Source organism: Zonotrichia leucophrys, chromosome 13, assembly GCF_028769735.1.
Source record: "Zonotrichia leucophrys gambelii isolate GWCS_2022_RI chromosome 13, RI_Zleu_2.0, whole genome shotgun sequence".
NCBI lineage: Eukaryota > Metazoa > Chordata > Aves > Passeriformes > Passerellidae > Zonotrichia > Zonotrichia leucophrys.
Window position 1 is genome coordinate 12840844 of NC_088183.1, and position 1120686 is coordinate 13961529.

Sequence of the window (1120686 nt, forward strand, 5' to 3'; positions counted from 1 at the left end):
CTGGTTAGGTGTTCAAACATGTAATTTCAAAATATTGTTATTTTGCCGAACTTATCAAGTGACAAATACTTGATTAGGCCTACATTTAGTGAGGCAAAGTCTCAAATCAAAAGGAAGGAAATTACCAGACCTTCTAGAGGCTTCCATCTGCTTTCACCATTGGACTGTGTGCTTTGAGGAGAAAAGCCAATCCTCAGGATCTCTTGGCACTTAAGTGGTTAAATTGTCCCTTTGGATCTCACAGAACAGTATCAGTCATCTCATGTTAAGGGGATAAAATGTCTCATCTTTGACAGAAATGAATTACCTCATATGGGACAGCTACATTTTGTCTGATGCTTGTTGTCAGCTTTCACTGGGAGATGAGTAACTAAGAAATAGATTTCATCAAGTTCTGAGATGGGAGGAAATGAAATCTTAGCAAAGAAAACAAGTTATGCCTCCAAAATGGATTGTACAAGCAAAAAAGATCTATCAGGTGAAAACTGAATGTTAAAATAATTTGCCCAAAGATGACTTATGCAGTGCTGGGGAGACAGAAAAGGGTGAAGGGCCCTAATATTCCTAGTTTATCAAAGGCCTCTTTAAGTCATCTGGGTTTGCTGCTTGTCATTTTTTGCTGTCCTTGTTCTATTGTGGTTTGGTTTTGTTTTTAATCCCCATTTGCAGATGCTACACTTTTATAAAGCTCAAGTGAGTTGCCTGCTCCCTTCTGCCATCAATCTTTGACACAAATTTAATGATTGTGCTGTAGCATATCCAGCTTTGCATGTAGCTTCCCTTCTGATGATCTCTTTTTTCAGAAGAGCATTTCCTGTGTCACTAAGAAAGGGAAACTTGGAGTGTGTCTGCTGGCAGATCAATAGATCAGGTGTACTGAGGTGTGGTCTTCTTCCACAATTCATTTTAGGCAGAGTGAAAAAACAGAAAAATGGACAGGTCTCTGCTAATTTGGCCTGATCCAAAAATGTCACTTTACAGAAACTTTATCATTACCTTCCTGCCACTGTCTTTTCTCCTAGTAATAATTTCCATTTTTTCAGCCACAAGGCCAGTCAAATGTAATTAAACAAAAAACCTGAACTGATTTATTAAGATTAAGAAATGATTATAAGTGCACGGTCTGAGTTTAGTTTTTATTTTTCTGCTTCACTTCACCACTCCTTGATAAAGTGTTTTTGGCTTTTCTGTGACCTCTGAAAATGCAGCAAAATGGAGACTGGGACTTGATTCAGAGAGCTTGGCAATACATTATCCCAGTTCAACAAATACCAAATCTGTGAATAAAATGTAACACTTCTGTGTCTGAGGCTATCTCTTCTTAAATGTGAAATACAAAAGGCAAAGGCAGAGTTTAAAAACATCAAAAGTAGTTAGTGCTTGTGCGTTTTTCAAAATGTGTCATTCTAATTCCCAGTAAATAAGCTGGGGTTTTTTGAACATTGTGGTCTCTCCCCACAAGGTGAAATAAGCTCTAAATTGAGCAGAACTGTCATTGTATGGTCGGTTTGTTTGTTTTTCTATCAGGTGTGAAGTTTGTACTTTAAATGAAAAAAGAAGCCTGGTAAGAGACATAGGTTGGGGTTATGTGGAATTGATGTGAATTAGAGTTCAGGGGTTTCTTAAGCTTTGTACATAGAGCCAAAACTATAACTAATGCTCATTTATTGTCTTGATGCTTTTAAGATTTTGTTTTGGTAAAAGTGCACTTGATATCACATTAGTTATTTTCTGCTCAAATTATATTGCACTTAGAGAAAATGCACATAGTCAGGAAGATAATTTTTCTCTCTTCTAAAGCAGGATTGGAGTCTTTGAATGACCTTGGTGTTTCCAGTCAGCTGGTCACAGAGGGATAAAAGCATGGATAACATTAGTGGTTGTCCTGTTTTACTGACTGCTCTCTTCCCTGAAGGGAACAGGTGCTTCTGGCTGAAATGTCAGAGTACAAGTGAGTGGTTAAAATTGCTTCTTTTTTGCTTTTTACTTGTAAACAATCTTCAGGATTATTGCTCATCAGGACAGAAGTAATTTTGATTTATTTATAGGCTAAGAAAAGCAAGTTAAGACTGTTTCCACCAAGTACTAAAAAAAAATACAAGTTACATCATAGTTTGCATTGCTTAAGTATAACTACCACTGCAGGAAAATTACGTTACTTAAGTTACCATGTAAAACAATTGATGCATAACTCCAGAAATGTAAATCTGAGTCAGTCATCTTGAAACCAGTGCTTGAATCCAGGGGAACTATCCTGTAAACCAGTTTTGTGTTGTATTCAGATCATGGTGTCAGATGGGTGCTTTGGCCTGTTAATATCTGGCTTGTTTTAGGAGGACTTGCAGAGTATTTGAGGTTCTTGGTCATGTCCTAAAGGGACATTATCCTTATTGCACCTGAGATCATTGATCTTCAGTAGAGGTTCTCTCTGTGCAGCCTGTGGAAGCAGCAGTTTGTCATTGTCATAGTTGGCTACTCCTGTCCATTAGAGCACAAAAAATCCTCAACTGTAAATCAAGAGATTTGGACTGTACACAGTTTGTGATTGCTGTAGTTAATGGAGATTGTTGGGATGTTCTTTGTTTTCCATCTTGCTTCCTGCTCATTTAGGGGTTGAGTGGGTTTTTTCATGATTTTTTTGTGCTGCCTATGTAGGTAGGCACGTTCACCTCCTGACACTTTGAGTGTTTCATTATTTGATGTTCACTGTCTTTTCACACTCCCAACACCTGTCAGACACACCTTGTAATAGGAAGGAACAGTGTAAAGGATATGCTTGAATCTGCACTTGGTTGGACTCCTGCTTGTGCCCTGTCATTGACAAGCAATTATACCTGTGCAGCTGCTACAATATCCCAGGGCATAAAATCTGACTGAGTTGTGCTTCTCTTTCTCTACATAAATACAATAAATATAATAAATACCAAGTATTCTTACGACAGAAATTTTTAGAGTCTGTAGAAAGGGCTAAAGAGCTCAGACTGAGGACAGTTAGCAGAGAATGTGAATGGGTGGTTCCAGTTCTGCTCTCTGAGCTCTGCATACCCCAAACAGTGAATTGCTGCTGACTGCAGAAGATGTAGAAAAAACTCCTTCAGGCAGTGTCTGGTGCTGTGAGAAATGCTGCTAAGTGATGGAGTAAATCAAAAGGATTTTATTTTTGAAACTGCTGTACAGTAGGTCCTTGATAAATTTAGCCATTAGCAGATGAGATCTGTAAAATCTGATAAGATAATAATATCTGTGCCCAGTTTGCAACTGTTTAGGAAGAGTGGGCTGAAAGCCACCAAACTGTTTGTTAGGTACCTCCAACTGCCAGGCAGCTGGGGAAAAAACCAAGGGAAAGGGATTCTGGTACTCCTCAAGTGAGAGAAATGCCAAATGAAATGGCGACAGCTGAATGAATTGCAGATTCTGAAACTAAAATGTTGAGTAGCTCAAGTATTTGAAATGAGTATAAAAACTTGGATGTTTTGATAACACTCATGGGGGAGACCCTGTAATTAATGTAGTTACTCTGAGCAGCTCTTGTAACTCAAGCTAGCACAAGGATATGATGTGGGTTTTCTGTGTTGCTCATGGAATATTTGTCCATGTTACCCATACTGCAACTCTGGATGAGAATTCCAGTGTTGCTCTGCATGGCTGTGTTACAAGACTCTCAAAGGCCCTTGTATTTAAAGGCAGAATTATTATTTTAAGCCAGTCTGGAAGATTGAAATCCATAAAAGCCATTAGACTGATTATCATCCTGTAACACTGTCAAAAATCATGTTAATTGGTGAGCACAAGCCATCCTCTAACAGCTTTTCTCTTTAATTGAATTTTTGCCAAATCGGTGTCATTGAGATTCTCTAATGGACATTTTTGCTCCTAGGGTGTTTTTCACTTAGATGTATGGAATAGGACTGTGTTTTATTGTGTTTTATTCATGTGCTTCAGAAAGACTGCAGGTTTTCAAGTGATTAGCAAGGCTGCTGGTAGCAATTGAGAAACTGATACCCAGAAATTTCTCATGAATGGTGTTATTTCTCTGATGCCAATATCTGCTAGTGTCTGGATGCTCTTTGTTGTTTCTTCACTGATGGCTTCTTCCCATTTGTTTCAGTTTTTTCTTATTATACATTTAGAGGCAGAGATGGGTGAGGAAGGTAATCAGCTGCCCAGCTGTGCCTCCACTCTCTGGATTGTAACTGAAAGAGGTGTTACTCAGGCAAATACCTCATAATCCTTAGATCAAATTTGCTGCCTCTCCAGCTGCTGTGTTTTGTTTGTTTGGTGTTCTGTGTGAGGGGTTTAGTTGGCTTTTCCTTTGTTTGATATTTTTTTATTTGTTCTTTAAGTGGGTTATCCTATCAACTGCTTTAATCTGAACCTTTTGCAAGTAGATCCCAAAGGCATAGCTTTCGAGATAGCTGGAACACATTCTGTCACAACTTCCATTATCAAATTATTTCCCCATATTTGAAGGGGTTTTGGCCATACTTTTGAGAACTGATTTACTTTGTGGGTTGTTTGTGCAATGATCTGGATGTACAGCATCTCCCTCTCTGTTGTTCATACCCTTGGTTGGAAATGCTGTTATCTAATACAAGTTTTTGCTTCTAATATGAATAAAAAAAGGAGAATCTCTCTGGAATACTTTGTATTTTCCTTCATTTCAGGCAGATTTCCCTAAAAGCCTCGGAAAATCATTACTTGAATGGATTTACTGTGTAGATCAATCCCATTGGACACAGAAAGTCTGTTTTCACTTGCCAGGTAGCTCTTGCATTTGTTTGTTTGTTGGTTCATTCATATGAATTCCAGGAGTGGGAATTGATCACCCCTTCAGGATAGATTACATATGGATGTGGAGGGACAATTAATAGTTATAGTGGTAAATGTCTGCCATTTTAATTTCAGTACTTCCAAAAACCCTCCAATATCTAGAGACGCGTGGCCTGGAGAAGAATGTGCTCTCAGAGATGTGGAAATTATTTATGTTGGTGTTTTAGTCCCTTGCTTGAAAAAGATAAAGTACATAGATTTTCAGGAAATAAAACTTGACATTTATTCTGTTTTGATTGTGCAGGATATGTAGCTACTTCATTGTTGCATTTGTGAATCAGAGTTGGATGATAATAATTTTTAAATTGTATAGTTTTCTCTTCTGGTCCATGTCAATGCCTTTAGCCTTTAGAAGTAGCATCATGTGACCCCATGTAGTAGTAAATCCTGCATATTTTTTAAAATGGGGGATAGAGTCTTTTTAAACAGGACCAGACCAATTTAACATTCATTTTAATATCTGTCAGTTTAATTATAGTGAAACACAGCTCTATGCTGTTGCAGATTGTCCCTTTTCAGAGCCTCTGTAAATTAGGTTTGGAATTTTTTTTTTATTCTTCTATTGGTTTCAATATCCCTAATTATTTTTTCCTGAGAGAAAGAGTACCCATAGGTGCTTTCCAAAAATGAAAAATAAAATAACTTTAGAAAGTTTCTGAAAAATAAACAAGTTTATTTGGTACCTGTTTAAATAAATAAATGCTGCCACATGGCTTTTATTAAAGCACTCTCTGTAGCTCTAATGCATTCATTATGCAGGTGTTGACTCTCCAAAATGCTGTTGACTTGTTCTCTTTGTTGCTTTTGTGAAGGTGATGACCTGCTAAATGCTACCAGCTTTCCTTGCTGATAACAGTGTTTTCCTGCAGAGTTCAGTGGGATGTAAATGCTGCTGTATCCACTGCTGGTACCATCTTTTTAATAACCTGGCATTTGTATGAGGGATGCCCCTTGCACAGCAAAGGAGGCCACACTTCTGAATGTGAAATAAGGTGCTTGGATTCCTGTTGTTGAATAAATGTGTGTGCTTATTGTATATGAATAACAAAGCATAAAATACCATTTTTCCTCTTACTGAGTACTTCAGGATGGAAAAATATGCATTATTTTCACTTGGGATAAAACACACAGAAAACATTTGACATAACAAGGTGTCTGTGAGACTGCCTAAAAAGGCTTTGAAATGCCTTTCTAGACCCTATGCATTTTTTTCTGTAATAGTTTTTAAGACCGAAAAGTAATTTGAACTATCAAAGCTGATGTAATGCTAACTTTTACACTCTTTTTGGTGCAAACTAGCTAATTGCTACTTTAAACCAACACCTATCTAATAATTTTAGTTCAGTCTTTAAGTGACTGAACTAAATGAATGAAATGAACCAGTTAGTGCATCATGCTACTTTCTTTAAGCACTTCCTGATTGTGATTTAATTATATAATTAAGCAATGATTTTCATTATCATGATGATAAAATATAAATATTGTAAGTTCTACTAACTTGCTCTACAAGTACAATTTTGCTGTGTGACAAGCCGGTGTTTTGTAACAAGAAAGAATTTGTGTTTATAGTAGTAAATAAGAACATTTCTGAACAGTGGGGGAGCTGTGCTGTGTTAGTGACAGTCGTGCCAGTGTCACTGAGCCCGTTCTGGAGGAACTGTGGGCAAGGCCAGGTCTCCAAGCAGCTGCACCAAACAAACTGCCCCAAGTCACTGGCCCCTGCTGCACCCTGCTCTCACTGGAACTGATGCAGTGGGTGTCAAACCGTGCTGGGTTCAACCAGTGACAGACCCAAACTGAGCATGGAAGGTGATGGAATTGTATCTTATACTGTCCATTGCTCTGTGCTGTTTCAGTTGCTGTTGTAGAGCAATGGAATATAGGTAAAGGTAGTATAGAAAGTAATCTTACTCCTAAAGAGTTGCAGCTGGGTTAATTATTAAAGATTAGGAGCAGGCCTGATGTTAACAGGCCAAGCTGTAGCCAATAAGAAGAGTGCTATAAAGGAGTGGATTGGGTGGTTGAGGGGAACTGGAGTCAGTTGGCTGCAGTGAGGACAGGGCAGAGGCAGTGCCCAGAGGAGCTGCCTACACGAAACACCAAGGAGGTACAAAACTGGCAATATAGAACCCTTGCAATGTAAGGACAATAGAACTCTTGCACTATAATGACAGCAGTTGTTACATGTGGTAAATATTCTTTTTAAGTCTTTTGTTACTCTTAAACCACTTCAGTCAAACTGCAGATCTGCTTTCCTTTCAGTGATTATTGGTGAGGTTTCTGTGGCCAGTGCTGAGTCTGTGCCCCATTTCGTGTCACTCCTGTGCCTGTGGTCCCCTGCCTCACCCAGTGTCTGCAGTGCTCGAGGCCTCAGCCTCATGTTTCTCACCTTTCTGGTTCAGCTATTGCCTTCTGAAATGGACCCACTTGGGCACCTTCTCTCCTGCAGTGTTAAGTCACTGTCCTGGCTCTCAGACCTGCTCCTGAGATGTGTTTGCTCACAGGCAGATCAGGGCTAAAGATTCCCTATCTGGGAATTCATCCTGGCAGAGGAGTTTGTCTGTGAGTTTGAGTGCAGGTTTGCATAACTTTCACTTTCCTTGAAAGGCAGGTCTGAGATGCAAATCTGTGTGAGGGAAAACCATGCAGAGTGCTCTGCAATCACAGATTTCTGGTAGAGGCAGAGAAATGAGGCGCTGTAGCCATGGTGTCACTAATCATAAAGGAGGTATATTTGCATCTGTAAAAGTTGTGTGCTTTTTCCACCAACCTATTAACAACAGCATGAATGATTTCTTTAAAGACCTCTAAGACAAATTGATTTTGCAGAACTCTCTAGCAGCTCTGAGTGTCCCTCAACTTTTATCACTACAAAAGATTTGAGAGTCTACTGGCAATTAAAATTATACAAAAAAAATTTTTTTGAATGCACCTACTATTGGCAGACTTTTGACTGTTTTGCAAGTAATGTTTTGTGAATGCCTGCATGACCCTTCTATTAAGCAGCTACCTGTGTTCAATAGCAAAAGAGATTTTGAATGTTTCACAGCAGGTGAAATGATTTAACCTGGAGCAGAGTAATTGCTTTTCTTAAAAAGGGCACACACCTTTCCTGTGGACATTTTTGCCAAATATAATTATGGCTGTTAAAATGCAAAGCAATTTTATGTTATTTTTTTTTAACAAAATTACATTTCTGAAATATTCAACTAAAAGAATGAAGTGATTCTTTTGAGTGTAATAATTCAACCCTCAGTGTGTAAATGGCATTCACACTTGAGAAAAAGGAAAATCTGAATGTGTATGGTTGTAAGTGGTTTTTCCTCTAATTACTTTCATGTAATCAAGCATCTGAAGAAGACTTAATTGTTGGAGTCCCTTTAAAAAACAATTGTTCTGCCTTGCTTGCCACTGCTGTCCTTCCATCTGCAAGAGAGCCCTGAGCAATCACTTTCATGACCTGAACATTTTCTTCTTGCACACACGGGCAAAATAAGAAGTAGCACTGAAGTCTGTTAGCATTTATGGAGCCATTTGTCACCAGAGACAACTTGGAGGGTGACATAACTTTTAAATGCAGCCTGCTGGGAAATGACACAAGCTGGGCAAACCCCAACTTGGCCAGGATTTCAGGAAAGCTCTGGAAAAACAGTGTATCTGTGCAGTGCTGGATTGTGCTGGCTTGTGACTGAGTTTAGCTAAAAGCTTTCTGTTTTGTTTTTTTTTAATTAGCTTTTCCTCAATTGAGTTTCCCTCTTAACTTTCTCTGACCACTGGTGCTGTTCTTAGTGCCTGAGCCAATACATGAGGCACTGGAGAGAACTGTAGCTTGTGATGTTTTTTCTGAAGCTGAACCATTCTAACTTTGAAACCAGCAAGTGAAAAATGAGTTAAAGATGATATGGACAGTAAAGAATTTACTATATTGGAAGATGTCATAAATTCACAGCCACCAGCTCTCCTTCTGCCAGTACATGTTGCAAGCATAGCATAACTTAGAAGAGGCAGAATCTTTTACAGAGATTGGAGATTGACGGTTTTGTATATAATTCTAAGTCTAAAAGTGTAATTAGATATATCTTAAAAGATAGTTAATTTTCAAAGACTAGTGTGTTGGGTTTTTTTAAGTACAGGGAAAGGAAAATTAATCTTGAGGGTATTTTTGTATTTTTTTTAGACTTTTCTCATAAATCCTACAGACTGCTCACCTAAATATATCTGCAGACTGGTGATTTGTAGTTATTCCAATGACAGTGCAATGTCTCATTTATCAAAATCATATGATACAGTTTACACCACTTTTCCCACCTGCATGTTTCTTGTGTTTTAGGGTTTGACATGACTGAGACTGAACAGTGTCCAGACTCTGGCACCTGCTTTTCCTGTCATGGTGCGCTCCTACTTTCAAGGTTTATGTAAAAGCCTGATGTTCGTGGTGGAATTTGTGAAATTTTAAAATTTACTGAACGCCTGGCAGCAACTTAAGCTTTAGATGTTTCTCTTAAATGTATTGGATATATATGCGATGACTTCCAAACAATCTAAATATGATAACAAGAGTCTTCAATGAAATAGTGATAATAAAGTGGGAGCAGACCATCATAAATGCATTTCAAAAAGTCTAAGGACTCTTACTATATCTAGGATAAAATAAAAGCAAGGAAAGGAAAACATTAGAAAAGGATTACTCTATTTCATGAGTTATCTCCATGAACTCAGTAGAGCTGTTGTCCTCCCAGCATCCAGAAAATCATTACTTCTGCTGTTTCTACCTTGCAATAATTAATGAGTGCAGATCTAAAAAGTGTGCTCTATTCATATTTGTGCAGATACTTCTGGGGTTTTTTTCAGAGCTACAACAAAACTAAAAATGTTAAAACTGTGAAGGGTATATTTGTTTTTGTTTATTTTTAATGAAATATGAAATTAAAGAGTGGCTTGATTTTTCTTTTTGGCTAAGAACTTTCTTTTAACCTGACTTACCTGTCAGAAAGTGACCCCCTCACTGTGAGTCGATTTGTTTGGGCAGGTTTTAAATTGTGCAGAGAGACCAATTAAGAAAGGTATTTTGGACTATGAAATGGTTATTTAATCTGAAATATGTCACAAGTATATGTCATATTGGCAATGCTGGTAGGCTGAGAATTTGTACCATCACATGTGTGAAAGGATTGTCCTTTGCTGCTCCTTAGAACAGATGAATGTCAATGTTGTTCAGTTGCTTTTTCCCAGTTCTTTGCTTTTCTTCATTAGGAGTCTTATGCTCTTCCTTGGGAACACTTTTCTTGAGCAACTAAATACTGCATTTAAAAAATAGTTTAGTAATTTATAACTAGATACTGTATTCTCAGTAGCTGCAATTTTCTGTGTGGTTTTAGTGGTCTTATCTTGCATTTCCTTGTTTGACACAATTGCTTTGCTTTCTGGACTTTATTTCATACACAATTCTAACTTTTCGAAATTCAGCATCCTCCATGCATTTGGCTACTTCAGACCTATTTTTTTACCATGGCCAGCTTTCAAAGTGACAATTTTTCTGGCCTGTACAGAGGGCAATAACAGGATGTTTTTCTAGTTGCTGTTTTAAAAGGATTTCCCATGAAATAATATTTCAAATACTTACCAAGTCTTAAATAATGAACAGAGGGTCTGGGGGTTCTTTTGTTCGTGTAGGGGATAATAAAAAAACAAGGCTCAATGGAATCTGCATGGAAGTCACACCTTTTCAGTTTGGAGAGAGAATTCTAGCTAGATTTGTCTGAGTCTCATTTAAATCTGCATGTCTTCAGCTTCATGAATGTGGGTTTTTTGATAATTGCTTTGTTAGTCCTCTGACACTGAGTGACAGTACTTTTCAGTGCTTGACAGCCAAATCCATTGGCACACGACAGTCCTCGTACACACTGAGGTGTTTTCTTTCTGCCTGGTGACAGTAAGAGCTTTCAAGTTGACAGAGGGGGGCTAAGATGTCTTCACAAGTGAGAAGAAAGCTGAGAGAGGATGAGGAGGTTCTCTGTCAAAATAAAAGCATTCATTTAGTTCATCCTTCCAGTGTAATGAAATAAAGAGAAGATCTGATAGCTGCATGTTAAAACATAATTTTATTTATGTGCTGCTTATAGAAAATTTATCACTTAACTTATTATCAGGGTCCTCATGACTAGAAAATTTTTGTGGCAACTGTAACTATTTCTTTGTCAGTGAGGTGATGGGTAGTTTGATGCATAAAGAGAATATTTACATGTAAAGAGTTTTGCAGTACCCTCTGACAACTCATCTGCTATTTATTTTTTCTCAAGAAATAATTAGTATAGAATGTGTTTATTTAGGGGGGTTTGAATGTTTTTGTTTTAAAATTTAAATCAAGAGGAGTTTGAGAGTTTTATACAGTTTACAGTAACTGAAGTAATTTACTGCTTTCATTTTAAATGCTAGAGATGCTTTCCCGCTATAAAATAATGGTTTGATTAGTCAAAGATTTCTGTAATAAATTCAAGGCATTCTTAGAAATTGAGCAGGTAAAAGGCAAAAGGATGCCTGCACTAATGCTGTCCTTGCTGGATCCATGAGGACAATAGTATTAACTGGTAATATTGACTTCTGTCTTCAGGGAAGGAGGGGGGCACAAAACAACCAAACAACAGAAACCCAAACAAAGCCCTTGCTGAGCTCAGTCAGCTGGCAATTAATTACCCATCAGGAAAAACTGCTTAATGAATGAGAAGATGAGTGGTTTATGTGATCAAAGGTAGGTAGGTTATTATGGATGGATGTTGATGATTGCTGGAGGTTTGTCTGTGCCTGGATCCTCTGCATGGGCATTGATGAGAATGTCTCCACTCTTTTGTCTTTGCAACTGCAGCAAGACTGTATTTGCATTTGTTCCTTATATTCATGGTTGTTCTCTCTTCCTGCAAAAATGCAGGGATTTAGGTGTTTGGGACGCTGCAGCTCCAGTTATTGCTGGGCTGCAGCACCCAAGAATGCTCCTCAGGTTCTGTCTGTGGTGGTTCACTCCAAGGCTGGAGTGAAGGTGGTTCTCTCCAGGCTGCCCTTGGCACTGTGCCTTTCACGGGTACCCCAGGAATGAGCCCAGCCCCAGGGCAGTGTTCCCCTCTGCCCCAGGGGTAACTGAGGCAGTGCTGCTTGCACAATTTCAGAAAAAAAACAACATACTTTAGCATGTATAATACATCAGTTTTACCATAGTCCTCTAATGTAAATAAATGCTCTTCTGAAATTAGTTTCATATTAAATCTATTCGTGTGCTTATGATAAGGGTTGATAACATTGACTTCTGAGTGCTGTTTTTCTCACAGGATGTGATCTTCAAATACTTTTGGTGTCATCAACCTTCATGGTATTTTACAACTCTGAATTTCATACTTCGTTTCTTAATACACTGGCATCAGTTGAGCAGGAAATTTTTTTTGGTGAGCAGCATAAAGTCAGGCTTTTCATTTTGTCTGTTTTAAACAACCTGTTTTGAGTTAGTTAATACCAATCTTAACTTGACTTTCAAAACCAGGTCCCTCCCAAGAAAATAATGGGTGACTTGAAAATGGAAATTTAGAATATCTAACTCTGTAAGTGCTTAGTGTTTTACTGTTTTGAAACACTTGAAAACTTTGAAGAGCACATGGGCATCAAATTAAAACTTTTATCTTTTTTATGCCACATTCCAACTTAAATACTTGTTTATCACATTTGTATCCATTTTGTTGCCTCTCAACCCGACTCCCACTTTTCCTTTTATTTCCTGTTTTATTTCAAGTTTAGTTAAGTCTCACATGTTGTCCTGTCAGTTGCAGTTATTTTCAATAGCACAGTAGTTGTTCCTGAAAGTAGTGGAAATATTGCCTGCTGAATGTTATCAGAGCATGAACTAGTATTTTAAACAAATCATGTTGAAGAGAACCTACACAAGTTTATACTGATTCAAAAGGCAGGAATAACACATTTTAGAGACTGTCACAGTAAATGTACAGCCTTTAGTAAATGTACAGCTTCAGTAAATGTACAAACTTCCTTTGCTGCTTTACAAAATATATTTTTATGCTGATAGCACACAAGTTTAAAAAAGGCCTATTTTTTTATTGCTCTGAATTATGTAATTAAACCTTCAGATGGAATAATTTTAAATGGTCTTCTTTTGCGATTTAATATTCTGTAGAGTTTCTGTGTGTTCCCAAGACGTTTTTAGTGGAAACATAACATTTCTTAAGACTGAATGAAAATCCCTTGGAATGGTGCAATCTTTTCAGGTGATGTGCTCAGGTCTTTCTGAAAACACTAAGTTGATGAGTGAGGTTTTAAAAGTGCTGTTGTGCAAGTTGATTATTCTCCATGTGCTTAGGCTTATTTGGGTTCCATTACAAGCACATGGCATTCTGTGGAAATGTGTGATTTCCTCAGTGCCACTTTAAAGAAATTGCCTCATTCTTCTCTCTTGTTTTATTAACCTCATAACACTGATATAAAGATTTTGAGCATCAATATGTCCAACACATTCTATCTTTGACAGTGTAGTTTATTTTTAATTGTATTTTAAGAAAGAAATGGCCCTAAACCATCTAGCCCTATGCATTATATCAATTATCTTGGTGGAAGAAACACATAAAATACACTTAATTATAGGTCATAACCCAGCAAATCATAAAAATCCTGTTCTGAAGTAAATTGTTGCCACTAATTAGCTTTCCTGTTTGCCAATGCTAAAATAAGTTCAGTTCATGTCTTGCTAATATTGGTTATTTCACTGAATTCAAAAGACATAAAATACTGATGTGTCCAGCCACTAAGTAGTTTGCTAATATCCAAGAATATATAAATGGAAATTAATGCTTAATAGCTTTAAATACACTATGATGAGGTTTATTGTCTTCACTGTAAATTGAATTCATGTGTAACTTCTTTTGAAATCCAGAAAGAAATGTGCTATTTTAAGTTCTGAGTTTGAGTTTGATTTTTTTGTTGGGATGGTTTGTTTTAGTTGTTTTTTTTTTCCTTTTTTTTTGTTTTCATTAAAAATATTTCCAAGATGCTTACATTCTCCTGTGTGAGTTCGAATAGTAAAACTGAGATATTTAATCAAGGAATGAACATGTTCAGAATTGGGTGTGAGACGTTTGGCATGGTAAATCACAAGGGTCCAGAGCACAAGAAATGAACAAAATTTTCACCACATCTCAGGGACGATGGTCTGGCATACAATGTGGAGAAAATCCTGACTATTCTCTGTGGAGCTTCACCAATTCAGTCTTTTTATCTGCAGACAAATTTTTGGAAGTGCTGAACTATCTTACTACCTAATTACTATCTAATTTATGTGAATTTACAAGATTATGTAGATTATTATTGTTGCTGGTTTAACTCACAACGACAACATAGCATAGAGGGATGTTGTAACATTAGTAATCATTGTATATATATTTTTTTAAATTACAAATCCACCCTCTTTTGCTTTCCCCATCCTTCATGTCAAATAGCAATCAGAGTATAGTGAGGCATAATTTTTCTTTTAGCTCCTTGGTACTGTGCTGTTAAGGTCAGAAACAAGAAAGAGGATGAGAAGTTGAATCAATTGCTACTGTAAAGTAAAATACAGCGCAATTATGCCAAAGGGAAATGATAAGATTTTAGGCTAGGCAATAGGTAACATGATCTTTATTGTTAAATACCAAAAGTATTTTAAACAGAAGAAATGGGAAGTGGGCTCTGATAGGACAAGATGGAGATGTCAGTAGAGGGAACTTTTACTGACTTAAAAGTTCTGTCACATCTGGTGTCTATCTTTCAAGCGCACTAGTGTACATCCTGTAGTGCACTCCTGATTTTTTGTTTTCCAAGGGTTGTTGAAGCTGTGAGCTCCATGAATCAGCTGGGCAACTTCTATAACACAAATGAAGCAGATCCCTAAATCACTGCATAATCAAATCAAGCCTGAAATAAACAAGGCCAGGGACTTCTCCTTTTTAATGCCTTTATTAAAAGTGATCAGCTCAGGATTGGGCAGCTCGGCAGGGCTGCAGTCCCCGTCGCGTCTCCCAGGACCACTCAGAGGAGGAGGATGTGCGCAGCTCTGTCCACCAGGGGCAGAGCCGGGGCATCCAATCCTCGTGGGAGCCTTTAGGGCGTGGTGTCCCCGTCAGATTTTATTTTCTCAGCGTTCAGTCCTGTCTGGTCCTGGCGTCGGGACGACTCTCTGCTCAGGGCAAGAGGGGCTCTGCATCTCTGCAGGCTCAGCACTTGGTTCCTCACGCCTGGACATCATTTTAGTCTCTCAACTCTTATTTGGCTCATTGTTTTTGGGGTTTTCTCGTTGCATGTTGGAGTTGAGGTCCCAAAGCCTGCTGGTCTTTGGAGTCACTTTGCATAACCCCCCCCACCCTATCAGGTGTCTTCCCTCGGGGAAGGGCCATCACCCCACCCCAGCCAGGGCTTTTACTAATACAAAAGAGGAGATAAGCTACAACGACCTGTGATTACAATAACAAAGCACGAAGAACCCTGGCAAAAACAGAGATCTGGCTGCGTCCCTGTAACTCTTTCTCACAAAAAAAAATATTAATCGAATTTTTGTTCATAACAAGCCTAGTGTAGCCCGAGGTACAATGATAATGTTACATCAGTGCAGTTCACAGAAAGGAACTACACCTGGCTTTCAGCCTACTAAAACATGAAATGCTAACTAATCCTATTCAATATCTGAGTGGCAGTAAATACTTCCTATCAGTTTCTTATTTTGCCTTTTTTTTATTTTATTGGTGTTGCTGCAGATTTGTATGGATTTATTTCAGATTTTTCTACTTTGGACTGTGTAAGTTTTGTGGACTCCATTGAATCCACTTTGTCTGTTGAAACCTCTGTGGAATTGGATGGTGACCTCAAAAGTGGCAGCAAGTCCCATCAGAATTGAGGAATGAAAGCATGAGGGGGGAAAAAAACCCCAAAACCCCACATGAAATAGTATATAATGTAGAAAGCTAATAATAGGGATGAAATTAATGTACAGGTTTACTTCTGCAGTCTGTGATTACCATCCAGATTTGCTCCTCAGCCCTATTGTGCAATTTACAAGGCCACATCTAATGATGGTTTGGAATATTTTATGGTGTTGTTTTCAAGATTACTCAAGGCAGGCCAGCTGCAGTCTTCCTGAAGTTGAAACGAGGGCTTGGGGTGTAGGCACACAGTTTGGGGTGATTGGGAGTGGGGCTGGCCCAGCCTCACCCCTAATTGTCTACAGCTGTGTGCTCAGGTGAATGATATTGGAGATAACGAGGCGTGGAGTGCCCAGGGGCACTGACCAATCACACAGAGGGCACTCAGGTGCGGGGCATCAACAGGAGGGGATAAAAGGATGGGCTGAAGAACAAGAAGGGCAGATGCTTGCAGCCTGCTGATGTGACATAATGTTACTTTGTATGGGCAGACACCTGAAGCCTTCTAATGAGGTAAGGTGTTACTCTCTGTAGGTTGGAGCCTTCTGATATTGTATTGTGGAATGCTCTGTGACTTTTGGTGTTTTTTTACTCTGCAAAGTGGCTCAGTTTGCTGGTTCTTAGTGCTTTTATAAGATGACTTGATAATGTTGAAGTCTGAAGGTAATCTTGGTTTAATTCTGAAATTTTTCTTTAGTATTTACTCTGAGGGATAGCCTTTGGTTACTACTCAGTATGCACTCAGTGTTCTGAACTGTCCTGAAAATCCACACTTGCTTTTTGTCCATGGATAAGTTATTTGAAAAAAAATGAAGTTGAATGTATTTTGTGTGTGTGGAGGTGGTTCGGTTTGGATTTTTTTTTGTGTGTGTGTGTGTTTTACCTGAGCATCTCTGATACTTCACAGTGTTTGCTTGAAGCTGAGTGATTCATTTTCTCAACTATACCTTACCTGGAGCTTACCTTGCTATGGCAGCAGGAATAGTAAAGGGAAGTTGTCCATTGCTCTATCCCCCAGACCTATCTGGAATACAAAAGGTAAAATATTCATCTGCCAGTGCTCTGAAAGGGTCGAAGAATTTGTTTTCAGAGATCCTAACTAAATGTCCTACAGAAAAGTGTTGTACAAATCTATCTTGCCTTTGAACAATTGATACTGCAGTGCCCAAATATTGCTGAACCTAGAATTTATTTCCAGTTTTATCTTGTTGTCTATCTGAAGTATATAGATGTTGCTCTATTTAAGAGGCTTTAAAAACTTGCACTGGGAATGTTGATTACAGAACAGAACCTGGAGGAGAATCTAAAGTTTTTTCTCTTTTTCCTAATGGACACAACAGATGAGTTCAGTGTCTCCTACTTCAGGAAAAAATATTGAAGATGAGAAAGTTTAGGATGAGAAATTGCAGGGAGGTGCACGTGAACCAGCCCTTACAGGATTACAGCTACCTTCTTAGGAGAGAAATCTATGTTAATCCACATAGGAAATCCAATACTGAGGCAGTGGAAGGAGCAGAGACAGGTCAGAGAGGTGTCTTTAACATGGATTAAAAACTGGAAGCGTGATTAGAACTCCCCAAGTAACTTTGGGGATTTGATGTCCAGAGAGGTACTGTCACCTTGAAGGCAGTGAGCTCATAGCTCAAAGAGTTGATCAGCATACTGAATGCAAAGTTTCTGAGATGGCCAAAATAACATCAGGGTGGTATTATATAATAATATTACATAATAATTTAATTATATTATTTATATTCCCATGAGGAAAGGGTTGGAACAAGTGAGATCATACACCACTTCATGCTGAATAAAGCACAAACAGTGCTGGGTGGGGCTGGGGCTCACCAGGGAAAACCTGCAATTGCACAGAAGTGCAGCGGAGAAAGCACAGCAACATATATATGAGTTATTTAAGATGTTAATTGCATTTTTAATAGGTAAGGGAAATGGAGTATGGTTGATGTGGAAGTTAAAGCAAGGAAGCATGGATAAGGGATCTCGTTAAGTGGGTGTATAATGGTAATGAAGGCAGGAAGGGGGTGGTCTTCTGAGAGGGAGGGCTAGATTCAAACACTTTTAAAAGTTTTAAAAGGACTTTTTAAACTTGGAATTGAATTTTTAAGTTGGATTAAAGTAGAAGAATAAAAAAATATTGCTGGTGGCCTCATTATGTAGCTGGGTTGTGATGAATTTGGCAAAGAAATCAGAGCAATGTCTGCCCTAATTTCATGAACCTGGCCAGGCACTGCCTACCTAAAATTAACTAATTCCAGCTTTCCCTTTAAAATTGGCTCAAGTTTACTATTACAGGCAATAGGTAATAATTCATGAGGTCTGAAAACTAACAAGATCTAGAAGGTTAATTTTCATACTGCATATTATACATTTGAAATTTCTCTCATATGATTTTCCTTCATGTGGCAAGGACAAACAGCCCTTTACACTGGAAGTTACATGCTGCAATAAAATCTTTTCTTGTTCCCAAATCTTTGGAGAAAAAGACCAGTCTCTTGCTGGAGTTGTTTGATGAAATATTATAAGAAAAAAAAAAACAAACTCTTGTATCAATTGTTTTACTCACAGGGAAAACAGATAAATGAAAAGTACTAAAAAAGACTGTTGCATGGTGGGTTGTTGGTTTCTTGTTTTTTGGGATTTTTTTTTCCTCCAAAATGAATGAAAACAAATTAAGGGCTAATTTAGGATAAGACTGAAATCACGTAAAATAAGAGAGGCACACAAGCCCTGAGACCTCAGTAATGCAGTCTAGGTAGAAGTCAGTCAGTTATTTGAGAAAAATGTTATTAAAAAGGAGAAAAGAGAAAAGTACAGTCTTACTCTATATGAACATTTAGTGCTGATGTTAGAATATTAGTAACAGGGGAGTGCCAGACATTTGGAAAACTCCACATCTGAGACAATATGAACACCATTTTCTTTTGCAGGTTTATGTGTTTAAAGCACCTGAGAATCTGTATTAAATTTGGAACTCTATCAGTATTTAAAGTCTGATGAGAATTGAAAATGATAAAATTTGCTAGGCATGAGGAGATAAGTTTTTTAGAATTCCTAGCTGTGAAACTAGGAATTTTCAGATCTGATGTGAGTGGCCTTCAGAGAAAGCAAATGCTAGTTTTAGACTAATAGCCAAATACAATTGAATCCAGTCAGAAAAAGCATTTGTTTTGCTGAAGTCTTCAAATGATTGCTTAATGATAATAACAGAATGAGTTTCCAGCCCATAATCCAGGTTATGCAATGTATTGAAGATTTTGAGTTCTCTAAATGCATTTGTTACTACTGTTTATCCTCAGGTTCACATCCAGTGTGGGCTGCAGCAAATCAGTCAGTTAGGAGTGGTAGGTGGGGAGATGCCTCTGGGATTAGGGCACTCAAATATCTACTTTTTAATCAGACAAATAAATAAACAAAAGCCAGTTCCCAGGATCTGTGGTTACCTAGATACTGGGCACTGTGACTCAGAAGCTTTTGATCTTGTATCACTCCATAGAAGTTTTACTTCTGAGTCTGAAAATATCTACTTTTCACTTTTAATACTTCATTGGATTTTTTTTTTGTGATAAGAATTACAGAAAATAATAACTTATAATATTTGTGTATGTATATGAACAATCTCATAATTATAAAAGCTATTTTTTTCCTTTATTATTCCCAGCTCTTCTATTATTTTCTTAACCCTGCTTGAAATGGGATTTTTGTCCAAAAAGAAGAAACTTAAGTGAAACCTCTATGTATATTTGTACTCTACCATAATGTCCATCTTTTGGTTCTTCCCATTAAAATAACACTGTAATGTATCTAGCAAGAAGTTGTGATTATTGCATATGCAGAATAAGCAGAAACATTTGAGGCACATTTGAAAGACACAGCCATGTTTTCTACTGGAAGTTTCTTCTCAGTGACTGCAAAGAACACAAGGATTAGAGCTGAAGTAACATAAGAGGCAGCAAAAGTTGCAAAAATCTGGTGGAAGACCATAAACACTGAAATGTATATGGTTTATGGACCTGGAGTCAGGTTGCCTTCTAAAAATGGCGTGTCAGTTTGCTATTAAATATTCATGTTTTAGCTCCTTGTTTCAAAATATATGATTATGTCAAGTAGATTTATTTATTTGCAAACATTAAGTAAAAAATCATGGTTATGTTGTTTCATTATCATCGTAGTTGTAGCTGATCAAGGTAGCCAAGCTGAACAAGGATTTCTTTTTCTGAGCTCCTCTGTACCTTGTTTTGGTATCAAAGTATCTACAGTTGAAACATTTAGAGCCTGTTAGTGCCCTGATTGGGGTTTTGAATGTCATCACAAAGTGCTATACAATTTCAAATCCTAATGATGCTTCTCATATTTGATAACTTGCCTCTTGTTATGATTGTTCCATTCTTCTTCTTGGCACTGCTATTTCCATATGGGAGCCCAGGATACCATGGCCAGCAATAGTTAAACCAGTGGCAACAGCAATTGTCTCCATCAATATCAAAGCTAACAGGAGTTTCTTCTTCTATTTATTGAGACATTTTGTATCAGGTTTACCTATTTCACCAGGCAAAATAAAGGGGTAGTGTGAAAAAGGAAGCAATTGTAGCATAGTTAAACTGATTTATGGACTAGGAAGAAACTGCATTTCAAATGTAAGAGCAGCTTTAAAAATAACCCAGTGAAGGTAACTCGAGTGTCTCTTGAAGTAATTGTCTCTGAAAGCTCCAGCAATTAAGTACTTCTGGATCAAAATGCTGTTTGCAAAATATTACTAAATTACCTATATGAATCAAAATGTTCCAAACTTTAATACAGTGAACTGTGTGTATATTTATTTTAGTAGACACTATCTGGTCATTCAAATTAACTAGGAGGAAAAAAGTTTTCTCTGCTTTGAGTAGATTTTCCAGTTACTACTTTTAAGATAAGTCAAGCATCCTGAAAAGGTACATTTTGTGGGGAGGTGGACAAGACAGGTTGGACTTGTCAAGCAGTTTAGTTGTGAGTCTTTTATGTAAATTCCAGAGGAGTATTTTGAAAGTTGTTGCTTTTCGATTTTAGCTAATTTCACAAAATTTCAATTTGAATACTGTGAGTGCATGATTCTTCTACTGTGGGGAAAAGTGCCGAATACTCCAGTGAACCTCCAGCTTGTATTTGTTGGTTATACGATGGTTAGTGATCTCTTCTATCAGTTTGCTGCAATGAGATCTGCAGGCTGCTTCATAAAACACTTCCCTTGCTCTCTTATTGTCAGCATTCTATAAGAAAATCTTCAAACTCTGATTCAAATGTTAGGGAAGATCCTAAATAAGGCTCAAAGAGTCTCTTAATTGTTATATATGTCAGGTAATTGTGCCTTGTAAAATTTTACCTGCATAAGTGTGCCAAATATCATTTAGCTGCTAATTGCAGAGCATTCGTGTCAAACTGTTCTTCATATTTCAACCCTTAATTTCTTTTGGCATCTGATTTGACATCTGATTTATTATCAGTTGTTCTCTGTGCTGTGTGTGTACTTTGATATGTGATGACTCTGTTAAGTCAGACCTGGTAACTTTAGCCCTAAGCACCACTTGCCTGTACTGTGTCATCTTGCAATCTTTTGCAATGTTTACTTGGAGAACAGAGTATTTACAGAAATCTATGACTAATCTTTCCAATTTCAAAAGCCCATAATCTCCAGACTAGTGCTTTCCTTCTGGGCCTGTATTTATTGCCTGGAAAGAACTGGTGTGCAGGAGGAATGGATGGGATTGGGCTTGGTTGTCTGTAATGTTCACTGGGTTATTCACTCTGCACTGATCTAAAAAGTACAGGCACTTCATATCTTCAAAATTATGAATTCTGAAAGCATCATACAGTGGTTTTACACAATAAACATCCCAGCTATGTAGCTTTTCATACAGAATTAAGATTGGGGAAAACAGTCTTGTACTTGAAGTATATTTCATAAGGAAATCATGATTTTGTATTCCCTGCTGGGAGGTACAAATTTATGCCTGAATTATGACTAGAAAAAATCTTGATCAAATAGAATACACTGGGAAATGTTTGCAGACATTAACAATATTATATTATTTAGCGTGAGCTGAGAAATACTCCACAATTACTGATAGGTGGCCTAGAATAGGCCTTGCTGAATTTTGCTATGTAATTGTAGATTGATGTATTATGTGTATCCAGTTTGATTTTAGCATCAAGTCATTACATAATTATATATAAAGATATTTTACAAGATACCTGTTATTTCTTCAGGATCCATTACAGTCCATCAGACAAAATATCAGTTCTGTTTTTAGCTATATATTATAATATAAGGATCTTTAAAATAAGGGTTGTTTACCCAGTGGACTGTGAAGATTTTTTTTGGAGTTACTTTAAATTGATGTTTTGCTCCCAGTTAGGGAATTCTGAGATAGTGTAGTGGGCGTTGTGATGAATTGTTTCAATGTAACAAAAATGTCTTTGGGGTTGGGAAGGTTCAGTCAATAGAGGATTTATCTTGATTTTTATCAATAAGTTAAAATATAGAGCTCCTGCAGCCATCTGCATGTGACAAATTTCACTAAATGTAGTGAAATGAGTCATCCTGAAAGTTGAGTGGGCCCAGTAAAGTCCAATGAAAGAAGTGAAGATCATCAGGAAGATGATCAAAATAAACACAGAGTGAAAAAGTTGTTCAAGTGTTTGCAGCAAATCTAGGAATAAGTGACAAAAGATTGGTGTCGAGGTCATAAAACATGATATTACTAGATATGGCATCCCCTTTTATATGTGGTAATTTTATTCCTTGAGTGATTTGGAAAAGACTATGTTTTAACTTTAATGAGTCGCTATGAAGTTGAAATTACTTGCCAACACATTCATGCGTTTCAGTTGTTTTTTACACTGCATTTTACATGAGGAGAAATTGCAAATAGTAAATGTCAAGGATTCACTCGGGGCATTACAATTTCAGAGGCATGAAGCTAATACATATTTGTCTCATTACTGTCACCAGATTGAAGTTAGTCCATGGATGGCAAGAGCTCATAACTCATAGGAGACATAGTTACAAATGACCTGTGGTAGGTCACAGATATCACAACTTCCTAAATTCACATTACAAACGTGTTGTTAATAAGAAATGAGGTACATGTTGTCTGTCAGCTTTGACAAAGCCTGCTTTCACTGAAAAAGAGGTGAAGGGATTTTTTTTTTACTTTCTAGTCTCAGTTGATGACATCATTGTAGATAATAATATATGAGACAAGGAAGACAGTGCTATCCTTTCAGAAATTTACTGAAGTCATCTGTGATCTTGCTGTATTAATACAATTGATACACTGTACTATATAATTGGCCTGCTGATGTTTTGCTGAAGTATCTGTATAGTGCTGAAGGGCAATAAGTATTGTATGGGGGCTTTTAAATATGATTTATATTCAGAGACATTTTATCTTCTTCCCTGGCTCCAAAAAGCAGGGTGGAGCTCACTGTAGCAATTCAGTGTGCACATCTCAACCAGAAAGTGTGCTGTTCTTCTGTTTGCTTAATCAAATTAGCGCAGAGAGAATGAAGAGCATTTTTAAGGTGCAGTTCTGTGTGTGAAATGTACTGGGTATAACTTTATCTGAGTTTGTGCAGTGTTTCACACAGTTGCTAACTGAAGCTAAATGCTTTGCTTGCTTACAAGAGTCAATAAGGTGTAGGATGGTATAACCTGGCTATATTTGCTTCACCTATCAAGACTATGTGAGTTTAGGACTTAGTTTTGATTATGTTGGAGTAATCTGTGCTCTGGATTAAACAGCCTCAAGCAGGTGGTTAAGCTGTTTATTGTGTACATCTGCACCCTGGAGCTGCTTGCCTGCCTGTCGAATGGGGAGAGCTACAGTTAATGTATTAAATCATTTGCCTGACAACTGCCGTGTCTTTCTCTGTAATTCTAGGTGCAATTTCAGGTGTCAGCTTTGATTCATAAAGCCACACATGGTTTGATTCATAAAGCCACAGAGGAGTGTCTGACAGACTGCTTCTCTTCCTATTTGTAAGAAAGGTGTGACGCTGGGTGTTGATTCATCTCTTCAGTCACTTGGTGTGCAAAGGACTGCAGGTGATAGAAGTGCCATTGTTTGGTGGGAGGGTGTCTAAGGAGCAAATACAAATAAATACTATTTACAGACAGGTATCAAACAGGTGCTTTAGCTCTTTAGTTTAAAATGTATAATTTTTCTGTTTGTCTGACTAAAGTGAATCCCAGCAGTTCAAAGAATCACAGAGGTTGCTGAATGAGGAACAGTTGAGGAATACTTTCTGCACTTTTTCAGCAAAATGTTTTTGCTGAAATAAATATACTCCAAAAGCATGTCTTCAATGTCAGGTGTTTATATAAGCAGCAACAATGATTAGAAATATTTTAGAGTGAAGTTGTGGCTCTTTTAAAACAGTTGTTTAAAACAGAACCCTGGAGAAACTTCATTGCCTACACAAAAATTTGCTCCAGACTTGGAAATTACTTGAATTGGCATTTCTGTCTGCTTACCAAGTTTTCAGTAAATGAAGAAAAAGGAGAGGAAGCATAGAAAAAAAACATCACTGACAATTGGCAAGTAGATTGAGTGAGGAAAAACTGGGAAAAATAAGGATGTATGGTTTTTGAGTCTGAGAATCCACTAACTGGATTCTGAGATTGTAGGTTGTGGAGTTATACAGATGGGTTTGTTTCCTTAAGATGGGATTTTTAGGTTGTTTTGCATACCTGATTTTCTAATTCTTGACAACAAGAAGGGTGATTGTGTGGGTTCCTAATAACTGGGAGGGGGAAAAAGAAAATGTTTCCCTTTTCAGAAGGCCAAGGAGGAGGCTCTGGGGAGGTGTTGGCTGCCTGAGCAGCCATGGATTGTCCTGGTCAGCCTGGTGGCTTCCCAAGGCTAGTTGTTCTCATGAAGTTTTCCTGCTGCACCAAGACTCCTGACAAGGTGCATCCTCACAGCCACCATGGATAGGTATGGTTTGGGTTTAGGACTGCTAGGTGTGTGGAAAACTGGCGGGACTTGTGGGTGCTGAGTTGGCAGCTGGTTGGTAGCAGCAGCCTCTTGCAGGGCTGATAAAAGTCATTATCAACAGTTTGACTGATGGGAATGGACAGGATTCTCTGCTAGGCTGAGTGAGAGTAAATCCAGGAAAATAGTTTCACTACAAAGCAATGCTGCTCCTCTTAACAAGCTGGAGACATGGTGTGAAAGGAGCCTGAAAGGAATTCGGAAACAGCCAACACATCTGGGGTGGAGTAACAGCCCGTAAGAACTGAGGCCAGCAGGATCCAAAGCAGCTTTGCAGCAAAGGACATGAGGGGTGTCCTGGAGGACAGTGAATTGAGCCAGACTGAGCAGTTTGGGGCAAAGGCCAGCTGTGTGAGCAGCAGGGCTGGGAAAGGCACCTGTGAACATGTCTGGGGTCTCCAGGTGTCCAGTTTGGGCTTCCCAGTACAGGAAAGAAATGGGTGTAGTGGTGGAAGTCTGGCAGAGAAATGAGAGCCTCTTGATTGTGGGCTGGGGCAAATGGTTATTAGGAATGGCTGTGCATCGAGTCCATTGATTTACAGAGATGTGAGGAGAGCCCTTTTGCTCAAAAACTCCAGACAACCTAGGAAAACCAAATTCAACCAAAACAGAAATGAAAACCCCACATCCAACAGCCCCACAATTAAACAAGAAAAAAAAAACCACACACAACCCCTCCAAAAGAAACCATACTTTGCACCCATCCCCAAACTTGTCTAAATCCTCAGTCTCAAGAATAAAGACTTGGAATACTTAGAGGAAAGAATGTCCATTACAAAAAGAGTAATTTGGGTCTGTCATGGTTTGACCAGGAAGAAGTGGGAATTCTGGGAAGCTGTGGTCAAACCAATGAAGGTTTTGGGTTTCATACTGACACCTGGTGTAGCCAGTGGGGTTTGGACACACCTCCGAGAATACACAGGGGTTAAAAGCAGGGCACTGCCCTGGCACTTCCTCTTTGGACCTCGTCGGGCGAGGAGTTCAGACCTCTCTCCCTCGCCCGGCCCGCTGCTGCTGGGCGGGGGAGGGGCCAGCCATGCGGTAAGGCCTGGGGCCTGGACAGAGATGGTGTTGAGGGGGCTTCGAGGATGGAAGGGTGGGGGAGCCCCAAGAGACATCGAGCCCTCGAGCAGCCAGCCCCCCCCCCCCCCCAGGAGAGCAGCCAGCGAGAAGGGGGAGGAAGACTGCCCGGCCGCAGCGGCAGCGTGTGGGCAGCATGCATGGGAGCCCGTTCCGGGACCGACAGACAGAGACTGAAAACTTTTAACCCTTTCTTGCATGATTGGGGCCTTACAAAAATGCTAATCCTCCTCGAAGCTGAATAAGAAGGGAGATGAGAGATGAGATGACTTGGCTCGGAGATTGTGGAGATGATTGGATGGGGAGAGATGATTTGGAGTGGCCTTTTGGCTGGACTTTTTCTTGTAGCCATGGACTCAGTTGTTCTGTGACACAGACTGCATTTAGGGGGAGGCAGTGCCTCAAAACCAGGAGGGTTCATTTGTGAGGACCCCCCGGCCCCAGGGGGTTGGAAAAATATGGGGGGGACAGTTGTCCCAAAAGCAGAGACTGTGCCTTTTTGGAGTGAGACAAGGCATCCTTGAAAGACCACCCTAAAAGCAGCTCTGGCCATGTCTCGGTGGTGAGAGCACTGAGCATGGAAGGAACATGTCACAAGCGGCAAATGGACTTTCCGGGCGGTGCCGAAGTGACAAGGAAGCATCCGGGATTTCAGTGTGTTTCCAGAAGCCTATGGAACAAGAAGGACTCCTTTTCCTCTTCATGAACTGCAGTTTGAGTATACTAAAGTGTCGTGCCGGGCTGGGCAGTTGGTATTTTTGAGAGAATGTATTGGATTGGGAAAGTCAGGGAGTGGGGAGGAGGAAAAGTGGTTTTGTAAGGTTTTCAATTTTTTTTTTTTTCTTTTCTTTATAGTCTCTCCCTATTTCCCTGTAGTTTAAGTAATAAAGTGGTCTTTATGTTTAAGTTAGAGCCTGTTTTGCTTATTCCTGGTCACATCTCACAGCAGACACCAGGGTGAGGCATTTTCATGGGGGGCACTGGCTCTGTGCCAGGCTCAAACCATGACAGGGTCTTTTTAAACTAGAGCACTTCTTCCCTTACAGATGGGAAAGGCGACCTTTAAACCAGGCTTTATTGCTGTGATGAAATACTGTGTCTTTTTGTGCTTGCATTGCAGTCAGGGGATTTTATAGCATATAACATTCTTTTAGTCACTTCATCACTCTGTATTAGCTAGCTTTTGAAAATAAATCTGAGTTAAACTGTTGGGTAACTCTTCCAGATTTAAGTGTCTTGATTCAGAATTTTTTTGTTTGGTGGATGATGTGGTTTTGGTCGTGGGATTTTTTTTTTTCTTTCACAAAAGGAAATAGGGATCCTTGACCGTGTCTAATGATTTAACCATTTTGTGTAAAGCAGAAGTTGACATTTATGCAAAAATATGAATGGCAAGAATGAGTTCCATGTACCTTAAAAAAACAAACAAATCTCTCCTGTAAGTTTTGTAGAGTCTCAGAGCTCACAGCGAATACAAAGATAAATGGCCTAACAACTTATAGAAAGATGACTGTCAAGAATTAAGTGAATCTCAGTGCCATTTTCTGTAATAAATTCCTACTTGTGTTGCAATGTTGCTTCCTCATGAAAGCTTGGACAGAAGATCAGTCATTCGAAGTTTTTTTCAGGGAGGTAATATAATAACTGTAGGATGATAATCTGTGAAATACTGTAGTAAATAAATGAGTTATGTGGACAGAATTAGGCTGGTGTTCTCCCTCTCCTGTTGTTTGTGTGCTGTCTGTCCCTTTTTGGAAGACAGAGTGGCCAATTTCCTAATTCAGGTGCTAAAATTAGCTTTTCATGTGCAAATTTTGGTAAGTAAAAAATAGTCTTCTTTCCAACTATCAGTTTGAATATTTTTGGGTGATATGCAAATGATGCCTGTGACATTTTGTAGGAAATTATTTTCCTACCTACCAGGCAATTCCTGTCTGACATGTAGGCAACACACACTGTACCACTTCTGCCAGTTTTGCATATAACTTGAGAAATCTGGTCTATTTTTATTGCTAAGGAAAGGCACCATTGGCCAATTCCTATTCCATTGACTCCTCTGCTACAAGAGCAGTTTCAGACTGATGAGTCACTATTCATTTTGTTTGAAGCTTTGCATGTATATATTTTTTTTACTATTTCATGTGTCAGCTAAAAATACTTCTCTTGCAGAAATGACAGAATAAATTTTAGGAAGAAATAATAAAATCTGCTGCACTGAACGTCACTTGAGGCAAAACCAGTTGCTTATGCTGGCTGGGATGTTACACTGATGTTTTTTAATAACTTCATTAGTCAATAAGATTCTGTTTAATTAAGTGACAAAAAAAGAATCTGGTACCTGCATATATCCACTGTTTACTCTTTTTAGACTATTCTTTATTTTAGAGCTGCAAGCACTTACAAAACCCCATTTGGCTGGCAAAATATCTTTTTGTTTACAAAACCCAAAGCTTTTAGCCACTGCAAGTTTTTCAATGTTCCCTGCTGGGATCCCAAGCTAACATTTTTTTGCCAGCAGGCACCACTTTCAGTTCATGGGAACCTGCTGTCACCAAAAGAGATTTTTCCTCAGGTGTCTTTCCTTTTTATTGCAGCATCTGAGGAAACTGGTCCTTAGGAGAATCTCACTTTTTTGTCTTTCTGAAAAGCAGTCTGATATTCACTGTGCACATTTTTTGCTTGAACTGGCATCTTGCAGTCATAGTAACCTGGAATTGTTTAGGTGGAAGAAAAGTTTGAGATCATTTAGCCCAGCTGCTAACTCAGCATTGCCAAGTCACCACTAGCCACATCCCCAAGTGCCACATCTGCGCATCCTTTAAACACCTTCAGGGGTGCTGACTCCACCACTTTGCTGTGCAGCCTGTTCCAATGCCTGACCAGGCTTTTAGTCAAGATTTTCCTAATATTAAACCTAAACCCCCCCCACCCAGTGCAACTGGAGGCCATTTCCTTTTGTCTTGACACTTCAAAAAAATATTGCTTTCTTTTGGATCTGGTTATACTGATCTGTCAAATATGTGATATTGCTGGCTCAGTTTTGATGCTAGAGACAGATTCTGGTCTCTTGAGACTGATCCTTTGAACAGGTTCTACTGTTCCATCTCTCTTTAGACTGGAATGCAGGAACTTGTGTAGCTGCTGATGATTTAAAATTCATTATGGCATTCATTCTCTATCACTGGGAGACAGTGCATCGTTACAATGGGGCTTTTCTCCCATACCCTGTATTGAGAAGCCTGAACCCAATCCTTGTAGCTCTATTTCTCTTTTTGCAAAGCAGTGGCAGGAGGAATTGTGATTTCATCTTCTGATTCTCAGTGGTCATCCCTATGAGATTAAAAGAGCATTGCATAATAAAGTAACAGCAATAGAGCTGTTTCTCCTTTTTTGCTTCTGCTTTGAATAGGCTGGTACTTCAAAGGATACACCATCTGCCTCATTTCAGAGATACTTGCTTCAAAGCTAGCCACATTTAACAAAAAGGCAGGTAGGGAAGACCCTCTAACACCCATTTCAGTTCTAAAAAGGGAGGAAAAAGCCCAACAACAATCTCTGGTTGAGTAGTTAGATTCTTTAATAGAAACATGAAGTGTGTGGTACAGTGATACTTTTTAATAATATATCAGAAAAGATGATATGCAGTTTCATCTTCTTGTCCAACAGATCATTTCTTTGATCAGTTCTCTAGGCAAATTCTTTGTCTAAAAACAAAACATTATCAAGGAAAAGGCTTCATCCCAGAGCCTAGGGAAGGTGTTTAACTGTGTTTAACTTCAGACTTCCCAGGCTGCGAACTGCACTTGATGGAACTCTGTGTGTTTTATGCCAAGCTCAGAAAAGTTGAGGCTCATGATTTGCCATTTTCTCACTGTGAGAAATCAGACTTGATTCTATGTGCATCACATCACAAAGTGCCCTCTTTGGCCCAGGAGGCTTGTTTTGAGTCAGGAACTGAGCTATCGATGAATTATCCACAAAGAAAATGGTGTATGAGGCCCTCCCTGTGTTTTCATGGAGGTGTCAATGCAGATGCACTGATGGACACAGCCTTAAATGTGTCTCCCCTTACTCATGACAATGAATAATCACATATTATAGTGATTGTAGTTGAAATCTAGATCATGTTCTGAACTACTGCAATGCTGATTACTACAAGTTTGTTGTTTGTTACTTTTCTTCTCCCAGCAGTTTTAGCAAATCCTATTCACCTACTGGCTCTGACAGCAAAGTTTAGTTTATTCTTGTCTAGTTTTTTTATTTGTAGTGTATTTTCAATATTTTTAAGATTTATGAAATAGAATTTCCTGCTTCCTGTATAATCTAAGTGCTGCTGTTGGGGATAAATCAGCTTATTTACAGACTTCTCATGCTGTGTAGAGTCATGTTATCAATCTGGTCCTGCTACTATCAAGTGCTAGAACCACAGTTCAAGAAAATTTGATAATTAACTGGCACTCCTAAGATGGACTTTTACTTGGGTAACAGAATTAAGAATTTTATCAATTCATGGTAAATGTTCACAACCCTTTGTCCTGTTTCCTATGATCACTGTATTTATTGGCATTTAGGATAAACTCTAGTGTTTAATTTGGAGGTTACCTTAGTTGATTAATATACCTTGCAAGTGGTAAATACACTCTTCAGTCTCATTGGGAATTGTGATTTTAGAAAATTGGTGCTTTATGTGGATTTTCATTTTATCATCAAATTTGCAATAACTTTAAAAAGGGCCTGCAATTTACAGATTTAGTTTGCATTTCACTTTATTTTTTCCAGATTTCTACCAATGTTTTCTTAATGATACTAAAAAGGCTTGAGAAGATAGTGAGGAAGTTGGACTAGGAGCAAGTAGGATTAGGAGTAAATAATCTAAATGTATCTTTTAGAAAGTGAATTCACCACTCCTTTTAATTTTGTATTTTAGAAATCGAGTCAGAAGACCTGAAAAACAAATATTCTGTCCTCTTTCATATCTGTGTTTTGTGGTGTTTTACCCTGACCTCGTTATGCAATTCAATTTTGTTTTGTTGTCTCTTGGATTTGAAACCCCCTAATAGCATTTAACTGGAATATTTTTGCTGCAACTGAAGACAGGCCATAATTACTGGGACATGCAAAATGTGCCTAATGGTTATGCAGTGGGCTTTTCACCACTCTTGCAGGTTTTTCACATAACCTGTCTGTTCAGCTGGTGCAGGACAATCTGGCTAGATATTGTTGAGAGGTTTACTGAAGTCAAGATGTGAATTTCCTGCTTTCCTTTTAGCTACCAGGTTTGTGTTGAAGGAAGTTAGGCTGAGCTGTCAAACTGACTTGCTCTCAAGAAAATTGTGTTGGTGGCTATTCATCTCATGGTTAATCTGCAAGTGCTGATAAATAGTCACTTTAATGTATTTGTTCAATCAGTTTGCCCAGGGCTGGAGCACAGCTGAGTGGTCTGTAATTGGTCTGTAATTCTGACTTGTCTGTGCTTTCCTTCACCCTAATCTCTTTAGAGACAGGAAATAAAAACCTTGTCTTACACGAAATGGTGGTTTTAGAGAAGGCCCAAAAGAACACACCAGCCATACAATTCCTGTCAGGAATGAAACTTTGAGAGAATGTTCTGTGAAAAAATGTAAATACTCCATTTCCCAGTTGCACTTGGCACTTCAGAAATGCTTGTGTATTGGCACAGAAGGTTATTTCTGAATGCATCATATAATGAAAGGTATGTTTTCCTCAAGAGGATGTTCAAGACTGTAGGATGCTGAAGAGAAGTTCTAGGTCATTGAAGAAAGTCCAACCTGCACATTTCTGCAGCCACTATGTGACTCCCCAGAATTTTCTTATTACTGGGAGTACACCCATACTGAGAAGAATTACTGTGTGCAGCTGTGATGTTCCAGGTGGGAAATTGTCTTGTCAATAAAGCACTGCAGGTTCTGACACAGCCTCAGCTCAAGTAAGCTCAGTTCCTCCTTCACTTGGTTTCACTGTAGTTACAGCAGATAAAAAGTCAATCTGCCTTAGTTATTGTGAGGCATTCATACACATTCATCTTTCAGAGGTTTCCACACCATACAGGAGTCAAAATGTAGAATCAATAACTTTTAAGAGACTTAAATACTGTATATAATATTGTTTGTAAAACATTTCTTGTGCCGCTCATGCTCAGAAATATTACCCTTTTGTGTTAGGTGGTTGTAAAAAAATACAAACCCTGTGTTATAACTAGGCAAGAATATTTCTGTCAGCAGTTTGCTGTGCCATGGGAATTAGTGCAAGGACCCGATGCAATGTCAGTCTGAAGTTACCTAATGCAGCCACAACTGACCATTGTTACTGTTGCTTGTAAAATAGTTCAGCCTGTGGAATATTTTAGGCAGTGGTTTCTCTAAATCTTGATTCTCTTCCAAATGATCATGGTAAAAGGGCTATACTGTTTTCCTGCTGTTTTATTTCCTGTGACGTACATTTATACACTGAACCTGTGAATAAGGGCCTCAAAGTGTACCTGGTTCAACTTCAACATGTTAAGATTTGTTTATCATTAGGGATACAGTTTAAGCAGGAAAAAAGCCCTGCTATTGAAAACTATTTTAGAAAAACAAATTAATGTAATTCAGTTGGTCACTTATTAGGATTGGTTGTAGTCTTTTGGAGTATTGAGCTGTTTTGCAAATTAATTGCAACATGTATGACCCATCCTGCCAGAGAAATATGAAAGAAATAGCCAAAAGATGTAAATTTCCTCTCTGGGTATCAGGTAGATTCAATGTAATGCCCTGTGAACTATTTCAGAATGCTCCCTGCAAAATCTTAGTGTGACAAGGTGTCAGTTTTGACAGATCAGTGGTGAAGATTGCACAGATTTGAATTAATAAAGGTCAGAATCGTCAACAGGAAGAGATGCCTGGTGGCATGTCAGCAAGCACTCAGACATGGCAGTGAAACTGCTGATACAGGAGAGAAAATGGAGAGTTTGGGCAAGGGCTGGGTCATCTGAAATGTTTAAATGTATTTTGCAATTTTTTAGGTCTCTCAATAATGAGTGAGTTTTAATAGTTTAGGTAAAGCAAAAGAATGGCAAGTGTTTTGACACTTGAAAAAGCTGTGTTGTTTTCTGAGTAAAATGCATTCTTCCCTCCCCCCATACCATTTGCCATGAAAAAAATGTTTATCTGCTGAGTGAATGTTAATGGAAAATGGCAATATGGAATAACAGAACTATCAGATGCAGGCCTAATTTTCTTTCTTGAGTCCCATGCTTTGTACAAATACGTGGCCATTCACCTGATTTGTTTATCTGCCTGTCTGCCCATGCTCTGGCTAATACACAACCTTTCAGTGAGGACCAAACACTGAAAACTTGGAAAAAAGGTTAGGGAAGAGGAAGGATTAATTAGATTAGTTAAATTAGACGTGGGAAGTCAGTGCACTGTCACACATTGGGAAAAGAAGAGCATTTCTCTGAACAGTTCTACTAAAACCAATCCACTTGAGTCGCAGTAAAAGCACCAGTTGCTTGGGTGAGGTGATGGGATACATCAATGGAATGTGATCAGAAAAAAAGACAAGTATTATTGTGCATAAATTTTCCTTCTTTCTGCTATAACTCCCAGATTGAGATACATCATTATTAATGGATTGTGTGGGATTTGCATGTGACAGAACTCCGTTAAACATCATGAGCAGGTGACATTTGACAGTCTAGGCCTTGACACAGTATCAGTCTTATCTGTAAAGTAGAAAAATTGCTTCAGGCCATTATCTTGCTCTTTACTGTTGAAGCCCTAAAGCAGATAGCCTTCCAGAAGTAATGGGTTAAAACATGGAATGAGAGGCATGTAAAGAAGGGCCTAGCACTAGAACACACGGAGAAAGCACAGCACTAAGAAAACAGAGCAATAAATTAGATAAAAGGTAGAGCATCATGACAGGAGAAGAGATAGGTATAGGAGAAACTAATAAGCTAAGCAAGTTTAGAGCCAGCAATGTCAAAACGACCCTAAAGGTTTTGCCAAGCCACGGGATCTAAGCCAAATACACCGGGAATTGACCAAATTAGGAAAAGAGTTCAAAAGTTTAAAGAGGAAGACTCATCGGAAAGACCCCGTCTATGGTGAAGGCAACAGGAACGACCACCTGAAAATTCCCCAAAAGAGATGTCTCCACCTACGCTCCGCCCACGCTCCGCCTACACCACGCCCCATATGAATATGCATGATTATGTATCTGATCTGATGTAATCCTATACCCAAAATTGTATATAAGGCTTGCTTTTGCTATGTGAACTCAGAAATCCATTTTGTGATTTCTCCGACGCGTCGCTAATAAAAATACCTCCTGCTTAATTGACTTAAGCTGAGTCTGATTAGGCAGTCACTCTGCCTGTTTGGGGCAAAATTTGGCATCATTTTCTGGCGAGCCAGGCAGGAGATATGGCACCAGACAGGAGATCCAAGCCTTAAGGGTCCTCTCCCGAGCCGGGTCTGGAGTCGGGGGCTTCTGGGCGCCTCTGACGGCTTTTCGTCGGGAGAAGCTCCTTCCCTGGACCGGTGCTCTCGGATGGACGCTGGCTGCATCTCCTGCTCAATTAAGAGGTATTTTAATTGCCTATTAGCTTTAAGAAGTATTTGAATTGTCTGTTAGTTTTGGGATAAAGCGCTTTGTTTGGAAAACGAGGGTCAGACGTGACCGCTCGCAGGGTAAGCCGGAGGGACGCCTCGGTAAAAATCCCTGATTTTACGGGTTAAAGTCCCGTAAATACGGTACGGGTTAAAGTCCCGTAAATACGGGTTAAAGTCCCGTAAATACGGGTTAAAGTCCCGTAAAAAGAGTACAAAAGGAAACGACTAGGTTATGGTAGAGAAGAGTTGAACTTGGTATCTTTGGTTTGTTTTGCTGTATGGGAGATTGCCTACTGTTCTTTGAGAACGGGAGAAAGATGTGTTAATTGGTGGTTTTATGTGTTTGTTTTATGTGTCCGTTGTAAAATCTTATAGGGGACGCTTTTATTACTTTCTATGTAAACAGATTGGAAATGTATGTGCATGAACTTGGGAACCCGGTATTTCACGGTCTATCGGCGACCAAGGCCATAAGGTAGGAACCTTTCACTGTACGAGTGTGTGTGGAGTAAGTGAGACGCAGCATCGCTGCGAAACGAGAGCGGAGTCCCGATCCACATTTCCTGGACGAAGCGAATGGAAATTGTGTGAATGAAGTGTTAAGGTATATTGGCATATAGTACTTGTGGAAAAGAGCACGAATACCTAAAAGTGATGAATTTGTACAAGTTGTGGGAGCAACAGGCCAACCAGAAAAAGCTTACTTTTTGAAACCCATTAAATACAAAATTGGGAAACAAATGGGAATACATCAGTTCCTGTATTTACCAAATTCGCCAAAGCCCTTATTGGGAAGAGACCTATTGGAAAACCTGGGAGCCATAATAAAGTTCAACAAGGACAAATTGGAATTTCAAGTAAACGATGAACAACTGATTACAGCCCTAAGCCTAACAATCAGTTGTGTGGAACCCAAACCTGAGAACCACAATTTCGAGCGAATCCTGAGCAAGACTTATCCATTGGTATGGGCTACGGATATACCTAGAAAATCAAAACGAGCGACACCGATTGTTGTCGAACTTAAGGTCGGGGCAAGACCGGTGGTAAGAAAACAATACCCTCTGAGGATAGAAGACAGAAAGGGAATTGAGCCCATAATCAAAAGGTTTTTAGAACTGGGGTTATTGGTAGAATGTGAATCGGATTTTAATACACCGATCTTGCCAGTAAAAGAAACCTAATGGAACGTATAGGCTCGTTCAGGATCTGAGGGCAGTAAACGAAATAACCAAGACATTACACCCGGTGGTTGCTAATCCATATACGCTTTTAACTAGGCTAAAGGATAGCCTGGCCTGGTTCACCGTATTAGATTTGAAAGACGCATTCTTCTGCCTTCCCTTAGCCCCCGAGAGTCAAAGGATTTTTGCCTTTGAGTGGGAATCAGTAGATAGGGGGAGAAAGACCCAACTTACCTGGACACGGTTGCCCCAAGGCTGGTCTAACTCGCCCACGATCTTTGGGAATCAGTTAGCCAAAGAATTAGAACAATGGGAAGGGCCGCCGGGAGATGGCGCTCCCCTGCAGTACGTAGACGACCTCCTAATAGCGACAGTGACAGAGGAAGAATGCATTGAATGGACTATTTCCTTGTTGAATTTCCTGGGTTTAAGTGGATATCGAGTCTCTCAACAGAAAGCACAACTGGTGCAAAAAGAAGTGGTGTACCTGGGATACGAAATCTCCAGAGGACAGCGATCCCTGGGAGCAGCCAGGAAAGAGGCCATCTGCCAGATGCCCAAACCAGAGACGGTGAGAGACCTGCGCGCCTTTCTGGAGATGACAGGTTGGTGTCGGCTATGGATCTACCAGTATGGGATACTCGCTAAACCATTGTATGATTTGCTAAAAGAAACCAAGAATGTCCTAGTTTGGACTCCCGAGGTGGAAGGGGCCTTTAAGAGGCTGAAGCGGGAGCTGATGAGAGCACCAGCCTTAGGTCTCCCAGATGTGTCAAAACCATTCTGGCTATTTTCCCATGAGCGGCAAGAGATGGCCCTAGGAGTACTAGCACAGCAGTTGGGACCACACAAGAGAGCTGTGGCCTACTTCTCCAAGCAGCTAGATGAAGTAAGTAAAGGATGGCCAGGCTGTCTGAGGGCAGTGGCCGCAGTGATAATTAACATAGAAGAGGCCAGGAAGTTTACGCTGGGCCAAAAGGTGACTGTGTTAGTATCCCACACTGTGTCAGCTGTGCTGGAACAGAAAGGCAACCATTGGTTGTCGCCTTCCAGATTTTTAAAGTACCAGGCCATCCTGGCTGAATCAGATGATGTAACCATTCAGGTAACTAATATTGTGAACCCAGCTTCATTCTTAGAAGGAAGAGCTCCAGCAGAACCCATCGAACATGACTGCCTAGAAACAATTGAAGCCGTCTACTCCAGTCGCCCAGATCTCAAAGAAGAGCCGTTCGAAGACGCGGACAACTAGTTTTCAGATGGCAGCAGCTTCGTGAGGCAAGGAGTAAGAATGGCTGGCTATGCAGTCACCACTACAGAGAGGGTAATTGAGTCAAACCCCCTGCCTGCAGGGACTTCATCTCAAAAAGCAGAGCTGATAGCCCTGACCCGAGCCCTGGAATTAGCAGAGAACATGCAAATTAATATATGGACAGACTCTAAATATGCCTTTTCTGTCGTACATGCTCATGGAGCCATCTGGAAAGAAAGAGGACTGTTGACTACACAAGGAAAAACAGTCAAACATGCAGAAGAAGTTCTGCGACTGCTGGAGGCGGTCCAACTCCCAAGGTGGCCATAATGCATTGCAAGGGGCACTTGAAAGGCAATACTATTCCAGAAATAGGGAACAAGAAGGCAGATACAGAAGCTAAATTGGCGGCCATAAGAAATAGGGAAGCAGAAATAGCGGCCCTAATACCAGGAGAGCTGGATATCAATATCCAGCCAGATTACCAAGAATCAGATCATAGGTAGATTCAAAGGAATAAGAGCAAAATACTAGAAAATGGTTGAGATCGATTAGAAACAGGACAGTTAGTGATACCAAGAAACGTGATGTGGCAGTTTGTGAAGGCAGAACATGAGAAGGCCCATTGGGGCCTAGATTCGCTTTACCAATATTTGCAGACCAGAATAGCAAGACCAAAATTATTTACTACTATAAAACACGTTACGTCCCAGTGTGAACGGTGTCTGAAGAACAACCCAAACACAGGAACCAAAGTACACCTAGGAGCTATAAACCGAAGTAAATTCCCAGAATCTTTTAGGAAAACCCCTACAAGAAAAGTGGGAAGGACCTTTCCAAGTGCTGCTGACTACCTTCACCGCGGTTCGGATCAAGGAACAACCTACGTGAATCCACTATTCACGAGCCAAGAGAGCTCCGGAAAACAAACAAGAAGAGATTAAACCTGCCCTAGATGTACAGACTTCTGAGTCAGCTGTCTCCGCAGGATCACGTGAGAATCCAACATAAACTAACATTGACTTTGCCAAAACCTTTATCTCTCATAGCAGAATTTAATGCCGAAGCTAGAGCTGCATTGCGTAGCACGCCAATACAGTGGACAGAGTGAGTTGAAACATACAGTCAACAAGGACCTGACCCACAGGACCCTATTCACGATCAGCCGTGTTTTGGGTGTGGGGAAAGAAATTGTGTGGGACTAATTGGATTTCTTTGTGGAGGTTGCGATAGAAAATTTTAGAACGTACAAAGTCGTTTACTGGACCTCCAATGTTATGAGTGTAGCTGCAAAGAAGCAAGAGAAAATGACGACTATTTGGCCTTAGAGAAATTCGCCAACAGACCCATTTTAGAGGCTAGAGAATTGTTTGAAGCTCCCGAACAAATTGTATTAGGGTGGTGCCATTAGAAAGTACACCGCTAGTTACAATATTGTTTGAAACTTAGTCGTTCTAAAGTTTTATCGACCCGTTGCTATTCTTCTGTCCCACGACATCCACTAACAAGTGACCAAATTAGACCCTTTAAAAAACAAAGAGATTTAGACACTGAACTAGAAAAGGCTATTTTACGAGTAGAACAAATTCACATCAAGCAACGAGAGCGCCAAAAGAAACAAAATTGACAGCCAGACATTATGACCCCGACTCCACCCCAAACCTTTACAACTCTGATCATTGGACTCTCGATAAGTATAGCTCTTCCCCAAGACTCTTCCCCAATAGACCCATGGTCTCATGCACATCAGTGTATCCACCCGGAATTAAGAATGAGCGGACCCTGTTTCGAAGTTTATGCCTTACGTAACAATCAGCCATATGCAAGTGAAGTACTATATAAGAAATGGGTGTGCTTGCATAAAGACAGCTTGTGACAACGTCACTATAGATAATTGCCTAGAAGAGACTAACAATACTAACTTTTGTGTATGCAACTTTACCAAGATCATAAGTTGTGATTTTCATTACACTGTCCCAATAACTACCCAACAGCTAATTAACGCAAATTTCAACCTATATCAAGAGATACCGAAATTACAAATAGGGATAGACGTCAAAATTCTCAAAGCAATGCTTGCACACCCTGAAGTAAAGAAATTGGTGCAAAAGGTGAATCAAACAACTAAACGAATAGTATGGCAGATAGAACACAATTCAGAAAAGATAAAGAATGTCCTGACCGAAGTAGAACAAGTAGGCCAGCATCACTAGTGGGACATCTTTACAAGATACTCCCCAACAGCTACACAAGTCTTCCATTACCTGGTGCACCCAATGCTAGTAGTAATTGTAGCTTTGTTATTACTAACTCTTACAAACATTTGTTTGTGGTAGAGATTAAGGGGCATAATGAAGAGGACCCAAATGATTTGAGCAATGGTACGAACCTATCAGCGTCCTGTAAGACCAGAACTTGACGAAAGAATTCGTAAGTTACAAGAAAAAGGGGGGAAATGAAGCCCTAAAGCAGATAGCCTTCCAGAAGTAATGGGTTAAAACATGGAATGAGAAGCATGTAAAGAAAAGCCTAGCACTAGAACACACAGAGAAAGCACAGCACTAAGAAAACAGAGCAATAAATTAGATAAAAGGTAGAGCATCATGACAGGGGAAGAGATAGGTATAAGAGAAACTAATAAGCTAAGCAAGTTTAGAGCCAGCAATGTCAAAACGACCCTAAGGGTTTTGCCAGGCCACGGGATCTAAGCCAAGTACACCGGGAATTGACCAAATTAGGAAAAGAGTTCAAAAGTTTAAAGAGGAAGACTCATCGGAAAGACCACGTCTATGATGAAGGCAACAGGAACGACCACCTAAAAATTCCCCAAAAGAGATGTCTCCACCTACGCTCCGCCCACGCTCCGCCTACACCTCGCCCCATATGAATATGCATGATTATGTATCTGATCTGATGTAATCCTATACCCAAAATTGTATATAAGGCTTGCATTTGCTATGTGAACTCAGAAATCCATTTTGTGATTTCTCCGACGCGTCGCTAATAAAAATACCTCCTGCTTAATTGACTTAAGCTGAGTCTGATTAGGCAGTCACTCTGCCTGTTTGGGGCAAAATTTGGCATCACTGTTACTCATTGCACAGAACTAATGGAGATGTAGCATTGTAGTTGGATGTTTTGCTCAAATCACAGATCTATCCAATATATCAGATATATATGTTATATATCTCTTAATTTACTTTGGTTTTTCTTCCCGTTAATCCTCAGGCTTATATTTTTAAATCCTTTTCTGGTGAATACACAGATATTGAGGTATTTAACTTAGTTCAGTAAATGTGCTACATGGTAATTTGACGAATTCTTTAGTGTCTACGTGCACATGTGTGTTGGTATTTAACTATGGGGTAATACAGTGGAAATTCAGTAATGGAAAATGGTTATGTACTTAAAGCATAGTTGCTGTTCCAAGAGAACAAGAGCTACACTAGAGATTTAGATCTATTTTAAATTTTCTCTTTAGCAAGTGCTATAATGAGTAGTGTCATCTTTCTTAAGTTATTCTTAAGGGACACTGCACCATGTAAAATCTTACTTGACTGTAGTGGAGTCCTGGACAGTTGCCAGAGTCCTCTGTGCTGTGCAGTCTGCTGGCTGAAACCAAAGAGATTCTCATTCTTAATCACCATAGGCAGTACAAATAAAGATTAGAAGCCTGAATTTTCTGCATAAAACTAATTCGTGTACATTTGGATTTTACCTCAAACATGGTTGTAAAATGCCTTCATGTCTTTTAGAAAACAAATCCTCTAAAATCAGAATTAGGATTTCTGATTTGTCCAATTTGTGTGAGAAATCTGTGTTGAAGAAGCAATTGAATTGAGGACTTTGTGGCATTTTACAGGTGTGTTAACCTGTGGATTGTCATTTTTCTCAAAGAAACAGGGTAACTGGTAGATCAATTTTGTGCCTGTGGTGGTTTATATTTGAGTTCTGTTCATTTCGATGCTGCTGGCCCATAATGCGAGTGCTTAAATTTGTAATTAGTTCCATTGATCCCTGATCTCTTGGTTGCAAACTTGTACTGCAGTGTTAGATATTCGATCACAAAAGGAATGAATGATTCATACTGTTTCATTAACTAAATCTTAGTCTAACAGTGCATAACTTGAGAGCTTTGCTTGCAAAATTTTTGTTCACAGAAGTAGATTTAAGTTTCTCACTCATGCAGTAACAAAATGAACATTGATGTCAGTGAGTTTTGTGTTATGCTGACAGGTAAAATTTGGTGCAATACCTGGTTGTGACTCTGGTAAAGAGTATTAGAAGGAAATAATAAGAAAAGATACAAGAACCTGAAAAACTCTCAGACCTTTTATGGAATTTCTGTATGTGTATTCACACAGGATACCTGGACTGAATTGGGGCAACTGAAAATGAATTTTTAAAAATTTTAAAAAGTCATAGGAAAACCAGCTCTTGTAAAACTGCATGTGAGCTGAACCAGGTGTTTTCCAGTGGAAACCTATTATTGTGGTGACCTCCAGGCAGTTGCTACACCCTTTGAACTATAAAATTTTAACCACTGAATATATAATTGATTAATTAATATCCAGCTTCTTGTAAGGAGGTTTCTTTATCCAGGGCATAAAGACATGTATGACACAGTGTCTGCTGCTGGCTGAATGTGGTTGTGCCTGGTATGAATTCTGTGCAGTTTCATCCTCTTCCCACTGTTCAGTGAAAATAAAATTGCCTTGCAGTAGCTGTAAGGAAACATGGTTTTCATGTCCAGCTGCTCTCCACTTACCAGAACTCAGGTGTGTTAAGTACTGCAAAGATGTAGTAAAGTCCTTCAGACTTTCAGAAATTAATAAGTGATGCATGCCAAAATTGTTGCTAACCTGTCAGTGCATAATAAACCACATCAGGGTTTTAAAATGTTCTCCTTCTTTATCCAGTAGGTAAAAATGTCAGATTAGGTGATTTAATTCATGCTTTTGGAATTTAGAATAAGGACATGGCAGATTTTCCCCAAGTGTTCTGCTCACATAGACACATTTCATATTGGAGGCCATGCTCTTGGAAAAATAAATAAGAATTTGTTTGGAGTGGAAGATCTCCACTTATGCATTTGACACAATATTGTTATCTACTTAAGAAGTTGAAAAGTGGGAGTGAGTATACATAGCAACTACTCTATTATGTGTTTAGAAATGTTTATGGAATCAGTTTGTCCTACTGTTTGTGTGCAAACCATGTGAGTCCTGCTGTTTTATTAATCCAGGAATATATTGCACCAGGGACAGTGATCACATGTTGCTTTTCTCTGGTTATACAGAAAAATCTTTAACTACTTAATATGACTTGCTACTGTATTCAATGTGATCGTGGGCCTCAGAGCTTCCAAATTATCTTTAAAACACAATTTAGACAGGAACCTGGGTTTGAGAGAGCCTAAATTTACTGGTTAAGCAGGGAATTGTGTGCATGTTGTTTGTTGCTCTGGGTTTGTAAATTAAACCTTAACACAGTTGTGGCTGTGTTTGTTCCCCTTGGCTATTCAAGGCTTCTGTTTGATGAGCACTTGAGCTAATGAAAAAATGTCTCCTTCAGTTGTTATTTTGTCCACCTGGACTTTCAGCAGAATAGAAAACTGGTGGAACAGTTTAATTCCAATGCAGACAAAGAGAGGAGCAGGATATTGAATGAGGGAAGAGGGGTAAGTTAAGAGGAGAGGAATGAGGGGTAATTGGAAAGGGGAATATAGATGGAAAAGCACAGGCTGACCTGCTTTTTAGGCTTTGGTGTTCTTACATGACCTGCTCATTTAATAGGAATATTTGTGTTTCTAAACCAGTGGTTTCAATGTGAGCAGTGCATTTTGTACCACCCTTATTGATTCCACCCCTATTTCACACCAAGAGGGAAGAAAGCAGATGGTTCAAATGGTTTTATTCTCAGGCTGATTTGTTCAGTCCTTGCTGATCAACTAAGTAATTATCAATGTCATTCTACAGAGAATTATGTTTGTTTGGAGACGTGCTTGTATTGAATGCTGGGGAAAGAAGGGGTATATTAAAAAAGAGAGATTTAAAGGAAAATACATATCCCTACTATTTCAGTGTCAGATGTCCTGAAGATTTTCTTACAGCTGTGCATTACAAAGCAATTGTTCAATATTTTTGTTCTTATCCTCTTTCACAGGACTAAGTGGATGTCAGACTATATCTAATTTCTTTTTCCAATATTACCAGATTAAGATTGCAGGAACACCTTTACACTCCTTTTGATGCTTGCTTTTAGTGTTTGTGTCTTTAAGGTGTCTCCTTTGCTTTCCTGGTGGGAGAGTGTCACAACCACAGAGTGCAGGTGGCAGTGCCTGAGCTGGTGGCCTTTAGAGTGTCCTTCGGGTCGTTACAAGGAGAGCTGAAGCATATTCCTTAAATGCTTCTCAGTATGGGAAAGAGATGTTCAAGGGGAAGTGGAACATGAGGCTTGCTTTCTAGAAGTTATGAGGACAAACAATGGAATTTGAGTTTTATACAAAAAGGGGGAAATTGGGTTTTTAATATGAAAATTAGGAATTTTCTGGAGGGGAAATAGAGGTTTCTGTCACTATAATCTTGCTGTGATGCATTGTCAAATGTACAGTAAATATTAAAGGCTATCTTTCAGTATCCATTCATCACTGTATATTACCAGTGACTAGTGTAGTTTATTCCTCCTTTCTGACTTTGTCTTTGCATTATAAACACAGCTTCTGTGCCAGGTGAAGTGATAGGAACCATCACTTCACAACTTCCCCTATGAAGCATCCTTTTGTTGTCGGTTGTCCCATTCTTCCTTTAAACAGAGCAAAGGACTGCTTCTGATCCAGCAGTAAAGTTGATGAATTAATTTCTCCATTGCGAACATACCGTTTAAGGTTTCATCTTGATGTTGGAATGATTCCAGTAATTTCACATTATATTTGAAAGGCATATAGTATCATTTTTCTGATTGATGATAATTGTTAGAAGTAGATGCAAACTATTCTAGGTGTTCTGTTTTATTCTTTCCCTAAGTTATCAGCAACTTGAATATAGTCTCTTTCAAGAAATAGTTATATTAAAAGTAAAAAGAAGTTTTACTTAGATTAGCTACATTTTGTCTCTTATTTAATTTGTCTTACATCTTGCAATAAATGGTAATTTTATGCTTTAATGCTTTTGAAGAATACACCAGACTACAGCTGTATCTCATCCCTCTGAAGAACTGAGAAGCAAGGCATGCTACAGGCTGGAAAAAAAGCAAAATAGTTCCCAGGGATTTCCCTTTTTATAAACACTGCTCAGTGGACAATACTCTGCAGAGACAAGTCACAAGAGAGGTATCTATTTTCCAGAATATATATTAAACCAATTCTCAAAAACAGGATTTTAAAGTATTCAAATTTACACTGCAGTTATGCTGCTAAATGAGTAATCTATCCACGTGTAAAGTTGCCGGGAAGCAAAACAGGAAAACACAATTTTCAAAAGATTTCTACTTCATAGGTCCCCATCTCTTTTTATTTTTAAGACCATTCATAGCACTGTGCAGGAATTGAAAATTGTTCCACAGTTTGTGGATGCTGTTCCATAAGCTGCTTTGTTAAAGATTACTGATGCAGTGCTGGACAGGAAAGAAAGCAGAGGATTTACGAGCAGCTGCTTTTCTACAACCGTTCAGAGCCGGAGAGAGAGAAAGGATCAAGATAGGAGAGAGCCCACAGATTTGAGAAGATAAGTGGAATCTTGGAGAGATGTTTTCAGGGAGGTGTGGAGGTCAGATGCACAGATCCAGTAGGAAGTTTAAACCCCAGAAGGGTTTATTAGGGAAGGAAGGCTCTCCGGAGAGACAGGTTCATGCAGGCTGCAGACTATGGGGGGCTTTGTCTCATCTCTGGTCTCCATCTCCTGGCTCTAATGGGGAAGGTGATGGAGTGGGCTTGAAAGAGGGAGAGCTCTGAATCTCTGGTGTTCTGTCTCAGGCTTTTAAGAGAGCAAGGTTTCATTCATCCACACCTGAGCAAGGCTTATTGATGTGTGCTGTTTGCAGTGTGCAGCTCAGAGTGGCTGAGAGAATTGCTGAACATTTTTTCCTTTTTCTTTCCTGTGTTGTGGATTCTAACACTGGCTTAAGGCAGACTGAAAATTGTGAGGGTTCTTCCTCATAATGAGAGGGACAGCAATATGGACTGTATTTTTTGATATCTGTTTAAAGAAAACATCTCCTTGCTTTTCCTAATGCTCATATAATCTAAACTACAGGATTGTATTTCTCTTTTAAAACTGAAATATTAAAAAAAACAAGACTATTACTTCCATTAGTTTCCATGTAGCATTAACAAATTCTGTTGAAGGAGCCTTTAAACCACTTGCATATATCCCTTCTTTTTTAATGAAAATACCATGTAATTGTAAGGAAATGCACTAAATGCAGCTGGGTGTTAACATAGCATGGGGTATGATTCCTGTCTTTAATTGCACCCAGATATGTAGGGCCTGTAGCTGGGACATAGAGGAATTATGCAAATATTCAGGCAAATAAAAAGAGGAAAAACTTACATTAAATAATTGTGAGTTTTGGGATTTTGGTTTTTTTCCTAAACACTGATGATGAATCTTCCAATATTTTTTCTTGGTTGTTTTAAATTAAATTTGAATTAACTTCCTGATTACTTTATCTACTACTTTCAGGGTGTTTCGGGATTTTTTGGTCCTTTTTTTTAGGTAAAGCTGTGTAAGAACAATCTCCATTTTGGAACACTTGGACAAAGAAAAGGCAAAGAGTTTGAATGCTAGGAGGTTAATGGTAGGAGTAGAGGAAACTTGAGCGAATTTCAAGTGTGTGAATGAAGTTCAAAGTTGTACAACTGGAGAAGGGACTCCTTGTCAGAGTAGGAATGAAGTGATATTTCTGTGTTATGCAGTTATGCTATTTGAAAAATAATTTTCATATTTCAGCTGTGGGATTGCGGGTCTTAAACTGTCACTCACTGCCAGTGTGTTGATCTGCTGTGTTACAGCTCTTTCAAGCTCTTGAATTCTTTCCCTTCTTTAAATGATAAAAGGACTTGTGCAATAATTGAGTTTGTGTAGAGGGAATACAAATCAAATGCATGATACCTTCCCAAAGTACAGCTACATTTTGGAGGATGGAGGAAAATTAACTTGACTATTTTAATGGTTTCAAATGTTGTCAAGGATTAATTCCCAGTCAGGCATTCTGATAGAAATAAAAGGAAGTAAAGAAAAGGAGAAAGGGAGTCAGGCAAACCCTGGGACCACACTTCTTAAATTTAAAGAGATACTGAGTTGTTAATGTTTTGTCATTTCATCAGACCTTTGAACTCCTGTGCCTGTTACGTGATTTAGCCAACTTGCACAGAAGGCCTTTGCACAAAATTTCCATGTTGAATAGGTCATCCTCGTTACTCTTGGCTGTCTGTTCTCAGTAGCTGATGCAGATATTGTGTTTTAATAAAGCAAATTAAAAAGAAAAAAAATCCTTCCATTCCATCCAAAATGGCAGTGCTATTAAAGATGTGCCATATGTCATTATTATTTTGAATCAGAAATCATATTCACTGCACAATGTTTAAACAGAAGACTGTAAAATTATCTTGCCATGTTGAGCAGGGCTGCTGGCAAGGCTCTGTGACCCATCTGGAGTGCTGCAGGCTCATGCAAGGCTGGATCCCAACGTTTCAGTGAAAAATAGGAGCTGGAGAGCTTTGGGAGCTGTGTGTGTGCAACAGTGCATCCCTGTGAGTACAGATGCAGTGTGTATAAAGTGTAATAGTAGAGATACATCAACCTAACAGGGATTCTGAGGGCAAAGGATCTGTAGGTTCAGAAACTTCTTTGAACTTTTAAAAGATTTTTATAGGTTTTTTTTCCCCTTTAGAATAGGAGCAGGATGGTCATATTTATTTACTTTTTAAAATAAATTCTCCTTTGGGGAGGATTGGTTTTATTCTTTAAATATCTGCTTTCTGCTCTTGTCTTTAGACCTGCCATGTTCAAGAGTATTGATTGATTTTTATTTTTTTTCTTAAGCAAGAACTTTGGCTCCATTTGTTAAAGTGGAACTAACTTATCTTAACACAAAATAAGTGAGAGCTTGGGGTGCTGTGTTTAGAAGTAGGTGAGCTCCTGTCTACCTGGGTTAGTTGGGTTTTTTGGTTGCTTGGTTTGTTTTTTTTTTTCCCAGCCATTTATCACCACAGTATCTTTCAGCTAGGTCTGGTTTCTCCCACAACAGTCCAGGATGCACTGGTTACACCCCACAGCTTCCTATCCTCAGACAGCTAATCCCAAAACTTCATTCATGTGAGATACAGTCCTAATTGACCATGGGAATGGGATTGTTAGGAGAACTCCCCTTCATTAACCTCAGAGAGGTTTCACTGGAAGATCAGATGTGTTGTTATCCATCCTATTGAAATGAAGAACTTATGGAAGAAGCTGGCAAGGGTTGAAACATGATCAGGTAGCTTATTTAAGAATATATTTCAGAAAGGAAAGATGTCAGACTCTGTTCTCAAACGTTGCTAGGTAAAGCCACTGGTGGGCTTTGTTCCTTTTTGTGTTGCTCTGTTTCACAAGAGGAGGAGATGGTGATCAATAGGAGGCCTGGAGCTGCTGGAGAAAAGGACCTGTGGGAAGAATTTTTCTATTGCTTTGTTTATCTGGTTTTGTTGGCATGTGTGGAGTTGGAAGCTGATGGACAGCTTTAGTCCTTGAGTGTTTTAAACTGGTTTTGCAGGAACATTCTGTATTTGAGCTAAGCCTCCTGACCCACAAGGCTCTTCCTTGCTTTTTATAGCTTTTTTACTTGACATGATAGAGATGGCAAAATCAGTACAATGGTGTTTTGTCTGCACCTCATCCCACTTCCCTTGTGTTTCATTCCTGTTAGGAAAGCTTCTCATTTAGGCTGCTTGTCACACACTTGCTGGCAATGTTTGTCTGATCTTGTACATTAATTAGTACTGGCAGGAATAAGGAGTGTACAGGAGAGGAGACATGACCCAAAAATGTGTTTAAGGCATGTTGTCTCCTGGGATGGCTGTTCTTCCAAAGTATATCTTAAAGCCATTTGAATCTAGTTCCATGGCTTATCCCCAAACTCAGTGGGCTCAAGCAAGAGGATTAATAATGATTATTACACCAGCACAATAGGAATTTCTGATTACCTAAGAGCTTTAACTTTGCTTATTAACTCCTTTAGACTTTGTATCTGTTTGGTTCGTTAGAATTCTCCCTTACAACCACGAATGCTGTAGCTATAATTTTGTCAGTGCTTTGGAAAAGCAGGTTTATTCTATCTGCTGTCAGTTGCTCTCTGCTTAAGCACTGAGTAGTTGATGGCCTGAAAATGTGAGCACCACTGATGCTGCCACTAAAAGAAACACAATTTAAAACAAACAAAAAAAGTAAGTATGGTTCTCTGTGTTTGATTGCTTCTATGCCTAGCCATGGATATAGTGGTCAAATATAGGCCAGCTAGCTTAGGTCAGTACAAATAAAAAACACAAAAAACCCTTGGAATCACAAGCCCTAGATTTTTTAACAGGTACTGTGATCCCCTCAGTTTGTTTGAATTTCTTGAATCAGAACCTGAAACACCAAAACATCAAAATAAAGGTTTAACACTAAATGGATGTTAGTTGTAGAAAGGTATCTGGGATTCCATGGAGAGATGGGTTATCATGAGGTGTTAAGAGAAAGAAAATGTAATTAAATATGATACAAACCAGCTTTTTATTAAGCTTTGACTATTACTTCTATTGTAGTGTAGCTCTTCCAGAACTACACAGAGCAATCCCAAGACTTGGAGAAGATCAATATTGTGTAAATCTATTTCTATCCTCATCAGAACAAAAATCATTTCCACAGCCTTTGCTGAATGAATATCTGAGGGATTCCATATTACAAATGACTCTGCTCATATGCTATGTTTGTAACAAAACCTCCTGCACTATTGTAAGGTCTCTTAGTCAGAGCTGGAGACTGTATGGCTTCAGCCTCGGGGGTTTGGTAATTTAAAAATCATTTGTGGCATTTCTCTTCTGAGATGAGAAGCATTTCTATATCTGTTGGTTTGACTTTCAGTCCTGTTTTCCTTTATTTTTTTTTTCTTCTAAAATCCTTTTTTTTGTCTTAGCTGTGCTACATGAAAGAATTGATGTAGGTAATAAACCTGACCTAGTTCTAGTCTTAAAAACTGCAACTGACAGTAACTTGTTAGGGAGTTTGATCTCCTGTGAACTAATCAAGGCTTAGGTGGTAGCCTCTATGGGAAGTAGGTGGTATCATAAAAATTCCTCAACAGGTGATTTTATAAATTGGAATGAAAAGTCGTAAGGAAAATGTCAGCAGAAATGCTTTCTTAGATGGCAGGGAGCTGATAGCTTTCTGACAAACACAAAGACACACTGGAAATACATCAGAGGCACAGGGATCCTTCAGTTTCTTAGCAAAAACCAGAAATAATTATCAGCTTCAAATTATCAGTGATCCAGAAGGGAATGTATAGGTGTTAGTCTGAGCAGGAGAGGAGGGAGATTTCAGCTCACACTGTACTCAATAACTACAGCTCACATCAAGAATGAAGATCATTTAATTGGCAAGTTTCAACACCTGACACATCCTTTCTAAGCCAGGAAGAGCTGCTGCAGGGAAAGCACATCTGTCATTTATAAGGAGTTCACCTGCTAACTATATTGACCAGTGAACTAAGGAGCTTGCTGTCTTTTCTGTTGAATTATGATTAAAAGTGAAACATAAAACTCCAGAGATAAAAATCATCATGTAATATTGACGCTGGAAATGCACATCAGTTACTTAGTGCTGGATAGAGCACCCATGGCAGTCAAACACTGCTTTCATACAGACTTGCATTGTTCCAAAATAGTCAGCAAAGGGCTGGGCTGTGGCAGTGCAAAGGAAGGTGTTTCTGCTTCTCTGCTTTCCTGGGCACACAGGGAGTGCAGAGGATGAATGCCAGTGCTGTGCACACCTGAGTGAATAAAGATGTGCTTCTGTGTCACCTCACACATGCTCTAACCAGTGAACATGCTAGATGTGAGCAGAGCAGTGGTTGCAGGGCTGGGGGGGGGATTTCTTCCACTACCTGAAAAACCATAATGTCATTATACCTAATCTGAAAATAAAATAAAATGCAATTACTAGTCTCTTGGGCTGGGGCTATCTATGCTTTCCTTGAACTGCTGATGTGAAAAGGACAACTCCAACTTGGCTCCCGTATCACATTTTTTTATTGTTTAGTTTGAACATCAAGTCCATGTTGTTTTGGCCAAAATTATAATGGTATGAGTACTTGAATTTTGGCGAACTTGATTAGTGAAAAACAGTACATTTAAATGTTTGCTTCCTCAGGGTTCCAAATGATGCAATAAGCATCTAAATCTCCACTACATGTGGGCCCTATCAGAAGCTCACTGTAATCTCAGTGATCCAGCAGGCCTGGTGTGATCAGTGGGTGATAGCATGGCTTCCATCAGACTGCATTTCTTGTCCTTTTTGGGGAAGGTACAGCTAATGAATCCTAAATTACTAAAACTTTGCTTTGTGTAAATTTCATAAGCCAGAAGAAAATAAAGGATAAATGAAATTTTGCAATGAAGATTACTGTGTTATTAAGACTTGTGACCTTTTTTTGCCCTGAAATATATTCCAGATAAAAAAGTTGTAGAGAGTTGTTCATTCTCTCTGTGGCATTTATTTATGCAATAATGCATACAAAGCAATCTTTAACTATCACTGTATAGGATATCAAGTTATCTTTAATTATCACTACAGAATGGTTGCAAAATCAAATACTGTTGGCAATCAACATTCATTATACAATAGCATAGATTGCATCTGTTCATATTACTAGATAAGAAAAGAAAATCAAAACAGTGTCTGATACATCCACTGAAACTGTCTGAGCAAAATATTGTATCTAACTCTCTTAATATCTCTCAATGACTTTCATCTGATTAAAGTCCAAAGATACATAACCACAGATGCAAATTTTCTAGTGCCTCAGAAATTAAACACTGTTATATTTCAACAGCCTGGATAGTTGGAAGCATACTCCAGCTGACATGATTATAGGCACAGTATAAACTTATGATAGAGGGCTGTCTAAATCTCTGAGGCCGCAGGTGCAGGATTATAGCAAAGCCCATTGAAACATACAGCTTTCTGCCTAAATGCATGAGTATGAAATTAATTAGGCAGTTGATCACATAATAAAAGTATGATGGATAATCTAATGGAAACTACCGGCTCAAAGTCAATAACAAACTTGATTCTTTTATTAGATGCAGCTGATTTTCAATTCCTCTATTTACAGGATTTTGAGCTTAATATACAACTTTTTTTTTTTTTTTTAAATGAGAACTCAGTGTATTTATCTCTGTTGGAAACTATAATGTGTAAGCAATGTAGAATTTGTAGATAGACATATCTGTAAGTAAATCTCTGAGATACTTGGCTGAAAAGCACATCAAAGTGCAGTGAAATAATGAGACAGGCTCCAGCTGTTGGATTCCAACAGCTTTTGATTTGTGCTCTAGTAGAAGCTCCAGGTTTTGATTCTGTGTTGATTATTTCCATGGTACTGGAGATGATTTGTGCATTATTTAAAAAATAGGCAGTATACAGCAAACAAGGTTGAGTTTGCAAACTGCATTTGAAAGGACATTTTCCTTCCTGATATGTTATTGCTTCCTATTCCTGTGCTCTCCATAACCAGCTGCCCTTGTTTAAAAAAGTTCTTTTAAAATACATATGTAAAAGATTTTACAAAAATAATAGGTAAGGTCATCAGAAAATGGTGTGAACAAAAACTCCAGGAATTTCAGTTTGCAGGCAGCTTTGCCACTTCCTTCTTGAGTTGAGAGGCTATTGTGGAAATTGTTTTTTCAGAACCTTTTGAGGCTTTGCACATCTTACCATGAAGCTGATCCTGTCAAGGAATTATTCCCAGCAGAAAGCAAGTGCCATTAAAAACTTTGGAGGCCTTATAGAGGCCATGGGTTTAGAGTCAAATGCACTGATCATTCTGCTGTGTGAATGTGCTGATGGCACTGTGCAGATAAAGATCTCACTCTGGAGCAAATTCAAGAACATCTGATTCTCTGAGTTAGACTCCTCATTTTTGTTTAGAATGACAGACTGAAAGTCAGAATGCTTCAGGGAAAGTGTTGATTCTCAGTTGTTTCTAGAATTAAGGTTTACATCTGTTTCTGCTATAAATTTTAGGAGTCATTCATGATTCTGGTGATGGATTACATGAAGGCTGTTGCTTGTTACTGGAATGACAAAATTCAATCAAGTATCCTGGAAAATGATTGTGATTTTTAAAGTTTTCTTTTTTTCTGGTACAGTTGGATAACTAAAAGTAGGTGGATGTTTCCCTGCAGTTTAGCCAAAGCTACTTAAAAAGGTATTAAGAAACCAATTCTTTTTTTTTAATGTAACCTGGTGTTTCTGTTGAAATGGATTTCTTATTAGAGCAGGTTTTCTCATAGGTTTTGAACTTTACTTACAAGATGATATCACAGTGGGCAAACTACAAATGCTATTTAATAGTAGCAGGTGGCTGTATTTGATGTGCCTGATTCAAGCATTCCCTTCAGAACAAGTCCATTGTAATTTCAGTTCAAACATAGAAGCAGTCCAAGGAGCAGAAGTGAAATCACACATCTCACTGAATCTTGCATTATATCTAGCAGCCTGGAAAACCTTTCTAACCAAGGACTGAAGGTGTTCATTATCATCTATTAGTTCATTCTCTGAGTGCAAGTTGACTTGTGGAATTTGATCTGGTCAGTCTAAACAAAATATTTAGTCAAAGCATCAGGGGCCCTGTGTCTGTGTGCCAGCTGCAACTAGGCTTTAATTTTGTGCATTAAAAAAATGAAGAGTTGACTGTTAAAACACTGGGCTTGTGTGGTTAAAAACCCACACTTGTGTGGGCTCTGACTGAGTCCATGTTGAAGGAAACTGTTGGATTGATATCCCAAGAGGTCTTGGATAGATTAATCCTTTTTTTCTGCTGGATTTAGACCTGTACAAGACTTGAAATTCTGAGGTCCTGCTTAAAGCTCAACAATGAGTGATGTAGATGTGTCTAAAACTTTGGGAAAGCTTGAAAATAAAGGATGGATGGGGGTGAGAGGAAGGCAGGTCTTTCTGAGACCAGTCGTTGGGAACACACATCTGTTACAGATCTCTCTGCTTCAAGATGTGTTTAAACAGTGTTCTGTAAATATATTCATAATAGTCAAGAGAAGATGAAATCCACACCTTGCAATCCTTGTATTCTTTAGTTTTCCATGTGTGGTGTTGATTTATTATTTATTTGTTTGCAAATGTCTGACTTAAATATCCTAGAAAGAAGTCTTCATTTGATACTAAGGCTTGTCTCTTTGCAGTTTTATTTATTTTTCTTTTCATCTTTGTAATATTACTCTTTCCTTCTGAAATGTAAATTATGGTAAGGCTAAGAAAGAGATGAAGTCACATCTTAAGCCATTTACTCAGTTTTAGAAAGGGATCTTCAATCTACCTGATGGATCTAGTACCAGTAAGACTCTAAAGAGTAAATGTTTATTTGTATATTTCCAAATTCATCCAGAAATTAAAGAACTTTCAGTATTTAAAAGAACATTGCTGTTGCAGTGTGTGCAACCAAGGGGACAAGAAATAGGAGGCACAGGCTAGGTTCTACAGATCTTTGGGGATGGTCTTTGACACTGCTATGTCTTGCTTGCTCTGGCTTTTTTCCTTTCTCCCATTGTGAAAACCAAGTGTTTCCTGGCTGCCACTCTCCAGTCCAGCAGCACTGTCACAAGTGCTGATTTGGGTGAGGAGCAGCCAGTAAATGCATAATTCTGTTACATCCAAGTTTGAAAACAAAAGTCCTTCAAAAGAGCAGTGCTATGAGTACAAACAGAGCCATTCAAAAGTACATCAAGCTCATCCCTGTGCCATTATTGGATCATTTGAAACCCCGAATCAAGGACACCAAAAGCCATTGATAGCATTCAAAGTTAGCACAGTCTTTGTGCCAATGAGGAGAAACTGCCAGAAGAGGTCACAAAGGTGTCTTTAAACCAGTAATACAGAAATTGAGTTTTAGGTTTAAAGTCATGGTTTTAAGGGTTAAAACTGACCATCTATGCACTTTTAATTAAGTTTTCTTAAAAGAAATGGATCAACTGTACCTCTAATTTCCACTGACAACTTGTGAAGGAAGCAGTGGTAGCCTGCACACTTGTGCTAAACCCATTTTGGCACCAAGATTTGTTGGAGTGGATTTTTAAGCAGCATCAAATTGCTCTGAATATTACAATGGAAATAATGAATATGCTATTGGGATATGCCTGCTGAATACTTTGAGTGCTACTCTGGGTATGCAGTTTTTGTTTTGTCAATTAATCTTTGGTTTGATATTTGCAGATATTGTTGCTTCCATGCACGGTGTGTAAATGTTAAAAGCAGCAAATGTGATAAGTAACTAAAACATTAAGGGATATGCCATCTTAGAATATGGTAAAGTATTGCATATTTTATATGGTAAAATATATGCAATATGAGGGAATGAATACATCAATGTAGTAATAGAATGCCATTTTCAAGACCAAAGTATTTATCAGAGAACTCAAGGCAAATGATTGGGCTAGATACATAGCAAAATAATAAACTCCTTTTTATTAAAAAGAGCTGAATTTATCAGATTTATGACTTATCTTTAATAATTGAAAGCCACAAGACCAAGGATTTGTGTTCTCAAAGTTCTAACTAGTCAGTAATATCAGCTATAATACTCTCATGTTTTAAATGACCTTTTAAAGATGCTCTATCAAATTAAAATTTAATGAGTGGTAATAAACAGTGATGTTTTCCATAGCAGGAAATGCAGCACTAGCCTGAAGCTTTTGCTGTCATCACCTCCAGTACTGTGTTATGTGCCCTCTTTCCTTGTTGCCAAGTATGGGAAGTATGATGATACCACAGCACTTGAAGGAAATGAAAATACCTTTAACAGTACACGTTGTCCAAGATGTCTTGTTGGATTAATAATGGTGTTTCTGTTGCTTTCATGATGCTTTTCCTGAGAATTCCTTCTTTTTTAGTAGTACATTATGATATTTCAAGGTTTTGACTTTTTCCTGCTCAATTCCTACATTGAGTAAGGGTTGGCTGGCAGAAGAATAATTTTGGATGAATTAAAAGTATTAAACCATAGGTGTGTACCTCTGAGAAAGAATTGTACTGGCTTTTCCAAAAACCTGAAAGCTAGTGGCCCTTCAAGGATTAATAAAAAAGCAGATAAGTTTTATGAGGGACAGGAGAGCAGAAGGGGAAGAAAAGAGAGAGGAGGAGTAAGGAGTGGCAACTTGCATCATTAAACTGGTAAATGGTACTGGAATATCAGCCTCCCTACTATCAGCAATGGCTGGAATTAATCCAGGAACTCAGAATGGATCTGTAAATGTGTCTTCAGTTGTAGCCTTTGGCACAGATTTACATTCTCTGTCCCTTGGGTACTGAATTTCATTTCCCCATTTGCTAAATGAGAACAATTTATCCTAAATCAACGATAATCAGAGTAAACACTTTTATTAATTTATTGTTTCCAGACTAGAAAAAAAACAGTAAAATGAAGCTCTCTACTTTCCCTATCCCTTTTGCCCTGAGGATCCTATTAGCAGAAAGCTGAGCAACTCTGTTTCATCAGAAATAAATTATGCCTCACTTTTTTAATGTAAGTACTGAAGGGTTGTAAAGATTAGAAATATGTTTGAACCCACTATCACTTGATGTTTTTTTCCTTGATGTTCTGAGCTTCTTTAGGGGAATGAAACAACATGTTCTTCTGAAAGCCAAGAGCAGAGCTTTTTTAAAAGAACGCCAGCACAGATTGTGGTTGATGGACAAAATCATTTTGATTCTGTACAGCAGCAATATTTAAAGTAACGTATAGGCAGTGTGAAACAGAGCTGTCATAATTCCTGGCATGTATAAGAGGGAGAATGTTTGCAGGGCAAATAGGTGGCAGAACTAGTCACCCTCATTTTTTAAATGATTAGAAAACTGTAATTCCCCAGAAACAGTAGACTAATTCTCACTTTCTTCACAAAGGAGCTAAGGATGAAAAAACACCTTTAATTAATAAACACTGCTGGCACTACTTTGGTAACAAGCTGCTGTAAATGAAACTCTTAATTGCCTCTGAACACAGTATTGTGTACAAATTCATGTTACTCTTCAAGTTCTGGTCTTTGTTATTGCTATTTTACATTTTTGTAGGGAATAAAAGTGGTTTTGTCAACTCCTTGTTATACTGAAAAAAGTTCCTGACAGCTTTCCATTTGTGGGGATCACTGAGATCACCCACAATTCACCCAAAATGTTCTCTCACAATAGCTAGAAGAGACACTCTCAGCACAGGCTGAGTCCAGGCTAGATTAAGCTCCTTATGCTGCTTCTGTTAATAAACCTAGGTTTAAATCTGCCACAAAATTTTACGATGAAGGAAAATATTTTTTAAAAATTAATGACTTACAAAATAAGTAAATAAGGCAATGTATTTATATATTTAGGATTTTGGTGCAAGCGAAGTGTTTCGGACTGTTTTACAAAGCTGTGTACATATATTTTTTTCCATTGTTGAATATAGTCTGAGTATTTTTTTTTCTTAATTTAACCTTGAAATTAACTTTTGGCACCATAGGAAAAGGCATTCAGGTCAATCCATGCTTTAGGGACTGAAAAGACAATGAAGAGGATGGCAGAAACAGATATTGTCTCCCATAGAAATGTTCAGATCTATTGCAAAGATCTTGATTTTGGGAAAACTCTTATGAAGTTGCAGAGTATTGTTCAACTTTTTTCTTTTTTACTATGTCATATTTAAATGCTTGTGGAAAATGCTGAATTTGGGATCTATCAACTTAAACCTGATAGTGGCACCTAAAATAAGCATTCCTGCTTTCTTCTTTTTAGGGTTACTGAATGAGTGAATAGTCACCAGTCTTGAAAAGAGCAGATGGAGACACTGGTAAGTAGGAGGACATTTACTTTTCAATCCAGAGTACAGAAGGAAAACATGTTTGGAATGGTTATACTTCCTTGGTTTGATGGTCTAAACAGTTCCACAAAAGTTATTTGAGCTGCTTAGCACAAAGCCTCTGGAATGCCTCGATGCCCATATAGACATGAGGATTCTTGGTGTGTTTTGTTGGGGTATTTTTTTTTTTTTTCCTCTGTGTGGAGATTGGGTTTAGATGCAAAATGGATTATGAGTTTCAGCCTTTGCAGAAGGAAGCACTTGCACTCAGGAATAACAACCTGACACATGGGTTTAGGAGGGAATCAACAAATATAAAGATGTAGCACTATTGATTTTTTCCAAACTATTGGGTGAAACCTAATTTAAAAAAATAAAAATAAAATAATGAAATTTAAGGGCACTTTCAATTTAAATTTATTGGATGAGACTATCAATGTTCCCTGGCATAAAAAGCATCCTTGCCAGCCAAGAGATCCAGTAGCTTCTTGTTTGCAAATGTCACCCATTGAGAGCATTTCCCAGTAACAGGATTGAGAGAGGACCTGCAGGCTGCCAGGCAAATCCCTGCCTCTTGCACCTCCCTTTAGGTGCTGCCTAATTGCCCTGCAGTCAGCACACAGACTGGAGGAGTGCTGCTCATTTCTGTTCCAAGTGAAGTGTTTTGGACAAAGCAGAGCAGATGCAGCCCCTCTGAATTCCCACAACAGATGGAAGAAGCAGTTCTAGTGCAGAATATTCTGGGAATGTTGAGATATGACAGATTTGGCTTGAAATCCCTACTTCAGGTGGGCAGAATAAGATTTAAAAAGTTATTCTCCAATCATCCAGAAGCAGCTTTTTGACCCTCAGTGTTACAAGGTGAGATGGGTGCACCCTAGTGTTTGATAGATTGCCATTTGTACAAAATATGTAGTATTTGCTAATAAGAAAAAAGTAAATTAATGGGACGCTTTACACTCTGATGGTTAGAACATAAACTTCTGAAATGTGAGGAAACAGATAAATAACTGTTGAGGTCAGAACATGATGACCTTTCTTTACCTTTGGAAAACAGCTTGTTTGAAACTCTAAGGTGTGTGAGACTGTTATTTCCTATGGTTATTATTCTATGCCTAACTTTTGAAGTTCATATTTTTGTTCTTTTTTCCAATTTCTTTTTCTAATGATTCTAAAATTTAATATGGTAGCGTGATAGCTCTTGAAAGCACAATCTATCATATCCAGAAATTAATTAAAAGGAAAAGCTGCACAAATGGCTATGGGAAGGAATGCATGAATATCTTATCCAAGATGGTTTAAGGTGCAGTTTCAAGGTCAGCCTGGACCATTCTGGGTCTGTGCTGCAGTCAGAGCGGCAGCTTTGATTTCCTCACCTCTGACCCCGTATTCCTCCTTCCTACTTACACTGGCAATTTCAGGGGTGCAGTAACCCAGTCAGAGGAAGAAAACAAAACTCTAAAACCCCAAATGGCTCCCCCACCTCTTCCCAAGGCAGCCCTGTCCTTTAGAAAGCATGAGAACCTTTTCCTGCAGGAGCAGGTTTGATTGTGATGCTGCTGTGCAGTTCTGCAGTCGGAATTGTTAATGCAGGGGGAGCAGCACAGGAACAGCAGCTTTAGGTACATTTTTGGGTACTTTTTTGAGCCTGCGGGGGAGCTGCTTCTGAAAATGCTGAAGGGAGCAAAATCCAGAGAACTTATCCATGACTTAGAATAAATTTCAAATTATGGTATAAATGTTAGTTCACAAGTTTCTGTGATTCAGCTTCCTGTAAGATAAAATTTTAGTTTTATCTTTAACCAGGAGTACGTATGGTTATAAATGGTGATTTCCCTTTAGTGAGTGGCACTAAGTGCTGCAGATATCATTAGGTGCAATTTCACCCAATCAGTCATTTCTTAAAGTAAGTCAGTGTCATAAAGGTGGCTTGAGGTTTCTAGGAATCCTTGCATTTACTGTTTGCTAGCAGAAATAAAAAGGTACAGTTCAGATATTTTATTAGCACTTTGAATTTTACTTGCACTTTGGACATTTGCATGCCTGATATTTATTTTTAAATACATTTGTATGTCTCATATTTATGTTTAAGTACATTTGCATGTCTGATACTTGTGTTTTAATACATAAAAGGAGATTTAGTGTTGTCTTTGTGGTGTTGTTACAAATGCTTTGTGTGAAGAAATCTATAGCAGCACAAAGCTTCAAGAAGAGTGTACCTAAAAATGCACAAGGCAATGATTACAAACTACACATTGGTGCCTAGCAGGGAAAAGTTTGTAATCCAGAAAATGTGCAGAAACATTTAAGTCATTCAAGGTCATCACAGAAAAGATAGCAAGTAAATTTCAGAGTTATCTTTAAGATTATTAGGACTGCTGGAAAATCAAGCCCTGACATTATCTATGTCAGGCATAAATAAGGTTAAATATGAGTCAAACAGGTTTGTGACAGCTCTTATTTAAAATAGTTTTTTCATTAAGTAACTCTTCTGTTGATCCATGAATCAAAGATTAACATGGGAAGAAGAAATGTATATACATGTATATTACAAAATACTTGCCATCATTTCATTTCATGAAAAGTAGAAACCTAAAAAAGAAACATTCTGGGAATTATTAGTTTCTAGCAACTACCTGCCTTAAAAGTAACTGTAGTCTAAAGGAGTAGTCAAAGACTTCACTTAAAATTAAAAGAAGAAAAAATAATACTATAACTTTTAAATATAAATCTTACTTTGTAAACAGTTCTTATTGTGTTGAAATTCTTTTTCAGTATAGGCAATGGCAAAATGAATCTATTAATAATCTACAATTTTTAAATTTTAATAATTAGTTTGCAAGATCCACCAGGCTCCTGAGGAGTTCTGTCATCAAGAATTTTTATATACAAGATCCCCAGGTGCTTACAGCTGAATTATTCACAATGTTGATCAATCAAGTTTTGATAAAATGGTGGTGATAAAACAGTATACAGAAAGCAAAGACTATTTCAGCTTAAAATATCTATTAGAGTAACCTGAACAAGGTATAAAATTAAACCTTAATTAAAATCAAACCTAAATTGAAATTAAATGTGCAACCCAGATCCCAGGTAACCCTTGTGATGGATGTGGAATGTAGAATGGTTTCATTGTGTGATGTTCTGCATTATAGTAATAACTGCATGGAAAAATCATTTCCAGTATTCAATTAATAGTCAAGCTTATAAAGCTTCAGATTTAGAGACTTTAAATGCACAGGAATGTTTGACAGTTGTAATTGAAACAACTTACTATACAGGAATTTTTTTTCCAGTAGCTGTAAACACAAAAACTGATAGAAGTTTTTCTGTGTAAAAGCCAGAGTGGGGAATGGAGGACAGAAAGGAAAATTGGCTTTAAGGAAAAAGGATGGTATCCTAGCCAACCACATCATGCATGACAAGGGCATGATAGCTCATCATGACAAGGAGCTGGAGAAAAGTGGAGTAATTTAGTGTAATCATATGTTTAGAGAAACATAATGAGTAAAGGACTAATGAATTCAGGTAACATGGGTTTGTCTCCTGTGCTTGTCAGGGTCCTGGAACTGAGTAAGTGTCATTTTGCTATGTGATAATAATACATCTTCTCCTTTATGCCTTCTGTCTTAACTATTTGAAACCACACACTCATCAGGTCAAAAGCTAATGCATATTGTGTGTGTGAACAGTAACCTATTCCAATGAGGGTATTTATCTTAGTTGCTTAAATAGCTCCAGTGCCATATCCTCCTAATCATCCCTGGTGACTTCTGGCTCTTGTAGTGTAATCACTGCATAACAACAGCCACAGAATTTGGTGTCTCTGTAACCCAACCATGTCTTCTGTACATCTGATAGCTCTGGGAGATTAATAGTGTGATTTCCTTGGAAATAGTTTGGCTGAAACTGTGCTATCATTTGGACACTATATTTGCATCTGTATTATTTTCTATAATGTAAATAACTTTTATAGGAACGGGACGTGGGGTGCTTGTTTTCAGCAACATTGAATAGCATATTGTTAAGAAATTTTCTTCCTATTCCAGCCTCTTAGTAGAAAATCACTTTTTACATTAGGTCTAACATTTAAAATGAAATATTTTCAATTTTTTTTTTTTTTTTTAATGAGGAACAAACACTGGCAAACTCAGTCTGTCAGCTAAATAAGCCTACATAGCACATTCCTTAAAAATATAAAAGTTACTATAGAGTCTGGACTTGAGATCCAGATTTTCCTGTTATGGTTTCTCTCAAAAGAATTCTTCTCTCACAAGCATTTTCAAAACAGTGCTAATGCTTTGTGTCTGGCAAGAAATGTAGTGAACAGCCAACTAAGCTGTATTTGAAATTTTCTCCTCCAAACATGAACAAAACAAAAGAAATACAGTCAAATGGAAATGAATCTTTTAAAACTTTTTTCTAGTTCTGTTAGTGCAATCTCAGAAAGTCTGAGAGAATACAAACATGTTTCATCTCCAGTTTCATTCAATCTGTTTTCACTTTTTTGACAATTCAGTATGGGTGTATTTGAGAATTTAACGTCAGTTCTTTCTTTTTTAACTCTCCCTTTCTTTCCAACTGTGCTCACTTATTTTATATATATGTCATTTCACACTAGTATTTTTCATCTACTCCACTGGAAAAAGTAAGATAGTAAGATGATGTTCACTTTCTGAAACTAGTTCTTCTTTCAGTTCCGTTTCCCTAAGGGTGCTTAAAAGAAGGGAAATGCAAAATGCTGAATTGGAAAATTTAGGATTTTTACTGCTACATAACAAAATGCTTGGAAGGAATGGGGGAAATCCAGGTTCCATTTTTCTGAAAAAAGCAAGTTGTCACCAAATCTCTATTTTGGAAAAAACAAACAATTGTTGTTCTTAGAAGAGAATGTTTAATAATACAAACTGTTTGTCTCCATGATGTCAGTGTGTAAAAAGTGGATGGACTTGTGATTCTTTTAGTGTGAAAATTCAGCTCTTAAAACTCAATTTATACATCTGCATTGAAACTATGTCCATTATGATTCTGTACTGCAACCTTTGAAGTAACATAAGCTGCAGCTCCTAGTTTATATTGAATTCATCTTCACACTGGTACTCTCATTGTTTGCTCTGAAAGTAAGGTCCAAACTAGTTCTTGGAGCTTGGTGACTGAGCAGGTGTTTCCCTGAGTTGTGTACTCAATGCTGCTGTGGAGGGTTGGCGTCAAGCAAACACCTGTACAGCAAATTTCAGCCCTTTTAGTTCATTGTTGGTGATGCACAGCAGCCACGAGTGACTCACTGAGCTGTTCCCCAGTGACAAACATTCCTCTGCAGCAGCAGCTGATCCAGTGCTTGTGCTGGCACCAGGGGCCAAGGCACAGGATGGCATTTCAGACATCCAGGGTCACAGTTTGGATCATGGGGGAACGGCAAAGCACCATGCCCTGCCTCTCTCCTTGGAAAGTTCACAATCTCCCACCTTCTATCTGATATCTCTTTAATGCCAGCATAGGATCATTTGCACGCCATTTCCCTCCCTTTTGGCTTATTCCCTCTAATCAGCTTCCTCCCCCAATACACAGAATTTCTCTGGACAATGTGGCACCTCCTTGAGGCTGCCTTACTTTGTGTGGTTGCAGTTCTCTCTCCTGCACACAGCGTGTTCCTGCTCCTCACCATCCACAGCACATTGTAACCATAGATACCCTGCACAATTCAAACAGGAGCCTGCAAGGCTCCACATTTGCTCTTGTAAATATTTTGTTGAAAAGAGTGATTATATTTCAGATCAAGGCTTCAACAAGAATATTAGTTAAAAACTTTGATTAAGAGAAGTGAAAGCATGTGCTCAGCAGTGTGGACCCACAAGAGTACAGGATGAGCTCAATCTGATATTCACAACTATTGCATGTTAGCATGAAGGGTTACAGAAGGGTACTTTATTTTCATCTTAGTGATCTCTCCAGGCTTGATCCTAAGTCACATGCGATGAAGATAAGACTTTCCATTGGTTTTAATTTACTTTGGAACAAAGATATTCTATAGTTTTAACTAATAGCTTCAAAATTGTGTATTACACACTTTCTAAAATGCTCATTATGAGTTCAAATGTAAAATATTAATATTATATTCCATTCCAGTCCTATGCAGCATCCACATCAGCTACTTTGAAGGTATTCAACTGGAGAAATACTTGAACTGGTTTTTTTGAAGGGAGGAAAGAAATCCCATACTTATTATGACAATATTTTTGATTTAATGTTACCCTTAACCTCATTAGGGAAATTTTTATAACAATTTTTTTTTTAAAAAAGCAGCAGTTCTGTCTTTGTATATGGCTATTAAAATCATTATACATTTTTAGGAGTAAATAAATTTAGGAGAACAGAAATGCATAATGCAGCACCCTTTTATCAAGGGCATGTACCACGCACCAGATGGAAAACAAACTGTGTTTACAACATTACCACTATCGCCACTGACACTACGAGATCTACAATATGTTACAGCAGCAGCTCCATTAACCTTGCTAGTTCTGTTAGAGTTGTCTGGTACTTTGCCCAATCTGTGTTTGTTGTCAGCAAATGGATCAAATTAGGAGATTTTCATTCTGTTTATTGACCTTTTTCCTCCTTTCTCAATTTAGGCCATAGTTCATTAAAAATTGTTCTACTATTGCTCTGTAAAATACTGCAAATAGATGGCTCTGGATCTGTCTGCTACTCCACATGTAAATTATACCATCCTACCTCAGAGGTGAAACTTCAGAGCAGCCATTGATAGGAAATGTGCTGTAAAAACACCAATCCTGCCTGGTGGATGGTTGGTGGTGTGGCCTTTAGGAGCAGCATTAGGACACGCTGCTGTCCTTCAGCGCAGCCTTGCCCAGGGGACCTTTCACTTTTCAAACCAGAGCAATCCTCACAGCTCCAATTTATGTTTTTAATGTAGTCATACTTACTTGTTTGATGACTTGGGAAGCGGTGGGAATGTTTTATTTTGTTCAGATGATAGTAGTGTAGTAGAGAATCACTAGTAGAGTGATTGTATTGCCCTTGCCTCGATGCCTTCTCTCAGCCCAGTGAAAGGATGCTCAGTATCCAACCTGTGCCTGTCTCAGGAGAGTACCTCCCACCATTCCATTATCTGCTCAGTTCAGCAGCCTCCACTGCAGGCCATATGTTCCCACCCTGTGTTTGTGCTACAGGAATTCACACGCAGCCACATGACAACCCAAGTCTGTGAACTGATCCAGCCCAAACAGAACTGCTTGCTGCTGCTGTGAGTTTTGGCTGGATACATTTCCTACCTCACTGTGTGGCTACAACAGCCCTTCCACCTCAAGGGAGAACAGAACCAAGTGGCTTTGTGTGAGGAGAAGAGCACAGTAACTCCCCTCCCTAATGATGCTTACCAGATTAAACTGATTGTGGACTAAGATGCTGTGTTGGCTAGAAAGTCAGAATGCCTCAGGAAGCCATTTTCAATTAGATGGTTATTTGGAATAAGGTGATGTCCTCCATACACCTACTAAGCCCTTCCTTAGCATTCTTTATTTCTTCCTTTCTTCCCTTGGCAGTTCAGTTCATTAAAACCATAAAGGAAACAAAGCTGTAGGGGTAGGAAAATTATTTCAAAGACTGAGACAGAAGTAACCTGATACTGGCTTTGTGCAACCTCCCTTCCACTTCTTCCTGTTGTGCGAGCAGTGCTGAGCAGGCAGTTGTGATTTAGATCAACCTGCCACAGCAAGCTGAATAACCTCCTGACCTTCAGTTCTATTGTGATACACAGGGTTCATTTTCTCTCAGCTGAAAGCAACTTATACTGAAGGAAAATAAGGCCTGCTTCTCAGTTTGGATGAGATTTAAGGCATTGCATCAACAGTCAGCCAGATGGAAATGGTTTTTCTACTGCATAAATGTGGCAAATTTAAAAATTGGGGGCTTTTTTTGGTACCCTTATATTGACTTAGATCTTGCATAAGAAATAAAAAAGCTTATAATATGAGAAATAATGAGGGGGGGAAAATTAAGTTTTCTGCATTCATCTTTGCTGCCATCCCCATTCTGCTTAAAGCCTGTGTCAACAAAGCATGGTCTACATATGGACAGCCAGAGTAACACTTACGATTCTGAACATTTACACCCAATTCTTTCAAATTTAAAAAATATATAAAACAGTTCTGGAATCCATCAGTCACTATAGCAATGATAGGCAGGAGTTATTTTCTCTGTCCATGAGTGCTACATTTCCATCTTAATGCAAAGCTTATCTTGCCTTGGATGTGGAGTTTTGTTGCATAGGCTGAAGCCATTTGGTGAAAGCCTTTTCAGCTTCAGACTGGTTTATGTTAGTCTGAGTGTGCCTTGGCAAAAGCAGCTTGATGTTTTCAGATAAGGGGTGATCTAATCAGTTGGGGAAAAAAACTCCATTATAATCATCCCTGTTGGTAGTAGCAGGAAGGTCATAGACGTAAATGAAAATATATTGATTTACAAACTCCTGAATTTATCATTGTAATTGCAGTTATTTAAGCTATCAGGATTGGTACTACCATGACTTGAGTCTGTGTGCTTCCCTGGTTGTAGCCAGGGAGAGCATTTGGGGTACAGCTTATTCCAGCAGGAACAGAGCCGTAGCTGATGGGCATAAATAAACTTGGTTTGAGTGATATGGTTTCTTCTGCTTTAGCCTCCTAAACAGACTTGTATGCATCCTTTGTAAAGCCTGTAGGCCACACATGGTTTCTGTACAATATCTGCCTACATAAGAAAGCAAAAGCGTCCTTTGTTTTTTAGTCAGGCTTAGCTCATAGGTATACTATTAGTAGTGTAATGTAGCTGCACCAATAAACAGATAAGAATAGCTTAGGCAAATAAAGAACAGTAATGCAATAAGAAGAGTTTATACAAATCGTCTTTGAGGTTAAACTTAGGGTCAGAAATAAATTCATTGCAGTTTTGCATTTTCCTGGCATTTGCTGGAAAGACTTCTGAAGAATGCACCATGTTGGGAGAAAACTTATCCTTCCATATCTGCACTAAATTAGTCACTAAACTCTGTATTCCTAATGAAGGAAGGTACGTACTATTCCAAGTCAAGGTGACTGCCTCACTTTGATCTGCTCTTGAGAACTAGTGAAGACAAAGGACTAAGCAGGGGTTTTATTCAGGACTGCCTTAAATACAATATTTAATAATAACATAATTGTATGCACCTTTCTTCTTCATGGCTACTATCAAAATATTTACAATAATTTATTTACTGTAACAAGTAGCATTTATTTTCATGCATTAGGCAAATTATCTTCATGTTTATTTTCAATATGAGAAGTAATATTTCTGCCTATTATTGTGCCTTCTGAATTTATTACAACTATTTTCAAAAATGTTTTTCTACCTGAAAATACTCTACATATGCACAGCATATCTGCTGCCTGAGATTTCTTTTGTCTTTACTACTGGAGTTGGCTTCTCTGTCAAAGCAGATGAAGCCAAACATTCATGGAGCAGTTTTGGAAGCCTCCATGCCATCTGTCATATTTACCTTTAACAAACTGCAGTATGAGACTGAAACATGGGGTCTCCTGTCAGAGCAGAGTAGAAATAGGGCTTTTCTGTGTGCCTGATAATGGAAGAGGTCACTTTTTAGAACACCTTACCTTACAGCAAATGGTTTAAGAGAAGCACTGGTGAGCCATCATTTATTTGAGCCTGCTATAGACAGCTCCTTGTCTGTAACAAGACAGGAGGGAAGACCAAATTGATAACTGAGTTGTACCCATATCACTTGTGCATTCATTCCTTCATGTACTTTGCCTGCAGTGTTTCTGAAAGATAAAATAGTGCTTAGGCTGATGAGAAGGAGCGGATAGGAAGAACTGTTTGGACATAATGAGAAATAAGATATCTTAAAGTAGAATCTATTTGTTTTTCTTTTTCACTAACACTCCTGACATGATATTCTTTTAGAGGCTTTGTTATGAGCATGGTTTTATCTATAATGCATGTGGGCAGATATGTAAAGGAGCAAGGGAAGGAATAAAAAAAGAGAAGGAAACTAACAGCCTCAGAGTAGATACCGAGCTTCTGTGAAAGCATCAGTCAAGATAGGAAATTATAATCTTGTGTAACAAAGAGAAAAGTCTGAACACAAATGCCCATGGACAAATAAAGAGTGACCCTGGTTGCTCCAGCACAGTTTGGTGGTTTATCTTTGTGAGGCTCGTGCTCTTTTGGTTGTTCTGTAGAGCAGTAAATTTCTGTGCAGAGTATTTGGTTTTTCTCAGATGTTACTGCAGTTGTGTTTGTGGCCACAGATCCAGAATCATGCAAAAAGGGCAGCAGTGTATGGACTTCATGGTTGTCCTCTCCTGGACTGAGTAGAAGTTGCAATATCAAATCAGCAGGGAAGTGCATTTTTCTTTACCATGCTCTGAGGCCTTGCCCTTTATACTTTTATAACACCTTCATCCCACTATTGGAATCCTCTCTTTATAGACATGCAACTTCAACCTATTCACTTCTTAGTAGCTTAAAGAGTAAGTTCAACCTCTTTTTCAGAAGATTTGTTGGCTCTCAGAGTGTTAAGAATACACTATTGCTTCACAGTTCAGGTGGTTTGGGCCTCAGGTGACACTAATTTCTGCCAGATTTGTTACAACTTCTTATTCAATATCTTAACCAATCTTCTGAGTGTTTAAATGCTAATCAAGGTTGTTGCTGGCAGGGGTGAGCAGCAACAGGGATGAATAAAGACATGGACACAAGGCTGCAGTGTGATTTAACTCATCCAAATGTACTCATTCATGTCTGTCACTAAAGTCTGTAATAATCGGAAATCTTCATAAATCAAAGATCAAATGCATTTTAAAAGGTAAATTCTGTAGGACTGTCTCATTTTTATTGAATTTTGCTGTTTTGGAGCTGAAAGTCTATATAAATTCCTGTGAGGCATTAACTGACTACAATACAGTCTCACACACATACAGAGGAACCTAACCTGTTGCCCATGTTTCTAGGCACTTTCTCAAAAGAAATAATACTAATGAGAAAAAGATAAAGATAAATATCTGTATTGCTGCTTCTGATTGTTTTGGTTTTAACAGTTCAGTCTTTAAATTTATACCCAAAAAATATTTAGTCTTACTAAAATACAGCTGGGGAGGTGCTGCAGTACTTAGAGGACCTGGCTAATGACAGCAGTGGCTTTTCATGACATCTGTTTGGTAGGCTTCAGCATGACCTTGTCAAAGTTAAAAGCTCATAACATTCATATTTTTTTATAGCATTATGATTCTGCATAACAGTGCTAAAAACAAAACCACAGTATAATTATCCTGTCAATCAAGCTGCCAGAAAAGGCATTTTCCACTAGCTTTGCACCTACTAAACTGTAAATAATTTATAGAATTAGAAGTCAAGACTAAGTGGAAGCATTTTGGGTCTAGTTAAGCACTTGTCAGAGCTCTGTGGTTTAAGTGACCCCACACACTGAGCTCTGGGTGCTTACTTCTATCCTCTGGGTGTGAAAATGGTCATTTGTCCTTGTATTGCTGTACATGCACCTAATAAAAATATCAAGCTGTTAATAGAGCTGTGAACAGGTGTACAGGGGATGTTGTAATGATGTTTTATTCATTTGAATTTCCAGCCCATTTAGTCTCATCCAATGAACAACAAAAAATATATTCTTCATTATCTCCAATTAATGTAAATGTCAAATATTTGAATATATTATCACACCGATAATTCAGTACACTGGTTGATTTGTGGAGTATTTGCATTAAAGTGACAATTAAAACAAGGGGAAAAGTAATCCAGAATGCATGTTCTTATCTCCTGTCATGTTCTTACAGAGATGTTGGACTTGCTTCTCGGAGATCTTTTGACTGTGGTAAACAAGTTGCTTAAAGCCATTGGGCTTGCCATTGTTTGTATCTGGTGGTTTAAAAATGATAATAATTGATTTGTAATTATTTCAAAACAAGGTTTGTTGGCTATTCATTGTTCTGCTCAGCCTGGATAGGGTTAACTTCCTTGCTGGTGGCTGGTGCAGTGCTCTGGGTTTCTGTGAGGATCTTTGATAACACGGGGCTGTAGGAGCTGCTGCTGGGCACCGACAGGGACTGCTCTGCTGCTCCTGCCCGGGAGCTGGGAGGGGACAGGGCTGGGACAGCTGACAGCTCACCCAGGGATGTTCCAGACATCTCCCACAGCGCCCTGCTGAGCAGTAAAACTGGGCAGAGCTGGCCAGGGGTGGTGACCCACTGATCAGGGAATGCTCAGAGGGTGCTGAGCAATCCCATTGTGCATAATTTGTTTCTATTTTCTTTATTCATCACTGGTTTCCCTTCCTCTTCTGTTCTATTAAACTATCTTTATCTTGACCCACAAGTTTTGCCTTTTTTCTGGTTCTCTCTCCCTTCTCACTGCAGGGAGGGAGTGAATGGCTCTGTGGTGCTCTGTCTGCCTGCCAGCTTAAACCACAGCACTCTTTAAAATTTAGTTGACAGATACTAATCTCTCACAACAGAGCTGTTCTGAGGGCAGAAGCCTGCTTTATGGATATATAAAACCAAATGTGTTCTGACAGGATGGAGGCAATCAAATAATTATCATGTGTTTATCTTTTGATAGCTCTCCCTCCTTTAACTTCTCTTGTGCTCATTTGTGACTTGCTCTGTGCCTGTCCCAGTGCTGCACTGGGCAGGGGAGGGGGCAGCTGGGCACCTGCATGGGTAGGGCTCTGCTGCTTTCAGGAGAACACTGCTGGAATGTTCTACAGGCACCCTGAGGGCACACCTGGGACGTTACAAACAATAAAAAAAATATTGCACTCTCGTGCTTCATTACTTAGCACCCCTAACACTTCCGTTACTTGTTTTGGCTGGTAGGTTGCTTATTGAGATTCTTACCAATGGACCTAATTTTACCAATAGACCTGTAAAAGTCTATTTACAGGTAAAAAGTGCAAAAGCAAGGTTTTATTGGGGGCTAATTTCTTTCTACTTTTTAATTTTTTTCTGTTGTATGGCTAAATTTTATATGAGCTCCATACATGCAGGTGGTAATTTCAAATAGCCCTTTCTCACATGGAGAAAAAAGGAAGCAAAAATAACCCAGGAATCCACACAAACCACAGCTCATCACGCACACTACATGGAAGGAGTCATGTGGTCATAACATATTTTCCTCCAAGGTTTGCATATGATCAAAATCTGCTCTGCTGAGAATATTGGACATGCTTAATCTATCATTACTAACGCATGTGCAAACTCCTGTGGTAAGTTTATAATTGTTGAAGAACCACAGAAACACTCAATAGCATTTCCCATCCCTCCTTCCTTCTCTCCAGTTTAAGAACTAAATATTTGTGGTGTTTCACCAAAAAAGGAGTTGGTGCCCTTTGTGCTGCTCAGTTGTGTTTTAGTAACACACTTTAGTAACAAGTGTTAAGTGCAGCATACCAAGATTGCGGCGTGCAATCCCATCCACTTCTGTTTCTTGTCTAAGAATTTAATTGTGGGAGTAGGAGACAGGTGAGTGTGGAGCAGGAGGGTGGCTGTGGAAAAGGCAAGACTTTGCTGTTTTGTAGTCTTATATTTATGCCCACACCACATGCTGAGATTCTGCACCTTTTTAGACAGGGGAGGCTGAAAGAGCTGCAGGCAGGATATGCTGCTTGTATTTTTTTTCTCTTCCAAACCAGAATTAGTTATTATTTTACAGTAAGTGGAATTCCAGGTTTTTGCCAAAAAACGTCAGCCACTTACTCTATTTTTCTCTAATGCTGGGCTGGATCCTCTGAGATTATTATTTCAGTGTTTGAGAAGCAATGAAATTTTACCTTCCCTCAGCAAAATAATTAGGGAAGATGGGAGAGTTCCAAGAGAACTGGATGTCTGGAGCACAGTGGGTGTTGCAAGAGAATTGAGACCATAGTTAGTTTAGCTTGTAATAAATGAAGTGAGATGGTATGCTATAAATTCTAGGTGTGGGATTCAGAAGATGGAAAAAGTGGCTTAGTACCACTTATTTGAAAGATAAAATAAAACTGAAATGCTCGGTACAAAGAAATAGCGATAGAAATGTAGATGAGAAAATATTTTGACTTTTCCCATACTTTTTGAATGAGTTGAGTGGTATGAGAAATAATAAAAGGTTAATGTTTCTCTTTTTCTAAAGAAACTCTTCACTGTGATTTGACTTTAAAGCTGCTTTTGTTATGCCTACAGTGGTTCAAATCCAATTCTGAATTTTTAGAGTTGCTTTGATTTCTTTCTGTTACCTTTGCAACTTCATCAACTTTCAGGGAACCAAATAATGATCCAGCAAGGTGTAAAGTAGTTGGCATTATTAATAAAACTAAAAGAGAAGGACCTGAAGGGGAACAGAGAGAGGATTCTTGGGAAGAGCATGCTTAAAGTTATTCCATTTCTGTAGCTGAGGTCACAGGGGACTGTCTTGTGTGGTAAAGCTTTCATGCTTTATGATCACACAGAAAATTTAATCCCACTCTGGTTAAAAATGCCAGCTTCATGCCACTGCAGAGGGAAACATGCAGCTTATGAATTTGCAGAGTAAATACAAGAAGAAAATATAACAAAATGTGTTCCAGGAGGCTAACTGATTTTTATTATAAGTTCATAGCAAAAATATTGATAACAGCTGAAATTTACTGTGTAAAACTATGCAAATAAAGAAATGGCTAAGAAGATCAAGTCATCTATTGTGTTGTTTATAGACCAGTTCTCATCAAATGAGCTTTATACATCCTACATAGCCTCATTATGGGTGTTTTCTGTGGAATACCATCCTCTAGGAGAATAGGAAAGGAATTTAGATGCACTAGACAAAATCAGAGGCAGCACAAACTGGAAATAATAAAGGAATCTGTACATGTGAGCAAAGCTTTCTGGGACAATGTATTTTAAGTTACAGTGAAGCTTTCTCTTACAGCTTCCTCACAATTTATATAATGGTAAATCAAAAGTGTAATGAGCGTTAGTTTTGTATCTGCAGACTATCCTGGATAACAGAGGAGGGGAGGAAGGCAGGAAAAACCCCAACACTTGAATTCTACAGGAACCTGGTAGAGGAGGTCCAGGGTGCTTTTTTAAACCTGGAAGTTCCACTAAATTGCTTTCACTTTGGTTTTGCTGAAGTTTTGGCATTTATAACTGCCCAAGTTATAACTGCTGTGTTGGGCACTGGCACTGCCTGTGCTCCTGCTCACTGCTGGGGAGGTGGGGGCACAAATCCATGTCAGCTGCTGCCCTGCTTCCCTTCCCTGTCACCATCTCTTGAGGTGCTCTATGAAATAAGAGTTATTTTATGACAGTAAAAGCAAAAATGCTTCCATTTCATGGTTGTTTTGAGTCAGTCTTTTCATGTTCAATCCCTTTTATCCACGCAGTTCTGTGTCACTGTCTTGGCAGTTGTTCGGCTCTGGGTCAGGCAAGTGTCTCAGGAGACTGCAGTTCAAGTGTGCCCAAAAAAGGAAAGAAAGTAGGTTTTTTATTATGAGTGAAAACCTTATTTTCTTTATGTTTTGCCTGACTTAATATAAACTTTGAATCCAGGACATTACATGATTCAATTTCAAATTTCAGTGGGAGGTTGGTTTTTTCCCCCCCTCAAAACAAATTAATTGACCTATCCCTAGTTGAAAGTTGTTATTCCCAAATTCTGTATTGGTTCTAATGTCCAAATTATTTTCTCAGATTTGTTGGCAGTTAGAGATATGTGTAAATAATTGGTAATAAAAGGCAAAGATTGCAGTGGGTAAAGGGAATTAAATATCTTCCCATTTCATTCAGGGAATATAATATAAAGAAGATACTTAACCAGAGTTTTTAGAGTACTCTTATATACATCCAGCAAGTTAATCTCATTTCCCTGCAGTCATTATAACAAACTGCTATCAATGAATTCACTGATTATTGACTACATCATAGCTGACAAGCCTCCCCATGCACAATAATCTAAATTTTTGAAATTCATGGCTCAGAAGTCACCTGGTGGAATTCAAATATGATGTGTGTCAAAGCTTGAACACATAGTAATTTTTTGTAATTATGGACTATCTTTTAAATTATATTTTACATCTAAAATATGAATAAGGTTGGTGATTTCTGATCATTTGTAGTGCAACAGAGAGATACAGATAAAGGGAAAGTGAAGAATGTGTTTGAAAATAATCTAAAAAAGTCAGTGTTCAAATTGTAATTTATCAATGAGTATTCAAAAAAACCTCAAACCCCGAACAAGAGTAGGAAAAAGCAAAGATGCTTTAAAAATATATTTCCCTTTGTAGTTTCCTTAGAAGAAATAGCAAGGACTGTTCAACTCCAATGTATTTTAAGTAATTGATGAAGAACAATTTTCCTGGCAATTACTTTTAATGTCTGTATCTCAGAGGATAATAATATTTGAGCCTCAGGCCGTGCAATTGTATCTTCTGCTGTCTGCATCAGAAATAATGCTTAGATTCATGTGCTTAATTCTCCAGTCCTTGCTCTCTTTGTAGCATTCTGCATCATAGCAAAAATATATTTGAATAAGTATTTTCTCTTTTTTCTGAAGTTATTTTAGAGTAACTATGCTGTAGTATGTGTAGAGAGATAAAGTAATCATAACATTGTGTGTGGTGCTAAAGGGCAACAGAAGTGTGCCTGAGTGGAGGCAGATAAGCTTGTGCAGCTTTGAGAATTTTTAAAGCCACCATGTTTTGGATTTTTTTTGAAAAATGTTAGAAAATTTTTTCTGGCTTGCCCCTGAAAATGCAGCATTAATGAGATCACATGCAGGAGGAAGCTCAGATCTGAGCTGAGAAGCAAAAAGATTGTATCATCTGCTCAAAATTCTTTTAACATCTTTTTTGTGTTAATGACTGAATGAGTTGTGAGAGAATGGAGCCTCAATGGTGAATTTCTGCAGCTCTGTGCTCAATAGCAAGGCCAACTAGGAGTCTATTCAGTGATCCTTGCAAATTAGGGCTGCTTTAGGGATGTGACGTGTCCCTGAGGGCTCCCCAGCAGATGAGAGCAGTTGGGAAGTAATAAGGCTCTGCCATTCAGGATCAGTGATTTATGACCCCAGAAATAATGCAAAGAGTGACTGAAATCAGCCTTCTACATGCCATGATAACAACACAACACAATGGAAACTTTGCTTCGTATCAGTGGGTGTGCTTCTGGTTTCTGCAACAGCTTCCAGGAGATGCAAGGCCAGGTTTGCAGATGGACAATCAGCAGCTCCTTGGGTTTTGAGGGTTTTTTCTGAAGGAGAATTTCCCTTTTCAGTGTGCACAAAAGAGGCAGCTGCAGGCACACATGGCTGTGCACACAGACATGGGTAAAATCAAGGCTGTGCGTTCTCTGCTTGTTAAAATCTTACAACCAGGGCTCTGGTTACAAAGCTGACAAAACACTGTGGGGTAAAAAGATGCACAATTTGTAACCATAGTCTGTTAGAGGAGCTTCACCTATTGCACTGTGTGCATGCTCCCATCAGAAAGAAAATCCATGTTTTAACAGAGCCTACAGCGTTCAAGTTCATCAGGGAGATTTTGTGCTTTGGGAAGACTACAAATGAAGAGTTAATTGGACAACAACAAAATAAGTATCAAGACAATCTCACAACCTATTTTTCGATAATTGTTTCTTCTCTTAAGAGAACATTACCTCTCTCACAGATGGTCAGAGTGATGCATTTGGGGAAATCAGCCAAACTTGGCTTTTTTCCTGGTTGCTCTGCTTAGTAAATGCAGCATTTAACCCCAGAAGTATTATTTAACTTTGCTCCAGATACCATTTTAATCAAAAGTACTCGACTTCACAGTTGGAAAACTCTCCTTAAGGTCTCTGAACATTTTTTTTTTTTTTTTGGTGTTTTGGACTTATGGAAACAAACTTTGCCAAAAGAAATGTTTACTTACTTTCAAATCACTTGAAAAGGGATTCTTGAAATTGACTGGTAAAGAAGTTTAATGAGTCAGGTTTATGTCATAGTAGTAGTAGTTGATTTTCCAACTGTCAAATCAGTGGTCTGGGGATAAAATATTTATTTCTACCTTATACATTGACATACATAGGAAGATAAAATAGTTGGGACACTCATGTGAAGCTGGATGGTTTGACTGTTCGGATGAGTACTTTCACTGAGACTAAAATCCAGGATTTGGCCTCTCTTTTCTCTAGTACCTTGTGCTTATAACAACATTTTCCAGTGATTTTGGTGTAAACTTGAACCTGCAGAGGGGTGAGGCAGCTTTGTGCTGGTAGGTGGGATTGGTGAGGCCAGGTGTCCCTGTGGGTGCCTGGGCTGGCAGGGGCTGTTCCCCTGATCCAGAGGTTGTTCCTGACCCAGGGCTTGTTCCCCTGACCCAGGGGCTGTTCCTGACCCAGGGCTTGTTCCCCTGACCCAGGGGTTGTTCCTCTCTGCCCTCAGGCTCTGGGATCCCTTCAGCCAGGAGGGGAGCAGAGGAGCAGGAGGCAGGCATCCATCTCCTGACATCCATCTCCTGACATCCATCTCCTGAGTCAGGCTGGAGAGAGCCCCTGGGTGTCTCACCTGTCCCTTTCCCTCTATCATTTGGGAAGGCTCAGAGTGTCCACACAAGTTATACAAACAACATTTTTAGACATTAAACTACAACTGAAAGGCTGATATTTGGCTATGACAGCTCATTCAGCTCCTGTGAGATGCATGGAAAATCATCCTGTCATTATTCCTGGGAAGAGCTCCCATGATATTTCAGATGACCTGTAGTTTTGGTTTCTTACCCCATTCCTGTTGTGTACCTTGAAGGCAGAGTTTCTTCACAGAGGACTTTGATCTTGTGCCAGTCTCTGCATTTGTGGAGATGATTCCCTTTCTCACTGCTCCTAGGTGAGCTGGGCTCCATGCTGCAGGATGCTTTGGGTTTGGCTCCATGCCCAGGATCTCAGCACATTCCTCTTAATGGACTTTTTTTTTTTTTTTTTTAATCTCTCTCTCTACTTTTCCCTTTGCTGTCTGTCTTTTAGTCCAAGTAAAATTTTATTTGTATGATAAGCATGATGGGGCCAGCCCACCACTTGCACAGCTAGAAATTTCATTTATTTCCAACTCTGCTTTGCTCCCCTCCATGGAGCTGAGATTAAGCTGGTTCCCACACTGTCACTCTGCAGCACAGGCAGGGATAGGGAGTCTAGAAAGGCAGAAAATACTTGAGCAATAATTGAGCCAGAAATTATTTTTTAAGAAATATTTAGTTCAGCTATAACTATATTTGCTTTTAAAAACAAATATATAGAAATTATTTGTTTTAAAATGCTAAAACCCAGCTGTTTAAGAAATCTCTTGCCAAGAAAAGGAATTTTAAAAGAAACGAAAACCTCACATTAACTCCTCATAGTCATCTACCAGGTGCAGTTAGGGCTGCTTGTATTAACTCTTCAAGTACCTTTGTACACATCCATCATTCTTCCAGAAAATGAAGAATTTCCTCAGAGAGCTGTGTTCCATTCTGAGCACTTCACACGGTGGACAGGTCTCCTTTACCAGGATAGGCTGAAGCAACCTTTCCCTCATGGCCCATGTTATCGCTCTCTGACAGTTGACAGCCGAGCTTTTCATGTTTGCTCTCCCTAATCTATTTGAGTACAAAGATCTGGTTTAGTGCAAGTGATCTCTTTTAAACTGCTTAAAATACCTTGTGTGCTACAGATGAAGAGGTTATGGAACACAGAGATGAGCAGCTCTCTGGCAAATGCAAAGGAGTGTTACTCTGATTTGGAGTGGCAAGGCAAGTGTCTGTCCCACTGGAAAAGCCACTTGCAGGCTGCTCATCTGTTAACACCTCTGCTGGCAATTATCCAGAACTTACTGGGGAAAGAGATTGTTTGTTTGTTTGTTTATTTAGTGTGGTGAAAAAGGATCTTATAACTGTCCAGCAGCTGAAGGAATTAAATCTATTTAGATATGCTAGAGAGGAAGTTTCTGCAGAATGCAAGTGTAAATATTGCTAAGGCATACAAAGGAATGGATGGAATAAAATAGGAAAAGGGAATAGCCTGGTTTAATGGATTAAAAAGAAATACTTCATCGTAGAGGTGTTTCTTAATGTTAAGTTGCTTGGTTTATTTCAGAGTGGCTGTAATATATTAATGAGTGATAGTTGGTGATTTGTTCATAATGAACAATTGTGTTAACTTCTAATTTTCATATCTCTAAAAAAAGAACCCAGAAACAAATCAATTCTATTAATTGCTTCTATTCAATTCCAATTATAATGATAGTGTTTAATGCCAGCTTGCTAAAGGCCAGTATGAGTTACTCATTACCTGCTTCGAGGGTTCAGCTTTCTATTTATTGTTTGATGTTAAGCACAAGTGGTGTCTGTTTGAAGAGGAAAGATTTCTTGTGTTCCTTTGCATGCTGACATCATTCCACAGTTAGCTGTGATCCCATGGAAATGTAGTCAAATGTAGTTTGGAGAGTAGTCAGTAATGTGTTGGAGAGCAACTGCTGTAAGTAGTGAAATAGTAAGGAAATGGCAGAGTGGGTACCCTGCCCTAAAGTGACAACTGTGTGTGCCTGTGGGGCTGGCCAGGGATTACAGACCCAGGAGAGAGAGTTGTGGATGGGGATGGGGAGTTTGTTCTGAGGGAATGGTTGAATTTCTGGGGAGTTCCTGCAGGAAAGGGGATCATGGAAATGCTAAATGGCAGCTGGAGGCGCCAGCAGCATTCCTAACTGTGGAACCAAGGTGTGTGTCCAAGGGGGGCTGGCATCCTGTGTCCTTTGGGGACTCTTCAGTGACTGCTGGGTGCTCTCTGCAAGGAGCAGCAGAATGCTCCAGCCTTGTTATCCAGGCATGGAAACAGAGATTGTTTCCCTGTGTTCTTGTGCATTTGTGCTGTTGGCTCTCCTTCCTCTCCCCCAGCTACAGCTCTCCCATTTTCCTCTCTGCCACTCAAACTCTTGGAGGTCCCCCCTCTGCCTTGGGCATCTTTCAGGCTCCTGCCACAAGCCACAGTTGCTTCTGCTTCCAGTGTCCACTGCTTTTAAAAGACAAGAAGAGACTTTTCTGGGGAAAGCTGGAAAAACCAGGACCTCCATAATCAGAAACAATTTTGTTTGGTTAAAGGTTTTAACAGAAAACTCAAGGAACTTAACAAATCCACAGAGAGGCAGCTCTGTAAGAATTCTTTTGTTTGTTGTGGGTTTTTTTTCTCTTAGTAAAATGGCTTAAATAGCTTCACCACATCAGATTGGCTTGTTGCTTCAAGAAACTTTTAGAAGATTTTTCATGCCCTCTGATAGCTTTATTGTGGAAAACACACTCGTGTTTTGTCAAAGGGGAAAAAACCCTAAACTAATTAAATACATATTACTTATCAATAATGTGTATTCATCTTCTTTTCAGTTAGTAATCTTCATTTTCAAACTAAGGACAGTTGAGGTCTCTTAGATCCAAGTCACCATTTTTCAAAGCAACCAAGGCAGTTCTTGTATTGTCTCAAGACTGAGCAACCTTGGAGTAGAAAAAAACTGAAATGTGAAATTCTCTTACCTTTTTTACATGTTTTTCTTTTTTACAAAAATAGCAGAAAATTCTTAAAGAAATTTAAATCTCTACAAGATGCATAGCAAAGCAATTTAGCCAGAATATAAAAACAAAAGTATGGAAAAATACCTTTTTTTCTAAACACAGATTTTAATTAGGAAGAAGGTCTGAGCCAGACTATTATTTTCAGGTCTGCACCAAACCAAGAGTTTTAATTAGTCCAGAAAGAATCAAGAACTTGACATGCTCTATCAGGATTAAAGAGGGAAGAGGGAAAGGCAGGGGGAATAGTCAGACACATAGCAGTTTTTTGTCAGCTAGGGGAATACCATTAGTCCATTTGTCAGACAATATACATATACTGCTCTCCCAGGCATTAACTAATTGTTCCTACATTAAAAATATTTTCTTGTATAAATTACTTATAAAAGAAACTTCTTTTTTTCTCCTTTGGTTGCCTTTTTAATTTTTTTGCTGTCACAGTTTATTCAGTTGTGTTTTCACATGTGTATTTAGCAGGTCACTTGGACTCCAGATGATCTTCAGAGGTCCCTTGCAACCCCAACTGTTCTGTGATCTACTTTGTCAGCTTTTTCTGCCAGATTTTGGCAGATTGCCTTCACTAATAACATTAATTTACTATGTCGTGTAACATACTTTGTTTACTATTTCATATCTTAGAAAAAAATCGTCATGCAGCTCTATTTTCTTCAGTAGCTGTCAGAAAATAGTAACTGAAATGAGTTTGTAATCAGTCCTCGTTGGGAGGCTGAGCTGAATACTGGAGTGGTCCATATGTCTTGGAGGTTTAGGTTGCAGTTTTCTTAATTAATTGCTGCTCAGCTTTTAAAGCATAGCATCTCTAATATAGAATAAAAATTACTGTAATGTGATTTTTGCACAGTACTGCTATACCTTGTGGGTTTTTTCCAGGTTTTTTAAGTCTGTTTTTAAACATGGTGGGTTGCCATTTTAAATCAGTGTGGACACTCTGTGTTTTGCTGTTGTGGTGCATGTTTAATTTAGAAAGTGGGAGTTGCCTGCTCATTCTTTAAGAAAAGAAAGGAAAGCTTTGTTTGCAAATATAACATTTTTTTTCTGGATCTGTCCAATATATTAATAATAAAAACTCCCCTATAATCCATCTGAGGGCTGCACTGATGGAGCTGCTCCCCAGCCCTTTGCAGTGCAGGGAGCCGGACTCAGCCCAGGGAGCTGGAGCAGCTTCCTCGCCATTTGAAGCTGAAATCCCTTGTTTGGCTGATGGAGAGGTGTTGCACTCCCATCTTTGGTTCTGCTGGGTAGCAGCTCTAATGATTGGCAGGAGGGAGATAGCAAGGACAATGTTTGCTGCAGCATCTTCAGCCCCTCCTGACACTGGAAATTTCATGTTTCCTTCCCGTGCTCCAGCTTAGCCCCTGGTGCTTGTGTCGAATGGATGATCTCTTTGTCCTGACACCAACAAAGAGCACAAATTATTGGAGACCAGAAATAGGCTAAATACAGTTTACAGACCCACTGCCAACTTCATCCTCTGTCACACCATTGAAAATACCCAAGTTCAAAATGTGATATTATTTTTTTCCCCAGGTAGGAAATGCCCATTTTCTATAGGATTTTAAAGTTTTATCCTATATCCTCTTACTTTAAAAGGAACAGACTTTATATAAAGTCAGAGAATTAACTAACACTATGACTCGCAGTCAGAGATCAAATAATTTCTGAGCAAATATGAGTAATATTAATTACAGAGTTCAGAGGTTCACCCAGTTTACAGTAGAATGCAGGGTGAAGTATTGAAAATTAATAAAGTTCTTTGGTTACTGAATGTGTAATGAGAAATGGTAGGAACCATCCTTATCATTTGTATATGCAGGGAATGGTGAAAAAAAAGTGGTATGGCTGTGTGTTTGCAACATGGTGGTTTAAAAATACATCCAGAAATGGCAGGTAAATATAAACATGGGCAGATTCAGGGTAAAAAGTTTTGTCTCCAGAAAAGGATGTCTTAATTTATCCCATTGTGCTTCTTGGAAGGGCCAATAATTGCATATCTGTTGTCTTACGTAGATGCATTTACATCTGGAATGCTGCAGCTTTTGAGAATAAAAATATAAAGAAGCAAACTGCACTTTTTTTCTATAAATAAGCTGAAAAGCATTTATGAAATTTTTAAATTTAAACCACCTATCTTACACTCCTTTTTCTAGCAATCTTTTATATATATTTTATGTGAGAACATTCAAGGGACAGCTCCTCAGTAAAGCCAAATCATTTTACATTTGATCCTGCAAAGTTAGTGAATTATGGCCATGAGATTTAGCATATTTTTGTCCTAGGGACTGATGCAGGGAAGATGATTTCAGCATGTCACATGAAACTAGCATTTCTCCTTAGTTCTTGCTGCTGAATGGAGTTAGAGTTGTAGGGCAGGCTGGATAATTGGTTTCCATGCCAGAAGAGGTGGGAAAGCTATCTGTGGTAACAGCAGCACTTTGACCTTCCTTCTTGCTGATCCTAACCTGTGATACCTGAGAACATAAAACTTGTCAGAGACAGCTTTGTGCCACCTCCAAGCTCAGCTGCAGAGCCACAGCACCTCGAGTGACAGTGCTGGATGTCCTGCTGTACACAGGGCAGTGTGCATGGGTGGAGCAGCAAATGTGCTCACCTTTGCATCCTGCCCCTGGTGCTACAGCCAAGCATATTCAGCAATTGCATTCTTACTGGGAGTCACTTGATAAATTGTACTGGATTGCTTGTCTTGTCTCAATTCCTTTGGCAGTATTTTCCTCTCTACACATCTATCTAGTTGTGTTTAAGAACTAGCTTCTACTTTGTCTCCATTTGGTCCAGGATGAAAAACTGTTAATTCACTGGGTAAGCTGCTATTTGGTGCAGAGAAATTGCTGCTAGCTCCTCATGCCCTCTGCACAGGATTCCTGCCCTGTGGAAGGATCAGAGTTTCCTGTGTGCAGGTACTCTGGGATTACCAACAATTTCTCCATTATGTCCAAAATTATTTAAAAAGCCCAGCTATTCTGTGTCTGAGCAGCTGATTGAGGAAGGCTGTGCTGCTGTGGGAAGGATCTGCAGCTCCCTGATGGAAGCTCTTCGTTCTCTGCTGCCTTGCCAGGGAAGTGAGCTTGGGTTTGGGCTTTTCTAACACCTCTCAGAAGTGATAGAAGCTTTTGGGATGATGATGTCTGGTGTTTTTACTGGTGGTGAACTTCAAATGTGTCTGATCCAGCCAGATTGAGGCCACTGCTGACTGAAATTTATGGAGGCAGTGGGACAGAGTCTCTGTAGGCAGATTTTAATGTTGAGATTTTGATATTAACCCATCTTGAATTAGACCTACTTGAGAGGAGCAAGGTGTGGTAAGATAGAAGAAATTCTGTCATCTTTATGTGCCATAACCAAACAAAGCACAATGCAGATGTAGGAACTGCCTGTAAATACTGCCAGATACGATTAACCTTCTTTGTAAGGAGCTAACCTAGCTGTTAGTGAGCTTGAAGAGCTCCTCAAGAAGACCCATGCAGTCTTCTGGAAGGACCAGTATTTTGAACAAAATAACAGGGGATTTAGCAGTTCCCAGTGGGAATGTTTTTCATTCTCAAGATGAAGTATCAGTTTCTTCACCTAGCCAAGTACCCCCGACTCATACCAGAGAGGCAGAGTTTGACTTGAGAGATCTCTAATTTGACGACACCCTATCCTAAAAGATTAAAACATTCTCAATTTCATGTTCTTCCCAGTTATCCTAAGAGCTTGCAAAAGTCATGCAGCATAGGCCTTGCTACTTAGAAGGAACTAAACAGTTCTGTAGGGTATTTCATAACAAAAAATCTGTTTGCCAGCTCTTGCTATGGCTGTGTTTGTATTTTCAACTTGCTTTAGTTTTTTTGGGTTTTTTTCCCACTGCTTTTTAAGTGATGTCCTTCTCTACACCTTCAGATTTAAGTCAGTAAGGTAAAGCAGACTGGAGTTTAACTGTTCCCCTGCTTACTGCGTATACTCTGTTCTGAAGGAGGAGCAGAAAAGATGATGCCAACTGTCTTGGCAGGCCTTTCCCAGCCAGGTGTGATTACAGGTGGATGTACATTTTTTGTCTGGAAGAATGTATCTGCCCAATATTAAACTGAACTTGGAGATAAATCATATGGAACATTTCAGCCACTTTTATTATGATACAATCATGTGCAAGACAAAAATGAAACACCTTTTGAAAGAAACAATAACTACACTGATTTCAAATTCAGTTGCCTTTCCAAATGTATGTAAAATAGAATATACCTATGGGAAACAAGCTGAAACTACTATGCTTGATTATTATACCACCAACACCTCCCGTGGCTTTTTATACCTGGCTCCCAAAGTGTAACATTTCGATTTTTAAAAGAGCTAAGCAGATATACATACAAGACAGGCGACTTCTCTGTAAGTGATCATATCATACAAATCCTTATCCCAGCTGATGTCCCTACAGCTGCCTTTTGATTCATGCTATTCCTGTCATGTACTCCTGGAGAACCCCCCATTCACATGGTCCTCACTCATCTGAGCATCCACTTGGAGGCTTAGAAATATTTTTGAAGGATTTGGCTTTTAAATCTTTACTGCTGTGAAGAACAGATTTGGGGGTTTACTTTTTGACTTTTTGATTGGTTTGGGGTTTTGGGGTTTTTTTTTGGCTTTTTCAAAATTTTTGTCTAATGAGCACATTATTGATAATATTAAGGGCAGCACATAAAGGGTTGCTCTGCGTAAGGCTTTTTTATTTCAAGCACGTTGTCTTTGTGGTGTCTCACATAAGTTATAAGGATTTCCTTTGCTGCTTCTCTTTATATAGCACATAGTGAGATTAAGGACTCAGTACAAATAAAGAGGTTGTGGCGTGTTTTAGAATTTACTGCATTTATTAAAGTATTCCAAACTCCAACTTTTAAATATAGTGATATCAATTTCAGATATTTAAGGGGATAAGTACCTATTGAGGATTTAGAGTAAGGTTGATTGAGGAAGTAAATCTACTTTCCAAATGTCTACAAAGAAAAATCAAACGAGAAATTCAGTATCAAAAACATCAAAGACAATAATGCAGTTTCTTTCATCTCCAGTGTGTGCTTGCACTTCAAAGAAAAGCAAAATGCTCACCCTTCCGCCAGTACCCCCGAAGGAGGATGAGCCTATAGTTGAAGATAAGTCTCCATCACTTCTTTGAGAGAACAGGGGAAATAGAAGCAAAATTTTGCACAGAAAAACAACAGCTTCATAGTACTTCTTTCACTGCAATGGTTGTATCATAAGAATTTTCTCATACTCAAGAATCCTCTTGTTTCATTAAGGTATGCAAGTAATGCTGTGTCCTTAAAGCCCTGCTCTTCAGTGAAAAACTTTATTTTCTTTACCTCTCAAAGTTGGGGATATGGTGATGTTCTCTGAGGTAATGTTCTTCATCCTAATTATCATTTCTGCAAAATGTGCTGATTGTACAAGTGAACATGTATATATGCTCATTCACATCCTCCCATACTTTTTATCTTGGAATTGATGATGCTAGATTTAATTCTGTAAAGTCACTTTGTATTAACTATTGCTTGAGGGACATGTTCAGTAATCCTGGAAATGTGAGGAGAAGAGAGAGGGGTGAATCAAACTGTATTGCCTGTCTAAACAGTTTGCTGTGAAACCAGCAAATTTTAGGGCTGGCTATGTTATAGAAAATCATGCATGTAATGATTCCCCAAATTCAGATATGTGATTCAGCACTCTTGATTGTCAGTGAAAATGTGGTCCCAAAACAATCCCCAGAAATTAAAAGGGATAAAAATCAGGACATTTTCCTTCTGTACTCACTTTGGAGGTTTTTATTTTTCAGGCAGAGGTTATTGCTAAAGATATGCAGTAAACTGAAAGCATGAAAATATCATAACTTTTATTTCTTTGAGTGAGAACAGGTTTAAAATGGTTGTTGAAATGAGACTAAATCCAGTTTTGGCTTTTTCTCCATGCTGCTTTAGCTCAGTTTCAAAGCTATCACTGATCAGGAAGCTTGACAGGCACAGTGTTTGCAAATCCTCACCAATGAGCAGTAACAAGATTTAAAAGTGAAAATTCTGAAGAGGCATTTTGCTCAGTCAGCTTTATAAATTCAGTTACTTAACCATCTGCAAGCTAGACTTATTTTATTTTTGTCTATCAGATATAAATCCTACCCAAATAGGAGTGTCAGAGCCTAGTGAATATCATCACACAAAATAATTGTCCACACATTCACAGTTGTTTCATAACATACCAATCAGCTGAAAAGGAATTCATAGCACAGTAAACAGAACAGGTTTGCTTTTAACTGAGGATCCATAAAACCAGAAAATTTGGAAGTCACTTTAATAGGGAAATGTGTCTTTGACCTTTTCTCCTTGTATTTCTGTGGCAATGCATAGAAGTTTAGTCACAAGGCACAACCATTCTCCTTGCAGAATGTTCATGGCCTGAACTGAAACCTTGTGCTCTGCTGCCAGACCACTGAGTCCAGTGAGCTACAAATAATGTGGCAATTTTCAGGACTTAATGACAGTAATAAACAGGCCTTTAAGCACAGTAGGGCTCCTGTGTAGTGTTTAAGTCACTGGTAGATTTTAGTATTTTGGCAAGGAATAACCTATTTAATGTTTTTTTTTCCCCAGAGAACATTCCTCACTTAGGGATCCAGGAAATTTTCTAACAGCTTCCAGTATCATTCCCCTAACTGTGGTGCCATTTCTGAGAAAAGGGGGAGTGGAATACAGATGAGAATTGATGCAAACTCTTATAATGGCGCTGCTGTGTTTTGTTGGGCACTCTTGCTGTTGTGTGAATGCATGGATATGTACATGTATTTAATAATAATCAGTATTTCTCACAAGATTAATCATAATGACCAACTGTCATGGTGGCATCATTTCAAGCAGCAGCTTGAAATGTTGTTTCTGTGACTGTTTGGACCTGTTCATTTTCCAAGAGAGAAGGAATGAATCTGTTGTTTTCTTTTCCACAAACTTGCTGCTTATGGGCATTTGTTCTGTGAATTTTTCTAGTCTTCACTGCACACGTGAGATGATGGAATGTCTCATTTTGAATACTATAGCTTTATAAAATTACAATTAACAATATATTCTAGTTGGGGCAATAAGGGGTTGTGCAGCACCAGTCCATATGGTAAACATGTAATTAGCTGAAGAATTACCATAAGAGTGAGGGATTTGGTAAAAGCAAAGAGGTCATCCAGAATGGCATTGAATGATGAACAGTAATAAAAATTTAATGTCACTTGTTAAACTGTTGTAACCGGTTCAAATGGGAACATTTACCAATAGATTTTTTCTGCAGCTGTGATACAGATCTGTTTTAGGTTATTTGCCTGGAATTTTCTGGTGTAGAATTATGGATTTCTGAATGTGTCAAAAGCAAGAAGGAGAATGCTATTTATGTCCTTAGACAGCGGCTTGAATTTTTTTTTTTTCACATCCTATGATCTAGTTCTTATTTATTGAATTATGTTGTTAAGAACCCTGAATTTCTGGTCTTTAAAAATGACCTTTTAAATCAAGTCTTGATCTCATTGCTATTCAGGTTTTTATACATGTGTTCATTTTTCTGTGTATGTGTGTATTTGTATGAAATATGTATATTAGATTGCATATATCCAGATATTTCATACATGTGTAATGAAATACCAGGTAGTTATATGAAGATATTTTATTTTAGAACAAGTATGCCTGTGTTGGTTACAGTTTGAGCCTGCTGTGAGGGAGGCAAAATAGATGAGTTTTTCCTTGTTTCTTCCTCTATTGCATGAATGTACTTTTTTGGATATGCTTTCAGAAACATAATGACATAGTTATGGCATTCTTCCTTCACGTCTGGAGCAAATTGATGACAGTCTGTCAAGTCTATCCTCAGCACTTTAAATTTCCAAAAACTGAAGGTTTTGGGTTTTTGGTATTTTGGGGTTTTTTTGGTTTTTTTGGTGTTTTTGTGACAGGAATACAAAATCACTCTTACCCATCAGACATGTTTTTATTTTTCAAGAGCAGTCATAATCTGCTGGTTTTCTCTTCAAAAGATGAGTAATTTTGATACTTGCAATCATGTGTGCTCAATGAATACACAAGTGTGTTTGAAAACATGTGAGCACCATGCAAAGCTCTGCTCTTTCCTAGAAAATATCAAAATTTTAACCCATGCATCCTGTGCAGAAGGAAGGAGCTGTCAGCCAGTCCTCAATAGCAAAGGAAGTTTTTGTTGGGAAGGGCAGCAGTGGGTGCAGGGTGGGTGCCCAGTGCCCTCAGAAGTGCCGGGTCCCTGTTCCAGCCCCTGGCCCTTGCAGAGTGCTGGGTGCTGCTCAGCCCTTTGGATATCTAGAAAGAGAAGAAAGCAGATAAACAAACCTCAGTGTTGAGAAACCCTGGCTTTCCTTAGAGAAGTGATGAAAGAGATGAAACACAATTCTGTTTTCTGAAAACAGAAAATGTATATCTTGGTTAATTAAAATAAAGCTGTCTCTGTACCAGCCATGAGACATTTATCTTTCCTGAATATCTGAACAAAATTTAGAAAACATGATAGTAGAGGTAATATTAAAGACATTAGATTTCCCATTTTTATTTGTTGTTAAAGTACTTTAGAGGAACATAATGTTTTGTAGCTTATCAGTGTGCATAAGAAACCACCACAGTCAAATATAAATTTATTGCTTTTCCCTGAGCAGTTTGTGCATGCAGTGAGTTAAAATAAAGTCTAGTAGATACTTCACAGAATGCACAAATCTTGCCATTGTAGTTTCAAAAGCAAATGTGAAATTTAAGTCAGTGTCACAACATCACATTATTTAAACATTTTATTTTTGTCTGTGAATATTGAGTTGCTCTGGCATTTTAGTACTGCAAAACAGATGAAACCCTTTAAGGAGTTGCTGGCTGACACAAAAGCTTTTATTGTTTAAAAAAAAAAAGAGTTAATCTCTTCAAAATGTTATTTTACTGACAAAGTTGCTCCCAATAATTAAGAAATTTAAATGAGTCACTCCCAGAGCTGTAACAATTGGGTATTACAGTTTCAAAATAAATAAGATATTAAATGTTCATATTGTGGCATGAAAAATTACTTTGAGCCTTAAGAGCAGCTTATCTTCCAGTGGAATTAGTTCAGAACAACGTGCAGTGACTCTGATGCCTGGCTCCTCTGTTATGGAGGTGGAAGTGGCTGGGGCTTTGTGCCCCGGCTGAGCCACAGCCCGTGCCAGATCCCTGACACAGTCAGGCCCTGGCTCTCATGAGGAATTCCTTTTAGCTCTGGCAAATTCAGTCTCCAGACTATTTCAGAGACATTAGAGACTTTCCTTTGAAATATTGTGCACTAAGAGCCAAGACCACGTCTAAACCAAATAAAGATAAAAATGCCTGTTGATTCCATCTATGCTGGATCATTCTGTTGCTTCCATTTTAGGGATTTTTCTGTTGCTCTCACAGAGACCAGTGCTAATCCCTTAGAAATGTTGCCCTATGATCAAGTCAAAAGGTTTAAACTATTACAACTTCATAATCTGTTTTTTACACAAATGTTTCTTATTGCTTGAAGTAGGAGGGTAAATTCAGAGTAAAACTACAGTGACTCCCCTTATTTGTTTTTCTGTTTCTTTTTTAGTAAAGTCCAGTATAATTGATTAATCTCTTTTTATCTCCTACATTTGTTGCATGTAACACCTGTGATATGAGCCATGGTGTCTGCTGCAATAAATGGGCATACAGTGCATGAGATTAAAATGAATTCTTCTTGTGACTATGATTTTTGTGAGACCAATTGCAAAGGTTGCAATATTCCTTTATCAGGGAGCCCCAGCTGAGAATATCTTAGTTCTGAGCCCTCTGAAATGCCCCATGCACATACCCTTGGTCTTTATTAATGTTGCCCCAAGCAGTGCATTGCCACACAGCAGACAGTCATGCACTGTATGGGAAAATAGCTCATCATTTGGGCAGAAAAAAATTGATTATTAGTTACAAGGAAAGTTTGAGAATGAGTTTTTAATATTGGCCTAAATTGATCAGGGGTTAAGAAAATACATTAAGGCCCGATATAAGCAGGTTCAGCATTTTATTTTTTAATTTTATGCACTTGTATCTTGAAAGAGCAAGTATTTTCTAGCTCATGTCCTATGAGCTAAGAAGGCAAACCAAAAAAATGTAAATTAAAATTAACTGTATTAGATTTTCTACAGGAGTTTTAAAGGTGCTCTGCTATAGGCAGATTAAATTTGCAATGTTAAATTGAAAATTTTTCACCTTTTGAATATACATATACTATAGTAATAAAAACCTACTATGAAAACATATTACATATGTAACCTTGATTAAGTCAGATTGTCCTCTACAGGGGCACAGCAAATATTTTATTTGTCTTTAAAACTGTATTCCTTCCTGTTTAAATAATCCCCTGTCTCTGCATGAATGCCTGCACGTTAATGCTTAAATGTGTTTAAATGTCAGTTATCTGGCATTAGAAAAAAACATCATTAATGCCAGATATTAAGCAATTATCATGGCAGGGGAACTAAGGTTTACAAACACATTTCTGCATTCATGTATGATTTACTTGTGATCTTTATTTTATGCGCATTAAAGCATGAATTAAAATAGTTGAGACATTTTCGGCATCAGTTTGTTAAAGGACAGAGAAAATAGACTTATTTTAAAATCACTTATTTGAAAAATGTATGATTGCAGTGACTTGCATGATTCTTAGGAAGGTGAGAGACTAACAGTGATTGTGCTCTAGAGCAGACCTATCGTGTGGGACCTGAGCTCTGTCTGTGCTCTGCAGCTCCCCATTGGATGTTCTGCTCTTCTCCTGTGATCCAGCAAATGGAGCTCATGGATCTGATTGTGTGACTGAGCAATAGGGGTGGGTGCCAGAGCCAAGAGCTCTGCTGCAGAGCTGGTCCTGCTGCAGCCACACACTGGGACAGGCTCACCCTGGTGCCTCTTGCCTTGAGCTGTGTGCCATTGTTGCCGCTCATGTTTCAGCCTTTTGGAGAATGAAGGCTTTGGGCACAGTTAAATAAGGCATGATGTGAATAAACGTGGGCTTAAGAGAAAGTAAAATCAATTTATGGTTTGTTTGTTTTTTTTTTTTTTTTACATTAGCCAGAATTTTTGTTTATTATTGTTCAATTTGTTGTCATATTGGAAGATGGCAAGCCAAGACTTGGATAAAAGGCAGTGCTGCTGTTAACTTCCCTTTCACTTTCAGTTACTCAGGTGGTGAAACAGCTTATATATAATATGCCCAGCAAGGTTTCTTCATTTGCTGCTGTTTTCCAGGGAGTTCAGCTCCCCCTGAAACAAATTGTTCTGGTGTCTGAGACAGAACTAAGGACTTGTGGAAATTGTACCCTGAGCTTTGTGCAGCCAGCAGCTGCACTGTGGCCATTCCTGGTGCAGGCAGAGGCAGAGCTGTGCTTTTATCCTGGAACATCCACCTGGACCCCTCCAGGTGCCTCACAGGAGGGGTCACGTCCCCATCCCGAGGGAAAGGCAGAACCTTGAGTTGTGCAGGCAGCTGAGGCAGCCTCCCAGCCCTGCTCCCAGTGCCAGGAAATTGCTCTTTTGATATTGGGGTGAAGTGAGTTGACTGGGAATAAACAGCACTGGGGGCTGAGGCAGAGAAAAACTGAACTATGAGCGCTGAGTTTAACAGCAATAAAATGTCTAGAGCTTACCTAACAATGTTAAATTGTCTAAAATATCCAGCAGCTATTTTGAGGTTAAAGACTGCACACCCATACCATAGCTAAATTTTGTAGTTATTTATTATCTGGGATTATTTTCATAAGAAATAATCTTATTTAAAAATAATGTATTTCTTTGCAGTTTGTGCTATCTTAGGAGCTAAAGGCATTGGTAATGTTTGATCATTCTTTATACAGAGGCACTAGAAACATGTCATACAAGAAAAACTGCTAAGCACAAAAGGCCTCTAATTCTGGCATTCCCAGATACTTTTAGTAAGTTTCCCTTAGCTGAGGTTTTAATTTAGCATTAACAAAGGACTTTGTGATGTTTTATATGCTGTAATCTAATATTCAACCTGGGATTTCATTGAGAACTACTATACATTTAAATCTCAGTTTGGAAAGTAGATACCGCAGGAGAATAGTCTTGGAAAAATCTAAATTATCAGTTAGGAGCTGATCTAAAACTTACAGTATTGAAACATCTTTTGAAATATGCATTAGAGAATCTTTAAAGAGATCATACAAAATTCATCAAAACCCACTTTTCAGAAGGAGCTACTTTTTCATCAGGGTTCTACATGTCACTAGTTGTAGTTCCAAATTTTTTCAGGCATTTACATATAAACAAAATTCTGTATATGCACACACACACACAGAGCTCATCTCTCACTAAGTTGTATATTGGGAAAGAGAAAGCAGCTGTGCTGCTCTTGAGGTCTGACTTGGTAACAGATCTGAACTCGTGGTGTCTGGAGCTCAGGGATTGTGCAGGAACCTCTTTCTGCAATACCTTGTCAGTGATTCAGCAGCAGATGGGGCAAATACAGCCAGGAATTTTGCTAATGGCCATCCACACTTGAGAGAGTACAAATGTACTTTTCTACCTTCCATATTTTTAATATTTTTAACTCTTTCCTTTCTGAGCCTTCTGTACAAGAACAGACTGCTCTTTAAATCAAACCCTTGAGTACGTGACAGCATCTGACCTTACTCCTGGTGTCCACAATTTTAGGGCATTTGTGCATCTATTTTGCTCATTCATACCTTTCCTGTGCTGCCTCCATGCTCCCCTGGATTTCTGCCCCACTCTCTGCCCTGCTTAGCAATTCACATCTGCTGGGAGCCTGTTACTCCTGTGCGCTGGGCCTGAGTGTGGCCCTTCAGCTGGGCCTGTGTAACAAATCCCACATCTGCTTTAAAAAGAGCAGAGAGGGAAGTATGGTACAAAAATAATTTTAAAGTCTCTCTTAAACATCACTTTGCAAATTATATGCCAGTTATGCATTTTTAGCTAACATAAAATCCAAAAGTTTAACTGCACAGAACTTGACATTTAGGCACTTGTCCAGGAGACAGAGTGCCCAGATAGATATTAACTGAAGCATCTATCAGAACTTAAACATCCTCTGCTAATTCATTATCTCAAAACAGCCTGTGCTGCAGCCACACCGAACAGATCTACCTTGCAGCATGCCTTGAAGGTAAACAGGGAAGGAAAATTATGACCAACTTCTTTTTTTCCAAATCATTAGAAAACTATTCTGACTCCACTTTTTCCTCCCTAAGTCATTTAAATAACTAGTTGGTAATTATTTGATTTCATGTAATAAGTCCCTTTCCACATGTAGATTTGTATCTCCTAGCTCAACAAATGATTTCTAGGTGAAACACATTTTGAGAGTAGTATGTCTAGCTTGGAATTAAAGGAAGAGTTTCATCTTGGGCCAGTTCTGAACAGCATCAAGCACAGACAGCGGATATTTAAAACTAACTACCAGGGAGATGCCCAAAAAATCCTGTCTTGGTTTGATAAAATCTCAGTGGATTCATTTGTGTTGGCCTTTTCCTGAGGCAATAAAGAGAGAGGGTATTTTCAGACAGAGGCTCTTATTAACACAAACATCCCCTGCATGCTGGACAGAGTTGATTGTCCCCTTCCTGACTCGCCTTAGGAAGGATAAGAGATTATTTTAGCACTAGCATCATTCTGAAGGACTGCAACATATTTTACTTTGTTAACCTTTCTTATTGCATTGGATTATTTGGTCAGAGTCAGGAGACTTGAGATGATGGTTGTTACTTCTATGATTTGCCAACCCTTCTAACTGGTGTGGTGCCAGGTTCACTCTGAGCTGTCACTGGGCAAGTGTGTTCCAGCTACATCCACCTGTTTGTGCTCTGGCTGCCAGGAGAGTGATTGCTTGTCAATTTGGCATCTTTGCCAGCACTAAGTCCTATTTTTTTTCTTGTTTTTTTCTTTCTCCTTTTTTCTTTTTTTTTTTTTTTCTTATTTTCTTGGGGGGAGGGAGGAAGATAATTCATGTTGGTAGCTTCACAATTGTGTTTTATGGATTTTTAAAAATATCAGGCCAGGCAAACTTTATACAAAGGCTTGTTGAATTATCTTTTTCTGTGTGTTTTAGTGAACACGTGGATATTTCTGGTGGTACTTTTAACTGTAAATCAGCAGATCACAGCTGAAAGCACTCTGTCTTTTGTTAACTGGCTAAAGCTGTTAAAGGTAATCAATTCCTGCCTTCAGTTTGTCCTAATCTATGCTATTGTTTAGCTCACACAATAACATTTGATCACGTGTAGAGGTGGTTGTTTTGGTTTGTTAGTGGTGATTATTGGTTTGTTTTCCCCAAACAACAGTGTTAACAGAAAAAAATAAAATCAGTAGCCGATCAAGACAAGTTTACCTGTTAACTTTGTTATTAATGAATTCATATGAAGTGAGTTTGCTTGATTGTGTGAACCTGAGACAGAATAAACTCAATGAAATAAAAAACTTCATCTAAGACATATCAGCCTCCCACTGCACCTTCTTTAGCACTGGGATTTGATGTGTGCCTTAGTACTAGTTTTGTTTGGATTTTCTGTTCTAGAAAACTTGATAGCCCTGTCTGGGTAGCTCTCAGATTGTTGTGGATTATGTCTATGCCCAGTTTCTAGGGAGTTTTGCTTGTCATAAGTACACTTAGCACTGGCAAGCAAAGGAATTGCACTTTCTGTAGCCCGTGGGTCTTGCCAATGGGTAGATTATGAATTTCCCTGGCCCAGTATTCCTCTGTGTGCTCTTTCATCACAGGGGAAGGCAGGCAGCAGACAGGGCAGGGCCCTTTTCTTCTGCCTTCATATTATTAGGGCTGGGAGAGGGAAAAAGAGATGGCACCAAAATGAGGCAATCATCTTAAAGTGAATTTTCAGTGCGTGCACGTTCTTCAAATGGACAGTTCTTTAACATACAGTTCAGTAGGTCAAAGTTACAGAAAATGGATGATTAATTTCTTGTTCTAATTACAATTCTGGAGAGATTTTCCTTTCTGCAGCCTCTCTCAAGCTTCCCACTGTAATCCCTTTCCAAGCAAGAGAGAGGGTTCAGTAAGGAGCCTTGGGACTGAGCAATGGATATGTCCCATTTTCAGGGGACTCATTTCCCCAGTGAACAGCAAAATGTGTGAGTTACTTGCCAAGCTATAAACATAAGCAAGCTTTGTAAGTTGAGACTCTTCTGATTCAAAACAATTTCTAATTCAGTCTTTAAAATGTTTTTCATGGTAACTGGTACTCTCTAGGTTTGATGCAGAGTAAGGAAGTCCAACCAATTTTAATCTTTAAATGGAACAGGCTGCACCTCTTAGCACTAGATCCTAAATCATTACCTTGCAGAAAACTTCAGGATTTTACTCTCAAATTCCCTATGAGAAAGGAGGACTTCTGGGAGTTCTAGAAGTTGTTCCTCTCGATACCTGCCATCTTTTTTAACAGTGAAAAAAGATATCATTTGCGTCCCTTCCATCCATACATTCGCTAATTCCAAGCAATCGGATCTCTTGGCCTGCCCTGGAGCTGGCTGGGTAATTTGTATAGGGCCCAAGAGAGAATTAGGGAAAGGAACTCCATGGGATGTAGAGACCCTGTGGTGTCAAACCCAGCCCTGAGGGGCTCTGTAGGACACCCAGAGGGAAATGTGTCCCTGGCACCTGAGGCCAGAAAAAGCCCAGTCATTCTCCTAAGGTGTTTGGCCTGTCTATTTTCAAGTGTAGGCAAGTATTAAATTTTCATTGCCATGATGCTGTTTTCAGCTTTCTGAGCACATCAAAAAAAGGCAGGCTGCCATTGTTCCAGGCCAGAATTGGGAGCTGGGATAGAGAAGGGAGGGCTAGGCATCTTATATCTGCTTAGAGCAATGGCATCCGCCTTATCTGGCTAAAATAAATATCATGTTCAATTTGTAATTATTACTACCAAGAATTCTAAGCAAGGGGATAAGTGCCAGGAAGAAGCAGTGCCCTGCCAATGTGACCCTAGAGCAGAAGAGGGAGGTACATGAGTACGTGCACATTTGTTCTAGAGAGACACAGAGCCCAGTGAGAGCTGGGGGGAACAGCACATGCTACAGATGTGCCCAAATGAGTATCAAGATGCATTAACTTAGTGCACTATTAATTTATTATATTTTGAAATAATAGTATAAAATAAACATAATTTCATCTTGCACATGAACTCTGAATTATGTTCTGTGGGTCATTCCAAAGGACAGAAGAGATCTTAGTCTGAACTACCACCACTAAACATCATAAATATGCCTAATGTCTGGTATAATTACCACACTGCTATTTCTGTTCTCTGCTGAAATCAGATTTGCCCTTCAGCTTTTGCACTGCCAGTTATCCAAATAAAATATGAAGTTGGATAACTTAGCAGCGGAATATTGCAAATAAAATAATAGCAAGAATCCAGTCCATGTGGGGTCAATGCATGCAGAGTGAACAGTGCAGAGTTATCTTGTAGCATAAACACTATTATACTGCTTCCTCAAATATTTGGAATTCACGATGACAACACTTGAAATCAGGAAGGTTAATGACCAAATTGATTAGCAGCAGAGAAGACATTTGCAAACAAGTCAGTTACAGACATTGCTATACAGTAAAACCTCTGAAAAACATTTTAAATCATCACAGAACTCTTTCCTGAAGAAGTGTCTTGACTGATCATAAGAGGCTCTGTCATGATTTTTCACCTTATGGAGCCTTTGGAAGTGGATCCAGATGGATGGGAATGAAAGATGTTGATTTGGTCACTATACACCTGGTATAGCAACATTTGAGCAAAAATGAAATGTGATTTTGAGTGAGCACTGGTAGTGCAATTCAAGTCAGATTTGGCGACCATCTTTGAAAGCTGAATGTCCTGCTGCTTTATTTACTTACTCTTGGACACAAAAATGTGAAGTCAAAGTCTGATCCATTAACCTCATGCAAACTACATTCTGGCAGCTATTCCTTATGAGCAGGGCATGCGAAAATAGAGACAAATTCTCAGGCTGGACTCAACAGGCCTTTGTAGATGTGAAATAAAGTAATTTTATAGAGAAATATAAACTTCCTGAGGTAAGCTTACCACTGTCTGGAGAACAGGGATCCTTATCCCTTGTTAGGGATTGTAGCATAAATATATTGCTTTTCCATCTGGATGCACTGACCTGCTGCAGTTTTTAATTTATTCCTATGTACAAAGTCTAGCAACAATTTTAAATACTACCAATGAAAGGAGGAAAAAAGAAAACTCTCCAGAGTTGTCAGCCTTTGAAACATAAAGGAATTAAATTTAAAGGAGTGCAGTCTCATTATTGCATCTAAATTTTCTAAATGCCCCTATCTATCCCTTTCTGAGCCAAGATTGTTGTGCCTAATGATAATCAGAATTTGTAGCAATATTTTCTGCTGCAGCCCTTGCATTTGCTGTGAGTTTGCTGTGTGTCTCAGGAGGTGCTGCAGTGTCAGAGCCCTGCACTCGCTGTTCTGCAGGCAGCCAGTCAGCAGTGCCAGGCTCTCACAGGTACCCCACCTGCAAACTTGTATATTTGAATTCTTCCTGTTCACTACTGACAACTTAGTTCAGATACCTTCTGTAAAACAATACCTAGAAGCTGACTGGAAACTTCAGAGGGTATTTCCAAGGCCAGTTCCCTATCTGCATATTTGTCTTTATAATTCATGGAAATAAGGCCAGAGGAGAACTGCAGCACAGCTGCATTGTGTAATGATGGAGTTTGCAGGGTACAATGCTGATGAAGTTGGAATTGGCATCTACTCTATCATGTTGGAAAACAACTGAGGGAGGATTTGCTTTTGGAGATTTCTGGTAAAGAAATTAAACTCTTTTTTGAGCTAGTATATGTTGTATCTTCTCAATTTTCTTATGTGGGATCACTGTCACAGGTCTCAAAACCTTTATGTTAATTTATCCTTAGGCATATTAAAAATGCATTCATCCACATGATTTAGTTAGTTCAAAAATAAAAGAAAAAAAAAAGTACCTCGATGGAGATATAGAGTAACATTTAAATTGATTGTAGCCTATTAAAGCTCATTGGTTCATCAAGGGTGAAAAAAGTATTAACTGAACTAGTGCTGATTTATGTTCATAAGCATGAATACAGATGAATGGAATTAGGAGCAACATGCTTTTCAAAGGATTTAAAATAATTTTCAAGTTGTGATTTCAAGCTTAAATCTACAAAAAAGTCTTTGGAGCAACAGTGATTTGGCTCATCCTACAGCAAATATTTTCTTCAAGTTTTCTTTTTTGATACCTTATCCATTTAGAGACAATGTATTGAAAATTTATTTTTAAAAGGTAATTTCTAAAATGTTCCGTAGGGAATTGTGGTTTCATATAGTTATATTTAATGCTATAAGTTAACTTCTGTGCTATATCTGGAGTTACTTTAGTGTAGTTCAGAGTGGAACCAGTTGTTAAAGGAGCCCCCATTTCACAGCCAGGTGTTGAACCTCTGCTGTGTTCTGCTCCCTCTCACTGCTCTCCTGTCTCCCTGCATCTGTGCTGAGGCAGTTCCCCAATGCTGTACCTCCTCTGCCAGCTTCTCTTTTTACTTATTGACAAATCATATATTTCCCACTTACTTTTATTTGCAGAGAACTTGGATAGAAGTTGTCTTCATCTTCATCACTGTTAGTTCAGAAGAGCAGCAGGTTCTGCCCTGACTCCTCTCACTTGTGCCGCCTTGGCCCACTCACTGCTCCACGTCCAGAAGGTGTTTAGAAGTGTAAAGCGGGTTTTTTTCAAAGGAAACAAATTATGAAAATTCTTTCTGTGGGGGCACAAAATGCATCCCAGCCCATAAAAAAATATCCAAACAATTAACTGCCCCCTCATGTACTTCTCAGATGTTTATGGCAGAGTACAAGGCTGAATGCATCACAGAATAAGACATGGGAATTACATACAGTGCTCATGCTGGAACCTCAGCTATCAGCTGCTGCAACCATTGATTGCTCCAAATGGCTTGTTAATATAGATTAAAGCCTTAGTTGTTCACAATGGTGGATATTTAAAAATCCATCATTCCAAATCACATTGATGGCTGAGGACCATTTGCCTTGCAGACCTGGGTTAAGGAGGTTAGCACTCAATTACAGCACTGGAGAAGGTGGAGTCTGGCTGGCTGTAATGGCTTTTCTCTGCTCTGTTGTAGAACAAGTCATGGCTTCCTCAAACAAAAGAATTTTCTGCTCTTCTAGATTCCATAGCTGCAACAGATATCACTTTTATTATTTATACTGTTTTACAATATGGAGACTTTTTCTCATCCTTGGTCAATCTGTTGTGCAAACACATCAGAGGATGGTAGTTTTCCTCCCCCAGAGGTTAAAGAGCCTGTTCCCATTTTCTGATTTCTTGTTCCATCCTTGTATCCTTGTGACAACTGGACAGAGTGCATTGTTTGCATTTTTACTAGAGTCAGGCTGGAGATGGGCTGGACAGCAATGAAGCTTTGCCAACTTCAGATCATTAGCATAAATTCTAGAAAATAGCTCAGTTCAAAGTCTGAGTCTGAGAAAATTGATGTGCATGAATCCAAGTACTATTTTCACACAGAAATACAAATTTTGAATATGTATGTTCAAGAGAAAGATTTTACTTATCCCAGAAATTTGGCTAAGACATTATTCCCACCAGGACATATGATCATTGAAAGAAAATGGAAAAGCATGGAAGCACCAGCTGTTTGTGAATGAATCAGATTTGGCCTGGTTAACATCTGAGATGAATCAAATATGGTTTTGTTAGGATGATAAAGGCTGATGAATTGAGGAAGGTTTAGAAACCCTCTAAGGATTTCTCTGAAGACGGTGTCTGGCCAGTAAAAGTACCTATGCTGTTAAATAAATATGGAATCATTATTGGGCTATTTACTTGTTCACCTTCAAGGTAAAGACTTCTTATCAGTGTCCTGCTGGCATCACCCTAACCAAACGAAATCCCCTGGGGCTCTCTGTTTGAGACAGGAGGTCGGCAGCCTGTGTGTGTGTGAGAGACCATGTGCAATGCCTGTGTGTAATGCAGTCTGTGTTTACCAAAGGAAATTGTCTGCTGCTTTGCTCAACTTAGTTTGCAAGAGGAATTTGAATATCTTAAGTATGTGTTACATAAACTCAAAAAACGTTTTATGTAGGAGAAGGTTGCTTGACTGACATTAGAGCCACTGTGTGAATTGTGTGCAAGTTGATTTCATTGGATTTTCAAAATAAATGTTTATTTTGTTTTAAAATGGGGGAAAAGGTCTAGTTTATAACAGCAGTGCCTCTCTAAACTGCTTGTTTTAGCACTAGATACACAGCAGTGCATGATGGCTGGTGAGAAAAATAGGTGGAATATTCTGTGTTTGTACTGTCACCTGCAGAAGGTTCAAGTGAAGAAGGAAGATCCAGTAATGTGACTTCAAGTTTACAAATAGATGAAAAAAACCCCTGTTTTGCAAACTGAAATTTTGTCAGCCATGAAATGAGTGGTTTAGGGTATACTTAGTGCAGATTTTTACTTTACATGGATGCATATTAGCACACACAGGTAAATATCTATGTGTAGATTTAGAATATCATGGGAATATGATATGTTATGTATGATGTACTTTGTAGTACCACTGACACTTGGCATTTGCTGTTTTCAGCAGAAGTATTTCTACTGTTCCAAACATTTGGAAGAATTCTGGCAGTGGAGAAATGCTGTCACTCCCAGTGATTTTCATGTCATACATTCGAAAAAGAATAACCCAGAAGCTGAAAAGTAGAAACTTACAGCTAAGAAAAATCAACCTAATATGAAACTTCTGAAAGCCTTTCTGAGGGCATCCACTCCACATTATACCTCTGCCTCAAAGTAAAATTGCACTTGGGTTGACTTTCTGCAAATCAAAGATGCCTTCTATTTAATTTCATTCAAATGTTTAGCTATGCTTCACTGTTACCACATTAGACAGCAAACACAAATCCAATAAAATGTAAACCTTGCTTTCATTAAGTTGAAAGCAACTTGCTTGTTCAAAGTCTTTAAGACTGACTCTTTTAAAAAATAGTTTATTCTCTAAGGTAAGCAACCTTGGTCAGCCTGAAGCTCTACTTAATCCCATGGGAGTGATTGATTTGTTTTTGCTTAGTCCACTGTCATGCAAATCATGAATTTAGTTGATTCTGAGTTTATTTACTTAGATAGACTAAAGACAAAAGGTTGCTGGTAGCAGTTCTCTGTTTTCAAGGAAAAAGCTCCATCACTGTAGCACCTAATATGTAAATGGTGTTTTTTCTTATGTTAATTGATGCTTTTAAATAGCAGTAATTGATAGACTGTGTTCTTCCAAGTGTGTCCTCCCTCTGAGAACTGCTGTTGTCATTTGAGATGTAAGACAGTGCAGATGATTTAGGTTACAGCATCTAACACCAGTATGTTTAGGTAAATTTAGATTATTTCAAAATATAAGAACAAGGTTGAGCATGACATTGTCTAACACAGGCCTGGAAGAGTTGCTTGATCATTACCAGAATTCTTTCCAGTGACAAAATACTGTGATTTTAATAAATGAAGGAAGCTGTTAGAAAAATGGGGCTTTGCATCTATCTGTGCTGCTCTAAGCCCTCTAGACCAGAGGCACTCTAAAGTTCTGTTGACTTTGATACAATCAAGCATCCAAGGGATGCTTCTGGACTCGGGTGGGTGTTAATGACTGAGCAGGTCTCAGACCTTACCCTTCTCTGCAGGACTGAGGGGGCCAAAGTGTGCCAGGTGTGAGTGTGGACAAGCCCAGGGTGGTGACTGCAGCCATCACCTTCCCTGTACCCTTCAATCTTATCTTGTACAGATTTGGGCAGCCAGGGATTCTGAGTGTCCTGTCTGTTGAGTCTGTGGGGCTGTGCTTAGCATTCAGCTTTATTTTGCCTTCACATGTCACAGAGTAGAGTACACTGTCCCTCCTCAATCCTATGGAATTTCCATTTAAAGTCTGGTCACAATGGTAGACTTGTTATTGTCCCACCTGGTACAGTGTGATGTACTTTAAAGTCTATTTTACTGATAACCATGAGAGTTTTGTTTCCATGTTCCTTCAAATATTTACACACTTAGCTTTCTTTATACAAAGAAAGTTCAATAGTTTTATTTGCATTTAATAGAAAAAATGAAGCAAGAACATAAAATTCTCTGCTCTGTTGGCCTGGGGGAGCCTTGTGAGCCACTAGGGAATTTACAGGAGGTGATTGAGAAAGGCAAGCTATTTACATCTCTAACCTCACTCCCTCCCTCTCTCTCTGAGCCTGTACCTGTGCTGGAAACTTTTTCTTTCCATAAAATGGAAAGATTGATTCAGCCAAGAATTGCCTATCTATTACAGGCTGCATGTGCACAAACCATACCAGAATTCATCAAGAGTAAAGTCTTGGTGCATTTCTTGTGCTTGTGTTTGGAGAGAATAAGGGAAAATTGAATATATATATTTATATATTTATATATTTATATATTTATATATTTATATATTTATATATTTATATATGTAAATTTTTTTAGTCAAGTGGGGTCTCTCTGATGTTTTTTAGAATTGCATTCTGAAGATGGCCAAACTTTGCTTTGGCCTCTTCTGAAGAAAGATGGTTTTGCCTTCAGGCTTTTCAGCTGTCCCCACCAAAAGGGCCCTTCTTCTGAGGGTCAGAAATAATAGAAAAAATTAGAAACTAAAATCTTTTACTGTCAGGTTGATAATGCCTTTTGACTGTAACACGAAAAACAAGCTTTTTGTTCTACCAGTCATTCATAATAGTCTTTTATTAGGTTTACTAGAAGAGTTCTATCATTTTTTTCTGAAAAATGGGCAGCCACTCTGACATAAATCAAAATCTTTTTGCTACTGCTTTCCAAGTGGATTATTTCAAATGCTCTGCTATAATATAAAGCATTTCAGAAAAAGTGAATCATGTTATTTACAATGATAAGCACAAGAAAACAAGAGGGTAATATCAACTGGTGTGGTTTGTATTACCAATTTTTGCATTATTAATGGAAAATAGGGTTACTGATTAATTTCATATAATAAATGCTTACTAAAGTTATTTCCATGAAAGAAGACATAGTTCTGTTATTGCTCTATGGAAAATACACATGGTAATTATTGAATTGAAAGTGGTTTTGATTTCTGTTTGGTTTTTCTAGTAAAAGCCCTGAAAGAATATAATTTTTAGGTTGTCTGAAGTGTTTTAACTGGTATGAACTGGCTTGAGCTGTCTCAAGCAATAGTAAATGACATTGCTAGAAGGCAACCATGGTAAATTGTTTGCTGCCCTGCTATGCAGGTTACTGTTCCTTTTTCTCCCCCATGATCTCAATAGTAATGACAGTAAGGGAATAAATGAAACAATTTCTCCAGAGTATGTCTAATTATGTTGGATTTTATGTCCAGGAAAATTAAGATATAATAGTACATCAGCAGAACTGAACCTGATCCCACAAAGACAGTTTTGTTAGTATTGATCTCAGACTTGTTTGCAGTGGATTGGGGTGAAGGGAGAAATTGAATGAGTAAGTCCAGATTAGCACTGCTTAGCACTTTGTATTTATTAGAGTGGTAAACCACTGGAGTTGTAATTACTGGTCTGCGTTACAAATTGCATCATTTTTACTCCTTGGGACTCGCACGTTTTAGTGAGAAGTCTGGGAAATTATTTTTTAATGTGCTTGTTAGCACAGCTGTCTGAATGCTTGGCTTGCATTAACAGTGACATCAGAGACTGCTCTTATCCTGGAGGGTTGGGCAGTGCATTTACAAGAGGTAAATTCCCTGCTCTGGGGCACTCCATATATGTCTTTGAGAACACAAATGTACTTCAATTATATCTTCCTGCATTTTGAGAAAGTTCCAAATATATTCTCACCCAGCCTTGTACTTCCAGGTAATTAGAAATCACTGGGATTCACTGTCCTTCATGCACTGATAACTTCTATTTTAAAAGCATTTATGTAAAACTGGTAGAGATACCTTTGAGAACCCAGCATCCAGCATGCTGCATCAATAAACAGGGTGATAACTGTCAGCTTCAAAAACTTTCTAAATTTAGACATCTGAAAATTGTGACATAATACTTTCTTTTCCACCTCTGACAACCCAGTATTAAAGTGCTTACACTTGCAGCCCCATCTACCAGGCAGTTCTCACCTCCAGCAGGCTTCCTGCACAGACTCTTCTAATACGCAGAGTTTTGAACAACACTGCTTTTTGTTTCTTTTTTCTTAAAACAAATTACCTATTAGTTGTTTTTAAGAGAAGCACTGCCTAGTTTCTTCATACATTTCTGTATTTTCTCATCTTCTTATTCTCAATGCTCCTGATGTAGAATAACTTTTTTTTCACCGAGAATTGGATTGTAGCAAAAAAAGAAAAATTCTTGAAACACCAATCATCTTTCTGTACATTTCACTTCAGTCTAGGACAGGGCCATATGGTTATATTCTGTGGCTCTGAAGAACAGAAGATATTCACTAAAAGAACACTCTTGTGATGAAGCAGCACAAACTGTGACTTCAGCACAACACTTAGTTGTATTTCTTTAGCTATTATTTAGAGACAAGAATAGCATAGTCGTGCCTGCAGACATGCACACCTCACCAGCAGTCATGGGTTTGATTCCTTTCATTTGAAGCTGAAACCCTGCTCTCTGTTCACCTTATAATGTAGGATGTCTGTTAGTTTCCTGCAGTGTAAGAGCAGTTGACTTCCTTGTGTTGGGCTTGTAAGATCTTTGGAACCATATTTTACAATGTGTGTAGGCATGACAATAAAGTGGGGTTTTTCTTATAAACGAACAGATCTCAAATAGGGACAGAAGGGAATAGTGTGTTTCTGTGTACTGCTCCCTTAATTAGGGCTCCAACCACAAGTGGGAGTCAGCAGAGGTCATTCCATTAGTTTTACTTTCCCAAGTTTTTGTTGTTTTTTTTTTTTTTTTCCATACAATTAGATGGGTGAAGAATTATTTCTTAAGGAAGAATGAAATCCAAGATGCTCATAACTAAGGGGTGGGTTCTGACAACAATCAGACAAGCTACTCCATCCAAATCTTGTTTTAAGCCTTGCCTCCTTCACAATTCAGGACATTTCTAAATATCTGTGGAAACTTTCAAACAGTCTGTGTCATGTCAGCTGCTTTCTGATCAGGACAAAGCGACTGCATTTTTTATAAGAAACAAACCAGAAATTCTTGATGTTGTGTTTTTCTGAGGTGTGGAGAAGTTCAGTTGTTTCCTATTATACCAGAACTCACAGAACCATGGATTCCCCCAGGCTGGAAAGTCCTCGTGGGGCCTCTACTCCCATGCTCTGCTCAAAGCAAAGTCAGAGCTGGATTCAGACCAGGTTGCTTGGGAGTCTCTCAAGCTGACACCACCTTCAGGGACAGGGATTCCACAACCTTGCATTAAACCTGCTCCAGTGCTTTTTTATGCTCACAATGAGCATTGCTGTTGTGTCCGGATGGAACCTCTCCTGGTTCATGTTCCAGCTCTGTCTCATGGTGCAGCTCTGTACAGAGCCTGACTCGGGTTCCCTTGCGACCTCCCCATGGGGCTGGCAGATGGCTCTTCAGTGCTCCCAAAGCCTTCTCTTTTCCTGGCTAAACCAGCCCTCTTCCCTCTCAGTCTAGGTCATGTATTCCTACTCTCTCAAAAAAAGTTGAAAGATTATTTTTAGTCTTATTATTATTTTAGTTTCTAAATTGCAAAAACTCCCATCAGCTCTTTTTGCCAGAAGGCTCCTAATCAGTGTAGTTCAGAAAGAAACTACACAAAATAAAGATGATCTTTTCCTTGTAAGTCACTTGAAATCTCCCAGCTGGGTCACCCTGCCAGAGTGTGATATGAGTTATTAAAATAGCAGAAGTGGAGCAGAACGCTCAGGCAGTGGCACAGCTGCCTCTCCTCTGCTCTGTGTCCCTGGAAGTGCACTGCCAACTATCCTGGCCTGATGGAGTTTTAAAAACCATTTTCCTTTTGCCATTCAGCTGAGAGAATGAAAAAAAAGGAAACAGAGTTCTGGAATGGGCGAGAGGAGAAAGGTTTGAATGAGCAGAGCCAGGTGTGTGCTCTGCTCATCGTGGGCTTGGGAGGTTTGGGTCAGGCCCTGAGCTTGGCCTCTGCTCTGCCTGCAGCTCACACTCCTGAGTGTCTGGGTCTTTCTTGCTGCAGAGAATCAAGGCTACATTTTTGTGGGATCTCAGCACCTCAGGACTGAGGTGCCGAGCCACCGAGACCACCCTTGGGGGGCTCGGGAGTCCTGGAATGTTGCCAGAAGTGTCTGGTGGCTGGACTTTGATCCTACACGGGAGACGACACCTGTATGAGGATAGGAGGATTTCACCGGGGTGAATGGTGAAGGGATTAGTTAATTAGAGGGTGAGACACAGGGTTTAGGATTTCTGTACAGGGGGGTTTAGAGAAGTAAGATGGAGGAATTGGGGCGTGTCCTGTCCTTCTTCTTCTTCTTCTCCTCCATCTTCTGTGGTGATGGTGGCACTTTGGGATTGGTCATTACTAAAAGTGCACCGGGCAATAAGAATAAATGGTATTGGGGAAAATGATAAATATTGTACATGTAACCATGAGTATAAAGATAGTGACTGTCCGGAGGCAGGACAGTGTGCTCATGGCTGACTGCTGAGCAGACCTCTGTCAGGCTGAAAGAAAATCTTTTAGATAAACAATTAATAAACATAAAAACCGAAAGAAGAACTGAAGTCTCTTCTCGTTCTTTGATACGCGGGCTGCCCCAAGGCCACTCCGGGCCTTTCCAGGCCCTTCAAACAGCCGAAAACCGGACACGTTTTCATCTATCTAAGCTAGGAAAGGGATAAGTACAGAACAGAAAAAATATTTAATATTGAATTTAAAAAAAACACACCTCTTGGGGAAAACAAGTATTTTTGAGACTTTAGGCATTAATTTCTATGAAAGAGGATTCTGTCCTCTCTAAATTTTACTTTATAACAAAATAGTTGAATAATGGTGGAATCAAAAATTGAAAATAAGAACGTTTAATATTTTTAAGGTATTAGAAAACTAGCATTTTTTCAAGCTTTTTATGATGAATTGGAATGATCTCACAATATGTCTTTATTTTGATGTAGCCAGATTTTTCAGTGAAAATTTGTTGTCGTTTTCTGACAGGCTTGATTCAGGAGAACAATTAAAATACAAGTCTATTGTTTTCATTGTATTTCACTTAGAATTTCTAATAGTTCCATAATATATTGCAAAATTATTACCATGTAATCTCTGTAGGAATCAGGCAAGCAATATTCCTCCAGGTAGAGCAGTTTATAGGCAGGTTGTCAGATGCTGAAAAATAACAAGTTGACAAGAGTTTGAAAAAGAATACCAAGCTAATGGAGCAGTGGCAAAAAACTTGAGTTGTTAAAAGCATGATATATGAGAGAAGGAAAGAATGGGCAGAACAGTGTAACATGAAAAATGAATGGGCATTTCATTATAGAAGACTTCCCTCTTGTTTTCAAACACGTTGCTGCTTGCAGAACCCGGTGTGAATACTGAAAGTGGTTTGTTGGCAGCAGCCAGCCGTGTCAGATGCTTATACCTTCTCTTAGCAACAAATTTGTATTGATGTGTCTTCTGTAAATTTTCAAATTGCAGAGCCACGGTAAATAAAATGTCATTTCCTGAATAAATTAGGATTTTTTGCTATCATCTGAATTACTAATGTCATCCTGTGTAATATAATGTGTCTGCCTCTCCTGAGGCAAGCTCTTCAATTTTGCTTACACCTGTGGTTTAATATAGGACAGAAGGTCTTCCAAAGACCAATGCTCCCCGTGGAACTCTGCTGATTTTCAAGAAAAGGCTTGAAAATTATTTTAGTGTTTCTAGGTAAACCTCCAGGACTTCTAGTTTTTAATTTGAACAGGCTTGAACACATTTTGATGTGCAGGTATCAGCTCCCAGTGGGAGCAGCTTTTGTTTTATAGCTCATACTCTTCACCTTGTAACCTCACAGAAGACAACTAAAATTGGTTTAATTTTCTTTGTTTAGCTTTTGTGACTGCTCCAGGGTTCACAAGTGGTTTGAGGTAGAGTTATCATTCCCCCTCTTGCTAGAATGAGATAAATTCCCTATCACATAGAGATCAATGGAATATAGGAACATTATAATGGATAGTCTGGTCAAATAGTTACAAGAGAGCTTTTTAAGGTTGAAGATATATTTTTCATCTTATGTATTTCATCTCACCACAGTTAGTATGTTTATATGGACCTTGTTCAGAACGATTCAGAATTTCTTCTTGAGGCCATACGGATATTTTCTTGGGAACACCATTTCTTCATCAGGGTTCCAAACTCTATTTATGCTGAAAAAGAAATGAAATGCACCAAACAATTGGTGTGCAAAACAGTTTAAGCAAATGAGCAATAATGATCCCTTATTCACTTCAACACAGTGCAGTTCTCTTTTAAGCCAGGGAAAAGCTGAACAGTGACACAGAAGCACATTGGATGTGTGCTCAGGAACTGCAGCTTTCACAGAAATATTTATCTCAGTAAGTTATCAAATACACTAAATAACAACAGAGAGCAATCATGCAGCAGATCAAAGCCTTGCTTTTCATGGAATTAATTTAAAAGTAGATTTTTTTTGAGAGAAGTAGTAAAAGTAAGATCCTGAGGAATTCTTTGTTAATCTAAAAAAAATTATTTGAAGCTGAGTTAAATCTTTCAAGGGGTGGGCTGCTTGCCCACAAGGTAAAGTTTTGAGTTTTCCATGACTATAAAAGTTAGGTTTCACACACTATACTACATTATTTTTTTTTCTGGAAATATGAAACACAAAACTCTCTGCAAAATGAAATATTTTCTACATTAGTATGTGAGATTTTAATTACTAGCCTTTTTTTTTTTTAATTTAACTAATTTAACTTTTTAAAGGAGGAAAGCTTTGACAACAAAAGCATTCTTATCTGGAATTAAAGTATCCACTTCTTACCAAGGCAAAATACTTTCATGACAATTTTGCTGAGCAGAAATGTGGGGGAAATAATTTTAGTTTTATCCATGATAAAACCCCAACCAAATAAAGAAAAAACAAAAACCACCCTACCTTTTTCAGACCCTGCAAAAGTCCTGTTTGCAGAGCTCTCAGGGTGATCAGGAGTCTCAGTGTAATGCAGTGCAGTTGGGCAGGCAATCACTCTGAGAACAGGTTGGGTTTTAAAGCTCGCAGAGTTAATGCCTACAGACCAAGGTAAATCCTGTTTATCCTCTCAGGTGACGAGGTAGATCAGACAGATTGTATACAAAGATCTTTCCTGAGTCCTGCATTTAACTGGTTGGCAAAAATTGCCTTCTTGGAAAGACTCCTGGTAATTGTGGGAGTTCTGAAACAAAGCAAAATGAAGTGATTAGAAAAACACTTCAGAATAAGATGATTATTGAAATTAAGTTCAGTCACACAAATATTCACAGTAAGATAGTTGTGTGTGTTGAATTGTTATGTAATCAAATATATTTCAATTAATGTTTTCTTTTACAGCTGACTTCTGTTGGTAGAGTTGTGTCAGTATTACTGCCTTTTTGAGTTTGTTTTTTTTTTAATGGAAATATTGACATGCCCAGGAACTCGTAAAGAAATGCTGTTGTTTTCAGTGGGTATGTAAAGGAATGAGCTTTATAAACTCCAAGAAATCCATCTACTGCTTTGAGCACATGGAGGATGGGGGTAATTTTATTTGATGGTCAGTATTGCACCCAGGATAACGATGCCATTGGGCTCCTTGCGTGTCAGCCTTTGTTGGGAATGCTCTTGAGTGAATCCTATTGCAATTCCAGGGTGTCTGTGGTTCATATCATTGGGCAAAGGGTACGTGCTGGATGAAGTACAGATTCAGATCTCTTTGATTTGGTTCCTAACTTTGTTATTTGGCCACCCTCTTCTCCTGGGTTTCCATGCCCTAAGATTCGGATGCTGTCAATGCTATCCAGGAGGAAGGTATCATTCAAAGACTGACAGACTTGATCTGTAGTTTTGGTCTTCACTGCAGAGTTGGACATGGATGGTGGCATCAGAGAAATGATGGCAAAGTAAGAACATTTGTACCAGCATTCTGCTTAGCATAAAGTTGCACTAAGGATTTTACCTGATTTCCAAATTTACCATGTGTTTATTTCTAAAAGATTTCTGAAGAAATGAGAAGTTTATTTCCTTCCATTTTTTTTTGCTCACATCTTGATCCAACTCAAGTATCAAGAAGGAGACATAAAAATATTGCATGCTGAAGCTTCCAGTCACATAATTTTTAAGATTTTAAAAAATTTACTACAAAGACCAGTTTAAATTTTAAAAATGATAGCTGAGTGAGTAAACATTTCCTCACTTTTTCTAAAGAAGGCTCTGAAAACTTAAATATGCAATTGAGTTAAGTATTTTGAGAAAATAGTAAATAGGAGAAAGGATCCCTGCTTACAGCTGTACTAAGTCACAAGGAGCTATTTTGTCCATCAAAATGTAGATTATATGTGAAAAAAAAAATATTTGCTATGCCATAGCAAAGCAGTCTGTATCATCTTTCTGAGTCTTTGCCCATTCTTTTTTCTTTTACCTGAAGCTTTTCTGTTTCTGTTGATTCTTCACATTCAGTTTTTTCAAGCATTAAAAAAAAAAAGTGAGATGTCACCACACTTTTTCATAAGAGCTGTTAAAGAGCTTTTTACAGAGTTTCATCTCTTGGAGAGTTTTGATTGAGTGCCTTTGAACCTTTAGTATTGCAAAATAGACCTTGAAATCTTGCTGGGATTTTGAGTCATTTGATGGAATTGTTCCACTGGGTTGGAAATATCACCATTGTTAGACTCTTGGTCCAAGAGAAAAAACTTTCTCATGATCATCAAAATGAAGACTTCCTTGTAAACTTCACTGAGGGAGCAGTTTCATTACATTTTTGTTGTGTGCTTTTTACAAGAACTGGACTCTATTCTGCCCTTGACTGGTCTCAGTAGCTACTGTATTAAAAAGGGCTTTCACTTAAATATTTTAAAAAACTATTCATTTCACAATTGCAGTGTAACTTATATCCATTTTTTATCCCTAAAAATTGTTAGAAGTCATCATAACACTGTCACTTTCTCAATCAGTAATGTCCAATTCCATATATTTTGTTTTCTTTCACAGTTCTTTTATTTTTAGCACCACAACCCTGAGGACTTTTGATTATAAGATCTTCTAACTACAACTTATGAGCTTAATAGCCATCATGCTATATTTATGATCCTATATCACACTTCAGGGAAAGCTTCTGTGGCTTGATTGCTGGCTTTGTTTGCAGTAGCGAAAGCCCCAGAGATGTCAGCATTTAGCTGTGCTCTGAAATTGCTGAAGTGTGTTGTTCCACCAGACTGGGTGGCCTACACAGCAACTCTAATAACAAATGGCTCTGGGTTTTTGGTGGGGAAGTAACAGCACGGGCATTGTGCTAAGGTTGCCTCCCGACTATTAGACAGCAATTTCTGAGGAAAAGAGCCTGCTGTTCTCTCCCTTCTGAAATGAAACATGAGTGTAACCTGGAATGAACCCGTGTTTTATGTTTTTATTCATTGTTTGTTGACCCTGTGGTCAACCCCCTGTCACTATGATTAATCATTCAGACTCCAGTTGTCCAAATTCAAGCCTTTTCTGCAAGAGAAAATGGGGGGATGGAAGGAAATAAAACAAAGTATTAATGAAAGAAAATGGGTTAATCTTTGACATGATAATTTATACTTGGGCTAGCAAACCAACAGGAGTGCTCTTGTATGTGAGTGATTAATGGCTGCAGTGGTTGCATGTGTGACAAGTGATTAATAAAGTTGGTGATTAAAAAAAGTGCTTCCTTTTCCTTAAGTGAGCAAATCTTGGAACTCCACTTCTGTCTGCCCAGTGGTTCAATTACAATGCAGACCTGCTTGTAATTCAGATGTCACTCTCCATTACTCATGCAAAAGTCTTCAAAATAGTTCACTTGATCTGTTAAGTACTGAAGAACTGGAAAATCGAGCATGTCCCCAAGAGACTGTCTAGTCTATGGGGAAAGAATGTTTGAGATGCAGCAGTGGCTTCATGTAACTTATCAATATGAGATTTATTATATATAAACCAGTATTCTCTTACCGCACAAACTAGTTAGATGCAAATTTAAGGTCTTGAATTGAATCTGTATTTCATAGTTAAAGCAATAACTTGCATTAATCTCAAATCTGTCCAGATACAGCTGTGGTTTTATTTTTTTTCTCTCCCAGAAGTTAGATCGTGCCATGAAGAGGTTCATAATCTGAATGGAAATAATTCACAGAGCTGTAAAACATGACAGCTTCAGCCAAGTGCTGCTTATTAAATCCATACTTTCCCTTCTCCAAAAGTTAACAGTATTAGATGAAAATTTGCAAAAAATTGTTTATAACACCCCCTGCTAAATGATGACTTTCAGAGCTCATTTGCAAATACATCACATCCCAGGCCCTAGACTGTTCAAACAGTCACAGAATAATTAAATGGGTGTGCTGAGATGTAATTATATAGGAAGGTAAGAACGGCAGCAGTGATTCAGACTAAAGGTTCAGTGTGCTCTGCAGCCACTCTCCCAGCAGTGGGTGGATGGGAGCAGATGCCTGGGGAAACAAGATTGAGGAGGAAATGATGCTTTCTATGTTATACTTCCCTGGTTTCTGGTAATCTGTGGCTTCCAGAGCTGGAATTTGAATTTACACCATCAAGTTTGATAGCTATCAATATATCATGGAGTCACATAAGCACTTTTTTAAACCCACTTTTATTTTGTCCCCCATGACATTCCCTGGCAGTTCCCTTTACAATTTCAAATATGAATTGCATGTTTTACCATTTTAAGCTTGCTGTGTGAGCATTTCTTTGCTGTTCTCCTAGTTCCTATTTCATGAGGAATGGTGAATAACCATTTTTTATGTTCTGTTTACTGTGCATGATTTTGTAGACCTGTTTCATATTTCCCTTAGGTCATCTATTTCAAGATGAAAACTTTTAGTCACTTCATCTTTTCTCCCATGAAATCTGTGGCACACATTCTAAATATCTTATTTAAGATGAGGATTGGTATCTGAGATGGATCCATCATGGATTTACGCTGCAGTGTAATGATGCTTTTAGGGTTCATTCCAAATTTGTTTCTTAATAATTCCAGACATTCTTTTTGGCTGCCTCTGAGCCCAGAACTGGCATTTTCAAAGCATTACATACAATGACTGGAAATCACTTTGTTTAGCAGTAATAGCTATTAAACAAAATTTGAGAGGATTGCCTTATTGGGTTTTTTGTTTCTTTTTAAATGGTTTATACTTTTTTGATAATTTTCAGCATTTTCATCTTCTAGTATTTTAAACACATGTCAGTAAAATGGGGGTTCATAATTTTATGCATCCCCACTTGTGGGTAGCATTCTTATTTTCCTTCTCTACAGATATATACTACTTATCAGGAAAAATAAAATTTAATCTAAGGCTCCTCACAGTGCCCCCTTTGGTCTGTGTAATCGGAAATTTAGAGCTGCAGATTTACAGGCTTTACACTTTTCTAGAAGTCTAATAAGGTCGGTCTGATGGATTGGCACAAAAGCAATAATAAAAGCCTTTTTCTGGAAATGCCACCTCAGCTTATCATAATTTGTTGCAGCAACAGGAAGTGAGATTTGTCTTTCATGCTCTTACAGGCTAAAGTGCACAGAGAAAACAACACTTGCTCTAAAGCGACAAAGCGAGTGTTGTTGAAAAATTTGTATGAAAGCTACCAAATTTTATTCCTCTATAGGCATTAATGTAATATGGGAGAAAAAAACATTGTGTCCCTGAATGATGGCTAGTTTTAACTAGTGGTGTTTGGAACAATATTTGTTTTATTGTATTACAGCTATGTTTTGGTTGCCCTGAAACATTTCTTCAAATTATTTTCGACTAGCAAAAATTACCTGTGGTAGGACAATACATTTAGGTTGACAGGAAGACACAACATTATGCTTAATTTTTTTATAATTTCAGAAGTATGAAATTATTAAATTGAGGAAGTGAGCCCTAGGAAAGGGAGGCTGGCATTGTTGTGTGTTCCCTGGCAGTTCAGGTCATTGTTTCTCTGGGGAAGTGAGTGGCAGTCACTTGGAAGCATCTATCAGAAAAAAGAGAAGGACACAGGTTTGAATCAGTATTCCAGTACGTAGCTTTTAAACTTAATATGAGCTTCAGCAGAAACATTTGAGAGAAGCACATGCTATAACATTTGACAGTAGTGTGTGCTCGCTTGATATTTCATCAATAAATTTCTAATACTTGGCTGTGGGATTTTTTTCTTCTTCAAACAAGTTTCTTTCCTAAAACATGATTCCCAAAACACAGCCTTCCGTACCTTGCAGAATGAAGTAGAAGTTTTTGATGCTTTGACCATTAAAATATTTTTTGATATTTCTTGTTCAGTGTCCTATTAAGGTTGGGAGAAAAAAGTCAGTACTCAGAGAATGCAGACTCAAGAGGGCCTTTGGCTTGTGAGTTGAAAACTCCACAAAAGTTGATACCATCACGTCTCTAGATTCAGATTTCTCTTCTGCCAGGAGCAGCCTGGCTCATTATTTTTTCAGAAAGGTATCTCCAAACAAGCTGTGAAGTGGTATTAAACCCTGGATGGGTCTGTAAGTCTGTGGGCTCTCTGAGATGTGTAACCACTGACAGTGATTGCTGGACAAACAGACAGAAGGGTCTCTTCCTTTCTCTGCAGTAGCATTTTGATTTACAACATTTCTTGAAAACAGAAAATTGCTGGGACTATTCCTTTCCTAAATAAGTAAACCTGTGTCAGTGTACTCACAGAGACCATAGTATTTACATTTAGCTGTTGATATTTTAATTAACAATTTAAGCATGTTGTTTGCCCTGCAAGTTCAGTGGGAAAAACTCTACAAATAAACAGCAGCTCCCTCTTGGACAATCACTCTGTAAATTAGCTTACTTTGTCAATAAAGCGCATGCCTATCAGCCCCTCCGTGGCAGCAGGGGGCAAGGATGTTCATTTACTTAAGCAGTAGGTTATACTATTAGTGTGTGTGATTGCTGTTAATTAGAATATGTGTAGATGTCTCAGTGCTGCACGGTTGGTAATATAAAACCTTTAAGCGTTTAGGCTATTAATGAAGTCAATAAACTGTTCTATTAGGAGACTTTTTTTGTTGTTGTTTTTATTACTTCCTCTCTGTTTTGCTGTTATTTATTATAATAATAGTATGGTAGTCAAAATATAGCTAAGGGTTTTACAGAAACAGTAAAGCAGGGTTTTTACCTTGGGGAAGGGAGTGTGTGTACCAATGTTTATCCTGTAAGTCTGAAACAGGAATGCATGGATAGTCCAGCTATGAATTCTGACAGACTTCCATCATTTCCATTTGATATTCAATTCAGTGTTAAAATATGCTTTTCATATCCCTTTGATTTGAAATAATTTAAGCCTTTGCTTACTTTTCTAAATCCACCATAAATGTTCTCACACTTCCTTGTAAACAAGGTTACATGAATATATATATATATATTTGAAAGATCAGACTGTATGAATATGCATTTATAATTTTAATTTTAAAACCAAATATCTGTATCAAATCCTGAATTAATATCTTGGCTGTGCTGTGCTATTAGCTACATATAACCTCTCTCTGACATCAGCAGCAGGGTCAACTGTAACTCTTGTCACAGTGAACAGGTCTTTCAAATGGATAATCTAAAGGCAAGTTTCTATTTACATGGAAAAGATCAGTTGATTGGAAATACTGTTCCACAAAGATAAATAATAGATTTTTATATTAAGATCCATACATTATCTGAAAGCAAAGTCATAGCATCAGACGTCTTGCATCTTAATCATGACACCAGAATGTCAGTTAGCATTTTGTCTGTCCAATGCCCACACAGGAGAGCCAGGCAGGCCATTGGTACTGGACTAGCAAAAGGGAGACCTTTTTCTAAGCTCATGGTGGTTCAGAATTTCTAAATGAGTGTGGAGGTACCTGCCCACACTCTGCCTGACTATGACCAAAGGGGCAGTGGGACATGGCCCAGCTTCCTGAGGCTGCTCTCTCTGCCCTTGCCTGTGTCATTGATGAAGACATTAAATGGCACTGGTCCCCATACAGACCCCTGAGGGTCACCACTCGTCACTGATCCCCATCTGGACACTGAGCCACTGACCAATGGCTCCAGCTGTGCCTTGGCCTTCCTCACCCCATCCCTACACCACCAAACACATCCCTCTGCTCTTTCCAGGACACCTCTTCCTGCTTCCACGGCCTGCAAATTCCCTTCTTGCCCTTTAGTTTCTTGCCCTTCTTGCACGATTTCTTGTGCTCTATGGAAAGTATCATTAAAGCTCAGTTCTGCTGCTTCTCCCTGCAGGCAGTCTCCCAAATCCTCCTCTTGACTTCATCCAAGAGCTGGAATTTTGCTTCTCTGAAATTCAGCATCCTGACTTTACTCTTATTCTGGCCTGTGTCCCTCAGGACTGCAGACTCCGGCAGTGTGGATCACTGCAGCCAGGGTGCCTGGAGTGGACTTTAATGGTCAGCTTGGCAGGGCTGGGTTAAAGGCTGGACACAATGATCTTTTCCAATCTAAATGATGCAGTGAGTCTATGAAATGTCTCCTAGAAGCTGCTTTTGCCAGAGTCCTTTTGAAATTTTCAGCCAGTGCCAGGCGCAGCAGCAGATGTGTTTGCAGAGGAAGTTCTCCAGCCACCAGCAGATTTGATGAGCTTGTACTTTGGCTGAGCTGCTGCAAAAAATGCTGGGCAGGACTTCCAAGGCATATTGTGGAATCTGCAAGAGAATCAGGACCTTGTTGAGCTCAGGAAAGACAAGTAAATTTAAGATGATGATCATTAAGGATTCCTACAGCTAGAGTTGAAAGTCCCTCCGTCAGACTTTGTTTGGAGACATGGTGACCAATGTGAGACCAAAAAAACCCCCAAAATAGATAAAATACAGTAATCCCTGGAATGACTTTTTAATTTTTTTTTTTTAAATCTGTACTCATGGCCATTTTTCATTTCAACAAAAACAAAAGAATGTTTTTCAAGACCTGTATTCTGAAACACTGTACATAGTGATAGATTCTTTTCTAGCATAAAGGTAATTTAGTTACAAACTACGCATCGAATTGAACTGAGTTGTTGGTGAGATGCAGAATGGCAAATTTAGGTAGTTTCTGAAAATACTTTTCATTATGTATATTTTCCTTGTAACTTTTCCATCAATATGATCTGAAAAGAAGTCTTTAGATTATGCTTTGTAGCTAGTCCAGCTATACCTGCACATGTCATTATGGCATTGATCATGATCTCTTAAAAAGAGATGGGTTTATACTTTCTAGGATGAGTGGAGAAATGATTTTTGCATGGATCAGTGCAGATCTCAATAACTGCCATAAGGCTTTTTCTGCTTTATGCAGCAGATGCAGGGACTGCTCTGATAAAAGAAAGAAACTGATTATTTGAAACTCTTCTAGCAAATCTTCTAAGAACAAATTTATTGTTACATTTTCTTTGTCAAAAACCTGAACACACAGGAGATGACTCAGAGACTACAGAAATTTGGCACAAGTCTGCTGTACCTATTAGAACAAGTACAGATTCCTTGATTGCAACAATAAGTGAAATACTGTTTTGTGGGCTTCAGGGTATTATTGACAGCTAAAAATCTTAGGAAAAGCAGCTTTGTGAATTTGCACAATAATTTAATTTTGCTTTAAATTTTAGAGGAGAATGACATTCTCTTTGAAAAGGAATTTTTCGTATGGTTTCTCTGTGGGCATCCGTGCTCCATGAGCAGTGGTTCCATGGAAACAGTGATGTGCATGGAGAAACCACCAAAACACAACCAAAAATATAGAGGCTGTGAAATACCCCTCCCAATACTTGTACAGCATTATTAAATGGATGAGAAATGGTCCATTGTCTACTTAATTATTTTCAATACAGCAATGTAACTCTATTAGAAATGTTTGTACTAAACACAGATTGCTTGAACTTTGACAGTGTACTAGCAGCTTATAATTTTATCTTTGAAAAACTGCCATCTGTATGCAAATATAAGGAAAATGTGGAAGCTTGCTCCTATTCAGTTTTGCAACGCAGTTCAGGCATTTTCTGAGGATGTGTGCTATACATGAGAGAGCTTTCAAGACCAAATGAGATGTAGCCAAGTTTTCACTCACTTCCTGGTAGAATAATTTAAAAAATACAGAGGACACTTGATTTTATCAATCCTGAATATGTAAGAATGTTGAAGCAAGTCCTCATGGGATGTATATATGTGTATTCTTCAGCTGAAATGCTTGGAATATGTTTTCCTAATGCAGGAAAGTATGTTTCTGACAACTGACCTCTTGCATATTTATTACATTTTCATGTGAAGCTTTTCTATGTTTCTTGTTATTTATAGTTTTCTTTTTGACTTCCCATTTTTTGAGTAATGTGCAGCACTGGTTTTGCTTCTTGCAAATCAGAGGAAATGTAGAGCTTGAACTGATATCAAAGACTGGGAGAATAAGACTGATCTGAAGGTTGTGGGAGTTGACTTAGCTGTTATAGACCAGTAGATAGATAGGGAGGTGCATGCAGTTTAATGTTCTTGCAGAACTCCAAGGCCAAAATTTTTCTTTCATTGAACACCAGAAAGTTAATTTACAGTCATGTAAAAACTGATTCAGAAAGGGCATAAGAATGTTATGAATAATAACACAGAATTATGCTGTTTCCTTATGACTGAGAAACAGGAACAGCCTCATAGGTTCCAGGAACCTGTTTTCTGTTCTGAGTTCCTAAAGGAGTCTATTCTGTGATTTCATGTCCAACAACCTGAGATACAGAAGCACACTATGCTCTCGGAAGCTGATCAAACCCACACCAACTTCACTGAAAATAACAACAGAAAAAGTTATTGTAGAGTTCTGCTGTATCATGCAGATTTTACTTTGTACCCACAAGCCTCTGTGACTCTTATCAATACTCACAATTTTATTATAACGCTTGTGGCTGCCCCACCCCTGGAAGTGCTCAAGGCCAGGCTGGATGATCAGCCTGGTCTAGTGGAAGGTGTCCCTCCCCATGGCAGAGGAATTGGTATTAGGATGATCTCTAAGGTCCCTCCCAAGCCATTCTGTGATGTTAAAATATTTCCGTTTCTTCCAAAGACATCCATGACTTTGGTTTTCAGAGTAATTTTTCCTTTATCATTGCATGCTGTCAAAGCAGAGGAAGTTAACTTTACATTATCTAAAACATATGATCTGCCAAAACAGATCAAGATATGAAACCCATTAACTTTATCTATTTCTCCTTAAATGAACCAGTGGCTGGTGATTGAGATGAATATGACCTATCTGTGATGCTTGGTTAAGCCTCAGGTCAGCAAGTTACCTTTGGTCAGCCTCTAACCTTACAAGTCTGAGAATTCTGTGCTTCATATGACCCTAGCTAGCTGTTCATTTTAATCCTCTAAGATTGAGTCATGCTTTAAAACAATTTTGATTTTCTCTTTCGTCATTTGCACCATGGTAATATTTAATCAGAAGGTTAAACAAAAAGGAATTAAAAAGGTGAAGAAATAAGTAAACTAATGCTCTGTGCAATGATAAAAATATTTTGCAGATCTGTTGTTACTGCAAAGGATTTCCGTATAGCAGCAGATGTTTGAAATCAGTCAGAACATGGAAATGCTTTACAGAAACTTCTGAAATAGGAGCAGCACCTGCTAATCTTCCAACAAAAAATCACATTTTTCATGTCTTCTCTAACATTTGTGATATGGAATTACTGACTTTACTTTCTGACCTTAAATAGGACGTCCTGACACATGGTCCACTTGTGACAGTGATTAATTAGCATTAATGTCCTTGCTTGGTGTTCTGTCAAGAACGACAGGGTATGGGCTGTTAAACTTGTGATGTCCCCACTCTCACACAGACCAGTGCTCTGAGAGCAGAGAGGAACAGAGGGAAAAGGATCTGTAGGTTTATTTTGATACACCTTAAATGAGCAGCTGGGAAAGGGGTGTCAGAATTTTTTTAGTTCTATTGGAATTTTGGGTCAGGTCTTCATAGACTATATATATATATATATATATATATATATGGTTAGTTCTGCTTTGTCAGTACAGTCACCACATTGTAGGAATTGAAAATCATTCCATAATAATCAGTAAAACTGAAATATGTTTATTTGTTGCTTTTTATATCAACTTTCTTTCAAAGTTAAGAATTCTGATTTTTCAGTCTTCTTTCTCCCTGTCTATTTTTGGGGGCCCTGGGGGTTTCATTGGTAGCAGTATTGAAGATCATCAGAGGAGCAGGGCTTGAAAGTCTATAGTTTGTTGTTTGTGTAAACCTGTTGCAAGGCTTTGCATCAAATATTTTTAACCTTTAGTAAAAAAATGCTGGTGACAAAGAGCTCACAGTCCCAGATATTATCATTTATTTTTACATTCCATTTTATCTAAATTAGTTCAGTGGGCCTGTCCATCCCATGCCTGTGCATTTCTGTATTTAAGCACTAAGTAGGTTGTTATCATCCTGAGGCACGTAAACGTGCAATATGGATTTCGTTTCAAGATAATTTGTAAACAAACGTGTACAATGTACATAAAAGTCCTTGGAATATAATGCTTCACAAAGTCAACAAAAGAGTTTATAATAGTTTTAATCAGTGTAGTGTATGGCAGTAATACAATGCAATGTTGTGTAATATTAAAGCATTCTTTTCTCTCTGTTAATTTTGTTACCAAAACCCACTTGTGATGACTATCAGCTCTCTATATGTTGATTATTGTGCAATGTTAAGTTAACTGCAGGTGGATAAAATAATTTGTGAAAAAGCCATTTTCAGATGAAGCCATTAAGTTGTGCTGATAGTGATCACTGCACTCCTCTCTAATGTAAAATGTGTCTGGTCTTGCAATGGTAAAAGCATTCTTTGCCTTAAAGGAGCTCAGTGCTGGGGAGGCAGGATGAAACCTTCTCATTGCATTCCACCATTATTTGCATCAAAAGTATAATCAAACCCCAAAGACCGTGATATTGCAGCTAGATTGTAGACTGCATAAAGTTTGTATGTGTCATAGTCAAGAGAGGCAGGAGACTTGGGGCTGGCAATTGAAACAATATGAGGAATTTTCATCAAGTGCTGAATACTTTTTCTCTGTATGCTTGCTTGAGTTAGTTCAAGATTGGCACACAAAACCTAAAACAACGTCACTGCTGAAATTTCTGTCCATAACACATGAAAATAGCAGTGCTCAGAAGGACACAACAACCTTGAGGGATAAATTCATTTGTGATTCTCACTAGTACGAAGTTTTAGTGAGTGGATTAGTCACGGATAAACTTCCACCTGTCTGTAGCCTTTAACTTTGAAGCTTACTGCTGGTTTTTTTGTGATAGCCACAGGAAAATTCTAGATCAGATATTCTTGTACCTTGTAAGCCACTGCCTTTGGGTGCAACAAGCAAAGTCATACTAATCACAATTGCTGCAGTCTAATACCAGGGCCTGTTGTTTGTTCCTAATGCACCCTGCAGACCTAAAACCCTGTATTTCAGTTCTCTTAAAAGCACTTACTTTTGGCATCACCAAATCAGAAAAGGCTTACAGTACAACATGTAATTCTTGGTTGGATTTGATAGATTTTTTTACATAGAGGAGGTAACGGATACTTCAGAATTGTCAGGCCCATCAGACTAGGGAGAAATTAATTCTGGGGAAAAGGTTTCTTAAAAGCATGAAGCAACTTATCCATGGAGATTGATTTGTAGAGCTTGCAGGCCTGCTTTACTTCAGCTCCATTGAACTATCTCCAGGTATGACATTTTACTGTTCTTGACAGAGAAATGAGGGCTGATGGGAATGTAAATATCTTGGAAGAAGTAGGAGTTGTAACAATTAGTTTGACAGAGTAGACTTGAGAGGTGGAAGTGCCTTCTGTCAGAAAACCCTACTGCAGAGGTGGAGCACCCCAGGATTGTTGTTTTCCTGGTGCCTCTCATTTTACTAAGACATATAAATGGAAATGATTAGGCAGGACTTACTGTCAGCATCTCAAATTTAGTTATGAGTAACCACCTCATAATGAAAAATGTCTATTTAGATTTCAGAACTGGTCTTTATGCTGTTTAATGTCTTTTCACACTGCATGCAATGTGTCATTCAGGTTTTTAGTGTTCTGATTTCAGCTATGTGAAAGTGCTAAAGGTAGAGACAGAGTACAGCCACAAAGATTAGGGAAATTTCCATCCCCTAGTAAGAATTATGCTTAATGTGGTCTCATTCTCACAGTCTATGTAGCCCTAAATTCTGACAGGAATAAAATTCTTAAGAGTAACTGAATTCTTCTTGTGGACTACTAATGACAAGAGAAAAAAAAATGATTTGTCATTGGAAATGTCAAGTGGAGAAACTGGGTCGTTTGTAACCAGACCCAGACTGATTTTTCAGGTGGTATAGAAGATTGTTGTGTATCAAAAGAAAAATCATGAAAAAGAGGCAGTGATGGCAGGGGTGCCTGTTACAAAAGTTATCACCTTCTGACTTAGAAGGTTGATTTTATTTTTACATTATTGGGCAGTCTTGTCTATCTGGTCTGTAACATCTGTAGAGAAGTGTGTCTCTTGTTCCTCATTGATCATCCCTGATACATGGTTGAACACCTTATTCCTGTAAATCCTTCTGAAGTGTTCCACACTGGCTTCACCCCATTGTCATAAAGCTGGCGTGGTGCCTTTGAGTTGGGATCTAAAACTTATCAAGAATGTGCTCCCCTCGGATTCTTTAATGTGCTTTGTGAGGGGCCCTTTTTATGGTATCTAATGAGCTGTCCCACAAATGTGCTGAACACTGTCATCAATCCCTTCAAGGTGCTCCTTATTCACTTTCCCTTTCCCTCTAAGAAACAGTTAAATGAGAATATTTGAGTGCAGCAAGAGAAGTGTTCGCTCTGTAAGCAGCCTTTTTCAAAGCTGTGAGGAGGATGCATGCGATTTCTCTGAGACACCACTCAGCAGATCCTGCTTATACAAAGCATAGTCTTGGTGGTCACCTTCCCCTTACTGAGGTATTGCTACCTTTGAAAATTTCAGACAGGCACTCCAGCACTGAGACAGAGAGCACAGGATTTCATTTCTTGTGTCCCCTGATGTTGTATCTATGCTATAACCTGTCACAATCATACAGGAATTGCACAGACGTCATGGTCTGTAGGAGGTTGTAGCCAAAAAAGGTTTTTATTCTTGCAGTTCTGCAAAAAACTTGACTTGTTAAATATAGCAATAAATAAAACATAAAAACTCAGAAGTGGACTGCAGCAATACTGTAATAATCCCATTTTCCTCCCAAAATTAAGGATAAGAAAGCTAATTATCTACAGTTAATGCAGAGAGAGTTAAAAGTTTCAGTCTTAACTCAGATTTTCTTGTTTGAAGTACAAGAGGTAATTTATTCAATTCTAGAATTTTTTCTTTAAAAAGAGGACAATACTTTTTCCTGTAGGGGATTAAAGGAACTTCCATAAAGTTTTAAGTTGTTGTAGCAAGAACAGTAGAGGGAATTGCAGGTACCAGCTCTGCATGTACTTTCTTCTACCTTTTGACCAGGGCAGTCAAAAAAGTGATGCTTTACCATCTGATTATGGTAAAGTTTCTAAATTCTTACAAGTCTTTGTTTAAATGAATCACTGTTTTGGAAACTGAGTACTGACCAGCCATCCAAGAATGATGCACAAAACAAAATTAACCAACAGAGAGGACTAAAATGGCAGTGTCCTTTCTGTACAGGAGCTGTTGGTTTAATTGATAATCTGAGAAATACTGAAATATCTTAGTCATTGAATGAGGCAATGTTTGTCCTGCAACAAACGCCTGGGGCTTGTAACTGACACCATTTTAAGCCTTAGCAAATAATTTCAAATATGGAGTAGAAGAACTCAGTTTTACTGTTCCTGCATTCCTCCAGCCTGCCACTACTGGTGGTCCTCCTGCAATTCTTAAATTTAACAGAGGATTTTGCAACTGCTAAATATTTATGACCATAAACTACCACATATTTTGCTACACACCCATGGATCGGTGATACTACATTTGCATTCAGGCATGTGTTAAATTTGTTAGATTTAAATTGCTGAAAGGACCACATTTCTTCTAATAGCAAAATAGATCTATGAGTATCTCCCTAATTCAGATTGCTGCAAGGCAGTTTTTGTTATTTTGCCTTAGGAGTGGTAACAGCTGAATTGAAGTCAGTGAGTTCAAATGTGAAAATACACTGTTATGAATGTAATTTCTTTCTAAGTGCTGGATACATAAATGGATTAGCTCACAAAGATGATTAAGTGTGGTTTTGGATGCCAGTCTACATATTGTGATATGCAGCTCAGTCAAAAAAAAAAAAAAAAAAAAAGAGAGAGATAAAAAAAAGAGAGGCTTTAGCCCCCTAGGCAAAGCTAATGTTGATGCTAATTAATTCAATGGACCTTGGATGAGGCCTGCTTTCCTCAGGGAGGTATTTGTCCTCATTCTTCACTCCTGGAGTTTGTATTCAAACTACTGTATCCTTCTGTCACTATGAACAAAGTTACCTTTAAAAAGTCATCTATGAATATCATCGTGGTGACTGACTTTTATCTTAACCCTGTAGGTCAACAGTATAAAAAATAGGAGCATTCAGATTCAGGTCTCTTTGACCTTTTCAGACTCCATGAATCTGCTTAATTTTTTTTTACAGTACAAAATCATTCTTCTGGAGAAGAAAAATCCCAATTATCGCAGAATAGATTTATTAATAGAATGTGTTTGTTGAAAATGGGAATATCACCCTTTAATTACCATTGTGAAGAGAAGATTATTTAACTACATTGCATTACGGGTTTTTTCCCCACAATATTGTCAACAACTTTGTTATTTGTTAACAAAATATTTCAGGGAAACTAACCTGCCAGGAGTTATTCTGGGGGATTAGTGTGTTGGTTCTGACTGCCCACACACCCCTGCAGCAGATTCTCAGCTCTGACTGTTTTTCCTGCCTTCACTGTGGCACCTGGAATTGTGCTGTAGCTCAAAGCTGTTTCCTGTTCATTTGAATTTCCATTAGATGATACAATTAGCTGGTTGGTGCACCCTTGTTAGCCAGACAGATTATTTCCATTTGGATTCAATGATTCTGCTGAAAGCTCATGAAAATGCAGATTGAGGAGCTTAGCAGCTGAAATAAATAAATGGAAGTAAAGCTGTGTAGCAGATCCACGGTGCACCTCAGACCGGCCTCGCAGCTCCTGCAGCCTCTGCTGTCCCAGGGAAGGTTCTCAGAGAGCCTCAGTCACATCTTGTCACAGGCACAGCCAGTCCTTGGGCTCTGCTCTGCTCCCTGCTCCAGTCGCACAAGCAGCCCTGCAGCACCAAAGGGAGCTCTGTGCATTGTTAGCAGTTGATTTAGTGTCTCTGAATTCTAAAGCTGCTGCACAACACTGTAATTACCTAGCCAGGTATATTTGATAGTATAATCTAATGTTTTCTTAAGGTTCTCACCAAGGATTTTGTTCTGTTAGCTAATTGACTGTGCACATTCAAACCATGATTATCACAGAAGTAGCTGGTACACATCTCCCACATTGCATTAGGTTTCAGTAAGCATGGGGGAGGCTCATTCCTTTTCTGAAAAGAGCCTCGCAATATAAATGTCTAGAACTATTCTAATAAGTAACTGTGTGTCTCCCAAGTGTGCTCATTCCTTCTGCTGTCCCTTGGTTACTCTGCAGCACATTCAACATCAAATACAGATGATTAATAAAATCACATTCACTAAGAATTAGAAGTAGGAAGCTGTGAGTAAGCAAATACTGTAGGATTTGCTTAATTCTGTTTGTTGTTCCCCAACTTCAGCATATGGGAGAAAGAGCAGAGCGGGGAATGTTGCCATACAGCACCCATTGCCCACTGTCTGCGTGCTCCTGTGGCTCTGGGTGATGGGGAGAGCCTCCAGCGAAAGCTGCTCAGCTTGTCATTGTCACCAACCATCCTCAGGGTGTCTCCTCTGGCAGGATTAACTCCTAACGTGGCTGCTCCCAGGGGAGGCAGCATTCAGCAAAGAGCAGTAACAGAGCTGAGGTGCAATGTAGGAATTTCTGATTTATTCTGTTTCTCGGCATTTTTGCATGACCTGAGGCCATTCTGGGCTGGCTCTCCGTGCCTGTGTCACAGCACAGAGATGCCAAAACTATCACAGCCTCTTCCTCTCATGGAGCCAGGGGCCATCCAGGTATAAAAGCTATTAAAAATCCCTCCGTGTGTGGATTCGTGCTCTGACTAATCCAGTCCTTTAGATTTGGTCTCTGAAGCTATTCTAGAAATTGAAACTCCAGTCATTAACACACAGTGCTGATAACACAGTGACTAAATTAATTTGTGAATTTATGTTAAGTAAACAAATAAATAGAACAGTAATCCTTACCAAAGGGAAAAAATAATAAAATCAGTCTCCCAATGTATGGGAACTCCTGGCTTATCCACTTTTCTTAATAATGTTTTTCTCAGGTGTGAAGGAGAGGATCATCCAACTGATTAGATTAATAATAAAATTCCATGATACATTAATGGAAGGAGAAGGTACATACTAGGGGCAGGCAGAGAAAAATTTCATAGAGTCATTAATACCTCCATAGATCAGTTCTGAGACAGGATGCTAAATAGTTGTTTTGTACCTAAGGATATGATCATATTTCTTTATGTACTTTAGTAAAATTCTAAATACACAATTGTAGGGGGATAGTATATAAGAAAATAAAGAGAGTGCAGAAAGTAACCTTACCCCTAAGGAGTTGCAGCTGGGCCAATTATCAAAGATGAGGAACAGGCCTGACTTTACCAGGCCACAGCTGTAAGCAATGAGCAGATGCTATAACAGAGTGGGGTGGCTGGGTGAGAGGGGAACTGGGGTCAGTGGCTGCTTTGTGAAGAAGAAAGAGGCAGTGCTCTGAGGGGATGGCCATGAGAAACACCAAGGTATGAAGCCTTTGTGATAAGGAGAAAACCGGATGGAACCCCTGCAGTAAGATGACAATACACAATTCCATGTTTGCTTTGAGCATGTATTACTGATATTGGGGCAGGGAATTTCATTGCATTAGTTTGACTGCATTGAGGAAGGCAAAGCTCCTTGGTAATGAAAGATTTTTTTTTTTCTTTCAAGCACCTTTTTCAGAACTTCCAACAAAAGCAGTATTACACTTAGACATGATTTATCCTAAAACCAAACAAAGGACCAAGAAACTTTGCACTCAATTTCTGAGACATTTTATGTGTTGAAAGAAAGAAAAAAAAGGTCTTGTAGCCATGAAATGTGACTTAAAGGGTCAGGAGTGAAGGGAGCAGCCTCTCACCTGCAGAGTTTGGGTGGATGAAGGGGAGTCATAACTGGTTCCAGGGTGTGAGGGTGGTTCTGGGTCTCACTGGCTCCCTCGGGCACACCTGAACCTCTGTGGGCCCTCACTGGTGTACCCTCCTCACACCTGCCAGTTCCAGAAAGAGAAAAGCCAAAAAGGATTTGTTTTGGTGGCTCCTTCCATCACTGCAGTTTTAACGAAGATCCTGTCACAGAGGGGAATTGCAAAGATACTTTCATTCTTATTACATATGTTTTTACTGAACGTACAAAGCTGCCAAACCAACTACTCCACTGAGCCCTGAAACTGTGTGTGAGCATGTGTGCACACAGCTTTTCCCCTTACAGATGCTGTTTCCTTATGCCAGAAAGACTGTACAGCTGCTGTGTTGTCACTTTTTTATCACTTCATTCTGTACTTTGATTGAATCTTTTTCAAGTGTCTCCTTCCTTCTAAGCACTGAGGGAAAAAGGCATTTCTAAATATATTCAGTTAAGGATTTATATTTGAATCTAATAGCTATTTATATGTATTCCCAAAAGATGCTATTGTGTGTAAGGCAAAATACCAGAAGTGATGAAGACAGGTATTGATTATCACCCCCAAAAAGGCTGGAAGGAAACAGCAGAAGCTGTCCAGCTGAAATCTTATCAGCTCCTGCAGGGCATTCTCATTTTCATCACTGCTGCTGCTCTTTCCTTCACTTTTTTCCCTTAAATTTGTGTCTTGCACAGCATAGAATAATGATGCTTGGGAATTAATCTGTGGTACATTTTGTAAGCTGTAAAAGGTAGCCCTTCCTGGTTGTGGTATAATTCTAGTCTGAAGATAGAGGTGGAACTGGAAGAGCTGGGTCTGAGGTCTTAATCAGTCTCATTTTTATTTATAATAATTGCTATGATTTTTATTATGTTATACTTGGCACAGACTCCAAGGGTTGGTAATTCCTCTTCCATGCTCATTGCCTTATCAGCTGAATGTGTTTTGATCTCTATCTTTGGGACAAAGGGATTAATTTTGTAGTGTAATTGTTTTGTTTCCCCTTCATCCTGTTAGAGCTGCTGAACATAGAAGATGTAGAACAAATCAACCAACAACAAAGGTAGATCTTAAAATTTTATAGTTGTGTAGTTAGAAAAAAATTAAATATAAGAAAAAAATTCTGGGGCTGGCTAAAAGACAGCCTTTTCACAGAAAACTGTCACAGAGTTATGGTCTGTGTGCATTGCTGTAACAAAGGTCCAAAATAGGCTGAGGCTCTTGGGGGAGCCTGGATTTCTCTTTCCCAGTCTGTTTCCTGCTCTTGCCATTTGCAGGCCATACCAACAGTCTGTGCTCCCAAAAATGCAGGTGTGCACAAACACACACACAGCTCATTCACATGCTTGGATACAGAGACCAGCACAGAGCATTCATTGCCTTTGTTGCCACCTACAGCACTTACAGGAACACGAAAAACACATCCCAGGCCTGCTCCTTGTCTCCAAACTCTATCTTGATGCACAGCCACTCTTATATGTGCAAAGCCCTCAAACCTTGGCTATAAATCCACATAGAATGCTGCCCTGATTATTGGCCTCCCTATCTCCAGCCTGGGTTGGTTTTTTCCAGTTTCTGGTTTATTCCAGCTTCCCAGCTACTGCAGCTTGATTGAACTTCTCATTTCTCATGCATCTTAAGCCTTGCACTGAACCTTAAGTCCTCACAGAATCCAAACCCAGAACCTAAGCCCTGTTTATCCTGTCTCCAGTCTCACATCTTTCCAGGACTTACCGCTGAGTGAAACCTCAAGTTTGCTTGTGAATCACACATAAGCAGGGAGCAAAGTCACACAGAAAAGAGATGGATAGAGTTTCATAAAACTTCAGTTATTAGGGACAGGGCTTTCTAGAGAACTCTACTGAGCAGCAGCTTGTTTGCTGGCCATCAGCCTTTCTTTTCCTCTTTTATTTTTATATTAACCCTCCTCTCTGCTTCTCATGCTGTTTCTCCCCACTTGATTCCTTCTCACATTCCCAAGAGCTGCTTAAAACACCCCATAATTGTACAAGGTCCCACAGCTACCCCTGCACTGAAAGCAGTCATTGCTGTGACACAGAAATTCACCCCTTCTTATGGGTTCTTCAGGACTTGGAATGGTTCCTTCAGTCTCACATCATTCAGGAACCTGAGAGTTCTATCTTTGGTATTGTCTCCACTATCTCCTCTCTGTTAGAGTTTGTGTTTCTGACTGCGATTTATTGCTTTTTCTGTCTCTTGTCCTTGCTTTTATGCTGAATAGCCTTTAACCAGATAGCCAGTCAAGCCCAATGTCTTTACTTGCCAGGTTTTCTTGTTGTTACAGGTTGCAAATTAGTACAAATTCACCTGTTCTTTAAAAGCCAAAACAAAGCCAAAGGGAAATCATAAATCTGGGTGTATGATGAGCCCTGGCCAAGATGACAGAAATGTGTATGCCTGCTTCTGATATAAGTCAGCCTTGTGTAACCATACAGACTCAGTATTAATTTCACTAGGGCACCTTATTTCACCCTTGCATGTCACTGTGAACCTGACTTGTACATCTGGTAAGGAAGGATGAAATAATGAAATGCTCAGATTTCAGACAGGTTTGTGTCTGGGCTGGACTGAGGTCAGGAGGAGCGTCAGGCAGGAGTGAGAGTTCCTGTGCACAGAGCCCAGGGCTGGAGCTGTCTGTGGGATGGAGAGCTCTCTTCCTTGGATTGTACAGCACAGAATATGGTGCTGTGAATAACCCAGTATTCAACAGTTGCTTTATATTTTCTGCAGTCCCTGTGGCTCCCTTGCCACAAGGACCAAAATGCAGGATCACAGAGTGATTAAGCTGAAGAGGAAAGGAAATGAGTTTCAATGTAAGGAGAGTGGCAGGATGGAACGAGTGGCACAAGTGGCTGAGGTGCAGTGGGAAGCTTTTCAGTTCAAGGTCATAAATATGAATCTTTCCCAAGCTGGCAGTGACCAAAAGCCCAAACTGTCTGAAAGCAGCATCACCCAGTAATGACAGAGATTGGAAGCAAGAGAATAGAAAGGCATGAAAAGCTTTTGAAAGTGCCCTTGTGGGCTAATACTGTTACACCAGTGAATAAGTCTCTTGAAGGCTGTGAGTCTGTGGCCATTTATCTGGTAGGCTTGCTATTCATCTCCTCTGAGTGTAGTGTAAATGCACTGTATTAGGGTCATGATGAGAGCAAACCTAAAACGTTTAAATATTAGAAACGGGTTAGCCAGCTATCCAGCAGGAAGGTACAGACTATTGCAAGCCAAACACAAAGAAAGCAGGGAAACAAAAGATAACATTTGGAAAGAGGTGTCTGCACCGAGACTTGTGATCTTTTGACCAAGTCTGCTAAGGAGGAGGGATTGTTCCATGCCATGTGAGACAGCTTTTCTCTTGCAAAATGAGGATAAAATATTCAGTATTCTTTTAGAAAGTCTTCTCTCTGCTTGCAAAATATTTTATGGATACAAAAAGCAAAAACGTACAGAAACAAAATCATGTCTAGATTCCTCAAAAGTTTAAAATGTTGGTAATAGGGATTTCTTTGTAGAAGTAACGAAGGATAATTTGTGCTGCTTCTATTTCTGAAGTCTGAAGAAGGAAATATGGAGAGAACAGAAAGTAGGAGAAAAAGGATTGGAATGTAAGACTCAGAGTATATTTTAGTATTGAGATAATTTTGATAATTTTATCTATCTTGTATTAATGTCTCTAAAGGAAAATGTTGAGGAACTGGCAAATCCCAGATGTTTGTTTGTAGTTCACCATTGAAACAACATCTCTCATGTCTGCCTGTGTCAAGGGTCTGAAAGCTGTGTCCAAACCCAGGCAGCAGTTTGACTTTGAGAGTTTGTTTCTTTAGCAGAAGCAGGAGAGTCAGCCTGCACCCATCTTTTGGAAGTATGAAATACATATATAAAAAAGGAGATAGGCCTCCCTGCCTGCCTTCCTGCCTTCTTGCCTTTTACCAGAAAAGGGAAAAATCTACCACATTTAATAAAAAGTAAAACCCCCTAATTCACAGCCAGTGTTGAACAGGAACATTTTTCTAATCTTGAAAAGGATGGAAGAATTTCTCAGATGTGAAGTTGTAATCATAAAGGATTGGTAAAGCTTAGCTGTAATCCAACAGTATATAGCTTGGTTAAAACCCATTTAAATAAGCAAGGTATCACTGCTGATGGGAAAAAGGATGAGAGATTCTCCTCCCAATTGTGTGTTTCAGTATCTTTCAAAAACTTCAAAACAATTTTCAGAATTTTGTTATGTGAATTCCTTGCTCTATTCCTCAGGGTACATCTTCTTTGGAGATGCACGCAACCTGTATTTGCTATTCCGTTTTCTGGACAGCAGCTTTACTGAGCTTTGAAAAGAGGATGTTAGCATTTTTTAAAGCCTTTTTTCTCCTTTTTATTATATGAATCAGTGTTCTTGAAGGAGTCAAAGTTCAATCCTCCTGCTGCATTACAATGCCTTTCAGTCTAATATTAGAGAGCGAGTCCCATTTTACTTTGTAATACGGAGCTTCACTTCGGCATTAATTTCATTCGGAAAGCAGCTGCACTTATAATAGATTCCTTTAAAGCAAAATGGAAAATATACATTTATCAAATGACTTTCTTCCAGTAATGCTGCAGCAGTCTTTATTGCATCAAAGTTGTCAGCCATCAGCCCATCTTTCTGAATAAAGATGTGCCAAATCATCGAAGCAGGCTTTATATTGAATAAGAAACACATGAATTCTGTGGTAGGAGGACAGACAGACAGATGCTGTCTCAGCCTGTACAATATGATGTATTTATTTATGTCCACATCACACAGCATTAGCAAATTTGGGGAATGTTTCCTACATGTACACAGCAAGTGACATTACATATTTAAAAATGATGCTTTTGAGATTGTTGAGCCTAAGAGACAAATAACATCTTATTACAAATGAAAGACTCTCAAAATCAGCCTTAGCAGCTTTATCCTTCTCTCCTGAGACTGTCTTTCTTTTTGTCTTCCAATGTGCTATTTATTGACTTGCATTTTCATCAGTTTCACAGTCCAGTTCCACACAGTTTTTACTGTTTGTCTCTGTAATCAAACGAACATTTAAATTGAATTTTTCTTTTGGGAAGTTTTTTGTAGGAAAATGCTAGGTCCAATTCTATTATAAATTTTTAAGTTTAATTGTAACTATTCTGTGAATCAGAATATCCATTTATAAGATAAGAATCTACTGATATTATGCAGAGACACTAGAGTTAGTCACTTGGTTCTTCTCTTTTGACATGCAATAAGGGATGCTTCAGCTTTTATCAGGGTTGGTTCTATGGTTTTAATCTAATAAGCATATTAAATATAAAGGACATGAAGTGGGTCCAAAAGAGGCCATGAAGATGCTCAGAGCCCCTCTGCCCTGGATACAGGCTGAGATTGTTCAGTTTGGAGAAGAGAAGGCTCTGGAGAGACCTCAGAGCCTCTTCCAGTGCCTAAAGGGCTCCAGGAGAGCTGGAGAGGGAATTTGTGCAAGGATGTGTAGTGACAGAAAAAGAGGGAATGGCTTTAACCTGAAACCAAGGAGGTTTATCTTAGGTATGAGGAAAAAAATCCTTCCCTGTGAGGGTGGGCACACCCTGGCACAGGGTGCCCAGAGAAGCGGTGGCTGCCCCTGGAATTGTCCAACGCCAGGCTGGTTGGTGCTTGGAGCAATCTGGGATAGTGGGAGGCAGCAGCCCCGCACATGGCAGGATGAGCTTTAAGGTCCCTTCCAATCCAGACAGTTCTAGGACTATAGGAACTTCAGGGACACATCTTCCTTCAGAAATTGTGATGTAGGATTAGGTAGTGGAGATGAAAAGAAGGGAAGATATTTTTAGTTATTCCAGATATTAAGGTTGTAAGTTTTCTAACCCTGCCTATTGCACGAAGAAAGATGAGCAGACCATTACATACTTATGGCAAAATCAATCTTGAAGTGTCAAAGTAAATTTGAAATTTGGACGGTATATCATACCCCTAGCATGATTTTTATCCCATTTACTTATAAACAACAATATCACTTCATTTTCTGACATAAAATGATCCCAGGGAAATTGCACACAATAAATAGGACCAGATTTGAAAGGGAGAGGGGAGATCTCTGCTCTTCTATGCTTTACCTTCCTGCCTTCTTGTCAACCAAGATCAAACCTGAGCTGGAAAATAATTCAAATATTGGTGAATATCTAATCCTATGATAAACTAAATGAATCAGAGTAACTACAAACCTGTTGTAACAATCTGGTTTCAAATTCCAGTGTTCTGAGTAATTCTCTTCTGTGCTCACAGTAGGTATAGATAGCTGTAGGGACAGATACCCCTAGTAAGACAGCACTAAAATCAATGGAATTACACTCCTTGGAAATCTCAACAACTCTATTGCCCTAGGTCTCTTTCATCTCTGTAGAGCTGAGAATCCTGATATCTTCAGTTTAATGTGTGCTGGCTAAGCCTTGCAGCAAAACACTCAGGATTTGCAGCAGCAATCAGGAAACCCCACAATTAGGGTAAAGCTCTATTGCCAGCTGTCTTCTAGGCTGCCACATACTACAGATGCAGCAAATGCCATACACTGGTTTTTTACTGGGTGGTGTAAATGAGCAGATAGTAAAGCAGGCCAGAATTCATTGAAGCTATGGTAATTCTCCTCCCAAACTTACACTTTCCCAAAATTTTTATGCAAAGCTTCAACTATAGCTTCTTCCTCAATGAGCTCCAAAACCTAGAAATTAAAAGGAAGAAAAAATATCTCCCACACCAAAAAAAAAACCAACCCAGGTCCTTTGGTCATAGTTGTGTGAGACTGACTGATCTAAATGATCTTACCTCCCTGGGGAAGTATCTCTTTCCTTAATTAAGAGCACAGCCACTTGGCTGATGTACTGGTGTCTAGGAATTGTCTTGGGCATGTCCATCAGCAGGCTTAGGGAGACAGTGTGTCTGTATTATTCTTTTGGGGTTTGCAAGGAGGAGCAATCACTTCTTAGATAATGCATAAAAAATCCCATGTGAATTATAAAAAATCAGATAAACAAGGATGCAATCATGACTATTATATAGAATATATAGCACATGTTCTGTATTACATATATAGAACACATGTAGATGTACATATATATATAATGCACATCTATATACATATAAAAGTATATATAATAATCTTATATCTTATATACCCTTATTAGTATATATATAATCTATAGATCTTTATATATATATATATAGAATCACAAAATATCCTGAATTGGAAGGGACCCACAAGGTGGATGTATGTATGTATGTGTGTGTATTTATATATGTGTGTGTGAAATCTTGGGCATTTGCTTTCACCATCAAACTGCTTCAAGGATTTTGCAGGTTTCAGGGAGGCAAGAGTGGTGTGTCAGTTTGTTTCACAGAGAACAGCTGTGTGGTATTGAAATGCCTCTGGTGGAGAAGGTTTCAGTCAGGTACAGCCAGGCCAAATTACCTTGGACTCAAGGAATGCAGTTCCCACTGATCTGTGTTCGTGTCATTGAAGCAGTCAAACAAAGCAGATGTATCATGTCTCTCTGCATGACATATGTAAAAACATTAGGAGATTCAGTCTGGTTGTTAGCTAGATGCTTAGAGACAGAGAAATTGAAATTAATAATCTAATTAATTTGAGAATCTTCAAAATGCAGGTGAATTAAGAGCTGATTTGCCTCGTGTGTGAAATGATGTGGATTTTTCTCTGTTAAAGCTCCCTAAGGCATGGCTATATTAACCTCTGATTTCAGATTTCTAAAAAGCACTCCATCAGCAACGATGAGAACAGCTGAAATTTATAACTCCTACTCTTGCAAACCTTGGTTAAGAAAAACCCATGATAACCTTAGACAAGGAATGAGTGATATTTGAGGTATCTTGTAGCTTTTGTCTGTTTTACCCATTTCCCCCGCCCCGCTCTCTTGCCTCACTGAGAGCCAAGCTCAGAGGGATTTCTCTTTGTGATGAAGTTCAGAGCATCACTTGGAGATCAAATCCCCACCCTTTTGGGTAGTGCAGGTGGATTCCCTTCATCCTCCATGGGCAGAAAGATTCCTTAGCCAAGTCTATCATCTTCCTAACTCCAGGCCTCACAGTGTCCCTGTGGCTGCACTCTGACAGCAAATCCATTGCAGTAATTTACCTGGGAGACAAATGCCATGACACAGCCCTTCCTCTCCTCTCTGATTTGCACAGCTTTTGTGGCTGCACACAGACATGAAGGATGAGCTGTCCCTGGGGTCGGCTTGGGACAGCTGTCCCTGCTGTCCCCTCCCAGCTCCTCCTCAGTGCTCTGTGCTGTGTCACTGCCAAAGCTGAAACCTCCCCGTGCCACCAGCGCTGTGTCACCAAGAGTTCCCAAACACAGCCCCACTCGAGCTGCCAGGACAAAAGTTAACTCCAGTCCATGATCCCTGTACTGCATTCTGTGTGAAGAGTAACTCAGATCAAAGGAATGTTTTAGCTGGGCTTTATTCTGTACCATAACTCAGACTCCTCACACTTCAGCGTTAGACCAGCTTACAAATTCCTGCTTTCTTCTGCAGTGCTGTTAGTAGAAAAGCATAATATTGCACCAAGATTTCTGGTCACAGCAGGTTTTGTGTTCTCTGGTTTAGGGAAGAACTCTGAGGCTTGTTTTACATTCCTGAGAAGTGCAAGTAACTTTTACATGAAGAAATAAAAAAAAAAGCAAATAAAGAAATGACAGAAACTTTGAATCCAGGCTTTGCAGAGCCTGTGTTTTACATAACTAATTTTTAGGTGTAATTTTTTGGTGATTCTCTGCAGGTTTTGAGCTTTGTGTGGAATTGGGGGCATATTGCTCTTAGCTGCCAGATCTGTAGGTTGCTATATGCAGCTGAATACTATTAATTGTTCTAGAATTGGACACAGCAAAATTGTGCCTATTAAGTTAGAAAATCAAAAGAAAACATCAAGTACTGACTGTGCCAGCTGATTATTGTGTTAGAAGTACAATCTACACTTATTAAGTGATTATTCCATAACATGATGATAACTGAAAGAAAATATGGGTAATTTTATTTATCTCTCTCTTGGCAAAAATTATACAAGTGCAGAGGTTGAAGATTTTGAGTCCAATTTCTAATAAGCCATAACTGCTAGTCATTGTGACATTTTTTTCCCCCACTGGGAATCATGTTATGCATGTTTCCTTTTTGGAAGAAAAAAGTAGAAGGTTACAACAACTCCTTATGATTTTCTGCTAGTTACTATGCATCTATTATGATTGTGACACTGAAGTCTATACTCTTTTTTGACATGAGAGGAAAAAATGTAAGTAAAATGTTGCTTTCATAAGTTTTAAAACCAGAATTCCCACAGCATTGCACAGTTAGGTCTTACATTAAGCATTTATGGCAGCTACAAATTCACAGCAGGGTTTTTAAGGCAGCAAAACCCAGAATGAGTCCAATTGACATTTTACAGTCAGAACAAAGGTTTGAAAATGTACAGCTTATATACAACTATTGTGCATTACATATTAGCCCTTTAAAATAGAACCAAACTCAGTATCGCCCCTTCATGCAGTTAATTATTAGTAAATTAAGTCCTTCAATCATTCTGAACAATGAAGAACATTCAATTATATAGTGCTTGCTAAATGATGGCCAAAATCTGCCTTAATTTCCACTCTGGAGTCAGCGACGTTCAGGAGGTTGTGGGCAGAGTAAGAGGGCAGAGTCTGGCCCTCTTAATAATTAATAAAGCAGAACAAAAGTGAAGAGCTCATTTGGAATGTCAGTGTGGATCTGCAAAGCTGTGTGATGCAGGAGTTGCACCTCGGGGAGCTCAGTGCAGAGCAGCCCTGTGACAGAGAGGGGAGCAAAACTCACTCCACTGCAGGGCCTTTCTTGAATAAAAATGATTTGTATGGATGTTCTGCAGTTTTGCTGTGAGCCTTGGGGAATGCCTTTGATGCACTTGATTAGGGAACAAGATCTCAACCTTGTAGACTCAGTAAGATCTTCACATGTTTAAATACAGATAATTAGTCTCAGTTCTCTCTCTTTTTTCTATTTTTTTTCCTAACTTTCATCCTCGCAGTTTTAGTTTGAGTGGGTATTCTTTTCCCTTTCTTGCCCTATTCATTGGTTATTAATGTTTGTTTAAATGCCAGCACAGTGCCCTGTTCCTAATTTATGCAATATAAATGACCATGTCTAATTTTTATTTTGGAATATAAGTTGAAGCATATTTTTAGAAGGATTTTAATGGGGAGTAGAAAATTCCTTCACATCTCTCTATGCAGTGAAGTGAAGTGCAGAGATGCCGAGCTGCCTGTTGGAGCTCCAGGCATGCTGACATGGTAACATCCTGCTGAGATTGTGGCTCAGGAGCAAGGATAAGGTGGGAAGAGCGGTGTGCTCACACATCCTGCACAAAGGAGGGGATTCTGCTGGGCTCCAGGTTTGCTGCATGCTCAGCAGGGTGAATTTGCTGTGCTCAGTTCCCAGGGATGTGCTCTGAGCGAAGTGGGGAGGAGATCAGGCAGGGCCAACAGGATGGATACTATTATTTCAAATGTCTGAACTGGTGTGATGAGCCCTGATCTTCAGGGTCTGATTATCCATCATCATGGATAATTGATCTATTGTGGACTTAGTTTAGTTTAGGCCCATTTTGGACTTATTTTTGTTTATGATTCATTGCGGTCTTAAAAGATGGCATACTCTGCTAAATTGGCATGTGAGTTTAGCTATGGAGCTGGGTAAATATGTGTGGCTGAGCCATTTTTTTCATTCTATTATCATGGATGAAAGCTTGATTTTGAGCCTTATTGAACATAGTTTTGCTCTGATTATGCAGCTCTAAAGAGGCATTGGTCCAAGGTAAATGTTGGTCAAAGTGTATTCCACCATATCTGGAAAATATTCTGGTAGTTTTCATTCTCTCTGTGTTGGCAGCATTATTATTGACTGGTTTAAATTATTTAACTAAGGATTTACCCATTTTCCATATATGTAAATAAATTTCTTTTCTCAGACAGGTGTTGCAAAGACAATTCACTTGTTTATCTCATGGACTGCAAACCTGATGTGATAGAAGCAGGATATTTTAGTCTGTTTGCTGGTTTTCAGTATGTGCCCATTTTGTGTATGGAAGGGAGAGGATCACAGGTAGGTTCAGAGGTCTGGCATGCTGCTGTTTGAGAAACTTCTCATGAAGCCATTTGAAAACGATTTTGTAGGCATTGTACACTGTGTTAATTCTATGTCAGATCATCATACAAGGAATGTAAAAGGAGTTCACTGTGTGTATTTGTCCAAATTGCTCGTGCTGCTCTAGTGTTGAGGTGCCAAATGCACAGATCAGTGTCTTACCTTTAATCACTCTACTGTGGCACAGGCTAAAAGGAAACACACCCTTCCTCCCCCCAAAAGCCAAGGAGAACTGCTGTTTGTGTTCTGCTCTGGTGCACCAGTTCAAAATGGCTTTCTGACTCACTCCACTGGTTTCTTGGAGGTGGGGATTGATCTGAGAATCTCTTGCATGAAATGTTTGAAATATTTATCTGAGGTTGAACTGTCAGGTGGTGTCCAAGTCACTCATTACTAGGCAGCAGGGGGAGGCTGTGCTGTCAGAGTTACCATTCTCATAGCACACAGCTCTGTGTGTTTATGTGCAGCGTGGTCTGTGCTTTAATGAGCCTGGCAATGGGGAGAGATCATTGCAAGGTGTTTGATTTAAACGCTGAAAATTGCAGTCTGAAGGTAGCAGTAGTAATACCCAAACAATATCTGTAATATTCAGGGTCTGTGCTTTCTTATTTCTAGATGCACAATTATTTTTATTTTTCTTATCTCTTCTTTTTCTCTTGCCTGAAGATTTTTAGTCTCTGAATATGTCAGTGAGTGGCTTGCAACCCAGAATAATTGGTACCTGGTAAATGACCTGTGTTTTGTTTCTTGCTCTGAATCCTGCCTGATCTACCTGAGCTGAGTGAAACATGCCTTCAGGGTGCTACAAAGTTTGCCATGATCAAAGATCTGAGGGCTTTTCTCATGGTGCACCCAGGCACCAATAAACACTCGTCTTACCTCCTACAAATTGTGAGTTCAGCTTTGCTGCAGATTATTAGTATGAAATAAACCATTGGGTGAAATCAGACATGTCATTTTTCCTGTTGTGTTCCTTCTCTTGTGCCAACATTATGCCATCATACAATACTACAGTGCTATGTACAGCCAGGAATGAAAGGTTTCATTACATTTTAGATTCCAGGAGCGTGACAGACATTTTTACATTATACAAACTACCTAAAATTGTAGTTCTTAAACGTTTTCATTGTCTGAAAGGCACATCTTGTAACTGTGGGATAGGAGTGTTATCTTTAGGTCAAATTACTGTGTGCTGAAGCATGACCCAATTTTCAGTTTAATGTGGATCCTATTTTTGGTTGTGCAAAAAAAAAAACATATAAGAAATACCCATTGACTGTGAGGTGCTTATTTCAGTTTTATTAAAGAGTTGCTGATTGCAAGTTATGGGATGCTGTAAAATTGAAACTGCCTTATTTAAAAGCATTCTCTCATGTGCAATGGGATAAATGTTGATTTTGTAGCTGTGTAGATATTGTGTGAGGTTATTTAGATAGTAGTTCTTCATCTGCAGATATTTTCTGTTCTTTCCCTTAGATAAAAGTCCTGACACTTTTACATTTTGACAGTTAATCTTTAATTCTTCACCATACCAATTAACTGCAAACTATTAGAGAAACAATAAGCCATGAATCATCAGCTACAAGTAGGCAGAGTTTAACAGTCAAGACATTGAACATTTCTTAATCTTAGGTACCCTCAACATCAAAGTGAATAAATCTGAGGTTAAAAAGAAAGGCTATCTGATTCCCCACTGCTTTAGGAAACAACTTATTTCTTTCTCTTTTGTTCATCTGCCAATACAACACAAAAAAAGGAAGGACCTGATTCTGTGATCCTTGATTTGTACAAGAAGCTTTTATTTCTATATCAGCCACACTAAGCAGAATACAATATTAATGGACATTATCCACAATACACAAAATTCATGAGAACAAACACCCTACTTCTGTAAACTTCAAGTTCTTTGGAGAGTCCTCTCGAAGCGGAATACTCCCTTTTCAAGGATACTATGTGAGGCAGTACAGCTATTCAATTAAGAGCCTTTGAATCCTTTAAAAGCTTGTATTCTGCCTAAGTAGGAACATATAAATATCTTCAGCTTTCACAGACTTACTCTTCTGTCAGAAGTTAAGCTGGGGCTCATGGATGCTGCTGGATCAGAGCCAGACCCTCCTGCATCTTGCAGAACAAAGTTGTGAGATCAAAAGGCTGAAGGCATGTCTGTGGTCAGAGCTGCTCAGGCACTGGGCTGCTTCATCTTAAACCTTTTGAAAATGATTGGCTAGTGCAGGGCTTCCTAAATACTGTCAGCAGCTGTAGAAGGAATAGAGAGAATAGTTGAGGTCATATTCAGAAGTAAAACAGTTGTCACCTGCTAAACACCATTGGAGGCTGGGCATTTACAGAAAGCCAGCTGCTGCGTTTGACACAGGGCAAATGCATCTGGCAGAGTTTCACTAATGGGGTGTCTGTGAGTCAGGATTTCTATACAGCCTTGCACAGCATTTCACCCTAATAGGGCTCCTGCAAGGGAGCTGAATTTCCCATCACTGGGAATGCTCTGCCTGCTTGGGACTTCCTTCAAATTCTGAGGGAAGCAGGCTCAGATTTGTATTTCTGCACCTGTTCATGAGATTGGTAACAGAGGTAGACTGGGCTATTCTGGAGAATATTATTCTGCAGAAAAATACTTTGTCACCAAAAGTGACAGTCTGAAGGAGAAAGGAGTAAATGAAAAAGACTGTCTCAAACCTAAATTTGGAAATATTCTCAATTGCTATAATATATTGTACAAATGGTTTGAAGAAGCCTCACTTCTGTCAAAATGATCCATTTTGTCGGTCTTCAAATATTTGGTGGGAGGTGTCTTAATTCAGAATAATTTCTTATTTCATAATCCATTCTTAATTTGCCTAATTGGCATATTTTACAGAAGTCTCTGCAAACACTAACAAAATATTCAGTCCAACATTAAAGCACAAGATTGAATTTAGTGGCTGGCATAGCCAACAAATATCTAGTAACATCCATCTAGATATTTCATGAACAAATGTTAAAACTTCTAATTTTATACGGTTTGTATATTTTTAGTTTGATAGTAAGAGTTTTGGACAACTGCAGTGTTACTGAACCTGAGGCCAGAGCTTGTTCCTTACCATTATCTTTCCTTTCTCTATTTTTAGCATAATTCTAGGAAATTCTGTTTCTTTGCTCAGGTATTCCAGAAAAAAAACTCACATTTAATCCAAAACCCACAGGAATCAATAAAATTCCGCTATCATTCTTTTTTTTTTTTTAATGCGGTTTTGTGCCAGTAGAATTTCCTCTATACCACCAAAGCTTCTAACTTGTTTAAACAGAAGATTTAATCAAATTCTCTCCTGTATCATTAGGAGTAATGAATAGCTAAAACTCCTACTCTGTTGGAAATGCAGAACTGTTTAATTCAAATTTCAGTATCAACAATGCTGATGTAAGGGAAAGAAGTAAAACCTGTTAAAGGGCGAGTAAACAAGTTACAAGTAAGCAACGAATGAAATTGTTAAGAATCATCACATTATATAGCTGTACAATGATAAAAGTAAATGTTGAGATACAATTTTATCTGCATTAAATTACTAATTTGCTATCACATTAGACATGAACCAGAATGAAAACATTTTCTTCTGATGAGAATGATTGCAATCAGTGCACAGGTCTGGAAGGGACCTGAAAAATTCTACTGGACCCTCCATGACCTGAGGGCAGAATGTCCAGCCTGATATTTCCTTTCTGTGAAATTTCCTCATAATTGATATGTTTTCAAGTCTATCAATTTGAAAGAACAAAGGCTTTTTTTAATCAAGAAACCTCAATGATCTATTTCTTCAACTTTCTGTGAGAATATCTGTAATCACTTCTACTTCAAAACCAGTCAGTAGATATTGGGAGGCACTTTCTGTGTATTTAAAAGCTTTGAAAGGAGTTGAAAAGAGGAGTGACAAGGTGGTGTGAAGGGTTTGAAGCAATCTGTATTTACAGGAATTCTTCCTTTGCAATGCAAATCCAGGTTGTTACTTTCATGTTTAGGGTACAGATTTTTCCCAGGCCAGTGGTTTCTACAACCAGGGATTCAAGCAGCTCAAACTGTTGTGATCTCTACTGCAACTTTTCCAGTTCATTATCCTGAGAACCTTGTCCATGCTCAAGCCCCCTCTGTTCCATGATGAGCAGTCCCACCTAGCAGGGACACAAAATACAGCAGGGCGCTATTCCTTTTCTTTTCCTGTCTGAATGGAAAATATAGGCTGTGGTTGGTATCAGGAGATAAAGGGAAAGAGGCAAGAATAAATCATAGAAAGGGGTACAGAAGTAGTCAGTGTGCCTGTCAGTGTACTTTTAAATTCTGGAAGGATAATTTCCATAAAAGTGGTGGAAAGGGAGGAGGAGTTGGAGAAATGAGTCCTTCAGGAGATTGTCTGTGCAGGGAGGGCATGCACAGACAAATGCCATTTGGAAACACATTGAGAACTGAGCTGGGAACTTCCAGCCTCAGGTAAGGGATGATACATTTTGTGTCAAAACAGCAAAAACCCTCTCCCCTTTTCCATCTCGCTTTAGAGGGACCTGCCATCTACACTATAAATGATGGTGCAAGCACTCCTTTAATGGGGATTTATGGAATAAATGGATGGGCACATAAAAGAATACTACACACTAATTTGGAGTTACCAGCAGCTTTTAAGATGTTGATTCCCTCATTTCAGTCCTTTGCCTTTTTGAGCTATGGGCTCATTCTCTGTTGAACTATGAAGCTGAACTATTTTTTAAATTTTCAAACTGATATTTTATTTATCTGTGGTCATGGTTTTGTATGGGAAAGTCATAAAACAAACTTGAGTGAAATACTTTCCCCTCCTTAAAATATATAATTATAAGAACTTTGTATTTCATTTCTCCTGGAGGTTGAATAACAATAACACTTCTCTAAAAGCATTTACATTTGAAAGAACAGTCTTGAAAGTTTGATGCTCATTTCATATACCTTTACATCTCAAAGAACACTGAATTTTAACTTAAAAGTCAATTTTAATCAGAATATCTTCGACTGTTATTGTTATTTTCCTTTTTATATATTTGAGGACAGTTATATATGTACATACAGTTCTTTTCTGCATGTATAAAACAATTGAAACCTAGATATATTCTTTGGTGGGTTTTTTGGGTTTTTTTCTAAGTTACAGTTTCATTTCTTAAACTTTTTCCCTATTTTTCAGCTCTCCACTTCCCATAACAATCTGAACAATATTTTCAAACTTTTTAAGGGGCAGAACAGTATCTATCTAGACCATTACTCTGTGGCTTGGCAGTGGGGGATTGTTTTGTTGTTTTTTTCTTTGTGGGGTTTTGTTTGTTTATGATTATTTCTTTTTGTTTGCTATTTATGAAAAAGTTTTTAAAGTTGCATGGATTTTTTGGCTACTGTTTTTTGCATGGAAAGTCCAGCACTTTATTTAGGGAAAGTAATTTCTTAACTCTTCTTGTAGTTTGGACCTTAAACTGAGACCCTTTTTGTGTGGTGAGGAACATGATCTCAACTCTCCAACTAATGCCATATTTGCACTTTTTTAAAAGTGCTTACTGCCTTGTATTGAGAAAATACTTATTTACTGAATTGTTGACTCTGGGGTATTACTTTGGTCACAGAAGAATTTCTGTTCTTCAGTTGTGGGATTCAACATCTTGTAGTTATGCACTAAGAAATTACATTTTTATAATCAAATACAATTATATTTTTCATCAACGCTGATTTTACAACTTGTAGGAATTTCTGAAGAGTGGTGTAGGTAGTTGGCCTGAGATTTAGAGCTACCCACTGCTATTCAAGGAATAAAGACAAAAAGCTTTAGCCCACATGTTTAGGAAATACATTTTTCTGGTTTAGTTAGGAGCTGATATGTAGTAATACTCCGATAGTCAAAAACAAATTATGTCCCCTTCCCTTCTCCTGGAATTACACAAAGTGAATTGGGCTTGTCACTAAAAAAACATTTACGTATTCCTACCTTTTAGATTATCAGGAAATTCTAATTATGTCATAGTAAATAGAGAAGAGTAATGCAAGAGTTTCCATATCATGGAAGCAAATAGGAAATTGGTCTCATGGGATGTTCTTCTGATCCAGTCTGACCATTCCAAGCTTTCAACACCTGAAATCCTATATGCAGGTAAAACACCAGATGTTTAATTAAAAAAAAAAAACCCAAACCAGTAAAACCCAACAAAAATAAAAACCCCTCCACAACCAAATGTAATGAACACGGTTGTGTTTTTCATGGCAGTTACTGCAGCACTGCATGATTTAGGAAGTCCTATAGAACTAGGATTTAGCAATATGGTTTGGCAAATACAGTGTAATGCCATTTAAATCTCTCCCTTGTCTCCCCAGAATCATTTTGTTATAAAGTAGCACCGTGAGTGGCATTACAAGGTAAATATCACCACATTCCATCATCAGTTCCCCAAGCCTAAGCTCCAATATATGAACAAAGCTGAAAATGGGGAACTGGTTTTCAGCTCTGTTTAAAAAGCTGTGCTGGTTTTGGCTGAGGTACTTTGTTGCCAGCTGGGGTTAAACCACAACAAAAACAAACAAAATGAACAAAAAAACCAAACAGAAAGGAATGTAAATGTGCAGTCAGAAGGGATTCTGCACTTGTCACCCTTGGAACCAGCTGACTCCCACTATGCCCAACATAAACAAATCTTTCTTGTTGCTGTCTTTCTTTAAGTCCAGTTCACTACCTTTGTTTTTCCTTCTGCCTTCTTCAGTGTTTTCTATGTTTATTTCTGTTATGCTGTTTCTAAAACAGCCCCTCAAATAGCTGAAGATGAGCAAATTGGCCTAGTTGTGAGAAAAAGTTGTTGAAAAACATGGGGGTGGAAATTTTTTCTGGTGACTTTCCCAAAAGAAATGTCATATTACTGTTCCCAGAGGGTGTCATTACATCATGGTCATGTGAATTAGCACCTACTGTTCTCAGTGGGGAATTCACATCTTCTGACTCATGTGGCTTCTTTACAAACAGGCATTGGTTGCACGGGTAACTTTTGACTATTTTGGTTATTTTTTGAGCAGTCATAATGTTTATAAATTACCTATACAGCTTCTTCAAAGTGAAGCTGAGATTGAAAAGCAGCGTATTACCCCAAACTATTGCTGTTCCCATATTGGTAAAGAAACATTTCTCAATCTTTAGAAATGCTGCTGAGTGAGAAGGGCACCCACTCTGGTGAATGCTCTTAGTATTTCCTTGCCTTTGTTGCTATCTAACATTTGAAACAGCAAAAGTAATCAGGAGGAAAAGCATGTAATTTATATATGTGCATAATTCTGGCCTTACAGAGGGGATTTAGAAATTAGCCATATTCTGGAGTATGAGAAGTCAAGGGCAAAGCCTACCCTTCAGTTTATACAGCTGCAAACTCCAAAATACATTTCAAACTGCTTTGTACTCTGCTATCAAAGCCTGAAAACACAATGAAGCACTTGAATTCTGGTCCTTGGGGAACGCTGCTCTGCACTCTGGGGTCCTGCACCACTTTGCAGTGATGTCTTTGGTGTGAAACTCTTTGCAAGCAGGGACTCGGTGTGGAGAGGAGGGAGGGACTGCAGCTGTGAACACACAGACAGGAATGCACAGGGGGGACAGACTGGCATTTCAACCCCAGGCCCTGGCTCAGACATTTGCTGGATATGGCTCTTAGCAGTGCCAAAAACTAAATAATTATTGCCAAAGCTGAATCCTACAGTCAAGAGTAGGAACTTCCATGTTCCTTTACTTGCAACACACAGTAACTGAGAATCTTGGTCCAGGTTGTCAGTAATGGAAATCAGGGTAGATCCACCAGGCTCAGCAGAGGGTTTAGATTCCCATCAGTTTATCTGTGTGTTATTGGAACTGGACATGTATTTCTAGACTTGTAGCCTTTTTGGAGCAATAGAGTTTGCAGTAGAAAAAAAGGAATCAACATATAAGTCATATTAGGTTTTAATCCTGTGCTCCTCCTTCTTTTCAGAAGTGGTTCACTCTCTCTCCTAATCACGGTGTCTTATATAGTTGCTGCTTCACAATCACACTCCAAATGCAAATCACTTCACTGGTTTCTTAGTGACAGCAAGCCCTGACAGCAGCAGGTACTTGGAATATGCCAGGAAGATTTTAACAGCTTTGAAACGGTGCAAGGGACACTGTTTTGGGAGATTACAATCAGGGCTTTCCATCAGAATGCTTTATTTCCACCACCAGCCCGTATGCAATGAGCTAATAAGTGATTACTGTCTTTGTATCTTTTTATTTGAGGACTAGGTAGAACATTTCATTCAGTGAACAATGATTGTGTCTTCTCAAGGCATATGTGGCTTATTAATATTAATGAAGTTTTCACATATTCATCTAAAAAGGACTTATATCCTACATAGTCACTATTTATCTAGGCAAATTTGGCTTCATCATTTTCTATTTACTAAAAATAATTCTTGTGCAGTTGATTTATAACATCTTCCTGGTTTGTGTTGGGAATAGTTATCATTGTCTCAGTGCCTTGAGAATGTGTTACCACCTTGTGCTCACTGAAAGGAGGGAAGCTGAATGTGAGTTCAGAAAAAGGATCTCCATTTGGCAGCTGTCCACCTGTGCATGAGAAGGGTGAAAACTTAGAGATTAACACAGAAGTTCAATAGGTTTCAATATTGTTTTCCTGTGAGTCTCATTCTGTGTTTAAAGTGTGGTGTAAAATGCCAAGTATGGATTGCAGAGGGGCTCAGAAGGGAGCAAACACTGTCCAGAGCACTTTCCACACAAGGGCTTCTGACAAACCCTTCCTTTCATTCCAGTTGAACTTCCTTTTTAATCAATTAGAAATTATATTTGTAAAGAAGAAATGAGAAAAGGAGCTCTGCCTTTACAGTACTGAAATGTGTTCACTGACATCACAATTTTTCTAAGTTCTTTTCATTAGTTCCATTAAAAAGTCATGCAGTTAAAATATTACCTTTTTGAAATGAAGATGAATATCAGCCAATTTTGAGAGATAACTGCAGTAGAAAATGAAACAGTGATAGAAATTCCTGAAATTTGGGGAGATGGCCATATCTGCTGCTCATGGCCCATGCAGTGTAAGCCATCCCTAAAGGTGAGTATATTTGTAGCAACAGTTCAATATTTGGGAATTGCAGTGAATAATTAGGTGAATCTCAGCTGCCATGCATTGTCCTGGGAAAAAAGATACATCTAATAGGTGTACGTAAAGGAAAATTAAGTTCCAGAAGGATAAAATGTTGGTTCTGTATCTTATTTTTCTAACTCTGAATTAATTTCTTCATTATTTCATGCTTCTGCTGCCAGTATATAAAAGGGATACAATATTTTGAAATTAACCTATCCTGTCTCTTGAAGTTCTGGAGTTTCTGAGAGTATAGCTCTGGGATATTCTGCTCTTTCTTAATGTATCCTTTTTAAGCAGGTGGCAAAGCTAGTGTAGTCCCTGAGCATGAGAGGCTGCAAACAGAATTTCTCTTTCAAATTTAAAAGAAGACCTCTGATCATCTGCTATTATTTTACTCTTCAAATAAACTTCTTTTATTCCTCACTTATATAATCCTTTGTTGCTCTGTGAATAGAGTCTGACAAAAACGTGCAGTCTCTTGGATGAGTTGCTTTGCCTCTGGCTTAGTCATCTTCCAAGACTACCAGGTTTCCATCTCATGGGCTAATTTATACCATTCCTGATTATCCCAACCTGAGGCCATTCTTTCAGGGACAAAGGCTTTCCCAGCAGCTCAACTAGCATAATTTAAATGCCTTCTAGCCTTTTGGAGTATTCTGCTTGTTATAGGACACTTGATTGAATTCCAGATATCTTTTTAGTCCAGCTAAACTAGTTTTAGCAGTCTTTCACACAGACATTTCTAAGTTCATACAATTTTGCCTTTTATTTAGGTAACAGTCCTTTACTGTTTTTTCTGTGAGTTTATGCCCTTCTAGTTCTGTAAACCAATGTCCCCTTGTATCAGTGTTCTTTTGGATAAACAATTCATTATGCTATATGCATAAAGACCAGAAATCAACTCTTACATGCTTCCAAATGCCCTTGATTTTCAAGTGTTCCCTGCAGTAATCTGCCATGAGAAAGTTTTCTTTTACTACAGCTTGAGAGCTGGAGACAATTCCTTTGGTCCTGATCTTTGTCCTGGGCTGTTCTTTAGGATGCTTCTATAGATTTGATTGTCTGATTCCCCATTAGGCATCCTTAAGAGCCCTTTTTGGTACTCTGAGGACCAGGCTTGGAAACCCAGAACCCGATGTGGGGCTGTGCTGGTGCTCAGTTTGTAGATCTGTACCACCTGATGTTGGGAACACCTTGTTTTGGTGTTTTGGAATCCAGCAGTTTTGGAATCACTCTTGACTTGAGGTAGCTTCAAGTTCAAAGAAAACAAGGTTCTCACAGTATCCAAAACCCCCCAGATGTTTGTGGCATATGCAAAAGTTTTTTTAAAAAAAAGTAAAATAAGCAAAGCAATGTGTCCTTTCACTTAAAACCACAATTTTCTTACCGTAATATTACACTAGAAAGTTTTCTCTGTGTTTATCCAAGGGTTTTCTTCTCACTTCTATGGCAGGGATAAAGAAAAAGACAAAAATAACTGTTCTTGTGAGTGACACCTGCCATTGTATTTCAAGCAACACGGTGAAGAGAAGTCTAACACACTTTTGGAGGAGGATATTTCCTAGTGAGATAAGGTTTCTTGTCTTTGGTGTTCATTTCACAGTTGTGAAAAGAGAACTCAGTCTCTGCTGAATCACTCCAGTAGAAAATCTCATGTTTTCCTTCAATAGTTCAAACTTGCTTGTGGATTTCTTTCTAGATTGTTCCCTGCAATCACAGACATTGTCCTTCTCATGTATTTATCCAGTTTGTACATATTGCACTGGTGTGGATTCTGATGGTTTTCTCTTGGCTAAACCTTCCTGTACTGTAACTTTCTTAAATAAATGTTAAAAGAAATGTATCAAGGATGATTTTTAATTATAAAAGTTCTTTGAAAAGAGGTTTTTTTTTTCTCACCTGTATAATTAGAAGACATTTTAAAAGAAAATTTTCCAGTCAATTAGTCCCTAGTGAAGCTCAATTTGTTTTACAAATTAACCTTTTCTTAAAATAACAGGATGATTTAATGCAAGAGTTATTCTGCTTCTTTCAGTCTGTACTAAGAGTTCTCTCTTCCATGGATGTACATCCCTCTGAAGTCAATAGGAGATACAATTTAAGTTAATAGGGTTTTGTTCCCTAAAGCTTAGCTTAAGCAACACTGGAATACTAAAGCTGTTTCTAGAACTTTGTGTTGAGCTCTGGCTCAAAAAAAAAAAAAAAAAGTGTTTAATCTTCTTGCTGAATAATGCCCATGCATATTGGTGGCTGTAACAACTTAGAGGCCACATTTCTCTGTTGAGAGGGAAGGTGTGATGTTCCTTCTGTATCCCACTGTGCTTGTGCGGTGGTATGCAGGGGGGAAAATGGGGAAGGACAGTGGTGTCCCACCTCTGCTCTGCCAAGGTGGCTGTGTGGTTCACTTCAGCTGTTTTTAATGCTGGAATACTGCTGGGAACTAAATCTGGAAGAAAATCCCGGGGAAAAACTGATTTAGCTGTATATTGTGAAAATATGGCACGTATGAAAAGATCCTGGGACTCTGACTGGTTTGCACATCTCTCCTACCCTTAGGAAAGACTGTAGCTGGACAAACACATCTTTCCTAAAGGCTTATTACTCTGTGCTATGAGCAGAGGTGATGGCTGTAGGCAACCTGAATTCAGCTGGAGTTCTGCTACCTGCAGGGGAATTCTGACTGAGCTGGATATTGAAAGCACCTCAGGAGGCTGGGCTAAGAAAGCCACTCTGTGTATTACTCCCAGGTTATTCTGAAGACAAAACCACAGCTGAGGGTTTTGCTTTAAATTATCCCTTTCTGCAGCCAGCAATAATTTTGAAGTGGCTTAGTAGAGGAACTAGCCTTTTATTCTCTTTTTTTTTTTTTTTTTTAATTTGAAAAGTTAAGCTGGGTTTAGGCATAGTTATGAGCAAGTTCTATTGAAGTGAGAAGTCTGGGGTGAGTGGGTAGTTAAGTGGACTTACATGTAGAGAGTTCTGGACAAAATCACTGATTGGAGCATTTTTTTCCCTTGATCCAGTCTCCTACTGGCATTAGCTCTTACCATGAAAGAAAGAAAATGCTGGTTAATGAGATTTTTAAGAGATGGTTAAACCTGAAATCAGCAGAAGAATTGCAAAATAAACTGATCACAATTTAAAATAGCAACCTGACGCATACAGGGATGCCTGTTGCCTTAGAGCTTACACTGCCTCTGCCCTGGGATCTCCACCATTTTCATCCCAGCTGAGATTTCCTCTGGCACATAAGCCTGATCATTTAGTGCAGTGTTCACATAAATGTGCCTGCCTGGTTTAGGATGCAGGGTTTAGAGCTCCCTGGCTTTCCCCCAGCCACGTCACACCAGTAGAAGTGCAGTGTGTGTGTGTGTGTGTGCACTGCTCTGCTCTCAGCTGTGAGCATGGGGCACACCTGGCACAGCCTGGCACCCACAGCCTGGGGGTCAGGCATGAGCATCACCCTGGGCACACCTGGGCACACCTGGCACAGGCTGGCACCCACAGCCTGGGGGTCAGGCATGAGCATCACCCTGGATCGCACCTGGCACAGGCTGGCACCCACAGCCTGGGGGTCAGACATGAACCTCACCCTAAGGAGAGATGCTGGCAGCACTTCAGGGGAGATAGGGAATAGTTGAGAGTGTGTGTGGTACATCTGTTTAATGATCTTATCTCTCCTGAGGGATCTTTTCCAATATCTTTTTAGAAGTTAGATCATTCCTACTCAAGGGAAAACATAGGAACAAATTCAGTGCATCTCTCTGTTAAGTGCCCAGACTTCCCCAGCTCTCTGTTTCTATCAGGAGCTCCAGGTCTTTCAGTGCTGTGTCCATTTGGTCTAGCAATAAGTGCACTTTCTGATTTTCTGCTCACGGCCAAATAAGCTCTTCTGTGTAAGAGCTGCAGTAAGTGGTGCTCCCTTGTTTCCACCCTTGTGGACTGAAGTGACTTCATATGCTGCATGTGGGCTGCTACAGCTGGGTCAGTGCAAGGTTAGCTATCTCTCCATGATTACCAACATTTTCAAAAAATGAATTCGCCATGGCAGTCAAAAACAAAATAGCATGCAATATTGCGATTTGTCTCACCAAAACATGCAGTTTAAATGGGCAAGAAATATGTCATTAATGAAGTATAGTTGATTTAGGTGACACTGGTAAAAATTTGAGAAAACTTTTATTATGTTCTAATTTTTCTATGTTCATTCTTCAGTGCAAGTACTATACTTGGAACTAATTTTCATTTATTACACATTTCATAATACTATTAGTCTGATTAATTAATGCATAATACATCCTGGAGACTAATTTGTTTACTCCTAGAGGGCTCATTAGGAGTTGCTATATGAATGTGAGATTAGATTTTAAAGTGAGCCACCTTCTAAAGATTGAATCATATGTCTGCTTTGCAGTAAACTGGCAAATGAAAATCTGGTAATCTATATCCCTCATTGAGATGCAGAAGAGTGTTAAAAGTTTACTGAAGCTAGACACATAGCTGGGCATTTCTCACAGCTAAAAAATACCTATTTCCTTATCACAGGTACAGCTTTACATATTTTGAATCGAAATACTGATTTATTAGGACAATTTGTCACTCCTGTGAATCTGAATGGAGTAGTGCATGCATTTTTATTTTGCATTTAAATGCACGCAGTATTCTCATAGGGCTTCAACTTTGTTATTTTACTTTTTAATGATGTTGTCTAACCAAAATGAATGGGTAACTCTGCACTGAAGTTCAGTTTCACCAAATACAGTAAAATTTGGTCCAGTTCCCTTGAGTGTTGTGAGTCAGTCTAGATTTTATTGCCCACTGCTGTATATAAATGTCATATTGTTATAAGGTTTTGCCCAAATGACTTAATAGGAACTTTCATTTTTAAATCTTTTTTTTTTTTGTCTTAGCATGAATTCTGAATGTTTTGTAATACTGGTGCAAGCAGTGTGAGGGGGCTGAGTATCATTACAGAAAGAGTCAGTGGTGGCTCCTCTGGGAGTATACATACTTATGTAATTATATATAAGTTCCATATAAATCTGTCTGGGTTTATTTATATTGTGTACATATATTCATAAAAATGCCTTATTCATTGGTACCCACCTAGTTCTGAACCAGTCATTAAAGCTGTTTTCTATTCTCTCTGTTTTCTCTTACCCTTTCAAGTAGAACAGATCAATGCTTTTCCAAAAGCTTTGTTTTAAGCTGTGTTCTCCACAGACACTTGATTTACAAATATTCTGCAGTCATTTATGGTCAAAGTTCTGAAAAAAAATCATTATGTCTTTTATTTCCAAAACTTGGATTGGAAAACTTAGCAGTCAAGATTGTGTAATGACAGCTCCTGTTAACTATGCCTTTTTATTGTGAAAAACTCCCCTTTTCACAATATTGGGAACCTCATGTTTGAGCTCTGTCTTGATTAGGAAAATGTGAATCCACAACATGAAGAGAGTGAGTTACCTGAGTTCTTCTTTCATCCCCCTGCACAAAGAGTTCAAGCTAAAATAGCAATAACCTACAAGGTCTGAGTTGTGATTTAACTCTCTTTATTCTTCTTTCAGGAAGAATATTTGCATTCCTCTTTATGCTACTGTGAAATCACAGATGGCCTTAAAGTTTTTAGGTGGTGTCCCATTCTTTCTTTTAATCTTTTTTCTTCTCCTCACAAAACCTTTCATCTCACTGAATAGAGATGATTTTCAAGTCAGTCTTTAGACTGAAATCTTAGCCCTGCTGAAGGAATTGGGAGATTTTAAAATTTATTTTGGAGTCTAGACTCTGGAGTGTTAGCCTTCTGTGGGTTATAAAATGTTCTGTGGATGATTTTGTGGATGCTTACAGAAAAATCTCTTGTTTATGGCTAATCAAGGGAGACCATTTTCTGAATCATCCCTGAAAGACCAGCACACTGGTTTGTTCTGTGCTTCAGTAGATATGATGTTTGGATTTGAAAGAACTTTACCTTGCAATGGTGCACACCTAAAACAGGACTCCACCTTTTGCTAGCTTGCTGTGTTAGTTGAATGCACTATGGAAATCCTTGGCACCAGGGCTTTGTCCTTGTACGTGAAACAAATCAGGTCATGGGGAAAAAAAAGAAGTGTGTCTTGAATTATGGAAAATGGAATTGCTCACTAATAGCTCTCAGTCTTATTGAGGTGAAGATGAAACAGAGTCTCCCATCACATAGATGATAGCATGATCCCTGTGCTCCTAAACCCCATTGTGAGGTAGATTTCCTACTCCAGCACAGGTCAAGAAACAATCAGTTCTGAATTGAGATGATCATTATAACATACATAACCTGTACATACAATCTTGTCAACACTATTTTATTTCAGTAGTTATATCTAAAGTCAATTATATGTCATTGAAAATACTTGTGTATTTTATTTAAAACCCTATTTTTAAAGTGTATTCACTATTTAAAACTCCCTGAATTACACACTATTTATAAACATATATCACTGAAAATTGGGTAGACAAAATCAATGTTTCTGGAATGTCACTGCACTCAAATTGATGGTCAGTTTAAAGGGAAAAGACTTATTGAGAACTGTCCTATGTTTATTCCTCTGAGCCTTTTGGGTCATTCCAGGGATATTCCAAGAGACACCTGCACTGGAAATTGGACTATTGTGGCAAGGAAATGTAAGGAATAAGCTGATTGCCTAATTACTTAATATAGTTCAAAATCTTCTGCTCACAAAATTCCCTTATTTCTTACCATCTGTAAACTCCAGCTTCACTGATAGGGAAATACAAAGCCACCTCCCTCTGAGGTTTGAATTTCTACTTTGCTGCTGTTGTTGTGTACGAATGATCTTGATTTATGCTGCAAATTAAGTCTGAGACCAATTCCTGCCCCTGTGATGCATTGGCAGCTGCCCAGTGAGTGCCTGGAGAGGTGCTTTGGCTCTTTGGGTGTCAGGGTAGGTGCTGTGGAGAGCAGCATTTCCTGGATGCTTCTCCTTGACAACACTGTCAGATACATTTAGAGTTAAGCCTTGATCCCTGGAATGCACAGAGTTTTGTTTTTTACTTCAGTGGGAAGAGAATGTGCCCCTGAAAGCAGTTAGTGGAGTGTCCAGGACAAGCTGATTTGTTTTGCTAACACAGTTCAGCTATGTTAGAAAACACTTTTCAAAAAGAATTAAACTTTCCTCTGCTATGGACAGGATTAATGAAACTTCCTTCAGAGCCCATCAGCACCATTCATTTACAATCAACCAGAGCCATTGCTGTCTAGTGGCAGCAGACACTGTCCTGTCCTTGTGGAAGCCAGTGGGATCTGCTGTGTCAGTGGGTAAGCAAAGCTGACAAGTTGAGATGTCCTGAGAGCTCTTTAGCAGCAGCAGGTATTTCATGTGATTCAAAACAGAGTAGGCAAAGCTTCTCTTGATGGGTTTTCAGCATCTGTCCTTATCTGTTACTCCACAGGGCTGAGTAAAGTGTTTTACCTCAGCAATACTGCTGCCTGGAAGTTCAAGTAATAAGACTCTGGGAATCTCTCTTGCATGACAGTTTTAAAGAAATTAATTCTTTATTATTAAGCACTTGTTTCCCAACTGCCTGAAACCATGTACAGGATAAGCAAAGCATCTAACTATTCTTCAGCTGTGTTGATTAAAGCTTAGATTATCTCAGCTGGTTAGAACAATTTGTTTTGCCATTGATATTCTCATGACAGAGACCAGAGCTCATGTGTAGGAAGCAACTCTAGCATGATCCAGAAGGTTTTGTGTTCAGCACTCAGTACTCTGTGCTGGACTCCCTGCAAACCATCAGGAAAGAAGGAGAATTCAGAACTTTTTATTCTATTTTACCAGTTTACAGTCTTCAAAAATACCATTGTCAGTAATTATCAATCCAGGTGTGGTTTTGGGAAGCAGATATTTGTGGGTCCCCTGAACACGTTTTGGCAAGCTGCAGGTTTTACAGAGCTGTTTCTCTCTCGTGTGGGGTGGGGCAGTCAGCGCCAGCTGGAGCAAGGAGTGCAGGCAGGGATGTTCCTGTGTGGTCCCTGAGCAAGGTGCACCACCTAGAAAATGTGCAATTTACAGCAGCCTGGGGATCTTTGACCTGCACAACTGAAGGATCCATAAGCAAGGAAGTATTCTGGGACAGAAGACATTTCTGGCAATTCCTGCCACCCATTGTATTGCACAGAGTCATATTTCTACAGATTTTGTGTTGCTTAGGTTTGCCATGGAGACACATAGTGAAAATAATAACTAATTATCTGCTTTTGTTTCACTTTTAAATTCCAATTCACATTCAAACACTGAGCACAAATTTTCCAGTTTTTCCCAACACCACAGCTAAGACAAAGGCCTGAGATATAAATAGAGGCCAGCATTGCAGGATTTTATTTCCATATTAATATTGCTGATGGAAAGTTTACCCCCCAGCTAAATCCTTAGAAGCTTGTCCACTATTATTTCCAGATCAGCACAAGCTGGGAAGTTGTATTCATCATTTGAGATGAACAGTGATTAAGTGTAATAAGGAAGAGTTTGAATAACTTTTAATGAAGCATATTTAACAAATTTGGAATTTGGTTTTGATATTATGGCAATGCATGGTATTATTATATGGTGTTGAAAAGCATCCTTCTCTTCTGGGATGAGGTTCAGAAGCATTTATGAGTGAGAAGGGAGTGTGCAGGTACAGCAGTGTCCCATGGGAGTAGTTTAAAGGCACTGGAGTTTCTGGAGTTCTAAAATATAAAAGTGACTTAGAAAACCATAGTCGCTAATCTGCCAGCAATTCCTTTATTCTAAAGATCACCTGTGCAGCTGATGAAATGTATTTCCAAAGGAATATTATTCCTTTTGTGTTTTAGATACAGGGCACACACTAAGTTGTAATGAGCGTGTTCACAGTAAACATTTAATTTAATTAAGCTTCCATAAACATAATACAGCATGAATTCAAAGATATTCAGCATTACCTCTGCTGATTTCAGACATGTTGCACCAGAAAAAGATTTGATATTTTCAATAGCAAGATAACTTGAATCACATATTCAGCATTGCTATGGAAAGAACCTGTCTGTCCTCTCCTGTGTTTTCCAAGCTATCCATTCATTTCAGCTCCTTGCTCTCTGCCTGCAAGTGTTTGTGCAGCTGTGCCATGAAAGGGATAAGGGAGTTAATCTAGATAAAAATAATCTAGTATCATCTAATTCAGAAAGCTTTCTTTTATTCTTTGTAAAGTAGCAAGACCTTAAAAAAACATTGTCAAATGCAACAATGTTCTTCTCACAAGTGTAGGCATAAATGCTCTTATAAAAAAGGCATTGGATTTTGCCTCTTTCTGCACACAAAGCAGATTCCTTGCTGTGTTCTAGGGCACTTGTATGACGTTATATTTGAAAACCTATTGTTTAAATCACATCTTGTCCTAGTTCACTTCACATCATGTTAGTTTGTCAGCAGTTGGCTTTTACTCCCACGATGGTTTCTGAACACATCCACACTACAAACTGCTCCAGGTGAGGTTTTGTGCAGCACAGGTGAGGTCCCTCCCTGCGGGGTGGCACTGCCTGTGCTGGGTGCCCAGCCAGGGGCAGGCTCTGCCTTCACAGCAGCTGGGCTCTCCTTTGCTGTGTGCCTCAAATCTGATAATCTCATGAGATTTCCTATGGAATTATTCTGGGTTTAATTCATATCATATTCTCAATTCACTCATCTGCCTTAGGGTGGTTTCACCCAGGCCAAGGCAGCGTGATCCACTCCATCCACTGTCAGAGCCACAGGGGTGAGTGTGCAGTGTTCCAAAAGGATGCTGGAAATTTGGGAGGTTTTGTCTGAGCTCCAGGGAGGTCACACACAGCAGGATGAGCCCTGATGCCCTGCAGGGGCTGCTCTCTGTGCCCTGCAGTCCCTGGGCAGTGTCACTGTGCCCTGTCCCCAGGATGGGCACTGCAGAATTCAGGCAGCACTGTTAGGAAGGATGAAAGTTTGACAAGAAAGTCTCACAAATATGTATGCTTAGCAGAAAGATTTTTAAATGTAAAGTCTGGTGAAGGAATAGAGATGGAAGCAAGTTTTGATATAGAAGAATTGCTGAGCCAGTCTGACTGGATAACAAGGAGGCAAAGGGTGTGTTGGTTGGAAGGAGTTTTTATGACTTAGAGCAAAGGATAAACCCACCCCAAACAAGATGTTTTTACCAAGAAGAAAGATAGCACAGGCAAACAAGCCTGCCAATGTTGCAAGTAGAAAAAAGGTCTCAGAATTTTCCACTGCAAGAAAAGTCATTAACAATTTCTAGCTTAAACTGTAATGTACTGACTTTTAGTGATTGGAGAACAGTAACATGAATATGGTAATTACAGTAGTTATGATAGGCTATAGATAATAGTTCAGGCATAGATTGGTGCTACTGTATTGAGATGCTCAGCAAAGAAAAGTCTATAATGCATTGTAACCAAACCCAAAGGGTCTCCAGGGCTGCCTGCAGCTGGAGCTGACAGCTGTGGGCACAGGCTCTGTCACACCCACCACCCTGGGCTGCTGGAACACCTTGGGTACAATAAACTGCATTTTGGAGAGCCCCTGGATCCCTCATTTAGGCTCTTACACAGCATCCCTGGGATGGGCACTGCACAATTCAGGCACTATCCCTGAGCTCCTGGGAGCTGGGTGGGTGTTGCAGTGCCTGCCTGCCTTCCCTCAAACTGCACAGCCTCCAACAGGTGAATTGCTATGGCAATGAAGGGAAAAAATTGTCTGATGTTATGTAAATCACTGACATGAGGAGTAACCCTGACTGACTAAAGCCACAGAAACATGGCCATTTACACCAATAAGGACAAAATCTTTTCTCTAATCTTGCAGTCTATGTACTAAATTAAGATGAACTCCAAGTGGTGTACTAATGAGAAACATGACTTACATGTTTCTTTTAAATTAAAAACAAAATAATTGGTTGGATCTGAGTTATTGCTTGATTTGCACCCTTTAATGTGCTTTATAAACTAAAACCATTTTTTAAAATATATTTAAATTTTTTTTTCACTTTCTGTACTTAATGCTTTCACCTCTCTGCCAGGCTGCCTTCTCTTTGTCATTGTGAGCATAGCACAAGGACAGCTTCAGACAAGAAATATTCCCAGCTTTAAACAAGACTCTGCTTAAAAGTCCTCTTTGGGGAAAAAACATACATAGAGCATGATCCTTCATAATCACATTAGCAAGAGACTGCAGTCACTTCTTTTCACCTTGGCAAATTAGGATTTCGTTAGCACTCTTTTAATTTCTCCAAAGCTTGTCTTAATGAATACTCCAATCTCAGTAGGAGAAAATGGTGGAAATGTTGTCAGAAGATGTTGATTACACTCAGCAGTAAGCATGCATTTGACAATAATATTTTCTTTTAACACAGGTGAAGTGTAGATGGTGAGGTAGAAGAAAAAAAAGGTAAAAAAATGCAGTTCTGTAGAGAATGATCTTTAAAGATTTGTGCACTTAAGAAATGTGAAGGTAGGCTGTAATTTTGCTTATCAACTGGGTCAATAATCCATTCATGAAATGTTTTCCAATTTCTTTTACTTTGGTGTTCATTTGGAGGGAAGATGGCAGGGAACAGAAAAAGTCACTTTTCATCACTACAGAACAGTAAAATAGTAATTTTTTCTGCCTGTTGATAGACTAACAATCCTTGAATATTCAATAAAATTTCAAAAATGGAAACATAACAGAGAATCTTCACACTTTAATTTTTCTGAAGCATATGATTTATATAAAACTGTCAAGATTTTTTTTTCATGGCAAAATACAAGGCTTGTTCTAATAAAAGAAAAAAGAAAGAAAACACATTCGCTTTAGAGAGAGCAAAACTAGGTTTGCAATTTTGCAGGAATTACACTTTTTAAAGAGAATTTCCCTCCACTTTTCCATGCTTTCTGTGTGTGCCTGTAAGGCTCCAGTAATGTATGAGAACTTTGCTAAGATTTTCAGTACTAATAATTTCATTTTCTTCATTTGCCAGACATTGAAAATCACATGCAAAACCACCTTGATGCTCCAAATGCTTATTTTTTATGTTCTTTTTTTCCTTCTCCTCCCTTGTCTCCAATATGAAAGTTTCTCAGAAAACTGCCTGTCAGTTTGCACAGCCAGATCTGGTTTCTTAAACGAAGTAAGAGGATTTATCAGCTGACAGTTTTAATTGGTGTAATTCTCCAGAGCAATAGCTTTCTTCATGTTGGTGTGGATCAAAGTTGGCAGGACTGGACCTTAACACCACAGAGATATTTTCCAGCTGCCTAAAGTGCAGTGAAAGGGGTGAAAATGGAACGTGTGCTGGACACCACCAGGCTTCTCACAGACCTGCTGTTAACCCACATAAGTGGGTTAAGTTTTTCTAATAACTTCCAGAGTCTAGGGTGATAATTTAGCAGTGATTTCCACAAAGTGCTTCTTTCCAAATCGCCAGTGTTGCTCTCTGCACTGCAGCTTGTGGAGCTAAACGGGCAGAGCATCCCATTGCTCTGTGAATACTTTGGAAATGCTGAATTTCTTTGAATACTCTGTAGAAGTGTTTGGGTATCCAGTGCTTAAGGGGTGCAGCTTACATGGCAATAGCATGTCTCATTTTCTGTTCTTTTGCTTCTACTGCTCAATCACCCTAACTAGAGCCTGAGGTAAAGTTACTATTCATGAAACTGGAAACTAAATCTTTGAGAGAGCTGCTGGCTAGGACTTGCAGGACATGCAGCTGAACTGTGTTTATTCAAAAATGGAATTTAAGAGGTCTCTCTGTCTTTATTGAGTTTGGATCTCACAAACAAACCCATCGTCCCTCTGGGGAGGCTTTGTCACAGTACACACACACCTTACACCCCCAGGTGTGTTCACAGGAGAAAGTGACACCTCAGCCACGCTGTGCTAACTTCACATCCCCTGTATTTCTTACATGCCTTTGTTACATTTCGCTTTGCCGATAAATCTCTTCTCCTTTCTCCCATTTTTTAATCCTTCAAGATTTTCTGAATCTGTATTTCAGCCAAAAAGGTTTGTTCCTTTTCCTCTGTTTGCCTCCTCCTGGGAGTGCTCAAAGCCCAGGAGCAGATTCAGTTGCAATATTGCATCTGTAGGCAGATGTGGAACGGGATCAGTGATTAATTGCTGATGGGCTAATGGCTTTGCAGTGGCTTAGCCAGCTGTGCAGCAGAGTGCCCTTTGCACAGGGATGGGAGTGCTGGACTGAGTTCCTTTACATAGCATTTGTAATTTCTTTGCTGTGTTTTAGCTATTAACATTTGGAATTAATACTAAGTTCAGGTCTGCTCATAAACATGCCCTGTAGGTGAAGAGATACAGACATTTAACTGCTATGATATTCTGGAATGAGGGCTGGGAGGAATGTTAGACTGCTAAGAGCTTGTTTGGACACTACAGCTGCTAAAAACACTTAGTTTTTCACAAAGGGAAAATAGAAATCAGAAGTGCTTTCTTTCTATGAGTGTTTCATTTGGAGCTTACCTCAGAGAAATGTGGAAAGTCAAAATAGTAGCACTGCAAAAATAAAAATTAAATTGAAATTAGATACTACGCCAGTTTTTCCAAAAGGCTTCTTTTCAAAAATCCTCCTTTTCCAGAATGGGAGCTTTGCTGAAAACCCAGACACAAGGTGAAGGACAGACTGAAGCATGCAGCCTGCTGATCCAATGCTTCAGTGAGAACAGATGGTATTCTGAAACAGTCCATTTGTGATCATTCCATAATAAAGATTAAAGTTGCATATTCCCCAGCAGAGGTGCTTTGGGCAGCCTGCCAACTCACGAGCAAGTTCTTGGCCCTCCTCTTCCAGCATTTGACTCCTTTTTGTTTTTTTCCTTTTCTCTCAATCATACAATTTTCCAATGATAAATCTTTCTATAAAAAGTCAAGGTAATGAAAAGGTTTTATATTCCCATTATTTTCTCCTTATAATAGTCTATTAAGTACAGGAGGAAATAGTTTAATTGTTGGAGCCCATAATCTCATGGTGGTGTTTTTAGTCCTACACGTGTTGGAGCTTTCTCTGTTTCCAAGGTGTGTGAGGTTGATAATTACACCCTGAATGGAGGCTATTCTCTCACTGAACCTGTCCTTGTGAGCTGAGAAGTGTGGGGGTGTTAGAACAAGGCAGCAGCTGGAACTGACATTCTAATCACAGTTGGGAGTCTGATAGAATTTTTATTTTTTTTAAGTTGGCTGCAAGATGTTATTTTACTGGTTACAGTGGAGCTATACCCTGCCAGGCTGTGGAGTAGCAAACAACCATCTGATAACCTGGGATACCAACCCTGAAAACATTTTACACTGCTCATAACTACCAAGTGTGCATCACGCTTCTTAGCTTAGTGTGGTGTGAATTTTGATGCATTTCTTGTAAAATTGATAAGTACATTTTCAGAGGTCCATTCTTTATTATTTTATTTAGACTTTGTTTATTTTGTTATTTTTCATGTTATTATGCCATGTCAGTTTTAGAACACTGTCCATATATCATCTTAGTGGTATTACATTTCAAATATGTATGTGTGCATAAAAGAAGTTTCAAAAGCAGGGCCAGACCTTTAAATGCCCATCCCAGTGTTTTGCAATGCTGGATGAACACATAGATATTCAGGCCCTGATTCACTCAGAGCTGCCTGCAAGGCGCTGAGCTCTTACTGTATTTTGATCAAAGTAGATGCTCATTAAAATTGTAACAAATGCTTTGCTTTCACCGTTTCTCTCTACTTGTTGGTCAGTTACCATTCAGATGAGGAAGCTTTCTCTGCATTCCATAGTTCCCATAACATTTTCTGGAGTTGTGCCAGTTTGCAGTCTGGGGGATGGAGAATGCTGATCACACAGCAAGGATGCAGCTGAGGTAACCAAGGATGGATGTGCCCAGCGCTGTGTGCTTCCTTCTCTCCACAAATCCTGGTTTCCTTTTGTTACATAACAAATGCAAATGCCTTCTTACTGTAACTGCCATATATTATCTCTGATGAGATCTTCTACCTTCCACTACTATTTTAGAAACCATTAGAGGAACCTTTTTAACATTTAATCCTTGGTTGCTTTGCTGTGTCACTCACAGAAATGATCCCTCTCTCTGAGCCTGGTGGCTGTGATACACCTGTAGGGAATGCAGGGCTTTTGTAAATAGCACTGAACACTTCTTTAGAACAGCATAAAACAAAATACCAAATACATTTGGAGTAATTGATCAGTAAGAAAGAGTTCTGTCTTTACTTGTCTTCATCTCTTGCAAGAGATAAAAGGAAACTTAAAAGCACTTGGATACTTCCACAGCCTCTTGAGTAGTGTAGCTTAAATGGTATTTGGTTATAGTGTATGATATTTGGTTATAGTACATGGGTGGGCAGGGCCAAATGCATTATTGTATTATGTTGTTGATGACAATTTTGTAGCTTGAATATACCATGGTATGTTCACTTAATCTCTGGGTAATCAAAAAGTAATTCCAAGTAGGCCACAGCCTTAGAAAAGCAAGTTCACTAAATAAGATTAAAAGATCTTTGAAGACTAGGCTTGGATGGAATTGTAATATTTTGTTGTGTTGAAGTAAATTCTGTTCAGTGCTAATAAGAGAGAATTGTACCCATGTTAGAAAAAATAGCATATGACAATTTATTAGGTTTCTCTCCGTATTTCTCTCAGAAAATCTCTGTCATTTTCTCACTTAGAAGAAATAAATATTACTTCACTTAAAATGTTTGAAACTGTTCACAACAGGTACCATTCTTTGTTCCTTGGTTGTCACAGTCTGGAGATCCTTCCCAGAATCATTCTAGAACTGGTTCTCAACTGATCTTAACAGGTGAAGAGTTGCAAAAGTGTCTTTTGAGACCAGGTCACATAAACTGTGCTGTTAAGCAAACTAAATTTTGATTCCTGATATCAAGATCCTTGCTGTAAGTGCAGCATCCATTACTAGTGCTCCCTTTCTTTTTTTCAAAGAACTAAGGATCTCTACTGAAGTTGCAAGAGGCCACAACATAAAAGGATTTGCTAGGTTTTTCCTAGCAATTACAATTTTCTTCTTTCACAGTGGTTCCTTGCAGACTTCTTTCCTAATAAGTTATCCATAACCCTCTGCCACATGAGCTTTGTTATGTATCCTGAAATACATCCTGATCATCAGCAGGAAAGACAACTTTAGTGTTCTGCCATATATATCCTGACATAGCTAAGTTCCTCTGGATGCCATAGAATACTCTGGTCTACAGACTTAAACATTTAAATTCTTTATGGTTATAACCCAGGAGGAACTGGGAAAGTACCTGACAGCTCTGTTGGGCTGTACTTCTGGAGCAGTTAGAAAAAGTGTCACACCAAGTTCTATAAAGTATATGAGCTGAATTAAAGAAACAGGAGGTATATTGCAAGGTGTAACTGTGTACATTCTTTTTATTGCTAGATGTGAAACTAGAATTTTTCTTTTCCAAACTTTGGCCTCTTTCTGCTTCCTTTCTGCTCTTCTTTCTTGTATTTTTAAACCACTGTTAAATTATAGAAAGGCAGCAAGTATTGTACTGCAGGAACTTTAGTGTTCTGCTAGCAGATAGCAACATTCCAACTTACTGGGTTTGGTATTCTTATTTCTCTGTCTGAAAACACTTGCTTTTGGACATAAACGTAGTCATGTTGGTATCACATAAAATTTTAAGTGTGGCAATATGGTTTGTTTAATTCCCAGAGGTGTGTGCTATGCCTAAAGCCAGCAGTGATCCAAACAACTGAAACTGGGTAGGAGCGTGCCTTTGGAAATTATGTGTAAAGATAAATAGTTTGACACCAGCTCTTTGGTGAATTTAAAATCAGTTAAAGGGCAGTAGCAGATGTCTAATAGAAGCAGGTCTGAAATGGTTTCTATCTTCTGAGGTTTTTAGTCTTGCATGTTTGATTTAGAGAGAGTGGGAGAGAGGGAGTCACTGGTGGCAGCAGCAGAGTAAACTGACTGTGCACACCATCACCTGCTGTTACTCAGGGGAAGGCGATGCTGTGACATCTTCCATGCCTCTGTTTTGAAATTCATCCAGGGTTACTTAGAGGAGAGACTACTTGAGTATCTGTATTTAAATCTGGGGAGTGGACAGTTTTCCTGTTGTGTGTGGGAGGAAAGAGAACTTCCACTGTCAGAAATAATTGTCTCATGGCCATGCAAAGCAATTACTTCTGCTCTCACATTCAGAGGAAGGCTGTAAGACCATCAGAATACACATAGTGTCAAGGCTAAGGGGCAAGAAAAGCACTGCATAAATTCTTAACTATATGTTTGTTTTATTAATTTAATCTTTTTTCCTATTTCCTTATTTAGTACTTCAGTTTTATCTCTCCTTTTTTTGGCTGATTCATAATTTATATCCTGGTTTACAACACATTTTGATTTTTTCTTGCTGTAAACCTTTCAGTTGCTGAGCAGAAGTAGATGCAAAACTGATACAAAAACCAGAAAGAGCAGCTGCTCCTCCCTGGATTTAGCAATCAGTTAGGCAAACGTTTACATAAAGAGTACCTGGATTTCTTCTGAGGTTTGGATCTCTACATAAAATCAAGACTGGAATTTCCCTGTGCCTTGAAGTAGACGCTGTTTAGCTACATTAAACAAAGTGTTTGCTGGGAACCTGGTGTGAAGCTTTCCCCTGTGTGCTTCTGTTCTTCCCAGAGCAGGGCTGTGAGGAGCCTGAAAGCAAAGGGATCTGCCAGGGAAGGGCAGACCCGAGCTGGCAGTGGGAGATGTCCTTGGGGCAGCCACTCAGAGCACTGAACAACAACTGCAGATAGAAGGGCTTTGTTGCCTTCCTGTTTTACACTGTTTGAGTGTTAGTTACTGCAAGACAAGTGCCAGTAGGGGCAAGACATTGCCCATGGCCTCTTTCTTGTGAGAGCTATTAAACAGCTTTTGAATGTGCCTGCATCATCCTTGGTTTGTTTTCCTTTACCTTGGGCTTGTTTCCTTCATCCCTGTGATTTCATGACTACTGTGAGATCACTCTGTGCAAAGACTGATTTAATGAATGGAGGGAGGTCTTCAGCTGGTGTAAATCAGCCTTTAATGTTCTGCGGGTTTGACTGATTTACATCACTTTCTGATTCAGTGTTTACCTCCAGAATAAAACTTAAAAAGCAAAGAATTTAAGTTTAACCATTTCACACAATTTACATTAAAAATATTTTGAATCAACAGTCTCCTTGGACCCTAATTTTGGGGTAAAGTTTTCAGTTACATCCAGGCCAATGACCACAGTGTTATTGATTGTTGGCTTTTCCAGACAGTTTTTAATTGACCAAGTTGCTTTTAACCAGAAGCACTTTCAAGAAGCACAGTGTTTGCTGCTTTGTGCCTTTGGCCACCGCAGCTAATTACCAAAATGTGCAATAAAAAAAAATCATTTCTGTGCTCATCATCCTTTCCTGTCTGTGATTCATTCCAGGTTGCCACAATCAAGCATTTGTAGCATCACAGTTTGTTACTGCATAAGTGGATTTGATGTCACAGAATCATTGTTTTTTTCCTGTGCCTGTAGCTGAGAAGGAACAGACTGTGATTAGGAGGGAAGTTGCTTGTGTGATGCACAGGCACACGTGAGAACTCAGAAATCAGAAGTGAATAAAGAAGAGAATAGACAAAAAGAAATAATTTTAAATAGAATTGTGCAAAGAGGCAATTTAAAGGAGATGACTGAAAAAAAATTATTCAAATGTGGTGTTATATGAAAGATAAAAGGCAATTTGTGCACCTAGGATATCTTTGTCCCAAAGAGATGAAGTAGGATTTAGAGTATTTACACCCAACTTGAATTAGTTGACAGCTTCACTACAGAATATTTTGTTGACTTATAGATATATTCAAAGAGATTGAATTTCAGAGCTGAGGAAGTGCAAACTCAAATTCAAGAGTTAACATGTAAGAAACCGAAGCACAAGACTCAAAACCACAGGGTGTTTTCAGAGGTCTCTTCCTGCTAATCCTTGTTCAGTTGCATCATAACCATTCCATTCCCAGCTGTAATGGGGCCCTTAATGCAAATATTATTTTTTCAGAATCCTATGAGAAATATATTATTCTTTTCAGTATTAGATGTCCAGATATTAACTTTGAAAATATCGGAGGATACATATGGTGATTATGATTTAATGATGGTGAGAAGCCACATATTTTGAAGGTTGAAACTTTGTTTGTTTTCATTAATGCCAGCTCTTTTTGAATATACACTAATTTTTTAGCAGCATTCCCTGCAATTTTGCCAGTATTGTGGTCAAATAACAGTGACTTTTCATTTTAGATAGTTTCTTTTTGCATTCATTATTTTACTTTTCCTTTCAAGAAAGTTGGTTTCCATGGATAACAAAAGAAAAATACCCAAGCCAAACCAGAGATGAATCATGCTAAGCCTTTTTTTTGTACAGCTTTTAGGACCATTGGTACCACTAATAAAGAACATGAGGAAGTTTTCCAGTATTTTGCACACTAGCTGGAACTTCATCAAGCTGTTTCCTTTTGATTCTACAACACTAAGGAGATATGTACTGAATTTTACAACCAGTTAATTGGGCTCATGATACCATGTTGAAGCCTTGTCAGCACTCTGAGAACCATCCCTCCAAATGGAGTTTAGGCCAGATTCCAGACCTGTTGTTCCTGTGAAGGTCATCAGATGATTTCCATGGTGCCACAGGCTGGGGCTCACCAGTAGAAAGGCTGTGGCTCAGTGGGCCCCTCTGTAGTTCATGTTCCTGCTGTGACTCCTTCATTCCTTGTTTTGATTTCCAGCCCCAGCTCCTGTGACAGGGAGGATGAGCTGGTAGTTGTTTGTTCAGGGTAACATCTGTTATGTCCAGAATTACATGGTGAAACCTCAACAAGTAAGAAATGAGAAAATCTCCACGTTCAGTTTGTGTGTACTAGTGTATTATATTATACAAAATAACAACAAAAACCCCCCCACCACCAATTAGAATGATAATTAGTTTCTCCAGCTGTGCAGGGGGATTGGGCATTTGTTAAGGCATTAGAAAGCAGAGGGACATAGACACAGTCAGTCAAAATCTGCTGTTGATCAGTGTCCCTAGGATGTGCATTTTTATTACTGGATCCAGTCCCAGAATTCTTTGGCTCTGTTTTGCACAACTTTTTTCTCTGGTCCTTGCAGCCTCAGAGCATCCCAGCTGCAGCTGGGCTGCCCTGCAGGACAGCCAGAGCACACCAGGCTGTGTGGCTGGGGCAGAGCTGCTGCAGGCACCGGGATCTGCTCTGTGCCCTCCCTCTGCCTTCAGCAGGTGCGAGGGCTGATGGAGGCACAGCCAGGCGTGGGGCCTGGCAGCTCCCTGGGGCTCTCCCAGGAGGGGCTGATTTGTACTGGGCTGTAAGGGGGGAGCCTGCAGAGGGGCAAGGGGAGGGTACAGCAGGAATTGAACAGCAACACAAACTGGTTGGAATACAAATCAGCTCCAAGTTAGACCTGGGTAGAATCTTGAAGGTGATAGAGATGAACTCTATAAAAATTCACTTTATGTTGCAGTAAGGTTCTTTGAAACTTATTGTTGTGTAGAGGATATATTGTTAACACTTCACAGTGAGAGCAAAAGCAGAAACACATAGACTTTCAAATAATTCTTCTGAGGTCAAATTAAAAGGTTTCTCAGGCTCCTCAACTAATCACACACTCATTTATTAAAAATCTACTTAAAGCATTCCATTGTTCTCTATAAATATTAATGTTTATTTTAATAAGTGCTTTACAGGTTTATTTCAATTGTATCTAAAACCCTCCAGTGGCTAGAAAACTTTGTATTCAAGTCCAGGTGTACAGGCAAATCCAGAATGTATTTCTAAGGTGTGGTAGCACACTTGTTAATGCTATTATTAATGACAGCTATTTTTGTTGTCATTTTTGATTACCACAAGAGAGCACAGAAGCTTGCATCTGGGATTCTTTGAAGCAACATTCCATTCCTTAGGGAGCCGTTATTTCTGTAAAAAACAATGAAATCAGTTAGCATAGGTAATAAAATAATTGCGCTAATTTATTTTGGCTATTAAGTCTTGAATCCCCTTAGCTAATCATCCACTTGAAGCTGTTACTCAAACTGCCCTGGTTGCTTTTGCCTTAAGGTTAGACATCCTGAATTCTTATTCACTGATAAATCTATTTTTAATGAATTCCTGCAGTACTTTTCTTCCAGTGTTAATTTGAGCATTATCAATATACTGAGGCATTGTTACCCAAAACTAGTGAAGGATATTTCCCTGTGTCCCAACAAAGAAAACAGTTATTTCTTGACTCGTTTTTACCTGTTTACAAATGTACTTGAGGCTTCCAGTTAGGAAGAGCTGGTTACTCACAGTGGTGTGACAGGACACTTTGTTCATGGGCTGTTGGGGAAACCATCTGTGAGCTGGCCCACCATCCTTCAATAGAGGGCTCATCTTCCAGTCCAGGCAGAGCCCAATTCTTGCTGTATAACCAATGTAAATTGTTCTCTTTGATCAATTTAAACTTTGTTTAATTTTGCGTGGTTGTGGTTCCCAATAAACCCTTTAAATGACCAAATCAAAGCAAAGGTCAGTTTCTGTCTTAACTCAGAAAATGTTATTAGTCATGTTTAAGAGAAAAACTCTAGGTATGTCTTTATTTTATAAGGCAAAAGTCCAGGGAATCTGTAAAAACTCTGATTCTATCTCAGCTTTACAGAATGCCTAATAATTTGGAGATATCAGGATTTGATCCTTCGGAATGTTATTGCTAAAGTACCATTGAATAAATTGACCATTTTATAAACTGACAACATTCAAACTCTGTCATCTCTAGAGAACACATAATATCTTGTGATTTAACACCCTTTCCCTTGAACTGACTCCACATTTTCTCAGCAGACACTGATTCTCTTTGGACTGGATGTTTTGTGTGACATAGATAAACAGATGTATATCTGTGAAATACTATCAACCTGTCTATGATCTAAAATCATTTGAAATCAGTCAAAACTCTTCCAAAGACCTCATGAAACATGGAGGCCGTGTCCAGCAGGAGGAATAAACATGACCAAACCCAGGAATGGGAATGGTTCCAGCAAGGTTTGACCTCATTCCTTTTCTCAAAGTCAGAGCCTTACAAGCATATGAAAAAATGAACAATTTCTATCTGTAGCAGCAATCTATATTAAAGTTGGGACTGCAGTGATAATTTTAGGTGTTTTACTGCTGTGTTTTATCAGTCAGGCCACAAAAAGCAACAGTTTCTGAAGTAGCAAATCCCCTCAAAGAACAAAGTTGAATTTTTATAAGTGGAAGAGAGATTCTAGGATTTGGGCAATCCTGAGTGTGGTTTCTCAGGTGTATGTGTTTCATGGTGATCTTAAGGTTTAGGAAAGGTGTTTGGAATGGCAATTGTTGGACTTTTGTGTTTATTTCTGTGTTTGTTTGGATTCTGCCTCATTATGTTTACTAGCAGTGGCTGTTTTCAGGCAGTTCCAATGTTTGGTACTCCTGGGAAGTGCTGGGGCAAAATTTCCTTCAAGAAGTCTCTGAATCTAAGAAACCATTGTACATTTTTAGTTAATTAAATGTAAATAAAGAAGAGGTAATATTTGTTGGAAAAATAAAAAGCTCTTCTAGTAATTAGTCTGCTTCAAAAAAGTGAAAATTTAAAGTCTAACCAGATAAACACAGGTGTGATTAAATTATAGTAATGTTAGTAACTCACTTCATTGGAATTCATGAAAGGTTAAATATATGTACAGTTATTCATTGCTTTTAAGTATAAACTAGTTACTTTAATTATTTACAAAATGCCTTCTATATTCTATTATTTGCAATTTTGTTGGATAGAAGAGTGCAGGTTTATATTTCCTCTGCAGGATCAACCCAACTGGGAAGAGAAAAGTTAATCATACATTATGGCACTGTTTTCTTAAAGTCTCTGCTGTGGAGATTATTTGGTTATTGAGCATCAAAGCTTTCACATGCATAAAGGAAAAGCTTGAAAATGAACTCAAAATATTGTATGGGGGAAATAAATAAGATTACAAAAAGGGCTTTTTTAGAGGTTGAGCTTTGTAAAGAGAGTTTCATGTTGTCAAACAGCTTGCTAATGGTTTTGGCTGCTTTTGTTCATCAGCAGATAATTCAAGGTTTTCTTTAAATCTTAGACCTTCTTTATTTTCTATTTTGACAACTGAAGGCAATAGAAAAGTAAGCAGTACAAAAATAAGAGTTTTCAGGTCAGGGAGTGTGTTCATGTGGTGGCTAATTCAGAAATATCACTGTACAAAATCTTACATTAAATAAAATTAGAACAAAAGCTCTAAGCTCACAGTCAAACAGTATAGTGCCTACAGACTTTTTCAGTCACCATGAAGCTTTTCCTCTCTTAAAATGCAGTAAAATCCATTCATTTAGAAGCATGAAAAAAAATTCTGTAAGTGATGGATTTAACACACTGGATAACCTTTTCATTAGACAATTATGTGTTTCAGTCCATGGGATATGAAGTGTATATTTTTTGTAGTATGTTTTCAGATGTCAATGACCCTATTTCATGGAATATAAGTCACACTGTGAATTTAAAGATCTGAAGAAAATCAATAGATGAGACATTGAAGACTCTTATAGCAACTGATTTTTTTTTCCATTTTTTTCCTCTCTTTTTTAATCTTCTTGCCGAAAGCTCAACCCAAACATCAAAAAATCATTGAAAGACTTGGATAATAATTACTAGAGTCTTGGATTTTACTGTAAAGAGCTTTTGTGTCCTCAAAGTATTTGAAGTCCTAATCCACTAGGTACAATACCTTTGGGTAAGACACCAGTAATGTGAGAGAGAGTTAATCCATGGAGCAATAATAAGTATTGCTCTACATCAATATTGAAAATCTTCTCTTACCTCCACAATCAATAAAATCCAAACTGTTCAGACACAATCCACATTAAACTAGTTAAGACAATTACATTTTTAATAATGTGTGTGCATTTGGTGTTGATAATAGGGGAGACATTTTCACAGCCATTCCTTTGGTCAGAGCTTTAACCAGAGCTGAGGAAATTGGGCCATCCTTTAGCATCCTTCTCCCCATCATCCCCTTACATGTGTGCCAAACTATCACCTTGTCCTGTTTCTCACCTTTCCCACAGACTTGACAGTCCAATGCTGGACACCCAAAATTTTAAGAGCCAGCCCCATTCCCAGAAGTGTGTGATTAGGCATCTAAACACACATTTCTCAGAAAAAAAAAAAGAAAAAAGAAGTCTGGATCACCATATGCACCGATTAGATGTAATCCAACAGGTTTAATCCTGAAAAAAGATGCCATTTATGAATACTTTAGTGATTGTAGGGATGCAATTTTATATTCTCTTATTAAAGCTGTTTAGGATTTGCACAGAGTCAGAGCTCTCTGGTTAATTCTCTCCAGTGCATGGATATAAACTATGAAAGTCACTTTGATAGTGGAACATGAGAGGGAGTGAAGAATACAACAAAGTGGAACAACAGCCCCAATCAAACTATCACAGATTTCAAGGACACTTACCCTGCTACTTAGTCAGAATTAATAATCATTTAACCTTTTTGAATGAACAAAACACCAGAAAAAATGGCAATTCTTAATGCAGTATAAATTTAAACAGAAAACTAAGAAAAATCAAGAGGTGTGGGTTTGCAAAGTAAATATTTATCAAATATTATTTGTTCAATTTGTTTCCAATCAAGTAGAATTGTGCAGAAAAAATTGTAAGATTTCATCTTCAGGCTATATTCAGTTTAATAATGCACATGAGGGTGATCATGCTGACAAGGCAATTAAAAAGGTAAAAAATCTGAAAAATCAACCATAGGTTTCAGACTGACTTGGCCAGCATTTTGACTCCAAAAATTTTCCTAGGCTTTTCTTCTTTTCATTTAGTTTGAAGCAACAATTCAGATTTAACTTTCAGCTTTAATGCAGTACTGATATTTGGTTTTGTTTACAAAGTGCCATCCTCCCTTCAGGTACTTTAAAGAGTCTCTTAAATGTTTTCTGAAAGGCCTTGAGAGGTGCAGGCAGGGACTGGTGCTGCCTCACAGGCCCTGCTGGGAGCTATATGGACAACATGGATTGCCATAAAGAAGTTGTTAAATACACAGAGTTTAGTGCTGTGCATTGCTCCAGCTGAGAATTTATAATGCAAAACCTCATTTTGAACACCAAGTGGGAGAACAGGATAAAAATTGCTGTAGATTTGTGACAAGAACAACGTGAAGATCAGACAGATGTGGATTACATTGAGAGAGAATCTCAAACATGGCTGTGAAATCTGTGAAATCCTGACCAAGGAAGATGAAGGAACTTCCTTAAGGTCACAGCAGGACTTGGCTCTCCCATGCTCCTTCTCTATGCTTCACCTCTCACACAACACTTCCTAAATTTTTTAGTTAGCCAAGTTACCCACTTTTTGCTTATTTAGTTGATCTAATAAAATCTGGATACTTTTCAGTATTGATTGGTGGAAGTGTGGCTTAGTGGCAGAATCATTACTTTTTTAATCTTGGAACTGCCAGCCCTTACTAATCTAAACCGAAATTCCATTTCTTTGATTAAGGCCTGCCATTACTAATTGTTTTTCAATGTTGCTTGGGTGGTTCCAGTTCAAAAAGTTTAGTTCTTTGGCAATATCCTATAGTTCTACATTCTTAGTAATTCATTAAACCTCATGTTCTGAGGCATGACCAAAGCCATGAAAGGGAAGGTGGTGGAAAATCCTGGAACAAAAGCTGGGTTTTGGAAGATAACTTCCAGAAAAATATGGCTTAATGATTTCATGTGCTGCACATGAGCTGCATCTTTATGTCCACTCATTCTTTGCATTAAACTGATGCATGTCAGGTGGCAAGCAGGGCTGAGCTTGCCTGCCAACCTCGCATCTACTCACGCAGCTCTGGAGGAAAGGTCAGATAAGGATAATGTGTCAAAAGGGTGTAATTAAGATTCAGAAAGATTAATACCTGTGGTATTTAGTGAAATTGCCTTCTAGTGGAATGCTCATCTATTACTTTGATATTTAACATTTCTGCTGTTAAAATGTTAGTGCTTGTAAAAGTACAAAATTGGCGGCAGACGTTTGGTTTATAAACTCTTTATTCCAAAAAGGAACACCACAGGAGAAGCAATCAGCTTGCTGGTTTTTTTAACCTGGAACTTTTCTGTGGAAGTCTTTCAGTATTTCCACTACAAATTTGTATTTGATGAGGTTATTTAAATTATGTCCGTCAGTTTGACAGGTGGTGCCAATTTGGGAGGGCAGAGGAGAACATAGCACTAACAGTCTCTGAGATATGTGGAATGGTCCCCAGTGAAATAAAAATGATACATCTGTAGGATGAAGAGGAATAAATGTATTTAATTCAACATTAAGAGAAAGATCTTTTTAACATGATTCAGCACATACTTAATCCATAATTGAAAGCAGATGAGCAGCCTCACTGGAGTTTGTGGTACGTGGGAGCTACAGTTCCTCCAACTATTCCAACACAAACACATAAAAGATGGCACACTTCCCAAAAAGTTCAGTTAAGGTGAGAAGAATACTGGAAACTGACAATCCAAAGGAGTTAATGCTAAAATAGTAATTAGATAGGAATTAATATAATAAAGAATAACTTTTTCTTTTCCCTATTCATTATGAACATCAAAAATAAGGGTCTTTTTTCCCTTTTTACACATTTCCTTTAAGTTATATATATGTGCAGTACGCTGCTGAAAATTTTAACAAAACAAATTGGAATGACAATGGGCACTATTTTCCTGAATTCTTGTCCATTGTTTAATCTTCATTTTCTAAAATAAATGGAAATTTTGCTTTATGGAGTAGGTCCTGCAAGACATTTACATGAATCATCCTTCTACAGATGAAGCTGATAATTAAGTGAGTCATACACAGAGAACTTCTAGATTTAGTCAGTAAAACTTCTACATGACTTTGCCACAAGTTCAGCAAGTCAAGGTTTAGAGTACTGGTAGTACTAAATAGCTGCATTTCTTGTTGTGACACAACATGTCCAGCCATTAAACTAAAAATTTCCCATTCATATAAAAATGGGATTTCAATTGCATTCAAAGCAATGGAATTCAGAACTGTCACTGACATCACCACTGGAGCAAGTAATGTAAGGATTTGCAAGGTGACAGCCCAAAATTTCTGCAGTTCTGAAAATAGCATAATTACTGTGTCATAGCCCTACTTTATGCACTTAATTGTGGGGGCATTTTATTTACAAAATTACAAATATGTTTAGTTAATGTAATGAGCAGTGTGTGTCTGTCTGTCTTGGCCTGGACCTGACTGTATTTCAGCTGAGCACAGAAGGATATTCAACTGTTTCAGGATATTTCTGATTTAAAGGAACTTTCCTTTGATATATTCCAAAGCTTTGGGAAGGTCTTTGTACTCAAAAATCATGTAGGAAAATAATTTATCTATTGGTAGAATTTTAATTCTTTTCTTATACTAGGAAGAAGTGTTCAGTCTTCTAAAACTGAAACACAATTTTAAAATTCACTTGTGATTCTGAAAGCTGGATAAAACTATGATAATTACTTCCCATAATCACATTGTAAGCCTCAACAATACATTTTGTAAGCAGCTAGAATAGATACAGGTTAGACAAGGTGATGTGGGAATTCAAAGACAGCATCTCTAGGAGTTTTTAAATTAGTGCTTTGGTTAGCTTACTGGAGGTTTCACTGTGTAAATCTGGTGGTTGAATATTATGTGATAAATTCTTTTTTTCTGATCATTGAAAACGGATGTGAAATCAGGAAGCAAAACAATTATTTTGATGTTTTGTAAGATTCTGACAAAGCTAATAACTTTGTATTCATATAAAAGACAAGGTTATTGCTCGGGCTGTTTTGAGAAAAGTATGCTGAACGCTGGCTGAAAAGATTCAGGGGCCTGAAATATGGTGATCTTTGGGGTTCCATGTTTGTTGTTTGGATTTTTTTCATATTTGAATACATAGACCTACTGACTCTACTCAAATGATTCACAGAAGAGTTTGTGGGATCAGAGCTCAAGGACTTTTCTGTTTTGTGCAATTGCTGTGGAAGTTCCATTGCAGGCTGCACTTTATTCCTCCATATCTTCAGATGGTTCTTGCTGTAACCTGCAATTCTCCTGCACATGGTGGCAATTGCAGTAACCCAGGAACTGCACTCCCCAGTGCTGCAATGTGACTGCACTCTAAAAAGTGCAATATATTTACAGTTGCCTTCAGCTGCTGCTTTCACAGAAGTCTTCCTGAAACCATGTAGACATGACTCATGAAAAGTTTCAATCACTGTTTAGCATCATTAAGTTATTTGTAACTACTAGGCACTGCTTTGTTTAAAATGCATGGAAATACATATTCATCTTTTATGCTTACTGGAAGCAAGTAACAAGAAAAGTATTAAGGACCAAGAGAAGAGAAAAAGGAAAGGGAGTAAACTGAGAAAGGGGAGAGATTAAAGTTTGTTTGGAATAAATACAGATGTGTTGGTCAGGATTCTTTCAGCTGGGTGTAATGGAGAGTTGTGACCACAGAGGCTTCAATGGAGATCGTGGCTGAGTGGGGAGAAAAAGGGGGAAAATATCAAGTGTGGAGTGGGACGGGGAATCAGCTCCAGCTGGAAGGGGCCAAGGCAATCATTAGAGCTCAAAGTAAATTTCAGCTGATGGGTGTTGAAGGTACAAGGAGGGTTAAAGGATTTGCAATTTCCTGCTGCCATTTGTATTGGTGATTTTGGAACACAGGGAACTTAAAAGGACAGGCTATAACCTGGAAGCTGTTCTGGACCCTGCATCACCCCCAGAGTGTAAAAGGCCAGACATGTCTTTTCCTTTCTGCTGCTGGCCAGCAAGGAAATGCTGGAGCTGGGCCTTTATGCTCTAGACACAGTACTCTGCTACTCTGGAACTGACAAATACATATAGTAAAGCAAATTATTAAAAACTTTCTTGAATTTTAGTTTAATTTGTCAGCATCTGATGGCAAAAGATAACTTTTCAGTGTCATAAGCAACTCATTTTTAATAATAAAGTAGACTGGACAAAATAGCTAAAACACAAAAGTTTAAAATTCACTCAGTCTCTACTCAAGCAGAATATCCATTTAATTGCCAGATATTTGCAGAACAAGGATAAATCCTGTAAGTACACCTGCTGGGATAATGGATTCTTTCACCCCTCCTTTTTATGCAGAAACAAGAAATAGAAATACTAGCCCAGGCATCTTGGCCATTTAGAATCAGAGATTCTTTACCTGCACACACCTAGCTTTTCTATGCATGCAGCAACAACTCTTTGAATTATGTGGGCACTTGCTGCTTTCTCATTACTTCTGTTATCCACTTAATTAACTAGTTGTGTCTCTTAGCTCGTTATAAACTTTTGTTTTTTTGGTTGGGGGGGGGGAACAAAGGCAATTGCATTGAAGACTTAAGAGGCAAGCAGAGGATTTTTTTGTCACTCATGAAGGCATGATTTGCCTTTGTAAACTGCAGGTATCAAAGCAGTTTTTCTATTCTGTTTGGACACACCGCGTAGTAACAGGGGGATAAGAGGCAGCTGTGCTTCAGACCACATGAGGTAATTTGCAGACACATTTTAATTGCCTTTTAGAGAGCATGAAGGAGTTCCAAATAGTCTAATGAGTTCCAGCAAACACCTGTGAAATGCTTTTAGCCCACCATGTAAAACAGAAATTAAGGAAGAAATAAAGCACAAATCTAGCATGTGTGTTCTAATGGAGGTTGGGGAGAAAAAATAGATTTTCTTAGGTATTCACCACATTCTCTAAGACAGAAATAAAGGAGACTACAAACTATTCTTTATATTCATGCCAACAAAAAGCTAAAGAGACAAATTTCAGGAAATGGCCTTTGTAGACCAGTTAATATACGGGCCTTAGGAGCAGAGGCTCGTTTGAGGTTGAATTATAAATGGTTTCAATGCATAAGTCTATTTTTAAGGATTATGTTGTAACTCAGCAAAGCAATTATGGTCTGTCTTAACTTCACTTGTAAAGGACTGTACCCACTTAAATCAGAGGTGCTCTGGAGTGCTTCTGTTCCTTTGGGGATTAAAAAGAGCAGTGGAATCTCATTGCAAAGATCCTGCAAATAACATGAATTATATTTATGCCTATGTAGTGTTCTGTATACAGATATTTTTTGTAGGAATTGTGGGTTGAAAACCTCTGGTGGTAGTGCACTTGTTTTTTGTGTTCTATATTTTAACAGTTTAATAGAAATAGTGCATGAAATCCTCAATGAAGTTGCTCCCTGAGTTGGAGCCTTGAATTATACAAGTTATTTACCCCTGTTATGCTTCAACTGTATGAAATACAACTTATCACCCATCAAGAGTTCCATGAGAATTTGAATGAATAAAGATGAGGGATTTTTCCAAGCTGATTAAAAAAAAAGTTTTAGAAATTTGAACCCTATACAGTTGTAAGCGTTATGGAAGGGAGAGATTGTGGACATTGTTGTGTGGTGGCTTGGCTTTCAAAATCTATACTGGGAGGATTTGAAGAAGAAAATTGCCTAAAATTTTTTCCTTTGCATTTAAGAAATGCCTAACAATAACTCCTTTTTGCCCCCAAGAAATCCAGCAAGTTAATGGAAATTATATAAAATGTACATTAAACATACATAGAAGAATATCAATTTGACATGAAAAAGTGAATGTTTAATATTTGGTATTTGATCATTTGAACTTGCAAGACTGATTTGTGGCATACAATAATGTTTCCTTAGGCCTCTGTGTAGATGTTGCACTTCCCAAATTATGAAAATGCTGAATGTTTGGCTTTATAGGGAAAGGAAGGAAAGTTTGCTGTTTGAATGACATGAATGAAGTGACAGTTCATCTCTAGAATTAGACATTGTGCTCTAAGGTTGCTGTATCATTACTTCCTTAGCAATGAAAAATTCCATTAAAAATAATCTCTATCACACACTTTGTCATTACTTCTTCCTCACTGGCAAGGACAAAACTCTTTAGGGCACATGAGTTGAAGAAAAAAATTTATATGTACAGTGCATGCTGTTAGCAGAGATACCAAACTGAGGGAGCAAGTGTGGGATATCCATCCCTCTCCTCTGGTTAATCCTTCAGGATTCATGCCCTCTGTTTTTCTGACGAAGTTCAGACATCAGTAGAGGTAAAATAATCCATTTTTCATTTCTACAATAGAGGCAGACTTGAGGGGAAAAAACTCCCTATCAAGTACAAAGTATACAATGCATTCAATCTGGAGTTTTTTATGGAATTGCAGAAGTTTTCTCCAAAGGGGGTGCAATAGATGGCAGTGAGGTGGTGAGAGTAGAGCCAGCCTGCTCCAGGCCCCTGGAATGGGTGACACAGGGGCTCAAAGAAGGACATTAACAATGAGCAGAAATTAAAATTAATGTTCCTGCTAAACAGCAGCAAGCTGCAGCATCAGGAGTAACCCATCATGAAATAGAAAGTGAGCCTCCACACCTCAGGTGATGATCCTTCCAATAAAACTTAGAAAAGCCTCACAAAAATATGTATTTCTAACAGAAGTAAAATGCTACATCCTCTTTTGCATATAAAAAGGTCTCTAAATTTAAGAATGAACAAGGTTTCTTATTTTTGTGGAAAGAGAACAAGATTTATATTGACCAGTGGAGATGATTAAAAGTGTAGGAGCCCTATGGTCATACAAAGGAATTGAAGAATAAGTTTTTCAATTATATTGAACTCAAGGAATTTTTAAGTTAATAAAATTCTTTTACTCAGTGTTTTATAATGAGTAACTTTTTTGTGAAATTTGGAAAGGGAACAGTTAATCTGGATAATTTATATTCTGTATTAAATATTTTTTAAATTTTTTATATATTGTGGCATGCTTGTTAATATAATTGTTTATTTAGTATTCTGTGTCCTATTTTAAATTACTTCCAAGTTATTCCTGCTCAGCATTTGAGTCCTTTGATAAAGTTGATTGCAACCTGATTTTCTATGGTGTTTGCAAAAATACTGTCAATTATTTAATCATAAAATCTGTGCTGAGCAGGAAGTCTCAAATAATAAAGTAACATGGTAATAAAGATCTGCCCAAGAACATTGCATGTTATTTAAATTGAGGTTTTGCAAGGTCTGTACTTTTAAAACAATAAACTTCACTAGAAATAATAACAGCCAGGATTAATTAACATTTTCATACTCTTTCTATCCACATCCACCTCAGTTTCATTTTCCTTTCATTTTTATCTACTTAGTGTGTTTTTTATTTCCTCTCTTTTCTTCCTTCTCTGTGCTTTTAACAGATTCTTGTGTATGAAGACTCTGTTGTCTCTGTTCTTGGTTAAAAATTCAGGAACTCTTATGAAAGATTCCTCTCTTTCACCCAAGCATTTATTTTGTTTACCCCCTCCTCCTCCTCTGGCAGGTCTGAGCATCCTTCACCACATTTCTCTGGATTTGGTAAAGCATCAGATCACACTTTGCTCCAGCCACACCTCTTTATGTCTCCAAGAATTTTCATCTTCTTGCTCTTATGTACTTTTAAAAGGGCTAAACACATTAAAGATCAGTAAAACCATTTTTCAGAATTTCATTATACAAGTACTTGAGATAAGTTTGGGAGGCTGTTAGACTCTGCTTGTTTTTATTACTTAAATAAATGTATATCTTTATTTCCTGGTATCTTTTAGAAATGAGTGTTTTATCTCATTATCATCATAAATACACTGCAGTATTACCAAGCAGCATTCAGAAACATTGCCTCCCCTTGATAATGGCATTATCACTTTTGAGGATAGCCTGAGGAGCTCCCTGCAGCTGGAATGTGCTGGAATTCTAAGGAAAGCTTTCCTTTGGTCTGTGTTTGCCAGCAAATCCTCCTTCTAGGGTGACTTTTGTATTGTTTTCTTTAAGGTGTCCATGCCCAATACTTGGAGAGTCCTAAAGAGATTTAAGGGCTTTTTAAACAAAACAGTTGATATCTCCTAGTCATGTTTGTGAATAAAAATAAGAAGTTTATTTTGAAACTTAAGCTTTCCTCTAGTTTTTCTCTGAAATTACAGTAGAAACTCTGTCAAGATTACAGTACTCTGTGCTAGAAAGGTATTCCTAATTTCAGAAAGAGGTTGTCAATGCTGCCTCTCTGGAGTTTGTGGACTGTGAAATTCAGTCAGGAAAAAACTCTAAGCTGATACAGATTTGATAGGTATTGCCCAGGCTGAAGAATTGCTGTGCTGGGATCCTGCTTCAGCAATTCTTGCTCTGGTACCAAGTAGCAGAGGTGCCTGTTCTACTGCTCAGGACTCAGGAAAGGAGAGATTATTTGGGAGGAGGGGATACTATTCTGTTAAAGGAAGAAAAAGTCATCATTCAGAAAGCCCAGTAAAACCTTAAGTAATCAAACTTAGAGAAAAGTAATCAAGGACCAAGGAAAAAATCTTTGAAATACTTCACACTTCTTTGCCAAAATTCATAGCAGCAAAGGATTTGTAGCATTTGAGTCTTACAATATTTATGCCATTGTAGGGTGTAGAAAATGAACAAATAGATGGGAAAACATAATGAAAAGTGGTAGCCTGTTTTTATTCCATGTACTAATGTACAGTTGTTAGTGATGGGTGCACAAATGCAGAGATGGAAAGAGAGGGAGGAGGTGTGAAAGGATCTAATACTGAAGGTTGATCTAAATAATACAGATTGATCTAAACCCAGCATGCTGTATATATCTGTCTTTAAACAGGATAAATATATTTGTGTGTAGCAAATAACTGCAAATAGCTGTAGCACAAACTCCAGAACTTTGTGTATCTCCAAAGAGGGTACAGGAAAAAGCATTAGAATCCAAATTATATCATTCTCCCTGAAATTTCTGATTATGGTAAACTAAGAAAATATGTTACTTTTTATGCAAATGCTTTGCTTTACCATTTGCTTCTTTATTGTGCCCTACCTGTGGAGTTGCCCCAAAAGAAATATTAATAGAGTGTAGAAGGAGGAGGAAAAGAAGGATTTGCCCTGCTTTGTCTTTGGATCTGTGGATTCCCTCTGGCTAGAATGGATTATTCTTCCCAGGGTTAAAGCCTGGCACCAAAGATGAGCCAGTGTCCATAGTAAAGACAGGGGAGCTGAGTGAATTGAGTTCAGGATGCCCAGGGTGTCAGCAGATCTGACAGTTTGGCAAAGGCTTAGAGAGGGACAAAGGCAGAAAACGAACAGGAGCCATCTGCTGCTGCTTGCCATGGATGAAACAAACTGGTGTAAGTGATAACCATCCTTGCTGGCCTTTGCCTGCTCATGCCTTGTGTCTCCCTAATTGATATTTCTATTTTTGAGTAATGAGTAAATAACATTTTTCCCTGAAGAGTTGTGTCACTGCAAACCCACCAGAGGCTCCTGGGAGGGAACCCTCACGGATGCCAAACCCTGAGTGGAAGTTGCTGTCACAGACGCTGTGGGGAGGTCCTGTGGATGCCAAACCCCAACTGAGACAGTGTCACTGACATGGCTGGAAACCAGACAGGTGTATTCCTGCCTCAGAGAGGCCTTGGATCACACAGATCTTTGCTGAGCACAGTGAAGCCAAGTGTCAGAATTACACTAAAATGGAGCCAGGGAGAGAGGGGCAGATGAGACAGAAGCTGCTGTTTACAGCCAGTCATAATTAGGAAAAGGACATAAATGTGAATTACTGTTCATCATCTTAAGGAAAGAGTTCAATCATCTGACTTTTTAAAAAGTTACATGTTTTTCTATTAAAATCTATTTCTATTATAAACATGCATATGTTTATAGCAAAAATTTAGGATGTGAACCTTCTGCCTCTACATTTTTTGTTTAAACATGCTGTCACTCAGAAGAAAGTACATATTACTAAATGCTCCTAGTGAGAGCAGAGTAAACATAGGGCAAATATTTAGAGGTGTTTCATGTCCTTATGCTTTTTACCTCTGCATGAAATGTTAAAAGTTATAGTAAATCTCTAGCACAAAGCAAGCTAAGTTTTATTTTAATCAAGGCAGAAAATTTGAGCTTTCTAAATGACAGGGATAATACTGTAAGAAGTTTGTTAAAGTAGGCTGCTGTAGTGTTTGAATTGGAGTCAGACCTCTGCTGCTGGCCTTCCACCATCAGACCTCTGGAATGTATCATTAAGAATTTATGAATAATTAAGCCAAACCAAAATATCATCTTACACTGTCCTAAATAGGAGCCTCCTTCTTGCATGGTCTTTATTTGTATAAAATTAGCTGTCCACATATAGTCCTCTACCCACCATTGATTACCTAATTACACAATCACTCCATCAGTAAATCAGCACAACATCTGTGACCCTCCATGTCACTGCAGTCCCCCTGTGATTCCCCAGGAGCTTTGCAGAGGCAGTTCTGCTGACATAATATATTCATTATCCATTAGATCTGGCACACGCTCTGCAGTGCTCAATTACAACACAATCGAGCGCGGGGCCCGGTGTCAGCCCATGTAATGACTTTCTGATTATCTGTCTTTAAATGATGAATGAAATGAAAATGTACTATTCAAACCCAATGGAAGATTGCTAAAGATGCTAAATGAAAATTTTACATAGAAGCTTTATGGAAAGAGGGATGAGGTTAAAGGGCAAGGGTTTGCCTCACATTCAAAAATGAAAGGTTGAAATCTTTTCTAAGGCACCATAAACCCATCTGGTGAAATGGTGCTGCCTTTAACGGTGTGGTCTTGTGTCCATGTATTTTCTGACCATCTCAGATGTTTTCAGTCTCACAGTAATTCGTTGGAAGGATTTAAATGTCAATGATTTTTTTTTCAATTTCATATTTCCCTTTTTTGTTGGAAAGATTTAATTGCTAGAGTTAACTCTGTGTGCAAGAAAATGTCTTCAGACTGAGGTTTATCATAATAAAGACCTGTGGAAGGAGTCACTTCTAACTTAATTTTAAATTTTATGAGTTATGGAGAAAAATGCTCTGCATTGTTGCACTGTAAAATACATTTCTATGTGGAATTCAGAATTTTATAGTTTATTCTTAAAGACAGGAGCAGCAGACTGGCCTCCATTTTATCTTCAGATAACAAGATAAATGTTCATCTTTTATGATAAACATGTGTACTGCTGTGCAGTGCTGTAAAACCTGAGACAATCAATAGTGTAGATCACTGCCAGATGTGGTTTCTTAAACAATTTCCTAAAATCCCAACTTCAAACAGCGTGTTATCTAGTCTTGAGGAGTAGGCTGTTATCTCATTTGCACCACCCATCAGTGTGGGAAATAATACTTTTACTGAGCAGTACACAGAACAAAATGAGTGGTACCTGTCCATGCCAGGGTTATCAATAGATGGGAGATTTGAAAGCAATCTGCTGTTCAAACAATAATGAAGCAGATGTTTGATGGTACAGTCATTTCTCTCTCTGTTTACATCTTCACTTATTTTTGTTATAATTGACAATCCCATGAAGGCACATGTTAGATTGTTCTTTGCCTCTTGCTTAAATTAGAGCTTCTCGTTTTACTCCCTTCAGTTGAATACTCCACATTTTTGAGTGTTGTCAAAGTTTGGTGGGAAATGTAGCTCTGTTTTTTCCACCACAGTGTGGCCAGTGGAAGGGTTAATTTTTTTGCCAGAATACCATGGAACTTGTTTAAGACTTTTCAAGTGCATCCAGATAAGTTTATTATGATATCTCCATTCTAGAAGTACTTTTAATACTAAATTATTTCACCTAACACACACTGTGGACAAATTAATTTTACTCTTTGTAAATCTTGTGTGCACATTCTGTGTATTCATTGAGACAGCAATAAATACAATTGCAATACACAAGTTTATGCTGTACAAAAGCAAAGAAAGGCAGTGGCAACCCTCTGGAATTGGTAATAATGTCCAGTTCAGTTCTAAAACTTGTGCTGTACAGCAGCTGAAATAAATTTGGGTTTAGAAATATTGTTCTGTTTGGAGAGCTTGAGAGAAAGAATCAAAGGAAATGGTGTTTAGCTCACTGGTTCTTGATGATTTTTGACAAATCTATGATTAAATTTCAGATGGAAATGAATTTGGGTTGAAAGTGGCACCACTAACTGAAAAACTACTGCACTCAGATGTGTACTTGGGGTTGAGTCAACCCATTCCAGAAGCTTTGAAAATGTTTGTAACCTGGAAGCTTCTATTCTCCCCAGGCCCCAGGGTCTCATTTTGAGTAGATGTTCAATAATAAGCTTTCTGATAAAATACAGAGAAAAATGCCAAGATGACATGAGGTAGAGAGAAGGTGTCAACAAAAAAAGAGACATCCATCCCTTACAAATACTCTGGTTTAATCTAAAGCAAGGGACAGGGTTGCTCTGGGCTGGTCTCAAGAATCCAGATGGATAATACAACCTCATGAAAGGAAATTGTGAAATCTATAAAATAGAAAAAGGAGACCTCCTGGTGAAAAAACTTTAACAAATGCATTACTATTTTTCATCCTGTTCATACTACTTTAATCATCATCATAAGATTATCCTATGCCTCTCTTATTTTAGCTTTTAAGAAACCAAGGGCTGATTTTAAGAAGCCAGTAAATTCTTTCAGTTGAATAATACTTTGTCAGATGGCAAGAGTTGTCCACATGCAAATTTTTATTTTGAATGATAAAGATGTTTCCACCCATTTATAGTACAGTCCTGTCCCCCATTAAAAAAAGAAATTAAAAAACAAAATTCTCATGATTTACTATTTTTTACTTGACTGTAAAACCCAAAAACGTTTGAAAGGCTGAAATGTCTGACAAGTAATTCTTGTTTTCTTCATTTAATTTTCTCTACTCTTTCCTCATTGGATATAATCCCCAGCAGCTCTGGAGATTTGTAGTATCAGGTAACAAAGCTGGGATAATGCAGCAGAGCACAAACCCATGGCTGTTCCTTAAAAAGAGGATAGAGATGACCTCTGGAAGAATAATGCAATTTAGTGCTGCTCCACTGGATTTACTCCTGTTTGTGCTTATTAGCGTTAGAAGGCAAAAAGCCAGACAGCAAGGAGAAAAAACGAGTGTGAGAAAAGTCAAATCAAGGTAAATGCTCAGGAAGCTTGTAGTAATTTTAAGACCTTCCTATTAGATTAGAAAATCTGCAAGTTTACAAATTAATTGGCTAAATACACCTACTAAAATAATTTTTAATTATAATTATATTGGAGGCTAATTGCAGTATCTCTTTCTTCTGTAAATCAGGTGCTGATCTTATGTAAATAACTCTAGTGAAATCTCATGAACAACATATATTTAGTATTTGTTAATATTTTAATGTTAGACAATTAGAGTACAGATCAGAATTTTGTAGTTCCTAGTAATTTTTTCCTCAGTTTTTCTTTCTTTTTTTCCACTTCTCACTGAAGCTTTTCCTCACTGGGCCAAGGGTGCCATCCCCTCTGGTTGCTGTGCCAGTGAGATGCTGGATAGAGAAATTCCATGGAGTGAGCTGAGAAAATTCCAAATACATGGGAATTTCAGTGTCAAGCCCAGGGCTATGGAGTGATGGGGAGTGAATGGAGTGCAGACTGCAGCAGGACTTTGCTGCCCTCCTGCTCCTCACACTGTAGCCACAAACGAGCTCAAGATGTCACCTTTGCTTTAAAGGAACCCTTCCAATGCTTAGATTTATCCAAACCTGGGATGCAACTCCCCCTGGGCTTGGAATTACCCCCAGTGATTTACAGCTCCTGCTGAAAGGCTCCGTTCTGTTCCCAGGCTTTGCTAGTGGCATGGCTGGATGATTTAGGATGGAGCCTATCAGAGGTTATTGTGCTGTCTGGACAAGGTGAGGAGATTTCTGCTTGTGTTCCCCACTCAACCTTGTATCTGCAGGGCATATAGACTGAGCTTTCAGGAAAGAAAGAAAAAGGAAATCCATTGTGGCAACCTGGTGGAAATGAGAGTAATCTTTCAGTGGTCACTTGTTATTTACCTCCATTTTGTTTAACCAGGCACATATAGAAATATACCATGGGTTTTTATATATACATATATTAAATATATTGACTATACATATATATATATGTGTAATCAGCTGAGGACCACCTTCTGACATCTGTGGTGCTGTGCAGACAATGAGGCTGAGAAGCATAGCCTTCAAGGGCACTCTGAAAAGCTTGAGATATCTGCTGTTCATGATATCAACTACAGCTGCTCAATGTCGGCGTCTCAAAAGAGTTTTTAGTCTCCCATGAGTAGCTGGAACATGGTGTCGGTGCATTTCAGTGGTTTTGGACATCATGTGCTAGCCCTATTATTCTGCTTGCTAGTGATCAAAAATATTTCTACAAGTAAAAACTACAACTGTAAAGTTTATCTCTGACCTTTGATAGAAAAGTGATGCGCCCATTCCTGGTCTATGTGTGTGCACATTTGAGAAACCCAGAAAAATGAGTAGGTGCTTTCCAAAGGACTTGTAAGCTTCTGCTAAAACACACACTGATAATGCTAGGGAAACAAACAGGCTTTAAATAAAAAATTGTTATGCTACTAACAGGAAATAGAGTTTCAAGTCTCTTAGTAAAAATAACTTTTCATCTCAAGCTTCTTACAGTATTATATTAAACAGTAATTTAAATACTCAAGTGGAAGGCCAATGTTTTTGCAAGCCGTGTGGGGTTTGTGTGTCTGTTCCTTGTTAATAGTTGTTCTCAGCAATCAGAACGTGTCAAAGCCAGGTTTAAAACATTGGGCAAGTGAGTCCAGCCTTTACTCTCATTTTCATATTTGATCACTGTTTCCCTGCAGATAAATAAGACAAGAAGGCCAAATAAAATTTTCTGGTTTCAGTTACGATCTTTGAAAATGATGACTTATAATGTGATAAAAACACAGAGCACAACAGGCCTCAAGAGCTTAAGAAATAAAGCTGGGTTTCTGTTTTCAAAGTAGCAGAGATTCCAGCCTCTCTCACTGGGTTGTCAGGTTTTGATTGACAATGATTTTCCTACAGTTATCCCCTGCTTCAAAATGCCATGGGAAGGATATTATGCATTCCCAACCTGTCAGCTTTGGCTGCCTTACAGAGTGTTCAATTATGCTCTAATCGAATAGCTGCCCAGTGTAGGCCACATAATGACTTCCTGATTATCTGACTTTAAATGATAAATGAAATGAATATGTAACATTCTTTTCAAACACAGGATAGTCAGTGAGCCAAATGAAAACTGATTTTGTGCCCTTTTGTTTGAAAAAAAAAAGAATTATATTTTATTGTGATTCCATTCAACAAGTTGTTCTGCTGCTTGTTTTGCCTTCATTAAGATAAACAGGGAATGAGTTTTCTAGGAAAATGCTGGTCTTTTTGTTTTCAAGCAGATGCTGAAGATGCTAAACATTGTTTAGATTGTTTTCCTTCCTCTCTTTACATTGAGTTGCTATAAAGAGCAAGGTCAGATTGATATGATCAGTTCCTATTGGGAATATTTCAATACGTGCTGGCTCTGCAACAAGTCTGCTTCAAATAATGTTGTATAGACAACATTAAGGTCTGCATAAATTATTTAGTGGCAATAGTGCTAGATGTTCTTCATTTCCAGTCTATGGTATTAGTAGTAAGCAACCAACACAGCATTTGAAATCAAATAAACCTCTGTCACCTCATTGGGGTAGCAGACATTTATTTTGCTGAAGTCAAAGCCTTGTTGGGGAGGTTCTGCAGCCTCTTTAGCCAAAGCCCATGGTGGGCAGCTTTCTGAAGCACTTCAGCTTAGTTTTAGGCATGATTGATTGTGTCAAAGTCATTTGTGAAAAGTTGCCCTGATATAAAGACTTAATATAAAGCAGCCTCTGATTTTTGAACACAGTCTGAAGCTTGGGGCTTCTATCCCACTAGGAACAGCATATGATGTAATAGATAAAAAGAATATTTGTGTGAAGTGGAGATCATTTTGAACTTTGTTAATTGAATAAAACTGGCAGCCCAGGCCCAGCTCTTCAATGAAAGATGTACTTGGACCCCATTCCGAGCAGTCCATCCCTAAGACGAATTTGCATTCTTTCTGATTTTCAGCCTAATGTGAAGATGGAACAGCCATGTAAAATTCTCCAACTTGGCTGCAGCAGAACTGTCTTTTCAGTATAATAATTTTAACATTATTGTTCTTATCAGGAAGATCATGTCTGGGAGTAGGATCTCAAGGGCCACTTAATTCTTGAAAATGCTTTAGTAATTGAAATATTTGAGAGAAACAACCCCTCTTCAGAGGGCAGCATTTTGGGAATGATCCTTTCCCTCAGAACTAATCTCTGTTGTGTATTGGGCAGATTGAGGATGGTCCAACCATGGCTGTGTGTGAGACACATTGTGGTGTGTCTCTGTGGCAGAGCAGGTGACAGAGGACGCTGCACACCCCCCTCACCTGTGCTTTCAATTTCAGGTTCCAGGTACGACCTGAGGCAAATTAATTAATTTATTTATTTATTTATAAATATATATATATATAATTATTTATATTTCCACAGTTTGCATTTCAGTAGGTGACATTCACATATTGAATTTTTTAAAATATTATAACATAGTTCTTGCACTATTGCATCTTTATGTCATGGGAGGAGCAGTGGAAGAATGTGCTCTGGGAGGGAACCATGTCCACGGTGTGAGAGCCTGCAAGAGCAGAGTGATGCAGAAGAATCTGGTCAGGCAGAGTCTGTGGATGTTGGCAATAACTTGATGAATTCAGCAGCCAGCCAATAAGAGATGATAGTCCAGCTCAGCTTAATTTGATGTAGCTAAACTGCCTTCCTGTGCTATGCAACCCTGTTAGAGTGTGCAGAGTTAATTCAGCTTTAGACTCAGTTGTATTCTTGTAATTTTTACCCAGTTACTCTGCATATTCTGTTTCTAGGGGCTGGTAATATGTTTTATCAAATATGAGAATTGAATTACCTAAAGAAAACTATTTAAGGTTTGAAAACAAAGCTTGTGGCTTAGTAGGTTGTGATTCAGGAGATCAGAACAGTTGTAATATTTTCTCCTGTGACTTGAAAGGGACTAAAGTGATTTTATATTAGGTATAAAATAGCATCTATTTTGAAATAAAATAAGCATTCCTGGATCCTGGAAATACATGGGGTTTCTAATTAAACTTCTTAGGGCTATATTGTAACACTTCTCTTAGCTACTACCTCACAGCTGGAACACACAACACAGGTGACACTGAGGGGTACCTGAGCTCTTGCACAGTTAAAGTACTTTCAGCTGTCCAAGTTCACTTGATTTTGTGCTGCTGTGCTTGTGATTCTTTAAATTAGCTACAGCTGAGCTGGCTGCAGCTAATGAATTGCTGCTGTGAGCGTTGTTATTTCTTTAGTAGATCCGAAGCACGATGGAGGATATTTCTGGGTTTTGATCAGGTAAGGTAGCATATATACATACAACAAACAAAATTTAATTAACTAAAGTGTCTCTTTATTTTCTTCTAATTTATCTTTTGTGGTCTGTCTGCACTAATTGTTATTATTCCAAACTGAGGTAATTATAGTGTGTGTCTATACTGCTGCAGTGACAATTCTTAGGTACAATGCAGGCAGACCAGGTCACTGTTCCTAACCCCTGCACTCTGCACCTCAGCATGATCAAGTATCTGAGTGTCTGCCCTGGTAATTTGGGTTTTGTTGTTGTTGTTTCTGTCCTTTTCTATACTTTTGTGTAGCTGCTGTGTTTATTTTAGCAGTGCTTGAGCTGCTTAATCAGAAGTGATGTTTGTATGTTACACTAATACAGGCACACTTTATCTAATTCTCTGTAATTCAGTAAAGAAGAAAGAAATATATGTAATTTAAAAGATATTTTAAGACCTAAATAATGTGAAATTAAGAAGAGAGAAAGTGAATTCACTTGTTTCTTAGTTCATCTCTTGTGAACAGAGCAAGAAAAACGATGAATACAATTCTGAAAATTTTGTTTTATTAAACAGATGAGGAGGCTAGGAAAACAATTAAAAGTGCTTTCATGTCTCTTTAAAAGTTGTTGTGAGAAAAATGTGCCAATATATTTTGCTATGCTTTATGAACTGTACTATTATTTCTCTTTTGCTTTCATTCCTCCCCATATAAGCCACATAGTCTCGTGCACAGGTATTGCTGGTTAATTCTTAAAGAGGCAAATCCAGCTAAATTAAACCTTTCTGTTCTGAGCTCAGGCAATAAATTATGAGTTGTTTTATAAAATGTCCAGTTTTGGAGCTAAAGTAGAAATGGAAAGAAGGATAAAAGGTGGCAGCAGAAATATCCTTAACAGTCTCTCTTCCCCAGTTCTGCAGTATGAAAATCTCAGCTAGACCAGAATGGTCTTCTTATCCTTCCTAGCTGTGTAACATTTTATTGGGCCCTAGAAAGGCTAAGTGAAAGTGAAGATCCATGCAAAAAGGTCATCATGACCAGCATGAACACAAAAACAGAAAAGTTTTTCTGAACCTGCAGTAGATTAGTGTGTGCTCTGATGGTGTTCATCAGGTAGGCAACCTGAGATAAATTTTTTATTTTTGAAGTCTGATTGCACAAAAAGTATAGTTGGTGCAGACAGAACAGAATGGAAACATCAGTAAAGGGAAAGATGACCTGTTGTTAATTCCTCAGAACAAAGGTGTGTTTCTCCTTGACTATCAACAGTGAGGGATCAGAGATGATGGTTCTTTTGAGAGGATAGTTGCCCTTTTATTGACTCTCTGAATTCAGATCAGTTAAACTAAATATCTAACTTAGAGCTGTGTCTGTGTCAGGACTCAGGAATATTGCTGGGGTAGGTGCATAGTGACTGATAGGGCTGTGTGGGCAAGTTGTGCATTTCTAATTGTATCAGGATGGTTTCCTGTCAGGTTCAATTACTCCATGGAAGATTCAGGCACCAGCAGGAGTCCTGTGAGCTCACAGCAGCATTCCTTGAGGCTCTGTACTGGCCTGCAGCAGTTTTCCCAGCAATTAGCAGTTGTTTAATTTTTCATGTTTGTTTGTTTGGGGTTTTTTTTCTTAGTATTGGTTACTCTGTAGCAACATGAAATTATTGATTGGTGTTGGTGTGGTTGGTCCACCAAGTCCTTTGCATTCAGGAGCAGATTTTGGATGCTCATTGGAAATCTTGTGTTGGTAAGCAAGACGCACAGGAGGCATTGCAGCACATGGAATGGTAAGCAGGTTTTGAAGAATTTATTCTTGTGGAAGGAAAAAAAAATACTGGGGATGTCCCTGAGTCTTGATGTATATAGCATAGAGAGGTTTGGTTGTTTTTAAAAGGAAACCCAACATGTCTTGTCTCTGGGTCAGCACCCACAGCACCTCCTCCTGTGCTCACTGCAAAGAACACCCCAGCATGGGGACATTCTGGGGTACAGAATGAGGGCAGCAGCAGCAAACAGGAAATTTCAGTGCACCAAAGTGAACTCTGGGGTATTTATTGAGGATCATGAGACTGCAGTGTGAGTTTGGAGCTGGGTAGCTGGACACAGAGCTTGGGGCAATGGGGCTGCTCTGGGGGCTGCTGCCCACCCACCACAGCAACAGCCCACCATGTGCAGCTGGCTGAGGGCTTGCTGTGCACAGGCAAGTGTCAGAATGACCTTGCACTGAGTAGTGTTTAAAATCTGCTCTTTCATGTTAAATAAATGGGGAGGGGGGAAGGATGGGTCAGATGCTGTACAATGACAATTAGGATAATGGGTAACCTGTCATGCAAATGAGTCTAAAAGGCCTTTAATCATTGGGCCCGCAGGAGAAAGGATCTGAATTTATAACTACTTGTTATAAATGCATTAGGAATAAATACTGGGAAAGGGAAAAGGACTATTTAACCTGAAGGAAAATGTGAATAAAAAACCCTGGAAGGTACCATCTGGCCATGATCAAAGTGGATCTGTCCAGCTTACCAGGCACTGAGATTTGCCTTTGAAAACTTCCATGGGGTCAGCAGAGCAGACTTATTTCAAGGCAGAGCAATGGCAGTTGGTAAAGACTGTAAGAATATGGGGTAATTGCAATAACAAAGCATTATCCAGTTACCCAGCATCTTTTCCACACTATTTCATCTTTTGCCTTATGAAAGGGTGCATCTAAGTTAAGACATTCTAGCCCTTTCCACAAAACAGAAGTGTAGCCATGAAGAATTAAATGTGGTGGGAGAGTAGTGGGTGGCATCTTTGGGAGCAGAGAGGGACTATAAATAATCATTACTTCCTTGTGAAGCTCAAAGGGCTTGAGAAACAAGAGTGAGCTGAAATATTTACTTTTTTTCCCTTCAGCCCTGTCAGTGTTGACATTTGACATAAGGTAGGGGAAGGGCTCTGAGCAAAACATAATGATTATAACCAGCAGCAAAATATATTTCATTGCACAACAATGCTGATTGTGGATTGTTTCATCGTGTGCTAATGATACCCTAACTGAGAATAAGTAGAAGAGCCACTAGACATTGTTTTTTAAAGAGGAAAGTACAGCTTAATACAGAAGTTTTGTATTTGATTATGGTAGAAATTTTATCTGAAGCCAGTGCCAGTCAGCGTTGCATTTAGTTTGCAATAAACACAGTTCTATACCTTGCTCCCTTTGCACACTGACACATCACTTATCTGTACTCCTCTGGTTGTGCTCTCTGTAGACAGCATCTGTCAGATCAAATCAAATTCTTTTTCTTTTTTCTGATGGTCATTTGAAATATGTGTATTCAAGAATACATTTTTGATCACAAAATAGTTATACTTGGAAGCAATTCATCCAGGAAGACACACGAGCTGTGGAACAGTTGCATCAGCAGCTGACGTTCTTTTAATGTGCTTCAAGTCATCCATGAAAAATGCTCTACTTAAAAATCAAAGGGAAGATATGGTTATTCTTATGTGGGATATAAAATTATCTGAATAATGTAGAGTTATTACTGAACTTTTCTAAAAAATCTGAAATTTTCAACCATGTATCCTTCTGTATCCTGTCTGACTTGCTAAGTTTGAGAGCTCTGATTGTTTCATGACAAATTTCTATTTTGATTATTGGGAATGAAAGTGCAGCTGGGCCATAGACATGGAAGATGTTTTAGGCAACCAAAAGTAAATCTTCCAAAGCTAAATTTATAATTTACCTTAAAGGCATTTTTTTCAGAGAATGAGATGTCATCTTTCAGTCCTTTATAGCATACTTACTGACAAAAAGCCAGGATATTCAAATACACAGAAAAAACCCTAAAAGTCACTGTAGTTTCTGAACTTCAAATTAGGAAGAAGGGAAGAGTTAAGTTAACAAAGCCATTTGGTGTTTGTTTTCTTAAGAAAATGGTAGCAATGTACAGGTAGATGGTACAAAGGAAGTCAGAGCTTTGTGCTGTTTGTCTGCAGATTTCAGAACAGGATAGGTGATTTAACACTGAAATATTTTCATACCTGTTCCTTCCACCCCTGCAGCCCCCACCCCCTCCCCTTTTCGGGATGTAGGTGATAAATGACAGATTCTCCCCGATGATATTCCTGTGGTACTCCAAAATAATTCTGCAGACATGCTAAAAGCTTTTAGAGACTGTAAAACTGATTATCTCTTCTGTAGCTCTTTTCATCTTCAAAGCACTTACCAACATTAACTAATTAATCCTCACAGCATCCCTCTGAATTAGATATCATTGCCATTATACAGATGGAGGAATTGAAGCAAACACTTTGTGAGAGGCTCCTGAGCTCCAAGACAGTTGGTGAGGTGGAATTAAAAGTGAGCTAAGGTGGAATTAGAATGCACAGACCTGTGTGTCCAGGTTCTCTGGCTGAACTGCCCCACCATTCTCTCTTGAGAAATGTACCTATAGGTATTGGTTATACAATTTCTGTTAATGAAACCTTGCTAGGAATGGCTTTGATGGGAAATTTATTTATAGTCAGACAGACTATTATCTTTTTTAATCCCTCTTCTGCTATGTTTTCTGACTGGTCCAAGTTTGTTGAAAGATGAATGTCTCCTGTAGGATCACTGCTGACTGCAAACTTCAAAATTAAAGAGCAAGAAACTGTGGTGTTTAGGCAGGCAGCAGAAAATGGAAAACAAGCCTCATTCCTCTAGTCTGAATTTAGTGGATTTTATTTATCAAAGTACTTTGTATCATACAGTTGAACTTAAAAACATGCACATTTACACTGCTGCTTTAATGAAATAATCTAATCATAGAAGTCTTCAGTTTTAAAGTTTCAGGTGTGGTTGAGAACTCTCCCATCTCCTTTAGGGGTGTGTTTTTAACCATCTCAGAGGCTGATGAGCGCTTGGCTGCATTTCTTTGATGTCTGTGGCAGCCCCTGCTATTCGAGGCACAGTTTGCCAGACCAGACCCTCAGGTGCAGAGCAAGCACAGGGGCTGGTGGGCAGAGGCTGGGATTGCTGGTGCCAGGCTGCCGCTCTCTCTGGGCAGCACTGCTGGGCTGCGGCTGCTCCCAGCAGGGTGAGGGGGTCCCTGTGCTCCTGTGGCATCGCACAGAGCTGCTCTGAGCAGCCCAGGGTGGGGGCTCAGGTGCTGTCAGTAAATACTGCTCAAAGTTCAGCAGACGCGCTCCTAAATTAATATTTAACCAGATTACTACATTTTGTCTGCTTCATTAATTTTTTATTAATTTATGAAAATGCTGTTGATGGAAGTAATATTGACAGGGTGTGTTTTTTGTTTTGGATGCTGGGTTTTTTTAATATCTTCTGGTAAATGGGAACTTATCCTCCTTATGAACACAAACCATCTAATAACAAGCCATATGGGGCAAATGTTCTAATAAGACAGCAATTATTAGGGCATGATGCATTAATGTTTTATGTTGTTCATAACTCAGCTTTAAGAGATTAATAATGGAGATGGGAGGGGAATGCTGTCTTAAGTGTTTATGATTATGTTAATATTAAGACAGTCTAGGAGAGGAAATTGCTTTCAGGTAGTTACTTTTATTGTTTGTGGAGAGAGTATTGTGAAGGAAATGTTCTTTCTGTCTTCTTCCAATAATTCTTAAGCAGTTCTGCTGAACTGAAGTTACAGGAGTAACTCTTCTTTACTACAAATCTATGAGAACCTCTTATAACTAAACTTTCTTAAAAAATAATTCTAAAACTGCCAGAGCTGAAACTCTTTATCCCCAAATTACTGGGGAGTAAGATTTCCAGGACTTCAGTTAAATTTTGGAAATGTCAGTTTTTCCTTCTATGTTTGAAACAAATCCTAACAGCTCAGAACCCTGTTATGATCTCACCTGTGCATTTGCATTTGGCTCATGCATTCAGATTGACAAAGCCACTCATGGATAAACAGCTGTCCTTTCAAAAGTTAGAGAAGGATGCTTGGAAAGTTTGAAGGTAGTATTTAATCCACAAGGATAGTTTGAACAAATGTAGTAAGGAGAAGGGGGGAAAAAAGAGATGAGTGAAATTTTTTAAAGCTGTTTAATTGTGTTTATAAAAAACATTCTGAATGCAGTTATTTTTTCTCAGTTTTTTTTTTTTAATCTTAAGCAATTGCTAAGTATTCTCCTTTTGTCAAAAATTCACTGAAACAAAAGTGTTTTTTGTGGGAGAAGAGAATTCTTGCTATGTATTAGAAACCAACGCACTTTAAAGTGGTGTTGTGTTATTTGTTACTGTAGGTAGAAAGAAATGTGCTATTCACACCTTTATGGAGCAATTCTGTGGCCCTCTGTCACAGAGTAAATGTAGCTGTGTGGTCTTCACTTGGCTCCGTTCTTCTGTGTTGAATTTTTGCTCTCTGCCCCTTCTCTTCAAGTCTTGCTCCTATTTTCTGATCAGAACCTGAACCCTGTAATAGCTGAGTTGAGCTCCTAAGCTGCTGAAGTGAGACAGAAGCCCCAGCACACCACAAACAATTTCACTTATGCAGGATTGTTCCTACTCCCACCATACCACAAAGGAGCTCCCTTATGCAGAATTGTTCCTACTCCCAGCACACCACGAAGTTGTTTGTGTCTCCCTGCTGCTCTGGAGTGCCTGCACGGGGCTGTGGCTGCTTCCCCCAATGTGTGAAACACACCACTGTTTATCACAGCCCAGCAGGCAGGATGCTGATCTTTTCAAACAGCACCACTGCACCCTTATCTCAATAGCACTAATATTATCCCCTGCCAGAGCAGACATGATATATTGAAGTATCTGTAACCCTTACAGGATCTCTGCATATTCCTTGAATTTAGCCTGCAGCAAGTCTGTCATCCATGGTGATCCTGATGTTGCAAGAAGCAGCTTAAAAACATCATCAGGGCATTGGTGCTGACTTAAAAGCAGCGTAGGCACTGCTGACCTGTGAATTGAGACATGTCCATTAAAACAGCCTGCCTGCTTTTCCTCCCTCCCTACTGCTTCTTTACGTGCTGGTAGTAGTCCCCTGTCCTGATTGTAACCCTCTGTCAGATAGAGGTGGAGTTCAGACAAGATAGCCAGAATCATGCTAGGTTATCTAATTTTTAAACTGTTTACAATAACTAAGAAAATATATTCCAATCCAGCAAATTCTGTTTAAGTTTGGAGGAAACTTTATTTATTTTTGCTGATGGATTAAACTTAACACCATAGTTTAGGAAAAAGGACAAGTCGAATACTGCAAACCTTTTTATGTTTTATTATCTGCAATATTTGTGTACAGCAGTGCTCAATTACACCACAACAGTGCAGAGATCCAATCTTCCCAATGTAATGACTTCCTGATGATCTGTCTTTAAATGAGAAATGAAAAGAATATGCTGCCTTTTAGCTGCATATACAGCAAAGTTTATTGTCACCCCTAATTGCTTTTTATTCCTTGGGTGGGTGGGGAGGTGTAGAAGGAGGGTTGAAACCAGACTTTTTCCTAACCAGGTCTCAGGTTATATTATTGGGATATATTTCCAGTGTTGTTCAACCTCCCTGAAATGCATCTCCCTGGAATTCAAAGGGGAAAAGTGGCCGTATGGGGTTAATCTTGGGATTTTACAAAAGAGTTTAGATCAAATCAAAACCCTCAGCTATTGGTGAGCCACAGGTTCTCCTTGATCATGTAAGTCCTTCCATCACCCACTCCAGCACGGCACTTCTGAAATGCAGAAATGTGTCACTTCTGAGATAAAGCCACTAATCCACCTCTCTCCTTGACACTTTCTCTGTTCAGTGGGCAGATTTCTTATATGGATATTTTCTGTCACTTTTGCCAGTACTGCCTCTGTGTCATAAGCTGATGGCTTTAACCAGTGATTTTCTGTTTTTCAGACTCGACGTGGAAATCCAAACACCTCTCTGTGAAGTGTTTTCAGAGTTCATCCCCTGCTGAAAGTCTCCTCAAGGTAATGCTTGTGAATGACAGCAGGCGTATTGTAAGCTAAATTCTTGAAAAATGTTTCTTGCTCATCCAAAGAGCTTGTGAATTCTATAGTCTGTGCTACTCCTCTCAGGGTCAGCATCAGTCTTGCTGCTTTAATGTCCATAATTGTCCTTGTTCTGATTATTTTGGGTTAATTTTTAATCACACTTTCACTTTCCATGCTGTTGTGCAAATTTTGCAGTTTCATATCTCTGTGCTGTCTTTTCATCTTTTGCAGTCACCTTATTTCTATATACTGCTTGATTATTTTGTAAGTTAATTTGATTATTGCCTTTAACTGCTCTTAGTTTTTGCCACATCTGCTCAAGCATTTAATCTATTTCTCTCTTTAAAAATGCATTTGGTGTTCATTGTCATGAGCTTGTGCACTTTATTTCTGAAATAGGTCTCAATCTAGTTCCAGTGTGATTTTTATAAAAACTCATTGTGTGGGTTTCAAAAGGATTTCCAGTGTAATGGTTTCTTTTGGATTCTTCAGTAGAAGGTTTATATGTTCAAATCTTTGAGGTTGTGTCTGTGTAGATGTGAATGCACCTGAAACCCACTTCTGTATGTATATATAAAATATATATTTGAATGTATACATACTTGTATATATAAACACCTGCAGTGACAACAGAGCATATAGATATGCCTATATCACTGAGTGAGGTTCTCTTTTGAGGAGAGAGGACACAGTGATGACTGTGAGGTTCCTTATAATCTATTGATCTGCTTCCTGAGCTGTGCTGATAGGTTTGTGCTCTGCAGAATGAACAATATCCATTGCATTCCAGGCTGCAGTCGTGGGATTTGAGATCCCTGCTGACACTTGCAGCACTCTGCTTGCCTTGTCCTGGGCTGCTCTTGGCAGGAAGTCCTATGATTTGGGAAAATAAAAATGTGTGATATCTTATTCCCAGTGCTTTGACTCCCTGGTGAAAATTCAAGCCTTAGGATGTACTCAGGCATCTTTTTAAGTGCTTGCATTGATTGTTGTTACTGCCTTGCTCAGGTCTGGGTGCAGCAAGGTGCTCAGTTGCTCTCCCTGCCTCACTGGTTTGCAGCCTGCTCTTGTAAGGAATGGCTGAGGAAGGATTTCTCTCTTCCTGTGGCTGCCCCAGCACTTCTTATTTACTCATTTCTCTGTGTTTAGAGGCCTGTTTTACAATATGGTTCTTCTCGCAGCAGAAAGATCTTGTCAGCAGAAGATTATTGCACGTGTAAATGAACTGGTGACATGAGGGTTGTGTCTGTCTGCAGCTTCCCTTTGCACTTGCAAGTCAGAGATGTACTGAAAGACCTATTTGTGAATTTTGAGAGTCAGCATAGCAACACTCAAAGGCGCTATTTCCATGATTTCTCTGTTTGGATAGCTAATGATCCCAGGGTTGCTCATACATGCAGGTTACACAGAACTGCCAGGTGAAAAATCTGTAGCACATACGTGGCGCAGCCAGGTGAAATGTTGCGTTAGAAGACTGAGAAATTTACACTGATTATTCTGGGAAAGTAGTAGTCAACTTAGAGAAAATTAATCCTGTTGGTGGGGGGAAGGCATGATCAACAACTTAGAGAAATATTAGAGTTACACAAATTGGCAATGGAAATTCTAATCCTTTCACTTGGCATGTTTCACCTGGTGATTGAATGTTGTCCTGCTGCCTTATCCCCAGGACTGCCAGCCTCTGGCATTTGTGATGCTAATGCACCACAACCTGTAAGCAAGTTGTTGGATCTGATCTCTCACTTTCTTACCTGAAATGTCATCAGTCTCTAAGCAGGTCTCAAATATTCAAGTGCACTTTTCAGCTAGGAACTCAGGTTTTGTGCATGTGTTAATTTTCAGCATTGATAAGAAGGGGAGAAAAACAACTTAGGAAATTGATGTTTGTATAAGAGGTCATGCCTTCAACTGTATTAATTATATTTATTCCTTCAGATCTCTAAAATGAATTGGTCAGATTGTTCAAGAGGACAAAAATTTGGAATAAAGAGTTCTACTAGTAGTTTTTTAATAACAAATGTATTAAAAGGAAGTGAATGCAATCCAGATGTGTCCCAAACAACTGGATTAGGATATACAGTAGCAATTCAGAGGGGATATTTTTATACACCGTGTATCAATGGGGTGTATTAATCCAGTTTCTCACGAGATTGTAATTACACTTCATGAAAAATTAACATAAATTTCAGCAATTCAAAACCACATTCTCTGTGGGGTTTTTGTTGAGATTCACTTCATAGGAGAGCTCACAGTTTATGCAAAATTGTTACTTCACGCTTTTCTTCTGCTTGGGAATTCTGTCTCCGTATCTTAAGTATTATTAAATGTGATGAGTTCTGTTTGGAACTGACACTTTATTTTCAATCCCAAAGCTATTTGGGTTTTTTAGGTCCACAAACAACCTTGGAGGTCATTTGAGGAAGGGATATTGAGTAGCAAGTTTCTTTTGTCTCTAAAAGTTTTCACTGCTTCTGTCTTGCTTTGCTGCCTCATATAATGCAAAAAAGAACACTTCTAAAAGTGCATATTTGTGGAACTGCTTTAGAAACTTAAAGTACATTGTTTCAGAAACTATGGTAAAATAGCAGAAAATAATTTAAATACAACTGCAAATATTGAGGTTGGTACCTAGAGGGATTATAAGCTAGGATTTTGCCAATCGTGAATAAAAACCAAAGCTCCTGTAATTGCTGGTGTCCTGTGAAAACATTGGATGAAAAGAATAAAGAATTACACAAGGAATTTGGGCTTCTCAGTGGTAATTGATATTTACTCAATAGTGGTGTTAGGACTGTTTTATTTTTGTTTTGTGGTGGACTCTAGCTTTTTGGTTTTGGGTTTTTTCAGGTCTATCAAATAGACTGTTTAATCATGACCTTCATCTAACAGTGCTTAGTGGTGTAGATTCTATGATAATGTATTTGTGGGGTTTTTTTCCTCAGAGCTCTTTTCCTGTCTGTAAGTCTTTCAAAAAATATCTTATTTCAGTTTAGTTCCTGCAAGTGTACTACCATTGTAGCACTTTCAAGAAATTTTGGCAAGAATACTTCACAGCCAGCTACAACTATTTATAAACTTGAGATTTTCTTTGATCCTAAATCAGCTTTCAATTACCATTTTAGTTATGCTGGGGAGAAAAAAAAAAAAAGAATTAATCATATCCAGGATACAGCAAACTTGGGAGGATGGAGTTATTTTAAGGCTTGTGGTACTAATTATAGCTAACTCATTACCATACATTGTTGCTGGCATTCTACAATACTTGTTTGTATAGAACTTGTCTGGCCATTTAGCATGTTCTACTGTTGGTTCTTTCTTTAGTAATATATGAATTGCTTGATTACTTGAGTTGTGCTTTTTAATAATTGCTAAGATTTGGCTATTGAATGCTGTCAGATTTTCCTTTTTGTAAATGTTAATTGGAAAGGGTAAGGCAGTAATAGTTTTGGATTTTTTTATTTAGCTGCCTGGTGTTCTTCTTGCTCACTGAGTAAACAACAAAAAATCCAACTTGATATTTTAGCTTGCCCTATTTTAACCTTTTCATCAGTTCAGGGAAATTAATTGGAATAGTTGTTCTTCTCTCCAGTACTACATCCTGTATTTTAATGCCAAATACATCCTTGTGCCAGTGTCTTTAGCAAAACAGAAAAGGGGGCTGTCCTTATTGCAGAATGTTGAGCACTGATATTGTTTTTTACCATTAAGCCAATGGGCATCTTAAAAATGTTGTTTAGGAATAGAATCTCTGTGACTCTTTTAGCAAAGCCTGCACCGATTATCACAGAAATTCTCCATTAAGAGAAAATTCATTATTCTCACATTAAAGTGAAGTCTCCAAAATGTTCACTTTTCTTCCTGTAATTTTCTTACGCAATAGTGAGGTATCTTTTTCATGTCAGCAGAATGGGAAATTTATGATCAAGGGTTGCATTCACTTAATGTTAGTCTCTGTTTTAAGTATAAAGAGAAGAGACCTGAAGTAGAATATGAAAGTCCTGTGATGGTACTGAAATCTCTCAAGGTGTTAATCAGAAAGTGCCAACAGAAATCTTGAAAGAGCAAAATGCAAATAAAGAAAATAAGGAGAGAGTAAAAGTACCAGAGGGTTGTGGGATGTTTTGTGTTGTTATTTTAAGTTCAGGGTGGATTTTGGGGAAAAGGTCTTAGAGGAACATTTGCATGATGTACAGCTACTGATCCAACATAATCATCCAACGTAGATGTATGTCTTGCATTTAGACCCAAGCTCCTGAACACACTCATTCTTCACCTGCTGATCTAGCAAATATCTGTGATAGTAAGACTGAGTGCTAGGCAAAAACATGAATAAAATGAAGGTTAGTAGCACAGCAGCTTCACAGTGAGTATTTTTGCATCCTGTGTGCATCTGTGATCATGAAGGTGCAGATGTAGAGAAGGGCGAGGGGATGTGTATTTCTAAATCCAGCCAGCAACTTCTACATGCTTACAAAGGACATGTTTTCAATAAGAAAAATCATTATATTCTTAATGTAATATTTACGTTTATATGCATTTTATTTCTTTTTTAGAAAGCTGCAAGTTTTCTCTAGCAGCATTTACATATTTGGATATAAATGCCTTAATATATAAAATACCCTGCATTTTCTACAAACTGAAGAGTAAATTCTGTTGTAATTATTTGCTCAAAAATCTTCAATGTATAGCTTGGCTGCAAGGCTGGTCATACCCACGGTTCTTTAGGGAATGTTTACATAAATAGTTTGCTTGCATATCTATTTATAAATATGATTTTTGCAAATGCTGAAATAAATATTTGTTTTCCTTCACAGTATTGCTATTTCTACTTGAATTAGTAGAAGAATAATTAATATGTAAATATCCTTCAGCTAATACAGCATAACTTTATACCTTCAAGTTTTAGTTTCAAGTGAATAACCCTCAGTCTGTACGGTTTCTTTAAATGTCTAAAAGCTATAGATTGTTGTTTTTGTATGTCACACCCTGGCCCAAAAGGAATGGAGAAGTGACTGATGCTCCCATATGCAGTTATGTTCTTGCCAGTGAAAGAAACCAATAGAAACAAGGAAATACCCCCCCGAGCTGTAGTGAAGTCTTTGTTTTTTGGGTGAGGATCCTGTGATTTATCCAAGAGATGTTGTACTGCAGCACAGTGTGGCTTTGAGAGACAGCTCATCATAATCTCTGGGGCCATGACCTGAGAGATTAAATAGAACGATGAGTTTGTATTGTCAGAGCAATTCTGTCTGGAGGACAAAACATTTTATTTAGAGGGTAGATTGATGGGATTAAAGCTTTGCATTTATTTCCTTTACACACTCAAATTTACTGTAAGTTGTTTTTTATTAAACCAGACACTGGATTGCTGAAGGAATTATTTTAGGACAGATGATTTCATTTAAATGAATATTGAAGGATTTATTAGTAAACTCAGTCCCTGCCATTCCTTTGCACAAAAGCAACTTAATCTTTTCTTATTTCATATTTATTTTAACTTGCAGACTATTTCAAAGAATTGGAGGCATGTAATTCAGTCTCTTCATTCCTTTTCAGCACTAAATAAACTTTCAATGCTGCAAGGTATTGGAATAATCAGAAATTCAAATAATTCTGAAGTCTGTTTTCTTTAAATGCTTTTAAAAAATGGCACAAATAAATAGTATATATTGTTTGTCATCCCTTTATGTAGCTACACAGCTCTGCAGAATAAACAGATGAATACACACGAAAGAACATAGTCTTTTCACAAATTTAATTCCTCACTGTAAGAAAATTACCTAAATGTTTAAATAACCACTTTACACAGAGAGCCTTTTCATTGTCTTTCCCTTTCCCTGTAGTTCTCAGCAGGTGTTTAAATGTTTTATTTTTTTCATTTCAGGCTACCCATGTAAAGGAATACCAAAAAATGTGTTAGTTTTAGATAATGCAAAATTCCCTTTGCTCAGCTTCTCAGTTCATAGTTATCTGCGTGAATTAGAAATCTATTACTGAGTGTTCATTTTTCACCCAAATCTATTCACCAAGCATCAAAACTCATCAGTGAGATGGAGTAATGCCATTTAATTAGTCTTTGATATACAGTTAAATTAGGTCTTAATAAGGGGTAGTGCATCCTAAAATCAATTATCTCGCTCCTCTTAATAAGAGCAACTAATTAGTAGGTAAATCGCCACAGTTCCCCTTTTATCCTACAGTTTTTACAATCTTGTGGAGGAGATTAGGCTGAGGAAATTACTCCCTGGTAGCTCTGAGAAATTTTAGGGCATACCTTAGAAAATGTTTTTCTAAATTAACTGCAGTACAGAAAAGAAACAAAAAAGAAATGGGAAAAAACTCAATTTAATTTCTTGATAATTTTGCCCAAATTGTTTGTGTGAGGAACAAAACAAAGAGGAACAAGGTGTAGCCCTGCCTGATACTGTTAATGTCCAGTGAGGTTCTGCCCTGGCATTTCTTTCACTGCAGTTATCAGCTACCCCAAATATCTATTTTCTTCATGGAAATTTGTCCAGCTGCAAAAAAGGGATACTTCATGGGCCTTATACAGTCTTTACAAAATATGATTTTATGTGGAGAATGGCTTTCTTTTAGGCAAAGAATCAGAATTCCAAAGCTGAAAATTATTGCTACAACATACAAATGTGGCACAATGCTCATGGAAATAGCCAAGTTTTATCCATAGGTACCAAAATTTGTATGTGTTTCAAGCAAAAAATGCTGCTTTTGAGATTCCAGGCTTTTAGATAAGACTTCCAGCTTCTTCAAATGAAAGTTTCTTCTATTTTTAAATTTCTATTCCCAGTTGCAACAACCTAACTGCTGGATAGAGAAGAGCATTTTGAGGATGCTCAGGTTTTCTCCACAAGATCCATCTGTCTCAAATTGCTGCTGGACTTAGTTACTGACTTTGACAGCCCCTAATTTCATCCAGTCATGTAGGGCAATACACAGAATATTGCTACAGATTTGTCAAATTTTGTGGTGCCTTGTTGATGTTTCACTCTCAGAACATGGTGTCATTCTCTTTCCTTGGATAATTATTTTAAATTTTTTTGTCATGGTCAAAAGTTTGAAGGGAACTCAAGGACAAGCTTGTGATTAATCAACAAATGCAGAGGCTTTTTTCATTCTTTATCTGCTGCTACTACATCCTGCATATACTAGTCCCTTCACACTAAACTTCCTTGCCAAGCATGTCAGAGAGATTTTATAGCTGTGAAAGTGTGATGTGATTGCTTCAGTTTCCCTTATGCTTATTGTTGCAGCTTTTCCAGACACTTTCTGGTGTTAGTCATTAATGACAACACAGTGCCCCCGTTCAGAGAGGGAGAGCTTGCCTTCTGTTCTTTGTTTTTCCTCCCTGCTGCATTACTCATTCTTCTTGTGGAATGAAACGTTCTGCAGGCAGCCATTCCTCCCTGAGAGACTTGGTGAGACGATGTGACACCAATTTGACACCTATTTCTGATTCAAGCTCTTAGCCCAGCAACTGAGTGCATGACCACAGCAGCACCAGAAGCTGGGAGAAGCAGCCCTGCTGTTTGATTTTGAGCTGGTCTGGGACAGGCACTGACAGTGTCTCGGGGCCTTTCTGGGTCTCTGCGACCCCATGATTGTTAAAAGTCTCTTTTCCCAGCCTGAGTGCTTGAAGAATGAGTCGGAGATCTTCAGTTCTGGGTCTCAAGGTTGTTTATTGCGTCTTATCTGTAAAATTCTTTCTCCTGCCCTGCCAAGGTCCATCCAGCAGGACAGTTCCAGGCACTCTGCCTGCCCCAGGGGCGTTGTTATGTCTTTATACTAAAAACTATGTGTACAGTATTTACCAATACCTATCACCTATGTTAGACAGTGAGCTTCTACTCTAAACCAATCTCTAAGTGCCAACATCACAGCAGAAGATGGAGGTCAAGAAAAGGAGAAAGGCTGGACACACCCTGTTCCCTCCATTTTGCCTCCTGAGCCCCCATACCAAAACCCCCAAAATCTACTTTTCCACCCTGTGATAACTTCACTAATATTCCTGTTAAACTGTTGTGGCTTGCTGATCTCCATAAAAGGTTGGTAATTTGCTCCACGGGTCATAATCAAAACCACAGGTGCTTTGGGCTCTGTGCCAGGGCTTCTGAGCCCCCTGGCTGGGGTTCTGAAGTCCAGGACAGCCAGAGGGATGTTCTGGGTTCCCACAACAGTGGTGAATATCTGACTCTCCAGCCAGTGTCATTTGCAGCAGCGGCTCTGATATTGTAGCAGTGATGTGTTTGTTGGACATTAGCTTAAGCAGCAGAGAGCACCGAACCAAAAGTGTCCAATTTCTGTCTGTGTTCCCTGGAGGTAACCCCAGAATCCAGGCACAAAATGTCCCCAAGCCCTCACAGAGTGCAGGTACCCATAGCTGTGCTCTGCACAAGTGCTAATAACCAGCACAAACTGCCTGAGCACTCACAGCAAACACCTGCAGGGAGTGGGGTGAGGGGGTCAGGACAACACTCAACAAAAATCTCCAGTTAACACTACTTTAGACTTGCTTTGGTACTTCATGTGACTTTTCAAGCCTTTTTGTCTTTTCTGACCCTCTCAGCAGTGGAGAATTTAGGATGGGGTGGAAATTGTCATAATCTACCATCCAATCTAGGTGCAATTTGCATCTGTGTTAAACCTACTTCTGCTGATGACCTCCTGTTAAGAGGACTGAAGGAAATAAAATGAATTCATAGTGTGGTTTCATGGCTGTGTTTTATGTATACATGTGGGTGTCAAGTTTCTGGATGGACACGAGTGGCAATTTTTAAGCCATTTTAAGTCATATACATTTTTGGCTTTTGTTTAATGTAAGTTTAGTGTACTTACTTTGAGTTTTGTTTAATGTAAGTTGGAATGGTGGATTAAAATCATAGAATGGCTTGGGCTGGAAAAGACCTTAAAAATTATTTAGTTCCAACCCCTCTCCCATGGGCAGGGACACCTAACTAGAAGTTAGATTAACTTGCATTTTAGTAATGGAAAACTGTGGGCATTAGGGAAAAAGCCATTAAGCTTATTCCTCACATTCTTGTTTGTATGGTGAATTTAGCATGTATGCAAATTCTCTTAAAAAAATTAGAAGTCAACATGATTCAAAATACAGCTGGAGAGCATAAAACATTTGAAATCCTTTCTTTGATATCTGCAGATAAGATGTAGCTCAAAATTGGGACTCAGAGGTCATCACCTCCCACTCCTCCTTTTCCCCAGCTGAGCATTTTCTGTGAAGGACAAGGTGGAGCCCAAAGGGGTCACTGGGGTTGAGCTGGGGTTCAGAACCAGCTGTGCCCCACACCCCTGAAGGGACTTTGTGTTACAGCATTTTCTGAATTGCAGCAATAGGTTTGCATCAAACCACTGTCACAATAAATATTAACAAGCTGTTTAAGCAGTAACAAGGTGCTTCAACAGAGTGAAAATTAATGTCAATTGCTAGGTTTTTAAAATTTATTGTGTAGCCCTGAAAAAATTATTGTACAGGTTTATGTTGTATTCCACATCTCTCTCCTTTTCCTGTTTGCAGTGGAGTTGGTTCAGATAGGACTCTTTGTTCTTGCAAAATTTTGAAGGGATGGTGGCATGCCAGTTTGAGAAAGTATCTAAGTCAGCATGTTTGCTTTGAAATGAAATTAATTTTTCCTTAATGAAGAGAATTAAAATATGTTTTTGTCCACTTTTCTACTCCCTATTTCAGTAGCAATGCATCTTTTCCCTGCCAAAGGGCATGGTGGACTCATGAAATCACCAGGCAGGACAAAATGCCATCTCACTCTCCTTTGACAGCTTTTGTTGTGTGAGCCACAGCTCAGTGAAGTGAGGTGGGCTCTCCTCCTTGATAATATTTGTAAGTCACCAAAGGGATTTTATGTAAAACTGAAAAAGTAATGGCTAAAATCAACAACCTATGTTCAGTGTCAGGAATTGTCAACAGTGCAGGTCTGTTCTGTCCCGTGTCATCTCATCTCCTCAGAGGAGCTCGGACACTTTGCTGCTGTCACATTGGCATGGTCACATCATGATTTACATCGGCAGCGTGTAAACAACAGCACTGAGAGCTGTCTGACAAGTGGCAGCTTCCCTGGTAAACAAATCAGGGATGCACTTAGAGTGATTAGCAGGGACTGCCAGTGTTTGAGATAGGGCTGGAGCCTGAAACAGTTTGCTCTAAGCAGATCTTCCTCTTTAGGATTGGTGGAAGAACGAAGAAACAAACAAAAAAAATTACCTGACTTTAGGTGTAATTCTTGTGTAGGGTTGATGTTTAATCAGTATTTTATATAAAATTATCAGTGGTGATTGACCCATTGGCATTCTGTGGATATTATTGCAAAACCTAAGACCAAGATCTTCATTGAATAAGATTAATCTGAGGCAGCCAGTTGTTCTGTTGGGTAAGTAAAGGAAAGGAAATGTCAGCCTGACAATAAACCCTTGGCTGCAGTTTCAGCTGTGGCTTGGTGCACAAGAAGGAAGGATGGGCACTCTGACATTGGGTGACAAATGTCACCCCATTGCCCATGGGTGTTTATTGTTATCCTGCCTTTGATAATTTGTGATATGGATTTTTTCATGAATTCCAACACTTAATGCTCACGTAAGTCTTGTCTGCTGTGATCTTGGGGTAACTCTTCAGAGCTTCCCCCCTGGTGTCAGAGGCCTGTTTTAAGAGGAATACTTTTAAGAGCCATACAGGTGCTTCTTTTAAGAGTAATACAGGTTCTAAAGCAAAAAGAGATTTGAATCATTAGGATGAAATCTGCCTGACATTAAGATGAAATGATCACTGTTGTTTATCATGAACTGTTCAGAATCCCACTCTTAACCTTACTATAATTCAAATTGGAATGGTATTTAAAATAACCAGACTTCTATGGCCATAGACCAATGAGTTTCCTGTCCTTTTCCATATCTGATTTGTTTAATCCTGCATGTGTGTAAAACACCACCAAAGAAGAAACACTGTGCAAGTACTTAAAAATAACTTTCTGTTGATACAAAGCACTACACAAAGAAACTGGTGACAGAAATAACCTGGATGGCTGCATCCTGGTATTTATTATTCATGAAGGGTTGTTAGTTCATCTAGAAATGTTCTTTGCTAGGTTTGCTGCTTCCCCACACATACCTGTGTGATTTGTCTTCCTATTCCATATCTTCTCCTCAGTGACAACGAGTTGTGCTGATTTGAAGGCTAAGATTGAGATCAGAACCAAGGGACATCACAGGTTGAATGTTTTTATGTATTCCTCTTTTCAGGAAGAATTTGATATGTGTTCTCCCTCTCTTCTTTGAGATAAAGCCTTCCAGCCTCTCTGGGAGTCTGGGGAAAAACAAAAATGTCAGCAGCTGTTCAACAAATTATAAATTTCACCTGAATTTAAAATTTAATTTAAAATAATCTACCCTTGACTTTTTAAATGCTAGAAAGTTTGATGTTTCCTTCTACATTAACTTGAATTTACTTTCCACATTGATAGATGGCAACAAATATTCTTTACTCTGTTGGCTGTTAATCATTTTATGTTTCATCTCTGTGCTTTGGGTAAACAGAACCACGTAAAACAGTAACTGAAGAGTAACTTTGTTATCCGGTTGCTTCCTTGCTACTGCAAGTATTTCATTCCTTGGTGCTTTTTTTTCCTATCGTTTCTCACTTTCCTATTCTTTTCTTTTTTCCCTCTTTTAATTTCCCCCTTTTACCTCTCGGTTTCACTTTATGTTTACAGCCCTCTCCTCAAAACACAGCCATCAACATGAGGCAACACCCTTCTCTATTCACTGTTCTGCCCCAAGCCCTGGGGATTTGCCCTCTCCAGAGGGAAAGCTTATTACAAGCTGAGCCAAGGGCAGCGTGTACAATCAGAGAAAATTCAAACTACTCCTCATCCCCTCTGGCTCTCACTCTGGGGAGGGTAATTTCAGCAATGCACTGCTTTACTCAGTGAAATAATAACACTTTGCCACACTGTTCAAGCTCCCTGGCATTGGGAGGAGTAGGATGGAGGATGGCACAGAGCAAAGCAAACAGAGATGGCTGTGGCAATTCTCAGGTTGTTTTTCCACTCTCAGCTGCCTTTGTGTGTGCTCTACCTGTGGCTACAGCTGTCACACAGCTGGGTAAATAGTAATTGACTCATCTTGACCCATTGTTCCATTTCAGAAACAGGTTATTTAACAAATGAATGTCAAATGCTTTTCCCTGATTTGTGGATTGCACTGCTATTGCAGGGGAAGTGTTGTGACTCCGAGGTTAGAGTTCCATAACAGAATCATTGTGAGTGTGTTACCATCCCTTATGGCCGTGATAAATCCTGGCCCAATGCTGCAGACTCACCAGGAATCTTAGATTATCAGGGTTTTTTCTTTTGGAAACAATATTAAGGATGTGTTGTACATTGAGCAGTCCCATTTCATTGCCACCAGGATGGTGAAAACACTCTGTACAATTCCAATTCTTATTTCAGCCTGAATGCTACCCGGACTGTTGTGATGCCTTTAGACTTTCATTTACACTTAGAAAGAGAAACACTTATCAGAATAAGTAATTTATTCAGCACTTTTCACTTCACATTACAGTTATATTATCTGAAGACAGAATTACATAATGCACTCTCAGATATGAATATGGATTGTTTTGCTGCACAGTGTGTGTGTGTGCTTTGCTATCAGATATGGGAAATGCAAAAACAAATGTAGAAAGGCAAATATATCAGTCATAGAGCTTTTATCTTGCTATGGAGTTCAGAAAAAAAGTAATTTTTATTATTGTAATTCATGTCCTTATTTTGATATATTCCCATTTCAGTCAGTGGAAAAATTTTGATCCAAGCACTGAATATGTGCAGTCTTCTAAATGGCATTTATTTAAAGCTGGATGCTCATCTCCTTTTGTGAACACCCCACAATATTACAAAGCTTCTGGACTGTTTCACAGGGACAAGTCTCACATCAGGAGTTATTTCCCTCCCCAGCTCGTGAGGCCGCTCCCCCAGCCAGGCTCCTGCATCACCTGGGCTCTGAGGTGTTTTGCTGCCATTGATTTTGCATTAGCTGCACCACAGTAATACTTTAAGCTTTCTAGGTTCCTGCTTTTTAATCTTTTGAGTACAGATGCAGATTACGCATCTCTCCCTTCTCTTGTGCTCACAGTCTGCTGCAGATCAGGGTTATGCACACTTCAACTAGTCCTGAGCTAAAAGCTCCTGTCACAGCAAAGAACTTTTTCACCTGCCTGTGTATACCCAAACTCAGAGAGGAAACACTTTGGTCTTCCAGCTCTGATGAATTTGAGTCATTTATTTGCTGAAGCTTTGTTTCTGTCTGTCTGTCCTGCATCGCCTGTTTCATTTTGAGGTCATTCTGGTCATCACTGTGAGTGTCTGCAGTGTGGCTCCTCTGTGTGACCAAGAGTTGTTTATTCCTGTTCCAGTAATCCTTAGGCTATCATTGTGTTTAAAGGGTTTTTTACCCAAAGGGGAATTACAGTCTCATATTATAAGGCTCATTTGGGTCCTGATCCAAGGGAAATTATTGTTCAGATGCTCTGAAGAACTGACAGATGTGACAGTATTGTTGTCCTCACTTATACAAAGTAATTTTCATATATTTGCCCCCGACCTTTGTCTTTATCATTGATGTTGGATTTATCCTTGCCAGCTGCCCTGTCTGGAGTTCTCAGCTGCCTTTAAATGTTGCTTGGCATTTTGTCCATTCCTTAACCAAGTCTGAAAGGTCAGGGACTACTAACACATTTAAGGTAATATTCTTTAATTTTTTGGTCAGAATCTTTCCTCCTTTCCTGTTTTTTAAGTACAGGATTTAGTGAGACAAACTCAGATCCTGCCTCTGCACAGATAATCCTGTGTACTCAAATAGGAGACAAATGTCTGTGAACTATAAAGAGGTATGAAATCATGATTTGAATACTATGGATTTATTTCTTTTTAGTTGTTTGAGACATAGGTGTTCACATTTCCAACTCATTCTTCACAACCATGATAACAAAACAACTTCTGTTTCTGTTGGGCAAGTTTCAGTCTTGCACAGCTGTTGTGGAGGAGGGTCTAAGAAATAAAACCTCTTGTTTTGTGAACTTGCAATACCCTCATGTGGAACATGAAACAGGTTCTGTCCTGCACTATGCTGTGGATTTTGTTTGTTTTACAAAATTAACAACATAGGCAGATTTGTGGCATGAGTAAATTTGTACATTCATTCTAAGCTTACCTCTTGTTTAGGTCAGTACTGCATGAGAGTTTCTCGATTTTTAAAAAAGTATTGTTTTTTACTCAAAAATTAAGCACAAATCTACTTTTTTATTATCTATGGGGTTTATATTCACCTCAGAAATTCAAGTATTATTATGAATGAAATGAAGAGAAATTAGATTTACTATAATATCTTGAACACAACATTATTCATAGTATTTGTGTAACATATTAATGTAAAACCTGAATATGGGAAATAATTTAGCCATATTTCTTTTGCTTATTGGTCTAGAAAGAAATCTATAATTAAGTGAGGTACTTAATTTAAATATCTCACCTTTAAAAATCAATTTAAAGTCAATTACTACTGTTTGCTGTTGGAGTAGTTTTTGATGATTGGTTGCATTTCAGCATCCTTGATAATTGTTCAAAAGAAGTCTGCCTATTTTATCTTGCTAAATTTTAGGCACAGATCTACATATGATTCTGTTTTCTCTATATTCAGGTGTGGAATAAAGCAGCAAACCACCAAAGAAAAGCTGCATTTCTCCAATAATTTTAACTGCATGGCAGGTTTCTCCCACACTTTTCCTGCAAAAATACATAGTAGTGCAAGTCTATAACTTAGAGGCATAAAATGGTCCTGTCCTATGCAAGCCTTGCAGTTTCAGATTATAGATTATCAAAGCAAGGATATGAAGGACTAAGAATCTGCAGTGTGGTCATTGCCCATAGGATGTGGGAAGATTCCCTCATTCATTAGTCAGTGCACAATTTGAGAGAAAATGGTGAATAATGTCAATTAGCAATTAAGAGATTTTAATAACAAATTAAAGATTTAGAATCTTTAGCTATCTTCATCAGATATATCAAGTTTCTTCATCAGTCTTATAAGGAAACAGATCCATGGTACTCATAATATAGGCAGTAATCATGCTGATATTTTTTTAGTATATTTTCAATGGATTAGTTTGGTTTAGGATTTTATGAGGTAGGAATATTCTAGAGTGTAAATATAAATATGGAGACAAAATTATTCTGAACAATAAGGAACAGTATCTTTCATGTCACTGTAATGAAAGCAACAATAAATTCTACTTGCCCTTCTGACTGGCTGTAATTACAGCATTGGCTGCAATTCATTTGAAGAAAATTGTTTTGGGTGTTTTACCAACATAAATTATGATAAAAATATTTATGAAACTACTTAAGCAGCTTGTCAAAAATGTGCCTCCTCTGATAAAGAGAAAAAAAATACTATTACATAGCTCACATGGTGATTTTTAGGCTCTTCCTTTTCAGCATCCCTGTTCAAGGAATTTAAAAAAAAAAGAAAAAAGTTTATTTGTTGCTTTGTTTATCTCGTTGAAAGATTATCTTAGTAAAATTTCATAACGAACACAGGAAAGTTCATTGGGGAAAATGGAAACTCATAGAGCTGAGAGGAAATGACTGTGCAGTAACAGCACTGAGAGACCTTGAGGCAAAAGTGGGAGAACAAATGAGATGTTAATCTGCACTGAGATAGCTGAGAAGTGGTCAGCGCTACCATCAGCAGCCCATATAAAATGTTCTCAGTTTGGAGCAGCGGAAAAACCCTTTCAGCATGAGCTCATGAAATAATAAACTGAAGATCCCACATTACTGATAAGTCTGATCAATTATAATCTGCTTAAAGGAAAGCACGGTAGATAAGGGAGCTGGAATCAGATTTAGAGAACAACAATGCTTGGGAAATAGCAGCTTCATTTGGCATTTTAAGGGATGTATTGTTCATCTACTCAACTAGCCAGCAATAAAACCGCAAGCTTTGTTATTACAGCATGAGGATGCTGAAGGCCACAATTTCCTAAACTTTGCAGGCAGACAGTTCCTTTGAGATGTATGAGATGAGCTGCATGGTAAATTCCATTTTCATACAGTGACCTCAGAGTGCACTTCCATGCACAGGTATCTTCACAGTTTTCCTTTGGTGTTTAGAAAGGGACTAAATATACATTTAATGCTGAATATCTGGGCAACTTATCTGGTTTTATTCAGGAGAAAATAAGTGGAAACCACAATGAAGGCAACGTTTAGATTGCACATACATATATATTTTGCATACCTACATGCAAATTAACCTAATCATGCCTACTTCATTATTGATTCCTGCATGCTATATGTATTTTGTGCCCTTGCTAGAAATCAAATTTTTCAAAGTGACAGGCAACTATATTCCCCAAAGGAATAGGCACAAATAAACTCATGAACTTGAATCCATAAAAATGAAAAAAATATTCAGAATACTCTCATCACTGAGAGTATTTTGAATCTCTTAATAAAGAATCTAAAATAAAAGGGAAGCAGGCATAGTTGTCACCCAGAAAATAAAATATTTCTATAATCTTTTATCAGCAGTCTCTTGAAGGTAACATTGATTTTTCTATGCTATTAACAAGAAGATTTAATCTCTTGGCACCGTCTCTGGTAACTTGTTGGGCATTTTATCAAGCAATAGATATAAAAGTGAATCTATTTGACTCAGTTTGTCATGTCCCACGTTTGACACACTGTTGGAGTTTCCTAGTGCTGTTTTATTAATTATGCTCATTGTAATCCAGCAGTAGCAAACAGAAAGCATGTTCACAGGGAATTCAGCTGCAGCACCATAAGCTGTTATAAAAATGAAAACAGAGTTAAGGAAACATTAAAAATGTAGCTGTCAATTCAAGTTCTGTTCATCACAGAAAAATGCAAACTAATGAAACTGAGAGAAATGATGACCTATATGAGCATATCCATTTTAAAAGCCATCCAGAAAAGCTCCCACTCAGTAATTTCAGGAGTGATTGAAAGAAGTATGTATAGTTCAGCAGAAATGAAGGTGGTGGTAGCATTGTTTGGATAATTGGTTATGTCAGATATGAGGGGACTGGATATAGAAGAGGCTGTAAGCATGAACTATACCATTGATTTTTTTTCTCAATCAATGCTCCTGAAAAGCAAAAGGAAATGAAAATCTTAAGAAAAAGAAAGTATGAAAAGCTCCATTATATTCTGTGAAAATATATTCTTGTATAAAAACTTGTCATACAAGAAGCAAAAGGGTGCAGGTTCCCTTTCTCTGTTTGCTGAAGTGATGTGCAAAGCTGTTAGATTAACCAGTGAGCAGAACAGTTTATAGGAATCATTACAGACACAGGTGTTTCTTACAAAAATACTTGTTCAAAACAAGCTTGTTTTATAAAACAGACTTGTTAGGAACAGAGGGACTGCTTGTCAGGCTTTGTCAGAAAGGACCAAGATAGCAATAATCTCTGTGTTCACATTGTTCTTACAGGAGCATGCTTTGTCTAGAGTTTGAATTTACACTTTTAAAAAATGTGAATTCCAAAAGTATGGAAGAAAAGGTGGTAGCAAACACTGGAAACCAAGATCTAAATATTATCTAATAGTTTAAAATTGTATCTTTCACACTGAAATGTGTTGAGTAGGTTGTAAAACTAACACTCCCATTCTGACCTTTCCTCTTTCACCCAGTGTTTTTCTGTCTCTGATGTGTTTCATTGCTTTTTTTTCAAAATTAATCATAGCCAAAACAAATAAGGCAGTCAATATGACAGCACTTCTCCCTCTTCTCCCTCACCCTTTCAAAAAGACAATTCTTGTTCAGGTCTTCAATCCAGTTTGGGACTTGTCCTTTTGCCCATTATGTTAAAATCTCCCTCAATAGAATGTCTCCCTGGTTTGCTTCATCTTCATTGACATCATCTGTTATGACACACCATTCTTGGCCTTGGTTTCTCTTCAGCCTCTAACAAAGGCAACAAGTAACTTGTCTGACCTGGCAATTTGTTAATATTATCTCAGTTATTCAGATCTTAAACTGTGTGATGGCAAACCCAGCCTCAATTTTATGTTGTTCATGTAATTTGCTTTTCCCTTGAACCTACCCCATGTTCCTGCATGAATTTTTTTTAGTTAGTTTATTTTGTCCTCAAGTATTGTCCATTATCTTCTCTTTTTGAACCCCCCAATGTAAAGGACCTCTTCTTCTTGAATCTTTGAACAATAGCACCCAGATTTTATGTAGACAAAGAGTTGAGTATCAATTCCAGTCTCAACAGCTCTGGTGCTTTTTTGGCAGTTTAAGATAGAAATGTGAAGAAGGACATTGTCTCCTTATAGAAAAGTTCTCTGTTCTGCACAGAAGTGTTTTGGGATAGCAAATCATGTCCTGAGCACCAGCTTTTCATATCTCATTTCTGTGCCACTGCTTTGGAATTTAACTTTTTTCAGTGTAGCCATTAAGCCTCTGGGAAAAAAGAAAAAGAGTAGAGCAACCCAAATTGATCATGTGCACATTTATCAAAATGAAATATTTAAAATTTATGCAGATCGAAATTGGATAAGTCAGTTTCAGAATTTCCAATGAATGCAAAGTAATGGCAGCAGACTGCATCTAAGTCATCCACAAAGCCTGCCTTTATCTAGCAGTTTGAGGGATTATGAAGGAAAAAATCTCAAATTCAACATCTTTTTATCCCATTCCATTGACCCAGAAATGCTCTAGTTAGCTTCACTTTGTTGTAGTTTTCAGCTGCTGTATCCATTTGGATTACTTTTTGACAGAGGTGAGGATGGGATGGGTAGGCTGAGGAAAGGTTTGAGCTCTGCCTGTTGAGGAGCCAATCTGAGTGTGGGACCAACAATTCCTTCCACGCTCCTTCCTTTGAGGGATTTTCACCCTCCCTGTCATCTTCCACACCAAGCCCAAGGGGTCTTAAACAGTATTTTAGGTAACACACCAAGCATTTAATTTTCTTTAGAAGAACCCAATTATGCTAGAAATTAATAATTAAAAATTATAAATAGAATAAAGAAGAAAACATGAATATTATATCCTACGGCGACGTTTTTCAGCATGATGTGTGGGGAATTAGGTGCAAAAATCCCATTTATGTTAATGGATCTTGCATGTCTAATTCCTCATATAGTACAGTGCAAATTTACCCCCTGGTGTCTTTGATGGTACAGAGGACCAGCACAGAGGGGGAGAAGAGTGATTTATTTGATGATCTGTCAATCATAATGGCAACCACAGAAAATTGCAAAGCTGATTTTAACCTCTCTAGAAACAGCTAGTTAGACCATATGCTTTTTTTCTCTTGCCAGATGTCATCATTCATCAATTTCTCATTAAGAAAATGGCACTCAAAAAAAAAGGGGTATAGCTTCATCTTTTTCTTAATTTTTTTTCAATGTCCAGAAAACCAAACTGTAAGACCCAGAATGAGGTAACCTGTTTCAGGAATGGAAGCACTCTATGCCCTGTATGTTTTGCAACTACAGCTCAGTTTGAAGTGCTTAAACTTTTCATGTAGTTTATTAAAAAGGTTTTACATATAAAAATATTTCCAAATTCAGACACCATTAAAAAATCTATTTATTCTGATGACCCTTAATCTTTCAGAGTAAGCTAGATATTCAGGGTATAATATGAAGTTTATTTTTTCTATCTGTGACACTGACCTGGAGGTCACAGATATCTACTTGAGCTCATTCAACACATGTGAGTAATCAGGGTCTCCTCTGCCTGCTGCTCTGTGTTTGGTATTTTAAAATGAACCAACCAATAAACAAAAAACACTGACCGGTAACAAAGATGCTAACATCAGAATAAGGCATTATTTGTTCTTATTTTCTTCAAGGCTATCAAGAGTCAGTGCACAAAGAAAGCTTTATAGCTAAGTTGTCATTTTAACTTCTACGCTGGTTAAATTTAAATATAGGTAATAGGGCTTTTCCCTTCCTCCCTCTCTCTTATTTTTATTTCTTTTTCCTCCCAAATATGTGCTTAAAGTATCTTGGAGAACCACAGGGAATCGTTCATCGTTTTCCAGATATGACATACCCTCACTTTTAAATAACACCAACATGTTTAAATGTTCAGTAGGCTGCCATTAAACAGCTGTTTTGTTATTAATATTTTATTGCCCTACGTTTTCCAAGATATTTTGACACTTGCTATTATTTCAAATGCAGCTTTTCTTGGAGTTTTTAATGGTTTGTGTATATCTCTAGACAGTTTCAAGATCTTGAAGCTGTCATAACATGTTAAGTAGGCAAATCAGCTAACACAGTAGTTTCAAGAAAGATAATTTTCTTTGCATAACTTCAATCTGCATCATTTTGCATGACTTATTAACAGGAGCTGACTCACTGACAAACAAGGCATATAGCTTATGGAATAGAGAATGGTTCAGAGTGAATGTCTTCAAAAAGCTAAGCACTGATCAAAATTGTGAATTTTCTCTTGCTGACACAGAGTTCAGAACGTGCAGAAGCTGCTTGTGGTTAAGATTTCATTGGAAAGCTTTCCATGAGTATATTCCAGTTTTGATCTATATAAAATGTTTATCTATACAACTGTCAGGTCTTTATGCATGTAGCCTCACTCAGCACTTGAAATCTAAATTTCTAAAGGCCATGTATGGGACGGTAGTTGCTTCAACGTTTTAATATTCTATTTATTTCTTCATTTAGTTTTTCTATTCCTGGAGTAAGCAGGGCAGTGCAGGTCAGAGCAATGGTGAAAATAGAGTTGTGACTCTTTCTTCTGGTCCTGTGCATGTGGTCAAAACCATCATTGTGTTGCATTGTGATTAACCTGTGCCCTTCTGCTTCACCCCATCCCAGGCTGAGAGAGGATTCCCAGCCTGTCAGAGCTCCAGGCTGAGTCTGATATGAACTGCTATCCCAAAGCAGAACACCAAACTCTGGTTGTTTAGGAGTTTGTGTTGGACAAAACATCTGTCCTAGAGGTGAAAGGATTAATGTTTTATCTACTGAAGCAAGCCTCAGTCTTACCTTTTTTTTAATAAAATGAATCACAAAGCCAGTAAAGACTGAAGAGTGTTTTCACTTCTTGTGCTTTATAGCAAAACAAAAGTTAGCAGGAACTATTGCTGTTCTTTTCTGTCTGGTTGTTTGTCAGGTGCTGTGATAGGGACTTCAGAGGAGCAACTGACTCTTCCCTCCACTCCAGCAGATGGTGGCTGTTTTGAAGCTTCATAGGAAGCTTTAGGAGCAACAATCCTAAATCTGTGTTGGAGAGTTTTCATGAAAAGCAAAGAAAAAGCTGCCTGCACCCTTTGAATGCAATTATGGAGGTAGAAGTTGATGCTAAGTATTGGTCCTTTTTCAAGTAAAAGTCTGCATTCATTTCAAAGGAAGAGAAGTAAAGTCTTGAAGATTGAATTTTTAACAAATAAAGATTTTGATATTTAAGTTTTTCTAACTGTCATTCTGCTTAGTTGAAAGGAAACAGTTCTTCCCACTAAATAAGATTTATCAGGAGGACTGAAATTTAAAAATACAAATGAATACATTTGACTTTTTAAATATTTGAAGAACTAACATGACTTACACTACCTGGGCAGGGTGTGAAGCAGAGAAGGGCACAGGTTAATCACAATGCAACACAAAGATGGTTTTGACCACATGCACAGGATCTGGCTATAATGATGACATATGACACTTTGACGAAAGAGATGTTTTCTGTTTTATGTGTTTGCATTACAAGAACACACCCAGAGCCCAGTTTGTCCCTGCTGTCTGGGGGCAGTGCACTGCCCCAGTGACACTAAAACAGCCTTTTGGATGCTGAGCAATTGAAGGGCTTTTTGTCATGAAAGTTCTGTTCCCTGGAGAGGAAAGCATCCTTCAAGCAGCACAAGAGTGCTGATGGCACTGCCCTTCTCAGTGATCCCTGAGCCAGAGGGGCCCTGGCAGCCATCAGTCACTGCAGCAGCTCTGCCTGGGCTGGGGCTCAGTCCTGCACAGCTCGGGCTCCAGCCTCCCCTGCCACCCCCTGGGTGACCCCAGGAAAGCTGAAGATGGGAAATGGGAATTGTAAAACTGGGAAAACTCTGATGTGAACACCCAGAGCCACCCCTGAGGTTCTGAGTGTCTGTAGAAGCAGCTCCGTGCAAGGTTCTGAGTGGCAGCACTGGGCTGCTCCTGTGGTGCCCCTGACCTGGGCAGTGACCACAAGCCTGGTTTGATGTATTGGCTCACTGGGGCTTTTGGTTCAGGGTGTGATGTGGTGTTGTGCTCTGTAGTGTGATTGTTATCATGCAGTTTGTCTGCCTTTAAAAAAACTGTTTGTCTTTTATTATAGTTTATATTAGAGGTGAGTAGGATGTCTATTGTTTTTTGATCCTTGAGCATTTTATTTATTAAATCATTATTAATGCAGTAGGCAAGAACAGTGAAAAGGGGAAGCAGCACAGTTTACTTAAAAATAACTTATCAGGCTCATTTAGAAACATTTACAGGGTTTTTAATAATCCACTTAATAATCCACATGGCACCTAGCATGCTGGCTCAGTGCAGTAATTGTTCAGTCTGTTAGCCTCCCTGTTCCTAAGGCATGCACCCCAACAGTGATAGTGAGGTCAGTGCTTCATTCTGGTGTTGAGAGGTGAACATCTATATTTTGATTTATTTATCTTTTTTTTTCTCATAAGTGGAGAGAAACCCCTCAAGTTTCCAACAGCTCTCAGCAAACCAGTTCGTTATGTAGCTTTCTGCCTGAATACAGAGACAGAGAAGACTCCAGTTAGTTAATTTTCTTCTCTTCTAGATGTTTATATGAATAGAAAATTCATCTGAATTTGATTTTGTGCAATTTATTAATCAGCTGCCTCATTAAAACAATTTCTGAAAACTGGGAGGGGCAAAAAACAAAAAGAGCAGCAGTGTGCTCTTTCCTTTTCCTGGAATTAGATGTGCAGAGCAGTTGAGCATCTCACAGATATATATGCAGCAGTCTATAGAACAAAGAACAGAAGGCTTTAAGTACTCCTATGTAATTTTGATGTCCTATTCATTCCACCTCCCTGCCATGCCCCACACCTAGAAATGCACAGTCCCTGCACAGAGATTAAAGCAGAATCAATACAAAGCAAACAGAATGGCCATTTTCATCTTTTATCCCAACTCTTTTCCGTTCTGCACTAATTTCAATGAATCACTTCTGAAATCACTCCTGAAATTATGTTCTTGAAAGCAAGAGAAATTTTTCCTCTCATATTATTTTCTGAAGTCCATTGTTCTGGGGAGGTGGAAGTTTCCAAGTGCTATAAAGCAAAATACCACACCACATGTTGTACATAGGTGTAGTAACCTTGAGTGATTTTTTTTAATGCATTTTAGCTAGAGATATGGGGACCTGGAGCATAAAGATTACTTGATAGTCTATCATCAGTGACTTTTGAGAAACTTTGAGCAAATATATATTTATTCTTGCTATCCATTTAGACCATTGTATGAATTATTTTTGACTAGAGATTTGGGGTTTAAAAAGTCCTTTGAGGTGAGAAATCCACATGCCAAGGGTGATGAAGCATTCTATTCTAATAAATAATGAAGACATTTTTGTGGCTTGTTTACAGAGCAGTAGATGCCCATTCACACTGGACATTTTATATGAGGGTCATGATCACCAGAAGTGTTCCAAGCACTTATGAAGTGTTTGTTAGCTGCAGTCAAGAGCAATTCATTTCCTCCTGTGACAGCAGTGGTTTAATTCCTCTAAGGAGGGGAGAGAAAAACACTGGAAATATTTACTATTTTTAATTGCCCTCTGCAGCTGAGTCACTCACAGATGGAGCAGTATAAATGTGAATTGACTGACTTAGAGCTGTGTTTTGCTACCTAGCACTGGAGGAACTGGACTGACATAAAGGCAAACCAAAATGGGAAACAACAAAGGAACCTGGAGACACAAGGGCCTGTCACTGGGCCCTTGGGACACTTTGTGGGCACATCAGCTTCAGTCATTGCTTTAGCACCCTTAGCTGCTTCAGTCTTCTCTTCGTGTGCTGGGGATCCAGCCCCTGGGGCTGAGACCTGTCCCTGGTGTTCTCTGCAGGCCAGGATTGTCACCTGCTGCTAGGATTGTCACCTGTATGCCAGGATTGTCACCTTCAGATCAGGATTGACACCTGCTGCCAGAGCCATGGCTCCCTGGTGAGCAGGGGTATATCTCAAATGTTGGCTGCAGATCCCAGCACAAACCAGCTTAGATTAAGTGATTCTTGGGGTGCCCAGGGCTAGAACAGTCCTGCTTTACTTTTTTCTACCTTTAAACTGTGTTTTCACCTTTTCTGCATAGTGACAATCTAGTGTCTGGACATGGAGAGAATCGAGGGCAGGGATATAATCAAAGCATTGCTGGGGAGAGATGCTGTGTGATGAGGAGGATGAGCTAGATCACTGTGCGTTTGTAAAAGCACAGAAGTAGCCCAAGGGAAGGGCACAGGCAGTCAGGAAGGGTGTTCTGGTGGAATCCTTGCTCAAATTGACCAAAACCTCTGTGCAATCTCATGCTCAGCATGTCAGTCCTCATATGCATCAGTCCCATTCCTTCTTGGAGACTCAAGGGTAATGCAAGGACAGAGCTGAGGTTTGCCCCTTAAGCAGCCAAATATCATTTCACACTATCCAGTGTTTAATTACCACCTGCAGATGAACATTTTCCAATAAAGAGCCCAGGAAGGAGCTGCAATCCCAGTCCTGTACACAGCGAGTGCATTGCTTAGAGAAGCAAAGCTGCTCTGGACAGAGAACATGAATCCCCTGAGAAAATGAATCTCAAGCTAAACTGTAAGCTACAAGAATAAACCAGCAAAGCTGATTTGGGTGAATGTTATAAATAAATAAATAAATCTTCATTTCTAATTTGCATGAAGGATTAACAAAAAAAAAAAAAAAAACCAAAAACAACAACAACAAAAACTTAAAAAACATGAGGCCTAGATGCAATTTTATATCTTGGGATTATAAAATAAAATACACAGTGGATATTCATCTAGAATTTTGCTTGCATAAGGTTATTCAGTGCTGTGTAATCTCTTCCAACTCACAAAATCTTAACTTTGGAAATACCATACTCACAGGGCTAAGATATGCAGGTTAGTATTCAGATCTCTTATGTATGTCCAATAATACATTTATTTGAGAGTATGGTAAAGTCCTCTTTTTTTTTTCCCTCTTTTTTTTTTTTTCACCAAAGCAAGCAAACAGACTTTGCATGGCTCTAGGGATGTGTGATACAAATGAAAGTGTAGATTTAAAAGTCCCTCCACTGCAAGAGACATACTGTTCTTTTCAAGTCTCTGTGTGGACTGATCTTTGAAGGACAATATGAAAAATTTTATTTTTTTAATGCTTTATTTTCATCCTAAATTAACTTCTTCTTCTCTAACTCCTCTTGACTATTGAATGAACCCAAGGGTAAAATGCAGATTCTGTTTTAATCTTATTTTGCATAATATATTTGCACATTGTGAGTCATGGTACCCAGAAGGAAAGAAGCAGTGTTTAATTATATAATTCTAGAATTCTTTCTCCTAACTTTAATGTTTTGATTCTATTCATTTGTAGCATTAAAAACAAAGCCATGTTTTGAGATATGTGTTGATTAATGGGCACTTTGAAGAATACTGCTGTTAAGTGTTTGTGGTCTTTCAAAAATGCTGTGCAACTTTTGTTTATTTTTGTTGCAGCCAGATAACACATTGGACAAGAGATACACGCACGTGTGTTTTAAACAAAATTGTGCCTGCATATTCATATTTGTTGTTCATGAGATCTCTGTGACAGGCAAGATTTCTTAATACAGATATCTGGTTCTTTGGAATCTTTGGTTCTTTGGATCTTTGGTTTAATCAGATTTTGAGCAAGCACAGCGAAGTTTGAAGCTGCATGAATGCTTCTCTTTGAAGCTTCCCATATTTCAGAACAGCCAGAGCTGGTTAAGTGCCTCCACAGCAAAGTTTGGCAGCACGAGGTGCAGAATGGTGCTCAGCCTCTGCTGGGCTGCGTTTGGCCTCACATGCTCCTCTTTGCAGCCTAAGGCAGAGACTGATGGGACTGATGTGATCCAGGACAGACTGCTGAGCTTGGTGGCTCTTCAGTCCAGTTAACGCTGCAGCTGAAACAGCTGACTCTGTAAAAAGGTGAGAACTTGCCCAGAATGGTCAGGGTTCTTCATGTGTGCCTGTGCCTAAGTTTAAATGTTTCTTACTAGCATTGAAACTGGAAAATCTAAATTTTGTTCTGTTTCGTGGTGCATTTGGTGAGTGTTCTCTATATTAAGGTTGCACACAGTTTTGAAGCTGAAAGTAGCTCTGAAAGACTTTGCTGAATGGAATCCTTTGTGTCTGGGGTTCTCTCACACAAGGGTGTGTGTGTATAAAATTAAAAAGAATTATTTGGCACAATATGCTGCATTTCAATTCAGCAAGGGTCTAAAGAGTTGCTGTAGTCTGATTTATTGTAGAGGCTCTGAAAAACGAGGTTTATATTGTCCTGAGCTATTTCAATGGTGTTGCTGGCATGACACTATAATCCAAAGGACAGAATATCAATCAAGCTAGGATGTACAGGAATGTAAACAAGCTTTAGAAAAAGCATCCAACAGTTTGTTAAATAGACCACAACAAAACAAGTCCATTATCATTGCAAAAATAGCTCTGAACTTAGTATGTCTAATTATCTGAATAGCTTGGAAAAAACATAATTAATCCATCAGCAGTATAGGGTATTCTAATTCTCATACTGGATGGTGAGTTTTGTGATTATGCATATTTTTGTCAATATATTGACATCTCCTAAAGATGAATAAACATTTAGATATTTTTTTTCTCCTTATGGTTTCTGGAAGAGTTTAGGAATGTAGTCCAAATCCCAAGATACCTTTTGTTTTATTAGTATCAAATATTCTTTTTATTTAATATTGAGGAAAGATTTTTAGTTTCATTAATCTGATATTGTTACCATTTTGGGAAACCACCTCAGACCTTTTTACTGCATCACCCATCATACCTTTGTGTTGGATGCTTCAAAGTAATGTATTTTATTTACATTTCAATCATGCTGAGTGAGCCCACAGATGCTCCAGTGATTTTTGCAGGGCTGCTCAGTGCACTGTTGGTTTATGTGGAGTGTGGGATGTGTTATAAGGAGTTGACTGTGCTCCTTTGCAAAATCAGGGGGATTGTGCAGGCATTGACCCTCTGGCTGGCTAACCCAGCTCTGAGGTCTCTGGGTATTGCAGGGGAGCAGGTGATGAAGCTCTTGAGTCACTGCAGCTGGGGCCAGCAGGGTCAGTGTGCAGCTCTCTCCGACAAGGTATGGTGTCTTTTCAGACAGTTTATATGATTTCCAGAAGCAGAAATTGTTCCCTGGATTTATGTATACACACCCATTAAGGCTCTTTGTAAGTGCTTTTAAATCTGGTTTGTATTCCAAGTGCTACATCTTTTCCCATTTGCTCTTTCTGTTTGCTGCCTTTTCATACAGAGAGTACTGAAATATGCTCATCTCTTAAAACACAAACAAATGTCTTTGGAGTTTGCAAATCAAATAATATTGGGGAAGAAATCAAGATTTATGTTTCTCCAAGTTACAGAAAATGTCAGTCAAGCCAATGCTGGAAAGTAGTTTTAGGTACTTTCTTCTATTTCTCTTTTATTCTACACCCTGTTCTTTGCCTCTACCGTACCTGCTATTGAATCTCAATTCTCTCATGGCACTGAATGAGCACAAGTGGAAATGTTACAGAAGTTTATGCAGATGTTGGTGTAAATATATTATCATTCACTTCACATTTGGCATTCAAGACTTCAATTTGACTTCCCACCCTGTACACTTCCATCTTCTGACACGACTGGCTCTGCTCTGTTTCCCCTGAGGTGTGCAAATTCCAGAGCCCTCGGTGCTGTGTGCTGGATAATGGAGAGACAGCTCAGCAGAGCAGCAGCTCAACAAGGCTCAGCCTCTCCAAAATCAGCCAGCCATGGAGCTGTGTGTGGTGATGACACTTCATCTCAGCCAAGTGTTTTCCTAGTGCTTTACAGCTCTCATATCAGTGGGAGCCTTATCTAATTGCTCTGCTCACAGTATCTGCATGTGGATCTGTTTCCTTCGCCCAAATACTCGCACTAATGGCCAGTCCCTCTGCTCCTCAGTGCCTGAGACAACTGCACACTTCTGCCCTTTGCTGCTTGGCTGATTTGTTTCCCTGGGAGCTCCCTGCCTCTTGTGTGTAAGAAATCTTCAAGTGACAAACCTCTGAGAGGACTCTGATTTTCTGAATTTCTTGAGGGCATTAACATTAAAGCAAGCTTTTAAAATCGTATTTATTAATTTTATTTATTTAGAAAATTATTTGCATTCATTATTTATTTATTTTAAAGGTTAGACTTTTTAAAATAAATTTTATTTATTTATTTTATTTATTTTTGCGTCAGTTCTCTCTCCTTTTCCTTTTATTTCTTTCCCTGTTTTTTCTTTTCTGTATGCCCTTTTTACTCCCCCCCCCCTTTTTTCCTGTTTTGTTTTTGATGTTCCAGAAATTATATCCTTCTCTGAATTTCTAACACATCTGCTTTTTTTGGTCATTGTCAGTGTGACAAGGGTGATCATAAAACAGAAACCTGTACTGTGAACTGAGTGGAAAACTTAAACATCTTTCTTTATAATGAAGCAAACTTTGTCTTTATTTTGATTTGCAATACTCTGTTAATAAGTGAGTTGAAGTTAGCCTGAATTTTGGAATGGAAAACCAAGTATTTCACTGAATATATTCCTGAGGGATTTGAGTCTGTTCTCCATTGATGACATTCTCAATGCATTATCTGACTTTTGTTTCAACCTGTGGGTGATGTCCTGGCCCAAAACCAATTTATTCCGGCATTTTGATTGTTGCTTTGTGAAATACATGTGTTCTGCACGTAGCCAGCTCTGCCAAGCTCCTTCCAAAATCTGTACTTCATCCTGCATGGATATCTCAATTGCAAGTAAGATCTCGCTGCATTTCCAGTTTTGGTTTCCTGTAAGCTTAAAGAATTTAGCAGGATTTTGAGTGTTTGGTTTTAGCTTTGGATTTGTCAGCTGTAAGCCACATGATGAAAGTGCATGCCATGATCATTGTTTTCATTTCTTTTCTCACATTGAGACAATGACATCCCATCTAAAAAGTGCCATAAATACAAACTGAATGTGCCAAATTTTCAATAGTGTGATGAAAAACAGGAGATTTGTATGGCAAAAATCACAGGGCTTCAGGACTACTTTAATAGCCAAGTTGTCTATTTGTTCCCATCTTAACTACAAGAGGACTTTGATTCAGCTCAGTCTGCTTGCTACAAACTTTATTTTATGTAGACCCTGTTCCATGTCTGCAGCCCTGCTATTGCCAGCCCCCTCTTGTCCAGTGCCCCCCTTCCTGATCGTGAGGCACTTTTCCCTTTTTTAGGTTATTTGTGCTTTTTTAAAAATTTAAACAGTATCTCAATAATTTCTCTTCCTTGATCAGGTGTTCACCCTTTGATTTATTTTGTGGAATTTCCTCAGTGTTCTCAGGCAGAACCTGGACAGAGTCAGCTTCAGGCCCTGTTCTCACAATCTTGAGTCCAGCTCTGGCTTTCAGAGCCTCTCACTGGAAGTTAGAACCAAAAACTGGTGTAAAACCTGCAGGTTTTACCTGCTAAAAAATCTCAACTCCTTTCCTCTGAGTGTTGCACTTTATAACCTGTGCCCACACAGGTGGCAAACCTTTTTAAAGAGGCAGATTTATTATTGAGGGAAAATATACTGATATTAAATGTGGGGATGAAAATCCACAGCACTGTGGGACTACTAGAAAATGGCAAAAAGTCTTTGGCAAACTTTAAAAAAAAAACTAATTAGCAGTGGTTAAAAGTGTATGGTTTTTTCCCAGTGATCTGAACTATGGCAGCAGTTTAAGATTGTGCAAGTGAATCTTTTAATCTAGATGGTGGATGAATGATGAAAATTTGATTTGATTTGATTACACTTTATTTAAGAGAATGAGTCACTGGTCCAACTATGAAAGCTCTTTTTTTATCTGGCAGTGTAAATTGAGAAATGTGCAGGGTAAAATGTCAGCATTTGCAGAGTCACAGAGAATGTGCAGGAAGTCTATAGGAGACTGTTCTCAGATGGTGCCTGACTCTTCATTTTCTAATCTGAGAAACTCCTTTATTGTGTGCTTGGATAGTAAGTGAACACAGATTTCAGGCAAGAATGCAGCAAACTAAGTTGTAGTTTTGCCTTTTTGAAATAGATTTGATATTAAGTTATTCCTGCCTTTTGTGTGGACGGGGTTTGGCAGATCTTCTGCATTTCAGATACTGTAAAATTTATGGAAAACAAGTATTCCAGACTTTGGAGAGGGTTTTTCTTCCCCTGAATGACAGGGAAAGGATTTCAGCTTGTAGTAAAACCAGAAAAAAATGGTGACAGGAATATTTATACTACTAGAAATTTTAAGGGAAATGTGAAATTCTGCAAGGTTTTTTAGAACATTAAGTCCTAGCAGTACATTTTTCTACAGGTAACTTGGTAAAAGTAGCAATGATACTGACTTTCCAATACATTTACCCATAGCATCCAGTATTGTTTACATTGAAATAATTTGGTAAATTGAGTCTTCATGCTATGACTGATCAAAGCAAAAATACTCAGTATAAAACTTTTGAGAAAAGGTCTGGTCCTTTAGTAGCCTAAATCTCGTTAACAATGATTTTAGAATAAAACCTTGGGACTTTATTATTTTTATTAACTTTCCACTAGAAATATTCATAATATAGCAGGTACAAGAAACAGAACTTTTTCTTGACTTTTTAAAGCAAAAAAACAACAGTGAACAAGCAATACAAAAGGGCTATTTTTACATTTCAAAAAAGGCATTAAACAATTTATTCTTAATATGCACTATGCATTTTTTCATTAATACTTCTGTTAAAGAATTTGTTTGAACACCTGCAAGCTAAAATTATGTTATTCCTGAGGATAACAATATTTTTTTTCTATTCCAGTATATGTGCAAGGTTCCAGGAAACCAGTGTTTAGATATTTCTTTTCCTGCTATCAAACAGAATTAAAACAATTAAATGTCATGGGAAAAAAATGGCCATGCTAAATGCATGCAAAGGGTGGATTGCAGATCTCTCTGCTCTGTGGGTGTCTGAAGGTACCTTGTGTCAGGACTGGAAAGGGATGCTCAGGAACAGGGTTTTCCATCTCTGGAGAGCATTGATAGCAGGGCTTTTGTCTTGTCAGTTTAAGTGAAATGTATCAGCAAACACAAAGCAAAGCAAACGGAGGCCAAGGGAGGAGAATGGAGTGAGAGAGAGGAATGTGGGTCCTTATGGGATGAGTGATCTGGGGAATGCTTCCCAAATAACCGAGTGCACGTTTGTTTTATGTAGTAACAGTTTTTTACAGTCCTCTCCCACGTTTCCTGATTAAATGTTCATGTAATGATTTGCACAAAATGAGGAGGGTTGGAATTTTCTAGCACTTGTTCTTCACAGTAGACCTTTAAGTGCAGCTGCAGTTAGAAGAAGATTGCAAATCAATATGTTATTATTCCACATATCATGTGTTCTGCTTTCTGCTGCTCTCTCCAACCATTCAAGGGCTGTACCTGTTTGGTGAGATTGTGCCTATTGTGCATTGAAACCAGCACAATGCTCGGCTCTGCACTGCACAGAGCTGCTCACAGGCACTTGTTGCTGTTCTGTTGTGCAAAGACAAATCACATGAGCATGGTGTTGTGATATTTTTTTTCACAAAAGCATATTTTGCTATTCAGTGTAGGCTTTTTATACCCAATAATTATGTGAAAAGCATTCATTTAGTGTTATCCTGATTTTCAGAGCTGCTGAACACAGTCATTTTTTCACTGAAACTGAAGGGAATGATCTGTTTTCGTTATCTTCACAAGTATGGCCAGATAGGCACAGTGGAGTGATCCTGCTGTACAAGAATGAGCTTTTTACTCAGATTTTGCTTTCTGCAGTTCATAAGTGGCTCTTGCTGGTTTTTGTCAGCTGTTCTGGAAGAAGATTTGAGCAGTGATCAGTCTCTTAATTGCATTCTACTCTAAATTATTTACATCTTGGTAGAAGAAATCTTTGCTCTCTCTAAATATTCTGCAGGACCTGGTTGAAAATCAGATACTGTCAGAGTTGTTAAAGTGTAAATACCCTCAGGTGAAAAACCATCAATTCACTCTCCACTTCATGTCCAATAACTCAGCATTTACTTAGGGGGAAAAAAAAACCAAACCAACCCAAAGGCCCTAATTAAAAAAAAAAAAAAAATTACTATTCTCCAGAAAACAAAGGAACTGTCTGCATTATCCCTAATTACATACTGTGTACTTTGAAAACCACCCAGAAAAATATCACACTAGAATTACAGAGAAACCAGTCCTCATTATCTCTCTTAGGAAATTAAAGAAATAGCCGTTTGCACAAAAATGTACAAATTTAAGGGGCATTTAAAATGGATCAAAAAGGGAGAAGCCAACCAACTTCCTGTATATTACTATATTTAGAAATTTAGGAAAATGAAAAAAAGCATTTTTTACTTTTATAAAACTGTGTTTTATTTTCAAAAGTGACTTTTATTATAAAAGATCTATGCTGTGTAAAGGATTGGTTGGTGGATTCTCAGAGTTCTTATAGATTGAAACCAGTGCACCCTGGACCCTGTAATCACTGCTGCCTCTCTGCTTTTCAAACTGGCTTGAAATGAACTGGTCTGTGCATGTTTAGAATACCCTGCTTCTGTTTCACACTCAGAGATTTGATGTTTGCCTGCTCTGGGAATATCTTTACCTGTGGGAATTAAAGAAACAAAACCCTAGGAAAGAGCCCCAAAAGACCAAAAATTTAATAATTTAAATTAAAAGGACTGTTTAATTGGGACATTTTTATTATTGATCTTTTTGGCAGCTCTTCTGTAATTGTGATGCCTAGAAATGCTTCAGACTGCTCTCCTTTTGATCAACAGATTTCCTGGGAAAACAAGAAATGCGGGTAGTTCTTCAGCAGAATTTGAAAAGCATTGTATTCCAAGGAAACAAAATTACCACACCCTTACCCCCAGATATTAGTCAGGGAAAAGTAGAACAGCCATTAAACACAGGAAAAGGGGACATAAACATTGATTTTATTCTATTACTTTATAGAAGTACTTATAGAACTTTATATGTTGTTTAAAGAAAATTTATTGATGAAAGAAGTTTGCTTCATTTTCTCTGAAGAATCAGTTTTCAAGCATTTGTGATTTTCCTCACTATGATGTAATTCTCAAAAAGGAATCATTGTAAACTCTTTTTGCTTTTAGTTTTTTACACATCAGATATGGATATGTTTGTTCAGAAATGTAGTTGCTGAATTTTGGCTCTTTATATTAAATACCATGAGGTTTTCTGATTTTCAAGCAACAACCTTATTCAAAATTTGAGCAAATACTCCTCCAGCATAATAAAGGATGTGCAAATAATGCAAGGATAATTCAATATATATTTGTCTCTGACAGCAATACTGAAGAATCTCTAGTCAGCACAGCCTCAAGTGTGTACATCTGTGATTTTTAAGTTTTCATCATTTTACTTCCAGTTTTTATCCACTTCTTTCCTCCCCCTTCTTTTCTCCACTAATAAATAAGATCATTTAGAAAAGTCACCTTTCCTGTGGGTCCCACAGGGTTATTTGGTCATAACAAGTAAGATTGTAATTTCTGTTGAGGCTTTTTAGAACTAATGAAAATTATCAACATGTCACACAGCTGCATTTCAGTTTTGTTTGTCAAAGCCCAGAACAGAATTGATTTTATAAATAGATACTAAATGTGAGCACAGAATATGCATACTGATGAGCTCATGATAAAACTTTGTTTAGAAATACTTTTACAATTTGCCCATGAAGAGGAAAAAGAATTATATGTCAAATAGAACAATATAAAGCAATTTTTTATCAAGTCATTTATGCAACTTCATATCCTTCATAATTTATCTTCCATAAGTGTTTTTTTTTTCTTTATTCTCCTTGAAGAGATAAAAGAAGGTTTCATGTGTAGTAGAAAGGAATCACATGCTTGGAAAATAGAACATCTTGTTTGACTGTGGCACAGATTCAATGTGTCTGACAGGGGTTTTTAGATAAAGTTAGTTAAAATCAAATTGATCTGGGCAATCTTTCCCTACTTAAAGTGACTGGATAATTCTACTGCTTGTAGAATAATTACATTTCTATTAAGCAACAGAGGCGGAGAAATAGGTTCTTACTAAGCCTGGTTTCCAACACATTCTTCACCAGTCTTACAGACCTGTTGATTATTCGGTATAATTTTCAGGTGTGTCTTTAGGATTATCCAAATTCATCTGCTGCAACAACCTGGAAATATTTTCTCTCCAAACTTATTCTAATAATCAGACTTGTTAAAGTTTATATTTTAACAATCAGATTGTTATTAGTGATGATTGTTGATTATTGATGATTGTTTATTATTGATATTATTGATTACTGATTGTTGTTATTGATTATTCTAATAATCAGATTGTTAAATATAACAGCTGCTTGGATCATGATACTGTGGCACTGGTTAACAAAGATGTTTATGTTGAGGAAAAAGGAGCAAATAGCAGATACAGCACTCTTTCCATCAAAGCTAAATGTGTTGTGCTGTTTTGAATGACAGAGCAGGTGTGTGCCCCCTCAGTGACATCCAGCTGCCAAGGTGTGACCTCAGTGAATCCATAAAATATGAGTTTGGGCAAACTGTGCTGGTGATGGAGCTGCAAAGTGGCCCAGTGGTGTGGCTGGGATTGGAGGTGTCACTCTCGAGAGCTCTGCACTCAGCTAATGCTGCTGGCCTGACATTAAAAAGGTTCTTGTCTAAATCACTGCCTCTAATAATCATCCTGGTTTGTGGTGTTTGGAAAATAATGTCTGTGCCACACAACAGCTGAGGATAGCTCTGAAGTAATCAACATCCCTGATGGGAAAGGAAAAAGCTGCTCAAATTCCCAGGTATTGGCCTTTTGCATTGAGCATACCCAGTGTGGCTGGTGCTGTTAAAAAGAACAACAGCCACAAAACCTGAGATATTTAAAACATTGATCAGAACTGAAATAACATTTGCAGCATGTATAAGGGAAAATAATTTTGCTGGGGGGTTTTTTGTTTTGTTTTAAAATTTAATGTGTCTTGTTTTCTCATTAGTTTTCATATTATATCAAGAACAGTCAGTGATTCATTTTCCTTTAAGTTATAGTTTGCCAGCTGCATTTCACCACCAGGTTATTTTGTCACTGCTGTGCTACATACCCTTCCTAAAGTGATTTAACTTGGTAGTAAGTACTCAAAAATAATATGCATGGCTGAAAATTTTTGATTCAGCCATTCTGCAGAAGTGAGCATCATCCTTGGCTTTGATTTTGACAGATTAATACCTCTGCCTTCACTCTCTCTAAATATAAAGTTGACAACATAGCTGATAGATTAGACTTTTTCTTAAGTCCTAAAACCTCCTTTCCAGCCATGAATTTATGTGTTGTACAAAATTAATATGTAGAACAATGGCTGTCAGAGCATGGTTCAAGACTTAGGTCCTTTTACTTTGGAGAGATTAAAATACATCTTTCATTTTTGAATGAAAGGTATTTTTAAGTGTTTATCTGCATTCTGTAATTTTTCTGTAATCTCATTCTTAGTAGTTTAGGCCTGTGAGTTAGAGTAAATAGATGTACTGATGCAAATCCATGGTTTGATTTCAAGTTGGATTGGTCCTTGTAATTCTGTGCCACAAATTTAACAGAAGGTGCCTTATACAAATTACATCTTGTTCAAAATGTAGCTGCCAGAATATTAATTTGAACAAAATATTCACAACCCACATTTTTCCCAACTTCTGGATCTTTTGCTGAATTTTCCAATCTGTTGATTCTGTGCTTCTGTGTATTTCCTGATTAACAGGCAAGTTTTTGAAAAAAAGCCATCTTAGGGATTCCTTGTGCTCCTCTGAAGCCAGGCTGATTTCTGGCTCTTTTGTCATGCTCTTTTGCATATCTGCTGCTTAGTCCAGCACATACAAATGAGTGACTGGTGTTTATTTGTGAGTTATTTCATTTTGAAACAGACTGCATCAATTCATTCTGGCTGATACATAGGCGATTTTTCTAGCCTCACTTAACTAGACCTGAGAGCCTTACTTAGATTTTCTGAGGGATTGAAGTGCTTTCAAGTGGCAGGTGATGGAAGCTGATGTGGCTTTCACACCTGAGCTGGACATGGCCCATCTGCCACATTCTCAGTGCTGCATTCTCCTGGAGAGCAGCTCTGAGTGCGGACCAGGGGCTGCATCCTGCCTCCCCCTCTGGCCAGGCTTTGGGATAAGATCCCTAACTCATGGGGGCTGTTTGAGAGTAAACTGAAAGAGAGGAGCTTAGAGCTAAAAAATGACATGTAAGCATCTGTCATAGGTGGGCAGAGGGGTATCTCTGCCTGCCATGGCAAGGGAACCTGAGATATAACAGAGCTGTCCCAGCGCTGTGAGTGGGGTGGCATCCATGGGATGGGACGGGATTGTGGCATTCACATTTTCTGAAAAATCTCTTTGTCCAGGATTTTTCTCCTGGGAAGCTGAGAAGCCTCAGAGAAAAAGGAAAACAATTCTTATCTCATTTGCTTCTCCTTTTTTTTTGCTCACATGGAATGTGTTTGGAGATTGTTTACCCGCAGGTGATTGTTTCATTGGACTCTGGTGTGAGTTGTTTTCACTCTTTGGCCAATCAGTGCCAAGCTGTGTCAGGACTCTGGAGAGAGTCAGGAGATTTCATTATTATCTTTTTAGCCTTGTGTAAGTATCCTTGCTGTATTTTTTAGTACAGTTTAGTATAGCATTCTTTAATATAATATAGTATCATAAAGTCATAAATTAGCCTTCTGAGAACATGGAGCCAGATTCATCATTCCTTCCTTCGTGGGGGCTCCCTGCAAACACAATATGGCATGGCATGGCATGGGGCCATCCTGATAAGGTGGGCTGGGGTGTGGCTCCTACCTCATGTCTGTGTCCAGCCTCTCACAAAACAGACTTCTAAACCAGTTGCAAAGTTGAAGATTACATTAAGGGATATTAATACACTGGTTTGATTGTATTTGGATTGCTTCCTAAGGAGAAAATGTTATTTATATTACAACTGTCAGAGAATGGAAGAAGAATTGCCTTAACAAACGCATTACATCCATGTGTTTATAGATCCAGACTCCCTTAGGGAATGCTGCCAAAGATGATATTCCTCACATTTGGTTTGTGTGTTGCATCTTACAGTAGAAAAATACACACTGTAAAGGCATTATTATCTTCATAAATGAGGTCTTGATTAAAAAGAAAATTTATACATGTCCTTAAATCTCACTAAGGCCAGGGGGGCACAACAATAAGCTGAAAATTAAGTATATGTTCAGAATCTTTAATAACTTGACTATATTCTATTGCTGGGCCCAGAATTTTAGGAAATGTATTTCTGAAATTATTCAGATATGGTGCAGTATATTTGTGAAATAAACATCCTTCTTCTCTCTTTATATTTTTCTTTTTTTTTCCACAAAATACTGGTTTCAAAGGTTAGATTTAACAATATAACTAAGTTTTTTACTGTGGTTCAATGGTGTCCTGGTTTTTAAAAAGAATACAAAGTAAATGTAAAGTAGTCCTGTCCTTTATCTTACTTTCAGGATAAGACATTTTCCAGTGTAATCAAGGAAAGCAAAATCGGGTGTATCCATTAGGAAAGCACTGTGTGCTTGCAGGGTTTCAGCTGCAGTACCTTAGGAGCAGGACAGGGCTCTTAGTGCTGACATGGAGTGCAGTGCCCGGGTCCTTAGGTTTAATTGTCATTTAAATTTCTGTGAAGGAAGTTTCCATAAAAGATGTGGGGGGAATGGGACTGGGTGCTAAAGTTGAAGCTTCACGTTGACAACATGAGATGTAGTCTCATCTCTTGATGCTGCTTTCTGAGGTGCTATAAAATCCAATATCCAGTTGAAGTCATTTTCCACCTAGAGGGTGGAATAGTAGATTAAGGAAATACAAACAAAGAAATCTTTTTATAACATATACTTCAGAATTATTTCTTACATGCTTGATCTTTCCATATTGTTTTAATATGATCTCTATATGCTTCAGTGAAATTCTGAAAAAATTTTGGAAGTGTGTCCTGCTTGGACACAGGGAATGGATGTACAAATATGTGCTCACAAACAGACTGACTTAATTTTTTTCACTGCTTATAGATGACATTTTATGGTATTAAGGAAATACCATTACGCCTGGATTTAGTAAATTTTGATCGAGGGAAGATGTTAGAGGTTCTTGAGGACGAGCAAGGGAGGCTGGTGCTTTCTGCAGCTCGGTGCTGATGTGTTGTTACTTCTACAGCTGAGAGTGAAGGAGCCCTTTGCTGCCTCTCATTAGGAAGTTATTATCTACAGCTGCATAAAACAGCAGCTCTAGGACTGGAGGGGCATTGTCTCCATCCATCTTGCCAAGGGCACTTTTCCTTATTTCATCAGGGGTATCACCATTAATGTCAGTACAAGTGACACAGAAATGTCTGCTGGGCCAGCAGTGCTGTAGTGCTGCAATTGAAAGGTGAATTCTCCCACAGTGCTGGGGACTTTAGGGTGGAAAGAAATGTGCTGTGAAGTCCTGCAAAGGAAAAAAAAAAAAAAAAGAGAGAGAGACTTAGGGCAACTCTAACATTTAGGACTGTAAGGTGTGGTTGTGGGCCCTAATCTGCAGGAAGAAGGCAGATGTCTTTTCTTGGTTTATGGTATGAAGTGGGTTTCAAACCACTTGGAGCTGTTAGCTGATAAATAAACAGGTTTTACCGGAATCTTTTCATGTGAATTTTTGGATTGTGTATTACAAGCAATGAAAATCTCGTAACACTGGAATGCAAAAAGCAATGTACCTTATCAGCTTTTGTGAAAAATAAACCATATTACATGTATTTACACTAATTGTATAATTAGACATTCAAATTACAGTATGTAAATACTTAGTAATCAGCTGAAATTTGCTTTGAAAAACAAGATAATTCCCTCAACACAGGCTACCTTAAAAGAATGTTAAGTTAGGAGAAACCCCACGAAAGTACAATGAGAAAATTAGCCTGCAGTAATCAAAACCTCAATAACAGGGGAGCAATGTGTAATTCCATCATTTCCTTTTGTGTGCAGCTATTTTTAATGATTTGAAGCCTAATCAGGTGATGTGCTGAGCACAGTGAAATAAATAAGAGTTCTCAAGGCTCTGTAAAGCTAAAGCCTAGCTAAGGATTTGCCTTATTCCCCTAAAAAGGGGGGAATCCCTCTTTTCCTTTGAGGAAACCTCTTGCTCTTTAGGAGATGTCTTGGAAGATTCACAGAGTGAGGAGCTGGATGTGGCAATGAGCCACACACTGAAACCACAGCCAAACACACTTTCAAAGGCAGTCCCAGGCCCGGGGAGTTTTGCTGAATTAGCAGAACACATAGCATTTGTTATGGTTACTCCTTCTCAGCCTAAAGCTGTTCTAGATACAGAGTGTAAATAGAAACTCTTCTCCCTGAGGAATGTTCCCCTTTCAGCGTTAAATAATCGAGCATCATTTTTGTAAATTGCTGGTTGTTGTTTTTGACTGACATGTTTACTCAGATAAAGTAACAGTTTTTCCTCAAAGAAATCTACTTAGTGTCTAGATGACATAAACACATTGGGGGATTTTTGTGGAGGAAAGAATTCCCAAGTGTTCTTTACAGTTCTGCCTAACTCTCTTTCAGGCTTACAGGCTTATTTAATGTTTTTCTTTCCCTACCACTGGCTCAGTTACAGTCTATGTTTTCCTGTATCTGGAAAAAAATGCATTTGGTGAGTGTAGGACTGGTGTTTGCTTAGGGAACACCTTCTTGCTGTGTAGACTGAACCTCATGAATCAATTATAGCCTGCGCTGCTGGCTGGCATGAGTGGATGTGATAAGCCACACGCTTTGTTTGACACTGATCTTTGCAACTCTAGCTTGCTTTACTTTGCTAAATGTGGCCCTTGTGGTGGTGGAATGGGAGGTGAGGTCCTGCAGCCACATGACAAAAGTCAGCATGGCTTTCATGTGAGAAAATGTTCTTCAGGGCTACTGACTCAGAAATTGATGGCTAAACCCTGTGTGCTGACACTTCTTCACTTCTGTGGTATGACAGCAAATGCAAAGAGTGAAGGGCTGAGAGAATGTGGAGATGATGACAATTTTGGGAAAGAGAGAGGGAGGCGAGAGTGTCATGAGATGTACCCCCATGCCAAGTTTTCCTAGCAGATGGAATGCTTTTAAAATTTAGCTCAGAATTACAATTAAATCTGAAGCAGCAATAAAAGAACAGTACAGCAACAGCACTAATGCTTTGCTGAAATGATGACATGGTTGTATAAGCAGTATTATTAATTTATACTCAGAAAAAAAAAAGTAACTATTGATGGTTAGAACCTTATTCTTGTTGGTCCCCAATACCTAAGTGGGGAGGTTTCCATTTTGTGACAAAACTGGAAGATCTCAGACTATTTACCAGACAGGGAACAACTGCATGGAGAGCCAGTAAATGGAGTCCTCAGCTCTGTCATCTCACTGCCTGGATCACTGAGCAGCCCTGGCAGGTGCTGCAGCCAAGTGGGGTTTGCAGCCACCCAGGGGCAGTGCCAGAGCATGGATTTCTTTCCCAAACATGAAGTGTGCTGCTGAGGACATTTAGCAGGTGTGAGAAAAGCTGCCTTGCACAGAAGTAGGATGTGAGTGGATCAGCATCATCCCCTGGCTGCAGTGGGAGCCTGGAGCAGCTGCTCAGCCCCAGCTCCAGCCCCTCTGTGAGCCTTTGTCCTGGCATCTGCATTGCAGGGTGCTGAGCACCTGATGGTAAAAGAGAACGAGATGATGAGCAGTGGCAACTTGGAAATGTTGAATCCTGGTCCTCTTGCCCAGCTCTTGCAGGCTGTGTGCTTGCAGGTTATATATTCAAAAGCCTCAGTTGGGTAAATTCACTGGTAAATTGAAGTAATCCAAGCATGGCAAGAGAACATCCTTTGTAATCCAAATGTGTGGTCAGGATAACCATAAATGTGTTTTGCACTGAATCCATAATGCAGCAGCTTAGAACACAGGCTTGCTGCAAAGGCAGACGTGGTGAGCAGGGTCTGGAGTGCAGCTGATGGACACACAGGCTCCAGCAGCCACTGACAGGATCCCTGTGCCTTTGGTTTGCACTGCAAAGTTACTTTGATTTGCTACTTGAGTGAAGACAACCTTGATGAAAACCAACAAGTGACTTCTGGAAAGACTCAGGGCAGTGCTGTGATCCCAGAATAACATGCAGAGGCTGACAAGGCTGAGTCATTCCACTTAAAAACAGTGTAGTCACTACTACTGTTTAAGACGCTAAAAAGATTTTTTTGACATTTCTCATATTTGGTTTATTATATCCATTTCTATCCATTAACTCTTAAAGAAGATACCTGACTTCATAAAACTGTGCAATAGATTCATGGTGGCATCTGTGGAGTTTTGGGCAGTTTCCCATTTTTTCTAGGCAAACAATGAATTTTCATGCTCTGAAAGAAAGAACTACAGTCAAGAATTAAAATAGCCAAACAAATCCATAAGGATTTCCAGGAAAAAACAATTGAACCCACCATGTCAAGATGGCAGAGGCTTTAAAAAAAAACTGTCCTTCATTCCAAGATGGGCAAAATTCCCAGGACGGCAGCAAGTTTCTCCAGTAACTCAGTTAAAGGCAGTTTAGATCATTTGCTCTGAGACAAAAGAGCATTTTTGAACACACCATAGTCCCAGATCCAGGTACAAACCAAAAAGAGTGTCAGCTCTAAAATCCAGTGTAATACTTCAGTGCTGTGCTTTTAGAGGGTCTCTTGCATACAGTGTTTTTGTTTTCATGCCACCAGCCATCATGTATCCAACTGCAGGCTCCTCACTTCATCACATGCAATACAACAGGAAAATAGCTCACAATTGTCAAAGGTTAATTTGGCAGTTCAGCAGCCAAAACTTGCCATAATGATCTATTTCTCTATAAAACAGGACTTTCTGAAAGTGTTCATTTTTGACCAATGCATATCATCTTATCATGTCAATGAAGATAATCATTCTGTGGAACTTTCCCTTATCTGAAGGGATATATTTGGTCAAAAAACTCTTTAAGCATTCTTATGTTAACACCCTCTATCTAAAGGGAAACTGATAGCTTAGTTTTCCTATGAGAGCTTATCATTGACCCCAACACATGGACATTTAGTAATGGGTTTCCCTTGAGCTTTACTTATTTTTAATAGAACCAGAAGCTTCAAATCACAGCAATTTGAAAAATCTGATTCTACTTCTTGTAATTTAAGGTGTCTTGTCATCTGTGTATTTGGACAAATCTGTGCATGGTTTGTGTTCAGAGCAGCTCAGTGAAAAGCAGTGTCATTAATATTTGTCCCAGCCCTGCTGCTCTGTTTCCTCTTGTTGTTCCTTGTGTGCTTTGCTGTCAGTGCTGCTGACATCCTTCTTCAGGGAGACTTGATTAACACCACTGAGTTATTGGGAAGTGCTCAATTAGCAGCGTCTCACTCCTGGTGCTGACACCTGCTAAGCCTCCCGTGGTGCTTTAAGTGCAACATTTCTGCAGGACTTCTCAGGCCACATGTCCATGAGCCAGATGAGGAGTGCAGCAAGGAACTCTGGTGTGTCTTTGGTGGGAGCTGGCCAGGACACAGTGACAGGCACGTGGAGGGGAAGCCTGAAGTGCTGTGAGCACACCAGGCACTTCAGTGGCTCAGAGACACAGTTAAATGAAAGGGAATGACTGCGAGCCAAGTGCTTTGTCCTTAGGTTTCAGTTCAGTCTTTGATATCTCCCCTTTGTCCATGATAAATGATGATATCAAAAGATTTTTTTTTTCTTTCCACTAGGTTCAAGCCCACTGTGCAAACCAGGTTATTTTACTGTGAGGTGAAATTTCAGGATTTCAATTTCATGGACACAGCTATGAAGTGCTGTCACTAAGAATTTGTGTCAGTTATTTGTACTAATTAATAATTCCTGTCTGTGTCATTGCGTGCCAGCATTTCAATGCAAAATATTGCTTCCCAATTTCCCTTTATTAACCACACCCTAAACTTCATTCTAACCAAACAAAAAGGCCAGATTACTCAGGAATGCAGACTCTGTCAAACTGTCAAGCACTTACAGGAAGAGAGCAATTAAGCAAAGCTGGAAGCAGTTCGAAGGCAGCCTCAGATTGATGAGCAAAGGAGCTTTCCCAGATCTTTGGCTGGCCATGAGATGTTAACACAGTGCAAGCATCTTCTTTATGTTTTTGAGAATAGATTTTCTTTCTGTGCTTCTTGGAGGTGTTCATCACCTGGTATCTGATCCTTCATCTCATGAGGTACCTGGTTGATACATTGTTGGTTTTTTCCCAAATTTTATATTGTAAAGTACATGTACATAGCTTGCCATACTTGGATGGGAGAAACAGAATATTTGGAATGAATTATTCACAGTTTTAGTTGTTTTCAAAGCACTGAATAAATTTTTTTTCTTTTTTTCCTGGTGCCTTAGTAACTCTTAGTACCTCAGATCTGGGAGAGCCACTCACTGCTTTTATGTGTGGGTGGCACAGTCTCCCTTCAGTAGCATTTGCTACTAGAAAGTACATGGGACTTGAAGAAAGTCACTTTTCTTGGAACTGTTAAAAGTAAAATGAATAAAATAAAGGCTTTCAAGCTTTGAAAAGCTTGTTTAACTTTTCAAAATATTAGCTTTACTTTGATTTTGGTCATTTCCAAATAGATGAGTATGAAATGTGCTGTCTGCTGACTGTTTTGTACACTGCTGCAGCGACAAATTGAGGTTGGCAGGAAGGGTTTCAGCTCAGCACCTTCCCCAGTGCCATGGTACCTCAGCACAGCTGTCCTGAGCCCCTTTTGAGCCTCCTTGGTGGCCCCAAGGCTTCCTGAGCCCATCACCCTCCTGCCCTGGGGCTCCTGGAGTGCCCTGATGGAGCCTCTGTGGGTCTGGGTGCATTGGGAGCTGAGGGAGAAGTCGAGTCAAGACCCCAGACTGAGGAAGAGCTCGCAGTGTCCATTGTCCTTCCCTGACACTTTGTAGTTCAGCCTGAAAGGACCACACCCCATCTTCTCCTTGGAGCCCCACCCCAGGGCTCTGAAGAGCAGCACAGCCTGCACCCAGCCCAGCTCTCAGAGATCACACATTTTACAGTTGTTGGGACATAAAAGTCATGTTACATCTTCTAAGTATCAGAGTATCCCACACGTTTTCTTATGGTTGGGATGAAGGGAAGGTAAGGCACAGTGGTTTACATGATGAATTACATTTGCACTTCTCTAATTAGAAAATGTGAGACTATGCATAGGAGAAAAAAAATCTTCTGAGGCTTTTAAATCAAAGGTGTGCTTTAATTTGGATTATAACTAATAACAACTAATATTTGGATTATAACTAATTTCTCTTGACTGCTTTGTACTTCATTTCCTTCTTTCTCATTCATGTTGAACTTCCCTGCTTAAAATGTTAGGATTCATTCTCTATCTGAAGTACTACATCCTCCTCCAATTATCTGTCATTTTCCAAATTAATTTTTCTTTCTTCTTTTTTCATTACAGTGCAACACTGTTACTTTGTTGACCTTATTTTTGGTTTCTCACCATCCTTTTTCCTTCACTTGCCATGTCTATGCCCAATGTTCTTTAACACACTCTCACCTTGTTTAATTGCTATCCCTTCTGAACTCCTCCAATTCTCACCTCCCTATTCTGAGTCCCATATTTCATCTGTGCCAATTTTTATTACTGCCACTTTTATCTGTGTGTCTCCTTCAAGCTTCCATCACCCTTTGTGTTAGCTCAGACCAATGTTCAGGTGGGAATGTATCTGCTCTTTCATTTTTCCTTCCTTCAGCAGCAGTGTGATTAATCCTGCTCTTTCTGATTGGTCTGTGCAGGGATGATTGAGCTGTTGCTCAGACTTTCACCGTGTTTTACCACTGGTATGAGATGGAGCTTCAAACCCTGAGAGCACCCAGCACTGCCAGGAGCATGGGGGGCAGTCGTTTACAGAGTGCCTGTGTCTCAGGCACTTCCCCAAGTTGTGAGTGCAGAAAATGCCCTGCAGGACTCACTAATGAATCAGGATACAGCAGTGCCACTGCATTACGTAATCTCGCATCCCTCGAGATGAATGAATTATGGATACAAAACCATTATCACTTCCTCTTGGCAACATTTTCACTCTCTGTCAAGCTGTTTACCTGTGACTTGTTGGCAGTGCTTTATTTCCTTCCTCCCCCAGTATATTGCAAAGCTCCTGGAAGCTTTGTATTTGTATTATTTTTTTGTAGAACTGCTTAATTATTTTCCTCTGAATTCCCTCTTCCTTTGTTATTACACCATTAACCTCTCAAAGCTTACATTTATTGCTTTATTCATTTTAATAATTTTAGTTCCATGAATGAGAAGTATCATATAATGCAAAGTGTTTTCAAAATCACTAAGAAGCAGAATTGATAATACCAAGGTTCCACTGTATTTATATTGGACTTTCTAATGTGGAAAATTCAAAAGTTTAGAGAGACCAAAAGAAAAACTGCCTTTGTCAAAAGTATGGTACCTAATTAGAAATATGAACATGTGGTCCTTTAAAATTCTGATCATGATGCTGCAAGAAAAAAGTATGAAAATGCAACTCTTCCTATTAATAAGCAAAGTAATTTTTTACATCTCCAACTAAGATTTGAGACTTTTTTATTTTAATGCAAATGTCCTCTCTTTCTGATCAAAAAGCCTATATGCCCTTCCCATGTGTGAAGTTCCTTTAATGGCATCTTTTCAAATATATCATAGTGCATATTCAGTATAATTTATAAATAATGTGGTGTGTTAGGTCAAAGCATCTTATAGCATTAAATCAAGGAATGGGGATATGCAGTCTTCCAGGCTCTGCTCCTGTAGAGGCAGGCACTGTATTAATCTCCTTTTGGTTTTCATTTTCACTCTTCCTTCTCCTTATAATCCACTTTTGCAAGTGGTAACTAAAATGAACAGAGAATATTGAAAGGAATGAGGGACTTTACAAACAAACCATGGGTCTGCATGTAGATGAAACAATGGGAAGGATTCCACTGATTGATAAATGGAATGAGATTTGTCTTTGCAAACAAACTCTAGGTCTGTTGATAAATAAAATTGGATACTGAGAGATGAAAGAAACCATTCTTATGGAAGAACCATAAATTTGATAAGAATTTGACTGATTGACACAAGAAAAAAAGGTATGGGGGGGATATACATTAGAAGGATGTCTTAGATACTGGACATTTAGGGAAGTCCGTTCCTCTCAAGTATCTCAGCCAATAGGGAAAGAGAGAGGGAAATGCAGCCAGGAAATTAGGATGAAAAGGAGGCTGTGTCCTCCAAAAATTTGAGAGACCCCAGGGAAAATGCCCCATGGCCTCTCCCTTTATTCAAATAAAGTTACAGGACTCCTCTGTCTCCTTTTTGAGCATAAACCTCTGGTGTTTGTGGATTAATTTTCCTGACAATGGCCTTTAAAAGGCCCAGTGAATTGGTTTCTATTAAATCTGCCTGTGTAGGAATGGGCCAGTGAAAATGGCTCAAAGTCAAATAAATGAGAGAGAGACAGATTAATTCATTTTTTGTCACTAGTGAGAGCAGAGTTCCAACCCCTCCAAGGAGACAAAAAAGACTTTTTGCATGTGTGTTTAGCATGTACAGGGAGGGACTTCAAGGTGTTCTGTCCCAGTTCTTGGTTCAGGGCGGGATCACAGCCCTGAGCACAGGGTCTGGGGGTTGGGAGCAGCCCAGGAACTGAACTTTGGCAGCAGCAGGGGGAGAAGTTCAAGTGCCACTGGAAGGGAACCTTAATCCCTGATTAAGGGATGTCACACTAGCAGACAAGCTGCTTCCAATCCTATGGAAATTAAGACTTCTTAATCAAGTAGAATATGACAAAATGCATTTCGTAGTTCTCTAGAAATGTTTGTAACACCTGTAGAAAGCAATAGAATAATTTTTAACTTGCAGACATGAAAGCACAAAAAAGGACAAATCTTGCATTTTTCTTATTGCAAAAAATGTGTGAGGTTTTTTATCTGCTCACTGGTTTATTGACAGCTGTAGCTGCACTTTGCTTGAGCTCAGCTAAGGAGGCTGTGCCTAGGCAAAGGACCCTGCAAAGCTCCCAGAACAGGGAACAAGAACATGATTTACTCACAAGGATCACATGGATCCATCTCTCCTTTATTCTAAATACCTCTGCTTCTCTATTGTTTTCCTCTACTTTTTGTTATGTTTTGTAAGATCCTTTGCCTGGACTCATGGAAGATTCTTTACCAAATCTTTCTGGGATAACTTTGTTCTTTTAACTAGAAATGTCACACTGGGTCAAACAAGTTCAGCAGTGACTGTGCAGGTATTTCTGCTCAGCATTTTGACTGCAGGGTTTTTTCTTTCTTTCTGTTAATTATATGTAGTGACTTATGATGGATTACATTAAAACATTTAAAATAATTGGTATGATGGGGCTGCTATTAGTCACCATTATCACCAAGAGGTGATAATTTTCTGCTTTGTCCCTTCTGTTTGGGGATAATGCAGGGTAAGTCTGGTAATGGGGAAGGAAATGCTGACTAGATTAAAGAAATGTTGGATTTGATTCATTTCTCATGTGCTGTATCTTCAGTGGCTTCACAGAAACACTCTTCATTTATATCATTGTAATGTAGGGGAAAATAATTTTCTTAAACTGTACTATTGTATGTGATTCCTCTTGTGTTTTATCAGCCTAAAATGCATATATAGTATTTTTAATATTGATCTGCATATCATTCAAATCATAATCCCATATTTAAATTAAAATATTACCTGTTATAACAGAGTGGTGGTTCATCTTTATGATATGATTTGGTCTTCATCCTTTCTGTTTCCTCTAAGACTTGATATTTTAAATATTTATATATATTTAAAATTCCTTGAGCAAAGAATTTTGTTCTCAGTATATATCAGGCATTCTAATTGATTAGAGTAGAGGTGGGGCCTTGAAAAGGTGTGGTCTAACATGCTGGAAAAGACAGAATTTAATACAAATATAGTTAAATGAAAGCAGTATTGTACTTTTCTGAAAGAATTTTTTCTCAACAGGGACAGGTTAGAAAGACAACTCCGCAATTTTCTTAAGGTTCTGAAGTTGGTGCAAAATGTAAAAATTACATTTGTGGATAAATAATTAAAATCTATTGCATAGTTTCCTTAAGAAGAAACAAAAATGTTTATAGTTGGAAGGCTGGATGTGACCTACAGCTGTGGCTGAATATGATAATATGATGCAGAGGCTTGTTAATCAGCCTCTGTTGCCTATTTCTACAGGCAACATAATTATTAAGGTGCAGTGTCCCACTGAAGAGCTGAGTACATAATGAAAAACTAGTGATTAATTCCCAAATTCTGTCTGAGACACAAATTGCAATATTGCTGTGTGTATTTTAATGTACAGATGTTCCCAAATACTTCTTGTGTTGGATGAAAAAGGTCTCCTGATCCTAAAAACACCCTAAATTTTAGCATAAACTGAAAGTGTACATTAGCCTTGACCTTAGGCTATTTATTATTTAATCACTTGCTTAAAAAAAGAGTCATATAACAGTGACTGTCACTTGCAGTGACTGGCAATTACAAAGCAAGCACCCATAGTTTGTAAAATCATAAGCAATTTATGAGAGTGACAAAAGAAGAATGCATTTGTAATTAATGCTTTTCACCACAGAGCTTTGACAGCTACAGGGGAGGAAAGGAAAGAAGCCATATTTAGGGTAGAGGTGCACAGAATCAGTGTTCTGTACTTAAGTCCTCCTAAAATGCCTTCCTTATTCTTCTCTCCACCAAAAAAAACCCTAAAAAGCATAGAAACAAAAAAACTACTGCACGACCCCACAAATAAGAAGCCCCAAGGAAATTTTTGGGGATCTTTGGAATAATAAAGCTGTAGCTGCATTAAAAGAGAGTAAAATTACAGGAGGGAGGACGGGATGTAGAGGATGAATCCGAAGGAAGAGTCAGAAAGGTAAAGGCTCTAAATGAGGTACCATTAGTAAACCATGTAAAAGGCAGGAAGGACATGCTTTTAAAATGCATAAGAGGCCAGGGAATAACCAAAGGAATTGTCAGTCCTCTGCTTAAGAGAAATGTAAGTAGAAGAAAAAAGGTATGCAGAGAGCTGAAAGGCTTAATAGCTATTTTGTGTTAGCCCTTCACTAAAATGATAGTAGTTAAAGGCTTAATGTGCTATTAGTAATAACAGAGGTGAGATGGAATCAGGAAGGAACAGGTTAAAAAGTGCCTACCAATTTAACATGGAACACATTAAAATAATCTCTGGAGAGCCAGACAAAATTCTCCCTGGAGTGAGGTAGCATCAGTATCAAAGCCACTGGCAATTTAATTAGTGGATTCATGGAGGGGAGGGAATTTCACAGGGGCTGGAAATGAATGTCATAGAAGGAAATCAGGCAGGTATGAGATCCTCATACTCAGATTTCACTTTTTCAGTTCAGATCTGTAGGCCCAAAGGAATAGTCTGTGCTCTGCAAATCCATTGTTCAGTGTGAGTATGGCCCTGCCTGAGCAGCCTGTGAGCCTGACGTGCTGTTCAGTGCCTCCTCTGGCAGTGGGCACTGCGTGGCCACCAGCCAGCCTTGGGGGCCGTGGGGACACCTTCTGCAGAGACCTGGGCTTGGGCTGCCAAATGTGACATGCTATCATTTCCTCAGTCAACCTCCCATTGGCCAGCACTATGATCTGGTTGATAATTCACATTATTTTTTCAAGTTGAGGGACTCGACAATATTGTGCTAAACACACATGAAGAGCAAGCATGAAATCACTGTGGTTGCTGTCCAATCTTTTCTTTATAATTATTTCATAAGCTGCCATCTGTAATTAAGTTTAAAATGTCAGTGGTTCCATAGCATAGTGGTGTCATTGATAATAACATGTACTCAATTATATAATCCTTTCTATTGGGAAACATGAAAAAATCATGGCTGGGAATGCATAATGTTTTTGGGTTTTTTTCAAATGAGAGCAGATAAAACAGAAATTTCAGTGGACTTCTATAACTGCATATTCTTATTGTCGTTTGCCTTCCTTTTTTTCATTTTTTGTTTGTGCAAATGGGATATTTTTGAAATTAGAATATTTCAGCATTTTCTTTGTTAAAGAGTCCTCCTTCAGATAGGTTAGGTTCCCGTTTTAGGCTGAGAAAGCAAACAGCAGCAGTGGGCAGTCATGGTTTAGCTTTCAGAATAGCACATGGGTCATTTCCTCTGGGAAAATTTGTCCAGGTAGTTCAGTCACCTGTTTACACCCTTTCCAGTTTTCATCATGTGGAGGAGGTTGTCAAAATCTGTCCTTTCTTTGGGGGCAGCTTATGCAACCAAGCACACGATTCTTCTGAACCTTTAGGCTGTCGCTGTTAAAATGTTCCATCAAAGCTGAAAACAGCCGCACATCAAGCCATGGCAGGAGCACAGCAGCAGCTCAAAAATGTTGCAGACCCTCCTCAGAATAAAAGAGCATGTTCAATAAAAGGAGAATGACGAGTTTCTTCAGGCTCTGCTCTCCCCTGGGGCCCTGTGGGAAGTCTGCCATGCAGGAGTGGTTCTCACTCTGTGGGCAAATCACCAGGTTCACCAGCCAAGCACAAGAGGAATGAAGTGCAATTTGCTTCACCCTGTTTCTGTGAAAGGTGATGTAAATAGTCCTGGGTTTATAGAATATACATAGTATGCTGAATTACCATAAATGTAATGGTATGGGTGGGTGTATATCTGTATTTGTACAGAGTAAATGACTGCAGGCCTTTATAGTTTCAGTTGGAAGAACCTGCATCACACTTCACTCTTCCCCTTCCTCCCCACACTCCAAGTTTCTGGCCAAGACTGTTTATTTCCATCTCACCCACCTTTAGAGGCCCCACATTGTCATATCCCTGAGTTGTGCTTCTGCTTGTACCTGGGAGAGTTGCTGCTCCCTGTCCAAATAACAGAGGAGGCAAAACTCTCTCTTCTAGGCTGTCTCTGGTGACTTCTCAGTCTCGTGTCCTCTTCTCAGCAATAATTTCTGAGAGCCTCTCATTCTGTCTGTGAGCCCACCTAGGATTAGGTGTTATGTTAACCCATAGTTATGTGTCTGCCAAAGCCTTTTGAATTTCTCTGTAAATGATACAACAGATCTTCACTGTACAGCAGCACCTTGGGAATGGGTGGGGTGCAGTCATGGTATGGGGGCTGTGCCATTGTCAGGCTGTTATGGACTGTCTTCAAGAAGTTGTGGTGAGTGTGGAAAGTTCTTCACTGTAGGGAAAAGCAAATGTTATACCTCATCTGGTGATAGGCAAGGAGGGTCCCCCAAGGAGAATCTGGGTGTCCTAGTGGAAAAGAAATTGACTGTAAGACAACTTAGACCTCCTTTTAAAGGCAAGATTTGTTAGATGATGTCAAGATGACCTTCTAACCTTAGCTTTTCTATGATTTTTTATTTCTGTGACTTGGGTAGGTGTAGCATTACCAGCTCTGGCCTCAATAGTTCATCCATTTTTATGTCCCTGTCCAGGAGCACTCCCAGAGCTGTGCGTGCATCATGTGGGGAGCTCACTGGATTTGTTCCTTGCTGCCAGAAGGGCTCTGGGGTCTGTGGAATGGGCACCAGGAAGCTGCCTGGGGTCTGGGTTCCTTGTATGGTTGTGCTGAAGGTGCTGAACTGTGGCATTTTCTGTCACCTGTGCCTGGAGAACCTGTGCTCCCTGCAAGGGGACCTGGAGACAGGGCAGGGTGATCACTCAGGAGCTGCTCTGGTTGGATTCATCCCTTGTTCTTGTTTGCCAACACCATAAATTGTGGCTGCAGCCATTTGGCACTTGCACTGCTCCTTCCGTGGGCACTTGTGTCTTGTCAGGAGAGTTGGATTGCAGAACACATTTGAGATCAGTCTGTTTAATGTGTGCTGATATTTCTGCCAGCACTAAGTCATTTTGGACTAATGTTACGGAATATTTGGGAGTAGTGCTCATCTTTTCTTTTGAGGAGGTAAAAGCAAGAGGGATTGTATATCTCCAATATATACGGGCATTAGATCTGTGAGTTACATGTAGTACAGATAGCAATTTCCCTGGAGACACAGTGGGTGACAGTGAGGGCAGGGTGGCCTGCAGATAAGGACTATCTGCTATCTTGGCATGAAATATTAGTAGCAAACATTCAATGTAGTTTTGGTTCTGTACTTTATTTCAAAAGCAGAATTAAATGGCTTTTGTTGCATTAAAACAAATAAGTAACCCTGCCAATGCTTACACTTTATGTAACTTTTCTAGATGGTGAACCACACCAGTGAGGACAGATCATTTTAAGAAGCTCTGTTAAAGAAAGCAGAAAAAGAAACCTTTGTAATTATAAACCCTGGTTATGTAAAGTAGTCAGATATGGGGTTTTGGCTTCGGTTGTTGTTTCTCTTTTAGAAGAGACTTGTTTAGAAGTCCAAGTGTTAAAATGGAGGATTTTCACTTAGCATTTAAAATTAAATCACCCATCTGATTCCTTGTTGTGTAGAGCTCTTCCTGCAGTGTTTAGGTTCAGCTTGTTTAGCTGTACAACAGCATTCCTGTTTGCTGCTTGGCTCTTTGAACCTCAGCGCTGCCCCTCCTCATTTTGTTATCATAAAATTCAAAACACTTGACAAGGAAAAGGACTTCACAGACTACAGCACAATCATACCTCCCCAACATCAAAGTGAGGACAGACTGTGAGATGAGCCATCTTGACCAACATGAAACAAGACTTTGACATTGTAATGCATTGACATCACTCTCGTTTAATCTTTTTTTCTCTTTTTTCTCCCTTCTTTTTCTTTCTTTCTTTTTTTTTTTTTTTTAATTTATCTAGGACAGTAAAAAGAGAATATCCTAAGGACATTTTATGACATATACAACCTGTAAGTGGCAGCGCTGTAAAAAACATCTGTATCCACAATTTTTCTTTAAAAACAGAATCAAATCTATCAAACAACATAAGGGAGTGCCTAGCTGAATCACATATAGGGCCCAATAAGCTGAAGTTTCCTTGCTGGCTACTAAAATTGATTTATTATAACAGTTTACAGCAAATAAATAGCACTGGTAACACAATGGAACATGAAAATACAGAAGCTTTATAGGGTATGTCAAATAAATTCAACTCTGGCCAAAAAATTATCTTTAATAATGACAAAAAATTATAATCCTCTTCTTTGCTATTCCAAATTCACCTTCAGCAAGCTAATGTCTTTACTACTGAAAAATATAGGTCCTTAAAGATGAGTTGGAAAAAAGTTATTAGAATCATATTATCACTATAGGACAGTGGAATTATTTAGTACCCGAGAAATACCTGTGTTTGATGTGGAGTTCATGGAAGGCAGGCATTTACACACAGGAAAACTGAGAAGTGCTTTGTGCAGTAAATGTCACAATGTCTCAGTTTCTGGAAGATGATCACAAGTTTTGTATTAGGCTGCCTGAGGACAAGATCTCTTTGTTAAATGCTAAAATATTTGACTTATTGTGCTTAAATATACGTTGTTGTGATTATTCAATAGACAAATACACAAAATTCTTTATCCTCAGTGTGACACTCACTGTCTACACATTATGTTTTAAAAGTGTCAAGAGTAAAATACTGAAAGAAAAAAAATTAAAAGCATGAAAAAGAAAACCTAAAGCATGTTGGGGTATTTTCCAATGCTATCTGCAGCACAGCATGATGTTGTGCTGTTTAGGCTGGGTAAGCAGAGCTGTGAATGAAAACGATGTAATTGCTTCTGAGGAAAAACCCCGCAATTTAAGGATTATTGTAGTTCTAGTGTTTTGACTTTTTTAACATTAAAGAAATAAGTTCAATGAACATATGTCTCACTGACATCTTTGAGCCAAATTCTGTATTTATGGACATAATGAATTTATGAAATATTGGGCAGAATATATTGATGAAAATAGTATGACCAGCATTATGATTATATGATTAATAGATGATTGTATTTTATTTCTGTAGGGTCCTCATGTGTTTTATTAAACAAGCATTTATTAATGGCTTAATTAGAAGTTTCTTTAAAATACAATACAATTTGCTGTGTATGGAATGTGAAGTCAAAACTTCACAGAAAGATATCAGCCCTTTAAATAACAATGTAAATAGCCTCCATAAGTCAGCTTGAACATAAGTCAGCACAACTCATATCAATAACTGAATTTGTTTTTTCCTTGAGTGCTTTGTCTCTGGATGCATGAGAACATCTCTAGCACTGTTGTGATAAGTAATTATCTGTTGAATCATTTAGAGCTTGTGCAGTGAAGGTGGCACAGAGTGTACACCCCTGGCAGAACTGATAGGGAATGTTGTAGGGAAGTAAGGCATTGCACAAAAGTAATGATATTTATGTGCTAGGGTTGTTTTGGTTTTTTTGTTGGTTTTTTTTTTTTTCTGCTTTTTTTATTTTATTTTATTTTATGGTAAGCAGCTGCCTTTATCTCACCATCTCATTGTCAGAACATTTATTTTGTATTATTCTGTGCTGTGACTTAGACACAATGCTGTGCATTATGACAGGATGAAAAATATACATTAAAAGAGCATGAAATTAAGATAACAAAGTGTTTGAATTGTTAGTAAATACAGAAAAGGATCTTGCACCTCCTGCTCTCTGATGTAGCCACAAGTAAGCAGGTCCTGCTGTATTTTTCAAGTGTGCTGAGGGTGTGCATGGAGAGAGGAGGGGAATGTTGATGTATAGATAAGTGGTCACTGGTTCTGCTTTAGAAAGGACTTGGAGCAAGCAAAGGAGGAAAGTATTTTCCTGCAGCAATGCAGTGAAATCTGTTGTTGCTATGGTCTCAACTGGGTGCCTGGAAGCACTGATGTACATGTGAAATGTTTTCATATCACAAACATGTTAGCAATTGACTTGATACCAAGCACAGAAAAAGAAACCCATACTGTTCATGCATATCCTTGTTTTCCTCTTTTGTGTATGCTGCTGTAAAGGGAGGGTGTTGGCAGCCAGTTTGATGTCAGGTCTGTGTGTGATTCTTTCTTTGTGCCCATCAGGGTGCCCACAGACTAAAGCCATCCAGCATGAAGAGATTCTTCACATCACAGTTGCAGAAGCAAAGTGCTTCTTGCCAAGCAAAGAAAATACCAACAAACATTACATATTCACATTTCCCTTTTGTTGTTTAATAAGGGAAAGGTGTCCTGGTGATTGCTCAGCCATCAAGCAGGAAAAATCACAACTCCTTTTCTTCTGTTTTTGCTCTTTTGTCAACACAGAGTCTCCTTCCCTCAGCCTTCTGCTGTAAACTACAGAGAGCCTATGGAGAGTCTCAATAGGAGACATAATGGGAAAACAGGAAATTGCCCAGCTCGGTTGCCAGTCACAAATGAAGGCTCTTCTCCTCTTGGCTGCATGTGGGTTCCTTTGTCAGCCAGAATTGTTTCCCTGATGTTCAGAGGCCTGTTTATATATTTGGGATGCATCTCTTTCTTCCAACACTCTGCTGTAAGATTTATTATTGAGTTGTATGAGCGCAACCTGGATGTCCCCCTTGGTCTTTTTTGTGGGGTTGTTTTGCTGTGCCAGCTCCCACCTCTGAGGTGTGGGGGTACAGGGCACTGCCCTTGGAATAACCAATTCATTGAGTGTGTGGGTCAATGAAACTCTGTGCCTAAAAGTCAGATTTGCCTATTTTTAGTGCTGTTTTTCCTCTCCTCTCTACTTATACTGTGAGTTTCTGCTCATTGAGAAAAAGAAAATTTGTCCTCCCATTTTTTTTTTATCCTTTTCAAAATGACAGAATACAGATCATGCCAAAATATTTATGGAAATTCCTCCTTCTTTAGGCTTGAAATATCTTTACTAATCTTTGGGTCTACTAACTTACTCTGTCTGCCAGCATGAATTTGGCTCAGTTCCTTATATGACACCAAACCACTACTAAACTACTGTTACTATCCTAATCTTTTTTTGTATGCCAGTAGTCATAATAAACCAGCAATAGAAATACCATCCATAGACACAAATATTAATGATTTTTTATTATGGAGAGGGGGATGTTTGTTTGGTTTTGTTGGGGTTGTTTTGTTTTTGTTGTTTGTTTGGTTTAATTTTTTTTATTTTGGGGGTTGTTTTTTGTTTATTTGTTTTTGGGGGGTGGGGTTTTTGTTTATAATAACAAAGAATGGAAATTGAAATAAATATGAAGCCTTCTCATTATTTTGGACAGTTTTGTTCTCAGCCTTTGTGTTCATCTCAGTGGTAGGTGTGCACTTTTACTGCTTAAAGAAGTGAGCTACAGCATGCTGCAAATCTATATATGTGTGTATATATAGATAGATATAGATCTAAATATATATAGATATCTTTTTTTTTCCTTCAAATACACTCCATCTTCAAAGGAGTTGTCCTTTCAGGCACTTGCTTATTTTCCAAGTATTTGGAGGTTAATTTTATCTTATAGATAAAATTATAAATGTAGAAAATCAGGCAATATTTCAGCAGTGCTGTTTATGGAGAATATCCCAGCATTTTAGCAAATATCCACTTCTATGTCTCCTTAAATGTGTAAGTTGGGCACAGCCTCCTTTGCTGGCAGACCCTTTACGTCTGAATGCTTGTCAAAATATTCTCATACTTGGACTTCTTTAGTAAATATAATATATAGTACTGTATGTAGATAAAATTAAACCTTTTTTTTCTAGCACCTATAACAGTAGTATCTAGGAAAAACATAAGAAACATGTAGATGAACTCTCAGGCATTTTTCTGAAATTGAAGTTATTTTCCCAGTAAATTCTGATAATGATTTTGTTTAGTATGTTAATTTAGAAAGTATTCATACAAAGCTTATATATATATAAATTTATATTTAGGGTACTGGGAACAATTCTTATGAAGTTCCACATTAGACTACAATGTGATTTCTGTTTTCATTATAAGATATGATTTTATATGACTGGCTGCTCTGGGAAGTTCTGGTAAGAGTTTTCTAATATATTGCTTGGCAAAATAATCATACTGTATTGAATGAATTCATACATTAGCATGACTCACATACAAGGCTGAGCAGTTGCACAGTTAAGCCAGCCACTTCCAGTAAATAGAATTCAAAATCTCATGTTTATTTTAATTTTATTTACTGTATTGCATATGCATATTTTCATGTTTTTCCAAGTAAACATTATTACTCCCCCTGCCTGCACCACTCTAATTGGAAGATAGGAGTGGCACCTTCTCAGATGGCTGAAAAACAACTTTCTCCAGTGGAGCAATATTTTCCAGAAACTACATATCTTTTAGAAAGCAGCTCCCTACATGTAAATCGGTATGGAAAGGTAATGCTGAAAAGCTGCCTGGTAGAAAACAGTTAAAGCTGTTTGACCACAAGGTCTGGTCAAAATATAATTGTTCTGTACATGTTTTTCCAATTTAAAGAAAAAATAATTAAAAATTACCTGAAAAAAAGGGAAATATTTAGAGAGAGATACAAGCACAAGATACCAACACATTTGGAGTCTTTGAAACTCTCCTGTTCTCTTTAGGAAATAATTAAAGTCTTATTGAAAGAAGTGCTTTTCATATCACTGTATGCAAAGAGGATTTTTATTTCAGATACTGGATTAAAATCTAAATGTTTTTCAGGGTACAGGGTTACACTGAATCTCTTTCAACTCTTTTCTGTATCTTAAGATTTCAGATTTAGAAAATGATTGTAGAATTTAGCTGAACATTTGGATGTTCCTCTTTCCATTGAATGGAGTCCAAAGGGTTCACAAGCATCTTCAAATATCCATTTTTTCAGCCCACTCTCCTGTTCAAGGTGGGATACTTGTCATCATCCACTTCTGCCATCTGCCCTGGGAGGTGTGGCCAGAATCTGGCAATTCCCCGGACACAGACTTGGACTGTAAAATTGTATTCTATATTACAGTTTGTAATTCTCTGGGAATACAACCATGCAGATTTATGCTCAGTGGTTTAGTTTGGATAGTTGAGGCAAAGGGCAGTAAGGAGGTGACTTCTTAGCTTCTTGGAAGCCTCTCATTTCACTCTGGTGGGATTCTTGCATGTTATTCTTCTAATGGACTGTCCCTGCTGTGCTCAATAGCAAGCTTGTTAAATAAGATTATACACAAACACAGGACAAGTGGAATTCATTCTGTAATTTTTTTAAATGATGGGTAGGGAGAATTTTTTGCTGTAGTGTGTTAGAAAAGCATTGTGGAGTTTCACACAGTTCCTAACTGATGGGGAGGTGCAAGAAAAAACTGCAGCAAGGATTTTGGGACATTCAGGGTAGGAGAGGTTTCTGGGATTAATGTGTCACTGCTGGGGATTAGAAACTTTCATTTTAGTCTCCAATCACAGCCTTGTTTTGAGTTCAGCTGAAGTTAAAGGTAATTTGGGGCAATGAGTGTCATCAAAATCTTGAGCTGTTTAAACTTGCTTCTTGTTCATTTACCTTTTGCTATAATGTAGGGGGATAGAATATAAGAAAATAAAGAGAGTGTAGAAAGTAATCTTACTCCTAAGGAGCTGCAGCTGGGCCAATTATCAAAGATCAGGAACAGGCCTGACTTTAACAGGCCACAGCTGTAAACAATGAGCAGAAAATGCTATAACAGAGTGGGGGTGGCTGGGTGAGAGGGCCACTGGAGTCAGTGGCTGCTTTGTGAAGAAGAAAGAGTCAGTGCTGTGAGGAGATGCCCATGAGAAACACCAAGCAGGTATGGAACTTTTGTGATAAGGAGACAACAGTATGGAACCCCTGCAATCAGATGACAACACTATATCTGACATCTTGTAGGATTTTTTTAAATTCATCATTGTATCTGATAATAGCATCATGTGATATTCTAGGCTGGCAGGGACCTCAGGATCAAGTCCAAACCACCTGGCTGGAGCAGGAGAACCTCTAAGGTCAGCCCTTGGTGTGGTCTTGCAAACCTCCAGGGACAGCACAGCTGTCTGTGACCCCACCAGGTTCTGCTCTCCACAGTGCCCAAGGGGAACTGAGCTCAGTCTGAACTTTGCTGAAGGTAACTTGAGTTACAGTCACCTCCAGGGTCTCAAACATTACTTAGGAAAACATTTGTATCAGGAAAAAGAAGATCCAGGTGAAAGTGACAGAGTCTGGTAAGAACAAAGCACATAACACTGAAATCAGTGTCTGTAAGGGGTCAGTTTGCAGTGTGGTTGTTTCATTGAGCTGAATTCTGCGGGAGTTCCTCAGATCACCTGGAGTTATCCTGAGCACCTCTGTAATGAGGTTTCACCCAGGTGATTAGTCCTGGAAAATCTAAAAAACAGGGACAGAAGGGAAAACACATTCTCCAAACTAACCTAGTGTGTTCCTTCATAGAAGAAACTCTGATGGGATTTCTTGGTGGGTTTTGAGTGACTGACAACTTCCAAGCCTTCTCTTATCCAAGCAGAGTTAGGAACAGCTCAGTAGTCCCTAAAGGAATTTGTCCTAAGAACTGATAACTTTTGTAAAGTATTTGGACAGTTGGGGAAAGAGGAAGAGGAACAAGAAGTCTAAGAAATGTGCAAACAAAATTTGGGTGGGTGAGAAGTGATTTTCATGCTAAATATATAAAAAATATTTAGGATATGCTTATAACCTTAAGAATTTTTTGTGTGTTATCCTATTATTTTTTTTGTGCTCACAACTGAAAATGGATGGATGAATTTCTTATAGTAGGGCCCACATCAAAGTGGACACTAGAAATAAAACTAGTTGAAGGTATCAGTCCTTAAGTCCAAGTCCCAAAATTGACTCAAGGTGATTTAAAATTCACTCAAGCTGCTGCAAACCCTTTCTGGGGGTCATCACTGCTGTAGCACCAATGCCAAGGCACTTGTCCACACTCCCCTCTCAGCAGCCAATGCTTCTGCATTTCTTTCATTTTCAGACATATTAAAAATTTATCACAAACATTTAAAGGAGAAAAATGCATTGACTTTTCTGAAAGCAATTTGTTAATTAACATCAAAGGGATGAAATTTGCCTTGCATTGCCTGGTGAGTGGCATTCTTCCATCCTCCTGGTTGCTATGGGGATGAAGGAAACTCTTGTTCCGGGTCACTCCTAAATTTGCACATGAAAGCATTAGAGATTACTGCTGTCTAATCAAGTTATATGGAAAAGTTTAAAGGGAGGTACGATGTTTTACAGCCAGCAACCTTCAACAGAATAAAACACAATAGCTGCGAAAAAGGATTATCTCCTGCTTTTAAAAATATACTAGGAAAGTTCAAAATGGTATGAAAGCTTTTTTAGCCAAACATCTTGACTTTTTTTTTTTAATGCTATTTTACAAATGAGGAATGTAGAATAACATTTCTAATAGAGAATTAGTGTATGCATTGCCCAACTCCAGGGCTGTCTTCAGCATAATGAAGGAGGGATGTGCTATGCATTCATTAAATGATTTTACTTTTGAACTTCAGATTCTTCTGTGTCAAAGTCCTTGATATTGTCACATCAGTACTGAAGTACAAAAAAATTTTACTCTGAGTATGAACTAAAATCTCAAAAGAAAAGAAGTCAGAACTGACACCAAACTTCCAAGTGGGAGCCTCAGGAGGAGCCCAAATCCTGTGCAGGGCCTTCCTGTCAGGGGTCTGTGAGCAGCACATGCAGAATTCCTCCTGAGGAAGAGAAAGGGCTCTGCAAGGCTTTAGGAGATGCCAGGTGCATTCCAGGGCAGAGAAAATGGGTTTGGGCATGAGCTTGTATTTTTATTTTCTTGTGTGAGTTAGGTTTTTTCCCCCTTTTTTTTTTTTTAGGGTTATTATTTTTTTTTATTTGTATGCCTTGTGGGTTCCAAATAACATGGCAATCATTTAAATGCTTTCTTAATGGAAAAGTCTAAATCTTTACCAGCAGTACTGTAAACAGCTCCATTACAGAACAGAACATGAAGTTACCTTAATTTTGAATATTTATGATTTAATAGTACTGCTCAGAGATCACAACTCAAGAAACATGATGAGTTCTTCAAGGTATCTTTTAAATTCAATATAAACAAGCATATAGTGTCCTTAATTATATATGAGGATACTCTTGCTATAAAATAGCATTGTTGTCATGGAAGCAATCAAGACTCAGCAACAAGGAAACTGTGTTTGATTGACCAAGGCTGATTCCAACAATACAGTGAAAAAATATCCATTTTAAAGTGACTGCTGAAGGAATGGATCTGCTTAAATGTTGGCTTAGTTTCCGGTACTAAACTGGCATTTTTCACTGGTAAACAAAAAATATGGTTTTGTGACGGTACAGACAAGTACCACAAAAATGTAGAAGGAGACTGTGCCTACCCACAGATGCTCACTAAGGAGGGCTGGGCTGCAGCAGCAGAACACTGAGTTATACATCCATGTTTGCCTGGCTGTGAGGAAGGGCCAGTTCAGAAGGATGTGTTGGTTACATACATTTAATAATCTGCATCTTTTATTGTCCCATACTGCCAGGAGATTCACATCTAAACCTCTTGATTCTCTTTCTGATATTTGCTTCTCAATTTGAGAATTTTATGTGTGATTCTTCCCCCATTACTTTCTTATGAAGCAAAAATCAGCTTATTTTCTAGATTAGTCTATCTGAGCTATTTGTCTGATCCATGACCTAGGTCCAAAAAGTATTTGAATTTAGAGAGCTCCTCTGTTCCATGTTTTATTGGCTATTTTTTAGCTGGGTTTATTTGTGGAAGGACTGTTCTTTGTATGAAAGTGGCCCTAACCACTTAGAAGCAAAGATATTCTGACATGAGTAGGCATATTTTCTGTTCTTCCTTTTAGAAGTGTTTTGTCTACACCAGGAACAAAAGTGATACAGTGATTTTAGCTGACCAATTGCACATCATGAATAATGCAGAGTGAAATGAATAACTCATCAGGAACTCTGATGCTGAGATCTGTTCTCACCCAGGGTCCACTAATTGTGATCTGATTCATATAAAGTTGTCTGCTTATAAATGTATTGTGAACAAAAAAAGGAATACAATCTCAAACACTATAGTCAATAATTTTACCATCTTCAGTGACAACTTTTCATTTAAATTCAAAATCTTGCCTTTATTCTGTGCCCTATTTTGATCTGAAATGATAGAATTAATTTTTTTCTGTATTCAGCATTTAGGAACCATCCATTTCCCAATTCAGCTGCACAGCAAATCCCACTGTTGGCTACTTTTTAAACACACAAGCAAAACTACTTCATGAAAATGCATCAGAAGGGCTGGATATTTACTGTGATTGTTCTTCCCTTTCTCTGAGCTGCTGAAGGGAGGAAAAGAGAAACATGTTATGTTCCCTTTAGCCCTTTTCACGTCCTTGAAATATACAATTCTATGTAATAAGCAATTGGTAATTCTCAGAAAAAGCTGTGGTTATGAATGATGAATAACCACTGCATCATGTTGCATTTTCATTTTTATTTTCAAATTGTGATTCTACACTCAGAACTGAGTATAGAATGGATATATTGATAATGTAATAGGAGATGAAAAGAGGGTTTGGTTTTTTTTTTTTTCTGTTTTAAATCAGTGCAAGTAAGAAAGAATGGTTACTTAAGGAATGACTTTTTTTAGGAGATGCATTGTTAAGGAATGGAAGCTGAGCAGCTTGCTAAATACCTAGAGAGCAGAAGAGATGGAAAAGTTATTGAGAAGAAAGATGGGGTTTAAAAAGCGAGGGACAGAAAGCTGACAGCTGAGGACCCAGGTTTCCCTGGGGTTTTTTCCCTGTGGGTTCTGGGATTCTCACGTGGGAGAATGAGCAGGTCCTGAATTTCCCCTCCTGTCTGGCCTCCTGTGGCTTTTCCACAGTGTTTGGATATGGGGAGGGTCTTGAGAGGTGAGGATGGTCTTTTGGGGATTGCTCACAGCAGCCAGCAGTGAGGGACTGGGCTGATGGTTCCACAGGCTGCTCAGGGATCAGTGGAATTAAGCAGGATGATCCAGAGGTCACTGGGAGTATCAGTGCTTGGTTCCCCTTGCACTGAAGTTGGGTGATCAATACATATCTCCTTTCACAGAAATTGCTTAAAACATTTTAAGCTCCTTTCATCCCTCTTTGTTCATATTCAGAGCAATTTTCACAATGGCAGAATTTCACAGAATCAGAAAAAGGAGAGAATGTGGAGATGGTGGTTTTGTGCTGAACAGCACCAGCCTCTTCTGCCCCATCTCCACAGCCCCTTGTCCAGCTGGGGCAGCTCAGAGTGCTTCACTTCACAGCAATGCTGCCCATGCCCCTCCCTGCCTGAGGAGAAAATTAACCAACAGTAGTAATGTTCAGGGACCTTGGTGACTGTGGCCAGTAAAAATGTGAGCACTTCTACTCTTATCAACATTGTTTTAGAGCTGGCACAGGTTTGCAGCTATGGGAAATTTCATTGCTCATGGGCAGGGGCTCACATCCCAAGCCTCAGGCTGCAGTGAAATATAATTAACACCCTGTGACAGTCTCAGAAGGGACTGCAAAGACCATCTGAGCTGGGGAGGCTGAAAATCCCAGTTTCTGTTGCAGCTGAGATCTTCAAGCCTGAGGAACTTTGCTGAGATCGTTGAGAAGTCAGCACTGCTCCTTTAGCTCTTCTGCTGATAGTCTGGATATGGGGAACTGGGACTGTGGAACCTCCCACTAGCCTAAAAACACCTTTTCCCTAATATTAAGTAAATTATTAGAATAATAAAAATGTGGCATGTAAGTATAAAATGCATGAGAACCTTCACAGTTAATAAAATTAGTTTTGATCCTCCTAAAAGGAAAAATAAGGCAGAAAAAAATTGAAACAGCACTGTCTTGCAGCGTGAAATCTTTCTGGCATTGGTGAAGCAGGCTGTGTTCCACCTCTCCCAGTTCTCATTGTTTTTTTCCAGATTTGTTACAGTAATATTGCTTTTTCCAGCACTATATTGTTGTGATAAATGCGTGCGTGTTTTCTTCAGCCCTGAGTTTTGGCTTCAAGGAATCGATTCACGCTGGTATTTTTCACAAATAAGCTATTATAAGAACTTCTGAGAGAGAAAATAATTTTAGCTTTCAAAATGAATTGGCTGCTGAGATCAGGAGCTGGAAATGTCAGGTGTGGCCCCTGCAGTTACCTTGGACTTTCAGGGTCATGTGCAGGCACAGAAGTCAGAATGATTTTGCCTTCCAAAGGTGCTGGAATCCCTGAGAGTTCTTAGCATTTCTGATTTATTTCAGGTAGTTATTTCAGGACTGAATCTTTAGCTTCTGAAAATATTTTATATGCTGTTTAATTGCTGCAAATAGAATATAGCTTGGCTGTTTATTTGATTTCCCTAAAAGTTGATGAATTTTGTGTGACATGCAAGCCTTTCCAAAATACTCAGAAAATGAAACATTCTCTAGTAGCTCCTTACCTTCTGAAAGGTACCTATTTGCTTGCCAAAAATCAGATAGACTGTCCAGTTTTCTAAAGGTTTAATGGAATATAATCACCAATGATTTGCTAATTTTTCTGCTAAGTGTTTGGTCATATGGCAGGCTGTGAGAATGAAATGGAAACAGAAATACAAGGGAATGCTGTGAAGTAACAACTGTTGCCACACTGTGTTACACATACATACAGCATGTGTTGAGTTTGCTGTCTCTGAATTTCCTGGCAGGTTCCATATTTCAGTTAGTTTGCTTTCCTTAGTTCATTGGTCTGAAAAAGTAGAAGTAAAACTTCCACCTTTACACAGTGGGAACAAGAATCATAAGTTGCAAATTACTGCATTAACTTTTGAGTTACTGCAAGGTATCAAATATACACACATCATTTCAGAGGCATCCCCCAGGTTTTTGTTCTCTGAACACTTCTCAACTCTTTCCAAATGAAAGTGACTTGGAAGTACACTTGTGAATAATAATATAAAATATAGTATTAAGAGCTAATCCAGTTAAATCTCCATCAGAGTCTGTAATTCTACCCATTTGTCATTCATGCAAAAGCAGATTTTTCAGGCACAGCCTTTAAAATGCCTCAGGTTCGTTTACCACTCTTCCTTAGCTTGTAGCCTCAGAATAAAGAAGGAAAAGTGCTGGTAATGTAGACAGAAATGAAATGTGTTTGTTTCTCTCAGCTTTTTTCTGTGCTGCGTGGCTCACAAACTGCTGTGTACTTGGCACTAAATCCACATGAGAAAGTAGAGTTATATTGTGAAATGGCAGCAGTTACTGCAGCATGGTTTCAGGACAAACTCACAGCTGTCAGCTCTTGGATCAGTCAAGTGTGGAGTTAGTGCAGGGAAAATGTTTAGCCTCAAGAGGGAGAAAGCCAGCTGCCATGTCCATTAGCACCCTTTGTTGACCATCCAAGAACACCAGCAGCATCCAAGGCAGCTCTGTCCCAGCTCTCTTTGCTGCAGGGAATTACTGGAAGATGCCCAGTGAGTGAGCAGAGAATGGCACGGGTGCAAATAAGGCAGAGGTGGAAATGCATTTATATTTTGAGGTATAGGTTGTTTGATTCTTTGGGCATCCTCAAGTGAGACTTAAGTTGCACCTGTCCTGTCAAAGAGAAAGGGATTGTTGAAACACAAGACAAGAACAGAGAGTCCCTTTGCCCTGCCTGGCAAATGCAGAAAGAACAGGCCCCTCAAAAGGATAATCAACAGAATGTGCTAATGTTTGAGCCAGCACTTTCAAAATCCTCAATTAATTTTGGGGCTGAGGATATTGGGTGCTCAATCTGAGCACTCCAGCTGCACTTGAATTATCTGAGAGCATAGATGCTTGGGATCTCCTAAAATGAGATCCCAGCTGTTTCTGGTTGATAAGTCTAAAATTAGTAATCACTTTTGTCAATTTTATTTTAAATTAAAAATTAAGTGCTTTCATTCATTATTTGTATTACATCATAGCACTTGGGAGCCCAGTCACAAATCAGGACACTGCATTATTCAGTACATACAGGCAAAGAACAAAAGATTGTTCATGTCCTAGAGATCTTACTCTTTAAGGGAAAAGAAGTAAAGAGTACAAGGATATATGAGACCTGATTCGTCAGGATTGTTTCAGCACAACCACAGGACTAACCAGTGGCCATCTCATCCTTTGTAACATTATGTTGTCATTGTTTTGGGGTTTTTTATGGGTCTTTTTTGTTTAAAAGGCAAAAGTTTAAGGAAATATTGAAAAGAAACAAACCTCTTTTTGATTCCATGTCAAGCTGTGCATCTCTCATCCCATGCACACATTGCTGCAGTTGGTGTGCACAGCTATCCTCATCCCTGCAATGGTTGGATGTGGCTGGTTTAATTTCAGTACCCTACCAGTCATTCTTTGGCTAAATTTTTAACAGTCTCCTGTTTTTTTCTTTTTTTTCCCCCCACAATTCTTCCTGGAACTATAATCAACAGATGAAGCATTATTTTTGTATAGATTATAGTTGTTGAGTTAAATAATAGCATAAGGCAAGACAGAGAAATTGCTGTTGATGTCCAGATAAATATCACTTAACAGCAATTCTCAGCTTTAAAAGTTAAGAGAAGTTAAGTACTGAGGAGAAAAGGGCACAGCTGTGATCAAAACTCACATATTAATGCAGTGCATTTGTATTCTGTACTAATTTCCTCTAGAGAGTGTTTGTGTGTGTGTCTGTGCATAGAGTTGTGTTTTCCTGGATTGTGTGGATGGATGAAAACAAAAAGTACAGGGAAATATCTGAGTACTTTGTTCTCCTTTTGTGTAGCATTGCTATTATTCCCCAACTAATTCTTGTTATAAAACTGAAGCTTTGTATTTCAATCTGGGAAAAAAGAAAAGGCATTGTTTAAAAAACAATGTAGAGGCAGGAATTTGAGTCATGACAGAATGCTGTAAACACAAAGAATGAAATCTTAGCAGGTTGCTGGAGTGTGGTTATGTCGAGGGTGGTGCATCCTCACTGCTCTAAGTACACACTAGATAAAGAGTATTTGTGTGCACTTATAACAAAAGGAAAAATCGTTTTGACAATGTGGACAAAGAATTTTTGAAGAGTTGTTTACTGTTTGCTGGAGTAGAGGAATAGTACAAAACCTCCTATAGTATATAAATGTGTATAGTCACCATTTCTTCATCATTTTTACTTTTTAATTAATTTCTATTAATCAGACCAAGCCAAAATTCTGAATCTGATCATCATATTTGGATGAGAGGAGGAAACAGATGTGAATTTTAGCATTCAAATATGTCCTGGCTATCTGACTGGCTCGCTGCTGGCTATTTTTTATGGTTTTAATCACTTCCTCAAGTACATGACACATTCTTGATCTGGGCCACCAACACTTTTCCATCTTGGCACAAAGCAATAAGGAATTATGTCTCTGTGTAGGTGCAGGTGCAATGCAGAATTATCCTGAGTGCTCATGGCTTTCTAATTCAAATGAGACAATCACAGAAGGTTGTAGAAATCCACTAACAGCTGAGAACACCCCTGAAATATCCAAGTAAACATCCTACAAGAAGTGTTCTCACATTGACCCTAAAGGCACTTTTATACATCTGAAAGTTTCTTGTGAAGCTCTGTTTAAAATATCATCTTTACTTCAGACTTTCTTGTCTTCTGCAGGACACTCTAGCCCTGAAAAGCTTTCTTATCCTCCTACACTCCATATTCAGCTTGCTCTTGATTACAGTTATTTCACCCCTGTAAGGATTCGACTTCCAAAAATACATATAAAAGCTTTTATTTCTGTGCTATTCAGCAGAAAATAACCACAGCATGGAGGCCACAGAAAACTGTGGATCCTGTTTCCTGCCTGCATTAAACAGTGGAGAACTAAAGCCACCAAACCATTCCCACCCACCTCTGTGTGTCTGTCCTCTGCAGACCTGAAATGGAGCTTTCTGTCTCTAATAAGTTTTTCCACTTGATTTTCAAGATCTGATCTCCATACTCCAAAACATTTTGTCTGGTTATTGAGAAAACTTCAGACTCAATGTCTTTCACAATCGTTTCCAGTGAGGGTCTTGTCCTGTCAGAAGGAAAGAAAGAAAAAGGAAAAAATGCAATTTTGGCTTTAAATCCCTGTCCCAAACAAGAGGGTATAATAATTTAGAAATCATTTTCTTCTAGATTATCAAGGCTTTACTTCCAGTTTTAGCTGGGGATCCTTCAGCCAAAGTTAAAAAACATTTTCAGGAAGAATCAGCAGTGTCTGATTTGGTCATTTCCAAGACTTCCAGAGGAGATACTAGACCTGATTGTTCTCAATTCATGAAGAAAGGAACAGAGGGGACAATACAGCAGACTGCCAAATGGTCAGGCTTATAAACTTGGATTTCTTTTATTTTTCCTTCAGGAATTAGAATTCCTAGATTATCTTTAGCTGGTTAAGCAAGAAGGGGCAATGTTTGAGAATCTCTCAGTTTAGCTGAAAGGAGACATTCAACATCCTTGTTTTCCAGAGAGTGATTGTTATTATAACTAAAACAAGTTCTATTAAAAATGTGTAAACAGGGCAGTGTATCAATAGTTAGATATGGCTTTAGTGATTTTTATTTCCCATTAGGTGATTTGAGTACACTCTAATGGAATCAGACCTAAATATTTATTTTGAAGGTGCTGTCCATATAACAAATGTGAGGAGAATAAAACTGCAGGAAGATGTTGCCATGTTCCTGCTAATTAATGGTTTTAGAAAGTAGAGACACAGTAAGTGGCTATGGAGGGAGGGGGAATTTTGGCCATTCAACCAGCCCTTACAGCAAACCTATCTCTTTTAAAATTTTTAATATATTGACATTTTGTAGCAGGAAAATCAAAGTGATATATTTCTCTATGGAGTAGAATTTTCAACCATTTCCTACTAATGGATGGATTTTTTCCTGTAGTATGGATGTTGATCATCACTGTAGCCCAGATTTGAGTACAAGCTCAATTACTGAAATTTGCATCTTAAGATCTAAAAAATTTTCTGTGGCATCATTTGATTTTTTTGTGCCTGCATAGTTTTTAAATGTTCCCACTTGGTCACCTCTGCAACATATTAAAGAACTCTCATTTTCAGAGCTGAACACCAGCTTTTCCTGGCAGTTGGTTTACTCTGCAGCCTTAGCCCAGCCCTCTCATTCTCTGGTGTGTGTGTCCCAAATTAGCACCAGAACCTCCACAGTGCAGAGGAGGGTGATGGATGAGGCTCTCTCTGGGTTCCACTTTTCTGGATGTTTTGTTCATCAGTTTGATGGAGTTAGAATGTCACAAAGGTCATGTAATCTGATTTCTGCGTCTTTGCACAGAGTAAGTCTTTACCTAATTATTCCTGTATAAGAGGAATGACTTGTTTTTATGAGATTTTGTGAATAGTATATTTTGGAATCCCATTCAGTCTGGGTTTAAAGATTTTAGGAAATGACAATGCAAAAATTCACTTGGTCATTTTTTTCCAGTGATTAATTGATGTTAATGTAACATGTCATTGGAGTAGAAAAAGAAAAAATATTCTGACATGGCTATAATAGGAAAATTCTCAGCTTTGGAAAGAAGAGATATTTCATTGTGTTTAATTTTTCCTTTTATTTATGAGTTACTGGAATTTTTTTGATAATCTAAATTGGGATTGAAATAGGTTCTAGTAATAAATTCCATTAACTATTCTGTTTACTATCTAAATAACATCAGAACAAGATTCTGTTGGTTTGTTTTGAGGGTTTTTTTTGTATATTAATTTAGGATTTGTTGGTTTTCTTTTTTTAATTTTTGTTCTCTGTAAAGGAAGTGATAGAACTAAGTGATATCCATGGAGGTTTTTTTGAGTTTTTTACAATCTTAAAACACGTCCTTCAGTAAAAGGATGCACATATAAACCAACACAAAATGTATATTTAGGAAACAGCAGTTACTGCAGAGCAGAGCCCTCTGAGATTTCAAAATCTAAGTGGGGTGTTTCAAGTAATATTAAGGTTTTGAACTAAGACTGCATAGGATGAATTCCACTGACAGAACTGTAGAACTCCAAGAGGAACTCCAGTGTACATCTAGGAGTGTTTATTAATAAGATTAAAAAAAACCAAAAAACTTTATTGTGTCATTCGCAATTCAAAGACAATCAAAAACAACCAACCCACAGTATCAGATGAGTTTATTGCCTTAAATTTTATGATGTTTTCCTTACAAACTGCTGGATTTTTTTCATTAAAGTGAAAAAACCCTCATGTATCCCCCTAATGCAAAACATGTGAGACCAAGCAACTTTGTGGATTTTCTTCATCTTCTCATATTTTAATAATTTTCTTGCTGCAGTAGAGAAGATGGTAATAGAATGGGCACAACATTCTGGGAAAAGCATCTAAAATTTCAAATGGTGGTAGGAAACCCCTGAGGAAAAACATTTCCATCACAAAGTGTTCTCTTTTCAAGGAATCTTTGATGTCTGTCATAGGACTCCACATTCCAAAATCTCCCTGCTTTGTTTCTTTTTTAAATTAATCATTTGAACATTTTGGGGGCTTCAAATGTTTACTGGTGATTATTAAGACACTGAAGTACTGCAGAAGACTCATGAGGCTGCATATTTACCCTCATAGCCTTTTTATATTTTGTTTTGACAAACCATCAATTGGAATTTTTAATTCAAACTATTCTCAAATGTTACAGCATTTTTACACAGTACATTATCAAAGTATCTAGCCCTTTGATAAGGGTAATTAAACATGCCAAGTTTGTTTCCTCAGCCCTAAGTCTGCAATTGCTTCGTCTTTCGTTCTGCTCATGGCTGAATTCAGCGCTCTGTTTATTCCCAGCAAAGCCAATGGCAGTGCTCCATCCCACTAAATGGGGGGATATTTATACCAGAATTTGTGATAAACAATTATTTTGGAATAGATAATAAAGGAAAGTGCATTAGAAAGTGCAATCACAGATAAAAAAGGTCTACATTGATTATTGATGAGAGTTGTCTGATTAGAACAAGAGTGTTGTTTGTCCTTTACTTGGGGGTGATGGAAGAAATAAAAAGAGCATCCCTATTTATCTGGAAAAAATATTTGAATAAGTTACATGAAATGATTATTTTAAAAGAAATTAAATGTAGTATAGACTTGGTGCATTTTAACCAAGTTTAAATGTGGGTTTTGTGAGATTTTACAAACTCATACTTGCCAGACAGTAAGTGGTTGTTTATGTTATGCTTGTGAGATCATTTTCCCTGTCCTTAAGCTGGCACTGAGTAAGGTGTTTTTGTTTTTTTTTTCTTTTTCTAGCCAGGGAATGGCAAGGAATTCTCTAACATTGTGTAATTGTCTTGGTTTCACAACATAATATCAGCTTTGTGCCACACACCCTGCCTGATGCTTTTTATTTTCTTTCTCTTTGGGAGTGCTGGGACTGCAGGGGCCTTGAATTTGTCATTGGAATACATCCTAACAAGGATTTCAGTTCACAGAGCAGGGTTCTTTCTCTTTGTTTTACATTTGTGTAGAAGCAAACAGATTACAAGTATTTTAATAAAAGCAGTAGTGATAGCTCAGGAATAAGGTTTAGACTTGGTGTCTGTGCCAGGGAGTACATTAGTGAAAAATAAAAGCATGTGAAATGGCATGCTACTGACATGAGCTGATTATGATAATGCCTTAGTACAAATTTTTGAAAATCAGATACCGCAAAAATATACCATTAACTTTATGTTAATAAAATATTTTGCTTGATGCCTTTTAAATTATTCATTTGAAGTAGTCTAAAAATATAAAAGAACTCTTATTATCATTCAATTTACATGATTACTTTAAGTTCACTTTTTTGGTTTAACATAAACAGAGGATAAAATTCCCATCAAGGTTTTAGATATTTAAAATGTATCATTTTTATGCAAAAATTGGAGCCTGTTAGGATTTTAAGGTTGTCATTAGTACAAATATAACTCCAATTTCTGATTTGAAACTATTTTACACATAGAAATTACTGCGTTTGCTGATTTGTCTCATTATTTCTGCTTTGATTATTCATATACTCTTTTGAAAAACACAGTTTTACAAAATAAAAGGGGAAAATCTATAAACTGACTTAATACTGCTAGGAGTCTTTTTTGTCAGTAACACAGGAATCAAGGGAGCCAGGGAAGGAGACATTTGGCTTATTGAATATGGGAGTTGGTATTTTTTAGGTAAGCTGAGCTTTCTCTGACAGTGGCATCAATCCAAGTGTGGCTGAGGCACACTAGGACTCACCAAAAATTTCTAGTAGGGCGGATTTTTTTTTTTTTTTAATAAGGAGGACCTCACCAGCCCTAGCAGGGAGGCTGAGAGACCTCTCTGCATCATCTGTGACGGCTGAAATTTGGAGAAGGTGTTACCTGACCCTCTGCTGTCTCTGACAGTGTGAGATCACAGACTCAAGCAACTTTCTGACTTTTAGGATCACTGCTGTTTCCTTAAATTGGTGACAGCTTCTAGAGGCTCACATGATTTTTTTTGTTTTCCCTTCTACTTCTATTTGACTGTGCAGTCTATTTCCTTTGGCTGTAAAGACAGTTTTAACAGCACAGACTTGTCCTCGGGCTCCTGAGTCTGGTTTGTCCATCTCCAGGAACACTCAGTCCCTTGAACACCAAGGCTCCCCCTCCACGAGGCCCTGGGGCTCAGCAAGGGGTGGGAAAAGGGCGCTGCTTGCAAAAGCCAACTCTCAGCACTCGGTTTTGTAGCCATGAAGAGAATTTTATTTGTGGCTTCCTGTGGAGAGCTGTGTGCACAGAGGATTGCAGGGCTGGGGAGATAAACCTTGGCCCTGGAGTGCGGCCACGAAATGAATGAGGCAGCTCTGCAGTCACTCACAGGGGATCCAGCCTGAAATCAACTCAGCCTGCATTGCCATCAGCCAGCATATGCAGGGGATTCTCACAGCTGCTGTGCTCAAGCCTTGTTTGTTGGAGGAGGTCACAGAAAATAGATGGTTTCATTTCTTATTTCTGAGAGTCATCTCTGCTTTCTGTGCTACAGACTTAATCCCCACCAAAGCCACTCTGGCTGAGAAACACTAGACAGTGTTATTTCCCTCTGATTAGCACTTTTTCCCAAATGGTTGTTTAATCTCCATATCTAGGTTAATTTGAAATAGCAACTGAGAACAGAGACTTCCAAGAAGGAAGGAAATATATTGTACTGCTTTGCTAAAAAATTATCTTCACAAAGTAAAAGCAGTTGGATGAGGGATTCACTGTTAAAAGACACTTTCCAGGCCTGCTTCCATTCACTAGATCAGGATTTACAGACAGAGAAAATGCAGTAATTCCTGAAGGGGGGTCCAGAAACAAGATCTTTTCTTGCTTTAAACTCAGAATTCATCTTGTGGTGCATCCAGTCAGGTCATGTCAGCCAAACAGGGACTTGGTTTAGTGATGGCCTTGGCAGTGCTGGGTTAACATTTGGACTTGGTGATCCTAAAGGTCTTTTCCATCTAAGGGGTACTATGATTATTCCCTGTTAGACCAGTTTGGATCCATCAGCAACTTTTTAAAAAAAATTGACATCAAAGGGGAAAAAACCCAAAACCTTCAGCATTTAATACCTATTTCCACATTCACTTTTCATCTTGCATTGTACAACTGTCTTAGCTGAGAGTAAAATATGCTAAATTTGGTGCTTGTATACTACATAACCTTACTAGCTGGAGAGAAAGGCTGTTATGCAACAAAGAGTGATTTTACTTTGAGCATTATCTTCTAGCTTCAGGGGTTTTTTAAAAGTTTGATTTGGTTTCTTTTTTAGCTCTTATTTTCTTTGTTACCTTATTCTCCTTTTCTTTTGGTCAGCTCTCACAAGGCTCACGCCAAGGTGTGAAATGCTCAGCATTGTTTTGCAGCAGTATTTGTCTCTCTGGGAGGAATCAGAGTTTGTTTCACTGGCAACTCTGAAATCACCTCTGGGTCTGTCATGTGGTTAAGCTGCAGATGGTTTGCATGAGTTGCTTGTTTGAACTGCATGAAATGTCCCTCTGGAGTCTGCTGTGATTCTGAGGAATATATGCACTATCAGTCACATGAAAACCAATCCATGTTTTACTTTTCTGTGACATTAATCCTCACTAGCCATAGGTTTGGCTGTACAGTTCAGCTGCTTCTTCAGGTGAGGGGAGAGGCACTGGTGGGATGCCATGGGGAGCTATAACAAACCTTTCACAGGCATCACAGCCTGTGGAAACCTCAGGAGATACCACTGCAGATAGTCAGGGATGGATGGGGAAGAAAATTCTCACAAACAAGTTGATGTCAAGTATCATATTGGAAAGGAAACTTTTTCACCCTCAATGGATTGCCAATGCAAGGAGGCTTCAAATAAACACAATAAGTTAGTTTTCTCCTTTGCAGTGGATCCTTTAGTTTTTAAAGGATGAATTCTCTTTTTCAGAGGAGTATATATAAAACAGATGCTGTGGTGGTCAGGCTGCTTTTCTTCAGCACAGTAACATTTTTATACTCAGCCATGCTTGATGTGAAAGCCACAGGCAATGCTGCAGCTTGCTGTTGATGGTTTGTCACTCACAGAGTTTCCCTGGCACAATTTATGTATATGCAAATACAACGGCTTGTCATGCCGCTAGATATTTTAAATGTCAAAAAACTCTGGTTACCCTGTACAACAGCAGAGGATTACAGCCTTGCATGGCATTGTGGCTCTGAGAGAGATTACAGAGCAGCTGAAACAATAGTCATGCTTCACTTTGAAAATACAGAATACATTGAGGAGGAGAGGGAGAATTCATAAACTGAATTTATGAATTTAGGGCTTATGAAAGGTGTTCAGTTATCATTTCAGGTGTGTCATCTCTAATTATTGTTAACCTAAGATACAGCACATTGTGATTAGAGACAGCAGGGCACTGCTTTCAAAAAGTTTGTTCATCATTTAAATGCCGAATGACGGCACTTTAAAATATTCTCATTATGTGAAACAATGACCATTTTTAAAGGTCTGGAGAGAAATTACAGAAGGGAAATCCCTTGACTGCTCAGTCCTTCTGAAAATCTCCCATTTATTCTTATCAAACTTCAAAAGTCTCAAAATACCCAGATTTGTTACTCAGATTAATTTTTTAGCTCTCTCACTGATTTTCTAATTAAATATATTCTTGCTATTTCAAAAATGCTGATTAATATTTTAGATTCCAGAGGCTGTAACTCTTACTGAATGTTGGAATCCCACTAAAATGGGATGTTTAATATGATAACATGAATAGATGGTTGGAATAGGAGGACAGAAGGCTGGGTAAATAAGGTGGTAACTGAACTACAGACATATCTGGGGTCAATTAGATTTGGAATTGTCAGTCTTAAGCTGTAGATGAGATGCAGAAGTGGTTTACTAATGATTTGGTTTCAAGAAGAATAGCTTTGGTGTGAAAATCTGAAAGCCAGCCTTGTTCCAATAACTGGCTTTCCTACCTTAAAAAAAGCTTTACTTTCATCCTGTGGCACAACACTTGAATTGCAAGACTGAGAGTTGCATTTCTCCTTATTTTCATGCAAGAACCAACCCCATGCCTCAACTGTGTGTATCACAAGGCAAACTGTGGTCAGCTGTCACACCTCTGTGATGCTCTGGTGACAGAAGGTGAAAACATGGGGTCTACAAATTACAGGATACAAACTTTGCATCTACTCTATTTCCTCTTTCTCTTCTAGGAAATTGCAAATTACAGAGAAAAGAAGAGTTTCTGCTTTTCAGAAGCTCACAGCTCACTCTGACTCTGGGAGTCTGGAACTGTTTGCCAATGGCAGCTTGGTTTTATTTGTGTGGAAATTGCACAGCTCTGACATTTGTAGTGTGATTGTTGCTCTGCTCAGGTCTTTCCCTGATATATTGATCTGTGCTTTCTTTTCTGCTAACAAGATATTCCATCCTCATTTATAAATGCTTGAAATTAGCAAAAGGCATCACCATAATATTTTGGTGTAAACCGGGGGTTTACAAATGGCTCAAAAGTCATAATGTGTGTAGGAAAAAATGTGCTCTGGCTGCCAATCCTGGCAGTGCTCATCCAAAAGGAGAAGCACCTCCCATGCAAGCCCAAAGTGTGGGCTCATGTTCTGAATTTGCTTTCCCCTCTCATTAGTAATGATAGAAAAAACATCTTTGGCAAAGAGCTGCCTTGCATAGTGCTGGAGAGGGCAGGTTTTGATGCCATCCCACACTCTCCTGGGTGTGAAATATGCTGGGAAATGATCCCACACTACCTGTGACCAGCTGGGGAGTCTCCTGTGCTGTACCAGCACCAAACCAAGCTCAGGCAGGTCTGTCCTGAGGGAGGAGCCCTGCACCTCCCTCCTCTGCACCATACGGAACTGTAGGAAAGCAGATCATGTAGGAATTAAACTAGCAGCTTATCTGTCTAAAATATATTAAGTATGATTTTTATAGCTGATAATGAATAATATTAAATATAACAGCAAATCCCAAGTCAGTTTTGAATTTATCAGGAATTGGTTGATGATATCTTGCAGAAGTTGTACAGATGCAGATCAAGATGGGTGTTTTTTCTTTTTAATTCCAGCACTCATAAAGTTTAGTGGCAACTTCTGAAAATGTTTTGGGAGCTGTAGTCCATGTCTCAATTGGTGCATGTCCATACTACCAAAAAAAGATGCATTTTTTTTTCATATTTGCCAAGAAGAGAACCATAAAAGCACTCAACAGTGAAGTGAATGATTTCCATGTTAAATCCCATACATTACCCTTCACTTCATTTGGAGGAGTGAAATTTCTCACTCATGAGAGACCAGGCTGTTGGAACTTAGAAAATCTGTGCTGATCAGGATGATAACAGACTGTGCAATACATGGAAAAATAATTTGCCAAAAGCTTCACTAGCAAAACTTTTGCTTCATTTATAAATTTCAGACCTAAAACACTACCAATGTTCTCTTAAGAGAAGAGATCCTGACTGAAATGTAATATGGATTTCTTCTAACAACATAGAGGGTTAAGACAGAAGGAGAAAAGAGAAGTTTTACAGGAACTGTTTCTTTATTAACCAAGTCCCATAGCTGGAAATGGATCAGGCATGCTGGCAGATCATCAAGTATCATACAGGAGTTTAACACGGTTTGACATTTTTCTATAGGATTCTGTTTCATAACTATTGAGAAGTAGTTGTTGATAGCTGCCATAAAGGAAGAGTCACTCCCCAAGCAGCAGAAATTAACAGCAGTATGAAGAAATATCAGAATTCATTTTGGATGTCAATAAGTAAAAATAAAAAAAAAAGAGCATGAATGTATGAATACAAACTTCTCGTTGCTCTTAAAAAAACCCACAACTTTTAGAGACACTTGGAAATGTAGAGAATAATGTGCTGTTTAGATGTAAAAAAGAAAAATATTTTAGAAAAATATTCTAAAAGTTATTTTCAACATCTTAGATTATCTCCATTTGAAAATTAGCTATCAAACATTTAGCTACCAAAAAAAAAATGGAAAATATACACCTGCTTGCTTTTCAGGTTTTTTTACCTTTCCTTTCTTCCTTTCTTAAACTGTGACTGAATTTCTCATGGTTTATTCTTCATCCACCCCCAATTTACTTCCATATATTAATTCATTTAAGGCTACTAAAATTACTGACTTGCACAATATTCAGAATTTTTAGCTGAACACAGTGAGCAAAAGTCTCTGCTTGAATATATGACTGAACATATACTGCTAAACCAGCAGCACTCAGCTGAGTGTAATAGCCAAAAAATGACTGGTGCAGTCACAGTTCATGAAGTCTTGTTCATTTGATGAGGGAACCTCCATCATGAACTTAATGCAAGAGAAATCCAGGCTGTTTAACATTACAAGTCCCTTAAATGCACTCTGAGGCAGCATCTCATTCTTTACTGTCCTACAACCTGTACCAGACAAAAATTGCTGAACTCACATGTGTTCAGTTTCTCCTTAGTATTTCCACTCAATAAATATGGATTTGGCTCATATATATACTGTTTACTATTTATGTTCTTTTTTACCTTTTTTTCAATTTGTATTTCTTAAGTGTGTTGAGGAAGAAAACTGACTTATCATGAGCAGAGTTACTTGAATTTAATTTTCTATTGTCATTCAGTTGCCTGCAAGTCCATTTGCAAGAGTAGTAGTTTAAGTGTTAACTGAATCTTTTTAACAGATGCATGTATGCTGTGTGTGTGTTGAGAACAAAATGCAAGCCTCATCCCATTTCTTGGAGAACTTGTGTAAATCTTCATCTGACTCAGATGGCCAAATTTTTCCTGTGTAAAGATTCATCAGAAACCTCATGTAATCTCTAAGTTCCTCTGTAAAAATGTCAAAATTATTTTTCCTACCAGAAAAATTGCTGATCCAAATCAGATTTTCAGATATTTATCCTTAATAAAGGGGCACTAACAAATTCATGATACTAAAATATTGTGACTTTGCAGGGCGTGATTATTTTAATGAGGAAAAGCACAAAAACCATCCCCTACCTCCATGTTCAGTTTACAGACTCTCTTTCTTTAGATGAAGTATTCTGCTCTGTTAAAAACGATAATTTTTGTAAAAAAATGTAGGAAGGAAAGAAAATGGTCAAAACCCCAGCTATTATTATATAGGTAGCTAGAGTGAGGAATGAAATTCCTACAAGTGTCCAAGTTTTTATTAAAACTGCTAATGTCTTTTCTATTTAGATGCACATAAAATAAACAGCACATCAAATTTAATACATATATATAATCGATGATCTGAGATAAACTGTAGCCTTTATTCCAAATTTGTAAGCATTATTCTCATTTATAATTGCATTCTCCATTGTGAGGCAAACACAATAGGAATTCTCATATTATTAAAAAAAAGATATAAAATCTAGAGGACAATTATTCACTGTAGTTGCCAGTAATCTTCCAGAATCTTTTTCCTTTTGTGCAGATACTCCCTTAAAAGTACATTAATAAAGAGTAAATCTAAACAAGATAAGAAGAGAAAATTAGAAGCCTTCTCAATACATTTTCTTCCCCACAGCCGGAATTACAAAATAATTTTGTTTCTTTTTTCCAGTTCTTTGCTGTTGCCCAGCCAACACCTGAGGGATCACGAACAAACCTTGGAGTAAGTAATTAAAATTCAAAGCTCCAGCATTCAGATAGTTTTTACACTTTCTTTTGCTTCCAACTAGCAAGGAATTTTCCAGACAAGCTTTTAATTAACAGGTGAGCTTAACTGATATGTGAATTTTCTTTAAATGGAAAGGATATCAGTGAGAAGTGTGGCAGGACTCTTTCATACTCACAGTTTAAGACCATTAGTTTGTTTGCACATTGATGAATGTTTTCTTTAGTGAATAAATAAAACTGAAAATACAAGTATTGGGAAGAGGTGAGGCAGAGTTAACTGGAATTATGCTGATTTTCATAGCACCCCCTCAAAGGAAACTCTACCCCAGCTCTGACAGATTAGCCTGCGGTGTGGAGCGAGAAACAAGTGATGGAAATTCAGGCACCATGAGCAATCTGTTTTGCCTAAATAAACCTTACATGATTTCCTTAGGTTTGATCTAATTTCACCTAAGTTTGCCATCTAAAATAGAGGTGACCACTGGATTTGTGTTCCAACAAGAGGAGATTCAGAGTGGTGAATCCACCTGAAAATGAGAAGAGCCACATTCTGTACATGGCCAAAAGCCTGGCTGCCATGTGCCAGGCTTTATACCTATTAGCATTTATTTCTTTGGAATTAAATGTGAGCAATGACTGCTACAACAATGTTGTAGTCAAATACATAAAATTTGGGGTTCAGACAAGAACTTCAGAACTCAGCCACACATCTAATTACCAGAACACCCTGTGTCTCTGTGCACTGACCAGCCAGGGAACACGTTGCCTGCCTTTTCTTCTAAAACAGATGGTGCTTTCAGCGTGCTGTAAGGTCACCAAATTCAAGCTGTTACAAACCAAAAACCAGCTCCAAAGTTGTGCAGCTCTCCCAGAGATGGCTTTGCCAAGCAGCCCTCTCAGCTGCAGTGTGGAGGAGCTGGTGCACTGGGCACAGTGGTGGCAGAATGTCACCGAGCGGCCGGGAGGCTGATCTAAGTCACTGCCTGGGACTGATCCAAGGATTGCAGAGCAAAGGCTTAAAGCCACCTTCAACTTCCCAGGAGTTGAATTTGGCATCGTAATTCCAGCCCAAAGAGCTGGCTCAAAGCTTTATGAAATTGTAGAATATGTGAAAGCAAGCTGTGAAGATTTAATCCAGATAATATCACAGTGGTATAACGATGGGCTGGGGTAGCAACTGGGAGATTTGGCAGGGGCTGTGTTGCAAAATGGCCAGCATTTCCTTCCTCAGGATTATGATTTCTTTGTTAAAATAAAGGATAGGTTGTTAAAACAAATATTTTCAAAGTATTTCACCGTATACTGAACAGTGAGCACTGCTGTACACTGAGAAACAAATTAATGAATCAAACATTGCAGCACTATCCACAGGGGCTCGTTTAAAAGCAAATGCATGACAGAGCTGGAAACCAGCTTAAATGCAAATGAGCGAATGTGATGAAATCTGTAATGTTTGATTCATTAATTTGTCTCTCATCGTACAGCAGTGATCATTGTTTAGCGTGTGCTACTAATGAAAGACCTTTATAGGCAAGGATTTCCAAATTTATAGATGAGCTTTAACAGAGTTCTGTCACAAAATCCTTCATGGCCATGAGATTCTTGCATCTGTACTAATTAGTTTTTTAACATAATGATTTAATATATATATTAGTTTTCTTATTATGCAGGCTAGCAGATGGAAAGAAGGAGAGCCAGCATTATCTGGTCCTCTAATTTTCAAAGGCCACCAGCAGCTAATATGTTTAAAGGAGAAAAACACTGGAAAAAATAATATCTTGGCTATGAGATGAAAAGAAAAGCCCTCCTCCCACTCTTTATAAACAATTACTTTCCAGATTTTAATCTACTGATGAAACATGACTAAATCCCCAAAAGGGGTGGAGGAGGGTGTTCGGTGTTATTGTTTCCCTTTTATAGGAGTTAAACTATGAAATATCAATCTGACAGATACAATGGTAATTTATATTTAGTCCTGCACAGCAGTGGCATCAGCCTCTGTCTGCTCCCTAACTCTCAGCCTGTAGCTGTGATTCCCTTTGCAGTTGTTCCCATGATTCTAAACTGGGAGCAGGCAGGACAGAAAAGAAATATCCAAGTAAACAGCCACTGTAAAGCATAACATGGAATTTATCAATTTAGGTTTCGATGGCAAACAAAATTCTATCTCAGCCTCAGCATTTGCAGAAATTTGTATAGATTCCTTCTTGTTTGTTTTTGCGTTTTGCTGGGATTCATCAGTGTGATGATGGCTTTGGTTAGTAGTGGCATTTTGAGAGTTGGGTGGCACTAACCTCCCAGCACACCAGGAAAAAAGAAAGAGAGAACTCTTTTGTAGCATATCAGCAGCACAGAATAAAAATCTGGCTCAGCTAAGAACCACATTTCCAAGATTCCTGCTCCAAATCCAAACAACATGCACCAGGCCAATCTGTCTATTTATTTCCATTCTGTATTTACAGTGTGGTGACATTTAGGCAAGTACAGTGCTAATTGCCTTGCAGGTACCTCTTGGTATTGACATCTGCAATTAATCACTAAGCAGGCAACTCTGGATTCAAACATTCTGATTTCGATCACGTCGCCATAGAAATGTGATATATTTACCAGCTTCTGGAGCCCTTGTTTTCTGACAGGACATTTTCTGTTCTCTTGGCTTTTTTCTGAGATTGCAAACCAAGATGTCAAATAATGTCTGCTAGAAAACAGCTAGGTCTTGGGGGCAGCTGGGGGGGTTGTAATGTCATTAGTAATGACATGTAAAGGTTTTTCTGTGAAAATGACTGTCTAAAATAATAGAAAATCTGGTTCTGCTGTAAACAGAATTTGGCTTTTACAGTTTGCTATATACTGGAGCAAAACAATACACGCTTTTTCAATTCTTACCAAAATTATTTGAAAAAGAGGATTGAAATAGGCATTTAGAAGTGTATGAATCATGACAAATATTTCCTCAGTAACAAGTTTCTGAAGCCTTCTGTCTGGAAGTCTTCTGTCTTTTCTTTTGTTGGCTGGGAAAACAGCCAACAAAAGAAAATAAATCTGCGTGCAAAGATATCAAAAAGTAAATTGCATGAAAATTTTATTTCTGTTTTCTTATAGCATTAGACTTCAATCTTTTTTTGCCTAAATCTCTTTTTCCATGTATAGGTTTTCATGGCAGTCAGTTAGTTTTTCAGCTTCTCCAGCACTATTTAAACTTCATCTCTCCACCCTATCTTACTGCAGACCAATGGCACTGTGTATTCTCTCAGGATTCAGAATTATTTTCAAATTTTTAAGAAGAAAATTATTAGCTAGTTCTCTTCTGCTAAAGCCAGCGGCAAAGATCGTCCTCATGTCAATGTTTCAGAACCAAGACACAAGAAAACTGCAGTGTATTTTGCATGAAACCATAGCTTTCCATGTTGTTTTCCTTTAATCTAGTTAAAAATTTTATTTTGTACCTGTTTTTCACCTTAGAAAACTGGAATTGCATACAATAGCTGCATCTTCTACCCTTGAACAACTATGACATGTAATTAATTACCTATTGCATGCCTCTCTTTTGAATGTATTATTTCCTAATGTCAGCAATTAGAAATACAATACCTAGTGGGCTTTCCACCCAGGGCACAGTGGTTGTGTGGCTTCTCTCTGACACATGGGTTGTGCATTCCCTGGCTGGGGCTGGGAGCAGGGTGGGAAGGGCTGAGCAGGGGAGCTGCAGGGTCCCCCAGGTGCTGCAGAGGCACAGCGAGGGATGCAAGGGTGCAGAGCAGCAAGGGAGCTGAATGGAGGCAGCCACTGCTCTGCTGCTGCAATATTTCTTGTCTGTAACCACTGAGATGGTTCCACAGCATTGGCATCAAAGGGTTAACAGGGTTATAGTTGATCTTGGTCTTAGTAGGATTTTTTTTGTCTCTCTTCTTTTGTAGTTTTTGTATTGTTCATTTCTGTCTGTTGCAGTAAAGTCTTTGAAGTCCTACCTACCGAGCGAGCAGGGCTTTTTTTCTTCAAAACAGTTTTCGCTCATTTTGAAATTCACAGCTCCATTGTGGCTCTTATGTTGATAAAGCATTTTCTCATGGTTATGTTTATTTCCATTTGTGGATCTATTGCTTCTCTCCTGCATGTTGTTCCATTTCTTAGCAGCCTCTTTTCACCATCTCTTTTAGCATGTCCAATCCTTTACATCAGTCTTTTGGAGGGTTTAATTCCTCAATTCTTCCTCTGATGGTATCAGACCTGTTTATGTTACCAGGCACAGCCAAAGAATTATAAGTTGTATGCCCTGTTCTGCTTCATGCACATGTTTATTAGGAAGCTGGGAATGTTGTGAGAAGTTGCAGTAGCCATTGCCTGATGCAGTGTGCAAAAATTACAGTGTAGTAATTCAAAAATGTGTTATCTCAAAAGAAGGTTGTTCTTAGGAACTTTTCCTTGATTCAAGCTACAGCAGGTGGTTTTAGCTAGTTAGAAAAAACTTTTTAAACTTTCTTCTCTTAGCTAATTTTAGGTATTGTAGAAGCTTTACAAATCAAAAGGTGGTATTGCTAAACAACTGAACTAAATGCTGCACATGCCACTAGAGGTTTTATTTTAGCATCATCCAAAGTGTTTCCACTGAACAACGAAACGTTGCACTTTTCTCTTTAGTGACATTTTATTTTAATGTTATGTAAAGCAGCATTCAAAAGGAACAGTGACCACTCCTAGTCCACAGTCTACATCCAAGGACATTTTTAGTTTTTCCAAGTGTTTATGAAAGAGCTTTGTAGCTTATGCGTAGGCATGAGAAAACAAACCATAGATAACAAAAGAGACTTCAAATTTAAAAAAAACCAAAAAGTTGTAATTCCTTATAAGTGTTTCCAAGGCCACCATTGTTTATGTTTAATACCTTGGAAGGTATCTGGGAGGGTTTGCAGGCTCAGGTGTGGTGGTTAGTGCAGAGTGCCCCATGGGAGCAGCCTGGCACAGGATCTCTGAGCTCAGCCATGGGTGTCCTCAGGAGCTCGGGGTCCTGGCAGGGCTGCAGCTGCCTGGTCAGCACTGCCAGGCTGCCCTGGGCCCTGGCTGGTGCCAAAGGGACTCTGTAATGCTGGTCCACACGGGCCCAAGAGCAGAGTGCTTTATTAGTTTATTTTTGACATTCTTCTTAGGCATTCTGCACTAAACAGGCCAAAGTGTATGAAGAAAGGTTGAACGGGTAGTTTTCTCAGAGTGCAAATAAAACTGGAACAATTTTTAATTTAAAAAGGGGTTTTTTTTTAATTGGACCTGACCTATGAAAGGTAATGAGCAGCATCTGAACTCCAGTGAGAAATTCTGCTGTCATGGCCACCTCTTCCCTATCCAGGAGCCATGACATAAGGAAAAAAATCTGTGCTCTGGGGGTAGTACAGCACTGGGGGAGGTTACCCAGAGAGGCTGTGGAGGGTCCATCCCTGCATTCCTTCATGATTGGAATGACCCCTGTGTTGAGCTCAGGGCTGGGACTCCCTCAGTCTCCTCCTGCCTCAGTTGTTGTCCTCTCCTGTGTTTGCAACCCCACAGAATGTCTGTGCTTCCTTTTCCAGCAGGGAATTGCTCAGAAACAGCAGCACTGCTGAACTCCCAGCCAGCATCTTCCCATGAATGAATGTCCAGGTCCCTCTGAGTGGAGATACAGGTGGTTTGGGGAATAACTGGGACAGAATGAGCTGAAAGCCCTTGTTAAAGGTCACCATGCAGGCACTTGCAGGGCTGGTGACAGCCAACAAATCTGCGGCTCCCTTTATCCATGACACACTCCCATGGGATTGCAGAGGGGCATGGGCTGGCTGGAACTGTCCCTGAGCCACGTGGCATTGTGCTGGAGACCCAAAAGGAGAGCAGCTCCTGAAGGATGATCCTGTGGCTCCTCAGCAGGCCTGATTGGTTTGGGGACAGCATCAGGCTGCCACAGGCTGACTGGCTCCTCTTCTGGGCTGGCTACTCTGTTCTGGTAACTGAGCCCACTGCGCCATCCTCAGTTCTGTGTCCTGGACTGCCTGATGCCATTAGGGGGGAAATGGATTTTTGTGTTCTTATGATACAGAGGTTATTAGATATTTTTAAATTATATTTTACATAAAGATATCTGAGAAAACATGGAAACCCCAGTACTAAAGCTCTCCTGTCTGTCAGAGAAAGCACAGGAGCCAGTTCTGGTCTCTGAACCAGTCATCTGAAAAGCCTAAACTGCATAAAAACCCCTCAAAGTGAAGTTCACTGTGCAGTACATAAAACTAGATGAGCTGTAGCACCTTATCACGGTATTCTTAGTGCTTCTAGATATTTCAGGAGAGTGCACAGGAGCTACCCTGGGACTGTTCCCAAACCCATTTTGTGCTCACAGCCAGTGTACCTGTGTTACAGTGAGTTATGTTTGGTGTGTGGTGCTTCTTAGGAGCTGGTTCCACCCTTTGTGTAAGTTATGGGTGTTATTAGCAACAGAAATTGATCCCCTGAAAGCAGCAGAACATGAATAGATCACTTCTGAAGACTCATTACCAGGATAAGCGAATGCAATGTATTATGTTTTGTAATGGATTCTCTTATTTAATTTTTAACTACCACATAGTTGATCAATCAAAAAGCACTAGCACTGTCCATTTTCCTCTTGTGTAAAATTTAATTTAATATTTGTGAAGAATTTTTAAGAAATAACATCAGGAATTGCAGTAAATGTTAAAGACATTGTAGAGAAAAACCTCAGAGACTTTCTAGTTAGTGAACTGGTCTTGAGTTTCCCCTCTTTGTGTTGTAAAACACAGGACTAAACCAATTTGGTGTTTAATCTCTAGAACAGGCTCTGAACCTCACCTGTCTGTTTTTGTGTCAGTGCTTACTTGACTATGACTACAGATGGGAAAATTGAATAGTAATAAGTCTCTTGCCTCTATTCAATATGTGATTTCTCGATGGTTTATGCTATTTCCATATATACATTTGCCCAGAACTAGTGTTTAAAATTACTTTTTACTTATCTTCGTGCCTCTAGACTTTGAAGTAATACTTCAATGGCAGCTGAACTGAGACATTTTAACAGGGTCTGAACAGACCTCTCAGTATTCTGTGCCATGCTAAAGAACTCCTTTGCTCTTGGAAGTTTTATCATGTAGGAGGTCTTTAAAGGCACAAGTTGAGGCTGAGGCAGGAATAAATCCTGGCTTGTGCTGATGATGTCATTGCAGTGGTCAATAAAATACATGGAAGCAAACTCTTCTCATGTTACTGAGATCAGCTAACCAAATCAGGATACACGAGCAATTAACTCTTTAATTAAGATGAATGGATGACATTAGCCCTCCTTAAACCCTGCTCGTCAGCATTTACAAATAGAGAAAGACTGATGTCTCCTTCCCCAGAAATCCAGCTTTTATTCTTCATTCTCTGACAGCATCTCATTCTTTCCACTTTGTAAACAAATTCACTGATGAACACTGCCAACCACAGAGATTTAAACAGCCCTGCTCAATCAGGGCTATTGCTCACAGGTGATGTATATGGATTTAATCTATTTTCTTGGCAACTTGCATTGAATCTATGTTTCTAATTAAGAAAATATAAAGGGCTTCTGATGCCCAAATATATAGGATCATATGAATTCAATGAGCATGACGTGTTAGAGGCCACATAATTAAGTACTATGAAAATTCTTGCCTTTGAAATGTGTTATTATTTCTGACAAAGGTGTATGTGTAAACTGAAGGAATAAAGTCTCAGATTTCTGTCCTTGAAAATCAGAATAATCTGTCTGGAAGGAGATAGATTACCCCTCCCTACTTTTAATGCATATATTGCAGTATGTTTTCAGAATCATTCAAATTCCCAATGATTGAAATGTTATTGCCCTTTTGTTTTCCTAAAAAATTGTAGTTTTCCCACTAATAAAGTCATTTTCTTGCTACTTTCTATTTTAATGACATATGGCGGATATATAAATTCTGGAAAGTCTTTTTTCCTGCTGCCTGTATTCAAATAGGATACCCTCACATGTGAGACTCAGATTGGAAATCAGCATAACTGTTGAAAATAGGAATTTATTAGCATTTGCACTAAAATCCTACATGGGTATAATGTTTTCAGGAACAACTTTTATCTGTAGCAATGTTACTGTTGGTAGTTTTTGTGAAGCAGAATTTTGTGAGACAATATTAGGATATTGCTTTTTAGTTCTGTAACAAGTTCTTTGTTCAGTGTCAGAAATGCAGAGCATGTATTTAAACCCAGCTTCTCTAAAAAACAGAAAGTCTGTGTGACATTTCCTCCCACAGTTGCATTGTCAACTGAGAAAAAAAACAAGTGCTTGTTTCAGGTGCAGCAGTGTGGGGTGCAGCAAAAACCAGAAACGTTCTTCTTTAAACATAGATTTTTGCATTGTTGTTGGTTTAACAACATTTAAGAATAATTTTGTTTTCAGCTTCCACATACACTTACCCACACATTAAAAATAACATACTAAAATTTATTGTAATGCATCTCTCTGTCCTGGCCTAATGGATCTTTAGCCTTCTGCTGGTGTCAGGTGCATGGAATTATTCAGATAATTTTCTGTGATGTTCTGTTAGCCACAAGCCCCATCCCGTGGGTAATTCTTATGAGATGCTTTGCCAAGAATTTTTAGGGGTTTTTCAGTTAAAAAATGTAGTTTGAGAAGGTGGAGAGAAACATATAGGAATGCAGAGGGAGGTAGAAGGGTCAAGAGTAAATTCTGATTACACAGCACGTGGCTGTACCAGGATGCAGAGAAGTTGGTGGCAGTCACTGTCTTGGTGGCTTTATAGCAGAGGTGTTGCAGAGGAACTTCCTATTCCTGGTCCAGATGCATCCAGAACTGGCCTTAACTTGGCTTAATCCAGCAAAGGAGAATGAAATTGTGCCCCAATTTAAACAGCAGAAACTGAAAGGCACAGTAGAGCAGAATATTCTTGATGCCCTTTTCTAGGTCCAAAACCAATGGAGCCCTTTACGAAATGGATTTTTGATCTCCTGACACAGCTGCCTGTAGAGGCTCTGTGGGACATGGGGGAAGGACGAGCCCGGAGGAGCAATGGTGTCATTTGCATTGTGTAAACAGAAATTCCCATCCCTTTTGGGGTTATGGTTTGCCCAGCAGTCTCCCTTGCAGTGCAACCACTAACCTGCATGGGCAAGTTCTGGCTCCAGTGTTTTTCCTGCTGTGTGGCTGCTGCCATGCAAGACTGGAACGTGGGGACACAATCCCTGCAAGCTATTTTTGTCATGCTGTCCACATGGCACAGGGCCTGGGAGGACCTGTGATATATTTATGACATTGTGCCTGCAATACCCCGAGCCTGAGGCAGTCACCAGCAGTGCTGTCTGCAGCAGGACTGTCTCATCCACCATCAAAACACCCTCACAGAGCAGCTTGTAGCTCTTCCCTGAAAATAGAAGGTGCAAAACTTCCCTGCTCAGGGATACCAACCCAGAGAAATGTGGTTGGAGTGGTGGGGGGATCAGCGGAGGAGGTGGATGCTGACAGGGAAATAGCCATCTGTGTTTCAAGCAGATTTTTTGGATTCCTGACAGAAAATGGAATAATGCAGCTATTTGAACTGCCCCATGATTGTCTTACCCACAAGTCCAGTCAAGTGAGATTTTCTTTCAAAAAGCTCCAGATGATAAAAAACCTACACGCACAGAGAGAGAATTATGAAGGGCACAAGCCCAAACGACACAGATTTTATAAGTGAACTCTCGCAGTTATTAAAATGTTTTGGCTTTGTAACAGGATACAAATCTGCAGTTTTGCCAAAACCTGGATGTGAGGCCTGTGTGGAGGTGACAGTGTCAGTGCTGGAGCAGGGGGAGCAGTTTGGCACAGGGGCTGCTGACGTGGGCAGAGCTGCCACACACGTCTGTCTGTCTGTCTGCTCTGGGGGTGTGCTGGGGACAGTCATGCACACTCCTGTGGCTCCTTTTGCTGGGCTGTTGGAATCCACACTGATGGCTTTTCTAGCAAACTTTTTTTAAGTGAGGAATGGAAACAATGTTTTATAGTATTAGTGGCTTTTCAGTGTGTTGGTATGATGACTTCTCGTCATTTTAATGCTTGTTTATCATTAGACTTTCCACTAAATTCCCATGTTTGGATTACAATTTTCATCATGTTGGGTTTAGAAGGGTCTAGAGGATTGCACTGGGATGTGAGGATGCTTTTAACCTCCAAGTCAGCCTTCTCTGGGGTTATCCCTGCAGGTCAGTGCCTGTCCAGTGCTGCTGAGTTGGCAGGTTACCCACGTGCCATGGCTGTGGTTATCTGTGGTCACTATTGGCTTTAGCACTGATAGCTCAGATTGAAATACCAGCCAGGACACCAAGCACAGGCTGGGGCAGAGCACAGGATGGTTCCCTACCAGGCAGCTCTGCTGGCACGGGCTGGAGGCTGCTGCCACCCCTGGGTGCTCCCTGCCACCTCTGGGTGCTCCACTGCTGCTGCCCACCTGCAGCACCAACATGGATTTGGGCAAAATAATTCTCTGTAGTTATGACTTTGCTGTGAATATAAGTATTGGTCACTGCTTCTAGCAATGTCCACAGCTGCAAGATGAGTTTGAAGTACTTGGCCTCCAAATCCACATGGTCACATCCCCAGAGTGATGCTCACTTCTAGAGGCCAGGCACACTTCTAGAGTGAAGTTCTAAAGGAGAATTTAGTTCTTTGCCGTCTCAATCTGAAGTCATTCTGCACCTTGAAATATTAATAGAAAAAACATTGGAAATTTCACATGGAATCCTTCTATAACAGAAAATCATTGATGACAATTAAAGATGGGCATGGGACTGTAAAAGCCTAAGCAGCTCAGAAGTAAACCTGTTCAGAAATTAATAAAACTTATGCATCAGTTTCTTAAAGATTTTTGGCAATTCTATTGCAGTTTAAGTCATGAGTTTAAATTATTGTTATATACACCTAAGCTTATATTTCCCTATAGAGATGTAGAAACAAAAATATTTTCAAATTCCTATGTTTATATATGTGGTTATAGGGGAAAAGAAACTGAACTGTTCAAATTTTGCATCTAGCTGGTTGGGAAATCAGTGCTTATGAAAAGTCAGAACTCACCACTTATATATTTGTAAAAAGGTAAAGTGGTACTGTTTAAAAATGTAAGAGCACATTAAGATGGAAGTCATAAAATAAATAAAATGTCCATAGTGGAAATGGAGAATAATCAGAAAGAAAGTTGATGATTTCATTGTACAACTGACAATTCAATGACGTTTCTGTTTTAATATTATGTGCAAGCCAAACTGCCAGGTTTTATTTATCATCTGCTATAACTCTAGCTCTGGTCCAGGGTACTGGAAAAACCTCTCTTGTAGAGTTTTACCTCTTTAACCTCAAATGAAAACTGGCATTCCATCTGGATAGTGTCCAATGTGTCACATTTTGGTAGTCATCAACCAAGCTCGCCTTATAAATCAAGAGCACTGATTAAATAATCAAGATTTTTGAAATGCCTTGAGGGAGCTGAACGTTTTTTGCATCAGTGATTAGTATTCAGTGGCAATACTGAAATCTATTTGAGCAGCAGCTATAAAACTGCATTTTGCATACTAGGCATAATCAGAGAGATTATATTCAGAAAGTGTGCTTCCCCTAAGACAGCAGAAGGTTATGACTTTTGCCACGGCTCCATTGTTAGTTTAAGTGAGCTTTGTCCTTGCTGTTGTTCAGCCCTTCATTCACCAGAATAAAATCTTTTCTGCAGCTGTGTACTGGGAAAATGAAAACTTTAGGTAATAACTTTCATAGGGCAGCTGGTTAAAGAAAAGTGTAGCCCCTGAATAGAAAGCAATTTTAATTAAAGATCTTTTTAGTTATTAAAGCTTAGTTTATATTGTGTCATTTCTTTTGTTGTTGCAAGTTAGCATTTTGTCATTTAAATCATTTCCCCAAATCACATATTACTGGCAACAAGAGGGGCTGCAGTTTACAAAAGAGACAATAGTTATTGGCTGCAGGAGAGACCGGCTAAGAAATAAGTTATTGTTCATATCAAAAAATAGAATCTAAGCGTTGCATTCAGTAATGAACTTGTAAAAAGTACAGCAATATAAATCAAAAATGCTTTCTGGAAAACCCATGCTCAAGCTGTGCAGAACTTTGCAGGTTGTGTTAGATGTTTCTGCATCTCTCTTCCTTTCTAAAGGGGGATTCTGCCCCTCTGGGACCTGAGTGAGAGAGCAAACTGCCCCAAAAGCAGCAATAACTTATGCTGAGCTGCCTGGGGGCTCAGGGCTGCTCTGCACACATGGAACCTTCCTGGGCAAAGCTGAGCATGCAGTACCTCCTTTCTGATCTTCCCAGCTCCCAGACAGACAGGTTTTAGCCAGGTCAAAGTGTCCCTTGTTACCCTTATGATGGGCTGCAGAGTCCCTTGGACAGGGCTGTATTTTCCCAGGCATGTTAGGATAGCATGCCATGGTGTTAAAAAATTATATTTAAATTATCCTTACCTCAAAAATTTAAAAAGGAAAAAAATACCCCCAAAACCTTGCAACTGTCAAATGAATGGTTATGCCTTGACGTGGAGCTTTGCCATACAAGGATCCGTAGATCTCATGTAACCTCACAGTGTGCTGTGTAATAATAATTAACACAGTCTGCATAAGTGGGCTTAATGCATGCTCATCACTGGCCTGGAGGTGATTAGAGGTGATGGTGTACAATGATTTGGAAGGGAGAATGGAATTATGATTTGGGGCTGATCTGTCTCCCTTTCTAGCCCTGCCTTTGATGGGTGCTCTGACAGCCCCGTATCAATTTGGAGCCCACTGGAAGGCAATGGTATCAGTTCCAGTGCCCATCCTGCCTACAAATCTCCAAACCTGAAAACAGGGGGGGTTTGGTGTCACTGCCTCAGTTGGCCTTAGAAACATAATTACTTTTCCTGCAGGTATTGCTTGTACCTTTAATTTATCATGACTACAAGAATACCTTCATCTGCTAAAACCAGAGCTTTCTCCCAGGACATGCAGAGCCTGAGTTCATGGTGTTTTCACTCAAGTTACTCTCACACTCCAGCTGAGGTTCTGCCATGTGCAGAAGGGGATCCAAGCCCTATTCCACAGGTAGGGAAGGGCACCAGAAATATCATGGGCTGTAGCACAGGGAATCTTTCAGCTCTCACAGCTCTGCACTGGGTCTGTGCTTTGTGTTAAAGGTTCCTGGATAAAAATGGTAGTAGTAGGTAAGGAGAGGGATGTATGTGGTGAGAGAAGTGGGATGAGCCTGGCATGGCCCCAGAGTCAGGCACATGGATGGGATTCCTGAGAGCCATCCCAGCAGGCTGGGAGCTGCCTGTGCCCAGGGCTGCCACCTCCCCTGCGAGCAGGGGCTGCCTCAGAGGGGCTGCCTTGGGCCAAAGCCACACTGAGGACAAAGTTAAACATGCTCACACCCCAACCTGGCCCAAGGATAACTTCTGCCCTCCTATCTGGTGGAATCCTCACAAACCAGGTGGAAGTGCTTCCCTGAATCCAGCCTTCAGGCATCATGGCACACGCTGCTCCAGGTGGGACACTCAAAGCATGTGAAGTATCATCAGATTCTACAATGAAAGGAAGTGCTGAAAGGTGTTGTTGGTACATTGTTTTGACAAACACATGAAAACATTGTTATAGACACACACAAGATGCAGGAAAAGCTTAGGATAAAAGTGTGGATTCTAATAACCCTCCTTTCTCCTTGTCCTGTGATAGGGGTGGTATTGCCAAATAATCTCCATTGTGGTCAAAATCATACAGTCATTAAGATGCAGTACTCAAGCAGAAGCTGATCTTATGTGAGGAAAAAAAAAAGATTAGGATCTAAATGTAGATATTGTGCAATTTAAAACACACATTGTATTTTGATAGTGCACACTCGTAGCTAATTCCACTGGCATGTAATGTGTTAGAGTATGTGGAATGTGATCTCTGCATGTTCCTATTGAATGCTTCCTCATTTCATACAGTAAATTGGAGATTACAGATATTTGACTGTCTCACAGGATTGTTTTGGAGTTTGATGAATATATGTCCTTCAAATGCTCTATTTGTTTGTTATCTGATGTTGATGCAGACTTTGCTTGTCTTACTTTTTAAGACAGGAACATTTTTACCCTCTCCATTCCACCCTGATTTAAAAAGAAATAGCATACCTTGTGAGAAGTTCAGCTACTTACTTTTTAAGTTCATTATTATTCAGTGCTGTTAACTTTCAAGCTACTGCAGTTACCAATTTGCTGTTAATCAGTACATGATCTTCTTGTGTGGCTAAATCCTCCTTGTCTTTATTTTCCTAAAATTAATACTATACAATAATTTGTCATTGACCCTTGTTTCATCCCTTTCCTTTACTTGATTTCATCCTCTTGGCATCAAGCATTATGGACCATTAGCTTTTGAGGTATTCATATTTTTTATATATATTTTTTGGGTCAAGGTTTACAGGCTTGTCATTTAACTATTCTGCAATGCCACTTTTCTACACAGTGGTTCCTTTCAGTTGCTGTTCATTCAGTAGATCTTCTCTCTCCCTTACAGGCTTGCTGCTTTGCCTGTACAACACTTTGGAAGTGTTTTTCTCTGGTTTTATGGCTGCTTGAAAAGCAGCTGCTTTTCCATGGGCTTCCAATTCAAGCCTCCTATTTCACCTGAAATATATATGTACTTATCATTGGCTTTATTTGGGTGTCTTTTATTAAAGACTTAGTGATTTTTTTGTTTGTTTTTGTTTTTTTGCTTTGCCCTAAACTGTGATATTTTCATTCTTCAGCTTTAATTGAGTTACATCTTGGCATATGTAAGAGGTAAAGTACATGGACAGAGAGGATTCTTAACAAAAGGATGGAAAGACAGTTTTGTGGTTTGGTAGAAAAATCAACTTTAGAGATTTAAGGGCTCATGTGCTGGGTACACAGTATTACTAGCTGATCTCAGGAAAATTCTCTGCTGAGGTTTGTGAATGTTTTGGTGGGAATGAGCAGGGAATACTGAGCAGAGCCCATTGATGTGGGTATTTAAATTTGTGTGCCTCTTAGCTTAAAACAGAACATTAAATTACTCTGCTGAACAATTAGGCATTTGTAAAGGAAAATAGATACTTATTAATGGGTGGTTTGCCATGTTTCATCCTCTCCACCACAGACATGCTTACTATTCTATTGTTTAACATGCAAAAGTTCTCTGCATTCATTTACTCAGTTATGCACCTGAAATCTCATTCCCTTTGTGTCTGTATGTACAAACATTTGACTCCAATTTTTCAAATGTTTTTAAGCTATAAATTCTCATAATTCAGTAGCAGTATTAGTTACTGTATTATTGTGAGTAAATGTTATCGTTGTGGTCTCTGCAGCACTGTGTCCAGTTCTGGCCTCCCCAGTAGAAAAGAGATCTGGAGGTGCTGGAGAGAGGGCAGCAAAGGGCCAGGAAGGTGCTGGAGGGGCTGAACCATCTCCGGCCTGTCCAAGGGAATGCTTGGAGGTCCCAGGAACGTGTGTGAGCTCCACAAGGGAGGCTGTGAGGAAGATGGAGCCAGGCTTCCCTCAGTGCTGCTCCAGTGGCAGGCCATGGCAATGGGCACAAAGTGCAGCACATGGGGCTCTGTGGAGGTCACTGTGAGGGTCCCTGGGCACTGCAGCAGGGTCCCTGCAGTATTGGAATATTACCAATACAGCTGGATGGGATGTGCCTCGGCTTGTCTGGCCCTTGCTGGTTGACCAAAAGGTGGCAACTGTGGTGTTTCACCTCAGAGACACCCTTGGCTGGCTGGGTGTGTGGTGTTTCACCCCACAGACACTTTTGGCTGGCTGGATGTTGCAGATGGCTGCTTGGAGACAAGTCCAGGCCTGCAGGAGCTCTGGTGGCTGCAGGATGGAGCTTTTCCCCCATAACAGGGGCTGCTTCTCAGGTTTCCTTCTGCTGGAGAAGCTTTAAGGCAATGGTGAAGGAAAGGAGTCGGTTCTGATGGAGGGTTTGGATCCAGAGCTTTATTCTGGCCCTCAGGCCTCTGAATGCAGTGCCAGCTCCAACAGAACTCCCTGAGCCCATGGTTGCTGCTCCTTTGAACCTCGGGGAGAGGGTCTGGGAAGGGGTAGGGAGCCACCAAGCAGATACAGGAGGGGAGGGACAAGGGACAAAGGACACCTGGATGGCCCAATGTCCCCTCAGGCATGGGGCATCTTTTGTATTCTGCCAATCACTCAATGCCCTTCTGGAATGCCAGGACTGACAGACACTGCTGGGAAGGGTCAGGGAGGGGAAAGGAAGGATGACTGACACACCTGGCAGGGAATTATCAGGGAGGAACCTGGGGTATCTGAGGCAAACCACGACATCACACCACAACACTGCAGGGCCTGGGGACATTCAGAAGCTTCTGGATGTGCTCCTGGGCAGCAGCTCTGAGGTGGCCTTGCTTGAGCAGGGACAAGATGATCTCCAGAGGTTCCTGCCAACCCCAGCCAGTCTCTGATTCTGTGTGGCAATGATCGATCTGACCAGACATGGGCAAATGTAGTGAGAAGAGCTGATGCCACCTTTCTGCTGACATGCATGGCTGTGTTGGGTACCTGTGACTCCCAGTAAAATATGGCCACACTGCAGCAGTTAATTTGATAAAACACCAGTGGCTAAAATAGCATTTCTAAAATGAACTTAAGAGATGTGATGCATTGTAGCTAAGAGCATGCAGAAGTCTTTCAGTGGTATCTAAAAGTTTCTTGTTACTCAAAATCCCTTTTCTCCCCTGATACCAGGGAAGCAGGGAGGCACTAAAAACAGGATTTGAAGGAGTTGAAAAGGAAAACTGCAACAATAAGTGGTCTGAGTCTTTTAAGTGTTCTATCTATTGGTAAAGAATTATCTTGTAAAGAATTATCTCGGAAACAATATATTCAGTAAATAACATAAGTAACGGAATTATACAAGGATCAAGCACTGATTCATCAAGGGTTGAAGTCCATGCCCACTGAATGCAATAGCCAGACTCTCATGGGCTTTAGATCAAACATCAAATAAAACAGTTTGATTAGTGCTGTTTGACCAGTATAACTGCAAGTCTGTGTGAACTTAGCCTTATGCTGTGTTTCCAGCATATTTCAAATGATTCTAACATAATGCTGACATGCTATAGAACTTCAGACTAATGGACTCAGTGTATGTCAGTTTTAATTAAAGAAAATTTATTTTAAACATAGGTGGATGTTTGTATCTCCCTTCCAATTCACATGATACAAATCTTTATCACCTTGCAAACTCATGTTGTCCATGCTAGCCTGACTGGGTAAGTTGTAAATGGCATGTAATGGGATGTGTATTGTCACAAATGCAGCTGCTCAGGGCAGGTACAATTCCCAGCCCTGGCAGAATGAGGAGAAAATTCTGCAGGTTGTGCCCAGACAGCAGCACTGACCACACATCTGCAGCTCACAGCTGTGGGAGGGAAAACAACCCCAACCACTGATGAAGTTTATAGAAGGATTGAAAGGACAGAAGCCTGAGCTCCCTGTGTGCTCTGGCAGCACTGAAGGAGGGGTGGAAGGTTTCTGTCTCTGAGAATTGTCCCAGCAGTGAAACCCTGCAGTGACAAACCAGGGCATTTTGTGCTTTTCTGCTCACTTAGCTGTGTTTCTCCGTGTAGAGAGGAGAGATAGCTCACCTCCCTCCCAGAACCACTGCACTCCAGCTGGCAAACACTGCCAGAGCTGAACAATCCTGACAAGTATTTATAATCAGCTATTGCAGCTGTTCCAGCTCATTCTTTGCTTTTGTAGATCAGATTTTGCATTTAGTATTTTCTTTTATGATTTCATCTGTTATAGGAGCTAGATTATTCACAGATTCACTCCAAATAGTAACAACAAATTATACTACCATTAACAGAATTGTATTGTGTTTCTACTAGTAATGAAATATTTTTCCACAATTTAGACTACATGAAGTGGAATAAACAGAAATTCTGCTATTCCTTGGTGGCCCTGCTTCTTCTCTATAGGAGGCAGTGAGTCTTTCATTTCAGCTTGCTATCCTCAAAGTTCATGCTTTTTGGAGGCAAAGCTGTGGATGACAAACTACAAAGCTGACAGGAAAACATGCAAGGTTGATATATAAAACAAGCCACACTGCTCGTGCTTTGGCTGTCATCACTGCTTTCAGGCAAATGAATAATACTGCCTCAGTCCAAGGCTCCTTAAGAGTTTCTTCAGTTTCCATGGGGGATATTACTATTCCTCCTGTCTAAATTTGGAACCTAAGAGCTCAGTTTTCTAAAACAAATTCAGAAAATAACTCTTTTTTTTCCCCCCAACCAAATTCATAGAAGAAAATAAGCTTGTATAACTTGTTCCCAAATTGAACAAAGCTAACAGAAATTGATGGTCCCTTTCATGAACTGTGAAAAATGCTGTGGATATTTCTCTGGTTTAACAACTGAGTGAAAACATTCTCTGTTCACCACTTTCTCTGCAAATTTTGCTGCAAGCACCAACAGCTTTACACCAAGAAGACCCAAAGGAATTTTCCATCAAAGCAAAACTGTGTATCACATGAGCAGGTGAAAATGTGATGGAGAAAGGTGTGATGTCTCTGTAAATTTAACCCATGCCAGCCTCCATCTAATGTGCAGTATTTTGTTTTATTTTCAAATTCCTGTGGATTTAGTAATTGAACATTATTCTTGTGGGAAAGTATTGTTTGGCATTCATGTACATAATGATATGCTAATATATCCTTAAGAAAAAATAATCAGAATTCATCTTGTCTGTTAACATGCTTCGAATTGTGCATGTAATAGAAATGGATATTTAAAACATCTTTATTTCATTATCTCATTTATTATATTGTAGGTTGGCAACTAATTAGTATAGATATTTGAAGTTATAGATCGAGGAAACTAAATTAGTGCTCTATGATATAATTAATCATGGAAAACTTTTGTTCAGCGGCTAATCTATCAGCTACTTTGCTTCTTGTTGATACTCATAACTTTGATTAAGATTTTCAGTACTTTATTTAACATCATAGCTTGTTAATATGAAATTCAGTGATTATCTACTGTCTCTGAATAACATTCCTGGAAAAACTTGCAATGAAAACCCTCCTGGTGCTAGACTTCAACAAGAAATAGCCTATAGAGAGCACCAAGGGCCACTCTGCCAGCAGTCCCTTAGCAAAGGATGCCTCAGGGTATCAGAAATGCTTTTCATTTCTGCCCTCCCCTCTGGTTATCCTCATGTGCTTTCACACGTTCCAGCCATGAGGTGTTACAGCACAGCTGAACGTGCTGGAAGAAAGCAGCAATCCAAACCAGGACCAAGATTCTTGCTTTGGAAACCAGAGGGCAGGGCTGGGGGTTTGGGAGCATCCCTGGAGTGCTCCCTGGTGCCTGGGAGAGCAGGACAGGGGCTGTGCAGGCGCTGGGTTCGATGGGGATGAGGCATTTCTTGCTTTTCTCCTGGAATTGCCACGCTGTTCCTGTCCTTTCATCTACCTACTGAGAGGCAGAAATACATGGTAAGATGTCAGAATTCAAAGTTAATTATCCCTTCATAAAGTTCAGAAGAATTGTCCTGAACTTCTCTGATAGAGTGAGTACATCAGTGGGCAAGGGAAGGGCTACAGATGATATTTATGTGGACTCCTCTAAAACCTCTGGTACACTCCTCAACTTCTTAAACAAATGCTTGCTAGTGTAACCAAAGCTACTATTTCAGAAACTTAATTACCCTGCCTATTTTCATTGCTAGTATAATTGTAAAGACTTATTAAACTGTGAAACTAAACCTTTAAGTGCCTAATCTGAACACCTTTTACTCTGTAGGATTTTATCTAGTTAAATGGTTACCACTTGCAACTTTCAACATGTGAATAAAATATCTGAGCAGTGCTTTGGAAATGACAAGTAAACAGAATGACAGGCTATTGACCGTCACTGGGAAACACTGTTTATTTCATTTACTAAATGTTAGAATATTAAAGTGAGTTGTTTTTACTGTAACATGGTGCTATTTAGAATATGCCAAAAGAAAATAACTATTTTTAAAATTTTACTTTTTGTTGGGCTAACATATTGGTAAACTTCTAGAATCCCTAGTTGTTGGTTTCACTGAGTCTTTTGTGTGAGTCTTTTGGTGCATTTTTACACAAACATAACCTATCTTCATCTGTTAACTGTGTATTTATGTTTGATAGTTACTTAAAATTCATGCCCCAATGGTCATTTATATAATTTTACTTATCCTGTCAGCCAGCTTTGACATTATCACATGACTCCAATTTATTTGCTTTGACTAATGAACAGTAAATAGGTGAAGACTAAGCAAAGCCAAAAAACCTTTTTAAGAATAACAGAATAAAAGCAGAAACTGACAGAGTAGCAATATAATATGTATAACAAACCCTTTCTCTTAACCAAAATCCCCTTTATGGAATGTTTGAAAATCTTCTGGACAGATTGCCTGCTAAAGCAATATTTCTGGCTCAAATAATGATATTAATACAATTGAACATGGATATTTGTTAAAGGAGACCGTAAGTCTTTAGAAAGTAAAACTAGTTTTCCTGACTTTATTTTAGTAAGGGGCTATCAGGCTTTCTTGTGTATATATGAGGCTTTTTTTTCCTCCCCTATATCATTATACTGGGTTTACTTATTGAAAAAAAAGTGGCAAATGGCATACAAATAACTATTGTATCCTGGTGAACAGCTTCAGGTATCTTTCAGGACTTTATTTTGAAAATTGGATAAAGAGGAAAGTCTGCGAAAACACCCAAAATATTTGTAAGAGCAGAAGGATACACAAAGTAAAAATGTAAGATTTTCCCTTCTGTATATTCAGATGGATTTTTAGTTGCATTGTTATATCAAAGATTAATATTTGATATTACGAGTTTGTATGACACAGATATCTTTAAACACCAGTTTTGTAATGTGCATATAAAATAAAATGCATGTATGTGGAACAGGAGGCTCTGAGAGGCTGCAATAGTTTAGAGTTAGGTCTCCAGGACATTTATACTGTAATTTACTCATTTTCATTTTTTCTTAATGTTGCTTGAAAGCAAAAAGCCAACTACATTGTTTTATGAAGTCCACAATAAATGTCCATTTTACAGAGTCAGAATCAGAAGTAGGTGAGCTCTGAACTCTGGTTTTACTTCATGACACTGCTTGATTTCTTTGTAAAAATTTATTTGCATGGAGATCATCAGTAAATCATCATGACTCAGCACATGAATGGACTTCTCCTTGTCAAAATTCCCAGTGCCATCAGCAGTGGCTCCTTGGAGGGAGCTGTGATGTGAATGGTAGCACACAGCACAGCGCCAGTTGGAGGTCTCTGAAAAAACCCACGGAGTTTTGATGTTACAGCTCCTGGGACTTTTCTGTTCCAGCTCTTTCTTTGCTGCAGAGAAGCTGCACTGCTAATACCAATGGTGGGAAACAGGGAACGAAAATGCACTTTATGCTTTCCCATTAGGAAATGAATATGCCTGTTCTCCTCCTTAGGCCTTGATCTCACCGTGAAATTAAAAACATGCAAGTCATAATTCTACTTAAACACATTTTTACTGACATCATTGATGGCCAAATGCTGTCAGTAATCAGGCACAGGTATCATTACTGTGTATGGGCTCACAAATAAATCAGTGGAGGTACAGGAATTACAGACTTGCAGCAGGATCACCTGCTGAGGGCCAGAGGGGATCATTACACTGTGTAACCTGACCTTCTCTCCAGCATATCTGTCATTTCATCCATTTACTCTGTTCTGAGCCCAATAACTTCTGTTTGACTAACACAGCTCTTCTCTATTTGCCTTTATATTGAGTTTCTTGGCCAAAAATCCATTACCATTTTAGTCAGGTCTGCCATCACCCGAAAGAACTTTTGAGGATTTCTTGTACTCTATTAGAAAGCTGCCATTGGGAAGGTGGGACCAAGCTCCTTTTGGAGCAGTGATTATCCTGGAGTCTACAGCAGGCCATGATCAGCAGTGTTTGTGTCAGGATTTAGGATTCTTCTGAGTGAAATATGCATCAAAATCTATTACTGCCTCCCCCAGTTTCTTATTTGCAGGTTTCTTTTAGGAAGTATTAACCATTTTTGAAGAAACTGGTCACATTAGTAAAACCCCAATGGTTCTGCAATTTTCAAAAGAAACATGAAATACTCAAAACACATTCTGTCACCATGCAGAGCCTTCCTCCCAATCTTTTTTTCTAATATTACGTAATTCATAACAACATCTGACAGGCTCCTGCTAGCTTCAGATGATTTGAGAAGGATTTTTAAACAGGAAAGGGAGATTTGGGCAGGCATAGATTTGGCTGTGTGGTTGCTGCCATCGAGGTGGACATTGCCAGCATTCTTCAGCTTCCCAGATGTATATTGGCTCATGAAATCACTCTTGTTTAAAACAGCCATCTCCTCCAGGCTGTTAGAGAATTGCATTCCCAGAATTTATTGTTTGTCTGTAGTGAACTCTTCTTTAATATGTATTTAGGAGAAATGTCTTTACATCACATATATCACATAATCTTTTTTTTTTCTTAGGGGAATTTTAGGTTAAACAAAAATATTTTTGATTATCAGTATATAAAGTTAAACTATTTCAGTAAATTTGATTCCTGTAATGCATTCCTTAAGATATTCCTTATCTTCCCCATAAAAAACCCACAAAATAATAAAGCAAAGAGCAGCTATCCCTCTTATAGATCTCCTTGTAACTGAAGAGAGGAAGCTTTTATCTTGCTGGCTGGCTTAGAGCTGCTTTTTACTCCCTGTAAAGGTAATGAAGACTCAAAAATACAGCTGGATCTTTTAAATTAGGAGTCTCACTCTCTTCCTCACAGTACAGTTTGTGTTCCTGCAGACACTTGAGCCCACTGGTGTGAGCACCTGTGGGGAGCCTGTTTGTGGATGCAGTGGCAGAACCCAGCCCCAGTTGTGTGAAATACACTGAAAGCCCAAAATTAATCCCACAAACTGGCTTTTTTTTTTTCTGAATTCTTTACACACTCACTCAAGAGTGGTACAATATTTTGAACAGCAATAAGGAAAAAAATGGCACCTTCATGCACAGACTGGGGAAGGTTTTTATCTCCACAGATGAGCATGAGAGCTTTAAGCATCTTGGAAAATTAATTGGAGGGGAGCTAACAGTTTGTGCACACTGCTCATGCCTGCCATCACTTCTGAGAAGTTGTTTTGTTATTTATTTAAAGGTGATCATGCCTTTTTGGCAAACCCACTGCTTTCAGGTGTTTTTAATACATTCAGGGCACAAAGTATGTGAAGTACAGAGATGTTTATAATGAGCAGCAAAACTCACAGGTATTTTATTAGGCTGTGTAACTATTGCCTGATGATTACTTTTAATTGGTGAAATAACTAATTGCTGGTTTATTTCTTTAATAATTTAACCTACTAACTGCATGGCTTTTCATGAAACATCCCTTTTGGATGCAACTAAAGCCTTTCTCAGTGGTTTTGTTCACAAAATTTTAAATTGATTTCTGCTATTAGTTCAGAGAATCAGAGAATTATCACATAATTAGGGTGGGAGGAGACCTTTAAAGGTCATCTAAGGCCAACCCCTGCCCTGAGCGGGGACATTTTCAACTGTAGTAGACTGTATAGGTAATATACATCTCTAGCAGTGTACTTATGAGTCTTCAGTAACATGGTGCTGGTTTTTTGCAGCTTTTTGGGTGATTTTTTAGAATGAAATAATCTTTTTCAACCAGCTCCTAAACACCAGTTCACATAGAAGCAATTGCATTATTATGATATCTGTTATATATCTTTTGTACTTATATATATATAACACTTGATAGACCTGAGAGCAGTTGTCTCCAACAATCTGAGAAACAACTAATTGATTTAGTTGTTTTTTTTAATTAAATGTATCGCTGTGAAATCAGACCTAATGAGTTACTTCTTCAAATTATTTTCCCTTCTCAGACTGTTAGAATATTTATACAGAATTCTGTATATTTTCTTGCATCTAAATGAGACCATTCTTATTCATAACCTATTTAATATGAAAACCTATCCTCTGAAATTGATTCTAATATAAAAAGGTGTACACGTGCACTGATATCCTTTCTTTGAGCAAAGCAGAAATTACCTTATTAATCACATTCAATTGTTGTGGGCCTCCACTCTGAAAGAAGTTAGCCCACATAGAAAACTGGGCTTCACAGGAATAAATGCCCCTATGGAGATTTTCCTGGCAGGGAAAAGCCACAGCTGCCACACTCCAAAAAGATTTTGGTAGACCCAAGAAGAATGGATTCGTATATAGAAAAAAAACCAAACTGACCTGAAACCTTTAAAAAGAAAACAGACCAAAAACCACACACAAAGATCAACAACAACAAAAAATCTTACTTGAAGGTATTGTTTTAGTCAAGCAAAGATTAATCTCTTTACCCAGTTAATCTGTACAAATGCAGTAGAAGTTCTATGGACAGAGACATTACAGAGTTCAGGAATTCCACCCCTAAAGCACTGGCATCTGGTTTTAGTCAAGTGTTGAATTTAATTTAAATTACTAATTTAATTTATGATTTAATTTAAATTATTTAATGAATTTATTTACTAGTCCTTTGAAAGTACCCTAGAATTTTCTTGTAGAAGTGCTCATTCTGAGGGAAGTAATGCATTAATTTGGAATCCATATGGACATTAGTCTGCTTGTATTCTCTTAGCAGAAGAGAAATATTAGAAATAGCCAAAAAACATGAGGCCATGTAATCAACTCTCCCTCTTCTTAAGAATATAATTAACAGAAAAGGACACCTGGATATTTTGTTAATATTTATTAACTCTAGCCACCCTGCAGCTCATTACTAAAGAAATGACTGAGGACAAATTTTGGGTTTAATGAATGGAAGAGGGATGCTTCAAAAAACACAAATAAATTGGCTATCCCTTTTGTATTGTGGCTTATTAAAAATAGAAACAGGTTTGCTGGTTTGTCAGTGCTCATCCCTCCTGACTGGCTCCTCCTAGCCTGGCCAAATCCAGCCCTTGGGTCAGTGATACGGATTCTTCCAAGTGAGGAGATTGCTCACTCGTGTGGAGCTGCTCTCAGCTATGCTGACCTGCTTCCAGCTTCATGTGATGTTTAAGCTGGAGACTAAAACATCTTATTGGATGGTAACACAGACAAAAATAATCATAGGAAAAATCCTATTATCAGATAAATATTTTTAGTAATGAGAGAGCAGGATGTAGTCATGCAAGATGCTTAATCTCAAGGCCAACAACTCTTCAAATCACAATGCAGTTGTAACATTTTCCATTTCCAAACAATGAGCAATCAAACATTAGCTAATTAAATGCTTTCAGTGGTGAAAGAAAATATAAAAATACATGAAATTATCAAATAAAAAAACCAAGTGACTAATTTGTCAGCCTCAGCATCACTTTACAAATAGCAGCAGCCAAGTTATCCCTACACTGCATATCAATCAATTTTACTTTTTACAGCTGATAAGATATTCTCTAATTAAATTATGTTTTAATTGCCTTTGACTTTCAGTGCAAGGAAAATGACAATATGCTTTCCATGAAAGTACTCCCTACTCATTTCTGTATGCTGTGACTGTCATTATGCAGTTAACAGTTGTTCCACAGAGGTATCAAGGCTCCACATTTCCTCCTGAAATAAATGTGATTTAGAAAGGGTTATTTTCTATATGCTAATATAATTCTTTTAATTGTTTGCAACACTGAGGTCTTCCCACTTATAGTATTGCCATTCTCAGAGTTTTTCAAGCAGCATCTCCAGAGCCATTTGATCCTGTGTGTGACTGCATTTACAATGAGAATGCCAGTCCTGGAAAACACAACCTCCTGGTTTCCACACTGAGTTCCTTACTAATTACCTTTCAAAACATTTGGTTTTTATAAGGCTACCATGAAGTGCATAGATCGAAATCATGCTGCTGCTTTATGATATGATAATTAAGTTAATTATAGCACAAAAATGTGTGTCAGTGAGAAGGTGCCAGAATTAGGGCAGGAGACCCAGCTCAGGCTCAGCACTGGGACACAGGGGATGCACTGGCAAACAGGGCAGGCCCAGGAGGTCAAGAAGAATGAGCACCCTTCTTTAAGTGTCTCTCCTGCATCTACAAAGCAAAAGGTGGGGGGAAGAAGTAGCACTGAGCACACAGGAGTGGTTTGGGTGAAGGCATTTTGGATGATTCAAACCAGACTTCATCTTAATTCAGCTGAGAAGGAAAGGAAGGTAAGCAAGCTGTAAACAAACCCTGCTGCAAGATATGAAAGCAAAACCAGAAAAACAGTAAAGAAGAGACAACTTCTTTCTCTGAGCTTTGAGATAAGCAGAAGGAAGGAAAATTTGAAGTGCAGCCCTACTGCATTTAGTTTGGTCTCTAACCCAAAAATTAATTTCTACACCACTTACAAAGAAAACATCACCTCAGGGTTGTACATGAAGGCTTTGGTCACACTGTGACACAGTTACTCAACATTTCACATTTACCTGTTGCCATATGGACCTGATAGATGCTCCTTAAATGCTTGATTTACAAATAAAGTCAGAAGTTGTATTTTCCAGCCATTCCTCCAGTGAGCAGATAATGATATAGCCAGTGCTGGGGTATTTGATGTAAGTAGTGGACATTTCAGTCACTGCATGAGTCCTTAATCTCCCTAGGATCCAGGGGAAGAAAATTATTTGATATGAGAGCGTTTGATATTACAAGTTGTATTTAACATTTCAAGGCTCATTTGAATCAGCTCAGCTCACTGAGCTGCTAAAGCATACAGGACAGCACATCCTGTCCTGAGGAGAAACCTATAGATGTGTTTAGTAGCCTAAAGGTATATTACAAAAAAATGAGTTGCTGAAGATGAGGCCCAAAATTGCATTGGTGCTGCTCATTTCAGATGTGATCTGACAGCCAGGCCTGTGCATTACAGCACAGAAGGGTGGATGGATCAGCAGCAGAAAATAGTGCTGAGGTCTCTGTGGTGCACTGGGAACTTCTCAAGACAGAAATTCTGTTATGACCCACAAATACCTGTAGAGCACAAGTTAGTGAAATTTCATATTGATGAAAAAATACTGTATCATAACACAATATCCTGAGTTCTTTTCCCATGTTTTAATGCATGAGGATGCTAGAAAACTTGAGTTTTTAGTAGTGATGTGCAGGCAGTAGGATCTGCTTCCTGTGCCTTGGCAAAGGACTAATTGTCACCGACATCTTTTATGAAGAATCCTTTCCCTAAGATTTTTATTCTTAAGAAGCTGAGAGGCCTCAAGAACAAAATGTAAACAATGGTTATCTGCTGCTGTGGAATGCAACAGGTGCATCTGTGATTGGTCTCATGTGGTTGTTTCTAATTAATGGCCAATCACAGTCAGCTGGCTTGGATTCTCTGTCCAAGCCACAAGCCTTTGTTATCATTCTTTCTTTTTCTATTCCTAGCTAGCCTTCTGATGAAATCCTTTCTTGTATTCTTTTAGTATATAATATATATAATAAAATAATAAATCAAGCCTTCTGAAACATGGAGTCAGATCCTCGTCTCTTCCCTCATCCTCGGACCCCTGTGAACACGGTCACAACTAATGGCTGCTGCAAAACACTTCCTGTAAGCATTCTGCCAGGTTCCTGCCCTCAGCCAATAAATGAATAAGGATGTTTAGTTCTACCCATGTTAACACAGTGTTTAGTAACACTGTAAAATAGAAACAATAATTTCAGGGATTATGTATTTTGTGGTACATTGAGGATGGAATATTAACTTAATATGATATTAAGTTTTATGCCATTAGAAAAGTGTATATTTGTACTTCCCAAAGAGCTTGGCTTCTGAGCACAGCACTGAGGCTTTCTGGGTGCTTTCTGCAGGTCTCTACCAAAGTGTGTGCTGATAAAGGAGGGACAGTCCTGAGGCTTCTCTTGGCTGGCCCATTCTCAGTGACCCAGGGGACAGATTTTGCCAGGGGGTCATTTCTGTTCACAGGCCCAAAGGGTTAAACTTGCAATTATTTTCTAAGAGCAGACAGCTTTGGACAAGACATTTATTTCTGCTGGTGGTGTGAAGTGATGGCAAAGAAAAGATAGAATACCATGTGCACATTTTCTTCTCATGGTGTTTCTTTGAGAGACAACATGAGTCAATGGTCTAAGAACCAAAATTTCACAAAATTCAGGGAGATAAAAAGATATTTTTACAGGAAGTCAGACTGCCTGATGTATCAGCTTGTATTTGTAGAACGAATAATTCTACACAAGAGTGTAGAAGCACAAAAGGATATGATGATACATCACCCAGTTTCTGTAGGAGTTCTGCTCTAAGTTCTGAGAAGTCAGTAAAATTTTCTGTGTTAATTCCAATCAATTGTGGGTCATGTCCTAGATTTATAATAATTACATTTAAAGTGTTGTGATTAAAAACAAGCCTTAGCTTTTATAAATGCAGTAGGAATTAACAACTCCTTACAAGATCTTTCACAAATGCAGTCAATGTGCATGGGTTTAATTTTTTTAATATGTGTTTTTTTTCTTTTTTAGGCAATAATCAGAATCCAGAGGAAAAGGTTGCAATCTACAGGAAGCTGGTAGGTCAAATTTTAAAATTATATAAATGCCAGTACAATTAGAGAGAAAAAATGTAAGCAGTAAGGTAATGAAACTTGCATTTACTGGATATTCAGAGAATATGCAAAATCATTTAAATTTACATACTGAGGGGGTGAAAATGTGGTTTAGCAGAGGCAATTAACATGAGAAAGTAAGACAGATGCTGTGCAAATAATTCATAATGAATAATTTCTTTACTCCATTATGTGTTTGCAAGTTTTCCAAACAAACTAGTTTTTCTGATGTATATGTTCAAACTGTTTGCTGAATAATATCTATGCATAATTTTTATGTAATTCATTCATAAGCAGAGCTTTTTGAATATTCAAGCTCTTTTTGAATGGATATGTAGGTTGTGCAACACATTTCTCTTTTCCAATTGGAGAAACATGACTTATAGGTTCTGCTATGAATAATCACAATATTTAACAATATTTGCTTCATTATTTTACCAAACATTCCTGCTAGTAAACTCATTTGTTAAGATAATCATGGAAAAAGAGATGCAAACAAAAGCAAATAAATTAGCCTGGCATCCTCTCTTTTCTTTCTCACTTGAGAAAAATAATTTGCACTGTCCATAATTCTGTTTGTCTTTCATTAAAATATATGGGGAAGCTGAAAATGCAAAATCACAGTCTTAAACAGACTTGGGCTTCCTATGGCTTTCCTATTCCTACAGTGGAGTCACACTCAATGCACAGTGCCAGCCCAGCCCTTTGGAGCTGGAGTTGCCTTTGGCCCCCTCCAGAGGGGCAGCCCCTGGGATGGCTGAATCTGCTTCCCTTCCATGGAATCTGTGGCCCTTCTGTGGAATCTGTGCTCCTTCCATGGAATTTGTGTCCCTTACAGGGAATGTGTCTCCCATCCATGGAATCTGTGTCCCTTCCATGGAATCTGTGTCTCTTATAGGGAATCTGCATTACTCCCGTGAAATTTGTGTCCCTTCCATGGAATCTAGGTCTCTTCCATGGAATCCCCATGTCTTCCATGGAATCCGACTCCCTTCCATGGTATCCTCCTCCCTTTCATGGAATCTTCATCCCTTCCATGGAATCCACATTCTTTCCATGGAATCCTTATCCCTTCCATGGAATCCCTATCCCTTACACGGAATCTGTGTCCTTTATAGGGAAATGTCCCCCTTATAGGGAATCTGCTTCCCTTCCATGGAATTTGTGTCTCTTATAGGGAATCTGCATTCCTCCCATGGAATCAGTGTCCCTTCCATGGAATCTAGGTCTCTTCCATGGAATCCAGCTCCCTTCCATGGAATTCTCCTCCCTTTCATGGAATCTTCATCCCTTCCATGGAATCCACATTCTTTCCATTAAATCCTTGTCGCTTCCATGGAATCCAGGTCCCTTCCATAGAATCCTCATCGCCTCCATGGAATCCTCCTCCCTTCCATGGAATCCTCTTCCCTTCCAGGCAATCCTCGTCCCTTCAGCAGCCAGCTGGGTGTTTGGAGCTCCTGCCCCACAGCACAAAGGGCAGGCTCCCGTGCAGGAGGCTAATGAAGATAAATACACTGTTTGTTGGCATGCAAGGTGATTAATTGCCAGAGGCAATCTTAATTATGCCAGGAGCAACAATCGGTGTCAGGGACAGACACCAAGTTTTGTGTGGCCCATTGTTAGACACGGGTTGGATTTTGAATTTGAATATTAATGAATTAGTATGGATTGTGTCTTCTTACAGAGCTGCCACATATCCTTCATTATATTTAGTCGTATTTATTTGGAACACTGGAAAAGGTTTTCTTAAAGTGAAGCAGGTCATCAAACCTGGGAGCCTGCAGCATTCTCAGGATAAATTGTGTATGATGAACTCAAGGATGAGTGAATTCCAGTTCCAGAATCTTACTAGCAGTGTAAAGACTGCATTTGATTTTCTATATTTCATTTTTTTGGTACAAAATTTTATACTGAATATATTATATTTCAGAGTTTCTATATCAGTTTACTATTTCAATAGTGATAATTTGGAAAAAAGTAACATTGGTATTAGTAAAATAAGTTTCAGTTTCCTCAGGAGACAGTGAAAGAATTTAAAGTTCTCTTTTTGAGGTACCTATATATCCCATTTACATGCTCTCATTGAGGATCTGACAGTCTCAGTTTACACCTTTTTTTCCTGAAATCAGAAATTATGACAGGAATAGTACAAAGGATCCCTTGCACCTTTTTAACACTAATAGGACAGAAGAATGTAGAGAACATATAAATACAGTTTCACAAATGTTGGTTCTGCAAAAGTGTATCAGTGTGAAAATGTGCTGTTTTCACATTTTACACTGAATAATGTGAGAGCACTGACACAAGTATTTTAAATAACTGAAGTATACCTACATGCCTTTGGAAGAGAATAGGAAGAATAATCTAATAACTTGCTTAGCAAGTGCTGATGCTAACCAGCATTTTCAAATTCCTTTGGAGGCAAAGAAATAATTGCTTTAATGAGCACACAAAATGAAACTGTTTGAAAATACAGAAAAATTACAGTGAAGTGACATTAAACCTAGAAGGAAATTGTGGATCCCTAAGTTGGCAGACTTTATATGGCAAACATGACATTTTAAAAAATGATATATATGTATTAAAATAAGAAAACAACAGAAAAGAAAACACACATTAAACCAATCTTGTTGAGTAAATATTCTCTTTATTCCTTGGATTACTTGCATTCTCTTCCCTTTTTCAGCGTTTTAAATTTCAACTTTATGAAACATCCAGATCTAATAAACCCTTCAATTAGGTTTTGGTTTATTCCTTCCTATTTATCTACAGTTAAAAAATCATGCTTCATTAGTGATGAAAAAATCATTTTTTTAGTGATTATTGGTATTTTTGGAACCTTAAAACACACATTGTAGATTATACATCCCTGAAAACATACTTCCTGCTCAAACTTCCCATTCTTCTATGGCTGTTTTAATTTCTTTTTGCACTGCAGGAGTTCATACTGGTAGAAGTGATAAATGGACGTGTTTCTTTGCATTATACATATTTACAGCAAGTAAACTGTGTCTACCTTATCACTTTATAAATCTATTGCCCAGTGCTGCTGTAGCCAATGCATTAAATATTGGGCTTCTCGGGGACTGCTCAGTGCAGTTTAACACAACAGATAATGAAAGGAGATCAGGCATGAAAAGTTCCTCTTTATCTTGCACCTTTCCTCACACAAAGTAGCTGATAACAGCTAAGTTCATCATCCTTCTTTCATACAGTATTCAGGAAATCAGGCACTTAAACCACGACCTTCACAGAGAGAGGACTGTGTCATCCTCTTTAGTCAGTACCAAAAAAAGGGCTCTGATCCTGAATGGAGTTGTTGGATTTTGTCAGAAGATAAATTAAGCAGCTGAATACTTTTGTGTGCTTGTATGGAAGTCCTTTTCAAGGAAATACTTTGCATTTAAAGAAAAGAGGGCATAAGAAGCCACAGAACATAAAAGTTAGCAATGAAAGATGGGGCCAAATTAAGGTTGAACAGAGCAAAAGTGAAATTAACTAACAGCTTCCTTAAAGACCCACCTCTAATATTTAATTATTTTATTAAAAATGCTGTGCAGTGCCAAAGAATTCAAGCTACCTGTTGGAAAAAAAATGTTATCCCAATTCTGAAAATTTATGTTGGTTTAATATTATCTAGTATTTTTCATTCTCTTGATAGTTCTTGTGTACTAAGAAAATGAAAAAAAATATTGTTCTATTATATTTCATAATGGGAATTGAGCCTGTGAAAGCTAAAATATTCACTGATCTGTGAAAGTATTTTTAGACAACAAATTCCACTTTCCCCACCCTCTAATTCCTCCCTCAGTCTCCAGAGTGGTTTTTTTTTTTTTAAAGGAACAAATTCTGTTGGTGAAGTTTGCATTGGCAGTTCATATAGAGGTAGATGTGTATCACTCACAAGGCAAACTGTCACAAACTGCACGTCCTGTTTATGTATTGGACACTTCTAATTTTGCCTTGGTTTTTTGTGGGTTTTGTTTGTCTTGTTTTGTTTGTTTTGTTTCTTTGTTGTTTTTGGTGGGGGTTTTTTTGGGGTCGGTTGGTTGGTTGGTTGGTTTTCTTGTTTTGCTTTTTGGTTTTGGGTTTTTTCTCATCATTGTGTCCCCAATTATTCCTTGCATTTTCACATGCACCTTCCAGTTCACAGGCTCCCTGCTGAAGCAGACTGCAAGCTTAACATTGCTTTTGAGGCTGGCTTCAAATCTTGGACTGACTGAAGTAATTTCAATCTTATGTAAAATAGCTACCTCATCCTTTACCCCTTCCTACTTGCCTTTTTTTCCTTCTCTGTATAATGTTCCAGATATTTTATTCTACCGCTTGTGACTAAACCAATCTAAGTGACCTTTCACTTAGACTAGGTACTAGAACTGTCTGTGTGTGGTGCCATTTACCCAAAATCAGCCTCATTGCATCTCGTGCAGAGTGTGTGTCTGTGGGGTACCTCATCCACACCAATACCACTTCAGGCAGAGCTGAGCTAAAACCACTCCTGACATCAGAAATAAATGTTGAATTTATCCTCAGCTCGCTTTGTCAGTGAACTCATTGTTGCCATGCAGAACAGCCCCTGACCTCCATGGTTTTTATCATAATCACCTGGTGGTATTTTCTCCTGCTCTCAAAAACCATATACAGACAAGTACATAAAGCAAATAATTTTTCTTAATGTAATGGCTACAACCTCTCAGTAATTGCAGCAGGAATACAAGTGAAGCTGTTCATCCTCTGTGGTGTCAGAGACATTAAAATGGCTGAGAGAATTAACACTGCAATTACACTCAGACAGGAGCTTGCCAAACCAAACTGAGGAATAGTTAACAACTGTATCTTCCATTAATGTTACAACAGCAATGGCAATACTCAGATTTCAGTATTTGGGAACTGGCATCTAAAAAGTCATTGGAAACCAGTATGACTCCAGTAACTGGGTGGGCCAGAAGAAGGTAAGAGACCTGGGTCCTGATTCACAGAGTAAGAATGGCCCTGATATTTATGTCTTTATTTAACAATTGTATTAGTGGTTTAGAATCATCAATAAGCATTCTTAGCACAGTAACTACTCTGGAAGCAGGGCATCCTACCAATTCTGCAACAGTGACACCTAATTTTAACACCCACAATGTGTTTTTTCCTGAGAGCTGAACAATTTAAACACAAAAATTCTCAGTCACTGGTGAATTCTCCTCTTGGCCAGCCAGATGAGCAAAGACTCATCATTTGCTTCCAGCTGGTACTAATCCACTTTGCACTTTGTTGACAGCCATAGTCTTCCAAATTCCTTTCAACTATTTGTGGTCAGCTGTAGTGAAAAAAGAGGTCAGGTGTGTCAGTTCAGAGTTTGTTGTGTACAGAACACACACCATGGCACACAGGTGGTGCTCTGGGGAGTTCTGCATCCACTAGGGATGGCTGTGCATACTGAACCTGCTCATCTGCAGACAGCAATTCCTCAAAGTACAACAGCATTCCATGCCTATAAAAGTCTTCACATTTTCTTAACTTTCCACTGAGCAGGCGGAAGGACTTTCCATCTTTTTTTTTTTCCCTCTTCTTCTTCCCAAACTGCAACTTTGTTGATGGCTTTGCATTGCTGAGAGCTGTTCAAGCACATTGCAAGTGGCTTTCTACCTGCTTGGTGCTTCCATTTGAGCCACTTCAAAGACAGGCTATCATTCTTACAATGATAAGAATAAGGCTGTCTATAAAAGGGAAGGGAAGAAAAAAAGGCTAAAGAGACTGGAAACTACCTGAAAGTACTAGTACAATTTCAACACCTTTCTTTTCTTCTTATCTGATGAATTACACACAGCTTCTGGCAATATTTAGGAGGTGACACAAACTCGCTTATTGCAATGTCAAACATACACCACACTTACTGAATTACCAAAAAAGGGAATTCCAGTGTGTTAAAATTCTGTATCATGCCACTCCTTTTCTGCTAGGTGCTCACTACATGATAAACAGCTGCTCCTCCCATACCATGGTGTGGTTACTTCTTTGGAAGAGAGAGATATTCATATGTGCATTTTTAAATTATTATTAATTTTTCCATTATTTCTTACTACGCAATTGCAGACATAGGATTAAGAATGAAAATTGGAAATTTAAATCAGGTGCACGACTGACTAATGATATTGCAGTATATATGATAAAGATAGGAAATTGTACCAATTAATTAAAATAATCCTCTTTACAACACATTAAAATATTTGAGAGGCATTGTTCAGGAAGATAAGCTCTCTCTTTATTCTGAGGAGTCCTATATTGTTACAATGGATCATTGCATTTCACAATTTCCAGCTTACAGGTTTGGAAAAAATTATGATTATCAGCTGGAGTGACCTCTTGTGTGATGCCAGCCAGTGAACTTCCCCCAGGTAACCACTCCATCAATCCTGTAACTTACATGTGAGATGCAATATAACTTCCAGAAAGATCCTATTTTGAATCTAAGCAAGACCAGAATGCACGTTCCATAGGTAAAATGCTCCTGTTACTAACAAGCTGCACTCATAAAATTTCACCTTCATTGTAAAATGTATTTATATAGCATCAGCTTCCAGAAATCCTTTTATCATGCCTGTTTTGATCAAGCTATAGCAGTGTGTGTGGTGGAGCACGTACATACTAATAGAGAAATAATGATGTATAGAGACACACTGAAAAATCAGCAGTTCCAGGTTAGAAAATTCAAACGTGTGCTTAAAAGGCAAGAGGACAGGCATCCAGCAGTTACCACCAGTAAACTGCTAATCTTTCTTGTTGCCTCCTTTCTTCTTTCCTTTCAAATCACACTGAAGGTCAATTTTTCAAAGAAGTGTGAAAAGAGAGAGCCATGGCCCTTCTGAAAGTGGACAAGATGCTCTCCTGTCAGCAGGCTGTGTAAGTGACAAGGTGATTCTGAGAGAGCCCCTGAAGGCATTGAGGACTGGAGCTGGGAACATGTGCAGGCTCCAGGCTGTGCCTTTTCAGCTCAGCCATGGAGCACTGGCTGATGCAGCAACAGCAACAGGGCAGTGACACAGCTGCAGTCTCATTCCCCAAACACCTCAATAAAAGCTGGAGAAATACACTTATATTCACTTCACATTTGCTGCCTGGAACTTGTTCTTGAAGGTAGGTGTGCACATTCTTTCCTCCAAAGAGCTAAGCAGAGCTAATGTATTTAAAGTCTGCTAAAGGAGGAGTAGCCTATGGTCACCACTTACTGACTAATCCAGTAGTTAGAGACTTGGCTAACCCAAGAAATTAGGTGTTTGGGTTATTCTCGGCAGCCTCATGCATATTCACTGCCACTCCCAGGAGAATAACCTTACCTGCAGATAAAAGGGATAGGAACAAACCTGCCTTCCATTGAAGCTGTACCACCACATCTAAAGGAATCCAAGATCAATTTAAACAGAGAACAAGAGGAAGAGGAAGCATGGTTCCCTGCCTTCTGTTAGGACACTCACTTTAGAGATAAGACACAGTTATTCTTCTAAAACTTATATTAATTGTCTCTCAGATATTCTGGATTTATATAGTTAACATTAATCCTGAATGTGGACACAGAGCCAGTATTCCCACACTGTTCTTAGTGATAGTGCCTCGACGTGTAACTCCTGGTTATTTTTGTTTTGATACTCATCCACTCCCAGCTGTCATCTTCACTAACCCAGAACAGTGGGAGCATGTACTCAGTTATTCACCAGGACAAACTAATGCTGCTTAGAGTAAACTGCCTTCCAGAAAACAATCCCCCAACCTGAAATGTCACCCGTGTTCTTTGTCACTAGATGCCTGACCTTGACTTCACCAGCTCTGTGGAACAAATGAGGCCACCTTACCAAGGCAACTGGATTGGTCTGTGCCATTAACCCATATCCATCATAATTGACCAGCAACAAGCCCTTGCTGTATGGCATTTAATAAGCCATTTGCTTGTTCTCTCTCAAATCACTGATCTGTTTAAGTAGCTTTGTAATATTCTGAATGCCACTCCAATGAGGTGATTTCCAGTATCTTTAGATTGGATGAGCTGAATGAATTCTGAATTTTGTTAATTTGCCTAATCATCATAAGCATCAAGTCAAATGTTTTATGGGCTGCTATTACAGACTTTCCATTACCTTTTTCACTGACACTTGCATCCATCATAATGTAGTTTGACAAGATTTACTTCCAAGCTCAGTGTAATTCTGTCTTTCTTTCCTGATAGGGACAACTCATTACTTAACTGCAACTGTCTTTTTAAGACTTTTCTAGCATTCATTTCTGCAATCTAGTTTATTTTCAAGCAGAAATGTTATTTCCAGTAAAATGAGTGCCACAGCATACCTGTACACAAGTTTCTCTAAAGAATCAACACATCACCACATATGCATTAAAATCTTGACCACAGCTTTAGAGACAAGGACACATCTTGAAATCTGTGAAATGCCATGGAAAGAGACAAGGTCAGGGAGAAGTTGTAGTTCTGTGCATCTTCTTCATTCCTGTGAATAGATACAGTCCTCAAGCAACAGCATTGCATGTAATTTACCAAGCTCTACCAGTATGCTCAACTCTCCCCTTTTCTCAATTAACCTTGAAAAGCTGAGAGATGCTTCCCTGCTGGTTTCTGGATTGCCCCTTAAAACTCTTGCTCTTTGTTGACAGTTACAGAACTACAGTTGCAGTTGGAAAATTAAGTCTGCTGTAGTTTCTCTCTAATCAGAAATTTACTGTGCACTTTCCCCAACTACAGTGAATCCAATGTGCTCCAGTTTGCTGCATTTCTCTACAGGGATTTTCTGTGGTATGGAATAGTCATGAAGTCGATCTGTGGCACTGTTAGCCCTGCTGCTGTGCACTGCCCATGTCATTTTCACTGCTGTTTCTGATTCCTGGCTAATTTCAGTCGTTACTTTCCTCCTGGCCTTGCCAAAAATACAAAGTTTTACAGGTTGCCATCAGTTTGTGCCTTGTACTTTGTCACTCTCTTTTTTCCTGATCTACTTTGCTTTAACACTTCTGGTTTTGGAGGTCTGACAGATGTGTAGCAAGGTGGAGGGAGAAATTAAAGGTTAAATAATACTCAATGTTTAATGATTTCAGAGAAAAGATAAGTATTCTACGCACAATTTGGAAGTAATATTGTGTAGAACACAATGATCGAGGCTAAAGCAATTCTGCTCTGCAGAAGTGACAACAGTCGTTGGAACGGCTCTAACTCGTGGCAAGAAGATGGAAGCGATTTTTGAACAATTCTTTTTTTCCCCTCTTGCCCAGATTTTGTTGTCGCCTCCGCGCGCTCCTCGGGACGCGCAGCGGCGGCCGCGGGAAGGGACCCTCCCCTCCCGAACGGCATCCTTCCTGACCCGCATCCCCTCCTGACCCGCATCCCCTCCTGACCCGCGTCCCCTCCGACACGCATCCTCTCCTGACCCTCATCCCTTCCTGACTCGCGTCCCTTCCTAACCTGCATCCCCTCCCGAGCTGCATCCTCCCCTGACCCGCACGAGCATCCCGCCGCCGGAGACCCGGGGCGTCCCCGCCTCCCGCGCCGCTGCGGCAGCGCCCGGCCGGGGCAGGGGCCCGCTGTGCGCGGGGACGGTCAAGGCACCAAGGACGCGCTGCCGGCGGCGGCTCCGCTGCTGCCGCTCCCGTCCCTGTCCCCGCTCCCGTTCCCGTCCCCGTCCCCGCGCCGCCGCCGCCGCCGCCGCGCGCGCCCGCCAGCGCGCGCCCGTGCGCCGAGCGCGTCGATTGGCTGCGGCGCGCGCGCGCTGCACCCGCGGGGAGGGCCGTGCGCGCGCCTCGGGACCGCGGCTCGTGCGCGCGCGCGCGCGCTCCCCCCTGCCCGCCCGCCCGCCCGCTCTCCCGGCGCGCGCTCCCCCCGCGGCCGCGGCTCCCGCGCTCCCCGGGGGCGGCGCGAGGCTGAGGCGCTGCCGCCGCCGCTGCTGCTGCTGCTGCCCGGAGCCGCTGCCCGGAGCCGCCGCTGCCGCTGCCTCCGCTCCGGTGTCAGCGGGGACGGGACGCGCAGCGAGAGCGCAGCGAAGGCGGGGAAGGGCAGGCGAGGAAGGGGTGTCCCCTCCTCACTGAAGGAATCCGCACCGGTGCGAAGTTATCGCCCAGAGACGGTGAGAGGCGCTCCGGCTGCTCAACCTGCTGCCGCCGCCGCCGCCGCTGCTGCTGCCGGTAAATGCTCTGCACTTCTTACTTGCCGACATGCCCGGGGCTCTCCTCCCCTGTCCGCCGCAGCGCTCGGGGCTCCGTGGCCCCGGCAGCCCCCGGTGTGATTGCGCGGTGGAGTTGCCAAGTTGGGATGTGCGTGTGTGTGTGTGTGTGTGTGCGGGTGCCGGAGCCGCGGGATTCAGCACTTGGAGAGGTCATTACTCGCATGAGTTCCAGGCAGGGAGGATTCTCCGTGCCTCCGCAATAACTGCCGCTGCTGCCCATTAATCCTCATCCTTAACCGCTGGTATTTCTCGTGTTTTCACCGTGTTTTAATGTTGTCTTTGCTTTTTTTTTAAAGCTGCTGGGGTTTAATTTGTTTATTTACTTTCTTCCCCCCCTTTTCTTCCGAGATTGTAGTACAATGTTATTATTTATTTCTTCAGTGTTTGCCAAAAGTGTGGGAAGGTATCGCTGATTCAGAAACTATTGTCCACAGTGCGTCTCGGCTGGGAACAGGCAGCAATAGGAGAAGGCAGGCATTTGTATTCCGAAAGGGAATTAAAAAAAAAAAAAAAAAAAAAAAAAAAGAAAGCTGCTTTGCATCATTGCCGCAGATTTGCGGGCAGCACAGCACGGAGGGACGGTGATATTTTGTTGTTTGCGAAGGTAATAACCAGCGAAGCGCTTTGGTGTTTCACGCGTAGCCCCGATTGAGCAGTGTGGGAATGGCTGTGGATGATAAATGCCTGGCTGTGGAGGCAGGGATTGCTGGCATGGATCGCAGCCGGCGCTCACACCATGTACCGGCGTGTGCTGACAGCGGAGCGCGTCCCTCAGACACCTGCCGTGGAGTGGCACTGGGACAGGAGGCTGCTCTGTCTCCTGCACGCACCCAGACTGAAATTTAAATAAGGTGCGAATTGAGCTCTTAACTCTCTGTCTTTGAACCAGACTCCTTTTTCAGCACTTCTTGTTAGGATTCCTGTGTAAACATCTATTTGTAGCAATTTCGGGAGATTTAATAGTACTGATGTCCTAATATGTGCTTTCATGTCTTGTTTTTTTTTACTTCATGCTTAAGTGTTCTTTCATTTTCAGAATGAAATGGCAAGTACTGTCTGTGTGTGTGTATATGTGTGTTGCATAAATATTTAAATATTTATATATAATGTTTGGCTTGTACTTGTTTAAATTTAGAGAATCTTGCATTGTGGGGAGGAAACAGGTATTATAACAGAATTAAAATGCAGGAACACAGAATTAAAGGAGACTTTGTTTGTAAGGTTTAGTTGTGTAGTTAGAAGATTATGTAAGATCAAAGACATTCAAAATGCATGTGTCCTAGAGAAGTAAAGTGCAGAAGGAGCAGCATTATAGCAATTTAAGAATATAAAGCTTTGCTGTAACAATACAGAATGCAGACTGTCAATAAGTCTGTAGCCATCCAACATCCTCACAGGGCACTTTATGAAATGCTGCTTAAAATCTGTTGTAATTAAACCACAGTCTCTGTTAAGGGCAGAGTTAATGAAAGAGCAGCATCACCTGTTAGTATGGTTACTTGAGGTAAGTGTAATAGCTTACAGTGGTTGAAGAGACTCAAAAGTTTTTCTTCAAACTTCAGAGGAATTGAGAATGATCCTTTCTGTAAGATATTTGTATTTGTCATTCAGCTGGTACAGAACCACTGTACAGAATAGCAACTGGTCTGTTCTAGGGGTAAAGTCAGTTTTTACAAGGGGATGACAACCTATGATAAGGAACATTTCTTGCTTTGTCAAGATTTAAAATATATACAAACAATGTATTTGAGCATCATTTTCCTGTGCCTTGGCAAATCAGGTTGGTGATTAATTTGGCTTGGCCCATATGCTGAGGTTCCTAGTTGCTGAGTAATAAATAAAACCTTACATTACACCCATATAGACTGTGTGGTATTCAACTGTGAGGTCTGAGCTTTAATTCATTTAAAGAGGAAAACTTTTCTAGCTGTGGTTTCTTAGTGTCCTGGCAATGCCTGAGAACTAAAAGAAGTAATTTTTAATCCAATTATTAACAGGTTTACAGCATGTTTTTTAAAGAAAAAGTTTTGGTCCAGATAATGTTTGAATTTTTATTTTGCTTTTAAAAAAACATTTTTATTACGACAGTGCTCATAGGAAACAATAACATTTTAGTCCTCTACATGCTCATTTTTAATAGGGATAATTAAAATAATGGTCTTTCTGTGTCATTAGCTTTTTAACTGCTTGTGTAGCATGGGGAGAATTAACACGTGAGCATCACTAGTAAGGTTTTCCTGTAATTAAACTGAACCGTATTTTCACTTGTAATATTTCACACTAAAAGTCAAAGCTGCAGGAAAGAATTGAGGAGGTGCTTTCTCTTGTTAGGGCACAGAGATTACCAGAGGTTATTGATTTGAGGGGGCTAATAGTTGCATTTCTTTGCCTTTTTAAAGAACAGTTTTATTTCTGATATATATGTATATGTGCATCAACTTTACAAACGTGGATGTGGTTTTGCATTTTCCTGTCAAATACTGACATTTTTGTTTCTGCAGTCAAAGTACATTTCCTGTGAACAGCTTTACTGTTAGAGTAAGTCATGTTAGCTGTATTACTGATTGTGTGCTTAAAATTATTTAGAACAACATAGGAAAGGGAAGATGTTGAGTTCAATCAAGTTCAATGTCTAGACTTTCTTGTCTGAGAGGTCAAACTAAACTGAAGGTCAAATTAGATGAAGACAAAGCTCTAGCCACTATTAGAGTACTCAAGTCAATATACCAGTGTTTGTTTTGTGTTTGTTTGCTTTTTACTGTGAATTCAATCCCTCAGTCCTTAATGTTTCTGGCAGAAGATGCACAGAGGAGCACCACTGAAGTCCATGCTTAAAGATAAGACCAAAAAATTATTGGGCTGCTCCTTTAAACAATAATATTCTTTTATATAAATGGATAGTTCTAAAAAGTTTGCCCTTCCTTGCCCTGGATCTGTAATAGAAAATACAACCTTACAATATAAATTAAATTCATTTCTGCTAAACTAATTAAGATAAGAGATGTTTTAGTCCTTACTTGCTCTTTCAGAAGGTTAATATTTAATGGAAATGGCAAGTTTTTTCCCAGGCTTTTTTTTTTTTTTTTTTTAACTGTGCTTTAGTTACAATTTCACAAGATCCTTATCGGGAAGAACAGTTTAATCTAATACTCAGTGTGCTACAACAGAAAAGAAGGGTTTGCTGATACTCAGTACAAGCAGAGCTGGTCCCCACTTTGTGACCGGAGGTGTCACATCCCAGAGCCTTCATGCCAGCCGATGGTGACTCATCTCTCTAATTTCTTCCTGCTCAAAGCAGCTCCTGCACAGAGTGCTCTCAGCGAGGTACGGAGTGACTCTGGCTGTGTCACCCTGTTCCAGCCACAGGCTGCTCCAGCTCTGCTTCCTGCCTGTGGCTGCAGCCTCGCAGAGCCCCTGCTGCTGCTGCTCTCAGAGTGTTCCTGCAGCACAGCCTCCCCTGATCCACACAGCACTGAAAGGACACTCTGGGCCATCCTCTGTTAGCTCGGTTTTGTCTCACCATCATTGCTCTGCACTGGGATCCCATAATGCTGGTGAAGTTCAAATACATTGGTTTAAATCCACCTGCCTCACTAACTCAATATAACCAGATAGACTTTTGGATAAGCAGGAAGTGTGCTAAGCTTAGATATTATCCATTTTTTATTATTTTTAAATAGGCTCTTTTTAGTTGAATTGATTGACATTCAGTGCCAAATAGTAATAAATTGTCTACTTTCATCTTTATTGCTGAGCATTAATAACCCAGTAGTCATCCAAACAGGGATGTAATTGTAAGATTTTTAGTGAGAAGCTGCACAACACTGGATTACAAACTTTTGTGTTTAGCTGAGCAGGTTGGGAATGGATACATGGTGCACACACTGCTTTACACCGGTGGCTGTATTCAGACTCATTCTGGGAAACAACTATCTTAAGTTGCCTTTTTCTTTTCCTCAGGAGCAGGTTTTACAGAGGATACATTTTTATCTGTGATGAATGGAAATAAAGTTTCACTTTGGAATAGTGGTTTGGCTTTAGGCGTTTTTTTGGTTTTGTGATAATTTTCTTTGAGTTGTTTTGGTTTTAACCATAATGCAACTCCATATGGCTAAATTAAGAACTGAGTGTCACCCTTTTTGATTTTGGATAATAGGGTCTTCATTCTTTTTTTTTCTTTTTTTTCTGAAGAGACTTCTTAGCAAAAACACAGGCAAAATAATAACTGTAACCATTCAGAACTACAAATATGTTTTAAAATAATATAAAATACATAAGTAGATGCTCTTGGAGGATTTTCTTAGTAGTTTGGGGCACCCTACCTTTACCTTTAAGGCTTTTAAGTGGTGTCAGTTCTCCAGATTTATCTGTTGTTTCTCAGCCCACACAGGCAAGGAAAACACCAGGGCTTGTTCAGAGGGGTGGTGCAAGGCTATCTCAAATCCTTAATGAGCATATCAGTGAAACCTTGAGGAGGATAGAAATAGCTTCTGGTGCAGTCTGTGTGAAGAACGTGGAGAGAAGGCCAGGCTGGACCTGTGCACTGCCAGAGGAACAGGAGCAATGGTTCCATCTCAGGTGCTGCCCAGGGGCAGCAGTGAAAGGGACAGAAACAAAACTGCTTATCCTGCCTGGTGTCAGGCACAGGGACAGCAGCCCGTGCCAGTTTTTGAACCAGACCCACAGGAGCTTTTCCCACCAGTGTGCCCAGGTACAAAAGCTGAGCCTGTCTCCAGCTGAGTGCTGCTGTGCCTCCTGGGAACTTTCAGGTGTGCTCCCTTAAATCTCAACAGGGCTCTTTCTTTTTTTTACTTATTATTGCTTTTGGGGAAAATTTTAGGGAAGTCACTTTTCCTAAGTAATTGATTTAGGAGTGTTGGTTCTGCTGTGGTTTTGAGTGGCTTTGTACAGTGTTGTCAGCTGTGTTGTAGAAATCTGTCTTGTATTAAGTTTAAGAGGTGTGGATAACTGTATGTAAGTGGAAACTATAAAAATTCTTTCATGAAGCCATTGTGTAGGAGTGCAGGGCTTAGATGTAAAACAGCAAAATACAGGAAATCCTACTAAATATAAATAATAGATTTTTCCAAAGCTTTTTCTGAGTGTAATTGCCTAGTGACTTTTCTAATCTCTCTAAAAAAAGGAGAATTAGTTATCATAATAGTGTGCTCCAATATTTGTGCCACATACTAAAGCAATGGTAAGTACCTTTGCCAACAATGACAGCAGAAAATAATAAATTAATATTTAGAAAGGCAGAATACCAGATATTGAAATATAACAATGACACTAGAAAGAAGCTTTCTGGTCTTGAAAATAAAGTTCACTTTACTTGCCAGTGTTTCAGTAAATACAGTGTTTGATTCAGATTCTGGAGGTAAAACGAGCCTACTGAAATAAAGTAAATATTAAATTCATCCTACTGTATAAAAATACATTCCCTGGGGAGAAGTGTTGTACACTTCATGCTTGCCACATTAAATGAGTTTTCTGAACCAAATAAAACAAGTGGTATGCAGTTCTGCTGTCTCTGTGCAGATACCTAATTGGCCATTACTAGAGATTTAGACATTAAAAAAAGTAAATATATATATATCCTTTTCATCCTAGTTCCTGATTACAGATGCTGTAGGGTTGGATGTGCACGTGCAGGCTCTTGGTGTGTTTGGTTTTGGGTCTGTGCTCAGGGACATCCAGAGGGTTGTGTTCCTTCAGGAGGTGGCAAGAGCATTGTCTGGAACACAGAGCTTTCTCTTATGGGATGTTTTCTAAGGTGGGCACTTCTATGTACTTTTACATGTACTTTTGACACAGAAAATATTTTCATATTGTCTATGGATTTTGGGACAGTGAGCTGTAGCTGGTTTCTGGTTTCCCATGAAAACATACAAATGTGAGCATCCACAAAAGTAAGCCTTGAGAGGGTAGGGAAATAGTTTTCTCTCCTACTTCAACATAGCTGACAGCATTAAAATCAAAAGACTCATCATTGGGTCTCATAAAAAAGAATTTTTGTCAGACCCCTTCCAATCACAGTGAAGTTTTAGGCAAATCTTATTTTATAGAAGAATATTTGAATGAGTTGAAACTTGATACATTTAACTACAGCTTTGAGTAAACACAAAAGTACCATGGAAGTGGATTAGCAATTTTAGTAATCTTGTAGCAGTTTGATTTGTTTGTGGTGTTTCTATAACGTGTTCAGTTACCTAAAACATAACCAACTTTATGTAAATATACAAGTGACACATGGGGGTCCAGCTTGCAATGAAGATACAGAAAATTCCCATAGTGAATGGCTTTGATCTGTTCCTAAATATCAGCTAAAGAACACACGAAAACACTGTTAAGGGAAACTGAATTGCTATTGAGAGAGAGGCAATACAGCAAAGGTTTTTAAAGAAAGTTTACTGTTTAAAGATGAGTGTATGCCTATAAGATGATGGAAAAAATCCTGTTAGCTGTTCTCTTCAGTTCTTAGTGTCCTTCTGGACTTGGTCTTGGATCTCTGGCTGTGGAAAATCCTTGAGAAAGAAAAGCACTGTAAAAGTATTTCTGTCAAGTCACCTGAAATAAATGCATATGCTTGGTAGTTGAGTCTTTTCAGGAAAGATTTATGGCAAGTGGACTGTCAGGTAGATTATTAATAATCTAAAAAGCAAGGATAGTAATAAAGAGTGGTGTTGTAGCCTTGGCTACAAAAGGAACTAAACCTTTTTTGTTTTAGCAGAGAAGTCAGCTTGCTTTCCTTCTCTCCCTGCATAGAGACTGACCTAAGTCTTCCCTTTCCCCATCTCTGCAGCTGCTTGTTGTGGACACAGAGCAGCCTGAGCAAAACTCTCTTAGTGCAGTGCTAAATTTGGAGGTCACAGCTTTATTAAGCAATTCTGAAGTGTGTGGTATTGCAGTGCAAATCCTAGCTGACACCCCAGACCTCAGCTGTGGAGTAAAGAATAAGCTGTGCTGCTGTCTTTTCTTTCAGCTTTTCTACCTGCTAAGGAATGCTGACTGAACCCAGAACATTGTCACCTTCTTTCCTCTCTGCAGCATACCTGAGGCTGAGGGATGACACCAGAGTGGAGCTGCACAAAACACATTTCAGAATGATGGCAGTGGCCAGGACCAGTGCTGAAGCACAATTTGCTGCAGCATTTTTCCAGGCTATCAAAGTCACAATTATTTCAGTACTCCTTATAAAGCAGGCCCTCTGGAAATATCATCATGGCACTTTGTTTCAGCATTGCAGGGCAAAGGAGAGACAGAGATCACCATGTGCATAACCAAAATGCCTTGCACAGGAACAAAGCTGAGATAGTGACTCCTCAATGGCTTGCTGTCATCACTCTCTTCCTCCTGCTCCCTTCAGATCATTCCCCAGCAAGGTGCCACCCCTTGCTTCAGCAGCCTGCCTGTAAACAGCAATCTCTCTCCCTCTGGGGCATGAAGAAGGGGAAAAGGAGAATAAAACAGGGATAAAAGTAACCTGGATAATGCCTCAGTGCCCTGGGGTGTGTGTTTGTGTCTCAGATGCCCTTGGGGCCGTGGCTCCACCAGAGCTTGGCTGCTGTGGGTGAGCCCCTGCCAACCCCTGAGCTGCCCTCAGAGCCTGCAGGGAGAGCTGCAGCTCCTCTGCCTCTGTGCCCCTTGTTGTGCTTCCAGTGAGGATTAGGAACTGATGAGCTGAGTGAGAGAGAGCTTTCCCTTGGCTTTCACAAGCAGATGTCACTGCTGGAGAGAAGTGGTGAGAGGTGAGCAAAACCTGTGGATTGCCCGTGGAGTATTTATTCTTCTATTGAAGCTCTAATTACCTTACTGCAACTCTTCTTCCATCTCTCCAGTAATCCCAGCGGCCTCTGTAAGTTCCTCTAGTTCAGCTGGCATTCTGTATCAGCAACCTCCAGGCTTAAATTGCCTTTCTTTTTTCTTTAAAGGAGGAGTAATCACTTCCCTCTGTGTTTCTTAGTCCAAAATATAAGCCCTTAATAGATTTCTCTTTTACAGAGCAGCTTATGCATTACCTCCATGCCTGTCTCTCTCCCCATAACCTTCACTGACTGTGAACATTGGAATTTATACATTATCTGTTCTGTAGATCTTGTGTTAAAAGATTAAAATTTGCAGTTGTACCCCAGTTAGCTTTAGGCTAGCTTCCAGATGACCTTTTCCCCCACAAGGATACTGGGATAGTGAGACCTGTGTCATTCTCTTTGTCTCAGCAGTCTGCTTGGGAAAATCAGAATTGAGAGTCTGTTGATTCTCCCCACGTTGATGCTCATTCCCTACTTGCCTGGTGGTTCCTTGCAAAGGAGACAGCTTTTCTCATTCCTCTGCTCTTGCAGAAGAGAACACTATGAAGTGTGGGGTTTAGATCCTTTGTAATGCTGCAGTGATTGCTGCTTTGTTCTCCCTCCATTTGCCAAAGGTTTTCCATTTAGCCCTGGGGACAAAAGAGTCTCTGGTTATTGTAAATATCCTGGCCTCTGGAATGAAGGGTTAGAAGTCTGATATTTAGTCAGACTGGGTTAGTCCTTGTCAGGAGGAAACCTGGTGGGTATTCAAAAAATATTTAAGCAGCTTTCTTGAAAACAAGTAACTCATCCCATGTATTATAGAATAGGAATGTCTTTAAATTTGCAATATAAAAATAATTTAATAAAATGACAGTTAAGCCTGAATGAGATAAATTTAACTATCAGGGTCTGATCCTGAAAATAGTCATTATTGCCCTGCTGTTGTTCAAATGAGTGTGCATGGGAAAGGATCACCTGCTTAGGGCAGCCTCTACTAGAACGCGTTTTTCCTACTGTTGTCCATTTGCAGTTTAATTTATACATTTCAAAGAAGGACACTTACAAGATGGTTAGATGCCACTTCAATTTTGCTAATGAAATGCTGTTTTGTACTTAGTAGACCATAATATTGGCACAGCAGAACCTATCATTTATAGCTAGTAGGTATTATTTTCAAACTAAGCAGCAAGAAGCATATATGTGAGCTTGAACTTGTGGTAGTTGAAGTTTATTTATGCCTTGCAGTGACTGTAGTGACTTAGGATCAAATCTTGCTTATCCATGCTACAGTTTTAGCTGGGTAGGGAGGCTCACTTCTTGTTTCTAGGTTTTTTCCTTTATAGAAAAAGAGAAACAAATGAGGCTTGGCACCACACATTGCAAAAAGAATTGCTGAGGTTAAAGAAAAAGGTGCTCAATATTTGGTTTGAGATTGCTTTCCATTTAGGCAGTGTAAGCAGAAGTGAAACCAGGGGCTCTCATGGTGGTTCAGGAGCAGCTATGTGCTACTCCATCTGGGTCTTGCCTTGTTTGCAAAAAAGGATCTTGGCAGGCATGGCAGATGGAAGCACTGTCCTGTTTCCTGGGTCCAGATAGTAAACTAGCAAAAATGTGATTTAAAAATGTCTTATTGTCTTCCTTCTTACATCACTTATCTACTCTACACTTTAGTCTGGCACAGCTGGATGTAAAGCTCCAGGATCTAAGCTCCATAACCAAAGGTTATCTGATTTAGTTCCGTCAGTTCATGAATATTTTGGACTGTAATTCCCCAAATTTATTATGAATGCACCTGTCTGTGTCAGAAGTCATGGTAACCATACTTCTGTGTATTTTAACATAATGCTTTCTGTGTCAGGTGCTTGGGTTATTTATTTTCTGTGTCAGGTGGTGGTCATTTATGCCATGACCCTAAAAGGAATCTCTTTGGTACTTTTTCTCCCTTCATCTCCCTCTTTTCCATTTCCCTACCCTGCTCCCCTCGGCCATGACATTGCTGGGGAAGATTTAACAGGAATAATTTAAAGTTTTGAGTTGACTAATTATTTTATTGACAGAAGTTGCATGTGTACTCAGTGCCATTTCTTCTGTTTGTATGAACTCTTATTTGTGTCCACTACCAGTAGATTATAGCTAAATGCTGAATGTTAGGAATTGATGTTTTTTCCCACTTTGATTACTTGCAGATCCATCGAGCTGTTTATTCATCTTCTCTAGTTAGCAATTATTTAACATCCCAGTTTGCTCACACAGTAAATCTGTAATAGCTTTTTGTATTATGGAAAACAATCCTTCCTTGGGTAAGAAAACAGTGCTTCAGGATAAGCTAATGCATTGAAAAATAAGTTTATTCTCCACTTAGAAAAGGACTGTTGCAGTCCTGCAGATAAGGGTCTGCATCTGTTGCCTCTGAACAGCAGACAGAATTCTGCTGGTCCCCTCACACACCGAGCTCACAAAATGTGCTGTCCTTCCAGCCCTGCCACAGTTAGGTGCATTTGGGAACTGGATTTCCTGCCTGAAATGTATCAGTTTTGTGAAAGATGTGTGCCTTTGGGTTTGCTAATTACACACCTTTTGCAATTGTGATTTTTTTTTTCGTTCGTTGCTAATTGCGAATGTTTCAATTAGAAAGCGTTTTGGAAGATGATAGAAATTGGATGATGTTCTAGTAGTGTAGGAGGGAAAAAATTAATCCACTTTTTAATTTCAGATAAACAGCTTTATTATAGAGGCTATCTTCTCTCTTTGTGATTAGTCTGAACATGGACAAGAGTATTTTGAAAAAATACTAAGCTGGCTGTATTATTTTGGAAGTATGTGGCAGCAGGATGGCCCATTCACTGATTGCTTTTAGCCCATTATGGAACCATATTCTTCTTTCAATTACCAAGGCTCAGGTTTGGTCAAATAATGTTTAGCCCTTCTCTGTAAAATCCTCCAAGGCTGAAATCCTTTGGTGAGCAGGGCTGGATGTGCCTCCCTGCTGGCCAGGGCTGTGCCATACAGGTGCCAGAAGCTCCTGTGCCTCCCCCAAATTCAAACTGGCTGGCAGCACTAAAATCCCAGTATCACCTTATTACCCATGTCCTTGTCATCCCTGAAGTCCTGTGTTGGCTAAAAGCTGAAATTCTGGAATACAAGAGCTGAGCTTCTTTTAACTCCTGGGAGACACCTGACAAGGAATATTTCAGTCTTCTCTGACTTAATCCATTATCCCCCTGAGTAATGGAATACAGGGGAATAATGGAATACTGTGGTTCACAGTGAAATATGGGGTCTCAATGGGAAGCATGTTTTTGGGAGAACTGAGTAAGTTAGATCTTGGAGCTGTCTGCTTTTCTTAAGTGGTTTATTTATAGCTGTCTCTGAGTCTGTTGCCTGTGAGTTATCAAAGACTTTGCAAGATTAATTTGCAGTTTCATTGCAGAGAGTAGCTTCTTTCACCATGAGACAGACTTTTTTTCCCCCCTCCTCCTTCCTGTGTCTGTGTATTGCAGTTAAGGACACTCTTATCTTCTCTTCTGAGTGTCATGACTTACAATGGCTGAGACATTATTCCTGCATGGAAACCTTAGCCAGAAAAGGAATGCTTAACCTGGCTGCTCAGTTCCCCCAGCTGCCATTTCACAGCTTTTGGGTTCTGTTCACTACAGTTTTGAGGTCCACAGGACTTCTCCTCAGACCTTCTTATCCTTCTTCTTTTCCCACTTTCTTGCAGGAATTGCAGCCCAGAAAGATAATTTGTTCTTTACCCCAGTTGGCACAGTTCAGTTCGTACCCTTTGAGCAACCCTGCTCTCTGTGGGACTTCCTTAAACCTTTCACCAAGTGAGACTGAGGTTAAAAATTAGAGAAAAGAAATAAACCCCAAACCCCAAATCCCCTTTCAAATGGTAATAGAGCACAGTGTATCTGCAGTGGCTGTGAAATCCTCACCATTACTGATATTGCAGCACAGGCTAGCCAGCCATCCATCTGGGATGATAGCATTACCATTGATACTGTCCTGCATGAAGGGGTCACGTTAGAAAACTTTGCAGTGGGGATCTCTCCCAGATGTATTTTTCTGCAATGTACCGGACTAGCACTTCATAATAGAAATAGGTAGATTTAAAGAGATGTCTACCAAAAACCCTCTAACTTTTTTCAAGGTGTGTTTCTAAAGTATTTCTCAAGTGACTGAATTGGAATTTTGAGTTAGGACAGCTGAAAACATGGATAGAGAAGGGTAAAAATCTTGTGCCTGGATATAAAAATCCTTGCAATGACAAGGTAGGATATTGTGTTGTTTCCATTAAATTGTTTTTTCCTTTTCAGGCTCCCTATCTAAGCAAGCACTTACTGTATGGAAAGAAGCTAAGATCATAAGATAACTTGTACTGAGCTGATCTGTTCATGCTGCAGCATAGCTGAAATTTTGCAGTAATAAGTATCTGTATATCCCAGACAATTCATTTAGCATCATGTACCCTAAGAACAGCATCCAAATGGCTGCTGAGACTTCACCAAGTGCCATGTAAATACAATGACACTGCCCTTATTTGGTGACAGACCTGAGGTGAGAAACAAAAGCCCAGAAAATTAGCTCATGATTTACATCATACAGGACGCTGTGAGGAGAGGATAATAGCAGCAAAGTCTTCATGGTAGTCCCTGGAACGCACATGAAATGGAGCAAGATGAAAGATTTAAGCTATAATAGCTTTGTGAGGGAATGCCCTGCCTCTCTCCTTGTTTCCCTGCATTGCATCAGTACTGATCTTTTTAAAAGTGGAAATAGGTGCCCTCTGTGACTACCACTGTATCAGTACTGCAGAACAGCTCCTTGAACTCTGAATTCCACTGAGGTATCCCCAGATGCCCTAGATAGTGCTGAGGCTTTCCCTGGAAAACAAAATAGCTCAGGAAAAATGACCGATTATCCAGGCTGCCATAACCTTCCCACATACTTTTCAAATATAAATTACAGTGGAATTAGCAAGTAAAATATTGGATACTGTCTCTTTTAATGCTGTCCTTTGAAATTAATGGTAATGATGATTCCCCAGTTTGGAGTACATGGCAGTGGCTTTCTAGTGACTAATTGCCTCAGTCAGTAATGTAATAGATTTTTGCAACATGATAATGAAGGAAATTCTAATGAAGGTCAGATAGCAAATGGCTACTGAATTGTTACTTTAAAAAACCTGTCAAAATGTGTAATAATTTCTTCAGGTTTTGTTAGGAAGGCTTTTTGACCCCTGGTGACAGACGTGTGATCATTAAAGGTATTTCAGTGATTTTGTGAGAAAACCAGCCCTATTCTGTCAGGCTCCTGAAGAAGGCAATTAATGCTGCTTAGCTTGATGCATGATGTTGAGGTCCAGCTGGATTTTCAGCCCTTTTAGGGGAGAGGCCTTTTCATGTTACCTGCTGGCTGAACAGCCATCGTGGGCAGCTCCATGGCGTTGCAAGGGGAGAGAGAGATCACTGTGGAAAAACAAATGTTTCCCTCTACATGCCTTCACTGGAGATGACTAAATCAGCCATTAATGATGCAAGAATACCTGCCTTTTAGACACTTTTGGCTTTGCCAGCTTATAGGGATTTCTGTGTGCAATACTGTGAGCTGTTCCAGCAGTGGGATTCTGCAGGGGGTCGTGGCAGTGTTGATTTGGATTAATGGATGAGGCTTTTCATGTTCAGGTAAAGGACTTTGACAAGGACATTGGAAGGAATGTGTCATGTCTTGTAAACAATCTTGGAAATGCATTTCTAAATTGTGGCTAAAATCAAATGTGTTATTGTAGAATATTTTCCCTTCATTTGCATTTGTGAATCATTCATCTGTTTATCATCAGCTGGTGGTATTTCTGTAGTAAGTGAGTTTCCATTAAAGAACTCATGATGAAGATGCCTTTTCCTGTGATTCAGTAGTTCAGAGTGAAGGTAATACTACAAAAGTATATTTCAAGTGAAGAATTGGTCAGCAATCCTACATAAAACCCTTTCTTCTCAGAATGTGTTTTGGAGCAGCACACCACCATACAGGCTGTTATTTTGTTCTCGTGCTGAGATAAATTTGTTTGGCTTTTAGAAGGATATGCATGTATGCATATGATTTCCTTCAAAAAGAGGTGGGTGTGGGAAGTTTCTGATTATCAGTTCTGTGAAGATGGAAAAGAGAGTCTCAAATTTATATTAAGAATAGGTATTGGCTATAAGATTATCATTGAATTAAATAACTCCTATCATGTCTATTGAGCTTTTTAATACTAAAATATTGTTGCCTAGTATGAGATTGGTATCTGAAAATTGGAAAGGAATACAGATATTTTCTATTTTTAAAAATACTTTAAGTCTTCATCAGATACTAAGAGACTTCTAACAGTTGATTAAAAAATAATTATTTTTTATTCAGTGTATTGGAAAAGAGGGTTATGCCTTACTTCCAGATATAAAACAAAATCACAATATAGTACAAAGTACTGTATAGTACTTGATTGTACTATATGTGCAAAATATTGTATTAAGATTTGCTTCTTTCAAATTAAAAATAAATCAGGTTAGACCTGCTGCAGAAAAAATATCTGAGTACTTCAGTATGTTTCATTTAGCAATATGTTTCATTTTGTTCTAGCAAAACTAGGCAAATGAATACATGCAATCTGCAAGTCTTAAATAATTTTACTATGTTAGAGAATTTAGAAAAAAACTCTTAAAACTTTATTAATTTAGTTGCTCATTTTCTAAAGCATTTCTCCCTTTAATTTGCTTCTCTGTTACACTTTCATAATATGCATTTTTGGGGCAAAACCCATCTGAACAGATTTCTCATACATCTTCAGCGTAGCGATTATTTCTGCACAGTGACTGTTAAATCCTTGATTATGCTGTGGGAAAAATGTAATAAAGTCACCAAGTTCCTTTTCTGAGAAGGAATAGCTGTTGTGTTCTGAATAAGTTTGCTGTGGTGCTTATGGAGCTTTCTGAGGTGAGATGTAAAGCAGGAAATTTATATATAGTTTAGCTGCTGCACTGAAGGTTACAAATTCGTTTGCTTGTTGCAGCTATGCAGAGTGACAGGAATGCAGGTTAGAGGGCACAGAGTTAATGGTCCTGCTGGCTCTGAATTGGTTATGGTCCTAATCTCTGTGATTTTTCTTGTCTGTGATGCAGAAAACTAGAGAACGTGTTTTGTCTGTTGAGCAGTTCACGCTGCTGCCTGATGACCAAGGCATGTCAAAAGCAATTGCATAACATGGTGTTGTCATCTAATATTTACCTTTTGCTGGTGCAGCGTGAGCCAGGCCTGGCTGTTGGCAGAACTGCTTGGGTCAGTTCTGGACGAGAGCAGGAGCCACTTCAGTTTAGTCCCTGTGGCCTTTGGAATGCCCTTGGTGGAAGGAATGGCTGCCATGCTGCAGCTGCCCCGTGCTGGGTGTGTGTTTGAATCACAGACTCACCAAGGTTGGAAGAGACCTCCAAGGTCATGGAGTCCAACCTTTGGCTGATCCCCACCGTGTCAACCAGACCAGAGCTCAGAGTGCCACATCTGGGTGTTCCTTGAACATCTGCAGGGATGGGGGTTCCCCCACCTCCCTGGGCAGCCCATCCCAAGGCCTGAGCACCCTTTCAGTGAAGAAATTCTTCCTGATGTCCAACCTGAACTGCCTCTGGCACAGCTTGAAGCCATTTCTGCTTCTCCTGCTGACGGTTCCCTGTCAGCATTATGAGAAGGTGCCCCCTGAGCCTCCTTTTCCTCAGGCTGAGCCCCCACAGCTCCCTCAGCTGCTCCTCATGGGTTTGATCACTAAAGCAAAAGTACTCAGTGAATGGATTGTGCTGGTTCAGAAGGGTGGGAATTCTTAGATTTGGTATTGAGGTGAGCTGTTTTCTCCTCTCACTTGAAACAGTGATGCTGTTTTATTGTTTTATTGGCATGGTACCCAGTGTGAGAGGCTAAAAGAGTGGATGGCGATTCCTAAGAAGAGAGTTTTCATTTTGTAATCTGTGACAAGCTGACAGAACATGAGAAAACATGATGGCCTTTCTCCCTCAGACATTTTTATCTGTCTGGGGGTGAATACACAGCCTGTGACAGCAGCCTGTGCAGATAAAGTACATGCGATGATTGGATACCCAGGGATATGCCTGGCCATCTCCAAATTAGATGTATAAAGTATTGTCGGTGAACTTTTTTAAACCCAAGTGTGTAGTCACAGGTCTTTCTTGCACATTTTATGAACTTTCATACTTGATCTCAATCTGCTGGCACTTTGAAATTTGTATGGAATGGTGAAGCAAGGTTTATTCCATTATTCTCACTGCCACATTCTTATTTAGTGGACTTTTCATTTGTTGTGTGTGCTTGGAAGTGGAATATTGAAGCCCAGATAGTTGCACCCTGATACCTTCCCCCAGCTAAAAATGCAGGCTCTGCCCTTAGCCATGATTTCTCTCTCACGCAGGATGTGGTAAGTGCAGCAAATGCCATGAATGAACTTAAAAATCTCATCTCAGCTGCAGCCAACTCTTTTGATAGATCTGAAGAAAATAAGGTATTCCTTTATCCTGGCCACTCGAAAGTATCATCTATATCATCTAAGATTTGCATAGTAGGCACATCATTTCAGGGGAGCTTGGTAATAAAAAGTGTGTGGTTTATCACCTTGGTTAAAGGTGATACAGTTCAGAAACAAGGAGTACAAGAAATAGGAATTCTGTGTGTGATTCAGACTGCAAGTACTATGGATTTCTTTCATTCTTTCACACTTCACAGAAAATATATTCTCAAAGAGACTGTATTTTATAATACTAAAAAAAAAAAAAAGCTGCAATAGCTATATTGGATTTTTAAGTCAGCTTTGATTCCTGCCCTGCTGAATAGAAATGAGCAGTCTGATGTGGAGTCTTCAGAATGCTTCACAAGTGACGGTCAAACACCTGGTGTTACATCCAATGTATGGCAAATAGCTCTGCCTCTGACAAGTGCTCATTATTCCACCAAAGAACTCGTTTTTGGTACGGTCTCTTATGCAGAATTGTAAAGACACATGAGAAGAAGCTTCTCTTTCCTGTTTCCTTCCCAGTATTTGAGACAGATGATGGAGAAGCTAACATTTCATGGTCTTACTGCACTTTCTGTTGCAGGAGATTTGAATGATTGCATCCCCATCTGGTCATTTGATGGGAACATTCTGAAGCTTTAACAGTCTGTTTAGATTCAATGACATTTCACAGCTTGGAGAGATCTTCCCCAGCATTACTGTGCTGTCTGATTGAGTCTGCATTTACCAGAGATTACAGTTGTGATTATATAACCAAGAGATGCAGGCAGATAGATAAAGATGAAAATCCTTTGTATTATTTGGCTTTGATTTTGTTTTGTTGTGGATTGTTTTGTTTAGCTTTTCCCTCACAGATTGGAGTTGAATGTAGAACTTGAGAGAAAGAACTAGAACATAGACTAGGGAAAGGAAGGCAGTAAATTGCTGTTGGAAACCATATAAATCAGGGGTTTTGAGAAGGCACATTGCCTTACTATCTATATATAGATATAAATACATATATATATTTGTGTATGTGCCTACACACATATGTGGAAAAGCTTACAATGCAAATGCCCTTGCTGTGATTTAAGAATATTTTTTTTCTAGAAAATGTTCTTTGTTAGCTGTTAATTTTTATCTGGCCGTTTTTTATTTGGGTGAAGATGGTAGGGTAAGTAATTGTTTTGCAGTAGAAGAATTCAAACTTCATTAGGAAAACATAAAGTTATCTTCTTTGCCATCTTATTCTTTATGGAAGCAGGATTTTATACACAGCCACATTAATTACAATTAACTATAGCATTCTAATTTGTTGACTTTATTTATTCAGAACTCTATTAGTGTTAAACAATTAATGGTAAGTTGAACTTTAAAGTGGATAAGAACGTCATTCTAAGCTGTAATAGCTTAGTGGATGAGCATATTGTCCTAAATTGGCTTAGCTGCATCGTTCAATGGTTGTTGTATACAGGCTGTGTAATTATATGATGACTGAATGCTATTAAACCTATCTCTCTCTCAGGCACACACCATGATATCACAGCAAATGCTCCCAAAATTTCCAGCTACGAAAAAATGTTGTTGTTAGCACTATCTTTAAATGTTCACTGGATTAATTCTAGATCAATTTGCAAAAATATACAGGTCAGAGGATTTCACTTATTCCCTAAATCTGGTTTTGCAGGTGTGTTTACTGTTTGGCAGCATTGTTTTCCAGTTGTGCTGAGAGAAAAATTATTTTACCATTTGCTCAATAGCTTTATTCTTTTTCTATATGCTTTCCCTTACAGAGGATTTGCATTTGTAACACGTTTTTCCATTTAACATGCTTTATATTATTGTAGGAAATGGAGAAGAAAAATCGCCAAGCTGTTTAAAAATTCAAATAAATACTTGTTTGTCCTGTGAGTTACATTTGAATTCATTTTTTTTTTCCCAAACTGCTAAGTGCAGTGAGGACACAATCCATTGATGAAGTAATCAGTTTTCTAAAATAAAAATATGCTAGCACACACAGTTTAAAATAAATGTCTGTAGGAAGGATATTTTCTCTTTGCATTTGCATTAATGTGCGTGGGAAGGATATTTTCTCCTTACTTTTGCATTACAACCAGATGCACACACACACTCAGACAGAGCTATTTATCTCTCTGTATTTATAAATATAGGCAACTCCTTTCAAGCCGTAGTAAGGCAGTGTGTGTAGTGGGAGCAGTCCAAGGCAGAAATAGTGTGACTGAAAACAGCTGTTGCATCCTGGCTCCCCCTCTTGCTCCCAGGAGAAATAAAATGTTGCTTATCTCCAGACAGTAGTTGATTATTTTCTCCTCTGCGCTGCCTGGCTGTTAGTGGGCTCATGGAGGAGCTGAGCAGAATCACAGCACCACATGCTCTGCTTAACTCCAGAGAGGGAATTGTGCCCTTTGTAGGCTCTTCTCTTCAGCAGTGGCCTACACAGGAGAGTGACTAATTCATGCTCTCTGACCTTCTGCATGTAAAACAAGCAATATTATCATCCTCATTTGCACTTCTTTATTATTTGCTCTAGTGCTGAAACCCGAGGTTCACAGATGGGTTTGAAGCGCCGCTGTCCTGGGCTCTGTGTGTGCAGGAATTGGCAGCGGCTGCCCAGGAGGATGAGGGATGATGTAAAGAGACTCCCGAGGGATCCAGGGGCTCAGGTGTGCTCCCTGCTGCCCTGCTGCATGCCCCAGTGCTGCTGTGCTTCCCTGCTGCTCCCCTGTCCCCCGGGATGCCAGCACGCCCAGGGCTCCTGCGCAGCCTCTGCTTCCCTGGCTCACTCTCTGCAATATCACATACAAGGGAGTCAGGAGCTGTCTTACCTCCTGCCTCATTTCATAGACTGCCACAGCCTTGAGAGGGGATTATTTGGTGTTTAACCTGCTATCTGCAAATCACCCTTAGCCCAGGTCAGGCAAGGGACACAATGCTGACTGAAGGCAGTCAGTGTCCAAACAAAACAACAGCAGTGTTGATACAAAGGTGTAAATGATAAGATTCTTAATTGCTTTTTAACTAAAAGATTTCAGGAAGTTCTCCCTCACCTTCCAGCTGTCATCTGACCTGTAGGTTTTCCTGGCCATCTTTCCTTTTGCATCTAGAATCTCTTATGAGAGCTGTTGCAGAGAACAACTTCTCGGTGAAACGGCATTTACTGCCTAGCCTGTTTGTCCTTGGCCTTAAAGGAGAAAGTTGTTTTCCTTCTCTCCAAAACTAGTTTATTTCTTATACCAGAAAACAGTACAGCTATTCTGTAAATTGATGGGTTTTGTCACTTTCTAGAAGCTCCCTGTCTGTTACTCATGTTGTGTTCCCTGTACTTACCTGCCTGTTGGCGACTCCTCCCTTCCCCTTTGGGTGATTCAATGTTTGTTTCCCAGCATGAACTCTGTTGTTTTTTGGGGTTTTTTTTCTGAACTTAGGATTTTTCTGTCTTCATCCTTGAAAAAGCATAGTTGATACAAATGTCAAAAGGGGGTGGGTGTAGGTGGCTCCAGGCTGAGCAGAGCACTGTGGTAATCACCATCCTGTGAACACCAGGGCTTGGAGCAATTGACCTCCATCATCCCAATTTCAGAGTACAGAAACACAGGGTTCCAGAGGCAAGGCAGAAGCACAAAACAGTAGGTCTTAATTAATTGCCATTTTAAATGACACCTTTCCAAATTTTCTTTTGACTCTGGTCCTCCCTGTTCTTTGTTGAGCAGCTCTCCAGAGCGCTCTGTCAGTGTGACTAAGGATGCTGAATGTCATCTTTATCAGATCACAAGATCACCCTTACCACGAGTGTCATTACATCCCTTTTTCAGTGCTCTATCAAGAGCATCTTCATCAGGAAACCATTTTATAGCAAGGTTTTAGTGTGTTTTTCTCTTTGTCTGTCTGTTTACAACTGGCACAACAGCTCTGCTTTTCTCTTTGGACATAAATGGCATATCCTATAAGAAGTTACTCCTGAAGCTCAAGATGGAGCTGGTTTTGCCACATCACAAGTGCTTTGTGGTCCCAAATCAGGCTGTGTTGCTCCACAGTCAGCTGGTGGGGTTTCCCTGTGGATTCAGATTTGGAGGAAAAGGCAGGCTAGATGTGGCACCATGACCCCACACTCCTTTATTGCATAAGAGGGAAAACTAAGCATGTGTGCTCGGAGGGAACAGATGTGGACAGTTAATTCTGTTGCCCTGACCAAGTGATTAAGGGAATTAAACCTGGCCCATTCCATTATGCTGAGTGTCCTTACACCCACTCCTGTTTAGAAGCAAAATGCTGCTTAAAGTGAAGAGTTATTGAAAAGCAGAGCACAAAACAAACATTATCAATCACACAAGTGACATCTAACCTCTGTGCCTAAACACATGCCTTGATGAATACAAGATTTCATTGCTGTGATCCATTGAATTAGACTTTTCAGAAAAAGAATAGAGTGAGACACCCATTTGAGTTGTGCTTTGTGATTAGACTTCATGAAAATTGCATCTATTAAAAAGGAGTAGGGGAGTAAATGCACACAAAAATTACAGTGTGTTTTCTTTTTAGTGTTAGGATATATTTTGATACTGGTTTTAAAAAGTATTGCTCTATGCTTTTCTATCAAGTTTTGTCCTAGGGTGATGGTTTAGAATTTTTAATTTAACTTTGTCTGTCATGACAAATTTAGGGAACTAGACAGCTGGGAAATTGTAAAGTTGGTTTGAGAGGGAATTGTCAAATACCTCCACTTTAGTCAATTTAGCAAACCAAATTTTACCAGCATACCATTGATTCTGCTTCCTGAAGTAAAAGCACAGTGTTTTTTTTAAATATGGCTATGTTAATAATTTGAAATTTTTCATAATTAAAGGACCATAATATTCCAGAACTGCTCTCCTGTAACATATATAAATGATTAAAGATGGGCTGCAACCCTGAACTTCAAGCTTTGACTTCAGTCTTTGGAACTCCGTATAATGTGGTGAATATAAAAGGAAGGGTTACCAGCACCTTGACTGGCTTTTCAAAACCTGAAGTATTTTTAGTCAAACCCCAAATTCTGGCAACTGTGTAAGTCATGAGATGCTCTTATTTATTAGGATAGAAAATTGACATTCTCAGCCAAAATGAGATGGAAGGCAGGAAAAGGGTGAAAGTGGGTGGCAGGTAAGATCAGCAGCAGTTCTTAATTTACCTCTTCCATCAGAAGAGAGGGTGCTGTGGTATTTCTGCCCTACCCCACCCTTGGACATACATTATGCTGGGCAGCCACCCCGGGCAGGTGGGTGATCAAGAGATGTGGTGGTTCAAGGAAATGGCCTCAAAATCTGTGAGGATGCACAACTACTGTCATGTCTTCACCCTGTCTTCAAAGCCTCCTGCCTGTAGGTGATGGCAGCAAAAGACAGATATCCTATTCTCTCTGTTCTTCACACTCCCTGCTTCTCTCAAGGAAATATTGGAGTTCAGCCCTATCACTTTCTGAAGCTGTAGCTGCAGCATAAAAAATAAATTGCAAAACCTCCCACATGTTTCTGAACAAGAGCTGTGAAACTTGTCTTTGCCAGTTGTTTCATTCTAATACTCATCAATATCCTGAGCTGAAGGAGACGTGCTGGAACTGCCCATAGACTGAGCAGAGGAATGCTGCAGCTGTTAACTCCTGAACTCTTAACTAAGTGGTGTCATTGAAGCTCTGTGGATGGAAATGTTGGTGTTTGAATTTTACAGAAGCTGATAGCTTAGACCACTGCTCACTAGGGAAGCATGTTCAAGTGTATTTTTCAAGTGTTGATACATTAGACTGCTTAATTTTATGGTCCTGTGACTGAATGTAATTAATAATTTTAAATTAATTTACAGCAACCTACTTAGCATTCTGTTTTAGTAGGAATTAATGCTAGTACCTATTTTGTTTTTCTGTGCAAAGTTACTTTACAAATACTTGTTTTTGTTGCTGCTGTTTGTAAACAAATAAAAGCCTTTTATTTAAAATGGAAAAAAAAGTTTCTGTTTTTCAAAATTGAAATGGGTCTAATGAGAGTATTTGAACAGGAACTATATTTCAGCATTAAGGAATTAAAACTAATTTTTCTTTTCCTTGCTTGTAATATTCTGCAGAGTAGTTAATGTCAGACATTTCTTTTTCAAGACATTTTGTTGGTTCTCTTTTACTATGGCAGTACCTGCAGCCTCAGTTTTTGGGCATATCTTAGACCAGTTGTTCTCATCACACCTTCTGAGCTCTTCAAGGTGCAGTGGTGTTTGTCAGTCTTTGAATCAAAGGTGTTTCTACACAAATTTTAACTTTACATATCAGGAGCAATTGTATGCTAACATAGTAGGGTTTTCACTTATTTTGGGGCTTGTTTGTTTTGATTCTGGCTATCCTTTATTTCTGCAAGCCTTGCAGCACCACATATAGACTTATATAATCATTCAGCCTGCTGAATTTAATAATGATGAATGCAAATGCAACAGGCTGTTCCTCAGTTCTTAGCTGGAGGATTTATGAGTCTGAATCAGCTCTTCTCTACTTCTTGCCAGTGCTGCTGCCATGGCTGGAACAAGCTGGAGAACCTCTGGAATTTCCTCCCCTGGGCCCCAGAGGGATGGCCCTGCCTGATGGGAGGCCTGGGTCCATACACACCGTCTGTCTGTCTGTCCTGCCATGTGTCTGAGACCCACAGGCAGGCACAGGAGTTGTGCAGGGAATTGATCAGAACAGAAAAAACATGAAGTGAGATTCAGAAGTATGACTTCTGTTTTTCTAACCTCTGAAGCAGTATGGACTTCTTTTCCTTTGTCATTGTGCAGACTTTTAGGTACTATTCTGGTTTCTGACAGCAGGATGACTCAGTAAGCCTGACAGTGGCCAAAGGGGCACATTCCTTCCAGTGTGCTTCTGTGGGACAGTGGGAGGGTTGGTGAAGCTCTGTGGAGTGATGAGTGTGGAAGGATAGAGAGCTTAGGAGGGTGCATTTATGTGTGTGTCCATGTATTTATTTCTGGTAACATGAGTTGTAATGGAAAAGGTACAATAAATTCTGGGGGTTTTGGTTTAATTACCGTGTTTTTCTAGTTTCAGGACAATTTCACTTTGAAGTGTCCAGCTGATGTTACACATGGGTGGTCTCTCCTAACTTTTAGCTGCTGTCTTTTGCCACATGAATTTTTGGTGTGTTCTATTAATCTTGCAGTCGTTGCCCTTCTGGTGGAATGCTGTTTGATTTGTATCCTGCAGGATTTTGGAAAGAATGGCAGAAGGAAAGACAAAATGCAAAGTTAGAAGAACGAGATGAAAGAAGAGTCTTGGATCAAATGCTGCAATAGCAAGCAGCATTTTCTTTTTATGTCATCCTAAGTCAAACACAAGGTAGAAATACCTGGGATACTTCTTGTCTAATAAACTAAACCATGAAACCACTGTGGATCTATTCATCTGCTGCAAAGAATCCTCTCTGCTGGTTATTGTTACTGTACTGGGGAAAGGAAGGAAAAAGAAAAGAGAAAATGCTTCATTTTTTTTTCACTGCTGTCATCACTCATCCTAATGAGGACAAAAAAGGTTACCTCTACTAGGAGCATGATGCTTTCATGTACTCTGAAACCCACCTGCTCACTTCTTAATGAGAATGTGAGGTTTGGAGATGCTGTGATCGTGTTAGGTTATTTCTGAAATACATTACACAAGAAATAACTGTCAGCTGCCTATTTGGTAACCAAGACTTTTTAAATTCAGACATCTTGTGAAATGCTCTTGAAATAAATTTTGAAATCCTTTATTCTTACTGGTTTAGACCTTGTCAAGTGTCAGGCATCAGCAGTATTTGAGTCTTGGGGATTTACAAGTTGCATTTTATGCAAACATTTTTCAGCATCTGCACATATAATATGCAGTAGATATGTAGGTATATGTAAATAAATATTCAGATCAGCATCGTGGTTTGAATTTAGAGAAGATGTGACATCTATGAGTTTACAGAGATTATTAGTAAGATGAAACAATTTTTCATAAGGTATTTTGACATATCTGACCCATAAATTTCACCTGGTGTTCTGCTTCTGAGTTTGTGTATGTACCTTGAAGTGTCATCACCATGCTGTGCTTTACAGCTGGGGTGTAAAAGGGAGTCTGAAATTATTAAGATGAGCAGGATATAGTTTTATTTTGAGACTGAAAGCTGTGGATGAATTTAGAGAGGCTTTTTTTTTTTTTCTCCTTGGAAGTTAGGGCATACTGCACACCATATTTCATACAAAACAAGACATACAGCTTGTTTTTATCTTGCACCTGTGTGTTATTCCACTTGCTGCTAAGTGTGGAAAACATAAAAAGTCTATCTGTAAACTTCAGTGGTTAAAACCGTCTCAAATCTGATAGAAACAATGTATTATAACCTCATCTGTGGTCACTGGAACCCAACAACTGTGTGAAAACTTCAGCTTTGGAGCTCTGTCAGCGACCATAAAGTTACCCAGCATTTTCAAGTCCTGACTGAACATCTTTCAGCACGGGATGTTTTGCTCCACCCTCTCCGTTTGGTTCATGTGGGCATTGCTCCTGTTAAAAGCTGCACACAGAGGAAGGAGATCTCTTCAGGCAGCTGCCAGATCCTTCCAGCCCTTCAGGGGAAAACCCAACACTTGGCTTCCTCAAGCCTTCTGCACAGAGCAAATCTGAGTTGGGACCAATTAGTATCTTTGTGTCTGTAGGTCATTTAGATTAGGCAGTTCACGGCTGCTTTTAGTGTTTATAGTTTTGTTTCATTTAATTAACCTGCTTTATAACTTGACCTTCTGACTTCCAGTGAAACACAAGGGTTTTTTTCAGCTTGCTTGATAACAGATAGATCTGGCTGTTCACACAGCACGTGGGGGTTTGTTTGTTTGCTTCTTGGTTACTTACATGGTGGATGATAAGAAATCAGCTTGCCTGGGAGGCACAGGTTTTCTGTAGCAATCAATTGCTTCCTCTAACACAACACAGTTAAACTTGATGGAAGAATTGCTTAAGTTGATTTGTGCTGAATAGCTGTCCGTTGTCAAAAATTCATTATGGTCATTGGCCTGCTAATAAAAGTAGCTCATAGAGCAAAGTAATTTTGAGTTAGAGGAGCAGATGTAGGCTCATTAGTGTCAAGGAGTTCACCATCAGGAGTTCAAGCTGAGTAATGATTAGCCAATGGAAAGTATGACTTAAAATCTTAACATTCTGTTAACCCTTGCACATACACATCTTTTAAGGGCTGGATTGACTTGCTAATTCACAATGCAGCCAGTGTGTATCAGACTGCAAGAAGTGGCAGGTGGGGTTATTGGAAGCTCAGAGACAACAATTAATGCTCAGTGTGGAGAGGGGAAAGTGGGGGCACACCATCTTGCCCCCTTTCCCCCATTTTATCAAGGATTTGGAGGGGGATTCATGCTCTTTGTCCCTTAAATTTTTTAAAGGTCCCTAAGCAGTGGCATAGGCTTCACCCTAACTGAAAGTAGGCATTGTGCATAATCTCTTCATGTGCTTTTGGATTATTTTATGTTTCATTTGAAGGAAGTAGAAGGAATTGAGGTGACATGGCAAGATTTGGCTGTTACAGCATTGTAAATCTGTCCTGGCTATGGCTGCTGGTATTTAACAGATTTTTAGGTTGATTTGAGATTCTTCACCTGATGTTTCTGGTACAGGAATTCTTCTGATGCCTCTGAGCCTTTTACCAGCTCTCCAGCATTTGGAAGAAGCACAGCCTCGAGTGCAGGGGCTCCCACCAGCTTTGCTGGGACCTTAGAATAACAGGGAAATGAATACAATACTGCCATGGCTTGCTCCAGAGGATGCTCACTTCCTCCAGTGAGTGAGTTGTGCTATTGCTCTGTTTGGGGGAAGTCCAAAGGCCGTGGCATAATTACAATAATTTTTTAGTCATAAATTGTGTTTAAACTCAGACATCAGCTTGGAATCACTGAATGAAGAAACACATGAAGATTTCTAATATTATTGCAGCATATTCCCCTAGGTCATAACAGAAAGATTAGTGTTACATAAAGATTTTCATAACAAAAATTCATATTCTGATGAAAAATAGATTGTGTTCATGACGTGAAACTACTGCAGGAGAGTCATACATATAACAATCATATGTTAGAGAAGTGTAACATTTTATCCTTCAACATATTTTTCTTCCTTCTGTGTATTTTTTGTTCACTTTCACATAAGTATTTCCTGTACCTGGTAGATAAACTGAAAAGAAATGTTTGATAGGTGTACACTGGACAGAAATGCTTCCACTTCTGAAACATCAGCATAGCTGTATCTTCTCATTGCCTTTTAACTGTGATTTAGCTGAGAGCTGAAGCACAGTCGCTTCCATTAATCAGCACTGAATCAACTCTGCAAGCTCTATACTGAGATTTAAGTGGAGAAACCTTTATTTTGAAGCTTGCCAAACTCCACCCCTGAATTTTCTTTCTCTTGTAGCAGCTGATAACATCACTTAACACCTCAGGACAATTGGAACACTATTTCTAGTGGTGATTTAAGTGATAGTGATAATCTCTCTTCCTGCTCCACTGAGTGAATGCTCTAAGCTTAGGTCTGCACATAGAAGTAAAAGGAATATTTCAAATGTATTGTTTGGAAATATGTGTCTATTGTTTAAAACTTTTCTTCCATAAGGATTTAATACAGCTTTGCTATAAATAGAAAGTTGTTTTGGGTTATCCAGGCTATAAAGACAGAGAGGGACACAGCAATGGGAGGTTTATTTGGTGCTGGTTGAAAATGGAAATTATCACAATTCCCACTATTAGAAAACTGCAAAATGGAGCTCTTATATATAGCAAAATACATTTGAAAAACAAAAACAAAACAAAACCAAAACAAAAACAAACAAAAAAACCAAAAAACCCGAAAACCAAAACAAAACCTAAAAAAAACCCCAAAAAACTAAAAAAAAACCCCAAAACCCAAAATACTCTGGACTGCATAATAGATAAATAGTCAGGATAGTTATAGATGAAATTTAGGGTCACATTTTTGAGAAAAACATTATCCTTTTGCTCAAAGATCTGATAGATAACTTTATTCCTCCCTTTCACTCAACTGTATGTCTGTGTTTATCAATATAAGTGCAAATATCTTATTTCTTAATTAAATTTTTTGCAGAAAATATGCTTTAGCCGTACTTATATTCCCATATGGTAACCTAGGCACCTTTTTGTGCTTGTTGTGCCTCTTCTGTGACAACCACCTACACTGATTTATGGTAAACAAGAACACTTACTATTAGATGATGATTTTGCAAGAAGTGTCTTTTCTTCAGTCTACTTCTACTAAATCACTGTGTTGCAACTTAATTGTGCCTTTCAAAAAGCCCATTTGTTGGCCCAGAATAAAGCTGTCATGAGCACAGACAGTGAAAAGCATATCTGAAAAAATCAGGCAGAACTTGATCTTTTCCACCTAGGCAGTGAGAGCATCACTCATCCCATTCCACTCATCTCAGCTCTAAGCATGTAACAGGATGGAAGCTCTATAGGACAAGGAGACCACAATTTTTATTTTTTCCTGTTTTGACTTTTGAGTAGGCAATGTGGAAAATGTTAAGAAAGAGAAATCATGGGTCATTGTAGAAATTCCTGTAATAGGATTTTGTGACCTGAGGAAGTATAAACCTATCAACTGCCAGGCATAACAAAAATGGGAAGATAAAATTAGCTAGTAAGACATTGCTTTATTCTCTCCTCCATTTTTAATAATTTTTCAATTGTCATCCCAGGCTCTTCTGTCTTACACATCATAAACTGTTAAATAAAATGAAGGATAGCATTAATGTACACTATTATTACAATGTGCAGTAATATTTGGCTCAATAAATGAACGGCTATCTGTTACAGTATCTGTCAAAGATAGGGACAAATGTGTTTCACCCACTGGTCTGTGTATGGTGCTCTGAAGAGAATTTCAAATATGCATGTGCCCAAATTTTTAATTCTCTATTCACATGTCTGAATTAGTAAAAGACAAAGTAGGAGTACATGAGTATTTTAAAGATATTTTTATAGAATAAGCTTTCAGCACTCAATCAGGCTAGAATTCTAGAATTCAATTTTCCAGTTTTATTAAAGCAGGGAGATCTGTGTAAATCACAGCTGGATACTCAATTTGCCCCTGAAATGCACGTGCTCTGGGCTCACCTGCTGCAGCTGCAGTGCTGGCTGGGGTGTGTGCCTTGCCTGAGCCATTTTATTTCACCCTCATCCCTGCTGTGCTCACCTCGGGGCACAAAGTCATTTTCAGGCAGGATCTTACTACAACCGTGGGTTTGTTTAGGATCATACAAAAAAAAAAAAAACTTTATTTTTTTTTCTCAGTTTCTTCCTTCTTTTAGCTGTCTTGGTAATACTTCCCTGAATAATTTTATGCTTGTCAATTGTACTGTGCTGCTCTTTCATTAACAGAGAAATGAGTATTATTCTTGTGAGAAAAAGAGCTGAAGTCTTATATGGGTCACAAATCCTGTTGCAGTTTCTGGAATTCAGACCTGCTTGTCAGATCAAAGCATTTAAATTCCACCAAGGTACTCCTCCTTAACTTTGACTTTGTTTTTGCCAAGGCTGCATATATTGCACAGTCATATGAGACTATTTGGGTATTCTCTCACTAAATATTGGCAGTGATCCATGGTAGCTGATATTTACATATTTGTATTTAAATGTTGGTGAGAATATGTCTTGCTCTGTTAACCTTTCTGCTAACTAGTGATGGGATTGTAATTTAACATTGCTTTTACATTATACCTTATTCAGCTTCTGATGTTTATTTTAAACAAATCCTTTCTTTGCTTCAGCAGCACTGCAACAGTATCTACAAAGTTATATTAAATATATATATTTGTATCTATATATATAAACTAGTTAGGTTAGTGCAGTAAGACCCATGGAAGTTAAATTTGACCTCTGAAATAGAAGGTGCCTCTAGGGCTGTTTTAAAGACACAAGTTTATTTGCACACTTCTTTCCTCCACTCAGAGCTCTTTCTGAATTAGTTTAGATAGTGCTTTCTGAGGAAAGAATGGGATTTTTAATATTATTTCTGTGGACAATAATTTTTTCATAATTAAAGGATTTCATTACTTGATTCTAAATGCCGTTTTCCCTCTTGACATTAAAAGGGATGAGTTGATCTCCAAATGAAGGAAAACTGTAATTTGAAGTTAATATTGAGTTCATTTCACATTATTATGAATTTTTACTTTTAGTGCAAAAAAACCTAAAATACTTAATTACAGCTAAAGTCAAGACTAATTTCTTCCCACATGATTCAGACACTGGTCCCACTATCCTGACCTTCATTAAGGTGTTTTTCTTAGACCTACTCATGGACAGAGCAGTGGTATCGATTCCTGGGCTCTTGCTGGATGATCAGGTAGCTGTGATTGCCAAGTTTGATTTTTAATTTATTAAAAAAAAAAAAAGTTCTTTCTTGGTTGGTCATTTTTTCAATTACAGGCAGCAACTACTGGAGAGTGTTTTTCCAAGGCTTGCATTGAGGTGATCTACAAGCATGAGATTTGGAGTAGCTCTAGCCACCACTGAGGATCTTGCCTACCTCATTTCTTCATCTCTGTGTTTCTCCAGCCCTGGAGTTTTTTCTTTATAGAACTTCCAGCTGCTGGCAGCTGAATGCCTTCACCTCTTCTACTTTTCCTCGTGTTTTACTTCTTTAGAATCCTTTGATCAAGAGAGCCCAAAGTTCAGAGTGTGCTGCAAGTTCTTTCTTTCCCCTTATGGAGGGAGCTGCCTGTCCCTTGGGGAGGAGGGTGAAACTCAGTCACATTTTGGAGACCTGCTCTAAAATGTGACTCTGATCTGTTGTCTTTTATGTATAATATAATACCCTATTTACACAAATGTTTTGAAGTTAGCTCAAATAGAAAGGTTAAAAAGTAAATAGATTATTTATGATTAATAATTCTGCCCTGTGTGTAAATAGTAGAAGAATATTGACATCTGTTAGTGAGGTAGCAAAGAAACAAATTATATAAATGAGCATAACAGGATTAATAGTGATGCTTATCTGGAAGTTGTGGTATTATGAGCAGATTGCTTTAAGAATGAAGCTTTTTTTCCTGAGGAGCTAAGATGGATAACCAGATTTCTTTGGGATTTAAATTAAGTATCTCACTATTTCTGTTAACACAGTGTGCCCAGTTCTGCCATGATAGCTCATCATACACTTCTGTGGTGCTGAATATTTTTCTCTGAGCTTCAACCTTGGAACATGGGTCATGCTGTTATAATTTTCATTATAAATGATTATGTAGAGCTGCTGATATTCACTAATGAGAAATCAAGTTCTTGAACATCCACAAAAGTAGGTTTAATTTACACGTCTTTCATATATATACCTGTCAAATTAATACCTATACATTCCTGTCAAATTATACCTATACATTAATGTGCTCATTAATGACATCAAAAAGAAATTTTATATTTGGATATTCTACATTCCTAGAGTTTTACTTTTTATTGTTGTCTGCATTAACCTTGTTAAAAGCACTGAACTTGTGCATAACAGTTCTGTCACCACACTGAAATTCTGTTACTAAGTATTTCATGTCTGTTTGCCTTAGAGAAGTTGAACTGCTACCTGTAGGTAGCTTTTGAGGCTGGATTTGCTGAGTACCTATGTCTACAGCAGTGAACCAATGCACAGCCCTCAGCTGTGTAATTTTAGAATTTGGTGTCTTAATAAGATCAAATGAGTAATTACACACAGCTCAGCCTGCTGCCTTCACTCACGTTGAGTTGCAGTCTACCCTAGGATTGATTATAGGGGAGGGAAGTGCAGTGCAGCATTAAGAGAGTTGGCATGTTTTGGGATCTTTGTTTCAAAAACCACCAGCACTGGGTAATGAAAACTTGTTTGTAACTATTAGAATCAATCAAATTAACCAAATATGGATAGCTCCATGGTATTTTTTTTTCTTTTAATACCTCATGTTTTCACATAAAGCCCTTTGTGCTGTGCTTTTGCTGAGCTGGAGGTATGTTGTAGTTCTCTGGAGAGGTGGAAAACAGCAGCTTTGGCTCTGTCCCAGGGCAGCTGGGTTTGTAGATGGGGGTTGTTATCAGGGTCACACTGTTATCAGGGTCACTGTTATCAGGGTCACTGTTATCAAGGTCACTGCCACGACCCTGTGGTCAGAGATAAAGAGCAGGGCTCAGTGGGCTGGGGTGGCTGGGTTTGTCTCCTTGTTTTCAGATGGAATGTCACCTGAGCTGTGTTGCTGGGCTTTTGGCAGGTGCACAGCCCTTTGGACAGTTGGTACCCACAGCCAGAGTGTTTGATCCACAGCTCTCTGAACATCTCCCTGCCTTCCATCAGCTCTGGACTTTAACAGAGGTTCAGGTGCTCACTTTTCTTGTGTTGTGGTTTTCTTCACCAGGATTGTTACAGCCCGGAATGAAATACACTGGCAGGAAATGTGTGAATGGCACTGAAAAGCAGTATTTGAATGTTTTTCAGCATCTGAAATCCAGAAAAATGAGGAATGTTGAGACTCTTAAAGAAATCATTGCTGAGTTACCACAGTCTCTAAAGACAACTAAGGATGTTAAAATCCTGTAGTTGCCTCTGTATAGGCAGAATAAAAAAAGTTGAGTCAGAAGCAAAAAAAAAACCTCTATTGTCTACAGTGGATTTAAAATTGAAAGGCATTTTTCTGTGTCTTAATGTCCTAAGAATTTAAAAAAAACCAAAAAAGTGTCACTAACAATGTTAATGCATCAGCACTTACACCATGAACTCATCTTGCTGTGTCTGTTTCACAGTTCTGGACAGAACTTGGTATGTTTGTGGTGAGGACATGGTTAATGTCAAGGACATGGTAACATCAGATATTCACCCCATAATTAATTCCAAGACCTTCCATGTCTGTTTCTGTAGAAAAAATCTTCTCTTCTGGAGACAGACTTGGAATAACTGCAGGTTGAAGATCCAGACATCAGTGCTGGGAAGGATGCTGTGAATCTTTCAAAAGTATCATTTACAAAGAAATAAGCAATAGGGATGTAATTCTCAGTATGTGCAGCTTTACAGGAAATGAATCATGAGCAAGCTTAATTTCAGTATTTAAAGAAGTTCAAAGGTTTGGCTGACAAAGGTGAAGGTGTAGCTGTAACAGCCCTTTTAGTAAGACAGTTCTTCGCATTGCCTGACATTGCAGTTTGAAAAATAGCACTGCCCTGTATCAGTGAAGCACAAGTTAAAAGGATTAAGAACTGGCCAACTGACAAACCTAAAAAATTAGTCATAATAATAGAGTGCAGCTCCATAGGGATCAGCACTGTGCCTGACACCATTTAACAGTTTCAGCATTGATCTGGAGGACATGGAACTGTGGTAAAATTTGAAAATGACTCAAAGATTACCAAAGCAGTAAATAATGAGGGCAGGGAGTAATACAGAATTATCTGTACTGATCCTGCCTGTATTCAGCCATAATTCTGATTCAGTCACATGCTAAGCTTTACAGCTAAGAAGAAAAGGCATTTTAAGTTACCATTCCATCCAGTGTAAAAATAAGAATAATAAAAAATGAAATAATGAGAAACTTCAGGACTCAGGAATGACAAACCAGCAGAAGTTTTATCCAATTGCAAGCAAGGGCCCAAACCATCCTTACCTGGTTAGACAGAGAAAAGGAGAGTGCTGGACTGACCTGTAAGCATTAGGATCAAGTACCAAAGGAAGGGTGTCATCCATCTCTCCGAATCTTTACATCTAGAGTAGGAGTTTTGCCATTGCTTAACATGGATTCTTGGCCTCAAAGCAGAAGTCACCAAATGCCACAGCATGTTAATGTGCAGGAGGTCAGGCTATGAACTAGAATTGCCCCTTGACCTTGAACTGCAACTGTAAAAACTGCCAAGTTGACTCACAAAATTGTTTGAGACACTTCTCCTGAGAAGCTGTTGTATCTAATGGGAAATTGTTTCTCCCTTTAATTTAAGGTTGAAGCTTTATTTTTAGCTCCACTAAAATGTGCCTTTTCCCACATACTAAATTTAGAAAAATTAAATTGTCATTTTTTCTGGCACAATAACATGCTTGTCTAAAATGCTGGGCAATTTTTTTTGTTGTTTGTTTCTCCTTTTAGCTTTGAGGCAAAATGTGTATACAAATTAAAGGCTTTCCAGAATGAGATATGGTTTTCATATATTTTTGTGACTTGTGATAAGAAGACATTTTGGCCTAAGAAGGTAACTTATTTTTGGCATAGAGAGTGAACTTCTTTCAAGACATGGAAAGTAGGAATATTTATTTCAAAATGTTTTAAGAGCAGATTTAGAGTAGAAGCCTGAACACCTGTTGTCAGGCTTATACTAATCACCTGTGAACTTTTAAGTAGGGTGACAGAGTGCTGTGTTGTGCTGCTCACGTTCTTAAGTATCTTCACAGGGACTGAAATTCTGTCGTGGCAGTACTGGAAATGTGGAGGATCTTGCCAGTCTTTTCCAACACGTTTTGTGGTGGCAGATACTCTGCACAGTCCCTGGTGTGTTGCATTCACCTTCTCTGAAAAAATCTCTTTTCCCAGGATTTTTCTCCTGGGAAGCTGAGAAGCCTCAGAGAAAAGGAAAACAATTCCTATCTCATTTGCTTCTCCTCTATTTTGCTCAGGTGGGATGTGTTTGGAGATTGTTTATCCAACAGATGATTGTTCCATTGGATTCCGCTGTGAGTTGTTTTGACTCATTGGCCAATTGGGGCCAAGCTGTGTTGAGACTCTGGAGAGAGTCACAAGTTTTCATTATTATCTTTTTAGCTTTCAGTAAGTCTCTTTTCTGTATTCTTTAGTATAGTAGAGTATAGTACTCTTTAATATAATGTAGTATCATAAACTAATAAATTAGCCTTCTGAGGACATGGAATCAGATTCATCATTACTGCCATCATCAAGACATTCCCTGCAGATACAATACTGGTGTCTCAGTATTTTATCTTTACCTTGGAATTTCTGTGCCTGAGCCCCTGCTGGGAGCCATCCCAGCAGTGGGGACAGAGCAGCATCATGGGGGGACTGACAAACCCCTGCTAGACCTGCCTGCTTCCCCTCTTCCCACAGCTGCCTTTCCCTGTTTCCCTGCTCAGGCTGCTGGGCCCTCATGCTGCTCAGAACTGGGGGGCAGTCGTGTCCCATAAATAGGAAACTGCCAGCTTCACTTGCTGAAGGTTACATTTTCTCCCATAGTCTGAGATATTTCAAGAATGATTCAGACTTGGATGTAGGTTAAGGAAATATTCTTTAGAAGTTTTGCAAGGAGTGTAAGTGCCTATGGCTTGTCTGCCTTTAAATTCCTAACACTTGTGTTACCATTCCATCCACTATAAAAAGTTTTCTATGAAGTATTATTTTTAGATATAAAGATGAACTGATCTCATCTCCGACTTGAAATTTTTTTGTAGTCATTGAATAAAGCAAAAATCAAGGCTCTTTTATTCACCTTTCTACATGTTTTGTTTTGTTGTGAGCTTTTTTGAAGTGTGGCCTGGTTTTTTTGTTTCCCAGTCCTGACAAAATTTTAATTTGCTTTTTAAGTTAAATTGCAATGTTCTTTCAAATCACCTTCCAAAAGAAGGTTTAGTTAGAAAGCTATCCAGAGAGCACCTGCATGTGGAAGGAGGGAATGGCAGGGTGGGAGAGAGGCTGTTTTTCTTGTGAGTTAATTTTAATCTTTGGTATATTTCCATTAAATGTGATGATTTGAGCTGCAATAGGAAAAAAAATGGTGTTCATGTATTGCAAGACAGCAATGAGGGTGTCCTGCTGCTGAAAACTACAGGTGGAATATTGCAAGGTCATTACCTCAATAGCCTTTAAATGAAGTGCACGGTAATAAGATGTGCTTTGTTTTCTACAGACTGCACAAAAAACCTATTGGAATCCATAGGAGTGACAGGGCAAACACATGATGAGATTAGTATTATGTTCAAAAGAACAGTAAAAAAAAATACATTCCCTCAGGAAAATTGGAGTTGCGTAGTGTGAGATTGTAATACAGCCATGAAAGAGCAGAGCCAAGTAGGAATTTTCTGCTCTCATTCAATAAGGCTCTACAGATCTTTTATCTCGATTCAGGCTCACATATGGTTATTATGCTGACTCACTTGGTAGTCCTATGATGTGAGGCCTGTTCATATGAACCCAGACTTGTAAAAACACTTGAGCTTTTCTTTAAAGAAAGGGGGAACTTGGGACAAAGAATTCGATAACAACAAAGCGCCAACGGTACAACGAAGGTGTAGAATTGGGTGGCAAAGGTCAGAAGAATGTTCTTGGTTCTCTTGTATGAATTAGGGCAAAAAGAAACAACTTGGAAATAGGACACCAGGAAATATCTCTTTGAGAAGAGGCTTTTTATGGTATTCCAGTACAGAGCATGAAGTGAATCTTGCTTGGAGTGCTTGTGTCAACCACAGCACCGTGGAGGTGCTTGGAGTGTAGTCTGAGAAATTTGTAAAATTCACACCCAAAGTAGGGTTTTGAAGTCCAAGTACACCTGAACAGCTGAAAATAAAGCGCACAGCATGAGTATGAGCAAAGAGGAAGTTCATTTCACATGTGGTGACCCCAGATGAAGAAGACAAACGAGCTCACACAGAACTGTGTGCTGCTGCAGCACATTCTCCAGCTTGCAGTTCTGGCCAGTGGATCTTGTCAAAACCCAAAACCTCATCATTTCAATGCAAGGGAAAAGGAGAATATTCAGATTTTTGGAAACTTTTTTTAAGACTATGAAAGATTCAGTCTCTATATGATTCCCTTCATAACTGAGAGATGTGTGATAAACCTTCAACCCCCTGCCACACGCATGCCCGTGCAACGCTTTGAGGTGGTATAAAATCCTTGTGCTGAACATGAGCATTTGACTATTCCACCATATCAGGGCTGGTCCAAAAATGCACAACAGTGCATTTTACCAGCCAGCACCATTCTCTGAGTTCTCGGATGTGACATCAGTGGGTTTTGCACTGAATTTCACCCATTAACCACTCTCTGTATGAGGAATGCCACTGGTTTGCTGGGATTCAGGGCATGCTTGAATGACATTAATGGCTGGAGACTTGCTGTTGGAGGGGCGGGTTTTAATGACAAGGAATAGCAAGCAAAATCAAGTAATAGTTGCAGTTATAGCAGTCATATACCATTAGATAACATGGCCAACTCCAGCCAAGCAGAAGTGATAGTATCATACAAAAATAGGACTGGAGATGACTCTAAGAGGAATTCTGGTTGGTTTCTTGCCTGAGGACAAGATACAGTCTCTTAATGGCATTGGTATCAGGTATTTGGCTAAGCCATTTTTAAAGGCCTCAAATGATGGTCAATTTATGAAACCTCTGTCCCACCTATCATTCTCTGTCATTAAAAAGTATCTCATAACCTCAACCTTTACTTTGGTTTGTGCAATTTGCATGCTGTTACTGGCTTCATGAATATGAATAAACCTTTTCCTTTTCTTCTTACTCTTGCATTATCTGCAGTTGAAAGTGTTTTATCTTATCCTATTCCCTTCTTCTACCACATCAACTCCTCTTTAAACTAAACAATCAAGATTTTTTCAGTCTGGTTTTATGTAGGTCATGTTTTGTCTGATTATCTTTGTGGCATTCTTCTGGACCTTGTCTGGCTTTCCTTGTTCTTGAAGTGCAAAGCTGCAAACTGTGCAGAACTGTGACTGAGCAGAGTTGGAAGGATTATTTCAGTCTGTTTTCTTGTTTATACAGCCCTATATAAATATAAACATAGTATATATTTAGAGAGTGAGAAACAGCATGATATTGTTGATTCATGTGCAGCTTGTGATCTGCCACAGCCAACAGCTTTTATTTTTTTTTTAACTGCAGAATTACTTGTTTCTTATCTATTTGTGTGCAGTTGAGTATTTCTGCATATAAAGGAAAAATCTTGCCCATTTTCTCACTGTTGTGAGTTCTTCTCTTCTGAAACATTTCGACCATATGTCAAGATCAGTTTTAATTTGAAACCTGTCCAGTAGCACACCACCTCCTCATCTTTATGTTGCTTCTAGATTCTCCATTTTATTCTGTATAATACTAGAATAGTTTAGTTGGAAGGTTGTTTGTGCAAGTCCTTGCTGCAGGTACTCAGTGAAGGTGTTTTTTGCATTAGATCCAGCACACATCCCCACAGATCTCAACACCATGCATTGTATTTGGTCTGTGACCCCTTGGAGTATTCTGGAAATCGCTTTCCCCCTTTTCCCTGTACTTGTCTTACTCGACTGTGCTTCACTAGCTTGGTCAGCTTGTCCCTTCTGTTGTCAGTTAGGAGGTCAAACTGTGAGATTTGCAGAGGAAAACCACTTCAGTTTCTCAGTACAGCTTTACTTCAGGGTTAAACAAAAGCTTTAGGTACTCCATGTAAGCACTGACTGGCTCCTACATGGGGAATTTTAATCTGGCTTTTCCTGGAAGCAGTACCTGGTTGTGAGCAGCATATTGTCAGGGCATGGCTTTACTATTTAGAATATAGAATAATTCCAGCTGCATCTGCTCCTAAACTGGGAGAAGTCAGCTCCCTTCAGACTGCCAGGCTTTGGTGTTGTGGGAAGAAGGGGCAATGGGAAATATGTATTATTGGTAATAGTTGTTGCTGTAAATCCCTTGTTTTGATCCAATGCCCCTCAGTTTGAGGTTGGTAGAGCTGCCTGATGAGCTGGGGCTCAGAGGGGCTGGTGCTGAGCTCTGTGGGAGCTGTGTCCAAGGCAGAGGGAGGCAGAGCTGGCATGACAGGGGCTGCAGTTGGGCAAGCCCAGCAAGGAGGGGTTCTGGAGCTGTATCCTGCAGGAATAATGATCCAATGCTGTCAGGGACTGGATGGAGAAAAGCCATGGCCACGTGTGCTCTGATGGGCTGGGTCAGGGCCTGGGTGAGCATTTGGTCCTGAGGCTGTCAGAGACTGTGGGACAGGTTCTGGTGGTGACATTTGGCTAGATAAGCAAACTCATTTAATATCAGAATTACAGATTTCCTTAACAAAGACCAAGTTACAGGTACTTAATGGATTAAAGCAATGTCTGCTGCTGTACTTTTTTTTGATACAAAATGTTCTGTGTGCTAAGCATGCAAAAGGAGCTTAATGGCAAGGTTTGACTTAAAAAACCCCAACTTTTTAATAAGGTGTGATTCATCTTTGCTATTCTCTAGTCTAATTAAAGATTAAAAATCCACCACAGAATACAAAATTGTAACATCATTCTACAGTTGCATAATTTTGTAGCACTTAAAAAGCATCGTTTCTAGTTCCTTCACTACAAGTAAAGTATCTGGATGAGCTTGAGTATCCTGTACTGCCCCACATTACAGCCTGCAGTGCTCATACTTTGCTCAGGTCACATTCCCTGATAATCCTGCTGCCCTAGTCTCAAGTGGAGGTCAAGGGGACTCGATGGAAAAGATTTGCAGTGATTTGGGAAGTTTGGGATCAGGAACAGCACAGCCCTTTGTCATGTATGCTCCTGTTTGCTCAGAAAAAATGGATGTTTTGGTTTTCTGAAAAGCTGGTATATTGCTGCTGATCTGAGGTGATAAATACTGCCTTGTTACCAGGTGATTGCACTGGGAAACAGAAGGCAGAAGTATCATATTGGAATATGAATCCCACACACTGCAACAGTATCAAGATCTTTACCAGTAATATCTGCAAAGCTCACGATTGGTGTGTTTTGGGGTGGGGGAGAAATGCTGAGGAGAGAAAAGCTGAAGTTTCCTAGGGAAATTATTTGTCTCTTTACAGCCTGTATCCTTCTCTGAAAGACTGTTCTGAGAAACTTAGCTGTGTTCTGTATGGGGTGTTCCCTTCTAGCATGGTCTTTTAAGAGATCCTTCCTTGCTAATACTAAAATTAAAAAAAAAAAAATTGCAGAGGACATCAGTCCTTGTAGATGAAAAGATTTTTTTAAATACCTGAATGGGCAAAAGAGCTGGATGATTTTTTTTTTTTAATCTGGTTACAGATAGCAGCGTTTATCATTCAGCCAACCAGAGAGCCTTTCTACAGACATCCTAACAAAAAGCCCTAATAATATTTTTAAAGCAGATTAGAAATAATCTTCCTGCATGCCCTTGCCTTGGTGACCTGCTGGTTTGGTGCTTTCTGGCTGGGCTGTGATCAGGGAGGCTGTGGTGTTTGTGAGGGTCCCCAGGATGAGGTGAGAGATAAGAATCTGACTCCATGGTCTCAGAAGGCTGATATTTTATTTTATTTTATTTTATTTTATTTTATTTTATTTTATTTTATTTTATTTTATTTTATTTTTACTATACTAAAGAAAGATACAGACAGAAGGCTTAACAAGAATGAATAATAAAAGCTTGTGACTGAGTCCTCAGAGTCCGTCACAGCTCATGGTGATTGGTCATTGTAATATATATTATAAAATAATTTGTGCTAAAGGAAATTATAAACCACAGCATTTTGTGTACTAAAGCCAGCGTTGGGCAACAAGCAGTAACAGGCTAAGTGATAAGGATGGAGATTCAAACACCAGGAGGACACTCTCTCCAGAGATGCATATTCCAAGGGGTTTTTTCCTCTGACAAGACCCCAGCAGTTATTCACCAGTTCTGAAAAACACGGTAGCAAGAAAGAAAAAACTACAATAATATGCTAAAGAAGGGCCCCTTCCAGAGCCCAAAAGACTGGGTAAAACAAACCCTTCAGAAATGACATTTGGAGACCCACAGGGACCTTGGTGTGATAGAGGCAAAATCGTGAGTATCCCTGACTCTGATTGCCTGGCTCAGAGTCGAATTGCTTGTGGCTTTTTCCAAATTTATACTTTGATTATGTAATAAATTTCTTTGGATATTAAATTGGAGTATTCATTTATAACAGTCATTAAGTAAAAACAATTCACATGAAACCAACCAAACATCCACCTGTTGGTAAACAATGTCCAGACCACATTCCAAAGCAGCCAAACACAGGAGAAGTGAATCAGGTAATGATTATTTACATTTTTCTCTGAGGCTTCTCAACTTCCCACGAGAAGAAATCCTGGTGAAGGGATTTTTCAGAAAATACCGCGGTGACAGAAAGCAGCATTTTGGAGTGTGTGAGGTGGCCCAGTGCCTTTCTGTGCCCGTGGTCACACAGAGCCAGGCGGGCAGAGCACGGAGCATCCCTCTCACTGTGACACTGCCCGACAGTGTCAGGCTCGGGGACACTGAGAGAAACACAATACTGAGCATCTCCAACCCTTCTTTTGCTTTAATTTGATCTCAGTGTCTAATTATTTAGTATGATTCCCTTGTTTACCAAGTAATTATAGCTTTAAAATCTGTTTGGGTTAGCATTTAGATTCTCTCCATCCAAGGGGATCATAATATTGATGGAATATGTATTAGCCTGTTCTTGTGAGCAAAAGTAATTAAAAATATATCTTTATTATTTCTCAGTATGATAGCAACCTATAATAAATTTTGAAACGAGCTGTTCAAACAAAATATCCAAGTAATGTGCTTCTCTTCCTTTGCATATAGAAAATGAAGTCAAACCTCTTTAGTTTTACAAGATTTTAATTAAATTAAGGGCTTCTAAAATGACATAATTTACAGAAGTGAAGCATGAGTGGTTTAGTACTGGGAAAAAAGTCTTGACACCAAAATTTAAACAGTGTAACACAAACATTAAAGTGGCCTTCAACAATGACTTGAGGATTAGAACTGTGGATATCAAGAATTAAAGGATTTTAAAGGAATAATCTTTCTGTTTTGATTATTACAAGCTAGTACTGATATATTTGACCTACAGAAAAGCTTTTCCCTTTAGCTATGTGCCATCTAATAGCTTTTATTGTTATTCTCATTATAAAGAGAATGTCTGTAAATGAGTGCTTGAATGTTTGCTATTTTTCTCATTTGGCTGTGGTATCATTGGGAGATAAATACAGAAAAGTAATTATTATTCCAACTTAATAATACAAGCTTGTTTTTAATTTATACACTTCCTAGATAGCAGTAGATGAAGATTTATATTCTAAAATTCTGATTGCTGTAAATCATCTTTTGAGGCTTCAAACATGGTACATGATACATAGACAAAGCAGAAGACACTTAATAGTGCTCTAACTCACACTGAAGGTAACTGAAGTGATAAGGTAGATTCAGAGATAATTCTTATCTTTCTAAGCTCCTACAATATGTGGAACCCTGACATTCTTAAACTGACAGTTATTGTTTTACAATATAATTTATATTAGGGTTTTTGAAGAGAAGTATTTTATTACCCCATACCTGTATATTCAGACACACAGCCATGCTGCAGGAGAAAATTCCAAATGCAAATTCTGATGATTTTTTTCTTTATAGTCTGGAAAATTCATGGGGTCAGTTTCTGGACTTTGGGACTGAATGTTGCTAATGGAAAAAAACCCTTTCACCTGAATGTCATAAGATTTAGTAAAGCAATACTTGTTTCTAGTGAAACAGCAGTTAAAAATACTCTTAACTTTTTTGTTGTTTATTTATTTCTTTCTTTTCTCCCTTGGTGGGAGGTAGCTCAGACATGGGCATTAATGGTTCTATTTACTGGTTATGCAGTACCCAGAGAGAGGAGTGCTCAGTAACTCTGCTCACTCTGTGCTTCCCCCTCGTCTGTCCTCAGTAATGATATTCAGCCTGTGGAGGGGTTGAAATATCAGCCTCATATCTGAAGACAAATTTACATTTCACTCCAAACACCTTAATTTAATGAAGGTATTATGCTGTTGGTGGGTACTTAATTATGCTAGAGGCAGAGCTGAAATTTAATACTGTTCCACATGCAGGGAAGATTTACTAGTAGCTTATTTTCAAAAGTCCTCTAAAAGACTAATGCTTATGCAGTCTACTCTTGTTTTTTAAAGCAGATTAGAATAACCCAAACTTTCATAAATAAAATTTCATTTTAATTGCTCAGTGAAGATAATGTATGTCTTCTTAGATTATGCGTTTTTGAGGAGATATCTGGATTAGCTGGCTCTGCAGCAATGATCAATGCAACATTTGCTGCCCTTAGTATCTAAACCTTGATGATTTACACCTAAACAAATATAATCATTCAGGACCAGTAATGCTGTATGTGCTCATCTTATATATAAATCAAAGTGACAATTTGAAAATTATTGCAGAGCACACCTGTTGGTTTCTCTGTAACAGTTCCTCTCCCACAGCAGAATTCTGCCTTTTTAATCTTAGTTTACCGTGTTCTTTCTAATAAGAGGACACTACTCTGAGATATTTCTGAGCTTCAGAAATCACAGCATCAGAAGTCACTGCACCTTCTTTTCTGAGGCTGTGGGGTCAAGTGTGGTGGCTGCTGGAGGGGTGTCACTGTGGTGGGACATTTCTGAGAGCCTGAGACTCCAGGAGAAGTCAAACAAGCATTTATTTATGTACAAGTACTAGGAAAGCTCTCCAATTACATGAAAACCAGTCAGTAATTAGGAAATGAGCCCAGCAGGGCTGAGCTGTGCTGGCCCAGGCTGGCTGGGAGGGTTGCTCAGTTTGGGATGCCCACTGGAGGCTCTGTCTGGGAGGGTGTGATGTGGTGTCACTGCTCCACCAGCCCCAGCTGTGCACATCAGCCCAGCTTATCTCTCTTTATGGGTCAGTCAGGCTGCTCTGGCACAGCTGCTCTGCCTGGAGCTCAGTCCCAGCCAGCTGCAGCCTGAGGGTCACAGCTCGGGGCTTTAGGGAGGTGCACGCTGGACATTGTTGATTTGTATTTCCTGTGTTTCTACCCCTACACTGAGGCAGTTTTACTTGTGTCACTGTCTGGAGATATGTCTGAGTGCAGGGCAAACAGAATGGCTTAGAATGTGCTACAATACACAGATTAAATTTACACAGGACAGTAAATGTGAAAATACAAGCTGGAATGCTGATGGGAGATGTCATAGTAGGGTTTATTGATGACAGAGACAGTGTAACTGAGAACTCAGTGAAACAAAAAATTGCTGTAATTAATATCAGCTAGTAATTTTATCTGTAATTAATATCAGCTAGTAATTTTATCTTAATTACAACCAACAATTTCTGCGCAGTGCATCAAGATACTGTACTGGGGGTTTGAGTTTTTTACTGCTGCTACTCTGTTGCCCAGGTAGTGAGATGTCTTGTTTGCCTTGCTTTGTTCAACTAAACTTGACAGAACTGTTTCTTCAGTTCAGACCTTTTCTAATGAAGCCTTTAAAACAAAAGCTGCTGCCATTTTGGGGGTACATTTTTTTATTCAAAGCTATCATCTCATTTAAACGTGTGACAGTTTCATGCCTGATAACTTTCCTAGCACTAATTCCTTTTCACTGAGAACCAAAAATGACAGTTCCTGAGTCCTAGATGTCCTGTTTCTTGTCACTGGGCAAGAGAATTAGACTGAGTGACTTCAGCTGGGGAAACAGCTGCTGTAGTTCTGAGCTCATTGCTGGCTTTTGGCTACCTCAGCTGTAAATCATTCTGTTGTTAAAAGAATCCATTTTGGAGTTTTACAAGAGAAGTCCTTACAGCAGCACCAAGTCCTAAAGCAGAGATATTTTTAAAAGGTGAGAAAAAACTTTCTAGTAATTTCAGATATGTTTCACTGTTACTGGAGCTATTTATATTTGGGGGATTTCTTGGTAGAAGGAATTTTTCAGTACAGCAGAACTTGGAGTCAGTGTTTCTGAGAGAGCTCACAGTGAGTTTGGTACAGCAAGGGAGGTGCTATTTCATTTGGGCTGCTTGCCCCTTGCTTAAAAACATGTTTACTTTCTGCCTTCAACTAGTTGGAGAAGGAAAGAAGTTTTGGAGCTGTCTGGCTGTTGCTCCAAAGCAGAAGGTGTGTGCTGTGTGTTTCAGCTGCAAGAAGCCCTGCAGCAAAGCAGGTTGGTCCCAGGAGGAGGCTGAAGTGTCATGGCTGTGCAGGGACAGCAGCTGAGGACAGGGGACAAGGGACAGTGCAGGCTGAAACTGCAGTGGAGGCTGGGTGTGCTCCACATCAGAAAGTGCAATTCCACATCCCTGTGGAATAGAAGGGACGTGACTCTGCTGTGCACAAAGAAGAAAAGGTTGCCTAATGGCATGTCGTGCGTTTAAGATTGATTTAATGCTTTTGCCATAATAACCAAAAGACTTAAGCAAACAGCTTTGATGTTTAATTCCTTCTTTGCTTTGAGACAACCGGTTGTTGTTTCTGGGCTTCCAGCACATTTTACTTTGAAACAAAAGAAATTAAAATCCTAAAGAGACTTAGTCTGGTATACTTTTCTTTTCCCATGAAGCATATCCCTTATGTAAACAGCTTAGGTGAGGAGCATATTATATTGGAGTTGGGACCTCAAAAATTACACTGGAGAAGTGGCAAGTCTCAAAAACAATACTGTGTACATGATCAGCCTCGTAAGCAGTGAGCTCAGGATTCTGGCTCTGGGTTGCTGTTAAGCATCTCTGACAAATCAGGGCTGCAGAGCCAGTCTACCACTAGTGGAGAAAAAAAGATATCAGCACGTTGAGGGAATGCTGCAGAGAGCAGGAATCTGGGGAATTTGGAAGAAAGGGAAAGGTGGTGGAATAAGCTGAAGGGGCAGAGTAGCCAGCTGCTTATTTTGGAAGCTAAGAGATGTGCCATTTGCCAACCATGAATATTATCTACAAATCTGGGGAAATATGGAAGGATTTTAACAAGTCACAAAAAGTGAGATGCAAGTGCCGAGGTAATCCCTATTTAAAACTGCATTTTGGTATATTTTTTGTAAATATTAGTATTATTGTACAGATTGCTGGAGCATGTGGCATGTTTGTTTGCTTGCCACTTGTCTAAAGCAGCATACTCTTCAAAACATTAACAGCATATTTCTCTCGAGTTTTTAACTGTCATAAAAATGTTTTTGAGCAGTTTAAAACAGGGAATAAAACAACTGCAAGATGTAATCTCTGTCCTGTTTAGAGGAAGCAGAAAGGAAAATAACTTTAGCCACATTTCCCTGCAGATGTTCCACTTGACTATTGAATTGATATGGTGCACAAGAGATGCTTATGCAAGTGATATTTGACAGTGCCACCTATTGCTGGAAAAGCAGAACTCAAATGAGTATTTTTGTTATAAGCATGCCTAAACTGAGCAGAAAAATGAATTCATCTTTTAATTATTCCAAGGTCATTTAGCCATGTAGATATAAGCTTGCCTTTGTCTTTATGTCTATGAAATGGACTGCACTTTTGAAAACTGGATTTATCATACAGTTGCATCAGATGGTGAAATAAATTTCTATTCCAGAAAACTTGCAACTATTGGCACGTGGTTGAATGCCAGTATTTTGTGTAAATCTGTATTTTGGCTAAATCTGTTAAGCCTGATTGTTCCTCCCCCTTTAATTGGTGACAGAAGATTGATCCTAAAAATCCTCAAACTGCCTTAGATTTAGCAAAAGACAGGAAGTTAGTTTTTTCCAGTGCTTGGAGTTTATGTTAATGTGAAGAGAATAAAATGTTTTTTAGTATGCTTCCAAAATTTCTATGAAAAGCAACTGGATAATGATGAAAATTCTTTGAAGACAAAGACTTAATGATCTGGATGCATCTTAATGCTTCCTATCCTTTATCAGGTCTTTCAGTTAGCAAGCATGAAAGCTGATTTCTCTACCTGCCCTTTCAAGGATGGTATTTCTTTTATTATAGAAGTCTAACTAATGCTAATGGTAGGAATAATGAAAGATTTATGGGGCCAGCCTGAGATCAATTTTAAGTTTTAATTGTGGTTTTTATTTCTGATCCTTCTTACTGCCTCAGTCTTGTTGCTCATCTCTATTAGAGGGACGCCCAACCCTAAACCTCCTCCTGATTTTTGGCTTGTAATCTTTAATGGAAAGAAAAAAAAATTCTGTGTGTTCTTTTTTTCTTGATGGATCTAAATGACAAGGTAAGAGCAGGAAAAGATGGAGCAGTAATTTGCTCTTTCTCAGGTTCAGGCAGGTGTCTCTGGGGAGTTTATTGCAGCTTTACATAACTAATATTCTTTGGCTGAAGCTGTCCTCCTTCCTCAAAGATAGACCAGGCTTCTGTTACCCCTGCTGGGCTCCTGAAGAACTGGATTTCTGCAAAGCTTAGGGGAATCAGAGGAAGCAGCTCTCGAGTATATTGGCATCTGTAGATTCAGAGAAGGTTCAGAAGGAAAAAATAAAGTGTCACCTGCCCACTTCCTGACCATAGAAAAATGGTGTGGAGAAATCTGACTTCTTCACTCTCGTTAAGTTCAGGGCTGAAATCTGATTCAGCCAAAGTGAAAATGGCTTATTTATTTGGTGGATGGATTTTTGCATGCTCTCTCTTCTCAAATCTCCTTGCTGAATCTCCCCTGCACTCTGTTCCTATACATTTAATCTACTTTATCATTGCAACTACCTGCTTTCTTGGTGTTCTTCATTTCATCTGTTTGGTCATCCTCTTGTTCATTCATCTGCTGTCTCCCACCCATATAATCAGAGCATCTGAGCCAAGCCAAGAGACCTTCTGTCACCCTGTTTTTTTGAAGATTTTCTAAGCCTTCTGATGTTCACTGTCTTGTAATGAACTTTCTCGCACACTTTATGTAAATAACTTATTGTTTTGCATTCTTTTATGGAGGAGCAGAAATTTGATGGACTGTTGATTTGTCCAGTGTCATTGGAGAGGTGGCACTGTCACCCTCCGATCCACTGTCACTTTTGGAAATCTATAAATGCTAGAGTGAGAAATTAAACTCTCTCTTTTTTGCCTTGGAGAGCTGTGTGTCCACGTTGTTTTATTTCGTGTCCTATAGCGACAACCTTCAATTCTAGCTGTGAAGTTTAAACCCCCTTTTATAACTTTCCCTTATGCAGATCATTCTGTTGAGGTAAAAAGGAGAACAGCCCTCAGTGATTAAATTCGGTGTCTCTGGAGGGGTCTGGGTGCCGAATGTGCTGAATTTTCCTGTTCCAGTCTGAGCATGGGGCCGGCAGAGGGCACTTCAGCCTGGGCACGGGAACGTGCTTAGGGATGCCTTGGGTTAAAAATGGGATTTCTTTTTTTCTTTTAAATGTTAATAGGAGCCATTTAGGCAAGGGGTGTTTCTGTCGTGATTGTCCTTTGTTGGCACTGTCCTCTACAAGCTATCCATGCCCTAACGCTCTTGTAAAGTGGAAGAATTTGGAAGCTAGAGGGGAAAAATGTTCCCCATTTAGTTTAAGGTGTGACTACTGAAAGAAATGACACCTTTGTTGTTGACCTTCTATCATCTGAAATTGAACGTAATGCTGGGTGTTAAAACCATCCTTGAAAAGCTTTTTTTCCCCAATGTAAAGCTTCTAATTTCTTTTTAGTTGTGATTTGATTTACTCTTTTAATTAAAAAGCAACTGAAATTAGAGAACACTACAACCTACTAACTGATTTTTGTGGATGATGGTGAGAGTTACTTAACAACAAATCACAATCTATTTCCCCTTCCAATCCAGTGCCGATATTGTTATCTTGTAATACAATACTAACAGATGATTATATCTGCCAATAATGCATTTAACAGGAGATGACAAATTTTATTATGATAAGAAGCACCTCGTGCTCTTTCATTTGTCCCGGTGTAAATCAGAAGTTACTGCCTTGGATTGAAAAGATTTGTTCTTGTGTAAGAGCTTACTGGTGTAAATGAGGATAGTCAAGCCTGACATGTGGTGATGTACCAAATTATATTACAGGATATTTAAATTCTGTCTCCCACTGTGAACAGCAGGATACCGTTTTTATCCTTCCTGTTGAATGCAGAATCACTTTTCCATTTATAAATCGAGCCTGAACAGAGCACTCTTGGTATTGGCTGTTCCTCTGTTACTCCACATGCAGAGTATATTGAGACACCTGTTCATCCTTGTAAGGCAAACCACAAACAAACCAAAATACTTTCCTAAAACAAATTGTTCTGTGATTAGTGGAACTAATGAAGCTTCACTGCCTGCAGGTTTCTGTCCTTTATCCCCGATCCCCTCAGCAAGCCTCCCACCAGAAGGCTTTACTAGTTTATCCTGGCTCATATTTACTGCTATCTTTCATGGGATCATATTTCATGGGATCTTCCCTTTGTCCTTTTTGCCCTGCAGTAATGCCAGTTCCTGTTTCCCTGTATCCTGTAAACCTTCCTAAGGTTCCTCCTGCCCTGTCACCATGCCTGGGGTGCTGGGTGGGAGCTGCTCAGGGAGCCTCAGATATCTCAGAGGGGAGGATAATTCAAGTCTCTTGTTTTACTACCTGACAGATTTTCCCAGCACTCAGGGCAATTTAATATCTTCAAGGTGATTGCCCTCTGTTCAGTTTCATAGAAATGGACCAGCAGATTTTAAGAGTTTTTGTTCCCTACTCCTTGTTCTGGTGATTGGTCTTTGGGAGACTAATTTTGTTTTTGTTAAATTGCTGCTCTTTTCTGTCTTTCTCTCTTATTTTGCAAATCAAGTGCAGTGGTTCCCAGTGATGTTAACTGGATAGAAGGCAAGCACAGATCAGGAAAGGAGAGTTTAGCCCCTTACTATTTTTTAAGGGCATATATGCCACTTAATATCTTGGAGCTCTTGCGCTTGAGGCCAGCATGAAATGATTGGCTTTAAGGCATACCAGAAACAAAAGTGGAAGATGAATGCTGAAAATTTCATCTGGAAAGAACTTCTGGAGTCCTGCCAGATCCTTGTACTTGCAGAACCCCCTCTGGAGTTTCAGTCTGGCTCCCTGCCCAAGCAGGGCCCACCAGAGGTTGCTCAGGACACATCCAGTTGGGTTTGGAGAAACTCCACGGATGAGACACCAGAGCCTCTCTGAGTGACCAGGCCCAGTGCTGGACAGCAGTGTTTGGGTGGTGTTTGTGCCCACTGCCCCTTGTCCTGTCTGTGAGCTCTGTGCAGGTGCACCCTCCCTGCAGGACTGTGTGATTTTGGTACATAAGGCACCATGCTGGAATTTTTATTTTTATTTTTTTTTCATATTACAAATGGTCAGCCACTCTGTTTGTAGAGTCTTGCATTTCATCTATTTTTTTGTCTTTTTTTCATCAGAAATGTTTGTTTGGATTTCTGAACATCTAGGTGCAACTCACAGTATTGTTTTCTAAACCAAGTATTTTTCAAAATATTGAACTTCATTTGAAATTCTGTACATTGAAATTTAGATACTAATTACATTTTCCAGGGGTTTATTACCTAGAAGTTGAGCTGTCCTTGTATGTATGGGCATTTAAGATTTTTCATTGTAAAGGGAAGCCATTCTTACCATTATTAGGTTAGCAAAGCCAGGAGCAATTGCTGTACTTTTAAGCTCTGCTTCATTCGGTGGCTGTGTATAGATTCACTATCTTAGCTTTTAATGCTTGAAAATCCTATCTGAGTGTATTTATGCTCACTTCAGTGCTACCCAGTAGTCAGTATTCAAATACCAATACTCTTAAGCTCGTTTAGTGCATTGAGTCTTTTCTGTTTTGAAAAAATGAAAACATGCACAGTATTTTTTTATCAATATGTGTTTAATGAAAACACCTGCAGGTTTTAAAATTGTCCTGTTTGCTCAGTGCAGAGTGATAGAGATGGCTGGGAGCAGAAGAATTACACCAAATCTCCTGGTGGATATCAAATTTTTTCTTTGTGTTACTTTCCCAAAGCCTTATTCAAAAAACAAACCAAGCAACTTACCAGCCAAAAAAACCCCGAGACAGACAAAACAACCAAACAAAAGCGTCTTGAGAAATATTTTTTAAATAAAAAAGACTTTTAGATTGCAACAGTTACTGTATAAATGTACTGAAAACAAATGTTTTGCAGACAAATAAACTACAGTCAGTAGTTGGATGCCAGCAAAGAAGGTGCATGTGGTTCTTCAGGGATTAATGAATAAATATAATTATTTCTGTAACTGAGGGACTGTTGATAAGCCATAAGCATTTCCACATGGCACATTTTATTGCTGTGCTGTATCAAGGCCCTAAGCTGAGGAGTTAACAGGTTTTGTAAGAGTTGAGGAAAATAATAAACAGAACTTACGTAGACAAAGTAAATATATCTTTAAACTACAATTTATAAAAGTATGTTAGTTTAGTCCTAGGATAAATAACCCTTATCTAAAAGACAACAGACAAAGTGCTGCTTAATTCTCTGAATATTGGGTACTGCTTACTTTGAGATCATTTTGGAAGGAATAGCCAATACGTAGACCAGATTTTTTAATCATAATTTTGAGGGGTTTTAATTTTTAATTAACAATGAAAGTTCTTGCCTTTTCTCTTGCATAGCTCAGAGGTGATAGGACTTGAAAAAAAAACTTAATACTAAAATATTTTATGATTTTAAAAAGCTTTATGTACTTATGTACATCATTCTGTAAAAGTAATTCGATAAAAAGACCCAATAAAAATAAGGAAGAATTTCTCTAAACTGCTTAATGAGGCCTAATAGAAATCTGAATTTCAGATCACATTAGGGTTGTCATATGCCCTAATTTCAGATGACAGCTCTGGCTTGCCATGCAGTTGGCCTTTTATTTTGTGTCAGGAATTAACCAACCGTGTGTTCTTACACTGTTTTATTAGAGCTACACTTAAAAGATGGGAAAACTTCATTACAGCAGTTATGTTAGAACATGAGTTACACAAGGGTGAATCAAGGCAGTTTCAGACCATATTTTGATATTTGAAATATGGATAAATATAGAGGAATGAAAAATTCCTTCTAGTTTTCCTGACTTCCTCCCCATGCAGGGGAGTGCAGAGTGCAGGTGATGCTCATTAGCAGCAATGCATCAGCACCGAGGGGCTGTGCTGCTCTCGCAGCTGCTGCTGGTAATGGGTGACTAATCCTGATGAGGCACAGAGCACATTCACAGGTGAGACAGTTCTTGATAATGTGTAGTGTTTGTGACACTTTCTAAAACAGTGTCTGAAGGAAGGGGATCTACTCAAAATCTGAAAGGGTAAAAAGTAACTGTGAACTTTGCATGGCTTTTTATTGGGGGGGGGGTTTGTTGGTATGTTTGTTTTTTTGCTTTTGTTTCCTTTTTAAATTTGCTGTTTACTGAAGGAGTTTAACATCTTGTAATGCCTCTTTTTCAGTGCTGTGGCTTGATTCTGTGTCTTTGAATCACACTATCTTATGGGCCTAAATAAATCAGGCAATACGTAGTGCTTGAAGTACTGACAATATTCTGGGGTTGGATTAACAGCTTGGGGAAAGGTGAAAATATCGCTTCTTGTCTTCATTTGCCAGTGCAGAAGGCATTATCAAAATGAGGTGTTAGTTATCAGCCAAGTCATTGTGTCTGTCTCTGTGTGGAGTTAGAGACATGCCAGGAGGGACTGGGAATACGAGATGGGCAGCCCTGGCTCGGATCGATGGCCCTAAGTGGATGCCTGGGGACAGGACAAGAGGCAGTCATAATTGAAATGCCACTTAGGCTTTCCCAGGCTTGCAGCCCTTTTGGTCTGGGGACTTTTGGAGCTGGATGTGGCCTTGGCTGCTTGGGAAGCCTCAGTGGGGCTCTGAGAGGAGCTTTCTTGCCATTGCTTAAATCCTTGTAAACTTGTGGCCTCCCCAGCACTCCCTAACAAATGTGCATTTGCTGTGTAAAGAGCTGTCTCTTTTAAGGAGGGGAGAAAAATGGAAAAAAGAAGAATTTTGAACCAGACTACTGCTAGTTCTGTTTATGTCTCCTGGTTTTTGTATGAATAGAGTCAGGAAGGTCAGATAACGTGCCTTGTGGCTTTCTCTGTGGTGTCCTTGCCTCTGATGGTGGCATGTGGTCAAAGGGAAGTAAATTCAGTGCACTGTTTGCTGTTTTCAGTGCTCTCTGGGGTGGGAGGTGCTGCCAGGGGGCAAAATCCTTCCTGAAGGCGCCCAGACAGGGCAGGGGAAGGTGGGGCTGGTGTTTTGCTGCTCCTCTTCTGATCTAATCAAAGCACACTGAGACTTGGACCATTAACATAAAGGGCTGACCCACCGTGGTGGAGTTGTGCTGCTCTGGACAGTTTGAAGAATACACTCCTGTGCAAGGCTGCATAAAGCCAGAGGCACCTTTCCCATGCCTTCAAATGGACATTTCTGCAGAAAATCAGTTTAGCTGCCCTTCATCTATAGAAAGGAATGTGTGTTTATACATAGACACAGTTATGTCTCTGAATGAGAGACTCTGCTGATGTAACTTTATTCATCCCTTTTAAAGAGACAATATACTACTCATCTCAGTAAGCCTGTAAATAATAATACTTATCCACAGTCTGTGGTTGGAATTGCAGTTACTATTGATTTTTCATAAAATACTGTTGGAATAGTTCTTAATTTAGTGGAATGTTAAGCTTTGCTTATCTCCAGCCCCAATTACACTTGTACTTCAGTGGTGTTTGGAGATGGGGCTGTGAATGGGTGCTGAGTTCCCTTTATCCCGCCTGGAGAATGGTTCCCAATGCTTGAAGCTGCCTCAGGTGCTTCCACCATGGTGTCTGGTGCAATGTAAGGAAGGGAAGAGCAGGACTTGATTTTCAGGATGTTTTGTGATTCAAGGCTGCAGATCCACCTCGGGTGGTGCTCCCAGCAGCACTAAAGGACTGATAGGTCAGCTCTTGTCCCTGCTCTGCTGTTGCTCCCTTCACTTTCTGGTAGCCCCAGTTCCTGCCGTCCTCTGGCGAGCTGTGTTTGGCCTAATGAGATCATCCCCCTTGTCTGTTCCCTCTCCTGATGTTCCCATTTTCACCCCAAGTGACTGTCTCCTGCTGTTTGGTTCTGGTTACCATGATGTTCATCTTTGCGGCTTTGCAGTAGTTCTGGAAGTTCATTATACTCTGGCACTTCCACTGTAAGTTTTATTATTTTCTGTTTTATTTTATCCTTCTTTATTGGAAACTCTCAGAGTAAAGTAAATACAGTTATATTTATTTTCACGCTTACAAGTGGAGCTCCTGATTAATTTCTTCTGTTTATTATCTACTTGGCTGTTTGTTTCTATCATTTCTTTGAATCAGTAATTGCTGAAGTTTATGCTGTGATCTGTACTCTGCTGAGACATTGATTAATGTTTTGGTTAGCTGAGCTACTTAAAAAGAAAATCTAAACCAAAACTCAGTATCAAGAGTGAGTGGCCTGGGGCCTCACTGGGTCCCAGCCATGACCAGCTGTGGTGGGCACAGCCCAGGATGTTCTGTGCTGCTCTCCTGCCCAGTGCCCTCATGCATCTCACTCAGACATCTTCCTTCCTCCTTCCAACGTTTTTGTTTTCCTCTTGAGAAATGAATGAATTCTTCATTGTTGGCCTTTTCTTTACTTTCCAAATTATTGATGGATGTTTACATGATGCTTTTCCACTCCTTTGTTTGTTAGTAAACAAGAGGTATTATTTGTAGGTGTTAAATACACATTATACCTGTTCTGGAAAAAAAAAAATTTCTTTTCAGATATATATATATATATATATTAAAATACATAGGAAAATATTTATTTTAGTCATTTCTCCTCTAGAGTTCTTTGTGCCTTTTCCTTTCAGGTTCTTCCTCTTGCAGTTTTAGGAACTCCTGATACCCTTGAACAGGATGGAGTCTGAGGTTTGTTATCCAGGGGCTGTGATCTGTCCAAAGCTCTGGTTTGTAACCACATATAAGCCATGGGTGAAGCACCCAGCAGTGGTGGTGAAGGATGCAGTTTCTCACTGAGCACAGTTTTGTTTTGTTACTGTCTGCTGTCCTGATTTATTCGTGCAATGGCTTCTTCCTACAGCTGCTGCTTGTTAAACACCAACTTTTACTGTTATTCCATCGCATTATCTTTAATTTCTGTGTGAAATCATGGTCTTCTTCATGTTTGGATGACCATGGTGCTTCCTTCAGCTTCTGCATTCTTTCCTGGTCCTAGGATGCATATTTCAGTAGACATGTCAGACTGGTGTATTTTTTGGTTTGACTGCTTTTCTTTTTATTTGGATTAAGGTTGCTGTGTCTCTGAAGATGTTACAAAGTTACTTCTGTGGTGTATTGGGGTTTTTTGTTCTGCTGTGATTCAGCTGATTTTTTTTCTCTGCCTCTTGAAAGCAATGCTATTAGATGTTTGCCATGATTTTTTTTCCTGTTGCTGTCATTCCCATTCTTCCTGACCTTATTCAGAATTTCTCTCGAAAATATAAAGTGTTGTCTTCAACTATTACTATATTCATTAGAAAAAATGATGCTGATTTTAAGGTAGACATTTAGAAATATGTCTGTTATGATGCACACTTAAGAAATTGATAGTGGCTTCCTTTTTGTAATTTAATCTTTTTTTTTGTTCTAAAGCTGTAATATATTGAAAAAACTTATGTTTACAATTTCATGGCTGTTAAAAGCTTTATTATTATTATTTTTCATTACCCAGAATTCAGTTAATTTCCATTTACTAATCTGCCACATTCTCTTATATCTTTTGCTGACTAATAGGAAGACAAAATTTTTTTTTTTCTTTCAAGTTTGGCCTACAGCTCATAAACTCAATTTCCATTATATGTATTGATGTCAAGATGAGGAAAAACATAGTTTGAAAGTTTTACTCCTATTTGTCAAGGGTGCTGTGTTATGATCAATATCACTTTAAGTAATTGGCATTTGTATTAAATGTCAACTGAATAGAAATTCTAGACATTCCCTGATTTGGTGCATTCAGAATTTTATAAATGATTAGTTTAAATAAGTTTCTGTAGGATGATAACTCTATACATGGAATATAAGGTATGCAGTGTGCATACAAAGTGAGCTGATATGAAAGTACCAGATTTGGTATTTGAATGCTGTGCACCAGTTTTTCTTCCAAGTCATCTCTCTGCAAGCTTGTCTCTGTCTTTATTGGAACACTGGCTACGTTGCAAGGCAATTATTCAAGCTGCCAAAGAAAAAGAGGGGTGTGTGGGGAGGGAGCAGTGAGAAAAGTCAAGGACTTCATAGCCAAAACACAGATGTTTCATTTGAATTTGTCCTGGCCTTTGGGTGAAGTTGCATGATGGTATCTTTTCTTCAGCACCATTGGTGCAGTGCTTTGATCAGGTGCAGTCTCAGAAGAAATCAATCTTGGGAAGCCACATGGAGTGGTGTTTGTGAGATCAGTGCTGTGGGTTTGGTTTGGGTTTTCCTCCTGCTGAAATGAAGTCCATCAGGAGGGGGGGGATACAATATAATGCACATGGTTTGTGTTCTCTTACACTCCAGCTGTGCCATCAGCTGTCAGCCCTTGATGAGGACATTGCTGTGTGTCCCCTCTGCTGCCCCGTGTGCTGGCACTGCCTCACAGGGCAGCAATGCACCAAACCAGAGTGGGGAACTGGTGCTGACTGAAGCTGTGGCAGGAGGACACAAAACAAACAGCACTGGTTTGGTGAGGTGGCCAGTCAGGCTCACAGGTTCCCATCATGGGTGCTGGCTCAGAGGAGCCAGGTGTTGCACAGCTGGGTGTAAGGAGGGAGTGAACACAAAGCTGGTGGCTGCTGCTGCTGTGTTCCTGTGGCTGCAGCCTGCGGGAGAGAGGGGAACTGACATTGCTGTGTCTCACAGCTACCTGCATGGTGACAGATTACAGATTTCTGCATTGGCATGGCCAGTAAATGTGCACTTGTCCCTTATTTACAGGTTGTGTAAAAATGCTTATCGCTCTGAGCTTACAGCTGAAGGCACCCAGACCTGTCCTGCAGCATGCAAAGTGCTGTGTAATGCCAAATGCAAGGAAAATGGGCACGTGCTGTTCACAGACACTTCTTCCATCTTCTTGTGCCAAATCTCAGCCAATTAAAGCGGGGCAGTGTCCTCTGGGGAGCGGTGAGCATGGAGGGGTTGGTGCTGAGCAGCAGCAGGGTGAGTCAGGGAGGCTGCCTGGCCTGGGGCCAGCAGTGTCAGAAAGGAGCAGGAAATTGATTTAGTGAAGCTCTGAGTACCTTGTGCTAAATGATCTATTGACTAAGAGAAAAAAAGAAATTAAAATTAAAAATACTACTAATAAAACATGGAGTATGTACCAACCAGGACAAATTGTATGTGTTATGTAAATTTTGCTGTTCCCTGGCTTTTAGATGCTTGCAGCTGTGATATTTCATTTCTATCATTACTGTGTGTGTAATCTATAACCTTCATCTAAGAAACACGACTCATTAATTAATCATTACCAAGGGCAAGACATGCAACAGCATCAAGTGTGCCAAATCCTCTCTCAAAGTTTTTAAGTGTCTGACTGCTCGTAGATAGCATCTCAGCAATCCTGGCAGATTACTCTAAAGGACCAGATCTTGCAGCACATAGTAAATTTATGGGTTTTTATATCAGTTCTTCCAGTGGCACTCCAAGTAATTTGCAACTCTGCCTTCCATTTATTTAACCCTCTCCTTACTGCTGCTGTGGCTCCTAGCACTGCTGGGATGGCTGGGATGTGGGTGACAGCAGGGACCTGAGGGTGCCATTGGTGCCGATGGGCAGCCCTGGAGTTTTCAGTGCTCATGGTGTGGATTATGGCATTATGGAAATGGGCAAACTCTGCTGCACTGTGACTTCTCTTCTGAGAAAGTGCTCTCCATTTTTATGCTGCTTATGTAGTACCTGCTAAAATTATTTTTAAAGAGTCTGGTATTATTCTGAAGTGTCTGAAAGGAGCAACTTCATTCCCTTTGGCTTTGCTGCTTTTCTTGCTTGGTTTGGCTTGTTTGTAAATATTGGTCGATGTTTACAAACACTTCTCTCCTGCTCTCTTACAGAAAGCTACTGCAAGGCAAAAAAATATTAGAACTTGTCAGACTGTATTTTTAGTCCTTCTTGGTAACAAGTACTTTATTGACAACTCTGTAATGAAACATGAAACCTGTTTTGATTTTTGTTAACTAATTTTCTACATGGATTTGTGATGGGGTTTTTTTTTTGTTTAGCTTGTTTGGGCTTTGTTTGTTTCTTTTCTAATTCTGTTACAGCTAGCAAGTTTCATCTGTCTTTGGACCTTCCACGTATAAAGAGGACAAAGGAAAAATTGAGTGCTGAAATTGTAGCTCTACTGCACTTTTTTACAGTGTCATATGCTTTTACATCTCCTGTGACTTTGAAAAGCTGTGTACTTACTTCAGCCTGATTTTAAAGTCATTTTTGCGTGATCTTGACTCTTTCTCATGCATTGTTCCATGGGAGGAGGTCACTCCAGCAGCACAGTGGCCTCACATATTATTATTTTAGCTCTCACATATTAATTATTCTTTTTCTTGGTAGCCCATCAGTGTCTGTGTCTCTGTAACCCAACACTGTTCTTATGGATCTTGCTGTTCCAAATCCAGCAGCTCCTGAAATAGTGATAAACAAGCAGGGGAAGGTACGAATGAATTAACAGTTATTAGCAAATACTGTAAATGGCACAGAATTACCAAAGCAGGAGGGAGGTATTAGAAGTCTAATTTCCACTTAAGCATAGGTTGATAGGATTGCACAAAAGAAAGTAAGCATAATAGTGAAAATAAGGAGATTATGAAAGTAAAGACTGCATCCCAAACCCTAATTAGTGAGGTTATCTGCATTTCAGCTTTCACATTTGCTCATTAGAAGCACTGGGTTGTTTTTTTTTTTCACCTTGATTCATATTCTTAGAAAATCTTATGCCAGGATTCTGGCCATAAAGATTTTACATGATACTAATGTACAATGTGTATCCAATTCTTTGTCTTATTAAAAAAAAAAATAAAATTGATGCTTTATGGAAAGCTGTTGGCCTGAAATACAATTATTCCTATTCATTTCCAGGGAGATAAACCTCAGCAGTTAAGCAGTGCTAGTACATCAGGCTTCTTTTTTAACCAAAAATAAGTACCATTAATTTAAATTCAGTGAAAGACATGGCTAAGGCAGTGTTAAATGCTCTCACTGTTAAAAGAAAGTAGCTTAAAAGTTTCATGCATAACAGTGGAAAGCATTAGCTTGTCTTTATAGGCTTTTGTACATACTTAGGATGAAACAGTTGGCTCCAATATTGATGGTTAACATGCCTGTTCCCCCCTCAGCCTGTGAGGATTTTGTGTATTTTTGAGTGGGCTGCCATCAATTATTTGAATTTCTTTGGCAGAATAACCAATCACTTCATCACCCTTATTTCCTATTGCTCAGTTTCATAATGCAAGGTGACACATATGTTTCTTTCAAAGTTATCTTACATCTGGCTTTGGCTCTGCCTGGGTCCTTTCATTGAGCAGGTGGAAATTGCTGAGGCAATGCACATATTAGGTAATAATTGTTTTTCCAAAAATACTTTTGTGGGTAATAGAAATTCTGAACAAAATGTGGGAATCAACAGGTATCAGAAGGTATTGCATACTGAGAAAGAAAATAATAAATTGACAGAGAAAGCAGCAAGTGGTCTGTGAAGTGGTGACATCTAAGGCTATTTTAAATTAAACTTTTTTGTATTAAAAATGCCCAGTGGAAAGTGTCACAATGCTAAAGTTTTGAGAAATGCTGCTTAAGTTCGTGTTTTTTTGTTCTTTTGAACTGAGTAGAGAAGATGTGGTTCTTTCTTATTTACTAGTTTGGCAGTGTAAAAATTAAATTACTAAGCAATGTCTGTGCTTGAGTGTCTGCATTTGGGACAGGGAGGAGGGAAAATAGGAGGCATATGGAAAGAGGAATCTAGAAGATTTATTTCTTACATCTGGTGTGGTTAGACTGTGATCCTTTTGGTGGTTAAAAACTGTAATAGATAAATGGCATTAAATGAAATTTAATGTTAAAGCCTTTGGTTATTGTTAGGATTTTACAGATTTTTTTTTTTTTCTGAAAGTTATTCTTATTTCTTTCTGACAGATCCAGCTTGGTTTTCACTGCCCACCACAGTAAGAATTCCCTCTCACCTGATGAGCTAAAGACACGACCCTAAGGACTGCCAGACTGAGCGCTGCCGCCTGCCTGGTCAGTGAGTACTCACAGCCTGACTTTTGTGTGCTGTTTGCTCACAGATGTGTTTGTATATTGTTGGCCAAAGTGGTTCCATCTATGCTTCAAAAGTGCCTGGGAAGATCTCTGCAGGAAAGTGGTTTTGTAGAGGAAAGCAATTTTTCTCAGCATTTTGCTTTAAAGAATCTACTTCAGTCTTTTCCAGCCCAAGTGAATTACTTCAGAAGGCCCCACTAAAAGAAATCTGCCTTTTTCCTGTCTACCTGCATGTTCATTTGGGGGCATTGCTCATCCTGAGAAATTCAGAATCAAATGAAGGTGTTAGGAATTTATTGCTCCTGGCATCAAAATATTTTTTACTTCACTGGAATGAGCTTTTTGTTCAGATTCTGAACAGAAAAAAATTATTCAGTCTGTATGACTGGCTGCATACAGTTCTATATCTGTGTATAGACAACATATGCCATGCAGAGAACAGAGAAAGAGAAGAAACCTTCCCATTATCTGTTCTTTCATGGTGTCTCTAACTGCTGGTCAGAATGCTCACAAGACACCCTGCAATTTAATTACTGTTGTACACATGCTTTGGGAATTCAGGTAATTATATAAATACCACACTTAGCCCAGTGTGTCCAGCACTGGAAAGGGGCTGTCCTGTTTAAGTGTCACTCAAGAGTAAAGGGAACATAACCTTTGGTTGATGGATTCCCATCAGGAAAAAAACAAAACCAAACCTTACTTATGTTCCAAAAAAAAAAAAAAATCTGTCCTCTCTTATGGATTTTAATTTTACTGAGAGTAATTTTCAGTGAGACACCTGAGAATTCTTACTTGAGTAATTTAATTCAGTGGCAGTATTTCATGGGACGCTCCTTCCAGATTGTGCCTTTTCTAAATCTCTCATTTGGAGTTGGTTTAATATAACATTTAAAATTGTTTCACTTGTCTTGAAAAGCATGGCAAAACAGTGAGATTTAGATATGGCAGGCACCAAGTTCCGAGGAAATTCTTTAATTCACACTGAAAAAAATCAACACGTTCTTCTGCATTGTTTGCAATGGGTCATTTGGTTGTCATTACATATTTTCTACTGGAAGGTTAATTTCTGACTCCAGGGCTGTACTTTTTCGGTTTTTAGGCCATTAAGATCCATGCTCCATACTTATAAAGTAAATTACTCCAAGGGTCTGATCTTTAAATTTTCAAAATTTATGTTGTGTAAGAAAATTAAAATGAGAAAAACGAGATACTTTAGTATAAGGAGTTCTTCATAATGAGAAAGAAAATATGGAGCGATTGTGGTGATTTTAAAATTTATTTTTAATATTTTACATGTCTAAGTTTCATGACAATTTTCTACCAGTTCTGTGTGGTTAGAAATATGAAATAGGGGATTCCTGAAATCTGTGTTGACTATTATAGATATATCTATCTGGGCTATGTGTAAGTTATTTGTATATGCTCTGTGTCTATGTTCCTGTATTTAAGGGATCTTCATAGCCCATCTTTAAGTAGATAAAGAATAGATTAACCAGTACTTCCCACAGCAAATTCCAGGAGAACAAGCATTAAGTGATAAAAGATACTGGTTCCAGAAGCTCTCACTTTTGCTCTGTATCTCAACAGCAGTTTGTCAGGGAAAGGTTGCAGAAGTAGGTCCTTGGTGAGAATTTCAAAACACCTGATAGCTCAATCTCAAAATCCCCTGCTGTAGTCTTGGTTTGTTTGTTTTTTGCTGTCTGTTTTTTAAAATAACACCAAATGATCTCCCAGGGTCAGACCGTAAGTCAGTAACAAAGCTGAACATAAAACCAAATTGATAATTCCCTGCAGTAATTGAGGTTGACAATATGCCTGCTTAAACTGTCAAAATGGTGGCTAGATCCTGTGCATTACTTATTTTCATTGCTCTGGAAAATACTGAGGCCAGGAAGGATTTTCAGGCACTGAAGAAAACTTTTCTTCTTGCTCTAATCATACGAATTTACAGGGGGAGTTTGCTTTGGGTTTGATTTGACTCGAGGCAGAGGCTCGGGGGACAAGGAGCTCAGTGCTGTGTGTGAGGAGCAGAGCTTTCCTTCCCTGAAATATTTGCTTTAGAGGATGTCCAGCAGTTCCTCCAGCTGAGAGAGGGCTCCTCACAGAGCCCCAGGACAGGGGAAGAACATGAGCACCTCCAGATCCCGTGAGCACGGTGCAGCAGCTGATTTGGGGTTTCATTCTGGGCCTTCAGGGTTCTGGGAGATGTTCTGTCTGTAGTGGGAGTGTTCCTTAGCTGCAGGTTTGGGTTGGGAATTTGCCCTGGGCTCTGTCCCAGGTGCTGGTGGCATCACTTGTTTTCAGCCTGCTGTCTGTTCTTTATTTCACTCCTAAACTTGTGTTCCTGTGCATTTCCTGGTGTGATGAGGAAGTGCTGGTTACTTCCCAGTTAATTCCCTTTTTCTATGGTTTGCCCAGCCCTTCAGCACTGCCTGTTTCTGCCTTATGTTCTTTATGCATCTGTCAAAACCTCGCTGTCAGCCCCCAAACCACTGTTGAGGCTCATTTCCCTCCACTGTGCCCTTCTCCAGCATCCTCTGTGTTCTTCAGAGGCCAAGGCCGTGACATCAATATTTCAGCATGTTTGTTAGGTTCTTTTTTTCTTTTTTTAATTTGATTTCTTTTCAACAACGGCTGCTATCATCCCATCATGGTGGATCAAAGCTTTTAGAAAGTAACTACCTTAGAGGAAAAAGTTTAACTTCTTGTACAAAACCCTTCTGGACTTATCCTCAAGGGAGGACTCAGTTTCTTAGCTTTATGCATCTTGACAAGAAATTTGTGTCTTCTGAGGGAGTTGGAAGAAAACAGCCTCTTCATCACTGCCAACTTCTGTGCTCCTCTTAGTTCCAGGTCTGGAGGATGCAAATTTTTTGGCATTTGTAGTGCTGCCACTCTGAAAAAAAAGAGCATATTCTATATGGTTTGAAAACCTTCTGCAAACTCCCATTGGTATAAATAGTCAAAACTGCTTGAGCAAATTGCTGAAGAAGCCCTTTTTTTACTGTCAGACTTGGATGCCCCTACCATGTTGGGTTTATTAGTTTGCAATGATTTTGAAAGGGAACAGAAGTTAACAAATGATGTGTTCTTAAGTATTTGTATCTTTTATTTCTTAGGCAACTCACAATCAGGGCTTGATAAGTATTAGCACTCACAAATGGAGCCACAAAACCAATGCAACCTCTGCTATTGATTTTTCTCCTGGGTAACTCTTGGCAGCAAAGGCAGGTTACCATCCTGTGTAAGCATCAAATTTACTTAGAGTAAATTACTCTGAATTATAAACTAACCAATAAATCAGCGTTGCTACAGTGTTGTCCTCCCATTCCTCACCCCATACCTGAAGTGTGTGTCCCAGATAAGAATCAATGTATCAGAAAATTGTTTTAATTTTATTTTTAATTAAATACAATAAAAATGAATGCTCTCCTGGAATTACCTGGAATAATTATGCCTGGTGAAAGAGCAGGGGCATATATGCAATTAAAATTGGTCATTGTAATGTGATAATTACAGAAGTAGAATTAAGGTGTTGCCCGTGCTTTTGTAAATTATGCCATATCACCAAGTACCATTGTTTTTACATTTTTGTCTTTGTTCTGAAGTTCAGTAAGATATTAATGGGGCTAACCAATTTTACTAGTGGTTTTAAATTAATCAGGACATATGCCCACACATTGGCCTTAGCACTGCAAGCATATTTGTTGGGAGAGGAATTTATTTGGCAGCATTCTTTAAAACCCAACATTTGATATGAAGGAGATGAAGCACTGCCATTTCTCAAGTACTGCATGAGCAGATGAGAAATTGAATATTACTTTGGATAAATTCAGGCCTCAGTCAGATGTATGGAAGATGGGAATAATTCAAGCAGAACAGGAAGCCTAGGATAATTAAAAAATAAATTACTGTATCTTAAAATATTTTAGTGGACTCTAGATATGAGTGTTCAGACTGAGAAGGATGTAGTGAGAAAAACTAACTATATGAAAATACCAAATTATCACTAAAGGTCAAGTAAGAATGTACTGGAAAAGATAACTGGATGTTTGAAGTCCTGTTGTTTGTTTTGTTTGGGGTTTTTTTTTGACTGACTACTATGTAGCATACAAAGTTGAGAGTTGATAAATAGATGCTGATAATATTTGCTATTTTATGAGAATTCTCTTTGAGTCAGGTACAAGTTTTATTAACAATAATGTGCATTCTGTGCCATGACATTGTATAATTCATGTATTCTTCCAATACCTCAGTGGGATATGAGATTTTGTGTGAAAAAGGACATTGTATAATTCATTTATTTTTCATAAACTTGAGTGGGATATGAACCTCTGTATGAAAAAGGCTCTGCGGGGGAAAAATATTTGAGTTTTGACCTTTGATTTTTCTAACTAAGGGCAAGTTTTAATATATGTCATAGTTTTGAAAAGGAAATTCATTTTTTGCCTTCTGTGGGAGTCTGGGAGTGTGGGTGAAAGGGTGGGGGAAAATGCTGTAGGTATTCAGGCAGCTTGAGGGAAATGTTAGGATAATGTTAGGATCTGAATGCTTCTTAAAGTGAGACTGAAGGGGACAGGTCTTGCCTAGAATCTCCAGAAATTGCATTCTGGGGCTATCCTTGGAGAGCCGAAAGAAAACAGTAACAACTCATGACAGATTATTCTCTATAAAATAGTCTGTGTAACCTGCTACAAGCACTGAATAGGGGTATCTAGCATGAAGGAAAATGTAAAATCCTGTCTGTGGTGCAGTAACCTGCTCTTTATTTATGGTTTTATTTCTTCCTTCCTGTATTGAAATCTCAGCACTGACAATTCTAGATTTTTGTGCAACTGATTCTGAAGTCTTCCTGGAAACTTGGTGGGGTTTCAAAAGAAGTTCTGTGTGTTTGAGAATGATGTGGCCCTTCCTGTTTGATGATGAATCCTGGGCTGAACTATTTCAGAGTGAAATAGCTTCCTAGTGAAAGATCCTATTTCCTTGAGAAAGGGAAAGGTTCTCAGTCAGCATCTGTCCTGGAAGAAACCCTCTGTCTGTAATTACTTGGTGACTGGAGTTTGAGGTGCTGTGACTGTGTGGGTGTCTGATAAATGGTTTTGGTGGAATAGAGCACACATATGAGGAATGAGTGGATAAAGCTGCATTTCAGTTCCATTCATCCCAGACCAGGCTGATGCCTTTGCCTTCATGAACGGCTTATTTTTGTGTATTTAACAAAAAAGAAAAAAAGGAAATCTTTATGAGAAGGGAATATTGGTAAATAGATGTTATCTTTCAGGTTTTTCCTTTGCTTTTTATTGCACTGTTTTTGTTTCTAGAAGTAACAGGTTCAAATAAAAAATACAGTTACAAAAGACAGTCTGATTGTGAACAGCCTGAAATTAAATCACAAGTTAACTTCTAGTGAGCAACCTGTTTCTTGGATAGGATCTTCAAAAATCAGGTGTCATAGAAAGAAAACAGAAGTAGATAAAAGCTAAACTGCCATCCCAGTGAGAATCAAGATGTTCAGTGTTCCCTGACTTTGTTGTATGGGAAGCATCACCCCATGAGTACTGAGAGCTGCATGTGCTTGGTGCTGAAGCTGGGGCACGAGTGAGGGACAGTGAGCCTGAGGAACAGCTCAGGTGTCACTCTGGAGATGGTGGTGCTGAGTGCAGGAAGGGAGAGAGGTGAGCAGGGCCGGGGTAACTCAGCTTTGCACTCCAGGGACCCTCCAAGGGTGCTAGCCTTGACTGGAGGAACGTGGCAGTGGGGCTTGGGAGAGCCCTGTGCCATTCCATGGGGTCTGTGAGCCAACATGACCTATTGGAATAAGAATCCCAATATTACCAGTTAGATTGTGCCTGGGTCAGTCTGACCCTCGCGGCTGAGCCAAAGGCGGCTTCTGTGGTGCATCACCCCAGAGACACCTTTAGCTTGCTGGTGGTTTCAGCTGGGCACTAAACAAGTCCAGGCTTGTTAGGGACTCCGTTTACCTTAGGAAGAAGCTTCAGGTGAAGGTGAAGAGAAAAAAGGAGGGATTCTGCCGGAGGGTTATATGCAGTGGTTTATTCCATGGTTACAGAGGTCTGAATCTTGGGAAGAACTCCAACAGAATTGCGAGCACATGGCTGGACTCACCTTTTAAGCTCAGGGGGTGGGGAGGCGACAGGTGAGCCACCAACCAGGTGGGGGGGGTGGGGTCTCAAGGGACACCTAGACAGGCCAATGACCCCTGGGCCTGAGGGGCATCCGTTGAATTTGACCAACCACACGACGTCTTTGCTGGAATGTTAAGCCTGATTGACAGGACTCACTCAGCATGGGGGCAAGGGGGAAGGGAGAGGCGTAGGCACACCTGGGAAGGGACCCGGGACCCGGAAGTCTAAAACAGGACATTACAACACCCTACAACAATGACCCATAACACAAACAGCTTGTGTTCTCTGCTCTTATTCTGCCTTTGAACTTGAAGCTGTGTGCAGGGAAGGTTGTGGTTTGCTAATTGTCTTCAAGCTGTTATTTACTCTCGGTGTCACTGGGCCTTCTATAAGTTTGCGTTTACATAAATGCATCTCACATTGTTGGCACCTTCACCTGAAATGGGAAAAGAGCATGGTTACTACTGTCTTACATCATCTACTACAGAAAACCAAAATGTACCTCAGGGTGAGTTTCATCAAATTAATTTAGAATTATAAAGTCAATATAACTGTATTTTTATTTGATTTTACCTTGCACCTGCCCAGTTATTTTACTGCAGATGGGTCTAACCTTCCTTTTTGAGCACGTGCAGCAGAAGCAGCTTTGCTTCATGCAGATCCTCACTGACCCAGCTTTTTATACCCCCTGGCAATCTGCTCTGTGCTTGTACAACACCAGGTTAATTACAGCCTTGTGAACAATCTGCCTACTGGTAGAGAGATTTTTTTTTTTCTTTCTTTTGCTTTACAAGACTGCATCTTCTTATTTTTTAATATTAGCTTTGTCATAACTGTCACATGGCACGTTTCACGGCCAGTTGAAGTTTCCCTCACTTTAGCAGAAATCCAGCTTATTATGCAGATACCCACTTTTGAGAATGAGCATCTGCAGCTACTCAAGACACAGAGATGCTGGTGAATGTGTCTAGGCATCTTCATTTGTTGTGCTGTGTTGTCCCTGAATAAATATGCAGAATATCTGGCAGTTGAGCAGTCACAATGCAAAAAGAGAAACACACTGGTGTTTTGTTATGTGATAGCTGGCTGTGCCACTGATTATAAAGCATGTAGCTGAACCCAAGGGGAAGAAATTTTTCTTTTTAAAAAGTATTCTAAATATTTTTCTTATCTCTTTTTTTTTTGTCGATCTCCTTAGCAACAGAAACAGATGTTTCTTTTCTCTTAGTCATTACATTCAAAGAAAGTAGCTGCTTCAAAAATAAGGAAAGCAATTTCTATGAATTGGGTAGCTATTAATTATTGCCAAGATGTTTTAGGATGATAATAAGACATGCAACAATTGGCTTTTTTCTTTAATTGAAATATAGCTATCTAGTTAACCTGTGCTGGTTAGGTGAGCTAAAATCTATCTGCTCTTATAGTGCAGTTGTGTGATAAAGACAAGAGTGAGCTTGAATATTTCTGGTTTATTGAGGAGATACATAGTATCAATGTGCACCTAATGTTTTATTAATTTATGACTTCAAAGCAAGTCAGTGAAGAGTTTGCCTTGAAGACAAAGAACTAAATATGCATGGCCTTACAAATATATATTTTTGTATGTCAATTTACGATATGAAATGGTATAATTAATTCTAGATAGGGACTTTGTTTCACAGTGATTTTTTTTTTCAAATTACTGTCTGTTTTTCTCTGGACTTTTAGTGTACAATTTTAAGCTTTTACTTGGGTTTCAAAAGGGTTTAATCTGATTTTCATCTGTATGGGCACAAGTGCCTTCTTAATTCACAAGAAACTGGCACATGTAGATGAGATTTAGAGAGAAAGGAGTTAGGACTGCAGAATCAGGATATGGACCGGTCTCTGTCAGCCGAGAGAAACAGAGTCACCTCTGAAGTATGGAGAGAAGGACTTTTGCTGCTCTCCTAGTCCCGAGTGATTGTCATTTAAGATAATTGCATGTGCATGGACCCACATTGTGCTTGAAAACCAGTGCAAAGAACAAACCTTCACTCCTGATAATGTTAAGAGGTTTAGTTCATCTCATGGAGATCTAGTAGCAGTGTTGAGGGGAAAAACCAGTTGTTCAGATGAGTGAAATTGGGAAACCTTAATCTCAACTGGGGCTAAACTGGCTGTTCTTTTTTTTAGAAGCACGTTCTCCTGCAGCATGCACATCCACAGCAGGAAAAAGAAAGCAAAGCCTTTGACATGAATTTACTTCAGAAATTTACTTCAGAAAAGAACCAGCAAAACTTAGAGAAGGAACAGGTGAAGAAGATTACTGTTGTGCCACAACCTTTAATCACAGTTGTACTCTCCCTGATGTTTTCCTTTTTCTTAGTCTCCCTCCAACCCTGAAAATAATAATTCTGACCGGGACTCCTTTAACCACATGGTGGTGGCAAAAGTGGTTTTGAAAAGCTTTACCAAAGAACCATCTGGAGCATGTGAGGGCCAGGAGCACAGAGAACTTCCTCCATGGCAGAGCTGATGGGCTGGGAGGAGCAGTGAGCAGCAAAGCCTGGCTCTAATCCTGTCACCTGGCCAGCACATCAGACACGTGGGCAGTGCCCAAATGCTGCTGCCCTCAGTTCAGGGGAGCAGGCCTTGCTGCCCCTTAGGTTCTGCTAAAGCAGGGCTGGAACCGTCTGCATTCCAGTTGTATGTGCAGAATCATCAAAAATACAAATATGAAACCATCCCCGGTTGCTCAGTAGGTGCAGAGTCTTGGTGTCTGCTGTAGGCTGGAGGTGGGCACAGCTCCTCAGGGGTGGGAGTGCTGCAGGAAGCAGGGCAGCGTGGTTTGGGCAGGGCTGGCTGTCAGGGAAGATGAGCACTGCTGTCTGTTCACCCCAGTGGAACTTCTGTGTATAGGTGAGGAGTAAAGGTGTCTTGTGGGAGGTTTCAGAAGGGAAAGCTTTCATCAGTTGTGGCCAGGGACAGGGCTCCAAAAATGGCAGAAATATTTATTGCAGGAAAGAGTGTTGGAAAAGGACAAAACCTTGTTGTGTAGGCTGGGAGGAGCCTGCAATGGGTATCTGCTTCTCTGTAGGCAGTCCTTTCCTGGTGCTGGCTGCTAAAATAAGTTAGGTGTTATTTCTACTCATTGTTGAGTTTACTCAGTTATTGTAGGTGAAACAAATGTTGGCGCTGTGAAATAAGAGAAGCTAAATGATATCTTACTGACAGGGTCACCTTCTGTAAGTGAGATTCAAACAGGTGTATAACTGTTTGGTCATGCTTTCCATGCCAGCCTTGGGTTCATGCTGGCTCTCTCCCAGCTGAATTCTTGGAATAGGTGGCCTTTTCTGGGGAGCAAATGGTGCAAATTCTGATGGTGGAAGTTCTTTGATGATAGCTGCAGATAAGCAGTGAGGCAGCCCTTTGCCACTTGAGGCAGTAATAGCCATCACTGTGGCTCTGTGCAAGACACCCTGTTCTGCAGCAGTGCCTGGAAGTTGGGGACTTCACAGTGGAAAAGGACTAAGCTGGTTTGTGATAAAAGCAGAAATTTCCCTTCCCTGGTGTCTCCTTGGCTGACCATCCAGCCATTTCAAATGTTTCCCTTGGCACCAGTTGTCTTGCTGTTTCCTGGGTTTTGGAAAATCATTGCTTACATATTGGTGGTCTTTTTGAATAAATGTGGATCATTCCTACAGGGTATTTTAGAGGAAATGGCAGATTTTGTTTTGTCCTCTCTGTTTGTTTCATATCTAAGATGTCTGTTACTGCCATAGATTTGCTTACTTGAATAAGAGAGAATTTAGAAGAAAATGACTAATTCTTTCATCATTCAAGTGGACAAAGAAAAATAACACTGGCTAAAAAGAAAGTGGTCTCAATGCCTGCACAGTTTCATGGACACAGCTCTTCAAATGCTCCCAAAGCAAATGGAGGCCTTTTTAACCTTCCTGGTAAATCGCTCCTTAAGGTAAAATAGCTGATAATGCTGCAGCTCTTTGTGATGTCTGTCCACAAGTTATTTTTAAAGATAGACTTGTCATGAAGAATACTTCTTTGATACTGAAAGAAGGAGTTCCACTCAGTTTAATGCTAATGAGAATGAGACATGTAAAATCAGTATTTTGAATTATATGTGAGAATATAGGGGTTAAATATGCCCTTTAACTGGACTGAATATTCATAATATCTGTTGAGGGGTTTTGTGCATGAGAGATTTGTGAGGGTAATTTGTTGAATCAATATTCCTGACAGGCCTGTCTTATGTGTGGTTTGTCAGGGGCTGGGAGAGGATTGTTTTGGTTAGTTTGTTTGTTCATAGTCTCATTTTAAGGAACAATCTGAATTAATTGCCTTAGGTTGGTTCTGTTGACACTGTGTGTTCTGTTTAGAGTGTGGTGACACTGTACTCCTGGAATAAAAGAAAATATATCAGAAAGAAAGCAATGAAGAATAATTGTCTTCAAATGTTTGGCATCAACCACTCCAAGACTTCATAGCTACTCTGAAGTTGAGGGTAAATTTTCAGTAAAAAGATGGCGTACATTGGAATCACAGAACCCAAAATTAGGTACTGATTTTTAATTTTTCAATTTTACTGCAGTGATTATTAATTATGGTGACAGACCCTAATCAGGCACATGTCAACACTCAAGACCATTTTTTGTTATATATTTCAGGTATACTCTTAAAAATATTACTATTTTGAATAAACTTGTAATATAAACACTTTCATACAACCTGCTGTTGTGTGGAATTCATTGTGCTCTCTAGAGAAGTGTAGAATCTGTGGAAAAATGCTTTTCATCCACCAAAGGAAATAGGAAATTTGACAACATGCATTTGTCTACAAAATGCGAAGCAATATCTGATGAAATATGCTTTGTCAATAAAATAAATTGCCAAAGAAAATGTAATCCTTCCTCAAAATGCGTTTAGCCTACACAGTGAAATAAGCCACTTCCACAAAGTGCATTTGGTTGCTTGAATTATTTTGATTTGCTGTCTATCAGAATCTGTAGATAGTGTCTTGTGTCTTTTTTTATTGTCAGACACTCCATATCTACCCTTTTTATTACATATAGGTAAAATACATTTAATTTAAAGGTAGATATTAGATAAGACAAGTATAGGTATGTACATACATGTACACATATATGTATGGAGTTGGTTATAAATTAAAAGATAACTTGGGGTCTGTTAAAAATAAATGTATTTGGCTAAACAGAAATTTATTGCTAAGCTTTTGCATCTCATGGAAACAAAAATACACAATGCTACAATTGGAAAAGACATTGCAGGTCTAACTCCTTCACCTCAAGTACAAATATTTTCCCAGTTGTGTCAGGAAGAAACATAGGTAGGAATGTGTTTATTTTTATCATATGTAACAAAGTGGAAATTACTTTAAAAATGTTATTTTATGAATTAGCAGCTCTATAAGCATGCAAAGCATGTTTATATAGAATTGGGTGAATAGGACCACTGCTATTCCCTGGACATGGTGCAGTGTTCCAGGTTCTCCTTCCTTTCTCCTTCCAACCAGGATGTTTCTGTAGGTAACTGAAATTGAATGGAGTGTGACTGCCTGAATAAATAATAATGTAATAATTGTTGAGATATTTTTACATTAATTTGGAGGGCATTATTATTCCTGTCCCTTCAGCTCCATATTTCTGTGCTAGCACAATGATAATACATTATAAAATCCACGTGAGCATGGCACAGCAGGAAGATTTGACAGAAAGCTCACTGGGCAAGCAGCAGACTGATCTATATGTGACATATAGGAGCTGCTTTTGTCTGAACAACTTAATCACTGAAATGAGAGATGAGCCCAAGTACCTGAGGATAACTTGGGTACTTGGGTAAATGTCAGGGTTGTTGCATTTTCTTCTGTTTTAGTGTAAAGCAGGATTGTTCACTCTTTCCTCGTGTGATTTAATGCAGTAAATCTTTATGGGAGCTGTCTGAAAATTATTGGCTGTTGTAGAAGAAACTACGTAATAGAGTTTTAAATTATGGGTTTGAATTATGTATCATTTAATATTTTATTACATAAATTTATATAGCACAACTAATGAAATACCAATTAAAAAAAGAAGTCATTATTTTTTAAATGTTGCTATTGAACATCAATCCATTCTTTTTGCTTCAACTTGTTAGTGCACCAGTGATTAAATTGCAATTACACTTCCCCCTAATATATTTCACATTTTAAACACCCTGAATAACATTGTTTTATATGAGTTTGAGAAACAGGGCTACTGCCAGAGATTAGGGCTGCAAAGTTGGGCTTGAGGCATTTTCAGCTTCTGTGTATGAGACAGAAAGGTTTATGAATTGGTGCTTTCTGCATCTCTTCAACCTAGATTTTGAACTTTTCCACCACGTCTGCTGACTTAGATGAAAGGCTAAGAGATCTCAGAGATAACGAATTCCCTGCAAGATGGCAGAGAATTTTAAATGGTTGTGTGATGAGGACCTCCCAGAAGAGAGAGAAGATTTCAAAATGCCTCAGCTCTAGAAAAGTGTCTATTGGTGAATGCAGCTGTGGGGGCACCAAATTCAGTCAATCAAACACAGATAAACACCTTTTCTGTCTTATCAACTGCATTTCATCACTTCCACTGCTCACAGAATTAATAGCTTTTGTTGAGAAATTAGCAATGCATGGTTTAAAATTATATATAGTGTTTGGGTTTTTTGGGGTTTTTTGTAGTTTGCACATCTTGCTTTTTACTACATTTTCTAGCAATATCTCACTTTAAATTACTATGTTGAGTCTTCATGAAAAATTAATATAAATAGTGGGGAAAATTAAGTGAAAATGTGTACGGACCTGATAAAAATTTGGTGAGGTTGTAGTGTAACTGTAGATAATTCCATATCCAGTCTCTGAGGTAGTCTCTTGCAGACTCTGCTGTATATTTGCCCTTGGATGAAGGAATAAAGTATCAAATTATTTCCCATTATATTGAAATTGATTAGAGATAAACAATATTTGAGTTTAATTAGTTTCAAGGAAGCCTAATAATTGGAAGGCAAAAATGAGTGCTATTCCAATCCCAGTGTTCTAAGTGTATAGAAAATGCTGGAATTTTCTCCAGTTTAACATTGCATTTAAGCATTCTAGTTGTCTCACAAAGAGGAAATGTGCCTGTTTATTTGGGTTTTTTCATAAGGTGGTATTACAGACAGAAAAATGGATGCACTTCAGGAATAAAATGTCCTGCATAAATTTTTAAAGTACATTTCTAAAACCCTGAAATGACAAATATTAAAGCAGCTTTATGCACACTGTGTTAGTGTTTTGTAGCAGCTGCCTAAAGTGATAGCAACCAATATTTTTAGTCTTATTTTTTCTGGTCCTATTTTATTCTCATTTTTCCTGGTCATTCTGTGTTAATGTGCTGTCCCAAGGCTTTGAGTGTCACTTGATTCCCTCTTGCAGCAGTTCCTTACACTCAGGTTCTGTTCTTTGAAGGAAATGATGATACAAACAGATGATATCTGTTGAGCACTGATAACAGCTGCATGAAGAGCAGTATTGAGAGTTGCTGGGCCTGAGCATTGCTGCTGCAGAGCACAGAAAAGCAGTGAGTGCATGGTGGTGTTTGGGCTCCTGCATGGTGTCACCTGCTCCCTTCATCCATCATCACCAGCACCAAACATCTTCCTGTCTCCTCTCACTAACAGGGGTGTAAGCTGACTCACAAATATTGGTTGCCAAGTGAACCAGGATCTTATTTGCCACTAAAAATTAGTAAATTACTGAATTTGTTTATATTACCATAAGATTAATAACATTGCTAGATGTTTAAAACTCTGCAGGTAACTTACTGAAGACCTGTCCTCAAATACATGCCTAGGATCCTGCAAGGATTTCGGCATTCACTCTGTAGTTATTTCGGTTGGGGTTTTAGTTAATTTTAATTATTCGATGTGCCAGAGTGATTTCTGTCAGTTTTAGTTTTCAGTGCAGTTTGTCTGTGCGCTGTGCCACAGCCTAAAGCTGGTAGCAGCTCTTTTGTTCTGAGCTTTTCACTGTGGTGGCTTTGCAGCTTCTTCAGCCATGGGCTGCTGGCATGGACGAGCTGCTTTTGTGGAGCAAGCTCGTGTTTCCTCCTCAGGAGTGAGCAAATTACTCCATAACATGGAAAGGGCCTTAAACTGTAGTTTTTGGTGTGCACTTGACATTTTCTTCTTTCCTTTGACTGTGATGTTTTCTGTCACAAAATTTGCCAGGGACCAGTGGTCCTTGATGTGATGAGTGCTTTGTTTTGCTCTGATTTACTCTCTGAATAGGCTCCCAGCATCCATGTGGGTACAGGAATGGTATCCCATTCAACTGGCGCAGTGATAACACACATTTTTGCAATTTCTGCCTTTCTGTTGTGTACTTGCCATGCTTCAGCTCCTGCAGGTTTGGGTTTGGGGTTTTTTTAAATGCTGGAGTGGACTTTCATGCCTCTGTTTTCAAGTGGCTGTTTTTTAATTTCCCTTCTGTGTGACTGTGGCTGTGTAGGAAGGGGGCCCAGGGAGCCAGTTCCCCATTGAATAATTCCCCTGCCTCCCCTTGCTTTCCCAACATTAATTGTTGATTTGGAAAGAGTTACCAAAACCAGGAATTACAGACATCACAATCGAGGTATTTCTATTTTCAATCTTTCTCTGCCACTCATGGTGGCTCTGGCTGCACTGGAGTAAAATTTTATGATGGTTTTCTTAATATAAACCTTACAGTGTGTGTTGGAGATGGTATGTTAGAACTAGGATTTTGAGGCAATTTGGTTTGTTTCCTTTTTTTATTGAGATCCTTCATGAAAAATGTTTGCTTAAAAGTTGAGGAAAATGTATAATATTTGTGAAAATCAAATGATTCTTGATAGCACTGGGAAGATTCATTTCTTGGGAAAGGGTAACTGCAGTCTTAATCCATAACTTAGAAAGATGAATCATTTGGAAAAGAAAGTCATAATAAACGTTCATTTAATTAGTTTTGCAGAGGAAAAAAAAACATAGTGAGAAACATTGACATTAAAAGAAGTATAATTTTAAATTAAGCTCTAAATGAGAATTGCTGTATTGATAAGTTCAACAAAAGCAAGTGTCTAAGGAGACTTCAAAAAGCAATGTGTACAATTTATCAGAGTGAAATAGCTTTGTGCAAACATGTATTTTGGCAAATTATTGAAGTGAGCATTGTGAATGCTTTTTTGAATGGAGTGATATGCAAGCCTTCATCCAGGAGTTAATATATCACCTGGAAAAAGCACCAGTTATCTCCATGCAATTTTCAACAGTATGAGCATAATTGCAGAAAGACCAAAACACAGCCTTCAAATTAAGGCAAGGAGCTTACAAGAAAAATTAAACCACCAGAATATAAATGGATTAGCAGAAGAGAAGAAGTTAAATATAAAGGAAATTATCTAACATGAAACTGCTTACTATATGAGTTTTATATTAATATGATATATTATGTACTGATTGGTATATGAACATATTTTTTTCTAAATAAATTTGATCTGAAGGAGTTTCATTGACCTTATGTACTGGGATGTTGCATCTTGTGTTCTTTTAAAGGTGAGATTGTAGAAGCAGTACGATGCAAACCTGCAGTTAAGTCCTTGAGAAAGCAATCTGTTAAAGAAAGCAAGGCTTTTATCTTTTAAATGTTTTGTTATCAAAGCATAGCCAAGAACATAAATGTATACCAATGCTTGTTGTTCTGATCCATTTCTTTTTAAAGATGTTTAGTTTGTGTAGGGAGAGTCCAAGTGATGCCATGTTCAGGTGCAACATCTCAGTTTGCATCCCTCATTCAAAAATAAATATTTCCAACTCAAAATAAAAATCCTCCACTGTGAGTAATTAAATTCATGGCCGCAAATGACAAATCCTCAACCAAACCAAGATGTTTTTTGTCTGAATTATTGCCACAGTAAAAGGAAGCAGTGAAATAACATCTGCCCTGGGTGATAGAAGGGAAGGTAGTTTGAAGTCTTGAAAGCAGCAGAGACGTGAAATAGTTATTGACGTGAATGAGTAATTGATTGATCAGGTAATAACTATCCTAATTTAAACCTGACAAGGAAATTGATAGTTGATATTGTTAAATATCCTCTAATGAGGCAGAAAGGAGATGGAAGAAAGGCAGGAGTGCTGTGAGTCTGGTGTGAGAGTGGCTTTGATAAACAAATGCAATGTGGAATGACTGGGAAACAATGGGACACCATTAAAGGTACAATTTTCGAGTCATTTTTTAGACTGTAGGCATTATGTCCAGCATATACAATGGAGGAAAATGAGGGAAATTACTGAAACTAGGAAAACATGGCATTATGCTGTATTTGCAGAGAGTCTGCATGTGCCCTACATTGTCATTACCTCCTAATTATTTTAAATGAGCTCTGTAAAAGCATTATGCCATTCCTAAACTTCTTGGTGAGTTTAAGCATCTGAATTCGGATTTTTTTTTAAATATTTGTTGTGTGTGTTTATTTGTGTGTTTTATCTCACATCAGATACATAGGATTTGCAACTAATTAATAGGTTTACCACTTTATAAATGTTAGTGTGTAATTTCCACTTCTAGGTAAGTTTGTGAAAGAGATCATAAAAACAACAATAACCCAAATTCACAGATTATTTGTTTTCCCTTAAATTATTCTTGGTGAACTGTCATAATGCCACAGGAAAGAAGGCAAAATCACTGCTTCTTGCAATTGTCTAATATATGCTTGTAATTTGGTAACCTGCTCTCCAGGGTAATTAAAGATGTAGTTTATTCCCAGAATTCTAAGGGAAAGGATCAGAAATATTTCACTGAAGGACCAGACTATGTGCATTAGCCCCTAAGTATAGGGAAATAAGTTTATGGCTTGTAATAATTGTGATAATCATTGTGCTTGGGTAACTAAGAACTCTTTATTGATCATGTTAATTATTAACAGCTATTGAGGATGCATTCTAAAAATGTTCCCAAAATTAATCTACTGTACTAAGCTTTTATTTTCTGTATTTCTTAATGAAAATAATTTATAGGAATATTAGAGTTAAAATCAAATAATTTGAATTATAAAAAAGGGAAGTACTCAGTTGCATAACTTAAAGACTAAAGAGCCTGTGCTACATCAGAATTTGTGCATAGCTAGCAAAAAGAAAAGGAGCTGTAGTCATAATTAGGATGATCTTTTATCCCATGTGGTTAGAATTTTTTTTTGACCCCAATGCAAATTCCAATTGCTTGAAACTGAAGTTTTGTGTGTTTCTAAAATTGCCAGAGCTAAACTGTGTTTTTCTAAGATAGTATTCAACATGTTATCACGCTACATTTTTTGTAACTATTGCTTTGGAAAAATGGGAATTTTGAGTGGTTTTTATAGGCTGCTCCACTGGGGTTTAATGCAATTAAGAAACATTACTGTGATACAGATCACACTCGATTATAATAGTGGCCATTATGGAGGCAGAGAATGCTAAAAATAAAGTAGTTAGGCACCAATCTTATGTTTGTAGTAGAAAGAACAAATACCATGAAAGCAGTATGTATCAACAGTATATTGAAAAATTATTTGGTAATCATGAAAATATGCTCTGATGGCAAAGTTACTCAAGATCTCTCTGTGCCACGGAACTTAATAATTTGGGCTACAAAAGTTTTAGTATTTTTGGGGAGTTTCATATAGGAATTTGTGTGGAAGAGAACTTGGGCTTTCAATTACTTCTTTAACTGAGCCCAGTGAGTGCAATTGTAGAACAAGGTATCATATGTGAACTTTAATAGAAATCCTCGTGCAAGAGACAAAGAGGATGTTCTAAAGTGAACCAACTCAAGTGAGGAGGTACGTGCTCAGATATGGACATTATTGGGAATTACATGAATGAGGAAAAAATTATGATGATATATCAGTTGCTTCCATCATCTCTTGGTCTGAAATGATTTTCTTTTATCAATGCATTTTTTCTGAGATAATGACATCTCCCGAACCAATCAGTTCCTATTGCCAGTGGCACTTAGCTCCTGTTCGCACCCAGTGGAACCATCAGATCAAGGGAATTAATCTGTGACAGGCCTGGTAAAGGACAGCAGCATTTATCATCTCTGAGCTCCCAGCAGCACTGCCAGGCTGCATCCCTGCTCAGCAAAGCCCTTCTCACCCAGTGCATCAGCAGGATGGCCCCTGCCTGCCTCTTTGTGTCCTGTTTAGCTTTTAGAGCATGTGGTAACGAGGAGTGCACAGAAGAGGCGCAGCAGAACAGGCTGGCTTGGTTTTACAGTTGGAACGTCCTGTTGGAACGTGAAATTTTAGAACTAGAGGTGAGAAAATTCAGGCTGTAAATAAAAAGACATCTTGCAAGACTGCAGGAGCAGGAGAAAAGAAAATACATAACATATACCCCAACAAACTACAAAATTTTTGGAATATGGTAAAAAACACCATGGGCAGGTTAGTTAAGGAGGCAGACTTGACATGGACTTGAAAAGACCATGATTTTTCCTACCCAGTTAGGAAAATGTAATATTTGTTCTGCTTAACCTTGTAGCTGGGGCACTTTTAAGGGCAGAGGATAAGGGATCCTTATTTAAGGATGTTTGTCCTTGGGTCTTAATGTGTGGAGCTCTTGGTCTGTGCTGTTTTCCTTGCTTCTGCCTCACTCTTCCTGTCCTCACATCTGAATTTTAGACTGACTTCCTCTACATTTGATAAAGTCCTAGACAGATAAATTCTGCCAGTCTATAGGACAGACATGCTATAACCTCAAGGGAGGGCTGCCATTATTTTCCCCAGTGGTGCAAAATGGAAAATGTATTGGCATTTCATGTACATTGTCTCTGTTTCCTCATATGGGTTTTCTCTGGGTGGATCTCACAAGGCATCCTGTCTGTGGCAGAGATTCCAGACCTGTGGCACTGCTGAGCTCATGATTAGCCAGGCACAGCCACTTCAGAACCTCCCTGAAGAATCTTGCAGACCAAGAGCAAGTCTAAGCTGTTGGAAGTGTGGGTATCAACAGGTAAAAAAAAACCAACAAACTTGAGAATTAATCACATCCTACCCATACAGTGTATATTTCTTTTAAAGGATTGTATGGTAGAAAGGCTCCCTCATCTACAGGATCCTTGGACTGAAGCCTGCTTTCCTGGATTACAAGATTTTATTTTATTTATTTATTTTTCCTCCTTTTTCTTGTTTCCCTTGTGGTTGGAGAATGTATTAAGTTTCCCTCAAAGGAAATGCCTGATTTTTCATAACTGGAAAAAAATAAAGTCTAATGTGATTGTCATTGTAGGAAGATCTGTGATTGTAAAAGTCTTAAGTACCAGTTGTCCTTAATGGGCTACTTTGCTTCTCCTAAGGATTTTCTTTAAGAAAAAAAATTAAAAAGAACAAAAAATTGCCTTCTTGAGTGTGCATAAGTGTCAAAGAAATCAAACCATACTGTAATTTGTCTCATATGGCAAAGAATTCATCTATAATATTACTAGCTTGTTAAAATTACACCTTTTGATAGAAATTTTAGTATTTGAAATGTAATGTCTGAAGATAAAAGATGTGAAAAACCAGAGATAAAGTTACGTGGTTTTGAGTTTGGTGTGGTTTGGTTTTTTTTGTCAAGCTTTTGGCTTTTTCCAGCTGGACTGGGACAGTGAGAGAGGAATGGATTTCTCCAGTGTCTGTCACGCCTGTGCTTTTTCCTTACAGATCCCTTTTAGTGTCAGTATCTTTGACTGTATGTATTTTGTAACTCAGATTCTTTGTTTCAGTCTGGTGACTAATTTAGTCCTTGTATTTCAGTGCTCCTTCCTTCCTCAGGAGCAGTTTGAGTGTCTGTGTGGCTGCTCTGTGTGTATGAGGGATGGGTGCAATCTGCACCTCATGGATTAATGCCCATCTGTGGTAATGGTGACTCAGCACTGGCATCTCTCTCCATCACTAATGATATCTCATAGGGTTGGTTTTGTAGCAATACCTATCTATATAATGATTTAATTATGTTTTTGGTCAGGGTCTGTCTGTCAAGTGATTTGCTGCTCTAATATCAATCATTTGAATATTAGTTCAGTGCCTTCTAAGTAGATAATGTCAAAGTATCAGACTTGCAATCAAGCTGAATTGAAGAAATTATCAAATTATCAAGTCGCTCTATCAAGGGGCACATGCAATTCAGTTGAAAAAAACCTCAAGTTTTATGGTATAGCCTTTAAACAATTTATGTGCTTTCTCAGATTCCTGTGTTTGTGTCTGGTTGTGGGTTTTTTTAAGAAGAATAACACCTGACATTTTTAAGCTTTTTATCAGGGCTCCTAGCAGGTTGATGATCGTGTGACTTGCCAGGGGTGTGTTTTCACCCTCAGCTGCCAATTGCACAGAGATGAGAAATAAAAGAAATGGTTCTTTAATTTGCATTTTTTCTTGCTATCATATTTCAGTGAGCCGTGAAACACTGTGGTCTTTGGTGTAGCTGTAGCCAGAATTTAATCGGGTATTCAAGAAAGAGCTTTAAACCTGGTGGAGATGCCTGGATTCTACAAAAGCCTGGAACATGGTCCTAAGTTTACGTTCTACAGGATGCTGTTCTGTTCATCAGTTAGCTGTTGTTCAGATGCTGAATAGAGTTTGATATCAAGACTGGCAGTAATTGTGGTTGTAATGAATGGATCAATGATTTTCAGTGGGCTGATGCTGTATGGGAAAATAATAATGCAAACAAATTGAGAAAAAATTCTGCCTCAGCTTCAGTAGAGGCAGTCACTGTCATAGTTAAAAGAACCAAATGCAGCTCATTTATTTTGTGAGAACTTGAGGAAGGACACTCTTGGCAAAGTGTTACCTTCCCCTGTGCTGATAATGGCCACTGAAAAACTGCATTGAGACACCAAATCTGAGTCCTTTATTGGCCAAAATACAAACAGTGCAGTAAGTTAGTGAAACCAAAATCAACTTTTTCCTTTTGTTTGTCATGTTCTTGAATCTTTATTAGATATAATTATTTCTTCAGTAGTACACATGGCTTGAATTAAGCTCCATGCCATGGTGTTGAGAAGGATTCATTTTTGTGTGGATTGTTTTGCAGTTTGGTAGTAGTTGACTCTTCATGTGCTACAACAAAATAGATAATCTTAAATGCTGTAGATTAGGCTTAAAGTTAAATATTTTAGAAGTTTGATTCATGGCATTAATACTGTCTTAATTTTTCTAAGCCTTCTTGCTGCAGCTAAGCAGGCAGAGAATGAAGGCTGTAAATATCAGTTCTGTATTCACGGCAGGATTGCTTGTTCCTTGCACAGGGTTTAAAGGAAGCTATATACATCAAATAATTTGTATGTATAAAGGCATCTCTCAACTTTTTTAAAAATTCATTTGCACTGTAAATTATATTCTGGTTCTTAGTCTGATATTTCAACCCTGTGATCAACATCTTGGGCAATGTCAGAAATCACCCAGTCCAAGCTGAACAGGAGGATGGAATTGTGCCTGAGGAAGCCTTTGCTTGTCTGCTCACCAGACACTCTGTGCTAATGGGCAGTTGCTCCTGTGATTGCTGTTTTCCCCTGTATCCAGCTCAGCATCACTTCTGGGCATGGATGCAATGGATTGTGCTCAGCCTTTTGCAGTTAGATGTTAAATGTCACCAAGCGTGGCACGTCCAAGGGGCAGTGTTCACAACCTGCTCTTGAATCCAGCCACATAATCAATCTTTACTTTATTAGTAGATACCCAAATTAATAGTAAACTGAGTTAATTGATGTATTGTCCAATACTGTTGTTTAAATACCATAATATTGACATAGTGAATAAATCTTGTGACTGTAATTGTATATTTGATTTTGCTTTGATGTGACTGGGCTCATTTGTAGAGCTGTTTCATCACACAAACAATGCATATGTTTGGACTTGTGAATGTCAGTCTTTTATATGTGTATTTTCAGACTAGGTCAGTTGGCTTTTAAGTAGTCCTTTGGCTGTCTTCTCCCAGTTAAGGAGTAATAATTTAAAGACTTTCCTGTCTCCTTGTATCTTTATGGAAATAAGATCAGAATGCATTGTTTGGAGCACCTCTGCCATTGCTGAGTTCTGTAGCATGTCCTGACACCATTGATTAATACAGAATTGACTTCTGTCTTCTTTCTGCTACTTGGTGAGTTTGAATTAGAATATGCTCACATTATCCTCATTATGGGTTTCTTATAAATGGAATTCTGCAACAGAGAAGGCACCAAGGCACCTTCCATCTGCATGGTCCGATGGAAGGAATGGTTAAATAAAGGAGAAGACATATAGGTAGCAGGCCTGAATCAGGTAGGGAGGGGCTGCTGATTTTTTTTAAGGGTCTGATCAACATGACCTGATTTTTGACCCATCTCTATTGAGGAAGTCAAACAAATCCTCATGCTGCAAGAGTTAAGAAGTAGTGACAGTGAAACTGAAAACTATCTGTAAAACTGACACTCTTGCTATGGCTAGAAACTGATTTGTGAGTTGAGAGAGCAAAATCTTCATTATTTCTGCTGCATTTTATTAACTGACCAATTCATATATCCTGCTAAACTTTAAAAACATGTTGAAACAAATGAACTCACCCAAAAAGGTTCAAGAATGAAGTAAAGACTACATGAAACAAAGTAGCTTCTCTATTTGAGCAGCATATAGAATGAATTCACCTTCATCTTCTCATCAGGTATTTGTGCCATTTACAAATGCAAAATGACAGTGGGAATTGCTTAACAAAATGGCGTGAAGTCCTGCATTTGAAATAATACAATAATTTTTTTTTTTTTTTTTCTCTTACGGAAACATTCTTGTACTTTAGAAGAACACATTAATTTCCAGTGCTGGGTGTGCATGGCTGCGGACCCCCAGGAACTCAGGAGTGCCAGATCCCTGACTGTCCTCTGAAAGCAGAACAGATATTCTGCTCTGCTCTTTTTCAGCAGTAGGCACAAAACTCAGACATTGTATCGTGGCCAGGAAAGCACAAAGTCTTCATTGGCCATATGGCCCTCTGGGGACCTGACAGTTTTCCTCTTGATCCTGTACCCTGCTCCAGTGCTTGCCAGTCCACAAATTAACCTACCTTTTCTGAAACTCTTCCAACTGCGTTTGTTCCTAGATTGGGGAAGAATTCTGATAAGGATGTGTATTTTGTGAGGCCTGCTTCCTTCCATGATTCAGAGCTCTTTGGCACTTCTTTAAAAGAAGAATCAAGTAGAAGCCCTCCGGCACATCGTGCCAAACCTTTGATGCCACTGTCTGTCACAATCCGGGAGCACACTGACATCCCTTTCAAGTGGGCCAGGAACAGAATCCCCCACCTGCTTCCTCCCGGTGCTAGTCACTCTCACATGGTGACACGCTTCTTCCCTGGCAGCAGTGGCTCCTGCTAGCATTTCAAATTTACCTGGGGCACTTGCTCTGAATGTCTCTGGTTGTTTGAACATGACTTCTGAAGCTCCTTTTACCTCGTGACTCAGGAACTGGAGAGCGTTTCTGTTATCCTGAGAGAAAGTGAGGGGTGCTTTGCCTGCTCTTTAGCTTGAGTCTGAAGTTAGTGATTGTATAGGTTCTTTTGCTGGATATTTTTATTAATGAATTTTTGTTGCATCTCTTCCAATCCTGAAGACTTTTGAGAAACTGACAGTTTGCCAGTTTGCTTACAGAACTGCTGTAATATTACTTAAAGAATTACTGTAGTATTACAGGAGTGCCACTCCTGCTGTTTCCTGTAATAGAAGAGTTTTGGAGCCTGTGACCTGCAGCCTGGGAATGGCTGGATGGCAAGAGGGGCCAAAGCCATTGGAGTTTGCTCATCATGGTGTATTGGTGGCATCCTGTAGGACTGGGGGATCTTTTGTGCCTGAGTGACTGTATTGAGGCAGAGCTCTCACTTGGGTGAAAAAATAAGTTTTTATCAAGTGAAGGTAGATTTCAAAATGGCCTGAATTACTCTGTACTTTAAAAATATATATAAAACCTCTACCAAAGCAAAAAAACGTTATTGGAAATTCAGTCTCTGAATTGCCAATCCTCCTTTATGACAGTTTGTTTCCTTGCTTTCCCTGGTGCAGTCCCTGACACCAGCTCGCCATTCTCAGCTCTGGGAGGTGCTGGTGGCCCAGCTCAGGCGCTGCCAGGTGGGTTCTGTGCCTGTGCTGGGGCAGAATGAGGGCAGCTCTTTGCTCTCTTTGCCCTGTTCCTGCCCTGCTGCCTTTCCCCATTTCCAAACCCACATGGAACATGTTTGGTATTCCTGTCCTTGGACTCTGCTGGTGCACATGGCACAGGCTGCTGTGTTTGGCAGAGCCAAACAAAAATGGACACCATTTTTAAAGCACCACTACTAGGAGCTCTCTAAAACCCTGCTCAAGCTGTTTTTGTGTTCCAAGTACATTTTCTCTCTCCACCCTTCCTTCCTTTCCTGGGTGAATCCAAGGAGAGTGAAGTTAAGGTGGTGTTGGCTGCTCGTGCTCTTGGGAAACATTCGATTTTAAAAGTGAGAATAGTTCTCTTCCCTAAACTGCCATTTGGATAGACCTACTTACCTTCACCAAGCACTTAAATGAGATATGCATTGTATTTTATTTTTTCTTAATGCAAAAAATCTCTATGGCATAATTAGAAACACAGTTGCACTTCCTGTTGAGACTTTGGAAGAAGTTGTAAGCATTGCTTACCTAATGGAAATTGGCAGCCCTTCTGTTGCTGCATTTTCAGGCTGTTTTACTTCAAGTCTAACCAAAAATAAAACTGAGGTATTTTCAGGCTGTTTTACTTGGAGTCAAACTGAAAGTAAAAGTGAGGTATTTTCCTAAAAGCATTCAAAATTTCTAATAATGAAATATGAAACTCCAGCTGAATTTCAATGGCCTCGCATTTAGATGAGTAGTGTTTTCTTTGAATGGGAGGGTTTGAGCCATTCTTTCTCATAGAAAGTTAGTTTAAAAAAAAGGAAAAAAAAGGAAAAAAAAGTTTGCTTTATAGGGTTGTGTTTCTGAAAGAAACATAGGCAAACATCTTGTATTCAAATACACTGTTTTTCCAAGGGTCATAAGTTTTCGTATTAAAAATTAATGAATCACCTTTATTTCATCATTTGCCATTGTTTTGTCTAAGGCTTTGTCATTTTATTAAAGAAATGTCTGCATGTATGTGAAGGTTTGTACACAGAGTTTGCATGTAGGTACATAATTCTGTTAGAAATTAATTCACATGCAAATGTTCAAGAGCATTTCCTTTATTCTTTCTGGAGCATTGCAATCAAACATGCTCACGTTAGTCTGCCTGTGTCATGCATTCTCTCATAACTACAAAGGTTAGATCCACTTTTTTTTTTTACTTCTTTTCTTCTTTTCCCCTAAAATGGATTTTGGGAGGGTATGAGTTTTCTTGGTAGACAAAGTGATCCCATTTGGAGTCATATCTATTTTTCTTTTTAATTTATTTATTTGCTTATATGTGTATATATATGTGTATATATGTGTGTATATATACATGTATGTGTATATATATATACACACATACATATATGTGTATATATAAATATATGTGTATATATATGGCTCCAAATTGGATATAAAGATATTTATTAATGTATCTTTATAGATAAATATATAAAAATACCATATAAGATATAATCTTCATATAAATTATATATTTATATATAGTTATATGAAGAAATAAATATATAAAACATATATAAATATAACTATATATCTATACATATAAATGTATATTCATAATATATGTAATATTAGATATTATGCTATGATTATATATGTGTATATATATGTGTCTATATATATATATATATATATATATATATATATGTATTATATTCAGTGCTGGGAAGTTCCTGTGCCTGCTGGATGCAGATTGAGATGTGTGGTAGTGTCTCTTTAAGGTTATTGGGAGGACTAAGGACGTATGGAAATGATTCACCAGGGCTGCCGTTTGTCTCCAGGTTCCTGTAACAGGGAGATGATCTCAATCTGCCTTCATGCTGTTAAAATGATTCATAAGCCTCCCAGCATTGTCAAATGATGGAGTATTATTGCACCCTCTTAAAGTTGGGCACTGAGATAATTTGGCTGATGTTGGAGAAGGAATGTACCATCACCCCTGTGGCTCAACTTTCATTGAATAAATATGGCACACTGCTGCTGCTGTTCTCCTTGTGTGTGGAAGAACAATTAACATGTCAGCAAAGAAGGATCACAGAATGCTCTGGCTCCTTCCTGGAAAAGTGCAATTCCACACTGAGCTGCATTTTTGAAGTTACTGAGCAAGATTCAAGGTTTTATCTCCAGAATATCAGAGGAAGTCAGACTTATGTTTCATATGGAAAGATGCTACTGAAGTTGGAAGAACTTTATCACTGTATTACTGTAGCACCATCATATGTCTTAACAGGACGCATTTTTATTGCTAGAGGTAAACAGGATCTGCAATATGGTTACAGCAGTGGAGTTGTAAAAAAAGGGCTTTTGTGTAGACATAGATAGCTATGATCATAACTTCTTTTCTTTTTTAGTTAAACAAAGAAAATGTACAACTGCCCACAATAACTCAGGAAGAACTCTTTGTGAGCTGAAGATTTCCCTTCTTTTTGGATGTAGGAGGGATATTATGAGATACTGAAAATTTTTTCTTGATTGGCATACTTTTGGTCTTCTGACATTTATGAACTTAACTGAAATGATGCTTTCCTTCCTTTCCTTGTTTGGTTTTTTTTTTGTTAACCCTCCTACCCTGGCTTGTTGAGGGGACCATGGTGGTATGTCCTTCAGTATAAAAATGTTGTGGTGAAACACAATTATTTCAAGTTCATAGTCTGAAATTTACATGAGAGAAGCTGTGAATGGACTCATTTCTATTTCTGTTAAAAAACTCTTGTCAATTTTGAGCAGTTATTTCTGACTGGTGAATACATTTCTAAGAGCAATGTGGAGATTTAGGTTTGGTGTAACATGAAAGCAGTAGAAAGCAACTGTTAAAATTTCTTACTCTCTGAGTGAGAATGAGCTGTGAGTGATGGATTCTTCTCAGGGTTATTTGGATTTTATTCTAAGGTAGATACAGATGGCCAGTTGTAAAATAGTAATTGCAAGTTAAGTGGTAGTGGATGAGAAGCAAGTGCAGGTTCATGTTAGTAAATGTTTTGCATAAGGCAAGTGGGTTAGCCTGGTTTTCATAAACTAAATCTATTTGCAAATAAAATGGTTGTGTAATGTATTATTTTGTAAAAAAAATTGGAAATTAAAAATCTTGGAATTTGAAAAAGGCAATAGTCTGCACAATCTGCAGCTAATAACTCTCCCACATATTGAATAGTGTGTGCAAAATGCTAGTAATGTCGTATTTAGCAGAGCAGCAGCCTTGTCAGACAGCATTTCAAGTGGAGTTTGTGGAACTGTAGCACGCTCTTATCTTTGATAACACCTCTCTGTCTTGAAGCATGCTTTCTAAGCCATCTAGTTCAAAGACAGTTCTCTTCTGAAATACATTACAGGATGTCTTTTACCTTCACTTCTACTAGTGTTTAACCCAGAGGACCCTGAGAATCATAATTTCTATAAATCAGAGCATACATTTTAACAGTAGGATGACTGCATCTATCTTAAGAAAGATTTGTTACTTCTCAAGGGTTTCCTTAGTGCAAGTGCAGCTGCAGGTTGCCCTTGTTTGGGGCTGTTTGAATCCTGCTGCTGACGCAGCTCAAGTGCTCAGTGCCATGGAGAGAGGAGAGACAGACGTGCCCTTAGTTTATATTGTGCTGTCACTGAGAAAAACAAGATAAATGTATGCCTTTGTGCTGATAAGGAAGTGTCCATAGCATGTAGTCAATCTTTTAACTTGACTGCTGTGGTGTACCCTGCTTGCTAGGTCTTACCCTTCCCTGAGTGCAGTTCTGAAATCCAATAGTTTTGCCTAAGACACATCAGGTAATTCTGAACTCCTCTGGCAATGCCATCCCTTCTGTTTTGCCAGAAATATTTCCTGTTGTACCCTGTTTCACTCTGAGGAAGAGCATGAGATTATATAATCACTCTGGATTAAAAAATGGCTCCATCTTCTTTCAGTAGCATCCCTTTCTGCATCATGTGCATGGTAAAATTTGTGTTCTGGAGCCTTCAAAATACCAAGTGCTTGGAGGTTCTTCACTTCAATCGTAGTGACCATGTACTTCTTTTTATCTGATTAGCAGTTTTTGGCTGTCCTGTCTTTCTGAATTGTAGCCTGAAAATTCCCAGCCTCAGAACTGTGCCTGAAGATGCTGTGCTTTGAAGGAGTCAAGGTTTTGCCTCTCAATTTCTAGATGAATGTAGTTTCCTAAGAGCTTCCTTTCAAGGCTCATCAGAAATTTCTGCCTCACTGGATTTTTGACTTACGTATTTCCCACCCTTGATTGCTTGGAGGGCAATTCTTGCAGCTGCTGGCACTGATTGGTTTCTAAATATAGGGAAATCTTGCTGCAGGAAATTTTGAGACTGATCTGATAAAAGAAAAGGTGAGAAACTCTGTTATCAGAAAGTGGTGGTTGAAGGTCAGTTTTATGTGGGCTTCTGTAATTTATCTAGCTGCTACAACTTGAATGAAAGATTAAATTTACCCTTTTCTGTGCAGATCTCAAGTTATCAGTCTTTGGGTGAGAAATTAGACCAGATTTGTAGAATTAGTATTTATTTTTTCACTTTTGATTAAGGTGGGCTGCTAAGTAGCATTGGAATTCCTCTGGGATGTGGCTTTTCCTTTTCCCCCATAGAACCTTGCAGGGCTGTTTGTCACCTCACACTTTCAGAGTGGACCCTGAGTCACCTGTTCTCATTGTCCACAGAACTTTAATTCTGCATTAGTCAATAATTTACATCTTTTTCCTCAGAATGCTTCCCCCCTCTGCCCATTAAAGTCACTGCCCTTGCAGCAGATGTCTGTGGGGCTCCATGGCAGAGATGTTAAATGCAGAAGCATTATTTCAATGTGATAATTTTACAAACTTTAGCGCAGGAGAAAAATCTTCTTCAGTAGCCCCAGTGGCTATGGCACCTCATGTGAAACAGTGGCTGCTTCCCCCTCTTCCAGAGGTCTTGTTTTGCAAAGGAGGCAGACATCATTTGTTGTGAAAGAATAGATCATAATTAAATTCAGATGGTTTATATATAGAAAGCCACAACAGTCAGGAGTTATTTTATCCATGTCACAGCCTGGCAGCTTGATTACAATTACTCTGCACTTAACCATGAAGCATCATCACATTATTTTTCTTCTACCATAGAAATACAAAAATAAATACACAATTATCTAAACATAGGAGGACAGAAAAATGTTCAAGAGTGAGCTTATTGCATCAGGACTAGAACCTTCTCACTCCTGGGCACAGGAACTGTGGAAGCAGCATTTTCTTCTGTTCCCTGCTCTGAGGGACACTTGGAACAGTTTACATCTGCATTTTCAAACACACAGACTTCTGAATGAGGAGCCTTGAAGCAGCTTCCTGTAGCAGATCGGTGGAATTAACCACTTCTGGGAAGCATTACATAAATATCATTTTGAGGGCTTAGCACGTAGTGCAGTCTGAATTGGTGCTCAGGACAATTGTGATGAAAGGTTGCCTTAATCAGAAAGAGATGTCCACTCTCTGGAAGAGGACTGGAAAGAGAACTAGAAGATGAGCATTATCCTAAGCAATGAGTAGCAGCTGCTGCTATAAAAGCAAAAAAACCCAGGCACAGGGCTGGGTTCGGGTTTGAATGGTCAAGCTTGAAATTTGCTATCATTTGATAAGAAATGAACTTTAAGAATTTTGATACCTGTGATCTGTTTGTTGCTATTAAGGAAGAGTAAAGCCAGGTTTTATAAAATTATTGCCATGTTTAATGAGACACTTGGAGAATTTTCAAATGTCATCCTTCACTGAATTGTTTGTTTCCTGGCTTTAAATATGATTTTCTCTTTGAAGGATATTGCAGTCTATTTCACATTGTAACTTAAATGTTAATTCTTTATTTTATAGTTTTCTTTATTGTCAGTTATATACTTTCTTTTAAAAGTATATTTCAGTCTCTAATGCAGTTTTATTTGTTGGACGGTAAGGTACATTCTGTCTTAAAAAAAAATACAATGTCCTCATAATTAAAGTAATAATACTGACTAGAGAAGCAAGATTCATGGAAATGGTGTTATGCAGGGTATTTTCTGCCTCAAACTTCTTTGTTCATTCTGTTACCTAGAGCAATAAAAGAGTTCTCACATTTGCAGGGAAAATGAAGGAAAAGGTGTGTCAATGTGTCCATAAATACACATGTGTATATCAGACTCAGATAAACTAGTGACAAACCTTGTGAATAAACTTCTAAGTAAACCCTAAAATGAAACAGTCATAAGTACTACCATTATTTCCTTTACTTTGCCTTTTATCTTCCTTTTCTCATCATATGCTAGAAATGTTTCGTATCCAATACCAGATCTTAATCATTCATTATTAGATAAAACTCTTTAATGTTCCCAGTGTTTGTCAGGGCTGCAAAAGGAAATGCAACCACCTCTGATTAGTCACAATTTTGGTCAGCTTCCCTTTCTTTAAATTTTTCCTAGAGCACCATGCAGTCCTTTCTGTGTATTTTTTCACCCCCAGAGCGCTGTTCCCTTTTTTGCTGCAAAGATCAATGCCAGAAGCCTGATGCAATCCTATTATAGCAAACCAGTATTCACACACACTGCGAGGAAACACTTTAGTAAAGAAACAGATTTAAGTTTAAAGCTTGCAAAGGATTACTACATACAGCATAGAAAAATCTTTTTTTTTTTTTTGAAAATAATTACAAGTATCACAAAATGATCCCTTTAATGTGAATTAAGCACGTCTTTGTGTCTGTAATAAGTATACATTTAATTTTGATGAGCTACTTGCAAGTGAATTTACGACTGCTAGAAATGAGGATGCTTTTTTCAGTCACTTGTGTCAATTGCAGGGTAATTGGCTGGTTCTTCAGAGGACTTGTGGGAAAAGCTTTGGAGTACTGTCAGCATTTGACTATGCTGCTTTATTTCCTTACTGTAAAGTACCCATAATTCAGCATAAGTTGCAGGCTCTAACCACAAAGATTATTTTATGCTAAAGAGCCTCTAAAAGCAAGGTCAAAATGCTGCCGTGTGGACTGGGTGGAAATTTCAGCTACAACCTGTGTAAAAGCTGGAGAAGAGAGTGAAATGAAATGCATGCTAAATAGAACCTCAGTGCATGTTGTGTGCTCATGTTGATAGAATGAATGCATTAATCAATGAGAATGCACATATGAACTAAAATGGAGCTCTATTTTTACTGGCTGTTGTGCTGTTGTGTGAAAGAGGTGGTTGATACAGCTGAGAAGGCAAAGTTGTGCATCTCATCTCTAAATCCTGATGAGCTATCAGAAATCCTGAGGTGGTCGCAGTTTGTGCACATGCAGGGCAGCAGGAGCATTTTGGGGAAAGCTGGACTCTTTTCCTGTTTTCATCTAAGCTGTTGTGTCTCCTGGAGGCAGGGGGTGTGTATGTTACAGAGCAGTAAAAGACCATAATAAAGTGTCAGCATGAATTTTTGTCCCTCCTTTTATCTGTTTAAGACAGACCATTAATGTTGTTTTAATAAAGTGTTCAGTGGTTGAATGTTCTTTTACAAATGCAAGGTGAAATATGTTGTGATACAGTGTGCTCTGGAAGAATATGAAATGGTTGGATAAACTTGGGTACTTGGAAATAATCTTTCATCCATTCTGATTTTAAGATGAATACTGTTAAATAAGGCTTTCATTAGCTGTGAGTTAATTTGGGGCAAACTACTGCACTTAATATTTAGTAGATGGAAATGAAGGTGTCTCATGCTGATTGATTTTATTTTGCTCATATATTTTGGCCATTGCTCAAGCTGTGGCATTTTTGATAGCAGCTAATTAGGTTCATTCTGGGAGGATGGACAGCCCAAGTGACTCAGCAGGGCAGAGGTAAATTACTTCCGTCCATCCTGCTAGGCTTGTTAGCAAGTCATGAATATCTTGATTATTTTCCCCTTTTATTATTTGTGATGTTTCAGTATTTTGTTCTTGTGACTCATGGGCTAAAAATTAACCTACAAGAAGATTTTAGGTATGTTGAAGGTGGTTATCTTTCTCTTTGAAATATCCCATAAACTAGCTCTGAAGGTTAGTGGAAAGGTGGGTTAGTGAGCTGCACTATGGCAGCTTTGTGCTAAAATCTCTTTGCAAAACTTTCCCATGTGAAGACCAGTGATATAATTAATTTGCCTTAGAATAAATGCTGTATTTCATAACTGATTTAAAAAATGAAATGTTAGAGAGTTGTTAACCTTGTGAGATCTTTGAGACTTAGAATCCTTTGGAACGAGGAAAAGGTGCAAAAGGCAGAGGATTTCACAGGTTGACACTATTTTGTCTATGTTAGTGATTGCAGGAACAGAACTGGTATTACTAGGAACACAGTGAAATAGATGCATCTCAGGGACAAAGTGTTTTTCTATTAAACACAACCACAGTTTACATAGACAAACTGGTCATGCAAACCAAACAGTAAAAGCCATGCTCCTCATTTCTTTCTCAGAAGAGGCGTTTATGATTTTGCCTTATATTTTTCTTTAGCATTCATCTAAGGTACTTCCAACATCTAGGACACTAATTGTTCAATAAGCAGCACCTGTTCCAAATGAATACCATTCCAAGCATATTTGCTTTTATTTACCATTTCTTCCTGGATATTGATAACTAGCTAGTCATGCTGTTTGCTAAGCAATCTCTTTGATTCTCCCATGTATTACCTAAAATATCAATTGGGTAAGAAAAGCTGCAGTGGTGCCCCAGGGGTTTGCTGAGATATCTGAGATCTCAGCCTGTTGGTGGGCCATGGTAACAGTGGCAGAGGCTTCTGACTCTGAATTTCCTGTTCACATTAATTAGGCAGAGATGTGAGGTTATCTGGAGCAAAATGAGTCAGTGCTGGTCCTCAGCACACAGCTCCCTGTGAAAAATCTCATTCAGCTGCTGGGCTCTTAGCATACCAAAGAATTTTTTCTTTTGAGTTGAAATTGTTCTGGTTTTTCAAGGATGACTCAGTAAATTTCCAAAGCAGATGTGCCTGGTGCTCACCCATACAGGCCAATCTGTAACCAGCATTTGCATAACGTCTGCACGTTCAAGGCCTGCTTGATGATCTTTTAAGATGATGAGAGGTTTTATTTTAAACTAAATATAAAGCCACTTTGAACTATGAGCATAAAATATTTAATCAAACTGAAATGTCTGGTGTGATAGATTCTGCAGGCATAAGACGCATTTGCATGGATGCTGGTTTATGTTCACAGGTGGAAATTTATTTAAACTTAATGTTGTTTGCTTGAAAAGACGACTGGGGTTTTTTTTCAGGGAAGTTTTTTTAAAAATGTAGTTTGTGACAATTTCTCTCTGTGAATATTAACTATTTCTGAATCCTGACTTAAAGCATCTTCAGTGAAAGTGCTGTTTAAACATTTCTAGCACATGGGTAGTGCTGTGGGTGCACATCTGCTTTGGACCCCCCTGGTTATATGGAACAGTTTCCTACAAGCTGCTCAACAAATGGATTTAAGGTTATTAATACTCCAGTGCTACACTTCTTGCTTACTCAGGGGTAGATTTTTTTCTTGTTTTTAAGAGGAGATTGTGAAGAGGGAAAGATGTGCAGACCAAATTGCAGTGCAAACAAAGATGTGGACAGCATAAATAACAAAAGTACAGAAATCAAAATGGCCACTCTGCTACCCAGATGTCAGTGGTGTGAAAATATTGTTGTTATTATATATGGAGCAATGTTTTCAGGAAACAATAACAGATAACTGCAATCACTGCTTTATTTTTCTTCAGTTTATTTATCTCAACTAACACTGAATGGGTTGTTATTCCCCACAATCTTCTTTGTTCTAGCAGGATTGATGAAATCTGATGAAATATTACTCAGCCCAATTTCAGTAGTCAGCTTCTGGTAATTGCTTTGGTTACTAAATACCTGACATGAACTTTTTGTTTCCCAAATGGATTAGATTATCTAAGCACTCAGTTCCCTGTGGGCATTGAATTTTTCAGCTCATTTCCATCTGGGTTTTAATGCTTTTGTAACAATGAAAAAGTTGGTTGAACTGAAAATGATTGATATGACTAAAAAGATGTCTGAACCTTGGAGGGTTTTTTAGTGTTATTTTTTAATTTTTTCCCTAACTTCTTATATGACTGTATAAGAAATGCCTTCTAGACTTAATGAAGGAAAAGTGAAGCTCTACTTCTTATCATATTAATACAGTTTGGGGTTTCCCAAGAGAGAATTTCTCATTTGTCTCAAGGTGATTTCTTGTGTTGTACTTAAGTTGTCTGAATGATAAATAGTGCCCTATGTAAGTTGCTGCTGTATATGTAACAAGGAGTAATATTGCATTTGAAAGTTTCTGATAAAGTGGAATCCAATTTTGCATGGAAAAGCTAAGATGAATTTTAACCACTGTTCACTGAAATTTCATCAGTCAATCTGGACTTATTAGGAAAGAAGAAATTATACATTTAAACCTTTAGTGATTAGGGACTGACAAGATTATCAGAATCACTTATTTTAAACAAAGGTGCAATTTATCTTATTTATCTTAATAAAAAAATCTCAATGTAAATATCTATTACATTGCATGCATGCAATGCAGATACATTTGCATGCATGCAGCCACATACCCAACAATATAGTTTTATACAAAATTCTGCATTGTTTAGCATAAGGAGATTAATTCTGAATTGCTTGCTAACTAACATTAGTATGCAATTATTTCTGTCAAAATGTTTTTAGATTTTTTTTTTATTTTAATTGATCCCACTTAAGAAGATGGTGGATGGAAATTTACTGGCTTAGCTTTACATGCAGCACAGTTCATGCTCAGAGAGACCATGACTTCCAATCCCACATGTAAAATATATGGCACACATGGTTTTGCAGTAGCTCCAAAGAAAGCTACTCTGACCTGCACTGCCTTGGATGGGCAGTTTAATAATTTGCTCATAAACTGAGAGTTTTGCATATGAGTAAATGATGAAATATTCTCTGAAGCTCTGAAGCATGCATAAGAAACATAGGGCAGGTTATAAAGGACAGAACTGTTTCATGTGTGCAATATCAAAATACCTTTCCCAGAGCTAAATCCAGGAAGAGAAGGAATCCAGTGGCTGTTTTATACAACACTTAGCCAAAGAGCTGGCATGAAAAATAACTTCAGCTTTGTTCCCCATGTTGCAATGGGGTCTGTGTCCTGAAAATGAGTAAATGTGATTCATGTGTTTAAAATACTGGCTATGAGCAGGAAAAAAATCATCTGAGCCTATTCTTTATTACCCCATGCAATAATTATATCATAATATAATACTGTAGTTGCACTTAGTTTTCCAGATTACTTCACTCACCAATTGCGCTGAGTAACTAGAATAAAAATTGTATTAGTTAGACTAAATTCTGAACATGTTGAGGGTGGAAACACCTGATAATGAAGATGTCTTAGAGGATTGTTGAGTGTCAAACAAGGTGCTTGTTTTTTTATCTTAGAGCAAGCTTTGCTTATGGCATGGCAGAGTGGTTGGCAGGAGCTCTGGTCCTTTGGGCAGAGCTGAGCCTGGGAAAGCCTTCAGTGCAATGGGGAACCATTGTGCTCTGTGCCCTGGCTGCTCCACCTGGGACTTGGAGCAGTTCCTGCTCTTCCAGCCAAGGCCTGCAGGCTGGTTCACAGGCTGCCTGTGCCAAGGGCAGGCTCCTGCAGGGCTTGGATCAGGCAGGGACAGGGATGTGCTCAGACATCTCCCATGCTCCGGAGCAGCAGCAGCCCCTCGGCCTCCCGAGCCTTTGAGGAGCTCCCCATCTGCTCTGTCTGGAGATAGCAGTGGAGCTGTTCCTTGGCCTGCACAGAGGAAGTGGTTGCAGGTGAAAATCCTGAGACCTATTGCATCCCCAGAGGCAGCTTCAAGTGTAACCTCACGGGATTTAGGTGTGGTTGCAGGCAAAGATGGAAAGGAGAAGGATGACGAGGTGCAGATTAGGGGTTTGGTGATGTGGGACAAAAAAAAAGGAGATTCAAAGAGAAAATGGCAGCTCTTGTAAGTGGTGAGAGCAGAAATACAAATTTACATGATATCTTTCCCACTAAACTGGGTAGTTTTAGGGCCTCTGGAGTTAATTGGTGTTATTTTTATGCCTCCTTTTATGTAAACTGCTTTGGCATTTGTCTGTCTCAGTCTCCAAATGAATCATTTACTTTTTCCACCTGCTGCTATCACCTGTTTAACTCTTCTGCTTCCAATTTCATGCTTACATCACTTCCACTTCTAATTCTTTATTAGCTTGCACAATTTCAGAGCAACTCAAAAGAAGTTTCTGATCTCAAACTCCAAATAGTCTGTGAGAATATAAAACATACATTATGTGTCACTTTTCAAGGACACGCTGTACAAGTGGCTTGCTGTAATCTGTTCTAGGATGCTTAAATTTTAAAAGGCACAAGATTTTGATAGCTGATTTTGTTTCTGTGTGTGACTATTTATATTTTTAGCGCATTTGATAAAGTACCATTATACAACCGACTCTTGGCTCTTGTGTAAGGCTTTGTACCAATGTTTTTAATGCTCTGCAATGTGATTATGTTGCAATCTCTAGGTGTATTAAAAGCAAATTCCCTTTCTACTGTGATAGCTAAGTCATCTCCACCTTTGTATCCTCTACCTGACAGACCCTTCATGTCTGACTCAAGTTTAAAACACTTGTCCTAATTTCTGAAACTTTTCTTTTAAACTGTATTTAAAACTTTCTGTTTTTAACATCCTCCTCTTTTCTTCTTTGCTGACTTTGTTCCAGTCTTCATCTTATGTCTGACCCACTTAAGTGCCTGTGACTTTCCCATTCTACTGCCTATAATTGAAGCTGTTTACTTTGCTTTGTGCCCAAAATACCCCTGTCTCTTCAGATCTGTTTTCAGACAGCAAGAGCCCTCTTTACTTGTAAGTCAGATTCTCCCACAGAGAACTTGTCATTGCCACAGTGGCCACACCAAAATCACCCACATGTGACTTCCAGCAGCCCAGTTTGTCCTGAAACTGAAATTCTTTTACTTTTTCTGCCTCTCTGGCACCAAAGAGATTTTTCATTTGGTGATATTCATGGTGTACTTCTTCTGCCTTTTTTTTTTTTTGATGCGTATTTGTGATGCTGTTAAAATGAAAATTGTAACCTATTGTATCTTCACTGTGTGATGAAGCAAGGGCTGTGTTCAGCAGGGTTTGGGAATTTATTTTTTTTTTGTCTTAATAAACAAACCCTGTAATTTAACAGGGTTTTTTTTTTTTAGTTTTGCTTTGTTTTATGACATTTACAGCAAGGTAGCAGCTGTAGGGCAGGAGTAGAAGGGGGATATTTACACACCTCTCCTTGCCTTGTAAGTCCATCACTGTGTTTTAGGCTCTTCTCCCAGTGGGAAAGTGTGACGTGTAAGTGCAGGCAGCAGAGTTAAGCTGCAATGTCCTGCAGAGATTCACTATCACAAAGGGTAATGCTGCTTTATCGATCCTTGCCATACCGGCTCCCACACTTGTGTTAAGCCTGTAGCAAGTGCAACCTTTACAAAACAAGATCAAGAGATATGCCTTACCATTTAAGATGAATACTGGCTTTAAAATAGGATAAAAGAACGTTTCTTAGGCATGACATATTGTTGGCATTTTAGTGTATACATGATAAAAAAATCCACAGAGCGGAAGTTTGCATTTATTGGAATAATTCTTTTTTTGAGCCCTACATCTTTGAATACAAGTGATAGGACCAACTATTTTTAACTTTGACCAGACAGCTTTCCTAGAGAATTCACATTCCTATTTCTCCTCATTCTGCAATATATTACATAGTCATAATTTTGTTACCTATACTATAGGAGTGAAAAAATACTGTCTGGAATCTAGCAAAGACTATCACACATTTTTTGCAATTATTTTTGTGCTTTTGCCGCTTCTCTGCAGTACTCAATTCCATTGCTGCAGCAGTTGCCAAAGATGTTGATAAAATTTTTCACTGGAGCTTGGTTAGGCATTAGCTCTAACTTTCAGAAGAGTGCTGGAGGGCTTTTAGTTTTGCAGTGCAGATTCTTGCTTCCAATGTTGGCCTGCACTTATAAAGAAATATATTAATGTGATAGACCTTAATTTCTATTTTGAAATTCACCTGTAAAACATTGAGTGCTGTAGATCTGCCTGTACTCTGTGTCTGACTGGACTGCATGTTGTCTTCAGGTGACTGAGGCAGAGCTGGGGGCATTAAAAGAAGGAAATGAAATAGGGAGATTGCTCTGTTCAGGTTCTATTAGTGGAATTTTGTTGTCTCCAGCCCAGCCTCAGTGCCTGTCCCTGGAACCAAAGGCCCTTTGTCCTTGAGTGCAGTGCCCAGGCTTTGCTTTGCAGACCTTTACAGCTGTGGCAGGAGCTTTTGTACAGGATGGCCTTGAGGCAGAAACACCTTCTGCTAAAAATTTTCGTCTTGAAGTTATTATGACTGACTTGAAGAGAGATGCTCTCATCCACCAAACAGCAATGTTAAAAACAGAAAAAAAAATCCTAGACAAAAACAAACCAAACACCACAATAAAACAAAATAAAGAACCCCAAAACACCCAAACAAACAAAACCCTCAACCAAAAAACCCTCACCAAACCTAGATACCAACACATCTTTATTTCTTCACTTTCCTTACTACACTTACATTGCTGCTTGTGCTCTCTAGCAAGGTGCAAACGAGTAATCTGTGACCTGTACTATAGGGAAGTTATGGACTTTGTGTATGCATGTTCTGGAAGCAGAATTACAAAGGCTGCTGGGAAATTCAAAGCTTCAAATAAAGCTCTGGTGATCTCAGTTCTGTCTCTTGTGAGTAACACTGCTTAGTCACATAGAGGATTTATCCAGATGAGGAGCTCAGCAATGAATTAGGAAGAATTTGGAGGCAAACTTCAGTCAGGAGTAAGAGCAAATACCTGTCAGGAAAGTCTATCTCACCCCCTCCTACTGCCTCAGCATGGTTCCATCTTAGAACCTTCTGCCTGAAAGCTGTTGCAATGAATGACATGAATAAATGTTGAAATTCCTCATATTCAGTTTTAACATAATGAAAATAGTGCAGTGCATGGACTGTAGTGCAATGATCCTCTGACCACACTGTCTGCACAGGTTACTATTTACCAGTGAAACAATAAAATGCAAACAGGTCATTGACTGTCACTGAAGTCAGGCTGAGAACCTCAATGTTCTTTTTGTTTCATATGATGCAGATATATTTTAGAAAAAAAATTCTAGATTAAATGAGTTGTTAAAAAATCGATTTTGAGGGCACAACCCCCAGGTAATAGTATTGGTTTCTATTATTTTGACTGTGACTAGATTAAAAAAAAATCTCTGGTATGTACATGCCACATGAATGGAATGCACAGAGCTTAGAAAATACAATGCTCTGAAGTAGCTGATAAATAAGAGCAGAATTCCCTGTTTTCTTAAATAATTTTACACAATCTGGAAGAAATTGAGAGAAACATTTAATTGTTGTAAAACTTTTGATCTTCTAATGCTAATGCCACATTAAATCAGTATTGTAGGATCTAATTATTATTATAGTATGGTTGTGTAGTATGAGAATAATAACATTAAACTATTTTATTTCTATGCTTAAGAAAAGGAAAGAGCACACCTTAATAAAGCTTTCCCTTTTGTTTATGATCCAGATTGCAGGTGTGATAAGTTCTAGCAGAATTAATTAAAGTCTGAGGATGAACTCAGACCTGGAAGGGTGGACTGGAGAGATACTGTCTTAAAATGCAACATGTAGCTGACAGATAATTTCCTTGTTAATTTAATTAGTTGGAACTTTTTAAAGGGTGGTTGATAGCAAACATCAAAACCTGCCTTCAAACAGGCAGCTGTCAAGTATGGGTACTTAGGTGAGAAATGTTCCTGAGAATGTTCTCATTTTTACCAGTGTTTATAAACCATGGTTGGCTCTTGGCTCTTTTCAGGTTTGTTTATTTTACTCTGCAATGTAATCAAGAATATTTCCAGAGATGGGGATAAGATGTTTGGATTGGTAAATTGCAACCAGGAAAGTTGTTGTTGATACTGTTCCATCAAAAAGTTATGGGCAAGCCAGTTAAAAAGACTGTGCTGGAAAAGTAAAACTAAATAAATTAAAACCTCCAGTGCTTTTCAAAGTTACTAAACTGTATTGAAACTTTGGGTAAAAACACATTATGTGGTAATTTTAACACAAACATTAAAACCAGTCATACAGTACAGCATAGTCAAAATATGGAACAGTTGCTAAAATACAGGAATTCAGGCTTTAGGGAAAAAATGTGCTGTGTTATTATGCCTGCACTTGGAAATGCACAGTAATGTGCAGCACTTTCCTGATCCCCTAGAACCTTCCACCAAGCCATTAGTTTTTCATATTGTTAGAGGAAGTCACACACGAGTAGTTTTGATAATCCATGGCTGGAAACTGTTCCCCATCTCAGTCCTTGGTGTGCTGTGTGTGCTGCAGTCACAGTTTGTGCCCCTGGGTTGCTGTGTGAAAGGCAGGAGGTGACACCAGGAATTTCATCCACCCTATTCCCAGGCACGTTGTGTCCCACCCTGTCCCCTCCCAGGTTTGAAAGGGGATGCTGCCGTGACCAATGTCACCTGTGAATGGGCAGATGCTGCTCCCAGCCCAGTTATCTGTACTTGTGACCTTTCTTGTCCTGAGAAAAAGCTTTCCAAGGGAAGAGCATGGGCTGAGATGGATAATTCCAGCAGACTGGAGACAACATGTGTCCTACAGGTTAAGGACTTGTGTAGGACAGCTGCTCCAAAGCCACTGACAGTGCTTCTGCTGTGTGTTTAATAAAGAGTACACTGCCCATGGAACTGGTTAGGGTTTGGTGCTTGATTTTTAATTAATACTCATTGCATGCAAAAGTATTAATGATATTCTAATAAATGGTGAGATGGTAATCAATGGCATACTTGTGTTTCAGGGAAGCATTCTGAATAATTATTCCATTCTGATATTCTGGTTAATTCAAGTTGGGGTTTTTCCATCTGGATTATTTGTAGGTAGCACAAGGCACATCTTTTTGAGACATTCCAGTCTGTAGTGAATATATTATGCTTTTATGTAGGAGTATAGTAGTAGTCCTTTAAATTTGGGTAAATAATATTGTAGAGTCATGATATATTGAGAGAATGCTTTGAGTTTTCTGATGTGGTGGTTTTCAGGGAGGTGCCTGTATGTGTTTGCATGTCAAGGATTGGAAACTACAGATAAAGTAAAAAAACTGATGTATGAACAGACTTAAAGCTCGCCCTGACCCTGAGTCAAATCACTTTTGAGATTTGGAGGGGGAAAAAAAAGTTCCATATTATCATTTCTGCACAGCTTTGCTATTTGCTTCCATTAGGGATTGGAAATGTGGAAATATTAGGGAGTAGTTGCTGTCAATCTGAACAAAATTGAAATCTCATTAGCCTCTCTATCAGGTGAGATCTAAAAGCAAGGTCTTGGCCACTTGTGGTCATTAAAGAACTCACTCATTGCTCACAGGGGTAAAGGTGTTAAATACAGTGTCTTGGACAAATTCCAGCTTGTGAAATTAGGTTTGGCCTGAATTCCCTTACAGTTTAGTACTTTCCTTCTTGTTCTTGACTAAAGTGTAATAATGTTTTGAATTATTAAATGGATCCTCACATGTGTCCTAAGCATGACTGCCTTTCAGTGACAGGAAAACTGTGATGGTAGTGTATGTTAGACCTTAATGGAGTAATGTAAACAAAAAAATTACAGCAGTCTTAAGTGGAAACCACAGTGTCAAAGCTTTACTATGCACTTTTTTGGGCATATATTGCCATAAATGTATATATAGAGGAATAAAAGTACCTTGATTTTAGCTCCTTTTTTCTGTAGCTGAGGTAGAAACATGTAATGAAACAGAGGTTTACAAGTGGAAGAGCAGAATCTCTGCAGTCAGAACCATGACAGTGGTGTAACTGAGACGGGTACAAGGGAAGAGCTGTCTCAAGGATTTCAAGGATTTAGAAATGTAATGTACCAAACCTGTGTGCTTGAGCATCTCCTTGTACTCCAGACATAGGCACCTGAGCAGGTTACTGCAGAGTCAGTCAGGCTGTTTGCACAAGTCTCCTGCTCTGCCATGACTGGATCATCACGTTCTTGGATTAGGTCTTTTTTTTTGGTCATTTATGGACAAACTATTGTAAATCTTCATGGAATACAAATAACCACACAGTAATATCAGACTTTTGATGCAGCATCTTTACACCAGATTTTACTTTCCTTAGTTTCAGTGTCCCTTTCAATTAGTTACATGTGATGTTTATTGTTTTTTTTTTAACTTTTACCTTTTTTTTTTCTTTCTTTAAAGTAATATCCTGTTTTTTCACACACTACCTGTTTTCTACACCCATCCACATACTTTTTAGTTCAGGCTGTTTCAGCCTTTGAATTATGCATACTCAGCTTGTCAGTCAGGGCAGCTCTTGCAACATTTCAGTAGAAATTACTTCTCTAAGTCTTTTCCTCAAAGACATATTTCTGCTACATTAGAGTCTGCTTTGAAATCCAGTGAGAATACACTATAGAACCAGAGAGCAAACACATAGATAAGTAAAAAATGATATATGAGCATCTGTTGTTAATAGTAGCCATTTTGTAATACTCCTAGGAGTCCGAACTGTTGTTCCTCACATGTTTACAAAATTTCATGCATTTCCTTCTCAGTCTTTCTAAACATACCTTATAGAGAACATACAGTTTCTTCAATATGTTATTGTTCTCCCCATCTCTTTTTAGATAATAGCTTGGTAAAGCAGGTGAAAAGTAAGCCAGTATTATTGTGAGAGCTGTAAAAATAGGGGGTGGAGTATTTTATGATTTTTTTAAGTTGATTTGAAAGTATTCAAATGTACAATTATAGTTGTTTAATTTAATGCTAAATTTAATGTTTGGAAAAGCTGGGGAGAGTGAAGTGGTTGTGGGTTTGAAGCATGGGAAGGAAAAAAGTCCATCTGTGTGTCATGACAGGTCCTGAGCTGGTTCTCCACAAAAGTGAGAAATAATTGCTGCACTTTTATTGTACAGCCACTTAGGTACTTGGCATGCATCCCAAAGAGACAGAACTAGGGATAGCAGCTGCCATCTCCCTAAATACAGCGAGCATCTCACTTTTTTGAGGGGTGACAGAAATACCTCTGAACCTCTGCCTGGTTCGAGCTCATCATGATGGGGCTCAAGGAGAATTGCATTTCCCTCTCATAGGATAAATCGGGCATTATGCCTGTATCTTGGTAGATTCAAAACTGCTTTTGTTCTAACTGGTTTTAGAAAAAATATTTTCTTAGTCATTCCCTTTCCTATTTGATAAGAAAAATAGCAAATAGAGTGTAAGATTGAGGAAGTTGTGTGATGTTTAAAGCAGCCAAAATTTGTCTTGCTCAGCTTTGTGTTCATTCACCACAGCCATGACCAACTGTGCTGGGCTTCAGTCTGTAACTCAAAAAGCTGCAAATTTACCAGAGGAGGTTTGGCTCTGTGCCTCCAGGAGCTGTTGGGCTACCACTGATCTAAATCATGGTGTCTAAGCCAGGCAGATTAAAATGCTCACATGTAATTTTTCAGGTACTCCATCAGAAACTAGAGATTTACACACACATGTCTATGGGTGTGTGTGTATATATATATATTTTAGTGATTAATTGATTGATTTTTAATAACTACCTTCTGATATATTTTTGTTTTCTGATAAATGTTTTTTCTCTGCTGCAAGAAGAAATATATCTTTTCATTTAACATTCAAAACTATATCCAGCAATTTCTTTGTTGAGCAAAACAATATTATTTATGCTGCAATCCAGCTAATCTATTAGCTCAAAGTTGAAATCATATTACCTTTCCTCACTTTCTACATTAAATTCTACTTTAGACAGATTTTCACATAGGAATGGCCAGCACCTCTAAAAGCAGGGACATAGGTTGAATGTTTAAGGTGAGATGGGTTTAAAGTGAAAATACCCTCCAATATGTTAAATATTAACTATTTTGTCACATGTAAACACATGAAGATAATAAATGGTAGTGTTACAAGGTAGAAATAATATTTCCAGTGCAAATAGATGTAAATGTATTTTATTCATTCAAATTCAATAAATTTAATGTCCAGGGTTCAGTAATTAATTTGCCACATGCTTGAGAGTACTTAATAGCCCTGCTAGCTAAATTAGGACTATTAACTGATTTAGATTTCAAGAAATAGTTAAGTGTGTACATGATGGCACCACTGGTAAAATAATTTGGCAATGAATTGTACACGTTAAAGCGTATGTTCAATACCTGACATAGGTATTGGATAACTAAACAAATTTGTGAAAATCTAGGACTAAATCATGAGGAAAAGTGAGAGCAGAGGCCAACCTTGCTGGGGATATTACTGTAGGGCCATAGCTGGCAGAAGTGGTGGGCTTGAAAGCAGAATAGAAGAGGAATTTTCTAAGGCACAGGGAAAAGTGAGTCCTGTGAAACACAACTGTGAAAGTGTTTTCCCTTTTATCCTGTTTTATCCTGGTGTGAGTGGCAAATGCGAGGGGTGGGATCTGTGTAGGAGCTTCTACTGACTCTGCTGCTCAGGCTTGGTGGTTAAAAATTTGTATTTGGCTGTATGATTGTGCAGCCTCAAATCTACTGAAATGAAATTATCTCTCAGCTCTTCTGTGCAGAAAAATTCTCCATGAGGCAGAGACCCCAAAGTTCAAGTAACTAAAGTTATCTAGAAGGTTCCTGTAGACACAAACACCCACACTCCACCCTACCCTCAATTTTCAGTGTTTGCACAGTGATTGACAAAGGTGTTACTTTATTTCACTTTTAAAAATAGTGGAAGCTGAAGAATAAAGGTTATGTCTTAGTTCTGTTGCAGCATCTGCTGACTAGGACACCTCCTTTCCATGGTTAGTCATTGAAATGCTTTGACTGATTTGGGAAATATGGCTCAAAAAATTCTGTGAAATATCTTGTCAGCATCAGAGTAGTGAGTCCCAAGTCTCTTCATTTCTTGATTGCACATATTAGACATGGGTACAGCAGGCTGACAATGATTTTACTGCAGAACTGGCAATATTGATAGGTTAATTTTAAACACTTTTTAAATCACCATTAAAAACTGGAATTCTCACTGTACTCACAATCAATGTTTTCTCAGCAAAATCTGAAAATGGAAATTACATAGGATAGAGTGGTGTTCTTGATAGCCAGCCTGTAGGAGAGTAGAGATTCGTGGTCTGTGAATGGATGGACCAAGAAGGGTTTGGACGTGGCTGAGTTGCAAAGCCCCACAGACAAAGGTGTAAAAGCCAACTGACATTAAATTTCTAGGAAATCTTAAATGCTAAGTATGCTAAGTATGACCTGTTAATATGAGGTCTTCCCAATACATATATTGTCTCTTACAAGGTTTCACAGCACAGACCTTGCTTTCACCACTGTGGCAATTCAGAAGGAAACAGAGTCAGGATCCAAAGCTCCTGAAGGTTTTGCAGGAGGTACTGGAGCATCATGATTCCCATCAGATGCAGCCTTTACCTTCTTTTCATGAGGGGTTTGGTTGCTTTGTCCTTCCTGTGTGAATTTGGGGATTTTTTTGGTGTATGGAGCTGCTGGTGCATCATTTATATGTCTATAATACCTGAGTGGTCCATGTTTTATCTTCCTTTCCTGCTAATTTCTACTGACTTACATTTAAATATTAACTAAATTTCAAGTATTTCTGGATCAAAGTTTTTGAGATATACCAGTTATTTTGTGATTAGAAAGTCAGTTTGCTGCCAGACCTGTGGGGCTTTGTGTCTTTTCATTAACATGCTTATGGAACAGAACCAAATGTGTGGGAGCTTGTAATTAGTCTTTCCACTATATGTTAAACAAGTGTTGCTGTTGCCTTTTAAGGGAGTGTAGTTTATTGCTGCCTTTGGGGCACAGGGGAAGGATGGAAGGGCACAATGGTCAGGCAAAAGCTGGTGGTCAGGTGATACCAGATATCAGGGAAAGACTTTTGGAAGACTGAGGCTGGTGAACTACTCCAAAAAGGCCTAAAATTGGCAGACACTGGAAAATGTAAGCCATGTGCTTACAATGAGGTGCATAAAACATAAAGCAATATTAGTTTGTATTGTCACTGCTCTACAAACTACTTTGTCACAGCCACCCCGAGCTCCAGGAGGAAGCCCGTGGTCCCAGCTGGCTCATTGATCATATGCCACTAGTTGGTGCAGCACACACAATTGAATTGCTTTTCCCTCAGGGAAACAGTGTCTCCAGGTGTGCTAATAATAAAATTAATAGCTTAGAGAAACTGCTTGCCACAGCAGCTGTGGCTTTACAATGAGAGGATCGATTCTGGTGTTTAACTGTCCTAATTCCACAGTGGATACCCGACTCAGCCACCGCTGAGCTACGTTCAGGCTCACAGCTAATCAATACAGCCCTGATTTAAAACAAAGAGCCAAGATTCCGGATTAGAAGTCTTTCTGAATAAAAGGATGTAGGTTAAAACTGTCAACACCCTTCAACTACTATCTTACCATAAAAGTTAGGAGTGCTTCAGCTAGTGCCTCCACTGGAAACGGATGTGATTCTACTGACTGTATCCCACTCATTTTGTGAAGCATTAGCTTGTAAATATTAGGATGTAAAATGGCACTTAAATCGTTCTGACCTGCCATTTTGTAGAGCTTCATGAATTCTGATTGTAATTGATAATATTACTTTAGTGTGAATAATGTATGTGGTCATACACCGTAGTTATTACTGTCATAGAGCGCTGCTGTCAGTAGCCACAGATTTGACTGCCAGCAATGTGTCTTGAGGGGCACAAATGCTTTTCATATTGGATTTTGAGAAGATCCTGATTGTGAGTGCTTATAAATGTCAAGGTTTAGCCTGTGCACGGAAGGAAATATGCATTTTTATAAGTTGATAGTGGAAAGTGAAAGAGCACTAAACATTATTGGACATGGGGCTGAAATTTCAGTGACAGCTTCTTAGTTGCAAGAGAAATGAGAAAGACATTGAAAATCACAGCTTGTTTGCCAAAGTTGGGTAGGGTTTGTTTGCTTGTTTTATTAAACTTGCAATTTGGGCTGATCAGAGCCTGTATTGTTCTTTGTCTTGCTTATGTCCTTAGATGACAACAGTTCCACCACAGCTACCTACCACAATTTAGCACAGCGAGGGAGGGAGCTCGGAGACATTTCTGTCAGCCATTAAACACAGCAGCTCCCTGCAGGGGAAAAGTAAATTCTCCTTCCCTCTCCCTTGGAGTCCAGTGAAAGGAATCAAAATCACCTCTCCTTATTCTGGTGGCATTCGATACCACCAGAAGAGTGTGGCTTCATTTGATTCTTGCAAATTTAGGAAATTAAAGCTAACCATAAGAAGAAGTTTGAGAGTGCTGCCCCAATCTAGTGGAGGTTTTGTAGGCAATGGGCAATTGGGGGTGGTACCAGACCTGAAAAAAAATAAAACAGTTGGGGAAGGAAGGGCTTCTAAACAAATATAAGTGTTAAAATGCTGTTCATACCCTAGCATAACAAGAGCAAAACCAAGCATCTATGCTGTGTTTCTAAGGCAGATAACTTTAGGTGGTTGCTGAGAGATATTGGGAGGAATGCTTTGTGGTTTTGATTGTTTGAATGAATAAATAAATTTGTTAGGAAAAATGTTTTTGAGTTACTTAAATACACTGCTGGACACAGGATTCCAACGGGGAAGCTCTTAAAGGTGCAAAAAGTCATTAAGCAGCAACCAAGTTTTCCCTCCATGGGGAGCATGGCCTGCTTAGGAGGGCAGGCAGGTTCAGCCAGACTGGGTGGTGTTTTTCTGAGGCAGCAACTTGAGCTGGTTGCTGAGAGATATATTGGTGTACTGTGGCATCATCTCCCCAAAGATCTCACCAGCACTCTCAGAGTTCAGCTGCTGTCCTTGGCAATAAGGAGACTTGGTGTGGGAAAGGAGACAGGGATGAGAAGACCCAATTAAAAACACATTTAAAAGGGACTTCAGCCACCTCCAGTGTACACCAGTGGGTAAAGCATTGCTGGTGTGGATGGGGAGCATCAACAGCAAGGAAGTGCTGGTGGTTTTTGCAGGCCTGAGATGTGCACAGTGCTCTTTGTCTCAGACATGGTGCTTTGTCTCGTGACTCTGGCCTCTATTTGCTTATTTTGCATTGCTTATTCTGACAGATGTGAGAGAGGTCTGCACTTATATTTCTATCAAGTGTGTTTCAGTGACTTTTCTTTATAATAAATTGCGTTAATTTTTTCAGCCTCTTAATGAATTAATCAGTGTCCAGAGATAAAATGTCTCAGGATAAATAGTTTCAAGAGGGTATCCAAGGCCACGACTCAATCACTAATTAGTTGTTTTTTCTTTTCCTCTCTCTGTCCCAGTGCCACAGACACTTTGTACACAAAGGTTGGGGGCAAGAGATAAAGATAAATGTTAACAGCAACCAACTTTTCCCTAAATAGGGAGCATGGCCTGGTTAGGAGGGTGGGCAGGCTGAGAACGAGCCTGTGTGCTGAGTTTCTGAGGCAGGAACTTTAGAAGATTTCTGGGATATATTGGTGGGAATGAAGGCAGACCCTTGTGGTTTTGATGGTTTGAATAAATGAATTTGTGAGGAGAAATGTGCTTTGAGTTCCTTGGATACGCTGCTGGACACAGGCTTCCAATGGGGAAGCTCTTAAAGGTGCAAATTGGAGTTTGGTCTGTTGCTTCAGTGCATTTGCAAGTGGTGGGACTGAGAGGCTGGGAAGCGTTAGGAGATCTGTAGGATTGTGTTCTGGAAGAAATCCAAGAAATTGGTTTCATCTGAAGAACAGAGTTCAGATGGGAGATTAAAGAAATCACGTCTTTACTACTGCATGAGGCTGTCCATCTGAACTAGAAGGCTGCATGAGGGGAGAAGCTTAGAGGTCTCACTGAGATTTTTAAGGTTTTTTTCCAGTTGGTGTCATTGCAGGTGAAGTTTTTGACTAAGCTATGGAAAATTTGGGCTACATTTCCAGTCCTTTCTTAACAGCTGCAAGCATTCAGCTCTTTATTTATAAAAAAAAATTAATTTTCAAGATATGAGTGTATGCTGCAGAGAATTTTTTTCTAAAACTGTTTGAGGTAAAGCATATTCCTCCAACATACGACTACAAGTTGCTTCTTCACTCCAAGTTATATGGATTTTTATGAAACAATAATATTATTGTTAAACCTCTTAAGCTGTTGTAAAATCTGTTAAACCTCCTAGTTGTGTGAGAGTCATTTTTGCATAAGAAAATGTGATGGTATTGTGTCAGTCACATTGCAGTAATGCCAATGCATGGTATTGGCCAAACTGGTTTTTGTTCCATTAGCAAATGCCAGTGAGTTTTTTATGGTGCTTTAAAATACATTCAGCTTTAAGAGAACTGGTTTTAAAGCTGCAGAGAAGCATCAGTAACTGAATAATAAAGAGACATAATTTAGTTTTCATTAATATTACACTTACAAGATTAAAACAATGAATTTTTATTAAATAGACTTGTATAAGAAGTCATTTTGATTAAGACACTGTCTTCATATAATGGATGTTGGTTCCATGCAGAGTAATGGATGAAAATTGCCTCTAGGAAGAAAAAAAAAAAGGAAAAAAAATGTGTAGAAAGAGTTGAAGAAAGAGTTGAAGGCAAAGGTTTTCCTCCCTGGTTTGCCAATACTGACAAACTTGATTTGTCTGCTTTTAATTTTATGGAGTTAATAGTTGGCTTAGAGTAATGAAGTATATTTAATTTTTTATAGAACATCTATAGATGTTCTGCTTTAGACCTAATTATTTTACCTATTTTTTTGAAAGTAAATTTCAGCTAACTCTAGAGTGTTTTAATGTTATGGTGTAGTCTTGAAAGCTGCTAACAGTCAGTTTAAAGCCACCAAAAATATCCTGAGGAGTTTCACTGGTACATTAGGATTGAGTGTATAAATTAGAACCAATTTGTGGATGTGTTTGCAAGTTGGTTTCAAGGAAAGTCCCACAAGCACAGCCCAGTGTAGGACACACATTTGAAACAAACCCTGTCAGAATTCCCTGGAATGCCTGTGTGGAGCTGCTGTGAGGCTGGCATGGCAGGAAGGGATGGGCTGGGTGCAGGTGAAGCTCAGGGCTGGCATGGCTATCTCCTTGATAAATTTCAAAGGTTGGCTGTGAGCAACAGAGGTGTTATACTTCTTAAATATCTTGTAAAATATTAATCTAAGCCTTGAATTGAGTTGTTAAGCTTTGTTCAAGTAATCTATCCCTCCTGTAGCATCCCAGTATAACTTCCCAAAATGGAAGGTTTTGGTTTGTGATGGCATTAAGAAGATAGTGCCAAACTCTAGGGGCATGGAATATAAGAAAATAAAGATAGTGCAGAAAGTTATCATACCCCTAAGGAGTTGCAGCTGGGCCAATTATCAAAGATCAGGAACAGGCCTGACTTTAACAGCCCACAGCTGTAAGCAATGAGACGAAGATGCTATAAAGGAGTGGGGGTGGCTGGGTGAGAGGGGAACTGGAGTCAGTGGCTGCTTTGTGAAGAAGAAAGAGTCAGTGCTGTGAGGAGATGCCCATGAGAAACACCAAGGTATGGAACTTTTGTGATAAGGAGACAACAGTATGGAACCCCTGTGATAAGATGACAACCCCAAACAAGTGCAAATCCCTGTCTTTGATTTTTTTTTTTTTGATAATTTATTTAGAAATAACCTAAGTGCCATTTTGGTTTTGAAGAACAATTGTATTGTATAAAAGTGGAGTATTTTCTTTCATTTATAGATTTGGGCTCTAGGAAGAAGGTGTTGCCAGGGATTAAGTGTAATCAAATTCCAACTCTCATATCTTAAAAAATAATTCAGCAAATGAATGAAGGACAGAAAATATTTTCAGTTATTTCTACAATATATGGCTTTGTGTTGCATTGAAAATGCCAATAAGCTGCAGTTCAAGAACAAAAGCATGGCAAAGAAATGTAAGTTCACAATAATTCAAAGGCCATGGTCTTGATTATCCTTTCAATGAATAGATGAATGACACTGAAATTTTATAAGTCTTCTGTGGATATATTTTTGTCTTACACAATGGCTGTTTATTCTCACTTGACTTCAATGAAATTATATGACAGGTAAATGTAATTGTTAGTTACAATGTGCAATACTTTTTCATCAGTGTTGTTACTTTAGTTTTCCTGTTGTTCAGACCCATCTTGCTGGAGAATATAAGGCTATAATACTTTTATAGGGCTTTTTACTATTTTGTGTCCTGCTACATTTCTCATCTCCACTGGAGAGCCAGAACTTTGAGAAGGAGGATCTTCTCAGATCTTCTCTCCATCCTTGATTTCTTTGCCAATTGTCTCACTTATTTTCTGTCACAAAAAAATGCTATTACTTGATTGCACATCAGAGTTTTTGTCCATCAAAATGAAAGGATGTGCAATCCATACTGTGCTGGAGTACTTGCAGGAGAAGCAGCACTGCCAACGTGGATGCTCAAAAGGCAGAGATGGAAACTGCTACGTGTTACTGCACCAAGTGACTTGGAGGAGTCTTTCTTAGGCACTTACAGAAAGTCTATAAAAATATTTTTTAAAAAATAGTAATATTTGTTAGATAATGTACAAAAGATGAGGTTGGCATGTAATTTCGTACATTTATTCCCTAGACTCGTGTGGAACATGAGCATCTTAGGAAGGGAAAGCAATTTATGTAGAAGCTTTAGGTCATAAATGTGAAATAAATCCTCTATCATTAATACCAGGTGATGTCAATCACTTTTCTCTTGCAAATAATCTCTATAAATAGAGCAATTACTACATAAGCAGTCAATTATAAACTCTTGCATTGTGGGAAAAAAAAATGATACATTGGTTTGTTGTCATTTCCAGAAAGGCTTTAACCTTTTAGTAAAAAATAAATAAGTGATTATAATTCAGTGGGAAGGAGCTAGAAGAGCTGTTAGAAGAAAATGGTGTTGCATAGGATCCCTTCCATAGGATTTAGGAACTCCTTTAGTGATCCTTAGCTGAGTTCTGTTTCTCGTGATTTGGATTGAGATGCTGCATTGAAATGCAGGGCCATGGGAGCCACAATTACAATTTGTGTAGTGAAGGGAAATGAGTTTTTTGAGAAAAATGTTCCCAGCTGCAGTTAAGTTCCTCAAGCCTTTGTTCAGCAGCGTGGCACAACACCTGGACTGACACAGCTCTAGAGCTGATGTGGATTGTTTGCAAACATCTTTTTGTTCCTGAGTAACTTTCCCCTCATGCCTTGGAAGAATCCAGGCAGTCACAATAGTGAGTGATGGACCACAGTTTCAGAAATCAGCACTCTTGTGTGAAAATGTTAACATGATACACCAAAATAGCACCTCCCTATTATTTAACATCTCTGTAGATTAAATTGAAGTTTTGGGTAATTAGAGTCAGGGTAAGTAGTTCTTCCTGTGTTCCAGTGACACAATTGTTTTCTTCTTGCTGTGCTATAGAATTAGGTGCAGCCAATGTGTGTTGGCATTGTGGAGAATTCTGTAGTTATGGTTGGGCACCACAGTGTCCCTGATCTGCACTAGAAATGCCCAGAATAAATGGAATATTTAAATATTAAAATGTGGAGGGATGTCTCTACTACTTGGAAAGAAGGAGCATGTGATACATATCTAGAACATCAAATTAATATCCTAGAAAGGAAGGAAAAGGTCATTTAGATACAAAAACTGGTTTTGAGGGCCCCCCCTGACATCAGATGTGATTGCAACAGACTCAAGAAGTTTTGGAAAGTTTATTAATTATAGTGAGGGAGCAGCCACATGCTCCAACTTTCATGTACCAGTCTCTGTGCTGTGATTTTGAGGCCTCCTAATCGACCATTCTGCTTTTTTATTGAGTTGAGACTCTGTAGATCTCAGCCAGTACTGTGGAATGAATACAGTAAAAGTGTGTGCATCATCAGTGAAACCTGGGCAGAGAGGTCTGATGCCTCTTCATACATAATCAGTGATTCTTGGGTCCTTAAAGGTCTGTTTCACAGTAAATGTGTTGTTCTTGTATCAGTATTACAGTAAAAGCTCTTCTGCCTCCCTGTTTGGGGGTGTCCTTAAATGTGAAAGAAACCTCACTGTGTTATGCACATACACTGTGTAATATATAAGTAGTTCTCCCTGTGGAATAACATGACTATAACTGATGTGGTTTGTTCTTATATTTATTTATTGATCTATTGAAAGTTTCCCTGCCAGCTCTGTGTCATTGGTGCCTTTGCAGGAGGCTGACTTGCCTTACCTGGAAAACTTCTGGAATTGTAGTTCAAGGGACTGTGGGAACTAACCAAGTTTTCCTTTTAGAAATAAACATTGCACAAAGTGAGACACATTCCCAAAATTCTGTCTAGGAAAATAGCTGTAGCCTTTGTTTATCTGTGGTAGCTACAAATAAATGTAACTACTCCACGGTGAACATGTAACTTGTTAAAAGCATTTGAAGGGATCAAATGATTAAAGTGAGCTCTTCAGTCAAATACATCTGGAGACTAAAACAGGCTTTGGAAGTAAACACGAGGTAATTCTGTTTCTGAGATGCAGAGAAAAGTGAGGTCAGAACCTACACAGGAGTGGGAAATTGTGCACTACCAGAGCATGGGGTGTAGTACTGCAGTCTGCCTTCTGTTTGGTGAGTGGTTCCAAATAACACTGCTGGGCTAGAACACAGCTTTATGAATAGCAAATTTAATTTTGAGACCTTTTGTGTATAAGAAATGAAGTTCTGAAGAGGTGAAAGTAAAGGGGAGAAGAGATGTGTTTGTTGCTTAAATTATTATTCAAAATGTTCGAGTTGGTTGTTTTGAAAAACGCCTGGAGTGAATGAGATGCAGAGGAGTGGTTGGTGTTTAATTACACAGGACTGCCACCTAGCATCAGCTCACAGCTCTCAGCAGCACCAGACTTGCAGCAGCATCACTCCCGGGTTTTCACTGCAATTCATTTTATCTTTCCAACCTTTATTGGAGTATAAATGTCTGTGCTAAAAAAAGACAGCTCTTACATGGTAAACCTCTGATATTAACATTAAAAGCTTTTTAATTCAGGCAAATGGAAACAGGACTAGTAAAAGCTTTTTTGTTAAATAGATATAATTTTAGTATAGCTAATGTTATGGTTTCCAAGTTTGCCTAGGTAGATGCCATGTTAATAAATGTTACTATTTCAGCAGCTCTCAAAAACCAAATTTTGCATTTAGTATTGTTACTGTTCTTTCAAATTCAAGCATAAACTGGAAAATGAAGAAATCTCTTCATGGCATTAGTGCACATACCCCAGATTTACACATTCCTAAAAGGAAGAATATCTGTGGGATCATGATAAAGAGGACCACAGTAATCAAGACACAAGTGATTGTGTACATGGCAGCAATTAGATATTTAGTGTTTGGAAATTTGTGAGATTTGTCAGGACATTTGATGCTGACAAATAGGGGAAATGCCAACTCTCAGTCATACATCCTTTTGTTCTGAGCATAGCACAGAGTGAATTAATCCTTCATATTTCTCCTAAGTGCAGTGGGGAGCCAGGACACCAATCAAAAAGCTGTTTTACCTGAATGATCTGTTAGTGCTTTGTTCTATTTTCTTACAGTTTATAGTAAGTAAAATATGAAAAAAGAATAAAGCTAAGAAATACCAAAATATTGCATTTAGATTGATGTTGTATTTAATGAATCCTTTATAGGATGTAATATCAAGTGTTAATCAATAGACATGCCAGAATAACTTCCAATACAACCTTGTAGAGTTTTTAAAATTAATTCTTATTAAAATTATTGACTTGTTGTGTCTTACTGGGGTTGCAACTGGAGCAGTTTTTCATCCTAATTAGGAGGTTAGGTTCCACTACTCAAACTGCAGATAATAGTGTAATGATTGTCATCTGGAAACATAAAAATCAATGTGAGATACTATCAAAATCTGCTGCCTGTCACAAATTATGGAAATTGCTCACGGTTTTAAAAACACTGCTAAACAGTGTTTCCTTTTATTCTTTATAACATATTCAAGCACAGCTACTCGAGAGAGTGTCTATTAACATAAAGCAAGCATCAAGTGGTGCTCAGATAGTTAGGGCCACCTCTTAATCTGTGATGTAATTTACAAATATTTTAGGAGAGATGGAATAGTCTTCCTTTTATACTATTGAAAATCAAATATCCTATTAAAAATTTTGTAGCAGAATTGTATTTCAGTTAACAGTGCTTTGTTTTCTGGTCAATTATATTTGTTGATGCAGTAAAGAAACTGGAATGTGAAGATAATGGCCACACACATGGCTGTACATTTCCCTCACTGGTAACATCAGGAGAATTGGAAAATTTTAGGTCATTCTATAGATATATATTCCATCTTTTCTTTTCCAGTCTTCACACTGCAATGTCAAGGGGCAGAAATGAGAGAAAAAGAAAAAAAGCATGTTAGTTGTCACTGAGGCTGTGCTTCAGTTAGAGGTTATTTATAGTGATTTTGTTTTTAATATTTGATGTACACAGACCTTTCCTTCTCAGTCAGGTGTAACTCTGAAAACTCCTCTGCTATAATTGCCTTTGGAGGTCCATGGGAGGTTATAAAAACAGAATACATGCTGTTTGATTAGTCCATTATAAATTACTATATATTTTCCCATTCTGTCTACAGAATATATTCTCCCTTTTTCTTATGTTAATAATGGAAAAAGCAGGGTTCTTCATTTGAATGTTAGCATATGTCATGTGTAAGGGGAAATGAGCAGAACTTTTGGGTTCAAATGGAAACTAAGCTGATGCTTTCATGCAAATATTCACCAACTTGCTGGGATGTTGGTCCTTGTCTCTTTGGAAGTAACTTAAAGCAACTAATTTCAAGTTCTGGGTCCAAATCTTATATCTTATTTTTCCTTTCTAATTAGTAATCTGTGTGCAGGTGCAATTGCTGACAACCCTTCATAAAAGTCTTTTTTAAAAGAACCTGCAGCTGTAGAGATAAAAAAGCTCAGAATCACAGGCATTGAGGGATGGGGGCACATGTGTTCAGGGACATGGAGATTTTATTATCCACCATTGCTCAGAAATTCAGAATCCACTGATTTGTAATGTGTACTCTGATGAGTTGACTGAAATTTTAAGTGGTATATTTAAATTTTAATGCAAACAAATTTTTGGCAAAACCAAGACTTTTACTGGTATGCAGCGTTGTGTTGTCACTGAAAAAGAGTTTTGAAAATCATGATCCTACCCCTGCTTGGGGCAGAAACTGGCAGAATCCCCAGCAGATGCAAATCAACATATCTCCATCAACTCAGTGGAGGTGAAGAGATTTATGGGAGCTGCAGAGATAATCCTCATTATCTTTGTGTGAAGAAGATAAAAGTGGTTCTGAAGATCTACACAGTAGATTATGACATTATTTGAAAAGTGTTTATTAACCTTGCACTGTTAAACAGAAAATAGCTTCTGGTATCTGATATAAGAGGAGATAAGATTTAAAACACTTGAGAGGGAAACAATAAACAGCCCATGGTGGGCTTTGGAGAACATGCAGTTGTGTCCACATCTGGATTCAAACCTGCAAGCTGCTGGGGTGAACTCATTGGTCAGAAACTCTTTGAGCTGCTTGGATGCTGAACCAGAATTTGTTGGAAGAAAGCCTCTTCTACAGCAGCAGTGCTATATTTCAAAATGTAAGTCTCATTAAATTCCTTCTGATATAAAACAAAGAAAATTGTGAGTACAATAATTAGAAGCATAGTAAGCAGCACAAGCTGCTTTTCTCCATTAAAGTGTCAAATTCAATCTTCAATGTGAAAACAAAGCAAAATATAATTTTAGTGAAATGTTTGAGGAATAAAAGAAGAAATATTTTTGTTTGCAGACTCCTTAGAAACAGTTAAGCATTAGCTCTGTCAAATACCAAATTATAGGTGAATTCAGTTTAAATTATGTGAACTGTACATTCTTTGAAATTTGCCTAAAAAGACTTGCTATAAAACCAAAGCTGTGAAAAAGCTCTTTTCAAACTGGGTAAAGCTCCTGAACACTTTTTGTAAGTGGCTGCACATGTTTTGAAAGGATTCTAGTAATGCCTAACACCTTCCAAAGTACCTTTCAAGCAGTGAAATTCATATTCAGCACATCTGGGTTCCTACAAGACTTGCAGTAATAATCAGATTGGTTAACTATACTTTTTTTTTAAGATTGATTTTAATGTTTTAATCGATTTGAGGCAGATAAACTCAGTTGTGTGTAAAATCTTATTTATTTGGGGACAAAAGGGAATTGAGTTTTGATAGGGAAAAAAAACCTACCTTTCAGAGAAGAAAAGTCCTTAGACTTCACTTTTTAAGGCATGTTCAGCATACTTAGAAATTCATTATTTTGGTCAGCATTGACTATGGAATTTATTTTAGTGTATTTTAGATCCAGGATTGCAGTTGCAAGTGTTGCTAAGTATTGTAGGTACAGGGATAGTGCATTACTTCTTTTTCTTTCATCAATCCATTTCTTCAATTGACTTTGCCTGGCCAGTAATGATTACTTCAAAGAGCTGCATTTAAATGCACACTGTAGAAACTCATTAATTTTCAGTAATTTTGGAAATGCACATGAGGAATAGATGAATTCTGAAAATCTGTGCTATTGTCCCACGCTGGATTCATTTATAAGGAGAATTGTTGCAAATGCACTGCACCTGGAATTTGTGAAATCAAGAGAAAAAAGGAGAACAGTTTCTAGAAGTGCAGATGGGCTTGGGGAACACTCAAAATTAGGAAATTTATGGAAGTTCAGGCACAAAAATGGGTCAAAATCAAGTAGCTGAACCCCCCAAAATGTTAATGAAGTTCTGATTACAAATAGGGAAAAAGAAAGTCCTGTAATCTTATCAGTTCACTGCTGTGAAATGTGAGCATCAAATTCCAACCTTTATTTGTTGTGGAGTTTTCAAATAAACTATTTTATTTTTTTTAAATCTCATTTTACCTGCTGCAGATTTTGTACCTAGCTGCCCATGGGATCTGTTTTGGGCACCTGACCTGGAGCAAAGCTCTGCTGCCCCAAATACTTTTCCATTGTGGTTACTTTGTGTGTTTTTACTGTGCCAGGCTCTCATGTGAATCACAGAGGTTTGGTTTAACTGTGGAGCTTGAGCACAGCATTTGTAATCTCATGTGGATGTGTTTTAGTAGACATTTTGGGAGTTTTTCATGACATGACATTTTTCCTAGTTAAATTCCTAGTGGGAATGATAAGGAAATGTGCTTTTGGTCCCTCTGATAAATGATGTTATTTAGCATAAAAAACATGTTATTATGTTAAGTGAGGATTAGCCTGGTTCTACATAGATAAGTAGACTTATCCTTAGACTTATCTAATTTCTGGAATTCTTAGGAAGTATGGACAAATCTCTCTATAGAAAGAAATAACTTCTAAAAGCATTCTGATTCTTCATTAAACAAAATCTAATTAACTGATATGTCACAATTTCATGTTGAATTACAATTTTTAAGTCGCATATATTTGAAGTCCTGATCTGACCATCTGTCTGGTGATGCACTTGCAGTGTATCAGAACTAACATTAGTGCAGTCTAAATGGAGGCATGGCACTGTGGACCAGTTTGTGTTTCCTTCTTATTACTCAAAACTCAATTTCTAAATGGGACATTTCCTAATTCTGTAGTCTTGATTATTGGAAAATATTCCAGCAGTCTCGCGTAAGTTTTTTATTCTGGCTGTAAAAAACATTTCAGATGGATAAATGACTTAAAGAAAGGCACCTGTGCAAAAAAGAGGAGAAACATTGCTTGTTCAGGCTAAAATTTCTAAGCTGCTTTCAAAATTTAAACCATGCCACCTGGAAAACTGAGTATTCCATCAAGATATTATGGAACCATATAGACTTCCCTGAATATATTTCTAGGAAATGAGATATAAATAGTTTATGTTTAAGAATCTCTCTTTTCAGTTAGAGGTTATTCCACCTCCATAAAATCAATTGCAATTGAGGTTATTATAGGTCTTTGTCTTGGGGAGTTACCCCAAGCATTGAGATCTGTGTGTTGGAGAATCTCTCCTTTGCAGATCTTCTAATATATAAATGTTACATCAATTCAAAACTGCAGAGATAATTCCAGTTTGTGAGCTATTCTTAAGAAATTGTTTTCCTTTCCTTTTAGTTTTTTTTTTTCATTTTATTATTTTTATTCAGGACTATGCTATCAGGCTACTTTAAAAATATTGAAAATTGAAGCTGAAAGTTGTCCAGAAGTTGAAAACTAAAACTAAATAATTCAAAATATATATATTACATGAACAAGGGTTCATGCAAACTGCTTTGTCTTTGACAATATTTTTATGAGAATGATAAAAGGGACTCAATGCCAAACTAAATAAATAACATGTTTATAAGAGAATACCCACTGCAGAAGTTCAAACAAAGAAATTTTTAAGTTGTGTATGTGTAACAAATCTTCACTAAAACTTACTTTTCAATGAAAACTGTGAAGCTGGACAGTCTTAAATTGCTGGAGCTTGATTTCTGTTCCCAGTAGTTAACTCTTAGTGTGCTTGCTCAGTCTGGGAATTGTCTCTTTTTTTTATCTTGCCTCTCAGGAAATGGGAATGAAACTGGACAGCTGAGTGATGGAAATGGAAATCCTTTGCTCTTATGGTAGCTGAAATAAAAAAATAATCAATCATGTATCTTGAATGCTGTTAGAATTGAAACCAGTATTAGTGGTTTAAACACAGGCTCAGTTTGGTGTTGGTTGTTTGGTTTCTAATTGAACAAATACTTGTTTTCTTTTTCTGTTTGCAATTCCAGCTGCTTCTCAAAGCACAGAACTCTTGTCTGTGGGAAGCTGTCTGGTTCAGGGAGTGCTTTTCCCTGGAGGAGCAGGAATTACTGATGGAGGGGTGCTCACTGCTGCTGCCCAATGCCCTGCACATCTTTTGTCCCACCTGTAATTCTGTGTTAGTGCAAAGAGGAACCAGCCTTGTCAAGGGCTGCTGTCCTGCAGGGAATCTCCATGGGAGGGCTGGAGGAGATGTCCCTTCAAGGGGCTTTGGCTATGCCACTGACCAAAATACACCCTGGTCACTCCTGCCCTTTTTTGGGGAGGAGACTCTTTTTGGCGAGTTTGAGGGATCATCCTGTCCCCTGCCATGGGCTGGGCTCACAGATCCATCCTTCAGGGAACTGCTTGTCACAGTCCCACCACTGCTTGTGCAGAACCAGCTTTTGAAGAACAGGTGCACATCAGTGCAATGTCATCAAGGAAGAAATTTCTCTCCTTCACCTTTTATTTTTTGTTTTAATAATTTATGAAAGTTTTCATGCAAGTTAGAATTTACTGAGGTAATTTGGGCAAATGAGTAAATTGGTAATGGTATATAGATCATTTTACTCTAGGTCTTGATATTGACCTAAAATTACAATCTGATGGCTCTTAATGTATATGAAAAGCTTTGTCAGATATCTTTTCAGATCTGTTTGCTAGTAAATTAGGTTGCAACTGTTCATAGTTTATTGATTTCAGTTCAGGATAATAAAGCATTTATAGTATTTGGTTCCAGTTTCCTTCCTGCTCTGAGAGGCACAGATACAGGAGATTCTTTTCCCCACTGCCTGTATGGGAGGATGACCTATTGCTCAAGGGAGGCTTTGAACAGCAGGGCTGCTGCACTTTGCTCTCCTCTGCCTCAGTGACTTCTGTATTAAAATAAGGGATTGCAGTGCTTGTCCTGGGGAAGAGAAGCAGCTCTTTAAAGGGTGGAGCATTATTAAAATCACTGGTGGAAGGGCAGTAGAATTTACTTAGAGCCCACTGTGTTCAGGGGACGGAGGTGCAGTTGTGACTGCTACCAGAGCAAGATGTGTGTGGGGGTGAGTTCATGAGCTTGGAAATAGACTGTGAAATTCTGGATAGCCCAGCATGGATGGGAACTCACCTGGGCCACAAAGGGGGAAGTTACAAAGGAGGTGGTTAATTAGGACACTTTATTGACTCTGCACATCCCAACAATTACCAACACTAATTCGCATAATGGATATCAGTAAAGGATTCCTTCCTTCACAGTTTCTGCTGGCCAACTGCTCTCTCTCTAGTCCCAGGCCTAGTAGCTCATGCTCTCCACACTCCTGCTGAGATTTCAATACAGCAGAAAGGAACCCATCAACCCAGCTGAGACAAAATGCCAGTTGATTTTAGCTCATATTGGCTAAAATCAGTGAGCCTTTTGAAGTCTGGCGGACAAAATTGTACAGGAAGAGACAACACCACTGACTTCTGTGGGGGTGTGGGTTCATACCTATTGTCTGTGCCCTGCTCAGCAATGGAAATAGAAATTTGTTGGTAAATTACTATAAAAATTTAAGTTTTGATTTCTAGTAAAAAAAAAATCTTTTAAAACAATCCTTAGATTTTCAGATAGAATAGTGTACCATATGCCTGTGTATCACACACAGATCTCAAGTTGGTTGTTGACCATATATCTATAGGACAGGCCCAGATGAATGCCATGCTTCCTGGGCCTCCAAACAAAAGACAAAAATCTTCAGTGAAAAGAGAGTAGTCCTTGTATTGATTTACATGACACAGGAATGTGGCTCTGCCTGGTGGAGAGGTGAGTGTTAGAGGTTATGATTCCTTCTCATGTTTGGTTTTCTTTAAATTTATGGCAGTGTCATCACAACATATGGCAGAGTTGTTTTCTTTTAGGTTTGTTTTCACATTTTTAAGGGACTGTTTCAAAGTCAACACTGTCAAATGACATGTTTGGAAATGAATGAGCTTGCAGTAGTGTCTTGGGAATTGTCATAGAGCTTGTGCTTCTTACTTTTGTTAAATTGTGCTTTTAGTTCCTGGGCATTTTCTTCACTCTAGAACTGTATTCCCTCGAAGGTCTGTGCTGGGGACCTGAAGAAGGAGCAAAACCCATTGATTTTATCCTGGTACAACACACAGTGTGGCTGTAGCAGGACCCCACTGCAGTGTCAGAATGCAGCCTCTGCCTTACTGTGCTCTTCAAGTTTGGAATTCAGCTATAGACCTTCAAGCTTAGATGATTTTTTACTTGAAAAACCCCTGGCTTTGTAAGCCTGCATGCTCAGCTTACAAAGCTTGCCTTGTGTGTTTGCTTTACAGGCTGGTTTCTAAAATAAATAGTTCTTTTGGTTCTTCCTATTTTTTGATGGTTATGGAACTTTTCCCAGATTAAGACCCTCATAGGCACACTGAGGCTGGAGAGGACCTCTGGAGCTCACCTAATCCTAGTGTCAGTGTTGAACTGAGACTGGGCTCCTAAGGGCTTTGTGTAGCTGAGTCTTGAAAAAGAGCAGAATTCCCCATCCCCTGCAGCAACCTGTCCAGTGCTTATTTGTCCCCAGAGGGATTTTTACTCACTTCATTTCTGTTCAGAACTTCCTGTGCCAGTTTGCACTGGTGGTTTCTCACTCCCCTTTGCTTGCCCCTAGTAAAGCCCCATCTCCCTTTTCTCTGTGGCCTCACAGGAACAGCAAGGCCACTGCTGGCCATTTCTGCAACTAAACAAGTCCAGTTCCTTCATCTCTCCATGGAGATCCCATGTTCCAGTCCCTTGAGACACTGGCTTCCTTCCCTGGACTTGCCTCAATTTGGGAACATCTTTCTTGTTTAGCGGGAGAACTTTGTGTGTTATGCCTTCTGTAAAGTACTGCTAAAAATAATAGTACCAAGAAACCATTTACCTTGGTAGGTAATACAGAATTGGAACAAAGAGAGCATTTTAAGGCTTGTGTTTATTTTACAATAAATTGGTTACAACCACAGAGAATTCTGGTTTCACAAAGTAAATTTTATTAAACTGCCTTATTAATTTTGTTCTTTGTGCTTAACATCTAATCCTCAGAAAAAGAACTGACTAAGCTTTTGACCTACAGTTAATTTTCTGTTTTGAGAAACAAAGCTATGAACTTGTTCAAACTCGTCCAATATCTTTGGAGTATAGGGAATTTTAAACCACTGTGAGTTTCATATACTGTGGATGGAGATCAGGATGTCTCTGTGGCTGTACAGATAAAATAAATATTTAGTTTAAATCAAGTGTCTTCATTGAAGGGGTACATTTTATTTTGCAAGAGTCAGTGATAAGACTGAATGTGGTAGGTGAAGCAGAATTTGCTTTGAATTTGCTTTAAATGCTTCTTGCCAAGTTCCCTTGGGTTTGATCTCTGTCCTTGTCACAGAGAGCTGATGCTTTTGCCTGGAAGTTCGACCATGGCAGTTGAGGAACGTTGGGATCTCTGTGCTGGATGCACAGCAATCCAGGCAGCAGATGGCAAAATTGTGGGGGCTGGCTTTAATGCAGGGAGCTTAGAGTTGTGAAGAAATTAGACATTGCAGCTTGGTTATTGTTCAATCTGTGAAAGGGCAACATAAGAAAGGACCAAATGGGTTTTGCAGAGATTCCATGCACTTTTAAGAGCATTTTTAAACTTGTTTCTCCTTTCTGAGTGATCCTGCTTGGTGAAACTCTGGCACAGATGGTGGGTTGGAGAGGGCTGTTGGCATTTCTCATGTGGCAGCTTCTCTGAGCTCTCCCCACGTGAGCTCCCCTGTTCTGGGCTGGTGCAGCCTCAGCCCTTGCTGTCCCCAGCTGCCTCCAGGCACCCCGTGTGGGGTGTGGGATGAGGGTGTCACACCGGGCTGAGGAGCCAGGATGGGCTTCTCTGTGACAGTGACTGGTGGCAGGGTGACACCAAGGAACGCCTCATCCACCAGCAATGCCAGGCTTTCCTTGGAGACACCCACAGCTAGGAGGGAGTAAGCAGGATGATGGTCCTGTGTAGGAAATCTGCAGTGTGAGAGTGAATATTAGAGTACATGTTCTGTCCTGAATGATTAGGTAGATAACAGGAGATAATGTCTGCTGAAGCATGTGGCCTTTTCTCCAGAGAGATTTTCCTCCGGAGGGACCGGGGCCTTTTTCTTCCCGATTTGAGATGGAGCAGAGGATGTAGTGATGTCTGCACAGTGACTGTACAACATTATGAGATATTTGCTGCTTATTGTGATCTTGGATTAGTTGATTTTCCAGAAGTGTTTTTCTTGACTGAGGTTATTTAAAAAATTCCATTAATCAAGATAACCCTCAGTGTTCTCTTCTGCCATGATGTTATGTGAGTAAACCCTGCACTGCAGATTTGGATGGACCAGCTTTCAGGGTGGCAAACTCTCAGTTCCATCCCTGATGACCCCTTGATGTGTGGACTCTGGAAATTCACTTCAGACATTTGAGTTACAGCTGGTCCTTTTATATAATGGTTGTGTTCATTGTATCCATCACTGCAAGGTTTAATTAATTTCTATAAAGCAATTAATTTTCTTTTATTAAAAGATGGAACAACATTTGTTAGCTGAGAATATTCCAGAGTAACTTACTTTCTTCATTATGCAAAGTTTCATTGCTGGCTGAGGCGATCTAGAATTTAAAATGTTTCAGCAAATACTTGTATGGAGGCTGTTGAGAAATAATGTCATCCATTCTGTGTGCCTTATCACGATGTTCTGTTGTTTTCCATTCCTATTTCTTTTTTCTTTTAACTTTTTCTTTGCTTACCTTGAACCTTTTAAAACAAAGAATCACTTCAGGAAGCTGTTATTTCTGATAAAATCTATGTGTTTACAAAGGTGGAGAACTCACAAGAAATAAGTACCAGTTCACACAAATAGAAATGCTCTCACTTTTTTCCTCTTTTTTCCCCCTTTTTTTTTCCCCCCTTTGGTTTTCTCTAATAGATATCAGAGCTGAGTGGACTATTCATATGTGTAATTTGGATTAATTTTTTTGAAATTCTACTAAATATTATTAGACATTTTAAGATATTGTTGCTTTTCCTTACCTTATAAGTTTATACAGCCTTAGCAGTGGTCTGTAAGGGACCACTGCAAAAATATTTTTGTAGATTGACGCTGCTAGGGAGGGAAAATGTATTAAAGGCTCCTGTTAGTAAGCAAATGAAAATTGTTAGTATCAAATTGAGGCAAGAGAGGTTCTGTGGAAGCTTTAAAGAAAGAAAGGGACTGTTTCTTAGACAGAATGAGAGAAATTTATTTAAGTGTAGACTGAAAACAGGTGGTGTTCTTGACTGAAATGATAAGTACCTAAACCCATAACTGCTTGCATGATTTCTGCATTTGATGAGTTTTAAGAATAGTCCTGTAGAGGTCTGAAAATAGCTAAGAAACTTCTTGAGCAGCACGATCATCTCGCAGTGGGATGAGATGTGCACAGGAGCTTTGCTGATCTCAGATTCTGGCAGAGTTCCCTGCACAGTGTATTCATCTGTAAACAAGGAGTGGAAGGCACATTCCTGGTGTTTCTCTCTTGGCTGATTTGTACCCAGTGGTACAGGTTTTGCTGCTGCCAGCAGGAGTGGAGCTGCCCAATGGGTGTAGAATTACAGTGTTTGAACATAAGGAAGTGAAAAATAATTAGGAAGGAACTGTCTTAAAATTCCTGGCATTGGACCTTCTTGGGTGCAAGAGAAGTATAAATCCTTTGATATTTCATTTCTCCAAATTGATGGCACAGTGATTTATTTAAAATCCAAATCCTTGAGTTTAATGTGGAAGCACAGTGGCCAGGAGCTCCCAGAGACAGCTGATGGATTAGCGTGGGTGGGAAGGAAAAGGCTTGTGGATATGGACACTATTCAAATCCATCATGGAAACTCTGGCCATAAATAAGGTTCCTGAGAAAATAAAAAAATAAAGGAGCCTGACAAGAGGACAGCACGCTGGAAAATGCTGGTGAATAATTAAATGAACTAATAACCAGGTGCTGGTGAAAAAAAAAGCAGAGAGGGGAATGGTTGGAGCACAACTTATGCTCCAACCTGCTTGATGTCTTAGCTCCTTTGCTGGTAAGGTTGAAAATCCCATTAGGTTAATTAAAGACAGCATTTTACCTAGGATTAGAATGAAATAAGTGCATCACCCGTGGACAATTAAATAAAGCAAGTTGTCTCTCCTTGTATGGGCATTTAGATCTGTCTCACTTCTATAAATGTGGATCAGTTTGATCAAGGACTTAATCAAAAATTATTTAGACAATTACTCCCTGTTTCAAAAGTATTCTCTAGTGATAGGAAACTATTATACAGAATCGTTAAAGCATGCTTAACAGCATTGTCTTAATTATACAATGATAAATTATTCTACCTTTCTTCATTAATAGCAGTTTAGCAGTAGATAATATTATTGTTTATTGTTTCTAGGCAGTGACAGAATAACAGTGTTCTGTAGGAAATTAGTTCTAGCAAATTTAGTCTTTTGAAGTGACCAGTTTGTATTTGATCTTTAAATTGTTTTTGTGAACTTGTTCAGCTATAGCAATTTTAAGTAATTATATTAATTGAGACTTTGGCTTTTTGTGTTGTTTTATAGTGGCTTGATTTTATTTATGTATTTATTTATTTATTTAAACCTGGCTGCATGGAGTGATGGAAGTATTTAGATAACAATTGTACTGAGGGCAGGAAACCAAGCCCTGGAACTTGGGGTTTCAAATGTGCACCAAACTCACTTTGCGACCTCGGGTGGGACTCTTATCTTCATGGTGCTTAACCTTTGCTGTAGAATAAGAATGATACACATTTAGCTCTCCTGGCTGTTCAAAAGTCTGATAAATATCTGTGAACAGCTGTGAGTTAGTAGTGGAAACATGTTATGCCAGGGTAAAATATTTTTTTCTTTTTCTGGAATGGGGGATAGTTCAGGCCTCGCCCAGAAAAGAAGGAAGAACACTCTCAAATAGGAAAAAGTTAAAAGTTTTGTATGGTTTTGCCTCTGTCTATCTGGGAAGAAAATATTTCAGCTCCCTTTGTATAACTAGCAATGTTCTGCTTTGTACCACTTTGAGGGATTTATAAGCCCTTCACTGAAAAATGAGCTTTTCTCACCTCTGAGTGACTGTGCCACAATCTCCTCATGGCTGCTGTAGCTTCTAGGATGGGAATCAACAGGATAGTTGATGATCAGCTACTGAATTGTGTACCATCCCAATAATATTTTAGTGTATTTCAAACAAATTTCAAGAAAAATCAACTAAATATACTCTGTGGCTATTGAGGCAGTAAATGAATATTGTTTGTGAAGTTTTCTGTTTCTCATGCTGTCAGAGAAGGAAAAGCACTTGGTTTGTGGCAGCTGAACACAAAGATTTGGGTGGTTCACTTGTGCCACGCTCTGCCTTGGGCCTGGGACACTGCAGATGCTTTGCTGATAATGAAATGTTACTGGTGTGGTTTCCAAATCCGTGGTGCTCCCCAGCTTGTGCATAAACTAGGAGCCACATGTAAGAACACTGATGACTTTGTACCTGAATTTTGTGAGAAACAACTGCTCACTTTGAAGATGTAAAAAGGTGTTTTAAACCTTAACAAAAACACAACAAAGGACTACATAAGGAAAAATTCAGTGCTGGGAACTGCCCCTCTTGGATACCACGTGGCTGGTTCATCTTCGAGATGGATGCTCAGTCTTTTATACCCCTGGGGTTGCATCAGCCAGCCCCAGCCCTTCCCAAAGTCTGTCAGGCAGCTCTTCTTTGCCATTTATCAGTGGAAACTGCTTCTTGTAACTGGACTGGAGCTCAGCTGTTGCCATGCCACACCCCCTGAGCAGCCCCAAGCTTTTCCATCCCCAGCTGCCCCATGCCAGGGACACCTGTGCAGCTTCTTTGTACCTGGGTGATGGTAACAACACCAGGGGGAAAAGGGAACTGTGGGGAGAACAGAGGACATCTAAACTACAACGACATAACTATACATCGCTAAAGCTTTCCTTAATATTCACACAATAGTTATCCCTTGATTGCAAGAGCCAATCATCTCATTATCCATCTCTAACAAGCTGTTCCAGCTGGGCTCTGAGAAAGAAACTCTCCATTTGTCCTTGGTGTGAGCTGTGGTTCTGAGGCCCCAGGGGAGAGCTGGGCTCACACCCCCTCTCCTCCCCTGCCCCATGGGAAGGGGAATCCATTCAGGGGAGAAAAAGGGTTAATCCTCAACAGCCAGTGCATGATGGGGCACTGTTTGAAAACTGTCTCTAGCTCCTGGGCTTTTCATCCTTTCTCAATGCCATGTTGTTTTCTTAATGGAATGCTATTTTCATAATAGATTGAAACAGTTCTGGGATTTATAAGACGTTCCTGGAGTACAGAAATCTCTGAAGATAGTCTAGAAATAAAAACATGTATATTTAAACATAGAAATACATATATGGGATAAATATTTGGCTCAGTGCTTGATTTTGTTGCTATGTGTACCATTTTTACTGCCATTAGCCTGAACATACTTCCTAGAGCTTTTATTTATTAAAAGGAAAAAAATAATTTTTTTTTTTCCTACAGTAAAGCAGAACACAGAATGCCTATAAGCATTGTGTGTCTTATGTTACTTAACTTGAATCATTCGTCACAACTGTTCTGACACAGCTGTTTACCATGTCATACTAAATATATCTAATTTTCAGCTTAATATAGAGTGGCTCACTAAAACAAAAATTCAGTATTTGGACAGAAAAAAAATAAGAATTAAAAAATTCAGAAGAACAATTTATCAACAAAAAATGAGGCTACACCAAACAGATTGTCCAAATATATTTTGATTTTTGCTTCAAAACCAGCATACTTGTCATCAATATTACTTCATCTAACAAAGTGCACATATTGTGGTGCACTTAGCTGTAGTATTTAGTTTAGAATTTCATTTTGTTTATTGCCTTTTTTTTTTTTTTATAGACAGAGAGAATCCAGAAGTAGAGATGTTCTTTTTCACTAATATTAAAATCAGGAATAAATACAACAGTTGAGTAACCATTTTAATTTTTTGCCTGAAAATTTGTATGGCACCACAGCTGAATTGTTGCATTTTCTCATTTCGAAAAATAGTCTTTGCATAAAATAATGAACAGCATTTGAATATCTGAATCACAAGCCTATTTCCAATTGCTGCTCCTGAAAAGGAGTCCAGCCTTTTATGGAACCTTTTTTTCAGGTTGGTACATGGTGTGCTACTTTTTTTTAAATAAAAAAAATGGGGAAAAAAGAAAAAAGGCTGTTTCCAACACTGTCTGCACTACTGTAATGTTTTGATTTAGTCGTGCCAGGTGATTTGGGGGCACAATGTAAATGTGAGGTTCTTTGTTTTCCCTGAACTTCCGAGTGATTCCTGGGCTCTGTGTGGTGTGAGTGGCAGTTCTAATGGCCCTGTACATTGTAATCATGTCAGGATCATTACAAAATGCAGCAAACAAGCCCTTACTTGAGTTAGATAAATGTATGAATCAAATTTAAATTTACAGAGAGTTTTAGCATAAGCTTCTCTAAGCCATTAAAATTCATCTTGAGCCCTCCCTCCATGCCTCCTATTGATTTGCCTGTGCTAACACAAAGAGGAGTGGTCCGTTTTTTTAAACCCCCTAAACAAAAACCTATTTTTCATTTCTCTTCTCCTCAGCTTTTTCTTCTCTTGTCCTCCCTCTTTGTTCCCCCTTGTCTCTGTTGTCCTGCAGGACGTGCAGTGTTTTAATGCCCTTGCACTGCCCACAGTTACACTCAGGCTCCCATTAGAATTGCCCAAGTCATGGGCAGGTACACAGTTGCTTTATAGGACCACAGTAAATCTTATATTGGATGAGTTGTGAGTCAGAAGTGTATTACACATGTGTAACTTGGGGCACATGGGGTCTGTGTACATCAGCAGCAAGTACAGCTGAGCTATTCATTGCTTTAGATTGGCTGCTATGGCTGGTCCAGATCAGCTGAGACTGTATTCCTGTGAAACTTGACCAGCCCTCTAGCAGGACATTATAAATAATAAATATTTTCTGAATAAACACCTTTCTCAGAAAGTTAGTCAGAGCTCCTGTGTTTCTGAAATAATTAAACCAAAACTAGATGAGAAAACATTTGAAGCCACTTGTTAGTGGTTGTACTGCTCTGTAGTGTAAGTGGGTCAGGATGAGCTGTATTAGTTAAATCCTTTGAAACAAAAGAAATTACTAAATCAGTTATGATTTAGGTCAATGACTCAAAATAAACCATTCACAGAGTGCCCTTGAGACAGACAAGTCAAAGAGTATCAGGAGTTCTGAACTCAAATTGCATTTCACCATTATTATCTAAGCAAAGCTATCACACCTTGCCTTTCCAGGAATACAGTACATAAATATTTCACTCTCTAACAGGAAAGGTGTTTAGCACTGAATTGAATCAGTATTTAATTTATTTAACATAAGAATGAAAAAAAAAAGGAAATAGCTTTTCTAGGAGTGTTTCACAACTTAATTGACTGTGTTTTAAGGCATGTATAGTGATACTGTTGTCTAAATTTTGAGAATGGTTTGAGCATGATGCTCTGGAACTGGTTTCTGCCCGGCTGCTTTAAGTTCAAATAAATCCCCAAAGCGCAGGTGAGGAGGAGAGATTTATCCCTGAGAATATTTTGTTGTGTTCAGGTAGATGTATTTACTCTCAGATGCTTGGGATTTGTCCTCAAGTAATGCAAAAAATAAGGAAAACAAAAAAATAAAACTATTCTAAAAATATGAAAATGACATTGCACTAAATTTCCAATAAAAATGTTATCATTTTATCTACAGCATTTGAAGGAGCTTTTAAAATTAGTAAAGTTCAAGAAATTTTTCATAGTCTGGTGTCATAAAATCAAGTTATTCACCAAGTTATTCTGATGTCTGATTCTTGTAACAAGGTTTTTCCTTATGAAAGATCCAAGTAAAGATCTTGGGACATTTCTACGTTTATTTTCTTGTGTTAGCCAGTTGCAGTTACTGTAGCACAGACATTGTGCCTCACATTCTGCATGTGCAGATGACTGAGGAATCTTTCTAGGCATGATCAGAAGTGGAACACTGTCTTACCATTTCCTTTTACATTTGTATTTGTCGGGGAATTGCACAAAACTCTAAAAAATAATGGTTATTGAGGGAACAATTTCAAAAACTCTTGTCTTCCTGAGATGATACTTTCATAAGCTAATGTCCTGGAAATACTCAGAAGTTTTATCTCAGTCAGACTAAATCCTTCTTTTAACTACAGTAACAAGGAATTAATTGTTGTTTCAGAAACAATAGAAATCAGGCCAGACAGCTTTAAGTTTAGCAGTCATAAAAACAAAAAGCTGTTTGTTTATCTGAGCTGACAGACAATATAGAATTCATATGGAATGACAGGCTTTTGTGCTGAATAGCATCATGAGGGCTCCCAGAGAGTAATTGGCAGGTTTTGCTCCATGCTGTAGTGTCTGTGTCTGTTTCTGTGTTTATAATTGATATATTCATATCTGGATTTGATGAGGGAGTATTAAAATGGGATCAGTTAGCCAGGCATTGTTAATATAGATGATCATATATCTCCTGAAACTTCAAGAAACTCCTTATGGCACCAGTGTTAAAATGCTTTACAGTTAACATGCTTTCCAGTTCAATCAGTATTACAGCACCAAAGAGTTGAACTAAAAAATTCAGATATGGGGGAGTCAGCTTAGCCACTCCATGTTCAGAGAGCTGAGAAACAGGAATGTAACATTTCTCTTTAATCTGAAGTTATAAAACGAACCTTAATGGTTTCAAGTGCCAAATGTCTCTGCCTTTGTTTTGGCTTTTCTGTAGGTGTTGTTTTGTGACTTTTTTTCCTCTCTGAAGTGTTAAAAATAAATGAAAAAGAAAGAAAAAAGTAAGCATGTTTACAGTTCTTATTCCTCACAGATTGCAGAATACCTGTGGGTGGTTTAAAGCAGCTGTTTCTCGTGGTTACCTAACTTCTTTAAAATACAGAAAGAAAAAAACCTTAAAAACCAAAAAACCACAACAAGGCTAAATGTCAAATCTAAATGAAGGCAAGAAACCTTTTCTCTAGGTCACCAGCTCCTCTGGCCAAGTACATTTATTCCCTCTTAGGCCCATAAGCTGTTTCAAAAAGCAATGATTTAGCCAATACTTGTGCCAGTGCTGTGACCTCCTCTCCTGCAGGTGCAAACAGTTACCACAAGGAAAGGCTTGGCTGCCTTCTGCCTGTTTTATCATCCTCTGCTGCAGTTTGTTCCCTTGGTGGCACAAGGAGTCACTGCTGAAATGCCTTGGTGGTTTAAGCAAAGCTTCTGGCCCTGGGCACGTTCTGCTGGGTGGGCTTGGCAGGGGAAACCTGGATTGAGAGGGCACAGGGACAAGGAAAAGCTAATTCACCCAAACCATCCTTCAACTCCCGAGCCATGTTTAGAAAAGCAAGATGCTTTGTTCCAATTTTTGCTTATTAGCAAATCTGAGTACTTTTTTATGTGGGAATATTTTATTTCCAGCAAAAAATATTGTCATGAGGATTTCTCAGGACTAGCACAGACCTGGGCATAGAATGCCATGAGAGAAGGACATACATACTAATACCAGCTGAAAATAATTAGTACCCTAATTACCAGTGGTAGGGTGTTTGTGCTTTTACTGTATTTCTTCCTTTCTACAGTGGCTTTCATTTTGCAGTTTTTGTATGCTAACAATGCATATATTAAAGTCTATATGCCACAGTAAGGGTGTCCTAATTAAGCACACTGTAAAAAACTCTATGGTCCATTGAACAAGAAGAGATTTAGACAGTTTTCAAGAGCTCTAAGTGCTGAGTTGGATCAATGGTCAACTTGAGGGGTGGTGAAGAAATTCATGCAGTCACGCTCTGGGGTGCACAAGAGCAGCCAAGCCCCAAAGCGTGCTCAGACACTCACAGACACACAGGAATGTCAGGGCTGGGATGGACCTCTGGAGAGACCTTGTCCGCTTTCAGAGCAGGGCCTTGGATTAATATTAACCAGGGGCCATAAAATCAGTTGCTGCTGCTTGTGAACACGTTGTTAAAGGATAATGTACAGCTCTGTAATGCATTAACACTGAATAGGAATAATCTCCTCTTTGGAACTCTCCTGAAGGCTTCAGTCTTAATTGCAAGCCTTCCTGCAGGAAGAATGGAAATAATTCAAGCTGGTTTGAGTCTACTTTTCTTCTGTTGCGTAACTGAAACAAATATTGCTCTGTCAGTTCCATGTTGTTACCAGAGTTCAATCAAAAGATGACAGTGTTATTTTATCATTGTTTTTTAAACTCTTTGATGATATGATAATTTAGATAGAATGCAATTATCTTACAGCATTTAATTTTTTGCTCCCTACCCACTCTGGTCAATTATTTCAATATGTTAGAGGATGCATGATGTGGGCCTTCCCTTTCTTCTCAGTCTATGCCACATTGTTCTTCAGGCACAAGCCAGGGAAAGAAGAATAAAACAAAACATCATGGCAGCATTACTTACTCCTTTCTCATCCTTTCACATTGCTAGGTGGCAGTGAGTGACCCCAAAGAGAAGAGTGGCTCTCCTGGCAGCGCTGCCTGGCTCCGGAGGATGGACATCAAGGACAGGAGGCACCGCTCGCTGACGCGGGGCCGCTGCGGGAAGCAGTGCCGCTACACCAGCTCCTCGCTGGACAGCGAGGACTGCAGGGTGCCCACACAGAAGTCCTACAGCTCCAGTGAGACCCTCAAGGCCTATGACCACGACAGCAGGATGCACTACGGCAACCGAGTGTCTGACCTGGTGCACAGGGAGTCGGATGAGTTCCCAAGACAAGGTACGTTTGCAGTCAGGACTGGTTCCTGTCATGGCGCTCCTCAGTGCACAGTCTGTTCCTTGTTAAAGCATCTCAGTGCTACCAGGAGTTTTATGAAAGAGCTCTAGGAGAATGGATTTTATCTTAAATTAGAAAGTTCTTCTCTGAGTTCTGCTACTTTTGAAATCCACAATTTGTAAGTGAGCAAACTGAGATTCAGTGATCAAAACATCTGATAGACGCAAATGCCATGACCCTTAACCAGAGGATGTTTTTTGCACAGATATTGGGGTTAGCCAATGTGCTAGCTTGGTATCCTGTTTGCTAGGCTAATTTTGGAAATTATAATGGCATTTTCACCTAAATGTGTCTCTCTTTAACACAGACTCTGTACTGAAAAGACAACTAAAACACTGTTATGGTAAAAGCCCATATGGCCCATATACACTCATTATTCATCAGGTGCCTTGGAATTCCTTTCCTGTTCCTGAATGCTGGGTAACTGAACTTTGGGAATGGGAGTGCTGGTTCCTCTGACTTCATTTTGTCACTGCTCACCCATATTGCTCACCCTTGACTTCATAAAAACTAAAAGGAGGAAACCCATCTAATTCCTTTTTTAATTGGCTTTAATTGAGTATTGCAGCCTACAACTAATATTTTAAATAACCTGCCCGTATGAACTTGTAAGCTAGGGAAATTAATCTCTTATTTTATAAAATGGTCCTTGCTAAGTCCAATGGATTAATGAATTAACAATGTAAATGTTTTTACTTGAAAGCCTGTGAATGTGCACTGTACATACGGAGTTTTAGTCTCATTTAGGTAGTTGTTTGTCTCAAGAACTTGCAAGTTTCTGTGCTGAAACCATTCAAACATTGCTTCATTGGAACTGTGTTTAGTCACAGTTTGCTTGCCCATATAGCCTGGCTAAATTGGCATTCAGTCAGTGATTAGATATGGCATTTGAATTAAAAGCCTTGGTTTAGTGTCAGTTGAAGAATCAGATGTGGTTCATACCAGCTAAGATACAGGAAGGCTTGATGGATAAATGCATGGGTTTTGTGCCCTAAAATGAAAGGTAAATCATCAGGTACATCATTTAAGAGTACCATAATTTAAATGCAGAAACTCTTCTGGTTTAACTCTTCTTGTTAACAGCATGGGATAGTTCTCTGCTGCACATTTCTGATGTTGTGGCTCAAGGAATAGGAAGGTACCACACTTGTTGTGGAAATTCTTCAGTGGAAGGTCATTTCTAATACCTGATATCACATCACTCATCTTGTTTCGAACATTCTGACAGCAGTCAAGGTCTGTCTTCCCCTTTCAATCAAACTATCTAATAGTTAGTGGTGATAATTAAGCCCTTGTCTAATCCCTTGTTTCTCTCACATTTGTGTGCAGACACGTGGGAGTGTTTGCATTGTGCTTGGTCTGTCAAACACCCAGTTCTGTTTTCTGGGGTAATCTCTGTTCTTGGAGGTTCTTTCTTTGCTTAGAGGTGTTTATCTAAGATAAGGCATCAAAGTGCACCTCGAACCTCTGAGCTGCTGGAGCCATTTTCACTGCAGTTTGTTCTACTTTACTGTACAGGAGTCATCTAAATATTACTTTTCCCTATCAGGATGATTGATGCTTCAGCTCAAGTGCCTCATTTTAGTTTGCAGGTCATTATTCAGCATTTCATAATGGTCTTTTTCTCTTGATTACTGATTTGACAACTGTTCATCCTCCCCCTGCTCTTAATGTGTTCTTCTCTGCCCTCTTTACAAAGGGGAATGCCAATTGTTGGTAACTGAATTGAAACACTCAGATTTTTTTTTATTATTGTTATTTTTTCCCCTACTTGTTTCTGTTGCTGTGTCTAAATAAATAGTGTTTATTTTAGAGAGCCAAAGTAATTTTTTTGTTAGATAATGAGCAGCAACTCCTTATTTTCCTGCTTTTGTTAAGTTTGGAAAGCAATTTTTTTAGAAAATAAGTCTGTGTGATGATTCTTTGTATTTGAAAGCTGGATATCTTTCTGATTGAACACTTTTACTGGCATGAAATTCGAGAAAATATGACAGATCTAGATTAAGATTTGGTAGCTGTTCTCACTTTCTATATTAACATTAGATGGATAAAAATGTGGTTCATATGTGGAAGTTCTGTTCATTACATCTTGTGCATCCAGTTTCCAGCTGCAGACATCTAGGAATTTATACATTTAAATTTATTCTAACTTTGAGTGGGTGTTATGATGGGATTAAATTCTGTGGGAAATAAACATGATTAAACCAGTCTTTAGAGATTTTTTTTGTTCTTCTATTAGAAAAAAAGCTTGAATTTTTTAAGGAATTGCAGGTATTTTCTTCAGTATTCAGTCTCTTCTATTAGAAAAGCTAAATACTTTTGACTTAGTGCAAAATATTTAGTTTGACCATGGCACTGGAACTATTCACAGCTGTGTTGATCTGCCTGTTATAAATTACTGGGTTTAGAAAATCAGTTAAGATAAAATTGCATTAATTCTGGTTTTGTTTGTCATGGTTTGTCAGCTAAATGCTAATAACTAAAACTATATTCAGGGCTCAGAAGTCTGAAACAGTTCTTGCTGGGTTGTTTTAGTATTTTCCTGAGAGGGATGAAGGTTGTTCACACTTAAAAGAAGGTTTTACCTGTTCACAGTGACTGATGGCTGCTGCTTAGAGGCCACAGCTGCTATGCAGGTGCTTGGGCTGACCAGGCTTTGTCTCACTGCTCATACTCCCAATAACACCAAGGAGATCCTTGATCATCTTGTCACCAAACCTGAGTCATCCTCAACTCTTGTGTTAAAATTAATGTATCCCTTCCAAATCCAACTGAGCTTTGGCAATTACAGTTTTAATACTTCTTCTCCAGGACCTGTGACCTTTTGAAAATGAAATGTTTTGATAGATTTGGATTAAATACATTAAATAAAATTTCTGCCTAGAGTGAGAGCACATTCATGGCTTTCCTTTGTCATGCAAGGTTTTTGGGTGGCATTCTGCAATCTGTTGATTTTCATTATATCTGTGCAGTTACGTAATCAAAGGAAATTTGGGGTAGAGGCAAGGTGGCAGATTGTTTGACATGGAATCAGGTGTAGGGTGGCTTGTGTTGGAAAAGGCCTCAAGACAGCTCCCCTCTTCTAGAACCTCCGCTTCTCCTAAAATCAGGACTTAATGTGGTTTTAATGGTGACCTGAGAGAAACAACATCCCAGTGTAAAATATATATTAGGGTCAGGCAAGGCAACTCTCTTCCATTTCTCCTCTAGAACGTGTGGACTTATTGAGAAATAACAAATTATAATTTGTGTACCTTATTTAATAAAGGAAAGATGCTGCATAACACCTCCCTCCCTTACGTTCTCCCTCCCCAAACCATGATAAGGTTTTATTAAGTGATTTAAAAGCCTGAAAGCACTTTTCATCTGTGCTTTCATCTGTATTGAAGTTGTTAATAATGGAGCAATGTAGCAGTATTACTAAACTAGCAAATAAATGAAAGTAGAAACCTTCAGAGCAGCCTTCTGTCAATATGCTTTTAAGAAAGGAAAAGGTAAGAAAGTCAAACCCAAACCTAACATTCCTCCTCTGATTTATATTCTAATATCAGTCAAGTGTCCTTTTGAGATGTAATAGCAATAGACAGGAATTAAACCAAAACTTTGTGCATATTAGAGCTGAGTCACAATAAACAGCAGAAGAAAATGTATTTAGAAGTGGATTTTCAGGGAGACATCATGGGATTGACCTTCAGTCTTTGGGGTGCTTTCTTTGAAATATGCACACATTGTTTTCTCTTGGTATTTTGGTTGCTTTTGTTGTTGCTTTGCGTTGTAATGTTTGAGGGTTTAGTTTTGTTTGTGTCTTTGTTTTCTTTTGATTTCTTTCTTTCCTTCTGAGCAGCAAGCTTTCTGGTTCACAAGTGGTAGTTTAAATCAGTTGTGATAATCTCTTCCTTTTCACTTCCCTTACGTTCCCCTTCCATCCTATTTTTTGGCATTTCACCATTTTACATTTTCATCCGTTCTCCCTTTGCTGGGTGTGCTGGGGTGCTCAGACCTGCTGGGCTGGCCCCTGGGAGTCAGAGCCTGACCTGGGCTGACAAAGGCTCATCTTCATCTCTCCTCACCTGCTGGACCAGCTCAGCAGCTCTGATGGGAACTCCAGTAATAATTAATAACACCAGTGCTGGAAAACCCAGCACTATTCTAATATTAATATGTATTTGTAGAATAAACAACAGCTAGACATAGTATGAGAATTCTCTGTACACAAAGTTTCTCTCAGGGAATAACTTTTTATTCTCAGCAGTTTCCCACAGCTGATCATTATTAAAAATCAGCATTTGTTTACAGTTTAAATTAGAGACTCAGAATGCAGGGATTTCTGATGCATATATATAAGTTTATATAGACTTATGCTCCTTTGTTCCTCTTCTTTACACTTTTATTTAGCTTTCAAAAAAGAACTTCTATTTTTGCTGTTTCTCTACTGGACACCTCATTAGTTGATGATTAAGTTAAATGAGGTTCTATTTTTTAAAACCATTTGCAAAGTTACATGCACATTGTATAAACCACATATAAAAAGAAAACTTCTAAAACGTAGATGTTATCAACGTGTAGTAAGACTGAATAATATTCACAAACTGAATAATAGAAAAGAAATATGAATAAAAGAAAAAATTAAAACCTCAAGTCTACTCTAAAATAGGTTTAGTAACCATTTTCATGCAAATATGTTGTCAGAGAAACTTCAAAATTAATGAGAAATATGATTTCTATGCTTCATAGTTTCAAATTTCTACCAAATAAAAGATCTTGTGCTTCAATGAAAGCCATATTTGTTGATCTTGTAGTTCTGGGGCCTGACTGGGTGTTGAACAAAACCTTTCCTTGGTGAATTTCTTTCCCCCTCATCCCTTTACTCTGCTATGTAATACAATTCTAAGACTTTGGATACTGAAAATAATAATTTTTGATCCTATAAACCCTGCTCCATTTCCTCATACACACGTGAGCACACACTCTTCTAAGAACTTTGTTTACACAAATCTGTGGATGCTCTGTCTCATACTAAAATCTACTCTAAAGGGAGATAAGGTACTCCATGGAGATGAAATAATAGTTTTAGTTTTTAAAAAAGAGACTTTAAAGGAAAATGATTTTTGATTCATTCTAATAATGAAAAAGGCTCACACTTAGCAAATCTTGTGAATTTGTTCCACCTTCTTGTGTCTTGTCTTCCAAAGTTCAATTGATATTTTTTAGCATCTGGTTTTCAGCAAGATGTGTTTGGAAGGGAGCTGATTACTTGTGAGTGTTCTCAAACTGATGGAGAGACTTAGATTTTTTTTCTAATACACTTATTAACATTGAAATGTCAGATTTAGAAAGCTTTTACATTCGATCTGGATTTGAATTGGGCATCTTTGTCCCTGCATCCTAGATGGGTTCCAGAAAATGAGTTTTTACATGTAGCCCTGAATTTGCTTTAGTGAATATCATTTTGTTTCTGTGAACTTGAGAACCCCTCTAAAGCTTGTTTTTGATAAAGAGCAATTAGGCCATTTTCCTTATCCTTCTCTTTTCTTATAATACAGGAAAAAAGAACTATTTAAATAAAATGGAGTGCAGCAAATATTTAACATACATCAGCATTTATTTTGGATTATACATTGATGAACTCTCCAATGCCACATGTTTTTAAGGTCTGCATCTTCAGAAAAAAAATGATTAGATATTTGTATTTTAGTGGAGTGTGTGGAAGATGGGTTAAGCACCAGAGGGTATTCACTGCTCCAATGCACGAGTCAGTTTTCAGCTCAAATGCATTGGGACCAGGTTTTAGGTGTATTTTTGTTTTCTCTCTAATTGTCTTTTCTGCCTTATTTTTTCCCCCCATGTTGTTTTGGAATGTCTTACTACTGGGGGCTAAATTCTAGACTCAGTGGACAGCTGGTTCATCCATGGTGATGATTGCTCTGTTTATATTTCCTCTGGCCTCCCTGTTTGTTCTCCTAACGCCTCCAGTGCATTATGTGATTTCTAGAAGCTTTTAAAATATTGTGGCTGGACCCAAATGCACACATTTCACTCAGTAGGAAAAACATAAGGAAAGCTTCAAACAAATAAAATACCACCCAGAGCTCATTGTCTTCCTTAGAGAACCATGGAGGTTTTGGATTTGAGTCCAAGTGCTGATGACCAAATCATTTAATGCCTATAAATCAGTCGAAAAACAAAATGATAAGGAAGTATAATTGGGTAAGCAGGGCCCAGCATTTGTTTTGTTTTGTATTATTTATCTCTGGATTCAGAGTTCCAAGTCAGAGGAACTGCAGTTTCCTTCCTTGACCTGCTTTTGGGTTGCTCATTAACTTTCATCAGATTATTTCTACATTGATCCCAGTAATCTTTCCTTGAGTTAAGCACGTTCTGAAGTTCTGGAAACATCAGTAGACCTTGAAGTAGAAGCAGATCATGAAAATCCATGATTTGCACTGATGGGCAGAGACTGTGGGAGCTCAGCCTCCATGGTAAAGCAGATGCCAGCTTCTCTCTGGGTTTTGGAAAGTGGCTTCAGTTTTAGCCATGAGGTCTGGTGATGCTCCTTTCTGTGTTATTACTTACTGTGGGAAAACCCACAGAATCCAGTGTTTTTCTGAACCGAGATTTAATTAAATTCTGCAGTTGAGTCAGTTGTGTGTTCTGTGAGCTGTCTGTCAATCTAAGCAGAGCTCTTCAAGCATCTGCCTGTGTAATGTCATCTTCTGTCAGGAATTTTGATTTGGTGGTGGTTTCTAAACCCTTTCCTATCTTTTAGTTTGTCTCCAATGGAACTGAAATATACCATGGCAATGCCCTGTATGCCCCAGTGGTGTGGATAAAGGCAGGTTGAAGAGACAGCGACTCGTATATAGGTGATTCTTTGACTATTTCACATTTGTAAATCCAACTTCAAATTAGCTTTTGCTGGTAGCAGTCAGTTCCTTTTGAGGTGCTCATCCTTTAAGGTTCCAAAATGGTTTCAGAGTCTGGATAGCTGATTAGACAAAATATCATGCAGATGTCTTTATGGATTGCCTTTTTGCCTTTCTTTTTTTTTTTTTTCCATGTGAGGGCTTAGCTGGAAGTGACTGCAGTGAGTGCAAAAGTACGTGTCTGTGAATGCAGACCATATTGGAAACAGAGATTTACTGTCCCAAAGTGTAATGCTTACTCAGCCATCTGATGAGATTTGAGCACTAAACAGTTTGAGAGGGATGCATAAAGCTGTTTTATTACAAGATGCTGTTATGAATTGTAGCAGCTTTCCTTATGCTATGCTGCTGTTGCCAAACAAGTTGCATGAATGTAAGCAGTTTTATTTGTAATTACTTGCTCACATTTCCTTAGAATAGTTGGGTTATAGGTTTCTGATTCCTGCTTCTCCACTGGTGGCCATCTCTACATCCTGTTTAATTCAGAATGAAAAGATATATTTTTAAAACTGCTTGGAGAAAAGCCTCTCTAAGGAATGCTGCTGCTAATATGGGAGGTGGAGTGAGGCTCAGATGTTTTTGTGTGTGGCAGAACCTTGTTAAAATGGATGCAGAAAGCTCGAAAAAACAGTTGGCTGTTTCTTCACAATGCAGTGAAAAGTAAAGAGATCTTATTTTAGCTGAATTTGAGCAAATCCAGAAAATGGAGGAATAAATCATTCACCTAAAGAAATGCTATGGAAAACAGAGTAGTTAAGACCTATATTTTTTTTCCTAAACTTGGGTCAAAACCTGGGTGTTACAAACTGAATTTAATACTTGAAACTGTTCTTGACAGAGCGGTGAAGGCAGTTCTGTTTTCTTGCTTATGTGTAGCAAGAATTGCTTTGGTTGATGCTGCTGGAGTCTGTTTTCCTTAAAGAGTCAAGTGTGTTCCTTATGACAGTCCCTACTTTCACAAAGTAAGACAGTTGTTTGAAGAGGATTGCAAGAGAGGAACAGTTTGGATTTCATCAATGATGAAATGTCTCTCCAGTGCGGTTTGTCCAGTGTAATTTTGAATGTTGAGTCTTGGTCTTCTGTTGATTGCCTTGCAAGATTCTTCCTCATCTTAAAAAACCAATTTGTTTGGAAGAACTTGCCAATATCTATCTGTTTTATTCCTAGCATTGCTCCTCTATCCATGTTCTGAGCTCAGGTATGCCCTGCCAATCCTGCATTGTTGGACATCTTTTAGCAACCTATCCTCACTCTCATATTCCTTCTTTCCTTATTGCTTCATTTATCCACTCCTAACTTTGGACTCTTGGTGCTTGCTGTTTGCTGTGTTTCTTCTCTTGGCATGTTTTTCCAAAGTCACCTAAACCTCACAGAAATTTTCTTTTACAAGGGGATGGCACCAAGCACTGCAGCTGAGGGGTTTTGTTTTGCAGTTCCACCAGCACTTGTAGAATATAAAAAAAATGTCTAATGCTAAGGAAATTTGAGCAGCTGGCTAACATCAGCTGTATTTTTACCAGTATTCCATGTGAAAACCACAGAATAGCCTGTGGTCAGTTTTACCTAGAAGAGAGCAAGCTGTCTCTGGAAACAAGTGGAAATTTTGAATATGAAATTGATATTCATAATCATATTTGATTATATGAAATGGTGAAGGCTCAGTTGCAGATGACTCAGTTCAGTACAACTTTGTCTTCTCAAATACATTAATCAACTCCATTTGTTTAAATACTGAAGTAAAAATTATCAGTATTTTAGGTTTTGCTACTAAGACCAGAAGCAATGTTAGATAATTAAAAAGAAAAGACCATCATGTAGAACAAATTGCATAAATGTTATTCCTTCAAGCAAATGGCTACTCTGTGGTAGCTGGTCTAGAATTGTATATTCACTTTTAAAAATTACTTCCAGTAGAGTACTGTGTTTTAAGGTTGGCAGTTTATGATGATATATTAAATATTATAAATATAATAATAATTTTTCACATTATGTAGTTAGAGTACCAAAATAACTTTTTATAGATGGCAGTCAATTTGATTTCATAGCAACATCCGATTTTCCTTTGAAGTTTTTCTATTCCTGAGATAGGCATTTGAACGATATTGAAGAAAAGCTAAAATGGTACTTAGTCTCTGTGGGGTAAGTATTACCTTTGACTAAAATGATTTACAATATGCTAAAAGTTTACTACACAAAAAGTGATAATCTGGACTTTATTCTTGTTTAAGTTATCTTTTCAAAGAGGGAAAGAGTAGCATTACTCACATAGCTTCTCTTTCTGGGGGGCTGGGGTTTAGTTTCTAGTGTTTCTGCTAAACTTGCTGGAGATATATTTTGACACTAACATTAAAGTAATTACAGCAAATGAAATTTAGTGTATGACTAGGCAACTCAGTGTGTGAGCTCCTGTTAAGTTTGTTTCTAAATTCTTACAAGAATAAAACTCGTAAGGCATTATTACCACTATGTGTTTCAAGCACTGAATTTATAAAGTAGATTGTTAATAATATGAGGAATGATATATCACAGCTGTAATGCCATGTCTTCCAAAATTAATGAATACTTACAATTTTCATAATGAAAAATTAAGGTTAAAGTGGTTTATAAGACTGCCTACAGATCCAGCAGAAGTCTAATTAGAAGAAAGAACATTAAATTTGAGGTACTTGGAAATATATATTACCTAGAGTTATATATGGACTAAAATCCTGCACTTGTATTTAGGATTGCTCAAATGTGGACAATTCTACCAGAACACAGCACAGAAAACTGAAATGTTATTTGCTCTCTGAAATCACTGTGTACACAACAGATTGTGGGTTTAGATGTCTTCAGTACTTCAGTTATGCGAGTCTCTCTTGTTGACTTAGTGCAACAATCTCTCATCCATGCTTGCCCGTTTCTTTACCATTTCTGAAGTAAAATGAACCTTTGTGCTTGTTTTTCCTATTACCAAAGCCTAATGAAGCTCTTGTTCCTGTGCTGGGGCAGTTTGGGGCAGGTGCCACCAAGCAGGCGAATGAGAGGGGCTGGTTTGACATACCCAGGTGTGATGGAATGAGGGGCTGGTTTGACATACCCAGGTGTGATGGAATGAGGGGCTGGTTTGACATACCCAGGTGTTGTGATTTGAATTTAGGGGCTGGTTTGACATACCCAGGTGTGATGGAATGAGGGGCTGGTTTGACATACCCAGGTGTGTTTGAATGAGGGGCTGGTTTGACATACCCAGGTGTGTTGGAATGAGGGGCTGGTTTGACATACCCAGGTGTGATTGAATGAGGGGCTGGTTTGACATACCCAGGTGCGATGGAATGAGGGGCTGGTTTGACATACCCAGGTGTGTTTGAAGAATCCCACTGCCCACGGCTGCTTGGTTTGGGGAGCTGCTGCCACACAGCTGGGGCTCAGCTGGATTTGTGGAATTCACCCTCAAAAAAACCTTGGGCTTCCATGGTGATGCTCAGGGCACGAGGAGCTGCTGTGCCATGTTCCACCTTGCTGTGTGGGGCAGGCTGGGAGGTGTGTGTGCTGGAAGAGGGCAAACTGCCTTCCCACAGAGAAGGAAAAAACCTTCCTGTTTGCCCAGGCAGGAGGCTGACAATGTAAAAACCACAAAAACTTGAGATGGTGTTGTGATACTGCACTTCCCTCAACTTGTTTTTGCGTTTTGTGTAATGCAGAATGACTGTAATTGAGAGTATATTTGGGATAAGCTGCCTTTGTGGTTATCAAATATGTCAGCTTTGCTTTTTTATGTTTATATGTCGGGTTTGTAACTCTTATAAGCTGTTATTGCATGACAGACTCCTCCATCTTAATTTCAGTCTCTTAAATTCATCTTCTTCCTTCATTTTTTTGACAGCATAACAATATTACACCTTGATCCCAGTGTATCTATCCCACATGGGGTTTGCTGTGTGCTTTTTTGTGGCCATCACTACACAAGCAGAACAGTCCTTGTCAACAAAATTACTTTGAAGTATTGTTTGAGAACGAATTTTTTGTTGATCTCTCTCTTTTCTCATTATGTCTACAGCTTGCAAAAGCATAATGGAATAGAATTTATCTAGTTTTTCTCCACTATCTCTTTTACTCCTGAGAATCTTAGTATTCAGTTTAAGGAAGTGTATCTCAAAAAATATTTCAGAAGTGTGGCAACTTATCCTCTTAACCATTTGATATTTATAAACCAGAAACTTTGGCATTTTAAGACTTGATGATGATGATCTGTAGAATAAGAAGGCAAAGGAAGAACTTGTAATAAATAGAATGACTTGATGGAATAAAGAAACCTGAAATTAGGAGGTTAATTTTTTACAGACGTAACATCAAGTAATCAATTATAAAAATATCTAAATGTTTTATTGTTTAATTGTACTGAATCAGTTATTGAATCTAAAGTATCCATTGCTCAGCTGTGGAATAGTGGAGAATTGGATTTGATTCAGATTCATCTTTTTCCCCTGAAATTTATGATTTTTCTTATTATATCATGGTTTTGAATTCTAACTTAATTTTAATTCAGTTTAAATGATTTTAATTACCTCGTATCATGGTTTCTTTATCCTGATTGTTTAAGCTGTAGTGGGAGCAGGTGAAGTTGATAAGATGAAGTTGATAGAGTGGTTTGGGTTGGAGGGGACATCAGAACCATCTCATTCCAAGCCCCCTGCCATGGGCAGGGACATCTTCCACCAGACCAGGTTGCTCAGACTCCCTCCAGCCTGGCCCTGGAAATGTCCATGGAACAGAACCCTCTGGGCAACCCTTCTATTCAGACCAAAGAGGGAGTGACCATTCCAGATAGTAAAGAAAATACAGTTCTTAGGTTATTTATCAGGCATGGGAAAGGCTTGTTTACTTGTGTTTGCACCAGGGGTCTGCAAACAAATAAATGGCTCAAACTGATAGAGATTTACCTTGGATCCTCCTCAGGTGATGGGAATAATGTGCTGCAAGAGAGGAGTTATGGTTGCATATCAACAAATGCTGTTACAGAAATGCACAGTAAATTCCCACAAATGATTAAATAAATTAAGCTCCTGGACACGTTTATGGTCTGTTTTCAAAACAGGAATTAAAATCCATGTCTCTGGAGGTGATATGACTACTTAGCAAGGAGGCAGACTCAAAGTTATTGGTAGTGTCAGTGAATAGCAAACATGCTTTTTTTTAAAGCAAGATGTATTGTACCTCATATGTTTACTACATTTAGTCCAGCAGTATAATTTACTTAATGCTCTTCAATATTCCTGGGGAGGAAAAAAAAAGTCATTGTTTGGCTTAAATTCATCTTGTTCCTATGTAAGAAAATGACTGAAGTAAGTACTTCATTTATTGTTTGTTCTTGTAAGAGAACCTTTTACAGAGATGTTGGCTCTCAAAGGCCTTTATAATTTCAGCTTGCAGGACGGAGGGTGAAGTTGGGCTAAATGTCTGCACAAACTTTACCTTTTTAGCCTGAAAGGTATCCTGAAATACTGAACAGTATTTTTCTGTTGTCAGCACCTCTAAGAAGAGAGTTCTGTGGTTTGGTTCTGCGCTTGATCTTTGGCAGCCACAAACCTCCCGTGAAAGAACCAAAGGAAATCTTTTAGCAGAGTGAGCAGCTAAGGATGAAGCAGACCCTGTTGCATAAGAGGGCAAACTGTGATTTCTTATCATTTAACTTCCTCCTGTTCTGCTTAAAAACATTTTCCTATGGACTATCTTCAATTTCTTATGACTCCAGGTTGTAAATTAACATATGGCATAATCTGAAATGCAGATGAGGGGAGAGAGGGCACTTGTGGAAAGTGGCTTCTTGTCTTACTGTCAAGGAGACTGTTATGCTTGGAGTTTTATATTTTTGCTGAAATCCATAGATATTTTTGGATATGCAGGTGGTAGAGTGTGTCTGTCAAATTTTCTATTTTTTTTTTACTGTCAATGAATTCTTTGCAAGAATCTTGGCAAAATATTTTGAATGCATTTGTGGGTTTTCCTTTTTATCTCTATATTCACTATTCAATTACATCATTTTTTCTGATTTTTTTTCTCTCAGTGCTCTTTTCTTAAAGACTTGTAACCTGTGCAGAATGATGCTAGTAAATAAAGACTTGTAAAATCACACCAAAAAAAAAAACTAGTGAATTTAATAGAAGTGAGAGTATCTTCCATATTGAAATAGTAAAGTAAATTTTCAGATGTGAGGATTGATGTGGAAAAGAGTTAGCAAGAAAAAAGAGATGAACAAGGCTGGTCAGGAGCAATGCTGAAAGAGGCTAAAGAACAAAAGGTGTCAGCTGTGGGCTTTAGGGTGCTAACTCTGGGCAGAAGCAGCAAGAAGAGAAAGCATTAGCAGAACTTTTGGAATGAGCTCTTATCTAAATTAATACTGAGATATATTAAAAAAAAAAGTACTGAGGTACCTGGGTTTTTCTGAGGCAGAGTGTGTGTTGCTTTATTTGATTCACTGAATAAAATTGAGCTCTTCTCAAGCTCAGAACACACCAGGCAGTGTTTGCACAGCCCTGGATGAATTTGGAATTGCGCTTGTGGTGTCATCTTTCCCCACCTAAATTTTCTTTTTTTTTCCTACAGTCTGTATTTCTCAAGTGTGTGACTGAACTCTGAGAGACTGGAGCTTGAAGTGCTGTGCTGATAGTGCCTTTTAAAATTCTTTTTCCTTCTAATAATTACCCCAAATAATTAATAGCCAGGGTATATCTGAGTTCTCAGTATAAAGCTGTCACTTTATTTTTTAGCATTTTCATTATGACATTATTCATGCTTGATTACAATGATTTTGGGTCTGTTTGGCTGCCAGTACCTTCCATGGGTTTTAATTCTCTTCTCACTTTTCAGTTCTTCTGTGTTGGGGCTGTGTTAAAGCAAATGTCATTTTCCTAATGGGAGGTGAAATTTCATGTCAGCAGGACAAGCATATGCTGAGCTTGGCTTTATTAATTCCATAAGAATGTAACATTTTATTCTTCTAGATAGTTTCACATATATATATATATATATATATATAAATACGCACACACAGTTTTATGTCTATAATTGCATTTAATATTTGTTTTATACAGACATTTTTCTTACCTTCAGAAAGCAAATGTTATTGTAGTTTCTGACAGCGAGCATTTATTTACTAAGAAAATAAATTTTACTTTCAGAGCATTTCAATTAGAAAGGAAGAAAAGCAAACTGATTATTATGAACTATAAAATTATTCAGCACTGAATACCAGTAGATAATCCAGGGCACTTTAAGATGCAATTCTTTTTTCATCTATTTAACAGGCCTCTAAATGATAATGAACTTGTCTTGATGTGCATGTTAATTTGTGGTGAAAGGTGATAAATAAGAAGTTACCCAAGATTTAAAGTCTAAGAAAAACAACTTGAAATGCCTCTACTTCATCTTTTATGTAGCTAGAAATGATATAAAATGGAAGAAGACAGAGGTGAAATGCTTAAGAATGAAAAATGTATAGATTTTAAGTAATTCATAGGTTTTTTTCCTGAAGAGAACAAAAGCTAAGATTATATATGTCATTCTGATGTACCAAATCCTATTTAAATAATTGAGATGTTTGGATTTTGTTATTTTTTTTGTCTTACTCTAACTCACATATTACGCCAGTGGGATAAATGATGTTGGTTCATTCCCATTTTACAGACAAAGTGCAGGAGAAAAAAGATTAAGTGAGTTGCTCAGGGGCATGAATAACATTGTGAGCTGAAAAAGGCAAAAAAATCTTTGCACTTAGATTAGTAATCCATTTTTATTTATATTAGCTAATATTTCCACTGTTGGTTTTTTTCCTTTCTTTCTCTTGTCTGTGTAGCATGTATTCTTAACTAATCAGAAATTATTTTGCAAACTTCTCTGATTAGTGAAACTTCAAACTATCCATCAAAAGGGAGAGTTCCACTTCAGTTAACTCCATGTGTCTTGTTTCTTCTAATTTTCTTGTGTTTCTGGAAAATGCTCATTGCTTTTATACATCACAAAAACTGTAATAATAATTTAGAAAAATAAAGATTAGAGTGCTTTATTTGTTGTTAGAAAATAGAATTTAAATATACAAAGGTGAAGTCAAAGACATGTTTTTATTGGGTTTTATTAGCATAGGAATTACTCCTGTTCAAGCAGATTTATTAATATAATTTATTTAATAAAGATGTCTGAAACTGCTGGATTGGGGAGAACAAAAGACAGTCAAAGAAATAGGAAAGGGAGGCACCCAGAGAGACAATAGTGGAGGCTCAGTGAGGGCTCTCACACCTTAGAAATGAGTTGTGAAGTAAAAGGGAGAAGGAGAGAAGAGGAAAAACGAGCTGAATTTGCACAATTTTTTAGGAGTAAGCCATCTAACTCTGACTTTAAGTGTGAATAACATCTCAGAAGTCAGTGATAACCATTTCTTTCTTTGTGAATCCAGGTTTATTATTCTCCTAGGGTGACTCCCAGAAAAATGTCAATAGGATTTGACTGAGCATGTTTGGAGACTTTGCATGTTGGCCAAACCCAGGGTTCACTAGGGAGCATCTTTTCCAGGGACAGGATTTTTTGTTGATCCTGGGAGTGTTACTCTGAACCTTGACCACAGGCTCCGTGACAGTGGCACTGTGTTCCTTGGGGTGTCCTGTGGTGCCAGGAGATCCAGTTATGAACCCTGTTCTTTTGGGAAAAGGCCGCAGGTGGAGTCAAGCCCCTGAGCAGAGCATGGATTTCCTTGTTTGCCAAGGAAAGAAAAGAGACCCTGTGCACCATGACACGGATGTGGGCCCTGCACACTGGGAAGCTCTAGCACAAGGTTTTCTGCCACTCTTGGCCTCTACCAGAGCAATTTTTGTCATAATAGTCAATGAGTTCCTTCATGGTTCAAGTGCACAAGAAAAATTGTGTTTGGAGTGTGCTGTTGTGGTCACTTGATTCTTTCTAATACTGTTACTGAGAACAACCTAAATTGCTTGTACCAGTATAATTTGCAGTCCCATGAGCAATTTTTATAGTGTGTAGCAAAAAAAGAAGTAGCAGCTAAGTCTTCTAGACAGGTTTATTCAGATTATAATATCCATCTAAGCGCTGTAAATCTTTCATTGCAATGATTAAAAAACCTGTAACAAAATTAATTTCTGGTTTCCTGAAATTCAGGGCACGTCTCTCTGTAAAAATAATCATTCCTTCTAGAAAATTATGGAGCCAACCTTGATTTAAAACAAAGTGTAAACACAGGGTTTGAGTTTGTTGTTGTCCTTTGGTCAATAATCCTTCTTTCTTCTGATCTTTAACACAGGGGTAATTTTAGGAATCTTTTCTCTGTGTGATACTTCAGTATATTCATAAAGTTTAAATATGGGCTAACTATGTATGTATGTATATATGTGTGGTGGCCAGTCTGATCGGTCTGTGGAGACGAGCTTCCTTATCCATTTCTTGAGAATGCAAGAAAATATGAGTTATCCTCAGGTAACTTTGCACCACAGGATAAAGTCTTTAGAATTCATGGAACTTTAGAAAAAAATGCATGCAAGAAGTATTTTAAAATCCAAGTAATTTGAAATGTTAATGGTCAAACAGAACTACTCCATTCATACATAGTCTGATTAATTTAAAAATATGTTTTTAAAAATTGAAACATTTTACATGGGGACAGTGCTTGTAATTATCAGTGCCAGCAAGAAAATTAAAGTATAGGTATATCTAAGTGAAGACACTGAGGAAAAAAAAAATTGTATGGGTTTAAAATACTACTTAAACTGCATGAATTCACTCTTATTCATTATTTTAGTGACCTTACTTCAGTTTCATTAGTTGATTTTTGGAAGCTGTTACATCAAAGTGAAAGTTATTACAGTTCTAAAAATCTACATTTGTAGGTATAGGTAGGTATACTTAGTTGTTTAATCTTTTCAGAACATATGCAACAAAACCACGAAATTTAAGCCAACTTCTTGGCCATGCCTATTGCATTGTAACTCATCATTAATTTCTCTTCCAGCCTGAAAAATAAGCTTATTATTCTTTCAGTTTTGAGGTGCCATCAACAAATTTAGGTCCAAGGGTCGCTGCCTCTTTTCAGTTCCTGTACATGAAGCAGAAGGAATCAAGGTACACCAGTTCCAGTCCTACATCACTTAGGGCTGTGTGTAATGCAGCTGTAGGCTCACAGCAGCCATCAGCCAGGAAACTGCATCCCAGGGAAGGTCAGGCTGTGGTAGGAGGGTCCAGAAGTCAAGTTTATGGTTTAATATGAACCTTCCTCCCTTTTCTGTCTTGAGTCATGCCCTTCATGATATGTCATATAAGCGATCATATAAGTGCTATGCTGTGGCTCCGGTTTTTTTGTTTCCGGTGAGCTGGACCAAAAGACTGGAATTATATACATTATCTGCATTACATGCTTTTTTTCATTGTTTCTCAGGCTGGAATTGTGTTTTCAATTTTCTGTTTCAGTTCTGATGGACATGATGTAGAAGTTCACAAAGGCACTGTTTCTGCACCTTTAAAATAGTTGTACAGCATGCTGCTGGTTCAGAATTCAGCCTGCATGTGACCTTTGAGTAAATGGTTAATCTGAGTAAAATTTAATCTAATGGATATTTTTTCATACCAATGTTTTATTTCATTCTAAAGCAGGAGGGAAGGATTACACAATGCTTGGTAACTTTCCTCCCCCACTTGAGAGGATTGCAGGTTGAGTGGGAAGGGAGCCAACTCCTGGTTTCACATCGTTGCCATTTCAGCTGGACTGTTCCTGTCAGGTTATAGCAGATATTGTCATACATAAATGGATTCAAATCAAATAGAAATTACTTTAGAGTTTTTTTTTATATGAGTGTAATTCACAAAGCTGAGTCCCTATAAAATCCTATTAAATTCTGAAGTCTTTTTTTTTTTTACATGTACTGATACATAGAGCATTGCAAGCCTTCGTTTTTTTTATAATGGGAAAATGTTTGGGGAGATAAAACCATAAGCTGTAACTGATCAAATGCTGGCAGATGAGGATTTTGTTTCCTAGTTGATTCACCTCCCTGTCCTTTTTTTAAGCTTGAGAAATCACTTAGAGGTGGCTTGAGAGTAGAATATGGCTCATTGATAGGGAGGATTTCGTGGAATTTATGGTGGGAAACCGAAAATGTGCTTCAATAAGTGAGGGAAAACAAGGAGAGGAGACTGAGGTGTGGGAGCAGATGTGTTTTTACTTGGGTCCATCCAACCATTAATAAGCTCAGATTTGAGTCCTACTGGACTTTAATTAATAGCCCTCTGCTGGGAAACACAGGCTAAACCAGTGGTGAGGAATTCCAAAGAAAAAAAGCTAATCTGACAAGTATTATCTCTACAGGCATACAGAGAAATAAATGCTTTGTTGTAAGAAATACACCATAACTCATCTGTGACTTTCCTGGCTAAAGCAACAGCCTAGGGAGGGTTTTTTGACTCTCAAAATGAGTGCTGTGCTATCATTGCTGCTGACTGTGCTGCAGCTCACAAGGCTTGGTTCCTAATGCCATTTTACATATCGAAGAAATAGATTGAGCTATTCTTGAAGTTAGCTTCATAGAATTAAACAGATACCATGATCTGGGATTCCATAGTGCTACCGGATTTTGCCTATACTGGGAAAAAATCAGAATACTTGGTCATTTTATCTTGATGAAATCTCTACCACTTAGACTTGACTAGTAAACACATACTTTATTTTTTTTGTAACTGAAGTTGATGTTCTGGTTGCCTGGCTTTACAGCAAAAGGCAGGACTCTGGGTAGGCTATATTGACTATAACTGTGTCATACAAATGAGCTGAGGGAAATTTACCCCTATATGCTTATTCTTTTACAATACCTTTAAAATTCTTTTAAGAGGAGCAAAGATTGAATTTATTCTATTAAGAAATTGCGTGGTGTATTTTCTCTTTGCGCTTTCTTTTTGCAGAATATTTTCCCTGTGCTTTTTCCTATTTAGAACCTGTCTGAGTTGGAAATGGAAGCCTAAAGGTTTTTCTGACAAATTGCTGAGGTCTATTAATTTGTATGGTTCGTTTGTGCTCTCCATAGTCAAACTGAATTTTCTGGTGCACACTTTGGTTGTGTAGGAAATGCAGTTCTATTTTAAAGTGATATCTAGTCCCTGTAATATTTTTTTTTCTATCTGTGTCAATGTACTTGGAAGACTGAGTCCCTGTAAGGTTGAAAAGAGTCACTTCAGGAAATAAAAATAAATTGTATGTGAGGAGTTTGTGAAGAGAAGCTTCAGTGGCTGGTGAAGGCTCTTGCAGGAGTACTGAGGGGAGGAGAGGAGCTGTTTAATGCCAACTCTTCCTGTAGCCTGTCAATTTATTCATGCAGTGGACCTTGCAAGCCCAATCCACAGATGCTATTTTCTGCTCCTTACTGAATAAAACTCAGTGCTGGGTCCTGAGTGTAAAGATTAATTAGTCAGTGAGTGTTAAAGGTCTGTTAAAGCCATTATGGCGTGTGTCCACAGAGACAAATAGGCGCTATAAAACACTGTGTTCGAAACCTAATTTTACATGTGTATTTTTCATTAATAATAATGATGGTAGTAATAATTATGGTCTTTTCATTCTGAAAGCTCTCCAAGGACTAAATGCATAGTGCAGTGCATACTGTGTAGGAAGGATCATGCTTTCCATCACTGAAATGCAGGCTGTCAGAAGGCAGTGAAGGGGAGCTCAGGTTGCTGTTGGCCATTGCTCAGGCAGCTGTGCAGTGCAGCTCCTCCAAGGAAGCTTCTTCTGCCCACAACTAATTGTTTCCTGAGCTGAGGGTACCAGAAAATGTGTGTCACTGCTGAAAATGGCAAACAAAGAAATATATATAGTTTTCTATATTTCAATTTTTTTTCCAATTTGACTTCAAAACCATATCCTTCCAGTTTGTTGCCAGCTTTCAAATAAGCTTGGACTTACAAGATGGTTGAATGTTTGACTTTTTATCAGAAATTTTTAACTAAGTTAATAATTTTTAGCAATTGGCATAAATGGGAAGAATTTGTTTGTAAATATAAGCATATGCACGAGTTGAAAATGCTCTTGCTCATTTCTTAGGACTAAGCTGCACTGAAAATTAATGTCAGCATTACCAGCACCTTCAAAACTGAAATACTTCCCTTTGCATATTTGTCAGAGTTCTGTGGGGTTTAGTGGCATTTTTGTGTGAACTTTTGGTGTTTGGAATCAAAGCTGAAGGCAGCAGAGATGAGTGAACTAGCAAATAGAGCCAATCTCTTATACTTGCAGCTGTTCCAGCATGCAAAGCTAGAACTGATTGTAATACTTGTAAAGGTATTCCTTCTTTTCTCAGAATGAAACTTTAGTAGGGAAGGAAGCCTTTAGAAACATTCCCAAAATTTGGATTCATTTACCATTATGTCCAGCTATGGGGTCCTTGTTTGATTGACAAAACCCTAATTTACAAAACTGACTATAGATATTCTCTATCTTGTTATTAATGAAGAAAATTGTCCAAATGATTGGAAGGGAACTTCTGTTTTCAGTTTGGAAACTTGTTTTGTACAGTGTTTTCACCACAGTGCCATACTTGGATCAGAAGATGCCAAGGTGTAATAGATCAGAAATGCAGAAGGAAGGAAAAAAGATGGCATTTTTCATGTAAAAGCAATGGACTGTCAGGTCAGATTCCCATTGTTTTTGTCAGAATGCTTTCCAGACTCCTTGTTACACACTGACATCTTAGACAATTTTAAAAATCTGTTGGTTCTGTCCAGGGGAGAATTCAGCAGTGTGTGCAAAGGGGGTTTGGGGTTTCTTCCTCTCTTTGAGCTTGTCTGACTCCTTAAGCTGAGGGAAGCCTTGCTCCTTTAGGAGAACGGTAAGCTGTTGTTTCAGCTGTTGTGTTGATGTCAAACCTGGGAAGCACAGGAAAGAAATGGAAATATGTTGATTTGTTGAACAGGCTTCCAGCACAAAGATGACTGAATAAAAATGGATAGAGATGATGATTGGTTTGGTGTCTGTTACATGAAACTATGGGGCAGCAAGAAAAGGTTATTCTTGGAGAGAAGTTGAAGAGGGACAAACAAAAAGAAACAACAACTTAGTGGCCCTTGCCACCATTATATTTCTAACTACAAATGATAAATAACCAGTTCTGTTTTGGAGCTTCCATGGATAGTCATTCTAAAGGCTCCAAGAATTCTGCACTCTCGCCAAAGAAATGGAATTAATCACTCACTTCAGCAATGTATTTATATTAGCCAGTGAATGAATGAAGTCAAAGGGCTAATAGATCTAGTGAGCAGAGCACTTGCTGTTCAGCTGCAGGTCAAGCAGCAATTGCAGATCTCTGAGGAGCTCCTTTCCCAGTGGTTTCTGTGTGCTGGGGTGACTGACAGAGCCAAGGGTGTGAGTGGCAGCTGTGCTTGTTCACCTCATCAGAATACCTAATCCTGCCTGAAGCCCTCCCCAAACATTTCACATCTTGTAATGGAAGCTCAGCAACTGTCGTGTCATCTCTCATAATAACATTAGTTTAGAGGAACATGTTTTATTCTAAGATAGTTGCCATAAAAAAAGGTATTTATTTTAGGTTCTAGTTCATTTTTGAAGTACTTTTACTGGCATGTGTAATATTGATTTTGGAGGAATTGTGAGGGCTGCAGAAGACTTGTGAAGAATGAGTAATTCAGAATATTTTGGATGCCTTATTTGCCTTTCATTTGGCAATCCATCAACACTGGAATAATTCATGTGTTAAAATTAATACTTGGGTGTGACTGTGTTTTCAGATATGTGCCAAGGTACTTGGCCATAATTCCCTAGTTCTGTGTATGGGAATCATTCCTCACAAATATTCAAAGTAGTTACAAAAAGTTGCAATTTAGGAAAAAAAAATTGTAATTTACATAGGGCAATCCATAATCAAAAAATTGCAGAATGGGAGAATGCCTGTTTATAGTCATAAGCTTTGTTTTAGTTCTGGGCTTTTTCAAGCACTTGCCCATTTTGCTCCATATTTGTTGCAATTCATGTTGTTGTATTTTGATGTAAATCTTTATTGCTTACCAGATTAGAGAAGCCAGGGCAGGCCATTAAGAAGTCTGAGAAGGAAGAGTGCTCGCAATATAGCAGGGTCAAAACGTGTTTGTAATTTGCAAATAATAAATAACAACAGTAAAAGTTTTTAACAAGAAACATTTCAGAGAGAAAAACAATGTCTGAGTAATCTCAGTGACTGAGAAGAGGCAGTGATGTTCTTTGTAGATGGAGGGCAATACCACATTGTGGTTTTTTCATCATCTTAAGCTTCTAAATCTCCCTTTCAGCCTTTTTCTGCGAAATTAGACTTTAATGTTTCATTATTTACATGTAATATGAATTCAGTCCTCTTAATAGTTAGTCTTCTCTCCATTTCATTGTTTTACTGTGTGCTTTTTGTAGATATTAGCCTTTCATTTTTATTGGCAAAATAATAAAAAAAAATTGAGTGCATTTTGAACACCACAAATTAAGCTAATTTTTTACTGTTGCCTTTTAAATCTTAATGATGTATGTATTATTGTATAAATCATGTGAATGGCTCATGTATAACACTAATAATAGCACTACCACTAACAAAAGAAAGCCAAGTTGTGAGTGGTGAATCTTGTATACTTTGTGTATGATTATTTCATAGGGAGCAGAGACTAATGAAAGCCAGTAAAGATGGATAATTTAATGCATACAGCCTGGCTAGCAAATCAGGTGCCAGAAGTTGAATCTTAATTTAGGCAGATATTTTCTGGATTCCTTCTAAAAACCTCCACAAATACTACAAATGCAGGTTGTGAATATAACATTGTAGGGTAGCCATTTATTGCACTATAATTTTGTTTATGGCACTACTGATCAGCAGTTTCACTGTGGTGCCTTAAAGCTTGACTTTTATTGGAATAGACATTTTGTGGAATAGCAATGACCAACAATTACATAGTTTTTGTCATTTTCATATGGGTATCATTTATTAACAGCAATATCCAAATTAGCATTTCAGAGGTTTTTTCAGGCTAGATGGTTTTAACTGCTCCTTCTCACATGAAAGTCTTAATTTCCTTCACAGCACGGACCTGTGAACTGTAGGAAATGACTGTGGGGGTCTGTACCTGATAAATCTGCCTTCTAATGAGGGTCACAGCAATGTGGAACTCCTTGGGTGGGAGCATCCCTGGCTCAGAGCCCCCTCTGCTCTGGCCCCGGGTGGGCAGAGCTGGGCTGGAGGGGCTGTGCCAGCAGGGCAGGGGTGAAGTTCTGAAAGGAAAGGGAAAAAAGAAAAAGGAAAGTGGAAAGAAAAAAGGAAAAAAGGAAAGGGAAAAGGAAAAAAAGGAAAAGGAAAGAAAAGGGGAAAGGAAAAAGGAAAAAAGGAAAAAGGAAAGGGGAAAGGAAAAAAGAAAAAGGAAAGGAAAGACATGGGAAAAGGGGAAAGGAAAAAGGAAAAGGGGAAAGGAAAAAGAAAAAGGAAAGGAAAGACATGGGAAAAGGAAAAAGGAAAAAAGGAAAGGGGAAAGGAAAAAAGAAAAAGGAAAGGAAAGACATGGGAAAAGGAAAAGGAAAAAAGGAAAGGGGAAAGGAAAAAAGAAAAAGGAAAGGAAAGACATGGGAAAAGGAAAAAGGAAAAAAGGAAAGGGGAAAGGAAAAAAGAAAAAGGAAAGGAAAGACATGGGAAAAGGAAAAAGGAAAAAAGGAAAGGGGAAAGGAAAAAAGGAAAGGGGAAAGGAAAAAAGAAAAAGGAAAGGAAAAGACATGGGAAAAGGAAAAAAGGAAAAAGGAAAGGGGAAAGGAAAAAAGAAAAAGGAAAGGAAAGACATGGGAAAAGGGGAAAGGAAAAAGGAAAAGGGGAAAGGAAAAAAGAAGAGGAAAGGGGAAAGGAAAAAGGAAAAGGGGAAAGGAAAAGGAAAAAGAAAAGGGGAAAGGAAAAAGGAAAGGGAAGAACAAGGACACAAAGAAAAAGGAAAGGAAAAGGGAAAGGAAAAAAAGAAAAAGGAAAGGGGAAAAGAAAAAGGAAAGGGGAAGGAACAAGGAAACAAGAAAAAGGAAAGGAAAAAAGGAAAGGGGAAGGAAAAAAGGAAAAAGCAAAAAAGAAAAAGGAAAGGGGAAGGGAAAAAGGAAAGGAAAGAAGTGCCGGGTTCCAAGGTGGAGCTGCCCAAGGGCTCGCCTGTTCCTCCTGTAGGCCCACCAGGAGCTGTTCCTGCTGCTGGGGATGGAGCTGCCCAGGCTCACGAGGGGCCCTGGGGGTGAGCACAGCCCTGGTGGCTCTGGGAGCTCTCCTTTGTGGCCCTGGGTCGCTGTGTCCGTGATAATGAGATAGAATGGACATCTGGGATTTGGCCTCCTGTGACAGGGTGAGGTGCTGGGGCTTTGGAGTCAATCTTTGACACGCGTCACAGTTGTTAAGGTAGGTATTAATACAAAATAATACATTTGTGTAGTGTTCAACTTTCCTGGAGCTGTCTGTCAGAAAGTTCTGAAGTGGATTTCTTTAAAGACTCCCTGTCTCCTGAGGAAAAGGGGATAAGGCAGTGTGTCCCTGGACAGGATCTATGACTCATTATGTCAATCAAATTCCACTTCAGAGGGGAATAAAGAGATTTGTATCTCAAAGCTGTGCATAACGACTTCTTGGCTTTTCATTTCATATTTATGAGCGGTTTACTTTGAAGTGTTTATCAGGCAATACGCAGAAACATGAGAGAGCATTGCCTGAAACCATGTTCAAGTGTCTAATCTGTTAAATGCTTGCTGAGCAGGCTAGTTCATCAGTGCATGCAATGCAAAAAAGAGAGAAAAAAAATAAACTTTCTGGGGTTTTGAAGCAGAATCTTTATATTAACAATATAAAAAGGATTAATAATGCCAAGCATTTTGAAATAAATGTAATATATGAAACTTACAAAAGTTGGTTATGTTCTGTGTTAAGCAGATAAATAGTTCTTTGCTTGAAAGGAACCTTGGCAGTACTTAATACCAAAACTATACAGCGCCACATCTGCTCTTAAGATGAGAGTATGCAGTATCCACAGGATTCTCACTGCTAATTTTGAATGCTTGAGGCATTCATAAGAGCAGGCTGGTGTAGGTTTCTTTTTCCCCTCTAAAAAGGGCATTTCCTGATAACAGGAATGTTGTAGGCTAATTTAAAAAAAGCAGTGGCATTAGCCTGCAGTGGAAACAAATTTTGAGCAGTATTACTTATTACCCATTTGCTGTGTGCTGTGCCTGCAGTGGGACTCTGAAGAGGGAAGTATTGTTAAATAGGTCAAAAAATTAAACCCCATAATTTTAGGTAAAATGGAAACCAAATGGCAATGTTTTTCTCCTTTTCCTTTAGCTCCAGTGGGCTGGTTAGAAGAGCCCATATGCCTCATGGTGCTTGTTCCAGTTTCCTGTTCACAAATTTTCTGCTACCAGTGCTCTCCAGTCAGGCTTTGCTGGTTCTGGCTGGGTGTGACTGGTGCAGGGACCGTGTGGGGTGGGGGCACAGCCAGTGCAGCCCCAGCCTGCAAACCCCCCTTTGGCAGCTCTGGGTGCACGTGGGCAGGGCAGAGCTTACCTGGGGCAGCCTGTGCTCCATGCTGTCTGTGCATTTCATTGGAAAATAACTCATTCCAAGCTCATTTTCAAACATGTTCTTACATGTAAGTAATATTAAGAAGGATCAACAGGAGTATCACTAGCTTGGTGCTTGATTTTTACCAAAATTCTTTAACTAAACTATCTTTTCCCCCTATAGAGAACATATTTGAATAGAAATTACTTGATTTGTGGGTTCCTGCTTTTAGACTTCTTAAAGTTATCCCTGAAATAATTTAGAGGACTAGAGTTTATCTCAACTGTACACTTCTGATTATTTTAGCTATAGATTTCTGCTGTGACTTTGCAGGTCAGAAACCCTTGGAAACTTTTGGACTTTTTCACGTTTTGGGATGGAGGGTTTTCCCTGTTCAGGGATGAAACTGTTCTCTTCTTGATTCTATATCCATGTGTGTTGTTCACCAAATTCCCAGTTTAAAATGAACAAGAAAAAAAAAAATCAAAAAAGCAAACCAAAACAAAAAACTATGCAAAAAAGCACCCCAAAGCCCTATAAAACTTTTTCTGTGTACAGTTCCCATAACAAAAGTAAGTTGTAGAAGAACTTAAATCCAAGGGTAGTTTTTTGACATGTATGCCTGTTCTCTGTTCTGAAGTCTTTAAAGAGATAACAAAAAAGAAAATAGAACAAGCAAATGCCTTTGAGAACCACAAATCTGAAATTTAAATAGAGGTGCTGGCATGCTCAGCCGAATCAGAGTTCATCAGTCTGAAAGTGATGGATAAATCTGAATATCCAGAGCCCGTCATGGTGGCTTAAGCCACCTGAGGCCACCAGCCAGCTTAGCTCATGTGCCCTGTCACACTGGTAATTAAGAACAGAATTTTTTCTGATAAGACAGTGACTGCAAGGCCACAGGCAAGAGGCATCCAACAGCACCAGGCAGTGCTGCTGTCAGTATTCAAGTCATGGGTGAAGAGTCTGGCAGCAGAATGGACAAGCTCTCATCCAAGGCATCCTGAAGCAGCAGAGAGGAGAGGGTTTTTTCCCATCCCTCTTCTCCGGTGCTGTCCTTACATACTCCATACTCCCTTCCCAAGATTTTAGGTTCAGAGCTGCTTGTGACTCCCATGGAACCTAAAGGGAATTATGTGAACTAGCCGGAAATGCTTCTTTACAAAATGTTGGTAGGCTGAGAAGTGTTAACTAGTGGGAGGATTAATGAATAATCCAATCTAATCTCTCTCTTGCTAAATCCGAAGAGTTCTGTAATTGGAGTCTGCAAACTCAAAAATAATAACGATGATGATGATAAATAAAAAAAAATAATAATGTAATCGTATGATGCCTAGGCATACTTGACCTTTATCAGTGAGATGTGAATTTATCATTACACCTGATCTACAAGGCACTTATGAAGCAAGTAAAGGCACTTAGCAATTGAGATGACGTGAGTGTTAAAAATAGTCAGATAACATAGCCTGCACAGTAACTCTGTTTCAAACCAACTGAATTTTGGTCTGATTTTGTACTATTTTCTGTATTATCTCTTAAAAATAAAGCCTCATAAAGATTTTGGGGTTAGGCTGTAAATTTTTTAATGCAGAGCTAAGTGACAGGCAAGCGTAATATTTTTTTAATTACTGGTTCTTGTGTAGAATATTTGATGTAGTGGGGGAAAATAATTCTTTTTAAAATCTTTTTTCAGTTTGTGAAAATCAGTGTCAACATTTTCCCCTACGTAAAAGATTATTTGACAAAATTGTTGCTCTAATTGAGATATTGTAATAATTCCTCTTCAGGACATCTCACACTGCCACCTGTTAAACTTAATGCAGAGTGATGGTGGGAGCTTGAATCACTCTTTGGCACACTTGCATGTCCCTCTATTATTAACCAATAAAGTCAGTGCTGGAAGTCCTGAGACAAAATCTGAGACAAAAGAGAGAGGGAAGGGACAGCAGAAGTGCAACAACTGGCCCTATTCTTCCAATGGAGTTGTATAGAACAAAGACATAGTTTCAAACAGCAGAAAGTTTGAATAAACAGAATCTGCCTGGCTGGCACACCAGCTCTGGGTGTTCCAGCCAGGCAGATCACTGTGTTTGTGTGCTTGGGATTGTATGTGCAGTCTACAAACAGCAGGCATGGGTGGAAATGAAAGAAATCCTGTATTAAGGGTTTCTATTTTGTCTGGAGCAAAGTTCAGGACCAGTCATCATCTGGATTGGTGCCAGCTGATTCATTCATAATACCACAACTGACTGGCTGATGAAAATAACTAATTATTTAGCTAGGATTAAAAGTGAAAAGCTGAAAGCAGTTTATAATTCAGTCAAATAAATACAGATGTTTCCTGATCTCATATACTGAAGACAGTTGGTGAATAAAAGAAGATGTGGTTGTTTATAGGTAAACTTCTCAGAGAGCTTCATCTGTTTCCCTTGATATCTGATTATAAGGTATTTACCTTTTACTCCAAAATTATTGTGCTAAAATGATTTTAATTTAATTATTCTCCAAGTTTGGCATGAAGTTTATGTGAATATTTATATGACTTTTTCAATTGATGCAGTTTTCAGTTTAAAATGTTTATTTGGAAACCTCTTCATTTTAGGTGAATTATTTTCTCAGTCCTCAAAGTCATTCATATTGCTCTACTGATGATGCTCCTAGTAAGTTTAGAAATGCAGAGTTAAAAGCTGGTATCTCTGTCATTTCTGAAATGTGTTAGGAGCAACATCATTCAGAATATAAACACAAGTTCTCGGCCGAATAATGGCTTAAACTTTTTATTCTGCTGTACAGGTTACAATTTACATTACCCTTATTTCTAAGTGACATGGTATTTACAGTGAAGAAGCACCTTGTGACTAAAGAGCTGACAGCTGCTAGTGCTCAGAAATCTTTATATGTGCCTGGGGACCTTCATAAAATATAGAGTAGCCGTGTTCCCAGCTTGTGAAGCAAGGTAGAGAGAAACAATTAAGGTTTTGTCTGTGTTGACAGCTGATTCAGGTTTTTTGAGAGTTCCCAATTAAACAGTCATGGAAGTATGAAAGCTTATTACCATTGACTTCTGCTGTTTCTTGAGAGCACAGTTTATTTATCAAGTCATGAACAGTGGTTTATCTTCTGTCACTTTTTAAATCTTGATTTAAGATTATAAAAATAAGGAAAAGGCTTTATGTTAATTCAGGAAAGTATCAACAGCTCATTTATCTACTGGTTGTTTACTGCAGATTTTTGTAGAGCTTTTTCTTAATAATTGAACTTAGTCTGGTGTATCAGTGAAGATAAACAGCCATACAGTGATTTTATCAAAAAAGTACTTTATGTGTATATATATAGAAAGAGGGAAAGAGAGAGATAGTCAACTGGAAATCAAGGAGAGCTCACTGTCCTTTTCTGACACAATTGAAAATAACAACAGCAGACCTAAATCTTCTGGGCTAGACTAGAATAAAAATGACATTTCTTTACTGGTGAAAACTGACTTTAAATTCTGTGGGACCATGGTTTCCTTCTTGTACCACTTTGTGCCAAATGAACCTAAGTGTGCATTGCAACCATGCACAGTCAATACAGATACTAAATGGTAGCTGTCCTCTATTGGGATTGCACTTCATTCTTTCCTTACATTGTCTTTAAAACTGACTGCTTTTCCAAGTTTACATTTCCCATGGAGCTGCAGTTGTTATTCCTTCATAGGAAAATACTATGCTTGTGTGAAGGAGAAATTATCAGGTGTTGAGCAGGTCAGTTAGCATAAAAAAATCCAGATTGAAAATAATTCTTTGTGTGTTCTTTATGCTAGCTATCACTTTAAGTACGCATAAATTCCTAATATTTTCTTGTGTTTCTGTGATGGATTTTATTTAGAAATTCACTATCTCTTAAAAGGAAACAGGCATTTAACAAAATTATTCCACAGTTTGATCCATTTTGGGGCTGGGAGTAGAAAATATGCACTCTAACTCTTTTTCATAAAATTACTCTAAAAAACCCAAACAAACAATCTCAATCACCGTCTCTAAAACCAACTATTACTTTGATGGTGTTTGGACCAGAGCTGGGGAGTTTACAAGAGCTTCATGATTTGCCATGAGGCTTCACTTTTTGTTCCTTCTCTGCTGCTTGTAAAGGAAAAAGTAACAGGAACTGAATTTTAATCTCTTGGGGTTGGCTTGTTTGGAGACTGGACAGGGACTGGTTCTAAGATGGATGCTGGAGAAAATCCCTTTTGTTGTGTTGGTTAAACCAAGGTATCTCCATGCTTTGAATGGGAGATTCCACGTCTGGGAATCCTTCCCCTCTGTCTGTCTGTGCCTCTCTGCTGCAATCTGAGTGCAGAAGTGCTGGGAGCTCTCAGGTGTGCCCAGGAGCTCAGCTCTGAGCAGGGCTTTCCCAGCCCTCTGCTGCCAGGCAGAGAATGATAGGGGAGGCTCAGCCTGGAATGTTCTTTCTGCTGGCACTTAATCAGCAAGGAGAAGGAGGAGAAATGCACCCGGGGAGAGCACAGTAGGAGAGCAGAGCAATTGCTTACAGAATTGCAAACATCTGTCTCCTTCAGGTTTGAGAATGGACAGGAACGGTAGGAATAACACATCCCTTTATAAAAAATGGAGCTGTAGTTCTTTTACGATTCTTTAGAGCTGGAAAAAGTTGGAAAGATGGGCTAAGAAAGTAAAGTGTTAGCCTGAAGGGTTGCATTTCAATGTGGGCTGTGTGGGGTAGATAATAAATTGTCATGTTTGCTACCCAGCTCCAGCCTCTTGTCTTCTCAAATCTGATTTTGTCTTTAATCAACATCAGCACTTGAGGAGAAAGCAATACATGTATACCTTTCCCTAAGCCAGAATGTCATCAAAATCAGGTTCATCTCCATAAGGTGATGCCAGAAATACAGCTGGTGGGATAGGGAGGAAAAGAGAATTCTTACACCCTGACCCTGTGTAAGAACTGCCCAGCAATAGCTGCACCCTCACAGCCCCATACCAGCTGCAGAGAATAAAACCAACTCCATCCCAGCCAAAAGCAGCCCAGCCTGGGCATCCCAGAGTCAGGAAGGAGCAAGGCAGTTTATAAAAGACTGTTTAAGAATTCTTCTGTCATTGATGGGAGAAGCTAGGAAATGAACCTTGCATTCAGGCCATGCATTGCAACATGCACAAACATTTCTGTTTGCTGCTTTTAGTTAGTTTGCTGCAGAAGAGACCAGAGCAGATTGAATTTATAAAGAACTGAGCAAAATTAAGTGTGCAGCAGAGGTTCTTTTAAAAAGAGAGACCACTTCCAGAGATTAGACCTAAATTGTAGAACTCCTGCCAGCAAAATCATTATAGCTGTGAACATAACAAGAACTTGAGAAAGGATGGAATGTCTTAAATCAATATATTTATTATTCTTATTTTCTGTAACTGATTGTAATAGCAAAGACTGTGAGTTATATTTATTCTTTTGATTTTAGACTTAGCCCAGTCTTGAACTTGATGTCCTGTTGAAGGCAAATTTATCTTATCTGTGCATTACTGGTTTCAGAGATCTTCCTCTGAGGCATCTTGTAGCGATCACAGCTGGATTAGATTAATCTTCAGAAGGGCAATTCATGCAGTTTGTGATCAGCCAAATGAGACCTTTGCCTAGGGGTTAGGGGAAAGTAACCTTTGCTTAAATGGTGATGCTTTCTAGGCTTAGCAGGGATAATGAGTACAGTAGTACATCATTGAATTCAACACCCTGTAAGTGTTTATATCCTAAATAACTGAAACAGTAAATTTCTGTACAAGGAAGTGCACTAAAGAGATAATAGAAGTAATGTCCTCGTTTAAAGGAAAACATCTATTCTATTGAGAGACTATTCACAGCGTGTAGATTATGGGCAATGATGATCAAGTACATAACATTTTATTACACTGCTAAACTAGAACACTGCTGATCTGTTTTTGTATGAGAGATTATGTTCACCTTAAGGGAGCAGCTGGGTTTAACTGACTTCCTTTAATGAAAATCATCTAGTGATTTCTGCAGGAGGGCATGAAGGGACTGAGGATGGAGACTGCTAAGCTCTGTTTCATGTGAAAAAGCAAAACCTTGTGAATTTCTATTTTTGGTGCTGTGTTCTTCAAGGCAAAGGAGTTTCTTTCTTTTCCACCAATAAGGATCCGATGTTATCTATCTCTTTTCTCTTAGTGTCACCAGCAAAGTAGTAGATGCTACAAGAATCTGAAAAAAGGCTTTTAGTGTGCAGGAATGGATTCTGCCTGCACATTTCAGTTCTGCTTTTCAGGTGACATTTCAGGGAGGGGCAATTTAGTTCCTCTCAGCTCCCTGCAAGCCCCAGGTGTAGGGGGTGATGTCTCAGGCTGTAAGAAGCCAACCCTTGCCTGCCTGCTGGTGCTGGCAGTGCAGTTTGGCTCGTGGCCCACTGTTGTGTCTGTGGGCACACAGCGGAGCAGTGTGACTGGCTAGGGCATGGCAGACAATGGGACTGCTGCCCTGCTTGTCCCCTGTGAGGGCTTGCTGTGCCTGAGCTCCCTCTATCAGATGATAATCCTTGAAGGAGACACTAAACCTTTAGCCCAGACCAGACTGTGCCTGCCTTTCCTCTCTCCAGTGTGTGAGTGCTGTGGTTTGCACTGGGGCAAGGAGGGCTGGGTTGTTCCTGCTGAACTTTGTCATCAGGATTCCACATGGAGTATTCTGGGCTGAGTGGACATGGGATGACTTGGGTGTTTTTTCATCTTTTATAAGACTATACTTTGTCTGCAAAGTAATGTTAGGATGCCCAAAGCGGGGCAGCCAGGATGGGGAAGGGCTTTGAGGGGAAGCCGTGAGAGGAGCTGCTGAGGGCACTTGATCTGTAGAATTGTAGAGGAGGGGAATGAGGAGAGACATCATTCCATATACAGCAGGGTACAGAAGGTCCTCTTTCTTGTGAGGGGAAAGGAGGGGCAGACACTGATCTCTTCTCTAGGGTGACCTGTGACAGGACCCAAGGGAATGGCCTGAGGTTGTGTCAGGAGGTTTAGGTTGGACATTAGAAAAAGATTCTTCACCCAGGAGATGGTTGGGCACAAGAGGTCACAGCACCAGCCTGGCAGAGTTTGGGAGGTGTTTGGACAATGCTCCCAGGCACAGGGTGTGAAGGTTGGGCTGTCCTGTGCAGGGCCAGGAGTCAGACTCAATGGTCCCTTCCAACTCAGCTTATTCTGTGGATTACTGGACAAATTAATTCTGTGCATCTAGATTTTATTTATCCTCTATGTGAATATACAAGGATGAATATACAAGGTCTACAGGTGGTCATCTGATGGCATTGGTACGTAATGTGCAACAATGGCTGAGTAAAGGAGAGAAGAATATGTTAGTGGAAGCAGTTCATATGTCATTCAGGTCATGTGGGAAGTTTCATTTTAGTAAAACAAGACATGTAGGAGAACATGGTCCAGAATAAGAAAAGGTCTAGAGAATATAACTGTAGTGTTTTTATCTTCCTTTTCTCAGATTTTACAGTAAATTAAGGGCTAGGAAAGTATCAGGAATTATAGAGATACATTTCTATATTTTTAGATGTGAAATACATATCTGAAAACCTCTCTTATATATGTGTGCATGTAGATGTTAAAAAATGATTATCCAAGGACAAGTTATATTGCCATTATATGCTGCCTTACAGAAAAGTCTCAAATAATATTTTGTAGAAGCAAATGCCACAAGTTAGTATATAAAACTAATTTAAAATCTACCACCAAATAACATGTCTTTACTTGATAGGGAAATTTCTAGAATATTTCATGTCTACCATCAGGTCATAGGACTATAAAGGGATTTCTGAGAAGCAGCATAGAAAATCCTTTCCCAGAGGTTCAGAGGCTGATTCCATTTGTGCTCTTGATATGATGATCCACTTCTCAATTTTTTAAAAATTTTGTCAGTTACTGGAAAATGCCAAGTTCCCAGATAATAAAACTCAAATGGGTGAATGAGTTCTGTGAATAGTGTATTTCAGTGCCTATACCATTTTCCTCAGACAAAGTAAGAACAGGATGCTAATCAAAGTGAAATCATGTGTGCTTGTAAGGGCTGTTAAAATCCAGAAAATATCATCAAAATGTTTACTGTGTATGTACAACAGCTTAATTTAGCTAATATATTCATAATTTAGACATGCCACCAGCAAACAAGAAAATTTGAAAAACCGAATTTTCATTATGAGTTTATTAATTTTAACATGTATCTAATGTCAACATTTTTCTACCTGGGTGGGCTACTATGATTCAGTTCAGTTCATTTTTTATATTCATTTTGGTTTGCTTTTTATCTTTTTATTAATAAGTCTAACCTTAGTTTGCTTATATGGCTGGAGCAAAACTCTAATCAATCCAGCTGGTTTTGTTAAATGTCTTCTACTGAAATTGCACATGATTAAAGTTTACATTTCCCTTAACAGTAGCTTTATCTGTCATGCTAGAACTCTTCACTTATTAAAAATAAAAAAGGCAAAAAGACAACAACAAGCAAAATATCTCTAGACTGAAGTGCACCTGAGAAGCTCATTTTTAGAACTGTTTAGTTCCCTGCTTTTGACTAAACCACTAAATTTCTGAGGAGTTTGGGTTAATTTGGAGCTGGCTTTTTTCATGTCAGACTTTTAAAATTCTTTTTGCACATAGCCACTACATGTTCCATTCCTTGGGAAGCGTTGTCTGGTGAGAATTCTCCCCCTGGTGCTGGTGTCACTTTGGGGCTGTTTGACCTCAGGGTGACAGAGCCACGGGCAAGCCTGGTCACTGCTGGCTGAGGACATAGGTCAGGCTTCCACAAGAAATCCATCCCCTTCCTTCAACTGATGACCTTCAGGAATAAATTTAAACTGGGACCTAGTTTGACATTTTACATGTGTGCATACACCCCTTATCCAAAATGTGCTTTGGCAGTTCAATATGAGACTGGAGAGAGCTGATACAGAAAGGGGAACCAGATGGATTCAAAACTCTATGAGCTTTCATGGCTAATCTGAGAAAGAAGTTCTAATACTTAAAAAAAAAATCTAGTTACCTTCTTTATTAATAGAATACACTTAGTTGTGTGTTTTATTTAGTGTATGAACTTCCATTGTGTAGCTTCATTATAACAAATACATAGAGGAAAATGAAAAAAATAGAAATTAATTTTGGACTAAATAAAACTACTCTTTTAGAAACACAGACCACAGATCTGCTTTCCCTGTGAATTAAGGAATTAGTTAAATAATTGGCAGTAATATTGCCAGCAACTTCAGTCTGGTTTTTGTTTTTAACCCAATGTAATGAAGCTCAAATTACTTTGCTTTTCAAAATCTTTGAAAGCCTTTGAGACCAGTGAATATTTCCCTTTATTTTTTACTGCCCTGTTCATTACTGTAGGAAACAAGTACATAAGCAGAAATCAGGCAGCAACTCTGGACTTTGTGAGAACCCTGGGGGACTCTGAGTGCTTTAAAAATGTATAAGATTTTGTCCACGGAGTCGTTATTAACTGCTAAAGGTCACGTGTTTTGACATTGTCTCAGAAAGTTTTGCCTTTAAACCAAATGACCTCCTGATTTTGGTATCGATTCGTTCTTTCTTCTGGAATATGGGGGAAAAAGAAAACAGTTACAATGTAAGGTCTATCTTGGTTTCTTTACCAGATATTAAATTGCCAGTTTCACTAAATGTAAATATAAAATTGGTGGCAAAGTTCCATGTTTCCTCACTGATAAAGTTGCATTCTTCCATTATCTCTGTGAATGACTTGTGTATGTGAAAATGAGTTTGATTTAAAAAATTCTCTTTTTGAGTAATCAAATGGATGACTTCAAAGCTCATGCTCAGTCCTACAAATATGAGGTTACATACACACTAAAGCAGGTTGTGTCATTAGCACTTGTCATGAGGTTTATGTTAATTACATTATTAATTATTTGGGGCCAAAAGAGTAGCCTAGAATTTAGAGACATTTCCTACCTTTGTTTTGTATATTTCATCCATTTTAGATACATTCAATATTTTCAAGGTTAAGTCTTGCTATACCATTGCACCAGAGATTTTTGTAAGTAACTTATTGGTATACACCAGAACTGAGCAGAATTAAAAAGAGATCTGATATTTTCAAGCTGAAAATAAATCCCCTAGCTTTTTAAATGGCTTAATTTTTTTTTTTCTTTATTTATTTTTTCTAGGAACAAACTTCACCCTTGCAGAGCTGGGGATCTGCGAGCCGTCTCCGCACCGGAGCGGGTACTGCTCGGACATCGGGATCCTGCACCAGGGCTACTCCCTGAGCACAGGCTCCGACAACGACTCGGACACGGAGGGAGGGATGTCCCCAGAGCACGCCATCAGGCTCTGGGGCAGAGGCATCAAATCCAGGAGGAGCTCTGGCCTGTCCAGCCGCGAGAACTCGGCGCTCACGCTCACCGACTCCGACAACGACAACAAGTCAGACGAGGAGAACGGTAGGGATTTACTTCAGTGTATTCCTAATTGCTATTCCTAACCTACTTAAAAATGCTCCACTCTGTTTTCCAAGGTGACGTTTGCACTTTCTCAGTTTGACTAAAGCTGGTTTTTAGCATGTTTTGGGTGGCATTCACATTCTTTGGACATAATCCCTTTGCCCAGGGTTTTTCTCCTGGGAAGCTGAAAGGCAGAGAGAGGCCTCAGAGAGAAGGAAAACAATTCTTAGCTCATTTGCTTCTCCTGTGTTGTGCTCCTGTGGAATGTGTTTGGGGATTGTTTACCCACAGGTGATTGTTTCATTGGACTTTGGTGTGAGTTGTTTTGACTCATTGGCCAATTGTGCCCAAGCTGTGTTGGAACTCTGGAAAGAGTCACGAGTTTTCACTATTATCTTTTTAGCAATCAGTATCTTTTCTGTATTCTTTAGTATAGTGTTCTTTAATATAATATAGTATTATAAAGTAATAAATTAGCCTTCTGATAAGATGGAATCCTCCTCATTATTCTCTTCCCTCATTGGGGTTGCCTGCATTTACAATAGTTTTGGGGTTTTTTAGCATCACTATCAGGAAACTAGTATATGTGCATCATATGATAGGTATTATGTTTGATCTTACATTTTACTTTTCATTCCATAATCTGTCACAGAAGTTTGTGCTCCGAGTATTTTAAATTAAACTTAATGATGAGAAGCAGAAAGAAATTTCCAAAGAGAAACAGTTTTTATATGTGATTTTTCTACACAGCTTGAAGTCATATTAATAATCCACAATGTGCTGATAGCTGTAACAATGATGCTAATTCGTAACAATCAGATGTAATTTTAGGTATTTTTTCCATGGTTTGGAAGTTGTAAAAACAATTCTTTTGCTCTTTTATTACTGGTGTTGGGGGAGTTTTTGGAAAGCAAATCTGTGCATTGGGCTGAGGCAGAACACTTGTGTTTAGTGTAGTTTAAAGTCACAGAAATGGGACTTTGGGCACAGCCTCAGTCACTTGTCACCAAACAGCTTGGCAGTAGAAGTAGAGTCTGAGTATCCTGTGTGCAGCACTGTCCTGTGGTACAAATCTGAATTCACATCCTTGGTGTGGGTCACCCTCAAGTTCTTACCTGGGGAATTTTCTGGGCTCACATAGGTTTAAAGAACTCAAGACAAAAAATAGTACAAAAGGATTTGCAGGAATTTGTTCTCCATCTATAGGGTGATGAAAGTGTAAACTCAGCTTAGTTAAAATAGAAACAAAGGGGTTTGGATCTTGTCATTCTGAGGAGGTGAAGAGGAACCTCCTTAACATCATCAACACTCGAAGCGCTGTTCCAGCAGCCTGACACCAGCTCTCTCTAAGCATATTGGGATAAAATTCTGTTTGATACATGTTGGGTGCCTCTCAGAAGAGCATTTCTGTAGGTGTTTATGTTGGGCTCCTCCCTGTGCACGCTGACAGTTGTCGTGGTTTCCGCAGAGTGGGTGTGCCAGGCTCTGGAAACAGAAGCAACTGCTTGTCAAAGCAAACAGGGCAAAATTACAGTTTATATGTTGATAGGAAGAAGTTCAGCAAAGTGCAATTGATTTTGTTTGTAACAACAGTCTTTTTTGTTGATTTCAATTGAATCTTCAAGTAATATATCCTCTCCATTGGCATCGCAGGATACATTTCTTCATCAAAACTAAGGAGGGAATGTGCATTTACTAATAATGGTTTGTACAAGGAAGCCCATGTTTTGAAAAGAATCAGTGACTGGTTAATTGATTTTTCCTTTTAATAATACCATTCACAGAAAATATGACAACTTCCATTGATTTTAGTACAGTTTTGTTGAGGCTTGTGAACGTAATTTCAAATTAAAAACCTGACTAATAGAATTCTGGCATTATGGAGTGATTGGGCTTCAGTGCTGTAGCAGGAATTCACTGTGCAGGTGGTTGTCTCCATTTCAGTGGCAGCAGCGTGTCACACCTTTTGTCTAAGAAAACATAATGATCTCAGAACCCACTTTTATACACACTGTCACAGACTGATAAAAGAATGAGTCTGTTCACTTGTTTTTCATTTTTCTCCCCATAATAAGTGAATTATTCAGTAATTGGAAATACAGTGCGTTGAATCCATTTTTCATGTTTCTAACAATGATATTAATAGGAGAAAGAACAACATGATCAAACAGCAAGCAGGTAATAAACCAGTATATGGAATTCATTTTGGGTTTCTGTGAGAAGGGTTTCTGCGTGTTTGGATGTTTTAAAAAAACATCACGCAAGTTTGAAGCAACTGTTGTGTACACAGAGGTGTTAACTTCAGTAAACTTTTTAGCCTTACTCTCTCACAAACCCTGGTTAGCTCAAAAATCAATGCTTCTTCACATCACTGATTTTATGAAGTTTTGGGATACATTATCATATAGATTGACAGTTGCCCCACTGGTTCAGCACCACAGTGTGGACACTTACAAAACCATCATTAATTTCTCACACTTGTGCCCAGCAGTGGTTTTCTACATAATAAACACTGTGTCCTTCAGAAGCAGATCAATAACCTGCTAGGTGTTCATCCTGAGAGGAAGTAACAAGAATCTATATTTCAAGAGAAATTTGTACTCTGATATGGTTTCACATTTGCAGGATACCAGCATTAAGCAAGACATTACTTGGTATGAGGCTTTACCCATTTATGCCTAGCAATATTAGAGGGAACTCATGATGCTCACACCTCTGAATTTATTGAAAGTACTGTTAAAGCTTTTTCCCTGATACAACTCAAGGGTTATGAAAGAATAGTTCAACTGTAAAAGATTACTATTTTTTTTAAATATTGAGATCCTATCACAATTTAAACTTTCAAAAAACCCCAAACGAAAAACCATACCTCTCGCAATTTTTTTTGTATCAATAAATCTATTTTGTCATCTCCAAGTAGCACAGAGGAAGCTTAATTTCTAAAAATTGCTCCCATTCAAATCCATTCACAAAACTTGTGACCGTTTTCTGTGCTTGTAGATTTTGTATGATTTAATTTTATCATAAACCAGAATGCTGTGAACCTTGAAATATTAGCAGGCTTGGAATGCTTATAGATAAATTGAAATAATGGAAGCTCATTAAGTTCCATGTTTTACTTAGTATACTGAGATTCTTCCTAACAAAACACCTTACTGATCTTTTAAAAACAGTTATATTTTCAGAAGTCTGAATAGACTCTAAATTCTTACTGTATCTTGTAGTTTTTGCTGCTGTCTAGATGTAGCCATCTCTTCTTTAGACAGATCAATTCTGAATTTGTTACACAAATCTATCATCAGATTGGTACTCCATGTGATTTACTGGGTTGTGAGATTTAAATAAATGAATTTTTTTGGATGCATGCAAATCTAAAAAGCCAGTTAAAAATACAGATCTCCTCTAATGTCATGTGCCAGCTTTGGAGAGAGAATCACCTGTGGGGATGCAAGGTTTTGATGCAATGTGAGCTACAGGGGATACAGCACTGCTCCTCAATGCTTATTTTTTTTTCTTTGATTAAATCTTGTAACTGTTTATTCTGAAACATCATGGCAAACTTCTCAAAAGGATTTCTTTTTTCATCAGTTGCAATGTTCTTTTCAAAGCCTACAATATTTCTATTTCCAGAGTAAAGCTTAGGGACTGGTCATGTTTAAGTAGTGACCTTGAAGCAACTGCTCTTTCAGGGTTGGCTTCTTCTGGTTTTGGTTTTTTTTTTTTGAAGTTGAACTGAAAATTATGTTCTTCTGAAAAATATAAAACTTTGGAAAATGGGGGTAACTTTTGATTTAAAAATCCATGAAAACAGAATGATCATACTTAAGAAGCATTTATGTACAGAATCTTCTTGCAACAGATCTGCAATTTTCTCTTTTTCTGCCTACACTGTTGTTGAATGACCAGTTACAGGCTGTTAGGAAAGCAGTGAAATTCAAGTGACATAAGGCAGATGGGAGTGAAAAGCTGAACAGACCAATAACAGAGAAGAGAAGAGATAATCTTAGGTAGAGCAAAGGAGGATGGAACAGTAGGATGTAAACTCAGGGCAAATCCTGGTTTGAGTCCTGAAATGAACTCATTGGCCCAAAGTGAACCCAGAAGGAGGATTTTCAGGTTGATGTGAATCTAGATCCTGCTATTCTCCTGTTGTAAAGGAGAAAATATAAAAATGGTGTTGGTGACAATTTTTTTGGGAGAAGTTGTTCCCTTGACACTTTTTCTGCTAGTCCCTTTGTATTTTCTGCTAGTCCCATTATTGTATATAGTGGATAGATAATGTGCTGCACTGATATTTTCAGGTTCAATATCCAGCAGTGTTTGCTATTTTAGACATACTGGTGGCAATTACTGTGATTATTTTTCCATATTGCTTTGGGGGTGCTTTTTATTGTAGTAACTAAAAGTTGAGTATCAGACAAAACCTTATGTGCATATCACTTACTAAATGAAAGAGTACCATGAATAAAGAAAATAAAGTTGGAAAAATTATAAGGTAAAATATGAAAAACTGTACTTGTGTTGGTCTTCTGATTGAATCTCATGAAAAATAAGGTAAATTTTCTTTTTTTTCTTTTTTTCCCTGGTGTGAAATTTTCAATGGCAATTTCCTACAGTAACTTCTCAAATGCATTTGTTAACTTTAAAATCAAAACCTAACCCACCTCATAATTGAAACTGACCTCATAGTTTATCATTGTTTCAATTTTATGAGCAGTATAATCTGAGCTTTTCCTGGGATGTTATTGAATAGTAAACTTGGAATTACAATAGAAAAGATGTTACTGCATCAGAGAAGTTTACAAAAGGCACCAGACAGATGACAGCCAAGGAGTTTATTTTCTTACTTTTACTGTTGTAATTTTGACATGTTGTTATCAATATTTCATTTTTAAATTTTTTTTCAGCTTTCTATTTCACACTTCATAATTTGCAGGAAAGATTATAGCAACACTGTGGTTCTACTCTTGAGACTATTTTGGGTTTGTCGTATGCATGCTAATGTGTCTGAGTTGTAAGGGAGTAGAAAGTAAAAGCTTTTTATGTTCTTAGTCCCAGAATTCTGTTTGAGTTGAACAAGTGGGAGATGCTAAAAGTTTCCCACCGAGAAATATTCACTTTCACCAACAGGAAATACTTTCCTTGTTAAAAGGGGATGTTTAAATATTGGTGATGCAGTTGGAGCAGGTCTGTGTCATCGTCAACTGTGTCTATGTGGGAAACATAATATGCCCTCATAATTTTGGGATAGAATATTGGTATATCGATATAGAATATCGATATTTTGGGTACAAGGAACAGCAGGGAAGATGCATACTTGCTCTATATGGCATAGTGGAATGCTGGTTTCTGTAGGGAGAGCTGTCTGGGAATGTTGTGCCTGTTTCTCTCCCAGAGCGACCCAGGTAGCTTGGGAACAACAGGAGGCACTGATCTGAGAGAGGAAGAGCTGTCACAGTTGTGAGATCTGTTCCTAGCTGAGAAAGTGGCCAGATGGTCCCAAGGAAATGATGGGATTGAAATGAAATGTCATACACTCAGAAAATGGCATTGCACACGTCACACATCACCGAGGCTCCTGCAGGAGGAGAGCTGGGGAGGTGAGCTCCTGCATGGGCAGGCTTCAGCTCTTCTTCAGGAAGGCTCGTAAAGTGCTTTGTAAATGACAAATTTAGAAAGTCATTAAGCTCAGTATCAAAGCTCGGTTGCTTAAGTGGATCCAATTTTGATGTGCTCTCAAAACCTGAGGGCACTTCTGATAGGAAGTGGTTTCCTAATGAGGGAATTGACTAGCAGGAATGACTTTTAAAGACTTAACTACACATAAACTCAATTTGGTCCAGGTAAATGGCTTATGTATTCAGTGCAGAGAGAGTCTAGATGATGGGGTTAAGGACAAAAAGTGGATCTGTGGTGCTGGTAAACTTTAAAGCCTTGTGTGAGACAGGAATATGAAATGACAGTATTAAAAAGCTTAAACATTTGTTGCAATTTTAATATAACCCAGGAAGACTGTAGTGTAGGTTGGCAGGATGATGTGATGAATTGCTGCTACACTGTCTGGTATACATTGAAAGAGCTCAATACTATCTGGAACAGAGTGCTTGATGGTATTCTAGAGATTAAGGATGGAGTTGTGGCAAGACAGCTCTGCTTTGGTGGCCTAAAAGAGTAAACCCAAATGCCATCTTGATATTGAGTTGCTCATAGCTTACACTGAACACTTGGGTAGCCATTAGGTTTTCTGTTCAGGTCAGTGTTGACATGGGAGATGTACAACAGGATCTTGGGTTTCATCCTCCCAGAGATAGAGGTGTTTCTAGCACTCGTGATTACAGGAGGAATGGATGGAATGCTAAAACAAACAAGCAGAACTCCCATTAAAGCCCACAAAAATCTCAAACCAAACCAAAAAATCCTCCTGTATACGGTGAGGTGAGGTCTCACACCATGAATGTCCATGCTGTTCTCTCCCATTAACATCAGTCAGGGCTTCAGCACCTGGAAATTTTTCCATTTCCTCTGAGGTGACGCCAGTCCCACATTCTGTGCCCTGCTCTGGCACAGCATCACTGGACTTTTTGTCCCTATACCACTCAAGAGCCTGCTGGACCTGTATCCTGTTTGCAGTCTCTCTTCATGATGTTTTTTTTGGATAATATGAATGACCCCTTCATAATCAAATGAACTAAGCAATCAGGAATTGAGACTGAGGCATTGAAGTCCAATATTTAGCCAGGAAACTGAGGAAAACAGAAATATGGGCTGGTGAATTAAGGCTATCAGGAAAATACTGCAGCAGCTGGTTGCAGAAACTGCTGAGGTTAGCTGGGATCTTCCTTTTTCCTGAATTCTAAGGAAAGAGCTTTTGCCTGCAGCTGTATCTGCATCACTGTGTGAAGGTCACAACATGGAGAGCTTTGAAAAAAAGCCTCTCAAAATAACCACAAGATTTTTCAATTATTATTTAATCATGAGCCTTTCCATCTAGTAGAGAAATGATGAAACTGTTTAACAAGAACTCCATTACAGCACATTATTCAGTTTGTCAATTATTAGTTTTATAAAAGAAAACTTAGATGATATAGGTCACCCAGGTAAGCAAGCAGCAGCGCCTTTGTTCAAACCATAACTGAGTTAGAATAATGCCTTTTTATTCTTTTCTATAAAAGAGATCTGTGTCTGATAAAGTCAATCCAGCTTGGTGCTAAATGCATTGTGTGTGGCTGATGAATGATAAAACCTTTGCAGGGAGGTTTGCAGGTTTGTCTGTACTTGGTGTTTAACTAAATTTAATAAAGTGAAACAAAACCTAAGTATTTTACTTTTACTTTTCCCTTGTAAACTGAAGCACAGATCATGGGAATCCATACTCTGAATGTATTTTGTCTTGCCTTTCAAAATGAAAAATTTTGCCAAAAGCTTTCTCTAAATTCATCATACCAGAGACTGCTACCTTTCCTCATGTACAGTATCCCACTATTAATAATCTTCTTAATTACAAATACTTGCATACTTCACTGATTAGTGCATAATTGCATCAAGGTACACACTGCTTTTTCTAGTCAATACTTCATTTATAAAGCTCAGCCTGAGTCTGGCCGATGAGCCCAGGTGCTGCAGTGAATGCCTGCTGTCACATGTGTAACGTGACGTGGAGGTGGCTGTTTAAGTGTCATTACATTTTCTAAATATTTCCTGGGATGTGCTTTGTGTTTATGCTCTGCACACTGTTCTTTTCAGGGAATCTGTCAGCTTGTCGAAGGCAATGGGTTTGAATTGATTGTTAATGTGATGTTGAAGTGTCACGTCCTACTCAGGCAGGGTGGAATTCCCCTTCAGATGGAAAATGGATAGGAAAGGTTTCAGATATATTAGAATAAATAGAGCTTTTTGAAAATAAATTATCCCACAACTAATGAGTTTTGAAAGATATTATTCATTTTTTACTCTCTTCTACTATAAAATTTTCTTCACTTAGTTCTTAAATAGTAAGTTCTAAAAGATGCTTCCTAAGTTCTGTTCCTTAGGTCAAAGGAGAGAAAATCTAATTAATAATCCAAATTTTGTTGGTGGTGGTGGTTGGGGTTTTATGTTTGGGTGGTATTTATACATAAAATGTTCTTTTGTGACATTTTGCAGAAGCTCCTGGCAGAATTGAATGGCTTCTGTCAGATACTATAGGAGCAACCTGAAAATTAACTTTTTTTCTTTGCTTTTAATTTCCTTATATTTCACACAGGTTAAAAACAACTTTCTGCTTAATTTAAGCTTTTACAAGTCCTATGACACTCTCCTTCCTTGGCAGTGATAAGGGAAGTACTTTTATCTATTTGTTCAGCCTCTCTGTAGCATTTGAAATCGCTGACTCTCTTCTCTACACTCTTCCTGTAAGAAGCTCAGGGGATGATTGGCAATGATTCAGGAAGGCTGAAGCTCTGCCTCTCAAATCAAGTGAGAGGTTTCTTGTGAGCAGCTGTTTGTCCACTTGCCTGTTCAGTCTTTGGCTCACAGACCCCTCATCAAAGTTCTTCAACACCTCAAAAGCTGTTGGTAGCACCACAGAGACCATGCTGAAATCTGAACCATCTGTGAACAACAAACCCTATCCCTGGTAAAAGCAGAGGACCATTTTTTCAATTTCTATTTTGTCTCTCTTACGGTTAAAGAACATCAGATTAGGATAAGCCCATAAAAGAAAGATGTGATGATACTGGGGAGATGCAAGTACCTTGAAGAACTTGTCTTTTCCTAAAGCTACCTGCTCTCAAAGGCTTGTAGTAGGACTCCTGTCCATGTGAAGTAGCTTTAAATGTTTTTTCCCAGCCCAAATAGTTGACCCTCATTATGTGCTTCTCTTTGTCATCAGAGGGTGCATTGCTGTGATTTTCCATGTTCATGTGCTAAACCCACTGATTTTTGGAAGAGGTACTGCTTCTATATGGTACTGCTCCTTTTAGTTGTGTGAAGAAATGGCAAAAATGTGGCCTTATGGAGAAAACTGGCAAAAGAGGTATGTGTAGATTGAAACAGTAGTTGGAACAACCCAGTGCTAAAACAGGGCTGTTTCTCTGGTGTCCATTTGGGTTTCTTACATTTCATCAGCACCACTTACACTGTAGTGATGTACAAACTCATTCCTTACACCCTGAGAATAACCACAAGTTTCTGGAGCTCAGTACTGTGCAGCAGAGCAGCACAGGTGTCAGAGGAAGAGGCAGTTTTATTTGTGAATAAAGTCCCAGAGGGAGCTGTAGCCACTACAAAGGAAGTTGCTAGTGTATTCCATGCTGGCTCCTGGAGGCGCCTGCTCTAATATTGAACATGTGTAAGGTCCTGAGACTTGTATGTACTGTTTGTTCATTAGCCTGTGCTTGCACAGTGATTGTCCATCTGTGCTCAGGTCTGAGAGATTTACACAAGCTGGACTCTAGGAGACATGATTCCTGGAATGTATCACAAGTACAGTTCATCCCCAGAGCATATCAGACTGTATTTAGATGCAATACCAACTCATATTTACACCTTCTGTCCTTTGATATTTTCTCTGGGCTCCCAAACACATAATGCAGCAATCTGGGTAAATGAAATAAAAAAATTAACTCATCAAGCTTGATTTCCTACAGGCTGAGATGGAGGATGATGCTTTGTAGTTTTTTAGTTTTCGTTTTATTAAGAAGCATGCTAGTATTATTGAGGGCCTTCAAATAGCATCTCTCTTGCAGCTGAGCAGCTATTCAGTGGGAAGGATGACTTTTGTGGTTTCTGAAGTTGTTATAAATATCTCAGGAACTGCTGACTGTTGGAGTCATTCAGGCTTTTCAGTAGCACGTTGCTGATGGGAGAAGATCATCACTGAGTGGGTGAAATTGTATTTGCCTGAAAGTCCAAGGAGCCCATGGAAACCAAAACTTCCTTGCCTTGTTTGCCCTGTTGAAACTGAGATACCATCTTGTAAAAAGGCATAATATCATTCCATTACAGCAACATGCCTGTAGGCAAGGCACAATATGTGAGCATCATTTGTTTGCTCAGAGGCATGACTGCCATTCAGAAATATTGAAAGGTAGCAGTTGGATTTTTTCACACAAATGGTTAAGGGACTTTTCTCAGCATCAAATTAGTGTTCAAGAGTGAAAATATAGCTTCTGTTTCCTCAGATGCTGAGTTGTAAGAATGAGTAATCGTGATTCCTGGGGGAATTTATTTTGTTTTTTTAACTTGAGTGGCACTAGATAAATAGGTTTATCAGTTTTCCACAGAACACTTATATTTAGTAAACTTGAAATGAGATGAATTACAGTGAAGTTACTCCTCTTTCCAGTTTTCTTTAGGAGGGGAATTATTTTAAGGAGGCATGTGCTATTTATACCTCCCACATAATGCTGTACCCTCCAGCTATATTACACAGTGTGGATATGGACAAAACAAGGGATGGCTGTAATTGCTTAAGTGACTGGAGTTTGTTTCTGTAGTTCTTTTATTTTCTTCCTTTTTAAACTTCTTTTGCTCAGTGAAACTTCACTGACTGTTGTGTTCAGAAGTTTTTTCTGATCAGTTTTGTTCAGTGTGGGGCAGGAAGGATTGGGTCAAGGTTAGGACTCTGACCAGAGGGGCAAAGGAAAGAGGAGTCCGAGGAGGTTGCAGGTTTGGGGCAGCAGTGGAACACCACTTCTGTGAGGAAAGGAGCAATCTGCCATCCCAACCAGCTGCTCCCCATGTGTGCTGGGGGTGCTGCTCTGCAAAAACAGCCCAGAGCAATTCAGAGAGTAAGTTCTGAAAGTTAATATCTATATAAATTCTGGTTCACTTTAAAGCCTCTTTTAGTACAGCAAACTTTCCAAGCTGTATTTCTGAAGCTAATAATATATGTAAATCAGTTTCCTTCTTTCACAGAGTTCTCTACATTTTCAGTATTAAATAGTGAAATAATAATCCTTATGTGCCCAGTCCTGTCAATATATCCCTGGGCAGCTTCTCAAAGGCTCCTTGAGTCTCAATCATCTATATTCATTTGCAAGTTCTAATTTTCTGGATAATTACTGCATATTTCAAGACCACTTCTGTTGTGATACTTAGCCAGATTTAATTCTTTCAGATACTTTATTTCTTAACCTATAATTTGACTTCCCTGAGAGTATTTGAAGATGGGTATGCATATTCAGTCTAGTCCTACATTTTGGGATTGAATCACACTCCAAGTGTGTCCTCTGTCTCAATCAGGACTCCCTGTCCTGTCCCCTGAAGATTCCCTATTTGTGGGCTAAATGTCCTTCACAGGAATAAGGACACTTTTTACATAATGGAGTCCAGCATCAGCTCTTGTGGGTGACAGAGTGCCATCTAATCTTTCCAAATGAAGGTTTCTATTCATTTAAAGCAGAATTTCTCATATGTTTTAATTTTTTGTGTGTGTGGTTTGAATTAATTAATTTCATTTCGCTTTTCTAGGTAGCAGGACAGATGAAGACAGTCTAGTGTGATTACAGCTATGTGGGAGTTTGAGAGGTTTTTTAAAAGAAAAAAGATTGTGATAAATGTTAGGAGCCTGCCCTATAACCACAGTAGCAGACATTAATAATCAGTGTTTTCTGTGTTATCATCAGTCCAGCTGTTTTGCTAAAGATCCTGAGAAAACACTCTGGGAGCAGCCAGTACTGCAGTGCTTCAGCTTGAAGGCTGGAGCTGAGGGGGAGGATTTGGACAGAATTCTGAGGAGTTCACAGTCAGCATCATGAAGGTAAACAATTCTACATGGTGAAGAGCAAAGGAGGTAGAGCAGGCATCACTGTGCTTTTTCTGACTTTGGTCAGTTCCCTGATATTTTATATTAAAGGGTTTTTTCTAGGTTTTTTGCTTTTTATACTGATACTTTTCACCAGATTTTCCCCCCATAATTTTCAATCCTGGTAAAAATATTATGGCATTTGCCTTTCTCTGAAAGATAATTTATTCCACTTTCCTGCATTTTTTCTAATGTAACATAGTGCCTTGAGTTTAAGACATTAATGTGGTTCCAGATAATCTCCTAGTCTTGTTTGACACGTGATGGCTTAAAAGCACTCTTTATAGAGCAGAATAGTACAGTATTAATGTGCAAAGTGAGGGTTATTCTCTTTCTCTACATCTGATGAATTCTTTGCATGGCTTAAAACAAATGGAGGAACAGATCATCTTACAGAAATAATGATCATCTTAGAAAAAACCATCTGAAGAAATCAATATTTTTCTTTTCCTGACTTTTGTCCCTCCTTATTTGAGTCTAGTTCATGAAGTAATAGAATGTTGAAATTCTTCAGATCACTTCTGTGGTGATAAATTTTGACATTCTTTCAAATATTGGTTTCATATATTTCCTTTTTGTTAGCCTTCTTGTGCCGTATGTACTGCAATATAATTTTTTCTTAGCTTGAAAGAAATGTTGCTTTTTTTTCTGCAAACAAAATCTTTTCAAACCATTTTAGATTTGAAGTATTTCTTCAGTTTCTCTGTTATGTCTCAGAGGAGTAGAACATATGTGGCAAGTTCTCCAGAAAGAACCTCTCAAAAGAACATATTAAAGATGAAATATAAGGATTTTTAGATCAAAAGGATAATGATTTTTTAAAAATCTTTACTATGTGATAAATTAATCAGAAGGTATTATAAAGATGTACAAACTTGCACACGGAGAGAGAAGGAAGACAGGGACTTGGAAATGAGTGCAGGCACAGAGCTGGAGACACTCAGGAGCTGGTTGTGAACCAGAGCTGTAACCCAGGCACCCGTCGGAACCTGAGCTGGGTCGGAGGGAGCATGATGAGGGAAACTGGAATGAGCTCGAACCCTCATTTTATCAGACATGGTGTGCCATGATAACCAGGGGCTGTTCACACCATGGTTCTGCCCTCCTGGGATTCCCTTAAAGAACACAAACACACAATGATGCTTAAAGCTGAAAGTAATCAGCTAACATACATCAGTATGAACCCAAGTTGTGTATTTCTGACAGGAATTCTAACAGACTTGACTCTATAACTGTGAAAAAAAATGCTATTTAATAAAACCCCAACAGATTTTCAGAGCAACTAGACATATGTATCTAAAAGAAATGCTGGACCAAAACACCTCACACTATGATAATTTCTGTTTCAGATTTCTTGTGTGAGCATGTATATGACTCATTCATGCTTTAAATGGAGTTGTGAATGCATTTACTCATCATTTGATGAGTTAATATTTTTTGCATTAGAAAACAACCATAGTGGAAGTTGTTCTAATAGATTAGCTGCAAGAAAAGCCAGCAGCAGGAAAGGAGAGTCTATTGGAGATTCTGACATCAGATTCATAGATAAGCCATGCCTATACCCTCAAAACAAAAATACACAGTAATTAAATTTATATTCTTTATTACAGTCTAATTCTCAAGATCTATTTTACTTATTAATGACAGGCTGAATTCCACAACTCTCTGAGCTGTTATGATGCTTGTGTTGTAACCACAAAAGGTTGTAATTAAGTTTAGTACATCTCAACATTGCAAGGAACATTCTTGAACATTCTTCAAGAATTGGAAACTAAAATCTTTGTTCTGCAAGTCTGTCAGCTTTAATGAAACAATACTAATGGTATTTCAAAAAGGATTTTGAGAAATAATCAGAGAGCAACTTCATTATTAGGATTGATCAATAATAACGAAGGAAAGTTCTTGTTTGTCTGCATGGAAACTGAATTTATGGCAATGCAACAAAAATCTGATGGTTGTAGGTCTGGAACCTGGAATAAGCCTGCACAGCTGCAGCAGTGCTCAGTGTACCAGACTGAAGTCCATACTCCATTTATTTGTGCCCAATAAAGCATTCACCAGTCTGGGAAATGGCTGCAAACCTGATGTACTATGTTCTGTATCCTGATGGTCTGAAAATACTGACTTATCTTTTAAAGAGTTTCAGAAGTCTGAGGCATTAAAATGTCAGAGGCAATATTTTTTATAGACTCTTTTCTTATCTAATTGAAACATAAAGTCCAGTAAGTGAATTGTGATAATTTTATACAGGAGATTCTATGAAAGCTTCATCCCATTAGGTAAATGTGTTTTAGTGCTGTTACTGAGGTGCTAATACAGAGCCCTTGCCAAGCAGCCCTTTTTAGCAGTAGCTAAAATAGCTAAATTTACATGAACTTAGCTTGAACAGCTAAATTCATGTATGTTGAACAAGTGCTTGAGTTCTGCTTCACAATCTGAATGAAACATTTGAAAGAAAAATCATCTCACAGTAGTTTTGTTACCTAAGGATTATTGGTCACCCAGGTGTACTCTCACCTGGGACTGCAACAGGCAGCGCCTGATGTGTGCTCACCACGTGGGCTTGAGTCACAGCTGAGGTGGTGTCCTGTGAGCCTCTGGGCATTGCTGCTGTCACTGGGGAACCAGTGACGTTCCTGCCCTCCCTGCTTGACCTCCCCTTTCCTCAGTGTTTTCTTGGTCCTTCTCCCCCAAAAGAGCAAGGATCTCATCTCCTCCTAGCATAACATATCTTCCTTTTCCTCCATGTTCCTCTGGACATGTTTGCTGCTTGTTTTGCCACTCTTGTCTGTCAGGTTTTGGTTCTCACATGTGTTCCTATGTCCTTTTTGTCCAGCTGTATCACAGCTCTGCTCTGGCTCCTGTGGGGTTATATATTATTTACATGTTTCATTGAACTGCATTGCAGAATGCTTCAGCCTTATTGCTGTTGGTGCTTCTTGCAAAGTTAAGTGTGGAAAAGTGTTCCTGTGCTGTTGGTACCTTGTGCCAGTGTTACCTTGTGTAGGGGGATAGAATATAAGAAAATAAAGATAGTGTAGAAAGCAATCTCACCCCTAAGGAGTTGCAGCTGGGCCAATTATCAAAGATTAGGAGCAAGCCTGACTTTTAACAGGCCACAGCTGTAAGCAATGAGAAGAGGATGTTATAACAGAGTGGGGTGGCTGGGTGAGAGGAGAACTGGAGTCAGTGGCTGCTTTGTGAAGAAGAAAGAGGCAGTGCTGTGAGGAGATGCCCATGAGAACCACCAAGGTATGGAACTTTTGTGATAAGGAGACAACAGTATGGAACCCTTGTGATAAGATGACAACAGCATAGAGCTCCTCTGGCAGAAGGCAGGCAGCCTGCCTGAGGGATACAGCATCCCGTGCTTTGGCTGGGCACTCCCAGCACAAGAGAAAAAATAGCTTAAAATGCAGTTTTTAAAACAATTTCTGTTAAATCTTTACAACCTTTATATAACCCATTTCTGTCTGTGGTGTCCAGAAAAGGGAGCGTCACAGGGATGGTGGCCAGGGGCACAGGGCACAGTGCCACATGGAGCTCTCACTGCTTGAGGGGCAGGCACAGCTTGGGTCAGGAGCCAGGGCTGGGTTAGGAATGATTGGATTAGGAGCAATTGGATTAGGAGTGAAGGCTGGGTTAGGAGTGAGGGCTGGGTTAGGAGCCAGAGCTGGATTAAGAGTCCAGCTCTCATTCAGAAGTGCTTTGATTAACACTGTGATTGATACAGCAGGCAATTGTAGCAGTAAGTCATAGGACTTTGGTAATATACATAGCAATTGAGTGCTGAAATCTGGTGGGGCGTTTTGGAGGGTTTTTTGATTTTGTTCTGTTTGCTGTGGATTTCTGCCGTCCCCATCACTGTACATCACTGGTTAATTTCGTTCAGCTCTGTTCTGAAGTGCTGAACACCATGTGCCCCAGAGTCAGAGCTGGGGCTGCCTGTGGTTTCAGTGGGCAGGGTGCTCACCTGTGAGCCAGAACCTCCCCGTGCTCCTGCAGCAGCAATGCTGAGTTATCCCCATGGCTGAGCAGGGGCCATTAGTCCATTGATTGCTGCTCCTGGCTGCCATCCTGCCTCATACAGGGTTTGAAACAGATACTCAGTGACTTAGGAAGTAGATGCACAATCTGTGCATTTATCAGTGGGAAGCAAGGAGTCGTTTTTGTTCAGACACAGGTGAGTTACTGCTTGTGTGGGCTTGAAGGCTACTGGTGAAAAAGATTTCCCCAGAAAATAACTAGACAGGAAAAATGAGCTGGGCTTCTGAGGATCTGAAGTATAAAATATGCAAATTACAAGAATTTGGCATACTGTCAGGCTTAGACTTTTTCCCTTGATATACAGAATTTGTGTGACCTGCTCAGTCAAGCATCCTATTTGCAATAGATTTTTACAATGAAATTTGCAAGTGGCTTCCTTTTTTTATTTTCTCTTCTTTTAGCATGAGCATTTTCTGACAGAAATTCCAAGTCCAGTTTGGAGCATTATGTTATGCTTTAGACATCTGTGTCCTTAAAAGTGGAGTGAAAATACAAGATGCCTGTTTGAATAACACGGTGTCACCAGCAGAGCTTGCAAGTGATGTGAGAGGTGATGGTGCTTCCTTATGCTTCTCTCATCACACATCATGTAGTACATTTGGGCACGTTATGTGGGTAGTTCTTTGAAAAAAGAATAATAAACAGGTCCAAGATGTGATGTCAGATCTAGTTAATCAGTGTACTAGAAATCCATTACCCTAAATCTTGGTTAGGAAAATAGTAATCAAAGTCTTGAGTTTCTTTTCATTTGGAGAGACAGATGGCATATCTGCTTAACGGCAAATATCCAAAAGAAATTTTTTTTAAAATCCTATCTTTCAAAACATGGCAATCAGAATCATCTTGGAGAGGAACTATTAAATTTAATAAGCCATATGTTCAGTGAATTTGCTTATTTTGTTCAAAGATGTAGACATAGAATTCACCTCTGTGTCCTTTTGTGTAAATTAACTGCCTTATTCTGTGCTACACAATTAAGGTATTTAACAAAGTTCCAAATGTGCAACATATTATTAGCCAAACACAGCTACTAGTTTTCATGTTGCTGAAATAAATGCATTTAGGTGAACAGTCTGCAGTTTACTAGAATTCCCTCTGTGGAGTTCAGCGTGTTTGAAGATCAGATTGACTGGCAGCTTCCTTGGTATACATAAAACAGATCTAAAATTATTTCAAATAGAAATTCTCAGAGGATTCTATCATCTTTGCCATTCTGTTGTACTGAAGATGCAGATGTGCCAGACTGTTCCGCAGGATTATAAATGCATTAGTGAAACTCTAATACGCTCTCTAACAAATATATGCAGTGCAAGAGGTTTTCTTAGCCATCTTGTACCCACTCATTTTATTTATTTCATGTAATTGGCATGTTGTTCTGCTTTTATAGCTTGTTAAAATGAGATGTGAAAATGGCTGTAGCTAATGGCTGCTGGAAATCTTTTCCCATGGTAGGAAGGAGGAAAAAAAAGGCATTGCAGATTTTTAAAGCACAGAGCTCTCCCACCGAGAAGCAAAGATTAAAAAAGATGGATAGAATGCATTGCTGTGTGTGGTAGAAGAGAGTTTTAATGACCTTGGATACATAAATGAGCATTGTAGACAATGTCCAAGCCCTGAAGGGGCACCCTGTGGCAGGGGCAGTGCCTGAGGCAGGGCTGCTCGGGGCCGTGGTGCTGGCACTGGGACGGGTGTGCTGGTACTGAAGGGGGTTTCTTTCCTTCTGCACAGAAAATGATCAGAGAATAGGTGGAATGAGGTGTTCTGAATGCCTGACCCTGCAAAGTGCAGGGCTTGGCTCCCAGAAACTCAGACAAGGTGAATGGTGGGCAGAGCTCAGCTCCTCCTTCCCTCGAGTCAGGGCACTCCAGCCCAGTGGGTGGACATAAATTAACATGATTTTATTCTGATTTAGCAATGAACTGTTGAGGTCTGAGCAGTCAGAAATCCACGTGAATGTCCGGTGTGTACATCCCTAGATTTAAAAGAAATATTTCTTGTTTTTCTCCTGGACTACGCTGTAGCTACTGTCACATTATTTCATGTTATTTGAATTGCTGTCACGAGAAGCACAAAGTCTGTCCTGTGATTCTTAAACATTTAGGTTTTAAACTGTAGTGGCTTTAGAAAAAAAATGAAATTACAGTGCTGTACACCATGATCTTAAATGGTTGTTCCTGTCTTATCAGCTCTTGGAACATGAAAGGATTTTAGATTTGACCTGAGAAAGTGGAAGGCAGCAGAAGAACTTGGCTGCATCAGTAGTCTTCTCTCTCACTAAGGGCATTGCACTGCCTCACTATATTTAATGAAATGAGCAAACTATTTTTATTTTTCCACCTGATCTAGGCACCTGTTGTTTGTTCCATGGCAAGATATTCAATTGCAAATAGAAATAAAATGAAAATTTCCTCTTGAAAAAAGCATGTCTTGCAGAGCACTTGTTTTCTTGTATCTTATACAAGAAAAAAATATTTTGATACTTAAACCACAAATTAAGAACATTTTTTCCATTATTAAAACGTTTCAGAAGCTGCTAGGAAAGGGCTTGAGTTTTGTTCTGTACATACATATCCGTTCTTTTTTAAAATCATTTCAGTGTAGCATTAGATTTCTCTACAATAGCATAGCACCTGCTAGATGTGTTCCAGAGAATGATCAACTGTTGTCTGCCTGTTCCCATGTAAAATATTGGTAAGATGAAGTATATCAAACACATTTATCTGCTGCAAATCAGTTTGTCTCAGAAAAGGCCCAGTTAAATTATATGGAGCCTAATTTTTCTACTGATACACCTTCTGAATTTTATCTGATATACTGTATTTTTCTTCGCCAATAGGTCAAATGAATCATCCTTTACTTTCTCTTTTAGAACAGACAGTAAAAGTAAATTCAGCACACGCCATTTGTGTATAACTGGCGTGATTTACTGCACGGCTGAATATAAAATCATAAAACTTACAGGACATGGTTAATACATAACCATCAAAATAACAGAGTGCAATTCTAAATTTATGAGGCTGAACTTAACACTGAATATCAAATAAGAACCACATTGATTTCTGTAGCGCATGGCTTAAAAACACATTAGGTGGCATAACTGCAAGACAGTACATTGATTTAAGCGTAAAATGCATAGCACTCAATACTTCACCACCTAACGCTCCCCAGTAATGAACAAAGCTGTTGTATATTGATGAAAGGAAAATTATTTGTTTTGTTAGATTATGGTACTCAAGCAGATGCCTTGCTTTTAGGCTGGGTTGGCATAATTGGAGTCACTCTTAGTAACAAATGACGTTGGACACCTGAAAGGGAGGGTACATGGTGAACTCTGCATAATGTGTTTCAAGAAATATGTATTTAGTCTGGACTTAATGTAGGTCTGAATTCAGGCACCCTCGTTTCAGGGAGGGTACTTTGGCAGGTACAGAAGATTAATTGCGTTTTGGAGGCCTCTAATTGCCTTTAAAATGTTAAACATTTGCCTTCCTGAATCATGGCCAGAGAGTAAGTCTGTAAATCTCTATCACCCTTGCTCACTGAATTTTGCCAAAATGAACTCTATTTACATCAGGAAACATGCTTTTTGGCATATTTTAAGCCCCAATACATAAACTGCTTCACCAAGTGAAGAGTTTCATTGACTTTAGTCTAAGGTCCCCAAAACATAAATTGAATTGGCATTAACATTTCCTCTAGATTTAGTCTTAAGTAGAAAATTCTGTGTGGGGGTTGAAATTGGGTCTTTTGAACATGATTTTCTCACAATGCACTATATCCAGAGTGGCATCCTTGTCCTCTTTACTGCTCCAGTAGTGCAAAGGGGACTCGAGGCAGCTCAGCCAGAAGCTTCAGGTGAGGATGGTCCCTGTGCTGGAGTGGGAACAGCCAGGAGCTGCAGCGCGTTCTGCCCTCGGTGCCTCGTGTGAGAGAGTGCTGCTCACCAGCCTGTGAGAACAGGACAGCAACAACGCCTTGCTCTTGAAGGACTTCAACTCTTTAGAAATACAGATGTGTCCAATAGCTCCAGCTGTGCGCACACACACACGTTTGTGTGGTTTGGATTTGCTGCACGAAGTGTGGCTGCTCCCATGTCCAGTCTGTGCCCTCTGGCAGGGTGTGCCCTTTGGGGTGGGTGCATTTTGTAGCTGAAGTAATCAGATACCAGCTCCAAGTCTGTGTTGCACATTCAAAGCATTCACAGGGTGCTACGTTGATTGTGAATGTTTTAGAAGACAAATTGGATGCAGTCATGTTCTAGTCTTGCTTACATTTTGGGTTACTTTTTTTTTTATCCTGCAAAGTTTAAGTATTAGTCTTCATGACATGCAAAATGGTCTGAGGTGTTGGAGAATAATGTTTTAATCATCATTGACATTTTCAGAGAAGATTAAAATTTAATAAAATTAATTGTCCATTTTTGAATGGCTCACTTTGCAGTTAATCACACACCTTTAGCTTCCCCTGCAGATGGGTATTTCTTTCCTGCAGTGGTTTTTTTTACCTTGTAACTCACCTGTAATTATGATAATTGATTAAGTTGTTGGTTATTATTTTTTCTTCAAATTAATGGAATGTAATTTTAAGTTATGCTTAGTGTGAAATAAACTGCTTTTTTTATCTTGTTGAAAGAACCTTTTCTAAATCAGTAGAAATATTTTTTCTTTCCCTTTTAAAGGAAAATCTCCAACATACTTAAAGAATATAGCTTGCTGAGGTTATATTTAATGGCAAGTATAGAATACATTGTTTTCACTGCTGTGCATCTCTAGTAATATAATTTGAAGTGCTAGGGCCCTTTGCATCCATTTCTGAATCTATTATTAGTTGATTAAATTAACTGGCTGGATCAGTACAGTGAGAAGAGACACAGTAATGATATTACAGAATTAGTATGCTATGATGAATTGTCAGGAAAAGTAACTGTGACAGCCCTGTGGCCATATGCACTTAGCCATGCAATTTATAGTCATTTGAAAAGCCAAGGACTTTTCAGTTTTGGTTAGGAAATTTGTTCTTGCTTTTGACAGAAGTTGAGGGATATGTGAGTCTTGAACAAGAGGGGGTTTACAGTGCCAACGTGAAAAGAAACTAAAGGCTCTCCTCAACTGCTAGCATTTGGATAATTTACAAAGAACAAGCTTCAAAAAAGGATGATTTTATTGTAGCTGTGCCAGTTCTTTTTAGATTATAATATGATAGTGCATAGTATATAATAGTGTGGTTCCTTTAGAGTTGTAGAAAATAGTATTGCTTAGGGTCAGGTAAAAGTGAATGCAATCTTGTATCACAATCTCAGTAGTTATGGAGCACCACAAATTTTGGTACAGCAGCAGTAGGGCCTTTTTAGGAGGACAGTAAATACAGCTGGCTTTTATTCTTGCAATGATTTGAGGCTATTTAAAATGCCTTATTTTGCCTTTATGCAAGTATTTGTAAGTAAAATAAAGATTGCCAAACACCATCAAAATTACTGGTAGTTACAGTAGGTAATCAGCATGTGAGAGTTGACTCAGGGCCAATGCTGTAGCAATTCCCACTCTTTTCAGCTTACCCTGCTTAGTTGCTGGACACTTGGAATTTAAATTTAAAATCTTGCCATTTTCACATTTACTGTATTATGGGTTGGGTCTCTCTGTTACATTCTTAATCATTAAAGCCAAATACACAAATACATTTTCCAAGTAGTAACAGGCAGAGCCTGAGTGTAAAAGCAAGTGGGCTAAGACAAAAGACAGCAGATTGTGTAGTTAGCTCATTCTTTATGTGAGCCTAATAAATGGTTTATCAGCAGCACTATGGATCTGTAATCTTTGCTGAACATCAGACTAAAATTCTTGTTAAACTTTACAAAGTGGAGTGTTAAGTCATTTTTCTTAATATTGGTTATGTCAGCTCAAACTTTTGGAGAGAAAGGGAAAATATGAAATAGGTTTTTAGCAGTTAAGTGATAGGATGTAAGAGGAATTGTTAATCTTACAGGAAGCCACTACTGTGGTGGTTACACACAAGTGTTGATCCCTCCTGGGACATTTTCCTGGTCTGTGGGTGCTGGGGATGATCCTCCAGGCTGCTCTGTTTGGTACCTGGTGCCCTGAGAGCAGAGCTGCTTCTGTCCCTTTGCCCCAGCAGATTTTCCTTAGCAAATGTTGCTTTAAGCTTTGGGAGGAAATACAATTTTTCATTTTCATAAAATAATTCCACTTTCTAATTTTAATTAGAGAAACATTTCCTAGCTGCAGTCTGAGGCTGACCTCTAAAGGTTACTTGGTCCATGGGTATGACATAACAGTTTATACACATGATCTGATCAATTCCACTCCTTTCTTCCTCTGCTTTGCTTGCTTTCTCATTACAAAGTTTCTCTTAGTGTTTGAGTCTTTTCTACCACAGCTGAAGCCCTTTATTGCTTGTTTTTTAAATGAAGAATGGGTTTTTCCTACTGTTTAAAATTTTCTTTCTTAATTTAATGATCAGATTAATTTATAATCTATTTGAGTTATATTAATTTTTCAGAGTTAATATACTAAGCAAAACATGTAGCATTAATACATTCAGAAGAATAATGGCCTCACCACTGTTTTCAGTAACAAGAACCAGCAGCAGTTTTGCTATTTTACTGGTAGGAGTCCTACAATTGATAAAAAGTTAAATACTGCTGTTAATTCTGGTGTTAAATAAGAAAAACATTTCTACTGTTCTAAAGTTAAAGCAAGTAGTCCCCTGACTTCCAAGTAAAATATCTCAAATACTCAAAAAATTAAATGTTAATAGCTTAAATCCTTAATTTTCTAGACCTAGATAAAGGTATTTTTCAAGCAACAAAATGTGTTGGTAGGTCTCTCTATTTGTGTGGACTTACCTGAACAGAATCTTCCTTGAAGTTGTAACCTAATACTGATAATGGGGTTGCTGGGGTTTTGTTTTGTGTTTTGCCTTTACCTTGACCATAGAGCTATTTAAACCATAGTTTGGTAAGGTAATATTTCCATAATTACTGCATTTAGCTCATCAGATACTGATCAGCCCATGTTTCAGTGACATTTTGCCTTGGTCTTTTGCTTTATTTTTGCATTTTGTGAGCTTTGTACTGTTACCTGCATGCAGCCTCTGTAACAAACACAGCAGTCACATTTCCTAATCTTGCTGATCTATGTATTCATAACAATTAGCACTAAGTTACTCTCATGCTTATTTGCAACAGTAAGTTCTGGGTGTTGGATAAAACCCCCTAAACAGCCAACAAAAAACCAAAACTAAAAAACAACCTTCCCCCACACCACGATATAACAGACAAGGTAGTATTTCTTTTGAGTTGTTCTTTTTGCCACATTTACAGCATCATTATTTTAAAGTACTTTTCTCGGTGTTACTATAGAAGCAGCTTCTGAGAATAGATGATCAAAAGTTGCCCTTGCAGGCTGCTCTTGGTTTCAGTGGGTGCTAGTGAGTGTAAGGCTGGAGCCAAAATTTAAACTAAATAAAATTGAAAAGAGGCACAAAATGAAAAGGATTTTATTTTTTATTTGCCCTGTTTTTTATTGCAGGGAGTTTCTACAGTTAGGGTGTTTGATTTGGGGTCGTGTTACACTTGGGTGAACTGAAGTGATTAAACTTTGGTTCTGATCTCTGATTCACCCAATATAGAGGCAGATAACCTTTTAAGATCTTGATGTGAGTGTGCATGCAGAAGTGCTTGGTCCTTTTTGCAGTGTGTAGTCAGACTTCAGAGTATTTGTGTTTGCCAGTAACTATTCATAGACAGAGAACACTGTCTAGGAGAGAGCTGTGAAGAACGCCAATCGCTTGTTTTTAAAATTTTAAAAGTTTGATAGTAATAAAATGGTTATAGAAATAGTAATACAGTTAGAGTAATAATAATGTGGACAATTTGAATTAGGACAATATGAGACAATATAATCGAAGAGTTATGGGTAGCACAAGCCCGAAAAAGGACACATGTTAACAGAGGATTAACCCTTAAAAACAATAGCCTGTTGCATAGTCATACACCTCATACAGGATGCATAAATTCCTTTCAAATACAAGATTCTGTCTGCTCATCGTCAACGACTTCTTCTGAATCCTAACACCACCTTTGAGGCAGGAAGAAATTAGTTTCTTCTGATAAGAGGGGAATCTTTTTCTCTGAAAGATTCAGGTGTCCTGTGGCTGCTATCTCACTGCGAGTTCTTTCTTTAAAAAAAAGGATCCTACATAGCATAGTTTGTATTTTAACATTTCTTATAACTGAAAACTATGTTTAACACACTACTTAAGAGAATTAATGCAGCATTACTTTCTAACACAACGCATATAATATTCATTTTAATATTTGCAAAAAGCCAATCATAAAATACGTATTTTCCACAGAGCAAAGCTTTATTTTGTTTAGAAAGGAAACAAGAAAGAGCTTTGTTGGTAGAAGCTGTTTGGGATATGGGCAGTGCACATCAGGAAGCTGGGGCAGGCATCTGCTCCCTGCTGCTGGCTATCAGGTGCGTGACCCAGCCAAGAGCCTCTCAGCTCCCCAGTGCCTGCACCACTGTGCTAAACACTCCTCAGCAATAACAGCCAGTTCAGGATGCTCGGAAAAAATATTGCCCAGGATATTTTGTCACTGTGCTCTGTATTTGGAATCTAAAGAGCACTTAAACCTGAGCAGGCTGATGATAGTTGCTCTGAAGAGTCCACTCTGGCTGCCCGTGGAAATGAATGCCTTTGATGTCCGTGCACTGCAGAGAAACGCAGTAAGCAGCTAAATGCCTTAATGCATTCTGCCACCGAGCCTTCTAAAAGCTTCCCTGTGCATCGTGGAGCTTGTGCAGGAAGGTTTTCACTGTCAGCAAAGCAAAATGAATGCCTTTAGCTTTAAAGTTTAAATGCCTTGCTCAGCAGGGAGCCCAGAGAGATTTGTTCAACTGAAATGAGCTTATAATAAGGCTTTCATCCTAAGATAAGTAAGGACAACATTCAGTAGCTCTGTACTCCCTCACCAGAAAATACAAATAGCTTTCTCTATGTGTTATGATGCTGTTATTGTCTTTCATGTGATATGTTGGAATTCATGCTAATAGACATTTTCCATCGTGGGCTGAGGTAACGCCATGTTGTAACTACATTACATTTAGAAGTTCCAAAAAATCAGAGTTGCAGCTTACAATTAATTGCTTTGTTTATTTTACCCCCCAGAAACGGGTGCTAGGATATCTACAGAAGGATTTGCAGTAGCAAGGTATATCAAACCATTTAATTGTGCTCAAACTTTACAGACGTTCAAAATGCATTTAGAGAGATTCATAGCAAAAGAAAATCCATCAGTGGCTATTAGACATGAAACACCACTCCTGGCTTAGGCAGTCCCAGAGTTGCAGATTGCTTGAGGCTGAGTGTGTGGGAGCTCTCCCTGTGCTTGCTGCTGCTGGAGATAAGGAGCTGGGCAGACTGACCATTTGCCTGACCTGGTGTGGCTCTTTGTATATTCTCACTCCAGTATCTGCTGATTTTCTAGCCCCACCCCAGTCATAATTATTCCTTCTGCAATCAAGGGGCACTGTTTGATCTGCAGGTTTCAGCTGGGATCATTAAAATAGCACTTATGGCTCGAGCCTCTGTCCACTCTTGTTTTTCGTGTGGTGTTTGTTACAGGGTTTCTGAGTCCCTAATAAGCTGTTAACAAGCTGTCAATTATAGTGCTCATGCAAATTAGTGAATCAGACAGTGAGGGGCTGATGTGTACAGTATGCTATCTCAGAGGAGGTAGACTAAACCCTTCTAATTTTCATCACTGTCCTTGCAAAGCCATCTTCATAACAGCTATAAAACAGGCATCTTGTCTTTTCCTTGTTATCATGTTTACAAATTGAATATAGTAGTTAAATATCAATTATTACAGGTCAGATTTTGTGTTAAATACCAGGCATCTAAAAATAGAACAATGACATTTAGATCCCAAGGACTTCAATGAATCTGTCTTTGTGCTGGTTTAAATGTCTTATTTACAATTTGTTGGCTTTCTGGGTTCACCAGAATCATCCTGCTTTCATTTCCACCACTGCCTTTGTATTTCCTATTCACTTGTTTTCAATATATCACATTTTTGCTTGAAAATCCATTATTTCTTGGACTCTTTTTAACTCTCCCCCAAGGACTGCAAGCCAGGTATAAGTCTCTGTATACCAGTCATCAAAACTTCTCTGGCTGCTTATTTTTTTTTTTTTCTAAGTAATTCTCAGAAATGAAGTCTTATAGCTCATACTCCTTATCTTGGTCAGGGTCCCTCAGGAGCATACCATAAACCTAATCTCTTTCAAATTCTCCATCAAAATATCAACATAAATTTATTTGTGTCCCCCTTGGTATCCATTAACTCTTGGAATACTCACCCAATGTCATTTCATACCCTGTGCTACTCCACTTGGCTGTGTAAGCACAGATCATTTTGACCTTACTAGTTCCAGTTAAAATTCAAATGCTTCTGGTTTGTGCTTACTGCTGCAAATTTTCCTCTGTTTTGAGGAAGTGGAACAAAGTAGCAATTGGTTGACTTTGCTGTTTGACCGGTGAGAGTGAAATTACTGCTGGAGTACAAGTATCCAACATCTGACTGTGATGTTTGGCAAGATTTCTATTTAATAAAAACCACTGGAAAATTTTAAAGGGAGTCACATAGAAAAAGAAAAAAAAATGTACTTTTCTGGTGAATTTTAAGGCCAAAATTATCATCAAAAGACTCCTCATTTGTGAGTTCCCTTAAGTACGTGTGTAATCATAAGTGAGGAGGGGAAAAGGTAGGTACCCTGGGATACAGTTGTGAGTGGAATTAAGTCCATGCCTGATTGTTCTCATCTCAAGTGGAAGTGTAAAAATTTTAGGCACTTGGCACTTCACAGGCAATTATGTTTTATGGGGCACTGCATAAATGAATCAGATTTCAAAAAGCACAATTCTGGCTTTGAAAGGTCCTTTTGAACAGCCAGTTCTATTTGTGGGCTCGTACTGGAGCTATGTAAATCCTTTTATTTAGTTCTGCTTTAAAAAGGCAATTGGTGTCCTGGGCTTAAGCCTGTGTCAGGGAACCAGAGAGCATTTTAGTTGGGAGGAAGGGCTGGAGATCATCTGGAGGTCACTGTCTTCTTCAGAAAGTGCTTTGTTCCTCCTGCCACGTGTCCCCCAGCACTGGGCAGCCACTCTGAGCCTGCAGTGGAAGGGCTGTCACCTCAGTGACAGAATGATCTGGTCACCCTGACCCAAACCTGTCAGCAGCTGTAGGACAGCTGGATCAGAATGGAGTCATCTTCCAGCCTGTAATATTTGGCTCTTGAATTTCAAGTATTTGAACCCAATCTTAGGAGTGCATAGGCATTAATTTAACTAGAGTTAAATACTCTTAACTGTATTCTGCAGAAATTGAGTGGGTTATGTGCCTGCTGACTCGATTCTACTGCATTAATATCAAGGACTGTTTTTCTTCTGTGAGCTGAATGGAATCAGGATCAAGAGCTAAGTAAAGTTAAACAGGCATTCATATTCATTCAGGAGCAGTACAAAGTATGCATTCAACTTGGTGCCATAATTTTTGTGTGATATCTGGTAAGCTTATTACTTAGCAAGAGCTATTAGATGAAGTTAGGCTCACAATTACAAGGAGACCCAATCAGGCTTTTGCTTCAGAGAGCATGGATGACTGTAGGAAGCTGATTAGGATATTTGTAGGATATTAGTGGGAGGCTGAGGAGTTGTCATTCCCTTTTCTGAAAAGATGGATTTATTCAAAAAGCTATCTAATTGGATAGATAATTGATTAACTGAGAAATTATATTTTCAGAAAAAAAAGCTGTCACCAGTCTGATAAAAAGCTTGTCCTTTACAGATTTTGGAATATAGGGACAGATGTCTTCCGGTTATCATTTCCCAGCTGGAAGTCTAAGAAACGAAGGAGTTGTAAGAGCATCATACTGTCAGGATGTGTTCAAAATGACTTTTTTTTTTTTTTAATAGTCAACAACAACTGGCTGCAGCATCTGGCATTACTGTAGAGTTTTAGAATTGTTAATTCTACCAACTTTAGGTTGGAATAGCATTACAGACTGAAAATAACACCGTTTCTCATTGCTTTTCCGTTTTTCTTGAAAACTTGTTTTATTTGTTCCCAATGTGCATTTTGTAGTTAAAACAGGAGCCTTGGAGTTACTGATTGAATGCTTTGGGGCAAGTGGAGGAGCCAGAGGTGGTGATAGCATGGCTTGTGTGGAAATAGGCAGCAGGAATTGTGTGTCTCCTCCCCTGAGGCTGCTGCAGGAATGGGTGGCAGCGCTTTGCCCTTTGCTCACAGGAGTGCAGAGCTGCTGCTCTCAACAGCAAAACCTGCAGCTTTACCTGCTTCAGTGTTCTCTGAATGTTGGAAGGCTTCCTTCAGTTCTCATGACCATGAGGTTTGGGGTTGGGTGTGTGGTTGGATTTTAGGGTGCTGATTTCAAAGGTTTCTGTCCCTTGAAGAAGCCAATGAAGATCTGTATGTAACGCAGGACAGACTGGAATTCAGTCTATGACTGAGTAGGCCTGCTAGTACTTCACAAAAAAGCCACCCTAAATACTACTCTTTTGGGATATTCCGCTTTTCTTTTGAGTAATCTTGTCTCCAGCCCTGTTTCTGATGAGTCTCTGGGGTCTATTGCTTCATATTCTTATGTGCTGTGTTACTGTGGTACCTGGCAGCTTTTCATGCATTTGCTAATTCCCATTTCATGTCCAGCCATCAAATGTGTGTATAGTTCAAGGCACAAATTGAAAGGCCAAATTTAAAAGTTTGGTTTGGTTTTTTTTTTTCCCTCCTGTTAAACCATCAGTTAATTTAAAATTTCACAGGCTGAGTCTGAATGCTTTGCTGTAAATCAAAAATAGCTGCATTCAAATGATAAAGTTGTGAATGGAGATTAAGATAAGTAATAGAAAACATAAGGAATGTTCTGAAAAAATGAATATTACAGAATCTCTCTCTAATTTTGTGCAGAGAAGCACTTAGCTCTTAAGACATTAACAAAAAAAAATACAAACTTAACTTGACAGCATTAGGGCTTTTTCATGTTTTACACTTCTTGAACATGGACTAAATCAGCTGTGCTAAACATACTTATTAGTATTCAATTTATTTCCCAGTGTCTTGAAGGAACCATGCTAATGTTTGGACTTCTTAATTTGTTTTTATTTCATAGCAGGAAGTTGTATCCACATAAGTGAGCATGCACTGAACAGCAATAAATCATTATTTCTCAGATGACCAATATCAGCAGGAATCTCATACACTTCCCTGCTGGAGTTGATTTCTAAATTCATTGAATAATTATTGGTGCTGCTTTTCATATGTGACAAGCATTCTTCTCCCTGATTCTTCTGTTAAGTCTTACAGTGATGCTCACACACAACCCAATGTGCAGGGATTCTTATTTTTGTGATATGGTAAAAGGAAGAATAAGAAACCCACATACATTATAAAATAAGATCTTATGAAATACTGGAAACTTTTTACTATGCAGCTTAAGAAAAAAAAAGAAATCTGACTCAGATTATTTTAATAACTTTTTAAACATTGTGGTTTATCAAAATGCAGATATTTTATTGAAATGTTAATATTCATGTAATATCATGAACTGTTTCTGTCATGAAAAATAATGTTGTCAATTTTAAATTATCATAACAAAAACAGTGGTACAGGGTAAAGCGTCTCTATTGAATGCAAAATTTAGGGAAGCCCCAAAGATTTTAGCAACAATTATGCAGATGGGAATGATCAATGGCTGCATGAAACTTTATCTTTTGCTGTAGCTCCAACACCAATTGTATCAGTGCCTTTTGGAGAACAGCAATTGTTTTTATAATCCGGATCAGAAAAGCAATCTGAATTCCAGCTGGGCTCTGTGTCCTGGGGTCGTGTTCCAAAGCAGGGATGGGGAACTGGGGGCTCTGGGGCTGAGGAGGCTGAACCTGCCCAGATCTCAGGGATGTTCCTTCACTGCAGCTGAATGAATGGCACCCCTTCAGCACCAGCTACTGGGGAAAAGGCACTGGTTCTCAAAATAAAATTAAAAGGACAGTTCTTCACAATTTAAAATTTGATCTATTATAAATGTTAGTTAAGTCCATAACGTCTTTGACTGTCAGAACTGTACAACAAATTACTGCTTCATTAATCAAAGGGTTAATTGAGTTTTTAAATAAAATACTGCAGAAGTTCTCTATGGAAGTGAGACATCAATTCACTAGAGGGGAGAAATCCTTTAATAGCCTGTCATTTAAATAGTTTTCCACCAAAATGAATTTATTGGGTATTGATTGGCTCCCAACTCAGTTTTAATACTGATTAAATATTACAACTTCATTTCAACACATCTGCTAGCTCTTTTTTACCCTTCCTTCTTTTTTTTTTTTTTCATATATGAAAACCTGGGTAATTGGGTTCAATTAATTTTAATTTTAGAAATTATGTTTTGGATAAGTTAGGTTCAGTGAGAAAATCCAGTCTGTTTGCAATGACTTTTCTTTCTTCCTTGTTAGCTACTGTTCCTTTCTTAGCCCATGGCTTACGCCTTCCAACCAGAGAGCAATTCTTCAAAGATTCCCTCTTTTGGAAGCTGCTTCACTTAGAGCAATTCCATCTTTTCCCATGTATTTAGCATATTATCTCTTGCTGCTCTCAAAGCCAAATCCTTGCAAACCAAAGCAACGTTACATTTTCTCAGGGCTCTTAACTGTTGTACATTTCAGGATTTGAAATTGGCTTCCATAAACTGAAATGTGGATTTGATTTGTCATCAGGTGATGTGTTGTCCTCCTGAGTGACAGGTGGAATGTTTCTGACAGTGCTGCTCCCTGGGTTTTTTCCCCTCTCTGTATGGCCTGTGTTGCTGGCATCACCTATCTATGTGCAATTAATTCATCAGAAATAGCAGAAATCAATAGTATTTTATTTCTCAGATTATTCAGTGAATTTCCACATGACATTTCAGTCACTCTTGGGGTACCAAGAGAGAAAAAAGAAGGTATGTACATATATATGTTACACATGCCCACAGGTGCACACCTGTCAGCCTCAGGCAAGTTGTATCAATTAGAAAACTTGAAGCTTGCCTTTGCCCTGGTGTCTCCTGAAGCAGAAATGCCTGCAGTGCCCAGGAGGAGGGTTTGGTGCCCTCTCTGCAGAGCCAGGCAGCACAGCCTGTGCTGCAGGAGCTGGGGAGGTCCAGCAAGGAAAGCAGTGATGGGGCTGCTCTTAGTGAGATGTGTGAGAAATGAGATTGAGGTGGAGCTCTGAGGGGTTTGGTCAAACTGGGGGACCATCCTGGTACACAGAGAATGTGCCTGCCTCCTCAAGCTTGCTTTGTGCAAATGCAGCCTCATTTGAAGCAATGCTGTGGCTGTACTGTGATGGAACTGAATTTCTATTTCCTTTTTCTGTAATCATCTGTAGAAGGCATAGAAGTATTTGTTAAGAAAAGCTGTAATTATTAAAACATTAATTAAATCACAGTTAAGAGTATTTCATTTGATGGTCTGTTAGGTTAATAATGACTCAGAATGAATGTTGTTGTTTGTTCCTTGAGCATTCAGCATAATGGGATTTTTTTTTTTCTTCAGGGTCAGACTCCAAGATGATAGACTTTTCATATTGGAGGGTGGTTAAGGCTTGTGGTACAGGTTAAATAACTCCTAAATGGGTGCTGTGAGATAGGTTTTGTTCCTTTTGCTCACAAATGATTGAGCCTGGCTCAGTGTTGCATTCCCTGAAATGCTGGCTGTGCATGGCCAGGTGGTCAGGGGTGCCCACATCACCTCTCTGGGCTGGTGAGAAGGGGGAGAGGCAGCTGACAGAGCTAAAGCCAGGATTGAGGGTTCAGGTTTAGTGCTGGGCTGGGGTGAACAGCAGTGTTGGACACCTCTAAGCACAGTTATTCTGTGTGACTGTCTATTATTCAACAAAATACTCTCGGGTCTGGATAACGTGAAAGTTAAGGTAGCCCTTCTGGTTGTGATCACAAAGAAGTTTTTAAATGTCTACTTTTTAGTTATTCAGGAAGGTTTTAAAAATCCTCGGATATGTGCAACATGCATCTGCTTCTGCCCACAGTGCATTGGTGACCCCATGCTGTGAGAAACTCCTAGCTGTAAAATTTTAATAGATGTAATAAAGTATCTGCAATTCTAATAACAGGGGCTTATACAACTTATCCCTATGCATCTTTTGTTGCTTTTTTGCCTACATTTACGTGACTCTGCATTTTTTTCCATGTAATATCTTACACCTAAATGATGTGTTGGAAAGAGCTCTGAAATGAAAGGTTAGCATAACTTCCAGCACCCCACAGGTGTCCCTAAATAGAGCCACTCTCTCCAGTCAAGGTCTGCTGCTCCTTATCCCTTTGGCCTCACAGTCATTGATAAAAATTTTCAGGGGTTTTGTTTCATTTTTATGAGGGAATGAATATTTACATTTTCCTCTCTTCCATGCAGGCAGACAAACACTCAGAATGGCATTTCTTATCTCCTTTCCATAGCGCCGTATTGCAGACACTCAGTGTTCCTGGGATGTTCAGGTTTGTGATACTTTTGGAAATAAATTTGGCAGCATTTCTTCGTACATCTTTTCCAGTAACAGCTGCAGCTTCTTTGCCTGTTGTGTTTTCCTTCTGTGATGGGTTGCAGTCAAGTGTAGTTATGGGAGATGGCTGCTTCCGCCTGTAAGTGTCGAAGCCAAGCAAGTTTTGGCTAAGTTTTTGCTCTTCTTTCTTCTTTCTCTTTTCTTGTCATTCTCTCCTCTCTTGTGTTTTGGCAGTGTGCTGTGGAAGCAGTAGCTTCAGCAAATTTGCTACAGGGGAAAAGGCAGAAGCTGCCATTACTGAGTATTACATAGTTAATACTGATGGGCTTTTCCTGACAGTAAAGAACGTTTCAGGTGTTAAATCTGCTCTGCAGTTTTAAAACGTGTGGTGTGTACGGATGCTGAGGGTCTATTTCATCCCCCATTTTCTGAGGGTAGGACTAGGGGCCATATGGTGGATGCAGAACGATGGGACCTGTCAGATCACAGAGTTTGGCAGGTTCCTTTCCTCACAGGGTGCCACATTCCCTGGAAGGAGAGGGAGGCAGGAGCCAGCCTGGCTGTGCTGAAGGGCTGCAGGTGGAGCCCAGCTCCCCTCAGGATGCTGCTGGGGGCAGGGGATGCTGAGCTGAGTGCCTGGGCTCAGCATGGACCGTGTGGAACCAGTGACCTTCAGGAGGGCGCAGCGTTTGGTGGCAGGGTGGCAGTGCCTGACATTTAGGGCAGTGTCAAGGTTGGAGGCAGGCAGGGCTGCAGATGGTGATTGCAGTCCCTGCTAGAAAGGATGCTTAAATCAAAATGTAATATCTGATGCTTTTAGCTCTGGGTGTGTGTTAATCAGCCATGTGTGTAAAGCAGGATGATGACCTTCACAAACCCCTCAGCCATTAGTTAATTCAAACAAACTAAATGTTTGACCACTTGCATGTACCACAGAGGTTGAATAGGTGAAGAGAAAAGAGATTAAAAACTTTGTGTATATAAAAATCACCAAGTTGAGAATTGTAATGGTATTTAAATGATTAGTTTACGTCCAGATGGAAAGATGGGGGTTTTTTATGCAGAAAGTTACTGTGACATAGCAATTTATGCCCGAAGGCACAGGTGTGATGTGTAGCAGCAGGTTCATAAGGGTCTGTTGGTTTTGATTTTGTATTTTCTCACTTAAAATACACATAATAATAAGAATGATAATGTCTTTATCAGTTACTAGGGTACCTTCATCATGCTACATTTTTTCATCCAAGTTTTAAGAAATCCAGGCAAGTTCTTTCTGTTGCTCATGTGGTACACTTACTATGTATTTATATATATTTAAATGTACTGTACCAGCAGATAAGAAATCAAGCTCACCTTCTGGTTCAGATTTAATGGTTTACGTCAAGGTAAAATTTTCACAGTACTTAAGTGAGATTTTTTACATGCCATCAGATGCAGAGAGGAATTTCAGACTCCCACTAAAATTGATCTGTTTCCAGAATGAACATTGCCAAATCATGTAGGTGCTTCAGAGCATTTTACCCTGTTCCTTCCCATATTTCATTGTTTGTGTGCAGTGGCTTGCTTGAATAAGTCAATTTCTGTGAGTTCTTTTTTCCAGGAAGATCTCTGTCAGGGGTCTCTCTGTTGTCCTGTACCATTATTCCAGAATGTCATCCCTGCATAACCTAAATGGGGAATACCTCCCCAAAATCGTGTCTCCAGAGCAGTTTGGATCTATCCAAGCAGCCATTCTTGCTTGTGTAAGCTCTCCCTTTTTTAACCCATCTCTCAAAGGGAACAAAGCCAGCAGTGCCCCTTTTCTCTCCTCTGTACGCAGAGGCTCAGCTCCCTCTCTGTGACCAGAGCAGGCTGAACTGGGCCAGTGGATCTGATCCCTCCCTCCTGAAGCATCCCAGGGAGGGCTCTGCCCCAGGCTGGGTTTGTCCCAGGCTGGAGGAGCAGCAGCTCCTGCCTGCCAGCCCTCCAGGCAAACCTCGTGGCAAGGGGAGGCACAGGCTGGGAGGAGCTGGCTTTGCTCACAGGCTTCTGAAGCTGTGCAGGTGTTGCCCTGCCCAGTGACGGGGAAAAGGCTGCACACTGCAATTGAGCAATGAAGACAACCTGAATTTAAAACAGCAGCTTCCTGTACTACTTGTGAAGATTTTTGCACTGTAGATTATATAATTGGCTTGTAGTAATTTTTTTCCTAGGGTCTAGCCTACTCTTAAAAATTTGTCCCTTACGTCCTCTTACTCCAGCCATTTTTACTCAAATAATTCAATTAATTAAATAAATTGTACTTCTTAAAATAGAATTTTACAGATTAACAGTCCTCTGCAACTAAATTTTAATAAACATTAAATATCTTCTGACTTCACAAAACTAGAAGCCTAATGATAAGCAAGCATCTTAAAAAGCCTCACAGTATTTAGGAGTCTTTACATTTTTAGCAAGCTCCTTTCACTATAATCGGTAAGCTGCATTCTGCCTTTGATTTACTTTCTCTAACTACATTGATTTCCATAGCCTAATATATATTTAATTTGTAGGGATGTGATTGCAACTAGTATTACAGAGCTTTTAAAGGACAATAAATTCCAGACCATGTTTTATAGATTTTTTTATTATTTTTTCTTTTCCAAATATTTTTAACCACTGAGGAAGGTATAATTTCTCATTGTTAGATTCCCATGCATTTTTTATTTATTGCAGCTTAGGTTGCAGTGAGATGGAGTGGTGTGCTCACATTTTCCATTCTGCTTTCCAATGTAGTTCTCTATTCGTAAACTGTTAACCTGATTTATAAACTAATTTTTTAAGGGAAATTCAGGTGGATACACAGTTCCTGAAGTTCCGTATTGCTCAGTTGACTCCCAAATATTTGGGGTGTACAGCTGATATGGCCTTTCTTGCAGGGATGGAGATAAAAACTGCAGAACACCTGAAAAAAAAATTAGGTAGTTTAGGATGTAACCTACAAGAAGGAGTTTATTCCTAAATCTAGAGATTGACAGAGAAGAGTGGAGGCAAGTGCTGGAACTACACTGTGCAGGAGAACTGTAGCTGGTGTGGATATCCAAGGTCATTCCAGCATTCTGTACATGTGGAATGCTTTGGTACCCACCTATCTGTTTTCCTTAGGGTCATCATGAAGTTTCTTTGAATTTTCTTAGTTCTGCCTGATAATGCTCATTTTCAGCTTTGTATTATTTAAGTCGTGGTAGATTTCACAAATGCTGTGGATACCGCAGGATACAATGACAATTTTATAGAATTGTACTGAAATTTGCATTTTGCAATTCAGATTTCTTAGCAATAAGATAACATACGCCTTAGACTGTAGATTCCCACTGTATGGGAATTTTTATAGCTGTGCTGATTAATAGTATTGACATAGGCTGTGTCTTTTCTAGGGAAAGATAGCCAAAAGATAGTTAAATCTGACAGCAAGAGAGAGCTTCCAACCAGAGGAGTGAGAAGGAAGTTTGAAAGGAGGAGGTTTGTGATTTAGCACAACTAATGATTATTTGGATTTAGGAAAAGAGACAAGGAAGTTACTCTAAGCAGAGGGGCTTCACATGGCAAATATATAAATCAGTTATTGCCAAGTATGGGAGAAAAAATGAAAAAAAAAAGAAAAAGTGGCTTAGAAATTTCTTTTCCAGTCTTTGCTTATCAGCATGAAACATCTGCTTCAGCAGTGCAGCTCGCACTGACACCGAGCACGGGGAAGCTGCTGCCCACACCTGAGCTGCCCTGCAGTCATTTATTGCCTGGCTCTGAGCGAGGGGATGTGCAGGTTAAACTGCAAAGGGTTCCAGTGAACTTGGACAAGCATCACATATGGAAATGAGCGTTGGCACAATTAATTTTTGTTTGTTATAGCCTTAATGTTGCTAAGCTACAGAAAGAAATGGATCACGCTGAGGAAGTCTACAAGTTGCTGACTGTTTGCACAGAATCTTTTAAATATTACACTAATCCTGTGCTATAGCTTAGCTTTTATTTAGTGTAAATAAAATGGGTTCTTTATGAAAAGCCACCATCTTAGTTTTAAAATATTCCTGTCTTTACTTGTTATGAGAAGACTTGTACCTATAAATAGCAAAACAGCTTTGCTTAGATCAGCTGCTTCATCAGAGTTGTTCTTGGTCAGACATGTACAGGCAGGAATATGATCAACTCCTCTATAGTGCCAAAGAACAATACATTTTTATTTAGGACATGCACAAGATTTCATTTATAGCTATAAAGGAATTTCACAAATAACACAGTCCAGGTTCAAACTCACAAATAAATACAATTGAACTATGTCATGTTAATAATATTGCTTCCCAAGATGAAGTGCTTAACTTAACTCCCCCCATGAATTCCCAGGGCAGATATGGATTATTAGAGCTTGAAATACAGGTGAGTCCTTATGGTTTCATAGGCTGATGGAACAGCCAAAAGAAGAAAGGTGAAATCTTGACCTCAGGATGGAATTGAAGCCATCTATGAATGCTTCATTTCCTCTGCATGTCTCTCCCCCACTCTCCCACCTTAACACAGCTGTTGATACTTTAGTAAAACTAAAAATGGGAGCTTGATTTTTGTTTTCTCTTTCTGCATTGACCATAAATTTAATTTTGATTTGCATGATGACCCAAGCTCATACTGAAAATTGAAAACATTTTAGGGAGGGAGTAAAGACAGACTGTTGATGTTTCCTTTTTTACATAATCCTCATGTTTTGAACTCTTTATGGAATTATTAAAAAGTCTTAACTATAGAGAGCAGAAATTGTCATACAATAGTAAACAAATTTCAGGGTTTTAGAGTGGCAGTAAATGCATCAAATGTGTGGAGTACTTTTGTTGTTTACACTTGTGAAAAAAAGTAGCATTAGAGTCTGAAAGTATAGTACTTGGTCTGAAAACCTCTTGCTGTTCTCCATTCAAAATTTACAGCTCTCTTGCACTGCAGAGACCTGTGTCTTTGTATTTTTCTGTGGCCTCAGCTTATTTGGCAGTGCCTTATTTTGGAGGACAAGGAGTGTTCTGAACAGTCACAGAATTTCCACCTGTGTTTTCTGAATGAGTTTCCTCATTGTCTTAGAACTGTTACAAAGTCCAATGAAACAGATATGGTGTTAAACTCTATAAAAGTGTCATTATCAGGCTTTAATTTTATATGTTGCATCAAATATATGGGTTTCATTTCAGGGCACGTGAGAGGAGATACTTAGGTGGTATCTCCTCCAGAAGTAATTAAAATTATACTTAATGTTAAAATGCTGTATTAATTATTTCTGGGCAAGGTACTTCCTTCTGAAATGCATTTGTTCTTTTTAGCAGTGGAAAGCAAGTACTCAGCAAAAAAGGACTTCCAGTAAACTGAATATTTATCATATAGCAAAGTATTACAAATCAATTATTTAAACCATTGTTATATTTTACTTCTATGAATATAGTATCTTCCCAGGTGATTTATTTTGCAGATGCTTAGACATGCCATTCACTGTCCCGTGGGAGCTGGACTCGGAAATCAATTTGTGGCTCTTAAATATTAGATAATTTTAATTTCCTAGAAGGAATAAGACCCCATATGTGCTAACAAATGCATAGGTGAAGAGTCCTTGATGCTAAGGATGCAAAAAAAAAATCAGTCCATGGTTAGCACATGAGACAGTTCAGTCAGAGCCAGTAATGAACCCACTATACACATGGCGTGGTTTCAATTACAGCTTTATGTGAGTAGACGGCATGGTGCCAGAAACAAAAGATTGAAACAATTTAAATGCTTCTCTTCATGGTTCAGATACTTGAGCCTCCGGTTTCTGTTCCCTTATTAATGTTCACTTTTATCTGTGCAGAACTCAGGCTTGGAAAATAGGAATTCACTGCTTGAATATGTAGAATGTCATCTTGTTAAAGGACGCTGTAGTATGATCTGGTAATATATCACTTAGTTAATTATTTGCTGTGTGATAGTTGCCTTCAAGGTTTATGTGCTCAAGGTCAAGAACTATATCTAGAAATTGCTAATTTGTCCCAGTCAAAATTAGAGAAGTTCTTCTAATAGACAGTTAGCAAAATAAAGGTCGTAGTCCCCTCTTCATATAATTACTTAGCAGTTAAATCACTTGCACCTCCAGCAGTGTCATCTCTTCTTCCACAACCTGAGGGAGGGAGGCAGGCAAGTCCTTGTGTCTGCAGAAGCTGCATCTCTGTTGCTGTGGCTGGAGGAGCCTCAGTGCCCCCTGCTCTCTGGGCAAGAAGAGCAGTCTGTGTTTGAGGCTGTGGGATGCTGGGGGCAGCCCTGGCGCTGCCCTGTCAGGCTGCCAGCCCCACGTTGCTGCTTTGGGCCAGGCCAGCAGCACCAGGGCTGCTGCTGCAGCTGATGGCAAAGCCCGCCCTTGGGAGGTGTTTGCAGGCTCTGTGCCATGTTGGCTTTTGCAGCATTGTGCCTCCGTGGGTATCAGGGGACACTGAGGTTGCAGAACAAGTGTTTTTTGGCAATGCCAAGCGCTTCATGGAGACTGTGCAGAGCCACCTGTCCTGGGGTGCCCAGCAAAGAGGGACCTGCTGACATTCCTCCCATGGACCTCTGCTCTGTTCATCTCCATTACAGAGCCCGTGGCTCAGCAATGGAAAGAGAATTAATCACTTTATTAAGTGCTCTGAGATGTTTTCTAAAGATTTTGAGCACACTTTTAATGGAGCCAAGGCTTCTTAATAGCCTCAATTTATTATTTTTTTTAAACAGACTGTTTAGGCATAATAGATTTTCAGTTGTAAAGCTTATTAAAATGGAAGAATAATATAGTCAGGTTTCCAGTTGCCACTACACTAAGTTATTATTGTAATGATTAAGCAAAGTAGGAATTGTGGAGTATTTAGTACTTTTCTTCCAATGAAATAATTTAATGTAACTGAAGGTATGTAGCTGTGAGCAGGATTGTCTTGATGTATAAGTTGGTAGTTGGTAAAGCTTATTTGCTTTGTACAGCTAAAGCAAATTAATAAAAATATATTGGAAAGGTAATTATCTATTTGTCTACCTGTATTAACATTTTAAAACAGCTTGCTTTATAAAATAAGCTGTGTTGATGCTTATTAAATCCAGTGATGCATATTTGCTTTAAAAAGATTGTATTTCATCTGAGTTTGTCAGTCACTCAGAGTTGTTTCTGTTTAACTGCCACCATTTTTCATAAAGGACTTCAGGACTTTGTAGGAGTCACTCCTTTTTGCCATTCCCACATGCAATCTCTTATCACTATTCACTGATTTGTCCTCTCATCCAGGAGATTTGCCGGCCACACATGACCTCTCTCACACAAACATCTCACATTCCTGAGCGTTCCTGGCTAGGATTCATCCTAACTCCATATGAAATGGCTCCTGCTGCTACAAAGTATTTATTTTTTAAAATACTTCCTTCCTCTCCCCCAAAACAGCAGTAAATGCTGGATAAATATGGGTTTGGGGATGCAGTCCATTGTAAATGCTAATGCTGCCAAAAATAACATCTTTTTAATATCTGATTTCCATTTTATTAACCCTGCGACAGTCTGCCTTGTTCTTTTCTTTCCTCTTTTTTTGTAAGACCAGACCCTAACCCAATATCTAAATTTTTTCAGTCTTGATTTCTTGTACTCTAGTTATCACAATTATTTGTTCAAATCATGGTCGTGGCTTCCTTGAGCTTATTGTCTCTTCTTTCTAAATTGACACCTGCCATTGTTAAGTACTGCAACTTCAATTTGATATGAATTTTCATATCTTGAAATGGAGAATCAGGGTGAGAACTCTGGTTCATATTTGGGAATTTAAACTAGATCAAACTATTTTTTTCTTGTTCTGATATGTAAAATATAAAATAAGTCATTTAACTACATGGTCCTTATTTCCATAAAATAGTTTTGTCTTTTGGAAAAGGTTGAAAGTGAAAATATGTAAGTGAACGCAGTTGTTGAGCTCCTTGTGGAATGTGAAATGTGTTTGGAATTAAGACTTACACCTTCATATCAAACTTTTGTCTAAACTTGCTGCAGTAACCTTCCTTTCACTGTATTTATCACAGTCAGGCAAAAAAGTTCTGCATAAAACTCATAATTCTCAGTTTATCTTTAACTTTGGGGAAAAAATTACTTTTATAAAAAGTGAAACATCAGTTTAATTTTTACTAGATATATCAAATTAAGATAAAATGGATTCATCTGTACTTCCTAAAACAAGAGAGGGAAATAACACAGAAACAAGTCTCTTTGTTCTGTGTGAAAGAGAATACTTAATCACACATCAGCACAGAATTAAAAAACATAGCAATACATGAAAGTATTCTTTTTTTCTTCACTGAACAAATTAATTGCCAGCAATGGAAAAGAACTACAAAGTGCTGTTTAAAAATAAAAAATACATATCTTAAATTTAATAAACAGGAGCTAGCACAATTAAAATGAAGCTCCAAAAATCAACTAGCAACTGGCAATTGGTTTTGGGTCTCTTCAGTTTGAAATACATATCAAACAGCTTTATTGCAAAAGAAAATTTGAATGAGGAATTCTACATGCACGATTTTCTGTGGCAGACTCGGCACAAAAGCTGCTGTATAAAAGTCAAATGGACACTCTTCCAGCTTAATTCATTTCATAGCTGAAATCTGGCCAAACTGGAGGTCTTAAGCCAATTATTAATATTCCTTGTAATGCTCCTCACAATATTGTTGTGCTTTTGTAAAATAGTAGGAGTAATCTTCAGTATTCACGAGGAAGTAGCATTTGTCTATTGCTAGGTATGCTGACAAGTGTAGGAAGGGGATAAAGGGAAGAAATTATCACCAAGAGAGTGAGAAGGATGCAGGATAATCACCTCCTTATCCCCTTCCACTGACCTACAAGACAGCAGGATGTAGCACAAATATAAGGGATGTGAGCTTATCTTGCAACTGGAGGTCTCTGAGAAATTGCAACATTTATGCTGTGTAGTCATATCCTTCTGTCTTTTTGGGGGTAGAATGACCTTAAACATGATATTCAAGGAATAATCACTGGAGTTAATTCTGTCCTGCAGATACATTCCATTCAAGTCTGCTTGTAAAAAAAAAATAATGGTTTTGTTTTTTAAGATTGCCAGTATAAAATACAAAATGTTTCAATGAAATGCAGGAATGTGAACAGGGTTGGAAAAGGTTCTTCAGGAAAAGAAAAATCCCAAAAATTCCTGATGAACATGTGGCTGGTACGTGCTTTACACTTCCAACTTCCCAATAGTGAGAGGAGAGGTATGGCTGGATCAGGGCTGGCCTTGGAAGGATCAAATGTAAAATATCCCAAGGGAGAGCAGGGAGCTGATCTGCAGCTTATGGAGATGAAAATTAGAATTGACTATTGAAGTATTTTGGAACTTATTCTGATTTCTGTGTCTTACTGATTATATTGGGAGTAAGTTGTCAGTCATATTTGTCTTCTGGCTGTATTCAAATGTAGAGAACATTTTTCAATAACAAAAATGTGTGAGGTGCACATAAAAAAATCTGAGCTGCTGCAAATTTTCCCCATAACTCATAAATAGAGAAATGTACATTTAATTAGCTTTCTCCCCTTTTTAAAGTACTTTTTATGGCTTAAATGCTTATCTCTAGCATGGTGCTGGTATTTTTAGCAGCATAGTAAGGGGTTTTTACTCACTGTCATACTACACATGGTTCATCACACTGCAATAGATCAGAATAGATCAGATCTAGCTGCATGACTAAAATTTTGTGCCAGGTTAGCCTGTCTGAGATGGCAGTTTAATTGTCCTGAACCACCTTCATACTTGAAGATAGTAGTTTATTAAAGGAGAAAAAAAATATGGCAAGATGGAGCTTTGTGTGTTGTTCATAGGCTGGATGACTAATGGGGATTCACCTTTCTAGTTTAATCTGTTTCTCTTCACTGAGCAACACCCATCAGCTTTCCACAGTGCGTATTTTTTGTGGTCTTCAGTCAATACTATTTATAGCAAATCAAAATTTTGCTGTGTGGTTTAGTTTCAAGCATTTTTTTTTTGAAGCTAGCAAGTGGGTTGGTTCTGACTTCCACTGGTCAGGGCTGGTAGCAATTGATGAGAAACAGATTAGATTACTGCTTAATGATGACGTCTTCAAAAGCCCTGGAGTGACTGAGGAAGATAAGTCCCAGGGAAAATCAATGGACTTGGGCTCTGGAGACAGTTAGGTGAGAAGAAAATGTTTCTGTAATGACCTAAATGGTCCTTTTCTCTCATGGTCTCTCAGTTGTAATATACAAGAGAGAATGGGTCTGTGTAAAAATATCCAGCATCTCTGACCATTTTAAGGCTGTTAAAAGTCTGAGTGCTAGATGTTTATCTGATTACTAACTCCTGCTCTTACCTAACTTCAGCAGCAATGGACTAAAGCATTTCTAAAGTGGGGAAAAAACAGTCAAAAACCAGAGCAAGCCGTAACAAAACAATAAAACTTCCCTTCAATTGGACTAGTGGCTGTACAGGTGAAAAAGAATAAGATATGTATTTAAAGCCATACACATTATTATCTAGTTCTTTGGGTTCTTGGCTTTATCATCTTTAAAAGGTTGGGGTTTGGTACTCATGCTCATTTTAGGCATACATTTGGTGTTTGTTCACATCAAAAGGACATTATTTGCTCTTACAATTTGCCAGGCATTCCAATTTTCTTATTTGTAGGTGGTGGTTTTCAGTTCACTCCCCTTAATCATTTATATGATTCTTAGGTTGGTTTTCTGTGAACCCTTTGAGGAATTCATTGTTCTCCTTCCTGGCCTGTTAACTATCAAGAATAAATGTTCACTGGCACAGTGATGGCTCAGCATTCAGATAATGAGGAGGAGGAGGAAGAAGGGAATTCCAGTCCTGGTAATATTTTCCAAGAGAGAAATTAATCTTTTTTCAAGAGATAAATGATCAGTCATGTGCACTATGCTGGACAGTGGTACCAGTGTTATGTTGCCTTGATATTTATCTCTGCCTCTTGAGGTTCCTTGAGTCACACTCCCGTGTTACAGAATTTAAACAATGGCGTAGAATGTTATTTTCTGCCCTGTTACAATGTGGCACAGCACAGGAACTGTTTCCAGTCTTCCATGTTCTCCAAATTTATGCCTTTTTCTTGGTTTATATTTTGGCACCATGTTGAGTTCCTGTCATTCACCTATTGGATATTCCAACTTAGGGGTTTCTAAGCCTATGTTGGAACTCATGGTGTGGGATTTTTTTTTCTATTGCAATAACCCAGGAAAGCTCTGTGGGCAGATAAAATACCAATTCATTGGTTTCTCCCTAGGATTATAAACAAGAAGATGGGGCCCTGGCTGAGGAAGTAGCTCCACTGGAATACTGGGATTTGCATAAAAAGAAATGTTCATGCACTGGGTGACAGTAGTCCCTGTGGCATGGTGGTTAAATAGTATCCAAATTGATAAATTAATTTTCTTGCTGCAGTATCACTTCACCATTTTGGTGAGCCCTTGTGTTACAGACTGGAGAGGGCGACAGAGATCTGGGAGAGCTTTGTCCAGTGAGCTGGGAAAAGGAGTTGGGAGTTGTGAAAGGAATTCTAGCTGTGTGCTGCTGCTCAGAGCATCCTCTGTCTTTGCACCAGACCAGCTCCATGGCAGAAGGAAAAATTGTTATTTCTGATAGTGTTTTATGTATTGTTGTGCTGAACATTTTAACTGATGCTTCTAACAACAGGGGAAAGTGTGTGCAGCCTCAGAGATCCAACTGAAGGGCTTGATGCATAAATCTTAATTGCAGCTTGCTTGTCAAGGATGGATGCTTGAAATAGAATATTCAGTGGCTGCTCAGGTGTCTTCTTTTTTGTCTAGCTTCATACATTGACCTCCTTTTTTCCTTTTGCTATGAATTGAAATTCTGCTGGGATAGGAATTGTGGAGAAGATTGTGACTAATTTCATTATCTTGCCAGTAGAAAACATTCCATGTCATTACCAAGGAATGAAAGCATCATAATTTGTGATTTTAGTCAAAGTATGAAGTCATCTGGCCACCTGAGTATTAGCTATGATAAACTTGCTATTACTGCACTGTTGTCCTTCTATAACATTTTAAATGCTACTGTAATGAGGGTGAATGGAGTTACAAAAATGGGCACAAAAGTGAATAAGAATTTTGTTGGGTTTTTTTTTCCAAAGAAATGCTTAAGACTTTTCTTTCTGTGTTAAGAATAACATTTTTATTTTAAGTTTGAGAGAACATATTTGTTTTGGTATAACTGTAGTCCACTCTTTCAGAAAAAAAGATGACTGGAGAAGCGCTTCTGGTAAAAGGAAGGATTCCTCTTAGATGGGGAATACAAAAGCTAACATTTGTTGAAATGTAATGATTCATTTGAACAACCAATTTTCTTAATAGTTTTTTGGTTTCTGTTGTTTTTTTTTCCCAAAGATCACAAAATGATTAATAGGTTGATCCAGGCTGCATTCATATTACAGTCTAATTCTGCATTTTATATTCTTCAATGTCAAAGAGCCAAAAGTTCAAATTGGACTCATTTTCATTATCAAGTTAGGGGTGGGGAACCGTGAATTATTCACCTTGCTGAGGAGCCCAGATTCATAAATCTGTTCAAAGGAAAGTGAAGAAAGGTTTCTCACATGTCTAGAAGATACTAATTCATATCATAATTTCAGTATGTGGAGCTGACAGCCAATAGCACTTTTCAGACTAAGGCTCAATGTCCTTTCACCATTCACTTTCCCTTCACTGGTATTAGCAAGAGGCTGATTTCTTTCAGAGTAAATTAACCTAAAATGTCTAATTCTATTTTTGCTGGACATATGGACAAACAAGGTAATTGAATAAGGGAACCAGTATGGATACTCTGTGGGTGTGAGCATGTGCTGTGATCCAGAGCAGGATCCTCTGCAATGGTGTTCTCCATGGTTCTCATATGTCGTGGTGATCAGGCACCTTTTTGGGCTTTTTCGATATTAAAAATTTGTGTTGGGAAAGTAATGAGAGTCTTATTTTGACAGTTCATACATCCTTTTAAAAATACCTGATATGTTTGTGGAACAGGAGAAATTAATTCAAACCACAGTTTGTGTCTGTTTTCCTTCATTTCCCTTGAAACATTTATCCTATTTTGTCATAATTTAAACATGAGTTAAATGCTCTGCATTCTTGAAAATCAAGCAAGCGAAGCATGCAGATTTGTTTCTCACCATGTACATTTTCTGACCAACTGTCATCAACACATTTAAACTGTGCTTCATGTTGGATTGAATTAGAGATTATGTTCATGCATAACACTGAGATCACTTAGGCTGTGTTCTGAGCTCCAATTTTCTTAAAGTTTTGGATAATTTTGTTGATTTAATGCAGAAAACTCAGAGGAAAAAATGGTCAGTTTATCTTAGACTACACATGGATATTATGGAATCATCCCAAGCCATGTGGAGAAGATATTTAACAAAATAATAAGTTCTGAAATAAAAACAAAGCAGAAAATACCTCATAATTTTTACACACATGGTGTTTTAAATGCCAGCCTATTCAGCTCTCTGTGAGTCATTTAACTGTTCTTTTCCAGCTTTGAATATCAATAATGACAAGTTTTCTGACATCTGGGTTAAGGTGAAGCTATTGTATCTGTCAGTTAACCTCTTTTTTGTCAGCCTTCCATGCTGATAATTTTGTATATGTGGCACAGTCATTAAGGTATTCACTGCTCTCTGGCAGAATGAAAATTTAGGTTTTCCATTCAGTGTGAAGATATTTTTTATTTTCTATGCAAAATCTGTATGCTAATCTAATTCTAATCTATAAACTGTATCCTGAACTGTCCGATGGAGGCAGAGAGAATATTCTCCCTTCCTCATGAGTGATGTAAATTTTGCAAACTTTATTGGTAAGTACAGCAGTAACTAATTATTTAGCAAATATCATCATGAAAAGTTTATTTCACTGACAATATTAATGAGAAAAAGAAACTATGAATGCAGTAGGTATATTGTGAGGTATTTCATAAATACATAAAATACTTGTGTCACTTTATACTTGTTGTCAACATATTTCACTTCTTTACAGCTTGCATAATAAATTAGTGACTTTTAAATGTGTTCTCCCATTGCTCGTGGCATCGTGTAGGTTATTTGGTTTAAAGTAATTATGCTTCATCACAGATTTATGTTCCAGTCAGAGATTCAAACACTGTTGAGCTCTACAGTGTATGAATGATTGCAAATTTTCAAAAGAGGAGACTTTTTGAAGGTGTCTGTGTGTTAAGTTAAATTTTTGAATTATTAGGAACATCAAAGCTCTCCAGCATCTGGGTCAGAGAAGGACCTCCACAGAACTGCTGTTTGAAGCCTTTCATTCTTGACCTCCAGGACTGTAATAAACTTTTAATAATTTTCAAGGACACTTCAGATGTTCTGTCAATTAAACTGCCAGGCAAGCTGTTTTCCTGTTGGCCTGTGGCCACTATTTAATACAGTCATTAAAATTTAGTTTTAGAAGATACGGTATGACACATGAAGTGTTTTCATCAAATAGATTTCCTACCAAAAAAAAAAAAAAGGGAGGTAGAACAATTATTAAAAAAATAAAAATAAAAACCCAACCAAAATTACTGTGATCTTCTAAAGGAGCATTTTAAGAGACTATACTTCTTGGTGACACTCTGGTTTTGTAAATAGCTCATAGGTGGAATATGATAAAAGTAAACAATGAGCTCAGAAGGACATGTTATACTACATAACTAAAATGTTATTCTCTTGCCATTCTGGAAATCCTCATGTAGAGCATGCAGTGCCATGGACACACTGAAGACTCCATTGTTTTGAGATATATTTCCAATATTTAAAAGCAGAATATTGTTATGAAACCAGAATTCTTTCTTCTGGAAGAAACTTGGAGGTGCTGTGTGCAGCACAGGATAGAAGGCAGTGTTGGTAGAAGGCAGAGATCATAATGACCAAAGAAGAGGAGGACTTGAGTGCTGTTCCTTCTTTTGTGACTCCTGTGACTTCAGGGATATGTTTTTGTCTTTTTATTTGTTTTTGCCCCTTGTCTGAGTTGTAGGGTGGCAGGACCAGCAGTGGCATCTGCTGTCCCCAAGGATGCATTGGGCTGTGAGACATGGGTGTGTGAATTTGTTCAGGGCCCTTCAGTGGCCTGTGCTGTGCATCTGCACCCTGCTGGTGTTGGCTGTGGTTATGATGCCAAGAATGGCTACCCGAAACAGAGTCTGGACAGAGTTAAAAGAATTGAGTGGGTTTTTATTAAAGTCTTTTAACACCTTGGGCAGTCAAAAGCCTGGCAGAGGCTACACCCAAGATGGATGATGGTTTTTTAGACAGATAAAAGTTGGGTCTATTAGCATATCAGAGGTTAATTGTCCAATTACAACTTCAGGGAATGAAGTCACATTCCCCCAGTTTGCTTCCACCCTGTGATTCTCTTTTGTTTGTGCTTCTCAGGGCCTGAGGCTGTGATGGTGGCCTTGGTTCCCAGGCCTGGAAGGATTGTCGTGTCTGCCCAAGCTGTGAGGAGAGCTTGCTGACACTGCATGGAGTTAGAGCTGTACACTAGTGCAGGACAGGGTCTGGAAAACACAAAAGCTCAAGCTTCAGGCAGCAGTTAAAGGGCTCAAACACATCGGCCAAGGGGGTTGAAGTGCTGGTTCCTCTCACAGGAGTTCTCTGTGAGTGTCACACCTCTCCAGCTCCCCTTTGGCATGAGGTAAGGGTGCGTCACCCTCAGTTCAAACACTGGTGACACTATCCAAATAGAGATGGGGAGACATCTGACACATGCCACTAAAGTAACCTGTGCTCTGCTTTCAGCAGAAATGGATTTTTATTGAGGCTCCATGTTGCTTGGGCAGATAGTTTGATTTAATGGTAGACATGATACTGTAAGGAATAGAGGGAGTTATAGGATGGCTCACATAGCTGAGAGAATCTTGCAGCAGCTGGTCCTTTTGGAGGGAAAAAACAACAAAATAAACAAACCCCATCAAAGAAAAAAACCCCAACCCATAACATTGGTACTGTCTTGTTTTCAAAGTTTGGCCTTTATTTCTGGCCACAATTGACAGCATGTATGAGGAGAATTCTTTGAAGCTTATGATCTTGATAGAGTTCTTTTGTTCAGCTGCATGTGTGTGCTTATGAAGGCCACAGTTTCTAAACTTTAAAATTGAAATCAATAAAGCTATTTCCTTGGTTCTGAAATAACAGCAGCTGATATCCCATTCGTTTGGGAATGGAAATCTTACTTCCCTTCTGGCTTTATGGGAGCTTTAGAGGACTCTTGAACCCCATCACGCTGATCTCCTCAGATGGCCTTCAGAGTTAATGTTTTATTCCCTGTGCCTCACACAGATTTGTTGTGCAGGATAGCAGAGGTTGTACAGTCAGGTTACCAGGGTTGTTGTGCATTTCTCCTTCCCTCCCTCCCCTTTTCACTGAGGCGCAGATACCTCAATCCTACCTCCTGGAGTAAGTGCAGCCTTCTGTCATTTGCTACACTGCAGAAAATCTGCTTTACTCTGGACACTACAGAATTATTTTTGTTTTATTTTATTTTTTGAGTTGCTGCTCAGTCATTCAATTGGTCGATTTTCAAAGACAATATGGAGGAGTGTGACTTTGTCCATATGTATGTATTTATTATTGCAGGCATTAATCTCTTGCTTTGTGCACTTTAGCTCATAGCAGCCTGCCTCTCCATGAAGTTATCTTTCCTTAAGCGATCAGGTTCTGCAATCTGCTGCTTATTGCATCCTCAAAAGCGTGATATAAATTCAAGTCAGGGACATTGTACTCTAGTTAAGGGACTGAGAGAATCGTAAAGAAAAATGAGAGGTATAGCAAATGTGTTTCCAATCTCTGTAGTATATATAATAGAAGGTTTTATTCTGCAATTGTCAGAGAGGATCTCATTAGAGCTCAGACTTTCCTGTTCCTGAAAAAGTTCTCATGTTGGGTACTTTAAAGGGAAGAGTTCACAGAGTTAAGATTTAAGGGCATAGGCTCCCTTCCAATACAGGGAACTGTGATCACAATGGACTGAAAAGTTCATAAGCTGTTTTGAAGGCACTAGTAACATGTACAGTTTGCTTTATTCAGAAGCTCCTTCATGATGCAAGTGCACCTGCAGAGCTGCAGAAGGAAAGGAATTTTCCATTCCATTGTCATCTGCTGCTTCCAAAGGCAGCGGCCTAAAAATAATGGACTGGATCAACTTTAACTGGATGATTTTTTTATTTTTCTTTAATAAACTTTCCAAGGTGGGCTGAAAGGTTGAGGAGCACAAACCCCTCAATTTGGGTAGCCCAGTGGAGGGGAGTTTGAGCCTTTGAGGTGTGCAGAGCTGGCAGCAGCCCCCATGCCCCTCTCCAGCTGCAGCTGGGGCTCTGTGCTCGCCTCTGCTCCTGCAGCAGGGCAAGGCTTCCTCTGCTGCATCCACCCTGTGTGCTGGAAGTATTGATAGAGTGTCATATATTTTATAAAACCAGTAAAAACTAACAGAGAAATCTGAAAAACCCATCCCTTGGATCCCTTGTTCTAAGCCTGACAGCTGGAATAAATCAATTATCCCCAAGAATCTGTCTCCCAGGAGTGTTTCAAAGAGAAAGAGGTGTCCCCAAACAGTACAGGTTTGAGTTCTTAAATAACATACTGAAATGGAAATGCATTTAATAATTAGATATATAAAATGAGGAAGGGAAATGATGGTTGGAGTTTCTAGCCCAAGTTCAAGAAGGCTTCTAACTTTGGAAATTGCATTTTTCAATTTTTATCATTTTAGTCTACTATTTTTTTCTTGCTTTTCTTTTCCATTCTTTGTCTCTTCCATTGATCTGCTGAAATGGTTTATTCATAATATTTTTTCCCCTTTTATTGAAAAGCCTGCATGAAAGGGTTTTCATTTTTAAAACCCTTCTCTTTTTTAATATTTAGAATTATCAAAGCTCCTTGTGCCAACAAAATGTCCTTTCCCAGGTGAGTGCATGTCTTAGAGGGAAGATACTTTTTGCTGGTGCTGTTATTTGGAATTGGTTCACATCATAACACAGTAAAATATTAGTGACTAAGCTGAGTAGCTGGGCCTTTTCCTTTAGTCTGGCTGTTCTTCTAAAAAGCCACTTAAACATCATTTTTCTCCTTGCAATAGGCAACCTATTATCAGTATGGTGCTTCTTTTTCTAAACTAAAAATTAAAAAAATACCATACATTTCTGATCCGCATGTGAACTGTTCTTTCAGGTCTTACACATATTCGTGTTGATGATCTTGTTAAACCTTCTCAACAAATTAACATAATGGGAAAAAAAAGAATTCAGAACCCAAACCATGAGATTGGTCAGCTTTGGAGAGTCCCAGCTCGAGCCTGACATAGTGAACACTTACCATATGTTTGATTTTAAGGAACAGTTTGATAGTTTCCTATGATAGTTTCCTAAATGTATTTATTTTAATTCACAGATGGGTATCATATTTAGCCAATGTGAGAATAATCTTTGAAAAATCTGTTGCTTTTTAAAATCAAATTTCTGAACTTGAAATATACTGACAACACATCCGACAGAATCCTGGAAGCTGATCCTGGTAGATTAGGTCACCTTGTTCTAATATGGAAAATAGTTTTAAAATTCCTAATTCAGTGTATTTTAGGATAGTGATTAAGTGCTGTTTGGGTTTATAGTGATGCATCTAATTATTTACTTGGAAATCTTTTCCATATTCTTCCTAACTGCAGGATGAAGCCATTATTGCAATCATTTCTGAAGTTCTAGCTTATTTTACTCATTTATTTTAATTCCAATTTTAGGCTGTAATCCATTCAGAACAAAATCAAAATGCTTTGTGTTGGAGGAATGAGTTGGTCTGAGTTGGTTTATGGTCATAGCTGCTGAGGTGAATTTTCTTGAATACACAAAATAATACGAAATAAGACAAACTTAGCTTGGGCTAGAGAGCAAATAATTGCTTCTGTCTTGTAGATGGCATCAAAGCTGTAGACTTGAGCTGGAGGGATGCTCTGCCCATGCCCCATGAAGGTGTGAGACTGCTGGGAAATGAGCAGGTTCTGGCATGGGGGAGGCAGTTCTGGCTGAACTGGGCACCTGTGCTGGGAGCTTTCCCCATGGAAAATGTCTCCATGTAGATAATTTCCTACACAGAGAGATATGCATGTCTGCATGGATATAAAGATCTTTTTTGGTCCACAATACTGCATGTACTGAGTCTTGAGTAGCTACAGCATTTTAGCCAAAGAAATGAAGGCTTGGAGTGTTGCTGTAAACCTTGGACTCGTCACAAGTGTCAGACTCATTGCTATCAGAAAATACTTCTGTGGGAAATGACTAAATCCAGAGAGAAGAGCCTGGACAGGGACCAGGATTGACATTTGGGCTTGATGATATAATGAGACTTTAATAAGCCAGTAACAGACAGCCTCACAAAATGAAATGAGCAAAGATTGCAAACACAGAGATCAGTTCCTTGGATCTTAAATACAGAAATTGTATTAATCTGTATTGATAAAAATTAATTTCTTATTTTATATGGTCCAGATGTAATTATAGATCAAGATAACATTTCTTAATAAGTCAACATAGCTTTTCAAGTTTCAAACCTTGTGAACTATTGCAGCCATGGCTTTGGCAGAACTGGAGCACAAGTTCTGTTCCTTCTTCATTCATTCTGGCTTTTCCCCTGCCCTCTCCCTCTCATGTGCTGCCTGTGCCCTTTCTGCTTTGATTCCATTTGTTCTGAGCTGCTACACTGGCTCTGGGGTCACTGTATTTAGGCCTGAGTTTAAAGTCTCTCAGTATTGACATTTTATGTTACAGTGTTTTGATGGCCATATCAGGCCTCCAGAAACTTTTATTTTCAAATTTAAGTTCAGTAAACTGGCTTTACTGCCAGACATGTGTAAGTATGCACAGGTTTATGGTTGGAAATTTGCTCTGCAGAGCCAGGTTTATCCAGTCCCTTGAAAGACAGTGATACTGGAATCCTTCCCCAGCACAAGTCAATGTCACAGGGCCTTCAATTAGCAGAAACAAGGAAAATTAAGAAGTGAAACTTTTGAAACAATGTACCATTTCTTGCCTGTTAATTTCTGAAGATGACATCTCAGGTCGTTGTAATGTTATTTTATCATAGTATTTTTACTGTGAAATGTATAGGAGGATTGCAGCGTGAGTTGTTCATTATTATTTTTTAATAATATTTTTTTAAAATAATGCTTGATTTTTTTTTTTCCTCACAAAATATCCAGTCTTCTAATTCAGGTCCTGTTTGCTCTGATTTTGCTTTATCTGGATAATAACTAATAGAATTGCGGGTAAACATAGTCCTGAAAAAATGAACAAGTCTTTAAAAAAAAACCCAAAACCCTGTCCAAAATTTAGGTGTTAATTTATAGCAAGCAGGTCTGAGGGAAACAACCAACAGATGCCCTACACAGATCACTGAAGATCCTTTTTCCTCTCTGTTGCTCAGCTTCAATTTTCTGTGAAGTCACTGTTGCACTTCTTTTCTGATTGCCCTGGTATTTTAAGCTTTCTGCCAAAATAGGTGCTAAAGATCTTTTGTAGAACAGAATGTGAAAGAAAAATAACACTTGGAGGTAGACTAAAGAAGAAAAAAGATCATAGCCAACACTTTTTAGTGGCCTTGAGAAAACTCTTTTTTGTGCACATTAACCTCGCACACCCCGTGTGTGCAGTGCACGTGAGCCCTTATGGAAGGCAGGGCTTGATCAGAGGGCTCTGCCTGAGGTTTTGCAGCATTTCACATGTAACCTCTGAGTTTGTGTGTTTGCTACATGTGTAAAAGCTATAGCTGAAAAACGGGAAGGGTATATCTTACAAAAAACCCCCAAGTTACTTTAATTTGGTTTACAACAGTTTATCACAAAAATTTATTTTAAAAATTCATTTTCTTAGTCACACGTTTATTTGACAGCTCTAAGACATTTTCTCCCTGAAACAGTTCAGGTGTGTCAAGGAAAAATAGGGATTCTGAAAGATTTTGGTTTTTTTAATTTGTAGAATTATTGTGTACTTGTTTTTTCCTAAAATCTTCTCAGACCTCTCTGACTTCATCAAATAAATTGAGGGAAAAAAAAAAAAAAAGGAAAACAAGGAAAATTAATAAAAAAGAAATGATGTGACACTTGAGTTTTAGTAGTGGGAGGAGAGCAGTTCTAAATCACTGTTTCCACAGAGGCTTTTTGCTGTTTTTCACCTCCTATATTCACAACTGTTCCTTGTCCATGCTGTAAACAGCATTCTAAAGCTGATTGGTGACTCGAGGTACAAGCAATAATCAACTAATGGCAGGAGGCTTTTAACATCATTTTGATGATGTTTAATTTGAGGAATATTAAAAAAATGGGTATCTCAGTGGCTGTAGTCACAAATACATCTGTGTTGCTGTTTTCCTCGCTTTGTTTTGTTTTTGGTAAAAGCTCAGCATTGTTTCTTCTTGTTAACATGAGGTAACTGGAAAAAGTTTCATATCACTGTTCACCATTCCCATTTGACTTGACATTTTGGTTGTTCAGATGAGGCTCTAATAACCTTCCTGAGCTCTGCTGCCTCTAATGATGTCCATTCAATAAATGAGATTTGAGCACAGCTGCCATGCTAAACAGTGTACTTGTACATAATTGCAAAAAACCACAAAAAACAACTGCCCTGAGAATTAATATTTATCATTCTAGTCAAAAATATAATCAAAAATACATTTTTTATAACAAGTACAGTTGCCTTGATAGATTTTTTCCCTTTGAAACTTGATTATTTTGACATCCCTGTTTGTCCCTTTGTCTTAAAGTGATAGTGATTCAGAAAACTTGCTAATGTGATAATTCAGTTTCTTGTTTACATTACATTTGTCTTTGACAACATAAGCTATTGTCCTGCAGAAAGGAGGCCCAGAGCAGTGCCGAGGTTGAGGTCCATCTGGTCTTGTGGAAAAAGAAAATTAGTGTATGTGAAAAATAAGTATAGAAAAAATAGGCAAAATATTTAAAAAAATAAAGATACAGTAGTCCTGCACTCTTTTTTTTTTTTAAGAATTTTCACACCTTTGTTTCAGTTCTTTTTCATGCTCTACTAAATGATGTTTTGAGGAAAGGCACCAAAAGGTATTTTTACTGTAGGACTAAATGTGGGAAGACCCTAAGTGGCGGAAAATGCTCCTGGAGAGAAAATGAGAGAATAGATGCTCCATCTGTGAGGGTTTTCTTGGTTGCCACAGCTCTCTGTCAGGCCTTTTATTTCTGATGTTCTGTGTTTGTAAACTGGTAACTTTTTACAAATCATTCAGATGGAGCAAAGAGCCCTTTAGTCAATATTTGTTTCCAAACAGCAAGAGCTGCTGGTGGGCATGTTGGTGACCTTTACATCTTGGGCATTGGGGTCCCCCAAAGCCACTGCCCTGTGTGCCAGACTGCTGGCAGATACTGTGTGAGCAGCTCTGTGGTGGTACCTGAACATTGATCAATCCAGCAGATTATTCACATCATTCTCTGGGATATATGTTTTCCTCTGGTGTAAAACTGTGAATATACACACACATACATATATATAAACTGTGTATATGTCTATATACACACACACATATATATGTATATGTATATACACACATATATATATACAGGCATATATAAACTGTGTTTATATACAGTTACATGTATAGTTTATGTATATATACAGTTATATATATATAGGTATGAGAGTTTATAGACTATATAGTATATATACTATATATGTATATTTTCTCTCTATATATAGAGGCATATATAAACTGTGTTTATATATAGTTATATGTATAGTGTATATATGTATATATACAGTTTTATAGATATATATATATGCACATATATACGTATGGGAGTTTATAGAGTATATAGTATATATAGATAGTATATAGACTGGCCCTGCAATCACAAATAAATTCTGTAAAAACAGATTTTCCTCAGATCACAAGAAAAGAGAAGGCAGAAACTCAAAGCTCAGGAAAATACCCCACTGGAGATCCCATTCCCTTTCTGATATCCAGCCATGTTGGTCAATAACAGATCGATAATGGGAACACCTAGCTGCGTGAAGGTTTCCTCCATAGATTTGGCTGCACATGGCTCTTTTGTCTCAATGTTTCACTTTACATTCTCAAAGAGGAATTGGATCATATGTGTAATGATAGGAGTGAACAAATTGGGTCTTGCTTCAGCAGAGTCAGTGCCAAAAATTGGCTGCTTTAGATTGGAACTCCCAACCTGAGGAGAAGCACCCAGGTGGGGAGAGCCTGGCAGGGAGGAATGCTGGAAATTGTACATTCCCTGGACATGGAGGAATAATGGAAATTGTACATTCCCTGGACATGGAGGCATGCTGGAAATTGCACATTCCCATGGACATGGAGACTTTGGCCATTCTGAGGGTCCAGGAGTGGGCAAGAGCCTTCAAAGCACAGAGTCCATGTGAAGAAATAACCAGTGTGAGTGTGATGTGGGGAGAGCCCAAACCTGAGACCCTGTCTGCATCAGCACTCTGAATTTTAGTGTAATTAATGCCTTTGGTGTTGAATGGCTGTATTTGGGATACAATTGGCACCTATTTGAGCAGTTCTAAAGGTCTGGCAATAGTGAGACAGACCTCAGCTTGAAATGGTAAGAAGGGATTCTTTGTAAAGACAGAGACAGACTTGGAAGTAATTTATGTGTTTGTTTAATAGAAAAAACAAAGCATTTTTAACAGCTAGTGAATTACTGCCTTGTTTAGAAGCACAATTGTTTTTTACATCCTCTGCCTGGGTATGGCAGCAGCTTCTCCCAATGATATTTATATGTTAATAAAATAGTGAAAGAATAAAACAAAGACAAGGGTGCATTTTTAACTTATATTGCTTGTATTAGATCCTGCTTACAGACAGTTAATGGTTTTTTCTTTCCCTCTCCAGCTTTATACATTGAAAAATAGTTTCAGGAATAATAAGAAAGCTTCCTAAAATTTGTTTTCAGTAAGTTATGTTCACCTTTTAAAAAAATAGTCTTTAATTTGTTAATCTCCTTTCCCTGCCAAACTGGTTGTCTTATTCAACAATAAATTGAATACAAATCTTCCCCCAGGCAGAGAGACGGAATACCAACCCCTGAAAGTCTGGCAGCTTAATTGACATTTGGTGGTAGCCTAAGGCACAAGTTAATTTCTACCCTGTTTATATGTACACATATAGTTTTCATAAAGCATGCAGGCAGCACTGCAGATAAATTAAGAGTAATTCATATTGTAGTTCCCAGGTACACACTTGTTGAACTGACATGAAGCCATTTCATTTTATGAGGGAAGGTGTTCCTCACAATTAAGCAAATCTGTCAGCCTTGCAGGAACAGTGTGTTTCCAGGCAGCTGTGTGAGGTTTGCAGAACACTATTTTTATTCAATTGCCGTCGAGTGAATACAGCAATCCTGAGAAATGAAGCTGAGGGTTTCAGCCCTTATTCCCAGAAGATGTCCCACCTACCTGAATGCTGCTGTTCATGACTAAGAAATACCAGACAGGCTCTTGGGGCAAGCAAAAACTTTATTCATAAAAGAAGTTCTATTTATGCCTTACTCAGGTAAGTGCTAGGAGAGATTCCTTAAAAATGCATAATCCACAGTCAGGTAAGAATAGCAATACCAAGACATTCAAAGGTTGATGGAGGATTTATTTAAATATTTAAGCTACATTTTTAATTGTGATCTATCTCCTTTGTCTCTGTAAACTGAAGTCAGGGAATGAAGTCTAAGCTGAGGCTTTGCAAAGGAATTGTTTTGCTCAGTTCCAGCTGTGGAGCTGGTCCATTTCAGTTCCTGTACCAGTCCTTCATCCTGTTGTGATGAAAGTTCTGGTTTGTAAGGCTAATCCACTGGAGCTGTTTGATTATACCTATCAGTGCTATAGGCAGAGAAAATGTTTGTGAAACTACTAATGCAAAGTGCAGTATTGAAATAGATGTGCACATCTACAAAAACAGTATCAGTCACCCTGAGAGGGCTGGGTTTTTTTCAGTCAGTAAGACTCTGTGTGCTTCTGAGTATGGGGACAATGGAAGGAAAAAATATATTTTTTCAAGTACTATAGTGTACATACCATTGAAAATCACATTCCTAAGTGACAAGCAAGCAACCACTTTGAATTGCTCTAGTTCTTTGAGTGAACTTATTCTTTTCTTTCACAATACATATTGCCTTATTTTGAAAAAGTTCTATGTGGGAAAACTGTTTTGATGATACAAGTCATCAGCTACAGTAAGATTCTTTAGTAAAGAATTCATGGGGTTTGGACATTTTTTTAACTATTCAGGAATGACAAGAGGCAGGTATGGCAGGAACCCTGTAGGAGCAGCACTTTTACTCAGACACAGGCACAAAGCTGGAAATCTGCTTGATGATCAGAGCTGCAAAAGTAGCAAATAAATTTCTAGAGACTTGCTGCAGGCAGAGTCACAGGACATGGGGATGTGCTCAAAGCACGTTTGGCAGCAGTGGGATTTGAGGGCCTCCTGCTGAGGGAGCGCAGTGGGACCAGGTGTTGTTCCCACACAGCATCAGGATCTCGGGGGTGAAGTGGCAACTGCATCATTCCAGCAACTCACTGAAAGTTCTCCTTTAGTTCTCACTCTCTGTAACACTCCTACTCTGATTGTGATAGTATTCATCAGCATACCTTTGACTAGCCTTGCTCAAAGATGCAAAGGAAGAGAGCTCTGTGAAGTGGCAGCTGATGAAAGAGAAGCCGGGCAGTTGCCGAGCACGGCTGTGGCACCAGCTGTGTCCCCAGCTCTCGGGGTGTCCAGCCTTTTTCTCCATTTCAATACAAAGAGCAGGGTGGCACACAGAGGTTATCCTCTGAGCTGGGCTGTCAGGGGGCTCAGTGCCTCCTCACTGGTGCTGATCCCCCAGGGAGGGTTGTAGGATTGTCAGAGGGTAGGATGGTCAGGATGGAGATGAGAGATCTCTGCAGCCAGGTCAGGAACTTGGGGTTTATTGCAAAGGGCCTGGGTGCAGGGCCCTGCTGGGAGCTGCCAAACACAGCTCAGAGCAGGCTGAGAGAGTAAAAGGGTAAGAGAGGGAGGTTCCCGTTACAATACAATAAATTTTCTTCTTTGAATATTCTAATTCTCACTAACCAGTCTAGTACAAGATACAAATCCTATAGCATTTACATACAGCCTATAAGAATCACTACATTACCATACTGTGTTACATTTTAAACCCTAAAAACTCCTCTTTGGGCCCCTTCTGCCAAGCTGGCAGGGTCTGCTCTGACCCTTGGACCTGCCTGCAAGCAGAGGGTGTTGTTCCATCAACCTTCAGCCATGCCATTGTTTTCCAGTTGTTCAGTTACTAAGGTATCTCAAAGCTTGCTTTCATTTCAATCTCACTTATAGTTTCCATATTCTCAAAATCTTTTGCCAGGCAATCATATTTATCAGGCTTTCCTGTTTCATCTTCCCCAACAGAAGGTGCCAGCAGTGCCTGTTGGGCACTGAGAGCTACCCACAGGTGAGCCACAAAACCCTCTGTGCTCTGCTGCTAAAATTAGGTCTGTGGATAATTTATTACCTACTTGTCTCTTGAATAAATTACACATACAAATGAAGGCAGAAAAACTATAACAAGTGTTTCTTTTGGCTCTGGCAAACAGGCATGTGTGAATCTCTTATCAAATATCTCACAGACTGTTCTATTTAGCAACTCCTGGTTGTGAACAAGTGATTCATTCTTGTAGCTCTTGTCTTTTTAGTACAAACATTAAATATTCTTTCACTTCCATGACAATTTAGAAATTGTCTATTATATTTGGCATGTCAAAACCAACCATGATTTATAAAAACATATCAGAATTTAGTTTCAGTGAAACTGTAGCTGTGGTTAAAAAATCACAGTTATTTTGCTTTCATTTAGTGTATTTTGCAACTTTCTCATTTATCTTTAACATAAAGATCTTACATTATGTTGTAAGTATGATATGTGTTTACTAAGGCATTTTCTCCAGTTTCCCCATTTTCTTCTCAAAGAAGAATTTTGAGGTTGTTTTTGTGGTGTTTCTTTTGTCTTACAAATATTCCTGTAGGTTTCTTAAATGTCAATAATGGAACCAAATGAAAATAAAATGTAAATAAAGGAACCAAATGAAATGAACTTTGGAAATTGCCAAGGTAATGAATGCCCCATTGATTTTGTATTAAGCTACACATGTACATTTTACAATACTGCATTAATCAATATATTTTTTTGCTTAATTTAACTTTTCTAAAATCTTATTTCTCATAGATATTCATGTGCTGTCCTTGGGTTTGCTTTCAATCCTCGGTGCTGCATTAGGTCTGTCTTCCTAAGGATGAGAAGCATGATGGGAATGTCTGAAATTCTAAAAGTAGATACAAGATTGGATCTCTTTCTGTGATGAAAATTTAAAGCAGTTTTATTTTTTGGAAGATATTTAAATTGTTTAATTTATAGTTTGGGGTTTTTTCCTTGAATTTGGTAGCCTTTGGCCAGTTCAGGTGTTTGGGCTCCTTTCCAGGTGTGCCAGCTGCTGGTGTTCCCTGGGCACGGCACTGCAAAGCTCTCAGCAGAGCTCCTGCACATGTTCCAGGTGCTAGTTAACCCTCCCACTCACTCATTTTGGTGCCAAGATGATTTTTTGCCTTTTCTTTACCTTTTATATAGCTTTAATATATCCTCAGTACTCTTAGCATGCATACTTGTAATTACTTAAGTCTGATAACATAACCCTAATATTTTGTTAGGCCAGGAGACCAAACATCCTAAAGGCCTCATAGTAGGAGGCCAAAAAACCCTCCTCGATCTCGGGAAAGCAAGGTCCCCTTTAGAACATATCCTGTAAACTGGAGATTTGGCCCATCCAGGGAGGAATTCCTCCAATGGGAGAATAACACACCTGTTCATCCAGGCCTCCCATTGGGGCACCCTTGGAGATGCTAATTTAACATCTTTAATGCTAATTAGCACCCTTAGAGATGTTAATTTGTAAGGTCTGTAAGTTGTACACACCATCCATTGTGGGTGTGCATTGTGGCAATTCCACCTTGCTGAAGTGGGGATCCATAAAGGTCCTAATTAAAATACTGAGGTAAAAACCCCTTTTCCCTTAACCATTGTCTGGCTCTCAATTTTTGAAGACCAGGAAAAGGCATCAATTTCAGTCCAAAATGTCAAAAATCACAGGGAGCTTTCACAAAACCCACCCCTTCAGAATAATGGGCTGGGATTCTTGCTGTGGTGAATACACGAAGTTAATGGTTGGTTTCCACCAGTGATTGTACTGGTAATGGAGCAGAGCAAAAACCCCTCAGTTTATACAGCTGGAGCAAATCACCTTAGTTTAACAATGCTAATGTTCCTAAAGCACTTCATGCCATCTTTTTATTTGGTTTTTTGGTGGATGAGAGAGAAGTGCTTTTTTTTTTTTGAGTTTTTAATTTCAATATATATATTTTATAGTATAGCTTAATTCACAAATGGAGGAGTAGATAGTACATGATAAATAATTGCAATTATTCAAAGTAAATATTTTTAGGAAAAATTATAATATCTTTGGGAAAATATGTTAGGTTTCAATCTATGCAGAAAACATGAGATTTAAACATTCTATCATAAATCATGCTTAAAAGGATTTTTATGCATTAATTATCTACAGTATCCTTTTGTCAGTACCACCTATATTCAAAGGGAAATAATGTAATTACATAGCCAGTACATCATTCTTTTATAACATATTCTCAATTACAGTGAATTTATACCATTTCTTTTCAGACTTACTAGCAGTTGGTAAAGATTCCCTAATTTGCTACATAGTAAATGTGCTATATAACATCCTCTCTCTATTGGAATTTCATAAGAGGAAAAAAACCAAAAGTGAAAAAAAAAAAAGGAAAGGTTTTTATAATGAAGAGGTTTCTATTCACTCTGCTGCTGGAGTGGGGGAGACTAGCAGTCTAAAAAAATCCAATTATGTGTAATTTGTGTTATTGCTAATGTAACTGTTATGAGTAGGATTTGAAGCTGAAGCCATGCAGAATGCTACAGTAAAATACAGCTAATATATTTCTGGGAGAAAAGTATTCCGACAGTTTAAACTGTGCTGACGTTTATAATCATAAAGTTTCTAATAAAAAAGGGTTCAGTGGGATAAAATTTCCTGAGCAGGAGTTTGTATAATATTTAGAAGTAGGGATTTGTCTGCTGAGGAATTGGTGAAGCTTCTTCTGCAGTGTGGTTGTACTTCTCAAATTCATAGTAATCCACAAGTGTGGAACCAGCTAGGATTTTAATAAGACACATAATACCAGGATTAAACATTACTAGATTCCTCAAGCAATGCATTTTCAAAAACAAATCAAAGGTAACCATCTGGTAAAACTTCTAGTCAATGTAACAATGACTGTGATCTGTCAGCCTGAATCTTGGTGTGTTATTTTTCTTTTTTTTTCTTTTTCATGTTGATTTCAAGATTATGTAGATTAAGGTAGCCAATGTTCTCCTTTCTTCTTGTAAGGATGGTTTCTTTTTTAGCATGGGCAGCTGGGGTATCAGTCCTGTCCCTAAAAATTTCCTATCCCAGATCTTGATTGAGTTGTTCCCTGTCAGTAGTGCTCTAAGTGCTTTGTCCTCCTTTGGGACACACAGCTTTACAAAATACTGGTGCAAAAAGCTACCATCAAATTTGTGCAGTTTTAGGGTTGAGAAATCAAACATCCCAGTGTTGGAGAGATATAAGCTAACACACCCAGCCTTTCACAGAGGCTCAGCATGTCTTGTGTACCTATCTGAGGTGTTTCTCAAGTGTCAACATTTAAGATACTTGAAACATTTATTTTGCTTCCTTCTTAATGCTACAGTAAGCATGAAAACTTTGTAATGTTTGCCTTAACTGCTGAGGCTGGTCAAAGGAGGCACAAGCAAGCCCTGTCCTTTGATTTCAGTGTTATGTTTCTGATTTGAGACATATATTTAGGCCAAGGGTTATGCACAGTTTTCATAGAAATTGGTTGAGGCAGTTATCCTGAATCATTTTAAGGGATGATATCAGTTTCATGCCTGTACCATTTCTATCAGGCATCATAATGAAGGATGAACAAGTTTAAGCAAGGTAAAACTCGAAATGATGCAGGTTTTTTCCCTCTAAAATTCTGTTTGCTCACTTTTTCCTCCTAAATAAAGTGAAAACTCCCACTGAGCAATCCTGACTGCAGAATGCATTCTCCCTCTCAGGGAGCTCTTGAGGCAGGAGGCACGAGGCCTCAAACATTGGCACACTCACTGTATGTAGGTAGCTTTATATAAACCAGATTGAAAATACACTTTTAAGCCCCACAACTTCTGTTCAAGCTCTTCATAATCTGTCAGCATTAATGCCATTTTCTCTGTAGCTTTGGTTAGGATTCTGTTGAACATGTTGCCCAATGAGGCTGGGGAAATCTGTGTCCCTGCAGGCACCTGGGGCAGCCCTGGGCAGGTCAGGGCTGACCCCAGCAGCTCTTGGAGGTTATCTCTGGAGTGGTCCTGCAGTCCTCTTATCTCACCTCAGTCAGTGGAAAAGGAAGGAAAAGGAGGATTAAGTATCAACAATAAAATAAATCAGAATCCAAATCAACTGGAGGTATTTCCGTTCTTTTACAGTACTCTTATGTTAATTAATTGTTGTGTACCTGGTGAGATCTTCCCTGTTTTATCAAGTTAAGCTTGAAGTTGTTCCTTTTCTAATGTTTCTCTCTCATCCTGATGAACTAAATTTTTATGTGAAATTGGTGACCTCTGCTTTTCTACTAACCTTTATTTCTTTAGTTCAGATTTTTGTTGTACTTGCACATACTTTCCTTGGTCTGTACTTTTCTTTTTCTGCTATGCCATAGGGTTTCTTAAATGAATAATACTGCTTTGCAATTCCTAGTCATGTGTCTTAATTTTACCTTTAAAACTCCATTTTATCATACAAAACTAGCAACACTGGCTTTTTTGGTCATCTGTAAAGACTGCTGGGGAATCTCTTGACATCCTCAAGTGTCTTCTTTCTCTTTAGGCTCTGCAAGGTTTCAGAGGCAAAGGTTTGCACAGGACTTAAACCTGTACCCTCCTATTGAGGCAACTTCATTTCCTTTACTAAGAGAAATCAAAGAAACACATTTCAAAATGGAGTAAGATCCCCCTTCACTAACAACTGGTGGGTTTTTTGATTGTTGGGCATTTCTTTAGTTCTGAGCACACTGATATATTACAGCTGTTGAAACCACCCCACAAGCTTTCCCAGTCCCTCTGGCCTGTCCGGGGTGATGCTTTTGAAGATGAATTCTTGTTCCCCAGAAGGAATCAAGAGTACCCATCTCACAGCCATGCCTTTGTAACTAAATTTCCTTGAACTTTTGCCACTCTGGCCCTTTGGGAGGTGCCTGGTGTGGGCTGGCATTGAGAGGCTCTGGGAGCAGTTTTTCTGGGATCTCTTACCTGCATTCTGCAGTTCTTGTTCACATTTAATCACAAACTCTGTGATACTGACATGGTGTGCTGGATGGTGTTACTTACCACGTCTTGGTGTGAAATGAATCCATTACAAATCACTTAAGTGTATAGACCATGTAATTTGTTTTCTATTCTTGTTATCAGTTCAGGAAAAAAAAAGGACTCAGGCAAAAATGTCACAGAAAATGGGCTGTTGTTAATGGCATTGCTGTCTGGTTATGGGAACTGGGAAAATGACTGATACTGGTGAATTTACTTCAGTGCCTTGTGTCCGAGGTCTGGGGTGATGTGTGCATGACAGGTACATCAGGAATGGAGCTCTGGTTTCTAGCATTTCTTCATGAGTTACCCTGTTCTTATGGGTTGTATCTGAGAAAAAAAACCCTAAAACATGGACAAGCAGGAGTGGTAATGGGAGCAAGGAGAAAGTGAAGAACAGAAAAGGAAAGGATTTAGAAGATTGGCAGAGAAAATATCATTCTGAACAGGCACAGAATAGAGCGGGAGATAAGGCAGAAAGGAACGTGGTCGTGAGGCTGTTGAAGGAAGGATTTATCTCACCAAAAGCAATACAGTTTGTCACACTCTGCATTTGCTAAAGCTCATTCAGTATTCGTGATGATATATGGAAATAATAGTAGAGGGAAGAGGAACACTTAGAGTGTGAGACTTTTCCTTTCAGCTGTGTTTATTTAAATGAATGGGAAACCCTGCCATGTGGTAGACTTCTCAGATGAGCTTCTTACGAATTACTTAGTACTCCATAACTTAGTACTGATGCAGTAATTCTTTCTCCTAAAGCAATTATTTGTATGTATGGAAGTGTCAGCAGCCTGTGATGTATTACAGGCAAGTGCAGTGTGCTGCTAATAGAAGTTAGTCTGCCAAATTAGCGAGGCAGAGCACCATGAGAACTGGTGTGACCCATTTCTGCATTTCTTATGGGAATTCAGAGGAATCGTTGTAAGAGAATCGTAGACCCCAGCGTTGCTTTCATAATCAACTCCCCAGCAGTGGGATATATAAGATACCAGCTCACATGGGAAGAGAACAATAAACACGATTTGTGTGTGTCACTTGTAACTGCAGCTGTCGGGAATATTCTTTCTGATTTCATTTCTGCTTCTCATTTTCAAGAGATTAAGTTGTTGTTAATATGTTGACACCTACTGCTTTATTTATTTTACTCTAGTATTTATGCTACAAATTTCATCTCCCCTTTGTTGTCTGCGTTGTCTAGAGTAAAAACAGTATTTTATGAGAGGCCTTTTTTGTGTAATGCATTTCTGTATAGATTTCAGCCATATGACTGAAAAAGTACCTGCTTATGTAGTCTAATAGAAACTTTCACAGATGGGCGCCAAGGTAATAATAAGGTAATAACTGAATGTACTGCTACTGCTGTAGCTTTTTAAGGTGTTATCTTCAGTTGCAAAATATGAATAAAGTACAATACTACTAGAGGTTTACAGATTTTAAAAAGCAAAGCCAAGTAAGGCCAGGTGGAATTGTGCAGCATGATTATCTCTTGCTTTTTTATTCTGCAATGTTTCAAGGACTTCTATTTTTCCCCCTTTTCCTGTTGCAGGCTTCAGAGCAGTGAATGCTGTAGGTGGAGGTCTGGTGCACATCTCTGACAACTTTTGTGTGTTCCTGATGCTTGACGGTGGTAGAGAAATGAATCAGGATAGGGAAAATTCTTTGGGATTATTATGGGGTGAAAATACATTTGAAAAACATTTTAAGCATCTCTTAATTAATTGAGAACTCAAAAATAGCTGGAGAAAATGCCTTCCAATCTCCACATGATTAAATAATCCTTAATGAGAAGTAGGTCCTTCGTTAGACACTGTGTCTGGCTAATTGAAGAAATCATTTCTGAATACACTCCAGAGCACAGGAATGAGTGAGCGTGGCCTATACATGAAGATGTTTGCCTTTTACTGGTATTTACAAGTTGCTAAATGAATCCTATTTAACTGGCTGTGCACAGCCAAAATAGTGTTGTGGTAATTGTACTGTATAACTTGAGGGGGTTATTCTGCTTCAATGTAAAATTTTAAAGTTCAATGTATTTTTTGACTTTATTCTCTGCAGATCATTTTTGCTATGATTAATTCATCTGGCTACTTAGATATGTAGAATCTAAATACTACACAACATTGATTTTCCTTTTTGTTATTTTTCCTGGATATGAAGCTGGTTTAAGAGCCATAAGATGAAAACTCATGTGCATTCTGAAGGATAAAGTATTTCTTTAGCCTGACAGTGAGTAGAAGGGCTCCAATACAGCACAGGATTAGAAATAATGAAGTTAGACAAATCTGGGAAACACCCCCAAGCACAATCTCTGGTTGAAATTGAGATTTATTTTTCTTCCATGTCCGTGCTTTTGATCAGAAGGAATTGCCTTTGGGTTTCCTTTCTCCCTTGCTTGTTTTGTTTAACTGAATTCCTTATTTCTTCCCAGGATTGAGTAGGTTGGAGCACACAGTATGAGGCTGAGTGTGGTTTGGTCATTTCTGTGTTCATGTCATTGTGGTTCCCCCAGTAACCAAAACCCTGCAGCTGGTGGGGAGACAATGGCTGGGCAGCAAATCCTGAGAAGTCACAAACTGGAGAGAATGTTTTGAACATGAGTGTGTCCCTCTGCCTGTCATTTGACCAGTAGTTTCCACTGGGAAAAGTCCTTGATCTGGTACAGAAATGAGAGGTTGAAGAGGAGAAGCAGTCATTTTCCTCTGTGAGGGCTGGGATGATCGCCGAGTTACAGAGTTATAGAGTGCAATCACCAAGACCATTGCAGGTACTGGATTCAGAACACTTGCACTAGTAGTTAATAAGAAATTAGAGTTATATTGGAAAAACTATCACAGAGGCTAAGAAAAATTCATAACCACCACAGGCTGTCTGGTATTTCCCTTTTGGAAAAGGATGCAGGGGTGAGATTGAGAGTTAAGTATCATACAAGCAGAAGTTAAAGCAAGATTGTTATTGAAATAGAATATAATTACCCTGTTGCAACAATGCTGGAGTGTAGCGTTAGGAAAAGCAAAATACTGTAACACAAACAGCACAAGAGAGAAAAACAAAGCCTTGCATATCCAGGGGAAAGCAGTGCCCGTGTTTGTCAGGCAGGGAAATTGGGCAGCAGACCTGTTTTACTTTCCTTCATTAAATTGGTGCTTGGCTGCATGTGCAGGGAAGAGAAGAGCACTGGGCAGCATCACCTGCAAGGTGCTGCCTTCCTTTGCCTGGAGGGGAATTAGCTCCTGCTGTTAATTACCTGTTAATGTGCAAAGCTTCTTCCTAGAAGGGGGAATTGCCAGGCCAGTGGGACTTTGGTGCTTCCATTTCTCATGCAGCAGGAGGAAGCCCCTTTGGAGCAGCTGGAAAGGCAGCCAGAGGAGGGAGTTTGCCTCACTGAAGGGATGTCTGAGATACTGGCGGGGCGTTTTCTGCCCTGCAGCCAATTGTCAGTTCTGGCTGGCTCCTTTCCTGCCCTCATGACCTCCTAACCTTCCTTTGGCCCCTTAATGCTGCTGCTTTTCAGGGTTCCTCTGTTGGCTTTTCGTGTCCCTCTTGCATGAACTGGTGCTCTTGCTCAGAACAGATCCGAGCGTGGCCACCAGGACTATGTCCTGTCCGTCCTGCTCTCCTGTCCCCTGCTGTCCCCAGCAGGGCTGTGGTGGGCATGAGGAGCCTGGTACAGGCAGGTACAGGGCTGTTTGTTGTGCTTGTGCTGCTCTTTGGTTTCATTTTCTGTACATACAGGTGCTGGGTGCCTCTCTAAGGTCAGCATCCTCTGGCAAAGAAGGGGCAGCAGGTGGTTCTGTGCCTCTCCTTTCAAGGAAATCTCTCCTTTTTACAGTGACTGGACTCTAGTATTGCTTGGTGCTAAGAAAATACTCTGATGAACATGCATAGCAATTGAAACAACCATTAATGTACTAATTATCTGGTGTTTTTATTGACATGCAAAGCAGAACCGTGTCTGTAGCTCCTCTCACCTTCACACCCCAACAGATTTCTGTTACCATTTTTCCAGTCCAGCTCTCATACACATGGAAGTGTGAAGTACAAGCAGTGCTTTGTGAGAGTGTTGAAAAGGTTTTCCTTTAGGGATCCCAGAATAATAGGGGCACTCAGTGTTTCTCAGTCCTCATTTGAATGTAGTTTTTGCAAGTGTTTCATTTTGAAAAGTTCTTTCTGATCTGTGGAAATAAATGTAGATAGTCTGTCCAGGTTCTTCTGGTACTGGTTGCTGAGATTGCTTCAGAGTATGTAAACCTGATATTTTGCATGAGCTGGGGATTGCAGGAAGTATGAACCAACCAGCTGTAATTTCATAATAAGGCTGCTTTCTATTCTGAAGTGTTTTGGCAAACACTAATTTAGTTGGAAAAATAAATAAATAAACAAAAAATAATCAAGCAACTGATTTCCTGATATCAAAATTGCTTCCTATAACAAGAGTCAAGGATTCTCTTGAATACAAGGGACTTTAACGATGTCTGGCTTGGTATTAAGATAAGTGTTTATATTCAAATGCAGAAAGAAGAGTTGCTCTTAAAGCTGCCGGTGTAATGGTTTCGTCTAATTGAATTCTTGTTTAATTCTTAGGATGAAGAAGTGATTGGCTTAGGTTAATTCAGAAATCGTGCAAAAGTTACTCTTTGAAACCATTTTAGGGTTTTATTTTCACATTGCTAATTAGCATTTTGAACACTATACATGCTCTCGATTCTAAATGAACTAAAAAAATTAATGCCGAGTTAAATTTGCTTAAGTTTGGGCCTGCACCTGTTTAATCATTCAGTCAGAAGATGTACATGGGTTTTACTGCATTTAAAATCACTACTTAATTATTAATACTATTAAAATGCTATTAAAACCTAGCGACTTGCTAGCAGCCCTTTCAAAAGGTATTATTGGATCTTAAAAATATGGGGTTGAGTAAAAGAAGTCAGGATTGCATTCTGCTCATTTCATTTCAGTGCAGTGAAGCCTGATACTGGTTTCAGGTGGCAACATTGCTGCCCATGCCTGTAGAATTTTCTAATGCTATGAGAAGATGACTGGTGATAAAGTTTCTAGTACAGTACCAAGAGCAAGGAAAGGACAGTGAGATGGTGACTTTAATTACATGTGTAAATTAAACTCTTTGCTAGAGTCCTGTGATTGAAACTCATTACTCTAACTTTATTGTTTGTTGTGAGTGTAAACTACAACCCAATTAAATTAGAAAGGGTGGTTTGATGGATGCTCACAATCTGTGGCTTTTGGAAGGGGAAAAAACCTTGTCAAACAGTTCAAGATTGTCTTGTTGGCTGTGCTTTCTAGTCTCTAACCCAAACAAGGTAATGCATTGAACTCTGCAGCAGGAAAAAAATAATTCTGTGTTACATGGGATGGGATGTACTGAAGCCTTCAAGGAGCACTGTCTCATTTTTTCTGTCTGCATGGAATTCTGCTGTGTGTTTTCTTATGAGTGGGTATGACCTTCTCAGAAGATCACAGAAAATGAGTCATTTGGGATGTCACCAAATTTCACAATGGGCAGGATCAGGTCTTTCTCTGTGGCACAGGAGCATGAAGCTCTTACCCAGTATCCTCTACCTGATTGGACTGGCCATGCCTTTCTTAGATTTTTATATTTTTCGTTTGTATGTTGTGGGTTTTTTTTTTTGTTTTGATTTTTGGTTGTTGTTGTTGGTCGTTTTTTTTCTTCTTTTTGGTTTTGGGGTTTTGGTTCTTTTTTTTTTTTTTTGTCTGTGGCTTTTTAATGTTAACTGCTGCAGAGTGTTGCTGGCTTTGTTCTCAGCGTGTTCATTCCACCACTGCTCAATGGGTTCCCCTGGGTGGCTCCAGGGCCTTGTTACACCTTGTGAGGTGCCTGTTTGTTCCATGGATAGGCAGGTCCTGCTCTGTATGGGTGATGTATGGGCTCTGTAGATACAGCATGGGGTTTCACACGAGTCATTTCTTTGAAAACATGCAAGATGTTGTCAAAGCCTTGTACCAGAAGTATTATGGGACACTGACATGGGCAGAGTGAGCTCCTGCCCTCCTTTCTCTTTCTCAAACCTGTGCTTGTGCTGACACTGAACTGGTGCCTCATCAGTCTCAGTCATTAAGGTTGGTGAGAAATCACTTGGGAAAAGTTAGCTCATTCCTTCACTAAATCCATTTCTAGACTCCTTCTGCTGGAGACTAATACCAATCCTTATGGTTATAAAGGTATTTGAAGTCCAGATTTCCCTCTTGTTAGAGAAAAACATTTCTAAAAGTGGCTGCACTCAGTGATCAATCAGTTCATATGGGGTTGCTCGGCAAATAAGGTCCTCCTTAGGGTATGGTGACCATATTTGACCTTGATCTTTGTGTCAACTCAAAATATTCATCAAAAGAAGTTGCAGAAGGTTTCTCTAGTTTTAGCCTGCCAACAATAATTGAAAAATGTAATTTGTCACTCTCCTTAGTAACTTTGATACACCATGTGTTGTATACGTAAGTTTTATTTGTAGTGGTTTGAATGCTGCATTAATTTGCTTGTGAAAGACAGTTGAGAAATAATGAACCTCTAATACTTCTATAATTGCAAAGTACTGCTGTGGCATAGAGACTTATCTATCACTGGGATCCATCTTCTGCAGCATGGCCTTATCCATGGGCCACAGTGCCTCCAGGGAAGGACCTGCTGCTCCACAGCCACAGCCAGGGGTGCTCTGGGCTGGAGCTGCTCTGCTCTGGGCTTGGCCATGGCCACAGGCAGTCAGGGTGCCCCAGTCCCACCTGGACTCACCCTCTGCTCACTGTCCCTTGGACAGGAGTTCTAGAGCAGCTCCAGCCTGTCCAGCACAGCTGCCTTGGCCTCCTGCCAGCCCAGGTGTGTGGCCATTGCTGTTATCAAACCGTTCCCAGGCACAGCAGTGAGGTGATAAGAGCACAGCAGTGAGAGCAAAACACAGCCACTAACAAGCACTGGACTCCAGCAGCCAGGCAGGAGAGCCCCATGGCAGGCACAGGAGCTGCTGATTAATAGCCAGGCTGCAATGACAGCCACAAATTCCACCTGGCACATCCCAATCATATCTGTCATTATCTCGAATCCTTTGAGCGCCACATCGAGCACCAAAACCGACTGTCATAGTTTAACCCCAATTAAAAACTGAACCTCACACAGCTCTCTGCCCACTGGTGGGATGGGGGAGAGGATGGGAAGGGTAACAGAGAGAAAACTTGTGGTTTGAGATAAAAGCTGTTTCACAGCAAAAGCAAAACCTGAGTGGAAGCAAAGGGGAACAAGGAATTCATTCACCACTTCCTATGGGCAGGCAAGGAATTCATTCATCACTTCCCCAGGAGAGCAGAGCCCCACAACACATTGGTGCCTTGGGAAGACAAACACCATCACTGTAAACATCCCCACTTCCTTCTTTGGGAAAGATTTATACCCTGAGCATGATTCCATCCAGTGTGGGGTGTCCCTGTGGTCACTCAGGTCAGCTGTCCCTGCTGTGTCCCCTCCCAGCTCCTCATTGCTGGGGCGGGGTGAGGAGCAGGAAAGGCCTTGGCTCTGTGTGAGCCCTGCCCAGCAGCCAGGAAAACATCCCTGTGCTAGCAAAGCATTTCCAACAAAATCCAAAATACAGCCCATACCATTCTTAGAGAAAATGAGCTCTACACCAGCCAAAACTAGCACAGTCATTTATGAAAAGTGATGCATTTTATTGCCTCTTTCCAGTCTGTAAACTTTCAAACAACTTCATTTATTTTTCTTCTAATCATGAACGTCTCTGCTCAATTCCATAATGTATATCCATTTAAGTAGTTTTTTAAAATATGCATTTATCCCAAGCTTATGGATGGGTTTACAAAGATGATCTTCCTCATATTCTAAACAGTCTCTGTTTCCTATTGCATATTTTAAGGAATTAAATTCTCCTATATGGATTTGTTTATTTTAAGGTACCTTTGGATATGTATTTAAAAGAAATGGTTCCTAGAAATGACAACAGAATTTATAGCATCTAGTAACTCTAAACAGCTCAATATTGCAATTGCGCATCCAAGAAACCTGAGAAATAAACTAATATTTTAAATGCCAGGCCTGTTTATGGCATTGCAGGAATGATGGCAATCATTGCAGCTAAATACAGTAATAGAGCCTGTCATGGCTTTAAGGCAGCTGCAGCACAAGTGATCGCCCTAAGTGCATGATGACACTTTTGGAAACAAAGTACCATGTTTCTGTTTGGGTTTGAAGGTTTTCTTACTGATGCTAATGTAGAAAGGAAAGGACTGTGACAAACAGAGGCCCTTACCCTGAGAGCATTTGCCTTCCTCAGCCAGCGTGGTGAGCTCCACAAGGGCACTCACATACGAGTCTTGTTTGCAGCAGGATTGCCAGGTGCTTTCATGATCAGTGTCATGGTTTGAGCCTGGCACAGAGCCAGTGCCCCCCATGAAAAATGCCTCACCCTGGTGTCTGCTGTGAGATGTGACCAGGAATAAGCAAAACAGGCTCCAACTTAAACATAAAGAACACTTTATTACCTAAAACTACAGGAAAAATAGGGAAAGACTATAAGGAAAAGGAAAAAAAATTGAAAACCTTACAAAAACCACTTTTCCTCCTCCCCACTCCCTGACTTTCCCAATCCAATACATTCTCTCAAAAACACCAACTGCCCAGCCCGGCACGACACTTTAGTATACTCAAACTGCAGTTCATGAAGAGGAAAGGAGTCCTTCTTGTTCCATAGGCTTCCCCTGGAAACACACTGAAACCTCGGATGCTTCCCTGTCACTTCGGCACCGCCCGGGGGAAAAAAAAGTCCTTTTGCCGCTTGTGACATGTTCCTTCCATGCCCAGTGCTCTCACCACCGAGACATGGCCAGAGCTGCTTTTAGGGTGGTCTTTCAAGGATGCCTTGTCTCACTCCAAAAAGGCACAGTCTCTGCTTTTGGGACTTCTGTCCCCCCCATATTTTCCCAACCCCCTGGGGCCGGGGGGTCCTCACGAATGAACCCTCCTGGTTTTGAGGCACTGCCTCCCCCTAAATGCAGTCTGTGTCACAGGAACAACTGAGTCCATGGCTACAAGAAAAAGTCCAGCCAAAAGGCCACTCCAAATCATCTCTCCCCATCCAATCATCTCCACAATCTCCGGGCCAAAGTCCTTATCTCATCTCATCTCTCATCTCCCTTCTTATTCAGCTTCGAGGAGGATTAGCATTTTTGCAAGGCCCCAGTCATGCAAGAAAGGGTTAAAAGTTTTCAGTCTCTGTCTGTCCTGGGATGAGGTGATACTCCCACACGTGCTGCTGCTGCGGCCGGCCGCTCTCCCTCCCCCCTTCTCCTCCTGGCTGGCTGCCATCACATTCGGTGCCGCCGGCTCTCTCTCTCTCTCGGGGGGGGGGGGGGGGGGGGGGGGGGGGGGGGGGGGGGCTGGCTGCCCGATGTCTCGATGTCTCTTGGGGCTCCCCCACCCTTCCATCCTTGAAAGCCCCCTCAACCCCCACCTCTGTCCAGGCCCCAGGCCTACCGCATGGCGGCCCCTCCCCCGCCCAGCAGCAGCGGGCTGGGCGGGGGAAGAGATCTGACCTCTTCGCCCGACGATGTCCAAAAGAGGAAGTGCCAGGGCAGTGCCTTGCTTTTAACCCCTGTGTATTCTCGGAGGTGTGTCCAAACCCCACTGGCTACACCAGGTGTCAGTATGAAACCCAAAACCTTCATTGGTTTGACCACAGCTTCCCAGAATTCCCACTCCTTCCTGGTCAAACCATGACAATCAGCCATTAGCCATCCATTTCATTCAAACATCTCCCCAGCCCCTCTGCAGTGCCCTGTGCACGCTGAGCTGCTGCTCAGGGAGCTCATTGCTCCATCTCCCTCCCTGTGGCTCCCCTGGTCCCAAAGGATTCTCCTGGCACACGTCCCTGAGGGTGCCTGGAGGGGTCTCAGTGCAGGGGTCAGCCTGCCCTGCCCAGTGCTAACCCTGGGGAGCAGCAGCTTTCCTGACGTGGTCCATGGCCTTTGGGATAGAATTCCCTTGGCAGGTGCCTCCTTGCCTCTTTTGTCCTGACAGGATGTTGGTGTGTGACCTGTGTGTGGCTTCTAAACCCATACAGAAGAGCCTGACTGTTTTCAGTCTGTATGAGCCAGGCAGGATTAGATGAGCAGCAAGTTTAGCTTAGTCCTGCATCTTCAGCTGTGAGAATAAGAGGCAGGAAACATCTGACACTTCAGAGGAAAAAAAGACAATATGAACCTCTGTAATCCTGCCTTCCACTGAGACAAGGCAGACCTCATCTTTCTTTAAACAATTAGAAAATATTTTAATACGTATTTAATATGTATCTCTTTGATTTTGTTCTCCTGTGTTACTTTTCTGAGTTTTCTAGGGCTGAGAAATTGTCCCTTTGATGGAAGTAGAGGACATTAGTATAGGTCTACAGGCCTTGTGGAGGTTCTGTAACCAAAGTGAGGACTTGAAGTTGTTGCTAAATACACAATATGCACTAATTAATGTACTGTAAAGTCAGATACTCTCAATTGACATTTTTCCAGGAGAGAAAATAGAAGGTAGAGAGGTTTTGCTTGGTGTTAGCTGTACACAGCTGTTTGTGCTGCTGTACGCCTGCAATCACAGCCAAGTCCTATCTTCACCCAGTGCAGTGTTGAATCTCTTTCTTTACATTCTTGCTGTGTAACTTTTATTAGTCTTTTGTGCACACTTCTTCTTTAGAGTGCTGGGAAATAATGAAGTTGCTCTGATTTTGTTGCTGTGTGAGTGCTCTATCTAATCATGAAGCTGCTTCATCTTAATCTCTATTCTAAAGGGCCTTTTCTTTATAGCAACTACCCAAGGAAGATCTACATGCAATCTCTGTTGGAAGCTTGCACATCATTCCATTGCTTCATGAAGAATTTATTAATTTTATAAAGTATGTCTAAGCAATGCATCAGTAATTTATGAAGCTTTCATCATCATTTTTGCAGACTGAGGGCACGTGGGAAATATCATTTGTGCCACTGGAATGATGCTCAGAAAACAAAATGAATACATCCACCAGGCTGTGTTACAGCTGTTTCTTACTGCACCATTTTGGCCACACTTCAAATATGGAAATCCTATGGATGATTTGTTCCTGGCAATGTAATATCTGCACAAAATGAGAGGGGTGGTTTTTACATCTTGTTTTATGTATTTAAGGGCAAACTTTGGTGGACTATTTAGTGCAGTAGTAACTGGAACAGGGAACTTTATCTGCTTGCTAGTCTGTTGGCATTCTTACACCAATGTCAATCTGCTACCTCTGCCTGTTTTTCCAAGTCTCTGAAAGCCAGACAAAGTGCCCTGCGTGGCCAGGTGAGGCTGTGCTGGGGCTCTCTCTGGTCCAAGGGGAGATTTATGGGGTCCCTTTATCCCAGCTGAGCTGTGCAGCTCCCACCTGGTCCTCTGAGACACAGCACAAAGTTATTTTGTGTGGATAAAGAAAAAACAATGCAGTTGTGCTATCAGTTGTAAATTCATCTCTCTGGCCTGGGGCAGATGGTTTTTACAAGGTCAGCATCTGATAAATTTGTGATTGGAAAGAAGGTGCCATTTGTGCCATTTTCAGTGAGCAAGGGAAGAAAAGCTAAAGATCCTCTTGAGACAATTAAACATTTCTCATTAGTTAGTTGCCTGGATTAAGTCTTTGAAGGAATTGATTTATAGACATGCTTATTCACTGGTATTGCCTAGCAATCAACTTGAAAAAAGAAAAGAAAAACGTATATGGTCCTTTTTTGCTCTGGTTCTTCTTTTATGTGTTATGGAAAACATTAAGATTATTTCCTTGAAGATCTGAGCATTCTGGACTTAATTGGGGAATTGGTAGGGTGTAAACTATTAAACCTCGTGCATTTTAATTTTAAAGGGCCATTGCACTACTATTGTCATTTAAATACTTCAAAGATTTTGTTTCCAAACCTGAACTTTCAGTTCCTGATTATTTGGTGTTTACTACACAAAGGCTGTAACTTATGTGCAATAATTAGAAGGTTGGTTGTTCTCCAACTGAAAATTTAGGCACTTGCTTTTCATTTACTGACATTTCTTTGGCAACACTGTCAAACTCCTACCTACTCTCTGTAGGCAAGTGATAAATATGCAACGTTTACAATAAAGCTATTTTAAAATGCAACTTAAATGGTACCTATAGCAAACTAACACAAAAACTTCAGTCTTTACATGCACTGAGCGCAGGCTTCACTCCTGGAAACTTCTGTTGCTGAAGTCAGTAAGAATGCATTCAACACATTTTCCATGAAGCTGGGAAAAGGCTTCTTTTCCTTTATTTCACCTTGACTCTAAAAAAAACAGAAACTTGGAAGAAGTTGTTGTTAGAGCAGGTTGCATTTGATCACAAGACTGAAAAAAAGTATGCATGAAAGCCATCTGTTGATAATTGAAAGAGTAATATCTGTTCCTAACACTTCAGCTGGATTATACTAATAGAGGTTTGGAGAAAACAGGCAGGTAGGTGAAACAGGTTTAGAAGCAGGGATATTTATCAAACTAAAGCAAGCTCGTAAAATACCAATTTTTATAATTCATTTTCTTACATATTGAAATACAAATCCCAGTGAAAATAGAGACCATGCTAGAAAGATGTCTTTGAAGCTTCTTTTATTTTCATCAAAATAAGATATAATTCTAATGGATCATGTTTTCTGGCTGAATGTGTGTAAATACATGCCTTAAAAAATGTCCAGTATCTGCAGGAATATCCATACAGGAAGCAAAATACCCACTCAAGCTATTCTTTAATATCCTTTTAGAACATATGTTTTGCACTAGGTTGTAAAGAGCTGACAAGTATCCACTTGGTATAGAAATCCCTAATTATACATTAAAAAGCTTAATAAAAGAAAAATTCTGAAAGTGCTTGGAGATGATCTTGTGTTCATGGCTGAATGAATATCCTTGGCACCAGTGATCTCCAGTTCACTGAAAGGGGAAATCAGGAATGCTAAATAATTAGCTAAAGGTGCTCTGCAGATTATAGATTGAATGCTTGTGATACAGATGTACCCACTGCCTGTGTTGTATTGTTAATGAGCATTGCAAATAAGTCATATAAATCGTATTTTTAGCTCAGAAAGTGTGTGCAGGTCACAGGTTTTCTGCATTATGAATTATTTTGATTGTGATTGGAAGAGGTGGGTGTGTAGAATAATTTAGATGTATTCATCCCGAGGTACTCTGGTTTTTCCAGTTTCTTATGGTTGTGGGGTTTTTTCTTCTAAAGAAAGACCAGGGTGTATGGCCAAGGAAAATGAAACTAGTCACCTTTCCCACCACCTACATGTATGCTTTAAGCTGTAATAATAGAGGCGTTTTCTGTGTGGGCTGCACTTCACTGTAAGTCAGGGTAGCTCCATTATATTTGTACTTTCTAAAGCATTGGTGCACACATTTTAGTTTAGATCCTTTCTCTGGTTGTAGGGATGTAAACTGGAATTTCAACACGCTTGCTCTTTCAATTGCTTGTTCCCTTCTTTTAATGCAATTTTTGAACTTCCTGATTTTCTTAATTAGGCTTTGCCAAGTTCAATGTAACTGTTAAAGTTTTAATAGCAGAGAGAAAAGTAAAAATGCACAGGGAAAATCCCTAAAGTTTTTATAAAATTATCTAAATATGAAGAAATTTAACTTTACATAGTTCTAAAAATGTGGAAATCCATCCAGAACCTAAAAACTCTGACAGAAAATAACATGAAGTATACAGTTTCAAGGTTAAAGGCTTAATGAAAGGATTAGAGTACTCCTAGGGGTATTTTGTAGGGACCTGTCCTATGTTTATGAGTTCTGTTACTGAGCAATACACTCCAGATTTACCCCTGCTAGGGAATATTTTTTGTTGAAGCTGATGCCTTCATTTATATACCCACAGGATTTAAATTCCCACGTACATAAAAATATATCACACACACATTCTTTTATGTGTTCATGTGTCCACATGAGCATCAGAAGATCACAGTTTCCCCCACAAACAATGTGACTGCCTTTTTCAAGGAGCTTTTGACACTTTGGGTTTCAAACCTTGCATTCTGGATTTTTACATTTCCCAGGTCCCTTGAGGATTCCAGCCAGCCAAGCCAGTAACACTGCCAGTCTGGCTTTCCCAAGGATGTCTCTTATTCAGATTTTCTGGAAGTTCTCACCTGGCCTTTTCACACATTTTCTGGAGGTCCCTCACTGCTGGGCCATTTTACCTTCTCTCCTTCAGGAAAATAATTAAAACCTTGTCCCACTCTACTGAAAAGTAGTAGAGGCCAGTTGATCAGGCTGTTCTGCCTTTTTATTCAAGACTGTAGATCCTCCTCCTGTCTTTGGAATCAGAGGATGTTGCCTATTGGTTTTACATTGGACTTTATGAAGGGAGACTGATGCTCTGTATGTTATTCTGATTCTTATACCTGATATTTCTAAGGTAGCCCTTGCAGAAAGGAATAACTCCTTCCCTTTGTTAATGCCCTGTCATTCCTCATCAGCTCCCAATGCCAGAAACCCAAATGGATGTTGCTTCTGAGGCTGAGCTAAAGAAATCCTCTGTGTAGAAGTAATTTTCTATGCTCACTTTTTGGAGTTTAAAAAGTAAACAGCATATGTCCAAAAGTGTGTGGGAGGCAAAAAATGCATACGCTGAACAACTTGTGTGCTTGACAAAGCATGGAGCAGCTAGCTGCAGAACACAGTGCTGCTCCTGCTAGCATGTGCTTGGCAGGAAGGGAATAACCTCAGTAGAGGCTGGGAATCATCAGCAGTCCAGTGGAGTTATTCTCAAATAGTTAATTCACATAAAGCAAATGTCATTATTTTTTTTCCCCAAAATATTGTTTCTGTATATTTTGCACATGGGTTTGTGTCTGATGCAGTCCTACTAAAGATCCACTTCTATATTTATGTTCAGTCTTAACTTGAAGCTCACAGATACCAAAAGAAATGCTGTCTCAAAACCAGGTATGTGTGCAAGTGCTCATTTATAGCAGGTATAGAAATGAGACTTTTTTTCCCTCACCTTTGGTTTAATTATGTGAGGAAAACTGAAGAGTGGTTGGTGTGGTGTCAGTTTGGGAGACCCCTTTCCCTCCTTTTCATTCCCCCCACACCTCCAGATATTCTCCTTTTAGTAGTGACCAGTTTTAGTTTTAAGCCAGCAATTTTATTATCCATCAAACTCTCCTGAGATATGGGGCTTGCAAGAATTCTTTTCTTTTTATTTCAAAACTACTTTATTCCTAAATGCCAATCACAGGATGTCTTTTTGATTATCTTTTAAGGCTGTTGGAGAGGCTCTGTGCTGGTGCCATGAAAGGAGTGGTTTGGGTGGGTCCGTGCTGTGCCAAGGATGCTTCCAGCTCCTGTTTTGGGAAGGTCTGAGCACACACGTCAGCCTGCCCACACAGAGGCTCTGTGCCATCTGTGCTCACACCGGAGGAGACGGGGATGGGGCTGCCTTAGGTGCTCAGCGGAGATTTTCTGCTGTAGTTACTGCACTGTCAGCCTGGCCCTTCGCACAGCCGAGCGCATCATTAAGAAATTTGCATCTTTCAGCAGCAGGAGTGGGACAGATCAAAGGCAGCAGTGATGAATGCCCCTTTGAACCAGGCAGCCCCACCCCTGAGGGTTTGTCCGGAGCTTCTCCTCCTCTCCCGCAGACCTCGGGCACCGGTGCCTTACAAAACCTGACTTAATGACTTGCTGCACCGCATTCACTCGCTGTACATTAATGAGGATTTTTTAGTTGTGTTCCTGCTTTTTGTCTCTTTTAAGACTACTTTCAGTGTTTTAGCATCATGTTCAAAAGGCTAGTCAGATTTGTGTGCTCGCAGCCTCATTAAAATTCTGTTCTGCACATCCTCTGACTCACACTTTATAATCTATCAGAACACCTGTTTTCTTTACAATGGCCACAAGGCAGCTCAAAACACTGTGGTATTTAGCATTTAATAATGAGCACAAGATATGTATTTTTTGACACTTAAAATTTCCTTTAGAAAAGTGTATGGAAAAAACTCTGGTTTGAATGAATTATCTGAGTTTTCTCATCCTCCCTCCCTTCCTCCCCATATTTCCTTATTTGAATTTTGACAAAACTCAGTAATTCTGTGACAAATGGAAAACTCTTGCATGACATAGGGCAGTGGTCATGAGGAACTGTGGTGGAATCTATGGAGCAATCTCTTTCCCTACATTATTAGCAGTTTTTAAATTTCTTAGGGCAGGAAGTGATTGAGATTTGTATCTACATTTAAATAAGAGCCCTTCACAAGCAGCACATTGTAACTCTACCCCTATGAGGATGCTTAGAAGCTTAAGTATATTGTTAACATCTGTCTCTTTATCATTCCATTACTTAAATCAATAGTGGGCATTGCAAACAATTTTTCTTTTAGTTACAGGCTTTTGGAATTGTAGTATTTAGCTTAATATCAGCCATTTGATACAGAAGTCGTTTGAGGGCTCAGCATGGGGTGAAAAATGTGATCTCAAAGGGCAAAAGCCTGTCCCTGTTACGTAAGTGAAGAATCATTTCCCAGTGGATATGAAATTCTCTATCTTTAGTGCTCTAATAGAGGACATACTGCAAGTTGATTATTGTAATCCTACAGTGTTATCTCATCAGTGAGTGGATTAAGGGAGTTATTTCTGCTGAGGGGTCAGAATAAACATTTTCATTTACTCCCTGCTGTGTCACAGACAAATGGAGGTGTTATCCAAGAATGTTTTGCCACACATGGTAAACATAAGTACAGTAATGTATCAGTGATTCTTCTTCCAGCTTTCCACTGTCATATGGAATAGAATGGATGCTGACAGTGAAGTCAAGAAATGGTCACTAGAAGGGGCACATGTATTATCATACCTAATGTAGAAGGTTGTATTCCTCTCTAATAAATTATCTCACCTTGGTTTGGGCTAGTAAAGTTTCAGGTGTGGGATGCTGAATGTCATTTTTAGCAGGAAAGTGAATTCCCTGCCTTAGCTGGTCCAAGTATCAAGGGTGCTGTAAAGTATTTTAAAGGAGTGAGTTAAAATGATAGGGAAATGAATGTGCAGGTGGAGGAGATTAATGTCACAGGCAGATTTAACATCCTGCCTGTTGGAGAACAAAGTTTCCAAGGAATCTCATGCTTAAGAAGGCATCACGCATAAGTTGTTTATCCTGTATACTCTTCCAGGGAATTTTCATAAAATACCATAAGGAGCAGTGATTTTTCTTATCCTGATAAACATTGTTCTTTCTGAAAACTGCTGCTCCCAGGATGAAACCCCCTTCTCTGAATGAAATGATCCCAGGGTACATTTCAGTGGAGGAGCTGTTCTTGGTAAGCCAGCAGCCAAACTGTGTGTGACATCAGAGCACTGGGAGGGTCAAGGGCGGCAGCAAAAGCGAAGGGAGAACCAGTATCACATGAAAAGACCTGGAGGTGCCTCATGCAGAGGGTTCCTGAGCCTTGCAAAGCAGGTGTCAGCTCTGGTCTGAATCACTCAGCAGCTACTGCAGGGATTTCATAAATGGAAGGGCCCCTCTCTAAAATGGCTATGGACTTGTTAGCTTCCAGTGATTCTCAGAATGGATTTCTTCCCTATGTGGCTTATATATCTGAAAGATATTTTAAAAATAAATGGGTAATTTTCATGGACAATGCATAGAGAAAAAAGGCAACAGAACACAAAATTGCTGGGGAGTAGTGCCAAGATTCCATAACCTGCAGACTGTATACCTTTATTTCTTCAAACAGTGCAAAATAGAGGATGGATGTCTTGATATATAGTGAATAAAGTACACAAAGGCAACTGAGCTCAAAATTGTGTCTCTGTAGAGGAAGAAATCTTGAGCAAATTCTGTTCTTTGTGGAAGGAACAGGATCATGACCTTTCCCTGCTAAGGTGCCTGTTGAACCCCATCAGCTCCCTTCCCTGCCAGCAGAGCTCTGCAGGATGATCAATTCCAGCAAGGCTGGTGCAAGACCTCCCTGCTCAGCCCCCACCCCTCCTCTTCCTCCTGCCTCCTGTTACCCTGGAGTTGTGCAGGTGAAATTGCACAGGTGGAGTTTCCACATCTGTTTATAAACGACACAGTTTGTGGTTTCTTTATCTTTCTTTGGTTGGTTGGGTTTTGTTTGTTTGTTTGTTTGTTTGTTTTTGGAGGGGGCATTTTGTTTGGTTTTTTTTCATTTGTTTTGGGTTTTTTTTTTTCAGACTGGAGCAGTTCCCCTAAGTCAGCTCCTCAGCCCCTGTGTTTGCAGTTGTGTTTGAGCAGGGGAGAGCTGGCAGGCCAGGCAGGGATGAGTGGGTACGAGAGGAGGAGGGCAGGATCTGTTTACACTGGGTTCAGCACTAGCAAAAATTACAGCATGGAACTGCACTCTCAGCAGACAATTTGATTACTGAGGCACTGCTCCAAGCACATGATTTATCCACGTAGCTCAAAACAGATAGGAATAGAGCCAGTGTGCTAATGCAAAGTAAGAGTTTCAAATAGAGCTTAATCAGATGTGACAAAATAGAATGAAATATAGACAGAATTAAACAAAACATGTGAGTGTTGTATAAAAGAGTCAACTTAAACCACTAAACAGAATAAAACATAAAATACTAGTTACATGACACACTAAAATCTGTTTGAATGTGGTTTGCCACATGACAGGTTTCATTATATCATTCATTTGACAAAAACAAAGAAGTTTTCTCCAGAGCCTAAAAGCAGGAGTATAAGCAAGGTCACTGTGTATTAGATTTGCCAGTGCAGCAGAGCATGGCTGGGGAAGCTCTGAGGACATCACACACAGCTCCTGAGTGAGGGCTCAGGCTCCAGCAGTGGCTGGCACAACAGTTTGCAGGATAACTTCTGATGCAGGCATCAAAACTTCACCTAAGCTGATCCAGCTGCCAGCTCTTGGTCTTTCCAGTTCCTATCAGAGAAATGCTTATGGAGTACTGTGCTGGCATAAAACAAACCTTGTCAAGATTTCTCTGTGGGAGATTTATGCAGAGTGAAATAAAAGTGTGACATGGACACCTGATGCGTGAGTCTTCTGTATGAAGCATGACACTTGGCAAGGGAGACAGTGCTGAGCTCTGCAGAGCTGCCAACTCGCACTCATTTCGAGTGACTCAGGCATTTTTTCCTCTTGGTTGTGTGCAGAAATCCAGCTAAATAGCTCCTGAAGTTAGAGGGGGGTTTGTGCAATGAAAGATTTTCCTGAAGTATTTTTTTAACAGTGCTTCTTGAGACATATGTTTTCCTTCTGTTCTTTAATCACAGTTAGCCTTTCCAAACATAATCTATATGGATTTTGAACATGAGTAATTAGAAGAATACATTCTGTTTTTGTGTCCTTGTCTTACAGAAGCATAAGATGATTTGGATCATTGTTTTTTGTGTAAAGATCACTGTTTCACTGGGGAACAGAGGACCTAGCCTGAACTCCAGCTTAGCAAATCTTAGTTGGAAAAAGAGAAGGAAAATCATATATAAAGTCAAGAATTTATTGTTAATGTAGCAGAGCAGGCTAATAAAAAAATTTCTGTTAGGCCACATGTAGCTGTTACAGAAAAAGAAGGAAAGGGAAGGGGAGAAAGCCATTACACAACAAGTCTCAATAAATAAAGTAATATGTAAAGGAATAGAATATAAGTAAATAAAGATAGTATTGAAAGTAATCTTACCCCCTAAAGAGTTGCAGCTGGGTTAATTATTAAAGATTAGAAGCAGGCCTGATGTTAGGAGGCCACATAAGAAGAGTGTTATAGAAGAGTGGGTTGGTTGGTTGAGGGGAACTGGAGTCAGTTGGCTGCGGTGGGGACAAGGAAGAGTCAGTGCCCAGAGGAGCTGCCTACACGAAACATCAGGGAGGTACAAAACTCTGGCAATATGGAACCCTTGCAATGACAATAGAACTCTTGCACTATAATGGCAACAAATGGCCTTTATGTACTTATATTCTGTCCCCCTACTGTAATACAAGTAATAAATTTAAAGTTGTTTCATATACTACTGAGCACCTACCCCTTCATTTCTCATGTTTTGCTGCACTCCCTCTGCCCCTGGGTGTGAGGGCTGTGGATTTCAGCCTGCAGGAAAGTTTTGGTGAGCCATTCCTCTTGCAAGAGGGGTATGGCACTGCTGGCCAGGGCTCATCTGGCTCTTTGCCTGGGAAAGCACCAGGCTGCTCTTGGGGGTTTTTCATCCTCCTCACTCAGCAATGTTTGGGGCTCCCATAAAGGTTCTGATGTGTTCTTGCACCTTGCTCCCTCTCCACAGATCTGCAGCTCTGTGTAACTCTGCATTTGCGTCTGGGCACTCTGTGCTGTGTGTCACAGACTGTTCACTGTTTTCTTCCTTGCTCTTAAAAACTGTTCTGTCCCTCCCAGGCCTGGAGCTGTGGCACCTTCACAGTGCTGGTGTTTCCCATGTCACCCTGTGCCCTCCCTCTGCAGTCAGACTGGAGCTGCAGCATCACAGTAGGGTCATAAATGTGGAATTCTGCCCAGGCTGACCACTCATCACTGCATTCTCTTCAAAAATTGTTGTTATTTCATGTGACTATACAAAGCTGAGGACCTGTAACGCTAATTAAACTTAGAATAGCAGTTGGTTGCTAAAAATAGTAATCATTAGAGCTAAAAGCAAAGCTCCAGTGAGACAGGACAAGGCTGGCATGGCCAGAGGCACAGAGCCTGCTACCCCACAAACACTGCCAGAGCCTCTTCTGCCCAAACAGGTCAGCAAGAGCTCTGCTGTCTGCTTCCCACAGAATTGTCCATTGCTCCTGTCATCCCTGTGTGCACTTATTTATACTGAGGAGGGGCTCATACTCATCCACCTGAGCATGACAGGACAGAACAGCTCCATGGAATTCAACCGTGTGAGAATTTCAAAGAGATAGAAATGAATGCATATGTTTTCTTAAACTCAGATAATTTCTGAATGGAGACTGACATGAATCCTTTGTGTGCACTGAATGTAAAAACAGTTAAGGAAAAGGAAGTTTGAAATAGCAAAAATGCTGTGAAAAATTGCTATTGATCACCAGAGTGACTCTTTCAAAATCTATCATGATGAAGTTACAAAAGGAAAATCAGTCATGTTAGGAGCAGCAGTATGTCAATACAGCTGTATTTCAGAATCCTGGTGCTGCCAGAACTGCTTTGCACCATGGGTAGCAGTATCTAGAGCCATGTTGGCACTGCTGCTTTAGGAGCCACTCTGTCATGCAACTTATTACCATGGGAATTTTACTGGTAGGTCAGGAGTTCACTGTGACCAGTAAAGCTTCTCTTTCTCTTCGTCCTATGGCACTGGACTAACAATTTTTTTGGTAACAAATGTTTTGGTACATTTTTGTAACATTATTATTTTTTGTAACATTTTATTTTTTGTACCATTAATTTTTTTATTTATTTTTTTTGTAGCCATTTGGTTTTTTTGTAGCCATTTATTTGGTTTTTTTGTAGCCATTTATTTATTTATTTGTAACCATTTCTTTATTTTTTTGTAACCACTTTTTTTGTAACCATTTATTTCTTTTTTTTTGTAACCATTTATTCATTTTTGTAACCATTTTTTGGTAACCATTTTTTTAATATGTATGTATATATAATACGTAAATTATCAAGGGGAAAAATTGAAGCCTTGGAGAGCTATTGGTGGCAGCACAAAGATTTATAGAGTGTATTTTTTTAATTTAGGTTAGATTTGAGAAAGGAATTGCTCCCTGTGAGATGGGCAGGCCCTGGCACAGGGTGCCCAGAGCGGCTGTGGCTGCCCCTGGTGGAAATGCCCAAGGCCAGGCTGGAAACTGGGGCTTGGAGCACCCTGGGACAGTGGGAGGTGTCCCTGCCCATGGCAGGGGTGGGATGGGATGGGCTTTAAGGACCCTTCCAACCCAAGCCATGCTGGGATTCCAGGATAGGAAGATGTGTGACTTTAATCAGGTTTTCTTTTTCTCCAGAGCAGTTCCTACCATTGACCTTCCCATGAGTGTGAGACCAGAACAGACTCTCACTGCACAGAGTTAAAATATGGGAGGGCAGGCCTAAAACAGCTGCACCATGACAGGGGCACACATATTTGCTTAATTTCCTGAGCACAAACTTTCTGACTTTTTTTTTTGTTTGCTTTTTGTTTGTTTGTTTTTGAACACATCCTCCATTTGATCCATTAGGAGGAACATTAAAGCAGAATGTTCAGCTCATTAAGTTTCAGTCATGCAAGACTTTCATTCTCGGAATAAAAGCTTATGCACTTGGAAATACTTGAAAAAAAAAAAGAGAATGTAGAAACTTGAACAGTTCCAAGGTACAGTGGAATTGTGTGAAAGACTAAAATTCATTTGATAAAAAATAGCAGGCTCCATGTGCCAGAAAACATTAGGAGAGCATGCAAATGCAATTGGGTTTTCAGTCTTTTCACCAAGGTGTGGAAAGATCTGTAGCTATGTGAATCCAGGCTATTAAAGACTTTTAATACCTGCTGTTATTCTTTGACAGGTGTACAAAATCAGTCTTCTGACAAATTCTTCTCCATTTATTATTTTGATAAAAACTTCAGTAATTAAACTTTGCCAATGAATGTCAAATTTCAGTTAGTGGAAGAGAGAGAAAATGCAGAAACAATCATTTATTCCACAATATAATGCCATTTCATTTTCACAGAAAGTGAGTTTCATTATCTTAGAACTTAAGCTATTACTCTTTCTCTAGACATTTAAATGAAGAAATGTTTAGTCATAACAGAAACTGTTTTAAGGATTTGTTTTTATTTTAAGAAAGGTATTTTTTCCCTTATTATCTCTATGTTCTCTGTGTATCTTCTTCTCAGTTAAATAGATGAAGGATAAGAAGTTTGGCTTTCTAGAGATTCAGTTAATTCAGTATTTTGCAAGGAAACAGCAGAAATAGCACAGAAAGTGGTGAGCTGCTGCAGACAAGCCTTTCCTAAGCATAGATGATGGCTGACAAAACGACTCTTATAAAAGATTCATTTTAATTAGTGGATATTTTTAAAGCCATACAGTGAGGCTGATTAGCCCTACACTACAAGTCCATACATTTGTGCAAGAATTAGATAGTGAATATTAAATATTTTTAATATATTAATGAAATATGCTTAACAGGTTGTAAGACCAATGTAAAACAGAAGAACACAAAGGTGCAGGTTATTAGTATGCCACACATGGATGATGTAGGTTTTCTTTGAAGTTGCCTATTAAAAAAAAGAGGGCTTGTTGCTTGAGCTGCATGTTCTGTGAAAATAGATATATTCCTGTCCTTCCAAGACTTCTCCTATTTTTGCATAAGTAAAAGCAGCTTTCAGAAGGAAGGTCTGGTTTGTCCCTTGATCATCCCTGGTAAAAATGTTTCTTACAGACAGCTTTAGGACAGCAGCTGCTCCTACTCCATCCGTGACACAGTAGGTACATTTTAGGGATGAGATAGGATCAATTCTTTTGGGGCCAAAATGATTTCTGCAAGAAACAGCAACCTGTGTTCATTCAGCCTGCACGTGTACCTGACATGACTTCTCACGGGGGCTGCTGCACGACCTGACTGAGTTCTGCAAGTATTGGCAAAACTTTGATCAGAAACATTCCAGCACAGACCTTTTTGGTTATTTTGTACTGCTTCAGAATGCCCAGTGATTCATTTCAGTTTTAGAAGTGATGTGTTTGAACCAATTTCTGTGTTTTGTTGGAAAGATCTTCATTGTATCCAATGCAGAGAAAAACCGGATTTTATCCATTCTCAGAATCAGTTGTACATCCCTGAGCACAGCAGCTTGTCTAAGTTCAGGGACTATTACAGTCTTTTTATTCCTAACAGCTTATCCATTTGTCCAAGTACCTCAGCTTTCTTGCCTTTTATCTCCCTAGTAGATGCACCATAAATACTGTATTTGTGAGACATTTGTCTCTAACCAGTCATTTATTTTACAGATCAAAGAAACAAATATGTTGTGATTCTTTTTTACTTCACAGTGTCAGCAGAGCATGAATAGATTAATATGTGCAGAACTCAGAAATGTAAAGTTTAATTATTTACAAGCATTTTAGCTGATGTTAATTGGCAGCTGAGTGCAAACCCTTTGTTGCCCAGCCAAACAAGTCTTGACTCTACAGGAGCAGTGACTGCACTTATCATCCAAGGACAGAACTCGGTGCTTTTTACAGTGGAGCTGCTTTTGGTGACTGCTGTCACTTCTGTCATGGACTGGGAAGGAGAATGAGTCCTGAGGCAAAGCTGGGGAAGGTTTGCCATGTGTAAGGGAGGGTGTAACAGGAACCTGAAACTCTTGGTGTACCAAAAACCCCACCGGCATACTGTACTGTATCATGTCACACACATCTGTCTTGGCTGGTGATTGCTGCTCTCTGTAATCCCAGGATTACAGGACAGTCACTGTCTGTCTGTCTGTCTGTCCCACTGTCTGTCCCAAGCTTTTATCCACCTCCATGGGCCAGATGGACTTTAATCAGAACTTTGCATCCCTATAGCTGTCTGTAACCACCGTGACCTTTAGGGTTATAAAAAGCAGAATTTGTCAGTATGTGAGAGAAGTTAACCCAAAATGTTTGTCAAGGAGGGAACAGTAGTCAAAGGTATAGCCATTGTAGCTGCTGTTAATGTGTTTACATCAGCAAACAAACAAATTTAAATGAAATCAGAATTTGCCCCTGAACTTCAGTGTGAAGCATACTGTGATGCTTTAATTATTTGAAGTTAGATAAAAGTATCAAGCTAATGTGAAGTGTAAATGACTGTCTCAGGATAAATAGATATTGAAGAGCTTATTCTTCTGTTGAGTACATGAGAAACGAAAAGCACAGTGTATTGGTAGAAAAGGCGGTTTCTATTTCAGAAACACCTTTGGGACTGATGAACTGCCTAACTTCAATCTGAAATGAAGAATTTTCATTGAAAAAAGTGAAATGCAAAATTGTAGCTTCACTTGTCACGTATTATCTTGCCTCTGTCTGTTTTATTCTTTTTCTCAGAACTTGCCTTTTATTATCGTTTTAATCACCTTGATGGGTGTTATTAGAATCACAAAATGTCAGCCTGGGGAAAGTGAGAATCTCATCATTATTTTGTTTCAATGTCACCTTTGTCAATTCATGCTTATCTACTACTTAAAATTTTGGTGCCAGTCCTGTAGTTAGATACCAGGTGTGATGTGGCCAGTCTTTACAGGTGAGCAGTGCTTCAATATTCCTATTTGGAATTAGTTTCGTCATCAGGAATTATTCACCTTAATGATTTTTTTATTCCTTTAAATTTTTTTCTTAGACCTTAATATTCTGATAGTTAAATAGTTTCGTATCATTAAATGACACAGAGAATTTGCCCTGGCAGTTTGGAACAATTTTCTGTGCATGATCACAGGTAGATATTGTTCAACCATCTGTAATACAAATTTAGAAGCTACTTTTCAGTACATTATCCTAGCATACCAAAATCTTTCCTGGAAATGATCATCACAGACAAGAATTGATATTCTCAGCATCTGCTTAAGAAAAAAGCTATTCCATCATTTGTATTTTATTTGGGATACATTTGAAATGAGATAAGTTTGGTGAATTATTCAGAAATGTAAAGGATTACTCAATAAAGTTTTGCATTGTTAGTTTCAGTGCATTGAAGATAAACCATTAAAAAGAGGGCCCAGTTAACGCAGCATAAAGATGATGCATGAAATGTGACATCTCTTTAACACTGAGAGAAAACACTTCCCTCCATTGAGTGCTTTACAGCTAATGCAAAATATTGACACAGCCCTATTATACCAAACAATAGACTGCTTTCAGAAAGATAATTTTATAGAAGGGGTAGTATCATGTGATCTTATTAATATTTATGAAATATGATAACAGAAAAAAGGGAATTGGGATAGCGCTGCTATCTTTATAGACCCTATCCATTTCAGCTTCAAAATGTTTTTCATTTCACACATCAGACACTAATTAGCAAATATCTAATTAGTGTTAGAAGAGTAATCGCTCATGGGAGTTGTTGAGGCTTTGAGCTTTCATGCATGCAAAAATAGTGCCACTTTAGGTACATTTGTTGAGGTACAGTAACTTTAACTTTTATTTTTCTCTGAACTGCGTGAATTAAAAATAAAAAGCGAAATTCAGCTCCAATAATTGGGAGTGGGAAAATGAATGCATTCATAAAGAGTGAGGCAAGATCCAGAAAAATTAGAATTTAGGTATTTTCAAACTTCTGCAGATGCTGGTAAATTCACTAGACCAAACAGAATATAATATTAATTTGATTTGATTCTGCTTTCCAGGTGAAAGACTATCTGTAGTGTTCCTCTTTACAGAACAGATAACTGTGCATACCCCAAATGAGTGGAACACAGAATGCAGCCAAGGAGGGAATAATCAAAATGCTCTCAGAATTCTACTGTTTTTAAGTTTTATAGCTCAAGTGTGTCATGGTGATAAGTTTCTTGTTATGAATATTAATTATTAAGTTTTGTGGGTTTTATTTTGCATTTTCTTTTATGAGAGACATAAATTCTATACAAACAGAATCTACCTTGGTAGTTATTTTGTCACAGAGTGGATGAATACATCCTAGCTAGAAACAGTGTTCAGTACAGAGCATTGTGCTTCTGTCAGCATCAAAATTATGAATGTGAAGAAGGAAATAAAACCAACTATTTTTCACATCTGGTTTTAGCAACACTTCTAAGTTCACTTCAAAATAATACAAGGAGGAGCCTGATTTTGAAAGCAGACAGACTGTAGGAAATGTATGAAAATAATATTAATGATAAAATATTTAGATACTGTTTAAATATGCAACAAAATATTGGAAAATGCTGCAGGACTGAGGAATCAGTCTTTTTTGATTCTGCAGAATTTGATAGCACAACCCTTTTTTTGTTCAAATTCCTGAAAATTAAATGTCTGTCTATGGAATCTGGGTGCATTCTAATTCATATTCATAAATATTTTTCAATAAGTTTTTACTATCAGTTTAAAATTAAAGATAATGTGGATTCAAACTGTTGCTTTTAGATGGAGGAAAAGCAATTCATCTGTGATCTCCACTGAATTGATTTCCATTTCAGCAGAAATGGCTTGTCCTGAAGTTTCAACTGTCCTCAGCAGAATGTTTCTTCCTAATGATGCAATATTTGCACAGTATCAGATTGTCATACTCTCCAGAATCTGCTTCCTAAATATTAGAGAAATAGAATATTTTGTTGAAGGAGCCAAATGGAAAACAGATATAAATAAACAGCATAAAGGCTGGATGTATTTAATTTTCCTCCTGTTCAGGCAGCCAGATCTGCATGGGGTTAACATCTATATCCCAAAATTATTAATAAAGCCACCAGTTGGTCAACAATACAAAGGAAGTGACTATCACTATCAAGTGATCAAGTGTCAGCTTTTTAAAAATCTTACCCATCATATTGCTGAGCAAAATATTTACTCCCCAGACTCACTCCCAGTTGATTCTTAATTACAGGGATTTTTTACCTTTTCTTGGTTTCTGTCCTAGCTTCTTTTAAAGCCACTATGAATTCCTAAGCTTGAGTACAGCTGAAATTTTTAAACATGTGAATAAAAATGAAGTGTGACAAACAGTGCTTAGATTACTGTGTGAGGACTTAATAGAAATGTTGGGGGGGAGAAAAAAAAAGTTTTGAAAGAGACCTCTGGAAAATGAAGGATATGATATTCCTGTGCATTGAATCTGTGGAAATGGGAAAATGAGTGTGTTTTATAGGAGCTTCCATGCGTGGCTTAACAGCGTTATTGGAAATGGACTGATTTACACTGGTATGGTCTGCTGATGTTCCTTGGAACTTAAGGGGGCACATCAGCACATTTTTTTCATCATCAGAATGCTGCTCAGATAGTTTGCCTAATGGCAGTTTTCCATCCATTGTGACTTTTCTAATTCCTACCACTGTTTACAGCGGTGATGCTCAGCCCTGACACTCAGCTCAGAACTGCAAAGTGTTTCCCTGGGACAGGTTACTGCTCCAGCTTCAGTTACAGCTGAGAACACGAAAAAAGAGGCAGGAAAATTACTTGGAGGAAATTTGAAAACACAACCGTCTTTTCCAAACCCCATTCTGCTTCTCTGTTCACTTGTCCTCACTATCTCACTATCTGTACCAGAAATTAGACTCTTACTAAAATATTAAAGCATATACTGCTGGGTTGAGGTAAAAAAAGCTCTTACTTTAAAGGTTTTTAAGGTTGTAGTTGGTCAAGAATTGCTGTAAAACAGAATACATAATGCTTTTAGCATTTTGATTTGTTTTTAATACATATTTAAATTTATTAGATGTTGGAAAATTCAACAGATGAAGGGTTTCTTCTGTTGAATAGCAATTTTCTTGTTAGATTGTGGGATTTATTTTTATGTCTCTTTAAACATGGGAGGAGTATTTTCTTTCTTCCTCAAGTTTGTCAGGACAGGGCACGTCTTGTCAAGACAAGAACTTTGTCATGTAACTTTTGGAGAACGTCTGTGTTAAAATTCCACTGAGACATGAAAGAAGAACCAGGAATGCTGCTGGACTCTGGCTTTCTTCTTGCCTCATAGACTGAGCTAATCATCTCTCTGTCAATTTGAGTGTCCTAATTTATAACTCAACACCTGTAGACTCTATTCCTGCTCCCTTTCCAAGGCACTGACATGTCAAGGAAAATGCAAAAGCAGCCCCTCCATGGGTAACAGGGATACTGAGGCACTGCTGTTACCCTCTCTTCAGAGGATCTCTGGAAATGCCTTCAGTGGATCCACTCCTTTGTGCCATCTTCTAGTTTGTGTCAGTCCAGAGCAAGGGGATTTTATTTCATTTTAAACCTCTATTTTTTTTAAATCATTATGATGTGTGCTCCATTTATCCAGACTTATTGTTCTGTATGGACTTTATGTAGCATAATAAGAAACAGAATGAAAATAGTTAAAATTCTGGAATTGTTGCGCTGGGCAAAACAAAAATAATGATCAAGAATACCTTCATTAGTAATGTTTTTCAGCATTTGTGAGATTTCTGTTAAGTCAAGCAGATGGAATCAGGCTTGTAAACATCAATTTATGGAATATTTGCAGGTGTTTAACATCTGTCTCCAGCAGTTGATAGTACTTGCGCACAGCCTAATTAGCAAGGTCAAAAATCAAAGATGCATTTATAAAGCAACAGTGACCAGATCATAAATATGAGTCATAAGCAGATTCTTGATATCACCTGATGATTTACTGCTTGTGAAAAAAATCTCATTTTATTTAATGTTTCTCCTATTGTAAAGATATACTAAAAAATAATGTTTGTTCCAGATGTAGTGACACACTTAAAGCAAAATCATTCCTTTGGGGTCTTAATTTATTGTATTCCTTATATTTAGATTATGTTAACCTTGTGGGTTTAACCTTTCCCTATTACAAGAAATTACCCTGTGGAAGCGTTTCCATAAATTTCAAAATCCTTATTTATGTCACTTCAGGGCATGGCTTCACCAGAGAAAGAAATTTCATCATTCCTTAACTTTTTGGGTTTGATGCTTGAGAAAGTTGGTTTTGAGTAATCTGAACGTACTTTGACTTTTTGTACTCTGTGTATGTTAAAGAAAAAAAACTTGAAAGTAAAGCATTTTATATTCCAGAATTCATGGAGGTGTCATTAAGGTTATTCAGCTTGTGGAAATTATGTGTTGCAATGTTATGCCTTAGTAAAAAAAAAAAAAACAAATTAAAATGGGACATATTCCAAATTAGGAAAAAACTGGATCTTTTGATCCAACCCAAATGCTTCTCTGAAAAAGAGTTAAAACTGAGTTGGGGTCATGAAATAACAGGTGTCTACTTATTGAAGGTGATAAACTTGATAAGGAAACGGGAGCAGATGAATGTTGTCCCTGGGGAAGCCTGTTTGCCCTTTTCAAAAACACAGATTTTAAGTCTGGAACCAATTGCAGAAATGCCTTGGCTTGCCATGATATGTAGATCACAACTAGAGCAGGTAAATGCAATTTGTATCAGCATATAAATCAGAGAGTGTGATTTTAAGTACCCTTAAATGAATTAGATTTGTCTCATAATATCCCTATTAAGCAGGTAAATATCACTGATCCTCATTATTTAGAGATCAGGTGGCATTAGCAAACACACATTACATTTCAGCACCAGAGTTTCCAGCTCGTCAGTTTGAATGTAAGAATCGTTTTGAAATCAGTTGTGAGGAGTTCTCAATCTCCCATGTAATTAAATCTCTTTATTTTCTATTTCCTTTTCTGTAAAGTAAGAACAGTAATACTATGTGCAAATTCAATACAGAAATTTACAGAACAGTTTTTGCTGCTTTTGAGGTCTCAAATGGATACAGCCAAACGTGTGGGACTGTTCTGAGGAGAAATTCTCCCTGTGTAAAACTTCTTCTGCCTATAACCTATAATATTTATTGTTATAATGAATATTATAACAATAGAATATTTAGTCTCATTATAATATAATTTATTACATTATAATAAACTTTATTATATTTATATAATGTATTATATGGTATCATGTACCATAACTATAATTAATAATATAATATATATATTATAATTATAATATAACATAAATATTCAAATTATATAGTTATACAAATTGTATTTCAATATATATAAGGTTATTTATATAATAAAATATATATTTATGTAAATTAATATCTAACATGTAGATAAATATAAATATATATAAATATATAAATATATAAATATATAAATATAACTATTGTATATGGGGGGTTTTTTTTGATGGGTACTGAATCACAAAGCTTTCTAAGACTGCTGTGCCAGCAGCACCAGCTTTAGTTAGTCTGTAGTTATTTCATTTATTTCAGTTTCTTCTACAATCAATACAGAACCACAATTAAAGCATATACAAATTATGACAGTATACTCAGCATTCAAAGATATGTATTTAAGATATGCAGAACAAAAATAAAAAAATCCTTCCTTCATATTTATCCATAGGATAATTAGATTTGCAGGAATTTATTTGTTTTAGGAGACCACCTTATTTATTTCTCTCATGTAAATGAATGCTTCTAGCATACAGCCTCAAATAAAGCCCCCTTATTCCAGACTAAAATGTAATGACAATATATTGGTTTGGTTATCCCTGGATGTGTTTACTTGCTTGATCTGAAGTACAACCAGGTGGTTCCATCTTCTTACAACAATTTCACTTCCCTTTCAATGAGTGTGGCTCATTTGAAGTTTGTGAAAGGCATATCCTTATGGAATTCATAGGATTTCATGTTGTGATGCAGCAAGGAGACTTGCTAGAAATTGCCTGTTTCAGGCTGATGATGCAAAACTAGACATCTGTTAAATTAACATCTATCTAACATTTTTGCCTTTCAGTCAAATGCATTCAAAAAATTTAAATGTTTTTTAGCTGTCAAAACAATCTGTCACAAGATATTTATTTTTTTTGTATAATGGGTTACTTAAGGAAAGCAGCATATGGTTGAGTGAGCTTCACCTATGCTGCAGCTTGCCCAGCTCTGCACTACCTGTGAACTACTGGAAGATGCACAGGCTTAAATGATTAATTTTTAAAATTTAAATTTAAAAAGCAGAACTTTATACTTTCTAACCTGTTGGATCGCTTTATAATGTATGTTTCAAATTTAAAAAAAAATTGGTAAAGAAACCTTTGAAAATGTTGCTCTGCCTTTTTGTCTTAGAGCAGTCTTTAGGATGGTAAGTACATCCTGCACTAAATCACAGTGGGAACAAGCCTGCATTCACCTACAGGTTTGTTTCTTTCCTTAATTTAAGCTATTCATTACTTCTCATGTAGAGGAGGATATAATAACACATTAGCAATTACAATTATGCATAATTTTAATAAAAACCTGTAATAACAGGTCCTAATAATGACCAGAACCAAAAAGCCTTTAATGCAATATATAGCACTGCATTGTACAGGGTTCTCATTCATCAGGCTCTGGCTTGTGTGTCTTGGTGACATTCTGGGGCTGCTTTTATGTGCCACTTTCAGTCATGTAGCCATGTGCCCTGCCCTATCCTGCAAGAATAGCACTGAGATGTTTCCAGAGTAAATTCACAATGAAATCCTGGCCTCATTGAAGTCAATGGGCCTGCTACCTCCAAGTCAGTGAAACCTAAACTGACTGCTTGCATCACTGTTTTCTGGTAGATGGGCACAGTAGAAGTCCAACATTTGAGTTGTTTAAGTTATTTATTTCAGAATTTATTTGTATACATTTCTTCTACTCAGATTTTGATTTGTGTATGCGGAGATTTTATAACGGGGGATTGTGTATCTCCCATTGTAAAATGGGGATTCGTTTTGCTTTTTTCAGTCCCAGGGCACATAAAACCTGTGTGAATGTGAGATAATTTGCTCTGGGAATAGTCAGCAACTTTGCAGAGGGGTAAGATTGGAAGTTCTGAGCATGTGATGTACTTCACCCCTAGGGAGATGAGAAATGTGTCACCCACACCACTACAGCCCTTCAGGGAACTTCTTGTGTTGTTCATTCGTGGTTTAATTTAGATTTAGGTTGAAGGCAGGAAGAGTATTGTATAAATGTAGGCACACAGTTTGTGGTGATTGGGGCTGGGGCCCAGCCTCACCCCTAATTGTCTACAGCTGTGTGCTCAGGTGAATGATATTGGAGATAACGAGGCGTGGAGTGCCCAGGGGCACTGACCAATCACACGGGGAGCAGAGGGCACTCAGGTGCAGGGCATCAACAGGAGGGGATAAAAGGATGGGCTGAAGAACAAGAAGGGCAGATATTTGCAGCCTTCTGACGTGGCATGGTGTTACTCTGTATGGATGAATACCTGAAGTTTCCTGATAAGGTAAGGTGTTACTCTGTGTGGGTTGAAGCCTTCTGAAATAGTGTGATGATATCTGTGTATTGTGGCCATCTCAAGTGTGACATATAAAAGTATTGCAATAAGTCCCTATTTCTCATTAGTTGTTAACACAAAACTGTCCATTCCCCAGAGGGAGCTCTGTGGGCTCTGGTGTCACTGTGGTGTTTTCAGAGAGGCGGCATTTGAATCTGGAGAACATATGGGGACATAGTCTATGGAAATCATTCACTTAAATGTCACTTCTGTCTTAGATTTGTCATCTAATTTTAATATGTTGAATGCCATGAATATGTTTGATTGTGGTTTGCTTTACAGTGAGTTGTATTTTTTTACTACTGGCTGCAGCCAAAATACATCCATGTTCATTATAATTATGGGGGGGTTTTCAAAGCTCATTATTTTATTTTTTGTTTGAAAAATATGCTGTGTGTCTTAAAGGTGCAGAAACTGCTCTGGGTTATTTTAGAAACAAGTTTACTCTAGTAAAGATTTCATTATAGTGAGGAAAATGGGTTCTAATTCTAGAGAAAATGCACATTTTAAACATTACATTGTAAGCTATTTTATATTGCTAGAGCCCTGTGGACTTCAGTGGAGCTTGTAGCATTTTAGGATTTTGGCATGTGGGAATAAAAAACCCCATCCAACCAACTGGGCATGTCAGGTAGCATTCTATTCTCTTACACCTGCTCAGAGTTTCCTCCTGCCCCACTCTGTAGCAGGACTCAGGCTGTCCTGGCCAGATCTGATGGAACAGGCAATTCCAGGCTTGAGGCAGAGCCCTTCTGGCTGTAGGGACCTCATCTGTGCTCATTTGAGGGAGTTAGTGAGACTTTTTGGCATTTCAGAGCTTTGAGAGTCGCACAAGTTTGTGTGTACCCAGCTGAGTATTTCAAGGAAGGACTCACAGAGAAGGAATTTGCTCAGAGACACAGGAAGAATGTACCAATGTTAGTTAATTTTTGATTTTTAAAGCCAGTGGTCTAGAAACTAGAACTTTTCTTTTCCTCTCTGTCTATTCTTTAGGAGTCACGAGGTACTTTGAATACATGATAACTTTCAAGTGTTGATGTTTTTAATCAGACTGACAATCTGAAGCATGAGTCTTTTTTTTTCTGGGCAGAGGTAGATTGGCAATAATCTTTAATACAGGTGACAATAATCATTACAGCCATTACAGGGCTGCACTGCAAGTCCCCTACAGGAGCAGGAAGTGCAGGTATTAACAGCTTGGCTTCTTCCTACACTGCTTAATAAAATGAAACCTGTGCTTTTGTTTGATATGCTAATAGCAGTCCCTTTTGTTTCTTAGGGAAATCCTCAGTTTGCTGCAGCTTCCTTCTGGTCTGACACACCTAAAACTAATCAATGACAAATTGATCCTAAATATGCCACCAGTGAGTCCCCTCAGAGTGAAGGGTCACTGTCTCCAGCTCCCCCTGGGCTGCTGCTACATCCTGGTCTCAATTTCACTGGGAAACCCACACAGCACCCATTTCCCAGAGGGGTTTTTGGAAAACCCCACTCTGGTTTTGGCCAGGGTGTGCCAAATCCTGGATTTCCCTCGCCCTCCTCTCACCAGCCTCATTCTGTGCCTCTCTTTCTGTTCCTCCCTCTGCAGGGGCACACCCTGGCCAAAGCCAGAGTGGGATTTTCTAAAAACCCCTCTGGGAAATGGGTGCTGTGGGGGTTTTCCAGAGTGAAATTGAGACCATGGCATCCCCACCTGGCAGGCCAGGGGTTGTGGGGGTTTGAGGGTTTGTGCTGGCCCAGTCAAAGCCAGGCAGGCAGCAGAGCCTAGGAACCTCCAGTGCTATGGAGCATGGCCAATGTACCTCCAGGCTGAGGTATAAAAAAAATCTGAAGAGTAAGAAAATGGTTTTTAAGTGCTTTTGCCTTAAAATGTGTTCTTGGCTTTCCCTTTATCTCTCTTCTTTTTTCTTTTTCTTAAATGAATACTGTTCTGAAGAAGCAGATTTTGGGAGCATTGTGCTGGGAACAAAAGGATTCTTTCAAAGACTTGTTGCTCAATCTTGTTTACAGGATTTTTCTTTTCCTGAAGCCTTTTAAAGTCTTCTCAATTATTCTCTTCCCTAATGTATTCATATTTGCTGGGATAAAACTTGCTCTATTTTGAGGAGGACTGCACCAAGTGCAGCTCTTCCCAGAGTTTTCTGGGTTAGCTGAGAAAACTGGCAATGGCATTGTTTCCCCTGTGCCCTCCCATTCTCACCATGACTCCTGCTGCTTTCTCTCTCTCTCCTCTGGGTCAGGGCTGCTGCTGCTTTCCCCTTGACCTCCCAGTTCTGCCCTTCCTGACAGCCCAGCCAGGCACTCACAGTGAAATCTGAATGATCAAGGTTGAGTCTAAACTTGGGCTTGAGAGCACATTTTCCTTCCAGCATCTCCTGTTCCAGCATAATTTCCGTGTGCTGTGACTTCTGAGGTGCCCTGCCTTTCCTGCCAGGTGTGTCACACACACCTGGGTGGGCGAGGAACAATTGTACTTGTCCATGTGGCATTAATAATTATGATCATAATCATCTCTGGGAATACATTAATGTTGTTTCCTTACATATGCATTAGGTTAACACTTAGCTAAATAATCATAATTAGCAACTTGGAAATTTTGTGCAAGCATTAGTTATTAAACCCTTCAATGAGTCCTGTGAGGTATCATTACCACCATTATATAAACTGAAAAAATTGACCACATCAAAGATAATTGTCTTTCCCAAGACCCAGCAATGAATCTCAAACTGAGATGTGATTTCATCTCCAAGGCTCTGTTTCAGCCATGGATTTTGCATGCTTTAAAACACTGACTCCCAGGAGTTCAATGTAACTTGTCTGAACAATAAAAAATATTGTTTATATTCTATTTTCTAGACATCATAGAAGAAAGAAGTTGTCAGTACTAGCCCTGTGGTTTTTTGGGGGGATCCCTACTGCAAATAAAAAAATATTTTGGGGAATTTAGGATGGCTTCTGTATAACTCTATTAGTAGTTGTAACCTTAGGTGTTGTTTTCTACTTTGAAATAGAATTACTGAAGCAAGATATTACCTGAAAAATGGCAAGCTCTGCTAGAATGCTGTTGAAAGTTAACCCAAATGGCACAGAAATGTCATACATAGCTGATTATAATCATGCTTCTGTGTAGATGTTATTTTTGTATATTGCTCTGGTCTGTTTATAACCATTAAGAAGGGAATTATGCACAGTAATGTGTCTAGATTCCAAGGAAGTTATTTGGCCTGTACATTATGATTTTTATTTGTTGCTTGGCTGCAGGACAGCATATGGAGTCATTATCCACTTAATAACTGAAATAGCTGCAGCCTCCCTTCCCCCTGGTGAGCGTGGGGCTGGGAGGAGGCAGCATCTGCCACCTGTGCAGACAGGCTGCGAGGGGCAGGGTCACTCAGGGCTCCCCTCTCTGCCTTTTCCAACAAGAATTCTTTGCTTGTGGGCTTTCCTGTTGGGTTTTTAAGTTTTTCTTAATTTTTTTTTCTACCTGGAATATCAATTTGGTGGGAAGGTGTAGGCGCTGCTGTGGGAATGTCTCTTTGCACCGGTACAGAGCTCACTCCCTCCTGCCCTTTGTGGCCCACCAGGGCCAGGGACAGTGAGACACGTTTGAGTTCTGGGAAATTCGTGTGCCAAATGTGAAAGATGCAGCTGGGGAGAGGAGTTTGATGTACTTTGAGGCCACAGAGGAACTGGCTGAGTTAAGATGCCAAGGTACTGATTTGCTTTCAGATTGAAACAGTCACATCTCGAATGTGGTCCTTCTAGCCAGAGCAAAAGTATTTCCATGTTTGCATATTGTTCTTTGGAATGTGTACTGATTCTGCATGTCCCTGTCTCCCTCTGTTGTTCAATTTCCTACTCTTTTTTGTGTGCTTTTTAATGGCTTTTTTTTGGTCTTCCTGAATTGTAACCAAGTTCCTTATGGGCAAGTAAATTGTAATAAGATTTTATTTGATTATAACTTCAAGTGTTCAGCTTGGGCTCATGTAAAAGGTGGCTTGTTTTTTATGGGCTTTTTTTTTTTCATTCAGCAGCAGTGTAGCTAAAAATTCACTGGAATCCTGTGTTTTAAATTGTCAATCTAAACTGAAAACTTTAGTCCTTAATTGCTCTCATTACTAGCAGCCATCAGCTCTGCTCATTTTGGGTTTTATGCATGAGCTAAGCCTATAGTTTATACCTGGGTCTCTGAGAAAATAAAGTATCTGTTTCTCCAGGCACCTACAGCATCAGCCTTGTCATGCTGATGACTGTGGCGAGACAGCCTTGCCATGAGTGCCGGCCCTTTGGCATCTCTGTGCTCGGCGAGCGCAGCCGGGCTGCTCCGGTATTCACCGCACATCGCAGCCGCAGTGCTTTCCGAAGGATCCCCGCTCTGCCCTGGCTGGAGCAGTGTCTGTGCTCAGCCGCTGTCAGTCCTGCTTTGCATCAGCCCCGCTGCTCTCCGCGGCTCCGCAGGGCCGGCCGGTGCTGCCCGCGGCGTTCCGGGGCTGCCCTGGCTGTTCCGGGGCTCTGCCGCGCCGCTCCCCGGACCAGAGCAGCCATCTCCGCTGCTTCCAAAGAGAATCCGTGTGCCGGGCCCCCGGGCAGGGGTACCGCCGCTCAGTGCCGTCCCGAGCGCCCCGGGTGCGGTTCGTGCATGCGGGGACAGCGCCCGCGCATCCCCCGGTCCGTGCGTATCCTCTGGTCCCGCGGATCTCCCGTCCGTGCGCATCCCCCGTCCCGAGCGCCCCGGGTGCGGTTCGTCCGTGCGGGCGCATCTCCCCGGTCCCTCGCATCCCCCATCCCCTGGATCTCCCGGTCTCTCGCATCCCTCGCAGGTCCGGGGGCACCGCCCGCTCCCCGAGGGCCGTGTGGCCGCCGTTCGGGGCCGGGAGGAGATGAACCGAGGGAGCGGCTCCGCTTCGCTCCGCTCAGCCCTCGGGGGCCGAACTTCAGGGGAAAAGGGAAGCAGCAACAACGATTCTTCCCTTTCCCCAGCAAAGGCAACAGAAAGTGTTCAGCTTGGGCTCATGCAAAAGGTGATTTGTTTGCCCAAAAGGTGGTTTGTTGTTGCTCAACCAACAAAAAAACCTCTATCAGAAGGTGTGCGCCTGCTCACGGGAGGGGGATTGAAATCAGATGATCTTTAAGGTCCTGTCCAACCCAAACCATTCTGTGATTATATGGGGAACCCCCCCCCCCCAGCCAGAACTAAACTGGGAATTTGTCTTCTCCTCACTTTTCTCTCCAGGCAGCAGCTGGGCTGGGCAGGGGGAGAAGGGAGCACTGGGTGCCTGTGTCCCATCACCTTTGTGTGGAGAGACTCGGGCTGCAAAGAGCCCAGCTTTAAGCAAATGCTGCATTGGGGACAAACGTCCCTGAGTGAACCCCCAGTCTGCCATCCCTCGGTGTGGATGCCACCTGTCCTGCCGAGTGTTAAACTCGGTTTAAATGGTTTTGGGGCCATGCACTCTCAGTAGCTGAATAGCTCGAGCAGTGGCATCCTCCTTATTTGCCGTTTCAGTAAATATCTCACCTCATAACAAAACTTGTAACCGTGTTACAGGGTCAGTGAGTGTGCAGCTCTGGTTTGGCAGGCTGAGCCTCCCTGCTGACCCTGCTGGCAGAGGCATGTCCCTGGGGCACCTCTGGGCAGTCATCTCGGCAAGGAGAGCTTCCTCAGAGTGTGACACAGCAGAGTGCTTGGGTGTTTGGCTAATTCTGTGAGCTGCTTTGAGCCCTGCAGAGAAAGCCTTAGAGCTGGTACTGCAGTAGCTGCCCTACCTGCAGGTACCAGGGCTGTGTGCCTGGGCAGGAGGTGCCTGCAGCCTCTGATGGACACAGCTGGGCAGTGGGGAAGGGCTGAGGTGTCCCTGCCCTGGTGTCCCTGCAGTCATTGCAGTCCCTGGGCCAGCTCACGGGGGCACAGCTAATGGGCCACAGGTGTGGGCACTTTGCAGCTCTGCACCCTGAGCTGGTCTGTGCTGCCCAAATGCCTCAGGGTCACCATCATAGCCAGAGTTACACGAGGGTGGTACAAGGCCCCAGAAATGCAAGGCTGTCTGCTGCTTTTCCATGGATGTCCTTTCAATGCTGAAAGTAAGAAAAATGCTTGTGTCTTTTCTGTTGGATGGGTTATCCAGGACTAAAAGTTTCCTCCTGATATTCTTATGGTAAACATTTTATCTTGTGGAGTTTAAGCATCAGCAGATGTTGGAAGTATTTAAATAACATCCTTTCACTGTTCTTAAAGGACCTCTTGATAAACATAAATAAATATTTCCATTCTGGTGAATACCAGAACATGCATTGGAACTATTTAGGCCTTGGCTCAGACATTACTTATGATGTTACAATGGGTTTAGCTAATTCTTAACACACTGAGAAGCGTTTTGAAAATGAAATTCACAGTACTATGTGCTTCTTCACACATTTAGTTTCTTTGTCGCGAACATGTATTGGTTGATGACAATTAATAGTCTGTGAATTTGGCTGACAGCAAACCTGTTAGTTGAAACAAAAACTAGATGCTATTGGAGTGATAAGGGCAACAGAATGGTGATATTATGCTTTATGATTTATGCTTTGTCTGGCTTCACTCATATCCTTTATGCTAAAAACCCCCAAAACAGCAACAGCATGGTATTGCTTTACGTTATTATAGTTACTTTGAAACCTTAATCAGCAGAAAAATCTATAATGAATAAGGTTATATAAAATTTCATCAGGGATCCATGTGTTTCTCCATTGAGTTCAACAAGCACAGTTTAAATGGAGATGAAAAGAAAACAGGAGGTACATGGAAAGAGGAAATGGAAGTTATTAGACAATTTGATCACCATCAGATTGCTTGTCTGCTTTGTTGCTTGGGTTTGTTGTGTGTTTGAGCTTGTTGTTGTGGATATTTTTTTGGTTTTGGGTTTTTTTAAGCAAAATTACACCACTTAATTGTTGTGATTTTGGTGTTCACTAAGATGCGCACCTTCTGGGAAGTGTGCATGGTGACTCTGTCACGTTGTACAGTGTAGTTATTATCTATTCCTGGCAGCTTCCAGAGGGGTTTTTTTTAGGTATTCAGAACCTGAAGTTGCACCATTTTATCCCAGATTTCATAAGCAAGGGTGAGGTAATTGTCAAAGAGCGTTGGCTGTTAAGGAAAGTTTTGAATTGCGTCCGTGACTGTAACAGGAGAGAGCACGTCAAAAATGACAATGCCAGTAATAAACTGACTGGGTGAAAAATAGTAAAGGTAAAAATAGTTCTCTCTTCTTTTTGTGTTAATTACTTTTTCACTTTGTCAGAAACTGTTTGTGAGAAAGCTTTTGCTTTAATGAGTCTGTCTTCATAAAGTTGAAGAACATTTCAAATAACAGCCAGATAGTTCACCCATGCTCTTAGTCAGCTGTATGAAAGATGTGGCGCAGTCTCAATTGAGTTTCCATGGAATCAAAATCTGTATGTTCTTAACAAAAAAAAATCTAGGGGAAAAAAAAGCATGTTATTATTAAATTGGGATCATTCTTAAATATAGTATATTACTTATTGATAATTTTAAGAGAATTAATATGTCTAAAAAGCCATATCTTGCTATTTATAATCTGATCTGGTTGCATTTGAGAACTGTGAAACAGTTAACATAAAATCAGACATTAAATGTGCATTTAAATATTTTTTTCACATTTTAATCATCTGTAATGTAATGTCATACTCACTTTTTATAGCATTTTTAATATGCATATGCTTTTTTGAACACTTCTGTTATTTTTTAACAATTTACTAAAAATACTATATCTTAAAGTTCTGAAGGGTCAATCACATCAAGCTCTTGCTGTTCTCAACATTCTAATCAGCACTTCACATTTACCAATTTTATTTCCTTTTGCTTCAGTGCACTTTCTTAGGGGTATAACAGGGATAAAGGCAGGAACAGCTTTTGTGGTTGATACCACAGGTTTGCCAAAAACAGTGTCCTGTGTCTGATGAGAGCTGAGGAAATGCCAAATTAAGGTTGCTTTTTATGCCATGTCAACCCTTGTTGGTGGAATTTTCCTCCATGTGCTGTTCCAAACCAGATGGGGAATAAACCAAACTTTCCTGACCCTGCCTCCCCTTTTTCTTATCAACTCACTGGCTTGAGTCATAGTCTAGATGCAGCATGGAGGTGTTTAATAAAAGGAGCTTTTGATTCCTGTGGCAAGTAGCTTTTGGTTTGAGATAAGTGGAATTTTAGGTGTTCTGTTATGGTATACAAGTCCTCTTGATCATTACATGGAAAAACTTGAAGCAGTTAATGAATTGTCAGGTGTTACTAATAGGGTGTAGACCTAATCCTGTAAGACCTCTGTGCTATAAATATAGTGGAAAAAGTGGAGTTCTGGTACAAAAATTGTGGATCAGGACACAAGTAAACAGGAGCAAGTTTGAAAAATATAAGACCTTTGTTACCGTTTTTCATTTCCTCTGTAGTGTCCTGTATTAGAGAGCCAATTTTGTGTTTTCATCTTACAACTTTACTCTGAAAATAAAAACTTAGTAATTTATAAAATACTCATTCTGAAAATAAAATGTCTTCCTTGCCTCCGTTTTTGGTCATCTCTTGCAGTCTTTTGGCATCCTTGGCTCATGGCATGAATAAAACTTGGCTCCAGCAGGGCAGCAGGTCTTTGTATCCTGACATAAAAGCAAACAATTTTAAAAGGTTTAGAGACTTGGTTCTGTGCTTCCACATTTGCAAGGAAATGTGCTTGTGTCAAGATCAGCTGACAAAAAAGAAAAAGAAGAGTTTTTTCATTGCCTGGTTGTAAGGCAATGACAGCAGTGGCCTTCTAATTTGTTGACGTCCTTCTGCTTTTTGCCATCTGTATCATAGGTGTAGCAAAGCAGTGTCTATAGAGGCTGGAATTGAATTCACAGCAGAAATAATCTCAGAATAGAAGTCAGCCTGAATATAGGTCAAGTTAGTGCACAGGAAACCAACACATCTTCAAAGCTGTGGCTCAGAGAGTGCTCAAGGGTATACTTAAGGTATGAATGTTGCATATTAAATTCAGGGGACTGGGCAGTAAAACTGGGCTTTGTTCGGTTTCTAAGTGTGTTGCCCTGTGCTCTGACATAAATTGTGCACTCAGTGAAGCTGTGTGCTCTGTTGTCTCAGCGTAGATTTGTATTTCATGTAGAGAACTTAAATTACCTGGTAGTGAAGAACATGCTTTAGGAGCCTCACAGCGCTCTCCTGGAAGCCAGCCTTTGTCTTTGCAGGCAGAACCTGCCTACAGAGCATGGAGGAGCTCTCAGCCTGTGGCAGGAAGAAATTAGGCACACCTGAACCTTGCAGGTAAATTATTCTTTCCATCCCTAATGCTAATTGAGGCACAGGAGGTTCACCTGAACTGGCTGCTGTTCAGGCACAGATGAATTGGTTTACTGCTGGTTTAAACAATGTAAATCTTCTGTGGGAGATACTTCAGGAATTGTTTGAGCTACTGAGGATTCTTGAAAGGCCTCAGCATGTGACTGTAATTGGAGAAAAATTCTAAATGGAAATGTATGAAGCAGACAACAAGTTGGTTCTACAGAAGTCTGATTCTTGAAATGTCATTTTAATGCGTATTCCTCTATGGTTTTACAAATAAATACAAGGGTGTGGTGGAATTACATGTCCTTTGAAAATTCTGTACCCAAATAGTCAAGAACATACTGATTATCTTCTATTTTAGTACTTTAGCAGAATTTATAGAAGTACTGATTTCCATTCATTCATGAAATGATTGGTTTCAAAACATATTAACACTTATTTATATGGAATATAGAAAACTAGAAATTAACTATGTAAATAAAATAATAACTTAGGTATTAGTTATTATCACTTACTGAGTAGACAATGATAGGAATCAAAGATTATTTTCAGTAGCCATTAGGAAATCTGCATGAGTCATTACAAGCTGCTTTTGCTGGGGTTTTCTTTTTGTTTCCTTTTCAGAACACTTGGCTATCCCTTCTGTCATGTAACACAGGCAGTTGTAGATCAATTTGTTCAACCATGCATATAGTGAGTAAGGTTGTACTGTTTGGACCAAATGGAGGTCATAAACAGTTTTAATTTATAATGATGCTATCACATGTATTCGGTTATGCTCAAAAAGCAGAGTTTAAGTGGTTTTATTATTCATAGCAGCAATAGCATCACAGTTTTTCTTCACCCTGCCAGGATGCTGTAGCTTAGGCTTGTGCAAGGTCTTTATTTTGTGCCTCTCACCACTAAAATTATGTCTGATCCTGATGCTTCTTTTACCACACCAACTGCATGTCTCATTGTAAACTGGGTGCTGGGAAGTTAAATTTAGGCAATTTAAGACACAAGGGATTTTCTTGCATGCTCTGCCTTCCTTCTAGCCCTTGTGCTCCTCCTGTATTCCCTCTGAGCAGTGAACAGATCCATTCTAGGGAATGGAGGCTGGGGAGAGATGAAGGGCCACCCTCTGCCCTTACAATTTTATAGTGCTTGTGGTGCTAGAGATCCACAGGTATTATTGAAACAGGGTTTTGGGAGATGAGGGGGCTACATTTTATTAAACCAACAGATGCAACTGGGGGGAAAAACAAATACATGCTCTCAGAGACAGTCTGTCTTCAGGTCTGAAACAGAGGAAACAAAACCAAAAGGCTGGAAAAATTAATGTTGTGTTTGTGTCACCCAAATAGATAATTGGCAAAGAAAGTCTTTGCTAGATGTAAAATAGAAAAGGATATTGCTAAGAGAACGTGGTCACTGGCCCTTCTGCATAACCAGAGCTTTTCCTTCATCTCTAAAGGACCTGCAATGAGTGTTTCTGGCCAGGAGTCCCTGTGATGGGTGTGGGAGCTCTCCCAGCCATTTGCCAGGTTGTTTTCCCATCTTGTGCTGTGTGATGCCCCATGTGAGGCCATGTCTTTTGCTGAGGCTTGCTGGGGCTGGATTCAGCACCAGTGAAACACAGCAGTGTGGTGGATGTTGTAAAATTGTTCTGTTCCTCCAGAAGTTTGGGGTCACTGAGGGTGTGTTTGCATGTGGACTAAAACACACAGCAGAGCTATCCAGATTGCTGGCAGAGCAGACAAGTATGGTACCAAGAGGTTTTCTGTGATTAAACTCAAACCTGGCTTCGTCAGGTAAGATTGAGGGGAAAGCTCTGGTTTAGTTATTTTCTCTGTAATGGTGAAAGTGTAAGAAAAGGTCTGGAAATCAGCTATTTATATCTCTGCACAAAATGGCATTGCTAGTACATTTCTGTGTGTAGTTATTTTGTAATGGTGTGGTGCTGGTCTGCTCCTGCAGTACTGCTTGAGGAAGCTTAAGTGGAAGCACATTTAAGAGCAGTAAAATAGAGTTTTCTCACTCATGTTCGTCAAAGCCTTGCCTGTCTTATGGAAATGTGGCTGATTTATAGAGTAACTTCCATAGGAGAATGACTTGCCTTGCTCACTGGAGCTGTAAGGAGTCAAGCACTTCAGTGTCCAAACACTTTTAGTTTGAACACAAGGTCAGTTCTTATAGAAAACAGTTTATTTTCTTCAATGTATAAGCTCATGCTTGGTTTTAGCCATGCAGCCTTATGCCTTTCATGGAAACAAACAAGCTGCATGCATGTTTTCAAGTTTTTTGTTGACCTTGGATGCAAATGCAGCCATTTAATTCCATTGTAAATTTGTAGATAGGCCTGTGAGAGTGAATAAATACTTCTAGAAGTACTGTATGTATGTTTGCATTTCCTGAAAGTTGTTGTCATGGATATAATCTAGTACATTGTAAGAGATGTGGAAACTTCTTATCAAGACTTGCATGAGAAAAGCAATTTACAAGTAAGGGTGAGAAAACACAAAATGAATGGGAAACAGGAAAGATCTCTCCCCTAATTGTTCCTGTTACTCATTTTAAGCAGAGGAACTTCTTACAGCACTTGGGACTTATTTTTGCTTGTTTTCTTTTCAAAAGGTGGTGAGGCAGTTCCTTTAGAGTATTGGCTAATAATACTCTGGGAAAAAAAATGCAATAACTAAACTCATGCATCTCTATTTCTCCCTCATCTTTTTGTCCCCCTGAAATTTCAGGTGGTGTTCATTTCCATCAAACAGGAGACCTTTAAAACAGTGTAAGGAATCCATTGGACTCCTTGCAGCAGCAGAGCATGAAGGAATTCCTGATCCATCACACACACTGCTGCTGTGTTGGGTCAGCTAGGGCTGCATTGATACACATACAGAGAGATTTAAAAGCCCATTGTTCTCGTGAATATTTTTGTCCTTATGGTAACTTTAGGTTCACATGATGAAAGCTTCTTAAGAAGGTTAGTGAGAATCTGATTTTAATGGATCTGTATTTCAATCAGTGGATTCCCAGTCTCCAGGGGAAAAAAAAAAAAATGAGGTGAAATGCTGAAGCAATCACAAATTTATCAATAGGTTGGTGTTTGCAAGTTTAAAGAGTTGTTTTGCAGGTGTTGCTATACAGATATGAAAACTGGATTCCATCTATCCAGAGCTTACTGTGATGGTTTTGGGTGAGGATCTGGAGGCAAACATTCATAGAAAAACATTAATTCTTACAAGTTTTATGGTATAATAATGTTATGAAATTACTTGGGGTTGAAACTGACTCCTGATTCCCTGATAATCATTTGTGAATTCCTCTTTATAACCTCCTCTCCGGAACTGGAAAACCCTTACAAAAGAGAATACCAAGTTATTTAAAGCTGTTGAAATATTCCTTTAGGCTACCTGAGTACCTTCAGACCCAGAAGCCAGAATGTGGCACTGTGTGGCTTGCATGAGCACTCTTCTGCACAGTCCAGATTCAGATTTTTTCATTCTTTCCTTTTCCCTAATGCAGTTGATGTGGTAGGATCCAACAGCCCAAATAGGGTGCTGCAACAAAGAAAATAGGTCTGTTTTAAGGTTTCTTCCTATTTAATGTTGGCTTCATGTAAATCCTAGTGTGGTTGTGGGCTTGTGTCAGTTCTGCAGACAAGGACTTTGTGTGCTTTGGGCCAGCTGACCAATTGCCAGTTGGCATAAAGCTCATTTGCCTTGACCATGTAAAGGTAGATGGTATGAACAAAGCAAATCACAGAGGCTGCACTGATGTTACATGTTGTAGTTAGGGAAAAAACCTCCAACCAACCCAAGACCCAAACAATCCACACACATTCCACCCTCATCTTGCATGAAAATGAACCCGACTTGTATGAGGACTAAATGTGTGGATCCCTTCAAATGGGAATTCAAAATTAAATTTGAAATTTGGGCTTTAGCTTGTTACTGATTTTTAAAAACATTGGAAATATGAATGTGTCTGATGCACTCTTTTAAAAATGTTAGTCCTGGGTCCAGTTTCTTCTCCTAACACTTTAGAGCAACTTCATCTAGAAATTCCAGGATTAATAAAATTGTCTGTAATACCTTTTTTAAAAACAGATTTATCAACGCTAATATGTTTTGTTGCCATGATAACTCAGTTAATCAACATTAAACATTTGTTCAGTTCATTTGTTTATCAGTGGCAGTTTGTTAGTAGTTATAAGTAGAATTCCATCTGCCAGTTAAACTATATTGTAAATTAATGGAGAAATTAGCAGCTCCTGTTTTTTTGGGGGGCAGGGGGAGGCGTCTCTGCTAATGAATATATGAAGTTAATTGCATTTAAATGCATCTCCAGGAGCTGGGTGGGGGGCATCTCAGGTAGGCTGCACACAAGTGTGCCAGTCAGGCGCAAACAGGCACACACTGTGATTATCTCAGTTTTCAAACCTGGAAGAGACAAGAACGTGTTGCTAAATGAGAGAGGCAGTATGTCATGCTCACTGAGATAAAAACAGAAGCTGCCAGACACTTTGGCTTTATTCTGCGAATTCTTTGCTTCGAAACTCTCCTCTTTTCTTCCGGCTCATTCTGCCTGCCGTTCTCATTCTCCCTCCTTCGCTCGCTGCTGTCGCGATCCCTCTCTCATTGTTCTCTCCCTCTTGCCCGTCTTTGATGCACATACGTTGTCACATTTCATTGACTCTCCCCTCTTCTCTGTTCTTACACTCACGCCTAGTGGTGCTTCAGCCAGAGCTCGCAGCCTCTCCGCCGAGTTTTAGTCATGTGTGAAGCTCAGTTTGATCGAGCGCTCCTTTTCTGCCTTTTCGCTCTCGCCAAAGATTAAAAGGTGGCGTCACATCGCTCCCCGGCTTTTTCCCGCAGGAGGGACTTAAAAGGGACAACAAAAACTAATCACTTCCAATAAGCGTTTTCTTGCGAAAAGGGGACTTGGCTGTGCGATTCGAGGCCGGTGCTAAGGATTGGGAAGGCTGGAGGATGCTTCATACTGCTAACAAGGGAAGGAAGCCTTCAACTGAGGCAGGTAAGAAGTGCCTGAATCCCCGTGTTTTATGGAGTGCTCGCTCGGAGCGGCGGATTTCAGCCTCCGGTAACTGAGGCAGGCAACTGCAGCAAGAGGCAGCATCGGTGTGGTATCAGATTCCTTTTGTTTAACATGTAAAGTCTGTGCTGGAAATTGAATTAGAGATGGGGTTCTGAGGGCACTGTATTCACAATGACTGCTTGGTTTTTTTCCCCCCCTTTTCTCTGTGTATCATAATAAATCAGAGAGCCAGCTTTTGTGAAAGCTGGACTTCTCTTAAGGTTAAATTCAGTGCTGAAATCTCCGTGTAAGAAAGGCTTTAGAGTCTTAGAACCCTCAGGGAGCTTGCATTCTGCAATTTGATTGCAACAGCTCAATTTAAAAAATTATTTACTTATTTACAATTTATTGTAAGGTAAAATCTAGCATTGAGTTTGGGTCTAGGTGAATATGGTTTGTTTGCCTGGCATTCTGTCGGATGAATAGCTATACCCTTTCAGACATACTGTAAAACCTATTTCGTGTTTATGTTTTGTAAATTGAGATTAAGTAGCATCCTGAATGAAATACGTGACTAAAACTCATAAAATGCATCTGTGTTTAGTAAAGCAATCACCAAATTAGAATAATGGATTTATGTCAGTTGTCAAATGGAGTTAACTCTGAAAGTGCTGTCCACAAGTGCACTTGGATTACAATAAAGGGCTTTCTGTTTAACAGTTATTGAGAGGAGCTAATTTATCAGGCAAAGCCTATGAACTTAAGTCTTGTGATAATATAAAATTCTGTAGCCTAAAGGGTTTGTGGTTTTGGGAAACGTGCCCTTTTATTCTCTATAAAAATACATTAAGGTTTTATAGGGATTCAAAAGGCAAAAATAATTTTAGTAAGTGCTTTTTATTCACAGCTGGAATATTTAACTATTGGGACGCCTGTTTCTGTTCATCACTGGCTTTAGTGCCTTTTTTTCTCCCTGCATTTTACAATTGCTCTCTGTATCAGCAAATTGACTCAAAATAGGAGGAAGGGATTCTGAACAGCAGCAATATTCTGAATTTCATTGTCACACTGAAGAGTGAGCAAGCAGTCAAGGAGAGTTAGACCATTATTAGGGCTCGGGAAGGAAGCAAATGCTGTTGTAGTGATCAGAGTTGTTTGCAAAGTGGAGCCTGGCTCTGAGCAGAGCTGGGAGAATGTAACTTGGTGAGCTCTCATCAACATCGATGGCTGGGCAGAATGTCGTGGTGCAGAGCTACAGATGAGCACCTGCAGAGTGAAATCCATCTGTTCACCTGAGAACTTTGGTCCTGATGCAGGTGCCCCCCAAGGCTGGGTGCTGCCTGCAGCCCCCCTGAACGTGCAGCGCCCCAGCAGGGCTGGGTGTGTGTGCAGGGCTGCCTGGAGCCCCCAGGGCAGCACAGTCTCCCCTGCTGAAGGGGACTTCAACCCTGCTCCTTCCTCCAGTCGTAGTTATTCATGCACTTTCATCCTCATACGAAGGCACAAATTTTTTATTTTTTTTCCTGAAGGCTTGTGATCAGAACTTGCGAATGTTTCGCTGTTTTGCTGTGCATATTTTTGCTTCTTATCTATGGTTTTGCTGAACTTGTTTATTTTTTGGCATTGGAATCGCCACTCCAGCTCTGTTTCACCTTTCAAAATGTTTCTATATGTTCTTCCAAGTTCTTTTTATGCTTCAGTTCTGTTTAGGCACATGTTGGGTCAAACTGAAATTAGGAGTAACTTCTCCGACAAAAATAGAAGTTCTGGATGTAATGTGGTACTTTAAATGGTATTTTGTGCCTTAAAGTATATCTGAGTATAAATAGTAGATAAATTCTGGTAGGAATTAGTCATGAAGACTTAGGTCCTTATGAAATGGCAGGAAAGTGGAAGGTTGAAGCTGAGCCACCTTGATGTGCTTGAGCCCAGAATGCAGGATCTGAATTGCAGAGCATTTATCTCTGCTTTTGGCATTTGCTAACTCTGCCCTACTAGATGTTAAATGGGTGATTAATAGAAATAGCAGCATTTTACTGATGTTCCAGTAGATGTTGCTGGAGAGCAAAGTTAAGATTACTTCATCTAGAGAAAGAAATGCAGTGAGATTACAAAAACCAAAGAAAAACCTGAAGGCTGTTGGTAGTTCTGTACTATGAGATCAATAATTTTTACATCATTATTGTAGATGCTGTTCCATCTGAAAACCTGAAGGGACACGTGCTGAAATGAGGCACATGCAAATACAACCATGTGTCCTTTTAAAAGGTTTTTAGTTTTTCCTTACCTCTTCAAATTTTATCACTATTATTGACAATGTTTGATCTGTGTTTTCTTAAAAGAAGGGCTGAAAGAGCATCCCTGAAAGTTAGGGGCATTTTTGTTGTGCTTTTTGTTTTGTTTTAAATAAAGCCATAAAATACAGGTGTTTAATTATAAACTAAGATAAATAAATGCATGCCACCTCAAAATTAGAGTTCTAGTACAGTGGAGTTGCTTTCCTTTGAGAACAGCAAGAGCTTACCAAATCAACACATGAAAGACAAAAAAAACCCTCTTAATTTGTGTGTTATTTTATGTGTGCTTTTTTTATCTATTAACAATTGTGAGTTACCATCTTCTTATGTGATTAAATTCTGAGAGAAGCCCTATGAAGAGTCTCAGATCAATAAATTGGAAGCACCTAATAGCAAATGTGTGAATAGTAAACTGTGATGTTCTATGCTAAAACTACTGGTTTAATTAATCTGATAAAATGATAAAGCAGTCCCAAAGGAGTGGAGGATTTTAGTACACAGGCACTAACTGATGCAATTTCAGGCAACCACTGACCTCTATCTGTGGGAATATTTATTTTTGGAGATGATCATCAACCGTAACTGATTTCAAATTCAAAACACTAATGTGTGTTGTGTTTCTTTAATCCTGGCTTTTCGTGTAAAGCAGGATAAATATGCAAAACTTAGGCTAGTCGTGCTAAAAATACAATCTGTGTGCAACTGGTTTGTACCCATTTGTTCCTTAAATAAAAAAAGACAAACAAGAATTGTTTGAAGACCTTTTAGAGATCTTAGTTTATAGAATTAAAATTACTATGTTTGACTGAATTTTATAATACATAGGAGCATGCTTTTATTTTGTTTGCTACTTAATGTGTAAGAAAATTTCAACTTTGGCTTATAACTGGGAAAAAAATGCACATATAAAATGTGTGGCAGATATCTACAGTCACCTCTCATCTAATTAGCATTGTATGCTATTACTTATTGTGGTTTAGATTTAGTATTTTTATGGGGTTTGCAGATGCATGTGCCAAAATGTCTTTAATCTGAGATGCTTTAGGTTGATTGGAGTTTTGTTATTGTTGTTGATTTGGTTTGGGATTTTATTTCCAATATAGGTTTGCTATTGCTAATAGGGATTTCCTTAATGTTCTGCTTCTTTAATTTATTGCTCGATTTGTGCCTGCACACAACTGTGTACGTGCTAAGGTAATTCCTTAACCTTCAGAAAACTGTCTGTGTACTTGCTATGCAGAGGAAGTGAAATCTTTCTGCATTTCATGAGTATAGTTTAGGAAATGTAACACTGAATATATTTATTGAATGGGGAGTAGTTTTTGTTTTCAAACTTAGTAGTTCCCACTGTTTTAGAGACCATTAGCCATGGCCATTAAATGTTGTGTGTCAGTTGGCCATGGCCCAAAGTTCATGAGCACTTTGACATTTTTAAAATTCTGTGTCATTCAGAAAAATAAGCCTGACTTTTTCCAGTGAGAACATCACCAGAATTATGTTCTCGTACCTTCCTCACTCCCAGACTTGTCAATTCAATGAAATGGTACATAATTTAGTTTAAAAGATTGTAATATGTCACCAGTTTCTAAAGAGAATTCCCTGTTGAAAACATTGGCAAATTCAGTTTAAAGGCTTATGACACAATATAGCCCTAAGGAATAAACTTTTATCTTTGTATTTCTCAGTTCTCAAAGTCATGAGGAGAAAAGCAAGCATACTTGTATACTGGAATTTTATTGAGGATATCACTCCTGAAAGCTCAGAACAGCTACACAGGGTCAATAATTCTAGCCACAATTGAGTTTAGTGCCATAATTATCAGTAGCAGCAATAGTACATTTCTAGGTTTGTCTCTGGATGCTTTTTATGTATACACAACATCAAAAATCTGAATCTGTGTATTTTAATTTAAGCCCATGTGAAATTTAAAAATACTTGCCTAGTCTCACATTATTGGAACCGAGGAAGAATACATACCTAGGAATCTGCAGTAAGTTATTGACACATAAAGCTGGGATGTGTACACAGGAAAATGTACTGCAGATAATAGTAATTTAATGACTTATTTGTGAGCCGTGCATCTATATCAGAGACTATGATAGTACCATTAAAATAGGTAAATAAAAATGCGAAAAAAAAGTAATTTTAAAAACTAGAAATAGGATTTGGCAATGAAGTCATCTTAAAAATCTACAGGAGGGCATGGTTGTATATATTTTCCTCATTAATGATGCAGTAACTCAAAGTATGGGATGTAAGTTCTCTGAGCTGGATTGTGTAGAATATATTTAGCAAGCACAGTTCTTACTCTATGCATGCAATTTTTGAAGATACGGAGATCAGTTGCTATCTAGAGCTTATGTTGATTTAATAAAATTCAACCTGTAGCTCATAGCTGATTCCAAATCAAATAAAATTTGGATTCTGTTATCACATGGAATATGATTACAACATGGTAAAGCACTGCATTAGAGGGCTTTATCCCCCTGCCCTCAAAAATAAATTATTTCTAAAAAGTGAAAAAGCTTTTTTGAGAGAGCTTTTTTGGAGCAGGCTGTTGTTTTCAGACTGTTCTCCTAAACTTACCATTGTCTGTGAGATTTCAGGAATAAAATCATACGAAAGTGTCTTATATGTGGGCCTTCTCTATAAAACATTGGAAGTGTTAGAAAACCCAATATACATTTGCCTGGAATTTTGTTATGCAACTGAATTCTGAGTATTTTCAGCTGGAGAATGTGCCTTTGAGTTGTCACCTGTTAATTTTGTATATATTTGTGCTAATGCCTCTTGTTGTATTTGACCACACAGTCCCACCAAGTAATGGCTCTTAACAGTGTCAGTTATTCTAACATTGTTAGGGAGGAACATAGTCTCTTCTGTTCCCCTCATTTCTCTTTGTTACTGGATTAATGTCTATTTTGAATAGATTTTAGTTGACAAATTCAACTCCTTCAGTCCTTTCTGTTTGGTCTAAATGTCAAACCCAACACAGGCTTTTGTGGAGGATTTTTTTTTTCCCCCTGGCAGCACAATGCAGACAAGGAATCTGCTGCAAGATGTTATCCTTTGGTGGGGGAACAAGGCTTCTACTGAGCTGGGAGAGACTGGTCTGCTCTCCCCACACACAATAATGTCTGTTTTTCAGTAATTCAGTGTGTCTGACCTGTAGCACTCCCTCCCCAGCAGATATTAATGCTAAATGAAACCTGGTTTATCTCAGTGTTTATATCGATATTCATAGTTGTAGCCTGATTCTGTGCATAACTGATAAGGTGTGGTGTGTTTGTGTTGGAAGGACACAAAGAGAAGAGGGGAGAAAAAAACAGCAAGAGATTTTTGCAGGAGAGACACCATTTCTGAGAACAGTGTGGGATTAAAGTCAAAACTGTAACATCAGAGACTGAATGCAGATTTCTTTTAAAGTCAACCTATTGTACTATTGCTGTGGTGTGAGTGCATGGACATAAATAATGTATATGTGTTATACATATATACATGCAGTCTCTAGAGGTCAGTAGAATGTAAGGAATGGACAGATGTTCAGTGTTCTAATATGAGACTTTGAGATGCAGCATATCAGTTGTTGCAACCTAGAAAAAGATGAATATGTTTGTAATGAAATTTGGAAGTGAAGTAATTAATCAGAGTTAACAAAGAGCTGAATGGAGGAGAATCATGTCTGTCGTGTTGCGGAAATGAGTGTAAATTATTTGTTTTGGGCAAATTCCTGATAAATGCTCATTTGCGTTCTGAGAAACTTGACAGAGATCCAAAGCATGATTATTGTATTATAGCTCATTATAGTGCATCTCCTTGCTACCTTTTCTGAGAGGATCTTGTAGAATGGCTGCAATAAAATTTAAAATGGTGTTTTGAGACAGCACATGTCAAATGCAAAGCAAATCAAGGCTCCAGTGTGGGCAATGTGTTTTCTCTTCCTGTTTACCCTGTTAGCCATGGCCAGCCTTAAAACATTGTTTCATCCTTGTTCACCACTGTCTAATATGCAAACTTCTGCATTAACTGATCATTTGCGGTTGAAGGTTCTGTTTTCTTTTATAAAAACTGTTTGCACACAATCACAGAATCATTTCGGTTGCAAAAGACCCCAAGATCATTGAGTCCAGCCTGTGGCTGATCCCCACCGAGACAGCCAGACCAGAGCACTGAGTGCCACACCCAGCTGTTACCTGAGCTCCTCCAGGGATGGGGACTGCACCGCCTCCCTGGGCAGCCCCTTCCAATGCCTGACAGCCCTTTTTGTGAACAAATTCTAATTCATGTCCAGCCTGAACCTCCCCTGGTGCAGCTTGAGTCCATTTCTCCCTGTCCTGATGATGGTTCCCTGGGAGCAGAGCCTGCCCCTCACCTGGCTGTCCCCTCCTGTCAGGAGTTGTTCTGAAGGTCCCCCCTGAGCCTCCTTTTCTCCAGGATGAACACCCCCAGCTCCCTCACTTGTTTGACTCTCCAGACCCTTCTGCAGCTCCATTTCCTTGTCTGGACATGCTCCAGCAGTACATTACCCAGACTAGAAAGAAATCCTGCCTTCAGAGTCAGGCTGAGTCACGGTGACACATCTGTATTGTTGTATTGTAAACAATGGGGTTAGATTTAAGTGGAGTTAGATGTTAAATTGCTATATATATAGATCAAGGTCCTTATAAATTAATGGTTCATATGCTCTCCATTTCTCTCTCTAAAGAAGCTTTTTGGGTGGTATTTGACATCTTTCTTCTGTTCATGTTGTAGTTCTGCTTTGCCTTGTGAAATATTGATAGGACAATCCCTGTCATGGAATTAGTTAGATCGTCAATTCCCTTTTTACTTGCCTTCTGGTTATTTTTGTTAGTTTGCCTGGAAGCTATGCTTCAAAAATCTCTGTGATCTCCCTAGATATTCTGGAAGACATCTTTCAAAGTAGTTTACACAACTTGTTTTAATGGTGAGCTAAACAGAGTCAATTGTTGCAGGAATCACTCTGGTTTTCTTTTTTTGCTGTTCTTTGAGTGTATTGAAAACTTTCTATAAGAATTAGATGTGACAAAATGAAGTTGTGGAAGTGGATCTCAAACATCAATGCATCTGCTTTTGCAGAAACAGGAAAGCCACCCGCTCAGTTTGTATTAAATTTATGCTTTTAACATAACATTGTGGCGGTCATAAAATATGTACTTGGGTTCATCATTAATACATTGTGATAAATAGTGAATATGCATTGATGTTAATGCAGTCTAATAGTTCTCCACATAAACAGCACATAAAACTTTGAAGATCAGCCTGGTTCTGGTGTGTGAAGTTGCAATATCTGATTATATGAAAACATCACCTCTATACATGGTGAAGAACTGGCTTCCTCAATTTGAAATTATGGCAGACCTTTGGGTTTAATTGGCTTATGATGATATATTGTACTTTGCTTTCCTGTTGTTTGTGTGATTAGGCACAAAATAATTATATTATAACATTAATGGTCCATATTTTTAGATGCAATGTCTCTTACCTACCTGAGAACTGTGTTAATGTTTGTGGGGGCAAAACTGAGTTTCAGAATCATACCTTCTAAAAAACATCTGTTGTTATTTGGATTTTTTTTCTCCCCTTTAAGAAGTGCAAGCAAAAGAATAGTGAAAAGGTGGGGATTAGATTCAGCAGCACTGATGGTGAAGGTGCACCTTTGGTTTCAGGAAATGAAAGGAGTGGATTGTTCTTTATATCCCCAGTCAGTTACATGAGGGAATGGGAAATGACTGGATACAGCAAAAACAAAGGGTTTTTTTTAAAAGACATTTACCTTTCAAAAATACATAAACCAATGGGTTTAAATAATAAGAAACAGCAGGCAGAGTTAGTTTGTATTGTTCACTCTGTTTCAAGGCATACTAGTAGGAAATGCTGGGTTCTTTTGAGTTTACAGCCTAGTGGGCAATCCAGTCCTAGGTGGTAATAATATTAAAGAATTGTCTATGTAGTTACCTGTGATTGTGGAGAACTTGATTTCATTACTCAGTTGGTCCCATAGTTCTTTGAGTGTTTTATTTCTTTGTCAGAAGAGGTGTATGCTTAGAAAACAGGACAAAAGTTCTTGGCTTCTACAACAAACACCACAGAACTCTGAATTATGTGCAAACTTGAATAACCATGAGATCTGGATTTAGAGAAATATGAAATGACAGTAATAACCAGTATCACTGTAAAATTACAAATTATTTCAATTTAAGTGATTTCATTTTTCTGCACACATTTTTCAAGTCTGTCACCATAAGCTGTTGACTTCATCTTGAATGCATTCTGCAGTCTTGACAGTTGAGGATTTGTTAATACTAAATCAGTAATTGTTGGCTTTGAAGAGGGATCCAGCATCTTCAGCAAGAGCTTATTAAACTGTAAAATATGGATTGCCTTTACCCTAATGGCCTCTGAATCCTATTACCATCCCATTAGAGAGTGTGGGATTTTAGTAATTCTGTTGTTGTTTTCAGTGGGCAGCAAGTACAATGGGGAAGGGCAGGGGTTAATGCAATTCATCTCCTGTAATAGTGTAACAGTGAGGCCTTTATCATTCCGTGGGAGTTTTTTCCTTCCTGCAGGGAGAGTGTCTGCAGCCAGAACAAGTCCCCCACGCCCAAAAAACCCACCAGAACCCCTCGAGGTTTCCTTCATTAGCACCACTTTGTAAACACAATAGAACTGAGCTGATAAATAAGTGCCAAGCAGGCTGTGGTATAGGAGAGTTCTCAAGTGCTATCATTGTGCCAAGAAGTGTATTGGAAAACCTCTTCAGACAAGATCATTATATTTTTAATTATTTAATTGCATCAATGCTGTAATATTCTGATTGGTTTCCAAATATATGGAAGCACCTTATTCCTTTCCCCATGAATTCAGTGTGAAAAGTGTAATCCAAAATGTAAAGCAAATGAGGAGAAAACAAGTGGTAGAGTAAGAGTGAAACTTTTGTATATAAAATGATGGTTGCTTATTTTGATCTGTATAACCTACCTCCAATGATAGTCTTACTAGAGGAATAATCTCTTTAAAGTTTTCACTAGAAAGGAATGTGAAGCATTAGTAGTTATTAAGAGGGAGTAGAAGAAGTCATGTGCAGGGGGTTTGTCTGCCTTCAGTTGTGCATGAGGCCAATATGTAAATTTTTTCAGCACCTGATATGATTTTTTTTTTTCCCCAAGTGTTCTGTGGAGATTGATTTGACAGCTAAATTCCAAATGCTAGAGGCAACTTGCTTCTGATTTCAGAACAGGATCAAAAAGGGGATGATTTCAAACAGATACTGCAGAATCAGCTGAGAGGGACCTGTCAGGGTAACTTTTCTGATAAACTATATCTGATACACTGATGTGCATACTCTGTTGAGTTGGGGTTAGTTTGATTCATGAGATGCTTCCAGCTAATAATTTTCTTTTTAAATAGAGAGAAAATGGATTGTTAGTCAAGGCAGTTACTTTACCATTATTTATTTAAGAAATTAGAGGGTATTTGTATGGATTGGAGTCTTCATAACTAGTTTTCCTTTGTTTTCTTCAGTTTTTTTATTTGGTTCAACTGTTGTGTTGCCTATAAATACAACAGCTTTATTATGAATAACCAAGATCTTGTGTGCAAACAGTGAGGGGGGTAGAGCATAATCTGATAGGAGATGAGTGACTACTGCTTAAAGCTTAGTGAGTGAAGGTCATGTGAGCAGCCTTTTATGTCCTACTTGTATTTATTTGTGCCTTTTGCATGTTTGGCAACACAGCCCAAGAAAACAAAACAGAGACATCTTTACAGAGCCAAGATCTTTGAGATCAAGTGCTCTATAAAAACTGATCAGCTCATCTTCGCAGTCTTCCCTCGTTAATTTTGTGGGCCCTTGCAGTTGTTGCACACACACACACTTCCTCCTCTGTGGCCAAATCAGTTTTCTGACACTGGTGATGCTGGGTCTTGGAGAGAATTGATTGATTACCTCCTGGTCTTTCTGCATTCATTCCTTCCCAGAATGGAGCATCACAATTGCTCCCTCTTCCCATGAGGGCTGGAAAGAGAGAGCCTGGATTCATCAGCTGTGGGAGCTGCACATGGATAATCTGTTCTCTTAAACTATAAAACCAGGGACCAGTAACCCAGTTTCTTTCCTGGGGAATAGATAGGTTCTATTTTACAGGCAGTGCAATTTAAATGCCTGGCAGTATGCTGTACAAGTAGGTCAGTGTTATAGCTGGAACCAAGTCAACTGCTCTGTCAGAAAGCTTTTTTCCCTCCTGAAAGCACCCTCTTCTTGACCCTGCATTGGGTAGAGTCCATGTAGGTCAGTCTAGTTCTGCTGAGTGCTGAACAAGTCTGTGGGAAGGTATGATCTGCTTCCTTGAGTTAATAATCTAATTATAGCCTGCTTACAGAAACTGTAGTATCTAAATATTTTCAGGGTTTTCTTCTTGCTTATGAGCAAACTTAAACAAGGTTCTACTAGAAGAAATGTGCTTACTTTAGAAAACAACTTTGTTCTACAAAATCTCAGTATGGATCTTTTTGCTAATCAGTAGGACCTAGGTAATAACAATAAAATGAGAGAAGATATGTTGCATTTTTTTATTTAGGTTTTGTTCTCATTTTAGAAAGGCTAAAGCCTTTCAGAGCATAGTAAACCAAAAAATCACAAAGTAGCTGTACTGGTATAAATCCCAATTAATTTGCAGACTCTGATGTATAAAAATGGTGGGGATCAATAAACAAGGTTTTACAATAAAGGTGTTCTAAAAATAATCCTTGTAATCACAAAATTGTAACCGAGGGCAGTGTTGCAGTACTTCTGCTCACACTTTTGTGTAGACAAGGGAAATGTGCATCATGACCAGCAGAGTGGCAGAGTTTGCCTTGTGCAGGTGCTGCAGAGCCCAGTGTGTGAACCAGGACCATCTGAGAGACATGAATAAAATCACTGCTGTTGCCTTCAGCTCCATTTGGTCAGTGCTGTTTTATGTGTCCAACAGGGTGGTGCAGCCTCTGTGATCACTGGGATGTGTCAGAACACATGTGTGGTGTGCTTCCTATACAGCCAAGTTTCAATCTGAAACCCTTATTTTATATTGGATTATGTTTTGCAGTGCTACAGTTTCTTAGGAATATAGTTAGTAGAAGACCTTTTTCACAGAAGGCCTTTCATTGCAGTTTTTGTTTCAAACCTACACTGTTATATTTTGTTTATATGTTTTAAATTGCTGACTTAGAATGCATTGTATACTGAGAAGTGCTGGTGTGGATTTGTGGTGTTTGGGCGTTGTTTTTCAAGTACCTTGTGATTAAACTAAAACTACATAAAGAAACCCAAACTTTAAAACAATTAAGTTTATTTTAGTTGGCTTTTTGCATCTGAAAGCTGAGCTTGTACTGTAAGTACTAAAATTAATCTGCCTTCAAAATCATATTGTCTAAACATTTGACATATGCCAGAGAGGTGGAGAGGGGAAACAACAAACAAACAAAACGTTTGTGCCAAAGAGCTGCTTTTTAAATTAGCAAACAACATTGATGTCTCATCCGAAATAAGAGAGCAGAATCTAATAAAGCATATGCAGTATTTTCATTTTAATCTGTAAACTAAAACTGGGGAAACACTCAGCAAAGGTGGAAGTAGCCAAACAGAGAGGTTAAGAATTGCTTTGTCAAGAACGAAATAAATTTGATGCAGATTTAGTGGTCAGTTGTTAAACCCTGGACTAATAACTTAAGTGAAAGGTTGCAGTCTAGTTTCTGTAATGTAATGAAAGAGTGTACCTGACTACTGAAGATCATTGATCTAATTAGTAATTGTTCTTTTGAATTGAAATTTGTTTCTCTCTGGGCTCAGTAACATTTTACTTACTTCAGATTGGCTCAAAAGGAAGATGGAAATCCAAACAAGTAGGCTGGTCCTTTCAAACCCCCCGAAAAAATTTGATTGCTGGAAGGACCTTTCTGCAGCTGATGGGATTTTTCTGTATACTTCTGTTACTAAAGAGTTCTTCATTTCAGTGACAGATCAAAAGTCTTTGCATGGTTTCAGTTGCATGGGTGTGAATGAAGGATGGAGGCCCAGAATGCCTGGCTGCTGTGGGCACTGCAGGGACACTGCTGCCCCCAGGTGTATTTCAGGAGATGCCCTGTGCCCCTCTGGGTGTCCTTGGCTGTGACATTTTGTCTGCAGTGGACATGGAGCCTAAGCAGGATGATCTGTTGGTGTTTGGATCACAGCTTTGCTCTTGGTCACATTGGAAATAACTTCCTTCCAAGAATTAATTTGGGAAGGGTAGAGCCTTGTTATGCAAAGGCAGGTAACATGAAAGGTTGAGCTTATTATCTAAGAAACCCCCTGAAAATTAATTCTTGCTTTCAATTTTTTTATCCTGGCATGCCACATGGGGGAAAAGCCAATAAGCTAATTGAGTCAGGATTATTTTTGTTCTGCTGTAAGCCAGCAGAAATGTCTGTTATTTTTCTGAAAAGGTCTGCTAAGGTAACAGGAGGCCCAGGATTGAAAGGTGCCATCCTGCTCCTGCCTCCCACCCCTGCTGTTTTAAACAGCAGGAACTGCAGTTTCACATTGATCAGCTGAAAAGTCCAACCTAAGAAGTTTGAGAGATCTTTTCCCAGGGATGTCGATTTGAAATTGATGTTTTGAGGGCAGAAAAATCATCTGCTCACCTACAATTCTATTAAGAAATTAGAAATGGTGATTAGTTCTTGAGATTTCTTGTGTTGGTGACCAGCTAACAATCTTTTCACAGAAATGTGCAAATTGGAGTTTTTCTTAGCTCAAGTTAACCAACCAGTGGGATTGGACCTTTCAGAGAGTTTGGCACAGGACAACAATCTCTGTTCATGTTTGTCCATGTCAGACTCAAACTGGTTTTATACAGGATATCCCTTTTCTGGTTATGGGAGCTTTAACACTGTTTACCAGCCATACTTAGCCAAGTTTAACTTGTTTGATTTCTTGCTTAGAATTTCTCTTTAGCTTGTGTAAGCAGGGAGCCTTTCTGGCTTCAGAGTGGAATTTTCATTATTTTTGTATCATTCATGATACTCTGAATTCATTCAGGGTTGTGTAATGCAATATCCTCTTTGCCACGTAGAAATGCTTCCTATGCAATCTCAGCATTGTGTTCCAAACCCATACTCAGCTGCAGGTTTTGTACAATGTGTTTGCAATACCTGTATATTAAACTAGAGCTCTCCAGATATCAATAATTCTGTGTGGTGGCACATGTAGAGTGTTTTAATATTTATTCCTTTGCTGCCTTCCGATGGGGGAAAAAAAAACCCTTTCAACTACATTAACACAAAGCCTGTCTGCATCAGTTGCTCTGCTTTTTAATGAAAACATGGAGTTGAATTTGTGAATGAATTTGTATTCTGGTAACTCTGGCATTTGAGAGACAAAAGTGACACTGACTGCAGCAAATAATGTGATTCAGAGAGAAGGTTTGAATATTCTAGATGCTTCTGACTGTGTGAAAGCCAGACATTGCTTAGACTTTTATGAAATGCCAACATTCTGACCATCATAGAGTGGAAGAGTCACTGTTGGCTTCCCCACTGTAATCTTTCTACTTTAGAAAGGGAAAGTATATCTTCAGCATATATCTATGCTGTTCCTAATATGTAATTGTGAAGCAATGTTCTGATATGTTCCTTTTACTTCCTCAACAAAGTTGTCAGCACAAGTCTATATTAACCACTTAAAAAATCCCTCTGGATGTATATGGAAAAAGTGATACATAGAAATTAGAAACCAGATTTATAAAATGAGAATTTGGGGAATTGGCAATTCCTTTTCAGTCTGAAGCCTGTTAATTCAGAGTGATTATTTTGATCAGCACTATATGGAGTTAAATCCCTCTCTGGATGTTTTCATTTTTATTCTTCACTGCAATTTTGAATGCATCTTTCAGCTAGTAGAGAATTAATTTGTCCTTTTGTGTGTGTGGGCATTGGGATGATATGTAGTCTTATTTTCTTGCTGTCCCATTTGCTGACTGCAAAAGAATGGAATGTACCAGTGGCTGGTGTGATACCAGGAGAAGGAAAAGCTGCAGAAATACTGGCACTACAGTAAATGGGAAGGGAAGATGCTCTTTCTGTGCTAGAGGTGTGTTCTGGTAGATGTTGGCATTGTTGGCTGTGTGGGACCTTGCCTGCAGGAAATGCTCCTGTGCTGCGCTGGCTTTGTCCCCAAGTCCAGGTTAAAAGTTGGAGCAGTGGTGAAGTCACTGCTGTCCATTTGTGCTTCTGCCAGTTCTTGTGTGATATGTTGTGTGTTAGCTTACAGATATAATCCTGATAAAAGATATGTCCCTTGTCTCTGTGACACAGTTTAGGGAAAGGGAAAAGAAATAGGGAAAAAGAAAACACCAAACACAGGCATTGTTCTGCTGTGCAGCAGAACTGTGGATTTTGGCATGTTGTGGTTGTGGGGAAAATCTTCATCTCATGCCTGAAATTAAGATCTAAAGGGATATTTTGCTCAGACTTTGTTTTCATGTGGCTTGTTTTTCATACTCCAATCTATTGACAGCACTTTCCCATGCATCCAACAAACTGTAGGACGTTGCTTTTTTGTGTGAGTAAAGTGGATTTCACCTTGAAATAATAAACACATTAGGAATTGTTTGTCTGTTTAGGGAAATGTATGCTTCTAGGGTTTTTAGGAGTTTTGTTCAAGGTCTTTAACATCAAATTAGCAAAAATAAAAGGTATATTAAAATCATTAGAGAGAGTGAGTTCCTGCTTTTACGTGAGTTCAATTTTCTCCTGTGCTAAGTCTCCTGAGATCTGTAGACACTCAGTGCCAAGATAACATTGGCACCATTTTCTTATTGCCATGGTGATCTTCAGCTCTGCTGAATACTCAAGGGAGACCATGGTATTTTAAAGCAAGTAGAATTTTGGTAATTAAAAAGGCTGGAAGGAAGGGTCTTTCTAAATTTTGCCTGCCTGGGTAAATAAGGATAATGAATTATGTCTGAATAGGGAAGTTATTAGTCTGCTTTCCTTGATTAGTACAGACTATTAGATTAGAAAGGCTGTGAGGGTCAGAGTGGGGCAGGTGGGGTCTCCAGGGTCCCTCAGTGCTCAGGATCCGAGCTGAGATCCCGAGCAGTGGCTGTGCTGTGCAGAACAAGGCTGCCCTTTGTGGAGCAGGGCTGGCAGAGCAGAGCCTGCTCCTGTCTGCACTGGGGCTTAAGGGCACCAATGCATTCCAGAAGATTTCCAAATTAATGCGCTTGCTTGGAAGTTGGCCTCCTCCTTTGTGGGCTGTTTCATTAAATGCCAGTTTTGCACTTTACTGATGGCAGTGGATTTTTCAGGCTCTCCATCATTTCTCTGTCGTGGCCCAGTTTTCTTTTCTCTCAGGCTACAGCATGAGTCAGCATTTGGGATTGTTTTATGGTACTGTGATATTCCCTCCACTTTTTTTTTTTCTCTTTTTCTTTTATGACCCTTTCAAGCTCACCAGTTAGTGCACAGAGGCAGTGTAAAGCATGCAGACAGGAAGGATGGTGAGATAACTGATATGTTGGGGTCAAAAGAAACTTATAAAATCTCTGTACTAGCACAATTTCAACCCTTTATTTCAGGTCAAATTTAGCTTTCAGCCATAGTAGTTGTTTTTGAAAAGCTGTGTATAGTCTTGAAAACAAGACAGTACAATTTGTCTTTTGCAAAATACACTTTTGGCAAGCAAATAGGCATTTAAAATGAAACTTAATTTTTTTGTGTTAAATGTGGATAGTTTGTCAGATTATTGTGTCTGTTCATTTAACTCACTCCATCCATATGCTTTTAACCTATTGTTATCTCTTAATACTGCTTGTGATTTGGGGCAGGGGCACTCAAGTACTTTCTTCATAATATATGATATTTAAGTTTGTTACATTGCAAAGTAGAAAAAGCAAGCTGGGTTCTCCTTCAGTGTACAGTTTAGTCATGGCACACCTGAAAGCTGCTTATTGTTCTTATTAAGTGTTAAGAGAGAGTCCAGTCCATATTAGATGTAAAAAACCAATTTCCTTATCAAGCCAGATTTTAAGGCTTGCTGAAGCAAGCTGCCCTGGTGACTTTAGACATACATATACGTGGTTCTTCAAAACAGAATCAGTGTGCAGTTCCATCTTGATACTGTGAGATTGTGAAGAAAACATGAAAGAGAATATGAAAGATTTGGGATTAAACAGGAAATTTGTATTTGTATTTGGTATCCAAAGTGTACATGCATACTTACCGTTTCTCTTACTTGGTTGTGTCCTCAAAAATATCAGTATCCAGGTGATAGACTCTTAGTTCCTTCAGTGATCTCCAGGCTGGAGCTCTGGAACAGCATTGCTGAGGTGGCAGCAAAGGTTTGGCAGCTTTGCACCATCTCCAGCACAGGCAGCTAATGAAAACATAACCAAAATTATTGATATTCTGGGGGCATTAGGAAGCAGGTGCTGTGTTCAGACACCCACCGTGATTCCCCAGCTCCCCTGGCACCTCCTGGGGCTGCTGCAGTCTCTGCCCATCCTGTGCCCAGGTGGGGATCAGCGCAGTTCACTGGGTGGGTTTGGAGAGCTCTGTATCAATTCCTGAGGACACAGAGCAGCTCTCCCCAGATGGTTCAGGCTCTAATTAGTGGGCACAGAGCCCTGCCAAGAAATGTATTTCTGGCAGAGCTCCACTTCACTGAGTGGGTCAGGATTCTGCTGATTTTCACTGCTGTACTCTATATGTGATTGATTTTGTTCAACTGAATGTAATCCTCTGGTCTGTTTGTTTTGTAATATCAGCATATGAAAACTTCATCTTTGGGGTAATCTTTACATGTTTGTTTTTGTTTGTTTTTTTTTTTTTTTAAGTGGGATTTCAGTTTTTTGGTGGGTTAATGTATTTTCAAATATTTTAATGGAAGCATCCATTTAGGTACATTAGAAGCTTACCTATTTGGATTGGGTTTTTTATTATTTAAAGACCATAGTCTAACTATGCTCTAAATTTACCTCCTTTTAAAAAGGATAAACCTATTACTTGCCTGGCTCTGAGCAAGGATTACAGGAAATAAACAAGCCTAAGTCTCTATCTAGTTATTTTTAGCTTAACTATACTACTTTTCTTCTTATTTCAGTTCAAGATGAGATGAGAACTGCAAATAGCCTAAATTAGTCTGTAGCATTTATATCTTGTTAAGTTTCCTGCTTTGGAAAATATGCAGGAAAATGATTATACGTGGTATTCATCTAGAGGCTGATGAGTTTGTTATAATTATGAAGGTAGATGTAATGAGATGAAAACATCTTTCTTTAGGCTCTCTGAGGAATTCCTTCTCTCCATATTGCTGTTGGGTTAACTGTTTTCTAACCAAAGCCTTCCTCAGCATTCACTTCTCGTGTTTTGGGGTTTCCTCAGTTCCTGCTTAGGAAATTGATTGATTGGCAGCTCTGCCATTAGCATTTATAGGTGATAACTAATTAAATTCTGCATGCACCTGAGTGGATAATAAAGACCCCTTTGAATCTCTTTTATTATCACAAATCTCCAGTGTAATTATCATTTTACCATTATTTAGCATGCTTAATAACTCTTTGTTGAGTAATTTTCTAGTTCCTTCCAAAAGACACCGAGATAGAAGTGTGTCTAAAATCTTGTACAAAGTTATATTATCAAGTTTGACATTTGGTTTATGCTTCCTTTTATCTTTTGGGGGGGAAAAATTGGGTTTTTTCAGCTAAATGTTTTTCAAATAACTTGATAATTCCTAAACTGTGTTCAAATATCTGATAGGCATCATGAAGCACTTAGGTGAGGAGACTGGAAGGTGTGTACGGATTCAGTTCATTGTTTCCTTTAGAGGGAATAGTGTCAGCAAGGAACTAATGAGGATGGGACTATGAATATTTGCTGTTTGAGGAGTGCTGAGTTTGCTTAATATCACTGTCAAAGCAGATTAGAAATTGCTCTTTTTATTTTGTTTGTTTTGATCATGACAATTTTTGTTTGTGTGGTGGTAATTTATTTTTTCAAGGCTGTGTCCAAAGTCCTCCTTTCCCCAAAGAATTCTACCTGTATATTTTTTCCATATGCTTGTGTTTCTGTGTTAGTAAAGTGTTTATGTGTATATTTACATGCAATTGCCCAGATATAATCTGTGCAAATTCTTAGGTTTGAGAACTGGTTATGTGAGGATATTTTCATGTGAGGAGAGCTCTGGACAAATTGACTGAGGTTGGCAAAAATTTTTGTTCAGTAATTGATAAACTTGAAGCATTTTTATAATATGATTTGTCTCTGTGTGCATAAATTTCTAGAAATGCCTGTTGTTCCTGTAAATTCACAAAGGTTTAGTTGACTTTTATGTGGCAATAGCAATTTCTAAGGAATGTAGGGGCTGGGGGGGTATTCTTCATTTGTACTGTACCTGTAGAAGAGGCAATTTTCAGGGAGTCATGCACTGAATATTTTGGTGTGAACTCTCATGACAGCAGAAGTTTCACTCGTGATTGTAGTTTATTCACATAAATCCACATCTCTCATAAGATGAAGGTATTCAAGATTTCAACATAAGAAACAGCACAAAGAAGCTGTCTTTTCCCTTAACTGTAATCCCAGACTCTGCTGTCAGTTTTCTAAAGCTTCACGTAAATTTGACCTAAAATAGAAATTTTTTACATATTTAGATAGGTGTTTTTTTTATATATTTAGATGCATAGATATTTAGTCATTATTCACCTTTTATGCTCATAGTAATGCCTAGCCATGTTTTACACCAAACACAGACCTACCTTCTGGCACAGATATCATGTTTACATTCTTGACAGCAAGTTGAGATCACCACCTGATCCAAATGTTTATTACAGAAATTGTCAGAAGGAAAGCAGATATTTGAAGAGAGACTAGTCAGATGGCCTGGTGGGTTTTTATCATGCTCTGTATGAGACAGCCATACTTGGGCTAGACCAATTTCTAACTAAAGGTAAACTAAAATCTTTTGGTGCCCAATTTAAACATAAGGGTTCACAGTGTACCTTAGGCTAGGAATTGGTCTAACTAAAGAGGTAAACGGTGTCTACCTTTCTTGATTTCTTGACTTTCCCACATTGGTTTTCCTTAAATAATGTGAGTGACTTTGCAGTACTGGAGGCTGTCTCAGCTGTTGTCAGTTCTTACTGAGCTCTGGGGAAATGCACAGCAAAAAAGCCATGCAGCATCAACAGTTCTAAACCAGATTCTTGCTTTCATCTTTGCAACCCTTGAAAACAGAAGTAATTGCCAATAGGATTGCGGTGGGTGCAGCTGTGAGAGTAACTTGGGGCAGGGCTGCCCACCTCCCTCAGGTTTTTGTCGTAGGCAGAAGATGGGTGTGGTTTGATTTCTCTCATTTTCAGTTATTACAGCTGCTTTCTGCCTGTGTATCTTAGGGGTTTTTTATCTTGAATGGTATTTTCTTACAGGCTTTGGGTTTTGGCAGCAAATACTCAAGATCTAGGAAGGAGATGTGGGCAAGTGTGCGTGTGCTGATTGTGTTCTGCCTCACAGACTAACTCATGTTTCTTTAAGTGGAAGAGTGATTTACATATTGCATTTTGCCTTGGTCTGTATGAGACTGTTATTCAGGAGTTGTTATTTGTTACTTCTCAAATGCCTTTGGTATAACCTTCCTCTTATATAGTGCGCTAAACTCCTTAGCTAATTTCTTTAAATTCTCTTGTCACTGAAGATTGTGCATTTGTGTAAGTGACTGAACATGGAGAATTTATTTTCAAAATGTGTAAGCATGTAAATCTCGCTGTTATTATTTTTTGGGTGTTGGTAAAAAAAAAAAGGGAAAATAATAAAAAAATAATTGGCGGCTGCTAAGGCTCCTATACTGCAAAATAAAAAAATTCATATGCTTTTAGATTAGATTTTATTATAATAATGATAGATATATAATATAGATTATAGATGATATAATAGACATTACAGATCTATAATATAGATTATAGATAATATAATAGACATTATAGATATATAATATAGATTATAATCATTAGATTAATATGTTTTTAGTTTTTTCTGTAATTAGTGCAGAAAAGTTACTAATTTTCTATGTTTTATATGGTAGAGAGTAAGGGTCCTACTTTTCTCTAGTTTTCTTTGTTTTGTTTTTGGAAGCTCTGGTTGATGCAAAATTTCATGATGATAGACAGATCTGTCTTATAGATATCACTTTGGTCTTTTAATCATGGTTCAATTCTGTCTATATATTTTAAGGTGTTCTGGTGACAAAAGTCCTTGGAATGTTAAATAATTTTTAAATTAAGTATGTCTTTGTGAGAACCTGCATCTGTGAAGCTCCCAGTTTGTGTTGATAGCCGGCTGTGTAACTTTAGCTTCCACGTGCTTTTACTCTGATCTTTTAATTTAGCGTCTGGTAGCATGGACGTTTTGCAACAACTTGAAAGGACTTCTTGAAATAAATAGATGCTTGGAAGACCAGGCCGTTTGCCCCACCAGCAAGGATGAAAACTTGGTGGTGGAGCTCTCGTGTGGCTGCCAAAGTGACCTTGGTCGGGGGGAAGATGACGGAGTGCTGTGCCGGCCGCGCCTGACAGCAGCGCGATAGCGGCGCGCGTGACAAATCGCTCACATTAAAATGGGGGGCACTTTCGGCAGCACCGGCGTCCCAATCCATCAGTCCTGATTACTACACAAACGTCAGCCGTGGCTCAGAGCACATTTGTCAGGGGGAGTAAAAAGCAGTTGTTAGTAGGAGCACTCCCTGTCACGGTAATGGACTGAGGCTCGCTGCGGTGACTCGCGGCAACCGGCGCGTTTGCCAATGGCCTGAGCAGGGCTTGGAGACAACACTGCACAGTGGGACAATTAAACAGGCAGGATTGGAAACTTCTCAGAAAACACTTCATTTACACTGCACAGTGGGACAGCTAAACAGGCAGCATTGGAAACTTTACATAGGGATGACTGAAAAGTTTCTTGAGTGCCCGACATGACTGAATCGACATACAAGCAAGGCCAAAAAACATCAACCCCTATGAAATATGATATGGCAGAACTTTGCTGCTACAGCAATGGGGGGGATCTTCACCTACAATCTTTTGTGTTAATGAGGTTGCACTTTGTCTAATTAATGATTATTTTATTTATATGTGCTTAATGGATATTGTTGCTTGCCTGCTTCATCCACTTTGCATGTGCCTGATGGATTTGCATACTCATCACAGAATGCAAATAGGATTATCCATTTGCACATGGTGTATATGGATAAATGTTTTCATTAAATTATCTTAACCAGCAATATTGTGCCAAAAAGTGAGAGACTGCCTTCATTCAAATGTCAAAAATGGAAGTTTAGGCTCACGTCATCTTTCTTACTCTAAGCCTATATGTGTGTCTGCTTTTTCAGGCTTTCCTATTTATATTAAAATTTCAAGGAGACAGGGCAATACTGAATGTGTCAGAGTTCAGCTTAAAATCAATAAGTTGTAGGGGACAAGCTCTTTTTCAATTTACTCTTTTTTGAACAAATACTAGTAGAATCATAAAAATATACACACAGGTTTGTACATAACTTTGTTGTTTCTTTGAAAAGAATCTTCATTTCTTGCAGATTTTGGTTTTTTGTTTGGAAAATTCACCGATCCTTTACCTTGCCAGTGCACTTTTTGTAGAGGCTGCCAGAAAGATTGAAACAATGGGCACCGTCACTGTCCAAGTCCTCCTTAGGTTTTGGTTAGAAATACTGGTTGCATATCTTCAGAATTTCATGCTGTGCTCAAAATATTCTATAAAGGATTATTAAACCAGGCAGAGAGAAAATTCACGAGACATTCCAACCATCAAGAATATTCTCTAAACCATTTGCATGCTTATCCTTAGTCACACTGTATTAGTTTGCCATTTCTCTTAGCTCTCTAAGTTTATACTTTATGAACATGGTGAATTAAGGAACTTGATAATGCTTGCTTTTCCTTGTAGAGGTTGACCTCTCTGATCAGATCATAGTAAGATATTGCTTCAAGGGGATAAAGAAATAAATACTTTGTTTCTCTGTATTTTAAAATGTATGTGTATGAAAGAATTCCCTCAGTAAACTTAAAGCTGAGTGACAATTTTGCTCCATACCATTCTTGTTCAACCTTTATAGTGCATTTTGTTAAGAAAACAGCCAGAGGAGGCAAAGAGATCTTCAGACATGACAATTGCTTGAAGTGGTGTTTGCAGTGATGGAAAAGACAGCAGTTCCCCTAGGAAGGAAAAACAACCTTACAGTTATTTTATTTTCGGTATGTACACATCTGAACAGCTGTGGAGGAGCTTGAGTGGGGAATCATCACTTTTGTTGATGTTTGCTTTGTCTTTTATTTATCTCTGTCTGTCTTTCAAAACAGCTGCTAACTTGCCAGTATTTTGGGTTTTGGTTTGTTTATTTTAATGAGATCATATGGAACTTTTTACTTTCTTTTCCCCTCCGTGAAGTAAAAGAGAATATTCTGGACAAAGTGAAATTAAATTTTGCTTGAATGCTGACTTCTTAAATATTTTATTCATCATCCCTTTGCTGTGGATCATGGAGAAGCTGTGTCCCTGGGCCAGCAGTGTGTCCTGGGGTGCAACAGGCAGAGCAGTGCCAGCAGGTCAGAGAGTAGCTCCTGCCCTGATCAGGACTCACTTGGAATGTTTTGTCCAGCTTCATGTTCCCTGGTACAAGAGAGTCCTGGAGCAGGTCCAGCAGGGGATTTCAAAGGTGATTAATGGAGTGGAGCATCTGGGTTATGAGGAGATGCAATTGCCTCTCCTCATTGTGAGAGTTGGGTATAGCCAGGAGAAGAAATGAGCCAGGGGACCTCATCCCTGTCTGTGAGCGTACGCAGGGAGTTCCAGGAGGCATTTGGATCTGGGTGAGCAGACTATCACCACTATCACCTAAGGAGATTTAGATGCCTCTTTTCTGTTTTTTGATTTCACAAATTGACAACTCAAGAAATGACAGATGTTTCAAATGTGACAGTGAGAGGGTTGTTTGGCTTTGGTTTTGTTTGACATTTGATACAACAAGGAGAAATAAAGAGTAATAAATAAGAGAGGTCAGCACAGGAGGCTCTCTACATGAGCGTTAGCAGAACAGGGTGATGAAAGTTTTTGCAGATGTGGAGTATTTTGTTGGGTTTGCAAACATCTGTGTAGCCATATAAAAAATTTGGTTTTTCTGAACTGTTGAAAACCACAATGACTAAGTTAAACATTAATTATATAATACATTGGTTGTGAATGGGGAGCTTTGGTACTAAAATCTTTTGATACCAAATTTAAACGTCAAGGTTCACAGTTTGCCTTTGGTAAGAGCTGCGTCTGAGGTGACTTGCTGCCAGCAGGGATGGCTTCACTGAGAGACCACAGTGCAGCAAGAGGGCTTCAGAGTGACTCATCTGAGACTGGGGATTCTGAAATGACACTCTTAATCCCTGTGGATAAGATACTTGACAGTGCAGTTTACATATTCCCTCCCAGTAATCTGAAAAGTGGCCGTGACACTGGCTCCGGCGGGAGCCGCTTGGCAGCTTTCCCTGTGTGAGAGAGAGAAGGTGCTGCAATTAGAGACAATGGGATGTGGAGCAGGAATACAGAGGAAAAGGCTGCATTTTATTAAATTCAATGTTTTCATCAATAGCTGAGCAACAACCCCCATGTAACACAGTGAATTAATTGTGGAGAATATTTGTTGTTCTGCCACACGCTTGCTGTGTAAATACTGCTACCAGCAGCACAGGCAGCTCTGTGCTGTGTTCAACATTGCTGTGAAATACAGCTGTGTGAAAAGGGCACAGTCGAATTTCTGCTCCTTTTATTTCTCTCCTTGATAATTCTCCTTTCTCTTTGAAGAGGAGAAAATATGCTTGAAGCTCCTTGCTTTTCAAAAGTGTGCCCCACATGTAGTTGTTCCATGTATCAAGTCTCTGTTTTGAAGGGTTTGTGGGTTTTTGTTTGACTGCTTTGGAGTTGGTTTTGATTTTTTTGGGGGGGAATTTGTTTTTACTTTATGTGGGCTAGATTGTCCAAAGGTATTTGTAAATAATGGTTTCCCTGACATAAGTCCTAAAAGTTCAGCATGATTCATGACAAAAACTGGAATTTCTTTTGATGGTAGGAAAATAGAAATTACTTATTAGCTAATTTAGCATTAAAATATATTTGAGATTGGAGGGCTATTAAAGCTCTGATAGGGATGTCATTCCATGTTTGCTGAAATACTGTTTGGTTTTTGTGGTTTTGGGGTCTTTTTCTGATTTTTAAATACCAAGTTCACTTTCTAAAGTGGCATCTGCAGGGCAGGCCATGTATTTTTATGATGCTTATTTCACTTCTCAGACTTTATAATGCTACCCAAAGGCATGCTGTGCTAGCCTAGAAATCCACTTTTTGTGTCTTGTTGTGTCTGAATAACTAGATGAACCAATAATAGCCTGAAAGTACATCCAAGGTGAGCTTTGGGTTAGTAAGATAATGATGTCTTTGTATTTCACTTGAAATTTTTTGATTTGTGAATTCAGCACAGAAATAGCAGCTGGGATGTTTTATAGCAGGAGTTATGTGAGCTTGGAATGGGCAGACTGGGTGTACAGCACAGTAGGAGCTTTACATCTGCTGCTGCCTTCTCAGTGCAATAAGAAATGGGGCTCTCATCTTTCAGAGCAAGTGTCAGGTCCTAAACTTTGAAAGTAGCTCTCAAATTAGGCTCCTCTAGTGAAAAATAAATATAATTGAGTGCCTGATTCTGTGTGTGCATGTTCTGAATGCAGAGAGCATTATTTGCACAGGGCTGAGTACAAATGGAGACTGACAGGCTTTTTCTGTGTCCAGATGATGTTAACCAGGAGCCAAGGTAGAATTTATGGCAAACAGAGACTTTAAACCCTGCACTTGGAGGAGGACATGGCTTGCATTTTATCTTATTTGTGTGTTAAGAGTTGACTTCACTTTTCAGTCAGTCCCTTTTTGGCTCCTTGAGAAAACAGAGAAGGTCATGCATGTGAAATGTTGGTGGAATTGTCTGAATTTCCTTCCACACCTGCAGTTCAGTTTATGGGATTTCTCATCCAGGCCCAGGATCCCATGAAAAAAAAAGTAATATTTGACCATCACAAAGACTTGCTAAATTTGTGACAACCAGTATAATGCAAAATAAGAACCCTTTAATCCTGTTCTCTAAGTGTAGCTACAGGTGTGGAAGGAAGGTTTGTAACTAATATTGCAGGAATTATGCTGTCTATGGCTTCTGGAAGGATTCATTCCTCTTCACTTGGTCTGTTTGCAAACAATTTAAAAAAGGTGGCACATCATTGGTTTTCCTGTCAGTTCAAAATAAGTTTGAGAGGTGCAGGGGAGAAGGGATTGCTTCCCTTTTTATCACATGTATTTATTAAGACTATGGCTTCTCTAGCAAGTCTCATTTTTCTTCATGTTTTTCTGAAACACTTTTCTTATGCTTTTCAGCTGGAAATCTTCACTGTAAGAACTGTCATAAATAATATTTATGCAATAATCTAGTATTGATAGAGTAGTTTTTAAATGTAGTGTAGCTTTGTGGTCTAAATGATTGAAACACACAGCTGAATTTTATCCCCTTTGAGTTAGGTGAGATGTTTACTTGTTGATTTACTGAGTGATTTCTGAAAGACTTAGTGACAGTTCTTAAAAACCTGCAAAATAAAATCTCTCTTAGGATAACCAGCTCTCAAGATTATGGTCCTGAGGGATGAAAACCCTCTACAGTACCTTTCAGGAGTGGCTTGGTAGTCCTCCATCAGGCCAGGCATCTTTCCTTTGTCTTTTTATGGTAAAGATTAATTTCATCTGGTACATCATCCTGAAATCCTTTCCAAAAGTGCCAAATACCTTTTAGCTAAAGAAACAAATTTGAATTTGTTCTTAATTCGCTCATTACTAATTTATGTTGACTGTTCCTTATCTTCATTCCTTATCTTCACAAAACTCATGTTTGGCAATTGGTTCCATGTCATTTGATATCAGAGTTAAGCTGACAGGTCTATTAATTTCTTTTTCCTCCCCTTCTCTCACTTTGCAAGGCAGGTATTGCTGTGTTCCTCAGGGATGCTTCACCTCTCCAAGTGTTCGGAGATAATCACAAATTGCTTAGAGATTTTTTTGTTGTTGTTTTCTCAAATATTTTCTCAAAAGCTGTAGGCTCAACTTTTGATATTAAGGATGAGAAGATATTTGTAATGCCTAAATATTATTTTATCATTGATTTCAAAAAAATTGTGCATAGTTTTTCTTTTAATTGTAAGTTCTACTTATAATACAGTGCCTTTTTGAAGATAAAAGCAAAATCTCTGTTAAGAATTCATCCAGTTTTAGCACAACTTGGCTTCTTTTTTTTCCTCCCTTACACTTAAGGGTTTTTTTTTATTTTTCCTCTTCCTTACAGTTTCTGACTCATGTTGTGCTTTACATTTCTAATGATCAGGAATAAAAGTACAATGTATAATCTTATTCTGTTATTAACAGAATTAGCATAAAAAAACCCCACAAAGAAATCATGAAAAAATTAATATAGATGTTGTCAAGATTGAAATGAAAAGGGTTTCTAACAATTAGAGTTCATAACACACAGCATGAATGTAGCAATTGTTCTGTTATGGCAGCTGACTCGGTTTGATGTATATACAATTAAAACCCTGAAGAACTAATTTTTAAACATTCTTCACATATGTGAAATACTTTGCTATCCACAGGGCTTTTGTTTGGACTTGCTAAAAAGCTCTCATATATAGTAAAAGAACTTTAATGGAAAGAAATTAAATGCAGAAGATTGTAATTTTTTTTTTGCCAAGTGCCGAACGTGTGCATTTAATCCCCCTGTGATTAAAACACTTAAAGGTGCACTTACCTTCCTGTGTGAGTATTCCCATTCTCTGAAATGAGCCTGCTTGTGCTTAAAACCTTTAGCAAGGCCATATGAAAGAATAGGTTTTGTGCATTGTTAACTAAATAGTACTGATGACTATATTAAAATGAACATGCCTACAATATCTTTGACTATATGCCCTTGTTGCTCCCATTGTTCAAATTTGAGACATTAAAAGGAAGGCAAAGCTATCTGCAGCCTTTAGAGTACAGCAAAAGAAAGGAAGCCTCTCATCATAAATATCATTCCTTCAATTGCATTTTTTCCGCCCTACTGGTAATTCTGAAACTCCAACTCACGCACAGGAGAAGAGTGAAAAAAGAAATCACACTTGTTCTCTTGTGCCAGCCATTCCATAGTAGGTAGAAGGTTGTATTTTATGCACATGTAGTTGCTGTTTTTTAAACCTTTTATTTGTAATAAGGTTTTCATTCAGCTTCAGTGAAGTGTTGCAGGGCTCAGTTACCTGCCATCCTGTACCTATTAAGAGTTGAAGGTTTTAATCCCTGTTTAGCTGTGTTTGTAAATGTATTGCCACTGTGTACTTGCCGAGTTCCAGATAGGCTTTGAGACAGAATTTTTGTTATTTACTGAATAAGCCTAAGTTGTCGTCACATCCTATCAGAATAATATGTAGTATTAATTCTGTACGTAATCTTCCAGAATATTTACAAGGGAAGTGTAAATCACCTCTACTTGGTATTGGTGGCATGGTTAGACTTCTTTTAAATCTGTGCACTGAGTTCTTAATGTGTTTTTTTGAGGTCTATCAGTTGTGTTATGTAAGTATAGCAATCCATGTCAAAGTTTAGAAATCCAGTCTCTACACCTGCTCTTTACTGAAATAACTTTACACATATGAATATGTTGGTAATTCCTGTCTGATTTTTTCCCCTAATTATTATTTTGAGTTAATAGTGTTTAGAATATTTAATGCAAGTCTTGAAGTATCAGTGGCAAGAGAAGGCTCTGAGGAGATTATACCAGCAATTGTCATGTGTTTATGAATAACGGAATTTTCTGTCCTTGTCTTATTGCTCTTATTATAATGTGCTCTGAAATTTTACCCCATCCAAGCCAACAACACTGATGCCACATGGTGAGCTAAAGGACTGAGCTGGGGAGGTCTTTGGCTGTTTGTTAAAATCAAGTAATTCCTAGTAAGTTGTGGCTTCATATTAGCCATAATAATATGTGTGGGTTACAGATCACAGCATTAGCTTGAAAATGTTAATGTCATTCTAAAAAGTTGCTTTGTGACTATTCTTTTTAAGGAAGACAAACTCTTAAGTTTAAATATGCAATAAAGGTGCACAGACAGTAAAACTGGTTATGCTGGTGCTTACTTTCCTTGAGCTGCTGTAGTCACACTTGGAAACCTTTTGGGTCCTTTCCTTGTTCTGCAATCTGAATTGTAGAAACATGCCCTTGTCTAGGTATTCCAATGTCCAGCATCTTGTGGTTAATAGCTTTATCCCATGTTTTTGTCCAAAGCCTTAAACATTTTCCATCATGGTTTTGATTAGGGCATGATGATTTTTGAATCCCTTCCAGCCCAAACCATTCTGTAGCTGGTTGTGTGAAAAGAGGTTCTTCTAGTTTTTGATCCTGATCTCATTTCTGTGAATAAAGCATGTCAGGAAAGTGCAGGACAGGGAAAAAGGGCTTCACTCTCTTAAAATAGGTTTGCTCCCTTACTTTTTGGTGTCAACAATGAGAAATTCTTGAATGCCTAACAAGACTCAACTAGGTGAAAGAAAAGCACAACTTTTGTCATAAGATTTCCATCCCAGATGATACCACCCTAAACAGGATACAGTTCACAGAAGTCCAGAAATGACCACAAAGTCGTGTGCACATCTGTAAAATCTAGTTCCTCTTTCAAGCTTACAACAGGTATTCAGTGGGGAAGTAACTTGCCATGCCTAGTGAATTTTATAATCATTGTGTCATTTGGGAGAGCTCAAATGTCACTGTAAGGAAATAAACAGGAAGAGGTACTACAGAGAAGCAATATGGAATGGAAATGGGCTAAGAGGATATAAATGTAATTAGCGAAACACATTTTCATGACTAGTAAAATTAGCACCCATTTATACATGTTATACACTTGAACCCTTGTTGACACCTGAGGCTGGGAAAATATATCTGCTAATCAAAACATGTAATTATATCCTATGAAGCTGAAGTAACGCACCGAATCCTTGCTCTTCATGGTGTTAATGATTTGTGAAACTCATTTACCCAATCACCTCGGTTTGTCCTTTCTTGCTGTATTTCTGTTCCCCAAAATAGTGAGGTCAGGGACATTATAAAGCAATTAAATATTAGATCTATGGAAGTGTGAGCATTGCATAAATTGTTAGATGGTATTGATATTAGACAAGGTGCTCTCAATAGTGGGGAAAAATTCCCTGCTTATAAAATAAGCAATGCAAGATGAGTTATTAACTTGCTGGAGAGGTAAAATTCCTGTGGAGCTGTAATGTAGTTGGGATGGTTGGTAACTTGTAATTTCCCACTGGCATGACCTTACTTTGCTGTCTTCAGAGCCCATATCTGCATCTAATTGAAGAACATTAAGCTCTGACACCAACATAAAGGGGGAAAAAGTATAACTGATGGGCTTTTGAAGTGGCTTGGTCCTATACAGGAGAAGTACTGAGGAAAAATGGAATATAAAAAATGATCACTACATTTACGTCGTGATATAACAACAGATGAATTTATTTTGGTTTATAGCCCAATTGTAAAGTAGCATTGTGGAGATGTGAGAGATGAATCAACTTAATGTAGAACAATTTATTTATTCTGGCGCTGGTGAAGTGTTGCTTCAGTGAAAGGGGTGCTGCCACAGCCATGGACAAGTTCTCTTGCAGCTTTTGGTTTATGTGGGTAGGTAGCAAAAGTGAGAGTTGGGAGGGGGGAAGGGGCCGAGGAGGGTTTAGGTAGAGTTTTGTGTTGATGAAAAGTACAACCAGAAATTAACTCATTCACAATAGCATTAAAATCATCTTTAGCTCTCGCAGTTCAACAAAATCTTTAGACTAGTTAAATTGTAAAGATTATTGTAAAACAGGAAATGCTTCTGCTGTAGCATGGATGTTATCCATCTTGATTAAGCAGCTCTGGCAGGTACTTTTAAATAACCAGTCCTAAATACTCTTTTTAACCGCTTTGGGTTTCTGTATCTTGCTGTCTTAAATGAACCAAACAAGAAGAGTTTTTATAACAATGCTTCTTTGCCATTCCTCACTTGCACCAGTTTTACTGACATTCAATGGGAATGTTTACTTTCTATGAAAGATTATTAAAATTTAAAGCTGAATAAATATAGTATACATAATGTTTATTAATCCTGAGTTTCTGTGAAGAACAGTGTAGTATAAAAGTGAATTAACTAGTGCAGATATATTAGCTTATTTAGTATTAAGAGATTTCTTAGAAAACTGAAAATGTGCAGAAAATTTACTGCTTCTAATATTTGAAAGTAAATTAATTCAATGTATCATAGTTCTGTTGATATAATCTTCCTTTGTACCCTAATTTCACGTAAGGGAAACTGGCAATATTTGCATGTTGTATTTGCTATATGCGACGTAGTTACTGTCCTAAACTTCCCACTTAAAAGCATTGATCTCACAGTTTTAGATGAAGACTCATGGAACACCACAGATGTTTTGAAAAAACACATAATTTAGGTCAACAAAATTTATTTTAAAAAACCTGCTGTGCCTACCTTGAGGTAAGACTGGAGAGTCTAAATAAGTTATGAAATAAATAGAACTGGTACGGTAATGTGTAATTCCACACTGAATCTGTACAAAAGACATCTAAAGCAGGAATGTTCTGTTAATTACAATTGTGCATCTACTGGAATTGTTGTAGGTGTTTTTTCAGTTTGTCCTGTTTGTGATGGGATATCTGGCAAATCCTCTAAGGAGTAACATTTACAGTAAAAGTTATTTCAATGTTGAGACTATTGTAGTTCTCCATTTTAAGTCATTAGGCATGATTTCTGAGTGTGAATGTATAACTTGCTGTCCCTGTATAGACTGCTTACCTCAAACCTGTGATGTGTAATGGAATTTGAACACCTGTGCAAGGAGTGGGCTGCTTGGACATTCAGAATCCAGGCGCAATGCCAGAGGAATTGGGTGAAAAGTATTGGAAGCTGAGTCACAGACTGAGCTGTCTTCAGAGTGAATTGTTGCCTGGGCTGCACAACTCACACCTTAACACAGCAAGGGTTGTTCATGCTTAGTGACATTTAAATTTAACATTTTTCCTTCCTTTATCAATTTATATTACCCAGTCATGCAAGAACTTATTTTTTTAGGGAGGCTGGTTTTGCACTCTGTTCTGAAGATTAAAAGAGCAAAGTGTCCAACACACAGCTTTAATCTGCTCAGTTCTGTGCCCATGTTGTGCTTGGTGAGGCCATGCTGCAATGAAGTGCTTGATTTTCTTCCTGGAGTCAGCAGAGAGTGGTAGATGCTTTTAGATATTTTCCAGAGGAAGACCATTCTGTCATTAATTCACTCATTTAAGTTAGGTGGACAAGACCTCCGTCTGAACACATCTCAGCAGCTTATTTCTCTCCTCCGACTGCAGAGAATAGGTTTGGCTTCTCTGTAAAGAATCAGGCAATGCTCTAAGTGCCTAATTCAGGTAAAGATCCCACCTATATGGGTTTTTAATGCATGCTGGACATATTGACCAGCTTAAAAGGGTTTTCTCAGTGTTAGATGGTGAAAGGAAAGGTCATAAAGATGAACTTTGAGACATTTGTTTGTGCAACGGCTCAGATATTGCTCACTTAAGCCTTCCAGAACTGATGTTTCACCTTGTAGTTGTCCCTTTTGTAAAGTATCACTATAGGTGTGATTTGCCTGATGGCTCTCTGTGCCAGATGATATCTAGGGTTTGTCATGACTGACAATTAGAATTTGATATGTGGACATTTTAGAAGTTCCAAATGCTTGTGATGGGGTAAGACCACCAAGTAATTGGGAGGGACTAGTGAAGATGTCAGAGTGCCCTTGGTTGTGTGATCAATGTTTGTGTGAGTTGATGATACTCTACTTGGTGAAATTAATCCAGAAACACATCCAGAGGTGAACTCTAGTGAATTTGCAACTTCTCCTATGAAACAGAAGTTCTGCTCTGTCACAGTTCCAAGCTCTGTTTGCTGTCTCCTTCAGAAGAGTGCTGGCTTTACAGCTCAGTGCTTCATGTTGGAACAGGGTCAGCAGCTGTATGGATTTTCTCATGATAAACATAACTGTGTCCAGGAACTATCCAGGTTTAAATTCTATTTCCAAAAGCATGCCTTTGCTCCCAGATGATTGAATACAGGTTTTGGCCATGGGTGACTGGTGGCATGTTTAATATCCCAAGTTAATGACCCAACTTGCATCAGAGGTGTTGTGATAAAAGCAGTGACAATTGGGGGATCACTGCTGGGCTGAGGCAGGTTTCCAGTGACCCTTCACTTGACTCATCTCCTCCTGCCTTTGTGTCATCTTCTCTTATTTAGCAGATATTACACAAATTGAAAGCAGAAAATTATTTTTTCTGACGGATGTGTCTTGGTCCTATGGCTAGTACTAAAAAAGAAAGTCTAAAAAAAATTACTGGCAAGTGAAAATTCTTATTATGTTCTTAAGTTTATCTCTTGTCATGTTTTTACATCAGCTGGCAGAGAAGCTGTGTGCAGTATTAGATAAATGAGCATGCTTGCCTTCCATCCTAATGCACTCTTTGGATCTGCTGAACAGCAGGGATGTGTTCAGGATTTGTGCCCTGCACAGAGAGAAGGCAGGAGCTTGCACAGACTGCCATGCCAGGAGTGCAAGGAAAGGAAATTCAGCCTCTGGACAGGGCCAGCCCCCTCCCACATTCTGAACTGAGCCCCAGTGTTTGGGCAATATCTAATCCTTGATCTAAAGGGATGTGTGAAGTGTCCAGTTTATTTACCTTGGAGGAATAAAATGCTCAGCTGCACCTATTACACTCTGAATGCATTTCTTCAGGCCAGTCCTCTGATTCCTGGTCCTTGGAGCTTTTGAGTTGGTTTTTTCCCAGCTCTAACAGAATTGTAACCAGTAATGTTTGTTTTCTCACCTTCTTGGCTGTCTTTTCAAGTCTTTGATTCCAGCTTTTCCTGGAGGTTTTGTAGTTTGTTGCTCCATTATGTGCAACATGGAGTGTGCAGTGGAAAACTAGCTGTGAACATGGGGTAGTTTTTGTAGGAACATCTAGACTTGAGACTTGGATTTCTGTTTACACCTAAGGTCATTCTTGTGTTATTTGTATTTTTTATCTCTGACTTCTTCCTGTGCTCCTGCTCTTGCTTCCAGCTCTGCTTCTCTCCTCATGCTGGGATTGGCAATGAGACACTGTGCTAAGGCAGTTTAGTTGCTCCTATTCATATCCTAATGATTCTTCCCTTATTTCTGAGATTACTCTGACCCATTTATTGCTTTGTTCTTCTTTATATGACATTTATGGACAATGATGGACACTTAAAAAATGGACAACCATTGAAAATTTTCAAATGTCAGCCTGTTTCAAATACTATTTAACACTTCTAAAGTTCAAGTCGCTGCTTGGCCTTTTCTTGCTTCCTCTTTAATGAAGACTGAAACTTCTTCATTCTGTTCCCAAAAGCAGAAGCATTTGATGTAGATTAACACTGACTCTACTTTTCAGACACCCTTCTTCATCCCACAACAGATCAAATGTATAGGATCAAATGGCATCATTTTGATCAACTAAAATATTTGGAGATAAGCTGTCTGTGAACTGTCTTATGCTTTTGGCATTTCCATGGTAATATATGTGGAGGAGGAGAAAATCTGACTTATACATGTTTTCCCAGTCATGATTTGTCATTATAAGTGAAGATTCTTTTAGGTAATGTAGTCAACACAATTAAAGCTAAAAGGCAAGTTTGGCATGATCCCAGTTTCTGCCTTTCTGAAATATTATTTATACAGAGTGAGATTACATGAAGTTCTTAATTGCCAGGATTTATAAAATATACTTCAGTATGCACTGATATTTCACCATATACACAATTAATTGTGTATGATGCCATAGTTTTGGGGTGTGTGTGTAACAGAGGGCAGAGTGTTTTTCTGGAATTTTTTGTAGCAAGTCTGGGGATTCTGTGTAATAGCACTGTCTTGTGCTATGGTTTAGATGGTTTTTATCTATCCACTAGAAGCTATTTCAGGATAAATTGACAACCTGCACCGTGTCTTTTTACTCAATCACCTCTGTGTGCAGAGTGCCAGCAGTGTTTTCAGAGCAGCACTTATGATAAGGAAAAAGTAGGCATAAATGGGCTGCTGAGAATTTATTGGGAGTCCTCATTCTGTTGATCAGGAGCTCTGCCAACACAGCGACTCCTCTGCCTGTTTAGTGAGCAGGTAGAGCCTTTTCTAGCAGAGTATTTCTCCTCCTCAGAGATAAAAAGGGTAGAATGAACAGGAGCTGAGACAGCTTGTCACTGCTGAATCTTGTCCTGACAGCTGCCTTAGCAGAATGCATTTGATAAACTGTGATTGACAAAATACTTGAAAACTGCAGCTTAAAACTGAATTTCTGGAGAGTGTGAAAGTAGACAGGATAAAGTAAGAATAGTCTTGTGAGCACACAGTGCTGTCATCACGCACATAGCTCTCTTTAAATTTGAAAAATAGAAAGCTGTAGGGAAACCTAGACTGTCCTAATATAATTATCAAGATCATCATTACTGAAATTGAGCCTTCATTTAAAGCTAGGCCCTGTGCTTGTTTGCTACACAAAATCTAATGTAATTTGATTCAGTGGTAGACAAGGGGCAAAACAAGCAAAAAGAAAATCAGCTATGGATTTCTGTCAACCTTTGGAGTCCATACATAAATTTTTAAGTTTTATGGTCCATTTTCATACTAAGAAAGAATTGGCAACAGTGGACCTGATTTCCCTGACTTTACATTTGTGGTCTGAGAACAATTAGTTTCTACTTACTGCAAATTAAGCTCATCATTTCCCAAAAAGAAAACCCTTTTAATGCATCTTCTCCATGATTGGAAGCACTCAGAGGGCTCTTTTGCTTAGGCGGGTTTTCTGCTTTATTTCAAGTCAATGTGATCTCCTTAACAGTCTATATAGAATGTTATATGTCATTCCACAAAACTCTGAAAATTAATTACATCCCTCCTGTATAAACCCTGGGATGGTTTTCTAAGTACTTCTGTGTATATTCAGTTGCAAGCAGAAGAAGGGGAGTCACTGCCAGGACTGCAGAGGGCTGTGCCAGTGAGCGGGCTGGAGTCATTACACTGCACTACCACTTGATGCATTTGTTGGTATTTGTTCTATTTTTCATTTGCATTTAAATTCCTGGGAAGGGAAGATAAGATAGAGGTAAACAAATGATGTTTATTTGCTCTTCAGTTGAGCTCCTACTAGACATGTGACTTAGAGAAAACATGGGGGAAAAATGCCACAGCATCTTCTGCAAAGCATCACACCTCCATTCATTCTCCAGCAGACTTCAAAAGACACTTCCCTCAGGTTTTAATGAAAACATAAATCAACAGGGAGTAACTAAAATTACACTTAAAGTTAACAGGAAACTAGGTCAGTCACCACATGACTCAGTATTTGTAGCTTGGATAAAACATTGCAGTGTTTTTCACATCATAAATATCCTTCTGGTAGAAGAGCAAGTATTGTCTGTGTTTATTTCCTATCCCCTTTGAGTCAGGGAGCGTAATGCTTTCTCTGTAACTGTGCACAGCATGAAGCTGTGATGTGTTTGGGTGTGTGTCCCTTGTCCAGGGCAGTTTTTCTGCTTTTTGTGCAGTCTGGGCACTGAGGGCTCCATTCCCTCAGGAACCAGATGAGTGTGTTTGCTGTCAGCCCATGGTGTGTGCAGAGGGGAGCAGCTGCCAGCACGTGTGAGGTAACATATGTTGTTACAGAAAAGAGCTGAATTTATCTGGGGTTTTTCTGAGCATTACAGACTCTTCCTGCACTATGTTGTTCTGTTCATGGGGCAAACTTAATTTTGGTGGTTTTTAGAATGAGCAGAAAATACTGAACAGAATAAACAGAGAAGTACTGGAGTGATTGATTTCTGTATGGCAGTATAGTGAAGACAAAGATGTTGAGAATTTCCTGAATAATCTCACAATGTAAATGGTAGGTGAAATGGATAAATATTGAGGAATTATGATGGGCTTTGAATTGTCTATTAAGATTCAGGGAAGTTATGTTAGTACAACAGTGGACAATCCTGTGAAAAGATATCCATGCAATATTACAATAATGCAAACAAACCTCTTCTTATAACAAAACTAGGAAGCAGTGGAAAGTATTTTCTGTTTTTTTCAAATAAATTGTTACTGCCACTGTAGGAAGGTGTGACAGGTCCATAAACATTGAAAAATATGTTGAATTCTCATTCTTTGCTTTAAAGCATTGTACAGTTGAACTGCAGAAGGTAATTGAGATGAGTTATCCAAAGTATGACATAGTTTCCTTGTGAAGTATAACTGGAATATTCTTTAGTGTAAAAACCACTGGTGACATAACTGGACATAACATAATTCTGCTGCGGTGAATGACATAAAAATGTGAAAAAGGAATGATTGCTCACTGCTTGTATGGAAACTATTCAGCATGGAATTAGCAAATGGCAGATCCAAAATGAGGAAAAATCCACCTCCTATACATTCAGGGCCTCTTGTCCCTGGACATTGTAAATAGTAACAATTTACACTGACTCAGAGCCAGACTTGAGGAACTGATGGAAGAAAAATCCAACTACAGCTGTTGAATAAAATTTTTAGGAAATTGGAGAGGCAAGCTCCTGGAGTTACAGAGGATATTCTCAAGCATTACTTTCATGTATTTATTCTAGTTTTATACCTTTCCCTGGGCTAGAGAAGTGATAGAATATCTTTGATATGATTCACTACACATTGTACTTACATTCTTTATCAAAGAGTCCTGAGAATAGTTTTGTTTCAAAGCTATAGGTGAGCTCATTATAGAGGCTGAACAGATATTTGTTAGAGTTTGAGATAGAAATCTTGTTCTTCACATCTTTTTCCCCAGCAAAAACCACAGTGAAGCAGTAAGCTTGTCTTCTTGAGAGTTGTGTGTCAGTTCTTAGTTCTTCAAAATTGTTTACAGGCGCAGATGACAAATAAGATCTTACCAAATAAATTACTTCAGAACTGTAATTTGATTTTTTTTTCACTAGTAGAACTTGCTGCAGAAAGACAAGAGAGATCAGAAAGTAAAAGTAGGTTTAAAGGTGGTTGAGGCTCATCAATTAATTAACTTGCCATAGCAGTTTAAAAACAAACAATAATTCTTAACAGTGAAGAACATAAATGAATAATGAGGAAGACAGATGCTGAAGTTATTACTTCAAGAGCTTTGTTTTGTTTTGTGAGGCACTGCTATTGCTAGAACACTGATCTCAATCACTTTCTTTGTGATTTTAGGAGCTTCCTTGGTTTTAAATGAGCAATGAGCTACAGTGTTAGAGGCAGACAGGGTGTTGTAGTGTCTGTGTAATATTCAGGTTGCTGTAAAAATGAAGAGTAGCTACCCTTAGTTTTTCCCTAACTCTATAAAAGAAATGGTCAGAAAACTTTTACTGGTTGATTTATTCTCTCTACACTTTCAAATTGAAAAATTAATGTCCTGAAATAAGAAGAAAAATTATTTTTATGGAATTACTTCTAGGATTTAAACTGATTTTAGTGTTCTTGACAAAAGTTCTTTAAGCAGTTTTGTGTGGTGCCAAAAGTGAGGAGAAAAAGCAGTGGGTGCCTTAATTAAAGTGTTGAGTGGTTTTAGTACAGTGCATGTGGTCTACTCTACATTTTAAATTTTGCACCTGACAGCTTCTGTTGGAAAATTTCATTTATGTGAATTCTGTCACCATATTTATGTAAGGATAACCAGCTTAGAGACTTAATTTTGTTTTTAACAGTAGAGTTGCTGGTCTTTCCAGGTGTTAAGTTTTTGATCTAAACACAGTCATTGGCACAGAGTAAAGAGTTATTTGTGAGAGTCTTGCATGGAAAAGGTATTAAAGAAAGAGAAGGCAACTACAGAGAACCTTCAATTTCTGCTTGAAGCTTTTCTTAGTTTTTAATAAATTATTCCCATCAGAGTTGTGACTTAGATCTCCATAATTATTAAATCATGACTGGTAACTGAGTCATTGGTCTGGATGGGGGTACTGAGCCATTCCTAACAGCATGAAGTAATCGTTGTTGAATTGACCTTTACTTCAAAAGGCAAAGTAAAACCAGAAGGAAAAAATGTTGGAAGTTTCAATTAGAGTTTTACTTTTTCTGTGAGTCAATGACCATGTTGAGTTAAGAGGCAGTTATGAATATTTTAGACATTAGGGCTTGGCTGTTCAGGGGAATCTGAGGAGATTTATCAAAATTACCAGATACACAGTGGCATGATCTTAATGTGATATTGTGAAATTGACTGACACTCCTATGTAGACATAATCATTTGGACTTAATAGGGCTGTATTTAATTCTTTTGGGAGATAAGACTAATAGAAATCATTTAATTTGACTTAACTGAACCTAAATTTCAAGTAGATTTATTTAATTTTGACTTCATAGTTATAACAGACTTCTACACAAAGCAGTAGACACATCTCTGCATTTTAAGTACTGATCTGAATTATGCATGTCTCTGTGATTCTTATGGTAGAAAGACATCCCAGTGTTTTAGTGCTCCATAGGAAATGAAAACAAAAAATTTAAGTATTTTTAATTTTAATTTCTGTGTTGTCTCTAGTGTGGCTAAATACTTGCTTTATTCTCTGTAAAAGGCATGGATAGTGCCCTTGGAAACCCAGCTCCTGGTTCAGTAGATCTGTTGCTGGTCATACTGGTAACATTTAGGAAGTTTTAAATTGCAATGCAAGTAGAAACTTCTGCCTCCCATTTTATGTCCTTACCTTTAGCATAGGGGAGAGAAAATGGTGTATTTGCTGTGGAGTTCATTGAACTAAAATACATTTTCAGATATCCTTGAACTGCACTGGAGCATTTTCCTTTGTAGTGTTTGTCAATTCTGCAGGAACGTTGAGTGGTGTGTTAACATATTATTTTGTGCAAGTATACTCTTAAATATGTCTTGTGGGTGTTTTGCATTGGAGAATAATTGTGCTTGAGAGCTGCCAGTACACTCTGAAGGTAGAGCTTTTTGAGCCTAATTGAGTTGTTGAATGTGCTTTGGAGGAGAGAAAACCGAACGCAACTTTCACAAAAGATCAAACAAAACATTGGATATAAAATGTGCAATGGAACATAATGGAGTAATACAGCAAAGAGTAATTCTGTCAAGACAATATGGGAAAAGAAAAATTGTGTGGCCTTTTTGTTGCAGAGCAGTTCTTATTCCAATACCTTTGTGCACGACTTTTGTATTATTGGGGTTTTTTTCTAACTGGAGGTGGTGTGAACAGAGGTTGAGTGCTGGGTGAGCACCATCTGCCCACCAGGCATGGTCTGAAGTATTGGGGTAGAGTGTGTTGGGGAAAAAATCCTCTTTTTTGAGGGCAGAGTAGAGTATTGACCTGGCTGGTACTGAGAGAGTCTTCTGTCAGTTGTTACAGGGTTTGTCCTGTTCCTCACTTATCATAATGATGGGCAATAATCATTGAGCAAATAGCGATGAAAATGCCCTGAGATGCCAGCAGAGGAGAAACTTCTGCTCACAGAAAGTGGTCAATAAACAGGAAATCAGAGATATTTAGGACAGGTCTCAGCCACACAGGTGTGACAGGAAAGGAGCAAGGGTTTTTGTGTAAATATAGGGAGGGAGGGAAAGCAGCTTGAGAAATTCAGGCTATTTATTTTTAAGGCTTATTTTCAAGGTTTCTGAAGTGCTACTTTATAAAAATAAACCAGCTTTTCATTGTATATTACTAGTAAAAATTGGGTTATGCCACTTTGATAAATAGAAGAGGAAAAATGAGAACAGAGTTTAGGAGGATGTTTCGGCTCTGGTCATATTTAATGTTCCACAGTCATTTTTTTAGATCAATGTTGACATAAGACTTAGGGGTGGAGGAAGCAACTCTTAGAAAAAGTAAGGAAAGTTCTTATATGTACAAAAAAAAACCCCAAACAACCTAACCATAAACAATGTGCTGTCATCTGACAGGGTGGAGCACATCTTACATGATTGGTTACCCAGCTTTTAGTGACGCCAATTGGAAAATGCTAAACAGCAAAATGCCAGAATACCTGTGAGCTGATCAGATTGGGAATTTGTAGTGCATTGCAGGAAGCATTTGTTTAAAGAGAATTTCAAAAGGAAACTGGGATGAGAGGAGAGCAGTGATGCTTGTTCCTGGATTGCTGATGCCTGTGGGTAGTTGCTAGGACAGCTCAAAAGAGGGATTAGAACTAAGAACAAGAGGATATTTGGATATTTTACAGCCTCTTTCCTGGGACAGAGATGTGTCCTGTGGGGCCAGGTGTGCTCTGCACTGGGATCCTGAGGGGCAGAACCTCTGGCTGCTGGTGTCCAGATGTGCTTCCCAATTGTGGTAGGGAATGGATTCCTCAGAGTGGCAGCTGCCCTGGGAGCCTGTTGGGCTGGGAGGGGATTTAGAGAAATATTTCCAATATGCAGAAGGCAAGGAGTTGGTCCAAACTCTGTATTCCTCATGGGAGGGCAGGTCAGGAATTGCAGTGGCTGTTTTCTCAGTTTTCAAAAGGTACTTCCAGGATTGATACTGGTATCAGAAATCACCTGTAAACTGGGGCTTGAGATAGCAAACTAAAAACTGCTGCTCACTCATCTTTGAAAGGCAAGGACAAAAAACAGGTTCCTTTCTCCCTGCCAGTTACTGTGGGAGGGGTTGTGTTTTGAGGGAATGTATAGGAGGAGCACAGGAAATCCACACAGGTTTTACATTTCCAGATATAACTGTGGTGTCTGATAGGGACTAAAATTAACTTAATGTTCTAAAGATTTACTTACAAAAGATTTTCTTTTCCTAATTTTTGTTAAGGCCAAAGATTGTAGGTCATATTCTTCTTTTTCCTGCTGATAATTGCAAAATCCATTACTGTCCCTTCAAGATGTTTTTTATAAAAGGCTGTACTAAATCTGAATAAAAGCCTAATAAGTAGATTAGTTAGAAGAATAGTCCTCCTGAGGATGGTTGATACCAAATGTAGCTGCCTGAGATAACCCTAAATGCAATTAGATTTAACTCCCTGTGAGTGTCAAAGGAAGGTAATACCCATGGAGAGTTCCCTTCAGATGACACTATTTTAAAGTGTCTTAACATTGAAATATTCTTTCCTTTGGGCATTGGTGACAATTTGTTTGTTTGTTTTTTTTTTAATTTCTGGAGAAACGGTGCTTGCCAATTTGGGCTTTAGCCGTTATTTTTAGGCGCTTCCCAAAAAAGAGGGATGGTTCAGCTTCCTTGGGTGAGCAGTTTGTTGTCCTCATCTGTGTCCTTTATAAGGATAAAATATCCCAACGTGGCCACAAGCAGGTGAAAGAGAAAATAGCAGATTCAGGAGCATACACAAGCTTAAAGGGTAATGTGATAAAATGCCAATAGATGAATTGCTGATGGATTCATTCTGGTTTTCTTCATAAAGGAGAAATGAAAGCTAAAGCTTGTATTAAAACAGAAATAGAGACATGAAAGATTTTGCAACTTTTCATATTATGGGAGGGATATAACAGAAATAGTATAATTGCAAACTACTAAAATGGTTTAATTTAGCTGTAAGTACTGCAGAAGAATTGCACTGTATTTAAGAATTTGGTTCCATTTTCACATAGAAAAGAAAAGGAAAAAAGCTTAGCAAAACATTTCCATTACTTCCTCTTTGATATATTCCTGCATATGCATGTGTTTAGTTATATTTTTTTCTCTCTTTTTTAAAATATGAAAATAATATCAACTTTTAGTATTTTGTTTTGGGGAAAATTGCTGGTAATACCAAAACAAGAAATTTGCAATAATTTTTTATTTATTAGCTTTTTTACATTGATATCCACAGTGCTCTGCCCTTCTCATTTCTTTGCTTGACTTTGTTGTTCTTTGAATGATCTTTCTTGATAAGTGTTCCTGAAAATCTTTTTTTTTTCCCCTTTCTTGTTTTTAAATCAGAACTCTGTACCGTAAAAGTAAAGCTGAACTAATTAGATGTGAGGCAAAGTACCCAAAAATGTCTTATAATTATACCTTTAGAAAAATTGAACTTCATGTGTGGCAGGGAGACATTGAGCCAGTTTAGTAAATTCTGCCTGGTTTTTACTGTTTGTAACTTGTCACTTGAAATTCCTTTCCCCCCAAAGCCAGAGAAGAAAGACTCAGAATCTGTCATTCTTTCACATTATTGCACTTGAAGCAAAGCCTTTTTGCTCCTAACAAATGGCTAATTTGTTGTCTAGTGTGCAAAGTGATTTGTTTTCTATTGTTTTGGTCAGCTCTTTTTTATTTGTGTCAATGTGTTGCCTTTTTTTCTTTGTGTATAATAAATTGCTGTGTTTACAGAACACATTTTCACTGTTGATTTGTTTAGGTGTTGGGTGAAAGGTTAAATTATTATCTTATAAATATTATGAAGGATTTGAACATGAGATGCACCAAGTAAAATTATTTTCCAGTGGAAAACAAGAATTAGAGTGACCATACATTAATTATTGGTCTTCTTGTCTTGCTGGTTTTTACAAGGAAAATAATGTAAATAAATAAAAATAGGTTTTATATTTCCTGTTTGCTACATCTGAAAATTTTCCTAATGTTATTATGAAATTCAATAATACTTCTCAATTGATTTCAAGCTTTTCAAATGTAAGAGGACTCCTTGATTATGTCATGTTTTCAAAATCCAGGATTATTTTAGTTCATTTTTTTAGTCTAAGAGAGAGTAAATTCAAAAGTAAAGGGGGTTTTTTGTATGTAAGCATTAAAATCTGTTTTCCTAAAGATGGAGAGTTTTTATAAGACAGAAAAGAAAAAATAATCTCCTTGCAACAGTAGAGTTTCACTGGTTCCTGTCTAGTTGAGATGCAGCAGAATGAGCTTGATTATGTTGAGAGTCAATGTAAAAGTAATAATGCTGCTGCAATAAACTTGAAGGAAATTATTATTATGGCTGTAAGTGTCCATTTTCCAAATTTATCTAAGGAGTCTGTTTTTAGGGAACAAAAATTATCTTTTAAAAGGATGTAATGGTATGTATTTGACTATAGGAGTAATGGATAGTACGCTGAAAATAAGTCAGTGTGAACTTAAGCACCTCCTGTAAAGCCTGTATGCAAACTCTGCTGGCCTTTTGGTAAAGTTCTACCCAAAGAGAGATTTTAGAGTGTTTTTTATGCACTCAGGCCTTTTTGTGGTTAATGATGCTGAGAGTGGGTATATGGACTGCCTGCAAAGCAAGGTTGCACCAAACTACTGCTACTCAATCTGCCTTTTTATGTCATTGATAACAAGATAAAAGAATTCTTAATCTCTAGATAATGAAAAACAATGTATTTTACTAACTATTGAGGAATGCTTTGGGTGGGAGGAGGTGAAGCATTCTATTGGCTGTGTTGTACCAAAGATGAATGGAATGGAAGAAAAGGAGAAGAGCCATCTCTAAAATGTTATTTGTTTTATTTCATTTAGATTTTCACACACACCTTTCTGAGAAATTGAAAGACAGACAGACAAGCTGGCAGCAGCTGGCTGAGACAAAGAACTCTCTAATACGTAAGGTTTTTATTTTGCTTAAACTGTATTCCTTGTCAACTTAGAACCTAGTTTAGAACTTGTGTGTTGTGCAATGCTTAATCTTGTTCTATGTTCTGTTTGTTATGTGTTGTGGGATTTTGGTTGGTTGCTTATTTCTTACTGGGAATTTATATTCTGTTGAATAAACCTGATCTCTACTACTCATTTCTATCTCATTGTTCAGTATGACCTTCCTGGTTGGGTTGAACTAATTTAGGGGTTTTTCAGTGGGACACTGGGCTGGGTGGTGAAGGAGCTCTTTTCCCTGAGCTGATTGTGCTTTGTTATGTGGGGCTCATCCCATGAGAGGAGGAGAGCTGAGGCATGGAAGAGATGCCAGCTCTGGGTAGCCACAGGCATAATTTTAAACAAAATGGTACCTGCACCTGTATTTTCACCAAGGCAATTGCTTATGTTGTATTCCATTGGTAAAGGTTTGCATGGGACACAAGTTTCTGCAGAGATTCTTCAATCAGACTTTTGAGTGAAAGATTTAGTGATGACTCTGCATCTTCAGTCTTGATTTGAATTCTTTTGATCTGAATAGGAGATTCAGAGAGCCACACTTGATGTGCCCCTGAAGTTTTGTATCTTAGAGGCTGTGCAAGTCAGGGACTTGTGTTGGTTTCTGTGGGTTTGTAGGAATTGTGCATTGCCAGCCAGGGGTTTTTGAAGTACCACTGTTCCCCACACACACTCAGACTTTTGCTTCCCTGAGAGCAAAACTCCTTTGGGAGGAAGAGGATGTTGGGGGAAAAAAAATCTGCAATGCACTTTTTTAGAAAAAGGAAAAGTTGCCAGACTGTAGTAATATAAATCAAAAGACATCTCAAAGAATTTTAGTTCAAAGAGAATGATTCGGTGACATCTTCGGAATCTTGATATTTCTGTAATTCAAGAATTATTTTCATTAACTGGATATGTACACTTATGCTAACTATAGTATCAGCTGTTTTTGATAAAGCCCTTTTTCCTTGACTTGGCAAACTTTACCTTGTGTTTGATTGCCTAAAGAGATGAAAGATGGATTTTGTTATTTCATTCCTTTCTTCCACTGCACCTCTGACCTAGTACATACATGAAAGATGCCTTTCTGTTTGGACTTTTTTTTTTTTTAAGCATTTAAGTAAATGCTTTGCAAGATGAGGGCCCTAACCAGGATTAATACTCTGCTTGCTTAATATTCAAATGAGACATAAACCAAGGTTTTCTCATTACCCTCATTTTCTGATGTACTTCTTTCTATAATTGCCTGATTTTTGGTAAAAACTAGTGAATGGCATTTTTCTTTGAATCTCAGTCAGTGTCTGGATAAATAGTGGAATGGTTTCTTAAATTCTGGAAAGAACTGAGCATCTGTGACCATTTCCTAGTCAGTGCAGCCCATGGGTGTTCAGTGTGTTTTCAGACAGCAGATAAGAACTGTTTGTTGTGTTTCCATGCTTCTTAGAAGAGTGGGAGCCAGAGCTTTTGGTAGAGTAATTAAATTCCATAGTGCTGATGTACAATGCTAAAAACTGCCCAAGGTGTTGTGTGTATGGTTGGTAGTAAAGATGAAATTAGTAAAGAACAGAAGTAATCCTGTATACATCTCTGCATTTCTAAAGCATTCGTGATTATTGGTGTTGCAGGAGGATTTTGGCACAGGTGAAATGAGTGGGTTATGCTATTTATGCTCTACTCTATCTCAAAGAAAATGCTTGAATGCATTTTCCAGGATCACAGACAGGTTTTGCCTAACAAATTGCATCCAACTGAACAATGTCTTTCCTCATTTGAAGCTTTGAGGCTTTTATAGAAACAAAATACTGTTTCTCTTTTGGTTTACTTCTTTTTCCTTGCAACCTGATACTCTTCCCAATTCAAATATATTTGATTGATAGATTGCTTTTAATTTTTGGTACTGTGTTTGTTCAGGGCTCTAGAAATTTAGAAGAATGTGAAAATGTATTAATACCTGTATCACAACTCAAAAATACTTGATAGACTTAATGCTTGTTACTGGCTTGATTAAGCATGCATTTAAGAAAATAATTGAACTGAGACAAGCAACAAGAAAGCAGTACCTTTTATGAATTTTGAGTCTCGTTCCTTGGACATGCTAAATCTGATTGCGTAGTGAAATTATTTGTAGAATGCTCTAAATGTGGTGAGAAAGGTGCAGTGAGTTTGCTGACCCAGATGTGCTGCCTGGTGCTATCAGCCAAATCTTTGATGTTAATAATTCCAGGGACTTGACCAAAAGCAAGCTTTATCTGTGCTGCTTTCAAACAGTGCCACAGGATTTTCTACATCAATCTGGATGCTGCCAAAACCAGACAGATGGCACTAACCTTGGTTTAAAGCCTCAGCTGGCTGAGAATGCATCCAAATAGTGTTGCAAAGCTTTCAGTGTTGTGTCAACAGCAGAGGACTTTTTGTGTCACCATAAGAAGAGCCCTCAGACTTTGCATTTCAAAGGAACCCAGTGCTCATGTGTGCTCATCTAGAGCAGGGATTGCTTTGCAGTGCTCTAATGAAATGATGGGTTTCTTGATCTGCTCTGCCTTTGCTTTGCCAAGGTCAGAGATGCTGCTGGTGCAGCCACAGAAAAGGAGATGAAGTGCTGAGCATGGGAGTTGGAATGGTCAGCGGCTCAGAAATGCAGGCAGGAGGGTTGTTGTCAGATGTGTGGTCTGGCTCTGGAAGGAAAGAGAATAAAATTGTCTTACAGAAAAAACACCTCCCCTCACTAGTATTTGGAGTAATCCTAAATCTCACCATTTCTGAGTGCTCCTTTTCTAGAAGAAGAATTTTTAGTAGATTTAAAAAACTGCAACAAACAACCCACCCCAACCACCCCCAAAATCTCATATCTATGTCAAAATAAGAATTTAGGCTTAAAAACAAACAAAATAACCAGACCAGCCCTGGCTTATTTTCAGAGCTGTAGAATAATGTAACAAAATTTCAGCTATTTATCAGAATGATTTATGTTTTTTAAGCATTCCAGAAGTATGATGTTGTGTGTATGTATGTATATGCATTCATATGTATTTATATTTATTTATATAAAGAAATGTAGAAGGGTGCTGCTTGGGGTATGATGTGAATAGGACCCTGAAAGGCCTCATTAAGTGACAAAGGCAAAAGGGTCAGCTCCTGGTCTAGGGTGTACAACCAGCCTGAACTTGAAGGCTTGGCAGTGAAGGGGAAAGGACTGAGTCAGTCAAACATATTGCAGTGCACTAACAGGGGATTTTTAGGTTCAAATTCTAGTAGGTATTCTTTCAAAACAACACAAGCAAGACCTGGGTTTATCATGGGATTTTAGCAGTGATTTGTTAAAATTGCCAAATCTGGGTTGTGGGTTGTGCAATTACTCTTCATGGAACTGTTTTGTTAAGAAACTGTCAGCTAGAGAATGCAAACCACAGAGGCAAAAGTGTGTGATAAAATAAAATAGCAAGAATATAGAGAGTCCTGAGAGAGAAGTAAAACTCTTGCTGAAGAAAGAGTCCTAGAAGAAAACAAGCAGACAATTCTAACAGGTGCCTCTTCTAGGAGCCATGTTACAGAATTTGAACAGCACCAGTATTGGAAATAAAGGATTTGAAATTTGCTTAAGAAACAAAAGAGGCTGTGTGATGAAGGGCTGAGCTGCTGGCAAAGCTCTCAATCACCTCAGATTTACACAAATTGATCTCCTGTGTAATGCACCATGTCCTAAAAACTAGAAGCTACAAACAGAATACATTTTATTTTTAAGGAGTTCTGTGACAGCTTATAAAAAGCAGCTCTTTCACTTTTTGCATGAAGTTTCTACCTCAAAGATACTGATGAAATAGGTGACAATTTTTAACAGGAGCTGTGACAAAATAAACACCATCTGCTAATGTTGGCTTATTCCATAGTCTTCTCATGCTGGGTGATTTTATTTCACCTTTTTTCAGAAATAGTTAATGACACATCTGCTGTGTGGTGGAGGTGCATTTTTGGTGATTAAATGTGGACACAGGATCCGAGAAAACAGTAACAAAACTTTTTGAGAAAACTGAAGAAAATATTAGTGCCATAAGGAGCCAACAAACTGTGTTGATAGCTTTTATTTTTTTTTATTTTGACCTTGTTTACTGTTGGATCAAAAATTTCAAATTATATTTGTTCTTTCAAAATTCATATTTATGATGGAAGACTTCTCATTTGGCCTTTATTTTACCAAAACAAAAACCTTGCCAGTAGGATATTCGTAGTTCTCCAAGCAAGCCTGGTTTTGTAGGACATCTGTGAGTCTGGGGGTGTGGGGTCAGAGCAGGTTTGGGTGTCCTGGGGGATCAGGGTTGGATTTGTTTACATAAAAGAACATATTTAAGGGAGCATAATGTACTGTGGGACATGGAGAGCAAAATAATGGGGTTAGCTCAAGGTTCAGTTGAGTTTTGGACAATACAAAATTGTGTGTACATGCAGAGTTGTTTGCTTGCATAGAGTGTGTCTGTGTCCTGTAGAGCTCCATGAATCCATCTTGCTCCCAAGCACCACAAGTGTCATTGTCTGAGTCCCTGACAAAGTTGTAATTCCTGATGTTTTCTGTCGGGCTTTGCTTTCTTCCCTTTGGCAGAGCTCGGTGGTCCTGTGGTTTGAAAATCCCCCTCGAGTGTCCCTGAAGAGCAATCTCTTCCCATCACCCCAGGATGTCCCAGTTTTCCCTCCTCAGTCAGCAAGGAGAATTCTTTGTGATGGGAATTCCGATTTAGCGCTTTGCTGCAGAGGCATTAGCATAATGATCCGCAAAATTCCGAGCAATTAGGCTGTTAAACCTGTGTTTACCCTGCCAAATCGTACGTCCCGATGCTGTTATCAGTGTGAGGAGATTTTAATAAATCCAAATAACTAAATGTCTGCATCTCCATGTGGATGGCTGGGTATTTAATTTTAATTATTAATATTTAATTTTAAGATTGAGATAGAAATTAAAACCATGGAAACCCTAAGAGGAAAAAAAAAAAGAAAAACAAACCACATTTGGTCATGTTATTCTCTGGTAGGTGAAAAACCAGGATGGAGACATGAATTCTGATTCTGTCTAAAAGTTTCAAGTGAAAACAAATTCATTGTCTTTCCTTCCTGGGCCACCGGGGTCTGTTGAATGGTATGAAATCCTTGTCCTCATTTTATATCTTCATAAAACCACAAAAACTGAGTTATGTAAGTAAAGCTCTATACAGTCCAAGAAGAAAATTACATCTGGGGAAAAAAAGCCAGCAAGCTATAAATATTTTTTTAAAGGAATTGCTTGGGGTTTTGTTTGTTTTGTTAAGCCTTGCTTTAGCTCCTGATGAACACTGGCTAAGAAAATATTGATAGAAATATTTGTAAGGGTAAACATCTGTACCTGTAGGTATTGTTATGCTGTTGTTCAGACTTCATTAAATTTATTATTTTGATAATGAATGCATAGAAGTGCTGTGAGTAATATGTCATTAATGTTAATTGTTCTGATAAAAGAAAAAAAGAGCAATCTGACTCTTGATTTTTTTGTCTTTACAGACTGCATAGTAATTAAAAATTGGAATGAGAATTCATGCAATTTGCTCAAGTACATTGAATAGTGAATATTTGAAGTCATCCCATGTTCCTTAGCAGTGATGAACAGATTTACATCCGTTAAATACTTCTATTACAAACCTTTTGGCCTGACCTCATCTGTGTAAACATTTCATTTATGAATTATCAAACCTCTTTGAAAGACAGCCTTATGTACGTGTATTATCATTTATGGTAATCAGAAACATTTTTCAAGCTGCTGTTCCTGAAGTAAGGGTGAAAAATCCCTTGCTTATTCATACCCATATGTATGCTGTGAAACTTGAATAAGGAGGGAGATAACAAGGACTGACTTAAAATATAAATTATATGTATATTTTTTACACTCATGCCATATTTCCATAGTTTAGGTTTACTTCAATCCAGTGTTAAAGGTAAAAGTGTGGCAGGTCAGAACAGAGATTTTTTTCATCAATATCCATAGCTTGCTTTTATAAAAATTCTTTTGTTTAGATTAGGGACTGGAAGTGAAGGTGCTTTACTCCAATCTGGGTTTGCATCTGTGGCAAAACTTTTATAGCCTCTAACAGATTACATGATATATTACAGGGTATTTAAAATATGGAGAAGCAATGAGGAAATGATGGCTGCACATGGTTTTGGACTATGTGACTTGAAAACCCTTCTGCTTATTAAAGAATTTTGCTTTAACCATGCAAAACTGCACTCACAAGTTGTCAGTGGAAGGCCAAGCATTTTGATAGAAATGTAGTGGGTGGTCTGATTGGATCTGAAGATTGAAATCTGTTTAGGACAATAAGCAGAGGTGAAAAGCTGACTCACATAGGCCATGTCTTGACATCCATTTCCTTGTTGGGATAAGTGAGCTCAGTATTTGCAACCAAATTCAAAGCATTCCTCCTGTTGTTAAGCCTTACAGACACAGCTGATAAAAGTTTTTCATGCTTCCTCAAAACTTATGTCCCTAAACAGCATCATTAGGAGTTAGTATTTGATCCTGTATAATTTTTTAGATTTTGTGTGATGGTTCAGCAGCATGAATGTGCTTCAGAGAGAGTTTTCTCTAGTGCTTATGCTCAGTATCTGCCCATGCTTGATTTTACTTATTTAGAATAGAAGCTTTCTCAGTTCAAGTCTGGCACAGGGAAATACTGTGCCTCAAATCCCACATGGCCTGAACTACCTGGTCCCAATTAATGAAATATTGAATGTGGTGTTAATGCCAGGAGGGCCCTGAAAGGACTTAATGAAAATTACTGATATAATCCTTTTCTAAAGTAAAACATGATTTTGATATGATTAAATAGCAGGTGGAAGTGGGAAATTGAGTGCATTTTGGAAAAGTAAATGAGCTTCAATGAGGACAAAAAAGAATCAGGTGTATTGTTTCTCATTACAAACCAGAAATCTTCATTTCTTACCTATCCAGCCTGCAAAATCTTCAGCCTTCAAGCACTGTAGAGTATTCATTTTTAGGGCAGAACTCTTCTACTGCCTTCCCTTCTTTTTCCATTTGAAGGAGTTTTGGTAATTCTTCGGATTAGTTGGAGACGTTTCCTCTGTCTGGGTTCTGAATTTCACTTTGTGTATCCTGTGACAAGATCACCATTTAGGTGAACATCTCTTGGTTCTTTTCTCAGCAGTAAAAACAGCTTGTGCACCCTCCCTGGCAGCTTCTTACACAGCACAGGCTGAACAGCCACGAGCTGGGATTGAGCAAGGGCCTGCTTTAGTCTCTGGAATTGACATTTTCAGAGTAATAAAAGGCATCTCTTCGTTTAGTCACCATCACTCCTCATTGTCACAGAAAGCTTTATCAAAATAACGGCACTGCACTTGTGGCAGTAAGGATTGAATTCTTTGCTTTTGGATCTGACTCAGAACTGGCTTCACTCTGGATTGATTTCTGAACATTGTCTGATTTAAATTTTGTAAAGAGCACGTGAGCTCATGTCTTACAGGCTGATATCAGCATATTTGCAGCTTAAAGTTAGGGTTTGTATCAACAATCTCTTGAATACAGGAGGAAATTGAGACTAAACCAGGATATCAAGGCCATAAGTGCCCTGGTTGTGCAGTTCTGCTACATGTAATAAAGGCTCTAAGATGCAAATTCTGCAGAGGAAGAATTGAGATAAAAATGTTTTGGGTAGATTTAGGAATAAGATGGATAAGGATAAATTTAGATAAAGAAGATAGATAAAACTGGTGTGTTTTGTATCAACTTCTGCATTTTCTGAGTCACTTGTGTGATGTGCGTTATTGGCATTCCATTGCAGGTGACTCAGATGGCCAAGTGTGGTGTCAGGAAGCAATGTCATGTCAGGCAATGTCACTTCCCAGAGTGGTTAATATGGTGCTGCTGCTTGGGTAATGAAGCAGTAATAATGTGAAAAGCACTGCAGATGTTAACAGTTACAAAAAATGTAAATTCTATTTGCTTTCCTTTACTGTGCTGATTTCAGATCTGTCCTTCCTAATCCGTGGTGATAGAAGAAATGAAATTGTCTCAAAGTTAAATGTGAAGTAAGGAGAAAGGAGAGAAATACCTTTTAGGTGTGGGTACACAAATACATAAATACTTATGGAGGTCTGTGTGGACAATATTTGAAATCACTAAAATCCAAGCACCTGAGCTGCTTCGTATGAATCAAGAAATGTTGCATAAAAACAGCTGCTGCTGTTATACAATCTTCCTAGCTCTGTTTTCCACATCAAATTAATACAGAAAAATGTGGTTTTGTATTCTGAATATGTGCATGTAGTTGAATTCCTTGTTCAGCTTTTAATTAATTTAAATGAAGTTCTAAATTGGGTTCCCTGTCTAGGTTTCTGCTTATGACCATTGTTTTACATGACAATCAAATTAGCATTTAGAAATTCCTTTTCCTTCATTGTTCTCAATATAGAAATACCTGCTTTAATTATTCTTTAGTTCTTGCTTTTCTAACCTGAACCTGGTGTTGAGCTGTGCTGTGAGAGCCTGTGCACAGAGAAACCCTCCTTGCCTTATGTGCTTAGAGCAGGGAAACACAGGCACAACTCTTGAAGTGGTTCCACTTAATAGCCACAGAGGAACACTTATTTTAGTTGGGGAGCAATGTGTAACAGAACTTCAGTTTTGTTTTTCAGATATATATGATATAAGTTCTATTCTTGTTTAATTTCTAAGAGAAAAATGTAAAGAATCTAACTTTCTGAATTCCCAGAAAGATCTAAACTTTTGAACCTGATCTCTGTCAGCTTTTCTCTTTCCTCCATAGTAACTGCATGTCTCCTTTTCCTCTGTATCTTGTATGTGGCAATTATTACTGTCACAGACATATGGTAATTAAGCTGAATTTCATATTGAGGGATGTGGGCTAAAAATAAATAAACAATCTGATTTCATCATTTGCATCTTGATAAGCTCCAGCTATCAGAAGTCGAGGTTATTTTTTTCTATTTCACCTTGCATTTTCTGGCTCCCCAGTGCCATCTCCTAGCTGGGTGCTGTGTGGCAGAGCTCAGCTGCTGCTCCTGTGCAGGCACAGGTTTGTGAGTGTCAGCAAACCCTGGCTCTGGTTCAGTGAGTGGGTAATTCTCAGTCATTAATTTGTTGAAGCAGTGTTTGAACCTATCAGCTTAAACGTAAATCACTTCTCAGGCGTGAGGCACCAGAAGGTGCAATTAAAGAGGCAGTAAAATTAGATTGGGTTTAAACTGTTGCTTTTTCATAACTGTAGGATGCAAACACAAAGTTTTTCTTCCATTATGGGGAAAGGTTGCATGTCCAGAAGTACACTGAAGTGTTTTATGCTGAGTGTGCCTCCTAAAGAAAGCAAGGTAGTTGAGAATGATGGTTTTTTTCAATTTTTTATCATTTCTGATGTGTCCTTTCAGTTCATTGATGATTATTATGAAAATGTAGAGTTCAAATAAGTTAGTCTCTTTAATAGGTGCTTTGTTGAAGGCTGGATAGGAATAAACTCTGTGGCACTTCTTTGCTAGCTGAAAACCAGCATCAGTGTGTGCTGCAGGCACTCTGACATGAAAAACAAATTCCATTAAAGAGGCAAGCCCTGGTTTTAGTGAATTTGTGTTGTTCAATATGAGATGTGCATGTCCTTTATGAATTGTTTATGCCCACCTCACCAAATCTGCTGCCTTTGCAGTGCCCTCATTGCTCAGCATGGCTCACCTGATCCAAGGCTGGTGTAGGGTGAGGAGGTGTTGAGTGTTCCCAAATCCCATGGAAGGGCAGGCAAAGGGCCCTGATCTGCTCTGCAGAACAAGTCCCGCTCTGCTGAGCGACCATGGCCAGCCACAGTGTGTAGGTAATCTGTGATAAACACACACAAGATATAAACTGTGTGCTAAATGTACTCCAGCAGCTGTTTCATGTAATTTCTTCTTCAATAAACTGAAGTTTTTAAGAAGGAGTGCAGCACGCACTTTGTATTGAATTTCAATCAGCTAGTTAAGGCACTCAACAATTAATACTCTAGAGCTGAAAATGAATCAAAACTGAACAGAACTGTGTTGAAAGAACCCAGTTTATATATGAATGGGAAGAATACTGAGGTGCTAGAATTTTTTGGTGGTTTGTTTTTGTTTGATTTGGGTTTTTTTCTTGTTGTGTTTTGTGTTTTTTTTCCCCTGGAAATATCATATATATGGTTCCTTTAGTTTAGTGCACAAAGCCAAGCATATAAATCATTCTCTTGGCTGCTTTTAAGGACAGCATTGGCCCTTCCTGGATAGTGCTGCCTAAAGTAGCTCTACCTACACTGGTATTTGTGTGCTCCAGAGCCCTGGAAGCACAGGATATTGATCCTTGTGAGTCTTAACTACCTGCCAGATCTTAAGTTAATCCAAGGTGCTTTATTCCTGCAGCTAGGTCAGGATGGGGTTTTTCTTGGCAGAATTTTTTGTGGGTTTTGGGGTTTTGTTATTGTTTTTTTTTTATTTTCTATCTCGTACTGAGGTGTTCATAGACTCAGTTACATTGCTGACTGTGTACTACACTTTGAGCCTTCAAATAGCCTCAGCAGATTTTTTTTCCTTCAATGTTGCTATTCAAACTATTCCTATGAAGTTGCTTGAGCAGGCTTTTGACAGTTTAATATGTTTTGTAGAACTGGAACTTTAATTATAATTCTTCCCAATTTGTCTGTACTTAAACATCTGTAGTCCTGTAGCTCTGTGAGGTTGTTCAATCTTACTTTAATTTTCATCCTGATGTATTATAAATTTTACCTGGCAAGTAGTAATAGGAGGGAGTATTTCAGGCACAGTGCACCTGCTGCTCTGTGTTGGTGTAAGCAGCACATATTTCAGTCAAGTCATGTGACAAATTACTATTGCTTCATTTCTTTCTTTCTAAAGGAAAAAAAAACCTGACCTCAAAGAAATGTCAATATTAGAATTTACAATTCCTTGTAAATGCAGTAGTTCATTTTGAAAAAATGCAAGATTTGCATTTAGATACCAATAGAAAATTGAAGACAATATTAGTTAATGTGCAAGAGTTGCTGAAAACATAATAAATGGAGAAGGCAAATCCTTATTTCTAACTCACACTTTTCAAAGATATTTTATTATGTGAAAATGGCAACTATTGCTTTTATATATGCTCATATTAATATATGCTCACACTTCTCTTCCTTCCCCTCCGTGTCACACACAGATAGGGAGAGGATTGCTGGCAGATTTCCTGTTAATGATAAGTGGTGACACTTCCTTTATGTTCATTAAAGGCTTTCTTCTGATGGAGATAAATAGATAAATGACATGCTTGGGGTTACCAGGAAGATGTGATTTCATCACTCAGTAAACAAGCTTTGAAACAGTGTTCCTGATTTACAAGTAAGTTATGATCACACCAGCTCTGACAGAGAGAAACGTTTATCCCAATGCCTGAAGCTCTGATGCTGGAGTCACTTGAACATTGTGCCTTGCTGTCAGCTATTTCAGATGGATTTTGGTAAATAAAAAACATCTAAGTTCTAGAAATAACCTCCATTATTCACATAACGGCACGTTGCATAATTTGTCTGAACATAGATACATAACGTGCATAGGGTAGAATGCTGATTGTTGCTGAAGTCTGAATGTGGGCCCCATGTGCTTGTGCCAGCAAAATTTACACCTCTTATGTCATCAGTAGCAAAGGTGGGGGCTCTCAGCTCATCTTTCTTTCTGCTCCTATTTGAGGCACCAAAAATAGATATCTGAGGTTGCAAAATGTGGTGTTCAGGAATGAGCTGAGTGAGGAGTTAACCTTATGTAACTTCAAGATTGGCTTTTGGGGTCAGAGCATTCTATTGGATGACCTCAAGGGGTCCATTTCAACTTAATTGTTCTACAAGTCTGTATTAATGATCTCCCTGTGACTTGGAAGGGAGATAATTAATTTGTGTGAGACCTGTAATTTGTTTCCTGAAATCCTAATAATCTTGACCTGAGTATAGGCCCTTCTGTTACTGAGTTTTTTGATACCATTTTTGGAACTTCTCATCTGTTCAGAGCCCAGATCATTGCTTGGTCCATTGTAAGTGCTTCAGGTTATTCCAGCAGTGTGAGTAGCAAAGAGGGACAGACCCACCATTCTGAAACAAACCCCAAATTCAGAGTATTTCCTAGCACGTATATTTATAATACCATCAAAAAATCTCATGTGATCACTAAGTGCTGTGCTGCACATGAGATAGCAGTACTGCAACTTCTGTGTTGGTCAGGCATTAAACTGTATGAGGATGCCAGATGATAAACTGCTGTTTTTTCCCAGATGCGCAGGCTTTAAAGGCAGCACTGTTGCTATTTGTAACAAAAGATTCACTGCCTCAGAATGTGATGTCGGTTCCATACATAAACAGGATTAAAAATACTAAAATCCCTCTGTAAGTAAGTAATTAACGAGCTGTAAGTGTTCCTGTCCCTCCCACGTTGTGGTGGGGAGAAGCAGCTGATGTTTGTGTGGTGGCACATCTTCAGGACGCGTGCAAGGTGCCAGGGAAGGTGGGCAGTGATAATTGCTGTACAGACTGGCAGCCTGCCAGCACCCCAGCAACATTTCAGCCTCAGAATGTTTGATGTGAATTTGCAATGGAGAGTTGGGTGCTGTGCTGCATTTCACAAGGCACTAACACACTGTTTCCTTCATTCCCTTCATGTTCTGTGCCAGAGATGTTACTTGACATACCTGATGTAAGGGGGTTGTGGCAAAGACTGTTAATTTTTTGCTATTTCTCTGACAAAAACAAGCTGGTGAATTCTCCTGTTGGTGTCCCAACATGGATGGCCATGTGTACTTTTGGGATGTATTACTGAAAAGATAAGTAGGTCTGTGGGAAATCAAGCCAAAATGTTTTGCCAATGTTCTTTTCCCTTGCATTGGGAGGGTTTTCCTAGCTTTCAGGATTTGGTGTTGCTCTTCAGGACATATTTTATGGTTTCATTGTTATTCATAGCAGTTTCTTTCCATTGAAATGAGTAGCTATGGTTACTGGATGGCTACTGCAGCCCCATGCAGGGAGGCTGTGAGAGGGGTTAATTGTTGTTTGATTTATGTTTTCAAACTGTAGTAAAAATTCTCCAGCTTCTAGTCTGAGCTCTTATTTGTTGAGAAAATAAAATGTGATCACATAAGTTCCATAAGGCTGCCTGAAACAAGGGGATTTGGTAAAAGGTGATGTTTTAATAATTGTGTTAAGCCCGTTGTGAAGAAACATGTATTCTCTTTCTATATTTCATCCCACTGGAAAAGGAAGTTGTTTTAGTAACCTGTCACAGTTGCAGGTTACCATGAGGAATTGAAAACTTGCTCAAAATAAATGTAGTAGTGTTTAGACTACAATGGGCCAGAGTGTTTGGGAGAACTCAGATTTGTCTGATGGGGAAAGGACTTGAGAGAAAACTGAATTAACAGTGCTCATAAGACATTTCTCACTGCTTTTAAGCTTAAAAGATAAAATTGAATTTAAATTGTTCCATGTTCACCGTAATCTAAAGCAAAACAGCTGTTATGCATCCTGTATGCAAAGGGTTTGAATCAATCCTGTGAGCTCCTGTGTTCTGTCGTGTATTTTGCCTACAGAGACAGGAGATCCGTTTAAAAAGAAAATCAGGAATATTATGTAAACCACTAGGGCTCCTCTGCATTCCTTTGTGAGCAAAGCAGCAACAAACATCAGCATCCACATGGGGTGCCTGATAACACCAGATATTCCCCAGGATTCATCTTGTTCTGCCATGGGGAGTGCAGGGCTGCTGTTCTGTGCCACTCAGTTCTGCAGCAAGGTGCCATGGCATGGAAACAGGGCTGTATCAGAGACCTGATGATATCAGGGTCCTGTCTGGCTGCCAGAGCACCTTGTTGGAGCCGCAGGGGTCTACTTTTAAATCAAGGAAGTCATTAAGCTATTACACATTAGAAGATCAGCAAATAATTTCAGTGAATTTCGTATTTTTATAGTGTGTGTGTGTGTACACTTATAAAACTCACAATAATCTAGTTGGCTTTATCTTGTTTTTGTACATTTTTCTGGTTTTTACTGAAAAAATGTCCTGAGTAGTTAGCATGCCTAATTACATTCTTGTTCATTGATTACTAGCTAGACAACAGCAAAAGTAAACAATGAGATTTCTCCTGATGACTATCTGTTGATTTATTGGTAATCAGAAAAGCAAATATTTAAAAGTTTAATTGTTGATAAATAACCTATATTATAGTTCTGATGCATCAATTGATGTGTAGTGTTTTGCTGCAGGCTGCCTGATCAATGCTTTCACTATACATTTAGTTTTTTAACCACATAGATGATAAAGTAAATGGAGGAAAAGAGATGTACATATGCTGAAGGGACATAAATAACCTTGAGTTCAAGGGAAGGATGACTATTCAGAAGCAGAACATAGTGGATGTGGGACGTTTTGTCAAAGGTAACAGTTACAGCAGTTACTGAACACAAAGCTGCCTGGGACAAATAATAGAAGAGTTTTTATGGTGTTAGAAAAATCTTCCCATTAACTGAACACAATATGCAGGAGCAAACATATAGATTGGTCTCATTAAGAGCAAAGACATTTGTTTGAGATAAGCCTCAAAGGGAAGGAGAGAAGTGGCATTTTTCTTTGGGAAAGACAAAAGAATAATGAGGTTAAATTAGAGCAACATCACATTATCACACTGGTGGAGCCTGGACAAAGACAGAGTACAATAGCCTCACTCTGTGTGGAAAAAAAAGAAAAAGGATTGAGTGTTACAGGCACAATGAAGTTTTGGTTGGTTGGTTTTCACTGTTAGGAAGCTGTTTCCAGTTTGTTTGGTGCTGTCATTCTATGCAGTTTGGGCACTCCTGGTTCCACAGTCAAGGCTGTCTCACAGACTGTCCAGAAGAAATCCTGAGCATTGAGTGCAAAGTTTCTCTTGCTCCTCTCACAAATGTGCTTTTATTTTCCTTTTTCAAACATGTTGGTTGTCAAAGCATTTATGTAATCCTTGGTCCTGGTTCTTGGGGCTGACTTCCTCAGCTTTACTTGGTGAACTGTGGCTGTTTCCCCTTGTTTTGTTTTTAGTTACAGTAACTTGGAGATGGATGTTGGTAACCTGTGTGTGGAAATGTCTCCTGAAATCCCGTTTCTGTGCCTGACTCAAGGCATGTCACTGCAGTGTTCACATGCTGTGTAGGGAATGCAAGTGTCTAGAGCAGTGTTTAACTGGCATCTTTAACACAGAGCACAAAAAAACATCGTTTGCATGTTACCATCTGAATTTCCACTGGTGCTGTGAGACTTGGTCATCCTGATGTTAGTAAATGAAACAGGGAAAAGAAGTAATAAAATGAAAATACAGAAGAAGTTCCAGTGTTGGTTTGTCTCCCTTTCAGCAGGTCTGTAAGTGTTGTTAGATGTGTGTAGGGGCACAGCAGGTTTGCTGTGTCTGATCTTGGCCAGAATTTCTCAGCCAGGTAGGCTTGTGTTTTCCACATTGATCCCTGAGTCAGGCAGACAGGTGCTCTTTATCATCCTCTGGTTAAAATAAATCCATGAGTCTCAGCTCTTCCTTCTCTGTGTTTTTAGCTCCCTTGTCAACAAGCCTGGGTATCTGATGTGCTGAGCTCCTTTCCCTTGCTGAACTCTCCAGTTCACTTCTTTCTCTCCCTCTCCCCCACAGTTGTATTCCCCTGCATCTTAAAGAGTTCATTTAAGCAGTAGCAGACTTACAGAGGAATTTTAATATGATCTCCCATTATGGAGATTTCAATCTGTTCCACAATCACGATTCAATCTGTTAGCTAGATAAGAGTTTAAGAAATTTTTTAGGCTTTGAGAACTTTGTAACAAAACGAAGCAGTTTAATATGCAGTTAGCAATACAGTGTAATATTTACAGTAATGTAATTGCAAGAGAAGATATCACTCAAATTGAGATAATAATTTAAAGGAATCAAAGATATAACTTAAAAATTAAAAATAAATCAGTTATATTTAAGTCTTATAGAAATATATGCCTTAAATATTAAAAAGAAAAGAGGAGAATGGAGGAAGAGAAAATAATTCTTTTAGTTCCTGAGAGTCCTGTGATGTGCAAAATCTTTCCTGTAGCTGGGATACATGATGTAATATTATAATGCAAAATGCTGAAATATCATGCTGCATGGAGCAGGACTAGATTGTGCAAAATAAGGCAAAACTGCCCCCTGTGCACCAGTGTAGTGCTGGTGTGGGATCTGCTACCTGTCCTGAGACTGTGACCATTAGGAGTGATAAAACTGATTGTAGTCATTTATTTATTTATTTATTTACAGAAAACAGTAAGATTTTTTGAGGATGCAGTAAGCACAGTAGGAGACTAATAAAGTCAAAATTTATCGGAAAAAGTCTCTAAAATAACTTCACTTTTTGTCTTCTGCAATTATAGGATACAGTTCACATATGAGAGTGTTTGAATGTCCTAAGTATGTGTGAAGAGGTGAACATTTGATCATTTTGGTAGCTTCAGAATGAGTTGAATGCATGGTTACACTGTCTCCAGCACACAAACAGATTGAAAAGACAGATCAGATAAATAAACTTTATTAATCTTCTGTCAGTGTTAGGGTATTCACAGTCTCAGAATTGACAGAGAGCCTGGAATCAGTCAGAAAAATTTGTTAAATATAAAACTTTTGGTAAACTTCTAGAACAGGTTCATCCAGAAGGTATTTCTGAGGAAAGAAAGCAGGGATAAAAAATATGCACAATGAAGGCTAAATCCTGGTGTCTGGAGCCAAGAACAATCACAAGCTGAGTCTGGCTGGTGAGTCAGAGTGGTAGTCTGGAAGGTGGGCACTTCAAAATGGGGATTCATGTACCAAACATTGGATCCTCAGAGGGAAAAAAAGGAATTCACCTCTTTGAGAGCTTGTCTTCAGTGTGATGCTGTCTTGGTGTTGAACCTGAGGCCAGTCTGAAGTCACTCAGTCCTCTCTCATGTTTGCTTTTCTTTCAAGGGCATTGAGCTGGATTATCTTCTCTTAAGTGGAATTATCAACTTGCTGTCTTTTATTGATTCATGAGAAATATTTTGAAATATTGTGATTTCAGTTCAAGCGAGAAATATTTTGATGACAGTGTTTGCCTTTCTCCTTATAACTCTGTCAGTGTCTATTGTGAGCTAGAAGGAAAAATGAGTAGTTGTGGCTGGGTCAGATAGCAGGAATTCACAGAGAACTTGCTGTTCTGTGTTGCATCCAACAAGGTCTGTCTTCCTTTGAAACAGGGATGACCTCTCTGACTGGATACCAAGGAGGTTCAAAACTCTAATTTTCCTTGAAATCTATTTTTATCATGATCAGGGACAGGCAAAGTTAAAAAGTACAAGACTGACAGTTCAGCCGGGAAAAAAGTGTCTTTACTGAATTGTGCAGGTATTCTGTAGCAGAGTTGAAAATTCTTGTGGTTTTCTGGGCTTTGTCACTTTTGTGTGCAGCATGTTTCCAAGGATTCTTTATTTATTCAATTGAATGTCTAAAAGAAATTATGTTAATTAATGAAACCCACTGCAAAATCATAAAATTTCATTAGCATCAGTGGCTGTTACTGTCATTGACAATATCATAACTATTGGGAGAAAAATGTATATTTAATGAGGAGAAATTATTTCAAACTTGAATTCAAAAGCCAATATAAACCACATATGTAAATGTGTGTAGAATGTTAGAATTATTTTAAATTAAGCCAGGTACAGAGCAAGGGTCTCTCCAGGTGACTTAGATAAAATCCCTTTGCATGATTCACATTTAGAATCTGAGCCCTGACCTATTCTCCAGAAGCACTTTAGAAAATTCTGAGAAAAATTAATACAATGCCCACTGTGTGTAATGCCCAAAGACTTGGGGAGGGTGTGCACAAAATCTGTTCAGCAGGTGTTAGTGCTGCACTTTTGTGAATGCTGTCTGCTGCTCTAAAGAGAAATTGTTGTGGTGACTCAACTCCAGCAGCTGATGCACCAGTTCTGTGTCTGTGCCAAATCCTCTTTTAGTTTTTAAAAGTTCCCAACTGGGAATTCATACTGGCATGGGGAAAAAATAGAAGTGGGGAAGAAATACCTTTAACATTTGAAAGCTTTGCTGATTTTCCCAAGGTCTCCTACTGCAAAGAATAACAACATTAAAGAAGGTAGGGTGTTAAAATATTTTCAGTGCTGCCCATGTTAAATGTGTCAATCATGTTGAGTCTTCTCAGTTTTTCACAGTTCTGTTTGTTTGAGGAAGATCAAATTTGCACTTTTTATAGCATCCATCAACTGAAATGTACCATTGATTCCAAAAAGGTGTTTGACCCTGAAAAACCAATTACTTCTACTCAAATCAAAAGACAAATGCGGAGGTGTTTCCATGAGTAAAACAGCATTTTAAAACATTGTAAAGTGGAGCTAAGAAGGTAGCAATAAAAACACTTTTTTTAAAAGACATATATTTTTAAGCACTTGTCAGAAACATGAACCTGGTGAGATGTGGAAATGTCAGACACATTACATGTGCAGGACGTGCATTTGGCATTTTGCTGTCAGCAGGGGAGTTCTTCTACAGCTAATTCCTCAGGAACCACACGCTGAGTGTGTCTGCAGGGAGGAAGCAGGGCTGGGGTAGAAGCATATATTGTTTATTTTGTGGAGGTGTTTTAACAGGATTTTTTCCTCTTTAAGAGAAGACCATGAGTTATGTCAGTCACGCCGTATGAGAACTTTGTGGAGTTGGAATAAATTCCATATTTTATGCAAAACATGAGTCAAGCTGTGCAGCTCACTAGCACAGGTACAAATGGGCACTTTCTAGTGCACTGCATGTAAAGTGATTAAAAATCCTGTCTTACAATTCACATGTGTTTAATAAATATTATCTGCTGATGAGCTGCTGCCTTTAGCATGCATGGCAGGGTTTTATTGGGGTCCTCTCAGCCATAAGGAAGGGGTGCAGAGGCTGAATCTCTGGTTTTGCCATTTGAGTTATTTTCTCTCCTCTCCCCTTCTGTCAGTTCTGCCAAATCTTGGCCCTGGTTGCTGCACCAGTGACGTGAGCAGGGGCTGTTGGCCCCAGGACAGCTCTGTCCCAGCAGGGCCATTGGTGATGCTCCTGTTGTTGGCTCCAGCTGTGGGTGTTTAATCTGACACAGCTGTCACAGCACACAGCCTGAGGACCACGGTGAGGGAAATGGGATTTAAGTATCCCTGTCTGGTCAAAACCAAATTTCCTGCAGGACACTATCGCATGAAAGCAATATATTAATGAATACACAGAATATAGGGGGTAGTTACAATTTCTTTATACACTGTTTCCCATAGAGACCTTCATAAATACACCCAAAATGCAAACAGTTATGATTTTTATCCTAAACTATAACTCTAAATGATGGAATCAGTATTGTCCAAATTTAGCAGCAGTATTAAATAAAGAAGCAACAGTGAATGAAAATTCAGATTCATATCAAATAGTTTCCTTTCCTTATTGCATTTTTTTTTCAAAATTTTAATATTTATTATGGTTATTTCATATAGTCACAGTTGCCACTGATAGGAAGGTTTTTTATAACATGGTCAGAATGCAGTGAAAAAATAAGGCCTTGTTTATCATAAGAAAAATTAGATATCACATTGTAAATGATCCTTTGGTTCACGTAGATGTGATTTTAAAGTTTAACCTGAATGAGAAAAAATTACATAGACTTGGAAGTTGAAAAAAAACCACTTTCAAGTTAGTGAGAAGTTCTGTTACTAATTTTGCTCTCATTAAGACAGTGTTTTTCTTATGTGAATAAACTCCAGTAATTGAGCTCATCTTCTTGTTATGAATCCAGAGAAGGCAGAAACTGAAAGGAAAAAAAAAATCTCTTTTTGCTTCTCTTTTTTTTTTTTCCAGGATTAGACCAAAATTCTGATTACTGTGCATTACAGCATCACTGACATCAAATAAATGCAAATACTGAACCAAATTTACTCCAGCAGTAATCATTATTTGACTTTTCATGTTCTGCAGCAGGACTGTTTTTGCTGTACTTAACTGTAGCTAACTACATAGGGAAAATACAAGTAGGAGACAGTGAATTTTTTTAATCCTGCCAAATAGTTCATTAGTAGATGAAGGAAAAATTCTTTGTTGGAGAAGTTTTTAAAGCATCTTTAAGCAGATGCTTAAAAACATGTGTGACTTACTGGACTGCGCATGATTGTCAGAGGAAGACATAAAAGCTGAATTATCCCTGTGCTGCATTTCAGACAGCATCACTGGTCCATATTAGTAAAAATGTTTGACATTTTTTGTAGAGCCACCAGGGTGTTGTCAAGCTCTGGTGTTCTGTTCAGTGAGTGCTCCTGGTCCCTGCCCAGCACATTCCTGGTCCCAGCTCTGCCTCACCTGTGTGTGTGGGAAATGGCAGGGGCTGGGATGGGTTCTTGGGCTGCTGGGTCAGCTTCTCCTTGTGGAGCTCATTCTGTCATTGCCCTGAACATCCCTTGGGGCTGGGGAGTGCAAGGCCAGCGCTCCCACATCCCCCAGGACATCTCTGTGCTTCATCTGTGCCACCCTTCTTCCCACTGCGTGCCTTGGTGTTCCTGCTGTCACCCTGTGCAGCAAGGGCAGCACAGGGACTGTGCCTTCTGCAGCACAGGTGACTCAAATGTAAAGATATATTGAATTTTTATGCAGTGTTGCAGTCATAGATCTCCAAACAGCTGAGCTAAGAGAAGTGCAGGGTGGTGAAACAGGACCACACACTCTGTGTAATGGAGTAATTGTTTGCAGCCTTACTGTGGAGTAGAATTGGATTAATATTCTTGGGATTAGTCTTCAGTTTTCTTAAATGGAAAACAGAAACAATTATTATTACTTTTCATTTTTATGTCACATGAGGATATAAACCATAAAGCAAATGATTCTGCCCAAACTTTGCCTCTGAGCAGAGAAGGACATCCAGTGACACATAGGAGAAGGTGGGGAAAAGATTAAGTAATTGCATTTTGTAAATGAAATTGTCATTTCATGGAAACACTTTTTTTCTTTGTAAGCTGCATAATTTTAGTTTGGTTTATAGCCTAACTCAAATGAAACCTAAGCAAAACTGTAAGTAGTGAACTTATTGAGGAAAGAAATTCACCAGCTGTAGTTGTTCAGTGTGCTTGGGGCTAGCCTGAGGACCTGACTGTTCCTTTGAACCATACTTTGATTCCCACTCTGTTGGGCTCAGAAATGAAAGTAATTTTGACCATTTAAACTTCTGGGTAGAGAAAAGTCTTTATTCTTTGGTGTCATGAAAGAAGGAAGAGAATTTGATCATTTTGGGATGCTTCCTGAGAATTTCAGTGACACCTCCAGATCCTCACAACTTTATCTGGGTGGTAAAATTTTTCATTGGAATTTTAGTATTTGTTACAATGTGCAAATATGCTTAGAGTAATATTAAGAAATAAATGGTAATGTGTGGGGCTGGACTTCTTCAGTAGTTGGTTCTAGGTTTTTTTTTTTTTTTTTTTTTGGTTTCTTATTTCTGAGGAAAACATTTAGTACTGCACCTGTAGCCATATCCTGATAATGGATACTGAGCACCAGTGAAGAGAAGGAATAAATGGAAAAGTGTTTTGAATCCTTTAATGTTTAAAAGTAGTGTCATTTTCAAGAAGCTCTCTGTAACTTTTCTGAATGATGGTCTGAGTCAGCGTTAATGGGATTTGAAGATGTGATTTCATGGTGCTCTAATTATTTCAATCCTCATTTTCAGACAATGTTTTATTAATGGCATTGTGTTAAAAGCCTGATAAGTTACTCTTAAGTGTTGCAGGAAGAGGGGCCTAATTAAGAAAAAAAAAAGAAAAATATTGTTTGCACTGAGGGTTTCATGGGGGGTTGTGTTTTTTTAGTGGGAAACCATTTAAGACATTAGGTGTAGGAAAAAGAAAAATAACTTCAGTGAGCACAACTTAACCCTAGTGCTTGATCCTTCCCTTGCTCATGTTTGTGTCTGAAGTTATTTAATAGAATGCTGCATTGTTCCTCCAGACTCATGGTGCTGGTATTTGTTTTTTCCTTGCTTAGTTTTGTTTTCCTGCAACTTAGAATTTGCAGTGTTGAGCTTACCAGATGATCAGTAAATGTCAAACAAATCCAAGTGTTGCTGCCAGCAGAGCTATTGAAGTGCCTCCTTCTGAATGTGACTGTTTTTAATTGATTCCTGAGAGGTCAAAATAGAAAGTGCCAATGCAGGAGCATCAGGGATTCATAGAAACAGGCCACAGCAGTCTAGCTTTGTTCTCCATGTACTTACCCATGTCTCCTTAGCTTGAGCAGATGTGAGCACCTGCTTGTGCTCAAATATATAACCACCCTAAGAAGTGCTTAACATTGTAATACAGTTTTAATTTTGCAGGGAATCACCTTATCTCAAATCTGGGAAGACATTTAGGGAGAGCATTCCCTAAAACTGAGAGGGGAAGACATTTAGCTGAGTGGCACCCATCCTTCAGAAACAGCAGGGATGTGCTGCAGGCTCAGAGCTGTGACCATGTTCACAGGGGTCTCAGGTTGAGGGAAGAGACAAGGATCTGACTCCATGTTTCAGAAGATTTATTATTTTATGATATATATTACATTAAAATTGTACTAAAAGAATAGAAGAAAGGATTTCCTCAGAAGGCTAGCTGAGGATAGAATAAGAATGATAACAAAGGCAGCTGTCTCAGACTCTCTGTCTGAACCAGCTGGACTGTGACTGGCCATTAATTACAAACATCTAACATGGGCCAATCACAGATGCACCTGTTGCATTCCACAGCAGCAGATAACCATTGTTTACATTTTGTTCCTGAGGCCTCTCAGCTTCTCAGGAGGAAAAATCCTAAGGAAAGGGTTTTTCATAAAAGATGTCTGCGACACAGAGCTACCAGCATAAGGTGCAAGTGGTGCTCCTGCTCTTCCCTTTCCTGCATTCCCCCTTCATCTCAGTGATGGCAGCTTGCTCTTTGCTCATCTGCTGGATGAGAAGGATTGCATGGGCTGTGTTTTCTGCTCCTTGCCAAGCTGGAAGTGGTTTTTTGGTAGGCCAGCTGTCAGCAGAGCACTCTGGAAGGTGGTGATGAGATTGCTGTGTTCCAGCCCCGGGTGCCAAGTGCAGTCCCAGCAGCTCTGCCCAGCCAGGAGATGTGTCCTGTGAGTCACCCACAGCCCTTCTGCAAAATTATGGCTCAGCAGAGAAACTCGGGCAAGAAAAGGGATCATTTATTACTATTTTTATAATATTTTGTAATGGTAAATCTTTTATTATTTTATCTATAATATTAAATTTCATTTTTAGCTTACTTATATATAAATATATATATATTTACTATTCTTTGCATATAGTGTCCTTTGAACTGGTGGCAAATGGCTTCAATGCTGGTTTTTTGTCTAGTCCTTTCAAGATTTAACTCTTCTGTTGGCTCTCTCTATTATTTTTTCCCTTTTAAACTGGCATATTATTTTGCTTTTCACAAAATCACAAAAATATTGGTCCTAGGAAGTTTCAGTTTAAAAAGAAGAATTTTTGATTCTCTGTGCAAAATGTGGTTTTCATGTTTTGCATCTCCACTTTGTAACCTGCCTGTAGACAGCAGATAACCATACAGTCCATCGCAGCTTCCTTACTAAAAAAAATGGTCAAATCAATTTAAGCTAAAATACAACTTTTTGTGTTTTGATGCTACTTCCCACTCTGATTTATCAGAATAGTTACATTTGCATGTCAGATGTAGAAAGATGATGATCCCAAAAATCAGGCTTACTCATCTGTGTAATCATTTTTGAGCATTTTCTAATCAGAGATGCCTTCTGCATTAGCATTGGTGATTTTCAGTTGCACTGATACATTTGTTCTGTATTTGTGATTAATAAGCTGCTTGGAATATTTTTCCACTTGACTGTGTGAGTTTTCACCTGTACAAAAAAGGCATTGTTACAGAGGCTCCAGAGTATGTCCTCTGTGTGTTTGTTCTTAGTGATTTCATATTCCCAAAAAATACTTGGAATCTGTGGGTTTCTGAGGGTCTGTTTCAGTCTTCTTTGCTATTCTGGTCTCCACTTGCATACTGGGAGGGAATAATACATATTTATGATTACTGGATAAATGTTCATGCTCAGTGTGTCAATGGAGAGCTCTACCAATCCTGTGCTATTTTTCCTACAACTGACTGAAATGTGCATGCAAATAGATATGTAGATGAATTCTCCAGCTCCACAGTAAACATCCACTGCGAGCTTTATCTACTACAGGCATAGAATGATAAAGCTCTGGCAGAGAAATTTCACCCACAGCCTGAGATTGCCATCCTGGCACTTGTGCAGTGCCCGAATTCCAGAGGTGGTGGGGAAAGGGGCTGGATTTGTGTTTATTGGTGTGGCAGAGCAGCCTTTGGGTGCAGCCCAGTGTGCCTTCAGTGCTCAGCAGAGTTTTTGGCAAGTGGGTGGAACTGTGCCTGTCAAGAGCTTCCCCACACAAAAACAATGGAATGAAAGAATGGCCTAAAAATACCCAGAGCAGTCACTAATATGCTCTGACACTGCCAGGGAGGTTACTGGGGAGAAGAAGCCCTCATGTTTCAATGTATAATACTAGTAAGCATGCAAATGAGATGTTGGTGTTTTGTCTAGATGATTCTGTGCCTGTCATGCTTCTTTCCATCAACAAGGTTAAAGTATATGTACAGTTAAATAACAGATCTAAAAATAAGAATTTTGAAGGGCAGGTTATGGACTAAGTCTGACAATATCAATGAGCTTATTTTCTATAAATGGATTATTTTTAGAGGCCTTTTAATTTTACATCCTTAGGCTACACCCGCATCCTTTTTTAAAAGTCTTTTCTTGGAGTTTGGGGGATTGTAACACTGAGGCTTTCAAATAATCAGCCCCTTCCAGGAGTGGGAGCTTGAAGCAAAATACCAGATAAGGGGGGTTAGTCAGAACTTACAGAACAGAACATTCGTGACTCAGTGGATGTAAATAGCACCAGATTCAACAGGCTAATAAAGACTGGCATATGCTACTATATCAGAGATGAAAGGAGGTGGCACAAGTGACATGCTAAGGCAAATTACATTGTTCTGCTATTCTATAGGCTCCAAAGAACCTCTGGCCCGAGGGCTTAAGATTCTTATTACTTGAAAATAAGGAAATAAAGATAGAATTAATCTTGTCTTAATTTGCACTAATATAAACGATATGCTATTAATCAAAGTTAATCATCAGTAAAATAAGACAAGCACAGGGTGATCCATGCTGCATGCTTCATCTTGGGATGGCATGGGAGAAATGCCCCTGCTTTGGTGTGCATCTCTGTCCATTTACTGCAGAGGTAACTGCTGGACTAGTTATGATCAGGTAACTAGTTTTCAATTAGTTGAATCAGTAGAATTAGTTAAAGCTCATACTAAACATCTGAATTTAAGACAGAAAAACATGTTTCATTTGGAATTCTCTCACGAGTTAAATGCTCTGCTCTGTCCTTTGGCCATCAGTTGTCGTCTTGTCACCTTGCTTCTCCATGGAGGGCACTGGGAGACCAGAGGTACTAATTTTTCACTGCTGTCACTGGAATGCTCTTTGGAGTCATAGCCTAAATTTGGGTATTCCCAAGACTTGTCTCACTTTGCAGATATTCTCAGGAAACTGGATAAGAAAGCGTATAACCCTGCTTGCAATCTTCTGTTGACTTATCTTTTATGGTAAATAAGTTGAACATTTGCAAACAAACAATTTTCAAAGCAACAGCATTACTAACCTAGAAGCCGATTTCTTGAAGTGAAGAATTAAAATACTTTTGGACAACAGCATTGATTGTGGTTTTTATGTAAAGATGTTTTGAAACAAATCTTGACCACGGGAGAAGTATCTTGTAGAACTTCAGGACGTCCTGTGCCGGGGCATAGTCTGCACAATAGTGCTTCTTTAAAGAACACATGCTAATGCAGGAGAGCTCTTCTGAAGAAATATTTGGGGCTTGAAGACAACACAGACATAAATAACCATTTTTTAATTTATCTGACAGTCTTTTCCCTGAAGTTCAGCTGAGAATTCTTTGAAGAAATATTTTCAGTGGTTTGGGGCTGCTTTGTCTTTGAGGTGTTTAGGTTTGGGGGCTCAAATTGTGGTTGTGGACTCATGCTGGCTGCAGAGGCTCAGGTCATGGAATAGAGCACTAAGAATTTCACAGAACTAAAGAAAGTAGGCTTTGGTAGGGCTGCCAGTCAGCTCTTCCCTTCCCAGGTGGAGACTGTCAGTGATTGCTCCCAAATGAGGTCACTTTATCCACATCTTTGCTCAGCTATCTTGGCAAGCCCCGTCCAGTGCTGTGCATCCATCCCTGCCTTGTGCCCCTCCCTGTGTGCCACAGCTCCTGGGCATCACCTTCAGCCTCTGCCCATGGATGTTCTCTGCAGCAATTCCCTGGCTACACCAAAGCCTACACTCAGGAGTCCCAAATCTCTGCCAGTTGCCTTCCCAGGCTTTCCAAACTCACTCATTTCAGGATCGAAGTGATACTTGGTGCAGTCAGGTGGTATTTCCTCCCTTTCTCACCCTTGCTCTTTCTCTGTAAATCAATGGCCGTTTTCTCCAGCCATACACATCCTTCTGATCATGGCCATGTCACAGATCACTGAGTTAACTTGAATTTCTTCCTGATTGTTGCCCAAACTCTGCACAGTAGTAAACAGACACCTGAGACGGGTTCTGAAAACCCTCCCTTAAGGGCAAGAATGTGCAAAGTGTCTCTTGTTTTCCCTCCTGTATGACTCCTTCAGTTGCAGCTCCTCCTCCTTTATATTTGTTTCAGTCTGTGTTGTGTGCTTGTACCCCTGGGGCTATGTTAATATATTTACTGACAGCTATGGTAAAAATTGAGTTTTACAGATGTGCATGAGCACATATGCATGTATAACATTATACTGTATTGCTTCAGTTTTTCATTTCCAGCCTTGTATTATCTATAAACAAACACACAGCTCATACTTAGTTGCTTGACAAATTTTAGTTGCAATTATAAAGCAGAAATGTAATTGTCATATAGTCTTAGCTATGAATTTTTAAGGCAGGTGTAAGGCACTGCTATTTTGCATTCCATCCCTCCACCCAAATCCTCCATAGCTCTTGGGCTGGAAATGTGTATCAGAAATGGTGGCAGCATTTCCAAATCCTTCTATGGAGCCTTTTAGAACTTAGAGAAGTTTTATCACTGGAAATTAAGCTTTGAGAGGAGAAATTCTATTTTATTTGAAAGTCCTTTAGTGCATTTAAGAGTCTGGAATAATTTTTTGCCATTCAGTAAAAATGAAATATCTCTGCTTTATAAACCTACTTCAGGGGGTTTTTCTGTTTGTGGGTTTTTTTCCCTTCCCCAACATTCCCTTGGAAGCTTACCACTTGATAGATTATCCCAGTGCTAAATAAAATGCCCTTATTTTATGTATAGAAGCTTGGTAATTATTGCCAAAAGATTCTTAGTGGCTTGTAATATACATATAATCAGATTAGTCTTGAATTCTGTCTCAGCTGAGGCTGTGGGAGTAATCCAATTGGTGTTTGTTTACCTCTGCTGCTCCTGTGCCTCCAAGGGTGCACAGCAGGGCTGGGCTGTGCTCATGCCTTGGGGTGGCATCACCACCCAGAGCAGAGGCTGGACTGAGTTAAAAGAATTGAGTGGGTATTTATTAAAGGCCTTGGGCAGTCAGGAGCCTCCCAGAGGCCACACCCAAGATGGATGTTGGTCACAAGTTTTTTAGACAGATAGAAGTTTGGTCTGTTTGCATATCAGGGGCTAATTGTCCAATTACAGCTTCAGGCAATGAAGTCACATTCCCCCAGTTTGCTTCCACCCTGTGATTCATTTTTGTTTGTATTTCTCATGGCCTGAGGCTGTGATGGTGGCCTTGGTTCCCAGGCCTGGAAGGATTGTCCTGTCTGCCCAAGCTGTGAGGAGAGCTTGCTGACACTGCATGGAGTTAGAGCTGTACACTAGAGCAGGGCAGGGCCTGAAAACCATAAAAGCTCCAACTTGAGGCAGCAGTGGGGCTGAGCCTCTGAGGGGATGTGAGACCAACCCCAGAGAATCTGGTGTCTGTGCCAAAACTCCCAAGCCTGGCTGGGCAGTTCAGCTCTCAGGTCTCTCAGAGTTACAGTGAGGAACCTTTCCCAAAGCTGCAAATGTGTCTCTGTCTCTGATCCCACAGGTCCATCAGTAGGACTTAAAAATGCTGCTTTCAAGGGAACAATGGTCAAATGTGTGGGTGTCAAACACTCCCCAGCAGAGATCAAAATGCTGGAGATTTTGGACACTCTGTGTGTAACATGGAAGCTGGAGTAAAGATCAAATCCATGGCATTTTTTTGTTTTCCAATAACACTTTTACTACTTTCTTGGGATTTATTAGGAGATGGAGGGGAACTCAAAGGTCAGCTATAGCTTTTAAAGTATTCCATTTTCTTCTCCAGCTCTTTCAAATGAGTCCTAGACTTCATTGTATTTAAAAGAATTCAACACTTCTTTTAGTAATTCGCATCTTGCTCAGGCTTCATGTTTTGTTATAGCCTCAGCTTCATCTATTGTAGCAAAATGTTGATTGCTTCAGGTGCTGATTTTACAATTAAATGAGATTAGGATTACAGCAGTAGAAAGGCAGACAGGAAATATCCATTTTTTTGTGCTAGCATGTATATATAATAGATTTAATGCATTCAAACTGTACATATTGGTCCTCATTAGTGATTCAATCTGCCTTCAGTAATAATCAAATGTACATATATTTATTAAATGTAAAATGTGTGAATCCATATGCATCAGTACATGTATACAGTGATGTTTAATGCCTTTTGAAACTTACATACTGAGCATTTGTTCACATTACCTCAGGATTACATCTGAAGGAATGTATTTGTACACCTGGTGTATTTTTATAAATTTCCATTGCTTGTGAAATTTTAGTAAAAGAAGAATTTTCTGGCTCTGAGTGTAACTGTGTGAGCTGTGATAATGTGCTTGGGGTAGGTTACCCCAGTCCCCAAGGCCAGTACAGATACATGCCCTAGAAAAGAGTGCAAAAAGCAAAAATCTTCACATACCTATTTTTTAGAGTGCCTTAAGCTTTAATATAAAAGTTTTCATTTTTCTTGAACAATGAGTTCTAAAACATGTAAAATTTTAGCTGCCACCAAGTGTTTGGCAGTGTGGAAACTAAAATCACAAAATGCAAAATTAAAATGTCATGGTAAATATCTGCTTCATTGTGTTTTGTATTCATTAAGAGATAAAATAGGTCTTTTTCATAAGGATAAAGAGATCAGTTGTTTCAGTTTACTTGTTCTGCTAGCCAAAAAGAATTCAGATATTTGAAGTGTTGTTTATAATACTTGAAGAGAGATGTGTGTGTTTTTTGTAGTAGAATTTGGGTTTTCAAACTCAGGCTTCTTGCATAATTTGAAGTTATAAATTGGATTTTTAAAAAACATTTATATTCTGTACATATGGACTATATTTTAAAGATACTGGCACTTCAAAGGGATTTACTGCAATGTACCAACCTGTATCCAGCCTAGCAAAATTAGTTCAAGGTATCCTGGGGTAATGCTAAATGAAAATGATATTTGTGGTGTCATAGCTCACAAAAGATGGTTACTAATACATTCTTTATTTTAGGAAAGATGTAAAGCTATTTATTTCCCTTTAGGTAGGAAGATAACAAACAGTATAACTCAATAGATGTTTGATGGAGATACTCAGTGTAAGATTCCTGTCTGAGTGAAGATGTGCTGGAACTGCTGTGTTTGACACAGAGGGTCTCTTTTAGCCATCCAAAATCCCTTTCCTTACTCAGAAACAGTCATGTGTGCACGAGTTCTGGATGTGAGAAGCATTTTGGGGGTGAGGAGTAAAGTTCTGTGGGTTTGTTTTTTTTGTTTTTTTTTTTTTTTTAATGAAGCCAGAGAGATGGAGAGATCTGCTTGATAATAAAGCTTAACTTCAGTGCCAGCTCCGTGCTGTTACAGCATATTACTACACAGCAAGAAATGTGGCACAGATGTTGTGGCAGCCATATTTTACACCCTCCAAAAGGTCATGTCGCTTGTTATTACATTCAGAATCAATATTAAGTGAGCGTTCCAAATTTCAGCTGTCAGTTGAATTTATTGCTGCAAACCAAGGCTGAAAGATTTTCAACTGTGATTCCAGCAAGCTAACAAATTAATAATACAGAAGTATGCGTGGTGGAGCAGGTGATCCGTGTTCCCGCAGAAAAGGAAGTTTAATTGAAAATCACAGGAATCAGAGCTGAGATGTTCAGTCTTTTCTCTGTACCATGGGGGACGTGTAGTGTCTGTGAGCACTCCTCTGATGGCCACTGGCAGGGAGGGTTTGCAAACAGAGCCACTCGTGTGCTGCACAGTGAGCTAAAGCACATATTGCCTTTGTGTGTGGGGGCCTTGGAAGATATTTCCATCTCTGACATGTGGAAGTCTTTTGCATATTCCTGTGTTCTATGCACATGTGACAATTCTGCCTTTTTTGTCTCTGGTGACAGCAAAAGGGGACAGGTCTGGGTGGGGAAGGTGGTCAGTGGTGATCCAGGAGAGCTGCAGCCCTGAAGGCTGAGGTTGTACCTGTGCTTTCTCTTTCTCCAGGGTAAAGATAAATTCCAGCACAAAAACACTTTTTGGAACAGAAATGTTCCTGTCATTCAGTGGGGCTTGGCTTCTAGGATGAGCTCTCATGAGCTTCAGCAGCCACAATGCTCACAAAACCTCTCTAGTTTGGTAGAGTGATGAAATTTTTTAAAGCTTCCAGATGTTCAGTATCTCTGGTGCTGCTTTCAGTATCAGATGCTGAGAGATCAGAATGAAGAAAAACACTTTCAGCCTGGAATGTTTCTCTTGTTCTCAGTAGGCGTTGAAGTCACCTTAGCTAGATGAACAGCACCATTTTCATCTGATCTGTCCCATTTTGTTCTTTCTTCCCTATATTCAGATAGTTTCATTCTGCCAGTTTGCATTTGCTTAAAGACTTTTCTACAATATGTGCAGTACCTCTGTGGCTTTTTTGCTTTTCCTCCTTCTGTTCAGAAATAGTGGATTTTGCTTCACATATCTGTGAAGGATTTTCCTCCATTTTAGAGTACAACTGATCAAAATTGCAGCTAATCTGAAGCAATTCTCTTACATTTTGCATAAATTTGACATTATTCATGCTACTTAGTGTAAATTCTTCTGATAGAAGTTTATGGTCCTTGAAGCTAAACATGTGAAAACAAGGAAAAACTGTAAAGGAACTGCCAAATTTAAATGAGACCAATAGGAGAGACAACACGCGTTCACATCTGCCTTTTGTCTACTTTTTTGCCCCCCACAAATTGGGGTAGGGGGATTCATCTTTAAATTTTAAACTGCTCCCTTATTTGTGCTAGTGCCAAGAAAAAAGCAACAATGCAAGAGTGTAACTACTGTTGTACATTTGTGGCTTTAGGGACATAAACAATCATTTATCCTTAAAATAATTACCCAATATAGGGAAAGCTTAATACCAGTTTATTCAGTACAGAGTTTTGAGAAATAAGAGGTTAATATGAAGGAGATCAAAGAGTGAAGGGGGGAGCAATGGGGCAAATGTATTCATATGCCAAAGGTATTTTGCTGCACCACTGTGCACCACTTTGGACAAAGCACAAATCATGGTTATTTAAAATTGGCTGTGAGGTTCAGAGAGCTGATTGAAGTTACCCTCAGTGTTACATGGCAAAACAGGGCTGGTTCCAGCTTTGCTGCTGCAGGGAAGATAATTTCTGCCACTGCCATTCTTATCCTTCTCATTGTTTCTGTTTCCTCAGTAACAACTGTAGCTATTTGCATTTGCAATGGTCTTTTGAGACTACAAGCCCTGAAAGGATCAGGCGTTTGTAGATACCTTCAGTTTTAGTGAAATGGCATTTTCAAACCTTTGAATAAATCCACATGCCTGTTTTCTTCTAAAATGCAGAAAGGAAGCTATGGGGGCATCAAGAGACAATCAGGGTTTGGGTTTTTCCATCAGAACGTCTTTATATAGATGAGAAATTTACTTCAGTGCATAAGTTTGAATGGTAGCATAAAATGATTTTATCTAGTGCTGTCACTTAAATCTAGATAAAAACTTATGTCCTCTTTTCCTTCTGTGTACCTCAGTGGAGTAAATACTTTAGGTTGCATGGCAGCCAAAATCTGGTGCATTAAAATTTACAGATGGTAAAAGGCATGTCTTATCATCTGCCAATGTGTGATTCAGATAGCACAAGCAGACTTCCATCCACTTGACCGCACAAGAGTTGGCACAGCTTTCCTTCTCACTCCCTTCCCAGGCTGGTTTGGTAAAGCAAAAGCAGTGATGCTTCTGGGAGAAGAGGAGTGTAGCTTTTAGAGTTAAAGTAATTAAAAATAATCAAGATGTATTTATAGAAAGATTAATTTTTGCGTGTTTTGAATTCCGTGTTTGCCAGGAGAATGCATCGTGACTTGTTTGAATCACTGTCTTTCTTAGAAGATAATACCATCTTCTAAGTAATTGACATGTCAGAATCTGAGGTCAGGTACACATTAAAGTAGATGGAACATCTTAATCCCACTAAATTAAGTCAAAATTGTAGAGCTAAAGCTATAACAATATCAAATAATTTCATTTGTGTTAGCAGTTGATGGAATGTATGCTTACCCCTATTAGAGTAAGCAGAGACTGTAGTGACATCCAATTATGAAGCTACAAAAATAAAAGTTTGGTTAGGTTATTTTTTTAGGTGATTGCTTAAGAAATTGATAAAATTTTTATGGGAAACTTTATTGCAGTGTGGAGATTTTGTTTGTTTAGGAAAAACGTGTTCCTAAGCACTGGAGGGTAAGCACATGGATTGTTATAGTTCCAAAAGACTCTGCACACCATAATGCATTCTCAGAGCCTTGAAGTTCTTTTCACAAAGGTCAATTGTTCATTCAGCAGTACACATCAGTCTCTGTGGTCTGATTTGTGTAAGGAATTGAGATTTCTAAGATGTAGACTTTTATTTGATGGAGCCCAATGGGGTGCTTGCATCATGTAGAGCAGCCCTTATCAAGATTTAACAATCAGCATGCCACATGGAAAATTCAGAAGCACTTATTATGCCACCTGTAAGATTTTGATTAGTTTAATTATAAATCACTCTTGTTCTGATTTTTACTCACTTGCACACGGGCTGATTGCAGCTCACCACTAGTGTATGTTATACCGTGATATATTGTACTCTAAATTCTGATAACCACTTTTGCAAAAAGACCTGTCTGCCTCCTTTGGACAATTACATATGTTGGTAATCTGCTCTTTGTGGTTTTCTTTTTGTTACTTAAATAGCTCTGTGATAACAATGCATTTTTATTAGATCAGAGGTGTACCTAAGTGATAGTAGGACCGTGAGCAGGGAATCTTGAGAAAATGAGACTAAACTGAATTTAAAAGGTAAAAAGCAAGGGGCTTTTGTAGCATCTGCAGTCCTGATCATGTTGAATCTAGAGGCAGGAATCAGAGTCCTGGGTCTTCTTCTGTTTGTAGAGTTCTTGGAGGCAAAAATGTTCTCCTTCCTCCTGCTGACCAGGTCTGCCTTCCTGTCTCTCCTCCTGTGTAGGAGAGCTCTTTGATTAATCTTTGCCACTGTCCAAGCAAAACTCTCATTTCCACTTGTTTGTACACAGCCTCAAGGCCAGTAATTCTGCCCTTTGTGACAGAGTTTGGTCAGTCAGTCCCTTACAGAAACCATTTGGACTGAAGGTGGAATAAACATTGGTAACTGAATTGTCACTTCAGGAAATGCTGGACTTGAGTCAGGGACCGTGCATCAACAGTTGGGTTTTATCTGTTCTTCTCTTGTAAGCTTTCTCTGAAGAGAATCCAGGTACTATTTCCCACCCATCTCTTTCTGGAAGCAGTTTTGTTTTATAGATTTCTTTAACAGCCCAGAAGCCCATTGTTCATAGCACAGACTGCTCCACGATGGCTTTTCTTCAAGAATTCTGTGGTTAAAGATAATCAATTCTTCAGGAAGACTTGATAAGCAAGGTCCTTGTCAGTATGCTCAGATTTGCACTGGGCTGTCAAAGAGGAGATCCATGCAGTTTTCAGAAGAATTGTGTCATTTACTGCACATTCCTGGGTTACATCCCCAGAAGCATGATAAAACAGATTAAAAAAACCACTCTTTTTTTCAGTAAATGTAATCACTTGTGATTCCTTTTTAGTTAGAATTTTTCATCTGTTTTGTGCTGGCATGTTTGAGTGTTTAGGCTGATCTGCTCTAAAACTTGTGTCTCTTGAACCCTGCTCTCCTGCCATTGACTGGCATCACTGTTACAGCAGGTGGTGAAGGGAAACCATAAATTTATGGAAACTTGTGAACTTTCTGGGTTACCCTGTAGCTAATACATATAAATGATTGAAAGAAAAAGTTTTAACTGGATGATGTCAGTGTGGAGTTCTGAAAGGTCCTGTATTACTATATTCCCATACTAGTTTTGAATATTCTGGGGGGGGTGTTCAGTCTTTTCAGGTTTTTTGTTTTGTTTTCTGTTTTCCCAAATTCACTCAATGTTTTCTCAACTAAATCACACAAACATTCTGCTTTTGACAGTTTAGCACTAGACATTCACCTCATTTCTTGAGGTGTTTGTAGGCAGCACTCCATGCCAAGCTTCTAGCAGCCTGTGTTGTGGCAGTAGTAGTTTTGTTGCCAAAAAATTCACCACTGTCAGCCTGTCAAGAGCAAGATGAGATTGCTGATGGTTCCCTGTCTGGAGGAAAGTCAAATGTCAAAGATCACTGGGAGGATTTGGAAGGAGAAAGGAAAGCAAATGTCTTTCTTTCAGTTATAATGTAACATAAAAAGGGTGTGAAGCAAGAAACTAGAAACAAATAACTAATTGAAAATACAGTTGTCTCTTTATGGGGGTGTAGCAATTTAGTGGTAGCTGTGACACTGCATCAGGAATGGTCAGTGACCATTGGTTGCAATTCAATAGAAAATGTAATAATGTGGTAGCAAAAATGTATACATGTATAGTGTACAGGGATAGGGAAAGAAATTATCAAAACCTCTAAGAAATGTCTGGGGAAAAAATGGAAAAGAAATTAGGCTTGCTGCCAGTAATGTTATTATTCAGAGACAGTCCAAAATTCTTTCTGTCCCCAGATTGCATTAAAGGACTCATAAAAGCAATTAGCATGTAGACTATTTTTCTAAGTCACTGGAATTTTCAGCATCTAATTACCCATTATGTAATAGCTGGAAGCCAGCAGATAATCTCAAATTGTTGATGCCCTAGGATAATTTAAAGTACTTTGGTAGTAGTTGGGTTCAAAAAAAATCCACTAACAATAAAACCAACCAAAGTTGTTTGTTTGTGTGTTCAGGTTTTTTTAAATGTATGGATTTTCCTTTAACATGAATGTATTCATTTAAAATTATTTCTTCTCAGGCTGAACATGAAATGATTCTGATTACCTTGATCTTATTGGCTTTTGATCTTGTTTTAGTGAATTAGAAAAGGGACAGGAAAAACCAGAGCTTGTTGAAGTGATATCAGAAATTATAGAAGGCAACTGGGCAAAAATTATTCTGTCCAGTGCACTCTATTTAGTACCTGAGAGAAGGTAAGAGATTTCAGTGGGTTGTTCTTCCTCTAAGTTTTAGCTTAGCTGATATCATCATTATATGGCAGACCTTGAATATCTGATGACTTAAAAGAAATTATCTAATGATGAATGCTGTAAGTCAAACAGAAAAAATGAGAAAACCAATTTTGTGATCTTTTTCAATGTCCATAGTCTGATTTTCCGTAGTGTATTTTTGTTATGAAGCTGCTACTTTCCATCCTCAATAAAACATCAATTTGTTTGTTTCATTCTAAAGAGCAGTTTTCATCTCAAAAATAAAAATAAAAAGTATTTTGGAAATAATCTATATTTTTTCATATTTTGATTAGTACTGCTATTGCCCTCATTCACTGAAGTATTTAAAGATATTATGAATATATTCCAAAAGTTTAAGAAGTGCATACATACTTTGCTGAATATGACTGAAAGCTACAATTGCTTATTAATTTATAACTTAAAAAAAAACCACTTATCCTGAATTGCCAAGAATTCTATTTCTTGGCCTTGATTTTCTTTTTCCTGGATTTTTTATGTGAAATATTATAATTTTATAAGTCCCTTTTTTTCCCCCATTAAAAGTAAATCTTTGAAAGTAACAAAGATGAACGAGCCTGATAGTGGTCATTTATTTTCTATTTAAATCCTTTGTTTTCTTATTAGATTTCTGTCTAATAGAGTACAATGAAGAGGTTAGGATGCCCAAAGATGAAGATGCTTGTCTGAGAGTCTTAGACATTTTCTGCCCACGTGTGAGGATCACTAATGGCATGATGCATGTGGAGTGTCCCAGCACAGCCAGGGGTGTGGGAACCAGGAGCTGGGCCCAGTGATGCTGATGGATCCCTTAAATTCAGCATATTCTGTTTCTGCTCTCAGGCAGGAGAACACTTAGCTTTCAAACACATGATAAGCATTCATTTCATCAGCTCTACATGTCAAAAATAGGAGGTTCTCAAAGAAATGACTAGTGATTAATATTTATTATAACACTTGGTCACTCTATATTAAAATTTTGGGGTGGTTTGGATACTGAAGGTGAGTTCATTAAATCAGCTGCTTCCTTGCTGCTTCCTATTTTTCTTGCATCTTGACCCAAATGTCAGAATGCTAATGGAAACCTCCCACTTGCTGAAGTACCTGCCACCCTACACGTGATGGCACACGCAGGAGGTCCAGAAGAGCCTCTGCAGCCTCCCTAAAGTGGGGATTTCCTAAGTTATTGGAATAGGAATCCCAATATTACCAGTTAGATTGTGCCTGGGCCAGTCTGAGCCTCACTGCTGAGCCAGAGGCAGCTTCTGTGGTGCTTCACCCCAGAGACACCTTTAGCTTGCCGGTGGTTTCAGCTGGGCAGTGAACAAGTCCAGGCTTGTTAGGGACTCCGTTTACCTTAGGAAGAGGCTTCAGGTGAAGGTGAAGAGAAAAAGGAGGGATTCTGCCGGAGGGTTATATGCAGTGGTTTATTTCATGGTTACAGAGGTCTGAATCTTGGGAAGACCTCCAACAGAATTGCGAGCACATGGCTGGACTCACCTTTTAAGCTCAGGGGGTGGGGAGGGGAGGGGACAGGTGAGCCACCAACCAGGTGGGGGGGCGGGGTCTAAGCCTGATTGACAGGACTCACTCGGCAAGGGGCAAGGGGAACAGGTATTGCCACCTTCCAAGTGACCTGGAAATCTAAAACAGGACATTACAACACACTGCAACACTGCGTGAGCAATGTAGTGCTTTACTTGCTGAGCCAGGGCAGTGCTGGTGGCTGTTGTGAAGGGCAGGATTGCTGCACACTTTGTGTGGAGAAATACACTGAGAAGGAAGGAGGGAAAGAGGGGAATAAGATGTGTTTGTAATGTCACAAAGGCATAAGTGAATCATGGAGCTATTACAACTTCTCATTCAAGAGCTGATGGGTAGGAGTCAGTATAAATATTGATTTATTATTTGTTTTTAACCACTACTTCTGAAAGGTGTGATGCTCACACAGCTTCCATCTTGATTTGCTGTTTTTTCATCATCTCTGCTTCATGAAGATAACTCTGATATAAGCTCCTGTGAGTGCTCCTCAGCTGTACTTTGTTTTCACCTCATGACCTGGAGAGTTGTTGCATTTTTTATTCATCCTGTGTACAGTACTAAGAGCTTTTCAGTGGCTGATCCCTGCCCTGGTGGGCTTGTGAGCCACATCAGGCACAGGGACAACAAGGAAGAGGTTCTCAGACTACCTAGGAATATCTATAATTGTCTTTCACTTTCATAGCAGGTTTCAATGAGTTGATTTATTTGATTCTCCATCTCTTTGGTTTTGATGGCTGTGTTTTGTAAACAGTTGTGAAAAGACAAATTAAAGAACAGGATTAAAAAAAAAAACAAACTCACAGCTATTGTGGCAAATGATTCAGATCCAGTGGAAGAAATGGCTATTCACTTTTCTGCCAGAATTTGTGTTGCTTTCTATGAAGCAGAATAATACCATTTTTTAAAAATATAAACTGCAGTTACAGTATTGACAAAGAACATGGAGTCATGTTCCTCATTTGAAACATTCTTATGAATATTACAGTAGTTCTAACACTTTAATATTAAATTTCTTGAGTTGGATTGATTCAAGGTTTTCATAGTAGTTTATGTTTTCAGGGTTTTGAGAGAAGCAGGTGAATTTAGCTTAGCATTTTCTACTGTTTATAAGTTCCAGAGATTTTATTACTTCCAAAAGAAAATCCCAGTGATTCAGTTTGAGCCTAGAACAGTAAACTTTCATATAATTAACAGTTAATTCAGAAATTAAATGAATCTCCATATTTAAAGCATGGCAGTCTATCCAACTGCAAACATAACAGTAATTGTTCTGTGCCTTGCTGGGGCTGCAGGGTACTAGCATAGGTTAATATATCTTAGTCACACACTTCACACTGACTGAAATATTATTATCAAGGTGTACAATGAGCTGTGACCTGTTTAGGGGAGGCAGTGCTGCTCCTACTGAGAAGTAAAAAAATTATGATTAAAGTAAAGAAACTTGTACTTGAGCTGGAGGCTTGTAGTGCATATGACACCAAATATGTAAGGAGAGTTTTGAGATTAAATTTTGAGTTAGTGGAGGGATGTTGCATTATGGAGGCAGAAAACTTTCTGAGGCATAGATGGAGAAATCTGCAAAAAAAAAAGAGAATAAATCCCTGGAAGCGAAATAAAATGCAGATTTGAGAAGGTTGGGAATTTCTGCATTATCCAAGCACCACGTTTACAAGTTGCTCTCCATCTGTGAGCAGTGGATGTAGGATGCAGGTCAGATCTCTGGCAGACAGCAGCTCTCAGGAGCCAGTAATCCCCTCTGTCACTCTCTTCTAAATGCTATTGTTCATCCAAACTAAAATGGTGCTAAACTGTAGCCTGCCAGCATTTCAAATATAAAGATTATCAAAAGATCTTAAGCTAAAGACTGAGAAGATTGACAAGTGCAAAAGCACACATCATTCAGGATTCGTTCCTCCAGGCGTTCGCTCATAAACTATTTTCTATTAAAAGAATGAAACACAAGCTGACAACATGAAGACAGGAAATGGCACGGGTAAGCACAACAAATGAAGCCAGAATTGCAAAGGTACATACACATCAATAATGAGATTGAGAAGAGGTGTGGCAGCATTTCTGTCTCATCTCAGAGGCCTCCAGTGAGAATATTTAGAATATTATCAGCCTCTCTGTAAACAGAAACAGAGCCTGGTTTTTCTGAGTTTCAGGTCAGGATGGGGCTGTGACAGCTGGGAGGTTCTTCCACTCTTTATCATGGTTTCACCTTGAGGGAGGTGGAGAAATGTTATATTTATCTGTGCAAATCTTCTGCAATGTCAGCACACAGCAGGGTCAGTTAAATACAAGTTTGGGTGAAAAACAAGTAGCATGCTGGTAGGCACAGAGTGAGACTTGGATAGAATTTATTCATTGAATAAAAAGACAATGTAAGGGGATAAACAGGGCAACAAGTATCATGTGAAAATGATACAGCTCTGTGAAGGCAAAGCCCATAACTGGGTCCACTTTGGGTCATTGTATTTTTGTGAATTGAAATTCCTTGCTCCAGTCCTCAGCACAGAGGATGAGGGCTGTGCTCCTGCCCTCTAACCAGGACCAGGATTGACTGGTAAATGTCAAGGAAGGTCAGAAACTCTTGTGAAAAGCACTGTAATGATGGACTTTGGTTAATTCCCAAATGATACAGAGCCTGGGCCTTCGTAGATGCCCCAGATTGCTGCTGCTTGGAATCCACTGCAGCTTTTGGTTCAGCTTTGGGTTGTGTTTGAACTGCTTCAGGATGGGGAAGCTTTCTGTAATGGTGACTGCACCTTGCTCAAGCTGTCTTTATTTTAGAATGGTTTTACATGTGCCTAGAATACTTTAACACAAGTTTGAGGGTCCTAGTGTGGAGAATCATTTGCTGATTGATGGAAAAAGGGAAGGCAAAGAAAGGTTGAGGTTGGACAGGGAGGGATGTGCTGGATGATTTGTGATGGTCAGCTGTAGTCCACTTTTCTGTCACCAACTACTCCATGAGCTACAGGCGTTGGAACCGAAGATCACTGAAGATTTGCTGCATTTAGAAGGTGTCACTGAAGGTGGTACCTTCTAAATGCAGCAAACCTTTTATCCCTCCACACAGCTGTGCTGGCAGCACCCCTACAGGAACTGGCTGTGACTGTGAGCACCTCTGTGGAGGTGTGCAGGGTAAAATATGTGCATGATCACATTGCAGGATAAAGTCTTCTAAAGAAAAGTATGCCCTGTGGGGTTTTTTAGGACATTATGCCAGGATCTTTGAAGAAAGGGTAACTCTGCTTTCTGTTTCCTTCCTGTCTTTCTACTAGAAATGTCTCTATGTAGTACAGGCTTCAGCTGGCAAAGTAGGGCTTCTCAAACAGCTCTTTGTCAAAGGTTGAACTTTGATGATGAAAATCATCTAATCAAAATCCAAAGCTGTTTGCTTCTCCCAGAATACTCATTTTTTTCATGGGTGTTTTTTCTAGTTGTGACACTACTAACATTTTGTCATTAATACCTCTCCTAATGAAAGTGTTAGATTTAGTGTTTACAAAGGGAATTTCCTCCTGGGGGAGCCTTTCCATTACCAATTCACATACTTTTTATTATGCTTCTAACAAATCCCTGCCATTGTAACTGTAATAGACCTGAGATTAAAATCAAATAATCTCCCCTCTTGTGCTGTTCCTTAATTTGGGAAAAATAAGAAGAAGCCACAACAAGGCAGTAGAACCTCAGAGCAGATCCAGTGAAATGCCTGGTGCTCCATGTTGCCTTCCCAGTGTAAGCTTTGTGCAGCTGGACCCATTTCTTTGCCTGGTTTACAGCTTTGAACATGTTTAATAATACATCTGGCCAGCTGAGGGTCCCTTTTTGAGTGTAAGACATTCTAAATGTGAGATTTTGCTCAACTGTGTGATGAAATCAAATAGCATGCCTGCAGAAACAATGATTATTATGTGTATCCTTTGAAAATTTGATGAAACAAGATAAGTAATTTGCTGTCAGTTGCTATTGCTGTAGGAAGTCACATTTCTCCCAGGATATTGTTCAGGTATTTATTTTTTAGCTTGAGCACAGGTGTGTGTGTGTGTATATATATTTATGAAGTAAAAGTTGTCATTATGGAATATTGTGATATTAGTGTCTAACTATTATGAGAATGAATTATGAAGTTAATAAGCAACACAACACTAAAAGGATAGGAGTGGTCAGGTCTCTTTGTTCTGCCATGGGGTGGTTTTACATACTTGACTTCATCTTTTTTCTTTTTTCTAGAAAATAAAGTAGCAAAGTATACATACTGGAGGGATACAGAAATAGCAGCACTCAAAAGACTTTTTAAGGCAGAAACAGCCTCAGTACCTTTTAAACTAAAGTACCATTCTACTGTAAATCTTCAGCTGAAGAGAGGAAAAACAGTTTTCTTTTTTTTAAATGGGAGAAGAAGAACAATTTTCCTTCCTGGGTAGAGTTGGTTGGAAAGCTGTGAAACCTCCTCAGTTGGATGAACTTTATGCTTTTGAGTAATACTGTACAATTTCTTTTTTTCCTGTACATTTGCAAGAGTTGCAACTAAAGGGCAAAATCAATACTTTTATCTAGCATTAATTTGTTAATAATCGTGTGGAAACACTAATTAAATCCAGTCTAAACAGCTTATTTTTCATTTTGCACACATCTATCCCTTAGTGGTGTTTTTAAGGCTTCTGGTGCACAGCATGAACAAGTTCTGTGTGTGTCAGCAGAGCAGCGACCTCATCACTGGTGTGAAACTGAGTAATTGTTCTTTGTTTATAGAACGTGTTTCTGTTTGCAGCTTTCCTGGCAGAAATATATTGGCCTTGTTATGCTTTGACCATAAAACCCCAGATAATTGTTAGGTAATGAGAAAATTACAAATAATCTGAACCCCACCACACACACACAAAAAGCAACTGTTGTAACATGGTTCTGTGAGTGCTGTTGTGTTGTGTCCTTGACAAAAACCAGGACTGATGGATTTGACATTAGATTGATTTGTAGCTTTCATCATCCAACCAATAAATGCCTTGCAGGTATTCACATTTGCATTCCTTTGAGCTTGCTGGCTCATGGGAAGCTGGGATATGGAGAGCTGTCCATGCACCTTGTATTGTGTTTTCTGTGAGAAGTGACGAATGCAGCGCTGCCAAATCTAAACCAGAACTGTGCCATAAACTTAGGGCTCACAGACACGCCATGGTCATTGCAGCTCATTTTGGAAGCATCTTCCCACATCTAGATTTTTTAAGATGCCTTACTGGCATGGCAGAGCATGCTGCATTTTGCAGAAAAGCTGCACATGATGTCCCCTAACAGAAACTTCTTGCAACGGAGAATTTCAGGTTACTGAGATGAAGAAAACAGGTGACACCAAAGACAGACAGCAAATGGATCTGGTCTGTACAGACTTTCCCACCCCCGTCATGCCATCTCTCTTTAATTTTGACCAGCATTAGCAAGATTCTAGATTATGCAAACAGTGTAGCAATTAGTTTAAAAATAATAAAATAACGTAAAATCAACCATTTCCTCCTTGAAAATCAGGTTTGAGACATTCTTTCCAAGAATGGGAGTGGTTGCATTTATTCAGTGGTAGTTTGCTGAGGCCTCTGGAGGAGCACCACGTTCCTGCTTCCAAGTTTCAGAGGATTTTCTGTGAGCAAAGTGCTCACGTGGTATAACTTTAATTTACTTCAGTCAGCTTTATAGATACAGAATGAGATACCTAAGTCTCGGGGGTGGTAAATATCTGCAGAAATGTGAAAGATAATTTATTGTTGTATCTTAATTAAAACTATAATTAACAAATAAACATTTTGCTAATAACATGCTAACAAATTTTCTGAAAGGTAATATAATCACAGACTTGATTCCTATTTCTCCTTCACAGTCGTGTGTTTCCATTGGCGTAGATTAAAAGACTCGTAGGTTTGGGTTTGAGTTTTTTACTTAATATTATCATAGTTGGACTATGGACCAGAATTTCTAATTAAAGATCTGAAAGTTTCTTGGACCTGGAGGAACTATTGGCTTTTCTGCTCTCCAGTGTGTGTTTTGAATGGGTAGTAAATGTTCTGTCTGCAGCCTAAAGTCAGAAAAAAGCCTTTTAATATACTTTGAACAGAAATAGAAGGAATGGGTATCTGTTCTGCACTACAGTAACAGTAGGAAGTATAAAAATAAAATATTTCAAAGTGGCTCAGTCAACTGACAATTGGAAATTAGCAGTCCTTTATAAAAATGGAAGGGGGTGTAGTCTAAGATATTTTTACATAAATTATATTTTGAAACAGCAGAAGACTTGGACTAAGCAGTGAATTTGTAGACTGGCTGCAAAAACAAGTTGGTAAATCAGATTTTTTTAATAGTACACTATTATCTGATTTTCACAGATTATTCAGTTTTAAAAATACAATTGTTCAATTAAGCCACTTAGAGCTGTTTATTTTGAAAATCTTTTACATGTGTAAATGGCTTTGTGATTCTAAGCAAATTAGAGCTCTGGGAATGTAATGCATATTTATTAAATGTTTTGGCCTGTAGAAAATGTTTTCAAAGGCCTTGTTCTCCCACAACATTCTGCAAGTACACGCCAATAAAAGAGCATCAGCCTCTGCCTGTGTGCAGCTAAGAAAAGAACTGACCTGGAGGAATTAGAAGAGGTGATAGGAGGACATATTTTGGCTGGCAAAGTCAGGGCTTCATGTTTAATTTACAAAAACATTAAACTTTTCATGTTTAATTGAAAGGAACAGTAGAATGTTGGGATTTACAATCCCAGTGATGCTCTGTCAGAGCCACACGGTGGCTGCTGTTCAGGCTGCAGATGTATAGGGACATTTTACTAAAAATGCCTTTATTTTTGTTTCTGAGGGGAAAAAAAGGGGAAAACAGCTAAGGCAGCAACAACAAAAACAACACATTAGGCATGCACTACTAGTCTAGCTAATTCTGGCAGTGCTATTAGCAGACATTTAGGCAAATCTATTAACATTTAGCATCAGCACAAATGCATTCGACTTTTCCTCTGTCTAGCAAAATATGCACGGCCATTCAAGGGAGAAAAAGGGTATTGGAGCTGTTTCTTAGGTAGTGCAGCCTAGATGGGGACAGAGGGTTTGGGAAATTGTGGCTTTTAAAAAGAAACTTCACTCAAAGGCGTTACTTTAAAAGGGAGAGATGTCCTAAAGAATAATGCTGATCAGGTGTTTGGTTGGCATGTTCTGAGCATCTCCCCTGGTTTTAATTTTTAAACAGGTCTTCAGCTTTCAACTCTAAGTCTTAATTTTTTTTTTTTTATACTTGGAATTTGGAATATCTTTTCCAGCTGTATACAAAGTTTTTTAACAGTTTTTAAAAAACTTGACTAAGTTTTATATGCAGTCTTTTTTAACTGCATCCATTGTGCAGTTCAAGTTAAAAATATGTTTTAATAAGTTCATTTTCTAAGATATACCAGACAACCATACAGCACAACAGGCTGAATGGGTAGCTGCAGTAATTGTCTTATTTTTGACAGTGACAAAGGGCAAATGCTTTATTAGAAGTCATAAAAACATCTATAAAGTACACATATTGTAATGTGATGCTGTAAATGGGGAAATTCTTCCTAATGCTGGCTGAGGTGTTTTGTGGGTTGACTGACATGAAAAGTTAGATGAGAGAAAATTCCTCTTAAACTTTGCAATTAAAGGAAAATATTTTGAAAAATGTTTTCATGAATTTGAAGTATTACAATTATTTCTTTAAGGGCTGAAGTGCATACCTTTTAGTCAAGGACTCCCCATTTTTTAAATGGCTGGCAGTGAAGACCTTATGAATTTATCAGTGAAATTACATTTCCTGTTTAACAAGGAAAGCAAATCATCATTATTCAATTGTTGCTACTTTTAATAATTTCAGTTTGCATTTTGTTGGTTGTCTTGTTCTTTGAGCTACCCAGCTGGCCGCTTGACATCAGGAAGGAGAATTTGTGAGCCAAAATAGAGGATTTCCTGTGTGTACTGAGTTATTACAGATATTTCTGTGTCCTGCTCTCCCTGCTCCTCTCCTCAGTGCCCGTGGCTGGTGTTAATTCAGTGTGACCTCTTGGTCTTTTGGAGACCCCAGATCTCCCAGGGACATCCATAAATCTTGGTGCCTGCTCAGGCCCTTTCATTTTTCCAGCTGTGTAAAGCATGAATTTGTCAAGAAAAGATTTCTGACCAAGTGTAGCATGCATTTTTTTTTTCCTGTAGTGAGAGTACTCTAGATTAATTTCTGCTTTTTTTCTCTGTCTCCTACTCCACTATGTGGCCAGGCCTGATTTTCCTCTTCATTTCAGTTCTTTATATTGAGCGTAATTGGTGGAGGTGCAGCAAATAAAATACCAAGTCTTGTCTGGGTTTTTTTATTATGCTGATTAAGGAACAGATTGTGTTGTAGGACTGTGCTGTTCGAATATCTGGGGTCTGCTATAGGAAAAAGTAATGGATTTTGACTCATTTTACAACTCCACACTTCTGTTTTGTCCTTTTCACCTTTTCCACTGTGGTTTGCAAGTCTGTCCCTAACCCTAACCTTTGCATCCTTCAGCCCCAAGGAAGGTTTCATGTTCCAGGGCAGCCCAGGGCTGACATCTGGAGGGGCCTGTGGCCAGGAGAGGAGAGGGGATGGATGGATAAAAGGATGGATGGATGGATAAAAGGATGGATGGATGGATGGATGGATGGATGGATGGATGGATGGATGGATAAAAGGATGGATGGATGGATGGATAAAAGGATGGATGGATGGATGGATGCATGGATGGATGGATAAAAGGATGGATGGATGGATGGATGGATGGATGGGTTCCTTTGGTGCTCTGTCTCCGACCCAGCTGCAGCAGGAGGGCTCGTGCCCCATGGAGTAAAGGGAGCAGAAGCTCAGGGACGTCCTTGTGAGCCTGACCTTGTGGGGTCTGAAATTCCCTGCAAGCACAGAAGGGTTCCAGGGTATAAAGAGCTGGAAGTGCAGAGTTTCTGGGGCCGTGCACTCTCTTCATCTTCTTTCACTGACTGCTCTCCTGATGAGTCTTTTGCTTAGTTCCTTATTCACCTTTTTATGCTTTTATTGTTAAAATTCTGTGTGACTCGTGGGTATAAGATGCTGTAGCCATTCTATTTTTTTTCAGTAAATATACTGCTTTTGCTTGTTTAGCAATTCAATTCCTCAAGCCATTGCTTTGTTTTATAATTTTTAAATAGTTTATTCTCTTTCAGTGAGAAAGGCAAGAATCACATTTATATGAACCAGATACTTTGTTATGCTAACACATATTTTGTACTTAACAAGTACAGATTTAAGTGATTATTTATATAAAATGTGTGAGAATAAATTCTTTCTCTCTTGTCTCTTGAGACTGAAATACACGATTCTGAATTTTTCTACATCTAACAGCTAATGATTTAATTTGTATTGGTGGCAGTTTAAATCCTGTCACTGCTCAAATGGCATTGACCGCTGCTACAAAAATACACAACCGTCAAATTATCCCAGATTGTTGTTCAAAAAAAAAGTAAAGAATCAAATACTTTATTTCTCAATTAGATATTATTCTTGTAAAGTGAACTATTTAAATGTAAAAGATGAGTAAATAAATTATTCTTCTACAAAATCCTTCAACGTATTTCAAAAGTTAAATTTGTTCTGCATTGCTAATGTTATATTTCTGGGTTTCAGAGGATATGGGACCTTTTGAGCTGTCTTAAATTTTATCTGCTACCTTTTGACACATTTTGGAAAGGCATAATGAACTTCTGTTGAAGGCAGCAGAATTTGAAAGTGTTCAGCAGTGTCAAGCATGATGCCAGAAAGAGTGCAAAGTCTTTTAAGTCATAACACAAGTTGATCTAGAAGTCCCCCCAAAGTTTTTTGAATTTTTTTTTTTGGCTCATATTTCACATAGGAGCTGATTTTCTTCCAGCACATTGTAATGTGTTTCAGAGATTGTTCTGACATAATCATGGACACCCCAGTGCATCTCTCTTTAATATAGTATAATAGGGTTTTAATAAAGCAAGCATTCAGCATTCCAAAGCCGTGGAGTCAGATGTCAATCATTCCCAGAGCTGGGGTCACCTGGATTTTCAATATTCCTTCTCTTTGTGTCACCTGGTGACAGTGACAAGGCAATGGCTCACCTGTGCTGCCTCCTGCCTTTGATTGCTGTCCAGAACAACAGTGAGCAGGTTATTGCAGAAAGGCGTGCTTAGTTACCTCTGGGTTGGGGTAAAGCTGTGTTTTCCTGCCTTGTTCCAGGAAAACATGGCCAATTTTCACCTGTTTGTGGAGATATTTCAATTTGAATGCTGCTGTTAGAGGCTGATGGAACAAACTGAGCTTTGACTTAGAGGAGAGGCAAACTCTGGCTGAATGTTAGCAATCCAACTATCAGAACAGTTCTGCAATCACAGCTGTCAGCTTCTCCTCAGTGATGCATCTGTACTAGTAAACATAATATCATTGTAAGAATAAAGCCTCTTTTCTGCCTGCTGTCTTTGAGCTGGCTGCTCTCCTGCTCTATGGTGGTGGCAGAAGTTAAATATGCATGGCTAAGTTTTAATAATACCAGGCAAGGAATGAGCTGAATATTACAAACATTTTCTGTCCTAATAATTTCTGTAGATAGGAAGGCCATAGCCATTGATGTAGTTGTTAATTACTTTGGGGTTTTTAAGCCCATATCAGGGGTATAGTTACTTTAACAAATCTTAATCTTACTCTTTTAGTGGCAATATTGAATTTTAAAAGTAGTAGTTACTGGTTGCAGCATGACTTCGTTAGTATACAGGAGAATCATTCCTTGGTGATTAACATCTATTCACATCTTGGAATGCATTATGGGCTCTAAATTATCATAGAAATTAATGCAATCTTCTTAAAAGGGTTTAAAATATGGTAATAGATACAGCATACCAGCACCTGCAGCTCAAGGTTCCAAAGTTATTTAAGTTGGATATAATTATATTTATTTTGCAAGCATCTAAATGAGGGGAGAATAAGACACAGAGTTTAATAAAAATTGAAAATATAGGCACTCAATTAGAGGTCACGACTTTTAAAAATTCTCTTTTATTTAACCAAAATATTGCTATTCCTGATGCATAGGAAACACTTTGTCCATTTTAAAGTTTGAAACCTGTGGCAGAATTGTGACATTCCTTGCACTGACTTGATACTAGTGAATTCAGTCAACTGGGTTTCTTTTCACTGTTAAATCAAGAAGGAAAATTTATTACATAAGTTTAATTTTTCAAGACTGCTGCTTCTCACCTGTGCACTGTGCTTATATTGTTTTTAAGGGTCATTTGCAGATTAATTTTCCAGTAGTCTAAAAGGACAGGATGTATGAAAAACAAAATAGGGCAGTGGCTTGAAACTCAGATTGTGGTTTCTGCTGTTGGAGGAGCAGGGAGCCAACAGTGGTACCTGAAAATGAGCAGGTACAATTAACCTGGGGCTGATGTCCTGGGGAGATGTGGTAGATGGATGCATAACTTGATCTAAACTTGCCTTCAACTCCCATTCTGCAATTAAATTAACAGAGCTTTCCAGGAAATAATAGTGAGGGGGTTTTGCAAATGTCTATGATTATTTCCCTGGTGTAAAAGGAAGAAAATATACATGCATATGTGTGTATGTGTGTTTCTGCTAAATATCTGTGCCATAATAAATAAATATCTCCTTATTCTGTATCTTCTTACTCTCTAGATGGTTCATTGAGTGAATCCCTGCCTATCTTTAAGATAACAAGAAGACATGCTGACATTTGATGGCAATGTTCATTGTGCATAAAGTGGAGCGTGTACAGCACATTAAGTGCAGAGTTGGAATGCCAAGAGAGATTTACAGATAACAGAAATTAGCAGAAAATGTTTCTTATTACCAGTAGAGAAAAGCTGTATTTTAAGTGACAGCCAGATGCTTGTTTACTGTGATTGTAATGTAATGGTAATATTCTGTTCTGCAGGCATGGCAGCCACTGAGGGTGTGGGCAATTCAGGGACACTTCAACCCCAGCCTGTTTTCTTTTATTTTTACTTTTTCTGAAGTAAAATTATGAACAGTGCCAACCAGTAAGAAGTAACATAAAAATGGTAGATATTTAATGACACATTTTGGCTTTTGGTGGAGGCAGTGTTGGGATATGTGTGTTTTGGTAGATGTAGTACAGAAAAGTAAAATCTTTGCAGTATCATTAGATTACCATTCATAAGTACTTGTGTTTCAATTTTCTCAACATTTCCTTGAGCACTAGAGGCTTTTAAGCATCTGTTGATATTGTATGATGATCTTAATGAGATAGAAAAACAAGTGTTTTCTGCATAGGAATGAGTTCAGAATATTTCTGTCCCATTTGGAATGAAGTTTGAATTACAATGTAGTCCTTATGTAGATATCTTTGTCCAGCTGTAACACTGGAGATTTACTTTAGCTGTAAGTTTGAGACTAAAAGTGAAAGAAGTAAAAGAGAAAAGGGAATAAAAATGAAGGGATTAAAAAATGCCAACACACCACATCCTACAACAAAACAAAAACCAAGAAAGGTCAATAAAGAGTCTAATTACTAACTCATTCAGAAATTGAAGTAATTTTTTTTTAAAGAGAAATGGCTAAAACCAGTAACTAACAGTTCATTAGGGCAATTTTACTATTATTTGTATATCTTTTATTTGGTGTGTATCACTTATATCTCTTTTCCTTTGTGTGAAGCTATTAAAAATTAACAGATAGAATACTTAGAGATTCAGATTTATGTTAGCTCATGGTTTGCACTGTTTTAATGAGGCCAAAGCAATAAAGAACAGATCCTGAGGTCTGGATGATGAATGGCTCTTCCACTGATGAATTACTGTGTCATGCTTCAATCTTTGAGTTGCTGATTAATTATGAAAATATTAATTTCTACAGTTAGGAACTATTCTCAAATGATTTACTCTTTCTCAGTAATATGTGTGCAAATGTATTTGAATAAAAATCAAAGTTTTTCTTCTTGGCAGGAGGAGGGTTGAAGTGACTGAATTAGAGAAAATGTTTCTAAGGTGTCTTTGATTTGGAAATAAATAAATATAACAAATGCACACATGTGTTCAAATACATAAACTCAGGTAGTTCAGGCATGTCTCCAGAAAACTGATCATTAATCATATTCAGTAAAGTTACAATGAGAACTTAGCAATTTGCAGCTGTGCTATTTCCCTAATGCAAGGTTAAACATGTGGTGGACAAGTAAGTGCTAGTTTTAGTGAAGTGTGGATAGTAATTATCACCAATTGATCTTTCCTTAATGGCTTCATTTTTTTTTTATTTGTTTTACTTGATTTGATAGAAATCTATTGTGAATCAAGCTCATAATTGAAAGATGGTCCTTAGGATTTACCATTTCATGATCCTCAAGATTTCTGATTTTAGGCCTTAATTTTTCCATTTTGGTCCATTTTTTTGCCTTGAAGAATATGTGAAATAGCAATCTGCAAGTGGGCAAGCATGATGCCTCTGGTTCACTTCCACATATGCATTAAAGTTTCTATTGTGAGCCATAGGATATAAAAATAGAATTGGTAAAGACATGTATGATTGCTGATGTATTCCTAAGGGAAACTGAAGTTGCTTAAGAAAGAAGTATCACTCCTCTTCCACTTAGGAGCACTGAGAGAAACAAATGCCAGGTAGTCACCCTCTCTTCACTCACAATTCACAGATTATTCACAAGAGAAAAGGCACCATCAAAATAAAATAAGTATTACTTTCTGTGACACATACAGTTACATGGTTGGTCTGAAAGTTTTATTAACAACTCACATTTATATATTTTTATGATACTTTTAAAATAGTGAATTATGAACGATTGAAACTACCCTCCAGCTTAATTGAGAACCATTAAATCTAGTAATTGCCAGTGATTTCAGAAACAGCCGTTGTTCTCTGGCCTATTAACATAATTTGAATTTTTTATTGCACTTCATAATTATCTGTTGGAGTTAAAAAACAGGCCCATTTACTGAAGTGTTTAAGAACAAAAGCCCCAAATGGGCTGGATAGTGATGTATTATTTCTATTAACCAACCTTGCTGGAACCGTTTTGTACATCAGTTTCTGATGGGGTCATGACTTCTGATGGAAGAGGAGGGTGGATTCTCCAGTTTTCATTTCACTAAGTGTAGGTAAAATGGCATCTTTTAAAATTGTCTTTGACTCTTTCTTACATATCTACTCCACTTATTTCTCAATTCCACTTTTATATGATCTCCATGGTAGCTGAGAGAAGCATTATTTCAGCCTTAGACACTTAACAAATTTCATCTTTCACCATGGCAAGTTAGCAAGGACAGAAGAAAACTTGGCCCCTTCTTAGTTCATAATAGTTTTAGATCAAGACCTTTTTTCACATCTGTGATTTGTAGTGAAAACAAGCTCCTTATCTATCACCCTTCTGTGTACTGCAATAAAATAAATCATTGAAACCTGCTGTGCTATTACTGGTTTTCCCAACACGTGATAATATACAGCATGCTCTCATTTGTGACTGTAAAACCCTGCACTGACAGGGAGATCTCCTTGTTGTTCCTATTTCTGTCAGCATTCTTTGTAGAAATTGTTTTAAGCAGTTTTTTCTTTCTGGTGCATTTAGACCTCAAGCCTTTAGGTAATCTTCTCAATTAGTCCCTGGGGCTGTAGAGACAGGAAAGTGAAGTTCTCTTAGCAGCTAAAATTGCAGGTTCTTGTTAAAATTAAGGTTTCAAGCAATCTGGTATTGGATGGGGGAAAAAAGGAGGGTAGGGACAGATGAAAGTCCTGGACTTCCATCTAATGGTAAGGATAGTGAAATATGTGATCCCCTTTTCAGAGAGGATGGTAACTAACTCTGCAACCCTCTGGCAGTGAGCACTGCTTCTCTCTATATTGAGCCTCTCTGTCTTGCTAACTTCATCTACATTCCCTAAAATCCATCAAACCTTGTGTTCAGCCTTTGTAGGGCCCCAGTGGAAAGTCTGAGGAGATTTGGAGGATATTGGACAAGGGGCTGGGCAGAGAGGGGACAGGCTGTGAATTGCTCTGACCTGAGCCAGCTGCTGATTTAGGGCCTTCAGTTAATAAATAACTCCACCCATCACCTGTTGCTTCCTTGTGTGGCAGAAACATCTTATATTGCCTTTTGAATTCAGTCAGAAAGCACATACCACAAAATTGGTACAACATGTCGGGCAAAATCCTACTGCTGAAAAGACAGGCTTTGCTGTGAGCAAGAGAAACACTTTCTAAGCAGATGTAGGGGGTTTTTTGTTGTGTTTATTTTGGAGGAAATGCTTTTTCAATAACTTGTCTGAGCCCAGCTGTAAACCTGAATTCCAGACATGAGCTTTCTGCAAACTTTGAGTAGCATGCACATAGCTGAGAGGATTGTAAAAATCTCATGCATGCCTTGGCCTGTGGCAAAATTTATATCCAAAGAAGCCCAGAGATTTCTGAAGGTTTTTCTCAAGGTATGTTTTAGATAGGTGCAGAGAAATGAAAGGGAAATTTTGTGATGTCTTAAGTGGTCTCCTATCACTGAAAATCACTGAAAATTCTAAAATAAATGTTATATCAGTGTGGTTCTTTGTGCTTTAGTGTAGGAGGCATCTTTTGGAGGACAGCAGGGAAATCACCCTTAATTAAAACTGGCAATCTGGAATTGTTTATTACTTTTATGATAGTTTTTACAGTGGGCTCCTGGCTATTGTTACTGAAGCAGAACATGGATCATATTGGTATAAATCAGGCTAACTGGTTTTGCCTTGCAGGACATACTTTTTAATATGTCCAGCTTGCTGGTTTGTTGATTTTGGATTTGTTGTTTGTTTTGTTTTAGTGACATCAATGTCAAGTAAAACATAACTTCCTTCTCATGACCAATGAGAATTTTTTCTGAAAATAACTCAAAGATCAACTCTTGGTGGTGTTAGGACCCCACATATCCCAGTGTGCATAATACACATATGTGTGTGTATGTCTATATTTGTATGTGTTTATAGAACATCCATATAGATGATATACCCCTAGCTCCTATATATTAACTGAATTTTGGGGTTTTTTGATATTTTTTTTTCCCGCCTATTACTTGCAGCAGAGTAAAGGAAGATCCTTTAATTGGGGCCTGCCTGGGCAGGGTTACCTGCAGTAGCCCCTTGGGAAGGATAAACATCAGAGGTTTTTCATTCCTGAGACTAGTACTCTAAACTGTTTAACATTTATTATTTTATAATTAATCTGGAGATCTGGAGCATCCTTTACCCAAAAGATAGTGAAATGCATCCCATTTGAGTTGTAGTGCTTGTTATGCTGGCATAGTTTTTAAGTATACTGCTCAAGATGGGACTGGTGATTGTATATGCCTTGTAATACACTTGTTTTTATTTTTCACTCAGTCTCTGACTATGTTTCAGGAATTTTATCTGTTTTCTTCTGTGTGCTATGGATCAAGAAGATACTGGGTCTCATAGGAAAGTATAAGCAAATGACCAGGAGTCTTCTTGTCATTAAATTTTACAAGGGGTTAATTATAGGCAATTTGGTGTTGTTGCAAATTTGTAAGTTGTTGATCAAAGAAGAAACTGAGGATTTTTTTATCTTTCAATGACCATTCATTTTCTAACATAGAGTGAGGTATTGACTCTCTTACGTGTCTACATATAATATATATTAAATCATGTATATTTCATGTATGCTAATGTGTATATCTGATTAAGCTTGTAGGGGTTTTGAATGTCTTGCACTTTTGTGTCTTTCAGAATTAAGGGCAGGAGTTGATGGTCTCACCAATAACAGTAACATAGTCACTTTCTTTCTCTTTGTTATTACAGGAATATGTCCTGTGTTACCCATAAGGGATTTCTCCTTTGGGGATCTTAGGGCTTGGTCTGACTTACATTTTCTTTTGTTGCTCTTATACATATGGGAATATGATAAATAATGGTGTTAAGCTCAATAAATGGATGCCAGTCCCTAGTTATGACACCTAAAAGCACTTATAGCACCTAGCAGTGTTTAATGGCTGCTCCAACCCAGCAGACAGTAATTCTGTGTGCCACTGCTGTGAATTGTTGTGGGGTTAATTCTGCAGTCCAAGGTGAACCTAAAAATTGAAACAAGATTGAGCACACTAGAGAGGTTTTGTAGGTGTTGATTGTAAAACCAAGTTACTGTGTAGAAAGTTGGAAAAGTGTCGTGTTGCATACTGTAAGCGCATATTGTTCCAGTTGTATACCTGTAAAAAGACATGGTGCAAAGGATGTTCTTCTGCCCTATTTCCCTGCCTCACTGCTGACAGGTGATGCCAAGATAGTGCCAAAATCAGCTGTAGTGTGACCTGGGATTGTTCTGCAATTGTTTCCTCTGAATGTGAGAGGAAGCTGGTGTGCTTAATGTGGGACCAAGCTCTTGTTGGGAGAATTGACTTTCTTCAAACATTTATTTGTAACATGCAGCTATAAACGCAGTAGTTGAGCTCCTCTTTCCCTAAAATACCAGCATAAATGAATATTTGAAATATTTATCCAGGGTTAAGAAATTCAGACAAGTTAGAAGTTGTTTTTTCTGGTGTGGAGACCTGACTTCAAGCAAGGGTAAAAAAAGAAACAATCCCAGATTACTTAAGTACTTTTTAATGTTGTCTGTCTCCATTGATAGCCTGAATTTTTGACAGCAAAAGCATTTACAGTTCTATGCAGTTCATCTTCCTTGACTGATTTCTCCATAAGCCTTCGGCTGAGTTTAGTTATGACTTATAGCTTGAGCATGGCATTTGGGAAAAACAGAAAAAGTAGTATAAATGTAAATGTGAAGAGCTACAGCTCATTCTGTTTTTGAAATTGTTGGTGTGAAAAGAACTCAACAGTGTTTTATTTAAACAAGGTCTGCTTCAACCTTGATTGACTTGCAGTAAATTGCCTGGTACGAGAGGCAAAAGGAAGTGGATAGAAAAATGGCAATCAACACCAAATGTTTCACATATTGATTGACAAGCACCAGAGATGTGCTAGAGTAAGATAAATTGGCTAACAGAGCCCATCTTGACAGCTCCTGAGATGGGAAAATTGTTCCTGTTAATTTGCTGCTGGGACCTTGTCATTTATGGGGATATATATTTGAGTGCCTTCTAATGGTGTAAACAAACTTTGGATTCCTAAGTAGCGTATTTCAGCTTCACTTGCTTTAATTTCTCTTTGTCCATGTATTTCTGGGCTGGAGTTTTAAAGTGCTTTAAGACTGAAAAGATGAGAGAAACTGTCATTGTTTTAAAGATACAGTTTGTGCTGAAATACAGAATGGTACATTCAAGCTACTCTGTAGCCTGTTTGATTTTCAGTGAGGTTTTTGCTTTATCAAAAAGCATGGAACAGAGCCCATTTGTTGCAGGGAAAGAACATGTATCTTTATTCCTTCATTCTGGCAACTTTAAGTGTAACTATAATGAAAAAGAAATCTTCTGATTTCTTACCTTTTTAACACATCTAGTTTTGTGCTTCCAAATGCCTTTTAATCAGGTTACAGGTTATTTTAGTACTGCAGAATCAAGATCCATTTTTCATATAGTGGCCTTTCATGTCTGCAATTTCTTTTCATTAAAAGGAAATTTTAATTTCCTGTATTGGTCTCACGGAGTGCCATTAATTATGGGGATACACAGCAGTGGTAAAATAATTAATGGTCTGATCACTGTTATGTTGCAGTCTGCCACTCAGGTTTTATTTTGGCTAAATCTTTCCACATAAAGGGAAATTTGACACAAGCCTTCTCACTTAAGAAGAAATAGTTTTCAGTTTTCATGTAAGAAAAGTGAGCAGATTCTAGTCTTCAGCTAAGGTGTGGTCTATAGATTGTAGTTTATATTCTGATTCTTTATTTGAGTCTACTTCCCAAACTCTGAACTGGAAATCACCTTTACAAAGATGGAAATATTTCAAACCTTATTCAATACTAGGTGAGAACAAAATTTTATCTGCTTATTTGTATGTGATTTGGTAGGTTTTCCATAATCCTATGCTGGGGTACTTTGTGTATTCCTTACCTCACTCAGGGTATAGCTAGATCTACCAAAAAACATCAGAGAGATTTTCAAGAGTTAGCTAGGCCTAGCTCATGTATGTGATGGTGTTTCACATCCCCTTAGATTTTAAATTTCACTTTGGGTCCAGGCTGTTGTCCTAGACCTGAGCACAGAGAATTAATCTGCATTGAATGAACCCAGCAGCCTGGTATTGCAGTGAGGAAAAGACTGCAGCTGGGGGAGCATTTCAGGACTTCAGAAAACAGCAGAAACTCTGGCTGTGCTGAAAGCAAAAATAGAGTTTGCATTGACTGATGTGGAGGTTTCACTGTGCTTTGCTGTTAAATGCTGGGATGGGTGTTCAGCCTGGAAGGAGGATGTGTTACAGGTGTGTTAACTTCAGCAGGGGCACACAGGAGTTCATTGTAAAATATCACAACAATCTTACACATCTGCAGCACCTGTTAAATGTTGAAGTTAAATTCTGATATGCTTTTGTGCTTTGGAAAATCCCACCAGTTACAGAGAGGACTGGAAAGTCCAACTTTTAGTTTGCTTGTGCACCCAAAACTCCTGCTCAGTCAATTTGGTTGGTGTAAGAAATGCAAAGCTGGATGTTGAGAGAAGAAACCAAATGAGGCAAGGAAAATGTAAATCTCAAGATTATGTCATGTAAATTCAACTATCAAGAATAATGGAAGACTCATTCCCATCACTGCACCTCCCTATCTGCCAGCACTAAAATAAAAACACCTCTAGAGTGTGTCACAGCAGTGGGACAGCACTAATTCAGAACTGTGTTCACAACACATTTAGAAAGCAAAAAGCAACACCATATTTTAACTGTAGGTGGAACCAAGAAAAGTAGTCTTTAATAGCCTGAAGCAGAATTAGCCAGAATATAGCACTGGCACATGATAGAGCAGATTTTAAGCATATTATTTAAATTATTTGGCCATTTACGTAATGTGGGTTGTGTGAAGCCTTGTTTTCATTTCTCATTTTTCCTCCAGAAAATGGAGATGCTTTTATTAGTAGGCTGCAAAGAGTCAACACAAGTCCCATAATCATTATCCAACTCCTACCAGTTAGTACTGACTAGGTACCATTCTCACAGAGTTGTTAAATAATTACAGGTTGGAGTTTTCTCATGTTTGTTCAAGATATTGTTATTTATCCCACCTATTAGTGGCTCCAGGCACTTGAAATGCTGAGTGTTGCAACATCCCTAGAAATAAATTTCTCTAATAGACATAAAGCCAACATTCAGGGGTAAATGCAGCGCAGATGGTGTGAGTGGTTGTTTAACAGTACTTAGAATTTCACTAAAATAAGGTGAAGGTAAACAGAAGGTGTTTGGATAGTGGAAACAAGTTTGTAGCCCAGCTCAGTCTGAATTCCTGGTGTCCCTGAATGAAGATGAAATCAAGTACTTCCAGATTGATCTGAGAGGGAGGATTTCACAGGGTGCCTGCTAATTACCTACCCAGCGCCTAATTACCACCCTTTTGTTAGTGGAATTCCCTGACATGAATGTTTAGCTGGTAGGATTGATAAACAGGGAATTTTCTTTCTTCCCAATTTTTAAAAGCTGCAGATATTATTAAGTTAGCATAAAGTTCATTCACATATGGTTGTGGATCTTCCAGTAAGTTTCTTCTAAATACATTCCTAATCTTAGAATGTTATTTTTGTCCCACAAGGAACAGGCAGCTCATAAGTTGTTACAATTTAATGTTAGTTATAGTTAGTTCAGTAGAACCTTTTTTAGGGAAGTTAAGTTCTGCTTGGTGTGAGTTTTGCTCCCATGGATTTGTCTCTGGTTTTCCTGGCTGAATCTGAGGTAGGGTAATATTAGAGGAGACATTTTGACTTTATGAGTGATGGGAAAAAATCATTGAAACAAATTACTGTTTTCCAGCTATGAAGGTATCAAACATATGCCAAGTAATCAGCTTGTGAGTGTAATAGGTTCATGAAGGAAAAGGGTTTTCTAATCTTATTCACTGATGTTTTTCCCGAGACAGCAACAGCTTTTATAAAATGAGGCTTGTAACTTCTCATTACAGAATCTAATCTGCCCAGAAGACATTGAACAGCTGCAGAACCCTAACATCTTCTAGCTGTAAATTGCTTTTATTATTTATCTTTGTTTAACTAAAAAAGAAGGGGGCATCAGATGATTTAACAAGACAAGAATTAAGTGACATTAGCTTTTGACAGCAGCAAATTATTCCTTTACATACTGAATTGGTTTAGATAATTCTGAAGTCATGACTGTCTCCTTATTTTTAATATCCAAATTTCATAAAACTGATACATTTTGTAGATGGATTGCTTAGAAAAAATAATTTAACTTCAGCGCTGGAAGTCAGAAGTGATTGATTTCCAAGTTAGTCTCATTCTCCTGCAGAGTTTTTGCAATGATAATATCTTCTGTTGATACAGTGATTTTCATATTCAGAGATTACACATGTGCAGTACTGCAGAAAATATTAATCATGTACAGAGGTCAAATGGTTTAAGGAAGATAACAAAGCTTAAACAGGCTTCTAGAATGGATCTATAATAAAAAAAACAGGGATCAGGACTTGCTGGTGTTTCTTCATCTTTCCCTTTTCTATTATCTGCAGTTCTCAGAGTGTATTCCTAGTTGTGCAGTAATGGTTTTACTTCAGAGGAGAGGGAAAAGAAATATATAAAATATGAATATATTTCTATGGTTTGATGTTTTGCTTTTTGTAAAATAAAGAATTAAATTTTTTGAACAAATGTTGAGAACACTAAGCAAGATGTAGGGAGTTACTAATTTTGTTAAATGGGAAAAACACAAACCTGTGGTAGCGAATTGCATTTGCTGATTCACTGTGGTATAAATCACAGGTGGTGACTTACTGTGTCTAAATCTCTCTTTTGCTATCCTCTTTTAATTGTCTCAGCACCATTTTCTCTTTCCCTGGAATGATGAGATGGCATCAGCTTCATCCTTAGTGGCCCTTAATGTCTGTTGTGATGCAGAAAAATACCTACACACATCAGAAAACAGGTGTGGGCTTTTAGAAAGACCATGTTTTCCCCTTTGACTTTTGTGAAATAGACTCTGTGAAAATCTTTTTCTTAGCTTGGCTGGTTTTGTGCCTGTTTGCTTTTGGAGATAGGAGCTTCAGGAGGACTGGAAGTACTTTTCTTCACTGATAACTCTCTGTCATCCAAATCCTGATTTATATCTTTTTCTTTTGCTCTTTTTGAATCCTGTTTGCCCTAGAGAAGAAGTGCAGCAGTTTAGGCAAGAGGAAACAACTTGGAGCTGAAGAAAATGATCACAGACTGTTTGATTCCTTTCCCTCTTTTTCTCACATACTTCATTTGGGGCTTTTGTTTTGTCTCTCCCTCTTGTAATGCCTTAAGTTTCAGCTTTCTTATTTTTCAGATTCTGTGCTGCTTTAGTGTGTAGCTCTGAGCTTCACAGTGACTGTTAGTGAGTTCTGTCCACAGGGTAGGTAAACAGAGCAATCCTTTTCCAGCTTGACCAAGGACAACAGTTACAAGCTCCAGGCCCAAAAAGTATAACCATAAAATAAATAGCATTATAAGTAAATGGTGAATTGAAGAGGGAAAAACAGGGAGGATGGAACTTCATAACCTAAAGCTATAGTTGGAATATTAACTACAATATGAAAAGGGACCAAAACTTATAAAAGTGAGAGATTTAATGACTGGTTGTGACCGTGTTCACAGGGGTCTGATGATGAGGGAAGAGATGAGGATCTGACTCCATGTTTCACAAGGCTTGATTTATTATTTTATGATATATATTATATTAAAACTATACTGAAAGAATAGAAGAAAGGATTTCATCAGAAGGCTAGCTTAAGAATAGCAAAGGAAGGAAGCATGATAACAGAAGCTTGTGGCTTGGACAGAGAGTCCGAGCCAGCTGACTGTGATTGGCCATTAATTAGAAACAACCACATGAGACCAATCACAGATGCACCTGTTGCATTCCACAGCAGCAGATAACCATTGTTTACATTTTGTTCCTGAGGCCTCCCAGCTTCTCAGGAGTAAAAATCCTAAGGAAAGGATTTTTCAGAAAATATGGCTGCAACTGGTCATGCATTTTGGGTTCATCTTGGGTGTAGCCCTGGCTGGCCTCTTGTGCTGTCCAAGGTATATCCATTGAGGCCTTCTAATAAATCCCTACTTTATTTTTTTACTCTGCCTAGCTTTGTTCTAGGTTAGCCTCCTCAAGGCATCACTTGAGTGCAGTCTGCAGTCAGGGGTTAAGGGAATGCTCTGCACAGCTGGCTGAGCATTGCTGCTTGCTCCTGGCTAACCCCTGGGAGCTCCTGCCTCTCCTGGGAGCAGCCAGCACAGCCTGCTTGGCTCTGGGGGAAGAACTTTCTCCCCTGGGCAGAGCTTTCCCTGCTGGGGCTCTGCTGGCCCCTGGTGAATAGGAGCACAGATGTCAGTTTAGCTACAAAAATCACATATGCTGCTCCCCATCCGTGTCAGTTAACTGTAGTAATTCACCAAGTAAAAAATATTTATGTTCTTTGTGCCAGTTAGGACAATATATATTTAATTTATTAAATATAACTCTCTCTCTCTATATATATATATATAATATATATACTAAATATACAGCTATGTATACAATATATAGTTATAATAAAAATATAACTATATATATAGCTATATAAATATATATTTTTTAATATATATATATATTAAATGTAACTCCTGCTCCCCCCTTGAGAGGGCCCAAGCCAGTGGTGAGCAGTGCTGTGCATACATATTAGAAGGAGATATTTTTCTTCATCTGCAGAAGGCAATTTTTCTGGGGAGGAAGAGGAGAGTCTGCTGAATGTGCTGTACCTCAGGAAAGTTTCACCTTCATCAGCTACCTGCTAAATTCATAGTGCTTTGCACTGCAAAAATGTGCACCTTCCTTATCTAATTGTTTCCTGACACATTTAGCAGCTTTTCTCACTCTTTACAGTGAACTTAGCAATGCTGACAATGTAGGTGCTTCAGTTTAGGCTGACTTGAAAACATTGTGTGAATGTGTTGGGTGGAGGAGGCTGTGAGCTGTTACAGTCCTGCCTGTGGTCCTTGTTCTGATTCTGTCCAGCTTTCCTGATGGAAGTGGGCAAAGGAGGCCGAGATCTGATCCTTCTCTTTTATCACCTCCGGTTAACATCCCCCCATTCCATTGCTAGATAGCCCTCTGTGTATAATTTTGGTGTAAATGAGCAATGCAGCGACTGCAGTTAATGATCCTGTCCATCAAATAAGTCACTAACATAATTTTATGGGATTACTTTGCACAGGGTCCTATACTTTGTATTGGTGTAACATGAATATCAGCAGCTTCAATCAGTAAATGTCAAAATCTTAATTGCCAATTAAGTATTTTACACAGTGTTTCTGATGCCATCAGTTATGGAGAAACAACTCCTCTGCTCTCACTCTGCCTCCTCAGCTTTCTGCATTAACACTTGCATGCCACTACATCTTCCAAAGAGCTGCTTTTTAAAAACAATTGCCTTAAAGTTTCCCTTTTTTCTGCAATCTAACCTGCCAGGGATTGCACAGGGAGATGTTGACTTGTGTCTGCCTTTTCTACCTGAGCCCTGGTCCTTCTGACCAGAGCTGTAGAACAAAAGGGCTTTATTGATAACAATATAAGTGACTAATTTAGCTTTTACTGACCATTTATGTTTATTGGCTGCTTTACATGCATATATCCTTAGAGAAGAACAGAACAGTTATATCATAACCCCTTGCTTGTGAAGATTAACAGCTGTTGAAACTTTTGAAAGCTGATCTTGCTTATAAAATCCTCTACATATAGGAAGGTTTTCTGTCATAAATGTCAGTTATCAATATGCTGCCTAGGTGTATGACAATCATGCTGAAAATGCTCAGGGTTGAACATTCTACACAGATGTTTGCTACACAGGTCTAACCTTAGAAGAGAAATTCTGCTAGTGGAAAAAGCTTGAGAATTGCATTACAGATACAAGAAGCTTTGACATCAGTATTTACCACACCTGGGACTCGGGGGTGGTAAATGACAGGATTGACTGAAATGACTAACTTAGGAGTGTGAGATGGCAACACATAGGTTGTGATCCTCCCTCCTGTCCAAATTAATGGCAAAATAGCTATTTAAAGAATTTGGATTAATCTTTAGATCTTTAAAATAATGTATGCTTTTGGATATTATGCATGTCTATCTAGAGTTGTGTGGGTAACTATACTTCATTGTATAAAAAAAGTATATAAATATGTGCACACACATATTGGAATGCACATTTCCATAATTGCTGCACAAAATTGTTAAATTCCAGGGATTTTTTTTGTTCCCTGTTTGCACCATGGTGTAATATAGAGGCCAGGGTTTTACACACATGTGGGCTTTATTTATCCACTAAACCCTATAGGTCCTTTAAAAGAGGAAGAAGAACACAGAATATGAAAAGTGTATCTCAAATATCCTTCAGTAGCTGATGAGCAGCTTGCATCTCTTCTTTGATTGTGTCTCTTATTTATGTATATTCATGCTGGGAGTGATTGCAGGCAGTCTTTTTTTTTCCTTTGTATTTTTTTTGTCCTTCTGGTGATGGTGTGGTCTTTCAGGCTAATAGCAACTGAAGTATCTCTTTTCCCAATGTGTTATTGTGATTGAGATGAACAGGACTCTTCTTCTATGTCTGGGCTTGAGACATTACCACCTGTGAGCATGGCCTGATTTCTGAATGTAGGTTCTACATTTTAAGCATTAGGGACTTAAAGTGTAGCAGTAATTGAGGAATGGTTTCATAAAAATTCCTGGGCTGGTGAAGAAACATGAGCCTGATTTAAAAGGAAAATGGAATATAGGTGAAAAGAGGGTAAAGAAGGCCCTTGCAGGCTGAGGTGCTGTGTGGTGTGGAAGCCCAAAGCAAGCCCAAATCTGAATGAAGAGTTACCACATTTCTTTCTTCACTCTCAAAAAGCAAGATAAGAGAAATGACAGGAGAAAGGGGTGGGAGGAGAGGAAATTTGTTTTTTCTTCTTGGCTGCTTGCTTTTTGAAAAATGCCTTACGAATGCTGTATTCAGTATCTGTACAAGTCTTTGTCATGCATGAGTATATGCAGGATGAGCATGCATATGAACAGATATTGGGAAAAGAACTGATACAATTCCCTTTTGAAAATGTAATATATCAGCTTTAAGCCTGGTTCCCTTTCTAGCATTTGTATCTGGTTTATGTTTCTTTGACTGTGTTACACAATTACATTATTGCTGTCACTGTAAGTATCCATTACATAGGATTCTGTCAATGCTCACCTAGATAAAAAACTTATTCAGAGAAGCTTTAATATATTACTATATGAAGACAAATTGTAGGAACTTCTATTATGATTTAACTTTTGAAAACAGCAGTGTAATAGAATATGATGATATCAAATGTCACACCATTTTTATAGACCGTAGGGTATTGCAAATCCCATTGAGAAGCAAGGGAAATTTAGAATATTTTAAAGAGCTGAGAAGTTTCAAAATATGACTGTTGAGATGTCTGCAGACACATGAATGGGTCTGACAGGTTTATAGAACATGCAAAGCTTAGTCTGTTCTTTTAAATGTTACATTGGATTTATTTGACCAAGATATTAATGTAAGTATGAATCAAACCCCTTATTTCTCACTTATGAATGTATAGTAACAAATAAATTACATATATGATGCTCTTTATAGCCTAACTGCATCCCCACACGTTGGGACTTTCACAAGCCATTCTCTTGAATGTGGTACTACAGATAGTTACCCTTTAGATTAATTTTTTTAGGGCAAAAAAGCTTGATAGAGTCATTCTGTTCCTGTTTAGTAATTTTTCAATTCATTTCCCACCTAATTTTACATAAATCTGGGTGTCTTAAGAGATCCTGTGTGTTTCAGGGGCGGGGAGTGGAGAGAGAGAGAGAAAATGTTTTTTAAGAGTCTCTCAAAGAGGGTAGGTAAGGCTGTAGTGGGAGTTTAATGTTTAGTAGATGCAAAAAAATCAACTTGATAGACCAAGACCATCTCAACAAGAAAATTTTTAATTAAATTTGGCTGTTTATGGTATAAGGATGGACTGGCAGTGGGTTCTGTGGCTCACAGGCATCTCTGTTTTGCCATTAGCACGTGATTGTGGGCAGATCTTCCTCAGGAGCCAACTTCCCACCAAAATGATGCCACATTTTAACAGCTCCATACCTTCTGATTCCTCCCAGCTACAAACAGAGCTGCAGTAATTAGACATTTTGCCTTTTCTTCAGGGACTTGGGCTGTATTATTTCATGATGGTAACAATGTCATTAGCATTCCTGACAAAAGAATTCTCAGGATTCGAGGGGTTTTTTTCATTTCTCAATGTATTCTGCAAAATTGTACCTAAATTGCTCTAAAATACCATATGTAGTTTCCACAAAAGGAAAAAATCTTTTCCTTCATCTCATACCCTCACACATCCAACAGTTTTATAGTATAGTAATACATTTCCATATGATACATGCAGCCAGTGCAGATTTAGAATTTATAAAGCTGCTTCTTTCAACTTCACAGTGTTGAAGCCGAGCCAGAATATGTGAAAATTAAATGCACACAGTGGGCACGAGTGTCACGTTCCTGTCAGAGGTGTGTCAAACCTCAGCCTCTCTGCTTCTTTCTGCACGTTGCAAAGAAATAATTAGAAGCTGGTTTTGCTCAATCACATCCCTGGAATGTTTAGGATTTTCTGGTAGTATTTCATAAGAATAGCATAATCATGAATAATAACAGCAATTATTCCTATCATCAATATTAGAATTATTTCCTCACAAATGCAAGTCCACAGTGAAAATATTCAATGCATATTGAATTTTCTGCTGCATAAAAGATTGCAGATGGGAGTTACTATGGAGTAGCTTAAATCTATTTCTGTCATATAATATCTTGGTCATTCAGTCTTAACAATTTATCCAGCGCTAAAAAATTAATAACAAATAATCATAAAATTCACTTGCTTGTGTTCTAGTATTTATTTTATTTCAAAAGTTTTTGAAGGGAAAAAAGTACTTCATATTATTTGCTGGTACCAGGCAGTACAAAGTTGGTGGTTTTCAGTATCTACGTCAGCCTTTGGTATTTTGCTGCATCCCAGATAAAATTTATATGTGGGAGCTGGAACTTTTCATTTTCTTGCTTTTTTTCCCCCTCATTTGGAATTTCATGTGTGATTCCATATATTTACTTAATGGTACAAACCTTAGAGTAATTCATACAAAGTGAGGGGTCCTTGATTCAAGAAAATGAAGGTATAACCAGTGAGAAAATCAGTGCGTATTTTCTCTCTACTGTTTCTTTAAGAATGATGGAAATAAAGATACAGCATTTTATGTAGTTTTGCTGTGTTTCAACATTTGTAGCGGATCTCTGCCTTACAGACTTTGGCAGTATCACAAAGGTCATATTTTCTTACATTTAAATTATTCATGAAGAGTTTTTTCAATGTACTAGATAAACTTGCAATGCAAAAAAACCCCACCACACAATGAAAAAAAAACCAAAAAACTGTCTTCATCTGTGTGTATTTGATGGAATGGATTAATGTAAAGTTATGAGAGTTCACAAAAGAATAGGAGGAATAATTATGAACATTTTTGTTGTTGAATTGATATCACTGCTTTGGGTGACCAAGACCATGTTGTTGCTGTGGGCTGAGGTATTTCATACCCATTAAGGATTGGGCTTCAGGGTTGGAATTAACCTGGCTGGGCAGGAAATTCTGCTCCTACAGCTCTGGTGAGGAAAGCAATGGGAGAGGAAGGACAGCAGAACTGAGAGTCCAGTTTAGCCCATCTTTAAAGTGGAATAATTAATTGCCTTTCAGTCCTGCTCTCCCCTCCTGTCACATCTCTCAGTGGGATCTGGGAAGGTCCAGAGCATTCTTAGCTCAAAGAAAGCCCTTGTTGGGCTGTTTAGTGCCTCTGAGAGATTCCTGTGCTGCAGCAATTTTCCTGGTTAAAAAAACAAAAAACCAATCAGCACACTTCTGTTATTTTAAGAGATGTACAGATGTGATTTCAGGAAATGTGATACGAAGGGCCAGGTTGGTACCAGTGAGGAGACTGAGGGGGGCTGAGCATGGCAGTACTGGAGTGTACCCATGGAAGGTTACAGTGCCATGCTGGGGTTTTTTCATTGCACTCATTGCTGATCTTTGATCCCTCTCTCCTCTCTCCCAGGTCGTCCCCTTCCACCCACGTCCTCTTCCAGCCTTCTCCCCTCTGCCCAGCTGCCCAGCTCCCATAACCCTCCACCAGTCAGCTGCCAGATGCCTTTGCTAGACAGCAACACGTCCCATCAAATCATGGACACCAACCCTGACGAGGAGTTCTCTCCCAATTCTTATCTGCTGAGAGCGTGTTCAGGGCCACAGCAGGCTTCCAGCAGTGGTAAGAAAATTGCAAACATATGGAGTTTGTTTGTGGCATGTTTGTGCCGGTTCTAAGCCTTCTTTTTGAATGTGTGCAAATGTGTTCTTGCATCAGCAGAAAATTGAGAGCATCTACGGAAATGGGGCAAAGAAAATCTTACTGGTTTATTTAATGGAAAATTCCTGGAAATGCAATCCATCATAGATGGTGTTCCTTCATTTTACTGTAGAGGGATTTTTAGTTTGAAGTATGGTAGGAGCTGTGTAAAAAATATTATTGAATTCTTGTCATCAGAGGGATTTATTTTTCAAAGTAGGTTTCCTGCTCCTTGATGCATCTGGTAGTAGAGAAATGTACACACAATGGTTCTTTGTTCTGCATGGGCTAATGTAATATATCATTTGGTGATGAGGTTTTGTATCTAAAAAATGCATGTTGCTTCTGCCAGTCTGTGTCTGTTCTTGTTTCTGAATCTGTCTGGTTCTGTACTTACAATGTCACATTTAACTAAGATCTGCTATTTTTCAGCAAATTAATTCTTGTCTTTCAGGCCACTGTTTTAAAACATTTGCAGCTCTATCACTCATGGAATCTGTAGTGCCTAGGGTTTTCTTTCTTCTTTTTTCCTCTCTTTTCATTTTTCTATTTTAATTTTTATTAGTAGGTGCTGACTTTTCATTTTGACAGCCAAAAACTGAGTGAAGATGCAGTCCCTTTTTAGAAATACAGACAAATAAAAAGAAGCTATTCTAGCACCTTTTTTTATTATTATTAGAGATACATGTTGTGTGTTATTTAACTGAACACAGTAGGTGTGGAGCTTCTATGCAGTTTCTGGTCTGCCCAAGGGATAAATTTGCTGTAATGAGGCAGCTCTGAGCAGCACTGGAGGTTCTGTGTGGTGTGGGACTGTGGGCTGCACACCTGAACACCCTCTTTAACAGGGGCTGGGTGTGGTGGGAGGGTGAGCAGGCAGCAGAATTTGAAACAGAACATTCAGAGTGGACATTAGGGATAATTTTTTCCCTAAGCATTGTGTTAGAGCAGGTGGCCCTGGGAGCCTGTCCAGCCTCTGTCCTTGGAGCTTTCTGAGAACGTGCTGGCTGAAATCCTGAACTACTTGCTCTGACCTCAGAGCTGTCTCTGCTTGGCAGGGCACTGGACTGGGCACCCAGTTTGTGGTGATTGGAGTGGGGCTGGGCACCTGTGGGCACGCAGTTTGTGGTGATTGGAGTGGGGCTGGCCCAGCCCCATCCCCATGGGCACAGCTGTGAGCAGCACTGACAGCAATGAGCCAGGGAGTGCCCAGGGGCACCGAGCACCCACCAAAGGGAGCAGAGGGCACACAGGGGCAGGGCATCAACAGGAGGGGATAAAGGGTTGGGCTAAAGAACATGAAGGGAAGATGTGTGAAGCCTTCTGATATTGTAGGAGGATACTCTGTGTATAGTGGCTCTCTCAACTGCAACATGTGCTGCACCTCCTGGCACTCCTTCCATCCTGAATTATCCTTTAACCCTGTTCAGGTATGTTAAAATATCATTGCACATGAAATAATAATTGCAGGAGGATAGAATATAAGAAAATAAAGATAGTGTAGAAAGTAATCATACCCCTAAGGAGTTGCAGCTGGGCCAATTATCAAAGATTAGGAACAGGCCTGACTTTAACAGGCCACAGCTGTAAGCAATGAGAAGAAGATGCTATAACAGAGTGGGGTGGCTGGGTGAGAGGAGAACTGGAGTCAGTGGCTGCTTTGTGAAGAAGTCAGTGCTGTAGGGAGAAGCCCACGAGAAACATTAAGGAGGTATGGAACTCTTCCAATAAGGAGACAACAATAGGGAACCCCTGCAATATAATGATAACAAATAATTCAGAAATTGAGTGTGTTTCCTTGCTCCTTGAGTGTATTGGAAAATATGATGCCACTTTTGATGGGGTTTTAAGAAATTTGGTGTGATCTGAGAGCTGCAGGTCTCAAAATCTGTAATGGACAGCCCTGCAGAAGCCATGGAAATGGGGAGGGGGTGGGAAGTGGGTGTAATTCATCCTTGAGTCAGTGTAGTTTCATGCCTTAGAAACATTCAAGAGGATTTTGCAGGGCTCAGCCATTTCTGGAGAAGGGTGATCCAGCTGATTGAAGGGTCTTTGTGTTCTCAAAAGGGTCTCAGCAAAATCTGTCACTAAATGCTTTCAAGGAAGCATTTAACCTAGCACAGGGTGAGAGGGAAGGTGCCTGCATGGTGAGCAGTTCTTTCAAAGACAGTGAGCAGAAGTTGGAGCTCCCCAATGAATTTTCACAGGACATTAAAATACTAAGAGAAGATGGTGGGGTAGGAAAGTAGGTGATGGCAGGGTGCTAAGAACAAGGTCAGCTTGTGGAGATTGACAAAAGCACCTGTGAGTCCAAGTAACAGGGAAATAAAATGACAGGGGACTTTAGGGCAGAGAAATGTAAAAGGATATTCATGGAAAAGCAGCTCTGGTTGCTGGGTTGGTGATGGCTCATTACCTGTGGGCAGGAGGGATGCCTGCCTGTCTCAGAGCAGGGAATGCTCACAGCTGAAGGAGGGAATAAAGGGTGAGAGAACTCTGTCTGAAAGGTGTGGTGGATCAAGCACTTGATGAGATTTTAAAGGGGAATGGAAAAAGTAAATGGGAGAGGGATGAAATAAGCAGAAGAAAATCAAGGTCAGGGAATGTGAGCTGAAAAAAGAGGCTTGGTGGATACTTGAGTAATTGCAGCCACTGCTGGGACTGAGAGAAGCAGCATGGCTTTTCTTAGGAAGCCAAATGAAGGAAGTGGCAGTAAAAAAAGTCAGAAAATTTGATGGAAGAGCTCTTTATGTTTCATTTTAAATCATAATCACTGTTTCTTTGTATCCTGAAAAGCTTTGTGCTTAACAGTTGTTTCTGTGGGCTGACCCAAGGAACTTTTCTGGCATCCTCTGATTGGCTTTGCTTTGTTTATTCTAAGTTTTAAAACTTTTTTCCCCACATCCCATTTACTTCTTTAATAAACAGTAATATAATTTATAATGACATTTAATTTTCAGAGTATAAGATGTAGATGTCCTTTTAAAATATCTTTGACTATGCACACATGCATAATGGCTTGATCACCACAGAGTGTTCTGTAGCATGAGTTATTCGGGTCTTAATGGATCCTCTGGAAAATAATGAGCATTTCCTAGTGGTGTCGCTTTTTTCTTTAGTTCTCACAATGTTTATTTTTAGAGCTTATAAGAAAATACGACAGATAATGACTTATACATTAAATTGGAGAAAGTTGCTTCTTTTTGTGGCTTGTCATTATCCTTGAAAGATTTTCAGAGTGGCTTTTACTATCTACATGATAAGAAAACATTGACCATGCTCTGGTTGTGGGGTTTTTTTTGTGTTCCTTTATTTTTCTTTTTGATTTTTTTTAGTATATTTTTTTAGTTCCTTTGGAAACCTAGCAATATAGATCCAGACATTTGAATTTGAGAGACAGTAATTAAATGTAAATATTTTGCTTAAATTTGGGCTTGGGTTAAAAAGGAAGATTTGTAGATGCTTAAATGTAAGGCTTAGATTCCAGATAATCGACAATCATTTATAAATTTTCTCTAGATTTTTCTAGCTGCTTCTTTAAATATTTCTATCCCAGTCTTCAAAGTACATGTTGAATATGAAAAATTTGAAATATTCATATTGAATATGAATACACAACATTAAATACTGTCATCTACTAATTACACTATAGAAGCTTCCTCTTGTTTGTCTGATTGGATACTTCTCTTGCTTCAAGCTCTGTAATTACAGGTGGCTTCTCAACAGGTTTAGGATGAACCTTTTTGGGTATGAGGGGCCACTCATCCCCATGTGTTGCCCTGTGCCCTTCACAAGAGCCATGCTTAATATATATGGAAAAAAATCATTTGCCTGAAAAAACTACCTAATCAAATATTCTATCAAATGAGCAATCTATTGTTGATATTATGAAGGCCTTTAATCTACAATAAATCTTTGTTAGAACTCATCAGAAACTCCCAGTTTGAGAGAAATGTGATTATAGCACTCTTAAAATGACATTACATCATCGGGGTGATTGGTTTATCATTTGGAGAAGCGACATCAATCATAACTAGCATAACCACCCAGTAAATGAATTCAACCTTTCTGCTGCAGAACAATGACACAATAATTGCTCAAAATCAAACTTGAAATGAAATCAGAAAATGCACTTTCTTTAACTATGATGTTAACCTAATGGAATATATTATTAAAAATCATGTTTGAGGAAGTTCTATGTAATTAAAAATATGTGGAAATGTATTCCTTTTTTCTCTCATTAGAACCTGTTTCAGTTGCAGGATCATTTTCTATGCAACGAGATATTATGCTGGTTTTAATTGAACTCCCATCACTTACATTCCTCTGCTTGTATTTCTTAATATAATATGCAGCACAATTATATGTGATGAAGGACAAGAGGTTTTTGAAATCTAGTGCACCTGCTGATAGTATTTGCAAAAACACAAACATTGTAGAAGGAAATGAGACCTTTCAGCCATGAAAAGTTAGTGGGTTTTTCTTTTCCCCTTCAAAAGAAGGTCAGTTCCTGCCCTACCATTTCCTGAGATGGTTTCTTACAGGTAACAATAGGACAGGCTTATTTCTTCTTCTTGTATGTGTTTAAGATAATTGTTTTGATAATATAACTCAGCTTGTTGAAATGCCATTTTAATGGCCTTAGTCAAAATACAATATAACAGGCTGGTTCTCAACCTTATGTGGAAGAAAGAGAAGGGTTTTTGTTGTTGGCACTTTTGCCTTTACTAGAGAGGATTTATTGCTGTTAAACCAGACTTTGAACTCACAACACAAAGCCAATTTGTTTGTTTCTTCATTTTTCAGTCCAAGTAAAAGACACAGGGTAGACCTACTCACACATTAGGTTTTCATATAATGGATCTGTAATTGACACCTTCATCAGCTTCAACCACTCAAACAATGAGAAAGTAGAAGCAGAATGATCTCTGGAATATTTTGATTTGGGGCAAAATCCAAACTGTGGTTTAGATATTGTCATGATTGCTGTCAAGAACTTGCTGGAGTTTAACTGCAATGAGGGATGGTACATTTTTTTGGTGTTAGCATGTCTTTTTGGCTCAGAAACAGTGACACAAAGCATTTGGCTCAGTGTAACAGTATCAGCCCACGGAGTTGTTTGGACACTGCTTAGAAGGCAGGGTTGGCTTTGATTTTTTCACAAGCAGTTTTTGGCAGCAAGGAGAGAAGGAAAGAGAAACAGGTTGGCTTGAAGGAAATAATTATTCTTTAGTGTTGTCTTTTAGTTAGAGTTGGGATAAAGAATAAGACTCCTTTTTCCTATGAGCCTGTTGTGTGGAAATATTATATGAAATATCAATATTCATTATTTTTAGTATAAATATCTAGATGGATCTCCTGTGTTCCACAGATACTACCTGTCTATAGAATTTCATTGTTATTAATGTCTAATTACCACCACCTCCATGCAGTTTAATCAAGTTTGTAAAAATCTTTTCTGAAAGAAGCCAGAACTTTCATTAATGCACTGTAGCTGGAGAACTTGTTTTACGTTCTCTGCTGGGAGTGCTTGGAAGTATTTGTTTTATAGCCCTCTTACAATCTGGCATCAAATAAAGAAGTATTTCCAGTTTCTACTCTATAATGCAAACCAAAATGCACAACTATTGTCATCCTTAAGAAATAAATGAATCCTATAGAAAAATGATTACATCCCTTCAGATGGTGAAGCATCACCCCCTACTGAATGGAAACCTCAATTTTCTGTACCTGTCAACCTACAGGACAGAAAATACATTGGCAGCCACAAATATTGAGAATCCATAGCTTTATTTATTTCCTTTTTTTAATCCTCATGAACAATTGCATTTGTTTTACTTAAGAGAATAAATAAAAGAGTTTGGATAGCTCAGTAGGTAATGGGGGAGAAAAGGAATTGGAATCTTCCTCCCCTTATCAATATTGCAGCTGGGGCCAGGAGAGAGGGTGTTGTTTTATTCTGCTGCTTCTTGTTTGTTCTTGTGTTTGTTTACTTTTGCTTTGGTTTTGTTTGATCTCTGTGTATCCCTTCTGAGGTCGGGTAGGGAGGAACAATAATCAGAAAGAAAATTTTGGCCTCCTCCACCGTCACTTTCCTGTCCTAGCTGCTGTATTTGATTAAGATTTCAGCAGCATCTTTTGGAACATCTTTCAGAATATTACATTGTAGAATTTGTCAAGTTATTGACAAATTAACTGTTGTCAAGGGTAGCAACAGTTAAAATCAGTTCAAGTTCCAGGCTTGGGGTTCCCAAATTATTTCCTATGCTTTCCTATAACTGTCTCCAAAAGGCAGCCCTGCATTGCAGCTGTGTTTGCAATTCTCCTGAGAAAGGGTGGCTCTTACTCAATATATTCACAAGGAAATGCCATAAGGAACTTGCTTCTGATGTTTTACAGCAATGCAGAAAAAGGGTGATACTGATATTTTTGTTTCTGTTTCCAAATTAAAAGTAAATTATGTGTTTGTTTCTGCTATAGAGCCAGGCCTAGCTTTGAGGCTGTAAGCAAGAATGTCTTTGTACATGTACTGTTTAAACAGTGTGTGGATGTAGCATCAAGGCCTTTAAATGAATAATTTTTTTTCCAAATTTGTTTCTAACACCTCTCTAAGTCCTTAATGACCAGTTACATTCCCATTCTGTTGCATCTCTTGAGCAGAGTCTAATTTTAGAGCTTAGATCTGGAATGAGAAATGGAGGGAACAGCATGACCAATGTTTTCCCACTGAAACTGAAGGGTGTACTTTTTCTAAAGTATCAGCTCCATGTTGCTGCAACTATTACTGATATTATTGCTGCTGCTAATCTCTGTACCCTGTGTTGATGATGCCTGCAGATGTCTGAATTTCTGCCTGAAGACGTGATTCTAGATATTAAGATATGGCAGAAACATTCCATTTATTAATTTATGAATTCATAATAACAACAATCAAATCTCAAACAGAAGGTTCTATGGTAATAAAAATGATAATGAATTACAAAAAGCTTTAGAATTGAGAACAGACCTGAATTCTGTTCTTTAGGGGGGTTTTTTTATGTTCACCATGGTTTTGAGAGTTGGAGAGCAATTATATATATATATATATAAAATTAAAATATATTATATATTATATAAAATATATAAAATATAATATTATTAAAATATATTATATAAAATATATATATATAAATTATAAAAATATATATATATATTGCTTATATATATATATAAGCAGCTTTTTTAAAGCTGCTTTTGATTGTTTAAGGTTTGTAAATGTGTTGAACTGGGATCCCCTGTGGCAATAAAAGCCCCCCCAGCAATCATCTGCAGCACAGACTTCTCAAGGATCCATTTCTGTGTATTGCTGTTTTCTGACAGCTTCCCTGATGGCTGGGACACACCTCAGTGGCTGTGGCCTTTTCTCATTACCAATGCTTACTCTGTCTCGTGGCAGCTTCTTAGACATCGCCAGTAACTGGGAAATTTTGGGAAGCTGTTGAAGTTTTTGAAGCTTAAAGGCTGGATATTGTTGCTCAGTGTCATTGCACCAAGAAAATCAGCGCCTACACTTGGTACCCCACTTGAAAACTGAAAGGCACTGAGGATACTGCAATTATAAGCAGAAAATCTTTTTTTATTCATTCCTTTCTTTTGTATGCTGAGTCCAGATGCTGTTTGTGTGTTTTTCCTTTGTGTGTAGAAAAGGCTAAAAGTGTTCTTGCTAACAGTCCCTGCTGTAAGTGATGCTGTGTGGGAAGAACTTTTCAGGCTTTCAATATTTTTTTTCTTTTGATACAGAATTTTAAATCTTCTGAACTGCATCTCCCTTTCACTGGCAGTGGCACAGTCCTGACAGCTTCCACAGTGGATAGTGCCGCTGTTTATGCGGAAAGGCAACATTTAGAAAGCATTTCATGTTTTTAGCTGCCTCCCAACACAATATTGTAGCTGACTGAAAGTGAAGAGTTGAGCGTATACAAATTGTTTGCACTTCATGGCTATAAAGTGGAGAACCTAAAATTTAGGGTATCCTTTTTTCAAAATACTTTGCAATATTTGTATACAGAAGGTTCTGTGGGTGGCTTAGTTCGTTGGTTTTGAAACAGCACAAAGTTTAATAACTTCCTTTTTTCTCCCCATAAATCCAAATAAGTGCCATTATAAACACTTGAAAGAAAGGAGACACTTTTCATGAGAGTCAATATCTTGTCTTATGGATTTTCTGATTTTGATATGCCATACACTTCTGGTTTATTTAAATGATAAATTGTGCATTTATCTAGTGCATAATTATTACTCCTAGTTATAAAATTACATTAATGGATTTACAGTTTTGATACCTGTTTCTAATATGATTATACATATTAGCATCTTATCAGGCAAACTGTAAATATATGCCACCTATTTATCACATTAACATCTCCAGAAACTGAGTTTGTCTTCATGTAAAACACGATTAAATTAATCAAAATTAAGATTTTTTTTTCCTTCAGAAGATACTCAGTCTTATTTTAAAAAGTAGAGGAGTTGAGAAACTTCAGCACATCACTGGAGAAACTGATCAGTGGTTACTAATTATTCTCAGTGTTATTTTTTTTCTTGCCTTATTAATGCCTTACTCTTTGCCTGGCGGTTCTCCCATGCATGTCTGCAACATCCCTTCAGCATAAACAGAAAGAAATCTGGACTCTGTCACTTTATTCTGAATATTTTTCCCTTTGTGTTTCCCTGCCACAGCCCTGCTGCCCTCTGGGAGCACGTGCCCTAAAAGGGTTTGCACATACAGCTTGATTGGTGAAAACAGCTGAAAACAGAGCTCAGCCAAGCAAATTATCCTTTCCTGTTGCTTCCTAACCCAGCTCTCAAATGCATAAGCCATGCTGTAAGGATGACTCCTGTCTTCTGCTCAGTGCTCCTGCAGACCAGGATTTTGTCTTTCTCAGTCTCAACTTCAGCTGCCTTGTGCAGGAACTGCTACAGTGGGAATGTAATAAAAATCTGTGGTTCCTCCACTAAACAGCTGCTTTATTTTGGTGCATTTTTACACAGATTTCTCCTGGGAGAAGCAGCAGATGTTCAGATGGGCTGCACTCAGAGCTGTGTGCTGTTGGAAGGGGCTCTCACCGTGTCTGCCCTGGTGTGGCTGTGCACAAAAGTCAGGAAATCCAGTGCAAGTCTTGAACTGATCCAGTTCCTGTGGAGTTTGTAATTCCCACAGTGTTTGAAATGATTGCAGACTAAAACCACAGATGAGGGGTTTTTTTATCAAGGAGGGAAATCAACCAAACACTGCCTTTTTTATTACATGGCAAATATGCATAATTCATGTTTCTGACAGATTGTTACACAGAAAGCCGAGGACTTTGAATGTTTGTAGAAGTTAATTACTGGCCTGAGTAAATGCTTAATTTTCAGATCATTTCACATCAAGGCATAGAGGGAATCTTGTTCTGTTTTATCAGCTCCCAAAATGATTCCACAGCTCATTCTGTCTGAAGGAAATTTTGTCTCTTGCTCTGTTCCATTTGTTTGGATTTTGTGTTTTCTTCCAGTCTGTAGCAAGGCTTCACTTGCTCCCAGTTCCCCAGGTTGCTTTTATTGCAGTGACCTTTTCCATCCATGCAGGATGCTATTTGTCACTCCTCTCTCCTTGGATCCCTGCCTCTCCCCACCAAGGTGTTGCCTCTCACGTCGCTCCTGTACAATGGCTCCTTTCTGTCTAATGCACTTGTGCTGGGTGTCATGGGGCTGCAGCAGTGGGATCTTCAGAAACTGAGCTTTTCTCTGCTTTTATTCATGTCAGGGGTAATGGTTTGTGAAATAAATAAATAAATAAATGCACACCTACAAGCAGCACCAAAACAGCATCCCTGCGACTGTAGTGATAACTGGTGCTTATCTTGCGTAGTTTGGATCTGAAAAAAAAAGCACAACATAGTAAATCAAAAGGAAGGAAAATTGGCAGCTTGGTATGGGAATTGGGTTGTTTTGAGAAGGTTCCTTGTACCTGATGCTCTGCTAATTTAGGAACAATAGCTAGAATACTGTAGAAAATGAGAATGACTTTTTATAAATTATAAAATATCATCTGTGGGCATAGAAACTTTTAGACCCCAAACCCCTAAAAGTTGGGCCTCTTACTGTGCTGATAGATCTTTAAAAATCTGCAAAAGAGAGATTGGTTTGCTGTGAATTGCCTTGCCCCAAAAGCTGCTTTTGTAATAACAGAAAAGTTCAGTATTGTCGAATTACTCACCCTCTTATTTCAAAAGGTCCCTCTTGGTCTTCAGACCTGGAGAAGAGTTGTTAGTATGGCATTAAATGGGAAGTCCCAACTGCAAATCCACCTGATTCAGGAAGAACTCAGAAATCTGGACTTTAATAATGTGTAGTGAATTAATTAAATCTGTAATGTATATGACATGATAATTATTTTGGGGCATACAAATAGCTTATTCTACTGGAATCAGCAGGAATTCTGTACACTGAGCACCAGGCTAACTCCTCAGTTAAGTAATGAGGTGTGAAATGTTCTACCTAACAAAGCAGTGTTGAGCATGTTTGTTAATACTTTTTCCTGCAAACAGGTGGGTAATTGTTTTACTTGACAGAAACCTGTCAATTATAGGCAATAGCAAATATGGAAAGGTGTAAAATCTTTGTTAGCTTGTGAGATTCAGGTTTCTGAAAAATAATTTTAAGTAATTTGAAAAAGTAAAATAATTACAATAATTTGTAAAAGTTAGGAGGAGAGAGTCTGGCGAGTTGGAGCTCAAGTGGTAGAGGATGGCTGCGAGTGATTCTCTCAGGGGCTGAGACTGAGGACAGGGACTGGGCAAATAAAACCTTTGTGCTTCTGCTATGAAGGTTTCATCAACTCCTGGCACCTGCATTTCCAGCTTACCTGAAAAAACTTGCTGCAAAACCAATATAGGAGTAACATGGAGGCCAAACAAATAAAAACACCATACATAAGACATGGGAGGAATAAAGGAAAAAATTGGATTTTTCCAATCAGAAAATTTGGTTAGGAAGAGCAACATGAAACTCTTCAATCTACAGGAGAATGTGGATTAGGTTTTTTCTCGCTCTGAATTTCAACCTTTGTGTTTTACTTTTCAGTGTGGGTTTAAAAACAGGAAAAACATGTAAATTGTCAAAATGAAAGGTGAAAATATTGGCTTAAAAATGAAATGGTTCTGAATTTCAAATAGTAATTCCCTAATGTTTCTTTATTTTCCAAATCTGTCTCTTCATTCTCTATCTTTTTTTTTCAGCTAAAAATGTAGCAAGATTCAATTAGATATTTGTGAAAAGTTTGTCTCCTTGTGGTCTGAAGCAGGCACTAAGCAGAAACCAGCTATTTATTCTAAAATACATTAATTTAGTGGACATGCTAAGGCCAGTCAGTTACACTTGTGAGTGCTATCTGCAGCTGGAGAAGATGGTAAAGAGAAAAACAGGGTGCCTTGAAGAAACAGGAATTTCCAAGACTTTAATTTCTAGTTTGAGACTGGCTTGAAATCATGATGGGATTAGGAGGTTGTGGACAGTGAGGTGTATGAGCAGGCTGAGAAATGGAGGTACTGCAGAAAGGCTGGTGAGGGACTGTCCTTACAGAACCAATCTAAGGCAAAGACTCAAGACTGGCTGCAAACTCCCCTGCCCAAGGGCCCTGCCAGCAGCTGAAGGCCAGCCCATGGGGTCACAGCCATCCTTCCAAAGGATCTACAGGAGAGAGGGGATAATACCAATCACTAGCAGTTGTCATCCAGGTGTACCTAGATGGCCACAAAACCTAGTTCTTCCTTCGCTTTCCAACTACAGGCCAGTTCTAAATATCTTTTTCCTCTCTTTATTTTCTGCTGTTGACTGCTGGAAGCATTCCACAGCCTGGATTCCTCAGTTCCTCTGAGATCATGCCAGAAACGCAAATGCATTAGAGACTCTTGTTTCAATTTCTTTTTTTGGAACAATTTCCATTAATATCCTGCTGTCACAAAGCAACTGGTGCTGTTTCACAGCTCTTTATCAAGGCAGTTTTATTGTGGGGAGCTCCAGCAATTGCTCATTGAGAGCAGGAGCCCCCCAGTGCCGCCGACTCTCGCGGGGAGCGCCGAGCAGCCGCGCTGGCTTCAGCCGCTGCCAACTGCTTCATGTTTAACATCTCCATGGCTTTGAGCAAATTAGGGCTGCTGCTGCATCAGCAGCCTCTGCATCCACTGGTTTCTTCACAGTGTAGCATAGAGTGGTGTTTTCTTTGTAGAACAGGCAGATTCAATTCAAAATTCCAGATTCCTAAGGGATATAGAAGCATGAACTCAAAATCTGGATGGCTGGTTTGATGTTTGTTTGGTTTAGGGAGAAGGGTAGGATACCTGGAGATTTGTGTTGGGTTCTTGGGGATGTTTGAATATCCACCTTAAATACTTTCTCTTTTCTCTGCGAATCTTAAATTTTGAACTGTTTTAAATAACCAATCTATTCAGTTCATCTGACTAATGAAAAAGTCTGTTATTTATAGGCTTATATTGAGAGGATCTACAGAAATATGACCGATAGGTTTAAATCTGTGTAAAAATTTTGGTGTCAAATTATTTCTCATTTCCACAAAATGCTCTCAGGTGGTTTTATGAGAAAGCACCTAAAAAGTTTGAGTGCTGTACTGAAATTGTGTTATTTCAGATTGTGGTTTCCATGTAGTGCTATCAAAACTAGAAAAAGAAGTAAAGAGAAGATAAAAAGGAGAACTTCCCTCTCTAGTTTTTCTAACCCCCTTATGTGTTTTCTAGCTAAAACTCTCTGCATCTCCTCCTGTTAGTCTCCAGTCTGAGCCACTGTTAGATTTGTGTTCCTTTTTCCAGGCCTCTTTATGTTTTCTCACTGCAGGGCAAACACAGAGCCAATGTCCTGATGATGCCTGACATTTTAGCTTTTGTGTTTTCCAGACCCTGTCCTGCAGTAGTGTACAGCTCTAACTCCATGCAATGTCAGCAAGCTCTCCTCACAGCTTGGGCAGACAGGACAATCCTCCCAGGCCTGGGAACCAAGGCCACCATCACAGCCTCAGGCCCTGAGAAGTACAAACAAAAGTGAATTGAGGAGGGAGAAGCAAAGTGGGGCAATGTGACTTCATTCCCTGAAGCTGTAACTGGACAATTAACCCCTGATGTGCAAATAGACCCAACTTTTATCTGTCAAAAAAACTCATGACCCATCGTCCATCTTGGGTGTAGCCTCTGGGAGGCTCCTGACTGCCCAAGGTGTATCTGTTGAAAGCCTTTAATATTCTTATTCTATTCTTCTCCTCTATTCTTTAAGTCTGTCCAGCCTCTGTTCTGGGTAGCCACTCCAAACATCACTGGGTGGGAGCTTCCCACAGCAGCCCAGCCATGAGTGGCTCTCCAGGCCACTGAGCTCCTGTGGAAACTGCCCACTTCGTATTTTCCTAAGATTTAATGCTTTCTTCCACCTTTGCTTTGCACTTTGGGATCTGTTGAAGGTATGAGACATGGTTAATCTAATAGTTTAACAACAGCATGTGAATGTTGCTGAATATTCCATGAGTGGAGCTCTCAGGGATGGAGAACATTCAGAGCAAATTGCTCAGGTGAGGAAGGAGCTGTGCTTGGGCTCTGCCTGCTCTGACAGGCTCCATGAAATGAAAGGGAACTGATTTTCTTACAGCTCTCCCAGCTGCTTTTATTAATCTGTGTTATTAGATGATGGTTAAAGGCTCTCTAATGATTTCTTGTTTGCACCCTATTCATCAGAATTCACATAATGAAGCTGCTCGCCTGCTTTTATTTGTTCTTAAATCTTGTTTGAGCCTCTCACTCGGTGCCTAGTGCTCCTTTTGGCACTTTTTCATGTGGCAATCTCCATTGAAAAGATTCTCCATAGCTGAATTCTCACTGCTGAGCAATGTGATGTAAGGGTATTAAACCCACTCATATTTGCAGGTGATGCATATCAGAATATGGATTGTTTTTGTGTTGTCTTGATGGAAACCTTAAGGTTTTTTTAATAAATTTTTATGTAACCTTTTTTAGCTGAAAGTGTTAAAAGCTTATTACAGGATCTAAAAATGAATAGAGAAGCAAGGTTGAAATAGCAGGTTTACTCACTGGTCCACTGCAAATATTATTTATTAGTCTGGACAGTATTATGAAGTTTTTGAATTTAGAAACAAACTTCAGGTTTCTTCACTTCTGTTGAGCTTGGTCGAATCTTTTTTATGAGATATTAGACATTCAATATTGATGAATATTGAATCACCAGGAGGGAAAAAATGTTGAATTTTCTCAAAGATGAGACAAAAAAAAGAAATTTAATGCTGTTGTTTGTGACGACAGTGAAGCTAGGTCCCTTTTCTGAATATTGGAAAAGCTCCTAAATAGCCATTGGCGCTTACTCTGGGAATACTTAAATGTCAGTGGCTCAGAGCAACATAGAGTTCTGCTGTGTCATTATAGAGGATTGTTATAGATGAACATAACTCCCATGGTCATGTTCTCCTTCCCATCCATACAGATAAATAAATGCTGTTACCCAGAGTGCAAGCAACACATTCCCCTGCACAGTTTATTTATCCTGTATTTTGTCAGTGCCCAGCAGATGGTGGGGACTGTGTGTCTCAAGTTAATGGGAACAAAAATTGCATGAGAAATGCCATGTCCAGAGAAATAAGTCACGTAAACTTAAAAAAAAAAAATCAATTAATACAAGCCAAGAAATGATGGAAAGGTGGGTGATGACAGACATTAGTGATGGCAGGACTTTGAGGCATTCTTTAAAATTATATTCTGTGCCAGATTTCTCATGACTTGCAGCTGTCATTTAATCACTCAAATCAGCTTTTAGAGTTTCAGAGGGTCAGAGGAGAGAGAGTTATAGTTCATTTTGAAAATGTGCTCATTGTTCAGGCAATTGCTCTTAAAAAACCTTACTCCACAGTATTGAATAAGCTGAGATTTGCAATTTTCAGATTTCTGCCTGAAATCATCTTTGTAGGAGTTTTACTTTAGTCTTATGTTGCTTTTTATTGAAGGGAATAAGGAGTCACGTAAAGTTGTCCCCAGATCTTTTCATGTCAGAAATGATGGGAAAGCATTTCATACATGCTTTATTCCCCTGTCTGATGCTGGCCAGAAATTCTGTCTTACACTTGGAAATATAACCTTGAAATTCATTAGTCTGGTAGCTGGGAAATGTACAGATGGTGGGGTTTGGCAAGCCAGGGAATTTGGTAAAGGTCTTCTCTGTTTCAAGTCAGCGATTTGATCGTTGATTTATTTATCACTGGTTTAGTTTAATTTAAATGAAAACTTAATTAAGCGAGCGTTGATTAAAATTCCATATGAAGAATGTAAATGGTAAATGATAATTAAGCTCAGAATTGCTAAAGTATTGAAAATAACAGAATGTCTGAATGTCTCCCATTACCTGTCTGGCTGCTTTTTTTATTTTTTTAGCAGTACCTCTCCAACTCCTCTGCTGTGTTTTTTCCAAAAGCACTTTTATGTAATAGTGGTCTGTCCTACCAAATTATAGACTGGTTTAATTACAAGCAGCTCTTCAAAACCCCAGAGTGAACCTCACATTTTCACAATTATATATATTAGTTCTTAGGCATTTCTGCTGTTGTCATTTATCAAGGGCTTGAGCTCATTGAGCACCAATAAACAGAACTCAGTCTGTAAATGGGGGGAGGTTGATATTTAGGTTTAATGATGGAAATGTGAGCAGGAGGCTTAAGGGTAGAGAGCCAAAGCCCTTGAGTTTATTAAAGAGGGAGGGTGAGCAGAAATAAGGAAATGTTGTGTGGGGCTGAATTAGAAATGCTGCAGAATGCATTTGAAATGCATTTATAGCTGCAGTGGACTGAACCTGTATGAACCTAAATTATGTCTATATGTGTTGGTGTGCCTGTCCACATCTGTCCATGCTCACACATTGTAAGTATATAATGTACTGTATATAATCACAAAATATAGACACATAAATATAAATATATCAGAATGAGTGTAAGAAAAATTAAGGTGGAGAAATCAGTTTGTTGGGCTTTCTTTTTTAAATTAGGAAGAGTCTGGGTATTTGGGAAATTGTTCTGGACAAAGCAAGGAAAAGGGCATTATCTGTAATTAGAAATAATAATCTATAATTGGTTCATTTGCCATATTTCTACAGTTCTGATTTAGTTGAACAATGTGATCATTATGCCACCAGTTTTCAATAGAGGTGTCACAATGAAAAATAATTGCAATATTCCACAATATTAACTGTACCCTAATTGCAAAAGTTTTGAAATATAATTACCATGAAAGCTAATGCGACAGGGAACATTAAGCATAATTAGTGTATTTTAAAAAAGGGGAAAACTGTTAGAAGCTTGTTATTGTCTCATAAGGTAGCTTCAAATTAGCTGGATGCAGAGCACTTTCATCTAGGTTTTCTATAATTTTGGTTATTAGCACAGACTGCAATAAATTTGTTTGACATAGCCCACACCTGCTAACCCTGCAGGAAGGAATTTCTAATGTGCACGGGACCCAGGTTCCTCACAGAGTCTGTCACAATTTCCTGGGAGACAGCACTGGGTAAGATTTAGGGGGGGTTGCCTGTGGGGGTGTTGTTGTCAGGTTTGTTTTTTCATATACACAGCTACACTGCTCAAATTTCACTGTGTTTTAAGAAATTTCCTGCAAAAGACTCATTAAAATACTGTTACGAAGCGCTTTAAACAAAACATTCATTACACATCAAAACTGTGTTCTGAAAAGATTTATCATCTATTACTTATCTGTTTTCTCTACAGAACAACTACATGTTTTTACACAGAGCATGAATGTTCACCCATATAATTAGAATTTATTTTTTGAAGTAAAGAAAAACAATATATCACACCACTTGTGTGGAAAGGTTTTTGTGCCCAAATAGCAGGGGAGAAGATCCAAGCCATAAGAAGCAGTACTGGCTTTCTGTAAGATGAAATTTTCTCTAAGAAACATCTCAGAGATTTTCCTGTGGCTTTTTGCTAACATTTTCCCAGTAGAAATTCGGTGTTTTTCTGGTTTTGCTGTGTTTCAAAATTATTGAAACTAGTTTGAGAATAAACTAGAAACAAACAGAAATATAGAGAGGAACACCATTATTTTTAGTGGACACTGTTTGAAGAAACACTTCTGTTGCTTGTTCTTAGATTACTATTAAGCATTGAGGTTAATTTTGTCATCTTTATTTGTGGTTATTGCAGATATGTAACAGATTTCTTATTAGAAGGAAATTATGTCATAAATGAAGTTTTGGATTGGATAGTGAAAAAAGAAATTTCCCTACAATCTTCTCAAATTAGAATCTGATACTAATTTTTGGAAGTATAATTTATGGAAAAGTTTTATTTTCAGTTTAACTCAAATGACTTTTAATTTCTTCAGTGTCTATCAACAGCAAATTGCTCTAACCTTGCTTTTAGAGCATTTAAGATCTTATGAAAATTTGTAGGAAAGGTTCTTGGTGGTTTGTTTTTTTTTTTCCCTCATAAGTAATTCTTATTTGATTTAAGCCTTAGACAGAGCTTGTTTCTGTGGAAGTAATGAAAGTTTAAAACTGAGAAAAGGTGCAGAAATCCAGATGATGTTTATAGAGAATATTATGGAAGTCAGCCATGTGAAAGCAAGTAGGGAGACTAGGAACCTGTTTTCCTTGCAGAAGTTAAACTGATTCATTTATTCAACCTTACCCCATTTTCTGCCATTTTCTCTGCTACAAGGTTGGTTTTTTAAAGTTCTGTTAAACCGTGGACATGGAAGTCTGCAGATATTTCTGAGTAGCCATTTGGTGTCTGTGTTCTGGGGGTCAGAAAGCCTGACTGGAGCTCTTCCAACTGGGAAACAGCCCTGCAGAGCTGGCAGAGCAGGGGCCAGGATCCCAGTGAGGGGTGGGAGTGTGATGGAACCCTCAGAACTGATAAATTCAGTCAGGTAATATTAGGGACCATGCTGTATTCTCACTTATACCAATTAAATTTATTTTAATAGAGTAGATTACAGAGTGGTCAGAGTTGTGCTTAAAGAAATTCTGTCAAAATTTGTAACTTACAGTAAAAGGCAGCAAAAAGCCTACCTGAGCTACAGAAGAGTGTGCTTACATTTTCTAAAAGGAAAAACATTTTTCACTTTTTAACCTTTTTCCCTTCGTTTAACCGGCTATAAACCCATTTTGTTTTATTTTATTTTGTCCCTGTGACCTTTACTCTTTCCCTCAGCATGCAGGAACACAGCCCTGCTGCAGAAGTTCCTCCCCACCCCGCTCAGCCCCTGCTCCCTCCTGCCCAGGGCTGAGGTGCCCCAGCCTGGGGATGCACTCAGGCTCATCAGTGGTGCTGACAAGCAGCAAGGCTCAGATCCAGGCTTTTCCAAAGATCCCCCTTTTCCAAGTGTCTCAGTAATGATGCCTACGTTGAGAGCTTTTGCTTTTGATTATTCACCAGAGCTGAGACTTCTGGGCAAAACATTGCCTTCATTTGGCAGCTCAAGTCAGCCCTGCCTTAGCTCAAGCTGAGCTCCTTGCTGTGAGCAGCCATGGCTGAGCAGCCCTGTCCCTCCCAAAAAGAGTGACTGATGTCACTTCCACAGGAGACTGACAGCTCTGACTTGAAATGAATTCATGTTTAGAAATCTCCTTGTTCTCATCAAAGTGCTGCACAGCTTCATGGGGTTGTACCTGTATGTGCAGCCTGTGTGTGTCTCCTGCCAAAATGCAGGACAGACTTGGCCAAAAATGATGTTTGGTCAAGAGAATCGTTGTGATTACTCAGAGAGTGCCACAGGCAGCTGTGGAAGAGTTCATTCATGTGCAGAGGCTGGCACAGCCTTAGTTTGGTGTCTGATTTTCACCCCTTGTTGCCATCAGCCCAACGCTGAGCTGCCTTTCCTCGCTCCAGGCTCTCCCTGCCTTGGTGGCAGCTCCAGCAGCTCTGTCTTTGTGTCCCCAGAGCCCCTGCCTGGCAGCTCAGCTGCCTGGGGACAGGGTTTGGTCCCTTGGAGGGCTGTTATCACCCAGAGGACACTGCTGCTGTCACCTACCAGCAGCAAGGGAGGGGCTGCACTGCCTCTCTTGGCAGCACTCTGCACTTTGCAACAACAGCTGGAAAGATGCACTCTTTGAGATATTTGTGTAAAGATGAGATTCTAATGAGCTCTGCTTGGGACCCACTGTCAGTGTCTCCTTTGCAGAATGTCCTGCTGTTCCTTCTCCTCTTCATGTGTGAGTCCAAACTGCTTCTCCTTGCTGATGTCTGTGATGGTGTTCACAGGGGTTCTTGGATGAGGGAAGAGATGAAAGATCTGACTCCTGTTTCAGAAGGCTTGATTTATTATTTTATGATACATATTACATTAAAACTATACTAAGAGAATAGAAGAAAAGGTTTCATCAGAAGGCCAGCTGAGCTAAGAATAGAAAGGAATGATAACAAAGGTTTGTGTCTCAGACAGAGAGTCTGGGCCAGCTGACTGTGATTGGTCATTAATTAGAAACAACCACAGACCAATCACAGATGCACCTGTTGCATTCCACAGCAGCAGATAACCATTGTTTACATTTTGTTCCTGAGGCCTCTCAGCTTCTCAGAAAGGAAAAATCCTAAGGAAAGGATTTTTCATGAAAAGATGTCTGTGACAGACCTCTCTGCAGCACCTGCCTCGCTGTTCCTGTTGCTGGTCCTTTCTCTGATGAGGAACTCTGTACTTTTCTCTATCTCTTCTACTTTTTGTACGTTTTGCCTTTCTATGCTTGTTTTTTTTTTCTTTCTTCTCACCTCCTATCATTCTTCCTTCTCCCAGTTATCAGTGAATGGTTCAGTTCTTACTGCAGCCATATCAGAATCACAGGGCCTTCAATCACCAGATATAAAATAGGAGAGATGACCCTTCCCAAGTAACTCAGGGCTCTGCTTCCCTTTTAAAGATCAAATTGAATGTATTTCTCTTGCAAACAACTTTAAGCTATGTGCCAGACTTGCATTGATTCATTATTTAGTGCTTACTGTTAACTCCTTGGCTTAATTCCCCTGTTATTTATTATATAAAACATTATTTCATTAACTAGATTGAAACTGATGAGAGTGGAGAACAGAGCTCTGTCAGACAAATTTAAATGAGTATCCAATATCTAAAATCAAGCTTCAGATTTTCATGAATTAATCTCCATTTAAGCTCCCTCTTTTTGCCTTCACTCTTAAACATGTATGCAGCCATCCATGCATACAAAGCAACAATTGAATACTGAAAAGTGCAGAATTTTTCTTTTCAAATAGAGCATTTTTTAAGTAGAAAAGGCTTTTAATAGAAAAGGAGCCCCAGGACCACCACAACAAACATTTGTTCTTGCTATGCTCAGCACATCCAGCTATGAGATGCACCTTCTTGCCTGTTGAAATTGTCCCTGAAATGAACATTCTCAATTGTGGTGCTCAGAGTTTGTGGTTTTGGAAGGATTGCTTTGGTGGGAGCTGGAGCTGCTGTGCCTGTAGGAGCACTCACAGCACTTCTGAATGTTCCTGCAATCTCTATTGGAGCATTCCTGGGTAAAGGGAGAAAAATTTTCTTCTCAAGTTATTTGGAGTGGGTTGTAGGTCTTGAACTCACTATATTTCAGCTTTCTCAATGGTTTGGAACAAAAGACTGATGGAAAGAAAAAATGCGTTAGGTGCAATGGCCAGGCACCTACACCTGCCATTCCCCACAAAACCTTTGTCAGTGGGTCACTGGGGATGTCCTTTGGTTCCTTTGGAGCTCACCATGCTGTTTGTAGCAAAAGAAAAAGCAGGCATTTGAATCTTCTTCAGTTTTCTGTTTCCTTTTTCCTATTCCAACACAATTGGAGAGGGTATTAAGATGCCAAACCCTTGCTTCACTCTCTTCATGGAGTAGGGTGATGCCTTTTTTAATTATCATGAGGATTAGTTTTGTTGTTTCCCTTAGCTCCTAAAACACACAGGTCCAAGGGAATATCAGTAACTAATTTGTGTTCTTTGTGTTCTGTGTTTCACACTGTGTAGGAATGCACCATCCTCTTCTCATTAAATTTTCTACTTATTTTTCATGTGGGTTTCAGGACATTTCCTGGTGGGATTTTCAGCCATAAATAGCTGTCCATTTTTTATTCCCACCAGCTGTGCATTTGAGGAGCAGGCAGCAAAGTTTATGAATCACTTCTCCCTGACAGATAGCAACAACCACAATATTCTGCCACAAAACTCTGCTCAGTAATTAAACATTAAGCCTCTGATGCCTATCATCATTCACTGCCAAGATCCTTTACAATCCAGGTTTGCTATGTTCAGGTAATGATATTAGAGATGATCATTTGTTCTGGAAATGTAGCTATCTGAGAAGAATGAATTTGCTGAAATCAGAATTTCATTTATGAGCTGGCTTTTCAGGACTTTGCTACTAATGCTGACAGTCACCACACACGAATATTTATTTAGTTAAAAAACACTCTGAACGTAGGATAATTGACAAAGAGTGATGAAAAGAACAATATTTAAAACTGTGGCATCAGCAGCAGTGTGTAATATAATGCAGAAATCTGCCTTCATTCAATAAGGACAAATAATCCAACAGCACTTCAAGCTTTGGGCATCATTTCCAAGTTCATCTGCTCTGCTTTGGTGTCAACATAAAATTGAGATCAACTCTCTAGCTAACAAAGCAGCTCTGGAAACTTCAAATAAAAATTCAAACTTGTAACACATACAGCACTGTTGACAGAAACTGTGAAGTCTGTCTTCCATCAGTGTATGTACATAGCTCATTTAATGTTATTGTGATGAGAAATAATAAGAATAACTCCCAAATAAATTAATAGCTGTGTGTTGTTTGGTAGCAGCCACAGCTCCTGCTCACCAGCTGAAGCTGTCAGTCTCTGCTCACTGAGAGTAATTTTGTATTTTACAACAAAATGACCAAAGAAAATAAAACACACAGAACTTTAAAGGATCTGAAGCCTAAGCTGCAGAATCAAACCTGGGAGAGGCCTCTGATTTTCAGGAATAAGGCTGGCTGTGCCCATTGTGCCAGAAGCTGCAGCCCTGCTCTGCCCCAGCAGCTTTTTGGCCAGCCTGGGAATGCAGCCCTGGGCAGCAGGGCACCCCTCCCACCCTGCTCCTGCTGCTTCTCTTCCAGCCTGGCTAGTTATTCAGTGCACATTCTGCTTCTCTGTCTAATCTTAATTCTCATTTCCCTTGCTCATCTTCTAGTGATTCTCATAAACTGACTTCCACCCTTTAATTTGTCTGGTTCTGTGTCAGGTTTTTCTGTTTGGGTTTTTGTCTCACTTTTCTCAATAGTTTTTTGTCCTTCTTTCCTCTACTGGGAATTCCAAATATCTCTTTTCTCCCTTCAGTCAGGTCTGCCTTTCTGTCTTGTTTCCCTGAGAACCTTGATGTGTTCTCTGGTTGGCTCCATCCCCCTGACTGACAGCTTTCCATTTCCCAGCTCCTCATCCTCAGTCCTTTTTAGCTCTCAGTCCTTGGCTCCCTCCTTTCATGACTGATAAATGGCAGCATCAGCCACCCTGAGATCCTCAGACATTGAGTGCTTCTCCCTGCTGCAGAGGATGATGAAGAAGAAGGACTGCAGCTCTCTGAGTGTAGTGCTGCCACATTTCTCTTCACAGAGAAAAGCAAGGCACAGTTCTTCCCAAGCATTTCTGAGATTCACGTTCTCTGAACCTCAGAGAAAGGGAAAACACAATTCCTATCACTTGCTGTGCCTGTGTTGTGCCAAACTAGAATGCAATATGGAGGTTGTTTACCCAGAGTGAGGATGTTTTGTTTCCTTGGCCTGTCAGGGCCAGGTGTGTGTGTGGGGATTGTTGGGGGATAGTCACAGGATTCAGGGCAGTGTGTGCAGAGTTGAGTGCTTGGCAGATGCAGTTGAGATGAAATGTATATAGTTTAGTATAATAAAGTCATTAATTAGCCCTCTGATATCCATGGAGTCCTCCCCATCATTCTCTCCGCTTTGTCAGAGTCACCTTTGCTTTACAATAGTGCAGCACAATGTTAACCCCTTCCAGGCTTTCCTGCTATTCCATCACCCTGCAGGTCTTTGTGGGTGATTCCATCACCAGTCCCTGGAGCAGAGACAGCCAGGGGAGAGCATGAGGCTGCTGCTGCCAGTTTCTCATTATTTTGTTTGCCTTTGTTCTCAGGTGCCCTGGACAATGTGATGTTTGTGGGTTTGTGTTATTGCCTGTCCCAGGCAGGGCAGAGAGCAGAGCCTGTCTGTGATCCTGGCAGCAGAGGTTTGGAGATGTGGAATTTGGGCAGCCAAGTGGAGCTGTGGTGCCCATGGGCACAGGGATGGCAGGGAGCATTTCAGCAGTGCTCGCTGCACCTCCACAGCCCTGCCTGTGCTGCTCAAACACAATGTTCCTCCCTTCTCCTGAGCAAGGCAAAGCAGAGCATCCCTGCTCCCTCTCTGCAGGGAAAAACCTGACTCTTCCCAAAGCAAGACTAGGCCAATTTCTGTAGAATGATGACCAGGTTGTTAGGGGTGTTCTGAGGGAGAAAACCAGAATATTCACAGAAAAGATGGACAAATGGTGGAATTTGTAGTGTATATGGGGTGTATGTACAGATGGAAAATTGTACAAATATTGGTAGACATGTAAATTGATATATTCCTTTGTCATTCAAATTCTTTTATCAGTTTTATTAATCTTTAGAAAAATGGCAGAGGAACAGCTACACTGAAATTAATCTTTTTATTTACATCTTTAAAAATAAGGCAAGTATTAAGAATTCCCTGTGCAGAAAATAATAGAATGCTTACAAAATAAATATACATTTTTTCTTGGAATGATGATGAACAGATGCAGTATTTCAAACAGCTCTATTGCATATTTAAATCTCCTTTTAATATATTTCTAGGATGGAAGCAAAAAATAAAACACTGAAAATACAAAGAATCAGTGTTGTTTGTTTGTAAATAAAAACAAAGTTGACATGAGTAGAATACAGAATAGTTGTGAATGGAAACCTTAGATTAGAAGACAGATTTGGCAGCTCATGTTTCTAAAAAGAATACTTGAAAGGAAAATATTATGTCTTTCATAAAATGAGATTAACACAGCTAATTCTTAATGCCCAAAAGTGAGATTGCCTTGCAAGATGTTAGATGTCAGGCAGTATAATTGCCTCATAACAGAGTTTTGAACAGTAACTTCCCCTAGTTATAGAGGGCCTCCTGAAGGACTCAAACACAGCAGCAGTAATGCCATCTTTTATTAATCTAAAATTATTCACTTGATGTTTGGGGACTGTATTTCAAATAGGAATTGCATTTCAGACTTGGAGGAATAAAATGTACATTTTCATTTTCCTGCACCTCCTCTCATCTCTAAATGTTTGAAGGCAAGAGTTTGAGCTGTTAAACTGAGGAGGGGGATAGAGGTTGGCAGGGAGCTGTGCTGATGGCCACTGGTATAATTTATTATTGCAGTCTGAGCGTGGCACCACCTCAGGCACCCGGGCTGGGTCATTATTGAAGTGCACAATGTGCTGCAGCATCACTTGGGTCACAGCTGGAGGTGTTTCTGGGGAGATCTGGGGGTCTGAATATGTACATTTTGTGGTTAATTTGGTTTTGTGATGGTTTGTGCTCGCATCAAAAAATTATTGTTGACAGGTGGATGGGACAACCCCAGACACAGCTCAAAACCTCAAATGGGTTTTCTCTCAGTTTAGTGGCACTGTGAAAATTTTTTGTGTACAGAGCTGTGCTTTTCACACTGATTCCTACATTTAGCTCTTGATAATTTCCTTTGCATTTGTTCATACCTTTTTTCATTAAGTTAAACTCAAACTTCTTCCCATAACAAAATAAATGTTTGGTTCATCCAACAATATCAGGTAGATTGTGATAAGTAAATCTTGGGTAGGTCTTATTACTGATCTGTGTGACTGGTTATTAGGTCACATTTTGGATGAAACTATTTGGATTTTTTTCACCAGGGCTAGAATAGGCATAAGATTATTTAAATGAGCTTTGAAACCTTATAGTTCATCTGGCAAACTGCTGTAGGGGACTAGAAAACATGAAGGGAACAGGCAGAGGAAATTCTGAAAGCAATTAGAGAACCCTTCTGACAGTTCTTTCAGCAGATAAAAAGCCAGCTTCTTGGGAGAAAGGAAAGTGTCTCCTGGCATTGGTTTGTGTCTTATGGACAGTTGTGTCATTAATATGCAAATGTAGAATGTAGAGGAAAGCATGTGTTGAGGCACTTGCAGATTATTCAAAATTTAAATAAAATTACTGGGAGTATGAACAAGATTTTTTTTTCCCTTCAAATATAGCAGTCAAACTTTTTAAAAATGGTTTAGTATTTTGCTTTAAAATCTAACTACTTTAGCCATCAATCCAATGATCTGAGTTTTTCCATATGCATATTCATGTGTGTGTTTACATATTTGTTTGTTTATTGCATCTGGTACTTGGGTAATGTGTAATTTCTATTTCTCCCTTTTGTCTGGGGGCCTCTCATATTACATTTAGATTGTATCCTTTATCATTCCAAATTGACATTTATGCTTTTACTGCTATTGTTTGCCTAGCTCCTCTCTGGTAGGGATCAACAATTTGTTTTAATCTGTGTCACTTGGCTTATCTCGCCGTGCCCAGAGCTGCAGTCACACACGGGGATCGCGTTACGGCTGCCCCCGCCCCCAATCCCGCAATCTTAATTGCTTTTCCAGTTCGTTTATAAGAGCACAGAGACAACAGGCTGCGAGAGACCGGCTTTGACAAAAGTAATGTATGCCAGTGCCTATGAATAAATAAATGCCATTTACATAGAGGAATACGGTGGCAGCAGAAGGGGAGTCGCAGAATGAAAGCTAATGATGGTTTTAAAACATTATTCCTTTTTCTTAGCAGGGAGCTGAGTGAAGTCCAGAGAGCTGCAGAGCATGGGCTGCTCTACAGGTGCTCTCTCTGTAAACAATAGGTTTTGTTTTAATTTTCTCAGATGACTGGCTTGAAAACTTCTCGGTATAAATGGGAATTAAACAAGAAATGTTTGAATTTCCAGCGGCCTCAGGAAGCTGTGATGCTCCCTGTGGATTCTTTGCTTTCTAATAATCATTTTAACAGTTTGTGTTCCATTCCTTCCCTCTATTCCTTCCCCTGCTCATCAAAGCTGTGATGTCAAACAGTTTAGGAGGGAAGAAATAGTGGCATAATCTGTGTGGTGACAGAGCTGTAAGCAAAGGGCTGGAGCGAGTCAGTTTTCTGCATGGAGTAATGAATCCCTCTCTGTTGGGAAGAGGAATAATGAGGGCAGTCAGAGCAGGCGTGGAAAGGGGCTCTGCAGCTCCACACAGATCAGTTCAGGTGTGCAGGCCGATAATGGGAACCTAATAAAATAATCAGAGGTAGAAATGAGATCGTTGGGGCACCTGCCTGCTCTCTTTTGCTGTGTGCAACCTGTGACCCAGCACAGAGCCTCCCAAAGGTGCCTCAGTGACCCTTCTGTTCTGCTGGGGGTAAATCCCATGCACCACAAGGTCACCATTTGTCACAAACTCTGATGGTGGCACACTCTGCCTCCTCGGCAGGGAAACAAGCTGCACCTTGCAGAAGAGCTTGGTGTGGGAGGAAAAAGCTGTTTGCATTCCTCTATATCCCAGGATAAATGCCAACTGATTAGAAGGTGACAGTCACCAGCCTGGGAGGAAACAGTGCTGATGGATATGTTTAGGAAGGAAGAAATCTCTGTCAAAATTTGAAGGAGTAATTGGAGAAATGTCATAAGGAAGTGCTGTGTGCATTTAAACTGTTTATTGAGTTACTGATGATGGCAGTGAGATATAAATATATATATATGCATATATATATATATATATATAAAGACAAAGATAATAATCACCTGCCTGGTTCAGGTCTGCAAGCTCTACTAGTGTGAACATCAAAGCAAGTGAATACATTTGTGTGTTTCTTTCAGCAGTGTGTCTCAGTGGCAGTCTTTCCCACTTCCATCTCCTTCCCCCCTTTTTTTTTTTTTTGTCTTTTCTCATGTAACCATTATCGTTGGTTTTACTTCAAGAAAATAAATACAGTTTTGGGGAGTACATGACGTTTAGAAAGAACATCAGAAAGGAAATAGATTGTCCTTTTTCAAAGGTGTCCTGCTCTGCGGGATGGGAGTGGAGGCTGCCCAGCAGTGTGCCTGTGCAGGCCTGACAGCAGACAGATAATTCAGGGACCACAAATAAATGATAAGCTATTTCTAGCTCTTCCAAATCATGAGATTCTTTTTTCTTTACCACATCCCCCATAGAACTGAGGCAGACAGCGTGCCTGTCTCTTCCAGCCTTCTTAAATGTGAATAAACAATGCCTGTAACATTGTAGCTCTTTAATTTTTGATCTTGAGAAGCTTTATTCTATTTTTATTGTGCTGTCTCCTTGACCAGCAGCTTTGCTTGCAGTGCACTGGGCTTGTAATTGCTTGGAGTTAAAATAATCAGATATGTAAACTAATAATATTTGAAGAACAAATGTGTTCTAATTGTTTGTGAACTGCTTAGTAGGAGCTTTGTGAATTACCAAGAAATGAGAACAGAAGAGTATTGTCTCTTTCACTGAAAAGTTATGAAGTGTTAGAAAATTGAAGACAATGTATTATTGTTCATCATTTATGACAGAAATATCAGTACTTAGGCTGTGCCTAAGTGATGCCTTTGTTGTTATTTTGCTCTGATGATGCTGCAGTTCATTTGAGCAATATCCAGCAATAACTGCCTTGACTCAGAAGTGAAAAGAATAATTTATATAACTCACAGTAGCTGGATTGAAGAGGAAGCTGCACCATTTCAGAGCAGTTTATGTCCAAGTATAAACTGTGCTTAAAATGTGAACACAGGACCCCTGCAATTGGAGATGGAGGTGCCTCATTCCCTTGGACAGCTCAGGGATCCTTTGGGGTGAACCAGAGGAAAACTGGTGTTTCCCTCAGAGTGTCCCAGCCTGGCCTCTGCCCTGGCACTGGATTTTCACCAGGCTGCCGACGTGGGAAAGGCCATGGAGTGGGAGGTGCTGTCAGACACAGCTTCAGGAAATGTGACCATGCTCACAGGGGTCCAAGGATGAGGAAAGAGACGAGGATCTGACTCCTTCAGAAGGCTTGATTCATTATTTTATGATATATATTATATTAAAAATATGCTAAAAGAATAGAAGAAAGGATTTCATCACAAGGCTAGCTAAGAATAGAAAAAGAAAGAATGATAACAAAGGTTTGTGTCTCAGACAGAGAGTCTGAGCCAGCTGACTGTGATTGGCCATTAATTAGAAACAACCACATGAGACCAATCACAGATGCACCTGTTGCATTCCACAGCAGCAGATAACCATTGTTTACATTTTGTTCCTGAGGCCTCTCAGCTTCTCAGAAAGGAAAAATCCTAAGGAAAGGATTTTTCAGAAAACATGTTTGTGGCACTGGAATTGTGCTCTGTGAGGCCCAATTGCAAATGCAGAGCTCTCAGAGTTTTGGGGAACGTTTTTTGCTGTGTCCCTGGATCCCAGCAGGGTATGTGTGTTAAGGTCCTTGGAAATTCTGTGTTTCCTCTGCTCCCAGAGAGCCCAGCTCAGCTCTGTCTGCAGGGGGACACTGGCAGTTCCCAGGCTAAATGCTAATCCAGGTTTTCAGGCAGCACTGTGTTACACAGACAGGTTTTTGCTTGTGTCTCAGGGCTGAGCAGGAGTGAGGCAGGGGAATGAGGGATAGCACAGATCACCTTTCAGCCGCTGTGAGTGAGTAAGGCTGTGCTTCCCAGCTTGGCTCATTTCTGATGTGTGCACAAGGCATGTTGTGAGTGAGCCCCTGGTTGTCTTTCTCTTCTGTAACAGGATGCAGCACTTGATGTCCTGGCATAGCACATACACTGCATTTTTATTTCTCTCCATTGTTATGCATTGAGAATGTTATCGTGGCATATTCACTGCATTATGCTTTTTTCTTGGTCTGCTCACAAAAAAAATTCATCCTTCCACACCTTTTTCTTCTTGGTGTTCATTTCAGTAATCAGCATTTAGTAGAAGAATTTTAAGTTGCTTTTGCATTTGTCAACACTGAATTGCATCTTCTGTCCCACCACCTGTTACAAAGCTCTGCTTCCCTATGAAGGATTGCCTAGTGCATTGTATTTTAATTATTTTTAAGAAAATGTGGTTGCTTTTAGATGCTCTTAGCAAGATGTGTTTCCTTTATGTCTTCTCAGTTTTCAAGACCTTTTGTTAAGAATTCTCTTCTAGACTTTTTCCATTCCTTAGACATATTCCATATAAAAATGTTGAATTCACTCCTGGTTATTACCCTTTTTTTTCTTTAACACCTATCTATTGCTATTGTAAATTCCTGATCTACATGTTTGAATCTAATTTTGTTTGGCATTACAACTCATATATCAGTACAGAAGAGCTCCTTGATCTCCAAAATACCTACTTTTTCATTTTTTATATGCTAATACATGTAATATAGCTCTGCCCTGTACTGTAGTGGTTTTTAATTAAGCAATCCTTAATTCTTATTCTTTGAGCAGCTTAGCCATCTTGTTCTCAAACTTGTTCAATATTCTCGGTTTTTACATTGTGTAAGCCTTTGACATTCTTCTCAAACTGGCAGTGCTGTACCTGCTGTGTTCTCTGCTCTAGCTCAGTTTCTGATGTCTCTTGAGTTTGTCTTGTCTTTGTCTTAAAAAAAAAGTGGATTCCATTAATATGATACCTAATATTTTCTGAAAGTATTAGCATCTGGTGGCTTTGCTGTTTCCCTGTCTCTCTGCTAAGGGAGAAGAAACATTTGAACAAGTCGTTGAAGTTAGTGATTGCAGTTGTCACATTCCTTGATCATGGTATTGTATCCTTATGATTAAATTCATTGACTTGCTCATGCCTGTCAAATATATGAATTTACAAACCCTGTATTTCTTGGCCTTCTGATACAAAACCTAATTTGGAAGCTGGAGTCCCTACTGGATGTATTTTCCACAATATTTAACCTGATTTACTTGTGATGTGGAACAATCTCGTGCTGTTCCTTGCATGTTTGACCTGTCATTTAGAACTGCTGTATCACCAGCACAAACAAAATCTGATATTGACTCTCAGACCATGAAATATTTCTGTTGTTCTAATCTACAATTTCTTCTCCTAATGAAGCAATGGCAGTGACAAACCAGAGGAGAGATTGCATTCTCAGTTTGACACCAGCAGCTGTATCAGACTCTTTGCTTAAGTTTGCATTTTCTTTAACCAGCAAAGCCATACCTTGAAATACAGTTAGGTAAATTTAATTATTTTTGCCTGCTTCCTGTAATATTTCAAGATATGTGAAAATGAATCACAATGGGGGTTATCATCTGCTTTTCTAAAATCTATAAAGTTTATAATGGGTAGATATTGCTTTATTGCATTACACAATTTCTTACACTCTGTTCACATCGTAAGTCCTTTTATTTCTTTCATTTTGACTTGAAAAGCTCTGCTCAGCTTGAATTATTTTATTTAAATCTTAAAGTTTTGCCTTCATCAGAGTTATCATTATTTCTTTGTTCCCACAAAGAAGTTTGAATTGTTATCAGCTTGATTGACACCACCCATTTTGGGTGACAGATGGACATGTGAAAACACAGTCCCATCCAGGGAATCCTGTTTGGGATTGGATACAGCTGAAAAAGAAGCAAAACTGCAGGGGCATGAAGCCCTGAGTGCTGCAGGATAGAGATCCCAACCACTCTTTACAGCTGCCATGAACTTCATGTGCAATAATGTTCAGATGTCTTAAAGGAAAAATAGGAACTCCATATGTGCAGCCTCTATAGAAAGGTAATTTCTAGAGAGAAGAAAGAAGAAGAAATGCATTTTTACCATAGGGAATCTTTTCTGTATAATGACATACAAAAAAAAAACCTGCAAGGAATTTTGCAGCCTACAGAGTGGAATTCTCTTTCATGAGAGCACAGGCCCTTGAATGGGGAACACAGATTGCACACTGAGAAAGGAGGGAGCCAAGAAAATATTGTTAATCCTCATCAGAAACATGCAGCCATGAGCAAGCAGAACACTGAAGGCATATGTGCTATTCATAGTTTGCCCCATTGATGCAGTTTTTGCATTCAGTTCTCAAGAAAATTTATTTTACTATCCAATTAGTTTTTATTTTACTTCTAGTGAAGTTTTGTAATATTAATTACCAACATAAAAACAAAGATGCAGTGCACTGAAATAAATGGATGCTTTTTTACACTTAGATTAAAACATTACTTTTAATTGTTTACAGTGAAATCTCCTTGCTGTCATGCTGGTCTTAACAGGGTTATAAACTTTTAAGTTCTTAGAAGGAAACACAGAAGTATATTATCTTCTAGCTATGGTGTAATCCACCATTAATTACCCAAATATTGCTGCATTTATACTGTATCATGTACTTATCAAACATCTACATGACTCCTTAACTATTTCCAAAACAAGAGTCATTATTTACCCACTGTGAAAATAGCCTTGTGTTAGTGGTATTAGAAATCATTAGCTCTATTAAGTCTGTTATCAGCTCTGCTAGCAGCTGGAAATATCCTGCAGCTCAGGAGGGCTCCAAAATGTTCCCCACTCATTATATTCTAGATCACTTTGTTTTCTTGTACACTGGAAACAGATTATAATCACATTCAGCCACGGGCAAAAATAGAAGCTGACAACAGCGGTAGGAAAAAAAAGATTTATGAAACTTTTCATTGCTTGGGGCAGTGTTTTGAACACGATAGCAGTGTTGTCCCTTAGATAGTGAACAGTTCAGCTATGTCTTTCTATCATCTTGGTGCTCCATGTCTCAAAATGACAATTATCACACCATAAATACAGCCCAAAGCATTACAGATGTCTATAAGCAGAATCCATATTAATTGTTAATGCATAAAAAAAGAGATGTCTCAGTTTGTTAGCTTAGGAAATAAGTCTGGGTCTTTACAAGTATAGAATAGCACATAGAAATATTCATTTTGTCCTGTCATTGGTTGCTTTGAGTAGGATTGACTCAAAAAATGGTATCTTGAAGTGTTTGGGGTTCAAGGGGTTCCTTTATTAGTCTTTTCTCCTTTGAGTGAGGCTGGGCCTCCAAACAGAACATGTTAAATAGCAGAATTTAAATAATTTCTTTAACATGCCTTAAGATCATGGGTTTGGGGTTTTTCTTTTCCTTAACAGAAACATTGTTTGCAAAAACTGTTCCTTCTTGAGAAAGAAATAGAATTTACTTTTGCAGAAGCTGTAGTGGTGAAAGAATAAGGATGTCTCCATGCAAGTATCTTTTACAGGTGCATAGCTATGGACTCCCTATTTTCTAAGTCCCCTGAAATAGTACTGGGGCTTAAGAAGGATTTGTCTTAGGAGCTTGCAGTCATGTCTCTGAAGTAGGAAACAAGATGGTACTGCTGGGCTGAGGGGAAGGTTTGTGTAACACAAACTGCTCACATCTAACACTAACCAAAAAGGGATGGATTTGTATCTGTAAGTAATTAATTACAGATATAGATATGTTTACAATGTCTGAGCTGGCTCTGTGTCATCTAGGTGTGCCCAAAGTGGGGAGCAGAGCTCACCCTGCTCAATTCTGCATTCCTCCTGCCCATGCACTTCCCTTGTCCTGTCCTTCACTGCTCTCCTGGTTGTTTCCCTCTCTTTTTTCTTTTTCTTTTTTAACTCTAAATCTTGCCTAAAGAAAAATGCAACTGTCTTGGAGCTCTGCACCATTTTATTTCCTTCTTTTGCACCTCTCCTGGTCTGCCCTTGTGGTTGTGTCCCTTTGTAGCTCCCTCTCAGCTGAGGAAGGTGCAGCCGGTGGATCCTGTACACCCCTCTCCTCTCCCCAGCCACATTCCTGCTAATTCCTCTTCCCTCCCTGTGCTGGCTCTGGGCTGAGAGGGCTCTGCCTGCCCCAACAGCCCAGTCTGGCCCCACCAAGAGCCCCAGGCAGGGTTTTTGCTTCACCTGCTCATCATTTGTTCCTCTTCTTGTACATCAGTGTTGTCCTGTGTGTAGCTGTATGTCCAGATACCTCTGTGTACCAAACACATTTTAATGTGATATATATAAATCCCATCACTTCAGAAATTCTATTTTAGCCATGCTCTCCTTTTTGTTGATCACCTGGGATAAATTAGTGTAGGTCCAAATCAAACTGAAGCTGTAACTCTCCCTGTTGTTCATGTGAAGAGCTGAAATGTGCATCACTTGAGTTTCTGTCTGAGCATCATCTGAAGTATTTATAACCAAGGCTCTAAAAATGTTACAAAGATAGTAGCATGCCATTTCTCTTTATGCAAAACCCACTTTGCTATGACATATCTGGAGCAGAGAAAAGGCTAACATGCTTATTTTGCCAGCTAACCTAAGTGAACAAATAGGTACAGAAAGATTGGAGTGGGAATTGTTATCTTTTATGTGATCAATCAGGTTTTGAAGCAGGCTGAGAGTAATTTGGTGTTGTACAGGGATGTCAGAATTCCTGCCAGTTATGCAAGATGTTTGAATCTTTGCAAGAATGGAAGCAACAATTTTAAGCAGAATTATTTGATTAGGAATCAACCTGTTGTGTCTTTCTGCTTTCAGCTGTAAAGATACTTCACAGACATGGGGAAATACAGGAAAGAGAATGGCATTAGGGATTAAAATTACCAATTTTTTATCTAACTAGGAAGTGTGTCCAAAATTAAGATGGAGCATCTGATTTGTGTTTCTATGTTACAAAAAAAAAATTATAGACCTTGATGGTCTATAATTGAAAAAATTCCTCAAACATCAAGAACAAGACGTGCTAGTGAGTGGGGATTTCATATTTCAGCAGATGCTACAGAAATGTTTGGGGGTTTTTTTGGCTGTGGACATATTTTAAGGATACTATCTTTAAAAAACACAGATCACTGTGTATTTCAGCAATGGAATCATAAGAGGTCCTTTGTGTTTCTGTGGGTGAGAGCTGGTTTATCTGTGTTTTTTGTTTGAGTGTTTAAGGGAGATGGTCTTGGAGGATGGATTGTAAGAAGTGAGGAGCCAAGGGGCAAATCTGAACTATTGATGGCAGGACAGGGAAAGAATTAAAAAACCACAAAAGAAAAGTATGGGGCAAAACCACAACCTTAAAAAACCCCACAATCCTAGAAGTAATAGGTATGAGTAGTAGACGGGTGAGAAGGAAAGGAGTAATGGTATTTCATGAAGAGTTTTCAGACCCCCTTAGAGCTCTGGCCCTGCTCCAGCCTGTTGTTCCTTTGCATATGGTGCTTCAACTTCATAAAAAACATTGCACCAAAGTGCTGTGTCTTCTTTTTCTCATTCCCTTTTCTTCTCTCCACCTCTGAAAGCCTTTGTGTGTCTCTAACAAGATGCAGTTCCTTTTTTAGCACAGCTCAGAGGTGAAATTTCCCTTCCTGCCCTGGGGGTTGTTGCCCACTGTGCAGATGGACATTGCTCATGTTCAGCACATCCTGCACGTTCCTGCCCTGCTGGGGAACCCCCAGGATGTGCTGACCCAGTGCCCCTGTGGGCTCTGCAGCTTTGCTGTTGGATGAGCAGGGGATGTGAGGCAGGAGCACAGGGTGACTCCGTGACCCCAACACCATCCTCTCCACTGGGCTCTGTGCTCAGCTGCTGGCTCATTTGGTACAAAGAACAACTTTCCTTGAGTTTTAAGTTAATTTCCTTGTAGTCTGGAGCATGAGCACAAATGGCTGAGGCAGCTTCCATGTCATGTGGTGGCTCCAAAGCACAATGAAGTCACCTCAGCCCTGTGCCAGGAGCAGGGGGAGTGTGGCTGGCACCAGCCCCATGCTGCTACCCAGAGTGCTCCACCTTGCTCTTCACATCAGCCTGTCTTTGTCACTTGCTCCTAAATTTGACTCAGAGGCTGCTTTAGCAGCAGGTTCCCTCTGTTCAGAGGGTATTTTGCTGCCAAAACATACTTTTAATGAGAAGACCAGCTGTTCTCCCTCAGGACCGAGCTTCCACTTGCTCCTTAGTTTGCTTCTTAATTGTCTTATCACTGATGAATAATTTAATAATTTCTCTTCAGTATTTCATAAATTTAGAGTCTCAGTTAATAAAAATATAATGTACAGCAACAGAGAGTTGGTTCTCTTCCCTTCCAGTCGTGGCACAGCTTGTCATATTTCCCTGAGCAGTATCAAACAATATGCAGCTAAATTGAAATAGTGAAACCAGATCAAGATGTCTATCAGCATCCTACACTGATGTGCAGTTTGGGGTTTATTCCAGACTATTTTATGATGCAGAAAATCTGCATAGATCAGTCTTCAAGCTTTAAGGATGACTGGCTTGCATGCCCTGTAGAGAGTAGTTTTTGCTCTTGTATCTCTCTTAAAATATACTCATTTCAAGCTAACTTGACATTAGCTTGAAAATCTAAACCTGCCCCATGGGTGGGACTTGTGTTATGTATCAAATGGAAAAATCTCTGATCAGCTGTGTGATGTTGGTTTGGGGGTTTTTGTTCCTCTTTTTTAACAGGGGTAAGAGGTCTGGCAGAATACTGCATTTCTAGATCTCCATCCAGTGGAGAAGTTTCCTCATCTGTTTCTGCTTACTGAGAGGTGTAATTGAAATATTCTGCTTTAAAAAAGAAAAAACAAACACCCAAACCAAACCTGTTTGAAACAATAGTTAAACGTGGGACACTTTCTGTTAGCACCCACTGGAATTAATTTTCACGTGTTTTAGTTTATTGTGACTGGAGAAACATGTCAGATGTTGAAGGCCTGTTGGAAGAAGATCTGGGTGAAACTGGTGGACCAGGGTTTGGCCACACAATTCCCTGTGACTTCTCTGCTCTCTGTTTCAGTAAAATTCTGATAACATCCTTTCCTTACTGGGTTTGTTTGTGAAGCACATGAAAAGAACACGCAGCAGATCCTGTAGAGAACATGCAGTGTTATCACTGTTGTTACATTCTGGTTGTTGGTATTGATCATTTCCATGTGTGTGTCATTGACTGCAATCACTTTTGGGAGATAAAAAACTCCACAGTCAACATTGCCACAGTACAACATGGTTTGGTTTAAGGTCCCTTTCTCTACCATGTTTAACTGCCCAGTTTAATGTCTCCTCTTCCCTCCCATGTTTCTGAATATTTCTTTCAGGTGCATTCATTTGAAATGAAATCTTTTCTATATGGGCATCATATTTTTTTAGAACTGTATAAGAAAACCCTATTTTTATAGAATTATGTTAAAAAGTGATACTTTTTCCTGATCCATGTGCATGTAGCCATATTCTGATAACCTTCTGGAAGTGCAGTTTGTTATTGAAATGAGTTCCTCCATTAGTGAAATTGTCTGAGTTGATAAATGAGTGTGAATTAAAATCTTTCACACATAACAGACGAAAAAAATTACTGAAAATGAATGGATATCTTAAAATATTATTTTAAAATTTGTCAGGTAACTTTTGTTGGTGTGGAGTCACAGCTACCCAACAGCAATAATTTATTCAGATACATTTATTTTTTTAAGTAATTTTATTTTCATTCATTCCATGATCAGTATGGACACCGAGTAAGTATCCCACTACCTAAAACCATAGATATCTGTAATTTACTTGTAAAAATATAATAAAAACAGCTTTCACTATCAACACTACACATGTTTAGGGGAAAAGAAGTCCTCTCTGCTTTGGAATTTCTTAAGCTTGACAACACATCTGTTCCTAAATGTTCCTCTGACATTGTGGTTCATAGAAGGTCTGTGAAGAAAAGTCTTGATGTACTAAGTGTGTCTCTATGGAAGATTTAACACAGCGTTTTCTTGCATATTAATTTAGAAATAGGAAGACTGTGTGCTGACTAGGGTGTCAATAAGCTTCTGCTCTCATCTGCTGATAGTTCCTTGCTGATCTGCCTGTGGCTTTATATGTATCACCCAAAATTGTCAAAAGCATCATTTCTCTGTGGGAGAAGCTTCTGTAAAAGCTCTTTGGACACCTTTGTTTTGTGTCTTTGTCCCCTCTCTTCTTCTGACTCTTTCCTTGCCCCCTATCTCAAAGAAGTCAAATTGTCTGAGTAGCTGCAGAATGCTCATCTTTCCTCCTCTGCCTTGATTTCAAAAGCCAACTTCAGTGTCAAAAGCTTTTCTTCCTTGGTCTGTGGGTTTGCTGAAATTCATCTATCATATTATGGCTTTACCTGCCCTGAACCTTTTCTGTCCAAGGAATTCCTGCAATCCACACTTAGGGTAAAGCAGAGATTTTGTTTGTTTCACACCATTAGAAAAAGCTGCTAGCAATTTTTGCAGAGTCACAGAGGTTTTACCCAAATTGACATCTTGATTTTTAATAACTCTCTAGTCTCCCATGTCTTTAGTTGGATAAAATATTGTGGTCATCCTCTTTTCCCATTTTATAAATTCTTCTTTAGTTGTCACTGTCATGATTATCAATACAGCATGGCACTTGAGAGGTGTATGTCACTTGTGGGCTCTTTCCTTTCTGCTGTGCTAGAGTGAGTGGTTTTTTCACTTTCTTTTCACAGTGTTAAACACCACTCAGTTCTGTGGCAGCCTCAGACATTCTGAAGGAAGAAACAGTATAAAATGCAATTTTGATAGCTGCTTTTTACACCTTAAGTAGGAAGTGGAATCTGTTTCCTCCTTTCTCAATTAATACCATATTTTTGTGGCTTTTACTTTGTATTGCTGTGCTCAGAAAAATAAAGCCATGGCCTTGAGATGAGCCAGGGCTGTGGAGCTGGGGTGAGGCTGTGCTGTCAGAGATGTGCTCAGTGCAGTGATGGGCAGGGCTGTGCTGCTCCCTCTCCCCTCCACACTGGGAACAAGCAGCAGTGCTGAAAGGCATTTCAGTTCCCTGCCTCCTGTTTGTTCTGGTCATGTGGGAGCACTCCAGTGGTTGGTACCTGCCAGGATGATTACACAGCCTCTCTAGGCTGGGAATTGGATTGCCTTCCCATGCTGGAGAGGGGAGAGAGCAGGGCAGATCTGGAGTGGCAGCCCAGAGCACACTGCACTGCATTCTGCTGTGGGACACAGGCTGGGGAGCAGCAGCAGCACAGCCCCAGGAAATGAGAAGTGATGGGAAGTGATGGTGTTTCCTGTTTCACTATTTGTAAGCAATTAGATGTGCCTTATTTATTTTTTTTTAAAAACGGAAAAGATCCATAACCTATCAATGCAGGACAGTTTGCAGCCAGGGAATAATGTGCTCTGACTCCATGATTCAGCAGGCTGAACAGTTGCTTTATTAATATTACTATTAATATAATATATTATTATTAATATATATACACTATACTATAACTCTACTATATTACATTAAGTTCAATTACATGCTAGTACTAAACTATACTATTAAAGTACTAGAGAAAAACCTGTGACCCCTTACCAGGCAGTCACAACACATCTTTGACCTAATTGGTCAATCAGTCCAAACAACCATCACTAGTGTCTAATTAACAAATCACTCTTCATTAAACAATCTCCATAACACATTCCACATGTGCCAAACAGGAGCAGCAAGTAGAGATAAGAATTGTTTTCCTCTCTCTGAGCTTTCTCACTGCCTTCCCCAGGAAAAATCCTGGGAGAGAGAATTATGTGTCCCTCTGTTCCAAGAGTATGTGAGTACCACAATAGCCCTGTTCTGAGAGTCTCTTCAAGCTCCCTTAATAGAGAATTGCAAGGAGGTTCAATGTCTTGGTAAGGATTGAGTCTCTGCAAGATGTTAGTAATGCTATTTAGAGAAGACAACATTTGATTTTTCTACCTAGACAAGTTTTCAGTGGGCTGTTTCTGCTGTGCTGCAGAGTGAATTTCTAGTTTGCAGGAGATTTTTCCATGGTAAATGCAGTGTTAGGGAAGTATTTGCTGCAGTGCTCCTGAGAGAATTGCTGGCCACCACAAGCTCCATGGATGCCTCGTCTGAGTGATAAATTGTGTGAGGCCTTTCATACAGCACTTCACCATTAATTACAAATTAATTACAATTAATTTACTTTACAATGAAACACTTTTTTGTATTTTATTCATTAAACCATGGTTTCACCTGAGTAACAGAATCTTGTTGTAGCTGAAGATAACATCTCTGATGCCTTGGAAAGTCAGGAAACTTAAACACGACTTCTTATCTGAACGGTTTGTGACTTTCCTTCTTTAGTCCAATAACAACCAATAAAGAATTCAAATGAAATCTCACTGCCTGTGAAAGAAATGCCAGTCATGTAGTATTGCAGCTTGCAGTACCCTGGAGGCAGACAAATCCTTGTTTCTGTCTTGTACTTCCTTGTATCTTGCCTGCTTTTAAAAAGAGAAATAACCCATTGAAAAGCCTGATCCAGGGCAACATGTACATTGCATTATATTTGCTTTTCTTTACTCTAGAATTATGCATTTTTTTCCTCTTCCTTTTTCCATATATTCCACACAAATTATTTTTACCTGTTGTACATGTAGAGAAACAGATGGTCCAGGTAGTAAATAACTGGCTTCCCAGGAGCTATGAAATTGAATTCTCCCAGGTAGCTCCTCCAGGAACCCTCTATTTGCTGGTATATGTCAGTGAGCCTTCATGTTAATGATGCTTATATATCAGTGTTTATTTCCATCAGTTGATTATCAGTTGGTTCAGCCCTAAAAGTAAAACTGTTTTTAATTATTATTTTCATGCTTTTTGAGGGCCAAAGGGGTTATATTTCTAAGTATTTTTGGGAAAAATGGTTAAACCCTGAAAACCTATTGAAGAGCATTGTTGCAAGATAGAACTTTTTGGGGTTTTATCCTTTTAGACAACAAAAATATTATATTTTTGTTGATCCTGCTGTTGAACTGAAAAAAAAAATCTAGATTGGTGTGCACTGTGCATTATGGTGAATTGTCCTAAGGCAGTTGTATAAGATGGAATAAGGAAAAAAAATTCAGAAGTTGAAAAATTTAGTGCTGCTGGGAAGAGATAATACTGCCTCAGAAACAGAGGAATTACGTGATGCTGAAAGCCTGGTTCAATATATTTCGTTTCAGTCGTAGTTCAGCTGCCAAACTTCTCAGTGGTGCAACTTGACCTTACAGATCCTTCAAACAGCAGAAAGATTCCAAATCATTACTCTGCTGATAGACCATTCCTTCTCTCAAAGAGCTGCAGCACCTAGAAGCTGATTTATTAAAAAGCTGTTTCCTAGTAGATCTTCTTTCTGACATAATTACTTGAGAAATTTATTTTGAGAGACTCTTTCTGGTGTAAATTTTTTAGGAGATTTGGTTTAACAAAAAAAGAGTGTTTTGGACGCTGTGTAATACCTTCTGTGACACTTCTGAAATAATCAAGGTCGTGCATTGCATTAAACCACCTGTGGCTGGCATTTCTTTTGCCCCTTGGAAACCAAAAGAGTTCCAGCTCAGTGGGTGATGCAAGATCCTCAGTGCTGCTGTAACAGCTTCAGGGATGACTTTCTATTGCACCAGACCAGGACTCACAATGAATTGGAAATTATGGTACAGTCATTCTTATGTCACCATGACAATTTTTGGGGTCCCCCATAGGCCAGTCAGAGAAGCAGCAGCTTTCAGGCCGTAATTCTATCAGGAAAATGTTACCAGGTTCCACTGCTGGCCTGAATATTTCTGTTCAGAAATTTCTGTCTGTTGTTCAGCAAAATCTGTGTCTTCATTTTCACTTTGGTGTGATTCCCAGTGCTTCAAATTGTTTGAGCTCAGGCAAGAATTTTTCTGAGTCTTTAGATAGGGTCCAGCTCTTTCCCATTCTGCAGAGCCAAGCCTAGAGAACAACATTTACCTTTCTGCACTAAAATGTTCCATAGTAATGATGACAGTAATAATGAGCTTCATTGCTTGGAAATAGAACTGCCTGCTTTTCTTTTTAGTTCTTCTTACATCAGTGCCTTCTTCAAACAATAGTGTGAATAGTGCTCATGTACCTGAGCTGAAGATAAATACATCCTTAAACTCTCTGAAATATGTTTCATATTTATATCAGTATTTGGAAACTAAATTAAAAGATAGATTGAAAAAGATGAGGGATGATTCTTTTTCAGTTAGAAAGAAGAAAACTTCAACTTCTCTTTCAAAATTTGAAATAGTGTGCCTACCTTTCATATATGTATAACATACACACATATACATATGTAAAGTATCACAGGACATTGAGTCTGCATAAACCTTATTATTGAAGTGATTTGCCACTGACCAGACATTATTTCATGCAGCCCATGCACCTCAGGCAGTGTGATAATGAATATTTAAGTGATTATTTCAACAAATATAATTAGTACATGGTGTCTCAGGGAATACTGTTCTGTAGAGCAGTGAGTTTGGACCTTTTTGCAGGTGACCCTCACTTGAGAGAGGTGGTTGTGGGACTGTAATCCCTTAGGTTTGACTCCTGCTGAAGGGTCCAGTTTTGCTTTTGCTTGTGTGACTGTGCACTGGATATTGTGGGCGAGCACTGGGGTGTTTTTACTTTGTTTGGGTTTTTTTTTGGTTGGTTTGGGGTTTTTGTGTTTGTTTTTGTTTATTTTTTTTTGTCAGAGCAACATTTAATTTTGTACTGTGATATTGTGCTGGGGCCATGGCTGCAATGCACTGGCAGACACTGATAAGTGACTTACTGTTTCATATCACACATTTACTGAATTTTCAGTTTGAAATGTACAGTCTGGGATGACAGCCAGTCATTCAACCTATTCTTGCCTCAAAGAGTGTAAAAAAAATCAGGCAGACAAAAGAAGGGACACCTGGCAAATGTCTTGGGTTTCAAACAACAAGAGAGAGAGGTAATGGTATCCATGGTTAGGAGTGAGATAACTTTCTTCTGTACAGCATGTGTTGAAAACATTTTCAAAACATTGAGCTGCCATTTAGCTATGGCCTAGCACAAAACAATGCAGAGATGGAAGCAAACAAACAGGAGAACTGGAGCAGAGAGAGCACAAAGCCCAGCCTGTGATGCTGGGCAGGAGCCCTGGTGCCACCCTGCCAGTGTGCCCGAGGATGGGGCTGGGCACAGCAGCTCCTGTGGCACTGCCACACTCCTGCTCTCCCTGACTCACAGCGAGGGGAGCTGCCTTGGGAGATGGATTTGGCTGGGCCCTGTGGTTCTGTGAAACAGCCCTTACTCACTGTGGTGGGATGATGTGGTTTCCTTGGGAAAACAGAGCGGCAGTGGGATTTGAATAAAGAGCCAGCAGTGCTGCAGGCAAGGTTTCTAATGCTGCCTGACAAGGGTTGTCTGTGGGCTTTTTAATGATTTTCTTTCAATTCATCAGCTACAGTTCTGGGTTTTTTTTTGTTGTTGTTGTTTTGTTTTGTTTTGTTTTTTTTTTCCAGTATTTGCATTGTTTAAAGCATAAGGAAATAGCTGTGTCATTGTTCATTTCAGAAAAATAATACATGTTTGGTATTTCCCTTTTAGTTCTTTTGTGAAAAGGAAGAATGAGGAGGTGTAATGGCTCTTTAGCATTTAATAATGTCACAGAGGATAATTCAGCACAACTAAGATACAATCTCCATTACTTTTTGAGGTAGTGTTGACAAAGAACTGGGATGCAGGGAAGCAATTGCTTTGCTGAGATTAAGGATGCTGCCTTTCCTGCTTTGTATTTCATTTGTGAGGTGGGAATCAACTTGTTCTCCTCAGATCATTTTGTTGCTTGGATTTAGTGCATGAGTTGAGTGTACCAAAGCCTGGGAAGAGCTATGAAAAGCTATTTGATCATGTTAAAGCAGATCTGAATTTTCTTTTGTATTTTAGTCAGCATTTGGATTGTGATGTTTGGGAGTGTGTGCTCAGGAGCTTTCAGCCATCACTGATGTACCTGTAACTCTGGGACATCCAGGGACTCTCTGTGACCCCTGGGGCTGCCAGGCTGTGCCACAAAAGCACTGCTATTAAATGTTTCACCAGATTAAAGAATGAACTGAGCAAATTTTATTTATTTGATTTGATTTTAGTATTTTTGTTCTGATTAAACCCTACTAAGTCAATTGGGTAGCTTATGATTGCTTCAAAGCTACCCAGATCAGACTTTGTATTCTCAGATTACTTAATTGCAACACAATTTACCCTCACTCAACTTCTAATTTGAAACAAGTGTTGCTGATATCCTTGACTGCAGTAAGATCTCTTGAAGAATGACATGTTGATTATGTGGACACCAGGCCGTGATTTTTTGGAAATGCTCAGCCCAATCAATGTGTACTAAAATTGATTGGAATTAGATATGTTGTCTGTTTGTGAATTTAAATGAGAAATTTGAAAATATTTAAAAGCCTAAGTGTGGAGAGTACCAGTATTTCAGATTTCCAGGTCTTTGATTTTCTCTATGGTTTTAAAAGACTAGTGTATCCTGGTGAAATGACTAATTCAGCTTATAAATGAGAAAAAGCATCATTTCCTCAGTATTGTCCCCCAGACCAATACTGGCTACTGCTATACCAAAAATAAAATCCATTTCCTGATGTAAAAAGCCAGATGTACTCCATCAAAACAATCATTGTGTTTAAGCTTCCAAATCAAAGCCAATTTCCAGGAGCCAGAACATGTCATGCCATGGGATCCATGGGGCCAATCCCTTTGGATCCTTTATTATGGGACAAGTGATTTCCTCCTCTGGACTTCAGAGCTCAGCAGATTTGCAGGTACTGCTGGTGAAGTTTTAATTTAGGCAAAGATGCTCTCAGAGAAGTGCTCAGATGTTCAGATGTGAATCCAGTTTTATATCCCTGGCAAGTTGAACAGTGTTGTCTCCTGCTTTTGATTCATTTGAACAGGTTTATGAAGAAGCAGCACGTTAAGCTTTTATCTCTCTCATATATACACAAGTGTGTGCATGTCCCTAGTTAGTACTTTTTATATATATAAGCTTTTATACATTTTAATAGAAGCTATATAATATTTATATGATGTTAATATTGGTTAGTATTTGTTTATTTTTCTATATTAAATGCTACATTTGTCTTGCAGCAGATTTCAGAGTTTTTGCAGCTGCAATGTGTGTTCGGTTACCTCTGCACAGCTCATTTTGCAAAGTGTCCTACATTTACTGTGTGGGAGCTGAATCTTGAGGCAGATTAAATAATCTGTGGTAATTTGATTTCAGCTCTTTTTTAGTCTTACAGAAATGCTGTTCATTCTCATTGATGTGCACTTGGCTCACTTTTAAGCGCAGCCTCCATGGTATTGTGGTGACAAGATTGAGTCTTTATTTAACTGGTGCTACTGTGGCTCTCAGAGCAAAACTGTTTTGTTTATGTGGGAATGACTTTTTTGTACTTATCCTTGAGAAGGAAAATCTGCATCTAAAGTAAGTTGAGAAAACATGATGCACATGAATCTTTTGAAGTAACTATTAACACAAGGGCACATATTTGTATTTTATCACTCATAAATATTCACTTATTGAAATCCAAGCATGCTTTGTTTAAAGTCAGAACACAGACTAGGAGAGTAATTCCACTTAAGCTTCTGTGCATGTGGATATTGTCCAAACACATTTTCTTCCTGCTGTGTCTTGCTCTGCATGCTGTTGTGGAATGGCACAGGACCTAGTACAGATTACTGATTTGATGTTCTTGGAGGTCCAAATGGGGGTTTTAAACATCAAACTTTATTGGCTAAACAGTCTCTTTTATGCTTAGATAAGACATAGCCAAGGAGAGTGAGGAGAGCTGCACATATGATGGCCTTAAAATTTAGGATGTGTTCATAAAAGGTGACTTTGTATTTCATGCAGCTGACATTCCCACAGGGCGCGCGTTCTGGCAACAGACATTCCAAAAAGATAAAGAAACTGCTGTGTAGATTTAAGGCAACATGGGGAGGATGCAGAATTTATTATAATTCATTTTTTAAAGTTTCTTGTCAGAGGAGAAGTTATACTTGCCTTGTGTAAGCCCCAGGACACCTGGCTCTGTTCCTCAGCAGCCTGTGCTTCCGTCAGAAATGCTGCACATGAGCAGCCCCTCTCCAAACCTGCTGCTGTTGGGAGAGGCTGTTTCCCTGCCTCTCCCTGCCCTGGCAGAGCAGTGCCAGCACAGAGCTGCCCCTGGGCTGCTGTACAACCCTGGGTCAGCCTGGAAAACCTTCTGAGATCCTCGAGTGTGACCCTTAGCCCAGCCCTGGCAGGTCACCCCAACCATGTCCCCAAGAGCTGCTGCAGCTCAGGGCTCCGTGCTGGGGAAACATCCTCCTGCTGCTCTGGGGTTTGGGGTTGGATGTCACTTTGTGTCTATTTTGGTTTTTTTTTAATAAATATTGGCCTTCATTAACTTACAGTAATTACTCAGTTCAGCAGCTTTTCTAGACTTCTTTGTTTCATGTGACAAAGATCAGTCTTGCTGCAAATGATGTTTTGTGATGTTTTCTTTTTATTATTTGATTCATTAAGTACAATGAAGTACTTTGCTTCAGTTTCTAAAAACAAACACGCATCATTAGAATTATCATTTCTCTAGTATTTCTGATTAATGTTCACTAGAAAACAACTTGATACAATGTCTAAAGCATACAGTTCATTATAGTGTTTGTTTTCTTTATTCTTTTTTGCTGTTTTGCTGTTTTTATTAGACATAAATTATTGTAATGTGTGGAATTGCACATGAACTTATTTACCAGTGTACGTTTATGTTTAGAAAAGTGACAATGTTAGAATGACACCTGCTTATCATATTTTCTTTTCATGTGCTGTTATTTTAATACATTTGTCTTAATGATTAGAAAAAAATATTTTTCATTATCAATGCAAACATATCAGTATTCAAAGAATGAGAAAAGTTTATATCCTTCTTTATCCCTAAAAATATCATCTGTCATTTTTCAATGAAAGAGTCTGAAAGAATTGCATAATTTCCAGATCTTGCTGTGTGTTTGTGGCATTACTAAATAGAAAAATACAGGCCAAATCCTGATCACATGGAATAACATGAAAGATACTATCACTGCCTTGCTGCTCTCCTTTCATATTTGGAGTTTAATCTTCTTGTGCTGGCACAAATCCTGTTCATTTGAAGCTGATTGGTAAAATACAGTGAATTAAAGGAGATTGATTTCTCTGATTAAGTTTTATAGGGGCCTACAGACCATATTCTCAAAGGCTATTTTTAATCCATTAAAGCTCATCTGCTCCAAGTCCCTGATAGAAACAGAGGAGGTAAATTTCCTCCTGGTAGATGTAGGGAATGGTCCAGCTAGGCTGCTGTCCTGGCTGCTCCACTGAGGGCTCTTTCTCCAGGGAGAATCCATGAAGAAGTATTTTAAAATTTAAATAGAGTCCTTGTCAACATGCCGGCTGTGCAGGCTGGAAGCACTGTTTTGTGTTGCTGATCTCCAATAATCACTGCTCTGATTTGCCCACCCTTTGATGCCCACAGGTCCAAGAGGCCCAGTCTCTTTTCCCAGGCAGTGACCCCTAGAAAATGCCGAGGAGAGCGGTGCCACCACACACATTTGTGATTTGTTTCTCTTTTTCTGTTTTAGGCCCTTCAAACCATCACAGCCAATCGACGCTGAGGCCGCCTCTCCCTCCTCCTCACAACCATTCCCTGTCCCATCACCATTCCTCTGCCAACTCCCTCAACAGGAACTCGCTCACCAACCGCCGCAACCAGATCCACGCGCCCGCGCCGGCGCCCAACGACCTGGCCACCACGCCCGAGTCCGTGCAGCTCCAGGACAGCTGGGTGCTCAACAGCAACGTGCCCCTCGAGACCAGGTGGGTGCTCGGGGCGTGCACTTTCTCTGAACATGGTCCCTTCACCCAGGGCTTTTCTCCTGGGAAGCTGAAAGGCAGCGAGAAAAGGAAAACAATTCTTATCTCATTTGCTTCTCCTGTGTTGTGCTCATGTGGAATGTGTTTGGGGATTGTTTACCCACAGGTGATTGTTCCATTGGATTCTGCTGTGAGTTGTTCTGACTCATTGGCCAATCAGGGCCAAGCTGTGTCAGGACTCTAGAAAGAGTCACGAGTTTTCATTATTATCTTTTTAGCCCTCAGTATCTTTTCTGTATTCTTTAGTATAGTATAGTATTATAGTATTCTGCATAGTATAGTAGTATAGTATTATGTGTTCTTTAGTATAGTATAATATTCTTTAATATAATATAGTATAATAAAGTAATAAATTAGCCTTCTGACACCATGGACTCAGATGCATCACTCTTCCCTGCCACAGAGCTTGCCATGCATTGACAATAGGTGGTGGGCATGGACACCCTGGGAGATGACACTGGTGGTCCTCCAAAGCACACAGAGAGCACCCTTGGTTTGCTGGGAGTTGTTTTTGGTGTCCTCTGTGTCAGGGGTGGTTTTTCTGATGCAGCATGGGGAGTGAGTGGCATTAGAACAGCCAGCAGCCCCAATCTGCTTTGCACTGGAAGGTGCACAGTGAATATCACTGCTCACATCCCATTTTAAAGCCTTTTATTGACTTGGACCTTCCTTGCATACACAATTCATGCTATTAATACAGCATATTTATATCTCAGGCTCAGGGACAACTTAGAATTCATATTGGCTGTGCTGCTGAAAAATTATACATTTTGCGTTTCCTGAAGCAACAAACAGAGGCTCACTTGACATTATGCATTTTGGGAGACTTTGAGAAACAATCCGAGATTCATGACTGACAGTACTATAATTTTAATTTATACCTCATCCAGCATGCAAGTTCATTTTAATCTCTTCTGTACATGTTAACAGCTTGATGCCTGTGGGGCAAACAGCAGCATATAAATGAAAAGGTGCAGCACTTAGGCCTGACAGAGAAATAAATAAATAAATGCCTGACATGCTGCTGGTCTAAATATTCTGGTTTGTTGTCATTTGGGGTATGGAATGTCAAACATATTTAACTTGCACTTTAAATAGCAGAGTTGGCAGAGCTGATCTCTCAGAATTTAAAATTAGCCATTGTGGTGCTGAATAAAGTGCTTGGAAGAGCAGGGTGGTGTTGCTTGCCCAGAGAGTGGCAAACACAGGAGCAGGTGGAGGAGCTGGGCTGCTAGGAGCTGGCTCCTGCCAGGGCTTCAGCTGCTTGGTTGCACACCAGCTTCTGGGATGTTGTGTTTGGTTTGCAGCCTCCGAGGGCTTTCATGGGGCTCTGCTGGGTCACACCCCAAGGAAGGAGACCCCAGCATCTTGGGGAGTTGCAGACCAAGCCCAGCCCCTCCAACACTTGATTAAAGACTGCTCCTCTGGGTTGGAGCTCTGGGAGGAGCTGGGGCTGGAGCTGACAGCACCGAGGCTGGTGTTACTCCGGGGTTAATCAGTGGTGGGTTACAGATCCATGGGGAGGAAATGAGCCTGGAAGGGGCAGGGAGTCTCTCCTGGGCTGGGGTGTGCACAGGGAGCTGCCCTCACTTTGTCCTGCTCTGCTAAAATGGGAACACGGGTGCCATGAAGAAGTGGAAAGCAAATTCAGGTTATCCAAAACTGAGATGGCCAGAAAAGGGAAGGAAAGGGATTCTTGCTCACTGAAGGTTTGGAGCTAACTTTGGCCAAATTAAAAAAAAAAAAAAAAAAAAAAATCCCCAAAACCCCTTAACTCTGAACTGCTGCTTCTGTGAGAGCCTCTGCTACTTTATAGAACTTAATTTGGACATCCTGAATTTGTTATTTATTGGTAAGAATTACAAGGTAGAAGTGATGGTCCTTTTCAGCCAGATTAGTTCTTGCAGTGTGGTTCATTGCCCAGTGTTAGTACCTACTGTTAATTCTGGTGTAGAGTGTGCTGTGCCTGGTCTGCCTTTTCCTGTATGGAATTGTTCTTGGGTACAACAGTATCTGAAATATATCATTTCTGAAGGCTCAAGACTGTCCCAATTTACCAATCACTTTACCTGGAGGGAATTCCTTGGTATATCCACAAAAGGATTCTCTGCCATCATCCTGGCATCCCTGAGCCACAACAGTGGGCATTTGTCTGGCTGGGATTTTTTACTGTCTGATTTTGTACCTATTCCCAGCCAGAGGTGACTGTGAATGCCTTTACTGACTTTGGTTCTTCTCTTTTTTTCTTATCCTGCAGCCTCTGGGAGTGTGTGTGTACATGACAAAGGTTACTTTGTGAATACTGTTATTTTTGGAGCTTGCAGGATGCCCGACAGTTAATTGGGGCTTTTTGGAAGACAGGTTTGTCACAGGCAAGCATTAAGCTATTAGAAAATGTCCTGGCAGAATTGCTGTCTTCCAAAACTATTCCAGAGCTGCTTCAGGATCGATTTTAGTTCTTCTCTGAAATTACACACCTGACAGGGCCTGATGACAAGTTTCATCACAAGAATATTAACTCAAAAATGACTGAAACTGATGCTTGTGAAATCATTGAGACTTTCAGAATTAGCCTGTAATTCTTCCCCCATAAAACTGGTGTTTCATCTACATTGATACCAATAGCCACAAAAAAATAAGGTATATTTTTGGTAGCTTTTTACTTCAGCATTTACTTTAAAGCTTTATCTTGTTGCACAACATTGACCCCTCTCATGCTGCCCCTTCACAGTGCACAACTCTAATTTTTTTACCTTGTTATCTGTTTATTAATCTCAGCAGAGGAGCACTCAGGAGGCAAAGCCAGAACTGAGAGCACCTGCTTTATCAAGAGAGGGTTTCATAACTCTCAGTTTTCATCTTTCAGTTACCTTCAGTAGATTCTGCTCTCTACTGACAATGATGTGCAAGTGGTCACGTTAGTGATTATGAAACAAAAGGTGGCACCTGAGCTGTCTGAAGGGAATGCTTTGTGTCAGCACTACAAAACTCAGATCACAATTTAGATTCCAGATGTCTCTTTATCTAACACTACCAAGTGCTGAAACCATTGAATAATACAACACACGTCTGCATGTTGTTTTTTTTCTTCTTTTTTTTTTTTTCTGGTAAGAATGTTTTAACCTTCCCTTTGTTCCTTTGCTGTCTTAGGCAGTTTGGGCTAAATTCAGACTGTTTGGAGACATCCCATTTTCCAAATATATCCTTTCTCTATCTCTTCTTTCAGTATTGACTGGAGGTTGTTAATCACATTTGGTTTATTTACTTTGTGATCTAAAGGAAGCTTTTACTGCTTGCACATGTTTTCATGTGGCCTTTTCAGGCAACTGTGCCCAAATCGTTGTGGATCCTTTGTGGTGCTGTATTTGTTACATAATTACATTTATCTGTATTGCAGCAGCTCATTGCTTCTAGTGGAGTTCTGAGTTTGCAACATGCCTGTGCAGAGTTCCTAATTGTGCTTATTTAGAGTTGTAGAATGGTTTGGGTTGGAAAGAGCTTAAGGATCACGATGGGTAAGGACAACTTCCACTTGTTCAAGCTCCTCAAAGCCCTGGCTAACCTGGCCTGGAACATTTCCAGTGATGTGTGCTTGATTTTGGGGTGGTTGTTCCTGCTTCAGGTAAACAAAGAGGGGCTGTGCCTTCCCTTCCCTGCTTTATGGCTGCACCAGGCTCCCAGGCTGGCTGCATAATCACTCTGTTTTCTTTGAAATAAGGGCCTGTAATGGAAGGGTTGAAATATCTCTAAGTAAGGACACAGTAATGCATGGCTGTAGCATTTTTATGGTGCTATTTTTATGGTTCATTTCTGCAGTATTTAGCTGCTTTACCTTTAGGCTCAGAGCTGCTGTTTAATGCTCTTTAACTTTTATTGTCCTCTTGCAGTGTGTTTCAAAGCATCTCCTCCTCCTCCTCCTAACAAAGTGCTGGTTTCTACCTTCTCCAGTTGAGAGGTGTTCCTTTATTGCTACTTTAATCATTGCTTTCCAGGGGGATGTGTGGTGAAAATACAGCCTTTGAGCATCCCAGGGTGGGTGCCCTTCCCTCCTGACAGCCAGAGGGGCAGAGCACTGCTGTAAAGCTGGGAATGCTTTGAGGGCACAGGGAGGAAGGGATGGCTTTGCAGGGGAGGCTCCTGTGGCTCCTCACACAGCAGGAATCCCCTGGGATGAGAGCCCCACATGGGCACTGGGATGACTGGTGAGGGAGGGGAGCAGAGGAGCTTCCACAGATGGATGTTTCACTGAGATGGCCTGGTTTATTAATGCCTCTTTCAGTACTTTATATTGATGTGAAAATAATTGTTACCATTATAACTAATAATACTTAATTCAGAAGAAAAAAAGGGTAGAAGTAAATAGAAATTACTCTTATTCTTCAGTTCTCATAATTAGCCTTGTAATTTGAAATATTTTCGGTCCAAATCTTTCAGCTGCAAAGATAATTTTATATCTATGTCTGTAATTTCTTTGTGCTTGCTCACGAGGATGTGATGCTAGGCTTTAAGGAATACTGTAATATCCTAGTGTTTCTTCTGTGTTTCAGGAGAAAGGATGATGGCCACCCTTGTGGTGATTATGAAATAGGTTTCTTTAGATCTTGTGGACTGTAGTATAAGACCAATGGTCCAAACCTGAGGTCATTTGTGCCAAGTTCAGTTTAAAGATTGAGGAATCCAAAAATTTAACATGAAAAGAATTGCTATGAACCTTGAAAGAACTCTTCAAAATATTTGCCTTGTCCTGGGGTTCAAGCTGTGTTTGTTACTTTGCCAGTCTGATTCCAGCACAGTCACTCAGGTGAGCCTGAGGACAGCAGTGAGAGCACAGGGGATGGAGCAGCAACGTGAGCTGATCCCAGTGTGCACCATGCAGAGCTTGAACTCAAAACTGTGGGGTAGCACAGCTGGGAAACATCTGCACCCAGTGCTCCAGCTCATTGCAGTGCAGAATGGACACGGTGCTCAGAGCCTGGGCACAGCCTGTGGCAGTCAGGGCAAAAAAGCCAAGAATAGGGCACTGAGGAGAGGGATTTAACAGTGGGAGAAAGCAATATTAATTTTTTAAGAAAGAAATTAAATATCTGATATGTCCTTAATACCACATTCACATTTTGTACCACGTTTGGGTGTCAAGATCAGCTGCAGAACTTCTGAACTGAATATATAAACTTGAAGTTTCTGAATGTGTTGAAGTTCCAAGCTACAACTGCTCTCTGCAATTGTCTGCCTATTTTCAATGATGTCTCAATATTTTGATATCTTTGTACATGATGCAAAATGTTCTGGAACAGAACAGTGAAACAAAATTTCCTTTCCTTTTGTTAATGTGATTTCCTAGGATATATTGGGCATGACAAACAACTACTTGGAGCAGTGAAACTAGTCCTCACTCTAATTTTGCTTTGTCTTTTGTGACTTTGTCTTACCATTTACTTGCAGCTACAGGTTCACATGCTAGAGCAGGTTCTATCTCTGAGACTGAAGGCTGGGGCAAGAACTGACTCCTTCATTCTCTCATTCCTGCAGGTGAAGGTTGCAGAAAGGTTGTGGGGACTTTGCAAATAATTGGAATCTGCATAGATGGATTCTGGGCCTGTCTAAAAATCAAAAGCACTTTAAAGAGTCAAGGAAAGCACAGTCAGAAGCATCTCCAAGGACTTTAAACACATTTGGGCCATGTACTTGGAGGATACCAAAAGCACTGGAAAAAGGTCATTTTTAGCAGGCTGCTGGAGTATCATTTTCATAACAAATGAAATATAGGCATGAATAGGAGGGAGAAAAGGGGGAAGGGAACACTACAAAAGCAGGATACATAATGATGATTCAGAAAATCGATCTGGATGTACTCCCACTCACGTACACATAAGCTCAGAGAAGTTTTTACTGATTGCAGATAATTGCATGTTTTCATGATCTTGTCGTTTGCATTTTTAACTTCTGGGTTGTGCAGAGTGAACAGGCAATGTGAGTGACTGCACAGGAATAGACAGGCATGTTTAGGGTCTTTATGAAGAAAAGTCTAGAATTATGTGATTTTAGTTCCTCTTTATTTAAGCTTATGTGTTGACTGATAAATTTCTCTGAGTTTTATTATTCTGTTCTATTACTTATAGAATTGAAGTAGCACTGTTAGTACTTTTTCTTTTTTTTCTTGTTAAGTGAGTAGTTGAGTGAAGAGATAGTGGAGAGCTTACATGTATGCCTTTTAAAATAGAAGTGTTTTGAAATGATGTTCATTAATTGATGTAGAAAGTTAAAACTGCATGGACCCATTGAAATGCAAAACACTGTTATCATAATCCTCACCACTGGAATAACAAATGGAGGCATTATTGCACTTCATCCCTTGGCACTATGCAACAACTACTCAGAACCTATGGCAAAAAAAGACACAAGGTTTTCTGATTAAGAAGAGAAACTTCTTGCAGCTGAGTTGATTCAGAACTCCTAAATGTTCCTGGATCTGCTGACTGATCCTGCTATAATTTCATGTACATACACATGCATAGACTCTGATTTTTTTGTGTTTATGTCTGTAGCGGTGCCTGTTAATCTTTACTAAGCATTAACCAGCAGTTTGATTGCTCTGTTCCTGGGGAATAAACAGTAGTGCAAGAAGAAGATTCATCAATTTAAAAGGCAAAGCTGGCTATTGACTGGCTAACTCCCACAAAAGCTGAGTAGAATTCAGGCAGACAGGCTGGGTGAGTGGGCTCACACCTCTTGCAGAGTACCTGGAATCTTTTGGACCACAGAGCCACCAGTCAGGAGGGTGATGGGTGCCCCTGGAGCTGCTCAGCTGCCATGTGCAAGCTCCCCTTCTAAATTTTATACCTTTCCAAGTTGGTGTTCTCCATCTCAAAATTCTTGAGCTGCTTGTGATCCCCAGTTCAGCAGTCTATATATTTTGTATAGATATATCTCTCTATATTTTCCACCTCTCTCACAGCTCAGCAGCCTCTGAGCACCTGGGACGGGGCAGGGCTGTGGGGACAATCCAGAGCTGGGAGCACGTGGTGAGAACCCCCAGAGAATGCTCCAGGGCTCAGCTCACAGTGGAATTAGGGAGAAGAGAAGTTGATAAAAGTGTTTCCAAGAGGATCTCAGCTTGCAGATGAAGAGCAGGTGTCCTGTGGAGAGGTGCCCACACAGAGCAATCACACAGTGCAGGTGTTCTGCCTCTGTGCCTTTGTGAGCAATGCCTGCTTGCTTTTGTTTCGTGAAATGACAGACCAAGGTGCCCAAAGGTTGGCACCTGCCTTTCTGTCCAGCACCCTGCCCAGCTGTCAGGCAGTGTTCAATTACTGTGCTTCACATGTCCAGCTGTGCCTTTGTTGGAGGGTGGCAGTGGTGACAAGCCAGCCTGGTGCTCTCAGCAGCCTGTGACACTGCTCTGCTCTCTGCAGTCCTTAGAGCACTTTGCCTGGGGTGTGGAGAACCCAACCTTAAGGAATCAGCAAGAGTTTTAAGGAGCTGGAGCTGCTCTGGGTGCTGCTGCAAGGGTCAGGAGGTGGCAGTGGGTACAAGTGTGGCAGCAGTCATACTGAGGTTTCATCCTGAATTACTCTTCAGTGTAGCAAATTCCTTTATTTACTATTACTCTTCCTTAGTTCTGTATCAGTATCTTCAGCAGGCTGAAAATCACTGAAATGGTATAATAAGAACTGTCCTCTGTTTCCACAGGCATTTATTTGGGTGTGGGGTGCACAAAACACAGGTGTGGAAAATGCCCAGTGGGTTATACAGATGTGTATTTGAAACATCTTTCCACTGAAAAAACTGTTTTACTGAGTTTAGTCTGTGGATTTGACATGATTGAGTCAATTTCTTGTAACTTGACCATTTAAATACAAATAGATAACACTTGTTAGGCTTTATTGATGGCTTTAGAGTTCCAGGGTAGAAACTTGTGTGCAGTTTTGCCACATCAGCCCTCAGCTGTGGAAATGTGGCTGGTGGTCCCATGTTTTCTGCAAAAAGCTGAGAGAACATACAAATAAATCTCATTTGGGGAAAAACTGAGACACGGGTAACCAAAGCTTGCACCAGTCTACCCCTCAGAGTTCATTTTTCCATAACAGGCATAAGAACAGCTCATGGTTTTCTTCAGGCTTGGTTTCTTTTTGTTTGGAAGTCAGAAATGTTCCATAAAACTTCACTGTCTGAATTTGGCAGCCACTTTGAGGGTTCCACTGACATAAAATGACTCATGGCTACTTTTTTGGAAGACTTTGAAAACTGCAGAAGGGTTTCTTTTTAATCACAATGAAAGCCAGTGTATTATGTTCTATAGCCCATTGTTTTCTGCTAAGAATAAATGTCCAATAAAATGATAGACAGATGTGATTTTACCACAGCTTGAAGATATTTTTAAGTCCTAGAACAACTAAATTGAGCTGTTACCATTCTCTTGACCTGTAGCTTTTCTATTTATTAATTACTATTAAAAACCCTATAAAATATAAAAAAGACAATTTAAGCATTACAATTCTCCCTATGTCTTTCTTTTCTTTTTTCCTACAGAATAAGTTTAGGACAGTATGAGGAGGGAAAAAAGCAATTTATGTTAGAAAATGTCTTTTTCTTTCTTTCTATTACAGTTTTTCATCGCAAAACCAATTTTTTTTTTCCTCCAGTCATTCTTGCAGTGTGCTGCCATGACAATCTGTCCGGAAAGGAGGGAGGGAAAAGCTGATTGTTCTCTCAAAGAATATGGAAGTTAATACAGTCTCTGTCAGACCACTATTCCCTGAACACCAGAGGTCCTTTTGACCTGTGGGAAAGCAGCACATGCTAGGGAGAGCTCTGAATTAATGAAGAAAGCAAAATAGAGCTTTTGCCATTAGTGCACAGGGCAGTGCTCAAATGTCCCCTGGAAAGCTCAACTTTCCCAGATGTCACCTTTGGAGTGACCCCACAGCATCAGGGCTGGAAACAGAGGGGGAGAATTCTGAATTCTGGAGTGTCCTGAGTCTGGAGAATCCCAAATTCTGCAGCCAGAGCCTGGGAGAGAAGAACAGAGCACAGACTGAGCTACAGAATAAACTCCTATTCTGTGGGCAGCACCCAAGCTCCTTCCACAGCTTTTCAAGCTCACTGAAATAACAGAATCATCATAGGCTGGCAACCATATTTTGTGAATTTTTCAGTGTGGAATTGTCTTATTGATCCACAGAAATAAGGGAGACTGGGCTGAGACTTAGCAAATTTATTCCCATGTTTTCAAAATGGAAAATTAGTCCCAGTCTAATTCAAATTGCTAATGTTTAATTGTGAGGTAGAAAATGTGTTTTTCATAATTTGTTTGATAGGTGAACAGGTAAGACAGAGAATACAATTTTTTAATTCTTATATGGAGTGTATTTGAAATTAAGTGAACTGGTACAAATCAGATCATTTCTTTTCATAAGCAGGCATTGTAAAATGCTCCCAGCCTTACCACTGTGAGGCTGTAATTAATGTTGATAAATGCTCATGTTCTCTCTGTGCAGCTTCAGCCCACAGACAATTGGTTGTACCAGAGCATGTCAAATCTCACATAAAAATATGGCTATAGATCATTGGCTTTAGGGATAGAGTTGAGACAAGTCAATTTATTTCCATTACTAGCTGAATCTAGATTTACAACTCTGGGGGTCCAAGTGTTTTGTCCATTGTGTTCCCAGTATTTCTGGGGTGCTTTGCTGGGATTTAGGGTTCATTTGCTAACCTGGCCCCCAGCTTTGGAATGCACTGCCAGTTTTCCAAAGTGTCCTGGGGGGCATTTAACACATCTTAGTTAAATGTCTTTTTTAACTTTTGAAGGCAGAACTTGTGTACTTTCAGGTGGTGAGATGTCTGATAGCTGCACTTTGTCAGGTGTCCTCGTATTGAGACAATGAACATTCAGCTTTTGAAATGCCTGGGTAGGACAAAATGTGACAAATTCAGGGTTTATCCAATGACATTCTGTCTTTTTTGCTTTGAGAATGACATCTTCTCCTTTTCACTCAGCTTTTTCTTCTTCTACCAAGTCCTGATTAGTTTTAACAATATCATAGAGATCCTGTTTGCATGGATAAGTGTTTTGGTTTTCTTTATATATTTTATGTATCTCAAAGTGGATCACGGTGGAGCTGCTTTTTTGTTCTACTTTTTTTGTCTTCTCACATGCAACAGGATATGATTGACATGTTCTATTAAAGCATATCTGGATATTCATTAATTCAATTTTAATGGGAGCAGAGTTTCATTATATATCTGAGTTTACTTTAACAATGCTTTATATTAAAATTTCTGTTGGTGCTGTAGCTGCCTTCTCAGCTAAAGAGGACATAAAATTCCTGGGTTTAAAGGCCTTTCAGATAAAGACAGTTCCAAGGACTGCAATTTCGAGGTTGGTTCTGAAAGATCTGCTTTGGGGCAGGGAAAGGGTGAGAACTGTCTGTTGTAGACCCTTCTGTCCAAACCTGAGAGGGCCATTCCTGCCCTGAGGATTCAGAGGAGGAGGAGTCCTGGGATGAGACAGAGGCAGAATTATCCTGGATGAGAGAGGAGCTTTCCTGCCTGCCTTTGTCTCACTGGGTCTCTCCCCCTTGCTCCTCATGCTCGGTGTCATTTCACTCCCTGGATCCAACCATGGAAGTGATCTTGTGTTCCCAGCCCTGGGGAGCAGCTGGAAAGGACCAAACCTGCATCTGCTGACCAATTAATCAGGTTCTGCCCAGACAGAAGGAGCAGAAGAGTCAATAGATCTGGTGTGGCACAACCAGCCCCACAACATCGTTTTCCCATCAGTTACTTTCAGACTTCTTTATTTCTTGCTTTCTTTTACCTGAAAGATGTTTTTTCATAATTTAAAAGGCTAAAGGGAATTCTTTTAGCATTTGCCTTTATTGCTTTTTTCATAGATCACCTATGGTGTGCAGAAAAGGATTCTAACCTCTACTATCCCTTACTGATAAAGAAAAAAAGAAGGCAGGCTTTATTTTTTAAAAAAACCCCAATGTTTCTATGAAGTAACTGGTTAGAATTCATCTGAGTTTGTGATTGCATATCGGAATTCTTCAAAGCACAAAGAAAGAGTTATGATAGTGAATAGATACTGCCACGGTTTTTGTGTATTTTCTACAACAAACTAGATTTTGGTCACTGTTGAAAGGGATGAACAAGGCCACTTGAAGTTTAAAAACCAATAACAAATGCAATGTCAAAGTGATTTTTTTTTTGTTCATTAATAGAGTTTATAATTGATTCATTAAAAAAGAAAAAACACAAAAACATATTTCCGGAGGTTTTCTCCAAATGGAAACATTTAATCAGAAATCTGGGGAGCCTAGCCAGCCTTCCTATTACTGTCTTATACCTGTATGCAAGTTCTGTGCAATCTCTTATGCTCCGGGTTTTATTTCGAAACAAATATTCCAAAAAAATGCCTTTAAAATCACTTTTGCTATTCTGTAGAATAGGTATACACTAATCTATGCTTGACAGTAGGCACATTCATGATGGTGGGCTGGAAAGCAGACTTGGGAAACACATTTCAGCCTCCAAATTCCAAATTGTTGTTGTCAGTGAGTGACATGGATTTTAAAGCTCTAACAGGTGGTTTGAGAGTGACATGCTGGATTGTATCTGAATAAAAATGTTCAACATATTTTACATTGGAAGTCAGACCTGGGTTATTTTAGGCTGTGATTTTGATTTTGGAGATTACTGAGTGTCTTCATTCTGTTTGATTCCAAGAAGCACTTGTTTTTCAGAGCTGTGAAGGGAGAGGGTATGGAGCAAGTCTTCAGAGCTCTCTGTCCTAAACCCAGTGACTTTCTGTAAGACCACAGCATTTATTCTGTGCTTCTGTTTTTATTGTTTACGGGGAACTGTTTGTAGTCAGTTCTTCCTAACTGTGAGACGTTAATGTAAAGAAATCAGTCTTCCAGTTTGCTTTCTCCATTTCCTCTGTCTGGAATATGTTGACAGCATTTTATGAGATTCATTTGACTGTATTCTATTATTTTCTCCCTAACCAATGTATGGGCAGCTGAAATCCTGGTTTTATCTGCTGAGTCCTGTGCTGTTGGTAATTGTCTTAGCTGTTCAAACCAAACCTGTGTACTGTTAAAGCACAAAATCATGGTTAATTCTAATTCTGGCAAGATCTTTTCCTACAGGACTATGGGTTTTGCTCATTATGTTCTCAGTGGTTTTGCCTGGGAGCTTTTGCCAAGAGTGTAAATGAGACTCAGTGTGGTTTTCTTAAGACATTTTTTGAGTGGTGGATTCCAGAGGGAACTTCCAGACATGGGTCATGCTGGTGTTTTAGCTGGTATGTGGTCAAGTGGCATCTAATTACAGAAAAGATTAAGAAAGATATCCTGACACTGTGTTTTAGTGCCAGTTGTTAGGATCTGGTAGCAAAAAAAGAGGAGAAATTTCATTTCTCTATTTCTTTTACAAAATCCTTTTTGGTTGAATTTACCAGGCTGTGACAGCTGGAATGGTGCAGGAGTAGGAGATGTTCTCTCTTAACTACAGGACTTGCCATTTTCAACTCTGTTCCATTTTATGTTTTTCAGGCATTTCTTGTTTAAGACATCTTCTGGAACTACTCCACTGTTCAGCAGTTCTTCCCCTGGTTACCCGCTGACCTCAGGAACAGTTTACACTCCACCTCCCAGGCTGTTACCTAGAAATACATTCTCCAGGAATGCATTCAAGCTGAAAAAACCCTCCAAGTACTGTAGCTGGAAATGTGCTGCTTTATCTGCAATTGCTGCTGCAGTCCTGCTTGCCATCTTGCTAGCATATTTCATAGGTAAGGCTGTGTTTCCTCTCTCCAATCACATGGCTGTGTCACAAAATGAGAGTTCAGCAGATGTGTGTTCGCAGTGAGCAAAGAATATTATTATTCCTTATACTGATTAATGAGGGAAAATCAAATGTTCCAGTCACGTTCACTGTTGTAAGAGCAGTGGAAGCAAGAAATTGATTCAGGATTCTCAACGTGCAGTGTTAACTTTAGGTGTCAGATATGCACATCTCATAAATGGTCCAAACAGAGGGATTTAATGACTTTTTGATGTAGTGCCATATGTTTAAAAAGTATTTAGAAAAAAAAAAAAAAGAGATAGGTGGTGAATTCATATAAGGAACAGAAGCCAGTGGCATTTGAATTCAAATATTACCGTCACATTCTGTCTTTAGATAAAAAAAACAAAATTATTTTGATTACTAGTTCTCAGTCTATATTGGTCTGTGTGCCTAAATCCTGATGGCGTTACATTTGAATCATAAGGTGATTCCATTTTGCATGCAATTCTTTTCCCTATTCCACTCATCCTTAGCATTTTTTAAGGAAAAATATAGAAACCCTGAATGTTGTGTTTATTTCCCATGATTCATATGTGAATAGTGACCACACTTGGTTCTAATCCTTTCTGTGGTTTTTTGAGATATTTGCAACTTGCTGCTGAGATTTTGTCTTTCTTAATTTAATTAATTTCATTAACTTCTGAATTCCTCACGCTCCCCTGGTCTCTCTCATTCTCTATTGTTGTAGAGGGCTTTTTTTAGGTATCTACACAAACTAACAGTGTATTTTGTACCTTTTAAAGTGCCTTTAACAATATGCTGATGACACTGAAGTGCTGCACACTCTTTAGGCTCTTTGAGTAAATGGCAAAATTATGGTAGCTTGACAATATTTTCTGTTAATACTTTCCAGACCTATTCTTTGTGGGATTTATTTCCTCTCTGAAACTATTCTCAGATATAGCACTCAAAAGATCTATATAAAGATGCGCTGAATTTTCTCTCTTTTTTCTTTTTTTTTTTTCCTGATCCTATATAACCTGACTCTTCAGGATCGACACCATTTTCTAAGAAAACCCCATTTTTCATACTAATGAGCTTCCATATATGATTAATTCATACAATAGTAGGAGAGAACTGGCTGCCTATCCCTGCTGTCTGTTTAGTCCAGACCTACATCCCAGCACACTGACTACTACAGATCTAACCATCTTTCTGTATTTCTCCTGTAGAAAGCTTCAGAAGAATAACAAGCTTAGTTTGGTGTCTAAATGAAAAGATTGGAAAGCACATAATTCATTGAAGTTGACAGTTATCATACAGCAGCTCCCTGTTAGAGTGATTATGCACATGGGAAATGATATACTGCAAGTTGAACATTTTAATCATGTGCATAACTTTGAAGTGATGGATTATGAAATGCGGTTTTTCCTTGGTATTTAGGTTGCTGTAATCTTAAGCAAAGCTTTGCAATGTGGTTATTGCTTTTTACGCTTTCATTTTTAAGACAAGAGAGAATGTAAGGCAATGTATTGACTCTTAATAATTGATGAATGATCTATCATTTCAAGGAACGACATAACTGATCCATTTTGACAGAAGTTTTTGAGGTCTTCTTTCCAGCTGAAAGAATGATGAGCACAATAGAGCTGGTAGTGAACACAACAAAGAAGGGTTTAGGAGAGAGTGTTAGCTCAAGGTTTAAATAATGAGAAGTTACCTGACAAGCTTCATGCCATACATTGGAAAGAATAAGTACATGTCACAACCAGAAAATAGCTGAAATTAATCCTATGAATAAACTTGATAGATCCACTTTGATCATAATTTAAAGTGATGGAAGAGAGAGAAAAGAAAAAACAAAAAAGCAGCGCTGTAGCCTTAGATGCATGAGAAGAAAAGAAAGGTAAAAGTGAAGGGCTTTTGGTAGGCCATTTATTAAATTAATTCCTTCACTCTCAGCAAAAAATCATACAATTCATTGCACATGACAAAGAGCAGGAGTAAGACCATCAGCTATAAACTAACCCTTGCTGTCCTCCAACAGTGTGACTTAGGGTGCTAAATCATCTCCTGATTTGAAAAAAAGGAAAGGCTTTGAAGGTTCTGCTATTGTATTTCTGCCTTACATGTCCACAAAGAAAATTTCTTGCTCTCTACCATAGCAGAGGTTCCATCACTGGGATTACATTAGCTAAAAGTAAGAGTTATGGAAAAATTCATCAAAATTTGCAGCCAGTGGTTTCTGCTCCTTAGGTCTGTCAGGGTATCTGTGGGAATGTGACTGTGTCAATGCTGGTCCAGACTCTTGCAGGACCAAATGCAAAAGGCAGTGATGGCAAATATGGGGTAAATTATATTCAAAGAGTACTTTGAAGTTCTTATACTCCTCAGGATTTCTAAATGAATTGTCTTATCATAAAAGAGATGGGAGAGTTGATATGAGTGGATCATTGAAAAAAATGATGTCCACAGGTTTAAACATGGGGCTTTGAGATAACAGAAGATTATGGCTGGCATGAAAAAAATTATAATAAGGGTAATTTAAAGGAGAAGTTTAAAAAAAAAGCCATAACTGATGGAAAAGAAAAATATTTTAAAAATTATTAGGCATTCCTATTGCCTTTCCTCCAAAACACAACTAAAAATACAATGAATGAAATGAAAAAGCAGTATGTTTAATGCTCTAAAAATAAATTCATAGTGCATAAATAACCTTTGCAACTTTTTTCCACACTACATAATTGATGTTAAATAAAGATATTACTGAGATTTTAAGTTAAACATTTGTCAAAATAATGGCAATATGCCTTGTTAGAAGGTAACTTGGGGTTTTATTTTCTTTTTTAAGTTGCATATAGATTGATGGTTTATATCATAATATGTCATCAAAGTCTGGCTATTTAGGTAGATTCTTCCTTTTTAGGCCAGTCAGTACCACTATTATCTGAAATTTTCTAAATCTCTCTCTGCAAATTACCCTGACTGATGTCTGGGAGAAAATTCTGCAGGGGTGCAGTGTGCTAGGGCACCCATTTGGGTTTTGTGTGCAGACATTTTCCCTCTCAGACAAACTGGTCTGTGTCTGAGTTCCTTGGCACTGGCAAGGTTTCTGCAGAAACTTTAACACAGATCAAATTCACCAGGTTGAAAATAAAGCAGGTGACTTTTGGTCTTCTTGCTAAAGGACTAGAGAGGGGAAAAGTGCAGATGGGGTGTGTGAAAGAGCACTTTAAGATGCTTCTATGACCAATTTTTGTACTGTTTTTAATAGCAGAGAATAGGAAAAAAGTCACTTCAATTAACTTTTCCATTACATGGCATGCACAGGGGTGGCTGCACATTTAAAGCCAGGTTTGTCACTGCTCCCTGTTTCCTCAATAGCCAGATGTGGACAAAATTCAGAGTATTATATGCTAGTATTGCACAGCCTTCTGGTAAACTCCAGCATGCAGGATGGAAATGAAATTGTCCCATTCCTCCCTGAGACTCCTGCACCATTTCACAGAGCCCAGGAGTTATTCCTATTATCCAGGGGTGACATATGAAGAATGTAGAAGCAGCCATTCAAATTAGGACATGCTGAAGATATTGGGCTGGTGGTAAAACCCAGTTACAAGAAAGTAATTTATAAAGTGTCAAAAGGAAAGCATATAGCACACATATTGTCTTTGTCAGAGTGTTCACTTCAGAGGTTAAGGGAGTGATGAAAGCATTTGTCATGTTAAATTAGTTTTTAGCTCTTTTGATTCATGCCAAAGTTGGAGGAGAAAAATATAAAAAAGAAGAAAGAAGGAGCGTAAAAAGAGTCACCTTGCATTTTTCACAAAGTAATTGCTGCCAAACATAAATACCACATTTTTGTAAGCCCCTATGCTGCTCTGATTTCTGCCAATCTATCTTTGAGCATCAAAGAACATCTGACCATCAACATGTCAGTACATTAAAAATATGGTAATTTAAATATTTAGACTTTCCTGAAGGGAAAAAAACCAAAACACTGGACTGTTATTTCCTGTGGAAATTAAAAGCTGTGATGGGTTTAAAGATGTTTCACTTGAAAATAGTGTCTTGATACTCACACTGAAACTTATAGATATTGATGCTATTTTTAACTGCTATCATATGCAAGAAGATGCAAAAAAAAAGTAAAGAAAAATTGCATAGACTATGAGAGCAGCAATCTTGCACCACACCTTTAGTGCCTATGTTGCACTTGAAAGTATTATTAGTCATTTATTCCTCACTGTTATTTGACCTTAAAGACACATGAGGTTTAAGATAAATTTCAGGTTTCTGCATGTCATGGTTTGAGCCTGGCACAGAGCCAGTGCCCCCATGAAAATGCCTCACCCTGGTGTCTGCTGTGAGATGTGACCAGGAATAAGCAAAACAGGCTCTAACTTAAACATAAAGAACACTTTATTACCTAAAACTACAGGAAAAATAGGGAAGACTATAAGAAAAAAGAAAAAAATTGAAAACCTTACAAAAAAAACCATTTTCCTCCTCCCCCACCACCTGACTTTCTCAATCCAATACATTCTCTCAAAACACCCGGTACGACACTTTAGTATACTCAAACATCAGTTCATGAAGAGGAAAGGAGTCTTTCTCGTTCCATAGGCTTCTCCTGGAAACACACTGAAACCTCGTGTGCTTCTCTGTTACTTCGGCACCGCCCGGAAGAAAAAAAGTCCTTCTGCCGCTTGTAACATCGTCCTTCCATGCCCAGTGCTCTCACCACTGACGGCATGGACCAGAGCTGCTTTTAGGGTTGTCTTTCAAGGATGCCTTGTCTCACTCCAAAAAGGCACAGTCTCTGCTTTTGGGACATCTGTCTCTCCCATATTTTTCCAACCCCCTGGGGCCGGGGGGGTCCTCACGAAGAACCTTCTTGGTTTTGTGGCACTGCCTCCCCCTAAATGCAGTCTGTGTCACAGGAACAACTGAGTCCATAGCCACGAGAAAAGTCCAGCCAAAAGGCCACTCCAAATCATCTCTCCCCATCCAATCATCTCCACATTCTCCGGGCCAGGTCCTTATCTTATCTCATCTCTTATCTCCCTTCTTATTCAGCTTCGAGGAGGATTAGCATTTTTGCAAGGCCCCAATCATGCAAGAAAGGGTTAAAAGTTTTCAGTCTCTGTCTGTCCTGGGACGAGATGATACTCCCACACGTGCTGCTGCTGCGGCCGGCCGGGCTCTCTCTCCTCTCCCCCTTCTCCTCCTGGCTGGCTGCCATCACATTCGGTGCCGCCGGCTCTCTCTCTCTCTCTCTCCTGGGGGGGGGGGGGGCTGGCTGCCCGATGTCTCGATGTCTCTTGGGGCTCCGCCACCCTTCCATCCTTGAAAGCCCCCTCAACCCCCACTCTTGTCCAGGCCCAGGCCTACCGCATGGCGGCCCCTCCCCGCCCAGCAGCAGCGGGCTGGGCGGGGGAAGAGATCTGACCTCTTCTCCCGACGATGTCCAAAAGAGAAAGTGCCAAGGGCAGTGCCCTGCTTTTAACCCCTGTGTATTCTCGGAGGTGTGTCCAAACCCCACTGGCCACACCGGACGCCAGTCTCAAACCCAAAACCTTCATTGGTTTGACCACAGCTTCCAGAATTCCCACTCCTTCCTGGTCAAACCATGACACTGCATAAACTTGAAATAATATATTCACTTCAGGGCCACAGAAAGGACTGAATTGCCAAAGGATCTGGCAGTTAATTAAGCAAATGAAAATGTCCTTCTTTTAGAATTTGAAATAAGAACCTGAAAAATAGTTATTCACAGACTGTAAGATATAGGGAAATAAATGGTTAATTTATGTAGTTTTTCCACTTGTACCAAAGAAGTTTTCCTTTGTTTGTGTAAGAGTCAGACAAAAAAAAAATCTATTAGGATTTCTGACTTGGAAGTAGAAGTCTCATCTTTGCATCAAATATCTGTACATGGTACAGTTTGCATAAAATTTTATCCTTCAGATGTTGATATCAACTTATTTTCTTCTCTCAAATGAGTCAGTTTGTAAGAGCTTGGATGAAGTCTGTTGTTCATTCATGTTTGTAAGTTCTTCCACACCTAATTCAGGTTGTCTTTTTGACTCTGATTCCATAGATGAGGATTCATCAAAATAGGTTGCTTAAGTGCCTGTCTAATGCACCCGTTTTTTATTTTCTCTCTCTCTGAGTTGAACTTTACAAACAGGAGCTTCCATTTCATTTGATTTCTTATCTTGCGTTTGTTTATTGCTTGTGCAGTCAGAAAACCACAGCCTTTGTCTTGTCCAGACTTCGCTGAAATCAAATTTGCTAGACATTTTGGAAAGCCAGACTGAAAAAGGGAGAATCATGCAAGGCTGGAACCTCTGAGAGGCAGAGGGCATCTGGCTGCCAATCACTGCAATCAGATTCACTTGAAATCAATGTAAACCAAGGGAATGCTGCATCTTGCAAGATTAGCTGATGACAGAAGGTTCTGTTCTTAAATTTGCATTGAAAATAGGTGTCAGTTAGGGGCAATAATTAAATTTTAGAATATGCCTGTCATATTTTAAATGTCACACATTCAGTGATTCTTATTGACTGCTATCAGTCAATCTGAGTGAGAAAAGCGTGGTAGAGCTCAATGAGCTTGTCTGATGCTACCTCTGAGGAGTTTTAGGAAAAACAATCTGGCTTCATTCCATAAAAAAACAGGTGCTAGGATTGGGAGTTTTGGTGCCTGTGTCCAGAAAATTCAGATGTGGCTTTTTAGCCTAGTAAGTATCCCTTCCCTGTTCCACAGCCCAAAGGTGTGAGATTCATTATGTTACCAGGACAGTTCTCCTGGAGACAAGCTGCTCCAGCTGCACTTTGTGCTTAATGCCACAAAGAACAGGAGCACTGACATGAAATTCCTTGGTTATGGTTTTCCTGGGCTTTTCCTGAGTCAAACGCCAAAGCTTGATCTGCAGATCTGTTCCAGGAAAAGCCAATGTAGTACTGATTTGCCTAGCAGAGATTTTTGGGCGAAGGAGAGGAGGAGGATTTCAGTGTGGAGGGGCAGGCTCACAGCCTGGGCAGTTGTGTCTGTGGTACCTTTTCATACCATGAAATTCAGCAATTCAAACTGGAGTGAGCCCAATGTTCCCATGACTCCCAAAGTGCTGTCATGTGCTCAGCTTAGTGTGGGAATCTACAAAATCAGAGGGTTTGGGGAAAGCTGCAAAAGGCAGGCCCCAGAGGCAGTAGAACTGTGATTAGAGCTGAGCAGCAGCCATGAGATAGGTCAGCAGAAAAATTATTGAAAAAGTAGAAAAGCAAAGACAAATAGAACAATGGTCTGTGTATTAACATTTGTCTAGAATAACTCCCTAAGCTACAGAAAAGTTTATCTAGCAAGATATTAGGAAGTTTGAAGATAATTAATAGAGCTCTGTGCATTGTGTTTTAAGGCTTACAAGCAGGTATTGTATTTGAAATAAGCAAGCATTGTTTAACCAAAGGTACATGTGCTTATACTGGTTGGATAGAACTGCTGTCAATATGCTTTTGCTTTGTGTGATTAGTCAAAAAACTTGTAAGTAAATTTTAACATAAGTTCTTGGTCTGCTGCCTGGGATGTGAGCTGGTGGCATCTTCCCATTGTCATAACCATGTAATGAGAGTGATGCTGGACAATAAAACAGCTCAAGGCACGTTCCACAGCAGCCCCGTCCCGTTTGTGATTTGTACATACACCCCTGGCCAGTGATACTCAGCTCTTGCAGTCGAAAACCTTTCTTGCTCAGCTACCAGGCTGAGCACACTCTGAAGCCCTGGCAGGAGACAGGGACAGAGAGGATCACAGAATGTTTTCTTCCATGTGTCACTGGAGTTGTGCTTTCAGGGCACGTTTTGGGTTGTTAATGCAAATTGCACAGCGCAATCTAGGATGGGTCTGAGGAAATGTTTTTCACACATGCTGGTAGTGCTCCCCAGGAGCTGTTAAAATATATTGCTTTCAACTTGAGTAAAGAAACACAACTGCCTGGCCAGAGCTCGCTGTCCTGGCTGTGCCTGCACTGCTCAAAACATCTGCTTGGCCAAGGTTAGTGCCAAGGAAATGAGCACTGTGATGTGACAGGACAGAAATGGCCAACCCAGATATTACAGAGTGATGCTGTTTACAATTAGTCATTTATTAGTAGTAATTTATTATATATATAACAGAATTATTTATATAACAGAAATTTTGAGTTTTTTAATCATAGCTGCAAGAATGGCTTCCTCAGAGGTGCTTTCTCTTTTGTCTCTCAGCTGTGAAGTACAGGTTGTACTTCACGTGCCCTTGCCATCCTCCCATGCACAAACTAGAAAATATGCTAGATTTCATGATGGCTGTGTGACAGAGCCTATTCTCACTTTCATCAGTGCAAATACCTAATATTATGAATGTTTTAGTGGCCTAGGATTTAATCCCAGAACACAGCTTTGTCAGGGCAAAGAGATAGCAGAGATAAATAGATGCAGAATGAGACTTGCAGGAAGCCAGGGGGGGAAATGATGAAAAAACGTTGAGATATTTTAGTGAGACATGCTTTATAACCCAGCCCAGCAAACTGAGCTGAGGCCATTTTTCAGGGAAAGGGTAAGCATAAGGGATATTGAAGATTAAATAATGCCAAGTCAGAGATACCTATCAAATAAAGCTGTGGTCATTCTCTCTGAAAAGTCAATGTTCAATACCAGGGTAAAATGTCTCATTTCTTCCTGGGGAGGCATTGCTCTCTTAGCAGTTATTTAGATTGAGATCACCAGTTGATCATTTATAGATTCATTTATATTGATTATTTGTTGCTGTGTTTCTTTGTTGACTCACTGTGTTGTTTTGCACTCAGTGTGCTTATGGATTTTATTTATTTAAGTATAGCAGTACATATTTGCCTTTAGGAATAGAATTATTGCTCTGTGGGCTCATGGAGTCTTGAAAGATTAGACATGGATTTTGTAAGTGTGGCTAATGTAGCTCTTAAAGCAGCATTATGAATGTCATGGAAAAAAACCCTACAAATAAGAAAATACTTAAGTGTACTACAGAGACAAGAGAATATTCAAAGAATATTCAAGGAACTTGAAGGAAGATAAAATAAAAAATTGGAATTAAATTCAGTTTGTGAAAATAATAAGACATGGTAACAGAGTAGGGAACTTACAGAGCAAATAAGTTGAACAAATTAAAAGAGAAATGAAATATCACAGAAAAATTTACTCATCGTATAATATAATGGGATGAATTGAGCTCAGTGATTTTAAAAGCTGTTTAAGAAACAGTTTTCAGGTTTATTTCGGCTTTTGCTTATTAGGGGTTTAATTTTATGTAGTGTTGCATCAGCCTTTGACCTGCCTTCTCATGTCACTGCTCAGATCCCAGCCATCATATATATTCTGTATGTCCAGTAATAAAGTCATTGACTTGCCAAGGTCAGACAGTTTGAACAGCTAATACACCAAATTTGTGTGATGCTGTGCCTTGTTATTAATTCCTTACAAGATAGCCTTGTAGCTATAAACAGGAAAAATGACATCCTCTGTGACAACCTGTCTGACCCCCAGGACGAATTCTGCACTCCAGATTTGGGTTTGCAAGGTTATAGGATAATTTGTGTTGGAAGGCACCTCTGGATGTCTCTTCTGCTCCAAATGGGTCATCTCTTATGTCCACTCTGCTCCTGCAGAGCCCCAAGGACAGAGATTGTGTGTGGCTTTATCTTATTCATGACCTGGAGGTCCAACAGGCTGCTTTGAATGGGTAGAGGCAGGCCAAAAATTATTTTATATAATTATTTTATTTATTAGAGCAATGTGCATAGGAAGGAGAGGCTCCCTTTTGGACTGGTGCATGTATATTTATAGTCAGCAAACTCTCTGAATTTCTCATAATCATTTCTGACATCAGAAGCTTGGATTACAGTGTCAAAGTGAAGAATGTAGTTGGTTAGAAAAATCATGTTTTGACTTGTATGTTGAGCAGATTTGATAATGAGAGAATCAGTATTGAACCCCACTGTGTGATTATAAAACACTCTTAATGTCTTTATCTTGGCTATTACTAAATAATTACTAGGAAAGCCAAGCATTGTATTAATGCAGTTCCTGAATGAAAAAGGAATTTCATTCTCTAATGTTGATCTTACAGAACCTTACCTAATACTGTAAATATGCTCTAGGTTTAGTTTGTTTTCTTCTCTGGGGTGTCCAGATTTATCCCTCTGTGTCATATTTAATTTTTAAAATGTACAATACATAATGCATAACAGTGCTGCAGTTAATTGAATTTCAAGCTTTATTTTAATTTGCTGGTTGGTTGATCAGCTGATTTCCTCCAACATTTTTCTTACTAAACACTTTCTGAGAAAAGCACAGAACAGAAAATGTTTCCACATGCTGCTGCCAGTGTGGCAGAGCAGGTTCCCCACGTGCTGGATAACAAGGTGTGTCTGTGTCTGCGGCTCCTCACCTGCCTTGCAGGAGCCAGCCTGGAGCAGACAGGGCTCTTGGAAAGGTCAGACAGCCTGCTCCATAGATGCTGCTCATCCCTGCATGTTCACAGCTGTTTTGTTTCAATTTGGGTGTAGTGCACTATCCCTGCCGCTCTCTTTTGTATTTTCTGTATATTTGCATCTTCTTCTTTCAATTCACTCATTTCTCCTGCAAGAGGCTTCCACATTCTGCGAGGTGCAGGTGGCTGCAGGTCTCTAATGCAAGGAGCAATGAGCTGGGGGTGCAGAGGGTGAGCAATGAGCTGGGGGTGCAGGATGGGGCTGCTCAGAGAGCCCCATCCATGCTGGCTGCAGCAGAATTCCAGGGATCCACTGCTGCTGCTCAGGATCCCAACTTCACATAAAAAACTGACTTATATGCAATTGTACTCACAGCACCTCCAAAACCATCAAGAGATTTCATTTCTCAACTGGGATCTTTTCTGCTACAAGTTGCCTCCTAAATATGGAACCATGAAACTCATCTGTAATTACAGGTGAGCTAGTTCAATCCAAGGAAGGTGGGTTGTCAACAACCTCAGGTTTTGCTCCTGACAGTTGGAATTGGAGTTGTAAGGGTAATATTTTCTTTTGCAGAAGGAAGAGACTCCTTCTGTCACTAGAGGATTTCTGTGTTCAGTTATTAAAAGCTTTAAAAGAGAGGTAAATAGTGCTTGATATGCTGAGAAAATTAATGAATGCTGGGAAAATGTCAGGAGTACACAGCGACTATCCCAAGGTAATATAGGAGTAGATATGAACTTGTGACATTTTTGCTGGTCTCTGGAAAATGCAAAAGAACCTTAGACTGAAAGAGAAGTGAAGCAATTTCACAGCAGGCACACTAAAATTTCCAGAGCTGGGAAATGGAGCACCAAAGCCCCATGTGTACCTCATGGTGATGGGTTACTGTGCCTTTAGCATCCAAGCCTTTTCCAAGGAGAGACCTGTGCATGTTGGTAAGAATGTGGTGCTGAGATGGGACCTGAAAATAGAGAATCCTGTTAAAACTGGCCACAAGGTAGCAGGGGGCAGCAAGAGAAAAGAGATGCAATTTAGGTTCATCTGATTTATTGAGCCAAAAATTTATTTTACCTGTTGTTTCTTTCTTCATGCGTATCCCCCTTTTGCATCATGAGAATCTATTAATCACTGAAATGCAAAACTCCAACCACATGAGAAAAGAGAGACCATAATGGAGTCTGCTCATTAAGAAAAGCTCAGGGATCTGATTAGTCTTACTCTTGCAGGGGGAGTTTGACTTTTTTTAAAAAACATTTTCATGTAGCTTTAACTGTTAGCATGTTGTCTTCATGGCCAGAATCTGAACCTTAAAAGTATCAAACTTCTTATGCAAGTGTTTAGGGATTTGGTGCTTGGCTCATGAACAGCATTAGTCTTCTCCAACCAGCAGAATTTTTCTGCACCTCTCGAGGCTTCTTGAAAATCCTAAAACAAATAATAGAAAAATAGTGATTTAAAACCTAATTTCTAATACAAACCAGCTTTGGCTGTCTAGATGAAGAATAAGCTTCAATAAATGGGAGACAGACGCAGCCTCTTCAGTATGAAGAGTAGCGAGGATGCAGAAATAGAAATAGGTTTTTCATTACTTGAGGGATTATGCTTGGGCCAGAAATGCCAAATATTCTGTGGACCACAGCTGCACTTCCAGTCTGCTCTTGTATTAGGTGGTAATAGTAAAACAATGATGTGGTGCTAGAGACAGCTATTTGTTCTCAGAAATACAGAAAACTTGTTTTCCCTTTCTTTGCTTGGATTGCCACCTTGTCCTCCATGGCATGTCCTAAACTTGTGTCCTATTGCAGTAAATGGGCTACAAATTAAAATGTACATTCTCCTTGAGCAGCACCTGAGGATGCTCCTCCAGCTGCCAATGTGCTCCCTTAGCCAATCTTTCCTTCTGTCCTTGTGACACTCCTTAGTCAATTCAGGGGCTCTTTATTTCCTTGCACAACTGGGTCAGGGCAATTGCCTGAGCAGCAATGTGCCATCCATTACACCTGCAGCAAGGAAGGGAAGGGGCTGCTGTCCTGGGAGCAGGGAATTCAGAGATGTTCAGGAAAGCAGCAGGATCCATCCTGCTCCTCCACTGTTTTTCTGTCACTTGATCAGCACTGCTCACTTTCATATTAACAGAGAGACTGGAAATAGTTTTGTTTTCAGGATGTAGCTCGGTGGAGGGTTTCACTCAGTCTCATCTGAGAATATTTGTAAAGGGGAATTACTTAAATTAAAAAGCTGTGGTTTTCATCTCTTTAGATTTTTTCTCTTAGATATCTGACAGAATGAGCTTTATCTTTTGCTGTAGGCCAAATAAAGGTTTAACAACGTTTAACACCGTTCTCTTTATCTTTAGATTTTTTTTCCCTGTCAAAAATCTATGCATTTCCTGTCTAAAAAACCACCATGAAAGTGGTCTGCTTAACTCCATTTCCCCATGCTATGAAGCATTGTTTTAATATGTTGTTTGACTTTTTACACTGAGCAGTCATAAATCATTCATCTTTTCTCCCATATTTACCATTAGAACACTGTAAACAGCTAGAACAGAAAAAGGCTTTTAAACACAATTTGCTTAACGTTGCTTTGGCACTCCTGGAGTACCAAATATACAGCAGGTACCTTAACAGCAGGAGTTTTCTCTGCTTTGCCTGTCTGTGTATTTCAGTGTAAAGATTCCTGTTGGTTTGAGAAGCCAATATTCAGTACAGAATTCACTGTTTCAATGAATTTTGAATTCCTGGAATTTGGAATTTCAATGAATTTGGAATACCATTTCAGCTCAGGTCTGAAGGGAGGAGAGCTTTGAGTAGCTGCTGTTAGCGGGGTGCTGGAGTTTGGAGGTGAGGAGTTCAGTGCAGGGCAGCTGAGGGGTTCAGGACACCAGGCAGTGCAGGCTGCCAGAACAATCCATGCATCCCTAGGTTCATTCTGGAACTCTTTCTCCAGGGCCCCAGTGTCACAGGAGATGCATGAATTGGTTGTGGATTGTGCTGCAAATCCTGCTCTGGCAGCTCTGCTGCTGGGACCTTGGATTTCCAGTTTGCCCAGTGGGTGCCTTTGCCTGGGACCAGTGTGGATCCCTGATGATGAATGGTTTCCCAGGGATGGGGCAGCACAAAGCCTTGTGTTGCTTTCAAAAATCCACTTTATTTGTTACCTTTTGAGTATGGAGCCTTATTCTGAGCACAGATCTTTGCTCTTCCTAATAAAAAAAATCCAAACTAAAGCTCAGGGCCCAAAGCTTAGGAATTCTCTCAACAATTCTCTTAACATATTTCCATTTTTCAGCTGTAAGCTATCCTTTACATACTTTCAGCAGATTTTGTTTTAAATGCTCTCCATTAAGAGTTTCTGCTGAGTGCTACAACTTGCATACTCTGACAATCCCAGAGCAGTTTGCAGAAGAGGTAATGGCTGCATGTACTGCACACCTTGCTTTTTCCTGAGTGTAGTGGTGACTCTGGAATCGTCAATATTTTTTATAGCTGTAAAAAGCAGTTTCCTTAGCTCAGTGTTCAGGGATTTGGCACGTGGGTAAATTACTGAACACAATAGGTCACCAGTAAGCATCTGTGTGAATGCTGTTAGCCAAAATTTGTGATTTCTTTTTTTATTCAGATTTATTGTGTGACCCCAAATCTTTCTGTTTTCAGAGACAAAAGATTTTTATAATTTCTTGCAAGGCAAAACAGGCCTCAGGCACCCAATGTTAAGATTTGGGGGTTTGGAGGTAGCAGAAATTCAGTCTTTCACTTGGCTTAGTAACATTGCTGATGAAAATCTCGTGATGCAAGAGTAACTCATCAGAGGGCAGGAGAATGGCTGTGAAGGCAGTTTGGCTCTTTGCAGCTCTCGCTCCTCAGCTGCTCTCAGTTCCAGTGCTCAGGCACAGGGCACTGGTAGCAAAGGGGAAGGTTTGCCATTGTGTGGAAGGGAACGGTGAAGCTTTGTTTCTTTTGGCTAGAAATTTAAAACCAGTCATGTCCTTTCTTGGCTGAAGGAAAACACCAGTCCTGGATGGTTCCCCCTCCCTTGGAGGGTCTGTAAGACTGTGGGGCTTCTTCCCAGCCCCTCTGCTGGGGTGTCCTTTGTTAGATGTGATTTATGCCAATGTGCAGTGTGCGCTCAGTCTTTAGCAAGTCACTAAATTTAGTGATTTATAAATGCCAGCTCTGGGCTGGGGAGGCCTCTGAAACCCCATGAGTGTCACCTCCATGAAAATATCCCCTCTGTCAACTCAAGAACTGGGAATCCTGCAGTCATTAATCCCTGGTTTTCAGCTGTATAAATGCCCCACGTGCCATTTACGAATGGAGACGTTATTGCTGAGCATGAAATGCCATTTCAGTTTGAACTCTGTGACTGGTCTGCTAAGATAAAGATAATGTTATTCTATGGTAGTTTTACCTTTCAAAGCTTTTTCTAAATATAAGCAGTTTTTTCCCTAAAGCCTTTTTGTGGAAGTCAAAGGTCTGGATTGAAATGGCAAGATCATAATAGAGTTTGGGCTGCAGATTATGAAAAGGCCAAATTGGTAGTAGACAGAATTATATTTTACATGTCTCTAGCTTGCTCATTGTGTTTTTGTACAAATACATACAAATTTCTGTATAGATTTTACTGATTTATTTCCTCTGCTTTTTGTTGTGTGCTACTAGATGCTCTTAAGTCATATCCACATAGTACTTTGTGATGTATATATACTTTACTAAAAGTAAATAATATTATAATGAGCTGACAGAAATTTTGAGCATATTTCCCCTACTTTTTAGCTTGCTTATTTGATATATTTCTTCAGAGTTTTAGCCCAGGCCCATTCTTGAAAATTGTCCATGTGTATTGTTCTGAAGTTTGTTAGAAATGCACATATCAGTAAAGTCAGAAATGGGAAAAATTATAGTTTGTCTGAACTTTTCTGCAGCAGGGGAGAAGTTTACAAAATTAGCTGTGACAGTAACTGGAAATAGTTTTATTTTCTTTTGTGAAATTTGCAGTATCTTGAAGTACTCAGTATTTTTGAGGAATCTAGTACCTATTGCAACCAATACTCGTAATAATAAAATTGGACTCTTTTATGAGGAGAGTGTTCCTCAGACCCTTTGCTACTGCAGGCTCAGAGCAGTGCTTTGGGTAAGTTGAAGTGTGGCTTGGGGTCACTGAACACTAAATCCAGACTGTCCCAACAGACGTGCAGATCAGCTGGGTCTGCACAAAGCCACCCTTCCTTCCCTGTGCAGGCTGCTGTGAAAGAGGGCACCAGGGAAGGTCTTTAAGCACAAGATATTTAGGACAAAAGCAGTCTCTCACCTTGACAGAATGGGTTTAAAGCCAGAAAAACTCGGGCTGAAAGTGTTGTTGTGCACCTCTGAAGCTTTGAAGGCGATGCTGTGTTCCCTGGCTGAAGGTCAGACCAGCCTCCCGTGAGGCTGGGCTGGGGAAGGCAGCAGGCAGAGCAGATTGTTCCCTCTCTCCTGCCCTGGTGCAGGATGCTCGGGATGTGACTGTCCCTGCCTGCCCTTGGCGCCGCTGCCTGGTGTCTCCCTGGCACCATCAATCTGCTCTGCAGCCTGGGATGCCGTGGAGGAAAACAAATAGCACTGCTCTCCCAGCCAAGGACTAACAGATGGGGCCAGCTCTGCTGTCCTCTCCTCAAATCCAGCTGGAAAATGGATAACCAGCTTTTCCAACTGAAACTGGAATAAGTGAGGCCCAGATTTACAAAAGGAAATCTGTGTCCAACTCCATGGCACTTGCCTTAAGTCGATAGATTTCTTTTATATTTTCTTTTCCTTCCTCTACCCCCCCACCTCCTCCCCCAAGATTGTATTTCTTTATGGGTGTTTTAATTCTTAACAGTCTGGACGTCCTGATGACCCAGCTATTGCTATTTCTTTTTAGAAAATGCAGTTTTATTTATACCCTTTGATTTTATTGAGCAAAAGCCCACATTCTGTGGTGCTCTCATAATTAAACAAAAGTTTGTGTAGATGCCAGTATTGTAAATTTTGTTTTCCTTAAGAAAAAGAAAAAAATAGCATCTGATTTAAGAGCAGTAAAAATTTTGTAAGTTTTATTTATTTGTAAAGCGATAGCTGCTGTGATTGAAATTAAACATGGTATCATGCTGCTTCTGATTAATTCTAGCACAGAGGAGCCAAAAAATAACTTGATTTTTCTGTAAATAGGCTAAATTAGCATCTGGTAAATAATGATAGTTGGAGGAATTGAAAAGAAAGACAAAAGTTTTATTTTCTGCTCAATGAAATTACTTAGTCATTTTTTTAAAAAATAATGCTTGAAGTTAAGGTTATGATTCACTGTTTTGCAGAATTGAGATGAATAATACTTAATGCTAATTTAGATTAGAAGCATTTTACTGTGGGGAAAGTAAATGTTATTATTCCTGCACTCCAGATGGCTAAACTGAGTTTCAATGATGTATATATTTTACATTACTGTAAAAAATGGATCTTAGGTCTGCTGGTTTTGAGTGTCTTTTGAGGAGTATCAGCCTCTATATTCTGATATTTAAAAGTATCATAAGAACTAAATGTAAGGAAGAGCACTGCATTTCAGAGAGAAATCACAGCCCAAGGTGGTGAAGTGTGATAGACAATTGGTGCCTGTTGAGACAGCAAAGCATGACAGGCAATTCCTGCCTGTTCCAGGCAGCTCAGGAGGAGGGATCTGTATGTGTGTGTGTATTTGTGTGTGTGGGGATAATGGAGAGAATTCTTCAGCAAGTGCTGGAATGATAACACGAGCTGCACTATACTCACTCCCCAAAGAATCCTACATGCGCACATCACATTTGGAGCAATGTTTTCACAAAGTGCTTTCCCTCATAGCAGGCAAAATCTTTTGTTCTGGCTAGCATCTCAACACCTTTACTTGTGAATAGTTAACGTTCTGTAGCTTTTTATTGAAGAACACCAGTATATACTTTTTGAGTTCTGGTGTTCTATTAAAAGTGAAGGTGAGGTGTCGCAGACACATTTTAGGAAAAATCCTTTCCTTAGGATTTTTCCTCCTGAGAAGCTGAGAATCCTCAAAGGAAGAGAAAACAATAATTATCTGTTGCTGTGGAATGCAACAGGTGGATCTGTCATTGGTCTCATGTGGTTGTTTTTAATTAATGGCCAATCACAGTCCAGCTGTCTCAGACTCTTGGTCAGTCACAAGATTTTATCATTCCATTCCACTTCTTTCAAGCCTTCTGATTAAATCCTTTCTTCTATTCTTTTAGTGTAGTTTTAGTATATAATTTTCTTTTAATATAATATATATCTTAAAATAACAAATCAGCCTTCAGAAACCTGGAGTCAGATTCTTGACTTTTCTCTCATCCTGGGATCCCTGTGAACACCACCACGGTGAGGGGCAGCAGAAGTTTGGGGATCTGTGTGTCAGAGTTCTTTCCCCACTCTCCTGCTCTGCCTTGTTCCCAGCTCATTTGATTTTCCCAGGTAGCTGTGCAAGGAGAGGGCTGTAGCTTTGTGTGGTCCCAAACCAGATAAATCTTCCTCTGGCCTCTCAGGATGCAGGACTTGCCCTCCAAGCACAACGGTATCTATCCCGTTTTATTTCAGGACCCCAAATTCCTGTCTGGTGGGGCAAACAGTTCTTCAGGCTGTTTGCTGGGAATTTCTGCTTCTTGTGGAAGTGCAGCTGTTACTGCATCATTTTCCTTCTGTGAACTGAGCAGAGGGGAAGTAGAAATCAGCACTGCCCAGCTCTGAGCTGGTTCTGTTGAGAGGAGCAAAGCCCCTGGCTTTCAGTGAATTCTTTCTGCCAGAATATCAGGTGTGACACCTTTGGCCCACACTCAGTATTAAGTCACTTTTACTATTGTTTTAGCTGAGTTATATCCTTTATAAGTACAAAGCAGTAATTTTTTCAGAGTAGGAGTGAAGCTGGTCAACTTGAGGAACCATTCAGTGCTATTACTATTCTGAGAATAAATGGCAAGTACCAGGTTCTGGGACTATCAGTCCAGTGTCTTTTATTAGCAGAATGGTCAACTTAAAAAATTAAAAAGAGTCAAAGTGCAATGTAATGTGGCAGAAGGTGTAAAAATAATAAAATATTTTACATTAATGCTCCGGTCTGAAGGGAAGAAGACAAGCTTTATTCTGTTTTCTGTACAATTTGATGTTCACAGAACAAGGACAGAGAATGGTGTGTTATTTCTGTTCTCTGGTTTTCCTTTCAGATCCCAACCCCCTAGTAAAGTTTTCAAAATTACTCTGCTTGAACAGTAATCTGCTTTTTCCCACCTTTGGTTTACTCATCTATCTTCCAATGCTGATACTCCACACTCCTCCTTTCAGTGCTGTCAGGTGTAGGAATGGCTGTGCTTTGTGTTTGTGCTACTGTTAGTGATGATAACGTGTTTTCCCATTTAAGAATCTGCAGGGATCTTCATTCTGATTCCAAGGAAAGCAATTTTTATGTTCCTACTGGGGGAAAAAAAAATAGGACTTGAAAAAGAAAGATAAAATATAATGAGATGTACGTATTAGCAGTACCTGTTTGAGTGTGATGTCGACAATTCGTCAACATTCCCAAATTGCTTTTAAAAATTTCAATAGTTTTTTTGTGGAGAAGAAGTGAGTATTTTGATCTTGACAATACAATTGTGATTTCCTCCAAACCTGATACAGATTAAGCTGAAGAGACATTGCAGAAGTGCTTTAAATCACTTCTGTTTCCCTGATGCAGATTAATAAAACTAGATTTATTTTTCTTGATCGTTAGTGTTTGTAGAACTTTATTCAGTTTCTTGATAGCTTTTTATTATTTGATTTCTCTGTGGAATTAGTGTGAAAATTGCATGTTTCCTTGTTGATGTATATGAATGGAAACACAGCTGGGTATGTCTTATTTTAGTGTTTTGAAGATTGCTCTTTAAGTGCTCGTATTTTGGTGCCACAGCAAAGTTATGCAGTGAATTGTGCTGCTGAAAAATTCAATAGCTTCAATCTACAGCGTTTGTGTGCCTCTGCCTGAGCCTTTCTGCCAGTAGGTCGCATGTGCAAAGATAGTCAGAGTCCTCCTCCTTCTTCTCTTTCTTCATCCTCTCCCCAGGTCCCATAAATTCTGTCAGTTGTCACCACAGCAGGTGTCTTATGGCAGATATAGTCCCCAAAAATGTGAATGAAGTAGCACATAATTTAATGATTGATTTACAAAGCGAGCGCTGAAGGGAAAAATGCTTCTCCCTCTGATACCAGCGGGCAAGCACTAAATCATCAACCCTCACAAAGGTGCAGTGCAGCCATCCACAAGGAGAATTTAAGGCAAGCTAAGGTAAGCAGCATGCTGTGGCTTGCAGCTGGGAGCTGATGGAGCAGAGCCAGTTTCTGTGCCTGAGCAATCCCAGGGTCTGGGGCAGGAGCACACTCAGCCATCCCTGCCCTCCCCAGCACACTGACTTTGCATCTCTGCCATTGTCCTTCACAGTGCTTGTGCCACGAAAACTTCTTAGTAATGGCAAATTCATATGATTCTTCTAGAAAAACAGGGTTTTCATGCTTTGTTTAGTAACTTTCTGCCACCTCAGTCTCCAGGGTGCCAGTGCACCTGGGCCGTGCTGCTGGGGCCACTGAGAACTGTTCAGATTTTTGGCTGCAGCATTTGTCAGTGTTTCTGATGAACCCAGCATGAGGACATTTAACAGGAGCCATTGCTAAAATCGTGTTTTGCATCTGCTGCATCGATATTTACATTTGCTGAACATTTGCACTGCTTCCCAAGTTTATTTGATGGGGTTTGGTCACATTTCTGGCGTGGCAGGGCCCACGTGTTTCCCATTTTTTGGGAGGGAATAGGCAGCTTTGGCAGGGCTTCAGGCAGTGCAGAGAAACCCACACTGTGCCAGTGCCCTGCCAGGCAGGGGCTGAGCAGCAGGGGATAACCCTGAGTTACAGGTGCAGGGGGCACCCCCAGATTTGTTACTTCAGTCTGGTACCAACTGGACACAGCCCTGGTGACTGTGCTGTCCTTGTGTCCCACAGCTGGCAGTGGCTGTGCCTTCCTGGGCAGAGCTGAGCTGCTGCTTGGCTTCTCATGGCAAAACTGCCGGCTGCTTTAATGTAAACCAGTTTTCCATACAGCATTAAGGATTGATTGCCATCTAACACATGGCCAGGGCTGGTGCGGACCAGCCCCTGTGGTTTTCTTACAGCCCCTTTGCATTTTCCTATGGGGATTTAAGTTTTCTTTCCCCATCCTGCAGTGCAGCACCATTCTTGGCTCACACAGGATCATTAAGGTTGGAAAAGATCTCTAAAATCCTTGAGTCCAACCCTAGCCCAGCACTGCCATATCCCCACTAAAGCAAGTCCAAACAAACTTGGTTATGTCCCATTTTGGCAAGGAAGAAACTGCATGGCTTTCAGCCCAATTCTCACAATAGCACTGGGAATAATGGGAAGCTCCATTTAAAATTATTTTTTTAAATCATGTATATATTTTTTAGGTTAAGATGAAGCATTTATTTGACCACTGAGTTTCATTTCTTTTCAAGCATCTATATGAGTGGAGATAAAAAGCAGACTTTGATGAACATGGACTCATTAAGAAGAGGGTGTATTAGGAAACCCAGAAACAGACATCTAGCAGGTTGAAGCCACTTAAGGCCATCCAGTTCTTCTTCCAGCAAGCAGAGGCAAAAGAGCAAGTTCCCCATCCATCAGTTTTCCACAGCCATGGGCCCTGTAAATATGCCTGATGGACAGGTACAAGCTGCAGGTGTTGTGTGTGTGCAGGGCTCTGCTGGGCAGGGCTGCCCCCAGAGCATGAAGCTGCTGCTGGACGTGCCACAGGGCACATCCTTTCCTGCAGCTCAGGGCAGTGAAATCACTGGAAACCATGGAATACTTCAGCCACTGTGGGATACTTTTCTTCTGATATCTCCTGTAATGAAACCTTAATATCCTTGCCATTGAATTTACATGACAGATCTAGCAAATAGCCTAGAAAATGCTGCCATTAATAAAGGAATCCCATAAGGACTGGGTGCAGATACAGGAAAATGTGTGTTATGGCACCATTCAGCAAAATTTATTCTTACAATTATGGCCCTCAATGCTGGCCCAACTATTCTTAAAAGTGAAGCCTGCATTTGTAGACTTCAGAGGTTTGTTTCCAGCATTCTCATATTGCAAAGGTTGCTAAGTTGCTAAGATACAGGCAGAAAGGTAAGTTTATTTAATACATTTTGTTGAATAAATTTTATAAAATATGACTGTGATCTGTGGTTCACTAGGTTATATCTGAGGCTATGCTCAAGTGGAATTGTCGTGAAAAATAGTATGGACTTGATTCATGATTGCATTATTCCTCTTCCACACTGATATAGCTACATTGAAAATAATTGACTCAAACCAATGGGGCATGAAAAAGATGCAGGGATGAATTTGGCTCTGTTTCTTGAAATGAAATATGTGCCATTTTCTGTTCAGCATTTGCTGTACCTTAAGAAAAATCATAAGGCAATTTACATCAAATCACACTATTAAAGGAAGCATTTTCTTGTTCTGCGCAGTCGAACAGACCTGAAACATTTATGTGTTCAGAATTTTCTCAAAAGCACACTTTTTATCCTTGCCCTGTATTTAAAAATTGATAACCAAGGGGAAAAGCTGTTGAGGTATAAAAACAGGGGATTTTTTTTTATTGTAATTGTGTAATCTTCTGCTAAAACATAATTGAACTCAAGGTTTGCATTTGCAAATGACCTTGACTAAAGTTTTGCAATTCAAAGAATTCATGCAATGACTTGGACTGTCTGGAATTTCAGAATCCCTTTATGGGGCAAAACCTATGGTCCTAGTGAGGACCCTGTGTTTGAAAAAGAAGCTCTATCTGCCTCTCATGGGATGATTTTATACTCTGTTTACAGAGAAATTCAATAGAGGAAAGCAGTTCAGAGAGAGGCTGAGTTATCTTTGGAGTCTTGTTCTCACCTGTGGCTTGAAGAACCAGCTTCTAAACTCTGTGGGGGCACCTGGTTTGCTTGTGGGGGTGTTCTGGAACCAGCAGCCCTTCATTGTCCACAGCTCTGGGAATAATCTTGACTCCACTGCTTTCTGCATATGGAGATTGGTTTATGTCACGGGGATGACATTGCTGGGTTTGTGGGTGCTGCACCTTCCAAGCACTGAAATAGTCCCTACAAGGGCAGAGATATGGAGCATGTGTGCCTGGGCACAGAATTCCCTGGCTCACACCACTGTGCTGCCTTGGAAAGAATAAATTATGTATTTCTGCCTGTCAGTCCCCTTTGCTCCCTCCTGTCTTCTTTCTCCCTGAAGGGAGGCTGCAGGCTTAGATTTTCTCCTTGATTCAAGTTTTTAAACTTTATTGGAAATTTCTGAATGCAAGAGGAGGGAAAAGAATGAGAGAATGATTAGGTACCTTTAAGGGCCTGAAGGTGAAAATCCTCAGTCTTAATTTCTCACCTTTAAGCCACCATCCATTTGCTTCTTGAGTCAATGTTTTCCCAGTAGCAATAGTGACAAAAGCAGCTCGTGTGTGGATGTCCCCTCGTGTTCCTTGGGTCCCATCCCAGGGTGCTCACCAGATGTGGATCACATGCTGCCTTGGGACCGGGACTGTTCCCTGCACATCTCAAGTACAATCACAAGTTGATTGGAATATATGTTGTTCTTTCCAGTCAGTTCTTTACAGTTTATTCTTTAGGGATCTTTATAAAGGCACAAATCATTGCCTTGTGATTGCTATTCAGAGTAAGCTGCCTGGCTGTATCTGACAGTGCCCTTCCCCAGATTCCCCTTTTCTGTCTCCAGCTCCCTCACCAAGCTCTATGTTCCTGTGAATGTACTCAGGTAGGACAACAGAAGGAGGAGAAGATTACAAAAATAATTTATGTCTTTAAGAATACTGATCCCCAGGTAGGGTAGTTCCTTGTACAAACACCATGGGTGCTGTGAAAACCCACAGGCAGGAGAAGGAGGCGCTGGTTATCTGCTCTGCCACTGCTCCTGCCAGGGCTGTCTCTACAGACACAGGAGAAGGAAAGGACAGAAGGACCACAACTGCCTCCACAGAGTTCTTGCTTCTTTCTTTCAGAGTTCTTGCTGCTTTCTGCAGCCCACTGTGAGCAAGAAGGCTTTGGCTGTCAGGCTCTGCTTCCTCTGCCTGAGGCTCTGGCTCCTGGTTCCATACCCAGCCAGGTATTTGCCCCAGTAGTTTTTCAGCTTGTACCTGTCCATCAGACATACTTAGAAGGCCCATGGCTGTGGAAAACTGATGGACGGGGAATTTGCTCTTTTGCTTCTGCTTGCTGGAAGAAGAATTGGATGGCATTAAGTGGCTTCAGCCTGCTAGATGTCTGTTTCTGGGTTTCCTAATACACCCTCTTATTAATGAGTCCATGTTCATCAAAGTCTGCTTTTTATCTCCACTCATATAGATGCTTGAAAAGAAATGAAACTCAGTGGTCAAGTAAATGCTTTATTTTAACCTAAAAATATATATATACATGATTTAAAAAAATAATTTTGAATGGAGCTTCCCATTATTCCCAGTGCTATTGTGAGAATTGGGCTGAAAGCCATGCAGTTCCTTCCTTGCCAAAATGGGGCATAACCAAGTTTGTTTAGCAGGCTTTTCATGAGAGTCAGTCTTTACACTGAAAGCTCCTCTCCTGTCACCTGTTTTTAAATGCTTCAAATGTAGGAAGCCTGCTGCAGGTGGTATCAGTAGTTTTACTGATCTGAGGCCTTGGGCAAATTCATTTGAATTGCTTTGAAACTGCATATTCAAAATTCAGTAAAATAAGAGGGTCTGATGGTGCAGCTGCAGCATATCCCCTCCAGCTGGGTTAGCTGAGATGTTTCAAGGCCCTGGACTAGCAAAGCCTGGGTGTGATGTACAGATTATACAGATAGCTGCCAGGGAAGAGGTTTTGGCAGGCTGGGTACAGCAATACCCCCTGCCAGAAGACTTGGGAGTGAGTTACAGTGGATTTCATGCTACGTGGCATCTTTTGCTGCCTTTCCTGGACAGAAATTTGTTGGTGCAATAGTGGCAGCAGGCCAGGGGGAGGGGACTGCCTCAAGGGTAAAGGGATGGAATGTAGGAAAAAGAATAAACCCAAAAAGCTCCAGTTGTTTTGAAAGTGACTGGCTATCCTGAATGCCTTGGTCTGGCTCCAAAATGAGCTGTTCTGTGGGCGGGTTTTGTTAAATTGCATTCAGAAATCATATTTGCCCTTGGGCAGATACCCTTGCTTTTATGCACAGTAGGCAAGTCACATGCACTAAAATGGAATTCACATGGTGCTTTAGTCAAAAAGCTAATGTCAGTCATCATACCTTTTATGCATATCCAGTCCCTTGGTTCTTTATGCCCATTTAAATATGCAGAAGTGCTTTTTATTATTACACTGCCTGTAAAGTATGGAGATAGAGATATATAGGCCATGTAATTTATTGCAGTGTAGACTCTTCTCTGCATATGTATTCATCACATAAATTAAAATCATGGGCATAAAACATTTTGGTCGGTGGGTTCTGATTTTCTCCGATTTCTGCTGTTAGACAGCGGAAGTAATTCCTTTATGTGCCGTGCATCCACGCTTTCCAAATGACTCCTTCAGCAGCAGTACAGGGCTTATCTTTGTAGCATTGTAATGCTGGTATCCTTGTGAGCATCACAGTGCTGGCACAACCAGCACAGGGCCCAAAGGTGAGACAATCAGAGGATACACACAGGGACGTTATTGGAGCACCAGCTCGTTGGACTGCACAGTATGTCCCTCGTTATTGAAAGGGCTACCATGAAATTTAATTTAGGATTTTACAGACACATTTTGAATTGGAAATCTCTGTAATAACTTTCCCTTTGCTCAGCCTTTTAACTGTGAAATTCAGTTGGGGAGTTTTGAAGCAGCAGGTAGTGTCTCAGCACTCTAGAGGGATTTCGCCAGGATTCAGCTAAAGTGCTTGCAAGTGTCATTTCCATATTTAACTAATTTCAGTTTTTAATTAGCTCCATGTGAAAAATGAGAGTTCACGCTGAGCTAAGCTGTCAGCACAGAGGCTTGTTTCCTTTCTAGCCTCTCAGGACAATTACTGCAGCATCCCCTGGTTTTTTCAATGAGAGTGCTCAGCCACTGCACGCTCCGTCCCTCCATTGTTCCCTGCCAGGAGCCGGGGAGTGTGTTGTGTCTAGCTTGCTAAAATGGAGAAGATAACTTCTGACAGTATTTCAAATGTGAAATTGGCTCAGCAAAGGTTCAAAAGAACTTCAGAGGTCTGGCTCTGAACCATGCAGCAGCACGGAGTGCCCAGAGCTCCCTGGCACTGTGCAGTCGGTGCCATTGTTGGAGCAGTGTCTGATCCTTCCAGCTCCATCCCTGGCCAGCACAGAGGGACAGCAGCTTTTCCTGCTCCTCCCTGGGCTTCCTGCAGCCCCCTGTGAACAGAGCAGTGTCCCAGAGGCTGGGGGGAGAAAAGAGTTGCCTTTGTGTAAAATTCCACCTTATAGGATAGGCATGGAAGTTTGGTAATTCTCCATCTCGGCTCTAAACTTTCCTGTGAGGACCTGAATGCAAATGTTAAAATAGTTCTTGGGAGCAAAGTGAGAGGTGCAGTTCATGTAAACTCATGCAAAGCCATGGGATGTGAACAGATTTCTGAAGCAATTTTATTAACTGATAGCAATCCTGAGTTACATTTACATGCCAGTCACATAATGCCATTGTTATTTTTGAAAGAATGCAGTCATTACATTTTGAAAATTGCATTTAAATGGGAAAATTGGTGTAGATGTTACCTCAGGGTTGGTTTTGAGTTGTTTGTGTTTTTTTAAACCTGTCCTATAAGGTGAGATTTTTAAAAATTTATGAATATGAAATATATGAAAGTATCTCCATTTTCGTTTTTGTTTATATACTAGCAAAATAGAGGTTGTGTGTATTTTATTCTTCACTAATTAGCATGGACAACCACTTCCAGTGGGCAGAAGCAGATTTTTTCTATTAGACCACAAAAACAAATGCATCTTTTTCAAATCAGGATGGATGAGGAAAAATAAAATCTCAGCTGTGGTACTTTTTGTGCTCCTAATGTTCGTAGTGCTGTGAAAGAAGAAGGTAAATACATTGCAGAAACTTGTCAGGTACAGTGACACTGAGGAGTTCCTAGTCATTTTTCTTTTAAGATGCTGAGGAGCTGCTTTAATACTTGCTTTCAAGCTGAAGCAAATTCTTTAAAAGATTAAAAAAAAAGGTAAATAAATTTCATAGTGAAAAGTGAAGCTGAAATGCTAGATAGATTTTCAATGTCGTTCAAGTTTTGGGGTTCCTTTAAAATATAGTATTTACTGTTACATTCATCAAAGAAAAAAATAAAGATATATAATCCTGGTTTGAGTGCCAGCCAACTGGGTGTAACAGACATAAAGCAGGAGAACTTGAGTATTAACAATGAAGTACCAGTATGTAATTCTAGCTACCATTATATATTATTTTTTGCCCCTTGTAGTGTGAGTTATCTTCTGTTTAAAGGATAATTCCTGGTTATTTTATTGCTATTACTAAGTAAAGCTGTTCCATATATTATGATTGTATTAATCATTTAACATAACTCAGTTATGCCTTACAAAGTGCATGTAATTGAAGGCAAAGGTTTCTGAGGGTGTGTAATCTAGCTTGTATTTTATCCCATGATGCTTTAATTAGTTGTATACAGTGATGCATGTGCTAATGCATTACAGCTCATGTCCAATTCACCCTGCAGGTCAAACCACTGAGTTTTTTATGGGATGCCTTGCTGTTGCCTGTAGAAAACACTGCTTTTTTCAGGCACTGTTATGATACCTGCAGTCTCAAATATTTTAAATAGAGCAGTTCTGAGGTGGAGCTGTCCCCACTGAAGTCAGTGATGGTTTTGAGCTTGGTTACAATGGGCCTTGATTTTAACCAGCCCTAAATGGGCTGATGAGGAGCATCCTGCACTGCTGACCTCAGACAGTGCAGGGGCTCCTGCAGCATTTCCTATGCAGGACAGAAAGCTTCATTAAATTGATCAGGTATCAGATGCTCTGTGCATTAAACTGGCATAATTTTTCTGTTGTGGACAGCAGCTCCATCTGCAGCAGTCATTTCTGCAATCTCTGCAGTGGTTAGTTTTGATATACTAAGAAGATCAAATTGAGCCAGCCTTAAAACCCCATCTTCTAAAAGGCAATTTGAGACATAAGAGATAAAGAAAATTAATACAAATATTAATATTTAATTCTATATTTGATGTTCCTTAGATTAATCAGGATGTAGGTGTCCAAATTAAATAAAAATGTTTTCCATTATTCATGGTGCACAGTGCTTGGAGTGGACTTGGACTGTGGTGTGCTGTCGTGGTGTCTCTTGGGATTTCAGAGGCACAAACCAGCTCCTGTTCCTGTATTGGCTGATGAAATTGTGTAACAGATGTTTTGGTGATGCAACTCATAATCATATATGAGCACACACACACAGAGGAATTCCTTGTGAAATGTCTATTGCTGCAGTCTGAAAACTCACAGCTCTGGCACTTCAAAATAAGGCAGTGATCTGAAATTAAAATCCTGGCACCATGAAACCCTTCACTGATTTCTCGTGTGCTTCCATATTGGTGTGATCACACAGAAATCCTGTCCTCACTTGCAGCTTGCATTCCCTTAGCAGCTCTGCAATTCTAGAGAAGGCACAGATGCAGGAGGGCCAGCTTTTGGTCTCTGAAAGCTATAAAATTTTGCTGTAAAACTTTTTTCCTTTTTCCTTTGAAGGTAACAAGAGCAAACTTTAGAATAAGACAGGTAAAAGACTGGAAACAGTTATAGTAAACTCATTATGGGAAATGATTAACAGGAATCATGTAAGGACAATGGAAAAAAAATTCTCAAAAATGTAACTATAGTCCAATTTGATAATTGCTTATTTCTTTCAAAATTGCCACTAAAAAAACAACCCACACAAAAGAATGAGTTACAAGGCTGTAACTGATTGACTGTGTAAGATACTTATCAAATTTGTACATTTTATTTTCATAGGTTTCTATTCTGGCTCCATAGGACATCTAAATCACAATACATTAATAATGGCAGCATTTCAAGGCTTACAGAAAGTCTCAATCTGCTTAGATGCTAAATATAATCTGTACCTTCATGTCAGTATCAAGATATGATTGAGGCTAGGTTTATATATACACCTTTTGAAGTACATTGTGAAAGAAATATAAACAGCTTATAGTGTTGAAAATGAATTAGAGGCTTTGGGATAAGAAATCATATTTGCTTTTCATCTTTGGATTTATTTCCTCTTTGTAATGAACTTTTAACTCCAATAATTACTTGGCGTAGAGAGTAAAACCTTAAACGTTATCATTCATGCAGTGTTTTAAATTGTGATTTTATCAGGTGATCACATTAGGCTGTTCTGCATCACTTCTATTAAGGAAAGAATATACTTTATGGTTAGAAATTACCCTTTTTTTGTACTGAGGACAGAAATTTGGCCACTGAGTAATGCAGTTTCACTTCATTCAGTGTATGTGAAGAAGTAATAAAGCTGAAAACTGTTTTCTTAGCAGTTTGGCTAACAGAGGTTGAGTCAAGGTCTGAATGCTTTGAAACAGTGAGATTATTAAAATCTTGTTCAACATGTTTGTAGAAATTAGGGCAGTTGCAGTTTCAGAAGATGAACGCAGTTGAATAAATGTTTGACGTGATATCCCTTAGGTTTATGATCAGTATTAAAAGTAAAGCAGTTATTTTAATTCTTGTAAGTTCAGGCCTCAGTGATTTTCAAGAGTATTTGTGTCTATATGCCTTGAAACACCAGTTTCAAGTCTCATCTAGGTTCCTCCTCCTCTTGGAAACAGAATAAAGACAAGCTGGGTACTTTGTTCATGATAATGGTGTCTTTTAGGTGTGAAATTAAAATTGGATTCAATTTGCTTTGTATTAACACGGAATGTTCACAATTGCTCAAAAATACAGCAAAATTGAGTTAAGAGCATCCCTTTCTGCTCTTCTAAGCCTGTTTCAAAAGTGGCAGTGTTTTGGCAAGGCTGGTAAAGTGGATATTGTATAATGTGATCTGGGATCCTCCAGGCTGAAAGATGCTGTATTGGGTAAATAAAAATATATACACTTTTCTTATTAGTTATAGTCATCTAGTTCAGATGCAAGACCAAAAAGATTGCAGCCTTGACTCCTGAAATTGCCATGAGAAGTGAGTTCACGTTACACAGTCTCAGGAACTGATTAATCGTGTGCCAGTTCTCTGCACTCTGTACAATCTAAAGCCTGTCATGAGAATAAATGAGCAGTGCACTGTATTCTGCTTCTCTTTTAAGGTCTTTGTCATGAGATTCCAGATTCTGAAGGCAGCACGCAATGCTGTTACCCTTCTCGTGACAAAAAGATTGCTCAAAGTGGCACAAAAATCAAAACATTTCAGTAAAGAGGAGTGAGAGAAGCAAAGTGGAGGCCTGAGCCAGGGATCCTTCCAATCCCATCACGGTGGGGACTGGAAACAAACCTCCACCAAGGTACAGCTCGTGTTCCTGGGCTGGAACTCTGCTTACCCAGCTGTATCCTGGGGTTTGGGCACATCTTCCACTTCTCCCTGCCCCCAAAAGGAGCTGCAAGTGTGTGTGAGCTTTTCAACTATTTTTGGATGTAGAAAAACTGAAGATGGAAATAGAGGAATGAACTTTCAAAGCATTGCATGGCAGATAAGCACACAAATCATATTACTCCTAATGGGATTTGTGGGTATATCTTTCATGCTGTGCTTTGAAAATCCATTCCATTCAGTTTATTGACGTGCACAGGGAAATAAATCAGTCAGCTTGGAGGGGGGTGATCAATTTGAAAAAAAAAAACAAACTTTTTTTGGGTCCCCCTATTTCTTCTGTGTGAACGCAGTGACAGTGAAGCATCTTATAGCCCTTCTTCCATCTCCTTTTAAAACTTAAATAACATTTATTCAAAAGAAAGCAATTAATTCCTAGCAGAAGTTTTCCTGCTGCTGACAACAATACACTCACTCATAGATCCTTTCTGGTATTTCTATAAAACATTTCTTGGGCTGGATGCTTTAAAGCAAACATCTTGTTCTAAACAGTTTATTGTCTAAAAGAGTTCACATGCTGAGGGTGAAATTATGCCCAAGGATTTCTTTGTTATGTTTAAGATAGTGTCATATCAGCTCTGCTTTCCCTTGTGGTTTCCAGTGGTTCCTGTGTTTCCCTGGTGAGCAGAGGGAGCACAGCTGATACTGAGCTCATCCCTCTTCCACAGCAAGGACTGCCCAAAGCTGAGGGTCTGCCTGCCTTCCCTTGGCTCATGTCCCAGAAATTTGGGTGCTGGAATTCCCAATTCCCATGTCTGTGTTTATAGGAACGCTGTGGGTGAGAGAAGCCCAGAGCTGGGTTCTCCCTGCAGCAGTGAGGAGGCCACAGGGAATGGCAGCCTGAGATCCCTTACACTGATTTTTTATGAACAATCCTCACAGCTTTCCTCCGGAAGCCAGAAAATACACTTTCTGTTTCAAAAGTTACAAAATGTTGCTGTTGTTGTTTGTTTTAAGTATAAAACTATTGCGGATGTCAGGCACAATTAACAAGAGTATAAACCTGTGGCTGGGTAGCAAACAGAAGCTTGTACGTAGGTAACAATATGAGCTTAATTCAATTGATAGAAAAGTGGAAAAAAAACATGCAACAAGATATAAAAATACACAGCAGTGCCATTATAGTTAATGGAATTTTCCATTTTCAGCATTGTAAACTGCAAAAAGTGACTCTGAGAAGTGAGAGGTCTTGTTCAATGTTATGGGCAGGATAAATAACACAGCAAAACGGTTCTTTATTGTGCTCTCTGGGTGCAATACAGGCAAGCCTATTGTTTTAATGAAAATAGTGGTATCTGTAAATTCTGTAATTGAAGTTGTGGATTTTGATAATGCTTTATATGGAGTTCTCAAATGAACTTTTAATTTAGATTTATTACAAAAACGCAGTGCACAGCAAATAGCATACTGATGATTAAGATGAATTGCTGAGAATGAATGACCTTGAAAATAAGCCATCTATTTGTTGTTGAGTTTCAATGGTCACAGTCAATAAGCAGGACTTTTTGCATATATTCCACAAAATAAATATTAAATTTACATCAAATCATCTATTTTTGAAATGCTACTTTAACCTTGCCTACAAACAATTGAGCGGTCACAAGTAGAAGAGGCAATATAATCAAGAATGCATCCAAATGTTTTATATGAGCTCTGTAGGATTCTGAGTCATTAATATTAAAACACGGGTTCATAAATACCCTAAGTACTGGTAGTCCAAAGAATTATGCAATTTTTTTTTGCTGATCTTTGATCTCTGCTGTCAACCCTGTAAAAGTTAAATCCTTATCTGCTGTGGCCCTGAGATCTCCAACAAAATATTTTGAAAATGCATCTCTCATAATTATAACTGACTCTGCTGTGCTATTAATTAGAGTATTTCCCATTGTACTGATGAACAGCTACACTGGGTTGTGACACCTGCACAAAAGCTGTGGCACATCAGCAATTGCCATTTATGTACTGCATTCTCTGCCCAAAATCATGCTGCTTCTAGGAAATGCTTTATGGCATAAGAATCCCAGGGTTTGCCTGAGTCATACTGAACACTCCCTAGATTGCCAGGCCTGGTGGATAGGCAGGGCCATGCTGCATCAGCTTGTATCAAACACTTCCAGAAACACTGGGACTGCTGGATACACTCCAGAGTGCTGTGTATGTGTAGCAGCAGCTGTGTTGGGTTAGATATAAGTCAAGTTATCCATTTGTGTCCAGCACCCACAAATGGTTAGCTCGTTAGAAGGACAAATCGTCCTTCTATGTACTTTGCCCTACTCATTCTCCAACTTCTGCTCATTCTGAGTCTTTTCTGAGAGGAGAAACAACAGCATAACAATACTCCTTGCTTTGTTTACACTTCCCACAATGATTCGATGTTTGGCTTACTTGAGATTATAATCTAGCCCAAAAATTTCCTTGATATTTTATATTAGTCAGGCCAGAATTCATTATTTTACATGTGGACTTAAAATTACTCCTCTCCAGCATACTTTTATTTTACATGTTTGAACTTCATCTGCCAATTTCTGGCCCAGTTGCTCAGTTATTTTATGTCCTTGTGCAGTTCTCGGTCAGGTCTCTTCTTGAATAATGCATTATCAGCAGCAGACTGTGCCCCCTTCCCTGCATGGCCTGTTTTCCATTTGGAATTCTATCATAGCTATGATAGGTTTGGACTTTTTAAAGTAGTACTTTAGACATTCCTGTAGATAATATAACAAAAGTGGCAGATGTCCACCCAGCAAGCCATGTGGCTTTTGTTTTGTTTTAGAGAAAGGCGTGGGCATGTGATCAATTTCTGTGACATCTCTTGGATACCTCAGGAGAACTCTGGCATCCTTGTCACAGTCACATGAGGTATTCAAGGAAGAATAGAAACTTCTGACACTTCTGAATTTTAGGAGAGACGTCATTGTTCCTCTAGCAAGGAGAGGTGCTACTTGCTCATATTGTTTATTTTAAGACTGCTCCTTTTAAGTAACAAGACTCATGTTCTTTGATAATGATATTTCAAGCACTTTAATATATGTTTAATGGGTGGATTGCAGGTTAGACCTCCTGGAGACACTGTCCCTTTCTGCCAATAGCAGAATATGAAAGGGCATAAATATAAATGTGAGCTTTCTTTGACACACCTTCCTTAGCCCTTGTCAAGGACCCCCATCCCATCCCAGCTTCATCCTGACAGGGCTTGAACTGCTCCTGCTGCAAACATGGCTGCAGGCTGGCCAGCAAAACTATTGAGCAGAAGGTGGTGCCAGTCTCTTTAAATCATCTGTGATTTATTGAATTCCTTGTCTGGCATACGTGTTGCCATGTCCAGTTTTTGTGGGAGAGGACTTTCACATACTGTCCCCCAAAGGAACATGTGCAGTGCTGCCCATGCGACAGAGCCTCCCTGTCCTCTGTTCAGTGCCTGTTCCTGGTAAGGTACATTAGCAAAGTATGGATCTCAGCTGAGATTTAGTTCAGCAAATTCTGATCATTTGTGTGTTTGGGAACTGTCTTTCAGCCTCTTCAGATATGAGGAGCAGGAGAGGTTTCCTATTTCCCTTGTCACAGCGACCAAGAGCCTGCACTCCTCAGCAGAGCCCTGAAAGCTCTGGTCAGAATGGAGTGGAGAGTTTGCAGCACTGTGCAAGTTTTCCCCATGCAGTTCCCCCATTGCTCTTTGCTGACTTTCAGCCCCCTGCTATTCCTGTCTCGGGCATCTCTTGAGGAGAGCTTGTCAGCTGTGATGGATTGTGCATTCATTCTGTAATGGGGGCAAGTAATCACCGGGGAATAGGCCTAATGCACTCGTTTCACTTGTGACTTGGGCTGAACTTGAACCTCTTTCTCCAGAGAAATAATAAAACTTTAAATTACTATGTTTCTAATCTTTTAAGTAACTGTTATTTTGTGAATAATAATTGAGATCAGTAAGATGAATTTCTGGTATTCCTCAAGTTCTCCTGCAGGATCAAGAAGTAGTAACTAATAAAGGACCATGAGTTTCATCTTAGTAAGATTTAATACAAGTAAGCATGCAATAATGTTCAATTATTTTTCAATTTTTTGAGGGGAATACATTTATTCTTTTCAGGTTCTTTGGGTACCCATCTATATGGACCCAGAATTGCAAAATACTAGATATCCTTTGCTTCATACAAACATTGTAGTGCATTAAAACAATGTTCAGAGCATATGAAACATAGATGTGCAAATAGCTCTGTGAATATAGATGCTATAAAATTACCATTATGTTAAGATTTATTAGGTACCTTTTGTTTTGTCATGTCTGTGATTCATTAAACCTGGCTTGGAAATTAATTTGATGTTGCTGAAAACTACATAATAAATAACAAGAGTTGCATCATCATTCACCTCATGAGTGGATGGGAAGGAAACTTTGAACATTTCTGCTCCTATAACACAATGGCCTTGGAACAGAAAATGGGCTTTTAGGGTATGTTTGTTCATGTTGTTCATGATTTAATGGAGTGATCTCTTGTTCATATGAAAAGAGGTTGTCCTGCTCTAGACAGACACTGGATATATCCTGACAAAGCCATGCTTGATGGCTTCATTGTGGATGATAATAATTTAGGGGTTAATAAGCATGATAGTTGGAAATTAAAGTATGGAAGCATCCTTAATTCTCTCCAATTGTCCCATCTTTTTGAGTTGCTTAGGGAATATTGAATTTTCCAACAAGGAAGCAGTGTGTATTTTACAGACCCTAACTGGGAGGATGCAATAGGAATGGGGGAGATGATGGATCATCAGCCTGCATATTTCTCCCTTTAAGAAATCAAGGAAAGGAAAAAGTGAAAATCCTCATTGTGCTCTGCAGACACTGAGCTGCACTACAGGGAGATCTCCAACTCCCAAAGACACCAGAGCTCTCCTTTTAGAAGTACAAGGTCAAAAGTGACAAGAGCACAAAGACAAGACAGAGAGCTTCCTGAGCTTGGGAACCACTGTCCTTCAGACAAAACCCTGACTGCAGTGGGCAGTGGGTTCATGGCCAAAATGAGAGAAGACCAATGAAAGAGGAATGTGAGGACACCACTGAGTTTAGAGAATCTCAATATAATTTGCATGTAAGTTCTATCAATTTCCTTTGGATTTGTGTACCTTTTGGGACTTCTTAAAATAATATGTGATTCACTCTAGCAGCCTCTATCTTATGTAAGTCTTAGACTGATCCTTGGCAGCTCTGCCACCTGGAGTGATGAGCCAGGTCTCTGCTTTTGTTCTTGCTGGGCATGCAGGTTTAGCTTCCAGGTGCTTTTGCTCTCTGTATCTGTATGGTGCTAGAGGGGGAGTGAGAGGTTGATTATTATTTTTTACTTAAACCTCAAAGGTTTTTCTTCAAAATTTATTGTTCCTGAATTATCATGTCTTAAAGAATATAAATACACTATTCTGAATTACTAGATATTAGTGTAAATGAACTCTATAAATTCTGACAAGCTTAGTGTTTGAAAATCAAGTTGAATATAGAAGAGCTTTGAAAATATGCTTAATTGTTGAGGTGGAGGAAAGCAAACACAGAAAAATAATACCTGTAAGTACTCTGCAAAAATATAATTTGTGAATACACAAATTGTCATTGGGAAAAAAAGCAAAGTCAGTTTCAAACTAGAAAAGAAAAGCAGCAAAACCAGCAAACAGGCACAAATTGACTAGCCCAAATTTCTCCTCTGAGACACATGCACTCAACTTCTGTGTGGATCCCCACATTTCTAATTAAACGGGCTTCTACTTATTCCTTTGCTGGAGGCATTTTGTTTGATTAACAGAAGGAAAGGTTAATCATATAAATTTGCCATCTCACAGCGTTGTGAAGCAGCAGAGAGAAGGTTTCCCCTCGTTCCCCCTGCTCAGCTCTGCTCTCTGCTCAGTGCAGTGCAGACGCAGAGCTTTCCCCTCAGGCCCCTGTGACACACTTTTCTCCACTCATTCCTGGTGGAAGAGGAACATTCCTGGTGTTTGTGACTGCAGCTGTCTTAGTGGAAGTTTGCAGATCACCTCACGGGTGTGGGAGCTGTGCAGGAGATTCTCAGCCTCCACCAGGGATGGAGCAGACCTGCAAATCCCTGCCCCGTTAGGAAGGAGCTCTAATTGCTCCTACCTCACGTGCATCCATGATTAAAACACAGTTATTAATGAAACCATGGTGTGCTTGGAAGCAGATGGATCACAGGTAGTTTTTAATACCATGTTAATAAGATCTTTTATAATTCCCTGTCTGAATTTACCTGGTAATTATAAGGTAGCAACTATAATTTTCTTGGACAGACTATTAGTTGTGATTTTTTTTATCTCTCTGTTGTAAAGACTGGTTCACACTTGAAGCAGCAGGCTTTCATCTCTGCAAGTGACCTACATTTATGGTTATGCTCACAGTAAAATAAAAAAAAAAAAAAGGCAACTTTGAATAGACACACTGAGAGTATAAAACACAAAAGTCTGATTCTCCTTTGTGACTTGTTTGCATTGTGGGGCTTTGAAATTCACTTAATCTTTATGCACTCTTGGCTTTCGGGGCTGGTCCAGCTGAATCTGGTGCCTGTGCGGGGAGTGGGAATTGCTGAGAGCACAAACACATCCTGAGCTGCTCTCTGCTGTCCCAGCCCCAGCACAGCTGCCTCTGCTCAGTGGGGATAAGGTGCACTTTGGTGGGGTTTGAGCCTTGTGAATGATTTTTCAGTTTTATTTGCCATACTTAAAAAAAAAAAAAATAAAAATTTGGTTGCTTGAGATTAGAGCGAAAAATCCTTTTAAGTGTTTTTTTTTGGCAAGACAACTAAGTTGTAATTGAACAAATAATTAGATCCCATATAAATTTATTGTCTATTTTCCAAGGATTCTTAAACATTATGTAGAAATAAATTTTGAGTAGTTTCGTTGCAAAACATCCTTTTCAGTTGGTATGTGAGGCTTTAAAGTATTTTTTGTTTGTTTTTGTGAGCTATTTTGACATAATAGAAACAAAACTTGCAAATTCAGCATGAATATGAAATCTGGCAGCTGCCCTGTTCACAGAAAAGGTCTCCTGATTTTAGTTACTATTCTGAGATATCTACTCAGACATTAGCCATAGGATGTCCAGGGGAAGGTGGTGTTAGGAAAGATATCTTGATCCCCTGCTGCTTTTGTCAAAAATACAGAGGTTAAACTCTGCATAGATTGCGTGCTGAGAGATTTCCAGGGGTTGGGAAAGACGGATTCTGGGGGTGGTGGAGGATGCTTTTTGTTTTCTTGGGGCTTAGGAATGCACATGTGAATCACTCACATCTAAATGGATTCTGAGGTTATCTCAGTGGTGGCTCCAGCACTGTAAATGGCAGTTTCTGTGAGGAGTGTTTTGTCTCTCCTATCCCTAAGATTTAGTCTTTGAACAGAGTGTGTGGCCACTGATGGGCTATTTGCAACCACTATAATCACTTTGAATTGGATGCAAAATATCTGATAATCTTGTGTGGCTCTGACACTGCAGAATAGAACAATTCTAAGGGTGCCCACAATATTTTTTTTTCCCTGCCTGCAAATTGGCAGTGAATCCTCTCAAACACCTTTTGACATAACTGGAAATGCTGTTCTCTGTGGTATATAGGTTACACACATCCTGTGTAAGCAGAAAGATGCAAAGAAAAGGAAAGCAGCAGCTTGGTGGGTTTTATCCCTCACCACTGCTCTACTGTACTGAGAGCGCCATGGGGATAATGTGATGAGAGTATGCAGGTAGCTGTGTTTATACAAGGTGAAGATGCACATAAATCCACTGGCTGAATGATTCAGACCTGTCAAGTCTCATGCATTATGCACAGGACTTATTCAATTAGCCCTGCCACAGTGCCTATAACTCAGGCACTTGTGCAGGGCGTGCTTGGCCTCGCTCCCACTGCTCAGCTCGAGTTGCAGGTGCAGCTGCAGAGCCTCTGACATGGACACACGGACCTGTCCCTGGCACAGGGATGGCTGGAGAGCCATGGCTGTGAGCAGGCAAGCCTGCCCTGCCCAGGGTTGTACGGGATTTGGGGCAGTGGTGTCAAAAATCTGGGAGGTGAAAGGATTGGAGCGGTCCTGGCTTGGTCAGGGAAGCTCAGTCTACAAAATGAAGATAGAGAATCTAAAATGGTTCCAGAGTGAATGAGAGTAGGGGCAGGTTGGGTGCTGGGAAGAAATTCATCTCTGTCAAAGTGATGAGGCCCTGGCACAGGTTGCCCAGATGAACTGGAGATGCCCCAGCTCTGGAAGTGTTCAAGGTGAGGTTGGACAAGGCTTGGAGCAACCTGGGACAGTGGAAGGTGTCCCTGCCCATGGCAGGGAATTGGAGCTGGATGATCTTGGCAGGTTCCTTACAGCCCAAACCATTCTGTGTGATTCTATTATCCTAATGTATTGATTTAAATAAGTTGTACTAAACACAGAATAATTGCATTACCAAGTCACTACTTTACACAGGGCTAAAGCCAATTTTATAATCAACATATAAATTACCACCTATAATTTAAACTCGGAGCTGGTACTTGCAGCAAATGCTTTGTTTCCTGAGATGTGTCCCCGCACCGTGTGAGTCAGGAAAGTGGCCGGCTCTGCCCAGAGCTGTGAGCATTTTGCTTTTTGTATTTCAGTGCCACACAGATGCGCGTGAATCACCAGGGATCGCTTTTGTTTATTTATTATGGGGGGAAGGGGGTGTTTTTTGCTGCTGTTGCCGGTTCTGTCAGCACATCCCCATCCCTGCGAGCCGAGTGCTCTGGGGCATTCCCGCGGGGCGCTCGGGTGTCTGCGGCCGCGCTGACCGCTGTCTGTGTCCCTGTGTTCGTTGTCTGTGCGTCTGTGTCCGCTGTCTGTGTCCCTGAGTCCCCGCTGACCTCTGTCTGTCCCTGTGTCCGCAGCCATGCACCTGCTGGGCCTCAACTGGCAGCTGCAGCCGGCCGAGCCGCCGACCTTCAGCAACGGCCTGCGCCCGCCCGGCGACGACGGCCCGCCCGCGCCCCCTGCCGGCAGAGGTGGGTCCGCGCCGCGCCCCCACCACGGCCTGGTCCGGCCCGGCCGAACGGACGCGAAGTGCCCCACACCCCAGCTGAACTGCCACAAACTGCCCCAAACCCCAGCTGAACTGACCCAAACAGCCCCAAAACCCCAGATGGACTGGCAAGAGCCGCCCCAAACACCACCCGAACTGCCCCAAAACCTGAACCACCACAGTGCCCCAAACCCGCAGATGAACCATCACAAACTGCCCCAAAACCCCACCTAACCACCCCAAAACGCTGTCAGACTACCCCAAAATGCCATCAAGCCACCAGAAAACACCCCAAAAAGCCACCAAACTACTACCAACAGCCCCCAAATGTTACCAAACCTACAAATTGCCCAAAACGCCACCAAACCACCCCAAAACACTGGCAAACCCCCACAGTCCTCCCCAAAATGCTGGCCAACTGCCCCAAACACCACCAAACCCCTATAAACCACCCCAGAATCCTACCATACAGCCCAAAACACCACCAAACCCCTACAGACTGCCCCAAAACGCAGCCAAACCACCCCAAAATGCCACCCATCGTTTCCTTCCCATGGCTCTCAGCACCCCCCATGTTCACACTAAATCCTGCAGGTTCTGGTTTATCACCAGTGAAGTTGTGGTAGGAGGATGCTGGGGAAGTGCTCTCAGAAATGTGCTGTGTTTACTGGCTGCATGTTCTTTTTCCAGGCATAGCTTAGAGATCCCAAAGAAAGAGGAGGCTGAGGGAGCTGGGGCTGCTCAGCTTGCAGAGGTGACTGAGAGGAACCTCATTAATTGTGTAAATATCTGCAGGGAGGGCTCAGAGCATGGACCAAGCTCCTCACAGTGGTCCCAGCAAGCAGAACAGGAGGCAGTGGGCAGGAACTGGTGCTCAGGAAGCTCCACCTGAACATGAGGCAGAACTCCTGTGCAGTGACCAAGCACTGGATCATACTGGCCCAATCTCCCTCACTGGGGATATTCCAGAACATTCAGGACACAATCCTGTGCCCTGTGCTCTTGGATGACCCTGCTGGAGCAGGGGGGTTGGACCACATTGACCCACTGTGATCCTTTCCAGCCTGATCCATTCTGGGGTTCTGTGAAAAGCTTTAGTAGAAGCAAGCATTGTAGTGCTTGAAAGAATTCAAGAACTGGCTTGCAGCCAGGACCACATCCCTGGTTCTTCTTTCTCAGTGAATTCTAATAGCAAACACTAAGGACAGCAGAATTTGACCCATGGTAAATGGTCTGTCTTGTGATATTAATGTGAGAAATTAGACAACAAATGGTTTCTTTTTTTCTTAAAGAAAAACTGTGTTCCGGAGGAGGATGACAAAGACATGGCAGAGGAAAGAAAAAAATAAGTAAAACCTAGAACCAGAAACACTTTATTAAACTGAGAAAACCTGTGTTAAAAACACAGAGAAGTTACATGTCACAAAAAGGATTTTAATCATTTAAATGGAATGTTTTTTGCTGATGAGGTTCAGGGGTTTTCTTTGCTACATCACAGTGAGGTCTTCTCTGGTTATTATAAAAATTATGGGGAGAAGGCAGAACAGAATGTTACAATCAGACAAAGCACCTCCCACGCTTTAGTGGGCTGGGATGGTGGATGGCATGACTGGAACAGGAGAAGTCTGAGCACTTGATTTTTGTCAGCTGAAATGTCTCTGAATTCTGTTCAGGGGCTGAGCGCTGCCTTGCACTCAGGACCTGTGTCTCATGTGAAACTTGGTAATTGCCAAAGCAAGTGTTAGAAGCAAATGCTGACAATGGATACTTCTATTGGGAAAACAATCAGTTAAAATAGACTTGGGAAAGGAAACCGAGTTGTTCTTTTATGAGCTTGATCATTTAATGGATTTGCTTCTTTTTTTTTCAATAAAGGCTGCTGCACCTCAGCTTCTTCATGTTTTCCATGGAGGATCTAGATTTTGCTTCCTCCTTGTCATGAAATCCTACATCCTGATAGTGCCAAAAACCTGAACATTTTTAGACAAGTGTTCATTGGTTTGGCTTTCATCTCTGACTGGCTGTAGGTGAAAGTGCATGAGCAGCACATCCCTAAGTGCAAGGCAGAAGGTTTTCATTGCTGCTGAACTGCCTCCAGGTTGGGCACAGGTGAGAGACCCTGTGGTTTTGGGCAGGAACTTGAAGAGCTCAGGTCGGCAATTATGGTCATTTAGCAGACAACTGCAGGGCTTTAACACCTTTCCCAATTCCCTCCCTGCAGCTTTTTGTTGCCATCTCTGTGCAAATATAGGGCAGCAGGACTGCAGGATTGGAATGGGCTCATCTGCCTGGGGCACTTCAGTGCAAATTCTGGCAGTTTATGTCAGCCCCACTCTAATTAGCTTTGCACATTTGAAGAGGCTGAGATGCTGTTTTGGGAGTGGTAACCTCCTGTAGAGGAGACAAGGAGACAGAACTGCTGGTTATGTCTTCAATTGCTGCAGTTAGCTTTCCTCAGAGCATGTTGGAAAAGTTTGCTTGTTCTTCTGACATTTTGTAGAAAGTTGCTGAAAAGGTGGGGGAAGGAGGAAGAACAATATTTAGGCAAGTAATCTTCCACAGTGGAATTAAATGAATGACAGGTTTGGGTGAACACAAGGAATATCGAGAAGACAAATTCCTAGAGCTGGGAAGGGTGAAAAGTTTTTCTACCTCACCTTTCTTTTTATGTCCAAGTTAAAATTGCTATCCCAGCAGTTTTTAGGAAAAAGCCTCTGACAGCTTTTAACACAACAACCATTTCAGGGCTCTGGCTGTGGAGAGTGACCTTTCTATAATTGACACAACTCAGGATGAAGCCATTCTTTTCAAAACACGGGTCTCCCAAAGAAACCTTTAACCCCTGCTCTGAGAAGGGCCACTTAAACACAAGCTGTGCCTACTCAGCAAGCAAAGCATTTTAAAGTAGAGCAATTTGAAAGGAGGAAAAAAAAAATAAGGCAGGTATTCAATTTGATCTGCCTGTTCCTTATTAAGAGACTAAATTCTGGTAGGAAATAATAAAACTGCAATTTAAGGGGAATGTAAATTACTTTATTACTACATTTTCCTATCTGAATGAAAACAAAATTCACTATTAAGATAACACAGTTTCAGGTTTTTTGTAATTACACACTACATCTCGCTAATAGTGGGTATGTCTGAAAGGAGGAGGCAAGTGCAATGGGCAGAAAAATCCCCAGTGCTGCTTTAAAACTGCAAGTGAAGTCCACCATGCTGTGAAAGTTGTGTTCGAGTAGGGATTTAAATTAGCAGACAAAAATTCCCTTCCTAATACGGATCATAAGGCAGTAACCCTTCATAATGCATAAAACCTCAAAAATTGATACTGCCTTGGAATTTCTATGGGGATGAGATAGATTATTATGACATTAAAAAACTTTCTGAGTAAAGCCCATTTATCTCTTATGTTGCATAAGGATAATGTTAGAATTTGGGTGTAATAAATCTAAATTAAGGGGGAAAGTGGGGGAAAAGAAAAGAGGCATGTTTGGGAATAATTATTTCTTCAAAAAGCAGTGAAATAGATGACCTTATGGGATTTATCTGTATCTGAATTCTATTAATCTATGCCAAAAGTTTTCTAGATTTAAAATTATGTGGTGGGCTAGACACAGATTTCCATAAAATCTGTGACCATGTTTCTAATTGACAGAACACACCTACACTAACCCCAGCTGAAAACCCATATAAAGAATGCTTTGGTGTCAACTTTTTCATTTAGGACATATTGTCTTTGATGTGCTCAGAAATCTAGCAAATTTTATAGTAATTCAAAACTCTCTTAGTACTTTTTATCTTGATTGTTTGCTATAGTAATGCTCTAGAAGGCTGAAAAGCACAGGAAGAGATTGTGATCTCTGATTCTAGAACCTCCTATTTTAAAAGACACCAAAAGTAATTGTGGACAGTTGTAGAAAGATGGCTTTAGGTACAATAAATACACTGACTCTTTGGAAAAAAGTTGATAGGAATTTTGATATTCACATAATCCAGGGTTTGCTTCTCTTTGGATGAACCAACCTGATCCAAGCTCATGCTCAGTTTGAGGTATTTCACAAAGTCTACCACAGTGTATGTGGATTTCAGAAAGACTTTTTTTTTTTCAAAAATATTGCAGTTATTAAATATTAAAGTACTGAAGTGTCATGAAAAATACTTGTTTCCAGATACCAAATTCAGAATTGCAAATGTAATGTCAATAATGAAACGAAGAAAGTTTAATTAGCTGTTAAATTTGGCACCACCTCACTTGCTTGAGCTGTGAGAGAGGGGAAAACCAGATTTCTACTGATGTAGCAGAAATTGTCCTTGGATGGATGTGGGAAGCTGAGCTCAGCAGTCATTGTGGGGCTGTACAGGTTGTCTTCAGCTCTCTCCAAATGACGCTGAGAGCTCTGCCAGATGCTGCAGCTGCGAGTCACATTTTGGGCTGCACACAAATTGTTTTCTACTAGCTCAGATATTTTATTAGCGATGCAGCACACAGGCAGTGCTAGAGGAGTGACAGAATTCTGAGAGGGGAGGATGTGCCATCCTGCCAGAGGGATGAGCTGGGGCTCGGATGCCAGCAGAGCAGCTCGTGAGTCACTGCCTGAGGCAGCAGTGCTGCCCCCGACTGTGCTCCTGCTGAAACCCACCCAGCACACGGGGCAAGGACTCGGCAGGGAACTCTCTGTCGCCTTGTAAAAGATAAACTCATCCCTCATTAACAATGTAAACAACATGAATCTCCCGGTTCTGCTGTTTCCTGTCAGACGCCTTGAAACAGACGATCAGAATGTAATAGCAGTCAGTGTGTTTTAAATGTCACTTCTCTTACCTTCCTTCAGTTTAATCAAGACAAGCCATCATTTTCCAGGTGGATTAATCTTATTAAGTATTTATGTGGCTAATGTAATGTAGATCTTAATTAACACGTTAGCAAGCAGAACTGTTAAGATGGAGGCTATGAAGGCTAGCAGATGTGGTCTTCTGAAAATACACCAGACTTAAGGGCTGTCTCAGAAAAGCAAAGGATTTGGATAAATTCAACAGAATAGGAGTTTTGGATTTCTGAGTGTGTTAATGGTGATAGCATGAGTTGCTCTGTTCAAAGTTAGGTGATGAAGTTTGATAAATGTAGTGGGATGGAATATAAGAAAATAAAGATAGTGTAGAAAGTAATCTTATCCATAAGGAGTTGAAGCTGGGCCAATTATCAAAGATTAGGAACAGGCCTGACTTTAACAGGCCACAGCTGTGACCAGTGAGAAGAAGATGCTATAAAAGAGTGGGGTGGCTGGGTAAGAGGGGAACTGGAGTCAGTTTGTGAAGAAGAAAGAGTCAGTGCTCTGGGGAAATGCCCACGAGAAACACCAAGAAGGTATGGAACTTTTGTGATAAGGAGACAAAAGCATGGAACCCCTGCAATAAGATGACAACAGGTATATGCCATGTCCGAGGTTCCTATTTCCAAAAGTCCTTAGTTCTCAGCAAGGCCCCAAAGATATGAACAATCAGAGATGATTGCTATCCTGATTCAGAAATCCATACTAGTATGTATTTGCTCTGTGTGAAATGCAGTGAACCAACAGAGCTTAATTTTATTTTGGTTATAATTTGCTTTGATTCTGAAAGCAATGGCTCTTCTGAAGCCATGCTCACATGAATGTGAAGATGTGCCTAAATTTTTAGGTGTATCAGGTGTGTCATATTTTAGTAAAAGCAAACTGCTTCATTTCCCTGCACATTGGTTGGCTGCAGCTGAGCCAGAGCTGGGGTCTTATGCAGGCACTCCCTTTGAAGATCTTTTTTCCTCTTGCCATAATTGAAATTTAGAATGCTGACTAGACAACCTGAGGTTTTGGTTTTGTACCAGAAGCTGTTTTTCTGGACTTCTGAAAGCTCATACACTCAGAAGCTTCCTTCCTCCTCACTTTCCAGAACAGAGCTCATTGGTGCCTCAGCATCTTGAGTGTGCCTGAAGTTCAAATGTGCCACAGCAGCTCCTGCAGACAAACTCTCATTGCCTGGCTTTTTAGCTCATTGCAGCTGAGGGAATTTGTTTTGCAGTAGCAGTCAATCTATTGTACACATTCCAGAGATAATCTGTTCTCACCTGAGTCCTAGGGCACTTAGGTGATAGTAGATAATTTGAAGTGTAAGTTCATACAGGGAGTTGTCAGTATGGTAACAGTGCATAGCACTGATTTTTCCACTGAAGATATTTGTATGGAAAAGGCATTTTCTACTCTATTTTATTTGCCTTACTGGAACAATAAGACATGTCTGGCCATATAAGTAGCAAATTTACTTAAGGAAAAAAGTTAAACTATCGTGCAGAGCCATAGTAATTCTCACACGGTCTCTTTTGGCAAAAAGTCAGTGGAGTCTATTTTTATATTGAATGGTTTCCTTTACACAGCTGTACCATAAATTTCTTCAGAATTCCAAGTCATCTGTGAAAATCCCTGGCTATATAAAAAGAACAGCAGAAAAATAAGCTAGATAAAAAGATAAGATAAGCTATGTCTGTAGCAGTGATTTATAAGAAATATAGAATTACAGGAAAAGAAGGTAAAGAGAATTTAACCAACCCTGGTGATATTTATTCCTCGTATTTAATTTGAGCTTGTCCACATTATCTTGGTAGTTCATTTCAGATCCCCTGGAATGGTTATTCTGCTAGGTATTTTTCAAGAGTGTCATCAAGATGCAATTTGCAGTCATCCCCATGATAGAGGCACACAGCCACAGCACTGGAGTTAATTGCTGTTTCAATGTGATGTCTGTAGTGTGACACTGCTGGTAGCCAGATTTCATTTTTAGTTTTAATTTTAGCTACAGTGTAGGATACTGTAGTTATAAATAATCAAGTATATCTGGTTGCAGTGTAAATACAGCTCTGCCTCCATGGCTGACACTGCTTGACATCAGTTAAATTAAAGGCTGACTGGGCATGTCCCATCCTCTGTCACCTTGGATCTGACCTCCAGCTCACAGATGAGACCTGCTGACAGCTTAGCAGGGGGAGTTTGCATTGCTGTTGTCATGGATTGCCTGTCTGATGGCTTCAAAGGCAAATACACTTGAATGCTAAAAACAGTCTTTTCAAATGTATATGCCAAAATAGTAATTCAGCTGGGTAAATAAAACAGCAGTTTAAATGAATAAGTGTTATTTAGTTGATGAATATATGTTTGACTGAGTGATTGAAATGGCTCCCCTGGGTAAGATGAAGAAGTATGCTTTTAAAACTCTTTTGTAGATGTTTATAGAGAGAAAATGACAGGGGAAAAAAAATCAAGTATCTATGGGGTTATGAGATAAACATAGAACTTTACAACAGTCACCCACAACAGAGAATGATCTTGGGATTCATTTGTTCACAGCAGCATGAGTAGTTTGGGTTGGTCTTTCTTCACAGATTTGTCAGTTTGTCACATCTGTACCTTCACTAAAATGCAGTTGATGCTCTTTGAATGTGATCTGCAGTGGTCCATCAAATGGAAAAGCTTCTAAAAATAGCTGGAGGGGAGTGAGTCAGGTGGCAAGATACATTCTCTGCATTAGGAGGTGAGGACTGAAGGGAGCTATAAAAAGTTTGAGTCTCTAGTGACACGCTTTGCCAGGGAAGCTGTTAGCACAGAAAAATGCCCTGCAAATACCAAAGTTAGGATGATGGTCTGCTTTTCAGGTATAAGAAAAAATCAACTTTAGCCTATTAACTGAGGTAGATTCAGTGGTCATATCTACTTTGCATTCCTCTCTGTATTTATATCCTGGGAGGAAACAGTATGAAGAGGCCAGTACTGAGACACCTCCTGTAATATTTATATTTACTGCTCTGCCTTCCTCATCCTCAAGGTGAGGACTGTTAATAATTCTGTCATTGTTAATAATTCTGTTTTACACGTAGGCATCTGAGAGCAGCAAGATCATGACCAACCCAGGTGCAATGGCAGTATCAGAGCAAGGAGCAGAACCAAGATGCTGTCACTGGTTTTGTGTCATACCAACAAGGATAATTCAGCAGGCATTTATGAGAGCATGATTCAATAATGCATAATCTTCAGAGTTTATTGACATCTTGTGGGACTTAAAACTTTATAAGTTGTTAGCTAAGCTTGCAAATATGAAACCTGGGTTTTAGTATAACTTGAAGCATTTCTAAATTTTGTTATTACAGCATTGTAATGTAGCTCCATAAAAACAGGATGCCATGATTTAAATTCTTAAAAGCAAAAGGAAAGGATGCTTTCAGCATGCCAGAGGTGAGGCAGCAGCTGTTCCTTGCAGATGTGGCACAGGCTGGGTATAGAGCATTCTGAAATATTCTGAAGCACTACAGAAATACAGACTGAAAGGAGTCGCCCATCTGCCCCATTCTTTGCTGCAGGTTAAATATATCTCAGCCACTTCTGGGAGCTGATCATCTCACCTGCTCTTCAAGTCCTCTGCTGGGGTGAACCCCTGTCACAATTCCCTTCCCAGGGAGATTTTCCTAAGATGCTCCAGGAGGAGAACTAGGAACCAGGTCATTCGTGTTGTAGAGCAAAATAGAAGTGTATCTGTGGGGAGATGCTTCCAAGGACAATATCAAACCGAACAGAATTATTTCAGTGTTAGATAAACCTGAATCAAGTCTCTGGGCTCAGTAATAACTGCAAATTCAATTGTCTTACCTGCAGTTTTCACCAATTTTTCATTTCACCTTGATAACGTCAACCTTCTGATGAGAAATTCAAAGGAATTGTCTTCTACTAATTTTTTGGAGGAAAGTCTGACATCCAATATATTTTTTTACGTTTGCATGCTGAAGTAGTATGAATGTAACTCTGGTTTTCCTGATGGCTGAAATTTTATTATTTTAGCTTAATTGATATATTTGAGGATCCTTGAGTCCTGAAAAATGCCCTTTCCCACAGAGAAATACAAAGTAGAAATTTGGATATCCAAAGGAAACTGAGGGTAAATTTATCTAGAAATACTAAAACTTTATCCTCCATTAGAATTAAATTTATTTTACAATTCTATTCTACAGTTTACATCTTTACGGTTCTAGAGAATATATACATAATTAGCAAAAGCCATTGACAGTTTTGGAGTTTCTTTAATAGCCAGTGAAACTATAACTGCCAACAGAGACTATTGTGGTCTCTGTACATTTGCTGCACTGGATAATAATAATAATTCCTGGAAATAGCTTTTTCTTTGACTGGTTGGCTATGGATATCTTGCTCCTGAAGAAGGTTCTTTACAGTGTGTCAAGAAGCCTTTTGCAGATTAGATACAGTTGATGTTCATCAAAGAATGCTTCCAAAGAAATTATTTACAGCCTACTTTTAAATATTGAAAAAATATTCATGATTTATTACCATATGTTGGGATTGTGAAATAAATGTAATGTTCTCAAAGGAGGTGAAGGTGCCTGCAGTCTTTGCTGACTTCCCAGCTCTGCCAGTGATAGTGTACCATGCCACAGGTGCAGGTGATTTTTGGTGTATTCTCTGCCCCTGATTTCCTCTCCATGTAGGTGGGTGAGAACTAATTTAAATTCCAGTGAGGTGATGCCTGCCTTCACTGAGATAGGAACCTTGAGATATCCTCTGTTGCAGTAATCCATTAGAAATGAAATCCATGAAGCAGGATATGTTTGGATCTGGTTGCTCTCTGTGGCTCTAAGGGCACATTGCTGGACGCTCTCAGCCATTTTTCCTCCTTTTTGCAGCCTCTTGTTGCAGCTTCTCCTGCCTTCCCTTTCTTTGTCAGTGATGTTATTGTAGACCCATTAACATAGAAAATAAAAAAACAAACAAGTTGCCAAAAACTGTAGAGCAGTTGGTATTCAGAGCATTCTTTTACCATTTCAAAACACTGCCAACATAGTATCTGTTTCATTATGTACAAGTGTAAGTGCTGCTAACATAGATAATTTAGAATCTATAATTGAAACCGTGCTTTTGCTGCTCTCTCAATTAAAGATAGTCAAGACAGAAAAGCTGTTATGTACTTACCTGCTGGAATTATATGTTGTTCTGTGCCATCCCATTACATTCATACAGTGCTGGAAGGTATTTCAAAAGTAACTTGCCCTTTATTGAAAATAGCATTACACCACCACAACAAAACTCCTATGAAGGAAACAGAAAAACCCCCATGAAGTAAACAGTTTTTACAAATGCTGTCAGGTTTTATCAGAGGTATCACTACCATCCACTCTGTGGTAATAGTGGTATTAGTGATACCTTTAAGTTTCTGTGATTGTCAACAGATATTTTCTGTGGTTGTCTGGTTTATTATAGTGTCTTTGTAAGAATTTTTAAATGGATTTCTCACCATGTTGTTTGGGAATACAGAACACAAAACCAAGCAATGCTGCATACTGTAGCTTAAAAACACTGCTAATTCCATGTTCTGCACTCCATGTTTAAAATATGCGTAGCCTCAGAACCTGTTCAGTTGAGAACAGAAGGGATTTGCACCATATTTTAAGAGTTGACTATTTCATGGGCTGGAAGCCAGAGCACTCAACCAGAAAGGCCTTGTATCTTGTCTTCAATAATGCATGCTGAAAAACCAACAAATGATGGATTTTAACTAACCAGAGCACAGGGGAAGAAGACTTGTAGATAGACCCTCCTTCAGGCAGAGAGAGCTTCAAAGGCACTGCACTGAGCTGTGCTAACTCTGTTTCAAGGAGAAATGCATGTTAGAGTACAGACATTGTCCTCTAAACCCTTTTGTGTGCATTTCATTTCTTCTGTCAACTCTCTATTCTGTGAGCTCAAGTCTATTGGACTACTTCAGTGAAGAAAACAGTGGTAATAAAAATTGGCAATCAGTTCATTTACATTTGAGGTACCCTTCAGTTCACCTTTCTGGCACATTTTTATACCCCAGTTGTGTACAAGATGCAACTGAAAAGAGCACAGAGAGATTCACGTGTGTTTAATTGACTCTGCTGTTGCTGTTTGATCAGTGAGGAGCAATCACAGAATTAAAGGGTTTGAGGGATGAGAAGATTGCTGATGCTCCACAGAAAAATAAGGTTTGCAGAGTTTTTGCTTCAAATATAAGGGCCAAATTCTTACATCCTGATTGGAACAGCAGGCAGATTGCATCAGAATAAGAAAGTTACAGTTTGATTTAAGAGGTGTCACTGCCACAGATGTTAATCTTGAATGAATAAAACTACCTGTATTGAAACCAGTTGTCTCATTTGATTTATGTTTGCTTTTGTTTTACAGGACCATGGGTCACTAGGAATAGCAGCATAGATAGTGGAGAAACAGAAGTTGGCCACAGGGTCACCCAGGAGGTGCCTCCAGGAGTTTTTTGGAGGTCTCAGATCCATATCAGCCAGCCACAGTTCGTGAAGTTCAACATATCCTTAGGGAAGGATGCTCTTTTTGGTGTTTATATAAGAAGAGGACTCCCACCATCACATGCCCAGGTACTTTATCAATGTGTTTGTTGCCTTTCAATGTCAGAATGCAAAACTTAGGTCATCTTTGTTAGGTTTATGTTGGAGTTTACAGAATTCAAGTTTAGGGATCTCCTGAACTCCTTCATTTGCCTCATCATAACATTTTTGGGTTGCTACATACTTAAGCAATATATTATTATTATTATATAAAGTAATTATGTCCTTGCCATTCAAATGAGATCTTAATTCTCTGGTATAATCTTGGCACAAACTGGGATAAAACTATCCGGTTATCTATGAGAAAAAACTGATGAGTTGAGGACCCAAATCTTTGATTGAACTTGGGAGTAAAGGAGTGAGGAGGTTGATTTGGGTTTATTACCTCTGCTTCTAAGAATTTGTGCAGAAGGAGCTTTGGCTGTGCAGAATTCATCAGCTTTCTGTAGTAAGCTGTTTTGCCATGTTCTGTGAGTTACTGTATGGGTGTTTCTGAGTGGTAACAAATCAGGATCAGCAGTGCCCAGCCCAAGGAGGGAAGGATCCGGTCAGATTTCCATGTTAGCATATGCTGTCCTGAAATTTGATACAAAGGCTGGAAAAATTGGGAAATTGCAGAGGGCTGCTGACTGATTTTCAGTCATTTCCAGCCATCCAGGCAGCACAAAAAATATATCTTCAGAGAATGTATTCCAGGGTGGGAGCCTTTCTTCAGAATGTTTTGATTTTGGCTGTAAGGCTTCATTCAGTATGCTGTCTTGAGGGTGAAATTCTGTCTGTGGATCTTCAGCTGTTCCATTGAGGTCATGACATAATTCATTGCACATGTCTCATTTAATTCAGAATTTTAGTGCTCACTTCCCCTATTCCATCATGAATAAAATGGGAATTTATTTAAGGAAAACAAACAAAAGTATAAATCATTAAATGAAAATTACTTAGGGCAACCAAAGCTCCGAAGCAATCATCAAAGTTTGCTATAAATACAGGTTAATTTTAATTTTTTGACTAAGACATGAGGGAGATATGCCTGTATCTTTTACAAGAAATCCAGTTGGAAGTAGTTGGTAGTACAAAATATTTTCTTTTAATTCAGGATGAACTTTATTTTGCAGTATGATCAGATGTATTTGTTCTAGGTTTCATTATGATGTTCTCATCTGAGAAGGCTGTGATCAGGCAGAGGTTTTTTTCCTTTGACTCCACCTCACATGGATAGAATAGAAATTTTTTGACCTTTCTATTAAATTAAATAATGAGAAATATCATCTGTGTTTCCTGTTGAGCTGAATTTCCTCCTCAGGGTACCTGCTTTCTTTAGAGGAAACAGATCTAAACCTCTTCATAAGTGGGGTTAATGAAACACACTGTGTATAAACTGGTATAGATCTGTCTGAATTTGCAATATGAACCAGCATAAACTTCCCACATTCAGGCAGGGTCCTGGTGCTTGTTAATAGGGTGCTACAGCAGGAGGTTCCATGGCAGTTTTGCCCAGCAATCAAAATTCAGTCAAGCTGCTACCAAATGAAATTATTTTAGAATAAGAAATGCAAGCTGTTACAGACCTGAGTTAGTGAAAAGAAGCCTTGTTCTGACAGAAAGGAGCACAATACTTTTGTATGAATGAAAACAGTCTGAAGTTGACACCAGACGATATTTTAAAATTGAAATTTAAAATCCTTGTTTCTGTAGGTTAGGGACATGAGCTCTAAAGCAGTGAACAGCTTGACAGTTCATCACTGATCAGTGCTCATATGTCAAGCTGAGTAAAATCCTTTGTGGGAACAAGTCAATAATCAGCAAATTAGGTACATGATTAACCTGAGACAACAAGATGCAGTTCCTGTCTGAGAGCCCTGCTGAGATTTAACCTTCTCAGTATTACTGTTTAGCAAATATTCCAAGTGCCTGGTTTAGTCAGTCAAACTGATGTAGCTGTAAACTTGTCTGGATGCAGCCTGAGTGCTGTGTGCATGGGGAGGGGAGCTCTGAGGAGAGGCAAAAATGCAGTTTTGAGTGGCAAGCAGAGTACAAACAGGAATGCAGTGCTTTTGGGCAAAATCCCTCCAACCTGTGTACTGCTATGCAGAATCCTATGCAGAAGTAACAAAATGCACATTGCAGGCTTGAATGATCAATAGGAATTTAGCAGACAAGAGTCATATTAATAGAATTGATAATGTATAGAAAATGAACTGTAAATATCAAATAATGCATGAAGTGACTCTGCAGAGCTTACAGGAGTTGTGGTGTTGCTACATGCTGGTAGCACGTTCCAAATGATGCATGAAATGAGGTAACCTGAGAGGAACTTCCCTGGAATGTCTGGAGAAGGCAATGTGTGGGGCTGTATTGTTTTCATTTCCAGCATCATGGCTTATACTTATAAATGTTTCATGTCAAAATGAAAACTCTCTTCATTCAGACCAGGAAATGGCTTTATTTGGAAAAAACCTTTGAGAGCAGGGGAGCATCAATATTCCCTTGGCTTTTAGCAGGTGCTCAGACACTTTTAGGTGCTCTGAGCACCTCAAGTTGCCTGGTGGCCACAGGGCTGGCCTGAACTGGCTGGATTGTGGAAATCCAAATGTGGGAACAAACCGCTTGGTTGGCTGCCATCGTGGGTGTCAGATGTTTCGTGGCTGTGTTTTAATGAATAATTACCAACTGGATTTTATGAAGAACTAATTTTAGAGCACTTTGCAAACAAGTTTCCCTGCCATATGTTTTCCTGGCTGCTTGGATCCTACAGGGCTTTGGCATAAAGGCGAGTGCTGGCCGCCACCCCAGGCGTGCTCCCCCTCTCCTGTTGAACATGCATCCCTCATTGAGACAAGAGCTCTAGGAGATCATTCTTTTCAATTCCTAATCTCAAAAACTCCTAGGCATTTTGTGGAGGTATGCAAATTGTTTCAAATCCAAGAAAATCCCTGAAGATTATGGCAGCTCTCTGCGTTTCCAGTCCTGAGCCCTGCGAGCTCCCTCAGCTCCGCAGTGGTCACAAGTGGTTCCTTTCCTCTGTGCGTGGCTGGGCTCGGTGGCTTTGTGCAGTGCTGGAGTCACAGCCATAGGTGTGGAGCTCCCACACTGTTCTGCTGGCTCCCCATGGTTACCAGAAAAAGAAAGCCTTTATTAGCCCATGAATAAAATGCATCACAGGGTAGAGAGCCCTGAATGGAGAAATTATAAAAACAAATTGCTCAGAAAGAACTTAGCATGAGGTTTTAGGTTTGTAAATAAAAGTAAGCAGTAGGATTTCAGTATGCTGGGTAGTAAAAATAAACAAACTCACCGAGAGAGAGAATTTGGAATTTGTTTAGCAGTGTAGGCTGGCAAGTCAGTTGCTTATATTGGGCTTTAATCATAGTAAGTACTCCCTGCTGCAAAATTGAACTCTGATGATGTAGTCATTTGGGATTTCTGCTGCATGTTGTTCCTGAGCTGTTTTAGCCATTTTTGTGACTTTCAGTATGAAGCCATGAACTATAAAGGATCATTAAAAAAGAAAACAAAAAAGCCAAAAGTCAGTGAAACTTCCAAATTACTTCAGTGATTTAATTTGGTTTGACATGTCCGTTCCCTAATTCATGTGATTTAGTGGCCTCTTCCTTAGCAGTTGTGTGTGTGTGCTAGATTAAGGATTCCACAGTTGCTTTTTAATGATCATGAAATTACTTGCCTCCTTTTCCTAGATGGGTTTTCTAATCTATTCATATATGCCAATAAGTAGCTTTAAAGCAAGAGTGATATCTTCAGCACAACATTATGTAAAAGTAATTAATCATGCAAGGGTGGTAAATCAGAAAATCAACAGGGCCATGAAAAGCAAAATGATAATTCAGCCAAGCATGTGAAGAAATCTTATCTGCTCATGAGTTTCCAGTGTCTTCTTGGTGACCCTTCAGTCAGGAATTTTCGATTTTGGGGCACAAATACCTCCTCCTTACTGACATATTAAGATTAATGCATCCAGGGAACCATCAGCAGATACATTAACTTCCTTCTTTCTTTTTTTTTTTCCTCAGTCCTGAGAAATCCGAAGAGGGATAAAAATGTAACATTGTTTTCTATATCACTTTGCACCAGTACTTCAGCATTCAGAGTTATCCAGATTCAGTCATTTTGCTTTTGCCTGGGCATTAAATTATTTGTCCTGGTTTGACTGAAGAGGGGCAATACCCCTTTTAACTGTACCAAGTTAAAATCACCATGCCAAGGGACCTGCTCTCACCAGGTCACACCCCATCATCATGAAAAGAGATTCTGCAGCTAAAACTACTTCAAGCAGCTTCAGGCTGAAAACTCTTCCCCTTCGATCTGGCCAACTGCTGAGCCTTCTCTGCTATATGAGGTAGAATCAGCATCAAACAGGGGGAGGCAGAGGAACCTGCCAGCACAAGCAGAGAGGAACAGCGTGTTGCCAGTGAGAAATGTCAGCTTTTATTGCTGCTTCCCCAGTTGACCCTTTGTGAACAATTGTTCTGAAGAGCACAATTTCTTTTTCCCAAGATGTTGCCCAAGTAATAACATTTCCCAAGGAGGTGATGAGTCTGTCCTTAACCTCTGACTGTTAGACAATGGCTTTTAGCAATCTTCCCAAATGCCATTGATTTCAGAGATAGATATATGTGTGTTTGGTACCTCACATATGCTGAAAGTTACCGGCATGCCAGAATTCTCTACATCTCTGGCATGCTTTGCCTGAATTTCACTAATTTATCTGATTTACCTTTTCCCATTTAAATCATATATGGAAAAGGCTCAAGTGGATGGCAATCTGATATTGAGTGAAACTTTTTATTCCACTTCTCTTACTTCGTTCCTCGTTTAAAAGCATAGAATAATAGGTAGAGTGCATAATGCTCTCACTGTGATGATAACTCTCAGCATTAGTAGATTTGGGCTCAAATTCCTCCCTGCTATGGATTTCCTTTGTGGAAAGGCTGCAGGTCCGTGTCAGTTCCACAGTTTACCAGGAAGACAAGAGTTCTGGCAGACATTTCCCTTTGTTGTAAGGCTGAGCCTACCAGGGCTCTGTAATGCTGGTACACAAGAGGTTTTCAGCTGGAAAGGTGAGGTTTTATACCCCAGTTTTGGGTAGATGGGATGGCACTCGAGTGTTAAATTTGTCTGTCTTCCACTAATAGGGAGAATCTTCATTATTTTATCACAAATTGTGAATAATTTACTAGGGCTCACAGTTCCTGAGTGGAATACAGTGTGAAAGACAGTCTGTGTGTCCTTCTCTGGATGTTTATTCTATTTAGGAGCAAGGTTACAGTTTTCTGTTTAAATTGAAAGTAGGAGAAGGTAGATGTTTTCTCATAGTTGTTGTGGGCACAGCCTGGAAATGCAGAGGGAAATGTAATGAAGCTACTGGCAAGCAAGCACATACTATTACTGTATTTTATTGAACACATGCATCTTTCTTTAGACATGTCTATCTATCTCTATCTACTCCTACACAGATAAATGTGTCTAAAACAAGATGTGTTTTCATAGGGGACTTGTTATACAGCTATCAAAAGATTAGATATATTGGTTTTGGTGTTTCTTAAGGGCTTCCCTTAGATAGGGACTATGAGATCTACTCAGTTGAGCTTGAGCTCTCCAGAATCACAGACATTAATGACAGAAAAAAGCCTATTAGGACAGCTCTCCCAGCTGCTTTGTTATGCAGAGTTATTCCCTGTTGTAGACTAACCAATATTTCTTCCAGTCTTGCTTAATTGTGGCATCTCCATTGGGAGGCTATTTACTGAGCTTAATAGATGGGAAGCTTATCTGACATTCATCTTAAATTTCTTTCTTTCTTTTTTTAGTTTCATGCCATTAATGGTGCCATCGCTCTTATGTTCTAAATAATCACTTGCTCTGTTTGATCCCTTTCCCAAAGATTAATGCAATGTTCTACCTTCTTTGGAAGCCATCCAAACAGAAATTCTCAGTTTTCCTTAATATATGTTCAATTCCCTTATTTGTGTTATTCCTTTCCATGCTCCCTCTGGTTTTTGTATCACACTTGCCCTGATTGTTCCTCATACCTCAGGTAAGCAACTTTGTGATGTAAAACTTGTGCAGTGTATTTTTATCTGGTCATGAGTTACTTTAGACAATCACATTTCCTGTCTGTGCTATACCTGTTTCACATTCTGGGGGCTTCCATTCAACAATATGTCTGGTGTTACACCTCAGATATCTATTCCTGTTTCAAAAAGAATTTATTGCAGGCATTTGATTAGAAAAGGATGTGGGTCTCCTGAGTCTCTGAAAGCTGTGTAGGAACCTAAAATTAATGGGTCAAATAATAGATTTCAAATTGTTTCTCAAAAACCATCCTGTCAGTTTGTACATTTTATGATCACCTGTGCAGAGGAAAGATGCATTATTCTAGGTCACTGTTTAAGAAAGAATAAAAGTCTCAGAATCTCTTTGTGTTCCATGGTCAGCTAGTAAATGTTAGTTTCCCATTTCTTCCAGAATTCCATTTTAAAACAAAGTAGAGGAGAAAACAGTCAGATTTTTGAGCTGAACCATTCTGCATTCAGGTCTGTTTGGGGTTTTGTTTGTGTTCTCTTTTTTTTTCCCCCCTTGTTTTGCTTTCCCCCTGCAGTATGATTTCATGGAGCGCTTGGATGGCAAGGAGAAGTGGAGCGTGGTGGAGTCGCCGCGGGAGCGCCGCAGCGTGCAGACCCTGGTGCAGAACGAGGCCGTGTTCGTGCAGTACCTGGACGTGGGCTTGTGGCACCTGGCCTTCTACAACGATGGCAAGGACAAGGAGGTGGTCTCCTTCAGCACAGTCATTTTGGGTAGGTGCTCCCACCAGCTGGGCACTTTTCCTCTCTGTTTATACCCTCCTTTACCCAGAGCTGGAATATTTTCCTGCACTCCTCAGTATTTGGCCTGTTTGTCCTTATGTGGTGCTGTGCATTTTTTTCCCCAATACTGCTTTAGCAAAGAGTCAGTAATGGGGTGTGCTGACTTTAATTCACTCATTTTTCTCTTAATATTTTAGCATTCCCATAGATCTCGAGTTTACTTTTGGAAAACAAGGCTCAGAAAATTCAGTGTGGTTTGAAGCATTCCCCAGCTAATGTTCCTCTCCCTTATCTCTGTCATTTTGATACTTTTTATTTGCTTCTCTGAAGATGCTTCTTTACACCCAGGTGGAATAGTATCCAACAGGAGAGCTGTTTAATCTTGGTGGAAAGACAGCTCAAGAAAATGATACCTGCAAATGAGATTATTGTTTGCAGCCATCCTAGAGATTAATTGAGCCAGTTAATTAGCTGTATGTTGCTTTACAGCTTACCACTCACCTAGCAGTGAGTCATCTCTCAACGTGGTGGAAGAACATCCAGCTGCAGTTTTGTTAGAATAGGATTACATTCAGTTGAGAATCAAACTGAGTCTAAATTCTGCAAGCTTTATTAGATTTGTTGTCCTTTGAAGCTCTTAATGAACTTTGCTGACTGTCTTTTCACAGAGGTGTAACAAATTCTGAGGTATCCTTTGTGATATTCTGTCCTGGCTGGTGAAGCCTGAAATGGCACTGTGTTGTATAAATCTGTAATTCCTCTTACTTCAGGGAAGCTGTAAAAAGTCAAAATGAGGGTTTAGATTTGATGAAAAATAGTCAGAGGTGTTTTCTAGTCTCGCCTTATTAATATGTAGCTTAGATTTTTTTCCTTTTACATTAGTATAGCATTCAGTCTGTTTGCCTAAATCCCAAAGGGTGTAGGTGAATAATCAACACTGTCATTAAGTACAAACATAATTGATTCTGTTACCCTGAATTAAGATGAAAAAATACTTTTCTGTGAATGTTGAAAAATATGTAGTGGTTCCACAAACTATCAATTACATAAAAAGCTTTTGCATCACTTCTCTAAATTCCTCCCCTGCCAAACCATGGCATTATATAATTTTCCCCCATATTTTCCACAGAAGGCTTTTTCCACTTCTCTAAAAACAACAATATTTGTGCTCATATCTTGTTATGCCCCTGTGCTTAGAAAACCTTAGGATATTATAAGCTGCCCTTTACAGGGTTGCCAGGTCAAGGCTATTGCTTTCAAGAGCATCAAAGGTGTAATAGCCAGGTAGGCTACTTGATAGAGCAATGATAGTGATTGAAATGAAATCTGGAGAAAAATATAGTGTTTTATCTGGTTCTACACACCTTGTATCAGATGCTTCATAATGAAAGGCTCTGAGACAGCTGAACATCTCTCTGGTGTGGAAGAGGAGGAAGAATAACAGAAAATATGTTAACTCCTAGACAATACTAAATTCACCATGATTTTGAACACATAGAAAATGCTTTTGTGTGCCATGAAGCAAAATAATGAATAAATCTATAAACAAGCTTCTTCATGAGACAAATTGATATCTTTGAGCATTACATTTCAATTTTTACTTTCCATTGTTTATATGACTCATTTCAAGAGCCCAAGCTAATGACATCTCTTTAAAAATTTGCTTTAGACATTTTGTGTTTGGTGTCCTGTAACTGTGAAATTAGATTTAAAGTTCTACTTGAATCCTTTTCTTCTTTGCAGTTTTATTTGACAAATAAAAATACTCTCCATAGTTCTGCTAGTTCCAAATCCAAATTCTCTTTTCTGTGTTTGATTTGGTGCCTGGGGCTGTCAGAACCATTTAGTTTGGAACCACAGGTCCCACAGCAACAGAGAATGATAGTGAAGAGTAATATTCCAATTAGATTTTTGTTCCAATAATTCACTGTTGAAAATATGTTCTGCTGAAATCCAACAGCTTTCAAATTAAAATAATTTTAAGAATTGATTTCAAAAATGGAGTTTTATCTTTAGATTGTTTTTATGCAAAGTAGTGTGTGCTTTATCCAAATGATAACAGAAATTGTGGAAAATAAGTATTTTGGTGCAGCTGAAATGTTATCAGGCTTATGTGTCTACTCTTCTCATATTATTGAGGTCATCAACATTTCAGTCAGTCACTCGAACTCTGATATTGAACTTTGTCCTGTGTTTTTACAGAACTCTTCTTCATCCTCTTGCACAGCCACCTGCATCTTTTAATTAATTTCTTTAAAGATTGAGTAGATTTGCCACAGCAAAAGAGCTCCTCTTTGTCATGGTCAACAGATACTTTTGTCAGCTTAATTAATGAGGCTTTCAATGCCTGTAGAAGGAAAAGAAGACACAGTCCTTGGGATGATCAGTTTCCCATGGCAGGGTGGTTGAGCAAGAACAGTGTCATTGCAAAAGGGAGAGTGTTGATTTTCCTGAGGAAGCATTGTGTTTGCTGCACAATATAAACTCAGCATGGCTGTAGAGGTCTTAAGAGGTCCTGCCTATTTTTGGAACAGAGGATTTGAGCACCATCAGAAGACTTTGGTTTCTAATAAAGCCCAGAACTTAATATGTGACTTTAGTGTGTCACCAGATCTCTACCTGTACTCATGCTCTCATGAAACTCTGCATTCTGCCTCACCTGAACCTTGTGCTGCTAATGTTGTTAGGGGTTGCACTTCTAAGTATTGAGGACAAATTAAAATGAAGAAAAAAATAAGCAAAATATCTGTAGCCTAAGTAGAAACTATGCAATTAATGTGCTTGTGATGCTTTAATTTCAGACTCGGTGCAAGACTGCCCACGTCATTGCCATGGGAATGGCGAGTGTGTCTCAGGTGTCTGCCACTGTTTTCCAGGATTTCATGGAGCAGACTGTGCTAAAGGTATCATTTTCCCTATATTTACAAATAACCACAGTGTGTGTCTGTCATCTATTGATCTACAATGCCTGCTAGCTAGCATGGGTCTGAGCTAGATTCAAATAGAACAATTTGCTTTTTTTATTCTTAGATCTTGAGGAAGTATTGTCACATTTCCAATGAGCTTGCATAGCTACAGCCTTTTTTTGTGGCAAAGGTAGTAGACAGAAATGGCAGAAAATATTTATTTTCTGGAAAAGTGAATGAATTATCAACGCTTTCTGATAATTGTTAGCTGGTCTGCAAGAAAAGACTGATTGTCTTCATTGATAGAGTGTAGTACATATTCTGGCTTGCTTGAGCCTTACTTTTAGTACAAAGCATCTTTCTTGCATATAAAATTACTCTTTGACCAAAGGAACTTTTCCTTTTGTAGGAAAATAGGTAGGACCTGATAAAATCTTAAAATAAACATTTTGTGAAATGTCAATTGTAAATTTTAACAACTAAAACTGGGAAATACACTGCTATCAAGGATTAAGTAGAAATCTAAATGACATCTATGGATTGGCAGTATGTGTTCATTAAGTTTTTTCTGAGAGTTTTGGATAGCAGTGGTAGGGAAAGGATTCACAAAGAAGGAACTCTTTAGTTTGTACAGCCAGTAGCAGATGTGTTGTCTAAATTCAGTGGCTTGGTTGTATTCCTCTCTGCTCCTGAGCAAACTCAGAACATTTTACAGTTTGCTTCCTTCTTAGTTTGTGTGAGATTTAGGCACACTACCAATATCATGCTTACAATTATTTTTCACAGGGTTTTTAGGGTTCCAAGGGGGAAAGCCTGGTGTTTGAAAGCTTTTTAAGATAACTTGAAGGGCCTTAGAAATTTGCTCATTTCTTCTTAGATTCCTGATGCAGAGAGTTCATTGTGCCCCACCTTGGTCACTGCTGCGGCACATCCATGTGTCTATAAATACTCCTTGAGTAGCTCCTATAGTTGTACTGGAGTGAGTAATTTCTGGGTTTTGTCTCCACACTTGGCTCTTGAAGGTGCCCCAGTACAATAAAAAAAAAAAAAAAAAAAAAAAAAACCAACCAAAAAACCCAAAAGTAGAAATAGAGACCCCAAGGGCCTTGAAAAGCTAAGACTGCTATTTCGGCATTCACCCTGCTCGTTTTACAGAACATTCAAATAGTTGTTTGATTACCTGAGAAATTAAGACAGCTGGTAAATCTGGAGAGGAGATGTCTGTATTGCACAAAGTGAATGGTGTGATAATGTGAGCTATAAATACAGACTGACAGCTCTGTGCTTTTCTGTGGTGTTAACCTGTGAAAGTATGCATGCAGTGACTGTGTGCTTCACTGCCACCCTTCACACATACATGGCCATTATATCAACTCATTTGCATTCTGAGTTGTGCAGCGATCCTGCATTGTCTACTGAACCTCTGTGTAGCACTGTGTGCTGTGTTAGTGCTAGAAAATACTTCCTTCAGGCTGTGACAGATAAATAGCTTTTGAATAGGGCGCTTGTCAAACTATTTGTCAGGCTTCTCCTGCCCCTCAGTGCATTCCCTCTGCTTCCTGCTTTGTCCTTTCTGTGTTGTCTCTTTCCCCTCAAAAGCAGAAATGGTTTCATGGAAGCTTCCTTCAACTCTGGTACTGTTTTCTTGTCAGACATGATGGTATTTCTAAAGAACAAAGAAGCCTGAAAAACTGCACAAGATGAGAACATGGGTGTGTTGACAGAGCTCGTGTTTCTGTGCTGGAACAGCTGCACAGTGTTACCCTGAGAGCTGGGTGTGGGGGCTTTTTGCCTCACCCCTTTCATGCCTGTTCTCACAGCCACAGGCTTTTCTGCTTACTTGAATGCTCTTCATATGTGAGAGCAGTTTCAGAACTCAGAAATCAAAATTGGAATTCTATGCAGGGTAAAACACAGTAAAATGAGATAGACAATTACATCTTTTACATCATATTACATGTATGGACACATGTTTAGTGTACATCTACCATAATGTTAAATTTATATTTGACCTGAAACAAGTATGGAAGGTTAATGTTTTTTTTCAATTTGATTTTTTCAATTATTATTTCCTTAGCAATGCATCTTTCAATATCTCACTTCTCCACCATAAAATAAGTTGAGTCAAGACTCAAATGTGGAGAAAATGTGAACAAGCTCCTCAGATGGCTTTTAGAACTTGGTCCATGCAGTAAAAGCAGTCTGAGAGCTTCCCTTTGTGTGAACCCCAAGTCTGACAGATATGAAACTCAATCCTTCATCCCAGGGCAGATCCTGAGGCCATCAGAGGCAGTGAGACATCAGGGGAGTCTCTGCAAACCATTTGCAGGCAGTGCACAGGGACCCCTCCATCCACGTGGTTCTAAAAGATAAAAATGAAGGAAAGCTGTGGGACACAGCACAGATTTGACTTCAGATCCATTAGCTTCAAGAAAACACTATGAAAATTATTGGAAAGAGATGAACTTTTGGCCCAACCCACAGGGTGTAACGCACTTTCATACCCTGATTGAAATGGAACAAACTTCACCCTCTCAAACACTCCTGCCAAACCCTGTGTGGGGTATTTCTCATTCTGATTCTGTGGAAATAGCTTATTATCTGGTATTCAGTATCAGCAGATTTACTCCATTCTTGCTTAGGCAAAATTCCCTTTGGAGTTTATCCTTATTAAGGTTAAAGAATCTCATCTAACATACAAAAAAGGTAATGATACATTTTGATCTCATGTGGATAAGATATGGCATACAAAGAAAAAGAAAATCTGATAATCAAAGGATAATTCCATGCAGAGATGTGTCCTGATAAAGCAAGTGTGTACAGTTAAAGCCAGTGGAAGATTTGCTGTGAATTGAACTGCACTGTGAGTAGCCTCTTGTCCACAATTATGTGTAGGAGCTATTGGTGAAAAGTTCTCTGGCCAAGGATCAATTAAAGAATCAGACATGCAGCTGTGATTATTGTAATTTTTTGGTGTTTTGCACCTTTTTCCATTCATCTCTATTTTTCTGTAAGCTCTGTGATAAAACCACTGAAGTATATTAAGAAGTGCTTGCCTAGAATTGTTGCTGTTTATGTCTGATCCTAGTTTGGATTTTCAAGGTCTGTGGTGAATCTGCAGCAGGCATCCATCAGCATGTCCTGCCTTTCACCACGTGGGAATGGAGTTCAGTGCTACAATGAGTTGAGTTCTAGAAGGGACTCAGACTTGGCTATAATTTCATTTCATCTCATAAGATATTTGAAGGGCATGCAACTCTTCCACTCCTTTAACAAAACCACTTCCAAAGACTCTGTCAAATACTATTTTGCAACTGTGAGCAGAGCCTCCTTTAATTTTGCATTTTAAAATACTTGGATTTGCATCATAAGCATCTTTAGCTAATCTGAAAAGGTGAACAATGCACCATCACATAGGATTTCTACATTGATATGATGAGCATAGCCTGCTAAGAGATGGTGTCCAATTTGTGAAAGAAGGACAAAAATGGAGTCAAGTAGCTTATGTCAACTGCCATGAAGTTGCCATTTAGCAGATACTTCTAGCTGATTATGCAATGTAATAAGAAACATGTTTAATATTTTAATCTAAATGAAATGAAGGCTTTTGGATTTTTTTTTTAAACCAGAAATTTGTGCAATGTTTGATCAGTTGACTTTTTAATCTGATTTTAAGAACTCTAATTATTCAGATTTATGTTATTCGCAATTTCTTTTCCTGTTCTCCTTGTGTGGGTTTTTCATTATTTTATTTTCATTCTGTTTGTTTTTGGCTTACTGGCAAAGGACGGCGCCACTTTAATAAGTATAAAAAGAAGGGTAGGTTTTTTAAAATTTCTTTTTATTTCTTTTGCAACATCTATTTAGTTTGAAATAGTTACAAAGCTGTAACGTGTCGTCTCTCTCTCTTTAAATTTATCCTAATGGATTTGCTGTTTGCACCACAGTAAGAATTCCTACCATTGCCATTTTCTTTGTTATGTGTGGGCTATTAATCTCTGTACAAAAAATGTAAGAAACTGTCAATTATTAGGTAAGTAAGGTATAATTACTAGAAGTAGCAACTCTTGCATTTTTGTAGTTGTTATCTAATTTCAGTTGTTTGAGACTCATCTTGCTCTGAGGCTTTTCAGAGGCTTCTTGCTTTGACAACAGTGCATAAAGTAATGTTTTTTCATCCATGGAACACACTGCTTGAAACTGCTGTCTTTGTGTTGTGTCCAGAATGCTCCCAGTGGCACACACTGTTCTGGGAGTGATTGCAATGGGGACAACATTAAATTTTGGGGTGCATCCTGCAGAATAACTCAGAATCTGGTTCATTGCTGTAGAGCACATGGGCCACAGGAATGGATGATGTCCAGCTGCTGATCTATAGGAGTGTACATCTCCTCTCTGTGTGACTCAGGGAATCACTATTTGTCATCAAAACTTGGGTTGAATTTTTAGGAACTGGAAACAGCTTAAGCACACAGAGGCTGCCTGGACTCTGAAGGAAAAGGTGAGGGGATGCTGAATCCCCTTTTCCCTCTCCCTGCCCTGCACATGGCCTTGGCCTCACAGAGGAGATGGAAGCTGAGGTGGGGCAGCACTTTGGGCCTTCCATGGCACAGTCAAACTGGGGAAAGGGTCTTGAACTCTTCAAGTGTCTCCCTTCAAATGCAATAACAGGATCAGAGAAATAAGGGAGGGTGGATCAAACATGGTGATGCCATCACCAGATGGGTTTGCAAAGCAAAGCTGGAAAGGAGAAGTGTAAAAAATGGCAGGTTGGTGGCATTATTACCCTGTTGTCCTGAGCCATAAGTTAAAGGTGACCTGTTGTGGTTAATCCTTTACACACAAAGCAAACAAATAAAAACAGCACCTGACTCCAGGGATGTACCACCTCAACAGAAGTTTAAAGGGAATGAATGGGAACCAATTGACAGATATGAAGGTACAGGAGAAAATGGTGAAAATGCAGTGTTATAGAAACACCAGCAGTGTGACTGTTGTCATCTTTGGGGAACACTGTGGTAAAGGCAGTTTGAAAGAGGGGTGATGGGGCAGTTAACACCTTGGAGGGAAATGGGGCCTTCAGAGGAGAGACTGAGCACAGGAAACAGCTCAAAAAAAAAAAACAAACAAAAAGCAGTTCAAAAATTTCACTTTCAAAAGCATCCTATCCTAACTTCTAGAAGAGTTGAAGTCAGAATTCAAGCACTGAGCAGTGTGGGCTGAAGGGGATCTGTAAATGAAGTTAGAGCATGAAGTTCATGTTCCACAAGATAAAAGGCCTGAAACAAGACTGGGAAAGAAGAGGCACACAGCTGAAGGTTAGATTAATAAATTAGCAATGTAATTAGTGAAGCAGTGTTACATATAAACATGACTGAAGAAGATTGAATTTATCAATGTGGAGAAAAAGGTGTTTATTTAATGTAGATTTTATTTACTGGAAGCCAGGGCAGAATTCTGACCTAGAGAGGCAATGCAGAATAAAGTCCATAAAAAACTTTGTCAAAGCCTGAATGTGAGGCAAGAAAAAAAGTAAAAAAAAAAAAAATCCAGACTATGAACTTTAATGAAAAGTAGAATGATGGTATTTTCCACTTTGATAGAGCAAGAATGCAGGGTAGGTCTGAGAAGATGTGAGATAGAGAAAAAAAGGTAAATCAAAGAAGAAGTAACTATTAGTAAGCATTTTAGATGTTCATAATCATAGCATGTATCATTTTACACTGTACTGTTGAAGGAAGAAAAAAGAAGTGTGCTTTTCTCTGGAAATGCTGCATTCCTGACTTGTCACCCACACACATCTCACATCCTTTCTTGCAGTTGACAGAATCCAGCATGTTCAGCTTCTCTCTTTGTATCTCTCTCTGGGTGGGTTTGTTTTTGGGTTTTGTGTATTTATGTGTGTATGTGTGCCAACTTGTGTGCGTGCTGCAGCAGCAGCACAGCCCTGGCTTGTCACTCAAATCTTCCCTCACAGTGGGTGGAAGCATCATTTTGATACTTGAACAGACAAGGCTGCCTTTGGCAGTGTTCCCCACCAGCAGTTCCCACCTCTCTGACTCAGTACCTTAAAGTGCCTTTGTTATAAATTTTCTTCTTGTTTCCCCAGTCTCACATTTTATTAGCAGGCTATTTTCATTTCTTGCTAACTGGTCATGTCCTCAGCTGCCTTCCAGGTTTTTATGTACAGGGCAGTGATTGCCTGCCTGCCCTTGTTTTTCTTGGTTTTACAGAACTGCATTACACTCTAAAAAGGAGCTTGTGCCATTAACTCTGGCTAATATTAATTACAGAATAAATAAATAGACATGCAGCCTATTTTGACAATGACTGACAGGCATTGCTGTCTATCAGCTGCTAGCTGGCCTGCATGAAATGAGATAGTAGCTTTGATCCAGTGTCAGGCAGCCAAGGGGTGCCAACACAAAATCCATCACTGCAACTCTTTCTAATTGGCAATTTAAGCAGGAGCCAGGGGCTGGAGGGGTCACAGGCTGAATTCTTTCAGATTGTGAGTGCTCATGGCTCCAGAAGGGGCTCAGGGCAACAGGAGCCATCGTGTCTGGTCTGAGCTTCCTCATCAATCCTCAGGGATCCTCCTGGAGACTGGAAATAAGAACAGGGGCTGGATGGATGGGCTGGGCTCTAGAATTCTGCAGCAGATACCTGTTAAATTTGTTACAACACAAGGCATTTAACACACAACATTTTCACTGCTGCCTAGAGATGTGTACCTGTCCCTCCAGCACAGTGTAGATTGAACAGGAGGATTAGCAGCGCTCAGATTGCTCCTTTTCCTGCACCAGGCTGGAAGTGGTGCTCATACCCTCTGCATTCTTTGTAAGAAAGTATTTGCAAAGTTGAAATAGCACCCAGGAGCTCCTTGTAGCATAAAGGAATTCAAATATTCCTTAAAGGAATACTTGAGTATATAATACTTTAAGAATATAAGTTTCAACATGCAAAATATTAACTTCACATTCTTCTTAAATTTTCTACAGCTTCTGCTGATTCCAGCACTGAATTTAGGGTTATAAAGAATTTATCTGCAAAAGATCTTGTCCTGAATTGTTTAAAGTGGAGATTCCCCTGTTGTTTAGAAGTTCATCCTTCATTCTTTTTGTTATGGTTGGGGCTCTACAGGGAAACAAAAATGCTTTAAACTTTTTAACGAAATGTATTTAATGTTGTTAAATACACCTAATAGTTGCATCTCATGTAGCAATTTATTAGCATGTTTTCTTTATTAAACCACCAGTAAACATACAGGCAAATTTCTCCATGTGAATTACATTGTCCTTTCATGTATATCTGAGTTCATCTGCAGCCTGTGAACTTGGAATTATGCGTGATTCCTTTTCCCAAAGAGCTTGTAGGGTAGTGGTGCAGCTAAGAAGGCAGATTTATTCTGCAGGAGGAAGTTTCAGACAAAGCTGAAAGGATTAAGAAAAAAAATAATGGGGAATACTGAGGAATTCAGTAATGGAGGAAGAAGAAAATAATTGACAGAAGTCACTGATGTCAGTGATAGACAAAACATAATAGGTGGAAAGTGGACATGTAAGGAATTGTAATTCCCTGATTTCAGCAAACACTTGGGTATTTTTGTGTGAACATTCTCTACCCCACCTGGAGAAACTCAGGGACTAAAGAGAGCCACAGGCAGTAAGTACTGTAGCTGAGCTGGAACCAAATGTTATTGCCTTAGTATTATAGGAAAGTTTGCTTTGCTTATGTTCAAGATGGAAAGCACATGGAAACACAGCAAAGTCTTATTAATGGATTTTTCTTTAACAGCATTATGTAATATTTTCATACTTAATAAAACCTGGGTACATTCATTTGATCTCTCACAGCTGCCTTTGAAGACTGCTGTGTTATCAGTTACTTCTCTTTCTTCCCGTCTTAAACATGTGCAGCACAAGCACATCTATTTGCACAAATATCTTCTGTTTCAATGGAGTTCCAGTAGGTAGAATATTTCAAAAGGTTCTGAGTGCAGCAAGGAAGTGGACATCCATATAAATACATGCTGGACAAAAACCATTCTGCAGCTTAGTTCTGGCAACCCAAAAAGCTTTTTTCTTTCATAATACTTCCATTGGTGGCCAGGAATTTCTCTGCTCCCACTCAGCTCTTCTGAGCTGAATTGTGCTCACTGTGCTGTATGCCTTGTAATTTGTTTTTGTGCTTAATTGGTTAGCTTATCTAATTGTATTGCAATCTACATTTTGGTTTTATTTTGCTTTGTCTCCCTGGAATTGTACTGGTGTTTGTTTATTTCATTAAGTTCTAAGGGTTCATCCTGGCAGTTGTGTTGGGATCTTCTTGGAGTCCTTGTGATGATGGTAAATGTCATTGAAGTGACTATGATTAAGTAGTATTGTGAATCACATTATAGAAATACAGCTGTTGTCAGACATCCTTAGACATTTGCCATCCCTGAATAACAGAAACAGCCCTGAATCACAGCCTCGGATTTCAGCATGCATGACTTTTTTCACACCTACACTATATCTGGATTCAAAACTGTAATTTAGATATTTTCTATATTTAGTTCTTACTTCAGTAAGATTAAATTCAGTTAACTGTCATCCCCATTCTCTTTCTCAAACAAACAAAAAAATCTCTAATTCAAATGTAGAAAAATGTTTAAATATCTGCAGCTAATGTGGAACTGTGCAGTTAAACATGTTATGATTTAACTTTTCTGGTAGATTTAACAAGGCAAATAATAGTAACTGAAATGAAACCAAACCAGCCTGCATTTTAAATACCCTGAATGCTGCAAGCTGTGGGTGCAGTCCTGCATCTATTGCACTGCTGTTTAGCCAGAGCTGAGCCACTACCACAGGAGCAAGAATTTTTACACCATTCACTGGCAATGGTGTAAAACTTACCAAAAATATTTGAAGAAATATTTCATGTTTCTTTTTGTTCCTTTTTCTAGAAGCATTAGTGACTTTGGCAGTTAGTGCTTATGTTTGGAAGGGAATTTCTGGTATTTGATGTTTGTCCTTACTGCTGCTGTTCTGAAGCATCATCTCTTTGACTCCTCACTGACTCTTTCCACTGGGATAGCAACTGAACACTCTGAAATAGTTTAGTTCTGCCTTCCTCCACAGTTTTCCTAGTGATGAAGTTATCAAAACATAGGAATGAATATCTACATGCCTGTCTATGACAGTAGCTGATTTCAACATCTGCTGGTTCCCATCTGTTGGTAGGAAGTAAAACTTGTTTCTCTGCGTGGTCTTGTAGCAACTTCACTGCTTTTATCTAAAGCAGGAATTTCACAGCTCTGATTCTGTGTTACTCACAGAAAAAGAGTTGGTTTGGTTGCTTTGGGTTTTTTCCTTCCTTTTCGAAGGCATAAAATAAGTGGCAAACTGATCAGTCTCATTCTTCTGTGGTAAATCAAAACCAGAGCAAGGGAACTTCCATTTCCTTGAATGCATTGATGCATATGAAAAAGAGATTGAACTGTGCTGCTCTTAAGGGTGCAGCAGAGAGGCAGAACCTGATCTGGATTTGCTGCAAATCACTTTCTGCACTGTGTGGGGAACTGCACCCTTCCCTTAGCACAGGCAGTGACAGTGGCAGAGCTTCTGCCATGGTGGAGAAAGAAACAACCTGGCTGACCAAGAGTTGAATCCAGAATGTACTGACAGGATCAAGTCCTGGCACGACTAGCTGGTTTGTCCAGTGTCAGTTCACTCAAATGTCCTCTTTTGTCTCCATGTCCAATTTGTAGTTTGTTTTATGCCACATGAAATTCTTTTTCTGTGCAGCTGTGCCTTCTCCAGGGAGACAGAACAGTGATCTCTTTCCCTCCCCTGAAGCACTCCAATATCTTCATCTAAGATCTTTGTTGGTGGTTAGTGAGATTGTCTAAGCTCATCTTCACAAAAGCAGTAATGGGGCTTCACTCCTCTCACTGCACCATTAAAGTAGTTCTGAGGTATTTGATATTGGCTTAGTTTCGATTTCCTTATTCTTATGGACTGCATTATTGTTACTGCAAATATTACAGGGGTTAAATAGTCAAGCAAAATTTACTTGCACCAACAGAGCAACCTCAAAGAGACTGTTTGAAAAAATTGTTGCATTTCTGGAAATTGGTTCTAGTGTGGGAAGACACATTTGTATTTCTTACATAGATTTTTTGTAACAGTTGTTAGGCTAAGCAATTATCTAATGGAAACAGGTACTTTGTGCAATGGTAGAGGAGAGAACAGCAAGTGTTTTCTTTTTGATGGATAGGCTCACACTGAAGGCATGAGAAAAAAAATATGACCTTTGTGATAAATTTGGGGCAAAGCAAAAGTTTGCTGAGTGTTCAGAAGAATGTAAATATTAATTGTGCAGTTAATGCTGTCCAGTCACTTCTATAAAAATCATCCCATTTTTTTTGTAGAACAGCTTAAGTAGTTATCGATTGAGAACTTCTATAACTCCCAAAATGGAGGCATCCCCATATCTCTACAGGTATTTTAAATGAATTGAATTAATCATAGGCTTAAAAGTCTCTAGTGATCTTCGTTAAGTTTCCTGGGTTTAATTAAAACATCTGTGCAGTTTTAATTTATCGATTCATCCAACTCATATGTCATGTTTTTAACACACCCCAGCATGCTCTGCATCATTTTTAACCCGATTTCCACTTAACTAAAGCAATTAAATTCACCCCGGATTAATTAAAGCATCCATACTTTAGTGCTTAAGTCAGCGTGTGCCGCTTTCCCCAAATGGTTTCTGAATGTCAGAGATTTGACACACCTGATGGGTTTTTTGTCCTTCTGGAAATTCTTCTGTGTGTTTCCTCCTTGCTTGCTAATGTGCAGTTTGGCAGAGCTTGGTGGGGCTGGTGTTGGGCACCTGAGGTAGGGAGAGCAGAGCTTGAGTGCTGGGATAGAATTTCCTTCTTGATGCTGACCTGGTGCCAGCCAGGGCAGAGCAGCACTGCTGTTAAACCATTTAAATTAATTTTGTGTTCTGCAGTCAAGGCATTTCATGGAGTCACTGCTGAACCACCTCATGGCAGTGACAGTTGTTCACAGTTGTGCATTCTCCTGCTTCTGGGTGAATTTCTAGATGATTTCTGCTTGGAAGAGCACAAGCTCTTAGAGCAACCTAAAAAAGGCTTTGTAGATCTTTCTAATTGTCACTGTTCTTAAGAAGATTTCAGCCTGATGGGAGTTTGTGAATTTAGTGATCTCTGAAGAGCAACCAGACTAGTCAAACACCATTCTTCCTGACTGTGCAAATAGCACATTTGTGGGGCACAAAGAGCTGGTGAGAGAACACAGTCTTGTATTCATTGAGTTTCCCATTCCAGAATGATTTTCTTGGGCATGATTTTGCTAGGGTGGAGCAGCTTCTCCCAAGGCAAGTAGTATAAAATTAGCATAAACTAGTAAAAGAGAAACAACACAAACCATGAAGTGGTCTTAGAAGTTATTTCAGATTTTCATATCCACAAATGAACTTCAGTAAAAACAATTAAGTTTGCAGACAAGTAGTGAAATGTGCAGCCAACTGATTGAAATAGGTTTAAACAGAAAATATGAAGGGATGTGTTGTCAAAACCATTGTATTTTCAGAATACAACTAATAGATTTTTATGTCTTCTAATTTTTTAGAAATGTCTGTGGGCAAATACTTGGTGTAACAAGGGATATGAGAATTAAGGGCAAATATTTGGTGTAATATGGGATGTATAATAAAACAAGGGATGTCTCAATACTTTTTTGTTTATAATAGTAATACTAAGTCTGGAGCCAACATTTTGAATCAAGTTGACAGCAATTAATTTTTTTAACAACTGGGCAGATTTTCTAAAATGCAAATGCTTTTGATTCCTTTGGGTTTTGTGATTTTGTTGATTTTAGACCATTTAGATTGAGATTGTTCACACATAAATAGGTATTACTTCATTTTAGGAGAACGGGAATTTGATTGTAGCTTTTGCAGTGAATCTAAAATTATTTGGGGCTTTGATTGACAGTTGTAGGATTCAACTCTTGCATGAGTAAAACACATCTTCACCTGCTTACTTATTAATCTAATTTGTCCATTGAATATAAATGAATATGTGTAGTCTAAATGCTGCATATGCATCACCAGCAAAGACCAAAAAGAGAAAAATGCCAGTACAGTGTGACTCTGCTCTCATCTATCACATTAGGAACCAGGCAGTTGTACACAACATTTGTCTTGGCTCTTTCCTCTATTTCTGCTCCAGTTTGGAGCTGACCTGGAGTGCATTTATAGGCTTCAGATTAGACTGTCAAAAACTGGAACCCATCTTCTTTATATGTTGGCAAAATCGTGCATAATCTCTCAGCAGTAGCAGCCTAATCTCTGCTAAAAGGAAGTCCAAGTGTGAGGTATTACAGAGCTGAATTAATTATCCTCTGGAGGAACTGCACCCAGAAGGGTCCCTGGTAGGGCTCAGTGCTAAGAAGTTTGACCTACATCTGTCTTCAATTCAATTCCTGGTGGTCAGTGAAAAAAAAGACAACCTCAGTTTCATTATGCAAGTGTGCTTGCATTATCCACTCCTTTATATAACAAGGAATTTGTGCAATTCCATGTCCAAAGAGCATAGCAAGGCTGCCCAAATCAGTTCAGTGAATTTTTGTGACTGAAATTTACTTCCTCCTCCTAAACAGGAGCAACTACAGATAAAAATAATTTTTTTTCTTAGATGTGGCAAAATTCTGTACAGTTCAACAAGGACTGAACATCTTACCTTGGAGTATGAATAGTGTCTCTTCAGAATGCTTTTTTTTATGAATGTGTATTTGTTTAGAGGGAAGTAAAGCTGTAATGGCTGAGACCAAAATTCCCTTTCACCCAGGATTTCAGCTGTGATGGTGACATACAGCAGATAGTTGAGGAGAGTAAAAGTTTTATTTGCCTTTCTTGCTTCTCCATTAAATTCTTCTGGTTCCAGAGGCAGTGTGTGCTGGGACTCTCTATAACAGACCAAGCCTCTGTGTTCAGTAGCCTTTGCAGATTTTCATTCTATGAATTTGTTGAAATTCTATGATCAATCACAGAATGTTCTTCTATGAGTTTTAACTTGTCAATCAATCTTGTTAAAATTGTTTGATGGAACAGTCAGCAGTGCTCAGGCACTGCAGATAATTTCTAAGTGCTCTTTTAGTTCAGTCTTAAGGTCATACTTGAATGTTCAGTCCTGATTTTTCATACTATTTACATGGTGAACAAACACCCAAGCTCATCTTTTTTGCACTCCAGCTTGTGATAAGAAAAATGTGGTTTCTGTGCAAGATTAGGGCTTGCAAGCATTATGGATACAACCATACTGGCCCTTACCCAAATACCATCCCTTGGTGCAGTTTTGTCATGGGCATCTCACCACAAAATTCTGCGATACACACATTAAAAATTAGAAGGGACCAAAAATTATATTCTTCCTCTGCCATATTGTAACATTTACATTTGAATGAAAAGCTGACCTGCTTGCAAAATAAGAATAATATAAAGGCATTGCTTTTGACCTGGTCCAGGACAAGGAAGATTTGTAGACACAAATTCCAAAACCTTTCCAGTCTGCATATATTTGTGCCCAGAGACTCAAATAATTTTGAAGAGAAATATACCAATTTTACAAGGAGGAACTGAAAAAATTCTGCAGTAGAGAACTGGCAGCCTAGATCCTGGTGGTACAGGACTCCCTCTGCACCAGGGTAATGTTTGCTCTACAGCAAGAGAAACCAAGCCAGAGCTCTGCCTTCCCATCCTGTTTGGAGCTTCAAGTAGCAGGGGAAAGCCTCTCAGCCCAGCAGCTGTGTAACTAATCCAGCTCTTCAACAGCCTCCAAGTGTTTGTCTCCTCAGATATCCTTTGCTGGTTTCTTGCCATGCTCTAGAAGAACTGCTGTGCTGAGTATGTGTGTGTGGACACTGGAGGGGGGTGCAAGGAGTGTGTGCACAGGCTGCAGCTGGGACACAAAAGCTGGTGGCTTTTGGTGCCAGACTCTTTGGGCATTAGCCCTGGCCATCTCTGCTCCTCATCTGTGTGTAACAGGCTGTTACCAAATCACCTTTCCTCATGCATCAGGGAATATGAACATTATTCCAAAATACCCTTTAGAGAGAGAACAACTAGAGGGATGCTTGGCTTGTCTTTCCTGCTCCATCAATGTTCTCAAATATGTGCAGCCCAGAGGACTCAAGGGTCTGCAGCGTCTGTTCATCAGCTGAGCCCCATGTTAAAAATTGAGTCTGATTTTGTTCAAATACAAGTAAAGGGCATCATCCCATAACCAAAGAACACTAAAGGTTAATAGCTGTTGTGCTCATCCAGACCTCACTCAGGACATAAACCTTTGGGCCTAAGTTGCCTGAGTGTTGCCATAACTACTCCTGAAGATCTCTGTCCACCTTTTGCCAGTGCTGGTGTAAGATATGCAATCTATCTCCACAGAAATGAGATGGAGCTTGGTTGTTCCATTACATAAACCACCTTCCTTCACATTGCTTCATCAGACTTTGAGCAATCAGTTCTGTCCTGGACCAGGAGCTGCCCACTTCCAAACAAACTCCTCTACCCCCAGGCTCTCCCTGACCTATCACGCTTATCTTTATTAGTCACACAAACAGTCCTATATAACAAGAAATCCAGAATATTATTGAGGAGTTTCCACGTCACCTGAAGCTGCCAGGATGTAAAATGAGGGTGGACTGGTTTGGGTCTCGTCCTGCAGCAATATGATCTAGGAACTAGGCATAGCAGTACTCTTTTTAGGCAACCTGCTCCTGTTCTCTATAGAAAAGCAGCTTGATTCTCTCTCTTCCTCACACAGGACAGACTATAAACCCATAGCAAAAACACTCATGAAGGGCTATTCATTACAGCAGTGACAAGCCAGCTTCTTGTAATAACCTAGACCTTCTTGAATTCTTGCTTACATGTTTCTCCTGCTATCTTAGTGACATGGCAGTCTTGGAAATGCTAAAATCTGTCCCAGAATCTGTCCTTTTTCTCATTCTCAAAGTGATATTTCTATGGTTTGCAGAATAACTCCAGCAGAGGGTTGTAGATAAAACTCTGGCTTTAAGTTGCAAGTGCCTTAATCTTAACTGTATGCACTCATCCCTAAGGTTAAGTGACAGATTCTCTTGTTTGTCCAGAGTCAGTTCTGGTGTCACTGGCACTGTGACTGCCCTGGCAGACCCCTGAAGGCAGATTGCTGTTCAGCTTACAGACAAGCTGCACAAGGACTGAATAGATCCATGAACCTCAGCAAGACCTTTGACCTGACAGATATATGAAGAGAGGAATGAAAAGCTGTGACATGGCTTTCAGCTTTTCTTAAATTCCTGAAGCACCATAGCAGAGTCAGAGAACATTAAAAACCTGCTGTGGGATCTCTTCAGCCCAAGAGCCAGCACCATCCAGTAACCTTTCCTCTGCAATGCCAGGCTCTGGTACCCCAGAAGCTGAACCATGCAAATCCAGGTCAAAAGCAGGAGCTGAGAATGGTTTCCCCACAGACAAGTTCCAAATATCAGATACCCATCACCTTTAGCTGGACTGCAGTTACCTATTGCTTAATGAGACTTGGGGACAAAGCAAGCAGAAAAATGATCTTACAGCAGGTGTGTGGCACAGAATTACAGGTCCAGACCTCTCTAGCTACGTCAAGACTGGTCATAGTTGAGTGGCTTGGATGTCTTTGTCATTTTGGTTTTCTCTTTTATTTATTTTTAAAATGGATTATTTCTGCTCAGTCCCTCTTTCAAGGTAGTGTGCTCTTTAAATAGAGTTACTGTCTTTATTTGAGTTTTCATGCTAGAGGAGAGGTTTGCAGAGTAGAAATCTTTTCAGGAATTGATTCACATGTTGGTCTGTAGAACAGGAAAACAAGAGCTGTTCCTCACTTGTATCCAGCTTGTGAGTCAGCTTTTTCTCCTTCTAACTACTTGAACAAATGTAGTTTCTCCTAAGAAACTGCCCCCAGATTCATTTAGCCTTCCTGGGACCTGTTCTTCCCATGCAGGTTTATCACAGTGTGGTGAGGAGCTGGGTGGGCTCAGCAAGTGTGTCCTGGTGCAGCTGGGGAATACACACTGAGAAACCATCAGCAATGACAGCTCTGAGTCTCTGCAATGGCATGGAAATGTGGAGAGGATTTGCATCCAGCAATCTTTGCTTCCTTCTGTGGTGGACTTCACCAAGGGGACTGCAGGCTTAACCATCACACACAGGAGCCTTGTCCTAGAGAGATTTTTTTTTTTTTTTTAAGTGAGTTCCAATTAAAAGACCAGGGTGTGCAAGATGACACCAAGAAACTCAATCCTCATGATCACTCCAGGTCTTCAGGCCAAGCTGCCTTCTGATCATTTGCCCAAAATCCTCTACACTGTGCAAAGAGAGCAGGATAGAAATTATTACCTTTCTTATCTGAGAACATGTATCAGTGTCAGCCCAAAACAAGCCTTTAAATTGCAATGAAATTGAGAGTTATGGATGAAGAAATTGTGCCCCCAGATCTTCATAGCCAAAAAGGGGAATTGGTGCCAGGTTGATCCCTTTCTTTCTGGCTCACCTGGTGACTTGCAGGAGCTGCACACCTGATCAGAAAGGCTGTGCTGGGAGCTGAGCCAGGCTCCTCAGGGGAATATGCAGCCAGAAGGAATAGTCATGCAGCATTCAAGTTGCTGTTAGTTCAGTGTGTGGTCCATCATGGAAAGGTGTTTGATGCTGAGGTGCAAAAAGATGTAGGATAGACTGTCCTGGAGTGCAGTGTGAGGACAATTTGTCTGTGTGGTATTTCAATACAGCTGGCTCAGTAAACTTAGGTCAGAAACCAGCAGAAATTTATCATCAACTTTTTCAGTGAACTCAGTAAAGCACTTGTGAACATATATCACATCTGAAATGAAAATGTTGCTTGTTGCAGCAGACCTCTCACTAGGGTAGAAATGAGCCAAGACTCTCATTTAAAGCATGAAAAGGGTCCCGGTTTTTTCTCCTTTACAGTTCAGCCATCGTGACTGTGACCACAGCAAGCTCCTGCTGTGGCTTCTCTGACAGCCCCTGGCTGCTCCTGCTGGAATGTGACTGAAGCGTTTCCCTGCTGCCTCTGACCACAGAGGCTCAGCTGTGGCTGCAGCAGACAGCAGCAGCTCTAACTCCATTGGACCCACACAGATCTTCTGCAGCAGCAACTCTCTTCCTCCTTTTGTTCTCCTTTCTGTCTCTCTGGATCTTTCCTTCTTCCTCAGGGCTCCTCTACCCCCAGGCTCTCCCTGACCAGCCAGCCCACCCCTTCTCACACTTATCTTTATTAGTCACAGCTGTGACCCATTAAGGGCAAGGCTGTTCTTTTTCTCTGGTAATTAGTACAGCTGTGAATTACCAGGGGTGAGGTCACTTGTAATCCCTTCTGCTACACCTACAGTTGTAGGAAATTTTATTTTTTTTCAAATTTCTGTTCATTTTTGCATAAGAAAGCATCTGGACAAAATTTATAGTAAGAGAGAACACCAGGAATGAAGCAGAATGAAGTTCTCTTGCTACCAAAGGATGGATAATATGGATCTAAGACACAGGAGCAGTAGTAAACCCCAAGCTTCAGCATACTGACTTTGAAATTGTTCTATTGTAGAAGAAAAATAGGCCAAAAAATATTATACATATTACACGACATGCAGCCCATTAATCTGTAGTTTTATTTGAAATAATTCTCAGCAGTCTAAATTTTAGCTAACTTTCCAAGTTGAAAATCTGAATTTTATTTTTTCTGATCAATTTTTTCACCTATCAAATAAGAAAATTCACCAAAAAAATCTGTCCTGAAATGTGTTTTTGCAGCAGATCAATGGGACAGCTAAGATTAATAAGGATTGCAGGGCTGAACAATGGAGAAGTTGGATAACTGGACCATTGCACATTTCTTTGTAGGAAATCAATTACTTGGGTTCTTCTTGATCATTGGGGTTAAAGGGATAATAGAAGCCAAGAAGGCATTAGGACCTTTTAATGATTAATAGTAGCTTTTGAGTATATTTTTGGCACTGTAACACCGGGTGTTCATTTCTAATTACTTTGAAGAGGGAAAAGACAGGGAAATACTTTTCTGTCTTTATCAAACTGCATCAGAGAGAAGAGCACAAAAGTGCTCCAAGCTTTTCTTAAAGACTCGCTTCATTACTCCCATTTTCTGTTATTTCTCTGGGGCTTTTTCCATTTCTCTGGCCAGTGACCACACAGCCAGGCTTTGACAGGCCCAGAGGTTCACAGATTGCCATGTTCCCAAGGGACACATGGGCACACAGCAGTGAATATGACTTAGGGAAACATTTATATGCACCTGGGTTTTAATTAACCACTTGTTTCTTTCCATTGCTCTGCATATGTACAACATCTGATTCCTGGCACCCAAGACCTACTGACTACTTTTATTATTCATAGCTTCACTTTATTTGCATAAATGAATGTTTGCTCAGAATGTCTTACCCCCTTAATAACACAGTAGTGAGGGGTGAGGGTTAATGGTGCTTTCTTGCCAGTACACACAGGGTAAAAGCTGTCACTGGGATTGAGGGAAACAGGGCTCAGCAGGGATAGTGGTGCCAAGGTGCATTTGTCGTAGCTGAAAGCTTGTGTCTTTCTTGTGTTCGGGATTCTTACTGAAAAGCAAAGGGTCTAAAAAAGTTTGGGGATATTACATTAAAGAAGTGTTATGGTAGAAGAAAGATGCCATATAATAAGCTGTTGTGGGGACTGAATGTTTTGTGTTCTATCTGTGAAAATTGGATGTTACCTAGAGAAACAAAGCAAGAATAATGTCAAACTCAAATATATTCACATTACCCTATTAGTTATCCCAAATATTATCAATATTCTCCAAAGAATAGGAGTTATATTCTCAGAATGCCCAACACATATGTGCTTTATTATTATTATTATTATTATGTGCTTTAAATAGCAATCAAATTATTTGTTTGGGAAGTGAAGAACTGAACCACTACGAATTATCTCAATTTTTTTTCCCCAGTAACTGAACATATTTGAGTGTAAGTGTGTGATAGTGGATTTTTGGTGCATTTTCACACAACTACATGCATGACCCTGTGTGTTGTTTTTCTTTCCTTCCGTTTTCCAGCTGCCTGCCCCGTTCTGTGCAGTGGCAATGGTCAATACTCCAAAGGCACCTGCTTGTGCTACAGTGGCTGGAAAGGTCCAGAATGTGACGTGCCCATCAGCCAGTGCATTGACCCCTCCTGTGGAGGTCACGGCTCCTGCATCGAGGGCAACTGCGTCTGCTCTGTGGGATATAAAGGAGAAAACTGTGAGGAAGGTAGGGTATTTATTTTCTCTGTTGTTAGTTTGTTTTCTGGGTTTGGGAGTTATTTAATGGCTAGGGAAAAAGGAAAGAATGCAATAAAAATCTAAGTATAAAACTGCTGTAGCAGGTAAAAGAGGGTAAAAATGTAGTCCACCACAATTTTACTGATCTATCAGAGTTCAGACCAAACTTCAGGCCTTCTTTATACGTTGCTTTGCAGTATTAAGAGTGTCTGCCACAAGTAAACCTGAATAATTCCTTTGTTGAAGAGCAAAGAAAAATCTTTTCTTATGGATTGTGTTTACCGAACAATTTAGATGTGAAATGCAGAGGAAAAAGGAGCAGTGGTAGACAAAATTGTATAGCTTCAACTTCACACAAAGCACATATCAATCACTATTAAGACAGAAACTGATGAAAAATATTTGAAAGACTTGGATATCCATGCTACTTACAGACTTAATGAGGGGCAAATTGCTCCTGTTGGCTGCAATCATGTGGGATTAAGGAAAGGTAGATGGCACACATGAACAATAACTGTCCTTTAAATGCAGAAAAGCTTTTCAGATTCAAAGTGTCCAATTCCTTGACTATGTAGAATGAACAAATTTTTTAAAATAACCCATGCAAAATGTGGTCATAGATTAAGCTCAATAATGGCTGTTTTCTGTTAGAATGCACAATGTAAATTGGGCTGCTTTTCTTTTTAAAATATATTACTGTGCTCCAGGGTTTATTAATCCTCCAAACAGAGAAGGAGCTTGGGTGCTGAAGTGATAGGGCTGGGGTGTCATGCTGTTAGGGCTGAGGAGTCTCTCTGGACTATTCTCAACGGATTGCAGAGCTGTATTGATACTGTGTGTGTCAATTTTCATTTTATCCTATAGTGAACAGCTGTCTCTTCCATCAGAAGAGAAAGAGAAGAAAACGATAGATAAACAAACTACTAAGGGTTTTATTGTCATCACCTTTAGGACAAGATCTGGCATTAGTCTGATTGAACTTGTAGTTAAAGGAAAAAAAAACCAAACAAACCAAGGATCCTCACTGGTGGAACTGCAATTGTTTGCTCAGTTCATTCCTGTCACCTTCTTCCACTAAATCCTCTCAACACTGGTTGTTAGAGCTTTTCTCCAGAATTCAGTTGAAGCCGAGCTTTTGTGTTGTTTTTAATGGGTTATGTTTTAAACTATATCCAGAAAATGCTGTAATACCTTTTTTTTGCCCTTAGAATTTATAGTTCTCAGTTCACCCTTGAGTGTGTGATACTAGGAGATTTTCAAAAATTATCTGAAATGCCTTGCTTTAACTATCATTGTCATGAAAATCAAAGATGGAAAAGACTGTCTTTAACATGCTCTGCAGCACCCAATCTGTTCCTCAGGACTGCAGAACCTCCCTTTCTGGTACTAACTGCAATTGTTTGCTTGGTCTCATTAAGTTTTATACTTTCATTGTATTTTCTGTTGTTGTATAAATGCTTGTGTTATTAGAGAGATTATGGCAGATAGCCTAAAATGATCTTTGTTTCATTTAATTCAGGAAATTTTACCTTGCAAGCTGTTCCTCCCTCACTTTGTAATTTCCAGGTACTTGCATGGAATTCTCTCTCTGCTTTCAGTTTTCTAGAATGGCTGTGGTCTGTGTGGGCCATGGATCCCCATGGATCTATCTGCCTTGGATCCCCAAACTCCTGTAAGAGAAATAGGCTCCTGTAGTGCTAATTCCATCTTATCCTCAGGTGAATGTTTGGAATGGTGAAGCAGAGACATCAGCAGCTCCAGAGAAGTTTCTAGAAAAAGCCAGTGCAGGCCTTTGGGCAAAGGTATTGGGTTAACTCCAGCCAAAATTGGGAGCACAACAAATCTGTCAGTCAACAGAGCTTTTTGGGAGGTGAATGGCTATGTGAGATGAAAGGATATACATTATTTAATCAACACTTTGCTTGGAAGGATACGTTTCTTCCTAAAAAGATAAATGAATTACAAAGGCAGGAGGTATTGATTGCAAACTTGGAAGGGGCCAATAACAGGACAATAAAGGTTAAAGCAACCTTTTGCATATATGATTGGGCAATAAATAAGTCAATGAATTAATTTGTAAATAAATAATAATCAACCACCATGTTTCTACTCTAGCATTCCATTTCTTTTGTACATATTTCTCACATTAATTCAAGTGCTATGGGAGAAAGGGTACACTACGAAGTGATGTCTCTCTAATTAATCATCTAGTCTTAGTTAAAGTTTTTGCATTAACAGAAGTTTTACACTTTTAATGGTAGAATGATAGAAATAATATGACTGTATTTCTATATAATATATGAAATCTCCTCTATTGATTTGAACTTCCAAAAGGAATGGCAAAGGTTGATTCATTTGCCATTTTCCAACTGGGATATTGAATTAGAATAAGTGGGTCAGCAATTTTTTTCTTCCCAATAGCTTTTTATTTCTGATATTCATCATGGTTATATTGTTCAAACAATTTACCTGAAATGAAAGTGACACCAAAATCAATATTTTTGATGCACAATTTTTGCAGCATAAACACTGTTTTTCTATTAACAAATTTGCACAGAAGATGAAGTGGGGTATTTGTCAGGCTTCATTCAGTCTACTTTGGGGGGGACACAAGTGAAATTGCCAAATTAGGTTAAGTTAAGGGTGGTTTTCTTGTCACTTTGCTGGTCGAGTCATTTTTCAATGACATTTAACTTCATAAGTGTAATTCATGGCTCTTTGGGGACTTCATGGTACATATTGTTTGAAAAACTCCTTGACCTCCTTTTTGTCCTTAAGGATATAAATTGCTTTCAGTACTTTTTTTGTCAAATCTACAGAGGGCCCAATACTAAATGAGCTCTAATGATCTGAGCTGCCAGGGGGCTGTGAGTTCCAAGCCTAACATACTTGCTAAGGTGCATTCTCCTTTGTTTAAACACCAAAGAGGGTCTGTGGATAAATCCTGATTAAATACCATTGTAAACCCTGCTACACCTCAGGGCCAGAACCTCTGCATCACAAGTCAGTGCAGTTCTCTTGCAGGTAATCACATTATGCTAATTTCAGCAGCGAGGATCTGGCCTGAGATGATAACTCTGAGTATGTATTAAAATAGAACAAGATTGGAGCTCAGAGTAAAAACTCTCCTCAGTTTAAACTTTGAAAGCTGCTACTTACCCAGATGATAGAACAAAACAGCTGTAAAGCACATTTGTCTGGAACAAAGGACAAAGGTGTTTAGTGTGTTATCCTGTAAAACAAGGGAAATTGGGAGCTTAGGGCATTGATAGGCTCATTCTGTAGAAATAAATCAAAGCTGCATGAGCACTGTAATTCAGGATAGAGGGAAGACAGTTAATTTATGTAGCAGAAGGTGGTGTTTTTCATATGCTCCACATTCCTTTCATTAGTGCTTTCATTTGAGAAGGAAGATGATACATTCCTGACAAGGAGAGTACATTATGAGTTATCATTATCTCCTAAAGTTAGCTGTCCTATAACGATGTTATACACGAACTACCCTGCTACATTTTCTGTTAAAATATATATCCTAAAAAAACCCAGAACAGACCAAATGTGGGAGGAAAGTAACCTTCATCTTTAGAGTAGATTGACCTAACTTTTTGTGTACTTTACTTCTTTATTCAATCAGACTGTTTTATCACAGCTCTGTGTCCGTTGAGTTCAGCAGCAGTTGTACAAAAGATGCATTGTAAACTTCAGACAGGTTATAATTGGCTAAGCACAAAGAAGGAGTAACAATAGAGGAGCAAGCACTCTGTGTAATTTAAAACAGTTTATGAATTTATCAACTTTGAGGTGAACCACAAACCAATCTTGGTTTACCTATAAATATGAAATTGCATTATATTTTCATGTCAAATTAACTCGGCTTTAAATCTGAAAGAAAAAAAGGAAAAGCAAATCCAAAAAGATAGCCAATGTCATCATTAAAATGACAATCTTGGAAGAAATTTTACAGTCATTTCTTCCTGTACTACTGTATTCTGAATTCTATACTATTGTATTCTGATAACTCATTTTATTGCATCTCTAAATGCACCTGTCTCAATCCTCTGCCTGTATCTAATCTATATACTTGCTTTAAATGTTCTACAACTAAATAAAATAGTTTGACAAGGCTCTATGTTTATAGAAAAGTTGAGATTTGAAAGATCAAGTATTGTTCACATCAGGTGGAGTCAAAATGTCTCTGCCTTAATTTAGAAGGATCAGTTTGGAAAAGATGAGAGATAAATCACTTTCATTATAAACTCAGATCTTCCTGAAGCAGCGAGAGAGAATGCAAATCATTCTTGGTCCTGCTGTTGTGAGCTAATATATACCAGTCATGAGATGAATTCCAGTTATTTAAGACATGAATTTGACCTTGACCTTCAATTCCACAGCAAAAGGTACTTGCTAAAGCCTCCATGTGGGTATTGGCAGTAAGCACAGTATTGTTATAGAGATTCATTATGTAAGATAAAAATTTGGTGCAGATTCATTATATAAGATAAAAATTTGGAAACTCATAATGTTAGTGATAAAGTTCATTTGAAAGACAGCTTGTAACATTCCTTTAGAGGACTGAAATAGCAACTGAAATTCCATTGCATCATTTTCCATCATAATTATTTTCACTTTGTTGTTTCTGGGTTGAAATCTGTATCTGTTTCTGGTTTTACTTCTTTAAGAGAAACAATCTCCTGGTTTAGAATATGTGTTGAAGTAACCAGGGCTCTCAGTTTCACAGCTCAGGTACTAATGGACCATGGATCAGACATTCAGAAGTGCCTGAATGATTAAGAGTCTAAATGGAGCTGAAAGCCACTGACATTCTGACTTCTGTGTACTTGAAGTGGATGTCCTAATGTTCAAACGGTGCTCTAACATTTTAATAGTAATAATAGCAGTTTTTATAAAGATACTCCAAATAAAAAGTCCTTTAAAACTGCAAATTATTAACTTATTTTGTACTTGAAATACAGTACATGACTCATTGGAGCTTCAATGTGTTTCAGAAGAAATGTCTCCAGGTTTATGTGTGGAACTCTGACTATATATACATAAAAGTGCTATTTTTAAGTCTTCATGCTTCTCCACCACAGCGTTCCTGCAGTAAACTGTCATTGCATAGTCAAACCCTGCTTGATTTATTTTATGTAAAATGTAAATTACTTCACTTTCCCCTTCTCAGACCAGGTATTAATATGACTTGGACAGCTCCCTCAGTTTGCTCTATTTATCACCCTGTCCAGACTTTCCAGAGCACATTTTCCACCCTCTCCCTGGTGTGAAGTGACCCTTCTGCACCCGTTTTTTGTTTCCCCCTGCAGTGGACTGCTTGGACCCGACGTGCTCCAACCACGGGGTGTGTGTGAACGGGGAGTGCCTGTGCAGCCCGGGCTGGGGCGGCGCGAGCTGCGAGCTGCCGCGCGCGCAGTGCCCCGAGCAGTGCAGCGGCCACGGCTCCTACCTGCCCGACACGGGGCTCTGCACCTGCGACCCCAACTGGATGGGCCCCGACTGCTCCGTCGGTAAGAGCTCGCTCTGGCACCAGCAATGGCACGGGAGCAGGAGGGAGGCAGTGCTGCAGAAAGAGCAAAGAGGGTTTTATTCGAGAGAACCGTGCGGTTTATATAGAGTGATAAAATACATTCTGTTTGATTGGCTAACTAACAAAAACACCTTCCTCATACACCATCCTTGAGAAGAACAGAAAGACAAAGTAGAAAAACACCTCCTGCAGATTGTTTATACTTAACAAGTTATCACATCCTTACAACAAAAAATTCTCACAAGTCGCTGTGAGAAGTGCTTGGCCTTACTCTCTCTCTGTCCCTTGGCGCTTTCTCTGTCCCTTGGCCATTTCTCTCCCTCTGTCCCATGGCTGTTTATCTCTCTCTGTCCCATGGCCATTCCTCTCTCTCTCTCCCTTGGCCGTTCCTCTCTCTCTGTCCCATGGCTGTTTCTCTCTCTCTCTGTCCCATGGCATCCACAGTAAGAAAAAGGTTTTTTCCCTCATTTTGCAATCATGTTGCTGTTTTGTTCAAAGGTTAATACCTATGGCGAGTTTGAAATGCGGTAATAATCGAGAAAGTTGTCTTTGTTGCATGATTTGGCTTGTTTCATTTTGTTGGGAAGAACTGCAGATGTACTTCTATATATGCTTTCGTGACATTCTTAATTTGGTTAGGCGTTTGTGTTTTGTTCTAACACTGGTTCTCTTTTAGACTGAAAAAGTTACATAAGTGTACTTCTGTTTCCCAACTGTAAATGAAAATGTCCCAATGTTTCCATTTATGGGGAAAGAAATATGGGGAATTTTGCTTTTACATGTTCAGTTGAACCTTGAGATGCTGCTGTAGGTCAAAACCGAGTGTCTCAAAACACTGGAGACAAATGGAGACAAATATTTACATTTTTCACAGTTATTCAGTTATTTCTTAAGGTTAATCAGCTGGAATACCCTACCAGTGACATGAATATCAAGATGTGTTTTCTGCTTTATGGATAAGCAGTCAGAAGAATTCAAGAATGAGAGTTTTGCTGCCACTTTCTTTGGTGATGTGTGGGGCAAAAGATCCTTCTGCTTATCTGAAACTTCAGCTGGCAGAGAGCTGTAGAATTTTTGCAGTGAGACACCAGATAACTGACCATGTTAGTAATAGGAATACAAAATCTCTCCTTGGAAAGTGACTTTTACCCATCATTCTAAATGACCCTGAATTGCTGCCATTCTCTGCCAAATGAGTTTCAGGTGAGTTTCAGTTTCAATTCTTAGCAAATCAATATCTGTCAAAATCACCCAAGGTCCAGGTTTGAGTAGAGCAGAGCCACCTGCTCACCTCCTTTGCTGTTGGGGACAGCACCTCTGACATGTTTGTGTCTGTGTGGAGGGTGCAGCTCTGCAGCTCTGTGCAGTGCACATTAGCAAGTTTTTTTTTTAAGCTGATGCCTTGGGATGGCTACCTAGAACAGAGGCTAGACGAGGTTAAGAGAATGAAGTGGGTATTTATTAATATTAAAGACCTTCTATAGATGCACCTTGGGCAATCAAAATACTCCGAGAGAGCCTACACCCAAGGTAGATGATGGTCATGAGGTTTTCAGACAATTTAAATTTAGGTCCGTTTACATGTCAAGGGTTACAGCTGCAGGTAATGAAGTCATATTCTCCCAGTTTGCTCCCCCCCAATTCACTTTTGTTTATACTTTTCATGGCCTGAGGCTGTCGGGTGTCCTTGAGTTTCAGGCCTAGAGGGATTGTTTCATCTGACCAAAATGTGTAGACAGCAGCTAGCTAACACTTTACATGGAGTTTAGAGTTATGTACCAATGAAGTACAGGATTTGAAAAATATAAAGGCATTTATATTAAAAAAAATTAAAATATAAATCTCAGAATCTCTGCTGGTCAGAGTAACTCTGAGATACCTACAAGTCTCTGTTTCCCAGTCCCGCAGTCAAAGAAGTAGTCAGGATTCTTCTGTTCTTGTTCTCAAAGTTGTTTCTTTTTTCTTATCTATTACATTCTTTCTCTGACCCACTGAGGTCTGTCTGGCAGGTTGGGTTGTGGCACACTGACCACTCATGGCAGTGTTATCTTTTATACTAAAAACTATGTGTACATTATTTACCATAATTTCCCAATACCTATCACCTATGTTAGACAGTGAGCTTCTACCTTAAAGCAATCCAAAAGTGCCAACACCACCCAGAAGATGGAGGCCAAGAAGAAGGACGGGGTACACCCAAATTCCTCCATCATGGCACCCCAAGCCCCCATTCTAAAAACCCCAAAATTCTACTTTTCACCCTGTGATCAACTATCATTCTACTTAAACTTTTGTGGCTTGTAAATCCTCATATAAGATTGGTAATTTTTCCATGGGTCAAGATCAATTTCCCAGACATCCTGGGCTCTGTGCCAAGGTCTCTGAGCCCCCTGGCAGGGGCTCGAGCCATCCAGGACACTCAGAGGAATTTCCAGGGTTCCGACATATAAAGGCATTTATATTAAAAAAATATGAAGGTGTTTATATTTAAAAAAAATAAAATATATAAAAATATAAAGGCGTTTGAAAAACATTAAGGTATGAAAGCGACTTTTAATTTAATTCGCTTTTAAACAAAAATTAAATGCCGGCTTTCATCAGAAGGTGAGCAGGCCAGCTTTTTGAGTGTGGCTGTGAGCAGAGGCGCTGCTGGGGTGCTGCCTTGCCCCGGGGCCGGCTGTGACTGCTGTTCTCTCTCCTAGAAGTGTGCTCGGTGGACTGTGGCACGCACGGCGTGTGCATCGGCGGGGCCTGTCGCTGCGAGGAGGGCTGGACGGGAGCGGGCTGTGACCAGCGTGTGTGCCACCCCCGCTGCACCGAGCACGGGACTTGTAAAGATGGGAAGTGTGAATGCAGAGAGGGCTGGAATGGGGAGCACTGCACCATTGGTAGGCAAACGACAGGCACCGAAACAGGCACATATTGCTTTCTTTTCATAAATCGTAGAGACATAGTTACTGTCGTGGACTGTAATGGGCTGTTCCCTTAAGGACCCAGGTGCTCTCAGCTATCAAGCCTGACTCAAAATGTGTTGGGGGAAGTGCAGGTGAGCTCTTGGAATCATTTCAAATCAATAACAATGATTTTTATAGATTTTTTTGCTTTTTATAGAGAAAAAAAAACCATACAAAACCAACACAACAACAAATTCCACATTAGTAAGTAAAGATGGAAAAAAATGGTACCTGGCAAGCTCAAAAAGGTCATCCTTACACAAAGCAATGGTGTTCTATCCTCTCAATTACCATGCTTGAAAATTTACTTGAAAGAGGAATTAATTGTTCCTAAGTGAAGCTCTTTATTTTGTCTACAAGGAGTCAACTCTATTTGGATTATTTTGGAAATTTACTCAAAGGAGAAAACTGTTATTTTCTGTGAGCTATAATCAAAAATGGGAAATTCTCAGTGATCACATCCCTTCTGAGAAGTTTGAGCAGATTTATCTGAACAAGAGTATCCCGTCTACTGAGACTGTGAGGTTCAGACGAGTGTGTTTTACTCCAGAGAATTTTTGGAGAACTGAAGTATGCCTTAGAAGAAATCTGATGAGTCCAAATCCAGAGTCATGTTGTTTTCATTATCTTAAGGTGATGAATTTAAGAAAGAAAAGAGTAGGACACTTGAGATTTTCGTGGCAGTCAGGGACCCTAATGGGACAGTCCTATTACAAGTGAATTGTTATTTCTTTACTTAAACGTATGGTGAGATTCTTGCGTCCCTCAAGCTGTTTTTCTTTTTCATTCTCCTCTGATTTCTCTTTGGGTATACAAACCATTTCCAACACAGGAGTTGGAAACTAAAAGTATACTCCTATTGGAGAGATTAAAAAAAAAAAAGAAAAATTGATACATATTTTCAGGGCATATCCTTTGATGTTGTGGTGCTGCATGCTTCCTCCACACTGTGCAAATATGATTTAAATCAAAGCTTTTATGACTGAACACTTTGTGACCAGCACAGATGCAGAGTGTTTTTTTCATAATTGCTTTCAGACTTCCATCATATCAACATACCTCTGCTAGATTAATCCAGGCATTTTGTTTTCAAAGTTCTTCCCAGATCTTTACAAAATGCCTAGTATATAATTTTTTCATTAAATTCTGTAATAATTGCTTATTTCAGAAGTTGATGCTTCGCACAAAATTTGTTTTGCTTTATAATCTCTTAGTAATGTGCCGATGTTTAGAAGTAATTAGTGTATGTAAAGTCTTCATTACTGTGCAGACAAAAAGATGCCTTTTACCAAGATCTCAAAGTAGGCTGAAAACTGCAAGCTGAACTAGTGAACTCCGAAGTGAGATTTTCAACCTAATTTTCAGAGCTTTGAACTAGATATCTCCCTTATTACTGATGTGTATAATCAATTCTTTCCAGAGGAAGGGTGATATTTCTAAAGTGATTAAAATATGTGTAAGTTTTTTTTGTTTGGTGTGCATTACACAGATTTCCTTGAAACTTAATGTGGTCCTGCCTGTGGCAAAGATGAGACTTAGCGCAAAAAATTCAGGTATGCCCTTCTAGTTATCATGGATGAAGTTTGTGCAGTCAGAAGTTGTCTGTTGCATGCAGACAGAGATTCTTGTGACAGGCCTGTATCAGTAAGGATTTTCACATGGTTATGTCCTGAGGCCATTTACAAAAGCACAAAGGCTGATGCCAGGGATGGGATTGAGTTCAGAGGGACAGCTCAGTGTGACCCCACTGGTTTGTGTTACAGGGAGCTGAAGCACAGATTTCAGAGGAAAAGGATGGTAAAAGGGATTTTTGTCAGTATTGGTATGAAATTTCTAGAAGTTACACTGGAAAATTTGTGCTTAGAGTGAATTGATGCTTTGGTACAATGATGAGTTGCTCAAGATGTTTTAAACACTGGTGTGAAGAACTAAAGTGCACTTAAATTTTACAGAAACTCACTGTGAGAGTACTGCCTTTATGGTTTCAGCTGCAAGTTTGACACAGCATTTAATGTCAGAATTACTGAGGAGTGTCCACCTAAAAAGATGCCACTGATTAGTCCTTCTGGAAGGTACCTGAAAACAACAGCACAGGCTGTTTGTCCTAAGGCAGGAAATGCAAATCCTGTAGGAGAGGTTATTTACCCTGAATTTCCATTTTTGCTACACCTCGTCTGAAATGAAGTCAGCAGAAAAACTTGCTTTGATTTCAGTGACTTTAGTCCAAGTCCACAAATTGATTTGTGAGGAAGAAAAGGGGATTTCTATATAAAAAACATTTGTTTTCTTTCTGTTCCTTTACCAGTTTCTTTGTGCTATATTTACATGGCAGTGGAAAAGAAATCATCATAGCAAACTGCAGGTATCCAAGCTAATTTGGATATTTTATCCTATTTAATATCAAAATGAGGCTTTAATAGATGCTTGACAGAATGCACACTCCTTGTCATTTCATTGTTGAGTATCTAAACTCAAAAGTTTCAATAGAAATGCATTTTTTTTCTCTGTTTTACCTGGTTTAAGAAAAGTACTCAGAAAATCCTCCCAGAACAGCAGTGTGAGCTCAGTGTTAGCACAGTGTCTGTGCAAAGCAGCTTTTGCCTGTGTGCAATAGAATTATGTGTAAGAATCAATGCAAATAAAAATGCATGCATGTTCCAAGTTACTCAGATTTTGATAAATCTATATCCAAATAATATAAAACTGAAAGGAGTCTGGTCTTGCTCAGCTGCTTTTCGAAGCAGAGCAGAACTTCAGTTCACTTTGCTACTTCAGGTAAGAAAAGAAATTGCTTACTGGAGTGGTGATAAAGAAAATTAATCTTTTCCCAGTGCAAAAATAGACCTGTCAGGATATGTTTATTAAGTGATTACTATTCATTGATTGCAATTATGGAGGAAGTTATAACTAAATAATAGAGGGTAATCTAGATGAAAAAAAATATTGGAAAACTAATAACAAAGTGAAAGAAAGGTATAGAAGTTGTTAATCTTGAACCCATTTCATGACAGAAATTTAAGATGGAGGATTCAGCTTTTCCTTAAATCATCTGAATGTTTTTTAAAACATGCTGTTATAAAACAGATCTGTTACTTTCACTGAAAATATTATCTGGATGTTTAAAACTGTTGTTTTTAAATGCTTGCAGAGGATGTTCTGCATATAAACTGTCAAGATAGCATTCCAAGGACAGAGTGATATATATGGAGATCTTATGAAACAGTCAGAAATACCATTTTAAAAGTGTAATTCCATCTGTAATTCATATCCCTGAGCGTGGTCTCTTATTAAGTCATTGGTAAAAATCTCACTGGGAGACCAGTGAAAGCAGGATTTAATCCTAAATATTTACAAGTAAAATTTAAATGTCTGCAAATGAATCTTTTAAGGTGAGCTCTGACCAGAAGGTGATATTTGAAGTTTTTTTTGGGGCTGCCTGTCATATTCCCAAGCCTTGCTCTTGTCTGTTCATGTCCTCCATTAGAGGTAGGTTAAGCACTCTTTTTCAGACAGAAAGTGGGAAAAAATTATACTCAAGGCTATTTGGTAATCTGGATACTCTGCTGCAGATTTTGATCCAGAGAGTTGTTATCTCTTATGTTCTTTTTTAAAATTATTTTTATGCAAATGAGCTATACCCCTGGTACAGACATTGAAGCTGAGCCTCCACCTGCCTGCCTCACAAAACACAAGCAGGTGATGAGTCCATGTCTTCAGGCTCTGCTTGGGCTCATTTAGCTTACAAAAGACCCTGAAGATCATCAAGTCCAGCCACAAACCCGAAACTGTTCTGGCCTTGGTAGTGCTTTCTGAAATCCAACTCCAGAGCTGGGGATCAGCAACTTTCCCCCACCGGGTCCTTGGCCCTAAAACTGTCAAAATTGGAGAACAAGTTCCTTAGTGAAGGGGTTTGGAAATCTGTATTAGCTCTGTATCTTATCTTCTATGTATTCAAGCCTTTGAGTAAAGGAGAAAGATTTGAAAAAAAAAACTAGGATTCGTCACCTACATGGTGGAAAATAACCTAATATTTTCAGATGCAAAAAATGTACAAAAAAAAAGAAAGGACTTTGTGTCTAGGATGATTGAGAAGCTTAAGTTGTAGTACAAGATATTTGTATTAGGAAAAAACATGTTATCAACGAATGAAAAACTGAAGGAGGTTGTCCAAGCCAATTATGAATTCCTCATCAATGGAGTTTGTAGGGACCATTTAGACAAACACTTGTCAGGAATAAGAGAGGTAAATCATCCTGCCCTGGGGCAGCAGCTTCACCAGAAATCATTGAACTCTATGAGCTCTCTTCCAGTCTCCTTTTAAATGAGCTTAGGAGGAAGCATTCCTTCTAAGGAGTTTATTTTTAATGGCCTACCTTAAGAGCTGTACTGTCATTCCCTTTAAGAATCCAATGCCGCTGTTGGAAGTAGAATTGATAATTTATCCAGCCAGGGAGACTGATCTATGTGTTCTGTATTTGCAGAACAATGGGTTGTCAATGTGTATATTGAGCCACTCTGAAACATCCACACAAACTCACACCCAGTAGAGAAATACTTTAAATACTCTCCCTTTAAAGGTGAACACTGTGTGGACCATATTCCACCTCTGGTTCTAATAAAAAATTGTTTACTAAAAACCTTTCCCCCCTGAGTGCTTTGGGATGACCTTTCCAGCTTTGACACATGTTTATATTTTCTATCAGCTGGATGGAATACCACAAGTAAAGAGTAAAGATTTAGTTCTTTACCTCATCATGGACTCAATAATCAATGGAAACATTAATAATGTGGCATCGTGTTATCTTTGGATATAGCAAGATATTTCTGTCCCCTGATAATGCTCTTTGTGTCAAAGATTTTTTTTCTTCTACTACTGATTTCTCTTGTTGTAATTACAAGGGTAATGATTCAAAGATGAGGCAATTTTCAGGAGAGATGGAAAGTGTGTGGGAGGAGGCAGTGGAAAGCCATCGTATCTGACAAAGAGCAATTTAGAAAGAGCTAGATATATTAGACTTCTCCAATGGATTTCTAACTTAAAATTAATCTGTAACAGTTTATAACCTATCAAGGCATAAAAAACCCTCTAACAACGATGACAGGAATTTAGATTGCATGCTCTGAGGAAGGAGGAACACTTTTTTCTTTAATTTTATTTGAAAAATGCATAGAATATTTAGGTCATGACCATTTTTCATTACTGCAGACTTTGAAATGTGTTGGTAATATATGTATGATGACATGACCAAAATGTTGGAGCTGTTGGCTGTTCCTGCATGTGCAGTTTCCAGTTCATCACCTGTATCCCAAGTCATCCCACTGTTTTATACATGGAAGCCTATTTCTACTGATATATTCTTTGAGTTGCTCCCCCTGTGCCTCCTCAGCAAAGCAGAGCAGCAGGTACCTCATGAGGCAACCTGAGAGATTCTCAATTATTTCTGTCACTCACTGCACATCATTCACATTTTCACTTCCATCATTCAAAGACAGAGACTCAAAAGGTAGAAATCTTCCTTATAGGGTGGAATTCTGGGAGCATATGTTATGTCCTGTTCCATTTTTTAACCAAAGCCAAGGAAATGTACTCATCACTTGGATAAATATGTGCTCAGCTAGTGAAGCATCTCTGTGCTTCAGTCAAGGTCTGAGTTCCTGGTAAATAAATATCTGGTAAATAAATTTCTTCCTGGGAATCTGATGCTTCTTATCTTTCCCAGCTGCATTTGCTATTGAGGTGCTTTGTTGGTTGTCTTTGTCATCTTTTATTTCTGAGTAAAATCTCTTGGCTGTAGAGTTCCCAGATCCCATATTATGTAGAAGGCTCTTGCTTGGGATTTCTGGTTTGTAACTTTGCAAATTCCTATGCTGAAAATTGAAATGTACCAGCTATTTTTGTGGATCAGAGATGAGTAAACTTTGGAAATGATATCTGTAGCACTAAGGAATCCAGAAGTACAACATGCACCCACTTAATTTTATCATAGCTGAGCAAGGTAGCTGATTATGAATACTTGGAAAGAAGCATTCTGTGTAGAGATTTATGTATAGTGAGAGTGGTTTGACTTTCAAGGAGTTTAGAAAAATAATTCCTTTTCATTTACAGAATTTTCAGGGGGCAGCTGGGGATCTTTTTTGGCTGAAAGGCAAGCTTATTCATGAGGAAGAACTTTCCTGTTTGCATTCTTTGCTGAGGGCTTCCTGTAAATGATTGAAACATGTCACAGCTCAGTGTCAGAACACTTGAGTAGCTTTTTTCTTTCTCTTTTTACAGGATATTTGCAGAACATGACCTTATTTCTTTCCTTTCTAGCCCAAAAAATTTAATGAGTATGTTTTCAGCTAAACTTCCTGCATTTTGTCTGGTACTTCAAAGGTGCACCCAGAAGATCCTGGTGAATAGTTTCCCAAACTAAAACCACATTTCTTTTTTTTCCTTTTGGAGGGTTTTTTCATGAGTTATATTGATTTTCTGGCCAATTCTTGAACTCTTAAAAGACCACAAAAAGTGAGGGAGGGCAATCAATCAGGGAGCTGATCTAACTTTTGAAAGGGCAGAGCCGATTATGCTGTTCCTAGCAGTATTCCAGGAGCCAGGCAATCTTCTCTTCTCCTGCAGATAATATTTTCTGTATTATTTTGTACCCTGTGGTGTCAAGCAGAGCTTCAGCAAGGGAGTGAATTACACAATGTTGCTGGAAACAAAACAACAAAGCCACAGGAATGCTTGTGAGAGGTCAGTGGCATGGATTGTACAGAGACAGAAAGGTAGAGCTGGACCCTGAGAAACAGCCATGTATATACATATATATAATATTTATACTTACTAAGAAAGAAATACAAAAGAGAACAATAGTTGTCCATGCTTTTGAGACCTGCTGTTCATATTCCTGTTAAAGCTACCTTTTTCTTGATCACTATTATTCTTGCTTATACATTCTCAAGGTATCATTCCTGCATCTTCAGTATCAGTTTCACATAACCTTTCATGCTTGAAGATGCAAATAAAGTCAAATGTGTTTTGCCTGACTGCTGCAAACTCGGTGGAATAATATTTCAGATGCAAAGCTTTGCAAAGGGTTTTGTTGGTTGTTTTTTATTTCAGCTTCTTGCCAATTTAGTATCAAATTATTAGTAGGATGCATTATAAGTTAGAGACTTGTCTTCCTAAGATATTTGATGCTTTTGAAATTCTCTACTCAATATTTTCTTAGTTTAATGTTGTATTAAAAAACATTAATGTCAGAAATAAAAAGGAAAAAATGGTCTCTGTAGAACCTCTGAGGTGTCAGTTCAGGATTTTGCTGTGTGATCTATTTAGGGCTTCGGGGAAAAATGAAACTATTGAAAGGCTTCTCTTTAAGCTGTCAGCTCTCTTGTGCAGTAACTACTCACTGAGGATGAATACACACTGATGCTGAATATTGATACATCCTTCTTTCACTAAAAGCCCTTACTTAGACAGTTTTTTAACAGATCTTAAGGAATGAATATGGGGACTTGTTCAGAGCACAAGTTACGAGGTATCATGAGCCATTCTTATTGAAGAAAGTTTTTACAAAATTTATGTTATCCAGCTCTTTTCTCTTATTCCTTCTTTCTTTCCAGCCCTGTTCTGACCTGCTTATGAAATGCTCAATAGGATAACGATGCTTCTGGAGATTATTCCTGCCTCAGCCTATTTCATTTTACATATAGCCTTTCTATACATATAAAAAGAAGCAAAGTTTGCTGTCCAACAGAAATCATCATATAATATATCTTATTTGCCCAAAGAAATTGCAAACATAATTTGGGTTACTGAAATGTAAGAGCTGAATACAAACTTGAGTATTCTTGAAGGCATTTGGGTCTAATGCTTTAGTCCATTTTTATCTCTTCATGTTGAAAGTGAAAAATAATTGGAATAATCCCGAGGTTGCTATTACCTGATTTATAGCTGCCAAGAAATTGTGTCCAACTGAGTAGATTTCTACAATTTCCAGCATATTCCACTGTCGTGTTTTCAGTGATGTTGTGTTGATTGACATATTACTGTCCATCTCAGGCTGTCAGTTGTCTTCAAAACACATCCATGCTGGGATAGATGGAGACAAAGCAGTGCTGGTGCCTCATTAATCAGCAGTTCAGAGCCAGGCTGCTGAAAGCCAGAGGAAAAGCAGGACATGATATATTGACGTTGCTGTGTTTGTCATCATCCCCTCTTCATTCACTAACGGGATTAGAGCAGAAAGGATTCATGGCCCAGCTGTTCCCTGGGGATTTTCAACTCTGAGAGCTGACCCTGAGCACTGCACACTTAAATATTTCACTCAAAAAAAGCACCTCTCTTAAACAGTTAAGCAGTTTTCATGGAAAAGTAGCAAGTTTGCTTTCATGAAGGATTTGCTGTGACATGGATCAAAACATTATCCTTAATGAAAATTTAGGCAGGGGAGACATGGCTGTCTGCTTATCCACATAAAGCTTTTCTTCCTCTAACTCTACTCCTCTTAAAAGATATTTTTATTCGTGCCTTACTGTGATCAGCCAGCTGTGTGGCCCATGAGTGGTGTCTGACATCTGGGGTGGATTTTCTTGTGGTGGCTCTCTGGTTTTTGGGAGCTGGGCTATGAGTCCCAGCTGTTCAAGTGTCAAACAGGCTCTGGGTTCTCTCAAACATGGTTTGCAAAGCAGCCCCCAAGTCCTGCCCCCCTCACTTGCCTTCCTCTATTCCACTCCTGAATTCTGGAACTAGGGAGCCATCATTTTGACCAAAAAAAAAATAAAAAATCTAAGTTTATTGCTTTTTTCCTGATCCCACAGTATCTTTAGTTTCTATTTGTAGTTTTTAACAATCCAGTGCAAAGCAGTTTGATCAAACTCAGCATCAATAGACTGTATCCTGCTTTTAAAATGCTGTAAAAACAAGATATCATCAAAATAGCTGCGAGAAAAGGTTTAGATATTTCTTTTTAAATGTTCTGGCTTGATTAGGGTAGATTGAACTACATGAGCTAATAGTTAATTGTTCATATATTTGAAAAGTATAAACACTTCTAACATTTCAGTATATTTTTACATGAACCCATGCGAAGATTAATTTCTTCTCTGTTTAATTATAAAATTTCAGATGAGTATTTTTTTAGGTAGGTGTTGGAAGACTAAAGTTGTTCAGGAGTTTGAAAAATAACCAAGATTCATAATTCATCTGGACCATATATGTTTTAATTTTCTTTCAAATAGTTTTTCATAGCATTGAACAACTGAGCCAAAGAACCACAATGCATCAAGGTGCAGTCCCTGTTCTGAAGAGAATTAAAAAGGATAATAACTTTGGTGTCTAAGAAGTAAATATAAGGATGCAATTGTGATTAAAACCATTCTTTTTAATTAAAAACTAAATCAGTTTGTAGTGGAGAATATTACTAGGTTGCTAGGTTGTGATTTTAGGTTAGAAGCAATACTAAGAGGACAATTATCTAAAAGCACAAATTAACAACAACAACAAAAAATCTGTTTAGGAATAGCATTTTTTGCCTGGATCATGATGGTTTATTGATTTTGAAAGTGGTGCTGCTTCAAATAGTGTGATTTTCCAATTGTTAGGAATCATAAGGCATTGCTGAGTTTCTTGTGGAAGGAGCTCCTCAAGGATAGCACTGAAGCTATTTTTGTAACTTCAGCATGTACAAACACAAACCCCTAAATGTCCCAGAAGATGCTGATTCTCCTAAAAACAGAGACACATTAGTACAGATGAGAGAACTGACTTTTTGTTTAAACCACTGGGAATTCCAGAACTGAGTCCCTGATGTAGCATGCTGCCATCCACCTTTCAGCACAGTGTAAATTTAAACTGTTCTGACTGCTTTCCATTCCATAAAGCAAGGCAGAATGTGTGTATGCTGGGTTACAGACCACTTATCTCTCAAACCAAGAGGAATTAGCATTATAGCATCCAGTCCTACAATGGAAGATAGTTTGCTCAGAATGAAATAGTTCTATAAAAAATGGGTGTTTCTCTTCCTCTCCCATATTTTATTTTTAAATTGCAGAATCCGTTGCAATTGGACCATAAAGGTGTTACTGTAAGCAGGAAGCCATTAATCATTATTTGTTGTTGAAAAGTGAATGAATTTGTTAAAATGTTTGCAGATTCTGATTAATCCTTATTTTTCCATTTAAGAGTAGCTTTATAACAGTGCAGGAAAAGCAGCAGCAATGTGCCTTTTCTTGTTTCAGAAGCAATTGAAAAGATGCTTTAGGCTTAAGACAGAAAATCACTGCATAGAGTTTGTAAGGATTCTGAAATGAAGGTTAACATTGCTCCCATGTGGCATTGCTAACAGCTGAATCAGGGTGAGGGAGTAGAGTGACACAGATTTTTAGATACAATTCATCTTTTTATTGGCTTTGGAACAGGGGTAAAACTGCTTTTTTGTTCCTGTCTCCCTTGGATCATTATTAATTGATTCTTTATCATGAAACCAATCCATATATATCTTCAGTGTGTCCTATGAATGTTTGAAACTTTTTTTTTCCAAAATAAGTCAGAAATATTGATTTAGAATGGAGAAAGCCTGCCATATTTAGAGAACAGGGCATCCAAGTCAAGGTCACCCTATTTGTGAAGGCTGAATGGACACTGGCTGATTTTTCATTGGAGTCTTCTGTTATATATTCCATAACAATTTTGATTGCTTGTATGCTGAGAAAAAATGTGAATTAAAATCACTCAGACCCACTCTTAATTATAAACAGTACTTTATATACCTAATCAAAAGTGTTAATTAGCAGTGAAATAGCACTCAGCGGACTTTTTGGATACACTGAAATGTCTCCTAAATTTGTTAATATTTCCATTCCACATGAAAGTTGTTGGGTTTTTTTTTAAGTACAATTAAGACAATGCTTATTACAATCTAATTATATCCCCATTCCTTTTAATCTTTCAATCTTCCATAGACAAAGAATATGCTCAGTAAAATCTGTCATATTTGACCAGTATTTGTGTTTCTAGTTACCATGAAATTCCTAAGATCCTCATTAAGTAATTTAAAAGCTTTTACTGCATTAAAATTTTAAAGTAAGAGATGCTTTGTAAAGGGAAATATTTATTCAGCAGAACTGGGAGGATTTAAGATGTGTGCCTTCCATTGAAGACTGCATTTATTTACTCAATTTTTATAGTTACAGTTTCCCTTACTTATTAAGGATTTTTTTCAGAAATTCTGATATTAAACACTGCAGTTTTAAAAATTCCTAGCAAGTTGTATGTAATGTTTCTGATTTCTGAAGTGAGCATTCCCACTGATACTAAAGGGGAGATTTAATAAAGTTATTTGCAGAATATGTCCCCAGATTTTAATTATTTATTTGCTGTATTTTAATGGTTGAGATAAAAACGTAATGAGATGTGAGGAGGGATGTCACTCAAAAGTGAATAAATGACAGTGAAGGGAAAAGGAAAATGTCAGTTCTCATCAGTATTGCTTCTGAATTTTTGTCCTATGACTAAAGATTATAGGTTTATTAAAGATGAACTTCCACAGGGCTACTGCTGCTGGTCCCTTACTTGAATTAGGTAACTTGAGCCCAGCCTAGGAAATAATTGCAGTTGGTGAGTGGTTTCCTTCATGGTGAGAAGCAGGTGAGCATGCTGGAGAACTCACATACAAGTTTGGGTAGATTTGTACCTTGAGGAGCCAGGCTGTGTCACTAAACTGCAGGAGAGCTTTTCCAGTGAGTGACACCATTAAAAAGGATTTTTACATAAACTTCCTGAGTGCTTACAGCAGTTATTAGAGCAAATTGGATATGCACTGTGCCTGATTAAGCATATTCCCACATATGTGTTTACCCTGAAAGGCAGAGCTGTCCCCAGGTTCTCTTTGCTGGGTTGTGATCTGTGAGATCTCACAGAGTCAAACTGCACCAAGCCTTGGGGACCATTCTGGTGTCACCCGGGCAGCTGCTGGTGGCACCCCAGTGGAACCTGTACCAAACCTTGGGGACCATTCTGGTGTCACCCTGGCAGCTGCTGGTGGCACACCAGTGGAACCTGTACCAAACCTTGGGGACCATTCTGGTGTCACCCTGGCAGCTGCTGGTGGCACACCAGTGGAACCTGCACCAAACTGCACCAACCTTGGGGACCATTCTGGTGTCACCCTGGCAGCTGCTGGTGGCACACCAGTGGAACCTGCTGGAACTCCTCTGCAGCCTGAGCCCAGCAGGATTGTGCTGGTGCTGAGCAGGGGAAAGGGCTGCACTCTGCTCAGCTCACAGCTCTGAACAAATGGCCATCAGTATAGGAAAGCCTAATTAACATGGTTCTAACATGCTCCTTGAAAGGTGGTGGCAGTTGAGCTGTAAAGAAGTGACAGTGACACCATACCCCAGTGAAATTATGGGAAACAGGCAGAGTGGGGTAACCTAAATTCTGATTTCATTTGAATGCTGAGGATCAATAATGCTGATCTTCAGGGCAGTCTCATACTCTGGTACCTTTCCCCTGGAACACTGAGAAAAGTGATGACCTTTATAGAAAAGAAAAATTTCTTGGGCATCTGTTTATTATGGTGAGAGATACTATGAGCTACTAATATGTTTTCAGCATTGCAAAGAAAGAGTTAATTACACAAAACTTTACATTATTAATGTATAAAATGTAATGTAATTACACAGCATTATCTTTTAGATGTCCCTTACACAGACCATAGATTTTCTTTATTATTATCATTAGTATTATTACTACCACTACTATTATTTGTTATTGGAAATTCCTTTAAACTGATCTTTGTTTCTTCTTTTCTTTTTTTGTTGTATTTTTTAAACTAAAGCAAATATCCTGACAATACATAGTTCTGCACTTTTTTCCTGGCATGAATCAATGACTGGAGTTTATTAATTCAATTGACTGATTCTCCTGGTCACACAATCCTGTTGGAGCTGGGGCACAGTGGTCTCCAGATTTCTTGGCTTCATCTCCCACTCCCTTACTTTGTGTTTCCCTTCCTAAATTCTCTTGGCAAACAGTCCCAGTGGAAGTAGTAACAACCTGCCTGCCCTGGGATGGCTTAAAAACTGTCAAATACAGACGCAAGGCAATCAAATTAAAAGTCTCATTGGTGCTTCTGATGGCTTCTACAGAGAAATGGAAAATAAATGCTCTGCCCAGCAGCAGAAAGACTTAAGTATTCGTTCCAGAGAATTAAGGACACTTGTGGTGAGGCGAGGGGAGGAGCAGAGCCATCAGTTGCCTGGTAGTAAATATGTTTAATGTAAAGCAAGCAGAGCTTAAAGAGCTCGTTTGTCTTCCAAATTTCTTCCAAGTGCAGATTAAATACTCTTGGCTTTCTTGGGGGTGAGATGGAGAAGATGAGCTCCCTTGTAGATCAAAATCACTTTCGCAGATTTATTTAGTGTTTAAATATCAAAGCAACTGGCTAGATCTGAAGGATTAGGATGTTTTTTCCTTTGCCACGTAAACAGATAAAAAAGGAACAGAAAGATAACTGTTTTATGCATGCAGGACTTAAAGCAGTTCATTTGTGAATGCAACATTTTTATTTCTGTAGCTTTTATTAGCTATTTGTGCAGTTGGTAGATATAAAAATTGGAAAATGGTATGATATTCGTGAGGCTTATGTTTATTGACAGGGGATGCAGAATGGTGCCTTGCACTTTAGAATTAAAGGAATGTTTATAAAGTATATTTTATGTACTGAAATATTCATCCTCTATCCTATATCTGCCAAACAACTCAGCATACACAAACACTCACATAACTCAGAATATATTGCTTATCTAGTTTAATTTGTTTTGCATACATTGCCCATGTGGTGGAATACTGCTCCTAGGTCATGAGCATTATTTCATACTTTATATTTGTTTATTTTCAAACTCCATAAATTCTAGCCTTAACAGACATGTGAGATATATTTATTTTAATATTCAAATACCCATTATTTTTGGCCACTTGTAATCATATTTTAATGTCATGAAGATTTAGGACTGCTGCAAGCCAGAAGGCATAAAACATTTAGTGCATTGCTACTATTTTTCATTCCAAACTATTCCACAAAACTTCATAAAAACTTCTGGTTTCTTCTCTGGCACTTTCTTTGGGTTTTTCTTTTGGACAATTGGAATGTTGGAACTGAAATCCAAACCCATGCAGTGTGCAGCCATTTAATGGAATCCATGTGATTAATACTTTAAGAAGATCAGCTGCAAAATATAATGCACATGTCTAAATAGTGTTTTTCATCCTGAAGGGATTCCAGAGTTCTGTGCCAAATTTGAGGGACAGAAGGTACTAATCTGCCACACAGTAAGAGAGGAAACTGCCTGCCTCTGTTAAGGCTCATATTTATTCTTCTGCTAGAGATAACCTGCACACTTACACGGGATCAGCATTTGCATACCTGAAAGTTAATTGCTAAATTATAAATTCTATGCAGGCATTAATATCTAATGAATAGCAAGCAATTATATTTTAATAGCGCCTGAGAAAACTGGGATTCCCTGCCCTGAGAATTATGAAATATAAAGCTCTAAAACCAAAGGGATGGTAGATAATTCAGTTTAGGAGGGATGTCAGCAGGTCAGCTGGTCCAAGCTCTCTTCAGAGTGGAATGGTTTTGGGGTGACACACCAGACTTGGACCCATAAATTTTGGGGCAGATTCCCTCCAATCCCCCTACAGGCTGTTACCCCTCGGTGCTGTGCATCTTCTGCAGTGGACTGAGCTGCTTAAGCAGTTTATAACATCTGCTTGTTCTCACTGCAGCTCCCTGCTTGTGTATCCATGTCCCACTCCCTCACATTACTGAATTCAAAATGAATTTGAAATACTGATGAAAACTACTGTTAAGTAGCACTGACAGAAGGGGAGCAGTTCTGTTAGGTCACTCTGAATGCTAACTTGGCTTCCTGGGCATTTTGATTGACTTAAACTCCTCAATTTGGTAAAGTTTTTTTGTACACTAAAGGAGTTTATGGTCAAAGAAATGCAATTATCATTTCTTAACATGATTTTTAACATGATTTTAATTTTTTATCTTATGTGGAGGTTCTCATCTAAGGAGGAAAGGAATTAATTCCTCCTCTATGCAATATGTGGAGGATTTGTGAAGTGAAAAAAGTATTTTGAAGCTAATGACTGAACTGAGAATGTCTTCCTACAAAAATCCTAAATTACATTAAGTCTAGATTACATTGTAATTAGGTTAGCTATTCTTTCAAACATGAAGTCAGTGTTTTGCATGTTGCCCTTCAATTGACTGAATTTATACATCCTGTCTGATAGGTCACTTTATCATTATGCAGCCACAAAACTCTTTAAATAGACATTATTTTAGAGATAAATTCAGCTTGAGAAGGCTTCTTTCTCAGAAAGGATATTACATATTACAAAGGATGATGCCAGTCCTTGTATGTGATATCAGAAACATTAATACAATAAAAGATTATGGTTTTGGTACTAGTTTTATGAATGCAATTTCACCTGGAATTATATTCTAAATGGATTTTGTTACAGTAAGATTAATTTGAAAGACCCAGCTATCTTAAATACAAATTTTTACTGCATCTTTTATATATCTTTTTATTGGGGATATGAATAGGAGTTGGATATGAGTCTTGTTTGAAAAGAATACACTGTGTAACTCAAATATGCTGGTAGGGTCAAATTTTAGCTCCTGCTCAAAATTTCAGCAAATAACGTGCTTGGCCTCTGGAAGGAGCTGTGTGGCTGGGCTGCAGCAGTTTCCTAGGTTATATTTCACATACCTTCTTTGCTGATGCTGGTAAAGCTGTGCTGTTGGGCTCTGTGCAGGAGGAGCTGTCCTTGTGCTCACATTTACAATTTTGGGGTGCAGAGAGAGCCCTGCTGGCTGTCACAGAGCACTGGGACTGCAGCAGTGCAGAGGCTCCTCAGTCTGATGCTGACCTTCCCAAAAGGCACTCTCCCTTCCTTCTGGAAACTGTGTATAAGGAGCCCAAATTCTGGGCTCAGCTGAAGCTCTGTGCGTACTCAGCATTCTGAGCAGACATGGACATTTGGTTGGTTTCTGTTTGGTTTCCCCAAGTCTCAGGACAGTGTAGCACAACCTGTCCTCCTCTTTTCCCTGCCCAGCAGCTTGGAGGGGTCACACCAAAGCTGGTGCCAGAGCTCTGTTGGTTGTGCACAAGAGGGAGACCTCGAGGGTGTCTCCCCCTGTCACAGGAGCCCCTTTGCCTCAGTCACTGAACATGAATTTGGGTAACATGGAAAGTTCTGGCAGCAGTCCCTTGTTAACAGCGTGTGAAGCTCTTGAACCCCAGGCTTTCTTCAATCTCAAATTTTTGTGTTCTCTGCTGAAACATAAGTTTCCTTCTCTTTTTGTTTGTGTGTGTGTGTCTCTGTATCTTTCTTTTGTTCTTTTCCTTCAGAAAGATACAAGTGACTGTACTTGAGACTTTTTCATACCAGCAGTTCCTTTTGTGTGATCTTTACTTCTCTTCTAAACAGTCACAGGTTTTTTCTCCTATTTCTCTGCTTTGTTTGGAGAGTTGGGTGTTCCCTGAGTTCCTGTCCCTATGCAAGAAAGTCTGGAATTGCAGGATAGATAATTCTGTTATGAAATACATATCCCAGGCAATTTAAGAAATGTTACTTAAAATTCCTAATTGTTTATCTGCACAGGAAGTATTGGAGTGGAGGATTTCAGGGCTCTTTAAAGATACTTTTTGACTGTTGTTGGTTGTTTGGTTTTTTTTCAGCCAGTTCAATAAATGCAATTGTAGCTGGGCCAGTCTGTAGTTCTAACTCAGGCATGTATTCATCTGCGCAGCACATGTGCAAGTAGATATTTATTCTTTATTTCTTTGTTTGGTATGTTGCTTAATGAAATACTTAGGGTGTTGAGTGGTTTTAAAAAAATTTTTTTTCTATAAAAAAAAAGAAATAGCAAGGCAGCCAGTGAGAGCCTGCTGGTGACAAACCCTCGAGTGCCAGGAGAGGCTCCTGCTGTGTGTGAGCCCTGTGTGGAAGCAGCAGCTCTGCTGTGCTCCATGGCAGTGGCTCTGTGCTGAGAGCCTGGCTTCATTCTCAGCAATTTGTCAATCAGTGTCACTGCCCTGCCTCAGAGCCCTGGGCTGGTGCCTCTGCATGGCTCCAGCCTGTTCTGGAACTGTCAAAACTCACTCACAGGGGCCTCACCTCCCACTCAACCAACACTCTGGTTCATTGACATGTGTTTCATTCCGTGTTTGGGGTGTGAGTTTATTTCAGTTGAAGTATTACTCTGTAGAAAATGACTTGTGCCTGTGCCTACCATAACACTGTGTCATTTTTATTTGTATGCCCTTTCTTTGGCTTTAACTAAGCCCTGAAGGCTTTGGAATTGAAGGATTAAAAAATAACAATAGCAAATAAAAAGCATGATTTTATTTTCAGTGTTGCTAGGTACCTCATTCTATGTAGCTCATTTATTATTAGATAGCTGTAGGCATACCAGCAGCTCACCGAAGGAATGAACAGAAAATATGGAAACAGTGATTATCCTCTAAAATCCAAATTAAACAGGCTATTGTCATTACTGCTTTTATGTCATTTCTCTAAATTCTTTAGGTACCATCATATCCCAGACTACTTTTATTTGCTCCAGTTCTGTAGTTAACAGCTTTAATGAGAAGATGAGGATTGAAATGTAATTTAAATGTTCCCCTTGAAACTCGTGTGCATCCTGTGAGTGAGAAAACACTGTGTGTAGAACATACTCTTCCCTGCAGGGCTTCTGCACCCACAGGAGCACCTGATCCAGCCCCAGCTGAAGTCACTGGAAAGGCTCCAGTGAGTGCCAGCAGGCTTTGGATCAGGGTGTGTGAGATGAGGTCATGTGGAAAGATAAACAGGAGATATCACATTCCAGATGTAGCTGTGCCCATGTGCCCTAAATGGGGACAGCTGCTGGGAGCCCACTCTGCTGGGAGGTGCTGTTTGCAGAATAAATGGCTGATGGCACAGCATCAGAAGGACTCAAAAGACACAAACTCTTGATTTACTTCTATTTTTCCATGTACAAACTGACCAGAGGCTAAAAGCATAATGCTTTTCTCTAAGCGGCTCTGAGATACCACTTAGATTTTTTTTTTCCCTTCATCTCTCCTATTCTTTTTCTTCCTTTTCATTATACTAAGAGACTACCTCTTCCATCAGGGTTTGGAAACTTATAAAGAGAAAGGTTTCTCTAACTTCTCTTTCTCTGGCTGCCCTTTCCCTTCCTTTTTTTGGAGAAAGATTTGCCCCACCATAAGTGGGAGTTCTGAAGATTCTGGCTGAAACCACAAATTGGTTGGGCAGACTTTATGGTTTAGTTTACTTAAAATGTTTGGTTTAGAGTTTAAAGCCGTTTATGCAATGGAAAATCCATATATGTGTGTGAAGCTGGACATGTGTACTTGTATCCCTGAAGTTTGGGAATACCAGAGCAAAAAGGAAGTCTGTGCAGAATTTATCCAAAATTGGATTAGAATTCTTAATGTACTGCCTAGATACTGGAAATTAATTTGTTGAGTTCAAATATGAACTAATCACCTTACAATTTAATCTCAGAATAATTTCACTGTAGATGAAAGCTGGGAGTATTCTCTTGTAAATACATCCAGCACCCTCCATTTTTGAACCAAGCACAGTCCATAGCATGGTTTTTGCTTTCTGATATCTCTCATATGCTCATCACAGATTCCTGATGCAACACTGAAAAATCTTTCTGAAATCTTTCTTGCTGTTTTAATTGTGAATTCATATGTATTTGCAGTAAAGTTTTCAGCTTCCAATTCCACAGGCAAACTGCAGATAGAGAGGAGGGAGGCTGCATTAGTGTTTCACCTTCAGCAGCAGCTAGAAAAGTGTGAGACACTCGAACTGCTGTTGCCTGTACTCTGCCTGTTCTGTGAATAAATAGGTTGTCAATCTAGCACTTTAAACAAGCACTTTCTTCTTTTTTAACCTTGCTTCTTGACATTTTCCATTAAGCATACTGTAATGGAAAAGATGAGGAGAATTTCTCTGCACACCAGGAATAGCAACCTGTCTGCTTAGCACCAAGGGCCCTTTGCTGAGCGGTGAGTGAGAGCTCCATCCCACACTGGATTGCTTCTTGAGATGAGATGCTGATAGCCCTGCCCTGTGTGGCTCTGGGAGGATTCCCCAGGCTCAGTGTGGCTGCAGAATGCAGGCAGGCTCTGCCAAAGCAGGGAGAGCTGGGGGTGCTGCCTGCAGAGAGCCTGGCCAGCAAAGGCCGTGTGTGTGTCCAGCTGTGCCACTGAGCCTGGGCTCTCAAGGCTCCTCAGGCAGGCACTTGGTCACCTTGTCCACTCTCCAAACCCCTTGGTGGCCACCAAGCCCATGAGATATGTGGAAATCCTGTGTGTGCAGGTGTTCATCAGTAACAATCACTGCTCACATGCACTGGTAGGAAGATTTAAACAGAGATAGGCAGTGCAATTGTTAAATATAAGCCTTTTTTAGAAGAAAACTGTTATTACTGCAATTCCTAAATATAAGCCTTTTTTAGAAGAAAACTGTTATTACTGCATCATAATGGACCTCTGTTTTCTGGCTGGTCTAACAGACTAGAATGCTATATGGATACTTGCTTGAAGAGAGGCAAAACCAGAAATCCATAGATTCACACAGGCATGTACAGAGACATAACCATGCAAAACACCTAATTAGTTGTCCGTTACTTAAAGCTGTTTCAAAGCTAATTCGTCATGAACTAAATAGATCTTTTAAGGAAGACATTATTGTCCAAGCACTTAGATCTTATTGTAGTGTACTGCTGCTCCTTCCCTTCCTTGTGATATTTATGCTCCTCAAACCCCAGCTCTGCCTTTGGAAGGCTGCAGTTAAATGAGCTCTGTGGAGGTAGCATCGTGTTTCCTAGCAACACCATGTCTGTGGCACTGGTGCTGCCTTCCCTCTCTTCTCTAAACGCAAAGTCATGTCCATTAATCCCCAGCTGCACTTAAAACTTTTCAGGGATTTTGCTAGCTCCCCACTGTTCATGTTTTCATTTTGCTCAGATGCTGCAAGGCAAACTGCTTCAGTGATTTAATTCTTGTCGGTGCCTCAGTAGAAAACCAACCACATGGGTATATTCACAATTACTGTTTGGTTTTCATTTAAAACAAATAATTTGTCCTACACTGTGATGCCGCCCCTCAAACATTATCATATTGGTCATTCAAACAACCTGACAAATGGAAGAGATAAACGAAATGTCTTGAAAATCTATTACCTGTGCTGCAAAAGTAACTGATTTTTTTAAAGCTAAGATATGTAGTGGCAAAATAATCCTAAATTTAAGTGAAAGAGACTTTTTTTTTTAATACACAACAACTTGTAGGACTCGTTTCTGTCTGCCAACAGCTTTCTGTGTAACATGAACTGAATAGTCTCTGACCTCTTGTGATACCAGCTGTGAGTTCCAGGGGCATCACTCTGTTGTATGGGAAGCTGCTGCAGCATTGTGAGAATGAGTCTGGGGTCAGAGAAATTGCTCTCTGACTTCACCTGGCTACAGCCAAGGCAGCTGGGAGGGGCAGGAGGAGACAAACTCAGAGCTGTGGCTTTCTGAACAGATTTGTAAAGGCACACACCTATTGTCAGGCAGCACAGCCTTCCTCGTGCTCAAAGAGGTGCTCTGAGAGGTTGGCCTCAAATCTTCTGTCACCCCACAGACAAAAAATAGCTGTGCTTGTGTGGATTGGGTGTTGATGGATCTGGATGTATGAACCAAGGCTGCACTTTGGTTTTCTTACCTTTTCTCATCATGAATATTCAGTAAGATACTGTAATGTCTCCTGGGACTCATTTACTTCCAGGAGAAAGGAGGTGAGGTATTCTATCACCTATGGACATTTGATAGAACATGTAAGTAGCTTAGCTAATTAATATTTTTTTTCCTAATTTGGCTCTTGTTATACAATAAGTCATGTCATATTCATAGTCAAAACCACTCATCTTTGAGGGGATATATTTTTAATATGTTTTTCAGAAAGTGTAAGATGTGACAGCAAAATATAAGTAAACTTAGTGTTAAATAAGTAGGTATTCGAAAATTACAATCAATGGAGGAAAAAATTAATTTATTTAAATAGATAAAAATATTTCTTTAAACTTTGTGTTTAGACACAAAGTTTAAATAAATTATTCTGGAGAATCATGCAACACTGAGTACAAAAAGTCCTCTGAGCACTGACGAACTGAAAAAGATGTGTACGCACATACAGAGGGAAAAATAAGAGACAGATCTTCTGTCAGCAGGCTGTCATTTCTATCAGCTCAAGGTCTGGACCTTTAGAGGGTTCTTCAGACAGGTGTTAGAGCAGTAGGGCTCCTGAGCTAGATCCCCATTGCTGCAGGGCGTCCCTTCCTTCGCCGAGCGTTCCCGGCGGTGGCAGGACCGAGCCTTTTTGTCTGCACAGTAGCACGGCCTGAGCGCAGCGGGGAGGGGGTGCCCGGGGCTCACCTTGTCCGTTTGTCCTCGCAGATGGCTGTCCGGACCTGTGCAATGGCAACGGGAGGTGCACGCTGGGCCAGAACAGCTGGCAGTGCGTCTGCCAGAGCGGCTGGAGGGGCCCGGGCTGCAGCGTGGCCATGGAGACGGCCTGCGCCGACAGCAAGGACAACGAGGGAGGTGAGCGGGGCCTCGTCAGTGCCGGCGGGCAGAGGGCCTCGGGAGGCACTGTCCTGCCATGTCCTGCCGTGTCCAGCCATGTCCCGCACTACTGGCAGGTGTCACATTGCTCTCCAGCATGGACAGCGAGCTGCGGCCGGGCGGGACCCGCAGGGAGCCCGGCTCGGTGCCAGCCCAGCCCGGCTGGGAGCGCGGCCCGAGCGGAGCTGCTGCTGAGGCAGCGGCACGGAGCGCCCTGTGCCCCTCGGAGCAGCCACAGAGCCACCGCGCTGGCCTTGTCCCCTGCTTGCTGTGCACAGTCCTGCCAGGCTGTCCCACAGCCCCTGCCAGACGTGCTGCTGCAAACCTGCCAGCTGCCCCTTGGGCACATGCCGGTCCCATGCAGGTGTCTCTGCTGTCCCCACCTGCCAGCTGTCCCTGGGTCACAGCCCTGCAGGCTGTCCTGGTGTCCTAGCTCGGCCAGCTGTCCAGCCTGCGGCTGTCCCTGCTGGCACAACCCTGCCAGGCTGTCCCTTGGTGTCACACTGCACGTCTCCAGCCAGCTGTTTGCTACCCCACCCTGCCAGGCTGTCCCTGCTGTGCGCAACTCCTGCCAGGCTGTCCCTGGACACAGTCCCATGCCAGGCTGTCCCTTGTGTGCACAGCCTACCAGGCTGCCTTGTGTCCCTTAGCCCGCAGGCTGTCCCACACTGCGCTGTCTGTGTCACACTGCACGGTCCCCATGGCAGGCTGTCTCTTGCTGTCCCCCACCCCTGCCAGGCTGTCCTTGCTGTGCACAGCCCTGCCAGGCTGTCCCTTGGTGTCCCTTAACCTCTGCCAGACTGTCCCACAGCCCCTGCCAGGCTGTCCCTGCTGGGCACAACCCTGCCAGGCTGTCCCTTGGTGTCACACTGCACAGTCTCCATGCCAGGCTGTCCTTGCTATCCCCCACCCTTGCCAGGCTGTCCCTGCTGTGCACAGCCCCTCCCAGGCTGTCCCTGGCTGTCCCCCACCCCTGCCAGGCTGTCCCTTGCTGTGCACAGCCCTGCCAGGCTGTCCCTTGGGGTACACAGTCCCCATGCCAGGCTGTCCCTTGCTGTGCACAGCCCTGCCAGGCTGTCCCTTGCTGTCACACTGTACAGTCCCTGTCCCAGGCTCTGCAGGGCAGGGTGAGATTTGCTCCATGTGCGTGTAGGGTAAGGGGCTGACATCCCTGCTCTGCTCTCCCTGTCCTGTGTCAGGCATATCACTATTAAATATAGGATGTGTCCTGTGTTTCCCTTCAAAGATGTTTTTTGGGTTTTGTTGAGCCTTCCATGGTGGCCTGAAAACAGTTCTGAGATGTTTTACTTCTCAAAAAGATTGGTTAATTTGCTCCTTAATTTACAGGAACTTTCTTATTTGTTTCAATATAATGTCTTTAGAAAGTCACACAGATTCCTTTTCATATCCTTCTGCTGTCTGCTATAAACCAAGCATCAGACACAGCTTTTTTTCCTTGAGACTCCTTCCCTTTCCTTTGGCCAATAATTAATCTAAAGAAAACATCCGCTGTTTGCTGATTAATAAATATTTTATAAATGTATTTCCTAAAACTGCAAAGCAACATTGGGCTGTATCAAGGGTAAAATTGTCATTAGGCTGAGTGCTTTAATTTAAGTAAGTCCCAAACTGAGGAACAGGTGTATTTGGTTTTGATTACATGATATTAACAACAGCTGAATATCATCAACTTGTTTTAATTTGTAAATCCTCTGTTAGTTCCTTGGTTTCACATGCTCAGTGCTTACAAAAGTATTTTAGAAGTTCAAAAGCTATTTCAGTTTCAGAGAACTAGAACTTGCTTTATAGCTGTTACTGAATTATAGAAAGCAGAATCTAACTGCCAGAGTACATTAATTGGCTTTTAAGTATACAACAAAACCCACTAAACTTGTGTTAATATTCAGTGTAAGAAACTAAAAGGTGAAATGCTTAAGTTTGCATTTTTTACATGCTTTGAAGATTATAAAGGGAAATTTGAAAACAGATGTATTATTAGAATTTCCTCAAAGAAAGGAAAAAGGTTGGAAATGTTCTTAGAAAAACTGGAATAAGAGGTTTATTTATCTACCCAGGACCTTATTTTGCACTTGTAAAACAGACAGGCAAGCAGGGGAAAAAATCACCAGTGACACTATTCTGCTGCTCATCCTGATGAAAAACTGTAAAGTTGTAAAACTTATTCAAGGAGAGTAAACAGGAGCTCATCAGAGGCAAAGAATACAGACAGAATTGCCATACAACAGATACATCATATTATGAACTAATAATTAATGCAGAATTGTATATTCCATTATCATGTGAGTTGCATGGATTTTGGTTTACCAGATTATTACTGAAAGAGAATTAGTTGGTCTAGCTGAAGGCTGGAAAGGCTTAGGGGAGAACTTTCCAGATGTTCTCAGTGTTAGCATTTTAAGTAATTTTTTTCTGGATTCTAGAGACGTTACTGGTCACTGGTTCTTGTGAGTGTAAATCATTTGAAAATTTAACCTTGATCCAAGATACAAACAACCTAAGAAGTTCCTTTGACTCCCATGCTTTCACATGGGGTTTAGGTGGAAATTAGTCTCAGCAATTTAATTCAGTGATCATTCCTGCTCTTATAGTCTCATCCTTACTAATTCCCATAGAATGTTTGTATAAGGGAGCACAACACCTGTTCAGCTGCTGTTTCTCCACAAGCTTTCCAGGCATTTCTGAAGAACCAGAGGCACTTTGAGCTCTGCTGTGTTTCCTGCATGCTGCTCCCCTCAGGCTGTGCCACTGCAGAGCTCTCAGTCTCTCCCATGCCTTGGGGGTTTGTGCTGCTGCAGTTTGCTCCATTCTGGGGTTCAGATGCCTCTGAGATGTCCTGGGATTCTGTCCCATGTGAGCTGTGAGCACAGAGGCATTTTCCTGACCACCAGTTTGTCAAATTGATGAGAACTACAACAAAACTCAAACACAAATATAATATTAATCACTTAATGATTAATAAATCTCAGAATCAGCTCTGCCTTTGCCTGAGATGCACTGCCCTGTACATGTCTGGTTCTGCACACCTGGCCAGGAATCTGTGCTCTGAGCTCTGTGTTCAGAGGGGAGTTTGCAGGAATGGAGAGGCTGGAAGGGCTGTGTGTGTTCTGTGCTTCAAGCTGCACCTTTATGTAATTGTGACTCTCTATATAAAGGAACAGATAAAATTAAGTTTTCTCATTAGACAAAGCTGAAAAGTGTACTATGGGAATCAATAGTAAGGATCCAGCTAGTTACCAGAATGCCAAGTTTCACATAAAATGCAAGTTTATTGGAAGTTAAAGAAATTGCCTCTTCTCCCAGTCACTCTTTTCATTTGAAACTCAGCTGAGTTTATTTGCAGCAAAGTGTTGAACTCATTTGCTGCTCCATTACCAACATTGCTCTGTTAACATAAGCAAGCAGTTCTGGGGTAGTACAGAACACACAAGCTGTTCTTTTGGAAGGCAGTAGGGTAGCTAAAAATACTCTTTTTTCCCCTTTTTCCTAAATGAGTTCTTTTCTGGACAGTTGAGCCTCTTTCCTTTCTGTCCATCTCTGCATATTGTTAAAATACAATTCCTTCAGCATGTCACTGAAAGGGAACTATCATTTCCTATCTTCTGTGGCAGCAGATTTAACATATTTTGGAGCTTTTTCCCTGTTCAGCCATTCTTATTGCAGTTGTATCTCACAATCAGATTCAAATGCCTTGGGCCAAGTCTTCATTTTATGGATGTCAAGGAGAGCATTGCCACTGACTCCAGAGGGTTTCCCATTTGTCCTGCTTTGTCTTATTATCTGCCACAATGCAAACTCCATACCATAGTTCAAAAAGAGAAAAATGAAAGATTATACTTAATATTTTCTTTCCATTTTAGATTAATGTCCTTTCGTTGGTTTATTCCTAGAAGAGGCAGATGAGTCCCCCTCTCTTTTAGACTTACAAATCTTCATTTTAAATGAGATGTCAGTGTGGATTACTGGCATGAATAAAATGTGATTCCAGAGCAGTGAGAGGAGAGCGGCTCCAAAGCTGCTTTCTCCTCCTAGGGCTGTGCAGGGTGGATGATCTGAGGTAACACTGGGAAATTCACCTGCTTTTGCCCTCACCATCACATGTTAAATCAAGATATGGCTTATCTAGGTCTGGCAGTGCCCAAGGCCAGGTTGGATGGGGCTTGGAGCAACCTGGGACAGTGGAAAATGTCCCTGCCCATGGCAGGGCTGGCACTGGATCAGCTGTAAGGTCCCTTCCAACCCAAACCAGCCTGTGGGTTCTGTGATTCATAATGAACATGTTTGGGGTTACTATGGTGTACAGGCTACTTTGCAGAAAAAACTTGAAAGTCTCTTATTTATCTTTTTGGGAGTTTTTTTGGTTGAATTTGTTTTTTGGTTTTTGGTTTTTTCCATTTCTCTGTAAGGACAAAGCCTAACTGAAAAGTGAGGGGATTCTGGCAAAGCCTCACTTTTAACATCTCTCGAAATTGGAAAGTGCTTCTGTTTTCCACATCATGTTTGGATTACATAATTTGCTCACTGTGGCTGCTTCTAAAGCTAATTTCTTCCCTTAATCAGTCCCTCAGTAATCTAATCATTATTAAGCATCTTTTGGAGGGATTAGAAATAGCTTTATTTTAAGACCTGTAATTGTGATTACAATATATAATCCCCCTAATAGACACGTATAACCTATTTAATTCACCATGGCTTTATTTTAGGAAATTAAGGCATTACTGATGGTATTTTGAGGAATGTGAGAGGATATGCTACTTTTTACATTCCTATTTCTTTTGGCTTGTTGCACAAGGAAATCACTACTGTGGCTGTTTATACCCATCATTTTGAAATAACTATTTTATAATAATTTGCTTGTTCCTAAATAGAAAAATATTTTTAGTCTCCCTAAATTACTTCAGTTTAACTAAATTTCACCTTAGACTTTGCAGCACTTCCAGCTGCATGAGACAATGGGATGCACAGCAAAACTCAGATGTCTTTCCTAAACTATAGTTTCACTAAATGTTGGATACAGTTGATATCCATCACATTTAGGAATGTTTGTCCTGAATGTCTTGAGATAATTTGGGGAAGAGATTTAAGAATCCTGTCCTTTGCAGAAGCAGCTGTGGCACAAGCCCATATTGCCTACTGGGGCTGCTCTTTCTAGGCTTTTCTCCTCCTTCTTTCTCTCTTCTCCCCCTTTTGCATCTGTTCAAATTTACTCATTTTTGTAGTTTTTATTGGCAAGAGAGTTAAATTATGTAGTCTCAGAGAAAGAAAAACAGGAAATAAGCAAAGTTTTGCTAAATTTGTTTTGTATTTGATCAGGACGGAGAGGGCAGGTGCAAGCAGGTTAAAAAGAAATAAATTTTTAAAAAAGCTTAAATGTAATCACTGCTTCTATCACTTCCCAGACCACATTTCTCCTCACAATGTAATTATCTGGACTAAAATTGGTAGGAGAAGGAAAGGAAGCAACCCCTAGCAGTATAGAATACTAAGCCAAACAGAAATGAGGAATTTCTTATTTGTTATGCAAAGTGGCACATTCTTTTTAAAATACATTTTAATTTCTTTTCCGCTTGACTTTCCAAAGAGAGATGTGCATCTCTCAGAAGGCAAATTTTGCCCTTCAATTTGTTACTCTATATCTTTAACCCCACCAAGAAGTACAGTTGGTGGTAATTCTGTTTGGCACAATACATTAAAGATAATGAATTAGAGAAAGCCAACTAGCTGCTCCAGTATGAAATCTCTTCAATTCACAAGAAAAATGAATTTCTAGTGAAGTTCACTGTCAGGACAGTGCACTTGACTGATTGAAAGGCTGTTTATTTGAGTTGTCTTAGAAAACTCATCTCTGAAATTAGACAGAAGGAAAATAGAAAGAAAAGAGAAGTGTCTTCCTGCAATAAACATTTAGAAAAAAATTGCTTTTAGAAAATTACAAATCCTGTGACTTGATACTGCATCAGGCTCGTGACATTTAAGATAATACAAGTATTTCACAGCACAAAAGCAAATCATGTAATTTAGCTTGCCTCAACAAGCATTGCCTCAGCAGGGGTCTCTAATTCAGCACAGACAAAAGATTTTATGAAGTTCTCAATATAAATACCCAGAATACTCTTGGCACAGAAAATACCTTTCCCAGAGCCTGTACAATAGTCAGTTGTGGAACATTAAATGCAATCAGGAGCTGAAATCTGTAGTGGATGGGGGCCAGAGTGAGTCACGTAGGCTCAGGTATAAAATCCGTATCAAAAGTAGGCACTCCAATTTTGACAAGAGCTAATGAGTGTGCTTGTATGTGATTGTGTTACAGCTCCATGTCAGCCTCTGATCACCTTCACACACCTTAGCCAGCTTATCCCTGTCCCCCTTGGGATGTGGTCTGCCATACCTCGCTGTCACAGCTGGGGAGAAGGGAAAGCAAGGAGCTCAGAGCCTGCAAATTCCATGGTTTGAAAAGGCAGCAGCACCCCTGTAGGTGCCCATGTACACTGGAGCCGGGCAAACATTGTTTTTCAAGGTTGTTCTCACCTTGCAGCCCTTTGGGTCAGCCTGGCTCTGAGCAAGGAGTGGTTTGGGCTTAGGGCATCAGTTCTCCACAGGTTCTGAGGGACCCCCAGGCTGGAGCTACCCCTGCAGTGGGTTCTGCAGTGCTGCTCTCAGGAATGAGGCTTTTCCTCATGCCAGAACTCAGCAGCACAGGGATCCCCAGTGGGCCAGGGAAGTGGGGTGGCTGCTTCACCACTCTCATCCTCCAGGGTCCTTTAAAACCTCATTGGGAAATTTTTGGGATATTCAAAGGCACAACCAATCTCCAGGTTCATTCTACCTTACCACAATTTGAGATTTACAATCCAGCTTGTCCTGAAAGGCAGTTTGGGTTACAAAAATATTCTGTTGTGCTCACAAACTGGCTCAAAAGCCAGTGTTATAATGAATATCCTGATGGTTTATAGGGCTGGAGCAGGAATAGAAGCATTCCCTTTCTTGTGAGCACCAGGAACTTCTGAGGAATTACTTTGAATGATACATGCCAATATAGATAACAGTAATTAGATCAGCTACAAAAGTGTGAAAAAATGGGTTAAATATTAGATAAACTTCCTGGTAATAAGATATCCTGGGCTGTGGCATAGCCTGCCTGTGGAAGCAGTTTTGCATGCAGTTTTAGAGCTCAATTAATATATTTCTGTGTTGGCAGAGAAGGCCTACTCTTTTGATAATCTGATAGAGCATCTCTAATTCTTTCACCTTGGGTATATTAATACTGCACATAATTAAAATCGGTTCATGATAAATTAACTAATTTGCCCTTAGAGTGATCAAAGACCCTTTTGCCCTCAGGGTTTGTAGTAGCTGCTGTTCCCCCCCCCCTCCCCACCTCCATTTTAATCATCAGTCTGAAATGTTTATTGGAAAAAGAAAATTTTCCAGGAATTAGGCTCTGAAAGTCCCCAGCTCCTGCAGCTAGTGAAGTGTAAGGATGCCCTCTGCTGAGCGTGGGCTCAGGAGTTCTGGGTTGGAAACAGAATTGTCCCTTGCTGGGTACAGAAAGCATTGGCTGAGCAAGCTGGATGTCAGGTCAAAGTTCACTCATTCTGATGTGCATTGTGAATTGAACCCAAAGCACAACCTGCAGGTATTGGAGAAGTGTGGGAATTGTAGATAATTTACTCACTGGGATTTATAAACCCCAATAGCTCAGGCATCAGCTTTCTGCAGAAATATGCAGCATCTTTCTACTTCTGCAATCCAGTAACCTGGACATGGTGAGAAATATATTCAGTGATGCTGGAATACTGGTGCTGAGAGGTTCTAAACACATTAGAACAGTAATGTGTGGTAAAAAATATCACTGTTCCTCCTGAGAGCCTTTTTAGTCCTTCTAATGATGGTCAAGAGGAACACAATAATAAGGCAGTCATAAATATGACATGCATGAGTAGGTTAATCTACTTTCAAGTATTTCTTTGAAGTTTTCTCTGTGCCGTGTAGTGAATTCTGCCAAAAAGCTTGTGGAACAGTTCAGAGGAAGGTGAGAATTGTGTGGATCCATTAGCCAAGTGAACTCTTCAAGAGGGATACCATGTCACTTCATTTCTGAAAAGATTTGAGAATTCAGAAAAACCACGAACAGCAATGGGAGAGCTAATCCTGTGCTGCCAGTTTAAATCAGGTCAAAATTTCCTATTTCTTTCATCTCAGTTAAGGCCAAGTCAGGACTTGTGTTGGTCTCAAATTGTTGGAGGAGGTTCAGCACCATCTCAGCTCCCTCTCCAGCCTCCTCCCTTTAGCATGCAGAGTATCAGAGAGGTCACTGCCCACTTGAAACTCAGCTCTGTGTGCCAGGAAAAGCAGCAATATTTTGGTGAGGCAAGTGGTGAGGGTTTGTCATTGAATTAACCATATAAATAATTCAACATACCTGAGGAAATTTGGAGGATGACAAGCTCAGAAATATATATTAAAACCCACAGTACTGAATTCCAATTAAAATTTATGTTAATAGCAGAATTTTCTTTTACAGAAGGTACTTTTTTTCCTAGCTCTGGTTTTAATCAGCTGAGTCTAATGCAAATAAATGATTCTGTAACAATTAACTTCATATATAATGGTACAATTTGGCTGGGAAAATGGGCTGAGAGAAACCTCATGAAGTGCAAGGTCCTGCACCTGAGGAATAACCCCAGGCACAAATGTCACTTGTGTCACTTATTTGTCCAGTGACTGAGCACTGGAGCAGGGTGCCCAGTGAGGCTGTGGAGTTTCCATCCTAGAAGACATTTCTAAAGCTGTGTGGGCAACCTGGGCATCCAGTATCTGGTAGCCTTGTTTGAGCAGGGGGCCAGGGCTGATCACCTCCAGAGGGGTCCTTGCCAATCTCAGCCATTCTGAAATAATAGTCCAGATAGCAAATTAGGCAAACATGGCCTAAAAGCAGATATATTCTGACAGTAACCACTACACTTTCATGCATGGAGGCAGAGATTTCAGAGCAGCAGCTGTGGATGTGAGCAGCACAGGGGGGTGTAAGCCCTTGATACCCAGCAGCAGTGCCCAGGGCCTGGCTGTGTGTGCTGAGCAGACCCAGAGCTCACTCTGCTGTTGCAACAAGCTGGATCAGCTAGTTCACATGAGGTGAAAATATCCTAAATCCTGAAGCTTGCCATCTGAGGATAAATTACTACAGGGGAATAGAGCCATATAAGTAATAATGTTAGAAAAAGTAAATTGTGTTATGCTCTATGCCTGTCTTTTCTAAATATTGTTTTAAGATGCATCTGAGAGCATCTGAGTCTGACTTCAAAGAACTGCAGCAAAACCTTCTTACATGGAAGGAATCACAGGCAGCTTTTTCCCTGCTGTTGAGTGGAGATGTTTGCAGCCTCCCAGGTCCTGAACTGGCAATTCAGAGCAGTTTGATTGCCTGCTTGATTGTTTGTGAGATAACGGTGAGATTGGCAGTGGCAGGGTAATTTACTGAAGATTGCAATGTCAGACAATATCCAAGGGGGCTCGTGAGCATAAAGATGTGATTCACATGACTGACAGGAGCCTGAGGGATTGATATGCCCATTCCAAGTTCAGGGTGTCATCACAAGTGTTTGGCTACAGCATCCCATAATCAGCTGCATGATGAGGTCATTACAGGCAGAACTTCTGCTCACCTCTAATAACAGCTATGCCAAAATATGATGCAGCTCAATAGGTAAATGTAAATTTGTCAGAGGGAGTCATTTATATCCTGTGGTTTGCCTGTGTTATTTCTAGTGTGTTGATAGGGTTTCCTTGCTTGGTGGTCATCTGAGAACTGGGTGGACTTAATAGTGGGCAAAGCTCAGTTCAGAGTTGTAGAGGTCTCACAGACTGGGGGAGAAGCTGAGGAATTCTCAGAGCTTAATAGGAAAACTGCCTTGAGTTATACCCTGAAACTAATGATGTCCTCAGAATGATTATATAAAGTGGGGAGAAAATTAGATGTAGCAAAACAGAAAGATCCTGCAGCCTTGTTGGAGAGAATTTTAAGATGAATGGAGCTCTTAATGTGAATAGGCGAGTGACCTTAAAGCAACATATAGCTCTCACAACAAGGTAGTTTGTCTGACTTAAATCTCCTTAGAGGCCTGAATGAAACATTGTCAGCATAACTTGGCAATTTTGTTTTTAAATCAGGTCAGGCACAGTCATTTCAGGCACACAGAATGGGCTGGAAATAAAAGGCTAATTGTAAAATAAGAATGTTTTTTGTAGTTTTAGATTGGGTTTTTCCTTTAGGTTGTTTTTTTTTCCAGTTATCACTGTGCTGGTCTGTTGTGCACTTGAAAATCCTGAAAATGCATGAGTCATGATCTTAACCTGAGGTACTTTTGTCTGCTTCCATACTGGAATGCTCTCTCTCGTGTATGATTTTGAATGTATGTCCAGGCCATATTTGTATTCAAAAATCCCATTGATACACCTTGGGAAGTTTTACAGACATAAGTGGACTTCAGATTGGGCTCCTGGTTCTTACCGGAGTAGATGAACAAATGTCTGTAAATTGTTAGCGATTATAATATTTCAAAGCAAATGGTTAATAATTTCTAAATTATAGTAGAACTCCATTGAGAGAACATATTTCAGTTAAATAATAATACCAAATGAAGAGATGATGATAGAATTGTTACTGTATGTGCTGTTATTGTTATTTATCTAAATATACAGATTGATCTCTCCCTTGATTCCCTTTTAATTTCTGGTGTTAAATTCTCTCTTTTTCTTAAAAATGCATCTTAAAAATATTAATGATAGATAACAATCTGTAATATGATGACTGAACCCACCAATTTTGTGACTGATATTCCTTGTCCAAGCATGCACACAAGCTGTGAGCCAGGTATCCATGGGAGGTGGGAATTCCAGCAGCCCTTCCCTGGGAACTGCCAAAATGGCTACAGTGTAATTTGTGTTTTACTTTGGTAATGATAGCTTTGTCATCTCCATCTCCTCTCAGCTCCTCAAATAGAACAAATAAAATCAAACAGCGTGATTCTCAAGACAAAAAACAAAAGAAAACAACCAAACAAGAAAATAACATAAACAGAAATCCTTTATTGTTTCCACTTCCTTTTGCCTAATTTCAGCACTTGACAGATTTATTGAGATTTATCCTCATCTAACCCTGGTTTACATTAATTGTAGTGGTTTTTAAGGAGTGTGCTCCAAAGACTCATCCTCATGGCACTGTTGGCTGAATTACCAGGTTTGGGGCATGGGGATGCTATGAAGACTGAACTTTAACCATTTTTCCCAGTGCCTTAATCTTTCCATGGGTGTTACTGCTCCACAGCTCCGTGCTGGATCTCAGTGATGCCTGTTACCTTTCAGATGGCCTGGTGGACTGCCTGGACCCTGACTGCTGCCTGCAGGCCACCTGCCAGAACAGCCTGCTGTGCCGGGGCTCGCGGGACCCGCTGGACATCATCCAGCAGAGCCACGGCGCCGCGCCCGCCGTCCGCTCCTTCTACGACCGCATCAAGCTGCTGGTGGGGAAGGACAGCACCCACATCATCCCTGGGGACAACCCCTTCAACAGCAGGTGAGATAGCCCCTTCAACTGCTGGTGAGAACCCTTCAACTGCAGGGAGTAGCTGGGAACATGACACCTGTCTTGGTTTGAACAGCCAAATGTCTGTTAAGGAAGGCAGGAGCCTCCCCTGAAATAGAAAATGTAACCCCCCTCCCTCTGAATTGTTATAACTTTGAAATTAAGGGGCTCTCAGGCAAAGATATGGGTGCAGGAGTAACAGTTCTTTACTAGAAAAACTAAAAATAAAAATGTAATAGTACAAACAACAAAAAAAAACACAGAGTCAGAACATGCCCTGCCCCCCTGTGTGTCAGGGCGGTGTCCCAGCCCCATCCCATGGGGGCTCAGCCCTCCTGCAGTGCCAGCTGTGGCTCTGCTGCAGCAGGGATCCTGCACAAGGGGGGAGTTTTCCTCTGCAGCTCCAGGGCTGCTGCAGATGGGCCTGGGCTCCCTCTGGCCATGCAGGGCAGCAGAAAGCTGCTCCTCTGGCAATGCAGGGGGCAAAGGCTGCTGTGCTGTGCCAGGCTCAGATTGGATCCAGGTAGGAATGCTTGGCTCCTCCCCTGGGCGGAGCATCTCCCCATGGGATGCTGGGATTGGATCAGCCCTGCAGGGACACTCAGTGGCCATGGACAGCAGAGATCTCCTGGAGGGAGGGTTGGCTGGGGGAGAGAGAAAGAAAAAACTGCCCATGGACAGCAGAGAACTGCCCCAGCTGTGACAGATGGGAATAGGATACACAGCCCCATTTTCAACCTAAGACACACCAGATCTGTGCATTGCATGGGAAAATTTCTGCCTGTGATTCTGTTTGTGGTTTAACAGGAGCTGCTGCTTGCAGGTGCTTCATCTCAGGCATTGATCACACTGAGGCCACGCTGGTGCAGTTTATGATGTGGCCTCTATTTTATAACAGAGTTTTATTAGCATTTCAACAGTCTGGCAGCACCCAGAAGAAGGTTTCTTCCACTGAGTAGGAGCTTCTGGGGTTTATATTTTATGAAGACTGCACTCTAGAGGAAGGGAAAACACTAACTAGTTCCAGTTCATTTATAATGTAGTGCCATTAGCACAAATTTCAATAATGGAATAACATTTCAAATAATTTTAAAAATCCATTGATTTATGGAGTTTTATTATTTATTCCTTACATTAAACCATTTTACTTGTAGCATTGATCCACCTGACTGGGTTTTCTTTTTCTTCTTGTTTTTTTATTTTTCTATGCGTGTTTTCTAAGACTATTAATTATATATTTGCAATGAATCTGAAAGCCAGCACATCATTAATTAATATTTGATGCCATTGTATGCTTACAAGAAGATTGGTATTTATCAATATTATATAAATAGGTCTCCATGGAAAGATGCTAAGAAATTGATGAGTATATTATTTATGTTCATATCACCAAAGTTAAAACTGAAGAAAGAGCTTCATTTGAGATAACACCCAAAGGATTGCACTTCATTAGAGGAAGTTTTCTCAGTCAGAATCCCATTACAGACTTAGTGGTTGATGTAGAGCATGTCCCTAAATATTTGTCTGTGAAAAGAGGATCATGTTTCTGGATACACCAGGCAGGTCCCCATTGTACTCACCCCTGTGTTGGGCACAATCATTTCCATATTCCATCAGGAAATCCCCGTTGGATGCTACCCTATGCAATATACATTTTATGCTATTCTATAAAATACTCCATGCATACACATGTGAAGTTGTTAAAAAAATAGAAAAAAATTGTTCTGCTTTCACCTTTTTTTGATCCTGGAAGTGTTTAAGGCCAGGTTGGACAGGGATTGGAGCAGCCTGATCTATTGGAGAATGACCCTGGCCATGGCAGGAGGTTGGAACAAAATGATCTTTAAAGTCCCTTCAAACCCATTCTATGGTTCTATGAATTAGTGCTCTAAACTAAACAGAAGCTGAGCAGTTCAATCCTGAGGCTCCTTTAAAAAAAGACTCATTGGAAACCTTAGTTTTGGGGGTTTTTTTATGTTCCTCATGGTAGGACTCTTAGTTCTGTTTTATTCATCTGAGCTACACTGCAGATTTTAACACATCTTTGCAAATGACCTGTTAATGATGTCAAAATTGGCCTTCACCATTAAGTTTTGAAGTTATTTCTGATAATTCTATGGCTCAGCTGCTATTTTTGATACCAATTTTAGGCAAATCTAATGTATAGTGTCAAATTGTAAGGTTTAGAACTGATGGCTTTGTCATTTAAAAGTGCCACAAAGTTGAAATCCCAACTTTTCCATATACTGAAGCTGCCATAGTCTCAAAAAGTAGCTCCTGTGTTTGTAAGCTGTTTGCTGAGCTCAGTCTGTCATTCCATTGAAAGACATGAAAAAGTGAGACAAAATAATGGTTTGGGGTTTTTTTCCCAGTCTTAGTTTAAGAAAAAAAAGATATTTCCTACTGTAAAGGAATAAATAACAAAATGTATTGATTGCTAAAATAGGTAAATCTCAATGATTTTTTTTTCTGTGCAGAAACAAGATTAAATGATGTTTCCGGGGGGGAAAAAAAACCACATTTAAATTCCTTGGTAAAAAATTATATAATTCCTGTATCAGTTCAGTTTTTCTGTTACACTTTTAAAAGATTACCAAAGAAAGGTGATTGTATGTGTGACTATTAGTCAAAACATTGCTTCTTATAAGTCCATATTTTAGCTACATTTTAGCTTATTCTAATATCTATTTTGTTCCTTATTTAAAATTTTAGAAATAAAAAGGAATATTATTGACCAAAATATTTTATTCAAATTATTTCCTAAAATACTAAAATTGAAGGTAGAAAAAATTAAGTCATGGGCATTATTAGTTTTCTTCTGCCATCTGACAATTTCTTTCTAAATTTTCTTTCTGCACAGTTTCCCTAGAGAAGCTTAAGTGACTTTTTTTCCTGCATCTACTTCTGTGTGTTTGTCACATAAAATAATTCAAGCAAAATGAATAATGCCAAGACAATTATCTTGGTCCAATGTGTTCCCAAGCAGATTTTTCTCAACAGGTTTCAATTTCTATTAAATCCCATATTCTGCTACAAAATGTTGATTTAGCAAATTAAAAATTGACCTGACGGGTCAAGAAGCACTTGAAAGTCCTAAAAGGAGAGTAACAGAAATGGCTCGTTTTTATTAATTAGATTTTTTAACTGTAGTAGAGAAGAAAATATTGCACCCTGTTTGGAATAAAAATACGAGGAAATAGTAGTTAAATAGCCAATATAATACAGTTAGAAATGTACCTCCCAGCCCCTGAACATCTCAGAGTGAGCAGAATAGAGGTGCAAAGCATCCCTGGTGTGGCTGATGGAAGGAGCTGTCCTGTGCCAGGGGCCCAGACCGGTGAATATATAAATCCTTTCACCCATGACTACAGCAAAGTGCAGTTTTACAATCCCTGAGATTATGGGTTAAGAGCAGTTCACTCTCCCTGTTTTCACCTTCTCCAGTTTTCACATTTCTAGTGTAGCAATGGAAGCCATCACAAAGAGCTTTTCGTTTTCCATTGCCCTTTTACCAAACAGTTTCTCCCTCCCCATTCTGCCTCTCTCAGGGCTCAGGAAGATGGAAGGGAAAGGAGCCAGGGGCTGGGAACTCCTCTCCAGCTGGGAGCAGCAGCACTTTGTGCCTGCTGTGCACTTAGCAGCAGCAGAGCACTTGCCAAAGAGAAAAATCTGACTGTGCCTCTTAGAGGAATAGCTCATCTTCATCTCCCTTAGGTTAAACAAAGCTGCTTCTCCTGCTGGCCAAAGAAATGCTTTGTCTTGCCTGTGTGTAAAGCTGAACTTTAAACCAAATCCTCCTTTTGGCAAAGTGCAAGCAAGGGTTCCAAACCAGGCTGGAATGCAGTGTACAGGTATCAGTCACTCCCTGAGATGAGGGAATTTGAACCTTGATGTGAAGAATTGGTGATACAAAAGAGGGATATGGCATTGTACCACATTTGTCAAGTGTGTCAGGCACCCACAGGAGTGGTACTGTGCCCTGCAGGGAGGTTTTGGAGTCTGAGTGGCTGCAGGGGCACAGCTTTGGTCTGGCTGAATGGAAGGGAGCTTTGTACTCTATAAAGCCTCATTAGACAATGAGGCAAACCCTTGTTAGGCAAGAAAAGCACTGACTGCCATTCTGTGTGCACTTCTCACTGTATAAACAAGCATTTTCTTCATTTAGGTGTATAGAGGGAGCTGGGCAGTATTGTGGTCCCTCAGTATTCTAAAAACCTTTGGAGTAAACTGTATTTAGAATAAATGAGGTACAGGTGTTCCACTACTTCACTTATAAATGATATAACCTCCCTTTGTAATTAGCTTTACTACCTTTAATTCTCTTTCTTTTGCAGTCTTGTGTCTCTGATAAGAGGCCAAGTGGTGACTACAGATGGGACTCCCCTAGTTGGGGTCAACGTGTCGTTTGTCAAGTATCCAAAGTACGGCTACACCATCACTCGCCAGGATGGCACGTGAGTGTCCCTCTTCCCTGAGCCCCTGGGTGCTCTGCAGGGTCTTTGCTCATTAACAGATGGTGTGATCTAATGGAACCATGTGGCACCAGGCATTGCCTTCCTCCCAGGGCAAAGAGCTATTAAGTAAACACAAAAGTAATTTTTCACATGGCGTTTTGAATAGTAACTGCATGTAAATACGGACGAGCTGACTTTGATAATGACGTGTTAGCAGGCACACTCCTTTCAAATAAATTGCTCTATATCTATGAAAACATTTGTGGGCTACAGCAATATCCAGCTGAGACAAGAAATATTTTATTTTAAAATGCAGAGCAGGCTAACACTTCTAGGAAAGAAAGAAATCATCATTATAGAATAGTATATTTTGTTAAAATTTCCCTTCTGTTTCTCTTTGCTTTTCAAGAGACACTCTCTTTTGAGTTTCTTCAGGGTAGAATGTAATCAAAAGATTCTAATTGAATATATTTAGACAATTTCCTGCTGTGCAAAAAAGTGCTTTTCCCCCCTTGTATCAGCTTATTTGAAATGCACACAAATTCAGATAAACAAAAGTCATTGTGTCATGGTTTATCTGGTTTACTGGCTGTGGTAACTAAAACAGTTTATCTGGCACAGGCATTGTAAACATTTGCCATTTTATCTTGATCTTGCATAAAAACAATGGAATTTATATAATTAATAGGAGTTGACTGAACTATAGGGATTATTTAAGTTCCATACTTTCCAGAACATTAATCTGTTATAATAAAAGTAAAATGTTGATTTCAGTATTTTAAAATTGCAGTAAATGGTGAGCTGAACTATATTTAAATCTGCATAGATTATTGATGTCATTGAGTAATTTGTTATGTTGCCAGCATTTACATAAAACAAATGATACCTGTTTCTGTTGTCAGAACAACCTGGAAGCATTTCTCATTTAAGCCAGGTTTGAAATGCCTGTGCAGCTCCACATTACTGCTGTGATTGTGTAGGGAGTTGGAATTTAGGAAATTAGGTTGAAACACCTAATTTCTCTTAAAAATGATAGATCAGTTATCTTGGGGACAGGAACTCTTACTTGTAGAACACTTCTCATTACTATTCCCTTACTGCCATGTGTCCCATTCTATATTTGATGGACATGATCTTTTAGGAAAGGAATAATTCAGTGTTCTGCTCAGGATGCACTTGGCTTCTCTGCTGTTTCTATATAAAAGTGACTTGTAATAATAAATGTGGTGGTTTGTTTGTTGGGTATTTTTTAAATTATTTCATACAGAATTTATAATTTTATCAGAATGAGCTTTGTCCGAGTGACTTCAAATCATTGCTTGTCTTGGCTGGTTTTCAGCAGTTTAGTTGCCAGAGGTTCACATCCCATTATTGATTGTTGGAACCATGACATTTAAAACATAATCATGGTCTGCTCACTCTCCCTGCCTCTGGTGATGTGGGGAGAGAATCACAAGGGTAAAAGTAAGAAAAATCTTGCATTGAGATAAAAACAGTTAAATAACTGGAATAATAATTATAAAAACTGTAGTAAAAAGGAAAATAACAGAAAGATAAGTTAATTCCCAGCCAGGTTCTGAGCAGCTTTTCCCCTAGTTTATATAATGGCAATTATATATCACTGTATATTACTATATTACTGTATGATCTGAGATATCCCTCAGTTCAGTTGGGGTCAACTCTTCCAGCTGTGTCCCCTCCTGGCTCTCATTCTGCTCCCTGGTGTGATGGGGTGAGGAGGAGGAAAGGCCCTGACTCTGTGTGAGCATTGCTCTGCTTTAATAAAAGCACCCCTGTGTTATCAACATTATATCCTGAGTCCAAAACTCAGCACTCCGCCAGCTACTAGGAAGAAAATTAACTCTATCCCAGCCAGAACCAGACAAATACCCTTTGCTGTTGGTATGCCTCTGAGGCTGTTTCATTAGCCAGGAGTGTGACTACTGGAATTACTCAGTCTTGCCCTTCTAAAGGCCACACTTTTCTAGGTTTGACTTGGTTGCAAATGGTGGAGCATCCCTGACGCTGCACTTTGAGCGGGCCCCGTTCATGAGCCAGGAAAGGACAGTGTGGCTGCCATGGAACAGCTTCTATGCCATGGACACGCTTGTGATGAAGACAGAGGAGAACTCCATTCCCAGCTGTGATCTCAGTGGCTTTGTCCGTCCTGACCCAGTCATCATTTCATCACCACTTTCAACTTTCTTTAGTGACGCTCCCAGCCGCAATCCCATTGTGCCAGAAACCCAGGTAAGAACAGTGTGAGTGAGCAGGGTGGGGAAATCAGTGGGCAGGTGACAGTTCTGATCCAAGCACAGGTCACCACGTGTCCCCTGCAATGGCTACAGCAAATGTCTCTGCAGAGCTGCATTTGTTCTGACAGGTGCCAGGTTTTCTAATGAGGGCTGCAGGTTTATGTCACCCAGACACATTTATCTTTGATCACCTTGCACTCTCCCATTATCATACAACATATCAAGTATATCTGTGTATTTCAGTTGCCAGCTTAGGTGTTTCAAGAGAATTTTGCAAAAGCTTGGCATGTGGTGCTGGCCACAGACTGTTTCCTTATTTCTTAATTAGGACAAAGGCAAACTCTGTTGGTGCTATTTTTTTCTCTGCTGTATTCAGTTTCATACTGTTAGTGGAAGTTGTGGGTTTCTATGATATTTCTTATGTTACCCTTGCATATAACTTGCAGTAATAAATGTTTGTACTTATTTGCCATTTTGCCACCAGTGGGCTCTTAAAAAGTTGTGTACACAGACACCAAATAATTATTTGTCAGAAATGTCACCTGAACTGTGTTGGTTTGATGACATCCACTCCCAGTAAGAGAAAGACATAAGCTCAGAAGAATACACAAGGTGATACATTAAAAAAAAAAAGAAAAATCATTAATGTAAAGTGTTTTATGTCTTTCCTTCCCAGGTTCTTCATGAGGAAATTGAGATCCCTGGCTCTAGTATAAAGCTCAGCTACCTGAGTTCCCGCACTGCTGGATACAAATCCTTACTGAAGATCATCATGACCCAGACCCTGGTGCCACTCAATCTGATCAAAGTTCATTTGATGGTAGCAGTAGAAGGGCATTTGTTCCAAAAATCATTTCAGGCATCTCCCAACTTGGCATATACATTTATCTGGGACAAAACAGATGCCTATGGTCAGAAGGTTTATGGGTTGTCAGATGCTGTAGGTAAGTCAGCATACACAAGCTCCAAGACTTTCCAAGCAACACCTGTAATTCTAAATAAGAAAACTGCAAACTTCCTTATGGAGGAGCACATGTAGACTGAACATTTCTTGTCTCCCTAACGCAATTTATCTTTGTATTATGGTTCTTTTACACATTCAAGATAATATTCAGAGGGTCTAAACTCCATCAATGTGCCTGAGTTTCCTGCTCAGTACCTGACTTAGAAGGTTTAAACCAGGCAATATTAAAAACTGGCCACAGGAACTAAGGGGAGACCTAATCCATCATTATAATTTTGTTTTCTTTAGTTATAAAATGATCCTCGTGCTGGACTGGCTGGCAGTCTGCAGTGCATTTGGGTTTTCACACATACCCTTATTGTAGTCTCTTGTGGTATAACACATTTGAAATGAAAATGCTGTTCCTCTAATGCTGTTCAGTCTTGTAGTTCTACAGCTATTTTTAGTTAGCTTGGTTCTAGTGGGTGGGAAGAAGAGCGATCATCATAATATTTTTCAGTTTTCATTGACTGTCTGAATAATTTTAATACAGCAGTGTTAAAAATGAGCATCAGAGCTGTGCCAGTGTGGAAAGAGTAGCTTTTTTTTTTTTAATCTTAATTATTTTCTATACTTTCTAAATTCTTCTTTGCTATAGGTTTACTTTCTTATGTTATTGCATGGGATATTGCTTTCCAGTGTAATTGTGCTTAAATGCACACAAAATTTTCACTGCCCTTTGGTATATAGTATGTAAAATGAATATGCTGAATAAGTGCTGTGAACATCTGGCTAATTAAGAATTTATCTTGTCCTGCTATCTGATACTTTTAATTATTTAATAAAATTTTACTGTATTTTAAAAATTTTATTTCTCACTCTCCTCTCAGCAAACCCATCACTTCCCAGTGTGAGCTATTATAATAGAAGTGATCAGGTCCCTGCAGAGTACATGTGAATGAAGTTTTAAATTTGTGTCTAGTCAAAGATCTGAAGATAATATTGTAGAATAAAAGTGAGGAATATAATCACTCCATCTTCTTGAGGAGGCTGGGGGACTGGAATACTCCTGCTCTGGACATTTAATTCAGTGTTTGTTCAGCAAGTATATTAGATTTTATTTCATTTCAGTGTCTGTGGGGTTTGAGTATGAGACTTGCCCCAGTCTCATTTTATGGGAGAAGAGGACAGCACTGCTGCAAGGATTTGAACTGGATCCCTCAAACTTAGGAGGATGGTCTCTGGATAAACATCACGTTCTTAATGTCAAGAGTGGTGAGTTAGTTCATTCCTTGTGATTGCTGTCCTACATGGAGTTTTTATTTGCATTAAACTTGCAATTTCTCCACTCTTTTTATTTCATCTTTAGCTCACTAAGATATGAGGCATGTATCAGTTGTCAGAAAATTTCTGTAGAATTTTAACACATTTTTTACTGTTCTAGAAATGCTGAATTTCTTAAAGTCCTAATCTTTATCCTTTGTTCTGTTTTTCATTTATTCCCCTGTAATATCTTTCTGTCTTCCCTGTTTTCCTCATGTTAACCACATCTATTCCTGGTTCCTTTTGCTTGACCTCCTTTTCCCCCTAACCTGAGATGCAGCTTACAAGGAGTATGAGTCTGGGACAAGATACTGAGTCTCCTTTGCCTTTCTCAATAGTCACCTGTTTGTTTTTTCCTCACCTTTTTTTTTTTGTCTTCCCATATCCTGATCTGAATCTTCACAATCTTTGTATTTTACCAACAACTCTTTGGGAGCTGAATGCTCAGAACACATTTTATTTGTTCCCTGCAAAATGTCGTTTGCAGCCTTCCTGCTGCTCATTACCAAATAACAAAATGTATTTCTGTTTAATAAATCTAAATTATTGTTCAGAATTGGCAAGATCAGGCTATTTGAACTCACTTGCAGTGCTGGGCAGTGGATCCACATTTGGGTCCACATGCCAACAGAGAGTGTTGCCACCAGTGGAGAGCCAGTTATGTTAGGGTCATGCAACTTCCTTCCCACAAGAACATGAGGCTGAAAGTTTCCAGCCAAATTTCCACAGTTTCTGATGACACAGAATATGGTCACACTGTCAGAAAATCCACTCCTTTCTTGGAGCAGGGGTCTGCTCTTTGAACAAATATTTTGAAGATAAATCCTATCTTGAAGGTATTTTCTTGAAGTCTAATAGAGATCTGTACCACCAGCTTCCCTCTTGCCTTTTATCATTGATCCTTAGCAGCCCTTCTGGGAGTTTGATATTTCTCCTATCTTTTCATTTTCTGAGCTATCATTTTCTCTGGTTCCTCCATTTCTCATTTTTCATTTTCCATTAAAAAAGTGTGAAGGACTGAGAGGTGGAAGGAGAACAGTAAGGTTGGCACAGAATTCCAAACAAAACATGATACAGGAAACTGGAGTGAGACACAAATAAGGAGCAGCTCTTCTCCACCCACTCAGAAACCTAAACCACAGTCCCAGGCCAGAGCTGTGTGGCAGGGTTTTCTTTCATAATGAATACCAAAGGACTCTTGAGTGTAGGTTTGGGTCTGTGGGTGTGTATGTGTGTGGGTTTTAACACTGAATCTTCATTACACCTTTATTTTTACAACTGCAAAATCCTCCTGCTCTTTTTGCACCATTGAAAAACCGAATGCCAGAGTCATTTCAATGTACAGTCCTTAAAAGCAGCTGTTGAAAAGAAAACAGCCTCAAGTCCCCTGCAATGAACAGTGGTAATAACCACTTCTTCTCCTCTCTGTCCTTAGGTATATTGCACAAAGGCAACGGAGAAAATCAGTTTCTCACTCAGCAGCCAGCTGTGATAACCAGCATTATGGGCAACGGGCGCCGCCGAAGCATTTCCTGTCCCAGCTGCAATGGCCTGGCAGAAGGAAATAAGCTCCTGGCCCCTGTGGCACTGGCAGTGGGTATTGATGGAAGTCTCTTTGTTGGGGATTTTAACTATATCCGCCGTATCTTCCCCTCCAGGAATGTCACCAGCATCCTGGAGCTGAGGTAAGGCTTCACCTCAGCGCTTCGCTTCTGGAGCCTGTGCTCAAATCAGCCTTTACCATTACTTCTTATAATTTTGAAAAACATTGTCACTTTCAACCTATTTAAATTCCAGTGGAGAAATGGGGCACAGAAATGCATAGTTCAAAGTCTGTAACTTAACCTGAGCAGTGACTAAAGTGAAGGATTTAAGAGCAGAAATCAACTTGTGCAGAAAGTACAAAGCATCTCTTTCTGTCTCCTTAGTAATCACTGATTCTGTCCTCCCTCAGTGCATCTTTTAGCTTGGTTTGAAAAGTCTAGAATTGACTGCCCTTAGGTACTGAGCCACAGTGACAGGCAGAGGTGTAACAATCTCATGAGGTCAGAGGGAAGCTTCTCCTGCCAGTGGTTTTGAGATCCACTTTCACATTTCTTCTCCATGCTTGTGAGTCTATTTCTGTAGGTTGACAAGTGCAGTTCAGGTTGACATACAGATTCATTTTGCATCATCAGAACTCTTTTTAAGATTTTAACTCTTTCCCCTTGTCCCGTGCCCTGCTCCAACCTTAAGATTTGATCACTTCATAGGGAAGGCATGAGTGTAGAATGTATACCACTTCACCCATTTCTGTTCCATCTCCTTTTTTCATTTTGCCAGGAGAGGCAAGAGCTATTGCTTCAAACCCTAACTCATGTAACTGACCTGATACTTACAGCACTACTGAGTATTTGCAGAAAAATGAGGAAAAATAGCATGCCCTGGCTGTCTGCTGCCCCTCCTGGAGCCCACTCAGGCAGCAGCATTGGTGCTCCTGGAAATTGGATACAACTGCAAAGTACATTGAGTGAATTTAGGTCACAAGTCTCTTTTTAATGATATGACTAATAAGCAATTCCTCTGCTTCCACATTTAGTTTTTAATTAGTGGGAAAAAGTGCAAAATTATTGGACTGTTAAAGAATAGGAGGCCTAGCTCTATTTTACACCTCTCTTCCATTCATGTCATTCTGTTGATGTCACTATTGTGAATTCTGATTCTATAGAAAAGAAAAGAGATCTGATTCAGGCCAATTCAACTCTGAAATCACTCTCTGACACCTACCTCATACACCATCAGGCTGCCTCATTATATTTTTTTTTTTAAAGTCATGGATCATCCAGTGCTTTCTGCTAGCAGCTCAGTTTAAACCACAGAAGGTAGCTGGCATGGAAGTGTGACCTGCTATAAATATTTATATCAATATGCACTATAACTCTGCATTATACAGAATATGCTAATTATTTTTTTCTAAGTTGTTCAGATCATTTTATCTTTGTAGTAAATAGGACTACAGCTTTATAGGTGAGGAGAAACATTTTCAGATTAGGATATTTCTTATAGTGCATTTTTATGCACCTCACCAATATCAGCTAGTGACAGTTTGCTAGCCCACCTTGTGTTTGAAAATATTGCCTCAAAATTTACAACAGTATTAGTGTGAGTACTTTGCTTCCTCTCTCTGTGAGAGATTGAGAGGGAGCTTGGGTTTTCATCACAAGGGAAAATTGAAAAGGACATCAGTAAAATAATAGAGGATGGATTTTTATCTGCTGTTGTCCACTTCCTCCTTTATGAAAGTCTGTTTTCCATGGCATAGTTTCTTTAGCTTCTGTTATAACTAGAAGCAGTTAACAATGAAGCTGATGCATTGTGAGTGCTGTTGGACAGCTGCAAAGGACTTGACATACAGATTTTTAGGATTTGCATTATGATGTCTTTTAACCCCCGTTCCTCTAAAGGGAATTAAGGTCCATTCCAGCAAACATAATCTATAGCAGTAATTGTGATTCATTGCTCATCTTGAAATCTGCATGAGTTACATGGGTAAGAGTTTGAAGATTTGAGCCATTTAAGTGTGAATGAGAGTAGAGTCTTCAGCTCATATCAAGTAATTTGGATTATGTTGCAATCAGTACATCCTCAAATATTGCAAACCAAAAACATCGCTTTGTTTAGATTTCACAGCTGATGTCCTTTTGGTTTCACATAAGCCCCTATAAATCTTGAGTGCCTTTATGTGTCAGAATATCCCATTGTACATATTTCCTTCACACTGTGCTTTGTGAAGGTGCCTGGTTGAATGTCCAGCAGGAATTTGGGCTGCAGCACTGCACGTGGGGCTGCAAGCTGGGGCTGTGCCTGGAGTGCTGCAGCCCAGGAGTCACAAACCCCCTTGCTCTGTTCAGTGCATATTCCTGGATGGAAATTACACCAACACAGTGAGATGCTGTGTGAGTGGAGAGTGTGTTCATTTTCTTGTGGGAAGTAGAGAGCACTTTTCCTTGGGCTTTGTGTCTGGGCAGTAAGCTGTGGATCAGTTAATGCTGTTTATCTCCCATTGTACAGTACCTTACTGCTCACTTAGAAGGGGCTTTTTTACCCTGACATTGGCTTTATAGACTTAAACAGACACCAAGGAGCATCCAAACTTGCTTTAAGCAATTATTTTAGAGACTAGGAGGAGAGAAAAACAAACTGCATAGTAAAAATGTGTCTAGAAATAGCCTGTTGGAAAACTACATTGATTAAAGAGGCTGCCTCCAACTGGCAGACAATGTCCAAAACCAGTGCTTCCCCCTGCCCAGTTCTGTATTCAGAGAACTGCCAGTTTCTCTCACTCCTAGCCCCCAAGCTACACACATTTCCATGGGAAAATTCTTTCAGTGGTTCAGAAAGTTTCCTAAATATGAGGGGAGGGGGGTGGGGGCAGGGGTGTCCTATAGGGAATTAGCTTGCAGCTCTACCCCTCCCAGTCACTCTTCATCTGGAAACGAAGCTAAGGCTAGTGCTGAAAAGAGATATCTTCTCCTGTGTCCTTTTGTAAAATAAAACAAATACTATGTTTGCTTTACCATCTATTCTTCAGCTAACTGTTTGTTCTTTTTTCTTCTGTTCCCTTTCTATAAAGAAATAAAGAGTTTAAACATAGGTAAGACATGAGCTCTTTCCCATATAATTTGATATGGTTTGTTTGCTTCATTGTGTTTGCTTTTTGTGTTGTGCTTCTTGTGTAATGTTATGTTCTTCATGTACCATATATAGAAACATTTTTATGTGCTAATTGTGTGTTATGAATATGATAAGCATTAGCAATTACGAAATGCAGTCAAAAAGCAGCCAATAAGTCCTGACAGTAATTAGAAATTTCTAGTAGAATGCAAGTATAATGAACCCCAAGCTAACTTCTAGATAAACACCTCTCCCTGCTGTCTATAATTGGTCTAAATGGTCAAGGTAAACTACAACACCATTTTCACAAATGCCAGAAAGGTTCACAAAAGCACTAATGACTGCATATAGGTCAAAAACTCATTTTCTGGTCATTAATGATTTTCTGAACCTGCTGTCTTTTGCCATAATTTAGTTTATATTTCTTTTTTCAAACCCATTTAATAGCCAGCCTGTGGGGCTGGCTGTGTGCAAGCACTAGAAGCAGTCACTGTGAGATTCAGGAGGGAGGCCTGACCCTCCTGCATGTCAGGAGGAGAGCACTAGGACTTCTGGATGGCTGCAGCATAGGAAACACTTGTGCCTCCTGACATGCCGCACCTGGGACAGGGAGGATGTTCACCCTGGAGGAAATTAAGGGCAAGAACATGAAGAGCTCTTGTAAACTGTTTCATAGTGTCCTGTGCATTACCCTTTTTAAACCATACTTTCCATTTCTGTGACAAGTTGATGGAATAGATGGTCTGGACTAAACAGGATCATTTCCCCTTAACAATATATTTTGGCATAGCAATGCCCCTAACTGTTCTTATCTGGGTGAATTCATTCACAATTTGCTGATGATTATTGGTGACGCTGGAGGCTCCTCATTTGCTTCAACTAAGCCTAGTTAATTTTCCATCTGCTTAGAGATTTGCTCTGGACAGCTTCTCTTTTGGTAAAGCTTAAAGAAAAGCTGCTCTTGAAACAGAATTTGATGCACCTGTGAGAAGAACAGGGAGAATGAGCTGCACTTGCTGCTGGGGCCCAGGCTCCCTGAGAGAGCAGAGTGAGGCTGCAGGTGGTGTGACCACACATTCACTCGGGGGCTGGAGGCACAGACTTTATTGGCAGTGGCCTCTGAGCTACCCTGAATGCCATGGAAAATCTTTTAAAGCAAGTTACAATCCTTGGCCTTGTATAATTCAAGTGAAAGATTGCAAGGGTGCAGAGAAAAGAGAGGCAGAGGTCTTTAATTGCTCGGATGCCAGTTTGAGAAATATTGAGTACTCATTTATAAAACAAATCCCTGTTTGAGGTAATAGTCTCATTGATTCTTTGGGAGCACAGTGAGTGCATGTTACCTTCCAGGAGTCATTTTCTGTCAAATTCCCTCAAAAATTTGCTTTGAGTTTTTCACTATCTGTTACCTGACCTAGTTCAGGAAAGAGGGGAGGAGTATGGAACAGGTCTGCAGCTCCAGTGAGCTGCTCTCTGATCTGGAACCAAAGCTTGTGACTGATCCCTGGCACAGCTGCCCTGGGGGAGATTCCAGAGGAGAAAGGCAGGGTAAGCTCCATGGATGCACCATGACTGCAGGAGAGGAGAGGGAGTATTCCCATATCCCATGTTCTGCCATTGCTCTTTACCCTGACTCATGTCTTATCCCATCCTAGGGCTGGCTGAGGGAAGGCAGGGGTGGGCACAGCCTGGCAAAATCATGTGTAAAATAAGACAGACCCTTCCATTCCTGCAGGGTGGCTGCTGCTCCCCTGGGCACTGTGTGAGCAGCTCTCTCTCAGCACTGAGTCCAGCAGGACCCTCCCTTCCAGGTGCCAGCAGCAGTGTCTGTGCCCAGCTCCAGCCTGTGCCCAGCTCCTGGAGGTGCCCATTTGGCCAGGATGGGGGATGTGCCTTTTTGCACAAGGGCCGTGCTAAAGGCACCAGCTGCAGGGCAGCCTTGAGCTAAGTCTGGGTGTGTTTGTGAGGTGCAGCACAACACCAGTGCCACAGCAGAGTGTTCTTCAGTGTGAGGGGAAAGCATGGTGGGAGAACAGAGCAGAGTTTGGAAAGGGTTTGGAAGCAATGACAGACATGCAGGTGTTTGTATGGCTCAGATACCTGGGAGACTGGAGGAATCTCTAAAGTGGAAAGAACTATTTTTCTATGTTGCAAAGAAGATGGAGCATTATTTTGGAGGGATGAGAAGGACTGTGATGAGGGTGTAGTGAAGAGGTGCAGTCTGCTGCTGAAGACAAACCTGGGGAATAATGAGATTGTCCTCTAATCTCAAGCATGTCACTAGTTTCCCTGCATAACTTTGTCTACACCACTTAACCTCTCTGTGCCTCAGTTTCCTCCTCTGTAAAATGGGTGCTACACCCATCTTTTTAAAGTACTCTGAGATCCATGCATGAAATAAACCTGCCAAGTATTTTTTTTTTCGTTTATTGTATTTTTTCATCTCTAATTTCTACACTCCTAGACTTCAGCAGATGGTATTGCCTCTGCCTACTGAATTGAGATCCAACCAATCTCCTTCCTACTTTCTACAGTCTTAGAACAAACCACTATTGACCTAAACCCATGGCATGTCAAAGACTGGCATAGAGGAAAATAACTGTAGAAAGTGATATTTTGGGGCCTCCTCATTCCTCCAAATGTGGTCATGACCACATGGCCACAGTTATCTTGGTGTGCCAATGGATCCATCTGCCGAAAGTGGCTTTATGATAGTTTCAGCGATTCTGCTCAAGAAATGGCTTAATCCATCATAGCTTACCTCTGTGTATCCTCACTCTTGGAGATGGGCACTTTTGCCACATGAAACTAGGAGTGTGGATATTTGGAGGCAAATATCTCTGGTTACTGGTAAGTAACCTTCATTTTTTTTCTTCCCGTCTTCATTTGTCTTCTATGCTTTGAAACCATCACTGACCTTATTTACGCTCACCCATAGGCTCCAAAGGCTGGAAAATTCACATCATGCTTAAAATACAAATAAACTGAGTAAAACTAGCCAGGCAAGATTTTGAAAATATTTCTGCACTGCAGTTCTGTGTGTGTGAATGTATATATATTGTGAAGATTGACATTTCTCAATTTGCAGATGATTTGCTAAAGTAGTTCCAAAATGTGACAAGCTGTCAAAAAACATATATTTCAGAAGAGAAGTAGCTTTCCATATGAGCGCCCATTCCAATCACAAACTGAGGACCAGTTTTTCAATAACAGAAGGTTTGGAGTTAAAGTCAGACACTTGGGGTCTCTGGTTTTAGTTATATAACCAACTTCATCTGCTGTAAATGAGATTCTTGATAAGAATGAATGAGAACAAATTTGCTTTAGAAATAAATTTGTTATGCCTCTGCCTCCTATTTATACAAGACCTCACAAATCTTGTGGCGGTAATCTAAGTAACTCAGAAGCTGATTCTTTGATCCTACTCCTATGACTTCTGCTTCCAAAGGAAGTTTAAACAAGGTAGCGGGAGGAGGGAAACAGATAAGCTGAAGAGAATTGACCTGGAGCAGATCTAAAGGGCTAAAGAGATCAAGAGGAAAGACTGCTGTGCAGCTCTGGCTTATTGGGCTCTGCTGTGCAAGGTTCAGTGTAGAAGGATGAGTGAGATTTAAAATTGCAATCCCTCTGAGCACTGACCAGGCCCTAATCAAGTCAGGTCCTCAGGTGATGGTCCTTCAGACCTCACCTCCGTACAAAGGTGTCAGACTTTCTTTCCAGATCTTTCTGTGCCTGATGAGTATCCAAGCTCTGAAAGCCTGTGAAGTTTCTAGACTGCTCAGCTGTTTCTGTTTTATGCTTTCTTTTTCTCTAAAGCAACAATCCTGCTCATAAATACTATCTGGCCGTGGACCCTGTTTCAGGCTCCCTCTACGTGTCGGACACCAATAGCCGACGGATTTACAGAGTCAAGTCCCTCACGGGCACGAAGGACCTTGCTGGTAACTCTGAAGTGGTGGCAGGGACAGGAGAGCAGTGCCTGCCCTTTGATGAAGCCAGATGTGGGGATGGAGGGAAGGCAGTGGACGCAACCCTAATGAGCCCTCGAGGTAAAGGAGGAAAAGAAGCCGGAGAGAATGGCTGTGTGCAGCTAGGCTGGATGTGGAAATAATTATCTGGCAATTAAATCACTCCTTGCTCGGTGATTTTCATTCTGGGCTTTAATTACAGTGGATTGGCAAGTGTTCGTGCTTTGTTTAGTTAAAGCAAACTTTATTACCCCGGCAGTGAGTGCTGCAAAAGGAGAACAGAACACAAATTAGCAGGGTACCGCTCACTCCAAGAAGCCAGCGTGTGAACTGGGAAACTGATTGCTGTTTGAGATGCAGTCTTTGGGGAGAGAAATTGCTTGCTGTGTCTTTTCTCTGAGTTTTTCCTCCATGTATCTCCTTTTTCTTCAGAGTCAGAGAAAAAAATAAAAGGATTTTTGCCCTTTTCAGTTTCTAATTTTTGACAAAAGGTTTTCAAGATGATATAGAGATTTGGAGATGTGTTTCTTTTTAAGGCTTTTTTTTTTCTCTGTTGTTTCATCTTAATTGTGAGGATGAATTAATCAGGTGTATTGCCATGTGTTTCAAACATCTTTGGGTTTTTTCAGTGGCTGAAAATAACTAGATGATCATAAAGGTACACAGAAATGGAAATTCCAGTTTCTTTGTATAGGAAGTAGTTTCAGTTAACACGCAGAAATTAAAAAGATGAAGCTGTATCTTCTCTCACTGCCCAGTGAGATGAGCGCTGCAACCACTTGAGGACAGAATTTTTTTAGATCAATATTTTGTTTTCAGCCTGAGAAATGGACAAGGCAGTGCACCAAATCAAAGCAGGAAAGAAAGGCAAGTGAGAAAAAGGCTGCCCTCCTTCCCAGCAGGCAGCAGCATCTGTCTGTTCTTGCAAGGGAGCACCCTTCCATTCTGTGCCTTTCCTCTCTAAGGACTCACAGTGTGACAGGCATTGAACCTTCCCTTTTTTATAGGCTGGCACCCCCTGTGTCTTCATCTGGAAACACCAGAGGTGCTTTCTGTATTTTCACTGCAACAGGTCAAAGAATTAAAAAAACATCCAGAAATAATACAATGTCCTCTTAGTTTTCAAAAAAAATTAGAGGTACTTCAAAAGCTTTTTTAAAAATTCTTCATCCTCATTAGATTCTTCAGATTAAGAAAGGAATGCCTCAAGTTTCTGAGTAAAATTAGGATATATTTTTTTAATTGGGTTTATGTAATACATCAGAGAGCTTGAATCTAGAAATAAGCTGATGCATTCTGCTGGGTCTTTGGCATGTTTGGGGATTTCTGTGGTTTTCTTTAGAGTCCTGAAGGATAAACCTGCTTGATGCCATTTCAGTGGCAGAACTATGGGTTGTTGGAGGGTTCCAGGACCTGTGCTCAGGTTGGGAGGGAGGAAGGAACAGGGGAAGTGAACAAATTTCACCATCTTGTAAACAAGACAAAGCCTGCCTTGAAGCCAGGAGCCTCACTGCTGCACTGAAGCCTGGGTTTTATATTTGCAGGAATTGCAGTGGATAAGTATGGACTCATGTATTTTGTGGATGCCACTATGATTAGAAAAGTGGATCAGAACGGAATTATATCGACCCTGCTGGGCTCCAATGACCTAACTGCTGTTCGACCTCTCAGCTGTGATTCCAGCATGGATGTCACCCAGGTAGATTCTTACTGCATTTATTTTCCTCCCTGCCTTAGAAGAGATGGGCATCTATTTTGATGACTGCCTGGCCACTTAAGAAATAACATTATGCAGCACAAGATGATAACATAGTTGATTTGTTACTGAAATGAGTGAACCATCCTTTTTACTGTGGCTAACACAGTTTATTTATGCAACTATAGAGAAATAAGGTTGAGATAATGGGAGTTATTGTCTTAATTGCCTGTTTTTCTGTAATTATTGTAGAGCTTCCACAATGTAGCATTCATTCTTGCACAGAAACACAATTAGCCAAAGTTACAACTGCACGTAGCTTTAATATTTCTGAAAAACAAAATCATTGTTTGAAATAGTTGCCGTTCATGACTTGGTTTCATGATTTACACTGATAAACCCCTCACTAATTTGCTGTTGTTACACGTGGAATTTTAAACACTAGGAGTGTACTTTTCAGTTTCGAGTTTTACAGTAATAATTTGTGCAACTCATAGGTACGGCTGGAGTGGCCTACTGATCTCGCTGTCAATCCCATGGACAACTCCCTTTATGTCCTAGAGAACAATGTTATTTTACGGATCACAGAAAACCATCAAGTTAGCATTATTGCTGGACGCCCCATGCACTGCCAGGTTCCTGGTATAGACTACTCTCTTAGCAAACTGGCTATTCATTCTGCACTTGAATCAGCCAGTGCCATTGCCATCTCACACACAGGAGTTCTTTACATCAGTGAGACAGATGAAAAAAAAATTAATCGGCTCCGCCAGGTAACTACCAATGGAGAAATATGCCTTCTTGCAGGGGCAGCTTCAGACTGTGATTGCAAAAATGATGTCAACTGTAATTGCTATGCTGGGGATGATGGGTATGCCACTGATGCCATCTTAAATTCACCATCTTCCTTAGCTGTGGCCCCAGATGGTACCATCTACATAGCTGATCTCGGAAATATCCGCATTAGGGCTGTCAGTAAAAACAGGCCCGTTCTTAATTCCTTTAACCAATATGAAGCTGCATCTCCAGGAGAACAGGAGCTGTATGTCTTCAATGCTGATGGGATTCACCAGTACACTCTGAGCCTCGTTACTGGGGAGTACTTGTACAATTTCACCTATAGCAGCGATAACGATGTCACGGAGGTGATGGACAACAACGGCAACTCGCTGAAGGTGCGCCGGGACGCCAGCGGGATGCCCCGCCACCTGCTGATGCCGGACAATCAGATTGTCACCCTGGCTGTTGGCACCAATGGGGGACTCAAGCTGGTCTCAACACAGACCCTGGAGCTCGGATTAATGACATATAATGGAAACAGTGGTCTCTTAGCAACGAAGAGTGATGAAACAGGATGGACAACGTTTTATGAGTAAGAATGTTTTTGGATATATTAAGCGTACGTTTATTTTTTCAAACGGTAGTCAATAGGCCCTAGGCTGACCCTGCTGCAATTTGTTGTAGGTTTTCAATGATACTGAGTAAGGCCATTGTGCCTCAGTCCAGTGTGACGCTGGAAATGGTTAAGTGGCTTTGTAATGGTGTCCTTTGGGTGGGTGCTGATCCCCCTAAATCCTGCCTGGGGTTTGAGTTTGGGGCAGCTCCTCCCCACCCAGCACAGAGGACCTGTGCCATGGCTGGAACCCCAGCCTAGTTAAGCTGCTGTTCATGGTCAGCACGGCTGCCCAGAGCCAGAGCAGTCCAGCACTCCCCCTGCAGCTCCCACAGAGCTGCTCTCTCTAGGAGCCCTCATGCTGCAGCTTCTTCTGGAACTCAAATTATCTCTCTTTCTGTTCAGCCTCATGTATTACTCATGGTTGTTAAAATGTTGATTAACTTCAATGATTGTTCATTCCTGAGACAAGTGAGGAAATTAGATCCCCAGCTATCTGTCAGACCCCTGGTGTAACTTCCATAATTTGTAGATAACCCAAAAGCACACTGGTGTTCATGAGCATATAGATTAAATAGACAGAACTTCCTCTTTAAATGAAATTCATCTGAAGAGATGAGGTTCAGAAGTATATTAAAAATCTAGAAAAACTAGTCCAATTTTTATTAATATTTATCCTGTTCTTAGTAATCTCATTGCCATTTTTTGATCAAAAAATATAAAAAAGAGAAGCTAAATGACATATTGAAAAATATATTTAAGTATGGCAAGTATGATGCCATATATTTTGTCTGAATTAGTTAATGATTGAAAAATATCATTCCCCAAATCAGTGAGTAGAAAATAGGAATAAGCTTTATATTTAATTTTAAATGGCAGCCTTATTTTCAAGTCACAGCCTAGCAATGGCACACACCTCTTAGTTTATTGATGCATTCAGCTTGGCCACCTGTTTCCTCTGTTCAGAGAAAACGTAAGAAATGCAGGGATGGAGGGAGCTGTGCTGGGAATGCCTGCCCTGCACAGCAGGGATGCTGCTCACACAGTTCCCTTTGGAAGGAAAGCAGTGCCCTCTCGTGGGGCCCTGCGTGCCCAACCACGCAGTGCTCTCCGCCAGCCCGGGCCTCCCCCTGGGCAGGGGCTTCTTTGTCCTTCATATTTGGCAAAAATCATTTCTCCACCACAAATAATTCAGTTACATGACCACATGAAGGTATCACCTGCTGATTATAAGCTCAATTAAAAGCTCACTGGACTAGACAGAATAAATTTCATATTATTGTTGATGAGATGTGAATGCCCTTCTATGAAGGTTTTTTTGTTGTTTCTTTTCCTCAATAGGCAGCTCAAGGTGCAGTCATATAAATAAGGTATTTCTCAAAACAACAGAAACTAAATAGCATATTAGTTTAAAACTCTACATGAATATCCATAAAACATTAAAAAAACCTCATCAGAAAGTTACTGGTTACAAAACTGGTATAACTGGTGTCTGAGAGTCACACCTAGTGCTAAGTTAACATGGTTTATTCGCAAAATTCTATTATGATTCCTAAGGAAATACAGAAGGTAGAGGCTTTGATGTCTTACTGAGATCAGCTGAAAATATCATTTAATGTGTACATAGTGCTGCAGATTTTTTTCCAAGATCAAATAAGAAAAGATGCACAACCTTTGCCTCAGGTCAGTGGAAGTTAAATACCATCTTTAGATCTAAATATTACAGCCTGAGGTACTGTCTTAGATAATTAGTAACTTTGATGAGGCAGCAGAAATAATTCATTTCTCCCAAATTTGTACATACATTCTCATAAGCATAGAGCTCATAGATGAGACAACCATAAAAACATTATTTAAATTGAATATACAAACCTAAACAATCACAGTCCACAGTCACTCAGTACTGGTTTCTGGTTTCTGTTTTTTCTTTGGAAGAGCTCCTAAGAGAAAATTCTGTATTCTTCATTCTGAAATTTTTTTGGTAGCTATAACTTAATATCAATTGAAGATTAAAGAAGTATTCAGCCAATGAGAGTTTATAAGGCCAATAAAGTAGTTTTCTATGCAGTTACATTCATGCATTCATACAGACATAATCAGCAGTCAAAATTGTTAATATGGCAGCAGAACTGGAAAAGAACAGAGGTCTTTTAAGTAGTGAAGTACTACATGAGCTAAAGTTCTTATGAAAAATTTATGTCAGTGCATTTATATCAACCAGGCACTGAAGTGCCATGTTATCTTATTGGGTATATTCCTCTCAATTTTAAATTTTAAAATTTCAACTTCACCCTGAAAATGCTCTCAGAATTAAATTTGTACAGTTAATCTAGGTGTGCATCTGCATCAGCAGAGAGTTGCAGACACAGGCTGGTTTGTGTGTGTGCACAGTCCATATGTGAATTCTATAGATAGCATCTGTGCACGTGCATGCAGCTCATTTGCAGCAGGAGCAGCCAAGGCTCTTCAATAATAGAACAGCTACCAGCAGGCTCACATGGGGTAATTTAAGCTTGGCTTGGGCATGAAGCACAGATCTTTGAAGCAGCTCCCTGTGGTATTCCTCTCAGTCTAGGGAGCATCCTGAGAGAGTGCTGCAGTTTTTTTCTGGAGTCATTTTTAAAAGGGAGAGAAAACAGGGGTGTGTGTAAATGTGTGTGGGTCTGTGCCTTGCCCAGCTCTGTGTTAAGCCAGAAGCTGCTGTTCCTCCTCTCTGCAGTGCTGGTTGTGGCCCTGCCCTTCCTGCTCCACCCACGAGCTGTCAGGAGCACAACTCAGACCTGAGGCTGGGATGCTGCTCATAAACATTGCCTGAGGAATAGAGGTGCCACAGCAGTGGCCAGGGACAGCAGCCCTCAGGGCACTGTCACAAACCCACTGAAGGGATGGATGCACGATGCTTGTAGCTACCTGAGAAGGTGCCAGGTGCTCAGCTGTGTCCCACGGTCCAGGCTGAGCTCCAGGTGTGGCCATGGGCAGCTCAGAGCCATCAGGCTGCAGAGACAGCCACCAGCTTTGTCACCCAGAGCTGTCCTGGGAAAGCTTTGCCTGCTGCCAGGGGGTCCTGGTCACAGTTAGCAAAGGCCTGGTGAGGTAGCAGTGGGGAGATGCTGTTTGTTGGTTTTTAAGGTACTGGGATAAAGAAAAGTTGTTTTCCCTTGTAATTTTATTAGTAGAAAAATTTGGGATGAAGCCTTACTCTACCTGAAGTCAGTAACAAAAGCTCAGGAATTTCAGAGTACCCAGAGCCCACCTCATTTGAAAATGTAAAGGTTGCCTTATCAGACCTGATTCATCCTAGCTGATGCTGTGTCACAGACTGCAATAGGTAGAGACTGCTTCTGCAGAAGATACCAGGTCAATTAATATATTTTTCATTGTAAATTTTTGGTTTTTACTTCATTAGACCCAGGTTCATGACACAAAGAAGAGAAGTGCATAATCATTTAATTAATATATAGTTTATTATTTAGATAAATGTCTGGGTGTTGTATTCTACTGAGCACTTGCTCTCATATAATACATAAATTCTAAAAAAACCTCAGGAAAATTTTGTGGTCAATAAAAGGTTTCTGTTATATTCATTTTCATTTTTTACCTTATAAGTATTTTTTAAATAAGATTTTATTTTGATACAATGGACAAAGTAGAAATGCCTTCTTTATATATTGGTATCAGAGTGTGTATATATCATTTAAGTAGTGAATTTTTTCTCTATCTCACTTGTAATCTAAGTGGTCTGCAGATCTTCAATGACAGTACTATTGTATGTATTTTGTTAAGTGTATCCATCACTTGCTTATAAACCCTTTTAATCTGTACTGTTGCTGCTTTCAAAGCTGTGACCAGCACTGGGAAACCCACCCTATGGCAGGGGTAAAACAATCATTTCTTGAAATAGCACTGGAATATTTCCATTTTTCTGCTTCAATCTCTGTACATCCACATCCATATTTACTTTTTAGACTGCCCTTACACTTTAAATAGAGATTTCCAGTGAGTAGCCCACAGCAATCCCCAGGAATTTTTCCTAGGTTAATTAAAAACCCAGCAATGTGAATGAAAACTTTAAATTAATGTCTCATTTGCATTGCCTAAAATATATTTGCTGATGGGGAATTTCACCAGCCATTTTTCTGGAAGTTCACCGAGTCACACTGGAGACACTCATGGTTTTTTCTAGTTTGTCCTAAATAACACTGCCTGTGCTGTAAGATTTGACATCCAAGTGTTCTCTTCCTCACTCTGCTCATCATGAAACACACCACATACAGATTCTTAAGGGGCCTTATTAACCTTTAAAATTTTTGAAATTGTCCATTTTTTGTAGTTTTTATTTTTCTCCTGCAAGACAGATGGTTGGCTGGATCCAGTTCTTCCTTTAGCTATTCTTTTGGAGTGCTTTTCAGTATTTTTTGTGAAGACCTCTATAAAGACTTAACCCACTTTCATAGATTATCTCAACATATTATCTTTTTTTCAGTATCTTGCTGATATAATAATGTATCTATATATAAATATATAGGTATCTGTGGGGAGAAACTTGTGACTATATTGAGAAAAATCACGCTGCTTAATCTTTCTTTGATCCTGAGCCACTTAAATGAACACTATGTATTATTGGTCCCTTTTAGGTCGCATGATGCTTTGTTTTATTGATTTCCTTCTTTGCCTAATACTTCCATTGGTTCTGGTAAGGCTTCTGCTCCACAGGTGATTTTTTCCTTCCTCCCCAAAATTCAGTTGAATGGGTGCAACCATTTGCAATGAATTTGAAAGTCATATATTTTGTTTCTTTTAACTGAGGAGCCAATCTGTGTCTTAATATTTTAGATATGCTGTACAGTTCAGGTGGCCTAGTCTGAGGTTTCTGAGTGTTTTAATTGTAAAGCCTTGTTGAAAGCTCTGATTTTGTTTTCATCTTTACAGCTAACCACAGCCTGCACTGAACTGAGCTGGCTCCATGCTACTAAACGTGCTCCTCTTCTCTTCTGTTACTCTCAGGCAGTGCAGTGGATTTACCAGTTCTCTTCCAGGCTTCCTGCTCCCTGCATCTCTCCATCCCAAGGATGACCAGTTGGTTTCAATCTCTACCTAAACTTTTCCCTTTATCTACACAGGACATTTTTTCTTGCCTTTCTGCTCTCTAGAAGCGCCTGTGCTTTGGTAGTGCCTGGGTGAGAGACTTGCACCAGTAGAGAATTGCAGCAAGCAGAGTGTCAGACTGGAATGCTGATTTTGTTTCAGGTCCCCATTTCTTGCCCCTAAGATCCAAGGGATTGCTTCTTTAGCAAATGTATGCACACAGCTAGAGCATACTGCAGGAAAGGGGGAAAGGGTATGATTTGATTTCCAGTAGCATTCCTTCTTTCCCCCCTCCTCAGGCTTTATACCTATAAAGAAATTTAACTCTGTAAAATCATGGAAAGCTTTTCTTTTCCTTTTTTTTTCTTTTTTTTTAATCTTTATGCCTCTGGAGCATTTAAAAATTTTTCTAAGGTCTATTCTGAGTGCTGACAGCTGCCCTTTGTGCTTTTCATCTTTCATCTTTATGATCCAAAATACTGACCCCAAAATGCAGTTCAATACCACAGATAAGATCTAAATGAAATTATAATGTTGTCAAGCTGATGTATATTTTAATACTTTATGGCAAGTTTATTCCTTGATATGTCACTCAAGACTATCCTTAGTTTCCACTAGGTATTCAAAAGCAAATGTGCAGTTTATGCAATTGTTTATTGCAGTGTCCATAAGAAGTCCACTTCCTTAGAGAGAAATGCAACTATTAAAATTCAGACTAATTTACTAATTTAGTTATAAATGTTTGTGCCAAATATCACTCCGTATATTCATAATAATTTAATTAATTTAATAATTCAAAAGAAGCTAGCCTGGATTTGCACCCATGTAGTTGAGATCAGTATCTGAAAAATATTATTTCATCATTAGAGACTCTTTCAAGAACAGAGAAATAGATATGGCCAGGATGTTCTTGAAAATCTGTTTCAGTCTGGGGTTTTTTGCACAAATGTGCTGCATTATTAATACATTGGGTATTGAAACATATATTGAACATATATCCTCATGCTTTTTTGCTCTCACTAACTTTTCTATTAGCTATGATCATGAAGGGCGTCTGACCAATGTGACACGTCCCACTGGAGTGGTAACTAGCCTTCATCGGGAAATGGAAAAGTCCATTACCATCGACATTGAGAATTCTAATCGGGATGACGATGTCACGGTCATCACAAATCTCTCCTCTGTGGAGGCTTCCTATACAGTTGTTCAAGGTACCAAAGCACACTTCTCAGCACACTCCTAACCACACACACAGCCTGAGAAAGCAATTCACTAATGATTCGTGTCATTAGTACACTCATGAGCAGGGGGAAACCGTGTAAGGTTTGCAAGAAAAACTCCCATAAAGCTTATTCCTAAAATGACAGGTCTTCAGGACAGGTAAGAGCCATTTCACAGTCCTGCTTTTATTCAAGTACTTATGGTCACTGTCTGCTGGGGAAAGTTAGTCCTGCCACTGCCTCCTGGGTCAGGGTCACTTCACCCACTTGCATATTTCTCTGTACTTCCCTGCAAAATTGGTTCTGACTTCTGTACCACAGAGATGCAACCTGACCGCTGGGGGCGATCCTTCTGGAGAGGCTCAGGAAGCCTTCTAGTAGAAGAAATCTTCTAAATGTATACACTGCCATTAATTAGAGTGTAGAACAGCCAGGGCAGTGGATGGTGTGTGCCAGAGATGGCCCTCCCAGAGCAGAGTTACAGCCTGAGGGTGGCAGGAGGCAGCAGCAGCACAGGCTCAGAGTTTGTGCAGAGCATTCCAGCACCACCCAGGCATTGCATCTGATGGAGTGGGGTCAGTTATCAAATACAGACTGAAAGGGATTTGGTGAGTGATGGGGCTTTTTAATTAAGATATAACATCACTGGAATGAGAATATCACCATCAAACAATAGTCTCCTCCTGACATAAATGTCAACATTTGTAGACTATTATGCCGTGACAGGTCTGGTTACAAAGGCTTAATTTCTCATATAGCGGATGATTAATTACGTAGATGCTGTCCTTCTGTCAGGCAAATATTGATGTGTTGCTGACAGCTGCACACTCTGGCACTCCATCCTGGCTGAGAGGGGACTTGGCTGTGTCAAACAGCTGGAGAGCAGCATGGCCAGAGAAGCACGGGCTTGTTTCTGTAACTCCTCTCCCACAGAGGCCAGGTGTGCACATCAGGGCAGTGTGGGGAGGCAGGAGAGGGAGCCACTGTGGCTGCCAGCTTGCACTGCTGGAGCCTCACACCTTGAGGGTTTAAAGCCACACTGTAATTCTGTACAAGGCCTCTGCTTGGAGACAGTTTTTAAACAGAGGGAAACAAAAAAGAAGAGGCACGCACTTCTTCCTACTTATAAAGAGTCCAGCAATCATCATCTTTTTCTTTTTGTCCTGGAGTTTAATGCTTTGTTGTTTATCCAGCAGTTCAGTTTTCAGGAGTTTTTGTTCATATCAGAAATAAATTACGTGGTTCAACACATATCACTGTGTATTTTGATTCACAATTAAGACTGAAGGGAAAAGATAATGAAATAAACACAGTATCTCTCTGCAGGCTCACTGTTACACTACTGTTCTTTACATGAATCAGTAACATCTGTAATTTCCACCATAGTACCACGTAAATGGTAATTGCAGGCTGACTTCATTTAACATCAACAGGAGTGCAATAAAAAACCAATCAAATTAAGCTATATGTTTTCTTTATGACTGGAGTAGCTAAATTATTTTCTTTTCATTATTGCTGTAGATCAAGTGAGGAACAGCTACCAGCTCTGTAATAATGGTACTTTGAGAGTGATGTATGCCAATGGCATGAGCATTAGCTTTCACAGCGAGCCTCATGTCCTGGCTGGGACTGTGACTCCCACCATAGGACGCTGTAATATTTCTCTGCCCATGGAAAATGGTTTAAACTCAATTGAATGGCGCCTGAGGAAGGAGCAGATTAAAGGCAAAGTGACGGTGTTTGGAAGAAAACTCAGGGTAAGTAGAACCTGTTGTTACAATAATCATCTTTTCCTCTTTGGGCAGAAAATTAATTTTTTGTTTATTTTGAAGGATGTTACTTTTACTTGTTAGAAATGTACAGCTCTGGGATTGTCTTTGGTGTGACACTGTTGGAGAGCTCAGTTGGCTGCATGGGATCATCTGCTGCAATCAGCTATAGAGCTTTGTTACTAAAAGTATTCCAAAAGAGATTGGTAAAAATACCTAAAATATTACAGAATCACAGAATCATCAATGTTAGAATAGACCTTCCAGATCATGTAGTCCAGTCATTGCCCCAGCCCCACTGTAATTGCCCCAAACGCCATATCCCAATGCCTCTGGAACACATCCAAAGATGGTGACTCCACCACCTGCAACATACTCCAATGCATGAACACTCTTTCAGTGAGAAAAGTTTTTCAAATATCTAATCTGAACCTCCCCTGGTGCAACTTGAGGCTATTTCCTCTTGTCCTTTCATTTGAGATATGGCAGAAGTGACTGACCCCCATCTTGCTAACTCCTTACAGGGATTTATAGAGAGCAATTAGGTACCCCCAAACCAACTTTTCTGTAGATTAAACACCCCCAGCTCCCTCAGCCATTCCTCTAAAGGTGTTTTCTAGAGCCTCCCCCAGCTTCATTGCCCTGTTGCTGCAAAATTCTCTGCCTCTCAAGGGAGTGGGAATCTGAGCACTCACCACTTGTAAAACTGCCAGGGCAGATTTACCCCAGCTCGTGCTGGGGAGCAAACACAACTACAGTATTCTGCTGCTGTGAAATCCCCCTACAGACTCACTGAGACAGGCACGTTGTGTTTATTCCCTTTCCCAAATGGCAGATTGGAAAATAATTGCCATAATTACAAAATGGTAAGCACAGGATAAGGAAGACAGTCAGGTCATGTAATCCGTCCCCTGCCAAATTAAAGATCTGCTGCAGCTGGATTAATCCCATTCTGTGCTTTGCCTGCCTGGTTTTCACTGATTTTTTTGACTGGACTACTTTAGTAGGTGCAGTTTAGGAAGGGATTTGAGATACTGGGCAGAAAACAAATGCAGTGCTGATCAAGTCCTCACTCTTTTAGCAATCCTTTCAACATTGCTGAATACAAAGTACAGTTCAGTGTGTTCAAGATCATATAGCAAATGCAATATATGCAAGCAATTATGTAGTGATTTATCAAAAAAAAAGAGGCTTGGATGTTAATTTTTTTATATTTTCCTATTGCTAGCATCTAATTCCCAGTGTTGAGTTGACAAATCTTTCCTTACTCTCACAAATGCTCAGAATGTACTTACTTGGGAGAGGGGGAAGGCTGTACAAAAAAATTGAATGAGATTAGCAGCTAATCCTTAATGACTAAATTTCATGTCTGTGTAATTGATTTTTGATGTGTTGACCTGCAGTAGCTGATTGGAAGTGGAAAACAGGTGAGCTCTACATTTTGGCTAGGTGTTGTTCAAAATAAAAATAGGATGCTGAAATGAAATTGCAGTAATCCTAATTCCCAATACTAAAAATTTAATAGAGGTACTCGTGGTAATTAGCTGAAGTTAAGCACATCTTAGTGCTGAAACATTGCCTGAGATAGGTTTTCTGAGATAGGTTTTTTTGCATCATGTTTATGCTAATCAAAACAATGCTTTATCTAGCAACACCTCAACATTTAATTGTCTGGTGTTAGTTCCTGTAACAATAATCACATATCCATTTAGCTCTTTTAAATGAAAATCACTATGAGATTATCACAGGTTGAGTGGACTGAAAATGAAATTTGAAAACGAGGGAGAAAGCATAGAATTTATTTGCATCTCATTTATTCTAATTCGTCTTTACAAGTTGTTTAGTGAAGGAAGTAGAGCAAGTGTGTTGGAATGCTGTGGGGAGCAGGTGGCACACAGTGACACGGAGCAGGGCACTGCTGCAGAGCTGACAGAGCAGCAGGGCCACCTCCTGGAGCCCCAGGTCACAGTCAGTGTGACTGGAGGGGTGGGCATTCTTTGTGATTCAGCTCTTGCCTGAGTGCTTCACCTCACAGTACTCTGGGGAATATTTGCTGGAGCCCACGCCCCTGTGCTTCTTAAAGGGGGTTATAAAAAGATGGGGAGAGACTTTGTTTTGGGGTCTGTTGTGATAGGGCAAGGTGTGGCAGCTTTATCCAAAAGAGGGTAGATGTAAAGTAGTGCTACAGAAGCTCTGTGGAGAGGTGCTGGCTCAGGCTGCCCAGAGCAGTGGTAGGTGCCCCGTTCCTCAAGCATTGAGGGTGAGGTTGGCAGGGCTCTGCAGAGCCTCCTCCATGAAGATGTCCCTGCTCAGTGCAGAGGGGTTGTTCTGGGAGATTGACAGGTGACTCCCAACCCAAAGCGTTGGCTGGCTGTATGAGCCCTCACACAGTGGTGCTGCCTGAGCCCAGGCTCTGCCCTCCCAGCCACACCTGTAGGAATCTGCACACCTGCCTGGGTACATTTCAGCTACCTGAGAAAGGAACTGCACCTTTATCTTACCCCACTCACTGTCTGCTGCTGTGTGATGCACCACACTTCAGTGTCTTGCTGTAGTTTCAGATAAAGTGCTGCTGAGATTCCTGAAGGAAGATTTTTGATTGTGGAGCAGCATCCTGTAAGGGATTCCTGTGGCCAGACCTTTCCAGGGCACAAAGGGCTCATCCCTAGGGCCACCTCAGCAGCAGCCAGGGGAAAACCAGATTAGTGAACAAAAGAGAAAGGGCCTGTTGAGTAATCTGCAGTTGTGATACTTGTGACTGCTCTCAGGGTCCCCAGGAAGGGTGAGAATTATCAGCCTGTTTGGGTTCCTATATAATTAATATGATACTGCAATTATAGTCTCTGGTTTTACTCATTTTACAAATGCAAATGAAGGTACTGAATTCTCCAAGCAGGTGATGTTCCACTGTGCATCTCCAAGTGATATTTGTGTGTGTGCACGGCTCTTGTGTGTGTAATCATTTTTTAAAACCTAATAATTTTGTTTTCTGTGGCAAAACCAAATAACTGTTATAAAGTTTCTGAGAAAAGAAGGGATACCTACAGTCGGACTTTCCTTTGTGCAGATTTCTATTGCAGTTACAGTAATGGAGAGAACAAAACCCAGAAATCCTGACTGATTTATGAAGCTTTAGAAGTTACGAAACCCCAAAACAAAACCCCCAAAGCTAAAATTCAGTTCATAATCTTTCTGAAAGACTTTTCTTTTTTTATTTTTTTAGAAAATCTACTTACCCATAAGAAATCGGGCTATTCCAGTCATACACTGACCCTTTAAGTCTATAGCTAAATGTTTTTGAGGGGTAAAAGCTCTCTTCTGCTCATGAAAAGGGTTTTTTTCAATATGTCTGCCATCAGGGTTGATCCTACAAAACAAAAGTAACCAGCTGAGAAACTACTAATGCTGAGTTTGGCTTCCCTGGCTTTATTTTCATTGCAATGGGAAAGCTGAATATGACTTGTTTTGCCCCAAGGTGTTTTAAGAAAAATACTCTGTCTTTTCTGTGAATCACAGGGCAAGTTGTTGCTGGGATAACCTTTGGGAAAACCTACAGAAAAGAGCTTTTTTTTCCCTAGTAATTGCCCACAGAGGAAATGCAAACTGTTAAAGAGATTAATTTCATTAATGGAAAAAATTAGGGTAATGAGCAATAATTTGAAATAATTATTTCTTTACAAACACGAAACTGTATTAATTTTAAATGTGTCTGTATAACTGAATTTCTACTGAGTTGGTTGGGGTGGGAATTGGGTTTACCCCTGCCAGTGAATATATCTCAGAATAATTTTTATATCCTCAAGAAAGGCTCAGGGTTAATTTACATATTGTTTGATGTACAGTTTAATTTTGGGTAAGAGGAAACGTTGCATTATCAAAGCCACTGTAAAATATAAGCTAAAGAACAAATTCCCAGAAATTGATGAATACTTTTAGTCATTGCTCTGAAATTATATCTAATTTTAAAACTTCTACTTTATTAATGACACATCTACAATTAAATTACTTAAGAAGCTTTATGAAATTACAGCATTAGTCTGAATTCTATGCCTTACCCCCCAGTGAATATATTTATGTATCTCTCATTATAACACTTTCCCTAGAAGGCTCCCCATTTGGCATTCTTATTCTCCTTTGCCTCTGTTTTGCTCTTTTATTTTAAATAAATAAATAAATAAATCTGCCACTGAAACACTTCATGCTGTACTTTGAATGAAAATTATAACAAAAAAAAAGGAAGGGGGAAAAAGAAAAATATTTAACCTAATTATTTAGCACCTTTGTTTTCAACACTAGAAATCCATCTTTCCCAGCCTGTATGAGCAGAATTTTTAAGCCAAGTGAAGGATCTATTGAATATTTGGAAAGTAAATGAAGAAAGCAGTAAATGAATGAATTCTAAGCAGGGTGTTGCAATTATAGAAGTGGCTAAACCTCAATAAAGACACAAAAATTTCTTCTATTGTTCCTAGAGTGATTGTAGGGAAAAGGGCAAAAAGAAATTTGCTGGTGGAAGTACAAAATTAAAATAGAAAATAGAAAAGCAGAATAAGTAGAAAAATACTCCATGCAAAATAATTTGTTTCTCTGAACTTTAAGGCCTCGATGTGCAGAATGTCTGTCTGTTCTGACTTTGATGGAAGCTTTTACTGTAGGATATCACCTCCCATATTGCAGTGAGATGGGAAATACCCCAGTAAGACCCCAAATTATTTCAATATATAGCACCAAATAGAAAGCAACAGCCAGTTGACAGGAGCCATACACTTCTCACAGAATTTTCCTGTTTTACACCACAAACCATGTAAAACAATGATGCACTAACAAGCCAACCAGCATTATAATTGCCATCTTAACCACCATGTCCATCATCCTCCTTCCTATCTCCCCTATAATCCTTACTATCATCTAAGAAATTTAGGATTAACTAAACTGAAGGCCTTCAAAGCCTTAAACAAGAATTAAACCCTGTTAATTTCTGCCTAAGTCTGCAGGCCATTACCCTGCATCCCCTAAATGCAGCTCAGGTGCTTTAGTTAAGCTAGGACCTTCCAATTTGCTAGGCAGATGGGCTTTGCTCCATGATACCACAAAGGCCTCCCCTTTCCCCGCTGTAAGCTGGGTGTGCCCAGCTCTGGCTGAGCTCAGCCGCTTTCCCTCGCCAGGTGCACGGCAGGAACTTGCTGTCCATCGACTACGACCGCAACATCCGCACCGAGAAGATCTACGACGACCACCGCAAGTTCACGCTGCGCATCATCTACGACCAGCTGGGCCGGCCCTTCCTCTGGCTGCCCAGCAGCGGCCTGGCCGCCGTCAATGTCTCCTATTTCCTCAACGGGCGCCTGGCCGGGCTGCAGCGCGGGGCCATGAGCGAGAGGACCGACATCGACAAGCAGGGCAGGATCGTGTCGCGCATGTTCGCCGACGGCAAAGTGTGGAGCTACACCTACCTGGAAAACGTAGGTGGTGTTGTGTGATTGTGTTCTCAGGGGTCCCAGGATGAGGGAAGAGATGGGAATCTTGACTCCGTGTTTCATAATGCTGATTTATTATTTTATGATAGGTATTTTATTAAAAGAAAATTATATATTAAAGCTATGCTAAAAGAATAGAAGATAAGATTTCATCAGAAGGCTAGAAAAGAATGGAATGGAATGGAATGGAATGGAATGGAATGGAATGGAATGGAATGGAATGGAATGGAATGGAATGGAATGGAATGGAATGGAATGGAATGGAATGGAATGGAATGATGATAAAATCTTGTGACTGCTCACAGCCTCGACACGGTGGCTGTCGTTGGTCATTAAGTAAAAACAATTTCACGTGCTGGGTAAACAATTCTCCAGATCACATTCCAAAGCGGCAAAACATGGAGAAGCTGAAGCTTCTCAGGAGAAAAGATCCTAATGAAAGGATTTTTCAGAAAATATGTCTGTGACAGTGTCACCTCCTGGCACGAGCTGGAAGGACACAAAGTTCTGTTTGGCTTCATGGCACATAAATCACACACACCCGCTAGCTAAGATTTGGTGTATCCCAGCTGTTAGTCATACCTGGTCTCAAAATTCCTTATTTTGGTGTATCCCAGCTGTTAGCCATCCCTGGTCTCAAAATTCCTTATTTTTCATTTAGTCAGCTGAATATGACTAATTCTTAATGGGAAATACTTTGTTCATGGTTTCTGTCTTTTGATATTTTCCTGCTGTAGAATGGCAACAAATTAAGAAAATGTATTGTGCTTAATTAAGCCCAAAAATGCATGACTAAACCTGACAAAAGGTTCATGTAGAAACAGGTAATTCATCTCTAATTGTTACTTATTAAATGAAAGTATGGTAGTGCATTTTTACTTAGCCTAATTAGCACACTTCAGTCATAAAAGTGCGTTAAATACTGCAGAACTGGGTATTGTTTTCCCTTTCCCTTCTTGTTGTTCTAAGTAAACCAGAGCTGATGTTCTCCGCTTACTTTCTCACATATTTCACAGTAACAGTTGTGAATTACAACTGCTGGCAGAAAGATAAATCAAGTCATTTATCTAACTCCTCTGCATCCCTCAGGAAAAAAAAAAAAGGAAAAAAAAAAAAGTCCTCCTACAGGGAGGACAGCTCACAGGTTGCTAACCTACACTTTCTCTGGAGTGTCAGCCTATTGATTTCCAAGGAGCAGATCCTCTCATCTGGCAACCTGACAATATTCCGAGCAGCTCCGTGCCCCTGACTAATGCATCTGATTCTCTTTGTACTCATTTAACATTAGTGCCTCTCCAGTAAACTTTCCTTTGGTTCCCTCTCTGGGGCCACATGCTGATGGCTTTGTTGTTGTTTCCCCTGCAGTCGATGGTGCTGCTGCTGCAGAGCCAGCGCCAGTACATCTTCGAGTTCGACTCCTCGGAGCGCCTGCACGCCGTCACCATGCCCAGCGTGGCCCGGCACAGCATGTCCACCCACACCTCCGTGGGCTACATCAGGAACATCTACAACCCCCCCGAGAGCAACGCCTCCGTCATTTTTGATTACAGCGACGACGGCAGGATTCTGAAAACATCGTTTTTAGGCACCGGCCGGCAAGTCTTCTACAAGTATGGAAAGCTGTCCAAGCTGTCTGAAATTGTTTATGACAGCACGGCGGTTACTTTTGGGTATGACGAAACCACGGGTGTCCTAAAAATGGTGAATTTGCAAAGTGGAGGGTTTTCTTGTACAATTCGCTATAGGAAAATTGGTCCTCTTGTTGACAAACAAATCTACAGGTTCTCTGAAGAAGGGATGGTCAATGCAAGGTTTGATTATACATATCATGACAACAGTTTCCGAATTGCAAGCATCAAACCCATCATAAGTGAGACGCCTCTTCCAGTTGACCTTTACCGTTACGATGAGATTTCTGGCAAAGTTGAGCATTTTGGCAAATTTGGAGTTATTTATTATGATATAAACCAAATTATCACCACAGCAGTTATGACGCTGAGCAAGCACTTTGACACCCACGGGCGCATTAAGGAAGTGCAGTACGAAATGTTCCGCTCCCTGATGTACTGGATGACCGTGCAGTACGACAGCATGGGAAGGGTGACCAAAAGAGAGCTCAAACTCGGTCCCTACGCCAACACCACCAAGTACACCTATGACTACGATGGAGATGGGCAGCTGCAGAGCGTGGCAGTCAACGACAGGCCCACCTGGCGCTACAGCTACGACCTGAACGGGAACCTGCACCTCCTGAACCCTGGGAACAGCGTCCGGCTGATGCCGCTGCGCTACGACCTCAGGGACAGGATCACGCGCCTGGGTGACATCCCCTACAAGATTGATGATGATGGATACCTGTGGCAGCGGGGTGCTGACGTGTTTGAGTACAACTCCAAAGGGCTCCTGACCAGAGCTTACAACAAAGCCAATGGGTGGAGTGTTCAGTACCGCTACGACGGGCTGGGCCGAAGGGCTTCCTGCAAGACCAACCTGGGGCATCATCTGCAGTACTTTTATGCTGATCTTCACAATCCAACAAGGGTAACTCATGTCTACAATCATTCCAACTCTGAAATTACCTCTTTGTACTACGATCTGCAAGGGCACCTGTTTGCAATGGAGAGCAGCAGTGGGGAGGAGTATTACGTGGCCTCTGATAACACAGGCACTCCGTTAGCTGTGTTCAGCATCAATGGCCTCATGATCAAGCAGCTCCAGTACACAGCCTATGGGGAGATCTATTATGACTCCAACCCAGATTTCCAGCTGGTCATTGGGTTCCATGGAGGGCTGTATGATCCTTTAACCAAACTCGTGCATTTTACCCAAAGGGACTATGATGTCCTGGCTGGGCGCTGGACATCTCCTGATTACACCATGTGGAAAAATATTGGCAAAGAACCCGCTCCTTTCAATCTGTACATGTTCAAGAGTAACAACCCTCTCAGCAATGAACTGGATCTAAAGAATTATGTAACAGGTGAGACTTCTTCACATTTATAATACATAACACTACAGCTTGGAAGCTGATTTGGGAAAGAAACCCAGCTTCTCTTTACGAGCCCTTTGCTCAATCCTCACATCATGTTTTTCCTTTTTGCCTATTAAAAGTGGCTATTTCTGATTCCTTGGCACTACTCTTCCCTGAACAAAGGGCTCTAAGAGAGAAGCCATGATGAATTATGAAGGGAAAATAAATAAATATAAGCTTGTCTGAATAGAAAATTTCAGCACAGCCATAGTGCTCTTCCTATTGGACTAGTACTTTGTAAAGAAGTGTTCATTCTAGTTCTGTACCAAGAAAAGTGAAGTCATGTATAGGAATCATTGGCAGGTTGGTTCAGAATCACAGTCCAGAACTACTCAGATCTCTTTCTTTCAGGACTGCTTTCAAAATTAACCACTGTCTGAGCTCATGGGCACATTAAGAATTAGCACCAAGAATGGATTTAATTAGACCTCTTTTTCCCATTTAACTTTTAATATGCAAACAGTCTTTAGTCTTTAAAATTAAATCCTTGATGTTTTTTAAGATGATTTCATCCTGAAAGACTAATAAATGTTATGGATTTTGTAGAGCTGAGAAACAAAAGTAGTTTTGATCACATATGTTAGAATTGGGTAAAACTTGTAACCCTTTCTTAATTAGGAATAATTTTTCACTTAGTAACATCACACAGTACTTGAACTAGCTGCTGGCAGTTTCTAAAAGGAAAGGTAATTAATATGTCTTCAGGAAAAGCTTTTTTTCATAATTCAATATGCAGTGTACAATAATTAGAGTAGTGATACCATTTTTAAAAGGAATGATCTTAATTTTAGCAGTAATTTGAATTTCAAGAAAAGTGTGCATTTCCTTCAAAGAAAATCACAGCATGTTTCATTAGTGCATTGCAACCTAATAGTAGGTGTAACACACCAGAGGTTCTAGTGGAGCAACTTTGCAATTAGGAGATAATGTGATTTGTATCTGATAGTGTGAAAATACTGGTGACTAAAATTACCTCGTTGTCCTAAATTCAACAGAAGTCCTATTTTCATCCACCACCCTTTGATCTTCATTTTCAACATCATCTTACTATGTTTTGCTACATTCTGAAATTGTATTTATTTAATATATCTATCCACCAGATGAAATCGAATAAGATAAATTGCATTTAGGTACAACACACACCTCGTAGTCTGTAAAAATACTTCATCAGTGATCCAAATATTTGTTGCTGTTGGACTGAACAGATAAAATTAGACTAGAAATTATTATGGTGGCACCTTGTTGTCATAGTTAAAAAAAAAAGGAGAGAACAAAACAAAACACCAAAAACTCTTCCTCTGCAGTCCATTCTTACTGACACAGGAGTTTATTCACAGTTTTTGCTGAAAACAAATTCCTGTAGCAAATGCAGTGCTGCAAAGCACATTATTAGCTCAGCAAAATAGTAACTGTTTTGTATATAGGTCCTGCTCTGGTTTCTGTGGAATTGGAGCAGCTGAAGTGAATTGTTCAGGAGATACCATTTTACCATAAAATAAAACTGAAGCCTTATGAGGAGCAGTAACCCTGTGCTGTCCAAGGGTTCAGGAAAATACAGTAGGCACTGTGTGATGGGAGATGGATACAGATACCTCATAGAGGCAGGGTATTTAACTACTAATTTTAGAGTCAAAATGGCAAAAAAAAGACATTTGGGGAAGACAGGCTTTGCAACAGCTCAGCTCACAGAAGTGGCAATAGCAGCATCAGTGTAGACCAGTGAGGAGAGATGGCCACTGGGAAAGACAAGAGAGATTTTAAAGTAAAAATTATCACGAATTCAGGAAACAGAAAATGTAAAATAGGGTAATGGGTTCTTTTTTGTTAAAAGAGTTGTCATTTGGATAACCAAAATACATAATTAGTTTTTAATACCTGCAGAGTGAGAATTACTGTTATTAACTTAGCTTTTACAGCTAGATCTGAGGATAGAGTTTTTGTGGTTGATCCCACATCTGGAACTTGCTGAGGCTCACCTCAGAGCTGAGCTGTAACACTCTCACACAGCTCCTACTTTCCCTGGAGGGATGGGGAGGATATTTTTGTTGCCTAAATTTAGACATCTGATTTACAAATCTAGCTTCTCACTGCTTTTAATGGAGCCTCCTGAGACCTGATGACAGCTGATGGAAGTAGGACATAGAGGAGAAGCCATGTCTTTCCCCAAAGGACTTTGCAGATGTTTTTAGAGTGTTAACCTAATAATTTATCATTATACAATACAGTTTATAGGTTACATATAGTAGCCATATCAGAAGGTGTCAGAGATGGAACAAGTACTGTATACTGTAAAATGTTTGGATAATTCATGTGCTCTAATGGAAAATAATGAAAGAGCTGGTATATCCCTGATGATTTATTTAGGGTAAATTTAATGCAGTCTTTCCTGTACCTTTTCATAGTGGATTGCTACAGTTCTGTAAAGTTCCACACAATAATATTAATTGTGACTTCAGTTGCTACTTGAAATTAAAGATGTCAAAGATGGATTTCCTAATTTTTTTTATTTTCTCTATTTGTTAAACACATGTGTTTCTTACTTAACTGCTTTCTTTCAATTTTCAGATGTCAAGAGCTGGTTGGTGATGTTTGGATTTCAGCTTAGCAACATCATTCCTGGTTTCCCTAGAGCAAAAATGTACTTTGTGTCACCACCATACGAGCTGTCTGAGAGTCAAGCGTGTGAAAATGGACAGGTAGGCAGAAAGATTAAATTGCTTTTTATTTATAAGTTTGCCCCACTCTATGGATAGAATCACTGGCTCTTCTGTAGTTACAGCAGAAGGCCAAGCACTTAATTCAGTGTAAAGTGAAGTGAGTATAGCTACATTTTATACTAATGAACATATGCATTTCTTGCCAGCCTTCGTTGTTATCATAATTACAGTGTCATTAGTTTGTCTTTTATTGAGTTATTCCTTGATTAACAAGTTGTAACTCGATTAACTTGATTAGCAATGACAAAGGGAGACTTTGTCAGGGTAATTTATCATCTGTTGTACCTTTGGTAGAACCATCCTAATAATGTGTTCCAATAAACTTAGGTTGGTACTTGTTTTACTGGTAAAAAGGGTTCTATGTCTCACCCTGCAAGAGGTTTTCTTGCCATTTTTTGTCATTTTTCCATTTAGAGGTTTTGATTTGCTATTCCATTTAATTTCAGTTGCAGTGTTCATACTTGTCAGGTTAATGGTGAGCACTATATAGGTTTAACTTTCATAATAAATTCCAGCCCATTTAATACACTTCAGAAGAGTACTAGGCCAATTCCAATCCTACTCTTTGCTAGGCTTATTTCATCTTTGTGGTAATACAACAAAAATAATCATATAAACCTAAACATACCACTTTCCCAGGCTTCCAAGTCATTTGAGAGTCTAAACCCCCTCTCCAGGAATTGCTTTTGTGCTTTTGTGCCCAAATTTCATCTATTTACAAAAAAGTTTATATTCATAAGCCTTTTAGTTATATCTACTGGTTTAAATCTCTGGGAAAAGTGTCCATGAGTTAAATGCCACCTTTTAATACATTGATTCTGTTTGTTTTCAGCTCTGATTAAAATTGTGGTAGACTTGGGTCCTTCTTATTCTTCTACTGGGCATTATATGATTGGCCAAAATTGAAATGTGTAGTGCATGTATGCTACAGAGGGTGATGAGAAGTATTTTATTTGGTCTTACAGATGGCAAAATGATTTGGTGAATGAGTATTTACCTGATTCTGAACAAGATGTGGATGGATGGATGGATGGATGGATGGATGGATGGATGGATGGATGGATGGATGGATGGATGGATGGATGGATCATGGATGGATGAAATGATGGATAAAATGATGGATGGATGAGGATGGAGGGATGGATAGAATGATGGATAAAATGATGGATGGATGGATGGATGGATGGATGGATGGATGGATGGATGGATGGATGGATGGATGGATGGATGGATGGATGGATGGATGGATGGATGGATGGATGGAATCATGGATGGATGGATGGAATGATGGATAAAATGATGGATGGATGGAGGGAGGGATGGATGGAGGGATGGATGGATGGATGGATGGATAACTGAGGGTGGTCTTTTGAAGTGTAGAATTTTTCTCTGCATCTTTCCTTTAAAAAAGCAAAGCAAAGATCATTATTGGTCTCTGAAATGAGTATGTTCAGATCTGTATCCTCTTTGGTGTTTTTTTTGTTCTGTTCTGCTTTCCCCAGCTAATTACAGGAGTGCAGCAGACGACAGAACGACACAACCAGGCTTTCATGGCTCTGGAGGGACAGGTCATATCTAAACGATTACATGCCAAAATCAGAGAAAAAGCAGGCCACTGGTTTGCCACAAGCACTCCCATCGTGGGGAAAGGGATCATGTTTGCCGTGAAGGAAGGCCGTGTCACCACCGGTGTTTCCAGCATCGCCACGGACGACAGCAGGAAGATCGCCTCGGTCCTGAACGGCGCTCACTACCTGGAGAAGATGCACTACAGCATCGAGGGCAAGGACACCCACTACTTTGTGAAGGTGGGCTCGGCCGACAGCGACCTGGTCACCCTGGCCATGACCAGCGGGAGGAAGGTGCTGGACAGCGGCATCAACGTCACCGTGTCGCAGCCCACGCTCCTGGTCAGCGGCAGGACTCGAAGGTTTACGAACGTTGAGTTCCAGCACTCCACGCTGCTCATCAACATCCGCTACGGGCTGAGCGCCGACACGCTGGACGAGGAGAAGGCCAGGGTGCTGGAGCAGGCTCGGCAGCGAGCCCTGGCCGCAGCCTGGGCCAAGGAGCAGCAGAAGGCGCGGGACGGACGCGAGGGCAGCCGCGTATGGACAGACGGAGAGAGGCAGCAGCTCCTCAGCACGGGAAGGGTCCAAGGTTACGAGGGATATTATGTCCTGCCCGTGGAGCAGTACCCAGAGCTAGCAGACAGTAGCAGCAACATCCAGTTTTTAAGACAGAATGAAATGGGAAAGAGGTAACAAATTAACCTGCTGTCATCCTTTGCTGGATGAATCAGTAGTCATAACTGTTATCTCCTCTCCTAAGGAGATGAAGACCTAAATGGGGGCACTAGGCTGAGCTACTCTGGGATAGTAAGTGGCAAAAAAGCTCATATTTTTTGAGTTAAATGCTACTGTTCAAGTGATTAAAAACCACATCCTGAAGTGGACTAAAGCCAGACTGAAAACTCTTAACCGTACAAATTAAAAAGTACCCCTGAAATATTACCCACTTGTTCTGGGTCTAAAGAAAAACAAAAAGAAGGCCTCGTATTGTATTACCTCACTCCATTCACACGTGAGCAAACTAAGAAATCCAAGTGGGCCACTTTCACTAACCAGCTGATGAAACACAGATGATTCAGACTGCTTGTTTGATAAATATCCAAGAGGTTTTCATTTAAAGCAAAATACAGATGCATTTAAAACATGACTTTGGGGTGATTTGTGTGTAGCGAATGGAGGACAAATGAAATGCAAGTGAGAGCGCACTGGAAATAGGAAAGGAAAATATATTTAAAAGTAACAAAACCACACTTGCACTCTGACCCTCCACTTGTCTGGCCTGAAGCTTAACTTATTCAAAGAGGGCAGAGTGTAAAGTTACATTCAAAATGGTGGCTATAAATCACTACAGATAAATTTCATACTCTGTTTGTCTTTGAAGATTTCCATTGTGGACAGTATAACACAGTTACAGGGTGTAGTCTGTTTAGATTCAGTAGTTTGTTGGTATCAGTTCCAGTAGAGCTGTGGGCATTGTGTTACACTATTGCAAATGGGCACCACGTCAGATCACCCTGTACATACATCAGCCAGAAGGCACAATCACTGTTTCAGATTTAAAAATTATTAGTGTGTTTGTTTGGTCGAGAAACTGAGACAATCACATTACGGTCACCACAAAAAAAAAAAGAAAAAAAAAAGTCTAATAAGAACTTTGGTACAAGAACTTTTTTGTAATATACATGTATGAATTGTTCATTGAGTTTTTATATTAATTTTAATTTGCTGCTAAGCAAAGACTAGAGACAGGCAAAGATAATTTATGGCAAAGTGTTTAAATTGTTTATACATAAATAAAGTCTCTAAAACTCCTGTGAATTAGTTGTCTTCCATTGCAAAATCTTGTAAAAGCGATTCTTGTCTGGCTGTTTCCAATGCACGCAGCATTTTGTATGTGGAAATTACTTCCTGTGGTTCAATGGATCCTGCAGGGGGCTGCTCCTTTGATCTCTGGGTAAGCAAAGTCCTTCACATACATCACCCAAAAATCTGCTTAGGACACAGGAGAAAATTGGTAAATGCTTTAGGAATGCCCTCCCTCTCTGCACCTCATGAGTAGCAGCCCTCAAACTGCTGTGTTTCAATTCTGAAATTAGTTTAATTGCACTGAAGTAACCTCTAAACAGTTTGAAAATGTAGTAACATAATATTAAGTGGAACATGCAAGGCTGTGCTGTGAGCCAGGAAGTCTCCATGAAATCTGTCTTCTTTGGGAGATTGCTTATTTCTAGCACATTTAAAACGGGAGGTAAGATCAAAGAGCCTCTCCTAAGCAAACAGTCACTCCTGGTGATGATAAAAGGGAGCCATCCATCACCCAGAGCCCTGCCGCTTTTATCTCATTTAAGGATGTAGCTGGGGAGCTCTACTTAATTTTGAGAACAGTTTTGCTTTTGGGGTTGTAAATGAGGTTTTTAATGATTCATGATAGCAGCAGAGATGCTCGAGTTGATTATGGGCATAAATTGACTCTGGGGCGTTTTTAAAGCCGAGCAGTTGGGTGCCTGTGTGGAGCAGCACCTGGAGCTCTCACAGAATATCTCATTTTTCTGTGCAAACGAGAGCCACCCCACTCTGGCTGGGAGTTACACCTACCTGGGCACCCCATGGCACCCCCAGCCCTGGCTCTCATCCTCTGTAATCTGGCTGCATTTTCAGATTAAGTTCTGATTGTCCATCACTGCAGGTGTTTTGCTTTGCTGAAGGACTCAGAGCGCTGCTACATTATTATTTTGTTCTTTACAAGTGAAATCTCTTAAGGAAGTGGTTTTTTTTCAATGAGGGAAAAAAACACGAAATCACGAAGCAGAGACACTTTGCATTATTGCAGTTTGTCTGGATTACCTGGCCCTGTCCTGGTAAGCTGCTTAGCTCATTTTTTGGGATAGAATTTTTCTTGCAGTTTGAGAATGTTGAAATGAGAACCTGTTGCACAGTCCCCAGTGTCCTTCATTCTGTTACCATTCTCCTAAAGCTGAAACTCTTCAGAACTGGAGATCCTGCTACTTCAAAAGGGAACTCAGTTAAGCTAAAAGGGAAGCATCCTTTGAATATTAATGACTATCAGAGGAGATGTAACAAATTTCAGTGGATGAGCACTCCCTGCTCGTCTCCTTTGCAACTAACACACACCATCAGGATGTTCTTAAACAGAGTTTTGGGAGATGGTGCTAAATTCTCACCAGAGATCACTGCCCCAGGGCCAGCTGCAGTTTCCAAAGGCAGTGTGCAGCTCAGCACAGGTTGTGTGCAAAGCCCAGCAATGCACCTGAGCTCTTAGGCCCAGCTGAGCATCGTGCTGGACCTGAGCAAGGTCGTTCCCAGCTCTGCCCCTTCCCTTTGCCTGTGCTCCCACAGAGAGCCCCAGCCCCGCTCCCATCCACATGGGTTACCCAGCCTGTCCTCTGGCCAGTGAACTGCTCTGTGTCCAGTGGCCTAGGGAACCTTGTGTGCTGCACCAAAGAGATGGGAAGAGTTGCTGTATTTGTTGTAATTATGACAAAAGAGCTAAATTCTCTCATGTCTGGAAAAAGCAGCTGACTGGTAGAGCCCCCATTCTAAAGAGTTTTCACTTAATAAATGAGGGAGATAACTGGACTGGTGTGGCCATGGCCAGCTCTCTTGTGGTCCCATCTGGGTCTCCCATTTCTTGAAGTATCTGTTTTTCCCTTTTTCTTTCCACAACTTTCCCTTTCCCTACCTCAGACTGGTGTCTCCCATTCCTCTCAAAGCTCTTGCTTTTGCTCTCTTTTCCTTGCTACACTTTTCCATATGGAATAGATGCTTAACCTGAAGCACTGCCAAGGAGATGTGAACTGGATTCTTCTTATGAGGGAGTAATTAAGCGGTGGCTCTAACAGTGATGTTGTGTCTGTGTCCCAGTAGCACTGTAACCAGGACAGAGCAAGGGCACCCATCAAAGGGCCTGGTCTGCAGAGCACTCCTGGCTGTGAAAGGCAAGAGCACGAGCTCAGGCCAGCCTAAGTGCCATGAGCAAGGGTTTGCCCTCCCAACTCACCTGAGTGCAGCTGACTTGTTTGTAGAGAGAGCAGGAATCCAAGAAAAGGCTTCTGTTTGATGCTAAAACCAGATGGAAAACCAGCATTAGAGTACATTTCCTTTTTTTCCCTATTGGATTGCTGTAACTGAAGGAATTTGGCATTTATAACTTTGCATTTCAGCTTGGAAAAAAAACCTGTTTTATTTCCTGACCTGTCCCCAGGGGTGAACTGGCTGTGTGTGCAACACATGTCTCAGCACAGCCTGCTCCTCTCCAGCAGGGCTGTTCTGCCTCTCCAGGTGGCACCTGTGGCACTTTGGCCACATGATGGCAGATCTGCCAACGAGACATCCCCAGGTGCCAGCCTTTGCTTCCTGGCACTGCCTCACCCACAGCAGTGCCCTGTCAGCCTTCCTTAGGGGTTGGTTCTCTCAGATTGAGGCACACACAGACATTGCTCATAAAGCTGGGCCAGACCAGTGCATCCACAAAACTCTCAACTCTCATGAGAATGAAGAAAGGGAAGGAGACACTTAGGCTCTTTTTTTTTCTTCTTTCCTGTTGTGCAGGCTGACACCAGGGCACACACTGGGCTCTGAGAGTGCCCAGAGCCAGACTGAGACCTGCATGGGAGCCTGGCTCTGGCACTTCAGTTTTCACCTCCCTTCCCTTGGGAAGTGCAGCCTCTCAGAAACTTCCTGATAGAAAGGATGTGCCAACCCCTCTGTAAGCCATCCCTGATCTTCATGCAGTTCAGGTTCATCACTGCTGTAAGAACAGAGCCAGGTATCCCTCACCTGCCCTGAACTGCCTTCCAAGGCTCTTCATGCTTGTTGGTAATTTCCTGTTTAAGAGTCCAAGAAAACCTCATCAGGACTGAATGCCTTTGAATAACGTGCATTAAGTGCTTTGTGCTGTAATTTCTGTAAGGTTCAGCCCTTTGACAACAGATTCACAACAGTTCTCAAATAAGCACTCAATAATGCTCAAACATGGGAATATCTTCAACACACAGCCTGGAGGGTACAGCCCTAGGAAACTCCAAATGTAAAGGTTTCAGTCACTGAATGTCACTGTCCTGTGTTCATCTGTGAACCCCACATGAAGGTCAGTCATAAACTCAGGTGACCTCTGAACTGTGACTCAGTTCAAAGAGTGGATTTTACCTTACAAATCAAGGCAGGTGTAATGAAGTGATACCAGGATCTCTCTGCCTCTGACCTGCTTTTTCTGAATTTTTCTGACAACCATAAAAGTTCCTTCCCAGCATCTTCCACTGCAGCCTGCAGCATGAAATTTCTTTCTTTACAAGGATTACTTAGTTTAAACAGTACTCACTGCATTTGAAACCTGTGACTTCTCTGGAACCAAACTCACTTCTCTGTGGCACCAAGCTCCAAGGGCTGTACTGCAGAAAAGAGTCAGCATCCACCACAGTGCAGGTGCTGACACAGCTGCAAAAGGTATTTTACTCTGCACATCTCTGAATTGGCAGCAAGATCTCGGAGCCTTAGAGCCACTTTGGGCCCACAGAAAGCAGTGGAGGAGCCTGGGCAGGGTCTGTCTCTGAAGGCTCTGCTGCTGCTGGTACCAATATACAGACCAATATTGTAACTGCTTGGTCAGGCCAGTAATATCAGAACAATTCTGTTTTCCTCCCCCTGCATGTCTGTCATGTCCCCAATGAGCACAGCAACATCTGAGCATGATTAAGAGCTCTAGGAACGCAAATACCACTGCCAGTGCCAAAGCACCAGCTCCCCTGTGTTCATAAAGCCTTTTCTGCTTCTGCCTAACCCAGCACAGAAGGGTTCAAACCAGCACAGCAGTGCTGGGCACATCTGGAGCTGTGGCCATGAGCTGTGTGTGTCTGCAGCAGCAACACCTGGCAGGTGATTACCTGAGCAAGTGGCATTTAACCAGCAGCTGAGAGTGGGACACACATCTGTGTGTCAGGCTGGTCTTCCCCTCATTTCCTTGCTCGTTAAAATACTTGGGTAGCATCTTAGGAGGATTTAATGGTTACAGGCAGGCTACTTCTGAGCCAAAGAGGGGGACAAATAAAAAGCAAGTAATAAAGCAAAATGTGGTAAAAACACCACGGGAGAGAGCTGTGTGCCAACTTTCAGACAAGCAAATGAATGCAGCCAATTTATAAATCCTTAACAAATAGGATTTACAATGGAAGTGGCAGTTAAGCCATCATGAGTACCAAAGGTGGCAGGCAGTGCTCTGTAATGCTGTCTGTGTTCTGCAGCAGCAGCTCAGCAGCATTGCTATTGGAGAAATTGTATTTACAGAAGTTTTTCATCTTTAGATGACAGCTCTTGGCAGGCTTTAGTCTAATTTGGTGGCTGCATACAAAAGGAAAATTGGCCAGCAGGACTCTGGGCTGTACCACTGACTATGCTGCTAAAACCCAGGCCTTGTGACTATGTCAAATACCTCTCTGTCCTCAGACTCCACTGTGATAGCTGCAACCATCACACAAATGAAAGTAAAATATTAAGAAATATTAGTGTTATAAATCAGTAATTCATCTATCTCATTTTTAGTTGTTGGCAATAGTTACTGACTCAATAGGCAGTACTTGATAAAACAGACATTTTTATGTGTCAGAAGTTCTCTGTAGAGATATAAACCAGATTCCTGCTTGCCCGTGAAGGCTGAGTGATCTTTTAGAAAACATCCCCATCTCAATGCCTTGGTCTGTGCCCAGGTGGGGAAGGCAGGTTATTAAAAACCTTGGGACAAAGCACATGAGAGGAGAGTTTTCACACTTACCACAGGGCCTTTATTGAAAAGCAGGGGTTGGTGTGGGTGGAGGCTGCTGGAGGATTGAAGTCCAGCTCTTTCTTTAGTTCCAGAGTGTGCCAAGGCAGGTGAGGATAACCCCATTTTAAGAGCATGTCCAGCTGAGATATTAATATCCTCAAGGTTAGCAACAGCATCCTATTGAGTGCTGTCAGCCTTACAGAATATTAGTATTTCTTATGTTTAACCAGAGCTCTCTATATTTTCACCTTTGCCTTTTTCCTTTGCCCTGTCGCTGGGCACCACTGAGACAATCCTGGCTCTCTTGTCAGTACTCTTCCCTTCAGATACTGGTACACAGTTATTAGATCTCCCCTGATCCACCTCCTCTCCAGGCTGAACAGCCTCAGCTCCCTCAGCCTGCCCCTGTTTCAGATGCTCCTGTCCCTTCACCACCTCGCTGCCCTTTGCTGGGCTCTGTCCAGCACGTTCATGTCTCGTGTGCACTCTGCTCACTCAGAGGCAGACTGAGCCCTCCAGCCACTGAGCAGAGGGCAGGGATCACCTCCTCAGCCCCTCGGTGATGCCCTGGCAAGCCCAGCCCAAGGTGCTGCTACAAAAACATGGTGCTGGCTCAGGACCAAGTCCTCGTCCCCCAGGTCGTTTTCTGGAAAGCTCCTTTACACCTGGCTGGCCTCCAGCCCCTAGTGGGGCTTGAGGTTGTTCCTCCATGGGTGCAGGACTCTGACCTTCCTTTGCTGATCCCACGAGGCTCCCACCAGCCCCGTTCTCCAGCCTGTGCCCCGGCGTGGCAGGAGACCCTCTGGTTCATCAGCTGCTCTGCCTCCAACCTGCCCAGCTGCCGTGGCACTTCCAGGCCAGCAGGGAACAGCCTGGCAGTGCCATCAGCTCTCAGGGCTGCATCCCCGCAGCTCACAGGGATGTCACAGGGATGTCACAGGGATGTCACAGGGATGTCCACGTTCCTTTTGCTGCTCCCGGACCTGACCCTGCTCCACCGGTCCCGGGGAGGGCAGGACGCTGTGCCCTGCCCTCGGCAGCTGCAGACAGCTGGACAGACTGCCAGGCAGCAGGACAGGCTGCCGAGGCACCTGGCTCCTGTCCCAGCAGCAGCCTGCCCGCGGTAGCAGCCCGGTGTCCCTCTCCCGGCCGCTCCCCGCACAGAGGGACGATGTCCGTTGTCCCTTGGCCGGGCAGTGCCACCAGCCCAGGCGCTGGCGCTGCTCCTGGGCCCTGCCGGGGACAGAGGCTCCGCCTGATTCCCACCTGCAGCCACAGTGTGAGGTTCAGCCTCACTCGAGAGAAAACCCCATCTGTAGGTGAGGAACACAACCCGTGCTGGCAAAGCCGAGTGTCCGTGCCCGCCCTGCCCTGGCTCCGCACACAGCGGTGCCTGTGCCGCTCCCCGCCGGGTTTGGGGACACTCCGCGGTGGCACCGGGACTTTGTGCAGCTCAGTGTCACCGCAATGGGCACATCTCTGTCACAAGCTGCCCCCGAGCAGGAATTGCCCTCCTGGGCACGCAAAGGGCACTTGGCACGCTCGGGGTGATGGATGAGCTCCGAGCCCGGTGCGTGTCCCGCTGTCCCGCCCGGGTGCCGGGGGACCCTGGCCCGGACAGACACAGGACAGGGTGCCCGGACAGACACACGGACAGACACACGGCAGGGATGCCCGGACAGACACACGGCAGCGGTGCACGGACAGACACAGAGCAGGGATGCCGGACAGACACAGGACAGGGGTGCCGGACAGACACATGTCATGGGTGCCCGGACAGACACAGAGCAGGGATGCCCGGACAGACACGGCAGGGTGCACGGACAGACACCGAGCAAGGCAGGATGCCCGGACAGACACACGGACAGACACGGGGCGGGGATGCCCGGACAGACACACGGCAGGGGTGCTGGACAGACACACGGACAGACACACGGCAGGGGTGCTGGACAGACACGGGGCGGGGATGCCCGGACAGACACATGCCATGGGTGCCGGGCAGACACACGGACAGACACACGGCAGGAGCGCCCGGACAGACACACGGCAGGGGTGCCGGACAGACACATGTCATGGGTGCCGGACAGACACACGTGCTGGTGGCAGCAATGCCAAAGTTCTCGCTCGCAGGGCAGGAAGGCGGAGGGAGGCTCGGGAGCTGACGTGTGATCGGGACAATCCCGCTGGTGGGAGGAGTTCTCCCTGACTTCTGAGCAAATAATGAGCCGGTGATAAAAGCAATATACACCAAACCAATTCATTTCTCTGCCAGACGTGATCTCCATGACAGGTTGAGGGGAATTTATTATTTATTAACCATTATCTTTAAACTTATACCAAGGAGTGAGCGTCTGGCCCCGTTCCTCATTCCCATCGCAGGCCAGGGCTGGCAGCCGAGGGCAGAGCTGCCTCTGCCTGTGCTGAGGAGCTCAGTGCCAGCCCCAGGGCCACTCCTGAGGGCTGGGTGACACCTGGGTGACACCTGGGTGACATCAGCAGCTGCCGAGAGCTGCTCATGCCCCACAGGACACAGCTCCAGTTTCATCTCCCAGATAGATCAAGCCGTTCCCAGTTATTGCAGGGGAGAGGATTCACAGCCGCGCTCAGCTCCCGGAGCCTGTGACAAGGCATAGCCACACATTATGGGAACACAGACACCTGCACTTCCCAGCAGTGTGGAGGGATGATGGCAGTGCTTCCAGTGGGCACAAAAGGGCTTAATAAAGCAACAGAGGTAAGGGTTATTTTGGGGTAAAAATCCACCTTTTACTGTTTTGTTCATAGGTGAAAAAAACCCTGGGCACCCAAAGGTCATAGTCAGGAATTTATTCCCTCGCTGCAGGCTTGTTTGCTGAAAGATAAAGATCTTGATGCAGGTGTACAAAGTGCCAAGGACTGGGAAGGCAGCACAGAGCAAACCAAGTGACGTGTTTGTGACAGGAGTCACAGGAGCTGTCAAAGGTGTCCTGCAATGTGTCCTGTCCTTCCAAGGCTCAGCTGCCAGGGGCTTTCCTGCCCTGTTAAGGATGCTGGCAAGGATGCTGCCCTGCTAGATCAGCCTTGCCCATGGCAGGGGATGGCCTGAACATTTGCACCAGTGAAAATATTGACCCTGGGTCAGGGGGGCTGGGGACTGTCCCACAGACTGCAGGAGCTCACCCTGTGGAATGGCCCCACCACTGGGGACTTGAGCACCTTAAAGGTCTTTTCCAGCCTCAGTGAGTCTGTGTGATTCTATTGCATCTTGTTTCATGAACAAACTAGTCAGAAACCTCTTATGACCCACTTTCAAGAAGACAAAATCCACCCAGCAGGATTCCTGGTGTCCTGGGACACCCAGCTGCTGCGCAGCTCCTGTTTAATGGCCAATATTTAATGGTCACCTGGCCACAGGGTGCTGTGACCCTCCCCATCCCTCACATCCCTCCTCAGCCGCACTGCCCTGTGTGGGGCAGCCCTGTGCCACACATTCCCTGTGCCCTGAACACAGGGACACACGTTCTCAGGGACACAGGGACACACGGACACATGGACAGATACCTCGTCTGGAACGAGGAGTGCCGGGACCAGGGGACACCGGGCACAGTGCAGCCAGCACCTGCCTCACCAACAGGATGGCTTTGTGGCTGTCAGCTGCCTTTTCTTTCTATTTAAGGCCTCCAGCAATGGGTCTTTTAAGGAGTAGCTTGAAAGAAAACAATGAGGTGGCTTTTGTTTACAGAAAATCCCTTTCATGTTGGTACTGAAAGTACAGCAGGTTGTGTGCGCTCTTCCCCGCCTCCTGGGCACCTCTGCTCCTCCTGCTGGGATGGAAACAGTTTCTGAAAGCAGGAAGGCTTCGGGTTACTTCCACAATGAAACGTTCCATTGCTCCAAACCAGGTTTTGACCATTCTCAAGAATAAAATTCCATTTGGAAAGGGAAATTATTGGCATACAGTTTGGGGGTGGGCAGGATAGGGAAGAGGCTTTCTAGAACAGTAAGGGAGGTCTGCACAGAAATATTGTGTTTCAAGTTGAAAAATGCTGGAGGTTTTAAATAAAATGTAGCATTTTGGCTTAATGTAATTGCTTCCTGGTAATTGAATTTTAACCCATTTTCCCTCTTATTTCAGTTCAGATATCTGAAGGTGTTGGTTGAGACCAATACTGTGCCTCAGCCACTTTTCACCTTTGAGTTTTTGTTATTTGCACTCAATTAAGAATAGAGCTTCAGGTGTCAAGTACAAAATTAGAGACTTTTGAATGTATTAGGAGAAAAGAAACCCGAGTATGGAGCAGCCAGCTCCTCTGGAGCAGAGAGCAGCAGCAGATAAAGGCAGCTCCTGTTACCGGGCAGTTTGTAACCAGCCTTTGTGGGCTCTGCTGGGATTGAGGGGTGCAGCACATGAGCTCATGCTGGAGATGGTGACCCCAGGGCAAAAACAATTCGTTTTCTGCAGACTTCGTTCTCTGCTCTGCTCTTCCTTTTCACATAGCTAAGAGCTTACCTACAAACCAAACCTTCCTCCTTGCTCATGAGAAAACAATCACCTGTTTGTTTATTGTTTTACAGTTCAAACAGGCTCTGATAACGCTGAATTCCTTTGTTGTGAATGTGAGTGGTAAAAGGGAGTGAGTTACATATGCACATTCCTGATTACATTTATAAATTCATATGGTTCAATGACAGGTTGGGGCTTTTTCTGAGTTAATAAATAAAGAGGAGTGGACAAATAGAGTCTTTTGACTTGAGTCAGAACTACCTGCAAATATTTTCTGAGGTATTTATTTCAAAAGCAATTATGTTTAAAAAATGTAAAAAATTACTTTCTTCCTAAGTAATTTTGATGACATCTGGAAAAGAAAGGGTATTTGGACAGATTCTTTACATACAGCCTTTAGCTATATGCTTTAAATGTGCTCTGAAAATTTGAAAAAAAAAGCTTTAAAATAAACATGCCTTTTAGAAGTGTCTCTGTGCTGGGACATAAGACCACAAATATGGGATCATGAAAATACATAATAATTTGTTACCACTTTGTTGTTTACTTCTCTTGTAATATTTAAAATCATCGGTTGCTGTTGGTTTTTTTTCCTATTTCTACATTTCCCCTTTTGAAATGTCTTGAGCACTTTGCTGAGTGCTTTACAAAGAGAGAAACACCATTATCCATGAAATTAAAAGCAGAAAAGAGAAACTAAAAGCTGCAGTGAGTATCCCAGTGCCCTGCAGAAATGCAGTGCCCTGGGCTGCTGGGGTCTGCTTGCTGGAGCAGCACTGCTCCCAGTGCTCCCAGTGCTCCCAGTGCTCCCAGTGCTCCCAGTGCTCCAGTGCTCCAGTGCTTTCAGTGCCCCCAGTGCCCCCAGTGCCCCCCAGTGCCCCCCGTGCTCCAGTGCTCCAGTGCCCCCAGTGCCCCAGTGCTCCCAGTGCTCCCAGTGCTCCCAGTGCTCCCCGTGCTCCCAGTGCTTCCAGTGCCCCCAGTGCTCCCCGTGCTCCCAGTGCTTCCAGTGCTCCCAATGCTCCCAGTGCTCCCCGTGCCCCCAGTGCTCCCAGTGCTCCTTCCCAGTGCTCCCAGTGCTCCCAGTGCTCCCAGTGCCCCCAGTGCTCCCAGTGTTCCCAGTGCTCCCAGTGTTCCCAGTGCTCCCAGTGCTCCCAGTGCTCCCAGTGCCTCCAGTGCTCCCACTGCTCCCAGTGCTCCCAGAGCTCCCACTCGGTCCTACCAAAAGAAACCACAGGCCATGCTTAGAGTTGTGGACAGAAACAGTGTTTATTCATTTAGTCTTCACTTAGTATTAATTTAAAAGCCTTGTGGATAGCGCTGCTCATAACAGCAACTTATTTAGTGGCCCACACAAAGTCTGGCTTTCAGATAAAATGGGGTTAAACCAGGCTATTTTCCAAATGCCTCACTTTCAGTTTTTCTTGTCTTCATTTTCTTCCCTGCCCAACCACTTCATCGGCCAACTGCTACCACATTCTGTTTCAGCCTCCAGAGGGATTAGCAGCTATGACTCCCAACAGGCTGTCAGAAAGCCTGGTAGAAAAAATCCCACAAAAGTGGGATGGCACAAAAAGTGAGACGTTATTTCTAATTGTCTTTTTCACTTTTACTTTTCTTCAGCCCTTTGACGCTGCCGTCTCCCCATCCTCCAGTTTCCTTTTCCTCCGCTGTGCTTGGCAGGGATCCCTGCTCCATTCTGCTGTTTCAATAGCTGCAGCTCCACACAACTCTGGCTTTCCCCCCGCCCTCGGCAGCAGGAGCCCGGCGCTGGCTGCTGCTCACCAGGGAAAGTGCCACCTCTCACCGAGCTGCCCTCACGCCACGCTGGGCACCTGCTGTCACCCTGGGGTCACGGCCTCGGCTCCCGGCCCCATCGCGTGTCACCGCATGAGCTCTCACTGTGACATTTTGTCATGGGCTGGCTGCTTGAGCCGAAGCGACTGAAATGTGGGGAGAGCAGGCTGTGTTGGGCACGTCCTCGTTGCTGGTTCCACGCTGCAGGGCAGCTGTGCCAGAGCCACGCTCGGGTACGGGCGGCGGCTGCCCAGGAAGGGTCGGTGCCCGCGGGGTGGGCACCACCACCCTCCCTGCGGGTGCGGCTCTACCGGGGCTGTCTGTGCCACCCTAACTACTTTTATAACTGCATTCCTCATGGTCCGAGCGTATCCAGGTGCCAGCTGCCACCAGCTTTCCCTCTGGAACCCACAGGAAATCACCCCTGCCACTCCCTGGGCTGCTCCGATGGCTCCCGGCTCCGTGCCATCCCCTGCGGGGCGCCCACCGCGGCTGGGCCGGGCACCCGAGGGCAGCGCACCGGGGCAGGGCCACCTCCTGCCAGGGGCACCCGAGTGCTGCGCTGGTCCGTGCGCTGCCAGCACCGGCACCGCACGGCCGTGTCCTCCAGGGCATAGCCCCGACCTGCTCCCCGCCACCCGCGCTGTGCCCTCGGTGCTTCAGTGCTGCTGGCGGCTGTCCCTGGCCCCGGCCCGGTGCTCCGGTCCCGCGGAGCCCCCGAGCCCCAAGGCTGGCACCGTCCCGAGCCCCAAGGCTGGCACCGTCCGGGCCCCAAGGCTGGCACTGTCCCGGGCCCACAGCCCTGTGCCCGGCCACGGGGCGCTCGGGGGCGCGCAGCCCCCGGGGCCCGGGACCGGAGGGCGGCCGTGGGTGCCCCGGAGGGCGTGGCCGTGGGTGTCCCCGGGGGGCGTGGCCGTGGGTGTCCCCGGGGGGCGTGGCCGTGGGTGTTCCCGGGGGCGTGGCCGCGGGTGGTGACACGCGGTGGGTGTGCCCGGGGGCGGTGCCGGGGCGGGGGCGGTGCCGCCGCGGGACTCTCGGGGCGGCCGCCGGCGGAGCAGGAAATGGAGGCGTGAGCGGGTGGAGCGGCCGGGGCTCCGCGCCCAGCGCTGACCGCGGGCTCGCCGCCGCCGCCGCCCTCCCGCACCGCACCGCCCCGGCCCGCCCCCGCCGCGGGGCCGGCATGTGAGGCTGCCTGGCGGCGGCGCCTCCCTGTGCGGCTGGGCCGGCGCGGCCCCCGCACCGCTGCGCGCCGCCCGCGGGAGGGGAGCCCCGGCGCGGCCCCCGGAGCGCAGCGCGGCGGTGCATGGGGCGGCGGTGCGGACCATGCCGCGAAAGGAGCTGCCGCTGCCCGAGGGCTGGGAGGAGGCGCGGGACTACGATGGGAAGGTGTATTACATCGACCACGGCAGCCGCACCACCAGCTGGGTCGACCCCCGCGACAGGTGGGCGGCGGCGGGCGGGGAGCCGCGGTGTGCGCGCTGAGCCCGGCCGCTCCCTGCTGCCGTGCCCCGGCTGGCGGGGCAGGGCGGGACGGCGGCGGCGTTACCTGCGGGCCTGGCCGGGCAGTGGCGCCTGGCAGCGGAGGGATGGAGGGGGCTCCGCGAGTTGTGTTGCTGTGTTCGGGGCTCCCCTTGGGCGGCCCCGGCCGTGCTGCGGAGCCGCAGCGCACGCTGCGCTCGGCGCGGCCATGCGGCCCTGGCGGGCTGGGGGAGCCGCGGTGGCTCGGAGCGGTGCCGAGGGACAGGCTGGGCTCGCAGGGCTGTGGCGGGCCCTGTCCTGCATCGTGGCCCACCTCTGCGGGCAGCTACGTGGCCTTACCGAGCTTGGCCATCGCAGAGGTCACGGACTTCTGGGTGTGTCTCTGATCGTCCCTTCTTTGCCGCCTTCTTCCCTGCGGTATCCCCCTGCTCCTGCTTGCTCTGAGTAGCGCTCACTTAGAAAAGTAAGATAAACAGAAAGCAGGGTGCTGCTCAATACCGGGGTCATTTCCAAGCAACACTCTGTGCTGGCTTGTTGTGGTTCCATGCTTGAGGCAATCACGGTGAGCCAGAGCACGGGAGCTTGGACGTGCAGCAAGCTCAACTACTGGATCACCACTGAAATTAGAAGTTTTTAACTTTCTCGTTTAATGCCTTGTTAGCTGAAGTTCTCAGAAACAGGAACTCAAAAATCCATCCTAGTGAATTTCCTAGTTGGAAATTCCAGCAATCTGAAGTATGCAGTTTGTTGTTGATCAGTTTCACACACTTCCCCGTCTGACAGTGAGCGTTTTCCTTGTTGTGGGGCAGAAAGGGCGATTTCTGAATCCGTGTTCCTTTCTTCCCCTTGCTCCGGCCATCAATTCAAGGGCCTTCCATTCTTGGTGGGATGTCAGGACTTTGCCTTGGCTCCGTTTACTTAGATGGGTTTTTTCTTACGCGTGGAAGTGAATGATTGTCCAGTTTTACAAGATTTCAAGGAGTGTTCTGCATTCCAGGAATAATCCTTGTGTGTACTGTACACAAATGTAACCTGCTGCCAGCCAGGGCCTTGGAACACGTCTTGGGGTTCAGTTTTAGGAATGTGGTGGAGAGGGGCCAGTAACAGAGTTGTTCCAAGGTGTTTCTTTAACCTTCATAAAAGTCGATGGAAGCCTAAATTAGAAATGCTTTCCTGGCATCCTTATTCTGTTCAAAGGATGAAGATGAGTGAGAAATCTAATAGGCCTAATGCAGGCTTATAAAAATTCCTGTGTGTCCTTGGCTGGTGATTCAAGAATGACAGAAATGACTAAATGGGTGCCTTATTTAGCCGTGTGTACTGAGCTGTCGCAGAATCATTACCTGCTCACCACTGTTAGAGGAGAATAATCAAAAACATTCTGATAACTCTTATCACATGACACTTGTTGTGCACATAGAAATACACCTGAATACACGTGGCCCTGACGAGCTTTGTGTCTGAGTCATCTTCCAGTAGTGCTACCAAGGAAACTGCCCCTGAAATCACAAGGTTTTGAACAGTCTGCTGGTCCACAGTAGAAATACTATGTGACACAACATTTACCCATCATCTGGTGGACCCTGAGCTTGTATAAGCTGAAATTTTCCTCTGCCATACAGGAAAGAAGTTTCTCTGCCAAGTAATTACCACTGCCTGTGAAACCCAGTTGATGGGGGATTTCTCATCAGCTCAGGTCATAAGGCGCCTGTTCCCTGCAGGGGAGTGAACTTGGATTTACACACTGAGCATTGAATTTTATCACTTTAAAATAAAGTTTAAATGATTGAAAGGTTAGCCTTTTACAAGTCATATTTAAAATTGCTGCAGCTGAGACGTGTGTTTGTGAATTTGCTACAGTGCTCTGTGTGCTCTGCTCACACATTCTGTCTGTGACCCAGCAAAAAGCAACAGATAGGGGGTAACATGGCTGTGGAAATGCAACTTTGAGGAATGTGGAGGAAGGTGTGTGTGTCAGGGCTCACTCTGAACCCAGTGTCAGTGGGGACCTTTGTGATCCTGATCGGCGAGTAGCAACTGGTAGCGAAAGATAGAACACAGGTTTTCAAACCTTCCCTAAATCTTTCATTCTGGCTTAATTTAGTGGAAATAAACATGAGCAGGGATACCACCTAGCTTCAGGGCATGGACAATCCCACTGTTTAGTGCCAGCAGGTTTGCAGTCCTGCTGAGGTTGGTTTAACAGGCTGCCAGGGAAGCAGAGCTGGCTGTGGGCACACAGAGTCTGCAGCAGGGATGGGGAGCAGAGAGTGAAAGGTGGGACCTCAGCTGGGCCTGGGCTGTGAAATCAGAAGCTTTCCAGTTCTTGTTTAGCCCATGGCTCCAGTTCTGCTGATGGGCTGTTGGGCTTTGCCAGGAGGAGAATCCTGGCACCTGGTGGCACCTCAGTGTCCTGTAGAGGTGACCCCAGTGATGCTCAGCTGCATGTCAGAGCACTTGTACCTTGCACCTTTGAAGGCTCAGGGCAGTCCTGAGAAACCTGTGGATGTTGGAACATTTTGGGAAATCATCTAAGATTAAATAATCGGAAGAATTTTGTGATTTAACTGTTGCTGTCCCTGTGGTGTGATGTAACAGACAGGAATCAAAGTACTTTGCATTACAGGAATTTCAGGTTAAAGAGCTCTAAGGCAATTCTTCTGAGCAGGTGGGGGGAAAACCAAAACCCTGCTGTGTTTTCCCTTTTGTTAGAGGAAGCTCATATAGCTGCCTTTTTTGGTAGATCTGTTGGAAATTAAATAATTCAGGCATTGAATACAGTGTGACAGGAGATCAAACCTTATTGAGCTGGAGGAGAAAATTTGTCATTCCTGGTTTTAAACCTAAGCATGACCTTTCAGTCTGCACCAGTACATTCCAGTTGGTAAAGCATGCCAGAGAGCTGTCTCAGTTGCTTTAACCCAGAGTGCATCTGCCCTGGGAGCTGCTGTGCTGGTGGCCAAACAGAAAATGCCAGGGGTGTCTCAAAACTTCAGCACCAGCTGCTGCCTGTTCTTAGGCATCAGCATGAGCAGCACTTGAACCACAGAGTGCCCTGAGTGACATTTCAGCTTTCCCCAGAAGTGAGGATTAGAGATGGGAATCTCTGTTCCAGTGCTGTGCTGTCCTTGGGCTCTTACACCCTCCTTCAGACTGTCTTGTAAGAGGATAAATTTTTTAACTTCTCCTTGCCTTTCAACACAGAAGCTTCAGGATGCACTGAAAATTTGGCCATGCCTGATAATCCATCCCACTCTTGAGTACTTGTTGTACTCTCCTACTGACCTGGTGGTGTAAGCAGGTTTTTCTGGGTTATTTTAGATGGAGCTGACTGAACTTCTCATTTCACTTCTATCACTGGACTCCTGCTGAGAATAAAAGCTATTGAAATAGGAGCAATTGTAGTTTAAATTTGGTGAAATAACTAAACAGCATCAGATATTTTGGGAGGCAGCAGTGCCTTAGTTGATGGCCCTTCATTTTTTGAAGGCTTTTGTTGCTGTAAAGGGTTGGGAGATGTTCATTAAGTCAAAGCCCAGATTCTTCATTTGCTACCTGAATTCCCTTCCTACTCCACATGGAGGTTATTCTAGTATGAACCTCCAAATCAGAGTTTTGGTGAAGAGATTTACCAAGGTTGAGAGCCAGTGCATGTGGTGTCTAAGATCTTGACTATTTTAAATATTAGGGTTACCTATTTACTCAGGAAAATTCAGCTTTGCTGAGCCTGAGGATTTTAGTGGAGAAAAGCCAGGCATATAATATGGAGAGCACCATCATCTAGCCATGCCCTTCTAGGCTTTATGAGAAGTGCTGCAGAGTATTGTCTCCTCTGCATTATTCTGATCTTTAAGCTTTTCATCCCCAGTCTGCTCTGCACACTTGGTCTGCAAACTGCCTTTATTAAAGATTTAGAAATGTGAGCGTTGTGCTGAAAATTCGTATGTAACTGTCTCCTCCTTGGATTACTTGCTTAAATGTGGAATAACTTTAATGACTGGAATAAAGCTGCTCTAGCTAACTTAAGTGTGAGAATCCTTCAAAATAAGAGGGCTGGAAAAAGGGAGGGCAATGAAAGGCAGCAGGAACAAAAGGCGTTGTGCTCTTCTGTAGATGAAAATCAGTAAGCATAAGGAGATGAGAGAAAAATTGTCCAAAATAGAAAAACCAGAGGAGAGAAATGCTCTTTGATCAGTGCCAGTGGCATAGGTCATGCAGCTGAAGGCTGCTAGTTTGATGCCTCTTGTTGCCTTTGTGTGCTGATATCTAGCTAAGCACCCTGTCATATATATGTGAATCTGCTGCTTTCTCCTGTTTGCATTCCCCAGAATAGCTGACAGCTTTGTAAGGAACAGGAGCTTAGTGTGTGCCCATAGAAACTGCTGATGACCATTTTCCATGAAGGAAAATGCAGAAGGGAGTGACAAAAATGCAGTCTTCAAAGTCATCCAAATGCCACCTCTCAGAACAGGTGTCATAATGTGCAGGATTTGTGCTCTTCTCACTTTTGCCATAATGATTGGTTTAAGTAGGTACTAATACATAAGGAAACAAGGATAGCAAGTAAGATTATTGTGACACTTGAAGCTATTTTAATTTATTAATATCACTCCTGTCCTTCCAAGATGAGTTAGCTCAGGATGCACTTGTAGATTGGAAAAGTGGGTTGGAGCTGAAATCCATCACACTGCTTCAGATATAGAAAATCAGACTTTAATAATTTGGGTTGATATTTTTTTTTTCCCCTGGACGTTCCAGACAAGCCTGGATGTTTTGAAGACTGCAGGGGCTGTGTGCATCCTGAGTTGTGTAAGCTCACCTCACACTGGGGAGGGAACTGAAAACAACAGGTGTGATGCTTTTAACAAGGGCATCACTGCTAAAGGTGTGGTATGCACACGTGTGTGGAGACAGAGGATGTTGGCAGTGACTTTAGAATGATAAAAAGCATTATTTTATCTTGCTTCCCTATGGAACATGGAAAAAAAAAAGAAATGTGAGGCTTTGTTCAGCTCAGCAGTTTTTTAATGAATCTTGGGGAATTCTGAGTCTTAAAGGATCAGAAATGCTTTTGAAGAAATCTCCATACATCACATTGTTTAGAAATATGTAGGTTGAGCTTCATCTTCTGCTCTGGCAAGGTCATCTTGCTCACAAGTTCACTCCTTTAATTTTGCCTCAAAAACTGACAGCGTGTGAAGTTAGACTGACTGGAAACTTATTTGGCAACGGAATCAACAATTCCATCCCTATGTAGGTCATATATTTTCATATCAGCATAGCTATCTTGATCTCCATCCAGTGGAATGGCAGGAAATTGGCTAGTAAATTCCAGAAGATGTGGGAATGACAGGTGGCTGCAGTGTTGGGCATCTGGGGCAGCTGCTTGCTGCTGTTGTTTTTTGGGGCAGCTTAAACTGCTGTTTCTGCCAGGGTGAAATTCTGTATCCGTGCAGGGAGTGAGGTCTGGAAGGTGGTCTGGCTGAAAAATGTCATTTTGCTATCTGGGTTCATTTACACAAACAGTGGATCCAGGCTGTGTGTGCTTGTGCAGAGCTGGGCTGAGCTGGGAGGAGTGGGAGTGGGGCTGGCTCTGGTGGCAACCCAGGAATGCTGCTGAGGGTGCACTTGTGAAACTGTCCCCAGGCACCTGAGCTGGCCAGGCTCTCTGCCAGCCCAGCTGAGCAGGTGTTCCCAGGTGCTTAGCTCTGCCCCATGACTTCTGCTTAAGTGTTACAGGAAGAATGGATTCACTTGTCAGAGCCCATGTGAAACCAGCAATGAGGCAGAGCATCTCCTAAAGATGTTCTTCACAGGGCAGCTTCATAGCTAGCACAGATAGAGGAAGATGAGTTTGCAGCAAAATTTTCCATGTCTGAATTTGATTTAGATTTCTCTAGACTGTGCCAGAAAATTTATTGGAAGATTTGTCCAAAGGAGTTTAATGAAATCACTTGTATGTAAAGAAGTGATGTTTGCTAGGTGTTTCAGGGGGGGTCCTGTCACTGACCCACCACTCGAGCTTTTGGGACTGGCTCTAATCTCAGTTGCTGGAGAAGTCTATTGGGAAATGACTGCTGCTGTGTGCTCCTGGAGGTGGCTGCAGGCTGCCAAGGCTGTCCTTGCTCTGTGCTCAGCATTCCCAGCAGCGCTCCTGCTGCAGGGACACCGCTGAGCTCCCCTGTGACAGCAGGGACACGTCCTGGGCTGGCCTTGGCTCTCACTGCTGTCCTGGGGGACACCTTCAAGCCTTTCTCAGAGACAGGGAGAGACCATACAGCTGGCTTGGGCAAGCCTTGCTGGTCTCCCTGTGCCAGGGCTGGCTGAACCTGGTGGCCTTGAGTGCTGCACCAGCAGGGCAAGAGTGTTAGCTGGAATAATTAATCAATAAAGAGGGGTGGCAGCAGCTTGGCAAAGTCAGCTGGAGGTGTGTAGACTGGTGCTACTGCATGCACCTGTAGGAGAGCTATGCAGATTGACCACTTCCTTGGAGAGAAATACTTTTCATGCTGGCTGCTTGCCATTTGTGAGACCTGTTTAGTAAGGTTACGTGCTTTGCTTGTGGTAATGAGGACTTGGCTTTATTTGAGCAGTTTAAGCTCAGTTCTTGTTCACAGAGCCTAAGGTTACTGTTCCCTCCTCCCTTTAAAGCTACATGCATAGATAATTGGCTGAACAAACAGTGGGCAAACTGCTCCCTGCAGAAAAATAACTGCTTTTCACTGCCACTCATTCAGTGAAGTGGCATCTGGAAGACTCTCCAGATAGTCACAGGAGGTTTGGTGTGTAACAGGAAGATGCAAAGAAGCCAAATCCTACAGCTGTCAGTGTTCTCTGTATTTTTCATGCTCTTGGAAGGGTTCTCCTGGCTTGGTTTGTTCTCAGTTTGTGCTGATACCTACGGCTTCCACCCCAGCCATGATGTTCTGCAGCATAAGTACCCAACACATTTAAAAAACAGATGAATTGCTTTCTCAATCTCATGGAGGTGCTGTAGGGATTAATTAGTTCTGACAAAGTGCTTTCTGGCTGAGATGTCAAACTGACGTTTCAGGACTAATGGTATTGTTTAGTGAAACTGTTTGGTTCTCCTCAAATGCCTAATTACTATTTTAGAAGAATGTACTCTGTGGAGGGAAGCTTTATTGATTTAAAGCACGCAATAAACAGGATTGCTTTCAAGAGGCAGCCATTCATATCTGCTCTGTGCAGAGTTGAGATGCAAGGTGGTCACACAGCTACTTTGAACCAAAGTGTAAGCGAAGCTATTGCTTAAATGACCCTGCAGCAGCTTGCAGATTTCTCATATGTGACTTTCAACTGCCTTAATAGCCTTGTACTGAGAGCAAGGGCAGTCCCCTGCCAAGCACAGGGCTCTCTGCTATTTCATCCTTCACAGCCCTGCCCCACAGGGAGGATGGCCTGCAGAGGAACAGCAGTGGCTAAAATAACCTTCTGGACCCTTCAGGCAGCGCAGGAAAATGTAGGTAACCCCCAAAGTGCTGTGTGAAACCGTGCTGTGGATTATTTAGTGGTTAATTTTGCTTTGAATGCCATGACCTAGCTGAACCTCTGCAGCCACTAGAAGACATGCTGGTGGCACACTGCACAGGCTGTCCCCTTGGCCATCAGGTGCCTACATCCCATGGGACATCCTCCAGGGGCTCAGGCAGGTTGGCACCATGGCTTGGCAGCAGAAACCTGTCACACCACAGCACCTGGGTGAAGAGGAGGAGACATCTCCTGACATCCTCATCCTGGACACTGGCACCATTGTTGGACTGTTTGAAACATTGAGTATATATTTGAGCTGCTTATGCAAATTATCTCAAAGGGGATTTGGGTGGGGATGATAATGGAAAGTATTTGGCTGTCATGTGTGATGCAGCTCTTAGAATTATCCAGCTTGTTTCCTGGGAGGTATCTCAGGCTGATGGCCTGTCTTGGGTGGTGCTGGGTATTTTTAGAAAAAATAGTAAGACTGATGTAAATTCTGATGACCTGTACTGTATCTAATTCCAGGTGAGCTTTTAATATTGAATTGTTTTTTAATAAATATTCTTAGCATGAATAACATTTGGTATTGTAGAGTTTTTGGCGTGGTTCAACTTGAAATTAAATAATTACTTTGAACAGGCTTTTTTGTTGGGATATGGATGTGGTGATGCTCAGGTGTGTTTGATTAGTGGTGTGTTAACTCTGCAGAGAATAAGGAGGTTAAACTCTCCCATTCAGTGTATTATTCAACATTTCTCAACATCTGGTCTCTCTCCACTTCAGCTGTCAGTTGACCCACTTGTTGAGATTTTGCTGAAATTCCTTGAAGTCATCTCCACATCCAGCTAACCTAAACAGCTTGTCAGCAGTCAGGGTTTATCTCGGCTGTTTGAGGGGCCTGGAAAGGCCCTGGGTGACCTTGGGGCACCCGCGTATCAAAGGACGAGAAGAGGCTTCAGTTCTTCTTTCTGGTTTTATGTTTATTAATTGTTTATCTAAAAGATGTTCTTTCAGCCAGCAGAGATCTGCTCAGCAGTCAGCCATGGGCACACTCCGTCTCCCTCCGGGGCAGGCACCTATCTTTATACCCTTTGCTACGTATACAATATTTATCATTTTTCCCCAATACCATCTATTGTTATAACTCGGTGTACTCTTAGTAATAACCAATAGAAAGGTGCCACCGTGGCCAAAGAAGATGGAGGAGAGGAGGAAGAAGGAGGAGGACAGGACACACCCCAATTCCTCCATCTTACTCCTCTAAACCCCCCTGTACATAAATCTTAAACCTTGTATCTCACTCTCTAATTAGCTAATCTTTTCACCATTCACCCAGTGAAGCCCTCATCCCTGTCGTCTCCTGTGCAGGGTTAAAGTCCAGCTACCAGACACTTCTGGCAACATTCCAGGACTCCCGAGACCCCCAAGCTGGTCTCAGAGGCTCAGCATCTCAGGACTGAGATCTTGAGATCCGACAGTCAGCCAGCAAGGCAGTAAGCCAGGTTTGATATTTGTCTTTTCTTATGTCACACCACAAGGTTTAATCATCAGAGTTAGCACAAGTTATTGCCTTGATGGGACTGTTGAATTCTAGTATGGACAAATACATAAAAGGCTGTTTAACAGTTCTCAAAAAGTTTTCCAGTATTCTAGACATGGACAGATTTGTCTGGCAAAGAAATCAGTGAGTGTTACTCTCTCTTATTTTAATCTGTATGTGGAGGGAAGGGAAATGTCATGGCTTCTGCCATGTCCCATGGTTTTCTGTGGCACTAAAGATGTCTTAGACTTCTTAACTTTTCCATGTTTTGCTTTTGGATGTGAAAACTCAGCTGAGTTGGTCTGTAATTCTGAGTAAAGGTATATCTATTGTCATCTATCTGCTAATTAGTCATTGAGTGCTGTGTGGCAGCCATGGTGAGTTTCTCATACAACTGGTTTACTGATAATTCAGTTTGGAATGCATCTGCCATCATCTGCCTGATGCTAATGAAAGCATAACCTGCATGTGAATACTTTCTTAAAGCAGATATTCTCTTGTATTCCTTGGGCAGTACTCCTCACTTCCTTTTTAAGATTTCTTTTCAGGAGAAGATTGTATGGATGGAAGGGGAGAGGTGCATGGCAGGAGCCTGGTGTGGTCATTTGCAAAAGGGTTGCATGGATAAAAATCTTAGTTTGCAAAGATTTGCAACTGAACTGGTCACACATAGTCTTCCACTCAGGCTTGTTTTCCCACATCTTTTGTAAATGCCACTCTTATCCCTAAAGCAAATGTTCTGTGTTGAATTTTCTCATCTTTATTCTCTATTTGTCCAGTAGTCTGTAGCTAATAGCCCAGAGTGTTTCCTGGTTTGTGTTCTCTCTGTTTCCCAGGTGCAGGCTCCTGCAGTTTTGGGTGGTACCTCTGACAAGTTGTGCTGCATCTTCAGTAGCTTGGCTGGGCTGGGGTCTCTTCCAGTGCAGTCACTGGGGTTTGCCTCAGGTGCTGTGGTGGTTCTTTTTCCTGTCAGGAAAAGATCTCTGGATGGATGGAGGACACCTGAGTGCAGCTGAGCATGCTGCAGTTCACAGCCAGGTTTAGACCTGGGAGGATTTGTTCTTGTGTCAGATCCTGTCCCACGGTGTCTCTGTGGCAGCAAGGTGGGCCTGGAGGCTGCTCTGGGTTTCTGACCAGAGAAGGTGGCACCAGATCCTTGAGAGAAGGTGCAGTTAGCCCCTGGTGTTGGGGTTTTGCTGTGTGTGGTAACAAGGATGAGAACAGCCCAAGGGGTATTCACACCTGTAAACCTTCTGCTTGGAAATCTGCTGTGGCACTCGCTTCTGATGGAGTGTGGCATGTTGTAAGTGTTCTTTTGCAGTCAGGTTTACTGAGCAGAATTGCAGTGAAATAACCAAAGTTTGATAATTTTAACAACTCCCTTTAAAGGCTTTATTGTTTGAATTGCTTGTCTGGAGTAGTTGGGCAGTTGTGTGGCAGCAACTCTGAATGACAGTACTGCCTCTTGGCCGTCTTTTTTGAAGACAGGCTGGAATGCTGCTTTGGTCCAGCTGCTTCGTGGCCAGCCTAGATCCTGTTCAGAGGTGTAGGGAATAATGAGGTTATGTCAGTATGAATTAGGGGTTTCACAGCAATAATTTTATTATTTATGTTGCATTCTCAATATTTATGGAGGGTTTACTCCCCCCTAGCTAGTGGCTTTGCAGTCAAAGGCAAGCTGTTGACCTGTCATTTTATACTTCTATGTTCCCAGCTCTCTGCACTCTTTTTTCCAGTGATTGTTGCTTCAGCTTTTTCTCTCCCAAGCCATATAACACTACTGCTTATTTCCCTTATGGCCATGTTTGCAGGGTCTTTAAAGCTTTTCATAAGTAAGCACTTTGCCTGATGGGAGAAGAAGGTTTGTGGAGTTAAAAAAAAAAAAAGGGCAAGAAATACGCTGTAGGTAATAGATTCCAAAAATGCAAATTTGTTTAAGCAACTTCTTAAAAAGGAGGGAGGGAGGAAGGAATTGAAGATTAAAACCTGTGTTTATATACATGTAGAAGCTGGAGGCAAAGCAATCCATTCATAAATATACAATAGGATTTATGTCATGGTGAGAAGTGCTACATGCATATTCATGTGTAATTTGCAAATCCTTTGGTGATTAAATACTTTACTCCAAACTCAAGAACTAAATAACCTTCTTGTTGAAATGAGATGTCCAAAGGCTCTAATGCTGCTCCAGTGGAGGGGAAAGGCTGGGTGGTGTAATAGATCTGATACTTTAATTTTGACTCTATTAAAAGATTTTTGGTGTGCTTTGGGCATTATTTTATTAGTATAATCAGGAAGTTTTGAACAAAGCATGAAGCAGAGAATTGCAAGGAATATTGTAAAGCCTGTCATGCTAAGAAAAGCAAATAGGCTTAGGAACTTGTTAGGATGTTTTTCTCAACTGATTTTAATGTCAAATACCTTTATCTAAACTTTCATATCCCACAGGTAAGCACAGAGTTGAACTAGTAACAGCTTGAAGGGCAGCTGTCTTAAAGTAGCTTTGTGCAAGTGGAAGTGAATTGCCTTTAAAGAATGTAGCCTCAGTTCTTCACTACGAGATGGATATGAATGCACTGTTGCCAATGCTTTAGGTTTTCAAAAGTCTTTAAGTGCTGTAGGTGAAGTGCATCCTTTCTAACAGCATGAGCAGGGAATAGTGCTGCTGTGGAGTAACTGTTTCCTGCAGCTGGTGGTGTTGCATGGAGCTGGTGAGTGCTCAGTGACAGTGCTGCGTTCCTGGGCAGGGTGTGGTGATGCAACTGGTTAATCCTGCATGGTACTGGGAAATGGGACAGCAAGTGCCAGGCATCCTGCTGGGAAACAGCTCAGCCTGTGCCTCCAACATCGGTGATAAGGTGGGGCTGGGCCTTGTGGTGTGATTCTGTGCCTTGGCCTTCCCTTCCTCGGGATCCTGTCACAGCTGGGAGTGGCAGCCACCACACTGTGTCCCCTGCACAGCACCAGCTGCTCTGCTGTGCAGCACAGTGGTGACCCTGTGGCACTGGGCTGCTGCTGGTGTGGGTGTTTATGTATTGCTATGGGCAATCACTAACAAACCACAGCTCTTCTCACTTCCTAAAACTGCACCTGGTCAGTTCCATCTAGGTAAATTCCCTGTATACCCTTTGGGAAGGCTGTGGTTTATTCTTGTATCTGGACCACCACAAAGAGTTTTTTTTACTGTGCTCTCCTGGTGTTCCTGATAGCTCACTTTGGAATTGCTCCTTTTCCAGCTTATTTTGGAATTGCTCCTTTTTGTAGCTTTATGAGCTCTTTATCCTTTGTGCATTGTTTTGTGTCAGGAGAATATAAAGTACATTGATGCTGGATGGGAGAAGCCAGCAGAGTTCTTGTGTTCTTTCTTCACCACTGAGGTTAGTCCCTCTTTGAAAGTTGTGTTGTCTGATTTAGTTTTCCTGCTCCTGTTCTGTAACAGCTCACCTGTGGGATGCTTTGATTGAGCTGAACAAGAAGACAGAGCAGTGCACTCAACTCGCTAAGGACTATAAATGCATTTTTCTGGCTGGCACAGGTGTAGCAAATTGCCCTTTTAGTCCTGTTTACTTGTTTTTCTCATTCAGTCACAGGTAGGTTCTGCTCCTTGGGCATCAGAGAAGAGCCCTGGATCCCCTGCTGCTGTCTTGTGCTGTGATCAGGGGGCATGTGGCACAGACACTGTCCCTCCCATGTCTGGGGGCTCTGCTGTACAAAGCTGTGCTTCAGCTGATTTGAAATATTGTTTCCAGGTAACTGTGAAAAGCTGCTGCTTTTACAATGAGCACTGAGAATTTGTATCATCTGCCATGTCAGAGCTGCAGTGTGTCTGAGCTGGTGGCTGGTCACACACGGATGTGAAGATGCAGCACTGAGTCCTTGAAGAATATGAATTGGTGTAGTTCTGTAAGAGGCACAAAATTGAGCTAAACAAACCCAGCTCTCCTTAAGCTGAGTCCTGAGTTGGTGACTTCTTGGCTTTATAGGGTGGGCACTTCACCCATCAAGCAGGTCAGATGCACACAGGGGAATAGCTGGTGTGTGAGGTGTGGTGTTTCTAATTGCTGTGCCCAGATGTATGAGCTGATTTTATCCCAGCATTTTTTATTATGAGGAAAGCTAGAAGAGGTAAAGGTATTAACAGATCCCATGTTTTCAAAGAGTGCTATACAGGTAGAGGCTGGATGGGAAGTGAATTTGATTTCCCCCCTGTTTTAGTGCTATAAGTGGATACCTCTGGATTGACCTCAGAAGGGTGTAGTGAACCATTTCTCACAGTATTGTAACTACTTGCAATTTTGCTGGTGGAAGAAGTAAAAATCTTTGCCCTGGGGGCTGTTTCTGGCTGTGGGCCTGAGCAGAAGCCCCAGTGGCAGGGCTGGAGCAGGCTGAGCAGCCACTGAGCCATCCTGCTGTGGGAGGTGGCCATTCCTTCAGCCCAGGTGCCCATCTGGCTCCTCACTGGTTTTGCTGGCATGCAGAAAACTGCTCCCTCTCTTTTTGGGCACAGTTTCTGCTGCTGCAGTAAGCTGGAGCAGCCCAAGGACTGTCTGGCAGCAGTGACAAGTCGAGGTGGGAGTGACCTTCCTGCCAAGCATGGTTCCCCTGGAAGTCACAGCTCACTCCTGAGCTGCTGTCAGTGCAGTTGTGCTTGCCTGGCACCACGGGTGGTGACAGTGGGTTCAGCCAGGCAGCTGTGTCACTTGCAGTTTGTCTTTCAAAGCAGACAGCTTAAATATCAGATTGATGCTTCCTCAGCGCTGCGCTGCGGGCTGTAATTCCATCTGCTGCGACAAGGTGACACCTGAAAAGGTATGTGCTGCTTCCTGCATGTCCTCCCTCCCATGTACCTTCTGCATGCACAACTGCAGGCACCACTTCACCTGCTTGTTGGCCTTCCTCTCCATGTAGTTGCCTGGGAGTCTAGAAAAACACTCAGTATTTTCTCTGAAGTGCTGCTGGAATTTCAGTGTCATATTTTCATTCATCCTGACCACTGCAGTTTCTGCAGTATCACCACTCTTTATCTTCACTGCTTTGGAGCAGTAGAATCATCTGTTTATGCCATTGATTTGGCAATTATTACAAGGACATTGAACAAAGGACATTATTAAAGGAGTGTTCAAACACCTCTGCCCAAAGGGCTGTGTTTTTAATAGTTCTGCAGATTCATCACTGATTTTGGAACTTGATAGCAGGTTGGCTCTCTGGATCAGTCTGTAGATTAGATTAAAGTTACTAGACAAGGGCAGCAGGAGTACTTTGTCCATCAGAGAATTTCATCTTGATCTTTGCAGGTGAGCTGAACTGTGGATAATGATTTATTTAGCTGAGCTGGTGGGAGTAAGTTAATATGCATGTTGTGAATTCTGCATTGGTGCTGTAGATCAGCATTTGGGTAAAAATGAATAAAAATGGTAACAGTGAAACTGCTGAAAAAATATACTGGCATGGGAGTTGCATTTCATTCAGATGCTGCTGGTGAAGTAGTAGTGAGTTAAGCAGCAAATTTCAAACCTGTAAGCTCTCAGGTTTGCTTAACAGCAGGTGTACAGCACTGTAAGGCACAGTGTCAGATCCATTAAACACAGCTTTGACGTAAGGATGAAATGAATAGCTGAGATATTTTAGGTAATTGCCTTGAGCAACAGTGATGGTTGTATTGGAGCAGCTTCAGTGAGTTATAAACAAGCTTCAGCTGAGGCCAGATCGAGCAACTGATGATTTGCAGAGTGTCTGGTGTGGTTTGCCTGGAGAGCAGCACACATGGTGTGTGCAGGCTGTGCTCCTGAATTCCTCCTTTTCTGTGCCCACTGAGGAGTGGGTGTTCAGATAACACTTTCACCTCCCCAGCTGCTTTAGTTTTACCTCAAGTGTCTTGCAACAAATACTGGTTTAGACTGAGGGAGACTGACTCATTCAGCTGCTTCTTATCCCTTGGCATATATAAAGGCTGCAAAACCTGATAGTGATGGAGAAAAAGTGTTACTGAGGGATCTTGGCAAGAAATACTACTCTACACTGTCTGGGAAAAAAAACCCAAACCCAGCTTTTTCCTTTTTTTTTAATTGGGATGGAAGAAGAGAAAGCACAACTGAGGTAAGCTGGACAGGAATGTCTTTCTGAGTGTCATCTATAAAAAATTTGGATTATCCATAGAGAAGACTGGCTTTGAGGTAGCTTGTTTTTCAGAACCTTGCTTTCTAAATTCAGGGGAAGGTAGTAGTGACCTGGGGTATTCCAGGCCTCACAAGAAAATCTCAGGAGTGAAATGTCTTGTGCCTTAAAGCACCTGCAGATCCTGTAGCTTGTTTGCTAGGCTGCTTTACAAAGAGGGCTTATTTTTGTGAGGAGGGCATAGGTGTAGCTCACTATCTTCTTTTCCTGACTACATCCCCTGAAAACTGAGAGAAAGAAAATACCTTGTTACAGATCAGCAGGAGCTGGGGCTTGATATGGCACAATACAAAGAAATGTGATTTTCTACTGTGCCAGGTTTGAGTGGCCACTACTAGATTTTAAGAGCTTATTTTGACCAACTTGTATTTTCCAAGACAAAGCTGAAACTCTTACAGATTTATGCCTTCTGCTGCTTTCCTCAACTTGCAGGGAAGAAAAACATGTGAAAATGGAGGTGGTTTGGCTTGACTTGTTGCAAAACTCCAAATATTCTGTGCGTTCTGCACCAAATGCTTAAAATCCTATTTTGGAGTTCACACTAAATAATAGGCAATTAAAAATGGAAAATCCAGTGCCAAATACATCCTTTTGAAAGTATAGCATAAGCTGAAGGTATGTGATTGCTTAGGATAGGGCTGTCCATAGGATGTAGCCATGCCATATGCATGAAGCCAGCTGGAGTGGTTAGAGCATGTCATGTCAGATATTTAGAGATTTGGGAACCTGAATTGAAATCCTCAGCAGAAGAAATTCAGGAATTGCCAGAAACATAATATAATCTATGGAAAACATAGCTGTTGCTCTCAGTTTTTAAAAGCCCCTGGATGGTTTGGCCATGTGCAGCATGGAGGGGAGCCCTGGTCTGAGCTGCAGACCTGGGGCTGCTGGGGTGCTCTGAGGAGAGCCTTGCTGAGCAAAACTAGGTACCAGTGAATGAACTGGTGATGGCTGAAGGGAGCAGACATCCCTGGTGTGCTGCAGCATGCTCTGTCTGGCAAACACCTAGCACAGGGCTCTCCATCTGGCGCGGGCTGGGCCCTGGAGGAGCGGCTGCTGCCATAGGAACCGCGATCCCCTTCTGCCGGGATGAGCCCGGGACGGCCCCGCTCTGGGCTCCATGTCGAGCTCTTTGTCCTCACACCCCATCACCCGCCCTGCTGCCGTGTCCTCCCCAACACCCCTCCTAACAGCTTCAGGATATAGCTCTAACATTGTGCTGCAGCCTGCTGCCAGGTGCTCAGAGTGATAAAAGGGGAGTAAGGATTTTAGCCCTCTTTGGGGAAGGGATATGTGCAACCGAGGGTCACAGCAGCCAGTCTGAGCCTGAGCCTCGCAGGGCTCAGCTTTGTATTCAGATGCGCTGGCCTGCGAGCTGCAGACATTCCAGATACTTGTGTTCGTTTTGGCTGTATCCAGGCACGCACTCACAAAGAGCAAGATGCGTGCAGTGAAGTATAAATCCCGTCCTCTAATGACTCAAAGCACTGTTGTGTGCTCATACATGCTTAACAGATTGTATAATTAGCTGGCTTTGTAAGCTGGCAGCATGTATGACTCTCCAGTAGCCCCCTAAAAACGCTGTGTGGTGCAGGGAGTGTATGCAGGTCCTTAAGCTGCTTGTATCCACGCAGCGATGGCTGCTGGGCACAAGAGAGGGGCTGTGTGCCCTGTGCCCACAGAAAGGCTTCCCAGGCCCGGTGCCACCACCTCTGCCTGTCCCTGGGCTGCCAGCAGCTCTTTTCCCCTTGTTTGCTGCTGCTGGGCTGGTTTGCTGGCTGCTCTGGGGACAGGGCTGTCCCCAAGGCGGTCCCCAGGCCGTGCCCTTGAAGGCAGGCTCGGCAGATGGTGCGGCCGAGCGCCTCAGTGTGCGCAGCCTGCGCTACCACGGAGCCCGTCAGGGTGGATGAGGATCGGCCCAGGCTGGAACCCGGCTTTATTTGCAGTGTTTAATGGAGGAGTGTTACTCGCTGAGGTGGCGAGGCTCGCTGCAGAGCTCTCCCGGCCCTGCAGCACAGGCACCCAGGCGTTGCTGGTCCCGGAGCACGGCGGTGCCGGCTGGGCAGGGCTGGGCTGCCTGCTCGGAGGAACGCGACAGGTTGTGCCGGTGTCCGGGAGCAGCACCGGGGCCCAGGGCTGCGTGCTTGGGATTTCATTGGAGCCGGGGAGGAGCCGGCAGCAGGGGAGCGAGCATGACCTTGAAAATCCTTATCGAGATGAAAAGGTGCAGTGAGGGAGCGAATTCCCCGCGCACAGCGCCCGGCCGGCCGGGCTGGCAGCGAGCGCTGCGGCCTCGGCGCCGGGAGATGCCTTCCCACAGCCCGGCTGTACCCCCGGGGCTCAGCCTGTGTGAATCGAGGGGATCGCTTCTGCTTTGACTGTTTCCATGCATTTATAAGTAATAATGAGCCTGAAGGCAGTAGCAAAGCGAGCTGTGGCAGCTGGAGAAGATGGGCCACTTGAGATGAGCAGGTTTAATTATGATTCCGTGGCAGGTGGAGCTCATCTGTGAGTTTGGTGCTCAGAAATTGTGTGAGCAGCCAGACAGCTCATCCCAACCAGCAAGGGGGGTTGTGCTTCTCCCCATAAAACCCCCACATTTATGTGCTTCTGTTCCTGACACTCCTCTGTCCCTGGCACACTGTGGGCTGCTGGGTGCCCCTAACCCAGCTGGGGATGCCCTGGTCAGCAGGGTCTGGGGGCTGCTCTGCTCTGTTCCTGAACAGAAACAGTTCCTGGGAAGACTTGGAGAGCTGCTGGTCTAAAAAGAGGAGCAAGGAAAAGCTGCATAAAGATGCTTTTTACAGGAGCAACAAACCCTTAGCCTGGCTCAGTTGCTGGTATCTTTGTGCTGTGGATCCATCACGTACTAACACATGCCCTTGTATGTGCCCTTGTCACATGCTAATTCAGGTTAAATAACTGCATCTCCTAGAAATTGATCCTTTTCTAAGATGCTTTTTGGGTGCTTCTAATCCCAAAGCATGTCCCAGGAAAGTGACACTGTACAGATAAAGCAACCCTTGCTGTGTAAAAAAGTAATCAACACTTGCTACTATGAATATGTGCTGTGAAATGTAAAATGCTGCATTCCTGAAGAAATCTAAGTATTGTTACAGCTTGAGTGTAGCACTTCTGTTGCTGAGGCTGCACTGCAGCTTGGAAGCAGATACTTAAAATTCATTGGTTTGTGGTGCTTTTTTTCCCTCTTGACAAGGATAGAATAAAACCTGTCTTTCTCCATGGCTATAGGAACATAACCTTGTGGGGTTTTTGTTGGAGGAATTCAGGCATTTGCTGATGTCTTCGATAATTCCTTTCTAAATGCTTTAGCTTAGAGCATTTGCATAAAATGTTCTCTCACTTAACAAGTTCAGCTTTTTTCAGTTTTAGAGGATCTAGGAATTTGGATGTGCTCTAATGACCTTGGGACATTTGTTTTTAGGTCCTGTGGAATGGGGTGGCCTCAGCCCAAGGGAGGCTGGAACTCGCCCAAGGGAGGTGGAACTTGCCCCTGCTGATGGGGGAAGTCCCGTTGCTGTAGCACATGAGGACTTGTTTCCCTGTTGCATAGCTGAATTAACTTGCTGAGGAGTGACATGAGTGGCCATGCCACCAGCTCTGGTGCTCCTGTGGAATCAGAACTTGGTTGTGTTGAGTGGCAGAGTTGTCAGGGTTGATACAGGCTGTATCCAGTGGGATTGCAGAGGATGTGCTGCATGTCCAGAGCCTGCTTCTGAACAAAGCACAGGGTGGTGTGAACACGCTTTTTCAGTCAAAGCTGGTGGCATTGCTGCCCAGCTCCTTCATTGCTCTGAGCTTCCTGCCATGCCTTCAGCTTTTGTTTAAGCTGCTGTGATACTTAAAACAAATCTGGCATCTCTGGCCTTTTTCTTTGGGGTTATGTAGCTGGTAAAGCTGGGATGAAATGCACCCTGTTAGTTGGGATTCATCTCTTCATTTTGCAGTGTGGAGCAGCCAGGATGGTGGTAGTGACATTGGGTCTCTGCTGTCAGACAAGCCAGGAGCTTGACTGAGGTACATACCCACTGCATAGGTATGGGGAAAATGGGAGTACAGAGACAGCAAAAAGATACAAACAATCTGTGGGTTTAACCACCTTCACCAGGGTATACTGGAAAGAGGAAGATTGTTCCTTTGGAAGGAAGGAGGTTCCCGTGCTCTTGGTCATAAACTAAAGTAAAAGAGTAGCTAAATATTAATAATGAGACTATGTAAGGTGTGTCTCTGGCACATACCTGGAGCATGAAGTGTGAGCAGCAGTGATAAAGTGATATGTATGCTGAGTCTCTGCCTAGTGGAAAGAAATGCTGTCTGATTTGAACTGAGGAATAACTGAAAAACCAAATCCTCAGCTGGCTTGTCCCAAATCTGAGCTGGCAGAAGGACTGTTAAGTGGGCTTTAAACCACCCAAGATAGATGGGAAAGGGGAATGCAAGAGAGCAAGTGGCATTATAACTTCCATGTTAACACCAATTTGATCTGTTGGCAAAATATATTCATAGTGGATCATTAAAAATAAGCGATGTTTGTGAGAGTAAATCAATCAAACTCACTTGGTGATGCAAATCTCACTTTTGCTGTCCTCAGATGCGTGAGCAGCCTTCAATAGTTGTTGATTTGTATCGACTCCCTTGCAATGTGTGAAGTACTGAGCTATGTTTAGTGCTTTGTACAGTTCTGCCTATAAACACAGTTTGGCATGATTTTTTTTGCGGCTTAACTACATGGTAAATCAAGGCTTTGTTACTTTGGATGAAAAAGATACTAAACCTATTAATTTTATACTCTTACCTTCTAACTCTACATCTCCTAAAGCTTTACTCTCAGAAGGTTGTTCTGGAAATTCATTCTTACTCTGACATTCCTGTTCATTTTTATACAGTATGGCTTTTCAGGATCTGAGAACACATTGCCTCAACACTTACAGCAACAGCAGTAGATTGTAAAGCTCACATTGTGAATTCCAAGTGCTGCATTCATGAGCTGAGGGCCGTGCAACCTGTGCTTTGGATGAGAAGTGAGTTGCCATGCTTTCAATTCCACAGGCTGTCCTCAGTGCTAACTCACAAGGATGAGTCTGCTGAAGTAGTTTTGGTTTGCCACTCTTGAAGGAATGGCAGGGACTGCAGTCTGCAGGGCTGTGCTTATGCTCGGGTGAGTGTTCTGTATCTGGAATTCACAGCTGCTTTGCAAGCAGAAGGATTTTTCTTCTCCTGTCTTCTCCACTGCTCTGACATCATCTCAACCAGGCATCTACTCTGATCCTTGCAGGCAGCCAGAAATATCCTGTCATCCTGGTATTGAATACTCTGCCACACCTGGTACCGAAATACTCCTGTCATACTGATACTGAAATACTCCTGTCCATACTGGTACTGAAATACCCTGCCGTACCTGGTACTGAAATACTCCTGCCCATACCTGGTACTGAAATACTCCTGTCCATTCCTGGTACTGAAATACTCCTGCCCATACCTGGTACTGAAATACTCCTGTCCATACCTGGTACTGAATTACTCCTGTCCATTCCTGGTACTGAATTACTCCTGTCCATTCCTGGTACTGAATTACTCCTGTCCGTACCGGGTCCTGCTGAGTTTACAATGGCATTGAAGGGGCCCTATGGGTGCCCATTAGGGGTTCTTGTGGCTTGGTAGTTTGTGTAGCAGGGTTCTGCTCTATCTGGCCAGATTTCCAGGGTGGCAGGCTGAAGTCAGATCAGAGCCATGCAGTGATGTTTTCAGACACTGCAGAAGAGCTCAGTGCCTGCAGCTGATGTGACTCAGGGCAAGGAGCAGAAGATGCTCTGGTGAGGCCCTGCTGCTTGCCTGGACTGTGTTCTGCAAGGGATGCAGACCAGAGAGCCTGCCAATGTTGCTGTTGGACACTGGGACCATCAGATAGCTCTATACCTCAGTCAGAACATTTAAAATGAAAGTAGCAAGCAGGCAGCCCTGCCAAAGCTGCTGTATGGATGAGCAGTTAGCCCAGTGCTAGCAGGAGGTGAACCAGGGAGCAGCCTGCCAACCACGTGCATGTAAAACAAACTCCTGGGCTTCCCTTGTCCTTCCTAAATAGGGTTTCATACTAGCAATGCTTGTTTTCTACACTGGGGAGATTAGATGAGTCCAGTGAGACCACCCTGGGGTTGTCTATCTTCCCACTTCAAATGCCATGCGAGTAAAGGGCACAGGAGCTGACAAGAGGCAGCTGTTGCAGGAGGCATTTGCTGTTCACAGATGCTGGGGAGAAGTGCAGCACCATGCTTTTCTTCTGAAAGAATTGAAGTTTGTAATCACTGTACATGAAGTGTAAATTCAGTGTCTGAAGCCCAGTTGTCCCAAATCGCTTGCCCATCACTCCTGCCTGGATGGTGAGCCCAGTGCTCCCTGCACGGCACGTGTTCCTGAATGCTGAGGTAGGGCAATTATTCCATACTTGCCTCCTTGCTGAGATCTCAAATATTTGTCTTTTTCTGACAGTAGCTATTGGTTCCCTGCTCTAGGAGCTGTACTGTGGGGGGAGTTTGTCCTATACACCTCCTTATCTCGAGGCATCCTGCCAATATAAACTGCTGCCACCCACACTAGGCAGCCTTTCAGGGAAGCAGGAATGCAGGCTGTAGGAGCAGAGACAGAGCCTTCCAGTTCATAATCTCCCAAATATGTCAGAGAACTAGTCTGACTACTCTGGATGCTTGGGAGGCAATTTACCCCATAAATTGAACGACCAGTCCCCTTATTCAAGAACAGTTGAGCTTCCAAGTGAAGAGAAAGCTGACTTAGTTTTAATCTGCTCAGGCTGTGCTTGTGGCAAGGCTGCTTTTCAACCTAGAAGAACTGAAAGCAAACTTAAAAGCCAGTGTCAGCTATTTAAAATTAAAGATGTTTGAATTACTTGCATGGTTAAATTCCAACTCCTGCATGCTTTTAATTCAGTGGTGTTGTACTCATCAAGTGTGGTGATGTTCTCATCAAGTTGTACCTTACACTTTTATATCTTTTCTGCTTAATTGGTTCAGGAAAGCATGCAGGATATAGAGGCTGGCAGGCAAGTTAATGTTGTGAGAAGCCTCATCTCCCATTTCTTGACTTTTTAACCTTGAACTATCCCAGGAATTTTTGCATTTGAGTGATTAAGAAGGTATGACTGACCTCCTGCTTGCAGAACCGGTTTGTTAATCGCTGGGAATGATCTAAAATCTGCAAGTGGTTTTTGATAGCCTTCTCCTTGCAAATAACTTCGTTGTTCTTTGCTTCCAGAGGTAAATGATCTGCACTGAAGAGCCATACACAGCAAACAGACTGTCAGTGTGTGCAGAGCAGGGCTTGTAAACATGCAGGCCTTTGCAGAAGTGGATAGAACGAGCAAGCAGCTGACTGTGCTGGTGCTCTGGGCATACTTTTTATGCCTGGTGGGGTAATAAACAATGTATTATATAGATTAACGCTTCTGTGAATCTGTTTGACTAATAAAAATGTATAAATGCATTTGTGTTCAGAATACCTGAAATACAGCCTGGTGCCTGACTTTCAGGTGTCTTTGGTGTCTCCTGATCTCTTTTGTGGAGAATCTCCTTAGGCAGTACGTGACTATTTTCTGTATAAAAGAAGAATTCAAGTGTTACCTGCACATGTGAAAGCAGTAGAGGGTCTAACTGGCAAATTACACACAACTCAAGATCACCTTAACGAGGTATGGAAGTTACCCTCATGGCCTGGCCAGAAAACATCACTGAGTTCTTGAGTGTCACTAAAAATGTATAAAATTAGGATAGCTTGGAAAATAAGCTCTGAGGATAGATGCTGGACTTGCTTATTCTAGAGGTGGCCCAGTGCATGAAGCATCAGGGGCCAGGAGGAAATACAAGGGGAAGGAGGTCTTCAGGAGGCTGAGAAGATGCTCAATAACCACGGCAATGAAAGAACCACTTCTGAAAAGCAAACAGCTCTGCAGTTTGACTTGCTTGAGGAGATGTGTGGTTTATTTCAAGCCATTTCTCTTGGTAATATTTATGTTGTAGTTTAAGCAAATTTGTTTGGTTTACACTAACAGCTTCAAATATGGGTTTTTTTTTCTCAGAGACCCCATTTTACTGTAAGAGTGTAATTCTGTTCCCAGTTAATTCCAGGACCACACACTGGCAGTCACTGAAATGACAAATGCTTGAGGTAACCAGAAGTTTAAGGTGACTGGGCCTTTGTGTACATTTTGGCATAATGTCTCCCTTCCAAACTTTGAAATGTTGTGTTTGATCTCTCTCAACTAAACTCTGCTTGGAGTGTAGTTAGGAAGCTTCTGAAGTCTTAAAAGTTATCACTTTTTAAAAGCTTCTCCTGGCAAGCACATTGGTGTTCATGGTCCCTCTGCTAATGGTGGTCCTGAATTGGGCCTTTCTGCTCCTCTGGGTGTAGAGATGTCCTCCTCCAGCTCCCCTGCAGTTGGTGAAGTTTTGGTGCCACTGAGGTGCCACTTGGCCTGGAGCTGCCTGCTGTGTCCCTGCTGAGGATGCTGTTGGGGATGAAGTGTTCCCATTGCCTGTTTCCTAAACTGCTGTTGGAGTGGGAATCCAAGGGACCATTGGTGCACAGGTGTGTGGAGATGGGGTGAGAAAAGCTTTGCCAGCAAGATCATAAAACATTCACTGCCACACCTGCAGCCTCCAAAGGCAATCCTCCCTGCAGTGAGAAGATGCTCCCAGGGAAAATAGTTACTATAGAGACGAATGGCCCTGGTGTGTTTGAGGGCTGGATCACCAAGTTGAGTAATAAATGTGTAGGTGTCTATTTTTAAAAGCTTTTGTGAGGAGGAGATTGCAGACAAATTTTCTAGGACTACAGCAAAGTGATAGGTTTTTCTGTGCTGAAGTTTAAAAATAATCATCGTCTGTCTTGAGAATGAGATGACCTCATTAAAAACAAAGAAGCTTGTATGTCATCCTGTGGAGCCTCCTGGCAGTGATTCTTGCAGCAGCCTTCTGAGTTCCAGCAGCAGCTCTGCTGGAAGTTTGAGTTCCTCAAAACTCTGTGTGCACAGCAAGCCCAGTGTCACAGCTGGAACTGAGGTGCCTTTAGCTCATCCTGGTCTGTGTAGCACATCCTGGCACATAATGAGCAGTGGGTTTTATTCAAACAAGAAATGAGGCTATGCTGTGTAAAAAATAAATAACTAAATAGAAGCCATTGAAAATAAAACCTGACTGCAAAGCTTCTCCTGCAAAATGCTGGGTTGAAAAGCTGTTTGGTTTTGTAAGAGAAATGGTATGAGTGGAAGTATCTGCCACCACTCATCATTGTGTCCTCTGGCTTGGCTTCTTGCCCAAGGGCTTGTCTGCCTCGCACCTGCTGTGTACCTGTGCATGCAGGAGGGAAGGGGAGGGCTCAGCAGGGCTGGCAGGGTGTGTGTCAGGGGCTGGTGGCTCAGGCTGTGGCTGTAGAGGAGCTGACAGGAGGATCCTGAGTGATCCAGGTGCTGCCTTTGTTCCTGCTGCAGTGGGTGAGCAAAGTGCAGGAAATCCCCTGTGCTGTCCTCTCACCGTGGAGTCATGAAGGATTTCATCCCGGGCCATGTGATCTGTGCTGAACTGATTACAGTAAGGCTCTCCTGTTTAAATGGCTTTACTTTGTTAGGGGCTCTGAGGAGCCCTGCAAACACAGGGATTAAGTGGGTTTATGCATGCTGTGGAAGCCTGGCCCTGGCTGTTGGTTTATAAACCTTCCCTTCTCGCTGACCCAAGCTCAGTGTTTGCTAAGTGCACATCCACCTGTGTGCACTTCCATCCTCGTGGCTCTGAGCCTCTCCAGGAGCTGCCCAATTGGTACCAAAATGCAGTAATTACAGAAATAGCATTTCCTGGTTTAGGCAGTTCAGAATTGATTTCTGTTACCACTGCAGTATTAACTGCAGATTTGTAAGTGGCACAGGTCACCCATCTCCAGCTCCTGCTAGGAATCTCTGTACAGCCATGTTTAACAAACCTTCTGTCAATCAAAAACTGGTTATACAGGGATTATTTGCCTTCAGTTTCCCATGTAATGAGGTTTTTGATTGACAACAGCGGAGTTCAAGAATATAGAAAGGCTTTCTGAATCTAAGATGAGAAAGTTTTCATTTAATACTGTTTGCACATGATAACATTGGCTTCCAGTTTTATCTGTGATAGCAAATGAAGGTGATCAAAAATCAGAAATATAGAAACCCTTCTCATTTTAAAGTAATGTGACTTAGAAAATAGAGGTAGGAAGCTAACTTTCTGTTTTGTGCTGTGGGAGTGGGATTTGGACATAATTTGCGCTACAAGTAGTTGAGCTACTGTGGGCAAACATTTTGCAAAGATGGAAGTGTCTCAGGATGTTCAGCATGGCTGGTGGGAGCAGTGGCTTTACCCTCTGCCTCAAGACTGTCAGATGCTCCTCAGATTAGGAAGTTGGGTGATGCTCTTCTTGTAGCTCTTTTACCAGGATTAGTTCCTGAACAGCCACCTTGACCTGCTGTGTGTGGTGGTTGCTGTGGGTACCTGTTTTCCAGGTGTCTTAATGAGGAATTGCACTTGCTCAAGTAAATTTGTATTTCTTGAATGAAATGAAATATAAAAATTGCATACTAGAAGATAAGAAAATATCATGTAAATGGATTAATGTAGGTTGATATGTCTTTTTCAAAATACTAATTATTCCTAATAATGACCCCAATTGAAACATACCTATGGGGGAATGGCAGTCACAGGTATGATGAATGTGAGATGTGGGTGAGTTCCTGCGAAGTGAGTGTATGTCTTACTTTTGGGTGAGCTAGAAGGCCAGGGTTAGGCTATGATTTACAAATATCTTCTCTAGCTCAGGCTAGTTTCTCTTGTAGAGCTCCTGCACCGAGCTCAGCCTCCAGCTTAGGAGCAAATTAAGCCCTTGAGGAATAGTTCAGACCTAACTGATGCCTGATGGTTGTCAGAGCCAAGGGAGCATGGCTGGGAGATGCAAACCAGCTCCCCTCAGTCTCCTCTTCTGCAGGCTGAGCAAACCAAGTGCCCTCAGCCTCTCCTCAAGCAGCTTCCCCTCCAGACCCTTCACCATCCTCTGGGCACTCTCTGATGGTTTAATGTCTCTGTTTATATTGTGGTACCCACAGCCACCCCCAGGAATCGAGGTGGACAAGGCACAGGAAGTCCCAGGGATTTTCTCCAATGCACCACTTGGTTATAACACTCTAAAAGCTGCTGTGAATGGGTGGCATGATTGCTGCTCTGCCACTTCTGCAGAGAGCTTTGTAAGATGTGCAATTCCACCCTGTGTCTGCAGTCCCTGGCACTGCACACCAGCCCCATCCAGCCCTGCAGTGATTAAACCTGGAGCCATGCATCTCCCATGTCCCAGCTGCACTGCTCAACAGCTTTGGTGAGGGATCCAAGCAAGAATCCCTCAACAGAGAGCAGTAATTAAACCCATACTTAAAGTACAATAAGTGAGGGTGTGCTGCAGACATAAAACACACCTCACTAAATTAATTTGTGTTACACACTGAGTAGAGTTTCTTGCAGAATTCTGCTCAAGAATTCCATCTAACATTAATATTAAACCCTGTCTTGGTAAAAAACCAAAAGCCAGTGTGGAGCTGCACTATCAGCCCTGGGTCTCTGGCATAGTTTCATCAGGGAATGGCACTGTAGTGCCAACTTTGGTGCTCCAAAGTGTAACACCAAACTTTTAAAGCTTCTGTTCAGCTTTTGTCCAGTCTTATTTTGTTAGGAGCAGCTGAATTCTCTATAAAAGTGCTCAGAAACTGTCAGACCCAATAGGAAGCCAGGACCAAACAACTGAAGGATGCTTATTCCTATTTTCCATATGAAATGCAATGCATGAACTACATGCAGCCAGTTCTTTCAGTTAGAGTTTTGGAAAAAGGAAGAAAAAAGCAAGGCAGGATCAGTCTGCTATAGCAATGACACAAGCCAACTGGAGACTTGCCAGTTACTAGGGCTCAGAAACAGACAATTATTTCACTTTTGAGACTGATATTTCCAACATATCTCACAAGGAGCACCCATCACCAAGCACAGACTAATGCCCTCCTTCGTGGCTGCCCAAAGCTTCCAACGATCCCATTTGTACAGAGAAATCTGTCATTCAGCAAGCAAACAGAATAATTATTAGTTTTATAACTAAGAGTGTAATTCCACTTGTTATAGACAAAATAGCTATTTCCCCAAGTAACTGCAGCTTCATAACCATATTAGTTACTTTTCTAAGCTCCTTTCCCTAGTTGTTATGGAAAAACTGTCACAAATCAAAGCAGCAATGGCACAATTAGATGAAAGACACGTAATATGTTGCGTAGCAAGCCTCTGAATACAGCATAAAAAGAAAAAAGATTATTTCCTTGTTATAAGATATGATTTTAGGGGTTGCTATGAAGACTAAAATAAACCAATTTTCCAGAAGGGATCCAAAAATGCAGTGTTTCCCCAAGCATACTCACAATGATGGATTAAAGAGTAAAAGGAGAAGCTTCTTTCTCCCAGCAGGACATGATTTAGTTAGTGCATTACTGCTGCATAAAACAGGACTGTTCCTCTGCATGTGGGAAGTTAAAGCTAGGACACATCTGCAGGACTATTCCTTTGAAACCTCTCCTTTTCAATTCACAAAGCTTCCTAGCTGCCTTGAAAAACATCTCATCAGCTCAGGCAAACCACATTAGCACACAATAGCTTCTCCCTGTAGCTGGACTCAAAGCAGCAATGCACAAAAATGTACCCCTGTCACCACCTGCCTGTAACTAAGGAAGGGCACCTGCAAAGTGGTTTGTGCATTCCTTACCCTCCTTCCTAAGGGAAACCTTCAGATGCATTCACTCAGTTTTCACATGAAAGCAATGCACCCAAAAGTTCAGAAAATCCTGAGTCTATGACTTCTGATCTCCAGCCACAAAGAGGGAACCAAGGGGCAAAATTAAGATCTGTATATATAACACTTTTTATGAAACCCAGACTGGCCTAGTTAAAAGAGATGACTCTGTCCTGCAGACCTCATTGTGGTCTGCAGCTTCCTCGTGAGGGGAAGCAGAGGGGCAGGCACCACCTGTACCATGAGCATGACAGACTCGAGGAAACAGCTGAGGCTGAGCCTGGAGGTTTAGGCTGGATAGAGGTGGAAGTTTTTTCAGCCAGAGGATGGTGGACACTACCCAAACTCCCCAGGGAATGGTTATGGCCCCAGGGCTGCCAGAGCTCCCTGCAGGAGTGCTTGGACAATGCTCTCAGGGATGCACAGGGTGGGATTGTTGGGGTGTCTGTGCAGGGCCAGGGGATGCACTGGATGATCCCTGTGGGTCCCTTCCAGCTCATCATGTTCCATGGTTCTGTGATCCCAGCATGACTGTGCCCCTCTCGGGGATGGGAGCAGCTCCATCTAATTCAGCATTTAGCTCTGGGCCCTCCCTCTGCCCTACCTGTGCAGCCTCCACGTGAACCACCATGGTTAAATAAAAGCAGATGCCATTTTCAGAGAGGGGGAAAGTGTTAACACTGGTGTTTAACTTAACATTGCCAACACGTTTGCTACAGCACTTTCATCTCTGTTATCTCCAGAGAGTGGCTTGTATCTGACCTTGCTCTGCATTTTTACCCTTGTGCATCTTTGATTTGATCAACTCAGAGCAGCACATATTGGGTACTCAGGCTGAGGAAACAGCTTGATCCACAGGGAAGAGCATGGGATAAGGGATAGCAATCACAAGCATTAAGATTCTATTTTATTTTCAGGTAATCTCTGTTTTCTATACAAACACACATTCGGTACACAGTCTAGATTAAGAGCTGTAAAAATAAACCCTGCAGTGAAACTTTATTGAGAAAGTTTCACAGTTCCATATTGTGAAGCTCTGAGTTGTTTTGCACAGCAGAGCTTTAAATTAAATTGAAATTTTCTGAGAGAATAGTGATTGAAACTCTGTTTATATGGCATAGGCAATGCATTGAAAGGGAAATGCAACAGCAGGTAAATTAGAGGTGTTAGTGGCCTACATGGCTTTTACAAAAATGTTCCCACCCCATTCTTACTGCATACCAGACTTATAGGTCATATTTAGGGGGAATTACATTAGTTGTTAAATGTTGATTTTATGTTGAAGGCTTATATATAAAAGTTGAAGGCTATATCTTCTGGCTGAAGGCTTTTTTTTCCTAAAATTCCTCTTAACAATGAGCAACTGTAAGATGTTAATATGGGAGTACCAGCTGGTTCTCAGTGCCTCCAGATGACATCTGCTCAGAACTCAGTAAAACTTGTCTGTCAGCCCTCCTTAATTACCTTTGGATAGGGAAGACTTGCTGGAAAGCAAGTCTTGGTTATGGATGCTCCTTTTGAGATATGCTGAAAATATCAGTCTCAAAAGTGAAATAATGGTCTGTAGTTGTCTGTCCAGTGTCTTTCAGAGCTGGTCTGTGTCCTCCTTTCTGCTGTTTGCGTGTGGCAGAGTTGGGTGCAGCTCTGCAGGTGCTTGCTCACCCCTTTGCCCTCAGAGTGCTCCTGCCTGGAGGGACTGTGGTGTTGTATAGTGTGTCCTGTGCTCTCTGCCACAAGGGCTTCTCTGGGAGGGCACACTCAGCCTCCATCCATCCATCCATCCATCCATCCATCCATCCATCCATCCATCCATCCATCCATCTGCCACGCAGAGCACTGGGCCTGCGTGATGGATCTCTGGGCCTCTGGCACATTGTGCTTTTGGCAGCTGGGGGTGTGAGGCACCTGCAGGATTAATTCCTCCTGCCTTGTGCCTCCCTGCAGTGCTCTTTGGTTTGCAGTTTTGTTGGTGCAAGCTGAACCTCATTAACTCCGAGTGAAAGGGAGGAAAGGGACGAGGTTTTGGTGATTAAAATCTGTGTGGCCACTCAAGGAGTGGGTACTCTCAGCTTTGTGTTTAGCCACACAGGCCTTCAGAGTGTTGCTGGCTGTGCTCTGTAATAGAAAAACTCCTCAGCGCGGTGCTGTGGAAATACTTCCTTGTTCAGACGGAGTGAGTTACACGTTTTCTGATACTGAGAAACTAATCTTGTTTGTCATTAATGAAACAGAGCATATTGCAATGCAAATGAGAGAAGTTGCATGACAAGTGGTCCCACAGTCCTCAGCACTTGCTATTGATTGTTCAGCCTTACTTATTCATGCTATGCAAATTGCATTTCTCATCGTGCTCCTTCTTGTCTACATATTTTTGGTACAGGACTTGCCTGCAAACAGTCTTGTTCTTTCACTGGAGAGCAGGAATTGTTTCTGGCAAAGTTCTTAATGTTCCTTTGTCGAGCGAGTACTGGCTGAGCTGGGCAAGGCTCTGGAGCTCTGTCAGAATGAATTCATCTTGCTCTAACTTCAGATGGAGAAAAGGAGGAGTTGGTGGTGTATTATTTTTATAAGAATAAAGGCTTTAAAATGGTTTTCAATTCTCTGTGGTTTTGATACTGAAGGCCTTGTGGCATTTGTTTTCTGGTCAGTTGTTTGGAGCAGGCATGTGGGAGTGTTCTTTTATTCATGCTAAATATTATTTTGCATTTCAGGTACACTAAACCACTGACCTTTGCTGATTGCATCAGTGATGAGCTGCCCTTAGGATGGGAAGAAGCTTATGACCCTCAGGTTGGAGTCTATTACATAGACCACAACACCAGTAAGTGACATGCTACTGTGTTTTTGCAGAGTGATTTGTGCCTCTATTAAAGTTTACTGAACACAAAACCACAGAGTTGCTAACAGCATGTTTCAGAGTCAATGACATTTGCAGCTCATGAAATCAAATCCTGTCCTTCTCCATCATACAAAGTACTTCCCTCTCTGAGCAGGAATTTGACACCTTTTGGGTTGCAATCTTCAAACTGGCAACCACGTTCAAGCCAATACTATGGACACACCTCTGTCAGATTTGGTTCTGCTGAGGAGTCCAACTGGGTAGCAGTGATCTGGAGTTTGTTCTACGCCTGGAATTTGTCCCTGTGGCACGACCATCAGAAACAGGGCAAAGGTCTTGTGTGGATTCCCCTGGCAGGGGTGAACTGAATGAGCTCCCTTGGCTGCAGGTGCTCACGCTGCTTTTGCTGGAGGCAAAACCCTCAAGTAAGCTTGGGATGTCCTGTTCAGGGCCTTTATCCTGTGCCCTCAAACTAAGCCACTGCTTACACCCTTTGCTAGATTGCTTGATAGACCAAAAGAGTTAATTTTGTAAGCTCATTTGAATGATAAGAAAATACAGCATTTGTTGTATCATTGCAGACATTATAGAATGACTGTAATGGGTTGTGCTAGAACAAATCCCCTGGAAAAGTAATAAGCAAAACAAATCAGTGACTTTGATTCTCTTTACAGAACAGCTCCAGCTGCAGCCCAGAAATTGACAGCAGAACCATGTCCAGACCCTTTTAGGGGACCCTTACAACTCGTGCTGAGGGAAACTTTTAAAAGACAAAAGTGCCTTGAGTTCCTTTAAGTTGTGAGGTTTTTTAAATCTACTTCTAGGACTTCAGACTTCAACTGAGAGCTTAAACTTTTTTTTTTTTTTTTTTTTTTTTTTTTTTTTTTTTTTTTTTAGAAAATTAAATTATTTTTTAGAAATAAAAATTTGGAAATTTGGTGTGGTTTTGTTTTCCTTGGAGGATTTTTCCCCCCTTGGATATCTTCATCTTCACACCCTTCCCTTTTTCCAAACTGCCACAACTTCACCTGGCCTGAGACTGCACCCTCCAAGCTTTAGCAACTTCTCTTGAGTGTTAAAAATGCAGAATGAAAAAAACCTATTCCCATAAGCTCTAACTGACCCCCACAATACAAAGATCATAAGTTTCCAGATGTAAAGGTGACACAAATATTTTTATTTAGAACTTATGTAAACCCAGTGATTTTAGGATGACATATCTTTAAATAGCTTCATCCTAACTATTTTCTGTGAGGTAGGGGATGTTGATTTTTCTTTTTATTGGAAAGTTTGAAAGAGTAAGCAAGTCTACAGGATCACACAAAGGAGATCTGCTGGGGAGAGGAGTGGACAAACTTTGCTTTAGAAGGTGCTAAGTTGCAAGGCACAAATTTGGATCTCCTACAGGTCTGTAAGACCAGGTCTGGTGTCCATTTCACAGTCTGGGAATGGGAAAATAGCCTTGACCTGGAGCTGTGGGACATGGAAGCCTGTTGGACCCCTGGAGTGTTTCAGTTGGCACAAACTCCAGCATTGTTAAGTTTGAGGTTGGACTCAGGGATCCTGAAGGCCTTTTCTAACCTGAATGGATGAATGCAGTTGGGACAAACCAAATATGGTTTTATTTATACATTTATTTATACATTTATTTATACATTTATTTATACATTTATTTATACATTGGAGTTGTGCAGGGTGAACATGCAAAGGTCTGGGGCAGTTAGCCCTGGTCTGTGCCACTCACAGGCACCACAGGTTTCAGGGGCGTGCAGAGAAGCCTTCCAGCTGTGCTGACACCTGCGCAGTAACAGTGTCTTTTAAAAACTTCCACTTGTGTGGGATGTCAGAGGCCTCAGTATTTAAATGAGAATTCCAACTAAAAAGTTAAAAAGAAGAGAAACAAACCCATGACAGATTTCTTGTGCCAGCTCTAATCCAGATCACAACAGAGCAGAGCACATCCATTTACCTTAACCTAATCAAGCAGCTCAGCTTTGTGGTTCATGTTGAAGTATCCTCTGGAGAGTGTCCAAAACCTTCTTCCTCTCCAAGGTCTCTGGCAGATTCCCTGGCAGGAAGGAACTGCTCAGGGTGGGAAGGGGATGGAGCCATGTTGGGTCTTGCTCATACCACACAAGTATTTGAGACTAATTATCAGAAACGAGCCCAAGAATAGACTTAAATGAAATCGAAAGGCAGGAGCCATTAAAAGAAGCAAGATGGAGAACAATTGTAACCACCTCTCTGAGGGAAAATAAATACAATTAAATTGAATTGAGTACCCAGAATATTCCTGATAAAGTATTAATGCAGAGCCTTCAGTGTGCCTCTCTGGGAGAACTTTAGAGTGTGATTTGTTTAAAGAAATGATGCTGATGCAAGCATTGTAAACCTACATTCCTCCAACATGAAGCAAGCAGATTTATTTATGACAAGCTCAACATTAAATTAGGAATTCACAAGACAACAAATGATGTAATAGCCTACATTTCTATAGTTCTTTCATCTCACTTCTGAATGTATTTTGCATTTCTCAGTAGCTGAGCTCAGTGAGAGCCCTTGGCCAACACTTTTGTTGATTGGTTTTACATGTTTGAAAACCAGAGCTCAGGGCTGCAATCAAGGGGTTGCTGTTAGTGCTTTGATTACTGAAAAGGTTGAGGTGAATATTTAGAATAAATCTGGACACAAAGCATTTCAATACCTCAGTGTGTTGTCCATCTTCTCTGTGAGCTGTCTGCTGAGCATTCCCTGGGTGAGATTGTGGATGGGCTTGGAGCACTGGCAGTGCTTCACCACCTCACAGAGGTGTTCAGGATTGGAGGCTTTTGCAGTCTTCCTCCTCACTGCTCATAATAGAGGAATTTTCCTGCAGCAGCTTCCAGCTCCCTTCTTGGGATTCTGGGAAGAATAGGCTGCTAGTCTAAGGAAAAACTGGAAATAACCAGGTTTGAAGGCCTGTGTTGAGGTAGACTTACAACCCAGTGTCCTGCATCAGATTCAAGAGCCACAGGCACTTTGCCAACATAACATTTTATGCTGGAAATTAGAAAGCCCTAAGTCTCAGTTGCTGGTGACTGTCCAGGGAAGCTGCATGTCTGGGAATGTGGGGCAGCTCCCTGGGTAACACCAGAATTTCCCCTTCTGGTCAGCTTGGAGAAGAGGGTTACTTCATCTGGGTGTGGGTCATGGTTATCTGGAAAATGGGATTTGGGGGCAAAAATTGAGGCAGGAGCATGGGCATGACAGAGTCTTGCAGGTTCTGTGCCCTCCTGATCTTTCTTTTGCTCCCTCTAAGACCACAGTGCTGTCCAGGAGGGCCCCTACAGCTGGTACAAGCAGCTGCTTTTCCCTCATATTATTTTGGGGCAGGTCTTCAGGTCCAGGCCTAGCTTTAATATTATATCAGCTGAAATATTTCTTCTGCTTGCAGGAGCTGTAAAGGACTCTGCTGAAATGCTTCTACAAACTATACTGGGGTTTTTTGATGCATTTTGTGCCTTCTCCAAGTTCTGCCATGTAATTTGAAGTGCCATGTGCTCTTTTGGGTCTTGAGATATTGTTAGAAACAACTTACTGCTGGAGTAGCCAATTAATTTTCTCCTCAGCATGATCATGGACAGCTTGTGAGAAGGATTGAGTGTCCATCCCTTGGGTGAACCCTTTATTTCTAGTCTGCTGCTAAGAATATTGTCTAACTTCTCTTCCCCACATCCTGTGTACTGCTGTGTTAGTCTTATGCCTGACTCACTTAAGAGCTGCTCATACCTTCCACTCTGGCAGCTTTTACTAAATATTTAAAGAGGCTCTTAAGATATGCAGATTAGATTCCCACTGATAGTTTCAAGCAAGTCCTTTCTATTAATTATTCATTATGTGGTAACTAGGCATCCTTATTCAAGCATGTTAGTTTAGACAGTTCAGAGCACTTGGTCAACTAAATATTGGAACCTGCTCCAAACAAGAACATGTAATAGCCTTGAAATAGAAATGAAAAATGTTTTGGGCGCTTCTTCACAAAACAGAGACAAACACTGACAATAAATTTACCTCGTTAGTATTAGGACTAGCTGCATGTCTGTGACCTTACCCCTTTTTCATGATTAGAAACCTGGAATGGATTGGTTGTGTTGGGGTAATGGAGATGGAAGTGCTGTAACTGCTGCATTCCCTTGTTACCCTAAACTCCACCTCCCATATTCTTCAGTCATTTACTGCTGTGCCTGCTTTCCCTAAAGGAAATATTTTCTCCTCTCTGAGATTCTGTTCATATAATGCCATTTAAGATGCTTTCACAAATCTGTGATTTAATCAGACTTTATTTTTACTTGCCTCTGGAATCTGAGTGAGCAGGTTTTCTTTCCCCCCTGCAATAAAAGCCATTTGGCAGCCAAAGAGGATGGGCAGAGTTGTAATTGCTTTCATGTTGTCAGGTGCAGTATAATGCAGTTATGTGGCAATGATATTTTCTATACGTTTTATCGGTGAAATAGTAGAGCTATTTTATTAGTAATGTTATAAAGCAGTTGCAATAAAGATAAGTATAACAGTCAGTGTCAGTATCTTACAACTGTGTTTGCATATTCTTGGGTGGATGTTTTTAAGAGCCAGAACTAGGGCAGCTTCAGGAGCAGAGGAGATGAAGAGTTATATGATAGTTTTGTTGTGAATTGTTCTATGCAGCATGGCAGAACTCATTGGAATTCATTATGGATTAACAATCACCTCCTTAGAAAAAAAGGAAAATGTCTTTATTCAACTTTTTTATCACAGGGCTGGGGCAAGAGACTATTTTAAAATGTCATAAACAGTGGAACTTTTCCAAGTAGCAGAACAAACCTGCATTCTGTTGATCTTGCTTTCCTCTGTTTTGTCTCCAAGAAACGACTCAGATCGAGGACCCTCGGGTGCAATGGAGGCGGGAGCAGGAGCACATGCTGAAGGATTACCTTGTCCTGGCCCAGGAGGCCATTGCTGCCCAGAAGGAGATCTACCAAGTGAAACAGCAGAGGCTTGAGCTGGCTCAGCAGGAGTATCGGCAGCTGCACGATGTTTGGGAGCACAAACTGGGCTCCCAGACCAGCTGTGAGTACTTTGTGAGCTCTGAACCTGCTCTTTCCTCAGCTGTGCACCCTGTAGGGCAGTAACAGGCACAGAGCTGGTCCTTGGATGGAGCACTGGGATGGTGTGCCATGGCACTCTTTGTTTCAGACATGGTGTCTGCCCAGCACCTGTTTGGTAGAGGCTGATTGTTGTGAGACACTCCTGTGTGTGGCTCAGTCACTGCAGTCAGTGTGCAGATGTTCTGCATGGGCTTCAATAAATGCTAAAACTGTGGTGGTTGGTTCAGTGTGAAAAAATTAACTTACATGCTATTTTCCTTGATTTCCCTCTTTAAAGTACAGAAACACAGCAAGAAGGCCCATCTTGGATAGTATTTCCAAGCCCTTTTGTAGTTTTATATCCCAGGTAGTTGAGTGATGGTCTAGGGGAACTGAGGGTCTGTATTTTAGGCCATGTTCCAAGTCACCACTGCTGGATTGCCTCTCTGTGTGTGCAGAACAGCAGTTTGTGCTCCATATTCTGTGTCACAGCACATCAATACCAATGTCACTTCAAGATTTGGTACAGAAATCTTCATAGAATGCTGTATTTCTTCCTTACTGGTACTAGTTAGGAGCTGGAAAATATCCAGAACAGGATTTATTTCCTGCATGTATTCCAGAATTTTTATTATAATCCTCAGTATTGCAGATTTTCTGTGTCCTTGCCAGCCAAGAACCTCCCCCTGTTTCACTCTTGTGAGTTATGTTTGATGGTGGAGAATTCCACTGGCTAATCCTGTGCCTGGTGTTAACATTTTTTAAGTAGTTTTCTGTCAGCTGAAGGATTCTTGTTTGACAAGGAGGCTGTCCCTCATCTCTAAAGAACTGGGTTTGCTCTTTTCTTAGGACTCTACCCAGAGCAATGCACTGACAACATGAGTTACATGGGCGAGATGGGATCTGTCTTGAAAATACAACCAAACAGAAATAACTAGAAATGCTTTCCCATGTTTTATAGGGCATAAACTGATGGCTGCAAGGATCAAAATATCTCCCTTGCCTACAGCTACCTCTAACAGCATTGCACATTGGGGAGCTTCTGTACCTTCTGAGGCAGAAGGGTTTAACTGCTGCTGAGAAGAGAGTTCTGCTCTTAATGGGACATTGATTTAATCTGGTGTGACACATTGTATGGTTGGTCATGTCCTCAAGGCTGTGAAAAGGCTTGCATCACATTTTTCAGTTTCTTCTGATTCTTTTCTTTCCTTTGTTTCTAAACATTCAGTGGATTGTTTGCTCAATGAGGAAGTCTGAAAAAAAATTAAGTAAACCTTCCTGCAATGCCTGTCCCTTCAGTTCTGTTGAATGCCTTTGGAAATGCAGGAAGCCACACCACTGAATGGAGTGAATGTGTTTGGGAGTTTGAGTTAAGTGTGTTAACCTGGAACAAATCCACACTTTGGAGATGCAGGACATGCTTTGGCCCCTTCAGTCTGCACTTTTCGTGCAGTACTTGACTGCACTATTGCCTTGCCCTGTCTTTGAGCAGTGGAAATTGGGTAACAGACCCAATGTGTGGAGGTCTGGCTGTGCAGATGGGAGATTTCTGTTTGTGGTGGGGCTGGTAGAAGTGTAGGGAGGAAGGCAGAGCTGCTGAACTGGCTCTGTGTTTGTTCCAGTGCTCTCTGGCTCCTCGTCAAGTTCCAAGTATGACCCCGAGATCCTCAAAGCAGAGATTGCTACTACAAAATCCAGGGTGAGTAGTTACAAATGGACCTTTGCCTGCCATGAGTAATGTTCAGGTATTTCCAGGCCTCATGGCAAATACTGAAAGGAGATGCCAAAGCAGTTGGGAGAGCTAATGTTGTAATTTAGGAGGTCGTTTATCACAATTTTCTAACGTTGCAGTTTTAGGAATTTAAAACAGCTTTTTTTTTCTTTCCCTCTTAGACTTGAGCCTGGCTTGGCAGCTGGCAGTGCAGGATGGCTGTGGGATGTGGAGCTGCATGCTGGAGAGCTGGGGTGCTCCCCAGGGACTGGCAGCTGTTGTGTGCAGGGCTTAGTGCGGGCTGGCAGCAGGGGAGGGTGTGCTCTCATGCAGAGCTCAGTTTGGGAGGAAGAAAGGACTAAAGCAAAGTAGGTCAGCGTGGCCTCTGTGGAGGAATATAAAACAGCAAGCTGTAGGGTCAGTGCATTTACAGTATGGATTATCATCCTGCTGAGTTACTCCTGCAGTGGGGCCTTTTCTCTGGGGAGCTTGGACGTGGCTTCAGGTGCTGCAGGGTAACTCCTGTCCTGATGCTGGGAATAATGACTGGGAAGGTTTTAAACATTTCTGAGCAAGGTTGACATGTGTTTCATTGCTCTCTTTTTTGAATTTTTCTCAATTTTTCCACTTACATGACTGGAACTTCCCTTGAGCCCCTTGTTAAGAGGTGTGATAGCAGCTACTGGATAAAGCCCTGGCCAGTGATAAAGTTCTGATGAGGAAGCAGTCAGGGCTGTTCCTGCTCCTGACATGAGCTGATTGCCTGGAAACTTTGTTTAGAGTACTGTCTACACTGAATAAGTTTTGAACTGAATGGGTAGCACTGTGCCTAAATACTCATATAAAATAGCATTCTAAAAATGTGACACCTTGCTGCAGGTTAATAAACTCAAGAGAGAAGTAGCTCACATGAAACAAGAGCTCCAGTACAAAGAGCATGGATTTCAAACCCTGAAGAAGTAAGTGTGTTCTCAAGATCTTTTTTTTCACAACATCTCTGGCTTGCAATGCATCCCCCACTACATTTATAAATAGCTGCCTAATAACAAGCTGAAATGTGCTGCTGATGATATCTTTAGGCTGAAGGCAGTACACAGCCATGGGGGAGTTCTCTCAAATCAGTGCCTGTGTGGGATTGACCGCATTAGAAATGACTTCATGGCAAAAAGGTTTTGAACAGGATCTCATCAGTTAACTGATATTCTGTTTTACTCAGTACTGAGTAAACTGAGTAAATTGTAAACAAACTGATATTCTGTTTTACTGCTCAATATGGATGAAACTACAGTCTGTTGTCTAAATTATAAGAGTTGCTGATTTAGGGCACTGAGGAAAAACTGGGGGTGGAGTGGAAGGGGAGGAAAAGTTTCAGGTACTTGCCTTTGTGTGAATAAACATCTGGCATCTTTCAGATAAATATTTATTATAAGGGTCAACCCTGGTAGAATTCCTTTGAGGAAAGAAAAGGATGAAGTGGCTTGTAATTAAATTGTGCAAGCAAATACATCTGTGCATGTGAGTCTGTGCCTGGTTTTTGAAATCATGACTGAAAATAAGGTAATTCTCATAGATGGCTAAGCTGATCCTTTCTAAGTTAGGAACAAGGCCGGTAGCAGCAGTCTGCCCTAAACACTGTTTTGGGGGTTTGTATGCACCTTTGTCCTCCCTAAGGAGTCAAAGAGATGATGATATTGCTGAAACCAGAGCTCTGAAGCTTAATGTACTGCTGAGTAATGTAGGCAGTGGGGAGTGGTCTTTAGTTCCTTCTGTTATCCTTGTTATAGTTTGGAGTGTTTTTTGTTAAAAATCTCTGTGAAGACACATCTAGGATGATTCAATTAACAGGATGTTATTAAGTGGTAGCTTACTGGGTTTTTTTAAATTTCTATACAGAATTGACATGAAAATGTCTGATACTCAAGGTGGCTACAAACTTGATGAGGCACAAGCCATTTTAAGTGAAATGAAAGCTCTCAAGAAGGCCATCACATCAGGAGAGAAGGAAAAACAAGACCTCATTCAGGTATTGAAACAAGATGAATTTATAGTATTTTGTGTCACTGTTGCTAGAAGATAGAATTTCTGAGAAGTAATTTAAGTATATTGTATTTCAGATATATAACTGAGGTTTTTATTAAACTAGTTTTGTGTTATGGTTGTAACACAGCCTCTGCAGTTCTTCAGATGGTGGAAATGAGAAGTATAAAATGCAGTCCAGCCATGCCTGACCTCGAGTTTGCAGAGTCTGAGTGGGCACAGCAGACATGATCAGATCTGAGTCATGGGGTTAGGCTGAACTTACGTAGCTGCTGAGGTACTTTGGGCAGAAATGAGCTCACCTCTTGAATTTTTATTTTTTCTTTGTGGTTTTAGAGCTTAGCCAGGTTAAAAGACAGCTTTGTGAATGACAGAGGATCCCAGTCAGACCTGTGGGCCAGCAGTGTGTCTGTGGAAAGCTCCAGCCCTCTGCTGCCCCGGCAGTACCTGGATGTCAGCTCCCAGACAGATCTGTCAGGAAATGTGAGTAATGTGTGAGAATGGAGACATTCCTCTGAACTGTGTGTGGAGCTACCTCACCATGAGTTTCCAAGCATGGACAAGTTTCTGTGAAATCATAACTTCTGGTTTGAACTGCAGTGTGGCTTTGTTTCTGTGTGCAGTGTTTACGTATCACTGAGGGCAACCTGATATTTCCCCACACTGTCACTATCAGAGCAGCCCAGGTAAGAATAAAAGGGAAGGAAGTTTGATTTTACCTGTAGGTATAGCTTCTTGTGATACAAACACTCCTTTAGCTGTTTATAGCAATAATTTATGAGACAAGAAACATTGAGCAGCTCTGTATGGGCTAAGCTTCAATGAAGACTCCTCCCCTAAGAGTGTTTGGCTTTCACTGGGTTAAAAGTGACAACAGCAGCTTCTGTGCAGCTGTTTTGATGCCACCAAAGTTGTAGTGCTCATAAACCTTTAGTCCCACACGTGCCAGGAGATCAGAAGTGTCACGTTGGTCCCAGCCTTGGTAAAGACTCAGTCAGTGCTGGGGGAGCATCTTATTTCTCACAGGACAGCACAGAGCCTCTCCTGTGAGCCTTTACTTAAAGGTTTGCAGCCACTTGCAGTCAGACCCACACATGTTAGTAAAGATCTGCAGATTTGGGCATGATGAAATGTCCCTTGTCTATAAGATTTTACAGCCAAAGCAAGATGTCATCCAATTCAAACTGCAGTGCAGCACTTAAGGATGAAAAGAGCATTTAAGATGAAGGATTGCAAAGGTATTTGTGTGTTCATAAAAACAGAAGCCCAAGACAGATGTAGTGGATTTTCTCTTCTTTCTAGGCCAGAAAGGGCCTTTGAATCTTGTTGGGGTTAAAGAATATGAAGAAATAATGAAAAATGTATTTAAGTGCATCATGTTCCTGTGCTATGATTGGTTTAACTAGGAAATGACTAAGATCAAGTGTCACTTGTAAGAGTGTCAAGGAAGTATCAAAGGAGGGGTGGTTGCTGAGTTGCTGATGTGGTGTTTTTGTCTCAGTTTGTGGGCAGCAGCAGTAACCAGCTGGCCGAGAAGGTGCGACTGCGGCTGCAGTATGAAGAGGCAAAGAGAAGGTAATCCTTTGGCCCATTGCCCTCCTTGGTTGTCACACAGCTCATTCTGAGGACAAGGTTCACTAGAAGAGGTGCCACCAGACTGAAACCCAGCATTGCTGCTTAGTAAATGTGGTCATTTTTGAGCCAGTGACACAGTAGGCTTTTTGGGCCAGTGTTATCTTCCAAGAAATAAATAACCATCCTAGAAATTACTAAGGCCTGACTAATGCATAAGGAATTCAGTCTGGCCACACCTATGGGGACATAAGTGGTTCTGCTACCTGTTGCCAGTGCTTCCCCATTCCTAATAAGGAGACTGTACTGCAAGGATCTCCTTGCCTTGTTTGAAATGAATGAATGCTTGTGTGCCTAAGTGTGATAAGGAGAAATGTATATTGTGTTAACACCTCACATCAAAATACGGCCAATGCTGAAATTCCAGGGCTTATCTGTAAGAATGTAAGTTTGCACCTTTGCCCTCTGATCTCAAATGAATAAAGAATAAATTAAAAAAAATATTCTATCTACTTTACAGGCCAATTTAAGCAAAAGCTTTCCAGGATTTACTTTTTAATAGATAATAGCTAACACAACTGCATAGTTAAATGAAAAACCACCAAGAATTATTACTTAGACTTTGGCTGGCCTAGTCTTTTTTCAGTGATATAACCATTGCTGGTGGTGACCTTCTTCACTTTTAACTGCTCTAGAGGGACTTTGCAACTCCAGAATAACAAAGTTCAGATGCATGGTACAATCTGTGCTTGGGATATATGCAAAGAGAAGGCTTCTTCTCCAGCCTCTGGTTAGAAGTAAGAGCCTTCAGGCTGAGGTTACTCATAATGCTCTCATTTTGGTGTATTGGCATGGCCAGTAGGCCGTGCTTCTCAGTGGCATAAAATTTGGTCTGTGTCTGTGGCAGTTGTCAAAAACTGTGTGCCCAACTGCTTCTGACACAAATTTACATTTCTTTTCTTAGGTGGAGCAATTTTATCAGAACTGTTTATTTTGCCAGTTGAAGATTTGCCAGACCACCTTGACATTTAAATAATTCAGTGACTTTTAAAAGCAGCATTAAAAATACCGTTCCAGATGCAGTGGTTAATTTGGCATGTTAAAATTGCCTTTTACTTTTAAGCTTTGCTGAAAGCTTCAGTTTAATTCACACTGACTTTACACATTCAGATTGAAGAGGAATACTCTTCCTTTATCCTGTATCTTTTCCAAGGAAGGGCAAGTGAATAATGACGAGCCTGCTCTTTTACTATGCTCTTTATAAAGAAAGAGAACTTTATAAAGGCAGCATTCTGGTTCATTTGAAGTGGTGATGAGGAGCATACAACACACTTTGCAGTTAAAGAATACTTGCTGCTCATACCCTATATTTTTCTTAATTTATCTATAGGTTTTTCTCAAAGTTTAAAAAACCTTTTCATGAGGAAAGATGGCTCTAAATGGACATGAATAGTTGATGCTAAAATGGAAAGATCTCCAGCTATCAAAGTACCATGGCCTTGGCACAATATTTAGTAGGAGCTGCAGAAACAAATACCTTGACTGGTTTAAAGCTGGAACAATACTATGGATATAGTGACTCACAAGGAACCTTCTGTTCCTGTGAAAATTCTTCCTTGTGATGTTTGAAGTGTTTCCTGTCCCCACAGCAGCATTAAAATGTTCCAAACACACAATAGAAGATTAAGTACTTTGCCCACGCACGAACTGTGAAGGAGCCAAGTGATGGAAATACATGGGTTTTATTAGCTCTGTGGTATCTGGAAAGCTAAAACTTAAGGTTTGAAATCAAGATAGTCCCATATTAATTAGTTTAGAAGTACTAGATCTGTAAGAGGCTGGTGCTTTAGAAAGGCTCTGGCAGACACTGTTTGCACCACTGCTCTGGACCAGACTAAAAGCTCAGCTGTGGGTGAATATCTGACTGAACTTCACCACCAGAACTGCCAGGACCCAGTTCCCTTCCCCACCACTAATTTCTTTCCTGTCACAGCTCAGGCAGACAGCAGACCCCTAGAGCTAATATAAAGCCCCAAAAAAGACATAGGGCAGCTACAGTGACAAACCTTTGGCTTAATCATATTCAAAACTGAGAATGGCATCATGTCAAAAAGCTTGTCATTGCTACACCTCAGCAAGGAGATAGCTGCTGCAGCACAAATGTAATCAGAGATGCAATTAAATTATGTTGTACAGCTTCAGACACGTAGCAGTAACTCACTTGTGCAGCACTTGCACCCTGCACTGTTCTGATTTCTGCAGCAGTTAAACTTTCAGCCTGGGTTCTGTGTGACTGGTGGTAACTCAGGGATTTTAGAAGTACATTTTTTTAATCTCCTAAAATGAAATACTTTAATGTCACATTAAGCAACATTACAACAATGGTGGGTATTTGACTGGTCAGTTTTTAAACCACACCTCCTACTTAGATTGTGTTTTTTTTTCTCAAGAACAGAAGCTTATCTGGTACAGGATTGTTAATTACTAGTTGTAGATACACATCTTGTGCTCCTGTGGAGATGCATGTGCTCTGAACAATCTCTGGAGACACTAAAAATGTTATGTGCTCTGCCTGTGTTGTATAATAATAGAAAGTATTAACTTTCCCTAATTAACAAAAAAGAGCCTTGTTATGACAATGAATAAATCATCTAACTGCCTTTTCTAGGTAGAAAGAGAGCAATTAAATAAAACTTGAGCTTCCTGTTGTGTGTATCTAATCTGGTGGCCATTCAGAGAGGTGGGGTGACCTGAGGCCAGCACTGCAAGCCCAGCCTGGCTCAGCACTGGTTCAGACTCAGGCTGGAGTGTTCAGCCAAGTGCAGACCTTCTGCAACGTGTTTCTTTTGTGATGGTGCTGTTTCATTGGAAAAATAAAATAATAAACCTCATTTTAGCTGAGAAGGGGGAAAATAATGATCATGTACCAAAGGTAACGCTGGAGGTTAGTTTAACACAGCTTTTAGACTCGGAAATGCATAGAGAACAAATTCCAGTGGAAAAGCCATATGCATGCAAATGTATGCCAAAAGTGATCAGATTTATGCCAGCCAATCCTCTTAGACTCATATCCCTTCAAAATGCACTGAGGAATTCTTGGATTATGAATTAATGCCACTTAATTCTTCGTTGGAGCACAGTATTGCACTTAATCAGGCACTCAAAAACAAAACAGCTCTTAAGACGGCCTAAAAATAGTTGAGCTGAATATCTATCAATTATGGAACTTCATTAGAGTAAGCAACCTGCTGTGGGAAATGGGTTTACAGAAAGTGATGCTTCTCTTCAGAAGGGTGATCTCATGTCTGTCTGCTGTGGTCGTGCAGGCAGGTCAGTGTCTGTGAGCCTGATCCTTCACAGGCTCTCTTGGGCTCAGGTTCCTCTTGCCCTCTGGAGCTTGGAAAACAAAGCTTTATTCTTCAAGGCCATTCAGGAGCCTTGTAGCTGCTGCTGCCCAGATCTGCATCTTATTGCTTACTCCACACACTGATTTTTGCTTTGTGGCTGCCTGTGTGCTGCTTTGCTGGAAGCACACACCAGCCTCTGCACTTCTGCAGCATAAACCAAATTCTACAGAGATGAATCCACAACAGTACCTGCAACTATTTGCTGTGCCTGATTTAAGTCTAGTAAATCTGTCATCAGATCACAAAGCCCTTTGCAAAGAGAGAAGCATATTGGACATTCATGTTACATGTCACTTCCATTTCTTATGTATTTGCTAGACCCAAGTGAGGGATTAACCTGACTTCCTTACATGAAGAGGCACATATGCCTTGCCTCTCTGATGTTCAGTCAGGTGATTTTTTTTTTTGCAAATATCTTGCAAAGTACTTTTTTCTCCTTGTTTGCCTTCTAAGTTTTTCAAATTTTTTTCATCCCAGCCCATTCTGTCCTTCCTGTTCTCTGCTTCCCACTTGATTTTTTGGATTGTGTGAGTTCAGAAACACAGATCCTTGGTAATTCTAATTCAGATTTATCTGTACTATTGTTTCTCATCAAACTACCATGTTCAGCCTGTCAGGTCTTGAGCAGTTGCAGGTTAGTGAATTCAAAGGAAGCAGCTTCCTTTGGGAAGACTGGCATTACTGCCCTTGGTTCTGTATCCTGGCCTGCTGCTGGTTTTCTGCTTCTCTTTGTGTGTTGCATTGCAAAGCTGATCATTTGTGGACTTAACTGAGCAGGTCAGATATTTGGGAAGTTGAGAACAGGCAGATATTTGGAGTGAGCAGCCTCCTTACCTGCCACAAGCTCCTCCTCTGTCAGTCAAAGCTCTTGCTCAATTCTGCATCTGTATTGCTGCTGCTTTTAGTCATTATCTTCCTCCCTGAGCTGATGTGGTGCTGAAGGACTGGTGATGCCTGAAATGTGGAATGATACCTGTAATGAAAATAGGCTTTGGTTCTGATGCAGACAAGCAGCTCTGGATTTTGGTAGGATCACATTGCCTCTCCAACTCCTCACATCCTCAAGTGCAGATTGCACCAGAAGTAGCTCCTTGATGTGTCCAGAGTGCTTACTGTTGAATCAACAGGTGGATTCTTGCAGTAGCAGCATGGAGATATGATTCACTTCCTCACTGCAAAGACAAAAAAGAGTTTCTAAGCTTTTGACTAAGCACTGATCTTTATCTGAATCGTACATGGGGAGAACACAGTTATTTCCATGAAAGTGATTAAAGACTAGGTAACTATCACATCATACCCTCCACACAAACTACTGTCAGGTCACAGCTGTAATGCATATGAAACACCTACAGTATATCTGTAATATCCAGAATTTTTGTTGTATTATTCTCTGACTGGTGGACACTGCATATTAGCCAGAAAGTTCATTTTCCATTGTGAACAAATGTGAGTTAAAATCCCATTCTCTATGTGCAATGATGCTATCACTTGGCACCATTCTGGTCAGGGGGACATGAGGGTGTTTGTCCTGGACTGAGAGCCTTCCTCAGGGCTCTGGAGGATGTGGTTGGTCATGGTGCCCCTCTGTGTGTCTGGAGCAGGAGGTCAGGCACTCCTCAGGGAATAACTGCATTTTTTTTCCCCCTGCAGAATAGCAAACCTGAAAATCCAGCTGGCCAAGCTTGACAGCGAGGCCTGGCCGGGCGTGCTGGACTCTGAGCGGGACCGACTGATCCTGATTAACGAGAAGGAGGAGCTCTTGAAAGAAATGAGATTTATCAGCCCCAGAAAATGGACTCGAGGAGAGGTGGAGAGACTGGAGACAGAGAGGAGGCGCCTGGAGGAAGACCTTCAGGCTGCTAGAGACACTCAGAGCAAAGCTCTCACTGAGAGGTGGGTTGCTGGGCACAGGGCAGGGCCTTTCTGGACAAGAGGTGACTGGGAGCAAGCACCAGCATCCCCTGGCTGAGTGCCCACAGCAGTGCCCTCACATTCCCAGCACACTCTACTCACAGAGCTTCTCAACTCATCTCCCAAACAGCCCATCTGCAAGGCTTCCTGTGCCACTGGGGAAAGGTTGCTGTTCCTACAAGGGATCCTTTATGGGAATGTAAAGAGTGCTGAAAATAGCCCAGTGTGGTGTTGGTGTAGTGTAACATTTCTGTATGCAGCCAGCACCTCACAGCAGCTTCTACACTTGCTGTGCAGTCTGGGCCTTGGTAAATGTCAGCAGATGGAATTTTAAATTCCTTAAATTTGCTGTTTGTTCTGAGCATCCTTGTATGTGATTCCTGTAGGATCTGGTATTTGACAGGGCTGTGGGGTTTGCAGGGAATATCCTGTGAATCTAAACTAGCTGAAAAAATGCCAACTTTCTTCCCTAATTTTACCTGTGTTGCAGGGGGAGATCTCAGGGGAATGTACAGTGGAGATGAATACTGCATGAGGCATTGCCTACAGGTGTTTTACAGTCTGGATGCATTAATGAGGGTGGCTCAGCAGTGTTTCTGGTAGCTGCAGTCTCTTGAACATATATGGAATAGGCACACTGCATTCACTCTCTCTTTGGCTCCATCTTTTCATTTCTTCTACATGGTCATTGTCCAGCTCACAGCAATTTTCTGCATAGGCTTTTCATGGTTTTATCATGCTGGAAAAAATGTGAATGTCTTAACCATGAGACTTTTACCTGCCTGAAGTATCTGTGGTTTAACAAATGGTTCTGGTCTTGCCCTAAGATGAACCCCTTCATTTGGGATTTTTGGGAATATGATCACATTTTAGAGTGCCAAAGACATAACACATGCATGGGGAAGGATTTTGTGTCCAAAGGACTGTTCACTTAGAGTGTGAGCACCCATGTGCACATGTGTTTGTCTCAAACCAGTTCAGGGGGGAAATAAAGCTGGGATACTGCTAAAGCCAATAATGTAAAGCTGTAATGAGAAGGTTAATAACTAAATCAAGTAACCCTTAATCATCCATAGACTTTAGTGGAAGGAAATTAGAACATTTATACTTTTATTAGCACAGGAACTATAGGAATGCAATAGTGTATAGTGAGTAAATCTGCCCAGCTCTTTTGAGGCCTGATCCTAGAAGCATTAACTTCTATGGTACCAGCTCTAATTATTTTGTCTTGTTGTGAATGCTTTCAGGACTGAGTTCTGCATTTGAAAAGTTTCTAAAGTTGGTAAACACTTACACATCTTGACCAAATTCTGTCCTGCGTATTCCTATCAAATTTGTAGGATTTCACAGCAAAAAAGTAGATTTTTTTCCTTTACTCCTTATTTAAAATAGTAAATGCTGCTTTAGCTTGTCTCTTTGTTTGACCTTCTCTTAGACTGAAGTTGAACAGCAAAAGAAATCAGCTGGTCCGAGAGCTGGAGGAAACCACGCGCCTGGTGGCCGTGCTGCACACCCAGCTCAAGAGGTAGGTGACCCTGCCCAGCAGCTGGGGCTGCTTTTGCTGCACATGGGGCCACTGCCTTTCTCTGCTGACAGCCCCAGCTCCCAGCTGAGGGCTGAAAGGCCTCTCAGGAGTGGCCTCAGGCCCCTCTGTAGTCAGGGGAAGGAGAAGCCTTGGGATCTTAGGTCAGTTTAGATGGGCGCTTTTCAACCTCCTGGTGGTGCCTCTGTCTCACAGCAGGACTTTGCACAGTCCCTTCCATTTCAGTAATATTCAGGTGACCAGGGAGAGCAGAGATTTATTCACTAAAGTTTGAATTACTGAAGTATTACATGAATAAAGTATGTTAAAGACAGCTTTGACAGCAAGTGGAGTGAATCTCACTAATGCAATTACACATTAATGGATGAATGGTCATATTTCTCTAATTCCAAGTGTGCTGTGGCTTGCAATGTGGACAATATATATAGAGATATTCCCAAATCTGTTGTGGTTGATATGGTGTAAAGAATGGCTTCTAGTTCAGGCTGCAGTTTTGGGAGAACACAGGATTGCTATTTCCAGACTAATGCATGACTGCAGGCACCAAGGCCAAATCATTTTGCTAAAAGTATATTTTTATCATTCTGATAGTATATTTATCATCATTCAAGAAGGTTTGGTGGGGTTTTTGTTTGGTTGAGGTTTTTTCCTACCAGTGTGTACTGAATTTACTCTGTTTGTAGCTTCTGCTCCACTTGGATTCTGTTTCATTTTGTGAAGATGACACCGAAAAGACTGGAAAGAAATCATAGTGCAAGACTGACATGTAAATAAGCCAGCATGGAGAATAGCTATCTGTGAGGCTTTTATGCAGTGGAAATGCATCATATTTTCATTTCACCTAGCTGATTAGGGATCTTTTGAGGTGACCAAGAAGCATGTGAAACTAATTTCTTCCTAACCGTGTGCCCAGTGTTCTTGGCATGCTCCTTCATAAGAATAAGTGTTTGTTATTAACCCCATAATGCAAAATGTCTGGCATTCAAGGGCATGTACAAAAGGAAATTGAGCCCAGTTTTTTTGACAGGGAAAAGATTAATTTAAAACTCCTCCTTTTTCATAGTAAAGTACACTGAAAAGCTGTAAATTCATTAGGCTTCAACAGATGTGTATATACTGCCAATATGCAAAAACATCTATCAGAAGCTTTTTTGAGCAAATGTGCTGCAGTGCACATCTGTTAGAAGACATTTTCTGCCAAAATTATACTAAATACAGCATACTTGCCTTTTTCTCATAAGGTCATGGACATAATTATACAAATGTAGCTTCCAGCTTTTACCCTATAAATAATAAATAAGGGATTATTAGGCTTATTAATATCTCACTGTTTTTCAGTGGGGCAACATAAGGCACTTATACATATTCAGAATTTTTTCAATAGCTAATCCCCATCTGAAGTGAGGGTCAATAATAACCAAGGTCTTCAATACGCAGAGCAGGAGTCTTGGTTTAAATGGAATTTCTGGAGATGGCACATGTTGTAGTCACTACTGGAATACTTGCTGGGTCTCCTGAGCAGAAAACTGTGCTGTGGTGTCTGGACTTTCTCATCTGGACAAACTTCTATTCAGCACCTGCTTAAAATTAATTTTGTTGTCAGTTATGTTCTGAACCTAGAACTCCAGGGATAAATAAGGCGTGTGAATTGATTTCACAGCCCAGCCCCAGCTTTTTCCCTTGCTCTCTTGGCCCTGGGTTCCACATAGCAGCCTTTCACATGGATAAATGCTGCCAGCTTCCTGGGAACTGCTGGCTGCTGTGATCTCTGAGGGCCAGTTCCAGGCAGCTGTGATATTGCCTTTTGGCTGCAGCTCCAAGATTGAGGCAAATGGAAGGAAATTTCCACATGGTCAGACAGTTCATTGCAATAACTTCATCTTCTTGCATGGGCCTTGCTGGTTTTTGCAGTCTGCTTTGGAGATTAACAGGAGCCATAGATACTTTCCAGAGAGATGTGGGAGGAGGGGGATGGCACTAATTTTAATTGGTTTGAAACTGTTCATTAGAGTTGTTTTGGCTAAACAAGGACTCTCAGGAGTCTGAGATGGTGAGTAGAGAAATGTGTATGATGGATAGTGTGTCACTGAGCAGTGCCCCAGTGTTCCTGCTGTGCACACTGTGGTTCTGGGTTGCTCTGGGGACTAATGCGTGTGGCCTGAGCTAACAAAGCAGCACCTGTGGGCTGAGACATGTGCTGACACTGCAGTGCTTTCATGAGAAATCAGAAGTGTCATGGTTTTCTGACTTGTTTCCTTCAGTCTCTCCACCAGCATGCTTTCCCTCTCCTCGAGCAGCAGCCCTGGCTCTCTTGCATCCAGCAGAGGATCTCTTGCCACCTCCAGCCAGGATTCGTCCACCTCAGCCAGTTTCACTGATCTCTACTATGAGCACCTGGAGCAGCTGGAGCAGTTGGACTCAGAATATCAAAACAAGCTTGACTTGCTCTTGGAAGGAGCCACTGGGTTTAGGCCATCGGGCTGTATCACCACTATTCACGAGAATGAAGTGGCAAAAACTCAAAAAGCAGATAGCACGAGTCGCATGCAGGCTCTGAGGTCCTTGTCTGGTACTCCCAAATCCATGACATCACTGTCCCCAAGGTCATCTCTCTCTTCTCCATCCCCACCTTGTTCTCCACTGGTGATAGACCCGCTCCTAACTGGTGATGCCTTTTCAAGCCATATGGATTTTGATGATGCAGAGATAAGTGCAAATCTGTCAGAACTCACCCTAAACTCTGGGAGTGGCAACTGCAGACTGGAAGAGCCTCGAGCAGGAGATAAACATCTAGGTCAAGGTATGGTAAGAAAAGATTTGCAGGCACTGCATGCATTTATATTTAATGTAGTTCATAAAGCACTGAGAAGCAAGTGTTTTCAGAAGCTGTCATCTTGTTATCTTTATGTTGAAAAATGTTTTCAGCTCTGTGTTCTGTCTTGTTTGGGAGGGAGGGTTGGTATTTTAATTTGTACACAAAAATACTGATCTAATGAGTCTTGCAGGAGACTGATTTAGGTGTGTTTTTATTGTACACAGATGTGTGTGTACACAAATCACTGGGACTTCATGTGCAAATCTAGATAGTCATGGTGGGATTTCTGGTTGGATTTGGCACTGAGCTATTCAGAATGTCAAGTATTGTTTTGGGTCTGGGAGACACACAGTGACATATTGATGCAAAGTTTTTGACCAAGCTTTTGAGGAGGGCTGGAAAAGCCATTTACCCTAATAGTTAACAAATTTTAGTGATAATAATCCCTCCCCACCACCTTGGTATGCATAAAATCCTGCTCTGGTTCCCAGTAAATCAGTGGCAATGAATTTATTAATTTCAGCTGAGCAGACATGTCAAGGCTGTGCTCGAATTCTGCTGTGTTGGTCTCTTAGCAACAAAAACGTGTTTAGATTGTAAGCATGATAAAATAAGACATTTAGAGGTAGTGGATGTTCTCATATATGCATATGGCTTGTTGGTGGGTGGGAAGGGTTCATCCTTTTTTGGAATGGATGGGCTGAAGCAGTTGGCACAGGCAGGGCACAGTGCTAGGGCCTGTCTGAAGCCCTTGTGACTGTAGTTGGGTTAAATCCAACAAGGATTGAGTGAAAGGACAGGATTTGTAGCTGCAGCGAGGAAGAGCTTTAAAGGCAATATAAACTTGCAAGCTACAGTCCTGTGAACCAGCAGTACAGTTTGTTTCTGCTTTTTGTGGGATTATTGAACAGCCTGTGTGAATAAAGGGAACCAGTACCATATTATCACCACCTTCTGCATTAAGAAGCCTGACATTATCTAAAACACAATAAAAAACACAAGTGCAAATCTTCCCTTTGAGCTTCCATTTTCCTACAAGCAAGAGGTATTATGCATTTGAGTAGGAAACACTAATTATTCTTATTAGAACTGGATGCTGATTAGTTTTAACCTTTTTAGCTCTTCAAGATTTGCCAAGGCTGTTAAAGTGAAAGCTCAGGTGTTAAGCAGATTAAGTGATTACTGCTGTTAGCCAGTCAGCAGACAAAATAATCACCATAAGTAGTTTATTTCAGGGCAATAACGAGATGAGATTCCACTCCTGAGGCATTTTGGGGGTGGGGGCTCAGTGTAGCCCAAAATGCAGGGGCTGGCTCTGGGGTGGTCAGCCCTGGGCAAAGCACGCTCACGTGTTATGGAAGCAGAGCAGAACACTATCTGAGGGCTTTGCTGCTGCCTCCTGCTAGATCAGAACCTCCTCTGGCTTTGAGACTGAAATAAGGTTGCCTTTCTCACCTGAAGAACACCTGAGTGATTTAGGGGAAGCTTAGAGCAAAACCTGGGATCTGACAGGTCCAGCATTCTCTGATTAAATGGTCTGGATGTGAGGACAGTGCATGGCCTGGCTCTTCAAGGCCCATTGCAGGAAGAGAAGAGCAAACTTAAAATTCTTGATGTGATTGAAAAAATCCTTGAATCCACCACCGCAGTTAGTGTTATCCACCTGCTTGGAAAAATGGAGGAGAGTTGGGTCAGTTCTGAACTCTTCCATAAACTTTCTTATTAGTGTGATATCTCTTCAGAGACATAAGGCTAAAAGCTGAAAGTCCAAATCTTTTGTTAATTAGCTGCATGAAAAGGCTGAGCTTTCCAAGTCTTGCACAACCAGTAAGGAAGGGGGTGGCTGGAATTGTTGTCAGGGAGCCATTCATCTTTATTCAGCTTTACACTGCAGCACCCTGCTGTACAGAGCTCACTTCACTGTTGTGCACTTTCTGTACTCACCCCTTGGCCTGAGGTGCTGGGGGAGGTGGTCAGGAATGAGGCTTTCTGTGCTGGAATGACTCCATGGCTTTGGGAACTGAGGGAGAAAGAAAAGTTTGGTGTGTGGAGGCCAACCTGCAGTGCCTTTCCCAGGGAGCCAGTCCCATGGAAAGGTATTCCCAGAGCAGCATTTGGGGTGTAAAACTCAAAGAATCAGATTTAGGAATCAGCCAGTGGGGAAGAAGTTATTTTCCTATTAAAACCTTGGGCTAGGAGGTATGAAGGAGAACTGAGGAAAGAAGTTTTGACCCTGCCCACCACTCTAGCACAGCCTGTGATCCACAGCACTGCAGGAGCCTGGCCAGGAGAGAGGATGGATTAAACCGGGGATGCCAGTGTCAAATGGATCCCTTGGTTTCAGTTAATGACTGATACATTGTGTTACAGCTGCTAACTTCTGTTTATGTGGGGCCTCTGGACATTCTATTTCTGTCCAGTGGTTCCATGGGAGTACCAAGATGAGAAATGACATTTTTTGGTGTCAAAAAATCCAGAGATAAATGGGCCCAAAATGGCACAGGTGTCTCAGAGGATTGGAGTTACCTGTAGCACCCTCTGCTGTTGGCTTCCAAGTCCTTATGTCCTTACAAGTCCTTATGGTATTCCATAAGCCTTGCACACTTTTCCACCAGTTTATTCAAAGCTGGATTTAATTCTTTAAGTGGCTTTGTGAGACTGTGAAGAAAACAACACCAAAAAAAAAAAAAAAGAAAAAAAAGAAAAAACAAACTCAAACCCTAGAAAACCAACCAGAACCCAAACTTCCTTTGTAATAAAGGAAATAAGCATTGGAACCATATACTGGCTTGGGGGCATGTGCTTGTGTGAGTCTGTGGGAAAGAAGGATCACTTGTGAAAAACAAAAGCCCGTTGGAGAGGAGTGTGCTGCCCTGCTGCTGTGGGGCTCCAGCTGCTCCCCGGGTGCCACATGGCACTCCTCACTCTTGGAGCAGGTCTCCCACATCCCTGAGGGTGAGCCAAGAGCTGGGTACAGCCCAGCACTCGTTAGCCACACTGGCAGATGGAGCTCTCCAGACTCTTGGCTGCTGCTGCTCTCCACTGAAATGTTGAAAGATGCAGAATCTGCAGGTTTCCAGGGAGAACCTTTCTGTGTTTTGAAGCACAAGAAATCTATGTGAGATAACACCTCTGTGCAAAACTAGCTTCACCTTCTTTGGTTTCTCTTCCCTATCTACTTTTCCCTGTATTCCTGCATGTGACTGCTCTTTTGAATCCTATAAATCTCTTTCCATGTTCATCTTTTGGTCTTTCTGGACCTGCCTTTGTCCTGTGTACACAAACATTTGGATTTAGGTGGTGTTTTTTTTGCTGTTCCCCTCTTGGTATGAGCTCTGCAGGTGGGATGTGCAGCTGCACATGATGCATGGCTGGCCAGAGCCAGCTCAGCAGTGCTTGCCCAGCCCCTGCTCTCTGGAGTGATTGCTGCCTGCCTAAGGGTGCCTTGCAGTAGGAGCTGCTTTATTGGTCCATATTTATAAGTTCACTAGAATTTAGAAGTCCTGCTGCTTCTGAGTGTTGCTCATCATGTCATGGGTACCTCCCTGCCTTTCCAGGGCTTTGGAGGCCTCTCCTGGCATCTCCTGCAAGGACCCTTGCCCAGAGAGGTGCCAGGGCAAGCAGCTGTAACACACCTGTGTAATCTCAGCCCTCGCACTGCTGCAGGGCCCAGGGAATAAATGGGCACTCACTGTGCAATGAATCCCTCTCTTGACTCCACCACAAAGTCTATTCCTCCTGTTTTCCTGGGACTTTGTGTTCTTCAGGGCAGTTTGGCACATTCCCTCACTTCAAGGCCACCTTTGAGCCCAGCCTGCCCTACCTGTGTCCCCTGAGTCTCCAGAAATGTGCTGTTGCTTAACAATACCTGGCCGGGGAAAAAATGCGATTCAAGGGGAGGATAAGAAGAAAAGCTGCTGCTTATCCAGACAGTTTGTTTTCATTAACACCTGCTTTTGGTTTTCCTCTGTGCTTTCCTAGGTATAAACACAGCTGGAGGGACAGCTCTGAAGGTGGCAGGTGTGTCAGCTGCAGTGTCTGATGAATCTGTTGCTGGAGACAGCGGGGTGTACGAGGCATCTGTACAAAGGTAGACATCACATCTCTCTCCAGGACAAGCCAATGACTCAGCTTTGCCAAAAGTCACCTCCAATACTGCTAGTTATGACCTTTGTTTGTAATTTGATGGCTAAAGTTCTCAATCTCAGGTTGCTTAATACTTCTGAAAAAAGCTGTGAGCAGGTTGAATTTGATTATCAGAATGACCTATGCTTCCCATAATAGAAGCAGCTGAAAGGAAGCTCACAGGGAGATGTTTGAACAGCTGGCCTGTTTGTGGAGGTGCTGCTCAGCTCTGGGTGCTGCCTTGGCAGGGGCAAGTGGAGCCATCTGGGGTAGGAGGAAAGCTCCCCTCCTCTCAGTCAGTGACACCCCTCAGCCAACTTTGGGATGTTTAAGGAAGCACCTTGAAGTGCCTGATGGATGTGATGCAGTTCCCAAGTGCATGTGGATGTGATGCCCACAGGCCTTCTCCCACTGAGGGCACAGCTGGGAGTCACTGCTCTTGCTGGTTTTTTGGATTGTCTCTGGGGGCTTTGTCAAAATGTTCCCTGGAAGGGACTGATCTTACTGGTACCTGCATCTCATGTGGGTTTTCCTACTGCTTTTACTAGCATTCAGGTGAATTATAGGGTTGTTAGTTGCAAAACACAGCTGTAGAGGTGATATATCACTCATCTCAGATGCCCCCTGTTCATTAGTGATCTTCATTAATTCTCTGGATAAATTAGTAATTTTTATGTTTACAGCACAATTCATTTTGAGAAGGGAGTGCAGTCCTTCAGTAAACTGAGCTCCTGGGCCCAAGCAGTCAGAGTTGGGTGTCCCAGGGCCCTGTGTCCCTTCTGTGGGAGTGGAGAGGGGAGCGGGACAGCCACAGGAGGCATCCCATGCACACTCACATCTCTGATGCTAGTGTTGTTTGGGTTATCAGCTTGCCAGCCCCTGTGGTGCCTGCAGTGTCACTTTGGTGCCTGTCCAAGTGGTGAGGGTGGGATGAGCCACCCTCTGCAGCTGAAATGTAACGAAATGCAAGAGGGTGCTGAGCAGCAATGTGGAAAGCACTTAGGAGAGAAGAATGCTAATCCTGTTTTCGTGTGCTACAGCACAGCCTCTTGAGGCAATTAGACAATGAATGTAGTTTTGGGGACTTTCAGTGCATAAAACTTGGGAGGAGGAATACATTGGGAGGGAAATGATGCAGAATAGCTGTTTCCAGCAAGGCCAGTCAGTGTACTCTGTCACTTTTAATGTGCTTAAGAAAGTTTGATTTCTTAAAGAAACAAAGGAATTACTTAAATCTAATAAAAGTTGAGAATTTTTGCTGTCATGATGCAGGACAGGATTGCAGTTGTTAAGTCACATTTCTCTTGCTGGGCAGCCAGCCGTTTTTGCTAAAAACCAGTCAAGGGAACCCTTTAAAAATCCCCCACTGCCTTATTTTTGCAGTCTTTTGTGTGGCTTTTTTTTCTTTTGGCAGTGAAGAGGGAAGACATATGACTTTCTGCTGATAAGCACTGTAACACATACCTCTAAGGCTGATTGCACTTACTTCTTAAATGGGCTTTCTTTTAGCTGCTAATTTTACAAAATCCATATACCAAACCACTGAATGGAAGGGAAAAGATCTTGTATCACCTAAATGCAAACACTTCAATAAGAGGCAAATCAAATCCTTAATTGTTGTTGGTTCCTTTCAGACCGTGTGTGTCAGAAGTGATGGTGTTTGACAGTGATGATGCAGAAGCAGCTGGAACAGCCAAAGTGCAAATTGCAATGAGGTATGTGCAACATATTTTACTGGATTTGCCTTCCAGTGGGAAGAATGATAAATGGGATAGTGCTTTCTGTGCTGTTTTCTTCTTGTATCCTATAAGTATTAACTAACTGATGCCCTTTTTTAGTGGAATTAAGAATTACCCCACAGTAGTGGGTAATGTGTAGGAGGGCAGGCACAGAGACATCCTCCTTAAATGACTTCTTGGTAGTTAAGTGGGATTTGAAAAAAAGAAGTAGTACAAAACTCATTTGTCATGGCCATCCACAGCAAAAGGTTACTCATTACATCCTCACTGTTGTACTTCAAGTATTTTTACTTATAACTTTTCCATATTGCAGCCATTAAGGCCTCTCAAAAAATTACAGCTACAATGCAGCAATTTAACTAGACCTCAGGGAAAGCAGTGTGTGTTATTTCAAATCTACAGTCCTTTGTATCTGAACCCTTAAGTTCTGGACTGTTCTATATTCTGGATGTTCTGATAGCAAAACTTGATGTCATAGGAAACTGGTTTTGTTCTAAACTGTGGGCGAGTCATGGTTGCATTATAGTGTTATTTATAAATTTTTTGTATTGCTTGTGTGAAATACTCTGCCACAGAGTCCAAGGCAGAATTCTCTAATAATAATGCTTTTCTGTGTGTTTCTGATTCAGATATGATGACAAAAACAAACAATTTGCCATATTGGTCATCCAGCTGAGTAATGTTCCAGCACTGCTGTTGCAACAAGATCAAAAAGTGTAAGTGGGTGAAACAAACACACTTGATATATTTGAGTTGTATCCCAATGAGAATGAAAGGAAGATTGGCTTATGAGTTTTCACACTTATAAAAATTTACCTTTCCTGAAATGTTTCTATACATCATGTAGTGACACTTATGAACCAAAAAACCTGTAGACTGAATTAAGGGGCAATTTCTTCCTCAAGGAGTGAGGTTCTTAATTGTAGCAGTGACTTGAGCACCTGGATTGAGTGAAGAGGGAGAGTTTGCCTTGCTGCAGAACTCCCTGGACACCTGTACAGGATTGGGGAAATGTGCAGCTACTGCTAGACTCATTCCAAACACAAGGTCTTTAAACTCAGCTGTGTGCTGAATAAGCTGACAAAAATTGGATTCATTTTTGCTGTTCCTACCCATAGAAGGGTGTGAGCAGTGTGACAGGTTGCACAGATGTAAACAACCATGTAAAACAGGATCCATGATGTCTGAGTATGAGGTCCAGAAGGATGAAGTCTGTGGCAGCTCCTGCCACTTCACATCTCTGACACTGTGACAAGATGTTCCTTTCTTCTCAGTTGACTGCAGCTCCAGAGAACAGGAAAGGACAGCTGTGGGTGTATCACTTGTGGGTTTCTCTGGGTCTGGATTGAAGGCACTTGAGATGGTAGTTCATGTTCAGACTCAGGTTTTATTATTTCTTATCAGTAAAACAGTCTCACTGCTGTGAGTTCAGCAGCTTTTCATTAGAAGGCACAGAATGGCCAACAGTCTCTCGTTACAAGGTCTTTTAAGACTAAACTATCCAATTAAGAACTGACACCTGGATTATTTTCCCTTTTAACGCAATAACTGATCCCAAAGAGCCCCCAATGTGGACTTTTCTGCCCAATTACAAAATGCCACCCAAACCCATGAAGAAGAAGGAAGAAGAAGAAACCCAAGATGACACCCTGTGCCCTCCATCTTGCTTCCATCCACAACATACTAAAAATCCCCAAAACCTAAATTTCTCACCAAGTGATACACCTACACTGCTCTCTATAATGTATTTTGTGGATTCTAGTCTATCTTGAAGTCTGGGAAACTTTCTCCATGGATGAGTGTCAGAGTCAGTGCTGTCCTGGGGGTCAGGGCACCCCAGAGCAGACACAGAAATATTCCCTGTGGTGCCCTGGGTTTGCACAGAGCAGGCTGACTCTCGGTGAGTGTTTTGGAGCTGCACAGGGCAGAGCTGAGCGCAGTGTGTCCCACAGGAACATCCGTGTGGCCGTGCTGCCCTGCTCGGAGAGCACGAGCTGCCTGTTCCGCACGCGGCCTGTGGACGCTGCCGACAGCCTGCTGTACAACGAGCTCTTCTGCGTCTCCATCTCCTACCCAGCGCTGCGCCAGAAGACACTGAGAGTTGATGTTTGCACTGTAGATAAGTCTCACCTTGAAGAATGTTTGGTGAGTATCCAGCTCTGTTTCAATAACTCTGTGTTTGTTTCCTCTTTTTAATCAGACACGATGTTGCACTCCTGAGGTATGGCAATTTCTGTGAAAGCCTTCCTGATAATCTTTAGCTATGTGGTCTCTCCCCCACAGCGTTCTTTGCAATGGCAATTTCCATCAGGAAAAACAGTTATGAGATAAATGTTTTGTTACAGAACTACCTTGTCAGATCACTAGATATTTCTCCTTCATGATCTGATGTCAAACTCTAACTAGTTTTCTTCCTTTTGGAAACATTTGTGGTATTGCAATTGAGAACAAATTACTTTGGTTTTGGATACATTAGGTTGTGTACTAAATGTAATTTCTAAAAAATGACAAGGCAGATGAAGAGAAATGAGATATAGAAAGCTAAAACATCTCAGTTTTGGCAGTGATTTTTGTCAGCCTTGCAAATTTCTTGAAAGGGAGTCATCCTCTCCTGTTCCTTTCTCTTTGAACTCTGGCTGTAATTTCTCCCTCCTGCAGTAGCACTGTTTTTACTTCTGGATTCTTGTACAGTGAAGCTGTAGTGAAACACTTGCTACTTACATTGGAAGCCCTTGGCAATGCTAAAAATAATTAAACATAAAGCATTACTAGTGGTGTTGAAATGAGATAAACAGGCAGTTTTTCTTTTTGTTGAATTTGCCAAAATTAATCAGTCCTAGATTTTCACTCTGATTTTTTTTTTCTGACTGGTGTGGTAGCTGTTCATTTTAGTATTACACTAAAACTCTGTTTTTGCTCTCAATAGGGTGGAGCACAAATTAGCCTTGCTGAAATATGCAGATCCGGAGAGAAATCAACCCGTTGGTACAACCTCCTTAGTTATAAATATCAGCAGAAGCAAAACAGGAAAAGTAAACAAGGAAACAGCCACTCTGAACTACCCTGCACTGAAAAAACAGTAAGAACAGCTGCTTCAATTGAACAAATCTCTTCTAAACAGGACTAGCAAGAGGGTTTGTGTAGCTGTTACTATAGAGAAGGCTGGTGTGTTTATATTTACAATTTGACGGTGTTGTTAAGTGCAGCAAAATAATTAACTTGTTGATTCCAGAAATGCCGTTGTCCTGGGCTAAACACTTACTGAAATCTCTGCTCAGGAAGCTGAGGGATGAGTGAGTGATGTGTGAGCTCCAGCCTTCCTGCAGTGCTGCCATGAACTGGCTGGGCAGGTCAAGGCACAGTTGGCACATGCAGGGCACAGAGGGTGCTCAGCCTGGAGCTGCACAGCTGCACGGGCTGGGGGAGCTGGGCCAGCTGTGCCCATGGGGCTGCTCTGAGCTGGGGCTGCTCTGAGCTGGGGCTGCTCTGGGGCTGCTCTGGGGCTGCTCTGGGGCCCTTCTCACCACACAGGCTGGGCACTCTGCACTCTCTCAGAGTCATTGCTTCACCAAAAGCCTCTTTCTCTCCTCAGGACTCTGTCTCAGCACTCTTAGAGCAGACAGCTGTTGAACTGGAAGCTGTGGAGAAGAAACTGGAGGAAAGCAGAAGCACTTTAACTAGTGGAGAGAGCTGGTAGGTGCCATCCTGCCATCTTCTTGTGAAGTTATCAGAGCATTTGGGTGCAGAGGAAAAAGCAGATTATACTGAGCTGTGGGAGGCTTCTTCTTCTGCTGTTTTGGTGAAAAATCCTGTTTCTTCTGGAGGTTGTGCTTAGAAAATGAGAACAAAACTGATAAATGTTGAAAATTGTCAGTAGCACTATGTTAATTTTGTTATTTGTACAGTCTTCTATGGATGCCCTGAAAATTCCCCTCTGTGGTGCAAGGCTTTGCTTGAATTTTAATGTGGCTGTTCTTTATATGGTTCAAATTCAGATTTCCTTAGAGAAGTCCAACATTTGAAATAGAAAGCAAGCCTGACCAATGGGATTGATGGAGCAGCCTGCTGTGAGTTCAAAGCAGCTGAAAAGAGTGTTGAAACAGTGCTTCAATTTTGTCCAGTACCACTTTTTCACTAAGATTAATGGCATCCTGAGAGCTCCCCTCAAGATGCACTTGCCTTAAACTTAAAACACATGGCTGAACCCTTATCTTGCTTCTTTTGAAGCCAGGTCAGGATGAAGTTTTTGGCAGTAATGTGGTCTTCTGGTGCAGCTTCTCTCCTTTCTAAGCCTGTGTTTGTGTAATCTCAGTGGCTGCAGGGCCTGTCAGGCACACCTGGCTGCCGTGGGGACGTGTTCCTGTCCAGCAGCTTACAGGAGGTACCAGAGGCTCCAGCACCAGAGTGTTGTCCACAACAGGCCAGTTCAATAACAGAGCTGTTCTTTCCAGGCCAGATGAAGAGGTTCCTGACCTGGAAGAACAGGATGAGATTAGTGAAAATGAAGCAGAGGAGGAGGAAGAATTCTGTGCTGGAAAATCGCTGTGGGATACAGAAGAAAGTCTGAATTCCCAGCTGCACACAGAGACAGCAGTGAAGGTACAGTCAAGGGCCTTTTGAGCAGAAAGATGATTTAAGCTTCCCATTGCTCAGCTGACTGGGTTGCTGCTGAGCTGAGCAAGGCTACAGCAGTTATTTGGAAGTTCACCATTGATGATTAATTGTTTATCTACCTGAAATCTTTGTAAATACCTCTGTGTGACCATTTTGTCCCGCAGTTAGTACAGCACCTTTTCATGCCTTGTCTTTGCTGCTCATGAAAACTGTTTTAATTAATGTGACAGTAGTTTTGACCTTGTTCAATTCTGAATATAGCTGTAGTCAAACAGGGGTGTGCTGTACACAGCTCTCTCTGTGCATTGATTTGAATCTTTGCTGCAGATGCACAACAAGATAATGGTCTTTAAAATCCTACCTGCTCTCTGTGGGATTGCCAGGTCACAGTGATGTGTGGATGCACAGGCAAAGCCCATTGGAATCAGCTGTGTTGTACAGCAGTCAGTGGGTGCAGAGCCCTTAGGGAGCAATCCAGTTAATGAGCAGAGCTCCAGGAGTGAAGTGTCAGGGAATGCTGCATGAGAGGGGCTGAAGAATGTCTGGGTTTGAATGCAGCAAGCACAGACGTGGCACAGGTGGCTGTCACACAGCCCTGGGGGTGTCCTGGGCACATGGAAAGCTGGCATTGACACTGCTCTGTGTGTCTTTCAGGTGGATAAAGAGACCAACACAGAGAGCCCTGCACAGTCCTCGACTGTAGTTCGTCCAAAAGACAAAAGAGCAGCAAATCCACCCCAAAGTCAGTTTGTCAGGGGCAGCACCATCATCCGCTCCAAAACATTTTCCCCAGGACCACAGAGTCAGTACGTGTGTCGGGTAAGGAGAGTGAAACCTGAGCTTCTGAGTGCTTGTCTTCACTCACTCTGTATTCCTCACAGAAACCCAACAGGGCTTTCTTCTCTCCCCCTCTGACTTCAGAAGTTGCTCTGCCCTCACCTCCTGGACAGTATCTTGCCTAGGAACTAACAGCATTAAGCACAAATTTATCAGATATATATGTGCACATATATTTGTGGCATGTGCAGCTTGTTGAGATGCCCAGACCTACCTGGAAGGGCTGCTGTAAGACAGTGATGAATAAGCTGCATATTAAACAATTTCCTGCTGCTTGAAGTGTTCTGTGCTAACTCAGTTAGCTCTGTCCACCTGACTTGAGATGAGGTGAACATAAATCCTTGATAGAAATGGAAAGGTAAGTACCTGATATCATCAGCAAAAAAACTGTGGAAGCCTGAAAGTCAGCAGTGTGCCTTGTGTGAAGGTAACTGAACAGCCCATGTGTTGGGTCAGATGTCACTTCCCCTGCTTTGAAATGTTTGTTCACAATTATTTCCTGAATTGAGGGTCAGAATAGACTATAAATATCTCATCTTGTCAGAATAGACTATAAATATCTCATCTTTTAAGTGGAATTGGCAAACAAGCAAGCACTGTCTTTTACCACACATGACCTGTCCCAATGGGCAAGCCCTTAATGCAGCTGGGCCAGATTTGCTGTGTGGGTTCTCCCTGGTTCAGCAGCAGGTGCTTCCAGAGGAACAAACCCTACTCATTCTGCAGAAGTGGCCTGTGCTGGAGTGGTACAGTACATGTAGATCTTGAGAAGGGACATGAGAATGGAATTTAAATCAAATCCTGCTTGAGCTGAGCTCTTTGTAAGGGTCTGCAGACAACCACAAAACAAGGCAACATTGCAACTCTTCAGCTGATAATATCAGGGGGAGAGTTTTCAGGTAAACTTGCCTCTTCCACCAATAGCTTAAAATGCAGGTTATAGAAAGATACAGATTAGAGAAAGCAGAAATGTCTAATAAAATAGTCCCATGCTTTACATATGCTAGGAAAGAGTATTATTATTGTTGTTATTACTACTTATAGTTTATTTTTCTGGGCTGTTTTGCCCAGCCTAGTTACTTGCACAGGAGGAGAGCAGTGTGGCAGTCCCATATCATAGCTTAACTTGATGTCTCTCTTTGCACACAGCCTATTCCCAAAAAGGGACAGAGTTCAAGGCTTGTGGCAGGGTCTGGCTGTGCCAGTGCATGTTGTGTACTCAGGCTGGGGTGACAGCTCTCTGCCTTTCACAAAACTTCATAGTTCTGCTTACAGCAACCTCTGGTCTTGCTGGCAGTGTGTGTATGCAGTGCTTGTGTTTCTTTCATGAAAGATTTGTGGTTTTCACCTTGCTTTTCAGCTGAATCGCAGTGATAGTGACAGTTCCACACTCTCCAAAAAGCCTCCCTTCGTGCGGAATGCGATGGAGAGACGAAGTGTCAGAGTGAAACGGGTAAGAACATCACCACTTTTATTTTCCTCTAACACAGGCACGTGCAAAAATCATAAAACTGTTTTGAAAGAAAAATTTGCAAATATAAATCAGTTGCCACAGGCTTTCATTCACAACCTTTTCTTTGTGTGCGAGAAGTCTCTCGAGGATTCTTTGAAATATCAGATTATGACAGGAACGTTTAAGTTAGAACTCAATTAAAACATTTAATGTAGGAAAATGGTTCCTGGTATTTCCCATCTTGTCAGAGAAGTAGCACAAACAGTTTTGCTGTGTTTATTGTTGTGAGATTCTTAAGTATTGATAATAAATTTGAGGAGCTGGAAAAGCTGAGAATGATGTCCCAGGTGACCCTGTTGTAGTGATGCCATGGCACTCATTAAACCCCTGTGCCCATTTGATGGCAATCACTAAAATTCCCCCAGGATACTGACACTGAACTGCTAAGGAGATGGTTTTCTTGGGACAGCTTGTGTTTGAAACTAGCAGAAGGCAATATGTTACTGGAAAAAGGAATCACAGGTTTTTCTGCAGCACTGTGGATTCATCTGGAGATGAGACATTAAACTTAGGAGGAAGGTGTGCAAGCAAGACTTGTTCAATTTGGAAATGCTGCCAAGGGAGAACTTGAGTGGAAGCACAGAAATGAAAACACTTATCTATAAGAATTCCTTGAGTTTGTGGTATCTGTCTCAAGACAGACTGGAAAGCAGGATCAATAGAGATGGTTTGTGTGAAAAGAAGCATTAGAAAGATGGGTCTCACGATGTGTTTGGCACTTTGTGGGTGGAGTGGTTGGGACAATTCTCCTCTGTGTGCTCACACACCCCTTCTCTCCCAGCCTTCAATCAAGGCCTTCGGTACCGAGCGCCTGATCCGCACCTCGCTGGACCTGGAGCTGGACCTGCAGGCTTCCAAAACCTGGCACGACCAGCTGGTTCAGGAGATCTCAGTGCTGAGGGAACTGAAGGAACAGCTGGAACAAGCTCAAAGTCAGGGTGAAAAGGAGTTGCCACAGTGGGTGAAGGATGATGAGAGGTTTCGACTGCTGCTGAGGCTTGTGGAGAAACGAGTGAGTCATACCTGCCTTGGGGTTTCATTCCACTCGGTGGAGAAATTTTGGGAACAGGAGACTTTGGACAGTCTGTAAATGAAGCCTGAGCACTGTTAGTCACTCATGTCTGCCACGTATGGCTCTATCAAGCTGTTAGTCCTGAGCACTTTCATTCACCAGCAGAGAGATTTGCTGCCCTAGCAGAGGTGTGAATACGACAAGTCACAGATGCCATCTGTTGTGCCAAGTGTGTGCCCCCAGTGTGCAGGAGGTGTGGTGTGTGGTGGTTGGCACTTACCTTCCTCTACATCACACCCTCCCCCATGCACAGGGCTCCTTCTCAGCTTCTGGGATTTCTCAGCACCTCTGCTGGCACCAGGCAGAGACCAGGCTATGCTGGCACCAGGTGTAGGAGGCAGGTGGTGTGAGGGGCTCTGTGGGATGCTGTGTGTGCTGATCTTCTGCCTTAAAAGATCTGTCAAGGTACAAAGAGAGAACTGACAGAAGCCATTATTCTTACCACAAGCAGGAAGGACACCTTACAAAAAGCTCTCTCCCTTAGAATGGTTAGTTGTCAAGCTGCAGTTTAGCTTCTGTGGCTTGTGGCTTCCAAAGTCAAAGTTTCCAGACCCCTCAGACCTACAGCTGAAATGGAGGTCAGTTAGGATAAGAAATTCCTCCTGGAAACACAAACAATTCTTCTCCATTATTCATTTAGGTGCAAAATCCAGAGCACAAGTGTGAGCTCAAGGCTGATAAAATGATGAGAGCTGCTGCCAAGGATGTCCACAGGCTGCGAGGGCAGAGTCGAAAGGAGCCTCTGGAAGTGCAGTCATTCAGGTAATCCTAGGTAAAGGGGAGGAAAAATGGACTACTACCATGATTTCTCTGTGGGTGACTGAGATGCTGATGAGGAAGACTGATCTCTGCAGAAGCTGTTAACTGTTTTGCCTAAATAACAGCTTCTGTATTTTCATATCCAAGTATAAGGTCTGACTCAGGGGAATTAATTGCAGCACTGCACATGATCAAAGCAACCAGCATTCTCCAAGTCATTCCCTACCTGGCAACAAATTCTGTAACACAGAAGCAGCCCTTTGCTTCCTTAAGTAACAGACCCAGAAAAGAAAAAGCCCTGAGCCCTTTTGAAGTGGCTTTTGCTAAGGTCAGTATTGTGGGTTTAACTCATGTCTGATAAGTAAATAAAAGGTGTAGATTGTGAGAGGATGTACATCTGCTCCCTATGGGGACAGCTGGTGGGGTAAATTGTCGTGTGGACATTTCTGGCAGAATTTCTGTTGCATTAACAACTAATCATCTTTTTTCAGAGAGAAAATGGCATTTTTCACACGGCCAAGAATAAACATCCCAACGCTCTCTGCGGATGATGTGTGATCACCATAAAGTATTTGCTTTCTGGACAATTCTACAAATGCAGATTGGGTTTTGAAGTTATTTATGTGGTATTATGAAGGTACCAAGGCATTTGTATATTAGAGCTTTTGTCAGTATGTGGATGTTTTGAAGATTTTTAGGTTAAAGTTATATCATCACAGAAACCAGCATTAAAGTGACAAGATTGTATAGTTTGTATATTTAGGAATGTATTTTTGGGAAATAGAATTTTAAATAAGAACAAAATGCAGCGTAAGGTGCTGTTATTCTTAAATAATGCTGTTTAGACTTTTTGTACAGCTCTACCTTTTAGAGGTTTTACTGCAATAAAATGAATTTGAAGGAACCTCACCCCTACCTTCTATGATGTTCTGCATCAGACTCTCCTCTGAGTGATGTATTTTGTACCCTGTGGGGAATGCTGGGAGCCAGCTGGGACTCCCAAGTGCTGTGAACGAATTCTCTGTGAGCTGTGAAGCATTTGTGTTTCCTGCCAGGTCATAAAAGTAGGTGTGAAGTTCAGAATACTTGCACTTTTAACGTTTGTACTACAGCTCATGTCTGTAATGGGTCTGTTAAGGTAACGTGGGGAGCCCATTGAAACCACTGCTGTGGGAGGAGGGCTGCAGGTTTAAAGTCCATTTTAGGTTTTTCCAATAAAGTGACCTTTCTGGACAAACCTGCCTTCTTGTTTTTTGTCTTGAGTGAATCTTCTCATCCCCTGGCACCTAAACTGGGGTTCTCTTGTGTTGCCAGCTGGAAGCATGTAGCTTTTCACATCTTGTCACAGGAGATGCTGTAATGGACACATTTCATATAATCGTGGAATGTCCTGAGCTGGAAGGTTCACACGGGGATCATCCAGCCCTATCCCTGCACAGACACCCCAACAATCCCCCCTGGGCATCCCTGCAGTGCTGTCCAAAGCTCCTCTGGCCGGGACCATTCCCTGGGAGCCTGGGCAGTGCCAGCACCCTCTGGGGGAACCAGAACCTTCCCTGATCTCCAGCCTCAACCTCCCTGACATAGTCCAGCCGTTCCCTTGGGAAATCGCTGGTTTTCCTCCCTGCTGGACATTCCCTGTGCCCATTCTGTACCCACCTGCTGGGGAGGGGACACAATTCAAAGTGCTGGGTGGTGACATGGAATGGGGAGGGTGTGGGGGTGCTCTTCCCTCTTCCCTTCTGCCTTCTTTTCCCTTTCCTGTTCCCTTTCCATTCCCCCTTTCCCTTTCCCGTTCCCTTTCCCGTTTGTGAAAAACACCGATCACTTGTTTTTAAAATTTTAAAAGTTTAATAGTAATAAAATGGTTATAAAAATAGTAATACAATTAGAGTAATAATAATTTGGACAATTTGAATTAGGATAATATGAGACAATAGAGACAAAGAGTTATGGACATCCAGGTACCTTTTTCTGGGCAGCACGAGCCCGAAAAATGACCCACGTTAACAGAGGATTAATCCTTAAAAACAATAGCCTGTTGCATATTCATACACTTCATACATGATGCATAAATTCCATTCAAACACAGGATTCTGTCTGGTCGTCGTCAACTTCTTCCTCCGAATCCTAACAGCGCCTTCGAGGCGGGAAGAAGTTTGTTTCTTCTGATAAGAGGGCAATAAAATCTTTTTCTCTGAAAGATTCAGGTGTCCTGTGGCTGCTATCTCACTGCGAGTCCTTTCTTTAAAAAAAGTATCCTATATAGCATTGTTTCTATTTTAACAATTTTTATAACCTAAAACTATATTAACACACTACTTAAGAGAATTAATACAGCATTACTTTCTAACTCAACACATACAATATTCATTTTAATATTTGCGAAAAGCCAATCATAAAATACATTCATTTTGTTCCCCTCACGCCGCCGGTGTCCAGGCCGCCCCGTTCCCAGGGCAGCCGTGTCGTGCCGTGCCGTGCCGTGCCGCCCCTCCGGGTTCCTCCCCGCCGCCCGGGGGCGCTGCAGCCGCGGCCGCGCCGCTCCGGCCGCTTTCCGGTTCCCGCGTTGCCGGTCCCGATTCCGGCCGCCCGAGAATGGAGGCGCGCGTGGCGCAGTCCGCGGCGAGGCTGGCGCGGCAGGTGCGGGGCCGGGCGGGGCGGGACGGGACAGGACAGGGCAGGACAGCCGCGCACGGCACCGCACGGACCGGGACAGCCCCGACCGGCACAGCCGCGGGGCGCAGGTGGCGGGCGAGCTCCGGGAGCGCTCCCCGGTACCGAAGCCCGCGCAGTGCCGGGAGCCCCGGCGGGTGGCTGGGCCCCGCGGGAGCGGGAGCTCTGTCTGGGAAGGGAACGCGGAGAGCGGGCAGGGCTGAGGGGCTTCCTGGGCTGCTCCCGTCGGTGCCGGACTGAGCGCAGCGCTCCATTGCTGCCCTGTCTCACACCCAGGGCGGGATCGCGGCAGCGTTCCGGAAAAGCTTCCAGAGCCGTCAGTGGAACCGGGTGTCACCGCCCCGGGGCCGTGTGTGCCGTGATCTGGCCGGGCAGGGATCGCCCGGCGGGTCCGGGAGCCCTGGGCAGCCGGGGAGGGATGCACCTCCTGTGTGCTGGCACGCTGGTGAATAGATTTACTGAACAGCTTTACTGCAGCCACAAGGTGCTTAGATTGGGAAAAAGATTGTAACAACCCTTTGCCTTTTCAGTGGTGATAATAATAAAAAATAGAACTGCCAGGTCTGTCCTGGTCCATGACCGGTACTGACAGTGAGTGCAGAGGCAGCTTCAGGAAAGCTTTTGACTCCTCCAGGGTCACTTCTCATGCCTTGCCCATTGCCTCAGGAGCATCCAGCTGAGAGCTCCTGGACTTTGGCCTTTAGGTTCTTGCCTGCCATACTTGTGTGCTCTTGAGCAACTTTGGAGTGTGCTTCCTGCTCACAAATATATGACAGGCAATGAGATCATAAATCTGGCGGTTGAATCTCTGCACTCCTCCTTGCCTTTGATTTTCCCTTTCTCCTTTGTTGCTGCTAGGAGAGGAAGGACATCTCAGGTATTCTCCCTTTGCTGTCGCTGCTGTTTGATCAGCAGTCCCTAAGCACAGTCCAGGCTCTGGAAGCAGAGCAGGAAGGAGCAGGAGTGTTCAGCTCCAGGAGGCCATGCAGAGTTACTGAGCCTCACTCTGCCTGTCTCTCCCAGCCACATGCTCCCTGTTTCCAGCTGCAGCATGCCCTGGAGCCTGTGGGGAGCCAGCCTGCAGGAAAATAACCCAACAAAGAACAAGCAGTGTGTGCTCAGCCAGCTCAGCAGGGCTTGGCAGAGCAGGAGTAGAGATAAAACTGAGCAGGAGGCAAGGAAAGGAAGGAAGAGAAGTCTTCTGCTCCTTTTGCTGTGCTCTCTCAGGCCATTTTCTCTCCTTTTTGATTTTTTTCTTTTGATGGAGAAAAGTTCTGTCATATTAAAGCCTAGAGACAGGAGCCTGTGCAAGTTTCATGTTACCCAGCTGCTCAGGTAGGGTTCTTGGAAGACAGTCTTATGTGCTAAGGAAAAATGTAAGGATGATTTTGGTCCTTTGAAAAAGCTGTAGTTTTTTTGTATTCACAGGTGAGGGGAAGATTTCTAGTACTGAGCTGAGCAAAGAGCCCTTGGAGATGTCAGCATGGCCTCATGTAATTCCCACAGCTCCTCATGAGGTGGTCATCAGGTATGACCCTTTACTGACAAGTTGTCCTAGACAGTGCAGGTAGAATAAACCAGGAGGTGACACTTGCTGACCTGAACAGAAGCTTTTCCCTTCCTTTTCTCAGTCACACATCTTTTAGATCAGAGGTGTACTGGCATTGTCTCCCTTCCTCACTTGGATGGTACCATGAGAGAGGAGTTGTTATAAGGCTTAGCTGAAGTTTTGTAGAGTGGTTTTTTTTTTAGGAAGAATGTAGCATTCATATCCTTTCAATAACATCTAGCATTCACAGATCTTTGCTAGAGAATTAACTTTGTCACAGGGTGCTGTGGTGAGAGGCATTTCTGATGTAAACATCTGAAGAGCTTTTTTCCAGGCAAGCTCAACAACATGGTTATGGGTGTAGGAGTCACAGACTCATGCCATACCTCAGGTTGGAAGAGACCCATGGATCATCAAGTCCACCTCCCCACTCCTCACTGGACTATCTAAAACTAAACCATATTGTTAAGAGCATATTCCAGATACTCCTTGAACCTTGTCAGGTTTGGTGCTGCAACCACTTCCCAGGAGAGGCTGTTTCAGTGCACCAGCACCCTCCCAGTGAGGAACCTTTCTGAACCAGTCTGCATTCCATTTTCCTGTCTCCTGTCACTGCTCAGCAGAGAGAGGAGAGTGCTGAGTGGTGTTCCCAGAGCAGGGGTGCCCCCATTGCCAGTCTGGAGATGAAAGCTGTGCTCAGCTGTGTGTCTGTCCCAGCCCAGCTGCTGGGATCTCAGCCCCATCAGTTCTGGAACCCAGTGTAAGCATTGCTGAGTTCAGGCTTTTCTGCTGGGTCCTTTCGAATGAAGACTTCATTTCATCATCTTTATAAGCTGTTGATGAGCACAATAAAAGAGAGACTGAAGTGGCAGCAGCAGTGCTGGGGCAGGCACTGGGCCACCACGGTGGAACCTTTTGCTCTCAGTTCACACTCAAGTAACAACATAAGGACTCCTGATGGAAATTTCTGAAGAAGGGGAGCACTAAACAGGAGAGAAAAATGTGACAGTCTGGGCTTGGCCACATCTGAAGTGGGGCCTTCCTGAATGCCTCCAGGTGCCAGTGCTGGGAATTTGCTGGTTTGATGCAGTCATGGGAAAAAAGTAGATGAGACTTGCTGAACTGTGGCAGTATTTTAGAGTTTTTCATCTCCTGGCCAAATCCAAGTGATGACAGTCACCCTGTAAAGGAGCTCTTTGGGCCAGATGTGTGCCCAGGGGTGGGTGATTCCTGGGCACTGTGGTTCTGGCTTCTGACCCTGCACATGGATAAACCTCTTTCCTTTCCTCACCTCTAGTGTAACAGGATGGAGAGGAACTCCAGTAGGTTACTGGTCATGTCACCTCCTGTGAGTCCTCCCTTGGGTGGCCAGAGGTGTTTGTGATTATGTAAGAAAATCCAACTCAGATTCCTCTTTGGTAAAGCTTGTCAGTGGTACTGAAATATCCCAGTTATAACTTGGGGGGAATCTTTTAATGCAGGAAGAGTACTTGTGAGCTGCTTGTTGGCTTGGACCTGCAGAGATTTTAGTTTCAAAAGCAGAACGTGAGTTTCTGGTTCTGGAGAATGTTTGCCTTCGATGCAGAATTCTCCTTGGGGTCTTGGAGCCCTGTCCTGAGGCTGGTGACTTCACTAGAGGGAAGATAGTACTGTGTGGACCCAGAATTTACAGATTATGGGATATTAGGGGCTGAAGATACCTTTGCACTTATGTTTAAAGCACATTCTAGGCTTGGGGGATGAGTTATGTATGTCACTGTAATGGCACTGAAACCTACAGTGACACAGCTGTAAAAACACAGTGAAATCTCCTGTGCTGTTTTTAACTTGAAGTATAGAATATTTTACAAATGGGTCTATGAATTATGTGCAATGCTACCAAATCAGGCCAGGAAGAAAAGTTGAAAATGAACAAATCTATTTGCTGTTGCTTATGGGGGAAAGTTTGTGTATGTATGTAAATGACAGAAAAATTGATTTTTGGGACACCTGCCTTGAGTTTTGTAAAGAAAAGCTGAAATGGGACTATTTGAAGTGAGTTGCTTATAAGGTACAGCTGTGCTGTTCAGTGATTTTAGTTGTAGTGTAAATGCCAAACAAGAGGATTTGATATAGATTTGGGGTTTTTTTCTCAAAGTCCTGTTTCTTCACATCCAAACTGCAGGAAGCAGCATTGTTTTCCTCTGTAGCAGAGGAGACCTTGAGGTTGTAACAGAAGTGTGCCACAAACTGAAGCATAACTGAAGAGTGACCTCAAAAGCACTGATTTTCAGCTTGGCCCACAAATAGGCCAATCTTAGGATTGTTTTGCCTCAGCCTGGGTTTTTGAGCATGTGCAGTTACAGCAGCATTTCTGGAAGCTGTTGTTCAGGTGGATGTACAAGACCAAGAGATTCCATGGCCCAATTTTTTTCCTAATTAAATAGTCTGATTGTTTGAAGAGCAGCAAAGTAAATGAGCCCTTTTTGATAAGGTTTGGTGGCCTGCAATAATAGCCTGAGCTGCTTCCTGCTGTGGAAATTCTGGCAGAGCAGAGCCTGGCTGAGGGAGCCAAGGGGGTGGCAAGCCAGGGTGGGCAGTGCTCACTGCCCCTCCACAGCAGCACCAAGGCCCTCAAACCTTCAGTAGCCTCCAGCATTCTGTGTCAGAGCCAGCTTTGTGGCTCAGGGCACCAAGCCTGGTATGGGGAGGACAAGAGATGGACAACAGAGATGAAACTTCAGCTGTTTGATTTCTTTGGGGTGAGGAAGATTCCTGCTCCTTGCAGCAGCTTCAAACCTTTTTGCTGCTGACAGATTGTTCTGAGTTGGGGCTGTGAAGTCTGGTGGGACACAGGGAAGTGTGTTTGGAACAGAGAGGCCCTCCTGAAATCCCCAAGTGCTCCTGAATGCCTTGTGTCAGTTTTAAGGGAGAAGACATACATTTCCTTCCTGGACAGGGCAGGAAAGGTTGTGTGGCCAGGTGGAAGTGGGTGCACCCTGCAGAAATGCCCCTGTGGAGCAGCACACTACTTCTGGCATTCCTGTCTTAGGTGGGGTTTGAGCTTGTCTTTCCTCCTCTGAAGCTGTGGCCTGTGAGATGGTGAAACAGGCTAAAGGGAATTTTGAGTCAAATAATTTGATATCTTTGTTAAAGCTGGAGAAAGTGCTTATTTGGGGACTCTCGTTAGCCTATCATGTTGTCATTCTTGTACTTCTGTCTTGATATAAGTGAGACTATTTTCTTTTTGAAAGAATATTTCAGAATCCTTGTTTTTCACACAACTAGAAACAATCTTCAAATATTATTTGGAATTAATCAGCTTGCATGTCACTGCTGTTACCTTTACAAGGCAAACTAGCACTGTGCCTGAGATCTTGCAGCTCCTCACCTCCTGTCCCCTCTCCAGGAATTACTGTGTGACAACTCAAATTTCTTTTCAGGAAAACGAGATCAAGTTGTTAAGTGCAGAAATTGAGCGTCTGAAGAACTTTGGGTGCTTGGGAGTCTCCCCGAGTTTGGAAGGGCTGCGAGACGAAAACGCAAAACTCAAGTACCGGCTAAACTTCCTAAAGAAGGTGAGGGAATAAAAAATCATTGCTGGACCTTGTGGGTTTTTTTGTTGTCATTAGGACAAGCTCAGTAAGTGGTGATGTGTGACAGCATGGTAGCTCTGCATTCTGACACCTTAATTGGTGACACATCAGGTATTTCTTGATTCTTTAAACAGGAATCTGTTTTATGGAAGATGTCAGTAGATCAGTAAGCCCACATGGTTATATCTTGGGCAGTTTTTGACCAGGTGGCCCAGCTGAGATCTGTCCCAGGCTCACCAGCACAGGTGTGAGAAGTAATGCAGCCCTGCAGTCAGGGGAAGGTTTGTGCTGGGAGATTCAGCAGGAGAATCATGTGATTTTTATGTTATATACATTGCTCCTGTGCCTGGAGGTGTCAGCCAAATCTGTCAGCTGTGCTTTGCCAAGGAGAAAAGTGGGATGTAACAGCTCCTCAGATGTTGGGAATTTAGCCTTCTGGATTTTGGTGGTTTTCTTTTTCAGAGCCTTCAAGAGGAAAGAAGTAAATCAACCAAAAGCATGATTAATATCAACAGCTGTCTCCAGGAGATCTTTGGAGCTGCCATTCAGGCTGCCTACCCAGACTTAGAAAACCCTCCTCTGGTGGTGACACCCAGTCAGCAGCCCAAATTTGGGGACTACCAGTGTAACAGTGCCATGGGCATATCACAGGTAAATGATGTAAACATTTTCAAGAAAGAAGCCAAAATGGGGATGTTGTCTGTTGGAAGCTAAGGGATAGCACAGTGAGAGTTGCAATATGAGACTTGTTCTGGGCTGAGAATTGAGTGAGTGTTGAATGGCATTTTAAAGGAAGCATTGGCCTTTACAGAGCTGGCCTTTAAACCTCTGTTCAGCTGCCTGGTATGAGGGAGTTAATGTGTGTGGCACAGAAAATCTGCTTGGTTCATGGGATCTAAATCAAATCAGGATTTAAGTGCTGCATCGATTTACTAATGATGTGCAATTAACTACCAATTAGTGAGTTGTGTGTTTGGAACTGAAAACAGCAAAACAATAAATCATGATTCTAGAGAATTGCAAAATCTTGAGAAACACCTGCATATCTCTAACTGCTCTTCTCTAGTGCCAGGAAAGTGTAATATATCCACATTTTTGTGTGCACATACCCCCTTCTCACAGGCCAGGTGACAAAGGGGCATCTCCAGCTGCCCCTCTGGGCTCACACCTCCCATTGCTGTGGCTGCTGTGGTTTCCTCCTGCCCACAGACACACACAGCAAAGCAAAGGGGCCCAGGTGCTGTCCTGTGTGCTCTGTTGAGTTTGGATCCATGTGTCTTACATCCCAAAGTGCCCTCCCTGAGCTCCAGCCAGAAGGCTCTGGGCATTGTCAGGCCTGGGTGTGCTCAGGAAGTGCTTTCTCAGAGCCCAGCCAGGTGTGGATTGCTGCTCAGGCACTTCCCTTCATACTCCTCTGGCTCAGTCCTTTATTTAGCATCTCTTGCTAATTCCCTGGGTACAGGGAGCTTGACCAAAGGGGACCCAAATAGAATCAGACACTTCAGCAGTTGCTCAGCCTGCTCAGTGGGCTGGGACTGTGCTGAAGTAAATCCAGGAGGTGTGGGAGAAAGAAGGTGTAGTGTGTTCTAACTTGGGTGCTGAAACACCCAAACTTTCAGTGCACTGATGCCTTTGGGTGACTAAGTAGACACTTTGTAATTACAGGTCTTTTATTTGGCAATCTGAACAGAAGCAACTCCTCTTTTTACACCTCCTGTTGTCAGTTAACCTTTATTAACCCATTGGACTGGCGGTTGTGACACTGAACTTGCCCTGCCACTGGTGGAGCTCTGCTGTCCCAGGTTGTCCCCGTGCAGTGAGCGTGGCTGGGGCAGCAGGGGCACCATACGTGCCAGGCAGCAGGCTCTGGGCTGCAGTGCCAGGCAGAACTGCCCTCCCAGGGCCCGTGTCTCCCCTCAGTCTCATTAGCATGTTGTCACTGTGGTGCCACCCTGGGTGACTGCCCTGCCACTTCCTGACCGCCGCGTTACCCCAATTAACTCGCGGTCGGGATGCTCGGGCAGCCCAGGCTTCCCAGCACGGCGTGGCTCACATAGCTGGGTGTCTGATCAGTCCCCTTGCAGCCAGGGCTCGAGTTCCAGGCTGTCAGCTGTGCTGGTGAATAAGGGTCCCTAGTGTGGCCTTGGCTGAGGAGTTTGTTCCTGGGCAGGCAGGGAGTGCACTGGGCTGGGGCTGTGCTCACACAGGCAGTGTGTCAGCATGGCAGAGCCAGGGATGAGAGCAGCAGCTTGGGGACTTTGTGTCAGCCTGTTTTAGGGGCTTGGCTGTGGTGCAGGTCTTCACAGGGTGTCCTCCAGGCAGAGCTGGAACACGGGTCAGGGTCACTGGGACTGCCAGCAGAGTGGGAAGTGCCCTGACTGGGGCAGCACTGGTACGTGCCAGGCAGCAGCCTCTCCCTGCAGGCTGCTGATGTGGAAAGGACTCTCACAAAAGCCTTTTGTTTTCCTGGCAGCTCATTAGCATATTAATGCTTGGGGCTTCAGCCAGGAGCTCCAACAGGAGTGTGGTAACCATTTCTGGAATGGTTCACATAACGTGCCTGTAATTGGTGTAACATGCCCATAATCTGGGTTTGCATTTGTTTTTCCTGTAGTTTACACTTTGAGTAACACTGAAGCTACTGAGGTTTGTTTTTCTTGCCCTTTTTTAAGCCTTTACCATTTTGTAAGGATCCTGTGTATGACAGGTTAAACAGAAAACTGAAACTTTAGTAGAAATACATTTTAAAGCAGACTGTAAATTAGTAAATACAAGCAGTGAGTGTAAATTCTGAGTTGACAAAGAGCTCCATCATCTTTGTGGCCTCAGTGGGATTGTTTTCAAACACATCACAGTAATACCAGAAAATCATGTGCTCAGAAACAAATACTTGTGGTAATTTTATACAAGTGTGAATGTAGTGTTTGGCATGGGATGGGTTGGGCTAGCTTACAGAATCCTCCTAAAGGGTGTTTATGTAAGATTTACAAAAAGCTATGTGAGAAGATGCTTTGGGAATGGACAGGGAAGTTGTGTAGTTGGACTAGGTGATCTTCAAAGGTCTGTTCCAACTCAAACCACTCTGATACTATCATTGTATGTAAACTTGTGTCCTGTTCTTTGAGTTCCTCACAGTGGGCTGCTCGTGTCTCCAAGGGAAAAGGCAAACTACTTTAACAGCAGTTTTTCTGATGCTCTTTGAAGAAAATTGGGTAGTGCTGGGATTATCTTTGTTTGCTTGGGTTGTTGGATTTTATTTATTTATTCAGTTATTAATCTATTCACTTATTTATTTATTAAGCTTGAGACTAAGACAGAACTGAAGGCAGTTTGCTTTGGTTGTATTTAATCATAAACAAACAGACCTGCTCTGAAACCACACTCAGCATCTGCTGGAGGCACAGTTCAGAACTTCAAATGTGAATGCTGGCAGAGCTGAGGACACCCATGAGACTGATCAACAGGATTGTGAAGCATTGAAGGACTGTGCCAGCTATGTTGATTTTTAAAGGGTTTGTGCCTTTTACTAGCTTAGAAAAACACAAATTTACCAAACCACGTAGCAGGTTTTAGAAAAAAGGCTTGGAGATTTTCTTCTGACATAGAAAGGAGGAGGAGGTCTGATCAGGAGGAGGTGAACATGTTGGGTCCAGTCAGGCTTGTGCTGTGGAGAACTGATCTTATCTGTAAAACTGGCTAGAGATGTTTCTCTTTGTGTGCATCTCTGTATTATGAAGGACCATAAGGATATTTCAGTGCTTCAGTATCTGTGATGTTTTGCTCAGAGGACTGAATTTTCCTTGATCTTTGTTGTGTTCCAGATACTGCTCAAAACCAGGGAACAGAAGGTTAGCCCACGAGAAATTGCGGAGAAAATAGTAAAAAACATTCCTGCCAATGAATGCATTGACAAAGTTGAAATTGCTGGTCCTGGTAAGATACTTTCATTTTACACACTTTGTATGTCTTAAAGCAAAAAGGGCAGTTGTATTTGAGAGGGAAGCTGAGTTGAGTTCTACTGTTTTGTGCTTTAAAACTGCAGTTTCACAGTGAATTAACTTCTATCTTGGTGAGCTTTGTAGCACTCAGACTTGTGCAGCAGCAGAGAATCTGCTTGTGTATTAGAATTGGCAGGTATGATCATGAGCCCTTTAATTTGTCCACTGATCCTTAAGGGAGCAGCTTTTCCTCTTTCGATATTGATGATAGGAATCAGGCCACAGTCAGGAAATCACAGCAAAAATGGACAGCCCTTCTTGCTGTTGCTTGCATGGTGAGGAGACCTTGTCCTCCCAGAAGTGAGAAGCTGGAGTAGCATGGAGGTTATTAATTGCTGCATTTGTTTTGTCCCTGTGACCCAGGGAAAAATACAAGGACTCATATTCCTTAGGGCTTCAGCATAAACACAAAAATCCCATGGCACAGCCCTTTTAGGGCTAGAGCTTGTTCATTGGCTTTGTGAAATAGGAGAAGTAAGACATTGTCATACCATGAACATGAATTATCCCAGATGAAACAATATGTTTTAGGATATTAATTTTTAATAAAAGATAAAGCAGGATTTCGTTTTGCATTCTGGAAACCAAATTACTTATTTTTTCACAAAAAAAAAAGTTTCTATAAATTGATTGTTGAGTGACAGTGTACAAAAGGAGTTATGTCAATGGTGTAGCTTGCAGCATCTGACTCCTGCAGTAAAGGCTGTAGTGATGTGAACAGACTCTTCTAATCTGGGAACAGAAATTGTCTTCAAGTGACAGCTTTGTTGTCCTGTGACTGAAAAATGTTTTGTCAAGCTGACTTGATGTGCTCTTGTGCTTGATGCATGAAAACAGAAATCCAGGGGGGAAGGAAACAAAAAACAATCTGAGGCACTTCTGCAGCCCCAGCACTCACTGCTGTTTTTTTCTGCAAAGGTTTTATCAATGTCCACTTGAGAAAGGATTTTGTGTCGAAGCAGCTGAGCAGTTTATTGATCAATGGAGTTCAGCCACCAGCTATTGGCAAAAGGAAAAAGGTACAGCAGTAGGCACACAGCCATCTTGCTACAGGGGAGATGTTCTGGACTGCAGTGTCTTTGAAATTCCCCCCTGAAGGGATGTGCTGAGCAGGTGTCCATGTCAGCAGGGTGTTAGAGCAGAGTATGTGGGATGTGGCAGAGGAACTGGGGGCCATGGGGTGGATCACTTGTACTTGGTCTCTGGTGGCTGAGGGATGGGGCTCCCTGGGGCTGGGGGTGGTGCCCAGGTCACTCTGGGAGTGATCCCTGACCCTCAGCTGGGCTGCACAACGCTCACTCTGATGTTCCTGCTGAGGGTCAGCAGGGGTGATTCTCTTTCCCACTGCTCCCCCTAACAAAACCCAGATCAAGCACATGAAGGTGTGGGACTGGCCTTTCATTCCTGTGTTCCTTTGGTTCTGTGCCCAAGGTGGTGGTGGATTTCTCCTCCCCCAACATTGCAAAGGAGATGCACGTTGGGCACCTGCGCTCCACCATCATCGGGGAGAGCATGTCCCGCCTCTTCGAGTTCGTGGGCTATGATGTTCTCAGGTGAGGCTCTGCCTGGTGTGCTGGGCTTGCTGGGCTCTTTGTGCAGTCCTGTCTCTCTCTTCTACTCTGTATTTGTCTTATTTATAAGCACAAAGCAAATAACCCTTTATGGGTAGTTGATACTAAGCAGAGCAAGTGTAGCAGGGTGAGGAATCAAGGTGAGCAGCAGCTTCAGTGCAGTGGAACTGGGGAGCTTGCCTGGGCTGGGTTTCTGGTATTATGTTTGTTTGGGTTTCTGGTATTATGTTTGGTATTAAGTGTGTTTCTTTTAGAATATATATTTTAAAAATGTGTGTATTTTAAAGCATATATTTAAGAGATTATTATTACTATCTTCTTTAATTGTTCCAAGGTTGAACCATTTAGGAGATTGGGGCACCCAGTTTGGAATGCTCATTGCTCACCTCCAGGACAAATTTCCAGATTACTTAAGTGTTTCTCCTCCCATTGGGGATCTCCAAGCTTTTTACAAGGTATGTGTAGCAAAGCAGATTGAGGAGCTTTACAAATTGCAGCGTAGTTTTGGAGAAATGAAAGAATTAAGTCACTGTTAGTAGATTATTGTGATAACCAGCCATGGGGTGATGAATTGTGGTATCTGGTATTGAACTGTCTGTGTGGGGCATGATCAAAGGCCTTTGTAAGCACACACACAGCCTTTCTGTCTGAGATGAGCATATTGGAGAGCCTGTTCTGTGTGGTGGTTTGTTTCAGGGCAGAAAGCAGTGCTTTTCCATGTGTTCCCCTGCAGGAATCCAAGCAGAGGTTTGACACAGAGGAGGAGTTCAAGAAGAGAGCTTACCAATGTGTGGTGCTGCTGCAGAGCAAAAACCCTGACTTCATTAAAGCCTGGAATCTCATCTGTGACGTGTCACGCAGAGGTGACTTCACACATCTGGAATCATGTCTCAGCTGTACAACAGTGTGGCTTTCCTCACTTTATGTCTGGGCACACCCTTCTGCTTTCCCTTGAAAATCACTGCCACACTGCTAAGAGCAGCTGAAAGCAAAAAGCCAGTACAACCAAAGTACTGGGCTGTCTTAAGTGGAGACTTGCAGCTAAATCTTTTGTCTCCTGAGTCTTAGTCTGATGCTTTGACCAAGAGGTGGATAATCTTTTTCAGCCTTGCTGTACCCACTGCTAAACATGCCACTGGTTCTCACTGTGTGCCTTTAATGTAAGTATTGTGTTCTGTTTCCCTCAAGAATTCCAGAAAATCTACAACTGTTTGGACATCACAATCGTAGAGAGAGGGGAATCCTTCTACCATGACATGATGAAAGACATTGTGAAAGAATTTGAAGATAAAGGTGAGGCTTTTGGTCTCAGGTCAGATTCTGCAGCTGTGAGGATGAGCATGGTGACCTCAATCTATTCAGCAGGGCTTAGGGCTGATGCTTTTCAAGTTGCATCTTCCCCACGTTTGCTTTTTTCCTCAGCCACATTTCCTAAGAGGACATTTTGTGGCTTTTCCTCATTTCAGGAGGCCTAAATCTTTCTTGCTGATATCAAAAGCAGTTTGTCTGTGATATTTGTAGGCAGTAGCACAGGGTACTACTGGAATTTATTGTATTCTGAGTAAACAGTCAAGGAGCAATATATGACAGACTTCCCAGTCTTAGTGTTATGACTGTGGGGACTTTGTCTGAGAAGTCTCTGTGAAGTCAGTGGGATTTTGGGATCATGTTGACTTTGAAACTGGCAAGAAGCCAAGTGCAGCATAAAGTCTCTGGTTTTATGTGTTCCTGTCTGGATTTTGCAGTTCTTGAGTCTCACCATCTGAAGTGTTCTGACTGTCTCACCTCAGAAAGACTGTGCAGAGTCCTCATCATACCTCTGTAGAGTTTCTCTTGCCTTTAATGCCATATTATGTGATGGGTTTGTGGCTGTACAGGCAGATCTGGATGCAAGTGATGGGAGTTTTTGAATTAGGTCTTTCCTGGTAAGGCCCCATTTGTGCAGATCTGGTCACTTGTGCATAGTTCTGCAAGTGCTGTACACAGTGGGACTTGTGTTGGCAATGGAGTTCTCATGGAGGTATTTTCATATCTTTGGTTATGTGAGTGTGTGGCCTTTTCTTCCTGGGGCAGCAGGGAGGGGAGGTGTTGCTGCTGGCCCAGAGGCTCCCTGCTGTGGCTCAGCACAGAATGTTTTCCATGCTTTGGCAGGATTTGTGCAGGTTGATGATGGCAGGAAGGTCGTGTTCGTGCCGGGTTTCTCAGTCCCGCTGACAATCATGAAATCAGACGGGGGTTACACCTATGACACGTCAGACCTGGCTGCTCTGAAGCACAGGCTGTGTGAAGAGAAGGGTGACATCCTCATCTACGTTGTTGATAGTGGCCAGGTGAGTTCAGCACCCTCTGCTGTAACTGACAAAGTGTGTGAAATGATGGATGCAGCAGTAACAGGTAGAACACCACAGGTCTTCAGTGTGATTGGTATATTTACTCCTTATCTGAGCAGTGATGGGAATCTGCCAGTTGCTGCTTCTGTAGAGCTGGAAAACTCTTGGAAAGGTTGAACTTTTCAAAGCAGAATTTGTCTGTGGAACTGGAAACACTTTAAGTCTTATTGTAAGAGCATCATTGTGGCTAGGATAAAGCTATGCAGAAACTGCACCTGGAGGAATGGATTGAGAACCAGTTATTGGTGTTTTATTTTCCTGCAGTCTGTGCATCTCCAAACAGTGTTTGCAGCTGGACAGATGATTGGCTGGTATGATCCCAAAGTCACCAGAGTGGCCCATGCTGCCTTTGGAGTGGTGCTGGGAGAAGACAAGTAAGTGTCTGGGTGTACTTTTTCCTCGGTCTGTACCTTGGAGAAAAAGTTTGAGTGAATGCAGGAGATTTGCTCTCATTCATTGACAAGTATGTATGTGGCACACCAAAAAAAAAACCACAAAAGAAAGCACTGGTTCCTGTGCTGTTACCTGTAACTGTGTCGTGGTGTTGTGTGTCATTGTCCTTGAGCCACACAGTCACTGCTGCTGTGGTCACATTCCCTCCCAAGCCTGGCTCTTGCTGCCTGGCACTTGGATGGGCTGGTGGAAGCTCATGTGGCACTGGGAGATGATGGCAGTGGTGTAGGCCATGATTTTCATTACTTTCTACCTCCATGGTAGATGAAACAAAAGTTGGGAGAAGTCTGGTACTGCTGTTGTGTGCTGCTTAATGCCTGGAACTGGACAGTTCTCACTGCTGCGTCCTTCCTGGCCATTCCTGCTGACCATGCTGTGGGTACTCTCTCATTTCTGGAGCAGTCCATGTGATGGCAATTCAATACAAAAAGATTTGCCATGTGCTGTTTTCCTAAGCTTGCTGGGCACCAGGCAGAGGGTGGAAGTGTTTTGCCTGTTATGCAGGTGCTCATTTTGGCTGTGTGTTTTCAGGAAGAAGTTCAAGACTCGTTCAGGGGACACGGTGCGTCTCATAGACCTGCTGGAGGAGGGACTGAAACGAGCCATGGACAAGCTGAAAGACAAGGAACGGGACAAGGTAGTTGTGAGGGATTGCTTCTGTCCTGAGAACTTCCCAGATGTGTTCACAGACTTATGGTCTCTGCATTGCTTAATGAGACTTCTGTCTTGCTGCCTGCAGAGAACTGGATAGTGTGGCACATGGAATGTAACAGAAAGTCCAAACTGTCCAAGCACAGTGTGAGGCAGTGGAGTTGGGAAGGGTAGTGTAGGGGGAAGGGAAAAGTCCCTTTTTAAACAGGAACACGAGGAAGCAAGGAAAAAAACCAAAACCTTGAGAATCTCTAAAGGGCTCATAGGAGTCAGGCACAAAGTGCTTTGCCCTGCTGTCACTGTTCCAGCAGAGAGGGGTTTGTAAGTGTTTGGATTGACCAAAATGCTCCATAAGGGTAGGGCAACCAACATTTGTTCCAGGTACATGTAAGAAGCAGGAGCAGAGCACATCACAGCTGGCAGACTGGGGGGCACAGAGGTCCTGTGGGCTGTCAGGAGAGGAAATCAGCCCTAACCTGGGCAGGGCTGTGGTGCCAGTGGATTGCAGGAGAAGTGAGGGATGGGTATGGAGTTGCCTGGTGCCCTGAGGCAGAGAAGTGTGTGTGAACTGAGCACCAGGTGGGTAACTGGCCTCAGCAGCCTGGGCTCTCCTCCTGAGCCCTGCTGACAGGCCAGGGCTGTGCACTGTGCTTCATTCTTCCTCTTGACTCTTGCCTGTTTGCAAATTGCACCAGGTCCTGACGCCAGAAGAGCTGAAAGCTGCCCAGACATCAGTGGCTTTTGGATGCATCAAATATGCAGATCTGTCCCACAACAGGCTCAATGATTACGTGTTCTCCTTTGACAAGATGCTGGATGACCGAGGGAACACAGCTGCCTATCTGCTCTATGCCTTCACACGCATCAGGTGAGAGGGGTGCTGGAGCTGCAGGAGCTGGTGCTCTCTGCAGCTGTGTCACAAAGGGACATGTGGGCCAAGGGGTGGCAGTCACATCAGTGCTGTTTGGGGGTGTTTGTAAGAGAAGCCAGCTACACTGGTATGCACCACGGACAAGGTTTTATTTGTTATTGCACACAATGTGTCCAGTGCCACCCAAACTGGCTCCTCTGTGTGACACACAGCCCAGGGAGGGAACTGTGGGAGTTCCTGGGAAGCAGAGGATTTAGGTGGTTGGAAAGGGATGCATCTGTGTTCCAGCAGCTGCTCAGCTCAGATATTGCCACACCCCAGTTTTTCTGGCTCCCTGAGCCCTGGTTTGCTTGGCAGTATCAGCTGTCCTGGCTGATGCAGGTGCCTTGGGCCCGTCCCTCCCTGTTCCTCTGCAGTGCCCTCCTGGATCCAGGGCTGACTGTCCTCTTTGGTCACCCAGGACTGGGCAGGGGAGGCCATCAGCCCTGAGGCAGGCCAGACAGGTGGCCCTGGGCAGGCTGGGCAGTGGGACCCTCACAAGCAGCCTCTGTTCTGGACCCTTCCAGGGCCATTGCTCGCTTGGCCAACATCGATGAGCAGATGCTGCGGAAGGCAGCCAGGGAGGAGGTGCTTGTCCTCGACCATGAGAAGGAGTGGAAGCTGGGCAAGTGCATCCTGAGGTTTCCTGAGATCCTGCAGAAGATCCTGGAGGACTTGTTATTGCACACACTCTGTGACTACCTGTATGAGCTGGCCACCACCTTCACCGAGTTCTACGACAGCTGCTACTGCGTGGAGAAGGACAGGCAGACTGGTGAGTGCTGGCCAGGAGGTGCTGTGTGTGCCTGTGTCCCATCCTGTGGGTACATCCAGCTCCAGGGTGTTACCCTGTGTTGGAAAGGCTGTTGTCACACTGCTGTGTCCATGTGGGAGGATTGACAGAGACTGTGTTATGATTGAGCGGGAAGGGTCCAGTGCATCAAGGGCCTGGTTTGGGAGCAGAGGGTTCCCATGGCAGGGTACTGTCGTTCTGAGCAGCTTCACCAGCTCCTCTGTCTGTTTTCCAGGCCAGATCGTGAAGGTGAACATGTGGAGGCTGCTGCTGTGCGAAGCCACTGCCACCATCATGGCCAAAGGATTCGACATCCTGGGCATTAAGCCTGTGCAGAGGATGTAGCAGTTACCTGTGGAATGACAATAAAGGGACTAAACAACTGCAGTTCTCTCTGTCTGTTGGAGTGGGGTTGTCGTAAGGGGAAAAAAAAGCAGAGGAGGGAGGGAAAAGGAGTGTGGCTTCAGAGCTGCAGATACAGAGGCAGACAAGTGGTGTGAGCAAAGCTCAGAGCAATTCTCAGTGCAGGAGCCAAAGCCCTTGAGCTCAGAACACCCAAAGGTACCTCCAGGGAACCCTCCACCCATCCACACTCCCAGACCCAACAATACTCTGCTCTATACTCCCTCCATCCACTTTACCTTAGGTGCCAGGTTTGAGCAGGTCACCCAGCCTTTGATGTCATCTGTGATGGTGTGGGGAGGCAGGCAGCAGCTTTACCTGGAGGAGCAGGAAGCCCAGGGGAGGAGCAGATCAGTTAAACTACATTCCCTCTGAGGAAAACACAAGGGAAATGCCTTTCCCCTCAGCAGCAATGTTTTGAATCCCTACAGAGTTTCAAACCTCTGTGCAGTGCATATCAATGGTGGGCAGCTACAAGGAGCCACAGCTCCTGCCTTTGTCTTGGGGTTTGTTGGAGGCTCTGCTGTGAGCCTCCTAAAAAAACTTCCAGAGTCCTAAAGCAGCACAAAAATGCAGCTGTGGTACCACTGGAGAGAAGGTGCTGCATTGATGCAGGTGCTCACTGACATGCATGTGTACATACGTGTATGTACATATATATCTGTATATAGAGGGATCTGTATCTGGTTCTGCCATGTGCAGAGCGCTGGGGAGGGCTCAGCTCTCACAGCTGCTCAGTGTCCAGCACCTGATGGGGTGGGCACCAGCTGGCACTTCACCAAGTGCACACCTGTGCAAACACTCTCCCTGTGGCTGAGCACTGCCCACAAACACACCAGGCCTGGCGCTGCTGCCAGCAGGGTGACAGCCATGCATGTCACCAGCTGCCCAGCCGTGTGCTGTGCTCCCTGTGCCCCACCCGTGCCATGGAGCTCTCCCTGCCCCCGGGGCTCAGAGCCAGGCCCTGTCCCACCCTACCTGTGCCAGCTGGCAGGCTGGGTGGCAGCGGTGACAGCCGGGTCCTGCTCGCGGGGCCACCTCAGGGGCAGAAGTCCAGTGGTGGCCACAGTGACCAGTCCAGCTCTGGGGCCAGAGCAGCAGACCCAGGTGTTCCTCCAGGCACAGGCATGGCAGAGGCTGCCACGCTGAGCTGTGGCCTCCAGCAGGAGGGGGACAGCCCTCTGCAGGCACTCCCTGAGTCTCAGCACCCCGGGCCGAGGGGCAGCAATGGTCACAGCAGGGCTGTGGGGTGTCCATGTGTGCAGGGGTAGCCCAGAGCTCCCATGGGCTGTTCCATGGGCCATGCAGCCAGGAACAGGGCTGTGCTGCCAGGGCTGACCTGAGGGTGCAGGGCAGGGGTGTCAGGGCACCCCGAGGGGCCTCAGAGCTGGGCACAGGGTTCAGGCCCCTGCTGGGGAAACAGGGCCATGGTTGGGCTGGGGGTGGAGGGGGCACTTTGGAGCCCTGTCTGGGCTGGAGACTGAGGCATGCGGGGATCAGAGCCCTGGGACCCTCAGCTGTGTCCCTCAGAGGCCAGGCACTGGCTGTGGAATCAGTGCTGGGGGAGCCCCGGGGCAGGGCCATGTGTCAGTGCAGGAGGCCATGGGGCAGTGTCCCCTGCCCAGACAAGCAGCTGGAGCAGAGGATCAGAAGGTCTGAGCTGGCTGTTGGAGTGTGGACAGCACCCCTGAGGGAAAGGGGACAGGGCCAGGTGGGATAACAGGGCTGGCAGGGCAGCTGCCCTGTCCCACACTGCCAGGGCTGAGCCAGAGGTGGCAGCCAGGGTCAGCCAAGGGTAAAGATCATCAGACACATCCATCAGACACATCCATCAGACACATCCACGGCGATGAGGTCCAAGGTGGAGCCAGGAAGGTGAGCCAGCCAGGAAGGGAGGTCAGGATCAGGTCCAGGGACAGCAACCAGGGTCAGCCACAGTCTAAGGATCACCAGGCAAGTCCATAATGACAGCAAAGGCCGTGGTCAGGCTGGGAAGTCAGTCTGTGGGCCAAGGTCCAGGGTCAGATCACTGGGGTCAATGGCCAGGCACAGGCATGGCTGTTGCTCTGGCCAGGCCCCAGCAGCAGAACTTCCACCCACTCTCCAGCAGGGATGGCCAGGGCCTCCCTGCCAGGACACACAGCAGCCACTGCCCCACAGGTGCTCTCTAAGCTGTCCCCAAGCCCATGGAGTGAAGCTCCATCACGTTGAGGATGGAGGAGTGCAATAATGACAGTCATTTTCCCTTTGGTGGCAGCAGCAGGGTGCCCATCTGTCACAGGCAGAGCAGCAGCTGGGCTGGCAGGGACATTGCCCAGCAGCTGCTCCAAGCCAGCCTCCCCCCAGGATGCCCAGAGCTTTGCTGGGTGCCAGTGAAGGATGTACCTGGAAGAGCCTGTTGCACTCCATGATCATGTGGGCCAAGCCCTGCGTTGCTGCCAGGTTCTCGTTCAGCTCCCTCTGGTCTGGCTTCCCCAGGCTGCACTTCCTCTGGCTGGACCTAGGAGAGGGGAAGGTGAGAGGGAGGCTGGGTGAGCAAAGTGCTGGGAACCACACAAAACACTGCACTGTGCCATGCAGGGCTCATGCAGTGTGACCACTGAAGGTCAGTTCCCTCCCAGCACATCCCAAAGGTGTCCAGGGCACTACAGACCAGTAGTAATGGACACCCAAGAAGGGCAAGTCAAGGAATTTATTCCCCAAACACACCATCACACCCTTGGCCAAGAACAACAATGACCCCAAGCTTATTTACACCAATATCAAGCTCCTTTGATACCTCCAAAGCACAAGCAGAACCTTTTAAATCCTTTGGCCCAAACCACACCCCACACATTTCAAAAACAGTCCCCTCTTTTAATTCATGCAAGTGGTATTACATCATTACTCCTGGCTTCTGAAACTTTCATCTATGTACATTCCTGCCAAAGGGCTTGAAAATTGGGTGGAAGATAATAGTCCTGAGTGCTGCTCCTCAGAGTCAGACCTGTCAGCTGGAACCCTTTGAAGTGGGAACCCTGCACCAAGGCATTAATGCACAGTTACAGCAGAGCTACAGCTTCAAAGCATCCTGCCTTCTAAACACTGACAACAAAGAGAAAACCCCACTGCTATCTTTGGTGCTAACATTTCAGAGCAGCGCTGATGTAAAGCAAAGAGGAGCAAGTCCCAGAGTGTGGCTCCCAGGAGCTCAGACAGCCCAGCAATGCAGCAGGACCTGCTGCCACCACTGCACCCCCTCCCCAGGCGCCCTGGTGGTGGCCCCGTGGCTCCCCTGTGTGCCAGCTCAGCACAGGCATGCCTGAGGCATTTTCTGATGCTTTGTGACATTAAAAAGAAAATCCTCAGTGTTTTCTTTCCCTTGCTCTGTGCTATGCAGAGCCTGAGAGATGCCAACAGCACATCTGACAGCTTTGCTTTGGGACAGTCCTCCCCTGTAGATCCACAAGTGAGTGCTCAGCTCGCTGTGCTGTCGGGGGCACGATGCTCCCTGCTCAGCCAGCTGGGCTCTCCTGCCCGGGTCTGGCTGTCCACAGCCCAGCACAGCACACAGCCCTGCCTCAGGAGCCAGATAAGGCACGAATGCTCTCAGAGATTATTTGTCTGCTTTGGCCCAAGGGCACCTTCCTCCCTGCACGTACAGACAGGGGATGTTATGCAACCCAGATACTTTTACTTCTTAAGATAAATTTACAGAATCTCCTGGCTCAATTTGGCAGGAATGAGCCCCTTATCACCCAGCAGAACCAGTGCCAGCAGCTGCCTCAATCTGCCAGGTATCTGCAGGGCCTTGAGGCCACACCTGGGCTCAGGTGGGCAGTGCAGGAGCACATTTCCAATGGCCAGCACCACTTTAAGCTAGCATTGAGCCTCATGCTGGGCTCCTGAGCAACCAGGGGTGAAGGACACACACACAGAGAATGGTCAGGAGCACAGCAATGGGGCCTTAGCACAGCCTCTGCACTGGGCAGAGTGACCACACTGCTCCATGCACTGCAGGCAGCTCCTGCTGCACCTCAGCAACCAGACTGAAGGCAAACCCATGGCACACACAGCCCATTTCCCCCTCAAAATCAGACACTGAGCCCAGGCCAGCTACAGAAAGCACTGCTCCAGCAAGAGCACTGTGGACAGCAGCAGTGCCAATACCTGGTAGAGGAGGAGGAGCTGTCCCGCCTCAGAGTGTTGAGGTGAAACAAAGAAGGAGCCAGACAAACTGCAATGTTGGTTGGGGTCATCTGGTTCTCCTCAACAAAAGCCACCACGTCTCGCAGGAAGAACAGGAGGATTTTCAAAGCTTCTCTGTTTTCCTTTGGGAGAAGGAGAATAGCAGCCTGGACAGCCTGAAACTGCTCGTCCTTTGGCACGTCTGGAAACACAAACCATGACAAGAATCCTGAAAACACAGACCATGACAAAAACCCCTCGTGACCTGCAGAAGGAGCATCCATCACAGGGTCCCCAGCAGGGCCCTGAGCCTGTAGGTCCATCCATTTCCTTGTTCCAAGCTCACAGCAGACAAGGCAAGGCCATTATCCCACCAAACATGAACCATTTCTCCTGCTGCCTGTCAGGTGCATGTTCACACCCAGGGATGCTGCTGCCTGACTTGCCATTTATCTTGAACACCATGCTAAGGAACACATCCTGAACTGAGTTACAATCCAAATAAGGAGCTGTCTCCCCATAAAATATTACTCTGCAGTGATACTCTGGAGCTGCTCTACTGTCTTTTCCTTTCAGCTTCAAGCACGAAGAGAACAGATGCTCTCAGATAACTCAATTCAGAGAGCAGTGTTTTGCCAACAGATTTTAATTCACACAAACCCCCAGTGAGACTGTCTGGCCACACAGCTCTGGCAGGAGGGTGGGTCTGGTTCATCCTGCCATACATCCCCAGCACAAAGATTTCTCCAATTAACAAACACCACTGCAAAGGGCACAAGATCACTTGTCCTTCCCTTCAGGTAGAAGCACATACACAGAACACACAAAACACACTCCTTGGTGAAAGCAGCATAATTCTTATCTCCAAAAGAGTAATTTAACCTGTGCTCTTGCTCCAGAAGATGGGTGAGAGGGGTGAATAGAACTTGGGCATTTGCTGTTTCTCTCCCAAAACAAGAGACAGGAGGTAGACAGTGGCCGGATTACAATAATTGGAAGAAATCCTTTGGACATGGGAATTGTAGATCTCCTTACAAAGGAGGATTTGTGAATGCAAGAAGAAAACTTATTTCAAACAAATAAGTAATTTTCAGACAAAATTTTAAAACCTTGGCAGGTGATGAAATAAAATCCAACAGAACTTTCATGAACCTATACTGCATACAGAACAGCAGCTGCTCACTGACTTAGGTCAATAAAAGCCACATGGGTTAGGCTGCAATACCAGTCCTCTCAGAAAGCTCACAATTTGTCTTTCAAAAGCTTTTCTCAGAAGCAGAAGAAACTTGTCTGTCCTAACAACATTATCAGCCCTACTTCAAGGTCCTTCCCCAGTCCATCTGCTTTTGGAAAGTGAATTCCTTGAGGGCAAAGTACTGGGAAGAGAACCTGTTTAAACTGCATTAAATGCAATATTTCAGCTTTGAGTTTCCTTGGGTTTTGGGTTGAGTCTCAAGGACAGTAACAGTGTGAGCACAGGCAGAAAGCTGCTGGCATTTCCCAGCTGTTTCACAGCAGCTGTTCTTGGGCACCTTAATAAAGAAATACATCAATATATCAGGTCTTCTTGCTCAAGCAGCTATGCCATGCCATGAACAAGGGGACCAGGTTATTTCTTAATTTTGCATGAGGAAATAACTGTTTAAAAGCACAGTTTAAGGGGGTTGCTGCAGCATTTCCTTACACTCATCCTTGAGAGAAGAGAACCAGCTGCTTCAGAGGAGGCTGAAGGGAAGCTCCCAGGTCCAGAGCCACAGGAACTCATCTTGTCAGAAATGCCCTGCCTGCCTTGTCCCCTCTGACTGCAGGGGACTTGGCACGACTCCTGCCTGGCCACTGCCTTGTACAGCTGAATATTAACATATCCAAGGCACTGGAAAATGGCAGTATTTGGTATAGGGGACAGGAAAGAAGATGACATATGGACTCTATCATTCAGAAGGCTAATTCTTTTTTATTAAGAAACCCATTGCTTTATTTATACCCTAGTCACTACAGGTGGACTTTATTGGTCCTTTAATTAAAACACCATCACCATTGGCCAATTAAGGAACCACCCTTAGGTAAACAAATCTCCACAACACATTCCACATGTTCACAACACCAGGTGCAGCAAGTTGGGCTAAGAATTGTTTATCATTCTTTCCTCTGATCTTCTCACAGCCTTTCCCAGGACAGTGCCTGGGAAATCTGTGTGTTATTCCCTGTGGCCAGAGAGCTGGGAAATGCCAGCTCTGGGTACCTACACTGGTAGATGTGCAGGAAGGATTCACAGAGCCTGCTGGTGAAGATGGGCTCGGGGAGGTCTCGGAAATACTGCTTCACCATGTCTGCCACGTCGAAGGCTGACTGCCCCTCGTAGCACACATTGTTTGGGCTGGTTTCATTCATTTCTCTTAGAGACAGGATCCTGGATTTAACGCCCGATTTTCGGAACAGGCCGACCTGTGGGTGAAAGGAATTATTAGAGACAAAGAGAGGAGTCATAGGGAATCAAAATTTTGATAAATAAGTGATCCTTCACCTTCCTTCCAATAGCAAATATCCTGTGGCAGTGGGACTGAACACCAAAATACTTTTGTATCATTAGAAGCTACATGGACATTTCTCTAAAGCAAGCCATGCCTGGTACCCACAGAATCAGCTGTGACATACCAATTTTCATGTTTGCTTGGCTTTTATTTCATACAAAAGTACTTATTTTGCCTTTTAAAATCACTACCATTGACACATGTCCATTCTCTTGGGCAGGCTGTGCTCACACATGGCAACTCTTAAGTTTCAAATTCACCAATGTGTGTCCACCAAACACAAACATACATCAGCTGCTGGCTTACACAAACTGACTCTGAGATCCACAAAGCTCCCTGTAACACCTGATACATCCATTTTTCTAATGGCAAAGGGCAGATGCCATTTGGAGGGAAATTTTGATGTTCTTTTTAATGTGATTGTCAACTGAGAGAGATTTAGGAGTTTCCCATGAGCTCAACCCACCAAAAATTCTGGTGACAGTTTTACTCTGTGCCACTGAGGCAATATTTACACTCTCTGGTTTATTTATATGACCTGAATGGATACCATAACCTCAACATGAAAAACACTTGCATTGTCACTTCACAGAAGTGAAGTCACACACTTTTGCACTTTGGCATCACATAACACATCGAGACAATGGCAAAGCACAAGAAGAATAGTGCTCTCTTTAACTAATGTCTCATGTCATAAGGTCTTCATTTCTGCAGCTATGCTATGGAAACACCATATACAGCACACACTTCTCTGCCATCTCCACTCAGGGGATAAACACACGGCTGAGCTCCAGGAAAAGTTGTAACAGGCACTGCTGTAATGTTTTCTCTCTGCTTGGTGATGCATTTCAGCTGAAACAAGACTAATTCTCATGTTAGCTCTGGCACTACCAGCAGCCACAGAACAGAGGAACAGTGACATTGGCAGCTTTGCCTCCCTGGGGAGCAGAGCCATGACACCTCCCCAGGCAAAGGCAGCCTGCACCAGGAGGGTTTCACTGAGGGAAGGCACAGAAACACAGCACAGGGCTAAAGGCATTCCCAGAGGGGACCAGCACTGGCATTTCCTCACAGGCCACCTGCTCAGAGCTACACCCTTCTGCCTACTCAGAGCCTCAGGGGTAAAAAAGTCCTTCACAAAAGCATGAAAAAGAGTCTGCTTCCCTGGAGCAGATCTGCTCATGGCCCAGAGCTCCTCTGGGCAGCCCTGAGTTCATACCTGGTCGAGAAAGTGGCTTCTCAGGTACTCCAGGGCTTGCAGGATGCCATTGGGCAGGGGGTGGCTTGTTCGCTGCATGTTCAGCAGTAAAGGAACCCCAAACACATTTTTGTCCTTGTAGTCCGAGGCTTTGGGCTTTTTTATGAACTTTGGTATGGTCCTGGAAACGAAAACCAGTAGATGCAGCTTACCAGGTGTGCAGCACATTGCACCTGCTGCTTCACACTCATCAGAAAGGGCTGGGCTGCACCTTGTCACAGCCCCAAACACACACAGCACCAGGAGGGAGAGAAAATCAGCAATTACAGGGATGACTTCCTCTTTTCATTGCTGAAATTAACTTTAATAAAGCATTCTCATGGGAAATACATTCCATCCCCTTATGGGACTGCAGGGTTTTTTATTCCTTCTATATTCAAGTGCCAGTTCCCTATCACAAAATGTATGTAAGTCCTCTGAGTGTCTGAATTTGTCACTGGTTTAGTTCAAACAGACAGTGCTGAAGGGCTGGATTCTCAGTCCCACAGTCCCTGGGATGGTCCCCTGAAAAAGTCATGCAATTGGGCAAACTTAAAGAGAAACTGTGATGTGCCTTAACAGCAGCAAGGGGCCAAAGTACAGCCCACAGCAGAGGAAATCCTAGAGCCATGGAAATAAGCATGAGGCTGCTGGCAATTTAATAGGATAAAATTCTTCATCCTGAACATGTGCAGTGCAGGCAGACAAGGAAACTCACATGCTTACATCAACCCCTTTCTTTCCAGCTCAGGTTGTTTTAATATCACACAACTTACCAGTTCCAGCCCTGCTTACTGGACGGGGAATATCTGTCCATTAGAGCTGTGAGTTTCAGCAAAGCCAGCTTTTGTGTGCGGGCCAGCTGGGCAGCTGACTGGCCATCAGTCTGCAGGGAAAGGCTTTCCAGGTTCTCTTCCACACACCAGTGCTGCTTCCCATGCCTATGGGACAAACATTGCTTAACCTTAGGAACATTTCCACCATCCCTGTTTCCTACCTGCACCTGTGAAGCACCCAAGACTCTAAATGACCTGAAGTTATTTGCACTTAAACAAGGTGCTTCCCATCCAGGAGGGGCTCTGGCAATACAAACTGTTTCCCTGATTCCTGAGTGCTCATGCAGGTTATGAGTGTCCCTGTTCAGCAGAGGTCAGATATTGGTACCTGTGGAGCAGTATCTGCCACCAGCAGACACTGCTGCCTAGGACAGACTCTGTTCTGGTAAATCAATTATATTTGAGTGGACAGAATCAAAAGCAAACCCAAGGATGGCTGACCTGTTGGTGTTTTTAGAGTCTGTGATGTATGCCAGCTCTGCAGAACCAATCTCCTTGCCCAGGCCACAGCTGCTCTCTCCCCCAGCCTCCCCTGCTGCCTTATCTTCTGAGCCCTCTGCTTCAACAGAGCTTTCCTTAGGGGAGGGTGGACACAAAGAGGCCAAGTCACTAGCAAAGTCAGAATCCCCATCATCTGAGAACTTCTCAGTCCACTGATCCACCAGCTTTTTGAGGCCATTGACATCTGCAATGACACTGTTCAGCTCTGAGAAAACGTCATCGTCGCCGAGCTGCTCCAGGCCCTGCAGCTCGGGGCTGGGCATGTTGTCATACACACTGAGCCTCTGATCCCTGCCCAGCACGGGGCTCCTGGCACCCCTGGAGCTGCTCCTGCTCCTCCTGCACCCGTGGAAGCTCCCAGTCCTCCAGTTGACAGAGGAGCTGTCTGCAGATGGGGAGCTGTCTGTAAGCACTGTGGGGAAAGTGCCAGGTTTGTGGCCTTGTGGTATTTGAAACATCTGGCTCTTTGGTAATGTCACGTCATTTTTTAGGTTTTGCTGGGATAGATCGTTCCCCAGCAGCAGCTTGCTGGTGTCCATGTGCTCTGCATGCATCCTCCTTCCTTCACAGGGGCTGCCTGGTTTTGTAACAGGCCTTGCAGTGCTCCCTGTGCTGCTGTTCACAGACTGATTGCTGCTATTGCTGCTCTGGGGAGAAAAGGAGGAATTGTTCTTTGTTCGGATGCCAGAGAGGTCAGAAATATTTACACAGTTCAGCATCTTCATCTTTTCTTCATTAAGTCCTTCCAGAAGAACAGGTTCACTTATTATGGGTTTGGCCTTTGACTGACCACTCCTTAAATTGCAGCTCCTTAAGTGCAGCTTCTCCATTTTCTTTAGAAGGCTCTTCCTCTTTTTAGATGGTGACTTATCCAAAAGCTTCTCCTCACTGGTGATATTTAAAAACTCACTGGGGGGAGGAGAACAACTAAAAGCAGAGTCCAGTGAAGGTACCTTAACTGAGGAACACCTTGAGGAGCTCGTGCTGGTTTCCACATCTTCAAAAGGTTTCTGGGAGTTAACAATGTCACTGTCAGCACTGCTGGTGCTGTGAACTGAGGACACATCGTGCTTCTCACCACGATCCAGACAGACACTGTCCTCATTGCTGATGGTTTTCAGCACCGGGGTGGGAGCTCCAGCCCCCTGCTCTGCTGGGAGAGCTGCCAGGCTCCCGACGCGAGACCAGCGCTGGCTGCACCTCTCGTAGGCCCACCTGTCACTGATGGCACAGGGCTCATCATCCTCGGAGTCATCACTCTGGAAGGAGAAAAAAAAAAACAACACAAATTCAAGGGCAAAGTTTGGCAAATTTTAAATTACAAAAAGCAGTTTAATATATAAAGTAGACTTAAATTTTCTGCCGATTTCCGAAACCCCCACAACCAACACAGGGAAATGTGACCATGCAGACACTGAAGATCTGCCCTAAGTTAGTTGAAAAACATGCTGACAAATGATGCCCAAGCATGCTGATGAATCTGGGAAGCTGACCACAGGAAAAAGTGACAGATTTGATCTAAGGGTGAAAAATCCTGTTTTGTGGCAAATCCAAGGGTTTTGAAAGATGACTGTATTGGGTTTACACTGCCTTTCCTAAAGTCAAACAAATCAAGCACTCTCACACTTCTGTGACCAAACCCCATCCATTTTCAGGTAAAGACGTGTTTAGCTGTGGGGCTGTGGCAGCATCAGTACCTGTGCACCCTTTTGGAGCTCCCACCTGCACCAGGTGCCCTTTGCTGGATTGTCCCCACTCTGAGGGAACACTGGGACAGTGAAACATTGCAGAGATGGGAGCCACCTGCCTCTTCTCCTGCCCCATTCTGCCCCAAGAGAGAGCAGAACTCTCCAAATCCCAGACATTTTCCCAGAATTTGGCATTATTTTCTCCTAGTCCTGCAGTTAATCTCCAGTGGCTCAGAGGTTTGGCAGAGCTGGGGCTGCCCAGCCAAGCTGTGGGCACCACTCTGATTTAGCTGCAGTGGCAGAGCACAAAGACAGCACAGCTAAAACCTACCTAGATTGTATGGGCTGAGCATTTGGATTGCCCTTTAGATTTCTTTGTGTAGTCAACAGGAGTGAAATTTCACTTTCAGCAGTTAAATAAGGTGGAAAACCACATAGGAGAGCAATGATAGCCATGATGGGCCTTTGGGGCAACTTCTCCTCCCCCAGTGAATTTTTGGACAGTAACCTGTGTCAAATCAAATTTTAAAAGTGTTTCAAAAGCCACCCCTAACCTACCTTGCAAAGTTTCAAACATTATGTAGCAGCAATCTCCATCCCTATGTTTTCTCAACATAACATGCAAATAGCAGAGCTTTGTGGGATGGAATAGAAAAGAATGTTCAGGAATTGCTAATCCTTCATGCACTTTTGAACCCAGGTGTTTGATACAACAGCTCAACACATGTTTAATCAGAACAGGAACTGTATGTTACAGACATACCCGATTCCTGTCACGGCTTATTTCCACTTTCATTGATGCATACTTGTTCAATGTGTTCAACCTTCTAGGGTTTGAGAAAAAACACAGGGGTTTTACATTTCAGCTATTTTATTGCTTGAAAACAAACATGCACCAAACTAGTTGTGATCTTCTACCAGAGAGTCTTCACTATTGTCAGAGTGACATTCTGCTAGAGGCTCCCATACACTGGCCCCCAAAACCAGCACCAATAACAACACCATGATGTTCACACTTCCAGTTCTGCCATCTTAAAACTAGAGAAAACAATAATCAATCCTTTAATTTAAAAAAATCATATTATTAGTGCTAATGATTGTGAATATCTTCATATTGATTTAAGATTTTGACAATAAATGAAATTCTGTGTGGGCTCCTCAAAAAAAAAAAATTAAAATAAAGATGTTAACCTGTATCTCTGGAAGGACTCATTATCTATCATTTTAATTAAAGCTTGTGGAATCAGTAAGGTCCCCACATTAGTCAATCACTTAGATGTCAAACAATAGGTGGCATCAACAGGAGGCACACTGAGAGTCTCCAAGGAGCACCCAGGACAGAAGTGACACCAAGAAACAAAATATACCCAAAGTTCTCTAACATCTGCTGTGCTTTAGAGATGTGAGTGTGAACAACTCCTCTTGGTGCTCTGGGGCAGGCAGAGCAGGAGCTCAGAAAGGACCAGAACACCTCGCCAGGAGAGGAACTTTGCAGTGCCCTAAGTGTTAGAAACCATCATTTCTGCGGAAGAAACTCTGCTGAACAATCTCCTGATGAGGAGCTGCAGTAACTGCAGCACCAGCTGAAGCAGGAGCCTCACACTGTCCTGGCTCTGATCCTGGGGAAATTCCACAGGGCCCTGAGCCTGACTGGGCACTGCCAGTGCAGGTTCACTTGTGTGCTCTGAACAGCTGTGGCAAAGCAACAACTTCAAACCAGTACCTTTGCTTCTCACCAAAAAATATTCAGGAAAACAGAGCAGATCTCATGCAGATAATTTTTTTTCTGTCTATCTGCTGGAACAGGAGGTAGAGGAAGTTCCTGCACTCCATTGCACATGATCCTAGAGAGCAGCCTGCCATGCCTGCAGGAAACTGGTTATTTTTAATCAGCTTGCAGCCATTTCACATCATAAAAAATGTATTTAATGCTCAGTGTAACATCCTTGAGAGCTTGGCTGAAGAGGAAGTGCAGACATGTGCTTACTTTACCTTTTAATTCCTAAAACAACCAATTTCAGTGGCACTAAACTGTGTCCTGAAGTGATTCCCTTTGGTCACAGATTTGGTGACTTTGTTCCTCTCTAACAAAAGCAGAGGCATGAAAAGATGAGTAACAAGTCACTGGGGGGCTGGGGGTATCAAAGATGATCCATGATTAATGTTTACCTGAACAGTGATTCAATTGCATCTCCATCTAAAAACTCATGATCTCTCCTCACAGTTTTTACATCAATGGGAAACTGCATATCTGTGAACAAAGAAGTTGAATCTGAAATCTGAGCTGTAATTGCAAAGACTTTCAGTTTTGCAGCTTATTTATCACAAGATGAAATGAAACTACTTCTATTTCTATAGCTGTGCACTCATGCAAACATCCTTCCAGCAAGTGAGGATCAGTTCCTTGGGGCAAGTGGGGGAATCAATGCAGGGATCTGCTTGCTGCTGTTGGTACAGGTGGACAAGCCCTTCTGCATTTCCAGGAGCTTGCAGTCACTGATGAGAAACACAAAATAACCTTTAGATTTGCTTTGGTTCTCTGCACCTTCTACAGGATAAAGCAGGGATTTATTTTTTTGCCATGGTGAGGTGCAATGCAGCACATGAGAAACACTCTCTGAGCTCCAGGGAGCCTGACACATCATGCTGGGCTGGGAGATGAAGAGTTCAGTGTTTCAGCTCCTGAGATTTAGCCTTGCACATGCGGGAACCACTGAGGTCCATATGTATTTTCTTAGCTTATTTTATAAGCTTTATTTTCCTAGCCAGGTCAGGAAACAGCATAAGCAGCAAGGTAATGCAGGGGATTCATTTTCCAGAAGCATGGCAATGCACATTTCCAACAAACAGCTTATGGAACACAATCTGCTGTGGGCAGACAGGAAGCATTTCCAGGTTTCATTTTCCAGCTTTCAAACCCAGCTCTACTGGCTTGACTTCAAATTTTCAATTTTGCAGTGACTAGGAGAGGTAGGAATGAGAGCAGTTAATGTTGTTCTTTTAACTGTGGTTCTTTGATAAAATCTTTCTTAAAAATAGGTTAGCTTTTGTTAATTTCAATGTTTGCAACAAAAAACATATTTTAAAGAAGAACAGTTTTAAGGTATATGCACAAGTGTGGCCTGAAAAATTCTACAAGCTCTCAACAAATCCATACCTCCTCCTAAGAAATAAGCACACTTTATGGTTTAAACAACATGAAAACATGCTGAAATTGCATTTTTGACTGGCTGGCTGCTGATGAATATTCCTCCTGAACACTTATGATTGCAAGATGATTTTTTGCAACATTCTTTTTCAAAACACCAATAAAGCAATCTCACTCAGATCACAGGCTGGAGAGCCTCAGAGGAGTTTTGGTTGCAATCAGTGGTTGGAAACATCACTTCCAGCACCCCAAGGAAAAAAGTCTGAAAAAATTATAAGCAACTAAAAATAACAAAAGCTGAAATTTGACTGAGTTACAGTCTAACAATAGGAAGAGAAAACCAGGGAAGATTTGGTCCTTTAAAGAATTGTACTGAGTCCCTGCTGAGATGTCCCTTCTGCAAGAAATCACACCAGGTCACTCCTTCCCTCCAGGTTGGCATGAAGATATAACAGAATTTGGAAGTGCTTCCATCAGAAGTGTTAGGTTCTAAAATATATTATTTATGTGAACAATTCCACTCAAATTCAGTGTCAGCTGCTTGGCAAGTCTTTGTGATCATACCTTCAAACAGCTGAGCATACTGGGGAAATCCAGCAGCTCTCAGCCAGTCGCAGGCTTCTCTGGCTTCAATTTCTGCAAGGAGAACACACAGTGGTTCATGGACAGTGCACAGCAGAGGCAGTGAGAAGCTAATTTCACCTGGCACACTCTCTGAAATTTTGTGTGTTAATGTTTTGCTAGGATATTGCTAAAAAGGAATAAATCTTTGTCTCCAATGCACGTAGCTCTGCAATAGTCATTCACACTATTGAGATAAGCAAATATAGGATTGATAGATTTGAACACACACTTGGGATGTCACACAGGGTGGGTAAATCAGCTGCCCCTGAGCTGGGGGCAATGGAGCATCTACTGCCAGCAGAAACGAGTGACCAGAGCAGGGTGTGGGGCTCACATCTGTGCCCTCACATGGCAAAGCCTGCTCGTGCATTCCAGCGCTGAGAGATGGTGATAAGACACAAACAAGCCCTATAAATAAACTTAAAATGCTCTCACAACTTTAATAACACTGGCCACGGCCTAAGCATTCCCAGAACAAGAGTTCTCAGGAGTACCTGTTGCTAGGCTCTATCAATATTTATTTCCTTGCCAACTACCTCCAGCCCTTGGCAGTGAGCACAGCAGATGTCAGGAACTCGCTGCTCGCTCTGTGACAGCTGGCAGGTGCGCGCTGCCCCGGCGGCGCCCCCCAGCCCCTGTGGCCAGCCCGATACACACACTTGACCAGCTCCAACACACACTTCTGACCCCCCCAGAATACCACATCTGACCACCCCACAGAATCACCATCTGAGCCCACCCACAGACACACACATCGCCACCCGCCCCACGAATCACAACAGTCTCTGGCCCAGCTACGAATCACACAAGCATGTGCGAGCCCAGCTCACAGAATCACACACACTCTGCGAGCCCAGCTCACAGAATCACACACACTCTGTGAGCCCAGCCCCACAGAATCACACACATTTCTGCGAGCTTGGCCCCACAGAATCACACACATTCTGTGAGCCCAGCCCACAGAATCACACACACTCTGTGAGCCCAGCCCCACAGAATCACACACATTCTGTCAGCCCAGCCCCACAGAATCACACACATTCTGCGAGCCCAGCCCCACAGAATCACACACATTCTGCGAGCCCAGCCCCACAGAATCACACACATTGTGTGAGTCCAGCCCCACAGAATCACAGAAACAGGCAGGTCAGCATGGGTATGTGCCCCCAGCTCTGATCCCTGAGCACTGCAAGTGTCTGGGGCTGTGGAAGAGGACAGAATCCCCAAATGCATTTCTGCAGGTCTGTGGGCACCCCAGTGTGTGTTACACCAGACACCAACCTAAAAGCAAAGACTTCTTGGAAAGGAGCATTGCTGAGCTACCTGAAAATCCAGCATGCTCAGTAGAGAGAAATGTTTTCAAAGCACCTTAAAGAGTAGCATGATAGGCCAGAGGAACAGAGCTGTTCCTTAAAACTATTTTCTTTACACACACACTCACAGATTAGGATTCCAGGGCACTTCACATTCATACCTGTTCAAATTCACTGCTTGCCTTGCTCAGGCTTCTCAATTGTAAGTCATCAGTGCAATCAGACACTAACCAAAAAATATCACACAACTTCCAGGCTACTTTTCTACTTTAAAACTTAAAATTGTTTCCATTATCACTTAATCAAATTGGACAATGCTGTTCTAACAGAGGCTTCCCTGCACAAAACTGTATGGCTTTTTCATCTGAGAATAAAGTCATAAAGACCAGGATATTTTTACACAAAACAGATGGATGACACTTTTTTTTCCTACTGCAGAACAGAAACTAATTTCTTCTACAAGAAGAAATATATATCCACTAGCTTATATCCACCATGCCTATATTTAGTGCTATATTTAGTGCCATCATTTATCATAATCTTTACCACAACACAGCATTTACTGGAGACAACAAAAGACAAGCATTGTATTCACAGGGAAGAAGGAAAAGGAAAAGGAAAAGGAAAAGGAAAAGGAAAAGGAAAAGGAAAAGGAAAAGGAAAAGGAAAAGGAAAAGGAAAAGGAAAAGGAAAAGGAAAAGGAAAAGGAAAGCTATTTGTAGAAAAGAGCCCTGAGGATGACCAGCCTAACACTAAAAGTTTTCACAAAGTGATTTTCATTTAGAGAACCCCAGCAGATCCACTCAGTCATCTCAGCTGTGGAGAAAATGTAGCTGCCCTCATTCAGACCTCAGCCTGAGCACAGCAATCCTGAGCTCAGACAGGGATTCTGTAGGGGCTGAAGCCTTCCCAATTCCCAACACATTAAAAGTACAATTCCATTTTTAGACCAAACCAAGCCATGAAAAGTGATGCAAAAGAGAACAGAAAAAATAAGGCAGAAAAATTTTGCACCTAGTGAGGCTATTTTCAATGAACGTGACTGAAAATACACACGTACAGGTGGCCTCTTCATAGAACAAGGACAGAGGAGCTGGGGGAATTTTCTTTGCTGATGGAAATCTCCAGGCCTTTTAACATACCTTTGCACAATCACAGGGCATGTTTGGATTAGATATTGGGAAGAAATTCCTCCCTGTGAAGGTGCTGAGGCCCTGGCAGAGGGTGCCCAGAGAAGCTGTGGCTGCCCCATCCCTGGATATGTTCAAGGCCAGGCTGGACAGGGCTCAGAGCAACCTGGCCGAGAGCAGAGGATGACAATTTTTAACATCTTTTGAGTGTTTTCTGCACAACTGAAATAGCAGAGCGACCTAAATGTGTCACCTCCTCCTCCTCAACTGATTTCATAATTAAGCAGATGGGGAAAAAAAATCCTGCAAAACTTAATATTCCTAGTTTAGAGGCTGCCAGCAGCTCCTCCATGCCAAGGCAGCTATTTCCCCAAGGCTAGGGGTGGTAGGTTACTACCAGATGTTTATGAGAAACAACACAGAGCACATGGGCTGTGCCACCCTTTGGCTGTGCTGTGTCCCACAGGTACATTCTGTGCCCAGGCCCCTGCACAGAGCATTCAGAGTGCTGCCTGTGCCCAGCCCTGCCCCTTCCCCATGCACCCTCCTCCCTGCAGCCCCAGAGCCTCCACCAGAGATGGAACACTGTCACAGACACATTTTATGAAAAATCCTTTCCTTAGGATTTTTTCCTCCTGAGAAGCTGAGAGGCCTCAGGTACAAAATGTAAACAATGGTTATCTGCTGTGGAATGCAACAGGTGCATCTGTGATTGGTCTCATGTGGTTGTTTCTAATGAATGGCCAATCACAGTCAGCTGGCTCAGACTCTCAGCCCAAGCCACAAACCTTTGTTATTCATTCCTTTCTATTCTTAACTTAGCTAGCCTTCTGAGATGAAACCTTTTCTTCTATTCTTTTAGTGTAGTTTCAATGTAATATATATCATAAAATAATAAATCAAGCCTTCTGTAACATGGAGTCAGATCCTCATCTCTTCCCTCATCCTCAGACCCCTGTGAACACGGTCACAGGACACCTCTACTGCACCTATCCTGGGCTGAGAAGCTCTGTGTCCCCATGTGAGCACTGTCCTGAGTGCAGCCTGCAGGATCCACACTCCTCACCAGGTACCTGCAAACCAGGTGCTGCAATGTGAATTAAATCCCTGTCAGAATGAACAGCACTGCTAACCAGATTGTTTGCAGCAAAGGAAAGACATCTGTGCTGAGATTTGGGTATTTGGGCATTGTCTGAGATGTTTTCCTGACAAGAAGCACTTCCCTGACAATAAGGCAGAGGCAGCAATCCAAACCAGTGACAGCAGTGTACCCAACAGGCCAGGCAGCCTTGCTGTGAGGTGAGCAAACTCCTGCTAAAGAAGAACATCAAACTGTATTTCAAATTTTAAAGTACTCTAAATAAAATGGGAGAATATCAGTTTCTTTTTGAAAGCACAGCACAGGGAACCTTGCTGCCAGGATGCAGTGTGACTTTCAGCTGCTGCCAAAGCAGGAGACCTCTTCCATTGCCCAGCTGTGAGCTCCTACTCCTCACTGCCACCCCGAGCTGATGCCAGCAGGTCCTGTCAGCCAAACTGGCAGGAAATGAGTCACTCTTGCTTGGCAAGATGAGATTTAAGAAGTTTTAGCTTTCTGAATTAGATACCACATGTTCTGATAGGTTCCAGTGGCAGGACAAGGGCAGTGGTGGGTCCAGGCCAGGGAGCTCAGCCTACTGTGAAACCTTTACATAAATGTATTGCTTTTCGCAGATATGTCTCATTGTAGGTCTTTTTCAAAGCAGTTTTTAAACAGGTTTTTAAATCCAATGGTAGATGCATTGCTTCTATCTCCATCCAAAATAGTTTTCCAGTTTCAACAGGTAGGAATCACATGGTGATCAGGACTTCATGAATTAAAGGGATTTAAATCTGAACACCTTCCAAAACCATGGCAGGAAGAAGAACAGTTGGAGAGGTTTTCTTGCTGTTTGCAGCACTCCTGCACGAGTTACTGCAGGACCCTCCTTGTGCCCTTTTCTGTGGGATGCAAGTGTGGTGCTTGTGGCAAAGAAAGGATTTCTCAACATGCCCAGGAGTCAGGAGAACAGAGCAGAGGGTAGGACTGACTCCTCACTGACTGACATTGCACCACTCTGTAACGAAACAGAAACAATCCCAAAGGATATTGCTCTTTCCCAACCTCCCTCATTACACAGAGGACCTTTCTTTTCCTCTCTAAATGGCAGCAATCCTCCTCAGCAGCCAGAGCCAAGCAGGTGCCCAGGGTGCCCAGCTCCCAGCCTGCCTGCTGTGCCTCTCAGGGCAATGCTGCTGCCTCTCTCCTCTCTGACACCCCTCACTGCCATCCCCAGCTCCCAGCCTGCCTGGTGTGCCTCTCAGGGCAATGCTGCTGCCTCTCTCCTCTCTGACAGCCCTCACTGCCATCCCCAGCCCCCAGAACTGCAGCCAGCACTGCAGCCTCATGTCAAACTCTGCCCCACATCTTCCTGCAGCTCAGGAGCCCTGGGCTGGGGACTGGCAGGTCCTTCACACCCTGACTCAGATCCTGTCCTTGCTGCTGGTGCTGGCAGTGCTGGAAGTGACAAGGGGCTTTCAGGTTCCATTTGAACATCACAGGATGAGTTTCCCATCGCATCTTTCTGGTTTCAGCATCTTCCTAGGGCTGTAAGAATTGATGTGACTTCCCTGTGACTTAAAGCTGCTAATGAGCCATTTCATGTTACGCTTTACACACACCCTGTGAAAAATGCATTTGCTGTGCTGGAACTCTGATTTCTGGATGTTCAGAACTGCATTTTACCTGTGACAGGATTTTTAATAACTGTTTTTATTTACATTATATCCCGTCACTTAAAAAGAGAGTGGGAACATGATGTCTGCTCCATGCTGGAGGCTCAAAAGCAATGCTTTCAAAGGAGGGTGTTTGCACTGACCAAGATAAGCAGCCAGGGACTTGTAAAACTGTCCAACTCTCCAAGAGCTAAGATGGATCATAAATAAGTGGAAATGTTTATTCTGTTTTCTCTTGTGCAATGCAAAATATCAAAGCTTAATTGTACTTTACTAACCCACTTGAGGAAGAAGGGAAAAAAAAAAGATATTATAGCTTGGAATTTAGCCAGGATAATTTAGGCTCCATGCAGATAGTGAACATAAATGTCTGGAAAATGAAAAGGCCAAGATATTTGTCCTTTCATTCCTACTTTACTATCATGCTGGTGTTTTGGAACTGCAGCCAACTCTTCAGTTATCACAGCTGGGAACTGCAATGTATCCCAGAACTTTGTGGCAACCTTAATTGCATCTTTATCCAGCTCCTTGGCATCAGCTCCCAGGCTGATTACCAGGACTCCCAAGCTGATAGTAAAGCCTTTGCTCAGGTCCTTGTCATTTTCCTCCCCTCTTGGTTCCTGGGACCCAGACAAGTTTAAAGGCATTTTCTTTGTAAACCACATTAACTGGCTTGTCAGTGCTGCCTGATCTTCTAATTGCTTCTGAGTGTGTTAGAGAAGGCAGTGTTTGCTCTATGGCAATTTTGAAGGGCTCGAGGAAAGTTGGTACCTAATTCACATCAACTTCAGGAGAAATGAGACTGTAACTCTCTAATTTCCAATCCACACTGGAAAACCCTTATCCAAGTAAGTAAGGGATTTATCTCCCTGCAATCTAATCCCAGATATGTTGCTTCACTGTGCTCCAGCCCTGCTGGCTGTGAAGCAGGAACAGATCCCACATTTCTCTGAGGCAGAAGCTCCTTATGGATGTTTGTGCACAGGACCCTTGTACATGATTGAGAAAAATTTGATGCAAGATTTCTGGAAGGAACTGTAGCAGGGAGGGTACTGCTGGCTGCCACTAGAGCCAATACCAATAAACATATAGCACAGAAGTAACAAACCCCAAAACAAGTGAACTGTCTGTGCTCTTTCACTGCATAGCACTAAGTTTTCCTTAATTATACAAAATGCCAATAACACCACAGGTCCAACCTACATGTAAGGAACTATTTAACCCAACAGAGACTGCCCAGTAAGTGGTTGTAACTAAAAACAAGCTGGATTATTGCCCCTGCTAAGTCGGTGCTGAGCCTGCTGAGGCCAGGGCAGTGGACAAACTTTTACTGGGTCACTCTGCCCTGATGGAGCTTGTTGATATTCGAAGATATGCAATAAAATCAGACAACCTACCTGGAACTTTCCAAGTGCATCCAAAAAGTCAGCAAAGGCAGCAGCTACTGGAAGAGCATGATCCAAAGTGTTGACAGCCAGAGAGCTGCTGTCACACTAACAAAGCAGCGATGGAAACAGCAGCACACACTGGATCCTCACCTGGGGATGTCACTGACCTGGATCCTCACCTGGGGATGTCATCTGCCCATAGCCACCACTGGATTCTCACCCAGTGTTGTCATCTGGCCACAGCATTGACCTGGATCCTCACCTGGGGCTGTCATCTGCCACAGAACTGATCTGGATCTTCACCTGGGGATGTCATCTGCCGCAGCACCCATGGGATCCTCACCGGGGGATGTCATCACCACCCACTGGATTCTCACCCAGGGATGTCATTTGGCCACAGCACCCATAAGATCCTCACCTGGGGATATCATCTACCCATAGCACCCACGGGATCCTCACCTGGGGCTGTCATGAGCCGCAGCACTGACCTGGATCCTCCCCGGGGCTGTCACCTACCACAGCCCCGTGTCCCGCCGGCGCTGCAGCCGCTCGCTCCGCTCTCTCCGCTGTCTCCGCCCTTCCCGGCCGAGCCCCGCCCGGCCCCGCTCCCGACCCGTGCCCAGGAGGGCTGGCCCGGCTCCCTGCCGGCTGTCCCGGGTCCCTGCCGGGTGTCCCTGTCTGTCCCTGCCCGTTCAGAGCCGCTGTCCCGCACCCGCGCCCCGCACTCGTTCAGACCAAGGCAAATCGATACCCCCTGGTTCCCTTGCTGGCTTACCCCCATGTTTTAAAGTTTTGTCAATTCCTCAAGTTTTACAAAATCATCTCCTTTTTTCCCCTTTTTTTCCCTTCAGAACTGTGCTGCCTCTGCCCTGCCCAAACACACCGGCCCGACGCTGCATCCAAAGGAGATGCTGTGCCCAGGCACGGGAGGAACAGAGCAGAGCTGGGATTGGGGATCCATCCTAAACCCGAGCCCTCATCCCCGGTACCGAGTGTGCCCCAGCTCACGGTGCTCTGCAGGGCAGGTCCCTCGCCACAGTGCTTTTCATGGATCAGACACAACCTGGGCTTTATTTGGCTTATATGGACTTAGTCGGGACTAAAAAGGGTGTGTGGTCTGAAAAGCTCACATGCAGTTGAGCAATGAATCTGGGTGCTGAAATCATAATAGCATGTTTTTCAACCTCTGCAACAGACTCGACTTTTTTTGCATTTGCTGTAGTTCATTGCTGCTGTGATTTGACTTTATTCTTTTAATGATGCAGCACAAAATCTAATAAAAAACCCTGATCAGTCTTTGTAGCCTGAACAATCATCAGCAGGTACAGAGTGGCATGTAGGCTGGTCTCAGAAGAACATATCAAAAGCTTAAAAGTAGTTCAGAAAAACTTAACCTTAAACCTCTAATAATTTTATATCTGCTGGACTGTCAGGCATTACATTTCAATAGGACAGATGGAAGGGTGGGATGCTGTTAATTTACACAGGTTGAAAGATAATTCAGATTCTGTGAACAACTCCAGGCTCTAAATTTCTGTAGAACAACTTCATGCAGTGTTTAGGTTCTTAAGAGTTTGGAGTCCAAAACACAGCAGGGAAAATAAGAATTTGAATGAAATGGATAAACAAAAGTTTTTAATTAAAATAAGTATTCTTATAGATGAAGAAATCTTTTTCCCAATCTCATTTAGGAACAGCATACCCTAATGAAGTTATAATTTATGGGTGTGTTTCATTATCACTAATTTTCTGTATAACAACAAAATGCAAAATTTGCACAGACCTATGATTTATTTTTGTGCAATTGCTTCCTAAATGGGCAATTTGTATGGCACAATGAAGAAGATGTTTGATATTGGCACTGGGTGACACAATACTAAAGAAATTAGGGTACTGTGATATATGGCATTAGCCATGATTACCTAAGAAAATGCTTTTTGCCAGACCCACCCAAAGCCATATAAAAAGTACACACCCTGCTCTGATTAAATTTGCAGCTATGTGCTTGGATTAGGAAGACAGAATGTATCATTTAAATCTGGGGATAACATCAGCAGACTGCTCCCATCCATAGAAATAAAATGCTTCAACCAGAGCCTGCAGTTTCTCTTTCCCACCCATTTTCCTTTGGGCATTTCCCATGAAATGACAGTGCATAACCCTAAAATGCTCATTTTCTTCCTCTCTAACAACAAACTACCATCAAGCTCCCTAGTTTTGTGTGGGTTCCCAGCCATGGAAAGACTCACATAAAACCTTAGGGGTGAACACTTTCAGTCCAACCCAGCATTGAGTGAGGAGTTCCTGAAGGCTCTGCAGGAAGGAAGCACATTCCTCCATTTTGATCATTTTATATATCCTAGAGGACAACAAACCCAGGGAATCCTGGCATCTGCCTCTCACTAGAGGAGGTCCAGCCCACACACAGGAGGTTCCATGCTGGAGTGAAGGGTGTCTGCAATAAGGATGTCTCTGATTCAGAAGGGGCATTTGGGTATTTCACAGCCTCTCAAACCCTCCACATGCAGCTGCCTGGCTGATGACTTGTGGGGCTGCTGCTGGAGGTTCCCAAGCTGGAGGGAAACACAAGAAAAGGTTTCCTGCTCACCTGGTTTCCCAGGTTTCTGCTCACCTTTTCAGTTCCCAGCTCTCCAAGGACCACAATAACATCACCTCAAAGCTTATGCCATTGTTTGGGACTGACACCTGGGAAATGGGATCATTTCCCCCAAACAGTCCTTGTTGCTTGATTTCCTGTTTTCTGGACCCACCTACCCCCACTGAAGGCTCTCCAGAACTTTTCTGAGGGGTTTCCTTCCAAGCCTTGGCCAAACTACAATGTGTAGTCAGCTCATGCAGGGATTCTGCCCACAGCAGCTCCGAACCACTCACATTCCACCTCCCTCAAATGTGGTGAAAACAATCCTGGAGAGGGTCCTTTTAAACAACTTCACAAAGTGCTGCATGACCGATATTAATTGTTTTTAGAAAGGAGCCTGCTGTGCTGATCCCTCGCTCATGCTTTACCAAAACTCTGCAGAACCCCAAGTCACCAAAGCTGTTTCAGACACTCGCTGTGCCAAGCAATGGGGTCACTTCCCATTACAGCCAAGCTCCCTGCATATTTTAATTCCTGCCACTGGAATATTTCCTTACATTTACAAGAGATCACCTCACTTCTTCCTTCCCCTCTCTCCCTTTTACCACCTCCCTCAACACTTTCCATGAATCCAAGCTGAGTGACATTTCATTTCTAACTTTCTCCTGGTAAGATCCCAGAGTAATTGTTTTCTATTTCTTCTCTGATCATCTTGAGTTAACACAGGAGATCAAGGAACCTAACTTCAGCTGTGACTATACTGGGAGGCATCAAGAAAGATATTTCTATGGAAACAAGTTGTTCAGAGAGAAGCCAAATGATTAATTAACAAGATAGACCAATTGGGAGGAAAAATGCAGAACAAGATACAGGCAATACATTGAGAGAGTTAAAAGAGGGGGATGTTAAAGGTGGTAGGGAATAACTGTCAGTTAGAAAGAAGAAAATTAATGAGCTCACTAGAAAAGGATTTAGAATTTAAAATAATTAGATGAAATTGAGGGGAAAAAAAGATAGTTTAACAAAAGCAAAAAACCCTGAGAAGGAACTCCATTGGTTAAAAAGTATTTTTCCAGGGGCAAAGACTGAAAGTTTATAATCTATGATACAAGAGAGGTTTGACAAACTGCACATACTTGTATTGCAGGGGGAAAGATCTATGGGCAGAAACAGTGTGTCGCTATTTTTCCTCTCTTGTGACAGGAGTAAGCTGAATAAAGTCTTTAACATTTATTAAAAAGATGAAAATAATATTGTTAAATATAGACTCTGGGATATGCTGAAATGCTGTTGAGGTGAAGTCAAAATTAAATCCATCATATTATAGAAGTCACATCTTGTTACCACTCTGGACTTCCTGTCAGAAAGCAGCTGTGTGAGAACAGGAGTAGGAGAAAATAAGCACATTCAGTGGCCCCCTGAAATTAACAATAGTTTTTTTTGCTGAAAGCCAAGATGAAATGGTTTGGGTCCAAGTAATTTAGAAACCTCTTGGATTACAGGAAGTCCATTCTCTTGGTTTGTCCCTCTGTAGCCATTCAAAACCATTTAGACCTGATTTTCCAGGCTTCACCATCAAAATCTCAAAACATGATTAAAAACTTTTAAATGGTTATTTTCTCCACCTCCCAATGAACTTTGCTTGGCTGCTTGCACTGGGACATTCCAGTGAAACCTGCAGCAGATAAAGCATTATCCCATTTCCAAGCTTATTTTCACAGAGCTGAACTCTAGAAAATGCTGCTATGTATCCTAACAGGATCAGGTCATCATTAATTCTAATTTTTATATCTTCCTTTCTAAACCCAGCCTTCCATTAAAAGGTCACAACAGCACAAAATGGTTTTAGGAATTACCCATACCCTACCCTCTGTTACTTCTTCTGGAAATTCCTGCAAAACAAAACCCAGGGAGAATTCCCTTTCTAATACCAGATAACAACAGAGATTCAAAGAGAAGCCCTTTTTAAAATGGAAATGTAAAATTTCCTGGTTATTCCTGTATCCCTGAGAAGTCAGTGCCTTCATATGGCTGTTTACCTGCTCCTATGATAATCACAACTACTCCTGTTGTTATGAAAGGAAATATTGTGGAATTGTTGCTCCTGGAAAACAACACAATCTTGCCTCAGCCAGCAGGTGTCAATTGATTTGATCTTTCCTCCTTTAAGTTCTAATGCCCCAATTTTCATTAAAATGGTGTAATCTGTTTCTCATTAGAGAAGGTCGAATCTCAAGCTGGAATTTAGCTTTTGCCTTTTGTTGTTAGAAGTTAAGCATTTTTTAGAGAGGAAAACACTATGCTATCAGGATGAATTCCAGGGATTTTCTCAGGAACTTTTAGGGTTTGACTAAACAAATTGAAGAATTCTTTCAGAACTATTGAAGTTCCTAAAATGTGGGTGAGAGAACGTTGGCAACAAAAACCATAACTTCTTGTTTCATAGATTCACAGAGACCATTTAACATGAAAAAGCTCAGGGGAAATGTAGGGGGTGCATGGGGCTGGAAATCAATGTCCAGTGTTCGTGTTTAGGAAAAGAGGAGTTTATTTAGTGCAGGGAATGGGGTACCCAGAGCAGAATCACAGCTCTGAGCCCTTGCCAGCCACAAAAACGAGCAGAGTAAGCACTTTGATTTCCTCATCACTGAACTACTTCTATCTCAAGAGCCACTTTAAGCAAAGGTGATATTGAAGGCAGAGCCACGGACACTTCTGAAGTCTTCAGATGAAAGTTTAAGCTGCAGAGCCTTGGCCAGGGCTCTGGAGGAGCAGAGCAAATCTGTGCTCCAACCAGACCTTCCCAAGGAGGGAAAGCCCTGATCGATAACACAGCCTTGGAGGCTTCTTCCAGTTCCTTCTTCCAAAATCCATGCTTTGGATAAATATAACTGGATTGAAAGCACACTGCAAAAAAAGTTTGAGTTAAAGTCAACATCTGACTGCCCAAGCTGAAAAACCCAGTTCTGCCTAGGTTGCAGAAAAGAAGAAAATATTGCTTGTAATCTCTTACATTTCCTACTCCCAGTATTTTCACTAAAGGGTTTTGTCACCTCTGTTATTAGAATGCATTTTTAGAATCATAACAGAACTTGGGCTTGGTTTATTTATGCTCCATCAAGAGCAAGCTCTTCATAGAGGAATGAATAAGCTGCTGAAATGGTCCTGAGGAAGCTTTTAGAGTGCACCTGCTTGTATTTGGACCAGAGATATTTGGGAATAGATGACTCTCACCTCTGTGCACCACACAGAAGCACTGTCAGTAATGCTTGTTTTTTAATCAAAGAAACATAATTTCAGACATGACAAAATGTTTTTTCAAGCAAAGCAGTCCAGCTAGAATCTGCTACTCCCCAGAGTAAATTATTGAGACTGATGTTCCTTAGAAGGAAACTCTTGAGGGTTTTCATGTGAGGAACAAATCCAGAAGAGTAAGTCCCCACATAACCAGCACGTGTCCCAGGCATCAGTGAACACAGTGTCCTGCCTTGGACAGTGGTGGTCATTGCCAAAGACATTCTATGATGTGGGAGAGCCAGACAAACACATGGGATCAGGCAGAACATCCCAAAATGTCCGAAGTTCCTCTATATACTATGTGTGGAACTGTATGGAAAAGAAAATATCTTCTTTCAACTGCTCCCACAGAAGAAGCCACACATTTGGATTCACAAAGCCTTTCTCCACAGCCCACTGCCCGCTGGTGGTGCCCTGGATGGGAGTTCCACCAGCCCTCACTGCTGCTGTCCAACAGGGATGTTTTATGTGGAGGGAGAAGCTGGGGACAGAAGCAGCTCACCTCTGTCTCAGCCCTGAGACACAACCTGCAGTCAGTGAGGTTCTCTGTCTCCTGGAGGGGTTCTGCAGGCTGGGCACATCTGAGAACCTCATTCCTGCTCAGAGGGACTGTCAGTTCAGCAGCTCATAGAGAACAAACTCACCAGGACATTTTCAAGTGTTTAAATGAATAAACCCAGACTGCCCACTCTATGTCTTGCCATTCACCCATGCCTCTTGCCATTCACCCAGGCATGAATGGGTGATCCATTCTAAAAACAACACTTGAGAAATAAAACTCTTTGTATACAATAACCAACAGAAACCCCTTCTGTGCTGCTGTGTCCCTCTGAGCAGGTGTGGAGGTGTTCACAAACCCACCCTGAGCTGTTCCCTTCTCCAGCAAGGGCAGTGTGAGCCAAATGCCTTGGCATAAACAGGAGCCCTCCCTGGTGCAGCCCCACCATTTCACCAGGGTTTGAGTTTGGTTTGCAGGGAAACAGTGTCACAGAGGGAAATTCCTCAAGAGACTGCAGTGTGCACCATCCCTGGCTGAGGGGGTGATGTGGCACAGAGAGGGACAGCTCAGCCCTTCCCCTGGAGATCAGACACTGCTGGGGACCAACACTGAGCGAGATGGGATCTGTGTCCAAACCTGCATCCTCTTTCAGTCGTGGCTCTTGAAAAACTGTGGGTTCTTGCCTGACCAGAAAAGCAGAACACTACCTTGTGCTTACCCTTCTTCCTATCTTCATGATATCTCAGCTAAGTGGTTGCACAGGGGATTCTTCAAAGGCCCAGGGGATGCTTGTTCCAGCAACAAATCAAAACAGCTGGACAGGTCCATTTTTTGCCTATCAGCCTTATTTTAGCAGGTTGTTTGTGCACACGAAAACACAGTTTCTGTTTCTAACAATAAGTGTTAACAGCTCAGGAAGCAGCAACAAGCAAGTGCCATCTCAGAGCAAAGCCTGTCCTGAGTTTCTCTGTGCCTGCAGTCAGATCTGAAAATCCCCTGAGAACAGGTTTGCTTGTGAGTGTTTCCAAGAACTCCTTGCTTTTGAGCTGAATAGGTGCCAGAGAAATAAAGAAATTTGAATGTCAGAGCTTGGGTCCTGAGTTATTACCAGTGGTGTGGCATTGCCATCAGTGTGAGCAATGGGAGGCAAAAGAATGTGGAGGGTTTTATTATCAAAGAGCAATATATGGTGACTTGTGTGTCTAAGAAGCACTAGAATGTATAAACTTTGGAAATTTTGGCAATTTATTGGTGAAATTGAAATTATAGAATAGTAAAACCTGAAAGGTAATCAGGATTTTGATAAAATAATGATTAAAAAGATGTAACTAATACTGGCTTGAGTGCTTAACAGTTTGGCCATGGTCACATCCTTGCTTCATTATTTACAAAGCCATAATTTTGTCCAGATGAATAATTGGAGACCAAAAGATCTTACCTGCAGTTTTGCTCTTTGTTATGAGCAGCAAACACCACAATGACCCTGTCCAGTTTGCATCCCCCCGTAAGCTGAAGCTGTTTTCAGAGGTATTTGTCAAGCATTAACCAATCTGTTTCCAGGAGTGTGACAATAACAGAGAAAGAAAAAGTAATGGTGGTCAATTTGAGCCAAATAAATGATTTTATGATACACTTGATCTCCTGGCTCAAATTTATCATCAGCAAATAATTCCTTGGAATCTTTGAGAAAATATCGCTTTTCTATTCCTGTGTGTTTTTATATGTGCTCATTTCTATGATAGATGCTTAAAATTTTCATTTGAATCACTAACGTTAGCCAATGGTAAACTTCTCAAAATGCAATGGTTGTTTGGGAGAAATAACAACCAAAAGATTTTGATAAATAGCCTCAACAGATTCCATAAATATATGTAGCATTTTCATCTGAAAAGCAGCACATATTTGGCTTTTTACTCCAGCACTTTCAATGAGAAGATGATGTCAAAGGGAGCAAGAATAAAGCAACCAATGAGGAGGGGAAAAAATAAAAAGAAAAGGAAACTGCAGATCAGTATCTGTAAGGCAAAGTATAAAACTGCAGTAGCAACTTTCAAATCCATTTTCTGAGTGTACAAGATGCACTGTCTGGTCAGGGAGCTGCAGAGGAGCTCCCCTTGCAGTCCTTCCATGGATTGTGACCAGAGCCAAGGAACAGGTCAATATTCTGAGTGCTTTAAAAATAATTTCCTTTGCAGCAGCTCTGAAAAGTGGAAATACCTTGGAAAGATGACAGTGCTGCTTTAATCATGTATCTCATTTTTACAATAGGCCTGGAATTGATGTCAAATCAATTTAAAGGCAACATAAAAGCAGATTCATATGCTATAGTAGGCTTAGCCTCCTTAATAGACTACAGTGTATCTCAGCAATGCCTGGGAGCTTGTTTTATTCTCTGCATGGTAATTGTTTACTGAAAGATGAGAATAAAGTTGACACATAAAACCAGCTTTTAAAATATCTAAGGAGTATATTAGAGCACTGGAGATAAATATTTAACATAATAAATAGACAATGTCCAGCTCTCAATCACAGGAATTGATTTCCCCTCTTTCCAGCATCCACCTGTACTGACCTAAAATGCTCTGTCTACTGAAGTCTTTCAGTATATTCTCAGTATTATACTGAGAAGAAAATAGTGAAAGACTTCATTCATGGCTGGATGGAAAATTCACTCCCCCTTCCTAAAATTTAGCTCTCTAAATACACAAAGGAGCACCAAGCAGGGGAGACAATACTGTCTCTACTATCAAGAGAACCTAACCAGCTCAGAGTGGGATGAGATGCTGGCACATTTTTCCTGTCCTCCAGGTCCCAGAAAGCATTTCTGCTTCCACACCCAGCTGTGCCAGCTGCTGGGAACCAGGGCATGGCCAAACCCCAGGTGGGGCAGCCCCTCCTGCCCCAGGCATGGGGACCAGAGCACAGGACTGACTGCAGGCCCCGAGCACACTGCCCTCCCTGCTCAGGGCTTCAGGGGGGCTTCAGCAGGGTAAATATGATGAAATGTGTGCCATGGGTGCAGAGTGTCTCTCGTCAGAGCCTGACTTGTGTACATAACTGGTGCTGACCTCCCCTTCCCCAGCGAGGCACTCCTCGAGCCAGAGATCTGTCGGGCGTCACCAGGCCGCTCATTTGACGCACTATTTTTAAATAACTCACAAATATTTAAACAACATTTCTATCAGCATTACATGTTTAGAAGACATGCAGGAATGTCAAGAGTACCCGAGCTGGCTGGCCCACTTTGAGCAGAGCCCTGCAGCAGTGCTGAGCTGTGGAGTGGCCTGCAGCTCACACTGTGCACAGCCCTGGCAAGCAACACGGAGCTTTCAGCACCCCGTGAGAGGGCTGGTGAGACACGCTGAGAATGCGTGGGGGACTGCCTCAGACACCCAGCCCTGCTGCTGCTTTACTTGTGATTTCATTTGGGGGATGACAGAGCCCTAAGGCACAGCTGAAGACATCAATATCTAATTTTTGGTCCTTTCATCTCTGTGGCATCTCTCGGCCACTCGCAGATCCTCTCCCAGAGGAGCTGGCAGCACCATTCTGGCTAACAAAGCTTTGCTGGTTCTGAGAAAGGCTGGCAGCACCATTCTGGCTAACAAAGCTTTGCTGGTTCTGAGAAAGGCTGGCAGCACCATTCTGGCTAACAAAGCTTTGCTGGTCCTGAGAGAGACCAACTTCACTTCAGATTTCAGCAGCACTCAGTCCTTGCCTAAGACTGGAGCAAAGCTGGATGCAGCCTCCCATCACAGGTAGACTGGCACCAATTCTCATACGTGTCCAGGCACAACACCACCCTTTATGGAGTTAAACATTTTTTCCTTCCTTGGATGGCTTGGCTGTGTAGGTTTTAGAGGACATGGAGCTGACAGTTATTCTGGAGACTAACTGAGCCAGTGTTCCTGTCACTCAGCAGTGTGAAGACAAAAGCCAGGTGGATTTTAGTCCTAATTTAATGCACATTTAAGATACATGGCTGTATCTTCCATAGCAACTTCCCTATCAGGTGATGGATGTAAAGACATCCACTACCCAGGCAATACTGCAAAGCAATTTAATAATCAATTTCTGCTTTGAAAAAAGAGCAAGGCCAGTAAAGCTTGGTTTTAAGACCTGAAAGCCTTTGTGTTGGTTATTTTACCACTGTTCTATCCGGCTATAACAGACTTTCAGAACTCACCAGAAGAGTATTTCACACATTCTGAATTTGAAGAAGATTGCTGCTAAGATGTTCAAAATAGAAACACTGACACTGAAGCACCCAAACCAATAAAACCTGTTCATAAAAGCACTCCACATCAAAAGACATTGATGTGCTTTGGCTCACTTCAGATTTCAGCAGCACTCAGTCCTTGCCTAAGACTGGAGAAAGCTTGGTGCCAGTAGGTTATTAGAGGACCTGGAACTGACAGATTTGTTGTCATCTTATTGCAGGGGTTCCATACTGTTGTCTCCTTATCACAAGAGTTCAACACCTTCTTGGTGCTTCTCATGGACAGCTCCTCAGAGCACTGACTGCTTCACAAAGCAGCCACCAACTCGAGTTTCCCCTCTCTACCCACCCCACTCTTTTATAGCATCTTCTGCTCATTGCTTACAGCTGTGGCCTGTTAAAGTCAGGCCTGCTCCTAATCTTTGATAATTGGCCCAGCTGCAACTCCTTAGGGGTGAGATTACTTTCTGCACTATCTTTATTTTTCTTATAGTCTATCCCCTCCAACAAGTTTCCATTCCCAGTGTGAAAGGCTTTAGAAGGACCAAGAAAAAAAACAAATTTTCCTGTCAATATTAGGATGCCAGCACATGTAAACACCTGTGAGTTGTGCCCTGCAGAAAAACAATTTCTCACTTTCTGTAAAACATCTTCATCTAATATTTTGCATACTACAAGGCTGTCTCAGTAAGATCTAAATCTCTTTTGCAGAGAAGACACCATCCCTGTGTCTGTCACTGGCAGAGAGGTGAAAGGATTCCAAACACCCTTCCCAACACGTTGCCAATACATACAAAGTGGGAACCCAGATCTCAGGCAGGCCAGAGGCTGGATGTGCCCATTTCTGTGGGTGCAAACCCTCCAGAAATGCATGGGTAGGTGTGTGCTGCAGTTCATGTGTTGCTAAGTTTAGGGACATTTACCTTTGCCCACAAAGCACTGGCACATATTTCTGTGACAGGAGGCTTTGCCTTGTCTCCCCACATTCAAGAATAACTATGGCTGTCAGGTTCCAGCTGGACACAGGAATGCTGTGCAGTTTGTGCTGTGGCATTCACACAGTCCTTACCTCTGATAATGGAGAGTGAGGGAGTGCCTGGGCTGACAGGACCTGATGGGTTGGTTTACATCAACACCACTCACTCAACTGCTCTATAACTTTTTGCAGTTCTTCTAAAGGAGGCAGGATAGAAAAAGAAAATATTCATACACAGCATCTTTGCTCCTCTCCACAGATGCCCCACTTCATCTTTAAGAAATAAAAAGAGCAAAAGGGAAAGAAAACAAAAAGGAAAGGACACTGCTCTGTTGCAACATCAAGCCAGCGTAAGCAGTGACAGCACCCACATGAAATATTTTACCATTAATGGCTCCAATAGAAATCTTTCTGGATGATCTATGGAAGCTCTGCAATCAGAAATAGTCCAAGCTTTGCTCAGCTCCATTTCAAAATCTCTGATGAGAGGGGAGTTGCCCTCACATGTACCATCAAATTTAGAAATCCATTTAAGTCCTTTTGATGTTATTTGAATGATCACTTCTGAAAGGTTATAAAACAAAATGCAGCTAAGCCATATTTGTTTTTTCTGCAAGGTTTGGAAAGTGTAAACACTTAAATCATCAACAAAGTGCATATCATTCATATTCACCATACCTTTTAAAAGCATACTTAGCATACCGCTGAGAAAGATTACTCTGCTGACAAAAATCAAGTGTCTGGATTAATTTAAAGGAGTGCATTTCACAATCCATCATTCCAGAATAAGAGAACAAGGAACTGCTCAGTTAAATTAAATTGTGAGTTACTCTGGAACAAATTAAAGGAAATTAATCTCTGCTCTGTGTCTAGTCCAGACGTGTAATTCGGGGCTGATGCCATTAAAAGCCAAATGGTCTAGCTGGGTTTCATAAAGACTGAATAATTTTACAACTAATATTTGTTTGCACTCTTGCACAACATGAGAAGCAGCAGGATTTGTGGCTTGTAAGATGAGCTGGCAGTTTCAGGCCAGCGCTCTTCAAGGACTTTTTGAAGGAGAGCAGGTGTGGGAAAGCAGCCTGGGAATGGTGGGGCAGAATAAAGAGGTCAGCAAAGAGAGAGGATGCTCCTGGCTCTCCTGGCTCCCACCATGGCATGTTTGAACAGCAGGGCCCTCCCCAGGACACTCTGGTGGCCACCAGGGCTGGATTTGGTCCATGTGGGTCGGCTCAAGGGCTCTGTGTCACACCCTGCCAGCCCCAGCTGCTTCAGGGGGCCCTTCTGGGCTGCAAGGGGTTTGCTCTGTGAGAAAGGATTTTATTTGATAACCCCAGAGCCCACATGCAAAGTCCAGCTCAGCAGAACAGAGGATCTCCTGAGGAGACTCTAAAAACAACAGAGTAAATGAAGAAACTTAATAGAAGAGTGTAATAAATGGTGACAATCAGTTTTAGCTTTGCACGTGTTACCCCAAGCCCACTTCTCTAAGTGTACTTTTACTCTTTTCCTTTTCTCCTCCCCCCATCTTTAAATAACCATTTACTATCAACTGCCTCGTTAATTTTTACTTTAAATTTTCAGTCTTTTTCTCTTTCCCCCACTCCCCATCTTTAAATAACCATTTACCATCAACTGTCTCTTTCATTTTCACTTAAAATTTTCAGTTTCTTTTCCTTTTCTTTTCTCCCCTTCCTCCCATCTTTAAATAACCATTTACTATCGACTGCCTCCTTAATTTTTACTTTAAATTTTCCGTTTCTTTTCTCCTTGGCTTTATATAGATATATTTAATCTGAACTTTTCATTGCAGAAGAAAGAGTAGTTTGAAAAACAATGTTCCAATGGGATGAAAACCCCTTTATAACCAGTTACCCTTAAAAAGTAAATAAGAATATTATTGTCATGTACCTGATAGTATTCCAGGGAGAGGATGAGCATATTTAATTTACATTAATTGCCCCAACTAGGTCATTTAGGCAGTGGTGGCTGTGGCCAGTGGAGAAGCCAGTTGAGCACTGAGAACCTGAAATATTCAGTGACCTGGAAGGTTTAATGGCAGAGCAGGACTTCACTCAGTGTGAAGCATTTCAGAAATCTCATTTTTCCAGGTGGGGCAGGCACTGGAGGGAGAGTGAAGCTGAGTCTTTGGGCTGGGGGTGCAAGGAGACCTGCAGAGAGGCAGCAGTGCTGCTCAGGCTCCTCACCTGCAGCCTGAGGTTGTGTAACTCTCAGAAATGCATTGCCTGCAGGCTGCTGTGCTGGGCCAGGCTCCTCTGAGCTCAGGAGCAGCTCTGAGTCAGCTCCACAGCCCCACAGCCATGCAGGGACAGCCACAAGCTGGGACCTGAAGCTGGTTCAGCAAACAGGACAAGTGGATTTCATCCCTGGCAGCAGCAGCTCGTTCCTCTCTTGTGCCCAGCCTGATGTGGTTATCCCTGGTTGGTAAATCCACACACTAATCAGCTTGGGAGTTTAGATCTCCATAAATTCTGATTTCCAACATGCTGTACTTCTCCATAGCAGAAGAGGCATTTTGGTGCCCCAGGACCTACCTACACACTCCAGAAAGGACCACAATACAAGGGAAGGTGCTCCTCTGAAGAGCTCTGCTGTCCCCAGCATGACTTGGGAGGAATGTCATGGGCTGGAGCAGAGTTAGGTTAGGAAGGAACAAGGTGCATGTCAGCTACATGGGAAGGTGACAAGTCAAGTTTGCATTCCCTGTGTAAAAGGCTTTAGAAGGACCAAGAAAAAAGCACATTTTCCTGTCAATGTTAGGATGCCAGCACACATAAACACTTGTGAGTTGTGCCCTGCAGAAAAGCAATTTCTCACTTTCTGCAAAACATCTTGACCTACTATTTTGCATACCATACGCCCATCTCAGTCAGATCTAAATATCTTTTGCAGAGAAGACACCATCCCCGTGTCTGTCACTAGCAGAGGAGTGAAAGGACTCCAAACACCCTTCCCAACATGCTGCCTCTACAAACAAAGTAGGAACCCAGATCTCAGCCAGGCCAGAGGCTGGATGTGCCCTTTTCTGTGGGTCTAAACCTACAGAAGGCAAAGTGAGAGAGGAGATATGCACAAGGTCATACAGCAGGGGAATTAATGGGCAAATCCAAATTACAAAAGCCCTTCCAGGACCTCACCCTTCAGGCCAGCCTCACACTGTCTCTGCTGAAATGAGGAAAAATGAGCATGGGAGAGAATTTCCATCATCTCAGTGTGATTAATCCCACTGTGCTGTAACCGCTGAAATACCAACCATTTGTTTTTATACATTTGGCAAAACACCTTTCCCTTTTATTGCCTCGGCCAAATCAGCCCAATTTTTCAGGCTGATTGGGCATTTGGCAGTAATGCACCTCAATGTCTGTGCTGCTGCAGGATGGCCAAAGCCTGGCACGGGGAGATTGATAGCCCTGAGCCCCAGGTAAGGCTGCTCCATTTTCCTGCAGACTGATTAGCACTGTCTATTCCAGCCATTTGAGTGTTTTTTCAAAGAACACATTTGAAGAGCTGAAATGGATCCACACTGTCAGCTCCTGGCAGTTTAAGTGCAAACAGCTGCCCTGAAAGCTCTGTGCAGCACCACAAAGAGATGAGCCTCTATGAAAGCTAGTCAATCAAAGGAGATAAATCTTTGTGTCAGTTCCAATTATTGAGATACTCCAGTTAACTCAGGGAATCACAGACATTAGACTGGCTTTAAATGCCCACGTGGTTGAGACTGTACCATTGCTCCTGGGAGGCAATTTCACTGTCTGACAGATCAAGAGGCTTTTCTCAGCTAGTTAATTCCAATTAAGTTTTTTCCTCTCAATTTCATCCTACTATCCATTATCCTCAGTCAGCTCCCCTTCACAATTCCTCTCCTGCCGTGCTGCTCGTGCCAAGACTTCTGGAAATAGTGACATTATTACAAGTACCTGGTGATGACACCCATGAGGCCTCCCACTGCCTCCCAGGCCTCGGAAAAAAGATGGTTTCTGTCTTAAAGAGCTTTTCCCCAGCTTCTACAGCCTTTAAATAAAGCTCTACACTTTAATTTAGGTATGTCAGTAACCTCCCCTCCTTGTGCTTTGCCTCTTGCCCTCTGATAAACTTTGCTTCTCCAGGCTGCCCTGACTTCAGGTGGCAATCAGAGTGTAAAGGAGATGTATTTAGATGGTGTAAATATCTAAACACTAAGAAAGAGCTGCTGCTGTAGAATTACCTCCTGGAGTTTTTCTAGAAGTCCACAAGCACCAGTGGAAGGTGTTGTGAGAATAGATAAAACACAAAAGATTACACTGCTGCCTCATGAGCTTTAGTTAAAGCAAAATTACAGGGGATTCCAGTAAATAATTTCTTCCTTCCAAAAAGTAATGGGAATGGCTGTGCCCTTCAAAATGATGGGATTCATCAGTGGCTTGTCTCTGCTATCAAAAGAGGCTGCTCACACAGCACAGCTCCCCTTCCTCAGCCACACTCAGGAAGACAAATGGAATTAAACAATCTGTAAACATATTCTTCCAGCTCAGGAAGGTCAAGGGGTTTGCAAGTTTATTTCAAGAGACAAGCGGAATTTAGGCCTTTATTGAACACAGCATCAAAGGCTGGTGAGCTCCTCTGAGGAGCAGGTCCCTCACCCCAGGGCAGGGCTGCCAGGGGTGAAGAGTGTGCATGGCCAGGGCAGGCTGGAGCTCCAGCCCAGATTTACACCAGTGTAAAGAAAAGCACTCCTCAACCCAGTATTTACATTATTAAGGCCAAGGAAAAAATGTAGTGGCAGCTGTGAACAGCCCTGGTAGGAGGACCTTCATGCAGGGGTTTCATTTGTTGTTGCAGCTGACTCTCTGCATCTCCTTTATCTTTTTTTTTACCCTCCCTCCTTTCAGAGATAGTTGACCTTAAATGCAAAAGGATAACGTGGGTCAGGAGGAGTGTTTATTATGTATGAGTTATTTTCTTTCATGTTAGCAAAATCCTTTTGTAGAATTTGGCAGAAGTCCCTGTTACAGCTAAATTTTGGACCCATGGGTGATCTGGAATTTAAGATTATTTATGTCTCAGTATAAAAAAAGCAGTGGAAAGGAAGCAAATTCAAAGAAAATAATCAGAGCACAGCTGAAATCTGTAGCTTTACATGTTTCAAGCATTCAAGCCTATCACTGATGTTGGGTGACTGTTTCAGTGGTTTCAGGCTTGTGTGTGGAAGCTGGAGCATGTGTAGAAATTACACACCACATTATTTCAGTGTTGTTTCACAAGGCAAGGAGCACGAAGCACTTTACAGATTCCAAGAATTGATTGCCCAGCAGAGCTCTGGGTACAGGTGTGCTGACATTACCTGCAGCTCCTTTAACCTCCTTGCACTGCAGGAACAGAGAGGAACAGCAGGAGGGGAGCAGGTCCTGCTGCTGCTGTCACTGCTGTCCCTGTCCCCAGGCCATGGCAGTGACAGACAGCCAGACCCTGCTATATTAGCCCTCAGCAAACCTCCCCTGGCTCCAGGGAGCTGCTTGCCCTGTAAAAGGGAGCTGCTCAGTGTGAACCAGAGCTGAAACTCAACCCTGCTCTGCCAGTGCTCTCCAGGCTGGGGTCATTGCAGGGAAGATCGTTCCTGAAGGGTGGGGCTGGAAAGAACATTTTTAGGAAAGGGTTATTTTTGTGTGCTCATTCCCAGAATGGTCCCAGGGTAAATCCACACTGGCTGTTTTTCCAAGCCTCATTTACTCCTAATCAACATTCACAGAAAACTGAGGCAAAAGTTCTTAAAATATTCAGAAAGCAGCTTTGCTCCTTGACCATGCTATTTCACAGCCATCTTCCAGCAAAGGCAAAGAGAAAACCACAGTTGCTCCTCAGACACAGACAAACATGCACATGAGAAAACTCTCCAAACCTTGAACCATCAGAGTCAGGGGCAGGATAAGCTGTGCCCACAATTCTCCTCTGCTCTCTGCAGACAGACAGACAGACAGACAGACAGACACCATTCCTTGATCCCACAGCCCACCCCTCCTTCATGCACAGGAGCATCCACAGAGCTCAGGGAAGGAGAGAAGCGGTGCCAAAACCTCTGCCAAGCCCTCTGGCTGTGGGACAGGGAGGGAACCCCCCTGCAGCCCCTAGAGAGTGAAAAACCCCAACAAGTGAAAGGAAACCTGGGGCCCTGCATGTGTCTGTGCCCACGGATTGCTCCTGCAGGATGAAAGCAGCACCCCCAGCCCCTCCAAGCTGTGCCCAGCAGCCAGGGGTGGCACAGAGCTGTCTCAGCTTTGGAGAGCACATTGCAATGCACAGTTTGAGGTGTTTTCCCCCCACAGCACAGCAGCCATTCAATATGTGCATATTCAATGCTCTGCAGCCATGGGCTGGAGCAGCAAGAGGAGCTCAGTGAGTGATTCAGGTGTCTGTGGATGTCAGAGCCTGCAGGTACAGCTGGGCTGACATTTTCAGAGCTATCCACGTTTCTTAGGCTCTTCAAGCTCCATTGAAACTTGCTTGAGGTGAATTTGAATGGAACATAGGCCCCCAGATCTCTTTTGTATTTTTAGATTAGCTCCTGTCCTTAAATTTTGCAATAAATAACAGACAGACTCTGCTTGGAAAGTTGGGAGCAGATGAGGAGTTTGGATAGCATGATCATGGGCAAAAATGAGCAAAATTCCTTTGAAAATTTAAAGTATATTTAATGTGGTGCTCAAGGTCACACAGCAAATCACTGGGCAGAACTGAAGCACAGCCCTGAGGGAATATAACTTGCAATCAGATACAGGAGAAGCTGAGTAGTTGCACAGACTCAGAAGCAGCATCACATCAACTCAACATCTGGCTGGAGAGGGGCTTGGGGAGCCTCAGTGATTTGCTGAAGGGGAAGGAGAGTCAAGAGCAGGGCTGGCATTAGGTTTGAGCAGCTAATACCACACAGGTAACCTGACATGGGGAAATCTGCTGCTATTTATGCTCCATAAAAATTCTCATTTTAGTGCCTTCAGTATATCCACTGCTGGACACATGAGGAGTTCTCCACTTGAAGGACACATCTTGCTGGCTGCTGGCACTGTGTTGAGAGAGCCTGAGGTGAGAGACACCCAGTGACCTGGCTCTGGCACCTGGCATGGCACTGCAGTCCCAGAGAGAACCTGTCCCTGGGCTGCTGAGCCTCCCCACCAGCCCTCCCTGGCAACCACTTGCCTCTCCTTTCAGCTGTCAAAATTCTATTTATTCCAGTGCAGCATTTCCTGTTTCCTAATTTGGATGGTTCCCTCAGTCATTTTTCCACTCAAATGCTTCAGCATTTTTTTGCAAACATCTAAACAGGAAGAGACCTGACCTCTCCTCCCTGGACATGGTGTGCTCCCTGCTCCTGGCAGCAGCACATCCCTCCTGTGCCAGCTGCTGTGGGGGCTCCAGGGCAGGCTGAGGGTGGATCCCATACTTGGGGTGCACTCAGGGCTTGCCTTGAAAGGCTCAGCAGTTTTGGGATCCCACACTTGGGTCCTGTTCATACCCTGCTGGTCCCCAGTGCAGCTCCCTGCCTGTGCAGAGGGATCCCAGGCTCTGTCATCCCCCAAAGGAACAATGCCCATTGACTCACAGGGTTGGATGGTGAGCCTGACACCTCAGGCAGGCACTGGGCAGCTCCTCCCCTGTGCACTCTCCTTGGGGCAGGATGGCTGGGGGGTTTTCCTCCTTGGGGCATTGTAGGAGCATCAGGGTGGGGGTAGGATGGTCGGGATGGACGGAGACGAGAGATCTCTGCAGCCAGGTCAGGAACTTGGGGTTTATTGCAAAGGGCCTGGGTGCAGGGCCCTGCTGGGAGCTGCCAAACACAGCTCAGAGCAGGCCCCAGAGAAGAGAGGGGGAGAGAGAGTAAGAGGGTAAGAGAGTAAAAGGGGTAAGAGAGTAAAATGCAAGAAGCAAGAGAGTGAGGTTCCCGTTCCAATACAATAAATCTTCTTCTGTGTTAAATATTCTGATTCTCACTAACCAATCTAGTACAAGATACAAATCCTACAGCATTTACATACAGCCTATAAGAATCATTACATTACCATACTGTGTTACATTTTAAACCCTAAAAACTCCTCTTTGGGCCCCTTCTGCCAAGCTGTAGGGTCTGCTCTGACCCTTGGGCCTGTCTGCAGGCAGAGGGTGTTGTTTCATCAAAAGGGGGATTACCTTCAGCCAGCCACACCATTGTTTTCCAGTTGTTCAGTAACTGAGGGATCTCAAAGCTTGCTTTCATTTCAATCTCACTTATAGTATCCATATTCTCAAAATCTTTTGCCAGGCAATCATATTTATAAGGCTTTCCTGTTTCATCTTCCCCAACAGGGCATCCATCATCACAGTCCCTCAAATGGAAAATGCAGCCCTGGGGCAGAGCCCCATCCCAATCCCCACCTCCAGCTGCTTCCAGCAAAGGCCCCAGGGAGGAATTTCTCTTTCCCTGAGCTGGACAACCCCAGGATTTGGGTCTGTGCTTGCCCTCCCTTGCTGTTGGGATGCTGGAGGATGCAGGTGCATCCAGCCCAGCCCAGCCCCTCTGCAGGACCCAGGGACATTTGGGGTGCTGAGATGGGCACCCAGGGCACTGCCAGGCTCCAGCTCCTCTCCTTGGGAGAGCAGTGCTGCCCTCAGCAGGGATCTCACCCCGGGGTGTGGACAGACAGACAGACTCCCTGATGCTGATGGGGCAGCTCTGCAGCAGGGCCCAGAACAGTTGGGAGGTTCTTTCCTCCCTGCTGGCAGGGCAGAGCTCCGTGGAACTGGCACATCCCAGCTCTGGGGCACTGCACCCAGCCCTGGGAGTCTGTGCTGCATTCCCAACCAACAGGGGACTGGGATAAATGGGGAAAAGTCACTTCTGCCTTCAGGAGGTGGAGAAGCCAATGCACTTCATTTCCAGGAGTACCTACAGTGCTCAGGGAAGGAGAGAAGCGGTGCCAAAGCCTCGGTCAAGCCCTGTGGCTGTGGGACAGGGAGGGACCCCCCCTGCAGCCCCTGCAGAGCCCCCCTGCCCTGGGCTCTGCCTGCAGGGCTCTCATGGCCAGGCTCCAGATCCAGCTCCTTGCTGGTGCAGATCAAAAGCTGACACACCTGAGGGTGAGAGGACAGAAAAAGAGAGAAAAACCCCAACAAGTGAAAGGAAACTTGGGGCCCACAGATTGCTGCAGAGCTCCTGCCTGCACACCCTTATCTGCACCCTCCTCCAGAAGCCCTCAGTGTCTGGAAATCACATTCAGTGCATGCACTGGGACATATTTAACATACTAGTGTGGGGCCTTGCAGCAGTTTGGTCATGCTGCAGAATTAATCTGAGATTGGTGATAACTGCAGAAAATTAGATTTATGTTAATTTTTTTTTAATGTTGGAGGTTCTCTCAAAAAAAGTTGCTGTTCCAAGTCCCAGCTCTGTCCTCCAGCAGTGAATCTGTAATGCCACCCTCCTGTGCCACAGGAAGGAGCACTCTGTGTGTCTATGGGGCTTGGGCAGTGGCCTCACTTGGCACTGGCTGCTTGGAGCAGGAGTGTCACAGACATCTTTTATGAAAAATTCTTTATTTAGGATCTTTCCTCCTGAGAAGTTGAGAGGCCTCAGGAACAAAATGTAAACAATGGTTATCTGCTGCTGTGGAATGCAACAGGTGCATCTGTGATTGGTCTCATGTGTTTGTTTCTAATTAATGGCCAATCACAGTCAGCTGGCTTGGACTCTGTCTGAGACACAAGCTTTTGTTATCATTCTTTCTTTTTCTATTCTTAGCTAGCCTTCTGATCAAATCTTTTCTTCTATTCTTTTAGTATAGTTTTAATGTAATATATATCATAAAATAATAAATCAAGCCTTCTGAAACACGGAGTCAGAGCCTCGTCTCTTCCCTCATCCTCAGACCCCTGTGAACACTGTCTCACAGGAGCCAGGCTGTGTTTTTCTGGAATGCTGTGAGGCTGCACCCCTTCCCCAGAGCTGGAACTGGGCTCCAGCCCCCCAGCACAGCAAATCCTTCTTCTCCCAGCTCTGCTCAGGGGCATGGGAATGGCCGTGCTCAGCTCTCGTTCTGTAAGGAAAGAGCAGCACATGGAGCATTTCAGGAGGCTCCTGATCCTGAGGCACAGTCACTGTCAGAACTCAGAACATCCCTCTGGCTGTCCTGGCATGCCAGGACCCTGCCAGGGGGCTCAGAGACCCTGGCACAGAGCCCAGGATGCCTGTGGTTTTGATTATGACCCATGGAGCAAATTACCAACCTTATATGAAGGATTACAAGCCATGACAGTTTAAGTAGAATGATGGTGAATTTATCACAGGGTGAAAAATAGATTTTTGGTGTTTTTAGAATGGGGGTTCAGGGACCAAGATGGAGGAATCTGGGATGTCCAGCCTTTCTCCTTCTTCTTCTTGGCCTCCATCTTCTGCTGTGATGTTGGCACTTTTAGATTGGTTTAGAGTAGAAGCTCACTGTCTAACATAGGTGATAGGTATTGGGAAGTAATTGTAAATATTGTACATGTAGTTTTTAGTATAAAAAGATAACACTGCCCAGGGGGCAGGCAGAGTGCCTTGGACTGTCTTGCTGAACAGGACAGGAGAAAGAATTTTATAGATAAGGAACAATAAACAACCTTGAGACCCAGAAATGAAGAGTTCTGACTCCTTCTTCAACCGCTGGGCTGGGAAAAGACACTTAAGGGTATCTAGGGGTCACTCTGAGCAGCAGAAGTCCTGAGCAGTCACTCACTGTGACTAAGCAAGATTGGGAGATATTCTGGACTGATGCCAAGGCAGGGGCAAAGGCAATCCCAGAGAAAGGAAAGCAAAGCTGTGTTAGTGCTCAGGAAGATTCACGTGCTGAGCATTAACAGCAGCAGCCCTGGCCCATCCATCCTGTCTGTGGCAGGGAGCTCACCCTGCTGGGTGCTGGGCAGCACAGGGGCTGACAGCAGGGCACCAGCTCTATTTACAGCTCTCCAGTGCAGGGGTACAGTGCACACACAGAGCACAGCCCTGCTCCCCTCACTCAGTGTCCCCCCAGCCTCCCTGGGCACAGGGAGCTGCAGGGCAGCTGCTCCCAGGCTGCACCAGCAGCAGAGCACAACAGCACAACATCCCTGCCCTGATCTCTCTGATCTCAGCAGCACAGAGAGCACAAGGAAAGCATCCCACTGGACATCCCTGGCTGTGTTTGTTAATCTTAGATTGGGAAAACTGTGCTTGATTTTGGTGCCAAATGAAAGCCACAGTGATGCCATCATTAATTCAACAGCTACACTTCACCCAGGAGCTGCAGTGGGTGGGGCAGCCTCACCAGTCTGGGTCAGTCCATAAACCACTTCAAACAGGAACCTTTAAATGCTGTCATTGCTTTAGTTACTCAGAAAATGCTTCACATTTTATATACTCCTAATCTTTTAATAATATACCAGGTTTTTACAGAGCTGTACCAAGTTCAGAAGGTGACAGAAGGTGACTTGCCTGTGCCATCACCAGCCTGCCCAAATCTGACCACATTCACATTCTACCCCTGCTCAGCACAATGCTCAGTGGAAAAACACCCACAATTAATGCTGCCTATTAAAGGGAGCCCATTAAAGATTCATTTTGGATGGGAGAGGAAGTGCAGGGTCCAGCACGGTTTCCTGTGTGCTATAAATAGCCATGGGATGCTTTAGGCAGAGGTCAGCCCCAGGCAGCTGCACAGGGCTGGCCTCCTTTGCCTTGTGCTGCTGGAGTGGCAAAACTTGTCCCCCTTAGAGCAAGAGAGAGCTGTGGGACACAGAGAGAGCTCCTGCTGCAGCCCCTGATGTTAATCACAGTCTGACATTGGCTGCAGGGGGAGCAGGGCCGCTGATCCCTGCCAGGGCAGGGTCCCACCAGGGTCACCCCCTGGGCTGGCACCTGGGAACCCCTCCTGTCACCTGCTAGTCTCTCAGGCTTTGCTGAGTGGCACATGAACGCTAGAAATGTTACCAAAATGCTCTAGAAGACAAAACCAGACACAAATATGTTGTTTGTGTGCTTTGGTTCAGTTAAAGGACTTCAGGGAGCAGTTTTTGGTGGGGGTCCCCAGCACAAGTGGCACTCCTGGTCCCTGCAAACCCAAGCCCACTGTGACATCTAGTGGCAGGTTACCCTAGAGCCCGGGAAAGCTGTGTGTGACAGGCCCTTCCCAGAGCTCCAGGACAGCCAGCCCACACAGGTTTGCTTTGTCACAGGCTCCTGAGGTGCCTCTGTACCCCTAAACCTGTATTTCTGTATTTCTGTGTGACACTGAGAGCTGCATGCCTGTGAGAGTGTGACAACTCCTTGCTCAGGCTGAGTGTGCAGCTGACAGGGACCTGTTTGGTGAGCTTGGGCCATTTGTGACATGAATTTCAACCTGTGTCCCCCAGCAGTGACCAGTGCTGGTGCTTGACCAGCTCATGGGGCCTTAGAAGCCAGGGGCACACAGATCAGGGGTGGAGCAGCAGACAGGGCAAACCTGCTCCCTTCCTGCACACTCACCTCCACTCCTCCCCATCCTTTGCAAGGTTTATTTAATACTTCATTTAATATTTCACCCTTTTTTGCAGACTCTGTTCGATTTCCTGCACCACCATCAGTGACATATTCCATATTAGCTGAATAATGATACAGAAATTAAATCAATAGGCTTTTCCTAACAAGTAGAGAGGCCCCATGGTGCACGTCTGGGCAGCATGAGTCAGGGATGTCATCTGATTACTGGGCTGCTTTGTGAGAGAAGGGACAAACAGATACCAAATATGGGGAGTAAAACTGAGAAAAAAGGTCACATTTCAAGAAGATCCTCATTCCTTGTGAGAGCTCAGAGCTGGGCAGCAAAGTGGGAAGCTGCTGTGCAGCACATGAGCAGCAGCAACACAAGGCCACAGCAAAGACCTGTGTAGGGGGATAGAATATAAGTAAATAAAGGTAGTATAGAATGTAATCTTACCCCCTAAAGAGTTGCAGCTGGGTTAATTATTAAAGATTAGAAGCAGGCCTGATGTTAAGAGGCCACATAAGAAGAGTGTTATAGAAGAGTGGGTTGGTTGGTTGAGGGGAACTGGAGTCAGTTGGCTGCTGTGGGGACAAGGAAGAGTCAGTGCCCAGAGGAGCTGCCTACAAGAAACATCAAGGAGATGTGAAACTGGCAATATGGACCCTTGCAATGTAATGACAATAGAACTTTTGCACTATATGACAACAGATCTGCCCTGCACAAACTCCCTGCTCTGGAGGATGATGGAAACAACATTAAAGTGTGCAGGGTCAGAGTGCTGGGAGGTGACACCAGGCTGGGCAGCACCAGCCCTGCCTCAGGGGGTTCAGGTGCCTGAGACCCACGAGTGGTGCCAGGCTGCCAGAGGATGCCAGGCACCACAGCAAAACCTCCCCAGCCACCAGCCCCTCTGCTTTGTATCTGCCTTTCATAAAGCTTTGTTTAATGCACAGAACGGATTCTATATGATTTATTCACCAGAGCAGCCAAGTTCCCTTCCCACACAAGCATTCCTTCCAGCAGCTCCAGCTCCTGCCTTTTCCCAGGAGCACTGAGGGAAGCAGGATGGGGTGGAGGAGGGATGGGAACAGCAGGCAGAGTGTGTGCTCAGCCCCCTGCTGCACAAGGCTTGCTGGACCAGATTTTGGCAGGTGTCAGATTTTTGGAGATCCAGATTTTTGGCAGATGTCAGATAACGTTAACCCTGGAAGTGTGAACCCTGGAAATGGTGAACTTCAGGAGCTGAAACAGCAAATTTATACCAAAAAGAACAGCAACCCATACAAAAACATTCCCAGAAACAGCTCCCCATTTCTTAATGGGGACAGGGGGGATCTTGCTGCCAGCCAGGATTGCTGACCCCAGCACTGCACAGTCCCCCTGGGCACTGCTGGGCCTGGCTGCTCCCACCCTGCTGCCCACCTCAGCCTGGGCTCCATGCCTGCTGCTCCTGCTGGCTGTGTGCCCAGGGGATGAGCCCACAGATGGATGCTGGATGGTGGCTGCTCCCTGCCCAGCACCCCCATGGCACAGCAGCCATGGCTAAAGGAGGGTTCCTGCCTGTGGCACAACCCTCCCTGACCTCCAGTGACCCTCTGGTCACTTCCCACAGTGGTCACTGCAGCCGCACTCCAGGGCAGAATGCTCCTATGGGGAATACCTGGCCACACAATCCATTCTCTCACGACTCTCAGCTTATATCAACAATTTATTCATTTCCAAAACACAAGTAATTTCCTACCTTAAAAAATTACACCTCTACTGCTGCCTGGGACCTGTGTGAAGCAGCAGATGGATGCTGAGGCCTGGCCTGAAATGCAGCAGACTGATTTGTGTTTGTCCCCAGCTCTCGTGCTCGGCACATTGCCAGGGTGACGCAGAGCAACGAGGAATAAATGGACTCAAAACTTGGCCAGAGAGCATCAGCAAACAGAGGGTTGAAAACTCAGCTTGATTTATTTTATAGAGAGGCAAAGGACAAGAAATGCAGCGCTATTCCCAGTTGTGGTCCTGGCAGACAGACCCATGTGAGAGCAGAGCTGCTGGTGGGGCTGGGCAGCCCCAGCAGGGTCTGTCTGACAGGGGAGCATTGCTGGGAAGGGAAATGACACTAATTCCCTTTCTGCAAACATTCACTGCCACCCTTGCCTCCCTTGCCCAGGGAATACAAAGTGTTTTACATGAAGCAATAAAGCAAAGGCCACGTTCTGACACGCAGATGCTTAATACCCTCCTACAGAGCTGTCGGAGCTGCTGTAGGATTTTTTGGGCATTACAAAGCAAGCCTTTGGCAAAGGGCTGGCCCAGCTGATGGCCAGAGAAACGCCAGGGCTGCCCCAGCACGGGGCACCAGCTCCTGCTGTCAGGGAGCCCCAGCCCTGGCAAAGGGACCTGGGCACAGCAGGAATGGGGCAGGAGAGGATCTGAGGGTTGGGCCAGCTGAGACAGAAATCAGCCTGGGGACACGGGAGGGACATGGGAGCACAGCTGAGCATGGGGGCCTGGAGCAGCAGCACTGTCCCCCTGCAGCCCCAGGGTGACAGCTCACACTGCTGCAGGCTCAGGCACCCGCCCCAAAGCTCCCCTCTCACCTTCCTTCCTCCAGAAAACAGAACAGCAAAAAAAACCAAACAGATCCCTTCTGCTTTTCAGGAAAAATCCATGATTGCTCAGGGTGAGCTCCTCTGATGCTGGAGGCCTGACATGCTGTCCCCACAGAGTCCCTGCTACTGCTGTGTCCCCTGCCCTGCCACCCCATTCAGTCCCTATGGGAAAGCCATTCCCATGCTCACACCTCAGGGATGAGCCTCCTGTGGGAGCACTGAGGGTCCTGGTGCTCCCTGGGGAGCAGCAGGGTGGGTGGCTGGTCCCCTCCAGAGGACAAACCTTTGCCAGGCAGGGACCTTGTGCCACTCTGCCTCTCTGCAGGGACAGCTGCGCTGTGCCACCAAATGCCCACTGCATTCAGGACTCGCAGATGCTGAAGTGTTAGGTCTCGAAATTCCTAGGAACTAAATCTTTTTTAAATTCTAAACAAAATATATAATGAAAAAAACCTGTCTGTTTTCTGTTAAGTGAGCCCAAATAAAAGCAGCACATCCCAGCAGGGAGCAGCCAGACCCACACCTTTGCCATTCCCTCCCGAGTTTGTGCCTTGTTTTCTGGTTTGATTGCTGGTTTAAAAACCTTACAGAAACAGAGTAACCAAGGAAAGAAAACAAACCTCTCCTACCTTCCATGGGGAGAGGCAGCTGCAGCGGGTCCCTGTCCTGCACAGAGTAAATCCCGAGTCCCTGCAAGCCCTGCCTGGGGCAGCTGAGCTCCGAGCCCATCTGCTCGGCTTTAAGCAGGACAGCCGAGATCCCACCCAGGACGGGGTGGAGAATCCTCCCTGGGAAAGAGCAGCTCGGTCACAGCTCCCAGAGCCGCTCCCGCATCCCGCCGGGGCTCTGGCACGGCCCTGCCTCCCTCTGCCCCTGGAATCCTGCACAGCCTCTCCCTCTGCCATCCCCCTGCAGCCCGGCCTGACACAGGGACCCTGCTGGGCACTGCCCGGGGTGCGGTGCCAGTGCCAGGGTGTGGGTGGCATGGGTGACACCAAGGAATGCTGGCAGGATGAGCACAGGATGCACAGGGTTGGAATGTGTGCAGGATGGAAGGGATGGAGCACACACAGGTACTCGATGAAGGGGATGGAGCTCACAGAGGTGCTTGATGGAGGGGATGGAGCTCACAGAGGTACTCGATGGAGCACAGAGGTACTCCATGGAGGGGATGGAGCACACAGAGGCACTCGAGGCACTGCAGTTACATCAGTGAGGAACCCTCGAGGAACTGGAGCAGGGCCCAGCAGGGTGACCTCAGTGCAGAGCCCACTGCTGAGTGCTTCACTGCAGGCACCACCCTGACACTGCTCCAGCGCTGCCAGAGGCGATGGGAAAAACATGTTACATCCATCCATGTTACATCCACTGCTTTTGCACAAAAGTCCTTTAGGCTGAATCCCTTTGGCACAGCAAAGGTTATTTTCTTTAAAACAGTCTCTATGGAATTCATTCTGCCTGGACCAGAGGCAGCTGAGCATGGTTTGAGTTTCCCTTGCAGTGAACAGTCCCTGGGTGCAGGGAAGGCAGCACCCACCTTGATGCCAGCTCAGAGAGTGCTCTGTGCCTTGGAGCTCCCTTGGCTGGGGCAGGCTGGTGCTGGGGCTGGGCTTTAAGGTGTTATTGCCCATCACAGGCATTTATTCAGCCCTGCATGAATTCCATCTTTGTGGCTGAACTGCCCAGCAGTAGCAGCTCCCACTGCCACAGCTCACACGGGGGACACAGCTCACACGGGGGACACCTGCATTTACATTACAGGACAGAGATGGAGAGAGCAGATAGGGTACAACAGCAGAGACACAGCTGTCATTGCTGCCAGGCCAGTGCTGGGCCCTGTCATTGCTGCCAGAGCAGTGCTGGGCCCTGCCATTGCCACCAGGCCAGTGCTGGGCCCTGCTCTGTGTTTTCAGCACTCACAGCACACAGAGGATGCCTGAGAGGTGCTCATTGCTGATTCCCCCTGTGAGGCCACACAGCCTCACACCAGCTAACAGGGTTAAGCACTAAAGAAGCAAAATAGAAGAATATTCCAAGTGTTAATGCCTGTAACACATATGATTCAAACTGAAATTTGCTACCACTGATGAGGTTTCTGGTTGGAACTGGCATCTGAATCATTGGAGGGGACATTCAGACTCAGGTCCTGGTCAGGGTGTGGTTAGGATGGTCACATCCCTTGAGGAGGCACATGGGTGTGGTGAGAATAGAAATTAGGTTTTGATGCCTTCTGGAATGGGATGTCTGGAGGAATAGGCTTTCTTGACTTCCTTTCCCAGAGGATGTGGAGACACAAGGCTCACACAGGGCACCCTCAGCAAAGGGGCCCAGCAGACTGGGGTGGCAGAGACTAGGGAAGCAAAATACCCACATGGCCCCCACCAGGCACTCTGCAGGACACTGCATCACAACACCTAGCACAGAAACTGAGTAGAAAAGACAAAAAATTCCTCTTCAAAAGGAGAGCACAAAGCCCTGGAGCATTCCATGTTCACCATGAACACTAATCTGAGGAGACCTGGCACTGCTGGCTCACTGGGGCAGGACAGCAGTGCAGCAGGGCAGCAGGACAGCAGGAGAGCAGTGCAGCAGGGCATCAGGACAGCAGCAATGCTGGCTGATGAGCTGTCTGTCTGTCTGTCCCTGCAGCCAGCCCCTCGGTGGCTCTGTGCCTCGTGTGACGCTGCTCCCTGGGGCCGCCTGACCCCGGCTTCCTTCCCAGCCTCTCTGAACTCCAGGCCCTCCGAGCAGCAGCACCAGGGTATTTTTAGCCTGTTTACAAAGACACAGCAGCACATTTGTGTGCAGCCTGCAGGGAGGGAGCATAGGCCATGCAGGCAGCTGGCAGCAGCGTGGAGGGGGCAAAGGATGGGAAAGAACCAGAAGGAGCACCAGGAAAACATCACCATTTTGCCTTGCCTTTGATTAGCATTTGATAAATTTCCTTTAATAAAAATTTAGTAAATTTTAAAACTGTTTTTCTGGGGTTCATTCAAGTGCTGAGAGTTTCAGCACCCACCCCAGTGGCAGCTCAGTGCAGAAGCACCACAGGCTCTGCTGCTCCCCTCTGTCACTGTTGGTCACCACATGGTCAGAAGGAATCCCAGGGATCCACCAGCTGATCTATTATGCAGCCTCCAGTGGAAGCATTATCCCCTGTGGCAATTTCTTTCCTGAACTGTGGTGTTTGAGCTGAGGACAGCAGTCCAGCAGCAATGGCATCAGTTGTTGTCATAAAAGCAGCCAACCTTTGCCAGCTCCTCCAGGAAGCCACCTGGAGCTGGTGCACACAACTCACACCAGCATTGGGGTGTCCTGGCACCTCACAGAATGTGTGGCAAACCAAGAAGCAGCTGTGTTACAGCTCCTGCACCTGGGGCAGGGTGGCAAATACCACCCACAGCTCTGCCCCTTCTACTTATAAAAATATGTCCACTCTGCTTTCTCCCAGCTCAAAGGGCTCCCTGATGCTGCTGAACCTTCTCCACACCATCTGGAGAGAAGAGCTGCAGTCTGAGTTCTGGCTGCTGTTTTGCAGAAGAAAGAGAGCAGAACTTGTGTGACAGCTCCTCAGCACTGGCCATGCCTGACACTCCTCCTGACCAGCACATCCCCTACCAGCCTGTGATGAAACCCCCTCTGCGTGCAGGGGATTCTAGTGCTGCTCTGCTGGGACAGGCTCCACAATGCCAGCAGTGACTGGGCCTGTGCTGCTCTTCAGCCCAGCTCAAAAGCCCAGGGGCATGACCAGCACACTCAGATTAAACTGAGGATTTTCAAAGTGGTTTGAGGACCTTGGAGGCACAAAAATCGTAGATCTTGTACACAAAAGGAATTCCCAACACCCTGTTCCCCCACGGAAAGTCCCCAGTTAATCTGACAGCCTCTTTGCTCCATCCTGGTTGTGAACTGAAAGAAAACCTCAGCCCAAAGGGTAACTTGGCTCTTGCCTTGACAGAGGAACAGGGATGTTTACAATAACAATCCAGCCCCTTGGCACCTCTGAAAGGTCTGCTTATAACAAGTGAAGAGCTTATGGGCTTGGGGAAAAGAGAAATACCTTTACTCATTTTGAGCTCTCTCTCAGGGATGAGGAGAGGGACACCCACCTGGCCAGAATCAAAATGCTACAACAAAACCTCCTGTCTCTGTGAGATGAACACAGGCCCCAGGAGGAAAGATTTATACACAGCCCACCGAGCTGCCTGATAGAAAAAGAGCCTAGAAAGCTATTTTCAGTGACTGGAGCAGTTATTACTCCTGCCCTGGTGGGGATCTGCCAGATCCCTGCTGGGCACCCAGAGCAGGAGCAGCCCTGTGTGCAGTGCTCAGATCCCTGCAGAGCCCCTCACCTGCCCCCCAGCCCATCTCCATCCCCACACAGCCCCAGGGTCTGCTCTGCCCTCCTCTGCATCTGCTAATAATGCACAGCTGGGGGTGCAAGGCATGGGGAAAGGTGGCTGGACACAGAGAAGGATTCTTTCTGACACCCTGGAAAGGCTTCCTGAAAAACCACACAGGTTCAAGCTCACAAGTTTCTGTAGGCACCAAAATTGAAGGTTTAAAAGTGGCTCAGGTCACTTTTGGGCACTGCACGGCTGATTGATCCTGTCATGTTTTAAAGTGTCTACAGAACTCCAGCCAAACAAAAAATATAAAATATAATTCTATAGAAATCTGAGTATTTCCAACTCTACATGCAAATCATCAGCTCAAAATACCCACATGGTCCCACCAGGGCAAAGGCAGCTCTGTGGTGCGACAGAAAATGCAGCAGCGTTAAAGGAGCGCCAAACAAGTCAAGGTATTTTCTGTCCTTGATCAATGCCTGAATGACAGCAGTGTGGGGTCACTGCTGCCCTTGGACTGACCTGCAAGGCGTTTTTCCCTGGCTGTTCTCCAGAAGCCATCCCAGGCCCAGCTGCTGGAGCCCCCGGGGTGCTCGCTGAGGCATCTCCTGAGCTGGGGCCTCGCCGCTGCCATCCTCATCCTCATCCTCAGCACAGCCCTGGCACTGCTTCACAGCTCAGGACCAGGGCAAATCCATCCTCCCAGCTCCTGCCTCTGCAGGAGAAGGCTGCAGGTGGCTGCTGCCCATGGCTGTGGCAGGAGCAGGCAGGGCAGCAGCCCCAGCACAGCCCTGCCGAGGCTCAGCTCCCACCTCCTGTAAACACAGCTGTTCCTCCCACTGGGAGGATAAATAAGGAGCTAAGGAGAGAGGCCACGCACATCCCGGGAGCTCTGCACCTCTGCATTCCCAACCCCTGTGTCAGCTGTCTGCACACAGCTCTGATCACACAGGGTGGCAAGGCTTGGGCTTGGAGTTCATATTTTGGTTCATTTTGAACAGAGCAGCTCGGTCTAGAAGGAGAATAGGATGTTTCTCCTGTGTTAAGGGATTTACCTGAGTGATTGCTTTGTGCAGAGACCATTCTGTTGGAAAAGGACTTGGATTAAACATTCTCCAAAGACAAACTCCACTCCAAAGGTGCTTCTTTCCTGTGCTGTCCACTCTCTAGGCAGCCATGGGGATATAAAAAATCCTCTGCCACTTACCTGTCCACTTACATGCCTGGAAATAGGGCCCACACAAGTATGTTCTTCCCAGCACATGCAACCTGCAAAAATATGCACCATGCAAAAATTACGTTTAGGTTTCCTCCCCATTTGGGATGTGAGAATGAAACATCTGTACAGTGCGAGTGTGTATGTAGAAAAAGCAAATGCCAGGCTCCTAGCTCAACACTGGTGAAGCTCCTTGACAAAACCAGTCCTGGAGAAGAACAGCAATCAGTGGGGAGGTGACTTGGATGCCAGGTGGCTGCAGGTGGCAGCTGGTGGTACATGTCACACATCATCACTCCTGGTGCTGCAGCAGGTTTGGGTCAGTATCTCACAGAAATGGTTCCAGTGGGGTTTACTGAGGGGGGTTCAGCACACAGGAGAGGGGACAAGCTGCTGCAGCACACACATCACTGACATACGTGTCCTGACACACACATATGTCCCTGCCACACACAGCACTGCCACACGCATCATTGCCACACACACATCCCTGACACACACATCACTGACACACATATCATTGCCACACACACATCCCTGACACACACATCACTGACACACACACATCCCTGACACACACATATCCCTGACACACACACATCCCTTACACACACATCCCTGACACACACACATCACTGACACACAGCTGTCCCTGGCACACACACACACATTGCTGAAACACACATCACTGATACACACACATCCCTGACACACACATCAGTGCCACACTCCCCACTGCCCCAGCTGGTTGATCAGCAGCCCCCAGAGCTGCATGGATGCTCCTCACCGAGCACACCCTGCACCCAGGAGAGCTCTGAGAGCACCCTGGGACTCCCTGCAGCTGATTCCTTGATGCTGCAAGCCTGCATCCTGATTAAGATAACTCAATTAATGTCTCCCAGAGGAGGGAAACCCAGGGCTGGCAGGCACAGTGGCTGCTCTGAGCTGGGAGCTGCAGCACTGAGCATCCCCTCCTCAGAGCCCTGGGGGACAGGAGCCCTCCTCAGAGACCTGCAGAGCACACCTGGTGGCTCTCAGCCACACAGGATGCATTTCAGACAGCAAACTGGCATGCAGGACTGGTTTTTTTCCTATAACACCTGGAGTTAGTATCAGGATGAGGAGAAAGCATTAAGGATATGCTTCCATTACAGAAAGTTCTTTGGGTTTGGACAAATGCAATGCCCAGCTATCCCTGCAGGAGTGCCCAGGCCATGCAAGCAGCCATTCCCACTCCTCCTTGGCTTGTCCTTGGGGAATGCTCAGGGCAGGAATTGTCCTGCACAGGGTGACACACGCATGGCCACATCCAGGATGCATCACAGGGAATTACACTTCCACAAGGATGAGACTTAACATGACAGAGGCATTTAGGGTTGAAAAATTACATAAATGTCCTCCTGAGCTCCAATGGCAGACACACATATGGAGGAGGCTGTTTTCCACCCCAGTGAGCTGCATGGGGGGACATGGGGACAAGCTGAACCCCAAAAGGGCAAAGCAGAGCTCCTTGGCAGGGCCATGGCAGCTGGGGACATCTCACAGCCTTTGGAGTGGCTGCTGCTCAGGGGGAGGGAAAAGCACCAGGAGAAGCTGGGATTGAGACAGCAAAGTAGCAATATTATGCTCATTTTTGCTGATTTTGGGACACATAATGCTAAATCCCTTTAGTGTCACCTCCCACTGTAGTTATGCTAACAGAACCCAGGGCATTTTAGTTCTAAAAGCAGTGAAATTAATTCTGTGCCTCCTGCAGGGCTGTGCTGTGAGCCTGGCCCCAGGGCAGTGCAGGTCCCCTTGTGCTGATGAGGAAAGGACATGAAGGAGCCACCAAGGCACAGGGCTGACCTGGCTCCTCCCTGGCAGCTTTTCCCAGTCTCTGCTCTCCCCTGGGCACTGGGCATGTGCCACTGTCTGTCCCAGCTGGCACCTTCCATGTGGGGACAGCAAGGGCGAGCTCCAGGTCTGGTGTCTCTTAGCACAAATTCTTCATTTCACTTTTTACCTGATGAGCCCAGTGAGTCTGTGGCCATCACCTACAATTTCACCAAACTATCACAGCTGCAAAGAAGCAAATCTGTTTCATAAAGCCAAAAAAAAATCAATGTACAGTCAGGCTGCTCATAGAAAGGAGTTAAAGTACCTCCTGTTGTTTCCCAGCCACGGCCCTTAAACATGAGGAGTGCTAAAAATAAAGCTGTGCTAGGAAAAAGCAGCAAAGAGCTCCACATTCCTAGAGGCTTCTCACACTCACATCTCCGCCCTGGGACTCCTGTGAGGCCCCAAACATTTCCCCAAACATCAGGCCATTGCAAGATGAAGCAAACATCCTCTCTCAGCAGATGTGCTTCAGTAATGTTGGCATTTTTAATTCTCCAGAATGGTAAAACAACATACTTAAAAAAAAAAAAAACCAAACTAGCAAATGATCATTAGGGTTTCTGCAAAAATCATCTGAATGTGTCCATAGCATTAAAGGCCATAAAACAACTGGTTTTATGCACAATTTAGCTTTTCCCTTGTGGAGAACTCAAGTGTTTGGGCATCTGGATTTCATCTGCACCTGAAGAGACCGTGGGTGTGATGCTTTAAGTGCTGGCTGCAGCTGGTGACCATGTGTTGGGACACTGCCACTCTCTCTCAGGAAGATTTAAAGGAGTGTGTGATCATGTGCATACTGTTAAAAAAAGATAAAGAACAACCTTAACAGCTGAGGTTGAACTCGAATCATTCTTTTGCCCAAAAAGACATCTTTATTAGCTAGCACAGAGGAGTATTTATTCAGAGTAAAATGAAAATGGATGGGTTGAAGATAAGCAGCTTATCAGTGAGCCAAAGGCCTCTGGCAGCACTCATGGCTGTTGGAGCCAGCCCAGGGGTGCCCTGTGCCTCAGCCACGGCAGAATGTGCTGAAAGTCTGGGGGAAAAGGCAAATCTGATTTTTCTTTACATGCAGAATTTGGCCATTTCAGCTGCTAGAAACCAACATGAGAGATTTCCTTCCCCTCCAGTCATCATTTCCCAGGAGAGGCCATGCCAAGGGAGAGGTTTCCCTGGCAGAGGGAGGCTGTCACTGGTCAGATATCCCCAGTTAATGCCCACTCAGAGCAAACCTGCTGTCTGCTGTCCAAACCCCAGTACAGCCCCTTTACAGTGGTAAAGGCAGCCCAGGTCTCAGCCCCAGCCACATCCCTCTGTTACAAACAACACAGAGATCACTTCTTCCCTGCTCCAAAGGAGTTTTCAACCAAGATTTGAAGGTTATTTATACAAGGCAGGACAAGCAGCACTGTGGGACTGCAGACAGTTACACTGGCAGTCGTTCTCTTGGGCAAGCCCTCTGTCCCTTGTGAGGGACCAGCTCACACTGTCTCACAGGAACTGGCACTTCCACCCCCTGGGCAGGCTCTGGGTGGTGGGACAGGGCTGGGGAACTGCTCCACATGGCACAGAATTCACAGAATCACAGAATCACTGGGTTGGAAGAGACCTTCAAGATTACTGAGTCCAACCCAGCCCCAACAGCTCAACTAAACCTTGGCACCCAGTGCCACATCCAGGCTTTGTTAAACACACCCAGGGATGGGGACTGCAGCATCTCCCTGGGCAGCCATTGCAAAACTTTATCACCCTTTCTGTAAAAAACTTTTTCCTGATATCCAACCTGTATTTCCCTTGGTGCAGCTTGAGGCTGTGCACTCTGGTTGTGTCAGTGCTGCTGGAGAAAGAGCCCAGCCCCACCTGGCTACAAACACCTTTCAGGAGCTGTAGAGGGTGCTAAGGTCACCTCTGAGTCTCCTTTTCTCCAGGCTGATCCTGTTTTGGATGCTTTGCTGCCCAGAGCTCCCAGAGCAGAGGGTGGCATCAGCAGCAGAGGGGCTGTGGTAGCTCACAGGATCCTGGCAGGGCAGGCTGGGGCAGTGCTCACACATGTAGGGGGATGCAATATAAGGAAATGGAGGTAGTATAGAAAGTAATCTTACCCCCTAAAGAGTTGCAGCTGGGTTAATTATTAAAGATTAGGAGCAGGCCTGATGTTAACAGGGCACATCTGCAGCCAATAAGAAGAGTGTTATAAAGGAGTGGATTGGGTGGTTGAGGGGAACTGGAGTCAGTTGGCTGCAGTGAGGACAGGGCAGAGTCAGTGCCCAGAGGGGCTGCCTACACGAAACATCAGGGTGTGCAAAACTCTGGCAATACAGAACCCTTGCAATGTAATGATAACACACACACAGCCACTGCTCCCCTTACTCCCAGTCAGACACAGGCTCCTTCTTGGCAAGGGTGAGACCTGCAGGGCTCAGGGAGTCCCAAGGGGCACCCAGGGCTGCAGCCACAGCCTCCAGTTTGTACCTGAGCATGGAGCAGCTCCCAGCAGGGACCTGCTGCAGCTTTGCCCTAAGGAGCACAGAGTGGGGCCCTGAACAAACCCAAGCCAGGGCTGATAAAATGAGGGGTGGGCTCAGCCTGACTGTGTGAGAAGGCCTTGCCAAAGCTCATCTCCCAGCCCAGGATGAGCTGCCAGAGCTGAGCTGCAGGCAGCAAGCACTCAGCTGCTCCTGTAACCCTGCTTCCCCCTTCCCTCACTCAGGAAAGTTTACATTACATGTTACATTCCAGGAACATGCAGAACCTGGAAATAGTGCAGCTATTTGTAGTTTATACAAAAAGAGTGTCATTTAATACCTTTAAAAATTCTGGAAATCGATGGTGATCCTGTCATGGAACACTCTGCAGCCAAGGTGCTCATTTATGGACACCTGGTTGTTCATCAATTCTGATTTTTAAATCAGCTTGTTGTTCTGATGTCCTTAAGCTATGGATTTCCTTTTAAATGATAGCTGCCACATAGCCTTGCTAATTTAAAACTCTGGCCTTCCATAATTGTTCCCTGGAACATATGAAACTTCCACACCAGGAGAACAGCAGACAGCCTTCCAATGAGGCTGGGAGCCCGTGCCAGCACAGGGATTTTCACGCTATTTTAAGCATTTACAAGTTGTCTCAAGCCTTAAACGATAAAAACATCGAGTAGTGAGAGTGCACTGAACTCAATATTTTGCTGTTGAGGCAGCCTAGTGGGAACATGCTAGAGCAAACATTTGAATGTAAGCACCAGCTGGAGGCTCTTGCTGCAGCTCTGCCACCAGGAGCTGGTGTGAGAACAGGAGCCCTGAGCAGGAGCTGCTGCCCTAGAAGGAAAGGTATGAGCTCTGGGAGGTGCTGAGGGAGCACAGCCACACCAGTGACAGCAACGGGCTGAAGGTGGCAATAGACGACTTAAAAGGAGCTGGTGGGAACAGCTTAGAGCCTTAAGGGAGATTCTGTTCAGGCTCAGTCATTCATGAAAACTTGTTGGAGCAGGTTGACTTCATCACCCTGCCAAGGGGGAGGTGCCCAGGGTTACCAAAGCCCAGCACATCTCCTTTGCTCTCTTCACACACATCCTGCAGGCTCACAATGGTTTTAATGAGTTACTGAAGCCCAGCATATCTCTATTCCCTTTACACACATTCTGCAGGCTCACAAGAGCTTTGGTGACACAAAGCATTCCCTGTGTGTGACAGAAGCCCTGCCACACCAGGCACAGGGGGCACCCAGGGGTGTTTGCTGCCAGCTGGCCCAGGTACACACCACACCTGTGTGTCACAGACACATTTTATGAAAAATCCTTTCATTAGGATCTTTTCTCCTGAGAAGCTGAGAGGCCTCAGAAATGACATGTAACCAATAATTATCTGCTGCTGTGGAATGCAACAGGTGCATCTTTGATTGGTCCCATGTGGTTGTTTTTAATTAATGGCCAATCACAGTCTGGCTGTCTTGCACTCTCTGGTCAGTCACAAGATTTTATTATGATTTATCTTTATGAAATATTTTATTGTATATATTATCTTTATGATATCTCTTCGTTATGATTCCATTCCTTTGTATTCTTAGCTAGCCTTCTGATGAAATCCTTTCTTCTATTCTTTTAGTATAGTTTTAATGTAGCACTTTCTTTTAATATAATATCTATCATAAAATAATAAATCTGCCTTCTGAAACACAGAGCCAAGATTCTCATCTCTTCCCTCATCCTGGGACCCCTGCGAACACCACCACAGCTGTGTGCCCAGCCTGGCTCCGAGGGCACCCTGGGGGCTGCTGAGAGGGGCTCTGGGCTCCAGCAGGGCCAGATCCGAGCTCAAAGCCCTGGTGAGCCCTGGCATGGGTGTCCTGGCAAGCCAGAAATGCAGCGCTGCAGGCACTCAGGCTTTGCTGGCTTCCAGAGCAGCTGCAGCTCTCGGAGTTTAGCTGTTAATTGCAAACCCGAGATGTGCAGGGGTCTCTGCTTTGGCCCACATGTCCAAAGAATGAGTCAGAACTCAGTTTTTCAATCTTGAAGTTGTTTATTAATTCTTATCTGTAAAATTTTCTTTCTGCCCAGCCGAGATCTGGTCAGCAGGGCAGCCACAGGCACTCTGACTGCCCCTGGGGCAGTGTTGTCTTTTTATACTACAAACTAAATATAACATATTTACACTTAATTCCCAATACCTATCACCTATGTTAGACAGTGCACTTCTACTCTAAACCAATCCCAAAGTGCCAACATCACTGCAGAAGATGGAGACCAAGAAGAAAAGCTGGACACGCCCAAGTTCCTCCATCTTGTCCCCAAAACCCCCATTCCAAAAATCCTAAAATCTACATTTTCACCCTGTGATAATTTTATTATTATACTATTTAAACTTCTGTGGCTTTCAGGTCCTCATACAAAGCTGGTAATTTGCTCCAGGGGTCATAATCAAACCCACAGGTGCTCTGGGCTTTGTGCCAGGGTCTCTGAGCCCCCTGAACAACTCTGGACACCCAGAGGGATGTACTGAGTTACTGAGTTCCTACATCCAGCCAGCAAGGATAAACTGCTGCAGTGCTCAGCAGCCCCAGAGCAGCAGTTCTGCCCTTCAGGAAGGGCTGGTGCCACACTGGGGAGGGGCTGTGCCCTGCAGAGCTGCTCCACCAAGCCATGAGGGAGTCACCTGACAAACAAACCCCAGCACCTGTTTAATGAAAAAGGACTGTAAAATGATATTTTAAGAATGAAGGCATGTTTTCCAGTAATCTACACAGATATTATCCACAGCCAAATAGCAGCGAAGAGTCCAGAGCTGAAGGAGTGATTTTATTTTTAAAATAAGATGCACTCAGTTTCCCATGAAATCCTCTGAAAGGAAAATATTGTGCAAAAAACCCCAACACACTCCAGTGTTCAGTCTCAGAACAATAAATTTATAAGCATATACCAGGCTAAAAATTGGCAGCTCAAGAGGATCACATCTCTGAGGACAGAGAACCAAGAGCCAAGCACACATTGTTAGTCTGAAAGAGATCCTCCCTTTGAATGAAATTCAGTTGTTGTAGGCGTGGGAGCTGGAGGGGACAGGACAGCAGCCTCCTGTTTCTTCAGGGAACACAGGCATGACTGAAATCATGAATGATGCTCTGAATGAGAATCATATTTCAAACAAACATGTAAGTGACAAGTGTTACTTCAACATGTCTGGTTTCGTATCTGCTGAAAGGGCTGTTAGGAAATCTCTAAAAATGATGGATTTTTTTTTTTTACTCCAGCAACACTTGCCATCAGCGTGAGCTGCAGCAACTGGGAGGGAGGCTCCAAGTGTGATGTTTATCTCAGAATTTTGTTGAAACACTCTGATTCAAAAAAATATGTTCCAATAATTACAGTGACTAGAGATTAGAGATGTGTTAATTAAATATTGTGAGGAGTGACCCAAAGCTTTGCTGTGTCATTAAATCACATTGTAAGCTGTTTTTGAGGTTAAACAGCACATCCTAGGCACAAGAACCCACCAAGTGTGAGACCCACCTTTGCCTCTCATGAGTAAACATGGTGTTGGAAGTAATGTCTGAGGCAGATGCCCCTTCCAGGAGCAAAGGCTCCCCTTTCCCCTGGGCTGGCTGCCAGCAGGAGCAGCAGCACAGGTCACCCCTGCTCACACAGCCCCAGGGGCTGCCCCAAAGGAACCCCAGGGTGTTTCTGGGTCATTCATGAGCAGGGATGGAGCAGGTGGGAAAGGCTCCCCAGGGCCAGTGCAAGGTGCAGCCCCTGTGCCCTCAGCTGCTCTGGGCACACCCAGGGATGCCCCAAGCCCCAGATCAAGCCCAGGGTACCCAGAGCACTGTCTAGCTTGGATAAAACTTAGCAAAAATATTTTAAAATAATCTTAGAATGGCCCTGAGATAGGTTCAGTTCTTCAGTGGCTTCTGCCTTTCAGCAAAGCCCACCTGGAACAAACCAGAGGTGCAGAATTCAACATTAACTTACAGGTGAGCTCTGAGGTGGGGGTCAAGGCAAATTTGGGTTCCTTTGCTCCAGAAGAGCCACAACAACCCCTGCAAGTCCAGCCAAGGGATGTCCCAGTTTTCAGGCACAACTCTAGAGTGGGGCTGGAGCTGTGACTCCTTTTGCAAACACATTGCTTGGATTAACACAATCCTGCTTATCAAGAAAAATTGAGTATTTTTTTCTGCACAAGATATTTAATAATAATTTTTTTTTTGCACAAGATATTTAAGAATTCTCCCTGAAAATTACAGGGACATCTGTGGAGGAGCTGGTGACTCAAAGGGACCCCCTCAAGCAGGACCTGCAGCTGACCCAGCCTTGGTTCACTTTCAGTCACATCATTTGCAGGCCCATGTCCCCAGCATTGGTCACTACCTGCAAAGGTGATGAAAACTCTCAAAGCAAAAGCAAGAAAACTCCGGAAGAGCTAGGGGGATTATTAAAAGTCATGTATGTTTGCTGGGCTGGTTAAACAACCTTCCAGTTTTGATGTGAGAGTCTGTTTTCAAAAATGTGTTTTGGTCAAAGTTTAAATGCCTCTGATGGCTGGCACATAAAATTGATAATGGAGATGATGGTAAAGAGATGCAGACTTGAAAAGGGGCACCAAAGTGTAACAGGAAGGGGGATTTAGGTCTCACACAAAGCATCCTGGGTTGCAGGGGATCACTGTATATTTTTAACACCTATAGTTAGATTTCTTCTATCAGATGTACTGGAGCTAAATTAGAAATACATAGATGTTTTCATCTTATTGCAAAGTTTTATACCTTCTCAGTGATGTCTCATGGGCAGCTCCTTGTAGCACTGACTCCTTCACAGCACAGCCAACAAACTCCAACTCTCTCCTCACCCAGCTAACCCACTCTTTTGTAGCACTATTCTTCTTATTGAACACAGCTGTGGCCTGTTGAGGGCAGGCCTGTTCCTAATCTTTGGTGATCAGTGCAGCTGCAGCTCCTCAGGTGTGAGATTACCTTCTGCACTATCTTTATTTTCTCACATTCTATCCCCCCACATATAGCAGGTGTGCTAGAGCTAAATTAGAAATACATGTGGATTATCTCTGAATAGAAATACTCTGAGTAGAAATACTCTGGATTATCAAATCCAACCATGGACCCAGCTCTGCCAAGCCCATCACTGAACCATGTCCCCAAGTGCCACCTCTGTGTGACACAAAACCATATGGGAGAGTGCCCAGTGTCACTGGCCTGGGTTACAGGCAAGAGGGGACTCTCACTCACCCAAACAGATCCCAGATAAAATATGGGGGAAATCATGGCACTGAGGCAGAGCCTATAGAGCCCTGGGAGGGGGGGAATGAGCAGTTATTTTCGTGTCAAGATTAATCTTGGGTTTGTTAGCTGTTACAGAGGAAATGGACACGGAGCTGAAGTGCAGCCACAGCCAGTGAACTGTCACCAGTCAGCCTAAAATAAATACCCCATTAATGTCTGAGGCTGGAACATGCTGTGGAGTGTTTTGTAACCATATCTGAGCTCAGGGAGCCTCCTGCACACTGCAATGTTTGCCTAAAGCTCTTCTCTTGGTCTGGCAGCAGAGCTGTTTGCATTGGCATCTCTGCCCCTCTTCAAGGTCCCAGTGTGAGGGAGAAAAGCAGCTGAAAATGGAGAAGTTGAAATCACACCCCTCTTATGAGATCCCCAGAGGTCCCATTCTCACCCTTCAGAGCAAAGAGCAGCAGTACTTGGTGTGAAAGATGCTTATAACATCTCTAACACATTCCTGCTGGGAGCTGGAACACATTTTTTACAACTGCCCTGTAGCAGGACTGAGTATGTGTTTGTCTGAAGGCTTTTTCTCACTGTCCTTCTCTATGTTGTCTGTTTTCCTGTGGTAGCAGAATCAAACCCTATTCCTCAAAGGATATGAAAACTTCAGGACCAAAGTGTTTTCCTGTCTCATGCAGGTCTGTTTGAGCTGACAAACACCCCAGAAATACCAGAAACAGCTGGGGTGTTTACCCAGAGATAAAGAGATGAATTGGGAAAAGCTGAGAGCAGCCCCAGCTGTCAGCAACACCTCATGCAGAGGCTGGAAGGGATCAGCTGGTCCCTTCTATAAGCAAAAGGTCTCAGGCTCTTGGAATTTTCACCTTTCCTGATGGTGCCTCAGCCTAAAACTGCACCTGTGGGTCACAGTGGGCTTGGGAAAGGCAGTGGTGGAAAATGCTGGTTTCCAGAGGATGGGGAATGTCCTCAAAAGTGGCTGCCATTAAAAACCCAGAAATAGCCAGAAAAGAGATCAGTTTATCAGGTGCTGCACACTTGCAATTCCCCTGGTATCAATTTACAGAGCATGTGGGGGTGTCAGTGTTGGTCTGGGTTGTGCCTTTCCCCCCTTATCCTTCTGTGCTCTGCTCCCAGGTGTTTGTGCAGCTCAGCAATGTGCATTTCTTGGAGGGCAAATCCTCCCCTGAAGTCTCTACTTGACCAGGGGACAGAGGAGAAACAGAAACTTGGGGGAAAGCAGGGAGGGTCCAAAGCATCAGCTCAGCTCTGCCCACAGCCTGTGCAGCTCTCCAGCAGGGACCTGAAAATAAATGCCTTTTCCTCAAATTACTGCTCTAAACCCTTGTGCACCCTACAAGGGAATTTTCCCTGAAGTTTTATTGTCTGCTATCAAATGGTATCAGTAACTCTCCACAAACCAGCCCAAAGCCTGGGATATAAAATGTGCATGAACAGATTTCATTAGAGGCAGCTCAGTGATTTACATATCTGGACACATCTGGGTTATGAAAGACTCCACCTTTGATCCATTTACACAGCCCCTGCAGGAAAGTGAGAACACACATCAGTCAGGGATTGCACAGGCTCTCCAGGCTGACAGGCACCCACAAATCTGTGGATTTTGGTTGACATCTGCCTGCTCCCTCCAGCACAGCACAGCCAACCCTGGCACTCCTGTACCCCAAAACTGCACAAAGTGGATACCTTTATAGAACACCAGTAGACAGACAGACAGGCCTTTAGAGCAGGGAGTTCCACTCCAGGATTTAAGGGCAAACTTAATTTTTAATCGGCATTTCTAAAAATAGGGAAGTTACAAGTGTAATTAAATTAGAGGTTTTCATTTTTTGAGTTCAGCAAAAATTCAAATACAGCTGGCTTGAGTAGTCTTACAGTAAGAGGAAGTCACTTGTTTCATACAAACTTCTTAAAAAAAATTAAAAACAGATCACCAGCTAAGAAGTAATGAAGCTTAATCCTGGACCCTCAGCTTGCACATGGGCTGCACCAGAAGCAGTTAAGGACCCCAGCTGAAATGCAGACCAGCTTCCACAAAAGGCTACTGCAATTCCCTCCATGAGGTATTTCTGCATGTAAAAAAGCACACTGAACAAATCAGAACTCCCTAAACTTGTAAAGAATTTGTGTTCCCCTAAAAATCATCACTGTGGTGCAGACCTCATTGGAAATGCAACACAGGAAGGAGTTTTCATTTCTGGTGGGTTACAGCAAAGCTTTGTGGTTTGGATGGCTAAAATATTTGCAGAGCACCCTGAAGGACCATCTGTGCCACAGCAAGCCTGTCCCAAGCTGCAGTGCCAGGATGCTGCTGTGGCTCACACTCCCCTGCTCTCAACTTCCTGCCCACTGGGACCCCTCAGGATGACAAAATTTGGCATTTCAAAACATAAGCAAAGGGCAATTCCAAGAGAGGGGTGGTTTATATACAGCCTGCACTTGGCACATGAAGGTTTTATTCAGTAAAACGTGACACTGGGCTCCCCATGCCTGTGCAGGGAGCAGCAGGTGCTCCCAGGTGGATTTGGAAGGGAAAAGCTTAGAATGCTTCCAGAGCACATTTCACTCTTCAACACTGCAAACCAGGCACATCCAGTGTTTCTGAAAACGGCACCTGAATCCAAAAGCTGAGAATTATCAGCTTATGAGAGGAAGAAACGAACATGAAACCACAGCAGTCACAGATATTCTGCCACAACCCCCAGTATCAAATGTTGCAGAAATTTACAATGCCAAAAGAAAAGAACACACCCAAAAATCCCTCCCACAAAACCCACAAATGCAAGCCAGCCATGAACAATCTCAAATTATTTATTAGGAAAAGACAAAGTACTGTTTCAACATTCGTACAGAACAAATGGCAATGAAACCAGGAAAATAAACTGTAAAAAGTAGGCCCATGACAGAGGAGTTGGTTTATGACAAAGCAAATGAAATCCAAACTTCACTCATGCAAACAAGCAGTAAAGAATTATTTACAGTTTTGATGGGATGAATTACAGCATTGTCCATATTTGGGCCCAAATCAAATTACTCAGTGACATATTAAAGGGATCTAATCTGTACATTCAATAATGAGAATCTATAAAAAGAAAAATAATTTAAACAATTTACAAGAGCTGTATTACAGATGGCATAAAGGCATCATTTACAAGAGCTGTTTAACAGGTGACACAAAGGTATTCATGAGTAATTTATGATGAAAAATTTGTAGCACATATTTTTACATCACATCTTCAGTGTCTGAACAGTAAACAGGAAAGCAGAGACATACCATGAGTGCAATGTAATAGAATAAGGCAACTTAACCAAATGGCTCTTCAGAGAACTTCCATCCTACCAGGGCTTACAAGTTACACATTTGCCTCTCTGCTTTGCTAACTAAAACAAATATTTGAAGACAGCATCTAGTGATTACAAGGCCTGCACATGATGAGACAGTAAATGGAAAATTAAATGTTTGTTTGGTAAAATGCCAAAACTCAAGAATGTAAAAGTGCAGGTTATCTAAAGCCCTCTATACCCTAACACAAACACATTAATTTTCATGTTCTAGCTGTTGTAATTTCATGTCTCAAAATACTAATTCACTAGTCTTTCATAATGCACAATCTGAAACTAATACACCTCCTCCCAAAGCTTGAATTTACTATTTCTTAAACTGATGCCAGAAGTATGAATTGTGAAATGTCAGCAATTTATAGCAAAGATTAGCAACCAGCACTCAATATTCCAGTTCATTTTATAGGTGACACTAATTAGCACATTGAGATTTTATAATACTTTAAATGGGTATTTCTGACTTTTCAACAGCTTTCCTAAACACTTTCAGTAGTGGCTGACATTCTTGGAAGTTTTAGCAGAGAACAAATGCCAATTGTGTTCTGCTTGACACAAATTTGTGCAAAGAGCTACAGTAACAAAACAAAACAAGATGAACATGGAAATGCAGCTATGAAAACCCATCTGTCTCCTGATGTGCCACGGGCCTCACATAAAGCAGCACAGGAAGCCACACCTGCCAATGACTTGCCACATTAACACACACAGTCAAAAAAACCAAACCCAAAAGGGAAACTCAAAAATAAGGCCAAAAAGTATTGGCAAATGATAAAATTTAAGTCTGTCAAAAGGACCAGGCCATAAATATTTTATTTACAATTTCTATTTAGAATCTTTATTTTCAACAAATGATTTAGCACCAGCAGGAATATGCAAAGTAGCATTACTGTGTTCCCCAGGCAGAAGACCTTGAGGCCAAATCTTGCTCATTAGTTTAAAAGAATGATTTACTGAAGTAACTACAGAGTGAGCAGGATTTGACACTCAGTTATGCAAACTGAGATTGCTCAAACATATTCCATTAGCACATTAATAATTACAGACATATTACAGCATCATCTGAGATGTTTTCAAAAGTGTGTTTTTAAGAATACTTAATATGCTTTCCATGTGTGATGCAAATGAAACTAATAAAACAGGCTTCTTTACAGACTTTCGTTAACTTAGAGAATTACTAATTTTACCACAGTTGACAAAATACTGGTGATGTATTTTGGGATACATTGGTAAAACTTTAAAGAACTTTGAGCAGGAATTATTCTTCTACACTGTATTTTTTTAATCTCCCATGGTCATATCTGAGGACTAAATTCTCTCTCATTTTATTCACAGTGATTGTGAAACCCACCAGCTGTGACTGTGCATTAATGGGAAGTGAAAGAATTACCACACCCAAACAGAAACTGTGTGTCCCCAGCTCTGCCCTGGGACCTACAGGCCTTGCTCAAACACTTCCAACCTGACCCACAGATGTTTGGTCACTTTTTAACCTCAGCAAAGCTCTGTCACATATTATATGGTTTTTAAGCCTATATAAAGAGATGTAGATAAGAAAAAAAAGAAGTGACAAGGGAAAGAATTAGTCTTGTTCTAACTGGAACTGACCAGAAGTAGCTCAACAGAACCACACTGACCTTCACCTCTGCTCTGAAGTCACTTCCTCAGGATTGCAGTGGTATCCAGAATGCCCACAATCAAAGTGATATTTTAAAACAGCTTGACTGCAAATTTATTCATTAATGAAAATTACTGACTTGATGTGAAAGACACCATCTAATCTTCATCTAGCAGAGAACTACTCTAGATAAAAGACCTTTTAATTAGTTCCAAACATTAAAACCCCATAACTATTTTGAAATACTTAGAAATGAGAAGTTATTTCAATGGATCTGGAAGCAGGTGTTTCCTGAAAACCTGTACTGGGTAGAGACAAAGAGTATTCCAGCCCTTACAGGCACCTTGCATCTATACCAACCCAAGTGCAAGCAGGAATGTCACAGCAGCACTGAGGGAGCAGAGGGTCCATCAGGTGAAGGCAGAGCTTTTGACTGTACAGCTGAGGCCAAGTGGGACAATGTGGGTGGTTTCTCCTCTTTCCACCCTGGAACTCTCAATTATGAGCACCTGCTGGCAGAATCACACAAGTGCTTGAGGGAGTTAAACATCTTCAAAAGGCAGGGCAGACACCTGAACACACTTTGGAACTCTTGAGCAAACTAAGACACAAAGTGCATCACTGCAGCTTCTCTCTCAACTCCTAAATATATCAAGACTTTACTAAAAAGAATGAAAAATTGTTTGTATTTAAACCTCTGATCAGTTCAGTAAAGAAAACTGAGGATGTTTTAATTCCAGCCTGTTAAATATTCAAGATGTATTGTAAGAGTTCCCCTTTCATTCAAACTGCAATTACCCAAGAAGACTTAGAAAGGTCAAAGTGGTTATGTGTAATAGCTTGGAATAACTTCACCTAAGATTGAACTTCTCTACCCAGAAATAAACAGTACTTATCTCATTATAAACTTGCATGATTTTTAGGGAGATAATGATACAATAAAACTGTGCATAATACTTGAAAGGACCAAGCTGGAGGGATAAGACCAAGAAATGCAAAATCCTTACCCCAAGACTAAGGGCTACAGGGATAGGAAGCCAGAAACCTGATGATTTTTTCCTGGTATCTCCTGCTACACTGCATTAAGGGGATCATCTCCATGGCCAATAAAATGACGTTCCATTTCTCTGGTAAGTAATATTGGGTAGGAAACCTCATGGATAAAGTCCCAGTACCATAAAATTGGCATTATATGAAAAACTCAAAAGGCACTCACATGGCTGACTGAGCTGCAGATGATTACACATTCAAAAGGGATCTTACTTTTACTTTCAAGAACTATCACAGAACTTTCCTCTAGAAAGTGTTTCCACTTGAGAAGACCACAGTAGTCCTGAGAAAACCCCAAATTTTCTCTACTGTAGTACATCACACTGAAACAATTCACCCTAAAGCTCCTTCAGCCAATTAGCTCTGAGGAAAAGAAATGGCAAGGGTGAAAGTAAAAACAGACTAGCAGGAAAAAGCAACTTACTTCAGTGACTCATACAAAAGAAACAAGCATTTTCAACCTGTTTACAAGAGAATTTAGAAGAAAAGACATTAAGGCTTATCTTGCAATTATTTGTGATGCCTATCATTTCTCCTGGTGGTAGAGTCAATCTTTGGAGACTCTGGTAACAAGTTCTGAGCTGACAGAAAATGAGATGAAACCCAAAGATGTGGCTTAAACACAGGACCCCTGGGCTTTACAGTAGGGCTTGACAACTGCTGTGGTTGCTCTTGTAATGAAGTAACAATTGTGCTGATAAAATTAGCAACAGAAAGCCAATTTTTTTTAGAAGCTCAAGGGAAATAAAACAGAGGTAGGGCATACTTTTTGATTCTCACAGTAGTTTCTATACAGTACAGCTATTCAAGAATTACTCCATTTGCTTATTTTATTTGTAACTCTGTACAGCTTACTTAAAAAATGTATGTTAGGTCACATCAACTTCAATTGGTTTAATGAACTATGGGTATTAAGTAATCATCTTCTATATGTGCTTTTGGTTAAATATACAAGTAGCTTCTAACTACTGCTTCAAGAGGACTGAGTATCACAACTGAAGTAGCAATAAACATGGGCTAAAGGAACTGTTTCTAATGGAGTGTAGTATGTCTCCTAAAGCACCCTTTGTGAGTAAAATATGCAGTTAGTTTGCAAAATTTTCAGCAGGCTGCCAGAACATTCAGAAAATTAAGTTTATACACAGTTTTATAACCAAAGAAAGGTTACTTTTGATAGTCAATCCTAACTCAAAAGGAACAGTTTACAGCATTTATAAAGACATTCTAGAAAAACTGCATTCACTTATTTTCTGAAGTGCTCTGATTAGCATTAGATCAGCTGAACCGTGAGTGTAATTTTTAGTTGTTTATGTCTATAGTGAAACATCAAAGCAAGCACAATGCAAATGGAGTACAAGTACCAGGAAAAGCAACAATAAATGGAACTGCATTTGGGATTAGCATTGCACTTAATGAGTTGCCTACTCTAAGGTACTGTACTCTGAAAGGACCACAGAAAATTTTAAAAGCAAAACCCTATGATGTTAGTTTGGGGCTTTGAATTTTGAGAAAGAGAAGAGTGAAAATAGCACAGGGGTTTCTAACACAAGGGGGATGTATCTGTAAATACAACACAGCCATGCTGTGGAATACTTGAGCAATCAGTTTTAAAAACCTTAAACCCCAAGATATGAATGTGTCTGGGTCTGGTTGCTCCTCATGCACTTACAGGAAATAAATTTAACAGGAAAATATCACAAAATTGGGTAGCTTTAGTCCACAAAAAGTCATACAGCTACTTACTGTATGATAGTCCTGTAAGTTTAAGATCTCATGCCCTGGCTTCAGGACTGAAGTTATTGTAATAATCATAACTGTAAATTTTAAAAGTCTACAGAAAACCCCAAAAATCAGTTCCAGAGTATGGATTTTATCCCAAGGCCACAATTTGATGAATGGTTCCATATTGCAAGTGCATTAAAATATTGGTCCATTTGCTGCTGCAATACAAACTCTGATGTTGTCCTCAACTTCCAAAAGCAAACTTCCAAATCCAAAAGTAACCTTTCAACTTCAACATCTGCTTGAATTCTGATCAACTCTTACAAAATTACAGGGAAATCACAACTTCAAATCAGTAGGATGGGGCAAAAATTTTCCCAAACCTCTACAGAAACAAGCCAAAGCATCAGAATTATGAGGTCCCATAATTAGTCTATTTTATAATGATTTCTTCAATTCTCTCAGGCTTTAGGGTACCTTTACAAATGATGATTCATGATGGAAGAACTTATGAGACAAAAAAAAAAAAAAAAGTAATCCAGAAGGCATTTTGGAAGTCATGTCCTCAAAAAAAAAAAAAAAAAAGACCAAAAAAACACCACAACAAAAAAAAAAACTTCCCCTAAAACCTGCCTCCTTTAATCACTGAACTCGTTTCCAAATCCAAACAAAGAGAGAGGAGTCTTCCCAAAACACCAGCTGAATCTTCCAATAAATTAAGGTATCTTCAGAAAGCCTTCAAAATATCAACTGCTTAATCTGCTGCTTTGGCTGATTTTCTGCGTTTCTATTCTTCCCACTGGAAATTAAAGCATTAATATTACACATAAAAATAAAATAATTACTATGTTTACTGTGGGAAGCAATTGTCTACAGTTTCCTCATCTTGTAAATAGTACCTGGCTGTCTTTTGTTTTCTGTAAGAACACATAAATCTTGTGCTCATAATAACAGCATAACTAATGAAAATAATTTTTTAGTCATCAATTCTATATATAAACTTATGGGCCTAAAGCCTTGGGGCTAAACCTGCAATATTTGCATCCTGAGCACTTAAGGGTTTGGCATTCCTTCTTCTGGAATTTCTGGAAAGTTGTTTTCAGAGGATGTATTGCATATTAGAAGTTCACTACTGGCTACACGTACCAAAGAACATAAATTACAGCCACAAACAGTTCACTTGCCAATGCCCAGCAGAGTGAAACCCCGTTCCTTACAACAGCAATACTCAGTAGCTTCATCACTTCTTAGAAGAGTTACAGAAAATCAGCTTTTTTCTCCTCCCCTCCCCAGATTTGATTCCCATCGACATAAACAAGTGTCATTCAGGTGGAAAAGAGTTCAGTGTAGTGACATCTGGGATCTCAACTGAAATTTGGCAGCCCAAGCAGAGCACCAACAGCTCCAAAGTATCCCTGTAAAAAAAAAAAATCAACTTTAAGTAGGGTATTAAATTCTGCAGTAATCACATTTTACTGACAACAATCATCTGATGGATCAGTGGTACAAAAAGAACACGATACACTTTTAATGTATAATATTTCACAGTAATTATTCAAGGCTTTGTGAAACAAACATTTTATCCTTCTTATCTAGCTTGACTTCAGGAGGTTTCCTGCCTCACCATACGCTGCAGGATCACTAGGACAGGTATCAGTGACTCCTAAAGCATGGAAAGCAGGTTTGGCTTTTTCTTCCTAGAGAAGCTGCATCTTTTGCTTGCTTAAACATCTTCAATACCCATAGCAACATTATTTCTAAAGCAAAAGTGAAAAATTCCTCAAATTATATCCACACATCACACTTTTGGACTGTCTATCTACCTGCATGCAAAGAACCACATTCTCATGTTGAATTATTTTTCCCCTGTGGACTGAAATCTTCCCCCTCCCTATAACTAAGAAGTATTCAAGTGTTTGGAATATACACTTGACAAATATGAGTTTAAAATTTACCCAAGAAAAATCTGAAGAGGGCAGAACTAACAAAGAACCATCCACTGTTACTGTGCCCATCAGAACAGACTGTCAGTCTTGGGATACACAATAAAGGAAAAGAGTTGTGAAAATCATCTGAAGGGAATAGATGGAATGCTGTAATATTTTCAGACCAAGAAACTGAGGACAAAAATTCCCAACCCACTGTCCAGAAGCTTTAAGTCAGCAACTGTTGCACCTGAAATTAATACTGATTGCTCATATTTTAACCAAACCAGGTCAAAGCTCTCAGTACTGCATACTGAGACAGCAGAAGCTGCCCAAAAGCAGGGTATTCTCAAAGCATAAAATCACTCCAACAGCTCTGAGGGGTCTGTTGTGGAATGAAAACAGGCCTTGTCAAAGCAGTCTTGACTCTCAAGACATTGCTCAAGCTCAGCTGAGAACAATGCAAGTGTTTCAGAGGGCCAAGCTTTACATTTCTGCACTCTTTGAAACACAATACTTACTCTTGTTTCCACCCAAAGCCAAGGAAGACTGCTGACCCTTAGCACAGAGTTTAACATTTTGCTGTCCCTCTCCAGAGATGCACAGCATGAACTGAGAAACCCCAAAGTGACTGAAGTACTTCCCTGGCAGAAATCTGTTCCCAGAGAACCAATTCAGCAAGACAAACCTCCTGTTATTTCTAATATTTACTGAGCACTTGGTGCCTCAGGATATCACACATGAGAGCTACTCAATAGAGGCATTTCTGATTTATGGTGAAACAGAACACACAGATAAATGAGCCACAGCATACCTCATGTTCTAGGAACAAGGCCTTCAGCTGACCTTTTGACCAGTAATCCAGTGCATATGCAAGAAGCTTCATTGACAAAGTATTCACACGCAAAAAGTTGCCAACAAACACAACTCTGTTTATTTTCTAAAAAAAAAAAATAGCAAAGGATTAAGTCTTTTCACTGTTTAACACAGCTTTGAAAGAGAAGACTGTCTCAAGCAAGGAAAAAAACCACAGAAAAACTAAACAACCCACAATTAAAACATGGTTCCAAAATTTAAAACATGGCATACTTGGGGAGAAAGAAAAACGGTGCAACTCTCGAGAATTAAAGGACTTAATTTACAGACAAGTAGCATTTGTGTTTCAAATTAAGTGAGCATTTTCAGCAATTACACCAAAGAAAGAAGCCAGCTAAGAAAGAAATGAAATGAAAGATACTTGTGTTTGGTAGAGAAGACTCAATGCCTTCATAGCCCTGTACAATGCTGCTTGATCCATATGCAACAAGGCAGCACTGTAAAGAAGCCGAAGGCAGTAAGACATGACAGATGTTCCTTTATCTCCAGCCCTCACTGTACCTCAGCCTGGCATCACACTAGGAGCACTTGAATACTACCAGGGAGCTGTGAATTTAATCAAGTCAAATGTAAAAAAGTGAAAATCACTTCATATTCCCCATTAACTGAAGTAAATCCAGCACTAAGTGAAAACATTAAACCCCGGTTTAATGACCCGAGAGGAAAAGCCAAAGAAAATGTAATTGTGTTAGTCCTTAGCACAGTGCTTTAAAAAGCACTTAATTGCATTAAATAAATGGTCATTTCCAAGTTATTACAATAACTAATATGACAATTCAACCTGCAGTCAAATGTCTCATGTGCAACTGTTTTTTAACCATCCTGATTAGTTCCCAGTGAAGAAAAGTAGACACATAGTTAAGACACAAAAACATCATTCTGCTCTACTGCAAGAAATCAAAATAATTACATTTATTTCATCTTTAGACATCAGTTCAAGGTACTACTTTATGTATCCCCATTAGCTATTTCTTATGATTTGTAGTTCTGTGACATAGCTGGAATTAGACCAAAACCCACTCGGAATAAAGGCAGTTTGTGCAGTTTACAAGTTCTGATTTGTCCTCATTTACTCCCACCCTTAAATATAAATTGCATAATTTGCCTAAGACATGTAGAATGTACATTCAATTTCATCTTCATTTTAACTCTTTTGTTATTAAGCTTTGCCATAAAGCAAAAAGCCAAAATTAACACTCACAAAATTACCTTCCTTTTCCAAGACAGACATGAGAAAGATAATGAAACTGAGGGAGAAGTTACAATATTAAAACCAGAAAATATAATTAATCTGGCTCCTAAACAAAAGGAGGATTACTGCAGCTAACAGGGCTGTTGGTACTTCTGAGACAATCACATGCACAGATTTGAAGTAGAACTCTAAATTCAGTTACCCACAGTCTTCTCCAAGAAAGCTATTGCTAAACCTCATTTTATCCCAAGTTTGTTGATAATAGGAAGAAAGGAAGGAAGGAATCCCTGCTGCTCAGACTCTCATGTCTTCTATGCCTAAATTCAGTATTCTTTCACAGTTTCTTGGCTGTCCACACTAATACTGAACCAATACTGGTTCTTTTTTGAACTTTGAGAAACAGAAGATGGCAGGAAACCTCTGTATCAACCAGCAAGATGAGAGGTGTCAAGCAATTTTAAAGTCTCAAGAGCTAGAAAAAATTAAAAATAATGTTTATCTAGAAACAAGGCTTTGATCAGAGGATAATTTCAGCTTGGAGAAACTGCTGGAGGCCATCATTATGCACTGCTTAAAGCAGGACTTTCAGCAGCTTACATGCTGCAGTTGCTCAAGTCATGTATTTTGAAACCTCCAAGCACAGAGTTTGTCTCAGTCCATGTCTCAGGGCTGGATGCATTCCCTAGGTGACCCTGCCTTGGCAAGGAGCTGGACTACATCATCTCCAGGAGCCCTTTGCACCCCCAGCTGTTCTGTGGTTAAAGCCTTAGGAATTGCCTCAGAATATTTTGACTGTCTCTGGAGCAGTGGGATAAGGATGTCTTTGCCAAAGGGGAGGGAACCTTGTGAGGAGCTTTGGTAAAGAATGGAGCCCCGAGCCTGCAGGTAAGCACGGGATGTTCTGATAAAGGACTTGAAGTCCCCTTGCTAAAGCAGGGTGACTGTAGGCCCAGCTCAAAGCTACCACATGCATTTCTCATTTCATTTGGGAATGTATTGAAAGGTTTAAAATAATACACCATTTCAGCAGTCATTTCATGTGAAGACATGTAACAGAGCTGTAGATGGATCATTTTCTGGTCAGGTTTTACCTCATTCACTGCACACATCCGGGCAATAGAGCCAATGTTATTGGTGATGGTGACCAGTATGGCTCTGGCAAGATCCTCTTTACTGACAGACTCCCTCTTCTCTTTGTAGATCATATTCCCAAAACTAGAATAGGAGAAATGGCCATGAGTTACAAAGTGATTCATGTGCATTTGAAAGAATTTCAAAATGGATTTTTTTTTTATGCTGTAACAAAACCTATGTCTCATGTTTCCTCTTTGAGGAACTTGCTTTTAGTGTCTGTATTAAATACAGCAATTTGACCCTATACCTTTATTTATTCCTTCACAAACAGTCAATTGTGTTACAACAACAGCCCCCCAGCACATGATTTTTGTTCAGATTGTTGGCTTCCATGAAGAACCACCTACAGTAAAACAATTTTATTCTTCACAGAAGATGACTCTGCAAATTTAGTCACTGTAAATTAAGTCACTGCTTGATTGGTAAATCTTCCACTTCTCATGCTTGCTTCCTCACAAAAAAAACCTATCTATTGTCACTGTTAATTTTATTTCAGAGGTCTTCTTCCATTAATTAAACCATTTTATGATGGAACACAACCCTCTGAAACAAAATGAAGTGATAGAATGCAATTTAGGTTGCAGAAATGAAGAGTTCTGGATCAGGCCACTTCCCTTGCCACGCACAGCACAAAAGACAAGAATCCATAGCTACATGTGATATTTAACCACCAAGGACTCTGAGCCAGTTTGGAGAGCAAGAATCCTGATTATTGTAGAGCTCAAAAAGCCATTAAAGCTCTTAAGGATCTTAAAAAGCAAATGAGAACAGAAAGTACCAACATAAAGCAAGGTAAAATGTTATTGACTGAAGTGTAAAGTTCACACATATTAAAACCTCTCAGCACATGGGCTCTCAAGAGGCTTGGACTCAGGTGGCTGCAGAGGGAGAACAATTAAGTTGCCATGAATTATGATTCCCTATGGAGTAACAGCAAAGATTTAATGAACACTTATGTAAATATTAGTTTTGCTTGCAGAGTTTATTTTTCTTATCTTTTGTAAGGGTAGTGAAGCTGTAATATCATTGATGATACTCCCCAATGGAAATAATGTGTGCAGCTGTGACAGAAGTCCTCTGTTGATGACAATGACATGGTGCAAACTGTTTGTGTTCAACAGCCCTCTTCAGTGAGAAAAGTACTTAAAACATTACATCAGGTGTCTGTAGTGACAACCACATTTCCCAAAAAAAATTAGGAATTGCTCCACTGTAAGAGCAACATAAAAGCCATCTCCCACTCACCTTCCCTCTAGACAATGGCTCTACTAAAAGACTCTAGGTAATATAAAAAGAATTTGGCACTTTCCCCCCCTCTCTTGTACTGATTTTGACTGGGACAAAATTAATTTTCTTCCTAGTAGCTGTATGCTGGTTTTAGCTGGGATAGTTAATTCTCTCATTGTAGCTACCATGGAGCTGTGTTTTGGATTTGTGCTGGAAACTGTTGATAACAGAGGGATGTTTTTGTTATTGCTGAGCAGTCAAGGCCTTTTCTGCTCCTCACTGCACCCCACCAGTGAGCACAATGGGGGTGCACAAAGAGTGGGGAGGAGACCATTCTGTTCTGTTCCATTTCTGTCCTGTTAAACACTCTTTATCTAACACACCAGTTTTATTTTTCTCCTCCCAGTTCTCTCCCCCATCTCACTGGGAGTGCCTGAGTGGCTGTGAGGTGTTCAAATGCCTGCTGGGTTACAGCACACCACCTCTGCACTCTGTTCCTGCTGTCACCTCGTGTTCCCTCTGACTCACACAAAGCTGTGCATGAAATACCTCAGGAGGTTTCTTCAATATTGACCTAGCAGGCACCTGCACTTGCACATGGCTTTAAACCAGCAGGAAAGCTGAGGATACCCACTTTTAGGATAGAAATGTAACTGAACTACAATAAAACCATGCAGAAAAGCAGTTCTTTCTGCATGAATAGTTGAAGCCTTGTTTTTGAAGCTCCACAAACCAAGAGAATAATCCACAAAGAGACTCCTGCTTACCTGGATGCCACAGCCCATCCTGGTAAACCAAATCTTTCATAGTCTCCTCCATAAATATCCCGAACCAGCTTGTCAGCATGTGTGCTGTCTCCTTTGGATGCCATTTCCAGGGCTTCTTCAAAACTTTCACAGCCTGTCAGCAAACTGCATAACCCAAGGAAGGTCCCTCCACCTAGACTAAGGACAGAGAACACCATTGCTTTCAAACAGCATTTCCTCACAAGAAATATCCCTGTTTCATTGCCCCAGAGAGTAACAACCCCAATGTAGATTTTTAAATTACCTTGTTCCAGTTACTCTTTTATAGTTGTCTTTGGAATGGACTGATAAAATACTGACTCCTGAACCAATGTTAACAACCAGCAAGGGGTATGGATCATCCAGGTTAAAAGGCATCTTTTGGCATCTCTCGGGATCTGAGGCATTTTCAAAATAATAGCACTCTGCCTGGCCATTGAAGCTGACAGAGTCTATGTACAATAAGCCTTTGACAAGGCAGTCAAGCTCATCCAGTTTGTGCAGCTGGAGGTTTCCAATCTGTGTTAAGAAAGAAAAAAAGACTGTGGCAACATGTTCTAACATTGCACAAATGAGCTACAAATTTATGACAATATTTGTACTGCCCAACTTTAAGAAGCTATCTCATGTGACTAATTCAGGAATTTCAATGCCACTATAAAGCCAACAAAGAATTCAGACCTGAATTTTGAATGCATAAACTTAAACTAGCAAATTAATCTGAATGTAAATCCAGATCTCAGACCTGAATCAAGAAGGGAGACGCAGTATAAGTATCTGCTTCAGTAAGCTCAAAGATCACTTCTGAATTCTAAGACATTACTCCATTGAAAAATTAACATTTTTCATCAATTTAAATCAATGAAAAGGTCATCAAATACCCTAGAGGCCCCACTGAGTGTCATCTTGGTGGAACTCATATCTGAAAATCTGTTCAAGGTTTGTTGGGTTCCTCCCCCATCTTACAAGTCAAAACAGTAATTCCTAAGCTATCAGCATATAAAAAGCTCAATGACATTGTACTAACTATCCTTGCAACTTCATCAACACTCCAAGGATCACAGGAAAACCACAGGTCAGAAATTCTGCAGGGCTTAAGGCTCTCTCCAGCTCTGCATGTGATATTTAAGCTGCTGTTCTCTCATAAAGCACAAAGACAACTAACTGGTGCTATGGATTCCAGGAAGGCTGTAACTCCTCACCATACCAAAATCAGTACTAAAATACATTAGAGCTCTCCAGTTTTTCAAACCACAGATTATTTTAACAAGTTATTTTCAAACTACAGGTTATTTTAACCCATCAGCTTCAGGCAGAGGCAGGGCAGGCTACCTACTGTGCGAAAATCTTCCTCAAACTTGTAGGCGCCACCGCCGGTGGCACAGAGCACCGTGTGTAGTGTTGAGAAGTTTTTGTTTCTTCCCATTTGGATGAAGGTAGGCAAATCATGAGTTGGGAACCGAATAAAGTGCAAGTTTCCTCTTCGAGCAAAAATGGTTAAGTCCTTCAGCTCCAGGTGGACATCCCGAATGCCAGTGGATCCGTAGGCCACGTTGGAAGTCAGGTATTTGCGGATGCTCTTCAGGCTTTCCACCTCCTCCTGCTCCTCCTCTGCAGTGATGTCAATAGGTTCAAAATAGGCCAGTTTGACCAATGTTCCCCCAATGTCCATGCCAAACCATGGGAAAGCTGTGAAGAGACAAGAATGAGCCATTAGGTTTGTGGAAGAGCAAAAGCCACACATGGAGTTTAAGACTGACCCAGGCTGTACTTTTCAACCAGACAGACATGAACAACAAAGGAAAAAGGAACAGGAAAAAGAACTTTTTTCCTCACAGGAAAAAAGAACTACCACTCATTTCAATTACCTGACCTTAAAAGTCTCTCTGGCCTCACATAAAAATGGAAAAATGAGCAACTCTACACATTTAAATGCTATAAGGTGCTCAGAAAGCTCAACTAAAAACTCCCCAAACCATACTCTATCTTTCAGACCAACTCATAAACAAAATTCAACCACTTTTTCTTATTGAGAAAAAAGGATTAAAATAACCTTCACTTCTAAAATAACAGCTCTGACATAGTTCAGTACAAAGGGTGCAATGCACACCTGAAGAAAGCAGATTACACATTACAGCTGACCACAGGGGCAGCCCAGGTACTCCTCCTCTAACAGTCCCTCACATAATGTGGTTGTTGAGAGAAAATTTATTTGCATGCACTTTAAAACTTGACACAGTTAAGATACCCAATTTCTAGCTCTTGAAGTCAAAAGGATGACAAAATGTCCTATTAAAAAGTGCAAGCAAAGAGAAAATTAATATTTAGGTTCCATTTTCTGGTTTCTTTTTTTTGGTTTTTTTTGGTACCTGGGCTAGGAAGGGGGAATTTCTGGACTACAAATTAACAGCACTAAACCACAAGTGCTTTGCCTTTGTCCCTTATGTGGGATGACTGCAGCTCCTAAAAGGGATTTTGTCTATGGCATGCATGACCAAAGTTTGAACATGGCTGTATCAGTAAATATTCCTAACTAAGAGCAGTGAAAAAGATAGTTAAAAACCCTACAGCAAAGCCAACATCTTCAACTGAGAGCTTTCCCACTGTCATTTCCCAGAAACAGTTCAAAAAAGATCCTGGATATCCAGCTGGGAAGCTCATATTCTATTTCCTAATTGGCACTGTAACTTGCTTGGTTTTGCCTCCTCTTTTTCTTTTTTAGAGGTCCAATTTATCTCTTCAGATGTAATTTATATCTTACAGAAGCATGAAACTCAGGAACAAAATCAGAAAAATATATTAATATGCTTATCATGAGCAAGATGCAATTACACTGTATTTACATTACCAGTGGGATCTATGCTTGAGAAGAATGACCTACGAAATTATTATAATGTATTTAGGCAAGGCTGGCTGTGTGTCAATTTATTTAGAGTGCTAAAGTTAAGAAGAAAAGAAACTCCAATGATACCTGAACTTTGAGAAATGGGCATCAAGAGAATATTGTCAGACATTAATGGAAAAAAAAATTGTTGGTTATCTTACCTTGATAAACTAAATTTAAATTCAAAGGTAAATTCTGTGAAAAAAACGTAGTTTGAAGTGGAAATTACGTTCTACAAATTTGGTATCTTTTCCATAAAACTGAGGGCTAAGTGTAAGACTAAGCATAAAAATACACATGAATTGAGTTTGTGACTGCATGCCAGCCTTCTTCATCTGGAGACTCTGGACATAAGAAAATCTGACATCTTACTGTTTGACCACAATTAGCTGAGGATTTATTAACCCTCACCAAGTTTCACCCCCTTGCCATGAATGGTGTCACAATAACAAAACTGAAGAAGGGCAGTTGATTCACTCAAAGTACCTGGAGGAGTCAATCCAAGGCATGCAGAATTTAACTAGGACACCCCAACCCAAGCACTACCTGGGGTTGGAGATCTTGTCCTAACTAAGACAAGATCTAACTGAGATCTTGTCCTTCAAAACAGGAAAGAGGGGGGAAGAGCTGGAAGTTCATGTGATGAGTTGAAGGATGATTTGGTGCAAGTCATGCCTGTTTGTCAGAAGATCCCCTCCATCCCATGTTAAATGATCCAAAAAGCTTTTGCAAATACAGCATTAGTCACGCCTCCCTAAGTCTTAAGGTTTAAGGATCTTGTACACCAAGTAAAAACAAGAACAGCTGAACTGTACATTTATTCCATAATTTAAATGAGAACACATTTTACGCTGAAAAATGGGATCATGCTGTACAAGATCAGTTTTCTGGGTTAACTGAATGATCTTAACAGCCATTTACAGACTTTGAAACTGAAGAAATAGGTCAGCTTTCACCTGTGACAAACCCTAGGAAGTTTTACATTTTTCTGCTGAAAATTTGTGAAGATTTGGCTGGCAATACATTGCTCAAGTTTCATTTGCAAGGTGGAGGAGTTCTGACAAGCAACTGGGCCCACGTACTGTTAACTTAGTATTTACAGCAGCAAGAAGGTGTTACACGTGTTACACAAGGGTTCCTGTGCATGCAAGCCACTCTTGATTGATTTCTATGGATTTTATTACAGGTGCAGCCAGGAGAATGAAAGCCATTTTGTTTTCCAAACACAGAAGGGGATCTACATACACACAAATTCAGTTGGGACTGCAAGGATACAAGATTTATCTATGCCTGAGCTGTCCTTAAATAACAGAAATACACTGATTCTACTGAATTTGAATGTAACTGTACATGGACACAATATGGAAACCTCATGAACCTTCCTCTTGCTGCTGCAGGTTTGCTTAGGGTAGATCTTGGCTTAGGATCCATTATATCTGGATGCAGGGATACATAAATGACTCTACAAAAGGTATTTTGATACTTGTATTTGTGGGTCTGGCTTCTCTGAGAGATTTAAGAACAGAATGGCAGCAGCAAAACCTTTAGAAAAAATATCCCCAGACATCAGCTAGATCCTTTCAGCAGTCACAGTTACAGAAGCATGTCTGGATGAGGCCAATGCCAATTACACAGCCTTTTTTTTCAAGCTTACAGGTCTGCAGATGCTAGGTTTGTAGACTTGCACAACTGTAACTATCATTCCACAGCTTCAATCCATAAGGAGAGTCAATTCCCCTGCACTAAAGCTGGACTTTTTTCCACAGCTCTGTGGGGATTAGATAATTAAAAGATTTTTTTAGCATTTCCTCTTGACTGTTACTCCCAGGAATATTCCACAAAAAGTGATGCACAGTTCAGAGAAATTCCTTGCTGAGAATTTAACTGCTATTCACACAACAAATCCAGGGCCCAAAGTTTCAAAGTTCACCTCCTCTCTGCAGTGGTCAGTAACCGTTTGAAAGAAGGAAAAGTAAGAATCTAGCTTTTTATTTAACAAGCCAAACTGCCTTGCATAAACTACATAAAATTCTTTCATTTTGCTTTTAGGAAGTCAGGCCAGGCTCCACTTAAGAATACACAAAATACAGATCTATACTATCCAAGAAGAGGCAGATACACGAAGCACAACACTAACTGGGAAGTCAAAACCCATATGGTGTTTAATGTGATACTTTACACCAAATTTAACTATCTTCAGGACACCAAGTGGAATACCATAACACACAACCTCCTTAATTACAAATCCAGATTTGCTTTCACTCCCCAGCTCTGCCAGGAGCCACTGTGGTCCCTACCTAGACACAGCAACCAGAAGCCCTTGCAATAAAGCAACAGATTGCTCAGTACATGCTGGGAAGACAGCTCTGAGGGGCAACCTGCTCAGAATTAAAAAAAACCCATGATCTTTAAAAGGATTCCCTAGAGCTGCTTCCTGCAATTAGAAAAGTACTTCCCGCAAGGGAAGAGTGCTGTGGTCATGTAATGATGGAGCAGTTGTGCTGAGTAAGAAAACCCATGCTGGGGTGGCTGCTGCTTGTTATTTAAACCTTAATCATCTTTAGAGATAGCACAGGGAAGCCTCATTCTCTTGTGTCTGCACTTCTCAAGTTCGTGCTGTACACAGTCACTGGCAGCAGTCTTAAGGTTACTTATATCTTATCATATAAGGTCTTTATATGCCAAATGAAATAATTACAGTACATGTCTTGTTTGTGCCCATGCAAGCACAAAGGCTGAAGTGTTTTCCTTTTCCATGGGTTCTTCAGGGGACCTCTGAAGCTTTACCCAGGCCATACACTTGTATTCTGATTTGTACACCCATTCTGGATCCAAAGCTGCAGGAAGTACACACTCAAAAACTTAACTACACCTCCCTTATTCAGTCACGCTGAAGATTCCTCAGTTTAATGTTCCAGTTGTATTTTGCTTTTAAAAACTGAGAAACAGATTCCTGTCAACCTCTTTCCTATGAATGTAAATGACATATTTGAAACACAAACACCTTTGAAATACTTCATTTTCCCAGTAAGATAAAGTAACACTCTGGGTCAATCCTGTATAAATTTAACAAGAACCAACCATCAAAGAAGAGCAGCTAACTCCTAATTCTAGCTGGGAGCTTGGCACCACAGGGGAAAAAAAAATTCACAGCTGTCAGTGACAGCAAAGAACAGCCTACCACATCTTGTGTCATCTCCGTAAGAAAGCTTATGCATTATTAAGAAATAAAACTGTTGCACTCCAAGTACAAACACAGCTTGGGGAACAGCTGCCAAAGGGTGCCAAGGTTCATGATGTTATACAGCCTTAAAGTACAGCAAAGGAAAATGATCATGAAATCCACAAAAACTTAAACTTACTTCTGCCAGCACTGCAACAGTTCTTTATGCAACTAAGCAGTATCATCAGTTCTGATGCTCAAAACTTATCTAATTCAGCCTAGTACGTAGCCTTTAGTACTAAAACTAACCTTGATCCCATTCTTATCTGAATACCGACAAGGCAAACAACTATTTAAAAGTTCTACGGAACCATTACACAGTTAGTGTTTATAAACACATAAACTAAATGCATTTTGCAGTTTCTCCAAATACATTTTCTTATGTGCATCCATTCTTGTACTTACAGCATTTCCCTAAATCAGCAAGCAGCAAAGTACAACCTGATGGCAAATTTTAACAGCTAAATCAGCTGGGGGGCTAAGGCAGCGAATGCGAGCTATGAGACAAGTTAAGAGAAAACACACCAAAGCTTGCTGAACTGTTAAATTAAATTAAATTAACCTGAGGGCTGGACAGCAAAATGCCTTGGCTGTGCCCATGAACACCAGTCTACATGGCCTATGAGCCTCTACAGAGCAAAACTGCACTTAAGTGTCCTTAGTCCTTGAGACACTGGAGACTTTCTCTCCTCAACAAGCTGTGTAACAGGCTTTTGGTTCAAATATCCCAAGTCCAGCTCAAAACACATTTGGGCTGGATAGAATTAACATGCAAATTAAATGTATCTGACACACCCTGGCACATCCTCCCATTTTCCTTGTGGGAAAACTCCATCACGCTCTGCAAACTCCCACTCAGCCAGCTCTGATCATGCTGCAGAGAGCCCCGTTCGCGGTGGGAGGACAGGTGCTAACGGGCAATTACTGTAACTGCTCTTCATGGGCTCTATCTTCTACAAGTGGGTACCACACAAAGCTTAACACAACACAAAATATCGCTGCTTTCAGCCTCTCCTTCCTTGCTCATTCTGGTAATTTTGTTGACATTTCAGCAGCCATCTCTTTGGGGATAGGTGTTATTATGGTGAGATAAAGAATGCAGAGGCATAATTTAACACTTAAAGATGCACTGTGTATAACACTTTTAGTATACACTGTTCCTGGCAGTATTAATTCATTATTAGAAATACATTTTTCAACTGCAATCAAGTGAGAGCCTCTAACATCTGCTATGGGCTAATCATCAGCTTTCAAGGACCAATAAGAAAATGCCAGGATACTAAAAAAATATGCAGCAAATTCTATGGGGAAAAAAATCCATCTATTTATAGAGGATTCTCCATCAATCCAAATGGATTTTTCATCAATTTTACTACACTAATCCCCCACGTGTCCACAATGATTACATGTGTCCATAGAAGCACACAGGAGAAAATAAACTTGAAATTTTCATCTTTCCTTTATACTGATGAAGGATTTTGCAAATCTCTGCAATGTACATTCCTATGTTAGCGTGTCTCAATTCACCTCAAGGGAAATAGAGGCAAACTCTTTTCAACAAACAATCCAAAGGAACAGACTACAAAAAGTAACACACACCGAGTGTATCAAGTACTGAAGTGTCTGCCTTTCCGGCAGAGCCAGGGAAGGAAGGGCTCCAGCTCCCCTGGAGAGCACAGCACGCTGGCACCGCGCTCCGCCTGCCCCCGCCAACACGCACAGCTCTCAATGAGCTCCTGCTCCCTTCGCTTCGGGCAGATCCCACACAGCAGCAGCTCTGCAACACTTGCTGCTCTCACATTTATCATCCCAACCCACAAATAACCTTTGGAAATCTCCTTGAAAACTGCCAGCCCTTCTTCCCCATGGGCATTTCCTCAGAAGAGCTATCACGCAATTGCTGCTTGGAAGGTTCCTCTGGAGGTCATCTGCTCTGACCTCTCTTACACCAGCAGGAAAACTGCCAACAACCAGACGAGGTCAGCCACAGCTTTGTCCAGTCAACACTCTGAGCCCTCAGAAGTTTTTCAAGAATCCTCCAAGAATGGAGACTCCAAAACCTCTCCAGCTCTCACTGCTACACTGACTTAGTACAAGGTTTTCCTGATTTGAATTTTTCTTATCTTCCTTTAAAATGCTTGACTCCTCTCATCATCAGCAGATGAGATTTAACTGGCCCTTTACTAGCCTCTTTCAAGAAAGCCAGTCTCAGAAGCTGTGTTCCATCAATTCTGCTGTGTTTCTCACAGTTTTTACTCCATCAAATTAGTGACAGCACTGGTCAGGTGAAGATCTGGAAGGGAGGACCACACAAGAAGGTCTAGGCAGGGTACCCACACCAGGAGCTCTGAACTGGTTTGGTGTTTCCATTTTACTCTCACCTCTCTCATGCCAACCACTGCAATCAGCCCTTCCTTCCTGATGCTAAACATCACAGACAAAAGTACAGGTAGATTAAAGCAATCTGCTCAATTCTACTCTGCAGGTTCTAAAGTTAAGTAACAATTATCCATTTTCCCCAGGACCACATCTGGCTCCATCACAGATGATCAGGTACTCACTTGCTCTGAGGAATGTAACACTCAACAATTGTTTTGAAAAGTGTCTACAAGGGTTTTAGCCAAATGATCTGTAAACAGTCTGCAAGTATTATTGTGAGCCCAACTCAGCTTTCACGTCCATGTGAGAATTTAAGCCAAACTGACAGCAGTATTTGGGTACCAGAGACCCCTGAACATCAATTTCCACCTTCAGTGCTTCTGTGGACCTGGTCCTCTTCAAACATTCAGCTGCTCTCTAAGTGTGACTAACCATGGGCAGAAATCTGTAGACTGAGTCTAAAGTTCACTGCCTAAGAAACTCTGTGCTATTATCTTTTAAAAAGCCACCAGCTCCTAAGTGTGTTCAAGAGTCAAGAAGAAATAAACAACGTAGTTTGACACTGTATCCTGCCCCTCCTGCTTGTGCAGTTCCAACTGTTTCTAATTCCCATATTCCCATCATGAAACCAACATCAAAGTTCAAATTCAAGACCTGGAAGAGTGTAACTACAACTGCAGCATATTTGAGCAGTTAAAACTTCTTGGTAACATTTGCACTGTTATTTAACAGTGAGGCTTAAATCCACCACTACAAGAAACAAAGGCTTTGAAGTCCAGCAGAGACAGTCCTGAAATTAGCAGGTTTCTACAGCAGGAGCAGCCCTAGTCTCCCCATTCCAATTCCCAAACCACTATAACATTTTACAGCCAGCTACTGCTGTCTTGATGAAATTTCTTAATATTATACCAGGGGAAAACAATGCTGCCTGAACTTGACTCTTCATAAACATCATTACAGTCAATTCAGCAATTTCCACAGACTAACACTGTGGCACTAACAAGAGGTGATGGTTACTTGTGCGCTACAAGATACCTATATAGGGTTTCCCCACCAGACCACAGGAAACAACCTACTTTCAAAGCCTTTATAGTTATTTCTAGAGCTATGCTAATACTTCCTGTGTTAAATACGTGTTTGGTGATTTTCTTCTTCTTGGGCTGCTCGAAAAATAAATTTAAGACACCAACTTCCAATATCCTGTCTTGGTTGTATGCTGTTCATTAGCCAGTCACGCTGTATGAACCACACGAGGCCTAGAAATTTGGGACTAGGCATTTTCTATCCAGTAACTCATCCTGAAAGTAAATCCTTCAGTATGATGGCAAAGAAAAAGATGCTGAACTCAGTGGATCAAAACCTGCATCCCTTTCAGCTAAGGCACACCTGTATGAGCTTGACAGGTGTGTTGCCTTGCACAGCTGTGCACTTGTTACACTGAGAGCACATCAACTGCATATAGATTGACCATATTCAACCCAAATCTCTCTTTTCAAGAAGCAGCTGTAATCTTAAAACGTTTTGTTTATATTCACCTGAGTCTGAATCACGTTTACACCCTCCAAAACAAACATGGCACTCCAGAACAACACATAGCAAGAAATATTATTACAGCTGTGATTATAAAAGGGGAGAATTCAGAATTTTAGTAAAAGAGTTATATCCAAATGTTAGTAAATAGTCCAAAAATAATTAAAATTGAATAAAAAACCAAAACTGTAGCATCTCCAGCCACCTGCGCAGACGCTCAGCACAGCGGTTAAGTGGCTAATCAAAAAGAGCACCCATCCCCAAGAAACTGATTATATCACTTTCTATTCTAGTCCTTCCGACGCCAGCAGTGAGGATCACCTGAACCCCGACACCTCGCTCAGAGGGACGCACAGGAGCGATTCGCGTCTCTGCGGGCATCTCCCGGCTCCATGGATGGGCACCGCCCGCCGCGCGGCCCCGCGCCCCCTCCCCCGGCCCGGCCTTACACGGCTTCTTGGCATCCTTGATCTTCATGGCGCTGCGGCGGCGGCCCGGCTCGCTGCCGGCCGGGGCGGGTCTCCTGCCGCTCGCCTGATGGGGCGGGCAGCGGCGGCGGCGGCTCCGCGGGGCCGGGCCTCGCTCTCCTGATGCTCCTCGCCCGCCGGGCGCCCGCCTCCCGGGGAGCGGCGCTGGCCGCGCCCGCCGCTACGCCCGCGGCCCGGGCAGGGGCCGCTCCAGCGGCGGCATCGGCGCTCGGGCTGGGGCGGGGGGACGGGGCGGGGCGGCCGCGCTCCGCTCGCGAGGCGCCGAACGGAGGGAGCCGAGCGGCAGCCGCGGGACGGGCCCCGGGCGGGGGAGCGCGGGGAGGCTCCGCTCGGCCGCTCCGTGCAGGAGCGCGGCCCCGGCGCTGCCCCGCGGAGCCCCGACGGACACGGGCCCGGCCAGCACAAGATGGCGGCGGCGCCGGAGCCGCGGCCGCGCACACAAAGGGGCCGGGGCGGCTCCGCGCCCGCCCCGCCGCTGCCGCAGCGCTGCCCCCGCCCGGCGCGGGGGGCGCCGGGAGCCGCAGTCCGGCCGCGCCTACAGCTCCCGGCGGGCCCCGCGCCCTCACAGCAGGGCCTCTGCCAATGGCCGCGCCTGGGCCGCGGGCACCGGGACACGGGCACGGACAGGGGCACTGCCAGGGCACGGGCAGCGGGCACAGGCCCCGCGCCCCTGTGATAACCTCAGTTCCAGCCGAGGTTCGCGCTCTGCGAGTTGCCGGAGCCACTCGAATATTGTAAAGTGAAACGAGCATTTGGCGTTAGCTTTCATTTCCCCTCGCTCGGACTGAAGTGCTCTCACAATTAAGCACCGGAGCAGTTTGGGAAGTGGCTTCTTTCCTGTGCCTGGACTCCAATGATGGCACCAGTAACTTTATTTCCCTGGAAACTCACTTGGTGTGACAGGCTGATGTTTAATCACACAATCAGGTGAAAAGCAGCTCTGAGATCACCGAGTCCAGCCTAGCACGGAACACTGCTGTGTTACCTAGAGCAGAGCACCGAGTGCTGTGTCCAGTCTTCCCTTGAACACCGTCAGAGGCGGTGACTCCACCACCTCCCTGGACAGCCCATTCCAATATCTAATCAATCCTTTCTGTGGAAAAATTCTTCCTGATACCCAACCTTCCCTGGCCCAGCCTGAGGCCGTTCCCTCTCCTCCTGTCCCTGTTCCCTGTTAGCAGAGCATTCCCCCCATGTGGCTGTCCCCTCCTGTCAGGAGCTGTGCAGACCCACAAGGTCCCCCCTGAGCCTCCTTTTCTCCAGGCTGAGCCCCTTCCCAACTCCCTCAGCTGCTCCAGACCCATCCCCAGCTCTATTCCCTTCTCTAAACTCTCTCCAGCCCCTCCATGTCCTTCCTGAACTGAGGTGCCCCTGCCCAGTGCCCACACAGGGACAGTCACTGCCCTGGTCCTGTTGGTCACAGCAATCCTGGCACAGGCCAGGGTGTCACGGGGCACTGCCAGTGGCACGACATGGTGAGGTCTCCCACCTACTGCTCACAACCCTGGATTCCAGCCAGAATTCATAATAGGCTTTTTCCACTTTCTCCCCTCTCCTTTGTGATAAAGTGCTCTGTAATTATAGATCAGTTACTGTGACCTAGGATGAACCTAAAAGCTCTGGTCTGGGAGGAGGATTTGGGCATAATCTCTGTCTTGGAAGCTGAAGTTTCTTTGTGTCTGGAGTTTAGCTTTGGTGAAAGTCTCTTTTGAAATAACTGTTCACAAAGCAAAGACTGAATGCTCAGCTTCCTGGGCATGAGTTTTACTCACAAACCTGTTGTGTAAGGACAGGAGCCTTGTCTTTTCACCCTCCATTCCCCCCTGCTCCTAAACATGTACAACCTGTCATATATTTATTGTTCATTTTAATCCAGAATCTTTCACTAAAAAGCCAAAATTCTCTTGTGGATGCCCTTTCCCATTTATCATGTTTCCTTTCTGAAATATCTGTATTTGGTAAACTTACTCTGAAGCCTTCTAAGTGTTCTTTTTTCATCCTTTAAAGGAAGTTCAGAGTGTATTAGCAAGGCTGCAAAACTTCTCTCTTTCTGTAAGTGACGTGCAATTGTGGAAATTCTCGTGTGTTACTCGTAAAGGCAGGAAATTTTGGCGTGGTTTTGTGGTTTCTCACTGCAATGTAGTTTACTATTAAAACATTAAACACAAGCATTTGCATACATGTTAGGGAATACAAGAATTTAGCTGCTACCTGGAAGTTAACTTGCTCATAAATATACAGAGTGATTGAAAAAGAGTCTTTAATTTCCTGCCTGTCACCAGACTGCGCAGTGTGGAATGTTTGGTGTAAAATGAGCTATCCGCTGTCTTGCAGACATCTCTGGTGGGGATGGGGAAAACAGATCTGCAGGGAGATTTTTTATTACCTTAATTCTGAGGCATTTTTTCCCCAGCACTGACACTCTGACTGTTTCCTACACACCTTCTAACTCTAGAGGAAATGAAATACCATCCCTGGGAAGTGCTGGTAATAAATATATACATGCAGAAAAATAAGAAAAACCATAGTGTACAGCCTGACAGCTGTCTGATTCCTGCTGTCTTGAAACAGGCAGAGAAGTTCCTGACCCAGCTTTCACTGAGGAAATAACTCTCCCTTTCCAGCAATGCAGATTCACTGACTGCCTTCCCAGCCTTGGACTCTGTCAGGGAGTCCAAAAATGCATATTTTGTGCATGGGTTTTAGGAGCAAGTTCTGAATTTTTTATACATTCTGCCCACTTTACCTATTGTGTCAAGCAAACCCTCCTAACTCATCTCTCCACATGAAAAATTGGACTAGATAAAGTCTCTGTGATAATGAATGAGCTAAGGGCTGTTCAGTTATAAACAAGGTCAGCAAATCTGAAGTTTCAGTTTCTTCACAATAAGCTGCAGTGTTTTATCTGAATGTTACAGCTTAAACAGAATATGTGAAATAAAATCCCAAAAAATGAAACTGAGATCAATGCTCAGCTATCTTTAGTCCATCTCAAAGCTGAGGTTTAGATCAAACTGGAAATTTAACGCAGGTCTGTGAGAGGCTCAGAACGCTCATTAATTTTCAGAGCAATTGGTTTATTAGTTATGAGCACTTTTAGATTGGAGTTATTTGTATGTCAGTCAACACGTTGCTTGGAAAAGGCCCTAAGTAAGAATAAATTAATCTGAAGGTGAATATATTATCAACTATATCAATACAAATGTGTGTGTATATATACATATACAGACACTTATATAACTACTATCCTAAAATACTATGCAGCATCATGAAACCAGATGAGAGGATTCTATATAAATGATACACCTGAAGGCAAGGGCTTTTTAAAAAATCAGTTATTACTGGGGTGAAATGAAAATAGTTTCATTGCTATATAAGAATTTCATTTATTTATTGGTGTGACCAACTTTGTCCATGTCTTGGTCCCATGAATTGTACTTTGGTGTTTACCTCAAGATAGTAAATATATTAAGAAAATATAAGAAAAATATTAAATCTCCCTCCCCCCCCAACAGTTCAATGAGTGCTTTAGCAGGAGAAACTAGGGCAGGTTAAGAGATGCAAAATATGCTGGTGTGTAATTAAGGAAGTGTAAGCTGCTTTGTAAGAACTGCCTGTTGTGCCTGCTCTTATCACATGCTAGGTGAAAGCCTGATCTTATCTCGTGTGCTGC

General features: G+C 40.4%; 5 protein-coding genes across 15 annotated transcripts; 3 read left to right on the forward strand and 2 right to left on the reverse strand.

The window, feature by feature from the left end:
* The first annotated feature begins 255844 nt into the window (after positions 1 to 255844).
* Positions 255845 to 931081, forward strand: TENM2 (teneurin transmembrane protein 2). Of its 6 annotated transcripts, none has more exons than XM_064724592.1 (33): positions 314837 to 315054; positions 374263 to 374371; positions 448097 to 448385; positions 484118 to 484393; positions 639622 to 639705; positions 706321 to 706530; positions 753161 to 753395; positions 766013 to 766251; positions 805301 to 805414; positions 816663 to 816868; positions 823455 to 823650; positions 826461 to 826562; positions 830352 to 830384; positions 845710 to 845904; positions 851237 to 851437; positions 854160 to 854372; positions 875939 to 876085; positions 887489 to 887699; positions 892043 to 892162; positions 894151 to 894412; positions 895094 to 895361; positions 896492 to 896635; positions 898119 to 898368; positions 901296 to 901316; positions 905153 to 905385; positions 906849 to 907003; positions 907498 to 908372; positions 914514 to 914689; positions 916220 to 916455; positions 921633 to 921929; positions 923310 to 924924; positions 927541 to 927671; positions 929195 to 931081. In XM_064724592.1, the coding sequence occupies exons 3-33, from the start codon at positions 448160 to 448162 to the stop codon at positions 929954 to 929956; spliced, it is 8433 nt and encodes a 2810-aa protein (XP_064580662.1). In that variant the 5' UTR covers positions 314837 to 315054; positions 374263 to 374371; positions 448097 to 448159; the 3' UTR covers positions 929957 to 931081. The 6 variants fall into 6 exon arrangements, with proteins under 6 accessions (XP_064580658.1, XP_064580659.1, XP_064580660.1 ...); XM_064724593.1 differs by lacking the exon at positions 314837 to 315054 and adding an exon at positions 315856 to 315946; XM_064724588.1 differs by lacking the exons at positions 314837 to 315054; positions 374263 to 374371 and adding an exon at positions 255845 to 255905 and having other exon boundaries at positions 854160 to 854345.
* A 12390-nt stretch (positions 931082 to 943471) lies between these two features.
* WWC1 (WW and C2 domain containing 1) lies at positions 943472 to 1010702 on the forward strand. 2 transcript variants are annotated; one of them, XM_064724780.1, is made up of 23 exons: positions 943472 to 943757; positions 974581 to 974690; positions 979590 to 979793; positions 981433 to 981509; positions 982401 to 982480; positions 983415 to 983544; positions 983895 to 984041; positions 985060 to 985133; positions 990188 to 990430; positions 991884 to 991973; positions 994253 to 994791; positions 998788 to 998896; positions 1000566 to 1000646; positions 1001300 to 1001386; positions 1002623 to 1002815; positions 1003597 to 1003749; positions 1004263 to 1004363; positions 1005122 to 1005269; positions 1005939 to 1006103; positions 1007482 to 1007574; positions 1008416 to 1008646; positions 1009347 to 1009468; positions 1009957 to 1010702. In XM_064724780.1, exons 1-23 carry the CDS (start codon positions 943639 to 943641, stop codon positions 1010021 to 1010023), a joined length of 3363 nt encoding a protein of 1120 aa, XP_064580850.1. In that variant the 5' UTR covers positions 943472 to 943638; the 3' UTR covers positions 1010024 to 1010702. The 2 variants fall into 2 exon arrangements, with proteins under 2 accessions (XP_064580850.1, XP_064580851.1); XM_064724781.1 differs by lacking the exon at positions 943472 to 943757 and adding an exon at positions 957380 to 957640.
* A 1321-nt stretch (positions 1010703 to 1012023) lies between these two features.
* Positions 1012024 to 1028418, forward strand: RARS1 (arginyl-tRNA synthetase 1). Of its 2 annotated transcripts, XM_064724648.1 has the most exons (16): positions 1012037 to 1012108; positions 1013570 to 1013669; positions 1017113 to 1017247; positions 1017728 to 1017916; positions 1021087 to 1021198; positions 1022182 to 1022282; positions 1022695 to 1022816; positions 1023169 to 1023289; positions 1023568 to 1023697; positions 1024023 to 1024127; positions 1024986 to 1025164; positions 1025489 to 1025598; positions 1026209 to 1026314; positions 1027024 to 1027196; positions 1027766 to 1028013; positions 1028267 to 1028418. In XM_064724648.1, exons 4-16 carry the CDS (start codon positions 1017764 to 1017766, stop codon positions 1028374 to 1028376), a joined length of 1770 nt encoding a protein of 589 aa, XP_064580718.1. In that variant the 5' UTR covers positions 1012037 to 1012108; positions 1013570 to 1013669; positions 1017113 to 1017247; positions 1017728 to 1017763; the 3' UTR covers positions 1028377 to 1028418. The 2 variants fall into 2 exon arrangements, with proteins under 2 accessions (XP_064580717.1, XP_064580718.1); XM_064724647.1 differs by lacking the exon at positions 1013570 to 1013669 and having other exon boundaries at positions 1012024 to 1012108.
* LOC135453513 (rho GTPase-activating protein 7-like) lies at positions 1028246 to 1077134 on the reverse strand. 3 transcript variants are annotated; one of them, XM_064724645.1, is made up of 13 exons: positions 1077076 to 1077134; positions 1043106 to 1043177; positions 1041563 to 1041644; positions 1040157 to 1040220; positions 1037646 to 1038964; positions 1037145 to 1037309; positions 1036351 to 1036510; positions 1034847 to 1035045; positions 1032583 to 1032802; positions 1030819 to 1030933; positions 1029412 to 1030434; positions 1028673 to 1028751; positions 1028327 to 1028383 (listed from the first exon to the last, which is right to left on the reverse strand). In XM_064724645.1, the coding sequence occupies exons 1-11, from the start codon at positions 1077080 to 1077082 to the stop codon at positions 1030417 to 1030419; spliced, it is 2421 nt and encodes an 806-aa protein (XP_064580715.1). In that variant the 5' UTR covers positions 1077083 to 1077134; the 3' UTR covers positions 1028327 to 1028383; positions 1028673 to 1028751; positions 1029412 to 1030416. The 3 variants fall into 3 exon arrangements, with proteins under 3 accessions (XP_064580714.1, XP_064580716.1, XP_064580715.1); XM_064724644.1 differs by lacking the exon at positions 1029412 to 1030434 and having other exon boundaries at positions 1028246 to 1028383; XM_064724646.1 differs by lacking the exons at positions 1029412 to 1030434; positions 1040157 to 1040220; positions 1041563 to 1041644; positions 1077076 to 1077134 and adding an exon at positions 1050013 to 1050025 and having other exon boundaries at positions 1028246 to 1028383.
* Positions 1077135 to 1094436: 17302 nt separating this feature from the next.
* PANK3 (pantothenate kinase 3) lies at positions 1094437 to 1117141 on the reverse strand. 2 transcript variants are annotated; one of them, XM_064724663.1, is made up of 7 exons: positions 1116975 to 1117141; positions 1107846 to 1108198; positions 1106775 to 1107028; positions 1106492 to 1106668; positions 1104455 to 1104578; positions 1102110 to 1102235; positions 1094437 to 1100785 (listed from the first exon to the last, which is right to left on the reverse strand). In XM_064724663.1, the coding sequence occupies exons 1-7, from the start codon at positions 1117000 to 1117002 to the stop codon at positions 1100735 to 1100737; spliced, it is 1113 nt and encodes a 370-aa protein (XP_064580733.1). In that variant the 5' UTR covers positions 1117003 to 1117141; the 3' UTR covers positions 1094437 to 1100734. The 2 variants fall into 2 exon arrangements, with proteins under 2 accessions (XP_064580733.1, XP_064580732.1); XM_064724662.1 differs by lacking the exon at positions 1116975 to 1117141 and having other exon boundaries at positions 1107846 to 1109534.
* Between the last annotated feature and the right edge of the window lie 3545 nt (positions 1117142 to 1120686).

Excerpts from the sequence above, each read along its gene's own strand:
- TENM2 (XM_064724588.1), top strand. The coding sequence starts at position 255,882 with ATGCCCATGAGAAACACCAAGCAG. Across the intron at positions 706,531-753,160 it reads ACAGCAGGCTTCCAGCAGTG|GCCCTTCAAACCATCACAGC; the intron begins GTAAGAAAATTG and ends TTTCTGTTTTAG. Across the intron at positions 924,925-927,540 it reads TCTAAAGAATTATGTAACAG|ATGTCAAGAGCTGGTTGGTG; the intron begins GTGAGACTTCTT and ends TTCAATTTTCAG.
- WWC1 (XM_064724780.1), top strand. The coding sequence starts at position 943,639 with ATGCCGCGAAAGGAGCTGCCGCTGCCCGAGGGCTGGGAGGAGGCGCGG. Across the intron at positions 943,758-974,580 it reads TGGGTCGACCCCCGCGACAG|GTACACTAAACCACTGACCT; the intron begins GTGGGCGGCGGC and ends TTTGCATTTCAG. Across the intron at positions 1,007,575-1,008,415 it reads GAAGTGTCAGAGTGAAACGG|CCTTCAATCAAGGCCTTCGG; the intron begins GTAAGAACATCA and ends CTTCTCTCCCAG.
- RARS1 (XM_064724647.1), top strand. The coding sequence starts at position 1,012,064 with ATGGAGGCGCGCGTGGCGCAGTCCGCGGCGAGGCTGGCGCGGCAG. Across the intron at positions 1,017,248-1,017,727 it reads GGCTAAACTTCCTAAAGAAG|AGCCTTCAAGAGGAAAGAAG; the intron begins GTGAGGGAATAA and ends TTTCTTTTTCAG. Across the intron at positions 1,022,817-1,023,168 it reads GTGGGCTATGATGTTCTCAG|GTTGAACCATTTAGGAGATT; the intron begins GTGAGGCTCTGC and ends AATTGTTCCAAG.
- LOC135453513 (XM_064724644.1), bottom strand. Across the intron at positions 1,037,310-1,037,645 it reads GACTCTAAAAACACCAACAG|GCATGGGAAGCAGCACTGGT; the intron begins GTCAGCCATCCT and ends TTTGTCCCATAG. Across the intron at positions 1,028,752-1,030,818 it reads AGTGCAACAGGCTCTTCCAG|GTAAAGCTGCTGCCTGCCTC; the intron begins GTACATCCTTCA and ends CTGCTCCTCCAG.
- PANK3 (XM_064724662.1), bottom strand. The coding sequence starts at position 1,108,253 with ATGTGTGGCTTTTGCTCTTCCACAAACCTAATGGCTCATTCTTGTCTC. Across the intron at positions 1,104,579-1,106,491 it reads GGATGGGCTGTGGCATCCAG|TTTTGGGAATATGATCTACA; the intron begins GTAAGCAGGAGT and ends CTCCTATTCTAG. Across the intron at positions 1,100,786-1,102,109 it reads CCTTGTTCCTAGAACATGAG|GGATACTTTGGAGCTGTTGG; the intron begins GTATGCTGTGGC and ends TTTTTTTTACAG.